The following is a 1,153,433-nucleotide window of genomic DNA, read 5'->3' on the forward strand; positions in this document are numbered from 1 at the left end:
GCCGCAGGAAACGCGACCGAAAAACCGACGCCCGGAGCAGGAGAAACGACGCGCAGCATCGCTGACGGAGGCTGAGAGATCGCACCCTGCGCCGCGGGACTTTCGGATCGTCGTGTGGCTGGCTTTTTCAACGCGCACCGCCGTGCCGAGTTGTTTTCGACGCACACAGCCGTGCAGGGTTACTTTCGACGCCCACCGCCCGTGCGGGGTTATTTTTGACGCAAACCAGGTACATTTTCACGCTAGCAGCGCTAGTGTGGTGTTACAACTACCTAAAGACTCTTTTTATTTTTAACCTTTAAAAAATCATAACTTGGCTTGTGTATGTTGGATTTTTGTCGTTCTGGTCTTGTTTTGTCTAGATAAATATTTCCTATTTTTCTAAACTGGTGTTGTGTCATTTTGTAGTGTTTTCATTAAGTTACTGTGTGTGTTGGTACAAATACTTTACGCCCAGCACTCTGAGGTTAAGCCTACTGCTCTGCCAAGCTACCAAGGGGGTAAGCAGGGGTTAGCTGAGGGTGATTCTCTTTTATCCTAACTAGAGTGAGGGTCCTTGCTTGAACAGGGGGTAACCAGACTGTCAACCAAAGACCCCATTTCTAACACACATCAATAAACGTTTTTTGATATCTTCACAACTGATGTCTAAACCCTCATTCCTGCAATATCTCTATCAACTAATACTGTGATATCTATGTAATTGAGTACTCGTAGATAGGTAGAACATTACCAAGATTAAGACCACTAACGGACGTTCAATTTCCTTACAGGACTGTTGTTGAACCGCTTGATAATGTAGCAATATTGCAGTAGTCAGTATATGGGCAAGTATTACATTAATGTGGACTTCTCTAAACAGAGGTAATGCCCGGTTCTGTTTTATGCTGTAATGTTAAAAAGGTTGAATTTGATGTGGGCCTATGATAAGCTATGAATCACCTGGTTTTGGATGAGGCACAGCATCCTTTCATATACAAACACAATACCATTGGCCCCAGATGGAAATATAATTCCACTCTTGCTACGGGGTTCACACTAATTCTCTGGTCATAAGAGATTTTGTAATTGGTTAGGAACATAAAAACTCATTTTCACCACCATATTATGACAGCAATTTGTTGGCGGCGGTATTTGTGCCTATTCGCTGTGTTATAGTTATGGTGCCGTTCTATGGTCATTATTGCAATATTTTGTACGGTGGTTGTTATGCTGCATTTTATTTTGACTGTTCTGTTGTGTTATGCCCTGATATCTTTTGTTGTATAGTTATTTCTTTGTGTTCTTGTAGCAAGTTGCCTTTTTGGTATTGTCAGCATGAACGGTTTACCCCTTTCTGGACCAACTTTTTACTGGCATTAGGATTCTGTACACTGTTACACTGGCAACCATTGACATCGTGTATGTATTTTTTCTCTTAAACGATAGTGTAAAATTGGCTTCATCAAATTGGCAAATAAAGCCATGGTAACTAGTGTAGAGTGCGCACAAGTGGTTTGGAAGTTAAATGTCATATGTGGGACATTGTGTATTTACATCATCCATCTATGTACTCAATTATAAGGCTGCCAGGGTCACCACTATCTGGCTGAGCAACAATTTAAAAAGCTCAGCAGTTACACATGAAAAGGAAATGTGTCTTTCCCTGTAGTAAACACTATTGTATGTATTATTAAGTCACTCATATTCTCTGTGTAGGTTACGCTAGATTTTCTTTGAACAGCCCTTGGTATAATTAAAATCCTATACTTAAATATTTCATTGGGGAATGCTAGCAAAATATTCAAAGTTATTTTCCATTCAGTTTTAAAAATCAAATTCTACGGAGAAATATACTGAAAAAGTAAGTTTATGAACATGTATTTTGTACCGCCTGAGGCAAAAATGATTTATAACCAATTGTGGCACCCATCAAGAGTTCAGTGGCCCCATACACATTCCTGGTTAGAGTTAACAATCCCGCTCTGCAGATTACCATGGCGGGTCCTCAGGGTCAGTTGAACCCTTATGTATTATCTACAACTGTTCACTTGATGGAGATTAGCCATGTGGATGGGAACGGTTCACCACCAGCACAACAAATACTGTCTTTACATTACCACGTTTGACTTGAAGATTCTAACTCATTCTGACAGAATTTGGTCTCCTTTCATTCATAAACTATCCAGCTTCATTCTCAGTAGGAGACAGTTATTTAACCTGACAAAGGGAGAAGGCATCATCTGCAGAGGTGAGTGAAATAGGGAGAGCAAGAATCTCTCTTGTTGGACAAAAGGATTCGGTCTCTTGGATTTATGGTTAGTGGACATTTTTACAGTAAATCAAAGAAAAAGTGTTGTGTTAGAAGGAGGTAGGCAAAAAGTGAGAAAGTAGACTTGTTTTGGGTGGGAAATTTCTACAGTCATTAGACAGTGCAAAGGCTGAGAATCACCACCACTTCCTGAAGAATGCTCTGCTGAAAAAAGAATACTCAAGGACTCTAGCTGGCACCTAAGAACTGGTCTCAAACTGTGAGGTGGCTGACCTCCTGTTTGCCTGCTCTAATGACAGAAACAGAAGTAGGGCTTCTGATTCTAAGAGGGCCCAGCTGACCACAGAGGATGGGAGGCTGCAGAAGCTGTGCTGAAAAGATCAGGGCCCAGATTTAAAAGAAAATGATGGAGCGTGATGCTGCACCACATTTGGCAGTGCTGTGCTCCGTCATTTTCAAAACACAGGGGTGCACTGTATTTAACCAAATATGGCGCACCCCTGTGTTTCTCCTTACATTGACGCTAATCTTGCTGCAGAGCGCCAATGCAGCCACCCTTGCACCATGGTGCAAGGATGGCTGTGCTACGGGGAAATTGGTTTTTTTGCAAGAAGAGACACCTTCCTGCACAAAAACAATCTTGAATGGTGATTTGCTCTTTCTATGTGTGCTGCAGAATGGGGTGGCATTAGATTTTGGCGCTGTCACAGGTTTACGCAAACTCGTAAATCTGGAGCAGCATCAAAATGCAGTAAGTGTTGCTGTGGAACGCCCACAGCAACACCCATTGCATGCTTCTTCCACACAAAGTGCTGCATGTGAAGGGGCCGTATTTACAAGGTGGTGTTAAGCCACAAAAAGTGGCTTAAGGTCACCTTGTGAATATTGCGCAGTGCGTAGCGCCACCTGAGTGTCACTAAAAGTGATGCTCCAGTAGTGATAGAGCTTTCTAAATCTGGCCCCAGGTGTGCAAAGCTTACACTGAGTACAAGCAGTGAATTACAGTAACGACCAGAAAGAACTTTTCCAGAAGTTGGAAACAAATTAGACTCAGGGCCTCGTTAGGAGTACAGTTGCTTTTGGACAGCTGTACCCGCGGTGGAAGTCAGACCGCTGCAACCTTGGCAGTCCGATCTTCACATTATGATGGTGGTGGTTGGACTGCCAGCACACTGCTGACAGCACCAGGATCAGAGATCCTGATGGGTTGTCAGTGGTGCAAGTCATGGAAAGCCACATTCGGGGACCCTGCCATGGCAAGGCCGGTGGAAAAGCAGGTATGGGGCCATGGAGTCTGCACTGCCCATGGCATGAGCAGCGCAGGGACTTCCCTGTCAGCACCCTCAGAATGGGCACTGTCTGTCAATGCGGACAGGCCGCATTTAGAGAGAACTGGAGGCACCGTCTGTGCGACAGCATTGACGTCGGCTCCCTGAGAGCCACGAACAATGCTGCAGCATTGTTTCTGCCAGTGGAGCATTCATAATATGGCGATGGGGAGGCCGCCGGCCATCTCACCGCTTCGTAATGATTTTTTGGCAGTCCGACTGCCAGACTCCTAATCAGGCCTTTAGTCATTTGTTACACCACTCACTGGATGAGTGGAACACCCTTGCTAAGCAACAACATCAGTTTTGTTCTGTGTAGATCTTTTTGTTGCACTGAAAATGAGTTCAAAGATAACTTGCCTTGAGAAGCCCTGCCTGCCGATCTATGCAGTGATTCCTTGGGCATACTTGTTACTTTTGGAAACTAAGACCCAGATTTTTTAAAAAGTGGTGCTTCACATCATGAAGCGCCACTTTTCTTGCACCCTCTGTACCCCCCTAACACCACCATGTATACGCTGTCTTTAAGATATGGTGCACCATGGCAGTTTTGGGACCAATACTGTCAATATTTTGCCGCTATTGTGGTGCTTTGCTCTACTAGCTTAAAAAATTCTGACGCTTGTGGAGCTAAGTGCAAAGAGGCCCATTGATTCCAATTGGCGCGCCCTTTTCAAAAGGATGCAAAAAATGGTGCAATGAAATCTTATAGATTTAATTTGCCATTTTTGAGGGCCTCCTTGGCTGGAATGCACCCTTTGCATACATTATGCCTGGCATATGCATAATGTGGCGCAAAGGGTTGCAAAGTGGTGCAATGCATGCATTGTGCCACTTGGTAAATATGCTGCTGCATTTTTGCCAATCTAGAGCCACATTAGCGTCAGAAAAATTTAGTTAATGTGGCATAAGATGGCACAAGGCCATGCTTAAATTTGGACCTAACTGTCAATTTTTTTGAAAATGGGCCTATACAATTTTCCGATGGGGATGTAGCTACCTGGCTACTGGACAAGTACTATCTTTTTGAATTTGCAGCAAATTTTACAGTATTATAACTTGATAAGATGAACTATGATATAGAAATCTAAATATACCTTTCAATAATATGCACATTAATTGTTCAAAATGCAATGTGCAACAAAATGTCTGCCCATTATGTGAATACATGTTTTTTTTTAATGACCCCTCCTTTTAAAAAACGTCATAGGCACAATACTATTATTTCATATGTATCAGACTATGAATCCCACTCACTATAACCTATTTCAGCCAAGAACCAACATAGTTATATTTGATCTCATCATTTCCCCTGGTATCTGTCCCTCTTCGACCACTTTGTGTTTGAGTTATTTGTAACCTAACATTATTTTACTCTTTCAGTCTGTTTGCCATTTTACTTTTAAATACTATTTGGTAGACATGCATTTCAGATAATTTGATGCATCGACATCTCTACTCTCAAAAAGGCAAATTACCACTTCATCGCTATCCTCCATCACACTTTCAAATTACGATGGGAAATGTTGATAAAACAGATACAATGGTAACCTTTTAAATTTAGCAACAATTATTTTCACCTCCTGCTCGTCATAATTCCATCATTACCTAACCCATCATCTGAAAGTTGCTTGCTATTTAGTTCAGTTCTTTGGGGCATCTACAGCATGATCTCCCTTACTTATTACTCTGGCGACTGTTATATAATTATCTTAACCCCAGAGGGCATAATAAAAAGGTGGGAAGCATCCTTCTATTAAAGTGTGTGCCTTTCCCTTCTCGCTCTATGTTCTCCTTCGTATTGTCCCCTGCATAAAAAGAGTGGTTAGCTCAGTTGCTAAGCACTTCTTAAAGAGGTCTGTGTAGGACCTTATAGTCTTGGGCTCTAGTATCCACAAACATCTCTGACTTTCATGCTTAAGTGGTTGCTTCCATGCGGCCTGTTGACTTTGTTTGACTTTCGTGGCACTTTTGTTTTAATTGTTTAAGACAGTGACACTAGTTTTCTGATAGCAAACATTTCACAAACGCTGCCCTTTGTTCCTGGTCATTCACCTCCTAGGTCTTAATTATGAATTATGATTGCATTTTTGTGCTGTGATATATGCAGGACAGTACCTATTGATATTTCACAGTGATTGAAATGCTATGGTCAAGCTTGAACTACAAACATTTTGCATGGTTGCCTGCATGTTGTCTCTCCACTTTGTTTTACTTTAGGTCCGGTTTTATTTTAAGAGTTTGGGACTATGATGCGCTCGAGGCAAGCACTTCAGGGATGCTGAGCTATGCTACTGTTTAACTGGCTCATATAATATTTCCTGCTGTGATTTATGCAGTGTACCGCCAATTTCACCTTCATATTGATTACAATGCCATGATCGAGCTGAAGTCAAAAAATAGAAACCATAGTTAACCTATATTAGAGTAGATCCTTCTTTTTTACCTGCATGGTCATTATGGAATAGTTTCAAGATACATGTAGAAGATATTCTGAATTGCTATTCCTTGTTTCAAGACATCTGTGTATTTACTGTAAAATGTATACTTTTATTTTAGTGCACCTCATTTCTTTGAAGTGGTGATCCTTGTCTCAATTTGTTGGTTCGTTTCAGTAGGATTAGCTTCATGAACTGGACTTGGACTTTGGCTGTGTCAATTCCTTTTGGGGATTTCAGGTAATGGAATGCATTGAACCATGGTCTTCCTGTGCTGGAGTTTTGTTTCTGCCTTTGGAGACTGAACATGTTTCTCACTGAAATGTCAAAGCCGGTGGACTGTTGGGAGGTGCAGGTTAGATGAGGTTTCACTGTTGCTTAGTGATTCCTGTTCTGGCTGCAATGTATTCCCTCATCTTATGTTTATGTTTAAAGATTTGGTGATGTTGATCTGTGTCATGTCTTTGACAAGCCCGTTGCTGGAGGTCAAAGCCACGGCTCTGCACTGCACAATTTACGCACAAGTATTCAAGAGTAACCTCGATATTTTTAGCTAAAGATTTTAAATGTAGCAGGCCTGAATACATTTTAGGCAGCATAATTCACTAGTTTGTATTCGTTTGAAACAAAAATATATTATCCGTTTAATGGCAGCTTTTCTCTGTCGCCACCCATTGCCTTGAGTTGCCATGCTTTGGACTGGAGTAGCTCATGTTTGGGATGCTGATCCCTTCCTGCACAGGGAGCCAGCTAGCGCTCACATGCACTTTGCTGCACCCGAGTTTAGGAGATAAAAGCACCTTCCTTTCATGACTCGTTAATTGATATTGTTTATTCACTTCGCGCTACACTTTAAAAAAAATATATAGTCGATCAGTGCAACACACCCTTGATGGCCATTCTGGATTATATTACAGTACTTGATTTGGCTGTGAACACATGAACCATGTGAAGCAAATTACACTGCTGCTGCCTTTGGCATATGACAAGTTAGTTAATTGTCCTACCATGATCATGTTAGACTGGTGTTATATGCCAATCATTGCCAAATTGCACATTATTTCTATCACAGCTGTAGAGTGCGGTGTTGATGCGTAATGTTAAAGGCATAGCATCAGACTCTAGAGATAGTAGTCTGTCAATATTGATGCCATCTTCTCTTTACGTCAGTTGATAAAGTTGGCCTTTCTTTTTAATGGACAAATGTTTGAGAAGGGTCTACACATTTTTCTTTTGCATATTAATATTGGGGTAACAATATGTATATTTAGAGAGAGAGATAGATAAATAGATAGATAGATAGATAGGTAAGATTTGGCTCACCACTGTCAGCAGTTGTATGGTGTTCTTTCCTGCCTGTTTGCCCACATGGGCCCAGATTTATGAAGCCATTGTGTTGCTACTGCATCAACCAAGGCAGTGCAAGGCAAAACAAGGGCCTCAGTGAGTATTACTAAGCCACCCAAAGACACCTTGCATAGCTGTGTGTGGCTTAGTAACTCTGGAGTAACACACAGCAGCTCAAGAAGCGTCCTCAAACATCCACCCATGGTTTGTGTTGTATTCCCAGATTTACTAACAGTGGTAAACCTGGGAATGCGTCAAAATGTAGTGCTATCCCAGGTGAGTTGTAACAAGGAGAAATGTGATTATTTTGCCTTATTTTGTCCACTTTCTATCTGTGCTCCATTTTGCAGCACACACACAAAGAAGGAAGTGCCTCAGAGGATTGTTTTTGTGCAGGAAGATGTTCCTTCCTGCACAAAAACAATCTTGCCTGTGATGCAGACACCCTTGCACTATGGCGCAAGGGTACCTGTGTTGACGCTAGACTGCGCTCAGTGCGCCAGTGCAGGGAGAGAGCATGAATGCGTCATATCTGTGTAGATGTGTCACATTCCTGCTTTCTCCCTCTCACCAAAAGCAACACAGGCAGTTGTCTTGCTGTACTGCTTTGTTTGACTTGTTAGTAAATTTGCCCCATGTTCATTAATTGCTGCATTAATATGTGCTCGGGCACAGTACTTTCATTAAAGCATGTATGCTGATCTTTAGTCTCCTTTACACAAGTGCAAAGGTGTGACCTCAAAATTCTACCATAAGTATGCACTTTCGAGGCTCATTCTAATACGTTTGGTTGCTCAGCTCTGACATAATTGTCTTTCCTTTCAATCACTGAGCTTTGTAAATGGGGCATGTTATATTTTCAGGTTTTACTATTGCTTCTCTTTTATGTCTTGCATATAATACTTGTTGTTTGGAATGTTCCCTGACTCTTAAACAATAAGAGAATAATTCAGAAAGGTATATATATGTATGTACATCTACTCACGTGCATATTTATTAATACACCTAGGTATAACTCTACAATTTTCTGCTACTCACCATTTCAGAGTTTACACTTAGAGGTAGACTTACGTACGTGTCTGTACCACTTCAAATCTGTGTGTGGAGTTTTGTACAACAGGATTTACAAGTGTAAAGTTAATCTTAGAAACTTTGCACACAAAGGTGGAGATCTCCCTCTCCACTGTGAAGTTCTCTCTACATGACAGAAAGTGGTTTCACTTATTGACTCACAAAATTAGATGTGTTTCCAAATATTTTATTTAAATGGCTGAGGTAAAGGCCATCTTTATGGCCTGGTTTATGTTGCTCATGCAAAAGCGATGCAAACCTTAACTGAGATTTATGAATCCATGCAAGGCCACCTTGAGTGGCCCTGCATGGCTTCACAAATCTCAAGTAATGTAACACAGTGCAAATCAGGGTGTTACAATACTCTGCACCAGGGAGATGTTTCCATGGGTGTTGCATGGGTGTTCCCTTGTTAAATCCATGGATTTGGAACTTCTAAACTTGGGAATATCCCAAAAGATAACAACAGCCTTGCACTTTGTGAGACTGTGCCTGTATTAACATGGCTTTTCCTAAAACCCACTTAAAATGTACTAACATAGCGTATACCTTTGCGCAAAGATCTTTGCCATCATGGTGGACATTTTCACACAGAAAGGATAGAAGAGTTGAAGGCAGAAATTTCCCGTTCTAGGTTTCTTAATAAAATTATTGTTATGTGAGTAGTACTACAGTAGTACTACTTTACTTACTACAAAATGAGTTTTGACTAGTCCACTCACTGTTAATTTTTTTGGGCTATTGTGCTAAATCAGTTATGTGGCTGCTCTACACTGTTGATTCTTATTTTGCCATCATAGTGGAATCTTAACTGTTCTTAAAATAGACCATGAGAAGGACGGAGGTTGTCACTTTGGCCCTCATTATGAACATGGCGGTCCGTTCCGCTCCGCCAGCAGTGGCGGTAGAAACCGCCAACAGAGGAGCAGTCCGGACTGCCAAATAATGAACCAAACGAAACTCACGCATCCCGCACACCACCCACCACCAGGAAAGGAGTCCCGCTGATGATGGCAGAGACCGCCCACAGGCCATCGGAAAGGCCCAACCCGCCCATCAAATTATGAACCACCATTCCGCCGCCAGTTCCGGGGTGGGAACCACCGCCATACAAAGCCAGGCGGAAAAGAAGCAAATAGAAGGAAACACCAAAACGTGCAGCGGCAGCCATGGACAGAGAGCTGCAGATCATGCCAGCCTTGCTCCTTGCCATATATCTATACGAGCGAGACCGCCGACGAAGACAACGGCGGTAAGTACCGCAACCTACAAAACAAGGGGGGAAAGGGCAAAGTTACATACCCACCCACTCGACCCACCCCGCAAAGCCCCCCCAACCATTCCCAGCAGCAATAGTCAGACACCCCACACCAAGAGGGACGTACCCGACCGAAGGCCACTGCAACTTGGCCATATGACATACAATAGCACTACAGCCATAACTTATTTAAACAAACACCAGGGTGGAACTGCATGCAGCCCAAACACAGGCCACACAGAAACTTTATTCAGTAGCTCAGTGAGCTAAATGACGCTAACAGGGCCAATGGCCAGTCCATAAATAGTCAATTGTCCTTGGCCACAACTGGCCACACCTGACTCCCACAAGTGCTGGGTACTCCACTCAACAGGGCACCATACGGGGATCCAGGCACCTCACGGAATGGGGGTTGAGGGGTGGCGGTGGGGATTTACGACGGGGTGGGACTTGGACTTGCGTGAAGTGGTTGGGGGGTGGGCGTCTCCTTTGAAAGAGGTGGGGGCTGTTTGGCTCGGGTGGAGCAGGATGCCTTAGGCTCTTAGCGGGCCTTCTTCTTAACTGGAGAAGGGGCACGGGAATGGGAAGGCTGGACCAGGGTGGGCTTCGATGTGGAAGGAGTGGAAAGAGCAAGGAGGTGGGCACGTTTCAGGACAAGACGGGGTGGGCCAGTGGGTTCGAACAGGTCTACATGGGAGAGGAAAAGTTTTTTGGGAGCAATTGGGGTGGGTGTAGATGAGGGCGTGGGAGTGGAGGCAGAGGGAGTTGATGTATGGGGTGTAGGTGTGCATGTAGTGGGTGCCGGTGACTGCTCAGTATGCTGTGGTGTGGTGGATGTCTGATGGATGTCTTGGTGCGTTTAAGTGTGTTGGGAGGTGGGGGGTGGACACAGTGGGAGAAGACAGACAGCTAGTGTGGAGGTGGTGAGTATATGATCACACATGATTTACTCCGTTCCCTCTTAGTGATGTCAATGTACATCTGTCAGGTTGCAGTTATTGTACAGACACTACTATGAAGAATGCAGTAAATGTGTTTAGCAAATATGCCAGTGTATGTGTGCACATGACTCCTTGTTCTTAACCCTCACAGGTACCGATCCTTGTGGCGAGGAAGGGCACCATCTGTGTACAGACCACTTGTGGATATGGGGACCATGGTGGACCGTCAGATCATTATGACTTACAGACTCACACGTGCAACTATTCAGGACCTATGTGCATTACTGGATCCTGCACTGACGCCCGGAAATCGTAATCAGCATGCCATTCCAACTGAGGTGCAGGTGCTCTCCGTACTACATTCATTTCCTGGCCACAGGATCTTTTCAAGTGACAGTGGGCATGGATGCTGGTCTCTCCCAGCCAATGTTCAGCCAGGTACTGACAAGATTTATGAATGCTTTTGTACAACATCTGCAATCCTATGTGTGATTCCCCCAACGTGCTGAGCTCCCTGACATCAAGTCAGACTTCTAGGCCTTTGCAAACATTCCCCATGTTATTGGTGCCATAGATGGAACCCACATACCGATCATCCCCCCAAGAGTGAGTGAACAGGTGTACAGAAACAGGAAGAACTTTCACTCCATGAACATCCAATTGGTATGTACTGCAGACCAGTACATATCCCATGTGAATGCCATGTTTCTGGGTTCAGTCCATGATTTGTTTGTTTTGAGGAACAGTAGTGTGCCACAAGAGATGGAACAATTCCAAGAGGACAGAGGGTGGATCATAGGTAAGTGTCCCTGTCACTAACTGACACATTGCAGAAAAACAGCCTGTCAGACTTAGGACATTCCAATGACGACTCTATATTGACCCTTTCTCTAGGTGATTCTGGCTATCCAAACTTGCGTTGGCTCCTGACACCAGTGAGGAATCCCAGAACGGATGCAGAGAGGAAATACAATGAGGCCCATGGACGTGCTAGGAGGGTGATAGAGCGTACTATAGGTCTCCTGAAGGCTAGATTCCAGTGCCTACATATCTCTGGGGGTTCCCTGGCCTGTGGGCCTGATAAGGTATGTAGGATAGTCGTGGCGTGCTGCATGCTGCACAATGTGGCAGTGAGACATTCAATCCCCCTTTTGGAGGTGGAGGGTGCTATAGGTCCGGATCTGTTACCTCAGAGAGGTGAGGAGAGTGATGGTGAGGATGAGGAAGGGGAAGATGTCAATTCCAGAAACCCGTCTTCTGGTCCTGGTTTCCTTGCAAGGGATTGTGGGGTGTGTCTGGGGGTGTTTTATGGTGTTCGGGATGTGTGTCAGGTGTGTGGGTGCTAAGCCTAGCCAATGTGTGCACTGGTTGCTGTTGGGCCCACTTGCCGCCCGTGGCGGTTGCAGCCGCCAATGGTCGTCCGGCCTCCACTGTCCGCCGAGGTGATTTGTGCATCATTATTTGGAGGGCGGGATGTGGGTGTGCTTGGTGGTGGCGGGTGGGGTGGGCCGGGATTCCCGCCGTGCTTCCCGGGGAGTGGTGGTGTGGGAATGTTTGGCGGGGTTGGGTTTTTTGTTCATTATATGGCGGGTTTCCATTCGCCGCCGCCACCGGGATTCTGTTTGCCGCCGCCACGGCAGTCGGCGGTCTTTCCTGCCATGTTTATAATGACCGCCTTTATCTTTCTTTGGGTATTAGGTCTGTCAACAGCATCTAGAGATGTGGCCTCCCTCCCTCCTTCGTGAGAGACACTGTGCTAACACCAAAAAGTGTTTCTTAATGTTATCCTTTTTCAGTTGCAATGCTTGCAGAGTCACATGGAGATCCACGTCATGACTGACAACTTGGTTTCTGAGTACATAAAAGCAGCCACACCCCACCCCTGTGTGCGGATTGTAGAGGCTGCAGTAAAGATCTCAGAGTCCATTGTGGCTGCTCCAACCGCTGGCAATACCTGTAAGCAGTTCCACAGCTCTTTCAGCTCCTGCCTGATGTTGGAGACAGGAGGTAGGAGATCTTTGATTCTGCCGCGCAGCATGCCCACTTGTTTCCAAAACCTAAAAATGGCGAATTTACATTTACAGACACTAGTCTCTGACCTTTGGCTAACCTGTGTGATTTTTGTTTGTAGTTTCAATTACCCACAGCTGCACAATTGACACTGCCAGTTCTACCACCAGTAAAAGGCAGCATAACTGGTACCTGTAGGCATAACTGCTGTCTGTGAGCTGGAGACTGTAGGTGATTTCACTCTCTCTTTATTTTGTCAACTTGCTATTTAACCACTTGATTGTGGGCAGGAACAATTCATGGAAATCTGAATCCCAGAAAGGGACTTAGAGAGTATATTTTCATTGAGTGAACGTAATCACAGACATCCAGCGATTTTTAGGATTCACAACCTTTTACATTCAGTTTATTGACCAATTCTCAGCCAAAGCTGCTCTATTAACATGCTCATTGGAAAAGGCAGTAAAGTTCCAGTGGACCTCAGGTGCTAATAAAGCATTGCTAGATCTTCACCAGGTCTTTATCACAGCACCAGTACTCAAACATCTTGACAAAAATCAAACCTTCATAGTGGAGGCTGATACTTCAGAACCTGCAATTGGAGCAATACTTTCTCAAAAAGACCCAAACACCAACGGCTTACATCCAGTGGCTTATCTTTAAAAGAGATTTTTACATACAGTGGCAGAAAAGGAATTACTAGCTATTCAATTAGCATTCAAACAATGGCAAAATTAATTATTAGGTGCAAAATTCCTGATCACTGTATACACTGATCATCAAAACTTAGGCCCTGATTTATACTTTTTGACGCAAACCTGCGTTAGCGCAGGTTTGCACCAAACAGTTTACCGCCAGCTAGCAGCATTCCTAGACGCCAGCCAGGTGTCATTTTTAAGGAATGACGCTAGCTGGTGGTAAGGCCCGGTTAGCATTAAAATAAATGACGCTAACCGGGTGGGGGAGGCATAGGGGAAACAGGAGGATGTGTGTTGAAGATTCTCGCTAGTCAGGTTAAAGTCAGAAAAATTACTCTAATCTGACTTGTGTCATTTTTTGACGCACAACCCCCATGGACATGACATGACTTAGTAAAGACAGGAGTCATGCCCCCCTGCCCAATGGCTATGCCCAGTGGACTTTTGGCCCCAGGGCATGGCCATTGGGCATAGTGCCATGTAGGGGGGCCAAAGTTAGGCCCTCCTATGGCACTTAAAAATAAGAAACTTACCTGGACTTACCTGGGATGGGTCCCCCATCCTTAGGTGTCCTCCAGGTGTGGGTAGGGGTGGGGGGTTGTGTCCCTGGGGGCAGGGAAGGGCACCTGTGGGCTGCTTACATGGTCTCCGACCATGTAAATGAGCCCACAGGTCCCCTAACGCCTGCCCTGACCCTGGCGTTAAATAATGGCGCTAAGAAAGCTTAGTGTCATTATTTAAGGCACTCCTCCTCTCATGTGTGATTTTTGCATGGGAGTTTAAATAAGGCACTAAGGCATTAGAGTCATTTTTTGCCCGGGAACGCCTACCTTGCATCTATGTAAAAAAAATGACGTTAACTCCAATATTTTGACGCTAGATGGGTCTAGCGTCACAATATAAATATGGAGATAAGTTTGCGCCAGGTTTGTGTAAAAACAAATGACGCAAACAGAGTATAAATATGCCCCTTAATTCCTACAATGTGCATAGGCGTTAATGCCCAGTCAAATCAAATAGATCCTGTTTTTGCTGAAATCGATTTATCAATAACCTTTTAGCCTTAGATTGCACATAATAAGGCCAACACATTATCTCTCTATAAAAAAGTACTAAAATCAACAGAAAAAACAAATGTGCCACCCATGATACCAGAACATCAAATTGTAAGAGACGACAATTTGTAAAGTCTGTTTTTTTATGACTTCAAACAGCATATGCCATTGCAGAAAGTAATAGCATGACAAAAAAGAGACATAAAACAATCCATACTAGAGGAATTACCCTTTCAGAGTAACCTGCTGTATTGTGCCCACTGAGAAGTTACGACATCAAGTGCTAAAATGGTGTCATGATCAACCTCTAGTAGGTCACCCAGGTCATGCAAAAACACTAGAGTTAGTGAGTCACAATTTATGGTAGCCTAGTTGGAGACAAGACATTGTCAGGTTTGTACAAAACTGTGAAGTCTGTATAAGAGCTAAGGCTGAGCACTCTCCAAAAAGAGGATACTTACAACCACTGCCAACAGCAAACTACATCTGGGAAGATATCTCTATAGACTTCATTACAGACTTACCAAAAGACCAGGGAACTGGTACCATATTAGTCATTGTGCATCAGTTATTCCTAATGGCCCATTTTGTGGCATGTACCAAATTACCTACAGTGTCGGAACTCAAGCTTTATCTTTCAACATGTGGTACACCTCCATGGGTTACCCCAAACCATCACCTCAGACTATGGCTCGTAATTTACTTCAGAATTGTGAAAAGCCTGGTGTACCAACCTCAATAAACTCGGTGATCTGTCTACCAGTTTCCATCCTGGGTCAGATGGGCTAACAGAATGTGTAAACCAGGCCTTAAAAGGTATTTACGATGCTACCTCTCAAAGACATAAGGTTTATAGTTGGATCTCCTACGGGAAACAAAATGTGCATACAGTAATCTCAGGGATACCTCAACTAGCATGTCACCATTTTACGCCAAGCATGGCTTTCACTCACAATTTTTTACCCTTGTTAACACCACTAATCGAAAAGAAAAATCCAGAATTACCATCAAGTTTACAAGATATGGTAAAACTCATGCAACAGTTATGTGTCAATGTGAGTAAAACTACAACCATTGAAAAAAAATGTGCAGATCGAAAATGAACTCCAGACCCCGCCTACCAACTAGGAGAGAGAGTCAGGTTATCCACCAAAAACCTAAAGTAAAAACACCACTATAATGTTCAACCACAGTTTATTGGCAACTTTTAACTCATTATACGCATTAATCCAATATCCTTCAAATTAAAACTACCAAAGACAATGTCTGTCCATCCTGTATTTCATACCTTGCTACCAAAGCCTGCGAATTCCAAGGTAAGGTCTTCAACCACCACCCATAATCTTTGAAAATCAGGCGGAATATGAGGTACAAAATATTCTCAACAGTAAAAGACAAAAGAGGAAGCTATGGTACTTGATATCCCAGAGAGTTTAAGGCCCAGAATGAGATTCCTAGGAACCTAATAATGCTGTGCGTGCTCCATGTTGGTTCGTGAACTTCACAAATAACATCCCACAAAAGAACAGGATAAGAATCTGGCCTTCAGACTCCCTGGGAGCTAAGTGAATTCACTAATTGTAATAGTAAACAAGGCATTTTTTACATGATTAAATGTCTGTGAAGGTTGAAATATTTTGCCATGGTCACAAGGCATAAAAAGAACGAGGATCATGGAACACCATTGTAACATTTAGTGTAGACGTTTACCAGCAACATAGACATGGCACTTCTTGTCTCAAGGACATAGTGATGCTATTAAGTGGAGCATCATAGAAAAGTTGGTCTGGTCAGGACCCCTATCGGAAAGAACCCACTAGTGGGTTTTCAGACTTGGGACACTCATTGTCGCCCAATCTCGACTTTGTTTCAACGGTGTATTTGGCATTGCAGTGCGGGTTGCTCTCTAATCGGGTAAGAACTAAAGGCACGCTACTGACTCTTTTGTCTTTAAACAAATTGAAATTATTGTGCAATATGTCAAACGCTGACTTTTCTTGATGAATACTTGCTTCTCTTCAATGAGGGTAATCAGAATTCCGGTGCCAGATGAACGCTGGATTTTTTTAAATTAACACTGTTTATGTGGCCTCACCGTAACCTCTTTACTTTGACCACTTGTGAAAAATTGGCCTCCTTTTACTTCTTCTTGACCATTGGTGAACATTACGGCCCATATTTATACTTTTTTAGCGCCGCATTTGCGCCGCTTTTTGACGCAAAAACGGCGCAAACTTGCAAAATCCAATTGTATTTTGCAAGTTTGCGCCGTTTTTGCGTCAAAAAGCGGCGCAAATGCGGCGCTAAATAAGCATAAATATGGGCCTACATGACTCGAAGATATTTTACTAACAGCCACAGAGAAAATAACGTTAGCAGTTTTCCTTTGTTTATCATTGGCACCTTAATTGCACCTTATGCCCATTTTGCATGTGCTATTCCCACTTGTTCATGGATTAGACAAGGCATTTGGAACCAAGGAACCCTTGGCAATATGTGTCTTGGCTATAACAAGAGAAGTGCAGTTTTCTTAACAGAAATTAGCGCTAAAATTAGAAAACATGCAATTTATACCTATCTCAGCATTAACTCACGTCTAAATTGACCTGTAAATAGGTCCGTAGGTGCTTAACTTGTCAGTAAGAAGAGAATATGAGTGAATCACAAATTACTTGTCCCAGAATAAAATAAAATTGAAGCTAGAAGAGTGCTGTCATCCTCCTGATCTTCAAACACAACTCTGTGACTGTTTAAGGGTTTTTGATTTTCTATTTAAGTGATAATTTAAAAGCTTGTACAAATGGCACACATTGATACAATAGTTGAGGGCCAGATGTTCTGTGTTATTTAGCAGAAATTGACTATCTCCTTGCCATACCCTCCAGTGAGCAATCAGAAAAGAATTCATTGCTCGTAACCATAAGCTGGTGAGTTTAATATATTTTAATAACTTACATTTTAAAAGGCTCAGATGGACTTAGAGGTTTAATGTGTTCCATTAATTAAACACTGCGATTGCCAGCACAGTCTGTTCTACAAATAATGCTTTCTTATTGGTAATTCCATTACTCTGGAGAACCTCGTCTGTTTCGCGTGGTGGCCTCACCTCAAGGTTGAGAAATGACTGGAAAGAAACAGAAAAAAATGAAGAGTTTTTGACAATATGTAAGGTGAGGCGTTATGCAGGACTAAGTGAATGAACAAGCAATGTTGTTTATATTGTTTATATTGTGCAAGCTTAGAACTAACCGTGCTGTGGACTTCCAAGAAGAAGAGGCGCACATCTGACGTGATGTCTGGGATAATATGTATGCTAAATGCTCTACGTGTAGAACATGGATATTGCACAAAGCTTTCTGACTGAATTGGGGACATACTGCATTGCAGTACTTTACTGCTGAAAAAATCTCTTTAGGTTGAATGAAAGCCAATATCTTTTAATTTTAGTAAACTCACGTGTATAATATAATTACTCGCACTTGCTTTCAGGTAGCCTTTGTCATCCATTGGACTGCTACTGTGTCATTCACATTTCTCTTCTGCCCGCTGCAGTGTACTGTCGACTTCAGCCACTGGCTAACTTTCTGTGAGTAATGGCATTCTGGCTTTTCACAAGGATCATGTGTAATGTGTGTTTTTGAAACCCACAAAATATATATATATATTTTTCCTAAAGTGTTTTTTTTTTAATAAGGGCCCGGCAGCTTCCTCAAAAATATAGTTTTGAGAAACTGATTACAGACAAGCATTGACAAAGCCCAAATGCTGGTTTGAATTATTCCTCCGGTGTGTTTTACTAAATAACTCATTAAATTATGCAATAGATCGTTCTGAAAAATTGACTTTTTCTTTACTACAACAAAAAAACTATCTTGAAGCTACTTTGAGATAGTATGAATGGTTAAATGATTGCTATTTGTAAAATGTTAAGTTTTGACCATTATGCTAAACAAGAAGCTGTATCTGCTCTTGGTGCACCCTAGACATTTTGGCAGTGCTTTAGTCCAAAAGTGTTTTAATTTTAGAGTAGCACTCTTTTCTCCTTAAATGCAGGAGGTTCTAGCATGGGTAAGGCATACCATTATACAGGTGAATATGATGTAACTCTGAAATGTGAATTATCAATAGTCAGAGGACTGTAACTTGTTTCTTTCTGTAGTATGTCTCTCTAGGTGGCGGGAATGACCAGGAAAGGGTCGTTTACAAACTTTATCACTGGAACAAAGCTGTACCTGGCTGCTCAGCCCATAACGTGAACAAAACCAGACCTGGGTTGCTTGTGTTCTGTTAAGGGAGGACCTGGCTTGGCATTTTGGGCTGGACTGTTCGAATCTGAGCAGGATCAAGGCTGATTTGCCTATAGTTGGGTTCAAACAGAGGTGACATGGTGTGCGTAATAGCAATGGATTAGGATGTGCCCGAGTAATTAACAGATGCTGAGAATAATTCAAGCAGTCATTTATCTCTTTTTTGTTTACTTTAGTGTGTTGCTTTAAATGTGATGGTTATGTCCAGATGTGGGTCCTGTGCATACTGTCATTGGAACTAAGCTGTACCCGGCTGATTAGCCCATAAGTAGGGGGAAAGTGGTCCCAGGATCTTTGTGTTCCAATTCAGGAATGACCTGGCTTGGCAGTTCAGACTGGACTGTTCCAGTTGGAACCAGGTCAAGACTGATTTGCTTGTTGTTAGGTCCAAACAGAGGTGACATGGTGTGTAGAATAATGATGGATTGGGATGCGGCCCAAGTAATTACCATGGGCTAAGATTAATTCAAGCATTCCATCAATCACTTTTTTGTATACTTTAGTGTGTTGCCCTAAGTGGGACGGGTATGCCTAGACATGGGTCCCATGCACACCATCACTGGAACTCAGCAGTACCTGAGTGATGAGCCCATAAGTAGGACAAAACTGGTCCTGGGCTGCTTGTGTTCCAATTAAAGGAGGACCTGGCGTGGCAGTCACACTGGACTGTTCCAGTTGGAACAGGGCCACAACTGATATACATACACTTGGGTCAAAACTGAGGTGACATGGTGTGCAGAGTAACAGTTGCTTGAAATGTGGCCAGAGTAATTACTAGTGGCTGAGATGAATTCAAGCATTCCATCTATAACACTTTTGTATGCTTCAGTCTATGGCCCTCATTATGTCATTGGCAGTAAAAACCGCCTACCGCTGTGGCAACGGCCGCCTAAAGACCGTCGCCGCGACTAACATCCATCTGCCATAATATGAACACAGCCGGATTTCTGCCACATGTGAAAAAATACGGCCTGGCAGTGTTCGGCTGGCGGGCGCTACTGGCGATAGCAGCGCCCCGTCCGTCCCCTGCCGGAAGACACCCTTGATCTAAGTAAGTTGGGTTTTGGACAGGGGAGGGGCTTTGGAGATGTTGTGTGTGGGAGTGTGTGCATGAGTGTGTGAGTGAGTGTATGAATGCAAATGTATGTGTAGTGTTGTTTGCATGTGTGTATGCATGTGTGAGAATGCGTGTGAGTATGGATATGTGAATGCGTGTCTGCATGTCATTGTGAATGTGGTGCGGATGTGTGCATGAATGAATGGATGCATGCGTGTATGAATGCATGTATGCCTGTGAGTGGTTGTGTGTATGCGTGAAGCATGGCTGCGTGTGTGTGTGTAGGGGTGTGGATTGGAAGGGGGTGCATGGATAGAGGGGGCATCTGGGAAGTGTATGGGGGGAGGGAGCCTCCTATCAGTGACAGGGAAAGAAGTCCCTATCACTGATAGGGCCTACCACCATGGTTTTCGTGGCATTACGAACACCACGAAAACCATGGTGGTAGGCAGGGTCAAAATCCCTGAAGCAGTACAATAGCGGCCGCCGAGCTGGAGATTCTTATCTCCAGCCCGGTGGCTGGTACCGCCATGGCAATTGGAGTGGTACATTGGCGGGTTGGTCATAGTGTGGTGGCATGTACTGCCAGCCTGTTGGCGGCACTACTGCCACATTACCACCGACCACCAGGGCCATAATGACCCCCTGTGTGATTAGAGCCACCCTGTCTGGTTGAATCTGTGCCTTTTTAACAAGGCTGGGTAGTTTGGACTTTTATCCACATCGCCAAATTGGAATCAATCAGCTGTGAACCACAAAAAGTATAAGCTGCATCTCAGTTAAATTAAGTTTTATCATATTTTCAGCTTTTCTACCCAATTCAATACATCCTTATCTGAAAGAATTCTTAGGAAAAGGAGAGACAGTGACATACTAGAAAAAGAAAAATTAAACTTGATGCACAACTAGGAGAAAGGAGTGGATCTTGAAATGTTTGAGGTCCGCCTCAGTGTGAAGAGGCACAGGTAACGATTTCCAGAGAGCCCTGAAAACACATTCCTCAAGCTATTTATTTAATGATATGAGTAGCAAGGGTAATTTTCTGGAGACCCACTATTGGCACATATTAAGATAGCATGAAAACACCATTAGAAATGAGGTTACAAGGGTGCTCCTGTTCTTCTGAATAAGCAGAGGGTTTTGAATTTGACCCTATATCATATCATCAGTCATGTAGTGCAAGCATTTGAGCAAGGTGTGGTCACCAAAGTGAGTAGCCAGAAAATAAAAATACCCCCTACTTTGAACCAGCACTCTGATGGAATAAAACAAATGTACCAAGTGAGCCCCCAAGCATCCCTAAAAGAGATATCTTGTCTCTTCCATCTAATTATCTATCCATTCTTCTTTTCACGCTTGAAATCACTAGTTGATATTCACCATTTTGCCATTGTATTTTGTCACCCATTCATTCTTCTCATTTATCATTCAGTCTTTCACCCTTCTCTCGGTCCATTGACCATTCCATCCATCCATTCATACATCCATCTTTTATGCATGCATCCATTTAACCACCCACCCATTATTTGCCTTACCCATTCATAAATAAAGTCTTTCATCCATCAATTGATTGTTTCAAACAATCATCCATCCACTCAGATTTCCATGTATTCTGCAATCCTTTCACTGATCCATGCATCCAACTTATCAGATTCCTGTTTACTCTGCCATCCTTTCATCCTCCGATTTATCAATTCATCTATCCATCCTCTCAGATTTCCATTTGCTCTGCCATCCTTTCACCCACCGATCCATCCTCTCAGATGTCCATTCAGTTTGTTATCCTTTCACCCATCCATCCATCAGTACTCCTAGGCTTCCAGTAACTCTTCCATTTCCTTTCACCACCCATGCAAGCATCCTCTCTTCCACCAATCCTCTTGCATACTTTCATTCACCTATCCTTTCAACCACTTATGCCTCCATCCTTTCGCACACCAATCCTACACCCACCCATCCATCATTTCACCAGCTCACCAGCCATCCATTTACCCACCCATCTTTTTACCCACTCATCATCCATCCTTTCACCCACCTATCCTTTGGCCACTCATCTCTCCATCCTTGCACCTACCCACCATTTCACACATCTATCAATCCTGCTTTCCCATTTCTAACAACCCATCATTTTCTTCTGTACAGCGTTTATGTTATCTGTCAAGTTGCAGACAGCCGGGGCCCATAAAAAGCCCCTGCCCTGCTGCAGGTGTTAAGCTGGGGGTTCATAATTCCCGTGTGGTCACTAATACTTAAAGCGAGGATGAACCAGGAAATCACTGTATTGAGCTCTGAGTACTTTGTTAAACATATAGGTAAAAAGGCCAACATAGACTCTATTGCTCTAATGATGTGTTAGATTTCAGATCCAATTAGAATGGTAATTGAGTGCTGTATCACCAATGGTTGGAAGATCTTTCAGAGAAAATTATGCTGATAAAAAATTTTTTTGGTCTTACTTATGAGGGTAAATTTCGGCACTGTGTGAAATAAAATCCTTACTTTTCATACCAAGCATGAGGGGTTTGGGGATATTAACATTAACAATGGTCAAACAAACAGTATTACTTTAGCCACTGTGGCACCAAGAAGTATGATAACCTATTTGCGTCGCTAAAGCAGGTGCAATTATGCAATATCCATAAATAAATATTAGACAGGTAGGTCCAGATTTACTACTGATGTGATCCGAAGTGGTGCAAACTGGAGTGAGAGATGAGCTTTCACTCCCAAAACATATTTTACACCAAAAGTTGACCTTCTTTCTGTGCCCAAACCTCTTTTCACCAACCTGTTAATGTGTGCAAAGGCAGGTGTTTACAGCATGTCAGTGAAAATACCATAGCTTTTTGGCAGCGAGCCATATCTACAAAAATAGTGAGTGGTTTCCCCCAACTCCTAATGCCTAGATTAACCATGCACACACAGATTATCAAGCAGTACATCACCTGATATACCAAAGTATAAAAGTACATGTTAGAAATGGGATCTTTGGTTGGCAGTCAGGTTACCACATGTCCAAGCAAGGATCCTCACTCTAGTTAGGGTAAAGGAGAATCACGTTCAGTTAACCCCACACACCCCCTTGGTAACTTGCCACAAGCAGGCAGGCTTAACTTCATAGTTTAGGTGTAAAGTATTTGTAATAACACACACAATAACTCAATAAAAACACTACAAAATGACACGGCACAGGTGTAGAAAAATAGATAATATTTATCTAAACAGAACAAGATAAGAATGACAAAAATCTACCATACACAAGTCAAGTTATGAATTAAAAAGGAAAAAAAGTCTTAAATCCTTAGGAAACAGTGCTAACTCTGATAGCATGAAAAAGTACCTGGGTTGCATCAAAATAACACCGCACGGGTCGAGTGTGCATCGGAAAAGGCCAGCGATGCATCAATTTCTCACCCACAAGTGAGACTGTGCGTTGTTCCTCCTCCGGTCGGGTCGGCATGCATTATTTTTCCTCTCTGCAGGACAGCGATGCGTCGATCTGGACAAGCACCTCGGGTCTGGGCAGGCTTTGTGTCGTTTTTCCATGCCCAGCGAGGTTTGCGTTGAAAATGCTGCCACACTGTATTAGAAAAAACACGATATGTGGTTTGCAACGTTATCAGCCTTCGCCAGCGGGTGTTGCATGTCATTTCTCCAGCCACGTGCATCGATCTTACAGCCCCAAAGTAGGTGTAGTGTGGATTTCAGCCGCAAAGCCGGCAGTGAGTAGTTTTTCAGCCGCATTTCGGAAAGTGCGTCTAAAATTTCCCCTTACAGCAGTCTGTGCATGGATCTTCAGTTTTGGTCTGCCAGCTTCACCTTTCATTTAATATATTTTAGGGAACACTATTCCCAAATAACATGTCCCATACCATCCTCTAGGAAGACGGTAATAAGCATTAAGTCCACAAATATAATAGATCCCAGGAATCGCAGGGTCCCGACCATTCAGCATAAAAGTCCATTTACTCTGAAACAAAAACACATGCCTACATTCACTAGTTCCCACAAATAAAGTGTCAGTGTCAGTGTCTGATTTTGGCCTACACATACAAAGCTTCCCTGCATCTAATGCATCTAGAGCTAATTTCCCTTGTGTTTTAATAGCGGTGTAAACAGAGTCATTGTTATAGGTCCTATTCTCTAATCCTTTTTCTAACTTCTCCTTCAATGACTTTCTCCTGTCGTCAGTATGCCCTATAAAGCTCTTTTCTAAAGGTATAAGCAAGCATGTCAGATTGTTTCTGTGCACGTATGCTGTCCCAAAAGTTAGTGTTGGTTCAAAGAATTCGCTAACTAGTACTATATCATGTTCTTTAGCCACTTTACTCAGGTATCTAATAATAGGAACAAATGAAAACACTAAGGGGGTCATTTTGACCCTGGTGGTACGGGACCGCCAGGGCTGAAACGACGGAAGCACCGCCAACAGGCTGGCGGTGCTTCCAGGCGTATTACGACCGCGGCGGAAGTGCCATGGTCGCACCGCCGGGGCCTGCGGTATTCCACCACTTTTGCCTTGGCGGTGATAATCCGCCTGGGCAGCACTGCTTGCAGCGCTGCCCAGGGGATTACGAGTCCCCGACCGCCAGCCTTTTTCTGGCGGTTTGCACCGCCAGGAAAAGGCTGGCGGAACGGGGAGTCGTGGGGCGCCTGGGGGCCCCTGCACTGCCCATGCCACTGGCATGGGCAGTGCAGGGGCCCCCTCACAGGGCCCCATACAGCTTTTCACTGTCTGCTATGCAGACAGTGAAAAGCGCGACGGGTGCAACTGCACCCGTCGCGTGGCCGCAACACCGCTGGCTCCATTTGGAGCCGGCTCCTATGTTGCGGCCGTGATCCCCGCTGGGCCGGCGGGCGGAAACCAGGTTTCCACCCGCCGGCCTAGCGGGGACTCCAAATGGCCGCGGCGGGGGTGCGGCCGCATCGGCGGTCAGATCTTGGGGGGCGGCTGATGCCGCCCGCCAAGGTCATAATGACCCCCTAAATCATAATTTGAGTAAAAATACTGTATGTAATCTTGGTTATAGAATCTTGTTAGTAGTAAACTACAGTTTATGCCATAGGTTAAAGGCAAACTATGGTACGTAACTCCTTCTTCTACTGATGAAGGAATTTGTCTACACACAAGACAATTCCTCGCATCCATTGTCTCAACATACACACTTAACAAGCGATAGAAAACATTAGAAGAAAGCTCTCCTTGAGCATTAGTGTAGTCATGCAAGTATTTCTCATCTAACTTAAACCTCTCTAAAGCTGTTAGTGTAGTAGTTTCAGGAACAGAAGTAATAGTAGCCCTTTTCATATCATGAATAGGCATTCCCACAATCATTTCTATATACATTATTCCACACATAACTGCCAACCCATCACTCAGATATCTACAGTGTCTAAAATCTTTATCCTGGTTATTTAGCTCAGCCATGATCTGTAAAGAATGAGGAAGCAGAAGTAACTCTTAGATAAGTGCAGTAAAAATCAAAAATGAAGGAAAAATTATTTTCTCACTGTTCAGTTTCACATCCTGGAATACTTTTCCTTTTTTCAAAATTAATTAGCAGCTTGTCACATCCAATTTTCACTTGTCATATCAGGTTACCAATGTCTCTTTCACATTCATTTCAACAGTTTCTTCTTTTAAGTTTCTCAGATCAGCTCAACAACTCAGCTTCTTGATCACCTTCAAGTAATATCAAAATACTGACTCAGAACTTCTCTATCAAAAACAAAAAGACATAAACTCATGTTGCCATTCATTGGTAGCTGCATGCGCCCACTCATGACCTGCGTATCGTCGACTTGCTACTCTCTTTCTTTTCAACCTTTGTTCACCACCTATTTCTCCCTCACTTAATTCTTCTTTTCTCGTGGTATCTACTTCTTCTTCTATTGTATCTTTATGACCCATTCCTTCTTTTTCCCTATCTGTGAATCAGGCCAATTATTTCCTTTTCTTGTTCCTTCTGTCAATATTCTTCTCAGGATTGGACTCTTTTCTTTCTCTTTCTCTATGGTGTTTTCTCCTGATGGACCTGTGATGGGCTCAAGAGGAGTCGAATAACTTTGAATTTGATTTGTCTCAACTCTTTCGCCCTCTTGGTCTTGCACTTTCTCTGTCTGCTTTTCAGCACTGTTTGCTTCTGGGAGAACCTCTGCTGAGCCAGGCTCCCCTGCTGTATCCCTTGGAATAGGCTCTTGCACACTCTCCTGTAATTCTTCACTCTCGTCTCTTACAGGGGTGATAGACCCTTCTTCCACAAGCTTGGGTTAAATTTCGGGCTCGGTTGGCTCCTGTTCTGGTTCAGGTGTGGCAACCTGTTTTGCTGGTGTTGGAGCTCTCAACAACACTTCTTCATGCTCCTGTGGACACACCACTCCCTTTGCATGACTTGAGTGTATCCAGTTCAGGAGTCCTGCACAGTTTACAGCTGTCATGTCATTAGCACCACCTGGTAAGGACCCTTCCAACGTGGTTCCAAAGAAGTCTTGCATACGTGTTTCTTAACAACACCCCAGTCTCCGGCTCTCAGATTGTGACCTGGATCGTGGATGGGTGGTGGGGTGGTGGCCTGCATCTGCTAAGAGAAAAAAAAAACCACATTAGCCAGACCCTTGTAGTAGTCCAACACCATATCATCTGTAATATTGACAAGTGCATGGGTTGGAACTGGTGGTAATCTCATTGATCTACCCATGAGGATTTCATGGGGCGACAGCCCTGTCTTTCTGTCAGGTTTGTTTCTCATTGACATCAATACCAAAGGCAATGTATCTGGCCATTTCAAATTTGTAGCGGCACACATCTTGGCAATTCTTGATTTCAAGGTACCATTCATCTGTTTCAATAGTCCTGATGCTTCAGGGCGATAGATACAATGCAACTTTTGCTCAATGTTTAGTGCTGGACATAAGAGTTTAATCACCTTGTTATTGAAGTGAGTTCCTCAATCTGATTCTAAAGAGATCAGAAACCAGAAACGTGGTATCAACTCCCTGAGCAACAGCTTTGCTACTGTGAGACTGTAATTTCTTCTTGTGGGGTATGCTTCAATCCAGTGACTAAAGACACACACAATCACCAACATGTACTTCAAACCTTCACACGCAGGCATTTCAATGAAATCCAAATGCATTCTGCTGAATCGACCTCCTGCTCTTCCGATGTGGCTCAAATTCACCACTGTCCCTTTTTCCTCGTTCAGTTGCTGACAAACTAGGCATCGATGACATACTGCCTCTGCTGCTTGTCTGAATTTAGGATTAAACCAGTCAATCTTGAACAATCTAACCATGGCATCCCTTCCAATATGTACCTGCCCATGGTAGTACCTGGCCATCTGAGACAATAAACTATTGGGCAGGACCATCTGGCCCTCCTCAGAAATCCAAATTTCATCAGGTCTTTGGACACATTTTAACTTAACCCAGAGTTGTTTTTCTTCTTTGTCAACATTATCTTGCAATGCTTTCAATTCCTCCAGAGTATCAATCAATTTTAATGCAAAACTTGTGCAAGTACTGTCTTCTTCGGGCATCAGTTCCCACTTCTGTTTAAATGATATACAGATCAATGTGCAAAACCTTGCGACTTGATCCGCATATCCATTTCCCAATGAGATGTAATCCTGTGCCTTATGATGTGCACTGCATTTTACCACAGCAATCTCTTCAGGTAACTGTATTGCGTTCAACAACTCCTTTATCTTGTCGCCATTTCTCACTGGTGTGCTAGTAGTAGTCAGGAAACCCCTTTGTGACCACAATTGACCAAAATCATGAACAGTTCCAAATCCATAGGTACACAATCACTTCAGAGACCTTACGGATTTTCACTAATGGCTCTTTCACTTATGCAGCTATTCCTCATTCTCAGTCTCCCACACTCGCAAGTAAATTCTGACCTGCAAATTTCACTCTCAACTGATCAATGGGTCTGTCCTGGTGCACATAAGACTCGCCAAATCTCAGTAAAAAATTTCTCTTACTCGCTTAACTCACACACCGACATGTTGACCACACTCGGTCAACCTACTAAACCAAACAGATTACAACATATAACCTAGTGTCTGCTACACTTGTCAATTTACTGTGGAGTGTTAAAAAACACAGGGTCTGTACATCACCAAAAACCACGTGGACAATTTTTTAGCACAAAGCGCCACACACATATGAAGTTCAACGGCTTGCTTACTCTCATACAGTGGAGTATGCACACTCCTACTAAACTTTAACTGGAGTACACAAACTCCCTACTTAGCTCACATATATCACAATTCTCCTGGGATTTGCATAAGCCTTTGCAAGAGCAATCCTACCATGTTCATACTATCACCAACACGCCGAGAACATACCCATCTTTACTAGCGAGATCCAGGATCTGGGAAAGTCATTTCCGGGCTTAAGGGGACATCATCTTTCCTACAATTGCCATTTCAGAAAAACAAAATTCAAACCTCATAAAAATACGAACAGCTTACCCTAACTTAAAGTAACATCATAACCAGTACTCACCACATAACTAGTTTTCCAAGGAAACTAAATATCAAGCTGCTACCAAAAACTGCTAGCGCGCCTGGTCCTTACTAAGTAAACGTACAAGGGGATGTGTATAGGTCGATGAACCTTTTGGATCCCATGGAATATCCTAAGTATGTAGTGATCAATGACATCAATAATCATCATAACCAACCAATAACATTTGAATGAAAATAACCATAACCATCGAAACATGAATAACCACAACACGGTGAAGCGTTAACATTTTTTATTTTCCTATTAGTTACAATACTAAGTCATCAACTTAGATCAAACCCTATTCAATCAACTCAGAATTAGTTCATTAATGAACACCAATAACATAATCTAATCAGAACGTGAAGAAACATATGCTCGAATGCTCCAACATAAGCCAATAAAATGATTACACAGCATTAACAACAGAGTTCAGCAAGTAGTTTGTCAGTCATTTGTCACTGCCAACATCACCCCAAGAAAGCCTGCCTAACCAGGATTAGCATTAGCATGTGTGGCTTCATGCAAAACAATTTAGAAAAACAGGAATTTAGAAAACATCTTTCTACAGGGAGAACTATAAAACAGCGCTGTTGGTACCTAGAAGAAAAGGCACAAGTTAGTCAGTCACATTGTTATAGCTACCTATCCACGGATTGGAACAGCAACAAAGTCAGTCTTCGTCTTCAGGTCATCAATAGATCACCAATGCATCAGGCTCTCAAGATTATGAGCCCAATGACAGAATCTCAAACAGCGTCTCCTGACGTCATTATATTTCCCCTTCGCATCTGAAGTTTTAGCCCCTTGTCATGACTTTTTATTAGGGTCTTCCAGTCCATCCCCCTAATTTCCAATTTGTCAGTAGGTCAGCAGATATGACTTTAACCTATAACATAAATTTACCAAATCCATACATTTTAATATTAGTCTGTTCACAAGACGCAGATTGGTCCTTCATCCGGCTCTTCAGGTATCGAAAATGTTGCATATTCCTCTTCAGTCAGTGCTTCCATTTAAAGTCCTGGGAAAGTACATTTAGCCTACTCTACACATAACTGTATCAAATTGTCTTCATCATCTCTTGTCTGCCGGTACATTGTAGAAATTTCTAGCTAAGCAACTTTAACATTGAGTGGTTAAGGGTCAGGCTAAACATTTGCTTCTCTACAGCGCGTTAGTATTTCAGCCCTTCTTGAGAGGCCTGGAAAGGCTAGGCCTTATTTATCTTCGGCTAAGTTAACTCTACAAATTAATACAAAACATAGGTTATACATTTCGATATGCCATATTACTCCATCATTCTTACACATTTTCATTATTTTACACAATTTCAGTTATATTTTGTACATTTTCGTATAAGTGGCTGACATGCTCCGTGGGCAAATTTTCAAACGTGCACATTATTTTCGCTATGATTAATTTCGCTACGAACTTTTCATTAATCAAACACATAAACATTCATTAATAATTTTCTAATTAGCATATTTGCACCAGCAAGCCCAACTGTCAAACTGACCCAGACATGGAATCCACAAACAGGCAGAGTCACAGAATGGTTTAAGCAAGAAAATTCCCACTTTCTAAAAGTGTCATTTTCAAACACACATTCTCAAAACCAACTTCATTAAAAGATGGATTTTTAAATTGTGAGTTCAGAGACCCCAAACTCGCCATGTCCATCTGCTCCCAAAGGGAATCTACGCTTTAATCATATTTAAATGCAGCCCCCATGTTAACCTATGCGAGAGTTAGGCCTTGCAACTGAGAAAAATGAATTTAGCAGTATTTCACTGTTAGGACATGTAAAACACCTCAGTACATGTCCTACCTTAAACATATACTGCACCCTGCCCATGGGGCTACCTAGGGATTACCTTAGGGGTGTCTTACATGTAAGAAAAGGGAAGATTTAGACCTGGCAAGTGGGTACACTTGCCAAGTCGAACTGGCAGTTAAAATCTGCACACACAGGCACTTCAGTGGCAGGTCTGAGCCATGTTTACAGGGCTACTAATGTGGGTGGCACAACCAGTGCTGCAGGCCCACTAGTAGCATTTGATTTACAGGCCCTGGGCACCTCTAGTGCACTGTACTAGGGACTTACCAGTAAATCAAATGTGCAAATCATGGAAATCCAATTACACATATATTTTACATAGGAGCACTTGCACTTTAGCACTGGGTAGCAGTGCTGAAGCACCCAGAGTAACAAAAAAACAGCAAAAACAGAGTCCAGCACACAGCAACAACCTGGGGAACAGAGGCAAAAAGTTAAGGGAGAATGAGCCAAGGATGCCAAGTCTAACAGCACACATCTTACTTATCTGATCCTATGTGGTTGTCTAGACAGGGGAACTTGTACTGTTTTGTGCACCTCCAGTACAAATTCTATAAGAAAGACCTTTGTCTCACCTTTGTGCTATAAAGTAAGACTGGATATTACTCAGGCAAGCTAGACTCACTGCATGTCTTGTCAATTACATTGGCTGGCAATTTTTGCTAAATCTGGTTCTGTCCTTAAGGCAGTGCGCAGCTGCAATTTTTCACACAAGACTCAGTTATGTGAAGGACAATAAATCTGGGCTTTCGATTTAGAAAGTCTGAGTGACCATTCCCCTGGTATCTTAGGAAGAATATGTGTATCATTGTATTACGGGAGTTCACCAAAACAATAGATGGCAAGGATGCTCTAAAAGATGCTCTATCAAAGGGATAAATGAATTGTCTTTAGGACTACTGTAGGTCATTTAATTTGTAGAAGAAAACACCTTGACTTACATACTCGATAGTGTGTCATATGAATGACCCGAACAACAGCTAAATGTATTCAGCAAATGTATTCTTTTGTTGATTGTGAAATAAAACAGGCATCATTTTGCAGATAAATGAGTGAGGAGTAAGGGAAATTCCAGGATCTGGCCCCATTCTCCTGACAGAAAGCAGTGTTTTGCTTATTATTATTTAGGCTATGTTCAGATCACAGGGAGTGTGAAACTCTTACTGGATTTCTACTGAATTTCACTATGGAGGATATTTGATGCTAGTTAGGTGTAGATTTATGGCAAATGTGTGGACTGGATCATGGGCATTCCAATGCACCCACCCATGGACTTTGATGCACGCCCAGGTTTACTAAGGTTAGTAAATCTGGGATTTCATCAAAATGCTAAGCCTACCCATCACAGGCTTAACTGGGAGAAATATGTTAATTTCTTCTTGTTATTTCCTCTTTCCATATGTGATGCATTCTGCAGTATACATAGAAGAAGGAAAATGCCTGTAAGGATTATTTTTGTGCTGGAGGGTCTCCCTTCTTAGTTAAAAACAATCCTGCCTTAATTGTCACACATTCATTCTTTCATTTATCATTCAATCTTTCACCATTCTCTCGATCCATTGACCATTCCATCCATCCATACATTCATCCGTCTTTTATGCATGCATCATTTAACCACCCACTTATTACTTGCCTTACCCATCCATAAATGAAGCCTTTCATACATCAATTGATTGTTTCAAACAATCATCCATCCACTCAGATTTCCATGTATTCTGCCATCCTTTCAGTGTTCCATCCATCCAACTTCTAAGATTCCCATTTACTCTGCCATCCTTTCATCCTCCCATTTATCAATTCATCGAGTTGGTGCAAGACAGCACTTATTGCGCCACCACCGTTAGAGAGCAAGAATGCATCATATCTTAGTAGACATGGCACATTCCTGCCACACACGCATTGTAGCACAGCAAGTTCTCTTGCTGCTTTGTGTGAACTGACTTCTTAGTACATCTGCCCCTACGTTTTTCCACTATCCAATTTTATAACTTCTATTTGAGGATCATAACAGTGGATTTACTTGCTGTCTTAGGTTACATATCACTTTATCACTATATCAACTACAGAGATCTCTGCTGATATAAATTTGCTGTGCTGACTATTGTCTACAAAAACATCATTCCACGGGAGTTAACAATTAAACTAACAGTAGAAACGTACACACAATGTGACAATAATCTTGCAGGCGACATTTAGGATACAGCATTTAAGTCAGACATTATTCTGACTACAATAGTTTGGTGCCTTACCCCTACAGCAGACATTTTGTAGGTTTGTATATTACAAAACTGTCTTAAGAAATAGGAGTCACTGTGGAGAAAATAAATATGCACTAATAAATGTTTCACACGTTGCACCTTGTACAACGGGCAACTAGTACAGTGTTTGGCAAACTAGTGTAATATTTCAGTTAAACCTGAGCATGTGCAATTACATTTTGGATGTGCTGATATTTGTTTAGTAGGTTTTTGCAATGCCAAGAAACGTGCTCTTTGCACAGTCAAGGTGGCACATTTTATCAAGGGCAGTCATGGTTGAAACCTGTATTCACCACATTTTGTACTTGATATGGAGATGCCATTTTTTTACATTCTATTATTTTCTTTAACATTTTATATTATTATTATTATAAAAACCAAAACCACACAAACATGTATAAACAAACAAAATATAAACAATTCAATAATAAAAATATATGAATTAGTTTAGGCAATAAATAACGTATTTAAAATGGAAGTTCGCCCAAAAAACACATTTACTAAAAATATTATATACATTAAAATAAATGTAAAAACATAAGTACATAATATAAGATATAAAAAAAACAATTAATATTTTAAAATATATTTAACTAATATTATGTAAACTATTAGAGTCTAAAATATTAAATATAAAATTCCCATTCCAGTTTATGCAACAGGGAAAGTGTTGGACTTTGGAGGGGTTAAATTGACTATCCCTAATCCAGTCATCACAATAATAGGGAAAGTGTTGGATTTCAGAGGGGTAGATTTACTATTTTTACTCCAGTAAGTGAAGCAGTAGGGAAAGTGTTGGACATCAAATAGGTTAAATGTACCATTCATGATCCAAGCGTCGCAATAGTAGAGAAAGTGTTGGACTTTAGATTTACTATTCCTACTTCAGTTAGAGCAACAGTAGGGAAAGTGCTAGACCTCGAACGGGTTAAGTTAACTATTCCCATTCCAGTGTAAGCAACAATAGGGAAAGTGTTGGACTTTAGAAGGGTTAAATGTATTAATCCCACTCCTGTAAGTACCAGTAGGGAAAGTGTTGGACTTGGAGGGTTTAGATTTACTAATCCTACCCCAGTCAGCAGAAGAGTATGGAAACAGTAGGAAAAGTGTTAAACTTTGGAGGGGGTTACACTTCATATTTCTTCTCCACTCAGCTCAGCCGTAGGGAAAGTGTCGGACTTCAGAGGGGTTAAATTTACTATTTCCATTCCAGTCCAAGCAACAATAGGGAAAGGATTGGACTTCAGGGGGGTAAGATTGACTATTCCTACTCAAGCAGTAGCAGGGAAAGTATTTGGCATAAAAAAGTACTGCATACATGAATACGAATACTATTAAATTAGTAAAACATTTTTAACAGTTACTGCAAAATATTAATAAATTAGAGTATTCAATAATACATATATTAATTTGTGAAAAATGTTAACATATTGTTAAAAGAAATAATTTAGATATAATTATGTCAACATCACTAACAACAGAAAAACTCAATAATACACTATCATTTGTCTAGTTAATTTAAATTAATAGATACAAAATAATTTGAAGTAACAAACATTATCTCAGAATCAAATTCTCACAAACACCTATCATTATTTTTAATTAAGTTAACAAATTACATAAATATGTAAAATTATATAAAAAACAATAAAGATTCTCAGCAACTTATTTACGGAAAAAATAATGTGGTTTAAAAAATGCATATTTGATAAATACATAAAAACAAAAATTAAAAAATTACAACTATACAGTAATTAAAAAAATAATCCATATACATAATTAATAATAAAATAAAATAAAGTTAGAAAAAATATCATTAACTAAAACACTTAATTTGATTTAACTACTCATCATATTACCCTACAAACTCAGCAACCCACAACTAAAATATAACTGAAATAATTCAGTATGAAACTATTTACATAATCAACATTTAATTAAATAATGAATTAACAATTAAATTCTAATTATTAATAATTTTTCATCTTTAAAAAACTAGCAAAAATTCCCATCATAAACTCCACCAATCCCAACAATCCACTACCAATATATAACATAAATAAATAGCTAATACATTATTTATATAATTAACAGTAAATTATTTTATTAATTAACAATTACAAATGAATAAATTTTAATTTTTTATGACCTAATTAACTTTCCACTCTATATTACAACAAACCCAACAACCTGCTATATAAAATATAACTTATTAAAACTAATAATAAAAATAAATTAGAAATATAAACGTAAGTTTAAAACTTAAAATATAATATAATATTAAAAAAGATTGCATAATTAATAATCATTAAAAAACCTAATTACAACATACATTAACAATAAATAAACACATTTATAATTTAAATAATGTCCTTTCCTGTCCCTCTACAAACCCAACATTTCACTACAGCACTCTAAATCACTAACAACTTTAGAATTTAAATAAATAAATCACATACAATTACAAGCACATTTTAACAATTAATCACAATTAAACCAACAAGACTAAAAACAAAAATTAATACAATAAACAGAATTCATTAAAATAAACAACAATATGTTTACCACTATATTATTGAAAATGATATTAAAACAGAGATAGTCCTTAAAAACATATTGCTTACCAAAAATTTATATTCTGGACAATTATATTATGTACCACAATATTTTTGCATCACAATATTATTTTCCTATTTTTTGAGTTCTGATCTTTCAAACACAATATTTTGTCCAAACATCCCTGAAACACAGATAACACAAATATTGCTCAAGGTGTTGTGGAGAGGTTGAAGTACAATAGTTTGTTCTGATTTGAGTTGTTACATTGACTGAGCCCTTGGTGCCAGGGGGTCTAAAACTCTGACCTCTATGTTTCCAGAAGAATGAATAAATAAAAACCAACTATGTTTGAACACAAGATTTCAACCCAAGGGTCCATTTCAAAACACAGAGGGACTCCAAAGAACAGTTCAAGGAAAGAACCCATGAAATCTCTTATCCAAGAAGCCAACAAAATTGTGCCTGTAGTTTGTGAGAGGGTCAAACAGTGTCTGGGTTGTGGCCCCAGGAGTGTTTTTGCCATCATGACGCAGTGCACCCTCTCAAACATTAAGCATGCAGAAATCATGTTGCCAGGCAAGAAATTGTTAAGCCAAGTTTCCAGAAATTACTTAGGTTGAGGCCCTTTGGATCCCGCTGGGAAGTCAAGCATTAGCAGGTTGTTTTGAGAGGAGGAAACTTCTGCATTTTCAAACCCAGGCTGAAATTTCGCCAGCAGAGCATTGTAGGTTTTGCCTGTTTGGCGGAGGGTCACAACCGCACATTCCAAGGTGCTTATGAGATTCTCTGCCTCAGTGTCAATTTCCCAAATGTATGCTTTTAGGTCCATGGATGAGAATTATATAGCTTGCGGGATTGTGATTGACCATTAACTATGGATGCTCCTCTCATTCCTAGGATGTCTGCAGCTTCTTGGGGGTGCTTCTCTCAAGTGCACAACATTAGTGGATTTGTTCCATTTCCCTCACTTCAGAAGGGTTTTATCCTTAGCCATGATGAGAGGTTGGGCCTCTCTGCTGCACTCCCACACTCAACCCATCTCATTATGGCGGCCAGACCCATTGGTCCTCACCAGCATGGGCAACATGAGCAGTCCAATGGGGGAGGAAGCAAGAGTCCCAATTTACCTGGTTACTGTCTCCCCTTCTGATCATCTGCTGAGACAGGAACCAGCCACCATGTGTCTTGTAGGGCAGGGGTCTTCCACCTTGATAGGATAATTACCAATCAATCTTAGAAGTAAATCTGACGTAAGAAAGGCCATAGCTCCTCTATTGATAAGTCAGCTGAAGCCTCCAGACAGTACAAATCACTGTCTGCATATCTTTTTTATGGGATACCACAGGGGTGTTAACAGCAATGATGGACCCCATAGAATCATAGGAGCCCAAAGTATGTGAAGGTTTCTTTTCTCTGCTGGCTTGTGGGCATGTGGAGGGGCCTATGTCCCTCACTGCAATCGAGGCTAGCTCAGGCCAGTAACATCCTTCTCTAGGGTCTATGCAAAAGGACATGCACAGTCGGCACACCTTAAATTTCCCCTGCACCCGGCCCCACGACATTGCAGCTGTGGGGATTTCACAAACACTAGGCCCTGTGAGCCAGCCATACCTCACGAGGCTGCACCAGAGACTCCTAGGGCATGAAAGGAATGAGTCTTCAGCCAAGATTCCTCCCTTCCAATCCTGTGAGGCAGCCAGCCCAGTTCGTTCTCACAGACACCTAGGGTCACATTCCATCAAACAGAGCTGAGTAGTCCATGTAGTCCGTTGCAGCCACCAACTTGCCTCAGACCAAAATCTTCATGGACACTCCTTGCTGTACCACTGTGGCCCGGGTCATGAAACTGTGGCAGATTGCCAACAAGCTGAGGTGGTCGGCAACTGTGAACACGGGTAGTTGAAGCAGGATGCTAAAGGATTTTCTGACACTGGCCCGAGAGCACTGTTGCTACACGTACGCCATAATGTTTGTGTGAAATTGAGTTGCTCGCTGGGGAGGGTGTAAGCCCTTCCCAAGCAACAGCCGCAATACTAACCAAGGTGAATCACAAATTGTCACTAAAGAAACCCATGCTTAAACCTCTGGTGGATAGGCACAAAGCAGTTAGGCTTAACTGACAGGCAATATCTGAAGTATTTATGCAGCACACTAACAATAATAAAGCGAAAACAGCACAAGTAAAATCCCACACCAACTTGGAGAAAATAAAGTACATTTTGATAAATTAATTGACTCTAAAACAACAAAAATCCAATCAGTAGAACCACAGATAAGGAATCTTAAAGATTTATGGTAAGTATAATGCCTAAAACCACAAAGCTCCACTCACAGTTATGTGGTCATGTGAGACCGGGTGAAAGTTACAAGTTCAGGCTGACTATGACCTGAAAGAGTTATCCTCTAAAGTCTAGCCTGAATATTCCAGTTCACTGTGGGGGATGCTAAAAAGAACAGGGAGAGTGCCGCGGATGGCTGTTACAGTAGCAGAAAGAGCAGGCCTGGCATTGCGGATGATCATCACAGTAGCACAAAGATCTTGTTGGGCATCTCAGACGGTTTTTGTCAGAGAGGTAGGCGGCGGTCATCAAGGTCTGAAATGTGAAGTGAAGATTTTGAGTTGCCTGTCATTGCTGGTGGTCTCTGCAGCACAAAAAGTCAGGTTTACCTGAGCTTTGTGTTGGTGATACCATGGGTGGCAAGATCTTGGAGCAAACGAGCCTTTTCACTGACGCAAAGTGCTAACACATTAGGATTTCCCCTGTTTTTCAAAGAGTAATGCAGCCAATCCACACCAAGGGGTCAGGACTTGAGGGGTACCTCTTGAGCATCAGGAACTTACTCCAGCAGAGGCCAGCAGGGCTCAGGCAGCTCCAGTTACAGGTCTAGGCAGCAGATCAGCTGCAGAGAGTCCTCTGAAGCTTGCTATGTCCCTGTAGCTTAAACAGAAGAGCAGTCAGCTCACCCTTGCAGTCACTACAGCCTGCAATGAAGGGTACAGGTATAATTTTCCTTCTTAACAATCAGGTCAGGCCTCAAGCAGCATAACAGCAGGTTGTCCTTCTTCTTTAGTAACTACAGGTCCAGGAGTGTACTGAAGAATGTGTCTGAGGGTCCTATTATTATACCTTGTGCCTCCGTTGAAGTAGTAGACGTTTCTAAAAAAAAGTTCCCCTTTCAAAAGGGCTTGCAATTTCTTGCCTCTGCACCTTGGCTCCAGACTGGCTACAGGCACACTAGACTAATCTGAAGTTGTTAGTGTAAAGACAGAGCACAGAGGATAGCCTTTGCAAGTGGGACCATACCCAGCTCTGCCCCCCCAAATCATGCTTGTGATGGCTCATACAGGCACATCAACTGCCTCTATGGTGAGGCTGCCAGAGAGGAATACACAAAGTCAACTGTCAACTACACATAGTCATGTGACCGAGGAACAAGCTGAGCACGAAATAGTTAGGACAAGAAAATGGCAACTTTCCAAAAATGGCATTTTCAGAATTGTGACTTAAAATCTAAATTTACCCTTAAAGAAGATTTTAAATTAAAATTCCTCAAACATGACTTTCCCACTTCCTCCCAATCAAATCAAAAGTTGCTACATGTTAAATTTGATAAGGTGACCCAGTGTTATTCTTTGGGAGTAAAGTAATGTCATACTTTTTATTTACAATGAATTGTGCCCTATGAGTTGTCTTTTGCCTACCTATATGAATACAAATGTGAGTTTTAGCCCTGCCATACAGTTTATTTTGCCAAGTTGAATTTACAGTTTAAAACTATCAACAGGCTGCAAGCTAAAGTATGAGACATTCTTAAAATGGTACTTAAGTGGGTAGCACAAAAAGTGCTGCAGGCCCACTAGTAGCATTTAATTTCCATCTACATGGGTACATGTAGTACTACTTTACTTGGGACTTATAAGTACATTAAATATGCCAATCAGGTGTAAGCCAATTGTACCATCTTTTAGAGAGTGGCTATAGTTAGCAGTGGTAAATTACACAGAGTCCCAAGGTAAACAAACAGGAATTCCACAAAATAGGACGAATGAAGGCAAAATGTGTGGTGGTGACCCAGCAAAGAGGGTCAAGTCTAAAACTGCCCAGCTGGCCACATCCCTATTTTTTTAATTCTCAAAGAGCATGATGCGCTGGATGGATTTACAAATGCTGCTGTTTCTCTCAAAGAAGTGTAGTCTCTAATGACTGGTAGCTATCCTGTATACAGTTCTCCATGTGATTTGCCCTCAAGGTTTTTGAGCTATTTAATAACTTTTTAAAATGTAATAATTCTAAAAGATCCTCTTTGGAAGCAATGTTTTCTCTGTGTAAGATTTACAGGTGAACTTCTCCAGCAAATGTAAACTGCAAAATGTATGCTAAACGTGACAGATAGCCCACTTACTTAATTACAAATGTATTATATCCCAAAGCACCTGTAATTAGGTGAAGCAGTATTTTCATCACACTAGTTAGAGAATAACCCATCTGTCAAACTCTAAATCAGGCCTTTAGACTAGAAGGATTTCTTCCTAAATTGATTGGTAATTAACAGTCTGGATTTAGTAAAGATAGACTAACCTCAGACAATACCAAGTCTTTTTTTAATTTAATTAGTAAGGCTTTTACTATGTATGTTATACATGTTATAGAATTAAATGTAAAAAAGCCCTTTATTAAGTGAAATGAAATTACATATGTGTGTTATAAAGATTTTCTTAAGCTATTCTTCACTTTTATATGATTCGGTATAACATCCCTATTTTAGAATAACATTTCTACTCCTTATTTTCCTCTTGGCAGGGTAACAAATCAAGGGCCCCCAAAATCACTGCTTCATTTTATTTTAGCATTAGAACTATTTTTATTATGAATGAAATCTTGCAAATATTAAAGGCTTCCCTAAGGGTGACTCTAACTTAAGATGTAACTGTTATGCATACAACATCATTTTAAATATTTCACACAAAAAAACATTAGAATATTGGAAAACTGGTAATTGTACCATCACATAAATATTGTGTTTGATACATGTTTGATCATTATAACTTCATTTAGAATAATATTAAAACAAAAAATATAGAAAAATAATCAAATTAACTTAAATAAGGAACTCTGGGAATTTGTTCATTAGCAACACTAGAGAATTAATTACATTTAAATTTGACGATATTAAATCCAAAATTGATGGATTGCATGTATGGAGAAGTGGATGAGGACAATAGCTTCCCCCCACTTTTAGAAGGAGAATGATGTGAGGGGGCACAGCCTCACCAGAATCGGTATTAAATGTTCTCCGAGTTGAGATTAAGCAAAAATTTAGAGTCTCTGGATCAATAGTTTGGCTGTCTTTTTGGGAACACTGCCATGGTGGCAGCCACCAAAAGACCGCCATGTTGGTGGTAATCCGACTGCTGTGATAAGAGTGACACTGTGAAGTCTGCTAAAAGACAGCCATAATTCTGAAACCACCAGGACACTGGAGGATGGAAAAGAGGCAGTCCCAGCACCCCCAGCCCGACAAAAATCCTCACATCAGATTACAATCCACAAATCACAACAGCAGTTCTTCCATGGTGGAAAACGATTGTCGGTGTGAACTGCGGCGGTCTGAACTCACCTCACACAGAACACCACACAATAATGGATAGTTTGAATACCCCACACCTGACACACATCCACACACCTGACACATCTACACACTGCTCTATATAACACACCCCTGCATAACCCACAATCCTTTGCAACCAAAACACCACACACAGCCACAGAGAAGAAACATTTTACAGGGAAAAAAACAGCAAGATTAGGTACCCATACACATTTCATCACACACACATCCCACACCTGCACAACATACAAAAAACTTACTATCACACACAATATACAACAACTTTCACCCACTTACATCATAGCACCTACCTCTGATCACTAACATTTTTTCCATCTCTTTTTTACGCTACCTCACCGTCTTTACCACCACTACCATGTCACCACAAAAACTGGTAATTGTACCATCACATAAATATTGTGTTTGATACATGTTTTATCATTATAACTTCATTTAGAATAATATTAAAACAAAAAATATAGAAAAATAATAAAAATAACTTAAATAAGGAACTCTGGGAATTTGTTCATTAGCAACACTAGAGAATTAATTACATTTAAATTTGACGATATTAAATCCAAAATTGATGGATTGCATGTATGGAGAAGTGGATGAGGACAATAGCTTTCCCCCACTTTTAGAAGGAGAATGATGTGAGGGGGCACAGCCTCACCAGAATCGGTATTAAATGTTCTCCGAGTTGAGATTAAGCAAAAATTTAGAGTCTCTGGATCAATAGTTTGGCTGTCTTTTTGGGAACACTGCCATGGTGGCAGCCACCAAAAGACCGCCATGTTGGTGGTAATCCGACTGCTGTGATAAGAGTGACACTGTGAAGTCTGCTAAAAGACAGCCATAATTCTGAAACCACCAGGACACTGGAGGATGGAAAAGAGGCAGTCCCAGCACCCCCAGCCCGACAAAAATCCTCACATCAGATTACAATCCACAAATCACAACAGCAGTTCTTCCATGGTGGAAAACGATTGTCGGTGTGAACTGCGGCGGTCTGAACTCACCTCACACAGAACACCACACAATAATGGATAGTTTAAATACCCCACACCTGACACACATCCACACACCTGACACATCTACACACTGCTCTATATAACACACCCCTGCATAACCCACAATCCTTTGCAACCAAAACACCACACACAGCCACAGAGAAGCAACATTTTACAGGGAAACAAAAAGCAAGATTAGGTACCCATACACATTTCACCACACACACATCCCACACCTGCACAACATACAAAAAACTTACTATCACACACAATATACAACAACTTTCACCCACTTACATCATAGCACCCCCTCTGATCACTAACATTTTTTTCCACCTCTTTTTTACGCTACCTCACCGTCTTTACCACCACTACCATGTCACCACAAAAACACACACATTTTACTAATGTTAAGTTGAGACTCATGGTGGACGAAATTGTCAGAGTAAAGCCACATCTTTTCAGAGCACAGGCCCAGCAAACATCAATAGCCAGGAAAATTGAGTTATGACAAAGAGCAATTGACAGGTTGACAGGGTAAATTCTGTAGGCAGCTATCCACACACAAGGGAGGACATCAGGAAGAGGTGGAATTACCTTGGTATCCAGGCACCAGCTGGTGGTATTTAAGACTGGCGGTGGGTGCCACCTCCTCCCCCTACTTTCACTTCTTGGGAGGAGAAGGTCTTGGACATCCTGCATCCTGAGGGCCTGACATGAATACCTGGGGGAGTGGAGTCCCCATATCATTCATGTCATCAAAACATTTTGTTTTGCATGCTCCCTCAACACCTTTCCCCACCTCAGTCACCAAAGCACCCCCTCTGTGCCCTATGTACAAATACCACTCTCTGGCATGTTACATGTTTACTAAACTCACCTGGCTCCACAGTCCTTGGAAATCGTATGTGAAGTACTGGGAGCTGATAGCACTACAACTCCCAGAAGGGACTATTCCACCATAATGAAAACCAGAATACTGCACAAAATTTGAGATGTCTTGCATGTGAAACTAACAAGCAATGTAACCCATCATGAATGTTCCACTATGAAACAGTTTATGGCAATGACAGCAATGCAATGGTCCACTTCCCCAACCATTATAAGCAAATCACAGTTACAGCTGAGTGCCCTATCAAACTGCCGTCAGAATAAGTTTCCTAAGATTGACATTGACTCACCTGGTGTGTAAAACTAGATGCCAAACTGGATGCACTTGTAGTATATCCAGATAGAGGCCAATGTCAACTGCTAACTCCTATACTGTGTGCCAACTCTGACACCATTGTGCATTGTTCAGTTTTTACTTGGATATATGGTGGCATACACTTTAGTAGGAACAAAAGTGTATCAGCAGTCATCTAAGTACCAACATAGTCAAACAGCTTGGGGCATGGTGTATGGAACTGAAAATTCAGAGTCTCACTTTGTTCTAAGAATTGGTAGAAGCAGTCATTGTCATTTCAGGGGGTCATGTAAAGGCAGTGTGTTCATCTCACTCATCACTAGTACTCAAACGTAAACATAACTTGTTGCATCACTTACATCAACTGTGTGCTCCACTTTTCTCACAGGCAACCTTGCCATTGTCACAATGGAAAGCACACCAGAGACTGCCGCAATCCCTCTGGATGAAGACCTCAGTGAGGACAACACCCCTGGATGTTTGCACACTGACAACAAAGCTGGCCCATAAGGGACACCTGGTCAGTTTACAACGGTCAGCCTAGCCCTGTCCATATTGACTCCTCCCAGCCCCGTTGCATCTACATCACAGGCAACCTTTCGCACCCAAACATGTGTCTCAACAACAGTCTCTTCCATTGTGTTCCCTACAGTACAAGTACCTGAATAACGTCTTGTCACCCCTGACAATGATGATCCTGCTACCAGTGGGAGTGGGCACACTGTGCCAGGGACAGAGGCACGTGCGGTAGGGTAGGTGTGAGGGATGGTGTCGGCCAGATGATGGGGGCTCAAAACGACACTACTGACCAGGATACCTTCTCCCAAGTTTGGGGAGCCTACCAAAATTCTCAATGCATGATGGTCCAGTTGCTCACCATGATGAAAGAAATCCAACAGCTGCAGAGGGACAACCACCAGGAAGCCATGCAGCAGTGCCAGGCCCAAAATGCCATCCTGACTTCCATTGCTGGGATGCTGAGGGACATCACCACTACCCTGCGTAGGTCTGGCACCGAACATCTGGCCTTTCCTACTCCTAATAATTCATCAGGCCCTTCAACATCTGTGGCTGCTAGTGGAATGGAGGCCCTGCCAGGGGAAGGACATGCCTCAGACACCCCACTCTCTGTAGCTGAAGAACCCCCCGCAAACTTGTATGTCCACCCAGCCATCCAGGAGGAGAAGATGCCAAGACCAAACCTGCTGCCTGGAAGCAAACCTCTCCTGATTAGTTCCCCTTGTGCAACAGATACACCCTATTGACTATTCTGAAATCGAACTCCGTTTTCCAATGGTTCAAGGACACTGGACTTGTGTCTCCAAAAGGTGTAGCATCTACCCAGATGATTTCTTTCACCATGACTGACCCCTTCACTTCAATGTTTTCATTGTGTTATTTTGTTTTTCATTCACTCGTGTAGCTGTGCAGTCTCCAATAAATAACACACAAACACTGGTCCTGTGTAAGTGTGATGTATCAACCATTACAACTGTCATGTATGACAACTCTTGCACCAAAATGTCCCTCTCTAACGTACAACCATTATTGGGGTGATCCCATGTGTACTGTAAAACCAGGATACATTTAACATTGGGATTGATACATAGACATGACACGATTCAGCTGCATTGTACATCTCCAAATATTTATTGATAGAGGAGCACTGCTGGTGACTTCAGAATGTCAGTTCAGGTGTCATACACTACTAACCCATAGGATATTGAAGTTAGGGACATGTTAGTCTTTCTACAACCCAAGAGGCAAATATATAGTTTCTATGTATCACCAGGTAAAGCCTTACCACATAACCATACATTTGCTTCCTAATAACCATACCATACCCCATGATACAGACAGAGATCATTACTGATGTTCCTAGTCCGGGAACCTTTCACTTGCCATGGTCAGGAAGCTGTAGGGTTGCCAGTCACCTATGTCAGTCGTCAGAGACATGCACATTGGTCTGCAAAGTAGTAACACACTGACAGCTATGTACAAGGTAGGTCACATACATTGGCATTGGAACAACCTAATACCTCACAGATGGTGGTAAATAGAAGATGACATGCCAGACATAAATTATACAATACACCATGGACTCTCATTTGTAAAAACACATCGCGCAACTTTATTCCGTTGAAGTACTGATTGATGAGATCTGTCCTGGTGTCTCCAGCTTCATCTTCATCATTCTCACCCTCACTTTGCTAATCAGCATTTCCATCCACAGGATCTGCTGGCTGACCCTCATCTGGTATGAATGGTATATGACGTCTCAGGGCAAGGTTGTGGAGCATGCAGCAGGCAACACTAATTTGACATACCTTGTTGGGAAAGTAGACGGGTGCTCCTCCAGATTTGTTGAGCCTGCCAAATCTTGCCTTCAGGAGCCCAAAAGTCCACTCCACTACACGCCTTGTTCTTTTGTGGGCCTCATTGAAGTAGACTTGCCCTGGTGTGGTTGGGTACCTCACTGGTGTCAACAACCAAGGATGGTTTGGATAGCCATAGACACCTGTAAGGAATAGGTACAACAACAAAAACATATATCTTGGACATGCACATTTGTGATAGCAGGAGAAAAACTTTAGACACACATGACATCTATGACTTACCAAACAGCGAGGCCATCTTTGTGTACAGTTGTGTCATCAGCTGTGGGGTATTGCTGTTCCGCAAGATGAAGGAATCATGGACTGATCCAGGATTCTTTGCACATACTTGTGAAATGTACAGGTCAGCCAAACAGACCATTTGAACATTGATGGAGAGGTAGTTTTTTTCTGTTCCTACATACCTATTCATTGGCACTTGGAGAATCAAGGATACATGGGTGCCATCTATAGTTCCAGACACATGTGTAATGTGTCCCAAAGCATAATACTTTGCCTTCACATAGGCCAAATCCTCACTGTGGGAAATCTGATGTAGCTGTCCAGGTGTTTCAACAATGCAGACAGTACAGCCTTTAAAACCAGACTGAACGTGGGCTGAGAAATCCCTGAAGTTAGGGCCACTGTATTCTGAAAAAACTCAGTGGCCAGGAAGTGTAGCACTTACATGACTTGAACGATGGGAGATATGCGGTTGGGATTGCGAATGGCAGGCATCAGATGTGGCTCCAACTGATGACATAGATACATGAGTGTATGCCTATTCAGGCAATAGATTTGTATTATGTGTCTCTTCTCCATGGTGTGCAGGTCTACTAGTGGACACTACACTGGAGGTTGTCTTCCTCTCCTCATGCCAGGGTGCCTATGTGGGACAAAAACATATTGTAGGTGAATGATTCAATCTATACATCATGACTGTATTCACATACACGTGACACATATCTCGATATGATGTCAGATGAAACATGAAATTTGAATTACAGCACATAGCTATGCATTATATGGCTGCTTTCTTGAATCAGATCCCCTAAACTCTCAGATGTACTTCATATGCATAAATATGTAACAAGCAGTAATTGACAGATCTACCTAGTTTACATATGAGAGATGTTTATTGCACCTATTGTCAGAGTCACCAGATCCTCGGGGTCTGTGCACGTTCCCAACACGTCCACCACTGAATAGCTCCAAGACTCTGATAGATAAATCACAGAGACTGAGATAGTTCAAGAGAGGAAGAGGGGATTAGGAAGGGAACAGCTGGGAAGGAGACCTGTAGTAAGAAAAAAGTTAGAACACACGATATGAAAATTATATCTCCTGAAATCAATACTAGACTATGATTCTAATCCTAGTCACTCTGAAAACATGAACAATCTAAGAGTTAAGTTTAAAATGATTAAGTTTCAAGATGGCCTGATACCTGTAGGGGAATCAAGATGAATTAAATGAAAACTTTCTTATTCATGTACTTTCCTTTACATAAGAATCAGAAAAACATTCTGGCTAAATTTTAAACCAGTCATATAAATCCTGTTTTGAGAATGTATACTAGGACCATACAATATTGCATCTAGAAACTCTGGCCTTCTGTGTACTCTTAAAATGTTTCAACACAAATTGTGAATATTGCAGATATATATATATATAGTAAACACCATAAACGGATTGTGCACCATGAATAACACGATATGGATTCAGGAAACAAATCACATAACTTGTCAACTCTAATATTACCTAATAAATATCTTAGAATAGTGGCATATAATAAACAACATGAAATAAACTCGAGGAGAAAATCGTGCGTCTTGCCGATTCGAGTGTCACCATGTAAAATACCAAGAAATGGTAACACGCAATGAATATCAAGGTCAAATCATCATTAATTGAATCGCGCGTCTTGCCGATTCGTAAAACACGATGTAAATGTCAAGAAATAATAGCTCACAATAAATAACAAGATCAAAGTACAATGAAACAAATCGCACTTCTTTTGCCGATTCTTAAGCCACTATGTAAATCTCAAGAAATGGTAGCGCGAAATGAACAACAAAGTTAAATCCTCATGAAATGAGTTGCACGTCTTGTCAATTTGTAAAACATCATGTAAATGTCAAGAAATAGTAGCGCGCAATGGACAACAATGTTTAAACACCATAAAACGAATCGCGCGTCTTGCCGATTCTTAAGCCACCATGCCAATGTCAAGAAATGGTAGCCCGCAATGAAAAACAAAGTCAAACCTTTAAGAAACCAATCGCGCATCTTGCCTATTTGTAAACTACCATATAAATGTCAAGAAATGGTAGCGCGCAAGTAATCTGTTACTCATTTAAGAATTAAACCAAGAATATGAAAATTCTCAATAACGGTGTCGGGACAGTCCAACCACCGTCTTACCGCCTGGAACAATGATCACCAATGAAGGATGAAGGGCAGAAGACTGAAAAATCCAAATAGGCCGACGGAACATGAGCTCTGGAAGAAGCTGCTGCTCTGCACCGGGACCTCTGAATAGTGAGCACTGGGAGTTGGGCTGGCTCTCTTTTATAGAGTCTTGGCCCAGCCCAGAACCACGCCCAGGCATGTTGCAGGGAAAGTCTCTGGAAGGCCCTGGAAAGGGGCCACACCCTAACACACTCTGAAAACCTGCAGCAATACATTGCAAAGGAACAGTATTTGTAAGCATATTAAAAATAAGTTTTCAGGATTGAACTCTGCAATGCAAAAGGTTAAACCACAACATATCAGCACAATGCATAAATTACTTTGTTTTGAGAGTGCTGGGTTTTTGCATTTTTGTCGCCAATAGAGCGCGTACTGCTCTGGTGTTGAAACCTATACTCCATTTAAGTTAAACATAGGATGTTGGCAATAGATTTTCATGTCCATAACAAGCCATACCTCTTTTACACAGCCTTTATAACTCACATGCACATTGAGACTAGTAAACATGAAGGCAGCAGTTAAAACATGTGGTAGAGACTAGTGGCCCTACCCCGGGGGTCCACAGCCAGTAGAGCATCCACTGTAGGAAATGGTGGGAAGACCTGAGACGCTGGGCCCGGAAGACCGCCGAGGCCCAGCTGGGGATGTCCTTCCAAGGAGGGAGGGGTGTCCATTAGAACTTGACCCCCTCCTAATGACCCACATCTGCCAGTTAAGTGTATGATGTGTAATTATTTAAGCTGTGACAATGTGGCAAGTGCTAATGGTAACATCTCCTAGGAACACCTAGATGTACATTTTATAACATTGATACACAGGTGAGGACATTCTATTGTGTATAGGGACATAACAATCACCTATGTTAACCCTATTGTTTAAAAGCATGTGGTGATGCATATGCGACTGTGTCATTTGTGTCCCACTGTACTGCTCTATATATACCCTGCTGGTTCATCCTTTCCACCTACCGACTCATACTCCAAATATCCTGTTGATAAGTTGTCCAGGTCTTTGTCCTCTGTCCATCCCAATGCACCTGGATCCAGCTCTATGTGCAACATAGGGTCTGACAGGTGAGAAACAATCAAATATCCATGAGCTGTGAAATAAATGTCAAGTTCATGTGAGGGTGTGATCTCCATATGAGATTTCACATGGCATACTTGCTACATTTACTCAGAGGTGTGAGAAGGTGTCCCCATTGTTAAGTGTGGACTGTACATTGGCACCTGTGATGTTTAGTCAGGATGGACATCCGACATGCTGAAAAGCATGGTGGTATTACTACATTCCTAGTGCAAGACATTATTGACATAGGAGTTCAGAATATTTGTACCATGTACATGTTATTGTGAAGGTAAGTGGCTACCTTGCTCTTTCCATAGCCCAGTGATACTCAAAGTACATCTCGGGAGTCATAAGTGGCCCAAAAGCAGCACTGGGCTGCTGTTTACTCTGCTCAGTACTAAAATGTTAAATAAACAGGCTATTGTTTATTTACAGGTTAACTGAAGTTAAAGAAAGGATGTAAATAGGTTTCCCTGCACCACTTAACTTTAGGAACACCTTCATTTTAAAGACATCACATTAAGCTTTTGTACAGCATGCATCCTTAAGGATGAAGAAAAAGGAGGGAATGTGGAATAAAACAATTGCCTAAGATCACACAGTTCGGTCAAGTGGGGATGCTGGGATAAATCCCAGGTTATCTGGTATCATATTATGCAATTCAGACACTAGGGGGGTCATTATGACCCTGGCGGAAGGCGGAGAAGCGGCGGTAAGACCGCCAACAGGCTGGCAGTCTTTTTTTTTGTATTATGACCATGGCGGTTACCGCCATGGTCATCCGCTGGTTCTCCGTTCTGCCCGCCAGGGCGGAGATGATTGCCGGGCTGGAGACCTGGGTCTCCAGCCCGGCGGCCGTCACTATACCGCCGGCGGTATTTTGACCCGGCTTACCGCCGTGGATTTCCTCCGGTTTGAACCGCCATGAAATCCATGGCGGTAAGCACTATCAGTGCCAGGGAATTCCTTCCCTGGCACTGATAGGGGTCTCCCCCACCCCCAACCCCCACCCCGACTCCCTCCCCTACACCCCCCACCACCCCTGCCACCCCCCAAAGGTGGCAGATGCCCCCTCCCCGCCCCGACCCCCAACATCACAGAACTCACACACACACGACACGCACGCAGGCACCACCAACAAACACACGCACACACACCGACATACATGCCTACATCCACACACACAGTCAGACACGCACACCCATATACAAACATACACGCACACATCCATACAGACATACCCACAGACATACACGCACTCATTCCCAAAACACGCAACACCCCCGCAAGCATACACGCACTCACACACCCCCTCTACATACACAGACGCACACCCACATGCACCCACACAACACCCCCCCACCCCACTCCCCTAACAGACGATCGACTTACCTTTTCCGTCGATCCTCCGGGAGGGGACGGGAGCCATGGGGGCTGCTCCGCCGACACCACACCGCCAACAGAACACCGCCACGCCGAATCACAAGACGTGATTAGGTGGGCGGTGTTCTGTTGGCGTGGCGGTGAAGGTGGAGCAACCTCCACTTCCCCGCTGCCAGCCAGTATGGCTGTTGGCGGCTCTCCGTTGGAAAAAGGACAGAGAGCAGCCAACAGTCATAATATGCCGAGCCGCAAACCGCCACTACTGGCGGTCTTCCGCACGGCGGTCCCTCGGCGGTCTTGTAAAAAGACCGCCGAGGTTGTAATGACCACCTAGATGTATATGCTTTGCTTCCCCTAAACCCATCTTACCTCCAACACACCCCTGAAAGCCACCCGCCTGCCATCCAGTTGGTATCAATGTGTACCTCTGTCACATCACAGACCACAATTTTGGCCCATGGGAAACTTTTTGCGGGTACCCATGTCTTAGTCAATCTTTTGTGGGCATGCTACATAGGGCAGGACATCCTCTTTATATGTACAATATACACTGTTTTTAGCCAACATCATGTGTACATTGGTAATTCCTGTCAGTTTGCAGCTTTGTGATTCAACTTTGGCATACTTACATTGGGTATTCTGATTCTGTTTTGAAGGATTTTAGTGTGGCAAACCCAAATTTGCACTGACTTAATTGTGTTGCAGGTGTTGTAGTTGACAATCACATGTTAGTCGAATGGTATAAGTTGTCAGTCAATTGGCTTGGCTCTAGGTGTATGTCTCAATCATGTTTACCTTAGAAGTGGTTTCTGTCAGTGTAACTTTACTCTAAGTATGTAAGGTTACTCATGTCTGAATTGTGAATAGTGTTGTTGGTACTTAGATAATGTTATTTTGATGTTGACACTTATCATGAAAAGTTGAACTGTATGCGACCTTCATGCACATGACAGGTGTCCATTGTATTTAAGGTGTTGTTATGCTCCCCGGGGTTGTCCAAGGCTAATTCCTGTGTGCTAAGTAGGCCCCTATTAGTGTACAGGACTTTGTTTTCTAGGTGAGAATTACTAGGATGATTAGGTCTACAAGGTCTGTATCAACCTTTGCAACAACCCAATTGATACATGTGTTGCTGAAATGGGTTTGGAGTCTATTATATTCCAAATTTGGATATGCCAAATGGAGTAGGTGCATCTGAGCTATTTTCATTGTGAAGGTAATCAACACAGTGACATGTGATGTATGTGATTTCTAAGCAACGTGCAGTCTTGTTATTGGCATTTGATGAGCTAACTGTCATGGAACATGACAACTGGTAATACACTGAGCATGTGTAGATTTGGAGTTTGTGTATTACGGAAATCAATGTTAACACTCATTCCCATTGCTGGCTTGTTGTTTGACAGTGATGCTGCGTGTATGGACCCATTTTCATGTTGTCAATTCATCTTGTGCAGGAATTGCTAGTGTCAAAGCTGTAATGATGGGATGGTGATGTTATTGTCAGATAGTTGGCTTATGTGGTGGGTGACATTGTTGTCATATAGGGTTGTGGAATGTATGTTATGGTGACATGATGTTGGCTCAAAACGGTTTCTACCTGGGGGTGTATCACACATATATGTGATGTTAGTGTTGTGTATAGTGTGATGTAAGTTTATGAAAATAATGTGATAACCCTTCCTCTCCCTCTGTTTCTCAGCATCAGCATCAGCAGGCGAAGGAGACGGGGCACAGCTGAGTGGGGAAGCTTCTGGCCATGGGACCCAAAGTCATGATACCACTGATACCAAGGGACCCAGTGGCTAGGAGGGCGAGGGAAGTGCCATGGGGAGACAGGATCCACGTCTTCAACTTCAGAATCCTTCTCCAGTGAACACTCCCTGGTGGTAGCGGACCCATCAGGGACTACCCCAGCACCATCTCAGTCCACCACCCCCCTTACTTCCACTGCCCTCGCTGTAGCTCCCTACCCAGTAGCCTGTGCCAGCTCACCCAAGATGGTGGGCATCTCCTTGGCTGCTGGCACCTCTAGCCCAGCTCCTGTTAACCCTACTGCACTCATTGAGGAGGCTATTGACCTCCTCAGGTCCATCTCTGTGAGTCAGTCGACCATCATGAATTCCATCCAAGAACTGGCAACTCAAATTCAACAGAGTAATGCATTCCTGGAGTGCATTCATAGTGTATTGTCTGGCCTACAGAGATCCTTTCAGGCTCTGGCCTCCGCACTGATGGCAGCCAATCACCCTTTGTCCCCTGTCCCCCTCCACCTTCCTCTTCCAAATCCCAACCCCCTCTTCCCAGACCCAGCCAAAGCACACAAACAGTCAGGCCTGCATCCACCTCAACATCTAAGGGTAGCTCAGACAGACATAAGCACCACAAGACACTCTACCACCATACACACAAGCAACATTCAGATGCACACACAGAAACAGTCACTTCCTGCCCTGACACCCCCACCACCCTCAGCATCACAGACATCACACCTGACACACCTGCAGACACCACACCAACATTCATAGATCCATCCACCACACCTATCCTACCCACGGACAGCACTAGAGCAGACCCTCAGACATCCACCCCAGTCACCATGCCCACAGACACCACATCCAATGACACTCCTACATGCACATCCACCATACCTGCAGTCACCAACCCAACAGACACCCACCCACCATGGCATCTCCCAGCATCTCTACTCCCTCAGCCCAAGACACCTAACTGCCCTCACTCAGCCACCCACAAGACACCCACAAGCATAACTCCCACAAATATGCACCCAAGACATGCACACCGACACCTCAGATAACTACTCACTCTCCCGCCACACCCAAAGCCCTATGACTGTCCTCCTGGGTCTCAGAAATCTTTCCTTGTGGAGTTTGCCCTTTTTCCTACTGCTTTACTCCCTGTGAAACCCCTAAACATACCCCTAAACATTCTGTTTCCCTCCCCATGTCCACCCTTTCTTCCTCCAAGGTCTCCCCTACCTACCAGACAATGCCCCTCCTCTCACCAAGAAGTCTACCCCCACAAGAAGACCCAACCCTCCCCAAAGCCTAAACCGAAACCCCTTCTCCCACTAATGAGGTAGAACCCCTGTTTTGTTTCCTGCTGCTTCTGCAGTGTGTTAGGGAAGCAGATGTGGCGGGGTGTGAGTCAAATGATGGCATCCAGTACTTTGGGCAAAAAGGCAGAGAATGATGGCTGTGATATTCCGGCAACCAGGGCACCAGTTGTTTGAAAAGAGCCACTTGCCAGCATGTGAATTACGGCAAGCAGCTTGGTTTCTGTTGGGATGGTGCAGGGTGTCAGCAAGGTGGGTGCCAACTGTGGCTCAATGTTGCGCAGCAGCTGCTGAATGGCCTGCCAGTTCAACATGTACCTCTGGATGATGTCATGTTCCCTGAGGCCATGAAGGGTTGTTCTGGTACGGAATATCCTCTCCTGCCTTCTGCGCTGCCTTTGGGGTCCCTGCTGTTGTTGTGGTAGCTGCTGTTGTTGCTTCTGGGCTCTGCGTCTGCGTGCACGCTGGCTGAGACGCACCTCCATGTCTCCCTTTTGCTGCTCTGCTGCTCTGCTGTTGCTTCTGTGTGTTCTGATTAAATACAGGTATGTTTGCCCCATTTTAATGCCTGCCCTGACCCAGGCGTTAATTTTTTACGCAAATCGGGCTGTACGTCATTTTCCAGCTCCGCTTCCCAGCCATGCAGCATTTTTGCCCGAAAGCATAAATACGACGCACGCCCGTTAAAGTCATTTTTTGGACGGGAACGCCTACCTTGTATATGATTAATGCAAGGCGGGTTGCCGCATCCAAAAAATTACGCACACAGCGGGATTTTGACATCCGCGGGCTTGGGCGTCAAAGTTTAAATATGGGGCAAGGTTTGCGCAGAATGTGCGTCAAAATTTTTGACGCACATTCGGCACAGACAGAGTATAAATATACCCCCAAAGCTCCAACCGCAGACATCTAGTCACCTGACACTGGGTCAAAGCAAAAAAATATGGCCAACCATAATGGAGGGCGGTTCAGATACAAGAAGTGGATTGGGCCTGGTCAGCGTTTATCTTCAGACTTATAAATGTTTTGTCAGACGTTTTTGGGGGAAAGGTAAAGTTCAGCAGGACAAGGCTGGAAGTGATGTCCTAGGAGGGAACGTCGACGTCGGATAGACTTGGGTCAAAGTCATCTGAAGATTTCTACATTTGTACTCAGTCTCTGAAATGGAATCCTGAAAGCTCCAGTGGAACGAGGCCGAAGGCTGTAGCCGAAAACAATTCCACAAAGCCAGATACTCCATTGGTGATGGAAAGGCTTTACTGCTGCAGCAAATGTAGCGGGAGAGGCGACAAAGTGAATCCGACTGTCAATGCACTTCTGGCAGGTGGGTCCTTGTCGCCTCCTGATTTTCAGCCCCGTTTTTAGCCAAATGTTTATTAAGTCCTCACATTTGAGTTTTGGCTATCTGGTGACCATCAGAACTACTTCTAAGTGTCCAGGACTAGTGGGGCACCACTGAAGGGTCAGGACTCACTCACACTGAGTTCAGGTGTGGGTTCAAGGTAAAAGGTGCCTTTTGTGTCCCTGAGTCTCTGATCAGGAGGTAAGCAAACTAGCCCTTTGTAGTCACTCTGGTGACCCTGGGTTCAAGTTGCAAGTCCAGTCCTTCTTCACGAAGGAAGAGGGCAGCAAGGCAGAAAGGCAGAGGATCAGCAAGGCAGCAGCAGGTCAGCAGTCCAGCAGAGTGGCAGACCTTTCAGCAGTACTGCAGTCTTTCATCTAAGGTCGATAAGTGTACTGAAGAGTTAATGTCTCATGGCCTACTTTTAGACCCTGGTGCCCTTGTTCTGGAAAGTGGGAGAAGCTGGGAGAAGCTTCTAGACATAGCTTTGAACTGCATGGCATTTCCTGACTCCCCTGACCTGACTTGGCCCCAAGATGGATGCAGTGACAATAGGGAGGACCTAGGTCCTTTTGAGAATGTAGAACACTCCCTATTCACTTGCAAGTAGGGCTGTGCTTTACTCCGCCTCTCATTTTGACAGCTGATAGCCCATCTAAGCACACCAAATCCCTCTATTATGTGGCAGGGAGGAATTCACAAAGCCTAGAACAATTGAGTCCCAGTCATGTGATCTAAGGCAGTCTACAGACACAAAAGGGGTAAGGGCAAGAAAATGCCAACTTTCAAAAAGTGGAATTTTCAAAATTGTGATAAAAATTCTGACTTTACCATTAAATGGAGCTTGCCATTACAATTCCAAATACACCAAATATGACATTACTTCCTGCTCCCCATTGGAAATGACAGCTTATTAAGTGTTATAAGGAATTGCCAATGTTATCCTATGGGAGAGCTGGCCTCCCAGTAATACAAATAAACTTAGGAGTTTTCACTACTAGGACATGTAAAACTTAAAAGTACACTTCCAACCTTTTAATTACACAACACCCTGCCCTGTATGGTGCCAAGGGCCTATATCTGGAGTGACTTATATGGAATAAAAGAGGGGTAAGGCTTGACAAGGGGATTTTATTGCCAATTTGACATGACATGGCAGTTTAAAACTGTATTCAGGCTGCAGTGACAGGCCTGGGACATGTTGTAAGGTGCTACTTAAGCGTGTGGTACAATACATGCTGCAGGTCCACTGGCAGCATTTAATTTACAGGCCCTGGGTATATGGTATGCAACTCTATAAGGGACTTATAAATACATTAAATGTGCCAAGTGGGTAAAAGCCAATTAGACCATGTTTAGGGGAGAGTGCACAGAGTGCTAAGGCCAACAAAAATAAATACATTCAGCAACAAAGTGGAGGGTAAAGGCAAAACATTAGGGCCAGACCTAACAATTATGTACAGCAAAATGCAGATTGTCATTCAGGCCATAAGATTCCATCTATAAAAACAACTACATCAATGAAACATAAGGTCATAAGAAACCGTTTGCAAAGACAATAATAGTGCTACATGGAAATTTGATATGTTCTTGCATAAAATGTCATATATTTTGGCAAGCTATTGACTGCCCACATTCAGCTTTATGTGCATAAAATTGTGACTGCTTTGTATTTTCTGTTTTTCTAATCAAACAGAGTTCCAGTATGAATGTGAAAATGTGTATAGTGACATAGTGACAATCTGTGTTAGGATATAGGTCTCTCTGTTCATATTACTAGAAACGTATTTTTACATTGCTAGCAGCCAAAATGAAATGTGGTACTGAGCACTGTTGAAAACCAATTCTACATTTGCAGCATCTGGCAGCTTGGCATGCACTGCTGGCAGTTGTGCTGGCATCTTATCAAATGCCTTTAGGTCTGTCAGGGAGCAATAGGTTGTTCTGGCGCTTGTGGAGATAATTTCAAATTAATTCCTTTTCATTTGGGATTCATTCCTATCGTAATGTGTTCAGTCACATATGCAGTGACAACAACTTTTATAAATAAACATGGCTAACATAAAGTGAAGCAATTTATCACATACATTATTTTTACAAAATAAGAGATGATTGTTTACTCCCTATTTTGTTGATTATCATTCTCAATTAAGAACTTTTATAATTGTTTATTGACATGAGAAATACAATGGCAAATATATTGGCAGGATTTAAGATTCCGATACATGTAAATAATTAAAAATTGTTTACTGACATCAAAAGATTTGTTTGCCAGATTATGAAATTAGTGACCTTAGTTCAACTGATGCATTAGTCTAAAGTGGTTGCTATTTATGCACCAACGTTTATCAAATGCATTGGTATTTTACTAATCGACCTATTTACTAAAAGGTTAGTTCCCAAAATAATGACTAGTAAGTAGCAATTTGATATACCTCATGAATATTAATGAGACAGGCCACAAATTGTGAAGCACTATGATTCAAATCCATCACAGGATTGTGGCTCAACACGGTGTCTGTGACTGCTTAAATAAAGCTAATTTTTTTTTATGTATTTCAAAAACGGTATGTATCTAATAGAAAAAAAAAAGGTTTCACAATTTTTTTCAGGAGTAAGCAGTGGTCCCAATGTCCACTGCCTACTCCTAAATAATGTTTGTCAACATTCACAAAGGGAAAAGAGCCCCTTGGGGACCAATTCCTATTTATGAATGGGTTCCTCCCTTCTTTGAAATATGGATAACCATATCAATGGTTTGCAAAAAGAATTGCAATCACAAACCATTGATACATACTTTAAGGAATTGCAAATGGGAAGGGATGCCCTAAACATGCCACTTTGAATTTGTGATTGGGGATGTACTCAGAAACCTATTTTGAGATTTGGTAACTACTAAATCACAATTTTGGTTTGACACATACTCAAGAGCTATTTTGAGGATGCAAAGACTCTGATTTTGTGAATCAATTTCTTTGCCACTTCAAAATACCTTTGCAAATAAGGCCCTAGGAACCTAACCGGAATGATATACATACAAAGTTGATGCAGAGTGAAAAATGTAGCAGATTGTAGTGGATTAGGAAATAAAATCCTGCTATATTTCTTCATGCTCTATCAATATTAGATTAGTTTGCTTAGTTACAAAATGGAGTGAAACTAAAATGTGAAATGATCCAAGTTGTGGCCATTGAGGACTGATGAAATATGGGAACATGCTAGATGACAATGAATGGCAAATATACACTCTGCAGCCTGTTTGACCCCAATTCAGATATTTTTTCAGTTTGAGAAAAATAGTTTAAGTTCATGTTGCCACGTGATTCATGCAAAGCAAATAGGGCTTGATGCAAATACAATGTAAGTGACTGCAAGAGAAGGTTTACTGGTGTTCTGAATGGTGTTCACTTAGGGCTTGTGAAGAGAGCTTTAGATCATGTTGCCAACAGAATACACATACCAAACATAACTTTGGGACAGTGTTCACTCCTCTATGACATAATCAATACAGAATACTTCCATTCAGGATAATTTATCCTCCATGAATCAACTTCCTTATGTTTCCAGACTTCTGTAACTTCAGGGATGTATTGCCACACTGTCAGCAAGACACTTTTTTATTGATGGGAACAGAATCAGAATTTGTGACTGCTATGAATAATGTACGACTCCAAGCAGATAGTAGTGGGTCTCAGAGCTTATTTAGCTGAATATGTTGACTATGTTTACAACCTTTGACCATCAGCTACTCCTGTCTTTATTGCATATAATTGGAATTTAAATGCCAGCTTTCACTGACCACACTTTTTTATTTTTCATTGACCATTCTAAACTGAAAGCAATTCCACTTTATAAATCTTCATCAAGAGCATTTGTGTGTGTAATTATATTAGATCGGTTTTTCACCAATTCTAACAGTGCTTTGTACCTACTGACTCCTTTGGTGCAGTCAAATAGATTCTTTGTCACACGTATCTGAAAATAATCTGATTAATCTCAATAATGTAGTGGTCTAAAAGTCACAACTTTAAATTGCGTACGCAAGGTAAGGACAATAGGATGTTCCATGAAAGGTGCATTTTAAATGGAAGCAAAGCCACAATAATGCAATGCTTAACAAATCTTCATTACTGAATACAATGTTTGGTTAATTTCATTGGAACCGTCTAAAGCTCAAGTCCAATGTTGAAAGCCCTAGATTCTAGACTAACCATAGCTCCTCAGATTATAAAACTGATTTTATATCATGCTTGTCATACCGAAGATTTGAAACATTGCCTTTAGCTCCTTATATTTCTATGTAGAGTCTCAATTGTCAATGGTGTTGAGACATGAAAAATTGTCTTTTGTAACCTAGTGTTCTTGGACATCCCACCGGTTTTTCTTTGAGACTTAAATGAGTTCAGAATTCAGTAAATATGAGCTATTCAAATTGAATAAACTGGACCTGATTGCTTTTGCCCTAGTGGCACTGCACTGGCTCCCTGTGCATGAGCAAATAATGATCAAAGCCCTATCCTTGATTCACAAAGTTGCCTTTCATTCTTGCCTGTGGAGTCTCCCTTATATATTGTGGTTTACCATGTTCCAAACTTAGGGACTGATTATGAGTTTGGCGGTCGCCGTACTGATCATGACTCCACTTAATGCCAGCCTTTCCATGGCTGTACCACGGCCATGAAAAGGCTGACTGAAATCCAGTGATGGAGGTCACGGGGGCCCCTGCACTGCACATGTCCATGTCATGGCCAGTGCAGGGCACCCTCTGTCAGCTACCTCAGAATGTGCACTGTGTGCAGACAGCTCGCATTCCAATAGTGCTTGTGTGCAATGGCATTGTTCTTGCCTCCCTGAGTAAGCTGAAGCCAATGCCACCTCACTGTTTCCACCAGGCTGACTGGCGTAAACGCCATAATACAAAGTTCCCACCAGTCAGCCGGTGGAAACATTGTAATACAACGAGTGGTGAGGCTGCTGGCTTCACGGCGGCCTCATCAGTGCTGCTTCGACGGTCCAACGATCGGACCACCAAAATTATAATCAGGCCCTAACTTTGTACCAGCAATTCGATGTGATATATGTGCAGGCTTTAGAGAAAAACCTTGCTATGAGTTATAAATGCCCAAGACACATCCAGAATACAAGGTTGGGCCGCCTAACTGTATAGAAGCTGCTAAGAAGGAGAGCATTCTTACAAAGCAGACCAACTCTGAAGGTAGACGTTTCCAGCTGGCCACAATAAAACACAACAGATGATAAGTTGAAATTTGAAGTGGTGTCAAAAACTTGCAAATGACCCTGGTAAAATTCCAGTCCATAGTGTTTTTGCCCCTGAACCAATCAAACAAATCTTGTGTCTTAGATATAGTGGTGTCAAAAATATTGTGGGGAAGAATATCACAGGTAAGATAATAGTTTTTTTATATTTTGTAATATGTTTATCTCATCGTATTTCACATTGTGAAATACAGCAATTTCTTTAATGTCCTAAAGTTTGGAGGGAAAATGTAAATTGGGCCCCCACTCCTAAATTCAAGCACTTTTTGCAATGTGATTAAGGGCTTCATTACAAGGCTCATGGCCTTGATACTGGCAGCCTTGTGGTGGCGGTTGGACTGCCGCACTCCTGGTGGTCCAACTGCTACATTATGACTCTAGTAGTCGGACCGCCAGGGGACTGCCCTCTTCGATAGTAACATGGTTCCCGATGGGTTGACAGCAGTCCGGCTCGTGGTCAGCCAAGGTGGTGCTGAGTTCAGCACTGCAGTGTAGATCACAGGTTCCCTTTCCACCAGCCTTTTCATGGTGGCTTAACCATCATGAAAAGGCTGACAGAAAGGCAGTGCTGGGGCACAGGGATCCTCTGGATAACCATGTCGTGGGCAGTGCAGGGGCTCTCCTGCAAAGCACCCTTGGAATGCACACTGTCTGGTACTGCAGACAGTGCGCATTCAGAGGGTGATGGGGGCACCCTCTGTGCAACTGCATTGGCCTCGGATCCATGAGGAGCCAAGGCCAATGCAGCTGCACTGTTTCCACTGGGCAGCCCAGTGGAAACCTTGTAATAGAGCTGGGGGGAACTTGTTAGCCGTGCTGTGGTCTCCTTCCCACGGGTCTGGTGGTCTGGGTTTCGGACCAACAGACTTATAATGAGGCCCTAAGTATGGAGTGTATATAGTAAATGTAACCCTTCCCCCGACTCAACCACATAGTGCAATACATTTCCCAATGTGGTGAAATTAGAGTTTAATATCTAAACCTGAACAACCCAAATTCCAACACTTTTACCAGTGTAGGCAAGTTTGGATTTAGATTAGTAAATGTGACCCCTTGCAAAGTTCAAAACTTTCCCCATAGAAGATGTGTTTCTAGTGGGATTTATAAATCTGTCCCCCTCCCACCAAAGACAAATGCTTTGCCCAATGTACTTAGGTTAGGAATGAAAATAGTGAATTTAGTAAACTTAAATTCTCCACCCCTTTAGTCTAGTACTTTCTCCGAAGTGGTAAATGTTCCAGCAGGAATAGTAAATCTATACTACCCAAAGTCCATCACTTTCCCCAATGTAATTAAGTTTGGAATGGTAATAGTAAATATGAACCTCTAAAATCCCAACACTTTCCTTAGTGGTTTTATGTTTGTAGCAAGAATAGTAAGCCTGAACTCATCAAAGCCGAACATTTTCTCCTGTGTGATTAAGGTTGGAGTGGGACTAGTAAATATGAACTCCACAAATTGCAATACTTTCACCAATCTAATTAGGTTTGGAGTGGGAATAGGGAAATTGACTCTCCTAATTTCCAACACTTTTGTCAATGTGGGTAAGTTTAGAATTTGAATAGTAAATCTGAAGTCCCTAAAGTCCAACCCGTTCTCTAATGTGTGCATGTTTGAAGTGGGAACAGTATATATGAACCACAAATAGTCCAACTTCTTTCCCAATGTGTTTAAGTTTGGAGTGGGAACAGTACATGTGAACACCCCGAAGTGTGACAATTTTTACAACGTGGTTATAGCTGGAGTGGGAATATGAATCAGACTTTTCCCAAATGTGTACCAATTTCACTAATATGGCTAAATTTTTATTGAGGCTATTTAGGGCCTCATTACGAGTTTGGCTGTCTGATGTAAAACCACTTCAGTGGCAGCGGCCAAAAGACCACCATGATGGCGGTCAGACAGACCACCGTATTACAGGTTACACAGCCAAGCCTGCCAAAAGAGATCAATAATCCAGACTCCACCAAGACTCTGGAGGGTGGAAAAGAGACGGTCCTTCCACCAGCACCGCCAGCCCACCAAAAAGTCACTGAACCTATTATGACCCACAAATCACTAGAGCGCTTCTTCCTTGACAGAACACCAGTGGTGGTGAGAACCGTGGCAGTCACCACAGTAATACACCACACCACATTAGATAATTTGAAAACCCCATACCTGACACACATCCATACATCTGACACACCTACACACTGCACTATGAAATACACCCCTTCACACCCCACAATCCTTTACAACCAGAATGCCATACGTAGCTCAAAAAAGCTGCACTCAAATATCAGTATCCATAGATTAGGCACCCCTACACACTTCACATTGCACACATCACACACCTGCACAACAAATACAGCACATCAATAAGTACCCCACATATTAGACACACCAATCATCCACTCACATCTCAGCACCCACACTTCATCATCAATTCGATTTCCCTATTTTTTTTTACTTCCTTATCACCTCGTCCACCACTACCATGTCCCCACAAACACATCCCCATTTCACAGATTATGGATTGAGGGTCATGGTGGTAGTGCCACACCTATTTGTAGCAGAAGTCTAGCAAACATGCATTGCCAGGAAAATAGAGATGTGGAAAATAATAGTCTACAGGGTCAATTCTGTAGGCAACTATCCAATCACAAGGGAGGACATCAGGAAGAGGTGGAATGTCCTCAGGGGGAAGGTGCGTTCGATGGCCACCAGGCACCAGCTGGAGGTCAGCAAGACTGGCGGTGGGTCCCACCTCCTCCCCCACAGTTCACATCATGAGAGGAAAAGATCTTAGACATCCTGCATCCTGGGGACTTGACAGGGATACCTAGGGGAGTGGAGTCCGATAAGTCACAACACCTATGATGTCACCCGAAACTTTTATCTTGCATGATCACAGTTCACCTTTTGACATCTTAACTGCCAAACCACTTACCACCACTGTGTCCAACTGTCCAAATACACCTCTCTGCCCTCTCACATGTCAACTAAACTCACCTGGGGCCCCACTGTCTGTGTATGGCATGGGTAGTACAAGGATTATAGACCTACAACTACCAGCAGGCATTGTTCCATCATTTAGAAAACCAAAACAGTGTACTACAAATAAAGCTTCTTTACATGTTAAACTAACAAACCATTCAACACACCTGAATGCTCCAGGTATACAGGTTGTACAGTCTATGGCAATGACAGCAATGGTATGGGCATCTGCCAGTACAATACCATCCAACACATAGCTACAGCTGTTAGGTCCCTGCTAAACTGGCCCATAACTCTCCATTCAAACAATGTAATGTACTCAACTTGGGGGCACACACACATATAAGAAGCTGGATGTACTTGGAGTACACCAATACAGAGGCCTAAGTATAATGCTCACTCCCATACTGTTGACCAGCTCTGTTTTCATTGTACATTGTACAGCTATTAGTTGACCCAATGATGCCATACAACTCACTTGGAGAAGGCAGAGGCCCTATCATCTGCAGGACTAGGCACAATTACTCCCAGGGACAGTACACAGCAGATCAGGTTTTGGAGGTCTTTCTGGCAGCAGTGTCAGGAGTCAAGTGAGAGATGAAGCATGAAATGGCGGTCACGTCCGCCGTGTAAGAAACTGTCACCACTGGCAGACATCGCCATTGGCGCAAGACTGCCAAAGGCAACAGTGTGCTCCAATGGAGGAGCTTGATAAGCTTGTGGAGGAGGTCCTACCCCAGAGTAACAGGTAAGTTCACCATGTGCACATCTGTATATTTCCCTATCTATCCTTTGTTATGTCAAGCAATGGATGATGGGTAAAGTTTGAGATGATGTCCTGGAAATGTAGAAGAATGAAGGTTGCCGTGATATGTGTGGGTAGATGGGCATGTGCGTATGTGCTTAAATAGATTTTGAGTACTTAGACATAGTAGAGAGTGTGTGATGTATGTTCCCTGACCCACCAACTGACTATGATACCTGATCACTGAAGGTGGTATGACAAACCTTGCCAGGAATACCATGTATACAGATATGCATGTGGTCTGGTCATATGTTACAAGCTGACACCTCTTGCTAAATATGCATGTTGCATGCCTGTTCCAATGTTACACATCGGCTGACTGCATACATTCATCTATCATTAAAGGGGATTTTGAAGGCAGTCTGTGTATGGCTTTGTGCACTAACTTATTTTTTACCCTGCTTGTTTTGGTATGGTGAATGTGGACATGACATTGCATTCTTGTCTGTGTCATCCATGCATGTCAAAGCCCATCAGAAGAAGGGGATATGGCGTGCCATTGCCAAAACAGTGCGGACCCCGGAGATCCACAGCCGGCAGAGCACCCACTGTAGGAAGAGGTGGGAAGACCTGAGAACTAGGCTCACTGGGGGTTTCTTCCAACAAGGACGGGGTGCCCATTGGACCTTGACCCCCCAATGGTCGCATATTGATGGTGGCCTACCAGGAGTTGGATGGGGGTTTGAGGGCAGCACAGCAGCAACAAGGGGGTAAGTACAGACCTAACACAATTTCATCCTTTTAACAGGTTAGTGTCTGATGTGACAGATTGTTAGTTCCAACAATGTGGTAAGTGCAAAGGTCTCCAGTAATCACATTAATGTACAGTCCACAGCAATGGTACATAGGCATGCATATTCTAATATGTATAGGGACATATTACTCACCTATGTTGTCCCCTCTGTATAAAAGCATATGATGATGCACATGTGACAGTGTCATATGGGTGCCACGATACAGTCTTTAATACCCTGGTGGTTGTTCATTTCCAACTACAAATCAATACTCCCAATATCATGATGGTAAGCTGTCCAGGTCCTTGATCTCTGTCCATTGTAAGGTAGTTTGATATAGGTCTATGTGCAACATTGAGTGATACAATTTGGAGTCATTCCTACTTTTCAAAATGTTACAGATGAGTGACAGCATCATGTGAGGCTGTGATGTCCATCTGACATTTCACATGACATACTAGCTTCACTCATTCGGACCTGTTACAAGGTTAACCCCCTTGGCAAGAGAGGGGTGTACATAGAACTTTGTAATGTCTTATCTAGATGGACAACCTACATGTTGGGAACCATGGAGGTATTATTAGACGCTCACTGGATCACATACAATGGTGTCAGGACAATGCATGTTATTACCATGTTCATGTTCAGTAGGTGGTAAGGTGCTAGCCAGCATTTTAGTGAGCCACACTGTTGTAAGCATGATAAACAGTCAGATACCTTATTCACAGTTACAATCGTATCTGTTTTTTTGGCAACATCATGTTTTAAGTGAAAGGTCCTGTCAAGATTCCACATTGTAAAGAGTTACATACATACTTTCTGTTGCTAAATAGGTTATGTTTACTGGATCCTGGCTGTATGTAAACCTATTGTTTGCACTGACACCAATGTGGTGCAGGTATCGTGGTTCACACAGACATTTGGCTTGCATCATGGTGGGTGTACCTGTCATGGTAGCATCAGATGTGGTTTGTCTCTCAGAAATGTTTCACTGACAGATGGAAGGATAGTCATGTCTGATGTGTGGATAGTGATGTTGCTACCCAGTCAGTCATTGGACTATTCGTGGAATAATTGCATGATTAGCTTATTCTGAATGTCGCCTTCATGCACATGGCAGTGGTCCATTGAGTAGAAAAATAATATATAGTAGCTGTTGTTGTGTGCAGGTAAATGGTCTGAGCTTATTAGGCCCTTATGTGACTGATATACTTTGTTTTAAGGAGGACAATGACTTAGTGGCCTTAGTCCACAATGGATTTACAATCCTTTCATACATCACTATTGGTACATGTGTAATGTGACATGTGTTTAGACTCTTTTATCTACAAAGATTTAGAGTGGGGCGATTAGAGGAGTTGCATGATTGCATATATCCATTGTGCATTTTGTTAACTATGTGACATGAAGTGGTTATGGCTTGTGTACACCAGGCTGTCTTGAGTATACTATACAATATGTTTCATTGGCTGGTGCATGACATTACCAGGCCTATTTGTTAGCATCTGTTGATTTTGTGTATTTGAAGTGTGGAAATCAATGTCACATTTCTGAACTATAGCTTCATTGTGTTGCTTGACTATGTTGCTGTGGCTAGGGACCGTGTACCATCTGGCAAAGAAACCTTGTCATGGAATGGTCAGTGTGATAGGTCTACTGTTATAATGGTATTGTAGATGTGAAATAGGTAGCTTAGCAAGTGTGTAAAAATGTTTTTATTGAGGGACATACATTGTTTCTTTTTGTGGCATAATGTTGCCACTTTATTGGTACTGCCTGTGGGTGTTGGTTTACTGGATGTAATGTTAGTGATGTGTAAAGTATGATAGAAGTGGTATGTAGAGAATGTGATGACCATACTTCACTTTCTGTTTTGCAGCAACAGCATCGGCAGGCAGATTAGACAGGGCACAGCCGAGTGAGGAAGCTACTGGCTACAGGACCTCCAGTCAAGAGAATGCTGACACCGAGGGACTAAGTGGCCCAGGGGGCAAGGAGAGTGCCACAGGGGAGACCGGATCCTGTACATCATCTTCGGAATCCACCTCCAGTGTCTTCCAGTGGTCACTCCCTGGCAGTGGCAGACCCATCTTGGACCACCCCAGCACCATCCCTGTCTGCCACCCCCCACTTTCTATCACCAACCTCCCTGAAGTTCCCCATCCAGATGGCAGTGCCTGCCCTTCCTTGAGGGTGGGTGTCTCCTTCACAGCCCTGCTTCTTTCAGTGAGGAGGCTATTGAACACCTAAGGTCAATCTCTGTGGGTCAGTTGACCATTGTGAATTCCATCTGGGGACTGGCAACTCAGATACAACAGAGTAATACATTTGGGGGTAATTGTGGTGCACTTGTTGGCCTACAGTGATCTTTTCAGGCTCCGACCTCAACACTGACATGAAGCCAGTTACACTTTGTCTACCGTTCCCCCTCCACCTTCCTCTTCCCAATCTGATTCCCCCTTTTCCCGACCCAGCCAAAGCACACAAACAGACTTGCATGCATCTACCTCAATATCCAATACATATAAACCTAAGCACCTCAAGACACACCACTGTCATACACACAAGCAGCAGCCACCTACACACAACAACAGTCACTACCTGCCCTGACACCTCGACCACCCCCAGCATCATAGCATCACAAACACTGCACCTGAGACACCTGCAGACATCATACCAACATTCAGTGCTATAGCCACCACACATATCCTTCCCACAGACACCACCACAGCAGACCCTCAGACACCCGCCCCAGTCACCCCATCCGCAGACATGACAACCACATACCTGCAGTCACCACCCCAACAGACATCCACCAACCAAGGAATCCCTCAGCACCTCCACCCCCCTCAGCCCAAGACCCATAAATGCCCTCACTCACCCACCCAACATACACCCAACACCCACAAGCATACCTCCCACAAACACGCACCCAAAACAACCACACAAACACCTCTTACAACCACTGACTCTACCTCCACACCTAAACCCTTTTGTTATGACCATCCATGTGTGTCTGAGAAAGCTTTCCTCTCTGAGTTCAACTTTCTCTCCCTCCCCGTGACACCTCTAAAATATCCATTGCCCTCCCCAAGGACATCTTTTCCACCTCCTAAGCCTCCCCTACCCCCTGCCAGTACTCATGCCCCTTCCCCACCAAGAAGGCAACCCCTCCCAAGAAGACCCAATCCTCCCACAAGCCAAAATTAAAAGCCCCCCTCCCAAGACTAAACGTAAACCCCCTTCCCATCCTAAACCCTAACTCCCTTGCCCCACCACCCCTCAATAGTCCCTGAGTTGCCTGCTTGCCCTCTTGATGCCACTACCTGTAGAGGTTACACAGCAGTCAGGAGTCAAGTTGGGGCACCACTGCGTGCCTTTGGTGTAATGGACATTTATTTATGTGGACTGGCCAATGGACTTGAACTTCTATTTTTATATATTATAACCAAGCAGTAGTTGGTTTTCTGGTTACATCCTTGTCCTTCATTTCCTTTCTTAGATTCGAGTTGTTCCTGGCTGACATTGGTTGTGTCTCAGTGTTTGGGTGTGTGGTGCTTGTGCAACCTGTGTTGTTTGAACAGTATGTGAGGGTATGTGTAGTGCTTTTGTTCCCCAGGGATAGGGTGTGTGTTGTGTGATGGGCATGTTGTTGTCATTCTGTTGTGTCGTGTTTGCATTGATATGTGTTTGTGGTTGTAGTGTGTGGCTTTGTGTGCTTTCATTGTGTGAGTGTGCATGTATTGTGCATGTAATGATAGGTACAATGTGCAGTGTGTGTGATGTGTGTGTTGATTGCTAAGTTGCATGATGGAGTCATTGTGTGTGTTTGTTCCCAGTTGGTTGTACATTATGTTGTATGTGTGATGAGTCCCTGGCCAGTGTCGGTTGTTTGCTTGACAATGTGTTTTTAATTGTGCAGCTGGTGGTGTAGTTGTGATGTGTTGGTAAGTTGTATGGGATAGTGTGAGCCTAAGTCTGTGCTGTGTTGCCGTGTATAAACTGTGTGTTCTTGACGTGTGGTATGTGCGCTGGCTGCAAATATATACAAATGTAACAGGTGAGTTTGTGTGTGTGTACTTATCACTGCTGTCATCCTCGTCAGCGATGATTCCATTGTCTTTCGGCAAGCAGGAGCAGCGGGATGACATCTAGTTGTGGTTCTATGGCAGCTCTAGACTAGTATGGCTTCCTGGAGGCGAGTTTCTCCTTTTAACCAGTAAGTTTCCACCTGGGTTTCCGTAGTGGTCTGACCGCAGCAGAAAGGTTGGCACTGTGATGGTCTCTGCCGGCCTGTTGGTTGCTCCAATTGTCCACAGCATCACCGCAATACTCATAATTTTGGCAGTACTCTCTACCAGCCTGTTGGCGGTCTGACCTCCACCGCCAAAGCAGAAATGAGGCCCTAAATGTGATGTGTATCAATTGTTAGCATTTTTTATTTTAAACATAGTTCAACAGTGTAGATTTTTTTAATGTAGTTTTTATATAGGATTATTTTTACATCCTATTGTTATGTGCAAATGTGCATTTTCTAAACATTAATTTTACTGTACCTTTTTTTCAGTAATTCAGCAAGTTTTGTGATTTATTTTATTTCCAAGAAAAAACAAATGCTACTTCTGAAATATTGTAATTACACGTATCTTACCATTGAAGTATACATACATTTTTACTTGTAGTTATAATTTTTTTAAACATGTTGGATAGTACTTTTTAACAATTCATTCTTTAAATCATTTCTATATTGAAAACATGGTAATATGTTAAAAACTACTGAAAAATAAGGTTATATATTTGTTTCAGTATTTTAATATACATATTTATACAAAAAGCATTGTTGTACATTGTTTTAAACATAGGAAGTTTGTTTACTATTTTGAGCATTAGTATATAAAATAAAATATAGATTTTACAGATTGGTTTACATGAAATGGAATTATTATGTAGTTTTAAATTTCCCACCAGTTTTTCAGAATCTTTGATTTTGTAGTGTTTCTTCATTGTTTCATGGTTTTCCTGAAGCTTGCAGTTACTGTTTTCTGTTTCCCTTCGGCAGTGCAAGAAACACTATTTTAAGCTTATTTTCTAAAGGTTTTAGTGGTGGTGGTGGGTGGTGAAGGTTGGTTAGCTTTAGCTAGGCATGGTTTTGTAATTGGATCTTGTTTTAGTGTATTTTTTTTAGAGTGATTATTGTTAGTTGTTTTGCGGTATTGACGTAGGACTTATTCTGGAAAGTAAAATTTAATTCAATATATGTGTTCTCTGAGCGTTTATCTCTCTCATTTGGTTGATTGTAACTGTTTGGTGTGAATTTACATTGTTTTAGTTTTACAGTTTTTTTCGGTCTTGAGTTTTATCTGGTGGCAGTTTATTTTTTTTTAACCAAAAGGTTGATTATTTTAATCCAACTTTCTTTTTTACTTTTTCCTTGATTTTCTGGTTTTCCTGGAACATTTTTATCTTTTTAAGATGCTTTGGGTGGTGCATATTGTTATATTTGCAAACATTCATGATGCTTTTTTGTAGTACATACTTTGATCAGACATTTTTTGGTTAATTGATTATCTAATATGTTTTATTATTAATTTAGATATTGAAATGTCATTAATTTAAATACATTTGTTTTAAATTCAGGCATTGTATTTTGACTTTTTCTCATTGGCTAGACTTACATTGGTTTATATTGGTTGGATTGGAGTGTCTGGCCTATTGTGGATGTTCTATTATTATCTGGATTATGTTGCAGTTTTGGTGGGCTCTTTTTGTTGTTTTTATTTTGGGTTTGTATTATTTGCATCATCATTTCACTGGCCAGGAATTGAGCTATGAAATAATTTTATCCTATTCTATTTATTTTTGATCTTTGGTGGATAAAGTAAATTTTTTTGATGTTGTATTTTTTTATGTGTTGTCTCTGCGATTTTAAGTTGATAGCACATATTATATGTAAAATAAAACATTTTTACATTACATTTTAATTTTCAATCTAATTTTCTGTTATTTGAATAATCTGTTTGATTAATATTGTTTTTTTAAAGTTGCTTTAGTGATATTTAGAAATAAATAATCATAGCATATACGGTTTGTGTCTTAGGGAGGTTAAAACGTGTTATTATTTGGTGTTTTTATAAAGTAGGGGTCTTGGTATTAAGTCTAGATGTCACAGGCCTAGGTTGTTAATAAATAGTCTTACTTTGAATACAAGAAGTTGACATATTTGTTTAGTTTGGATGGAGACTTTTGGGTTTGGGATTGTTCCATTCTTCACTCCTGGCAGCATTGTTCTTTCTAAAGCATTGCTAGGAAGTATTGGCGTGTACAGTGGCTTCATCCATCTGTTCCTTGGAAGAAATTATATCACCCTTCCACTTAATTGTTGTTTATTGTTAGGAAATGAGGCAGTCATAGATGTTCCACCATGGAATGTGATACCTGGGTTGGCATCTATGGCCTGATTGGTGCAGATGACAAATCAAGGTATCCTCAAAACAATCCATTAGTGGAACTACTTTTGTTTCATGTTGTTGGTGATAGGTTAATTAATTTAGCATATCATAATGTTTAATGACTTCTGGTACAGGGACATACGCTAAAGATATTAGTTTTTTTTATTTTGTGTGCAAATTCTAGGTTTGCTGCATATTGTATGCTAAGATGGAGTTATGTAAATGTCTCCATATGTTATGGTTAATGTGAAAATAGCACCCCTGAATAGCAATGTATGGGTAGATTTTATGTGTGATCAAAATCAGTGCATGTCCTGAACCTAGGATGGTTTTTGGGGGTTGTAGTACGTAGGCTGTTGATTTATATGCATTCGCATTGCATTGTAATTAGTACTTTGTTAAGTAAAAGTGCATATACTAACAGGATATTTGTATTTTGATACTGAAAATGTATTGTGTCTACTTGACTGAATGGTGGAGTGCAATCCATCATCCATGTTTTACATTGAGTTCTGTTTAGTAAATTGTTTTTAGAGGCATATATGACTTTTTTTAATCAATATTGTAGTTGTCATCTTGTAAAAAGAAACTCTTTTATGTGAGGTTAGTAAGGATTGCGGGTATTTCTTTATTTTCTAATTTCCTTGGTTCTACTGGTCTTTCCCTAGGTGTTCTATGCACTTTTTGCAATTCATCTTTTGACTGTAGGTATGCCACAAATTTGGCCTATTGCTTCTTCAAACATTTTTGCTATAATATTTTTGAAAATAATTCCTGTTGGCTCTTTTGATTTGGTACTGGACACTTTTAGGTACTATGACAGTTTTTCTTATTGTGGGTGCCATATAATAAAATGATGTCCTTTTCATATGTGGTTAGTAAGTGTTAGGGTATGTCTGTAGCTTCATAGTTTTGGATCCTACTGGTATTTCCTTAGCTGTTCCATTGCTCAAGCAATCATTTGTATGGTGGATATGTCATTGAATTGGCCTGTTGATTCTTCAGGAATGTTGCTATACTATTTTTAAACATTGTTCCTGTTTGCTCTTGTGAGCTGGTACTCTCCTCTTTTAGGTCTATTAAATATTTCCTAATTCCATTTCAGTAATCATAAAGAGATGCTTATCCTCCCCAAACAATTTTACTAGTTCAATTTTAGTCATAGCCCTACCGTAGCACATTTCCTGTGTTTTTTGTCACTGGTGGTGCGCTCCCTACGTTAAGTATACACTCCATAGTGTGATACCAGCTTCTCAGTATTTTGCTGTGTCCAAGATTTTGGGACTGATTACGTGCTTAGTGTTTGGAAAAACCCAGCCACCAAACTCCCAATGAGGAGACAGCCATGGGTGCTGGTGGACTCCCCACCAGCCCCATGACGAGTTTTCCACTGGGCTGACTGATGCCGGTCAGCCCAGTGGAAAACATGTGATGGCATTGAACTCAGCTCCATATGGAGCCAGCTCCGATGCTGTTGGACAGGGCTCCCCCTAGCACCCCCAGAATGTGCACTGTCTGCAAAGCAGACAGTGCACATTTTGACGGTGCTGGTGAAGGGGGCCCCTGCACTGCCCATGACGATATAGTGGGAAGTGTAGGGGCCCCCTGTGGCCCCCAGCACTTGCTCTCCACCAGCCTTTTCATGGTGGTTGAACCACCCTGAAAAGGCTGGTGGAGAACTTTGTTGTAATCAGCATGGTGGCGCTGACTTCAGTGGTGCCGTGGCTGACTTCAACCACGACAGCCATCCTCCTGTTGGGTTCGAAGTTCCTGGTGGAGATGGCGGTCTTTTCGCGGTCCGACCACCAGGGTTGTAATATGGCAGTCAGACCTCCACCACGAGTCTGGTGGTCTTCTGACAGCCCGACTCACAATAGGGCCCTCTATCTGTGCGTTTTAGAGTAGGGAACATATGTATTATTTTATAAAACAAATAACTGATGTTACATTAATTTTACCACTTTTACATTAAAGGTGCTCATTTTATCTTCCATTTGTGATGTTGTCTTTAATTCATTGTAGTTGTAGAAATATGTTTTAAAGGTCTCAGTAGCATTATTTTTGTCACAGTTTTCTTTTGTTGCAGTCCAGAGAAAGAAAAAAAGTATTACTTGTGTTAGTTTATTTGTTTTAATCTAATGTTTAGTTGGGGGTTTGCTCTATTTTTTAAATATGTTAAAGCTTTATTCTTACTTTAATTTTAGTCTTCTACATTAGTAACAATACTTACTTTCAAGGTGGCCATTTTAGAATTTTCAGTAATTCAATGTTTGTGTCTTTTGTTCAGTTCCTTTTAGCTCATTTTCTTTCTCATAGAAAATACATCTGTGATTTGGAGAAATACACATGTAGCAATTTTTTACTTATTACCTTAACATTCCTTTATTTATTTCTTCATTTTGTTAGCTTTCACTGATTGTCAAACTTACTTTGTTTATAGTATTTAATGGTTCATGAAGTACTGCAATCTTTTGTAGGTTTAGAATCCTACAGAATGAAGCTGGTATGTTGTTACTGATTGTTTTAGGAAGCATTTTGTTGTACATCTTTTTATTTGACAACTGTTTTTAGGTTCAATTTGATTGGTTGGAGTTTAATTTGAGTTTTTTTTGCACCACTGCTGTTAAACACTAAGGGGCATATTTATACTCTGTTTGCACCAAATTAGCGTCATTTTTTTTCTTTCTAAGACGGTGCAAAACTAACTCCATATTTATACTTTGGTGCTAGTCCCGTCTAGCGCCAAATTTATGGAGTTAAAGTCATTTTTTGGAAGTGGAGACCTACCTTGCCTTAAGGAGAAGCAAGGTAGGCGTTCCCTTGCAAAAAATGACTCTATGGCCTTAAAGCCATAATTCGCATAATTCGGTGCAAAACTAACTCCATATTTATACTTTGGTGCTAGACCCGTCTAGCACCAAGGTCCTGATTTATACTTTTTTTGCACCGCATTAACATCATTTTTTGATGAAAAAGTGGCACAAACGTACAAAATATTGGCCCTTATTTATACTTTTTGCTGCAAAACTGCACTAACTCAGTTTTGCACCAAAAGGTTTAGCACCGGCTTGCACCATTTCTGTGCACCAGCCTGGCACCATATTTATGGTGCAATCCGGTGCAAAGGGTAAGCTAGAGTAAAAAAAAAATGATTTTAGTCGGGTGGGGCTGGCAGTATAGAAGAAGAGGGTTTAGCACCAAAAAATGACTTTAGGCAGGTTAGAGTAAAACAAAATGACTCTAACCAGATTAGCGTCCTTTTACGTGCTAAGCCTACCATGCCACAAGACTCCTGCCTTAGAAAAGGCGGAGTCACGCCCACCACCCCAATGGCCAGCACAGAGGACAAGGGTCCCCTGGGTATGGCCATTGCACCCTGTGCCATGTAAGGGGGCCCGTTTCAGGGCCCCCTATGGCACTTTCCAAAATAAAATAAAATACTTACCTGTAATGGGGTCCCCCATCCTCCGCAGTCCCTCTGGTGTGGATGGGGGTGCCCCTGGGGCCTGGGGAGGGCACCTGTGGGTTTATTCCATAGTGTTCCACCATGGAAATAGGCCCACAGGTCTCCTAACCCCTGCCCTGACCCAGGCTTTAAAAAATGGGGCAAAGCAAGCTTTGCCCCATTTTTTGACCCCTCCTCCCTCCCTTGCACCGTTTTTGCATGGGAGTATAAATATGGTGTTATGGCCATAGAGTCATTTTTTGCACGGGAACACCTACCTTGCATCTCGTTAAGGCAAGGTAGGTTTCCACTTCCAAAAAATGACTTTAACTCCAAAAATTTGGCGCTAGATGTGTCTAGCACCAAAGTATAAATATGGAGTTAGTTTTGCACTGAATTAGAGAACAAAAAAATGATGCTAATTCAGTGCAAACAGAGTATAAATTTGCCCCTTAGCGTAAAAAATTGACAAAAATCTGGTTGGAGTCATTTGTTTTGACTCTAACCTGCCTAACGTCATTTTTTTTTACGCTAGCCTACCCTTTGCACCGGCTTGCACCATTCCATAAATATGGTGCCCAGCTGGTGCTAAAAAATGGTGCAAGCCGGTGCAAAACTTTTTTGTGCAAAACTGCATTAGTGCAGTTTTGCACCAAAAACTATAAATAAGGCCCTAAGAGCTTGATTACAATTACGGCGGTCCTAAGACCACCATTCCTGAGGTGACGGACCACTGCAACCTTGAATGTCAGACTGCCAGATTACACACCTGGTGGTCAGACCACTACAAGACCACCATCACCATCAGGATTGTGGATTTTGATGCACTGGCAGCGGTGAAAGCCATGTTCAAGGACGATGGTACCGATGCTGGCAGCGCCATACTGATTATGACTTGCCTTTCTGCTGGCATTTTGATGGTGGGGACTCCGACATGAAAAGGCTGGAGGAAATGCAAATTCAGGACCACGGGTGGGGCTTGCTGCTCATGCCCATGTCATGGGCAGTGCAGAGGCCCCATGTTCAGCACAGTCAGTGCAGCTGGCATTGTCTTCGGTTCTCTTTTAGAGGCAAAGCCAATGTCGCCGCACTGACTGTCCCACCAGCTCAATGGGAACATCATAATACACCAGTCTGGAGGCGGCCAGCTTTTTTTGACATATTGGTATGTTTGTGTGTAAATTCAATAAAATGTGTGTTTTATTGAGAAATATATACATTTTTAGTTCTTTGAAACTGAGTTTTTTTTATTGTTGTTATGTTTCTTAGTTTTAATGCATATGCAATAATTGTTCTTTATTTTTGTTCATGATATTGCTCTGTGTTAGGTATATATTTTTGTTATATTTTTGTCATTAACCCCTTAGCTGCTAGACCTCCCCCAGCCCCCACCCCCTGTGCTGAGCCCTTTTTTTGGCTGTTTGGGGTAGTTTGCATTTAGGGATCCTCAACCTTAACTCTTTTTTCACAATTGAGATCTACACCAAGTTTGCGTCCTTTTTTTCCAACATGATGGGGATTGTATAGGTACCCAGGGTTTGTGGATTTTCTTTGGATGGAGAAGACCAAGAAACTAGATAACATTTTGCAAAATTTTGAGTTTTTTTTTTTTTTTTTAATAGATGAAATGTGCATGTTTTTCCCCTAGAAATGATATCCACAAATGATTTGCTGTATTAGAGTCACCATCTTCCCAGCTTTCAGGAACATGCAGAGCTAAATCAAAAAACCAAAAGAGGTAGGCTATTTTCCCTATTTTTTTGTGTTCTCAACCTAATTCTTGTTTTTAGTGGAAACCAGCGTGAAACCCACAAGTAAACCAGAAAAGCTATAGATTTCAGAAAAATAGACAAAGTTCTGTATTCAGCAAAGGGTCATATGTGTAGACTCCTTGAGGAGTTTCCATGAAAAATAGCTATAGAAATAAGTAAATATTGAAAATGACCAGAAATATCAGGCATTTATATATTTACAAAAATGTATTCTACTTAGTGGCAGTCATCACTAGGTAGTTATAGTTGGGATCTAGTTTCTATGGAAAAAGCATTTTTTGTTTTGCCAATAACTTTGGTGCCGCTTGACAAATCTTCACAATATTTTCAAAACGTATACTTTGGTAAACTCAGCTTCTGTCTAAAAGGTTTCAGGTGGATCTGTCAAGTGAGGGCCAAGAAAAAGGGGGTTCTAAAACACATTTTCCCCATTAATTTTTTCATAGGACCTTTAGACATGCCTATAGCCCACACTACTGAACGGAATTACACCAAATTTGGCACAAAGCTAGATTCTGTTCCGCAGATCACATTTTTCGTGATTTGGTGCAAATTTGTTCAGTAGTTTTAGAGAAATGTATGGCCAAAACCGACAGATATAGGGACGCGGATCCTCCGCGGATCCAACTTTCCCCTTGCTGATATCTGATTGGCTGTCAACACCTCAGCAAGGAAGTGTTGGCAGCCATCTTGGGACTCTTCTTAAACTGAGTCTCAGATAAAAAAGACAAAAGAAGAAAAGGGGCAAGGGTAGAACCATCCTGACCTCTTATCCCTGTTGCTGGGGTCCCCACCAGGGCTAAAAAGCATTTAAAAAAAAAAGAAAACAGAAAGATTAATGGATGAACCCGCAGATTTTTCTGAGATCTTTTTTTTTCAGTAAGACAGTCTCCCGTGATTTTTTAAATTAGCCCCCACCTGGACCAGGTCCCAAGTCCATCATATAGCAGGGGGGTGGACAGGGTGCCCCTCCTTGGACTTGAAGAACTGCAAATATGAGGGGGGCCGCAGCCCCACGCGCTCTGGGAACCACCACCACCAGGGCACAAATGCTTTTAAGAACATGGGGGAGGCTCGAAGGCCTCCCCCACAGCCACTGGGACCACCACATCCCTGAGGCAATTATTTTAAAAAAATGTGGGACCACCACCCTCTGGGCCTACACTTTAATTTTGGTGGGGAGACTCGTGGCCCCTCCTGCTGCCACAGGATTACCACCTCGGGACAAATCTTTAATAAAAGAAACTGGGTCCTTATCGGACCCCAAGCCCCAGGAACCACCACCTTCACTGGACTAAGAGGGTCATTCAGACCCTGGCCGGCGGCGGGAGCCGCCCGCCTGGCGGGAACCACCAAATGGCCGCTGACCGCGGATGCCATTCTGGGTTTCCCGCTGGGCCGGCGGGCGACCGCCAAAAGAGCGCCCGCCGGCCCAGCGGGAAAGGCCCTGCAACAAGGAAGCCGGCTCCGAATGGAACCGGCGGAGTTGCAGGGGTGCGACGGGTGCAGTTGCACCCGTCGCAATTTTCACTGTCTGCTAAGCAGACAGTGAAAATCTTTATGGGGCCCTGTTAGGGGGCCCCTGCACTGCCCATGCCAGTGGCATGGGCAGTGCAGGGGCCCCCAGGGGCCCCACGACACCCGTTCCCGCCATCCTGTTTCTGGCGGTGAAAACCACCAGAAACAGGCTGGCGGGAAGGGGGTGGGAACCCCCATGGCGCCGCTGCTGGAGAATACCCCCAGCCGAGGGAAATCCGGCGGAAAAACGCCGGACCCGGCTGGGTGACCGCGGCTCGGAATACAAAATGAAGCACCGCCAGCCTGTTGGCGGTGCTTCAGCCGGCCTCCACCCTGGCGGTCAGAATGAGGCCCTAAGTCCTCTTTAGAGCCACTGATGGTCCTGGGGACCCCGAGGGCTGAATCGTGCTATGTCCTGGGCTGCCTACCCCACGACTTAGCTGTTTGCTGTGGCTTGGCTGCAGCGCTACAACTGCACCCAAGCCACAGCAAACACTTCAGTTTTTGATAGTGGGACCTGTAAAGCAGATCCTGCTGTTAAATACTAAAACTTTCATCTCTCTCCCCTGCACTCATGCAGGGGACAGAGATGAAATGCTTCAGCAAGCACTGAGCTGTTGTCAAAGCAGCCCCGCGCTTGCTGAAACAATGGTACATGAGGGAAGCCTTAAGGCTTCCCCCACAGTGCCAGGTAGCCTGTAAAGGGCATTTGAGTTTAAAAAATATATTTTTTCAGATAATAAATTAATAACTATATAGGGACCATGAGGGGGGCTCTCGAGGGCTCTCTCGCAGTCCCAGATAGCCCATTAGGGCTTTTTATTTGAAAAAATAAATAAATAAATAAATTTCCAGATAGCCCATAAAGGCTAAAAAATCAAATAAATAAATAAAATAAAAAAATTGTTCAATGTGAATCTCGCAGACCTTCAAATTGAGCATTGGGGGTTCAAGTCCAGCTGGAATAACAAATATATTTTAGTTTTTAGGTTGTATACAAATATGTAATTCTAAGTATATCAGACATCAAACCCTTAAAGAAAGTTATCTCTCTCCCTAACTTTCTTTCTCTCTTTCTCCTACACACACACCCACTCAGACACTTACTCACCCACTCACAGACCCACTCAGACACTCCTGTTCTCACTCACAGACCCACTCAGACACTGAGGTACCCACTCACAGATCCACTCAAACCCTCATGCACTCACTCACAGCCCTAGTCAGACCTTCACGCACCCACTCACAGACACACTCAGACAGTTACTCACCTACCGACACACCCACTCGGACTGTCACACACCCACTCACACACCCACTGACACCCACTGGCACCCACTCACAGAACCACACACACACTGACACACCCACTAAAACACTGATGTATGCACTCTCACACCCAGACAGACAATCTGACAGCCATTCTCAACATGAGATATGCCCTCTCACACCTCATCTCAAGTAACTATAACTTGTGCATTAAGGTAACTATGACTTGCGTACTCGCCATGCAGTTTTGTTTGTCAAAAATGTCACTTCAAATATGATTGATATTATCAATCATGTTATCAAAGATGTCATTACTGGAAAAACTTGTGGGAAATAAGCAGTGCATGGCGAAGGTGCAAGTTATAGTTACCTTAATGCATGAGTTATATTTACCTGAGATAACCCTAACTATAACTGATAACTGGCAAATTTCTAAGGTTTTGTATGTTTAAAATGTGAGCCTAATTATAATGTCCCTGTAACCTTTGTTTTTTTAATGAAAAAATATATATATATATATTCTCTCTCTATCTCTCTATATATCAATCACACTTGTTTTATAGATGTGTGGCTTCCCTGGTGGCAGGGCACTGCTGAATCGGCAGTCTCTTCCTCACTAATACTGCGTCAGGAGAGTTCAGGTAGTAGTATGCCATAAGAAGTACGAAGGAGAAAGTATTAAACTCTTACTGATGCTGTGAAGAAGATCAAGGAGGAACGCATTTCATTAACAGTAATAGTCAACCCTAGAGGTGAAGAGGGTTTTAAGGAGGAGTGAGGAAATGTCCTAACAAATTGTCTAAGATGACTAACTGCGGGATGGTTTCTGGGAACTTCAAGGGTGCAGGGGAGAAATACAGCAATTTGAAGAATTGACACAGGATTGGCAGGATGGCCGCAGAAAGGGGAAACAGGAGGCTGGAGGCTTTCAAGGACCTTTATTCCAGCAACAAGACTAACAAAATAGGTGGAGATAACATGGGGAAAAATACAGGGCGAATGTCCCTGCAACAAAGATGGCACTAGTGGGAGAGACTGAGAAAAAGAGAGATAATTAGAGGGTGGGAAAGATCCACCTTGCACCAGCATCTGAAAGTGGATAGTGTACCCCAGGAGCTCATAATCTACACTGTCCCTACACATGGGAAATTGAGTGAAGCCCTGCTGAAAGAATGGGCACAGAATAATGCTGAATGTTCAAAAGGGAGGATTAGAATCCTCATAAAACACTCATGGAAGGAGTATCAGAAAGTGATCAGAGAAATGGAACATTTAGAAAAAGTATTTGAAGGAGACGGGAGAATGGAACAGATAAAAGGGGCCATTATGAGTTTGTCAGTTACAGGACCGCCATGTTTGCTGCAGCGGTCGTACCAATAACAGGCCGGAGTAGAAGATGGTCAAATTATGACAATGGCGGTATTCACAACTGAATACAACTAATCCACCACCGGCACCACCACTATCCTCCAGGAACATCGGTAGTCACCTTCAGGCCAGCGGAGAGCATGTTCCTGCTGACAGATGCCTAGGTTTCTGCCGCTGGGGCACTGCCATGGAAACTCTGGCACAACCAGCTCTATGAAAGGAGACATCCACCTTCTGGAACACATACCTGTCTGGAGCTGCCACCGTCTGTAAAGGTGGGGGTGGTAAGGGAGTCTGTGCAGGTAGTGGATGTTGGAGTGTCTGCAGGTAGGTGTTGTTTGCATGAATGCCGGTGGTGGGTCTTGTGGTGCTTGTGTCTGTCAGCTGTAGCCTTGGATGTTGAGGTGGGTGCATGCCCTCTGTCTCTGTGCATTGGCTGGGATGAAGAAGAGGGGTGTGGGATTGGGAAAAGGTTAGTGGAGGGGGGACAGAAGACAAAGGGTGACTGGCTGCAGTCAGTGTGAAGGCTAGAGCTTGAAAGGATCTCTGTAGGCCATCAAGTGCACTGTGAATGCTCTCCAGGAATGGATTGCTCTGTTGCACTTGATTTGCTAGTCCCTGGATTGCATTCACGATTTTCAACTGACCCACAGAGATTAACCTCAGGAGGGCTGCAGGGCTGGCGGGGCAGAGGTTCCTGCAGTGAATGAGACATCCACCTTCCTGTGTGCGCAGGCACTGAAAACTGGGTGGTTAGCTACAGGGAGGGTGGTAGTAGTAGGGGGTCCACTGGAGAAGGATTCCGAAGATGAAGTTGAAGATCCAGTCTCCCCTGTGGCACTCCCCTCGCCCTCCGTGCCACTGGGTCCCTCACTGGTGATAGCACTATGGGTCCTGTGGCCTGCAGCATCCCCACTCGCCTTTGCCCCATCTCCTTTGTCTGCTGATGCACACAAATATAGAGAGAGATAGAGTGAGAGGGTGAGAGAGGGTTAACATATTCCTTATATACACACATTAAAACATGGACAACTGTAGGTAAACATCTCCTGGCTAGGTTATCTCTGTTGGCATTACACATATAATACCTCATGTCACAATATGTCACAACTAGCCACTCTTGTGTGTAAAGTCTCACATCCACATCAAAAACCAAGTAAGTTAGCAAAACTGGAGTAATCCGCATGATCACCAGCAAAGTCAAGTCAGCATGCACATCATGCCCTGGATGAAGTACAAATGACTACCTAATTCCTGAACATATCTATCCATAATCCTACCACCTATTGGAGGAGCAGGTGTCTTAACAAAACACATCAGGCTTGTACTGGAACTGCACCAGATCAGTCCATGTCCATCTAGAATGTCCCTTGATAGTGAAGACTACTCCACTCACAGACCACACAGCACCTGCTAGTCACATAACATAGCTGAACTAACACTTTGTGTAGAAATGCCAATATGGATCCAAAAACTGATGTAGCCACTACAAATTTATACTCCCTACGGGTCACATCTGATGTGTAGAATACAAGTCTGGGCGACAGCCACGTAACCCAATCACAGAGGAAGATCTGTAGACACCAAACACATATACACCATAACTATTCATACATGTATGTGCATCTACAATGGCCTACATAACACGCGATAAACCCATATATAATCATTGAGTGTAGTGTCACAACTAATGAACTTCAGGAAGTCACTTATTACATCATAGGACACATACCATTCCACCGGACATGCAGTTACAGTAGTTCAACTTCACAACATGAGCAAACCTACATCACTCACACCATTACTGACTTGATATTACCTGTACCAGACAACACACGTGTCAAATGGAAATTACATGTACACATTATGCAAACATGGACCTACATGACTGCCATTGCACTGACAACATTTTCCACTACCACATAGGGCAGCTACAGGGATGATGATCCAACATTAAAATCATATTAGTGCCATGTTGCACTGAAATTTGTAGGGCATTGCAACACATAGCATTGACATTGCATGTTGCGATAGGTGAGATCTGCCTAGGAACTTACCTCCTCTAGAATAAAGCCATTGGGTTGAAGGAAATATCCCCACAAGTCAAGCACATGGAAATGCATGATGAGTCCAATTATACCAAATCAGACACCCAAATCATATAGCCTACTGTTGCTACCTTCACATACCCCATAGATTGAAGATGAACAGACAATGGTGATACAACTACTAAACCATACATACAGTCCTATACAGTCCATATCTGTGGTGTGAATTAGATGGCTGCTTATACCTGTCCAACACTAGATGTCTATAATCCCTGTACCAAAAATTAGAGTCATCCAGTTGTGAATACAGGTGATCAATACATATGGGAGTGGACAGACACTTATGCTCATATACTGATTAATGGACCATCAGTATGGGTAGGGTGATACACATACTCACATATATAATATGGGTAGGGTGATACACATGCTCACTTACATAAAAAAAGGCAGGATGGAGTAACATGTAGCATTGTCATTTAACCATCCCCACATGCAGACAAGGAGATGTCTTGATACAGGAGATGTACATTTACTGATAGAAAACCAAAAAGCTGCATCTATTAGTGAGGTAAGGTGGGAACTACACATGTCCAATGGGCTACATACATGTTGCACTTACTACATTGTCACAGAAGGTACAGCTGGGAAGAAAACATCATACAACCAGAGCCAAGTACCTGGATACAGTCAGTACTTAAACACTTGTGACTTCTGTGCTGCCCTCACATGCCCATCCACCTCAGGGTAGGCCACTGCCGAAATGCAGGGCATTAGGAGAGTCAGGGTCCAACAGGAACCCCTCCCTCATTGGGAGGACATCCCCAGCTGGGCCTCTGAGGTCTTCCGGGCCAAGCGTCTCAGGACCTCCCACTGCTCGCGACAATGGGTGCTCTGCCAGCTGTGGACCCTCAAGGTCCCCACTTGCTTGGTGATTGCACACCACATCAATTTCTTCTGATGGACGTTCACTTGCATGGATGACACAGACAAAAGGAGAAAGTCATGTACATATGCTCCATACCAACAGGAGTAGACACTACACATCTGTCACAGCAAGTTCCCACACATACCCATCCTGCCCGCTCACATGCCTTCACTATATGGCCTCTGCATGCATATACTCCCTCATCAGTACACATGCCCAAATCAAAATCACACGCAACCCCTATCACACATGGCTGGTCCATTGGACTCACCTGCTCCTCTGGTGCCCCATATAGCTGTTCATACAGGGGTAGGACCCCCTTCACCAGCTTCTCCAGTTTTTTCGGGGTGAGGGCAGGGGCCCTATCACCTGCAGGACGTGGCTTGATGGCTCCCAGAGGCAGTGCACAGCAGCTCACGTCATGGAGGTCTTGCTAGCAACAGTGTCAGGAGTCGAGTGAGCAAGGCTGCAGAAAATGGTCATTACAGCCGGCACGTACAGGATCGTCACTGCCGGTGGTCACCGCCATTGGCTCCAGTCCACTTCAGGCAGCAATGTTAACCAATGACAAGTTGCATAGCAGTTTCGAGTGCCTACCACCATTACGACTTCTGACGACAAACTTAGGTCACTTCCAATTGCCCACTACAGCAGGACAGGCGACTGACATTTTGTGCACATATAATCGATGGATGAGCCTAATTAAATGCACCAAATGGTGGTGTAATCCTATGTTGTGCCATCATGGTAGTGCTTCAAATTGCAACATTCTTTACACAATGACATGTTGAGGCTGTATAATTGTTGATAGCTATGTTTAGATACTTGGACACACATAGGTGTGGGCTATATATAGATAGATTTGTATAATAAATGTGTGATCAGTGCAGCACAGCTCAGTCAGCCACACATGTCCAATTGCACATGTGACATATGTCTTATATGGATTACAAGTCAACCAATGTGCAGCAATGAGGGTGTAACATGCACATAACCATGGTCGTTATTGTATATTTCAGCAATGCAATGCATGACCTGTAGTGTTAGGTGTGAGCTAATATACCATGTGGTGCTTACATGTGCCTACTGCTTTACTCATTGTACATTCTCTCTTCTCATCATAGATATCCTGCCATGAGGAGATTGAGACAAGCACCACTGTACCATCCACTAGTTGACCTTGCAACCATGGAGGACAGGCATGAAATCCAGATATAGGGCCTGATTCTAATGTTGGCGGGCGGCGGGAGCCGCCCGCCAAGCTACCGCCGCTGAATGACCGCACCGCGGTCAAAAGACCGCGGCGGCCATTTAGACATTTCCTCTGGGCCGGCGGGCGCTCTCCAAAAGAGCGCCCGCCGGCCCAGAGGAAATGCCCCTGCAACGAGGACGCCGGCTCAGAATTGAGCCGGCGGAGTTGCAGGGGTGCGACGGGTACAGTTTGCACCCGTCGCGTATTTCAGTGTCTGCTTAGCAGACACTGAAATACTTTGCGGGGCCCTCTTACGGGGGCCCCTACCGTGCCCATGCCATTGGCATGGCAGGGGCCCCCAGGGGCCCCGCGGCACCCCCTACCGCCATCCTGTTCCTGGCGGGTGAACCGCCAGGAACAGGATGGCGGTAGGGGGTGTCAGAATCCCCCATGGCGGCGCAGCAAACTGCGCCGCCATGGGGGATTCAAAGGGCAGCGGTAAACCGGCGGGAGACCGCCGGTTTGCCTCTTCTGACCGCGCCCGAAGCGCCGCGGTCAGAATGCCCTGCGGGGCACCGCCGGCCTGTCGCCGGTGCTTCCGCCGACCCTGGCCGTCAGAATGACCCCCATATTGTCTGAATCATCAGAACCTCAGTGATCTATGTATATAGTTGGAGCCAGATCTCTTGCCAGACAAACACAATCCCTATTGCATCCCTCCCATTGTACAAGTCTTGTTAGTGCTACATTACCCGGCTATAGGCTCCTTTCAGAATACAGTGGCCTTAACTGTAGGAATGTCTCAGCCCATGTTCAGTCTTATTTGAAGGATGTACTGCATGCTTTGTTAAGGCACCTAGACAGCTACATCAGGTTCCCACAACATGTGGACTTGGCCTATGTGAAGACAGACTTTTATGATATGGGACACATTCATCATGTGATAGGGGCCATTGATGCACCCATGTAGCCATGGTCCCTCCCAGTGCCAATGAACAGGTGTTTAGGAACAGGAAGAATTTCCACTCCATAAATGTTCAGGTGATGTGTCTGGCAGACCAGTACATCTCACAAGTGACAGCCAAGTTTCCAGGATCAGTGAGTGACTCCTACATTTTGTGGAACAGCAATGTCCCACACATGATGGTACGACTACACACAGAGAGAGCCTGGCTCCTTGGAATGTATGCATATGAATGTGTTTCACTGGTACCTGTCATCACATTCTGTCCAGTTGCTGCACCTATATTTTCACAAGTCCTACATTTGTGCACACAGGTGACTCTGGCTATCCAAGCCTTCCTTGGCTGTTGATACCAGGGAGGTACCCTGCCACAGAAGGGGAACTCCATTTCATTGAGGCCCACAGGAGGACAAGGGATGTAATCGAGTGCACTTTTGTCCTCCTGGAGGCAAGATTCAGGTGCCTGGACCTATCTGGTGGTGCCCTCCTCTACTCACTCCAAAAGGTATGCCAAATCATCATTGCATGCTGCATGCTTCACAATATAGCCCTGAGATGTCAGATACCATTGCTAGAGGTGGATTGGTGACAATAGACCTCCTGACGTGATTCATCATTGGGTCTGTAATGTGGTCCTATCCCTATTTGTGAGCTGTGGTAGCTGACAGATAGAATGTAAGGGGCCCTGTAACAGTGGTTCAGCTCTAACATGTGTGTACCATCCCGTTACCTACATTCACTTCTCAAATGGACAGACCAGCATTGCGCTATGTTTGCTCTATTCTACTGTTCTCATGTTATTCCACCCACTGACTGTTGTATTTAATCTGTGCCTCTGCTACCCACAGCTTGAGGCATTCATAGTCATTAGCAATTTCTAAATGATTACAGACATGAGGGTTTTACATCACAGATGGCAGGTAAATGATTTGTGTGATTGTGTCAGTGACTGGTGATGTGTGGTAATATCTGGGGGGCCCTGCATAGGAGGTATTCTATGCTCAGCACAACATCTATGACCTGCATATGGCCTTTGTGTGGCACACTGCCTGCCATTCTGATGGTACTCTCTGTCATTGTCTTTTTGCAGATTGGAATACTGACTATACTCTTGTGTGGCCCTGGATTAACACCTCTCTGTCATCTGTCCTGGGACATATCTGTATTTTGTATTCCATACTGAAGGTGCCTCCCTCTGCTATCCATTTCACTTCCTGTTCTATATAGGGGGACATCACCAGACCACAGTTATCAAGCATGATAATTGTTGATGTTTTATTGAAGACACATATACAGTATCTGTTTTCAATGGTGAATTATTATGCATATCATAATATTGAAAGGCAAAAGGTGCATAAAATGACAAAAAGGGAAGAGTGAGTTCATGGTGGGTAGAATCATTGAGTAGCTGCTACAACAGTTGGTTGCACAGGTTCAGCATCCAAGTGCGGTGAGGTTCACCTTGCTGGCAGTGGATTTCGTCTTGGCATCTGCTTTGGCCGGATGTCTGGGTGGACGTCCACATTTGCAGATGGGTTCTGCTATAGAGGGTGGGATGTCTGAGGCCTATGATTCCCCTGGCAGGGCCTTCATCCCACTAACTGCTGCTGATGTAGATGGGACAGATGTAAGGTTGCTAGCAGAAAGGGCCTGATGGTGGGTTGAGGAACCACGCAGGGTGGTGTTGATGTCCCTCAGCACCCCTGCAATGGAGGCCATGGTGGCAATGTGGACCTGTCACTGTTGCATGACCTCCTGGTGGTATTCCCTCTGCAGCTTTGGTTTTTCCCCAGCATGGTGATAATCTGGCCCATCCTGTTCTGGGAACTTTGGTATGCTCCCAGGACTTGGGAGATGGTTTCCTGCCAGTCGAGTTCCTTGGAGTCCCCCTCCTCTGGTCCACAGCTTCCCTCCCATGCCCCCTGCCCCAGGTGCCTGTGCCCCTGACGTGTCTGCCCACTCCCAGGGTTAGTATGACCTTCATTGTCTGGGGTGGAATAGATCAACTCAGGTCCCAGTACTGTGGGGCACACAAAAGTTTGAACAGTTCTTGGGACATAGATTTGGAACGATGGGTTGGCTGTGATGTTGTAGCAATGGGGGGTTGATGTGGGCAGGGTGAGGCAGGGAGTCATAGACTGACCAGGTGTCCCAGATGTGCCAGGTAGGTCCTCACTGTCCAGACATCCAGGCATGTTGTTCTCAATGGGGCCTTCATCGTGAGGAGGGCTAGCAGTCTCTGGTATCCTCTCCCTCGTGGCAGTGGCAGGGGTACCTGTGGATGGAGTGAGACACTGAGTTAAATGTAGACAGTGTGTTTGGTAATCTCTTTGTCAGATGCATACAGGCCCAGATTTATGTGGGCCTAGTGCCATTTCAACGCCACATTAGCATCATTTTTTTATGGTAATGTGGCATTGTAAGGCCAAAAGCCATGCGCCATATTTACAAAGTGGCAAAATGCTTGCATTGTGCCACATTGTAACCCCTTGTGCCACATTGTAACCCCTTGTGCCACATTGTGCCTGCGCCAGGCATAATGCATGCAAAGGAGGTGTTCTAGTGCTAGGGGGCCTAAAAAATGGCACAAAGAAATCTAAGAGAATTCTTTGCGTCATTTTATCAGCATTTTGAATGCCTGCTAAGGGTAGGCGTTAAAAAGAGGCCCCCATTGTGTTCAATGGGCCTCTGGGTGCTTTGCAGGATTAGTGTCAACACTTTTGACGCTAATCCTGAAAAGTGCCAGACTTGCATCAGAAATTATTATGCTAGCCCCCTGACTCCTGCATGGTGCACCGTATTTTAAATATGGCACACACATAGTGGTGTTACAGTGGCGCTAAAGGGCTCAAGAAAAGTGGTGCTGCACTTTTCATAAATCAGCCCCACAGTTTCCTAAGATGATTCCGAGCTATGACAATGACAGATGCTGCACAGCATAACTTTGGTGGTACATACTAGTCTGTGACGTGTTCCATACTCCATGTTGGGTGCTGTCATTCAGGTTTGGTACATATTGCATTGTGGATGGTTTCAGGTATTATCTGTTACTTCTCATGACCGTTCATCACTGTTACCTAGTGAACAGTCAGGCCTGCTAGATGTCACACGAAATTGCAGGACATTGGACCATGGTGTCCCAGTGGGAAGAGATTATGTGAGTATGCAAGGTTAAATGTCCTGTCTCTGCATGTAGTGTATGTGCATGGTGTCTGCCATCTTACTTCCATACCATAGTCAGTCCATTTCAGGGTTGTAAATCTAGATAAGTGGCCATTTGGATTTGTCACAGAGCTGTAGCTGTGTATAGTCTTGGTTGCCATTGTGGTGTGCCATTGCATTGCTGTCATTGCCATGTAGTGGTCCTTAGTCATACTGTTGGAAAATTAGTTATTGGTAAGGGTAGGTAAGTACCTACACTTAGCAATAGGACACTAACATCCACTTAGGTCCACTTAGTCAGGCCTGCTAGAAAAAGGGCTGAAGCACTTCCTTCATGTGGACCAGGTGGTCCTCCCAGGTGGAACTAAATACGGCTATATCATCCAGATAAGATGCACTGAAAGATTCCAATCCAGACAGTACTCTATTCACCAACCGGTGGAAGGTGGCCGGGGCATTTCTCAGGCCAAAGGGCATCACCTTGAACTGAAAGTGGCCCTCTGGATTGGAAAATGCTGACCTCTCCTTAGCTCCTGGAATTAAGGCAATCTGCCAGTATCCTGAGGTCAGATCAAATGTGCTCAGGAATTTGGCAGCCCCCAACCTATCAATGAGCTCATCAGCTCTAGGTATGGGGTGAGCTTCAGTCCTAGCGACTGCATTTAGACCTCTGTAGTCCACACAGAATCTCAATTCCTTCTTCCCACCTTGGGTATTAGGTTTGGGCACCAGTACCACTGGAATGGACCAAGGACTATCAGAGGGCTCAATTACCTTGAGCTCCAACATCTTAGCCACTTCAGCTTTGATGTTGGCCTTGACCTGGTCAGACAGTCTGTACAGCTTGTTTTTGACAGGTAAGCTGTCACCAGTGTCAATGTCATGGACACACCAATTGGTGAGTCCAGGGGTCAGGGAGAACAGACTAGCAAACTGCTCCAAAACTTGTCTGCAGTCTGTTTGTTGCTGGTCTGTCAACTTGGGAGAGAGTATCACTCCCTCCACTGACCCATCTTGTTCATTTGAAGACAGGAGGTGTGGCAGAGGTTCACTCTCCTCTTCCTTCCCTTCATCAGTGACCATCAGCATGGTCATGTCTGCCCTGTTGGGGTTTCAACCTGTTGACATGCAGGATCCCATGAGGATTTCTGGGGGTGATTCCTGGGGGTGCCAAGGCCCACCAAGTAGGTGACCTCACTCTTTTTCTCTACAATTGGATAGGGCCCAGTCCATTTGTCCTGAAGTGCCCTAGGAGCCATGCGCTCCAAAACTCACACCAGCTGTTCTGGGTGATACTCAGGCATGGTAGCCTTCTGGTCATGCCAGAGCTTCAAGAGCTCTTGGCTGGCCTCCAGGTTTCTGCTTGCCTTCTTCGTGTACTCAGCCATGCGCGACAGTAGGCCCAGCACATAATCCAGCACATTCTCCTTGGACTCTTTGAGAGGCTTCTCCCAAGACTCTCTCACCAAGCACAATGGGCCTCTTACAGAGTGCCCAAACAGTAACTCAAAGGGGCTGAATCCAACCCCCTTCTGTGGCACCTCTCTGTAGGCAAACAGCAGGCATGGGAGGAGAACATCCCATCTCCTCCTGTGTTTGTCAGACAAACCCATGATCATGCCCTTCAGGGTCTTATTAAATCTTTCCACCAGACCATTGGCCAATCAATCAATCAATCAGAGGATATATAAAGTGCACTACTCACCCGTTAGGGTCTCAAGGCCTTGGGGGGGGAGCTACTGGTCGTAAAGCCATGTCTTGAGGCGTTTCCTGAATGTCAAGAGGTCTTGGGTCTGGTGAAGGTGGAGCGGTAGGGAGTTCCAGGTCTTGGCGGCTAGGTGAGAGAAGGATCTTCCTTTAGGAAGTGGTGGGGCAGATGCGGGGGACGGAGGCGAGGGCAAGGCTGGTGGAGCGAAGATTGTGGGTGGGGGTGTGGAAGGTGAGTCTGTCGTTGAGGTAGGCTGGACCTGTGTTGTGGAGGGCTTTGTGTGCGTGGGTGAGGAGTTTGAAGGTGATCCTCTTTGATACTGGTAGCAGTGTAGGTCTCTGAGGTGGGGGGAGATGTGGTTGCGGCGTGGGACGTCAAGAATGATTTGGGCAGATGCGTTCTGGATTCTTTGCAGCTTTGTTTGGAGTTTGGTTGTTGTTCCTGCATATAGGGCATTTCCGTAGTCCAATCGGCTGCTGACCAGGGCATGCGTGACAGTTTTCCTGGTTTTGACAGGAATCCACTTGAAGATTTTGCGGAGCATGCGGAGAGTGTTGTAGCAGGAAGAGGAGATGCGTTGACCTGCTGAGTCATGCTGAGTGTGGAGTCCAAGATGAAACCCGGGTTGCGTGCGTGCGTGGGTGGTGGGCAAGGATGCGGTTCCTATGGAGGTGGGCCACCAGGAGTCGTTCCATGCTGATGGGTTGGCGCCAAAGATGAGGATCTCTGTCTTGTCTGTGTTTAACTTGAGGTGGCTTGGATCCATCCAGCTGGCGATGGCGTGAAGTCTGTTGTGGAGGTTGTTCTTTGCAATTGTAGGGTCTTTCGTGAGGGAGAGGATCAGCTGAGTGTCGTCTGCGTAGGAAACTATGTTTTATGTGGTGGGTTCGTGCGATGTTGGCGAGCTTTATTGAAGATATGGTGTGGGTAGGGGTCCGATGGTGATCCGGAGTGGATGGAGGCCATGGTGTTGGCGGTGTTTTCTTTGTTGACGGGGTTCCAGGTGTGGAGGAGGTAGGTGTTGCTTGGGGCGTTGGGTTCGTGGGTGTTTGTAATGAGCTGGTGGGTCTGGGGGTTGAAGCTATTGTGGATTTCTTCTATCTTTCAACGGAAGTGGGATGCAAGTGAGTTGCAGAATTCCTGTGATGGCGGGGGTTCGCTGGAGCAGGTCCTGGGAGTGGAGAGCTCTTTGATGATGCCGAAGAGCTCTTTACTGTTGCGAGCATTAGTGTCAATGCAGTTTTTGAAGTGGGTCCTTTTGGAGGTGCGGATCAGCTGGTGATGTTTGCGTATGGCATCCTTGAGAGCGATGTGGTTGGAGTCGGTAGGTTTGAGGTTTGAGGTTTGAGGTGCCAGGTTTTTTCCATTCTGCGACATAGCCATTTGGATTCCTGTAGGTCTGGGGTGAACCAGCTGGCCTTGGTTCTGTGGAGGGTGTTTTTTTTTTTTAACGCTGCGAGGGTGTTGGTGCAGTCTTCTATCCAGCAATGCAGTTTGGTAGCGTCTGTGTCAGGGTCCAGGGTCACAGGGGGTGGGGCCTGGGCATGGGGGAGAGATCAGTAGCTCCGTTGAGATTTTGCTCCAGTTGCGTCGGGGGTTGTGTGCTTTGGTGTTGAGTGACTGGTTTCTGGTAGGAGAAGTGGATGCAGCGGGGGTCTGTCCAGCTGAGTTCGGTGGTGTGGCTGAAGGAGACGTGGCTGCTGGCTGAGAAGACGGGATCGAGTGTGTGGCCTGCGCAGTGGGTGGGTGAATTGATGAATTGTTTGAGGCCGAGGTTGGCGAGGTTGTCCAGCAGGTTGGTGGTATTGGTGTCATTGTTGTTTTCTAGGTGGAAGTTCAGATCGCCGAGGAGGATGTATTCTGTGGAGTCTAGGGTGTTGGCACTGACGACGTCGGCGATGGCGTCACAAAATTGAGAACGGGGGCCCGGGGGTCTGTAGATCAGAGTTCCTTTCAGGGTGGTGTTGCCATTGATGTGGATGTTGAAGTGGAGGTGCTCGGCGAGGTTGAGGGTGTCATGGGTACTGCTCGAGATTTTGATGGTGCTTTTGTGGACTATCGCGATTCCTCCTCCTGGTTTGTTGGTGCGGTCTCTTCTGGTGATTTTGTAGCCTTCAGGGATAGCTATGTCTATGTCGGGTTCTGAGGCCGAGTTTGTCCAGGTTTTGGTGAGGAAGGCGATATCCGGTGAGGTTGAGGTTAGTAGGTCCCAGAGTTCAATAGAGTGTTTGTGGATGGAGCGGGTGTTGAGTAGGATGCAGCTGAGGTGATTGTTGGCAGGTCTGTCGTGGTGCTTTAGGGTACAGGTGAAGCAGCAGGCTTGGCAGGAGAAAGGTCCCTTGGTGTTCTTTGGGGAGGACTGGAAGCAGGTGGAGGGGCGTCCTGGATTGAGGGCGTGAAGGACACTGGCAATATAACGGCGTGAGGGGGCTTGGGGGCCTTGCGGGTCAGGGGGAGTGGCGCTGGGCGTGGTCCAGGCATGGACAGGCGCAGACAGGCTTGCCTCTGGCACCGCCCAGCAGCTACCATTAAGAAGGGGAGGTGGGAGGGAGGAGCATCTGGGAGGGGGGAGGGACGGGTGAATGGGGGTGCGGGGGGGCGGCGCCGCAGAATGCAGCGGCCGGAAGGGAGAGAGGCTGAAATGGCTCAGGGAGCCAGAAAACAGAGCGTGAGGGCAGGGAGCGCACAAGGGGCAAAAGTGGCACAAAATACAGCCAAACAATGCAATTAAGGCACAATGAAGAGAAAATAAGGCACAATAAAAAATAAATAAAGGCACAATAAAAATGCACAGAGAAAGGAAAGCACAAGTCTAGGAGCGCTTGCGGGTGGTGGAGGGCCTCGAACACGCGTCAGCAGCATGGGTGGGGTTGGAGACGCAGGCACAACCTGGTGGAGCTGCGCATGTGGGGAGCGAGCTCTCGACCCTAAAAGCGGGTCAGGGGTCTGTGGATGATAGGGGGTGGTGAACTTATAAGTAACACCACACTCATCCCACATGGCTTTCAGATAGGCAGACATAAAATTTGTGCCCCTATCTGAGACCACCTCCTTTGGGAACCCCACTCTGGTGAACACACTAAGTAGGGCGCTAGCCACTGTGGGAGCAGTGACTGTCTAGAGGGGTATTGCCTGAGGGTACCTGGTGGCGCGGTCCACAACCACAAAATGTTCCTGTTACCTGAGGCAGTTGGTGGGTCTAGGGGACCAACAATGTCAATCCCCACCCTCTCAAAGGGAGTCCCAACCACTGGCAGTGGTATCAAGGGAGCCTTTGGCTTGCCCCTGCCTTGCCTCTGGCTTGGCTTGTCAGGTAACACATGAGATGCGAAACTCCTTGACTTTTTCTGACATTTGGGGCCAGTAAAAATGGTTGACCAGTCTGTTGCAGGACTTGGTCTGTCCCAAATGTCCAGCTAAGGGAATATCATGGCTTAAAGTGAGGAGGAATTATCTATACTTCTGGGGGACCACTACTCTCCTGGTTGCCCCTGGTTTGGGGTCCCTTGCCTTGGTGTAGAGAACTCCATCCTCCCAGTAAACCTTGTGGGTCCCACTGGTATCTCCTTGTTCTTGCCTGGCAGCAGTCTGCCTTATGCCCTCAAGAGTGGGACACTCTCTTTGTCCCTGGCACAACTCTTCTCTGGTGGGCCCACCTGCCCCTTGCAGTTCTGCCAAGTCAGGCAGAGCTTGCAGGGGAAGTGGCCCTCCCTCAGAGGTCAGATCCTCCCCTTCAGGTTTGGATTCCTCCTGATACTCTGTACTTGTGGGGGCTGGCAAGCCAGACCAAGTGCCCTTTATCTTCTTCTTGGAGGCTTGGCGCATTGTTCCAGGGTACAAGTATCCAGCACTTCCCTGTTGTGCTGCCTGTGACCTGGTCACAGCACATACCCATTCAGGGAGGTCCAGCATCTGTGCATGGACCCTTCTCTCCATCTCTGACCATTCAGATGCTTCAAGATCATTTCCCAGCAGACACTCTGCTGGGAGGGCCGGAGCTACAGCTACCTTCTTAGGGCCAGTCACACCTCCCCATTCCAGGCTCACCATGGCCATGGGATGGAGTTGGGTTCTGCTATCTGCATAAGTCACTTGGTGGAAGACACCAGGTAAGACCTGTTTTGGACAAACCATCTTCTCTGTGACCATTGCCACACTGGCTCCTGTATCTCTCAGAGCTTCCACCTCAGTCCCATTGACTTTAGGCCTCTGCCTATACCTCTACATGCTGAGAGGTAACGTGGCCATAGTTGCAATGTCCACCCCACCCACGGATACTAAGGTGACCTCTGTTTACCCTGATCCCAGCCCTGGGCCAACTTCCACCCCCATCCCTACACTAGCAATCCCCTGGGATTGCCCACCAGTGGAGGGCTTCTTGGAGCAGATAGCATCTCCTCTTTCGTGTCCAGGTTGATGAAACTCAAAGCACTTGCCGGCCTTAGCAAGCTCCTGAAACTTTCCTGCTTTAACAGGATCATAATGCTTTCCCTGATACCCTTTCCCCTTAGAAGTGGAATGGCTCAGGGCTCCCCCACCCTGAGAAGTTTTTGGGGACTCTTGTGAGGACTCCTTGGGCTTTTTATCATCTTTCCCTTGGTTCTTCCCCTGAGAAGAACCATGTCCTCCCTTTCTCTGATCACCCCCTGGGGGTTTCTGGTTAACCCTAGTTCTTAACCAGTCATCTGCTGCCTCCCCCAGCTCTCTGGGTTGGTCAACTTAGAGTCAACTTGATACTGGTAGAGCTTCTCTTGGCAACAATTGGTTAGAAGGTGTTCCCTCATAATCAAATTCTACAGCCCCTCAAAGGTACTCACCTTGTTGCCCTGTATCCAGCTCTCCAGTGCTTTAACTGAAATGTCCACAAAGTCCAGAAGGGACTGGGTGCTTGTCTTTTGGGTGTCCCTAAACATGATCCTATACTGCTCTGGGGTCAGACCAAACTTTTTAATAAAGCATCTCTTCATACTGGGTTATGAATCTGCCTCCTCCCCTCTCAAGGTTAGGAGCCTATCCCTCCCAGAGTTGGGGACCAACTCCCACAGAAGTGAACCCCAGTACTGATGCTTGTCTCTCCTCATCTGGAGGGCCCTCTCAAAGGCCCACAGGCACTTATCTATGTCATCCCCCTCTACATAGGCAAGAACCACCCCTTTGGGTAATCTGGGGCAAAACCCCCTACCCATGGACACCTCAGATTCTCTGTCGCTGACACCGTCCCTCTTCTCTTCCCTTGCCCACTTTTTCTTTTCTAGGGCCAGCTTCTCTGCCTCCAAAGCTATGAATGCTAGCTGGGCCTCCAGCTCTCTTTCCAGGAGGGGCAGGTTCTCTCCTCCTGAAGGGACCCCCTTCCCCCAACTAGCTTTGGGTATGCCCCTGGTGACTTAGTGCAGTGAGGACTGGTCTTCCTCCTCCTCAATTAGGCTCAGATGCCCTCCCTCCCCTGAGGGTTGGAGCTAGCATCCTCCCCTGCTTGCAGTACACAACCCCCTAAGCTGGACTGCTGTCAGTGTGGGTAGGCTAGCCAGATCAAGCTCCATGGTTCCCTAGATTTGTGTCAACAAAAAACCTTTTGCAAAAATTGGAAACAAGAATTTAATAAAATCACAAAAATTAAATAATTGAAATTAATCCAAATTAAAAATTAAAAACAATTTTCGCACTAGGACAATTTAGAGGATTTTTTATTTGTTTTACTTAAAACTGTAATGTGATACTGAACACAAGTACAGGATCCCACCACTGCACACCAAAAATGTTGGAAAATGGGTTATTGGTAAGGGCAGGTAAGTACCCACAATTAGCAATAGGCCACTAACCTCCACTTAGGTCCAGTTAGGTCTCAGTAAATTAAACCCAGCTCAACCCTTGGTAGCTTGGCAATGAGCGACAAGGCTTAACTTAGGAGGCAGAGTGTAAAGCATTCAAATATCACAAAACAGTAATTAAATAAAAGGCAGGAAACAGTTTAAAAATCCAAAACCAATTTATAAAAATAGATTATGGCCCTCATTACAACCCTGGCGGTCGGTGGTAAAGTGGCGGCCGGCGGAAAAAAAATTGAATCAAGACCATGGCGATAACCGCCAACAGAGACAGCCACTTTAACACTCCGACCTCCACGGCGGTACAAACAAATAGCATGGTGGTCACCGCCAACAGACAGGTGGAAGACAATGTACCGCCCACACCATTACAAGAGGACAATCCGCCACGTTTCTGGGGCGGATTCAACACGAACAAAAACACGGCGGAAACAGGACTTGGAAGGGAAAACGCTCACCTCTATACACCCCACGAGGAGCTGGAACTCCAAATTCTACCTGCCATTGTCTTCCTTCTCCTCTACCAGGAGCCCGACCGACGGCGGCAATCACCACAGTGAGTACTGCACCGACGACACAGGGGAGGGGGAGGGAAAAGAGAGTGACACACATACGCTACACCCCAACCCTCAACCACAACACCATACACACACATACATGTTGAAACATTACATTTACACCCCCTATCCCCCCCCTGGAAGAATGCAAGGACAAAAGGAAATGATTTGAACAATTGTAATCAGGAAAAATCCATTAGTCAAAAATATATATATACACTATTAACAAATATGTACACCAAGATTTCAAGTCCATGTACTGCACCTACATAGTCCGTGGTCCACTGGGCCCAAAATGGGTGAGGCCCACACTCAATACCCGAAGCAAACAGAGAGAACACTGCAGGGGCATCAGATCGAAATAAAACAGGCACCTCAGGGGGAAGGGAAGAGGGGGCACCTCAGCCGGATGAGTGCACGAAGCCAACTCCACAAGGGGGCTTGATGCCCATTGATGTACCCTGGGAAGTGCAAAGCCACAGTCTCTCAAGTCTCTCCAGTGGATGGTTTGCCCACTGCTGCATCCTGGGCAGTGCAAAGCCACAGTCTCTCAAGTCTCTCCAGTGGGTGGTTTGCCCACTGCTTTATCCTGGGGAGTGCAAAGCCACAGTCTCTCAAGTCTCTCCAGTGGATGGTTTGCCCACTGCTTTATCCTGGGGAGTGTAAAGCCACAGTCTCTCAAGTGGATAACAGTCTCCACTGGTTCTGAAGGGGGCTTTGTGCCCAGAGTGCTTCATCCTGCCAAATACTGAGGTAGTGGATGCCTTTCTCCACTGGTTCTGGAGGGGGCTTTGTGCCCAGAGTGCTTCGTCCTGCAAAGGACTGAGGTAGTGGATGTGATTCTCCACTGGTTCTGGAGGGGGCTTTGTGCCCAGAGTGCTTCGTCCTGCCAAGGACTGAGGTAGTGGATGTGATTCTCCACTGGTTTTGGAGGGGGCTTTGTACCCAGAGTGCTTCATCCTGCCAAGGACTGAGGTAGTGGATGTGATACTCCACTGACGGTGGGCCAACATGGAAGCTGTCCAGGCTTCTGGAACTGACCACCAGCCACGTACAACTGACCACTGGGGATGGCAGCCATGTCTGCGGTGATGCCACTGGCACAGGATGTGGCGTGGCTGCTGGCGTGCTGGCAGCAGCCTCAGTAGCGGCGGTGCTAGCGGTGCTGGTGCGTGGCTCAGTGAGCGTGATGCTGGCGGCAGTGTCCTGGGCAGCGGTGCTGGTGGGTGGCTCAGTGAGCGTGCTGCTGGCGGCGGTGTCCTGGGCAACTGTGCTGGTGGGTGGCTCAGTGAGCTTGCTGCTGGCGGCGGTGTCCTGAGCGGCGGTGCCCGTGGCGGTGCGGGTGGTGGTCTTGTCCGCTGTGCAGGTTGTCGACAACTTCCCTTTCTTTCTCTGGCCCTTCCCCACCTTGAATGGTGGCGCAGCTGTCTTGCCACTCCCTTCTGTAGTCCTGGGAGAGCCCTTGCTGGCAGGTGTTTTGGCCTTCTCCCTCCGGGCTGGGGCCAACTTCTTTAGTTTTTGAGGTGGGGGAATGTCCTTGGCCTAGCTCCTTGGCACACTGGCTGCCCTACTGCTTGGCGCACTCCAGAAGCCGGTTACTGCTGGCACCACTGTTCCCGGTGATGAGGCGGCTGAGGTGCTGGGTTGGGACCTGGAAAGGCCGGCCCTAGGGGACAGAAGAGGTGGGGGAGGTGTAGGGAAGAGGTCAAGGTTTGACAGGAAAAGTTTTTTAGACACACTGGGACGGGTAGATGGAGGGGGTTTGGGAGTGGAGGAAGAGGTAGTGGTTGTAGGAGGTGTTTGTTTGCTGACTTTGGGTGAAGGTGCATGGGCAGGAGGCTGTCGTGAGGTGGATGGCTGTTGAGTGGGTGTGTGACTGCGTTTGTGTAGTTTGGGAGGTGGGCTCACGGACACACTGGAGATGTGTGAATGGTAGTGGGGTGGTGAGTGCACGTGAGCGGTGTGTGGTGATGGGCGTGCTGGTGATGGACATAGTGGCTGAAGATGTAGTGCATGCAGGTGTGAGTGGAGACGTGACAGGGAGGGAGGAGACGTGGAGGAGGGGGACAGAGTGAAGGCAGTGGCTGTTGGTATGTCTGCATGGGTATGATGCTTGTGTGAGTGCCTGTGGGATGTGTGGTGCTTATGTTTGCCAGAGCTACCCTTGTGTGTTGAGGTGTGTGCATGCTGGTCTGATGGTGTGCTTGGGATAGGCTGAGGTACTGTAGATTGGGTCTGGGTCTGGGTGGAGGAAGTTGGAGGGGGGAGGCTAGACACAGGGAAAATGGCTGCCATCAGTGCTGAGGCCAGAGTCTGAAAAGCTCGCTGTTGGGCTGCCTGACCAGAATGAATGCCCTCCAGCTTTGCATTTGTCTGCTGCAACTGCCTTTCTACACCCTGGATGGCATTCAGAATGGTAGACTGCCCTACAGTGAGGGATCTGAGGAGGTCAATGGCCTCCTCACTGAGGGCAACAGGGCTGACAGGGGCAGGGGCTGAGGTGCCTGTGGGCGAAGGAGATGCCCACCCTCCTGGGTGAGCGTCCACGGGAAACACGCTGAGGGGCTGCTGGGAGGGTGGTGCTGGGAGGGGGGTGGCGGCTGTACCTCTAGATGCGGTGGGCCCAGAGGGGCCCACCACCGCAAGGGAGCTCCCATCAGAGGAGGAGTCGGTGTCGCTGGTCTCAGCTCCTGCATTTTGGACAAACCAGCTTCTCTGTGACCATTGCCACACTGGCTCCTGTATCTCTCAGAGCTTCCACCTCAGTCCCATTGACTCTAGGCCTCTGCCTATACCTCTACATGCTGGGAGATAACGTGGCAATAGTTGCAATGTCCACCCCACCCACGGATACTAAGGTGACCTCTGTTTACCCTGATCCCAGCCCTGGGCCAACTTCAACCCCCATGCCTACACTAGCAATCCCCTGGGATTGCCTACCAGTGGAGGGCTTCTTGGAGCAGATAGCATCTCCTCTTTTGTGTCCAGGTTGATGACACTCAAAGCACTTGCCGGCCTTAGCAAGCTCCTGAAACTTTCCTGCTTTAACAGGATCATAATGTTTCCCCTGATACCCTTTCCCCTTAGAAGTGGAATGGCTCGGGGCTCCCCCACCCTGAGAAGTTTTTGGGGACTCTTGTGAGGACTCCTTGGGCTTTTTATCATCTTTCCTTTGGTTCTTCCCCCGAGAAGAACCATGTCCTTCCTTTTTCTGATCACCCCCTGGGGGTCATCTGCTGCCTCCCCCAGCTCTCTGGGTTGGTCAACTTAGAGTCAACTTGATACTGGTAGAGCTTCTCTTGGCAACAATTGGTTAGAAGGTGCTCCCTCATAATCAAATTCTACAGCCCCTCAAAGGTACTCACCTTGTTGCCCTGTATCCAGCTCTCCAGTGCTTTAACTGAAATGTCCACAAAGTCCAGAAGGGACTGGGTGCTTGTCTTTTGGGTGTCCCTAAACTTGATCCTATACTGCTCTGGGGTCAGACCAAACTTTTTAATCAAGCATCTCTTCATACTGGGGTATGAATCTGCCTCCTCCCCTCTCAAGGTTAGGAGCCTATCCCTCCCAGAGTTGTGGACCAACTCCCACAGAAGTGAACCCCAGTACTGATGCTTGTCTCTCCTCATCTGGAGGGCCCTCTCAAAGGCCCACAGGCACTTATCTATGTCATCCCCCTCTACATAGGCAAGAACCACCCCTTTGGGAAATCTGGGGCAAAACCCCCTACCCATGGACACCTCAGATTCTCTGTCGCTGACACCGTCCCTCTTCTCTTCCCTTGCCCACTTTTTCTTTTCTAGGGCCAGCTTCTCTGCCTCCAAAGCTATGAATGCTAGGTGGGCCTCCAGCTCTCTTTCCATGAGGGACAGGTTCTCTCCTCCTGAAGGGACCCCCTTCCCCCAACTAGCTTTGGGTATGCCCCTGGTGACTTGGTGCAGTGAGGACTGGTCTTCCTCCTCCTTAATTAGGCTCAGATGCCCTCCCTCCCCTGAGGGTTGGAGCTAGCATCCTCCCCTGCTTGCAGTACACAACCCCCTAAGCTGGACTGCTGTCAGTGTGGGTAGGCTAGCCAGATCAAGCTCCATGGTTCCCTAGATTTGTGTCAACAAAAAACTTTTTGCAAAAATTGGACACAAGAATTTAGTAAAATCACAAAAATTCAATAATTGAAATTAATTCAAAATATAAATTAAAAACAATTTTCGCACTAGGACAATTTAGAGGATTTTTAATTTGTTTTACTTAAAACTGTAATGTGATACTGAACACAAGTACAGGATCCCACCACTGCACACCAAAAATGTTGGAAAATGGGTTATTGGTAAGGGCAGGTAAGTACCTACAATTAGCAATAGGCCACTAACCTCCACTTAGGTCCAGTTAGGTCTCAGTAAATTAAACCCAGCTCAACCCTTGGTAGCTTGGCAATGAGCGACAAGGCTTAACTTAGGAGGCAGAGTGTAAAGCATTCAAATATCACAAAACAATAATTAAATAAAATGCAGGAAACAGTTTAAAAATCCAAAACCAATTTATAAAAATAGATTATGGGCCTCATTACAACGCTGGTGGTCGGTGGTAAAGTGGCGGCCGGCGGAAAAAAAATGGAATCAAGACCATGGCGATAACCGCCAACAGAGACAGCCACTTTAACACTCCGACCTCCACGGCCGTACAAACAAATAGCATGGTGGTCACCGCCAACAGACAGGTGGAAGACAACGTACCGCCCACACCATTACAAGAGGACAATCCACCACGTTTCTGGGGCGGATTCAACACGAACAAAAACACGGCGGAAACAGGACTTGGAAGGGAAAACGCTCACCTCTACACACCCCACGAGGAGCTGGAACTCCAAATTCTACCTGCCATTGTCTTCCTTCTCCTCTACCAGGAGCCCGACCGACGGCGGCGATCACCACAGTGAGTACTGCACCTACGACACGGGGGAGGGGGAGGGAAAAGAGAGTGACACACACACGCAACACCCCAACCCTCAACCACAACACCATACACACAAATACATGTTGAAACATTACATTTACACCCCCTACCCCACTTGGAAGAACGCAAGGACAAAAGGAAATTATTTGAACAATTGTAATCAGGAAAAATCCATTAGTCAAAAATATATATACACTATTAACAAATATGTACACCAAGATTTCAAGTCCATGTACTGCACCTACATAGTCCGTGGACCACTGGGCCCAAAATGCATGGGTGAGGCCCACACTCAATACCAGAAGCAAACTGAGAGAACACTGCAGGGGCATCGGATCGAAATAAAACAGGCACCTCAGGGGGAAGGGAAGAGGGGGCACCTCAGCCGGATGAGTGCACGAAGCCAGCTCCACGAGGGGGCTCGATGCCCATTGATGTACCCTGGGGAGTGCAAAGCCACAGTCTCTCAAGTCTCTCCAGTGGGTGGTTTGCCCACTGCTGCATCCTGGGGAGTGCAAAGCCACAGTCTCTTAAGTCTCTCCAGTGGGTGGTTTGCCCACTGCTTTATCTATCCTGGGGAGTGTAAAGCCACAGTCTCTCAAGTGGATAACAGTCTCCACTGGTTCTGAAGGGGGCTTTGTGCCCAGAGTGCTTCATCCTGCCAAGGACTGAGGTAGTGGATGCCATTCTCCACTGAATCTGGAGGGGGCTTTGTGCCCAGAGTGCTTCATCCTGCCAAATACTGAGGTAGTGGATGCCTTTCTCCACTGGTTCTGGAGGGGGCTTTGTGCCCAGAGTGCTTCATCCTGCAAAGGACTGGGGTAGTGGATGTGATTCTCCACTGGTTCTGGAGGGGGCTTTGTGCCCAGAGTGCTTCGTCCTGCCAATGACTGAGGTAGTGGATGTGATTCTCCACTGGTTCTGGAGGGGGCTTTGTACCCAGAGTGCTTCATCCTACCAAGGACTGAGGTAGTGGATGTGATACTCCAGTGACGGTGGGCCAACATGGAAGCTGTCCAGGCTTCTGGAACTGACCACCAGCCACGTACGACTGATCACTGGGGATGGCAGCCATGTCTGCGGTGGTGCCACTGGCACAGGATATGTCGTGGCTGCTGGCGTGTTGGCAGTGGCCTCAGTAGCGGCGTTGCTGGCGGTGCTGGTGCGTGGCTCAGTGAGCATGATGCTGGCGGCAGTGTCCTGGGCAGCGGTGCTGGTGGATGGCTCAGTGAGCGTGCTGCTGGCGGCGGTGTCCTGGGCAACTGTGCTGGTGGGAGATCAGTGAGCGTGCTGCTGGCAGCAGTGTCCTGGGAAGCGGTGCTGGTGGGTGGCTCAGTGAGCATGCTGCTGGCAGCGGTGTCCTGAGTAGCGGTGCCCGTGGCGGCGGTGCCTGTGGCGGTGCCGGTGGTGGTCTTGTCCGCTGTGCAGGTTGTCGACAACTTCCCTTTCTTTCTCTGGCCCTTCCCCACCTTGAATGGTGGCGCAGCTGTCTTGCCACTCCCTACTGTAGTCCTGGGAGAGCCCTTGGTGGCAGGTGTTTTGGCCTTCTCCCTCCGGGCTGGGGCCAACTTCTTTAGTTTTTGAGGTGGGGGAATGTCCTTGGCCTGGCTCCTTGGCACACTGGCTGCCCTACTGCTTGGCGCACTCCAGAAGCCGGTTACTGCTGGCACCACTGTTCCCGGTGATGAGGCGGCTGAGGTGCTGGGTTGGGACCTGAAAAGGCCGGCCCTAGGGGACAGAAGGGGTGGGGGAGGTGTAGGGAAGAGGTCAAGGTTTGACAGGAAAAGTTTTTTAGACACACTGGGACGGGTAGATGGAGGGGGTTTGGGAGTGGAGGAAAAGGTAGTGGTTGTAGGAGGTGTTTGTTTGCTGACTTTGGGTGAAGGTGCATGGGCAGGAGGCTGTCGTGAGGTGGATGGCTGTTGAGTGGGTGTGTGACTGCGTTTGTGTAGTTTGGGAGGTGGGCTCACGGACACACTGGGAGAGGACGCAGGAGATGTGTGAATGGTAGTGGGGGTGGTGAGTGCACGTGGGCGGTGTGTGGTGATGGGCGTGCTGGTGATGGACATAGTGGCTGAAGTGGACACGTGACAGGGAGGGAGGAGACGTGGACGAGGGGGACAGAGTGAAGGCAGTGGCTGTTGGTATGTCTGCATGGGTATGATGCTTGTGTGAGTGCCTGTGGGATGTGTGGTGCTTATGTTTGCCAGAGCTGCCCTTGTGTGTTGAGGTGTGTGCATGCTGGTCTGATGGTGTGCTTGGGATAGGCTGAGGTACTGGGGATTGGGTCTGGGTCTGGGTGGAGGAAGTTGGAGGGGGGAGGCTAGACACAGGGACAATGGCTGCCATCAGTGCTGAGGCCAGAGTCTGAAAAGCTCGCTGTTGGGCTGCCTGACCAGAATGAATGCCCTCCAGGGATGCATTTGTCTGCTGCAACTGCCTTTCTACACCCTGGATGGCATTCAGAATGGTAGACTGCCCAACAGTGAGGGATCTGAGGAGGTCAATGGCCTCCTCACTGAGGGCAACAGGGCTGACAGGGGCAGGGGCTGAGGTGCCTGTGGGCGAAGGAGATGCCCACCCTCCTGGGTGATCGTCCACGGGAAACACGCTGAGGGGCTGCTGGGAGGGTGATGCTGGGAGGGTGGGTGGCGGCTGTATCTCTAGATGCGGTGGGCCCAGAGGGTCCGCCACCGCAAGAGAGTTCCCATCAGATGAGGAGTCGGTGTCGCTGGTCTCAGCTCCTGTCCCCCCAATGGAGCTCCCCTCCCCCTCCTTCCCACTGGTGAATTCGGAGTCCATAATCTTGTCCTCCATGTCCATTTGGGATGCAGCTCCCTCCTGCTCCGGTGGCACTGCTCCTCCGCGTGATGATGCTAATGCACACAAGAACAGGGAGACCACAAAAAGGGGGGAAAGAAAGTAGAAAGACATGTTCAGTGGATGCAATACCGGTACCGTTGGCGGACACTACAGAAACAGCAGCCCTTTGCACTACGCCATGCACTTAGAGTTCCCTAATTAATCACAGGGCCATGGGGTACAAGGCCTATGCCCGATTGCTGCACACATGGAAGTCACAGGAGTCTGACTAGGGGTAGATGGTTCTTAACACTGGTGGGGTGGGATGCCACATAGCCTGCCTCACGAAGGGACCTTGCCTGCAAAACTCGCCCTGGCCTAGGGGAACCCACTGCCCTCCTCCCTCACCCACACACCTCCCATGTGTGCTGAATCAGATGAATGTGACTGTACTTACCCCTTTGTGGCTGCTGTGATGCCCTCAAGCGCCCATCCAACTCCGGATACACCACCGCCAGGATCCGGAACATTCGGGGGGTCATGGTGCTACGAGCACCCCTCCCACGTTGGGAGGCCATCCCCAGCTGGGCCTCCGCCGTCTTCTTGCTCCAGCGGCGAATGTCCTCCCATCTTTTACGGCAGTGGGTGCTCAGTCTGTGGTGGACCCCCAAGGTCCGGACTTCCTTGGCGATGGCACGCCAAATATCCTTCTTCTGGTGGGTGCTGACCTACAGGAATAGTACAGGGGAAGAGGAGAAAATATACCTGTCCGGACCGTCACAGTCATTGGCCCACGTTCCCACCCTTGCCCTGACGCTCATACACTCACCAGTGTTTCATGCACGCTTCATTCCCCCCATCTCCCATCGACACCACTCCAAACAGGCATTGCCCATACAGCATGCTCACAGTGTACTCACCTGTTTGTCTGGAGGACCGTAGAGTAGCGTGTACTGGGGGGGGACCCCATCACTAGTTTGTCCAACTCCTCCGATGTGAAGGCAGGGGCCATTTCCCCAGACACTTGAGCCATTTTCGCTTCCAGACTGAGGTCACAGCAGCACTTGCAGTGTAGGTGCTCTCCTGTCGAAGATCAGGTATCAAGTGAGTGAACAGACAGAAAATGCCGGTCAGGTCTGCGGCGGTGTGTACCGCCACCACCGGCATACAACGTCATTGGCTCCTGGGACCCATAGGGTCCAATGTTACCCAATGCAGGATTGCGCCACGGTCTTCGACCGCCACCGCAACGGTGTACAATGCCAGCGCAGTTTACCTCATATCCCATTGCCCCACCTTACAGGTCAGGCAGCCGCCATTTCAGGGGGCCACATGGCATTAATTTTAAATGCGTCACACATATCTAGGCCTTGCATACACACTAAGACAGGCACATAGCGGATTGACAAATGTGTGCAATAAAGTTGTGTTTTCGTACCTCAGTGTTGGCTGACTCTCTGCTCGCTGATCTCATCCATAGAGCACGTCCGCTGGGGCAGGTGAGGAGATGACGGCATCCTCTGGTGTACAGACCGCTGGTGGACCTGTCGACAATGGAAGCAAGACATGTAATATTGACCTACAAATTTGATCGTGCCACAATCCAGGAACTGTGTGCCCAGTTGGAGCCAGACCTGATGTCAGCTATCCACCGTCCCACAGGTATCCCCCCTCTAGTGCAGGTCCTGTCAGTACTCCATTTCCTGGCAAGTAGGTCTTTTCAAACTACAGTGACCATAGCATCAGGGATGTCCCAGTGTATGTTCCCAGCGCAGCTACATCGTGGTCCCTCAGGTGGAGGATTTGCCTACAGTGAAAGGTGACTTCTATGCTCTGGGACATATCCCCAACATCATAGGTGCCATTGATGGGACACATGTGGCCTTGTTCCCCCCCACAGGAGTGAACAGGTATACAGAAGCCGGAAGAGTTACCATTCAATGAATGTGCAGATGGTGTGTTTGGCCGACCAGTACATCTCCCATGTGAACACCAAATTTCCTAGCTCAGTGCATGATGCATACATTCTAAGGAGTAGCAGCATCCCTTATGTGATGGGGCAACTCCAGAGGCACCGTGTATGGCTATTAGGTGAGGGCATGGACCCTATACAGTGTGAATAGTTGTCTGGGTCTGGGGATATCCCTACAGGTTAGTGTGTGTCTAACAGTTGTCCCTCGCCATTTGCAGGTGACTCTGGCTACCCCAACCTGTCATGGCTACTGACCCCAGTGAGGGATCTCAGGACAAGGGCAGAGGAACGCTACAATGAGGCACATGGGCACGAGTGGAGCTCCACGGTGGGGACAGGAGCAGAGACCAGCGACAGCGACTCGTCCTCTGATGGGAGCTCCCTTGCGGTGGCGGGCCCCTCTGTGCGCCCCGCATCTACAGGTACAGCTGCCCCCCCACTAGCACCGCCCTCCCAGCAGCCCCTCAGCGGGTGCCCCGTGGACGCTCACCCAGGAGGGTGGACATCTCCTTTGCCCCAGGCATCTCAGGCCCTGCCCCGTTCAGCCCTGCTGCCCTCAGTGAGGAGGCCATTGACCTCTTCAGATCCCTCACTGTTGGGCAGTCTACCATTCTGAATGCCATCCAGGGTGTAGAGAGACAGTTGCAACAGACAAATGCATACCTGGAGGGCATTCATTCTGGCCAGGCAGCCCAACAGCGAGCATTTTACACTCTGGCCTCAGCACTGATGGCAGCCATTGTCCCTGTGTCCAGCCTCCCCCTCCAACTTCCTCCACTCAGACCCAATCCTCAGGACCTCAGCCTATCCCAAGCACACCATCAGACCAGTATGCACACACCTCAACACACAAGGGTAGCTCTGACAAACATATGCACCACACATCCCACAGGCAGTCACACAAGCATCATACCCATGCACACATACCAACATCCACTGCCTGCACTGTGTCCCCCTCCTCCACATCTCCCTCCTCCCTCCCTGTCACGTCTCCACTCAGACCTGCATGCACTACATCTTCAGTCACTACATCCATCACCAGCACGCCCATCACCGCTCACGTGCAGTCACCACCCCCACTACCATTCACACATCCCCTGTGTCCTCTCCCAGTGTGTCTGTGAGCCCTCCTCCCAAAGTACACAAACGCAGTCACACACCCACCCAACAGCCATCCACCTCACGACAGCCCCCAGCCCATGCACCTTCACCCAAAGTCAGCAAACGGACACCTCCTACAACCAGTACCTCTTCCTCCACTCCCAAACCTCCTCCATCTACCCATCCTAGTGTGTCTAAAAAACTTTTCCTGTCAAACCTTGACCTCTTCCCTTCACCTCCCCCACCCCTTCCGTCCCTTAGGGCCCGCCTTTCCTGGTCCCAACCCAGCACCTCAGCCACCACATCAGAAGGCACACTGGTGCCAGCTGTAACCGGCTTCTGGAGTGCGCCAAGCAGCAGGGCTGCCAGTGTCCCAAGACGCGAGGCCAAGGACATTCTCCCACCTCCAAAATAGAAGAAGTTGCCCACATCCCGGGGGTAGAAGGCCAAAACACCTGCCACCAAGGGCTCAGCCAAGACAACAGTTGGGAGTGGCAAGACAGCTGCGCCACCATCCAAGGTGGGGAAGGGTCTGAAAAAGAACGGTAAGTCGCCGCCAACCCGCACGGCGGACAAGACCGCCACCAGCACTGCCACATGCACCACGGCCACCGCCACCGCCGCCAGCACCCAAGATACTGAGCCCCTCACCAGCACCGCAGACCCTGTGCCCTTCAGCAGCACTGAGGTCAGTGAGCCTGCCACCAGCACCGCCGCTCATGACACCACTGCTAGCACTGAGGTCAGTGAGCCTGCCACCAGCACCGCCACTTATGACACCACCGCCAGCACCGAGGTCACTAAGCCCCCCACCAGCAACGCCACTCATGACACCGCCGCCAGCACCGAGGTCAGTGAGCCCCCCGTCAGCACCGCTGCTCATGATACCGCCGCCAACACCGAGGTCAGTGAGCCCGCCACCAGCACCGCTGCCCAATGACCGCCGCAAGCACCGCCTCTACAGAGCCCGCCCGCCAACACTGCCAGTGGCCACGCCACATCCTGAGCCAGTATCACCACCGCAGACATGGCTGACATCCCCTGTGGTCATCCGTACGAGGCTGGTGGTCAGTTCCAGGGGCCTGGGCAGCTTCCATGTTGCCCCACCATCAGTGGAGTATCAAATGCATTACCTCAGTCCTTGGCAGGATGAAGCACTCTGGGCACAAAGCCCCCTCCAGAACCAGTGGAGAAAGGCATCCACTACCTCAGTCCTTGGCAGGATGAAGCACTCTGGGCACAAAGCCCCCTCCAGAACCAGTGGAGAAAGACATCCACTACCTCGGTCCTTGGCAGGATGAAGCACTGTGGGCACAAAGCCCCCTCCAGAACCAGTGGAGTATCACATCCACTACCTCAGTCCTTGGCAGGACGAAGCACTCTGGGCACAAAGCCCCCTCCAGAACCAGTGGAGAAAGGCATCCACTACCTCAGTACTTGGCAGGATGAAGCACTCTGGGCACAAAGCCCCCTCCAGATTCAGTGGAGAATGGCATCCACTACCTCAGTCCTTGGCAGGATGAAGCACTCTGGGTACAAAGCCCCCTCCAGAACCAATGGAGACTGTTCTCCACTTGAGAGACTGTGGCTTTGCACTCCCCAGGATAAAGCAGTGGGCAAACCACCCACTGGAGAGACTTGAGAGATTGTGGCTTTGCACTCCCCAGGATAAAGCAGTGGGCAAACCACCCACTGGAGAGACTTGAGAGACTGTGGCTTTGCACTCCCCAGGATAAAGCAGTGGGCAAACCACCCACTGGAGAGACTTGAGAGACTGTGGCTTTGCACTCCCCAGGATAAAGCAGTGGGCCACCCACCCACTGGAGAGACTTGAGAGACTGTGGCTTTGCACTCCCAAGGATACATCAATGGGCATGGAGCCCCCTTGTGGAGCTGGCGTCGTGCACTCATTCGGCTGAGGTGCTCATCCGGCTGAGGTGCCCCCCTTCCCTTCTCCCTGAGGTGCCTGTTTTATTTCGATCTGATGCCCCTGCAGTGTTCTCTCCGTTTGAATTGAGTATCTTGTGTGGGCCTCGCCCATCCATTTTGGGCCCAGTGGTCCACGGACTATATAGGTGCAGTACCTGGACTTGAATTCTTGGTGTACATATTTGTTAATAGTGTATATACATTTTTGAGTAATGGATTTTTCTTGATTACATTCGTTCAAATCATTTCCTTTTGTCCTTGCGTTCTTCCAGGGGGGTTGGGGGTAAATGTAATGTTTCAGCATGTATTTGTGTGTGTGTTGTTGTGGGTGAGGGTGGGGGTGGGGGTGTTGCGTGTTGCGTGTTTGTGTCACTCTCTTTTCCCTTCCCCCTCCCCTGTGTCGTAGGTGCAGTACTCACCGTGGTCATCGCCGCCATCGGTTGTGCTCCTGGTAGAGGAACAGGAAGATAATCGCAGGGAGGATTTGGAGTTCCGGCTCCATGGTGTCCTGGTTCCTCGTGGGGTGTGTAGAGGTGAGAGTTTTCTCTTCCAAGTCCTGTTTCCACCGTGTTTTTGTTCGCGTTGAATCCGCCCCAGAAAAGGTGGCAAATTGGCCTGTCATAATAGTGTGGGCGGTACATTGCCTTCCGCCTGTATGTTGGCGGTGACCGCCAAGCTGTTTGTACCGCCGTGGCGGTCGGAGTGTTAAAGTGGCTGTCTATGTTGGCGGTTTCCACCACGGTTGTGATTCAATTTTTTTTTCCAACAGCCTATTGGCGGTCTTACCGCCGCTTTACCACCGACAGCTAGGGGTTGTAATGAGGGCCTATGTTGGGTAAAATAGTAAATAGTTTCCAGGCATACGATTTTCATCCCAGTGCTGAAACTTTCTAATTTTTTTTGCTATCAGTATTCAGGTTTCTGTATAAGAGCAAGAGCCCTATCAATAATTCTGAATTTGAGCTGATGTTTTGCTGGTGGGAACCACGGGTACAAATTTTTGGTGACCATCATTTTCCTGCATCAAATGGTTACCAAGTGTGAGAAAGGGAAAAAGAATCACAGGCATATATAAGAAAACTGGCACTGCACACAGTGCAGAGCCACTTTTCTTGTGCCCATTAGCGCCACCCTAATGCCACTATGTGTGCCCATATTAAATATATGGCACACCATGGCAGTAGTTAGGGTCTAGCATCAACATGTTTGACGCTAGTTTGGTGCTTTGCAGAATTAGCATCAATCATTTTGACGCTAATCTTGCAAAGCACCAGAGGTCCATTGCCTGCTCCGAGCAGGCGTTAAGAGTGCTGAAAAAAATGGTGCAAGTAAAATCTCTTAGATTTCCCTGCACCATTTGTTTGACCACCCCTAATGGGGGTGCACCCCGTTTGTGTACATTATGCCTAGCGTTGGCATAATGTAGCGCAGAGGGTTACAAAGTGACGCAATTAATGCATTGCACCTCTCTGTAAATATGGTGCAGCGTTTTTGGCCTTCTAACACCACGTTAGCATAAAAAAATGACGCGTATGTGGCATTGGAATGGCGTTAGGGGCTCTTAAATATGCCCCACAGATCGGAAAGACTGAGGGAGAGAAGCACGGCAGAACAGTCAGAAAGGGAAAAAGCAGAAAACTGCAAGAGGGATAGAAAGGAGCAGGGTGTGTCTAGTAGTTGATGAAAGAGGCATTAATTAGATTTAAGACTACTAGCCTTGGTAGTCACTGGTTGCAAGCTTCTGAGAGGAGTTTCTGGCCCCAGCACTCTTTCTTTTACAAACAAAATGCTGGCTACGATTTATATAGGTGTATATCTCAAACCTACCTGGGAGGCAACCGAGCACTGAACGTAGGGAAAGGAGCCCTAGGTACATTTTTTACAGCGAGGTGGATGAGATAATAATATTGTGTATTGCAAAAGAGGAGGTGCCACTCTAATGTTGTGAAAAATCCTGGATGTGTTCTAGTCTGGTGAAGCCTTGGCATCTAGCGTGGTGTTGTCTGCTTGAGATTGCCCGGTATGTTGTAGTTTTTTTTTCTAACGGCCGTGTAGGCAGTGCAGTTCATCTTGGAGATTATTTGAGACGGGCGGGGGAGAATGTGACGTGGGTGATGTGGTTGTCCTTGTTCATGCTTGAAGAGAAAAGCTACAATGTGGGATGTCTTTCAGGAATGACAATGTACAGTCTGTGAGTTTATTGAGAATTGCGTCCATTTCAATGAAAGAGTATTCTTCTTTGTATAGCTGAATTGAAGGCAGTTTTGGGTAGGAATAGCTTAACCTTCTAAAAAAAAAGAGCTAATGCTATGCCCTCTTGGTTTTCTTAGTGCTGAATTGTTTGATTGAGAGGTCTGTATCAAGATTAAATCCAGATGATATCTTTGTTATTTCTTCGATATCAATCATTGCAGTATGGTTTGTTAAGCAAATACAACTCAATTTACTATTGCAATCAGTGTGATGCATTTATTTTAATTATTATTGTTTGCCATCAGTTTTATCATTTGCTCTATTTTACATGTGCTCTACTTCAGAAGGCTAGTGATTATGGCCAATCAATACACTTAATAAAAACAGCCTGGCTATCTTGAATCGTGTCAACTATTCTATTTTAAACTGATTTAGCATTTCTCCAAAGCACTGCACATTCTTACTATGCATCCACCTGATTAGTATTGCTGATTGTTGAAGGTATTCTTTTATTTTCAGCTGCAGACTCTTAGATAGTACTACTGGAAAGTACTTTCACTAAGTGTCTTGTGTGCTATGACATACTGTATATCAGCCTACCAAGGTACAAGGTGTGGACCAGACATATTTAGGGACAGATGGCAAATTGTGGGTGCAAATCGAGCACCATTTGTTTATAGAGACATATTACAAATTGTGAGTGAAAACTTAACACCAACCCGTTAAGACTAGGCTGTAATTTTGTGATACAACTTATTGAGATGTCATATCTCAAAATGCCCATCACTAGGGGGTGTCACAGAATGATATGCCTAATAAATATTATTTAGGTAGATCACTATTTGTGACCCAATGTGATTGGCTTCCAAACCAGTAATGGTGCACTGTAAGAGACAAAAGACTTCCTTTCCTGTCTTCGCATTACCAAATGAAAAAACATTTATTTTTAAAGTGGCCAGTGTGCCTTAAAGAAACAGGTGCTCCTTTACAAACATTCTTCCAACTTGGGTAGATATCAAGTGATCATCGAGTTATCCCTTGAACTACTGCCTGTTTACTCTGAGGGTAAAGGAGGCTGTGCAGCTGAGAGGGCTTCCCATTTGCAAATGAGTTATCACCTTCTTTGAGGAATCTATAAAATTTCAGTTGTTTGTGTTTGCAATGTGATATCAACCCATTGATGCATCTCATTATAACTACCAATAGAAGGAGGCATCACTTTCAAACCCCTCTTCATTTCCATTTAAAATGAGATAACAACCTTCAGTAATTCAGTACGTCTTTGCTAAATAATAAAAGTTGTTTAGTACATCTTAAAAAAACATTTTGGAACTCGCCTCCATCTTGCCAAAACTGAAAAAAACTGCACAGGTGAACAGCCACTCAGCATTACGTTTGTCTGATTCATGTTTAAGTGCACCCAGGCAAAGTTGCCAATAACTCAAATACAACACCAAGCCCCTGGGTGATCATCTGCTCATGTGACAAAACCACCTCTGCATCCCATGAACATGCTGCACCTTATAGGGATGCTTGTCTCTGGTCCAGGGAGGACCTGGCCTAGCAGTTCAGGCTTGACTGTTCCCATAGGGAACAAGGTCAAGACTGATTTGCATGCGCCTGGCTCTAAACTGGGGTGGTGTGGTTGGCAAAAAAATGATGGATTAAACCCAGATCTTTGTGACTGGGGGTGAATGTTTGCATTGTTCAGCATCCCGTTCATTATCTGTTTTTTGCATTTGTGTACCTTATAGGGAAGCAGACCGTATAGTACCATTAGAGTCATTTGTCAGTCCACCCATTCATCCCTTTCCACTCCCTCCCCCATCTGTGGTCCAATTCATTAATATCCACAAAAAAAAGCGAGTGAGGAGAGAAGGAGCAATTTAATTACAAAACAAACAAAAAAGACCTAGGGCCAGATGTATGAAAATATTTTGCACTCGCAAACGGTAAAATCGGCTGTTTGTGAGTGCAAAATAGTGGTCTGCAATGCATGAAAGGCATTCGCAGACCACAAAGTAGAAACTGCTAAAATTGCGATTTTTAGCGTTGCGACTGCATTTTTAAATTGAACGTGTAAAGCACACATGCCCTTTTGGCATGTGTGTACCTTACATGTTAAAAAATAATAATTTGAGGTGCAGGAGAGGGGGCCTTAGGCCCCCAGCACCCTGGCCTTTTGCATTTCCAAAATTGCGATTTCTGGTTCAGAAATCGCAATTTTGGAAATGCAAACAATTCGCAGCTATGGGCCAACAGGCCCATAGCTGCGAATGGGGCCGGTATCGCAATTTGCGATTCGGTAATAGCATTTGCGATTTTTAAGAAATCGCTATTACCGATTCGCAAATGTGATACATGGCCCTTTGCGAGTCGGTAATAGCGATTTCTTAAAAATCGCTATTACCGAATCGCAATGGGTCGTGATGGTACATCTGGCCCCTAGTTCATACAGTTTGGTCTAATGCTCTGATCTACAAATTCCCTGGGCCCAAATCCAAGAGAGTGCAGAGGGACTTATCAAGGTACTGCTGTGTGAATTTCCATAATGCATTCATCATCCCTATGTTAGAGTTTTATCCTAAAACATTTATAAATGGGCAATGGTATTGCCAGTAAATAGCACATCTTCATAACTGCTCTATAATATTGAGTATGCAATGATTGATTCCATTTGGGTGTAGATTCTGTTTTCTCCCTTTAATAGTACTGAACGCAGGTAGGGTTGTAAGATAGTGCTGGGTCAATTACAGAATCAGAAATGTACAGGCTATGGGAGGAAATAAAGAGAAAATATCACAACCTCAGAGAATGTGTCATGGTTGCTTCCCTACCGATGAAAACTGTAGTCTTCCAATCGTTCTTTGTACTATTTGGTGACAGTAAAGAGTTGCATTATTCAAAATGAGTGACTCCCTGCTCCGACGATTCTGTTGCAGATAAGCTTCTGATTCCTCAAAGACAACCAGTAGCTACCACTATTCTTTTTACTTCTCTTGGGTCATTTCTTAGGTCAACAAAGCAGATTAGTGTTCATGCCTGTATTCTGAGCTTCACTGGATAATCACTGGATAATAAGCTATTATGGGAGATGATTAGAAGGTCTCCTCTGAACCATTATCTACTCTGTGTGCATATGTCTCTGATACAGGTATCAGGTCAGATAGTTCAGACATTCATCTCCATAGAGATAGGGCTGCCCTCATTTTGGCTGTAACTAACGCGTGGAGCTTTTGTAGGCGGAATAAATGATCACTGGAATTATAGTCTGATTGTGCCTCTGTTATGACCACAGGAGCCTCTGGTAGGGTCACAGTGATTTATTGACCTGTATGTCGGAACATGTCCCTCAGAATACCCACGCCCACCTCAATTCTCCAAATGTCATTTCACAACGTTCCGAGAACAGCATGTGAGGATCTACATGCACAGACACACAAGAGAGAAGAAAGGGGAGGAATGAAAAATGACAGGGTTTATAAGCATACTGACTCTTAACACAATGAGATAACTCCAAGGTAACAATATCCAGACAAAATTACACCCTCTACTTAGCTACTTGGAATCAGAGAGAGCAATGAATTGCTTACTTCATAAGGCAGGAATATTGCATTCCTTTTTCAATCAGCTTTATACATAAATATTCATGTATGCAAATGGGTGAAATAAGAATCCATGTGGATAAAGGTATGAGTACTGTCAACAGATACTTTGCAACTCTCACAAGGAGTCTGGAAACTGCCAGACTGGAAAAGATGAACTGCAAGAAAGAAAAGACCAGACACCTGATCTTCTTCATCCACTCATCCCAGATCTGAAAAATTCCTATTGATCATAAAACTGCTTCTCATGTTCTTAAAAGAAGAAAATAATTCAAAATAGCCATAACATGCTACACAATATCAGTTTTCACTTACCTGCCCTATAGTACGGTACCCTGAATTATTATATCCTTGACCTCATTTCCTATGGTTTGAGCTCCTTTGTTCTTAAGCTAGGTTGCACAATACGAGCATCAATAAATAATTTCATTAATACATACATATACATATACGTATATACAAGCAAACAAACAGAGAAGGGCTGTGAAATCCCCTTTCTATTCATAATGGACATTTACCAAATGATGCTTGTGAGGAACGGTTAAAATCTCATCCGAAGTTGGTTATGAAATTAAATGATGATCGTTCTATTTGTCCCCTTTACACTTTACATGTAAGTATCAGATAAATGGGGCATGGCTTCATAATCCATCATGGGAGACGCTCCTTTCCTGAATTCCGCATTTACGGCCACTCTGTCCCTGACAGCTGTCTCTCCAGGGCCCAATTGAAGGTGCCATCTTATGGTCCACTACCTCAGGGGAATTTGGGGGCACTAATCAGGACAAACAGTGACAAATTCTACCTGTTCCAGTCCCATCTGCGGCTCAGCACTGAGTACAACATCTTCCCTGCTCTCCTTGGCCAGCAGTGGGCACACTGCCTGGGAGGACCCTGCCGCACACTACTTAGGGGCCTGCGCCATCATTGCACTGCCCAGCTTACTTCAGGGGGTCCCCAGAATTGTGATCACCTCTGGAGCACCAATCCTATCCAGCAACAGCCACACCCACTAAGAAGACAGTGGTGGCCTATGCACGTGATTCGTGCCAGGCAGAGACAACGCTCATCGTCCAGCCAACTAGGCCCCAGCAGCGTTGTTTGGGTGAGGATACGTATGCAGCTGCTTTCCTGAACTGAGAAGCCTGTAACTGCCCGACCACATGTAGGGGATCTGACCAGCACCATTTCAGGGCATACAAGGCCCTCACACAGTCTGCCTGGCATTGATCCCCCTCAGGAAAGAGTAACTGCAGGGCACTTTTTGCCTTAGGACAGGGTGATTGTGCATGTGAGAAGAGTGGCAAGGACCACTGTGCTCAGCGAACATTGCACTCAGCAGTTGCCTGACCTCCAAAGCCCTGACTCCAGTGCTTACCACTGCGGCATCGCTGGATGCGGCACCCTCAGGCCATAGGTATTTCTCTGTGGATCACAGTTCCCTGCAGCCACTTCCATCCCATGCCACACCACTGGGATTGGTGGCCCTCTCAGAAGGTGACCCGACGAGCCTTGCTTAGCAGCCTGATCCACCTTAACAGATATTGAGGTCATCTCCCTGGGATACTTCTGCTCCCCTATTGCACTGCTCCCCCACAATGAAGATCACTCCTTTGCACTGAACTACTCACAGCCTGTGGTGGTGAATGCCCCGGGGGCACTGCTAGACATCTGCCTGGCTTTGGGGGTCTGCCCCTTCATTCTCACCGCCAGAGATGTGCCTGGGAGACAGGCCTGTCCACCCCTACCAACCTAATGCATCCCTAAGCACTAGACTGTGCATCACTGAGGGGCGCCTGACCTGGGAACACACCTTTGCTCCTGGTCCACTGATCCCTGTGGGATCCAGGGAGGTGCACCACACTGAGCTATCAGAGGCCCCTGTGTGTTTAAAGACACACACATACTCATTGGACTGCTGCCTTCACCTGGTTGGGGAGTGGCGGCCAAGTCACAGACAAGCCAATCGGTCAGCAATTAACTTGTGGGAAAAAGCAGTCTCCCTTGCCACTTTTCACAGACACATCTCCTTTTTGGTTTTGGCAGCACAACTGCGGTGATCGGCTTTGGTGGGGGAAGCAGTCGCCCCTGCTGTGGCAGTGGGTAGGTACCCAAGTGAGGATCCCTCAACTGTAATGGGAGAAGGGGAGTCTCCCATGAGATACTCAGGCACTCCCTGGTGGAACTCTGTGCTACCATCGCTCACTTGTTTCAGGGCTCCAGACACAGCTCGCCTCTCCTGCGGCTGACACCTCACAGAATGGCCTATCCTCTTGTTAGACGCTTCCTCTGGCCAGCATAACATAGCATCTGGACTTATCCTTTTCTTTCCCCCATGTGCCGAAACCTCAGCTGGGCTGCCATACTAATTTGGGAGTGTGGCAGCCTGAGATATGGACATCCCTGTTGCTATCTACTGCCCCTTCTACAGCACTTCTCTGGAGAGGGCCTCCCCCTTGCCTTTCTCCACACAGCACCCACAATGGGATTACAGAAGGTGGCACCACCAACACCTCCACACCCTGAGGTGGGGCAACAAATTATTGTGACAGAAAGTCCCAAACCAGATAATATGCAGAACAGCCCACCACCTCCAGACGGCAAACTTGACAAAGTTATTGCATCCATATAAAAGTTCCTACCTACCAATGACTCAACTGTGGGCACCCTGATGACTGAACTTGGATTTCTTAGGGACAACCATTGGAAGCTGTCTGATCACGTAGCAGAAGGTGAAAAGGAGATGGTGGCATTGCAACCTCAGTTGACCGATGCACAACAGTCAGTCTCTGACCTCCATTCCTGTGTCAAGATCCTAGTGGAGCGGGCAAAAGATGCTGAGGGGAGCTTGTAGAGGAGCAATAGCTGCATCGTTGGCATCCTGGAAGGCCTGAAGGGCCATGACTCCTTATAATGCCTGGACACGCAGTTCTGGTCCTTTGAGCCTGCCTCCGACTTCCCCTCCTTTTTCTCTCTATGGAAAGGGACAGGGTTGCAGCATGGTCGCCAATCCCGGGTGCCCCAACTCATACTGGCCAAACTGCTTCATAACATGGGCCATGAAGCCATCCTACAGATCGCACATACAGCAGGCCCACACAGTCCTGCCCTTCCCTGACTACACTCCCACAGTACAATGGCAGTGATCCTCTTTTCTGAGTGCCGAAAGGAGGATCTGAGAGCTTGGCTTACAAGACTCCCTGCAGTTTCCAGCCCACGTCAAGGTCATCTGCAACAGCAAATACTATTTCTTCATGACCCTATTGATGTATGGGACTGGACAGACCAACAACAGGCTGGCACATCACCGGCCCATGGGGGGCCTGTTCCTTCAGGGACTAGGTGCCAAAGCAACACCCTAACTGCGGAGTAACATCTTTGCCCCCTAGGCCCAACACATCCACCTCTCCCTTGAGCAACTCATCGAAGACTGACGGGGGCATTTCATGCAGTAGTATCATTAAGAGACAGTGCTGGCTCCTCTGAAGATGATCATGGTCCCCATATTTTAACAACTCATGGTGAATCGATCACAGTGGATGGTCCCAGCCTTGGCTCCCAGACTCCACCACTGGTCATGCCACAGACGGCTAACACTATAGTATGAATTGGTCACACTTTTCGAGCCTCTGTGTACTTTCCCACTCTTCCCCCCTCCTGATCTTCTGATCTCCCTCAGATGTTGGCCCCTGCCTACGCTCACCTGCTACATTGGGTGGTTACCTACCACTTCACATTGTTCTTACTCCTCCTGCCCTGCCACAGCCCCATTTTCAGAAATGGTATTGAGTTTTTCACTGTTTGGATTGCAGCACATCCTGAATGTTCTATTGTTAAATCTTACTTTTACCCATTCCCCTACTTGCAGTGGTTTGACCAGGGTAGTTCTGCTCCTCACTTTTCCACCATGCTGCACGCTGGTGGGGCTGGCACATTGGCAGAAAGAACAGCTATGGCCCCTTCGGGGGAACTCCACCCTTCTCATAATATGGCTCCCCAGGCACACAACAGGCTACTAACCGTAAATGTCAGAGGAATGCAATTGTCGAGGAAATGTGATGCCGCTTATTTTTATGCCAAGCTCCAAAATGCCCAAATTGTTTTTCTTCAGGACACACACTTCACATCTAGAATTGCAGTGGCTGCGTAAGTGTTGGAGAGATCACATTACAGCCACCACATACTCTATGGTGCCCCTTTCCTGGTGCTCAATACCATAGTGGACAGGGAGGGTTGCTTTGTTGTCATGGAGGGCTGACTTGATGGTTCCAGAGTCCTCCTGAGCAGTATATATGCCCCTAATAAAGAGCAAGGCAGTTTTTGGACCATGCTTTCACACACACTGGCACATAAAACAGGGACCCCATGGATCTTACCCGGCAATTACAACTGCCCTCTCCATGTCTCCTTGGACCGCTCCTGCCCCCCATTGCCACATGTGCATCCTCACATGCAAGCAGAACAAATGCAGGAGTGGGCTAACCACTTGGCACTGATCTACAAGTGTTGGTTTATTCATCCCGCTGTGCAGCTTTACTCCTTCTATTCTGCAGTACATGATCTCTATGTGCACCTTGATCTGGTCTTCCTGTCAGCCAGTCTCCTAGATGCTGTATGTCGGGCACACCATCAGGGCCTCATACTTTCTGGCTATGATGCACACAGAGTGGACCTCTCATGGTAGTGCCCCGCCTACCCCAATGCCTACATGGCATCTACCAAAGGAAACACTGGAAGATCCCTCCTTTTAGGCATCACACGCTCCGCAGACCTCTCAATACTTTTCCACTAATTGCAGTTCAACTTCCTCATGTGCTATTGAGTGGAATGCCTTTAATGTGATCATGCAAGGGCATTGCATCCAATAAATATATAGTGTATGCAACATATGGGACCTGGAAGTTACCAAGGCCAAAAAACTGATTTCCCTCCTGGACAAATCATTAGTGCTTGACACTTCCAAGCAGGCAGCCCTTTCGGCCACCAATACCCAATACACTATGGTTCTAGATCAGCTGCACAGCTTTAAATTGCAAGGCATATGAGGCTAAAACACATCGGGAGGGAGATAAATTGGGTAGACTCCTCACTTGGTTGGCATGCCATGATACCCATTCTGGGTCCATCCTCGAGATCACCTCACCCACTGTGGCCGCCCTTCACACCCAACAGTCTATCCTCAAAGCCTTCTTTAAATACTATTTAACACTCTATGCAGCAACTCCTTGTCCAGCTGCAATGGAGATTAGCTTATTCCTTTCTGGGTGCTTCCTCCTGAAGGTCAGTCCAATCTGTTGTGAGGAATTAGATGAGCCCTTAACCATACAGGAGAGTTAACTAGCCATCCCCATAAAACTCCAGATCATGCCCATCCTATAGTTGAGCATTGCACTGTTTTTTGCGCCCTACTTGCCTCTCAGCTAGCAGAGGTCTACAAGGAGGCACTACGCGCTTAGTCCCAGATTTCAGAAAAGTGGTGCTTCATGTCATGAAGCGCCACTTTCCTTGTGGCCCATTGTGCCCCACTAATGCCACCATGTGCGTGCTGTATTTAACATATAGCACACCATGGCTAAGCTTAGTGACAATAGTGCAATAATTTATGAAGCTATTGTGGTACTTAACCGGATTAGCTTAAAAATGTTGGTGCTCATTCTGCAAAGTATAGAGAGGCCTACTAAAAATAATGGTGTGCCTTCTTTAAATGTCTGCTCTGTGGAGGCATTAAAAATGCTGCCAAAAATGGTACAGTGGAATCTCATAGATTCCACTATGCCATTTTTGTGGGCCCCCTAATGTGGGAATGCCCCCCTTGCATACATTTTGCCTGCCACAGGCATAATGTGGCACAAGGGTTTAGAAGGCGGAGCAATGCAAGCATTGCACCACTTTGTAAATATGGTGCAGCGTTTTTGCCACACTATCACCACAAAATGATGCTAATGATAGTTGGCGCTAGAGCCTTCTTAAATTTGGGCCTAGGGTCTGCCCCCACCTCAATGTGAATCCGTCCTGAAGTCCCTACCAAAACACAACTGTGATCTGACCTTTCTTGCAACCTATCCTCCCATTGCCATATTAGATACAGACTAGAAAATTCTGGGAAAAATGCTTGCTGAGCAATACACTTAACTCCTGCCAGACTTAGTCCACCTTGACCAGAATGGCTTAGTCCCTGGACAGAGTCCCTATCACAATATATGCCACCTTTTGCACCTAATGGACCAGGCTCCCAGCCAAGTCTTCTATGCTGCATGTCTCCTCCATGCACCTCTTCCAGGTACTGTCCAAGTTGGAAGTGGGTCAGCGCCCTCAGACATATACATAACGTTTATACACTATACCCAGATCTGGAGTTTGCCTAGGCTGCCTGGCCTCCCTTGTATTTCCAGTGGAGAGGGCTGTCCCTTCTCTGCACTACTATTTTTGCTTGCAGTGGACCCTCATGTTTTCACAGCTCTGCTTGAAGGGAGAGACATGGGGCATCCTTCTTTGTGGCTTGACCCATGCAGTTTCTCTTTATGCAGACAATCTGCTACTCAGACATGCTCGCTGACCTCTCCTCCATCCACACCATGTTAAACTCCTTCATGTGTATCTCCGATTACAGGTGAATTGGGCAAAATCATGTCTGTTTCCCTTGAGAGGTTCATTGCCCCTGTCAATGTTCAGATGGGGAGACATTGGGTGGAGGGGAAAGAAGCTGCTGTTCAATTTCTAGGAGTCCACTTATACCACTCTCCCATGGATCTTTTCGAAGGTAAAATCAGCAGGGCCTATACAGCCCTAAAATCCCAGGTCCAAATCTAGAAATCACTCAACCTAGCACCGACAGGCAAGATTGTCCTATCCAAAATTATCATGGTCCCCCACCTCCTTTATCATTTCATAAATCTTCCAATTATTCCCCCCTGCAGTTTTTTCCATGATGTGGATTCTCTTTTGTGAGAGCTTATTTTGAACAACAAGTGCCACCATATAGCTGCATCAAAATTGCAGCTGCCTGTTTAGAGGGGAGGTTAAGGCGCACCTTCGTTTGAGGCTTATTATTTAGCAGCCCAGCTACAGTAGTTCTCTCGGTGGCTGGCGCAGTTCAACTTGTCAGAGATCCACACGGTTGCAGGCTCTCACAATCTTACAGATCTCCAGATCTTTTTGTTCCCTAGGAAACCCCTCCAGTAGCCAATTGCCACATTTGGCAAGCATTGCACATAAATACCATTTAATGGACACTGGGACTTACACTCCACTTGGTCCCATATGGCTCTACTTTTACCCTGCAAGGTCTCCCGCTTTTCTCTGGCTCTTGTCCAACACTGGATCTTACACTCCTGCATGACTGCTCTTTCCCAATGGTCAGCAAGTTGCTCCTTGATGGCCAGCTTTTCCCCCATTAACTGCCTAATTGATGACTTTGCTCTTTCTCCAGGTCAGTTTTTAACATATCGCTGGATACGGCTTTCCCTTCGTAACCAATGGTCCATAGCGGACACTGAACCTCTCACAGACACAGTTGTTCAGACTTTGTTCGCTATGGAGAAGGGATGCTGCCTTTTTACACAAGCCTCTTAGAGATTACACAGGAACTCTGCTTACCTCCCTCAGAAACAAATGGGCTACAGACATAGGCCAGTCACTCCATGACTCCGAATGCGACAGAGCCCTTGAATTCCTACATAAAGTCTCTCATAATGCATGATTTCAGAGCATACAGTTTGCCATATTTCTAGAGCATATCACATGCCACATCAGTTAAACAATTTCTTCCCATGGCCCTTCTGGGCTGTCCGCACTGCCAGGAGTTCTAAGCTGATCTTTGGCACCTGTTTTGGTCCTGTTCCACCCTCTCTCCTTACTGGCAGGCTATTCACAACACACATCACGAGGTGACAGAACTCTTGGACTCCGCCACTTGGATAGCCTGTTCCCCAGGCATATTTAAACACAGGAATTGTGTGGCTGTCGGGCCACACTTTGCAAATCTAGCATTAATCCTAGCTAAGCACACTTTCCCATTACTTGACATTCCTTCCAGGTTGGTGTTATGGCATGGGCATATGCAGCGATGGGGGAGGGCAGATGGTGAGGTGTTGCGCCTCTAAGAGGTCCAACGCATACATATATGGCCCATATACTCAGCATCGGATGCCCTTCTCAAGCACTTCCTCACACTTGGCAAAGATGACACACTACCTCCCTGAACCTCACATTGTGATGGTTTGGTGCACTTCGACCTGCTTCCCTGACTGACCCCCAGCAGCACAACCCCCCCCAACGACCACCAGCAAGTCCTCCTTTCTCCCCCTCGTTCTACCTCTGCTCACATGTTCCAGCCCTAATGATCTCATGCACCCTGCCATTCCTATCCTCCTATCTTCAGCAGCGTCCTGGTCTCCAACCTTACCCCCATTTTCTACTTGCCTCATGTCTTTAATTTTGATGCAATTTCAGACTTGTTTGACATCTCTGTTGGTATAATGAACTTTCTGTCTGGTCACTATGTTTTTGTTGCAACTTATATAATTCAATAAAAATACTTTGACAAAAAAATCAGATAAATATCTGTAATGTGTGCATGTGAAACACCTTCATTAAATGAAACACACAATATAGATAACAAGAAGCAGTACAGGTTCATTAAGAACAAAATATAAAAAAAATGCTGTCCAGCAAGCAACACCCATCTCTATTAGAAAACACTATAATGAAGCTGCCAGTGACTCATTGCACGTTTTGGGCCTAATTTGCGAATGTAAACATACACTGCATGTAAATTTACTGTTGTTTGCCATTCACAAAGGGATGTACGAGGAGTATCTTTACGCCTGCGGAGTCTTCTTAAATAAAAAGACCTATTTTTCTATATTCGGAGACTCAGCACTGTTAAAGATACTACTCGTAAATCTCTTTGTGAATAGCAGACAAACTTACACAAAAGGGTAAGTTTACCTTTGTGAATCAGGTCCTTTGTGTTTTACTGTATAAACAGAGCAAAATTGAAGAAAAGCTTTCTGTTAAAAGGATTCCATTTTGAACAGCAAATCTAATGTTATCATTAACGAGAAGCAGGATTCAACCATCAAAGTGTGCGACTGCTGCCTTCTGAAGAGGAAGCAGTTTTTGATGTTTCAGTTTTAATTGTTGCCAGAAATTAAAATATGTCTGCGGTGTCCAAAAACTCTGCAAAGAGCGAGTCGTTATTAGTCAGACAGAAAAATCAAAGGCCTGTGTGCACCTATTTGCGAAGCATGAAACACTCGCATGCGGCATTGAAGTGGAAGTGGGTCGCTAGAGAGGTTTATGCTTTAATAGGTGAACAAAAACACATAATTTTGTTTTGAAACATGGGGTTATTCATTGAAAGAAGAAATATCAACATCTCAATGTATTTTCACCCAAAGTGCCAATCACAAATTCGTTTTACTTGTCTACCAACTATTTGTTGTTTTCATACAAATGCACATTATGGGAATGAATACAAGTTTGGATGTTAGAAAACCCAACCTCCATGGTGAGGACCCACCATCGAGGTGGCAGTCGCCATACTGGCCCTATTACAACTTCCCCACTGGGCTGACGGGCAGGAACCAAGGTTCCTACCCATCAGCCCAGTCGGAAAGGTGTGGCAGCATTGTCTCCAGCACATAATTGACTTCTGCACTTGTTCTCCGACAGCCTTTCCATGGAAAGGCTGGTGAAGAACAAGGTTGTAATCAGCAAGGTAGTGCTGAGTTTAGCGCCGACCTGGATGATTACAACCAGGACTGTCGTCAGCCCTTCCGGATCACTGATCCTGGCGGGGATGGTTGTAGGTTGGTGGGTGTGCTCACCAACCTCACAATGTGGCGGTCAGACCTCCACAGCCACGGCAGTCTGACCGCCACTGCAAGGCTGGCGGTCTTCAGACCGACAGCCTTGTAAGAAGGTCCTTTGACTATTCGTGCTTCAGAAAGAACAGCCAGACTTCATGTCTCCTCTTCATTGCCATTTGCCTTCATGTGATGCTACCATAATTTTATATTAAACAACACCGACAACAAAGAAGTAGATTTGTACTATGCAAACACCAGAGCACCATGACAGATTGGAGAAAGGAAGCATAGAAAAGTATTTGGGGGTCAGTCAATGTCAAGAACAAAATGGAAATAACAAGAAATAAATGATTCTTATTTTGGGGAATATGTTCATAGGTTTGTTAAATACTAGAGCTGTAACACACGTACATGCCCTAAAGTCAAAACACAAAGGTGCGTAATTTTGATAATAATAACCCAAACTCACTGTTTGATATTTTACTCTAAGGCCCAATTTACAAGGCCCTATCCCCACCAGAGCGCCATTGTTTGTGATGCTCCGGTGGCGGTAACCACTGCTCCATATCTACAAGGAGCTAGAACACCACTTTTTGCAGCATTACGCCTCCCTGTAAATATGGGCCCTCCAACGCAGTTTTCTGTGTCAGAGTGGCATGCAATGGATGTTACAGTGGATGTTCCATCGCAACACCCATTGTTTTTGACGCTGCCCCAGATTTACGACACTCCAACGGTGGCGTTAGCATCGCAAAATGAAAAGGAATGATTTTATTCCTTCTTGTTTTTTGCTTTTTCTATGTGTGCTGCATTCTGCAGCACACATAGCAGAAGCAAAATGCTATGGATGATTGTTTATTTGCAGTAAGGTGTCCCTTCCTGCACCTAAACACTCATTCACAAATGAGACTTTGGTACTTCTATGTGTGCTGCATCAGCACACATAAAAGTGTCAAATCTCCATTTGTAGATTGTTTATGTACAGGAAGGGATACCTTCCTGCACATAAACAATTACGCCCCTCAACACAGACACCCTTGCACTATGATGTAAGGATGCTTGCATTGGTGCAGGTAGCTAAATTTAGCACTGGCACAGGAGGAAACGCAGAGCTGTGCCATATTCTTGTGAATACAGTGCAGCCCTGCGTTTCAAAGCTGGTGCAGTGCAACACGGTGCTGCTTATTTTGGTGCAGCACCACGCTGCTCCAGTTTCTTGTAAATCTGGCCCTACGTTTTTGATGTCTTATATTGTAAAATGTCAAACTGTGTGTGGGAGTTTCTCTAGCCTATATAGTTAAAATACAACTGGTTTTCAGACAATAGTTGCTAAAAATTTTTACCAAATCAGATACAAAATTGTGAGAATTTGACAGAGATATGTGCCTTGCTAAGGTGAATCCAATTTGTAAAATCGGCTAAACCAATTTTCAAACAATGCAGTTCTCTCTATATTACTTTAAAATGCCTTAGTTACAAATGTTAGGACCTGATGCATAGTGCCTACTACCATCTACGTCTTTTAGGGGTCACCAGGGGTCTCAGCTGCAACCCCTGGCTTTCCCCTTGCAACTCCTGGCACTGCCTCTGCCACTCTTGAACTCAGAGGTGGCAAAATCAGTGTCTGGGACACAGTGGCATCTTTTCCTTATTGATGTCCGTTTGTTATCCACTCGCCTTGTTTTCTATCAAGTTTTTATTATGCTAGTAGTAAATTATTCACTATAATTGTAATGAAAATGTAGAACACTGAAATATGACTTTTTGACACCTGAGGTAAGTAAAGAAATGTTTTGGAGTGTATGTTGCGTGCATGTTTGCAGTGGATGTTTATGTGAAAGTGTGTGTATGTGTGAATGTGTATGTGAAAGTGAAAGCTTGTGTGATGTCACTTCCGCTACCTCAGGTATTTTGGTGAATTGACGTCCATGCCTACTACCTACAACTAATGCAGCTGCTACTGTCATCATATACTGTTATAGATAAGCATCTGCCAATAATAGGCTCCAATTGACTCAAGAGTGATCTTGAGTTGCCCATGAATTAATTTCACCCTAAGTTGGGAAGAAACTCATTACTGGGAGCTGCTCATCAACAAGTTTATGTTATGTATTTCCTCAAGTCCTTTTGTACCTCTTACACATTTCTAAGAATGAGCTAAGCAGAGAAAAAGGAGTCATAAAGAAGCCAGAGAGACGATGGCCTCACTTCAGTCAGGCCCTCCACTTCACTCTAGTTTTAAAAAAGAATTAACCTGGTGTTGTTTCACCCACTCTATTGACCTTGTTAGTACACCTAATTAGACAAAATATACCTGACGTCTTGCAACCCACTGACATCATCTTTGTAAAAAAAATGATCACTATCTGGTACCCTGATGCTTCTCCATATAAAGGCACATTACAAAGGGACCTATTGTCAAATGAAGTATAGTACTTATTCTTGATCTCATGCTTTAACCTTTTCTGTCCTCATAATCTGCAAACTCTTTCTTTTTAAAGAATATAGATTTGTGCCACCTTTTTTTATCTCCCCATCCTATTTTCTCCATTTACTTTTTTTTTTTTGCTGCAGTGCTTAATTTGAGTCAGTGGTTTCTGGTGCTCACCACCAGCACTTTGGGCCTGATTACGAGTTTGGCGGACCGACTGCCATCAATCTGGCGGTCAGACTGCCTTATTACAAGTATGGCATTCGTACTAACAAAAGACCGCCAGCAGTCCGCCGGAACCGCCAGATAGGACAGAACGCCGCAGTCACAAGGAAGCACAAACAGGCCAGCAGAGCCTGTGTTGCCACAAGACTGATTACGAGGTTGCACACCAGCAATGTGACCTTGGTGGTCCAACCAGCAAGTATCATAAGGTGGAAACAGACAGTATTAAGGGAGACACTCACCTGCAGGCAGACTTACACAAACAACACCTTCATGAAACAACCCTGCAATGGACACACACATCACAGCACAATGGAAGCGCAATGGCATGCACGAAACACTGAGAGACAATTACGGAAAGAAAACATGACAAACAGGTGTTTGCTTCTGGGACACCCATGGATGAGGGCTGCACTGAGGCATACACCACTTCAAACAGGCTTCTCAAACAACATGTGTACAGAAAACAGCCCTACATAAGTCCAAGGGACATCCAATGCTAAACTCAAATGTCATGAACATCTGCATAATGGGGAAGGGCAAGTCATCAAAGAGCATACAACTCCTACTGCATGGGACATACCCCTACAGGAACACATTGCAAGAGACACTTACCTAAATGGACACATGCACAGGCAAATTCAAACACAGCAAGAAAAACTGAACACACTCCATGTCTGCACAGACAGAACTCAAGATGACAGACATCAGATACATACAGAAGCCACATCAGAGGAACAAGTTGAACACCATACATGCCCACATTGCACAACACAAAAATAAATACTTACCCCACCAAATACTACACAATGCCAAGACACTAACATTGCCTATCCACACACATAGCTATACACACAAGATATACTCTTCTCTCAGGGGACACCAGCACTGCACACAACATCACATACTGCAAAAAAACAGCACATGGCGCAGCAAGCAGGCTCAAACACACACATCTACAGGCACACAATTCAAGTTATCCAGGAGCAACATAATGGTGTTAGAGAAATTGCAGCACAAATGTGTACCCAAAAAAACAACTGTTTAAGTTTATTAAAGTCCAAAGGCAATTGGCCAGTCTAAAATACTCCAGAAATAGCACAGTGGTGTGCCTAAACTTGACTCCCAACTGCCATGGACCCTCCACAGGAAGGGTCATCAAGAGGGCAGTCAGGCACCTCAGGAATTATCTGGGGGTCGGGGTGGGGGATTGAATTTGGAGGGGGGTTTGGGTTTGGGAGGGCGTGTCTTCTTTGGAGGGTTGAGATTCTTCTTGGGAGGGGTGGGCTTCTTCTTGGCCGGGATAGGGGTATTGGTGTTTGCAGGGGGGCAGGGGAGGCGTCCGAGTTGGAAGGGGCAGCCTAGGAGCTGGGCAGGGTCCTTTTGTGTAAGGAACAGGGGGGAACAGGGGGAAGGTCAAGGTCACATAGGAACAGTTTTTGGACATGCGGGGTTTGTCTTCAGAAGGGGGTCGGGATTTAGAGGCTGGAAGGAGTGGTTGTAGGCAGTGTAGGTGTGGATCTTGTCGGTGTGTGCTTATGCAAGGTATGTTTGTTTGTGGTGGATGTCTGTTGGGTGGTTGAGTGTGGGTGTTTGTGTTCTTTGGGGGATGGGAGGAGGAAGTGCTGGAGGATGCCGTGTTGGGCAGGTGTGTGTCTATTGGGGTAGTGACTGAGGGTTGGCTGAATGTGGTGGATGTATGTGTATCTGTAGTTGTGGCGTCTGCAGGTGTAGTACTTGTGGTGGATGTCTGAGGGTCTGCTGGGGTGACATCTGTGGGTAGGATGGGTGAGGTGGCTCTGTCAGTGAATGTTGTGGTGGTGTCTGTAGGTATGCTTGATGTTGTGTGTGAGATGCTGGGGGTTGTGGGGTATCAGGTAAAGTTGGGACTTGTTGTGTCTGTAGGTGGATGTTGTTTGTGTACATGCCAGTGTGTCTTGTGATGCTTGTGTTTGTGTGTGTTTTATTTTTCTGTTGAGGTGGATGTCTGAGGATCTGTTTGTGTGCTTCGGGTAGGTAGAGGGAGGGGAGATTTGGACTGTGAAGAAGGAGTTGGAGGGGGACTGAAGGTGGGGGGTGACTGGCTGCCTTCAGTGAGGAGGCCAGAGCCTGAAAAGATCTCTGTAGGCCAGCCATTGCACCATGAATGCCTTCAGGGAACATGTTTGTTTGTTGCAGTTGGATTGCCAGTCCATGGATGACATTCACAATGGCAGACTGACCCACAGAGATTGTTCTCAGGAGGTCAATAGCCTCTTCACTGAGGGCAGCAAGGGTAACAGGGGCTGGGGCAGAGGTGCCTTCAGCGAAGGAGATGCCCACCCTCTGCCGTGAGTGGGTACGGCTAACTGGGTGAGGAGCAACAGAGAGGGCGGTGATAGATTGGGGGTAACAGACAAAGATATTGTTGGGAGATGCCCCGATGGGTCTGCCACCACTTGGGAGGGGCCACTGGAGGAGGGATCTGAAGATGATGATGCAGATCCGGTCTCCTCCGTGGCACTCTCCTTACCCCCCGGGCCACTGGATCCCTCTGTGTCAGTTGTCTGGTGACCCGAGGTCCCATGGCCAGATGCATCCGTACTTGGCTCTGCCTCGTCTCCTCTACTTGCCTCTGCTGATGCTGCAAGGTCAAAGAGGAATATGGTCATCACATGTCCATGATAACACCTTTATCACAACTCGGATTGACTAACAATACCATTATGTCAAGTATGCCCCAGCAAAACTGCTCATATAACTTGTGCATACATGTGCCATGGCATGTGCATGGATACCATCTGGATTTACTACAGTGGCCCACAGTAAAATAAAGACCTCAGACAACTAAAATTGTATGGGTGAACAACTAGGAGTCCTCTTCATCCTCAAAGCTGTCCTATATGCTGCAGACCTCAGTAAACTAATGGCAAACAACAGTTTCCTATTGTAAATTCCATTCCCACATATCCCACAAAAGGTTATGCACACATCTATTTGGCATATACATAATGAACCAACAATTAGAAATAATACCCTGAAATCCTGCTATGCAGACCACAAAAGTTCAATATCCCGGAGTAGGTGACATGGAAATAACCATGTCACACAGGAAACATTTCAACAATGTACACTTCACCAAATGGCATTTGTCACAATAGATTCAAGGAGGTATTATCAATGTAACTCAGATAGGCCTTACATGTGGCATTGAAAGGAATACTGTTGACATCAGGTTAAAAATGTCAGGGAGAGATGTCTCCAGAATGAACAAAACAATGAATTAGCAAAACCCATGGATAGTAACTGCTGAATGTCTGACACTCATTACAATGATATCATCTGAGTATTTCTGTAGTAGGCATCTGTCCTTTGCATGTTGGAGGGACACAGAACTTTAAAAGAATAATAGAAGGCCCTCAATCTGTTGCCCAATGAGCACCAACATCACTAACCACATCTTGTACATGCCAGTCCTGGTATATCTCTGTGAACGAATGCCTGTACCTAAACACATGTGATGTCAACATCACTGTAACTCACTCCATGATGCATGCCACCAGTCAGGGCACAGTCCTCAACAATACACATGTGTAGTGGACATTTCCACATGAACAAGGACATAGTTAAACACAAAGTGGTTCCACACTCTGGGACTACCTGTCATCTACCTCATAGGGAGTCCTCATAGAGCATGCTAAATTACATACTATGACACATGAAGGTATATGTCAAACAATGAACAATGGTAACACATCCTGTCTGTGGCACCACATGAAATGGACACCCATTGTAGATTTACTATTCCATGAACAGTTTCCCATGCACATATATGTGATTAAATACAGACATCATCCCATCAACATAGGTAGAACATGCATGGAACTACAGCATGGAAATGTGTCCTAAAGATAAAGGGACACATGCTGACATGTAGACACAAGGAATGTTGGCAACAGCAATGACACATCATTCATGCCAATAGACATTCCCCACTTACCAAGTGAAAGTAGTTTGCTACAGCTGCAAACAAATAGCTATATAAGCCATGTCATATGTATGATGGGCACCTACACATCACTGACTACAGTGAGGCACCAGCACCCATCATATACTGAAGATAGCTTACTTTTGGGTGACAGATGTCTACAAACACACATACCCAGAAACACGGCAGAGTACAGTGATCAACAACCTACTTGCGTTTGGCCTGTAACATTTAGGAAGAGTGATCAGTTGGATACAAATTACACCCACTAGAACAACAATCAGTAAATGAATGATGACTGTACACAGCCATTTGTGGTCCCTGCCGAGCAAATGGTCTGAGGATTCCCCTGAGTTTTGTCCTGAGTCACAAGTCCAAAGGGCAAGGCACACCAGTTTGATACACATGACATGTCAACACAATCAGTCTCCCATCTACTGAGTGGAGGCAGTCAGTACCTCACTCATTCACCTGGCAGAGGGACAGGCAGGAATTTGCAGTGTACTTGCCCCCTTGTGGCTGCTGTGCTGCCCTCAAATGTCCATCCAACTCCAGACAGGCCACCGCCAGACTGAGGGCCATTGCGGGGTCATGGGCCAACATGCACCCCACCCATGTTGGAAAGACAGCCCCAGATTGGCCTCTGCGATCTTCTGGGCCAACCTTCTCAGGTCCTCCCACCTCTTGCAACAGTGGATACTCTGCCAGCTGTGGACCCCCAGGGTCCACACATTCTTGTTGATGGTTCTCCAAATCCTATTTTCTGGTGGGCTTTGGCCTGCATGGATGCAAAAGACATGAAGGAAATTATGTCAACAAGCCCATTCCAAAATGGTTGAGTCACATACATGTCCCTAGTGTGGCACATAGGAGTCATTGAATACACAGAGATAATTACAAACACTTACCAATATGCAGCCTTGCCAATCACACAGCCCAGGTCCTGCACTGACTAGGTTGGTCAACTGACATCTTGTGGGACATGATCTAGCCACCTGATAGAGATCAGAAATACTATGAGACCCATCACACCTATGTGACTTCTGGGAGGTAAACTCCTCAGCCATGAATGTACCAAAACACTCAAAATCTGTGAGAATGACCCTTTGCATACAGTTCCATCAGGATACTGCCATGGAAAAAACTCTAACATCACAAATGGGTAACAATGAAGGGATTGGCATTGTGGGGACAGAAATAGCCTAGCCTGTCTATGTGTGGACATTTGCAAATACTGATGTAGACTCATGCCACTTCAGGGGGTGGAGGTCTGGGTACCTCATCATCAACGCAAAGCACACTTTTTGACATATGTGTCCACAATACGTAGATTACCTTTTTCTGCAATGTGACCAGACAACTGAGTCACATATCATGGGTTATCAATACTTTGGTCTCTCATTCCTGATTTTCACAAGTGCCATTTCCCACGAGTGTGGTGCAGTTTGCAAATAGGTGGCACCACTCTCACAAACAACATATATAGCGGCCCATTACAAATGGGGGCTATGATAACTATGACTCTCTTGTATTTCCACAGGTATCAATGATGGACACCATAAACAATAGGTATCAACTTATGACACCACATTAGTTAGGTGAATTGCACCATATCACAGAGCATGTTTTATTTATGCTTTCATTAGAGGTTGTCAAACAAGGAGTGGCACCAAGGAGTCAACCTCGGCCCGAAGTGGAGGCTAGGGGTAAGGCTTTGAAACATGTAGACTAGAAAGTCAGGTACATTGCATCCCCCACTTCTGCAGCCCCTTTTTAACCATACTGCCTCCAAGACATCTATTAAATAATTGGAATTACTAGAAGACAGATATTTTTAAACTCACTCAAGACCCCACCACTCCTATCCCTCCTGTGATTCACATTGACGTGACTTCATCAGTGCTCTCACATATCCCGTAGGTCATAGCACGCCCTGCTCAGTAGCGGAACAGGGAGAAGCCCAATGATGAAGCATGCCACCAAGGGGTAACCCTGGCGGGTGAGGATTTTTCTAACAGGAAAATCCTTTTTCCTATTATCCATCCTGTAGTAGTACTTTTAGCCGGGCCTCTTTTGTAATGTTATCAGTAAACAATGCACTGTTTGTACTTATGCAATGTCAAAAATGTAATGAGCCTGCACAGGACACATGTGACCTGTGTGAAGGTGACAACAGGGTTGTGGTATCAAGGGACCTGTCAAGGCTCTGAAACACACATTGACCAAGATGCAAAGTGCACATCAGTCATAGATCATCTGCTCCCCTAACACCATTTACATTCTTATCAGAGGATAGACCCTGAATACGCTGCATATTAGTACTGAGGAAAGATTTGGCCTCATAACAAGTACTGGGATACAGGGAGTGGGTACCGTGCCACAGTTGCATAGCAAAAGTGATTCCAGTCCAGACTTGGACAAATACAGTGAGATACATTTGACAGGCCCCAGTCTCTGCAGGTTGAGCAGACAAACCTACATGAAACTCCGTTCCCAACACTTCCATGCTTGACAGTACATCATGTAGCCAACAGCCAATTGGCATGTGGTGTTCTTGTGCCAACCTGAGGGACAGAGTGAGTCAGGATATGCCTTCCAAACAACAGTTTAGCAAGGGCAGATGTGGTTTGAAGTGTCTGTGGCACCATACACATAGCTCACATTACATACAACTGACACGTATAACATGAATACACAGCTCATGCTGTCACACAAATACATGTGCTCTCACATTGATAACATCCATGAGGTAACAGATGTCTGTGGATGTCTGTTATGTCACCTCACTTAGTTATGTACATGCCACACAAGGTGAATCAGAGAACACTCAATTAACACACACCACAATGTATCAGAACTCAACACCTGGCACTGAACTCAAGTACATGCACATTGATTCTCCCATTGATGCACACTGACTACACCTCTCTTCACATTCTGCCACACATGGACACACTCTAGCCTGTGAGGAGGGAATATGTTTCGAAGTACAGAGAAAACTGTGCACATGAGGCACTTACCTGCTCCTCTGGTACACCATAGAGCTGTCCATTTCGTGGTAGGACCTCAGACACCAGATTGTCTATTCCTCTGGTGAGAAGGCTGGAGCCCTATCACCTGCTGGACATGGCATGCTTACTCCCAGAGCCAGTACAGAGCAGCTCTGGTAGTGGAGGTCTTGCTGGCAGCTGTGTCAGGAGCTAAGTAGGGGTCTTGCAGAACATGGCGGTCACATCCACCACGTACGCGGTTGTCACTGCAGGCGAACATAGCCATTGGCCTGCGACCACCACTGGCATCAATGTTCGCTTATGGCTGTGTCAACAGCAGTTGCAACCACCTACCGCCATGATGATATCTGCTGGCGGCCGCAGGCGGTTCCTAATGCCCTGAGGGGTAGGTCAGGCATCCGCCTTTTTAGAGGCCTGAAATGAGTTATATGGCTCTGAAAAAATGTGTCACACCTCTGAAATAGATGGGTTTTGCATCATTAACTGCTTGTCTTTTCCTGTCATGTAGTTCCTACTACTCAAACACCATTGTTGTTCATTGCTAGGCATATATCGCAATTTGCATTGGGGCAGTCCCGCCCCCCCCCATTCTGACAGAGGTCATTTTAATGCTTGGGACATCACGTCACAGTCCAAGAGGCATGTTTTGTTGCAGAATCAGTGATGACCAGTTAAATGATGTGTACACATGCATGGCAAAGCAAGGGGGAGACGTGACTGCTGTGTGATTACCAGTTATGATGTGTACTGTGTATCATGTCACACCTCAATACATGCCTTGTCACATTTTAAAATAGAGATGCATTCTGTATGTTGCAAGGTTACACATTGAATAATGGTAATACTCATTTCTTGTCATACATTTGTACCCAGGGAGGGGAAGAATCAGAAACCTCCTGTCTATTGTCCACTGCCAGACCCTCAGACCATGGAAGAATGCCACTTTATCCAGATCTACCATCTGAATCAACTAACAATTGAGGACTTATGTCGTCATTTGGAGCCAGATCTGATGCTTGCCATTCATAATCCAAATAGAAGCCACCCATTGCACAAGTTAATGGCAGTTTTGCACTTCCTGGCCACATGTTCTTTCTAAAATGTATTGGCCCTATCTGCTGGGATGTCCAGGCTATGTTCACTCTGGCTTTGAAGGATGTATTCCCAGCAATTCTGAAACACCTGGTCAGCTATATCCGCTTTCCTCAAGGTGAGGATTTGACCCAGGTGAAGGCTGACTTCTATGGTTTGGCTCACATCCCACATCTGGTGGGAGCCTTTGATGTACATGTTGCCTTAGTCCCACTGCATGGCAATGCACAAGTCTACCGCAACAGAACAAGCTACCATTCCATCAATGTCCAAGTGGTTTATTTGGGGGATGTCTATATTTCACAAGTCTGTGCTCATTTTCTGGGTTCAGTCCATGATGCCTTCATTATGCGGAACAGCAAAATCCCCCACTGATGTCACGACTGTACCCAGAGAGGGCCTGGCTGGTTGGGGAGTCAAATCTGTCCTGTTTGTTTGTGTGCAATGTCTGCTGCAACAACTTCAATGAGAGGGACTCATAGCTGCACACATGTTCCCTTCCCTAACAGAGGACTCTGCAAACCCAAACCGTCTAAGGTTGTTGACACCAGTGAAGAACCCAACTACTCCAGGAGAAATCTACTTCAACGATGCCCATGGAAGAACACATTGTGTCGTGGAGCAGGCTTTTGGCCACCTGAGGGCCAGATTTAGGTGTCTGGACAAACAGGTGGAGCCCTCCTCTACTCACCCGAAAAAGTGTGTAAGATCATTGTGGCCTGCTGCATGCTCCACAACATTGCCTTGCGGAGGAATATTCCATACATCCCAGATGAAGGGGAGCTAGCAGTGCCACCAGGTAAGGATCCTGAAATGCCAAGTGAGAATGACAGTGACACCTTGATTATCTGCAGGGTCTGTGTCAGTCACATTGTATTGTAAGTGTATACACAGATGTTTGATATGAGCTTATGGTCATAGGTATAAATTCCCAACCTAAACCCCTTGGATTGTTTTCTATCCAGCTACCTTCATCATGCCATCCTTATGTGGGCATTTCAGAGTCATGACATTGGCTGGTATCTTAGGCTGTTCTGACATAGGAAGAGGACATGGATTGATTCAGGTAATGTTGCTCACAGATTTAGGGTGTATTAGCCCTGTCAGTGTGTGAGTAGAAATCTGAAGTGCAGGATACACTGGTTTGATGTGGTGTGTCGGTCCTGTTGTCACATGTGTGCAATCATATGGCCTTGAGATATGTTCTAATCAAGTGCAATAAATTATTTCTCCCTTCACATTGTGTTGACAATGATCCTGTATGACCTGTTTGTGGGTACAGATGTGTTTCCTCATTGCAGGCGAGAGGGCCTGTGCTACAACACTGACATAGGTTGTATCATTCCACCAGATGCTTTGTAATTGTAATGGGATGGACCTATGATAGGGACTGTTGTACTGCCTCTGTGTGTGCTGTGGCTTATGTTATGTTGGAAGACCATGTTTTGGTATGTGGTAAGGCTCAACCTGGTGACAGCATCCACTAACCTGTTAGCCTATTCTATGGGACAAGTTCTGACAAAGCTCTTTCTTCTGCAGTCTGGTGGATGATACCTTGGCGTTTCTACCCTAAATCAATATGGTTCAGACTTTCTTGACTATGACAGCCCAGACATTTTGACAGTCTATGTGCTGTACAGTGCAATCAAATGTTTGGTGCCACCAGACACTTGTATCAGTGTGTTGCTATTAATCCTCAGCATGACACTACCTGTGACAGATCCCTCCTTCCATACCCATCTTGTCTCAATCTCATGTGCATCACCAGGGCTTACATCTCAATATTTCAACATGTGGAGAAGCAAGCAGGCAATGTTTTTCTGATTGGCGAGTTTATTGAAATAGAGGCAGGAAATAAAAAAAAATGATGCTACAGAAAATGAAAGTAAGGGGATCAGTCATGGAGGATTAAATAATATCTGTAGATGCCCCAACATTTGGATCCCAAAGTCCAGTGTCCTACTACAATGGACGATGGAATGTGGTTGGAGTAATTGCCACACAAAGGAGTGAAATCAGGAAGAGGTCACTTGCTGGCAGTGGTTGGTGTCTTGCCATCCACACCTCCTGCAGTCTTGGGTGGACTCCCCGCTTGTGAAGAGGTTCTTCTGCTACAGAGTCAGGGGTGTCTGAGGCAGGTACTTCCCCTGACATGGGCCTCCCTTCCAGTGGTTGCCACCGATGTAGAAGGGCCTGATGTTGCTGGGCCAAGGACAGGGGTGTGGTGTTGCTCATAGTCTCTGATCAGGCCACTGCTAATCTCCCTGAAAACCCCTGATAGGGAGGCCAGGATGGTGTTTGTGGCCTGCCACTTTTCCAATGACTCTCGAAGGAAGTCATTTTGCAGCTGTTCAGTAAGTTTCTGGCCCATCACGCCTTGGGATTTTTAATAGGCTCCCAAGACTTGGCTGATGGTGTTCAGGCCAGGATCATCCCCAGATGCCTCATGTTGATGGCCCACAACATCTCTCCCGTGCACCTTACCCCCACGTGCCCACGCCCTTGGCACAGCTTGCCTCATATCAACGGTTTCAGGGCCATCATTGTCAGAGGTGTGTTGCTGTGACTCAGGATCCTGGACTGGGGGGGCATAAGATGGTAGTCACTTTACTCGGGGCACAGGTTGGAGGGGCGAATGACTGCCTGAGATGTAGATGCAACCGGGCTGGGAGGAGTTGAAGTGGTCATGGTGAGGTTCACTGGTGTTGTCTGACCAGGTTACCCTGATGAGCCAGAACCATCCTCAACAGCCAGACATCCAGGAGTGTTGTCGTCACTGAGCGCTTCATCGATGGGGGTAGTGGCAGTCTCTTCAGTGGTCTTGGTGTTCCTAGTGGCAGCTCAAACTGTTGATGTGAGAGATACAATGTGACAGGTTGTATTGTGACATCTGCCTCCAATAGTTTACAGTGACATTTAGCCAAGGCAGTGTACACATTGGATTGAAGGTTTTGCTTGTGTGACTAGTACTTAGAACATAAGGTAAAAAACTTCCTTTACTCAATTGGCACTCTACCACGACCCATCTTCCATGTTGATCCACCCTACACCAGGCAAACTCACACCGCATGCTACTAGTTAGAATAGCCACCCCTTTGGTTTTAACATTTTGTTCAATACATAGCACTACCTTCAGCCAAAAAGTATCTAGTATAGATTTATTACAATACTCAACGTGTATTTCTTGCAAACAATATATGTCCGCTTTTAACATTTCCTAATCCCCTTCTTTTTTCCCTCTCTTTCGGGGGCTGTTTAAACCACATATGTTTTTAGATGCATGCCAAAGTTTAGCCATTTATATATCTGATATTGCTCAAAGAATTCGCAGAAGCACCACATTCATACATGATAATTCTATTTCTCCTGCAGCTGTACTTAAAATCCATTTCAGCAGCATTCTTGTCTTCCCCATCCTTTGTTATTCCTTCCCTCATTAGGTCTCTCATCATCCTCTGCGCTACTCGTATCTCAAGCATCCTTTTTTCTGCACCCCCTGCTGCGCCCCCAGCCGCCATCCCTCCTGATCCACCCTTAGCTACACCCTTCCCTTACTCTCTATCCCTTACCCTACCATCACCCTTACCCCCTCCACCACTAGAGACAATCAGATCCCCTCCCGTCTGGGTGATGGCTCTTGAGATGTCGCCCACAAGCCCCCCCAAACTACCATACTTAAAACAAATGTGCTCATGCTGTAATCAAGTCTATCTTTCGCATTTGCTCAGAGATCTATGAGTTCTGCGTATTCTGGAAGCTGACTTCATTTAGGTGCAATTTTGCCTGAATCTCTGAGGTAAAAACTTTGGTGCGTCCCTTGATTATAGTTTTCAAGCGTGCCAGAGCTAGTAAGAAGGCCTCCCCGCCAGCATCCTGGTAGGGCTTGATCAGCTGTCGTAGTCTCTATCTGCGCTCTACAGTAACATGGCAGTAATCTTGTTGTATAAAAAAAAGTTATGTTATCCACTATTTTGGGAGCATTAGGACACACTTTTTTAAAAAACGCTTGCCTTAGCAGGTAATTACCAAAAAAGACCAGAATAGCCCTCGGGAGGTTGGTTTCAGTGCTGTGCTTCCTAGATTGCCTAACAGGAGGAAACCTGTGAACCCTTTGCACTTCCATTTCCCATTCTTATTTTGTTAAATCTGGAAAGGCTTTTCAAAGTAAATCAATCATAAAGTTTCTGATGACGTTGCCCTCTGCCCCTTCTTCCATGCCTAGAAAATGCAGATTATTCCTCCGCTGTCGGTTCTCCTAATCTTCCATCTTCCACATGATATCCATTAGCTGCTCTCCTTGTGTACCCACCTGATCTTTCAAGACCTCAATATCTGCCTCTATTGTGTAGTCTTTGTTCTCCATTGCGTTGCTTGAAGTTGTTTGGTTGCCAGCCTGGCCCTGCAGCTCTCTTTTCGAGTTTCAGTTTGCAATTCCTTTATTGTGCCATATATCAATTGCAGCATTGTTTCCTCTGAGTTGCCCTTAGAATCAACCTCTCTACTTCCTTCTCCATTATCATTGAATGGCCTAAGAGTCTCGAGCCCTTCTCTGAAGTACACAGACTGATTCCTGAATAGCATCATTTAAGGGTTGCTGTTCTGTGTCCTGCTGCTGTCACTCCAGCTGCTGATCCTGGTCATGCCTTTATGTGCTTACGCTGCCACTGCAGCTATTTAACAGTGGGGCCAATGGCTGATGACAGGCTGGTCTTGAGATCAGATGAGAAATGATCTTCTTGTTCACTTTGTGTATCACAAATTCTATTGGCTTTCGAATCTTCAGTAAGTGAGAAAAACATGTCTCCCCTTCCTTAGACCAGTCCGTGTTTCTCCCATTTCCCTCACTCTGCCCTGGTTCTATATCTTGTTCCTGCATGATTAGGGCTTCCTCTGTAGCTAGATTACCATTCCTTCTAGCCCTAGTTTCACTGGGTTCTGTCAGAATGTCAGCAAATATGCTGTCTTTGTCCCTGTTGTGCCTCAATTGTGTTCTGTCTGTGCTGGTGGCTAATCCAGCTGAACAAGCCAAATCTATCGATCCCAAGAGTTCAACTGTCTGATTCTCTGTCTCATTTTGCATTTTTGCCATTTACAAGGGGCCGATTGCCAATTTTGCTCAGGACTGTGCAGGCTCCAGTGCCATATTCATAAAATCTGCATTCTCCATTCCATTTATATTGCTGCTTTCATGCGGGAGCAGTGGCCCTGTGCTTCAGTTGTCTTGAACCCCTTTGATGAGGAAGTCAGTGATTGCTGGTTGCGGCTTGCATTTCAAACTGCTGCTAACTGCCTGAGCCACAATCTGCACCCCACCGCTACTGCCAGTTACATCCTTAAAATTCCTGCCACCACTCTTATTGCTTAGTTTACTCAGTCCTGTTTGGGACCACCTACCTGCAGGGCCACTGCTGCTTATGTCCTTCCCAGCCTGCCTTTGTCAGGCTCCTCCAGTCAATGTGCGACCATTAGTATTTGCGTTACCACCTTTCTCTGCTTTTCCCCCTAACGTCTGCATGTTTTTGGGTACCATGTCCAGTTTGTTGCAGCCATACAAGCCTCCTGGCCATATCTTGCTCCAACATTCATCTGCTCTCAGTACCCATTTGGCAAGTAGAACCACAATGATGAAACTGCTGTCTGGGGAGCTGCTCCTGTGCCCTCTGTAGTCTGTCTTCTTAGCTGCTCAGAACCGGTCACCTTTGTTCCTTGTTGAGCAGGCTCCAAGAGGCTCACCTGATATCATTAATCCTCTTGGAGATGATATTCCTTCACCTTCATGGACCTTTGACCGCAGGCGGCTCCTCTACGTGCTCCATCCTCCTCCGTGCAGATGCGTTTGCTGCACTGGGCGTGATAACCATCTTGTTTCCCTCAGCTTTGGCTCAATAATTCCATATACATTAATATTACTAAGATCTGCTTTCCTATGCTTTAAGAATAGCTTGGGTGACAGGTATTGTTCTTTTTTAACACCTTCACTGCCAGGCCTTTTCCCGCTCAGGCGCCAGACCTTTTTGTGCCTATTTGGGGCAGTTTGCGCTTAGGCCCTCTGGACTTTTTGTCCACATAAGCTACCCGTACCAAATTTGCGTCCTTTTTTTCCAACATACTAGGGATTCTAGAGGTACCCAGAGTTTGTGGGTTTCCCTGAAGGAGACCAAGAAATTAGCCAAAATACAGTGACTTTTTTTTATTATTTTTTTTAAATGGGAAAAAAAGGCTGCAGAAGAAGGCTTGTGGTTTTTTCCCTGAAAATGGCACCAAGAAAGGGTTTGCAGTGCTAAAATCACCATCTTCGCAGCTTTCAGGAACAACAATTTTTCAACACAATTTTGGCATTTTACTGGGACATAGCCATTTTTACTATTTTTTGTGCTTTCAGTCTCCTTCCAGCTAGTTACAGATCTGGGTGTGAAACCAATGCTGGATCCCAGAAAGCTAAACATTTCTGAAAAGTAGATACAATTCTGAATCCAGCAAGGGGTAATTTGTTTAGATCCTACAAGGTTTTCCTGCAGAAAATAAAAGCTGAAATGAAAAAATATTGAAACTGAGGTGAAAAAAGAACCATTTCTCTCCACGTTTTACTCTGTAACTTGTTCCTGGGATGTCAGATTTTTTAAATCAATATACTCTTATGTTTGCTGGACTCCTCTGCTTGTGGGGATATATATGGCTTGTAGGTTCATCAAGAACCCTAGGTACACAGAGCCAATAAATGAGCTGCACCTTGCAATGGGTTTTCATTCTATACTGGGTATTCAGCAATTAATTTGCTGAAATATAAAGAGTCAAAAATAGGTATCAAGAAAACCTTTGTATTTCCAACATGGGCACAAGATAAGGTGTTGAGAAGCAGTGGTTATTTGCACATCTCTGAATTCCGGGGTGCCCATACTAGCATGTGAATTATAGGGCATTTCTCAAATAGACTTCTTTTTTACACAATGTCTTATATTTGATAGGAAAAAAATGTAGAGAAAGGCAAGAAGAAAAAACAGTTGTTTTGCTATTCTGTATTCCCCCACGTCTCCCGATAAAAATGGTACCTCACTTGCGTGGGTAGGCCTAATGCTCGCGACAGGAAACGCAACATGGACACATCACATTTTTACATTTAAATCTGATGTGTTTTTTGCAAAGTGCCTAGCTGTAGAATTTGGCCTCTAGCTCAGCCGGCACCTACGGAAACCTACCAAACCTACATTTTCAAAAACTAGACACCTGGGGGAATCTAGGATGGGGTGACTTGTGGGGCTCTCACCAGGTTCTGTTACCCAGAATCCTTTGCTAACCTTAAAATATGGCAAAAATAACACTTTTTCCTCACATTTTGGTGACATAAAGTTCTGGAATCTGAGAGGAGCCACAAATTTCCTTCCACCCAGCGTTCCCCCAAGTCTCCCAATAAAAATGGTACCTCACTTATGTGGGTAGGCCTAGTGCCCGTGACACGAAATGCCCCAAAACACAACGTGGACACATCACATTTTCCCAAAGAAAACAAACCTGTTTTTTGCAAAGTGCCAAGCTGTGGATTTTGGCCTCTAGCTCAGCCGGCACCTATGGAAACCTACCAAACCTGTGCATTTTTGAAAACTAGACACCTAGGGGAATTTAATATAGGGTGACTTGTTGGGCTCTCACCAGGTTCGGTTACCCAGAATCCTTTGCAAACCTCAAAATATGGCCAAAAACACACTTTTCCTCACATTTTGGTGACAGAAAGTTCTGGAATCTGATAGGAGCCACAGATTTCTTTCCACCCAGTGTTCCCCCAAGTCCCCACAATACAAAATGGTACCTCACTTGTGTGGGTAGCCCTCACGCCGGTGACAGGAAATGCCCCAAAACACAACGTGGACACATCACATTTTCCTAAATAAAACAGACCTGTTTTTTGCAAAGTGCCTAGCTGTGGATTTTGGCCTCTATCTCACCCGGCACCTAGGGAAACCTACCAAACCTGTGCATTTTAGAAAAATAGGCACCTAGGGGAATCAAGATGGGGTGACTTGTGGGGCTCTCACCAGGTTCTGTTACCCAGAAACCTTTGCAAACCGCAAAATTTGGGCACAAACACACTTTTTCCTCAACTTTCGGTGACAGAAAGTTCTGGAATCTGAGAGGAGCCACGAATTTCCTTCCACCAAGTGTTCCCCTATGTGTCCTGATAAAAATGGTACCAAACTTGTGTGGGTAGGCCTACTGCCCGTGACAGGAAATGCCCCAAAACACAACGTTGACACATCACATTTTCCCAAAGAAAACAGACCTGTTTTTTGCAAAGTGCCTAGCTGTGGATTTTGGCCTCTAGCTTAGCCGGCACCTAGGGAAACCTACCAAACCTGCGCATTTTGGAAAACTAGACACCTAGGGAAATCAGGATGGGGTGACTTGTGGGGCTCTCACCAGGTTATGTTACCCAGAAACCTTTGCAAACCTCAAAATTTGGCCACAAACACACTTTTTCCTCACATTTCGGTGACAGAAAGTTCTGGAATCTGAGAGGAGCCATGAATCTCCTTCCACCAAGTGTCCCCCAAGTCTCCCGATAAAAATAGTACCTCACTTGTGTGGGTAGGCCTAGTGCCCGTGACAGGAAAAGCCCCAAAACACAACCTTGGCACATCACATTTTCCCAAAGAAAACAGACCTGTTTTTTGCAAAGTGCCAAGCTGTGGATTTTGGCCTCTAGCTCATCAGGCATCTAGGGAAACCTAACAAACCTGGTCATTTTTTAAAACTAAACTCCTAGGGGAATCCAATATCGGGTGACTTGTTGGGCTCTCACCAGGTTCTGTTACCCAGAATCATTTGCAACCCTCAAAATATGGCCAAAACACACTTTTTCCTCACATTTTGGTGACAGAAACATCTGGAATCTGATAGGAGCCACAAATTTCCTTCCACCCAGTGTTCCCTCAAGTCCCCCCAATGAAAATGGTACCTCACTTGTGTGGGTAGGCCTCGCGCCTGTGACAGGAAATACCCCAAAACACAACCTTGGCACATCACATTTACCCAAAGAAAACAGAGCTGTTTTTTGCAAAGTGCCTAGCTTTGGATTTTGGCCTCTAGCTCAGCTGGCACCTAGGGAAACCTACCCAACCTGTGCATTTTGGAAAACCAGACACCTAGGTGAATCAGGATGGGGTGATGACTTGTTCGTCTCTCACCGGGTTCTGTTACCCAGAATCCTTCGCAAACCTAAATATTTGGCTAAAAAAACATTTTTTCCTTACATTTTAGTGACAGAAACGTCTGGAATCTGAGAGGAGCCATGAATTTCCTTCCACCAAGTGTTCCCCCAAGTCTCCTGATAAAAATGGCACCTCACTTGTGTGGGAGGCCTAGCGCCCGTGACAGGAAATGCCCCAAAACACAATCTTGGCACATCACATTTTCCCAAAGAAAACAGAGCTGTGTTTTGCAAAGTGCCAAGCTGTGGATTTTGGCCTCTAGCTCAGCCGGCACCTAGGGAAACCTACCAAACCTGCACATTTTTTAAAACTAGACACCTAGGGGAATCCAAGATGGGGTAACTTGTGGGTATCTCACCAGGTTCTGTTACCCACAATCCTTTGCAAACCTCAAAATTTGGCCAAAAAAACACTTTCCTCACATTTCGGTGACAGAAAGTTCTGGGATCTGAGAGGAGCCACAAGTTTTCTCCACTGAGAGTTCCCCCAAGTCTCTTGATAAATATGGTACCTCACTTGTGTGGGTAGGCCTAGTCCCCACGACAGGAAATGCCCCAAAACACCATGTGGACACATCAAAATTATCAAATACTAAACTACCTGTTTGTGCGGAGGGGACCCGCGTTTTTGGTCCTGGGCTCAGCAGCTATATTGGAAAACCTACCAAAGCCAAACATTTCTGAAAACTAGACAACTGAGGGAATCCAGGGAGGTGTGACTTGTGTGGATCCCCCAATGTTTTCTTACCCAGGATCCTCAGAAACCTCAAATTTAGCAAAAAAATCACATTTATCCCATATTTCTGTGTGGGATCACCGGACTGGGACACATTTCCTACCACCCAATGTTCCCCTCAGTCTCCCGGTAAAAATGATACCTCACTTGTGTAGGTGGGCCAAGTGCCTGTGACAGGGAAGAGTCCAAAACATGTCAAAATTGAGGTGAACCAAAGCGGGTCCACAAGGGCAGTTTGAATAAAAACATTTTTAGGCTGACAAGTGGGGCAACATTTTTATCAGTATAGATGAGACAATGCTGGGTGGTAGGAATTTTGTGGATTCCTGCAGATTCTGGAAGGTTCCATCACAAAAATGTGGAAAAAATGTGTGATTTCCAGCAAAGTTGGAGTTTTGCAGGGCATTGTGGGTAAGAAAATGGTGCCAGGTGCATGTGAAACACATCACCCTGGACTTACCCAGATGTTTAGTTTTCAGATGTGTCTAGGTCTTGTGGATTTTTCTACATGGCAGCGTCCCAAAGTCTAAAAAGTGCAGCGCTCACCATTCCAAGTGCGACAATTTTGAGAGTTAGCCAAGCTCTCATGGCCCAAATGTAAAACCAAAACCCAACATAATCAAATGTCCTCTTGCTTGCTGTGGGATAAGATGTTTTATTGTGCGGGGGGAGAGCTGAAAGACTGTTACCTCCTTCAGTTGGGGTGGGGGCATAACCATGCCCATACTGGTTGGTAGCCATCACCACACTATTTTCTTTTTTTTTTTTTATTCCCTGGCATCTAGTAGACTTTCTGCCCCTGGGGTGTGGATCTGAGGTAATTGCCCCATCTGGCCACTGGTGGGCAGATCAACTTTGGCCCCATTTATTTCCCCCACCCTCTTATTTTGAAAAGAAAATCTTCACTAGTCTCCGGTGGGCTTTCTGCCCCCCTGGGAGGCAGATGGGCCTTCCAAAAATAGGCCGATCTGCCCCGAATGGGGACATATATGGCCAATAGTAATGTGCCCCCATGGGGAGCGACCCTTGCCAAAGGGGCTGTCCCCCAAACAAAACACACGCACACCAAACCCTGGTGCCTAAGTGACTTCTGCCCCCCGGGGGCAGATCTGCCTAATAGAAATAGGCCGATCTGCCCCCAAGGGGAACAGAAATGGCCTAAAATAAATTTGCCCCCTCACGGGAGCGACCCTTGCTTAAGGGGTCGCTCCCCTTGCGTTAAATCAGAAACCAAATCCATCATGAACTCTATCCACTCCGGCGCCCCTTCGGACCCCTGCCCGCACTTCATCTTTAACAAAGCCGACGACATCATCGCCCCGCACCTCCAGACCGTCATCAACTCTTCTTTTTCTTCTGCTACATTCCCCGAATGCTGGAAACATGCCGAAGTCAACGCCCTACTAAAGAAACCTACGGCTGACCCGAGCGACCTGAAAAACTTCCGCCCCATCTCTCTTCTGCCTTTCCCAGCCAAAGTAATAGAGAAGACCGTCAACAAACAGCTGACCACCTTCCTGGAAGACAACAACCTGCTCGACCCCTCACAAACCAGATTCCGAACCAACCACAGCACTGAAACCGCCCTCATCTCAGTCACCGACGACATCAGAACCCTGATGGACAACGGTGAAAGAGTCGCCCTCATTCTGCTCGACCTCTCGGCTGCCTTTGACACCGTCTGTCACCGCACCCTAATCATCCGCCTCCGCTCCACCGGAATCCAAGGCCAGGCCCTGGACTGGATCGCCTCCTTCCTCTCAAACCGTTCCCAAAGAGTTTACCTCCCTCCGTTTCGCTCAGAACCCACCGAGATAATCTGCGGCGTACCCCAAGGCTCATCACTCAGCCCAACACTCTTCAATGTCTACATGAGCCCCCTCGCCAACATCGTACGCAAGCACGACATCATCATCACCTCCTACGCCGACGACACGCAACTTATACTCTCCCTCACCAAGGACCCCGCCAGCGCCAAGACCAACCTACAAGAGGGTATGAAGGACGTTGCAGATTGGATGAGGCTCAGCCGCCTAAAGCTGAACTCCCCGTCTGCCTGGGACGACTCCTGGTGGCCCACAGCCCTCGGCACCGCACCGACCCCCACAGACCACGCCCGCAACCTCGGCTTCATCTTGGAACCTCTTCTCACCATGACCAAGCAAGTCAACGCCGTGTCCTCCGCCTGCTTCCTCACCCTCCGCATGCTCCGCAAGATCTTCTGCTGGATCCCCGCCGACACCAGAAAAACCGTGACCCACGCCCTCGTCACGAGCCGCCTGGACTACGGCAACACCCTCTACGCCGGGACCACAGCCAAACTCCAAAATCGCCTGCAACGCATTCAAAACGCCTCGGCCCGCCTCATCCTCGACAAACCCCGCAGCAGCCACATCTCCGCACACCTGAGACACCTGCACTGGCTCCCAGTCAGCAAAAGGATCACCTTCCGACTTCACACCCACGCACACAAAGCCCTCCACGACAAGGGACCGGAATACCTCAACAGACGCCTCAGCTTCTACGTCCCCACCCGCCTCCTCCGCTCCTCTGGCCTCGCACTCGCTGCTGTCCCTCGCATCTTTCTCCTTCCTGGCGGCCAAGACCTGGAACTCCCTCCCCACCAGCCTCAGGACCACCCAGGACCACTCCGCTTTCCGGAGACTCCTAAAGACCTGGCTGTTCGAGCAGCGATAACCCCCCCTTTTTCCCCTAGCGCCTTGAGACCCGCACGGGTGAGTAGCGCGCTTTATAAATGTTAATGATTTTTTTGATTTTTTTTAAATTGGAGCAAAAAAAATCCCCAGTGCCTAGTGGTTTCTGTCCCAAAGGAGGGCAGAAATGGCCTAAAATAAATTTGCCCCCCAGGGGAACGACTCTTGCCTAAGGGGTCCTTCACCTTGCGTGAAATTGACACAAAAAAATAAAAATTCCTGGTTTCTAGTGGTTTCTGCCCCCTTGGGGGCAGATTGGTCTAATAAAAATGGGCTGATGTGCCCCCAAGGTGGGAAGAAATAACTACAATTTGCCCCCCAGGGGATCGACCATTGCCTAAGGGGTCACTCCAGATACATAAAAAACATAAAGTAAACAAAAAATGTATATATCCCTGGTGTCTAGGGGTTTCTGCACCCCCAGGGGCAGATCAGCCTAATTATAATAGGCCGATCTGCCCCCAGGGGGAGCAGAAAAGACCTACAAATATTTCCCCCCGGGGAGCGGCCCTTGCCCAAGGGGCCGCTTCCCTTATGCGCAAGTATAAAAAATCCCTGGTGTCTATTGGCTTCTGCCCCCATTGCCCCCTAATAAAAATAGTCCGATCTGCCCCCAAGGGGGGGCAGAAATTTCCTACATACAATTATCCCCTCAGGGGAGCGACCCTTGCCTAAATGGTCACTCTCCATACATAAAAACATCAAGTGCACAAAAAAAATATATCCCTGGTGTCTAGGGGATTCTACCCCCCACCGCGGGGCAGATCGGCCTAATTGTAATGGGGAGGGCAGAAAAGGCCTGAAGGTCTTTACACCCTGCCAACATATTTCACCCCCTGCATCATCCATTTTTGCTAATAATGTATTAAAGTGCAGGTAGTGAAATGTCCATCAGCAGGCATGTTGCATGAGAAAGAATGCATACTCAACTTGGTGACCAAGTTGCCTTTTAAGATCACCTCTGTATTGCCTCAAGCCTTTACATAAAGAATTGCTTGGTATACTCCTAGCCTATTTAGGATATTTTTTTCACCCTTCTAGTGGACAGAGCATTTCCTAAAGAAGATCAGACCTAACACAGTCATATAGAGTTTGTTTGAATTTAGCAATCTAGCTTCTGAGAAAGAACAAAGATTAAAGCACCTGGCTGAAGCTTCCTCTTGACCTTCTGCACACTTTAAAGCTCACTCTGTCAAAACGTTTCTGATAATGAAGCTGGTGATGATAGATATAACAATGCCACTGCTGGACCTGGATTACAAGTTTTTAACATACTGAAGCCTTCATCACCAACCAATATTTCTGCAACTCCTTCTAAAGAAGTTAATACAGTATTCAAAAAGAGGCCTACAAAGGACCGACTTTCACCTAGGAAATCTCTGGCTTCTTAAATTCTGTGGTACTGGTTGGATGAAATAAAAACTTTAAAGCCATTAACGGTTAAAATGCTGGAAAAGAAAACTGAAGACTTTGGGTAATGGAATAATTGCCTTCCTGAAGTAGAATATCACAAAAAGGGTTGGTCTGCCAGACGCTTCCAATGTGAATATCTGGAGAGCTCATAGACCGGGTCACAAACAATCATCATTTCATAAATATGCAAATCAGAGGAATAATTATTGTATTTCTTGAATTCATATATGTTATGGAGGCGCTGTGACTGCTAAGAAGAAGCATTCACTATGGTCAGGCCACAAAGTCTATTTTTCTCAGGACATCACCAGGGCTATGGCTTTTAGAAGGAATTTCTGGGCTTGAGACCATATTGGGATCACTATACCCTAGATTTAGTTTCATTCACCGTTGTCTATTTAAAGTCACCTACAAAATTAAAATGATCAAATATGATGATCAAATAAAGCTAAAATAATTTAACTATAACAAAGAACATGACATGGATATTTCTAAATGTCCTCATTTTTAATACATATGCCTCTCTCATTTTATTGAGTTTTTTTTTTTAAATCACGCTGACATATTTATTGTTGCTGTTGTAAGCCTATTGGAGCTACATATGATGTTTACACTTAATTGTTGTACATTTTATGTTATATTGTTTTTATTATTACTATTTTCTCTCTTTTTGTTCTGATAGAACTATATTGTGTGTATGTTGGTCAGTTTGCCGCTTACAGGTTTGCAGTTCTTCATTGTCTCCCAAGAAAGTTAAGGTGAGTTGTGCCATCTTTGGGTTTAGTTTCAACACCTCTTATTTTCTCTGTTTACCATTAAAGTATTTATTCATTTTTAACTTTTTGGTCACTGTCTGTTTTATTTCTGCTTTATAGTTAGTACCTGTCTGATGTTTCCTTTCCCCTAAAACTCAGGTGATGGTTCAGAATATTTATGGTATTTCTACATTTACTCATGCTGTACCTTATTTTTTGTATTTTTTGTATGTGAGCATTTTTGCTTATTTGTTTTGTACCCTTAAATATTTGTGTCCTGGAATGTCAAGGGGTTAAAAAGTATATTAAAAGGCAAACCATTGTGACACATCTATCCATATTCAACAGTGTTGTAGCTCAGCCAGGCGGATAAATCTCAAATTGGAGAATAATATTGGTTAATAAAACAGAGAACCTGCCATGAAAACCTTCAATCAAATTTATTTTACTTATTTATTTTAGATAAAGGTAATAATATAGCATGTGACTGGCCCTTCAAAGCATTGCTGGTACCCATAATAGTCTCAGGACCTCATTCTCACCGTGGCGGTTCTAGGATCTCCAGGGCGGCAGTGGCGGTTGGACCGCCTCCATAGTGGCAGTCCAATTACCACATTACGACCATGGCGACTGCCGACACTGGCAGGTTGCCACGAGCCGACAGCCTAGCGATCTCTGCGGTCTTAATCCACCAGGGCAGCGCTGCTTGCAGAGCTGCCCTGGGGATTATGAGTTCCCTTCCCTGCAGCCTTTGCATGGCGGTAGCCCTGCCAAGCAAAGGCCGATGGAAAGGGGGTGACAGGGTCCCCATGGGCCTCTGCACTGCCCATGCAGCTGGCATGGGCAGTGCAGGGGACCCCAAGGGCAGCCCCATCACAGATTACACAGGCCAGATTATGGGCAGTGGAAAGAGCGCCAAGTGCTGCTGCATCCACCGCACCGCCACATTGGCGCCGGCTTGATTACGAGCCAGCATCAATGTTAAGGCCCTGTGCACCACAGTGCCAACGGGTGGAAACTCAGTATCTGCCTGCCAGCCCTGCAATGAACTTCGAATAGGGCCTGTGTTGTTCTGACTGCAATGGCGGTCTACCGGTGGCATACGTTTTGGGGGCGGCAGGATGAAGGCGTCAGGCTGCAAAAGCAGCACCACTGGTAGAATGTACTTTTAATTGACTTCTGAGATGCAGTCATAGTCTACTGATACAATCTGCTATGGAGCCTTGGTGAGGTCACAATGATTGTGATAAAAAAGTGGAGCTAAAATGTCTGCTCTATTTAGAAGGGCCTGTACATGGTGCAATAATATTGAACATAAAAATATTTTCGTTTTTTTTTTAGTTAAATAAACATTATACCTTTTCCCCATAGTTTACCTTAGAGAGACTCTGGAGCCAGGTGGAGTTCTATGTAAGGCAACATTTGGGGAAACCTAAAAAGTTTATAAACATTTGAAAATGTTAACAAAAATGTTTTATGTTAAATAATATTTTAACTTATTATTCTTTATTTATTTTAAATGTAGAACTAAATAAAAATATTGCAGCATTATTTACTTAATTTCGAATTGATTTTAATTATTTAAATACATTAAATACAAATATTTTTTCTGGTTTCAATTAAAACATAAATTCCTGTCTCATGTAAAATAATTAAATGTTGTCATTATGCATTATTAGTGATGGAAGAGGTGGATGGAATTAATTTAAAGTAATGTAATGATATTTTATGAAAATGTAATCTTTTATTAACATGATTATTCATCAAAAGTGTTTGAATATTTAACATTTTTAATTCTTGTTTCGATTATGTCCTGTTTTAAATAACTCAATTTAATGTAACATCATTTCCAATGGGTTTCTTTCAAGTCCACGTCTCAATAATTCTCTACAGAAGGGTGTTGTAGTATCATTGGTTGGCCACTACTGTTTCTTTTTAGTAGTAGTAGATCACACTTGTAAATTTGTCTCTACCATCTTTTTTTTATAGCAGGGGGACGTATAAGCCTATATTTTATAGAAACTTTACACTCGGATTTTGTGAATGGCCAAAAGTTGTAAAGTTACTCAAAAGTGAGTAAATTTACATTTGTAAATTACTCACAAGTGTAGGTTACCTTTACAAATAGTCCAGAGAATATTTTGTTTTGTTGAATCCATACAGGAGGGACAGGACATCACTGTTTTTCACATCCTCAAAACTCCTTAGCCTGAGGGAAATGTTTGCAGCCTCCTTTAACACATTAGCTTTATGTATGAGAATCAGGGTCAGTCTTACAGGATGATTTAAAGTTTGCCAAGTGTACAGTATCTATCTGAAAAACATTTAGGCCCACAATAAATAAGATTTTGCACCATTTTGTTTGGAACAGCCCTGATTTAAAATATTTTATAGGATATGCAAAGCAACACAAAGCCCGATTTTCATGACTTTGTGATAAGAAAGTAATGTAACACAGTGCATACGTCTGCCTTGCATTACTTTGCTTCTGATCAGTTTTACATGGGTGTGCATCCACCCATGTATTCTGACGCAAACGCATATTTACAAAGACTTGAAATCTATAGTCTTTGCCACACTGATGCACCTACCTGAGGCTGCCAAAACAAGGAGAAATATGTTTATTTCTACTTGTTACTTCATATTTGCATGTAGGCTGCACAAATGCATGTGTGCTGCATTCTGACGCTCACCTACAAATAGGAATGAGCTTCAAACTATAGCTTTTTGTGCAGGAAACTATCCCTTCCTCCACAAAAAACACCCTGCCCATAATGTAGGCAACCTTACACCATGGTACAATGGTGCCTGCATTTGTGTTTGGCAGTCAAAGTGCACCAGCCAACAGAGAGAGGTGAACTGGGCACATCTTTTTAATATGGCGCACTTCTGGTCTCTCCCTTTCACACATTTCAGCAAAGCTACTTCCCTTGTTGCGTGAAAACTTAGTAGTTCCACCTTATAATCTTCTTATCCATTTAAAAGTGCGGAAACAAAATGAAGGAGGGCTGTCTTCTTATGTACGAATAGGCATGCAGTGATAACATTTCAGGGGCATTCTTTTGTTCCTATGCACGTAAATAGAATTGTTTGAAGGTTTTGCCATTACATGTTATGCTCATCATAAAAAATGCATCAGTTCTTTATGTTGATATCAGGTGGAGGTCAAACTGTAATTTCGAGGATTAGCAGAATTTTGTAGCTTCTGAAACATTTATTAGTAGTGTTTTCTACTGGTGAAATGTCTGCAGGAAAATAAGCCTCTTTAGCCTTTAATCATGGATGTTTTTGTTCAGCAGGGAGTTGGTAGCTCTTTTATTTGTATCCAGGGTTCTTACTGTGAACTAAGAACTAATATATCTGTAAATCATGTGTTTGCATTCATTTTATAGGGTGTGGTCCTGAGTGGTGGTATCTCACTGCAGGCCCAGGTGCCCAGGTGTGCATGGCTTTTCAAGTAACATTGTATTCATTTTACAAAGTTATCATATCAGAAACAACCAAAAGTCTAGCTGGGTTCAAGATAATTCATTATTATTAATAATTAGTTCAATAATTGTTGAAGGAATGTTTTGAGTGTGAGGTGACACCTTGAAACCTCTTACAAGCATTTGGTAAAGTGAGCTCACAACTATAATGCGTGCGATACACGGGGCGTGGCCAACATGGCGACCGGGACGGACGCATAAATCGCAGCTCCGATCCTGGCCCAAACTAAATATCCTGACCCAGGCTCCTGTACCCTCCGGGGAGGCGGATGTCATCCGCTCCGTTGAAAGGGGACACCGGCGCTACATGAAGCACCGCAGTGGGAGCCACAGCGAACAAGGAAACAAACAAATCGACTGAGGAGCAGTCGAACGAGTGGCGTGAGCGGTGGCCTACCTTGATGCAGCGCCGGACCGAGAGGCTCCATCGCGCAGCTTAAGAAAAATCCGGTGCCCGGCTTGAGTTCCCGCCGCGGTCGAAGGTCGACGCGCATCCTGGGACAAGACTGTTCTCGGTGGTGCAGGTGAGAAACTGCGCTGCTTCTGCTTCGGAACCCTGCTCCGGCTGGACCGTGCCCACCCGGAGGTGCGGCCTGCACTCCGACGCGGCGTGTGCGAACCCCGTGAACTCCTCACACCTCACCGGAGGGCTCGGAGTACCTGAGGTGCCCATTGCGGGAGCCAAGGGGCAATGAGACGGATCCCCGTGGCTCGGCTGCGGACCCCGTGAGTGACACTGGGTTGAAGCGCTGCAGATGCCTCGCAGCAGAGGACGGGTGGCTGTGGTCACACGCAACTAATGGCAGCATTGGAGACACATGGCTTTTTGCACTCCCCGTGCAACATAGCAGCTAAACAGTTATAAATAGATGCACAATCAACGCGCTTTACCGGCGACACTAATCGAGTCGCAGCGCATACAAAGGACTAAGGGGGTCATTCTGACCCTGGCGGTCGGTGATAAAGCGGCGGCCAACCCGCCAACAGGCTGGCGGTCCAAAAAATGGAATTCTGACCCTGGCGGGAACCGCCAACACAGCCCGCCACTTTAACACTCCGACCGCCACGGTGGGACAGACAAACAGCACGGCGGTCACCGCCAACAGGCAGGCGGCAGACAATGTACCGCCCACCCTATCACAACTCACCAATCCGCCACCTTTTCCGGGGCGGGAGCCCCGCCGATAAAAACACGGCGGAAACAGACTACGAACGGGAAAACGCTCACCTCTATACACTCCACGAGGACGGAGGACAGCATGGAGCCCGAATTGAACATCCTACCTGCTCTCGTCTACCTGCTCATCTACCACGAGAACGAACTCCGGCGCAGACGACAACGGTGAGTACCGCACCTACGACACAGGGGAGGGGGGAGGAGGAAGGGTTACGGGCACACACATACGCATCACACCCACCCCCCAACTATCTACCCACCAATGCAGAGCACCAAGTCAAAGTGACCACACCCAAACCCCCCGGAATAACGAAAAGATAAAATTAAAGTGCGAAAATAAATTTATGTATAAAATAGGTTCATTGAAGTCATGGTAAAATAGGAAAATGAATCAAAAAAATCCAAGTGTAAACATTGCGTAACCGATAAATAGAGGCAATAAGTCCAGCACAGTCACTGAAATTTCAACTGTCCGTTGGCCAAAGTGTATCAACACATGGGCAAAGCCCACACAGGAGACCTGAGTCCGTTGGAGAGAACACTGCAGGGGCATCAGATGATAAAACTACAGGCACCTCAGGGGGAAGGGAAGGGGGGGCACCTCAGCCACATGAGTCCACGACGCCAGATCCAAGAAGGGGCCACCATGCCCACTGTTCAATCCTGGGGAGTGCAAAGCCACAGTCTCTCAAGTCTCTACAGTGGGTGGATTGCCCACTGTCATATCCTAGGGAGTGCAAAGCCACAGTCTATCAAGTGGATAACAGTCTCCACAGGCAATGGAGGAGGCAGGGTGGGCCGAGTGCAGCGTGAACAGTAGCACGACACAGAAACGGCACTGTCATTGGGCCAGCGGTGCTTGAGATGAAGGGCCCAGCGGAGCGGTGCTTGAGATGAAGGGCCCAGCGGAGCCGTGCTTGAGATGAAGGGCCCAGCGGAGCGGTGCCTGACAGGAAGGGCCCAGCGGAGCGGTGCTTGAGACGGCGGGGCCCAGCGGAGCGGTGCTTGAGACGGCGGGGCCCAGCGGAGCGGTGCTTGAGACGGCGGTCCCAGCGGAGCGGTGCTTGAGATGGCGGGCCCAGCGGAGCGGTGCCTGACAGAAAGGGCCCAGTGGAGCGGTGCTTGAGATGAAGGGCCCAGCGGAGCAGTGCTTGAGATGAAGGGCCCAGCGGAGCGGTGCCTGACAGGAAGGGCCCAGCACAGCGGTGCTTGAGATGAAGGGCCCAGCGGAGCGGGGCTTGAGATGAAGGGCCCAGCGGAGCGGTGCTTGAGATGAAGGGCCCAGCGGAGCGGTGCTTGAGATGAAGGGCCCAGCGGAGCGGTGCCTGACAGGAAGGGCCCAGCGGAGCGGTGCTTGAGACGGCGGGGCCCAGCGGAGCGGTGCTTGAGACGCCGGGGCCCAGCGGTGCTTGAGACGGCGGGGCCCAGCGGAGCGGTGCCTGACAGGAAGGGCCCAGCGGAGCGGTGCTTGAGACGGCGGGGCCCAGCGGAGCGGTGCTTGAGATGAAGGGCCCAGCGGAGCGGTGCTTGAGATGAAGGGCCCAGCGGAGCGGTGCCTGACAGGAAGGGCCCAGCGGAGCGGTGCTTGAGATGAAGTGCCCAGCGGAGCGGTGCTTGAGATGAAGGGCCCAGCGGAGCGGTGCTTGAGATGAAGGGCCCAGCGGAGCGGTGCCTGACAGGAAGGGCCCAGCGGAGCGGTGCTTGAGATGAAGGGCCCCTGTTCAGCGGTGCCTTGCTGGACGGCGGGGCCCTGTTCAGCGGTGCCTTTCTGGACAGCGGGGCCCTGTTCAGCGGTGCCTTTCTGGACGGCGGGGCCCTGTTCAGCGGTGCCTTTCTGCACGGTGGGGCCCTGTTCAGCGGTGCCTTTCTGGACGGCGGGGCCCTGTTCAGCGGTGCCTTTCTGCACGGCGGGGCCCTGTTCAGCGGTGCCTTTCTACACGGCGGGGCCCTGTTCAGCGGTGCCTTTCTGGACGGCGGGGCCCTGTTCAGCGGTGCCTTTCTGGACGGCCTGGCCCTGTTCAGCGGTGCCTTTCTGCACGGCGGGCCCTGTTCAGCGGTGCCTTTCTGCACGGCGGGGCCCTGTTCAGCGGTGCCTTTCTGGACGGCGGGGCCCTGTTCAGCTGTGCCTTTCTGGACGGCGGGGCCCTGTTCAGCGGTGCCTTTCTGCACGGCGGGGCCCTGTTCAGCGGTGCCTTTCTGCACGGCGGGGCCCTGTTCAGCGGTGCCTTTCTGGACGGCGGGGCACTGTTCAGCGGTGCCTTTCTGGACAGCGGGGCCCTGTTCAGCGGTGCTTGTTCTGTAAGTCAAGGGAGTCAGACCTGGCCACTACTCCCTGCTCAGTCGCCCTCCGACCGTGCAGTTGCTGGACCCTTCGGTGACGGTGTCCTGGGCCCTTGGGTGTCCTCCCTCACACCCGGAATGGGGCTTGTGGGGCCCTCCTGGTCCGCGCTCCTGCTGGCTGACTTCTCCGCCCTGCTGCCCTTGCCCCCCTTCAATGTGGCTCTCTGGGCCTTGCCTCTCCTGGATGTTGTGGCAGGTGAAGTGGCAGAACTTTGGTCCTTGGGGGCAGCCGTGTCAGTCGTCCCGCGGCGGCCCCTTACTTTACGGGTCCTCTTTCCAGGGGGGGGCTGGCTGTCCCCTTGCTGCTGACCGATGTATCACTGCTGGCAAAGGGGGGACTCCAAAATCCATGCACTACGGTGACCCTTGAAGCCGGGCTGGTGGTGGCTGAGGCGCTCTTGGGACTCTTAGCAGATGGAGGGGGGGGTCAGGTGAGGGAAAGAGGTCAAGATTGGAGAGGTAAAGTTTTTTAGGACCAGGGTAAAGGGTAGGTGTAGTGGTTATGGGAGTGGAGGAAGAGGAGATGGTTGTAGGAGAGTCAGGTGTGCTGTCCTTGGGTAAAGGTGCATGGGCTGGAGGCTGTCGTGAGGTGGTTGGCTGTTGGGTGGGTGGCTGCCTGCGTTTGTGTGTCTTGGAAGAGGGGGTGACAGACACAGTGGGAGAGGACACAGGGGACGTGTAAATGGCAGTGGGGGTGGTGACTGCACGTGTGCGGACTGGACTGGAGGGTGTGCTGGTGATGGAAGTACTGGCTGTTGGTGGTGTGCATGCAGGTGTGAGTAGAGACGTCACAGGGAGGGAGGAGGGAGACGAGGAGGTTGGGGACACAGAGGTGGTAGTGGCTGTTGGCATGTCTGCATCTGGGTGTTGCTTGGGTGAATGTTTGTGTGATCTGTGGTGCTTATGTCTGGATGAGCTGCCCTTGGGTGTTGAGGTGTGTGCAGGCTGGTCTGATGGTGTGGGTGGGATAGGCAGAGGAACACGAGACAGAGACAGGCTGGAGGCAGTTAGAAGAGGGAGGCTGGAAACAGGGACAATGGCTGCCGTCAGTGCTGAGGCCAGATCATTGAACGATCGTTGATGGGCAGCCTGACCCGAAGGAATGCCCTCCAGGTATGCATTGCTACGATGCACCTCCCTCTCTACCCCCTGGATGGCATTCAAAAGGGTAGACTGCCCAACAATGATGGTCTGTAGGAGGTCAATGACCTCCTCACTGAGGGCAGCAGGGGTAACAGGGGCAGGGCCTGAGGTGCCTGGGGCGAAGGAGACGCCCGCCTTCTTGGGCGAGCGGGCACGGAGCGAAGGCGGAGGGGCTGCTGGGAGGGCGGAGCTGGTGCGCTGGGTGGCGGCTGTACCTGTAGAGGCGGGGGGCACGGATGTTGCCGCCACCGCTAGGGAGCTCCCATCCGAGGACGTGTCGGTGTCGCTGGTGTCACCACGGCTCCCCGTTGTGAAGCTCCCCTCGCCCTCTGTATCACTGGTGACCTCGGTGTCTGTGCCATGGCCCACCGGGGCCTTGTGACTTGCAGCTCCCTCGTGCTCTGGTGCCAACTCTCCTCCACCTGATGATGCTAATGCACACATGCACAAGAAGATAAAGAAAAAGGGTGGGGGGAGACGTAAAAACAGGTTGAGTGCATGCATTGTCAACACCGTTGGCGGAGAGGACAGACACAGGAGCCTCATGCACTAAGCCGCGCAATCGGGGTACACTACTCAGTACTTGTGACTAGGCCAACTGGTCTAGGGACAACAAACGCGCACATGGGTGATGCAGGACCATGGATAGCTCTACTTGTCACCCTACAGAGGTGGGGGACGGGGGCACAGGGACATGGCTAAAGGAGAGGACTACACTATGGAAAGCGCCCTGGCCTAATGTCACCCACAGCCCTCTTCCCCCACCCAGGCACCTCCACTGCGCGTAATGATAGCTGAATGTGCTGCTATTCACCCCCTTGTGTCTGCTGTGATGTCCTCACGTGCCCATCCAAATCGGGGTAGGCCACCGCCAGGATCCGGGACATCAGGGGGGTCAGGGTACGACTGGCACCCCTCCTAGGTTGGGAGGCCATCCCCAGCAGTGACTCGGCGGTCTTCCTGGTCCCGCGGCGGATGTCCTCCCACCTCTTGCGGCAGTGGGTGCCCCGTCTGTTGTGGACCCCCAGGTTCCGGACTTCCTTGGCGATGGCACGCCAAATGTCGACTTTCTGATGGGCGCTGACCTATTTGACATGTACAGGGTGGAAATTGAAATATCATAAAATTTCCGCATGATAGATGCGATTGGCCCCCCTCCCCAACCTTGCCATGTGGCGCATGCTCTCATCTGTCGTGCCTTGCACTCGTCATTGTCTCCCCACCCCACCATCTTACATCCAACATACACAACCCAGGCATAGCCCATTCAACGTGCACACAGTGTACTTACCTGTTGGTCTGGAGGACCGTAGAGTCGCGCATACTGGGGCAGGACCCCATCGACAAGTTTCTCCAACTCTTCTGTAGTGAAGGCAGGGGCCCTTTCCCCAGTCGCAGCAGCCATTGTATCTCCCAGACCGAGGTCACAGCAGCACTTGCAGTATAGGTCCTCTCCTGTGGATGATAAGGTCTCGAGTGATTAACCAGATAGAAAATGGCGGTCACGCCCGCGGCGGTGCGTACCGCTGCGGTGCGTTCCGCGACCACCGGCGCACCTAGTCATTGGCTTGTGAAACCCATAGGGTTCGTGGTTAACCAATGCGGCTTGGCGCCGCGGTCTTTGACCGCCTACCGCCACGGTGTGTCACGCCAGCGCATTGACCTCACATCCCACTGTCACACTTCTCAGGTCAGGCAGCCGCCATTTCAAGGGCCCACATGGCTTAATTTCTACTGCGTCACACAGGCCTAGGCCTTGCATTCCAACTCATACAAGCCATTCAATGCATTGAGAATCGAGTACTGTGTAAGCTGTAGTTACGTACCTGTGGGTTGCTTGACTCTGTACTCCATGTTGTCCTTCCTAGGCACCGTCCGCTGGGACTTGCGAGGAGAAGGATGAATCCTCCCGTGTACCGACCGCTGGTGGACCTGTCGACAATGGAGGAACGTCACATAATACTTCGATACCGACTTGACAGAGCCACTATACATGAACTGTGTGCCCAGCTGGAGCCAGCACTGATGTCCCCCATCCGCCAACCCACAGGAATTCCCCCTCTGGTGCAGGTTCTGTCAGTCCTCCATTTTTTGGCAAGTGGGTCTTTTCAGACAACAGTGGCCATGTCATCAGGGATGTCTCAGCCTATGTTTTCCAAGATTTTGTCCAGAGTGTTGTCTGCCCTGACGAGATACATGCGGAGCTACATTATTTTCCCTGAGGAGGGTGATTTGGCCACTGTGAAGGGTGACTTCTATGCCCTTGGACATATCCCCAACATCACTGGTGCCATTGATGGGACCCATGTGGCCTTAGTACCCCCAAAAGACGATGAGCAGGTGTACATTCGATGAATGTCCAGGTGGTCTGTTTGGCTGACCAGTACATCTCCCATGTAAATGCCAAGTTCCCTGGGTCAGTGCATGACGCGTATGTTATGCGAAATAGCAGCATCCCTTATGTGATGGAACAGCTACAGAGACACCGTGTGTGGCTAATAGGTGACTCTGGTTACCCCAACCTGCCGTGGCTACTGACCCCAGTGAGGAATCCCCGGACCAGGGCAGAGGAACGGTACAATGAGGCCCATGGGCGATCTAGGAGGATCATAGAAAGGACCTTCGGCCTCCTGAAGGCCAGGTTTAGGTGCCTGCATATGACAGGGGGATCCCTAATGTACTCACCAAAGAAGGTGTGCCAGATCATCGTGGCCTGCTGTATGCTTCACAATCTTGCATTGCGATGCCAGGTGCCTTTTCTGCAGGAGGATGGTCCGGATGGTGGTGTTGTTGCAGCTGTGGAGCCTGTGGAGAGTGAAGAAGAGGAAGACGACGGGGACGACACGGACAACAGGGACACAGTCATACAACAGTATTTTCAGTAGCACCCAGGTAAGAATCCCCCACGCCATTTTACATTTACCTCTGGCATCCTGCATCTCTACTTTCTGTGTTTCCCCCCAGTTCCTTTCAACTGAATTGTGACTTTCCCTTCCCTTTTCAGAGCTGTATGACCCACTGCGTGACTTCTGGTTTGTTCGCCCATGGAGTAAAGCACATTGACATTGGTATGTTGTCATCACAATGTAACTGAACATTCTTGAACCGTTATGTGTAATACATTTGTTAAGAATACAAGCAGACTCCTGAGTGTTTTAAGTGCAATTAGTGATTTATTTAAAGTGCTAAATATAGGTCAATGATAGTAAAACGGTGATGGGTGGGGTGGAGTGATGTCCATGGCAGAGTCCAGTTCTCGGTCGCACAGGTGCATTGTCCATATGCCTGTGGAAGGATGGAGCAGGGGCAGTTCAAGGTTGGACAGGGTGACAATGTGGGACAGTGGAATGACATCCGGGGGGATCTTATGCTGGCGGGGGTCTTGGCATCCTACTCTGTCTTCCTTTGTGATCTCAGGCTCCTCTTGCGGGGTGGTTGATCTTCAGCAGGAGGTGGGGTTCTGGTGGCCCAGTCGTTGTGTGGGGGCCTCCTGTCCACTAGCGCCGGCGGAGGTGGTAGGCTGTTCCTGGTCAGGGCTGGTGACAGGGGCCCTTTGGGGTGCCACATGGTCCCGCAATGTGGTGACTATTAGGTTCAGGGCCAGGACGATGTTCCTGAGCTCCTCTCTGTACCCCATGTACCGTTCCTCCTGCTGTGCCTGGATCTCCTGGAACGTGGCCAGTACCATCGCCATCGTCTCCTGGGAGCGGTGGTAAGCTCCCATGATGGTGGTGAGGGCCTCTTGGAGAGTCGGTTCCCTGGGCCTGTCCCCCCCCCCCTGTCGCACTGCAGCCCTCCCAGTTGCCTTGTTTCCCCGGGCCTCTGTCCCCTGGACGGTGTGCCCACTACCACTGCCCCCAGGTCCCTGTTGTTGTTGGGTTGTTGGGTCAGCCTGGGTGCCCTGTAGTGGCGGACACACCGCTGATTGACCTGTCCTGGAGACAGAGGCATGGGCCTGCTGGGTGGGAGCTGTGCTGATATTCCCAGAGGGGGTTAGGTCTGCTGTGGCCTGTGTCTGTGTGTGGGGAACCGACTGTCCAGAGGTCCCCGATGGTCCGGGCTGGTCATCAGGTTCTAGGTCGACAGAGCTGCTGTCCTCACTGGGGGCCTGTTCTGGGGGTGGGATGGACATATCTGGACCCTCCTGGCTGGTGTGTTGGCGTTCGGGCCCTGCAGGGGTGAAAGAGTATGGTTATTGCTTCTGTGTGTTCCATGGCGTGCGATTTGTGGGTGCCCTTGTCCCCCAGTGCTGGCATTCCCTTGTGGCAGGAGTTGTGAGGGTGGTTTGTGGGGGGGATGGGTATGTGCAGTGGTCATGCATAGGTGGTGGGTGTCCATGGTTTGTGTTGGCATTCAGGGTTTGGTTTTGGGTTGGGTGGGTTGTGCTGGTGAGACATTGGCAGGGAGGATGTGTGCTGGGGGGTTGGGGGTGAGGGTGGGGGTGTGGGTGTGGGTTGGCATGCTGGTGGTTGGGGGGGGGAGTGGTTGAGACTAGACTTACCAGAGTCCATTCCTCCGCCTACTCCAGCGAGGCCCGCAGGATGCAGGATGTTCAAGACCTCTTGCTCCCATGCTGTGAATTCGGGAGGAGTGGGTGGTGGTCCGCCGCCAGTCTTCTGCACAGCGATGTTGTGTCGTGAGACCATCGACCGTACTTTCCCCCGTAGGTCGTTCCAGCGCTTTCGGATGTCTTCCCGGTTTCTGGGATGCTGTCCCACAGCGTTGACCCTGTTGACGATCCTCTGCCATAGCTCCGCCTTCCTGGCTATTGTGGTGTGTTGCACCTGTGTGCCGAAGAGCTGGGGCTCTACCCTTATAATTTCCTCCACCATGACCCTGAGTTCTTGGTCGGAAAACCTGGGGTGTCTTTCGGGTGCCATGGGGTGGTGTGGATGAGGTGTGGGGTGGTGTTTGTGGTGATGTGAGTGGTGGTGTGTGGTGATGTGTGCGTAGATGTGGTCTGGCTGATGATGTTGGGTTCCTGTGTGTGTTGGGGTTTTCGATTGCTGTGCTCGCTCTCTCTCTCTCTATCACCTTCTCTACGATTTCCAACTAGTGGGGGTTTGTGGGTGATGTGGGTGTGTGTTTTATAGTTGCTTGGATGTGTGGGAGTGGTGTTTGTATGTGTATCAGGTGTGGGTATTTCAAATTGTCCAATGTGGCTGTGTTTTGGAGCTGGGTGTGTATTTTGACCGCGGCGGTGTGTACCGCCAATGGAATACCGCGGTTGAATGACCGCCGCGTGGATTCGTGGGTCGTAATGGCATGGGCGTGTTTGTGTTGGCGTGACGGTGGAGGTTTGGTCATCTCCAGTTTATCACTGCCCGCTGATGAGGCGGCCTTCCGTGGATGTCGGGTTTTTGGCGGCTTGGCAGTTGTGGATCAGAATGACCTTGGCGGTTTACCTCGGCCGCGGCGGTAGAATGGCGGACTTCTGACCGGCGGTAAGAGCCTTTTACCGCTGAGGTCAGAATGACCCCCTAAGACTCTTCCAATAATTAATACACGTGCAGACAGCAAATTAAATTCTAGCTGAAAACAGCCCTCCCAAACCAGGAAAAATATAAGCGATTGCATAATTGGGGATTTCATGCAACCAACACACGTTAACCACCCCAAAAAACATAAGCACCTTGTGTAATACGCATTGGGCGATCAGCGGGCTGACCTAACAAGCATCCCTATTCAGAACTGTCTGCCTCAAATGCTTAAATATATGCACAAAACTGAGGGAAACCACGTAACGAATTTACAAAGATCGAGTTCCTGTTCAATACTTAATCCAGCTGACCATTGTACTCAAGAACTAGAACACTCTAAAGCTTCCTCGCACCAAGCTAAACAAGGTGCCCACATAAAAACATCAAATTATTGCAATATCAATCAACCGACGAAGCGCAAAACTCAGTTATCAGCAATAACATCGAACAACAGCCAACCAATGGGCAAACCAAATACCTCATGAGCGCCCCCAGGAGACCTGGACCCAGGCACATCGCCCCCACCCGCGGGGGCCTCCGACACATATCAGGCTCTACAAAAGATGGAAGCAACACTACAAACACATACAGCACAATTTGAAAAGGTATTGCAAGCTATACTAGACACTAAAACCACCTTGGAAGCAAAAATTGGCTCAGAAATCGAGGATGTTAACCTGCTGCGCACAGACCAGCAGGCGCTGGCTGAAAAGGTTGCAGGGCTGGAAAAAGACACGTCACACCTCACACCATCTATACTCGAACTCCAGTCACAGATGGGAGCCGTAACAGCGGAGGTGGAAGCACTAAAGCGCAGAGCAGAAAACGCTGAAGGCAGATCACGCCGCAACAACATCTGTTTTGTGGGTTTTCCCGAGCGTGCCGAAGGCCCCAGCGCCGAATTGTTCATCGAACAATGGCTACTTGAGACGGTTTTAAAGAGCAATGTCCCAAAGTTTTTTTCCATAGAACATGCCCATAGGGTCCCTGGAAGGCCCTTGCCACCTGGCGCTCAACCTCGCCCCCTAATAGCAAGACTCCTTAACTATCGCGACAGAAACCTCATATTACAACTATTCCGTAAGTCAGGCCCAATACGCTTCGAAAGTGTGGAAATCTCGGCTTACCCAGACTTCACCGTGGAGGTGCAGAAAAAGCGCAACTCATTTTTTCGAGTCAAAGAACGGTTAAGAGACCACAACATCAAGTACTCTCTGTTGTTCCCTGCCAAACTCCGAATTCAAGAGAACACCCGCACTCTCTTTTTTACTACTCCGGAAGATGCATAGACATGGTTACATGCAAAAGGCCTAGCTGACCCGGTATCCACGAGAAACCCCACGGACAAAAGTCCTCTTCTGAAGGATAAACGTAGACCCCGCAGAAAACAAGACACCAAGCCCACCCCTGAGCAGTCTTGTGAGGAACATTCACTACTGGTACAGACTACATCACGTTTTGTCAATGCATCTCCAACATCCATGTCTGCGCAATCGGAAGCAGACCCTGACCCAGAGGTAAACTCTGACTCTGTGGATTCCGCCTGTGGTCCCAACCTCACTCCACGGACGGCAGATGATATCTGTTAGCTTCCTTTTTTTCCTTCAATACCACAATACATTGGTTTATGCCCCACCCACGGGATCACAACTCGCTTGATATTGCTATTTAAACGCCACTGAGGCATGCCATCGTGTCATCATCTCTCCCAGCTATATCACTTTGTTTACTGACGCTCCCGGACAGTAGCAATACCAACAAGTGCAAAATGGGCCGGGATCATCGCTGTCTCGAACCCATTAAACTGAAGCACCCCCCGCTCCATATGGACCGTTACACCAGGTTGGCAAGTTCTGTATCAACCCTATTCTTGCAACAACCACAGTTAATGTTAAGTATAATAAATGTTATTGTTATAACTAAATGGGACGTTTCCCTGTTACACGAGTTGGTCTATGTCAACAGCAGGACAGTTCATTACAATGTAATTTTAAAGAACATGCTAGGTAATTCTAATGCAAAATGGATAGGCACAATAGGCACGAAGTACATCATCAACATACGAGGAGTTAGGTCCGTGAAATCGTTACGCACCCGCGCAAAACCACATACACCCCATGGCTTCTCAAAATCAACGACAAACCTCACATTATAAAATACTCACATGGAACTTAAGAGGCATGGCATCCGTAAGTAACCGGCAACGGATCTATGCATATCTCAGGAGACACCAAATACACATCGCCTTGCTGCAAGAAACACACTTGGCCATGCCCTCGCTCGAAAATATAAAAGCAAAATGGAAGGGACAATTTTGTGGCACCACCTTTTTCAACATATGCCCGAGGAGCGACGATCTGGATAGCCCCTGGGGTCCCATATGTTATGTCCCGCGTACAAAGTGACCCAAATGGCTGGTACGTGATCCTAGAAGGAGCATTAGATGGTAATCCTATAGCATTGATAGCACTATATACTCCCAATGTAAATTAACGGGAATTCCTTTGGTCACTTAACAATAGTAAGCTCAGAGACCCTGCAACAGACGCCGTATGGGGAGGCAATTTTAATTGTGTCTAAGACACTCAGAAAGACAGCTCAATCCCCCCACTAGCCAGTGCCCCAGCTAAACAAGCGTCGCTCGACTTAGCAGATTGGGCCTCCAACAATGGGCTAAGTGAAATTTGGAGAACCGGCCACCCTTCATTACGTGAATATTGTTTCTATTCAATAGTACACAAACTTTACACCAGAATAGATATGCTTTTCGCATCACCCGACATAATTCCAAAGATAATCAATCTGGTTATCTAGCCCGCACCATATCAGACCACAATCCGCACTATGCTACCTTTCTATGGGGCCACACACACACTCGCATCCCAACATGGTGCCTACAGCCAGATGCCCTAACTGACCCTCCTTTTAATGCTGAGATAACCAAGTGTCTGTCGGATTATTTCTCTCTAAACAAAAACTCAACATCAGCACCCACCACTGAATGGGACGCCCACAAAGTTGTAATTAGGGGACATTGCTTGGCAGCCTCTGTAGGGGTCAAAAAAGCACTTATTAAGGAGCTACTAACGCTGGAAGCCAGTATACATAGGGCAGAGATCGAGGCCTCAACAAGTGATACCCCATTAGAAATGCTAAATTCACTGAAGGCGAAATATAGAGAGGCTGATAATAGACTTAGCAGGCACGACTACAGACACTTTAAAGCGAGGCAGTATGCAGAAGGAGACAGATCAGGCAAACTGTTAGCATGGCTGGTTCGTCAACCATCGCAATCTCTGCCAATAGGTGCGATTAGGCTACAATCAGGAGATGTGGTTAATACTCAGGTTGACACAAACATGGCCTTCTTCATGTACTACCGTTCTTTATATCAATCCATCACCCCCCCCCCCCAAAATAGCAACAAATGACTGAGCTACTAGCACAGATTCCCCAACACCTAAACATTACCAGCAACGCAGACATACTAGACGGCCCCATCACTATTGAGGAACTCCGCTTGGCTCTCTCTCAAATGGCACGCGGCAAAACCCCTGGATCAGATGGACTACCAATAGAATACTATAACTCACAAGCCACTCACCTACTGCAACCCCTGCTCGAGGTGTTTAATGAAGCACGCAAAAGAAAACAGCTGCCAGACTCCATGCATGAAGCACTAATAGTGGTCCTACCCAAAACCAGGCCTTGACCCACTGGACGTCAGATCTTACAGAACACTCTCCCTTCTGAATTCTGACTGCAAACTATTAGGGAAGATCCTAGCAAACAGATTACTCCCCCATCTACCGAACCTAATACACTCTGACCAATCAGGATTCATCCCGGGAAGAAATACCTTTTTAAACATAAGACGGTTAATTCGCATCATGCACAATACCACAGAAACAGAAACTGTGGCTGTGCCTACAGATCGGTTGGGGTTATCTCTTCCCTACTCTTAAAGCGTTTGGCTTCCAGAGCGGCTTCATCAGCTGGATTGCAACATTATACTCCAAACCAATAGCCCTTGTCAAAACCGGTCAAGTAATATCGGAGGCATTCCCCATCGGTAGAGGCACTAGACAAGGATGCCCGCTCTCTCTGTTATTATTTGCAATAGCCATGGAACCACTTGCAGTTAAGCTTCGTAGCTATGCTAAAATATGGGGCATCCAAGAATTTAATGCATATCATATTATGTCCTTATACGCAGAATGGTGTCTATGAGAGTATATTTCCAGCTCCACCTTGTATTTCAATATCTAACAAATATTATCTATACTATGGGCCTAATTACAACTTTGGAGGAGGTGTTAATCCGTCCCAAAAGTGACGGTAAAGTGACGGATATACCACCAGCCGTATTACGAGTTCCATAGGATATAAAGGACTCGTAATACGGCTAGTGGTATATCCGTCACTTTACCGTCACTTTTGGGACGGATTAACACCTCCTCCAAAGTTGTAATCAGGCCCTATGTGTGTGTGAAATATTTGTTATGACAGCAAAAGCTTGCATAATTCTAGAAATGTGTTCAAAACATTTGCCAGTTTGCATAATATGAAATTAAGTGTGATGTTTGAACACAAGACATGCTTTTTGGGCAGATAGTATCTTATTCAGAACCAGACTCCTGACTTTATCCTGCTTGCCCTATTTGAATGAGATATAATTTCATGGAGAAAAATTACTTGACATATTGGTGAAATATATTTTACATAATGCATAAAACATATGTGCATAATTTGCCGAAAGGACGTGCTAGATGCTATGGTAACCCACTGCCCGAGTTCTTCCACTCATGGAGTTCATTCAGTTTGACATCCTCACCTCACCAATGTAAAGAAGCATCTGTAAAAAAAACATTTTCAATAACATCACATTCTAAAGTAACATTTTAGGGTTGTACATGTATTGTTCTAGTCAAAATCAGGTTTGCAAGACGGGAAGCTGAGGAGGCTTATATGGTTGTTGCTTTCACTTTATGATACAAATTATCTTTATATAAAACATATGCTTTTCTCTGATTCACTTGTGCACAAGACAAATTAAACCTAGAGGAAAATGCCAATGGACGAAGAGCACATTCATGGTTTCTCTTTGCATAACATTTGCATTAGGAAACCAGTTTTCATTGTACAAAAGGTCACTATCAGGATCAAATGCCAGTTCTTCTGTGATTTTAATTATATGAATATTATCCTGCGAATAATCCATAGTAGTTGTATGACAGCCTTAGGCCAAAAACATAGTTTACTCTTATCTACAAGTTAGAGTGGCATTCCAGTGCTATTGGTCTGTCTAGGAAATTTTCGATCATAAAGCAAAATATAACTCAGGATAGATTTCAGGAGTTCAAGGGTTTGAGATTGCATAGTTTATACTACTCAACCTTACCTTCCCAAAAACTGACAGAGTAAGGGACAAGGTATCATTCTGATGCCATTCAAGGGCTCTGTTCTTCTGTTCTTCCGGTCTTCTGGTCTTCTGTCTTCTATCTTCTGCCTTCGGCTCTTCTGCTTCCTCCGTCTTCTTCTCCCCGCGCCTGCCCTCCTGCTCCTGCCTCACCCCCCTCCCTCACTCGCATCCCCCTCTCTATCTCCCCTATCTAACCCGTTCACTATCTACCTTCCTCACTCCTCCTATCTACCTATCTCTCTATCTCTCTATCCCACTATCTAACTCCATCACTCTCCACCTCCTCCTATCTTCCTATCTCTTTATCTATTTCTCTATCTATCGATTTCTCTATCTATCTATTTTATCTATCTATTTCTCTACCTCTCCCCCCCTCCCGCCACCCCCTCTATTACCTATCTTCCTATCCTCTCACTCTACCTCTCACCCTCACCCACCTTTACAACCCCCCCTCCCCTATCTTCACAACCCTACTCCTATCTTTCTCCCTAATCTCCTAAACCTCCTAACACTCACCCCCCTCCACCATTAAACCCCCCTCCCCCAGCTCTTCTCACTCTACCTGTCCTCCCCCTCCCTCGCGCTTTCCCGCCGCGACCTCCTGCACGCCCCCGCCCCCCAGCTCCCATTCGCCCCCAGCTGACCCCTCCCCCCCCCTCCTACCTCATATGGCGGCTGCTGCGCGACCGCGCCGCTGGCACGCCAGAGGCAAGCCAGTCTGCGCCCGTCCGCACCTGCCCGGCGCCCAGCTCCACGACCCCTGGTCCCCAGCTCTCCCAAGCCCCGCTGATCCGCTACGACCCCACCACCCTATACGCCCTCAACCCAGGACGCTCCAACACCTGCTTCCAAGCTCACCCCAAACGCACCCATGGACCCTTCGCTTGCAACTCCTGCAAACGCATCTTCCACCACGCAACTACCACGACCACAAGCCCACGCGCCATCAACCACCTCAAGTGCATCCTAGTCAACGCTCGCTCCATCCACAAACACGCCGTTGAACTCTGGGACCTCCTGGACTCCACAGCACCGGACGTCACCTTCATCACGGAGACCTGGATGAACGCTTCCCCTGCTCCAGACATCGCCACCGCCATCCCCGAAGGCTACAAGATCTCCAGGAAAGACCGCACCAACCATGCAGGAGGAGGTATCGCCATCGTCTTCAAAGACTCCATCAGCGTCACCACCTCCACCGAAGACACCCCTCTCGCCGCTGAACACCTGCATTTTCAGATTCGCACCCTCAGAGGATCCCTCGTCTACCGTCCTCCCGGACCACGCGCCCCTTTCAGCGACGCCATCGCCGACTTCATCTCCCCGCACGCCCTCGCCTCACCGGACTACATCCTCCTAGGCGACCTCAACTTCTACCTGGAACAAAACAACGACCCCAACACCACCACCGTGCTCGAGAACCTCGACAACCTCGGCCTCAAACAACTGGTGAACACCGCCACCCACATCGCCGGACACACGCTCGACCCTATCTTCTCCGCCAGCAAACACGTCTTCTTCAGCCACACCTCCGCCCTACACTGGACCGACCACAGCTGCGTCCACTTCACATTCCGACGCGAGACCCGCCACCTCCGCACTCAACCCATCCCTCGTCGACAGTGGAACAAGATCCCTGAAGAGCAACTCCTCTCCGCACTCGCGCCAACCAACCCACCCTCACCACCGACCCCAACGACGCAGCCCTCAACCTCACAAACTGGATCTCCAACTGCGCAGACAACCTTGCTCCCCTCAAACGCACGCATCGACAGACCAACACCAAAAAACCTCTCTGGTTCTCTGACACCCTCAAAGAATCAAAGAAAACTTGTCGCGCCCTTGATAAAGCCTGGCGCAAGGACCACACCGCTGACAACATGACCGCCCTCAAGAACGCTACCCGCGAACACCACCACCTGATCCGCGCTGCCAAAATGAACTTTTTCACCGACAGACTGGACAAAAACAGCCACAACAGAAGAGAACTCTTCAGCATCGTCAAGGAGTTCTCCAACCCCAGCGCCAACGCCAACGCCGTCACACCCTCACAGGATTTGTGCGAATCCCTCGCCACTTTCTTCCATCGCAAGATCAGCGACCTCCACGACAGCTTCGGACACCAGACCCAACCAAACACCACCGAACCCGCATCCCCGGCCATCACCCTCAACAACTGGACCCACATCAACACGGAAGAAACCAAATCCATCATGAACTCTATCCACTCTGGCGCCCCTTCGGACCCCTGCCCGCACTTCATCTTTAACAAAGCCGACGAAATCATCGCCCGCACCTCCAGACCGTCATCAACTCTTCTTTTTCTTCTGCTACCTTCCCCGAATGCTGGAAACACGCCGAAGTCAACGCCCTACTAAAGAAACCTACGGCTGACCGGAGCGACCTGAAAAACTTCCGCCCCATCTCTCTTCTGCCTTTCCCAGCCAAAGTAATAGAGAAGACCGTCAACAAACAGCTGACCACCTTCCTGGAAGACAACAACCTGCTCGACCCCTCACAAACCGGATTCCGAACCAACCACAGCACTGAAACCGCCCTCATCTCAGTCACAGACGACATCAGAACCCTGATGGACAACAGTGAAACAGTCGCCCTCATTCTTCTCGACCTCTCAGCTGCCTTTGACACCGTCTGTCACCGCACCCTAATCACCCGCCTCCGCTCCACCGGGATCCAAGGCCAGGCCCTGGACTGGATCGCCTCCTTCCTCGCAAACCGTTCCCAAAGAGTTTACCTCCCTCCGTTTCGCTCAGAACCCACCGAGATCATCTGCGGCGTACCTCAAGGCTCATCGCTCAGCCCGACACTCTTCAATGTCTACATGAGCCCCCTCGCCAACATCGTACGCAAGCACAACATCATAATCACCTCCTACGCCGACGACACCCAACTTATACTCTCCCTCACCAAGGACCCCACCAGCTCCAAGACCAATCTACAAGAGGGTATGAAGGACGTCGCAGATTGGATGAGGCTCAGCCGCCTGAAGCTGAACTCTGAAAAAACGGAAGTCCTCATCCTCTGCAACACCCCGTCCGCCTGGGACGACTCCTGGTGGCCCACGGCCCTCGGCACCGCACCGACACCCACAGACCACGCCCGCAACCTCGGCTTCATCTTGGACCCTCTTCTCACCATGACCAAGCAAGTCAACGCCGTGTCCTCTGCCTGCTTCCTCACCCTCCGCATGCTCCGCAAGATCTTCCGCTGGATCCCCGCCGACACCAGAAAAACCGTGACCCACGCCCTCGTCACGAGCCGCCTGGACTACGGCAACACCCTCTAAGCCAAACTCCAAAATCGCCTGCAACGCATAAAAAAAACGCCTCGGCCCGCCTCATCCTCGACGTACCCCGCAGCAGCCACATCTCCGCACACCTGAGACACCTGCATTGGCTCCCAATCAGCAAAAGGATCACCTTCCGACTTCTCACCCACGCACACAAAGCCCTCCACGACAAGGGACCGGAATACCTCAACAGACGCCTCAGCTTCTACGTCCCCACCCGCCTCCTCCGCTCCTCTGGCCTCGCACTCGCTGCTGTCCCTCGCATCCGCCGCTCCACGGCGGGTGGGAGATCTTTCTCCATCCTGGCGGCCAAGACCTGGAACTCCCTCCCCACCAGCCTCAGGACCACCCAGGACCACTCTGCTTTCCGGAGACTCCTGAAGACCTGGCTGTTCGAGCAGCGATAACCCCCCCTTTTCCCCTAGCGCCTTGAGACCCGCACGGGTGAGTAGCGCGCTTTATAAATGTTAATGATTTGATTTGAACCTTTTACTCAGTGTGATTCACAACAGTTATTTCTTTTTTCTATGACTGACTACTTTTGCCTGCAGGTTTTTTCAAAATAATATGATTTTATGATAGTTGAGTCATGCCAGTAAATAGTAATGGTCTACTCCAGCACAAACCTTGCACAGCAATGAAGGTTAACTATTAAAGTAAATCTGTAAAATCAGGTATAATTCACACTCCTTTTTCACTAACAAATCCTGCCATTTCACCCATTAATTTGATTCATTGGTGAAACTTATTGTTCAATTTCATGGGTAGGGACAACAGTTCTCTATGGATAAAAGCTTGGATGCATTGGTCACCATCGAACTTCACTTTCTGAATGTTTCAATCTATAAAATAAATCACATTACATCCTCTAAAATGTGGTGTCTGAATCAACACCAGATATGGAAGCTTTTACAATAAAAATGTTTACGGTAGCAAACAAATAAACAGAGTAGCAACAATAGTATAGCACATTTGCCAATAGGCAGGGACCAAAATCTGCACATTACCTCTTTTGAAGTTACTGATCTCAATGATGCTCCCATTGTCTTCGCCCAACTTGGCAGAATAGTAAACAATGAAATAAGCAGAATTGTTTTTCTAAAACGGGAAGGAGACACAAAGGACGAAGGATGATAGTTTCCAGTTTGAACTCTCTGGATTAGACCCTGTTCCCAATTCTAAAAAGATAAACAGGAATAAAAGATATACAGTAATGATTCCACGTTGGTACCTACCCCAATGCCCTCAAAAGAGTAAAATACCACAACTAATAATTTTGATTATGTAACAATTGTCTGGACTGCCAGTCATGTGGCTTAAATGACTAATCCATCCACTGGATGCCCTTCTTTTAAGGTTCAGCCGCAAATGGTTTTAGCTATATTCCAGACAAAACATCAACACTCATAAAGAAAGAGAATGTTTCGTGTCAATTGATTCTGGCATTGACTTGTTTGTATTAGCCTTATTCAGCCATTATTATTTTCAGGAGTCTTTCACACTTTGCATGTATCTGTGCTTTCAGTTGAAGGTAATGTGGCATTTTTATTTCTTTTGTTGTGAGCCCTGCAGACACCTTGCTTTTCGCTGTTGCTTTTCATCTGCCGCCTGCAGTAGTGGAGCTGACAACCAGGCATCCAGAGTCCTCCCCTGGCTTCTTGAACCGCATCTCTCCCTGGCGTTTTTCCCCCTGGCTCCTCCACGTCTGCCAGCTTCCCCGGGTGTAAAGAGATTTTTGGCCGGTTGATAGTCTGATCACTGAGGAAGGGGGCAGAGACCTTTCCCAGTTCCAGGTTTGCCGTGATAAGTGCGGCGGGTGCCACGGTCGGGCCGCTGAGCCCAGGTTGGACCGCCCTGATTGTGGAGGAGGGCGCTGATGAGCCCCCGGACTCCAGTGCTAGGATTGCAGAGGCATGAGAGGAACCTTGAGTGAAGTTGAGAAGGGGAAATGCGGAGTGGTGGCCAGTTGGGTTGCCGTGCCATGCCTGACATGTTGGTCGAGTGGAGGGGCTGCTACCCCCGTACATCTCAAGCCCGTTGCTGAGGGGTTATCTATACCCTGAAAATACTCTGAGGAAGATACCAGGAGAATACAGGAGGAAAGGAAGATTCCTGGGGGGTAATTGCCTACTTGGAATAAGTCACTTACCCCTCATATTTTAACTGAGTGGAATTATCTGCATTAACCTGAAAGTGGCTTGAGAATGGCTGACGGTCTTCAAGTGGAGAAAGCATATCCCGCCTAGCTGGTACCGTGCTCATGCCCACTACCTGTGTGTTTGTGTATTGCTTGTGTACTGTGAGCCCCTGTGTGGCTGTACCACAACTTTAAGAAACATGGGGCTAGAGCCAGAATTGTCAAATTGGGTCGAACTGTGTTCGGAAGGGTACTAAAGACTGAAGTCGGTTGGAGGATAATATATATGGTGTGTGGAGGCAGCAGTAGTGGCTTTAGAAGTGGGAGCCAGAGGAAAGTTCCTAAAAAGTATAGAGTCCACCTATTTCCGGGGAATAGGAATATAGCATGCCCTCATGCAAAGTTGGGTGTGTGGCCCAAAGAAGGGTCTGAAGGTACCCTAGAACAAAGGGGATCCCTAAGGATTGTCATTTCTTGGGAGATACTTTTATCAGTCTTGAAGGAGGAGATATGCTTCCGAAACCACAGCATGAGGACGTCCCAAAAGACAGCAGGGAAGGAACTGCTGTAACACAACTGGGTGGGAAATTAAAGAATTTGTGGGAAAATATTTCCCAATGTATGCCAGGCTACAAAAATGAAAAATCCTCTAGAAACTGATCAGACTGAAGTTGAACGGTTTATAACAAGTCACTCTCTTATCTTGGATTCCCTACAGTATGAGGATTTATTCCCAGGGGGAGGGATAGACAAGAACATGAGTGGATGATCTTACCGGAGAATAGGTTATCATCATCGCCTTGTCTTTCTCCTTCAGAAAGGGATAGTTCTATGTTGGAGGAAAGACTCTCGTTTCATCTGCAATAGAGAAGGAAGGGCTGGGGGGGAGACAAAGGCCCAAGTAAAATGGATATTTCCTTTGCAACAGATAGGCAGTCCGCTCTTGCCTTAGATTCCATCGCAGTTCCTGCATCATACTTAATAGAAGTAATGGCCCTCATTACAACATGGGTGGTAAATGCTGCTTACAGCCGTGTAGAAGACCGCCAACACACCGCTGCGGCCGCAGAAATCCGCTACGGCTATTATGACCCACAGGCCGTAATCCGGCAAAATCTAGACACCCACACAAGTCCGCCACACCAAAGGTCAGTGATAAACTGGCGATAGCAAAACCTCCACTGTCACGCCAACAGGAATACACCCACACTATCACGACCCACGAATCCACTCGGTGGTCTTTCAACCGCGGTATTCCATTGGCGGTACACACGGCCGCACTCAAAATACACACACATTTACAAAACACAACCAAATTGGACAAATCGAAATACACACACCAGATACACATACACACACCACTCCCACACACTCAATACAATATAAAACACACACCCACATTACCCACAAACCCCTATGACAAAAATTGAGAACGAAGCATAGAGAGAGACACCACCATCAACAAACTAGCATCCACAGGCACACAACACCATCACTCACACAACATCCACACACCTCACACAACACACACAAACACATCCCCTCACACAACATACACCACCTCACACGTTCACCCACACCACACCATGGCATCGCAAAGACACCCCAGGTTCTCTGAGAAGGAGCTCAGGGTCATGGTGGAGGAAATCGTTCGGGTAGAGCCACAGCTATTCGGATCACAGGTGCAGCACACCTCCATTGCTAGGAAGATGGAGCTATGGTGCAGAATTGTAGACAGGGTCAATGCAGTGGGACAGCATCCAAGAACTAGGGATGACGTCAGGAAGAGGTGGAACGACCTACGGGGGAAGGTGCGTTCCGTGGTCTCAAGACACCAGATTGCAGTTCAGAGGACTGGCGGCGGATCCCCACCTCCTCCCCCACAACTAACAACACAGGAGGAGCAAGTCTTGGCTATACTGCATCCTGAGGGCCTCGCAGGAGTAGCAGGAGGAATGGACTCTGGTAAGTCAGATCTTAACTATTACATCCCCCACCCTACCTGTATGCTATCACATACTCCACCCTCACCCTCACCCCCATCACTCCAACACCTCACAAATGTCCAACTATCACAACCCACCCATCCCAACACCAAGCCCTGCATGCAACACCAAAGCATGGACACCCATCAACAAAGCATGTCCACTACAGATACCCACTCAGACCCCAAACCAAATATCACACAAGGTCCTAGACAAGAATGTAAGCACTGGGGTACAGGGTCACCCACCCATCGCACACGATGGCACACACAGATTCAATAATCATGCCTTTACACCCCTGCAGGACCCCTACCCTACGTCACCGGACAGGAGGTTCCAGAAATGTCCACTCCCCCACAGAAGAGGCCCACAGTGATGACAGCAGCTCTGTCCAACTGGATCTAGATGACCAGCCCGGCCCATCTGGGACCTCGGGACAGTCGGTTCGACACACACTGGCATATGCCACCACAGAGCCTCCCTCCTCAGGAAACACCAGCACAGCACCCACCCAGCGGGCCCATCTCTCTGTCCCCAGGACACGTCAAGCAGCAGTGTGCCCACCACTACAGGGAACCCAGGCAAACCCACAAACCCAAGAACATCAGGGACCTGGGGGCAGTGGCAGTGGGCACACGGTTCAGGGGACAGAGGAACAGGAAAACACGGGAACTGGGAGGACTGCTGTGCGACATGGGGAGGACAGGCCAAGCGAACCCACTCTCCACAAGCCCTTCTCCAACATCATTGGAGCGTACCATCATTCCCAGGAGACAATAGCAACGGTACTGGCCAAGTTTCAGGAGACCCAGCGGCTGTAGGAGGAACAGTTTTTGGGGATCAGGGAGGAACTCAAGTCCATCAACACCACCCTGGTCACCATTGTAGGGGTGCTGAAGGACCTTATGAACACCAGGAGGGACACTGTGGCACAACAAGGGGCCCCTGATACTAGCCTCGATAATGAACTGCCCACCACCTACGCCGGCGCCAGTGGACAGGAGGCACCGCCACAGGACCACGACACCAGCACCCCACCCCCTGCAGATGGAGAACCATCCCGCAAACAGTCCCTGAGATCCAGGACAAAGACAGAGAACAATGCCAAGACCCCCGCCAAGAAATGAGACCACCCTGAATGTCATCCTTCTGTGCCACTTCGTCACCCTGTCCATCCTTAAACTGCCCTAGCTCCACTTCTTATGCCCCTTTGGACAATGCACCTTTGAGACAAATAACTGGACTCTGCCATGGACATCCTTCCACCATCACCCCTGACCATTTTCCAACCCCCTCCACTAATTTGCACTTAAATAAACACCCTGGAATCACAAAACAATCTGGAGTCAGTCTGTGCTTTCACAAATGCGTATTTGCTATAACTAAGGAACATAGCAATGTCCATTGTATTGTCAAAATACATATGTCACACAGATCTAGTCCATGAGGTAACTTAGCAGAGGTCACACAGTGGGACCCACATCTGTGAAATGGAAAGGCAAAGTGACAGGTCAGGGTCCATACACTGGGTGAAAGTGACAGACATATGATAGGTCTAACAATTGTATGAGATGTAGGAGGCAGTGATGTCTTCTTACCTGTGTCTCACTAGAATGATTGCTGGATCACGTTGTTTCTGTTGTCGATATCCTCTTCTTCTGCCTCCTCTTCTTCACTGCACACAGGCTCCACAGCTGCCACAAGACCTCCTTCTGGACCATCCTCCTGCAGAAAAGGCACCTGTTGTCGCAAAGCCAGGTTGTGCAGCATACAGCAGGCCACGATGATCTGGCACACCTTCTTTGGTGAGTAGAAGAGAGAACCACCTGTCATACGGAGGCATCGGAACCTGGCTTCAGGAGGCCCAAGGTCCTTTTGATCACTCTCCTAGTTTGCCCATGTGCCTCATTGTAGCGTTCCTCTGCCCTTGTCCTGGGATTTCTCACTGGGGTCAGTAGCCATGACAGGTTGGGGTACCCAGAGTCACCTGCAAATGTCAACTGACAACTGTTAGACACACACTAACCCTTAGGGACAACCCCAGACAACTATTCACAGGTTGTAGGGTCCTTGTCCTCACCTATTAGCCACACACGGTGCCTCTGGAGTTGCCCCATCACATAAGGGATGCTGCTATTCCTCAAAATGTAAGCATCATGCACTGAGCCTGGAAACTTTGCGTTCACATGGGAGATGTACTGGTCGGCCAAACACACCATCTGCACATTCATTGAATGGTAGCTCTTCCTGTTTCTGTACACCTGTTCACTCCTGCAGGGGGTACCAAGGCCACATCTGTCCCATCAATGGCACCTATGATGTTGGGGATATGTCCCAGGGCATAGAAGTCACCTTTCACTGGGGCAAATCCTCCACCTGAGGGAAAACGATGTAGCTGCACATGTGTTTCAGCAGGACAGACAACACTCTGCACAACACATTTGAGAACATAGGCTGGGACATCCCTGATGCAATGGCCTCTTTTGTTTGAAAAGACCCACTTGCCAGGAAATGGAGTACTGAGAGGACCTGCACTAGAGGGGGGATTCCTGTGGGATGGCGGATAGCTGAAATCAGGTCTGGCTCCAACTGGCCACACAGTTCCTGGATTGTGACACGATCAAGTCTATCAGTGATAATGATGTGTCTGTCTTCCATTGTTGACAGGTCCACCAGCGTTCTGTACACCGGAGGATGCCGCCATCTCCTCACCTGCTCCAGCTGACGTTCCCTATGAATGAGAACAGCGAGCACAGAGTCAGCCAACACTGAGGTAGAAAAAAAAAGAATGTATTGCACACATTTGTCAATCCGCCATGTGCCTGTCACTGTGTGTATGCAGGGCCTAGATTTGTGTGACGCATTTAAAAATAATGCCATGTGGCCACCTGAAATTGCGGCTGCCTGAACTGTAATGTGGGACAAGGGGATATGAGGTAACTGCGCTGGCGTTGTACACCGTTGCAGTAGGCGGTCGAAGACCGGGGCGCAATCCTGCATTGGTTAACATTGGGCCCTATGGGTCCGAGGAGCCAATGACGATGTACGCCGGCGGTGACGGTACGCACCGCTGCGGACGTGACCACCATTTTCTCTCTGTTCACTCACTTTATACCTGACCTTCGACAGGAGAGGACAGGAGAGGACCTACACTGCAAGTGCTGCTCGGACCTGTGTCTGGAAGCGACGATGGCTCATGTGTCTGGGGAAAGGGCCACTGTCTTCACTTCGGAAGAGTTGGAGAAGGTAGTGGATGGGGTCCTCCCCCACTACACACTACTCTACGGTCATCCAGACAAACAGGTGAGTACACTGTGAGCATGCTCTACGGGCAATACTTGTTTGGAGTGGTGTGGATGAAAGATACAGGGGGACTGAGGCCTGCATGAGCGGACGGTGAGTGTATGTGCATCAGGGCAAGGGTGGGAGCGTGGGCCAATGACTGTGGCGGTCTGGACGGTTAAAGCTTTTCCTGTTCCCCTATACTATTCCTCTAGGTCAGCGCCCACCAGAAGAAGGATATTTTCTATCTGTTCAATCACTCGATACCTGATCTTCGACAGGAGAGGACCTACACTGCAAATGCTGCTGTGACCTCGGTCTGGAAGAGACAATGGCTCGAGTGTCTGGGGAAAGGGCCCCTGTCTTCACATCAGAGGAGTTGGAGAAACCCGTGGATGGGGTCCTCCCCCAGTACACGCTACTCTAAGGTCCTCCAGACCAACAGGTAAGTACACAGGGAGCATGTTGTATGGGCTATGCCTGTGTGGAGAGGGCTGGATGTAAGAAGGAAGGGGGCAGAGTTCTGCATGCATGAAAGACGGTGGGTGCATGTGCCACATGGCAAGGGTAGGGATGGGGGCCACTCACTTTGATGGTGCAGTTGGTAATGACTTCTCTTCGTCCCCTGTACATTTCATGTAGGTCAGAGCCCACCAGAAGAAAGATATTTGGTGTGCCATCGCCAAGGACGTCCGGACCCTTGGGGTCTACAACAGACGGAGGACCCACTGCCAGAAAGGATGGGAGGACATTCGCTGCTGGAACAAGAAGACAGCGGAGGCTCAGCTTGGGATGGCCTACCAAAGTGGGAGGGGTGCCCGTCGCACCATGACCCCCCTGATGTTCCGGATCCTGGCTGTGGCGTATCCGGAGTTGGATGGGCGCTTGAGGGCATCACAGCAGCCACAAGGGGGTGAGTACCGTCCATCCATCTGACTCCCTGTTTGCATTGCCGCGCATTACGAGGTGTCTGGGTGGGAGAGGTGGGCAGTGGGTTACCCTAGGCCAGGGGGAGCTTTGTAGGCAAGGACCCTTTGTGAGGCAGGCTATGGGGCACCCCAACCCCTCCAGTGGAAGAGCCATCTACACCTAGTCAGGCTGCTGTGACTTCCATGTGTGCAGCAATCGGGCATAAGCCTTGTACCCCATGTCCCTGTGATTAATTAGAGAACTCTAAGTGCATGGCGTAGCGCAGAGGGCTGCTGTGTATGTAGTGTCCGCCAACGGTAGCGGTATTGCATGCACTGAACATGTCTTTCTTCTTTCTCCCCGCCCCCCTTTTTGTGGTCCCCATGTTCTTGTATGCATTAGCATCATCAGGCGGAGGAGCAGTGCCACCGGAGCAGGAGGGAGCTGCATCCCACTTGGCCCTGGAGGGCGAGACAATGGAGTCTGAAGTCACCAGTGGGACGGAGGGCGAGGGGAGCTCCACGGCGGGGACAGGAGCAGAGACCAGCGACACCGACTCCTCCTCTGATGGGAGCTTCCTTGCGGTGGCGGGCCCCTCTGTGCCTACCACATCTACAGGTACAGCCACCAATTGCGGGATTCTGGAGTGTGCCAAGCAACAGGGCTGCCAGTGTCCCAAGGAGCGCGGGCAAGGACATTCCCCCACCTCCAAAACAGAAAAGGTTGCCCACATCCCGGAGGGAGAAGGCGAAAACACCTGCTACCAAGGGCTCAGGCGAAACAAAAGTGGAAAGTGGCAAGACAGCTGCGCCACCATCCAAGGTGGGGAAGGGCTAAAAAATCAAAGGCAGGTCCACGTCGACGCCAACCTGCACGGCGAACAAGACTGCCACCGGCACCGGCACCGCCACCACCTGCAACACCACCAGCACCGCAGACAGCACCGCAGACACTGAGCCCGCCACCAGCACCGCAGTCAGTGAGCCCGCCACCAGCACCGCAGACACTGAGCCCTTCACCAGCACCGCAGACACTGAGCCCTTCACCAGCACCGCAGTCAGTGAGCCCGCCACCAGCACCGCAGTCAGTGAGCCTGCCACCAGCACAGCCGCCACAACAATGCCTCCAGCACCGTTTCCACAGAGCCCGCCACCACCAACGATGCCACAGAGCCCACCTCCAGCACCAATGCCACAGAGTACGCCGCAAGCACCGCCACTACTGACACCGCTGCCAGCCCCCGACATCCTGAGCCAGTGGCACCACCGCAGACATGGCTGCCATCCCCAGTGGTCAGTCGTACGAGGCTGGTGGTCAGTTCCAGGTGCCTGGCCAGCTTACATTTTGCACCACCGTCAGTGGAGTGTCACATCCACTGAGTACAAAGCCCCCTCCAGAACCAGTGGATTATCATATCCACTACCTCAGTCCTTGGCAGGATGAAGCACTCTGGGCACAAAGCCCCCTCCAGAACCAGTGGAGAAAGGCATCCACTACCTCAGTCCTTGGCAGGATCAAGCACTCTGGGCACAAAGCCCCCTCCAGAACCAGTGGAGTACCACATCCACTACCTCAGTCCTTGGCAGGATCAAGCACTCTGGGCACAAAGCCCCCTCCAGAACCAATGGAGTACCACATCCACTACCTCAGTCCTTGGCAGGATGAAGCACTCTGGGCACAAAGCCCCCTCCAGAACCAGTGGAGTATCACATCCACTACCTCAATCCCTGGCAGGATGATGTACTCTGGGAACAAAGCCTCCTCCAGACCCAGTTGAGAAAGGCATCCACTTGAGAGACTGTGGCTTTGCACTCCCCAGGATAAAGCAATGGGCAACCCTCCCACTGAAAAGACTTGAGAGACTGTGGCTTTGCACTCCCCAGGATAAAGCAGTGGGCAACCCACCCACTGAAAAGACTTGAGAGACTGTGGCTTTGCACTCCCCAGGATAAAGCAGTGGGCAAACCACCCACTGAATAGACTTGAGAGACTGTGGCTTTGCGCTCCCCAGGATAGAGCAGCGGGCAACCCACCCACTAAAAGGACTTGAGAGACTGTGGCTTTGCACTCCCCAGGATAAAGCAGCGGGCAACCCACCCACTGAAAAGACTTGAGAGACTGTGGCTTTGCACTCCCCAGGATGAAGCAGTGGGCAAACCACACACAGGATAGACTTGAGAGACTGTGGCTTTGCACTCCCCAGGATAGAGCAGTGGGCAACCCACCCACTGAAAGGACTTGAGAGACTGTGGCTTTGCACTCCCCAGGATAAAGCAGTGGGAAAACCACCCACTGAATAGACTTGAGAGACTGTGGCTTTGCACTCCCCAGAATACATCAATGGGCATGGAGCCCCCTCGTGGAGCTGGCGTTGTGCACTCATCTAGCTGAGGTTCTGCCCCTTCCCTTCCCCCTGAGGTGCCTGTTTCATTTCGATTTTATGCCCCAGCAGTGTTCTCTCCGCTTGCAGTCTGGTATCGAGTGTGGGCCTCGCCCATGCATTTTGGGCCCAGTGGTCCACAGACTTGGAATGGTGCACTACCCGGACTTGTATAGTTGGTGTACATAATTGTTTATACTGTATTTGAAGTTTTGACTAATGCATTTTTATTGATTACAATTGTTACAATTATTTCCTTTTGTCATTGCGTTCTTCCGGGGGGGTTGGACGGTGTAAATCTATTGTTGCAGCATGTATTGGTGTGTGTGTTGTTGTGGGTGAGGGTGGGGGTGTTGCATGTTGCGTGTGTGTGTCACTCTCTTTTCCTCCCCTTCTCCCCTGGGTTGTAGGTGCAGTACTCACCGTGGTCGTTGCCGCCATCGTTCGTGCTCCTTGTCGAGGAGCAGGAAAACTATTGCAGGGATTATTTGGAGTTCTGGCTCCATGGCGTCCTGGTTCCTCGTGGGTTGTGAAGAGGTGAGTATTTCCCCTTCCATGTCCTGTTTCCGCCGTGTTTTTGTTCGTGTTGAATCCGCCCCTGAAAAGGAGGTGGATTGGCATCTCATAATAGTGTGGGCGGTACATTGTCTTCTGCCTGTCTGTTGGCGGTGACCGCCATGCTGTTTGTTTGTACCGCTGTGGCGGTTGGAGTGTTAAAGTGGCTGTCTATGTTGGCGGTTTCCGCCATGGTCGTAATTCAATTTTTTTACCGCCAGCCTGTTGGCGGTCTTACCGCCGCTTTAACACCGACCGCCAGGGAGGGTTGTAATGTGGGCCAATGTTCTTAATACAGAAATCCTGACAGGCTATTTTAGAAGTACTGATGGTGAATAACAGTGTAGGCATAGCACATTAAAAAACAATTATAAGGGATTACTGAGGAGTTGAAACAAATAAACAGCTGTATGTCGATACTGGTGCAGCAATTGGTAGAGAAAAGGAATCAGGAGATGGTCATACCTGTAGGAAGTAGTGAAGGAGAGTTAAGAGATACAACAAAGACAACAGAGATCCCATCACAATATATCTCTAAACAACCAATGCTGGTGATAAAAAGGAGTTGAGGCTGGGAAGGGAGGAGTTATTCACCCTATTTAATATATTAAGAAGCAAACAGAGAAATATTAAAAGGAAAAGGCCCATGAAAAGAGGGGGAAGAACAGTTCGGCATATGAAATCAAGAACAGTCCAAAAGAGGCAAGAATTGATCATCCCTAAAAGAGGGACTACATCTCAAAGGTAACCTAGCATAGTAGATATAGAAGACATCCAGTTAGTAAAGAGAAGAGGCACTCCCAAAGGATTGCAATGAAGGAAAGCAAGGAAAAGAAGAAAGTTAGTGATACTAGAAGGAAGGTCACAAGTGGGAAAAAGAGAGGGGGAGAACGTCAGGAGAAAGGTAGCCCCTTATTACCATCAAAGGGCCCCAGAATTGCAAGGAAGATGGAAGGCATCAATGGAAGTGAGAATATGTGGGTATATTTGGAACCCTGGGTAGGGAGGTTGGGAGGATGTGGCTGAGGTAGCTTAAGCCCTTGACTCATTTGTGCCTATTAGAAGTTATGGGCAAATGTCCTAGCTTATGTGAGATTGAGTCAGAGGATATAAAGCAGATAGGATTTACGATAAATTCTGAGGGAGTGAGGCAACAAAGGCCTTTTTTTATTCAGGATGTGTTCAACAATTGGTATGGAGGGCAGAGAAGGAATTATAAAAGGAATGTATGAGATTGGTCCAAATGAGGGAATTTGAGAATGGATAAAGAAATTGTAGAGCCCTCAACTGCCATGCAGGGCTGCACCTTGTCCAAGTGCAGTACAATCTAGTAGCTTCTAAAAATCTAAGAACGTGTTTGTCAGAAATAAGGGCAGATTAAGTGCAACCCTATTTGCGGACCATAAAGGCCCAATGTTGAGGAATTGTTTTAAGCCCCTTTTAAACCTCCTTGATGATTATAGCGGAGGAGCTGCGTGAGTTGGACTAGGAATCAACCCCTTCGCATAGCCATCTGTTATTTTCCTAGAATCTTGGAGGTGATAAAAAACACTTAAAACAAGACATCAAAGAGAAGCTGGATAAAATATGATATAGTATGTTTCAAGGAAACTTGGCTGTGCGAAGAATCCGAACCAGTAGATGGCTTTCTGAGTCTCTTTAAGTATGCCACTCAGTTAGGTCCAGGTAATCCCTCGGGTGATCTAGTTATTTTGACCTCGACTAGAATAGCTAACAGACTTACAGAGTTAAAAAACAAAAGTCGCTGGCTACTAGCTGGTCGCATTTGACCTTTAAAATGATATTGGAGGATCAAGACAGCTCATTATGATCAATGTATATTTTCAGCCAGGGATGATAGCAGATTACTATATCCAGCTGGGTCTACTTGAGGAAGATTTGGAAACAATATGCATTAGTAAAGCAGAACAGATGGTACTGATCTTGGGAGATTTTAATCATAAATTAGATCCTGCAAGTAGTGATAAATTGTATAAAGAGTTGCTGTCCGCTGCATGTATACTGCAAAGTATCTTCCCCAGGGCAGAGGGTACAGCTCGGGAGAGGGCCTTAGTTAGAATCTTAGGCTCTCTGGGACATTTCTGCATTAATGGACGCATAAATACAGACCCCCCTGCAAAGCAGACTTTTCAAATAGGTAATTAGGCTTGTCCTATTGATTATGCCTTCATAAATGCTTGACATTTTAGGGAAGTGGCAGGCTTTGAATTTGTGCACCTAGAGGTTAGTGATCACTGGCTCCTACAGTTAACACTTGCGACAGGAAATAATGCCCTAAGAGAAAGATAAAGAGTGGTCGCACTGCAGGTGCAATATCCGCGTTAGATAACCACCCGGATCACAGAAAACAGCCTAAAAGTCCTTAATGAGCTAATGGTAAATTATAGGGTTCTTAGGGTGGTGGAAGGTCCTAATGATGTATTTATGGGATATGATAGGGTAAATGAGTAAGTAATAGATTGTTTGAAAGTAAAATTAAAAGCAACACAGGAGAATAATGTTAAGGGACAATATTAGGAGGTTCTGGTGAGGGAGAGAAAAGCCACTGGAAATATGCGGCGTTTAGTTGGTGAAGATGATTGGAATAAACATCTGTGCAACCTATAAAGAGGGAAGAATGCTGGGGTAGAACAATAATATAAAGTTGAGGTAGGTGGGGTTCTAAGATCATCTATCTCCCTGCAAAAGATAAAATAAATAATTGTGTCTCTCAGGCTAAATAAAGCAGTTGGACCAGACAACCTTCCAGTGATAATAATGAAAGAAAACATAGATTGGTGGGCAAGACTTTTTTATGTCACTTTTTACAAAATTCTCAACTCCGGCTGCTTCCCTGGGAACTAGAAGGGTACAATAATTAGGCCAATCTATGAAAAAGATGATCCAACACAACCAAAGGTTTACCGCCTAATCACCTCAGTGGATGCGGGCAAAAAGATCTTTGCAAAGTTATTGTTAGGTCAATTGAAATCTTGGGTATAGTTAAACAATCTGATTCCAGTTGAACAAAGTGCCTTTAAAAAAGGCCACTCAACAATAGAACATTGTTTCAGTCTTTGGGCACTGGCAAAAAAGTCAATAAAGGTACGAGGGTGTCCATTTTGTTGATATCAGAGCTGCTTTTGATGTGGTGGATCAGAACTTGTTATGGGATATGTTGAACCGGCTCGGGTTGATTCTGATCTACTGTTCCTCCTTCAGGGACTACAAAAGTGGGCAGAAATGATAATTAATTCTGGTAGATCGCTCTCAGAGAAGATCCCTATAAAGAATGAGTTGCTACAAGGATTCGTCTTGGCAACCACTATTGTTTGCCATCTTTTTGTCTGACCAGCCATGCGTTTTAAAGGAGGCTAGAGGTCTTTGCCCAAAAATAGATGGCACCCATATCTCTTGTTTATTATATGCAGATGACCTGGTGATAGTTGATGTGATGAAGCTGAGGCTGCGAAGAAAATTAGAAGCTTTTTATACTTACTGTTAAAGTGAAAAAATAATAGTAAGTTTGGACAAAACGGAAATAGTGGTGTTAGGGAAAATGAAGAGGGCATATTCTATAGGTACCTTGGAGGAGAGAAAGTAGAATTAGTTGAAAAATACAAATATTTTGGCATGTGGTTTGACTCTGAATTAAGACGGAAAGAGCATATTGAGTCACAAAAAATCAGGGAATTAACATCGGTTGGGTATTAAAGCAGTTTGGTCGGAAGTGTGGGAGACCGTCCCTTCGCCCACTACTTTCTGCATTTAATGCTATGGTACGTCCTTGATTTCAATATGGGGTGGAAGTTTAAACTCTTGCTGGGAAGTTGAACTGGGATGCAGAAGAGAGTAAATGTGTGAAACGCTTGCTTTCGCTGTCCCCTTCAATAATGATTCAGGCTATAAAGGCAGTGTTGGAAAATGGGTTATTGGTAAGGGCAGGTAAGCACCTACACTTAGCAATAGGCTACCAACCTCCACTTAGGTCCAGTTAGGTCTCAGTAAATTAAATCCAGCTCAACCCTTGGTAGCCTGGCAACGAGCGACAAGGCTTAACTTAGGAGACAGAGTGTAAAGCATTCAAATATCACAAAACAGTAATTAAATAAAGCACAGGAAACAGTTTAAAAATCCAAAATCAATTTATAAAAATAGGAAATATTTTTAGCTTTAAAATTACACGAAAACAAATAAAATCGGATAATGGGAACCGGAGATATTAATTTTTAAAGAATTATTGCTTTCTAGCCCATAGAAACAAAAAGCACCAATCTGGTCGCACCTCGACCGGGGCAAAGTCAAAGTTTAAGGCCGACCGCAATGGAGCCCGGCTCGGCTACAGTTTGGTCAAAAGTTTACCTTAGGACTTAATCGTTTTTCTGAAGATTTGCTTCAGCGGGACGAACCTGCCAGTCCAATCCGACCTCCTGGAACTCTTCCTCAGATACGCGTCGGGGGAGCCCTCGGTGGAGATTCTTAGCTTCGGACTTAATCGTTTTTTTGAGGTGAAAATCCTTCGACCGGGGCAAACCTGGATCTTGATCTGACGTCTTTGGAGCCCTCCTCGGATACGCTGGCTGGGAGGTCCCGGTCAACTTCCTACATTCGGACTTAGGTGGTCATTACAACCCTGGCGGACGGTGTTAAAGCGGCGGTAACACCGCAAACAGGCCGGCGGTAAAAATTTGGGAATTACGACCGTGGCGGAAACCGCTAACAAAGACAGCCACTTTAACACTCAGACCGCCACGGCGGTACAAACAAACAGCACGGCGGTCACAGCTAACAGACAGTCGGAAGACAATGTACCGCGCACACTATTATGACAGGCCAATCCGCTACCTTTTCCGGGGCGGATTCACCGCGGATAAAAACACGGCGGAAACAGCCATTTCAAAGGGAAAACGCTCACCTCTACACACTCCACGAGGAACAACGACACCATGGACCCGGAACTCCATATTCTTCCTGCACTAGTCTTCTAGCTCCTAAACCAGGAGCACCTACGCCGGCAGCGAAGACCACGGTGAGTACTGCACCAACGACACAGGGGAGGGGGGAGGCAAAAAACAGGGACACACACAAGCAACACCCCCACCCCCACCCCCACCCTCACCCACTACAACACACACACCAAAGCATATCCAAACATTACAGTAACACCCCACAACCCCCACGGAAGAATGCTAAGACAAAAGGAAATGAGTGGAACCATTGTAATATATCAAAATAGAGTAAGCAAATATCTACATATATACACTATTAACAAAATATACACCACGAATAGTAGTCCAGGTATTGCAATATTCATAGTCCGTGGACCACTGGGCCCAAAATGCATGGGCGAGGCCCACACAAGATACCCGAACATGACGGAGAGAACACTGCAGGGGCATCAGATAGAAATACAACAGGCACCTCAGGGGGAAGGGAAGGGGGGGCACCTCAGCCGGATGAGTGCACGACGCCAGATCCACGAGGGGGCTCCATGCCCATTGATGTATCCTGGGGAGTGCAAAGCCACAGTCTCTCAAGTCTCTACAGTGGGTGGGTTTCCCACTGTACCATCCTGTGGAGTGCAAAGCCACAGTCTCTCAAGTCTTTCCAGTAGGTGGTTTGCCCACTGTACCATCCTGGGGAGTGCAAAGCCACAGTCTCTCAAGTCTCTCCAGTGGGTGGTTTGCCCTCTGTACCATCCTGGGGAGTGCAAAGCCACAGTCTCTCAAGTCTCTCCAGTGGGTGGTTTGCCCACTGTACCATCCTGGGGAGTGCAAAGCCACACTCTCTCAAGTCTCTCCAGTGGGTGGTTTGCCCACTGTACCATCCTGGGGAGTGCAAAGCCACAGTCCCTCAAGTGGATAACAGTCTCCACTGGTTCTGGAGGGGGACTGGTGCCCAGAGTGCTTCATCCTGTGCAGGACAGACAGAGTGGATGCATGTCTCCTCTGGTTCTGGAGGGGGACTGGTGCCCAGAGTGCTTCATCCTGCCAAGGACTGAGGCAGTGGATGCATGTCTCCACTGGTTCTGGAGGGGGACTGGTGCCCAGAGTGTTTCATCCTGTGCAGGACAGACGGAGTGGATGCATGTCTCCACTGGTTCTGGAGGGTGACTGGTGCCCAGAGTGCTTCATCCTGTGCAGGACAGACGGAGTGGATGCATGTCTCCACTGGTTCTGGAGGGGGACTGGTGCCCAGAGTGCTTCACTCACCCCGTGATGTTCCCTGTTGCGTGACTGCCCCTGCCGCTAACGGTGCTTGGGTTGGCGGTCCTTGCCCTGTTCAGTGGTGCTTGCCTTGGCGGTCCTTGCCCTGTTCAGCGGTGCTTGCCTTGGCGGTCCTTGTCCTGTTCAGCGGTGCTTGCCCTGTTCAGCGGTCCTTGCCCTGTTCAGCGGTGCTTGCCTTGGCGGTCTTTGCCCTGTTCAGCGGTGCTTGCCCTGTTCAGCTGTGCTTGCATTGGCGGTCCTTCATTGCCCAGCGGGGCTGGGGTTGGCGGTCCTTCATTGCCCAGCAGGGCTGGGGCTGGTGGTCCTTTATTGCCCAGCTGGGCTGTGGCTGGCGGGGCCCTCCTGGGCAGCTGGGCTGTGGCTGGCGGGGCCCTCCTGGGCAGCTGGGCTGTGGCTGGCGGGGCCGTCCTGGCCAGCTGGGCTGTGGTTGCCGGGGCCCTCCTGGGCAGCAACAATGGGGCTGCCAGGGCCCTCCTGGCCAGCGGGGATGATGGCGGTCTTCTCCGCTGTGGTGCTCCTCCCAGACTTTGCGGGTTTCTTCTGCCCCTGCCCCACCTTGGGAGGAGTCACAGCAGAGTCCACACTCCCCCTGGGACCCCTGTGATCGGCTTGAGTGGCTGGAGTCTTCCCCCTCTCCCGCCGGGCACTGGCCAACCACTGGTGCTTCACAGGGGGGGGACTGGCTGTGCTCTGGCTCCGTGATAGACTGGCTGGCCTGGTGGCCGGTGCACTCCACATACCTGTGACAACAGGCACCACTGGTCCCGTAGATTTTGTGGCTGAGGTGCTAGTACGGGACCTATGAGTTGTATGGGGGTGGTGGGAAATAGGTTAAGGGTGGACAGGAAAAGTTGTTTGGAGACACTGGGACGGGTAGCTGGAGGGGGTTTGGGAGTGGAGGAAGAGTAGGTGGTTGTAGAAGGTGTAACTTTTGTGGCTTTGGGTGCAGGTGCATGCGCTGGAGGCTGTCGTGAGGTGGGTGTATGTTGGGTGGGTGTGTGCCTGCGTTTGTGTATCTTGGGAGGGGGTGTCACAGACACACTGGGAGAGGACACAGGGGACGTGTGAATGGTAGTGGGGGTGGTGACTGCACGTGAGCGGGGTGTGCTGCTGGGTGTGCTGGTGCGGGTGTAGAGGTAGTGCATGCAGGTGTGAGTGTAGACGAGACTGGGAGGGAGGAGGGAGACGACGAGGAGGGGGACACAGTGGAGGCAGTGGATGTTGGTGTGTCTGTATGTGTGTGATACTTGCGTGAGTGCCTGTGTCAGAGTCACCAGATCCTCGGGGTCTGTGCACGTTCCCAACACTTCCACCACAAGACAGCTCCAATACTCTGATTAGATTTATCACAGAGTCTAAGAGAGTCCAAGTGGGGAAAAGGGGATTAGGACGGGAACGGCTGGGAAGGAGACCTGTAGGAAGCAAAAGGTTAAAACACAACATCAAAATTACATCTCATGAATTCAGTACCATGCTACAACTCTAAGCTTCGTCTTTTCCCAAAAACATGAACAACCCTAGAATAGTCCTAAAACTGACTAGGCTTTAGATGACCGAATACCTGAGGAGGAAACAGGAAAAGTTAAATAGGACTTTCAGATTCGAGTACTTTCTTTAGCATGAGAATCAGGAAACACTCTGAGCAATTTCTAAACAACCATATGAATCTCCTGTTAAGAATACATATCAGGAACACACAGCATTACATCTAGAATTCTGGTATTGTTGTGTTCATCTCAGAAAAAACATTGGGAAGTGAATTGCGCACATTGCAGATTTTTATATGAGTATTAAACACCATAAAGGATTGTGCACCATGAAATCACACAACGTAGATTCAAGGAATAAATCACGCAACGTGTCAACTTGAAATGCTACCAAGAAAATGTCTTAGAATATTAGCGCACAGTAATTTACATTATTTATACACGAGGAAAGAATTACACGTGTTGCCGATTCAAATGCCACTATACAAATATCAAGAAATGGTAGCGCACAATGAACAAAATGAAGAGCACTCAGGGAAAGAATCGCGCGTCTTGTCGATTCAAATGCCACCAGGTAAATGCCAGAAAATGGTAGCGCACAATGAACATCATGAATTACACACGAGAAGTGAATCGCGCGTTTCGCAGATTCGAATGCCACCATGTAAATGTCAAGAAAAGGTAGCGCGCAATGAACAACAAAGTTAAATGCTCATGAAACGAGTTGCACGTCTTGCCAACTCGTAAAACATCATGTAAATGTCAAGAAATATCAGCGCGCAACGAACAACCATGTAATAACGAAGTCAAATCTTTATGGAATAAATTGCGCTTCCTCCCTATTTGCAAACCACCATACAAATGTCAAAAAATGGCAGCGCATAAGTAATCTGTTATTCATTTAAGAATTATAATCAAGAATACGAAAATTCTCAATTACGGTGTTGGGAAATGTCCAAACACCATCTTACCGCCTGGAAACAGTGATCACCAATGAGAGATGAGTGCAGAAGACTGGAAAATCTAAAAAAGGCCGCCGGGACAGGAGCTCAGGAAGAAGCTGCTGCTCTGCACCGGGACCTCTGAATAGTGAGCACTGGGATTTGGGCTGACTCTCTTTTATAGAGTCTTGGCCCCGCCTAGAACCACGCCCAGGCATGTTGCAGGGAAAGTCTCTGAAAGGCCCTGGAAAGGGACCACACACTGCCACACCCTCACTCACTCTGAATGTCTGCAGCAATACATTGCAAATGTACATTATTTATAAGCACCTTAAAAATGAATCTTTTGGATGGAATTCTGCAATGCAAAAGGTTAAACAATAACATATCATCACAATGCATAAATTACATTATCTTGCGAGTGTTGGGTTTTTGCATTCTAGATGCCCGTAGAGCGCGCACTGTCCTGGTGTTGACAGCCTGTGGGATGTGTGGTGCTTATGTTTGCCTGAGCTTCCCTTGTGTGGTGAGGTGTGTGCAGGCTGGTCTGATGGTGTGCTTGGGATAGGCAGAGGTACAGGGGATTGGGTCTGGGTGGAGGAAGTTGGAGGGGGAGGCTTGACACAGGGACAATGGCTGCCATCAGTGCTGAGGTCAGAGTCTGAACGGTTCGATGAAGGGCAGCCTGACCAGAATGAATGCCCTCCAGGAATGCATTTGTGTGTTGCAACTCCCTTTCTACACCCTGGATGGCATTCAAAATGGTAGACTGCCCAACAGTGAGTGACCTGAGGAGGTCAATGGCCTCCTCACTGAGGGCAGCAGAGGTGACAGGGGCAGGGGCTGAGGTGCCTGGGGCAAAGGTGATGCCTACCCTCCTGGGTGAGCGGGCACGGGCCGAAGGCTGAGGGGCTGCTGGGAGGGCGGTGCTGGTAGGGGGGGTGGCGGCTGTACCTGTTGAAGTGGGGGGCACAGATGTTGCCGCCACCACAAGGGAGCTCCCATCGGAGGACGAGTCTGTGTCGCTGGTTGCAGATGCTGTAACCGCCGTGGTGCTCCCCTCGCCCTCCGTCCCACTGGTGTATTCTGAGTCCGTAGTGTGGGCCTCCATGCCCATGTGGGATGCAGCACCCTCGTGCTCTGGTGCCCACTGCACCTCCGCCTCATGATGCAAATGCACACAAGAACAGGGAGACCGCAAAAAAAGGGGGGGGAAACCAAAGAAAGACATGTTGAGTGCATGGATTACCTCTTCCGTTGGCGGACAAGACAGACACAGCAGCACCCTGCACTACGTCGCGCTGTTGGGCTCTACACTGCAATTCCTGGGAAATGGCCTACAAGGCTGTGTACGACATCTGCACACATAGATGACACAGGGGCATGAATACCTGTAGTTGGCACTCTACAGAGGTGCTGTGGGGGGCCACGTCTTACGAAGGGGCCTAGCCTACGGAACTCGCCCTGGACTAGGGAAACCCACAGCCCTCCTCCCCCACCCAGACACCTCCACTGCACGCAATGTCAGCAGAATGAGAGTGTACTTACCCCCTTGTGTCTGCTGTGATGCCCTCAAGTGCCCATCCAACACAGGGTAGGCCACCGCCAGGATCCGGAACATCAGGGGGGTCATGGTTCGACGGGTACCCCTCCCACGTTGGGAGGCCATCCCCAGCTGAGCCTCCGCCGTCTTCTTGCTCCAGCGGCGAATGTCCTCCCATCTCTTCCGGCAGTGGGTGCTCTGTCTGTGGTGGACCCCCAGGGTCCGGACATCCTTGGTGATGGCACGCCAAATATCCTTCTTTTGGTGGGCGCTGACCTACATGAAATGTACAGGGGAAGAAGAGAAGTCATTAGCAACTGCGCCGTCAAAGTGAGTGGCCCCCATCCCTATCCTTGTCATGTGGCACATGCACCCACCGTCTTTCATGCATGCAGAACTCGGCCCCCTTCCTTCTTACAACCAGTCCTCTCCACACACGCATAGCCCATACAGCACGCTCCCTGTGTACTTACCTGTTGGTCTGGAGGACCGTAGAGTAGCGTGTACTGGGGGAGGACCCCATCCACGAGCTTCTCCAACTCCTCTGCAGTGAAGGCAGGGGCCCTTTCCCCAGACGCACGAGTCATTGTCTCTTCCAGACCGAGGTCACAGCAGCACTTGCAGTGTAGGTCCTCTCCTGTCGAAGATCAGGTATCGAGTGATTGAAGTGATAGAAAATGGTGGTCACGTCCGCGGCGGTCACGTCCCCGGCAGTGCGACCCATCACCGCCGGCGTACATCGTCATTGGCTTCTGGGACCCATAGGGTCCAATGTTAACCAATGCAGCATTGCGCTGCGGTCTTCGACCGCCAACCGCAACGGTGTACAACGCCAGCGCTGTTACCTCACATCCCATTGTCCTTCTTTAGAGGTCAGGCAGCTGCCATTTCAGGGGCCCACATGGCCTAATTACCAACTGCGCCACACATACCTAGGCCTACTCTCAACACACATACAGGCCTGAATTTGTGTATGAATCATGTTCTGTCTAGACTGTGGGTACATACCTCTGAGTTGTTTGACTCTGTGTTCGCTGTTGTCCTTCATAGGCACCGTCCGCTGGGCCATGTGAGGAGATGGCGGAATCCTCCGGTGTACCAAACGCTGGTGGACCTGTCGACAATGGAGGAAAGAAATTTGATCATCACCTACAGGTTTAACCGTGCCACAATCCAGGAACTGTGTACCAAGTTGGAGTTAGACCTGATGTCAGCAATCTGCCATCCCACAGGAATCCCCCCTCAAGTGCAGGTGCTGTCAGTGCTCCATTTCCTTGCAAGTGGGTCATTTCAAACAACTGTGGCCATGGCATCAGGGATGTCCCAGCCTATGTTTTCCAACGTGTTGTCCAGAGCGTTGCCTGCCCTGCTGAAACACATGTGGAGCTACAACGTTTTCCCTCAGGTGGAGGACTTGCCTACAGTGAAAGGTGATTTCTATGCCCTTGGACATATCCCCAACATCATAGGTGCTATTGATGGGACCCATGTGGCTCTGGTCCCCTCCCCACAGGAGTGAACAGGTGTACAGGAACCGGAAGAGTTATCATTCCATGAATGTACAGATGATGTGTTTGGCAGACCAGTACATCTCCCATGTGAATGCCATGTTCCCTGGCTCAGTGCATGATGCCTACATCATGCGGAATAGGAGCATACCTTATGTGATGGGTCAACTACAGAGGCACAGTGTGTGGCTATTAGGTGACTCTGGTTACCCCAACCTGTCATGGCTACTGACCCCAGTGAGGAATCCCAGGACCAGGGCAGAGGAATGCTACAATGAGGCCCATGGGCGAACTAGAAGGGTGATCGAACGCACCTTCGGCATCCTGAAGGCCAGGTTTAGGTGCCTCCATATGACAGGTGGATCCCTACTCTACTCACCAAAGAAGATGTGCCAGATCATCGTGGCCTGCTGTATGCTTCATAACTTGGCTTTGCGACAACAGGTGCCTTTTCTGCAGGAGGATGGTCCAGATGACAGTATTGTGGCAGCTGTGGAGCCTGTGGACAGTGATGAGGAGGAAGCAGAGGAAGAAGACATTGACAACGGAGACTCAGTCATCCAGCAATATTTCCAGTGAGACACAGGTGAGAATACATTTCTGCCTACTACAAGTACTTTTACACTTCTACCTCTCTCCTGTCTGTCGATTTCACCCAGTGTATGGTCACTGAGTTGACACTTTCCCTTACGGTTTCACAGGTGTGTGTCAAACTGTGTGTCATCTGCTTAGATTCCTCATGGACTAGAGCTGTGTGACAATGGTATGTTGACATTACTATTTCCTGGAAATTTTGTCACTGTAATAGCAAATACACTATTTCGTAATGACAGACAGACCCCAGATCTTTTGATGTTTTAGGTGTGTTTATTTACATAAAAATTATTGGAGGGGGAAGTTAAATGGTGAGGGGTGATGGCGGAGGAGTGTCCATGGCAGAGTCCAGTCTTTTTGTCTCACAGGTGCATTGCCCATATGGGCATAGGAAGTGGTGCTGGGGCAGTTCAAATATGGACAGGGTGACAAAGTGGGTCAGTGGGTTGACAATCAGGGTGGTCTAATTTCTTGGCGGGGGTCTTGGCATCGTGCTCTGTCTTGTTCCTGGATCTCAGGGACCGCTTGCGGGGTGGTTCTCCATCTGCAGGGGGTGGGGTGCTGGTGTGGTGGTCCTGTGGCGGTGCCTCATGTCCACTAGCTCCGGCGGAGGTGGTGGGCAGTTCGTCGTCCATGCTAGTGTCAGGGGCCCCTTGGAGTGCCACAGTGTTCCTCCTGGTGTTGAGTATTTCCTTCAGCACCCCTACGATGGTGCCCAGGGCGGAGCTGATGGTTCTGAGTTCCTCCCTGAACCCCAAATACTGTTCCTCCTGCATGCGCTGGGTCTCCTGAAACTTGGCCAGGACCGTTGCCATCGTCTCCTGGGAGTGGTGATATGCTCCAATGATGGAGGAGAGGGACTCGTGGAGAGTGGGTTCCCTGGGCCTGTCCGCCCCCTGTCGCACAGCAGCCCTCCCAGTTCCCCTGTGTTCCTGGGCCTCCGTCCCCTGGACCGTGTGCCCACTACCACTGCCCCCAGGACCCTGTTGTTGTTGGGGTGGTGGGTAAGCCTGGGTTCCCTGTAGTGGTGGACACACAGCTGATTGACGTGTCCTGGTGACGGAGGTATGGGCCTGCTGGGTGGGTGCTGTGCTGGTGTTACCAGAGGGTGGAAGGTCTGTGGTGGCCTGTGCCTGTGTGAGGGGAACCGACTGTCGCGAGGCCCATGATGGTCCGGGCTGGTCATCTAGATCCAGGTGGACAGAGCTGCTGTCATCACTGTGGGCCTCTTCTGTGGGTGGGGTGGAGATGTCTGGACCCTCCTGTCTGGTGACGTTGGGTAGTGGTCCTGCAGGGGTGGAAAAGCATGATTATTGCATCTGTGTGTGTCATGGTGTGCAATGGGTGGGTGACCGTGTACCTCAGTGCTGGCATTCCTGTGTGGGGGGCTTGTGTGATGATGGTTTAGGGGGTTGAATGGGTATGTGCAGTGGGCATGCTTTAGTGATGGGTGTCCATGCTTTGTTTTTGCATGCAGGGCTTGGTGTTGGGATGGGTGGGTTGTGATAGTGGGACATTTGTGAGGAGTAGGAGTGCTGGGGGTGATGGTGGGGGTATGTGCTGGCATGCAGGTAGGGTGGGGGATGTAATAGTTAAGATTTTTCTTACCAGAGTCCATTCCTCCACCGACTCCTGTGAGGCCCTCAGGATGCAGAATCTCCAAGACCTGCTCCTCCCATGTTGTTAGTTGTGGGGGAGGAGGTGGGGATCCGCCGCCAGTCCGCTGGACCGCCTGGTGGTGTCTTGAGACCACGGAACGCACCTTCCCCGTAGGTCGTTCCACCTCTTCCTGATGTCGTCCCGATTTCTCGGGTGTTGTCCCACTGCATTGACCCTGTCGACTATTCTTCGCCATAGCTCCATCTTCCTTGCAATTGAGGTGTGCTGCACCTGTGCTCCAAATAGCTGTGGCTCTATCCGGATGATTTCCTCCACCATGACCTTGAGCTCGTCCTCCAAGAACCTGGGGTGTCTTTGCCGTGCCATGGGGTGGTGTGGGTGATGTGTGGGGTGGGGTGTGTGGTGATAAGTGTGGTGATATGTAGTGGTGTGTGGTGTTTGGTGCGTGGAAGTTGTGTGGGTGATGGTGTTGTGTGCCTGTGGATGCTGTTGTTCTTGCTGGTGCTCTCGCTCTGGCCTTCTTTTTGAACTTTTTGTCGTAGGGGTTTGTGGGTAATTTTGGTGTGTGTTTTATATAGTATTGGGTGTGTGGGAGTGGTGTGTGTATGTGCATCAGGTGTGTGTATTTCGGATTGTCCAATGTGGCGGTGTTTTGTAGAAGTGTGTGTATTTTGAGCGCGGCGGTGTGTACCGCCAATGGAATACTGCTGTTGAAAGACCGCTGCGTGGATTCGTGTGTCGTGATAGTATGGGCGTATTTCTGTTGGCGTGACGGTGTCGGTTTTGTTTTCGCCAGTTTATCACTGACCTTTGGTGTGGCGGAGTTGTGTGGGTGTCTGAATTTTGTCAGATTCCGAAATGTGGGTCATAATAGCTGTGGCGGAAATCCGCGGGCGGGGCGGTGTGTTGGCAGTCTTTGGCATGGCGGTAAGCAGCTTTTACTGCCAATGTTGTAATGACCCCCTTAGTCTCTTTTTTGGAGATTTTCTTCACCGGGACAAACCTGCAAGTCAGCCCTGGTCGCGGTTGAGGCAAGCCAGCAAGAGTTGCCGTGGCGGGTCGGTCACTCTCTGGAGCTTTTTTCCAAACGTTCTCCAAAGTTCCCCAAACATCTGGATCTTCTTCCAGATGTTCTTTTAAGGTTCTTTTGGGGTCTGCAGCTCACCGCAAGGTTCAAGAAGCTCTGAGATGCCCCTTGGGGGTGCGGACTACAACTCCCAGAATGCACCTGGCACAAACTCCTTTTTGACCACTGGTCAGCTGGTTGGTTTCTTCAGGAGTTGGTGCAGGGGACTCTGGTTAGCAAGTTTTCACCTGTAGCAAACAGGGAGTCCCTCCTTGAACCAGTTGAAGCCAGGCAAAGTCCTTCTTGTGGTGAAGCCCAAGTGTGCAGCTGCTGTAGTCCTTCAGAGTGCAGGGTCCAGGTGCAGGCCAGGGGTCCAGCAGGGCAGTCCTTGTTCTCCTGTAGTTCTTCCTTGTTGGAATCTGATGGGGATCTGAGGTGTGGGTGCAGGTCTGCCAGTTTTAGCCATGCTCCTGGGTGAAAAACAGGGGGGTCCTGGTTCTCCAATCAGCGGCAGGGTGCTTTCCCCTGTGATGACCACTTCCTGGGAAGTGTGGCAAAAATCAATCCCGGGGAGCAACATTCCTCAAAAAACCATCATGGCTGAAAGTGATTTTTGGAGGTTACATCTGGCTGAGCCCACCCACTGGTGTGGCTAAAAATCCTAAAAACACCCCTCTCCTGCCCTCTCTTAATCTAATCAAGGAGGCACCTAATTGTCTGGGTTTGCAGGATGTGGGACTGTTGCTGGGTTGCTCCAAATGTCCTTCTCTGCCTTTAAAGACCAGTTTGGCAGCTCTCCTCCTTCCTGATTCACTATATGCTGAGGGGAGATCTCCTCCCATAGGCACATCTCTTTGTGTGGAGCCAGGCCACTTCACACCTCATCAAGCAGCCTGGCCAGGCTGCCAGAGGCAGGCCAATCAGAGCACAGCAGCAAAGAAACTGCAGGGCTGAAGTTGGAAACTTTTCAGGTAAGGTTTAAAACTCTTTACCTGAACAAGTTATAGTAAATCCAACAGCTGGAAGCTGTGGGATTTATTATAACAATTAATTTGATACCAAACGTCTGGTATCTGTTTCTTAAGGGGACTTTTAAAATTAAAATAAAGTCTCCCCATTCTAGCCTATGGGGGCCATTCACTGCAATGAGGGAAAAAAACGAATTTGTCTGTTTTACCTCACCAGGGCTTATAAAACTATTTGATAAGATCCCTGCTTATAGTTACATGGCACCCAGCCCTAGGGGCAGATAGGGTACACCTTAGGGGTGACATATGTAAAAATAAGGTAGTTTAAGTCTTTGGAACTACTTTTAATTCCAAAGTCGATTTTGCACGTAACTTTAATTCAAAAGCAGCCAGCAAGGCAGGCCTGCCTTTACAATGACACTGGGCACCTCAGCAGTGCACCTATGGGGGCACTACCTATACGGGGGTCCCTAAACCTCCATGCCCTACCATATACTAGGGACTTATAGGTAGGTTACCTTTGTCAATTATAATTAGCCTAATTTGCATATCCACTTTTCACAGAGCATTGGCTAGCAGTACCCAGGGCACAGCCAAGAGTCAGTAACCACCAGTATCTATCCAAAAATTTTGGGGGTGACCAGGGCAAAAAGGAAGACTTTCCAACAGGCAGAATGCCAAATGATGGCGTGGAGGTACCAGGGAATGCAAGACTCATTGAAATTTTGATTGAGCCTGTCTGAAGAGGGGATCTCCAAAATTGCGAGATTATGTAAAAAGGTAAATAAAGACAAGCAAATTAAACTGGGCTTCCCAAGTGAGAGGACGGATAGGAAAGATTTGTGCCCTCTTAGGCCTAGCAGATAATCAGTGTCACAGAGAACAAATTCCAAAGTAGGAGTTACACACCCCATGGTAAATAATAGTGCAAGAGAAGCAGACCTAAGGGGAAAGTTTCCACCCAGTTTATGGTGTGCCGGTGGAAATATGAGGAAGATTTTATCTATATAGAGGCCTTACTGAACCCTAAGTTAAGGGATGCAGTGCTAAAATTCAGGGTTGGGTTAAACCCTTGTTATATGGACCCTAAAATAAAAAGCCATAATTAGGGATGACTTGGGCTTATGTGCATGTGGCTTAAAACAAAAAACTTGCGCCCAGCATATTTTATTGGATTGTTTGTGAAGAACTGAAGAAGTTTTTAAAGCCAATTTTCTGGGAATATGACTTGTGCCTCAGGCCTATTCTTAATTGAAATACAAGGGCCCATATCCATACTCTGCTTGCGCCGGATTTGCGTCATTTTGTTTATACAAATTTGGCGCAAAGCTAACACCATATTCATACTTTGATGCTAGACCTGTCTAACGTCAAAATATCCCAGTGTGCGCCATTTTATGGATGCGTGAAACCGGCTTGCGTTAATGAGATGTAAGGTAGGTGTTCCTGTCCAAAAAATGACTTAAACACCTGTGCGCCATATTTATCCAACCACGCAAAAATGCTGAACGCCTGGGAGGCGGAGCTGGAAAATAGCACACATCACGATTTGCATCAAAATTTAACGCCTGGGTCAGGGCAGGCTTTAAAATAGGGCCAACACACCAGTACTTGAGGAGAACCCACAGAAGCAACACCAGAGCTCCAAAAGCAAGACATGGAGGTGCTATTCATCCAGCATGCACAAAGACGCAGAGCACAGGAGCAACAGCAGCAGCTTCCACCACACCAACAGGGACCCCAAAGGCAATGCCGAAGGCAGGAGAGGATATTCTGGACCAGGACAACCCTTCAGGGCCTCAGGTAACATGACATCATCCAGAGGTACAGACTAATCTGGCAAGCCATACAGCAGCTGCTGCCCCAAATTGAGCCACAGTTGGCACCCAGCTTGCAGACACCCCACATCATTCCACCAGAGACCAAGCTGCTAGCTGTCCTGCACATGTTGGCAAGTGGCTCTTTTTAAACCACTGGTGCCCTGGTTGCCGGGATCTCATAGCCCTCATTCTCTGCCTTCCTTGTCAAGGTACTGGATGCCATCATCTCCCTCACACCCGCCACATCAGCTTCCCAAACACACAGCAGAAGCAGCAGGAGACCAAACAGGGCTTCTATCAAATCAATGGCTTCCCACACGTGCTTGGCTCCAGTGACTGCACACATGTACGGATTGTGCCACCTGCTGCAACTGAGCATCCATACCACAACAGGAAGCACACACACTCCATCAATGTGCAGGCCATTGTGGATCACCGGGATTGATCACCAACATTGTGGCAAAGTATCCTGGGAGTGTGCATGATTCATTCATCTTCCGCCATAGCACCATCAATAAACACTTCCAGGATGGACGATATGGAAATGGCATACTTGTTGGTAAGTACAGAAACCTAGCTATATACACACTGCACAGCAACCATGTAGGACACACAACACATACGCCACTACATTGACACATGGCCAGGAAGACACTGAGGTTGTGACACTGCTAGTGATGTTTGATATCCTGAGCCAATGGGATACACACCTATGGACAAATGGCAGATGCAAATAACAACAGATGCCACTCCAGAGACACAAGGGCCCAATTTAAAACCACACAGTGACAATGACATGGCATTAACTGGCAGTACAACTTGGAAGATGAATCTTTCAATATCACATCTTTCACACTCAATCACACACCTATCAAGCATTATGTACTGTGAAGGGGTGTGTAATGTGTTTCGCTGCAGGTCAAACTCCATGAGACACATAGCATGATGATGCTGGCTCTAATGAAGGTGACATGGAATCATTGAGGCAGTACCAACATCTCACATCACTCCTGGAGTGACATTGCCCGCTAGCAATAAAGAAGTGGACTGTGCTATGAACACATATTGATGTGACAATAATGCAAAGTGCACACTTCTACACATACAGATTGAGACAATTACACATATACATAACAGATATACAGGCACATGGACCTTCTGACACTTAAACCTTCCCCCCCACAACCAAGTTAGCCAGCTTACCTGGAGCAGGTTCAGTAGTGTAGGTACACGTTTGCATATGAGCCAATTCGGTTAGGGCACAAAAATAGGTTTGCCTAGAACTTGTCACACATGGGATAGTTGTGCATTGTCAATTGTGAACACTTCAGTGCTGCCAACCTATGGAAATGTGTTGTACATTGTCACATAGCCAGATCAAACGACCTCACTGTTGTTTATCACATGCTATTACATATGTTGAATTGGATGGGATGCTCAGGCCATATAGTGCAACTGTGTTACCACCACAGTGGAATCAATTGTTTGTGTGGAAGTATCACATCACCTCCATTGAAGGCACATGGACACTTCTTTCGCATGACATAATGCATTCGAGATACACAATGAACTGCAAGTTTACAAATATACCGCTGATATTAGGTCCATCAGCCAAACACCAGTTTTGATAATTAAACAACCCAATGCAGAAAGAACATCCTAGAAGCCTAGGATCCCACACAATAACACAAACACAGATGAGTCAAAGACGACCCAACATAACTGCCATGCAAAGTGATAATCAAGGTGCAAGCAACATCCAAATATTTACACTCATTTTCTCTTTCAGCTGATCAGGGTTATGGGATACAGCCATGGATCATGACCCCATTTGCCAACCCAAGCACAGCATCAGAGCGTGCCTATGATGAGGCACATCGGAGGACATGGACCATAGTAGAGAGGACTTTTGGCATCCTGAAGTCCAGATTCCGGTGCCTCGACATCACCGGAGGCAGCCTCCTATATTCACCTGAAATGGTCTGCAAGATCATTTTGACCTGTGCCCTCCTGCACAACATTTGTGTAAGGAGGAAAATTCCCCTCTATGAACCAGACCCACAAATGCCTGAAGAGGAGGAAGAGGAAGATGCTGTTTGTGAAGATAAGGGGGACCATCCAAACACTGCAGCAGGATTGCGTCGGAGACAACACATTGTACAAAACTTTTTCTAACTATAGTCACCATCAATACTTTGTTATCATATGTCATTAAACACCTACCTTCATCATTCAATCATGCTCTGGGTAATTTTTATGCATCACAATCAGAGTTTAGCCTCATGGAGCACTGCAGAAATACTGATTAGGATACTGAAAAAGCCACATCACATTTGATTGGTATGAATGTACAGCCAACATCACAGTGTAAATGACATATATCCTGTCTATTTCACATGTGAAGGGCAATATCAAAGGATCACAGCTATGACACACATCCATGTTGCTAGCATGGTCCATTGCAGCACATGATACACAACTAAGACACCATCAATCATAAGGAAAAAAAAGTGTCTCATACATGAGGCACAGGATGTGCTATTGCATTGCTAACAGGAATGTATGACCAGACCCTTGACCACAGTAAGTGTGACATCAGCTATCTTTGCAAGGAGCATGTGTGACAAGGAGTCCATCTAAGCAGAAAATGGATAGCACGAGTGCCCCAGATATGACAAGCATTGCTCACAAGACATGCTCTGTGCAGTCCATCCCAGGTAATAAGTCCTGCCACTGCCATGTTTTCAGTCTCTGGCCACCCTTCTCTAGGGGACCCTGTAAATGGACTATCTGTACCCTGAGAATCTTCATCTACACACACACAGACTCCCATTCTGTCCCTCTTCATTATGGCATGCCATAGTCATAGTGCATCAGTCTGCATGGACTTCAGGTCCGATAATGCAGTGCCTGGTAGTCGGTAGGACCTATAATCAGCTGTCCATTGCTTCCCATGTGAAAGGTCCATTTGGTCCTTTGAACTTGATTCTCAAATCCAGGACCTTTGAGAGACTGAAGCTGCACACACTTGTGAGCACTTCCATGCAGACCTGCCAAATTGAACCTGCCCTGCCATTGCTGCTGCTTGGAACTGCTTAGAAGCTGCCATTTTCTGAATCTCCTTGTTGTGCATAGGTGTACAAATCACTTGTGTAGCAGAGCCCTTGGGGGATTGTGTTACGTTGTAGACCACAGCACAAAAATAGTTTTTAGTTCCCAGTCAGGAACTTCCAGCTTTCCCCAGTCAGAGTGTGCTCACTGTGTATTTGCCATGTTCATGCTAGTTCCTGACAGAGCCTGCATCCTGTTTGCCTGACTGGTTCCTGTTTTTGCGTTAACCGTGGAGGTTCCCTGTGGCTTCATTTGTCTCATAGTTGCTTTCCATGCCCTCTCCTTCCTCCTTGGGTATTGTGTCTGGTAGGTCTACGATCAATCCTCAATTATATAGTATAGTTTAATCAGTTTCCTTATCATATTCTGTTCTGGGACATGTATTCAAATTGCCTAATCTAGCCCCCATCCCTTGTCTGGTTTTGCATGTATTCATTAGTGCCAAACAGTGACAGTGTGCTATGGCTGTATGCATGGATTTGGTATGGTGCCTCCAGCACAACAAACAAGGGTTGCCAATGTGTATGTAAGGACAAAACATGTTTGTGCCCTGACGGTCCACACACAGATTCACTTCTGCCGCCACGTTTTGATGGTGTTTGCATGGTGACTAGATGTGAGATTAATTAGCACAGAGGCACTGATGTTTCCTGTTGCAGTGGGAATTTTAGAGACCACCTTGTGTACAAATGTTGGGATGAAAGCTGCCTGTTTCCTATAACTGATCCATAATGTTTTTAAGCACACCAAGGTTGCCCTGTCGTCAGCCTTATTAGAGTTCTGCATTGCCATAGCTGGACTATCCCCATGTGTGTTGTTAGTTGTTCTTTGGCTTTAGTTCAAATCTGCTTTGAAGGATACTCTGTTAATTCAGGGAATGGCTCCACAAACTCATGACTAGACCTGCATGTAACTGTGACAACATGGAGGTCAATACTGACACAGGGTGCACATGGTCACACACTTGAAATGGACACCTTAGTGCACTGGTTCAGTGCAGCACTGGAAATATGTGAACACATGTTCTGTTCCTCCACAGCCAACAGAGAAACATAGCTCATTTACATGACTCAAACTGTGGTGTAGCATAACCTTTTTAGAGTGGATTTGGGACTCTGTGTCACAAACACTGTACCTACCTAGCATGTTTAAATGATGGACTCATGGGTAGTATTCACACAAGTGACCATGAAGTGGTATCTAACATTCCGTTACATGTGATAGCTTACATTTGAAACATTGGCATTATCAAACATCCTCTATCTATCCTGCGTATAGTTTGTCATGGGAGATGTTTTGTCCTCAAAGTCAGGGAAGTTCACACAGCATAAGACACAACAGATATGACAAACACATATCATGACAGATGTACCACAATGAATGGCATCTGATGGTTATCCACAATAACAACACATGCATACAAGCACATTTTGCAAAACACGTCTTGTGACGTTCGCATAGAGGCCCAACAACAATTGAAATAGCCAATTCACAAACGTAAACACACAGGCTATGATTGAATTATTTAAGTTGCATAGCCTTGCTATCCTCTATTGGTGCACCACCTGCTCAAACTAGGGAATACCAATTTTAATTCCAAATGTTCGGGTTGCTGTTGCATCAGTTAAGAGTGCTAATCCGGCATAACAACATGTGTATTATGGCCCACATTAGTATGGTCTGCCACATGTGCCCAAAAACTAGAACACACACAGCAGGCCCTTACAGGCTATCTTTGTGTAGTTATAGCCTTCATGTGTGTTAAAAATGTGAAAAAATGACACAAACACAGTTAAAGACAGATATTTTGACGCAAAAGCGTAAACAACCACATATACGTCAAAATATGCAGCATATGTGTTTAAAAATGACGCTCAACGCCATTATACATCTATTGGTCCCTAGCGTTAATTCCAACACTGCACCCCATGACATTGGTTATCCATTAAAAATATATTGATCCTTGAATGCGGGGGAATTTTTAAGCATATGCGTCAGGAAATATTGACGCAAAGCCCGTAAGCGTCATAAAATTACACGCATCATAATAAAAACACACCGCATTTGAGAGAGGAAGTGATGTAATAGGATATCCTGTTTACACAAATGGTACAGTGGGTGTACTCTCACTTTCACTTTGTAGTCTGTGATTCTTCTAGACTGTGTGGCTGTGTAGAGAGTTGTGTCTGTCAAAATTGTGCTTTTGGCTCCTGTGTACCATTTCAATTGTCATCTGTTGTGTTTGTAATTGTCTCTGTAAATCAGTGCGATTTTGTCATTTTTTGTGTCTACTTTTGTATTTGTACTGTTGGGAGTGTGTAGTGGGTATTGTTAGTTGGGGTATTGTTGGGCTGTTTGTGGGTTCTTTAAGTTTCATTTTCATACCTCCTTCCCTGTATTTCCCTCTTTTCCCTTTCCTATCCCTATTATTTTGTGATGTTGCGAAGGCCACGTCTGGCGAGAATGGGTGAGGAGGAGCTGGGGGCTTTCATTTGGCTGGTGTGCCACTTCCTCCCCCTGATGTGAGAGGCTGGTGGCAGGGTGATACAGGAGTATCATACCGAGGCGAGGAGGCTCAGTTGGGCCAAGGTGCTGTTCCACCTAAAGAGAATGTTCAACAGCCAGTGCAATGACCACCAAGTCAAACATTGCTGGGCTGACCTTGTGGCCAGAGAGCAAGACCTGCTGGACCACCTGAGTGTGGTGATTGGTGGCACTGTTGGTGAGTACACCAATGTAATGTAATGTGTATAGTAAAATCCTCTGTTGTGCCAATAGCAGATTTGGTGACATGCTGCATGTAATGTTTGTGGGCATGTGGAATGCAAGTTGAACATACAGTGGCCCTGATTCATACAATATTTGCTATGCATTACCGTCATTTGTTGACGCAAAAGCTGCACAAACTTACAAAAGACAACTTGATCTTGTAAATTAGTGCTGCTTTGACGTCAATAGATGATGGTAATGTGGCACAAACAAATGAATTATTCATGGCCTGTGAGTTTACCAGGAATGAGATGTATTTCACATGCTAATGCAAGGAATGAATGTAGTCCCCAATTACTTTGAATACATGTCTGAACTGTATTTATGGCCATACGTACAAAGATCTTCCTAACCTCTGGTAATATCTCAGGCTGATATTTAGACTTGGTTTGTGCAGCATTTAAATTAATTATGGATGCCAAAGTAATGCACACTTGATAATATCTAAATGTTTGGTGCTACTTTCCATTGCTGTAGCGTAAAAACATGAAGCAAATGCTATGCATATAAAAAAAATAAAAAGATCTGGCCCTATGTTCATTGTTCCTGTGTGTTTTATTTTGCCTTGGGCACAATTGCTGGTACAGATCTGATGCATTTGCCATCTGTGTCACTTTATAGCCAAGCAGTTTTCATAAGTTAATGGGTCATCATGGGATCCCTTAACTTTGTGAATGCATGGTCACAAATTATTTATTTGCATGATGTTGTGCAAGGGACCTCTGACTGCTTTCATCATACATTTAAAGTGACAAAGTAGTTTGCTAGTTTATATTTGGTACACCCCTGCTGATCTAGTGCAGCATATGTAAAATCGTTAAATTCTCATTATGAAGGCTATCACAGACATGTGTGTATGCTAAGATCAGCATACTAGCATTCCTGTGACTGCTGCCATTCCCAAGGTGCATACAAATTGAGACCTACCTCATCAAGATTGCCCTAGCAGGACATTTGCTAAACCATGTTTCAATTAGGGGACAGTGTCAGTTCGTTGTATAACCACTGATCACCCAACTTGGCAAAATGTAAGATCATGAATGTGGCTAACTGTGATCTACAATACCTGATATAGGTACACAGTGCCCTGAGTAACACATTTCAGGTGCAATGACTACACCTGTGCCCATGCATTCTGTCACGGATGATCAAATTAGACACTGTCAGCACATATTTCTTTGTTGTTTTGATTTAGATAAATGGCCAATCCATGTTTAGCGTAACATTGTCATTAAGTAACAAACAGGATCCCCGCCATCATGGTGTCATAGGGGTTATATATGGCTCTGGGTACACTGCCAATGTGGCATATGTGACCTACATACAACACAGGCACACATATAATGGACCATAGAAAGCACAATAATTCCTGAACTAAACTCAACCTACATGAGCATCACACAGTAACTCATTGTCTCTTGATACACAAGCCACAATACCTGAGTGACTGCTATTGCGGTGCACCAGGAATGTGGCTTTGCATGTCTCTCATAACAACATATGAAGAAATGGAGTACCCTCTAGAAATAATTCTGCACAAAATTGAGTAATCATGTTTGGCACCTCATGATTGTTAGGGCCAGTGCATGTGTGCATATGTGTGTCTATCACTCACTAGAGTGACAGGGTTAATACATGTTTGCAGTAGTATGTCTGTTGGGGTGTGTACATGCCTGAGGTGCTGCTCTATCATATAAAATGTCACACACATTAATTTGTTGTTCCAAGTTTTGTACAGTGAGCGGAATTGAGCACATTTCACCCTTCCATGTTTTACAGGTGGACCAGTCCTCTACACAATTGGAGAAGTGGCTCGATTTGCGGACCCAGACATATCCAGTAAGTGTTGATATGTTAGTTCTGTGTTATGTTTGCAGCTGGTGTGTGATTGGCTCCTGTGTGTTGGACACATTGCAAGGTATGATGTGCTGGCACATGATCTGATATGTGACTTGCCATTTTGTTCCATGTTTGAGTTGGACAATCAGTGGCGGAGAGTCATATTGTTTTATCCTAGTGCTGCGCAATAGGCATGGGCAGGTGAACAGGGTGATATTTGTTGCTACAGTTATGCCAATGATAAATTTGGAGGTGACCGTTTTCATGATTTAGTCAGCAAGTCATACCCGGATTCACACAGACCAGTGATGCCAAAGTATTACCCAAGGACTTGAGCCTCCCTGTTAACTAATGTACATGTAGGACTGTATGTTTGACTTCCTAGCAGCATCTAGCTCCACATGTCGTGTTACGTTTATGTGGCACTTGAGTAGAATGTCAGAGGTGTGTATGCAGCTCAAGCCCAGATGGGTGCTTGCATCTATGTGCTTGTTTTTGGAAAGGTATTAGTGAGATCAAGTAATGTTGACAATTTTCTGAAATTAGGAACACAAATGTGGATGTGATTGTCCAATGGTTGAGTCAATCCTAGGTGGCAGCCCTCCTTACCTGTGGTGGACTGACTAAACCCATGGACAGCTGTCCAAAGCTTCCTGGCTGTCCTTGATGTTTGAAAGTATGTGTTGCATGTCCATCATCCCCTGAGGCACAGGGTTAGGGTTAGGAAATATGTTTACATGTGTGTGAGGATCCCAGTGTAGAAGACAGACATGTAATTCCGACATTCTTTTGTTCCAACCTAGGATACCCCCTCATGATTAGCAACTGCATACCATCCAGGAAATCCATTTTACAAATCACAGATCTTGTGGGCCTTGATTGTCACCCAGAAGATAGTCATTAGTTGGCCTGTCACATGTGGAGTACTTGCAGCATTTGTTATGTGACTAATGGCAGTACAATGATGCACAGATCATTTAAGTAGGTACACACATTTTTTAGCATTGCTGTGCTGTTAGATAGTAGATGTGTAGGCTGCGTTGGCCTGTCATTCCTCAGGGACATTCAATGAACTGTACTGCGATTAGGACTGTTTAAGCTAATTTTGAGGAAGTGTTAGAATATCATCTGTAGATGTATCACACAATGATGTCACTAATGTTTGGCTTTCTCCATTTTTACAGCTGCCAACATGAATGCCCATGAGATCAAGGAATTCCAGAGGCCAGCGATGTGTTACCGCCACATAGTACATGTAGAGTCTGGCTTCCGCAATATGGCATGGTGTTATCACCATGAGAGAGCCACAGGGGACTGGAGGGCATTTGCCCCAGGGGGGCCATCCTTGCCCACAACAGCCACCACCACCAGCACAACCACTCAGACCACAGTCACACAAAGGATGACAGCCACTGTTGCAGGTCCGTCAACCTCATCAGCTCCAGGCCCACAGACAGCAGCTCAAGCACCTCCGCCTCCAAGCATGGCACGGGCACCAGCAGTACCATCCACTAGTGGCACACAGACAACCTGAGCTGCAGTGATAGACAATTCTGAATTCCAAGCTATGAGACGTGACATGCAACGGATATTGCACAGGATGGACAGGCTGCAGCAGGAGGTGTCCTGCAATAGCAGGAGACTGTGGGGTATAAAGAAGATCCCACGAAGGGCAAATTTGTGACTTTTAGACCCTCAGTTATGATTCCCTCCCCTCCCTCCTCTTTCCTGGTTCTTATCTTTAGTGGGTTTAGGGGGTTTAGTGTTAGGTTAGAGTAGGCTGTTAGTTTAGTAGTATAAGTGAGTTGGGGGGTGGAAGGGGTTATATTATTACATGTGTTTTTTTTTTGTGGGTGAGTGGGTGGGGGATGATGTTGGGGTTTATGTGTATACAAAAAAATATATATATATTTAAAAAAAAAATACCAAAAAATATATATTTGTTTAGCATAAGATAGTATGTGTTTAGGTTAGTATATGTTGTCCTACATGTGTCCCGTCATATAAGAGGTGTGGGGGGGCAGATTTTTAGAGTGTTTAGTTAAATGTGATAGGTAAGTGTAGATAAGGGTAGTTAGGGCCAGTTGTGGGTAATGTGTAGTTAGGATAGGTTAGGTTAGTTAAGGTGTTTCTCCTAGTTTTATTATCCTTTTTTACTGTTAAATAAATATTTAGGTACTCCTTTACAGTATGTGTCACATGCTTGGGGATCAGGGCCTTGGCATGGGTGAACAGTGTCAATTTAGTTTTTGCATTTGTGTACCATCCTGCATCCGAATCCCATTATTGATATGGTTTTTCACAATTCCTAATGTGCAGTCACATTGGCAGCTACACCACAACTACTTCTCAATGTATCTGCCATCCATTGCACCCACCACTCAAGCTTACTATGGTTCCCAACGTGTTGTGAAGTTTGGATGTGTGTTTTAAATCTGTCATCGATGGAGACCTGATTTGGAATCTTGGGCACTGTGGTACGTCTGTCTGCAGCCTGATGTTCATGTGAACCCTGAAAAGCTGAATGATGTTATAATCCTATGTAGTATTGCATACATAACTCACATCTATCATTTCTTACATTGTACTCACAGGTTACATAATTGTCCATACACTCGTACACATCCATTCCTGCTGTATGGTGTGTGTGTGTGATGAAAGTTTATAGTCAGATGTCACATACATAAAGATTGTCTTGAAGGGAATTTTGGACACACTGATTTTCAGTTTATACATACCTTGAAGTGGGCTTTTTCAGTCCAACACAGCATTATACTGTTAGTTTTTAATTTACTTCAGAAATAAGCCACAGGAAGTGCAGATGATGATACAATCCAGACCCCAGTACATAGTTATCAGCCCACAATCTTTCAACGCAGTTGTATTGACATTCTATGGCCATTGACATGTGACATACATCACTAATCTCCTACACAGTTGATGTGTCACATTACACAGAGACAAAGTGGTTGGGTAAGTGCTATTTATTTGGAAGTGTTGTAGTGCAATAATTACATAGTCCAGGATTGTGAGTCCATTAGTGTGACGCCTTCTATTGTTATGCTACACAAGTGCAATGGGATATGTCATTGGACATGCTGGGGTGAAGAGTCATACAGTGCAGAGAAACATGATGCCAATGAGGTAGTGAGAGACAATCACAGAGCATAGTGTCAAGGTAAACAGTGTGCTGGAGAACAATGCATGTAACCAGCTGTTGTAAGACTGGCATGTTAACAAGCACAGGACCTAGAATATCAGTGCCCAGGTGGCATGGACTTGTGCTACCGTGTAGTCCTATGAGTGAAGGTGATCTGTTCCACATCTTCATCTTCTGATGTGTGTGTCATCTCCTCTGCCCTTGGTGGTGGTGGGTTTGAAGGGGCAACAAACACTTCAGTGTTTGAAGACGTGGAGTCAGAAATCCCGGTAGGTGCCAACTGTGGGGCTATTAAGGGCATTACTGCAGCAAAGAGGAGCTGCTGGTTCTTGAGTATAGCAGCTACATCACTGTGGTAGGCAGCCAGGTCAGCCCCGAGGGGGTCATGATTGCATTCGTGCACGCAGTGAAAGTTTTGGGGTGCCAGGTGTTGTGGCAACTCCCTTACTGCAGTGGTGAATTCCCTTACACTTTTTTGTACTCCTTGCAGGATGGATGTTAGCGCTTGCATGGCTGCTGCCTGTTCTGCTGATGACATAATGCACGAATGCATCCCCTCAAGCCTGGCTGCCATATTTTGCATCCCCACCCGCACCTCCTTGGCCAGCTCCCTCGGTACTCCAACTACAGTCCTCTCAAAGGTGGTACCAGTGTCCTCAGTGTCCTCAGCTGGGTTGGAACTGGCAGGTCATACTATTGGGGTGGTGGGTGTGTATTTTCCTCTGTGATGGCCGCTACTTCTGTACTCCTCCTTGAGACTGGAGGTGCGGTCTGGAGGGTTCCAAGGACATCTTGGAGGGTCTGCTGGCTAATGTTTGTCAGCTCGTCATCCATGTCATCAGGGTAGTCCAGGACAGGCATATCCAGAGGACAGCCATCGTCTTCTGCAATGAGATATTGTACATTTAGTGTGTCTGTGTTGTGGCATTTGTAATGTGACGTTCCTGACTTCCTATTAGTTGCACATTGTGATCTTGGTTCCTGTTCATTGTTCCTGTCATTAAGATTAGCAGTCTCCCAGGCCTATGCCTCACCTGCATGTCACATGTAGTGTGGGCAGTTTGGTGAATTGTCTGCGTCACATCCTCTAGGTGTAGGTTCTTTCCAAATTGTATGTTGCCACCTTCTTGTCCTACTCAACCCTCCGTCTATTTCCATTTTCATGGTGTGGCCTTGCACTGGCTGTGGGTGTTCTGATGGCAGTTGCACCACACTTAACAATCTGGAACTGACCCAATCTCAGATATTTCACATCCACCTATATGTTGCTGAGACCTAGCACATACAAAGTATAGCATTGGAATGGCATGATAAAGGTGTCAGCATTGGTAGTGTGTACTGCTGATGTTGGGGAATGTGTGCTATATTGGATTGCACTGATGGTCCTAGCAGTGTTCCATTTCCTCTAATGACTGTGTGGTTGTGTTTCACTAGATAGACACTTATGTTCTCCCCCTCAATGCTGTTGTAGCACTAGGACACTTGAGATGTTACATGGTGGCATTGCAGCTATTGTAAGACAGGCACAGGGTAGACCCTGAAATGTGCAGCATGGGTATGACATTACAGCTGTGTACCTAATAATGTTACTAACAATACCTGATATTTACAGCGCCTATAGACATGAGCATTTGACAAGATTTGCTCATTGTTAGTAATCACAGGTGATTGATAACGTTGTCATCCTGAACCCTCTATTTTGGGTGTGTTTGATCCATGGGCACATAACTGCCATTGGCTACTTGACCTGCACACACAGCACAGGTGGTAGTGGCAACTGTTGTCAATGGTAAATAACCCTTGTGGATATGGCCTGACACTGGAAATTGAGCACCAGTTCAGGTAGCAACAATACCAGCTGTCGTGTGGCAGCAGGCCAGTTTTACGTTGTACCCTACCCTCCTGGACTGGCTTTGCCTTTCCAACAGCCTTGGCATGGCAGAGTACCCACATGCAAAGGTTGTTGGTGTAGTGTTGTGCTGTGCCCCAGGTTTCCCCTGCACAGCCTCTGCACCCGTGGCGTGCCCCTTTACCCTTTCTACTACCTGATTATCATGGCTGACATGCATTGTGTAGTAGGTATGCCCCCCCCGTTTACAGTTAGCATATAGTCATTTTTGCCCCCAATGCAACTTACCCTGCATCTGCGTTGTTTCCTGGTAGTCTGCACTGTCCAGTCCTTGAGTCCCTGTGACGATCTCCTCAGGGATGACGGCTGCCACCATCTCCTCCATGTGGTCCAGGGCCTCCTGCGGTGCTGGACTCCCACCTCCAGTCTGCAGTCCTGCCTTCTTGTTCCTTGCCAGCTTCTCCTTGGACCTGCGCTTGCAGTCATGCCAGCGTTTCTTGCATTCAGTGACTGTTCTCCGTACTTCTGCCACACTGTTGATCTTATCGACAATTTGTTGCCAAATTGCCTCTCGACTCCCAATTGGCAATTTAGAGGTGACTAAAAGTTGATGCTGGTGTTCCGTCACCTCTTTCACCAGTATTTCATGCTCCTCTGCACTGAACCTGCACTTCCCTTTTTTCTTCTCCCTCTCCTGGGTCTTGTCTGGATCCTCCTGGCTGGTTCCTGGTCGGTTGTAGTCTTCCTGGGGTCTCTCATGGATTCTGGAATCCATTTTGGGGCTTCTTTGCACATTTTGCTGTGTTTGCGCCGCTTTTTTACCCTATTGCAGCAAAAAAAGGCGCATATCCGGTTTGCGATGTCGCAAACCGGATAAAAGTCATTTTCGCCGTGTTAACGTCGTTTGTCTTTACGACGTGGTGCAATGGTTTGAGTAAAAAAAGATGACTCTAACCCATGTATAAATTTGACGCCCGGGTGGCGTAAAGAAATGTCGTGAGCCGTTGTTAAACTGCGTCAGCTCAGTTTTGCGTCAAAAACTATAAATATGCCCCAAGGTGTTTTAATGGGGCTCTTCAGTGCCTTGCAAGGTGCAAGAGTGTAGTATGCAAGGGATAATAATATAATGGCATTTTATAAGGGAAACACTACTTTTACAAATTAATTATATGATAAGGGATTCTCACACGTAAACAAAATGAATTTAGGGCTAGGCAGGTCCACCTAGTCACAAATAAGAATTAGCAGCACCTAGGGAAAAGATGAGCATAACTGTTATATGATATAATGTGGCCTTGTAGGATTTAGTAGGTTGGGAAATTATTACACTTTTACATTTGTAATGTATCACATTTTAAGTAACAATTGAGGATAAATTTAGGTTTAAGTTTTTAAGTTACTGTTTCTATTTAACTGCTATTGGCTCATAATCTCCTAATTGTCATAGCTGCTCTCCTCCCAAGATAAATGGGAAAAACATGTTATCACCATATCTCCAGAATTAGGGTTTGAAGTAAAGCACTGCCACTTTATCTAGATTTGCTCATCATTTTTAAACTGTTGGATATTTTTAGAAATTTTACTGGGTTAGGCTGGTTTTTTCTATGCAAATTATAAAGTCTACAAAGCTATTGTGAAGAGGGATATGTTAAGGAATACTAGATTTTTTGGGAAGGGTACTACAGTCATGAATTGTCTTGAATTAAGAACAACCAGGAGGCTGTAAGCTATGTGCCAGATTAATTTAATGAAATACTATGTTATGTATTTATGTTTTATGCTTTTATGGATTTTATGCCGAATAAAGAATTTATCTGTCTTTCCATCTTTCACATTTTGCCTCAACTGACAGGAATATTGCTCACCTTTAAATTTTTTGTAATGGTGACTTCCTAAGTGTCATCCTCCATCTTCCCTATAACTACTTGAAGCTGTAAAAGTGACATAAGGTTCCTAAGATCTGACTTCATCTTATGTAGACCCCAACTCCAACTTTTAGTTAATGGAGACCATCATCTTCCTCAACTTGGACAAAGGAAACCACCATGCAGAATCATTATCCAGCCAGCCTTTTAAAACAGATGTAGCCAGACCTTATCTCTCTAGGAACTGTGATATCATCAAGTTCTTTAATTAATGAAGTAGATAAAGCAGCTAATGCAACATTCGTCTGGGTCAGGTGTCTCTTCCTCACCATGTCAAGGTTAAATAAGAACACATACAGACATATAATCAAAATAATATAGTCTCAATTGACATCCTTTTGCTTTATATGTTAGTAAGGAAACGTCTGTGACACATACTGTGATGCACATAATCTATATCAGACATTCCTAAATTTATGTCAGCAATTCCAATTTCTTCTAAGATTGAGGGGCATATTTATCAATGTGTTCCATCGCCTTTGCACCACACAAGGGGGCACAAGGGCAATGCAACAGTAAAGTAAGATTTAGCAAGCCACACAAAGCCACCTAGCATGGCCCTTAGTGGCTCAGTAAATCTGAAGTAACACACCACATCGCAAATTGCTGTGTTGTGTTACTCTGCTCAAGGGAGGCGTTCCATTATTGGAGCATGAGTGTTCACGCATTTCACCCAGACACATGACACCATCAGCGCAGGAGCAATCACTTCACAGGGACCGACAGTCTTCAGCATCTTTATCAATATGAATGGGGAGCTTGTATCTCCATGGGTAGACTGGGACCAAATGGAGCCACAACATCCTCTTCTTTTTTTTGGAACTAGAGAGGTTCGACAATGTCACCAGACTAAACTTTATGAAACAAGGCACAAACTCAAAAAAAGAAGATGGGACAAAATCAGACCCAGGCCTCAACCAAAGATGTGGTAACAAGGTCAGCATCACACAACCAGAATAATTGAATTCCATATGTAGGACACATATGACTCATACTCAAAACAAGGACATTTCTGTTGTTAATCCTTTGACGTATATAATCAGTACCCATCTTATAAAGGTGCTTAGCAAAGGGCTTGGTTTCTGTCCCACTTCTTTACTAAATTTTCTCTAACTACATATTGAAAGTTTCAAGTTCTCATACAAGTTGAAACTTCACAAACATTTCCAGAATAACGCAGAATATCAGACACCACCCCTTCTTCTACTAGGGTTGGTAACAGAACACTCTAGGGTATATGCGATATACAAACATTATTATCCCTGGAAAAGACACATGACAGCACTCTGTCATTACCGCAAATTCAGTCAGACCTGGATATCTCCTCTATCTATGATGCAGACAGTGGGCTCAAACCCAAATCAACTTTTATACCTAACCTCTCAACAGACAATTTCATAAATATCTTTCATCTGAAAGTGACACAGGATTCTAATAGATTAGAAGATACTCAATTCAAAGGACTAGGACACATTCCTAGTAATCTGACGTTAGAAGAAAGGCTAGCATTGGTGTCCCTCACAGAAGAGTCTAGGATCATTAACAAGAAAGCGGACAAGGAGGGCAATATTGTGGTCATGAATAGGGTGGACTATGTACCGTATGGGTAATTGACTGTCTGTGAGCAGATACAATTGTGTAAGAGAAAATTAACCACTATCCACTCAGGAACATTACACATAACATTGAGAAGAAATTGACACATTGGTGGGGACTTTGCCTTATTTCTGGTAAGAAATACAGATATATATTCAGCTCTGCACCTAATGCGCCATGCATTTACATTCTGCCTAAAATCCACAAACAAGGAAATTTCCTAACGGCAGAACCATCATATTGGGCTTGGGCTCACCAACCGGACAAACATTAGAGTATATTGATCTGTATTTACAACCCTTGCTACAGAACTTGCATTCTTACATTCATGATGGTAAAGACCTTCTCAACAAACTTTCTGACTTTGTCTGAAAGGAGAACAACATCCATGTTAAATTTCTGCTCTCTCTACATAGATCTCTAAAGAAAAGGGTGTTTTTGCTGTCTGACATTATCTGGAATCTAGAGACACAGCCATAATTGAATACACTGCGCATTGACCTCATCACTATATTTTTGGACAACAATGTGTTCATGCACATTAGGGAGTAGTATAAACAGGCACAGGGAGTAGCCAAGCATTTGAAATTTTCACCATCTTTTGCAAATCCGTACATGAGATTTTTTGAAAAAATGCTCATTTGGATCTCCTGCCAAATGGAACTCACAACACATATTAACTACTGGGGCAGATACAACAATGATGTGCTGATGTTTTTGGCAGGGAGTGTAGATTCACTTAACACGGTTTATACTACAGTTGAATAAAAATCCTCACTGCATCACATTTACTTATCAACAGTGTACAACAAATTGAATGCCTAGACTTAGTACGAGTTTAGTGGCCGGGAACACACCTCCGCTAAACTCTCGACAGGGTGGCCGCCACTGTCATGGCGATCTTACCGCCTGACCCATTATAACTTTTCTGGGAAAGTGGCAGCAGCATTGTCGCCGGCTTGTAATTGACCACTGCCAGTCTAGTGACCGCAAGACTTGTTATTAGGCCCTGATTACTTTAATGCGAACAACACTAGTATAGGACCTAGTCTAGACAGAAAACCTATCTCATATAATTCCTTCTTACAGGTGAACAGTGCACACCCATCTTTGGAAATTTAGGCAATACCTTATTGGGAAATGATAAGACTTAGACACAACTGGAGTGATGAACAAGACTTTCTCTCATTACTCCAACTACTAGTAGACAGTCTTGTTGCCAGGGGATTATCAAAAGAGATACTCAACAAAAACATACCGAGAATCATGAGGGTTAGATGTGATGATCTCTTACGCAATACACAGAAATATACTAGAACCAAACACAATACATTTTCATTCATTTAATTCATTACACAATACAGTGCATAAAGCTCCCAAGTGTACCAAATGCTCTACAAACAATGGCATCTATTGCAATTGGACAATGTATTGACATATTCTAATTTTCCAAAACCATCTCTTACACGAAGTAGGGGAGAACATTAAGAAATCGACTGTGTCTAAGGTATTTGGAACTCACAATGATGGAAGGCAATGGTACATGGTTACTAGGAGTGCCAAAAGGCTTCCACAAATGTGGACATTATAACATCTGTCATTCAAGACTATAGCACCTCATCCAGCACAATAGGAACAATCATTATAAAATTGCACAGTTAATTAATTGTAATGCCAAATACATTGTGACTGTATCATTTGTGAGTGCACACTCATTTATGTAAGACACACTATCAGACCACTTAAGGACAGGATCCAGGAGCACATTAGAGAAATAAGGAACAACAACAGCAACTATCCTCTTTTTGTACACTACAATACATGATATTAAAATTAAGACTGATCAACATAACATTTCATCTGATTGAAAAACTTAAGCCAATCCCTAGGGGTGGCAATAGACCGCTTGCTCTTAGGAGGTAGGAAACCATATGGATCATTCAATCGAGGGTGGTGGACATGGTTTTAAACACCAACAGAGAACTACATTATTTTTTAATTGATTAATTTGAACCCAGGTTCACGTCTATGAGGAGTTCAACGCCTGCTATACATCCATGATCTGCTTTATTTGATGGAGATAAAAACTATCCCTTGTTGTCAAATGTGTGACTTGGCTATCATCTGCTAACTGGATCATACTTGATGCAATCAGAATATATATATTTTCTGATCGTTTGGTTTTGTCAGGGGGCACAGCTCATAACTAGGAAGCCTCGGTATATGCTGAACAATTTTTATTGTGTAAATACAACTTTAGGTTTGCTGTAGGAATATATATTATTGTACTTTTTTTCATTTAATCTAGTATAAGTCATATGTGATAGGTGGCCATTCGTATCGTAATCAAATTGTTTCCAATAGCTGAATATGTTTAGTTATTTATTTATACTGATCCCATATATCAATATTATGTAACACTTCACCATGCGTGTAAAAGTACATCATAAACAAAAGTAATTATTTGCTTACGGAACACATTGGAAATGTGGATACCTGTTTTTATAATATGCTGTCTTGGTACCATTAAACTACTGCCATACCTTTCAGAATATAACAGGTTACAGCCTTTCAACAGTGAGCTGTAACAACTTTGCAGTTTCTTTCAATACTTCGTAGGACATTGTCTTTTTTAGTGTTTAGGCCATGTCAACACGCATTCTTCCCAGTTTATAAGGTCACCTTCAGGCCTGGCTAATATTTTGGACACAACTTTTAACTAACCTATACCACTCAATCGAGAATTTTTGACCAGTTAGCATCTTTCATTTTCTACCAGTGTACACCTTCCAATATGGAGGCTCATTGTTGTCCTCTTTTGTTTTCTACACTTTTGGGAACATGGTATTTCAGGTTCTACGATTTGCCATCACTCGCCTACTTTTTCCTAGATGGGAAGGACTCTTGACATTGATGAAGTATAAATGTTTGGATTTACTTGACGGCATCTCATAGTATGTCATATATTTTGTTTGACTGAGTTCTACTACTCTTACATTGGTTTAGGCCTATCACGGTCCTTCTTGATGGACACATCCTGGCCCATGCTTGTTATTTGCATGCCACAGAGCCTTTCTGCATAATGTACACTGCCCTGCCATTTATAGAACTAATTTCGATACTCTTTATCTTTTATCACACATAGGGGCTAGTTTAAAATACCCTTGCGCCTCTGGTGCATCACTTTTTCCCATATAAAAGTGATGCTCTGGTGGTGCAAGGGGCTTGTAAATAAGCCCCATAGTATTTACACGTGAGATATATAGCGATGGTGTTATACTTACCTTAAGACTGCTTTACAATGGTAACTTAGATCTTGATGGGGCTCAGTCATCCCTCCAAGGGGGGAAGTTATGAGCACTCAAGCTGATACAATTCAAAACCCCCATATTTAGATGTGTGGTGGCTGAATCTCTGTCCCCATCAGCAGAGTGTTTGCCGATGCTGCTGACATGGCAGACTCCGGTGCTGGCTAACATTACACTGTCACCGTCATGGTGGCAGGATTGTGCCAAGTATATTTAAATTTCACAGTTGTGCTGGTGTTGTTCTACAGGCTGATTCCTAACGGCGAGATTCCATTGTGGGACATGGTCAACATTATACTATGCCGTTGGCTATTGGATGGATGCTAGTAGCACACACCTGATGACTTTTGGCTACTCGATTATACCTGCTGTTGGAAAGTGGATTATTGGTAAGGGCAGATAAGCACCTACACTTAGTAATAGGCCACTAACGTCCACTAGGTCCAGTCAGGTTTCAATCAATTAATCCTTGCTCAATCCTCAGTAGCTTGGCAATGAGCGACAAGGCTTAACTTAGGAGACAGGTGTGTAAAGCATTTAAAATAAAAAACGGAGATATGAATTTTTAAAGAATTAATGTTTTTTAGTGTATAGAAACTAAAAGCTCCAATCTGGTCATCTGGTCGCACTAGACCAGTGCAAGGTCAAAGTTCGAGGCTGACCGTGATGGAGCCATGTTCCGCTACAGCAAGCAGTAGGACTCGGTCAAAAGTTTACCTCCAGACTTAGGCCCTCATTACAACCCTCGCGGTAAATCCTGCTTTCCACCGTGCAGAAGACTGCCAACATACCGCTGCGGCCGTGGAATTCCGCTACAGGCATTACGACCCACAGCTCAGAAACCGCCACAATACAGACACCCACACAAGTCCACCACTCCAAAGGTCAGTGATAAACTGGTGATACCAAAACCACACTGTCACTTCAACAGGAATACTTCCACACTATCACGACCCACAAATCAATGCGGTGGTCTTTCAACCGCGGTATTCCACTGGCGGTACACACCACCGCGCTCAAAATACACACACATTTACAAAACACAACCACATTGGATAGTTCGAAATACACACACCTGATAGACATACACACACCACACCCACACACCCAATCCAATATAAAGCACACAGCCACATCACCCACAAACCCTTACTACCAACATTTTGAGAGAAGGCCAGAGAGAGAGACTACGTAAAACAACACCAGTATCCACAGACACACAACACCATCACTTACACAACATCCTCGCACCTCAAACAACACACACAAACACATCTCCTCACACAGCACAACAGACACCACCTCACACATCACCCACACCACATCATGGCACCTCAAAGACACCCCAGGTTCTCTGAGGAGGAGCTCAGGGTCATGGTGGAGGAAATCATCCGGGTAGAGCCACAGCTATTCGGATCATAGGTGCAGCAGACATCCATTGCAAGGAAGTTGGAGCTATGGTGCAGAATTGTCGACAGTGTTAACGCAGTGGGACAGCATCCAAGTACACAGGATGACATCAGGAAGAGGTGGAACGACCTACGGGGGAAGGTACGTTCCGTGGTAAACAGACACCAGATTGCTGTACAGAGGACTGGCCATCGACCCCCACCTCTTCCCCCACAACTAACTACATGGGAGGAGCAAGTCTTGGCAATTATGCATCATGAGGGCCTTCCAGGAGTAGCAGGAGGAGTGGACTCTGGTAAGACATGTCTTTACTACTTTATCCCCCACCTGCATGCCATCACATACCCCCACCCTTACCCTCACACCCATCACCCCAACAAACCACAAATACCCCACTAACACAACCCACACATCCCAAAACCAAGCCCTGCATATAACACCAATGCATGGGCACCCATCACCAAAGCATGTCCAGTACAGTGACTCACTCATGCCCCAAAATCACCAATCACACAAGGACCAAGTCAATAATGCAAGCACAGGAGTAGAGGGTCACTCACCCATTCCACAAGATGGCACACACACATACAATAACTATGCATTTACACCCCAACAGCACCCATACCCAACGTCACCGGACAGGAGGTGCCAGACATATCCAGTCCCCCCACAGAAGAGACCCACAGTGATGACAGCAGCTCTGCACGCCAGGATCAAGATGACCAGCCCGGCCCATCAGGGACCTCGGGACAGTCGGTTCCCCTGACACAGTCACAAACCACCACAGAGCCTTCCCCCTCAGGAAACACCAGCACAGTACCCACCCAGCGGGCCCATCACTCTTTCCCTAGGACACGTCAATCAGCACTGTGTCCACCACTACAGGTCCCCCAGGCAACCCCCCTAACACAGGACGATCAGGGACCTGGGGGCAGTGGCAGTGGGCACACGGTTCAGGGGTCAGAGGCACAGGATAACAGGGAAGCTGGGAGGACTGCTGTGCAACAGGGGGAGGACAGGCCCAGGGAACCCACTCTCCACGAGGCACTCTCCAACATCATGGGAGCTTACCACCATTCCCAGGAGACCATGGGCACGGTACTGGCCAAGTTTCAGGAGACCCAGCGGCTGCAGGAGGAATACTACCTGGGGATCAGGGAGGAATTGAAGTCCATCAACACCACCCTGGTCATCATTGCATCATTGCAAGGGTGCTGGCAGACCTTCTCAACACCAGGAGGGACACAGTGGCACACCAACTGGCCCCTGACACAAGCCTGGATGATGAACAGCCCTCCACCTCTGCCGGTAGGAGGCACTGCCACAGGAACAAAAGGACACCAGCACCCCATCCCCTGCAGATGGAGAACCACCCCGCAAACGGTCACATAACAATGTAACACAGCTGTAGGCCAGGAGTAAACATAGCAGAGGGCACAAAGTGGGACCCAGATCTGTGAAATGGAAAGTCAAAGTGACAAGTCAGTGTCCATACACTGAGTGAAAATGACAGACTTATGCTAGCTACAACAATAGTATGAGATGTGGGAAGCAGTGGCATCTTCTTACCTGGGTCTCACTGGAAGTATTGCATGATGTTGTTGTTTCTGTTGTCTACATCTTCTTCTTCTGCCTCCTCTTCTTCACTGTCCACAGGCTCCACAGCTGCCACAAGACCACCACCTGGCCCATCCTCCTGCAGAAAAGGCACCTGGCGTCGCAAAGCCAGGTTGTGCAGCATACAGCAGGCCACGATTATCTGGCACACCTTCTTTGGTGAGTAGTATAGGGAACCACCTGTCAGATGGAGGCACCAGATTATGGCCTTCAGGAGGCCGAAGGTGCGTTCAATTATCCCCCTAGTTCGCTTATGTGCCTCATTGTAGCATTCCTCTGCCCTTGTCCTGGGATTTCTCACTGGGGTCAGTAGCCATGACAGGTTGGGGTAACCAGAGTCACCTGCAAATGTCGACGGACAACTGTTAGACACATACTAACCCTTAGGGACAACCCCATACCCAGACACCTATGTCAACTGTATTGGGACCTTTGGCTCACCTTTTAGCCACACACGGTGCCTCAGGAGTTGCCACATCACATAAGGGATGCTGCTACTTCTCAAAATGTAAGCGCCATGCACAGAGCCAGGATACTTGGCATTCACATGGGAGATGTACTGGTCTGCCAAACACACCATCTGCACATTCATCGAATGGTAGCTCTTCTGGTTTCTGTACACCTGTTCATTCCTGTGGGGGGGGGACAAATGCCACATGTGTACCATCAATGGCACCAATGATGTTGGGGATATGTCCCAGGGTATAGAAGTCACCTTTCACTGTGGGCAAATCCTCCACTTGAGGGAAAACGACAGGGCAGACAACACTCTGGACAACACGTTAGAGAACATTGGCTGGGACATCCCTGATGCAATGGCCACTGTTGTTTGAAAAGACCCACTGGCCAGGAAATGGAGTACAGACAGGACCTGCACTAGAGAGGGTATCCCTGTGGGATGGCGGATAGCTGACATCAGGTCTGGCTCCAACTGGGCACACAGTTCTAGGATTGTTGCACAATCAAGTCTTTATGTGATTATGAACTTTCTCTCTTCCATTGTCGACAGGTCCACCAGGGGTCTGTACACCGGAGGATGCCGCCATCTCATCACTTGCCCCAGCAGACGCACCCTATGGAGGAGAACAGCGAGCAGAGAGTCATCCAACACTGAGGTATCACAATGTGTTATTTGCAGAAACGTTATTAATCCGCAATGTGCCGGTATCTGTCTGTATTCCCAGCCTAGATAGGTGTGACACAGTTTTTATCCATCCGATGTGGCCCCCTGAAATGGCGGCTGCCTGACCTGTAAGGTGGGACAAGGGGATATGAGGTAACTGCTCTGGCATTGTACACCGTTGCGGTGGGCGGTCGAAGACAGCGGCGCAATTCTGCATTGGTTAACATTGGGCCCTATGGGTCCCAGGAGCCAATGACGATGTACGCCGGCGGTGACGGTACGCGCCGCCGTGGACGTGACCGCAATTTTCTGTCTGTTCGCTCACTTGATACCTGACCTTCAACAGGAGAGGACATACACTGCAAGTGCTGTTGTGACCTGTGTCTGGAAGCGACGATGGCTACAGTGTCTGGGGAAAGGGCCCCTGCCTTCACTTTGGAGGAGTTGGAGAAACTAGTGGATGGGGTCCTCCCCCAGTACACACCACTGTATGGTCCTCCAGACAAACAGGTGAGTACACTGTGAGCATGCTGCATGGGCAATGCCTGCTTTGAGTGGTGTGGATGGAAGATACATGGGGGGACAGAGGCCTGCATGTGTGGATGGTGAGTGTATGTGCGCCAGGGCATGGGTGGGAACTGGTGGGCAAAGAGTATGACGGGTGTAACTTTCTTTTCCCCTGTACCATTCCTCTAGGTCAGTGCCCGCCAGAAGAAGGGTATTTGGTGTGCCATCACCAAGGACGTCCAGACCATCGGGGTCTACCACAGACAGAGCGCCCACTGCCGTAACAGATGGAAGGACCTGCGCCGCTGGAGCAAGAAGACGGTGGAGGCCCAGCTGGGGATGGCCTCCCAGCGTGGAAGAGGTTCCCATCGCACCATGACCCCCCCTGATGTCCTGGATCCTGGCGGTGGCATATCCGGAGTTAGATGGGCGCTTGAGGGCATCACAGCAGCCACAAGGGGGTGAGTACACTCTCATTCAGCTGACTCTGCACGCATTATGAGGTGTCTGGGTGGGGGAGGAGGGCAAGTGGGTTCCTCTAGGCAGGGGCGAACTTGGTAGGCAAGGTCCCTTGTGAGGCAGGCTATGTGGCACCCCAACCCCACTAGTGGTAAGAGCCATCCACACCTAGTCATGCTCTGGTGACTTCCAGGTGTGCAGCAATTGGGCTTAGGCCTCATACCCCATGGTCAGGTGAAATTTCAAGGAACTGTTAGTGCATGGCGTAGTGCAGAGGGCTGCTCCCTGTGTGTTGTGTCCGCCAATGGTAGTGGTGTTGCATGCACTGAACATGTTTTTCTTCTGTCTTTCCCCTCTCTTTTTGTGGTCTCCCTGTTCTTGTGTGCAATAGCATCATCAGGCGGAGGAGCATTGGCACCGGAGCAGGAGGGAGCTGCAACCCACTTGGCCCTGGAGGGTGAAGCAACGGAGTCTGAACCCACCAGTGGGACAGAGAGCGAGAGGAGCTCCACGACGGGGACAGGAGCAGACACCAGTGACAGCGACTCCTCCTCTGATGGGAGCTCCCTTGCAGTGGCGGGCACCTCTGTTCCCACTGCATGAACAGGTACAGCCGCCACCCCCCCTACCAGCACCGCCCTCCCAGCAGCCCCTCAGCGAGTGTTCCGTGCCCGCTCACCCAGGAGAGTGGGCATCTCCTTCGCCCCAGGCACCTCAGGCCCTGCCCCAGTCAGCCCTGCTGCCCTCAGTGAGGAGGCTATTGACCTCCTGAGATCCCTCACTGTTGGGCAATCTACCATTTTGAATGCCATCCAGGGTGTTGAGAGGGTGTTGCAACAAACAAATGCATACCTGGAGGGCATTCATTCTGGGCAGGCGGCCCAACAGAGAGCATTTCAAACTCTGGCCTCAGCACTGATGGCAGCCATTGTCCCTGTGTCCAGCCTCCCCCCTCCAACTTCCTCCACCCAGACCAAATCCCTTGTACCTCAGCCTATCCCAAGCACACCATCAGACCAGCATGCACACACATCAACACACAAGAGTGGCTCAGGCAAACATAAGCACCACACATCCCACAGGCACTCACACAAGCACCATCCCCATGCAGACACAGCAACATCCTCCACTGTGTACCCCTCCTCCACGTCCTCCTCCTCCCTCCCTGTCTCGTCTCTACTCACACCTGCATGCACTACATCCTCAGCCACTACCTCCATCACCAGCACACCCATCACCACACACCGCTCATGCGCAATCACCACCCCACTACCATTCACACATCCCCTGTGTCCTCTCCCAGGGTGTCTGTGAGCCCTCCTCCCAAAGTACACAAATGCAGGCACACACCCACCCAACAGTCATCCACCTCACCAAAGCCTCCGGCCCATGCACCTTCACCCAAATTCAGCAGACGTACACCTCCTACAACCACTACCTCTTCCTCCACTCCCGAACCCCCTCCATCTTCCTGCCCCAGTGTGTCTAAAAAACTTTTCCTGGCAACACTTGACCTCTTCCCTTCACCTACCCCCGTCCTTCTCCTATGGCCAGGCTTTCCAGGTCCCAGCCCAGCACCTCAGCCACCAAATCCCCAGGCACAGTGGTGCCAGCAACTGTGGGATCATCGAGTGCGCCACCCATCAGGGCTGCCAGTGTGCCACGTTGCAAGGGCAAGAACATTCCGCCACCTGCCAAGGTGAAAAAGGTGCCAACATCCTGAAGGGAGAAGCCGAAACTACCAGCCACCAACGGCTCAGCAAAAACAAAAGGGGTTAGTGGCAAGACAACTGCAGCACCATCAAAGATGGGGAAGGGACAAAAGCAGAAGAGCAGGTCAGGAGAGGGCATGGTGGCACCGACTGAGGGACCAGTGTCACACCTTCTGTCTACGACCACACCAACTTGTACGGCGGCAAACACCTCTAGCTGCCCCGCCACCACAACCTGCACCGCCACTGGCACATCTACAGCCTCAGCGACAGTCCCCAACCTCTTCCCCAGTGGGCAGCTGTCCGAGGCTGTAGGAGACATCCTGCTGTGTCCCTCCACAGACACCGCCGCAAGTACCGCCACCAGCCCCGTGATGTACTTGGACAGTGGCACCACCGCTGACATGGCTACCATCCCCAGTGGGCAGTTGTCCAAGGCTGGAGAAGCGTTCCTGGACCCTTGGCAGCTTCCATGAGGCATGACTTCCATCACTGTTTGCCCCCGACGTTGGAAGGCGAAGCCGTAGCAGTGTGGGGTATGTTGCTGCCTCCATGGTGTGTCATGCTACCTGTACCTCGGCAATCTCGTGGCACACACACCCAGGTGAGGGAATTGTACCGGCCACACTGCATGTGGAGCACTCTGGGCACCATGCCCCCTCCAGAACCAGTGGAGAATGACATCCACTTGAGAGACTATGGCTTTGCACTCCCCAGGATAAAGCAGTGGGCAAACCACCCACTGGAGAGACTTGAGAGACTGTGGCTTTGCACTCCCCAGGATAAAGCAGTGGGCAAACCACCCACTGGAGTGACTTGAGAGACTGCAGCTTTACACTCCGCAGGATAATGCAGTGGGCAAACCACCCACTGGAGAGACTTGTGAGACTGTGGCTTTGCACTCCCCAGGATACAGCAATGGGCAAGGTGCCCCCTCGTGCAGCAAAGGCATCATGCGTTCATCTGGCTGAGGTGCCCCCGCTCCCCCTGAGGTGCCTCTATATTTTCGGTCTGATGCCCCCGCAGTGTTCTCTCCGTTTCCAGTTAGGTATCTAGTGTGGGCTTCGCCCTTGCATTTTGGGCCCAGTGGTCCAAGGACAATGATTATTACACTATCTGGACTTGTGTAGTTGGTGTACATATTTGTATATACTGAATTTTGACTATCTGATTTTTCATGGTTACAATCGTTACAATAATTTCCTTTTGTCCTTGCATTCTTCCAGGGGGTGGGGAAAGTATATGTAATGTTGCTGCATGTATTTGTGTGTATGTTGTTGTGGGTGAGGGTGGCGTGGGGGTATTGCGTGTTGCGTGTGTGTGTCACTCTCTCCCCCCCACCTGTGTTGTAGGTGCAGTACTCACCGTGGTCGTCGCCACCGCCGTTCGTACTCCTGGCAGATGAGAAGATACACCAACATTGGTAACACCTGTAGTTCGGGCTCCATGGCGTCCTGGTTCCTCGTGGGGTGTCGAGAGGTGAGTGTTTTACCTTCTGTGTACTGTTTCCGCCATGCTTTTGATCGCATTTGTTCCGCCCCGAAAAGATGGCGGATAGGCGTTTTGAAATACAGTGGGCGGTACTTTGTCTTCCGTCTGTCTGTTGGTGGTTACCGCCGCTTTGTTTGTTTCTACCGTCGTGGCTGTCGGAGTGTTGAAGTGGCTGTCTATGTTGGCGTTTTCCGCCATGGTCTTGCTTCCATTTCTTTTTCCGCTCGCCTGCTGCCATTATTACTGCCGCTTTAGCACCGACCGCCAGGGTTATAATGAGGGCCTTAGTCTTTTTCTTGAATGTTTTCTTTAGCGGGATGAAGTCACCAATCTGATCTGACCTCCTTGGAGCTCTTTTTCGATAGACCTCAGTGAAGAATTCAGCCTTTGTACTTGGGCAATTCTTCAGGACAGAAATCTTCACCCAGGCCAAAGCTGAATCTTGATCTGACATACCTGGAGCCCTCCTCAGATACGCTGTGCGGGAAGCCCCGGTCAACTTTTTACGTTCGGACTTTGTCACTTTTTGGGAGCTTTTTCTCCCTGATGTTGGACAACCCTCCACAGCAAGCCAATTTCAAGTCAACGTCATCGTATTGCCTTTCCAGGAGCCCCCAGTGTATTCCTGGAGGTCTGGGGCTCTGGAGCTTTTCAGGGGGATGAGCCTGCAAGTCAGACTGGGTTGCGGTCGACGTAAGCCAGCTTAACTCATGTCAAGTCAATCCCTTTATTGAGCTTTTTTCCAAAAGTTCTCCAATCTTCTCCAAACTTCTGTATCTTCTTCCAGAAGGTCTTAGAAGGTCCTTTATGAGTCCACAACTCACCCCAATTTTCCAGAAGCTCTAAGTTTTTCCTTGAGGGTTAGAACTCCAACTCCCAGAATGCACCTGGTTCAAATCCAAAAATGCCCCCTAGCCATGGGCCAGCTGGTCCACTCCTTCAGGTTTTGATGTATGGGACTCTGGTTAGCTATTTTTTACCTGAAGCAAGCAGGGAGTTCCTTCCTGAATCAGTTGAAGACAGGTAAAGTCCTTTTAGTGGTGAAGCCCAAGTGTGCAGCTGGTACAGTTCTTCAGAGTGCAGTGTCCAGGTGCAGGTCAGGGGTCCAGCAGTGCAGTCCTTCTTCTTCTGATGTTGTTGCTTGTAGGGATCTGAGATGTGGGTGCAGCTCTGCCAAAATTATCCTTTCTCCTGTGGAGAACAGAAGGGGGGGTCAACTGTTCAATCACAGCCAGGCCACCACCTGTAGGATGATCACTTCCTGGGAATTGTGGCAAAAATCTATCTCAGGGAGCAACATTCCTTCAAAATCCAAAATGGCAGAAACTGAATTTTGGAGGTTAAAAATCCTTAACACACCCCTCTCCTGCCCTTTTCTAATCTAATCAAGAGGGCAACTGGTTGTCTGGATTTGCAGGAAATGGGGGAGGTCCTGAGTTTCTGCAAATGTCCTTCCTTCCTTTGAAGTTCAGTTTTGCTGCTCTCTCCCCACCCTGTCTTCCCCATCTGCTAAGGCAGATCTCCCCCAGGTACATTCTGTGTCTTCAGCCCAGGCCACTTCACACCTCATCAAGGCAGCCTTGCCAGGCTGCCAGAGGCGTACCAATCAGAGAAGGGCACTACAGAGCTGAAGGTGGCAACTTTCAGGAAGAGTTCTAAAACTCTTTCCCTGAACTAGTTATATTAACTTTAACAACTGGAAGTTGTTGGATTTATTATAACAATCAGTTTGATACCAAACTTGAAATATCTAGCTCCTATTGGGACTTCATTAATTAAAATCAATTCTCCTGATTTTAGCCTATGAAGCCCATTTACCAAGTGAGGGAAAAACTAATTTGGCTATTTTTCCTCACCAGGGTTTATAAAACACTTTTTATAAGGTCCCTTCTTATAGTTATATAGCATCAAGCCCTCCGTGCACTTAGGGCACACCTTAGCAGTGACTTATAAGTAAACATAGGGTAGTTTAAGACTTTGGAAGTACTTTTAATTCCAAAGGTGAATTTGCAAACAACTTTACTTTAAAAGCAGCCAGCAAGGCAGACCTGCCTTTAAAATGACATTAGGCTCCTCAGCAGTACACCTATGAGTTCACCACCTATGCTGGGGTCCCTAAACCTACATGCCCTACCATATACTAGGGACTTATAGGTAAGTTGACATAGCCAAATATAATTTGCGTCATTTGCATGCTCATTTTACACAGAGCACAGGTACTGGGACTGGTTACAAGTGCCCAGGACACTATCAGAGTCAGGAAAACACAGGCAAAAAGAAAAACATGGGGGCAAAATGTCAGGGGGCCTCTGCAATCAGCCCAGTTTCCTCAAACCTGGATATCACACTATAAAACATATTCTATTTCAGACCATGATCCTGTGCCATTCCACTGCAAAACACCATTTTGATGCACACATTTCCACACAGAAGTCAGGGTTTTTTTGCCCCCTCTGTTTATTGTTCATATGTATTTTTTTATTATTTAACTTGTAGGTCCTCTATTTCATTCCATTTCATTTACTCATAATGACAGAGAGGCAAAGCCCTCTTTTCACAGGCGGAGAATTGTCAGTCATGGTGAATGCTTGGAGCCCAAGTCCAAAACGCAACCATAGCTCAGAAAAGGCAAATGTGGGCCAGAATAGTTGACAGAGTGAATGCTGTAGCAAACACCTGTGCACATAGAAGGAAATTAGGAAGAGGTGGAACAACATGCGGGATAGAGTGCCTTCTCTGGCCTCCAAGCATGACCTGGAGGAGCAAAGGACTTGTGGTGACTCTCCCGGTCCATCACTTTTTCTCCAACATCTGGATGGCCTGACCAGAATCCCTGGTGGAGTGGAGACTGGTAAGTTATACTTTTGAATGTTACACTAAACCTAAATGTCATTTTTACTTTTCATTTGGCTGTTGCTAAAATGTTTTGCACCTTTGCTAAACATATAAACTCAAATTTAAAATGAGCAAATTCGTTTTATCTTCAACTTTGTAGCATTATTGTTGTATCTCTTGATTTCACCACCATTGATGTCAATATGTATTTTGCATTGTTTGTTTCTTTGTGTGTTTCAATGTTTTTTTGTTGTAGGTAAGATAACAGGTTCTCCATTGAATTTGACATGAAGTTATGTTATTAAGCATTTTTTCACCTAATAACATATTTTACATGTTTTTATCTTGTAAATGTTTGCTCATCTTCACCGCATATATTTTAGTAGTTCAACTTACAATTTTGCGAGTGTTGTTCATGTTTAATTGAATTGACTACAACTACCATGATGTCTTGTTTTTGTACTTTGGAAGTAATATTGCAATGTGACGTGGGCCATTTTCTCCTTTCTTTTATACATGGACATATGTTAAAGTGCTATGTATTTATGAATCTCCATTTTATGCTATGTATTAAAATGTCACTATTTTGTTTCATTTTGTATGTTGTCACTTTCTTGTTATTTTTTTGAATTGATGTAATTAATTGGTTTCCCAAATCAAAATATGTTGATGTAAAGAATTTCAGATATGTTATGTTGTATGCTGAACATAAGTTGTATTGTTAATAAATGTACTTTGCAATGTTTATATGATGACTAATTCTATTTATCCCTCTAAGTTGCATAATAGTCATAATTTCAGCTTGCAAGTCCTTGGAATGGTTTAGTTCACATTTCTCATCTTTACTGTGTTGTGTTCAATGCTTGGTATATTTTATGCACACTTTCTAATTAATCTTTTTCTTCTCAGGTCATCGCTTTACCTGCTTTTCTGAAGTTTTCATGTGTGTAATTTAAAATGGGTATGTAATTTATTATAAAACCTTTGAAAGGTCTAATTACTCAATTATCTTTTTCTTTTTAGCTTCATTTGTAGCTTCAAACTCTTGTGATTTATAATCCAGACTTTTACAATTTTGATTTTTTAATTCATATTAGGTCCAACACCCAGAGTACGTGGACAACCATCTGCCACTGAGGATAGCTCCACTCTAGACCAGGAACAGGCAATCAGTGAGGACTCCAGTCCTGAGAGTCCAGATGATGAGGAGCTGCCAGGTCTATCTGGTCTACCTAGGCAGACAGCTCCAGTGAGTCTCACTTAGCACACAACTATACCTCCCACCCCGCTGTTACCACACCTCAGCCTTAGGATGCCTCCACTTCCTGTGTCCAAAGGAACATCCACCCAATCTTGTGCCCCCAGTCCTGGTTGTTGTTGATCCAACACCGCCACCACATCCAATTCAGCCAGGGCCCAGAGATGGGGCAAAGTGGGTCAAGAGCACATGGTAGTGGTGTTCGGGTTTGTGGAAGGAAATCAGTGGGCCAGCAAAGTGAGCCCCCTGGGTTCACTGTCACCTAGGCCACTATCGACCAAGTCTTTGGATCCCTCCATCAGCCCCAAGACATGATGGGCCAGGATCTGACAGAGCTCCGGGAGGTAAAGCAGTTGCAGAGGGAGCACAATGTATAGATGGAGAATCTAAATTCCAATTTGGGCTCTCTGGCTGGGGTGCTTCATAATATTTGTACATTAATATGCAGGTCTTTTCCAGAAGTATCTACCCCTTTCTGTTGTTCATCAAAATCTGAGCCTACGATATCTGCCTCAGCCACAGACAGGGAGGCACTGCAACAAGAGGAAATACTTGTACCCACCTCAGTCCCTGATACTGTGAATCCACCCACAGGAAAGGACATTCATCCGGACAACCAAGAAAGGATGCAAGACCTCCACTACCACCAGCAAGAGAGGCAGAACCAGATTTCCTCCAGTGTGTGACTACCATTCACTGTGTGGACTATTTTCTGGACACATTTATTTTTTGACGCCAGTTTATTTTGTGCCTTGGATTTCTAACAATTTTACCCCAAAGTGTGTGTGTGCCTTTCACTGGATCAACCCAGGTTCCCTCTGTACTTTGCAACAGCAGCTTATAAATGCAAATGTCACAACGCTGAAATGTCCTAATGAAGATGGCATGGCGAAGGGACATATAACAGAATGAAACCAGAAGATTCTTTTAATTACATGATAAAATAGACACTCTACAAATGAATACTTTTGAGGACAAATGTTCTTAGAACAATCAAAGAAGAACAATTTAAATATACACAGTTGTGAATATGTCAAACTTTGATCAACAAACATCTTTGCCCTGGAATTTCCAGAACTTGCACCTCCTAAAAAATGTCCAGCATAGACTTTTATCCTCATTAGATTAAAAGTTAGTTTATTATTTAATGTAATAATATGTAAAGATATGCATACACTCATGTGAAGAATTTGTCAAATAATGTTGACGTAAGTCAAAGCCTTCCTCTTCAATACTGTTATCTTAATTTGGCATTTCAACATCCTCACCTGGTGGCTCATCATGCTCTCCATCCTCTGCAATGTACGGGATGTTCTGTCACAGGGCTATGTTGTGCAACATGCAGCATGCCATGATGAGTTTGCACAGCTTTTCAGTTGAGTAGAGGAGGGTTCCTGCAGTTTTTATCCAGACATCTAAATCTGGCCTTTAGGAGCCAGCAAGCCCTCTCCACTAGCCTCCTTGTTTTTCCATGGGCCTCACTGAAAAATACTTTTTTGGCATTGTTGGATTCCTTAGCTGTGCTAGCAAACATGATCGGTTAGGATAAGCTGAGTACCCTCTATGGATAAAAAATTAGCCAAAAAATCTATCCTCAACTGTAGATCCTTAATCTAGAAATTAAATAATAAATATATTGACAGATTGCACTTAGCAACAAGCCAGGCCCTCAGGTCCAAGTTGTGACATTTGCAGGGATATGATGCTGTTCTGTAGTACAAAGGAATCATGTGCTGATCCTGGAAAATGTGCACACACACTAGTGATGTACAAATAAGGTAAGCAGACAACTTGCACATTGATTGAATGGAATTTTTTTTTATTGCAGTAGTCCTGTTCTCTGTCATGTGGTGGCACTAAGGCAATATGCGTGGCATCAATTGACCCAAAGCATAAAAATCTCCCTTCACATTTACAAAATCCTCATTTTGTGGAAAATGTAAGAAGCTGTTGATGTGTCTCACCATTGTAGAAAAAACATTTTGTAGCACACCACTTAAAGTTGTTTGTGACATTCCATCAGATGCCGCCCCAGTGTACTGGAATGATCCTGTAGTCACCAACACCCATATTTATACTTTTTTAGCGCTGCATGTGTGCCGCTTTGTGCTGCAAAAGTGGCGCAAACTTACAAAATACAACTGTATTTTCTAAGTTTGCACCGCTTTTGCGTCAAAAAGCGGTGCAAATGTGGCGCTAAAAAAGTATAAATATGGGCCAAAATGTGTTACTGCCATGATGTTAACTATTGGTGTTATTGATGTGGGATTCCTATTGTGAAGGAGAAGGTCTGGCTCTAGCTGATGACATAAATCAATAATAGTGTGCCTATTCAAATTACATTTTTTGATAACATCCTGTTTTTCCATGTTGGCAAGCTCTGGAAATGATAAAATAATTTAGGCTGTGTTCTGCTTTTTTTTTAATTTACAAGCATATCTTTGATATTTAAAACAAATCTTATGTGTCAATGAAAATATCTGTACACATGTATTAGTGATTTTTTAATTTAAAATAAAAAAATGTACATGTCTATTTTTTTCTAGAAATGTGTAAATGATACATTTTACCTGTATTATGAATAAATAATATATTTTTTATTTTTTTCTGCAAAGATTCTGTCAACTGGAGTATAAACAAAACCAAGCATCTATCGCATTTAATCACAACCATACACTACCTAATACTGTCTTTATTTAAAAAAATGAGTAACTTTTGCATTTTGTATATGTAAAGAACCTAGCCACCATTTTCAAGAGTGGTGACACATTTAACAATCAGACAGCCCTTGGCCACAGTAGACCAGGTTATGGGTGTAAAACTCCACTATTGACACAGCCATAGGCTACCGTGTGTGACAGCAATGTATGAAAGGCAATGGGTGTGTCCATTAATGATTGCGCACATAATGCAGATCTATGTGGCATACCAAAAAAAGCTTACTTGCCTCCCAACACTGCAGCCAACACATCTTCAATTTTGCCTCTGTTTCCGCCCACTGGGAGCCACAATACCCGAGAAAGCAGGTGACAGGGCCCCTAACGGCTTAGCAGAGGGGCTTGATTTGCTGGCAATGGAGGTCCTGTCCCTGTACAGAAAGCTGCATGGATCACAACATGTGTAAATATTTTTTTTAAATATCAAATACAAATTATTTGTTACACACGTATAAAGGAAAGATTCAGCAGTTTTTTATGAGAGAAATTTAAAGGGCGGAAAAAATGCTCAATATTATGAATTTTTGCAAATTATTTTTCTGCACTTTAATTTTCCCCCATTCAAAATAGAACATTTTATGTTTGTGTTATACATGTAACGGTGCCACATAAGGGATAAAGGTATACCCTGTGCTGCAAGTACGTAAGACAAAGGCTCTCAGGCACCCATAAAAATATATCCCATTCATGCGCACACATATTCATACATCCCCAAAGACTGAGCTCTCACTGGCACATATGGCAGCCCTTTCATAGTGCCCTTAGTCATGGTAGTATGTACAAATTATATTATTTGGTTATATGGACATTAGGATTAAAGTCAATGAAGCTGAGTGTGGGGGTGTCTAGTAACAATGTACAAGTTGTTTAGCCTTCAATAGCTCACAATGATCTTTCACTGATCAGAAGTAGCTGTCACTACAGGAAATGTTAGAAAGACAAGCCTAGATGCCGTAACTGGCCTGGATTATTAAAATAAGGACTCAAGAAGTGATAACAGTTCGCAACAGTTCACTGCAAATGTACACGTTTTATGCAAGTAAAATTAAGAAACAAACATGATGTCCTAACTTTTTCAAAATGCTTGTAGTTGTTTTCTCAAAATTGTGTTACATCAATTCAAACAAAGAAAAACTCAAAGAAATTATTTTTTCCTTTACACTTTTCCTATCCTTATGGGTCAATGCCCATCAGAAGAAAACCACCTGGAAAGCCATCACGAAAAAGGTGCAGACCCTGAGGGTCTACAAGTGATGCATCATTCATTGCCAGAAGAGATAGGAGGGCCTACGACGCTGGACCAAAAAGTCAGCTGAGATCCAGCTTCACCAGTCCTCCATATATCGAAATAGTGTGCACTGCACCCTGACCACCTTAATGGTCCACTTACTTGCGGTGGGCTATCCACAGTTTGATGGGCAGTTGAGAGCCCAACAGCAGCATCAAGGAGGTAAGTTCTTTTTGAGCACTTCTTGTTGAATAACGATAATTTTTTACAGCAACAAATTATGGCATTGTGAGAAAATAGGGCTGATTGCAGAGGCCCTCTAACTTTTTGCCGCCATTTTTCACTTTTTTCTGGTGTTTTCCTGACTCTAATGGTGCCCTGGGTACTGCTAACCAGTCCCAGGGCCTGGGCTCTGTATAAAATGAGTATGCAAATTAAGCTAATTATAATTGGCTAAGTTAACCTACCTATGAGTCCTTAGTTTATGGTATGGCATGTAGGTTTAGAGACCCGAGCATAGGTGGTGCACCCATAGATGCCCAGTGTCATGTTAAAGGCAGGCCTGCCTTGCTGCCTGCTTTTAAATTAAAGTTATATGCAAATTCGACTTTGGCATTAAAATACTTCCAAAGTCTTAAACTACCTTATTTTTACATATAGGACACCCCTAAGGTGTGCCCTATGTGCCCCTAGGGCTGGGTGCCATGTAACTGTAAGCAGGGATCTTATAAAAATAGTTTTATAAGCCCTGGTGAGGTAAACCAGCCACACTTGTTTTTCCCTCATTGTAGTGAATGGCCTCCATAGGTTAGAATAGGAAGACTTTATTTTATAAAGTCCCCTTAAGAGTCAGAAACCTTAAGTTTGGTATCAAATTAATTGTTATAATAAATCCTACAGCGTGCAATGGTTGGAGTTAATACAACTTGTTCAGGTAAAGAGTTTTAAACTCTACCTAAAAAGTTGCCAACTTCAGCCCTGTAATGCTCTGCTCTGATTGGCCAGCCTCTGGCAGCCTGGCCATCCTACCTTGATAAGTGTGAAGTAGCCTGGGCTCAGCACAATGGAATGTGCCTGTTGGAAGAGAACTTCCCTCAGCACATGGAGAGGCAGGAAGGGGGGAGGGCTGCAAACTGGTCTTCGAAGGCAGGGAAGGACATATGGAGCAACCTAGCACCTCCCTTACGTCCTGCAAACCCAGACAATTAGGTGTGCCCCTGATTAGATTAGGAGAGGGTAGGAGAAGGGTGTGTTCAAGATTTTTGGTCACACCAGTGGGTGGGCTCAGCCAGATGTAACCTCCAAAAATCACCTTCAGCTATGATGGATTTTTGAGGAATGTTGCTCCTGGGATAGATTTTTGCCACACTTCCCAGGAAGTGGTTATCACAGGGGGAAGTACCCTGCACCTGATTGGAGAACCAGGACCGCCCTGTTTTTAACCAAGGAGCAAGGATAAAACTGGCAGACCTGCACCCACACCGTAGATCCCTACCAAGAAGAACTACAAGAGAAGAAGGACTGCCCTGCTGGACTCCTGACCCGCACCTGGACACTGCACTCTGGAGGAGTGCACCAGCTGCACACTTGGGCATCACCACAACAAGGACTTTGCCTGGCTTCAACTGTTTCAAAGCAGGACTCCCTGTCTGCTACAGGTGAAAATATGTTAACCAGAATCCCCTGTACCAACTCCTAAAGAAACTGACCAGCTGACCACTGTCCGTTTTGGAGTTTGCACCAAGTGTATTCTGGAGTTGTAGTCCGCATCCTCAAGGAGCATCTCAGAGCTTCTGGAACCTTGGGGTGAGCTGTGGACACCAAATGAACCTTAAAAGAACATCTTGAAGAAGATCCAGAAGTTTGGAGAAGTTTGGAGAAATTTTGGAAAAAAGCTCCATAAAGAGACAGATCTGCCATGGCAACTTTAGCCGGCTTGCCTCAACTGCGACCCGGTCTGACTTGCAGGTTCGTCCCGGTGAAGAAAATCTCTGAAAAAGTGACTAAGTCTGAATGTAGAAAGTTGACCGGAACCTCACATGCAGTGTATCCAAAGAGGGCTTCAGGGACGTTGGATTAAGAGACAGGTTTGCCCCGGTCGAAGGATTTTCACCTCAAAAAAATGACTAAGGGGCATATTTATACTCTGCTTGCTCCGGATTTGTATACTTTTTTTGTGCAGATCCAGAGCAAACTTAACTTCATATTTATATTTTGGCACTAGACATGTCTAGTGCCAAAATATTGGAGTTAAATTCTTTTTGGCCTGAGGAAAACTACCTTGCGTCAATGAGATGCAAGGTAGGCGTTCCTGGGCAAAAAATGACTCCCATGCCCTAGTGCCTTATTTATCCTCCTGTGCAAAAATCACGCATGGGGGAGGGGTCAAAAAATGGTGCACCATTTTGTAACACCTGGGTCAGGGCAGGCTTTAGGGGACTTGTGGGCCTATTTCCATGGTGGAATACCATGGAATAAGCCCACAGGAGCCCTCCCCAGGCCCCAGGGACACCCCTACCCACACCAGATGGACAGCGGAGGATGGGGGACCCCATCCCAGGTAAGTATAGGTAAGTACAGGTAAGTCTTTTATTTTTTAAAGTGCCATTGGGGGCCCTTAAATGGGCCACACTATATGGCACTGGTTGCAATGGTCATGCCCAGGGGACCCTGGTCCCCTGTGCTGACCATTGGGGTGGTGGGCATGACTCCTGTCTTTCCTAAGACAGGAGTCATATGGTATGGATGGTTTTGCGTTAGAAAATGACTCTATGTAGGTTAGAGTCTTTTTTTTTTACTCTAACCTGCCTTAAACACCCTTCTTCCATACTGCCAGACCCAAACAACTAAAGTCATTATTTTTTTTTACGCTAGCCTACCCTTTGCACCGGCTTGCACCATTCCATAAATATGGTGCCCAGCTGGTGCACAGAAATTGTGCAAGACGGTGCTCAACTTTTTGGTGCAAAACTGCAATACTGCAGTTTTGCACCAAAAAGTATAAATCAGGGCCTAAGTCCGAAGGTAAAAATCTCCACTGAGGGCTCCCACAATCCATATCCGAGGGAGAGTTCCAGGAGGTCGGATTGGACAGGCGACTTGGTCCCGCTGAAGAAAATCTCCAGACATACGTCTAAGTCCTAAGGTAATCTTTTGACCGAGGCCTCCTGTGAGCTGTAGCCAAACAGGGGTCCTTCACGGTCGGCCTCAAACTCTGACTTTGCCCCGGTCGAGGTGCAACCAGATGACCAGATTGGCGCTATTCGTTTCCAAGTGCTAAAAAGCATGACTTCTTTAAAAATTCATATCTCCGGTTCCCCTTATCCGATTGTAATGGTTTTGGTGTCATTTTAAAGATATAAATATAATCTATTTTATATCAATTTGTGTTGGATTTTTATCGTGTTTTGTGTTTTACTTATTTACTGTTTTGTGATTTTTAAATGCTTTACGCTTTGTCTCCTAAGTTAAGCCTTGTCACTCATTGCCAAGCTACCAAGAGTTGAGCTGGGTTTAATTTATTGAGACCTAACTAGACATAAGTGGAGTTTAGTGGTCTATTGATAAGTGTAGGTACTTACCTGCCCTTACCAATAGCCCATTTTCCAACAGGCTTCAACATAAAAGTTGGCACATGTCCAACCCACAAGAAGAGTTCTTGAAGGTGTAAGTTTCTCAAAAGTTGTATGGTGTGTTTTATACATTTTTTTGTTGAACATGATAGAGTTGCATTTCTGATCACTATGATAGGACTGTTTTGAGCAGAAATGAGTTTGTTTGATGCTTTAAGGGACAGTTGTACCAATAAGGCCACAATTTATGATTGTGTCAGGTGTGATACTCTGGCCCTCATTACGAACATGGCGGTTCAGACCGCCATGCTGGCGGTAGCAGAAAATACCACCACCGGCATGGCTCTCTGCCACAGTCAGGCTACCGCCGACAGGCAGCCTGACAATGAACGATTACTTTATCCGACAGAGCAGCACAGAAGCAGCACTGCCCTCCGGATAAACAACCCTTGTTCCACCAGCCTTTCCCTGGTGGGTTCACCCACCTGGGAAAGGCTGGTGGAAGGGGTGCTCTGGGCCCCCCCGGGGGCTCCTGCACTGCCTATGCACTTGGCATGGGCAGTGCAGGGGCCCCAGTGCAGTGCCCCATTGCGCAGGTCACTGCCCGATTTATGGGCAGTAATCTGTGTGACGGGTGCTGCTGCACCTGCCTCACTGTGGCAATGACGACAGCTCCATGTGGAGCCATCGGCAATGTTCCAGCCCTGCATTCTGCTGAGCCGGTGGGCGGAAACACAGTGTTTCCGCCCGCCGGCCCAGTAGAATGTATATTATTCGGCCGGTGGGGTCTCAAAGGGGCTGGCGGTCTGTGATAAGACTGCCGGCATGAACACAGCGGGGTTTCCCGCCGTGTTCATAATGACCCCCTCTGTCACAATTGTTAGGAGGTTTACATTGGCCTGATTATTGGTGACATAACATAAAATGCACTTATGATACAGTGGATGTTCCAAACGTCACATTGGTGAGTTGGAATTAGAGACAAACAACAGTGGGCATGTGGGCCTAAATTACTAGAAACATGAGAAAATGGGAAAGTTTTCTTTAGTAAAAACACCTTACAAATATTATTTTACAAAAAAAAAAAATCAAGTAATTTTATGTTGAAGCAGGCGAAATCTGAAAAATGGGAAAATGTTTTGTGAAAAACCTTATGTTCAGATTGATTTACACAGATACAATAAATCTATGGGATATTTCATGTCAGCATCATGTCAGGAACAGGTGAAGGGGAGATTAGCCACGAAGGCGGGCAAGCAGCTGGCCATTGTGAGTCAGATGGTTTGACCTCAAACACCAATGGACACGGTGGCATGGAGAGTGATAGAACTTGGAATGGAGGCCACCAGCTTTTCATCATCTTTGGAGGTCTCCACAAGTGACCAATCCCTAGTGGTGGTGGATGCTACAGGAGCTGTACCATCAGTATCCTTGCCTACCCCCCCACAGACCAATCCCCACCCTTCCTTTTTGCTCTACCTCATTTGGCCAAAACTGGCCCCCTAAAAATGCTGGTGTCTCCTTTGCCGCAGGCACCTTACCCACTACCACTGTCCCCCTGGCTTTGCTCGGTGAGAAAGCTATTGAACTCTTGCGCAGCATCTTGGTAGGCCAGACTGTGATCTTGAAACTGCAATATTGAATGACACTGAGGGCTTTAGTTGCCAAATACAACAAATGTTTACATTTCTGGTGCCAGTCATAGCTCATGCTTGCTAAAATAGCCTCCGCACTCACAGCATCCCCTAACCAGCCCAACCTTGTGTCCCAACTCAGGTCTCTCCCTTGTCCCAAATCCCAAGTCCCACCCCTATCCAAAATCACACTCACTTCTTTACAGGCACCCACTCCAACAAACATAAGCAGCACATTCACACACACACATAAACACAAACACACAAAGAAACACGAACACCCAAACAACATACACACACTACTGACACAATACACGCAGGCACCACAACCACCACCACAACCACCACACCCACAACCATCAAAAGCACCACTGCAGCCACACCACACTCACAACCACCACCACTCCTACAACTACCAGCAAACCCACAAGCACCACAACTACGAGCACACCCACAACCACCACCAAACCTACAACCACTACCACATCTACAAGCACCACAACCACAACAGCCACCTTAACAGCGCACTCATCCAACAAACCCACTTACACATAAACACACCTATACATAAAACAACAGACCAACCCACCCACTCACCCGCCAACCACACAGTTGCTAAACCACACACATCCATACATACCACAGACACACATTCAGCTGCAAAAAATACAAACACTTGCACTACAACCACACCAACCACATCAACAGCACACTCATCCAAACAAACATAACACAAAAGTGCACACACAACAACACCAAGCAAACCAAAACATACACACTCACCCAAACACCAAGCACCTGCCAAAAAACACACATCCAAACATACACAACATACACCAGACCCACATGCAACTGCAAAACAGACACACACACACATATCAACCACTACAGCTCCCTCTACCTCCCAAACCAATACTCTCCTACCCCTCCTATCTTTACTCTTCCACCCGAATTGATATCTTACCTGTCCCTATCCGCTGTAAAATCAAAACTCACCCCTCCTAGGAAAGATCCTTGAGGTGCCTGCTCTGAGCCCACTGATGCTCCTTCCTGAGGAGGTTACCCCTTGGCAGTCAATTTAGGAGGCAAGTTCTGGGCAACAAACCCACAGGCTAATGCTGTGCATCACAGTTGTCCTATGTTTATATTTTTGTTTTGATAAAAATTAAGAGAAGTATCTCATTTGTTCGTAAAATTATATTATTTTTACAAAGTTTGTCCTGACCTCATTATTCCTTTATAGTCTCTGATTTGTAACAATGTTAATGATGAAAATATGAGATACATAATGTGGTTACATTTATGACAGTAAGCACAAAAGCTTTTATAAATAACATATTTGTACAGTGCTAAACATTAGTGCTGAACATTTTTAATAGGCATTCACATTTTGGTCCAAGCATTCATCATGATTATGTACACCAAAATTATATATGTTTTAAGCACTATCACAGGTGTTCATTTGAAATTGATGTGATCAAAATAAGCACATATGCATTCAACATTAAAAACATTATTTAGTAAATTATAATTTAATAATATACAGAAAAAGCACTAAATGTGTCATTAATGAATATATATAAGATGTTTTCAGTTTTGAGCTAACATTGATATTACATTTATGGTAAACAAACGTTATGTCTTGTCTAGTGAATTTTCTACATTTTTTAAAATGTATATTATTCCAAGATTGCGTAATGCATATGTATATGATTTGATAGCTTATGGAAAATTATTAAACACACCTGTGTGGACACATTTGAAATTTGGGATTATTGTATTTTTTGTGTAGGTTTCCATTAGCATGAAGGCAGATTGCAACCAATTTGTAAATGATTTCAAAGAATACAGGTGTTTATCTTTCAATTTCTTAAAATAACACATTGCACACATATGTACGGCAGATTAGTAAAATATTGCTTGTAAGTGTGATTTAACAATGCATGAGTCCGGAGCTATTGTAAATAGACAATTCTAAAGGAAAGGTGTAAAAGACACTTACCTTTGATTCCAGTGACAACAGGATTGATTTGCTTTGTGGTAAAGTTGCAGTAGCAAACAAAGGACTCAGACATTCAGGTTCATGATGAAAAGGAAGTGAAAAAAGAGAAAAAGGTAAGTTTCAAACCTATACCCCTTCCAATCTGCCACCTTAGGTGTGGAGGTTTACCCGCCAGGGTTTCATCATCGGGAAGGCACATCAATCAATCAATCACATATTTTAAAGCATGCTACTCACCCACAGAGTCTCAAGGCGCTGTGGGGTATGTCCTCAGGGTTCAGTCAAAGAGCCAGATCTTGAGGTCCTTCTTGAACTGAGGTAGTAGTGATGACTGTCTGAGGTGGAGAGGTAAGGTGTTCGTTTTGCTGCCGGGTAGCTGAAAGATCTCACTCCAGCCGAGGACTTCATTATGCAGCTTATGTTGGTGAACGTCGGCTGGGAAGAGCTGAGAGGTCTGGAACGGAAGCACCAGGTGAGGCATTGGTTAATGGGTCTGATGATGTGGAGGGCTCTGTAGGTGTTTACGAGTAGTTTGAAGTTGTTCCTCTTCTCGACAGTGAGCCAGTGGAGGTCCCACAGGTGTCTTGTGATGTGTTCTCGTGGGGCATGTTCAGGACGAGTCTAGCAGCGGTGTTCTGGATTTGTTGCAGCTTGCTCAGGTTCTTGGAGGATGTTGCCATAGTCAAGTCTGCTCGTGAGCAGGGCGTGTGTCATGGTTCTTTGGCAGTAGGTTGGTATCCTTCTGAAGATTTTCCATAGGAGTTGGAGGGAGGAAGCAGGTGGATGCGATGGAGTTGACCTGTCTGATCATGGTGAGTGCTGAGTTGAGGACGACACCCAGATTTCATGCATCGTCTGTGGGGGTGGGTGGGCTGCCGAGTTTTGTGGCCCGGTAGAAAAACTGGCTGTACTCCTTTGGACAGCTACTTTTGCCTATGGCCCGTTGGCATGGGACTGAAACACTGATGTAGACAGCGCCACTCCAACTGACTTTCATTCATCAACCCACCAGCATCTAATTTAGTTGGCGTACTACCTAGTAGATGGATGGAGAAACCGACAAAAAAAGCAACAGGGGGACCAAATCCACCAAGATCTAAATCAGGCCTAAAATGTCACTTTGGTTTTAGACTTATCATTGCTGTGCCTTATAGATACATTTAGGGGTTATCACCCAATACTAGCACTCCACAGACTCACCTATCTTTTCGTTGGGGAGGACTCTTGACATGGAAGAAGTGATAATGTTCGGCCTTATTTGATGCGAGCTCAGAGTAAGTTATACACTTTGACTGAGTTTAAACACTCTTACCATGGTTTTAACTTATCACAGCCCCCCTCCATGGAAATCATCTGAGCCATGCCTGGTATTGACACTCCGGAGACTGTTGCAGCATTACCACTGCACTGTTGGGTACATGAATGATTTTGGTACACCTTTTTCTTTTATTACGCATAGTACTTATCAGTAGTATTAAGCTTACCTTAATATGACTTTACAATGGAGAACCACTCCATAGTGCTATTTATAATCTGGGTGATTAAGAGCCTTGAATTTCATCTTAGTTTTAGGCTTATTGCGTGTAAATGGATTTACTAAGGGGCCTACGTCTTACACTAGTGTGCCACAGACTTTTGCAGCACAATATATACTACATTACTGGTTATGAGATTCCATTTGTTATTATCTATTTCTCATCACTCACAGCCTCTATGAGTCTTCATAATGACAGTTCTAAATTCACTCTAGGAATACCACATAATGGGAAGTAACCATTTGCATTGCTTCATGTTTCAGCAGTAGAACAGGTACATCATCAGTCTCTTTTTTACTTGAACTCATATACTTTTTTCACTCCACAATTCACCTTACTTATCATGTAGCATTTTGGTTGAGGGCTGTTGGTGAGCATGCCTCTTTTTGACTGATTTCACTGAGTTGTTTTTTATTCTTATTTTTCTAAATGGTAGCACTGGTGCACAGACAATGGTTTTATCCTTTCCACTTGTTTGAAATTTCACATCACTTACCGCTATTGGTCTTTGCTTTGGTTGGGGTTCTAATGACTGCTTCACTATAGTCACCATTCTTTTGTATCCCATCCATGTGCACTATTCGCAGCCTTGAGAAAGTCAAGTAGATTAAACACTTTTCAGTTGCTTTTGATCTTTTACAAGTATCTTTATTTGAACCACATAATTTGACCCTCACTTAAAAAACAATGGCCCTCATTCTGACCCTGGCGGTCGGTGATAAAGCGGCGGCCAACCCGCCAACAGGCCGGCGGTCCAAAATATGCAATTCTGACCCTGGCGGGAACCGCCAACACAGCCCGCCGCATTAACACTCCGCCCGCCACGACGGAACAAACAAACAGCGCGGCGGTCCCCGCCAACAGCCAGGCGGCAGACAATGTACCGCCCACCCTATCACGACCCACCAATCCACCACCTTTTCCGGGGCGGGAGCACCGCCGATAAAAACACGGCGGAAACAGACTACGAACGGGAAAACGCTCACCTCCACATTCTCCACGCGAGATTCCGGCAGTATGGAACCCGAGTTGCAGGTCATCCCCGCACTCCTATACCTGCTCCTGTACCAGGAGCACGCCCGGCGGCGCGGAAGACATCGGTGAGTACTGCACCTACGACACAGGGGAGGGAAAAGATTACCGGCACACACCCACCCACCCACACCCACTACAACACACACATCAATGCATTCCCACAGATCACTGTCACAACCCACAAACCCCCCCCTCCGAAATAATGCAAAGACCAAAAGAAGAGATCTTAAACGGGCAGATATATTGAAAAATGGACAGCAGTAATCCAAATAAATAAATAAACTATGTACAAAATATATAAATCTACTAAATGTAGTCCAACCACTGTCCGTGGACCACAGGGGTCCTGAGCAAAGGGGCAAGGCCCAGTCCCACGACAAGAACTCCACGGAGAGAACACTGCAGGGGCATCAGAAAGAAAAAAGGACAGGCACCTCAGGGGGAAGGGAAGGGGGGGCACCTCAGCCACTTGAGTACACGACGCCAGATCCACGAGGGGACTCCATGACCACTGGGCCATCCTGGGGAGAGCAAAGCCACAGTCCATACAGTCCATACAGTGGGTGGCCTGCCCACTGGGCCATCCTGGGGAGAGCAAAGCCACAGTCCATACAGTCCATACAGGGGTGGCCTGCCCACTGGGCCATCCTGGGGAGAGCAAAGCCACAGTCCATACAGTCCATACAGTGGGTGGCCTGCCCTCTGGGCCATCCTGGGGAGTGCAAAGCCACAGTCCAAACAGTCCATACAGTGGGTGGCCTGCCCACTGGGCCATCCTGGGGAGAGCAAAGCCACAGTCCATACAGTCCATACAGTGGGTGGCCTGCCCACTGGGCCATCCTGGGGAGAGCAAAGCCACAGTCCAAACAGTCCATACAGTGGGTGGCCTGCCCACTGGGCCATCCTGGGGAGTGCAAAGCCACAGTCCATACAGTCCATACAGTGGGTGGCCTGCCCACTGGGCCATCCTGGGGAGAGCAAAGCCACAGTCCATACAGTCCATACAGTGGGTGGCCTGCCCACTGGGCCATCCTGGGGAGTGCAAAGCCACAGTCCAAACAGTCCATAACATACTCTACTGCCACTGGAGGAGGCATGTTGGCCAGAGGACATCCTGCAGCCCTGCCCGAGACAGATCCTGCCCTGCCACGTCTGCCAAAGGGCCAGCGGTTCCTGCCTGGAAGGGCCCAGTTCAGCGGTTCTTGCCTTGAAGGGCCCAGTTCAGCGGTTCTTGCCTTGAAGGGCCCAGTTCAGCGGTCCTTGCCTTGAAGGGCCCAGTTCAGCGGTTCTTGCCTTGAAGGGCCCAGTTCAGCGGTTCTTGAGACGGCGGTCCCCAGCGGAGCGGTGCTGGAGACGGCGGGGCCCAGTTCAGCGGTCCATGCCTTGAAGGGCCCAGTTCAGCGGTTCTTGAGACGGCGGTCCCCAGCGGAGCGGTGCTGGAGACGGCGGGGCCCAGTTCAGCGGTCCTTGCCTTGAAGGGCCCAGTTCAGCGGTTCTTGAGACGGCGGTCCCCAGCGGAGCGGTGCTGGAGACGGCGGGGCCCAGTTCAGCGGTCCTTGCCTTGAAGGGCCCAGTTCAGCGTTTCTTGAGACGGCGGTCCTCAGCGGAGCGGTGCTGGAGACGGCGGGGCCCAGTTCAGCGGTTCTTGCCTTGAAGGGCCCAGTTCAGCGGTCCTTGCCTTGAAGGGCCCAGTTCAGCGGTCCTTGCCTTGAAGGGCCCAGTTCAGCGGTTCTTGAGACGGCGGTCCCCAGCGGAGCGGTGCTGGAGACGGCGGGGCCCAGTTCAGCGGTCCTTGCCTTGAAGAGCCCAGTTCAGCGGTTCTTGAGACGGCGGTCCCCAGCGGAGCGGTGCTGGAGACGGCGGGGCCCAGTTCAGCGGTTCTTGCCTTGAAGGGCCCAGTTCAGCGGTTCTTGCCTTGAAGGGCCCAGTTCAGCGGTCCTTGCCTTGAAGGGCCCAGTTCAGCGGTCCTTGCCTTGAAGGGCCCAGTTCAGCGGTTCTTGAGACGGCGGTCCCCAGCGGAGCGGTGCTGGAGACGGCGGGGCCCAGTTCAGCGGTTCTTGCCTTGAAGGGCCCAGTTCAGCGGTTCTTGAGACGGCGGTCCCCAGCGGAGCGGTGCTGGAGACGGCGGCCATTCTATGGCCAACTGCTCATTGCCTGGTGGTGCCCTCCTGGGCAGCGGGGATGGTGCTCCTTCAATGCCCACCTGGGCTGTGGGTGGTGGGGCCCTCCTGGGCAGCTGGGCTGGGTCCTCCCTGGGCAGCGGCTATGGGGGTGGTGGGCTCTCCCGGGGCAGCTGTGCCGGTTCCTCCCTGGGCAGCGGCTATGGGGGTTGCGGGCTCCTCCTGGGCAGCTGTGACGGGTCCTCCATGGGCAGCAGGCCTGCTGCCTGACTTCTCCGCCTTGCTGCCCTTACCCTCCTTAGTCGGGAGTCTGTGGCCCTTTCCTCCCTTTGGAGCTGTGGCTGTTGACGGTGGCTGGCTAGTGTCCTGGGGGGATATAGAACCCGGGCTCCGGCGGCGGCCCTTCCGCCTTCTGCTCCTCTTCCCAGGGGGTGGGCTGGCTGTCCCCTTGCTGCTGGGCGAAGATCCAGACCTGCGGGCTGGTGGGCTCCAATACCCCTGCACCCTTGTCAAGGGGGCTGCAGGGCTGGTGGTGGCTGAGGTGCTCTTCTTACCCCGACGAGAAGGAGGGGGGGGCTCAGGGTCAGGAAAGAAGGTAGCAGTAGAGAGATAGATTTTCCTGGGACAATGGATAGTGGTAGGTACAGTGGGTATGGGAGTGGAGGGAGAGGATGTGGTTGTAGGCGAGACAAGTTTGCTGTCTTTGGGTGCAGGTGCAGGAGCGGGAGGCTGTCGTGAGGTGGATGGCTGTTGGGTGGGTGGGTGGCTGCGTTTGTGTGGGGTGGAAGAGGGGGTGACAGACACAGTGGGAGAGGACACAGGGGACGTGTAAATGGCAGTGGGGGTGGTGACTGCACGTGTGCGGACTGTACTGGAGGGTGTGCTGGTGATGGAAACACTGGCTGATGGTGAGGTGAATGAAGGTGTGAGTGTAGACGTCACAGGGAGGGAGGAGGGAGACGAGGAGGTGGGGGTCACAGAGGTGGTAGTGACTGTTGGCATGTCTGCATCGGAATGTTGCTTGTGTGAATGTCTGCGTGATCTGTGGTGCTTATGTTTGGATGAGCTGCTCTTGGGTGTTGAGGTGTGTGCAGGCTGGTCTGATGGTGTGGGTGGGACAGGCAGAGGAACAGGAGACTGGGAGGAGGGAGTTAGTAGAGGGAGGCAGGAGACAGGGACAATGGCTGCCGTCAGTGCTGAGGCCAGAGCCTGGAACGATCGCTGATGGGCAGCCTGACCCGAATGAATGCCCTCCAGGTACGCATTGCTGCGATGAACCTCCCTCTCCACCCCCTGGATGGCATTCAAAAGGGTAGTCTGCCCAACAATGAGCGTTCGGAGGAGGTCAATGACCTCCTCACTGAGGGCAGCGGGGGTAACAGGGGCAGGGCCTGAGGTGCCTGGGGCGAAGGAGATGCTCGGCTGCCTGGCAGAGCGGGCACGGGGCGAACGCTGAGGGGCTGCTGGGAGGGCGGAGATGGTGCGCTGGGTGGCGGCTGTACCTGTAATGGCGGGGGGCACGGATGGTGCCACCCCCGCAAGGGAGCTCCCTTCCGAGGACGTGTCCGTGTCGCTGCAGGGTCCAGTCGTCCCCGTTGTGGAGCTCCCCTCGCCCTCCGTCTCACTGGTCCAGTCAGACTCTGTGGCATGGCCCTCCTGGGCCATGTGAGATGCAGCTCCCTCCTGCCCCGATGCCACTTCTCCTCCGCCTGATGATGCTGATGCACACAAGCACAGAAAGACAAACAAAAAGGGGGGGGGAGAGAGAAATAAAGAGATTTTGAGTACATGGATCACCGGTACAGTTAGCGGACATGACAGACACAGATGCCCCCTGCACTAAGTTGCGCACTTGGGGTCCGCTACGCATTCCGTGGAACATGCCCTACACGCCTAGAGTTGACAACTGCACCCATGGATGACACTGCCCAGGGATGGCTGTACTGGCACACTACTGAGGGTGGTGGCTGGGGACACAGGGGCTTACGGGGGTGCCCAGCCTACAGATATCGCCCTGGCCTAGGGGGACCCACAGCCCTCCTCCCCCACCCAGACACCTCCACTGCGTGACAACAGAGTAGATTATGCTTGTACTCACCCCCTTGTGTCTGCTGTGCTGCCCTCACGCGCCCATCCAAATCAGGGTAGGCCACCGCCAGGATCCCGAACATCAGGGGGGTCAGTTGACGGCAGGCACCCCGCCTACGTTGGGAGGCCATCCCCAGCAGAGACTCGGCGGTCTTCTTGGTCCCGCGGCGGATGTCCTCCCACCTCTTGCGGCAGTGGGTGCCCCGTCGATGGTGGACCCCCAGGGTCCGGACTTCCTTGGCGATGGCACGCCAAATCCCGATCTTCTCATGGGCGCGGACCTATGTGACACGTACAGGGAGGGAGAAATACCACGTTCAAGTTTGTCTGCATTTTCGTTGCCAGTGGCCCAACGCCCCCCATCCACGCCAGGCCCCCCGCCATGCCCCCCGCCAGGCCCAACATGCCCCCCATCCCCGCCAGGCCCAACATGCCCCCCATCCCCGCCAGGCCCCCCCGCCAGGCCCAACATGCCCCCCATCCCCGCCAGGCCCCCCGCCAGGCCCAACATGCCCCCCATCCCCGCCAGGCCCCCCGCCAGGCCCCCCGCCAGACCCCCGCCAGGCCCAACATACCCCCCATCCCCGCCAGGCCCCCCGCCAGGCCCCCCGCCAGGCCCCCCGCCAGGCCCAACATGCCCCCCATCCCCGCCGTATTGAATTAAACTCACTTGTTGGTCTGGAGGACCGTAGAGTAGCGCATACTGGGGGAGGACCCCATCCACAAGTTTCTCCAACTCTTCTCCAGTGAAGGCAGGGGCCCTTTCCCCAGGCGCAGCAGCCATTGTCCCTTCCAGACCGAGGTCACAGCAACACTTGCAGTATAGGTCCTCTCCTGTGAAAGTTCAAGTCGCAAGTGAATAAGTAGATAGAAAATGGCGGTCACGTCCGCGGCGGTGCGTACCGCGGCGGTGCGTACCGCCACCGCCGGCGCTCTTCGCCATTGGCTCCTGAAACCCATAGGCTTCAATGTTAACCAATGCGGCTTCGCGCCGCGGTCTTCGACCGCCGACCGCCGCGGTGTGCCACGCCAGCACATTGACCTCACATCCCATTGTCACACTTCACAGGTCAGGCAGCCGCCATTTCGAGGGTCCACATGGCTCAATTTCAACTGCGTCACACAGGCCTAGGCCTTGCATAGCCACTCAGACACGCCATTCACTGCATAGAGAATCGTTTACTGTGCAAGCTGTGAGTACGTACCTGTGGGTTGCTTGACTGTGTGCTCCATGTTGTCCTTCCTAGGCACCGTCCGCTGGGTTTGGCGAGGAGACGGATGAATCCTCCCGTGTACAGGCCGTTGGTGGACCTGTCGACAATGGAAGCACGCCACATTATCCTGACCTACCGGCTTGACCGTGCCACTATACATGAACTGTGTGCCCAGCTGGAGCCCGACCTGATGTCCCCCATCCGCCAACCCACAGGGATTCCCCCTCTGGTGCAGGTCCTGTCAGTACTCCACTTCTTGGCAAGTGGGTCATTTCAGACAACAGTGGGAATTTCTTCTGGGATGTCTCAGCCCATGTTTTCGAAGGTGTTATCCAGAGTGTTGTCTGCCCTGATGAAATACATGAGGAGCTACATCCTTTTCCCTGAGGTGGGCGAATTGGCTGCAGTGAAGGGTGATTTCTATGCCCTTGGACATATTCCCAACGTCATTGGTGCCATTGATGGGACCCATGTGGCTTTGGTTCCCCCAAGAGACAGGGAGCAGGTGTACAGGAACAGAAAAAGTTACCATTCCATGAACATCCAGGTGGTGTGTTTGGCTGACCAGTACATCTCGCATGTAAATGCCAAATTCCCAGGGTCAGTGCATGACGCCTACATCCTAAAGAATAGCAGCATCCCTTACGTGATGGAACAGCTAGAGAGACACCGTGTATCGCTATTGGGGGACTCTGGGTACCCCAACCTGTCGTGGCTACTGACCCCAGTAAGGAATCCCCGGACCAGGGAAGAGGAACGGTACAATGAGGCCCATGGGCGTACTAGGAGGGTGATCGAACGCACCTTCGGCCTCCTAAAGGCCAGGTTTCGGTGCCTGCATATGACAGGTGGATCCCTAATGTACTCACCTAAGAAGGTGTGTCACATCATCGTGGCCTGCTGCATGCTTCACAACCTGGCTTTGCGCCGCCAGGTGCCTTTCCTGCAGGAGGATGGTCCAGATGGTGGTGTTGTGGCAGCTGTGGAACCTGTGGAGAGTGAAGAGGAGGAAGACGACGGGGCTGAAACAGACAACAGGGACAGAATCATTGCACAGTACTTCCAATAGGACACAGGTAACAATTCAAACATAATTTAGTAAATGTAAACTACTCTCCAGCATCTCTGCTGCCTGTCTATTTGCCCCAGTGTATGATGACTGAGTTGTGGCTTTTCCCTCCCTATTTCAGATCTGGGGTCCCCACTACGAGTCCTGTGCTTCGTTTCCCCATGGACTACAGCTTTGTGGCATCTGTTTGTTGACTTCACTATGTACAAGGACATATTTGCACTGTCATGTCAATTACAATATTTAGAAATCACAGCCAGACTCCAGATAGTTTTGTGCAAAATAGGTGTTTATTTCAGTGCTCAAAATGGGATGGGTGGTTTCAAGTGGGTGGGGGCTATGGTGAAGGAATGTCCATGGCAGAGTCCAGAGTAACAGTCACACAGGTGCATTGTCCATAGGCCTGTGGAGAGATGGAGCATGGGCAGTTCAAGGATGGACAGGGTGACAATGTGGGACAGTGGGATGACATCAGGTGGTATCCTTTGCTGGCGGGGGTCTTGACATCCTACTCTGTCTTCTTGCGAGATCTCAGGGCCCTCTTGCGGGGTGGTTCTTCTCCTGCAGGAGGTGGGGGTCTGGTGGGCTGCTGTTGTGCGGGGGCCTCCTGTCCACTAGCGCCGGCGGAGGTGGTTGGCTGTTCTTGGTCCAGGCTAGTGGCAGGGGCCCTTTGTTGTTGTTGAGTGTCCGTCCTGGTGTTGATGAGTTCCTGCAGCAGCCCTACCATGGTAACCAGGGTGGAGGTGAGGGCTCTGATGTCCTCCCTGTACCCCCGATAGTGTTCCTCCTGCAGTACCTGGATCTCCTGGAACCGGGCCAGTACCGTCGCCATCGTCTCCTGGGAGCGGTTGTATGCTCCCATGATGGTGGTGAGGGCCTCGTGGAGAGTGGGTTCCCTGGGCCCGTCCCCCCCCTGTCGCACAGCTGCCCTCCGAGTTGACCTGTTTCCCTGGGCCTCTGCCCCCTGGCCGGTGTGCCCACTACCACTGCCCCCAGGTCCCTGTTGTTGTTGGGGTGGTGGGTTATCCTGGGTGCCCTGTAGTGGTAGACACACCGCAGATTGATGCGCCCTGGAGACAGAGGCATGGGCCCGCTGGGTGGGAGCTGTGCTGGTGTTCCCAGAGGGGTTTGGGTCTGTAGTGGCCTGTGCCTGTGTGAGGGGAACCGACTGTCCAGAGGTCCCCGATGGTCCGGGCTGGTCATCAGTGTCCAGGTCGACAGAGCTGCTGTCATCGCTGACGGCCTCTTGGGTGGGGGGTGTGGAGAATTCTGGGCCCTCCGTGGCGGTGTGTTGGCGGTCGGGTCCTGCAGGGGTATAGAGGTATGGTTATAGTTTCAATGTGTGGCATATGGGTGCATCAGTGGGTTCCCGTGTCCCCAAGTGCTGGCATTCGTGTGTGGGGGCTTTGGTGAGGGTGGCTTGTGGGGGGGATGTGTATATGCATTGGGCATGCTTTGGTGATGGGTGTCCATGCTTAGTGGACGCATGCAGGCCTAGGTTTTGGGATGTGTGGGTTGTGATGGTGAGACATTGGCAGGGAATAGGTGTGCTGGGGGTGGGGGTGAGGATGGTGGTGGGGGTGAGGGTGGGGGCGAGGATGGGGGTGGGGGTGAGGGTGGGGTTCGAGGATGGGGGTGAGGGTTGGGGTATGATTTGGCATGCAGGTGGGGGGGAAGCAGTATTGAAGCTTCAACTTACCAGAATCCATTCCTCCGCCGACTCCTGCGAGGCCGTCAGGATGCAGGATGTTCAAGACTTCCTCCTCCCATGTTGTAAATTGTGGGGGTTGAGGTGGGGGTCCTCCGCCAGTCTTCTGCACGGCGATGTTGTGCCTGGATACCATGGAACGCACCTTCCCCCGTAGGTCGTTCCATTGCTTCCTGATGTCTTCCCGATTTCTGGGGTGCTGTCCCACAGCATTAACCCTGTCGACAATCCTCTGCCATAGCTCCGTCCTCCGGGCAATGCTGGTGTATTGGATCTGTGGGCCGAAGAGCTGGGGCTCTACCTGAACGATTTCCTCCACGATGACCCTGAGTTCTTCGTCTGAGAAGCGGGGGTGTCTTTGTGGTGCCATGGAGTGGTGTGTATGATGGGTGGGGTGGAGTAGGTGTAGTTAAGTGTGTTGAGTGTGGTGGTGTGTGTTGTTTTGTGTGTGGATATTGTGTGGGTGATGGTGTAGTGTGCCTCTGTGTGATGGTGTTCTGTGATCGCTGATGTGTCTCTCAGTGCTTCTTTTAGGATTTTGGTCGAAGGGGTTTGTGGGTGATGTGGGTGTGTGTTTTATATTGTATTGTGTGTGTGGGAGTGGTGTGTGTATGTGTATCAGGTGTGTGGAATTCAAATCGTCCAATGTGGCTGAGTTTTGTTCGTTTGTGTGTATTCTGACCGCGGCGGTGTGTACCGCCAATGGAAAACCGCGTTTGAAAGATCGCCGCGTGGATTCGTGGGTCGTAATGGCATGGGCGTATTTCTGTTGGCGTGACGGTGGAGGTTTGGTCACCTCCACTTTTCCGCCGACCGCTGGTCTGGCGGTCTGTTGTGGCTGTCGGATTTTCGGAGGTTTGGCTGCTGCGGGTCAGAATGACCGTGGCGGGTTACCGCGGCGGAATTATGGAGGATTTCTGACCGGCGGTAGGCGCCTTTTACCGCCGAGGTCAGAATGACCACCAATGTCTCCTTTCTTGGAAATTCCCTTTTACACACATCTGTTTAATTAAAAAAGGAGGATGACCTTGTGCATATCAGTTCAGCATATTGCAGAACTCCTCTTGGACAGTCCCTTCTGTGTGATACCATATCTTTCCACTGAATGTGTAGAGCTTTGATGCCAGGGTTAACTTGTATCTTAGCTGTTCACCCCTTCAATTTAAATCCCATACATCATGAACTTTTGAATAACGGCTCTTATTTGTTTTGACCAAATCTTACTTGCTGTGGGTTTGGCCAGCCATACCTGATAACGCTTTCAGAAACAATTCAATTTTGTGTTACAACCTTATATTCCTTGTTTTTAGGAACATCCCTAGGCCTTGTGTAAGTATGAAATCAATGCCTTTTGGCAGCTTGAACAAACTATTGTCTGTTCTCTTGCCAAAAAGAAGTTCCTTTGACTTCAGCAGGTGAAGTTTATACCCTGCATACATTTAGCAGATATCATGCAAACGTTATTTAATTCACCTGTAACATCTTTTTATGAAAATTAGATCTGGCTAAATTTAAAGCAGCATTTGGACTGATTCCATCATTTTATGTATTCTATTCTCCCGCTTTTATGGAGGATTTCCTTTCATAATACTGATAACTGGCACTGATATAATCATTTTTCTCCTGTTCCACCAGGGAAATCAAAAACAAGAAGTATCTCTATCCAACTGAACAAAGTTGAAGAGAGACAGTTGCACACTGCATGGGACATGCTTAGTTATCTGAACTAAGCAAGCACTGGGTGCTCACCTTTCACAAAGTAAATGCTACACAAGTAAAACATTAGTTCTGGTGCATAAACTGTCCCATTGATTTCATCATGGACTTACATCTGGAGCACCCCACAGTGGCTTATCTCAATATTGAAATGATCTTGCAACCTCTTCACAAGCACCAGAAACAATGATGAGCAAAGCATCTGTCCCTTCAACAAAATGTCACCTATGACAGAGCAGTACCGGTGGTACTTTTTGACGCAGCTCTAGATGAATGGCTTGACTCGTTGTTATCTTTTGAGGCCCCCACTGGAGAGGAGTCACAACCAACATCGAGTGCCTCAGATGAGCTCCCAATTTCTGGTCCACCCAACACACCAACTGTCAACTACGAACATGCTCTGTATGGATTTTGCAAATACCACGCATTTGCTGCATGTGCACCTGACAATGTCGAGATGTCCTCTGGTGAGGAGTCAACTCAACAAGAAAGTCGACCAATGAATCATATCATGGATCCACACTATGTACCACAAACCCTACATGAACTAAGCATTGAAAAATATTTTTTTTCCTCTTGCTAATGGAGTCTTTTAATTTTTGTTAGATAGATTAGGAAACATGATTTTGTAGTTATTACCTGTAACACAAGCATTACAAATATTCATGCTTTTTTGTCTGAACTATATATTACCACATGTTTAATTTGTATTTTATGTATGTCATGCAGTGATGTATTGTATATTACTTTAGAATATACTACAAGTTTATTACAGATAAATGTGTTTAGACAAGTATTTCATCCTAAATAATTGTAGATGGTATCTTGAGAGCATGAATTTCCCTACACTTTAGTAAAATCCTTCTGGCTAAACATGGCCCTATGGCATCACATTCATTAATATGTGCCTGGGATAACTTAAAGTCCCTAAGGTCTGACCCCATCTTATGTAGGCCCCCACTCTGTCTTAGTTCATAGAGACCACCATCTTCCTCAACTTAGTCAATGGAAACGACAATTTGTCCTTATTTATGCAAAATCATTGTCGCGTCTGCCTTTTAATGCAGATGTGGCCAGACCTTATCTTTCTAGGAACTGTGATATTGTCAAGTTCTTTCATTAATGATATAGATATAATAACTAATGCGACATTTGCCTAGTTCAAATGTTCCCCTCCTCACCATGTCACGGTTAAACAAGAACACATGTAAACATATCATCAAAATAATGTAGTCTTAATTGACGTTCTTTTGTCTTATATGTTCAGAAGGAAATGTCTGGGATGCATACCTTGATGCACATAAATCATGTCAGACATTCTTAAACTTATGTCAGAAATTCCAAATTCTGATAAGATTTAGGGGCATATTTATACTTTTTAAAGCAAAAATGTACTAACGGAGTTTTGCATCAAAAGGTTGAGCACCGGTTTGAGCCATTCCTAAGCACCAGCCGGGTGCCACATTTATGGAATGGTGCAAGCCGGTGCAAAGGGTGAGCTAGCATAGTAAAAATAACGTTTGCCGGGTGGGTGGCCTTAAGGGAGAAGGGGATTTTGCACCAAAAAAGGACATTAGGATGGTTAGAGGCAAAAAAATGCCTCTAACCAGCCTAGCATAACTTTCCGACGCAAAACCATCCATACCACATGACTCCTGTCTTAGAAAAGACAGGAGTCATGCCCACCCCCCCAATGGCCAGTACAGGGTACCAGTATCCCCTGGGCATGGCCACTGCACCCAGTGCCATGCATGGGACCCCAAGTTGGGCCCCTGATGGCACTTTAATTTAAAAAAAAAAAATACCTATACTTACCCTACTTACCAGGGATGGGGTCCCCTATCCTCCGGTGTCGCTCTGGTGTGGGTGGGGGTGTTCCTGGGGCTTGAGAAGGGGACCTGTGGACCCATTCCATGGTGTTTAACCATGGAAATGGGTCCACAGGTCTCCTAACACCTAGTCTGACTCAGGCGTTAAAAGCCAGCTTTGCACCATTATTAGCCTCTCCTCCCACCCGTGTGCCATTTTAGCATTGGGGTAAATATGGGGCTATGGGGTTAGCACAATTTTTTAGATGGGAATGCCTACCTTGCATCTCATTGACGCAAGGTAGGTTCATATATCTAAAAAATGGTGCAAACTCCAACATGTTGACGTTAGATGGATCTAATGTCAAAATATAAATATGAAGTTAGTTTTGCGCCAAATTTTTGCATTAAAAAATGACACAAATTTGGTGCAAATGGAGTATAACTATGCCCCTTAGTACATAAGGACTGCCACATGACCACTTGTCAGGAGATATCCTTCCCCAGGTTATTGCAAGTGATGGATTGCAAGAGAAGTGCACTTTTCACTTCACAGATATCACATCACGCCTGAAGACTGAAGCTGATAAAGCCAAGTCCCAGAAGAAAAACACCTGACTGCTATTGCAGTGGGTGTTTGGCCTTCGCGTGGAACACTGTATTCACCCCTCTGATGATAAAAAAACAGCCTTTGCAGTCAACAAGTTATGCAGGGTGTCTCTACTCCCTAATAAACTATACACTGCAAGTTGCTCTGCCTTTCATGTTCTCATAGTATAGCACATAAATGTGGGTGTTAGGATGCTAGGTTCTAGATGAGATTTTAAATGAAATTTTAACAATGCTGGAAATGTTCATTTTGTTCTCTTTATTTATAACATGTCTTGTTGCTGTTTTATAATATTCTATGTAGTTGTTTTAAATGTACTGAGAAACAGATTGTTCCTCTAGTAATAAATACTTTTAACACTTTATTCATTGTTCTCAGTGCATTGTGTGTAATACTGTGAATAACAAGTTTGTTGTTGTTTCCATGTTGCACCTGATCCCCAATCCAAAAGCAATACTTCCTGTGTCAATTACACATTGACTATTGTTTTGCAGGGCTACAGTAAATTACCTTTCAAAGTTATCACTGGCTCATTGAACCAAGTTCACCAGTGGGTGAGAAAGTAAGCTTTATAGAGTTACACCAAAGTTGTAACTTACGCAAAAAAAGAAGCACTTGAACTTGCAAATATCAGCTACAAAAATATCAATGTATGAAAATGTATTAAAATATCAATGTCAAAATATCGACAACCAATTATCAATTTTCTGTTTTAGAATTAAATGATCAGAATTTCCACTACCAAAATATCATTTGTAAATTACATAGAAAGCATAAAAATGTATACTACCAAAAACGCTACTACAACAGTATTATATCTTCAAATTAACATTTGAATTCGCAAGAATATCTGCTACAAAAATATTGTGTTGCACAATTTATTTTTAAAATAATTAAAAAAATAGTAATATTAAAGTCATTCAAACTGTTAACTATTTCATAAAACATATAGTTACAGATATTTTTCAAAATAAACATAAGCCTATCAACTATATATGTGATTTAAAAAGCACAGATTTTAAATACACTCCATATTTGTTAAAAAATAAAAATAAAATTAACATTTTAAAGTATGTTTATATTAAACACTACTTTCTTTAATCTTATTATTTATTATTAAAATGCTGCAAAAACAACCTAAAAAAACTATTTTAGGTTAAAAAAAATATAGAAACATTTCTTAGTTAACGGTTCTATTATTCAACCCCTAGGGCCTTGTTTACGAGGCCTTTGTGCCACGGTTGAGTCATTCTTTTTTGACGCAGCAGTGGTGCTAGCAGTGCTCTGTACTGCTCCAGTTTTAAAAACTGACACATTGGGCCCAGTTTGTAAACCCTTGTGTCACATTATACCTGTGCCAGGTATAATGTATGCAAGGTAGGCATTCCCACAGGGAAAGCCAACCAGAACCGATGCAGTGAAATTTATAGCATTTCACTGCATCATTCTGCAACTTCACTGAATCAGTATTTTACACCTTCTTAGAACAGGCATAAGACACAGGGCTTTTCTATATGGGGGCCTCATCGCATTGCTAGAGTAGCGTAATTTTTTAATGCTACTCCAGTAATGTGTGAGTTTAGCATCAACAGATGTGTCAGAATTTTTGACGCATCTGTGAAAATGTGAGCCACGAAGCTCGGTATTGTAAATACAGTGCATGCCTGGCATAGTTAGGGGATCGTAGGGCAGCGCAAGGAATCTGACGCATCCGGCTGATGCGTCAGATTGTTGTAAATTAGGCCCTTAGTCTCACGCACATTGGTCAACGTGTATATAATTGGAGGGGAAGTGGCCACAGATTTGCTATTCTAATTCCTGGTGTACTAATATTGGAGAAGGTACAAACATACAAGGAGGATCACATTTAATTTTCTTACCTCCAGTCACAGGAACATTACTTAAGGTGCATATAGTTGAGGGGTGGAGGGGAAGGGAAGCTTTACTATTCCTCACAAACATTATGGAAAGTGCATGTAATTGGGGGACAGATTTACTATTCTAATTCCAGACATAAGAATCGGTGGGGGCAGGTTAGCTATTCTAGCTCCAGGCCTAAAAATATTGGGGAAGGTGCAAAAACATGGATGCATTCTAGTTTATTATTCTAACTCTCATCTCAGGAACAATGTGAAAAGTGCAAATAATTGAGAGTTGGAAGCAAGCATGTTTCGGGTGTTTGCAAAAACATGATTGATTCACCATGAGACACTGATGGCTGAACGACCTTATACGTGGGTTCTGCTTTGGAAAGTCTATTATCTCCATGATCTCAGGAAAATCCTTGTAGCCATAATTCACTGTCCCATTAAATCCATGAAACTCTGCATCTTTTGATAATATTATATGCGATTTTCAGCAAATGGTGGATTGTGGTCAAAACCATACATAGAAAAGTTGCGGAAGAGAGAAGAGCAAGTTAAAAAAAAGAATGGTGGAGAAGCCTTATATAGACAGAAAATGAAGACATCAGGACAGAAAGCATGACTGGAGCTAAAGAGATTTTGTTTTCTGAAAGTAGCGTGCCACAAAAAAAGGTTGCACCCTCTACAAAATCACCAATACTGCCTCAAAACTGAAAGTGTGCTAAGGGCTCTATTATTCTTGATCTTGGTCATACTGAAGCCTGCTTTTCCCACACCAGGAGGTAGCCCACAAAAATGAAGGTCAAACTTCATATACACAGTAGGCATTTATTACGGAAGGACTTTGAGTCCCTTATTTGCGAAGCCTTTGCATTGCCTTTGCATAATGCAAGACGACGCAAGGTAACAGAAGGGCTTAGGTGATATTTACTAAGGCACATAAAGCCACCTAGTGAGGCTCTGCCCTGTTTAGTAAATCCAGAGTAATGCACGTCAGTGCAAATCGCAGTGTTACATTATGCTGTGTTGAGAAGGCATTCCATGAGTGGAGTGTGGGCATTCACAATCATTGATATTGGGGTATTCTCAAATTTACTAAGGGTAGTAAACCTGGGAATGAATTAAAATGCTACGCCATCACAACAGAGATGTAACAAGGAGAAATGTGTCTATATCTCCTCAATATTTCTTTCTACGTGTGCTGCATTCTGCAGCACACATAGAAAGAGGAAAATGCCTCTAAGGATTGTTTTTGTGCTCAAAGGTGATCTTTTCTGCACAAAACAATCTTGCCTATAATGCAGACACTCTTGCACCATGGCACAATGGTGCCTTCATTAGTGCTAGGCAGCACTCAGTGGTCAGTGCAGAGATAGAGCAGGAATGTGATATTCCTTAGTAAATATGGCTATTCCTGCTCTCTACATTTGATGCAGCACAGCAAATTGATTTTTGTGTATTGTGTTGCATTGGTAAATTTGGCCCTCTGTTTATAATGTTGATTTTTATTGCATAGTAAACCAAAGTTTGTTAAATATGTTTCAGAACGAACCATAGTGAGAATGGATGCCTACATTAAAAAGGATTTCCAGAGGAAAATAAACAATGTGGAGACAGCATAAATTTGGCAAAAATAAATAACAATGAAGTGAAAAGTTGAGAATGCTAGGCTGCCTAATATAATAGACTGCTGCATTGAAAATGCAAAATGAAGAAAACCATTGGAACTATGGGGCTACTCCAAAGCCTACAAAACCATTGTCTAAATCTATCTTTAATGACATACAGCTAAATATGTCTAAAAGCAAGACTTACAACAAACGTTATCATCCTAGACCATGACTCAACACGTCACATGAGTTTACGAGTTTTGCTAATAATCCTGTTTTGCAGAATTATGTTGATTAAAATATATAGGGACAAACATTTTACACTTCATCATAAGAATTACTGCTTTTTAAACAAATAACAACACCTTTGATTGTGATGCCCAACTTTCAAGAGTTCCCACGCTTCTTATACGGGAACAGCTGTTAATGGAATATTGTAGAAAAGCCACAGCAAAACTTCAGGGTTGATACTAAAATAATAACAATTGACCCTCCACTTATGTGCTCAACTATACTAAAATGTAAAAGGTCTAACTGAGTTGTCATATAGAGCCTAATGTAAAAGACAATTTTACGACTGCAAATGTCAATCTTGATCCTTTGCAACCACAAAATGGCTTTGTTAAATTGACAAACCCCATATTGTGTTTTGGTAACACATTACCAAATCAGAATTTGAGATTGAGACAAAATACCTTGTCAGAAGGGACGTTTAAAGGACATCTCTTCCAAATATTAATTCCCTAACATATGTATAAATATTTTGCAACGAATATGTGGTTGCAAATCATTAATATTTTTCCATCATATCCAAATTGATGGTAACCATTCACAAATGGGAAGGGTTCCCTAAGGGATTCCTTCCCCTTTGTGAATGTCAACAAAAATATTTTTAGGAGCAAGCAGTGGCCTGTTGGACTGCTGCCTGCTTTTAAAAAATGTTTGTAAAATTGTTCACTTTCTATTTTTTTTTAAACACATCCCATTTTCTTTCTTAAGAAAATGGTTGCATTTTGTTTTTTAAAAAAGGTTGCTTTATTTGAACACAATCACAGACATGGTGGTCTGCTTACCCCAGAAGACCACCATGACTGCGACTCTAACCAATTATTGTGGACCTTAATTTGCAACCTACCTCATGCATATTAATGAGGTTGGTCGAGTTGAGACCAACAGTGAATCAGTATTTTGTGAATCACCAATACTATGCTAATGCATTTAATTGATTCAGTAGAAGTATTTGTGCAAATTGCATCCACTTCTACCAACTTCATTTGAGTATATTCCTAATAAGAAAATGAAATTACAGATTATTATTTGATACAATTTACAATTACTTATTAGAAATCGTCGTACATCAGGCTCGTAGTCCCTTAAACATCACCTTCAAAGGATCTGAATGAAAATGTTTCTAGCTAGCACAAATAAAAATGTTCAGTTCTAATGTGATAATCATGCATTGCCTTTATTACTTTACTAATACAGTAGTGAATCAACAGTACATTAACACTAAACTACAGAACACAACAAGAATAGAAAAAAAAACTACAAATCCCATTAAACATGATAATCATTAGTGTGTGGCATCCTCCACGAGATGCCCTAAATCATGGTGATCTCTTTCTTGTAGTGAGGATGAAGTTATGGAAACCAGCATTATTCATGTTCCTGATCTGAAACTAAATTAATAAATGTCAGAATTTCTACATATCAATCCATGAAACCACATAGCAGCAACGCAGGGCAACAATGAAATTAATTATTGGTCCATAAAATAATATACACACATTGTGTAACTGTGCCAATAGTAATAACACAGTTATCACCTAAAACAAAGAAGGGACAATTTTTGCTTCTGAGTCTTTAATGGAAATGAAATTTGTTTTTCAAACTAGCTAGAAATTTTAACATGCTAGAACTGGAAGCAGGGATTATGCTAGTTCAAAATGTATCCACTACAAGGGAAAATAGGATATTCATCAGTTTAAGCTAGAAGTATTTAAAAGTGAAATCAGTGGACCAGTCTACAGCCCACAAAATATCCTCTATCTTAGCCCCCACAACAAATATTTTGGGCCTGATTTAGGGTTTAATGGGTGGTACTCTATCCATAAAGTTTGGCAGAGTACATTATCATCCACCAAATTAAGAAATGACTGCTGGCCCAGGAGTCATTTTGCTACCTTGAACGAATCTCTGACATAGTGATTCTCCTCACTTCATGGAAATTTTGGTATATGGCTGCTGTTGTTTTTCACAACTATTCACCAAACTTTTACAATTTTTTTGATTCTCGGAAACAAGCTCCCAAAGTGAATGTTTGTATCTTAAAAACAAAAAAAATTAGTGGCTGCCACAACCTGAGAGTTTTTTCCAGGACCTAGGGATCATTATCTGTTTTTACAGTCCCTTACCTGATTTAGGTCATCATCATGACCATGGCGGTCCAAAGACCGCTAGGCCCGCTGTGGCTGTGTCACCGCCAATGGGCTGGCGGTGAATACCACCCAATTAGGAGTTTGGTGGTTTGGCCGAAGCCAAACCTCTGAGCCTCCACCCATCTCACCACATTATCTTGTTCCATCATGCTGGAAGTGAACACCTCCAGCATGGTGGAAGGTGTGATACCCCTACTGGTATCACAAGGCGGGAGACAGCCAGCATTTTTCTGCCGGTCGCACCGTCAGAAAAAGCTGGGGGCTTTGCACCCTAGTGACAGGAATAAGCATTCCTATCACCAGGATACACTTGCATTCACGTCTACTATCCTGCACACATACACTCACATACTACCACACCCAAACACACCCCACTCACCCAAGCACTTTCGTCATACCGCCCCATTCACACTAACATAAATACACAAACACCACACTCACGCACGCATTTACTCCCCCAAGCGCATCCATACATTCACATCCCCCTCCCCAGCGGAATATGTTCACACCCCCTCCTGCTTCCCCAGCACATACATATATTCACACTGCTTCCCTTCTGCACCACATACATTCAAACCCCCCTGCACCACATACATGCACTCACCTGCTCTCCCCATTCACTCACACAAACATGCACCCCTTGCCCCATTCGATTACACAAACACTCACCCCTCCCCAACCACTTACATACACATGCACATGCATACATCTGCTCAGTCGCACTCATGCACTCAATTTCTCACACCCACACACATGCACTAATGCACTCACCCCCTCCCCATCTACAAACACTCACTCATCCCATCGCCGTCCACTTACATACACATGCACATGCACATGCATACATGTATTCACCTCTTCTATCCGCACAATTGCAGTCATGCACTCAATTGTTCACATGCGCACACATGCTCTCATGCACTCCCCCTTCTGCCCCTCCACAAAACACTATCTCAACTCCCTCCCTGTCCACTTCATACACATGCGCACACATACACACACTCACCCCTTCCATCTGCTCAACCGCACTCACGCATTCAATCGCTCACATCCACACAAGCACTCACACACTCACCTACATCCACAAACACTCACTCACCCTATCCACAAACACTCACTCACCCCACACCACATCCACAAACACCCACTTACCCCACCCCATTCACAATCACTCACCCCCACCCCACCCACAAACACTCACTCACCCCCATCCCATCCACATACACTCACTCACCCCAACCCCATTCACAATCACTCACCCCGACCCTTCCACAAACACTCACTCACCCCCACCCCAACCACAAACAATCACTCACACATGCAGCCGCACACACACACACCCTGCCCTGTCAGACGATCCATGTACTTCATCCGTCGAGGAGGTCGTCTGCGAGGGGACAGGTCCTGGCACTTTCACCACTGGCAGAGCTTCACCATCAGCCTCTGCACTGTCAACCGCCTGCACGACTGGCCTCAGAATTCCACTCCATTTCGGGTGGAACTCAGAGATCAGTCATATTAGGCTGGTCATAAGACTGCCAGTAGCTTCAGCGGTCTTTGGAAAAGACTGCTGAAATCGTAATGAGGGCCTCAGTCTTTGACCAATGGTACTCCATCTGTCTGGTAGGCAAAAGACATAACCTCTGCCACACTGCCAAACTTACTGCTAGCTCAGCCCTCTTCTCTGTATTTTGAAAAGAACTACCATCACAGTTGTTTCCTTCAAGGTACAAAACGTTTTCCACCCTGTCCACCAAACTCTTGGTGAACTCACCTCATTTAGAGGCCAGCGGACTGTAAGGTTTCTGCCAACTGAGCCATAGTTGGCTCTATCAGTGGGAAGCTTACTCCACTGACCCAAAAGAGCAGGGGCCGTCGGAGAAAGGGCATTGAACTGTCTGCACTATTTAGGGTGGAAGGTGTGATGTCATTTTTTCTGTCTGTCATCACCACAAAAAATCTGCCGTGAGGGACAGAAAAAAAATGATAATCACACCCTGGGAGTAAACTTGAGGTAGTACATTCTGTCAACAATCAGCACAAAATGATGCATGTTTGTTGTTACCTTGTGAACTCAGTTTGAAATCAGAAAGAGGTACGAGCAGATGTTACAATGGTCTCTGCTCTCATGGTTCTCTTCATGGTGAAAAAGTTAAACATCCTCTATGTACATTTCCGGTTAACACTCTAAGATTATTTTACATTCAGCATAGAAAAGTAGATTGTTGTCTGTTTCAGGCAGGTATTTTTCAGGGAAAATGTGTAAAAAAACAGGAAAAATACATAAGAAGCAGAATAAATGGGCTAGGTGAATAAAATTGTTGGAATCAGTAGGCTTGCCCAGAGTATGGTAAGACACCCGCAGGTGATAACAAACCTAGCGCCAGATTTACAAGGCACTAGCGCCTCCTTGCACCACACTAGCGTCATTTTTATTTTTTACACTAATGTGGCTCAAGGAGGCAATTTTTGCCGTGCCATATTTACAAAGTGGCGCAATGCATGCATTGCGCCAATTTGTGACCCCTTGTGCCACAATATGCTTGCGCCAGGCATAATGTAAGCAAGGGGGGCATTCCAGCATTAGGAGGCCTGCAGAAATGGCAGAGTAAAATCTACAGAAGCAGGCGGTAAAGTGAAGCACCCATTTTAATCAATGGGCTTTCTTGCACTTTACCGCACTGGCATCAACAGTTTTGACACTAGTGCAGCATAGCGCCACAATAGCATCAAAACTTTTGACACTATTGGCCTAAAATGCGCCATGGTCCACCATATTGTAAATACAGTTTACCCATGGTGATGTTAGTTGGGGCAGGGGCAACTCAAGAGAACTGGTACGTCAGCACTGATGCGCTAGTTTCTTGTAAATATACCCATTAGTATCATGCCTGGCTCTAGTCAAGGCATAAGACTTAGCCCATTAGTAGAAAGCCTGTATTGTCTCTTTGTTGCATCATTCAGAGGAGAACTAGGAGAGGCAAGCAAGGTAATTCAACTTGATACATCAACTACTGGGGAAGCAGGTAGTCCCTAATGACGCCTTCAGCCGTATGCGACGAGACAAGAGCAATCGAGTGCTGACTGCTCGAGCCAGGACCGTGCATTCAGGCACTCGGAGACCGGGAGATCACGCAGCCTGAGAGTGGTTCAGAGAGTAACTGACGGATATCTGCGGGAGACCGGGCCGAGAGCCGCATGGTGTGGCATGGTGGATCCGAGAGAAGGGAGCGGTCACTGTGGGGATAGGGGTTGAGGGTCTGCAGAGTGGCCAAGGAAGAGGCAGGCGGTCGTGGTCTATAGGGTCACAAGGCAAGGATGGGGGGCGTTGGGGATGGTTGAGGATAGAGGGGGCTGAAGGGGGCTGAAGCTGGAGGTTTGGGGTTGGGGTGGAGGTGCTGCGGTGGATGTGGAGGTGAGGAGTGTGTGGAGTATACAGAGTGTGCAGAGTGTGCAGACGGTGTGCATAGGTTGAGCACAGGGCCATTAGCTGTGCATTGGTTACTTCTCCCTACCTCCCCTGCCTCCCCTGCTCTATCTCTGTCACCAACTCCACCCTTCCCGCCCCCGGTCCCTGGCTTCCCCGCTCTTCCTCCTGCCCACGCTGCCCTCTGCTGCCCTCTGCTGCCCTCTGCTGCCCTCTGCCGCCCCCCTCTACTGCCTCCTTGCTGTCGCTGTTCCCCGGTTGCCATTGCATTCTGCTGGCTTCGGCTCCTCCTAGGCCACCACTCACTACTCATCCCCCCTCCCTTCCAGTTCCCGTGGTTTCCACACTAGCCTTCACTGGTCCTAGTTCCTCCCCCCTCTCTCTCCCCCTCGCTCCGCCTTGCTTCGCCTCCTTAAGACTTCTAGGACAATGCTGCCGTGTCATGAGGAGGGCTACAAGCGTGGCGGGCGGAGCAGGTCACCACTAAGTATGCGCCACGAGGTACTCACGGAAGCAGCCTACCTAGGTTTGGGTATGGCTTGTGAGACCCCGGTGAGACCCGCTCATAGCTCATCCTCTTCAATCACCTTCTCCTTGTTGATGGCCTGTCTGCATCACCACAAGCTCCGCCAAGCCATACGCCAAAGGTAAAAAAAAAAGAAAGAGCAAATGTAGGAAATTAAGCTGCTTCCTGCTATCACTTAGTTGCCAAGGCTATGAGTGCAGCAAGAGTGTAGCAGAGGAGCGAGAGAGCGAGAGAGCTGCAAGCCTAAAAATGCGCTCTGGAAGAACTAGGCCTCCCCCCACCTCTCACCAAAGGAAGAAGAAGCCAAGTCAGAGAGCGGGGACTGACACACCTGAGACTCTAGTCAATGTCACTGATACCATTGATCAGTCACTGCCCATACAGAACAGCTGCTCTAACTTCATCAACACAACCGACCAGACAGGTTCCCATGGCAGGATCAACTCAGAAGGCCTGAAGACTGTGCAAGATATCCTTACAGCTGCAAAGTGCCAGTCTAAAATTGATGCAAAATTTCTTCTTCTTAAGGACCCAGCTTCAACTATCTATGTGACAAACACAAATATTCCAGGTTTACCTTCTCCCCTGGAACAAACCATTATCAGCCAAGTAGCCACCTTTGGTTTAGCTCCAAAACACAGAGCGCACCCCTAAAACCGTTGTACACCCATCCTGCCCATCAGTCTCGGTCCCTCCTGAGCCATCTTCCCTACAAACGGCAACGAAACCCTTTATAGTGGCACAGGTCAATTCGCACAGCCGCAGGATATAGTCCCCACTCACAGGAAAAACTGACAGCAGCCACGGCTGCACAGACAAATTTAACTTAGAGGACTCCAACCATCAGCTCTTATCCCTCTCTGCTGTCATCACCACAAAGGCAGACATCCTGGCATGCCAGCTTAGTCCATCCATGCCCATTGGACTCACTAGTCTTGAGCCCAAACTATCTAACAAGAGCTTGCTCCTGCAATAGTCTGCCTAACACAGTGCGAGCAGACCCAATCTTGTGCCAGCACTCATCAAAGCACCCAAGGCACCCAACAGACAGACAATGCCTCAGCCTACTCCCCAACAGCTCTCTCTCTGGGAAAAACCAGCAGAATCTATCTTCACTTACCTCTCTGGAATGGGAGGCAATGGTGGCAATATTTGGAGACGGAGATGGAGACGGCGTCTTGGGGCAGAGCCAATCCTGTTCCACCCTGCACTCACCCGCAGGGCCCTGCTCCAACACTAAGCTCCAATCGGGCACCGACATGCCTTTTGAGATTGTCACGGCCCCAGACATACCAACAGTCTTGAACATCATACAGAGCACCTTCCAGCTCACTACTGAAGCCCTAAACCTCCATTCCACCAAAATGGACACTCAAATCAAGCTGCTAAATGCATTAGCAGTTTTTACTTCAGGAATTGTTAAGAAAATTGCATATCGCAAAAATTTAATAGTTAGAGCCCAGAACTCTGCAGATTCCTGGCTACAAGCCTGTCCTTGTACATGATCTTCAATCTTACATAAACTAGGATCCTTACCAAGAACCTTAAGCAGCATCTTTGAGGACTTAAAAAGAGCTCTGGCCCAAAATGAGGCAGCCATTCTCAGACTTGCTTCCAACCCCATGAGTGACAACCCCCTGCAGCTTCTACCAACACATCTGCAGGACATACCCTCGGAGCCTTCCAAGCCCTATGCACAGGAATCCACACATGGACATTGAACACCAGTGAACAACCAAGCAGTACGGCTCCCCAAAACTTTCTTGCAAAACTTAGACTCGGCAAGTTGCCTCCTTGGGATTCAGAACTCAGGGCCTCCTCTCAGCCTTGGGCCCCCTCCACCTTCTACCACAATTGGCACCCCAGAACAAATGATTTACCACTCCCGCCCCAGAAGAAATGCCAATGGAGAGGGAGGAAGCACAGGCTAAGAGCACTCGAGAAGAAGACGATTACTTCCTTCTTCAGCAACCAGACAGTGGGGTCCTAAAATATTGACCTGCTCTCCTTTAAACCTCCAGACTCAAGCACATACATCCCCATCAAAAACTAAGGGTGGGACACCTAGCCCTCCCAAACTGGTGACTCGCCCCAGTTCCGCCTCCTTACTAAACCAATCTCGAGGAGGCGCCTCTGTCGGAGAATTTAGTGGTAACACCACTGCCAAAGGAGGCATTTCCCGGACTGTTTCTCTGGGAATCGACAAATGCACTTCATCAAACATGCCCCTCGCTGTTACAGCAAACTTTGACAAAAGATCCCACCTGGTCCAACTCTCCCAGAACTTAGTAAGTCAAGGAAGGCTCAGGACAAGGGCGCACGAGAGGAAACTCATACCGACAGTGCCAATAACGTTTGAGGCTACCGGACCTCAAAACAGGACCAGCTGCATGATGCCTCTGCCTCAAACAGCCCCTATAAGCCCTCTGCTGATCCTGTGCAACTGTGGCCTAAGCTATACAGTAACTCTGTAGCACCCAGAATACAAATCGAGAGGCACATTTGACCTGCTGAACCACAGGAACCTTCTATGGCTGCTAGGACAGCTTCCCGAGCCAGCAAATCTTACCTCGGCGGATATGGTCTCAGTGGAATTTATTCCACCCTCAGCACCCCAGATCAATGAAGTAACCAAAGTGACCTGGACAACAGCGGAGGTAGCAGAGCAAGTGCTTGGAGTAGGTGCAACTCTCAGGAGCTGGGGGATACATATAAACCCCACAGAACACCCTGCTTATCCACATCTTCTATTAAACCAACAGGGTTCAGAGGGTCTCAACCATCACCCAGCACCTTCAATAAGACTTCAAGGAATTCAAGGAACTCTCACGGAAGGATGCTCTCCCATCGGGGAATCCGGCTTAGCACAGTACCCCCACCCTGCTCCAGAGCTTTACCCTTCTCTAACGACTGGAGCTGGCAACCCAGCACCCTGAGCATAGAACCAGGGCAATCATGATGGGACAGGCCACATACCAGCAACCAAGAGGACACCTCTGATTTTGCAACATTAATGGGCTGCAGGACAAGTTGGAGGACAAGTGCCTACTTAACTACCTAACGTCATTCCAGATAATAATGTTGCAAGAGACCTGGACAGAATCCCCACCTACAATCTCAGGATTTGTGAGCTATCATGTCCCGGCAACAAGGAGGGCTCGTTGGGTGCCTGAGTGGCAGGCTCATCACATATCTCAGTTCAACAATGAAGGGGCACCACCACATGCCCCCAGTCACATGCAAAAATCTGCAGACAGTTTTTCTCTCTGTGACACAAGGCCCCTCTACCCTCCAGCTAGCCTTAATGAACACCTATATCCCACTGGGGAAAACCTGCAAACTAGAAGCTGCACGACTGTTGAAAGAGTATATTGAAGAACTATTTAATAATGTTCCATGTCTCCAACTGATTCTAAGTGGTGACTTCAACATGGACCTACTGGGATCTGACCTTTCTGATGAAGCCACCACGGCGGAGAACTTCTTTTGGCAGATACAGGCCCAAATTCCACCTGGAATTTGCAAAGGGAACAGGCTTGGGAAACAACTCATGAAAGATCTTGAAGCAATGGGCCTTTGATCCGTCAACAGCCACTACAGTACGGATCAACCTCCTTCGTTTACATTTTTTAATCAAATGGCACGAACAATAATAGATTATACAATCTTATCTCTACCCCTGTTCGGCCGAATTTTGAAATTTCAGGTAGCAAGCAGAGGGAAGAGCGACCACTTACCACAAGAGCTGCATTTTATTTGTCCAATCGAACATCATGAACCTACAGATGCATTTCAGCGAGCAACATATACAACTAACAGGAGATGAGTCAAGTGGTCCTCAAAGACCACTCCTGCTCTGGCAGAAATAGCAAAGTGAATGTGGTCTCTTAAACTGAACCTTGTAGGCCCTGAGCAAACACCACAAGCAGCCTGGGGCAAGTTTGTAGCAGAGCATGTGGCATCCTACCAACAGCGGTTACAAGGAACAAGATCCTACAGCTCACAAAGTCCTCCATCCAGAAGGGACAGAAAGATGCTTAAATGGAACCTAAACATTGCCCTTCGCCATCTTCAGAAAGAACCTAGAAATGAGGCCCTTATAAATAGCCTAAGCTCCGCAACACCCCTGCCTCATAATTAACATCTCTGACCACATCTGGTATCAGCACCTCTCCTGCCATTTTGACTTTCCCACCAAGGGCCCGCAGACCAGGGCGCCTTCCCCCAGGCAAAAGCATTATCCTGTAACCCCGCCATCTCTTCAAAACAACAATGCAGCTGCTTTCCTATTCTCTCAGAAAAAGCGAGGAAGAGAATTATTAAGTGCCGGAATGAGTGAGCACTGGGACCCAATGGTATCCCTGCCGCCCTCTACAAAGAGAATCCAGACTTTTGCGCAAAGCACCTCTCAACACTGTTCAATTGCATTCTCATCACTAACATCATTTCGCAAGCATGGACAGGTTCAACCATCACCCCTATCTTCAAAGGGGGCACGACCAACGATCCAGCAAACTACCACCTAATTGCACTTCTAGATGTCGAATCCAAAATCTTTGCAGGGATACTCTTGGAGGAGCTTGAAACCTGAGCTGCTGTCAATAACCTGTTCCAGTTTAACTATACTGATTCTCCAAAGGGTTGGTTACGACTGCCAAACTCATGGCCATCGCACTACTATTTGATCAATGCCAATGTGCCAAGAAGTCCCTCTTTTTTTTGTTTATAGATTACAAAGCTGTATTTGATTGAGTAGAAAGAGGCAAACTATGGTCTAAACTTGCAAACTGGGGCATTCCGTCTCAGCTGTTGAAAGTAATTGTCCTCCTCCACATAAGGAGGGTCAAATTGGGTGGCGGGACATACCTCACTAGGAAAATTACCATCCTCCAGGGTCTGCGCCAGGGATGTGTATCATTGCACCCTTTCATTTGAATCTGCTTTTGGCTGATTTACCGGCCAAACCGGACAAGGTGCATTTGCATCCACCAAGGTAGGGGCAAACTGCTATAACAACATTGATATACGCAGACAATCTCATCCTTTTCAGTCACACTAGAATAGGCCTGTTACTCAAAGTAACAGATGAATTCTTGGAAAAAATGTTCTCCTCATCAACCTGAATAAATAAAAAATCATGCCCTTCAAGACAGCCGTGCAGCTGCGATATCAGTGGTGCATGGGCAACAACAAGGTTAAAGAAGTGCGCTAATATAAGTATCTAGGGGTTCTTCTTGACAGCAATGGCTCTTTCAAGCCCCACCTGGAGTCCTTCAGTCAGAAATCCATCTTGCTCGCATTCGCGTTCAACAGTGTCAAAAAAGCAACTGGTTCTTCAACCTAACTGCCGCTATTAAAGGTCATCCAAGCTAAACTAATTTCAACAATCACATATGGCAGTGAAGTTCTAGGAGGCCGTGGTGACGAGCACCTGGACGAAATGATCACCAAGCTCTTCAAGAGGCTGTTCAGTGTAACTAATTATGTTTCATTGGCCCAAGTCCGTCTAGAATTTGGCTTGGTTAGGCAGCCTCCAGCAAGGAAAGGGGCATTTATCAACCTAAGCCATAAACTTAAGGCAGCAAGGGAAGGCTCTCTAAGCTCTTTTATTGGGGCAGAAATTACTATAGACCCCAATTCCCCCTTTCGTCTCTACCTTGATTCTTCTGTGACAACAATGGGCCCGGTAGACCAACTACCCCAGCTCAGCTCACACCAGCTGTCAACGTGCATCGAAAGCAAGTGTCAAATCTCTCTCACATCTTCAGGATAAAGAGGCTTCAGCCAAACGAAGCCATTCTTGGCTGGTTTTGTTATCATACGGCACTCTAACGCCCAATTGGTAGGTGTTGAAGCAAGAGGATGATATGGCGTTGACTTGCTGAGTCATGGAAAGAGACGAGTCTAGTATGAAGCCGAGATTCCGCACGTGGGTGGTGGGTGTCGGGGGTGGTCCTACGGTGGCCGGCCACCATGAGTCCTGCCATCTTGACTTGATAGGGCCGTAGATGATGATCTCGGTTTCAAGTTCAACTTGAGGTGGCTTGCTGTCATCCAATTAGCGATGGCGAGGAGTCCGGTGTGGAGGTTGTTCTTGGCGGTAGAGGGGTTCCTCGTGAGGGAGAGGATGAGCTGGGTGTCGTCGGCATAGGAAATGATGTTGAGGCCGTGGGGTCGGACGAGGCTGGCGATCGGAGCCATGTAGATATTGAAGAGGGTGGGGCTGAGTGAGGATCCTTGGGGGACTCCACATAAGGTCTTGGTGGCTTGAGACCAGAATGGAGGGAGGCGGACTCTTTGGGTTCTTTCGGAGAGGAAGGAGGTAAGCCAGTCCAGGGCTTTGTGGTGAATTCTGGCGTCAAAGAGGCGTGTGCGAAGGGTTTTGTGACATACGGTGTCGAAGGCTGCGGAAAGGTCAAGAAGGATGACGGCAACAGTTTCATCCTTGTCAAGTCTGGTCCTGATGTCATCATTGCAGGCGATGAGGGTGTCTCGGTGCTGTGGTTTTTGCAGAATCCAGACTGGGAGAAGTTGAGTATGTTGTAGTCCTCCAGGAAGCGGGTCAGTTGTTTGTTGACTATCTTCTCTATGACCTTCGCAGGAAAGGGGAGTAGAGAGATAGGTTGGTAGTTTGTGAGGTCTTCGGGGTCTGCTTTGGGTTTTTTGAGCAAGGTGTTGACTTCGGCGTGTTTCCAAATATCTGGGAAGGTGGCGGTCTCGAAGGAGCTGTTGATGACGGACCGGAGCTGGGGAGCGATGATTTGGCTGGCCTTGTTGAAGACGTGGTGGGGTAAGGGTCTGTTGGAGAGCCTGAGTGGATAGTGCTCATGGTTTTGGTGGTTTCTTCATCGTTTGCGGGGGTCCAGGTGCTCATTATGTTGGTGCGGCAGGGTGCTGTGAGGTTGGCTGCGTCGGTGGTGGTGATGGTGGGTGACAGCGTTATGAAGCTTTCGTGTATGTCTGCAATCTTGCGGTGGAAGTAGTTGGAGAGGGAGTTGCAGAGGTTTTGCGAGTTCGGAGGGTCGATGGCACAGGATTTGGCTTTGGTGAGTTCTTTGATGATGGTGAAAAGTTCCTTGCAGTTGTGTGCGTTGTTGTCTATGCGCTCTTGTAGAAGGATCTTTTGGTGGTCCGGATGAGCTGGTGGTGTTTGCACATGGCTGATTTGTGGGCGGAGAACTTGCTCACTAATGGTTCTTGGGGCCAGGCTTTATCAGTTTTTCTGGAATTCTCGTTTGGAGGTCTGAAGTTCTGCAGTGAACCAGGGAGCTGTCTTTTTGATGTGGGTGTTGGTGGTTTTTTTGAGTGGAGCGAGGGTGTTTGAGCAGTCGTCGAGCCTTCATTGGAGTTTGAGGGTGGTGGCGTTGGGGTCTTTGGTAATGGGTGGTGTAGATTGGACAAGGTTGGAGATCAGTTGTTCCTTGGAGATCTTGTTCCACTTGCGGTGAGGGATAGGATGTTGTTGGTGGTGGGCTTCAGGAAGGAGAAGTGAACACAGTGGTGGTCAGTCCAATGGAGTTTGTGGTGTGAGTGAAGGTGATGTGGCTGCCGGAGGAGAATATGACATCAAACGTGTGTCCGGCTGAGTGGGTGGGCGAGGTGACCAGTTGCTTGAGGCCGAGGTTTGCGAGGTTGTCTAGCAGGGCAATGGAGTTGCAGTCGCTGGTGCTCTCCAGGTGGAAATTTAAATTGCTGAGGAGCAGGTAGTCTGGGGAGGCGAGGGCGTGGGGGCTGATGGTGTCGGCGATGGCATCACAGAATGGGGGGGGCCTGGCGGTCTATAGACGAGGGTTCCTCTCAAGGTGGTGTTGGCATTGATGTGTATCTGAAAGTGTAGGTGCTCTGTAACGTCCAGGGTGTCATTGGTGTTGGTGGAAAACTTGCTGGAACTTCTGTGTATTATGGCGATTCCCCCTCCTGGTTTGTTGATGCGGTCTCTTTGGATGATTTTGTATCCCTCCGGGATGGCTATGGCGATGTCGGGTTCTGATGAGGGGTTCATCCATGTTTCAGTGAGGAAGACGATGTCGGGAGTGGCTGTCGTGAGTAGGTCCCAGAGCTCGATGGCGTACTTGTGGACGGAGCGGGTGTTGAGGAGGATGCAGCTGAGGTGGTCGGGGTGTTTGGTGTTGTTGTGGTGTTTGTTGGCTTGATTGCAGGAGAAGTGGCATGAGTGACATATGAAAGGTCTGTGGGTGTGTCTGTGGTCAGCCTTGGTGCAGGCGGTGCGCCGTCCGGGGTTGATAGCGTGGAGCTCTGCAGTGGAGTAGAGGTGTTTAGGGACATGAGAGGTGCGTGGACAAGGGGGACGGGCGCTGGGTTGCAGAAGGGCTTGCCTCTGGCACGCCCACTGCGTGCGTCCGCTGCGTGCGTCCGCTGCGTGCGTCCGCTGCGTGGCCGTGCAGTGGCCGCCATTAAGAAGGGGAGGGGGGAGGGAGGAGCAGCTGGGAGGTGGGAGGGAGTGGCGAATGGGGGCGCAAGGGGGGCGAGGCTGCAGGGTAGGCAGGGATGGGGAAACCGGCAAGAGCCCGATTGCGAGGAAAAACAGGTCACGGAGGAAAACAGCAGAAACGGGCTAAAACTAAGCAGAGTAAACACAGCAAATGATAGAAAGTTCTGGAATCTGCAGGAATCCACAAAAATTCTTGCATTCAGCACTCTCCCACATATCCCAATGAAAAAGCTGCCCTTCTTGTGTGACTGGGCTTACTGCCCGCAACAGGAACAGATCAAACCAAGGTCAAGGAGTGTCTCTTTGTGAGAACTCACATTGATGTTAATTTTATTCAATTGAACTTTTCGTGGGCACTAGGCCCAGGTACACAAGTAGGACAGCATTTCTATTGGGACAAGTAAACAGAAACATTGGGTAGTAGGAATTTTGTGGATTCCTTCTGATTCTGGAAGAATGTGTCAAAGAAATTCAAGGAAAATGTGTGATTTTTGTCAAAACTTGAGGTTTGCAGGGCAGTGAGGGTATGAATACTGTATGGGATCCATAGGAGGCACACCATCCTGTACTTCTCTCAGTGCCTAGTTTTCAGAAATGCCCAGATTTGGTAGGTTTTCCTGAGTGGCTGCTGAACCCAGGCCCAATAACTGCAGCTACCCCTTTTGTTGGTGTTGCCACATTGCTTCTTGGACCTAGCACTTTTGCTGGCATTAGGCTCACCCTCACAGGTGAGGTACCATTTTTATCAGGAGATATGTGGGAACTCTGGGTGGCAGGAAGGTTGCGTCTCCCAGCAGATTCCAGTACTTTGAGGGATCTACATGAGTCAACCCGGAGTCCCCCTGGTGTCTAGCTTATGAAAATATCTAGGGTTGGTACATCCTGGCAGAGAAAAACAGAAAAGACAAATATTGCTGCACCAAAAACCCAAACTGAGTACCATAACAATAGTTACTGTGACAGTAGGGCTGGCTTCACAGAGATTCACTGTTGCACACTACAATTAGAACTGTGGTTGCACTTATCATGCACAAGAAAGACAAACAAGGGCATTCATTATATCACACATAACTTTCCTGCATGCATAGGGTTAAACTAAAAGGAACAAAAACAATCCAAGAAATACAAATGTCCACTCTGGGTTTAAACAGTTAGGGTGGCACAGTTTGGTTTGGTTTCACTGTGTGTGTGAAAAACCCTTCAAAAGCAAATTCCTCAAACCTGAAACATAGGCATGAATGACACAATTTAAATCAAAGAGTAACTACAATAATAATGTAGAATGTTCGGAAATGCATTTGTCTCTTCAAGATAAGCACTCTACCAAAATATGAGATCTGAAATACACCAGCTGTTATAGGAAAGCACGGCGCTCAAAGAACAAACTCCCTGGCGAATACTAGTCACTTAGCTGCAGTCTTTTCCGGAGTGTTGGAGGAATGCCTGGTGTCAGCTGGTACAGGATCGAAGAAAAGAATTGCGTCAAAAATCCTGAATACGAGGATGACAGCAGGGGCTGGACTGTCAAATCAGATGCTGAGATCAGGAAGCAAAACAAAGCCAAGCAGGGTGGCCTGCTTCATTCTGCTATTCATAGCCAATCAGTAAAGCAGTTGAGTTTCCACATGTGGATGAGTCATCACACCCAATTAGAAGCACATGGCTACAGCACACCCAATTAGAAGCACATGTCTACACCTGTTCACATTAGCAAACAAGCATTGGAAAAACAAGCATTGATAAATCCAGTTGTGCAACATAGCACATTATGTTTACCTAGAAACATGAAGGTTTAACCAAGAACAGAGATATGATTTAACCCTAATCCCTGGGGATGCTGACAGATAACGCAGGAGGCACCTTGGGGATTCCTGACAACACATAGCTCAGGACTAGAAGAAGATCCGGTAAGTACATATGAACCTCCTTTCGCATTCCTTTTTGGACACAGACTTAACATCTCCTACCGGGAAAGTTTTTTGGGTGTGGGAGGAATATAGTCAGGTAAGTGGAAATCTTTCAATCTAGCCACATCCTTCACCACTCCAGCTCTAGGAACACTTGCCTGCTCTCTTTCAACAAGGCTGCTTATTGCAGACTGCTGAAAATAAACAACAGTCATCTTTGAATCTGGAAAACAATCCTTGAACACAACAAAAGCATTGGAGGTTGCCCAATAAACCAAATGGACAGCCAACTTCTTATGCCAAATGTATGACTTACAAACAGCACTGTGAGGATTTAATCTCTGATCTACTCTATTTGCACCACCAATGTGCTTACTGTAGTCTAATATGCACACAGGTTTGAGCACTTCAGCAACCTGACCCCAAGCACTCACAGTACTTTTATCATGAACGGCTGTCAGCATGTGGACATGACTCCTGTCTGAAAATGTCACAGCTAGAAGTGCATCATAGTACAAGGCACTGCACTGTCATGGCTGAAACTTTTTACATATAAGCTCTTTAGGGTAACCTTTACTGTTAGGGCGAATTGTACCACACGCAACAGTTCCTTGAACAATTGCACATCAGTGTAGAAATTATCTACGTATAAATGGTGACCTTTGTTAAAATGTTTTCTACCAAGTTCCCACACAATTTTTTCACTGACTGCAAAAGTAGATAGACAACCGGGCGGCAGGAAGAACAGAAGAATCTGAACCATTGTACATCTTGAAATTACAGACATATCCAGGACTACTCTCAGACAGCATATACATCTTAATTCCATAAGGTAACCTCTTGCTGTATGTGTTCTGACCCCTAAAACATATAAAGATTGGCCAATAACTTATTGGCATGTAACTCTCCTGCACAGCCACAATATAAGGTGTGGAAACTACACCCATGACACAGAAGTGTTAATGTTAAATGTCACATTGAAACTGCAGTACTTATTGCACCATCCACTAGTGTGGAAAGAAAAGCATGGATTCAGGACTAGCAATGTAGACAGTGGGAAAACCTACCAAGCTATTCTAATTGTGGAAGGCTCTAGCAGTCCTATGAGAGAAACTAGAGTACAAATTAAAGTAAATATTAATTCTAGACCTAAACCTAGAAAACAGTTCAACCACTATTCTCATGATTTATTACAAATCCAATTCAATGGGGAAGTTGGATTATTACTAAATATTTAGGATAAGTAACTTATAGAAAACCACCTTTCCTCTGGCTAAACCTTTTTGCATTAGTCTGCTAACAGCTGTCTTGTCAGCCCTGAAAACCAGTTTGAAAAGCCGGACAAAGGCTTAAACATGATGAAAGTGTAGTCTGGGTATGGGCTAGTTGACTCAAATTGGCTCAGGAAGGACCAGTGGGGAGGTTCCAGGAGCTTCATTAACTTGAAAGGGACAGAAGGGGGAGCCTGCTCATTCACAGTTTAGGGTAAGAGGAAACCTGAGGAAAGGGAAGTCTTTGTTCTTTAGGCCTGGTGTAGCCAATTGAGAATCAACTTGTGGGAGAGAGAACTGGACCCAGAAACAGTTTGGGGTAGCTGCTAATTGTCCTAAACACACCCCTGCCTGACACACAAGCTCCTTTCAATGGCAGAAGGCCTGTGCCACCTTGGATTCCCCTTAGAATAGAGCAGTGGTTCCAAACCTTTTGAATTCTGTGGACCCTCACTTTATCAGTACTGGAACCCAGGGACCCCCACTGAATCATTACAGAATCCGAGGACCCCCTCAATGAGTCATTACTGAAAGCTGGGGACCTGTTCTGTTAATATTATTAGATTTTCTAAGCAGTCATGGACCCCGTGAGAAGGCTTCGCAGAGCCCCAGGGGTTCTCTGACCACAAGTTGGGAACCACTGAAATAGAGCATTAGAGGTCAGCTTGCAGTAAAGTAAACATAAAATAATGTAAAAGTGGGTGCGCTTGCACCCAGGAACTTTTTCCAATTGGTTAGGGGGTGGCCTAGAGACACCCACACCACTAGCTACTGAATGGTACAAAAATTGACCTTACCACCAACTCCTCAGAACACTTTCTGGACCTGTGAAAGAAATGAAGAGGGATTGCACTTCCTGTTTGAGATACGTGAAGAGATGTGAAGGACTGGACCTGTCTGCACATGTACACAGAAAAAATAATTGGACTCCAACAATCAGTTTGCTGATTGACTGTGTCGGCACAGGGACACAAGAAGCTACAAGAGGCCTCTTTCCTCAAGCAACAAGTAACTAATTGCATCTGGAAGACAAATAGCCTCTGTTGGTGACCCTTGTTGAGTCAGTACTGACCATTAAGTGCTGTCCCTGAGGTTCTGGGAACCTTAGTGTTATCCAAAAAGATGAATTCTAAAATCTCTGAAAAGTTGCATGTAGAAACGTTTTGGACTTCTAGACCACTGGAGGATCAAGAACAAACACACACATCATTCCACCCAAGGCACAACCTCGCTGGGAAAGAGCAACAGTTTTTTTCCACACCCAGAGCATTTTGCTGCCTAAAACTGCAGTTCAGTAGACGCTCATGACAAGCATTGCCAACTTCAATACAACCACTTTGGGTAAAGTCTGCTGCCCTCTCCTGCTGGTGGAATTGTTTTGTTACCTTGGTATCATGTTGCTTGTTCAGTTTCCTCCAGTTGTATTTTGTTGTATTGTTGGCTTTTTAACTGTTATGGTCCCTCCAAATGTTTTGCAGATCTTCTCTAATTCTGCCTGATCTGTGTCAGGATTTGATCTTAGATTTAAATTAATGAAACATTTGCCTAGACCTAGCAAATTAGTGACTATTACTTGAGATTGATTACCATATACCTTATTTAATAAGCCTGTGTTCTAATTACTATTCCTGGACTTTGTTTAGATAGCTAATCTCTGATAAGTGGTGAATAGTTAGCACCCATATACACTCCCTGGACTTCAGGAAGTGTATATGGGTGCTAAAAACGCTGAAGCATTTTTATATAATTTGCATAGGCAGAGATAAGGAAATAAAGATCTAAATCCCATTAAGGCCTGTTCATGAAAAGTCATAACACTACCTTCACCATAAAATAGCTTTTGGTTTTTATTATACTGTGAGAGCACACTAACCCCAATATGTAGTAAGCCCTATTTTTACATTTTAACACCTTTCTTTTCTGGGTTCACAAGGCACACTTGTGATGTGATTTATGAATAAAAAGTAGGTTTTTCTTTCATGGCAAAGGGTTTTTTCTTGGAGTTTGTTTCTGGAAGCTGCAGTTCTGCAATACTGCTGTGGTGCTCATGACAAACATGTATTTTTTCATATATGTGTGTAGTGTAAATGCACATTGCATTCCGAAAAAAACATTTCCTCTACTTTATAGGTGCACTTACTGCTCCATCTACAATGGTCTTACGGGACAGCTAAATAGACCAGTTGGATAAAACCAGTATTACCCATGTCAATTTTAGAGCCACACCACTTGCGCTGTGTTACTAAATCACAATGTTGCAGAGATGAGAGTTCTAATACGAGCAAAAATAGGGTCGGGAAAAAGACAACAATCTGGGATACCATGTAGGAAAGGTGAATTTGCTAGACACCTGTTTTTAGTCTTTCTCTTAAGATAAGGACCAATAGGGGAATGATATATGAGAATGTCTAGTTTGGATAACCCCTGTTTGTAAAGGTTTCCAGTATAGTAAAGCAAGAATAATGTTATCTTCTGTGCAAATTTAGATTAAAAAAATAAGAAACATTAAATTAGATTTAAAAATATCATACAATCATAAGGGACAGAAAAGGTATTCCCATTTTATAAAAACAGGCACGTTTATCTGTGGAGTACTGAGTCTGGCAATTCACATTCACATTGGAGAATGTTGAACTTAAGTGCTAGAGCTAGACTGCATGTGATATTGTGCTTTACCATAAATTAAATGGCTTGAGTATCTTGCTGTAGTTTATGATGGACCTTTTACATAGGAGCAATCCTGGCTGTCACTGAAATTGATTGAGCGGATTACAATAGAGTTGATGACCAATTTTATTAAAACTATTAACAATAGCAGAGTTCCTGTCCTACAATTGTACCTGATTGCATCCTTGATCCGAATATATGGTTGTGGGCTAATACATTCTATAATCCTTTTAGGTGGATGATATTTAATGGTAGAATCTTCCTTTCCATCTTGGAAAAGTCTAATTGGAACTTCCTTTTTTAAGGAGGGCTGCAGGGATGAACTGGCATTCTACTGGCTAATATGTTTGATCAATTATTTAATCCTTATGGCAGAAAGCATTTTCACCACATCTATGTAGCTAAAGCAGATTTACCAATATTATCAATATTGAAAGGGGAGAGGGAAATGAGTGGAATGTGGCACCTCCTGTAGAGTACCCTCCCAAGACGCATATCCGACTCCAGAAACCCTACCAGATAATAGGGCCTAAAGTAGTATTTTTAAGAGTCTAGGTTCTGACCTCTCTCACAAGGTACCCCCTACAAAATAATGAAAGCTCTAACCTAAGTACCTCGATTGTGTGCTCCATCATCAGGTTATTCATCAATCAAACCCTGTAGACGAAAAGAATGGAGAACCATTGACAGTTCCTACATTCAACATACAGTTTTTAATTTTGCATGTAGACCTCAATATAATTATATAGGGTAATTATAGGGCAATTAGATACACATCAAAACAATAAAGTACCCATCTGCCCATGCACAGGTAAACCCACAGAGCTGACGTAAAATAGTGGGGCGTCATGAAATACAGACATACAAAAATAAACGCACCCCCTGTCAGCTGACGAGCCGGGAAGTGCAGTACTAAGTAGGTACATGGTGGTTTCGGTACTCTTGGAATTGTGAGTGTGCAGATTCCAGTCATGACGATGGCAGGGTGACATGCTCAAGCGTTTCTTTTCCCTGTATGCTGAAAACATATACCTGCTCAGCTGGCTCTTATCTATATTAAAGATTGCTATTGGTTGTAGCTAGCCTTTGGCTTCCTAATCCTAAACACAGCAATCTTGACTAGCTGCTCACAGTGGGCTTGCTAACAGTGTATGTATGATTTGTTTCTCTTTATTAATTCTATGTATGACACTTTAAACCCTGTGGACCACACTGTCTGACTACAGAGCCAAACCAGCATTCGCACCCTGTGGTTCTTGAGTAATATATCCGTACAGGTAAGTCATGCATTACTACTGGAGATATGTGCATGCCCATTTTGTTTTTATGATGCTAGCCTCCGTATCACGGCACAAAGCATTTAAACTGATGCATGGTTTGCTGTGACCATTTATTTTACAACATCACAATTGCGTATTCTCACTTTTGACCTTTTGCTAGTCTCACGGTGCACATAGGACCAGACATGTGCCCATTTATTTTAAGTGGACCAGAAGTGAACAGTATGTTGGTATTCCTGCGTATAGCATGCTTCATATATGCTACATATATGTCTATCGTATTGTGACTACATTCTAAAGTGTTTGTTTTTGTTCACAGGTTCAATGACTTGTGGTACTTTTGTACCACTCCCCCAATAGGCAAATGGCCTTCCCTGTTCCATGCAAATATATGTGCATGTCATTTTTGTGTGTAATGAACCCCGGAATCGCATCGGGTCACTGACATTCCTTTTGTCCTGACTAATGCCTGGGACCAATTTGACCGCTAGAATAGGACAAAACATGTTGGCAAGCTGAGGGTCATAAGATCACTGTACGCCTTTTTTGCCCCACCATATAATTATTATATGTATATTTATTTTCACTGCGCTCATCCAGCCCATGAAAAACGGATACATGGGCATGTATGAGTCAATCGGAATGATAATAATAATATCAATTCCTGGTCACAAAAAAATGAATATATAAGAGTTCCCTGGAATACAGTCAAGCCCATCCTGGATTTTAACAGACAGGATGAACCTGATGATGAAGCATGTCACTACTAGAGTGAGTGAGGGTTGTATATAAAAAAACAAAGCCTTTTCCTACCTTGTATTTCAAAACACCCTACTACTTTACTTTACTGTGGGTTTACTTGTGCATGGGCAGATGGGAACTTTATTGTTTTGAAGTATGAATCTTCCCTATCTGCTTAGAAGGTCTCTCCTCCCTTCCAGGTGGTTTCTTTCCCATGAAAGAAACTCCACCTTTTTGTGTCAGCAATTACATACACATAATATAGCCTCTCACAACCAAAGGATCTCCAGAAGTGCTTCTATCTTTAATAAAAGGCCATTGAATCTATCATGTCTGGAGTTTGAATGAGGAGCAGACTCATGATGAAGCATGCCATTTAGGTTGATGGGTGAGGGCTTAAGTCCTTTTTTAGAGGACAACTCATTGCATACAAAAGTAGAATTCCGATTGAACAAGAAGGGTTCCAGCTTGGCCCATCAATCACTTGTTTTGTGTTACGGGAGTCTGCTTGGAAGTCCCTTATGGCAGAGAGCAGAGTGCTTTATTGCTGCTTCGTAGACTTCCTATTGACAGCTATTGAGTCAATACTCACTGCTCAACTGTGGATTTAGCTGAAAAATTATAAATATCCCTTGGATACTATTTATTATTTAACTTGCACATACTGACATTTTACTTAGGGAAATGGTGTTCCTCATTTGTGTGCATTTTCTCTAAAGCTGAATGGCGTTCATATCAGTAATGTACTCCTTGTGGATAAAATAGTGATGTCAGACCATTTGGCTAAAAAAAAGTGTTTTAAATTCTTACTGTACAATGAATCAATTAATATTTGATAAAAGTAAAATTATGTGCTGTGGAAAAATGGGTAACCTTTTTTTTCTGGTGGCTAGATGTGGAAGACCTGGTGGTTTTAGAAAGCTAGCAGTACCTCGATTTGAAGTTTACACGTACTTTAACATGGACAACAACCGGCAAACGTTGCAGAGTAGTGCCTTGAGCATTAAGCTTTAACCGATTTTTAGGCTGTGACTTCATCCTCTGCTTAAAGCTGTTACCGGGAAAGTAATCCTCATGTTGTCATATCATTGTGAAATCTTGTTTCTAAACAGTCGGCATCAACTGCTAGAATCGGAAAGTAAAGTTTTAAAAAGTGCTCTGGGCCTCCCTAAATCAGCTATGACTCATTATATGAGACTGGAACTTAGGCATTGCTCTTTGGTGAATTTGGCGAAAAGTTACTCTTAAAATTTGAAAGGTCTTACTTAACACGATGGATTCTCAGATTGCTAAACAATCAGAGCTATTTAAATGACATGAGGAGAAATTCCTGGTCTACCTGTCGAATCCGGGTTAGTTACTTTCTTATGATAAGTTTGGCAAATAGGGTGCTGATGAATCATAGGCCTCTTTTTAGTGTGGAAAAGGCCGCTTTTATCGAAACATGTGCACAGTAACAATCATAAACCTGGGCCAAAGGCCTTACAAAACCACCTCCTCACTAACAATTAACCTACTTCCAGACCACCTACCCCAACTAACCCACCCACAAGACCTCACCCCGCTAAATTTCATCATTGTTAATCTCCATGTCCAACTTTAAACGTGCCCTACCATTTCAAAACAGTACATTTTAACTCTAAACAGCTAGCCTCTAATTAAATACCTTTTAACCTTAAACTTCCTGCCCGCCCTCCATTCTCCTAGTTTTACTAATGTGAACTCCACGTAACTTTCTGTAACATCCTGTAAAAACTTTCCATGCCACCGCAAAGCACCTGTCTCAAGCAACAAACTTCAAAGCGAAAAAGCTCCTATGTGCATCTGTCTCACCAAAAACGGACTAACAATTACCACACCAAACCAGTTCACTTTGGTTTGAACAAATACCAGATGAGGGAGGTCGGGGAAAAGTTGGAACCTAACTGAGTCACCTGAGATAGTGGAGGGTAGCCCAAAGGGTGTCCTCTTGGGCCAAATTCGGACTATGTTGGGCTCCAGTGTAGCCCAACCTCCCATAGTAAAATACAAGTGGCAGTCGATGCTGGCTCCAACACATTTCCCAAAACCCGTCTGGAGGCAGACCTCACTACGTCCGTCTGCCCCTCCAAGATTCCATTCTGTTCCTCTAGGTGTTCTAGGTGCTTCAAATGATAGCAAAACACGCTCCTTACAAGTCTGAACGTAGAATTTTCTTATTTGCTGTTGAAGATGTCAGTAACCATAACAAGATGTTTTTTTATGGTTCATAAACCTTGTCAATTGTTTTACTTTCTATCCACACAGTGGAAGGCGGGATTCATTGCTTCGAATGAGTGTAGAGATTAATCTTGGTTGAAAAGAGGCTAAAAGAAGGAAAAGCTAAAGAAGGAAAATGTCTTTGCAATAACAATTGCTCCTGTTCCGTGACTTATTTGATTTTTGATTGCCAAATAGTTTTAAAACTGTGGTGGTCATTCCAACCCTGGCGGTCGGTGTTAAAGCGGCGGGCAAACCGCAAACAGGCTGGCGGGAAAAAAAATGGAATTCCGACCCTGGCGGAAACCGCCGACAGCGACCGCCACATCAACACACCGCCCGCCACGGCGGTACAAACAAACAGCGCAGCGGTCACCGCCAACAGACAGGCGGGAGACAATGTACCGCCCACTGTATCACAACCTACCAATCCGCCCCCTTTTCCGGGGCGGTAGCCCCGCCGATAAAAACACGGCGGAAACAGCCATTTCGAAGGGAAAACGCTCACCTCCATACAGCCCACGAGGAATCAGGACAGCATGGAACCCGAACTCCACATACTCCCAACGATAGTGTTCCTGCTCCTCTACCAGGAGCACGAACCCCGGCGCAGAAGACAACGGTGAGTACTGCACCTACGACACAGGGGAGGGGGTAGGGGGGAGGGGAAATTATTACGGGTACACACATACGCGACACACCCACCCTCACCCTCACCCACTACAACACACACATCAATGCATAGCAACACATCAGAGTGACACCCCGCAAACCCCCCGGAAGAATGCAAATACAAAAGGAAATGATTCTAAACATTGGAATATATTGTATTACAGCCAAATATATATATATACACATCAAAAACTCTTATATACATAAATGTACAAGTCCAAGCATTGTAGCAGGCATTGTTCGTGGACCACTGGGCCCAAATCACATGGGCAAAACCCACACAGGATACCTGACTCCAGCGGAGAGAACACTGCAGGGGCATCAGATAGCAAAACTACAGGCACCTCAGGGGGAAGGGAAGGGGGGGCACCTCAGCCAGATGAGTGCACAACACCAGATCCACGAGGGGCCTCCATGCCCACTGTTCAATCCTGGGGAGTGCAAAGCCACAGTCTCACAAGTCCAGACAGTGGGTGGGCTGCCCACTGTTACATCCTGGGGAGTGCAAAGCCACAGTCTCACAAGTGGATAACAGTCTCCACTGGTTCTGGAGGGGGCCTGGTGCCCAGAGTGCTTCGTGCAGCCCTGCCCGACACAGATGCGGCCCAGCCCCTGCCGCTCATGGGCCAGCGGTACTTGAGATGAAGGGCCCAGTGCAGCGGTGCTTGAGACGGCGGTGCCCAGTTCAGCGGTGCTTGAGACGGCGGGCACAGTTCAGCGGTGCTTGAGATGAAGGGCCCAGTTCAGCGGTACTTGAGACGGCGGTGCCCAGTGCAGCGGTGCTTGAGACGGCGGTGCCCAGTTCAGCGGTGTTTGAGATGAAGTGCCCAGTTCAGCGGTGCTTGAGATGAAGGACCCAGTTCAGCGGTGCTTAAAATGAAGGGCCCAGTTCAGCGGTACTTGAGACGGCGGTGCCCAGTGCAGCGGTGCTTGAGACGGCGGTGCCCAGTTCAGCGGTGCTTGAGATGAAGGGCCCAGTTCAGCGGTGCTTGAGATGAAGGGCCCAGTTCAACGGTGCTTGAGATGAAGGGCCCAGTTCAGCGGTACTTGAGACGGCGGTGCCCAGTGCAGTGGTGCTTGAGACGGCGGTGCCCAGTTCAGCGGTGCTTGAGATGAAGGGCCAAGTTCAGCGGTACTTGAGACGGCGATGCCCAGTGCAGCGGTGCTTGAGACGGCGGTGCCCAGTTCAGCGGTGCTTGAGATAAAGGGCCCAGTTCAGCGGTGCTTGAAATGAAGGGCCCAGTTCAGCGGTGCTTGAGATGAAGGGCCCAGTTCAGCGGTACTTGAGACGGCGATGCCCAGTGCAGCGGTGCTTGAGACGGCGGTGCCCAGTTCAGCGGTGCTTGAGATGAAGTGTCCAGTTCAGCGGTGCTTGAGATGAAGGACCCAGTTCAGCGGTGCTTGAAATGAAGGGCCCAGTTCAGCGGTACTTGAGACGGCGGTGCCCAGTGCAGCGGTGCTTGAGACGGCAGTGCCCAGTTCAGCGGTGCTTGAGATGAAGGGCCCAGTTCAGCGGTGCTTGAGATGAAGGGCCCAGTTCAGCGGTGCTTGAGATGAAGGACCCAGTTCAGCGGTGCTTAAAATGAAGGGCCCAGTTCAGCGGTACTTGAGACGGCGGTGCCCAGTGCAGCGGTGCTTGAGACGGCGGTGCCCAGTTCAGCGGTGCTTGAGATGAAGGGCCCAGTTCAGCGGTGCTTGAGATGAAGGGCCCAGTTCAACGGTGCTTGAGATGAAGGGCCCAGTTCAGCGGTACTTGAGACGGCGGTGCCCAGTGCAGTGGTGCTTGAGACGGCGGTGCCTAGTTCAGCGGTGCTTGAGATGAAGGGCCCAGTTCAGCGGTACTTGAGACGGCGATGCCCAGTGCAGCGGTGCTTGAGACGGCGGTGCCCAGTTCAGCGGTGCTTGAGATAAAGGGCCCAGTTCAGCGGTGCTTGAAATGAAGGGCCCAGTTCAGCGGTGCTTGAGATGAAGGGCCCAGTTCAGCGGTGCTTGAGACGGTGGTGCCCAGTTCAGCGGTGCTTGAGACGGCGGGCCCGGTTCAGCGGTGCTTGAGATGAAGGGCCCAGTTCAGCGGTACTTGAGACGGCGATGCCCAGTGCAGCGGTGCTTGAGACGGCGGTGCCCAGTTCAGCGGTGCTTGAGATGAAGTGTCCAGTTCAGCGGTGCTTGAGATGAAGGACCCAGTTCAGCGGTGCTTGAAATGAAGGGCCCAGTTCAGCGGTACTTGAGACGGCGGTGCCCAGTGCAGCGGTGCTTGAGACGGCGGTGCCCAGTTCAGCGGTGCTTGAGATGAAGGGCCCAGTTCAGCGGTGCTTGAGATGAAGGGCCCAGTTCAGCGGTGCTTGAGATGAAGGGCCCAGTTCAGCGGTACTTGAGACGGCGGTGCCCAGTGCAGCGGTGCTTGAGACGGCGGTGCCCAGTTCAGCGGTGCTTGAGATGAAGGGCCCAGTTCAGCGGTACTTGAGACGGCGGTTCCCAGTGCAGCGGTGCTTGAGACGGCGGTGCCCAGTTCAGCGGTGCTTGAGATGAAGGGCCCAGTTCAGCGGTGCTTGAAATGAAGGACCCAGTTCAGCGGTGCTTGAGATGAAGGGCCCAGTTCAGCGGTACTTGAGACGGCGGTGCCCAGTGCAGCGGTGCTTGAGACGGCGGTGCCCAGTTCAGCGGTGCTTGAGATGAAGGGCTTAGTTCAGCGGCACTTGAGACGGTGGTGCCCAGTGCAGCAGTGCTTGAGAAGGCGGTGCCCAGTTCAGCGGTGCTTGAGATGAAAGGCCGAGTTCAGCGGTGCTTGAGATGAAGGGCCCAGTTCAGCGGTACTTGAGACGGCGGTGCCCAGTGCAGCGGTGCTTGAGACGGCGGTGCCCAGTTCAGCGGTGCTTGAGATGAAGGGCCCAGTTCAGCCGTGCTTGAGATGAAGGGCCCAGTTCAGCGGTACTTGAGACGGAGGTGCCCAGTGCAGCGGTGCTTGAGACGGCGGTGCCCAGTTCAGCGGTGCTTGAGATGAAGGGCCCAGTTCAGCGGTGCTTGAGATGAAGGGCCCAGTTCAGCGGTACTTGAGACGGAGGTGCTCAGTGCAGCGGTGCTTGAGACGGCGGTGCCCAGTTCAGCGGTGCTTGAGATGAAGGGCCCAGTTCAGCGGTGCTTGAGATGAAAGGCCCAGTTCAGCGGTGCTTGAGATGAAGGGCCCAGTGCAGCGGTGCTTGAGACGGCAGTGCCCAGTTCAGCGGTGCTTGAGATGAAGGGCCCAGTTCAGCGGTGCTTGAGATGAAAAGCCCAGTTCAGCGGTGCTTGAGATGAAGGGCCCAGTTCAACGGTACTTGAGACGGCGGTGCCCAGTTCAGCGGTGCTTGAGATGAAGGGCCCAGTGCAGCTGTGCTTGAGATGAAGGGCCCAGTTCAGCGGTGCTTGAGATGAAGGGCCCAGTTCAGCGGTACTTGAGACGGCGGTGCCCAGTGCAGCGGTGCTTGAGACGGCGGTGCCCAGTTCAGCGGTGCTTGAGATGAAGGGCCCAGTTCAGCGGTGCTTGAGATGAAGGGCCCAGTTCAGCGGTGCTTGAGATGAAGGGCCCAGTTCAGCGGTACTTGAGACGGCGGTGCCCAGTGCAGCGGTGCTTGAGACGGCGGTGCCCAGTTCAGCGGTGCTTGAGATGAAGGGCCCAGTTCAGCGGTACTTGAGACGGCGGTTCCCAGTGCAGCGGTGCTTGAGACGGCGGTGCCCAGTTCAGCGGTGCTTGAGATGAAGGGCCCAGTTCAGCGGTGCTTGAAATGAAGGACCCAGTTCAGCGGTGCTTGAGATGAAGGGCCCAGTTCAGCGGTACTTGAGACGGCGGTGCCCAGTGCAGCGGTGCTTGAGACGGCGGTGCCCAGTTCAGCGGTGCTTGAGATGAAGGGCTTAGTTCAGCGGCACTTGAGACGGTGGTGCCCAGTGCAGCAGTGCTTGAGAAGGCGGTGCCCAGTTCAGCGGTGCTTGAGATGAAAGGCCGAGTTCAGCGGTGCTTGAGATGAAGGGCCCAGTTCAGCGGTACTTGAGACGGCGGTGCCCAGTGCAGCGGTGCTTGAGACGGCGGTGCCCAGTTCAGCGGTGCTTGAGATGAAGGGCCCAGTTCAGCCGTGCTTGAGATGAAGGGCCCAGTTCAGCGGTACTTGAGACGGAGGTGCCCAGTGCAGCGGTGCTTGAGACGGCGGTGCCCAGTTCAGCGGTGCTTGAGATGAAGGGCCCAGTTCAGCGGTGCTTGAGATGAAGGGCCCAGTTCAGCGGTACTTGAGACGGAGGTGCTCAGTGCAGCGGTGCTTGAGACGGCGGTGCCCAGTTCAGCGGTGCTTGAGATGAAGGGCCCAGTTCAGCGGTGCTTGAGATGAAAGGCCCAGTTCAGCGGTGCTTGAGATGAAGGGCCCAGTGCAGCGGTGCTTGAGACGGCAGTGCCCAGTTCAGCGGTGCTTGAGATGAAGGGCCCAGTTCAGCGGTGCTTGAGATGAAAAGCCCAGTTCAGCGGTGCTTGAGATGAAGGGCCCAGTTCAACGGTACTTGAGACGGCGGTGCCCAGTGCAGCGGTGCTTGAGACGGCGGTGCCCAGTTCAGCGGTGCTTGAGATGAAGGGCCCAGTGCAGCTGTGCTTGAGATGAAGGGCCCAGTTCAGCGGTGCTTGAGATGAAGGGCCCAGTTCAGCGGTACTTGAGACGGCGGTGCCCAGTGCAGCGGTGCTTGAGACGGCGGTGCCCAGTTCAGCGGTGCTTGAGATGAAGGGCCCAGTTCAGCGGTGCTTGAGATGAAGGGCCCAGTTCAGCGGTACTTGAGACGGCGGTGCCCAGTTCAGCGGTGCTTGAGATGAAGGGCCCAGTTCAGCGGTGCTTGAGATGAAGGGCCCAGTTCAACGGTACTTGAGACGGCGGTGCCCAGTGCAGCGGTGCTTGAGACGGCGGTGCCCAGTTCAGCGGTGCTTGAGATGAAGGGCCCAGTTCAGCGGTGCTTGAGATGAAGGGCCCAGTTCAGCGGTACTTGAGACGGAGGTGCCCAGTGCAGCGGTGCTTGAGACGGCGGTGCCCAGTTCAGCGGTGCTTGAGATGAAGGGCCCAGTTCAGCGGTGCTTGAGATGAAGGGCCCAGTTCAGCGGTACTTGAGACGGAGGTGCCCAGTGCAGCGGTGCTTGAGACGGCGGTGCCCAGTTCAGCGGTGCTTGAGATGAAGGGACCAGTTCAGCGGTGCTTGAGATGAAAGGCCCAGTTCAGCGGTGCTTGAGATGAAGGGCCCAGTGCAGCGGTGCTTGAGACGGCGGTGCCCAGTTCAGCGGTGCTTGAGATGAAGGGCCCAGTTCAGCGGTGCTTGAGATGAAAGGCCCAGTTCAGCGGTGCTTGAGAGGAAGGGCCCAGTTCAGCGGTACTTGAGACGGCGGTGCCCAGTGCAGCGGTGCTTGAGACGGCGGTGCCCAGTTCAGCGGTGCTTGAGATGAAGGGCCCAGTGCAGCTGTGCTTGAGATGAAGGGCCCAGTTCAGCGGTGCTTGAGATGAAGGGCCCAGTTCAGCGGTACTTGAGATGGCGGTGCCCAGTGCAGCGGTGCTTGAGACGGCGGTGCCCAGTTCAGCGGTGCTTGAGATGAAGGGCCCAGTGCAGCGGTACTTGAGACGGCGGTGCCCAGTGCAGCGGTGCTTGAGATGGCGGTGCCCAGTTCAGCGGTGCTTGAGATGAAGGGCCCAGTTCAGCGGTGCTTGAGATGAAGGGCCCAGTGCAGCGGATTTGGCCATGGCGGGGAGGTCATTTGCCACCTGTCCTGTGGCTGGCGGGGCCCTCCTGCCCATCTGTCCTACGGCTGGTGGGGCCCTCCTGGGCAGCTGTGCCGGGCCTGTTGGTGGCCTCCTGCCCACCTGGGATGGGGCTGGCGGGGCCCTCCTGGCCAGCTGGGCTGATGGCGGTGTTGTCGGGCGTGCTGCCCTTCCCAGCCTTCCCTGATCGCCTGTGGCCCTTCCCCACCTTGGGCGGTGTGCCAGCTGTCTCCACACTTCCTGCCGGAGCCATGGTAGGGGTTTTAGTCCCTGGTGTTTTCACCCTCTCGCGCCGGCCACTGCCTATCTTGGGATGTTTCTCCGGGGGTGGGCTGCCCGTGCCTTGGCTTCGTACCGAACTGGCTGCCCTGGAGGGTGGGGCACTCCACAGTCCATGGCAGACTGTGATGACAGGGGCCGGTTTTGTCGTGGCTGAGGTGCTGACTGTAGTCCTATGACATGGACGGGGTGGGGGAGTTGGGGGAAAGAGGTTGAGTTTGGACAGGAAAAGCTTTTTAGGAGCAGTGGGACGGGTAGGTGTAGTGGGTATGGGAGTGGAGGAAGAGGTTGTGGTTGTAGGAGTTGTAAGTTTGGTGTCTTTGGGTGCAGGTGCTTGGGCTGGAGGCTGTCGTGAGGTGGATGGCTGTTGGGTGGGTGGCTGCCTGCGTTTGTGTATATTGGAAGAGGGGGTCACAGACACACTGGGAGAGGACACAGGGGACGTGTAAATGGCAGTGGGGGTGGTGACTGCACGTGTGCGGGGGTTTTGGTGTGTGTGCTGCCGAGGGACGTAGTGGCTGAAGATGTTGTGCATGCAGGTGTGAGTGGAGACGTGACAGGGAGGGAGGAGGGAGACGAGGAGGAGGGGGACACAGTGGAGGCAGTGGGTGTTGGTATGTCTGTATGTGGATGTTACTTGGGTGAATGCCTGTGTGATGTGTGGTGCTTATGTTTGCCTGAGCTTCCCTTGGGTGTTGAGGTGTGTGCAGGCTGGTCTGATGGTGTCCCTGGGATAGGCAGAGGTACAGGTGATAGGGTATGGGTGGAGGAAGTTGGAGGGGGGAGGCTAGAGACAGGGACAATGGCTGCCATCAGTGCTGAGGCCAGAGTCTGCAACGATCGCTGAAGGGCAGCCTGACCAGAATGAATGCCCTCCAGGTATGCATTACTCTGGTGCACCTCCCTTTCTACACCCTGGATGGCATTCAAAATGGTAGACTGCCCAACAGTGAGCGTCCTCAGACGGTCAATGACCTCCTCACTGAGGGCAGCAGGGGTGACTGGGGCAGGGCCTGAGGAGCCTGGGGCGAAGGAGATGCCCACCTTCCTGGGTGAGCGGGCACGGGGCAAACGCTGAGGGGCTGCTGGGAGGGCGGTGCTGGTGCGGTGGGTGGCGGCTGTACCTGTTGTTGCGGGGGGCACAGATGTTGCCGCCACCACAAGGGAGCTCCCTTCAGAGGACGAGTCGGTGTCACTGATGTCTGCCCGAGTCCCCGCTGTGGAGCTCCCCTCGCCCTCTGTCCCACTGGTGAATTCGGAGTCCGTTGCAGTGCCCTCCATGGCCATTTGGGATGCAGCTCCCTTGTGCTCCGATGCCACTTCTCCTCCGCCTGATGATGCTAATGCACACATGAACAGGAAGACCACAAAAAAGGGGGGGGGAGAAAATAAAGACATGTTGAGTGCATGCATTGGCGACACGGTTGGCGGACAGGACAGACACGGAAGCCCCCTGCACTACGCCGCGCACTTGGGGTCGACTATTCAATCCGTGGGACATGGCCCACAAGCCTATGGACCACATCTGCACACATAGATGACACAGGGCCATGAATAGCTGTACTAGGCACTCTACAGAGGTGGGGGGTGGGGGCACAGGGCCATGCCTTACGGAGGGGCCTAGCCTACAGAAATCGCCCTGGCCTAGGGATACCCACAGCCCTCCTCCCCCACCCAGACACCTCCACTGCGCGCAAAGTCAACAGAATGAGAGTGTACTCACCCCCTTGTGTCTGCTGTGATGTCCTCACACGCCCATCCAAATCGGGGTAGGCCACCGCCAGGATTCAGGACATCAGGGGGGTCAAAGTCCGACTGGCACCCCTCCCACGTTGGGAGGCCATCCCCAGCTGAGCCTCCACCGTCTTCCTGCTCCAGCGGCGGATGTCCTCCCATCTCTTCCGGCAGTGGGTGCCCCGTCTGTGGTGGACCCCCAGGGTCCGGACGTCCTTGGCGATGGCACGCCAAATATCGATCTTCTGGTGGGCGCTGAACTATGTGAAATGTACAGGGGGAGAAAAATAGTCATCACCTTCTGCATATTCAATGTGAGTGGCCCCCCATCCCTACCCTTGCCATGTGGCACATGCTCTCACCGTCGTTTGATGCATGCCTCAATCGCTCCCCTCCCCACCATCTTTCATCCACCCCACTCAACACAGGCATTGCCCATAAAGCATGCTCCCTCAGTACTAACCTGTTGGTCTGGAGGACCGTAGAGTAGCGCGTACTGGGGGAGGACCCCATTCACAAGTTTCTCCAACTCCTGAGCTGTGAAGGCAGGGGCCCTTTCCCCAGTCGCATGAGCCATTGTCTCTTCCATACTGAGGTCACAGCAGCACTTGCAGTGTAGGTCCTCTCCTGTCGAAGATCAGGTATCGAGTGATTAAGCAGATAGAAAATGGCGGTCACGCCCACAGCGGTGCGTACCGCGGCGGTGCGTACCGTGGCGGTGCGTACCGCGGCGGTGCGTACCGCGATCGCTGGCGCACATCGTCATTGGCTCATGAGACCCATAGGGTTCAATGTTAACCAATGCTGCTTTGCGCCGCGGTCTTCGACTGCCTACCGCCACGGTGTGCCACGCCAGCGCATTTACCTCACATCCCATTGTCGCACTTCACAGGTCAGGCAGCCGCCATTTCAGGGGCCCACATGGCTTACTTTTTACTGCGTCACACATACCTAGGCCTTGCATCAACACTCATACAAAGCATTCAATGGAGTGAGAATCGTGTTATGTGCAAGCTGTGGTTACGTACCTGTGGGTTTGGTTGACTCTGTGCTCGCTGTTGTCCTTCATAGGCACCGTCCGCTGGGACATGCGAGGAGATGGCGGAATCTTCCTGTGTACAGACCGCTGGTGGACCTGTCGACAATGGAGGAAAGACATGTCATACTGACATACAGGCTTGACCGAGCCACTATTCATGAACTGTGTGCCCAGCTGGAGCCAGACCTGATGTCACCAATCCGCCAACCCACAGGGATCCCCCCTCTAGTGCAGGTGCTGTCAGTGGTCCATTTCCTTGCAAGTGGGTCATTTCAAACAACAGTGGCCATGGCATCAGGGATGTCCCAGCCTATGTTTTCCAAGGTGTTGTCCAGAGTGTTGTCTGCCCTGCTGAAACACATGCGGAGCTACATCGTTTTCCCTGAGGTGGGCGATTTGCCTACAGTGAAGGGTGATTTCTATGCCCTTGGACATATCCCCAACATCATAGGTGCCATTGATGGGACCCATGTGGCTTTGGTTCCCCCCCACAGGAGTGAACAGGTGTACAGAAACAGGAAGAGTTATTATTCGATGAATGTGCAGATGGTATGTTTGGCAGACCAGTACATCTCCCATGTTAATGCCAAGTTCCCTGGCTCAGTGCATGACGTGTACATCATGCGGAATAGCAGCATCCCTTACGTGATGGGTCAACTCCAGAGGCAACGTGTGTGGCTAATTGGTGACTCTGGTTACCCCAACCTGTCATGGCTACTGACCCCAGTGAGGAATCCCAGGACAAGGGCAGAGGAACGCTACAATGAGGCCCATGGGAGAAGTAGGAGGATGATCGAGCGGACCTTCGGGCTCTTGAAGGCCAGGTTCAGGTGCCTCCATATGACAGGTGGATCCCTATTCTACTCACCAAAGAAGGTGTGTCAGATCATCGTGGCCTGCTGTATGCTTCACAACCTGGCTTTGCGACGACAGGTGCCTTTTCTGCAGGAGGATGGTCCAGATGGTGGTGTTGTAGCAGCTGTGGAGCCTGTGGAGAGTGAAGACGAGGAAGCCGAAGAAGACGACATAGACAACAGGAACACAGTAATACAGCAGTATTTCCAATGACACACAGGTAAGATTACACACCGGCATATTACATATACTTAAACACTACTACCTCTCTACTGTCTGTCCTTTTCCCCCAGTGTATGGTAACTGAGTTGTGACTTTCCCTTCCGATTTCAGAGATGTGGGCCCCACTGCGTGACATCTGCTTTGTTTCCCCATGAACTACAGCTGTGTGACATTGGTATGTTGGCATCACAATGTAAATAAGCATTTTGGCATGTTAATGTCTAATACATTTGTTCAAAATCACAGCCAGACTCCTGATTGTTTTGTGCAATAACTGTGTTTATTACAGTGCTCTATATTGGTGGGTGGTTGCAAATCAGTGAGGGGTGATGGTGGAGGATTGTCCATGGCAGAGTCCAGACTATTTGTATCACAGGTGCATTGTCCAAATGCCTGTGGAAAGTGGAGCAGGGGCAGTTTAAGGATGGACAAGGTGACAATGTGGGACAGTGGGATGACAATCAGGGAGGTATCCTTTCCTGGCGGGGTCTTGGCATCTTACTCTGTCTTCTTCCTGGATCTCAGGGCCCACTTGCGGGGTGGTTCTCCTTCTGCAGGGGGTGGGGTGCTGGTGGCCTGTTGGTTCTGTGGCAGGCCTCCTGTCCACTAGTGCCGGCAGAGGTGGTAGGCAGTTCTTGGTCCATGCTAGTGTCAGGGGCCCTTTGTGGTGCCACAGTGTCCCGCAATGTGGTGACTACCAGATTCAGAGCCCCTACAATGGTGCCCAGGGCGGAACTGATGGTTCGTAGTTCCTCCCTGAACCCCAAATACTGTTCCTCCTGCAGGAGCTGGATCTCCTGAAACCTGGCCAGTACCGTCGCCATCGTTTCCTGGGAATGATGGTAGGCTCCCATGATGGAGGAGAGGGCCTCGTGGAGAGTGGGTTCCCTGGGCCTGTCCCCCCCTGTCGCACTGCAGCCCTCCCAGTTCCCCTGTTTCCCTGGGCCTCTGTCCCCTGGACCGTGTGCCCACTACCACTGCCCCCAGGTCCCTGTTGTTGTTGGGGTGGTGGGTTAACCTGGGTGCCCTGTAGTGGTGGACACACCGCTGATTGATGTGTCCTGGGGACAGAGGTATGGGCCTACTGGGTGGGTGCTGTGCTGGTGTTCCCAGAGGGGGGAAGGTCTGCTGTGGCCTGTGGCTGTCTGAGGGGAACCAACTGTCCTGAGGTCCCCGATGGGCCGGGCTGGTCATCTAGATCCAGGTCGACAGAGGTGCTGTCATTACTGTGGGCCTCTTCTGGGGGTGGAGTGGACATTTGTGGACCCTCCTGTGTGGTGACGTGGCGTTCGGGTCCTGCAGGGGTATAAAGGGATGGTTATTGCATCTGTGTGTGCCATAGCGTGCAATGGGTGGGTGCCCGTGTACCCCAGTGCTTGCATTCCTGTGTGGGGGCTTTTGTGATTGTGGTTTGGGATGGGGTGGGGATGTGCAGTGGGCATGCTTTGGTGATGGGTGTCCATGCTTTGTGGTCGCATGCAGGGCTTGGGGTTGGGATGGGTGTGTTGTGATGGTGAGACATTTGCAAGAAGTAGGTGTGATGGGGGTGAGGGTGTGGGTGGGGGTATGAGTTGGCATGCTGGTGTGGTGGGGGGATGAAGTAGTGAAGATGAGACTTACCAGAGTCCATTCCTCCAGATAATCCTGCTAGGCCCTCAGGATGCAGGATCGCCAAGACCTGCTCCTCCCATGTTGTAAATTCTGGGGGAGGAGGTGGTGGTCCGCCGCCAGTCCGCTGAACCGCAATGTTGTGCCTGGATACCATTGAACACACCTTCCCCCGTAGGTCGTTCCACTGCTTCCTGATGTCCTCCCTATTTCTTGGGTGCTGTCCCACAGCGTTGACCCTGTCGACTATTCTGCTCCATAGCTCCATCTTCCTGGCAATGGAGGTGTGCTGCACCTGTGTTCCGAAGAGCTGTGGCTCTTCCCGTACGATTTCCTCCACCATGACCCTGAGTTAATCCTCAGAAAACCTGGGGTGTCTTTGCGGTGCCATGGGGTGGTGTGGGTGATGTGTGGGGTGGATTGTGTGGTGCTAAGTGTGGTGATGTGTATTGGTTTGTTGTGTGAAGTGCGTGGTAATATTGCTGGGTGAATGTAATATGCGCGTCTGGGTGCTCGGATATCTATTTCTCTGTGCGTGGTACCGATTCTCTAGGAGTGGAGGTTTGTGGGTGATGTGGGTGTGTGTTTTATATTTATATTAATAATTATTATTAATTAATTATTATATTTAATTGGGTTTGTGGGTGTGGTGTGTGTATGTTTCTCAGGTGTATTTTGAATTGTCCAATGTGGCTGTGTTTAGTAAGAGTGTGTGTATTTTGAGCGCGGCGGTGTGTACCGCCAATGGAATACCGCGGTTGAAAGACCGCCGCGTGGATTCGTGTGTCGTGATAGTGTGGGCATATTTCTGTTGGCGTGACGGTGGAGGTTTGGTCATCGCCAGTTTTTCGCTGACCTTTGGTGTGGCGGACTTTTGTAGATGTCTGTATTTTGGCGGTTTGCCTGTTGTGGGTCAGAATGACCGTGGCGGTTTACCGCGGCCGTGGCGGGATGTTGGCGGTCTTCTGACAGCGGTAAGCGGCTTTTACCGCCAAGGTTGTAATGACCCCCTGTGTTCTTTATGTATGCATCTTATCGTCTTAAAAGATGAGTGCAACATGCACTTATTGACCATTGAACTGCGGTCTAGAATGGAACACCAGAATGTGGCACATGGGTAAGTAAAACGTTTGTGTTAGCTGCTTTTATGCTTTTGAAAGCTTGACTTAGTGAAACAAATAAACAAACAGATAAGCAAAAAAATACATGCATGCAATAACATAGAAGTTGAGAAATAAATAAGGAAGCAAAATAAAAAGACAAGCGGAGAAGCAAACAAATAAGCAAATAACTGTCCGTTTACGGTTCTTTCCTTTCTTTTTAGTGAATCGCCGAATACATCTGACACACATTTTAATGCCATATAATTTGACCTTTGGAGAGGAAAGCACGGTTCTTGGATTTCTCTGTGTTAGACTTTTCATCCTTGGCGTGATCTCCCATAACTTTATGCCTCTGTTTCCCAGGTTGGTGTTGTGTGCTGGACTCTCATTTTGCTGTTTTTGTTACTCTGGCCACTTTACAACTGCTAACTCCTGCTAAAGTGCAAGTGTTCCTTTACAAAATGTGTATGTAATTGGCATATTTGATTTATTAGTAAGACGCTAGTACAGTGCACTAGAGGTGCCCAGGGCCTCTAAATCAAATGCTACTAGTGAGCCTGCAGCACTGGTTGTGCCACCCACATGAGTAGCTCTGTAATCATGTCTCAGACCTGCCACTGCAATGTCTGTGTGTGCAGTTTTAACTGTAAAATCGACTGGGCAAGTGTACCCACTTGCCAGGCCTAAACCTTCCCTTTTTCTTACATGTAAGGCACCCCTAATGTAGGCCCTAGGTAGCCCCAAGGGCAGGGTGCAGTGTATGGTTAAGGTAGGACATATAGTAATGTGTTTTATATGTCCTGACAGTGAAAGATTGCTAAATTCGTTTTTTACTGTTGCAAGGCCTGTCCCTCTCATATGTGAACATGGGGGCTACCTTTAAATATGATTAAAGTGTAGATTTCCTTTGGGAGAGGATGGACATGTGGAGTTTGGGGTCTCTGAGCTCACAATTTAAAAATACATCTTTTAGTAAAGTTGATTTTAAGATTGTGTGTTTGAAAATGCCACTTTTAGAAAGTGAGCATTTTCCTGCTTAGCTTATACAATTTTGTGACTCTGCCTGTTTGTGGATTCCATGTCTGGGTCAGTTTGGCAGTTGGGCTGGTTGCACCTCACATTAGACAGTGACACAAAGGGAGCTGGGGTGTAGTCTGCATTTCTCAATGAGCCATCTGTGCTAGGAGGGAGGGGAGGAGTGGTCACTCACACCTGAAAGGGCTGTGTCTGCCCTCACACAATGCAGTCTCCAACCCCCTGGTGAGTGTCTGGGGCCTGGCCTGGGCAAGACAGGATTTCACATTCAAGAGAGACTTTGCTTTGACGTAGGCCTACTTTAAAGGAGGACATGGGTATAAGAAGGGCACCCAAAACTACAGACTTTAGAACACTTCTGGAAACCAAGAGGAACCTCTGCCTGGAGAAGAGCTGAAGAGCTGAGGAAGAAGAACTGCCCTGTCTGTGACTGTGCTTTGTGGATCTATCCTGCAGTTGCTGCTTCTGCCAGACTAAGAGGGCAAAGACTGGACTGTGTGTGCCTTCCATCTTGTGAAGATCCCCAAGGGCTTGATTTAGAGCTTGCCTCCTGTTGTTTGAAGTCTCAGGGACAGCAAAGACTTCTCTCTGCCAGCACCTGGAGTCTCTGGAGAGACTCCAACTCTGCCCTGTGGTGCCCATCCATGTCCTGGGATCCTGAAAGGAGAAGCTGGCAGCCTAAGAGGAAGGAATCCATGCACAGCATGCCGTATGGGGAAAAGATCTTCGTGACTTCGATCTGCGGCATAAAAATCGACGTGCCGCCGCCTTTGCGGCTGAAAATCGACACTCACCTGCAACGCTACTGAAGAATCAATGCACGGAGCTGGAGAAACTATTTAGTTTGAAATGTTTAGATATTTCTATTCTGGTGAGGTCTTCACCTATTAGCATCCTTTGTTAAGGCAAGAAAAACTTCAAATTTCAAGACTATTTTTCTGTGTTTGTAAAAGGAACTGAGGTAGTATTATACTCCTATATGGAATTCCACAGAATTCTACAGAATTATATTAAAATTCCATAGAATTCCATAGAGGAGCAGAGTAGGTACGCTGCAAAGACAGAAACAGATTCCGTACGCCACAATGTATTGCAGTCACAGTGCCAGTAAAAAAGTAACAGGTATTGTCAAAGCCAATAGGTTTTGCCTCTGGTTTTTCTTTTGCCTTCTGTCTTAATAACTGGATTATAAATATTAGAAAAAGGTTATAATAATGTTTGGTTTAAATTTGATAAACTGTTAATAGTTGTTTATGTTGTGAGGTATGATGAATTAATATCCCAGTGTTCCAAACTCATGATTGAAACCTTATTTAATTAGAGTATTGTAATGTGTAGTTAGTAAAGTGCCATTGCATCTGCTGCACCAGTCAAATCATGCCCCATTAAACTTCAAGGTAACCACAATTGTGACTGCCTGTTTAGTAACAAAACATAGCAATATTTGGTGTTTAGAGGAGCTATGACAACTTTTGGCCCCATTGCCACTGCACCTGCTACACCATTCCAATCATGACCTTAATGTTTGCAAGATAACAGCTCTTGTGACTGCATGTTTAGATGTAAAATTTAGCAATAATATGTGTTTAGATGGGTTCTGACACCTTGTGAGATGTATGTCACTGCACCTCCTGCACCATTAATATATTGGTCCTAGCGCCTGCAAGACAGCAGCACTTGTGACTCCCTGTTTAGAAGTAAAATGTAGTAACAAAGTGTGTTTAGTGGGGTTTCTAAAGATTTTGGGGATGGTGCAACTGCATCTGCTCCATTAAAATCATGACCCTAATGCCTGTAAGGTAACTATACTTGTTACTGCCTGTTTAATAGTAAAATATATCAATATATGGTGTTTAGAGGAGTTCTGTCAACTTTTGGGCCTGGTGCCATTTGCCTGTTGCATCATTCAAATTGTGACCCTACTGCTTGCAATATAACAGCACTTGAGATTGCCTGTTTAGTAGTAAAATATTGCAATTTGATGTGCTTTGAGGAGTTATGACAATGTTTGGCTCCAGGGCCACTGCACTGCCTGTTTAGCAGTAACATTTGGGGCCTCCTTACGAATTTGGTGGCCCTCGAACCGCCAAACTTGCAGTGGCGATTGGACCGCTGCACTCCGGGTGGTCTGACCACCAGATCACAATCCTGATGGTCGGACCACCAGGCGACCACTGCCTCCGACAGGATCAGGGATCCCTATGGGTTGGCTGCAGTTAAAGCCATGGTCAGCCACAACAGTGCCGACTTTGGCACCGCCATTCTGATCACAACTTTGCTTTCTGCCAGCCTTTTCATGGCGGGGTCCCGGGCATAAAAAAGGCTGTCAGAAAGGCAGCGTTGGGGCATATGGGGGGCCCTGCACTGCCCATGACCATGTCATAAGCAGTGCAGGGCCTCCCCTGTCAGCTCCCTCGGAATGCACACTTTCTGCTGTAGCAGAAAGTGTGCATTCCAAGAGTGCTGTGTGCAATGGCACTGCCCATAGCTCCCTAAGGGAGCTAAGGCCAGTGCCGCCACACTGTTTTCACCAGGCTGACCATTGGGAATGACATAATACAATGTTTCTGCTAGTTAGCCTAGAAGAACCATAATAATATTATGGTGGTGATTCTGCTGGCTTGACGGCCACCTCACCACCACTGTATTGGATTTGTGGCAGTTCAGCCCAAGTACTGTGCAGGTGGAACCTAAAAACATGCAGGCTCATGCTGAGCTGTACTCACCTCCTTGCCCTGAGGGAGACATTACTCATGCCCGGCCCGAGCACATAAAGCCGGCCAATTCCATTGGCAATCTGAGGCCTTGTGCGTTAAGGTGTGACTTTTGGTGCAACAGGTGTTTGACCAGATAAGAGTTTTTGTCTCCTGCACTTTCTGAGCAAAGCAGTCCTTGACTCGTTACTTGCCAATAGTTCTCAATGAAATGTGATCCCTGGAAGAGTGGTATTGTTTTGGCTTTTACAAACGTGAACTCCGCCAACATTACTTGTGCTAGGCAACATTTATTTTGTTCAGATGGTTTATGAGCAGATCAGAGCGACCTATTTTATACAAATAAATCAAGGAAAATGCCCTCTAATAAGTGACATAAGATAACATCAGTGCTCATTAAAAAAAAAAAACATTGTGTGGGTATCTTAGTGTGTATCTTTATAATGTTTGTTTATCTTATTTGAAAGTGATTCCACTCTGCAATACATGGAAATGGAATGTGTAAATTATGGTGTGGGTCATGAGTAAGAGTATAACTGGATTAGTATGCAAGTCAAATATACAGTACTCCACAAATGTGGTATAGAATATTGAACATCGGCAGTCACCTCATTGTGCCCTTTCCACTACAGGGATAGGTGAGACCCAACACCCAAGAACGATTGATATTTTATGGTATCTGTATGTGTGTTTTAATAGAGAAGTTGTGAAAACGCAATAATGTACTTCCTGCACAGTCTACTTTCATAGTCTCCTTGTTTATTTTTTTTCAGAAGTCTGCTGGTGGGCTATTTACAATAAAGGCCTGGCTAAGAATACAGTGAGAATCGAGTTGTTAGTCATGATTTCAAAACATTTGTGGTTTGTGATTTTATACGTCCTTCACTGTAAGGCAGTGTTTGCTTCAGAGACCTTGAGAAAGTTTGTCAAGAGAGACCCAGTATGAACGCATGCACAGTGGGCCTGGTGAGAGCCTGCTCCGAAGAAGCTGGAGAGAGATGGAAAAGGGGCAGAAGCAACAACTGAGGGAGGAGTGAGCATGCAGTCAGTCACCGCTGGGTGCTCCTGACACCCCCACAACCAGGGCTCACCCGGCGGTGACATAAGTGCAGAGGTAAAAGCAGCGCTATTTGCATTCAAGTTTTCAGTATATCGTGGGGTATTGTGTTCCATTTCTATGTAAATGGGCATGTGCTGCAAGCATAGGTGATGCATGTGTACTGGAGTGCTGATATTTTAATCTGTTAGTGGAGCAGTGGAATTTATTAGTAATTTTGCGTTATATGAGTAACGCAGAATTACTAAATTCCTCTAATTCCATTGGAGGAATTAAAAATTCTGTCCAACTCTACTGTAGTGCGGTGTCCAAATTTCATGATATAAGATATCCTTAGAACTGAGCAACTGTTTCAAACTGCTTTATCTTGCTGTCAAAAAGTCGTCCTGACCCATCACTGAAAATTAGCTAACTATTATTCATCTACTACTATAAGTCATGAGTATAGAGAACATACCGGACTGGGTGGTCATCTGGCAAAAGACCAATTTCACCGCATTGTTCAGTGATGTTCAACCTCATTTTCCCTTTACTCTGCATTCACATCAGAACATCCCTCTTCTTGAACAACCGAGTACTGTATCATCACACAATACTGAACATGCAGTCATAACAGAACACTAACTTCAAAAGCATGTTTCACTCCCAAGAGACCTACTGGAAATATTGACCATTGCAGCTGTTAGTGTGACTTGGCTCAAGGTCACTTGCTTGGTCAGCCCTCAGGTTAAAGAAACAGTGACTCATGAAGTAGATTAAATAATCCAATGAGCCACCAGACTTCAAACTAACAGGAAAACAGCTCTCAGGCTGCCATCAGCTTTTTTTAATTGGACTTTACGGGTGAGATTTGGGAACACTGCAATTATTTGAGCAATCTCCTTATTGTTCAGTTGATAAGATAATTGTATATTTATATATTTATTCTGTATCTTCCATTTTAATTTATGGTACAAGATGGGCAGCCAGGTGTTGTCTTCGCTCTTGGAAATTCTTCGTCCAGAACGTTCCAGAAGTACCCTTTTGCCTTTCTTTTAGGAGAGCCTGGATTTCTGAATTTGATTCATCTGACTTCCTAAAAATAGTGGCTAGTAAATATAGATTTATCTGCAAAGTTTTGCCTAGGTAGTAGACATCAACTCCATGATGTTTATCACAATGGCAAAATTTCACCCATTTTTTGGGAAAGCTGTTTCTAGCAAAAACATTATGCAGGTAAAATGTTGGATTTAAAGTATTTTTCTATGTGGGAAAAACATTTTAAAAGCCCTAAAAACAATTCCCAAAAGGCAATTTTGCAAATGTCACAAACCCCTACCTGGGAATACCATTAAAGCCATCATTAGGAGTTAGCTTTTAGTGGTCCTGTAAAACCACATGTAAATCCACTAACGTTTGCCACCTGTTCAGAGGAGATAGAAAGAACAAGCAGAAAAGGACCCTACTCAGGAATCCGTAGGAGGTAAAGGACCCAATGTTTCCAGGTGTGCATGTTTTCTCCTTTGCTGGGACCTTTACCTGTAATTCAGGGATTCGAGAACGGAGAAATGAGCTGGAAATGTTAATTCTGTGCTGTGCATCTCTACCTCCTGAATTGCAGGCAACTCATAGTGGTGTCCTTAGGTGGGCAATCCCCTTCTCAAAACTTCCCCATAGGCAACTTTTTCTCTGTTGATCACTTCCCAAACACAATTGCAAGCAATTTACTGCTCTCTCTACAACTTGCAACCTGACCACCAATACCACCACTGGTGAGTGCTTCTTCGTTTTTGAAAACTGGACTAAAAGGTAGAAGGTGAGCTTCAGACCAAGACAAATCTAGTCCCGATACCTGACCCATGCTCCACCGGGGTTAGCCAGAACCTTTGACTTTGACCTGGTCCAAGCAACTGGATAACAGCAATCATCGCTTTGTGTTTTTAGACACTATGGTGGTCATTACAACCCTGGCGGAAGGTGTTAAAGCGGCGGTAAGACCGCCAACAGGCCGGCGGTAAACAAATCTGGAATTATGACCGTGGCAGAAACCGCCAACAAAGACAGCCACTTTAACACTCCAACCGCCACGGCGGTACAGACAAACAGCACGGCGGTCACCGCCAACAGACAGGCGGAGGACAATGTACCGCCCACAGTATCACAACCTACCAATCCGCCACCTTTTCCGGGGCGGATTCACTGCGGATAAAAACACGGCAGAAAAAGCCATTTCAAAGGGAAAACACTCACCTCTACACACTCCACGAGGAAGGAGGGCACTATGGAGCCGGAACTCCATATTCTCCCTGCGATAGTCTTCCTGCTCCTATACGAGGATCATCAATGCCGGCGGCGAAGACCACAGTGAGTACTGCACCTACGACACAGGAGAGGGGGGAGGCAAAAACACAGGGACACACACAACCAACATCCCAAACCCCACCCCGACCCTCACCCACTACAACACACACACCAATGCATATCTATACATTACAGTAACACCCCCACCCCCCCCGGAAGAATGCAAAGACAAAAGGAAATGAGTGTAACTATTGTAATATATCAAAATTCAGTAAGCAAAAATAGACATATATATATACACTATAAACAAAATATACACCACAATTAGTAGTCCAGGTTTTGCATCATTCATAGTCCGTGGACCACTGGGCCCAAAATGCATGGGCGAGGTCCACACAAGATACCCGATCAAAACGGAGAGAACACTGCAGGGGCATCAGGTAGGAATACAACAGGCACCTCAGGGGGAAGGGAAGGGGGGACACCTCAGCCGGATGAGTGCACGACGCCAGATCCACGAGGGGCCTCCATGCCCATTGATGTATCCTGGGGAGTGCAAAGCCACAGTCTCTCAAGTCTTTACAGTGGGTGGTTTGCCCACTGTACCATCCTGAGGAGTGCAAAGCCACAGTCTCTCAAGTCTCTGCAGCGGGTGATTTGCCCACTGTACCATCCTGGGGAGTGCAAAGCCACAGTCCCTCAAGTCTCTGCAGTGGCTGATTTGCCCACTAGGGAGTGCAAACCCACAGTCTCTCAAGTCTCTGCAGTGGGTGATTTGCCCACTGTACCAGGCGGAGTGGATGCAGGTCTCCACTGGTTCTGGAGGGGGACTGGTGCCCAGAGTGCAGCACACACCCCGTGACGGTCCCAGTTGCGTCACTGCCCCTGCCGCAAAAGGCTAGCGGTGCATTCCATGGCGGTCTTTGCCCTGTTCAGCGGTCCCTGGCCTGTTCAGCGGTGCTTGAGTTGCCAGTGTCAGACCTGTTCAGCGGTGCATTCCATGGCGGTCTTTGCCCTGTTCAGCGGTCCCTGGCCTGTTCAGCGGTGCTTGAGTTGCCAGTGCCAGACCTGTTCAGCGGTGCATTCCATGGCGGTCTTTGCCCTGTTCAGCGGTCCCTGGCCTGTTCAGCGGTGCTTGAGTTGCCAATGTCAGACCTGTTCAGCAGTGTATTCCATGGCGGTCTTTGCCCTGTTCAGCGGTCCCTGGCCTGTTCAGCAGTCCTTGCCAAGGTGGTCCTTCATTACCCAGCAGGGCTGTGGCTGGCGGTCCTTCATGGGTCAGCTTGGCTCTGGCTTGTGGGGCCCTCCTGGGCAGCTGGGCTGTGGCTGCCGGTGGCCTCCTGGCCAGTGACGATGGGGCTGGCCTCCTGGGCAGTGACTCTGGCGGTGGCCTCCTGGCCAGTGATGATGGAGCTGGCCTCCTGGGCAGAGACTCCGGCGGTGGCCTCCTGGCCAGTGACGATGAGGCTGGCCTCCTGGGCAGTGACGATGGGGCAGGCGGTGGCCTCTTGGGCAGCAGGGATGATGTCAGTCTTCTCCGCTGTGCTGCTCTTCCCAGACTTTGGAGATTTCTTATGCCCCTTCCCCACCTTGGGAGGAGTCACAGCTGAGTCGACAGTTCCCCCGGGACCCTTGTGAGCGGCTTTGCTGGCTGGAGTCTTCCCCCTCTCCCGCCGGGTACTGTCCAACTTCTGGTGCTTCACGGGGGGGACTGGCTGTGCTGTGTCTCCGTGCCACACTGGCTGGCCTGGTGGCCGGTGCACTCCACATATCTGTAACAACAGGCACCACTGGTCCCGGAGATTTTTTGGCTGAGGTGCTAGTATGGGACCTATGAATTGGAAGGGGGGGTGGTGGGAAATAGGTTAAATGTGGACAGGAAAAGTTTTTGGGAGACACTGGGACGGGTAGCTGGAGGGGGTTTGGGAGTGGAGGAAGAGGTGGTGGTTGTAGGAGGTGTAACTTTTGTGGATTTGGGTGCAGGTGCATGGGCTGGAGGCTGTCGTGAGCTGGATGGCCGTTCGGTGGGTGTGTGCCTGCGTTTGTGTATCTTCGGAGGGGGCGTCACAGACACACTGGGAGAGGACACAGGGGACGTGGAAATGGTAGTGGGGGTGGTGACTGCACGTGAGCGGGGTGTGGTGGTGGGTGTGCTGGTGCGGGACGTAGTGGCTGTAGTGGTAGTGCATGCAGGTGTGAGTGTAGATGAGACTGGGAGGGAGGAGGAAGACGAGGAGGAGGGGGACACAGTGGAGGCAGTGGATGTTGGTGTGTCTGTATGTGTGTGATGCTTGCGTGAGTGCCTATGGGATGTGTGGTGCTTATGTTTGCCTGAGCTTCCCCTGTGTGGTGAGGTGTGTGCAGGCTGGTCTGATGGTGTGCTTGGGATAGGCTGGGGTACAGGGGATTGGGTCTGGGTGGAGGAAGTTGGAGGGGGGAGGCTAGATACAGGGACAATGGCTGCCATCAGTGCTGAGGCAAGAGTTTGCAGGGTTCAATGAAGGGCAGTCTGACCAGAATGAATGCCCTCCAGGAATGCATTCATGTGTTGCAATTCCCTTTCTACACACTGGATGGCATACAAAATGGTAGACTGCCCAACAGTGAGGGACCTGAGGAGGTCAATGGCCTCCTCACTGAGGGCAGCAGAGGTGACAGGGGCAGGGGCTGAGGTGCCTGGGGCGAAGGTGATGCCCACCCTCCTGGGTGAGCGGGCACGGGGCGAAGGCTGAGGGGCTGCTGGGAGGGCAGTGCTGGTAGGGCAGGTGGCGCCTGTACCTGTAGAAGTGGGGGGCACAGATTTTGCCGAAACCACAAGGGAGCTCCCATCGGAGGACGAGTCCGTGTAGCTGGTTGCAGATCCTGTGACCGCCGTGGTGCTCCCCTGGCCCTCCGTCCCACTGGTGTATTCTGAATCCGTGGTGTGGCCCTCCATGGCCATGTGGGATGCAGCTCCCTCGTGCTCTGGTGCCACTGTACCTCCGCCTGATGATGCTGATGCACACAAGAACAGGGAGACCACAAAAAGGGGGGAGACAACAGAAGAAAGACAGGTTGAGTGCATGGTTTACCGCTACCGTTGGTGGACAATACAGACACAGCAGCCCCCTGCACTACGTTGCACTGTTGGGCTCTACAGATGCAATTCCTGGGATATGGCCTACATGGCTATGGACGACATCTGCACACATAGATGACAGGGGCATAAATACCTGTACTTGGCACTCTACAGAGTTGGGGTGGGGTGCCACATGGCCTGGATTACGGAGGGGCCTAGCGTACGGAACTCGCCCTAGCCTAGGGAAACCCACAGCCCTCCTCCCCCACCTAGACACCTTCAATGCGCGCTAAGTCCGCTGAATGATGTTGTACTCACCCCCTTGTGTCTGCTGTGATGCCCTCAAGCGCCCATCCAACTCAGGGTAGGCCACCGCCAGGATCCGGAACATCTGGGGGGTCATGGTTCAACGGGCACCCCACACACGTTGGGAGGCCATCCCCAGCTGAGCCTCTGCCGTCTTCTTGCTCCAGCGGCGAATGTCCTCCCATCTTTTCCGGCAGTGGGTGCTCCGTCTGTGGTGGACCCCCAGGGTCCAGACGTCCTTGGCAATGGCACGCCAAATATCCTTCTTCTGGTGGGCGCTGACCTACATGACATGTACAGGGGAAGAAGAGAAGTCATTACCAACTGCGCCGTCTAAGTGAGCGGCCCACATCCCTACCCTTGTCATGTGGCACATGCATTCACAGTCCTTCATGCACGCAGAACTGTGCCCCCTTCCTTCTTACAACCAGCCCTCTCCACACAGGCATAGCCCATACAACGTGCTCCCTGTGTACTTACCTGTTGGTCTGGAGGACCGTAGATTAGCATGTACTGGAGGAGGACCCCGTCGACGAGCTTCTCCAACTCCTCTGCAGTGAAGGCAGGGGCCCTTTCCCCAGATGCACAAGCCATTGTCTCTTCCAGACTGAGGTCACAGAAGCACTTGCAGTGTAGGTCCTATCCTGTCGAAGATCAGGTATTGAGTGATTGAACAGATAGAAAATGGCGGTCACATCCGCGGCGAGGCGTACCATCACCGCCGGCGTACATTGTCATTGGCTCCTGGGACCCATAGGGTCCAATGTTAACCAATGCAGCATTGCGCCGCGGTCTTCGACCGCCTACCGCGACGGTGTACAACGCCAGCGCAGTTACCTCACATCCCATTGTCCCAGTTTATAGGTCAGGCAGCCGCCATTTCAGGGGCCCACATGGCCTAATTACCAACTGCGTCACACATACCTAGGCCTTGTCTCACAACACAAATACAGGCCACATTTTGTGTATGAATGGTGTTCTGTGTAGACTGTGGGTACATACCTCTGAGTAGCTTGACTCTGTGGTCGCTGTTGTCCTTCGTAGGCACCGTCTGCTGGGACATGTGAGGAGATGGCGGAATCCTCCGGTGTACCGACCACTGGTGGACCTGTCGACAATGGAGGAAAGAAGTTTGATCATCACCTACAGGTTTGACCGTGCCACAATCCAGGAACTGTGTGCCCAGTTGGAGCCTGACCTGATGTCAGCAATCCGCCATCCCACAGGAATCCCCCCTCAAGTGCAGGTGCTATCAGTGCTCCATTTCCTTGCAAGTGGGTTATTTCAAACAAAAGTGGCCATGGCATCAGGGATGTCCCAGCCTATGTTTTCCAACGTATTGTCCAGAGTGTTGTCTGCCCTGCTGAAACACATGCGTAGCTACATCGTTTTCCCTCAGGTGGAGGATTTGCCTACAGTGAAAGGTGACTTCTATGCCCTTGGACATATCCCCAACATCATAGGTGCCCTTGATGGGACCCATGTAGCTCTGGTCCCCCCCCACAGGAGTGAACAGGTGTACAGGAACCGGAAGAGTTATCATTCAATGAATGTACAGATGGTATGTTTGGCAGACCAGTACACCTCCCAGGTAAATGCTATGTTCCCTGGCTCTGTGCATGACGCCTACATCCTGCGGAATAGCAGCATCCCTTATGTGATGGGTCAACTACAGAGGCACCGGGTGTGGCTATTAGGGGGCTCTGGTTACCCAAACCTGACATGGCTACTGACTCCAGTGAGGAATCCCAGGACCAGGGCAGAGGAACACTACAATGAGGCCCATGGGCGGACTAGGAGGGTGATCGAACGCACCTTCGGCCTCCTGAAGGCCAGGTTCAGGTGCCTCCATATGACAGGTGGTTCCCTATTCTACTCACCGAAGAAGGTGTGCCAGATCATCATCGCCTGCTGAATGCTTCACAACTTGGCTTTGCGACGACAGGTGCCTTTTCTGCAGGAGGATGGTCCAGATGACGGTGTTGTGGCAGCTGTGGAGCCTGTGGACAGTGATGAGGAGGAAGCAGAGGAAGAAGACATTGACAATAGAGACTCAGTCATACAGCAATATTTCCATTGACACACAGGTGAGAAAACATTCCTGCCTACTACAAGTACTTTAACACTTCTACCTCTATCCTGTCTGTCGATTTCAACCAGTATATGGTCACTGAGTTGTACATTTCCCTTACGGTTTCACAGGTGTGGTTTCCAATGTGTGTCATCTGCTTAGATTCCTCATGGACTTGAGATGTGTGACATAGCTATGTTGACATTACATTTGAAAACGCATTTTGTCACTGTCATTGCTAATACACATTTTCGAAATCACAGACTGACTCCAGATTGTTTTGTGCTTCAAGGGTGTTTATTGAAGTGCTCAATATTGGAGGAGGGTTGTAAAATGGTGAGGGGTGATAGTGGAGGAATGTCCATGGCAGAGTCCAGTCTATTAGTCTCAGAGGTGCATTGCCCAAATGGGCATAGGAAGTGGAGCTGGGGCAGTTTAAGTATGGACAGGGTGACAAAGTGGGACAGTAGGATGACAATCAGGGTGGTCTCATTTCTTGGCAGGGGTCTTGGCATTGTGCTCTGTCTTGTTCCTAGATCTCAGGGACCGCTTGCGGGGTGGTTGTCCGTCTGCAGGGGGTGGGGTGCTGGTGTGTTGGTCCTGTGGCGGGGCGTCCTGTCCACTAGCGCCGGCAGAGGTGGTGGGCAGTTCATCGTCCATGCTAGTGTCAGGGGCCCCTTGGAGTGCCACAGTGTCCCTCCTAGTGTTAAGTATTTCCTTCAGCACCCCTACGATGGTGCCCAGGGCAGAGCTGATGGTTCTGAGTTCCTCCCTGAAGCCCAAATACTGTTCCTCCTGCATGCACTGGGCCTCCTGAAACTTGGCCAGGACCTTTGCCATCGTTGCCTGGGAGTGGTGGTATGCTCCCATGATGGAGGAGAGGGCCTCGTGGAGAGTGGGTTCCCTTGGCCTGTCTGCCCCCTGTCGCACGGCAGCCCTCACAGTTCCCCTGTGTTCCTGTGCCTCCATCCCCTGGACCGTGTGCCCACTGCCACTGCCCCCAGGTCCCTGTTGTTGTTGAGGTGGTGGGTTATCCTGGGTTCCCTGTAGTGGTGGACACACAGCTGATTGACGTGTCCTGGGGACGGAGGTATGGGCCCGCTGGGAGGGTGCTGGGCTGGTATTACCAGAGGGTGGAAGGTCTGTGATGGGCTGTGCCTGTGTGAGGGGAACCAACTGTCCCGAGGCCCACGATGGTCCGGGCTGGTCATCAGGTTCCAGTTAGACAGAGCTGCTGTCATCACTGTGGGCCTCTTCTGTGGGTGGGGTGGAGATGTCTGGACCCTCCTGTCTGGTGACGTTGGGTAGTGGTCCTGCAGGGGTGTAAAGGCATGATTATTGCATCTGTGTGTGTCATGGTGTGCAATGGGTGGGTGACTGTGTACCCCAGTGCTAGCATTCCTGTGTGGGGGCTTGTGTGATGATGGTTGAGGGGGTGTTATGGGTATGTGCAGTGGGCATGCTTTAGTGATGGGTGTCCATGCTTTGTTGTGTCATGCAGGGCTTGGTGTTGGGATGTGTGGTTTGTGTTATTGGTACATTTGTGAGGAGTTGTAGTGATAGGGGAGGGGGTGAGGGTGGGGGGTCTGTGATAGCATGCAGGTAGGGTGGGGGATATGGTAGTTAAAGGTTTGACTTACCAGAGTCCATTCCTCCACCGACTCCTGCGAGGCCCTCAGGATGCAGAATAGCCAAGACCTGCTCCTCCCATGTTGTTAGTTGTGGGTGAGGAGGTGTGGGTCTGCCGCCAGTCCGCTGTACCGCCAGGGGGTGTCTTGAGACCACGGAACGCACCTTTCCCCATAGGTCGTTCCACCTCTTCCTGATGTCGTCCCAATTTCTTGGGTGCTGTCCCACTGCGTTGACCCTGTCGACTATTCTTCGCCATAGCTCCATCTTCCTAGCTATGGAGGTTGCTGCACCTGTGCTCCAAATAGCTGTGGCTCTACCCGGATGATTTCCTCCACCATGACCCTGAGCTCCTCCTCCTAGAACCTGGGGTGTATTTGCCGTGCCATGGGGTGGTGTGGGTGATGTGTGGGTTGGTGTGTGTTGTGCTGTGTGGGGTGATATTTAGTGGTGTGTTGTGTGAGGTGTGTGGATGTTATGTGGGACATGGTGTTGAGTGCCCGTGAATGCTAGTTTTTGGATGCTGGTGTCTCTCTCTGTCCTTCTCTCTGTAATATTGGTCGTAGGGGTTTGTGGGTGATGTGGGTGTGTGTTTTATATTGTATTGGGTGTGTGGGAGTGGTGTGTGTATGTGTATCAGGTGTGTGTATTTCAAATTGTCCAATGTGGTGGTGTTTTGGAGATGTGTGTGTATTTTGAGCGCGGCGATGTGTATCGCCAATGGAATACCGCGGTTGAAAGACCGCCGCGTGTATTCGTGGGTCGTGATAGCATGGGCGTATTTCTGTTGGCGTGACGGTGGAGGTTTTGTTTTCGCCAGTTTATCACTGACCTTTGGTGTGGCGGAATTGTGTGGGTGTCTGGATTTTGTCGGATTTCGAGATGTGGGTCGTAATAGCTGTGGCGGAATGCCGCGGCGGTGTGTTGGCGACCTTCTGCACGGCGGTAAGCGGCTTTTACTGGCAATGTTGTAATGAGGGCCTATATCTACTAAAAACCTAAAAAATCATATTTCTGTTTCTACTTATTGTATTTTTGTTGTTTTGATGTAATTTTACTTATTAAACATTGACTCTTATTTATCTAAACTGATTATTTAGGTGGGGTTATCACTCCCCTCAACCAATAATCCAATTTCTTATGGTGCACATGATAAATGACTTGCCTCTCAGTTCACGAATGGCATTGTTAGTGGGGCGAGCGAGGGATGAATGTTTCATGTTTGAAAACTATCGCTTCTGATACATGGCTCTCAATGCAGTGATATAACCTGATGTAATAAGGTGAAAAGCTTTTGCATGTTAATAATACACGTTTTTGATTTTTGAAGAAAGTCTTCATAATTTTACTTGGTTGCAAAATGAACATAGTTCTGAAAATAAGTGGTGCAGCACAACTTCTTTGCTCCTTTTCTTTTTACTTTAGTTTAGTGTACATAAATGCTAGTCCGTTTAACATTTTTCTGATTGTTAGTACTCTCCCGAATAAACAACAGCCCACTGCTGGTGTTCACCGGGGACGCCATAAAAAAGTTAGGAGGGCAGCAAGCAGCGCCAGGGCCATACTTTGAGTATCCCTGTCTGCCGTCAACTTTATATGCACCCATTTGTGTCATGTTCCCGCATGTGGTCACCCTCACTAGGCCGGTAGCATTTCATTTGAATGTCTAGTGACAATTAAAATGGCGTGTATGGCTTTGCTGTATGTGTAAGATTTGTAAGTGACAGTAGCTGAATCTGGCAGACTATGGTAATAGCTAAAAGAATCACAAGCCTCTGCAAACGCTGATTCCATTTTCTAGTTAATAAATGTAGAGTAGTCTACACCATCCATATTTTAAAACACGGCAAAAACAACATGAGGGCTTTCAGACTGGTTTCCGTAAAACTGAGAAACCCCCTGAGGACTGCGGCGTTTCTGTTCTTTGTCTCTTTGCATAACGCAGTTAGTTAATAAATCCTCGTGGAAAAGGTAGAAACAAAGTGGGGCGTAATACCTATTGGCAAACGTGTCCCTTAAACTTAACCGATGACATAAAAATGATGCTGAAGAATAAATCAGCATTGCCTTTCATTCCCACTAGAGACTTCACTTTATGCACACATTTGGTAGCAGAAATCTTTTATCAGGTTGACATCAGTAGAGAAGCTGCTTGCCGCTGCCTTCGCCCCTGCTGCATTCTCAACAGAATAGATAAGTGGGAGCTCTAAGTATGTAATGAAACTCTTTATATCTTCTGAGATGCAGCTTGCCTACACTGCATTTATATATAAAAAAAATAATAATATGCCATTCTTAGCCTGTATAATTCCAGAGATTATGATACATTCCACGCCTTTGTTATCTCCCCGTCCGCCGCGAAAGCATTTAAAAACAGAGGAGCTGTCAGAATAAAAGCAGAGCCTTCCAACTCCAGACAGTATTTTGTTTATTTGCATATAACCATATCTATGTATCTTCTAGTGCAGAATAGAAAGTTCTGACATTGAAGGCAACTTTTCTTAGTAATAACATGCAATACACGTTTATCTGAACATAAAATGAAAATAAAGGAGTGAAGAATATTTATTTTTTATCTTAAAGCACAATATGTTAACATCGAACAAGTATTTCTCTTGGAAAAGTGGAACACAAAAAGGCTTCTTTTTACAACTGACATTTCATGGAAACATGCTGCTAGCGTCACATGTAAACGTTATGTAGTGCTAGGGGTGTCCAGAATTGTGTTTTAATTCACTGTTTCAATGGTTATACCCTAACTGAAATTGCGGCCAAATTTCACAGCAACACTGGGTGTACCTGAAATTGCTGTCGCTATGTTACTGTTAAAAGATATTATCAGCAAGTCTGTTATATCTAATGTTGTACTGATCGTCACAAGAACCCCAATGTGGTACCGATTACTGATAGAAGTACCCTGTCAAAGAGCGATCGGATCGCATCTTTTAGTGGTGCGGTATTTATCCCAGCCATTCATCGATAACATTTTGGCAGACTAACTTCATTTAATTTACCAGGGAATAAGGAAATATTGATCGACATATGCATATTTAGGTATGGTAAGGTAAGCACCAGAATCTCCACGTTATTCCCCAGGAGGTGGAACAGATTTTACAGGTGCAGTAATCATTGTTTAATATATGGAATTCTGCAATCCCTGTATAAAAACTGGGGGCTAAATTTATCAATATTTCTTTCACGTAACACAACGAACCACGACAACTTGCTGCCCTGTCCTACATGAAATGGAGAGGGCAGGACTACAGCATATTTACCAAAATATGGTGTATTCCTGCTCTCTAGTGCCAACGCAGGTATCCTTGCGGCATGGTACAAGATTGCCTGCTTTGCAGGAAGAATTATTTTTGTGCAAGTAGGTCCACCGTCTGCACAAAAACAATCCCCTGAGGCTTTTTCCTGGGAAGGCGTAGCATGTTTACCCCATTCCCATGTTTACTGGTCATGGTAAGTCTGGACATGTGCCAAAATCCTTGAGGGTGTATGTGGGAACACCCATGCTCCACCCACAGAACGCCTTCCAAGGGCAGAATAATGGAAGGCAGCAACTTGTGCTGCTTTACGTTACTCCAGATTTATCAAGCAATGCAGGGCCATGCAATGGGGCTGTGCTTTGCTTGGTAAATCTAAGTATAGTGTTGACCTTGGGACATCATGCGTGATGCAAGGGCAATACAATACAATGAACAATCTGGCCTTGTCTCTAATTTCTTTATGATAGGTGACCAGTGGCATACCTATTATAAAGAAGTGACACCAGAACTCAACCTATTACAGTTGAATTCTTATGTCATTATTCCTGCTACCAGCGGCCAGAGCCGCAGTGCCTCCTGGGTGTTTCTGTGAGCTGTATGGTGGGTTATGATTTTATTGCTGGGGACCTCCTGGCCACGTTCTTACTTGCAAAACTTACAAATAAACAATGCAAAAACAAATGTTTTTTAAAGAATGCTAAGGTGTAGTCTAAAAAAATATTTTTGCTCTATGTAGAAGCGCTGCAAGTACAAACGTGGCTTGCAGGTCCTTAGCAACAAAACCACTCCCAGTAGTGATGAAACTGACCTCCACTGTGCAAGCCCACTGAAAAGACTAGTGTCTGGTACACCAGTCAGATCCGGACAGCATCCTAGGGAGAAGGCAAGGCAGGTCACATAGCATAGTTAAAGCAGTTGTTTGAAGAACAAAACAAAATGTTTTTTTTCTTCTGCTCTGTTTTGTAGCTGTATGGTGACGAGCAGAAAGGAAATATTTATTACAGCATGTTTTTTTTTGCACTCCGTAGATAATTATAGAAGAGTTAGAATATTTCTGCATGTTCCAACACATTCCATGCACTGCACCTTGTTTTAGAATTCTGACTTGTATTTAACTAATTGTAATATCTTTTTGCAACAAATATCTAACAGCATTGTTGATGTGCTTAATTTTCTACTAGAGATTCTAATTTTATTCTTCATGTTTGCAAACATGCTCTCTCTTTCGATGAAAGAGCTATGCACCAAAGATTTTAAGTGGTTTGTGGAAAAAGTGATGGTGTGACCAAATGTTATAAGGACTAACGCAACCTTGCCATACATGAAAAGGATATTGCAAATCACCTTGGCGGTCCATAACCTTATAAAGGAACTCAGCCTCTAATGTTGTTTTTCTATGTGGTCATGGAATCTTTCGTGACTTGCTATATCATTATAATGTATTACAAGGGGTAATTTATCCCATATATCTGGCAAAGGACATTTGTAATCTGGACCTTGCACGTCTTTGTGAAATATTGTGCATCGGCTGATAGTTAACACATGTACCTGGTAAACTCTTTTTTTTCTCCAACAGAAAAAGTAGTCACCTAACTTACAAAACATAAACCGCATTGGAAAAACAGAAAATAAAGAGTGGAATTTCCAGGTGAACAGGCATGTAAGTATAAATTAACAAAGGAAACAAATATGGTGGGTATGGTGTGTGTGTGGTGTGTGGGTTTTGGGTGGTGTCTCTGGCCACTGTGTGTGGGTCTGTGGGTGTTGGGGTGGTTTCTGTGGGCATCTGTGTGTGATGGGTGGGTCTGTGGGTGTTGGGTTGGTGTCTCTGGGTAAGCTGTGTAGGGGGGGTGGGTCTTTGGGGGTCAGGTGTGTGGGTCTGTGGTAGTGGGGTTGGTGTCTGGGGATACGGTGGGTGTGATGTGTGGGTCTGTGAGTGTTGAGATGGTGTCTGGGGGTAGGGCATGTGAGGTCTGTGGTGGTGGTGTCTGGGAGAATGTTGGGTGTGTGTGTGAGTGACTGTTGCCGGTGTGTCTTGTGGGGCTTGTGCTTATGTGTGCTGCTTATGTGTGTTGAGGAGAGTGTGTGAAGATGTCTGTGTGTGTGCTTTGGACAGGCATTGGATGAGAGAAATTGGATGGGGAAGAGGTAGGTGGTGGTGGGGTAGGATTTTGGGGGTGGGAGGCTGCTGTGAGTGAGGAGGCCAGAGCCTGAAGAGATCTCTGTAGGCCAGACATGGCACCTTGAATGTCTTCCAGGTAAGCAACCACCTGCTGAAGCTAGCTGCCTTGCTCCTGGATGACATTCAGGAGGACAGTCTGACATACAAAGATACTCCTCAAGAGGACAATAGCCTCCTCACTCAGGGCAGGAGGGGCAGGGGTAACAGGGGCACGGGGTGAGATCCCTGTGGCAGAGGAGACTCCTACCACTACCACATTAGGATGAAATGATGGCCAAATAAACCAGCCATTTTGCGGCAAGAAGTACAGTAGCCGGAAGAAGATGTCATAGAAACACACATATCACACTATAAATAATTCCAATGGTAACTTCACCATATGTCCATTGTGTAAATAGACTTATGGAAGTTGTATTAATAGTGCTTTGATACACAGAAAAGTACACAGGCGGCAATTTGGCCAAAATGTCTGGGTGATTTGTCTGCAAATATCCACACCGCACAGTGAATCAGCTAGCCCTAGGAAAATCACCTGTCTTGATTGATATTGCTGTGAATACTCCACTCAGATTCCATAAATAAAAGCCAATAGCCAATTGAATGTTGTAGAGGCTCAGGGAATCTTCAGTACCTGTAGAAGGTCCTTAACATTTTGCTCAGTGTGAAGGCACATCACTGTCCCTTTTTGTCATGCAAACACAGATTTCCTTGGATGAATCAGTGCACACAACAATATATGATTACCACATTCCTGCAAGTCACTCCCTGATTCATGTCACCAGTTAGGTAATGAACCTTCACCATTTAACATGTGCTAAGCATTTCGCCAAGTGATTCCACATCAATGACATGGAAATGCACATTGTGAGCAAAAACGACAGTCCTACCTTTCATGTCCTCCATTGTTTCTGCAATTGCACATGCCAAATTATATGGAATGATGGATCAGGGTATGTGTGATCCACCAATCACTAGGGACTAGGGTCTGTGGCATTAAAACCAGCATAACTGTAGCCTCATCGCATATGTCCAATTCCAGACACATGTTACCATGCTTACATATGTGATGGAATCAGACATTATCCCATGAAGACAGGTAGACCATGCATGCAACAGCAGTGAAAAAGATAAGCCAAAGTGAAAGGTACACATGGTAACATGTAGGCACACACAATGATGGCAACAGTGATGTAACCAAAATCAGATCACTGGATATAAACAACTTGCCAAGGGAAAGTATTGCTCTGTGACTGCTCCCAAAGGGCAAAGTATGCCCTGTCATATGTATGATGGCCAAATTCACATGAGAGACATCAGTGAGGCACTGGCACTTGTGACACACTGAAGACAATGGCATGTGAGGGACAGGTGCCAATGTACGCGCTTGAGCAAACACATGGCTGAGTACAGTGATCCATTACCTCATGTTGTATGTTGTTGGGGCTGACACACTGAAGACAAGTTGACTGTAGTTTACAAATAACACCCACAACATCAAACAACATGACCTGATTGATCACTGTACTCAGCCATGTGGTGGTTTTGGAGAGTATAATGGTAGTGGGTTGTACTCTGTTATGTCCTAGGTCACTGGGCCAATAGGCAAGGCACATCAGCATGCACCAATTTCCATACCTATACAAACAAGAACTTATCTTGTGTGTCACTGTGGAAAAGTTGTGCTGATTGCAGAAGAACCTAACTTTTTGCCCCCATAGTCTCAGGGCCTTTGCTCTGATTAAAATGAGTATGCAAATTAGGCTAATTATAATTGACAGTATCAACCTACCTATAAGTAGCTAGTATATGGTATGGCATGCAGGGACCCCAGCATAGGTAGTGCACCCAGTGCACTGCTGAGGTGCCCAGTGTCATTTTAACGGCAGGCCTGCCTTGCTGGGTGCTTTTAACTTAAAGTTACCTTCAAATTCGACTTTGGCATTAAAAGTACTTCCAAAAGCTTAAACTATCCTATTTTTACATATACGTAATCCCAAAGGTTTGCCCTAAGTGCCCCCAGGGTTTGGTGCAGTGTAACTATAAGCAGGGACCTTATAAAATATGTTTTATATGCCCTTGTGAGGAAAAATAGCCAAATTAATTTTCCCTCATTGTAGTGAAAGGGTTAGGTTAAAATGGGGAGATTTTATTTTAATTAATAAATTCCCAAAAGGAACTAGATGGAAAAGTTTGGTATCAAACTGATTGTCATAATAAATCCAACAACTTGCCATTGTTGAATTGATTTAATATAACTAGATCAGGGAAAGAGTTTTAGAACTGTACCTGAAGGTTGCCAACTTCAGCTCTATAGTGCCCTTTTCTGATTGTCCATCCTCTGGCAGCCTGGTCAGGCTGCCTTGATGATGTGTGAAGTGCCCTGGGCTGATGACAAAGGAAGTGCCTGGGGAGGAGATCTGCCTGAGCAGATGGTAAAATAGGATAGGGGAAAGCAGCCAAACTGGTCTTCAAAGGAGGGAAGGACACTTGGAGTAGCTAAGGACCTCTGCCATTTCCCACACACCCAGATAACCAGGTATCCCCTTTTTTAGATTAGGAGAAGGCAGGTGTGTTAAGGAATTTTAGCCACACCAGTAGGTAGTCTCAGACAGACCTAACCCTCAAAATTCAGACTCTGCCATTTTGTTTTTTTCAAGAATGTTCCTCCATGGGATTTATTTTTGCCACACTTCCAAAAAAGAGGTCATCCAAGAGGGTGCTGACATGCCAGTGGGCAGTTGCCTCCCCTGCTTTCCACCCCAGGAGCAAGGATAAATCTGGCAGAGCTGCACCCACACATCAGATCACTACAAAGAACAACAACCGAAGAAGAAGGACTGCCCTGCTGGACCCCTGACCTGCACCTAGACACTGCACTCTGAAGAACTGCACACCCTGCACACTTTGGCTTCACCATAAAAAGGACTTTGCCTGGCTTCAACTGGTTCAAGAAGGGACTTCCTGTTTGCTGCAGGTGAAAGTGGGTGACCAGAGTCCCCTGCTTTAAAACCTGAAGAAGCTGACCAGCTGACCAGTGGCTTATGGTCATTTTGGTGTTAACGAGATGCATTCTGGTAGTTGAAGTCCTAACTCTTCAGGAGCAACTCAGAGCTCCTGGAGCCCTGGGGTGAGTTGTAGACTCCTAAAGCAACTTCTAAGACCTTCTGGAAGAAGATCCAGAAGTTTGGAGAATTTTTTGAAAAAGCTCCTCAAAGGGAACAACCCGATGTCGTGAGTCAAGCTGACTTACCTCAACCACAACCGGGCCTGACTTGAAGGTTTGTTCCACTGTAAATGCCGCTTACCGCCGTGCAGACGGCCGTCAACATACCATGACCGCGACGGTATACCGCTACGGGTATTATGACCCACACTGAGAAATCCACCACTATACAGACACCCACACAAGTCCGCCAGCCCAAAGGTCAGTGATAAACTTGCCGTACCAGAACCCACACCGTTATGTGAACAGAAATACACCCACAGCATCAGGACCCGCGAATCACAGCGGCGGTCTTTCAACCGCGGTAAACCATTGGCGGTACACACCGCCGCGCTCAAAATACACACACACTTACAAAACTACACCACATTGGACAATTCAAACTACACACACCTGACACTCATACACACACCACACCCACACACCCACACACCCACACCACTATAAAACACACACCCACATTACCCACAACCCTTTCAACGAAAAAAACAATGGCTAACTGAGACAGGGACAAGCCAGGAGCACCCACTCAATCTGAGCCACAGAACACCATCACCCATACACCATCCACGCACCTCACAGCACACACCACAACACATCACCCCACATATCCTCACACATACCACTCACACCATATCCATGGCACCCAAAGACACCCCAGGTTTTCAGAGGAGGAATCAAGAGTCATGGTGGAGGAAATCCTCTGGGTAGAGCCACAGCTATTCGGATCACAGGTGCAGCAGAAGTCCATTGCTAGGAAGATGGAGCTATGGCGGAGAGGGAGAGTCGTGGACAAGGTCAGCGCCGTGGGACAGCACCCCAGAACAAGGGATGACATGAGGAAGAGGTGGAACGACCTACGGGGGAAGGTGCGTTCCGTGGTTGCAAGACACCAGGTAGCCGTACAGAGGACTGGCGGTGGACCCCCACCTCCTCCCCCACAACTAACAACATGGGAGGAGCAAGTCTTGGAGATCATGCATCCTGAGGGCCTTGCAGGAGCAGCAGGAGGACTGGACTCTGGTAAGCCAAATCTTTACTACTATATCCTCCACCCTACCTGCATGCCAACACTAACTCCTACCCTCACCTCCATCACTCCCCCACCTCACAGATACCCCACTTACACAACCCACCCATCCCAATACCAAGCCCTGCATTCAACAACAATGCATGGACACCCATCACAGACCTGCCTGGACACCCATCACTAATGCATGCACATTAGAGAGAATCACCCAGCCCACAAAATCACTACGCACACAAGGCAAAGCTGACAGGGCAATCCCAACCATACAGGGAAGCACACCCATGCACAAGATGGCACACGCAGACACAATAACAATGCATTTACATCCCCACAGGACCCCCACTCAACATCACCGGAGAGGAGGTGCCACCAACATCCAGTCCCCCCACAGAAGAGGTCCACAGTGATGACAGCAGCTCTGCACGCCTGGATCACGATGACCAACCTGGCCCATCAGGGACCTCTGGAAAGTCAGTTACCCTGCCACAGTCCCTTACACCACAGAGCCTCCCCCCTCAGGAAACACCAGCACAGCACCCACCCAGCAGGCCCATACCACTGTCCCCAGGACACGTCAATCAGCAGTGTGTCCACCACTACAGGGACCCCAGGCAACCTCACAAACCCAAGACAATCAGGTACCTGGGGTTAGTGGCAGTGGGCACACGGTTCAGGGGACAGCGGCACAGGACAACAGGGAAGGTGGGAGGACTGCTGTATGACAGGGGGAGGACAGTCCCAGGGAACCCACTCTCCACAAGGCACTTGCAGGGATCCTGGGAGCATACCAACATTCCCAGGAGACCTTGGGCCAGATACTGGCCAAGTTGCAGGAGACCCAGCGGCTGCAGGAGGGACAATACCTGGGGATCAGGGAAGACCTCAAACATATCCACACCATCCTGGTCACCATTGCAGGGGTGCTGGCTGACATGGCCAACACCATGAGGGAGGCAGTGGCACACTAACGGGCCACTGACACTAGCCACACCGAAGAATAGCCTTCCACCTCCACCGGCGCTAGAGGACAGGAGGCCCCGCCACTGTAACAACAGGCCACCAGCACCCCACCCCCTGCAGAAGGAGAACCACCCCGCAAACGCTCCCTGCGGTCCAGGGAGAAGCCAGAGAACATTGCCAAGAATCCCACCAGGAAATAAGACTCTCCTGATTGTCTCCCTTCTGTCCCACTCTGTTACCCTGTCCACCTTGAACTGCCATTGCTCCCCTTCCTATGCCCCATTGGACAATGCACCTGTGATACTAAGAGACTGGACTCTAACTGGACATTCCTCCACCATCACCCCAGTCCATTGTACAACCCCCTTAACCTCTTAGCACTGAAATAAACACCCTGGAACAAATACAAGTCTGGAGTCTGTCAATTGTTTGAAATATGTATTAGTTCAACAATCTGTAAATAATTCAATTAATATGTACAGTTATATATACATTGGTATGATCTGTAGTGGTCAGCAGTAAACACACCGGGAGCCAGAGTGGGGCACAGAGATCTGAAAATAGAGATGCCAAAGGGTACAGTAAGTAGCTATAGAAATAGGGAAATCATGCTGCCATGTCCAATGTCCAACAGAAAACTGAAATGTTAGGTGAAGTTACAGTGTCTTACCTGTGTGTCACTGGAAGTACTGCTGTATGAGAGAACTTCTGTTGTCCACATCCTCATCCTCTGCCTCCTCTTCCTCACTGTCCACAGGCTCCACCGCTGCTACAATACCACCTCAAGGCTCATCCTCCTGCAGAAAAGGCACCTGGCGTCTCAAGGCCAGGTTGCGCAACATGCAACATGCAACGATGATCTGGCACACCTTCTTGGGTGAGTAGTACAGGGATCCACCTGTCAGATGGAGGCACCGGAACCTGGCCTTCAGGAGGCCGAAGGTTCTCTCAATTATCCTCCTTGTTCGCCCATGTGCCTCATTGCAACGTTCTTCTGTCCCTGTCCTGGGATTCCTCACTGGGGTCAGTAGCCATAAGAGGTTGGGGTAATCAGAGTCACCTGTAAATATCGAGGGACAACTGTTAGACACACATTAACCCTTAGGGACAACCCATACCCATACACCAACATATACTGAATGGGGACCTTGGGCTCACCTATTAGCCATACCCGGTGCCTCTGGAGTTGAGCCATCACACATGGGATGCTGCTAACCTCAGGATAAAGGCATTATGCACAGAGCCAGGATACTTGGCATTCACATGGGAGATGTACTGGTCCGCCAAACATACCATCTGCACATTCAGAGAGTGATAGCTTTTTCTATTCCTGAACGCTTGTTCATTTCTCCGTGGGGGGGACGAATGCTACATGTGTACCATCAATAGCACCAAATCCTCCACCTGGGGGAATACGATATAGCTGCACATGTGTTTCAGCAGGGCAGACAATACTCTGGTAAACACATTGGAGAACATTGGCTGAGACATCCCTGATGCCATGGCCACTGTTGTTTGGAAGGAACCACTTGCCAAGAAATGGAGCACTGACAGGACCTGCACTAGAGGGGGGTTACCTGTGGGCTGGCGGATAGCTAAAATCAGGTCTGTCTCCAATTGGGCACACAGTTCTTGGACTGGCATGATCAACTCTGTACGTTAGGATAATGTATCTGTCCTCCGTTGTCGCAAGGTCAACCAGGGGTCTGTACACTGGAGGATGTCTCCATCTCATATTCATCCTCAGCGGTTGAAGTCTAGGGAGGAAAACGGTGAGCAGAGGGTTATATTCACACATCTATTGAAATAATGCTGCTTCTCTTTTTTACAGAACTAGTGTGTGAATACGAGAGTCAGTTTATGTGCCAATGTCTGCTGTAACGCAGTTAGGTACCATGGTATGTGTCCCCCCAGAAATGGCGGCTGCCTGACCTGTGAGGAGGGACAAGTGGAAATGAGGTAATTCCGCTGGCGTCGTGTGCCGTTGTGGTCGGCAGTCAATGACCGCCACACAACTTCGCATTGGTTAACATTAGGCCCTATGGGTTCCAGGAGCCAATGGCGATGTACGCCGGCGGTGACGGTACGTACTGCGGCGGATGTGACCGCCATTTTCTATCTATTCACTCACTTGCTACCTGACCTTCAAAAGGAGAGGACCTACACTGCAAGTGCTGCTTCGACCTGTGTCTGGAAGTGACAATGGCTCATGTGGCTGGGGAAAGGACCCCTGCCTTCACTTCGGAGGAGTTGGAGAGACTGGTAGATGGGGTCCTACCCCAGTACACTTTACTCTATGGTCCTCCAGACAAACAGGTGAGTACACTGTGAGCATGATGCGTGGGCCATGAATGTATGGAGTGCTGTGTGTGTAAGCCACATGTAGGGGGGGTTGAGGTGTCCTGGGCAGAGTGCTGCATGTATGGTGGTCAATGTCTGTGCGTAAGGGGATGGGAGGGATATTGTGGGCCATGAGTATGACAGTCCAGACGGTATGACTTATCCATTTTCTGCTGTATTTTTCCTGCAGGTCAGCGCCCATCAGAGAAAGGGTATTTGGTGTGCCATTGACAAGGAGGTGTGGACCCTGGGGGACTTTGAGAGGCGGAGCACCCACTGCCTCAAACAGTGGGAGGACCTGCGCCGCTGGGCAAGGTAGACGGCGGAGGCCCAGCTGGGGCTGGCCTCCCAACGAGGGAGGTGTGCCCGTCGTACCCTGACCCCCCTGATGTTCCGCATCCTGGCGGTGACCTATCCGGAGTTGGATGGGCGTTTGAGGGCATCACAGCAGCCCCAAGGGGGTGAGTCCAAATTGAGATTCATGACTTTGCACGCGTTAAGGTTTTACCTGGGTGGGGATGTGGACTGTGGGTGCCCCTAGGCCAGGGCGAACATGGCAGTGTAGGTCCCTTTTTGGCCAGGCTCTGCAGCACTCCAACCCTAATGGTGTTAGTGGGCATCTACTACTGGTCAGGGCCCTGTTTGTTTCAGGTGTGCAGCTGATGGCGTTATGCTATGTACCCCATGTGACTATCTTTGTAACTGGTAGTGCATGGCCTCATGCATAGGGCTGCTCCCTGAGTGTTGTGTACGCCAACGGTAGTGTTGTTGCTGGCATTGACCAAGTGTATCCTCTGTTTCCCCCCCGCCTTTTTGTTTTGTCACCCTGTCCTTGTGTGCATTAGCATCATCTGGCAGAGGAGCAGAGGCACCGGTGATGGAGGGAGCTGCATCCCACATGGTCCTGGAGGGCGAGTCCACCAACGGTGTGGGCACCAGTGGGACAGAGGGCGAGGGCAGCACCACGACAGAGACAGGAGGGGACACTACAGACAGTGACTCCTTCTCTGATGGAAGCTCCCTGGCGTTGGCAGACACCTCTGTGCCCACCCCAACAGGCACAGTTGCCACCCCCCCACCAGTCCCTCCCTCCCAGCAGCCTCTCAGCATGTTTCCCGTGCCCACTCACACAGGAGGGTGGGCATCTCCTTTGCCCTAGCTACCTCAGGCCCTGCCCTAGTCAGCCTTGCTGCCCTCAGTGAGGAGGCTATTGACCTCCCGAGATCACTCACTGTTGGGCAGACAACCATTCTGAATGCCATCCAGGGTGTCGAAAGGCATTTGCAACAAACAAATGCATACCTGGAGGGCATTCACTCTGGCGTGGTGGCCCAACAAAGAGCATTTCAGGCTCTGGCCTCAACACTGATGGCAGCCATTGTCCCTGTCTCCAGCCTCCCCCTCCAACTTTCTCTACCCAGTCCTGATCCTCTCAACCCCAGCCTATCCTAAGCACACATTCACACCAGCATTCACCCAAATCAACATGCAGAAATGGCTCAGGCAAACACAAGCACCACACTTCATCTCAAAGGCACTCACACAAGCACCATCACCATGCAGACACAACAACATCCACTGCCTCCACTGTGTCCCCCTCCTCCTCCTTGTCCACCTCCCTCCCAGTAGCGTCTCCACTCACACCTGCATGCACTACATCCTCATCCACTATCTCCATCACCATCACCATCACGCACATCACAACACACCCATCACTGGCAATCACCACCCCCACATACATGCACACATCCCCTGTGTCCTCTCCCACTGTGTCTGTGACCCCTCCTCCCAAATTACACAAACACAAGCACACACCCACCCAACAGCTATCCACCTCACAACAGCATCCAGCTCATGCACCTGCCCCCAAACATAGCAGACCGACACCTCCTACAACCACTCCCTCTTCCTTCACTCCCAAACCTTCACCCTCTTCCACCCCAATGTCCCTAAGAAGCTTTTCCTAGCAAACATTGACCTCTTCCCTACCCCTCCCCCTGCCCCGTCCTTCACCCGGGCCAGGGTGGCCAAAACCTAGCCCAGCACCTCAGCCACCAAGTCCACGTCCGCTGTGGTTTCTGCAGCTGTCAGAGGCCCAAAGGGGGCACCCGTTAGCCCAGCCAGTGTGCCACCAACCCTGCCAAGGCCAAGAACATTCCGCCACCTGGCAAGGTGAGGAAGGGGACAGCATCATGCAAGGGGAAGTAGCAACAACAACCCAGCAAGGCCACCTCAAAGACTCCAGCTGCCAGACCCAAGGTGACACCACCATCTGCCAAGGGCAGGAAGGGACACAAAACACCAGCCAATGCACTTTAGCCGTCCAAGCCTGCAGGTGAAGGCCTGGTGGCTACCAGCACAGCCGCCAGCACCGCCACCTGCACCGCGGCCAGCACCGCCACCAGCACCGCCGCAAGCCCCGCAGCAACTGTCAGCAGCAGCAGTCCCAGTGGGCAGATGTCTGAGGCTGCAAGAGAAGGGCTGGAGCCTACCCCCACCACTGGCAGCACTGGCACCTGCACCGCAGCCAGCACCACCACCTGCACTGCCTCAAGGCCCACAGCAAGCACCGCACCTACACCACTGACAGTAGCACCACTGCCAGCAGCAGCAAACCCAGTGGGCAGCCGTCTGAGGCTGCAGGAGAGGGGCTGGAGCCTCCCCCTACAACTGGCAGCACCCCCACCAGCACTGGCATTACCTACACTGTGCAGCCACAGCCGGCGGAGGCTGGACTGTAGCCCTGCCTCCATGGACTATCATGCATCCTGGTAACTGCAAATCTCGTGGGTCTGACACCCAGGTGAGAGACTGTGATCTGGCACCCCCCAAGTGCTGCATCACTGGGCACAAAGCCCCCTCCAGAACCAGTGGAGAAAGGCTTCCACTCACCCTATCCTTGGCAGGATGAAGCACACTGGGCAAAAAGCCCCCTCCAGAACCAGTGGAAGAAGGCACCCACTTGAGAGACTGTGGCCTTGCACTCCCCAGGACCAAGCAGTAGGCAAACCACCCACTTGAGAGACTGTGGCTTTGCACTCCCCAGGACCATGCAGTGGGAAAACCACCCTCTTGAGAGACTGTGGCTTTGCCCTCCCCAGAACCAAGCAGTGGGCAAACCACCCACTTGAGAGACTTGAGAGACTGTGGCCTTGCACTCCCCAGGACCAAGCAGTGGGCAAACCACCCACTTGAGAGACTGTGGCTTTGTACTCCCCAGGACCAAGAAGTGGGCAAACCACCCACTTGAGAGACTGTGGCTTTGCATTCCCCAGGGCCAAGCAGTGGGCAAAACACCCACTTGAGAGACTGTGGCTTTGCACTCCCCAGGACCAAGCAGTGGGCAAACCACCCACTTGAGAGACTTGAGTGATTGTGGCTTTGCACTCCCTAGGACATCGCTGTGGGAATGGAGCCCCCTCCAGGAGCAGTCGCGTTGTGCCATCTTCCGGCTGGGGTGCCCCCCCTTCCCCGCCCCCCTGAGGTGCCTGTGTTTTTTTGACCTGATGCCCCTGCAGTGTTCTCTCCGTATTGAGGCAGGAGTCAAGTGTGGGCTTGGCCTATGTGTTTTGGCCCAGTGGCCCACAGACATTTTGAGTGAACATTATCCCACCTTTTCTACTATTTGTATATTTTGTAAATACTGTTTTTGAATTTTTAACATATTTCTGACTATTTCTAATATAACACTCATTTGACTTAATTCCTTTTGTCCTTGCGTTATTCCAGAGGGTTACGGGGTGTATATGTAATGTTGCATGTGTTTGTGTGTATTTTGTTGGAGGTGAGGGTGGGGGTGGGGTGTTGCATGTTTCGTGTGTGTGTCACTCTCTTCCCCCCGCCTATGTGCTAGGTGCAGTACTCACCGTGGTCGTTGCCGCTGCAGTTGGTACTCCTGGTATATGAGCAGAAACACCAGCATGGGGAAGACGTGCAGCTCGGGCTCCATGGCGTCCAGGTTCTTCCTTGAGTGGCGAGAGGTGAGTGGTTTCCATTCAAAGTACTGTTTCCGTCGTGCTTTGATTGCGTTGGTACCGCTCCGGAAAATCTGGCGGATGGGCAGGTTGTAATGGGGTGGGCTTTACATTGTCTTCAACCTGGCTGTTGGCGGTTACCGCCGTGGTGTTTGTTGCTACCTCTGTGGCTGTCGGAGTGTTGAAGTGGCTGTATCTGTTGGCGGTTTCCGCCGTGGTCATGATTCCATTTTTGTTACTGCCGGCCTGTGGGCGGTATGACCGCCGCTTCAACACTGACCGCCAGGATTGTAATGAGGGCCTAAGTCTGAAGGTAAACTTTTGACCGAGACCTCCCCCTTGCTGTAGCTGAGCAGGCTCCATCGAGGTCGGCCTCAGATTTTGACTTTGCCCCGGTCGAGTGGGACCAGATGACCAGATTGATGCTTTTAGTTTCAATGCAATAGAAAATATTAATTCTTTCTTATCTCCAGTTCCCATTATCCGATTTTAATCATTTTGGTGTCATTTTAAATATAAAACTGATCTATTTTTGTAAATTGATTTCAGATTTTTATTGTGTTTCGTGTTTTACTTATTTACTGTTTTGAGATTTTGAAATGCTTTACACACTTGTCTCCTAAGCCTTGTTGCTCGATGCCAAGCTACCAAGGGTTGAGCTGAGATTAATTTATTGAGACCTAACTGAACCTAGTCGGAGTTAATGGCCTATTTGTAAGTGTAGGTACTTACCTACCCTTACCAATAATCCACTTTCCAACAGTCACACCTGGCCTACCTTCAATATTCAGGGGTAGATGGCAGACTCTAACAAATACACTTAGCAATGCAACAGGAAGGAACAGGCCCAGGACTCGCCCCCTTGTAGCTGCTGTGCTCTTCTCAAATACCCATCAAGCTTAGGGTAGGCCACGACCAGTATGCAGGCCATCAAGGGGGTCAGAGTCCAGTGTGCACCCTGCCTACGTTGGGAGGACAGCCCCAACTGGACCTTCGCGATCTTCTGGGCCCAATGTCTCCCAGCTCTTGCGACAGTGGGCTCTCAGACGACTATGGACCCTCAGGATCCACACCTCCCAGGAAATAGTTCTCAAAATCCCTTTCTTTTGATGGGCGTTGACCTGTATGGATGCAATAGACAAGTGAAGCGGTTACAATTCCATTTGTTAGACAAGCTGGTTGTGTCACACACATTTCAGAAACACTAAGCACAAAAATATTGTAATTGGAATTACACCACAAGTGTCAAGCACACATGCTGATAAGTACAGGGTTATAAATGCACAATTTTGGAGTCATCTGCAGACTAATGCACTACCCTGCTCATGACCTACACTTGACTATGTAAGGCCACTGACATCAGGTAGCCCAGGCTCAATCAACATGTACTGTGAAAGTGAGCCTCAATGACACATAACACACCATTGTGACCTTCTAATGAGCAAACTCCTTGGGTCTGACTGGACAGACACATGTATATCCAGTCACATTGACTAAATGCATACAGTTCCTACAGGCAACTACAATAGTACAGACTACACCCTAAGACTCAAGTGACTGTAAAAGGGCTGCCATGGGTGGCATGGGAAGTCTATTCCCCGTGCATGTGTCAACATGTGGCCTAACAAATGTAATCTCATACAACTTCAGAGTGAGTTTGTGTGGTATGTACTTATGGCACAGAACCCACAAAGAATGTAGCTATCTCATAGAGATGGTATCTGACATACTAAGGTATCTTTGGTCTGGCTGGTTGCATGTGGTTGCCGATGGTCATAGACATTGGGCTGCGACCGTCACAAGCACCATTGTTAGCCTATGACTGTGTCTGCCACGGTTGAGCTTGGCCACAGTGCACTCACCTTCCGCCGAGGGCAGATCCTAATGTAGAGTGAACTAGGTCAGGCAGCTACCATTTTGGAGATTGTAAATACAGTATTGGGACCTGTAAATTGCATCACAAGATCAATATGTGTGTCTGATTATCGAAACAATACTAAACAGCCTTGTTGTGTTGGTTGTCCTACTCAACAAAATAAATGATACACTGTTCCAATAAGGAATGACAAAAGAGAGGAGAGACACAAAGAAGTCCTCTTATTAGGAGCAAGAGTCCTCACACACCCAACTGGGTGTCATGCTTCATCATCGGCTATGCTCCTCATCAGACCGGCGCTGCAATGTCTGACGGGCACCCCCTGAGGGGGGCTCTTTGCCAGAGATCTTTTATCGATGATGCCAAGACCCCAAGAGTGAGCTTGGAAGAAAGAAACAAGGGGAGAGAAATAACTAAAATTGTCTCAAGACCCAAAACCTCAGGGTAACAATTTTATTAGTCCACGATGGGTAAAGGCCAAGATTTAAAAAAAAAGCAAATTGGAGAGTGAAAAGGAATAATGATCAATCACTCTCTCTCACAATCATAGGGGAAAAAAAGAGAGAGGTTAGGAACTACCAGGCCCTCTCTTGAAAAGAGGTCAACATGTTTCGCGTCTCTGCGGTCCAACATGATCCAATGACGCTTCTTCAGGACCAGAGTAATAAGGGGCATATTTATACTCTGTTTGCGCCGGAATTGCGTCGTTTTTTTTTACACAATTCCGACGCAAAACTAACTCTATATATATACTTTGGCGTTAGACGCGTCTAGCGCCAAAGTCCATGGAGTTTGCATAATTTTTTAGCGTGGACACCTACTTTGCGTTAATGATATGCAAGGTAGGCGTTCCCATCTAAAAAAATTGACTCCGAGGCATGTGCGCCGTATTTACACTCCCGGGCAAAATTCACGCCCGGGAGTGGGCGGGTCAAAAAAAATTACGTTGCCGTTTTTTAGCGCCTGGTCAGGGCAGGCGTTAAGGGACCTGTGGGCTCGGAAGGAGCCCAGAGGTGCCCTCCCAAGCCCCCAGGGACACCCCCTGCCACCCTTGCCCACCCCAGGAGGACACCCAAGGCTGGAGGGACCCATCCCAGGGACATTAAGGTAAGTTCAGGTAAGTTTTTTTTATTTATTTTATTGTGGCATAGGGGGGCCTGATTTGTGCCCCCCTACATGCCACTATGCCCAATGACCATGCCCAGGGGACATAAGTCCCCTGGGCATGGCCATTGGGCAAGGGGGCATGACTCCTGTCTTTGCTAAGACAGGAGTCATTTCAATGGGGGTTGGGAGTCGAAAAAAAATGGCGCAAATCGGGTTGAGGCGAAAAATTTGCCTCAGCCTGACTTGCCCCATTTTTTGGCGCCCAAGCTCCATATCCCCCTACACCGGCGCTGCCTGGTGTACGTCGTTTTTTTTCACACACACCAAGCAGCGCCGGCGGCTAACGCCGGCTAACGTCATTCAATAAATACGGCGCCCGCATGGTGCTGCAGAATGGCGTTAGCGCAGTTTTGCGTCAAAAAGTATAAATATGGCCCTAAGTACTTCTCCCTTCATGCACTGAATAGACTCCTATAATCTGACAATGTCAGTTATCATGTCTCCAGTCACTTACACTAGTCGGGTGCACGTCGATCTTGTCATTTCTAAAAGTCACCCTGTAGTGCAATGAACACAGATTATACAGTGGTATTACAGGCAGGATCTACTTATACTGGGGTGAAAAAGGTGTCAGATTGTGAGTATTGTCCTACACAATCACCAGGGCAATGTGTTGCTGGGCACAGAAGGCATATTATGGCAGTGCACTGTGTCCTGCGGGCGACGGTATTTTTGGCAGTCGGAGCAGAATGTTAAATTTTGAGGGACACATGCGGAGCAAATAGTTGGGTGATGGCGAGATCCATGTTATGGAAACGTGTAGACAACCACTGGGGTCACATTTGGCCTTTTGTAGTTGAGAGCTGTGATGTGTAATGGATGTAATTTATTTCCAGTCAGAAATGCTTTGTCACATGATTTTGGTGCTATTCATCATGTATGTTGGTGTGGATACAGTAACTAATGTTGCATCTCACGTTCATTCAAAAGTAGGTACAGGATGTCCTTATGTAGAAATTTTCCCTTCTACATAAGGGTATACTTCTATATAAGGGTATTCTTCTATGTAAGGGCATCCTTCAAACCATGGAAGAACCTAACATCATCAAACAGCACTGTCTGAATAGGCAAACAATTGTGGGTTTATGTTGTCGGTTGGAGCCAGTTCTGATGCCTGAAAACACTAATACAGCATGCATACCTCACGTTGTCAACTCTAGGCAGTATTACACTTCCTTGCCACAGTGTCCTTCCAATATACAGTGGCCATATCTGGTGGTATGTCCCAACCTATGTTCAGTGTTGTGTTAAGAGATGTCCTATCAGCAATGATGAAACAATGACAGCTACATTAGGTTCCCCAGACATGAGGATTTAGCCTATGTGAAGGCTGACTTCTATGGTTTTGCTCGCCTCCCACATGTGATGGAGCCATTGATGGCACAAATGTTGCCCTAGTGCCACCGCAGGCCTGTGAACAAGTCTTTTGCAAGAGCAAACACTTCCATTCTATCATCATGAAAGTTGTCTGCTTGTCAGATCTATAGATCTAAAACGTCTGTGCCCAGTTCACAGGTTCAGCCTATGATTCCTTTGTACTGCAAAACAGCACCATACCACAGCTGATGTCACAACTGCAACCAAAGAGGGCGTGGCTGGTTGGTAAGTCACATCCAGCCTGATTTTTTGGGTGCAATGTCAGGTGCTGCAATCATGAAGTGAGTGACTCATTAGAATGGACCCTTGACCTTGTCTTCTGACTCTCTGTTTATTTAGTATTTTTCACTGCTTTTTGTCTCCTTTTTCTGCCTTTTTTCTCCTTTTCCTTAAAGCCTTTTTGCCTTCTCCTTAGCCGTTTTCTCCTTTTTTTAGCCGTTTCTCCTTTCCTCAGCCTTCACGCTCTGTTGCCCTCTCCCCCCTTCACTAGTCCCACAGCTGCGTCCCCTGCGGCCCTGCCCCTCTCACTCTCCCCTTTCGCCCACCGCTCCTGCCTCCCAGCTGCTCCTCTCTCCCACCTCCCCTTCTTAATGGTGGCCGCTGTGCAGTGAAGTGAGCGACCCTTGACCTTGTTTTAGTCAGTAGAGGCTCCCCACGCCATGCAGCTCCACCTGACTGCGCCTGTGCCCTTTATCCCGCCCTCACTGCTGCTGCGAGTTCGAGGCCCCCCACCACCCGCAGGCTCCTGCCTGCTCCTCATCCCTGGTGTCTAGTGGTGCCATAAGTATTGGGTGTCTTTCTTGTGATTGTCTGTTTGTTTTATATTTTTCATTGCTTTTTGTCTCCTTTTTCTGCCTTTTTTCTCCTTTTCCTTAAAGACTTTTTGCCTTCCCTTTAGCCGTTTTCGCCTTTTTTTATCCGTATCTCCTTTCCGCAGCCTTCTCACTCTGTTGCCCTCTCCCCCCATTCCTAGTTCCTCCGTTGCAACCCCTAGTGCCCCACCCCCTCACACCCCCATTCGCCCACCGCTCAAGCCTCCCAGCTGCTCCTCCCTCCCACCTCCCCTTCTTAATGGTGTCCGCTGCGCGGTGAAGTGAGTGACCCTTGACCTTGTTTTGGTCAGGAGAGGCTCCCCACGCCGCGCAGCTCCACCTGACTGCGTCCGTGCACTTTACCAAACCCTCGCTGCTGCTGCGAGTTCGAGGCCCTCCACCACCCGCAGGCTCCCGCCTGCGCCTCATCCCTGGTGTCTAGTGGTGCCGTAAGTATTGTGTATCTGTCTTGTGACTGTCTGTTTATTTTGTATTTTTCACTGCTTTTTGACTCCTTTTTCTGCCTTTTTTCTCCTTCTCCTTAAAGCATTTTTGCCTTCTCCTTAGCCTTTTTCACCTTTTTTTTTGCCGTTTCTCTTTTTCTCAGTCTTTGCGCTCTGATGCCCTCTCCCCCTTCCCTAGTCCTGCCGCTGCATCCCCTGCGGCCCACCCTCCTCAGGGCCCCATTCATCCACCGCTCCTGCCTCCCAGCTGCTCCTCCCTCCCACCTCCCTTTCTTAATGGCGGCCCCTGCACGGTGAAGTGAGCGACCCCATACCTTGTTTTGGTCAGGAGAGGCTCCCCACGCTGTGAAGCTCCTCCTGACTGCGCCCGTGCCCTTTACCCCGCCCTGCTGCTGCTGCGAGTTCGAGGCCCTCCACCACCCGCCTCATCCCTAGTGTCTAGTGGTCCCGTGAGTATTGTGTGTCTGTCTTGTGACTGTCTGTTTGTTTTGTATTTTTCACTGCTTTTTGTCTCCTTTTTCTGCCTTTTTTCTGCTTTTCCTTAAAGCCTTTCTGCCTTCTCCTTAGCCGTTTTCTCCTTTTTTTTGCCATTTCTACTTTCCTCAGCCTTCGTGCTCTGTTGCCCTCTCCCCCTTCCCTAGTCCCACTGCTGCATACCTTGCGGCCCTGCCCCCTCGCACCTCCAATCGCCCACCACTCCCGCCTCCCAGCTGCTCCTCACTACCACCTCCCCTTCTTAATGGCAGCCGCTGCACAGTGAAGGGAGCAAGCCTTGACCTTGTTTTGGTCAGGAGAGGTTCCCCACTCCATGCAGGTCCACCTGACTGCTCCTGTGCCCTTTACCCAATCTTCGCTGCTGCTGTGAGTTCAAGGCCCTCTACTGCCTGCGCCTCATTCCTGGTGTCTAGTGGTGCCGTAAGTATTGAGTGTCTGTCTTGTGACTGTCTGTTTATTTTGTGTTTTTTACTGCTTTTTGTCTCCTTCTTCTGCCTTTTTTCTCCTTTTCCTTAAAGCCTTTTTGCCTTCTCCTTATCCGTTTTCTCCTTTTTTTTGCTGTTTCTCCTTTCCTCAGCCTTCACGCTCTGTTACCCTCTCCCCCCTTCCCTAGTCCTACCGCTGCATCCCCTGCGGCCCCGCCCCCCTCGTGCCCACATTCGCCCACTGCTCCCGCCTCCTAGCTGCTCCTCCCTCCCACCTCCCCTTCTTAATGGCAGCTGCTGTGCAGCTGCCTAGGGGCGCGCCGCTGGCTCGCCGGAGGTGCACGAGAAGCAAGCCCGGCTGCACCTGTCTGCTCCTGGACCGCGCCCAGCTCCAGACCCCCTGGTTCCTGCGATCCCCACGCCGCCTGACGCTGCTACAGTTCCAGCGCCCTCCACGCCCTCAACACCGTCCGATCAGCCACCTGCTTCCAAGCCACCCGGAAGCTTACCCACAGACCCTTCTCCTGCCGGAACTGCAGCTTCACCAACCCCCGAGCTGCCGCCCCTCCCGTCAGAACCGGACGCAACCACCTCAGATGCGTCCTCCTCAACACCTGCCTCGTCCACAAGCATACCATCGAACTTTGGGACCTACCCATCTCATCCTCCCCGGGCGTCTCCTTCCTAACAGAAACCTGGATGAACCCCTCCATGGAACCCGACATCGCCATAGCCATCCGGGACGACTATACGATCACCCGCAGAGGCTGCACCAACAGACTTGGAGGAGGGATTGCCGTAGTCCACAGGAACACCATCAGAATCTCGAGCAACACTAAAGACACCCTTGACACCGACAGTCAAGATGTCATCAGTCACTTACTTATTCGGGAACGGAGCCTGAGGGTAGGTGCTGCGTCAGGACACCGACTCACATTCAAATCTGTTGTGAATCGGGCAACAGGCCTATGTGATCCCATGAAGCCCTTTCTCTAGTGGAGACTTATAGGAAAAAGCCAGTCCTGTTTCATCCTAGTAAGTGACTGATGACGTCTTGACTGTGAACGATAGATTGCAGGAGTCTATATATATTTTTTTCACCTTGGTTTCAATTGACGAAGTCCAATAATTTAATAGGTCCTGAAGAAGCGTCAGAGGATCCTTTTGGGACCATAAGAGACGCGAAACATGTCGACCGCATTCTAAGGAATTTCGGATAATTACCGACTTCCTCCATTCGATTGTCTTGTGTGAGTGTTTGAGCATTATCTCGATTTTCACTCCCTTGCCATTTTTTAATCTTGGCCATCTCCCAACATCAAAGAATAAAATAATTAGTGAGGGTCCTGAGCCAATTTTATCCTTTACTCTTGTGTTTTCTTTCCCCACGGACCCATACCTGGCTCCGCGGCATCATCGACAAACAAAAGATCTCCGGCAAAGAGCCCCCCTTCGGGGGGTGCCCGTCAGACATTGCAGCGCCGGTCTGACGAGGAGCTGTCCGATGATGAAGCATGACACCGAGTATGGTGTGTGAGGACTCTTGCTCCTGATGATCAGGACTCTTTTATTCCTTCTCCCTATTTCTTTGGAACAGTGTATCATAATCTATTACTAGGTTCTTTGGAGGATATACACTGGACCATTAATCCTCCTATCCCCTCCTTTTGTTTGAAGGATCCCCACCTAAACCAGAAGGACGGTCACCCGGGCCCTCGTCAGCAGCAGACTGGACTACGGCAACACTCTCTAAGTGGGAACCACAGCCAAACTCCAGAAAAGACTGCAACGTATACAGAATGCCTCCGCTCGCCTCATCCTCAAACATCCCATGCCTCAACCACATCTCAGCCCACCTGAGAGACCTACACAGGCTCCCCATCAACAAGAGGATCACCTTCAAGCTCCTCACCCACGCCCACAAAGCACTCCACAATGCCAGCCCAGCTTACCTCAACGAACGACTCACCTTCTACACCCCCAACCCCCAACGCTCTACCAACCTCGCCCTCGCCACTGTTCCTGGCATCCACAGGACCACAGCCGGTGGCTGATCGTTCTCCCAACTCGTCGCCAAGACCTGGAACACCCTACCCATCCACCTACGACAGACCCAAGACCTGCTCACCTTCAGGAAACGCCTCAAGACCTGGCTGTTCGAGCAGTAGCATCTCCCCCCCCCCTCAGCACCTTGAGACCCTCACGGGTGAGTAGCACGCTCTACAAATGAATGATTGATTGACAGATTGATTGATTCATTATAGCACTTCTGTCTCATTCCAAAACAGGAGACACAGCATATCCAAAACATACTTGGTTATTGACACCTCTGAGGAACTATTCCAGGGGAAGTCCACTTCAATGAGGGCCATGGAAGAGCACAGCGGGCAGTGGAGTAGGCTTCTGGGTTCCTGAGGGCCAGATTTCACTGTCTAGACAGGACAGGTGGATCCCACCTTTACTCACCCGGGAAAGTGTGTCAGATCATTATGGCTTGCTGCATGCTCCATAACATCGCCCTGCAGAGGAATATCCCTTACATCCCAGGGGAGGGGAGCCTGCGGTGCCACAGGGTGAGAATACTGAATTGCGAAATGAAGATGATACTGGAAAAGAGGAAGGAGCTGACTTGCAACAGGATCTCATTGACAGCTTCTTCACATGAGTGTAAGTATGTTATGTGATATCATGACTGTGACTATTCAATGAACTGTAGTTGTGATAATGTGTGGAGTTTATTTTTAGAAATAGTTAGGGAGCTGATACGCAGGCAAAATCAACCAAGGGTGTTAGATGAGGTAGCTTTTGCCACATCACCATCTTGATGATGTTGCTTTGTGTCAGATTTTTTCCAATGTACTTTGTTCTCCAGATGCTTGCCATGTGACCTGTGTCATATGTATGGTTTCATAGCTATACTCCTTGTTTTGTTCTTTGTGCAGGTACCTTTACCATGACATATTCATGTGGGCATTTCAGAGTTCTGACATTGGCAGGTATATGATGCCATTCGGTCCTTCGAAGTGGGCATGGATTGTTTCTGGGAATGTAGGTCACAGACTTTGGGTGTACAAGTCCTGTGCCACGACAGCTTGCACAGTAGTAGAACGGAAGTTTGGAAGACTACTTTGGACTTATTTCTTGTTGTGTGGTGCCCCTGGTGCATCATGTGTGTCATCATTTGGTGAGAAAATATATAGTTCTAGGCCAGATTCCATGTTAGTTTCCCTTCCCATTGGCTAGTCACTCTGTTTGGATGAACTGGATGGGGCTGTTGATGTGTTTCATCATTGTTTGTGTCATACCACCAGATGCCGTAGCACTGGATTATAATGATCCTGTAATCAGAAACTGTTGTACTACCAACTGTCTGAGTCTTGTATTATATGATGTTGCATTACTTTTGTGTGTTAGGCGATAAGGCTCCAGATGAGGACATCACCCACTTTAATGTTTGCCTATTCTCATGGACAATATCTGATATATCCCTTCCTATCATGGTCTGGAGGTCTGTACCTATAAATTTAATCATTTACCCAGTATGATTAAAAAATGTATGATTTGCTATGTTTTGGACATATTGACAGCCCACGCTCTGAACAATGTAATACAATTTCTTCTTTGATAAGACACTTGTTTGAATGTGTTTGCATGGATTGGTTGTAATCCTGAGCTGGATACTATGTACATGCAACATATCCCTGCTTGCACAAGTACCTTGTATCTTCATTGTATGGGACACATGGTCTGACATAGCTACATAACTAAATGTTAATTTGAAGACAGCAGACAATAAATTTGTGACGAGTAAATTTATTGGAATGCTACTACATAATAAATAATTGTGACATAAATATACAAAAATTTAAAGTGAAAGTGTCAGTCATGGTGCGTGACATTGGTGGAGTAGATGCCACACCATTAGAAGTCCAAAGTACCTCCCATTGGAAATGGAATATGGATCAGGGTCTCCACAGAGTGCATGTGTGACAACCGAAGGAGGACATTGAGAAAGAGGTTACTTGCTGGCATTGGTGGGTGTCTTGCCATCTGCAGCTCCTGGATTCATGCATGGACATCCCTGCTTGTGAGGCAGGGTAAGCTGCTACAGAAGTAGGAGTGTATGTGGGTGGTTGTGCCTCTGGCAGGGCCTCCCTTCCTATGGCTGCTGCAGATCTTCCTGGGCCTGATGTAGTTGGACAAAGGAAGATTGGGATGAAAAAGTCCTACTCAGAGTTGTATGGGTGTCCCTCAGCACCCCTGTTAGGGAGGCCATGTTGTAAATGTGGTCTCCATTTGTTCGCACATGTAACTATGCATGTCCCTCTGCAGCTGCTTCATTTCCCTGAGATTAGTCAATACCTGGCCCATCACCCCTTAGGACTCTTTATAGGCCCATAAGACTTGGCTGATGGTATCGTGGTCATTAGTGGCCACAGTGGCCTCACTCTGCGAGCCCACAGCATTCCTCCTGTGGACCATACCCCGACAAGCCTGTACCCTTGGCACAGGGTGCCCTCTCAAACTAGGTCCCAGCACCTCAGTGTCAGGAGTTTGAGTTGGACTTCAGGATCCAGGGCTGGGGGGCACAAGATGGTGGAAACTGTGCTAGGTACACAGGTTGTGGGGTGCATTGTTGCCAGTCATGTTGATGCAACAGAGCTGGGAGGTATAGTTGTGGGCACAATGAGACTCTCTGTTTCTCTCTGATCAGATTGTCCAGATTTTCAAGGAACATCCTCCACATCCACAAGTCCAGGAGTGTTGTGATCACTGAGGGCTTCAACTGAGGGTGGAGCAATAGTCTGGTCGATTGACAAGGTGTGCCCAGGAGCTATGCCTGTTCAACCTGTTGAGTAACAGAGTATGTTGTTATTGGTTGAAAGGTGCCATCTATCTCCAAAGCTTTTGTGTCACAGTAACTGGAGACTTTGGGCATTCTTAAGATGTAGGAGGGGCTGCTCTGTCACTTCACCGACTGCCCCCCAGAATTGGAAAACTCTCAAGCCTTCTGTAATAAGGTCGCTGACTTCTTTAAAAACAAAGGCCTTGATTTATATTTTTGGGTGCAAAACTGCACAAATGCAGTTTTGCACCCGAAATGTTAGCACCAGCTTGTACCATTTCTGAGCACCAGCTAGGCATCATATTTATGGAATGGGGCTGGCGGTATGGAAGAAGGGTTTTTTTCACCCAAAAATGACATTAGGCAGGTTAGAGTAGAAAAAAATGAGTCATTTTCTGATGCAAAACCATCCATACCACATGACTCCTGTCTTAGAAAAGACAGGAATCATGTCCACCACCCCTATGGCCAGCACAGGGGACCAGGGACCCCTGGGCATGGCCATTGCACCCAGTGCCATGTAGGAGGGCCTATTTCAGGGCCCCCAACGGCACTTTAAGTAATAAATAAGATACTTACCTGTACTTACCAATACTTACCTGGGATGATGTCCCCCATCCTCCTCTGTCCCTCTGGTGTGGGGTGAACCTGGGGAGGGCACCTGTGGGCTTATTCCATGGTGTTCCACCATGGAAATAGGCCCACAGGTCCCCTAAAGCCTGCCCTGACCCAGGTGTTAAATACTGGTGCAAAGCAAGCTTTGCACCAATATTTGACCCCTCCTCCCCCCGTGAGTGATTTTAGCACAGGGGGATAAATATGGCCCTAAGGCCATAGAGTCATTTTTTGCACGGGAACACCTACTTTGCATCTCATTGACGCAAAGTAGGTTTCCACGCCCAAAAAATGACTTTAACTCCATAACTTTGGCACTAGACGGGTCTAGCCCCAAAGTATAAATATATTTTTCACTGAATTTACGTGAAAAGAAATTACGCAAATTCGGTGCAAAACAAGTATAAATATGCCCCAAAGTCCTCCAAATCCATGCTAACTTTGTTCAGCATCCCAGGGATCTGGACCTTTAAGGGCTGAGGAGTGATTTGGCAATTTATAATGGTCCTACTTTTACCAAGTTGCAACCTTTCCTGTTGAATAGGATTAAAGAATTGTTGGCGAGGGTCAAGTCCGGATATCCCAACAATCCTTGCCCCGACAACATACTGAAGCTCATTCCTGATTTGGTGTCCACAGCACTAAAACCAGTCTATCAGGAGATATTGAATACTGGTGTTCTTCCTCCCTCTTGGAAAGAGGCAATTGTTATGCCACTTAAAAAGAAACCAGGAGGTACCCCAAATTATCTTACGAATCTCCGCCCTAAAGCCCTGCTGCCTACCCAAGCAAAAAGTCTTGAAAAGCACCTCAAGATAGAACTGGCCTGCTTTTTACAGGATACAGAATGCTTAGTCCCCTCACAGCATCGGTTCCGGAAAGTGCATAGCATGGAATCCGCCCTCATCACCACTTTAGATTCAATCCGCAGACTGGTTCATCAAGGGGAGGGAGCTATTCTAGTATTACTAGATCTATCTGCTGTCTTCGATACCATCTCCCTGCAATTGATGGTTCAGCAGCTCTACCAAGCGGGAGTTTGAGATAAGCCTTGGATATCCTGCAGTCTTTTCTCTGTGGGAGATCCAACACTGTGAGCTGTGGAGATTTCAGACCTGCCCCGTTCCAACTTCCTTGCAGAGTTCCCCAGAGATCCTCCCTTAGCCCCACCCTGTTTAACCTCTGTGTGGCCCCGCTTGCCAGACTGATCCGTTCCTTTGGCGTCCAGGCTGCCTCCTATGCTGATGATACACAGCTCATTATACCCGTCAATAAGAACTGGGAGGAGGTAGCCGACAGATTTCACAACTGTATGAGCGAGATCAGTAAATGGACGGGCCATAATTGGCTGAAAATGAATAGAGACTTTGTGGACCTATTCGTCTTAGTCATTCTCACCTAGCAAAACAAAGTCATGTGCACTAATGGGGCCTATTTAGAGCACAGGAACTAGCCACAGACAACTCCAAGGAGAATCCCAACACCTTCAATACAATGGACACCTGTCATGTGCATGAAGGCCACATACAGTTAAAATTTTCATGATGAGTAGCAACATCAGAATAACATCATCTGAGTACCAGCATCCTTATACACACTTCAGATATGAGTGACCTTACATGTTTAAAGCTACACTGACATAAATCACTTCTATGGTAATTATGATTGAGACAAATACCTAGAGCCAAGCCAATTGACTGACAATACATACCATTCCACCAACATGTGATTGTCAACTGCAATTCCTGAAACACAATGAAGTCTGTCCAAATTTAGATTTGCCATACTGAATTCCTTAAAAACAGAATCAGAATACCAAATGTAAGTATGTCAAAGTTGAATCACAAATCTGAAAACTTACAGAAATTACCAATGTACACATGATGTTGGCTAAAAACAGTGCATATTATTATACTATATAGAGGATGTCCTGCCCTATGTTGCATGGCCACAAAACATTGACAAAGGAAATAGCAGGGTAGCCACTTACTATGACAATAACTTGTAGATGGTACAAATAGTCTGAACTCCTATATCAATGATATGCCCTACACTAGGAATGTAGTAATACCACCATGCTTTTCGGCATGTCAGATATCCATCCTGACTAAACATCACAGGTACCAATGTACAGTCCACACTTAACAATGGGGACACCACCTCACACCTCTGAGTAAGTGTAACAAGAATGCCATGTGACATCTCAGATAGAGATCACACCCTCACATGAACTTGACATTTATTTCACAGCTCAGGAACATTTGGACTGTTTCTTACCTCTCAGACCCTATGTTGCACATAGAGCTAGATCCAGGGGCATTGGAAAGGACAGAGACCAAATACCTGGACAACTTACCAACATGATATTTGGAGTATGGATCAGTAGGTGGGAAGGGTGACCCAGAAGTGTAAATATAGAGCTGTATAGTGGTATACATATGACACAGTCACATGTGTATCACCACATGCTTTTATACAATAGGGTTAACATGGGTGAGTATTATGTCCCTATGCACAATAGAATGTCCACACATGTGTATCAATGTTATAAAATGTACATCTGGGTGTTACTAGGAGACGCTTTACCTTTAGCCCCTGCCACATTGTCACAAATTAGATACTTACACATCATCCACTGAACTGGCAAAGGGATGTACATATGTCTAGTCAGTACTTACCCCTTGTGGCTGCTGTGCTGCCTCAAACGGCCATCCAACTCAGGGTAGGCCACTGCCAAAATGCGAGCCATTATGAGGAGGGGGGTCAAAATTTGACGGGCAGCCCTCCCTCCTTGGGAGGACATCCCCAGCTGGGCCTCTGCAGTCTTCTGGGCCCAGCATCTCAGGTCCTCCCACCACTTCCTACAGTGGGTGCTCCACCAGCTGTGGACCTCGAGGGTCTACACTTGCTTAGCAATAGCACACCAGATTCCCTTTTTTTGATTGGCATTGACCTGCATGGATGACACAGACAATAGGAGAAAGTTATGTTCACATTCATCATCCCAACACAAGTGGTGAAAAAACCTCAGTCATAGCAAGTAAGCAAACATACCCTTCCTCACCGTTCAAACTCCTTACCAAATTACATCAACAGTCAGGCCATGTGTGAAGTGGAGTCAGACATACAACATGCATGATCGGTACCAGTTATTGGTATAAACATATGACCAGGCCACAAGATTGCCCATTGCATGGTGTGGCTCTACTATTATTTCTCACACCATTATTGATGTTCATGCTGCAAAATATGCTGTGGATCAAGGAAGATAGATCACGCACTTTCTACTATGGGGGTCATTCCGACCCTGGCGGTCATGGACCGCCAGGGCCGGGGACTGCGGATGCACCGCCAACAGGCTGGCGGTGCATCCATGGGCATTCTGACCGCGGCGGTACAGCCGCGGTCAGAAACGGAAAACCGGCGGTGTCCCGCCGGTTTCCCGCTGCCCTGGGGAATCCTCCATGGCGGCGCTGCAGGCAGCGCCGCCATGGGGATTCTGACCCCCTTACCGCCAGCCTGGTTCTGGGGGTTTTGACCGCCAGAACCTGGCTGGCGGTAACGGGTGTTGTGGGGCCCCTGGGGGCCCCTGCAGTGCCCATGCCAATGGCAGGTCACTGCATGGGCCCCCTAACAGGGCCCCACTAAGATTTTCAGTGTCTGCATAGCAGACACTGAAAATCGCGATGGGTGCAACTGCACCCGTCGCACCGTTCCCACTCCGCCGGCTCCATTCGGAGCCGGCATCCTCGTGGGAAGGGGTTTCCCGCTGGGCGGGCGGGCGGCCTTCTGGCGGTCGCCCGCCCGCCCAGCGGGAAACTCAGAATAACCGCGGTGGTCTTTTGACCGCGCAGCGGTATTCTGGCGGTTCCCGCTTGGCGGGCGGCGGGAGCTCAGAATCACCCCCTATGTATCAATACTGTATATCTGTCTGTGCACATGTACACATGTCCATACACCCACACATGATGACTCAATCCTTCAGTCCTGCAAATTTCCACCATCATACACTCCACCTTTCACACATTGTTATACCATTGGACTCACCTGCTCCTCTGGTGCGCCATATAGAAGTCCATACAGGGATATGACCTCATTCACAAGCTTGTCCAGCTCTTAAGGAGCGAAGGCTGGGCCCCTTTTACCTGCAGGATGTGGCATGATTGCTCCCAGAGGCAGTACACAGCAGCCTAGGCCGTGGAGATCTTGTTGGCAGCAGTGTCAGGAGTCAAAGGAGGAATACTGCAGAAGATGGCAGTCACGTTCGCCACGCACAAGACCGTCACAGCTGGCAGACGCTGCCATTGGCCCAAGTTTGCCAAAGGCAGTAATGTGTTCCAATGGCAATGTCCACCGCAGTTGTAACTGCCTACTGCCATGACGACATATGCCAGCGGAGTTGGGTCACTTCCTCATGTCCAGTACAGGGTCAGGCAGCTGCCATTTTGTGGCAATTATATGGATGGAAAAGGGATGGAAGGTGCGTCATTTACTTTTAACTAGTCTTTACGAACATGTTTTAAGTGCTGCCTTCATGTTTGCTAGTCTCAATGTGCATGGAGTTGTAAAGGCTGTGTAAAAGATGTATGGCTGGTTAGGGACATGAAAATCTATCGTCAACATCCTATTGTCAACATAAATGGAGTATAGGTGCAACAAATATGTCTCAAATGTAAACTAGTTAGATCTGTCAATTCCTGCCTGTCACATATTTATGCATGTAAAGTACATCTGAGGCTTTAGGGGATCTGATTCAAGGGAGCAGTCATAGAATGCAGAGCCATGTGCTGTAAATCAAATTTCCTATGTTTCATCTGACATCATATTAAGATATATGTGTTATGTGTATGTGAATATAGTAATGATGTATAGATTGAATCATTCACCTAGAATCTGTTTTTGTCCCAGGTAATTACCCTAGCATGAGGAAAGGAAGACAACCCTCTGTGTACCGCCCGCTAGTAGACCTGCACACCATGGAGGAAGATACATAATACAAATCTATCACCTAAATAGGATACAATCATGGATCTATGTTGTCAGTTAGAGCCAGATTTGATCCTTGCCATTCAGAATCCCAAAAGCATACATCTAATCATTCAAGTATTGTAAGTGCTGCACTTCCTGGCTGTTGGGTCCTTTCAGAATACAGTGACTCTAATTGCAAGGATGTCCCACCCTATGTTCAGTCTGGTTTTGAAGGCTGTGCTGTCTGCATTGTTGAAACACCAGGACAGCTACATCAGATTTCCCCAATGTGAGGATTTGGCCGATGTGAAGGCAGAGTATTATGCTTTGTGACACATTCCACATGTGGTTGAAGCCATAGATGGCACCCAAGTAGCCCTGGTTCCCCCAAGTGCCAATGATCAGGTATATAGGAACAGGAAAAACTACCACTCCATCAACGTCCAAGTGGTCTGTTGGGCTGACCTGTACATTTCACAAGTATGTGCAAAGTATCCTTGATCAGTCCATGATTCCTTCATCATGCAGAACAGCAATATCCCCCTGCAGATGACACGACTGTACACAGCTGGCTGGTTGGTAAGTCAATGATGTCATATGTGTCTGTAAAGTTTTTCTCATGCAATCACAAATGTGCAAGTCCAAGACATATGTTTGTGTTGTACCTATTTCTTACAGGTGAGTCTGGCTATCCAAATCGTCCTTGGTTGTTGACACAAGGGAGGTACCCAACCACACCAGGGGAAGTCTACTTCAATGAGGCCCATGGAAGAACAAGGCGTGTCATAGAGCATACTTTTGGGCTCCTGAAGGCATGTTTTTAAAGCCTCAATAAATCTAGAGGAACCCTCCTTTACTCACCCAAGATATGTCAAAATATTGTTGCCTGCTGCATGCTCCACAACCTTGCCTTGAGACATCAGATACCAGTCATACCAGATGAGGGTGAGCCAGCAGATCCTGTGGGTGGAGATGCAGATTTGGCAAGTGAGGATGGGTATGACAAAGATGGAGCTGGAGACATCAGGGCAGATCTCATCAATCAATACTTCAACTGACTAAAGGCATGTCATGTGTTTGTACAAATGAGAGCCCATGGTGTATTGTATTATTTATGCCTAGCATGTCATCTCTTATTTACCAATATCTGTGAGGTCTTAGGTTGCTCCATTGCTAATGACTCAGATATGCATGCAGATTGTGACTAGTAAATGTGTACAGAACAGTTAGGTATATAGTGTAATGAGTTGTAAAAACACAAGCAAAGTCACACTTATACTAATGAACTGTCAAAGAGATCTATATGTACAAATCTGTCCTATCCATTATCTTTGCCAATCACAGATTAGCTAAGTTTCTGTTTGTCTCATCCTCATTTGGAAATCCCAGACAGTGTCCCAGGCAGATGGGAATTGCAGGTTAGACATGAGAAGTGAACATGGAGGAAACCAGGTACTGTCTATCATGGGTTTGTGGAGTGTGTCCTATATGGTCAGCCTGTCAAGACAGTGGGATGGCAGTCTCTTTTTCCAACAAGAAGACCTGTTTGGTACTGGGGGTGGACAAATAATGTCATGTGTGTTTACGCATCTGTCTGACACATGTCATAATGTGAAATCCAGGGCCTCTACCATCACATTGGTTTATGTTGTATGTGACCTACCTTGTGCATGGCTGTCAGTGTTTTACTACTTTGCAGACCAATGTGCATGTCTCTGAGGACTGACATAGGTGAGTGACAAGCCTATAGTTACCTAACCATGGTAAGTGAATGCTTTCAGGACTGGAGACATCAGTACTGGTCTCTGTCTTTATCATGGGTATGGTTATTAGGAAACAAAGGTATGTGATAAGGCTTTACCAGGTGATTCATAGAACCTATCCATTTGCCTCCTGGGTTGTAGAAGGACTAACATGTCCCTAACTTCAGTATCCTGTGGGTTAGTAGTGTATGACACCAGAGTTGACATTATGAAGTTACCAGCAGTGTTCCTTCCTCGATCTGCTGATTGAAAATCTACAAATAAATATATGGAGATGTACATTACAGATGAATTTTGTCATATCTATTTAACAATCCCTATGCCAAGTGTATCCTAGTTATACAGTACACGTATGATGACCCTAAAAAAGGTTGTACATTAGAGTTGGACATTTTGGTACAAGAGTTGTCATACATCACAGTTGTACATGGTTGAAACATCACACTTACACGGGACCAGTGTTTAAGTGATATTTATTGGAGACTGTACAGCTATATTAGTGATTGACACCCAAAATAACACAATGAAAACAGTGAAGGAGTCAGTCATGGTGGATGAAATCATCTGGGTAGCTGTTACACCTTTTGGAGACACGATCCCAGTGTCCTTGAAACATTGGAAAATGGAGTTAGGTTGCAGAACAGTCAACAAGATGCATCTGTTGTACACAAGGGGAACCAGTCAGGAGAGGTTCACTTCCTGTCAGTGGGTTTGGTCTTGGTATCTGCTCCTCCTGGATGTCTGGGTAGACGTCCATGTTTGTGAGGGGTGGGAATTCTTCAGCTACAGTGGGTGGGGTGGCTGAGGCACGTCCTTCCCTTGACAGGGCCTCTATTCTACTAGCAGCTACAGATGTTGAAGTGCCTGATGAATGATTGCTAGTGGAAGAGACATTATATTTGGATTCCAGACCTACTCAGGATAGTGTTGATGTCCCTCAGCACCCCAGCAATGGAAGTCAGGATGACATTTTGGCCTGCCACTGCTGCATGACTTCCTGGTGGTTGTCCCTCAGCAGCTGTCGTATTTACCCCATCATGGTGAGTACCTGGATCATCATGCTTTGGAAATTTTGGTAGGCTCTCAAAACTTGGGAGATGATATCCTGGTCAGTACTGTCCCTTTGAGCCCCCACATTCTGGCCCACACCATCCCTTCCATGTACCCTAACACTACATGCTTGTGCCCCTGGCAGTGTGCCCACTCCCACTGGTGGTAGGACCATCATTGTCAGGGGTGACAAGAGGTGAAACAGGTGCCTGTACTGGTAGGTACTCAATGGTAGAGACTGTCCTTGGGGCACAGGTTTTGGAGTGAATGGTTGTCTGTGATATAGATGCTACAGGGCTAGGATGAGTCAATGTAGGCAGGGTGAGGCTGCTAGACTGACCAGGTGTCCCTAATGGGCCAGCTTTGTAAACAGTGTCCAAACATCATGGGGTGTTGTCTTCACTGGGGCCTTCATCCAGAGGGGTTGCAACAGTCTCTGGGTCCTCACCATGGTGACAGTGGTAGGTTACCTGTGGGAAAAAGGGGAATACACGGTTTGTGTAAGTGATGCATCAAGTGATGTTTAAGTTTAAGTACTAGTAACGCTGTGTGAGCTGCACACAGTTCCTTTACATGATCTCCTGAAATGACAATGACAGCTGCTATCAATTCTTAGTTAGAAGAAAGTGAAACTCAACATTTTCAATTCGATACAACATGCTCTAAGCTGTTTGACTATGTTGGTAGTTAGATGACTGCTGATACCCTCTTATGTTCTCTGATTAATGACATGAGTAATTACATCTTTTGCCCAGTAAAGTGTATGCCATCATTTATCCAACTAAAAATTGAACAATGCACAATGGTGTCAGAGTTGGCACACAGCATAGGAGTTAGCAGATGAAATTGGATGTACTGCAAGTACATCCAGTTTGGCATCTAGTTTTCCACCAAAGGTGAGTCATTGTTAATCATAGGAAACTTTTTTTAAGGGCAGTTTCATAGGGCACTCAGCTTTAGCTGTGTTTTGCTTTTAATGATAGTGGAAGCGGGCCATTCCATTACTGTCATTGCCATAAACTGTTACATAGTGGAACAATCATAATGGGTTACATTAGTTCTTAGTTTCACATGCAACACATCTCAAATTAAGTGCACTGTTCTGGTCTTCTTTATGGTGGAATAGTGCCTTATGGAGTTATAGTTCTGTCAGTCCCCAGTACTTCACATGCCATTTGTAAGGACTGTGGACCCAGCTGAGTCAAGTAGACATGGGCATGCCAGAAAGTGGTATTTATACATTTGGCACAGAGAGGTGGTGGATGGTTTGGTAATTGAGGTGGGGAAAGGTGGTGAGGGAGCATACAAGACAAAACCTTTTGATGACATGAATGTTGTGGGGACTTACCAAACTCCACTCCCTCAGGTATTCCTGTCAGGTCCCAGATGCAGGATGTCCAAGATCTTATCCTCCCAAGATGTGAAAGTAGGGGGAGTGGGTGGGAGCCCACCGTGAGTCTTGAGTACCACCAGCTGGTGCTTGGATGCCGTGGAACGTACCTTACCCCGAGGTCATTCCACACCTTCCTGATGTCCTCCATTGTGCGTGGATAGCTGCCTACAGAATTCACCCTATTGAATATTCTTTGCCACAACTCCATTTTCCTGGCTATTGCTGTTTGCTGGACTTGTGCTCCAAAAAGGTGTGGCTCTACTCTGAAAATGTCATCTACCATAACCCTCAATTCATTATCAGTGAAACATGGGTGTTTTGGTGGGGACATGGTAGTGGTGGTAAAGACAGTGAGGTAGTATAGAAAAAATAGGTGGAATTAAATATTAGTGATGAGGGTAGGTTCTTTGATGTGAGTGGGTAATGGTTGTTGCGTATTGGGTGTGTGATAGTAAATTTTGTCTTGTGTATGCTGTGCAGGTGTGGGATGTGTGTGTGGTGAAATGAGTATGGGTGCTTAATCTTGCTTTTTATTTCTCTGTAAAATGTTGTTTCTCTGTGGCTATGTGTGGTGTTTTGGTTGCAAAAGATAGTGGGTGTTTATAGGTGTGTTTTATAGTACAGCATGTAGGTGTGTCGGGTGTGTGAATGTGTGTAAGGTGTGGGGTATTTGAACTATTTAATGTGGTGTGGTGTTCTGACTGATGTGAGTTCAGACCGCTGAAGTTCACACCGCCAATGGTTTTCCGCCATGGATGAACCGCGGTTGTGATTTGTGGATCGTAATTCAATGGGAGGATTTTTGTCGGGCTGGCGTGCTGGTGGTGGGACTGCCTCTTTACGGTCCTCCAGTGTCCTTACAGTTTCAGAATTTTGCCTGTTTTTTGTTGGACTTCACAACGTGACTCTTAATATGGAAGTCGGATAACCGGCAACATGGTTGTCTTTTGGCGGCTGCCACCACAGCGGATTTACCATCAGACCGCCAAAGTCACAATGAGGCGCTTACTGTACAAACTTGATATGGTGTAATTCCAGTGCTTACTAGTTTAATTTTGGGATACCTGGTTAACATGGAGCAAGTTAGACAGACATGTCTCAGAGTTGAGCATGATCTATATTTTGCTCACTCCCAGGTAAGTTTGAGGAAGTAAACACTGGGGTGATGTTTGGAACCACAGAAACAGGTCTTTTGCAGTCAGGTCCATGCCCCCACATTACACACTAAACAAGTGGCATATTACCAGGTGAGTAAACTTTATTTAAGAGTTCACACACAGGTGTCTATGTGAAAGTAAACTCTGGGCTGGTGTTTGGAATCACAGATACAGGGCATGTTGGGCTTTGCAGTCAGGTCAATCCCTCTACTTCACACAGTAGACAAATGGCATACCACCATGTGAGTAAGCTTCATTTGAGAGTTCACATACAGGTGTCTTTGGGAAAATGAACACTGGGCTGGGGTTTGAAATCACATGAACGGGGCTCATTGATCTTTGCAGCCAGGTCAAGCCTCCTACTTCACACAGTAGACAAATGGCATACCACCAGGTGAATAAACTTCAATTGAGAGTTCACACACAGATGTCTTTGGGAAAGTGAACACTGGGCTGTTAGTTGGAGTTACAGGAACAGTGCCTCCTGGGAGTTATAGTCCAGTCACTCCTCCTTCACACACTAGACAATTGGCATACTCCCAGGTGAGTAAACTTCATTTGAGAGTTCATACACTGGTGTTTTTTGGAAAGTAAACACTGGGCTGGTGGTTGGAGTTACAGGAACAGGGCTTCCTGAGAGTTGTATTCAGTTTAATCCCTCTGCATCATACACTACACAAACGTTGGGTATTACATTTCTGTGGCAGGCTGCATTTAGGATGGAGCATACAGTTTACTTGTTGAGACATACCATGAGTCCTGGAATGATTTATTGATGTTGCCACACTTACAGACACCATTCCATCTTATGGCATTTGATGTGCTTTGGTAGCTGTGATGTTTAGTCCAACAGTACACATTGACAGTCTTATATCTCAGATTCTCTGGGTATTGTATGTTTGAATAGTCAATGAACGACAAGGTGGCAAAAACCGAGCTGTGAGCATGTAGGACATTGCAGTTTGCAACAGTTTTTGTGTTGTAACTTACCAGACTCTGCACCCCCAGATATTCCTGTCAGGCCCTCAGGATGCAAGATGGCGAAGACATTCTTCTCCCACAGAAAGAGTTGTAATGGTGCACTGGGAGGGCCAACGCCAGTCTTGTTGGCCTCCATGTGTTGCCTGAAGGTCAGGGAATGCATCTTGCCCCTCAGGTCATTCCACCTCTTCCTTATGTCCTCCTTTGTGCAGAAAGTGGTACCTACAGCATTCACTCTGTTGACTATCCTTTGCCATATTTCTGTTTTCCTACTGAGAGGAGTATGTTGGACTTGTGCTCCAAACAATTGTGGCTCCACTATTATTATTTCATCCACCATGACTCTCAACTCATCCTTTGAAAAATGTGGATTTTTGGTGCGCAACATGACTGAAAATAAAGTGGATGACAGTGACAAAGTGAACAAGACAAGTGATATTTGGGACAAAAAATGAAAGATTAGTAGAAGTGTGTGAAAGGTGAAAAGTGGGATGGGCAAAAAGGGCTACCTTATGTGACAAAAATTACAAAAGTAGAATGGTCTCCTGCTGTGCCGCAGTGGAGAGGCAAAGGATCATGGTCTGGGAAAGGGTGTGTTTTATAGTGTGATTTGCAGGTAAATCCAGTGGGCCATTAATTGTCAGCTGTGTTGTTTTTTAATTCATTTAATGTGCACTTGTCTGTTACTTTGCTCAATGCGGACCGCAGTGGCCGATCGACATTGGCTAACCGCTGCAAGCGAACTACCACAGTGACCCTGTGTTTGTAATAGGCTCTGTGATTGGCCACAGCACTGATGGCACCGGAGTACCAATCGCCATGATAGCAGACCTCTGCGCCACTGGCGGTCTGCACTTTGGCTTGGCAAGCAGAGGTTCTGCCTGCGTACTTCATAATATGGTGGTATGGGGACCACTGGCGCAGTGACCTTTTTGGGACTGCATTCTTGGCAGTCTGGCAGTCTGACTGCCAAATTCACATTCAGGTCCAAAATGACAGAAAGAGGAAGATGCATCAGCTCACAAAAAAAGAAACATTTAGGGCCTGATTTAAGAAAAGTGGCGATGCACCCAGTGTAGTGCCACTTTTCTTTTGCCGCATAGCACCCCCTAACGCCTCCATGTGCACACTGTATCTTAGATACAATGCACCATGGGGTAGTTACGGGGACTAGCGTCAACATTTTTAATGCTAGTGAGAAGCTTTGCAGAATAAGTGTAAAAAATGATGACGCTTATCTTGCAAAGCCCATTGGTGCCCATTTTAAAGAATGGTGTGCCTCCTTTTAATGCCTGCTCTTGGCGGGCATTAAACGTGCCCAAAAAAATGACGCAAAGAAATCTTTTAGATGGGGGAACTTCCCCTTTGCATACATTATGCCTGGTGCAGGCATAATGTGGTGTAAAGGGTTACAAAGTGACGCTAATGTGACACAAGGAGGCGCTAGAGGCTAATAAATCTGCTCCTTACTCTCTCACATGGGTTAAAGTGAAGAAAGTGCAAGTACAAGTCAACAAGAAATATGCTAAATCTTATGTTAATGCCTGCTATGGGAGGGCCACAACAATATATTTCATTTTTATTAATGTAAAGGAGCACAACTATTCCCCAAATATAACAGCAATTGAAGTAAAATATGTTCTGAACGATTTACTAGAAGCAAATATCAGTTGCTAAGAATCTACAACTAAAATATAAAAAAATTACTTTCCAGAGTCAGAGACCACATCAGATACCAGAGCTACCATGTTTTTCCTACCTTAAAACACTTAGGCCCAGATTTGCGAGGGCCTAGCGCCTCCTTGCACCACATTAGCGTCATTTTATTTATGCTGATGTGGCCCAACGATGCCAAAATTGCTGTGCAAGATTTACAAAGTGATGCAATGCAATGTAACCCCTTGCACTACATTATTCCTGATCCAACCATAATGTATGCAAGGGCGGCATTCCCCAGTTATTTATATTTATATTTATTTACAATGTGCCTCAATGTGCTTTGCAGGATTTGCATCACATTTTTTTATGCTAATCCTGCAAAGCCACAAACTAGCATAAAAAAGTTTGACGCAAGATCCCTAACTACCGCCATGGTACGCCGTATATTAAATATGGCGCACACATGGTGGCATACGGGGGGGTGCTAAGGGGTGCAAGAAAAGTGGCACTGCAGTGGATGCAGCACCACTTTCCTTAAATCATGCCCTAAGTAGAATGAACTAAAAACCAACCACTGACACTCCTCTTGCCCCTAGACGATACCAAGATATGCAAATTCCTGAACACTTAACCATTATATACAATGAGGAAGTGTTAGTCCTGGCTTCCTTGCCGTGGTCTACCCTTTTTTGCTTCTGCTTCCTGTGTTTTAACAGTGTGCTGGCATTTGTTTTTACCGGTTTTTGTACTCTGAACACTTTACCACTGCTGAGCAGTGCTAAAGTGCAAGTGCTTCATGCGTAAATTGCATGTGTAATTGGCTGTTCCATGCTTAGCATATTTGATTTACTAGTCAGTCCCTAGTAAAGTGAACTAGAGGTGCTGCAAATCAAATGCTACTAGTGGGCCTGCAGCACTGAATGTGGCATGCACATGAGTAGCCCTGTAAACATGGTTCAGACCTGCCACTGCAGTGTCTGTGTGTGTAGTTTTAAACTCTCAATTCGACCTGGCAATTGTACCCTTCCCTGTCCTCTGAGCCGGACCTGAGAGTGGCCGCAGCACTGGGAGCAGGAGCCTTCGGCAGCAGGATACCAGCAGCAGCTTCCATCTGCCCCCCAGAGGCCTCCAAGCCACCACTCTACCCTGGGTCCAGAGCCATGGGCGACGCCAGCAGTGAGCACAGCAAACCTCCCAGACTGCCACCCCGCTGCCCCTGCAGTTTCTGGGGGTCTACCAAGATGATGAATCTCAATTCCATGTGCTTTGCTGCCCTGAAGAAGTCCTTGTGGACGAAATACATTGGCTACTATGATTACTACGAATTGCGACTATTATAGGTATAATGAATTATAGAAGAAGATGGTTGTTATTAACACTTATGAATAAAGAATTTGCTCCACTGAGAAGGAAGTGTTGAGAATCTGTGCCATCCATAACTCTGGAATGAGACTTTTTTGAATCATTTATTTTGATACGGAACCCATATGAGTGTTGAGTTTGATGTTAATAATGGGCTTCCAGGACTCTGTCCTGGTCTATTGAGGACTAGGAGGGTTGGTCTTCAAGACTTGTGCACAGTTTACATGGGGGTAATTTAAAATATATTTATCCATCAGTGTGGTAAGGTGCAGCATTGGTCGCCTTGGCCCTTGTTTTGATTTGAATGAGCCCTGAAAACATGGCTCAGAGCTGCCACTGCAGTGTTTGTGTGTGCAGTTCTAAACTGCCAATTCGACCTGGCAAGTGTACCCACTTGCCAGGCCCAAACCTCCCCTTTCTATACATGTAAGGCACCCCTAAGATCAGACCTAGGTAGCCCCACGGGCAGGGTGCAGTGTATGTTAAAGGTAGCATATGGACTGATGTGTTTTACATGTCCTAACAGTGAATTTCTTCCAAAAGATTACCCATTAAATCAAACTTCCACAGGAGCAGATGCTAGCCTCTCTCTAAGAGAACAATGTTAATTTAATATCTTCTTTTCTCCAGGAGTCAGAGGTTTCCAAGCTTCTCTGGAGAACAGTTCAAAAGTTCACAAATATACAAACTACTAATGTCTTTTACAGGAAACGAAAACTCCTTCTCAAGGTTCAGTTTTCTGAGGTTTGTCTCTAAGACTGACAGGTCTGCAAATCAGAGAGTTCTTGAATATATATGTATGTATACATTCGCAAGTCTGGAAATCATACAAAAGGATTCCTTACTGCAGTTGCTTGAAGTCCTGTTGAGCCAAAATGAATTCTCCTCAGGAAGCCGATAGCCAGTTATTGGAAGAAAGAAAAAAAAACAGCTTCTTCAAAACGGAAAAAATATCTGGTGTGCACACCATAACAAGAAAAATAATTAATTACTCAAAACTGGAAGAATTCTCTGTGAAACAAAGCACCTCAGGAACACTGCTCATTCTCCTCCAGATGACAGTTGAAGTGCTGGGCTCCCAGAGAGACACAGCTGGAGGGAAGCTTCAGCATGAGACTAAGGTAGAAACACTAGAGCGCTGACCTCACAAGGACTTGCGGTCACCATCTTCAGTGGCAGTTAAACCTGAAGAAGCTAATTCTAACAACATCCTCCTCAAGAGCCACCGGGAGTGAGGACGCTGCTGCAACCAATGTGGGTACAAGGAAAAGGGGAATCTTTTTTGCTGAGGGAAGAACTTAACAACACTGGCAATAGTTTTCCTGACAAATACTGCCAAATTTGTTTTTCACTATTGCAAGGCCCATCTTTCTCATAGGTTAACATGGAGACTGCCTTTAAATAACTTTTAAGCCCAGTTTACCTTTCGGAGCAGATAGAGATATGGAGTTTGGGAACTTTGAACTCACAATTTAAAAATACATCTTTTGGTAAAGTTGTTTTCAGATTGTCAGTTTTAAAATGCCACTTTTAGGAAGTGTGCATTTTCTTGCTTAAACAATTCTGTGACTCTGCCTGCTTGTGTACTCACTGTCTGGGTCTGACTGACAGTTGGACTGTTTGTGAATCTCCACTAGAGAGTGACACAAGGGAAGCTGAGGTGTAGCCTGCATAGCCTGATAGGCCATCTGGGCTAGAGTGGAGGGAGGAGTGGTCACTTACACCTGAATGTGCTGTGCCTGCCCTCACACAATGCAGTTTCCAACCCCCTGGTGTGTGTCTGGGGCTAGGCCTGGGCAAGGCAGGATCCTGTGAACAACAGAGACTTTCCTTTGAAGTTTGTCTACTTCAAAGGCAGAAAGTGTTATAAGTAGTAGAACCAAAACCCTAGATTTTCAGAATACTTCTGGAACCAAGAGGGACCTCTGCCTAGGAGAAGAGCTGGAGGAGGAGTAATGCCCCTTTGGTGTGTGTGCTTTGCTGGGCTGGCATGCAGTTGCTGCTTCTGCCTTATAGAGGACAAATACTGGACTTTGCTGTGTATCTTGCTTGTGAAGTTTCTCCAAGGGCTTAGAGTGAGCTTGTCCTCTGTTCAGAAGTCTCAGTGTCATGAAAGACTTCCTCTGCCAGCATCTGGACTCTCTGCTTGGACTCCTACCCTGCCTAGTGGTGCCTAATTCAGTCCCTGGGCCCTTGAAAGGAGACTCTGGTAAAAAACCAAGAAGAACCAAGTGCACTGACTTCAGATGACTCCAGACTGATGCCACTTCTGGATCCTGTGATGCCACCTGCAACTGAAGCCGTGGTCCTTGCTGGAGTGCAACAACCCCGCAAGTCTGAAGCAACCACAGCCTCACCGAAGTCCATGACTCAGTGAGTCCCAAAGTGCCATGTCACTGACGTCCATGACACTCGACTTAGCCATACCACACCGTGACCGCCAGATATGAACCCCACCGGAAGTACCCAGATCCAACGCTTCACACAACGCCACCTCACTTCCACAGCTCTGCAGCAAGGACCTGACATCTTGCACTGACTTCTCCGCTCCTTGGCTCCACAGCACTGGAACCAAACCCGCACCGGATCCAGCGACACCTTGATTCCCGACTCTGTGCCCAGCTTGTTTCCTCATTTTCACAAGGTACTGTACCTGAGGGTCAGTGTGACTCCGTGACCGGCGCCATTAGCGTGATGTTGGGAATGAATCTGTCATGATGCCGTCATGTCACAAACTCAAAGCATTTGTGTTTCTAACGCTATATTGAAGTTTCATTTTAAAAAATTCATAACTTTGCTTGAGCATGTTGGGTTTTTGTTGTTTTGGTCTTGTTTTACTCAGATAAATATTTGCTATTTTTCTAATTTGGTTTTGAGTTCTTTTATGGTGTTTTCACTGTGTTACTGTGTGACTTGGTACAAATACTTTACATTGCCTCTGAAATAAGCCTGACTGCTTGAGCCAAGCTACCAAGGTGGTGAGCAGGGGTTATCCTAGGTGTGTAACTCCCTTACCCTGACTAGATTGAGGGTCCCTGCTTGGACAGAGTGCATACTGACTGCCAACCACAGAACCCATTTCTAACAGGAAGCCTTCCTCTGATAATCTAAAAAATCAAACATATAAATCATAATATTTTCTACCACTGATAATTTACTAAAACTAACAAAATGTGACACAAGGATAGTGGATGGCACATTCGAAATGTGCCCCAAACCATTAACCCACATTAAAAAGAAAACAACTAACTACACCCCACATAAAATAATAATAATAGATTTTGAACAAGCTACAATTCAAACTATCCTAAACCTTTACCCACACATAACCTTACAAGGCTGTTACTACTCCTTGCTGTGCTGCCCTGCGTGAAAGTCAAAGTGAAAGGGCAGGAATGCACAGTATTTATAGCATATTGGACATTCCTGTCCTTTGCCCCTGTATTATGCGCAATAATGGGCTGTTTAGCACCAATATAGGCATGCTTGCAGCATGTTTCAAGGGTACCTATGTTGCTCACAGGATTGTTTTTGTGCAGAAAGTGACACCGTCAAATGGGAGTCATTTTTTTCACCTTCTATGTGTGCTGGACAATGCAGCTGACTGGAAAGAGGAAAAACAAGGATAATTGAATATATTTCTCCTCGCTGCTCCGCCCCTGGGGAGGTATAAGGTTTTGGCACATCCCCAGGTTTACAAGTTCTTGTAAATCTGGGGATGTTTCAAAATCCATGGATGTTGTGTGGGAACACCCACCGCATTGTCCATGGAACGGCTCCCTAATGCAGCGATTTGGTTTGCCTTGCCTTACTCCATATCTACAAGGCCATTCGAAGCCATGCAAAGTGGCTTTGCGTAGCCTCATGGATATGATTTGGAGGTTTGAGCCACTGTTGCATCACAAAAGGTAAGCTCAAGAGGCTCGTAAATATGCCCCTAAGATTTAAAGTACACAACTAACAGCCAATTTGCCTTTAAAATTAAAACAAAATGATAGCAGTAGACTATCTCCCTGTCACAGAATTAGCTAACCACTACACCATACTAATAAAAGGTACTTTCTCTCAACAAAATTAAAACAAATTATGCCTCATTATGGACTATTTTGAGGACAACTGGGTTGGCAGACTGCACCAGTCAAGAGACAGACGCCAACCCAAAGTTCAAATATCATGGTAAAATGTCTTTGACACTAGCAAGGCACAAGAAGCCAAAACAAACAACACAGTGGAAGGATGACATAATGCCTTACAATCCACACTAGACAGACCCCAACCTACACAATACACATTTACTTAAACCCTAATAAAAGATCAAAACCACCAAGAATTACCGATGGGACAATCAGTAACCCACATTATACCTAAAGTAACCAAACAAAAAGATAGACTTTACAACATGCTACAGTGTAAAGCAAAACTCGTAGGTTTTTTTTTTCAAATCAGTTTTTTTAACAGTGAAGCTGTATCTAAGTTGTACAAGTTATGGCATGAGATACATTTAAATATAAAGTGCGATGACACTGCATGTCATTATCTTATAGTAATGTGAGACAATCAGCTACTATCTTGTATACATTTCTTGTTCATTGCATCTTCAATAGTCCATATTACAATCATAATCTCCAACATCTATTTAGTTTCATTAGTCACAGCTCTTGCTCTACATGCATCTTCTAGTATCTTCCCCTCCATCTCCTGGCAATCATCTTGAATTACCAGCTAGTGCAGAGATATTCTTCCCAATAAGTTGGAACTTCAGTGCAGACTGATACATTTCCTACACACTCCTCAGTGGATGCAGCCACCCTGGTGGGGAATAAGTATCGAATTGGCTAGTGTAATAGCTGACTGCGCATTTATTAGGGGATGAAGAGTTCTTTTATTGTAGCCAAGTCTGTACCAGACCCTTGAAGACTTTGGAATTAAACAAAAAACAAGAGAATAAAACCAAAGTGAAAGAGGTAGAAAGGAACTGTTAAATTTAACCACCCCTTTTCAGGTAATGGTGGAGATGCTGAGTTGTGGAAAAGCCATGATTTATTTTCTTTCAGGCTACCATATAACATTTTGAACCCCCAAATCACCGAATGGAACATGTAGCTATTGTCCCGGTGTCCAGGAGGTCCTGTATGACATCCCTCTCATGGCATGTAAGGCAGGCCTTCAGGCACCTCCCCAACTAATTTCAAGTCTTTTGGTTGTTACTCCCACATTACAGCTCCTCAAAACCTAGTTTATCCTCCATGGCCTGGACCTCTACTCAAAGCCCTCCCCAGTGTCAGATTCGGTACCAACGGTTGGATTCAGCAAGCCTCCATAATCTCTTTCCAGCGGTGTGGTATAAGGCGCCTCCTAATCCCTGTGCTGTCTTCCTTCTGAGTGCTTGCTCTTCTGCCCCTGCCCACCTTCTGACATCCTTTTTCCAAGCAGTAAAATGGTCGATTTCAAGGACATTGTGATGTATCTCCTCGCCAAAGCCACTGCTAAGTCCATGAATTGGGACCCAACCTTACCCTTCTTAGGCCTGGGGAAATTGCCCACCAAGCATACTTCCAAGGTATGCAGGACTGGACTACCAACTGTAGGGAGTATTCTTTTCATTGCTGCCCTCCAACAACCTTGCAAGGCAGTGCACCCCCACATCATGTGACAAAAGTCAGTGTCCAACATTCCACATCTTGGACTTCCCTGGGCATCTCCCCCATACATCAACTGTAACCTATGCGGTGTCAGATAAGTCATGTGTAGGAAGTTAAATTGAATATACTAAAGTCTAGTATTACTTGAAACACTCTTGGGGTATGTTAACATCCTGCTCCAGTCTCTGTCCGTTATTTCTTTTCCCAAGATATCTTCCCATTTATCTCTCATTCTTGTTAAGGGGACGCATCCCATATCACTCAATGCTCTATATAACCAGGTAATCTCTCTCCTAGCCGATCCCAATGAGAGAAGGAGTTGAAGTACAGCTTTTTTAGGGGGGTCTTTGTGCTGTAATGCCACAGATCTGCATATGATCGCACCACACCCTCGTAAGTCAAAAACTGGGCACCTGGCAAGCCATGAGTAGCCATGAGAGCCCCCATTGGGATGACCCCTGCCTCTTGAAAACAATTGCCAATAGTCTCCAGACCAGCAGCAGACCAACTCGAAAGTACAGTCGTTGTATAATAAGTAACTGGTGTGCCATGTGGGAGACCCACTATATGTAGCCCTGGTGCATATGCCGTCGGCCTTCGAGCCCTCACCTGACTCCTCTTTCAAGCATACAGGGCCACTTTCAGCAGTATAATTGGATGGAAAATCGGGACGTCTGCCCTCAAAAACAAACTAGTCCCAGTAAGGGGTCAAACCTATCTGACCTAACATCCCTTGGTGCACACCCCTAAGCCACCTGGCAATCCATTGCAGTTATGCTGCTAAATAATATAACTCACAGTCCGGGGCTCCTAGTCCTCCCTCCGCTGGGGAACGCTTCAGAATTGCGAGTGACACTCTGTGTCTGTTCCCATCCCATATGAGGTCTCTAAGCAAGGCATCCCCCTGACAGAACCACCCCACCGGAATGTTAATTGGTATATTTGCAAAAAGATAGAGGAGGCTGGGTAACACCCCCATTTTAGTTACTGCTATACAAGCCATCAGGGACATTTTTAGGGATCTAAAAAAAATGACACTACATTTAATGTGACAAAATGCTCTACCCAGGTTCCCTTCATAGACATCGTCGATGTTGTGGTAAATCTGGATACCTAGGTATCGAAAAGAGGCGGGCTCCCATCTGAGTCCTAGCAGTATGTGTTGTGGGGGCTGACTTTCTTTTATACAGGTGAAGAGAGAGGTCTTCGCATGATCCAGCCGCAGACTGGACACCCCTCCAAATTCCTCTAGTCTCTCAACAGCGCCTTCTACCCCCTTCCCATTATTCTCTACGTGTAAGAGCAGATCATCTGCATGCAGTGAAATAACATGGAGGTATCCGTCCACTAGTAGGCTATTGTGTGCCACATCTGCTTGGTACTAGGCTGCCAATTGTTCTATGGCGAGCGCAAATAATAAAGGGGATAAGGGACAACATTGTCTAGTCCCTCTATGAATAGCATACTCGGGAGAGACAGTAATCACACAGAGGCTCAAAGTGGACTCCTGGCTGGACCCAAAGCAGTGTCCCCCTTGCATAGGCAGAATAAGAGGTATCATAAAGGCAGCCATCTCTGCTGTAAATGGGCAATCTCCACCCCAATTATGTGCATTTCTTGTAACATCTCTATATGCACACCTCTGCTCCGTAGGTACTGCTAAACTTTGTAACGTTTGGCTGCTGATCCTAGATCCAGGTCATGCATATGATATGTTGCAATGTGGTAGCCATGTGCTTATAGAAAGTCCAACTTGCCAGGTAGTAGTACCTGACTTTATTTTGAGCCCCAGCATCTCACTGCACCAAGTAAAACATTTCCTGCATCGTTAAAACATAACCCAAAACCCCACAATGACCTCCCCAGTGGCTGAGCCGAACAGCAATGGCCTTCCGCCCAAACAAGTCAACTTCTGTGAAAGAAATCACCCCTCCTGTATTCTTCAAGGTTGCTCTGTCAGAGATCATGGTGGTGGGGGGGAGGCTTCCAGAAATCCAAAACCAGCAAAGTCACTCTTCCCCATCTAGCTCAATATTAGTCGTCCTCAGTGTGCCCCCATTAATGGAGAAAGGCCAGGTCCGCCCCACCTATTTATTGGGCCATGTGTCCCTCCTCATCTGGTGTTGTTTGTAGGTCTGGGGGTCAATCTCTGCCGAATTCAAACCAAAAGAGTTGGACAAATCTAAAAGATTGAACTAGAAAATAATGGAAATATGCAGATGGCTAAATTTGTTCATCCACTGACTGGGGGAATAACTGGTAACCTGTCATTCTCAGGGTCAGATTTCTTCACCTCAGAGTCTGTTGCCAAGATACCTGCGACCTCAGTGCGGTATTCCAGTCTGGATACTCAGTCGGTCAGTGCCACCACTTGATGCGTAAGCACCGCTTGAGCTGGACGTATATCAGCTAGATCACATTCTTTTTATTGCACTCTTTCTGCCAAGTTTCTGTGTTCAGCACGTAGTAACCCCAGACCCACCGAGACAGCCCCAACATCTTGTTGAAGAGCAGTTTTAGTGTCCACAATTGCTGCTAGTATTTTGTCAGTTCGGAGCTGCCTGAGAAGGCCACACTCCTGATTTCCCCATTGTGCACAATCCTATAGCACAGCCGCGGTCACCGGTCCATCTGGTATAAGGGTTTACCGCCTCCAGGCCGGCTAATCGTTCTCTTGAATTACCCTGCATAAGTTACTCAAAGAATCCAAGTGTTACTGTCTCACTCACACAGGAGAATGTTGAAGCAGCAGGACAATTGGACCCTCGGTGGTCTTACATGGAAAGGAATGAATGTGCACTGAGTAATGATGCCCTGCCCAAAGGGCCTCACATTAGTGGATAAAAAAAGGGGGGTTCAGGAGTACCCCGCAATGTCCTGTTCTCACTCTCTTCGTTTAACGGGTTGAGCAGCACGACTAGCCCTCAGGTCCAACATAATGTCCTCTATGGGTGGAATGTGCTCAAACCCCCTCTAGGGCCTTAAGGAATATCCATTTTTCCTGGGCGGGATTCCTTCCTCCCATTGCGCTGTGTCTCTGACAAGCTCCCCCAGGCCCGTGTCCGTGGAGCGCTAGGTGCAGTCCTTCCTCCATCCCACAGGTACAGCGTCTCAATCCCAGCCTCCCACTTCTTTGCACCTCTGCTCTTTCGTCACATCAGTCAAATCCGGAGGATCCTAGCCCCCCGTCTACCTCACACTGGTAGAGCAGGGCCGTGGAGCGTGCAGCCTAGTCCCAGGATTGCAACTCCAGGCTCTGCTCGTTTATCCCCACTGCTTCTGAGTAAATGGGAGACGGCTTCCCTGGGCCGCTCAGCAACTTACCCGCTCCTCTCAAATGCCGTCTCCCGCTCTGCACCAACCTCTCCACTTCCCAGGGACAAGTTTTGGTGCAACAGGGCACCGGGTAACATTTCATAGTGGAGAAATGTATGGGCCCATGCTGAGCGTTGCAATTACGGGTCCACCATTGCTGTCTGCTAGGCCACGCCCCCAAGCAAAACTCTTTAACAACAAAAAAGTACACTACTTAGATTCAATAGCCAAAAATCAATTGTAAAAAAATTAATTCCCTACACAAAACCCCATAAACCAATGTGAAACCCCAAACCAGTAACAATAAGTTATTTTTAACTAATTGATGGACACATTGCTTTTACACATAAGTTTACAGAAACGTAAAACACCACTATCAAATTAAACTGATGATTACATTTGGTATGTATATTAATAAATAAAAAGACGAAAAGGTTACCAACTACAAAAATGTGAAAGTAAAATCAGATAAAACCAATTAAATAAAACAATCAAAAAAGAAGATTATACACAACAATCAGATCAAATACATAGAAGTTCATACATAAATACATTATTTCTCAAACAATGTATGTGAAAAATGAAATGCTAATTCCAATGTACTTTACTTTGAATTAGTTGTTGGACACTAAAGAGGTTACTGTTATGATTCCCATTCCAATGTATAAAATTTGTTGAAGGTGCAGGATGATAAAGGGATTGCATTTACTCTTCCCACTCCAATCTGTAACACTTTGGGGAAAGTGCTGCATTAAAGGAGTTGCATTTACTATTTCCATTCCAATATACATCATTTCAGGGATAGTGTTGGACACTAAGGTGGCTAAACTTACTTTTCCCACTCCAATCTATAATATGTTGGGGGATGTTTAGGACCTAATGGGGTTATTTTCATTACTCACACTCAAATCTGAACCATTTAAGCAAATGTGCTGAACACTAACATGGTTACATTTACTATCCCCACTACTATCTATACCACTTTTGGGAAGATGCTGGGCACTAATGGGGTTATAGTTACTATTCTCACTCCAATCTAACCATTTCAGGGAATGAATTGGACACTGAAGGGGTTACATTTACTATCCCCACACTACACACCGATCTACATTTTTACGGGGAGATAGTTCGAAACTAAAAGGGTTAAATTTACTATTCCCACTCCAGTGGGAAAGTGTTGGCCATTAAAGGTATTAGATGTACCTACTCCAAACTATGCCATTTTGGAGAAAGGGTTTAAGCACTAAAGGGGTTCAATTTACTATTCCCACTCCAATCTAAACCATTTCAGGGAACATTTTATACACTAAGTGGCAGATTTATGGAAAGTGGCGCTGCACTGAGTGCAGCGCCACTTTCCCTGCGACCCTTAGCACCCCCTACTGCCACCATGTGTGCGCCATATTTAAAGTATAGCGCACCATGGTGCAGGGTAGGGGGCAATAGTGTCATTATTAATGACCCTATTGATGTACTCTGCAGGAGTAGTACCAAAATATTGGCGCAACTCCTGCCGAGTAGATAGGTGCCCATTCTAAAGAATGGAAGCCCCCTTTTATTGCTTGCTCCTGAGCAGGCGTTAATAGTGCCGTAATAAATAGTGCAAGGAAATCCCATAGATTTCCTTGCACCATTTTACCGGCTCCCCTAATGGGGGAATGCCCCCTTTGCATATATTATGCCTTGCGCTGGCATAATGTAGAGCAAAGGGTTACAGAGTAGTGCAATGCATGCATTGCGCCACCCGGAAAATATAACGGGTGGGGAATTTTGGCTTCTTTGGGCCACATTAACATCAAAATAAATTACATTAGTTTGTTGCAATTTCGCGCTAGGGGTCTATAAATATGCCCTAAAGGAGTTACATTTACAATTCCCACTCCACTCTATACCATTTTGGAGAAGATGTTGGATAATAGATGGGTTAAAATTACTACTCCCACTCCAATCTGCACCAGTTTTTGGATGGCGTTGGATGAAAACGGAGTTACATTTATACTTACCATTCCAATCAATACCATTTGAAGAAGGTGTTGGATAATAAATGGCTTACATTTACTGTTCCCACTCTAATCAAAACCACTTCAGTGAAGGTGTTGAACACTAAAGGAGTTTGAGATATTATTACCATTCCAATCATCATCATTTTATAGAAATATTGGACACAAAGGGCATATTTATTGAAAAGTGGGGCATCATTCATGATGCACCACTTTTCTAGCGCTCCATCATGGCTCCCTATTGGTACCATGTGTCTGCCATATTTACAATACGGCACACCATGGCAGTTGTGTCCACATTGGCATCATAATTTTTGGCTCTGATGTGGCGAGTTATTGCATTAGCACCATAAATTATAGTGCTAATGTAGCAAAACACACGGAGGACCATTGTTTTCAATGGGAGCATCATCTTAGGCCTAAGCAGGTGTTAATAATGAGGCTAAAAATGGTGTAGTGAAATCTAGTAAATTTCACTGCACAACTTTTCTGGGCCTCCCTACGTGGGAATGCCCCCCTAGCATGCAGTATGCTAGCGCAGACATAATGCATTGCAAGGGTTTACAAAGTGGCAGAATGCTTGCATTGCGTCACTTTGTAAATATGGCCCGTGGAAAATGCCACCTTAACACCACATTTGCATAAAAAAGTATGGAAATGTGGCACAATGTGACACTAGGGGCATCATAAACATGCCCGTACAGGGTTAAATATATTATTACCATTCCAATCTATACTGTTTTATTGAAGGTAGTGGTCAGGAAAAGGGTGAAAAAAAGATTCTACTTATCCCCTCAAAAATAATGTATATGTAAAATAAACAAAGCTGTACTATAAATAAAATCTCACTTGGCAAAAAACGAATATCCTGAAAAAATTACCCCTTGCAATACAAAATATATATTTATTAATTAAATAAATAAGTAGAATATTTATTTATGTGCACCCTCAAAGTAATCAAAAGTGTGCCTATTATCAAAATAAAAGAATAAATACATCACATATTATATATGTACATTTTTATACAACAAAATTCAATATTATTATGTTATTAAATATACATTGATTTCAATGCATTTTATTTAAAATCTCAAATTAACAATTCAATATATATAACACACACACACGCATATATATATATATATATTTATATAATTAAAATACCTTTAGAAGAATATACAGATGTATACTTTTTATTTCAAACATACATAATTATTTAAATAAAAAACTAATAAACATCAATACCAATACATACTAACATTTTTAATTCAAATGTGAAAAATATATCTCACAAAATAAAGAAATATTATATTATACACACAATATAGCAATTTTTTAAATAAACTAAATATCATTTAAATGCACGTTTAAATATATGCTAAAATTGAAAATAGAAAAAATAATTTCATACAATATTTTTAAATTTAAAAAACATAAATGAAATACAATTAATAATTTAAATAAAATGTAACATACAACTAATATATCAACATTGTTTTTAAATTTCCCCACTTTTTTCACTAAAAATCCCAACATCCCTCTCCTATAGCATAAACACATATGAAAAAATGAAAAAACAATTAAAAAAAATACAATAAACAACAACTAAACAGATGAACACAAAAAGTAGCATGCAATTATGATAAAATATATTAACTACTAACCTATAAAAGCAATATTTTTAACGAGGATATTTAAATAAAACAATATTTTTGACAATGATCTAAAAATAAACACTTAAAACCATATTCTTACCTTCAATTTTTCTCTCAATTATATTCTTGACAACGTAATAGTCTGGACACAATTTTATTTAGCATTCTGTTCAAACACCGACATGGAAATTGCATGGTGAATCTGCATTTTGGGACTCCTCCTTTTTCTCATCTCCCATTTATCAGATCATCCCAATACTTTCTGAGAAGAAGCTAAGGTGGATGATTGTTTTTTGGAAACACTTAGGAAGATTCATCAAATGTCATCAAAGTTATTAACAAACTAAGAAATATATTTCCTATGGTAACTTGACCCAAACTAAAACTACATATTGGCAGCCTCTATTGTGTAATATATACTTATACATTCATATATTAATAATCACAGTTGACATCATTCAAGTTGTGACTAGGTATGTGGGAAATTTGCGCAAAATTGAAACCCAGCATTTTTTTGTTATATTTCATTGAGAAATGCATCATTGAGATAATTTTTGGCTTGTGGATTCATTTAAAGAAACCAATGTAACTATTGCCACTCGTATTTTGTTGTTCACATAGGTTTGTGATAAATGTGTACAATGAAAGTCCCACTTCACAGAAAGTTTTTACAATGAATGGCACATAATTAGCCATACTGTGGAAAAGATGGAATTTCAGGCAGCAGGCATAATGCAACATTCCCAAAATTATACAAGTCACGCCAGCTTTGTTCAAATTTCACTAAGGTCTAATTAGAACACCATCCTATAGGGTTTGTGGACTTCAAGTAATTCAACATAGGACACCTGTGGACAATTTTCTATTCACCCTAATGGAATTGCTTTATTAAAAAACATCTCATTGCTAGCAATTTAAAGTCAAGAGGTTGACAGATATACACTTGTCACTCTGAAAATAACTTCTGTCAGGCCTCTGAACAACACTTCTTAGTTTAATAAAAACCCACTACACACATTCCTGAGATGGCTGTAGTAGCATATAGGGCCTGATTACGACCGTGGCGGATGGGATACTCTGCCACAAACGTGATGGATATCCACCCGACGTTTCACAACTTCCATAGGATTTGATGGAACTTGTAATACAGCGGGCGGGATATTCATCACATTTGTGTCAGAGTATCCCATCCGCCAAGGTCGTAATCAGGCCCATAATCTTAGACACTCATATCAAAGGCAAAGAAGAGTCTAATAATATATTTAGATGACAGTCTAACATGGGGACTGCTCGGTGTGTAAAAAAGTTAAAGTCTTTGAGCATAACTCATATAAACATACTATTATAGAGTCTGCCTTTATAGAAATAAGCAAAAGGTGTAGAGAAAGTCCCTGGCAAGTCAAAGAAAAATCTTAGACAGGTCTGGCACAAATCCCAAAAAGGGCATATTTTATAGTTTCAGAGGAGTGAAAACCAATGGGGCATATTTACAAGAAAGTGTAACATCAGTCTTGCCACCTAACAACACCATGGTTGCTTCGTATTTACAATATGGTGCACCATTGCGGTCTTTAGAACAATAGCGTGAAATTTTTTTATGCTTTTGTGGTGCTTTGCAGGATTAGCACCAAAAATTGGCCTCCTAACGGGGGAACGCCCCCTTGCATACATTATGCCTGGGGCAGGCATAATGTGGCACAGGGGCTTACAAAGTGATGCAATGCATGCATTGGGCCACTTTGTAAATATGGTGCAACAAAAAGGCCACCTTAAGGCCACATTAGTATAAAAAAATGATGCTAATGTGACGCAAGGTAGCGCAAGGGGCTTGTAAATATGCCCTAATGTACTCAACATTGTGTTAAGTGATATCTTAGGGCTGTGCTAACAGAGATATGTGACATGAATCTATCAAGACTGTTGAAATTGTGCTACATAAAATACGTTACTTTGGGAAATGCCTAAATCATGAATAAATGGTAAGTACCATTTACAAACAAGGGAAATGACATTGCGCTACTGAACCATACAAGAAATTGATTGATGAAACATTTATATAAAATCTTAGCCACTGGTAATTATTCGGAACAGCATCCCAGCCCATTGTTATCTTGCACACCTACCTTTTCAGATTGGACCCAGCCAGATGCAAATCTGTCGTTACCTTGCTCCAATGGGTAGTTCATTGTACTATTGAAGCAAAGTAAACAATAAACACTTTTATTTCAGATATGAATGAAGTATAATTGTGGCTTGGGCAACAGAAACATTAATGAAACATATGAGACTATCTTGACATGGGTTCCCCTTAAGATACACACACACATACATATATATATATATATATATATATATATATATATATATACTTTGTTTCTTTAGTACAGTAAAATAGCACAATGAAATGAATCCCCTTTTGACTATTTTATGAAAATGAAAAACACAGAAAAGAAACATGCATTAAAAAACGTATTAGTGCATTTTTAAAAGCTACACTCTCTACAGCAACTTTAAGATGAATGTCAGTAGAAACAGACAAAGGCCTAGTAAATGTTCAATAAAACACATGTAAATAAGCATTATTTTCTAACTAATAAAACACTTTAATATGTCAAAGAGGGAAGTGTAAATCTGACCCCTCCAGATCCTAACAATCTCTTCACTTTGTGCCCCTCCAAAGTCCAAAACTTTCCCTACTTTTACTTACGTTGTAGTCTAAATAGTGAATCTGGTTACTCCAAAGTCCAACACTTTGCTCCTAATTATGACTTCGGCAAATGGAAAAGGCCGTCTGCCGAAGTCCCGCAGTCGGCTTACAGCCAGTGTAGTTCCCTCCACGCGGCCCCTATTAAGAGTTTCCCACCATAATAGAGCCGGCAGCAATGTTGCAGTGCGTAGGGTGCACTAGCAAAGCAGACAGTGAAAAGCGCAATGGGGCTGGCCATGGTGGCTCCTTCACTGATCATGGCAAGTACATGGGCAGTGCAGGGGTACCCATGGGGCCCCCTGCACCCGTCTCCACAAGCATTTACATGGCGGGGCTACAGATGTGTAATTGCCGGTGGAGAAGGGAATCATAATCCCCAAGCAGTGCTGCCCTGGTGGAGTAGGACCACCAGCACCACCAGCACCGCCAGCGCTCCAGTGGAGACGTAATGGTGGTTCTGGTGGTCCGACCATGGTGCAACCGCGGTCCTGGCAGACTTAAGATCTCCAGGGTCAGAATGAGGGGAGTTCTGTGCTGTTACTAAAGCTGGAGTGGCAATATAAGTCAGATTCCTGCAAAGTCCAACACTTTCCCCACTATTGCTTATTTAGGAGTGGTAATATTTATTTTCCTTTTTTATTGGTTTTTGTTTTTTCAATATTTTATTAATTTATTTATACAATAACATAATTTATAATTTATTATTTTATACATTTTTAGCTTATTCTTTTTTATTTTCTATACTATGCAATATATTTGTGATATATATATATATATATATATATATATATATATATATATATATATATATATATTTCTATATATATATATACATATGGAGAGAGAGAGAGAGAGAATGATAAATATAGTAATATTGATAAGCTGTCCTTTTTTATGATATTCTGGTACACATTATTTTTGTCTTGATAGTTGTCTAGTTTATGTACAAAATATTTTCTGATGCTGGTAGAAATAAAGTAACTGCAAGAGTGTCCTGCTATAAAATTATTTACAAAACTAGGAGCCTCAGTTATAAGTTGGTGAATGACCCATTGTTCCACCAGGGGGGAGAGAGTAATTTACACCATCCCCCTGATGGAGGGACAGCCAGCTAAATCTTTTAATGACAGTCTAGCATGCTGTCATTTATAATGCCTTGTCAGGAACAGCTGTCAGTGGTTCCTGCCAATGCATTTAGCTGTTTGCACCAACCAGTTTTTCTTTTTTAATGTCAAAAAGAAAATCACAAAACAGGATTTTTTTTAAATACAAAATGATTAGCGTTTTACTGCCTCTGACCACAAGGCTTTGCCTGGCACTGATGATCCATCAAAATATGTCTATATGTGATCACATCCTTACTGGCTGGGTGGTCATAAGGCCATTTCTCCAATGGCCCTTACTCCGCAGGGCCATCAAAATAGGTGGGCTGTAGGGGTGATGTAGTAGTCACCACTGTAGCCAAACCTATGGTCAGACTACATTTAAATGTAAATCTTTATTTACAGATATGCAGCTCTCCCTCTAACTTATTTATCTTTTAACTTAATTATCTTTACCTTCCATTGCTAGAGAAATTGTTAAGTGCACTGGTGCCCTGTAAATTAATGTCTGTATGTAGTGGCTAATTATCAGATCCTGTCAGACCCCCTTGAATTTGAAATGCATTTTGATATACTCATCATTCTTAAATTTAGTGTATTTGTGCTTGCAATTAAGGGTTTGCACGTATTATCATGTAATGATTTAAAGTAATCTATCATGAATAAAAATAAACTTAACACAGGTACATGGTATGTTTGTCTTGATATTTGTTTAGTTTATGTACAAAATATGTAAACACAATATCTTGGGTCCCAATATTTTTTTCGCAGTAGTTATGTATACCAATATTTTTCTTCTTGGTCTTATGTCATAAAAGAGTTAATGCAGGCATGAAAACAGTGAGTTCAAATATGAGTGGAGGTATTTGTATTAGTAATTTGAGGCATAATGTATTTATAAACTGGCTTAAAGTAGTTAAAAAGGCAGACATATTCTCGAATACAGTATCCCTTTTCCACATTTCTTATGTTGCCCTACCCATCTTCTCAGTCACTCCTAATTTCAAAATAAGAAAATTATTGATAGACAAACTTGATGTGCAGTGGTTGTTGGGTACCCTAAGATGGAAGCCTGTTGTGGACTGGATGCAGTCCCAATAACCAACCCCAATGTCATGGGCCTTTACCATAAATTGAGCCACCCATCATGCACTGCTTATGACCTCACATATCAAATAACTCATGACATGTTGAATGATATATGTGCCTTTGATCTCCTCCATCAGTGCTACTAGAAGAGATTCTATACCAGACTGTCCTGTGTTACCCCTCTCTTGAGGTGACTTTTGTAACCTTCCATCTTTATCTTTCACGGAGGGTTCCCAAGAAAGAGCTTGAACCCTGTTTGTAAGCTCTAGCATTGTTATCCCATCCAGGTTCTGTTGTTCCTTTTCCATATTGCAGTTACCAGTCAGCTCAACTGCCTCTGATTAGGGTTAAGAAGTGCCCCCTCATTTTGCCTGGCCTGTACCTTAAAAAAGGATCTCAATGAAGGTGCAACTATAACTCTGCCCGCTAAATTTGTTGGGGTACCTCAACCTAATTTCAGCTTATATTTGAAGCTGTGCTGTAATGCAAATAGTGGCAGGTCCTGTGATGTGTTGCCCACAATCTCCCAAGAATGTAGAAATGTTCTCCATGCTGCCTCTGACAGTTAGCTGATGTAACTCCTGCACCTTGTAAGGGGCTCATATGTCATTTGTCTCCTTTGGTTCAGTTCTCCTTGGTAACTGAGCCTACTGGTGTTGTTATGCCATGCAACCACCAGCAAGTGCTGATGCTGACCACAAGATCCCGAAGGCTGATCAGGGCTCAGATGTGATGGTCTCTACAGAGCCCTCGTGCTGTCAGCAACCATGGGCCTCTGAGCATAACCTTCTTCCCCTCCACATCAGCACTATACTCCTCAAGAAGTCATCGCATCCAGGCTGCCACTCAGCAACGCAGGAGAAAAAAAAATAGAATAGGAGGGTTTCAAAGTTAACAAATAGATCCCACCAACTACGGCAAGGTAAGAACATTAACTCATTGTGCATTGTGCATTATACTCTGCCCGCAAAATCTGAGAGATGAGGAGCTCCCTGCTGGCGTATGAGCTAGCCACTATGTTCCACAATCCATCTGTCATGGGACAAGTGTATGTGACATACTCATGAAATTTAAACGACAATATTGTTCAAAATACTAAATAGTACCGTGGTCTTCAAGGTAATAAAGGGTTCAGGGAATCAATGGTTTTAATCAACGTGGCAAAGGTTCTGTTTCTTAGGGAGAGGCAGCAGATGAGATAAAAAAAGTTGAATATGTGATGATCTGCAATTGTTTCACAATTAGCTCCATGAACCTGAATATCCCACATCGTGAGAGCACATTAATAGCTTCACCATACCCAAAAGTGCATAGTTTTCAAACTTTCTCTTAGCACAGCATAGCAAGCCACCTTGCTGCCCTGTGCTCCGTGAAAGGGCAGGAATGTGTCATATTCAGCATAATACAGCACATTCCTGTCCTTTCTTTGCCATGGTGCACAATGTGCTGCCGGAACCAACACATGCATTCTTGTGCCATTGTGTAGGGGGGCCTGTATTGCAAACAGTCCACTGAGGCATTTCCCTCTTTCCATGTGTGCAGGGAATGACAAACAGAGAAAGAGGAAAAAAGAAGGAGAAACAAAGACATTTCTTCTTGTTAGGCCTCACCTGAAGAGCTGTAGTATTTTGGTGCATTCCCAGGTCTACCAATAATGGTAAATCTGGCAATACATCAAAATCCATGGGTGGATGTGTGGGAACACCCACGCTCCACTCATAGAATGCCTTACTGAGGAAGAGTAGTGCAACACAGTGATTTGCGATGTGCTTTCTTACTCTAGATTTATCAAGCAGGACCACACAAGTTGGCCTTGCGTGGCTTGATTAATCTGACTTAGTAGTTCTGTCACTCTTGTGACCCCTTGCGTGGGGCAAGGGCGACATTACTTATTAATGAATCTGACACAAAATCTACTGATAAAAATATCCTGTTGATATAGGACAACTTCCTTTCCAAGAAAGTCAAGAACAGACTATCACATGAACAATTCTTGACATTTCAGATGAGTTGCACATGCAAACAGAAGAAAACTCTATTGCAGAAACTTCCTGAGAAACTGAAAAAAAGACTACCCAAAGAGATTACTAAAGAGATCCCAAAATCATTCACAGTTTACGACCAGGTAGTCTCTATTATAAACTGAAGCAGTTAAATGATTGCTACAACCTTTCAAAATAAAGAGCAATTCAGAGAAGGTGATGATCACAAACAATTGGCACATTTTAGACTCAGTGCTAGGTTTAACAGCAGGGCAAAGCAAAGTTAAGGAACAAGAGAGATCGCTGAGGAACATATTGAAGCACCATTGGACCTGAGCAACATTTTGATTAAAATGGAGTAATTGGAGTAATTTTGATGATTTTGCCCTGCTCTTTCAATGCAAAAGTACTGAAAATTACCTGACAAACACCTGCTCATGTAATTTTGAGTCCTTTGACACAAAAATCCTACTGCAGGGGCACAGGAACAAAAAACTGAGCCAATGTGAGAGGATGCTGCCTGCTGATGTTCATATTCTGATGCATTTAGCACTATTTCCTTAGTGCAAAATACACCCTTGGGTAACTTTTGGATTCAAGAGTTACTTATCCACGAAGAAAATAGCTCTAAATCTGGGTTAGGGTACTCGTTTAATTCTGCACAATTTTGCAGTAATTCCGCTTAGTCACACTATAGTAATTTGACCCTTAACATATAATTAAGATGCTGCTAAGAATATTCAAGCCTAAAAGCCAGGAAAGGCTCCAGGCTTATATAAAATTCAATGCAATTTATTTTGTTCTGTATAATCAATCCAGGGTCCATTAGAAACGTTCTAATGCTGAGGGTATACCAGCAACACATTCTTACAAGTGAGGCAAAATAATTCCCTTCCATAGGAAGGGCTGTTATAGCTGACTGGGGAATTAGAGCTACATTAGTATTTTTGACTTGTATAGGAATGTTTCAGTAAACAGTACATAAACAAGCTGAATTTGTGTTTAGGAAAAAACCTGATATTGACATTAGCACCTTAGATTACGTTTTTCGATGCATGATATTAAAAAGGAAGACAGTTGGCCTAAATCAGGGTAATTTGCATATCACATTTGTAGATCTCTATGCTGCGTTTGATCTAGTCCCAAGATCTAAATTATAGAAAGTACTCTTTGGTCAAGGTATTCTCTGCAATATATTACTGAATACAATGCTACTGTTCTAACAGTTGTGCAAAAGTCCAGTAATTAATCAGTGGAGAGCATACTAAAAGAGTTGCTATCAAGAGCGGGGTATGATAGGGTGGTGACCTTGAACTTTCGAATGTTTCTCTTTGCTTTTCAAGAAGCGCCAGTCTAATTGTTTGCAGAATATACACTGTTGATTTAGAGAATACCTGTGGGACTACACATCTAATGGGAAAGACTAAGATATTTTTGTTTAGCACATGGCCTTGAAATTAATGCACTGAAAACAAAATGAATGACATTCAGTCCCCTCAAGTCTTTTCCTGGTGCCATTTATATGAAAGATACAGCTGTGGATTAGGTTCCAAAATTTGACTACTTGGGTACTCGAATATCTGATTCCTCTCAGTGATGCTCTCAAATGTTCATGATCCAACTAGCATCAAACCAAAGAGCAACAGTGATTCTTAAATTTACAAAACATTCACGCACATATCCCATAGCTCCATTTGTGGACATTAACAAGGTCAAAGTAGTAAGTGTGGCCTTGCATGGCTTGCAGCTTTGCAGCTATTGCAACTTTGACTCACTGACACAAAGTGAAAAAACAAGTTTATGAAATCATTACTGAATTCACCACATAATACACCTATAATGCCTTTGTCAACTGACCTCACTTTAAACCCCAAAGGATTTGCAGTAGTAACGAAACCACTTATATATTTGACATGCAATTAGACAACATAGGAATTGAACCTCACAGAAAGGCGCTATAAGATATCAAGCACATTTCTACTGTCCTTAACATTGCTCAGATGAACCTTAACAAATCCGGGCTAGACCGCATGAGTTTAAGTGCCTATTGGTTGACTCTTCTTATTTTTTCCCAAACATTGCTAAAGAATCATAACACATAGAGACTGTAAAATCGTCCTTTGCAAATGGTAGTTTAGTACTTTGGGCACAGGCCTTTCTGATTGATTTTTTAAATTAAATGTGTATTAAGATTTGGATTAGATCAGAGTATTTTAGCATTGACTCTATATAAAATTGAGACTTAGCATATTGCTGCTTGCTGCCTATACTTTGGGCAGTCTGATTTTAAATCCAAGATAAATTTCTGTCCTGTGTGCAATCTCAACCCAGCACATGAACCCCACATTATAGTTTTTGCAGGGTTTATCATCATGCAAGGAGCAAAATGATAGTTTCACTTTGTTGGCCTATGTAAATCAGCAAATTTTGAGTTGCTTCTGGGATAGAAGGTGAACACTACCTATTATGTTGGTTTTTTCTGTTTCTAATGTTTTACAATCAATGTGATGCACAAGGATAAAAGTAGTCCTCTCAATTAAGCCTATAAAATGTTCCTTCTTTTTATACACATGTATTGTATTATTATATAATAAAGTTAGCTATGCAATTTCTAATGCACATAAGTTCTTTTTTATATAACATTATTATTGTTGATGGATTATTTAACCCGATCCAACAATATATAAAAAATGGAAACCTTCAACTATAAGCTACCATAATTGTGGTCATTTTGTGTTGTGTGGAAAATAAGTGGCATGTAATTTGAATATCAAGGCAATCCGTTGGTTCATCAGACCTTTGCAAATAGAAATATGTGGAATGTCATATATGCTATTAGAATCGAATGTCATCTAGTATATGTAGGGAAGACTAGCCAGGAGTTAAAACAAGTATTGTTCAGCATTAATGAATCATTTACTTTAGGACTATGACTTCACTTCTAGTTGGCCATTTTGTAGTAAAGGGACACCCAAAAATGCAACTAAGGTGAACAGTAAGAGAGTCAAAAACATCACATTGAAGAGAAAATGCAGATTCACATTATTAAGCCAGGAAGCACACTTGATTCTCCTCCTCCACATCATGAAAGAGAATTGAATAAATGAATTGAGATCTGGAAAGTATAAAAATAATCAAAGCCGATGGGTGTGGCCTCAGTTAGGTCATCTCCTGGGAGTAGGACTGCCTTTGTGAGAGCTGACAACTAGGCGATGCTCAAGAGGACCTGATTTTTCTGTGTCCCTGTATGAAAAAATTGGGCCTAATGGGGTGAGAAGTGAACCCAAATAATGATGGCCCACCAATTGAGTGATGCTTCTTATGGTGTGGTGTGAGATACTTCTACTGGTGCGTATAGGAGATAAATGTAAAAAATGTGCCCTGTGGTGACAGGGCATCGACAAAAAGGATTTTCCAAAACGATGGACACACCCATTAAAGCAACAATGATAAATTGAGATAGGGTTTTATTACTAGTATGATCATAGACTCTAGTAAATAAAAAAGCTGCTGTAAATGATGACAAAGCAACCTTCATTAAAAATATAGTTCAACTGAATAAAATTAACTGTAAATAAATATAATCCTCATATGCAGGGTAGGCGTTCCTAGGCAAAAAGCCACACAGAAATGATGCAGTGAAATTTACAACATTTCACTGCGTCAGTCTGCGACTTCACTGCGTTAGAATTTTACTGCCTGCTCAGAGCAGGCATAAAATTGATGCAGGGCTTTTCCAAGGGGAGCATTCTCCCATTCCTGGAGTAGCGTTTTACAACACTACTCTAGCAATACATGAGGTTTGTGCCAACAGATGCGTCAGAATTTCTGATGCATCTGTGAAAACATGCACCATGGAGCTTTGTATTATAAATACAGCACATCCATAGCATCATTACAGACTCCTAGGGAAGTGCAAGAAATCTGATGCAGTAATGCTGATGCATCAGAAGCTTGTAAATGATGCCTTTAGTTTGGGAAGCCCGGAATGGAAAACTGGAACAGAGCTGATTCTTCACCATTATGCAAGGCTCAAATCCCCTGACAATGCTGAAAACTGGTCCTCCGAGGTTATTTGATTTAGCCGATGGGAGAAACATTTGCATGAAATGATTGCACTCAGAACTAACAGCCAATTTTATAGAGAGGAAGCCAGTAAAGTAATAATAGAATATGCCACATATCTGTAGATGAAAACAGACTTATACTAAAAAATAAAAACAGGTTTTACATTTTTTCTCCATGGTTATCATAATAGAACATCTCCACACAATTTTTATACTGAGGCAAAATAATTTCCCAAAAATACACATGCCATTTGGACAGGTGGAGAAGAGGAACTCATGGTGGCACTGTAGGTGTAAGTAAGAAATAACCTTGTTTTTCAGATTCAATAGGAGAAATGAAAGGTACTGCATCTCTTTGAAATTACAGCCAACTATACACAAGTGGAGTATATTGGTTAGCGGTACACCCAGTTCCAGAGGAAAGGCAGAATAGAGAAAATCGAAACATTGGATATTGGCACTCTGATTTATCACTCTTCGAGCTACTGAGGCCCATATTTATACTTTTTTAGCGCTGCATTTGCGTCAATTATTGACGCAAAAGCGGTGCAAACCTACAAAATATAATTGTATTTTGTAAGTTTGTGCCGCTTTTGCATCAAAAAATGACACAAATGTGGCACTAAAAGAGAATAAATATGGGTCTCAGTTCTACGCAGTTATTTAAATGTCTTTATTATTTTATTGATATCTTTCATTGTCTAACACTTACTATTATAAATGATATACCTTCAAAATATCTTTATGTCTCAGACACTCTAGTTTCATGTGGAACAATGAAATTGTTTAAACTGTAATAAAAATATTACTTCTGAATCCAAAATCATAAGGGAACAGAACTATCTTACTTCTTTCACTGATAATTAAACTATCTTCTGTTTTGTGAGAAAACATTTACCAATGCCTCTGTACATTAAAAGCTATTTTCTCAAACTGTAATATCAAAAATTCAGCAGTGTTATTATACATATGTTGATAACACATTATCACTGTCCTAATCTGATAACACTAACGTAACACAAGCTATGCATCATTGGAACAGTGATAAAGTATTTTAAAGTGATAAGGAACCTTCTCATACTGCATGCAAATAAGCAAAAGATGTGCAAAAGAACGAATGAATGTATACTCTTTTATGGATATTTACCAGAGTTCTTTGGCACAATATGGTTGGACTCCTGCAGACTACAAAAAAGCCCACAGACAATTTCCAAGGATTTCCTTGAGTTCTGGCATGAAGGTCCTGATTGCAGCAAAATGTATTGAGGATGCTGTTACACCTGTAAGTCTCATTATGCTTGTCTAGGTTAAAGCATGTTTATTTTATTGATTCTAAATTCCAAGTATGGGTACAGAGGTTTAATTTTAGATGAGTAATTTATTCACTGCTTGTTGCAAGATAACCATGCTTGGGTTGCTTGATCAATATTCTTGTATTTGACCATCATGTGGTTCCTGTCATCACCACATATATTTGGCGACAAGGTACAGTCCAGCAATCAGCGACCCAGGAGATGGCCTAGAGTACCAATTTGCTATGGAGCAGGACATGAGTTCTGTTTAGAGCTTTTACAACCGAGCAGATCCACATTGACAGGGTGGAGAGTTACTCTGAGAAATGGTGATACCACTCATACATAGGAAAGCTTTGTTTGGTAACAAGAATCAATGTATATTGGTTAAGCAGTAGTTAATGTGCTCGAGCCATTGAGCAGAATGACAATACACAAATGAGCCATATCAAACATCGAGCATGACAGAATATGAAGTGTAGTGAACTAAAGAAAATCAGAGTATGAACAATGTACTGACATAATACACTGACCCTACACTGTTTAACCCTTGTGGTACATTTTGTGTTGTAAGTTAGTGAACTGAATCATGGGAGAGACTACCAGAATGTTACCTTGAACCTCACTTATTAGCAACTGAACCTTGACTAAAACTTCAACTGGAAGCAGTGTGTGGCATCCTAGTACACCATAGCCACCCAATGACAAAGTTAGCTAGAGGAAAAGATGTTAGCATTGGCCTATTCAATCAGAGATACGTACAAACACATGATGCAGTGAGTCTCAATAACATTAATACTTGCAAATTATTGTTCTCATAGCATCAAAGATGCTAATATTGTTCTCATAAAGTCTGAGACACAAATAAGTTAGAAGCAGTGGGTCGCAATATTATTAATGTTTATAATATATTGATACTATTGGATGTAAAATATTCTTGTTGCATGGTCCTGTAATAATATTAAGACTTTATTACATAAAACAGAACAGTTGATTTAATGAAAATTGTATTGTGATATTAACTCCTGTTTGAGCAGCTTGAACAACACCTTGAAATTGAATGTTCAGCAATAACCCCCAACCTCAATATTTTTGGCACAACCAGGAACTCCATCCATTGATTGTGAAGAGGTGATGCTGTGACCATGTATTATATGGGAAAACATAATGAAGATATGTTCAGAGATATGTATGTTGTTCCAAAGCAATTGGAGAAGAACATGATATGGATATTGCAAGTCACCTCTGAGTTCTGTAGCCTTTTGAAAGAACTCAGCCGTCAGCCTCCTTTCTCTATATGTTTTTGGAACTTCTAGGTGACTTGCAATATCCTTATAATATATGGCACAGGGTACTTTATCCCTTAAATTATCAATGTAAGTACATTTAATCTTAAGAATAGTTAATCTGTGCTTCCTTATATATACTTAATTTGACAATATAGTAGTAGTTGATAACCTGGTTGCAATATTTCTGCAGGTCAAAACTTCAACCGTGATATTATGAAATGCACCTGTTATATGCCTTTCTCTTAAATATTCTGAATTCTGCCTCTTCCATTTGCCTATTGTTCAATGTTCATTTATGTCCTAGTTGCATTAGTGTTGTGCAAATGCATTATTTTGCACACATGTATGCATACACATCTCCTTTCTTCCTCATTAGTGGTGCTGTGGTAGAAAAGTCTCACACATTTCAATCATGGGTATCCTATGTCACCTGTTAGATGAATGGCAGGGCTGATGTGCATGTAGATGTGGGGTTTTTGCTATAAGGTGTATATGTTTGAACATATGTTTTGTGATTTACTTAGAGGGCCAACATCCAGTATAGCTTCTCCTGACATTACTCTGGCTATTCAGACAGCATCCAGAATCTCAGAATCCTTCAGAGAACCAGGAAAGTATTTGGAGTAGAAAGCAACATGCAGGCTGACATCACATAGCAGCCCCTTGTCAAGGCTGGTGTATCCTTAGATTGTAGAAGGCACTACAACAATAGGGATAGGTGATATGCTTCTTCTATGCAATATGTGCAGTAAGCAGCACCTACTTTTAGGAGGAACCACATTATTTAATGAATTATTTGTTGGCATATCTTTTTCACTCTGAGGTGAGGGTGAAACTGACAACATGTGCTAAATATGATTTGAGAATATCAGTGGAGTGACACATCATCTCACCCTTTTCAGTTTATTGTTTTTTGCTAATATGTGGAATATTTTCTTTATTATGTACTTTTGTTAGGAGTATGTACTGGATGTTTCTTTGTAATGAAACACTGTTCCAGTATTTGGATTATCCTTTTCTGATAGCCTTCTTCATTTTCCAGACTTGGCCAAGATGTATGTCATCTGTAGTTAAATGTTTAATGCCGTAGTAACATGTGCCTAATATGATGTTGTCATTATTTGACTCCATGGTGCTCTTTATTCACCCTTAACTAAATAAATTTAATGAGGGCTAAGATGCTGATTTAGAGTTTGGCAGAGAGGATACTCCATTCAACAGTGATGGGGAACCTTTCTGCCAAACTCACCGTCTGCCCACTTGATTTAGGGACTGGCAGGCTCAAAGTATGCCTACAAAGGAGCCTACTCTGGCTCTGTCATCAACATTTTCCTTAGCAATCCAACCTTCCACCCAGTTTAGAGTGGGCAATTGGATGGCTTTTTTTTTGCTTCCCATGGGGGAATTTAAATGAAAAAAATAGTGAATCTCACATGATGAGGGAAAACTCTCATGGTTACAGTCATAGTTTTTCATTTTTAAAAAACAAACTCCCACTTTGGGGGGTTTAGTTTAGAAAATAAAACAAACTCCCACTTTGGGGGTTTGAGTTTAGAAAATAATGAACTGTGCAAAATCTTAATGGGCAGCTGTCCTGTCCTGTTTGATGATGCTGTCTTTCAATCTTTTTCAAAATTGACAGAAACCACTATGATGCTGGTTCTTGTCAATGTTAATAGTTGTTGGCCGGGCTAGTGGTTTGACAGGTGCAACATCTACTTCCATCACGATTGGGTAGGCTCTGTCAAATAATAAACCAACCCCTTTGTGTGCATGTACTTCATGGCAGTGGGTCCTTGTCATGCAATTGCAATGTGACAGATACTTTTGAAACAGGGTCCTTAAGGAGTGGAGTGCAATTAATAGGTAACCAATATTAGTATTAGCCAATGTGGGGGGTTTACTATTACCCCACTAGAAAGGGTAATAGAGGCACTTTTGTAAGTGTATTGCTTTGAGAAAGCAGACATGTGATCTGAAGTAATGTATTACAAAAGTTGTGTTCTAAATTGATAGGTATTACTAGTGTAAATTCACACATAGAAAGACATACCTGACATTCCTATGCAACATGCAACAGTTCACAGACAATACGAAGCTTGAGAAAGTCAGAAATCTCAAATTGCCTATTTTTAACTTATGAGTGATGCCCAGAAACAAAGTGAATACTGAACACTGTCACCCTCAGTGGAAGGTTTCAAGTCCCGCAAGAACTAGAGGATGACAGAGACCCAGTGAAAAGTGAGTTGGAGAATATCAAATAAACAGTGACATCAACCTGCCAGGAGGTACTGGATCCCAATAACACCAGCATAAGGAATGGATCGCCATTGAGGCTTTCCACAAAATCTGAGAGAAAAAATGTAAGAAAGCTGAGGTCAACACCAGCCAAACAAGTGAAGAAAAAGCAAAAGCTCAAGGTGTATACACCAAAACCAACAAGAAAACAAAGAGAAGCCTAAGAACAGGCATAGAAAGATTCATCACTGGTTTTGCTGCAGAAATCCAAGAAGCAGCAAGCCAAGGAAACTTGAAAAAACTCTAAAACATATCAAGGAAACTTTCCGGCACATACAGCAAGCAGAAAGACCTCTTAATGACAGAGCTGGGAAGACAATCATGGGTAACGAAGACCAACAACGAAGATGGGTGAAGAGCTTTGAAGAAGTGCTGAACCAGCCCATGTCACAGTTTCCACCAAACATACAGCCAGCTGACAACGATTTGCCAAATGAATGTAGCAGACCAAACAAGGAAGAAATTCAGCAAGCCATCAAACATTTAAGAAATAGGAAAGCAGCAGGACCTGTCAACATCCTTACAGATGCCCAGAAGGCAAACATGGAAACATCAGTAGACTTTGCAAACAACCTAACCCTACTCTCTCATACCCCTCTGTAGATGCAAGCGAAGACTGACAAGGTGACAGCACAACTTGGCCTCAAGATTTGCAGGGGGAAAAACATGATCCTGAAGACTAACACTTCCATGACAACTGCAGTCACTCTTGTGGGTGATGCACCGAAAGACGTTGAGTCCTTCACCTACCTAGGCAGTGTCATAGACAAGCAGATTGGCACAGACACTGAAGGCAAGGCAAATATTGGCCTTCATTCAGCTAAAGAAGATCTGGGGCTCCAAGAACATAATGCTGCATTGCAAGATCAGTTTTTTTTAATGCCAACATTAAATCAGTACTTGTGTATAGAGCAGAAACCTGGAGGGCAGCAGTGAATACCACCAGCAAAGTCCAGACCTCATCAGTAACTGCCAATGGAAAATCCTGCAAATCTGGTGGCCAAATACAATCAGCAGCAACAATCTATGGCAGCAGAATTTCCAACTCCCTGCTCATGAAGAAATCTTCAAAAGACACGTGGAATAGATAGGTCACACCCCCCATAAGCCTGAATTAAACTCCACCAGTCAAGCCCTGACCTGGAACCTCAAGGGAAAAGAGGAAGGTCAAGAAACACCTGGGCTGAGGCTTTGAGGGTGACTGCAAGGAGCTGGTTACACTGTAGTGTGGTCAGTTTTATGTATCCTTTGCGCATTAGCTTCAGGCTTTAGGCCTTTGTGCACTTTGCCCTGGATGTATTTTATTCCTTTGCTCGCAGCTTAGAGCCTCTGTGCACTTTGCTCTACATGCTTTTTATTCGGCTTCGTACTGTTATTTTTCAAATAACCAGTTCTACGGTCTTGTTTTATTTTTATATCACACTGTTTAGCCTACTTCAGCACTGGAGTTCTCAATAACACATTCCTGTTCACTCTGTGCTTCAGTCAAGGATACAGTCTGGTACATTGCCGATAGACGTGGTAGGAGTTTAGTCTTTGGCGTTCTTGCGTAGAGACATTTTGTGATCACGCTGACATGTTAGTTATAGAAACACTTCCTTGTCCCAATACATGAGAGAGGGAGATTCCGACCAGGGAACCACAACTAGACGCTGACTGCCTCATTGCAGATGCTGAACAAGATCACAGGCCTTTGCTCAGGTATGAGGGTTGATGTCTTCCCGGGAACTCTGAAAGGCAAGCTAGAAGCTTAACATGCTGTGCTCGAAATCGAACTAGCTGAGAGAGAGAGTAGAAATTGTTAACACCATGATGGCGTTATTCTTATGTTTCACTCTCCTCGTGACTATTTCAATCCTACTGTGTTGTATGGTTCTGGTTATTGCGGCTCACGCCTTAATATCTAAAATGCAGTTGTTTTATTAAAACAATATATAAAACTTAAACTGCCTTTGTCATTCGTGTATGAGATCATACTGTAAATGAGAGAGCTGGTTTGGATCTGAGTGACCACGACTTCCCTGAGAAGTTCCAAAGATGTAATGCGCTCGGCTGCCCAATCATCCCTTCCCCATGGGAGAGATGAGGCACTGCTAGTTAGCCGGAGCAAAACCGGATTTAGGGTGACAGAGGTCCTTCCAAGTGGGTCAGACTCAGTCCCCCACACCATGAACGATCCTGCTACCTAGGAATCCAGTAGTCTCATTTAGGATAATGAGAGCCCACGCGACAACACCTGGAGGTAGATTGCAAGAAAAGCACAGGACAGAGGTGGCAGGAGAATCCTGGTTGATGGCCTATACCCCTGGAGGGGTAGAAGGCGTAAGTAAGTAAGTAATTTAAGAGTGGCAAGCTTGAGCTGTAGTCCCCTCTTGAACTGCTGCATCTGGATGCATGGTGTGAGAATCAGGCTATGCTCTCTTTGACCACCATCCCCTGGTGCAGCTCCAAGAACTACTCAGATAAGAAGAAGAATTGGTAGTCATTGTGGTCTGGTATTGTCAGCCAAACCACAATGGGAAGAAAAAAAATCCCATTGGCACCCTGCAGATTGTTCATACACACAACATACAAATACTGAGGGCTGGGTTTATCGAAATTTGACTTAGTGATGCAGCAAGAAAACTGGCATACCCCTGTGCATCAGCATTTTCCTACTCTGACAAAATGATGGAGGCACAGTCTGTGTTCTGTGACAGAAAATAATATTCCTTCAATATTATAAAACTGCCATTGGAAGGAAAAACTGTGTCTGCTACAGCAACTGTTAAGAACATATTCTGACGTTCACTTTAAAATTACAGTAAATGTATTCTATGGCACAGTAACATTAACTAAATATTTTATGATTTTACCATTGCATTCTAATAGTGCTGTGTCAAAGACAACGTGACCCCCACCTCCAAGGTTCCAGAGATTGTGCCCTCCAGGGCTGATATGATACATGTCAAGAGACAGAGCAAGAATATAATTCCTTATAAAGTTGTTGTCCCAGAAATGTATTGTTGCTTAACCTTCTGGAGCCAAAAGATATTGTTTAAATCCTATGCTGTTCACCTTTCATCAGCAGTCACATCTAACGATGTGTGTGATTTTGGTTAAATTACTTCTCTGTCCAGTTTCCCTGGAACAACTGTTGTCAGCATAGAATTAAGGGCCATATTTATACTTTTCGACGCACAACTGGGCCAACGCAGTTGTGCGTCGAAAAAGTTAACGCCGGCTAACACCATTCTGAAGCGCCATGCGGGCGCCGTATTTATACAATGACGTTAGCCGGCGTTAGCCGGCGGCGCTGCCTGGTGTGCGTGAAAAAAAATGACGTACACCAGGCAGCGCCGGCGTAGGGGAATATGGAGCTTGGGCGCCAAAAAATGGGGCAAGTCAGGCTGAGGCAAAATTATCGCCTCAACCCGATTTGCGCCATTTTGTTCGACTCCCAACCCCCATTGAAATGACTCCTGTCTTAGCAAAGACAGGAGTCATGCCCCCTTGCCCAATGGCCATGCCCAGGGGACTTCTATCCCCTGGGCATGGTCATTGGGAATAGTGGCATGTAGGGGGGCACAAATCAGGCCCCCCTATGCCACAAAAAAAATAAAAAAATTACTTACCTGGACTTACCTTATGTTCCCTGGGATGGGTCCCTCCATCCTTAGGCGTCCTCCTGGGGTGGGCAAGGGTGACGGGGGGGTCCCTGGGGGCATGGGAGGGCACCTCTGGGCTCCTTCCGAGCCCACAGGTCCCTTAACGCCTGCCCTGACCAGGCGCTAAAAAACGACGCAAAAGCGGCTGGACGTCATTTTTTTGACCCTCCCACTCCCGGGCGTGATTTTTGCCCAGGAGTCAATTTTTTAGACGGGAACGCCTACCTTGCATATCATTAACGCAAAGTAGGTGTCCACGCTAAAAAGTGACGCAAACTCCATGGACTTTTGCGCTAGACCCGTCTAACGCCAGAGTATAAATATGGAGTTAGTTTTGCGTCGAATTTGCGTCGAAAAAAACGACGCAAATCCGGCACAAACGGAGTATAAATATGCCCCTAAATGTATTATTAGAACTGCATTAGTATCTTAGCAATTGAATACTTGTGAGTGTGCTGGACGGGGCCAGGCACTACTGAAAAATATGTACACACCCTAGCTCTTGTGTCAAAAATGATGCTGCTCTCCTGGAAAGGAAACAAAATTCCTTGTTAGGAATGGAATGCATTGTAGGACTGTATGTGTATCTTACCAGTTTCTGAATATGCAGGACGGGGATGCTTCATAAGAGCTTTATTTGTCTAATAAATATTGGAGCGCCGATGGTGAGGAATGGGGTACATTGATAAAGGTTCAAGAAAAACACAATCTGAGGGATTGCATAGGGTGCTACTCCTTAAAATGGAGGAGCACTGTCAGATATGGGAGATTGGGCCGGTCATTGAAAAGCGCAGGGCGAGGCATAGTGCCTGGGCTCTTCATGGATTTCAGCATTATTACAAAAAAGGAATGATAGTAATGCTGCATTGGTCAGAAATAAGAGGCATCAGTAGAGCTCTGGAAACCCCTACAGTTTACATTTGTAAAAACACGATAAATTGACCACACCTAAATGCAGTTATCATTAATCAAAGTTAACTACGTCCTTAACAGTTCAGACAAGATTTTGATGTGTCCCAAATATTTTTATCTTCTTTTAATTTTGTATTTTCTCCTTAAGTCATGCCTTTAAAGCGCCAGTTAGTGCTAGCAAAATACTCACTTAGTTGTCAGATTGATTAATTCATGTGTCATTTTGAGTTGATTGTCTTATTATGTTCTTTATTTTTTTAGCTGTTGAATGATTTTCCATAAACACCATAAGTGAGGGGATTCCGCTCATTCATACAATATAGATCGAGGTGCATATTATACTTGACACAAAAATAACAAGACATTTATTGCAGCATTCCAGTTCTCTGTCTTGATCTTCCCAGCCTATGTAACCTAGCTCACCTCCCCTTCTATTTGCGCACAGAGTGCATGTCCCAATAATTCCTGTGGATGGGGAAAGCAGAAGCGTTGCCATGCCGTCTTGTCCCTTTCCCCGGTAACTTGATCAACCAGGACCCACGTGGTGCCCAGGCCTCCCACCATCAGGAAGCATCATGCACCCGTTTATTTCCTTCACCTGCTCTTCTCCCTCGTCCCACTCAGCCCACCTTCTCCCCAATCCTGGAATCTGGGGGACTGCTAGAGACCAACCACCTCCTTTCCACAGGGTGAGGACTACTATTGTCCCCCAGCCAGTCCATCCCGTATGACACTCGCAAAATATTTTGGGGTATGGTGGGCAGTGAGGTGGTGGGGTGTCTGAGTAGTAGCAGAATCTGTGCCATTAGGAGCAACACCTAAGGGGCAAATGTGCAAAGGTTTTTAGTGCTTGCAGTGTTCGCAGAATCAGGCCGTTTGCAACCACTTAAAACCATTTTACCATGTACCAAACCCTGTTTTTTTATATTTAGTAACCTATTACCAAATCGCAAAGTGGGTTGGCAATTCGATATTAGGAAGGGGCGTATTAAGGGCGTCCCTTCCTAACAGTGACTCACAGTGGTATGTGTGAATGTTTTGCAACAGTAATGGGGTCGCAAAACATTCATATTTTATCAACTCCTTGCAGGAGCTGGTAACTCATCCTCAAAAGGAAAGTGGTCCCTTAAGGACATTTTCCCTTTTGAGAATGTGGGTGCAAACATTTTTTAAGAGCAGGCAGTGGTTCCACAGTTCACTTCTTACTCTTAAAAAATGAAGGCCCGTATTTATACTCCGTTTGCGCCGAATTTGCGTCGTTTTTTTCGACGCAAATTCGGCGCAAAACGAACGCCATATTTATACTTTGGCGTTAGACGCGTCTAGCGCCAAATTATGGGCAAATAGCGTCATTTTTTGGCGTGAACGCCTTCCTTGCGTTAATGAGATGCAAGGAAGGCGTTCCCGTCTAAAAAAATGACGGCGACGCAAATGCGTCGTATTTATACTCCCGGGCAAAAATCACGCCCGGGAGGTGGCGGGTCAAAAAAACCCGCATTTGCGCCACTATTTAACGCCTGGGTCAGGGTAGGCGTTAAGGGGCCTGTGGGCTCAAAATGAGCCCACAGGTGCCCTCCCCTGCCCCCAGGGACCCCCCCTGCCACCCCTGCCCACCCCAGGAGGACACCCAAGGATGGAGGGACCCACCCCAGGGACATTCAGGTAAGTTCAGGTAAGTATAATTTTTTATATTTTTTAATTTTTTTTGGGTGGCATAGGGGGGCCTTATTTGTGCCCCCCTACATGCCACTATGCCCAATGACCATGCCCAGGGGACACAAGTCCCCTGGGCATGGCCATTGGGCAAGGGGGCATGACTCCTGTCTTTACTAAGACAGGAGTCATGAAATGGCGTCTGGGCGTCGTAAAAAAATGGCGCAAATCGGGTTGAGGCGATTTTTTTGCCTCAACCTGACTTGCCCCATTTTAAGACGCCCTAACGTCATTTTTTCCCAACGCCGGCGCTGCCTGGTCTACGTGGTTTTTTTCCACGCACACCAGGCAGCGCCGGTCTGCTTGCGCCGGCTAACGCCATTCCATAAATACGGCGCCCGCATGGCGCTTCAGAATGGCGTTAGACGGCGCTAAATTTTTTGACGCTAAACTGCGTTAGCGCAGTTTAGCGTCAAAAAGTATAAATATGGGCCGAAATGTTTTCAGTGTACTTTTCGAAATACATCCAATTTTTCTGTAAGAACAAAGGGCTGCATTTTAAAACAAGTTTGCTTTTATTGAAAAAGCAATCACAGACATGGTGATCTGTTGACCCCAACAGGTCACCATACCTGTGATTCTTGCGAATTATAATGGGTAGCAAAGCGAGACCAACCTCATGATTATTAATGAAGTAGATCTATTTGCAACCCAATACAACTCGCACAGTGTGTCAAAGACACATTGGTACATGGGTGTTTGGGATTTCCTAATTGCGATTTTTAGAAATTCACAATTAGGAAACCGCAAACTGCTTTTTTCGAACATCAATAACGTTTATGACTGACCCCCAGAGTTCCTTAAACTTTGGGAGTTAAGTACGTTTTTACTATAGCTGATCCCAGCAGTTCTACAATGCCCTCTGGTTCTCTAAGCCTGGTTTTTCCACCCTAGATCAATCCATAACTTCCCAGACATAACTGGCTACTAAAAAATGGTGCTTCAGGTTTGAAATGAGTGGTTGTTCTAACTTGTCTCATGATTACAGGAATGGCAAATAAAGCATGAATGGCGCATGTTATATACCCCATTATAGTATGTACAAACAGCATAATTGCATGTTGGACGCAAATGAGAATGCATGTTCAAAACAGGAATTGCTGTCAGATCGTGATAATGCCTAATTCTGTCCTAGGGATATCCAGATTCTCCAGGGTAAAGGTGCTAGAATCAGAGAACAGGCTCAGGAAATGTCTGAAAGAAACAGAGAATGAAAAGGAAAGGCATTTTTGATAAAATGAATAGGTTGAGAGAGACAGTGCTTAAATACTTAGGCATTTTTGAAAGCTTATCAGGACGATTTTGTTCATTTGACAATGCTGGTAATTGCCTTATCAAAATCAGTCATTGATATTACAACGATGATGGATAAGATGGCAATTTTGCCTTTGCTATTTTCTTGCACGTGCAGCTGTTTCTAATGAACAGCACTATCCTGTGCAGAGAAAAGGTATTGTTGCATTTCATGATCTGGCAATAACACGTTTCTCTCAGAATCCATTTTCCACACATTTAACATTTGTTTTTATTAGACTCAACAATCTTTAATGTCAACCAAAACTAATAAAATAACCCCCAAGTGACGCTGTCAATACAAAAAATCCATTACATCACCCATCAGAGATCTGTCAAGAATGGTGACAAACCAGCCAGGTGCTGAGCTTCAAGTGAGTGGTTTCAAATTCGGTGCTGCACATCAGGGTGACATCTGGAATCTTTCTTGACGGAGCTATGTTATGTTTTAAAAGTCATGCAATGGAGTACTGTAACCTGAAAGACACCACCTGTGTTGGAGGCCTTAGATTTCAAATTCTGTCACCTGAGAGATAGCTTAACTCTCTAAACGTATAACTGCTGTGTAGCCTGAGACATGGCCCTGTCTTTTTTCAAACCTTTAAGTTCTTAGTCAATCAAGAGATAGCTCTGCAATCAAATGCCTGTAGGAGCAGCGTATAATTTAAGTGCAATCATCAGCAGATATTAAAGGTATGGTTTTTATTGTGCTTGCCTGAGGAGCCTATGCGTAAACTGACTGGGGGTTTGAGAAGACTATTTAATTCATTTGTACATTAATATTCCTGCTTTTTGACCCCTTCTCTGCACAGCAGAAAATATTCTGTAATTGCAAGTGGCAGCCAGGGTCTCCCTTTATTTTGCAGCAGAGGGTTTAAAGAGGTGGTAGCCAGGAAGAATTGGAGTGCCTTGGGTTCACCTGTTCATCAGCTGCTCAGACATGAGTCATAGCCCCACTATTTTTTAGTTATCATACATCACAGCCAGCATCCATTAAGAGAGGGCTGCTGCACTGGTTAATGAGGTTTCAAGCACTAATCCAAGGCTGACACCACTCACCTCCCCAGCCCTGGGGACCCCATCTCCTGGGGCTGAATTATGGTTTGAGGGGAGAAGGGTGCATGGCTCCCTTCCCCGACCCACTTTTGGTCCCAGGAACCCCACGCTCAGGGGTGCACTGTAATTTGTAAGGGGGAGGGGGAAGTGTGGCCCCCCTCCCTGAACCTCTAAAGGCCTGAGGAACCTCATCCCCTGAGGCCTTTAAAATGATCAAAAGGGAGGAGAACTGAGGGACCGCGGTGACCCAGGGGTTAGCTCCATAGGACATAGCCAGTGAGCCAGCCCAGGGGGATGGTCAGGGGTTGGCTAAGGGAAGGGGCCACACTGCCCCCTCCCATTTGGTTTTAGTAGTGGCCCTGAGGATGGGTTTCCCAGGGCCTAACAGGACTCTGGTGGACCCTCTCCCCTTTAATAAAAAGAAAATATCCTGGGAATCCCATGATGTAATAAGGCTCAGGGTGTCAGGGACCTGCCCCTATCACCACAATCTACTAGTCACACATCCTGTCACACATAGCAGCAGGGACTGGTTTTATATAGAAATAGGCATGCAGTCATTGCTCAACCCTGAGCTCCTGTGCGCTTGTTTCTCCAAAGTGTGTTCTGTGTTCTTAGCTGTATTCAATGTCGTGCCCCATATTACCAATATTATCACTTGGTGTTTATTATCTTTTATTTTACACTGTGCCACTCATTCACCATGTGCCTCAAGGCCTGTGATATACAATGCCTGAGCATCTGTTGTGTAAAGAGCTGCATGATGAGCACATGACGAGGTCTCCTGCAACGAGTCTGGGCACAGTCAGTGGTTCTCTATTTAAACCGTGCCAGGCTCTGAGGCTTTTGCTTTGCCACAATAATTATTCTGTGTTGACAGCAGTTTCCAGTCTGAAGCTTCCTGTGCCTGCCCACTTCATTGGGATCATAGCGTTTGCAGGCGACAGTGCTCTCAAGCATCATGACAAGCAGCAACATCCCAGAGCACCAAGAATAAAAAAGAGTAATCAAGAAACACTTACCCAAGGAAGACCTGTTCCCAGTCTTCATTTTTGCACCGTCTATTTCCCGCTCACAAGTACCTGCAACGAATCAGGAATATTAGAAGAGATGAAAGGTACAGCAGAACTTTCTTTTTGAATGCAAAAGAAAGAACTAACTTCATCTTGTTATTTAGAGTGTGATGTGCTTTTGCAAGGTCATAGATTGTTTAATTTTATAAGAAAGACAAAAACGTTTGACACATAAGTGCTACAAAGAGTGGAAAAAACTTGCTGTGAAAAATATTAAGCTCTTATTATGCAACAACCTACAAATACTTAAAAGGTATAAAAGAGGCACCACACTACTTACCTTTATGCATTTAAACAGTGGTTATTGAAGCAGCAATTGCATGTATATGTCATGAAATTGTATGTGTATCTCCTTGTCATTTTACATTGAAAGATAAACCTTTGTGCTGATAATCACCGCAGAAGTTCTCACATTACCCACTCATCTCCTAGATCCATCACTGTATGCATATTCCTGTATCGCAACAACCCTTCAAAGTGCACGACTACTCAAGTTGCTTCACTGGTATTTAGAAATTACTGGGGTAGGGTTGAAGGGTGGTAGGGAATAAGAGCTCCTGTCGGAATAGAAGGTAATTCTTAAGGCATTCTCATATTATTATATAATTTCAGGTCCTCAACTTGCCAATGGACCAACACTCCAGCATTCAAGGGTCCATCTCCCCTCTTTTGATCAGGCCTTCAGTTGTGAAACTGCATATCAACTGGTAGGTATGGCCAGGAAGAGGGATTTGTTTCTGTATTGTCTCTGCAAGTCATTGCACCTCTTCAGGTAAGAGACTGCGACAAAATACACTAACATGGGTTGGGAGCCATACACCCTCCCCCCTTTAATAAAATAATGCCATGTTGGATAGGGTCCCCAGGGCCTAAAGAAACTCGGGGCACATGCACTCTCCCCCTGTTTTCAGTAGGTTTTGGCCCTGGGGGGCGGGCTCCCAGGAGTCTATAATCACTCAGGGTGGTGCGCCCTCCTACTTACAAAAAAGGCCCTGGGGGAATATGGTCCCTACGGCCAGGCCTTGTGGCCAACTCCCTACTGTACATGGCCGAAAACGGTGCACAGCGTGGGGTAGCCTGCATTGGGAAGTTGGCTACAGGTCTGGCCACAGGCCAAGCCCTATAGCCAACCACCCGGTGTGCACGACTAAAGGCCATGTGCAGTGTGGGGATGGCCGCATGCAGAGTGTTGGCCACAGCCTGGGTAGGAATTACATTCGGTAATTAAACATTACTCTATATTTAAAAAAAAAACTGAGAAATTCACTGAAAAACAAACAAACATTAAAGGTCATTATAGTTAGGGGAATTGTTCAGTAAAATCTTATTGTTTTAAACTTTAAAAATGACTAAGGGCCAGATGTGGGAAAAAGCCAAATTGCGACTTGCAATTTGCGAGTCCGTGCGACTCGCAAATTGCAACTCGCAATTTGGTATGCAGAAAGGTGTCTCAGACACCTTCTGCAACTCGCAATGGGGTCGCAAAGACCCACCTCATTAATATTAAAGAGGTGGGTCGCATTTTGCGACCCCAGTGCGAGTATGGGCACTCAAGGGGATGGTGGTCTGCTGGAGTCAGCAGACCACCATGTCCGTGACTGCTTTTTAATAAAGCAGTTTTTTTTTTCTACCTGCAAGCCCGTTTTCCTTAAAGGAAACCTTTTGTTTCGGTATTTTTCAGGGCAGGTACTGGTCCATTGGACCACTGCATGCTCTGAATTTTTTAATTTTTTTTCCAGACACAAAGGGTAAGGGGTCCCATGGGGACCCCTTCCCGTTTGTGACTGGGTTACCATCCACTTCAAGTGGATGGTAACTGCGCTTTCATTTGCAATCGCTTTCGCAGTCGCAAATGAAAATAAATAGCATTGCGAGTCGCAAATAGGAAGGGAACACCCCTTCCTATTTGCGAGTCGGAAATGCATTTTGCGAGTCGGATCCAATTTGCAAAATGCATTTCTGCATAGCAAAGAGGCTTTTGTGCCTTGCAAACGGCGTTTTTCGCTGTTTGCGAGGCGCAAACCCTTTGCTACATCTGGCCCTAAATTAGATATCTGAAGTAACAATAGCTCGTGCCCTAAGGTAAATACAACTTGAGCCCTCCCCATGCAATGTTTATAACTCCACATATTATATCACATAATGACATCTTCTATAACATCATTGATAATATTACTGCAACATTTGCAGTGAAATTATTGCTGAAACAATTGTGCATGGCGGATGCAAGAGTTATAGTTATCTTAGGGCACGAGTCATAGTTTCTTTAGATGATTATACCTGGTGAATTTCAGTGGAATTTAGAGCTTAAAACGTTAAGTTCTTACTGAACATTTCACCTAAGTAAACTGTTATTTCAACCTTTGGTATTTTCAATAAAAATATATGCGTGGAGTCTTTGTCATGACTAGTTAGAGATGTCATGTCATTTTCTGCTTGTTGTCTGTAAAATGACCTGAGCCATAGATTTACATTGTACAGGGCTCATGGTTCACTATTTCATTCTTTTAAAATGTAGCACAAGGAATTCTAGGAGTTGTAGTCCTTAACTCACAAATGGGTTCAATTTCATTATAATTACTGTTTTAGCATTAGGAATAATGGAAGTAGCATAACTATTGACACAAGACCTTTTTCAAATGTGATGCTGTGCTGTTTTTTTTCTCTTACACATTTTCAATGTTCTGTGACTGAATGCAACTATGTTGAACCAACAATGCCTTTTATTAGTTTGGTATGCTTAAACCACTATTTGTTGCTTCTAATATTGACAAGCTGACATTGTGTCAGTTTACCTTACTACGTATAATACATGCATATCCATAGTTCAGTAAATACACACATGGGTCCTGATTCTCAATGCTAAAGTAACAGTTTGTGCAAGTTTACATTTTCAATAAAATTCGTGTGGGGTTTACAACTTAAGTCCTATCTTTTAATGTGCAGCAATCGCCATTGAATGTTGAGTCTCTGCACATGTAAGTATACATAGATTTGCGCAGATAGGACCATTAAAGTCATAAAATTCCACACATCCTTTATGATTCTAATGTAAAGTGTAAATTTACAGAAGCTATAACTTTACCTTTGTCATTTTGGACCACTGTATTCAAAATGGCACGCATTATTTTCAAAAACTTATATGCAGGAGTACTAAGGCCCATATTTATACTTTCTGTGTGCTCATTTGCGCAATTTTTTGACACAAAAGCTGCGCAAACGTACAAATTATAATTGTATCTTATAAGTTTGCACCGCTTTTTGGGCAAAAAGTGACACAAATGTGTGCAAAAAAAGTATAAATATGGGCCTAAGGGCCAGATGTAGCAAACCATTTGCGAGTCGCAAACGGCGAAAATCGCCGTTTGCGAGTCGCAAACGTGGGTTTGCCATGCTTGCGAGTCGTTACCGACGCGCAATATGCATTTCCGACTCGCAAATAGGAAGGGGTGTTCCCTTCCTATTTGCGAGTCGCTGTGGGATGCAATACCGTACGCGGTCGCAAATGGCATCGCAGTTACCATCCACTTCAAGTGGATGGTAACCCACTCGCAAATTGGAAGGGGTCCCATGGGACCCCTTCCAGTTTGTGACTGGACCCAAAAATATTTTTTCAGGGCAGGGAGTGGTCCAAGGGACCACTCCCTGCCCTGAAAAAATACCGAAACTAAAGGTTTAGGATTTTTTTTAAGTGCAGCTCGTTTTCCAGTAAGGAAAACGGGCTACACTTAAAAAAAAAAAAACTGCTTTATTTAAAAGCAGGTCACGAACATGGAGGTCTGCTGACGTCAGCAGGCCTCCATGTTAGCGAGTGCCTATACTCGCAATGGGGCCGCAATTTGCGACCCACCTCATGAATATTGATGAGGTGGGTCATTGTGACCCCATTGCGAGTCGCAGTCGGTGTCTGAGACACCGTACTGCATAGCAAATTGCGACATGCAATTTGCGAGTCGGATGGACTCGCAAATTGCAAGTCGCAATTTTGCATTTTGCTACATCTGGCCCTAAGTCTTGTAATATGCTATGCACTGTGACGTAGAAAAAAAGTGTTTTGTAAGGAAAACAGCCCGTACCCAGGTAAAAAGAGGATTTCCCTTGGATGCTTTCTTCACCAACAATTGCCCAGTTTTTGAAATCACTTTCAAAGACTTCAAATAGCTGGTAAATAATGTCTGCTGTGGATGATTTAATTTTCTTACATATAAATCATAGTAAATATATCGGAGTGCACAGGCTATGCATTAGTGAGGTGAAGTTACCACAATGTCAGCTTTTTGTGTTTTATTTGATTTCAATCTGTGTGTATTTTTTCTACCTCAAAGATATGTGTTTATTAACATGTTTCAGTGGACTGGGTGGTGAAGAAACATTTAACCAGGGCAAGAGTAGGAGAGAAAATTCTCAGCTCACAGGCTGGCATGTGCACTGGTTACAACAACTGAGGAAGAGGAGGAGGAAGATGAGAATAAAAGCAGATAAGAGGCTCATAGGGGGGCATGGATGTGGACACTACCAGCTAGGAGAAGGAAAATTTAGGGTCTCCCCTAGTTTCCTCCTGACCTACAAGAATTAGAAGTAGTGCCCTTAGGGCAGGCTCCAATACCATCTGAACCTGCACCCAGCCTCTCTCTAAGTCCTGACGGCCCCCATTCTATTGATGCACCCCCACCACTATGTTTTCTCCCACTGCTCAGGAGGAAAAGAGTTGAGGGACACATCAACTCCTAACATCCTACACCCCTCTTCTGAGCCACAATTCCTTCTCTGTGAGATTTCCCTGCAGCTGCAGTTGAGGAGGTGATGTTGCCTTTTGCAGAGGCCTGAGGACAGATCTTTCCAGACATTGGAGACTTAATGGGAGAGTTCCAAATGCTCTGAGAGACTCTATGCAGTGGCAAACCTTACCCGGTACCATTAGCACCTAGACAGCAGCTCTATTTTCAATGTTACTTCAAAAAACCTCCCAACCTACTGTTGTCCAGTCCCCAAGTTCATATGCCCTAAGTGTTTCCACTGATACCTATTGTGTTGCCTCTTTCAGTAGGAGTCTGGTACTGCACCAGCCAACCACATCTTGTCTGTGTATGAATAAAATTTGAATTTGAGAGTAAGAATGAGAGTAAGAATGACTATGGACTTTGGTCCCCAAGCGAGGACCCTTGTGTCAGACAACGTGGCTTGAGGGTAGGACGTTAGCATTTATTTTGACTTTGGACTTTTATGTTAGGACTTTGGATGAATTAAATGTCCCCTTTGCATGTAGACTGGTTCCCCTGACACTTCCTGACATTTGTTTGCCTAACCACTTCCAACTTACCTTTCCCTTTCTGCCTCAAGATGTTATTTGTTTTAGTCTCCCTTATTCTATCTGTTTTTTTTAACATATTTCGTTTGGATTTGATTTTTTTTTTTTTAAATATCTGATGTTCAGACAAAAGAAACATGCAAAACAACTCGGTTCTTTTTTTTACATACGTTTTGTTGCAATTAGTGTGGTTATATATACACGTGTTAGTATTTACCACACAGTTTTAATATGTTGACTTGTAACCAAAAGTGTCTTACCGGTCAAAATGCAGTAACCATGAAAACTGAACTGGACAAATTTCTACTACAAACGGAGAAACAATTTAAAAAAAAAACCATCCACATCAACTCAGGTGAGAAGCTGTGTATAGTATGCACATTTTATTTAAACAAAATGGTGATTTACAAACAGATTTTGATAGTCTTCACAGAAGAGCTCTCCTAGTACTCTGACTACCCAGCCATGGGGATGAGGGTCTTTGAGCTGGTGTGCATAGATGTCTGGCAGCTACCTGTACAGGTGGCTCAGTGCTCTGCTGGTGGGATAATGGCTATACTGGTGGATCAGTTGGCTTTGATTGTAGGACCAGTGGTTGTGCTAATGGGGCCAGTGGTTGTGATAATGGAGTGAGTGATTGTGCTGGTGGGGCTGGTGGTTGGGTTGGTGGGTGTGTATGTGTATGTGTAGGAACTTGTGCATGTGTTGCCCATAAAGGTAGACTTTAGAACATTTGAACATTCCTTCCAACAACCTCATGGCCACTGCCTGTTTCCTTACATTTTTAGTTCATCTTGGTGCATTCTCTTCATATCTTGGCAATATCTCATAACATTAGCCAAGGCACACGTCTACCTGTCACTCATAAGTAGAAGTTTTTGAAGTTAATCTGAAATGTCAGATAGAATATACCCTATTGTACGAATAGCCTGCCTAACATCACTCTGCTGATGAAAGTATTTATTCTTACACTGGTCAACATTAGCCTATGCCAATCCCCCTCATGCGATACTCGCTGACATTATGAAAATGTCCACCAGTACTGAGAGGGGTGGCACATGGGAAGTTGAAGGGAGGAGATTCATCCATAGGGGACACCTGTACCTTGCCAGGGGTGTTCTGTCCTGCAGATGTTTGAGAGAACATTGAAGATGAACCTTTATGGAAGGAGTGTGTAGGAGAATCTACACATGCGCTTAGGATATGAGGGCTTTGTGAAGGTGACATTTGTGTAGCCCTCTGTACCTTCACTGGCTGCTGCCTGGACTTGAAGTGAACTTCAGTCTTTTAGGCAGCGGCCCAACAATGCCCTCCTCTTCATCCAAATCCTCCTCAATCAGCTCCTGCTAATCTTCATCCTTCTCACTCTGCAGTGCTGGCTGAAGGTAATTTTGCTTGGAGGAGAAGAACAGATTCTCTCCTCAGATTGCCTGCCGCCCTCTGCTTGTATTTGGCTCTGTAACATAGGATAGCCCATTGTCCCCGGTACCTGAAAGAAGAAGATTGCAAGACGTGAAGTACATCACATACGAGTGTATATGGTAAAACAATAGATTAAAAATATTACATTTCAGCTGCCTTTGAAGTTACATGTAATAAGGGGTTTGTGAAACACAGCAGGGATGACATAATTAAACATTACCAAGTCCAGCCACAAATCTTTGTCATTTGGATATCCCCATAACGTCAGCTGGTGAACCTTGGTCATTGAGGTAGAACTGTAGAAAGAGGGCAGTCCTATCTTTTAACGTACGGAGACTGTACAGTTAGAAAGATTCTACCAGTAAAATGAAACAATTGCAAACTTCTACAAAAGGGTAAATTTACCTTTGTGAACCAGGCCCTTAATTTTCAGCTTCCAATTTCACATTCCTTCACCTTTACAGAATGATTTAAAATGTTCAATTTTAAATTTTGTATCTCAATATACACATTTTATTAAACTATTAATAATTTCTACTTTTCCAAATAAACTCAGCCCCCTGAGTTAGCTTTGTGGACCCCAGGGCTCCCTGGACCACATGTTAAGAACCTTTGCTATAAAAAAGCTAAAATCGGGATGCTTTCTTTTGAGTTTTTAAACATGTTTTACATCCTTGTCAGTAAAATATTCTGACATGCGGAATGAAATATGTATTCTAACACCAGCAGCAGTCTGTCAGTTAACCCCCTAGTTAGCAGTGGCAGTTTCACTACAGATTTCTAATGAACAACTAGAGTGCTTACATTTTGTATTCAAGACAAAAGTGAGACATTCGTGAATGTCATTTTGTTGGAATGGGATTTCATGAAGTTAAAACTTTTCCTGAGGAGCAGGCTGAAGTAAAGGAGCATTGAGATGTTAATGCAGGTATAAATCAGCAGGCTAAAAGTGTGAGGGGAGGTATTTGCTTTAGTAATTTAAGGCATAATGCATTTTAGAGGGGCTAAAAATAGGTAAAGAGGGAGAAATCTGCATAACTACAGCATCTCCTTTCCACAAATTTACTCACCCTACCCATCTTCTCAGTTGCTTAAAAGCTCCCTGATTTTAAAATAGTAAACATTCTGTTAGACAAACTTTGTGCACAGTGTGTTGTTCACATCTAAATAATTGACAGCAGAGCCTGGCTGTGCAAACCTTGCTCTGCACTTTGTGCGCAGTCAGGGTTGAGTGCCTTACCTATGCCTGATAAAATCTCATCATTATAAATAAACCTAGCCTATTGGCTTTTTCACAGGTCAACACCACAATAAATAAGGCAAGCCTTTGGATTTGTTAATGGTCAATACAATAGGGCAATAACCACTTGTTAGAAATCACAATTATATTCTGAAATCAATAACCATGTTCAAATGCCCCCGTTGTTGTCAATAAAGAATTGCAATGTGTATAAAAAAAAACACTGTCTGCAATATACTTTCAATAAAGGAGCAAAAATCAACATTACAAGTGTTTGAGTTTTTCATTGCCATCTATAGACCATATGTTAAAAATTGGGCCTTTGGATTTGCAGTCAGGTTACCCCCTCTCCAAGCAAGGACCCTCCCTCTAGTCAGGGTACATCACACACAATCCAAATTATCCTATGCCCACCCTCTGGTAGCTTGGCACTGAGCAGTCAGGCTTAACTTAGAAGACAATGTGTAAAGTATTTGTGCAATAAATCATACAATAACACTATATAGCACCACAAATATACACCACACTGTGTTTAGAAAAATATATAATATTCATCTGGATAAAAGCAGACCAAAATGAATAAAATGCAATAAGCAAATGTTTAGAAAAGTGATATAAAGTGCCTTAGGTCTTTTAAAAGCAAAAAAAGTCTCTTTCAAGCACAAAGTCCCAGGTTTGTGTACCGCAGAGGAGGAGATGCGTGGAAACAAAGGTATGTGCATCGATTTCTCGGGCCGCACAGGTGATGCGTCATTTAGTTTTCATGCAGGGACGGGGGTGCGTCAATTTTCGGCTCTCGGTAGTGGATTCTCTTCGGGTTGCGGGGTTTTCAGATGACCAGGGGACGATGCGTGGATTTCCTGTGCTGGCAGGATGAAGTCACATGAGCTGCGTTGATCCGGTGGGCGTTGCATCAAATTTTTCTACTGCACGGCAGGCGCTGCATCCATTCCTCTCTGGAAGTTGGGCGGCGTTGTTCCGGCTCGGCTGTGCATTGATACAGTGGGCCGTGCGTCAAATTTCCGGTCGCTACGCTCTCGTTGCGAAGTCAGGCTCCGTCGATCTGGTTCAGTGTACGGTGAAATTTTCAGCGCGGGGCAGACTGCATCAAATTTCACCGCACAAGGGGCCCTTCTTGTAGTGATGAAGTCTTTTTGGTCCTGAGACTTCAGGGAACAGGAGTTAAACTCTATCCAAGCCCTTGGAGAGCACTTCTTCACCACAGCCAGAGAGCAGCAAGGCAGCAGGGCAACAGCAAGGTAGCAGTCCTTCACAGAAAGCAGACAGGTGAGACCTTTGGGCAGCCAGGCAGTTCTTCTTGGCAGGATGCAGGTTCTGGTTCAAGTTTCTTCTCCAGGAAATATCTGCGTTGGTAGGGGCAGAGGCCCTGTTTATATGCCCAAATGTGCCTTTCGAAGTGGGGGAGACTACAAAGAGTGGCTTAGAATTGCACCAACTCCACTTTCAGTTCAATCCTGTCTGTAGGGGGTGTGGCAGTCCTTTGTGTGGAGGCAGGCCCTCCACCCTCCCAGCCCAGGAAGACCCATTCAAAATGCAGATGTATGCAAGTGAGGCAGAGTATCCTGTGTTTGGTGTGTGTCTGAGTGAATGCACAAGGAGCTGTCAACTAAACCCAGCCAGATGTGGATTGTAAGGCACAGAAATAATTAAGTGCAGAGAAATGCTCACTTTCTAAAAGTGGCATTTCTAAAATAGTAATATTAAATCCAACTTCACCAGTCAGCAGGATTTTATACCACCATTCTGGCCATACTAAATATGACCTTCCTACTCCTTTCAGAAGAGCAGCTACCACTCAAACAATGTATGAGGGCAGCCCCAAAGTTAGCCTATGATAGGAGCAGGCCTCACAGCAGTGTACAAATTAATTTATGAGTTTTACACTACCAGGACATGTATACTACACAGGTAAATGTCCTGCCTTTTGCCTACACAGCACCTTGCCCTATGGGTTACCTAGGGCATACCTTAGGGGTGTCTTATATGTAGAAAAAGGGGAGTTTTAGGCTTGGCAAGTACTTTTAAATGCCACATCGAATTGGCAGTGAAACTGCACACACAGGCCTTGCACTGGCAGGCCTGAGACAAGGTTAAGGGTCTACTTATGTGGCTGGCACAACCAGTGCTGCAGGCCTTCTAGTAGCACTTTATCTACAGGCCCTGGGCACATACAGTGCACTCTACTAGGGACGTATGAGTAAATTAAATAGTCCAATTGGATATGAGCCAATGTCATCATGTTTTAAGGAGACAGGATATGCACTTTAGCACTGATTAGCAGTCCTAAATCCAGCAAAAATTAGGTCAGAAAAAGAGAAGGAGGAAGGCAAAAAGTTTGGGGGTGACCCTGCAGAAAGGCCATTTCCAACACCACATAAAATACATTCATAGTACCAACAACTAGGGGTCCCTGCACTACCAACATATGTTCCAGCCTTAGAAAGATTTACTAGGTCAGGGGGTTACATTTTCCTGGGAGACATAGTGTTACTACACCCAGAAGCCCTTCCACAGAACTTAGAATTTTGTTGCCCATACCCCTATGCTCCTGGGGCCACAACAGAAAGAGAGATTTATATAAAGTAGTGACTATTCTGCTCTTCTTTGTACTTGGGCAGCCTCTCTCCACGTGTCTCCTTTTCTCTTTTTTTTTCTTTTCAAACTTGGATGCCCAGTCCTACCTGGGATACCCCCAAGGCTGGTGTTGTGGTGGGGTGCACAGGATGAGCCCTTAGGTCCTTGCAAACCCTGCTGGACAGCTCCATGCTGAATGAGAGACAGCAACCTCCCCTCTCCTGCAGCTGCACTTCCCTTGTGCTCCCATGGCAGGGAGCGGCTTCCTTTGTTCAGATAGCAGGGATGGGGCTCCGGCAGCAGGTGCTAATCTTCTGGGCCCAGGAATGAGGTCTCGGGACACCTTAAAGGTATCTGCTTGCAAGTAGGACAGAGTCCCCGGGCCAAGACGTCTGGGAATGAGCCCCTATGCCCTTCCCATCCCTGGGCAAAAATAATTTAATTAAACGTGCACCAGCCCGCACGCATTAGCCAACTCAGGAGTTATTTCAGAAAACAATGGTGAAGTCCCACACCCACCATTTCCCAATCCAGAAGTCAAAGGTTACAATCTTTAGCAGAGCATAACTCAGGCCCCACTGAGCAAATTTCACTGATCTTGGGCTTGTTTTGCTGCTGGTGGCAAACTCCAGCCGCCACCTATAACAACTCACTGGCTCCCTGCATCAGCTTTCTCCTTTGCCTGACTCCTGCTGCTCCCTTCCTCATACTGGGCACAGAGGTCCAGGTCTTTCCCTAACTTGTGCTAGGTGGGGTGGGGAGTAAAGGGGGCCTGCACCATTTGCCCTGGAGAGATCAACCAGTCCTAGGGTCAGCTGTAGTAGGCTCCTCAGTCTATTTGGGGCTTGTTTTTCCAGCTTTCCACAGTGTTGCTGCTATTACAGTTGTGCTCTCATTCATGTTCTGGGTTTTATGCTCTGTCCACCTCCTAAGTGAGGGCTCCCCCCCTTTCCTAACCTTCTCTATTTCTTGGGATTCGCACTGGCCCGGCTAGTGACACAATAGTCTAGTGTCAGATCTCTTACTGTGTACTGGGAAAGGTCCCTTTGGTGCACTATCCAGCTCTAATACACATTTCCAAATGGGAGAGCTATCACCAGCCTAGGCAGATGGAAACTCCCAGAAACTTTAGGCAGAAAAATGCCAACTTCTAAAAGTGGCTTTTCTAAAATAATAATTTAAAATCCAACATTGCTATTAATGAAGATTTAAAATACAATTCAACAGAGTGTAAGGAGATGTTTTCTAGCAACTACTGATCTGAATGTAGCATTTAATAAATGTAAAAATGTAACTCAATGAATCCCTATGGTAGCAGCCAGTCTTGCTACTGTGAAACGTTTATGAGGATATTTCTTTGTAAGGACATGTTCAACATTAATTTCTTCTTGTACTTCTTTTAGATATCTGCACCTTGGCTTACGAGCAATAAGGCCTGCATTTTGGTGATCTATTAATATTTAAAAGGAAAGTTCAGGCCTTTCAACAGGGGTATTTTGACAGGTCAACTGTGTAGTTTAAAACTGCAGCAGGCTGCTAACCTGTGTGCAGTTACCAGCTGTGGACAGTTGTAGTTTCTCACTTGGAGCCTGCCCGCATGTGCAAACACCTGTGAACGAGTGTTCATGTGTAACCAGCCCAGTGCCCCATACCCTATTTTAAAAGGCAGACACTGCCTGTAAGCATGTGCAGTCAAATTTACCATGGAATTACTGAGAATGAGACACCAGTAAGGAGACTGATCTTCAGTGAAGGTCCAAAACTGGAGGATTAAAAGACAAACTAATTTGGACACACAAAATGTGCTGAACACATTTGCAACAGGGACACAGGCCTCAATGATTGTGAAGTTGATAAGGGTAGCAATACGTGCAGAGTAACACTCTTTTTTCAGGACAAATGTGGGAGTAGTTTGTAACGCAGAGTCTATAGGTTTGATATTGGCCATGTAGTCAAATAAAATGTGTTCATTAACCAACAATGAGAAAACTTTGCCAGCATACAAGTTGCCTATAGAGAAAATTGAGTCGGGGCAACTGGGTCATCTTACAGGTAAATTCTCTTGGCATCATTCAAGCACAATTGATGTGTAAGCTCTCTTGTGACCCTTGACCTCAGGGTAGGTCGCCCCCCTGTCCCCGCAGCGCCACCAGCTCTTGTGTGTTGCCTTCTCCTCCTTCTGCTTGCTGATCCGCCTGTTACCCCCTCTGCCTTCTGTATCCTGTGTGCTTGTGATCCCCTGTTTGCATTCTGTACCCCAGTGTGATCGCGCCCCCCCCTTTTGCTTCCTGTATCCTTGCGTGCTTGTGCTCCCCTCTCCCCCCTTTTTGCATTTTGTATCCTCGTATGATTGCGCCCCCCCCGTTTATTGCCTTCTGTACCCCTGTAAGACTGTGCCTTCTGTCCCACTCGCCGCTTTTCCCCCCCCTCGCCGTCCGTTTTTCCCGGTTTTTTGAGGCCGCCTCGTCCTTTAGGCCTCTCTGCGCCGCTTTTTTCCGCCTTCGCCTTTTGCCGCTTTTCCCGCCTACCCGCCCTCCTCGCGCCTCCCAGCTCACCCCGCCCCCCCGGCTACCCCCTTAAATGGCGGCCGCGCTCAGCGGGCGCGCCGCTGGCGCGCCGAAGGCGCGCCTAAGGCAAGCCCGTCTGCGCCCGTCCGCGCCTGGACCGCGCCCAGCACTCGAACCCCTGGTCCCCGCCCCCCCCCGCCTGACCTACGACTCCGCCATCCTCACCAGCCTCAACCCCGGCCGCACGCCGGGCTGCTACCGCGCCACCCCGAAACGGACCCACGGATCCTTCACCTGCAACAACTGCCACTATCCTGCCATCGGACCCACTCCGCTCCCGCCAAGAACAACGCCCCCGGAAACAACCTCCACTGCATCCTGATCAACACCCGATCCGTCCACAGGCACGCCATCGAACTGTGGAACCTCATCAACTCTACGAACCCGGACATCGCCTTCCTCACCGAGACCTGGATGAAACCCACCTCGGCACCCGACATCGCCATAGCCATCCCCAACGGCTATAAAATCATCCGGAGAGACCGCACCAACCGCATCGGAGGAGGCATCGCCATTGCGCACAAAAACTCCATCCGAGTCACAACCGACACCGACAACTCATTCCCCGACGCCGAACATCTCCACTTCACGATTCACAGCGACCCCAAGACCACCCTCAGAGGCACCCTCATGTACAGACCACCAGGACCTCGCTCCAAGTTCACCGAAGACATCGCAGACTTCGTCAACCCTCACGCACTCTCCTCCACCGACTACATCCTCCTAGGAGACCTCAACTTTCACCTAGAGAACCCCACCGACAACAACACCACCGCCCTCCTGGACAACCTCGCCAACCTGGGACTGAATCAGCTTGTCAACACCCCCACCCACTACGCCGGACATACGCTCGACCCCATCTTCTCCTCCAGCAGACACGTCACCTTCAACCACACCACCGAACTCACCTGGTCGGACCACAGCTGCGTCCACTTCAGCTTCAAGAAGACCACCGTGCATCACCACACTCAGCAACCACCAAGAAGACACTGGAACCGTATCACCACGGAACAGATCGCAGCAACCCTCTCCCAGAACCAACCCACCGGCACCACCGACCCAAACGAAGCCGCCAACAACCTCACCAACTGGCTCTCCGACTGTGCAAACCTCCTGGCCCCCCTGAAGACTCAAGCCAGCACCAACAACCACAAGAAAAACTCATGGTTCACCCCGACCTCAAAGACTCCAAGAAAGAATGCCGCACCCGAGAGAAGACGTGGCGCCTCAACCAGACCGAAGAGAACCTCTCAGCTCTCAAGGACGCCACCCGCCAACATCACCAACACCTCCGCGCCGCACGAAAAACCACCTACCGGAATAGACTGGACAACAACGCCCACAACAGCAAGGAACTTTTTGGCATCATCAAAGAGCTCTCCAACCCGGACGCAGAAAACAACTCCATCCCTCCATCACAGGACCTCTGCGACTCCCTCGCGACCTTCTTCCACCAGAAAATCACCAACATTTACAACAGCTTCCCGACCGCCGACGCGAACCCCCCCCCAGAACCCGCCAACGAGATCACCACCATCCTCAACTGGAGCCCAACCACCACTGAGGAGACCACCCGCGCCATGAATTCGATCCACTCCGGCTCCCCATCGGATCCCTGCCCGCACCACATCTACAACAGGGCCGACGACATCATAGCACCACACCTTCGAGACGTCATCAACCACTCCCTCACCACTGCCACCTTCCCGGAGAGCTGGAAGCACGCAGAGCTCAACGCCCTCCTGAAGAAGCCCACAGCAGACCCCACCGATCTCAAAAACTTCAGACCCATCTCTCTCCTGCCGTTCCCCGCCAAAGTGATTGAGAAAATTGTCAACTCGCAACTCACCATCGCCCTGGAAACCCACGACTCCCTCGACCCCACACAGTTCGGTTTCAGAGCCAACCACAGCACCGAAACCGCCCTCATCGCAGCCACGGACGACATCAGAGCCCTGACCGACAAGGGTGAGACCGTGGCCCTCATACTACTGGACCTCTCTGCAGCCTTCGACACGGTCTGCCACCGCACCCTGATACGACGCCTCAGCAACGCCGGCATCAGAGGCAAGGCCCTCGAATGGATCATCTCCTTCCTCTCCGGCAGGACCCAGAGAGTCCGCCTCCCCCCCTTCAGATCGACAGCCACGGAAATCATCTGCGGCGTACCCCAAGGATCTTCCCTCAGCCCCACTCTCTTCAACGTCTACATGACCCCCCTGGCAAACATCGCACGCAACCACGGACTCAACCTAATATCATACGCCGACGACACCCAGCTCATCCTTTCCCTCACTAACAATCCCACCGCAGCCCGAACCAAACTTCACAAAGGAATGAAGGAAGTGGCGAACTGGATGACAGACAGCCGCCTGAAACTGAACGCAGACAAGACGGAAGTCCTCATCCTCGGCCCCACTCCCACCGCATGGGACGACTCCTGGTGGCCCCCCACCCTAGGCAGCACTCCCCAACCCACCGACCACGCACGCAACCTCGGCTTCATCTTGGACTCATCACTCTCCATGACCAGGCAGGTGAACGCGGTGACCTCGGCATGCTTCAACACCCTCCGCATGCTCCGCAAGATCTTCCGCTGGATCCCCACCGACACCAGGAAGACCGTCACCCACGCCCTCGTAGCCAGTCGCCTGGACTACGCGAACACCCTGTACGCCGGCATCACCAACAAACTGATGAGAAAACTCCAACGAATCCAGAACACCGCCGCAAGACTCATCCTGGACATCCCTCGCCACCACCACATCTCCGGACACCTGAGAAAACTCCACTGGCTCCCCATCAACAAGAGGATTACCTTCCGACTCCTGACCCACGCACACAAAGCCCTCCACAACCTCGGACCCAAACTGATCAACAGCCGCGTCTCCTTCTACACCCCCCCGCGCACTCTACGTTCCACCGGTCAGGCCCTGGCAGCTGTACCCCGCATCCGCAAAGCCACCGCCGGAGGAAGATCCTTCTCCTTCTTGGCAGCGAAGACCTGGAACTCGCTGCCCAGCCACCTTCGCGCCATACCTGACCACCTCTCCTTCAGAAGGCAGCTCAAGACCTGGCTCTTCGAGCACTGACCCCCCCCCCAGCGCCTTGAGACCCTTTATGGGTGAGTAGCGCGCTTTATAAATGCGAATGATTGATTGATTGATCTTGTGAGACACCCTATCTTAGTGCAACATAAAAGCATTTTTCCTGAGAAAAAGCAGGGAGGCATATGTGCCTGGAATTTTATGACAGAAGGGCTGCTGCTTTGATACTGGGGTGAGGTGGTGTGGCACCTGAGGTTGTAGATTTTCTGTGCCAGCACTCAATATGGGGGTTATCGTGCTCCACAGGCTTTTTTCTCCACAGCTGCCTAATCATCTTGGGATATCACCTGTTTAGATTTCCCTGTTGTGGACTTTTTTTGGTCTGTAGAACTCACCAGCTACTGTGAGCTTCCCTTTCTTCCACTCATCATTGGAAGGTGACACTCTGGTGGTTTTGGTTGTACCTCCCTTGGATAGCTTTTTTTATTCCTGCCCGCTACTAATTGTTTTTATGTAAAAGTAGGTCATCCCCATTCTCTCTCTTCTCTCTGTTGGCCTCTTTCCAGTAGAGTGACTTAAAGTTCCTAACGTCCAACTCCATCTTATGTGGGCCCCAACTCCATCTTACTTCACGGAGGCCACCATCTTTCTTAACTTAGACAATGAAAGTTATTCCCTGATTTATTCAGAATCATAGTCATGTCTACCTTTATATACACAGATGTCATCAGACCTCATCTTTCTAGGAACTGTGAGATTGTCAAGTCCTTTGATTAATGACATAGATACAACATCTAATGCAACATTTGTCATGGTAAAATGTTTCCACCTCAACATGACAAAGTTAAAAGAGACATATAACCAAAATATTGCATTCTGATTTGACGTCCTTTTGCTTGATATGTTCATAAGTAAACATCTGAGATGCATCTGTTAATGCACATAATCTGTCAGACATTTCTAAATTTATATGAACAATTTCAATTTCTGACAAGATTTAGGATATAAGGACTGCCACTTGACTACTCATCAGTCCTTCGCCCAGATTATCACCTGTGATTCTGCCACAGATGGTTTCAACTACTGATGGCACACTTTACACTTTCCAGACATCTCTTCTTGTCTGAAGCTGATAAAGCCAAGTTTCAAAGAAAAAGCCTACTGACTGCTACCGCAGTGGATGTTCCCCCTTCGTGAGGAATACTGTCTTCATGCCTCAGCTGAGAAAGACAGCCTTTGCAGTCAACAAGGTATGCATTGTGGAAGAAGATTAGGGCTGGGATGTACAAAAGACTGCTTCTAAATAATCGGTGAATTCAGATCAAAGGCATTTGCAAAATACAATAAATGTGCAGACTGCTTCAAAGCCACTGTTTAGTGCAAAGGCAGAACAGTAAAAACAGAAAAGCACATCAAAATTTGGATGTCAGTCTAAATGTGGGTCCTTGATTCAAACTACGCTTATTGTAAATTTATATTAGATTTTTGGCACAAAACTGTTGCAATAGTTTCATGTTTCTTTCTTAATAACAGCTCTACCCCTAGTGTGGATGGTTGGTCAGCCTCAATCTCAAAGTCATTTACAGCAATGACACGGTTACAGAAATAACTTCCGATAAGAGCCACTTCAAAGTGGACTTAAGGAAGAGGGAAGAGCTGTAAGAAGGGAACGATCACTTGTTTTCATTTGCACAGTCTGGAAAATAAAATGGTGTGAACTAGCGTGTGCATTCCTTTAGGTGCTAAGGCAAAAACGGCAAGCGCATTTCCAGAAACTCGTATGAGTGCATTTCTGCTGCTAGGCCACAACAAATAAATGACAAAGTCCAATACAGTGAACATACACAGCACAGTGTGACCTCGGAGAAATTCTGTACAATCCTATTGACACACATGCATAAATATGTGATGATAGTATCGTTTGTGGTTTGTAACCTACAAATCAATAGACAGAATTAAAGTAAAATAAGATAATTCTAGCCATACCCTGAAAACTGAAAACAATACACAGCCACACATGAAAAAACATGGCTTAAGAAAGTACAAAATACTACAGTTTATGCTATATCATGAAACAAAACTGATCTTATACTTGCAGTTCTTCATATATGTTTGACTTCAAAAGCTGCCCAAAAATTAGTTGAAGTGCCTGTTAATAAAACATTTTCAAACGAGGACTTTCCCTGTTGGAGTTAAGGGAAGATAAAGTGATTGCTACCAATTTCGGTAATACTAAAATAAAAAACACTGCTTAAATTTGGAGTTTTAAATATTGTGCTAGCCAGAATATCAACGACAAAAACATTATGCGTGTAAGTGCAAATTTACTATGCTCCACATATATATGCTCTATTGTATGCATCAGTTTGTGCCTGGATGCATCAGTGTACAGATAAATGTGTAACTGAGTGTGTCAGTGTAAGAATTGGTATATACCAGCTGTGTCAGTGTACGCACTAATGTCTATAAATAGCCTAAGAATGGTCAGTGGTAGGTTGCATTAATGTCTTCATCGGTGTCTGTATGAGTGTGACAGTTGCTGCATTAGTGTTTGGCTGGGTGGGTTAGTGTCTGCATTGGTGTGTGCTTTGGTGTGTCAATGGGCATATTGTTGTGTGCTAGGGTGTGTCAGTGTCTGCATCATAGTGTGCCTGGGTGTGTTAGTATATGAATCAGTGTGCACCTGGGTGTGGTATTTGATGCATTAGTATTTGGCTGGGTGTGTCAGTGTCTGTATCGGTGTGTGACCGGGTGTATGACAGACTGTGATAGTGGTTGGTAAGTGCGTTAGTATCTGCATCAGTTTGTGGCTGAATCAATGTGTGCCTGGTTGTGTTAGTGTATGCATCAGTGTGTGCCTGGGTGTGTTAGTTCATGTATCAGTGTGTGCCTGGATGTATCAGTGTATGGATGAGTGTGTCAGTGAATGCATGAGTGTGTTTCTGGGTGTATTATTATATGCATCAGTGTGAGACTGGGTGTGTCACCATATGCATCAATGTGTGCTTCTTATAGTAGAGTATGTATCAGTGTATGCCTGGATTTGTTAGTGTATGCATCAGTATGTGCCTGGATGTATGAGTGTGTGGATGAGTGTGAACCTGGGTGTTTCAGCGTACACATTAGAATGTGCCTGGGTATGTCAGTCTATGTATTAGTTTGGGCCTGGGAGTCTTAGTATATGCATCAGTGGGTGCCTGAGTATGCTATTGAATGCACAAGGGCATACTTGGGTGTGATAGTGTATGTATCAGTTTGTGTCAGGGTGTGTCAGCATGTATGTCAATGTGTGCCCGGGTGTACTAGTGTTTATATGAATGTGTGACTCAATGTCTAAGTCTATGCATCAACTCCTACCTGGGTGTCTTAGTTTGTGCATCAGTGTGTGCCTGTGTGTGTTAGTGCATGCATTAGTGTTTGGTTGGGTATGTTGGTGAATGCACCAAAGTTTGTCAGGGTGTATCAGTGTGTGCATTAGTGTGCTTCTGTGTGTGTTAGTATATGCATTGGTGTGTGCCTGGATGTATCAGTGTACAGATGGGTCGCTCCCTTGGTGAGTTAGTGTATATACAAGTATGCATGTGTATATATCAGTGTTTTCATTAGTGTGTATTAGTGTATCAATGTAATTAGCATTTTTAGGGTGGGAATGTTTATGGAGGGTTCATGAATGGTGAAAGATGTAACTAGTTACATACATTACTCCAATAAATAAATTCATTGACCTGTGTAAAAATAACTAAAACATAAATAGAAGTTTAAGTTTCATACTATACATTTGTATATTCAAGTTTCATTATGCGTAGTAAAAAAATCATTAATAATAAAACACAAGAAATGTATATCATTGATTAGCAATTATACATAATATTTAAGCTTCTCATTTTCCCTTCTTCCTTGTTCTCAGCTTCCATATTTTTTACACCATTTAATAAAGTATTGTATAGATACTCGTTACTGCACAGTGGGGGAGGGACAATCATATAGACTGTAAAAATAAAGAAAATACAGATTACACTATTTTAAATTAACATTAATATGCCTCACTGTAACTACAAATAATTAACTGTATTACCTACACTTATTAAGAAGTGTAATAGCAGCAGATAAAAAAGATTTTAATAACATCACCTTAGGTAGGCTGCATAATGTAGAATATGGTAATCCATTCAAATGGAGTAGAATATGTTAGTGTTATATTTATAATTACAATTATTTTTCAGCTCTTCTTCAAATATCTGTTGCATTATCATGATCTTACTATTATATTTTGTCCAATGACACGTTTAACTTTAATACCTTTATTACTATTTGTTTTTATTTAAAATAGTTGTTTGTACTTGTGTTTTTAGTTTCTGATCTCTTTTTCCAACTTAGTGGTATCTCTGTTGTTTTTTTCCAGGAGCATATCCATTTCAATATTTGGAATGCCTTATGAAGACATCACTCTTTGTGCTTTGTAAGCAGTATGGTGTCTTATCCTATTGCATTAGAAGGCCCAGAAGGGAACTTTTCAATTTGTTTTTTTCTCAATCCTCCTAAGACTTATTGTTTAGAAAACAGAAGGTAATAATTTGGACGTTTCTAAGGGAATCCCTGCTTGAATCTAAGTAGTGTTCAGTAGTTATATTCACTTCTTCAAGAAAGATACAAGGGGCAAGATGTATGTTAAAAGTGGTTTGCGATTCCCTAATAGTGAATCTTTGTGATTCACTAACAGGAAATCGCAAACTGTGATGTAGTACAGTGTGTCTGACACTGTTTGCGATTCCTAAATGGGTCGCAAGAGACCTGCCTCATTAATATTCATGAGGCAGGTCACAATTTTCAACCCATTTAGAAATGGCCTCAATCACAGGGATGGTGGCCTGCTGGGGACAGCAGACCACCATGTCTGTGATTGTTTTTAAATAAAGTCGTCCTTTTTTTGGAATGCAACCCATTTTCCTTAAAGGGAAATGGGATGCATTACAAAAAGAAAACTGAAAATGGTTGCAGCCCCTTTTGCAAAGGGGAAGGGGTCCCTTGGAGACTCCTTCCCGTTTGCGAATGGGTTACCACAAACTTGAAGTTGGTGGTAATTGAGAATGTTTTGTGACCACATTCCCCGTTGCAAAACATTCTTACATACCACTGCAACACCCTTGGCACGCTCCTTCCTAATACTGAATTGCAATCCCTGTTTTGCGAGTTGGTAGCAAGTTGCTGACTCGCAAAATATGGATGGTACATGGCCAGAAGCCTTTTACTGAACGCAAATTATCATTTGGGCTATTTGTGACTGGCAAAACTGCTTCAAACATCTGGCCCAAGGTTTCTTAAATTTTGCTAAACTTATTAAAGCCATCACTCCTAGGAGGTCAAATGATGTCTAAAACACTGATGGCCTCATTTACAAGCAGGTTGCACTGCCAATGCAATACTTATTTTGATGCACCGGTGGCACAGAATGCAGACCCCTATCAACAAATCTACACAAATCCACTTTGAGTGGCTTTTCATGGCTGTGTATATATGGTGGAAGAAAATGTAGTGCAAGTCTCTGCGTTGCCTTTACTTTGTGTCAAAGAAGCATTCCATGGATGTTGCAGTGTGTGTTCCCACGCAACACCCATGGATTTTGATGCATTCCTAGATTTACAAGATTTTGTAAACCTGGGAATATGTCAAATGCCTGTGCCACTTCAGGGGTGACATAAGGGTGGCATAATGGGGAGGAAAAACGTTATTTCTCCCAGTTTTTTCCTCTTTCTATCAGTGCTATATTTTGCAGCACACATAGAAAGAGGAAATCACCACTCATGATTATTTTAAGCCGGAAGGTGTCCCTTACTGCACAAAAACAATCAACCTCGCAATGCAGGCACCTCTGCACAATGTTGCAAGGGTGTCTGAATTGGCACATGCAACAATTTGTGCACCAGTGCAGGGGACAAGGACAGGAATGCACTGTATCTTGCAGATACAGCACATTCTTGCCCTTTTGTTTTGATGCCGATCAGAACAGCAAGAAGGCTTGCCGCGCTGCCCTGCACTAAAGCATTGTAAATGAGGCCCTGAAAATCTCTGTAGAAGAAATGTTGTATGTTTATTTGATTCCCAAAAGTATGTTGTAATTTTGGTTAAAGAAACAGAAGGTAAGATTTTTGTAGTTTGAAGGGTAGTTTTGCTTTGAATATAATGCTACTGCCGTATTCCATCCATCTAGTTTGAGTCTTTAAAAATGCATGATATATTAACTCATTTCTCAAAAATAAGAGCTACAGGTCTACAAGTTTTGTACAGAAATGGAAATTTGTTAACCTTTGAAGTTTGTAGTTTTGATTTCCAATTTAGATCCATCTGCTCTGAATCATTGTAACATCAGTATAAGGTATTTTCCAGTTCTTTGTAGATACAAAGTAGACATAGCATCTTAGCTATAATTTGGGTAGGTCATGTCTTTGCATTTTTAATCAATCTGTCAAAAGACACAATTTTGGGATGTGTTGGGGTTTAGTACAGAAATCTCTCAGAACATGTTAGAGAACAGGATGTAAAAGCAGTTTTCACACTGATGGTCCGATTTGTATCTCAATTCGAATAACTCATCAATATTTACTTCTTCTTCTAATACTCCCAGAATGACCATTATAATTTATTGTGCCTCTTGACTGTTGAGAGTAAATACTATTGATCCACTACATGTATCTACGCGGTCTTGAACGGAAGAAGCCAAATGTATTTCAGTCTTTTCACTCAGTAAACATTGTAGAAAATGATACAGTGCAGAACACAACCTCTTATCTGTTTTATGTTAAATTCCATTTACAACTTGTGGTAAAAGAACTTTTTGAGAACAACATTTGCATAGCAGTTGACACCTGAACTGTTTTCTAAATGGTAATCTACAATATCTTCTGCATTTTGCAATTTTCTTTTCTTGACACTTTCTAGATTGTCCTTCTACTTCTTCTTCTTCTCTTCAACATCCATTGACTCTTTCACACGTTTTCTCTTTGGACAGATTACTCATTTCACATAAGTAGGATATTCACATAAGTTGGGGGCAGAAAAACTTCTTGAATGATTATACACTATCACAAAGCTTACACCAGCACTAACTTTGCTTTCATCAAATTCAATCAAGAACAATCCGGTCAATGTTCTAACATGTGATAATGCTACTTATGCCAATCTTTGTTGAATACTGTACTTCCAATATTAATAAGAGCTGTATCTACACTTAAACTTTGTGATTTATGAATAGTGACAGCATACATTAGAGAGAATGGAAACTGTTGGTGCTGGACATATAAATCCGCTACAAGCAAAAACTGTACAATACATCAGCCAATCTACTTTACATCATCAATCTGATCAAATTTTACAGCCAAAAATTCAATATCATCTCTTTTTGGAACATTAATAAATCAATAACTTCACTCATTGCAACATTTACTTACTCTTCCTCAATGCTTAAATTATACCGCTCGACAGTTTTCGCACATGTGTAAACACTTTTCTAATCCTGTAGTCTTCAATCCAGACTTCTCAAAAAAATCCAATTTTGCCTATAGTTTTTCTGTTAGTACTATTGTGACTCCCCGATGGTCCATTTTATCAATGGCTATATTTTCCAAAATGTGTTCTTTCTCCAGTCTCAATAAATCTTCATTGAAGTTGGAACACTCTTGAAGTGTAGGCATTAAACAGATTACAGATTTTTCTTCTTTAATAAATGTTACATTTGTTTTGCTGCTGATAAAAATAATTTCTTCTAAAGCATGTTTTACATCGTTAGTCAAAACTTCTACTCTATGTTCTTTAGGATATTTCCATATTCTATGTCAAATGTTTGACGCATATTATTCACTACTTCCCAAATAATATCTTGTTCATTATGGACAAGTGTCTTGAAAACCGGTTGTCCTTTCATGGGGTGAGTTTTTTTTTTTTAAAGTGCTGCATTCTTTAGTGTATGAAGGTAAGCATTAAGTTCAATACCATACTCACCTCATCAATAATTAAAAGCTTCAGTTTCTTCAAAACTCTTGAAACGTTGTGACAAGCTTTACCAGATAATTTCTGGTATTCCACTTTCCTATCATGATCAACAGGAAGAATAAGTAACAAATGTAAAGTAATCCTTTAAAGCTGTGGGCAGCTAATCCTGTTGGAGCTGCTATTACACATGATAAATTTGATTCTGTAGTCTTCTGTAGACATGTAGGCAGAAATTTAGTTAGAAAACTTATTCCAGTGCCAGCTTGACCACTGATGTATAGTAGCACTGGTTTAAAGGAAGATCATGAACATTGTTTGTTTTCCTGTAGAAATTAATGCTCTATTTTATCTTTTACTTCACTATCAATTACTTTCTGTTCATTGTTTAGCTGTTGTATTAAAATGTCCAAATTAACAAGTTCCTCTCTTGCTTGTTGAACTGCAGTCTACATCTCATTCATTGCTGTAGCTGTATCATTTTGAATAACTGGTTCTCTAAGAGGATCTTGACTCAGTGGCTAGAACTTTGGCTGCTTTGTGAACTCTCTTTATCTATCACAGCCTGTTCTATCTCATCTTTCAACATTTGCAAGTAGTTTGGAAAGACTGAACACTCATTACTGTCTTTTGCAGTTGAAGGAATCTTCATATCAATCATTGTCTCCACGTAGTTCTAATTCAACACATGAAGGCTTGGGCAGTTGTAGAAGTGCCAGGTAGAAAAACTCTCTTTTCCCTGCAGTTTGGCGACTACATTTTCCATGGTTAGTTAGATTTTCTTTGGCATGTCTGACCAAACAAACGCTATATCCAACAACTGCATATTTACCTTTGTCTACGTTTTCTACCACATTGCTTCTGTATCTGTAGTACTGAAGTACTTCGCAAAAGCACATGTTTTCTAGATGTGGACTCCTTTTTGGGTAGTATGTGTCCAACATATTGGATTTTACAAAGTCTCTACTTTCCAGATCAAACTCTGCTAGATCATGAATTTTTCAGGAAAGACTTTAACACTCTATTTTATATGTTTCCAAGTCCTAGACTTACCCAAACAATTTCCCTAGACTTGGAGAATAAACTAGACAAGCTCAACCTAGCAGCACACTCATACAATCTAATTTCTCTGTGGGAAAAGATTTTCAAGCTCGAAACTGTACAATTTCTTAGTGAGACCCATTTCTGCAGAAATCTCCTCCCACATTTCCTTCATATCAGTCTTCTCAGATTTTGTGATGTACAAAGTTACGTACCGAGCAACAGCAAAAGAGTGATCTGCAACAGACTGAATGTCCATGTTTGCGTTTCACATTTTTAAAATGACTGTATTTTAATCATTATTATACTTCAAGGCCTCAGTTCTTTTCAAGTTGTAAGTATTTTACAATGCCTTCTAGGTCAATGTATCTCTGTCTGCAGATAGAAAGCTGTTTATTCTTCCTTCTAAAATCACAGGTCAAGGGAATCCAAAATGGCATCTTGTATTAAATTTACCCTTGGTTCTATATTGTTGTAGGCAGTACTTTCCACATCTGTGATTTTGGAAGCATAGACCTTGTTGTCTAAAACATTTTTTACTAGTATCTTTGGAAATGGCACATGTCAATGAAAGACAGGACAGGCTCATCACTATCTGTTCCAAATTTAGGTGCACATTTTATCAACAACATCATGTGAATATGAGGAACACCAATTGCTTGATACACTTTACACCCAAACAAATGAGTTACTTCACCAAGAGGAGGGTTTGTCTTGTTGCAGATAAAAGACAACTTAGCTTTACATTGGTGGTTAAAGTATCTTCAAACATTAGTGGGATCCAATGAACAGAGTCCTCTTGCTGTCTTAAGGTCAATTTATTTAATATTAGAGTTTGCTTGTCTCACAAATTCAAGCAGATCTTCACAACTGAGTGTCAAGAACCAAGTAGGTGCACCTAGATTTCTTAACATACATTTCAGCTTACCATGACAGTGGTACATTGATAAGTGATCCAAAACCCTTAGCTGAAGTTTTGAAAATATAGCCCTGTGTTCAGTGTATGATTTAAAGTGCATAAAAGGCCAAAAAAGTCACTCTAAAAAAAATATATATATATATATATATATATATATGGAATACACTAGTGAAATCTGAGATCTTCTGAATATAATCTTGTTGGGCAGTATTTAGCTGCTGGTATCTGTACATGGCGGTCATCATAGTGTTCAATTTTTCCACTGGGAAACAGCTGTGGAAAACAGGGAGCCTCTAATCTTTTTCCCAGACACTCATGGGAGCTCCTTTAGCATGTTTCATTTGAAAAAGTTCACTTGCATCACCAATAATGTCTTTTAAATTATTCGTATGGTTACTGCAGGGTTCTTAAAGTTCTTCTGATCTTGATAAATCCACCTTTTCTATTTGACCACTTGATTTGACCACTTGATGGTCATGTTTCATCTTCTATGTGTGTTATACCATGAAGAACATCGGTATTTTTGTAAATAAATGTTGTTTTGTACCAGGTATAATGTTGCTTTTTTACCTTTTTCACATTTACTATTTCTTGCCATATCATTGTCCTCTTTGTAGGTACATCATTTACTAAAATATTAGTTGCATCTTCCAAATCTTTCTGTTCCCCTATAGGTTCAACATTTAAAAAATATTCTAAAGGCAAGTACAGAACTTTACCGTTAAGACCTTTCTGTAGCTCTGTTGGTAATTTACCTGTTATCATTTCCATACGAACAATAGCTTAAAATGTATGTGCACATTGTCTAAGAGTTGATTCATAGGCATTTAAATCTTAAAGTTCTTGTAGTATTGGAACCATTTCTAACTTGTTATGTACTGCTCTAGCTGGCATTTTTTTATCCTCTAACTTAGCATATCAGTACTTACGTATTACTTGCTTTGTGATCAAATCAAACTGTTCCTCTACAAACAGATAAGCAGCAAAATCTTGCCACTTATCTTTGTTTTCTTCTTCAGTTTTTGAGTGCAGAACAACATTACAAGTTTCACTTTTTTAGAGAGTGCAACAACAAATCTAAACACTGTTTGGTTTCTCTGAAGAAACTGTGTTAAACCTCATAATTTATTCTCTAAAGTTTTCAACACAAATACCTGTGTCTTGTTCCTCTACACCTGCAGATACAAAATCCTCATTTTCCTACACTCTTGTTCAGGACGACAGAAATGAAACTGAACATCTTCACAAGCTCTTTCCACATCTGCTACTGTATCATGTAAAAGTGCTTTGTTCATTTCTCCTACACATAGAGCAGTAGCTTTGACATAGTAAAGCCCCCCTAATGGAAGTTTGTATTTTCAAGAGATGTACAGTTAACATTCTAAAATGATGAAATGTACTTTGCAACACTTTCTTTGATAGACATATCAGTGATTGTCTTTGTAAATGCAAATTACCTTGCATGAATCTAATTCGTGTAATGTACCTTTTTTCTTTTTCAAACCTTTACAGGGAAAGTTCTCAATATATCAATTGATTCCTGCTGTATACAGCAAATACTGCCTCAGTTCCATTTATAGAGAGATGCCTGTCTATGTCTTCTCTATATCTCTTCAGCTATCACTCCCCCTATATTAATAGGCACCATCTCTTCTTTTGCAATAGGATTACCATTGTTCATCTTATTACATTGCCCAGATTTTTCAACTGCATGCACTAATGTGTTCTCTGATAAGTAGCTTTCTTCATGAAAATATGGCTCAGTACTGGAAGTATGCTTCCATTCACCACTGAAAATTTTGCAGAAGCTACTTTTATTTAAAAATGTGTTCCTTTGGCTTCTCTTCCTAATATTCAACAATATTTTATCCAGTGTTCTCATTCTGCTCAGAATCATAGTAAATAGCTTCCTCGTGAGGGCAAATGCCTTATCAACTACAGTTTCAAAACTTTTTTGTTTGATTATTTCTCTTCTCCTTTTAGACTGTTTTTACAAGATTTACCCTACTGTAAAACATTCTAACTCTTATTTCATTCAACTACTTCTGACCTTTTGGTTAAAGTATCTGCTTGATTGTTCAATGGTTTACTCTTAATATTATGCACTTTTTCTACTTTCTTAGCCAATTTAAAACTTTGGATTCTATTCACTTGCATTTGCACACTTTGCAGTTTTTCACACACTAGTTTGAGAAAGCTTTTAGTTTTCTTATCAGCAGCTCTTTTCTCTTTTATTCCGTTGTCCGTATTTTGTTCCTTTTGAGGAGATATTAAATGTTTCTCTGTTGATTTCTTCTTCCACTTTTTGATGGCATTGTGATTGTCTTCTTTTAAGTGTCAGTAGATGTCTGTAACAAGAAAAAAGTAAGTTCATATAGTTTTTCTTTGCATACTTTTGAATTATATTGTTTAACCATTTAACTGATGCTATAAACAGTTATACTACTATGATCTGATTGAGCATCTGAGTGGGTGCATGAGTACCTCAGTGGGTGTGCAATTGGGTGCATGATTTTCTGAGCGGGTCTGTAAGCGGGTGCATGAGTCTATGAGAGTGTACATGATTCTGAGTGTGTCTATGAGTGTGTCCATGAGTACCTGTGTGGATCTGTGAATGGGTTCCCAAGTGGATCTCAGAGTGGGTGCACAAATGTCTGAGTGAGTCCCTGAGTGGGTGCATGAGTACCTCAGTGGGTGTGTGAGTGGGTGCATGAGTCTGTTAGTAGGCCTGTACATGTGTTCATGAGTCTTTAAGTCTATAAGTGTGTGCATGAGTCACTCAGTAGGTCTATGAGTGTGTGCATGAGTGCCAGTGTCGGTGTGGCTGCACAAGTGTCTGAGTGGGTCTCTGAGTGGGTGCATGAGTGTCTGAGTGGGTGCATGATTACCTCAGTGGGTGTGTGAGTGGGTACATGAATCTTTGAGTGGATCTGTGAGTGGGTGCATGAGTCTCTGAGTATATAAGTTCACGCACAAACCTCAGAGTGGGTCTTTGAGTGTGTGCATGAGTACCTGTGTGGGTGTGTGAGTGGGTGCAGGAGTGTCTGAGTGGGTCGATGAGGGTGTGTGTGTGTGTGTGTGTGTGTGTGTCTGTGTGGGTCTGTGAGTGTAATAATGAATGACCGAGTGGCTCTGTGACTGCCTACATAAGTTTCTAGGTGGACCTGTGAGTGGGTGTATGAGTGACTGAGTTGGTCTGTCAGTAAGTGCTTGAAAGTGGGTCCTTTAAATGGGTGCATAAGTACATGCCTGGGTTTGTGAGTGGGTCCATGAGTGTGTGATTTGGTCTCTCAGTGGGTACATGAGTGTCTTAGTGAGTCTCTGAATGTGTGCAAATGTACCTCAGTGGGTGTGTGAGTGGGTACATAAGTCTCTGAGCGGGTCTGTGAGTGGGTGCATGAGTCTCTGAATCTATAAGTGTGTGCATGAGTCGCTGAGTAAATCTATGAGTGCGTGCATGGGTACCTTTATGGGTGTGTGTGTGGGTGAATGAGTGTCTGAATGGGTCTCTGAGTGGGTGCATGAATGTATAAGTGAAAGAGTGAATGCATGAGTACATAAGTCTTTGAGTGGGTCTGTGAGCTCGTGCACGAATCTCTGAATCTATCATTGTGGCCATGAGTCTCTGAATGGGTATAGGAGTGTGTACTTGAGTACCTATGTGTGTGTATGAGTGGGTGCACAAGTGTCTGAGTGGGTTTTTGAGTGGGTGTATTAGTGGGTCTGTGAGTGCATGCTTGAGTGTCTGAGTGGCTCTGTGACTGCCTGCATAAGTCTATAAGTGGATCTCTGTGTGGGTGTATGAGAGACTGAGTGCCTCTGTCACTAGGTGTTTGAGTCTCTGAGTGGATCTATGAGTGGGTGCATAAGTGCATGTCTGGGTTTGTGGGTGAGTCCATGAGTGTATCAGCAGGTCTCTGAGAGGATGCATGAGTGTCTGAGTGGGTGTCTGAGTGGGTGCATGAGTACCTTAGTGGGTGTTATAGTGGGTGCATGAGTCTCTGAGTGGGTCTGTGAGCGGGGACATAACTCTCTGAGCCAATGAGTGTGTCTCATAAGTGTCTGAGTGGATTTGTGAGTGTGTCGATATAATTTGCCGATATTCATGAATTTGTCTTGACACTACACGTGAGGGTTTTACCAGGCATAGCCATGAAAAAAAAGCCCTCTCACTTTTTAAATGCATTACCTGTCACAACTAATTTTTCTGTTTCATCCATGCGGTCAGAGTACCTCCTCCCAGACCCCTTATGCCATCTTACACATTTTTTTGCACCTTAGCTGACCCTCGGAGACCATCTCCTGTTATAAGAAATGGTGGCTGCAACTTTCAGATCGGGTTGCAGCCAGCCAATGAGAGTGTTCCTGTGGCTCGAGGGTCTGAGAAGGCACTGTGAGTGGAGTCGCAAAGGGTTGCACCTCCAGATATGCAAAGTTTGTTTTCCTTTAGTATCTAAAAAACTACTGAACGGATTTACACCAAATAACAAAAAGGCTTTGTTGTAGACCAAAAGCTACCGTTCTGCCAAAGCTGGTCTAATTCCTTCCAGTGGTTCGGATTGTAATCATGTTAATAATCCCTAGGGTAACTAAAATGGGAAACACACTCAAAATAAACTGGGAAACAGGGTAAGAAAATGTGTTTTCCATATCAATTCCATGGACTCTTTGGTCTGTAGATCACCCTTCTTGTTATTTGGCGTAAATCCGTCCAGTAGTATAAGAGATAATAAAGAAAAAACAAATTTGTATATCTAGAAGCACAAATACTATGCAAATAGTCCTGATTTTGTGCTGAGATGTGATTGTCTGTCAACACTTCACCCAAGAAGTTTGGCAACAATTTTGGGACTCAGCTTCAGCCAAATCCAAAAAAACAGAAAAAAGAAATGGAGCAGGGAACAGATCTCCCGATCCCTTAGCATCGGTCCAGGGTTTTCCTGGAAACCCCATCAGGGCAAAATTTGTTTTGTATACATTCATGGCAACATTTTTGATTATTCGCAAATATCACAATGAATTTACAAAAAACAAGTGTGGGCACCCGCAGTTGTTTAAATTGTAGCCCGGGGTGGACCAAGTCCCGGGGGCATGCGTGCATATGTAAAAACAATTAAGGGGGCATGCAGGGCCCCCCTCCAGTGGCATAATACTACCCCAGGGACCACCATCCCCCCAGGGCTTATAATGGTATTGCAGGGAGGGATGTGCAGACCCCCTGGCCTGAGGGACCACCACTTCCCCACGCTATAAAGAAAATGCATACTAGGAGGGCTGCGCAGACCCACCTGGCTCCAGGGACAACCACTTCCTGTGGGCAACAACATTAGACATGGGGAGGCCACGCAGACACCCACTAAACACGGAGACCTGCACCTCTCCAGGGATAAATCAAATTATGCAGGGAGCTGCACAGAACCCCCGGGTCCCGGGAACCACCACCTCCCCAGAACAATATAAACATAAAATATGGGGGGGGAATGCAGACTCCCCGGGCCCCAGGGATCGCCACCTTTTGGGAACCAAAAACTTTAATTAAATAATAGGACGGGGGACCAAGTTATAGTTACCTAAAGGCACGAGCTATAGTTACTAGAAATAACTAACTATGACAGCTGAATTTTGTATGTTTAAAATGTGAGCCGAACAATAACATCCCTTTAACTTTTTTTTCAAGGGGATTATATATATATATATATATATATATATAAAACTTAGTGGCGGTCGCCACTGGGTAGGTATAGTTAGGACCTAATTTATAAAGAAAAGTTTTTTTTTTACTTGCCTGTATCTTTGGCGTCCGTTAATGAATCTTTGTGAAATTTTCAAAAATAACACAACGCTCACTTCAGCTGCTGTCTGGAAAGTTTCAGGGTGATCTGTTATGTGGGGGACGAGAAAAAGTGGGAGTCCCAAAACATGTTTTCCCAATGCATTTTTCCATAGGGATTTTGAACAGAATTAGAGGAATTACACCAAATTTGGCACAAAGCAAGCTTTTGGTCCAGAAAGAGACCTTTTTTTGTTATTTGGTTGATGAAAGAATGTATGTGGGGGTTGTCACGCGGCCTCCGTAAGCTCTTGGGACCAACACGTCCCTGGGGCTAAAGAAAGATTGTATGCAGCAGGGCCATGTGACACCCCCACAGCACTGGGGACTGCTGCCTTCCTGGGGATAAAGAAAGGATGAAGGCATGTGGGGCTAAATGGCCCCCAACTACCCTGGGGGCAGCATTACCTCCCTGTAGCCCCGGTGACCACCACCTCCCTGAGGCTAAAGAAAGAATGTATGCAGTGGTCGGAGGGTCCCCCACAGCCAAGGGTACTGGCAGCTGCCCAGGGCTAAAGAAATAATTAATGTGGGGGATGTGTGGCCACCGCACCACTCTAAGGACTGCCACCTCACCAGGGCAAAATAATTAAGTTATGCGGGGGGCCTGCGCAGCCCCATGCAGTCCCGTGGACTGCCACCTCTCCAGGTCTAAAGAGTTAATTAATTAATGTGGGGGACCATGTGACCCCCCCTGCAGCGCTGGGGACCACCACCTCCCTGGGGCTATTTATATCAATTAAGGGGGACACCACCTCCCCAGGGATGAACTTAAATCATGAATGGGGTTTGTTGTGGACCCCTGGCCCAGGCTCCACCACCTCCCCATGGCTGTTTAACTTTGGAGGAGGGACACGCAGCTCCCCTTGTGGAGCCAATAATGGCCCTGGGGACCATCAAACCCCCCAGGGTATAGCTGTTTGCTCTGACTTGGTTGGAGTTTTTGACAGCCCTTGCCAACTCAGAGCAAACACTTCAGTTCCAGCAAGTGAGAGGTGTCCAACAGCCAGCAGGAGGCAGGGAGTCAGCTTTGACCACAGGGGCCTTCAGGCTCCCCTCTTTTTTCCCAATGGTTTTGACTGGGTGCCCTAGGGGGCACCCGGGTGACAAGGCCAGGACCCAGGAGATGGGGTCCTTGGGGCCGAGATTGGCCCGGGGCGGGGGGCTGTGCAACCCCCAAAACAATTAAGGATGGGCCCCAGGGGATTGGGTTCCCACGGCTGAAATCAGATGGAGGAGAGGGGCAGTGTAGTCCTTCACCCCCCAAAAAAGATCTTATAAGGCCAGGACCCAGGGGATGGGATCCCTGGGGCTGAAATCGGGCCAGGGAGGTGGGGCACGTGCCCCCTCCCAATTGAATTGTAGTGGGTCCCAGGGGATGTGGTCTGTAGGGCTGAACTTGGCTGGGAAAGGGGAGCAGTGCAGCCTCCCTCCCCTACACTGGGCATTCATCCAATGGGGTAGCACTTACTAACTAACCAGTAGAAAGTGCTCTCTCTTACACATACTCTCCACACCCAGACAGACCCTCTCACACCCAGACAGACACTCTCACAGCCACTCATACCCACACACCCTCTGAGACCTAGAGAGACAGGGCTTGTGGCCAACTCCTGCTGCATATGGCCAAAGGACGTGCACAGCGTAGGGTTGGGTGATTAAGGGGTTGGCCGCAGGGACTGGTGGTGGGCCAAACCCTGAGGCCAACTGCTGCCACGCACGGTGGAAGGCCATGTGTGGTGCGTGGTTGAGTGGTTATGTGAATGAATATTACCTGAACTGAACTTTGTTAGGAAGGAAGTCTCCCAGAAAAGGTAAGGTTCAGGGCCAACATTAGTTTTCAGGAGAAAGAGAAATATTGAGGCTCATTTCTCTAGTGCCTTGCACTTTCTGTTTTCCTTGGCATGATGTTGGATGAGATCCTTCATTAGTCCCCTGTACCTTTTTTTAGCAGTAAAGGGCTACAGAACAATTCTGGGTGGGCCAAAGACAGGACAACAGTCCTAATATAATTAAGCCACTGGATCGTAAGGCCATATGCACACAAAGGCAGTCTTTGATCCCATCCCTGTTAAAAGCAGCATGCTCCCTGTACCATAGTGCAATCCACAAAAGCAGTGGGACAAGTTTAACATGATCTTCCACGTTATCAAAACTCAAATTATTGTGCTCAAAGAGAGAAGAGCTATTCGGATCCAGACCTAGTAATTTCGATAAAATCAGGTCTCCTTTTGCTGGATACTCGTATGATTGCAATACCCCGAGATCGCAACACCATATGACAACACAGGGAGACATTGCATTCTATATATTTGCAGCAATGGTTGGAAAGGTTTACTGCCCACCATTGATGCAAACCTAAAGAGATAACCACATGCTTGACTCGCTTGACTGAATCAAGTGCATATATATATATATATATATATATATATATATATATATATATATGTTTACAGAGTGGAAGACGTAGGGTGATCAGAGATAGGTACTTTTGTGACATTTGTCCCTGAATAACTTTGCACCCATTTGACAAATGTCCACAAACTTTTGCAGACCTGCTGCCCCCATTTTAGTGTTGGAGTACTGAAAGTCTCACTGTGTTTGGTCAAGGGAATGCAAAGAAAAAAGGGGGTTCCAAAATGAACTTGAAACCCAAAGCATTTATGTGTTTTATAGCGCAAAAACAGCCCATCTGATATTGCTGAAATTCGGCATCAATAGATATTAGGGTGGGCAGATGATTCTTTTGGGTCCTGCAGGTAAGTACAGTAAATATTTCTTAAGTTATAAAGTGTTCAACTTAATGATAGCTTGTAGCATAATGCTACTTACAAGGATGCCCCAACAAAATTAGACCGCATATGTAAAGTTTCAGATTTTCTACACGAACGGCTGAAAGACCCATTTATGGTCACATGTGAATGGAAACCTATTAACAAGTAGATAACAAATAGAATACATCTTAATCTACATAAATTTTCTTAGCATGCTCTACCTACTTACACTATTATGACATTTGCGGTTTGGACAAAGCCAAACCACCAATGTACCACACTGACCGCCATGGCAGTTACAACCTCTTTAGACTCCAGCCCGGCGGCTGTCACTAGGCTTCCCATGTTATTATGACCCGCCCTCTGCCATGTTGTCGGTAATTTTGGTACTTCCACTGAAACCATGGGGGTAGGCACTATCAGTGCCAGGGAAGCCCTTCCCTGGCACTGATAGGGTGCTCACCATCCCCCTCCCCCTTCCCAGAGCCCTCCCCCACCCACCCCTCCCTCTCCTGCCCCCTGCACAGTTACACACATACACGCAAATACATACAGACCCATACATACACGCATATACACATTCACCCATGCATTCAAATGAAATAAAAAAATGTGCATTCTATTGCTTAAAAGCAAAAAGCGTCAACCGTGGACATCTGGTCACACCTGACCAGGTCAAACTCAAAGTTTGAGTCTGACCAAAATGGAGCACAAGTTGGATACACTAAGTTTCAGACCTCAATCAAAATTTTTACCTCCGGACTTAGGCCCTCATTACAAGATTGGCAGTATTACCGCTGCTTTAACACCGACCACCAGGGTTGTAATGAGGGCCTTAGTCTTTTTTTAAATCTTTTTCTCTCAACGTCAGGCTGGTCTCCTCTGCAGGCCAGCTTGTGGTCCAATGACACAACTTGGCTGAGCATGATGCCTCAGTCAGCTCCTGGAAGTCTAGTCAATAGTGAAAAGCTCCAAAGCCTCAAAGGGGCAAACCTGAAATTCAGGCCGGGTCATGGTTTGATATTGCTGGCTTGGCTCTCAATGATGAGTCACTCATCTTATGGAGCTTTTTTCCTCAAATACTTCAAACTTCTCCAAACTTCTAGATCTTCTTCCAGAAGGTCCTTTTGGGGTCTTGAAGTATCCCCAAACTTAATCCTGAGTTGTTCGTTGGGGGTTGAAACTACAATTCCCACAGTGCACCTGTCAAATTCCTAAATGTCCACTTGAAGCTGGTCAGCTGAGCTCTTCTTGCAGGACTTGATGCAGGGGACTCTTGGTAGCTCCTTTGTACCTGTTGCCCACAGGGTGTCCACTCCTGAACCTTTAGAAGTCAAGCAAAGCCCTTTTTGTGGTGAAGCCTAGAGTGTGCGGCAGGTGCAGGTCTTCAGAATTCAATCTTTCTTGGTGCAGACCAGGGGTAAAGCAGGGCAGTCCTTCATCTTCTGATTTCTTCCAGCAAGGATCTGAGTTGTTGGGCAGCTCTTCCATATTTATCCAATTTTCTGGGCTGACAAGCTGGGTGCAGCCCCTGATCAATGGGGTGCAAGGTGCCATCTGCTGTGATGAACACTTCCTGAGAAGTGTGTCATATTTCAATCCCAGAAAGCATTGTTTCTTTAAAAATTCAAGATGGAGAAAATCTCTCATGGAGGATTGGATCGTGGCTAAGCCCACTTGCAAGTGTGGCTAACTTTTCCTTAAACTCCCCTTCCAGCACTTCTCTTAATATAATTACAGGGGCTCCGATCTGGCTGGGGTGCAGGAAATGGGGGAGCGCTTTTTTCTGTCCAAAGTGTTTTTCCATCCTTTGAAGACCAGTTTAGCCACCCAGCTCCCTCCCTGCTCTCGCATGTGATGCTGCAGTTCTCCTCAAACCAGATTGTTTGTTTGTCTCAGCCCGGGCCACTTCACACCTCATTGAGGTATCTTGGCTCAGCCTGTCAAAGGCTGACCAATCAGGACATGCTGCTACATGGCTGAATTTAAGTAACTTCAGGAAAGGGTTATAAAACCCTTTCCTGTAATAGTTGTAATAAATCTAACATTGTCAAGTTATTTGATTTCTTAAACTATTGATTTGATACCTTGAATGATACTTTTAGCTCACTCCTATCAAAATAGACTTTATTAATTTTGAATAAAGCCTTACAGTGTTAGCCTATGGAGCTCATGCACTACATAGAGGAATGGCAACATTGGCAGCTTTTCCCCCACTAGGACTTATGAAACAACTTTTATAATGTCTGTGATAATGATTACTCTGCATCCTACCCTTGGCGTACCTAGGGTAGAACTTAGGGCTGACTTATATGTAAAAGTACTTTTATTCCCAAAGTCAAATTTGGGCTTAATTTTATTTAACACAGCCAACAAGGCAGGGCTAGCTTTAAAATGACATCAGAAACAATAACAGTGCATGCATATGTCCTGTAACTCCATTGGGGTCCCTAACCCTACATGCCACACCTCTATGTTAGGGATTTACAGGTAGTTTGTCAGAGCCAAGTATAATTACCCCTAATTACTATGCACCTTTTAAACAGAGCACTGGCCCTGGGCCTGGTTAGCAGAGCGTAGGGCAGAATCAGAGTCAATAACCACCAATACCAATCAAAAAATGAGGTGTGATCAGAGCAAAGGGATGACTTTCTCACACTGCCCCCTCGGATCAAAGGTGATGAACAACTAACCTACACCCTGGTAGTCGTCAGCAGCTAAGTGGAAAAATCTGTAAAGTCCATGTGCATGGGCACTCCCAGGTCTGTGTTCCACTGTAAAGTCCATCCGCTGTAGGGAAATGGACAGCCTCAACAGTTTTGGATTTTCTGCCCTCATTTGCATGAGCCATCTGAAAGGTCTGTAGTCAGTTTGTACATGGAAATGAGTACCAAACAGGTACGGCCTCAACTTTTTCAGGGAACAGACCACAGCAAAGGTTTTCCTCTCAAAGGCACTCCATCTTTCTTCTCAGGGGCGTAGTCACTGCTACTGAGGGTAACTGGCTGAAGCTGGCCCTCATCATTACTTGTGCCAAAACTGCCACAATCCCTTGCTCTGAAGCATCTGTTTCTGCAATAAACTCCTTATTGTAGTCAGGGCCTGTAACACAGGCGTTGAACACATGGCCTCCTTCAGAGTGTCAAAGGCCTTCTGACACTCTGGGGTCCAATTTACTTTTCTGGATGTTTTTTGGGAGTGAGTTCTGTCAGGGGAGCCACAAGGGTCCAATAATTCTTTACAAATCTTCTGTAATACCCAGTCATGCCAAGAAATGCCCTGGCTTGAGTCAGGGTTTTAGGAGTCCCATAAATGAGGATGGTATGGATTTTAGGCTAGTGAGGCTGTATGTGGCCTCCAGCAACAATGTGGCCCAGGTACACTACTCAACTCTGCAAAATCTGGCATTTGCTTGCAATCAAAGTGAGGTCTGATTGTTGCAGGGCCTTAAGCACTTTTCTCAGGTGGAACAGGTGATTTTCCATGGTGGAACTCAATACAGCAAGATAAGCTTCACTGAAGGATTCTAACCCAGACAGGAACCCTGTTCACCAATCTTTGGAAGATGGCAGGGGCATTCTTCTATCCAAAGGGGTGTCACTTTGAATTGAAAGTAGCTCTCTGGATTGGAAAATGCTAACATCTCCTTTTCTCCTGGATTTAGGACAATCTTCCAGTATCCTAAGGTCAGGTCAAATATACTCAGGTACTTGGCAGCCCCAACCTACCAATTAGCTTATCAGTTCTAGGTATGGGATGAGCGACAGTCTTGGTGACCACATTCAATCCTCTGTAGTCCACACAGAATCGTAACTCGTTCTTCCACCCTTGGGGATTTGACTTGGATATCTGTACCACTGGACTGGCCCAGAGACTATCAGAGGGCTCATTTACCCCTGCTAGGTTCAGCATTCTGTCTGCTTCAGCCTGGATGTTGGCTCTGACTAAGTCAGACAACTTGTACAACTTGTTTTTAACAGGTAAATTGTCACCGTTGTCAATGTCATGGACACACCAAGTGGTGAGCCCAGGGGTCAGGGAAAACAGCAAACTGCTCCAACACACTTGTTTGCAGTCTTCTTGTTGCTTCTATGTCAGCTTGGTAGAGAGTACCACTCCCTTCACTGACCCATTTTGCACATTGGTGGGCAGGAGATCTGGCAGAGGTTCGCTCTCATCCTCTCTTCCCATATTTGTGATTATCAGCATGGTCATGTCTGCTCTTTCTTGGTGGGTTTTTAGTGAGTTGACATGGAGGATCTGGTGGGGATTGCTGGGGGTGCCAAGTTCCACCACATAGATGACCTCATCCTTTTTCTCCAAAATAGGGTAGTGCCCAGTCCATTTCCCTGGAGGGACATTGGAGCCACATGCTCCAACACTCACACCAACAGACCTGGATGGTACTCAGGCATAGTAGCCTTCTTATCATACCAGAGCTTCTTGAGCTCTTGGCTGGCCTCCAAAATGCTGCTTGCCTTCCCCATATATTCTGCCATGCAAGACCACAGGTCTAGCACATAGTCAAGCACATTCTGCTTGGACTTCTTGAAAGGCTTATCCCAAGACTCTCTCACTTAACACAATTTACCTCTTACAGGGTGCCCAAGAAGTAACTCAAAGGGGCTAAAGCCAACCTGCTTTTGTGGCACTTCCCTGTATGCAAATAGCAGGCACAGGAGGAGAACATCCCATCTCCTCCTGAGTTTGTAAGACAAACCCATAATCATGCCCTTCAGGGTCTTATTAAATATTTCTACCAGACCATTGCTCTGGGGATGATATGGGGTGGTGAACTTATAAGTAACACCACACTCATCGCACATCACCTTCAGAGAGGCAGAAATACATTTTGGCCCGTATTTATACTTTTTTTAGCGCCGCATTTGCGCCACTTTTTGGCGCAAAACGGCGCAAACCTACAAAATACAATGGCATTTTGCAAGTTTGCGCCGTTTTTGCGTCAAAAAACGACGCAAATGAGGCGCAAAAAAAGTATAAATACGGTTATTTGTGTTTCTATTTGAGACCACCTCCTTTGGGAAACCCACTCTGGTGAACGCACCAAGCAGTGCCCTAGACACTGTGGGAGCAGTGACTGTCCTGAGGGGTATTGCCTCTGGATATATGGTGGCATAATCCACTACCACCAAGATATACCTGTTGGTAGGTCTAGGGGCCCAAACATATCAATCGCTACCAACTCAAAGGGAGTCCCAACCACTGGCAGTAGTATTAAAGGTGCCTTTGGCTTGCCTCCTGTCTTACCACTGGCCTGACAGGTAAAATAGGAGCTGTAAAACTTCTTTGCTTTGACAGGCTTATTGGGCCAATAGAAGTAGTTAGCTGCTCTATTCCTATTGGTCCGACATAAATGTGCTGCCAAGGAGATGGCATGGTATGGTTCAAAGTGAGTAATAATTCTCTATTCTTCTGGGGAACCACTACTCTCCTGGTTGCCCCTGGTTTTGAGCCCCTGGCCTCAGTATAGAGGACTCCATCCTACCAGTAGACCCTGTGGAATCCACTGACATCACCCTGCTCTTCCCTGGAGTAGTCTGCCCTCAAGAGTAGGACACTCTCGTTGTCCCTAACAGAACTCTTCATTGGGGGAACCACTAGCTCTTTCCAATTCTGCCAAGTTGGACAGATCTTGCAGGGGTGGAGACCCTACCTCAGAGGTCAGATCCTTGCCCTCAGGGTTTGATTCTTCATTCGCCTCTAGAGTTCTTTGGGCTGGCTCACCAGACCCTGTGCCCTTTCTCTTTCTAGGGTCCAACTGTCCAGCACTTACCTCTTATGCGACCTGTGACCTGGTCACAGCACATACCTACTCTGGGAGGTCCAGCATCTGCGCATCAAACTTTCTTTCCATCTTCGACCATTCAGATGCTTCAAGAGCATTTCTCAATAGACACTCTGCTGGAAGGGCAGGAGATACAACTACAATATTAGGGCCTGTCACACCTCACCATTCCAAGCTCACCATTTCTTCGGGATGGAGCTTGGCTCTGCAGACTGCATAAGTCATCTGGTGAAATACATCAGGCAGGATATGCTCTTGAGAAACCAGTTTGTCAAAGACAATAGTCACACTAGCACCAGGATCGATCAGATACTCAGTCCCTTTGATTTTAGCCCTCTGACTATACTTCTCAATGCTTGGACATATGGCTGCCAGGTCTGCAACTTTACCCCACCAACAGACACTAAGGTTACCTCTGTGTATACTCTTCCTATCCCTGAGATACCTTCCATCCCCACACCTACACTAGCAAGCCCTAGGTACTGCCCACCATTTGGGTCTTCTTGGAGTGGACAGCAGCTCCTCTTTTGTGTCCTGGCTACAAGCAGTCAAAACAAAGAACTTCCCTCCACTCCTTGTGTAGGTGTTTGTGGATCTTGAGCGGATTCTTTTGCTTTTTAATCTTAGTTACCCAGATTTTTCTTTTGAAGGGGGACCTGTTCCCTGTTCCCTGTTCTTCTGATCACCCCCTGGTGTTTCTTGTAAACCCTGGTTCTCATCTACTCATTAGCTATCACACCCAGTTCCTTAGGGTTAGACAGCTTAGAGTTAACCAGATACTGGTGTCCCCAGGTACCTACCTTGTTACACTGTATCCAACCCTCTAGTGCCTTAACTGAGGTGTCTACTGGGTGCTGCCATTATGGGTGTCCCTGAACTTCACCCTATACAGTTCTGGGATGAGACCAAACTTCCTGATCAGATATTTCTTCAAGTGGACATAGGATTCTAACTCATCCCTCTTTAGGGTCAGGAGCCTATCCCTCCCAGCTACTGGAATTGCCTCTTCATCCTAAGGGTTCACGCAAATGCTGTCAGCCACTTGTCAATGTCATCACCCTGTTGGTATTTAGGGACAATTCCCTTGGGTAGCCTCGGGTCAAGTTCACAAACCCTGGACACCTCAAAATCTACTTCACTGCTATCATATCTCTGCTCTTCATTATCCACTTCTACTTCTGCAGGGGCAACGTCTCTGCCTCTGAAGCTATGTAGGCTAACTGGACCTCAAGCTGTCTTTCCCTGAGGGACAAACCAACCTCTCCTGTGGTAGATCCTTTCCCCCCTTAGCTGAAGATAGGGCCCTGGTTACTGTGTAAGTGGACAAGCGCTCTGCCTCATCCTCACTGAGTTCTAAGGGGTCTTCCTTCCCTTTGGCAGTCAGAAGGGGTCATCCTCTCCCACCCCTCCCATCTCTGGAGTTTTCTCTGTGCCATCTTGTTGGGACTCTGTCCAGGCTTCAGGGGACATAACAAGTGCTGCATCACTAATGTTGGTAGCTGCTGGTAATCCCCTGGCATTACACAACCCCCTAAGGTGAACTACAGTGAGTGTGGATAGGCCACCCAAATCAAGCTCCATGGTATCCCCAGGTCTTGGGTCACCCCCAACAAAAAAAAAAGTTGCAAACATTGAATCAATAATTTTGAAAATTGTAAAAATGAATTAATGGAAATTAGTCCAAATTAAAAATCAAAAACAATTTTTACACTAGAACAATTTGGAAGATTTTTTATTGTGTCACTTAAATGCTAACACAAGTACTGGATCCCACCACTGTGCACAAAGTATTGGAAAGCGTTTTTTTAGTAAGGGCAGTTAGATATTTACACTCATTAATAAGTAGGCCCGGGTGATAAACTCTGCTCTGCTTGCAGAGTTTTCAGAATTTGGGCACTCCATGCTATGCAAAGTAGTGTGCAGTTCCCAAATTCAACCATTTGGTGTGAAGCAGAATTCTTTTTTTTTCCATTCACGCATGTGAGATTTGTTTTTGGCTCCCACTCATGAGCGCCTCGATATTCTCAGGACACTAGCGAGCGCACAAAAGATTTCACACCTACTTGTGTGGTTTCCTGCCGTGTTGGCCCCATCATAGTGCTGCTCGTGAATGCACCTCGAGTGGATTGTCTACTCGAGAAGCAGCTAAATATACTCAAAAATATGTTTTTGAGTGGATTTTCTTCTCCAACAAACCGTTCAAGTTGATTTTTAGTGCAAGAAGCCTTTCTTTTTTTTAACAGGAAGGACGTGCCCCAGAGATTCCAGCTTCCTATTCTTGTCCAGCAGGCTCCTCCCTGTGCTTTGTCCATCTCCTGGTCACTTTTTACTTGGATTTTGAGGTGGAAGGATTACTCTCTTTGTCTGCTGGATTTAAACCTTTGGATTTAAGAACTTGTTTTTGTGATATCACACAAGTAAGTTAAACAACTTTTGTATAAGGGGGTAAGACCTGACATCCTTGGTGTGTTCTCCCCTGTCTTTTTTTGCCTCTGCTTCCCTTGTTTTGACTGTGTGCTGGACACTGTTTTTGCGTTTTTTGGTACTCTGGGCACTTTACCACTGCTGACCAGTGCTAAAGTACAAGTGCTCCTGTGTAAAGTGTTTGTGTAATTGGCTTTTCCATGATTGGCATATTTGATTTACTAGTAAGCCCCTAGTAAAGTACACAAGAGGTACCCAGAGCCTGTAAATCAAATGCTACTAATGGACCTGCAGCACTGGTTGTGCCACCCACATTAGTAGCCCTGTAAACATGCCTCAGACCTGCTACTGCAGTGTCTATGTGTTGAGTTTTAAACTGCCAATTCAACCTGGCAAGTGTACCTCCTTGCCAGGCCCAAACCTTCCCTTTTAATATATGTAAGGAATCCCTAAGGAATGCCCTAGGTAGCCCCATGGGCAGGGTTCAGTGTATTTTAAATGTGGGACATGTACTGATGTGTTTTACATGTCTTAATGTTTCCCTTAGAGAGCAGATAGAAATTGGAGTTTGGGTCTCTGAACTCACAATTTAAAAATACAGCTGTTAGTGAAGTTGGTTTTTAGATTGTTAGTTTGAAAATGCCACTTTTAGAAAGTGGGCATTTTCTTGATTTACCCATTCTGTGACTCTGCCTGTTTGTGAATTCCCTATCTGGATCAGAGTGACAGTTGGACTGTTTGTGAATCTCCTCTAGACAGTGACAGAAAGAGAGCTGCGGTGTACCCTGCAAATCCTGATGAGCCATCTGAGCTAGAGTGGAGGGTGGAGTGGGCACTTACACAACAATGGGCTGTGCCTGCCCTCACACAATGTAGTCTCCAACCCCCAGGTGTGTGTCTGGCGCCTGGCCTGGGCAAGGCAGGATCTTGTGAACAACATAGACTTTCCTTTGAAGTTTGCCTACTTCAAAGGCCGAGAGGGTATAAGTAGTGGACCCAATACCCCAGACTTTGAGATCACTTCTGGAACCGAGAGGAACCTCTGCCAAGGAGAAGAGCTAAAGAGCTGAGGAGATATGCTGCCCCTGCGTGTGACTGTGCTTTGTTGGGCTATCCTGTAGTTGCTGCTTCTGGCTGCGAAGGGGACAGAGATTGGACTTTGTTGTGCATTCCTGCTTGAAGAAGAATCTCCAAGGGCTTGAACTGAGCTTGCCTCCTGTTTTGGAGTCTCAGGGCAATCAAAGACTTCCCCTGCCAGCACTTGGGAGATTGACGCATCACAGCTGGAGAAATGACATGCTTGCGGCTGCTGATAACGACGCAAACCCCATGCAGCGTGGTTTTCTAGCACCATTCGACTGGATTTCTCATGCATCATCCATAGGTGTCAAAGTCATTGTGAATCAATGCAAATTTGAGGTGCCCCATATAGAAATCGATGCACAGCTTTCTTGCAAGGGAGAAAAACTCTGCATCGCCTACCCGACAGGAGAAGAAACAATGCACGGCCTCACTTGCAAATAAGGAATCGACCTATCACTAACTTTTCAGATGCACGCTTGCCCAAGTAGCTTTATTTTTGACACAAACTAGGTACTTTGTGTAAAATCATCATTTCTATTTCTTTTTTATGGAGTAAGACTATTACTTTTTTTTAAATTCACATCTTGACTTGTGTATGTTGGATTTTTGTTGTTTTGGTCTTGTTTGATTTAGAGTAATATTGCCTGTTTATCTATACTGGTGTGGTGTTTATTTTGTAGTGTTTCCACTGTATTACTGTGTGTGTTGGCATAAATACTTTACACATTGCTTCTGAGATAAGCCTGACTGCATGTGCCAAGTGACCAAGCGGGTATGCAGGGGTTATCTAAGTGTGTTTCTCCATTGCCCTGACTAAAGTGAGGGTCCCTGATTGGACAGAGTAGAAACTGGCTGCCAAACAGAGACCCTATTTCTAACAAAGGGTATTGTATTTGATAGGGCAAACACCAGTATATTTTTGTACTTTTATTTAAATTTAGAATGCCATTGTGGTGGATGGCCTGGAGTTTCAGAAGGGCCTAGTTATTTTTTTTAATTTTATTTGTAAACTTTTGTAAAGGAAAAATGTTGCACAGTTTATTAGTTTGTCTCCATGTTTGTTACATTTGCAGTATTCTTTTATCTTACTATGTGGCCTTGTCTTCCAATGGGTCATCCAGTCAGTAGCCCCAGTAGTAGTCATCAGTGCATGAAAAAAGTGTTTCTGTGGTATATGTTTTTTAAAACATCTTTTAGGGCAGGGATGGCATTGGATTACATTAAAATTGTTGGCTATTGTTCCCATTTCAAGATTGTTTTGCAAAATGTGTATATTTGATGCAATATTTGATGCCATAGGAGGATGTGTGATGTTGTAAAATCTGTATAGCTCAGTTAATTTTAAGGTTTTTCCATTGCTGATTTAATAGTAGTGTATTTTCTTCAGTGTTGCCATGCCTCCTTTGTCTGGCCAGTGTGTGTGTGAGTGTGTGTACCATAGGCCACCATTTTTATTTGTTCTCCATGCTATGCGGCCAGTGGCTATTTTGTGTACTTTATGTCCATAGGCCTGAGTGTGTTACTTGTTCTCCATGCCTTTTTGCTCATTTTTGTTGTTTGACCATGTGACTAATAGGCATTTTGTACAGCCAGCCAGTGTGGTTTTGCCATATGTGTACATGTGTTATTTGTTTTCTATGCCTCCCTCCTCACAGTTGTTGTTTGGCCATGTGGTCAGAAGCCATTTTGTGTACTAAGCCAGTGTGCCTTTGCTAGAGTCTTGCATGTGTACTTTGTTCTCCATGGCTTCTTGTTCGCTGTTGTTGTTTGACCATGTGGCTGGTGGACATATTGTGCAGCCAGTCACTGTGCTTTTGTCATATGCTTGAATGTGCTATTTGTTTTCTATGCCTCCCTGCTTGCTGTTTTTGTATGACCATGCAGTCAGAGGCCATTCCATGTACTCAGTCAGTGTGCCTTTGTCATAGGCTTGCATGTCTTTTCTGTTTACCATGCATCCTTGTTCGCTGCTGTTATTTGATCGTGTGGCAGGCACCATATTGTGCATCCTTCCAGTATGCTTCTGCCATAGGTTCGCATGTGTTCTTTGTTCTCAATGACTCCTTGCTTGCTGTTGTTGTTTGACTATGTGGCTGGCGGCCATTTTGTGCATCCAGCCACTGTACTTTTGCCATAGGCTTGCATGTGTTTTTTGTACTCCTTGCCTCCTTGCTCACTGTTGTTCTTTGACCATGTGGCTATCCATCTGACGATAGGTATGTGGACCAGTTGTCAGTTGACTGATTACATGTGCATCATTGCACACTGGATCTCTTTTGCGGGGGTAAGGCAAGAGCTATCTTCATCTCTTAGCCCAAAGAATGTTTTAAGAGCATTAAGTGGCATGCAACAGTAGCCATGGTTGCCATGGAGAAATCACGCACAGTTACAAACATCTTGTATAAATTTAACAGTAAGGTGTCTCAATGGCTGCGACCCAAAGGTCTCTGAACTGGATTTTTTGCCACATACAATGGCAGTAACATAGTCAAGTCCATAGCAGAGAGTGGTTAGTTCAGGGTCCTGTATTTGAGGTATTGCACTAACCAGTTTGTGCAAGAGTTGCTCAAAAAAGACGAGAGTGAGCAACATATTGATCAACTACAGAAGAATATGCACTAATTTCAGCCATTCTCCTAAAGTCCAGAAGCAGTTGCTGATTATTCAGTAAGCTAATAGAGTACCAGTTATAGCCCTGATACAGGAGGTGTCAACAAGTTCGAACTGTGATGCCGCGCTCTACTGCAGCGTCCCTCCTGCGCACCGCAATCGGGCCAACGCTTCGATACTCGTGGCCCGCGTTTTTGTTTGTCTTCATTTTCGGCATGATTGGGTAAGTATATTTCATGCTCCCGGTCTCGCCACTCTTCCTGCCGGCATACCTGATACCTTTTCCTTCACTTACCTGGTCAGAACCCTATTCTTCCTTCCTTTTTTCTTCTTCTTTTTCCACCTTCACTTCTTTTTCTTGTTCTGGTGTCCATGTTGTATTCCTCTTTCCCAGCATGCCTTCTTTCTTTTTCCTTTTATACTGCTACTTTTTTCCTATTCTTTCCTATGTGGCTTTCCCAAAACCAACATGGTGTCAATCTTTCTTCCTGCTTGTCACTTCCTGTCTCCTAGTATATAAGCCTTTCAGTCCTGGTCTTCTTTGCATTGCAAACACTTCCTCTTGGTGGTGATCCTCGCTCCTGTTCGTCGTGTTTTTTCTCCAGTTCCTGTTGCTCTGATTGTGATTTTTTCCAACTTTTCCTTTTTTCACTCTTGTTTTTTTCTCTTTTTTAGGAGTTCCTGTGTAAAGGTTTTTTCCCACATTTCTGTTTGTTTCCCTCTTGGACTCCTTCCGGAGGGTACAGTCTGCTTAGGCATTTCCTGTCAAGCAGCAACATGGCTACTAGAAAGGGTCCCCCTTATGTTGATCAGTCCAGAACCAGCATTAGACTAGTTACTCTTTCAAGTTCTTCATCCAAAGGTGAGAAGCATCGTGCAGATCGTGACCAGAACTGAACCTATTACATGTTTTGCAACATCCATTTGAGCAGTAAAGACAGATCAATGACTGTGGTGGTCATTATGACATAGGCAGTGACTAATAAAGTGGCGGTAATACCGCCAACAGGCTGGCAGTAATTACTGCCAAATTATGACCATTGCGGTGATAACTCCAATAGACAGCCAATGTACCACACCAACTGCCAGGGTGTTAACACCACACACCATGGGATTAGCCAGGTTAAAGACAAGGTACCACCCACCATATCATGACACAGCAAACCACCACACTTTCCAGGACAGTACCATCAAAAGCCTAGTGGAAACAGAACACAAAAGACCAAAGACTCACCATCAGAGACACAGAGATGATCAATGCCGCCATGGAACCGGAACTTCAAGTTTGCCCGATGCTGTACTATGCCATGCTCCACCTGGAACACCAACACCGACGAAGATGATGAAGGTGAGTACAGCTGCCTAGCAAACAAGGGAGGGAGGCAGGAAAAGGAGAGTGATACACACACACATGCACAACACACACCATTCAAACACACCATACACACAACAAGCTGCAGATGCAAACTAATGGCATAGGGCACAGCATAATAATACAAGGGCTACAGGTCAGCAGTACTGAGATTGTAATTGCATGGCAACAGCCACCATATGAACCAATTGGAGAACAAAAATATCCGAACAATTGTCCAGAAAGGGCCAATGACCGGCCCAAAGTATGAAAGGCCCACATGGCCACAGGGCAGTCAAAGCCCCAACTTGATCCTGACTAACTCCGCACAAATCTGTGCAGGGGTAACATCTCAGAAGTGGACAGGCACCTCAGGGGGAAGAGGGTTGGGCTGCACCTCAGCTGAAGCCAGGAGCTTGCGCACTGGTTCTGGAGGGGGCTCCATGCCCATTTCTCTGTGCTGGGGAGTGCAAGGTCAGAGTCTCTGAGGTGGGGAACATGCCCACTGGTTCTGGAGGGGTCTCCATGCCCATTTCTCTGTGCTGGGGAGTGCAAGGTCACAGTCTCTGAGGTGGGGACCATGCCCACTGGTTCTGAAGGGGGCTCCATGCCCATTATCCTTTGCTGGGGAGTGCAAGGTCACAGTCTCTGAGGTGGTGAACATGCCCACTGGTTCTAGAGGGGGCTCCGTGCCCATTATCCTTTGCTGGGGAGTGCAAGGTCACAGTCTCTGAGGTGGGGAACATGCTAACTGCTTCTGGAGGGGGCTCCTTGTACATCAGTCCCGGGAGGATGGCCTACATGCCCTCTGCTGGAGGTGAGGGCTGCTGTGTCTCAGCAGAGGATGAGGGCCCGTGCCCACTGGTGGTGGTGGTGTTGGTACTCTACCAGCCTCTGCAGGAGGTGCGGGCTGCTGTGTCTCAGCTGGGGAAGGTGCCTCCTGGGCACCCTCTGCTAGAGGCGAGGGTTGCTGTGTCTCAGCAGAGAATGAGGGCCCTATCTCCACAGGTGGTGGTGGGGGTGTTGGTACCCTGCCAGCCTGTGCAGGAGGTGAGGGCTGCTGTGTCTCAGCTTGAGGTGACGGCTTCTTCCCTTTCCTGGCTGGTGGAGTGTGATGCCGACCTTTCCTGGCTGAAGGAGTGAGATCCTTCACTGTCTTGCCTCCACAACTAGGAGGTGCCTCCACTGTCCCCGTGGACTGTTTGGCTGAGGTGCTGGGCTGGGTCATTGGGACCCTGCTCTTACAGGTAGGATGGGGGAGGGGGAAGGAGGAGGTCAAGTTGGGCAAGGAAAAGCTTCTTTGGGAGGGTGGGAAGGGATGAGGGATGGGAGTGGAGGTTGAGGGAATAGTTGTTGGAGAGTGCATCTCCTGGACATGGGTGCAGGTGCATGGGCAGTGTGCTGATGTGAGGTGGAGGGTTGTTCGATGTCTGAGTGCCTGTGTTTGTATCCTTTAGGAGGGGACAGACAATGTGGGAGAGGACACAGGGGAAGCACGGATGGATGTTGTGGAGGTGTCTGCTAGTGAGGTGTGTGTGCTGCTTGATGTGGTGATGGTGGTTGTGGCTGTTGAAGCACTGCTTGCAGGTGTGAGTGTGAATGTGACTGTAAGGGATGTGGAGGAGGAGGAGGAGTGGGGACAGTGGAGGCAATGATGTGGATGTGTGTGCAACTGTCTGTTGTTTGTGTGAGTGCTTGAGAACTGAAGTGTGGTGCCTGTGTTTGACTGTGCCACTCTTGTGTGATGTCTTGTGATGCTCATCCGTATGTGTTCAAGGGATGGGTTGGGGTTGAGGAGACTGGGACTGGGAAGTGGTAGTGTGAGGGGGGACGATAGGAACAGGGACAATGGCTGCCATCAGAGAGGCTGTCAGACCCTGAATCAATCTCTGTTGGGCTGCCAATCCACGTGGATGCCCTGCAGGAATGCTTTGCATTGCTGAATCTGGGATGCCAGCGCCTGGATGGCATTCACAATTGACTGCCCTACAGAGATCCATCTCAGGAGGTCAATAGCCTCCTCACTCAGGGCAGCCGGGCTCACTGGGGCAGGGCCTGAGGTGCTTGGGGCAAAGGAGAAGCCCACCCTCCTGGGTGAGCGGGCACAGGCAACTCACTGATTGGCTACTGGGAGTGGTGTGCTGGCACATGGGTGGCGGCTGTACCTGCAGCTGGGGTGATCACAGAGGAGTCTGCCACCACTAGGGAGCTTCCATTGAAGGAGGAATCAGAGTATGTGTTGTCTCCTCCTGTCTCTGCTGTCATGCTTCCCTTGACCTCCCGTCCCACTGCTTCCCTCGGAGTCGGTGGACTCTGCCTCCTGGGTCCTATGGGATGCAGCTGCCTCTGTCGCCAGTGCCCCTGCTCCTCTGCCAGATGATGCTAATGCGCACATGAACAGGATGACAGAAGGAGAAAGGGGGGGAGGGAGAGTAAGGGAGCATTGAGTCAATTACAGCACTAAGACCACAGTTGGCATGCACACTGCCATCTCACACACAGGGATCAGGATTGAGAACTATGCATTGCACAGCAATATGCGGGCCAACCACCGCCAATTGCACCCCTCCTGCAACCCACATAGCCCTGACTGACATAGAATGCAACCGAGCTAGGTTACCTGCATTTTCTATACACCCATTACCCCGGAGCTGGATCACGCTGCAATGTCTGTCCTGATATTAAGGGGCACCCACTAACTCACACCCACTACCCGGATCCCATGCCACCTACCAATTATTATAGTAATGCTCACTGTATTCACCCCCTTGTGGCTGCTCTGATGCCCTCAAGCGCCCATCCAGCTCAGGGTAGGCCACTACCAGTATGTGGGCCATCAAGGGGGTCAGGTTCAAATGAGCTCCCCTTCCTCATTGGGAGGCCATCCCCAACTGGGCCTCCGCGTTTTTCCGTGCCTAGTGTATCAGGTCCTCCCACCGTTTCCTGCAGTGGGTGCTCTGCCTGCTGTAGACCCCCAGGGTTCGCACTTCCTTGGCGATGGCATGCTACAATCCCTTCTTTGGATTGGCACTGACCTGCAGAAGTAATACAGACAGGAGGACAGTGTCACACATATAATCCAGCCTGTCACACATATGGCCCACAAATCCCGTTTCCAACTCCATTGGCACACATTGCCCAGCACTCACCATGTACACTACCACCAGACATCCCCCCTGCAAATGACACGATGCCTGCACACACATCTCCATGCAACTTTCCCACATGTATCATGCCCAAGGTATACTCACCTTTTGGTCTGGAGGCCCATACAGCTGTCCATACTGGGGTAGGACCCCATCCACCAAGCAGCCAACTCCTCCGAAGTGAAGTCAGGGGCCCTTTCCCCGGTCACATGGGGCATGGTAGGTTCCAGACGCAGGTCACAGCAGCACATGCAGTCTAGGTGTTGTCCTGTGGAGAGTCAGGAATGAATTGAGGATTCAGATGGAAAATGGCAGTCATGTCCGCGGCTGTGTACACCACTACTGCCGGCGCTGATCCCCATTGCCCATTGTACTCCATAGAGCCCCTTATTAGCCAATGAGGAATAGCACAGCGGTGCAAGACCGCCTTCCGCCACAACGCCCAAAGTTGGCGGAGTTACCTAACTTCCACATGTCCCTAGATACAGGACAGGCAGTCGCCATTTCATGGTGGTGGACAACATTCAGATCTTCCATAACTGCGTCATTGCCGAAAATTGCACATACATTGCCATTCCCACTGTCCCACATTAATGCTGTATGCACACTGAGGTGGTGGTTCCATTGTTCAAATTGTGATAGCCTACTCACTCTTGTGTCCCTTATATACCTACAACTGTGGATGATTAGGAGGAGGAGACAAACCCCCACGTACAGACCCGTGGACTTGGCTACACTGGAGGACAAGCACAAAATACTGACCTATAGACTGGACAGGGCCACAATCACAGAGCTGTGTGCCCAATTGGAGCCTGACCTGATATCAGCTATTTGTCATCCCACTGGGATCCCCCCTCTTGTGCAGGTTCAATCAGTGCTCATTTTCCTGGCAACCGGTTCTTTCCAAGTGACAGTGGGCTTGACAGCAGGAATGCCACAACCAATGTTCTAAATCGTGCTGGCAAGGGTATTTTTTGCCTTGGTAAACACAAGTGCAGCTACATTGCTTTCCCCCAGGTGAAAGATTTGGCCACTGTGAAGGCAGAATTCTATGCAATTGGACATATACCCACTATTATTGGGGTGATTGACGGTACACATATTGCATTTATCCCCCCGCCAGAATGAACAGGTGTTCAGGAATCGGAAGAGATTCCACTCACTCAATGTGCAAATGGTGTGCCTGGTGGCCCAGTACATCTCCCACGTCGCTGCCAAGTATCCTGGGTCAGTGCACAACGCCTTTGTTCTGAGGAATAGCAGCATCCCAAATGTGATGGCCCACCTACAGAGGCAAGGAGTGTGGCTAATTTGTAAGCCAGAGTCCCCACCCACTGTATGTCAGTGTATGCCTTCAGGTGTTATCCCCATAGCATTGGTAAGGCTAATGTTTGTCCCTCAATACGTGCAAGTGACTCTGGCTATCCAAAACAATCGTGGCTCCTGACCCCTGTGAGGAATGCTAGGACGGGGGCTTAGAACTGTTATTATGATGCACATGGGCGAACCAGGAGAATCATTAAATGGACTTTCGGCCTCTTGAAGGCCAGGTTCAGATGCCTGCATCTGACAGGTGGATTCCTGTGCTAATCACCGAGAAGGTCTGCCAGATAGTAGTGGCATGCTGCGTGTTGCACAACCTGGCCCTCAGACGACATGTTCCTTTTCTGTAGGAGGAGGAGGCTGGAGATGCCTCTGTGGCAGCAGTGGACCCTGAGGACAGTGAGGATGAGGAGGCAGAGGATGAGGATATAGACAACAGAACATTAGTTATATGTCACTACTTCCAATGACACACAGGTGAGACAGTGGAACTGACCATTCCTCTGACTATTGATTTTATCTGTGTGGCTGTAGCATGAAGGTATTCACTTCCTTTGCATCTCAACTTACTGTCACCTATGGCTTGTCATTTTACAGATGTTGGTTATATGAGAACAGTGCCCTGAAGTGATTTATACAGACAGCTACAGGTCATTATTGTATGCTATCACAGTGTTCAGATAATTTGTATTAGATGTGACTGTTCCCATAAATACACATTTTCAACACATAAAACAGTGTCACTTAAGTTGTGTTCAAGGGTGTTTACTGTAGTGCAAATAATTGAGGGAAAGGTGCAATGGAATGGGGTGATGGTGGAGGAAAGTCCAGGGTATTGTTCCAGTCTGTTTGTAGCATAGGTCTAGTGTGCAAGGGGCAATAGGAAGGGAAGCAAATGCAGTTCAAAGTGGACAAGGTGAAAGGGTGGGACACAAGAGGGAACAATCAGGGGAGTCTAATTTCCTAGTGGTGGTCTTGGTCTTGGCAAGTGTCTCTGGCTTCTGTCTGAGCTGCAGGGAATGTTTGCAGGGTGGTTCACCTTCTGCAGGGGGAAGGATGCTGGTGTCCTGTTGGTCCTTTGGCAGGGCCTCCTGCCCACTAGTTGCAGCAGAAGTGGAGGGCTGGTCAATAGACTGGCTAGTGGCAGGGGCTCGCTGCTGTGCTGATGATTCCTTCATGATGTGGCCCATGTCTGCCAGCACCCCTGCTATGGAGATCATGGTGGTGTTGAGGGCCTGCAAGTCCTCCCTGGTCTCCTGATGGTGTTTCTCCTGCAGCCGCTTGTTCTCCTGCATGTTGGTAAGGATCTGGCCCATCGTGTCCTGGGATTGTTGGTAGGCCCCCAGGATCTTGGTGAGTGCATCCTGGAGAGTCAGTTCCCTGGGCCTGTCTTCACCCTGGTGCACAGCCGTCCTCCCAGTATCCATGTTGACCTGTGCCTGTGACCTCTGAATGGTGTGCCCACTGCCCCTGGTCCCAGGACCCTGATTGTCTTGGGGTGAGGTGTGGACTGGGGTCCCTGTACAGGTGGGCACACTGCTGATTAGCGTGTGCTGGGGACAGAGGTGTGGGACGCTGGGTGGGTGCTGTGGTCTTAGATAATGATTAGGGAGACTCTGTGGTTCACTGGGAAGGGCTGGGGTGACCGACTGACCAATGGTCCCTGATTGGCCAGGTAGTTCATCCAGATCCAGAAGTCCAGAGTTACTGTCATCACTGGGGGCATCTTCTGTTGGATCTTCGGTTGGGGAACTGGTTTGTCGTGGCACCTCCTCTCCTCTGACATTGGCTGGGGCACCTGTGGGGATGTAAGTGATGTATTAAGCTTCATGTCTGTGTCACATTGTACATCCCTAGCTTCCCCTCTGTCGTTGCTGTTGCCCTTCCACCTTTGTATGTGTATCAATATGTATTGTGGGATTGTTAGTTCCTCTATGCTGTGCATGCTTTTGTGATGGGTGTCCATGCAGGGCTGGAAGGGCTATCCATGCATCGGTTTAGCATGCAGGGCATGGCATTGGGGTTAGTCAGATGTGTAGGTGCAGTGAGTGGATGGAGTGGAGTGATGGAGGTGAGGTTGAGGGGGAGATGGCATGCGGGTATGGGGGTGATAAGTATAAAATCTTGGCTCACCAGTGTCAAGTCCTCCAGCCACTCCAGTGAGTGCCTCAGGATACAGTGTTGCCAAAACTTGCTCCTCCCATGCAATGAGCTGTGGGGGAGGAGGAGAGGGTTCACTGCCAGTCCTCTGTATGGAGAGCTGGTGCCTTGCTGCCATGGAATATACTTTCCCCGTAGGTCGTTCCACCTCTTCCTGATGTCGTCCCTTGTTCTTGGATGCTGTCCTACTGTGTTCACCCTGTCCACTATTCTCTGCCATAGCTCCATTTTCCTGGCAATGAATATTTGTTGTACCTGTGCTCCAAACAGCTGTGGCTCTACCCTGACTATTTTCTCCACCATGACCCGCAACTCCTCATCTGTGAAACGAGGGTGCCTTTGTGGGGACATGGGTGTTGTGTGGTGTGTGTACGTGTGAGGGTATTGGGTGATGTGGTTGGGTGTGTGAAGTGGGGTACGTGAGGGATGTATGGGTGTGTGTGGTGTGTGTGTCTAGTTGTTGCAGTGGTCTTGGTATCAGTGTTGTGGCAATAATTTACGTTCATAAAGGGTTGTGGGTAATGTGGGTGTGTGTTTTATAGTGCCGTGGGTGGGTGGGTGTGGTGTGTGTATTAGTGTCAGGTTTGTGTTTTTGGTATTGGCCAATGTTGTGTGGTTTAGTATTTTGGTGTCCTTCTGAGCGCGCCGGTGTGTACCTCCAATGGTTTACCGCCATTGAATGGCCGCTGTGGTGATTCGTGGGTCATGATGTGGTGGGTGTTGTTTTGATGGTGTAACGGTATGGGTGTTGGTACTGACACTTTATTACTGACCTTTGGGCTGGCAGATTTGTGTGTGTGGCCGTATTCCGTTGGATTGGTGTCTGTGTGTCATTATTTGGCAAACAAATGTTCGCCTCCGCGGTGGTGTGTTGGCGGCCGTCACCGTGGCAGTAAGCAGGATTTACCGCCAATGTCAAGATAAGGGCCTATGTCATTCAAAGAGGAGGGGATGCAATTTGGAAAGCTATGGCCATGGATGCAGACAAATAGGAGCTAGACAAATGCCTGACACAGATGCTACTTCCTTCTGAGGTTTTCACATGGAAAGTTAGCAAGGAATACAGAATGATGGGCCAAGCTATCCTGTTGTTGAATCTGCTACAGAAGCAGCTAAAGAAGGAGTCTGAAAGGTTTGCAGTAGCAGGTGTGAACAAAAAACCCAAAGCGCATGCCTTTGTTGAGAGCTTAATCCTTTATTTGGCTTGTTATTCAAGGCTACAAAATAAAATCATCTTGTCCAAAGGATACATCTCTGCCACACTACTTGATTCATGCTCTAATAAAATTCTGCCCACTTTAATTCCTTTTTCCAAAGGGGAAGTGTTGGACCTGGCTTTTTGACGGGGACATCCCCAAACTTTTTGCCTCCTTCCTCCTATTTTTTTTGACCTGTTGTTGTTGGCTTTTGACCTCTGAGCACTTTACCACTGCTAACCAGTGCTAAAGTGCATATGCTCTCTGTGTAAATTGTACTATTGATTGGTTTATCCATGATTGACTATTTAATTTACCTGTAAGTCCCTAGTAGAGTGCACTACATGTGCCTAGGGCATGTAGATTAAATGCTACTAGTGGGCCTGCAGCACTGGTTGTGCCACCCACCTCAGTAGCCCCTTAACCTTGTCTCAGGCCTGCCATTGCAAGGCCTGTGTGTGCAGTTTCACTGCCACTTCGACTTGGCATTTAAAAGTACTTGCCAAGCCTAGAACTCCCCTTTTTCTACATATAAGTCATCCCTAATGTGTGCCCTAGGTAACCACTAGAGCAGGGTGCTGTGTAGGTAAAAGGCAGGACATGTGCCTGTGTAGTTATATGTCCTGGTAGTGTAAAACTCCTAAATTCGTTTTTACACTACTGTGAGGCCTGCTCCCTTCATAGGCTAACATTGGGGCTGCCCTCATACACTGTTGAAGTGGCAGCTGCTGATCTGAAAGGAGCAGGAAGGTCATATTTAGTATGGCCAGAATGGTAATATAAAATCCTGCTGACTGGTGAAGTCGGATTTAATATTACTATTCTAGAAATGCCACTTTTAGAAAGTGAGCATTTCTTTGCAATAAAAACCTGTTGTGCCCTTCAATCCACGTCTGGCTAGGTTTAGTTGACAGCTCCTTGTGCATTCACTCAGACACTTGCTGGAGAAGAAACCTGAACCAGAAACTACATCCTGCCAAGAAGAACTGCCTGGCTGCTCAAAGGACTCACCTGTCTGCTTTCTACAAAGGACTGCTGTCTTGCTGTTGCCCTGCTGCCTTGCTGAACTCTTGTCTGGCTGTGAAAGTGCTCTCCAAGGGCTTGGATAGAGCTTGCCTCCTGTTCCTTGAAGTCTCAGGACCAAAAAGACTTCTTCCTTTCACTTGGACGCTCCGTGCGCCGAAAATTTCGAAGCACAGCTTGTTTCGCGGCGAGAAAAACGCCGCACACCGACGCTGATCGACGCGACGCCCTCGGGACGATCGAGACTTCGACGCACAACCTCGCAAGGACAAAGCCGCCCGACTTTCCAGGAGAAATCGACGCGACGCCTACCGTGAGTGCGAAACTTTGACGCACGGCCTCGCAAGGACAACGCCGCCCGACTTCCAAGGTGAAATCGATGCGACGCCTGCCGTGAGACCAAAATTTCGACGCACGGCCTCGCAAGGACAACGCCGCCCGACTTCCAAGGAGAAATCGACGCGACGCCTACCGTGAGATCGAAACTTCGACGCGCAGCCCCGCAGAACGACGCGCAGCCGGAAAATAAGCAGGAGAATCCACGCACAGACCCGGGACATCTGGTAATCCCCGCGATCCACAAAAAGAGACTGTCTGCGCGCCGGAAACCGACGCCCGACTTCCCCGCGTGGAAAAGAACGACGCAAGTCTGAGTGTGCTGAGAAGAAATCGACGCACACGCCCCTTTTTCCACGCATCTCTTCTCCTGTGGCCCTCTGAGGAGATTTCCCACCAGAAACCAGGTACTCTGTGCTTGAAAGACACTTTATTGCTTTTTAAAGACTCAAAGACACTTAGTATCACTTTTCAGTGATATCTTTACAAATTCGTATTGCAACTTTGATCGTTTTGACCTACAATTACCCAGATAAATATTATATATTTTTCTAAATACTGTGTGGCGTATTTTTGTAGTGTTATGCTATGGTGTTGTATGATTTATTGCACAACTGCTTTACACATTGCCTTCTAAGTTAAGCCTGACTGCTCGTGCCAAGCTACCGGAGGGTGAGCACAGGCTGATTTTGGATTGTGTGTGACTTACCCTGACTAGAGTGAGGGTTCTTGATTGGACAGAGGGCAACCTAACTGCCAACCAAAAACCCCATTTCTAACATTGGTGGCAGCGGTGGGATAGGACTTGCGTTTGTGCAGTGACATACAGTAGCTAAGTATTTCACTACCTACCCACAGTTGAAGGTCAACTTGATTTTTCATCTTTTTTGGCTGTTGGTTCTCTGATGTCCTCCTGGATATACTATTGATATTTTGGACTTTGGATTTTGGTTTTTGCTGATAAGATCTTATCAAAATGGGATTGTGTACCGACTCATTCTTTGTTCGTACTGACCACCTCACTAAGGCTGACCTAAGGAAGCTTTGCAGACAATGGGGCCTTCCTGTAGCAAGGAGATCTACTAAAGCGGAGATGCTCCATCACTACATAGTCTGGGGGGAGGAAAGATGGGCAGAGAGAGAGGCAGCAAAAAACCAAATGACTAAGTACCCCTCAGATGAGGAGGAAGACTACTCAGAGGAGGAGGAAGGCTACTCAGAGTTGGACAGTGACCCAGAAATAGATGAATGGCTCCGAAGTCAAAGGCGACAGGAGCAACAATTAGAGGAGTATCTTGCAGAGGTTGAGGCAAAAAGACTCTTAGCCCTGGAAGAAGAAAAGATTGCAGCTCAAGAGCTGAGCTGTAAAGAGCTGAAACTGGAGGCCGGAAGGGCTGAGTCCAGTTCAGATGGTGGCAGCAAAAATCTTGCATCTAGTACTGCTGAAGAAGGGCACAAGCCCAGAGATGTGGTGCCCAACTTGAAGAAGGGAGTTGACACACCCCAGGCAGTTCAAGGGTATGAGGTAGTTCCCGTTATGCACAGGGTCCCTGAGAAGGATTGGGGAACTGGCACAGGGAGTCATATTCCTACTGGGGGGAGGGACACTTTACTGACTCTAGCAGAGAGTGACAGAGAAAAGGGTTCCCCCCTGGTGGACGTCCTGGATATAGAGTGTAGAGACATCCCAGAAGAGTTTGGGTTGAGTGTCAGGGACAGACAGATACTGTCTCACCAGTCTCAAGAGGGTGACATAGAGTGCTTTTCCAAGGCTGAGTTACTGGGTGGTTGGGTGAAGGGTACTGTGGTTAATACATGTGAAGGGCAGAGTGATGTAATTGCTGGAGAGCATATGTCTGGTCCTTATTTTCCAGAGCTACGCCAACACCAGGTGGAGTGTGAGTTCTCTGACCCCAGGGAACTTACAGTGGAGGCAGACTTTTTGGTGAGTACCAGAGAGTCTGAAGAGGCATTTGGGGGTGCTCCTGAAGGGAGTGGTCTAGGTGGTTCCCGACCAAGTGAGGTGGGAGAGGATTGTAGTGTCCCAGGTAGGTCTCAGAGCCTAACCTGTACCGTAAGGCCACCTTTTGAGGGAAGCCCTGCAGTGTCAGAAGAACTTGGAGGGATGACTGTAGACAGCATCCCAACAGTTCTGGTGTCTGGCAGTACCACTCCTAGTGAGGGGGTGCAGAAGTCCAGACATAGGGTTGAGAGGGGGTGGCAGACCCCAGTGGAGGATCTTGAAAGTCAGGGGTCAGCTCTGAGAGCAGAGCCCCCCAGGAATGACCCAGGTGAGACCGTTTCTGGTTTGGGGGAAACCCAGACTCTGCCGGATGGGCAGAGGTCGGGAGACCTGCGCCAACCAGACTCTTGTGTGGCCCTTGGGGACGGCGTGTCCCTTGTGGGGGGTGAGAGTGCCCCCCAGGAAGTCCTGGCATGCCAGGCAAAGATTCAACCTCAGGGTGGTGACTCTGGGTTGGATAACCGGGTTCAGAGGTTAAACTTTGACCTGGTGGGGGGTAGATGTGCCCCCCAGAAAGTCCTGGAATGCCAGGCAATGGTTCAACCTCAGGGTGGTGACTCTGGGTTGGCTTACCAGGTGAAGAGGTCAAACTCTGACCGGGTGGGAGGTAGGTGTGCCTCCCAAGAAGTCCTGCTGTGCCAGGCAATTGTCCAACATCAGGGTGTTGACTCTGGGTTGGATGGTCAGGTTCAGAGGTTAAACTCTGACCTGGTGGGGGGTAGGTGTGCCCCCCAGAAAGTCCTGGCGTGCCAGGCAGTTGTCCAACCTCAGGGTGTCGACTCTGGGTTGGATGGCCAGGTTCAGAGGTTAAACTCTGACCTGGTGGGAGGTAGGTGTGCCTCCCAGAAAGTCCTGGGGTGCCAGGCAATTGCCCAACCTCAGGGTGGTGACTCTGGGTTGGCTAACCAGGTTCAGAGGTCAAACTCTGACCTGGTGGGGGGTAGGTGTGCCCCCCAGAAAGTCCTGGTATACCAGGCAATGGTTCAACCTCAGGGTGGTGACCCTGGGTTGGAGAACCAGGCTCAGAGGTTAAACTCTGACCTGGTGGGAGGTAGGTGTGCCTCCCTGAAAGTCCTGGCCTGCCAGGCAATGGTTCAACCTCAGGGTGGTGACTCTGGGTTGGATATCCAGGTTCAGAGGTTAACCTCTGACCTGGTGGGGGGTAGGTGAGCCCCCCAGAAAGCCCTGGTGTACCAGGCAGTTGTCCAACCTCAGGATGGTGACCCTAGGTTGGAGAACCAGGTTCAGAGGTTAAACTCTGACCTGGTGGAGGGTCAGTGTGCCCTCCAGGAAGTCCTGGCGTGCCAGGCGATTGTTCAACTTCAGGGTGGTGACTCTGAGTTGAATGGCCCAGTTCAGAGGTTAAACTCTGACCTGGTGGAGGGTCAGTGTGCCCTCCAGGAAGTCCTGGCGTGCCAGGCAATTGTTCAACTTCAGGGTGGCGACTCTGAGTTGAATGGTCAGGTGCAGAGGTTAAACTCTGACCTGGTGGGGGGTAGGTGTGCCTCCCAGAAAGTCCTGGTTTGCCAGGCAGTGATCCAGTCTGAGGGTACAGACCCTGGGCTGGAAGACCAGGTTCAGGGTGTCCCCCCGGACCTGGAGAGAGGGGCTACTGATAACAGTGCCCCTACCCTATTGTCTTCTGAGGAGGCCACTCCTAGTTGGAGGGTGCTGGACCCCAGAAGGGAGGGCAGGGGGAGGGAAGCCTCACCCCGGGCCCTAGTCCAACCTGAAGGTACAGACCCCAGGTTGGAGGGCCAGTTGCAGGTTAACATCCCTGCACTGGTGGAGGAATGGTACAGGGCGACTTCTATAAGCACCCTGACCATGGTGGACTCTGGGGGTACCGCTCCAGGAGGGAGGGTACAGAGCCCCAGAGGGGAGGACCAGGTTCAGGCTGTCATCCCTGACCTGGTGGAAGGGAGAGTGGTTAAAGGGTGCCCAGCACCTGGGGCTACCGCCCCCCACTCTCCACAGCCACAGTGGTGGGAGAGCTTTGAGAGGCCTGGGGCCTGGCTCTCATCCCTGGCAACTGTCAGTAACCACGGTGGCTTGCTGTCCGGTGGACAGAGTTATCCCTGGGGAGGGGACAAGTGTCACATCCCGGGGATAGAATGGGCAACACCACTGTGTTGGTCCTGGTGGTACTATCCTGCTCCTGGGATACATCTGTGAGCAAAGTAAGGTTAGGTGCTGCACAGATGGGATCCGCAGGAAAGGAGAAAGGTTCTCCATGGATGGGCTTAGTGGGCCCTGAGAGTATGGACAGAGGGATCCAATTGGAGTCAGGAAGGCGAAGAACTGGAGCATGCCCCTGCTGTTGTGGGCCTGGGTCCTTGTTCTGTCGCCTCAAACAGGGAAGTTCATCAGGATAGTGATTGTTCTCCCCTGGCTTTAGGCTGGTAGGGGGTCATGTTGGACCTGGCTTTTTGACGGGGACATCCCCAAACTTTTTGCCTCCTTCCTCCTATTTTTTTTGACCTGTTGTTGTTGGCTTTTGACCTCTGAGCACTTTACCACTGCTAACCAGTGCTAAAGTGCATATGCTCTCTGTGTAAATTGTACTATTGATTGGTTTATCCATGATTGACTATTTAATTTACCTGTAAGTCCCTAGTAGAGTGCACTACATGTGCCTAGGGCATGTAGATTAAATGCTACTAGTGGGCCTGCAGCACTGGTTGTGCCACCCACCTCAGTAGCCCCTTAAATTGTCTCAGGCCTGCCATTGCAAGGCCTGTGTGTGCAGTTTCACTGCCACTTCGACTTGGCATTTAAAAGTACTTGCCAAGCCTAGAACTCCCCTTTTTCTACATATAAGTCATCCCTAATGTGTGCCCTAGGTAACCCCTAGAGCAGGGTGCTGTGTAGGTAAAAGGCAGGACATGTGCCTGTGTAGTTATATGTCCTGGTAGTGTAAAACTCCTAAATTCGTTTTTACACTACTGTGAGGCCTGCTCCCTTCATAGGCTAACATTGGGGCTGCCCTCATACACTGTTGAAGTGGCAGCTGCTGATCTGAAAGGAGCAGGAAGGTCATATTTAGTATGGCCAGAATGGTAATATAAAGTCCTGCTGACTGGTGAAGTCGGATTTAATATTACTATTCTAGAAATGCCACTTTTAGAAAGTGAGCATGTATTTGCAATAAAAACCTGTTGTGCCCTTCAATCCACGTCTGGCTAGGTTTAGTTGACAGCTCCTTGTGCATTCACTCAGACACTTGCTGGAGAAGAAACCTGAACCAGAAACTACATCCTGCCAAGAAGAACTGCCTGGCTGCTCAAAGGACTCACCTGTCTGCTTTCTACAAAGGACTGCTGTCTTGCTGTTGCCCTGCTGCCTTGCTGAACTCTTGTCTGGCTGTGAAAGTGCTCTCCAAGGGCTTGGATAGAGCTTGCCTCCTGTTCCTTGAAGTCTCAGGACCAAAAAGACTTCTTCCTTTCACTTGGACGCTCCGTGCGCCGAAAATTTTGACGCACAGCTTGTTTCGCGGCGAGAAAAACGCCGCACACCGACGCTGATCGACGCGACGCCCTCGGGACGATCGAGACTTCGACGCACAACCTCGCAAGGACAAAGCCGCCCGACTTTCCAGGAGAAATCGACGCGACGCCTACCGTGAGTGCGAAACTTTGACGCACGGCCTCGCAAGGACAACGCCGCCCGACTTCCAAGGTGAAATCGACGTGACGCCTGCCGTGAGACCAAAATTTCGACGCACGGCCTCGCAAGGACAACGCCGCCCGACTTCCAAGGAGAAATCGACGCGACGCCTACCGTGAGATCGAAACTTCGACGCGCAGCCCCGCAGAACGACGCGCAGCCGGAAAATAAGCAGGAGAATCCACGCACAGACCCGGGACATCTGGTAATCCCCGCGATCCACAAAAAGAGACTGTCTGCGCGCCGGAAACCGACGCCCGACTTCCCCGCGTGGAAAAGAACGACGCAAGTCTGTGTGTGCTGAGAAGAAATCGACGCACACGCCCCTTTTTCCACGCATCTCTTCTCCTGTGGCCCTCTGAGGAGATTTCCCACCAGAAACCAGGTACTCTGTGCTTGAAAGACACTTTATTGCTTTTTAAAGACTCAAAGACACTTAGTATCACTTTTCAGTGATATCTTTACAAATTCGTATTGCAACTTTGATCGTTTTGACCTACAATTACCCAGATAAATATTATATATTTTTCTAAATACTGTGTGGCGTATTTTTGTAGTGTTATGCTATGGTGTTGTATGATTTATTGCACAACTGCTTTACACATTGCCTTCTAAGTTAAGCCTGACTGCTCGTGCCAAGCTACCGGAGGGTGAGCACAGGCTGATTTTGGATTGTGTGTGACTTACCCTGACTAGAGTGAGGGTTCTTGCTTGGACAGAGGGCAACCTAACTGCCAACCAAAAACCCCATTTCTAACAGGATGTTTCAAAATAGAAGAGGTGGATTGTTGAGTAAGCTGGAGACCTGGAATAAGAGCTGCTGGAAATTCCCACTCAACAGTTTAGGGGTGTCTTGTCTCACTGCAGTCAACACCAGCAACAAGAAGACCAGCAACAACAGAAGAATCTGACCCTATATCTGCCTTGGCTGGGTTTCATATGGCAAATCTTAAGTCCAGTGCAGAGGCGAAGGCAAAAGAGGTCAAGCAAGTGGTAGCGCCAATGACAATTCAGAGGATATTCCAGGATTAACTGGATGAACCAAAAGAGGTCTATGTGGATCAAAACCCATTGGTGTATTGGTATGGGAAGATGTGCCAATTGTCACAGCTCAGCAGGTTGGCAATAAAGTATATTACTTGTCCTGTAGCCAGTGTGTCTGCTGAGCGTGTGTTCAGTGCAACTTATACAGTTGTGACAGTGAGGAGGACCAGTCTATTACCTCAAAACAAGGAGAGATTGACCATAATCAAAATGAACCAACATTTAAAACCATGTGATTACGCAGCTTCTGAAACAGCACAGCAGGAGAAAAAGGATGATTTGTCAGAATCAAGTATGTTAGCTGACCAACTTCTGGGTGAACCACCTGAGTTTGAGGATGAACTCTATTTCGTTGACCAAGCATGCTATCATAGAACTTTTTAATTGTTTATCATTGAACTTCTTTCTTTGCCCCCCTCAAAAAATATATAGATAGTGGAACATTATGTCTGTGTCTAATTCACTCAGCCCCATCATTTGTTAGTCACAGGTATGGCCAGATTAGGTTTGGACCAGTGTGAAGTGAAGAGGCCTCCACATTCCCTTCTAGACACTGAAGACAATGCCTGCCTCCCTCACGTGCTATTGCCTATCCTTCTATTGCATCATCTAGCAGGGGTGCCCCAGAAGATCATTGATTTACAAGACCGCCAGTTCCAATGCCGAATTCCAATGTGATGCTTGCATCAAAGAGGAGATAGAATTTTGTATCTGTGCTTGGATTGGAAGAGGTAACTGCTAACTATTGCACCAATGAATGAGGACATATTTTATTGAATCATTGTGAGTGATGATTGATGATCTTTGAGGGTGGGTGTCTATTTGTAAACTTGATTTCGATGATTTGCAATGTTTGGGGTATGATGGGTGATCATTTATCCTGAAAGTGATTGGCCTTTCAAACATAATGAAATTTGCCTGCAGGAACCACTCCTTTTTTCTGTTTATTCAGAGATAACACAATTCACTTTAACTAGCAAACACAAATCTACACAAAATATTCCAATTCTGTTTCCCTATTTGTTCTTCAACCGCAGTCCACTACAGGTCAATCTCTTCGGGTTAGGAGTGGGATAGAGTTACTCACAGTCAGGAGGATGAAGGAAGAACTCAGAGTGGGACTACCTCAATAGCCAGAAGAAGGAAGTTATCGACTGCAAAGGCAGACCATGTGATGATGATGACTCTGTGGCCTAGTTCTCAGAGTTGATTTGGGAAATGCTGCTTAGTCTGAGCTTGCTGCATTGCAGGATCAAATGTGAAACTCCTCTTAAGTTATTGCTCTGCCTCTGAGTCTTCTTGGAACACTCCTGGCTCCCCATTAAGCAGACCTTCCTTTTGTCCTTCTCCTTAATTCTACAATACAGGTTCTGTTTTTTAATCCACAGCCATCTCCTCTCCTGCACAAATGAAACTCCTGCTTACCTGCCGGGTAGGATCAGCTACTCACCCAAGAGTGATGGATATTCCGACAAGAACTCAGATACACAGCCCACTTTAGGAAAACAATATCATTTTTCTTTTAGTAATCATAATTTTTAGAGCTGGGGGTTAAATCCACTCCTCCATAATTTGTATTTTTTAAACCTAGATAACACAACATTTAGAAATATGCTGTCTTGGGTCTCTCTGGAGCTAAATAACTGTTTGTAATGCATTTAACTGAACAGTGAGATACTCATTCCTTCATTTCCTTCCACAACAGATTGATGATGGTGGCTGCTCAGCTCCTCGATTAATTTTGTCATTGTTTTGTGTAGTGTTTGTCGTTGTCACACCTTTCCCCAAAACAATTTTCCCCTCCATTCATTGAGCCTCTACCCTCTTCCAGTGGGATGTTTGATTTATTGAGATGTGACTTCATTTTGCAACATTAATGGATTGCACACTGGCAGGGGCGAGTGTGGTGAAAGTGACACCAACTCACTATAGGATATTCTATTTCCTGATCAATAGCCAACACCAGCCCCATTTACCCACTTGTGCATCATTTGTCAGCATCATCATTCAGGCCTTGTGTTGTGCTGCATAACTGCTTAACCTTGTCAACTCCACTCCTGACTCCGAGCCCACTACTCCAAACTCCAGGATTTCATTTCATAAGTTTAGTTTTCATTAAATACTAGCTCCACAGAAGAAGTTAATGATGCTAATTTTTGTTTTCATATCAGGTATTGTTAACTGTGTATCATTGTGTTAGTCTGGTCTCAGTCTTTCTGAAGTTATGATATCAATAATATGACCCACTATCTCTGTTTTTTCTTTCAGTCTAGTAGGCTGTGATGGATAACCCTTTGATTAATCTTACAGTTGGAGTTCACCTAGGTGGGAGTGGAACCTCACTTGTGCTGTCTTCCCTGTTAGTATGCTAGCCTGCTTCTACTACCACCACCATAAGATGGCACCTTGGGAAACCCAGCAGTAAAATACTCAGAGGTAGCAGACTGTGCTTCATCTATTCACATAAGATAAGTATGGAGTGAACTGAAATCATTTAGTTAGTAAGTAACTTGTACTGAAGATGTTTTTTGTGTACATCTAGGTCTTTGTAGGCAAAAGAGGCAATGGCAATCACCCCTCACGGTCAATATAGTTACAGAGGGTAGTAGAAGAAGGGTATTACTAACTGACATATACTTTTTTAAGCAAAATACAAGCTACGCTAAAAGGCAGCAGTGCACACTAAAACACAAAACTGAAGATTTGAGGCATAATTAAAGTAAAATAAATTATTCTCCATTTATTCCTTACAGCTATAAAACCTGGCTTGAGGACCTCTGATTCGTGGGCATGGCATCTGCTTCGTCCTCATCTTTCTGCAAAGCCACCAGCCCCTGGTACTTCATACAGATAGCCTCTAGCCTCTGTTGCAGCAGATGGGCTGCTACCTCCTGGCATGTAGGATGTACACCAGGAGTAGCTATAGCAAGAAAGTGAAATGAAATGACAAATTATAAACAGTGCTCTGTTACAAACAATTGTTCAAACAACAGAGTGGTGCAGTCCCTTAGGGCCACTGGAATTTGATGTAGCTGATTATGAGTCACAGGATAATTTTTTACCCATACATGACTCCCTGTAGTTGATGAATGTCAAAAGCATAACATTTAAACTGAATTGAATCTGTTATAGAAGCCTGAAATATAAACCACTTGTATATACAAATGTGGTGCATGCCAAAAAGGGATCGTTCAATTTTTTTTGGGTGGCTGGGACAGTACTTAGGAAAGAATAAAATGCTGTGATGTCACAGCATGGGTGACTAAATGCCATAAGTAGGTAGTGGATGATGATGGGTAGAAGGATACATATCTGCCTTGCTTAACAAATACAGTGAGTTAAGGGAATAGACAGAAAATGCAAATACCCCCTACTTTGAAACAAACTTTTGATAACCATCATCCAAGCAATTATCAAATCATCTTTGCATTGTTCTGTTCACCCTTTGATACCCACCAGTTAAGCTGTATATTCTCTTACATCCAGTCTTTCACCATTCTAATCTATCCATTCATCTATATGTCTGCCCATCTATCCATACACTCACCTATCCTCCAATTCAACCATCCTTTCACTCAGGCATCCATTTACCCATGCATCATTACCATCCACACATGCTTCAATGCACCTGAGCATTTTTTACCCATCCACTCATCATCCGCCTTTTTCATAATTCCATTTCTGATTTCGACTGGGCCTGACTGAACAACACCTCCCGTCGCTGCTCCCACCAACCCAATGAGATAACTCGACCCCCGGTTGCTGCACTCAAAGGCAGGGTCACCGCATAGATTGGACACGTTGGGTGGGCAGTTCTCTGTAGGTCATGACCACTGCAGACATATCTATGTCAAAGTATTTTTTTTGATTACTGTGACATGCATATGTTGGGGAGACAATTGTATCACATATGGCTGGTGACACACTGGCACAGCAGGCATATTGCACACACATACACATATCGCAACACACTGATGGTACATTGACACTTATCAACCGTGTCCATGTGTGTACTTTGCAAGGGGATCTGTACTGGTAGGTTTGTGCCATCTGTTATGTATGTGAATCAGTACATGTATGTGTATATGTATGTGAGTGTGTGTGGGGGGATTGGCTGGTTGATTTAGAGTTTGCTAGAGGGGGTGGTGGGGTTGTGTCTGTATGTGTGTCACTTGCATGTGAAATCGATGTTGTGTATGTTGTGTAGCTATGTGACACATTCAGATGAGTGTTGTTGTGTAGTGAATGTTGTTTTGATGTATGTACTTGTACTTGTGTGTGAGTTTGTTTGTGTACATGGGTATGTAGTTGTGTTGCTTCTTGTGGTTTTGTCATATGTGGGTGCAGTGTCAATGGTGTGTGTATGTTGTATCATGGATCTATGTCAATGTGTGTTCTCAGCATTTACAGGTTGTATTGTTTTGTAATTGTAATGAATGATAGTGTGTATGTGGTGTAGTGCGTGGTGCATGGGGACATTTGTGGCTAAAGGACAGTGTGTGTGCATCACTTACCTCTATTCCATAGCCCCTGCCATTGTTTGAAGTCCATTGGGTACTGCCTCTGTCTCCCTCCATCAGCAAACCATTGCCTGTCCACTGCTTGCAGAGCTGTAACATCTAAGTACGGGAGGTGGAACACCACTGAAGTGATGGTGTTTATGAGCCCTCTGCCGACTCGGTTTAGTGGTAACACCATCAAGATCTAAATCAGACCCTTAGGGGCTGATTAAGAGATTGGCAGATGGAAACACCTGTCCACCAAACTCCAGACTGGGTGATGGCCACCATGCGTCCGACCTCGCTGCTGGCCTCATTATGACTTTCCCACTGGGCTGACCAGCAGAAGCCAAGGTTTCCAAAGGAAAATGGGCAGCAGCATTGTCACTGGCTTATAATAGAGCCGGTGACAATGCTGCCGCAAGCATGGTGCTAGGCATGGGGACACTCTGGCCCCCTGCACCTGTTCTCCACCAGCCTTTTCATGGTGGTGGTATGATCATGAAAAGGCTGGTGGAGAACAAGGTTGTAATCAGCAGGGAGGCGCTGACTTCAGTGCAGCCCTGGCTGATTGCAACATGCACCACCATCAGCCAGTCAGGATCTGAGATCCTGGTGGTGATGGTTGGAGGTTGGCGAGTCTGCCTGCCAACTTTATAATGTAGCGGTCGGACAGCCACAGCCGCTGTGGTCCAATAGTCACCGTGAGGCTGTCAGTCTATGGACCACCAGCCTCGTAATCTGCCCCTTAGTCTTTTTCTCTCAACGTCAAGCAGGTCTTCTCTGCAAGCCAGTTTGCAGTTTGACAACAGTGGCTTAAATCAGCGTGTTACCTCAGTCAACTTATTGAAGTGTCATTGACAGTGAAAAGCTCTGGAGCCTCAGTTGGGCAAGCCTAAAATTTAGGTTGGGTCGCGGTTCCACATCTCTGACTTGGATTTCGATGACAGGTAGGTCACCATATGGAGCTTTTTTTTAAATGCTCCATACTTCTAAAACTTCTTCTGAGAGGTCCTTTAGGGGTCTTGAAGTGTCCACAAAATTAAATCAAGATTCTAGAAGCTCTGATTTTCTCTTTGGGAGTTGGGAATACAATTCCCACAATGCGCTAAGTCAGATCCTTATAAGTCCACTGGACACTGGTCAGCTGGACTCTTCTTGCAGGACTTGATGAAGAGGATTCTTGGTAGCTCCTTTGTACCTGTTGCTCAGAGGGAGTCCGCTCCTGAATCTGAAGTAAGGCAAAGTAAATTTTGAGATGAAGCCCAAAGTGTGCAGCAGATGCAGTCCTTAAGAGTGCAGTACTTCTTGGTGCAGACCACGGGATCAGGAGGGCAGTCCTTCTTCTTCTTATTTCTTGTGGGAATCCAGGTTTCTGGGCTGGTAAGCATTGGGGGCATCCCTGACCAATGGGGTGCAGGGTGCTACCTGCTGTGATGACAAACTCCTGCTAAGCGTGGCACATATCAATCCCAGAAAGCACTGTTTCTAAAATATGTAAGGTAGAGAAAATCTCTCCTGGAGGTTCAGGATTGGTTAAGCCCACTCAAAGGTGTGGTTAACCTTCCCCTACACTCCCTTACCAGCCCCTCTCCTAATCAAATAACTGATGCTCTCATCTGGCTTGGGGTGAAGGAAATGAGGGAGATCTGGTTTCTGTCCAAAGTGTCTATCCTTGCTTTGAAGACCAGTTTGGCCACTCAGCCCCCTTACTTCTCTGGCAATTGCTGCTGAAGGTCTCTGCCCACCAGATGGTTTCCTTATCTAAGCCCAGATGACTTCACACCTCATTAAGGTAGCTTGTCTAAGCCTGTCAAAGGCTGTCCAATCAGGAAAGGCTACTACAGGGCTGATTTTAGGTAACTTTAGGAAAGAGTTCTAAAACTATTTTCCAGCAGTAGTTTGAATAAGTCTAATAATCGCAAGTTGTTCTTGAATGATTTTTTTAGCTTTCTTCCACCAAAAGTAATGTGTTATTAATCTTAAATAAAGCCTTGTTATTTAGCCTTTGGAGCTAATGCACTACAATGAGGAAAAACAAAATTAGCAGTTTTTCCCTCACCGAGGCTTAAAACAAATAACTTTTATAATGTCCCTGTTTATGATTACACTGCATCTTATCCTTAGGGCACCTAAGGTAGACCTTAGTGGTGACTTATACATAATAATAAGGTTGTTTATGACTTTGGAAGTACTTTTACTTCCACAGTCAAATTTGGGCCTAATTTTATTTTAAAAGCAGCCAGCAAGGCAGGCACTACAACAGTGGGACATTAAGGGGGTTATTACAACTTTGGAGGAGGTGTTAATCCGTCCCAAAAGTGACGGAAATACCACCAGCCATATTACGAGTTCCATAGGATATAATGGACTCGTAATACGGCTGGTGGTATATCCGTCACTTTACCGTCACTTTTGGGACGGATTAACACCTCCTCCAAAGTTGTAATAACCCCCTAAGTGCCTTAACTCCACTGGTGTCCCTAAACCTCCATGCCCTACCCTGTGCTAGGGACTTACAGGTAGATTGTCAGAGACAATTATAATTATCCTTAAATACCATATACGTTTTAAACATAGCACTAGCCATGGACCTGGTTAGCAGAGCCCAGGGCACAGTCAGAGTCAGTAACCACCAGTATTAGTAAAAAAATTAGGGTAATCAGGGCCAAAACAATGACTTTCTCACACTCAAAATAAAATTGTTCCCAACAAGCTAAACAAAAAACATCTTCCTTACGTACTCCTATGCAACATGGAAAAGTGACCTAGCAGTGAGCTACACAAACTACTATATGGAGGACATTATAATTGGCCATTATAAAAAAAAAAAGAGTATTCCTAATTTTTATAATAAAAATGATTGCGTTTCATTCACTTTGGGCATCATATGTATCACAATCATACTAAAAGTAGCAAAGAAGCTAGAAAAATAAAACAATTGGCTAAAATAAACTAGACTCCGTGTATAACGTTTCAGAATTACTATGTGAACAACTAAAACACACATTTATGGTCACATGATTATGTAAACCAATAATTGAATTCATAACAAATACGATAAAGATAAATTAAATTGGATTGCTTCTCTGTGGTTATAGTTAGTATTCCCAAAAATAGGAATTCCTTGGATATTAGCTACCTAATTAATTTCCACCTGTTTGACGAATCACCACAAAATTGCCAGACCTATAGTGTTTTTTACATTTTGAGATGAAGTAAGTTGTTTAGCTAGTCCTTAACCCCTTCACTTCCAGGCCTTTTCCCCCTCAGCTGGCAAGCCTTTTTTTGGCTATTTGGGGCAGGGCGCGCTTAGGCCCTCATAACGTTTTGTCCACATAAACTACCCACGCCACATTTGTGTCCTTTTTTTCCAACATCCCAGGGATTCTAGAGGTACCCAAACTTCGTTGGTTCCCCTGAAGAAGGCAAATAAATTAGCCAAAATACAGTGAAAATTTTGTTTTTTTCAAAAAAAATTGAAAAAGGTCTGCAGAAGAAGCCTTGTGGTTTTTCCCCTGAAAAATGGCATCAACAAAAAGTTTGCGTTGCTAAAATCACCAGCTTCCCAGCTTTCAGGAACAGGCAGACTTGAATCAGAAAACCCAATTTTTCAGCACAACTTTGGCATTTTACTGGGACATGCCCCATTTTTACGATTTTTTGTGCTTTCAGCCTCCTTCCAGTCAGTGACAGAAATGGGCATGAAACCAATGCTGGATCCCGGAAACCTAAACATTTCTGAAAAGTAGACAAAGTTTTAAATTCAGCAAGGGGTAACTTGTGTAGATCCTACAAGGGTTTCCTACTGAAAAGAACAGCTGAAATAAAAAATAATATTGAAATTGAGGTGAAAAAAACAGCAATTTTTCTCTACGTTTTACTCTGTAACTTTTTCCTGCGATGTCAGATTTTTGAAAGCAATATACCGTTATTTCTGCTGGACTCTTCTGGTTGCGAGGATTTATAGGGCTTGTAGGTTCATCAAGAACCCTAGAGCCAATAAATGAGCCGTGCAGTGGGTTTCCATTCTATACCGGGTATGCAGCAATTAATTTGCTGAAATATAAAGAGTGAAAAATAAATATCAAGAAAACCTTTGTATTTCCAAAATGGACACAAGATAAGGTGTTGAGGAGCAGTGGTTATTTGCACATCTCTGATTTTCGAGGTGCCCACACTAGCATGTGAATTACAGGGCATTTCTCAAATTGACGTCCTTTTTACACACTGTCTTATATTTGGAAGGAAAAAATTTGTAGAAAGACAAGGGGCAATAACACTTGTTTTGCTATTCTATGTTCTCCCAAGTCTCCCGATACAAATGGTTCCTCACTTGTGTGGGTAGGCCTAGCGCCTTCTACAGGAAATGCTCCAAAACAGAACGTGGACACATCACATTTTTCCACAGAAAACAGAGGTGTTTTCTGCAAAGTGCCTACCTGTGCATTTTTGAAAACTAGAGACCTAGGGGAATCCAAGATGGGGTGACTTGTGGGGCTCTCACCAGGTTCTGTTACCCAGAATCCTTTGCAAACCTCAAAATGTGGCTAAAAAATACTTTTTCCTCACATTTCGGTGAGAGAAAGTTCTGGAATCAGGGAGGAGCCCCAAATTTCCTTCCACCCAGCGTTCCCCCAAGTTGTCTTATAAAAATGATACCTCACTTGTGTGGATCGGCCTAGTGCCCGCGACAGGAAATGCCCCAAAACGCAAGGTGGATACATCACATTTTTCCACAGAAAACAGAGGTGTTTTTTGCAAAGTGCCTACCTGTGGATTTTGGCCTCTAGCTCAACCGGCAGCTAGGGAAACCTACCAAACCTATGCATTTTTGAAAACTAGAGACCTAGGGGAATCCAATATGGGGTGACTTGTGGGGCTCTCACCAGGTTCTGTTACCCAGAATCCTTTGCAAACCTCAAAATGTGGCTAAAAAAACACTTTTTCCTCACATTTAGGTGACAGAAAGTTCTGGAAATTGAGAGGAGCCACAAATTTCCTTCCACCCAACGTTCCCCCAAGTCACCTGATAAAAATGATACCTCACTTGTGTGGGTGGGCCAGGTGTCTGCAACAGAAAAAGGCTCAAAACTTGCAGAGATTGAGGGGATAGCACAGCGAGTTGATAAGCACCTATTCTTCTTTTATACATCTTTAGGCTGACTCTGCTTTGGGGACCCACACAAGTGAGGTGTCATTTTACTTGGGAGACCGAGGGGAATGTTGGGGAGTAGGAATATTGTGCTGGAGCAGTGATCGTACAAACAAAAGTCAGGAAACTATGCTTTTTTAAGCAGATTTTGAGGTTTGCAGAGAAGTCTGGGTAAGAAAATGTTGGGGGATCCACGCAAGCCACACCTCCCTGGACTCCTTGGGGTGTCTAGTTTTAAAAAAATTCTGGGTTTGGTAGGTTTCCCTAGATGAAGGCCGCACCAAGGACCAAAAACATAGGTGCCCCACCTCCCCAAACACAGGTAGTCTTGTTATATATCATTTCGATGTGTCCACATACGTCTGGGATGTGACAAACACTAAAATTGTGAAAAGTAACGCACTTAGGTTATGTGATAAAGACCCCTCACCCACCAACCAAGTTGGTGGCATGCTTCATCTTCGGGGTCCCACCTGAGACAGTTAGCTTGTCACAAGTGTGCTGCGACGCCTGATTACAGCAGAGCAGGTTTTGTCATTTTTACGACACATACTGGTTGGATTTGGCACGAGGGTGAGTGATGGTTCAGTAGATCAAATTTTATTAACAAGAGATTTCACAAAAGTGAAATGCACTGTTAATAACCGAAAGGCCAAAAAACTGAACCAATGACTCACAGCTCGTGAGCTGTACAGCCACGGCAAGGCACCAACCGCTTTACAGTCCATTCATACACCTTTCATACATGACATGCACAAGACCATTCATGCCGGCAGCCACGGGCCCAGCACATTACAACACTCACATCGACAGCGCCACTCAAGGGCCCATCACTTTCATACGCCCACATGCCTAATACAGCAATCACACCAGCTGATGAGTGTGTGGACTGGCGTTTGGCTAGCACCGCCAGCCAAGCACCACCCAGCGTACACTGCCAGCCAAGCGCCACCCCATGCACACTGCCAGCCAAGCACCACCCCACTCACACCGCCAGACAAGCTCCACCCCACACACACCGCCAGCCAAGAGCCACCCCACACACACCATCCCCTTTTTTTGTTTTTAAACAACAAAGAAACCACTAATCATAAATAAGTACAAAACTACAAACACAAAAGCTCTAACTGAGTACATGACTAATGCCAACCATGAAACTGAACATTTAAAAATATAAAACAGCAGTTTACACTCACAGAATTTCCCAATAATTCTTCTGTGTGTGGTAGCTCCTGAAACAGCCACCCACACACGGCCCAGGCTTTGAAGGACAATCAGTGCAGTACATCCTAGTCTCCTTCCTGATACCTCTTCGAGCACAGACTCTACATCTCTTAGCAGGAAAGTTTTTTTTTTGCCCGTGGGAGGAATGTGCTCAGCAAAGTGACGATCTTTCAATCTAGCCACATCCTCCACCACTGCTTCTCTAGGAACTCTTGCCTGTTTCAGCACAACAAGGCTAGCTATGATAGACTCCTGAAATATCACAAATGTCATCCTTGACTCTGGAGAACTATCCTTGAACACAACAAAAGCATTAAAAGTTGAAAAGTGGAACAAGTGAACTACTAATTTCTTATACCAAACATAAGACTTACGAGCAGCAGTGAAAGGTTCCAACCTCTGATCTACTCTATCAACACCACCCATGTGCTTATTTTAGTCTAAAATGCACACAGGTTTGCACACTTCGGCAACCTGATCCCAAACAGCCACAGGTGAAGTACTCTTATCATGAATGGTACTTAGCATGTATACATCCCTCTTGTCTACAAATTTCAGAGCTAGCAGGTCATGATTCCTCAAGGCACTGCACTGTCCCTTCTCAAGTTTTTTACAGACAAGCTCTCTTGGATAGCCTTTCCGATTAGAGCGGATTGTGCCACAAGCAACAGTGTCCACTCTGAGCAACTCCTTGAACATCTGAACTCCAGTGTAGAAGTTATCTACATATAAATGGTGACCTTTGTTAAACAGTTGTCTACCAAGTTCCCACACAATTTTCTCACTAACTCCAAAAGTGGGTGGACAACCAGGGGGTTCAATATTGGAATCCCTACCAGTGTAGACCTGGAAATTATAAACATATCCTGTACTACTTTCAGACAGCATATACATCTTACTTCCATACCGTGCCCTCTTGCTAGGAATGTACTGCCTAAAAACCAAACGACCCTTGAACAGGACCAAAGACTCATCTACAGATATTTCTTTCCCTGGAACATAGATCCCTGAAAACCAATCTACCAAATGATCAAGGACAGGTCTAATCTTAAAAAGACAGTCAGAATCAGGGTGATCTTGTGGCAAGGCTAAAGTATTATCTACAAAATGCAATACCCGAAGAAGAAGCTCATACCAGTTACGACTCATGATAGCAGGAAATATAGCAGTTGCCATCAAGGGACTAGTAGACCAATAGGAAGACAGTGATGGCTTCCTTATCAGCCCCATCAAAAAAGTTAAACCCAAGAACTTTTTCAACTCTTCCAGATTTGTGGGAATCCACCGGCTAGCTCTAGAGTGTGGCCTAAGTCTGGCAGCGTTGTCCCTCAAAAACTGCTCTTCATACAAATTAGTCTGCTTAACAATCTCTTCCAAAACTATATTGTCCATAAACAACTCAAAGAAGTTGACGGGCAAAAAGTTTTCCGTATTAACTCAACACCCTGGGAAACCAGTAAACGCAGGCAACTGTGGCTGCTCCATGTTTGGTGCAACCCACGTGTCGAGATTGAGACATGTCAATGGGAAACCTTTCAGCCGCTGGCTCCTGCACCATCGACACATCAGTGTCCTCCTCTAAAATAGGCCCTTCATCAGCACTGAGAGTGGCTTCATCATCAGATGATTCCTCTCTGACAGAAAATTCACTTCCCGAATCTTGCACTTCCTCCTCTGCCTCAGATGCAGAGTCACTCTCATAATCATGGTCAGAAGACGACTCAAAATGCACACTAACTTTCCCACAAAAATTAACTGGACAAATGCACCGCCAACAACCAGCACTGTGTGAGATAAGTAACAAACAAAATGTAGCTTTATCAGTGAGAGTTATAAACTCAAAAACTATACTGCTCACTTGCCTGAAAAAGCTTGACTCACCAGCAACTACTCTGCACAGCCACAGCAATCACCAATGATATCCCACTAAAAAGAGAAAGAAAAGCAAATTATACATAAGACAACACAATAATCATTGTGCATAAATCTAAGGACAATTTCACACACAATCCTGCATTCAGTACACCATCTACAAACATGTCATTCATGCATGGCAAAAATACTCCCATGGAGTAAATTTATTTACTTACCTAAAACATGCAACTACGCAAACCGCAGGACATCCACTGCCAAAACTGCAACAAGCCACAGCAAAGACAGCAAAAGCTTTGAACTAGTACAAAAAGGAGAAATAAACTGCTATTATCATAAATGCAAATACTTCGCCAGTTGACAAACACCCCGCCACCAACCATTTTTAAATTTTCCCTTGTGTCTAGTGTTCTCTGCTTGGGGGCAGATGGGCCTAAAAAAATAGGCCAATCTGCCCCCAAGGGGGCAGAAATGCCATAGAATATATTGCCCCCTTTGGGGGCCACCCCCCACAAAGCACACACATGATCCCTGGCGCTAAGTGGATTCTGCCCACCTTGGGGGCAGATTGGCCTAAAAAAAACAAAATAGCCGATCTGCCCCCAAGGGGGGCAGAACTACCCAATAGTGTTTTTGGCCCCAGGGGCCACCCCCCTCCAACACAAAAAACAAAACAAAGAAATAAAAAATACAAAATTCCTGGCGTCTTCATGGTTTCTGCCCCCTCCCGGGGGCAGAAGGGCCTACAAAAAATAGGCCAATCTGCCCCCAAGGGGGGTAGAAATGGCCTAGATTACATTGCCCCCTTCGGGGGGGCGACCCTTGCCCAAGGGGCCACGCCCCACACAAAGCACACACACACATACACACACACACATTATCCCTGGCGCTAAGTGGATTCTGCCCCCTTGGGGACAGAAGGGCCTAAACAAAATAGGCCGATCTGCCCCCAAGGGGGGCAGAACTGCCCAATAGTGTGTTTTGCCCCTTGGGGGCGACGCTTGCCCAAGGGGGTGCCCCCAACACACACAAAAAAAAAAGAAAAAAAATCCCTAGCATCTTCAAGGTTTCTGCCCCCCCGGGGGACAGAAGGGCCTACAAAAAATAGGCCAATATGGCCCCAAGTGGGGCAGAAAGGGCCTACATCACATTGCCCCCTTTGGGGGTGACCCTTCCCCAAGGGGCCACCCCCCCACACAAAGCACACACATACATTATCCCATGCGCTATGGGGATCGCCTAAATAAAATAGGCATACATTTGGGCCCATGGGGGCGACCCTTGCCCAAGGGGCCACCCCCCAACACAAGAAAAATCCATGGTGTCTAGTGGCATTCTGCCCCCTTTGGGGGCAGATCGGCCAAAAAATAAGGCCAATCTTCCCCCAGGGAGGGCAGAAACGGCGTAAATAATTATGCCCCCCGCACAAAACACACACACGCACACAGAACACATTCCCTGGTGCCTAGTGGGCATTCCTACTGCCCGATCGCAAGAATGCTCAAAGAGACATTGAGGGAAAGGAAAACCTTTCCTTTCCCTCAATGCCTCTTTAAGCGGCATCCCCCTGCCCGGAGGTGAAAACTCACCTCTTTCTTGTACACGCGCTGGAAGCAAATGGCTTCCTGCGCATCTTTCACCCTTTCATGATGTCAGCGCGTCATGGGGGGGTGGGGGGCCTGGGGGTGGAAGGGGAAGGGATTCCCCTTCCAACCCTGGCCTGGGGGGTTTTGGGAGGGCGGCCCTCGGGGGGAGCGATAGCACTTCCCCCAAGGACCGGTACACAGATGCAATGGTTAAGTCCGTGGCACCTGAGAGGTGCAGCCACGGACGTAACCATTACGTCCGTGGCGGGGAGAGGGTTAAGGAAGTGCGAAGATAAAAGTATGTCCCAAAATGCATTTTTCCATCTATGCATCTTCCCTAGACAATTGTATTTGATGTAGCGTGAAAACAGGATTATACTTTATGGTGCAGAGATGATGCTTTTTGGATACTGAAGTTAAGTAGGGTAAGTATTTTTTAAGCAATAAGGCATTTAACATTAGTGATACCTGTCATTGCAGTGCTTTCATGGAATTTCACAAACTTTTGTGAAGCTACTGCAGTACGTAAACATATTTAAAAATATATGAAAAATACACATACATTTCCCTAGCCATTACCACTTAAATAAAGTGGTGATAGGTAGGGACCTACTTCTTACCTATTACACATGCCTTACCTATTAAATACATATAAGGACTTAGCACTGAACACAGCCAAAATGTATTACAAGCAATATGGTTGTCTTTTCATTCTCTAAATGCAGCCATTACAAAGTGATAGATTAGCTTGTCAACACCATGCACTACGGTATACTGCAAAGTTAACACGGTATAACATTGCCCAAAATATAGCTGAAGCCTTGCTGTATTATTGGATTGCAGAACCCTTGCATTACTCATGGCGTTGCATGGGCAATGCAACACATAAGTCAGATTTACAAATGAACACACTGCATTGATTGCTAAATCTGGAGATATGCACAGCAGCGCAATTTGCAGTTTTGCTTTACTTTGCACAACATAATCTACATTGCTATAAATTTCACATCCATCCATTTGCCATGCTTTTGTAGCCACTTCACTATATAATATTCTACTCTACGGTCAAGGTCTTCTGCTGTCACTCAGTAGGCTGAAATTTAAAATCCTAGCATCGCTTGGCAGTATGTCTGTTTATTTTCTAGTGTTTTCACTGCTAAACGTTCCTAGTGATGGAACATTGAAGTCTTTTTTACCTTAAAAATCTGTGAGTTGGGTGTCATAGCTAAGTCTGGACACTGAACAGTAAGGAGTCACCTCTGGCCTAATGGTTAAGATCTCAGACATGCACAGTAGAGGTTAAGGCTTCTACTCTAGGTGAGTCTGTGATAATTTCCTTGGTTAGTTTCTTGTAACTGTAAATATTTAAGTTACATACTGAAAGATGGTCTCACTTTTTTTAATTGATAAAATCATTTTTCTTTCCAATTTGTCCAGAAATGTCTCACTCTTAATATATCTTTCATCAAAGCCTCAATCACTCTCTCTCTCTCAATCTCTCACTTTCTCTATCACTTTCCCTCTCTCTCAGGGTTGAGTGGTTAGGGGGCATTGTCCGCAGAGACTGGCTGCAGGCCCATCCCTGTGACCACCCCCAGCGGGCACAACCGAAGGTCGTGCGCCCCACCAGGTTGGGGGGTTGTTGGTGGTTGGCCAAAGAGACTGGCTGCAGGCCAGGCCCTGCGGCCAACCGCCGCCACAGTTGGTGGTTGGGTTAACATATAGTAATAAAATGACGTTAAAACAACAATAGAAATTCAATGAAAAAGCCAAAGGGTATGGGGACATTATAGTAAGAAAATAGAATTTTAAAAACCTATAGAAATTCACTTAAAAAACAAAGGCAGGGGTGAGAGATATAGATACCCAGAGCACTATTTATAGTTACTTGAGATAACTCTAACTATATCAGGTGAATTCCTCTGGTTTTGTATGTTTAAAATGTGAGCCTAAATATACCGTCCCTGTAACCTTTAGTTTTGTAAATGAAAAAAAAATATATATATATAGATATAAAAATAGCTATAGATATAGATATTGATATAAATATAGATATAACCTACTCGCGGCTGTCAGTAGGAAGATATTGTTAGGGCCAGGTTTCCATAGGAAAAGTGTTTTTTGACTTGGCTTTATCTTTGGTGTTGTTCGACGGATCTTCATGAAATTTACCAAAAAAAGTATACCCATAATTCTTAATGTGCTTGTAAAGTTTCAGGGTGATCCATCAAACAGGGGCCGGAAAAAAGGGGTGGTAAAAAAAGTGTGTTTCACTTGTTAGTTCCCATAGGAGTTTTGAACTCGACTACAGCCCGCACCAATAAATGGATCACACCAAGGGCCATATTTATACTTTTTGACGCAAAACTGCGCTAACGCAGTTTTGCGTCAAAAAAATCAGCGCCGGCAAACGCCATTCTGAAGCGCCATGCGGGCGCCGTATTTATTCAATGACGTTAGCCGGCGTTAGCCGCCGGCGCTACCTGGTGTGCGTGAAAAAAAACGACGTACACCAGGCAGCGCCGGCGTAGGGGGATATGGAGCTTGGGCGCCAAAAAATGGGGCAAGTCAGGCTGAGGCAAATTTTTCGCCTCAACCAGATTTGCGCCATTTTTTTCGACTCCCCATTGAAATGACTCCTGTTTTAGCAAAGACAGGAGTCATGCCCCCTTGCCCAATGGCCATGCCCAGGGGACTTATGTCCCCTGGGCATGGTCATTGGGCATAGTGGCATGTAGGGGGGCACAAATCAGGCCCCCCTATGCCACAAAAAAAAAAAAAAAAAAAATTACCTGAACTTACCTTAATGTCCCTGGGATGGGTCCCTCCAGCCTTGGGTGTCCTCCTGGGGTGGGCAAGGGTGACAGGGCGTGTCCCTGGGGGCATGGGAGGGCACCTCTGGGCTCCTTCCGAGCCCACAGGTCCCTTAACGCCTGCCCTGACCAGGCGCTAAAAAATGGCGCAAAAGCGGGCGTACGTCATTTTTTTTGACCCGCCCACTCCCGGGCATGAATTTTGCCCGGGAGTGTAAATACGGCGCACATGCCTCGGAGTCAATTTTTTAGACGGAAACGCCTACCTTGCATCTCATTAACGCAAAGTAGGTGTCCACGCTAAAAAATGACGCAAACTCCATGGACTTTGGCGCTAGACGCGTCTAACGCCAAAGTATAAATATGGAGTTAGTTTTGCGTCGGAATTGCGTAAAAAAAAATGACGCAATTCCGGCGCAAACAGAGTATAAATATGGCCCCAAATGTGGCAGAAAGGTGGATTTTGTTCCACAGAGTGTGCTTTTTGTTATGTGGTGTAAATCCATTCAGTACTTACTGATAAATTTAAGGAAATCCAAATGTGTACATCTAGGGCTGTGGTTCCTCTGCGACAACTTCACAAAGAATAATGAGTATGTGCAGGAAAATTCAGAACTCTAAGTGGTTGCTTACACTTCAGCTCCAGCCAAGTCCCCCAAAAAAATGCAGAAAAAAAGAGGGCAGGATACAAATACCCTGACTCTCTAGCCTTGGGCACCGCCAGGCTTTTTTTTTGTAACTTTTTGCAGCAAATTTGTGGAATTCATAAATTTGCACCAAAAAAGTGAAAATAAAAAACAAGTGTGGTCTCTGCGCTTGTTTTGAATTAAGCCCCCAGGTAGGCCAGGTTCTAGGGGCACATGGGCCTCCCTTTCAAGGGCTTATTTGTGCCCAAGGGACTACACCTCCCTGGGACATAAAATAAATAGTATGAAGGGGGCCACACAGTCCGACTGCACCCCGGGGACCACTATCACCTTTGCAAACTACTATAATTATAAGGGGGGATCCTGTAGACTACCCGGGGCCGACCACCTCCCTGGGGCTACTGATAAAATACGGATGGAGTCAGTCGTGGACCCCCAGGGACCCCCACCTCCCTGAGGCAAATAGTAAAAGCTGGTAAGGGACCGTGCTGCCCCTTCCTGGAGTCAATAATGGCCCTGGGAACTGCCACCTTCCCAGGGCTGGATCTGCTTTGTCCCGGGGTGCCGACCCCTGGGACATAGACGTTTGCTCTGATTTGGTGAGTCTTTCTCTGGTTGCAGAAACACTGGCAGGGAAAGATATGAAATAATTACTCTTGCACACAGGGAGGTGCATGTTTAGCAGCTCCCTATGTGCAAAAGCATTGCTGGCTCCTGCAAGATACAGGGAGCTGGCTGCGACCACAGGGGCCTTGAGACTCCCCCCACGGTCCCAATGCACACTGGGTGCCCTGAGAGGCACCCTATAGACATGGCCAAGCCCCGGGGAATGGGTTCCCGGGGCTGAAATCAGCTGGGAGAGTGGATCATACAGCTCCACTCCCCATTGAGTTGGTCCTGCGCCATCCAACGTAGTAGTATGCAAAGGTCTTCCCACCTTTTGCCAGGATGACGCACAAGGAATATTCACATTGCGAACCACTGGAGACATTTCCTTGTGGTCCATTGGGCAGCTGTAGTATAGAATACACACTGGACATTTACCCAACGAGGTAGTACTTACCTACTAGCCAGTAGAAAGTATTCCAGTTGGGAAGACATTTTTTGCAAAACTGTGGACTCTAGTTGGATAAACAAGCAGGCAAACTTCCATTCTGGCCATGATGCACATTTAACAGATATTAAACCTCAACGGGAAGCACTTACAAAATAAATGTAGCAGGTACCTCAGTTGAAGCTCCACTTCTGGAAAGGACAAATGATCCTAACTCCTGGGTTTGGCGAAGGCAAAGCAAGTGTATTTACTCAGTGATTCCATAATAAAAAACAATCTGAAATCCTTTGTGGAGGTGAATGCATCTTTGATCTATTGGAGAGCGATCTGTATGTGACTATGACACGTGGGTTATTTCTTGTGCTCTCCTGGTGAAAGCAGAATCCATGGCTCTCCCTTTAAATTTCTATGAGTATGAAAATGTGCAACTCACCTGGAAGCTCTGCCAGCTGGGCCCCACCCCAGTCACCTTCGTAGTACTGGAGAGCTTCCCAAAGGGCTCTCTAGTGCATTTCCCACTGATTATGGTGGTGTGTTCTTGATGCAGAGGAATACCCACACAAAGACCTATGAAGACACTTACTTACCCACTTACAGACCTTCTTAGACACTCAGGCCCCACTCACAGACCCACTCAGGGACTTAGACACCCTCTCATAGACCTACTAAAACACTTACACACTCACTTGCACACTCACTGTCAAAGGTTAGTGGTTACAGTTAGGAAAAAAAATCAAAAGACCTTTGAAATTCACTTAAAAAAACAAAGGTTACAGGGATGTTATAGTTAGGAAACAACATAAAAAACCTTAGAAATTCACTGAAAAAATCAATGGTTACAGGGACGTTATAGTTAGACTCAAATCTCACTCCTACATCGTTAGTGAAATTCAGCAGGTCTAGTTACCTGAGCTAACTGTAACTTGCGCCCTCGCAATGCACTGCTTTTGCCCTCACATACATACATCACTCATGACATGGTCAGTGACATCACTGATGAAATCTAAAATTACATCACTGATGACATCATTGATGAAATCATCCACAGAAACACTCACAAACTCACTTGTACCCCTATACAAACTCTCATACACCTGCTCGGGCACCCACTCAACCACTTGCTTACCCATTCACAGACACATACAATAACTCACACAACCACTCACTCATCCATAAAACCACTCACACACCCACTCACTTAATCATACAGGCACTTACACAACCACTCACTCATCTATACAAATACTCATACAACAAGTCACGTACGTATACAGCCACTCACAGAGCCACACACTCAACCATACAACTACTGACACACCCACGTACTCACCTATACAGTCAAACAAATACCCACTCACTCACCCATACAGCCACTTATACAGCCAGTCATTCACTCATACAGCCAATCAGAGACCCACTCACTCACCCACACAGTCACTTGTCCACCCACTCACCCACCCATACAGCCACTCAGACAGCCACTCACTCTCATACTGCCACTGACACATCCACTCACTCACCAATATAGTCATTCACACAGCCACTCAAACACCCACATAGCTACTCACATACCTACCTCTGAGCCCATACAGGCACTCATGCAACCATACAGACACTTAGATACCCACTCACACATGGATACACACAGTCACACTGCCACTCACACAATATATGTTAAAAATAGTATCACTCACTAGTAGTCCGCAAGTTATAGTTAGGGCATGATTTATAGTTATGTGAGGTAACTGTAACTATAACTAGCAAATGCCTAAGGTTTTGTTTGTTTAAAAGGTGAGTCTAGCTCGAACATCCCTGTAACTTTTGTTTATTGTCAGTGAATTTCTATATTTAAAAAAAATTCTATTTCCGAACTATAACGTCCCTGTTGGCCAGCAGTAGTTGGTCACAGGGCCAGGCAACTTGCACAGCCTTCACCCATGTGCAGCGGAGGCTGCCCTCAAGACCTGACCTGTAGCCAGACCCTGTGGCCAACCTTCTTAGCCACCCAACCCCTTGCTGCGCATTGCTCTTCGGCCGTGCACAGCATGAGTTGTTCGTGGCCTCTCTGGGTGTGAGAACAGGTGTGAGAAATTGTATCTAGGGGGTTGAGAATGGCTGTCAGATTGTCTGCCTGAGTGTGAGTGTGCTCATCTCAATGTTTTAATTGGTGCGTTGGTGTTTGCGTGGGTCTGTGAGGGTGCATGATGGTGTCAGTGGGTCTGTGAGTGGTTGTGTGACAGTCTGAGTGGGTGTGTAAGTGGGTGTGTAACTGTCTGAGTATGTCTGTGAGTGGGTGCCTGAGGGTCTGACTGGGGCTGTGAGCGAGTGCATGAGGGTCTGAGTGGGGCTGTGAGAGGGTGTGTGAGTGTATGAGTGAGTGGGTGAGTGTGAGAAAATGATTGAAAGGGAGACAGAAAGATAGAAAGAGAGTGAGAGAGAGAGATAGAGTTTTTTAGGCTATGATGTCTGATATACTTAGAATGAGATATTTGTGTCAAATTTAAAATAACAAATGTATTTATTATTTAACAAAATATAATAATTTGTTTTTATTAATGAAAAAAAAGAGGGAAATTAGTCCAGCTGGACGCGGACCCCCAATGCTCAGTGTGAAGGTCTGTGACCTTCATACTGTGCTATGGGATTTGCAACTTTAACAAAAAACAGCCCTTTATGGGCTAACTGGGGCAACAGGGCTCCCCCATGGTCCCTACATATTTATTTATTTGAATTTATTAAAATGCCCTTACAGGCTATCTGGCACCGCAGGGGAAGCCTTAAGGCTTCCCTGGCAGTGACAGTGCTTCAGCAAGCATGGAGCCGCTTTAGCAGCAGTTCTGTGCTTGCTGAAGCATTTCATCCCTGTCCCCTGCATGTGTGCAGGGAACCCAGATGAAAGCTTCATATTTTGACAGTTTGACCTGCTTTACATGTTCTGCTGTCAAAACCCAAAGTGTTTGCGTTGGCTTGGCTACAGCTGCTGAGCTGCAGCCAAACCACAGCAAACAGCTATGTCCTAAGATAACTATAAGTCGCAACACCCCCATGCAGTTTTTTTCCTAAAATTTTTTGCTGCAAATATTACATTGATATTATCAAGCATGTTATAAAAGATGTCATGGGTGCCGTAAATTGTGGGATAATTAGTAGTGCATGGTGAGAGTGTGAGTTATAGTTAACCTAGGGCATGAGCTATAGGTAACTCTAACTATGACTGCTGAATTTGTATGGTTTTGAAATTTTGAAATGTTAGCCTAACTATCACGTCCCTCTAACGTTAGTTTTTTCAGTGAATTTCTATGTTTTTAAAAAAAAAAATCTGTTTCTTAACTATAACGTCCTTGTAACCTTGGGTTTTTTCAAGTGAATTTCTATGGTTTTTTAATGCATAATAATTGTCATTACTGTACGTTAATCCAACACCACCACGCACAACCTACTGGGACTGAAGACAGGCTGGGAGCACAGCTACAAATCCACAATGATATCTAGTTAATTAAAATAAAATTATAATATTTACGATTGGTAAAGTTAAGGCTAAGTTTATGGTATCACTTACAAATACCATTAAGGTTAGAACAAGGGTTCTTGTTTTAGAAACGTAATTTAAATAAGTTAAATTATTTTAATATATTTACATGTAATTTATTTAATAAAATCATTAAATATTGATTAGGTTAGAGACAGGATTAGATTAAGACCCATATTTATATTGGTTTGCCCTGAATTAGTGTCATTTTTTTACACTAATTCAGCGCAAACCTAACTCACTTTTTACACTTTGGCGCTAGACACGTCTAGCACCAAAGTTATGGAGTTTACATCGTTTTCTGGGGAGGGGGGACCTACCTTGCATCAAAGAGATGCAAAAATTACTCTATGGCCATAGCACCATATTTATCCCCGTGCTAAAATCATACACAGGAGGGAGGAGGGGTCAAAAAATGGTGCAAAGCTTGCTTTGCACCATTATTTAACGCCTGGGTCAGGGCAGGCGTTCGGGGACCTGGGGGCCTATTTCCATGGTAGGACACCATGGAATAAGCCCACAGGTGCCCTCCCCAGGCCTCAGGGACATCTCCACCCACATCAGAGAGACAGTGGAGCAGTGGGACCCCATCCCAGGTAAGTATAGGTAAGTGCAGGTAAGTATTTTTTTGAAATAGGCCCCCTACATGGCACTGGATGCAATGAACATGCCCAGGGGATCCTGGTCCCCTGTGCTGGCCATTGGGCATGACCCCTATCTTTTATAAGACAGGAGTCATGTGGCATGGATGGCTGTGCATCAGAAAATGACTCTAGGCAGGTTAGAGTCATTTTTTTTTTTTACTCTAACCTGCCTCACGTCATTTATTGGTGCAAAGCCCCCTTCTTCCATACCGCCAGCCCCACCCAACTAACTTCATTTTGTTTACGCTACACCATTCCATAAATATGGTGCCCAGCTGGTGCACACAAATGTGCAAACCGGTGCTAAACATTTTAGTGCAAAACTGCGTCAGTGCAGTTTTTCACCAAAAAGTATAAATCAGGGCCTTAGTGCTATTTTCTTACCTCAAAATGGATCTTCAGCCCCAAATTGGACTCCAAAGAATGATAAATCAAACAAGTACAACAAATACCCTTCCAAAACATGAAAAACATTATATACAGAAAAAATTATTCTTAGGAAGGCTCTCGCTGTTACGAAATATAGCTGAAATGCAAATTTGGGGATACAGAAAATCATTGCTATGTTGAAGAAGGAACAATTTATTCTTAATCTAAATATTGGCAAAATCCCTAGTCACTACTGTAAGGAATATCTCCATTTGGATAACACTGGGTTATCTTATTAAATGTATTAAGTGCTGAGTTTGCATTTGAAGCAGGACAAAATGCTGTGTTTAGACTCATATGAATTGTAATTTAAAATCCTCTTTTAAGTTAAAGTCGGAACACAATTCTAAAAAAGTCCACTTTTTAGAAAACTGGCATTTTCCTGATCTAACCAATTGTGCCTTTGCCAGTGCCCTTGACCCGATGGCTGTGAATGGATCTGCAATTGGGGTTTGTGTATTTGTGCCAGACAATGAGTCAAAGGAAGAGGATGTAGGCAAGATGGACCAATCCTGCCATGGTGGCTGGGGGTTGAGCTGTTCCCGGCACTCTTACACTTCAAAGGGCTTAGCTCCAGCACACATAAAAGAACCTGACACCAGTATTTTGTCAGCAAACACTTCTTGGAGCCTTGGCAGGTGAAGGCAAGAACTTTCCGGAATATTCCAGAACCAGATGTAGGGGAGGAGTATAGGGAATCCCCATACTTCAAAGACTAGCACCAGGTATAAATAATAAGGGCCCTCTAGAGCAACTCATCAGTACTCTCCTGCACCTGCAGAAGTTATAGTGGTAGGACTGCCAGGTGCCCCAGAGGACTGCCCTGCTGCTTGAAGCTTGTCTTGTCCCCCAGAGACCTGCAATATTTCTTGGGGCCTGCCTTGTTCCCCAGAGTAATGCTCTGCTGCTTGAGGCCTGCTTGCTCTCTACCATAGAAGGATGGACCTTCTCCCTTCAACCCAGCCTACCTGAGTGACTCTAAGGGTCAGTTGGCTGACCTCCTGTACTGAGCTACTGGGACACATAAGCTCAAGAGACCTCCGTGCAACTGCCCAGCTGATCTGCTGCAACTAGACTTGCCCGAACCTGGAACTGGACTTGCATGAGCCATGCAGTAGACTGAGTCCCTGACCCCAAAGACGTTCTGGACTCTTCTTAATGAACATTGATGAGATAACTTTTTCAGCAGGACTAACCTAGTCCCTGGATCCAGCTCATGCTCCATCATGGTTGACCCTACTCTCCCCCCGTTTAGTACACCAAAAAGACTGTGAGTAGGGCTTTTTGTTGTTAGGGTCTATACCTACCTACAACTGCAAAATTGCATGTTCCCATTTTTACTGATTGAACGTTTGTCATTTGGTCTTGTGTTATTTATTAAAATTGTGTTTCTTCTTCTAAATTGTCATTTTACTTGTGTGGTGTTTTCACTTTATTACTGTTTGTGTGCTGCATAAGTACTTAACTCGGTGCCTCTTAGTTAAGCCTGACTGCTTTGTGCCAATCTACCAGAGGGTAGAACAGGATGATTTAGTGACTTTTGTGGTTCGCTCTGAAAAAAACACAAACATAATATTTGCCTGACAGTGGCTTCCACCCTTTCAATCAATAACCTGATTTCTTAACACAGCGCCTAATATGTAATAAGAATAGTTGTAGAACTGAACATTTTTAAGAACTCTAAGCAGGGAAGCTGTATGCTGCTTAATGCAGGGGTTGTTAAATACAAATGTTGTCTAGTCTTATTGCCACCCATGCCTCTTTCTTCCTTCACTCTTTAATTCTTCTCCATTTAACTACGTTTTGTAGGTTAAGTTTCATCCCCGTTTTCTCTCTTTTTCTCCATTTTGCTATCTTTCATTTCTCATTCCTTACACTTTTTCATTTTGCCTTTATCTCTCCTTTATATTTGGTTAAAGTCTGAGGTGAAAAATAAAGTCTTAGGGGGTCATTACGACCCTGGCGGCCGGCGGTAAGGTGGTGGTAACACCGCCAACAGGATGGCGGTGTTCCGCCAGCAATTATGACCGTGGCGCAAAAGCCACGGCCATACCGCCGGCCCCTCCAATTTACCGCCAGGTTTCCGCCTGGCGGTCATAATCCCCAGGGCAGCGGTGCAAGCACCGCTGCCCTGGGGATTATGAGCCCCCGACCGCCAGCCTGTCCGTGGCGGTAAACACCGCCACGGAAAGGCTGGCGGTAAGGGGACTTGGGGTGCCCCTGGGGGCCCCTGCACTGCCCATGCACTTGGCATGGGCAGTGCAGGGGCCCCCAGGCATAGCCCCGTCGTGCATTTCAAATATGCGCGATGGGTGCTACTGCACCCGCTGCACATCAGCATTGCCGCCGGCTCTATTACGAGCCGGCAGCAATGTTGATGTGACATTTCCCCTGGGCCAGCGGACGGTAACGCTGTTACCGTCCGCTGGCCCAGCGGAAATGTCATAATAGGGAGCCAGGAATACCGCCAGCAATGGCGGTATTCTGTCTCCCGCAGACTCAGCGGTCTTCTTGTAAGACCGCCGAGGTTGTAATGACCCCCTTAGTCTTAGTTCAAATAGAAGAGCTACCAATACAGATTAAAAACTGACCATAGAAACTAGGAGTGATTTGCTTTACAGCATTATTTGTTGTTTTTCATACTGAATCACATTTTGCTTTATGACCTTTACTTTGTACTCTGTGTGAAACTGAAACCAGAGGTTTAAATTTGTTATAATAGTTGATTACTTCAGTGTACTTAACCCATAATTAGGATTACCTAGGATGTTGATCTTTGAAGCAGGAGACGGGCCGGAAGAGCTGGGGCCGATTCAGGTGTTGTCTCCTTTCCTTCTCTGTGGGGTTTTCAGCTCAGCAGTCCTTCTTCTTTTCTTAAGGTCATCAGGAATCTGACTAGCTTGGTTCAGGGAGGCCCTTAAATCTTAGATTTAGGGGTGTGTTAGGGGTCATGGGGCAGTAGCCAATGGATATTGTCCCTGAAGGGGGCTACACCTTTCTTGTACCCACTCCTTCTGGGGAGGAGGGCACGTTCCTGTCCCTATTGGTCCCTGTCCTCCAATCCAAACCAAGATGGAGGATTCTGCAGGGAGGGGGTCACCTCAGCTCTGGGCACTTTAGGGGTGGTCCTAGCTGGGGGGGTCACTCCTCCCTGTTTACCATACTTTTCCTGCCGAACGTGCCGCCAAAAGTGGGGCTTGGTCCAGGGGCTGGGCTTCTCCACTAGCTGGAGTGCCCTGGGGCATGGTATCACAAAGCCTGAGCCTTTGAGTCTCACCGCTAGGTGTCATAGTTCCTGCAGGATGGAGGTGTGAAGCACCTCCATCCAGTGCAGGCTTTGTTTCTGGCCTCAGAGAGCACAAAGGCTCTCACCCCATGGGGTCAGAAACTCGTCTCTTGGTGGCAGGCTGGCAGAGACCAGTCAGTCCTGCACTGAAGGATTGGATAAAATACAGGGGACATCTCTAAGATGCCCTCAGTGTGTATTTTTTAATAAGTCCCACACTGGCATCAGTGGGAGTTTATTGTGCTGAGAAGTTTGATATCAAACGTCCCAGAATTCATTGTAGCCATTATAGAACTATGGAGTTCATTCTTTCAAACTCCCAGACCATATACTTAATATGGACACACTGCACTTACAATGTCTAAGAATGGACTTAGACACTGTAGGGGCATATTGCTCATGTAGCTATGCCCTCACCTGTGGTATAGTGCACCCTTCCTTAGGGCTGAAAGGCCTGCTAGAGGGGTGACTTAACTATGACACGAGCAGTATTTTGGGGGCATGGCACCCTGAGGGGGATACCATGTCGACTTTGCCTTTTTCTCCCCACCAACACATACAATCTGCAGTAGCAGTCTGCATGTGCTAGGTGAGGTTTCCCTTAGGGTGGCACAACACATGCTGCAGCCCTTAGGGACGTTCCCTGGTCACAGGGCCCTCGGTACCACTGGTACCTTTTACAAGGGACTTATCTGTCTGCCACAGGTGTGCCAATTTTGGAAACAATGGTACAGTTTTAGGGAAAGAACAGTGGTGCTTGAACCTGTTTAGCAGGATCCCAGCACACTCTTAGTCAAGTCAGCATCAATATCAGCCAAAAGGGGGGGGGTAACTGCAACAAGGGCCATTTTCCTACAGCATTGCCTTGTGCCTCCCCTGTATAGTATTGGCTTTCCTCTTACCCATACCAGATGGTAAAGTGTCATTCCACTCTGAGCTAGGGAACCAAGAAGTTTGGCCCAGCCCAACCCAGATCTTTCGGGATCAGAGAGGCCAGTTCTTGGCCTGGTCTACATTAGGACACAACCCAAGTGCTCACTTAAATAATTCAGTGCACCAGGTCCTGGCCAGTCATCCTGTGCAGGATGACAAATGTCAAAATTAGTACAAATTTCATGCAAATGACAGATCTGGTAGCTTTGTTTCATTATTTTGTTAGGTTACTTCTAGTGTCTCCTCACAGTTAGAAATCCAAGCATTCGAGCATTGTATTGTGTCATGCTTCCAAAGACAGAAAAGTAAAACTATTGGGGCATATTTACAATAAAGGGGTCAGAGGGCAGTGCAGCACAAGAGGAAGAGCTCAGAAATGCACCTTCTTTACAAAATACGGTGCATTTCTGTCCTCTCCCTCTGCGCTGGTACCTTTTGGCTGCCTAGTGCCAATGCAAACACCCTTGCACCATGGTGCAAGTGTGCCTGTGCTGCATGCAGGATTGTTTTTGTACAGGAAAAGACACCTTCCTGTACAAAAACAATCCATGGAGATGTTTTCCTCTTTCTGTGTATGCTGCACAATGCAGCACACATAGAAAGTGGAGAAAACATAGGAGAAATAGAGATATTTCTCCTTGTTACGCTTCCCCCGGGGAGGCGTAAATTTTTTACACATTCCCAGGTTTAAAGAGCTTTCTAAATCGTGGAATGCGTCAAAACCCTTTGGTGTTGCGTGATAAAGCCCACCGCAATACCCATGAAACACTGCGTTGACTCACACCACAGCTACGAGGCCATGAAAAGCCACACAAAGTGGCTCTGCATGGCCTTGTAGTTATGGGTCCGCAGCCTTACACCACCAGAGACTCAAAAAAAGTCATTCACCAGCAGCACATGTGGCTTGCAAATATGCCCATTGTTTATAACTTTTAATGTTTATTGAATAATCACATTATTGCAGTCGCTGTGTGGGTATGTTTCCTTTTGCTCTACTCTCCAGTCCTACTTGTTTCAAAGTCATATTCACTCAGGAGGTTGTATTAATTTTCATTCTGACTACATGTTCGATTTGGGAGAGAGCCGTGGACATACTTTCTAGAATTCACTCACCTAATTATTTGTTTGGGATTGTTGTTTAATGAACTACTCACTAGACTGATTAGCGATTTATTAGAGCTGAGCTGGATATATGTATGTTACTAATAGACAACACAAGCATAATGGCCTGAGCTGCCGGTTGGGGGGGCTGGGGGCAGGTTCGATTCTCAGCATTGGCTCAACATCCTGTGGGCAAATCACTTAATATATCTGTGCCTACAATGTAGCGCCCTGAGACCCTTACGTGTGATTTGCCACGCTTTACAAATCCTGGCTTTATTTAGAAGTTTATTTCCTCATTGAATTCATCAATTCAGATTATCATTTGATTCAATTTAGGAATCAGGTAAAGATTTCATTCACTAATGAACTCTGGGCCCCATTTACGAGTCCTTAGAGCCACACTTTGCCACTGGAGCGTCATTTCCTTTGACTCTCTGGTGGGGCAGTGTGCCATCCCATATTTACAAGGCCATGCAAGGCCATCCTGCTTGGCTTTTCATAGCCTTGTAAATATGGACCCCTTTCATGCAGGAAAGGGGCGATCCATGGGTTTTGCGTGGGGTGTTCCCACACAACACCCATAGAACCAATAGGAATCTGATGCATTTCCAGATTTACAAGTCTGGGAATGCATAAGATTCCTACGACACCTCAGGGGTGGGGTAAGAATGATGCAACAGGAAGAAATATCTTTATTTATCCCCATTTTTTCCTCTTCTATGTGTGCTGCATTCTGAAGCCCACTTAGAAAGAGAGAAACACCTCTTGTGATTGTGTTTGTGCAGAAAGGTGTCACTTCCTGCACAAAAACAGTCATCCCAGCAATGCAGGCATCCCTGCACAATGGTGCAACGGTATCTGCGTTGGTGTTAGACAGCAATTTGTGATTAGTGCAGGGGGAAAGGACAGAACTGTGCCATATCTTGTAAATACTGGTGACACCGGGTGGCGCAACAAAGTGCCACAAGCCTTGTAAATGAACCCCTTTGTTTTTTAATTTTTGTACAGTCTTCTATTTGCCCTAATAATACTTGCCAAATGGGCTCTTTATGAAAACATTTAAAATTAAATGAGTATTAGGTCCTTGAATTGCAAGAGTGATGTGACCTTACTCTCTTGCCTAATACAGTGCTTATCTTGTAAAAGAGTGAGTGCTGGTGCCCAAACTCTTCCCTCATCTCTGCTTTGCAGCTTCATTAGCTTGGTGAAAATGTGCACCTCTTAGCAATTAAACAGGAGTCTTAACCAACGCACTCCCTGTCTACTCAGACCAAGGGGCATATTTATACTCTATTTGCGCTGGATTTGCATCATTTGTTTTATGCAAATCCTGCGCAAACTTAACTCCATATTTATATTTTGACGCTAGACCCATCTAGGACCAAAATATTGGAGTTAACATCATTTTTTTACTGTGAAAAACTACCTGGCGTCAATGAGCTGCAAGGTGGGTGTTCCTGGGCAAAAAATGTCTCTAAGGCCGTTGGGCCTTATTTATCCTCCCGTGCAAAAATCCCGCATGGGAGGAGGAGGAGGGCCTTAAATAATGGTGCTAAGCCTGTTTAGCTCCATTATTTAACACCTGGTGCAGAGCAGGCGTTAGGGGACCTGAGGGTGCATTTCCTTGGTCAGAGACCATGGAAGCAGTCCACAGGTGCCCTTCCCTGCCCTCATGGACACCCCCACCCACCTCCATCCACACCTGGAGGACACTTAAGGATGCGGGGACCCATCCAAGGTAAGTCCAGCTAAATAAAAAAATTTTTTACAAGTGCCATAGGGGGACCTAACTTGGGTCCCGCTACATGGCACTGTGCCCAGTGGCCATGCCCAGGGGACATAAGTCTCCTGGGCATGGCCATTGGGCAGGGGGGCATGACTCCTGTCCTTACTAAGACAGGAGTCATGTCTATGGGGGTTGGGCGTCAAAAAAATGACGCTAGTCAGGTTAGCATCAGTTTTTCTGACTTTAACCTGACTAGTGCCATATCCTCGACGCACAACCTCCTGTTTCCTCTATGCCCCCCCACCCGGTTAGCATAATTTATTGTGACGCTAATCGGCCCTTCCTGCCGGCTAGCATCATTCCTTAAATATGACGCCAGGCTGGCATCCAGGAATGGCATAGCCGGCGGTAAACTTTTTGACTCAAACCTGCACTAACATGGTGTTCCAGCATGAAAATCCAGCATGAAAATAGGCCCACAGGTCTCCTAACGCCTGCCGTGACCCAGGTGTTAAATAATGGTGCAAAGCAAGCTTTGCACCACTATTTGATCCCCCTCCACCTCATGGCTGATTTTTGCATGGGGGATAAATATGGTGCTAAGGCCACAGAGTCATGTTTTGCAAGGGAACGCCTACTTTGCATCTCATTGATGCAAAGTAGGTTTCCACATCCAAAAAAGACCTTTAACTCCATAAATTTGCGCCAAAGTATAAATATGGAGTTAGTTTTGCAGCGAATTTGAGTCAAAAAATGATGCAAATTCTGGGCAAAACAAGTATAAATATGCCCCTCTCTTTCCTTCATTCAGAACACTTTTGCCTTGAAGTAGTTCACCAGGATTTCACTGAAAACATTTTTCAGAAGTAAATATCAGATTTTCCTTCCAAACTGGCAATTCGGATCGGGCCACAAACTCCTGTTTGCTTCTGGATGGACATTTTTAGCACAGTCATAAAAAGTGCCATAATGATTTTTTGCACACATTGAGAGTGAGTCGCTTGTTCATACGTCAGCCATTCTTACGCTATTCATCACAAAGCTGCTATATGGGACCCTGTTCTGCTAGTGCGGAAGTCTTGAGGACCTTATGAAACTCGTCATTTTTTTAATAAGGAAAGTCTATTAATTTTGAACAATCCGATACTGGACTAGTACCGATCCAGACAATTTAAACAAAAAAGCGAGAAACGAAATGACTGGTTGTAAAAATATGACATATACCACCTAAAACACAATATGTGCCCCAGATGTCCTATTACAAGGAGAAACAGGTTTTTGGAGCTGAAGTTACCGCACATTACTTTAATACTCCCCTCTGGATACAACTATATTGGACGTGTGTTAGTGCAATAAAGGAAACAAAGCCCGCTTCAGATCATTGGTGCACATCACGGGGACATTAAATGCAACGCTGCAGTGGAAAATCAATCTGTTCAAAGAACAATGTGACTCACGGCAATAATGCAAAGTCAATTCCACATGAGGAATGTGAAAGTGAAGGTTTTGATGATGAACATCTGGTAAAATAATACTGGCTTCCGAGGACGTCGAGTGATATTGAAATGCTGGGTGATGGGGGCAGTGTTCTTAAATAAATCAGCTATATTCTTCCATTGAATGCGAGTTCTCTCTAAACCTAATACTGTAGTCTAGTGTTACAATGCTCATTGTATCCATTTTGAACCTTTACATTAAATACATTTCTCTAGCATACTTGTTTGAAATGGATTTTGAAAATCTGGGTTGAAAGGGATTGAACTATACTGATTTCTAAAAGATGATCAAAAGTGCAGGTCACAAAGTAGCAACGGACGAATCAGAAACTTATTTTGCAGGAGTTCCCACAAATCCCAATTGCCCCACATCCCTTATTTTCTAGAAGTGTGTGCTATCATTACTCACTCCTAGCATTTATCTTAGTGTGCGAGTTTGGGAGGTTTTCTGTAGGCAACAACTAGGTGGAAGTGTCCAAAATTGCAAAAACTTAGTAAAACTCTTGTGGAATTTCTAGTTGTTGGTTTACACATATTTCATTTTTTTTGTGGTCGTGATGATTGCAAAATATTCACTCATAGGATCATTGGTTCCAGCAGAATATTAGGTCTAGTTGAAAATGTAATTCCTTTGAGAACATCATTTGAAATGCCCAAACGTTTATGAGAGATTAAGGGGCATATTTATACTCTGTTTGCGCCGGAATTGCGTCGTTTTTTTTTACGCAATTCCGACACAAAACTAACTCCATATTTATACTTTGGCATTAGACGTGTCTAGCACCAAAGTCCATGGAGTTTGCGTCATTTTTTAGCGTGGACACCTACTTTGCGTTAATGATATGCAAGGTAGGCGTTCCCATCTAAAAAATTGACTCCGAGGCATGTGCGCCGTATTTACACTCCCGGGCAAAATTCACGCCCGGGAGTGGGCGGGTAAAAAAAAATGACGTCCGGCCGCTTTTGCGCCGTTCTTTAGCGCCTGGTCAGGGCAGGCGTTAAGGGACCTGTGGGCTCGGAAGGAGCCCAGAGGTGCCCTCCCAAGCCCCCAGGGACACCCCCTGCCACCCTTGCCCACCCCAGGAGGACACCCAAGGCTGGAGGGACCCATCCCAGGGACATTAAGGTAAGTTCAGGTAAATTTTTTTTTTATTTTTTTTGTGGCATAGGGGGGCCTGATTTGTGCCCCCCCTACATGCCACTATGCCCAATGACCATGCCCAGGGGACATAAGTCCCCTGGGCATGGCCATTGGGCAAGGGGGCATGACTCCTGTCTTTGCTAAGACAGGAGTCATTTCAATGGGGGTTGGGAGTCGGAAAAAATGGCGCAAATCTGGTTGAGGCGAAAAATTTGCCTCAGCCTGACTTGCCCCATTTTTTGGCGCCCAAGCTCCATATCCCCCTACGCCGGCGCTGCCTGGTGTACGTCGTTTATTTTCACGCACACCAGGTAGCGCCGGCGGCTAACGCCGGCTAACGTCATTGAATAAATACGGCGCCCGCATGGCGCTTCAGAATGGCGTTAGCCGGCGCTGATTTTTTTGACGCAAAACTGCGTTAGCGCAGTTTTGCGTCAAAAAGTATAAATATGGCCCTAAGTGTAATTACGTGAAAGGCAGCAACATTTTGTGCTAATTTATTTAGCATGAAATAAGGCCTCATATTAACTTCGAATTTAAGAACAATTTGCACTAAAAAGTGCTGAATTGCATGTGATGCAAACAGCAGCTGCTAGTATGGTTTGTTTGCATCCTTCCTGTGCTCCCATCACAGGACTTTTAAATGAACACAATCCCAATCATGTGATATGGCATAATAGCAGAATTTTGGGCATTTCACTTAGTAACTGTTTAATGCGAAAGACTAGAAATTATTTGAGATTAGTTAGACAATTCTCCCAGGCCTACATAAAATGCCCTGTAGAAATTATGAAACTGGGGGCCATATTTACAAGAATTGATGGAGCGATGTGTCAAAATAATTAGCGCTTCAGTACATCAGAATCCCATGCCATGGATGCATTGTATTTACAACACAGTGCACCATGGCATAAGGATCCTGGCTGCGTCCAAAAAAAGTATGCTACAGTGTAAGGAAATCTGATGCTTCTGCAGCAACAGTGACACATGGCTGTCTTGCAAGGACAAAAGCAAAAAGAAAAGATGATGGACAGAATGCTGAAAAAAATCAAACATTCACCCCCAGTCACAGATCTGGGTTTAATCAATTGTTTTTTTAGCTCACCACACCACCCCAGTTTGGACCCACTCATATGCAAATCAGTCTTGACCCTGCTTCCCCGGATGCTTTTTTCAGGTCCAGGGAGGACCTGGCCTTGAAGTTCTGAACTGCTCCCATGGGGTGCTGGGTCAAGACTGATTTGCATATGGCTGTCTCCAAACTAGGGTGGCATGGTGGGCAAAAAAACAATGGATTTAGGCCCAGACCTCTGACTGGGGATGAGTGTTTGACATTGTTCAGCATTCTGGCCGTCATCAGCTCTTTTTACAGGACTGACTTGCGGCACATAAAGCAATGCTAATTGGACCGCCGTCACTTTTGAGTGTGTAATGCATCAAAGAAGTAAAAAAAAATGACACATCTGGGTAAAAAATGGCACACTTCACAGAAGGCAGCCATGGAGTTGACAGCAGAAGCAAGAACAATCAACCCAGGATGTCCGAGCAGACTCGCAGGGGAAGAGGAAGTGCAATTTCAGTGAGGAGGCAAACAACATCTTGATCAATGAGATGACACAACACTCACATTAGCTGTTTGTCACCTCAAAATTGCCACTAGGGAAGAAAGAGACCATTAAGCAGTCCATAGTGCAGAAGATCAACAGTGTGGGACAAGCAAAGAGGACTGTCACCTACTACAAATAAAACTTCCACAACTATGTTTCTTGAATGAGATTTTACCTCAAAAAAAGAAATACAAGAGGCATCTGGCAGAGCAGGAAACAGTTTGTTTAAACAACAGTACGTCCAGGAGAGCAGTTACAGTATTGGGTCTGAGACTGTCTCTCAAAGTTTGGTATACATTTTATATTACTGTATTCTCTGGGACCATAAAATGAGAACAGCTGCAATGGAGTCATGAACATAAATTCTAGAGAGCAAATGCAGGTGGGCCCCAACCTGGAGTGGACACAAATGTGGGCCAGTGAGTACTTGACGCGATGTCTGGCCTGAGGGGTACATGGTCACCTTGTGTGGTGTTTGTATTGAATCCTGTTTGGCTGTATATATCTAACTACATCTGCATCTAACTTTATGGTGTTTAGGAATGTCTGTGTCACTTTGGCCATATGTGCTTTATTGGGGCAATCTCCTGGGACTGTTGCAGTGTAGCTGCCTATTTGTGGGATCTTCATCTAAGTTGTCCTGTGTGCATGTTTGGCTGTCGGCTAAATGTTATCCCACCTGTGACCTGTCAGTCATTAAACTTCAGGCCTAGGTTGCCGGGCCTGCCTGACCAAGTACATTCATGCTAGGGTAGATGGAGAGGTCACAATGGGGACATTTAACAGAAGCCATGCAATTTCATGTAAACATGAAAATGTATCTTTCAAATACAGAGCTATCTTACTATTTTGCTCATCAACAACTACAAGCGCTGGAAAAAGAAGAAACTGACTAACACCCTGAAGGCAGCAATAAAGACTGAAGGAAGGAGCCCAGTGGTAGAGCTGGATACCTTGGAAGAGCAGGTGGCAGCTATCATCCCAGATGAGTTGGTGGCTGGAGTGACAGGACAGAACAGTGCAGCACACAAGGAATAAACAGAGCCACAGGGTAATTATCAAAATGGGGAAATGTGGGCAAAAAGTTCAAGTTGTGCAGTGCAGCTATCTATTTCCTAGCACTCCACTGCACTGTGTCAGGGCAAATGGCAAGATCTGGCTAATGTTGCCTGAAATGACACAGAAATGTCAGCCATATGGCCCAGTTACATATTGCAACCCTCAGTCCTGTTGTGTCACATTTCTTCATTCCATTTGTGAAGTGTAGCACCAGTCCAGGCCCACCTTTGTACACTGGTACGTGTAGTAGAATGTGAAACATGAGTCACCAGAACTACAAGTCCCACAAAACAAAGTAAAAAACATGGACTGAAACAACATATCATGCATTGGCACTTGAATCCTGCATAACCGGATGGCGACAATGCAGGCCACTTTGTCTTACATGGGCGAATGCACACAACTCTGGAATGTAAAGCAATGGAAATGAATGGGGTTGTCAGAGGAGAAACAGATCACCTGCAAGAGGGGACATGCGTGGGGCATGTGAAGTATCAACACATAGGAACATTCAAAGAACCATGTGTATATTAACTGGCATGACACTGCATAGACGCAGCTGTCCCACTATGTAGGATGAGCTCACACAGGTGTCAACTGCAATGGTAGGGACACCAGAACTCATTCCATGTACTAAATCAGACTGCTTTGGGTAAATGCAAGTGATGCACACCAGAGGAACATGTGTATTGAAACCAAAGATGGTGTGTGGCCCTCGTGGGCCCCTGGTTGTACAATGCATTGTAATCGCTGGCTAAGTGGTTTGAACAGCCACTGTTTCTGAATGGAAAGACCTTGCATAGCAAGGAGGTCAGAATGGATTTGTGTTCTGCAAAGTAGCCTGACCAATCCACATGCACTGTTGTGTCTGACAGTGTCAAACCTGTGTTGCAGCTGGGAAAGGATGGCGGAGAAAACCCCATTGAGGTACAACATCTTACATGTGATATAGTCCTACGTGAAGATGTAGCATGTGGCAGGAGAGAGTCAAAAGGAAAGTTGTCTAACCATGCCAAATATGTCTCAGTTGAAGGATGTGAAACAGGGATTCTTTAAGGTACATAAAAAACGTGTCTGCCACCAAAATGGGCAGGAGTCAGTGATAGTTGGAGATTGGAGGGATGTGCCCAGTTATATTGCAAACCTGAGTAGGTACATATCACCTATTCTAGCACTAATACCATGTGGGATACAGCTTGACCCATAGCCTTCAAAAACAGCCAGCCATGTTAGTCCATTGGATTTGGTCACACATATTGTAGGTGTTGTAGACACTTGTAAGTCAATGTATGATCTGGGTTCTATCACTGTGTGGCATTAAGTTGAGTTCCTGGCACCAAATGAGAAGTGGCAAAGGAGACATGTACAAGTGAACGGGCCTGTGTCAAAGGATGTGTTATACAACCCAACTCTGGCAATTATCAACTGTGGTGAGTGTCAGTGCTAGCAACCTACCTTGTGAAACTGGGCCTATCCCCTCAGAGATGGCACACAGTGCCCACTGTCCACAAATATGAAGCCAAATGTGTGTGAAATAAAATCACATGAGTATACACAAATAGGGAATACATGGTAAGTACATGGCCTCACACAATCGTGCAGTGTAGCAAGTTAGCTTGCTTTGTAGAGTTGTGTAGGATATGTGTTAAAAAATCAACCCTTAGCCACATGAATGCACAAGATAGATTGCCATAGTGTACAGAATAAAAGCCAGATGCCAGGATCAGAACTAATTCATGACCGGACCCACATCACCTGCACAGGAGCTGTGGACTAAATACTGGCCCCAGGGAATGCAGGCAGCCTGGGGATTAGGTGCAGTGTGTGCAGTAGTGGTGTCAATATGGGAAAACACAATCAGTATAGGCATCATGAAAAATAATACAAATCACCATGGTAGCTGTGGACCTGAACACTTATCATACATGCAGGAATGGTGGCCCAGTGAGCAACATGGACTCAATATCTCTGTGTAACAGATGTCCTACATATCAGTATTGTACTGAAAGTCAAATAGTAGCAAGTCAGATTCTCAATCAGATTACTTATGTCAACCTCTAGCAGAGAACACCATTAACACACCTCTATCTCAAGTCAGCGGATGTTTCTACACCACCTGACTAGCTGTCTGTCCAGGATGATGATCTTGCTGAGGATGACACCTTGCCATTCTTTGACCAAGACACCCTCTGACTATTCCTAGCCTCCTTTGATACACTATCTCCAGGAGCAGGAATGGCTGACAGTGTTGCAGGGTCTCCAGAGGATAAACCCATCAACCAACAAATACCACCCGCCAGCCCACCCACAGCCCTGGACTCTGAGGATCCCCAGTTGAAATCCAACATTGTGCGGTAGGAGTATAGCGGAAGTAGTAGATATGGTGGGGGTGGAGATGGAGACCGTGGTGGGCAACCTAGTGGCAGTCTGTAGGTGCCTCTGTCCCAATAAGGACACCTCTGAGGCTGTACCAGGCACCTATCCTCAACTCTGTGACCGCAAACAGTCCCCGGCTAACAATGCTGGTATTATGAGGCAGAAGCATGAACAACTTCCCTGCCAAAGTGGCACCAACAAGGTTGCCAACTAGCTGGGGGGGGGGTCCACAACATCCTGGAGTCCACGGAGTGGAAGCAGGACACATACATAGCAAAAATGGGTGCCTACCAAGCAAAGTTTGTGCTTTGTTGGTCCTTCTTATTTAAATGTTGCCTCACTTGTTGCCACAGAGAAATGCTGCTGCAGACAGGGTATCCACATTTTTAGCCCATGATGTGTGTGTACCACTGTTGCCTCTGAGCACCAACAATACCCCCTCACAGGAAGCAGCATGCACATCAGAGGAGGAAGATGTGGACTTCACCTCTTCCCACCGTAAAACTTGCCCGGTAGCAGTTCTCTTTGCCACGTGGCCAATTTCTTCTCTGCCCAGTGCTTCTGACTATGCCAATATACTTCCCAACTGGTACTGCCCTCAATTTGCTGTTCTACTTGTTGAGCCCACCCATTTGTGGACTCTTGATGTGGCCTAGCTTCTCTATTGCCGATTTGCTCCTCCTCTTCCTCACTGAAACTCTCCTCTCCTACCCTGTCTTATGCAAGGTGTCCCCCCAGACTCTGTCTGGATATCCTATGCCTCACAAACAATGTTGGGGTTGTTGCCGCAAGGACTGCCACTTGCCACTTGCTCCTTGGTTCATGTGTCAATAAAACAATTTACCCGAACTAGTGTGTTGTATGTCTGTTCAAGATCGGATGGAGAAGATCATGATGGATGTGCTGCCCCTAAAGACTAAACCTACTATCGTTATGGAATTGTGTTCAATACACCCATGCCAAAATCTGCACAGGCCAAGGAAAATAGTATATGTGAATCTTATGTGCATCTGAACTATCAATTAGTTACCCAATGTCACATGCATGAAGTGCAACAATTAGCATTCAGTCAATAGTAAGGGTGAATGAAGTCACAGCACTAGCCAGAAAACAACACTAAAATTACAATAAAATGTTGGTAGGGTGAGTGAGCAAAGTGGCTGGCATCAGTGTATGTTGGAATTTGCCCTTTTGCAGGGTCATCCCCAATCTTTTTGCCTCCTGCTTGCTATTTTTTCTGACCTGTTTCTGTTGGCTTTTGAACTCTGAGCACATTACCACTGCTAACCAGTGCTAAAGTGCATATGCTCTCTGTGTAAATTGTATGGTTAATTGGTTGATCCATGATTGGCATATTTGATTTACTAGTAAGTCCCTAGCAAAGTGCACTAGAGGTGCCAGGGCCTGTGAATCAAATGCTGCTAGTGGGCCTGCAGCACGTGTGCCAACCACATAAGTAGCTCTGTAATCATGTCTCAGACCTGCCACTGCAGTGTCTGTGTGCAGTTTTAACTGTAAAATCAACTTGGCAAGAGTACCCACTTGCCAGACCTAAACCTTTCCATTTCTTACATGTAAAACACGTTAAGGTAGGCCCTAGGTAGCCCCAAGGGCAGGGTGCAGTGTATAAATAAAGTAGGACATATAGGGGGTCATTCCGACCCTGGCGGTCCAAGACCGCCAGGGCCGGGGACCACGGAAGCACCGGAAGGCTGGCGGTGCTTCCCAGCCCATTCTGACCGCGGAGGTAAAGCCGCGGTCAGAAAAGGGAATCCGTCGGTTTCCCGCCGGATTTCCCCTGCATGGGCTGAATCTCCATGGCGGCGCTGAGATTCCGACCCCCTTCCCGCCACCCTGTTTCTGGCGGTTTTTACCGCCAGGAACAGGATGGCGGGAACGGGTGTCGTGGGGCCCCCTAACAGGGCCCCATAAAGATTTTCACCGTCTGCATTGCAGACAGTGAAAATCGCGACGGGTGCAACTGCACCCGTCGCACCCCTGCAACTCCGCGGCTCCATTCGGAGCCGGCTTCATTGTTGCAGGGCCTTTCCCGCTGGGCCGGCGGGCGCTCCTTTGGCGGGCGCCTGCCGGCCCAGCGGGAAAGCCAGAATGGCCGCTGTGGTCTTTTGACCGCGGAGCGGTCTTTCGGCGGCCTGATTTTGGCGGGCGGCGACCGCCGCCCACCAAAGTCAGAATGAGGGCCATAGTAATGTGTTTTATATGTCCTGACAGTGAAATATTGCTAAATACGTTTTTTACTGTTGCACGGCCTGTCCCCCTCATAGGTTAAGATGGGGGCTACCTTTAAATATGGTTAAAGTGTATATTCCCTTTTGCAGCTGATAGACATGTGGAGTTTGGGGTCTCTGAGCTCACAATTTAAAAATACATCTTTTAGTAAAGTTGATTTTAAGATTGTGTGTTTGAAAATGCCACTTTTAGAAAGTGATTTTTTTCTTGCTTAAACCATTTCTGTGACTCTGCCTGTTTGTGGATTCCCTGTCTGGGTCAGGTTGACAGTTGGGCTGATTGCACCTCTCACTAGACAGTGACACAAAAGGAGCTGGGGTGTAGTCTGCATTTCCTGATGAGCCATCTGTGCTAGGAGGGAGGGGAGGAGTGGTCACTCACACCTGAAAGGGCTGTGCCTGCCCTCACATAACGCAGTCTCCAACCCCCTGGTGAGTGTCTGGGGCCTGACCTGGGCAAGGCAGCATTTCACAATCAAGAGAGACTTTGCTTTGAAGTAGGCCTACTTCAAAGGAGAAAATGGGTATAAGAATGGCACCCAAAACCACAGACTTTAGAACACTTCTAGAAACCAAGAGGAACCTCTGCCTGGAGAAGAGCTGAAGAGCTGAGGAAGAAGAGCTGCCCTGCCTGTGACTGTGCTTTGTGGAGCTATCCTTCAGTTGTTGCTTCTGCCTGTGCTAGAGGACAAGGACTGGACTTTGTGTTGCCTTCCTTCTTGTGAAGATCTCCAACAGCTTGATTTAGAGCTTGCCTCCTGTTATTTGAATTCTCAGGGATAGCAAATACTTCTCTCTATCAGCACCTGGAGTCTCTGGAGATACTCCTACCCTGCCAAGCGGTGCCCATCCAGTTCCTGGGACCCTGAAAGGAGAAGCTGGCAGCCCAAGAGTGAGAAATCCAAGCACAGAACGCCATGCGGGGAAAACATTGACGTAACTCTGATCTGTGGCTGAAAAATTAACGCGTCACCGACTTAGTGGCTGAAAATTGACGCTCGCCTGCAACGTGACCCGAAGATTGACGCCCAGAGCCTAGCATTGCTGACAGTGACTAGTGAGATCGCAACCCGCGCTGTGTGGTTTTCGCATCATCATGCGGCTGGATTTCTGACGCAAACACCGCTGGGCATGTAAAAACAACGCAAGGCCTGCCCGGATCCGAGAGTGCTGACCGGATCGATGCATCGCTGTCATGCGGAGAGAAGAAACAACGCATGCTGACCTGACTAAAGGAGAAACAATGCAAGGTCTCACTTGTGAGTGAAATCAATGCATCGCACGCCCTTTTTGATGCACACTCGTCCCTGCAGGGTTATTTTTGATGCACCCAAGGTACATTTTCACGCTAACAGTGTTAGCGTTGTGTTTAAATTTACATGAAGACTCTTTTTGCATTGTTAGTGATAACTTGACTTGTGTATTGTGGATTTTTGTCATTTTGGTCTTGTTTTGTTTAGATAAATATTTTCTATTTTTCTAAACCTGTGTTGTGTCATTTTGTAGTGTTTTCATTAAGTTACAGTGTGTGTTGGTACACATACTTTACACCTAGCACTCTGAAGTTAAGCCTACTGCTCATGTCAAGCTACCAAGGGGGTAAGCAGGGGTTAGCTGAGGGTGATTCTCTTTTACCCTGACTAAAGTGAGGGTCCTTGCTTGGACAGGGGGTAACCTGACTTCCAACCAAAAACCCAATTTCTAACAGTGTTTGACCCAAAATATCCATGATTAGTGAAAATGGTTTGACATAACCATCCCTTCAATGCATGACTTACACAGACAGTGTAGGTGAATACCTGTTTTGAGCTGTGTATCCATTCACAGCAAGAGCAAGAGTTACAGTGCTCAACTATGTTTGAAGACCCCCTAAGTGATTCAATTTAAAACTTGACAAGTTCTTCTCCATGGGTGTTTCACCTAGTCACAACACGTCTACAAACACTGCTTGCAAATCCTACTGCATGTACTTAACACAACCTAAGCAGATCTGATAACTCCTACACAGTAAATAATGAAGCAGACTTGTACAGAGCAAAGATTACTATTTAATGTAGAAATAAAACTTATCACATCTAAAACTACCTAGAATACACCAACTTACTTATCTAATCTACACTACTACTAAACTAAACTATGCTAACTAAACTACAGTACCTTATCCTAAAATCTATCTAAAACTACCTCAAGTTAACGTATCCTACTCTACACAGATAACACAACAGACATGTTAAACATCAACCCCTCAAACCCTTAATACACATTTTCATACAATAACAACATAAAGTACACCTGTGCACAAACTACCTAAACACAGAAAAATAAATATATATTTTTTGTATTTTGTACTTTAGATATTTTTTATAAAACACAAAAGCTATGTATCAGCCCCCCACCCACTAAATACCTTACCTGCCCTTATACCCCCCTAAAAACAAACCCCACCTAAAATGTTAAAATTACTAAAACTATACTAATCTATGCCTACACTAAAAACTATCCTAAACAGTGCTTTAAAACCACAAATAAAATAACACGCTAAATTCTGGGGAAGGTTCATGAATTGTCATTGCAGACTAGATTTGATCTGCTATGCGGTCCATGGATGTCTGCATTGTCTGAGAGGTCCTTCCTAGCCAGAAGTTCAAATTAACAAGCCTTCTTAGAGGTTGGTACCTGGGGCTGTGGTGGTCCTGCTGGCTGACTGGTGGATGTACATGGAACAGAAACCAATGGATCTCCCTGGTCTGCAGCAATATTGTGACTGGTGCCTAGCTGATCATGGCTTTGTGGCCCTGGAGTGTAGTCTTCCATTCACTGGCTTCCCTCTCCTCTATGAACTGTCATGCCATTTGCCAGTAGGCCTTAACAAAGCTATGGATATGGCGGTTACGTTCACGCCAGATAAGGTGAAGGTGGTCCTTCAGGGCTCAGCTGTCATGTTGCCTGTTGGAGCAGAAGGAAATATGTGTCTGACAAAGCTGAAATAGGAACTCTGTAAATCATTAAGTTGCCTCATCTAATTTGAAACTTCACATGTGGCATCTCTAAAACCCCCAAAAACCCTTTTCATTAGAAATTGACCATCCACCTGAAAAACAGTAACTTCTACTAATGTAACAAAGCCAAAGTACAAAGGTGTTGACAATTTCAGCAGCTGAAATTCATTGTCTGGCCACATCTAGGTAGAGCCATGTTAATACTGAGACTGATTAGGAACAATGCTGTTGTGTACACGTGGTGTGTTACCCATGTCCCTGGTAATTTATCATTGGGGTTCCTTATGCAGCCTGCAACTTAACCATGTAAAATGAGTAATGTCTGGCGAGTACAGGTATTGTGCCTCAACATTGTATTCCTCACATGGCAAAGATGCAACGCCACACACATTGCTACATAGTCTTTCTATGTCCAATGTACTTGAAACATGGATGGGGGTGGCTAGCCACCTCACATCAAACAGGCATGTTGGAAACATCTCCTATATTAACTAATGCAAATACCTGAGGGAACATTCCATGGCTCATTACAGCCAGTTCAAGTAATAGCATTTGTCCCTCTACATAGCCTATTGTCTGTCCAAACATGTCAGCAAGTAATATCACCTCCATGCACATCACCTTCCAGAATATCCATGTGACAGGTGTGTGCATGCATGTTGTTCTTCTCGTATGCACAAGTATTTTGTAACTAACACGTGTTAGTCAAACTTTAATCCAGAATTAATTTTTTGGGGAGAGTTGTTATGGGTAACACCACCAGTAGGTGGACTGTGTAATGGAATATATGTTGACAATGTCATGCAGACATGACTTTAGTCCAACATACCTTAGCATTTCGGGTAGCAAAACAGCGCAAAGGGATGCACTATTGAAAATGGGGCATTAGATGGCATGAGTGAGGCCTTTAACTGCACTACTATGCTTGGAATGTTGACATTTGCCCCATTTATCCTTACCTACTCTGTCTTCACTGAGGTATGAATCCTCATATCCTGTCTGGACTAGGCCTGGGCAGAGTTCGCTGAGTTCAGCTACCTGGAACTCTCCAAAGTGCTGAAAAAACCCTGTAGCACTATGTAGAGTTCTGCGAGCTGAAGAGTTTGGGTCAGTAGTGTTGTTCAAGCTGATTTTCAGTGTCAGGGGTTTCTCCTGAGCTGTAAAATCAGCACTAATGGCATCATGCGGCACACCCAGGATGCTAACTTTCTGATTTTCTACTCAAGCACCAGCTTCCTCAATGCGAGCGGCAGCTTCCTCATCACAAACGGTCATGGCCTACCATGACTGCTTGCATTCAGAAATCTCGCTCACAAACGTAGCAACTTTTCTTGCTCATGCTCACCAAATTAACATTGGCGAGCGAGAGAAAAAACTCTGCTGAGCATCACTTTGCGAAGTTTTTTGGGACATCGGGTGGAGTGGGGAAAACTCTGCCCTAGTCTGGACTTGCCATACAAAAAATGTTCATAGGACGCAATGTGCATCTGATAGGCAGTTTGAAGTTGAACCATCTTAAGCCATGTTTACCAATAAGTCCTCTCCCAAATATTTTAACAGACTATAGCATGTTGGTCATGGCTCCTCTGTTACTCCATCCATCATATGGGATTACATAGATTGGCAATACATGCACATTAACATTAGTCCCTATCTAATATACATGCAACTTTGTCCTATTTCACATGTGATGTACCATGTATGGAGCAAATTTGATCAATGAGAATGCTCTTTGAACATGTAATTGGAGCCATTATCCAACATCCCACCCAATCTTTACACAACACAGAACCCATTCAGGTGACACTGGCAGCATCCAGATCCTTGAATCTGAACCTCAGCTGTAGTCTAGAGTTCCTGTACACTTACAAGGCATAACATGGTGCATTGCACTGTGAATGTAGAACACATACACTATGGACATAAGAAGCATAGTTCATTGAATGATCAATTGTCTATGTAAGTCTGCATGTTGAAAATGTAGCATATGGCACAGTTGACGTGGCTTAACCATACACATAGGTAAGGCAGGTTGAGGTGTTCATAGGTATACTGTGCCAAATCAGGAATCAGGTGCACAGAGCGCACACCAAATGCAAATACATCACTCTTTGCTGAATGGTGCAAGGGTGCCTGAATCTAATGGGTATGTGAAGCAAATGCTTTGACATACCACACTCTGCAAGGTATCAGTTTAGCGGTCCCTATCTCTTGTTTAGACATGTCCATGGCAATGCTCCACTCATCAGAAAGTAGCCATGCTTGTTCCTTGCCTTCACTAAGCTCAGTACATGTTCATGTTGCACAGTAAATATACATTGTCCATTCGTGCCCTCTACAGGCAAAATAAGCAATTGAGTACATCTGCATAACAACATGTATTCTAAACATTTAAATGTTTGGCATGATTACATGTGAGTTGGCTCCCTTGTAACATACATTTAGTTTGGCACACACATTTCTGACTCAGGATTGACCTGGAATGCCCAGTGACAACACTACCTGCAGAGTGCTAGTGGGGCCACAAGCACCTCCAGGTCTGGCATGCACTGCATGGTCTGTGTGGGCTAATGCCAGCCCAGTTTTAACATGCTTCTGTGGCATGCAACTTTTTCTTAACATAGGCTAAAGAATGGCATTCTAACCATAACACATATGTGACCCTTAGGGTAATTGAAGCAATATCAGATATTAGCAAAATAGACTCAGCTAAACGATCCAGACATGTATGTACTTACCAACAGCTCCTCCCACATTAATGCCAAGGTGATCAGTGAGGTGAGCCTCCTGGCTGACCACATCAGCCCAGCAATGCTTCAGCTGTTGTAGTGTCCTGTCAACTTTGAGGATCTGAAGCACGTGATGCTGTACCTTCTCCCAAAGCTCCTTCCAGTCCTGTATTGGATACCCCAGGATCACACAGCCCCCACTGGCAATCATCTTGGGCAGGTAGACCGTGATTAGCCACACGAAGACACCAAACCCCTGCTCCAACAAAATCCCCAATCTGCCCCACCCAGTATTATCCCTCCCCAACAAAAAATAAATAGCCTTAAATAACATGATCTCTATCTAAAACCCCCCAACTACCCATACAAATCACTTAAAAAGACAAATGACTGACAAAAGAGTGAACAAAACAATACAAATTACAAATACAAGATAAACAAAAAAACTTTTGGGACACAAGAGGGACACCACAGACATCAACAAGACCAATAAACAGCACCACACTCTCCAGCAACCAACCAACAAGTCCACCAGCCAGATCAGACAAAAACAATGTAAGGGAAAGTGAAATTAACTTCACACTTCCTGGTTTGAGGCATGGCAGAGCCACTGCATCATTTCCTTGATGGATGTGTCACATTTTCACCCAATGTGTTGTTTTTTAAAATGCATCCTTGGTAAAATAGACAATTCGTGATTTACACACAACCCATGTCAAAGCACAATGCTGTTTTTATGACACATTGGCATGGATGCCTGTCATCCAGAAGATGGGACATGTACAACGTGTCATGCATTAGGCTAATGCATCGATTTAAATTGACGCAATGGGCCAAATGTGTATTCTACAGTGTATTGTATTGTGCAATGCATGGAAACAATTTCAGGGATGAGTGTTTTGCCTGTAAATTTCTGAGAAGACATGCTTGCGGGCTTGGAATGTTTTGCATGTGTATTTGACAGTGCACATATATGTGACTGATTTAATTACTGGTGTAAGAACTGAGGCATGCAATGTATCAATGTGAAATTGCATGACATATCGTATGATCTTGAGAGGGTTACATTGGGGGACACATTTAGTCCTGTGCCACAGGAGTGTCACTTTTTTGAAGACACGGTGGCACAGGACTCTCAACCATGTGTATGAGGTAATTCAAAGCCACCATGTGTGGATTTGCATAGCCTCATAGCTATGGAGTAAGGCAAGGCAGTGCACAGCGCTGCATTGCCCCACTCTGCATCAAGGAGGATCTCCATGGGCCTTGCAGTAGGTGCTCTAATGTAACACACATGGATTTAGATGCTGCCCCAGACCTACAATACCGTGTAAACCTGGGACAGCACCAAAAATTACACCTACCCAGAGTAGGCGTAATGAGGAGAGATGTTTTGTTTTCTACTCTCTTTTACCACTTTCCATGTGTGTGTGGCATTCTGCACATAGAAGGAGGAAAATGCCTCCAACGAGCAATCCTGCCAACAACACAGACACCCTTGCACCATGGAGTAAGGGTGCTTGAGTTGGTGCTAGCCCGCAATTTATGAAGTGATACAGCATAGAGCAGCACAGCAAAAAGACTTGCAGCTTTGCACTACGACATATATTTTTAAATGAGGCCCTCATTTTATCTATTCATGTTAGTATCATGCTTGGGTGAACATGCCTAGCTGAGTTGTTTCTACATGATTTGCAAAGGCGTAGCTGTTGAATGCAAATATTGAACACATTGCAATACATGATAATGGGTACACTTCTGTGACTGACTATAGCCCATTTTCATGGATGAGTTGTGGTGAACTGCGTTTCAAGTCTCCTTGCATTGGTGCATTATGCCAAAGTGAACGTGTCAGGTAAGCACCATTGTTATGAACTACAGTACAGTTCTGTCCATCATCTCTTTCTCAGCGCAGAGTGTGCTGGCTTGAGCCAACACAGGCACCCTTGCACCATGGGGCTAGAGGTTTTGTGTTGGATACAGGATTGTCTTTTGGAAGGTAGGGGCATTTTCCTGCTCATTACACAATCACAAGAGGTGTGTTCATCTTTCTATTTGTGCAGCATAATGTAGTACACATGGAAGGAGTTAGAATTCAGACTCCATTGCTTACCTAGGGTCTGTTATGGATGCATTACCCACTCAGGGAAAGACATACGCTGGCTGGTTCAGTCAGTCTATAGTGTTTGTGGCATCTGGGGCTCTGTTTGTGGGATCTGGCAGAGTCAAGATATGTAATGTATGTGGCTAAGCCTAGATGACAAATATTGATTTGTAAAAAACAAAATGTACCGTACAGAGATACCCAACAAACACCATATCATTCTGTGGTACACACACATCCGCATCTGTGCTTGGGTCTGGAAAAATATCTGTGGCACATGCATAGTACCACTGCACATTAGTGCTTTCATGAATTATTAGCGTCTATTTAGAAGAACATGAGACCTAAAATAGTAGCTAAAATGAGTAGCCAAAATAAGTCTGATTACTTCCAAAGAGGTATATTTTTACAATTGGCATGCATTACATAAGTTTGCTATACTGAAAGGTTCAGTGAACTCAGGGTGTGGATATACATTCACAAAACATACTAATCTGGCCACTTAATGACACATTTTGCCACCATAACCTGGAATGCATCGGTGAATGATACCTTGGCAGAAGTTACTTTGCATTGAGCCATTGCTTCAAAGCAATTGTTTTATTTTCTAACTCTTTGTGTTCTATTTTTACATACAAACATAGATGGAGCTATAGGAGTGATCTCATTGTTTGTATCTGAGTAAGACACACCAACATGGTAACATACATCCCTGCTGGTTCCAGTTGCATCCTTGCCTAATGGTGCAAGTATGGCAGCATATGTCTTAGGTAGCCAATCCTGCACTGGCACAGCTGAGTAATCCATATTTATATGTGTTATGTGAGATGCTACAATGAATCTACTATGTGCCTGCAGACATTGGTATAGCGTATGTAGACAGTATGGGTTGCACTGTGTTCTCATGTACATCATATGTGCCTCTGTTCACAGTCATCACAGTATGAGTTCACCATACTGTCCTCCACAAGTATGAGGCTGTACAAATGGCTAGATGTACAAGACACACACGCTACCTAAACACACTGTGGGGACCAGCTGTTAGGGTTTGTGCACAGCAAAGAGCATGTCCCCTCTCACTGCACTAGTGGGTTCTGAAATAGCTCCCTTTTAAACTTACTATTGAAAGCCTTTCTTGTTATCTCACCTCCCCCCCCCCCTAGGCTTCTGTGGATGTTGTTTAATGTGCTGTTTTGTTTACACATTGAGCCTTGCTTTTACCAAGGCTTCTTTAAAACACTCCTCTCTAGGCCATGTGTTAATTTAACTAATTTGCATAATAACTGAAACTCTGCACACCTTTCAAGAACATGTGCAGCATGTGAGGACCACACCCAGCTCTTCAAACCACACCCAGCTCTGCACACCTTTCAAGAACATGTGCAGCATGTGAGGACCACACCCAGCCCTGTCTATAAAAGGCAGCCCCCGAGCCTCACCCAGTGCTTGTGCTCGTCTACCTCCCGCTTACCTGAGGACAGATCCCTCGGCGCTAGCACTCCTGCTCTCTACAGACTTTCATTGGCTTCAATGGACGCAGATGCGTATTTTGACGTAAAAGTACAGTATTTGTTTTATAAAAGATTCTGGAAATATGGGAAAAGTGAGTCTGCTATTGGGAATTTAGGCTTTAGTTATATTAAGATGAATGTTTGATATTAGTAATTCTGATAACGGTATTTGTTTAATGTTTTAGAAGCTTTAGAGTAATAGAAAGCACATCCCAGAGCAGTAACCCATTCCAAACCTGGAAACTAGATACCAGGATCCAAGAGGTACTTTTAGAAGAAAATTTCTAATAATTAAAGGGATGGTCAGGAACCCAGTTAGGAATAGGTTGTACTTATCTGTTCTTTGTTTATGTTTCATTAGGCACCAGTTTCTACAGAAGTCAGAGAGGGCCGCAGATTTGTGCAGCACTTCAACAGTTGAAACGCAAGAACGGTGTTGTCTCTTTATTTTATTTTATCCACTTCCCCCCTTCCCTTGAGCTTCTGTTCTTAGTGCACTGTTTTAAAAACTAGTGTGCTGGAACAAGCAGTTTCAGGGTGGGGTCGGATTGTCTTCAACCTCCATCAGAACTGAACAAGGACTCAGGTGAGCTGGGCTTTGACAGAAGCACAAGCCTTAAAAAAATTTTTTTTTTTTAAAAAACAATTTAGTTCTGGTGGAAGATGAATATCGGGGAAGAAATAGAGGGCATTGACGTCACGGATATGGCGCAGGCCCTAAATGAGGACTTGGCTCATAATGAATCAGTGTCTGGCATCTTGCAACATATGCAAGAGGAAATAGAGAGATTAAAGATGGAGAATACCTCTTTAAAACAGGATTTAAGCAGGTATAAATTTAGGGTATCTCAGTGGAACACAGCTTTTACGCCTTTATTTAAAACCTCCTCAGAGACAGGGGCGCCATCAAAACATACAACTTTGCCTCCCGCAGTTGAGGTCACTGTTAATGTTCCTAATGCTGTGCCCTTAGCAGCACCTGAACGTTTTCATGGAGATAGTAACAAATTCCATGTTTTTATCAATCAATGTCAATTACACTTCGTTTGTAAGCCACAACAGTTCCCTACTGATGCTACGAAAGTGGCATTCGTCTTGTCTTATTTGGGTGGCACAGCAGCCAATTGGTCAATTCCTTTCGTGGAGAGAGATGATCCCATCCTCCATAATTGGAATCAATTTAAACGTACCATGACCAGCCTTTTTGCAAAACACACTTTCATGCAGGCAAGTGATAATGAGCTTTTAAATCTTAAACAAGGTAACAAGGATTTATTGACCTATCTCACTAGTTTTAATCGTTTACTCACCGAGACACAGTGGCCAGAAGAAAAGCGTGTCTCCCTTTTCTATAAAGGTTTGAGAGACGAGTTAAAAGACGCGCTGGCTCATATCGTTGATTTGCCAGAAGACTATTCGGACTTTGTAGATTTAGTTGTGAAATTAGAACATAGACTAGGAGAAAGAAAGGGAGATAAATACAAACTGGAATCACAGTTAACTTTTATTAGACACGAGAAGAAAGACCCAGATAATAAACTCCCTGAACCTGAGCCTATGCAAATAGGGACACTCAGAGGTCCACTCACATCAGAGGAAAAAGAAAGAAGGAGAAAACTTCAATTATGTTTATATTGTGGAAGGGCAGGTCACTTTGCCAGAGAATGTCCAGTAAAGCCTAAAAATCCACGAAAGGGTGCTGTTTCCTCCACCTCCTCAACTGAATCGGGAAACGATTAAGCTCGACAAGGGGAGAGGTTACTTGTTCGAGAAAACATCTTAATCAAACCTCTAATGCTGCAGCCTTCATGGTACCGCACATACCTAGACATTTCATAATTCAGGTCGTTTTAATTGTTACTACCCAAGTGAGGCATTCTCTCCCTGTCCTACTGGACTCAGGCGCAACAGGAAATTTTGTGGATAATAAGTTAGCTGAAAACTTAGGACTTCCTATGTGCCTAAAGCCTTGTCCAGAAGCAGTATGTGCAGTGGATGGGTCATAATTGACCTCTGGATTAATCACAAAACAAACAAGTCCACTTGTTATGGTCTGTCAGAACGGGCACACAGAGGTGATTAGCTTTGATCTGATAGATACTCCTAATTTTGGTTTGATTCTCGGGGTACCCTGGTTAACAACTCATAACCCAAAAATTGATTGGGTGAATAGAAATGTTACTTTGGATTCCTCTTTCTGTAGAACCAATTGCTATCAAGAAGCAGGTACAGAACAGAGCACAGTATTACACTGTGCTAGTGTTATACAAGATGAACCAAGTCTCCCTCCTGAATATTCTGACTTTAAAGACGTCTTTGATCCAGTAAAGGCTAGTGTGCTGCCCCCACATAGGTCTTATGACTGTCGTATAGATCTTATCCCAGGGGCCCCTTTACCTAATAACAAAGTATATGCTTTGACTGACGAAGAAACCAAATACTTAAGAACCTACCTAGATGACCTACTACAGTCTGGGTTCATCCGTCATTCCACATCTCCGGTGTCATCTCCACTCTTTTTTATCCCGAAGCCGGATAAATCCCTGCGCGCGTGTATCGATTATAGAGGACTAAATAAGGCTACAATAAAGAATAAATATCCTCTTCCTCTAATACCCGTGTTGTTGGATCAATTAAGACATTCTACTGTATACACTAAACTAGATCTGTGGGGAGCTTACCACCTGGTCCGAGTAAAAGAGGGGGATGAGTGGAAGACAGCTTTCAAGACAAAGTTTGGTTTATTTGAGTACACAGTAATGCCCTTTGGGTTATGTAATGCCCCTGCGGCCTTTCAGTTCTTTATAAATGAGGTCCTACACGAATTCCTGGACGTTTGTGTCATAGTATACATAGACGACATCCTCATTTACTCTAAGAACTCAGAAGAACATACCCAACATGTTCGTGCAGTATTATCAAAGTTAAAAGAAAATCATCTTTTTGCTAAGTTAGAAAAGTGTACTTTTAATGTCAGCAAGGTGGACTTTTTAGGATACTGCCTGTCACCCGAAGGAATAACTATGGATGTAAAGAAAATCAGTGCTATTGCTGATTGGCCAGAACCATCCTCTGTAAAAGATATTCAGAAATTTCTGGGTTTCGCCAATTTTTATAGGAGGTTTATTGCACATTTTGCAGACATTGCGGCCCCAATAACTACCTTGTTGCGGAAAGAGCAACTATTTCTTTGGACTGATGAGGCGGCACACGCCTTTCAACTCCTAAAACAAAAGTTCACTTCAGCCCCAATTCTGAAACATCCTGATCCTGACTTGCCTTTTTTTGTTGAAGCGGATGCTTCACAAGTAGCTTTAGGAGGAGTTCTCTCTCAACGAGATGCAGTAGATGGCCAGTTACATCCTATAGCCTTCTATTCCAAAAAGTTATTACCAGCTGAACAAAAATACACTGCGGCTGAAAGGGAACTACTAGCTATCAAAGTAGCCTTTTCAGAATGGAGGCACCATTTAATGGGAGCCAAGTACCCAGTTACAATCTTTTCTGACCATAGGAACCTACAGTTTTTTGGATCACTTAAAGCACTAACACCACGTCAGATGCGCTGGTTAATTTGTTTTAGCACATTTGACTTTGTAATAACCTATAGACCAGTTGCACAACAAATTCAATCTGATGTGTTATCTAGATACGGACATACTTCAGACATGAAACAAGATAAAATAGGAGAACCCATTATTCCTCCCCAAAAGTTTTTGGCACCAGTACAACAGAAGGATTTCATCACAGATCTATATAATGCACACATGCAAATAGCACCTCAGGATTGGTTAAAGGATTCCCATAACACAATACAACGAGGTTTATTGTATCACGACAACATGCTGTTAGTGCCCACCTCTGAATTACAAACACAGGTATAATTTGGCATCACGCCTCACCGTTAGCAGGTCATCCTGGTTGGGTAAAAACCCTGGAAAATGTGCAAAAACACTTTTGGTGGGACACTATAAGAAAGGACATTAAGCAATTTGTCACTACCTGTCCAATTTGTGCAAGACATAAATCTTCTCATAAGGCCCCTGACGGCTTGTTAATACCAATGCCAACACCCAAGCAACCTTGGCACACTGTGAGCGTAGACTTTATTGTAGGTTTACCACCTGTAAAATCTTTCACAACAGTGTTGGTTATAGTGGATTTTTTATCTAAAATGGCACATTTTGTACCATTACGGAAATTACCCACGGCGGCAGAATTTGCCGATATTTTTATAAGGGAAATTGTGCGTTTACATGGTTTGCCAAACAAAGTGGTGTCAGACCGAGGGAGCCAGTTCAACTCTAAATTTTGGGAAAAATTATGTAAAAAACTGAAAATAGATGTGGCATTATCCACTGCTTTCCACCCAGAGACAGATGGACAGACTGAACGACTGAACCAAACCTTACTTCAAACGCTACGTTGTTTATTGGCTGATTATTCTAGTGAATGGTTGGAAGCTCTCCCTGTAGCGGAGTTTGTTTATAATAATACTGAGCATTCAGCTCTACTTTGCTCACCATTCTATTTCTTGCAGGGGTATCATCCAAGAGCTATACCCATTTTGTTAGAAGATTCTCTGTTACCTACAGTAACGGATAGACTAACGAGGTTATGTGACATACAAGACAAAGCCAGGAAACATTTATTAAAGTACAAGGAAAGCATGAAAAGACAAGCAGACAAACACAGATCTGAGGCCCCAATGTATAAAATCGGTGACAAGGTATGGCTCTCCACAAAGAACCTAAACATAGAGGGATCCCGAAAGCTGCAACCACGTTTCATTGGACCCTTTAGTATAACTGCCATAGTAAACCCGGTAACAGTAAAATTAGATTTACCAAAAGAATATCCAGTACATACTACATTCCATGTGTCCTTGCTTAAGCCGTACAATCCAAAAACCCGACCTGAACCACCACCTCCACCCATACCAATTAAGGGAAATCTAGAATATGAAGTGAAAAGCATAAAAGACTCAAAAAGAATTAGTGGACGTCTGTTTTATTTAGTAGAATGGAAAGGATATGATGAATCTGAGAATTCATGGGAACCAGCATCATATGTACATGCCCCACAGCTGATTAGACGGTTTTATTTAAAAAATCCAGTAAAACCCCGTCCTGTAGGAGGGCCTTTGAGGGGGGCAACTGTTAGGGTTTGTGCACAGCAAAGAGCATGTCCCCTCTCACTGCACTAGTGGGTTCTGAAATAGCTCCCTTTTAAACTTACTATTGAAAGCCTTTCTTGTTATCTCACCTTCCCCCCCCCCCTAGGCTTCTGTGTATGTTGTTTAATGTGCTGTTTTGTTTACACATTGAGCCTTGCTTTTACCAAGGCTTCTTTAAAACACTCCTCTCTAGGCCATGTGTTAATTTAACTAATTTGCATAATAACTGAAACTCTGCACACCTTTCAAGAACATGTGCAGCATGTGAGGACCACACCCAGCTCTTCAAACCACACCCAGCTCTGCACACCTTTCAAGAACATGTGCAGCATGTGAGGACCACACCCAGCCCTGTCTATAAAAGGCAGCCCCCGAGCCTCACCCAGTGCTTGTGCTCGTCTACCTCCCGCTTACCTGAGGACAGATCCCTCGGCGCTGGCACTCCTGCTCTCTACAGACTTTCATTGGCTTCAATGGGCGCAGCTGCTGGTTCTTCCTTCTTCCGGTTTCCAGTTCCTCCTTGCCTCAGCCTCTCTCCTACAAGCAACCTGCAAAAGAGAAAGAAGACAAGGTTAGACTGATCAGTATCTCTTGCCAGCAACAAGTAAGTGCAAAACTTTTATTACCTGAAAGAACTTTGACAACAATTTCTGGAAACAAGATACCTTCCACGAACATTGTGATTCAAACTCTTTGTTACAAGAATACTTTGCGGAACTTTGTGAAGCAAACATTTTTTATGGAACTTTTAAGAATCGAACTGTGGAAACCATTAACAGCAAGGCAAACAGTAAATCAAGGACTTGCACAAATTACATGCTGTATTTTGACGTAAAAGTACAGTATTTGTTTTATAAAAGATTCTGGAAATATGGGAAAAGTGAGTCTGCTATTGGGAATTTAGGCTTTAGTTATATTAAGATGAATGTTTGATATTAGTAATTCTGATAACGGTATTTGTTTAATGTTTTAGAAGCTTTAGAGTAATAGAAAGCACATCCCAGAGCAGTAACACATTCCAAACCTGGAAACTAGAGACCAGGATCCAAGAGGTACTTTTAGAAGAAAATTTCTGATAATTAAAGGGATAGTCAGGAACCCAGTTAGGAATAGGTTGTACTTATCTGTTCTTTGTTTATGTTTCATTAGGCACCAGTTTCTACAGAAGTCAGAGAGGGCCGCAGATTTGTGCAGCACTTCAACAGTGGAAACGCAAGAACGGTGTTGTCTCTTTATTTTATTTTATCCACTTCCCCCCTTCCCTTGAGCTTCTGTTCTTAGTGCACTGTTTTAAAAACTAGTGTGCTGGAACAAGCAGTTTCAGGGTGGGGTCGGATTGTCTTCAACCTCCATCAGAACTGAACAAGGACTCAGGTGAGCTGAGCTTTGACACCAGCCTTCACTACGCATCGGTCCTCACAAGGATAGTGCTTCCCTGGAACTGACAGTGTTTACACATGCTATGAGGACCAAACTGGTCCTCTAAAAGTGAGCTATACATGCCCCCCCCATACACACGGTCATTGTACACTGTTACATTTACATACACTTTAGATTGTGGTAGGATGTCTAGCGATCAATACATTGCACCAGAACACTTAATCAAAACATGTCCACACTGTGCTAAATTGCTAGCTTTGTGTGGTGTATGTTTTCCCAATGTACATGCATTTGGGTAATGTTGTTGACATGCATATATATTTCTCTATACAAGATGCTGTTCTGTGGTGTTTGTTATACATTGCTACATTATCTTCGCTATTGGCCAATAACTATTAGGTGAGGTGTGAGTTTTTTTATGTTTACGGTGACTATGAACTTAGATTGCTTACGCAATGGTGGTGTTTGTATATTTTTTTAAATTTTAGGACATTTTTTTAATAAAGTCCACATATTTGTGCCCATCATTATGACTCATGCGTCTGTAAAAAAAAAAAAAATCTGTATTATGGTGTCTCTCTGCCGTGTCCCAGCACTTGTGTGTACATTTTGGACTTGATCCTCACCTTCTTCATCAGCCTCATCCAGGCCTTTGTGGCCCTCATTTTCTTCATCCCATTGGATATTGGCCCTCACACATTTGTTCTGCAATATACAACACACAAGTATGAGTTCACATTCCATGGGGGGACTAGAGCAATCTCCCCCAAAACATGTTGAGGCAGCAAAAGCCAAAATTAAGAATTCCAGAAGCCTGCACCACTATTGACCAGGTCATGCTTAGTGTGTGGTTGTAGCTCTGCTGCCCTTCCATCGGGGGATGTGCAAATGTTGTCATGACCATATCCTTGCCCAGCTGAAATGACAGGAGAGGAACAATCAGTCAATTATCATGATGGTTGATGGACCCACTTTGAAGTACATGTCTGTTATGTGTCCTAAATGAATCATACACATTTCAACCAGTATGGAACATACACTGACATTGTTTGGCATACATACACTTCCATTTTTGGTATGACTGACTGTTAGAAATGGGAGCTTTGGTTGACAGACAGGTTACCCTCTGTTCAAGCAAGGACCGTCACTCTAGTCAGGTAAAAGAGAATCACCCTCAGCTAACCCCTGCTTACCGCTTTGGTAGCTTGGCAGAGCAGTAGGCTTAACTTCAGAGTGCTAGGTGTAAACTATTTGCACCACCACACACAGTAACTTCATGAAAACACTACAAAATGATACAACCCAGGTTTAGAAAAAAAAATAGGAACTATTTATCTAAACAAAACAAGAACAAAACAACATAAATCCACAATACACAAGTCAAGTTATCAATTAAAAATCAAAAAGAGTCTTTAAGTAGTTTCAAACACACACTAACAACGTTAGTGTGAAAAAGTACCTTGGGTGTGTCAAAAATAACACTACACGGGCGAGTGTGCGTCATAAAAGGGCTTGCGAGGCGTCGATTCCACTCACTAGCAGGACCTTGTGTTATTTCTCCTTTCATCGGGTTGGGCGCATCGTTCCTTCTCTCTGCATGACATCGATGCATCAATCTGGTTTGCACTCTCGGGTCCGGGCAGGCCTTGCGTTGTTTTAACATGCCCAGCGGTACTTGTGTCAGAAATCCAGCTGCACGATGATTAAAAAACCACGCAGTATGAGTTTCGATCTCCTAGTCTCTGTCAGTGATGCTGCGCGTCATTTCTCCTCCTCTGTGCGTTGATTCTTCGGTCGCGTTTACGGCGAGCGTCGATTTTCAGCAATGGAGCTGGCGGCGTGCTGTTTCTTCAGCCGCAGATCGGAGTCACGTCGATCTTTTTCCTGCACGGCTCTCTGTGCATGGATTTCCTTTTCTTTAGCCTGCCAGCTTCTCCTTTCAGGGTCCCAGGAACTGGATGGGCACCACAGGGCAAAGTAGGAGCCTCTCCAGAGACTCCAGGTGCTGGCAGAGAGAAGTCTTTGCTGTCCCTGAGACTGCAAACAACAGGAGGCAAGCTCTAAATCAAGCCCTTGAAGAGTTCTTCTCATGATGGAAGGCACACAAAGTCCAACCTTTGCCCTCTTACTCTGGCAGAAGCAGCAATGGCAGGATAGCTCCACAAAGCACAGTCACAAGCAGGGCAGCTCTTCTTCCTCAGCTCTTCAGCTGTTCTACAGGCAGAGGGTCCTCTTGTTTCCAGAAGGATTTCTAAAGTCTATGGTTTTGGGTGCCCTTCTTATACCCAATTTCTCCTTTGAAGTAGGCCTACTTCAAAGTAAAGTCTCTTTTGAATGTGAAATCCTGCCTTGGCCAGGCCCCATACACTCACCAGGGGGTTGGAGACTGCATTGTGTGAGGGCAGGCACAGCCCTTTCAGGTATGAGTGACCACTCCCCCCCCCTCCTAGCACAGATGGCTCATCAGGATATGCAGGCTACACCCCAGCTCCCTTTGTGTCACTGTCTAGTGTGAGGTGCAACCAGCCTAACTGTCAAACTGACCCAGACAGGCAATCCACAAACAGGCAGAGTCACAGAAATGGTATATGCAAGAAAATGCTCACTTTCTAAAAGTGGCATTTTCAAACACACAATCTTAAAATCAACTTTACTAAAATATGTATTTTTAAATTGTGAGCTCCGAGACCCCAAACTCCACATGTCGATCTACTCCCAAAGGGAATCTACACTTTAATCAGATTTAAAGGTAGCCCCTATGTTAACTTATGAGAGGGCAGGCCTTGCAACAGTGAAAAACAAATTTAGCAATATTTCACTGTCAGGACATAAAAAACACATCACTATGGTGGTCATTACAACCCTGGCGGTCGGTGTCAAAGCGGCGGTAAGACCGCCAACAGGCCGGCGAAAAACAAAATGGAATCACGACCGTGGCGGAAACCGCCAACAAAGACAGCCACTTTAACACTCCGACCGCCAAGGCGGTACAAACATACACCGCGGCGGTAACCGCCAACAGACAGGCGGAGGACAATGTACCACCCACAATATCACAACCTACCAATCCGCCACCTTTTCCGGGGTGGATTCACTGTGAACAAAAACACGGCAGAATCAGGACTTCGAAGGGAAAACGCTCACCTCTACACACCCCATGAGGAACCAGGACACCATGGAACCAGAGCTTCACATTTTTCCTGCCCTTATCTTCTTGCTCCTCTACCAGGAGCACGAACGCCGGCGGCAAAGACCACGGTGAGTACTGCACCTACGACACAGGGGAGGGGGGATGGAAAAACCAGGGACACACACACGCAACAGGCAACACCCCCACCCTCACCCACAACAACACACACACCAATACAGCATGATATATTACAGTTACACCCCCCCAAGCCCCGTGGAAGAATGCAAAGACAAAAGGAAATGAGTGTAACCATTGTAATACATTAAAATCCAGTACGCAAAAATATATATACACTATTAACAAACATATACACAAAGAATAGTAGTCCAGGTATTGCTCCATTGAAGTCCATACGGCATGGGCGAGGCCCACACTCAATACCCGAACATGACGGAGAGAACACTGCAGGGGCATCAGATAGCAATAAAACAGGAACCTCAGGGGGAACGGAAAGTGGGGCACCTCAGCCGGTTGAGTGCACAATGCCAAATCCACGAGGGGGCCTCATGCCCACTGTTCAATCCTGGGGAGTGCAAAGCCACAGTCTCACAAGTCTCTACAGTGGGTGGTCTGCCCACTGTTCAATCCTGGGGAGTGCAAAGCCACAGTCTCTACAGTGGGTGGTCTGCCCACTGTTCAATCCTGGGGAGTGCAAAGCCACAGTCTCTCAAGTCTCTACAGTGGGTGGGTTGCCCACTGTTGAATCCTGGGGAGTGCAAAGCCACAGTCTCTCAAGTCTCTACATTGGGTGGGTTGCCCACTGTTGAATCCTGGGGGGTGCAAAGCCACAGTCTCACAAGTCTCTACAGTGGGTGGTTTGCCCACTGATCAATCCTGGGGAGTGCAAAGCCACAGTCTCTCAAGTGGATAAAAGTCTCCACTGGTTCTGGAGGGGGCTTTGTGCCCAGAGTGCTTCATCCTGCCAAGGACTGAGGTAGTGGATGCCTTTCTCCACTGTTTCTGGAGGGGGCTTTGTGCCCAGAGTGCTTCATCCTGCAAAGGACTGAGGTAATGGATGTATCTCTCCACTGGTTCTGGAGGGGGCTTTGTGCCCAGAGTGCTTCATCCTGCTCGTGGCGGACTCAGTAGCGTCAGTGCCCTTGGCTCTCATGGGCCAGCGGTGCTTGTGGCGGCGATGCCCTGTTCAGCGGTACTTATGGCGGTGGTGTCCTGTTCAGCGGTGCTTGTGGCGGAGGTGTCCTGTTCAGCGGTGCTTGTGGCGGCGGTGTCCTGTTCAGCAGCGCTTGTTGCAGCAGGGTCCTTGGCAGCGACTCAGCTGCTGGCGGTCCTGTCTGGGCCAGCGGGGCTGGTGCTGGCGGTCCTGTCTGAGCCAGCGCGGCTGGTGCTGGCGGTCCTGTCTGGGCCTGCGGGGCTGGTGCTGGCGGTCCTGACTGAGGCAGCGGGGCTGGTGCTGGCGGTTCTGTAGGGGCCAGCAGGGCTGATGGCGGTGGCCTCCTGAGCAGCGGGGCTGATGGCGGTGGCCTCCTGGCCAGCGGGGCTGATGGCGGTGGCCTTCTGGGCAGCGGGGCTGATGGCGGTGGCCTCCTGGGTAGCTAGGATGATGGCGGTCGCTCCTGGGCAGCGGTGCTGATGGCGGTCTTCTCCACTGTGCTGCTCTTCCCAGACTTGCCGGGTTTCTTGTGCCCCTTCCCCACCTTAGAAGGTGTCGCAGCTGACTCCACACTCCAACCTGTACCCCTGGGAACGGCTTTGGTGGCTGGAGTCTTCCCCCTCTCCCGCCTGGCACTGGCCAACTTTTGATGCTTGACAGGCGGGGGACTGTCCGTGCTGTGGCTCCTTGCCACACTGGCTGCCCTGCTGCCTGGTGCACTCCAGAATCCGATGACTACTGGCACCACTGGTCCCGGAGATGTTGTGGCTGAGGTGCTAGGTTGGGACCTGGAGAGTAGGGCCCTAGGAGACTGACGGGGTGGGGGAGGTGAGGGAAAGAGGTCAAGGGTGGACAGGAAAAGTTTCTTGGGAACACTGGGACGGGTAGCTGGAGGGGGTTTGGGAGTGGAGGAAGAGGTTGTGGTTGTAGGAGGTGTACGTTTGGTGACTTTGGGTGAAGGTGCATGCTCTGGAGGCTGTTGTGAGGTGGATGGCTGTTGGGTGGGTGTGTGCCTGCATTTGTGTACCTTGGGAGGTGGCCTCACAGACACACTGGGAGAGGACACAGGGGATGTGTGAATGGTAGTGGGGGTGGTGACTGCACGTGAGTGGGTGTGGTGGTGGGTGTGCTGGTGATGGATGTAGTGGCTGTAGATGTAGTGCATGCAGGTGTGAGTGGAGACGAGACTGGGAGGGAGGAGGAGGGGGACACAGTGGAGACAGTGGATGTTGGTGTGTCTGCATGTGTGTGATGCTTGCGTGAGTGCCTATGGGATGTGTGGTGCTTATGTTTGCCTGAGCTTTCTTTGTGTGTTGAGGTGTGTACATGCTGGTCTTAAGGTGTGCTTGAGGTAGGCTGAGGTACAGGGGTCTGGGTCTGGGTGGAGGAAGTTGGAGGGGGTAGGCTAGAGACAGGGACAATAGCTGGCATCAGTGCGGAGGCCAGAGTCTGAAAAGCTCGCTGAAGGGCTACCTGACTAGAATGAATGCCCTCCAGGAATGCATTTGTTTGTTGCAACTGCCTCTCTACACCCTGGATGGCATTCAAAATGGTAGACTGCCCAACAGTGAGGGACCTGAGGAGGTCAATGGCCTCCTCACTGAGGGCAGCAGGGGTGACTGGGGCATGCCCTTCGGATCCTGGGGCGAAGGTGATGCTCACCCTCCTGGGTGAGCGGGCACGGGGCAAAGGCTGAGGTGCTGCTGGGAGGGCGGTGCTGGCAGGGTGGTGGTGGCTGTACCTGTAGATGCGGGGGGCACAGATGTGGCCGCCACCACAAGGGAGCTCCCATCAGAGGACGAGTCCGTATCACTGGTATCAGCTCCTGTCCCCGCCGTGGAGCTCCCCTCGCCATCCGTCCCACTGGTGACTTCAGACTCCATAGTGTTGCCCTCCAGGGCCATGTGAGATCGAGCTCTCTCCTGCTCCGGTGCCACTGCTCCTCCGCGTGATGATGCTAATGCACACAAGAACAGGGAGACCACAAAAAGGGGACGACGACAGAAGAAAGACACGTTGAGTGCATGCATTACCGCTACCGTTGGCAGACACGAAAGACACAGAAGCCCCCTGCACTACGCCACGCACTTGGGGTCCACTGTTCAATCCTTGGGACATAGCCTACAAGGCTATGGCCGACATCTGCACACATGGATGTCACAGGAGCCTGACTAGGTGTACTTGGCACTGTACACAGGTGGAGTGGGGTGCCACAGGGTCTTCCAGAAGAAGGGGACCTAGCTAGCACACTCGCACTGGCCTAGGGAAACCCTCAGCCCACCTCCCCCACCCAGACACCTCCACTGCGAGCTGAATCAGCTGAATGAGAGTGTACTCACCCACTTGAGGCTGCTGTGATGCCCTCAAGCGCCCATCCAACTCTGGGTACGCCACCACCAGGATCCTGAACATCAGGGGGGTCATGGTGTGACGGGCACCCCTCCCACGTTGGGAGGCCATCCCCAGCTGGGCCTCCGCCGTCTTCTTGCTCCAGCGGCGAATGTCCTCCCATCTCTTATGACAGTGGGTGCTCCTTCTGTGATAGACCCCCAGGGTCCGGATGTTCTTGGCGATGGCATGCCAAATGTCGTTCTTCTGTTGGGCGCTGACCTACAGGAATTGTACAGGGGAAAAAGAAAAGTTATTACCAACTGCACCGTCACAGTTATTGGCCTCCATCCCTACCCTTGCCATGTGGCACATGCACTCACCATCGTTTCATGCACGCCTCATTCTCCCCCCCCCATCTTTCATCCACCCCACTCAACACAGGCATAGCCCATAGAGCATGCTCCCAATGTACTTACCTGTTTGTCTGGAGGACCGTAGAGTAGCGTGTACTGGGGGAGGACCCCGTCCACAAGTTTCTCCAACTCTCCTGTGCTGAAGGCAGGGGCCCTTTACTCAGACGCATGAGCCATTGTCTCTTCCAGACTGAGGTCACAGCAGCACTTGCAGTGTAGGTCCTCTCCTGTCGAAGATCAGGTATCGAGTGATTGAACAGATAGAAAATGGCAGTCAGGTACGTGGTGGTGCGTACCGTCACCGCCGGCGTACATCGTCTTTGACTCCTGGGACCCACAGGGTCCAATGTTAACCAATGTAGAATTGCGCCGCAGTCTTCGACCGCCTACTGCGATGGTGTACAACGCCAGTGCAGCTCCCTCACATCCGATTGTCCCACTTTACAGGTCAGGCAGCCGCCATTTCAGGGGCCCACATGGCTTAATTTTTAACTGCGTCACACATACCTAGGCCTTGCCTAAACACTCATACATGGAAATTTCAGATTGTGAATCATGTACTGTGTAAGCTGTGTGTACGTACCTCTGAGTTGGTTGACTCTGTGCTCGCTGTTGTCCTTCATAGGCACCGCCCGCTGGGACATGTGAGGAGATGGCGGCATCCTCCAGTGTACAGACCGCTGTTGGACCTGTCGACAATGGAGGAAAGACATGTGATCATCACCTACATGCTTGATCGTGCCACAATCCTGGAACTGTGTGCCCAGTTGGAGCCATACCTGATGTCAGCTATCCGCCATCCCACAGGAATCCCCCCTCTAGTGCAGGTGCTGTCAGTACTCCATTTCTTGCAAGTGGGTTATTTCAAACAACAGTGGCCGTAGCATCAGGGATGTCCCAGCCTATGTTTTCCAACGTGTTGTCCAGAGTGTTGTCTGCCCTGCTGAAACACATGTGGAGCTACATCATTTTCCCTCAGGAGGAGGATTTGCCTACAGTGAAAGGTGACTTCTATGCCCTGGGACATATCCCCAACATCATAGGTGCCATTGATGGGACACATGTGGCTTTGGTACCCCCCGCAGGAGTGAACAGGTGTACAGAAACCGGAAGAGTTATCATTCGATGAATGTGCACATGGTGTGTTTGGCAGACCAGTACATCTCCCATGTGAAGCCAAATTCCCTGACTCAGTGCATGACGCTTACATCCTATGGAATAGCAGCATCCCTTATGTGATGGGTCAACTCCAGAGGCACTGTGTGTGGCTATTAGGTGAGCACCTGGAAGCAAGTCAGTGGGAATGGTTGTCTGGGTCTGGGGATATCCCTACAGGTTAGTGTGTGTCTAAGAGTTGTCCCTCGCCATTTGCAGGTGACTCTGGTTACCCCAACCTGTCATGGCTACTGACCCCAGTGAGGAATCCCAGGACAAGGGCAGAGGAACGCTACAATGAGGCCCATGGGTGAACTAGGAGGGTTATAGAGCGGACCTTCGGCCTCCTGAAGGCCAGGTTCAGGTGCCTCCATATGACAGGTGGTTCCCTATTCTACTCACCAAAGAAGGTGTGCCAGATCATCGTGGCCTGCTGTATGCTTCACAACTTAGCTTTGCGATGACAGGTGCCTTTCCTGCAGGAGGATGGTCCAGATGGAGGTGTTGTGGCAGCTGTGGAGCCTGTGGACAGTGAAGACGAGGAAGCAGAAGAAGAGGACATCGACAACAGGAACTCGGTGATCCTGCAATACTTCCAGTGAGACACAGGTAAGAATACAAACCTGCCTACTACATGTACTTTAACACTACTACCTCTCTACTGTCTGTCCTTTTCACCCAGTGTATGGTCACTGAGTTGTCACTTTCCTTTACGATTTCACAGATGTGGGTCCCACTGTGTGACATCTGCTTTGTTTCCTCATGGACTAGAGCTGTGTGACATAGGTATGTTGACAATACAATTGAAAGAGCATTTTGTCACTGTAATTGCTAACACACTATTTCGAAACCACAGACATACTCCAGATTATTTTGTGCTTTAAGGGAGTTTATTTAAGTGCTTAATATTGGAGGGTGGTGTAAAATGGTCAGGGGTGATGGTGGAGGAATGTCCATGGCAGAGTCCAGTAGATTAGTCTCACAGGTGCATTGCCCAAAGGGGCATAGGAAGTGGAGCTGGGCCAGTTTGGGGATGGACAGGGTGACAAGGTGGGACAAAAGGATGACATTCAGGGCAGTCTCATTTCTTGGCAGAGGTCTTGGCATCATTCTTTGTCTTTGTCCTGGATCTCAGGGATCGTTTGCGGGGTGGTTCTCCATCTGCAGGGGGTGGGGTGCTGGTGTTTTGGTCCTGTGGCGGTGCCTCCTGTCCTCTAGCGCCGGCGGAGGTGGTGGGCAGTTCATCGTCCAGGCTAGTGTCAGGGGCCCCTTGTTGTGCCACAGTGTCCCTCCTGGTTTTGAGGACTACCTTCAGCACCCCTACGATGGTGCCCAGGGTGGAATTCATGGATCTGAGTTCCTCCCTGAAGCCCAAATACTGTTCCTCCTGCAGCCGCTAGGTCTCCTGAAACTTGGCCAGTACCATTGCCATCTTCTCCTGGGAATGGTGGTAGGCTCCCATGATGTTGGAGAGGGCCTTGTGTTCCCCTGTGTTCCTGTGCCTCTGTCCCCTGAACGGTGTGCCCACTGCCACTGCCCCCAGGTCCCTGTTGTTGTTGGGGTGGTGGGTTAGCCTAGGTTCCCTGTACTGGTGGACACACTGCTGATTGACGTGCCCTGGGGACAGAAGTATGGGCCCGCTGGGTGGGTGCTATGCTGGTGTTTCCAGAGGGGGGAAGCTCTGTGGTGGCCTGTGCCAGTGTGAGGGGAACCGACTGTCCCAAGGTCCCAGATTGGGCAGGGCTGGTCATCTAGATCCACTTGGACAGAGCTGCTGTCATCACTGTGGGCCTCTTCTGTTGGTGGTGTGGACATGTGTGCACCCTCCTGTCCAGTGACGTTGGGTAGGGGTCCTGCAGGGGTATAAAAGGATGTTTATTGCATCTGTGTGTGCCTTGGTGTGCAATGAGTGGGTGACCGTGTACCCCAGTCCTTGCATTCCTGTGTGGGAGCTTGTGTGATGGTGGTTTAGGGGGGTGTATGGGTATGTGCAGTGGCCATGCTTTGGTGATGGGTATCCATGCTTTGTTGTTGCATGCAGGGCTTGGTTTTGGAATGTGTGGTATGTTATATTGGAACATTTGTGAGGAGTTGGAGTGATGGGGGTGAGGGCGAGGGTGGGGGTATGTGATGGCATGCAGGTAGGGTGGGGGATATAGTAGTAAAGCACTGCCTTACCAGAGTCCATTCCTCCATCTACTCCTGCGAGGGCCTCAGGATGAAGAATCGCCAAGACTTGCTCCTCCCATGTTGTTAGTTCTGGGGGAGAAGGTGGGGGTCTGCCGCCAGTCCTCTGAACCGCAAGGTGGTGTCTTGATACCACGGAACACACCTTCCCCCGTAGGTCATTTCACCTCTTCCTGATGTCATCCCTATTTCTTGGTGCTGTCCCACTGCATTGACCCTGTCCACGATTCTTTGCCATAGCTCCATCTTCCTAGCTATGGAGGTGTGCTGCACCTGTGATCCGAATAGCTGTGGCTCTACCCGGATGATTTCCTCCACCATGACCCTGAGCTCCTCCTCAGAGAACCTGGGGTGTCTTTGCCGTGCCATGGGGTGGTGTGGGTGATGTGTGGGGTGGTGTGTGTTGTTATAAGTGGGGTGAGATTTAGTGGTGTGTTGTGTGAGGTGCGTGGAAGTTATGTGGATGATGGTATTGTGTGCCTGTGGATGCTTGGTAGTAGTTTGTGTTGTCTCTCTCTGGCCTTCTTTCGGTATTTTGCTCGTAGGAGTTTGTGGGTGTGTGTTTTATATTGTAATGGGTGTGTGGGAGTGCTGTGTGTATGTTTATCAGGTGTGTGTATTTCGAATTGTCCAATGTGGCTATGTTTTGGAGATGTGTGTGTATTTTGAGCGCGGTGGTGTGTACCGCCAATGGAATACCGCGATTGAAAGACCGCCACGTGGATTCGTGGGTCGTGATAGTGTGGGCGTATTTCTATTGGCGTGACAGTGGAGTTTTTTTTTTCGCCAGTTTATCACTGACCTTTGGTGTGGGGGACTTGTGTGGGTGTCTCAATTTTGGCGGATTCCGAGCAGTGGGTCATAATGACCGTGGCGGAATTCCGCTGCCGCAGCAGTGTGTTGGCAGTCTTCTGCACGGCGGTAAGTGGCTTTTGCCGCCAATGTTGTAATGAGGGCCTATATGTCCTAACTTAATCATACACTGCACCCTGCCCTCTGGGCTACCTAGGGCCTACCTTAGGGGTGTCTGACATGTAAGAATAGGGAAGGTTTAGGCCTGGCAAGTGGGTACACTTGCCAAGTCGAATTTACTAGTAAAATTGCACACACAGACACTGCAGTGGCAGGTCTGAGACATGATTATAGATCTACTTATGTGGGTGGCACAACTAGTGCTGCAGGCCCACTAGTAGCATTTGATTTACAGGCCCTGGCACCTCTAGTGCACTTTACTAGGGACTTACTAGTAAATCAAATATGCCAATCATGGATAAACCAATTACATACAATTTACACAGAGAGCAGATGCACTTTAGCACTGGTTAGCAGTGGTAAAGTGCTCAGAGTTCAAAAGCCTACAGCAACAGGTCAGAAAAAATAGGAGGCAGCAGGCAAAGAGATTGCGGATGACCCTGCAGAAGCAAAAAAAGTCCAACACTGACACCCTACTACACATACAAGTATACTGGCCAAGGGATAAACTTACTATTTGTAATATTTGTGAATGCCAATGTCATGAATTTGGTGACTCTCTATTGATACAGATATTTAGTTGGCCATTGAGGAGACACCTCCCTTATATTTCTCTATTGTGTTTGTTTGTGATTACTCTTTGCATTTCTGACCTACTCCATGCTTGAATTTTCAAAATTTACCAGGTACAGATGATGTGGTACCATTAATGCACGCTTATTTGGATGTGACAGTATATTTACTGTTCTTCAGTAGCTACATCCATGGATAGATTAGCAAGATTAGCGAGTGCATGTCAATGTGGGACATCATTGTCCACTAAGATGACAGAACACAAGAGGAGAGATATATGGGAATCTTGCACTGTACAGTGCAACTGGGAAACTATCACCACTGCACTACCTCACTGAGTGAGGGCAGTGTCAGACCTATTTTTGAACATGCAGTAGTGTCCTGAGTTTGCAGGTTGCACTGGCACACAAAGGGCAGCATAGCACCAAGACAAGCCTGTTAACAAAATGGTGAATGTGTGGCTTCATTTCCTATGAAATGTACTTTTTGCATGAGGGTCTATCTTGCTGCGCATTCTGAACCCTTGGAGGTCTGATAGAGTAGATCTGTGTGCCCCAAAATGGACCACGCATGATGGCAAGAGTGTGTATGATGACTAATGTAATGTTCCATGGTACACATGACTTGGAGATGACCAATTATTTGAAACATTTCTCAGTTCCACAGATATTGGATACATGATATGTCTCATGGCCATGTGAATTACCTGTGGCTACACAGACAGACATGGAGTCACTTCCTACACAACATTTTTCTTAGTGGTAAATTGCTGAGAATTTTACCACCATTTTGATACACACACAGTGGCTTTGCAGGTCTTCACAAGTGTGGTCTGCAGGGTTAAACTGCACATGTGCTATGTTTTATGGTGGAAGTATGAGGCCCACACCTCCTACATATACACTCAGTCTCAGTCACCCAATACAAAGATGCCAATTTTATCAAACATGGGGGCCATATTTATGACTTGGTTTGTGTCACTCTTACACCATGCAACGTGGTGCAAGAGTGACTCAGTCTTAAGTGAGATTTATGAAGCCACGCAAGGCCATCTTGCATTGCCCTGAGTGACTTCATAATTCTCTAATAATGTCATGCAGTATAAATTGCTGTGTTACATTACTCCGCGCCATGGAGGCATTTCCACGGGTGTTGCATGGGAGTTCAGATGGGTTGCCAGATTTACAAGAATTTTAAAACCTGGGAATGCACTAAAAAGATATGGCTCCCCAGGAGAGGCTTAATGAGGAAAAATAGGTTTAAACCTCCTCATTCTCTCCTCTTTCTATGTGTGCTGCATTCAGCATTCAGCAGCACACATAGAAAGAGAAAAAGCCTCTCAGGATTGTTTTTGTGCAGTAAGGTGTCCCTTCCTGCACATAAACAATCCAGCTTGCAACACAGGCACCCTTGCACAATAGTGCAAGGGTACCTGCATTGTCAGTAGGCTGCCTAAAGTGCACCAGGGAAGGGGAAAGGACAGGAATGCGCTGTATTCTTTTACATACTGCACATTCCTGCCCTTTCCCTGTAGCACAGGGCAGCGCAGAAAGGTGACTTGCTCTACTGCCCTGCTCTGTGCCATATAGCCCATAAACATGGACCATAATTCACTGTCATGTGGTCTGTCATGTGTTTTAGATGTACTTACCAACCAATAGGCAACACTCACATCTCTCATTTTGAAACCACTCATTGATGATGGAGTGCCTGAAGATGTAGGCATCATGAACGCTCCCTGGGTACTTTTCCAGCACACTGATGAACATCCCCATATGGTCCACTATTTCCTGCATATTGATAGAATATGTATGCTTCCTATTGCGGTACAGGTGGGATGTAGCAGCAGGAGTCACCACTTGCACATGTGTGCAGTCCGTTGCCCCCAACACATGTGGTAATCAAGCAGTGGCAAAGAAACCTTGCTTGGTTTACTGTTGTTTCTGCTTTGTGTTGGGGGACATGATGTACTGAGGTGTCAGGCTTATGATGGCATCCAGGATGGAGGGAAGGAATGCCAAAAACGATGGCTGGGAGATTCCGGCTCATCCTGGCTGTGGTGGTTTGGAATGAGCCAGATGCCGGCATGTGGAGTACTACCATCAGCTTGGCCTGGGGACGGATGTTGGTGTATCTCTGGGGTGTTGGCTGCAGATTGGTGTAAACAGATTCAGGAGCTAGATGATGGACTCCCTCCTGAGCCTGTAGTAGGTGATGATTGCTACCTCCCTGAAGTGAATGAAGGAAGTCCTCTTGCGGTAGGCATACTCCCTTCTCCTGCACTGCCTCTGTGGTGGTGCTAGAGGTGGTGGTCTTCTCGGTGCTCCTAGCTGCATTATGAGCAGCTCCATGGCATAGTTGAGCTTGCCAATGCGGTTTGGTTATGTTCTGTTTATGTGCCAGTGCCAATGAGTCATTTCATATGCCTGGGTAGCAAATGTGCAGGAATTCTGATGCATTTTGGACTCTGCATGTCATTTGTCATTGATGCGTCACTTTCCCAAAAATGTGCAAATATCCACTTCTGCAGTGTATTTCATTAGGGAATGACTACCTTGCATATATTTAATGTTATGTGACGCAGCTGGTTGAAGCTCAGAAAACAAATGATGCAGGCCACTGAAAGGTGACACTTTGTGCCTAATGGATTACTTTGTAAATATGGAGCATGGAATGTGCCACCGCTGCATCAAAACAATTACACATTGGAGGCGAAAGCTCTTTGTAAATATGCCCCCAGATATGTGCTAAGGTTATGTGTGTTGAGTTAGTAATGTGCACTAGGTGAAATGTCTCTTGTTCACAAAAACTTACATTGGGTTACATTTTCATGCTGACAGCTACTCATGCATAATGTGCATGAAATGCAAATAATATGCGATATTTAGAAGTAATACACACTGTAACATGTTTGTACAAGCTGTTGTACAGCAGTGCACCTTTTTTAAACTATCAATTGTCTAAGGCAATGATTCCCAATCTCTGAGTGGATCACAAAAGTCAGAGCAATGACTAAAGATGCCTTAAAAGTCAGTGTTTAAATTTCCACATTTGGCGTGATTCAAAGACAGAGGTTAAATAGAGCTTTCAAGATTAGTGATACAAAGGTAAGATTGGAATATTGCCATGAATGTTAGTATGGGAGGAGCAAAAAATCATAGAGCCTCATTTACAAGAATCTGATGCATCGTTACTGATGTATCAGATTTCATGCACCTGGCGCACATCCCCTAATGAAGCCATGGGTGCACTGTATGGAGCACGTTTTCACAGATGTGTCAGAAGTTACTAAAATGACACATTCCCGGAGATGCATTGTTAAACTGATGCAACCCCAGCAATGGGAGGCAAGTCCTATAGGAAAAAACCCTGTGCCAATTTTACACCTGCTCTGAGAAGACGGTAAACCTTAGATGCACTGAAGTCATAGAATGATGCAATGAAAAGTTGTAAATTTCACCGCACCAGTTCAAAGTGGCTTTTCCATGGGAACTCCTACCCTGCATACATTATAACTGGCTAGGTAAAATGTGATGCAGGGCTTTACAAACTGACGTTTTGGGCTCAATGCATTAGTTTGCAAATATGGAGCAGTGTAGTGCACTGCTCATTCCACAGCTGCGTAAGAAAAAAATATGCATCAGTGACGCAAAGGGTTTGTAATGAGGCCCATAGTTCTGATCTGCTTACAAGTATGTATAGGAGTGTAAAGGAAATAAACTACTGCTATTTGATAGCTATCTCCCATATAGCACTTTGTAAGATCTTTGGGAGCCAAGTATCAAACTTTTTTCAGAGACTATCACCTTTTTTTATTTGGCCCTCCAGGTTTTAGAGCCTGACACATCTGTTATGTAAAGGTAGAGTTTTAGAATAAATTCTGTACAGCAATCTCAATTAGAATATGATCTGCTGTTGTCTCTGTAGACTGGTTCGGGTTCTAGAGCACGGATAAGTCATGTTAAGACGATTGTAAATCCATCTTCCTATTTAACTGTTTTTCTTGGATGATATTTGTAAGACCTGAGATTCCTTTACTCTCCTTACATTTTTTGCAATAAATTTTTTCAAGAAGCATGGACTAATATTGCTTCCACCTGCATTTGGGATGGTATTCTACCAGAATATTGCATTGTAATTGTTGCCCTACAAAACATTGTAGCCAGAATATCAACCATCACAATATTGTGAAGGTAATTATGTACAACTATGGGCCTGATTATGAGTCTGGCGATCAGATGACCGCCAGACATGCGGTGGATGTCAGACCACTGCGGATGTGGCAGTCAAACCACCACATTACAAGATTATCAGTTGGTGCTATAAAAAGACTGCTGTCTCCGCCAGGATCTCTGATCCAGACAGGATGACAGCATGAGTGTTTGTAATCAGCCACTGCAGCGCTAAAGTCAATGCCACCATGCTGCTTGCAAACATTGCTCTCCACCAGTCTTTTCATGGCGGTTGAACCACCATGAAAATACTGATGGAGAACAAGTGCTGGGGGCTACAGGTGAGCACCTGCACTACCCACAACATTGTCGTGGGAAGTGCAGGGCCCCCCTCCCCACATGATTGGAATGCACACTGTCTGCTTTGAAGATATTGTGCATTCTGAAGGTGCTAAGGGGTCCCCTGTACTACGGCATTGGACTCCATGTGAAGCAAAGTCCAATGTCGCTGCATGTTTTCCACTTGGCTGAATGGTGGAAACCTTGGATTCCACCAGTCCACCCACTGGAAAACTCATAGAAGGGCTGGTAGGGAGACAGTCAGCTCCACAACCATCTCCTCACCATGGGTCAGGTAGTCGGTTTTTCTGACTGCCAGACTCATAATCAGGCCCTAGGTAATGATTTACTACTCTTAATTCTTTATGTATATGTATATTGTTAATTCATAAAACAAGGGTTGAACATAAGTCATAGTTAGGAAAACATTATTTATTCCTTCTATATAAACCCAACTTAAACTATTCAAACTTTAGAAATTCTACAGTTATAATTAAAATTTAAATTTCTAATTTATGCACAACCTGAAATTTCCTACAAGTTGTGTACCTCCTTACACAATCTTGACACCGCACTCCTCTAACTAAAATAAATATAACTTTCCAGCTTCCCTATGTCGCTTCACTCTACCCCACTCCAGTGTATGCTGTATGCCACTATAGTCCACTCTACCACACTCCACTCAACGTTATTCCATTATACACCACTACATTGTAGCTCACTCTACTCTATGTCACTCCACTCTCAGCCACTCCACTCTACACTACTACACTCTGCCACACTCCATTCTATGCCACTACCCTGTACATCACTCCACTGTATGCCACTCCACTGTATGCTACTCCAATCTACGCCACTCCACTGTCCACCAATAAACTCTATGCCACTCAAATCTATGCTATTCCACTATACCAAACTTTACTGTACACCACTCTACTCTGAGCTATTCCACTCTATGCCACTCCATTTTACTCCACTCCACTATACTCTATGTCACTGTATGCCACTCCACTCTACGCATTCCAGTCTATGCCACTCTACTCCACCCTTCTCCATTCTGCTCTGCTCCAATCCATGCAATTCCATTCTTTGCCACTCCACTCTATGCCACTCCACTATTCACTATTCCACTCTATGCCATTCCACTCTAGAGCACTCAATGCTATTCCACTGCATGTTATTACACTCTGCTTCCCTCCACTGTGTACCACTCCACTCTATGCCACTCCAGTCTCAGCTACTCCACCCTACACTATTACACTTTTCCCCACTTCACTCTGTGCCACTTCATTCTTTACCACTTCACCGTATGCTATTCCCCAGTATGGCACTCCACTCTATGCCACTTCACTCTACCACACTCCACTCTACATTATTCCACTCTACACCACTCCACGCTATGCCACTCCACGCTATGCCACTCCACTGTACCCCACTCCACTGTACATGACTCCACTATACACTATTCCACTGTATCCAACTACACTCTACACCACTCAACACTATGCCATTCCATGCCACCTCAACTCACTGTATGGTATTCCACTATAATTTATCCCACTTTATGCCACTCCACTGTATGCCACTCCGCAGTATGCCACTCCACTCTACCCTACTCCAGTGTAAGCTATTCCACTCTATGTCACTCCACTGTATCCCACTCCACTCCACTGTGCTTCACTCTACACCAATCCACTGTATGCTGTTTCCCTGTATACCACTCCACTTTGTCACTCCACTCAATACCACTGCTCTCCATGTTAATCCAGTGTATGCCACTCCACTCTACTCCACTCTATGCTATTACACTCCACACCACTCCATTTTGATACTCAACTCAACGCCACTCCATTCTACATCACATCACTGTTTACTATTCCACTGTACGCCACTCCACTCTACCACACTTCACTGTACGCCACTGTATGCCACTGCACTCTATGCCATTCCAGTGCACTCTATTCCACTGTATAACCAAGGTTTATGCTTTGTCTTTTTCAGAGGATATGTATATATACATACGCATATGTATGTAAATATCTTCAAGGTACATAGATGTGTTGTTCAGAATACTTTAATATTTGTTATTACCTACCCAATGTTGTGGCAGTCAATATTGTGGATACAGTATATTTGTGGCACAAAGGTTTTGTACATGATACTCTGACATACACCTTAGCAGGTGAAATTACAACTGTGTATAAGAGAGAAAAGGCTAACTTCCTTGAAATGAAAATGTTAGCTGAATTTTCGGCTTACTCCTGGATGAAATTAAGTCCTGTGCATGATTACTGTTAGTTTTAGAGTATGAAAGTTCTTTAATACGTCACTATATACTAGTCAAGCACTACTACATAGGGCACTTTGAGTAAGATTACCCCTAACAAAACATAACAAATAATTGCCTTAAGGTCTTTGTTCTATGTAAGGGTGTGTGGCCTAGCGGACAGCTTGAAACAGAAGGTGACACACACAATAACTAACAGCATTAGCATAAAATGTAAGCCTATCACAGAGGAAACTTTTCAGCTCCCTCCAGTCACTTGACACTGCTGCAAGGTACTACATAGCACCTGCAGTTAGTGCCTTGCCCAGTCTGCTGCCTCCCTTTGCCCAGATGCCCAGCTGCCCAGCTGCCACCTGCTCACCCCTTGAGTCTCCCAGCCTCCGTGCTCTTTTCCTGCTCTTTTTGCCTCTCAGTTTGTCCCGCTCAAACCCTCCACATCCTGCTGTTTTCCACCTTTCTCCCCTCCCGCCCCCTGAGCCCTGCCCACCAAGACATACTTAATGGAGGTTGTTGCACAACTGTGCAGCTGGAGCGCTGCTGGCGCACCAAAGTTGCCCAATAGACAAGCCCATCTGCGCCTGTCCGCACCTGGACTGTGACCAGCACCAGGACCCCTGGATGTGCAACCCAGCACCAGTACTCATCAGACAAAATAATGCACACCACAAAACTCAACTCCGCTGCATACTACTCAACATCCGATCCTTCTGCTTGCACACCATAGAAATCTAGGACACCCTCACCACCTTCGCACTCGATATTATGTTCATCACTGAAACCTGGCTCATGACTGTCTTTGCACCATACATTACCACCGCCACACTGTCCTGATACTAGATGATTCATCATGACCACCCCAACAAACACAGTGGAGGCATCGCTACCATCCACAAGGACTCCCTCCACTGCACTTCCTCTGATGATGACACTACACCAATCATGGAACACCTCAAGTTCTAGATCAAACCCTAAGCCGAAATCACCATCAGAGAAACCATCACCTACAGACACCTCAGCTTCTGCAGCTCCATTCCAGATGCAATTGCCCCCTTAGCTATTGAATCCAGCCACTTCATCTTCCTAGGGGACCTAACTTCCACCTAGAAGGCCTGAATGGCACGAACTCTACCTCACTCCTCGACAACATGAGCATCATTGGCCTCTCTCAGCTGGCCACTGCACCCATGCACAGTGCAGGACACACACTAGACCACATCTTCTCCTCCAGCAATAACCAAATTCTCCTACACCTCCAAGGTAACACAGGCTGACCACACCCTCATCTACTTCACCACTGATGGATACTCAGAAGCCTCAACAACACCCTTCACCCTCCCCCGCCAAAACTGGAGCAGCATCACAGAATCTCCCTGGACCACCACCCTAAAAGAAACCAGACCTCCCTTAAAAGATACCGCCACCGACTCAGAGAGACCAAGAAAGAAACACTCACCACCCACATCAAAGCAAGCACCAACCTCGCCAGAGAACTCCTCAGCATCATCAGAAAATTCTCCTACCCCACCACCTCAAAGAACATGATCCACCTCTCCCAGGCCCTCTGCAACAAGCTGTCAGACTACATCCACCAGAAGATCACCGACATCTACAACAGATTTGACCCCCAACCAGCCAGCCTCGAGCACCCCGAAACCCCATCCCGTTCCTCCCTGCCCACAGGACTACTGAATGGAAGTAGCTCTCCTCCAAACACACCCTTTCCATCATGACCTCCATCCACGCCAGTTCCTCCATGGAACCCCGCCCACACCATGTCTACAACATAGGAGGAGAAACTATTGGAGCACACGCATGGAACTCCTCAACACCTCCATCTCCACAGCCACCGTACCCAGCAGCTGGAAGCATACTGAAGTAAAGCCACTTCTGAAAAAAGCCATAGCCAACCCCAAGTCCTGGAAAATGCAATCAACCCGCCAGGTCATGGACTACCTTAAAGATAACAACCTGCTCGACCCTACCCAATCCGGATTCTGGCCAAACCACAGAACCGAAACTGCAATGATCTCAGCTAAAGATGACTTCATGCACCTACTCAACCAAGGAAGAACATCAGCCTTCATCTTCCTCGACCTATCTCCAGTCTTCAACACAGTCTCAACACACGCTCATCTCCAGACTCCCAGCATCGGCACTCAAAACAATACACTGAACTGGATCACCTCCTTCCTCTCATGCAGACCTCAAAGGATATTCCTCCCTCCATTCTTCTCCACCACCAAAGATATCTCTGTGGCATCTCCAAGGGCTCGTCCCTTAGCCCACCCCTCTTAAATATCTACATGACTCCTCTGGCAGACATCACACACACCCACGGACTCAACATAGTTTCCTATGCCGACAACAACCAGCTCGTCCTCTCCCTCTCAGACAGTACCGCACAGACCAACTTCCAAAACACCATGACTGACATTGCCTCCTGGATGAGGACCAATTGCCTCAAACTTAACTCGAACAAAACAGAGATCCTCATCTTTGGGAACAAACCCTCCCCCGGAACAACATGTGGTGGCCGATCGCCCTTGGTTCCCCATCCACATCCACCAACCATGCACGCAACCTCTGGATCATCCTGGACTCTTAACTGACCATGAAAAAACAGATCAACGCCGTCTCATCGGCCTATTTCCACATCTTCTGCACGCTGCACAGGATTTTAAAAGGATCCTCATCACGACCAGGAAAAGAGTCACCCAGGCCCTCATCTCCAGCTGACTTGACTACGGAAACACACTCTATGCCGGAACCACCAAACAGCTCATGAACTGCCTCCAGAACTTCAAGAAGGCAGCAGCAAGACTCACCCTTGATCTCCCCAGAAGAACCAGTATCACCCCACACCTCAGGGCCCTCCCATGACTCCCTGTCTAACAGACATGCCTCTTCAATCTCCTCAGTCACGCATACAAAGCCCTCCTCAAAGTCGGACCCGCCTACATCAACAAACGCCTCTCCTTCCACGAACCAACCATTCAGCCATCCTCTCCCAGGCCTCTGTCCCCTGTTTCCACTGTGAACACTATGGAGGTCACTCTTTCTCCCATCTTGCCACCTGATCCTGGAACAACCGCCCCTTCCACCTGCGCTCTTCCCCTTCCCTGAAGGATTTCAGGCAGAAAACTAAAACCAGCCACTTTGACCACAAGCAACAGCCGGACAAGGCTTGCAGCACCCCCATCAGCCCCTGGAGACCCCTCGGGGTGAAAAGCTTGCACTCTACAAGAACCAGTGGATTGTATTGTAATGCACTGCATTGATTTGTATTGTGTATCTTCTAGAATTGGAGTTTTTGATTTTAGTAGTTTTTAGCCTTGACAATGTGCCTCCCCTTCTCTGTGTGCCATGCATTATGATATTTACTAGGCGTGGTGACAAGGGAAAGCAACTCAAAAACTTTTGTTATTGAGACAGCCCTTTGAAGTCTATGGAACAGCCATCTACAAGACAAACGTTCCAGGACAAACCCATTGAAATACATGGGGTGGCAATTTTGAGATGAGGTCGTCCAGAGAAAACCCATTGGAAATCAGAAGGCAGCCATTTAGAAGTCAGGCAACCCCTGGAACAATTGGAATCATAATTCCAAAGCGAGTAAACCCATGACATGTTGCACAAGTCAAACAGGAACTTGAAATGCCCAGGAACATGAAAAAGACACATCCAAAACTGAAGACTGAAAGAGGAATGTTGAGGAAAGGGAAACCAGGCATAGGATCAGCTTCATACCTCCTATTCCTAGATTAGTTGCCCCTCTTGTCACAATGGAGCTGTGAGAGTTGTTTTCTTCTGCATCTTAAAAGCTTAATAAATTGGCCTTATGCTAGCCTAGGTTGTGTTTACACTGTCCTCCATCTTGCTCCAACGTCACAGTATATTACGTGATACCTATAGCTGTTCTTCCTGTTCTAAATAAAGAATTGCAAGATTCTCACTAACAAACAACTAATGTTCCCAGAGACTTTCCCTCACTGTGCCTAACCAGGGACATTTCACTGTCCCAGGATATCATTCTACAATGTATCAATTTGAATGCTTGAATGAACTGTGAGAATGCCCGCAAACTCAATGTATTACTACCATGAGAGAAATTTTGAATGTTTTCTCTGGTAAAAAATGTTTCGTCTTGTTTGTTACCTATTGGTACATATCCAGAGAGCCATGTATTCATGTAGAATGCATGAACGTCTTTGTTAGAAGGCTTATAAAAAGACGTGTAGATTTCTAAGTACAGGATTCCTTATTCACCCACCTTTAGAAGGTGAATCTATGATGGAAGGAGTTCCCTCTACTTACGATATGTATGCTTTGCTACCAAATCACTTATGGCACGTTCGATGTAAACTGCCTATCAATTTTTTATATAAAGCTTTAAAATAACAATCCTTGTCAGTCAATGTTACAGTAAAGTTCATCACCTGCTACTGAGCCAAATCAATTAGACAGAAGTGACGGCTCCACTCAGGGAGCACCAGACTCCGTATCGAACCTACACCACTCCTGGTCCTTACCCTTGGCATGTTCATGAGTTCGACTTTAGAATAAAGACTGCGCACAAAAAGAACCACAATGGAAAGAATGGTGAGAAGATTTTGAAGAATTCATAGAAGCCTCGGGGGAGACAGATGACAAAGAAACTCTGGCCACCAGGAAGAGTCTAATTGGTAAAGAGAAACAAGAAATCATTCGAGAACTGCCAACAGCACAATCACAAACCTACTCAGTAATGCATGCTGAACTAGATGCGTAGGGCTAGATGGAGGTATATTCCAATTTGCGACTTGCAAATTGTGAGTCAGAGCGACTCGCAATTTGCAAGTCGCAAATTGGAATGTAGGATGGCGTCCCTGACAACATCTGCGACTCGCAAGGGGGTCGCAAAGGCCCACCTCATTAATATTAATGAGGTGGGTCGCAATTTGCGACCCCCTTTAGACTCACAGCACTCACAGGGATGGTGGCCTGCTGGAGACAGCAGACCACCATGGCTGTGACTGCTTTGAAATGAAGCATTTTTTTTTTGTAATGCAGCCCGTTTTCCTGAAAGGAAAACGAGATGCATTACAAAACAATAAAATGAAACGTTTTCGTTTCATTTTTTCAGAGCAGGCAGTGGTCCATAGATCACTGCCTGCTCTGGAAAACTGTTTTTAATGCCATTCACAAAGAGGAAGGGGTCCCATGGGGAGCCCTTCCCTTTTGCGAATGGGTTAGCACCCATTTGAAATGGGTGCTAACTGCGATTGCATTGCGACCACGTTCGCTGTGACAAAGCAATCTGGCATTGCAGTGCGAATCGCAATTAGGAAGGGGACTCCCCTTCCTAATTGCGACTCGCAAACCCGTTTTGCGATTCGGTAACCAGTTTACCGAATCGCAAAACGGGTATTGTGCATTGCATAGTGCAGTTTGCATTTCGCAAACAGTGAAAATTGCTGTTTGCGACGTGCAAACTGTTACCTACTTCTGGCCCTAAGTTCCTACCCAGGAAAAACATCAACTACATGCAATACATGTTTAAACTCTGCTCTCAAGGAAAAGGAGAACCAATGGGTGATTTTATCACAGGACTGAGTTAGTTATTCAAGCACTGCAAATGCAACGCATTCTTAGATGAAGATACAATCCACCTACCCATCATACAGGGTTGTCAGTCAGAATCACTCCAACATAAACTACTAAGAAAGAGCTACATTCTAGAAGAAATTGAGGAACTGATGCAGCTGAATGACTAGACTGAAGCACATGCAAAGAGGTTTAAAGAAGGGAAGACAGAAAAGAGAACAAGCATTCTGGCTGGAAAATCAACCCAAAACTAAATCTACAAGATATCACACAGCAAAGTAAGGAAAGATAAGGCTGCAGCAAAGCATACCCCCATGATGACACATGCCCAGCGATGGGATATTCTTGTTATCAATGTGGGAAAGACACTCATTTTGAAAAGATGTGTGAAGGATCATGGAGAATGTCAATCAAACACGCAGATGATCACAAAATCAGACATCACACACAGGCAGTATGAGACACCAGCAGCAGCATACCAAGATCCTGCACATCACGAGCAACAAGCTGGGTGAAAAGGTCCACATCCAGAAGAACAGATAGCTCAACATCATCCTCAGCCTCTTTTGAGAGCAACAAATATCTACTGATGTTAACAGATGAAGAAGAAGGTAAGAGTAAATGCCCACATATCCAACTCAACATGCGAGAACACTGCATCAACTTAATCCTGAACAACTTAATCCTGATCAGGGGGCATTCCTAAAGTACATAAGTGCATCTCAATCCATGAAATTGAAATCAAGACCATAGCTACGTCCAACCAAGGAACAAATATACATGTGGATGTCGAAAAACTCCCTATAATGCCTAGAAAAATGTACAAGCTTGACCTTCAAGGTTTGTACCACAGAAGTAAACGTACATGTCATGGATTGGTAGGGGCCTGGGAATGCCTCCTTAGCCTACCCACTGCCAAATGATGTCAACATTCACCACACCTCTTGGCCTGCTCTGGTTCAAACATCTCAGCTTCGGGGTGTCATCAGCCGCTAAGATCTTTCAAGAAGTCTTCAGATGCACCACAAGTTCTAGTGTAAACACACTCAAATATAGCAATCACTATATATATGAAACATATATGAAATATGATATGATATATATATGATATATGAAACAACAATAGAAAAACACAACCAAGCACTGGAATAAGTATGCAGGGAACTTCAAAGAGCCAATCTGACAAGAAATCCAGACAAATGTGAATTTCACGAGATCAAGTTAAAAGTCCAAGGACAAATATTCTCAAGTCATGGCATCCAGACAAAATCAAGACACTAAGGGCTACATGTATGAAAGTTCGGATCTGCGACTCGCAATTTGCAAATCGCCAATCCGAATGTAACCTAGTGTGATAGACACTAATAGCGATTCACAAGGGGGTCGCAAAGGCCCACATCATGATTATTCCGGAGGCATGTTGCAATTTGCGACCTCCTTGGGAATGGCAGCCCTCACAGGGATGGTGGCCTGCTGGAGAACGAGATGCATTACAAAAACAAAAAATGAAATGTTTTGTTTCATTTCTTTTTACGGACCACTGCCTGTTCTGAAAAAATGTTTTCAGTGACATTCACAAAGGGGAATCCCCTTTGTGAATGGGTTAGCAATAGTGTGACACTGATGCTAATTGTGATTATTTTGCGACCGCATTCGCGGTCACAAAACAATTATACACCGGACTGTTAGTCACAATTAGGAAAATAACCCCCCTTCCTAATTGCAAGTCGCAATCCTGTTTCATGATTTGGTAAAAAGTTTACTGAATTGCAAAACTGGGTTTGCACATGGGGAAGTGCTTTTTGCACGTCGCAAACAGCCAGATTCACTGTTTGCAACATGCAAAAACCTTCGTACATGTTACCCTAAATGAGATACCAGCACCAAGGATGCAGGAGATGTTATATTATTCCTGAAAATGGGGTGCTAGTGTACCCGATTTATCAAGCACTACACAATCATCATCACAGCTCTGAAGGAACTGACCAAGGGAGACACAAATAACTGGTCATCGGGATGTGAAAGAGCATTCCAAGAAATCAAAAGCAGAGCCAGCAGTGCCATCAACACGGCATACTCTGACACAACCTGGGAAACAGAAATCACAGTCAATGCATGACCAGTGGGCCTAGGAGCCATTCTAGCACATCATCGGCAGAATAACGAGAAATGAATTGTCTCATTTGCAAGCCACAGTCTATCAGATGTTGAACGGCCATGCTCACAAGCAACAATAGAGAGTCTGGTTGTGATATGGGCATGTGAGCTCTAGTACATTTTTGTGTTTGGGGAGCATTTCAACATGATAACAGATCACCAAGTACTTGTGACTATTTTCAGAAAATCCCAAGCAAAAATGCCATAGAAAATAGAGAGGTGGGAAATCCATTTATAAAAGTATTCATACTTCACCCATAACAAACCAGGAAAAGACGATAACTGCACAAACTACACGTCTCACCACCCACTCCAGAAATAAAAAAGAATATCTCAATTTCATCATAAAGCACACTATGCTACCATCATTATGAAGAAACATGACTAAAAAAATCATGGAAAATGACATTTCCTTGAGTAACATGAGAAGACAAATCCAACAAGCATAATGGATTGTCAGGGAGAAGTCAGTAGAAACATAAAGGACAGGTGAATGAAGAATTAATTGTGACTTCTCAAAGCATAATACTAAGGAACAAAAGGATAGTTATGCCCTGACCATTCCAGGCCAGAGTTGTCACCATTGCACATGAAAAACACAGGGAAATAGTGGGAACTAAAAGCATTGCAAGATCATGTATAGTTCCCAGGAAAAGTCCATCTACTGGAAGACACATGTAAAGAGGCTTCCTGTGTCAAGTGGTAAGTGAGGCACCAAGTCTGCCACCACTGCAAATATCACCCATACCGGAAGATGTCTGGCACACCATCGCTATCAACAACCTTTTTGTCCCACTTTCATCAGGCAAATCCATCTAGGAGTGAAGGATGAATACTCTATTATTACAATACCGGCCTCAATCACCAACGCAAAGACAATGACACCCAAACTGGATGGTATTTTCAAGGAATGTGGCATTTCTGAAAGAGTCAAAATATACAGTAACCCTCATTTTAATGGGCAGAACTTTGCTGAATTTTTTGCTCATCAAGAATTCAGACACAGAAAGATCAAGCCCTGCTGGCTGCACTACTACAACAAATGCTCGACATACTCTGTGAGCATACAGAAACACTTCCCAATGCACCACAGGGCACTGTCTCACCACACTCATGTATACCTGAGAGCTTCAAACCAGAATTCCTAGCTGGAGTCACTGTCTAAACCAAGAGTGAATGTGGAAGTCACACCTCGAAATACCACCAAGACTACAACATCCAGATAGGTGACTTTGAGGCTCATTACGAGTTTGGTGGTCGGACAAGCCTACTGCCAAACTCGCCTGGATGAGAAGGCTGTCAACCCGGCTGCCTCACTCCTCCCACCGGATAATGATGTTCCCACCTGGTTGACCAGTGGGAACATCAAATTACGACGTTCCTGCTGGTCAGTCCGGTGGGAACAGTGCTTCGATATTGGTCTCAGCTCCCTTAAGGGGGCCTAGGCCAATATCATAGTACACCAGCACCCTTGGAATTCTGAGGTTACTGGGCAGGGGCCATAATGTGGTCCCCAGCACTGGGTTTCCACCAGCCTTTCCCTGGCGGGGTACCCGCCATAGAAAGGCTGGCAGAAACAGGAGTCATGATCAGCACGGTGGTGCTGATTTCAGCACCACTGTGGCTGACCACAAGTCTGACCGCAGTCAGCCTGTCGGGAACCATGTTCCTGGCAGTGGTGGCAATTCCCTGGCAGTCTGACAGCCAAGGTCGTACTGTGGCAGTCGGATGGCCTGGAGTGCAGTGATCTGACTGCCACAGCGAGTGAGGTGGTCCTTGCACCACCAGACTTGTACTAAGGCCCATAGATGAGAAGAGGGTGGAGGAAACCACTTGAAGAGCACCCCAGGTGCAACAGGTGTGGGAGACCACTCTCAGTACATGATACTCGAAGATATCAGTAAAAAGACCCAAGAAAAACATAGACAAATGTAAATGTTCTCTGGTGGGAGGAGAGAGTAAAAGATTTAAAGGTGTATGGAAAAGGACATGATGATGTAAGCAGGACAGTGGTCTAGCTGGCCTTGACAAGAACTGGCTTGCAGGAATTTCCTGGAAGGGGGCAGGAGGCAAAGGGCTTTTGAGCGATGAGGGCAAAACAAGCAGACCTTTAGACGAGTTCCGCATGAGCTGGCCCTCTGTGACTGCCCTGCAACCACAATAAAGGAAATAAACTGACTTCCACCTGACTCAGTCCCTCTTTGTGTCGAAGTGCTGCGTCTGCTGGCGCTTCGTGGAATCAGCATAAAACAGAATACCTGGGAAACACAAACGGACAAATGCCGCATTGTGTTTCTGAGCTCTTTTATCAGTAACATATGCATTAACTTTGAAATATTTACAGTTAATTCATGCACCCAAGACGCCAAAAAGAAGCGCACAGAGCCTGGTGCTAGTGCGGCACAGAACATGTACATAATGATACCGTCCCTTGTGTTTCACAATGTACCTGTAAGTCAAACGGATAATCACTTTTGGATTATCACTATAAAACTATATGTTCAGGTGTACATTTAATTTAAATAAATCATTCCACTGGTCTGATTCCAATGAATTTATAAAACATTATAGTTTAAGGTTGATATTCCCAGGGATACCTCTGTATATGTACATCGTACAAAAGGTATAAGGGCTGTCATGTTTAGGTCAAGTTTGCAGTGCCCTTCAGCAGCAAAAGGATTGGAGGGGTTAACGCAGTAAAACAATTTGATTCCCTGGCCACCATGTGTAATTTTCTCAGTACTGCTGATACAGAAGATTAAAGGAGGTTCTGGGCCCAGCATATACAATACGGAATCAGCAGGGAAGTATGCTTGAACGCGTAACTAGAAACCAAGAGAAAATGTCAAATGAAATTGAAAAAAATAATTCATGAATTCAAGTGGAGCCTAGCGTGACTCGGCAGTAGCTAAGCATTTACTTTCAGAGGTGTTAACGAATTTTGCTGTGTTCACCGCTCTGCATCTAGAATTGTATTTGTGTGGTGTCAAAATGATTTTTGCGGAGCTAAAAATGTTTCCTCAGTGCACCTGCATCTGCATTTGTCAACCTACTACTTACACGGTGTTGAGCGTTTTAAAACTAGGTTAAAGTCAAATTTGCTTTCAAGGATGATTTAAAAAATGTGGTCGATTGCTTCAGATAATCCACAGGAATTAAATTTAAGTTGAAATAGTGCAGAGTAAATATAGTTTGACAACAATGTCACGATCCGTTTTAACTAATCCACCAACCTGGGTAAATGTACACTGCTGCACTTTTGTGAGTAAATTACTGTGAGGCATAGCTGCACCATATCAGTGTAGGAGGAATTGTCAAAAGTAAATAGATAACTGCACTTCCAGATAAGGAAGGATTCTAGAATTCTACATGCGTAGAAGTGGAAAATAGAAATGGAAATGGGTGTAAATTTGGCTGTCTCCAAGATGGGCACTTTCCAATTTGTCTCCGACTCATTAGCTCTGGGCTACAGGAATCTTTAGATGCATGGCACAGCCCTACTGTTAGAAATGGGGTCTTTGGTTAGCAGTCAGGTTATGCCCTGTCCAAGCAAGGACCCTCACTCTAGTCAGGATAAGTCACACACAATCAAAATTATCCTGTGCCCACCCTCTGGTAGCTTGGCACTGAGCAGTCAGGCTTAACTTAGCAGTGTGTAAAGTAATTGTGCAACAAATCATACAATACCACAATATAACACCACAAAAATACACCACACAGTGTTTAGAAAAATATATAATATTTACCTGGATAATTGCAGGTCAAAACGATTAAAGATGAAATTAGCAAATGTAGGGATATCACTGGAAGTGATATCAAGTGTCTTAGAGTTAAAATATTACTTGAAAAAGCTATAAAAAGTGTCTTAAGTTCTCCTAGAAACAACAAGTGTATCTTGCAGGGCAAACCACCAGGTTTGCGTTGAAAAATCTTCACAAGGGACCGCAGAGGAGGAGATGCGTGGAAAACGGTGAGTGTGTGTGGGATTCACCCCTTCGCACACAGACTTGCGTCGTTGTTTTCCACGTGGGGAAGACGTTGCATCGATTTCTGGCGCGCAGACTTGGATCCTCTTCGGGTTACGGGGTTTTCAGATGCCCTGGGGATGATGCATGGAATGCTGGGCTTGCGGAGCGAAGTCACAGGGGCTGCGTCGATTCCGGTAGGCGACACGTGGAATTTTCTTCCGCATGGCAGCTGTTGCGTCGATTCCTCTCAGAAAGTTGGGCGGCGTTGTTCTGAGTCATCTTGCGTCAATCCAGTAGGGCAGTGCGTTGAAGTTCCGGTTGCATCTCTGGTACTGTGTCGATCTTCTGTCGCAACATCGGGCTGCATCGTTCCAGACTCGACGTGTGGTGAATTTTTCACCGCAAGCAGGCTGTGTGTCGTTCTTAGGAGGCAGTGTGTCGAATTTTCACCGCACGGGGATTTCAGCTGCAGGAGAGAAGTCCTGAGACTTCAGGGAACAGGAGGCAAGCTCTATCCAAGCCCTTGGAGACCACTTCTGCAGCAAGGCAAGAGTGCAGCAAGACAGCAGGGCAACAGCAAGGCAGCAGTCCTCTTCAGAAAGGAGTCAGGTGAGTCCTTTAGGCAGCCAGGCAGTTCTTCTTGTCAGGGTGCAGGTTATGGTTCAGGTTTCTTCTCCAGGAAGTGTCTGAGGTGGTAGGACAGAGGCCCTTTTTTTATACCCACATGTGCCTTTGAAATGGGGGAGACTTCAAATAGTGGCTTAGAAGTGCACCAGGTCCCCTTTCAGTTCAATCCTGTCTGCCACGGTTCCAGTAGAGGGTGTGGCAGTCCTTTGTTTGAGAGCCTGCCCTCCAACCTGCCAGCCCCAGAAGACCCATTCAAAATGCAGATGTATGCAAGTGAGGCTGAGTATCCTGTGTTTGGGGTGTGTCTGAGTGAATGCACAAGGAGCTCTCAACTAAACCCAGCCAGATGTGGATTGCAAGGCCCAGAAAGATTTAAGTGCAGAGAAATGCTCACTTTCTAAAAGTGGCATTTCTAAAATAGTAATATGAAATTCAACTTCACCAGTCAGCAGGGTTTTGTATTACTATTCCGGCAATACTAAATATGACCTTCCTACTCCTTTCAGATCAGCAGCTACCACTCAAACAATGTATGAGGGCAGCCCCAATGTTAGCCTATGAATGGAGCAAGCCTCACAGTATTGTAAAAAAATAATTTAGGAGTTTTACACTACCAGGACATGTAATCTACACAGGTACATGTCCTGCCTTTTACCTACACAGCACCCTGCCCTAGGGGTTACCTAGGGCGCACCTTAGGGGTGACTTAGATGTAGAAAAAGGGGAGGTTTAGGCTTGACAAGTACTTTTGAATGCAAAGTCGAATTGGCAGAGAAACTGCACACACAGGCATTGCAATGGCAGGCCTAGGACAAGGTTAAGGGGCTACTGAAGTGGGTGGCACAATCAGTGCTGCAGGCCCACTCGTAGCTTTTAATCTACAGGCCCTGGGTACATATAATGCACTGTACTAGGGACTTATTAGTAAATTAAATAGTCCATTTGGGTGTGATCCAATGTTACCATGTTTAAAGGGAGAGAGCATATGCACTTTAGCACTGGTTAGCAGTGGTAAAGTGCACAGAGTCTAAAAACCAGCAAAAACAGTGTCACAGAAGTGGTGGGAGGCAGGCAAAAAGTTAGGGGTGACCACTCTAAGGCTGTCAGGTCTAACGCCTATTGTTCCCAATACAATATGTATATTTAGAGTGGGCTTTGAGTCATTTCTTTGCTCATGAATGGATGACTTTGTTGTCTAGCTAAGGTCCCAGCTCTTGATGAGATGGCTTTCTTGCCTATTCTTGTGCGTCTCTGAGCCAGGACCATATAGGTCTCACAGTGTTCTGACTGGAGCTGTTGCATAGTTCCACTGCTATTTTGAGGGGACACATGTTTCTTTCTCTTTCAGTACTTCATTCAAGTGCATGTGTTTTCTTTAACCTTATAACATCTCTGCCCACCATAGTCTGTTTCTGCTCCCCCCCACTCCTGGACTATTGGTTGAAGTGGGTGAAGTACCCACATGAGTAACAACCACAGTCCTTATCAGGGTGAACCACAAAATGTTGCTAAATTGAGGCTTAACCCAAGTCAAACTGAACTTAGAAGAAATGCTAAAAGTGCTTATGCAGTACACAAAAAGCATTAAAGTAAAAACAAAACACAAAAACATCTCAAACCAATTTACAACATAGAGTACATTTTAATAAATAAAATTGAACCAAAACAAACCAAATCAAATCTGAAGAACCAGGAGCCTTGATTTTTTAATTTTTGTTAGCTCAAAATATGCCTAAAAATCAAAATGGCAACCACGAGTATCTGGTTGTGAGAGTAGCAGGCAAAGTCAAAAGTTACTGCTGATCATGATGGAGCATAGATCGGATACTTGAGGTAGATTGAACCTAATCTCAGTTTACCTTCGGACTTAAACAAAATTCAAGGATGTGTTCCTGAGAAGGTAGAGTCCAGTGAAGCAAGGCAGCAGGTTGTGTCCAAGGAGGAGTCGTTCTGTTTGCGCGTCTCTGGATGAAGCTTTGGGGAACCTGTTGATGATGGGAGGAAAAAAGCTTTGAGTTGGAAAAGCTGGATTTCCAGGGTGAGAAGTTTATTGTACTAGATGGGAAGCTGGTCGTCATAGAGCCCAGTAAAGATTTTTACCTTTGGACTTTGTTGCTTTTTGGGATATCAAAAATCTCTAGTGGGATGAACATGTAAGCTGTAACTGACGAGGGCTTCATCAGGCCAGACACCCTTGCCAAGAAGCCCTGCTGAAAGGATTAGCCACTGTGGAGAAGAACGTAGCGTACTGTGAAGTCTGGCCCCTCAGCGATACAACTTGGCTGGTTCAGCTGACAGGTTGGTCCCGGTCTTCTATCATTCCCTGTCCAATGTTTGGTGAAACACTTTTTAAGTCCCCCATTTTGGGAGAAGTACCTCAACCAAGGGTCCAGGACCTAGTGAGCACTACATGGAGGGTTAGGACTCACTCCAGCAGAGGTAAGGTGCAGGGTTCGAGAACCCCAGAAAACTGTTATCTCCCTGCAACCCACTCAAGATGGCCAGCCAACTCACCCTGGGGGGTCACTTCTGGTGGTCCTGGGTTCAAGGAGATAGCCCAAGTCTACTTCAAGCAGCAAGACAGGCCTCTAGCAGCAGGGCAGTCCTTTGTTAGCAGTAGGGTAGTCTTCTAGGGTCCTAGAGTGTACTCAAGAGGTGTTCTCATGGTCTAATATTGATAAATGGTTCTAGCCTTTGAAGTGGGGGGCTTCCCTATATTACCCATACATCTGGTTCTTAAAAGTTCTTCCATTACCCTGTCAGGTCTGGGGTGACAAAAGACTAGTGTCAGGTTCCTTTGTATGTGCTAGTGGCAAGCCCTTTTGAAATGTAAGTTGGCCAGGGAACAGCTCTGCCCCAAGCAATACTAGAAGGATGTTTTATCCTGACTACACGAAGAACCCTTTGTTTCACTGTCAGACAGTAATACACCAACCCCAACAGCACAGCTGATCAGTTGTGTGACCCAGGATGCAGGCAGCATGCACCAAGTGGTTAAGGCAAGAAAATGTCAACTTTCTAAAAGTTGCATTTTCCCAATTATGAATTAAAATCTGACTGTACTGTGAGAATTTGGGATGTACTATATGGTATGGCTGGTAGCCCTACTGTGCAGTACACTCACAAATACTGTCTTGGGCCCAGTCTGGCATGTTTACTCAACCTTGAGATAAGCCCTGTTTAGCTGTGGCTGTGAGCAGTAAGGCTTAACAAATGAACAGTATGCAAAGCATTTAAGAACAATGTACAACAGAATAAGAAAGACACATTACACAAAAGAGACAAGACACTAGGTTAGAAAAATAGATTAGATTTTTATGCATTTTTCGATACCTTGATCATCATAATCCACTGGAGGGTTCCTGAGGTATGTGTTTTTAAAAGGATGAATAACTTTAACATCAAACTCAAACAAGCATTGGTCAACAAAAACTTTAGAAGCTTTTGAAAAGTTTGGAAAAGTTTGTCCGACAACTCCGGCTCGAGTTGGCCAACCAAGTCCAGAAGCAAAGAGGTCAAGAGGATACTTTGGACATCTACCTGGACACCAGAGCGTTTGTAGAGCGAGATCCAAATTTTACAGGAGGACCCCCTTAGACGATAATGGAGTGGTCTTGATGCTGAGGCTCAAGGATGCTCAAGGCTGCTCCTCGTGCTGTGCAATCCACAGGGGTGAAGTTGGGTCAAGTCCTCGATCCACAGGTTGAGTGCTGTGGCTCTGGCCATGGATTTTAGGGTCTCACTGAGTACTCTTTGCAGGGTTTCAAGGGCTGCCAATGCAGGCCTTGCACTTTTGCAACAAAGTGGTCATGGTACAAACCTTTGGTGGAGGCTGGCGTTCCTCACCAGTGACACACTTGGTCACAACCAACACCCACAGGTCCAGCAGACACTGGTGCACCATTTGGCCATCTCTGAATTGTCCTTGAGGGTTCCTGTTGTTAACTGGCAGAAAGGCTGCTGTTATGGCTACCAGATATGCAACTTGGGCTCATTCAGGTTTAATGTCTCCAGTGCTGTTTTTGGGGGGTCAGCCAATTGACCCTTGGGGTCTCTGCTTCAGACTGGGGACAGGAATCAGTATTTTCCCAAGCTATGCATGGAGAAAAGGGTTGCAACTACACTTAACTGAAGTGCGGCAGGTGCAGTCGCTCTGGCATCGCAGCCTCTCTTTGTGTGCTTCCAACTGGTGCAGAGTGGTCTTGTTTTCCTCCTCTTTCTAGGTCCAGCAAATACTGAAGGTCAACATGCCAGGGGTGCAACATCTATCCAAGGAAATTGCCTTGAGGGGAACACATGGTCACTAGCCAATGGGCTGCCCTCCTAACTATTGATTTTAGAATGCCACGTTCTTTCACCCTTCAAGATGGTGTGACACTTCCTGAGTCGTGAGGAGAAGCGTGGCCCACCATAGAGGTGTAGCTACCTGGAGACAACAAGCCTACAGAAGAACCAGTTTTGGGGCGAGTTTCCCACCTCTAGCCCAGTCTCCAGACTGTCTACAAGGACAAAAGGCATCCAGCTCAGTGGTGTTTTGCCATGCAGCCCATCAAAGGTGACTTCCCGTTTAAAGCATGCCTCCAGGCTAATCCTTTGAGTAGCCATCCTAGCAGCAGAGGGGACACCTCACTACTGTGGCACTGCCTTTGTCCTTGAGCCTGGAAGTCATTCACATGGTTCCCCAGATGTTCAGAGAGCTGTCTGTATGTGTGTGCCTTTGTGAGGCTGCTGGACCAGCAGATCACAGAGTATGCACTTCTGTAAAAGTGGCCAACCATTATTAGTGACAATAATTTTGCCCTGAGCATCAGATTGCATTTAATTTAATGTCACAATTAATTTGATACCTCACGTGACCCAGTTTATTAGTCCTAGTCAAAAGTTAGCCAAGTTGGAACGCCACCCGGTAACTCAGCACTAGCACTAGCCAATGAGTCCATTAACTTTACCCACAGCAAAACATCAATTTAGAAGTGTTGCTGCTAAGACATATCTTAAAACATATTTCTTACTCAACAAAATATAGCTCCCTGCCATGGGAACCTATAGGCTTTCCACAGGGGAGACTTATAAATAATGTTAAGGGATAGTGTGACTTTGCCATAGGTTTAAATGTCATACTGGTCCGTGAAAACCCTGTTCTTCCAGTCTGCAATGGCAGGCTGGGGGCCATTCTGTATCTTTTCACACAAAGGATGGCACAAATAGTGTTGGGCCCAAAGTGGACACTCTGTCTTACATGCCCTGGGTACAATATACTAGGGTCATATAAGTAAGTCAGGCCTTATCAATTGGGTGTATCCAATTCAATATGCAATTTGTAGGGGTTAAATCACTGGCACTGAGTTCTGGTTAGCAGCCCTAATTGTTGTTCAGAGTTGAAAGCAACATCCAAGCACTCCAAATAGTGGCTAAAAGTGATGGAAAACCTGCAATAAGCCTGTGTCCTTACAGTTACCCTCAAAGATGATTTTGAATTACAATTCATTTGAATCCAAGCATGAAATGTATACCTTCTCCCATGTATTTATTGTAACAAGGGTACCCAATGTTATACAGCTGGAGAGACGGAATTTACACTTGTAAAAAAACAAATTTAGGAGTTTTTCACTATCACGATACGTAAAATGTAAACCCATATGTCCTACTTATTCAATAGAAATGCAACCTGCCTTATGGGCCTTTAGGTCGTTCCTACTTTAGTGGGGCTAGGTATTTGAAATGAAGGTTTAGGCCTGGCAAAAGGTTTATTTTGGTATGTTGAAATGGCAGTTTAAAACTTCAAAACAGGGTACAGTGGCAGGCCTGAGGCAAGCTTAAAAGTGCCACTTTAATGGGTGGCACAAAGAGTGCTGCAAGACCACTAATAGCATTTAATGTTTGATGTAATACCATATACTAGAGACTTGAAAGTAGGTAAATGTGCCAATCAGGTCTATGCCAGTTTTACCATGCTTTAGAGTCCCAGTAACAACAAAAAGAAATTCAGAAAATGGAAGGGTTGAAGGCAAAATGTTTGAGGGCACACCACACCAAGGATGTCAGGTTGAACAAATCACATTTTCAGGTTGAGCTGCATGACTAAGAGGACATATTGCCGAAAGTGAGGCCTCCTCCCTTCTTATGTGAGCAGGCCACATGATGGATGTTATAGCCTGTGGGAAGAAGGATGTGAAATATATGCAAAGATGTGGGTGTGCAACTTGGTTCTGTGATGAAGAGGGAATCAAGCTTGTAATGACTGATGAGGTCTGCAATGTCTGCGATGTCTGGTGCATGGATTAATGCAGAGTCAGCTTTGAATAGCATGAGTTAGAATGTGTGTTCTGTAGTTTGAGAGTGTGTGATAATTAGTGGAATGTATACAAGGTTGGTCTATGTGTTGTGTGAATGATGTGGAAGTGTCTGGGTCATATACATCTCAGTGTAATTGTGGAGATTGGCAATCTGAGGTAGTAGATGAGGCACATGATCATATTGTAAGTTTCAGTGGTATAGGTGTTCTAGCCCAATGCCCTTCCTAGCCCTAGTAGACTCAAACAAGTGATAGCATTGTCTATGTTCATCCTTTGCTGGGGATGCCCAGCTGAAGTGACACCTTGAAGAGTTACCTGAAGTGGGAGCAGACAGGAAGTGGAGTAACTTTCTGTGCAGATGATGATGGGAAATTAAGCCCTCCTCCTTTGTTTCTTCGTTTAAAGAAGCTTTTGGCTGGAAATAAGTGATGTCACTTTCTGTGCAGAATGGATGATGGGAGATTCAGTGGTGTAATTTATTTTGCAGATTAATCAGTGGAAACGGATAGTGGTGTCACTTCATGTGCAGAATGATGCTCAGAAATGAATTCCTGTGGCTATTTAAGTGTAACATATTCTCCCACTATCTGTTGCTTGGTTTCGAACTGTATTACATTCTTTTCTCCTAGTCATCAGACGGAACTGAACCTTTTCCACGTGCCTTGCATAAGTTGCTGCACTGAAAAGTCTGACAGGTCATTCGTTTGAATGTCTCCAAATGCAGGACCTTGTTTTTTTACTAAAAAGGAAATTTGCTTACAAATTTGTTGTGCTGCAAAGAACAATGCTATATGTTCCTTCATGAGTTCATACAAAAGAATAAGTAGGAGATCTAATAACTTACGATGTATTTGAAGTTGCCCTTTGCTAATGCAACTAGTCCTAAGACATGTTAGAAGTTGTGGTTTTATTATGCAGGCAAGGCATTTTTGAAGTTGGCCAATTATTTGACACCACACCTTTCATGCTGTGATTCAGTACCTTAACAACTTTAAGTGTAGGATTCACAGAGGAGTTTCCATGGGTATGTATACTCTGCCCTGGAATTTCTTTTTAGTGTTGTCAAAAATGTACAATATCAGAATGTTGTGTCCTGAACATCAATTGCCATACATATTGTGGCGTAAATATTGTTTCATAAATATCACTCCATTGAAGTTAATGACTTTTTAATGTACACCGAATTGAGTCATATTTTTCTAAACTATATTTAGGCCACTATAATTATGTTAAACAATATTTGTGGCATTTTCCTTAACGACCAAATGACTGTACTGTTAACAATTTGTGAGGATAAAAGACATTGAATGGCATTGTTCGAAATGTTGCTGAAGTGACTTTTCATTGTCCACCCTGTTTAAGTTGCTCACGTTTATCCTGCAGACAGTGCAGGTTATTCCCTGGGTAGCTTTACTAGATGTCAAAGAAGGAATACCTGCACCTTTCCCCTTTTGGCTTTCTTTATCATGTCTTTGGACTTCTCTGTCTTGTTCAAATAATTTTCTTAATTAAACATCTGGTAACATTCAAAATGCCCCCTACCACCAACAATGTTCTTTTCTTTCAAGCAAATGATCATTTGGAACTCTATTTGGTACACCATCATTGGGTCATTCCACCTAATTGTCCTTCCTGATCGCCATATGTACGAACACATTTTCCCATAGAGACCGAATGGATAAACACTCTTTGATACGTCTGGCCTTAACTTCTTCAAGCTGCTAAAGTTCGCAGTATCATCATTTTCGTTTTATCCTCTTGCTCCAAAAACACTTAAATTATTGTTTTTCAAATTATTTCGTTTACAACTGCCTATTTCTATAAGGGGTGTGACCTGTGAAGCTAATAAAGAAAAGCCATGTCAACAACATGACTTGTTGAAGAGAATACTCCATATATTTCGACAAAAGCCAGCGTAGCCCTCACCTTTTGCAGCTTACGTTCACGGCACACGTTGTGACAGGATTGAACAATTCACTACTTTTCGTCAGTTAGTGATGAACTTCTTGGACCAGCCATTCTAGATTTCGGTCGGCTTACTTTAAAGACAATTGTAACTAAAAAAGTATTTTTGGAATACACATTTTTATTTCAGTCCGTGAAAGACTTTAAAAAGTACAATTTTATTTCCTCTTGGGAATACCTTTGTGAGGCTGGAGGGACTCTGATTTAGAGTGAAATAAACACAGTTTGAAAAAAAAACGCTCTATATATGTGCTACTCTTTTTTACCCAGATTAAATAGCAAAATATGTTTTCCCTCAATGATAATGAACTAACTAAAAAAAGGAGGGTGCACATTTATACAAAGAAACTATGTGGACGATGACACTTATAAACTCTCCACGTACACAAATGGTGTTCTTGTGCTGAGCTCGGTATTGCAATTGATCAAGTCGTGCCTGTCTCCCTTCTATATCGCTTATTCAGCAGCATCACGCCAAAATTATGTTGTTCCGCAGAGTAGAAGAAATATAATCATGACCAACATCTTGCCAGAGACAGTAAATGAAATTTTGACCTATGTTCTGAAACAAAAAGCATCAAAACCATTGTCAATATGGCAAAGTAAGAGTATGTCTCATATACTTTCAGGTAAAGTACAGTATAATGTAGTGAGTGTCCTGTGAGACACGTTGCTTTTTCCAGCCACTCCCCAAGAGCTCATCCTACACCTGTTGTGTTCCGGCAACGCCGCGATACACGAGGCCCACTTGATTAAGGTTCGGCACAATGAAATAAAGGGGCACAACGCACTAGTTGGAATGCTCGGGTTTCTGCCTGTTGGCGCCAAGCCAACCGGCACTTTTATTCCTTTTCGTGACGTCAGGATCAAACCAAACGCCCCTCAGTTTACAGGGTGTTTATTCACACATGTTTCCTCACACGCTGTGAAAACACCCCCTTTCCCCCTGGTACATCCCAGGATGCAAACATAACATTCCTCCTCAACTTTAAATTTGAACTACAAGAAACAAAGGGGGTCATTACAACCCTGGCGGACGGTGTTAAAGCTGCGGTAATACCGCAAACAGGCCGGCGGTCAAAAAAAGGGAATTATGACTGGCGGAAACCGCCAACATAGACAGCCACTTTAACATTCCGACCGCCACGGCGGTACAGACAAGCAGCGCGGCGGTCACCGCCAACAGACAAAGTACCGCCCACAGTATCACAACCTACCAATCTGCCACCTTTTCCACGGCGGATTCACTGTGGATAAAAACACGGCGGAAACAGCTTTTGCAATGGGAAAATGCTCACCTGAACACACTCCACGAGGAAGGAGGCCACCATGGAGCCCGAATTACAAATACTCCCTGCGCTTGCCTTTCTGCTCCTCTACGATCACCATCTACGTAGGCGCCAAAGACAACGGTGAGTACTGCACCTAGGACATAGGGGAGGTAAAAGTCAGGAACACGCACACGCAACACCCCCACCCCCAACCCCACCCTCATCCACTACAACACACACACCAATGCATTTCCAAACAGCACAGTAACAACCCCAAAACCCCCCGGAAGAATGCAAAGACAAAAGGAAATCAGTTCAAACATTGTAATGTATAAAAATACAGTAAGCTAATATATACAGATATATATACACATTCCAGAATTGATACATTACGATTAGTAGTGCAGGTATGCACATATCAATGTCCGTGCACCACTGGGTCCAAAATGCATGGGCGAGGCCCACACTAGATACCTGTCCACAAACGGAGAGAACACTGCAGGGGCATCAGATAGAAATACAACAGGCACCTTAGGGGGAGGGGACGGGGGGCACCTCAGCCGGATTACAGCACCACGCCAGATCCACGACGGGGCTCCATGCCCATTGATGTATCCTGGGGAGTGCAAAGCCACAGTTTCTCAAGTCTATACAGTGGGTGGGTTGCCCACTGTTACATCCTGGGGAGTGCAAAGCCACAGTCGTTCAAGTCTCTCCAGTGGGTGGGTTGCCCACTGTACAATCCTGGGGAGTGCAAAGCCACAGTCTCTCAAGTCTCTACAGTGGGTGGTTTGCCCACTGTACCATCCTGGGGAGTGCAAAGCCACAGTCTCTAAAGTATCTACAGTGGGTGGTATGCCCACTGTACCATCCTGGGGAGTGCAAAGCCACAGTCTCTCAAGTCTCTACAGTGGATGGGTTGCCCACTGTTACATCCTGGGGAGTGCAAAGCCACAGTCTCTCAAGTCTCTACAGTGGGTGGGTTGCCCACTGTACCATTCTGGGGAGTGCAAAGCCACAGTCTCTCAAGTCTCTACAGTGGGTGAGTTGCCCACTGTACCATCCTGGGGAGTGCAAAGCCACAGTCTCTCAAGTCTCTACAGTGGGTGGTTTGCCCACTGTTACATCCTGGGGAGTGCAAAGCCACAGTCTCTCAAGTCTCTACAATGGGTGGTTTGCCCACTGTTATATCCAAGGGAGTGCAAAGCCACAGTCTCTCAAGTCTCTACAGTGGGTGGGGTGCCCACTGTTACATCCTGGGGAGTGCAAAGCCACAGCCTCTCAAGTGGATAACAGTCTCCACTAGTTCTGGAGGGGGACTGGTGCCCAGACTGCATCAGGCTCCCCGTGACAGTTCCTGTTCCGTCACTGTCCAAGCTGCACATGGGCTAACAATGCTTGATTTGGCAGTCTTTTTCCTGTTCAGCGGTGCTTTGCCATGGTGGTCTGGGCCCTGTTCAGCGGTGCTTGACTTTGCAGTTTCTGACCTGTTCAGTAGTGCTTTGCCCTGTTCAGCGGTCTTCACCATGGCGGTCTGTGCCCTGTTCAGTGGTCTTCACCATGGCGGTCTGTGCCCTGTTCAGCGGTGCTTGACTTTGCAGTTTCTGACCTGTTCAGCGGTGCTTTGCCCTGTTCAGCGGTCTTCACCATGGCGGTCTTTTCCCTGTTCAGTGGTGCTTTGCCATGGCGGTCTGTGCCCTGTTCAGCGGTGCCTGACTTTGCAGTTTCTGACCTGTGCATTGGTGTGTGGCATGACGGTCCCTCATTGCCCAGCAGGGCTGTGGCTGCCGTGGCCCTCTCGGGCACTGACTCTGGCGGTGGTCTCCAGACCAGTGACGACAGTGCTTCCCTCCTGGGCAATGACTCTGGCGGTGGTCTCCGGACCAGTGACAACAGTGCTGCTCTCCTGGGCACTGACTCTGGTGGTGGTCTCCGGACCAGTGACAACAGTGCTGTCCTCCTGGGCACTGACTCTGGCGGTTGTCTCCGGACCAGTGACAACAGTGCTGCCCTCCTGGGCACTGACTCTGGCGGTGGTCACCGGACCAGTGACGATTGTGCTGCCCTCCTGGGCAATGACTCTGGCGGTGGTCTCCGGACCAGTGACGATTGTGCTGCCCTCCTGGGCAATGACTCTGGCGGTGGTCTCCGGACCAGTGACGACAGTGCTGGCGGTGGTGTCCGGGCCGCCGGGGAGGATGGCGCCCTTGTCCGCCGTGCTGCTCTTCCCAGACTGTGCAGACTTCTTCTGGCCCTTCACCACCTTTGGAGGAGTCACAGCTGACTCAGCACTCCCCCTGGGACCCTTGTGAGCAGTTTTGCCGCCTGGAGTCTTCACCCGGTCCCGTCGGCCACTTCCCAACTTTAGGTGCTTTACAGGAGGTGGACTGGCAGTGCTTTGTCTCCGTGTCACACTGGCTGCCCTGGTGGCCGGTGCACTCCACACACCTTGAACACGCACCATTGGTACTGGACTTTTTTTGGCTGAGGTGCTACTACGGGACCTATGAATTGGAGGGGTGGGGGTGGTGGCAAAGAGGTCAACGTTGCTGAGGAAGAGTTGCTGACAAAGACTGGGATGGGTAGCTGGAGGGGTTCTGGGAGTGGAGGAAGAGGAGGTGGTTGTAGGAGGTGTAACTTTAGGTGATTTGGTGCAGGTGCAGGTACTGGAGGCTGTCGTTAGGTGGATGGATGTTGGGTGTGTGGGTGCCCGCGTTTGTGTTCTTTGGGAGGGGGTGTCACAGACACACTGGGAGTGGACACAGGGGACGTGTAAATGGTAGTGGGGGTGGTGAGTGCAGGTGAGCGGGGTGTGGTGCTGGGTGTTCTGGTGCGCGTCCTAGTGCCTGTAGATGTAGTGCATGCAGGTGAGAGTGTAGACGACACTAGGAGGGAGGAGGGAGACGACGAGGAGGGGGACACAGTGGAAACAGTGGATGTTGTTGTGTCTGTATGTGGGTGATGCTTGTTTGAGTGCCTGTGGGTTGTGTGGTGCTTATGTTTGCCTGAGCTACTTTTGTGTGTTGAGGTGTATGAATGCTTGTCTGATGGTGTGCTTAGGATAGGCTGGGGTACAGGGGACTGGGTCTGGGTGGAGGGAGTTGGAGGGGGGAGGCTAGACACAGGGACAATGGCTGCCATCATTGCTGAGGCAAGAGATTGCAGGGTTCGATGAAGGGCAGCCTGACCAGAATGAATGCCCTCCAGTAATGCATTACCGTGTTGAAACTCCCTTTCTACACCCTGGATGGCATTCACAATGGTAGACTGCCCAACAGAGAGTGACCTGAGGAGGTCAATGGCCTCCTCACTGAGGGCAGCAGGGGTGGCAGGGGCTGAGGTGCCTGGGGCGAAGGTGATGCCCACCCTCCTGGGTGAGCGGGCACGGAGCGAAGGCTGAGGGGGTGCTGGGAGGGCGGTGCTGGTAGGGGGGGTGGCAGCTGTACCTGTAGAAGTGGGGGGCACAGATGGTGCCGCCACCACAAGGGAGCTCCCATCGGCGGACGAGTCCGTGTCGCTGTTTGGTGATCCGGTGACCGACGTGAAGCTCCCCTCGCCCTCTTTCCCACTGGTGTATTCAGAGTCTGTGGTGTGGCCCTCCATGGCCATGTGGGATGCAGCTCCCTCGTGCTCCAGTGCCACTGTACCTCCACCTGATGATGCTGATGCACACAAGAACAGGGAGAGCACAAAAAGGGGGGGGGCGACAGAAGAAAAACAGGTTAAGTGCATGGCTTACCGATACCGTTGGTGGACAATACAGACACAGCAGCCCCCTGCACTACACCGTGCTCTTGGCCTCTACAGAAGCAATTTCTGGGATCTGCCCTACATGGTTATGGTGGCCATCTGCACACATAGATGACACAGGGGCATGTATACCTGTACTTGGCACTCTACAGAGGTGGGGTGGAGTGCCACATGGCCTACATTCTGGAGGGGCCTAGCCCACGGAACTCGCCCTGGCCTAGGGAAACTAACAGCTCTCCTCTCCCACCCAGACCCCTCCACTGCACGCAAAGTCCACAGAATGAGAGTGTACTCACCCCCTTGTGTCTGCTGTGATGCCCTCAAGTGCCCATCCAACTCAGGGAAGGTCACTGCCAGGATCCGGAACATCAGGGGGGTCATGGTTCGACGGGCAACGCTGCCACGTTGGGAGGCCATCCCCAGCTGAGCCTCTGCCGTCTTCTTGCTCCATTTGCGAATGTCCTCCCATCTTTTCCGGCAGTGGGTGTCCCATCTCTGGTGGACCCCCAGGGTCCAGACATCCTTGGCGATGGCACGCCAAATGTCTTTCTTCTGGTGGGCGCTGACCTACATGACATGTACAGGGGAAGAAGAGAAGTCATTAACAACAGCACTGTCGAAGTAGGTGGCCCCCATATCTACCCTTGCCATGTGGCACATGCATTCACAGTCCTTCATGTTCCCTGACCTCTACCCCCTTCCTATTGAAATCCAGCCCTCTCCACCCAGGCATATCCCATACAACGTGCTCCCTGTGTACTTACCTGTTGGTCTTGAGGACCGTAGAGTAGCGTGTACTGGGGGAGGACCCCGTCGACTAGCTTCTCCAACTCCTGAGCAGTGAAGGTAGGGGCCCTTTCCCCAGACGCAGCAGCCATTGTCTGTTCCAGACCAAGGTCACAGCAGCACTTGCAGTGTAGGTCCTCTCCTGACGTAGATCAGGTATCGAGTGATTTACCAGATAGAAAATGGCGGTCACGTCCGCGGCGGTCACGTCTGCGGCAGTGCATATCATCACCGCTGGCGCACTTCATCATGGCTCCTGGGACCCATAGGGTCCAATGTTAACCAATGCATTATTGCGCCGCGGTCGTAGACCGCCTACCGCGACGGTGTACAACGCCAGAGCAGATACCTCACATCCCATTGTCCCACTTTAGAGGTCAGGCAGCTGCCATTTCAGGGGCCCACATGGCTTCATTTACTACTGCGTCACACATACCTAGGCCTACACTCAACACACATACAGAAAGAGTTTTGTATTTGGTGTCCTGTTCTGTGTAGCTGTGGGTACATACCTGGGAACTTGTTGACTCTGTGGTCTCTGTTGTCCTTCCTAGGCACCGTCAGCTGGGACATGTGAAGAGATGGCGGAATCCTCCGGTGTACCGATCACTGGTGGACCTGTTGACAATGGAGGAGCGTCATTTAATCATCACCTACAGGTTTGACCATGCCACTATCCAGGAACTGTGTACCCAGTTAGAGCCTGACCTGATCTCACCAATCCACCATCCAACAGGAATCCCCCCTGAAGTGCAGGTGCTATCAGTGCTCCATTTCCTGGCAAGTGGGTCTTTTCAGACAACAGTGGCCATGGCATCAGGGATGTCCCAGCCTATGTTTTCCAACGTATTGTCCAGAGTGTTGTCTGCCCTGCTGAAACACGTAAGGAGCTACATCGTTTTCCCTCAGGTGGAGGATTTGGCTACAGTTAAAGGTGACTTCTATGCCCTGGGACATATCCCCAATATCATAGGTGCTATTGATGGGACCCATGTAGCTCTGGTCCCCCCCCCACAGGAGTGAACAGGTGTACAGGAACCGGAAGAGTTATCATTCCATGAATGTGCAGATGGTATGTTTGGCAGACCAGTACATCTCCCAGGTAAATGCTATGTTCCCTGGCTCAGTGCATGACGCCTACATCCTGTGGAATAGCAGTATCCCGTATGTGATGGGTCAACTCCAGAGGCACTGTGTGTGGCTATTAGGGGACTCTGGTTACCCAAACCTGTCATGGCTATTGACCCCAGTGAGGAATTCCAGGACCAGGGTAGAGGAACGCTACAATGAGGCCCATGGGCAGACTAGGAGGGTGATCGAATGCCCCTTCGGCCTCCTGAAGGCCAGGTTCAGGTACCTCCATATGACAGGTGGTTCCCTATTCTACTCGTTTCCGACGTTGAATCCTAGACTGGGAACGCCGCGTGACGATCGGTCCGCGTTCTCTCCCACTACTAATATTTGCAGCATCAGTTAGCCCTGACGAAGTCCTTATGAGAACAAATTTTCTCGCAGGATGAAACACGTGTTGGCTGTGTTTGCTGCATGAACAGTTGCTGTACTTCTACATATTATGTATTTTCAATATTTTCAAGATTTGCTGCTTCAAGTATATAGGCTTTGATTGCCATATAAACTGTAAATACAAGAAGGACTATTGAACGGACTTGTTTTTCATATGTAACAACTGGCATTGTTCAAATGAAGATTATACACAATACCATGGATTCATGAGTGCCCTGACTTCTTTTCTCTAGCATTGCGAGTTTCCTTGGAAACATTGGAGGATTTGGGAAGATCCTTCTGCCAGGAGCACCGTGCCGCATACTATTAGCAATGTTACTTTGGGACACACTGTGAGCGCCCTGATCCTATGACTTTCTTCCTAAGTTCTTTTGCTTTTGTCTTTCTACTCACCAAAGAAGGTGTGCCAGATCATCATCGCCTGCTCGATGCTTCACAATCTAGCATTGCGACGCCAGGTGCCTTTTCTACAGGAGGATGGTCCAGATGGCGGTGTTGTGACAGCTGTGGAGCCTGTGGACAGTGATGAGGAGGAAGCTGAGGAAGAAGACATAGACAATAGGGAGTCAGTCATACAGCAATATTTCCAGTGACACACAGGTGAGAACATTTTTTTTCACTATCACATTCACTTTCACACTTCTACCTCTATCCTGTCTGTATTTTAGTAGCAGTATTTGGTAACTGAGTTCTACCTTTCCATTATGGTTTCACAGGTGTGGTTACCAACGTGTGTCATCTGCTTGCATCCTTCATGGACTTGTGATGTGTGACATAGGTATGTTGGCATTACAATAGAAAACACATTTTGACACTGTCATTGATAATACAAATTTACCAAATCACAGACTGACTCCAGATTGTTTTGGGCTTCAAGGGTGTTTATTTAAGTGCTCATAAATGGAGGGGGGTTGTAAAATGGTGATGTGGGATGGTGAAGGAATGTCCATGGCAGAGTCCAGTCTATTCGTTTCATAGGTGCATTGCCCATATGGGCATAGGAAGTGGAGCTGGGGCAGTTCCAATCTGGACAGGGTAACAAAGTGGGACAGTGGGAGGACAATCAGGGTGGTCTCATTTCCTGGCGGGGGTCTTGCCATCTTGCTCTGTCCTGTTCCTGGATCTCGGGGACTGCCTGCGGGGTGGTTGTCCGTCTGCAGGGGGTGGGGTGCTGGTGTGGTGGTCCTGTGGCGGGGCATCCTGTCCACTAGCGCCGGCGGAGGTGGTGGGCAGTTCATCGTCCATGCTAGTGTCAGGGGCCCCTTGGAGTGCCACGGTGTCCCTCATGGTCTTTTGTATGTCCTTCAGCACCCCTACGATGGTGCCCAGGTTGGAGCTGATGGTTCTGAGCTCCTACCTGAACCCCAAATACTGCTCCTCCTGCATGCGCTGGGTCTCCTGAAACTTGGCCAGGACCGTCGCCATCGTCTCCTGGGAGTGGTGGTATGCTCCCATGATGGAGGAGAGGGCCTCGTGGAGAGTGGGTTCCCTGGGCCTGTCCGCCCCCTGTCGCACAGCAGCCCTCCCAGTTCCCCTGTGTTCCTGTGCCTCCGTCCCCTGGACCGTGTGCCCACTACCACTGCCCCTAGGTCCCTGTTGTTGTTGGGGTGGTGGGTTATCCTGGGTTCCCTGTAGTGGTGGACACACAGCTGATTGACGTGTCCTGGGTACGGAGGTATTGGCCCGCTGGGTGGGTGCTGTGCTGGTGTTACCAGAAGGTGGAAGGTCAGTGTTGGGCTGTGCCTGTGCGAGGGGATCCAGTTAGCCAGAGCTGCTGTCGTCACTGTGGGCCTCTTCTGTGGGTGGAGTGGAGATGTCTGGACCCTCCTGTGTGGTGACGTTCCGTAGTGGTCCTGCAGGGGTTTAAGAGCATGATTATTGCATGTGTGTGTGTCATGGTGTGCAATCGGTGGGTGTTCGTGTACCCCAGTGCAAGCATTCCTGTGTGGGGGTTTGTGTGATGATGGTTAGGGGGTTGTTATGGGTATGTTCAGTGAGCATGCTTTAGTGCTGGGTGACCATGCTTAGTTGTGTCATGCAGGGCTTGGTGTTGGGATGGGTGGTTTGTGTTATTAGTACACTAGTGAGGAGTTGGAGTGATAGGTGAGGGGGTGAGGGTGGGGGTGTGTGATAGCATGCAGTTAGGGTGGGGGATATGATAGTTAAGATTTGACTTACCAGTGTCCATTCCTCCACCGACTCCTCCGAGGCCCTCTGGATGCATGATGGTCAAGACTTGCTCCTCCCATGTTGTTAGTTGTGGGGGAGGAGGTGGGGGTCGGCCGCCAGTCCGCTGTACCGCGATGTTGTGCCTGGAGACCACAGAACGCACCTTCCCCCGTAGGTCGTTCTACCTCTTCCTGATGTCCTCCTGATTTCTTGGATGCTGTCCCACAGCATTGACCCTGTCCACGATTCTGCGCCAAAGCTCCATCTTCCTGGCTATGGAGGTGTGCTGCGCCTGTGAGCCAAATAGCTGTGGCTCTATCCGGAGGATTTCCTCCACCATGACCCTGAGCTCCTCCTCAGAAAACCTGGGGTATCTTTGGCGTGACATGGGGTGATGTGGGTGATGTGTGGGGTGGTGTATGTGTTGATGTGTGTGGTGCTGTGTAGTGGTGTGTGGTGTTTTGTGCGTGGACTGTTGTATGGATGATGGTGTTGTGTGCCTCTGTGTGGTGGGGTTCTCAAGTGCTGTGCTCTCTGTCTCTCGGCTTCCTCAAAGTTTCTGGTCGTAGGGGTTTGTGGGTGATGTGGGTGTGTGTTTTATATTGTGTTGGGTGTGTGGGAGTGGTGTGTGTATGTGTATCAGGTGTGTGTATTTGGAATTGTCCAATGTGGCGGTGTTTTGGTGATGTGTGTGTATTTTGAGCGCGGCGGTGTGTACCGCCAATGGAATACCACAGTTGAAAGACCGCCGCGTGGATTCGTGGGTCGTGATAGCATGGGCATGTTTCTGTTGGCGTGACGGTGGAGGTTTTGTTTTCGCCAGTTTATCACTGACCTTTGGTGTGGCGGAGTTGTGTGGGTGTCTGAATTTCGGCGGTTTCCGAGATGTGTGTCATAATAGTTGTGGCGGAATTCTGCGGCTGCAGCGGTGTATTGGCGGTCTTCTGCATGGCAGTAAGCGGCTTTTACCGCCAATGTTGTAATGACCCCCAAAATAAAAAGCTCAGGTAAATAAAAATTAAAGCATGACCTGCAGACAAACTGATTACATATCACTCAGACCATTTTTGTCCTGACTTCCACATATTATCACCGTATGACCTCAGGGGTCCAACTATGAACAGACATTGGGGGTTATTACAACTTTGGAGGAGGTGTTAATCCATCCCAAATGTGACGAATATACCACCAGCCGTATTACGAGTTCCATAGGATATAATGGACTTGTAATACGGCTGGTGGTATATCTGTCACTTTATCGTCACTTTTGGGATGGATTAACACCTCCTCCAAAGTTGTAATAACCCCCATAGTCTTTTAATTTTTCTGGGGCCGAAAGGTGGGGTCGCAGATTATACCTGTCCATACCTCCTCTCAGGATGACCTGATTGGCGACCTCAGACAGCATTTCTGCATGTGTTCTCTCTTCACTCCGGTCAGGTGCTCTATGCGAGGCGATGCCCCTTCCCACCTGTTCCTTGCTGGCTTGGGATGGACAGCTTGGCAACCAGCCATTTCCAGGTGAGGAGGGCCTCATGAACCCTTCCTTCTCTCTCTCATAGCTCCTGTTCATTTCACTCCCTTCAGATTCCAGTTGCTCTCCATAGTACAGCTTGAAGCATGAAATGTTCCTAGTTACTGTCTCATTCTTTCGCCTGGCAGTCACTAGAGTTCCTTTTACTCGGGCGACAGTCCACGGATCTGGCTCAAACGGTGTCTTGAACTTTCCACCCGGATGTCTGTTCTTCATCAACACCACATCACCAATTTTCAGATTTCTCACACGAGTTCCCCTCTTTTTTTACATTTGCTCATTTTGGATATGTCTGTTTCGTAGTCTCGTTTCCACTTGTTTCTGGGTCGTTGTCATGACCTCCACCTGAGGGATCGTGTCTCTCACCACTCGTTGCATGCAGATTGAGCTCGGGGACACTCCCGTCGTGCTGTGTGGCGTCAGGCGATATTCCCTCAAGAATAAAAAAATAGCACAGTGTAGGTTCTTCCCTCTTGCTACCGCAATTCTCAGCACCTTATTTAGAGTCTGCATAAATCGCTCTGCCTCTCTGTTGGCTTGAGGCAATCGCAGAGTGATTTTGTGGTGCTGGACAGCATGTGATGCCAGATATGATGCGAATTCATGACTTGAAAATGGGGGACCGTTATCCGTTCTTAGCTCTTGTATAATCCCGTGGGTGGCCATTATCTTCTCCAGACAGGGTATTACCCTCTCTGTGACAGTTCAACCTCCGGGTATTTTGAGAAATCATCTATTACTACCAACATTTGCTGTCCATCAGGGAGACTCCCTAAGTCCACACTGGCTCTCTGCCAGGGAGTAGACAGAATAGGTTCCGTGATGATGGGGGGTGGTGGGTACGTCGGCCCCACCAATTGGCACACGTGACACCGTTGTATTGTCTGTTCCACACGTGCATCTAAATCTGGAAACCACACTTTGCTTCGTAGTTTAGCCTTGGTTTTCACCATGGCCTGGTGAGTGGCATGGGCCAAATCAACTGTCCTTTGCCTCATACTTTCAGGGATGACGAGGCCGTTCCCTAGCAGAAGACAGTCTTCTGAGGATACAGCCAATTCATGGCAAACTCGGAACTTTGCCTGCAATGTGTTGTTTGCCTCCGTGGTCCTCAACGACAGGTTTTGTTTCAACAGGTGCCATCTTCCATCACTGACGCATGACATTGCCATCTGCAGGATGTCATCTTTCTTTGTGGCCTCTTGTATCTCCTTCAATGACATGGGCAGTTGCCGAGATCTCTCCACTACTAACCTCCCGTATTCCTCCGTCTGCTCTGTTTCCTCTTCTTCGACTGCTGTGACCAGTCGAGCACGTCGTGATAGATAGTCTGCAGGATTCTGAGTAACGGGCGATATTTGACTGAAAACTGATATCCCTATAGCTGAAGAATCCTTTTCTCGATTCTTGGGAGAGGCTGTGACGCCGTTTGGTTGAACAACGGTATTAGCGGCTTGTGGTCTGTGTATATTATGAATGGGTGACCATAGATGAACAAATGATAATGGTGGCACGCCCAGTTTACCGCTAGTGCCTCTTTTACGATGTGGGAGTACCGTTGTTCCGTTGCAGTCGAAGCTCTACTGGTATAGGCCACTGGTGCCCATTCACCATCCTTCCCTTTTTGAGACAGCACGGCTCCAAGACCCACAGGGCTGGCGTCTACTGATAGCTCCGTGTCTTTTGCAGGGTCAAAGAATACCAATGTGGTCTCTGCAGACAGCGCTTGTTTAGTTGGTTGAAATGCCGTTTTGTGTGTCAGATTCCATTCCCACGGAGTGTGGGTCTTTGTCAGTTCCCGTAATGGGGCAGTGAGGGAATTCTGGTTTGGAATGAATCTCCCACAATATGTCACCATTCGCAGGAAGCTGCAAACGCCAGTGACTGATGTGGGGGCAGGCGCTGACTTTATGTCCGCCACCTTCTCTGGATCAGGTCGAACACCCTTCTCTGAGAAATGATATCCAAAAAATGCAATGTCCCGTCTCAAGAATTCACATTTCTCTCGGTGCAAGGTTAATCCATTTGCATGTAATCATTGGAATACAGCTCGCAGCCTCTGTAGGTGTGTCTCTACCGTGGAAGCATGTACCAGGATGTCATCACTCACATTGATGACACCCTCTAGGCCAGCCAAAACGCCTCTTATTCTGTCCTGAAAGACTTCCGCCGCACTGGCAATCCCAAAACTCAGGCATCGGTATCTCTTCAGCCCTACATGGGTGGAGAAGGTGGTGATTGCTCGAGATTCCGGAGCTAGCATGAGCTGATGGTACCCTGCCATCAGGTCCATTTTGGAGAACCATTTGGATCCGCTGACTTCCACCACTATGTCATCAACTGTGGGGGTAAGGTGACATTCTCTCCTGATGGCCACATTTGGAAGGCGCATGTCTACACATATGCGTACCTCCCCTGGTTGCTTTGGTTTTCTAGTGACTACAATAGGCGACACCCAGGGGGTAGGTCCTTCCACCTTTTCAATCATGTCCGCCTCTTCTAGGTTTCTTAATTCAGCCTCAACCTGTGGACGAAGGTGAAAAGCTATGCACCTGTGTTTGAGTGCGACCGGTTCTATGGACGTGTCGATATGCAGCTTCACTTGACGGTCTTTCAGACATCCAATTCCTCTGAACAGATCGGCATACTCTTCTTGCAGGCTCTTTAACTCTCCCACATGTATGCTGAATGCATATACCACCAACTTTAGTTCTTCAGCAGTACAGCAGCTGAGCAACATCCCCGTTCCTATCTTAGTGACATACACTTTTGCTTGCACGGTTATGTCATCATGAGTGATGTCTGTCACGAAGACTCCTGCCAGTGGGAGAGGTTTTATTGACCCAAAGGCAAACACTTGTACTGCTGTGTGGCGGAGAGGCGGGTGATGTGGCATCTGGTCCAATGCCGATTGTGCTAATATGTTGATCGAAGCCCCAGTGTCGATCAGGGTTGTTATTTGGTGTCCTGCCACCTTCACTTTGCATTTAGGAATTTTCTTCCGGATCTGGCTGCCTGGTTCTGTGGCGTGAATTATGTACACGGTCCCTTCTGGCTCATCATCATCGTTCATGTCAGGAATTACATCTGGTGGTTGGATTGCCTTTGCACCATGACTCATTTTCTGTTTGTCTCCCTTTGCTCTGGGGTTAGAACTGCAGACCTTTGCAAAATGTTTAAATTTTTGACAATTTGTACATTGTTTCCCTAGGGCCGGGCACTTGCCTTGATGTGGGAAGGTTCCTCCATACATATAACAGGATCAGTGAGTATTAGCAGACTTTGGGGGTCATTACGACCTTGGCGGTATAAGGCGCTTACCACTGTGCAGAAGACCGCCAATACACCGCCGCGGCAGACCGCCACAGCTATTATGACACACATCTCGGAATCCGCTGAAATTCAGACACCCACACAACACCGCCACACCAAAGGTCAGCGATAAACATGCTGAAACAAATCCTCCACCTCCACGCCAACAGAAACACGCCCATGCTATTACGACCCACGAATCTACGCGGCGGTCTTTCAACCGCGGTATTCCATTGGCGGTACACACCGCCGTGCTCAAAATAAACACACATCTACAAAACACTGCCACATTGGACATTTCAAAATACACACACCTGATACACATACACACACCACTCCTGCACACCCAATACAATATAAAACACACACCCACATCACACACAAACCCCTACGACCACAATTTCTGAGAGAAGGCCAGAGAGAGACAGCACAGAATAGAGAACCCCATCACACAGAGGCACACTATACCATCACCCACACAACACCCATGCACAAAACACCACATACCACTACACTCACCACACTCATCAACACATACACCACCCCACACATCACACACACCACCCCATGGCACGCCAAAGACACCCCCGCTTCTCCGAGGAGGAGCTCAGGGTCATGGTCGAGGAAATCCTACGGGTAGAGCCACAGCTATTTGGATCACAGGTACAGCACACATCAATAGCCAGGAAGATGGAGCTATGGCAAAGAATAGTCGACAGGGTCAACGCAGTGGGACAGCACCCAAGAAATAGGGAGGACATCAGGAAGAGGTGGAACGACCTACGGGGGAAGGTGTGTTCCACGGAATCCAGGCACCACATCGCGGTACAGCGGACTGGAGGCGGACCCCCACCTCCTCCCCCACAACTAACAACATGGGAGGAGCAAGTCTTGTCCATCTTGCATCCTGAGGGCCTCGCATGAGTCGTTGGAGGAACGGACACTGGTAAGTCAAATTTCAACTGTCATATCCCCCACCCTACCTGCATGCTATCACACACCCCCACCCTCACACCCTCCCCTATCACTCCAAATCCTCACCTATCTACCCATGACACCAACCACCCATCCCAACCCCAAAACCTGCATGACCTAACTAAGCATGGATACCCATCACTAAAGCATGCCCACTGCACAGACCCACAACACCCCCCCACTATCACCACACAAGCCCCCACACAGGAATGCCTGCACTGGGGTACACGCACACCCAAACATTGCACATCATGAAACACACACATGCAATAATCATGTACTCATACTCCCGCAGGAACCCGAAGGAACGTCACCACACCAGAGGGTCCAGACAACACCACTCCACCCCCAGATGAGGCCCACAGTGACGACAGCAGCTCTGCCCCACTGGATCTTGATGACCAGCCCGGACCATCGTGGGCCTCAGAACAGTCGGTTCCCCTTGCCCAGCCACAGCCCAACACCAAACTGCCACCCTCTGGGAAAACCAGCACAGCACCCACCCAAAGGGCCCAAACCTCCCTACCCAGGACAGGTCAATCAGCGGTGTGTCCACCACTACAAGGCACACCCAGGCAAACCCACCACCCCAACAACAACAGGGACCTGGAGGCAGTGGTAGTGGGCACACGGTCCAGGGGACGGAGGCACAGGAACACAGGAGGACTGGGAGGGCTGCTGTGCGACAGAGGGAGGACAGGCCAAGGGAACCTACTCTCAACGAGGCCCTCTCCTCCATCATGGGAGCATACCACCACTCCCAGGAGACAATGGCAACGGTACTGGCCAAGTTGCAGGAGACCCTGCGTCTGCAGGAGGAACAGTATTTGGGGTTTAGGGAGGAGCTCAGGACCATCGGCTCCGCCCTGGGCACCATTGTAGGGGTGCTGACGGACATTCATAAGACCTTGAGGGACACCGTGGCACTCCAAGGGGCCCCTGACACTAGCCACGACGATGAAATGCCCACCACCTCCGCCGGCGCTAGTGGACAGGAGGCACCGCCACAGGGCCAACACACCAGCACCCCATCCCCTGCAGACGGACCACCACCACGCAAGCGGGCCCTGAGATCCAGGAACAGGACAGAGCAAGATGGCAAGACCCCCACCAGGAAATAAGACCACCCTGATCGTCCTCCCACTTTCCCACTTTGTTACCCTGTCCAAATCGGAACTGCCCCAGCTCCACTTCCAATGGCCAGATGTGCAATGTACCTGTGAGACTAATAGACTGGACTCTGCCATGGACATTCCTCCACCATCACCCATCACCATTTCACAACCCCCCTTCATTGTTATGCACTTCAATAAACACCCTTGAAACACTAATAAAACTGGAGTCAGTCAATGATTGTGAACTTTGTATTGTCAATTACAGTGTTAAAAAAGGTTACCCATTGGAAGGCCAACATACCAATGTCACACATCACAAGCCTTTCAAGGGTGCAAGCTGTTGACACGTAGGTTACCACAATAGTGAAACTGAAATGGAAGGGGACAACTCAGTTAACAAATAGGGAGTGAAATGTAGGTACAGGATAGAGGTAGACGTGTGAAAGTTAATAATATGTGAAACATGAAAATGTACTCACCTGTTTCTCACTGAAAATATTGATGTATGACTGACTCCCTGTTGTCGTTTTCATCTTCATCAGCTTCCTCCTCATCACTGTCCACAGGCTCCCCAGGCTCCACCGCTGCAACAAAACCGTCATTTGGATCATCCTCCTGCAGAAAAGGCACCTGGCATAGCAATGCCAAGTTATGAAGCATGGAGCAGGCGATGATGATGTCGCACACCTTCTTCGGTGAGTAGAATAGGGATCCACCAGTCATATGGAGGCACCTGAACCTGGCCTTCAGGAGGCCGAAGGTCCGCTCGATCACCCTCCTAGTCGGCCCATGGGCCTCATTGTACCGTTCCTCTGCCCTGGTCCTGGGATTCCTCACTGGGGTCAATAGCCATGACAGGTTGGGGTAACCAGAGTCCCCCAATAGCCATACACTGTGCCTCTGGAGTTGACCCATCATATCAGGGATGCTGCTATTCCGCAGGATGTAGGCGTCATGCACAGAGCCAGGGAACATAGCATTTACCTGCGAGATTTACTGGTCTGCCAAACAGACCATCTGGACATTCATCGAATGATAACTCTTCCTGTTCCTGCACACCTGTTCATTCCTGCGGGGTGGACCAGAGCTACATGGGTCCCATCAATGGCACCTATGACGTTGGGGATATGTCCAAGGGCATAGAAATCACCTTTCACTGTAGGCAAATCCTCCACCTCAGGGAAAATGATGTATCTCCTTACGTGTTTCAGCAGTGCAGACAACACTCTGGACAAGACGTTGGAAAACATAGGCTGGGACATCCCTGATGCCATGGCCACTGTTGTCTGAAAAGACCCACTTGCAAGGAAATGCAGCACTGACAGCACCTGCACGTCAGGGGGGATTCCAGTCGGATGGCGGATTGGTGACATCAGGTCTGGCTCCAACTGGGTACATAGTTCCTGGATTGTGGCACGGTCAAACCGGTAGGTCACAATGACATGTCGCTCTTCCATTGTCAACAGGTCCACCAGCGGTCGGTACACCGGCGGATTCCGCCATCTTCCAATATGTCCCAACTGACGGTGCCTAAGAAGGAAAACAGCGAAGAAACTGTCAGCATTCCTCCAGGTATGTACCCACAGTCAAACACAAGACTACAGCAGACAATTAACCCATCCGGGAAAGGTTTTGAGTGTAGGCCTCAGTATGTGTGACGCAGTAGTAATTGAAGCCATGTGGGCCCCTGAAATGGCGGCTGCCTGATCTCTAAACTGGGACAATGGGATTGTGGGGTAACTGCGCTGGTGTTGGACACCGTTGCGGTAGGCGGTCGTAGAGCGCGGTGCAATGCTGCATTGGTTAACATTGGACCCTATGGGTCCCAGAAGCCAATGAACAGGTGCGCCGCCGGTGATGATGCGCACCGCCGCGGACGTCACCGCCATGGACGTCACCACCATTTTCTATCTCTTCAATCACTAGATACCTGACCTTCGACAGGAGAGGACCTAGACTGCTAGTGCTGCTGTGACCTCGGTCTGGAAGCGACGATGGATGCTGCGTCAGGGGAAAGGACCCCTGCCTTCACTGCACAGGAGTTGGAGAAACTTGTGGATGAGGTCCTCCCCAGTACACGCTACTCTACGGTCCTCCAGACCAACAGGTTAGTACACAGGGAGCACGTTGTATGGGCTAGGCTTGGGTGGAGAGGGCTGGATGGATGAGGGAAGGGGGCAGAGTACATAGAACAGTTATGCATGGGGATGAATGTGCCACAGGGATAGAGTTGGGAGGGGGCCAATCACAACAACGGTGCAGTAGGTAATGACTGTCCTCTTTCCTTGTGCATGTCATGTAGGTCAGCGCCCACCAGAAGAGGGACATTTGGCGTGCCATCGCCAAGGAAGTCCAGACCCTGGGGGCCCACCAGAGACGGGGCACCCACTGCCGTAAGAGATGGGAGGACATTCGCTGCTGCAGCAAGAAGACGGCGGAGGCTCAGCTGGGGATGGCCTCCCAACGTGGGAGGGGTGCCCGTCGCACCATGACCCCCCTGATGTTCCAGATCCTGACGGTGGCCTACCCGGAGTTGGATGGGCGTTTAAGGACATCACAGCAGACACAAGGGGGTGAGTACTACCTCATCATATGGACTTTGCGTGCAGTGGAGGTGTCTGGGTGGGGGTGGTGGGTTGTGGGTGTCCCTAGGCCAGGGCGAGTTAGGTAGGCAAGGCCCCTCCATTATGTAGGCCATGTGGCACTGTACCCCTGCTCAAAACAGAGGGAAGTTGATGTATAGTTGCCCCTTTGCCATCCATGTGGGCAGATTACTACCATTGCCATTTAGGCCATATCCCAGAAATAGCATGTGCAGAGGTCAGGAGCACGGCGTAATGCATGGGGCTGCTGCGTCTGTCTTGTCCGCCAACGGTAGCGGTATGCCATGCACTAAAACTCTCTTTCTTCTGTCTCCCTCCTTTTCCTGCTCTCCCTGTCCTTTTGTACATCAGCATCAACAGGCCGAGGTACAGTGGCACCGGAGCACGAGGGAGCTGCATCCCACATGGCCATGGAGGGCCACACCACAGACTCTGAATTCACCAGTGGGACGGAGGGCGAGGGAAGCTTCACGACGGCCACCAGATCACCAACCAGCGACACGGACTCGTCCGCCGATGGGAGCTCCCCTGTGGTGGCGGCACCATCTGTGCGCCCCACTTCTACAGGTACAGCCGCCACCTCCCCTACCAGCACCGCCCTCCCAGCAGCCCCTCAGCGTGTGTCCCGTGCCCGCTCACCCAGGAGGGTGGGCATCACCTTCGCCCCAGGCACCTCAGGCCCTGCCCCAGTCACCCCTGCTGTCCTCAGTGAGGAGGCCATTGACCTTCTCAGGTCACTCACTGTTGGGCAGTCTACCATTGTGAATGCCATCCAGGGTGTAGAACGAGAGTTGAAACACTGTAATGCATTCCTGGAAGGCATTCATTCTGGTCAGGCTGTCCTTCAGCGAACCCTGCAATCTCTGGCTTCAGCACTGACGGCAGCCATTGTCCCTGTGTCCAGACTCCCCCTCCAACCTCCTCCACCCAGACCCAATCCCCTGTACCCCAGCCCATCCCAAGCACACCTACAGACCAGCAGGCACACAAGTCAACACCCAAAAGTAGCTCAAGCAAACATAGGCACCACACACACCACAGGCACTCACACAAGCATCACACCCATACAGACACAACAACATCCACTGTGTCCCCCTCCTCCTCTTCTCCCTCCTCCCTCCCAGTCTCGTCTACACACACACCTGCATGCACCACATCTACAGGCACTAGGACTCGCACCAGAACACCCAGCACCACAAGCCGCTCACCTGCACTCACCACCTCCACTGCCATTTACACGTCCCCTGTGTCCTCTCCCAGTGTGTCTGTGACGCCCCCTCCCAAAGTACACAAACGCCGCCAATCACTCACCCAACATCCATCCACCTCACGACAGCCTCCAGTACCTGCACCTGCACCCAAAACACCTAAAGTGACACCTCCTACAACCACCTCCTCTACCTACACTCCCAGACCCCCTCCAACTACCCATCCCAGTGTCTGTCAGAAACTGTCCCTCTGTCAAATTGACCTGTTTGCCCCCCCCTCCAGTTCATCAGTCCCGTCGTAGCGCCTCAGCCAAAAAGCCTCCAGTACCAGTGGTGCGTGTTCCAGGTTTTTGGAGTGCACCGTCCACCAGGGCAGGCAGTAGGACCCAGAGCCAAGGCACTGTCAGCCCACCCCCTGTAAAGGCACCGAAATTGGAGAATGGACGACGGGACCGTGTCAAGACTCCTGGTGGGACAACAAGTGAAATGGGATCGAAGGCGATTGGTGAGTCAGCTGTAACTCCAAAGAAGGTGGCGAAGGTCCCGAGGAAGTCTGCCCAGCCTGTTGTGAGTGTCACGGCGGAGAAGTGCGCCATCATTTCCGGCGGTCCAGACACAACCGCCAGCACCGTCGTTACTGGTCCAGAGACCACCGCCAGAGTCATTGCCCAGGAGGGCCCGAGTATCGTTACTGGTCAGGAGACCACCGCCAGAGTCAGTGCCCAGGAGGGCCCGAGTATCGTTACTGGTCAGGAGACCACCGCCAGAGTCAGTGCCCAGGAGGGCCCGAGTATCGTTACTGGTCAGGAGACCACCGCCAGAGTCAGTGCCCAGGAGGGCCCGAGTATCGTCACTGGTCAGGAGACCACCGCCAGAGTCATTGCCCAGGAGGGCCCGAGTATCGTCACTGGTCAGGAGACCACCGCCAGAGTCATTGCCCAGGAGGGCCCGAGTATCGTCACTGGTCAGGAGACCACCGCCAGAGTCAGTGCCCAGGAGGGCCCAAGTATCGTTACAGGTCAGGAGACCACCGCCAGAGTCAGTGCCCAGGAGGGCCTGAGTATCGTTACTGGTCAGGAGACCACCGCTAGAGTCAGTGCCCAGGAGGGCCCGAGTATTGGCACTGGTCAGGAGACCACCAGGGCCCAAGTATTGTCACTGGTCAGGAGACCACCGCCAGAGTCAGTGCCCAGGAGGGCCCGAGTATCGTCACTGGTCAGGAGATCACCGAAGGAGTCAGTGCCCAGGAGGGCCCGAGTATCGTCACTGGTCAGGAGACCACCGCCGGAGTCAGTGCCCAGGAGGGACCAGGATCCCACAGCCCCACTGGGCGATGATGGAACGTCATGCCACACCCCAATGTCCAGTGTGGAGTTCGTCATGCCACACCCCAATGTCCAGTGTGGAGTTCGTCATGCCACACCCCAATGTCCAGTGTGGAGTTCGTCATGCCACACACCAATGTCCAGTGTGGATTTCGTCATGCCACACCCCAATGTCCAGTGTGGAGTTCGTCATGCCACACACCAATGTCAGTATCTGAACCGCCATCTCAGGCTACCGCTGAACAGTCCATAGCCAGCCATGGCAAAGCACCGCTGAACAAGGGCAAGACCGCCATGGTGAAGACCGCTGAACAGTCCATAGCCAGCCATGGCAAAGCACCGCTGAATAAGGCCAAGACCGCCATGGCAAAGCACCGCTGAAGAGTCTACAGCCAGCCATGGCAAAGCACCGCTGAACAGTCCATAGCCAGCCATGGCAAAGCACCGCTGAACAAGGCCAAGACCGCCATGGTGAAGACTGCTGAACAGTCCATAGCCAGCCATGGCAAAGCACAGCTGAACAAGGCCAAGACCGCCATGGTGAAGACAGCTGATCAGGGCAAACACCGTGTGGGTATGAATAGGCCGCCACATCAGGCATCCTTCTCCCATGTGCAGCTGGGACAGTGACAGGACAAGAACTTTCACTGGGGAGACTCATCCAGTCTGGCCACCAGTCCCACCCAGTACCAGTTGAGAACTGCATCTACTTGCGTCAATGTGGCTTTGCACTCCCCAGGATGGTCCAGTGGGCAACCCACCCACTGTAAAGACTTGAGAGACTGTGGCTTTGCACTCCCCAGGATACATCAATGGGCATAGAGCCCCGTCGTGGATCTGGCTTTGCAGTCATGTGGCTGAGGTGCCCCCCTTCCGTTCCCCCTGAGGTGCCTGTAGTGTTTCAATCTGATGCCCCGGCAGTGTTCTCTCGGATTTTGGTCAGGTATCTATTGTGGGCCTCGCCCATGCATTTTTGGACTGTTGGTGCACGGACATTGTTGTGTACATATCTGCACTACTTCTTGTATTGTATATATAAATATGACAGATTTCGAGATATGATTCAGTATATTTTTATATGACATGTATATTGGCACATTACAATATTTGAACGAATCTCGCTTTGTCTTTGCATTCTTACGGGGGGATTGTGGGTTGTTAATGTGATATTTTTGACTGCATTGGTGTGTATGTTGTAATATGCGAGGGTGGGGGTGTTTGGTGGGTGTCCCCCTAACTTTTGCCTCCCCGTGTCGTAGATGCAGTACTCACCGGTATGTTCTGCGCCTACGTCGCTGTTGTTCGTACATGAGCAGAAAGACAAGGGCAGGTAGTATTTGGAGTTCGGGCTCCTTGGAGTCGCCGTTCCTCGTGGAGTGTGTTGAGGGGAGCGTTTTCCCATAGCAAAGGCTGTTTCCGCCGTGTTTTTATCCACGGTGAATCCGCCCCGGAAAAGGTGGCGGATTGGTGTGTTGTAATATTGTGGGTGGTGCTTTGTCTCCCGCCTGTCTGTTGGCGGTGACCGCCACGCTGTTTGTCTGTACCGCCGTGGCGGGCGAATTGTTAAAGTGGCTGTCTTTGTTGGTGGTTACCGCCAGGGTCGTAATTCCCTTTTTTTTTTCGCCGGCCTGTTTGCGGTATTACCCCACCTTTTACACCGTCCGCCAGGGTTGTAATGACCACCTTTGTCTTGTCTTTTCTTCTTGTCGCGATCCCTGAGGTAACGGCATTTACCGGTTCTGTCTTGATGGTATGTGCGAGTGCCGATTCCATGTGTGCTGCCCTTACTCTGGATAGTCCCCTTGATCTGCCCATGGTCAGCATGTCAGCCATTGCCATGCCAGGGATCTGAAGGATGTGTTCTCTTAGCTTTGTGGAGTGGCATCCTTGAATAAATTGCGCTCTTATTTAGTCTTCGGATCCAGTAATGTGCATGTGCTAGCCAGTTCCCTTAATCTTGCGTAGTAGGTATTTACCGACTCATCTGGTTGTTGTCTAGCTTGTCGAAGGAGGAACCGCTCATAGTCAGGATTTGCTCTAGATGTTCCACCCATGATTTCCATTAGGCGGCTTGAGCTGATGGGGGCCCCTCCATGACAAAAGGCTCTAATATTGGAAATGTGGCCATAATGTTATCTTTTACTCTTTATTTATTATAATTTTTTTGAGTTAGCTTGTGCTACTGTTTATTGTCCTAAAATCTTGGTTGTAGTGTAGTTCAGTGTCCTTGGGGGCCAAAGATCATGTGTTTGGGCGTGGCTTGTGCCCTCCTTCCTTTATATTATCTTTTTTTTTTTTTTTAGTTTTTCACTAGCCCTGGGTAATCATTAAGTTGCTTTCCTGTTTTCTGTGGGGGCAGGGCCGCCGCTCTCACTCACCCCCTGGGAGATTTCCTCAGCTTGACGCTTCAGTCGAGTGCAGCACTGGAACGCTGAGAACAGCTGGTGCCTCTCGGGGCCTCGCGTTCCAAAACACACGGACCACTCCCCTCTGCTGTCCGATGAGAAGAGGAACTGCCGGCTGATCTCCCAGCACCAGTTAGAGGGTGGGGGTGTGTCCTCACACCATCTCCGCACCGCCGGTACTGTAGCGCTCGACTCCAGTGCTCGCCAGGCCAGCAGAGTCAGCTCTCTCGTGTAGGGCTCCGACCGTGAGCCTGTCCAGCTTCCGGAGCGCTCGAGCGTTTGCGCATGTGACGCTCGTTGCACGCAGGCAGTGCACACAACCAAGATCACCGCTCAACTTGCAGTGTAATTCTGCTCACCCTCGTCGCCAGTTTTGTTGTGTTCTGGCAACACCGCGATACACGAGGCCCACTTCATTAAGGTTCGGCACAATGAGACACCACGCACTAGTTGGAATGCCCGGGTTTCTGCCTGTTGGTGCCAAGCCAACCGGCACTTTTATTCCTTTTTGTGACGACAGGATCAAACCAAACGCCCCTCAGCTTACAGGGTGTTTATTCACACATGTTTCCTCACACGCTGTGAAAACACCCCCTTTCCACCTGGTACATCCCAGGATGCAAACATAACAACACCCACCGCACACCATTTCAACACAGCCATGAGTGACGTGACACCTGTTAATAAAAGGGGCAGACCCTGCTCTGTCTGTGTCAGTCATTTATCTGGTATGTGGGCTTCGGGCCCAGAAAATCACATTGGCATCCAGGGGATCTGACTCCACCTGCCGCACAGCCGGGAGCACAACATTTCCTTGTGAGGGATGAGTGGCACCATACAGAGTGACCATAAGGGCAGAGAAGAGGGCTAGGCTGTTTGCTGCCTGTTCTGTCCAGCTCTGGTCCTGGTGAAGATAGAGAGGTGCCAGGCCATCACAGCACAGTGTCAGCTGTGCGCTTGTCCTTCTCCAGTGCTAACAAGGTGAAAGAAATACACTGATGTGGTGGCACGGTGTGCCCAGACAGAGGGAAGTGCACGAAATAGATGCGCTCCGGAGTGCCTTTGAGGCGAGAGAAAGAACCCCTGCTAAGCCTGCATACAGTGCCAGCAAACTCAGAAAACAATGGAATGATAAGGCTGGATGTAAAACACTGGACTCATGCACTCTCTATTGAAGGAGGCGAATGCCTGCAAACAGATGAGCAAATTTGATCTGCACTTTCCCCCACACAAGTCATCCAAGCCCTGGCATTAGTGTAACAGCTCTCCACCTCCCTCGCCAGACTGGAGACTGAACCTGTGAGGTACAGCCAAGATGGGCTCTGTAAGTAACCCGCAACTCCTAGTGGCCATCTGCCTGCCACCACTGTGGGGAAGAGAAGAGATCTCCTGCAGCAGCCCTGCTGGCCGAGAGCTGTGATCCATCTGCAAGAGTACGAGAGGCCACACCTGCACTGAGCGACCCAACCCCTCATCTACACCTGTGGTGCCCCAGTGGGTGAAAAGACCTGCGGCATTAGGAAGGCTGCCAAGGCCTAGTGAAGTGGCTGAAGCCCTACCTAGTGGTCAATGGTGGCACCACACTATGCCCTGGAAACAGGAGACAGTGCATGCGGTTCACACGGAGGCACCCGGAGAATACACTGCCACCAGCTGTGTCGCCCCGGAAAAAAAAAGAAAGTAAAGAATCAGCAGATACACCATAGTGACCCTATGCTGCATCTCAGGCCCCATCACTTCCAATAAAAGGGCTGATATAGTGGCAAATAGAAAAGCGGGCAGTGAGGCAGACTTTCACTCCTGATGTGCATCATCGCCTGCATGTATCCTTGATGGGAGGAAGAGGTAGACCCAGCTATATGCACTCACATTGTCCCCCAACTTAGAGCTTGCAGTCTGGGACAAATGAAGTATCCAGTGAAGAATTAGCCTATTTCCACTATGAGTGGGGGGCTAGTGTTTTTTAAGCCGATAAAGCCTCATTCCTCTGTGCTGCTGGCCTGGATGAATTTGTTAGCCTCCAGCACTCAGAGACTCAACAGTGCTGCTACCCGTGCTAGTTAATAACGGTACTACACTGGCACTTTGAACATAAAAAATCCCCACCACCTTTGTGTGTGTATAGTCTAGGGGATATGATTTAACTGCAGAGCTAGCCCATCAGCATCTAGGCACAGCTACAGCTCCACGTCACAGCTGAAACAAAGGTTCAGATTTGCAGCACAAGCTCAGGAGGGGAACAACAAGTGCTCAGAAAGCAAAGACTCAAGTCACTGCACCATAACGATGTACGAGGGACGCTCGTAGCATGTGTCCAAGATACAATACCTCTGCACACCCAGCAGCACCACTGGTCCCCCTCTTCCAGCACAAGAAAGGCAGACTTGCATGAAGTGCACAAAGGACCACACCCGGTAATTTCACACCAATTGCAGGAGCCCTGGAAAAAGAAAGCCTTCAGAGAGAGAGATCAGACTGTGTGAAAGGTTCTGAGGCCCAGCACTGTATTGAATCCTAGTTTGTTTTAATGGGATAACAGGAGTAAGCTTAGCCATTGGCTTGCGGACTCGTGCCCCCGTCACCTAGTGACTCTTAACCTACTTAGCTTGCTCTGTCTTAGCTCATTTAATTTTTTAATTCTTCTAAGATGGCTGCCTTGTTTATAGTTAGGCCAGTTGTTATGATTTGCATTATCAGTGCCATCGCGTTAAGGAGTCAAAATCAAGTGACAAAGACAAACAAACTGTAGGCATTCACATTTAGGGACTTTCCCTCTTCATGCTTTTGAGGGAATTGTTTATATTAATTACCGCCGAAAGCATGACGTTTTCTATTGTTTGGGAACACACCTATGTCAGGGGTACAAGTAGATCTGTATAAATACATCACACTTTAGACAGATAATAAGAGGGATTCCGACCAGAGGGCATCGCCACCATCGCTGATATCGATGCTGCACGTCATCTTGACGCTGACTCAGTCTTCGTGTTCCTGTGGTGTCTGAGATAGAGACCTCATTCCAAGGTAACAAGGGTTGGGGGCTCCTCTCATGGACATGGCATTGGCAGATTAGGTTTAACATACCCAGATCTCCTTTAGGTAGGAAGTTAGGCCTATCATGATAGGGTATTAGTACATATTACACGCTTTGGGGGTCATTCTGACTCCCGCTGGCCAGAATACCGCTGCGTGGTCAGAAGACCGCCGCGGTTATTCTGAGTTTCCCGCTGGGCGGGCGGGCGACCGCCAGAAGGCTGCCCGCCCGCCCAGCGGGAAACCCCCTTACACGAGGATGCCGGCTCCGAATGGGTGCAAAGCAGACACTGAAAATCTTTGTGGGGCCCTGTTAGGGGGCCCCACGACACCCCTTACCGCCATCCTGTTCCTGGTGGCCAAAACCGCCAGGAACAGGATGGCGGTAAGGGGGTCGGAATCCCCATGGCGGTGCAGCTTGAGGATTCCCCAGGGCAGCGGGAAACCGGCGGTACACTGCTGGTTTCCCGTTTCTGACCGCGGCTGTACCGCCGCGGTCAGAATGCCCAGGGATGCACCGCCAGCCTGTTGGCGGTGCATCCGCGGTCCCCGGCCCTGGCGGATTTTACTGCCAGGGTCGGAATGACCCCCTTTATGTCTCTTCATGTTATTGCAAGATGGTGGTGGTCTTTGTAATAATGACTCTTGTCTTTACAATTCTGTTTCACTGTTCATTAGCCTAATCATTGCAGCCCATGCAACTTATCGCAGATTGCGGTTGTGTTCAATAAAAACTATTGAAACTTTACTGCAACTTCGTTATTGCCTGTGTTTGGATGAGACATGATGTATCTATGAGAAAGGGGTATTCTCCATTGAACCACAACTCTCCCTGAGATGTCATACTCTCAAGTCCATGCGTAAAGGCTGCAACAAATCACCTTTTACTATTTGGGTTTTTGGTGAGGTGTTGCTAGTGAGCCGGAAGGGTTGGGCCGGCAGCTGTGACTTGTTGTAGGACAGGCATTGTCGCCTACAAAACATAAGTACTGTCATCCTTAAACCAGCAGTCTTGCCTAGAGCAACAGTCCAAACTACGACATGGCGCCACCAACAATGGTGTTTAGGCACTAATTTACGGATACCCTGATTATCACTGTCTCACAGACAACAGGTACCCTAAGTACCAATTAACTGAGACATCCATCGTCTTTGGGAAGATCCTCCTCAGCTGAAAAGGTAACACCTGATTAGGCTGTAGGTTGTTTGAGCTCGAACTCATAAAAGGACTCTACTCCCCATTTGGTGTTCCATTTCTCTGACCATTTTTACAAATATGGCTAACGCCATAGAAATTCCTGAGAATGCTAGACAAGCATTAACATGACACCTACTAGCGCATGGCCTAACAGAAGAGGGGGGGGATGTTACTCTCATAATAGAAGCTAATGAAGTATACCAAACAGAAACATTTTACTGTTGTGTCACCTTTCCTGAGGTGAACCCAAGGACACATACTTTCCACACATATGAAATTACAAACGTACCTCAACGGTACCAAGCATACCAGTATCATAAAATATCGCTCACAAACCAAGAGCATCAGAACTGGTTTTAAGGCGCCTTACCACATGTATTACAAAGAGTGAGACTAGGGGGCATATTTATACTCTGTTTGCGCCGGAATTGCGTCGTTTTTTTTTACGCAAATTCGACGCAAAACGAACTCCGTATTTATACTATGGCGTTAGACGCGTCTAGCGCCAAAGTTCATGGAGTTTGCGTAATTTTTTAGCGTGGACACCTACTTTGCGTTAATGATATGCAAGGTAGGTGTTCCCGTCTAAAAAATGACTCCGAGGCATGTGCGCCGTATTTACACTCCCGGGCAAAAATGACGCCCGGGAGTGGGCGGGTCAAAAAAAATGACGTCCAGCCGCTTTTGCGTTGTTTTTTAGTGCCTGGTCAGGGCAGGCGTTAAGGGACCTGTGGGCTTGGAAGGAGCCCAGAGGTGCCCTCCCATGCCCCCAGGGACCCCCCCGTCACCCTTGCCCACCCCAGGAGGACGCCCAAGGATGGAGGGACCCATCCCAGGGAACTTAAGGTAAGTTCAGGTAAGTATTTATTTTATTTTTTTTGTGGCATAGGGGGGCCTGATTTGTGCCCCCCTACATGCCACTATGCCCAATGACCATGCCCAGGGGACAGAAGTCCCCTGGACATGGCCATTGGGCAAGGGGGCATGACTCCTGTTTTTGATAAGACAGGAGTCATTTCAATGGGGGTTGGGAGTAAAAAAAAATGGCGCTAATCGGGTTGAGGCGAAAATTTTGCCTCAGCCTGACTTGCCCCATTTTTTGACGCCCAAGCTCCATATTCCCCTACGCCGGCGCTGCATGGTGTACGTAATTTTTTTTTGACGCACACCAGGCAGTTCCGCCGGCTAACGCCGGCTAACGTCATTGAATAAATACGGCGCCCGCATGGCGCTTCAGAATGGCGTTAGCCGGCGTTAGATTTTTTGACGCACAACTGAGCACCTGTCCTGGTCTTGGGAATTCAAGGTACCAGAACTGTAGTTTTACCACCACTGCCTGGCTCCAGAACAAACAGATTAATTTCCATTGATGACGTCAAAGTTCACCATGTGGCTGATCATTTCGGTGGACTTACGCTTCCAAAAAATGTTTATATTGCAGAAAACCACCTTCATCAGGGCATTAAGGGGCATATTTATACTCTGTTTGCACCAAATTAGTGTCATTTTGTTTTACTCTAATTCGGTGCAAAACTAACTCAATATTTATACTTTGGTGCTAGACCCCTCTAGCACCAAATTTATGGAGTTAAAGTCATTTTTTGAAATTGGAGACCTACTTTGCCTTAATGAGATGCAAGGTAGGCTTTCCTGTGCAAAAAATGACTCTATGGCCTTAACGCCATATTTAGGGGCATATTTATACTCTGCGGCATATTTATACTCTGTTTGCACCGAATTAGTGTCATTTTTTTTTACTCTAATTCGGTGCAAAACTAACTCCATATTTATACTTTGGTGCTAGACCCATCTAGCACCATGGCCCTGATTTAAACTTTTTTTGCACCGCATTAACGTCATTTTATGACACAAAACTGGCGCAAACTTACAAAATATTGGCCCTTATTTATACTTTTTGCTGCAAAACTGCACTAACTCAGTTTTGCACCAAAAGTTTAGCACCGGCTTGCACCATTTCTGTGCACCAGCCGGGCACCATATTTATGGAATGGTGCAATCCGGTGCAAAGGGTAGGCTAGAGTTTAAAAAAATGACTTTAGTCGGGTAGAGCTGGCAGTATAGAAGAAGAGGGTTTAGCACCAAAAAATGGCTTTAGGCAGGTTAGAGTAAAAAAAAAAGACTCTAACCAGATTAGCGTCATTTTATGGTGCTAAACCTACCATGCCACATGACTCCTGCCTTAGAAAAGGCAGGAGTCATGCCCACCACCCCAGTGGCCAGCACAGAGGACAGGGGTCCCCTGGGCATGGCCATTGCACCCTGTGCCATGTATGGGGGCCCATTTCAGGGCCCCCTATGGCACTTTCAAAAATAAAATGCACTTACCTGTACTTACCTGGGATGGGGTCCCCCATCCTTGCAGTCCCTCTAGTGTGGGTGCCCCTAGGGCCTAGGGAGGGCACCTCTGGGCTTATTCCATGGTGTTCCACCATGGAAATAGGGCCACAGGTCCCCTAAAGCCTGCCCTGGCCCAGGTCTTAAAAAATGGGGCAAAGCAAGCTTTGTCCCATTTTTTGACCCCTCCTCCCTCCCTTGCCCCATTTTTACATGGGAGTATAAATATGGGGCCATATTTATACTTTTTGACGCAAAACTGCGCTAACGCAGTTTTGCGCCAAAAAAATTAGCGCCGGCTAACGCCATTCTGAAGCGCCATGCGGGCGCCGTATTTATTCAATGACGTTAGCCGGCGTTAGCCGCCGGCGCTGTCTGGTGTGCGTTAAAAAAAACGACTTACACCAGGCAGCGCCGGCGTAGGGGGAAAATGGCGTATGGGCGTCCACAAATGGTGCAAGTCAAGCTGAGGCAAAAAAATCGCCACAACCCGATTTGCGCCATTTTTTTACGACGCCCATCCCCCATTGAAATGACTCCTGTCTTAGCAAAGACAGGAGTCATGTCACATGTAGGGGGCACAAATCAGGCCCCCCTATGCCACAAAAAAAAAAAAAAAAAATACTTACCTGGACTTACCTTAATGTCCCTGGGGTGGGTCCCTCCATCCTTGGGTGTCCTCCTGGGGTGGGCAAGGGTGGCAGGGGGTGTCCCTGGGGGCATGGGAGGGCACCTCTGGGCTCATTCTGAGCCCACAGGTCCCTTAACGCCTGCCCTGACCCAGGCGCTTAAATCCCGGGCTAATGCGGGTTTTTTAGACCCGCCCACTCCCGGGCGTCATTTTTGCCCGGGAGTATAAATACGACGCATATGCATCGGAGTCATTTTTTAAGAAGGGAACGCCTACCTTGCATATCATTAACGCAAGGAAGGTGTTCACGCAAAATAATGACGCTAACTCCATGAACTTTGGCGCTAGACGTGTCTAACGCCAAAGTATAAATATGGAGTTAGTTTTGCGTCGAATTTGCGTCGAAAAAAATTACGCAAATTCGGCGCAAACGGAGTATAAATATGCCCCATGGTGTTAAGGCCATAGAGTCATTTTTTTGCACGGGAACGCCTACCTTGCATCTCATTAAGACAAGGTAGGTTTCCACTTCCAAAAAATGACTTTAACTCCATAAATATGGTGCTAGACGGGTCTAGCACCAAAGTATAAATATGGAGTTAGTTTTGCACTGAATTAGAGTTTTAAAAAAATGACGCTAATTCAGTGCAAACAGAATATAAATATGCCCCTTAGCGTCAAATAATGATGCTAATCTGGTCAGAATCATTTATTTTGACTCAAAACTGCCTAACGTCATTTTTTTTTAAGCTAGCCTACCCTTTGCACCGGCTTGCACCATTCCATAAATATGGTGCCCAGCTGGTGCTAAAAAATGGTGTAAGCCGGTGCAAAACTTTTTGGGGCAAAACTGCCTTAGTGCAATTTTTCACCAAAAAGTATAAATAAGGCCCTAAATCCATTATTGCACATAGCATCAGTCTATGCAGTCTTGGTCCCCATCTCTTAGTCTTGGTGGCTATCTTCTTTGCTTGTTCGATTCAAAGAAATGATGCTATGTGCAATAATGGATTTAATGCCCTGATGAAGGTGGCTGTCTGCAGTAAAAACATTTTTTGGAAGCGTAAGTCCTCCTAAATGCACATTGGCAAGAAAAACGACTCACAAATAGATGAAGTAATATTTCTTCAAAAGTACTTTACTTCTAAGACATGGCAGGAATGACGACTCATAAACGGATGAAGTAATATTGCTCCAAAAGAACTCTACTTCTAAGACATACTGGGCCATATTTATACTTTTTGACGCAAAACTGCGCTAACGCAGTTTTGCGCCAAAAAAATTAGCGCCGGCTAACGCCATTCTGAAGCGCCATGCGGGCGCCGTATTTATTAAATGACGTTAGCCGGCGTTAGCCGCCGGCGCTGTCTGGTGTGCGTTAAAAAAAACGACGTACACCAGGCAGCGCCGGCGTAGGGGGAAAATGGCGTATGGTCGTCCACAAATGGTGCAAGTCAGGCTGAGGCAAAAAAATCGCCTCAACCCGATTTGCGCCATTTTTTTAAGACGCCCAACCCCCATTGAAATGACTCCTGTCTTAGCAAAGACAGGAGTCATGCCCCCTTGCCCAATGGCCATGCCCAGGGGACTTCTGTCCCCTGGGCATGGTCATTGGGCATAGTGGCATGTAGGGGGGCACAAATCAGGCCCCCCTATGCCACCATTTTTTTTTACAAAAATACTTACCTGGACTTAACTTAATGTCCCTGGGGTGGGTCCCTCCATCCTTGGGTGTCCTCCTGGGGTGGGCAAGGGTGGCAGGGGGTGTCCCTGGGGGCGGGCACCTCTGGGCTCATTCTGAGCCCACAGGTCCCTTAACGCCTGCCCTGACCCAGGCGCTAAAATCCAGCGCTAATGCGGGTTTTTTAGACCCGCCCACTCCCGGGCGTCATTTTTGCCCGGGAGTATAAATACGACGCATATGCATCGGAGTCATTTTTTAAGACGGGAACGCCTACCTTGCATATCATTAACGCAAGGAAGGTGTTCACGCATAAAAATGACGCTAACTCCATGAACTTTGGCGCTAGACGCGTCTAACGCCAAAGTATAAATATGGAGTTAGTTTTGCGTCAAATTTGCGTAAAAAAAAACGACGCAAATTTGGCGCAAACGGAGTGCCCCACTGTGTTAAGTCTCATCACTAAGGATTCCATATTGAGGTTATGAGCATTGATTTCTGAGATACCAATATTGGTTGTATGGACTCTGCTTGAGCTTATCATTTGAGATAATGTGGAGATGATTCACACATTTATTGGTTTTTCATTATGATTTATACATGAGATTTATATGTATCTTGAGAGAAGATTTATGATTTATGTTTTTGAGATATTCTGCTCTGTGTTATTATTTGTGATTCCGGTGTCTTGGTGTTGTATATATGTTTGTTACATGTATTATGTGTCTTTAGTCGTATATGGTCTTTGTCTGTATATTTGAATAATTGTTTTGCGTTTTGATTTGGTTAGGGGGGTGTTCTATATATAATTTTCATTTAATATTTTGTATGAATTAGATGATTTTTGCTCATTTATGTATGGTTTGACTATTAAAAAGATTAAAATATTTTGGACGGATTATTTAAGGTTTTTTTGTATTAGTTTGACTTGTCTTTTCATATTTGTAGGAGAGAGATATACTCTTTACTTATTGTACTTCTCCCTGATTCTCTCTCCTTATGAGGTCAGGGACCCTGTGCTCTTCTGTTTGTCTGTTTGACATTTACTGCATTTTTTTGGGGGGTTGGTTTTGCAACTGTTTTCTTTTTGCTTATAAATGGTCATTACATTCCTGAACACTCCCCTTTCGAGCCTGTGGATGAAGTCTTAACTCCATATCATTCCTCACATAAGGTCCGAAGAGACTTGTCCCTTGTGAACACTTCAGCAATATCGATTTCTGATGGGATTGTGTCGGAAAATGTTCCCTTTGATATATACGGGCCTATTGAGGTCATTCAAATTTCCATATGTGTTCAAAATGTCTATGACAGATGTGGTTACACCTGATGTTGTATCTGATGATTGGGATGTCAAACAGTTGATTCCATGCTACCTGAAATGAAAGACTATTCCATATTTGAAAGTGATGATGTATTTAGACATACAATGAATTATGGGGAAATATTCTGTTACAACAATTGGGGACATTACTACCTACATCGTGCCACTAGACACAGGCCAGTATTGAACTATACATAGTAGGAACACTGTTCAATACCACCAGTGGGGAGTCTAAAACACTATACAGATAAATTTACATATTTCACTGGGCATGACACGAAAAAGGCAGAGTTACCTCCGTCACAAATTAGGATTTTTTTTCTAACAAACACAAAAATTAAGATCCCTTTGTTTCTCGGCTCGCAGTTGAAGGTTACGAATACTGGAAGAGCACTATTGACTTAAAAAGTGTATGGGGAACACAAGATTGGCAAATACAGGGTAGGGAAGCTTTGTTTAGAGCATGCCTAATTCCTGTGCAAATGATCTTTTTAAATGACACCATTCAACAGACATCCTGTCTGGGGTTAGCAAGACATGAACACGCCCAGTATCCCCACACCGGCGAAGTTTAATGATTTGCAATATTTGCTTAATATCACAGAGGAAACGCTAGATGCAGTGGTTAAGGCTGGTACCTATAATTCTTCACTTTTCAGTTCCGGCGGGTGGTTAATAATGTCAACTGACACCAATAGATGTCAAGAACGTTTTTTTAACTCTTCCGGGGGTTTTACAATTAACAGGCCAGAACCTTGCTTTGTATCGGGTCAACACACAGGTATAGTTGGAACATACAGTGTGGGTAAACTGTGCCAACAATGGGTACAGGCTAACATGTTAGCTGCAGTTAAAAAACACCTTAACACTCTATCTGAAGATGTAGACTCCTCCTGTGATGCCAATAGAGAATGTGAGGATCACGCTTCAGCAAAGAAATGAAAGGTCACCTAAGTGGCAACTTATCGCCCCCCAGAGCACAATCAAGGATAGCACCAGCAGTGCTCCCCTGAGACCAGAGCGGAGGAAGGGCCCAGTGTGGCTCGAATGCAGAGAGGAGATTATTTGCCCTCTTATAGCAACAGTGCCACCCTGCAGTAGGTTGGAGACTGTTCAAGGAGTACCCCACACTGCCTAAAGACTGAGTTGCATGCACCCTTGTGGCAAGCTACAACCACCGCAAGTAAGAGAAGACCCTCTCCTCTAATGGCGATCCTGTGAGGCAACTTGAATATTTAATTAGCCAGGTAAATGAAAGTATGGAAAAGGCTGCAGACCAAATCAAAGGAAGTAAACCTACCTCCACTGTTGTGTAGCCATTTTAGTTATAGCTCCATGTACGTTATTTTAACACACTAGGCCGCTGTGCACTTTAACTTAGATGTATTTTATTCAGCTTCATTTTATTATTGTTACAATATCCATTTTTACGGTCTTGTTTTATTTTCGTCTAATTAACTGTTTTTGTCTAGGCCAGCACTCTGTTCTCAAACAAGACATTCTTGATCACTCTGTGCTTTTCCCAAGGCTACAGCACAGTACATTGCCGGTGAACGTGGTAGAAGTTTAGTCTCCAACATTCATAGAAAATACACATCTTTACGTAGAGAAACTTTCCCAGAATATCTGCTGTGTTATTATAAAAACACGTCCTTGTCCCTTGCACGTTAGAGGGAGATTCCAGCCAAGGAACCACAACTGTATGCTGATTGCCGAATGCTTTGCTACAGATGCTAACGCAGACCACAGGCCTTTGCTCAGGTATGGGGGTTGATGTCTTCCCAGGGGAATCTGAAATGCCAACATAGAGCTTAACATGCTGTGCTCTATCCTAGCCTAGGTAGGAATTAGTCCATTGAAAAGCATGACAATATGATAGTGTTGTTTTTATGCTTTACTCTTCCTGTCATAATTTTAATACTGTCATTTTGTGTCATCCTGGTTATTGCAGCTCACGCCTTGCTATCTAAGATGCAGTGATTTTATTAAACTCATTATTGAAATATATACTGCTTCTGTTTATCATTTTTATATGAGACGGAATTGTAAGTGAGAGAACCGGATGATACCTGAGTGACCACGACTTCCCTGAGAAGCCAAGTATGTCATGTGCTCGGCTGCCCAATCATCACTACCCTTTCGTGGGGATGAGGCACTGCTAGTTAGTTGGAGCAGAACCCGGATTGGAGCGACAGGTGTCACCTGAAGTGAGTTAGACTTAGGCCCTCTTTACAACCCTGGCAGTAAATCCCGCTTTCCGCCGTGCAGAAGACCGCCAACATACCACTGTGGCCACGGAATTCCGCTACAGGTATTACTATCCACAGCTCGGAATCTGCCACAATACAGACACCCACACAAGTCCGTCACACCAAAGGTCAGTGATAAACTGGCGATACCAAAACCGACACCGTCTAGCCAACAGGAATACACCCACACTATCACGACCCACGAATCAACGCAGCGGTCTTTCAACCGCGGAAATCCATTGGCGGTACACACCGCTGCCCTCAAAATACACACACACTTACAAAACACACCCACATTGGACCATTCGAAATACACACACCTGATACACATACACACACCACACCCACACACCCAATCCAATATAAAGCATACACCCACATCACCCAAAAACCCTTTAACCAAAAATTTGAAAGAAGGCCAGAGAGAGAGACTACCTAAAACAACGCCAGCACCCACAGACACACAACACCATTACTTACACAACATCCACGCACCTCAAACAACACACACCAACACATCCCCTCACACATCACAACAGACACCACCTCACACATCACCCACACCACATCATGGCACCTCAAGGGCACCCCAGGTTCTCTGAAGAGGAGCTCAGGGTCATGGTGGAGGAAATCGTCCGGATAGAGCCACAGCTATTCGGATCACAGGTGCAGCTGACGTCCATTGCAAGGAAGATGGAGCTATGGCGCAGAATTGTTGACAGGGTGAATGTAGTGGGACGGTATCCAAGAACACGGGATGACATCAGGAAGAGGTGCAACGACCTATGGGGGAAGGTGCGTTCCGTGGTATCCAGACACCAGATTGCTGTACAGAGGGCTGGCAGTGGACCCCCACCTCCTACCCCACAACTAACAACATGGGAGGAGCAAGTCTTGGCAATACTGCATCCTGAGGGCCTCGCAGGAGTAGCAGGAGGACTGGACTCTGGTAAGACATATCTTTACTACTTTATCCCCCCCACCTCACCTGCATGCCATCACATACCGCCACCCTTACCCTCACACCCATCACCCCAACAACCCACAGATACCCCACTAACCCAACCCACACATCCCAAAACCAAGCCGTGCATGTAACACCAATGCATGGACACCCATCACCAAAGCATGTCCAGTACAGAGACTCACTCATGCCCCAAAATCACCAATCACACAAGGACCAAGCCAATAATGCAAGCACAAGAGTAGAGAGTCACTCACCCATTGCACGACATGGCACACACAGATACAATAACTATGCATTTACACCCCAACAGCACCCATACCCAACGTCACCGGACAGGAGGTGCCAGACATATCCAGTCCCCCCACAGAAGAGACCCACAGTGATGACAGCAGCTCGGCACGCCTGGATCAAGATGACCAGCCCGGCCCATCAGGGACCTCTGGACAGTCGGTTCCCCTGACACAGTCACAAACCACCACTGAACCTCCCCCCTCAGGAAACACCAGCACAGCACCCACCCAGCGGGCCCATCCCTCTGTCTCCAAGACACGTCAATCAGCAGTGTGTCCACCACAACAGGGAACCCAGGCAACCCCACTAACACAGAACGATCAGGGACCTGGGGGCAGTGGCAGTGGGCACATGGTTCAGGGGAAAGAGGCACAGGATAACAGGGAAGCTGGGGGGACTGCTGTGCGACAGGGGGAGGACAGGCCCAGGAACTCACTCTCCACAAAGCACTCTCCAACATCATGGGAGCTTATCACCATTCCCAGGAGACCATGGGCACGGTACTGGCCAAGTTTCAGGAGATCCAGTGGCTGCAGGAGGAACACTACCTGGGAATCAGGAAGGACTTGAAGTCTTTTAACACCACCCTGGTCACCATTGCAGGGGTGCTGGCACACCTTCTCAACACCAGGAGGGACACAGTGGCACACCAACGGGCTCCTGACACTAACCTGGACGATGAATAGCCCTCCACCTCCGCTGGGGCTAGTGGACAGGAGGCACCGCCACAGGAACAACAGGCCACCAGCACCCCACCCCCTGCAGATGGAGAACCACCCTGCAAATGGTCCCTGAGATCCAGGAACAAGACAGAGAACATTGCCTAGACCCCCGCCAGGAAATAAGACCCCCATGAATGTCACCCTTCTGTCAAACTTTGACACCCCGTCCACCTTAAACTGCCATTGCTCTACTTCCTATGCCCCATTGGACAATTCACCTGTGAAACAAATAGACAGGACTCTGCCATGGACATACCTCCACCGTCACCCCAGCCCATTTTACAACCCCCTCCACTTATTTGCACAGGAATAAACACACTTCAATCACAAAACAATCTGGAGTCAGTTTGTGCTTTCACAAATGTTTAATTGCAATATCTATGGAATAAAGCAATGTCAATTTACTTGTTCACATACCAATGTAACACCCCTGTAGGCCAGGAGTAAACATAGCAGAGGGCACAAAGTGGGACCCAGACGTGTGAAATGGAAAGTCAAAGTGACAAGTCAGTGTCCATACACTGAGTAAAAATGACAGACTTATGCTAGCTCCAACAATAGTATGAGATGTGGGAAGCAGTGACATCTTCTTACCTGTGTCTCACTGGAAGTATTGCATGATGATGTTGTTTCGGTTGTCAATATCATCTTCTTCTGTCTCCTCTTCTTCACTGTCCACAGGCTCCACAGCTGCCACAAGACCACCATCTGGCCCATCCTCCTGCAGAAAAGGCACCTGGCGTCGCAAAGCCAGGTTGGGCAGCATACAGCAGGCCACAATTATCTGGCACACCTTCTTCGGTGAGTAGTATAGGGAACCACCTGTCAGATGGAGGCACCGGAATCTGGCCGTCAGGAGGCCGAAGGTGCATTCTATTATCCTCCTAGTTTGCCCATGTGCCTCATTGTGGCGTTCCTCTGCACTTGTCCTGGGATTCCTCACTGGGGTCAGTAGCCATGACAGGTTGCGGTAACCAGAGTCACCTGCAAATGTCGAGGGACAACTGTTAGACACACTAACCCTTAGGGACAACCCCATACCCAGACACCTATGTCATCTGTATTGGGACCTTGGCCTCACCTATTAGCCACACCCGGTGCCTCAGGCGTTGCCCCATCACATAAGGGATGCGGCTATTCCTCAAAATGTAAGCAACATGCACAGAGCCAGGATACTTGGCATTTACATGGGAGATGTACTGGTCTGCCAAACACACCATCTGCACATTCATCGAATGGTAACTTTTCCGGTTTCTGTACACCTGTTCATTCCTGCGGGGGTACAAATGCCACATATGTACCATCAATGGCACCAATTATGTTTGGGATATTTCCCAGGGCATAGAAGTCACCTTTCACTGTGGGCAAATCCTCCACCTGAGGGAAAACGATGTAGCTGCACGAGTGTTTCAGCAGGGCAGACAACACTCTAGACAACACGTTACAGAACATTGGCTGGGACATCCCTGATGCCATGGCTACTGTTGCTTGAAAAGACCCACTGGCCAGTAAATGAAGTACAGACAGGACCTGCACTAGAGGGGGTATCCCTGTGAGATGGTGGATAGCTGACATCAGGTCTGGCTCCAACTGGGCACACATTTCCAGGATTGTTGCAAGATCAAGTTTGTATGTGATTATGATGTGTCTCTCTTCCATTGTCGACAGGTCCACCAGGGGTCTCTACACCGGAGGATGCCGCCATCTTATCACCTGCCCCAGCAGACGTGACCTATGGAGGAGAACAACGAGCAGAGAGTCATCCAACACTGAGGTATCACAATGTGTTATTTGTAGAAACGTTAGTAATCTGCAATGTGCTGGTATCTGTCGGTATTCCCTGCCTAGAAAGGTGTGACGCAGTTTTCATTCATCCCATGTGGCCCCCTGAAATGGCGGCTGCCTGACCCGTAAGGTGGGATAAGGTGATATTAGGTAACTGCGTTGGCATTGTACACCGTTGCAGAGGGCCGTCAAAGACCGCGGCACAATTCTGCATTGGTTAACATTGGGCCGTATGGGTCCCAGGAGCCAATGACGATGTACGCCGGTGGTGACAGTATGCAGCACCACGGACGGGACGGCCATTTTCTGTCTGTTCACTCACTTGATACCTGACCTTCAACAGGAGAGAACCTACACAGCAAGTGCTGCTGTGACCTGTGTCTGGAAGCGACAATGGCTACAGTGTCTGGGGAAAGGGCCCCTGCCTTCACTTCGGAGGAGTAGGAGAAACTAGTGGATGGGGTCCTACCCCAGTACACGCAACTGTACGGTCCTCCAGAGTACACTGTGAGCATGCTGCATGGGCAATGCCTGCTTTGAGTGGTGTGGATGGAAGATACATGGGGGGCTGAGGCCTGCATGTGCGGATGGTGAGTGTATGTGCATCAGGGCATGGGTGGGAACTGGTGGGCAATGAGTATGACGGTCCGGACGGGTGAGTATTTTCCTTTCCCCCTGTACTACTCCCCTAGGTCAGCGCCCGCCAGAAGAAGGGTATTTGGCGTGCCATCGCAAAGGACATCTGGACCCTCGGGGTCTACCACAGATGGATCACCGACTGCCATAAAAGATGAGAGGACCTGTGTTGCTGGAGCAAGAAGACGGGGGAGGCCCAGCTGGGGATGACCTCCCAAAGTGGAAGGGGTGCCCGTTGCACCATGACCCCTCTGTTGTCCCAGATACTGGCGGTGGCCTATTCGGAGTTGGATGGGTGCTTGAGGGCATAACAGCAGCCACAAGGGGGTAAGTACACTCTCATTCAGCTGACTCTACGTGCATTACGAGGTGTCTGGGTGGGGGAGGTGGGCAGTGGGTTCCCCTCTCCTTCGTCCCAGGAACCTCAGGCCCTGCCCCAGTCATCTCTGCTGCCATCAGTGAGGAGGCTATTGACCTCCTGAGATCCCTCACTGTTGGCCAATCTACCATTTTGAATGCCATCTAGGGTGTTGAGAGGCATTTGCAACAAACAAATGCATACCTGGAGGGCATTCATTTGTGGCAGATGGCCCAACAGAGAGCATTTCAGGCTCTGGCCTCAGCACTGATGGCAGCCATTGTCCCTGTGTCCAGCATCCCCCCTCCAACTTCCTCCACCCAGACCCAATCCCCTGTACCTCAGCATATCCCATACAAACCATCAGACCAGCATACACACACATCAACACACAAAAGTGGCTCAGGAAAACATAAACACCACACATCCCACAGGCACTCACACAGGCACCATCCCCATGCAGACACAGCAACATCCACTGCCTCCACTGTGTCCCCCTCCTCCACATCCTCCTCCTCCCGCCCTGTCTCATCTCCACTCACACCTGCATGCACTACATCCTCAGCCACTACCTCCATTACCAGCACGCCCATCACCACACACCGCTCACATGCAATCACCACCCCCACTACCATTCACACATCCCCTGTGTCCTCTCCCAGTGTGTCTGTGAGCCCTCCTCCCAAAATACACAAACACAGGCACACACCCATCCAACAGCCATCCACCTCACAACAGCCTCCAGCCCATGCACCCAAATTCAGTAAACGTACACCTCCTACAACCAATACCTCTTCCTCCACTCCCAAACCCCCTCCATCTTCCTGTCCCAGTGTGTCTAAAAACTTTTGTTTGTCTAACTTTGACCTCTTCCCTTCACCTCCCCCGTCCTTCCTCTAGGGCCAGGCTTTCCAGGTCCCAGCCTAGCACCTCAGCCACCAAATCCCCAGGCAAAGTGGTGCTAGCAACTATGGGGTCTACAAGTGCGCCACCCATCAGGGCTGCCAGTGTGCCACGTAGCGAGGGCAAGGACATTCCACCACCTGCCAAGGTGAAAAAGGTGCCACATCCCGGAGGGAGAAGCTGCACCTACCAGCCACCAAGGGCTCAGCAAATACAAAAGGGGATAATGGCAAGACAACTGCGGCACCATCCGAGGTGGGGAAGAGACAAAAGCAGAAGAGCAGGATAGGGCACGGTGGCACCGACTGAATCAATCAATCAATCAAAATTTGTTATAGAGCGCACTTCTCACCTGTGAGAGTCTCAAGGTGCTTGTGTGGGGGGTGAGGAGGGTTACTGTTCGAACAGCCATGTCTTGATGTTTTTTCTGAAGAGCAGGAGGTCTTTGGTTTTGCAGAGGTTGGTTGGGAGGGTATTCCAGGTTATGGGGGTGAGGTAAGAGAAGGCCCTGCCTCCTGTGGTAGTTCGTTGGATGCGGGGGACTGTTGCTAGTGAGAGGTCGGCTGATCGGAGGTTGCGTGTGGGAGTGTGGAAGTTCACTCTTTCGTTGAGGTAGGTTGGGCCAGTGTTGTGGAGGGATTTGTGTGCGTGGATGAGGATCTTGAAAGTGATTCTCTTGTCTATGGGGAGCCAGTGAAGGGATTTGAGGAGCAGTGAGATTTGTTTGTGGCGGGGGAGTCCAAGTACGAGGCGTGCGGCTGTGTTCAGGTATCACACCTTCTGTCCACGACCACACCAACCTGCATGGTGGTGAACACCGCAAGCTGCCCCACCACCACAACCGCCACCTGCCCCACCACCTGCACCGCCACTTGCACCGCCACATGCACTGCCACATGCACCGCCACCTGCACAGCCACCAGCACATGTACAGCCTAAGCGACAGTCAGCAGCCTCTTCCCCAGTGGGTAGCCACCCAAGGCTGCAGGAGACGTCCTGCTATGTCCCTCAGCAGGTGCTGAACCATGCACCACCGCCAGCACTGCTGCCACAGACACCGCCGCAAGCACCGCCACTAGCCCCGCGACGTGTTCAGACAGTGGCACCACCGCTGGCATGGCTACCATACCCAGTGGACAGTCATCCGAGGCTGGAGGAGACTTCCTGAACCCTGGCCAGCTTCCATGTGGCATGACTTCCATCACTGTTTGCACCTGCAGGTGGAAGGCGAAGCCGCAGCAGTGTGGGGTATGTCGCTGCCTCCATGGCGTATCATGCTACCTGTAACATAACATAACATAACATGTGTATTTGTAAAGCGCACGTTCACCTGCAGGCATCTTGGCGCTGAATAACAGATGTTTATTGTTACCCAACTCAATGGTACTCATTTTATCGACCTCTGAATTTTGGATGAAAGGCTGAGTGAACCTGCCGGGATTTGAACCTGTGACCATGAGATCAAACACAGGCCCCTATAGTGGACGCATTAGTCCACTAAGCCACCAGACCCGGCCTGTACTGCGGCAAACTTGTGGCACACACACAGGTGAGGGAATTGTACCGGCCACACTGCACATGGAGCACTCAGGACACCATGCCCCACCAGAACCAGTGGAGAGATACATCCACTACCTCAGTCCTTGGCAGGATGAAGCACTCTGGGCACCATGCCCCTTCCAGAACCAGTGGATAGATACATCCACTACTTCAGTCCTTGGCAGGATGAAGCACTCTGGGCACCATACCCCCTCCAGAACTAGTGAAGAGATACATCCACTACCTCAGTCCTTGGCAGGATGAAGCACTCTGGGCACTAGGCCCCCTCCAGGACTAGTGGAGATTGACATCCACTACCTCAGTCCTTGGCAGGATGAAGCACTCTTGGCACCAGGCCCCCTCCAGAACCAGTGGAGATTGATATCCACTACCTCAGTCCTTGTCAGGATGAAGCACTCTGGGCACCAGGCCCCCTCCAGAACCAGTGGATTGATACATCCACTTGAGAGACCTTGGCTTTGCACTCCCCAGAATAAAGCAGTGGTCAAACCACCCACTGGAGACAATTGAGAGACTGTGGCTTTGCACCCCCCAGGATAAAGCAGTGGGCAAACCACCCACCGGAGACTTGTGAGACTGTGGCTTTGCACACCCCAGGATGCAGCAATGGGCATGGAGCCCCCTCGTGCAGCAGTGGCGTCGTGTGTTCATCTGGCTGAGGTACCCCCTCCCTTTCCCACTCCACCTGAGGTGCCTGTATATTTTCGATCTGATGCCTCAGCAGTGTTCTCTCAGTTTCCAGTCAGGTATCTTGTGTGGGCTTCGCCCATGCATTTTGGGACCAGTGGTCCACAGATGATGATTGCTACACTATCCGGACTTGTGTAGTTGGTGTACATAATTGTATATACTGAATTTAGCTTTTTGACTATCAGATCTTTCATGATTACACTGGTTACAATCATTTCCTTTTGTCCTTGCGTTCTTCCAGGGGAGATGGGGTGTATATGTAATGTTGCTGCATGTATTTGTGTGTATGTTGTTGTGGGTGAGGGTGGGGGTGGGGGTATTGCGTATTGGTGTGTGTCACTCTCTTTTCTCTCCCCCTCTCCCCTGTGTTGTAGGTGAAGTACTCACTGTGGTCATCGATGGTGTCTGTCCTGCTCCTGATAGAGCAGGAGGAAGTGCAGCATTGGTAACACCTGTACTTTGGGCTCCATGGCGTCCTGGTTTCTCGTTGGGTGTAGAGAGGTGAGTGTTTTCCCTTCTGTGTACTGTTTCCGCCATGCTTTTGATAGCGTTGGTTCCACCCTGGAAAAGGTGGCGGATAGGTCTCTTGTAATACAGTGGGCGGTACTTTGTCCTCCACCTGTCTTTTGGCGGTTACCACTGCGGTGTTTGTTTCTACTGCCGTGACGGTCGAAGTGTTAAAGTGGCTGTCTGTGTGGGCGGTTTCCGCCATGGTAGTGATTCCATTTTTTTCCGCCGGCCTGTTGGCGGTATAACCGCCGCTTTAACATCGACCGCCAGGGTTGTAATGAGGGCCTTAGTCTCCCACACCGCGGGTGATTCTGCCGCTCAAAATCCAGTAGTCTCATTAGAATAATGAGAGCCTACGCGACACCACTGCTGTCCAGTTTGGCTGACGCACGTGTGAGAGGAAAAGCAAGGAGTGAGCAGAAATTTGTTACCAAAGCTGAGACACTGCCCAGAAAAGTCACTGATGTTCAAGTTCTCACCTCACAGGCACGAAGAACCATTGGGAAAGAAGAGAACACTTATTGTAGTACAATGTAGCTAGAGTGCCGCCAGGGAGCACATGGACAAAGCATGGCTGCATGAATGAGGCCGTACCAGCTGGCCACCCCAGCACTAGATGGCCACCATTGGCCAATCAAAGAGAACTTCACACTGAATGACCAACCCTGCCAGGTGCACATGACCCTAGGCAGGACCAAGCACAGAAAAAGTGTGACCTCAAGGAACAGGCATTGTGCCATTTGGAGAATGGACAAGTCCTACAGACAGGACAGGATTGTGAGAGGTCCATAATGGGAGAAAACGCACTGTACTGCGAATTGGATAGGACAGGCGAGAGGTTAATGAGAAGAGAACTAACAACATGTGGCCTGATGCCACCTTGCACCAGAAGAAAAAGAGAACACATGAAACATGTGGCACAATGCCACATTGCAAAAGAGAACTGAAAAAGAAGAAGAGAGAGAGGGTGCGTAACCAGGCCTGTCACATTGAAGAACCTGACAACCACAGGTTCACAGGAGAAATGATCAAGGGTGACAAGACCGAGCACTCATGCGGCAACATGAGAGTGCCCCTACTTACACAAGCAAGCCACCTATGTGGAGTGATGTCACTGGCAACAGGCCATCAGGAGAACTGAAAGTAAGCTGCATGCCTGCATGAACGGCTCATCTGTCCAAAGTCACCGACTGCTTGAGGAATAATGGTATCCCTGCTGTGAAGCGCACATGACATAGGAGAGGGAACAGCACCAGTGATACCAAGTTACAGGACTGTGAAATCCCTTTGTCACCCTACCCCATGCCACAGGCAGAAAACGTCGCTGCCTAGCATTACTATGCACAACAAAGGTGTTACATAGGTGGAGCAAAGGTGTTCCCATGCAACAAACCATTTCATTTTGCTGCATTACCAGATTTGCCAATACTGGTAAACCTATATATATGTCAACACTGTGGCCCTCATTACAACCATGGCGTTCGTTGATAAAGTGGCGGTAATACCGCCAACAGGCTGGCGGTAATTACCACCAAATTATGACCATGGTGGTGAGAACTCAGATAGACAGCCACTTTACCACACCAACCGTCAGGGCGGAAACAACAGCCACCACGGCAGTAGCCGTCTACAGCCAGGCAGAAGCCAATGTCCTGCGAACCATATTAAGACCCTGCAAACCGCCACCTTTTCCGGGGTGGTACCAATGACATCAAAACCCTGGTAGAAACACTGCACAGAAGTGAAAGAACTCACCATTGGAGACAGAGGAAACAACCACACCACCATGGTGCCCGAGCTGGATGCCTTCCCACAGATTTTCTATGTGCTGCTCCACCACGAACACCAACGATGGTGAAGATGACGACGGTGAGTGCAGCCGCCTACCACACAGAGGAGGGTGGGAGGTAAAAGTGAGTGACACACAAACGCAACACAAACCCCCCACCCCCAACACCATACACACAATCAGCTGCAATAATAAAACATATATACCCCGCACCTCATATGAATAATGCAAGGACAACAGGAATTTACTAAAGCGAGTGTAATAAGATCAACACAGTATAAATAAGAAATATGCAATGTAACTGGTATATACAAATGTACAGTTCAAGAGACACTGCCCAGTCCTCAGTGTGCATGGGCCACAGGGCCACAGGCCAATGTCCAAGGCCCCACTTGTCACCTGTACCAACATGGAGAGAACACTGCAGGGGCATCAGTTTGAAAATTGGCATGCACCTCAGGGGGATGGGGATCACGGGGGGCACCTCAGCCGACAGATGTAACAAGACCACTGGTTCTGGAGGGGGCAACATGCCCCATGCTTGGTCCTGGGGAGTGCAAGGCCACAGTCTCTCAAGTGGGTGACTTGCCCACATGCTCTGGAGGGGGCAACATGCCCTGTGCCCTGTCCTGGGAGTGCAAGGCAGCAGTCTCTCAAGTGGGCGATTTGCCCACATGCTCTGGAGGGGGCATCATGCCCTGTGCTCTGTCCTGGACAGTGCAAGGCCACAGTTTCTCAAGTTGGTGACTTGCCCACATGCTCTGAAAGGGGCATCTTGCTCTGTGCTCTTGATCCTGGGGAGGCTGGGGTTGGTGGGTGTCTTACCCACTGGTTCTGGAGGGGGCATCGTGCCATGTGCCCTTGATCCTGGATAGTGCAAGGTCACAGTCTCTCAGGTGGATGTCATACCCACAGGATTTACAGGAGGCAGGCCGCACAGCAGCCCATGGATGCAGGATTACATACCGTCCGCCGGCGGTGACAGCTGCCCAGTGGTGGTAGTGGTGCTGCTGCTGCTGGTGGGGGCAGGCTCCAGGCCATCACCTGCAGCATCGGACAGCTGCCCAAGGATGGTGGTGGTGCTGCTGCTGCTGGTGGGGGGAGGCTACAGCCCATCCCCTGCAGCCTTGGACGTCTGCCCACTGGTGGTGGTGGTGCTGCTGCTTCCGGTGGGGGGAGGCTCCAATCCATCCCTTGCAGCCTTGGACGGCTGCCCACTAGTGGTAGTGGTACTGCTGCTGCTGGTGGGGGGAGGCTCCAGTCTATCCACTGCAGCCTCGGACGGCTGCACAACCATGGTTGGTGGTGGGGGTTCCTTCTGAGTCCCTGTCCCAGGCTCCTTGTCCTTCCTGCCTGCTGGTGCTGGCTCCTTGCCCTTCCTAGTTGCAGCTGGTGCTGGTTCCTTTCCCTTCCCGGCAGCAGCTGGGGCTGGGTCCTTGCCCTTCCTGGCAGCAGCTGGGGCTGACTCCGTGCCCTTCCGGGCAGCAGCTGGGGCAGGCACACTTTCCTCGAGGCTGCCTGGTGCAGGCTTCTTCACCCCCTGCATAAGTGCCCTGGAACCTTTCCCACTACGAGTGGGTGTGGGGACTACTGGGCCCGTGGACTGGGTGGCTGAGGTGCTTGCCTGGGTTTTTGCCACCCTGGCCAGACTTGAAGGATGGCGGGGGAGGGGTAGGGAAGAAGTCAGTGGTGGAGAGGAAATGCTTCTTGGGGACATTGGGGCGGGAAGAGGGAGAAGGTTTGGGAGTAGAGGAAGAGGGAGTGGTTGTAGGAGGTGTCTGTCTGCTGATTTTGGGGCAGGTGCATGGGCTGGATGCTGTTGTGAGGTGGATGGCTGATGGGTGTCTGAGTGCTTGCGTTTGTGTACATAAGGAGGGGGACAGACACAGTGGGAGACGACACAGGGGACACATGCATGGGTGTTGTGGAGGTGTCTGCCATTGAGGTGTGTGTTCTGCTAGGTGTGGTGATGATGCTCGTAGTAGATGATGGTGTAGTGCATGCAGGTGTGAGTGTAGATGCAACTGGGAGGGAGGTGGAGAAGGAGGAGGAGGGGGAGACAGTGAAATTTGTGGATGTTTGTATGTCTGCATCTTAATGGTGTTTTGTGAGTGCCTGTGGGATGATGTGTGGTGCTTGTGTTTGCCAGTCCCTCTCTTGTGTGTTGTCTTGTGTGCATGCTCGTCTGCCTGTGTGCTTGGGAATAGGTTGGGGTTGAGGGGAATGGGATTGGGAAGAGGAAGTTGGAGGGGGGGTGGAAACAGGGACAATGGCTGCCATCAGAGAGGAGGCCAGAGTCTGGATCGATCTCTGTTGGGCAGCCAAGCCAGTGTGAGTGCCCTCCGGAAATGCATTAGTTTGTTGCATTTGGGCTGCCAGCCTCTGGATGGCATTAACAATGGTTGACTGCCTTACAGAGATGGATCTCAGGAGGTCAATAGCCTCCTCACTCAGGGCAGCAGAGCTCACTGGGGCAGGGCCTGAGGTGCCTGGTGCAAAGGAGATGCCCACCCTCCTGGGTGAGCGGGCACTGGCAACTGGATGAGGGGCTACTGGGAGGGCTGTGCTGGTACGGGGGTGGCGGATGTACCTGTAGCTGGGGTGGTCACAGAGGTGTCCGCCACCACCAGGTAGCTTCCATCAGAGGAGGTATCTGTGTCTGAACTGTACCCTCCAGCCTCCGCCGTGGTGCTCCCCTCACCCTCCATCCCACTGGTGCCTTCAGCATCAGTGGATTCTGCCTCCTGGGTCCTGTGGGATGCAGCTCCCTCCGTCACCGGTGCCTCTGCTCCTCCGCCAGATGATGCTAATGCACATAAGGACAGGGTGACAAAACAAAAAGGGGGGAGAGACAAAGGATACACTTGGTCAATGGCTGCACCAACACCACCTTTGGCGTACATACCACTGTCACACACAGGGAACAGCCCTAAACACTATCGATTGCACTACCAGTTATTTTGCTAGCCACCGAGGCATGGGGAGGGGCACACACCGCCAAATGCTGTACACCTGGGACCCACGCAGCCCTGACAAGTTGTGAATGGCTACGAGCTAGGTAGCAGGATTATCCCTTCAGGACCCTTGACACGAGGGGACATACTCTGCAATGTCAGGCCTGGACTAGGGGCACCCATTGTCACCCCCCCCATCCTGATACCACCCTCCTGTAACAGCACACAACGTCAGCAGAATTACCTCACTTCCACCTATCCCTCCACACAGGACAGACGGATGCCATTTTAGGGGGGGGAGGCCCTGGATAATAACTGTATCACAGTTAAAATGTGGACATCCAGGACAAATCCCCCTTACCCATTACAAATTGACATCATGCATTGTACTGTTGTGGCTCCAATGTTCAGTTTGTGACCGGCTCCTCACTCCTTTGTCCCTTAGATTGCTACTGCTGCAGATGAATAGGAGATGGAGACATACCCCCGTGTAGAGACCCGTGGTGAACTTGGCAACACTGGAGGACAGGCACATAATCCTCACCTATAGACTTGACAGGGCCTCAATCCCAGAGCTGTGTGCCCAATTGGAGACTGACCTGATATCTGCTATCCGTCACCCCACTGGGATCCCCCCTCTTGTGCAAGTCCTATCAGTGCTCCATTTCCTGGCAATTGGTTCTTTCCAAGTGACAGTGGGCTTGGCAGCAGGAACGTCACAGCCAGTGTTCTCAATAGTGCTGACAAGAGTGTTGTCTACCCCGATTAAACACATGTACAGCTACATTGTTTTCCCCCAGGTGGAGGATTTGGCCACAGTAAAGGCTGACTTCTATGCAATGGGACATATCCCCAACATAATTGGGGTGACTGATGGAACTCATATTACATTTACCCTCTCCATCACAATGAACAGGTGTTCAGAAATTGTAAGAGTTTCCACTCCATGAATGTACAGATGGTTTGCTTTGCGGACCAGTACATCTCCCATGTCAATGCTAAGTATCCTGTGCTGGTGCATGATGCCTTTATCCTGAGGAATAGCAGCATTCCAAATGTGGTGGCCCAACTACAGAGGCACAGGGTGTGGCTAATAGGTGAGCCCTGGTTCCCACCCAGTAGGTGTTGGGTATGGGTATGGTGTGAGCCATATGGGATAGTGTGTGGCTAAATGTTGTCCCTCGATATTTGCAGGTGACTCTGGTTAACTCAACCTATCATGGCTACTGCCCCCTGGGAGGAATGCCAGGACAAGGACAGAAGAACGTTACAATGAGGCACATGGGTGAACAAGAAGGATAATTAAAAGAACCTTTGGCCTCCTGGAGGCCAGGTTCAGGTGCCTCCATCTAACAGGTGGATCCCTTTACTAATCAACCAAGAAAGTCTGCCAGATAATTGTGGCATGCTGCACGTTGCACAACCTTGCCTTGAGACATCATGTGCCTTTTCTGCAGGAGGAGGAGGCTGGAGATGCCCGTGTTGCAGCAGTGGACCGTGTGGACAGTGAGGATGAGGAGGCAGAGGATGAGGATGAGGACAACAGAACAGCAGTGATACGACAATACTTCCAATGACACACAAGTAAGACAGTGTTACTTCACATTTCATTGTCATTGTTTTGTATATCTTTGGCACTGGCATGCTGTTATTTCCCACTTCTATGCCCACTTACTGTACCCTTTGGCAATTCATTTTACAGATGTTGGTGCCCCACTGTCGCTACTGGTGTGATCACTGCAACCAAATGCAGGTCTTTCCTATGTGCACAATTACTTTACAGTTGAATTGCAATGTTTGAACCTGGTTAAGCGAATACATACTTTAAAAATGTAACATACTCCATACTTGTTTTTTTTCCCAAGGGTGTTTATTGAAGTGCTAAGAAGAAGACAGGCAAGTGCATTAGGATGGGGTAATGATAGAGGAAAGTCCAGGGTATTGTTCCAGTCTATTTGTAGTACAGGCGCATTGTACAAAGTGGCATAAGAAGAGGAGCAATGGCAGTTCAAGATGGATAGGGTGACAGAGTGGGACACAAGGGTGACAATCAGGAGAGTCTAATTTCCTGGCGGGGGTCTTGGCAATAGTCTCTGGCTCCTGCCTGGATCGCAAGGAACATGGGGTGGTTCTCCTTCTGCAGGGGGAGGGGTGCTGGTGGCCTGTGAGTCCAGTGGTGGGGTCTCCAGTCCACTAGCGGCAACGGAGGTGGAAGGCAGTTCAGATGTCTGGCTAGTGGCACTGTTGTGAGACTGCCTCCCTCATAATGTTGACCATGTCTGCCAGCACCCCTGCAATGGAGACCAGGGTGGTGTTGATGGCCTGCAAGTCCTCGCTGATCCCCTGGTACTATCCCTTCTGCAGCCACCTGTTTTCCTGCATGTTGTCCGGGATCTGGCCCAACGTATCCTGGGAATGTTGATATGCTCCCAGAATCTCGGTGAGTGCCTCCTGGAGAGTCGGTTCCCTGGGCCTGTCCTCCTCCTCGCACACAACATTCCTCTCAGTTTCCCTGTTGTCCTTCACCTCTGTCCCCTGAACTGTGTGCCCACTGCACTGACCCCACTTCCATGATTGTCTTGGGTATGAGGTGTGCCCTGGGGTCCCTGTAGAGGTAGACACACTGCTGATTGACATGTCCTGAGTGTGGGTATGCTGGGTGGGTACTGTGGTGATGTTCCCAGATGGGGGAGCTGGGTAACCGACTGTCCAGATGTCCCTGATGGGTCAGGCTGGTCATCCGGATCCAGGTGATCAGTGTTGCTGTCATCACTGTGGGCCTCTTCAGTTGGGGGACTGCATAGTGCTGGCACCTCTTCTCTTCTGACATTGGCTGGGATACCTGTGGGGATTTAAATGATGTGTCATTGTTTCTGTGTGCGACATATTGTGCATAGGTGGGTTACCCTATTTGGTTGTATTTGCCCTGGCAGCTTTCACTTGTGTAAGTTGGTAGGTGGTGGACTAGCTGGTTCTCTCTAGTGTGCATGCTTTGGTTATAGGTGTCCATGCAGGGCTGTGAGAGATGTCCATGCATTGGTAGTACATGCAGGGCTTGGCAGTGGAATGAATGGGATGTGATGATGGGGTGTGTGGGAGGTGGTGGAGTGATGGTAGTATTGTATTGTATTGGTTTATTTATAGAGCGTATTCCGGCAAAAGCATTGAAGTGCTAATCAAACCAGAGACACAGGGAAAACAGCACAAACTACCCCAAGAAAGTCTAATTAGCAAAAAGCCAGGTTTTAAGGCTTTTCCTAAAAGAAAAATGAATCGACATTTGATGGAGCGAGAGGGGCAGGCCATTCCAGAGTCTAGCCGCTTCTACCGTAAAAGCCCGGTCTCCCCATCTGGCCTAGTGAGGGTGAGGGTATGTGATGGCATGCAGGTAGGGGGGTAGTAGTAGTATAGAGTTGACTTACCAGAGTCCAATCCTCCTCCTACTCCAGCCAGGCCCTCAGTATTAATGATTGCCAAGACTTGCTCTTCCCATGTTGTTAGTTGTGGGTGAGGAGGTGGTGGTCCACCGCGAGTCCTCTGGATCGCGAGCTGATGTTTTGCTGCAATGGAACGCACCTTCCCCCGTAGCTCATTCCACCTCTTGGGTGTTGTCCCACGGCATTGACCCTGTCCACGATTCTCTGCCATAGCTCCATATTCCTAGCTGGAGCTATCTGCTGCACCTGTGCTCCAAATAGCTAAGGCTACCCTGATGATTTCCTCCCCCATGACCCTTAGCTCCTCCTCTGAGAATCGGGGGTGTCTTTCTGGTGCCATAGTTGTTGTGTGTAAGGTGTGTAATTGAGGGTAATGTGTTGGGGTGTGTGATGTGGTGTGTAGGTGTGAGTGGTATGTGGCTCTGGTTGTGTCAGTGGTCTTGCTGTCTCTCTGGTGTTAATTATTTGTATTCATAAGGGGTTGTGGGTAATGTGGGTGTATGTTTTATAATGGTTTGAGTGGTCGGCTGTGGTGTGTGTATGGGTGTCAGGTGTGTGTTCTTTAAATTGACCGGTGTAATGTTGCTTTGTATGTGTGTGTGTATTTTGAGCACGGCGGAATGGACCGCCAATCGTTTACCGCAGTTGATTGTCCACCATAGTGATTCATGGGCATAGTTATGTTGGTGTACGTTTTGATACCGCCAGTTTATCACTGACCCCTGGTGTGGCGGACTTGTGTCTATGGCTCAATAGTGACAGATTGGTGTGTGTGTGTCATAATATGGTGAACGGATATCCGCGGCGGCGGTGGTATGTTGGCGGCAGTCAGCATGGCAGTGAGTGGGATTTACCACCAATGTCATAATGAAGGCCTGTATGCCTTACTAATATTGGTGCAACAAGGAGAAATATCTTTATATTTCTATACATTTTGCAGCACACTTAAAAAGGGTAAAAACCCTCCATGGCACAAGGGTGCCTGGGTTGGCACTAGCCAATCACAAGTGCATCAGCACTTGGTAGATATGGTGCATAACTGCCCTCTCCATCTGACTCAGCTCAGCTCAGCGCAGCAAGCTGTCTTGCTGAGCTGCTTCAAATTTTGATGAACATAGGCACAGGTTTGCAGAATTATTACAGTACTATTCTAGTGGTGCATGTAAATTCTGTTTACTGCCCCATCAGAGTTAATAAGCCTCTTGCAGTAATGGCATAGGTATTTACAAACGGTACCAAACATCACTGGACAGCATTAGCATAGCTAGTGTGTAATGGATCATATTGCAAGGAAAGAAATGGGTCCCCTGGCAATGGCGGCTTGTGGGAGGAAAAAGGGGTGGGTCGACGGCACGTGTGGCGGTGGCAGGAGGAGAAATAAAATAAAATATATATATTTTTTAAAATGTACCTTAATGCTGAGCTGCTCCGCTCCTCCGTCCTGTAGTCAAGTGCAGGCACAGTCTCCCAACCTGCCCTGTGGCCAGTCCTGACGCTGCTCAGAGCAGAGTTAGGATTGGCTGGGAGCACCCAGCCAGGGCGCTTCCAGGTAGACTGGGAGCCTATGCATGCTCTCTCCCACTCGGCAGCTGTGTTGCCGGGCTGGAGAGAGCACACTGCTCAGGTGTATTTGGCCAGCCCAAGATGGCCGGCCAAACACACATGCGCTCTGAGGGGAGTGCACAGTGCACTCCCCTTACTGCCCATCAAAATCTGTGGCCCTGCCCCTCCTACTACAAAACAATAATAAATATAGTTCATTATCGTTTTTGTTAAAAATTTGGGGCCATATTTATACTTTTCGACGCACAACTGCACCAACGCAGTTGTACGTCAAAAAATCTAACGCCGGCTAACGCCATTCTGAAGCGCCATGCGGGCGCCGTATTTATTCAATGACGTTAGCCGGCGTTAGCCGGCGAAGCTGCCTGTGTGCGTAAAAAAAAATGACGTACACCAGGCAGCGCCGACGTAGGGGAATATGGAGCTTGGGCGCCAAAAAATGGGGCAAGTCAGGCTGAGGCAAAATTTTCGCCTCAACCCGATTTGCACCATTTTTTTTTACTCCCAACCCCCATTGAAATGACTCATGTCTTAGCAAAGACAGGAGTCATGCCCTCTTGCCCAATGGCCATGCCCAGGGGACTTCTGTCCCCTGGGCATGGTCATTGGGCATAGTGGCATGTAGGGGGGCACAAATCAGGCCCCCCTATGCCACAAAAAAAAAAAAAAATTACTTACCTGAACTTACCTTAAGTTCCCTGGGATGGGTCCCTCCATCCTTAGGCGTCCTCGTGGGTTGGGCAAGGGTAACAGGGGGGGTCCCTGGGGGCATGGGAGGGCACCTCTGGGCTCCTTCCGAGACCACAGGTCACTTAACGCCTGCCCTGACCAGGCGCTAAAAAACGACGCAAAAACGGCTGGACGTAATTTTTTTTTAACCGCCCACTCCCGGGCGTCATTTTTGCCCGGGAGTGTAAATACGGCGCACATGCCTCGGAGTCAATTTTTTAGACGGGAACGCCTACCTTGCATATCATTAACGCAAAGTAGCTGTCCACGCTAAAAAATGACGCAAACTCCATGGACTTTGGCGCTAGACGCGCCTAACGCCAGAGTATAAATATGGAGTTCGTTTTGCGTCGAATTTGCATTAAAAAAAATGACGCAAATCCGGCGCAAACGGAGTATAAATATGACCCTTGATCTTTGGTTGGCAGTCAGCTTACCCCCGTCCAAGCAAGGACCCTCTCTCTAGTCAGGGTAAGTCACACACAATCCAAATTATCCTGTGCCCACCCTCTGGTAGCTTGGCACTGAGCAGTCAGGATTAACTTAGAATGCAATGTGTAAAGTATTTGTGCAATAAATCATGCAACAACACCACAAAAACACCACAAAAAAACACCACACAGATTTAGAAAAATATAGGATATTTATCTGGTTAAAATAAGATCAAAACAATCAAGATTTGATAAATACAAGTTGAATTATCACTTCTGTAATGATGAATAGAGTCTTTAGTTCTTAAAAAGCAATAAGTGTCTTTTTCAAGCACAAAGTACCTGGTTTGAGTCTAAATTATCTGCACGAGACCACAGAGGAGGAGATGCGTGCAAAACGGGGAGGTATGCTTCGGCTGTCCCGGGTGCACACAGATTCTTTTCCACGCAACAAAGGCTTTCTGACGATTTCCGGCGAGCAGACTTGGATCCTCTTTGGGTTACGGGGTATTTGGATACCCTGGGAATGATGCGGAGAAATCCTGGGCATGCACGGCAGAGTCACAGGAGCTGCGTTGATCTAGTGGGTGATGCAGGGAAATTTCTGTTGCACAGCAGGTACTGGGTCGATTCCTCTCCCAGGAAGTCGGGCTCCGTCATTCTGGCTCAGCTATGCATTGATCCAGTGGGCTGTGCACAAAGTTCCGGTTTCAACGCTGGCACTGCGTCGATCTCCACTCGGGGAGCCGGGCTGCATCGTTCCAGTTTGGCGTTGCGGTGATTTTCTCACTGCAGGGCAGGCTGTGCATTGATTCCAGAAGGCTGTGTGTTGATTTTTTCTACACAAGGAGATCTTTGCAAAGATGAAGTCTTTTTGGCCCTGAGACTTCAAGGCAAGACTTGAGGCAAGCTCATTCCAAGCCCTTGGAGAGCACTTCTCAGCAGAGCCAGAGGGCAGCAAGGCAGCAGGGCAACAGCAAGGCAGCAGTCCTTTTCAGCAAAGCAGTCAGGTGACTCCTTTGGTCAGCCAGGCAGCTTCTCTTAGCAGGTTAAAGGTTCCTTTCCCGATAGGTATTGTGTCAAGAAGTGTCTGAGTTGGTAGGATCAGGGACTCAGTTTACATACCCAAATGTGCCTTTGAAGTGAGGGTTGACTTCCAAGAGTGGCTTAGACGTGAGCAAGGTCCCCTTTCATTTCCATCCTGTCTGCCAGGACTAAGTAGGGGGTTTGAAAGTCCATTGTGTGACGGCAAACCACTGTCTTTTCAAATGTAAGTGTCAGGCCCTCCACCCTCCCAGCCCAGGAAGACCCATTCAGTATGCAGATGTGTGCAGGTGTGACTGAGCATCCTGTGTTTGGGGTTGTCTGAGTGAAATGAACAAGGGAGCTGTCAACTAATCTAGCCAGACGTGGATTGTAAGGCACAGAAGGATTTAAGTGCAGAGAAATGTTTACTTTCTAAAAGTGGCATTTCTAAAATAGTAATATTAAATCCGACTTCACCAGTCAGCAGGATTTTGTATTACCATTCTGGACATCCTAAACATGACCCTGCCACTCCTTTCAGATCAGAATCTACCACTTAAACGGTATATGAGGGTAGCCCTAATGTTAGCTCATGAAAGGAGCAGGCCTCACAGCAGTGAAAAACAAATTTAGGAGTTTTACACCACCAGGACATATAAACTGCACAGGTATATGTCCTGCCTTTTATCTACCTAGTACCCTGCCCTATGGGTTACCTAGGTGCTACCTTGGGTGTAACCTATATGTAGAAAAAAAGAAGTTTAATGCTTGGTAAGTACTTTTAAATGCCAAGTAGAAGTGGCAGTGAAACTGCACACACTGGCCTTGCAGTGGAAGGCCTGAGATGGTTAACGGGCTACTTATGTGGGTGGCACAATCAGTGCTGCAGGCCCACAAGTAGCATTTAATCTACAGGTCCTGGGCACATGTAGTGCACTTTACTAGGGACTTATAATTAAATTAAATATGCCCATTGGGTATGAGCCAATGCCACCATGGTTTAAGGAAGAGGGCATATGCACTTTAGCTCTGGTTAGCAGTGGTAACGTGTAAAGCAGTGGTCTTCAAACTTTTTAATGCCGCGCCCCCCCAGTTGAAAAAAAAAAAGCCATTGGGCCCCCCTCAGAATGTTTCACAATTATTTTAGAAATATGGCAATTTTTAAATAGGTCTAAAGTTATTTAAACATTGCAGTTAAGTACTGTTACCTTTTTAAAACTGCAATAACATGCTTCTGCTTAAAACAAAGGCATGTTATCTGTATAATATTTCTTTTGGACAGAGTTTGGCGCCCCCCCTGGGATCGCTTCAGGCCCCCCAAGGGGGGCCCGCCCCCCAGTTTGAAGACCTCTGGTGTAGCGGGTCCTAAAAGCAGAAATACAGTGTCCAAAAAGTGGAAGGAGGCAGGCAAAAAGTTATGGGTGACCACCCTAAGGCTGCCAGGTCTAACAGTTTTATCTTAAAGGGTTTGCAGCTGCTGCTGCTGGCAGGGGGGCTGACGCTCCTCCACCCTAGCGGAGTAGCCGCCCTTGCCCCCTGACTTTGGTGTGAGTTATAATAATAATAAGAGGTCAGTGGGTGCTTCAGGATTCTGGACCCCAGTGCATTGCACCTTCTGCACAAATGGAAGCCACACTCAGGTTGGGCAGCCTCTTTGTGAAAAAAATCGATCACAGGTTTGCATTCTTCACTGATTTCCTTTCATTGAAGTAAGATGTATACAATTTTTTGTATTACTACTCTCATGCAGGCTATAGCCACCCATTCTGCTTGGTAGTTAAAATTTGTCTCTCTCAACCAACCCAGTCTCTTTCCTCCCAAGAAACACAGGGGGTGATTCTTACCTTGGCGGGCGGCGGAGGCCGCCCGCCAAAGTACCCCCGCCAGAACACCGCACCGCGGTCATCAGACCGCTGCGGTGATTCTGGGTTTTCCACTGGGCTGGCGGGCGACTGCCAAAAGGCCGCCCGCCAGCCCAGTGGAAAACAACCTTCCCACGAGGACGCCGGCTCTGAATGGAGCCGGCGGAGTGGGAAGGTGCGACGGGTGCAGTGGCACCCGTCGCGTATTTCAGTGTCTGCAAAGCAGACACTGAAATACAAAGTGGGGCCCTCTTACGGGGGCCCCTGCAGTGCCCATGCCATTGGCATGGGCACTGCAGGGCCCCCCAGGGGCCCCACGACACCCCATACCGCCATCCTGTTCCTGGCGGGCGAACCGCCAGGAACAGGATGGCGGTATGGGGTGTCAGAATCCTCCATGGCGGCGCAGCGAGCTGAGCCGCCATGGAGGCTTCATTTGGGCAGCGGAAAACCGGCGGGAGACCGCCGGTTTTCCACATCTGACCGCGGCCAAATCGCCGCGGTCAGAATGCCCTGCGGGGCACCGCCAGTCTGTTGGCGGTGCTCCCGCCAACCGCCGGGGTCAGAAAGACCCCCACAATCTTTGATTGTACCAAAGTTCAGATTTCTCAATCAGTCTGACAATTACTTCCTAAGTGCTTGCTCCATGTTTGTGAAATTACCTTCTACTACATCCAAGAAAGTCTGTCTCACTATTTGTTGGACATGGCCCTTTTTGCAAAGTCTCCCCTAAACTTTTTGCCTCCTTCTTCCTACTTTTTCTGACCAGTTTTTGTTGGCTTTAGGACTCTGGGCACTTCACCACTGCTAACCAGTGCTAAAGTGCATATGCTCTCACCCCATTTCTAACACCGTTCATGACCAAGGGGTGCTAAATCTTAGGCCCATATTTATACTTTTTTTTAACGCCGCATTTACGTTGTTTTTTGACGCAAAACCGGCGCAAACTTACAAAATACAATCATATTTTGTAAGTTTGCGCCGATTTTGCGTCAAAAAACAACGCAAATGCAGCGCTAAAAAAGTATAAATATGGGCCTCAGTGTTTTAACCACCTCAGCGCTAGGGTTTTTACCACCTGGTGCGGAGCCCTTTTCTGAATGTCTGATATAGTTTGCACTATAACTTTTTCATGCAAAGGGTCAAATCAAATTGCCAACTTGGTGTACTTTTCCCCAATATCCTGGATACTTTAGAGTTAGCTAGGATTTATGGATTCCCCTACAGTGTTTCATATGGTAAAATGGTTGGCTAAGGTACACCCCCCCGCCAGGCAGAACCCACCACTCTAGTCAGACTCAGCTAGATACACAAGTAAGATAACATGTGCTCACCTTCTGGTAGCTTGGCACAGATAAGGCAGGCTTACCAACACAGGCATTGTGCAAACTATTTGCACAACACACAGTAACACAATGAATACACCACAAAAAGACTCCATACAGGCTTATAAAAATAGGTATTTGTACTATAGAGAAGACAAGCCCAAACAATAAAAATAACATAAGCACTCTCGTGGGTCTATCAAAATATCACCTTAAATGAAGGATCTCCTCCCCGTATCACATTAAATTCAAGTTCTTAGATCAGTCAGGTAAACACTGTGCCAGAAGCATGTACAAGAAAATAGGGAGTGATAAGAGAGACTCCCTTGCCATATGTGAGGATAACCGTGCTTAAAGCAACACTAGTTGAGATTTTCAAAACAGGTCTCTCAGTACCGCAGGAGCCAACTAGAGATGAACTGCCCACAAACGTATGGGTAATTGGCTGGCAACTCGAGATCCCATTCCTCACAAGACAATACCTCAGGTGGGCTATACAGGGCTGCCCTCATTCTAGGGGGGGGGGGCAGCCTCGGAAGTTGAGCAGCCAGGGAAGGGGCTGTAAGGTGGGGATCTTTGCTGGCATTAGACTCAGCCACTCCTGGTTGTAGCGGAACGTCAGCATTGCCTTGGGCTTCCTTCAAGATGATAGGGCTGATGTTGTCATGGCACTATGCATTGCCCAGGTAGCACGTTGTCAAAGAATACAGCTGTCCCTCCAACACACAGCTTGCAGTGCTAAAGTGCAAGTGCTCTTATACAAAATATGTATGTCATTGGTTCATCCAAGATTGGCATATTTGATTTACTGGTAAGTCCCTAGTACAGTGCACTAGAGGTACCCAGGGCCTATAAATCAAATGCTACTAGTGGCCCTGAAGCACTGGTTGTGCCACCCACATGAGTAGCTGTGTAAATATGGCTCAGACCTGCCACTGCAGTGTCTGTGTATGCAGTTTTAAACTGTAAATTCCACTTGGCAAGTGTACCCACTTGCCAGGCCTAAACCTCCCCTTTTCTTACATGTAAGGCACCCCTAAGGTAGGTCCTAGGTAGCCCCAAGGTCAGTGTGCAGTGTATGGTTAAGGTAGGACATATAGTAATGTGTTTCATATGTCCTGACAGTGAAATACTGCTAAATTCCGTTTTCACAGTTGCAAGGCCTGTCCTTCTCATAGGTTAACATGGGGGCCACCTTTTAATATGATTAAAGTGTAGATTCCCTTTGGGAGCGGATAGACATGTGGAGTTTGGGATCTCTGAGCTCACAATTTAAAAATACATCTTTTAGTAAAGTTGATTTTAAGATTGTGTGTTTGAAAATGCCACTTTTAGAAAGTGAGCATTTTCTTGCTTAAACCATTTCTGTGACTCTGCCTGTTTGTGTATTCCCCGTATGGGTCAGTTTGACAGTTGGGGTGGTTGCACCTCACACTAGACAGTGACACAAAGGGAGCTGGGGTGTAGTCTGCATTTCCTGATGAGCCATCTGTGCTAGGAGGGAGGGGAGGAGTGGTCATTCACCTGAAAGGGCTGTGCCTGCCCTCACACAATGCAGTCTCCAACCCCCTGGTGAGTGTCTGGGGCCTTGTAGGAAAGTACCATCTTGCCTGGCATGTTACCCCCATATTTTACTTATATGTATGTTTGTTCTTGCCTGTGTCACTGGGATCCTACTAGCCAGGACCCCAGTGCTCATAAAGTGTGCCCTGTATATGTTCCCTGTGTGGTGCCTAACTGTATGACTGAGGCTCTGCTAACCAGAATCTCAGTGTTTATGCTCTCTCTGCTTTTGAAATTGTCACTGCAGGCTAGTGACTAATCTTACCAATTCTGATTGGCACACTGGAACACCCTTATAATACCCAGGGTATTGGGGTTCCAGGAGATCCCTGTGGGCTGCAGCATTTCTATTGCCACCGATAGGGAGCTCAGACAATTCTTACACAGGACTGCCACTGCAGCCTGAGTGAAATAACGTCCATCTTATTTCACAGCCATTTTGCACTGCACTTAAGTAACTTATAAGTCACCTATATGTCTAACCCTCACTTAGTGAAGGTTAGGTGTAAAGTCCCCTAGTGTGAGGGCACCCTGGCACTTTGTGAGTGGGGGGATACCATTACACGTGTGAACGAGATATAGATCAATACCTATATGTAGCTTCACAAGGGTAACTCCGAACATGGCCATGTAACATGTCTAGGATCATGGAATTGTCACCCCAATACCATTCTGGTATTGGGGGGACAATTCCATGAATCCCCGGGACTCCAACATGGACCCTGGGTACTGCAAAACTAGCTCCTGGGGTTTTCTCTGCAGCTACAGCTGCTGCTAACTCTAAGACAGGTTTCTGCCCCCCTGGGGCCTGGGCAGCCCAGTCCCAGGAAGGCAGAACAAAGGATTTCCTCTGAGAGAGGGTGTTACACCCTCTCCCTTTGGAAGTAGGTGTTAAGGGCCTGAGAGGAGTAGCCTCTCCTGGCCTCTGTAAATGCTTTGCGGAAACCAGTCTACACCAGTTCAGGGAGCCCCTAGTCCCTGCTCTGGCATGAAACTGGACAAAAAAAAGGGGAGTGACCACTCCCCTGTCCATCACCACCCCAGGGGTGGTGCCCAGAGCTCCTGCAGTGTGTCCCAGACCTCTGTCTGTGTCCCAGAGGTGTGAGGGCACAATGGAGACCTCTGAGTGGCCAATGCCAGCAGATGACGTCAGAGAACCCTCCTGATAGGCTCTTACCTGGTTAGGCAGCCAATCCTCCTCTGAGGGCTATTTAGGGTCTCTCCTGTGGGTTTCTCTTCAGATAACGAATGCAAGAGCTCACCAGATTTCCTGTGCACTTCCCTCTTCGACTTCTGCCAAGGATTGACTGCTGACTGCTCCAGGACACCTGCAAAACCACAACAAAGTAGCAAGAAGACTACCAGCAACATTGTATCACCTCATCCTCCCAGCTTTCTCGCCTGTTTCCTGGTTGTGTATGCTCTGAGGGCTGTCTGCCTTCACCCTGCACTGGAAGCCAAGAAGAAATCTCCCATGGGTCGACGGAATCTTCCCCCTGCCAACGCAGGCACCAAACCTCTGCATCACCGGTCCTCTGGGTCCCCTCTCATCTTGATGAGCGTGGTCCCTGGAACACAGGAGCTGGATCCAAGTGTCCCCGACAGTTAAGTGGCCCTTACGTCCAAATTTGGTGGAGGTAAGTCCATGCCTCCCCACACCAGACAGTAATCCTGTGTACTGCGTGACCTACAGCTGCTAGGGCTTCTGTGCATTTTTGCAAGACTTCCTTCGTGCACAGCCCAGGTTCCCAACACTCCATCCTGAATTACCCAACTCGCTGGGTTGGACTCCGACTTCGTGGGACCCTCTTTTGCTGTACTGAGATGACTGCCATGCTCAGATCTTCTGAATGCTTGTTCATGTGCTTCTGTGGGTGCTGCCTGTTTCTGCATGGTCTCTCTCTTTTGTTGAGGTCTCCCTCTGTCTCCACCTCCAAGGTGCGACCTCCTGGTCCTTCCTGGGCCCTGGCAGCAACCAAAACCTTCAACCGTGAATCTTGCAGCTAGCAAGGCTTGTTTGCAGTCTTTCTGCATGGAAATAACTGTGCTTCTTCCAGCACGCCATGGGACATCTTCTGACCAAAGGAGAAGTTCCTGGCACCTTCTGTTGTGGCAGAATCTTCAGCTTCTTTCACCCGGAGGCAGCCTTTTTGCACCTTCATCCGGGGTTTAGTGGTCTCCTGCCCCCCCTGGACACTTGCATGACTCTTGGACTTGGTCCCCTTCCTTTGCAGGTCCTCAGGTCCAGGAATCCATCTTCAGTGCATTGCAGTCAGTTGTTGTCTTTGCAGAATCCCCTATCTCGACTTTACTGTCTTTCTGGGGCAGTAGGGTAACTGTACTCCTACTTTTCAGGGTCTGGGGGTGGGGTATCTTTGACACCATTAGTGTTTTCTTACACTCCCAACGACCCTCTACACACTACACTAGGCCTGGGGTCCATTCGTGGTTCGCATTTCACTTTTGGAGTATATGGTTTGTGTTGCCCCTAGGCCTATTTTTAAGTGTTTTACTTACCTGGTTTTGATCTGTGTGTGTATTCTGTTTATTGTACTTACCTCCTAAGGGAGTATATCCTCTGAGATACCTTTGGCATATTGTCACTAAAATAAGGTACCTTTATTTTTGGTAACTCTGTGTATTGTGTTTATTATGATATAGTGCTATATGATATAAGTGGTATAGTAGGAGCTTTGCATGTCTCCTAGTTCAGCCTAAGCTGTTCTGCTATAGCTACCTCTATCAGCCTAAGCTGCTAGAACACTTCTAATTTACTAATAAGGGATAACTGGACCTGGCACAAGGTGTAAGTTCCACTAGGTACCCACTATAAGCCAGGCCAGCCTCCTACAGGCCTGGCCTGGGAAAGGCAGGATTTCACAATCAAGAGAGACTTTGCTTTGAAGTAGGCCTACTTCAAAGGAGAAAATGGGTATAAGAAGGGCACCCAAAACCACAGACTTTAGAACACTGCAGGAAACCAAAAGGAACCTCTGCCTGGAGAAGAGCTGAAGAGCTGAGGAAGAAGAGCTGCCCTGCCTGTAACTGTGCTTAGCGGAGCTTTCCTGCAGTTGCTGCTTCTGCCTGTGCTAGAGGACAAAGATTAGACTTTGTGTTGCCTTCCTTCTTGTGAAGATCTCCAAGGGCTTGATTTAGAGCTTGCCTCCTGTTATTTGAAGTCTCAGGGGCAGCAAAGACTTCTCTCTGCCAACACCTGGAGTCTCTGGAGAGACCCCTACTCTGCCAAGTGGTGGCCATCCAGTTCCTGGGACCCTGAAAGGAGAAGCTAGCATCCCAATAGTGAGAAATCCAGGCACAGACCGCTGTGCGGGGAAAAGATCGATGCAACTCCAATCTGTGACTGAAAAATGGGAGCACCGCCAGCTTCACAGCTGAAAATCAATGTTCGTCTGCAATGCAACCCAGAGATCGACGCCCGGGGCTGGAGAAACAACGCACATCATCGCTGATGGAGGCTGGTGAGATCGCAACCCATGCTGCATGATTTCGGCCCAACTTTTGGCTGAATTTCCGATGCATACACCGCTGGGCATGTAGAAACAACACAAGGCCTGCCTGGACCCAAGAATGCTGACCGGATCAACGCATCACTCTCCTGCAGAGAGATGATACGACGCCCGCCAACCCGACTAAAGGAGAAACGACACAAGGTCTCGTGAGTGAGTGATATCAATGTATCACAAGCCCTTTTTGACGCACACTCTCCTGTGCAGGGTTATTTTTCACGCACCGAAGGTAAATTTTCACACTAACAGTGTTAGTGTGTGTTTAAAATTACACGAAGACTCTTTTTGCATTTTTTGTGATAACTTGACTTGTGTATTTTGGATTTTTGTCATTTTGGTCTTGTTTTGTTTAGATAAATTATTTTTTATTTTTCTAAACCTGTGTTGTATCATTTTGTAGTGCTTTCATTAAGTTACTGTGTGTGTTGGTACAAATACTTTACACCTAGAACTCTGAAGTTAAGCCTACTGCTCGTGCCAAGCTACCAATGAGGTAAGCAGGGGTTAGCTGAGGGTGATTCTCTTTTACCCTGACTAGGGTGAGGGTCATTGCTTGGACAGAGGCTAACCTGATGCCAACCAAAGACCCCATTTCTAACACTGATGATCAGCAGTTGGGATTGGACTTGTATTTGTACTTGACATACAGTAATTAAGTGTACACTACTGTTTTGAGTTCAGACCACTACATGGTCACATAATACTTGTCTTGTGATTTTTGCTTTTCTCTTTGGTACTTCTTTTTGTTCTACTTATAGCTGATCCCTTGATTGACTTTTTTTTAAACTTCATTTGGGAACTTGTTTTTCTGCCTTTTGAACTTTGCATCATGTCTCAATCTGGAGATGCATCAGCTGGAGTTGCCTTTAGACATAGAGAAAGTAAAGAGCTACACAGTAGCTCAGTTGAAGCAATTCTGCAAGGATTTTGCCTGTCCCATTAAGAGCTCATCCAAGAAGGATGAGCTGCAATAGGCGCTGAGGGCCTGGGTGACAGCCAAACAAGCTGAGGAGCACACAGATTTTGAGCATGAAGGGGAGGAAGAGGTGCAAGTCACTCACAATGATGTGGCGGGTGGGCCTGGTCTTTCTAGGGAGAGAGCTTCTAAGGCAGGTAGCAGTGTGTCCTCTAAGGGTCTGATACCTGAAGAGTTGCAGGACAGACAGGCAGAACGAGAGTACCAATTAGAACTGAAGAAGCTCAGTCTAGAGATGGAAGAGAGAAGGATGGCCATTGAGGAAAGGAAAATACTGCTGGCCCATGAGCTTAGCTTGAAGGAGTTCGATCATAGGAGCCAGTCCAGTAGAGATGGTGGCAGCAATATTATAGTGCAGCCTGAAAGAAGGGTACACAGCCCAAAAGACCTAGTGAAGGACTACAAGACGGAGGATGACATATACTTGTGGTTCAAGGGGTATGAGTCTGCTCTCCACATGAAACTGGTCCCTGAAGCTCATTTGGAGGTGGGTCTGTGGAAGCACTTTGAGGTAGAGGGGAGGGATACACTGACATCCCTAGGGGATGCTCAGAATCTCACCTACCCTATCATGAAGGATGTCCTACTCACAAGATATGGTCTCACCCCTGAGCAGTATAAGGATAGGTTTAGGTCCAATAAGAAGAAGGAATCCCAAACATGGTTGGAATGTGTTGATTCTCATTGCAGGTCACTGGATGGTTGGGCAAAGAGCAGTAAGGTAACTACGTATGAGGGGCTTTACAATCTGATTGCTTGGGAGCACGATTGCAGTTTCTGTTCTCCAGAGCTGCACTAACACCTGATTGACAGCAAGCTGACTGATCCCAGGAAGCTTGCGCAGGAAGCAGACCGCTGGGAGAGCACCAGGGTCCAAATGAGGTATGGGGGAGACCACACCAAGGGTGGGCAGGGTCCCTCTCAGAAGAAAGGGGGGTAAAAGTAAACAGAGGGAGTTCTCTAAAGGGCCCCAAACTGATTCCCAGGGTAAGGATTCCAATCCCCCAGTGAGAAGAAGCTGTGGTTCTCCAAAGGGAAGCCAGTGACAGGTGGTCCCCACATAAGTGCTATTCATGTGACCAGGTAGGTCATGTGAGAGGAGACCCCAAGTGTCCCAAAAGTCCACCAGCACCCACTGGTGCGCCCTCCCAGGGTTTGGCCAGTGTAGCGCTTGGGGAGCAGTTGGTTCTAGGTGGGTGGGAACCAGCTGAGATGAGCCTTGTCTCACTAGGGGACAGTGAGATGGTCTAGAGAACCATTGTGCTTGAAAACACTAAGAAGTACAGGCAGTGGGTGACCATCAATGGACTGAGGGTGTAGGCTCTGAGAGACACAGTAACCAGTGTGACTACAGTGAGGAGTCAGCTGGTATCTGAAGAGCAGATTGATCTCAGGGTACTTCACCAAGTAGTTGCAGTGGACAACCCAGAGTGCCTATGCACAGGGGCGCAGGTTCCCTTTGAATGGGGGGGGGTCTCAGGTTCCTTGAAGGTAGCTGTGAGTCCAACCATGCCTGTTGATTGTTTGCTAGGAAATGACCTAGAGGATTCCCTTTGGAAGAAAGTGGAACACATGTATCACTTGGAGATGGTGGGTCTGCCTTGGGGGTATGTGTATCCACCCAGTCAATGGCAGCCCATTAGGGTGGTCAAGAGCCCCTGTAGCCTGAAACAGTGGCCGAGGAGACCACCAAGAAGAGGAAGGGCAGAGGCCATGGGAAACCAGCACCAGAAGTTCCCACGGTCCTGGAGGAGGCAGAAACTGAGGGTGACGCCCCAGAGCCTACAGGGGAACACATGGCTGATCAGGAGGAGATCCCTGAGCTGTCGCAGTGGCAGCAGGAAGGGAGACCCACCAGGGAGGCATTCTGTGAAGCACAGAAAACTTGCCCTACTCTAGAAGGACTGCGGCAGCAGGCTGCAACCCAGGCGGCTGACGAGGAGCCCAGTACTCGCCTGGTCTATTGGGAGGATGGCCTCCTGTATAGTGAGCCTAAGTTTCCTGAGCCTGGGTCAGCTCATATGCTGGTGGTACCCCAGTGCTTCCGGGTCTTCCCACTGGGGTTGGCTCATGATGTGCCTTTGGCAGGACATCTGGGGCAGGACAGGACCTATAAGAGGCTTGTCTCCCACTTCTATTGGCCCCAGATAAGCAAGCATTCTGCTACACACTGTAGGTCGTGCCCAACTTGCCAGGCAAGTGGTAAGGGGGGGGGGATTTAAGGCTTCCCCCAACCTTTACCTGTGGTTATTACTCCCTTTGAGAGGGTAGGTATTGACATGGTGGGGCCTATGGACCCCAAGACAGCCTTGGGCAACATGTTCATCCTGGTCTTAGTGGACCATGCCACCTGGTACCCAGAAGCCATTCCTCTGAGGTCAGTCACTTCCCCTATGGTGGGTCATGCACTGATGGGGGTTTTTACCCACATGGTGTTCCCCAAGGAAGTGGTATCTGGTAGGGGTACCAACTTCATATCCAGGTATATGAAGTCTCTGTGGAAAGTGTGTGGGGTGACCTACAAGTTCACCACACCTTACCACCCAAAGTAATGCTCTGGTTGAGAGATTTAACTGCACCTTGAAAGGCAAGATTCAGAGCCAATCAGAGCCCTTACGGTGGAAGTGGGACGTCGTCTTGCCATGCCTACTGTTTGCTTACAGGGAGGTGCCTCAAAAGGGACTTGGGTTTAGTCCCTTTGAACTCATCTATAGCCACACTGAGAGGGGACCTTTGAGTCTGGTGAAGGAGGCTTTTGAGAAAGCTCCCAATAAACCAACCCAGGATGTAGTTAGCTACATGCTGGCTTTGAGAAACCAGACTGCCTGCTTCAGGAGTCTCACACAGGAGAACCTAGAAGCAAGCCAGGAAGATTTGAAACAGTGGTATGACAGGAATGCCATTCTGGTCTATTTTTAACCTGGTCAGAAAGTGTGGGTGATGGTGCCGGTTTAGCTTAGGGCACTCCAGGATAAGTGGACTGGGCCATTTGAAGTGGTAGAGAGCAAGAGTGAAGTTACCTACCTGGTCTCCAAGGAACCCTTTAAGGGTCCTGCATCTCAACCACCTCAAACCTCACTTTGAGCGAACTGAACTGTCCATGCTCCTTGCGACAGATGATGTGGTGGAGGAGGAGAGTGAACCTCTCCCTGACCTACTGTCTGCAGGAGAAAAAGATGGGCCAGTGGAGGGAGTGATCCTCTCCCCCTCCCTGACTGAGGAGCAGCAGGGTGCCTGTCGCCACGTGTTGGGACAGTTTGCCTCACTGTTTTCCCTGATCCCAGGAGTCACACACTTGTGCACTCATGATGTGGAAACTGGGGACAGTACACCCATTGAACAAAAGGACTACAGGGTGACTGACAGGGTCAGGTCTTGCATTAAGGATGAAGTATCCAAAATACTAACGCTAGGGGTTATTGTGCACTCCAGCAACCCTTTGGCCAGACCAGTGGTATTGGTCCCAAAGGCTGCTGCACCTAGTGCCACTCCAGAGCGCAGGATCTGTGTGGTCTACCGGGGACTCAATACGGTCAGCAAGACTGACGCACCCTCCATCACTTAAGTTGATGAGCTCATTGACCGGTTAGGAGCTGCCAAGTACCTCAGTACACTTGACTTCACATCTGAATACTGGCAGATTGCCTTAACTGAGGGGGCCAAGGAGAGGTCAGCATTCTTTACCCCAGATGGACACTTCCAATTTAAATTCATGCCATTTGGGCTGACAAATGCCCTTGCCACCTTTCAGAGGCTGGTCAACCAGGTGTTGGCTGAGCTGGATGAGTTCAGCACCGCCTACCTGGATGACATTGCTGTTTTCAGTTCCACATGGGAGGAACATTTGCAACACCCCTGGAGAGTGTTGGAGGCCCTGGAGAAGGCAGGCCTCACTATTAAGCCAAGCAAGTGCCAAATAGGGCAGGGATTGGTGGTGTACTTGGGACATCAGGTGTGGAGTGGCCAGGTAGCACCCCTACAGCCAAAGATCGACACCATTCTGGCTTGGGAGCCTCCCAAGACCCAGACTGAAGTGAGAGCCTTCTTAGGTCTCACAGGATACTACAGGAGGTTTGTCAAGAGATATGGTACCATTGTTACCCCTTTAACTGAGATGACTTCTAAGAAGCAACCCAGGAAAGTGATCTGGACAGAGACTTGCCAGAACAGTTTTGATGCCCTGAAGGCTGCCATGTGCACAGCACCTGTGCTGAAAGCACCTGACTTCTCCAAGGAGTTTGTTGTGTAAACAGATACCTCAGAGCGTGATATTGGAGCAGTACTCTCAAAGCTTAATGAAGAGGGCCTAGATCAACCCGTAGCCTTCATTAGCAGGAGGTTACTTCCCTGGGAACGTAGGTGGCATGCCATAGAATGTGAAGCGTTTGCTGTGGTCTGGGCACTGAAGAAGCTAAGGGGCATATTTATACTCCGTTTGCGCCGGAATTGTGTCGTTTTTTTAAACGCAATTCCGACGCAAAACTAACTCCATATTTATACTTTGGCATTAGACACGTCTAGCGCCAAAGTCCATGGAGTTTGCGTCATTTTTTAGCGTGGACACCTACTTTGCGTTAATGAGATGCAAGGTAGGCGTTCCCGTCTAAAAAATTGACTCCGAGGCATGTGCGCCGTATTTACACTCCCGGGCAAAAATCACACCCGGGAGTGGGCGTGTCAAAAAAAATGACGTACGGCTGCTTTTGCGCTGTTTTTTAGCGCCTGGAAAAGGCAGGCGTTAAGGGACCTGTGGGCTCTGAAGGAGCCCAGAGGTGCCCTCCCATGCCCCCAGGGACACCCCCTGTCACCCTTGCCCACCCCAGGAGGACACCCAAGGCTGGAGGGACCCATCCCAGGGACATTAAGGTAAGTTCAGGAAAGTCATTTTTTTTTTTTTTTTTTTGTGGCATAGGGGGGCCTGATTTGTGCCCCCCTACATGCCACTATGCCCAGTGACCATGCCCAGGGGACAGAAGTCCCCTGGGCATGGCCATTGGGCAAGGGGGCATGACTCCTGTCTTTGCTAAGACAGGAATCATTTCTATGGGGGTTGGGAGTCGAACAAAAATGGCGCAAATCGGGTTGAGGCGAAAAATTTGCCTCAGCCTGACTTGCCCCATTTTTTGACGCCCAAGCTCCATATCCCCCTACGCCGGCGCTGCCTGGTGTACGTCGTTTTTTTCCACGCACACCAGGCAGCGCCGGCGGCTAACGCCGGCTAACGCCGGCTAACGTCATTGAATAAATACGTCGCCCGCATGGCGCTTCACAATGGCGTTAGCCGGCGCTAATTGTTTTGACGCAAAACTGCGTTAGCGCAGTTTCGCGTCAAAAAGTATAAATATGCCCCTAAGATTCTACTTGTTTGGGACTCACTTCTGGGTTCAGATCGACCACAGGTCCCTCAGATGGTTAATGCAGATGAGGGGTGAGAATCCAAAACTGTTGAGGTGGTCCATTTCCCTACAGGGGAAGGACTTTACGGTGGAACACTGTCCTGGTACAGAACATGCCAATGCTGATGGTCTGCCCAGGTTCTTCTGCCTTAGTGATGAGAACACTTTTGATCCTTGGCGTGGTCTCCCTTAACTTTTTGCCTCCATTTCCCAGGTTGTTGATGTGTGCTAGACTCTGTTTTTGCTGTTTTTGTTACTTTGGGCACTTTATCACTGCTAACCAGTGCTAAAGTGTAAGTGCTCCTATACAAAATGTGTATGTCATTGGTTCTTCCATGATTCGCATACTTGATTTACTGGTTAGTCCCTAGTACAGTGCACTAGAGGTACCCAGGGCCTGTAAATCAAATGGTACTAGTGGGCCAGCATCACTGGTTGTGCCACCTACATGGGTAGCTGTGTAAACATGACTCAGACCTGCCATTGCAGTGTCTGTGTGTGCAGTTTTAAACTGTAAATTCAACATGGCAAGTGTACCCGCTTGCCAGGCCTAAACCTTCACTTTTCTTACATGTAAGGCGCCCCTAAGGTAGGCTCTAGGTAGCCCCAAGGGAAAGGTGCAGTGTATGGTTAAGGTAGGACATATAGGCCCTCATTACAACATTGGCAGTAAATGCTGCCTACTGCCATGCTGATGGCTGCCAACATACCGTGACCGCGGCGGTATACCGCTACGGGTATTATGACCCACACAGAGAAATCCGTCACTATACAGACACCCACACAAGTCCGCCAGCCCAAAGGTCAATGATAAACTGGTGGTACCAAAACCCACATCGTTATGTCAGCAGAACTATGCCCACAGCATCATGACCCACGAAGCACTGCAGCAGACATTCAACCGCGGTAAACCATTGGTGGTACACACCGCCGCGCTCAAAATACACACACACTAACAAAACTACACCACATTGGACAATTCAAACTACACACACCTGACACACATACACACACCACACCCACACACTCAGACCACTATAGAACACACACACACAATACCCACAACCCCTTACAACAAAAAAATATATTGCCAACTGAGAGAGAGACAAGCCAGGAGCACCCACTGAATCTGAACCACATAACACCATCACCCATACACCATCCATGCACCTCAAAGCACACACCCCAACACATCACCCTACACACCCTCACACATACCACTCACACTAAACCCATGGCACCACTAAGACACTCCGGGTTCTCAGAGGAGGTCCTGGTGGAGGAAATCATCCAGGTAGAGCCACAGTTATTCGGATCACAGGTGCAGCAGACATCTATTGCTAGGAAGATGGAGCTATGGTGGAGAGTCGTGTAGGCAGCACCACAGAACAAGGGATGACATCAGGAAGAGGTGGAATGACGTACGAGGGAAGGTACATTCCATGGATGCAAGACACCAGGTAACTGTACAGAGGACTGGCGGTGGACCCCCATCTCCTTCACCTTCCTGGCGATCATGCATCCTGAGGGCCTGGCAGGAGCAGCAGGAGGACTGGACTCTGGTAAGTCAAATCTTTACTACTATATACCCAACCCTACCTGCACAAGATGGCAGACGCAGATACAATAACACAGTATTTACATCCCCACAAGACCCCCACTCAACGTCACCATAGAGGAGGTGTCAGCCACATCCAGTTCCCCCACAGAAGAGGCCCACAGTGATGGCAGCAGCTCTGCACGCCTGGATCAAGATGACCAACCTGGCCCATCAGGGACCTCTGGACAGTCGGTTACCCTGCCACAGTCCTAACCCACCACAGAACCTCCCCCATCAGGAAACACCAGCACAGCACCCACCCTGCGGGCCCATACCTCTGTCCCCAGGACACATCAATCAGCAGTGTGTCCACCACTACAGGGACCCCAAGCAACCCCACAAACCCAAGACAATCAGAGACCTGGGGTCAATGGCGGAGGGCACACGATTCAGGGGGAAGAGGCACAGGACAACAAGGAAGCTGGGAGGACTGCTGTGTGACAGGGGGAGGACAGGCCCATGGAACCCACTCTCCACGAGGCACTTGCAGGGATCCCGGGAGCATAGCACCATTCCAAGGAGACCATGGACCAGATACTGTACAGGGCACCCAGCGGCTGCAGGAGGGACAATACCTGCGAATCAGGGAGGACCTGAAAGACATCCACACCACCCTGGTCACCATTGCAGGGGTGCTGGCAGACATGGCCAACACCAGGAGGGAGGCAGTGGCACACCAATGGGCCCTTGACACTAGCCACACCAAGGAACAGCCCTCCACCTCCTCCGACGCTAGTGGACAGGAGGCTCGGCCACAGGACCAACAGGCCACCAGCACCCCACCCCCTGCAGAAGGAGAACCACCCGACAAATGGTCCCTGTGATCCAGGCAGTAGCCAGAGAACATTGCCAAGACCCAAGCCAGGAAATAAGATTCTCCTGATTGTCACCTTTCTGTCCCACTCTGTCACCCTGTCCATCTTGAACTGCCATTGCTTCCTTCCCGATGCCCCCTTGGATATTGTGCCTGTGATACAAATAGACTGGACTCTACCCTGGACTTTCCTCCATCAGCAACCCAGCCCATTGCAATATCCCCTCCACTTATTAGCACCTAAATAAACACACTTGGAACAAATTCAAGTATGGAGTCTGTCAACCGTTTCACATATGTATTAGTTTAACAAACTGTGAACATTACAATTGACATGTACTGTAATATTTACATAGGTATGACCTGTAGTGGGCACCAGCGAACACACCAGGAGCCAGAGTGGGGCACAGAGATCTGAAAATAGAGATGCCAAAGGGTACAGTAAGTGGCCATAGACATAAGGAAATCAGGCTGCCATGTTCAAAACTGCAATTGAAGGTGAAGTTACAGTGTCTTACCGGTGTGTCACAGGAAGTACTGTTGAATGAGTGTACTTCTGTTGTCAACATCTTCTTCCTCTGCCTCCTCTTCATCACTGACCACAGGCTCCACCGCTGCCACAAGGCCATCTCCAGGCTCATCTTCCTGCAGAAAAAGCACCTGGTGTCTCAAGACCAGGTTGTGCAACATGCAACATGCAACGATGATCTGGCACACCTTCTTGGGTGAGTAGTACAGGGATCCACCTGTCAGATGGAGGCACCGGAATCTGGCCTTCAGGAGGCCGAAGGTTCTCTCAATTATCCTCCTTGTTTGCCCATGTGGCTCACTGCAACGTTCATCTGCCATTGTCCTGGCATTCCGAACTGGGGTCAGTAGACATGAGAGGTTGGGGAAACCACAGTCACCTGTAAATATCGAGGGATACCTGTTAGCCACACACTCACCTTTAGGGCCAAACCCACACCCATATACCTACATCAACTGGTTGGGGACCATGGGCTCACCTATTAACCACACCCGGTGCCTCTGGAGTTCAGACATCACATATGGAATGCTGCTATTCCTCAAGATAAAGGCATCATGCACAGAGCCAGGATTCTTGGCATTCACATGGGAGATGTACTGGTCCACCAAACACACCATTTGCACATTTAGAGAGTGGAAGCTTTTTCTATTCCTGAACACTTATTCATTTCTCCGGAGGGGGGGGCGGACAAATGCTATATGTGTACCATCAATGGCACCAATGATGTTGGGGATATGTCCCAGGGCATAAAAGTCAGCCTTCACTGTGGAGCACTGACAGGACCTGCACTAGAGGGGGGATACCTGTGTGGTGGCGGATAGCTGAAATCAGGTCTGGCTCCATTGGGGCACACAGTTCTTGGATTGTGGCCCTATCTAGTCTGTAGGTCAGGAGAATGTGCCAGTCCTCCATTGCTGCCAGGTCCACCAGGGGTCTGCACATGGGGGGATGTCTCCATCTCCTATTCAACCTCAGCGGTTGAACTCTAGGGTGAAAAAGTGTGAGCAGAGCGTCATATTCACACATATGTGAAAAACAAAATGCATTTCTTACTTTACAGAAACAAAGTATTTGAATTCGAAGGTCAGTTGATGTGCCAATGTCTGCTGTGACTCAGTTAGGTGCCATGGCCTGTGCCTCCCTGAAATGGCGGCTCACCTGTGAGGAGAGACAAGTGGAAATTAGGTAATTCCACTGGCATTGTGTGCTGTTGTGGTCAGCGGTCGATGATCACTGTGCAACTTCGCCTTGGTTATCATTGGTCCATCTAGGTTCCAGGAGCCAATGACGATGTACGCCAGCGGTGATGGTATGCACCACCGCGGACGTGACCGACATTTTCTATCTGTTCACTCACTTGCTACCTGACCTTCAAGAGGAAAGGACATTCACTGCAAGTGCTGCTGTGACCTGTGTCTAGAAGCGACAATGGCTAGAGTGTCTGGGGAAAGGGCCCACGCCTTCACTTCGGAGGAGCTGGAGAGACTGGTAGATTGGGTCCTACCCCAGTACACTTTACTCTATGGTCCTCCAGACAAACAGGTGAGTACACTGTGAGCATGATGCGTTGGCCATGAATGTATGGATTGCTGTGTGTGTAAGTCTCATGTAGGAGGGGGCTGAGGTGTCCTGGTCAGAGTGCTACATGTCTGGTGGTCAATGTCGGTGCATAAGGGTATGGGAGGGATATTGTGGGCTATGAGTCTAACAGTCCGGACAGTATGACTAATCCCTTTTTCTATGCATATTTTCCTGCTGGTCAATGCTCACTAGAAAAAGAGTATTTGGTGTGCCATTGCCAAGGAGGTGCGGACCCTGGGGGTCTTTGACAGGCGGAGCACTCACTGCCGCAAACGGTGGGAGGACCTGTGCCGCTGGGCAAGGAAGAGGACGGAGGCCCAGCTGGGGCTGGCCTCCCTATGAGGAAGGGGTGCCCATCGTACCCTGACCCCACTGATGTTCCGCAACCTGGCGGTAACCTATCTGAAGTTGGACGGGCATTGAAGGTATCACAGCAGCCACAAGGGTGTGAGTACAGATTCAGAATCATGACTTTGCGCGTGTTAAGGTTTTACCTGGGTGGGGGATGTGGGCTGTGGGTGCCCTTAGGTCAGGGCGAACTGGCAGGGTAGGTCCCTTGTTGAGCAGTCTCTGGAGCACTCCAACCCCAATAGTGTTAGTGGGCATCTACTACTGTGGGTTTCAGGTGTGCAGCTAATTGCGTTAGGCAAGGTACCCCATGGGATGGTGACTAGCTTTGTAACTGTTAGTGCATGAGCTAGTGCATAGGGCTGTTCCATGTGTGTTGTGTACACCAACGGCAGTGCTGTTGCTGGCATTGACCAAGTGTATCCTCTGTCTCTCCCCCCCCTTCATGTTTTGTCACCCTGTCCTTGTGTGCATTAGCATCATCTGGCGGAGGAGCAGAGGCACCGCCGATGGAGGGAGCTGCATCCCACATGGGCCTGGAGGCTGAATCCACCGACAGTGAGGACACTAGTGGGACGGAGGGTGAGGAGAGCACCGCGACGGAGACAGGAGGGGACACTACAGACAGTGACTCCTCCTCCAATAGAAGCTCCCTGGTGGTGGCGGACCCCTCTGTACCGACCCCAACAACAGGTTCAGCCGCCACCCCCTATACCAGCACCACCCTTCCAGTGGCCCCTCAGCGTGTTTACCGTGCCCGTTCACCGAGGAGGGTGGGCATCTCCTTCGCCCCAGGCACCCCAAGCTCTGCCTCAGTCAGCCCTGCTGTCCTCAGTGAGGAGGCTATTGAGCTCCTGAGATCCCTCACTGTTGGGCAGTCAACCATGCTGAATGCCATCCAGGGTGTCGAAAGGCATTTGCCTTCACTTCGGAGGAGTTGGAGAAACTAGTGAATGTACCCCAGTACACGCAGCTGTACGGTCCTCCAGACAAACAGGTGAGTACACTGTGACCATGCTGCATGGGCAATGCCTGCTTTGAGTGGTGTGGATGGAAGATACATGGGGGGCTGAGGCCTGCATATGCGGATGGTGAGTGTATGTGCATCAGGGCATGGGTGGCAACTAGTGGGCAATGAGTATGACGGTCAGGACGGGTGAGTAATTTCCTTTCCCCCTGTACTATTCCTCTAGATCAGCGCCCACCAGAAGAAGGGTATTTGGTGTGCCATCGCGAAGGACGTCCAGACCCTCGGGGTCTACCACAGATGGAGCACCCACTGCCATAAAAGATGGGAGGACCTGTGCTGCTGGAGCAAGAAGACGGCAGAGGCCCAGCTGAGGATGGCCTCCCAACGTGGAAGGGGTGCCTGTCGCACCATGACCCCCCTGTTGTCCCAGATACTGACGATGGCCTATCTGGAGTTGGATGGGTGCTTGAGGGCATCACAGCAGCCACAAGGGGGTGAGTACACTCTCATTCAGCTGACTCTGTGCACATTACGAGGTGTCTGGGTGGGGGAGGTGGGCAGTGGGTTCCCCTCTCCTTCATCCCAGGCACCTCAGGCCCAGCCCCAGTCAGCCATGCTGCCATCAGTGAGGAGGCTATTGACCTCCTCAGATCCCTCACTGTTGGGCAATCTACCATTTTGAATGCTATCCAGGGTGTTGAGAGGCATTTGCAACAAACAAATGCATACCTGGAGGGCATTCACTCTGGCATGGCGGCCCAACAGAAAGCATTCCAGGCTCTGGCCTCCGCACTGATGGCAGCCATTGTCCCTGTCTCCTGCCTCCCTCCTCCAACTTCCTCTACCCAGTTCCTATCCCCTCAACCCCAGCCTATCCCAAGCACACCTTCAGACCGGCAACCACCCAAATCAACACACAGAAGTGGCTCAGGCAAACACATGCACTACACTTCATCTCACAGGCACTCACACAAGCACCATCCCCATGCAGTCACACCAACATCTACTGCCACCACTGTGTCCCCCTCCTCCTCCTCGTCCACCTTTCTCCCAGTAGCGTCTCCACTCACACCTGCATGCACTACATCCTCATCCGCTACCTCTATCACCAGCATGCCTATCGCTACACGCCCCTCCCTGGCAGTCACCACTCCCACCTCCATGCACAAATCCCCTGTGTCCTCTCCCACTGTGTCTGTGACCCCTCCTCCCAAAGTACACAAACGCAAAGACACACCCACCCAACAGCCATCCACCTCACAACAGCATCCAGCTCATGCACCTGCACCCAAACACAGCAGACTGACACCTCCTACAACCACTCCCTCTTCCTACACTCCCAAACCTCACCCTCATCCCGCCCCAGTGTCCCTAAGAAGCTTTTCCTCACCAACATTGACCTCTTCCCTACCCCTCCCCCGTCCTTCACCTTGGGCCAGGGTGGCCATAACCCAGCCCAGCACCTCAGCCACCTAGTCCACGTCGCCTGTAGTTTCTGCAGCTCTGAGAGGCTCCAAGGAGGCACCCATCAGCCCAGCCAGTGTGACACCAACACCTGCCAAGGCCAAGAAGGTTCTGCCACCTAGCAAGGGCAAGAAGGGGACAGCATCCAGCAAGGGGAAGGAGGCACAACCAGCCAGCAAGGCCAAGTCAAAGACTCCAGCTGTCAGAAGCAAGGAGGCACCACTATCTGCCAAGGGCAGGAAGGGGCACAGAACACCAGCCATGGCACTTCAGCTGTCTGAGGCTGCAGGTGAAGGCCTGGATGCTACCACCAAAACCGCCAGCACCGCCACCTGTACCACGGCCAGCACCGCCACCTGCATGCACCGCCGCAGCAGCACTACTGGCAGCAGCAGCCGCCCCAGTGGGCAGCCGTCCAAGGCAACTGCAATTCACTGAGCAGCCGCCACCGTTGGTAAGCAGTGTGTAGTGGTGACTACATGGGCTGCAGTGTGTCCTGGCCCCTGCAAAAGTTGTCATTTTGACATCCAGGTGAGAGACTGTGACCTTGCACTCCAAAACATCTGCATCACAGGGCACAATCCCCCCTCCAGCACCAGTGGAAGAAAACATCAACTCAGCCTCTCCTTGCCTGGATGAAGCACACTGGGCACAATGCCCCCTCTAGAACCAGTGGAAGAAGCCATCCACTCAGCCCCTCCTTGCCAGGATGAAGCACACTGGGCACGATGCCCCCTCCAGAACCAGTGGGAAAAGCCATCCACTCAACTCCTCCTTGCCAGGATGAAGCACACTGGACACAAAGCCCCCTCCAGAACCAGTGGAGGAAGCCATCCACTCAGCCCCTCCTTGCCAGGATGAAGCACACTGGGCACAATGCCCCCCCCCAGAACCAGTGGAGGAAGCCATCCACTCAGCCCCTCCTTGCCAGGATGAAGCACACAGGGCACAAAGCCTCCTCCAGAACCAGTGGAAGAAGGCATCCACTCACCCTATCTTTGCCAGGATGAAGCACACAGGGCACAAGGCCCCCTCCAGAACCAGTGGAAGAAGCCATCCACTGAAGAGACTGAAGTGGCTTTGCACTCCCCAGGACCAAGCAGTGGGCAAACCACCCACTTGAGAGACTGTGGCCTTGCGCTCCCCAGGACCAAGCAGTGGGCAGGGAGTCCCTTTCCGGAGCAGTGGCGTTGTACCATCTTCCGGCTGAGGTGCCCCCCCATTCCTCGTCCCCCTGAGGTGCCTGTGTGTTTTCAACCTGATGCCCCTGCAGTGTTCTATCCGTATTGAGGCAGGAATCAAGTGTGGCCTTGGCCTATGTGTTTTGGCCCAGTAGGCCATGGACACTTCTTGAGTGGTCATTGTCCCGCCTTTTGTATATATTGTATATTTTGTACATACTGTTTTTGCTTTCTGAACATATTTCTAAGTATTACTAATATTACACTCATTTGACTTCATTCCTTTTGTCCTTGTGTTATTCCTGAGGGTTACGGGGTGTATATGTAATGTTGTTGCATGTGTTGTGTGTATAGTGTTGTGGGTGAGGGTGGGGCGGGTGTGTTGCATGTTGCGTGTGTGTGTCAATCTCTTTTTCCTCCCGCCCTTCCCTTGTGTGGCAGGTGCAGTACTCACCGTGGTAGTCGTCGCCGTTGTTCATGCTCGTGGTGCATGAGAACATTCACCAGCATGGGGAAAACCTGCAGCTCAGGCTCGATTGCATCCTGGTTCTTCCTGGTGAGTCGTTTCCCTTCAGAGTACTGTTGCCACCGTGCTTTTGATGGTGTTGGTACCGCCCCAGAAAAGCTGATGGATGAGAGGGTTGTAATGCTGTGGGCAGTACATTGTCTTCCGCCTGGCAGTTGGCGGTTACCGCTGCAGTGTTCGTTGATACAGTTGTGGCGGTCGGAGTATTAAAGTGGCTGTATGTGTTGGCGGTTTCCGCCGTTGGTCATGATTCCATTTATTTTACCGCCGGCCTGTTGGCGGTGTTACCGCTGCTTTAACACCGACCGCCAATTTTGCAATGAGGGCCATAGTAATGTGTTTTATATGTCCTGACAATGAAATATTGCTACATTTGTTTTTCACTGTTGCAAGGCCTGTCCCTCTCATAGGGTAATATGGGGAATAACTTTAAATATGATTAAAGTGTAGATTCCCTTTGGGAGCGGATAGACATGTGGAGTTTGGGGTCTCTGAGCTCACAACTTAAAAATACATCTTTTAGTAAAGCTGATTTTAAGATTGTATTGTTTGAAAATGGCACTTTTGGAAAGTGAACATTTTCTTGCTTAAACCATTTCTCTGCCCGTTTGTGGATTTCCTGTCTGGGTCAGTTTGACAGTTGGGCTGGTTGCACCTCACACTAGACAGTGACACAAAGGGAGCTGGGGTGTATTCTGCATTTCCTGATGAGCCACCTGTGCTAAGAGGGAGGGGAGGAGTGGTCACTCACACCTGAAAGGGCTGTGTCTGCCCTCACACAATGCAGTCTCCAACCCCCTGGTGAGTGTCCTGGGCCTGGCCTGGGCGAGGCAGGATTTCACAATCAAGAGAGACTGTGCTTTGAAGTAGGCCTACTTCAAAGGAGAAAATGGGTATAAGAAGTGCACCCAAAACCACAGACTTTATAACACTTCTGGAAACCAAGAGGAACCTCTGCCTGGAGAGGAGCTGAGGAAGAAGACCTGCCCTGCCTGTGACTGTGCTCTGGGGAGCTTTTTTCCAGTTGTTGCTTCTGCCTGTGCTAGATGACAGAGACTGGCCTCTGTGTTGCCTTCCTTCCGGCGAAGATCTCCAAGGGCTTGATTTAGAGCTTGCCTCCTGTTATTTGAAGTCTCAGGGACAGCAAAGACGTCTCTCTGCCAGCACCTGGAGTCTCTGGAGAGACCCCTACTGTGCCAAGTGGTGCCCATCCAGTTCCTGGGACATTGAAAGAAGCTGGCAGCCCAAGAGTGAGAAATCCACGCACGGACAGCCATGCGGGGAAAAGACCAACGCGACTCCAATCTGCAGCTGAAAATCAACACTTGCTTGCAACATGACCCGAAGATCGACGCCCGGGGCTGGAGAAACGACGCACAGCATTGCTGACAGAGGCTGGTGAGATCGTGACCCACACTGCGTGGTTTTCGGACCATCGTGCATCTGAATTTCTGATGCAAGCACCGCTGGGCGTGTAAAAGCAACTCAAGGCCTGCCCTGACCTGATTGACGCATCGCTCTCCTGTGGAGAGAAAAAATGATGCACGCCGACCCGACAAGGAGAAACAACGCAAGGTCTTCCTCAACAGTGATAGCGATGCATCGCATGCCCTTTTTGATTCACACTTGCCCTTGCGGGTTATTTTTAACGCACCCAAGATACATTTTCACACTAACAGTGTTAGTGTGTGTTTAAAATTACATGAAGACTCTTTTTGCATTTTTAGTGATAACTTGACTTCTCTAGTGTGGAATTTAGTCATTTTGGTCTTGTTTCGTTTAGAAAAATATATTCTATTTTTCTAAACTTGTCTTGTGTCATTTTGTAGTGTTTTCATCAAGTTACTGTGTGTGTTGGTACAAATACTTTACATCTAGCACTCTGAAGTTGAGCCTACTGCTCGTGCCAAGCTACCAAGGGGGTAATCAGAGGTTAGCTGAGGGTGATTCTCTTTTACCCTGATTAGAGTGAGGGTCCTTGCTTGGACAGGGGGTAACCTGACTGCCAACCAAAGAACCCATTTCTAACAAAGACCCACTAATACCATTTAAAGAACAGCCCTGGGTATATGGTATATCACTTTACCAGGGACTCACTGGTAATTCACATATGCCAATTAGGTATACACCAATGTCATCATGTTTAGGGGAGAAGGACATGCAATTTAGCACTAGTCAGTAGTGGTGAGGTGCTAAGAGTCCTAAGGCCAATAAAAAGAATCAGCAAAAATGAGAGGCAAAAGGCAAACCATCTGGGGAAAGACTACCCTAAGGAGGACTTGCACTATACCTTTTTCTCACAAAAGGTCAAACCAAATTGCCAACTTGGTGTGGTGTTCCCCAATATCCTGTGTATTTTAGAGTTAACCAGAGTTTATGGATTCCCCTACAGAAATTCACATGGTCAAATGTAATGAATGAACAATAGCTATTAATGAAACCTATGTGTTGTGCACATAATGCTGAATTTAAGAGCAGTGGTTATTTGTACACTTCTGTACAGAGGAGAGTTTGAAAAATGTCTGCTTTTGTGAACACTGCCATACATCTGAAAGCCAAAATGTCTGAGAAATCCAGTTGTTGATAACGTATTTTCTACTGTTCTGTGTTCCCATTTGTCTCCAGATAAAATAGTACTCCACTTGTATGGCTGAGCCCAGCACACTCAACACAAAACGCTCCGAAACCCGAGTTGAAGATCACACATTTCACTCACCAAAATAAGTGCTTTTTAACAGTGTGAAGTACCTGTGGAATTCGGGCCCTAGTTCAGCCGCTGCTCAAGAAAACATACCAAACCCAGACATTTTTGCACACTAGAAACCCAGGGTGAGTTCAGGGTGGTTTGACAGTTTTGGATCCCCCAATGTTTATTTAGCCAGAAGGCCATGCAAAAATAATATTTTGGTGAAAACCACCTATTTATCTAACATTTCTGTGAGAAAATGTCCTGAAATCTGCGAGATCCATAAAACTACCATCCAGCATTCCACAAAAAATGGGTGTATGGGTGAACCTAACTCTCTCAACTCTAAATGCCATAAGCACAATGTGGAGGCATCAAGTGGAAATTACTTGGTTTGGCAATATGAGCAACTGGAAATTTTGGGCCTTGGCAAAACTTTGGAATCTGCAGAGATTCACACATTTTCCACCACTCAGCTTTCCTGCATGTCTACAAATAAAAACTAGAGGACCCAGCCCCGGCAATTGGAAAATAATACCCAGAATAATCAAAATTTCCTCATGCTTGTGATGTAGCAGTGATCATCTATATATGACAAACTTTTCATTTTGTTAATTGAAAATGTAACACTTTAATTGTAAAGAGGTGCACTGAAAGCCTATGTTAATGTGAATTCACTGTAGAATAGAGATTTTGAGTAATGTGGTATAGCCCTTAAACTTCATATATAACTAATTGATTCAATATTAAGGTGGTAATTATGACATTGGCGGTGACTGTGAAAGTGGCGGTTATACCACCAACAGGCTGGTGGTAATTATTGCCAAATTATGATCATGGCAGTGATACCTCCCTTAGACAGCAAATGTACCACACCGACCGCCAGGGCATTAATATCACTGACCATGCCGGTAGCCATCAACAGCCAGGTAGAAGACAAGGTACCACCCACCAAATTATGACATAGCAAACGGTCACGATTTCTGGGGCGGTACCAACGCCATCTAAAGCCTGGCGGAAGCACTTCACCGACAACGAAAGACTCACCATCAGGGACACAGAGAAACTCTCTGCCACCATGGAACTGGAATTCCAAGTCTTCCAGATGCTCTTCTATTCCATGGTTCACCTGGAACGCAAACGCCGATGAAGATGAAGATGGTGAGTATAGCCGCCTAGCACAGAAAGGGAGGGAGGGAGGAAAAGGAGAGTGACGAACACGCACACAACACACACCATTCACACTCACACCATACACACAACCACCTGCAGAGTAAAACTAATGTCATTGGACTCACATCTAATTAAAACAAGGACCGCATTGAGGTTTAACTGATACTGTTAGTTTATACCACTGCCACCATTGTCCATGCGACAACAGAAAGAGGCGTCAATGTCTAGAAAGGACCAATGGCCATTTCAAAGTACAAAAGGCCCACATTGCCAAAGGGCACAGTCCAAGCCCCAGCTTGATTCCTGACATTATCCTAATTCCACTGTGCAGGGGCATCATGTTGGAAATGAGCTGGCACCTCAGGGGAAGGTGGGTTGGGTGGGGGGCACCTCAGCTGAAGTGGATAACATGCCCACTGGTTCTGGAGGGGGCTCCTTGCCTAATTGTCTCTGGTAGGTAGTGTAAGGCCACAGTCTCTGTAGTGGGGAACATGCCCACTGGTTCTGAGGGGGGCCTTTACCCAAAAGTACGAGGGTGGAGGGGCAGGAAAGAGGTCAAGATGGGCAAGGAAAAGCTTCTTAGGGACGTTGGGGCGGGATGGGAGTGTTGGTTGAGGGAGTGTTTGTCAGAAGTGTACGTCTGCTGGACTTGGGTGAAGGTGCATGGGCAGTGTGCATGTGTGAGGTGGATGGCTGTTGGAAGTCTGAGTGCATGCTTTTTTGTCTCTTAGGAGGAGGGCAGACAGGGTGGGAGAGGACAAACGGGATGCCTGGACGGATGTATTGGAGGTATCTGCAAGTGAGGTGTGTGTGCTGCTTGATGTGGTGATGGTGGTGGTGGCTGTTGATGCAGTGCATGCAGGTGTGAGTGTGGATGTTACTGTGAGGAAGAAGGAGGAGGAGGGGGAGACAGTGGAGGCAGTGGATTTTGTTGCGCGTTCAACAGTCTGTTGTTTGTGTGAGTGCTTGTGGCCTGAAGTGTGCTGCCTTTGTTTGACTGTGCTACTCTTGTCCGATGTTTTGTGTGCATGGTTGTCTGTATGTGTGCATGGGATGTGTTTGGGTTGAGGAGACTAGGACTGGAAAGTGGTAGTTAGAGGGGGGGTGGTAGGAACAGGGACAATGGCTGCCAGCAGAGAGGAGGGCAGAGCCTGAAACAATCTCTGTAGGGCCGCCAACCCACCATGAATGCCCTCCAGGTATGCATTGCAATGCTCCATCTGGGATGCCCGCCCCTGGATGGCATTCACTATAGTTGACTGCCCTACAGAGATTGATCTCAGGAGGTCAATAGCCTCCTCACTGAGTGCAGCAGGGCTCACTGGGGCAGGGCTTGAGGTGTCTGCGGTGAAGGAGGTGCTCACCCTCATTGGGGGACTACTGGGAGGGCGGTTCTGGGACAGGGGATGGCGGCCGTACCTGTAGCTGTGGTGGTTCCAGGGGTGTCTGCCACCACCAGAGTGCTGCCATCGGAGGAGGAATCAGAGTCAGTGTTGTCACCTCTTCTCCGCCATGGTGCTCCCCTCGCCCTATGTCCCACTAGTCCCCTCGGCGCCGGTGGATTCTGTCTCCTGGGTCCTGTGAGAGGCAGCTCCCTTAGTCGCCAGTGCCCCTGTTCCTTCACAACTCTTTGCATCACAACTGAGTGGCTTACATTGTCAATGGCTGGGGATAGGTCCAATAGGACCACCGCGGACTCGCCTCCATTATCCATGATGTTCCTTATTTCCTCTGTGCCAACTTGGTACTATGAGCCTTTCTGAAGCCAAATTGGGCTCCATCCAAGATCTCGTAATGGTCGAGGTATTTTGAGACCACAGTATTCATGTGGTTTTCTAGGATTTTGTTGGGGAAGGGAAGGCACAAAATAGGATAATAATTCTTCTCCTTGGGATCTAATGTGGGTTTTTTGAGCAGTGGCAAGATGTTTTCTTTTTTCCACTCTAAGGGGAAGATACCGTTGTTGATAACCACAACAATTTGACTTCACTTTAGGTAGCCTAAGTGTGCCTTGTCTTGTACCGTTCCTTGTTTCCTGACTGTGTAGAAAAATGTTTAGTCATTCTTGCTTGCTAATGTGTCATTTATCTCAGACTTCGTTCCCATGCAATGCTAGCGTGGAATAGATATCCTATTGTTTTACACACACTGAGCATAAGAAAGTAACTTTGAGCTTAGTACATTGAGGAACTTTGGAAGTGGACTGTGTACAATTGTTTCAAGCCATACAGATGAGCTCAAATGGATGCCTTTCACATGATGGACTTGAGATTATGTCCCTGGGCTGCAGTTCCATGTCATGCAATGAACTTTGATTGGGCAGTGACATTTTCTGATTGATGTCATGCAGCTGATGGACAAACCATGAATCACTTTGGACTTTAATTTACTGGTCCCAGCTGGATTAGCAGCACTCTCCATTTGACTGTTCTTGGTCTCTGAGAGATACAGCCCTCTCTACCCTTTTTTGTTTTCAAATGCTTTGCTGAGGCTTAGAATTCTCCCCCTGACCCCAAGAAGAAAACGTTTAACCAAGCTTCTGAAGCGCTGATGCCTTCCCTTTTTTCTGTACTTTTTGCCAACTTTGGTTAGTCACCTTTTGCCCCAAAAGTTCTTTTCGCAAATTCTAATTGTCATTTTTCTTTTTACGATTTTGCCTTCGTGTGTTATAGCCCACCACATGTTAATTTCTGACTTGAAGATCTGTAGAGATTTCCCATCACCACAGCTAGCTAACTTTGGATGACTTTTAAAATGCCTTTATGGTTAAGAGAAGTGAACAACACTTCTTATTGTCCATCAGATTATGCTTTTAATGTTTTATATTGCCATCGTCAAGTGTTTAGTCCTTTAGATGTTAGGTTGCTTGAATCTCTTTCGTTACCTAGGTCAACCCATGGTGATTCTATATCTTTATAATCTTGTTTTGAAATCATTTACATAAATCTAAGCCTGAATTTCTAATAAAACCCTTAACCTTATTTCAGACAGGAGTTTTCCTTTTATGTCCACTTGGGTCATACTGTCATTTTAAATTGTATTGTTTGAGTTTAATGCCTTAATTCTCCACCACTTCAAGCTTTGTGAAAAGATTCATTGACCTTGTTTAAAGCATAACTGAGAAATGCTTTATCAGATCTTGTAGCAGAGTAGTGGTTTCTCCCATGAGGGGGGAGAAATAATTAGGTATGTGGGTTACAGATCCCTAATTTTTGTTATCTGAGTTGCCCTCCCTGAAATTTGTGTGTCGCATGGTTTGTCCTGAAGATTGATGAAGGTCCAACATTGTTCCTTTGCAGCCCATATGTGAGTAATATTAGGTTTTGTGCTTGAGTTGCTTTCGGCATAACATTGTCGTGAAGTTTGATGTTGTGAAGTGTTTTGCTGAGTTTCTGAAGTTGTGTGATTGTGGCACTTTTTACTACAAAATTGTAGTTGTTGTTGAACAGGTCCATCATGGGATAATATCTCGGGATAACTCACAAGTGTAGAAGCCCCTTGGCTAATTTTTTGTCTGTAGTGTAAGGTGTTTGTCGTGAAAGGCTGTTGACAGTGCCAATAGTATTCCTTGAGTGAGTGTGGGTGGTTGGTATTAAGTGAATCCTGAGGATACATTGAGGGAATTGTATCAACCGGAGGGAGATTTGCTGGTCGAATCCCATTTGTTGTATAATTGTGAAAGCATATTAGGAAAGTGAAGCTCTGTACTGCTTTTGAAGTGGTTGGTTACCTTATCCTGTAGTGAGCAGACAGGTTCTTGATTTTTGCTTGCAATATTTTACATTAGGTTTGTGTCAAAAGTGACTGTGTGTGAGAAATTATAAAGGAGGCTGAGCTGATGTGAGGAGTGAGTTTGACGTCATGGTGTGTCACGCTGGTATAGGTCAGCTGGTGTTAAGTTGCTCTGGTGTTGGTGGACTATCAAACTGCTATTGGTTGAGAACATTGAAAAGAGAATTGTGGACAAAAAGTCAAACAAGACCAAGCTAACAAAAATTCAACATACACAAGTCATTATGAATTTTAAAACATTGGATCAAAATGAAGTGCTTAGAAGACAATATCTCCAACTGTAAGTATCTGGTCGCCCTGGACCAGGGCAAATTCAGAAGTGCAGTCAGAGTGTAATAGAGCATGGGCAAGTTACGAGATCCATGCAGACCCACAGACAGTACCTTTGGTGCATCGATTCTCATTGATAATGCGTTGATCCAGAGAATGGGATGCGTTGATCCAGAGAATGGGATGCATTTTGCTTGATTGCAGGAGATGCGTAATTTCCTGATCGCAATGTTGGTGATGTGTCAATGTCCAGAAGTGATGAGTACTGGTTCTGATGCATCAGTGCTGCTTCAGCCAAGCCAGGGCTGCATTGTAAGTTGGGGTCATTGCACTGCACAGTTGGGGGGACGATGTCTGCAGCTTTGGTGCCGGCACTGCATAGTGCCGTTTCTGCAGTGGGGTGCATCGGTTCCAAGTGATCAGCCGGTTTTGTTGTATCAGTCTTGTGTTGCCTCACCACACTCACCATCCAGGGGCCCAGGACTGGACTTGGCACCAACTGGCAGAGCAGGACTCACCGCAAAGCTACCCAGCTGCTGTTAGCAAGATTCAGGTGAAGCCTTTGATATCCCTGAGACTTCAGAAGTAGGAGGCAAGCTCAGTCAGGCCCTTGGCGAAACTTTAGATTGCAGGATGTAGAGAGTTAGATTCAATCCTGTCACTTCCAGGTAACAAGCCAAAACAGTGACAGTAATAGCGATAGGGAGTTATAAAGCTCGTGGCTACTTAGGAGTGCCCCAGTGCTATTAGGTCTGAAAAAAGAAGAAACAGATGCAGAAGACAATTAATGTACAAATAACCAGGTCTTCAGCTTTTTCTGAAAGACAGCCTCCAACTATGGTTGATGCAAGTTGAGAAATAGCTTGTTCCATCCTAACGGGCCATGAAAAGAAAACAAAAGACCGCGTTCAGTTGCAGGATGAATCCTAGGGACCTTAGCCAGATAATTACCAGAGAAGTGTAAAACTACCGCCGAGCTGATTTAAAGAAAATCTATTTTTCGATAGGAAGGCAGTGCATACTACGCAAAAGAGTATAAATATGTTCCTGTCTTGGAAAACCAAGAAACAACTGAGCTGCCACATTCTGAACAGTCTGGAGTCTACCCAGAAGATACTTTGGCAGGCTTGCATATGAAGCATTGGCATAGTTCAATCAGGACATTACCAAGGGTAGTATCACAATAATCTTAGTAGAAGGTGACAGAAGGCACAAAACAGAGCAAACAACAAATTGGCAGTACATCTTGACAACACTGTGGTCCTTCTTCTTGGTAGAATGTCCTCAGTCCAGCAGTGTTCCCAGTGTATGGTGTCAGAGGCCCAGTACTTACACCCAACGCTGCCTTTAAAGTGCGTGAGATTTCAAAGAGTTGTTTTGAAGTGCCCCAGTTTCCTTTCAGCCCAGTCCTAGAGAGATTATCATAAGGTGACTTGGTACTGGATTATTGCAAAGGACTAGCTGATACTCAGGTGGGAGTAGCTACCATCCAGCTGCAGAAGGCACTCTGCCATGACTTATGTCCGAGTGAATGTATCATGGCGAAGGGACACTGAAGTCCTGATTACAATTGCGTTGGAAGGGGCCACACCAGTTTTTGTTGGTGACTACTACAGCTGAGAAGTGTGCTGGTCTTTCCAATTGGGTACATGCAGCTAATACTCACAAAGTTCCAGGTCCCCTTGATGATGTAGCACATGTCTCTGAAGGGTAAGTTACACTGAGACAGAGGGATCAGGTTAATCAGCTGTTGAGGATGCACAAGTAACTGATACAGCAAAATTGCAGTCTGGGGGGTGCGAGTGAGGCAACAGCAGTGGTTGGTACAAAAGGGTCGACACAGAAACAGTTTGCCCTGAAAAGCTCAGATGCTATTAAAGGACTAGGAGCCAGATGTACAAAGCATTTTTCAAGTCGCAAACGGCGAATCGGGCCGTGTGAGACTTGAAAAATGCTATTTGGGATGTACAGACCCATTTTTGCGATTCGGTAATCTATTTACCGAAGCACAAAAAGGGTTTGTGAGTCGCAATTAGGAAGGGGTGTCCCCTTCCTAACTGCGAGTCGCAGTCCCATGTATTATTGTTTTGTGACCGTGAATGTGGTCACAAAACAATCACAGTTAGCACCAGTTTCAAACTGGTTCTAACCCAATCACACACGGGAAAGGGTCCCCATGAGACCCATTCCCCTTTGTGAATGGCAGCAAAAATATTTTGGACCACTGCCTGTTCTGAAAAAAGAAAACTTTTCATTTTTTGTTTTTGAAATGCATCTCATTTTCCTTTACAGAAAATGGGCTGCATTTAAAAAAAAAACGGCTTTATTTAAAAGCAGTCACAGACATGGTGGTCTGCTGTCTCCAACAGGCCACCATGCCTGAGAGGGCTGCCATTCAGAATGGGGTCGCAAATCGTGACCTACCTTATGAATATTCATGAGGTAGGTCATTTGCAACCCCATTGGGAATCACAAACAGTGTCATGGACACTGTTGTAAATCAGGTTTTGCGACTCGCAAATTGCGAGTCGCTATAAATCGCAATTTGGGAGTCGTAAAACCTGAATTTCGTACATGTGGCCCTACGTGCGGTAGCAGAAAGAGTTGTAACTGGAGACATGTGGCCAAATGAGAAAAGTGTGCCAGTAGTGCAAGTGCCCCCAACGATTCCATAAGAAACTGAGGAATCTGGTCACAGTGACAGTGCTACAGATAGACCAGTAGCTTTGGAGAGCAAAGAGAAAGAAAGTTCTCTGTCAATAGTACACAGCACCATTATGGACATATTTTGCAGCAAATGATTGGGGGAAGAAATATACAATCTTAAATTCAATCTTGTGACAGAACTAAAACTTTGAAATTTCATTGACACTTGATGAACTGAGACATTATGGCCCTCATTATGACCCTGGCGGTAATATGGTGGAAAGTACTGCCAACAGGCTGGCGGTAATTTTCACCATATTATGACATCCAATGTACCACACCGACCGCCATGGTGGTAACAGCTGCCGGGCTGGAGATATCAAACTCCACCCCAGCAGCTGACACGAAAACCATGGCGGTAGGCACTATCAGTGACAGGGAATCCCTTCCCTGTCACATATAGAGGTCTTTCCCACCCCCACATCCCTCTGCAGATCCCCTCCACCCCCTTCCTCTCCAAGCTACCCCCACATTCACACCCCTTCAGACACACACACACACACACACGCATACATACACCCATTCCCACATGCATGCATGCATGCATACGTCCATTCACACACACATACGCACACACTTTCATGCGTACACGCAGACACGCATTCACAGAACACAACATACATGCACTCACACCTCTATATATGCACACGCATTCAACACGAAACACACACCCGTAAACACGCACGCCCAAACATTCAGACCCCCACATATACAACCACCCCACACCCCCTCCCCTGTCGGAGCACCCACTTACCTGTGTTTCAGGGGTCCTCTGGCAGGAGACGGGATGGGGCGCTGCTGCCAGCAACAGCGTCCGCAAGCAGAACACTGCAAGGCTGTATTATGGGTCATAATACGGCTGGCGGTGGTCTGTTGGCGGCAGCAGCGCCACCTGACTGCCATCTGCTGGCATGGCCACAGCTGGATTTCTGCAATTCTTCTGACAGAAATTTGGCTATGGTCATGATACGGCGGATGACTGGTAGCTGCGGTGACGGTCTTTTGCAGCCGTCGCCACGGCGGTAAATGTTTTTACCTCCAATATCTTAATGAGGACCTGTATCCTAGATGTGTTTATTGGTGATTTTTGATCTGACAATGATTAGAGGGTTTTTTAAATAGTTGGTAGAGAAATTAATGAACTTTCTAGAATACCGAGATGATTTTTGCAACTACTATTGAATTTTGGTGAAGAGGACATTTTGCTATTTGCTTTGCTCACACATAAAAAAGGACTGAAAGGGACAGCTGATATTTTTGCTGTCGGTATTTGCTTTTTTATATTTTTGCAGTTTTTCATTTTTGATTTTTAAATTTTGTTCTGACATTAGAGAATTCATGGAGTTTTTATGAGTAGGAGTGTTAGTTGTGACAGATTATTTTGTTGCTTATTCGACTGAGTTTACCCACACCTAATAAATCAAAAAAGGTTATATCTACAACTGCCCTGAGTTCTATAAGCCCTATAGGAAAAAAAAAAAGCCCTTGTTAAATGAGAAATATTTAAATACAGATGGTTCCAGATGTGATCTGTCTACAAATGTATATTATAAGTTGTTGTATGAATATGTTAACAACCTGTAGGTTAACCACTATTATGTCTACACTCAGTTGCCTTCATCACTGAGGGAATCATTTATCATTGTATCCTATTGGCATATGGAATTTCCTGCAGTTTGTTGCTGACGTATGTATCAGCAAGAGTATTTTCAATATTATTACTTAAATTATGATCTATTTTTCTAAATTTTCCCCATCGTGAAACATTTGAGCAGCAAAGCTAAAAACTTTGACACTGTTGGAGGTTTCTTTGAAACTACAGTGAAGTTTGGTACGTCTATGTCCATATAAACAATCTGATCTGTATCCTCACTCCAATAGAAAAGGGGTTTATATAAGTTGAGGACAGAAGAAGACCAATGAAAGCTAAGGTATAGGAAGGAGTAGGACTACATAGTTGGGGTAGAGAAGAATATGCATTTATTCACAGAAAATCAAGGATCACTTGCCTCAGATAAGCATCATGTAGGGAAGATGTGTATATGTAGACCTAAATCAAAAACTGACACAAAATTTGTAGGGACTATGGAATGTAGATATGTGTTTTTGTTTATGACTGTTTGGACATTCATGTTAGCTGGACAAGACCCTGCCATATCAGGAGTTTATTTCATCTATGAGAGAAATGGTTATTATATGCCATCTAAAGGATGGTATGGAACGTGTTATCTAAGATGGACTTTCCAAAGATTTATCATGAAGAGCATTTCAATGATCCAGCTTTAGATGAGAAGTGAAAATTCTAGTCAAGAGAGGTGCCAGTGCTTCAGGGATAGCAAGAGGTAGTTTTGGTGTGATAATTTCATCTTTGGAATGATCCTGAATGCACAATTGTAGATTAGCTATCTACAGATACATCAGGTGCCTTCTTGTTAGTAGACTCATTAATGATTGCTGTACTGTCAATGGCTTCATATAATTGACTTGCATTAGAAATACTTCTTGCAAAAGAAGGTAGAGTTTACAAGATGTTGCAGGTTCAACAATGTTTCATTTACATTCCGGACAATAGTAAGGAGTTAAGGAGGTACATTGTAAGTATGACAAGCCTGAAAAAGGACCTGAAGAAGTTACAGGCAACAAGAGCCTGGGAATCAGTAGGGAATTGTTTTTCTGCAGTTGGAAAAGGGTTTGGAACTTTAAGGAAAATAATTGTTGCTAGTATTTTTAGGCTTATATTGATAATAGCTTTGTGTGCCTTGGTTGCAGTTAATCTCTACAAGGTATGCAAGAAGCTGAAAGAGAGGAGAGCAAAGAGAGGAAAAAGAAAGGAAGAAATGTAGATGGAGCCAAGAAGAAGTGTTTATCACAGTAACATAAAACAGTCAGAGGAGTCCAGAAGATGTTACTTGCATCGACCTCAAAGAATTTGATCTGTCTCATTGATATGAGAGATTATAATCTGATGTGATGGCTTGATTCACCATCAGAGGGGGTACTGATGTAGCAGGAATGTTATGGCTACCTTTGATGTCACAGTAATCATCTATATGTGACAAACATTTCATTTTGTTATTTCAAATGTTAACATGTTAATTGCAAAGTAGTACACTGAAAGCCTATGTCAATGTGAATTCAGTGTAGAATAGAGATTTTGAGTAAAGTGGAATATGCCTTAAACCTCATGTATAGACAATAAATTTGATTTCATGTGTTTTCTTATTCATGTTAACTAATAGTTTGCACTAAAACAATAATGATTTTCTGAAAATAAATGTTTTAAATTTTACCTTCACATGTCAAAAACTGCAGACCCGCATTATGGCTATGGAATGTATTAACTGAATTTTTTTTTTTTAATCTACTGTAACATGAACACTGACAGTGGTTGTTAATTTTGTATTCATATTTTGAATGATAAATATGTCTTGCTTGATATTAATGAATGTGCCATTTTATATCACTTTAGTTAGCCTAAGTGAGGCCTGCGAGGCCCTGTTTCTGGACTGTGTAGAAAAATATTAAGCCATTCTTGTTTGCTAAAATGTTATTTGTTTCAGACTGTTCCCATAAAATGCTAGCCTGGAAATAGATGTCTTATTGTTCTTTGCATAGTGAGCCTGAGAAAGTAACCTGGAGTCCAGTACATTGGAAAATTGTGGAAATGAACTGTGTATAATTGTCTTAAACTGTACAGATGAGCTAAGATGGATGCCTTTCACATAATGCCCTTGGGAATATGTCCTTAGGTTGCAGTTCCATGTTATGTGATGAACTTTGATTGGACAGTGAAATCTTTCGAATGATGTCATGCAGTTGATGGACAAATCATCAGTCACTTTGGACTTTAATTTACTGTTCCCCAGCTTTATAAGCATTACTCTCCATTTTACTTTGCGTAGACTCTGAGAGTACAGACATCTCTACCCCTATTCTTTTCCAAATGCTTTGCTTTTTATCTACTTTTTGCCAACTTTGGTTAGCCACCTTTTGCCCCAGATATTGTTTTTCGAAATTCTATGTGTCCTTTTTCTTTTTACATTTTGTCCTCATGTATTTTAGCCAAGCACATGTTCATTCCTGATTTGCTATTCTGTAGGGATTTTTCTTGCCCTAGCTAGGTAAATTGACATTACTTTTAAATTGCCTTCATGCTTAAAGGAACTGAACAGCGCTTGTTTTCTGTCCATCAGATTATTCTTTTAATGTTTTGTTTTGCCATTGTCGAATATCTAGTCCTTTTGATGTTAGTTTGCTTAAATCTTTTTCATCTACTTGGTCAGCCCATGGTAATTCTGTATCTTTATTATCTTGTTTTGTGAATCATTTACATAAATCAGAGCATGAATCTGTAATAAAATCCCCAACCTTATTTCAGAAAGGAGTTTTTTTTGTATGCCCATATGGAACACATTTTCATTTGTAATGTTTGAGTTTAGTGCCTTATTTCAAAATCCCCTCATGCTGGGTGAAAAGATTTATTGATCTTGTTTAAAGCATAACAGAGAAATGCTTCATTACTTGCCATAGGAATGGAGGTGCTTCAGGAGAGCAAGGAAGCAGAAAGACTGCCAAGGCTTTGGTGTTGGGGGTGAGGCCTGATGTCAAGGTGTCCCAGAACCCATCCCATTATTTTATAATAAATATTCCTGGCATTCAGTAGGTTCTTACCTTCTGTGTGGCAAACTGAGGCATAACCCCACCCCAATAGGGGCAAACTCCCTTTCTGCCCCAAACAAGAAGAAAGTCTGGGTTGCCCTTTTTTGGTGTGAGAGTCCCTATCCCTTTGTTTTTCCCAAAGGTAAAACTCCTGGTACCTAAATAGCTTTCTACCTCTACAGGGGCGAATTAGGGTCAAACCCCCAAACAGAACAACCCTCTGATTTGTCAATGTCCTTTTGTTTGTTTTAGTACCAATTTGAAATCCCTGGATTCATGTGGGCTTTCTACTTGCCAGGGGTAAACTTGGTTAAATCCCCCATCTTCCCTCAAAAGGCAGAAATACTATTGTCCAAATTTAAGAAAAGTGGCACTCCATTATATGCAGACCCACTTCTCTTGCACCCATCAGCGCCTGCCTAATACCACCATGTGTGCGCCATATTAGACATACAGCGCACCATGGTGCGAGTTAGGGATTATAGAGTCATAACTTTTGATGCTATTCTAGTACATTGCAAAATGAACGCCAAAAATGTTGGTGCTAATCCTGCAAGGTACATAGGGGCCTATTAAGAATAATGGTGTGCCCGCTTTTAATGCCAGCTTTGTGCAGGCATTAAAAATTGCTGCTAAAAATGGCACTGTGGAATTTCATAAATTTCACTGCGCCATTTTTGTGGTCCCCCTTATGGGGGAATGTCCCCTCTTGCATACATTATGCCTGGCACAAGCATGCAATCTGGTGTGGTAAATTTGGCCTCATTGAGCCACATTAGCATCATAAAAAATTACGCTAATGTGGCTCAAGGAGGCGCTGGGCTTTCTTAAATCTGGGTCTATATTTCCCCTTTTAGAGTGGGGGATATAGCTCAATGCCAGGGTACCCCCACCCTTTTCATTAGCCCAATGTAAAATCTCTGGTGTTTAGTTGGTTTTCTAGCCTCTCACTTGCATATTAAAGACAAACCCCTAAACTAGAGCAACCCCATATCTGCCCACAGGGCCTGGGTGGGGAATATCTTTCCCTCTTTTGATGTGGGGGCTTTGCTATATGTTAGGTTGCACCACTCCCACTGTTTTACTTATGTTTAATTTAACTAGTTTGTTAGCTAGTGGACTTTCTACCCCTGAAGGGGAAGATTAAGAGCTAAGCCTCAATCTGCTGCCTCACAGTGGGCTGTATTGCAAACTTTGTGATGGGTGAATGACTCTATGTTGGGGTGGGCGCATAGCCCTATGTCAAATTGGCCCTCTACTGCTTTTTTATTTAAAAAATAAATAAATCCTGGTGTCTTGTAAATTTTCTACATCCAAGGAGAATGGGGTCAAACTCCCTTTTGGGGTGGGGGCATGACCCTATGTCTGGGCAGGATGCCCACACCCCTTTTTCTGATTTGCTTTACTTCCCTCATTGTTAGCAGGTTTTTTGCCCCTCTAAACTCTGCCACTTGCCCCCTGGTGGGGTGGGAAAACTGATTTTGCCCATGGGGGGAGCATGGGCCCACAGCCCTGGGGGCTTCTCCTCCCAAACAGTAATCCCTGGTGTCTAGTGGAAGCACCAGGTGATTTTTTCACACTGCAATCACCTGGTGCTTTGCTCTCCAATGAGACATCGCTCACCTCAGTTTCTCTCTTTGAGCACATTTCACTGTGATAGGGAAGAAAAATCTGTTTTGAGTCCCATCCACATTCACGTGGAAAACAGGATTATCTTTCTTGGGTGTAAAGAGACGACATCACATCTGTCATACAACCGCGTCAGTTGCAGGACCATCACACCCCATCGACCAGAGTGGGAGAGTCTCCCTCTTCAACCTAGAGGGGTGTAATGTGAAGGCGGGCAAAACAGCAGTGCACAACAACTGATGCACTGGCGCCAGATACGTTGACGTGACCTCTCCATCAACAACACCAAGAAATAATCTCTCTGGACAGGGAGGTCATGTCAATAAGAAAGGAGGAGCTATGGTAGTGGTTTAATATAACCGCAAAATCTGTTGTCACTACTAGTATATTTTAGTGTTACCCACAAAACTAAAACAGGAACACCACATTGAGAGCAGAATAGAACGGTAGAAGTCACTTTTTGCAAACTGTTAATGTTAATGTTGTTTTTTTATTTTCCTATAGAAATGTATGTCTTGCCACTTGGATCTTGAATAGCATTGATGCTAAAATATGAAAAGTAAACAAAATATTGATCATACAACTGACCATTTTCACCATACCAGTACAAAAAAAGGAATCTCGTTTATAAACAATGATTATAAATTCACTATTAACTATATTTTATGCTTGTATCTTTAGGGATTACTTAATTATTAACTGCATTGCATGCTTCATTTCCCTAATACGTATGCTGAAAGCTGCTAGCAGAAAACTTGGCTCCAGGGTTTTCTTTGGAAAGGTATTCGACATATATTAATATATTGCACAAGGTCACGGAATGTTGGAAGGAATAATTTGCTTTATGGGAATGCAGCACAACATTTATCAAGAACTGCAGACATTGACGAGCATTAATCATACGTAGGACATTTTCATAAAATGCATGCATGTTTACAGTGGTTCAAAAACACAGCTGCTGTGTGACTAGCAACATAATGACATACTTGTCTTTCCGTGGAGTATAAATATTATACATCATTAACATTACCCACTCATGTGCAGTTCATGGGATGCAGTTTGACTGATGGTGGTCCTCTAATCGCTGGGGAGGTGCTGTGGTAGTCACGTCAAGATGGTTCTGTGGTAGTCACGTCAAGAGTTAAAAATGTGCTAGATGTGGTGTACCCGCTAAGGTGATAGTCAGACGGTTGGTAACGTCATCGAAATCACACAAAGACTTTTTTTGATGCTCAGCCATGCGTTTTATTTGTGTTGTAGAGAAAGGTCTCACAGGTTACTCCTCCACGGGCCCTAGTTTACTGAAATCCAGGGATGCAGCTTGAGACTCGTGGTACAGCATGAGTTGTGTCTGAGATGAGAATGTTTTTTTTACTTCACCAAATGAAAATTGTGTATATTTAAAAGTGAGTAACTTGTTTTCTGGTTCCCATATTTGTGACAAAATGGCACCATTTATCACCCAAAGCTACACACTAAGGACAGAGAACCTTAATGAGAGTTTGACTGGATGCTCTCACAAAACATGCCATTCATAACATCCACTATGTTACAAGAGCCAAAGGTTAAAATGCACTTGCAAGACGGCGGTCAAGACATTCGCAGCATTTGACATGGAGTATTCTGTCTCTTAAACTCTAAATAAGGCCTTGATTTCTTCAACTTCAATGCTGTCTCCCAGGCTAAGAAATTATTTATTACTTATTTATTTATTTATTTATTTATTTATTTTTCAGTTTATGTATAGCGCAAACATGCCCCAGGAGCATTAGAGTGTTTTACAATAAAGATGCGTGTGCATAGTAATAAAGCACAAAAACATGTATACATGGATTAATTGCAAATGTAAGACCTTACTCCATAAAGGAAAACATGAAAATTAATAGAACGGCAATAAGAACGGGAGAATAACAAGTGAGTGAGAAGAATGAAAGAGCATGTTTTGAAAAGTCGAGAACAAACACGCCTTGAGAAAGAAGGGCATGAGTCTGATAAGGGAAACAGTAAGTCAGTACCTTAGGCAGAAAGTATGAAGATGATAAGACAAAATTAAATTTATTTGCATAATGACTAAGGGTAGAAAAATGGTGGGAAGTGAAAGATATGCCAAGAAACCACCAGCGCAATTAAGCAGTAAAGAAGATAAGAGAGATACACAGTCACAAAAATAAATTATTGACCAGAAAGATAGTAGGGTGGGCATAACTCTCATAATTTATTTTAGTGTAATTACTCATAATTACAGCAAAATTTTGCAAGATTACGCATAACTATGAGAGCAGTGTAACTCAACATTTACAGCTATTTCTTTGTCCAACATGCACCCTTGAATCCAGAATGACTCAAGAATGCCTTTGGCACAATAAAATAACACTAGCTGAAAAAAAGCAAAGCTCAGGGAACTATTGCCAAAATATAAGAAAGCAATTAAGGAAGCTAAAGTAGGATTCTTCTCACAGAGGATTAGGTCGGCCATCAATGTTCATAAATAACTTTTTAATACTGTATGCTATTTGGCATCACCCCTCCTGACTCAGGAAGTTGAGAACTTGCAAACCTTTTGTGATAAGGTAGCTGGGATCTTCAAAGACAAAGGGCCTGGTTACAACCTTAGCGGATTAGGCTAATCTGTCACAAATGCAACGGATATCCCACCCTCCATTTTACAAGTTCCATAGGTTATAATGGAACTTGTAATACAGAGGGTGCGATATCTGTCATGTTTGTGACGGATTATCGCATCTGCCAAGGTTGTAATTGGGCCCAAAATCTTGAAGATTTTCACAGATTTTCCAGCCTTTACTGATGAGTCCACGAATTCTAACATTCTGTTAGGTGAAGGGGAAGATAGTGGAATGACTTCTGCCAAGTACTCCCCTCTGCCTGCAGACAAGAACAAGACCCTCCTAGCTGGGAACACCTATGGTTCCCCAGATAAGCCGAGGGTGCTGCAGCCGGTCCCAGACTGTATGGCTGGGGCGTTGGAGATCTTTGCAGAGGCCCTGGAGTCTGGGGTGTTCCCTCAGGGCTAGAAGGAAAAACAACCTGGAAGGGGATACCAGTGATTTGGAAAACCTACATCCTGTCTCTCTGATGCCCACCCCTCTGAAGATCTTTGAGAAGCACATAAACCAGGAATTAGCCAGCTGACTCTATGCACATGATCTCCTGGACCCCTGGCAGAATGGGTTCAGGAAGAATCAGAGCACTAAATCTGCGCACATAGCCACCTCAGACTTCATCTGCAGGCATGTGGATTGGGGGGAGCGTCTATATTGGTTATATTGGGTCTATCTGCAGTCTTTGACACCATGGCCCTCATTCCAACCCTGGCGGTCGGTGTTAAAGCGGCGGCTAACCCGCCAACAGGCTGGCGGTTAAAAAAATGGAATTCTGACCCTGGCGGAAACCGCCAACAGAGACCGCCACTTTAACACTCCGACCGCCACGGCGGGACAAACAAACAGCGCGGCGGTCACCGCCAACAGACAGGCAGGAGACAATGTACCGCCCACCCTATCACAACACACCAATCCGCCACCTTTTCCGGGGCGGTAGCCCCGCCGATTAAAACACGGCGGAAACAGACATTTCAAACCGAAAACGCTCACCTCCATACACCCCACGAGGAATCTGGACAGCATGGAACCCGAATTACACATCCTACCAGCTATTGTATTCCTGCTCCTCTACCAGGAGCATGAACGCCAGCGCAGAAGACAACGGTGAGTACTGCACCTACGACAAAGGGGAGGGGGGAGGAGAAAATATTACGGGGACACACATACGCGACGCACCCACCCCCACCCCCACCCACTACAACACACACATCAATGCATAGCAATACATCACTGTTACAACCCCCAAGCCCCCCTGAAAGAATGCAAAGACAAAAGGAATATATCATAAACAGTCGAATATATTGGATTATTGCCTTATAAAAATATCACACAATTAAAACTAATATATACATAAATATTAAAAGTCCGATAATTCTAGCTGTCATTGTCCGTGGACCACTGGGCCCAAATCACATGGGCAAGGCCCACACAAGATACCTGACACCAACGGAGAGAACACTGCAGGGGCATCAGATATAAAAACTACAGGCACCTCAGGGGGAAGGGAAGTGGGGGCACCTCAGCCACATGAGTACACGACGCCAGATCCACTAGGGGCCTCCATGGCCACTGTCCCATCCTGGGGAGTGCAAAGCCACAGTCTCACAAGTCTCTACAGTGGGTGGGTTGCCCACTGTCCCATCCTGGGGAGTGCAAAGCCACAGTCTCACAAGTCTCTACAGTGGGTGGGTTGCCCACTGTCCCATCCTGGGGAGGTCAAAGCCACAGTCTCACAAGTCTCTACAGTGGGTGGCTTGCCCACTGCCATATCCTGGGGAGTGCAAAGCCACGGTCTCTCAAGTCTCTACAGTGGGTGGCTTGCCCACTGCCATATCCTGGGGAGTGCAAAGCCACAGTCTCTCAAGTCTCTACAGTGGGTGGCTTGCCCACTGTACAATCCTGGGGAGTGCAAAGCCACAGTCTCTCAAGTGGATAACAGTCTCCACTGGTACTGGAGGGGGACTAGTGCCCAGAGTGCTTCTTGGAGCCCTGCCCGACACAGATGTGGCACTGGCCTTTCCGCCAATGGGCCAGCGGTGCTTGAGATGAAGGGCCCAGTTCAGTGGTTCTTGAGACGGCGGTGCCCAGCGGAGCGGTGCTTGAGATGAAGGGCCCAGTTCAGCGGTGCTTGAGACGGCGGTGCCCTGTTCAGCGGTGCTTGAGACGGCGGTGCCCAGCGGAGTGGTGCTTGAGATGAAGGGCCCAGCGGAGCGGTGCTTGAGGTGAAGGGCCCAGTTCAGCGGTGCTTGAGATGAAGGGCCCAGCGGAGCGGTGCTTGAGATGAAGGGCCCAGCGGAGCGGTGCTTGAGATGAAGGGCCCAGTTCAGCAGTGCTTGAGACGGCGGTGCCCTGTTCAGCGGTGCTTGAGACGGCGGTGCCCAGCGGAGCGGTGCTTGAGATGAAGGGCCCAGCGGAGCGGTGCTTGAGATGAAGGGCCCAGCGGAGCGGTGCTTTAGACGAAGGGCCCAGTTCAGCGGTGCTTGAGACGGCGGTGCCTAGCGGAGCGGTGCTTGAGATGAAGGGCCCAGCGGAGCGGTGCTTGAAATGAAGGGCCCAGTTCAGCGGTGCTTGAGACGGCGGTGCCCAGTTCAGCGGTGCTTGAGACGGCGGTGCCCAGTTCAGCGGTGTTTGAGACGGCGGTGCCCAGTTCAGCGGTGCTTGAGACGGCGGTGCCCAGTTCAGCGGTGCTTGAGACGGCGGTGCCCAGCGGAGCAGTGCTTGAGATTAAGGGCCCAGCGGAGAGGTGCTTGAGATGAAGGGCCCAGTTCAGCAGTGCTTGAGACGGCGGTGCCCAGTTCAGCGGTGCTTGAGACGGCGGTGCCCTGTTCAGCGGTGCTTGAGACGGCGGTGCCCAGCGGAGCGGTGCTTGAGATGAAGGGCCCAGCGGAGCGGTGCTTGAGATGAAGGGCCCAGTTCAGCAGTGCTTGAGACGGCGGTGCCCAGTTCAGCGGTGCTTGAGACGGCAGTGCCCTGTTCAGCGGTGCTTGAGACGGCGGTGCCCAGTTCAGCAGTGCTTGAGACGGCGGTGCCCAGTTCAGCGGTGCTTGAGACGGCGGTGCCCAGCGGAGCGGTGCTTGAGATGAAGGGCCCAGTTCAGCGGTGCTTGAGACGGCAGTGCCCAGTTCAGTGGTGCTTGAGACGGCGGTGCCCTGTTCAGCGGTGCTTGAGACAGCGGTGCCCAGCGAAGCGGTGCTTGAGATGAAGTTCCCAGCGGAGCGGTGCTTGAGATGAAGGGCCCAGTTCAGTGGTGCTTGAGATGAAGGGCCCAGCGGAGCGGTGCTTGAGATGAAGGGCCCAGCGGAGCGGTGCTTGAGATGAAGGGCCCAGTTCAGCGGTGCTTGAGATGAAGGGCCCAGTTCAGCGGTGCTTGAGACGGCGGTGCCCTGCTCAGCGGTGCTTGAGACGGCGGTGCCCTGTTTAGCGGTGCTTGAGACGGCGGTGCCCAGTTCAGCGGTGCTTGAGACGGCGGTGCCCAGTTCAGCGGTGCTTGAGACGGCGGTGCCCAGTTCAGCAGTGCTTGTTTGAAAGGGCCCAGTTCAGCGGTTCCGGCCCAGGCATGGGTGTCACTCGCCACCTGGCATGTGGCTGGCAGGGCCTTCCTGCCCATCTGACCGTTGGCTTGCGGGGCCCTCCTGGGCTGCCGTACCGGGCCTCTGGGTGTCCTCCTGCACACCTGGGAGGGGGCTGGTGGGGCACTCCGGGCAGCTGGCCTGCTGCCGGACTTGTCGGGCGTGCTGCCCTTCCCACCCTTCCCTGGTCGTCTGTGGCCCTTTGACACCTTTGGCGGTGTGCCAGGTGGCACCCCACTTCCAGACGGAGCCAGGGTAGGGATTTTGGTCCCTGGTGTCCGTGGCCTCTCGCGCCGGGCACTGCTAACTTTTGGGTGCTTCTCCGGGGGTGGGCTGGCCGTGCCTTGGCTCCTCGCCGGAGTTGTTGCCCTTGAGGGTGGGGGACTCCACAGTCCTTGGACAACAGTCCTGATAGGTCCTGGTTTGGTGGTGGCTGAGGTGCTGATTGCAGTCTTATGAGATGGACGGGGTGGGGGAGGTGTTGGAAAGAGGTTAAGGTTGGCAAGGAAAAGCAATTTGGAAAGAGAGTGACGGGTAGGTGTAGTGGGTATGGGAGTGGAGGAAGAGGATGTGGTTGTAGGAGTGTGAACTCTGGTGTCTTTGGGTGCAGGTGCTTGGGCTGGAGGCTGTCGTGAGGTGGATGGCTGTTGGGTGGGTGGCTGCTTGCGTTTGTGTGGTTTGGAAGAGGGGGTGACAGACACACTGGGAGAGGACACAGGGGATGTGTAAATGGTAGTGGGGGTGGTGACTGCACGTGTGCGGAGTGTTCTGGTGGGTGTGCTGGTGATGGACGTAGTGGCTGAAGATGTTGTGCATGCAAGTGTGAGTGGAGACGTCACAGGGAGGGAGGAGGGAGACGAGGAGGAGGGGGACACAGTGGAGGCAGTGGCTATTGGTATGTCTGCATGTGGATGTTGCTTGTGTGAATGCTTGTGTGATGTGTGGTGCTTATGTCCGGATGAGCTTCCCTTGGGTGTTGAGGTGTGTGCAGGCTGGTCTGATGGTGTTTCTGGGATAGGCAGAGGCACTGGGGATTGGGTCTGGGTGGAGGAAGTTGGAGGGGGGAGGCTAGAGACAGGGACAATTGCTGCCGTCAGTGCTGTGGCCAGAGCGTTGAACGATCATTGATGGGCAGCCTGACCCGAATGAATGCCCTCCAGGTATGCATTACTCCGGTGCACCTCCCTTTCTACACCCTGGATGGCATTCAAAAGGGTAGACTGCACAACAATGATGGTCCTCAGGAGGTCAATGACCTCCTCACTGAGGGCAGCAGGGGTGAGTGGGGCAGGGCCTGATGTGCCTGGGGCGAAGGAGATGCCCACCTTCCTGGGTGAGCGGGCACGGAGCGAAGGCTGAGGGGCTGCTGGGAGTGCGGTGCGCTGGGTGGCGGCTGTACCTGTTGTTGCGGGGGGCACGGATGTTGCCGCCACCACAAGGGAGCTCCCTTCAGAGGACGAGTCGCTGCCACTGACATCAGCACGAGTCCCCACTGTGGAGCTCCCCTCGCCCTCCGTCTCACTGGTGAAATCCGAGTCAGTTGCATGGCCCGCCATGGCCATGTGAGATGCAGCTCCCTCGTGCTCCGATGACACTTCTCCTCCGCCTGATGATGCTGATGCACACATGAACAGGAAGACCACAAAAAAGGAGGGGGGGGAGAAATAAAGACATGTTGAGTGCATGGATTACCGCTACCGTTGGCGGACAAGACAGACACAGAAGCCCCTTGAACTACGCCACGCACTTGGGGTCCACTACGCAATCCGTGGGACATGGCCTACAAGCCTATCGACGACAACTGCACACATAGATGACACAGGGCCATGGATACCTGAACTTGGCACCCTACAGAGGTGGGGGGCGGGGGCACAGGGCCATGCCTTACGGAGGGGCCTAGCCTACAGAATTCGCCCTGGCCTAGGGAGACCCACAGCCCTCCTCCCCCACCCAGACACCTCCACTGCGCGCAAAGTCACCAGAATGAGAGTGTACTCACCCCCTTGTGTCTGCTGTGATGTCCTCACGCGCCCATCCAAATCGGGGTAGGCCACCGCCAGGATCCGGGACATCAGGGGGGTCAATTGACGACTGGCACCCCTCCTACGTTGGGAGGCCATCCCCAGCAGAGCCTCCGCCGTCTTCCTGCTCCCGCGGCGGATGTCCTCCCACCTCTTCCGGCAGTGGGTGCCCCGTCTGTTGTGGACCCCCAGGGTCCGGACGTCCTTGGCGATGGCACGCCAAATCGCGATTTTCTGGTGGGCGCTGACCTATGTGACATGTACAGGGAGAGAAAAATTGTCATCACCTTCTGCATGCTCGATGTGAGTGGCCCCCCATCCCCATCCTTACCATGTGGCACATGCTCTCATCTGTCGTCTGATGCATGACCCAATCGCTCCCCTCCCCACCATCTTTCATCCACCCGACTCAACCCAGGCATTGCCCACAAAGCATGTTCCCAGTGTACTTACCTGTTGGTCTGGAGGACCGTAGAGTAGCGCATACTGGGGGAGGACCCCATCCACGAGTTTCTCCAATTCTTCAGAAGTGAAGGCAGGGGCCCTTTCCCCAGTCGCATGAGACATTGGCCCTCATTCTGACCCTGTCGGTCGGTGATAAAGCGGCGGCCAAGCCGCCAAAAAGGCCGGCGGTCGAAAATATGCAATTCTGACCCTGGCGGGAACCGCCAACACAGCCCGCCGTATTAACACTCCGCCCGCCACGGCGGTACAAACAAACAGCGCGGCGGTCCCCGCCAACAGCCAGGCGGCAGACAATGTACCGCCCACCCTATCACGACCCACCAATCCGCCACCTTTTCCGGGGCGGGAGCACCGCCGATAAGAACACGGCGGAAACAGACTACGAACGGTAAAACGCTCACCTCTACGCACTCCACGCGAGATTCCGGCAGTATGGAACCAGAGTTGCAGGTCATCCCCGCACTCCTATACCTGCTCATATACCAGGAGCACGCCCGGCGGCGCGGAAGACATCGGTGAGTACTGCACCTACGACACAGGGGAGGGAAAAGATTACCGGCACACACCCACCCACCCACACCCACTACAACACACACATCAATGCATTCCCACAGATCACTGTCACAACCCACAAACCACCCCCCTCCGAAATAATGCAAAGACCAAAATAAGAGATCATAAACGGGCAGATATATTGAAATATGTACACCAGTAATCCCAATAAATAAATAAACTATGTACAAAATATACACAGCAACTAAATGTAGTCCAACCACTGTCCGTGGATCACAGGGGTCCTGTGCAAAGGGGCAAGGCCCAGTCCCACGACAAGAACTCCACGGAGAGAACACTGCAGGGGCATCAGAAAGAAAATAGGACAGGCACCTCAGGGGGAAGGGAAGGGGGGGCACCTCAGCCACTTGAGTACACGACGCCAGATCCACGAGGGGACTCCATGACCACTGGGCCATCCTGGGGAGTGCTAAGCCACAGTCCAAACAGTCCATACAGTGGGTGGCCTGCCCACTGGGCCATCCTGGGGAGTGCAAAGCCACAGTCCATACAGTCCATACAGTGGGTGGCCTGCCCACTGGGCCATTCTGGGGAGTGCAAAGCCACAGTCCATACAGTCCATACAGTGGGTGGCCTGCCCACTGGGCCATCCTGGGGAGTGCAAAGCCACTGTCCATACAGTCCATACAGTGGGTGGCCTGCCCACTGGGCCATCCTGGGGAGAGCAAAGCCACAGTCCAAACAGTCCATACAGTGGGTGGCCTGCCCACTGGGCCATTCTGGGGAGTGCAAAGCCACAGTCCATACAGTCCATACAGTGGGTGGCCTGCCCACTGGGCCATCCTGGGGAGTGCAAAGCCACTGTCCATACAGTCCATACAGTGGGTGGCCTGCCCACTGGGCCATCCTGGGGAGAGCAAAGCCACAGTCCAAACAGTCCATACAGTGGGTGGCCTGCCCACTGGGCTTCCTGGGGAGAGCAAAGCCACAGTCCATACAGTCCATACAGTGGGTGGCCTGCCCACTGGGCCATCCTGGGGAGTGCAAAGCCACGGTCCATACAGTCCATAACAGACCCCACTGCCACTGGAGGAGGCAAGTTGGCCAGAGGACATCCTGCAGCCCTGCCCGAGATAGATCCTGCCCTGCCACGTCTGCCAAAGGGCCAGCGGTTCTTGCCTTGAAGGGCCCAGTTCAGCGGTTCTTGAGACGGCGGGGCCCAGTTCAGCGCTCCTTGCCTTGAAGGGCCCAGTTCAGCGGTTCTTGAGACGGCGGGGCCCAGTTCAGCGCTCCTTGCCTTGAAGGGCCCAGTTCAGCGGTTCTTGAGACGGCGGGGCCCAGCGGAGCGGTGCTTGAGACGGCGGGGCCCAGTTCAGCGGTTCTTGAGACGGCGGGGCCCAGTTCAGCGGTTCTTGAGACGGCGGGGCCCAGTTCAGCGCTCCTTGCCTTGAAGGGCTCAGTTCAGCGGTTCTTGAGACGGCGGGGCCCAGCGGAGCGGTGCTTGAGACGGCGGGGCCCAGTTCAGCGGTTCTGGAGACGGCGGCCCGTCTATGGCCAACTGCTCATTGCCTGGTGGTGCCCTCCTGGGCAGCGGGGATGGTGCTCCTTCAATGCCCACCTGGGCTGTGGGTGGTGGGGCCCTCCTGGCCAGCTGGGCTGGGTCCTCCCTGGGCAGCGGCTATGGGGGTGGTGGGCTCTCCCGGGGCAGCTGTGCCGGTTCCTCCCGGGGCAGCGGCTATGGGGGTTGTGGGCTCCTCCTGGGCAGCAGGCCTGCTGCCTGACCTCTCCGACTTGCTGCCCTTGCCCTCCTTAGTCGTGGGCCTGTGGCCCTTTCCTCCCTTTGGAGCTGTGGCTGGTGACTGTCTCTGGGTGGTGTCCGGGGGGGATGTAGAAGGCGGGCTCCTGCGGCGCCCCTTCCGCCTTCTGCTCCTCTTCCCAGGGGGTGGGCTGGCTGTCCCCTTGCTGCTGGGCGAAGATCCAGACATGCGGGCTGGCGGGCTCCAATACCCCTGCACCCTTGTCAAGGGGGCTGCAGGGCTGGTGGTGGCTGAGGTGCTCTTCTTACCCCGACGAGAAGGAGGGGGGGGCTCAGGGTCAGGAAAGAAGTTAGTAGTGGCGAGGAAGAGTTTCTTGGGACAATGGAGAGTGGTAGGTACAGTGGGAATGGGAGTGGAGGGAGAGGATGTGGTTGTAGGTGAGTCACGTTTGCTGTCTTTGGGTGCAGGTGCAGGAGGGATAGGCTGTTGTGAGGTGGATGGCTGTTGGGTGGGTGGGTGGCTGCGTTTGTGTGGTGTGGAAGAGGGGGTGACAGACACAGTGGGAGAGGACACAGGGGACGTGTAAATGGCAGTGGGGGTGGTGACTGCACGTGTGCGGACTGGAGTGGAGGGTGTGCTGGTGATGGAAACACTGGCTGATGGTGAGGTGAATGGAGGTGTGAGTGTAGACGTCACAGGGAGGGAGGAGGGAGACGAGGAGGTGGGGGTCACAGAGGTGGTAGTGACTGTTGGCATGTCTGCATCGGAATGTTGCGTGTGTGAATGTCTGCGTGATCTGTGGTGCTTATGTTTGGATGAGCTTCTCTTGGGTGTTGAGGTGTGTGCAGGCTGGTCTGATGGTGTGGGTGGGACAGGCAGAGGAACAGGAGACTGGGAGGAGGGAGTTAGTAGAGGGAGGCAGGAGACAGGGACAATGGCTGCCGTCAGTGCTGAGGCCAGAGCCTGGAACGATCGCTGATGGGCAGCCTGACCCGAATGAATGCCCTCCAGGTACGCATTGCCCTGGATGGCATTCAAAAGGGTAGTCTGCCCAACAATGAGCGTTCGGAGGAGGTCAATGACCTCCTCACTGAGGGCAGCGGGGGTAACAGGGGCAGGGCCTGAGGTGCCTGGGGCGAAGGAGATGCCCGGCTTCCTGGCAGAGCGGGCACGGGGCGAACGCTGAGGGGCTGCTGGGAGGGCGGAGATGGTGCGCTGGGTGGCGGCTGTACCTGTAATGGCGGGGGGCACGGATGGTGCCACCCCCGCAAGGGAGCCCCCTTCCGAGGACGTGTCCGTGTCGCTGCAGGGTCCAGTTGTCCCCGTCGTGGAGCTCCCCTCGCCCTCCGTCTCACTGGTCCAGTCTGACTCTGTGGCATGGCCCTCCTGGGCCATGTGAGATGCAGCTCCCTCCTGCCCCGATGCCACTTCTCCTCCGCCTGATGATGCTGATGCACACAAGCACAGAAAGACAAACAAAAAGGGGGGGGGAGAGAGAAATAAAGGGATATTGAGTACATGGATCTCCGGTACAGTTAGCGGACATGACAGACACAGATGCCCCCTGCACTAAGTTGCGCACTTGGGGTCCGCTACGCATTCCGTGGAACATGCCCTACACGCCTAGAGTTGACAACTGCACCCATGGATGACACGGCCCAGGGATGGCTGTACTGACAAACTACTGAGGGTGGTGGCTGGGGACACAGGGGCTTACGGGGGTGCCCAGCCTACAGATATCGCCCTGGCCTAGGGGGACCCCCAGCCCTCCTCCCCCACCCAGACACCTCCACTGCGCGACAACAGAGTAGATAATGCTTGTACTCACCCCCTTGTGTCTACTGTGCTGCCCTCACGCGCCCATCCAAATCAGGGTAGGCCACCGCCAGGATCCGGAACATCAGGGGGCTCAGTTGACGGCAGGCACCCCGCCTACGTTGGGAGGCCATCCCCAGCAGAGACTCGGCGGTCTTCTTGGTCCCGCGGCGGATGTCCTCCCACCTCTTGCGGCAGTGGGTGCCCCGTCGATGGTGGACCCCCAGGGTCCGGACTTCCTTGGCGATGGCACGCCAAATCCCGATCTTCTCATGGGCGCGGACCTATGTGACACGTACAGGGAGGGAGAAATACCACGTTCAAGTTTGTCAGCATTTTCCTTGCCAGTGGCCCAACGCCCCCCATCCCCGCCAGGCCCCCCGCCATGCCCCCCGCCAGGCCCAACATGCCCCCCATCCCCGCCAGGCCCCCCGCCATGCCCCCGCCAGGCCCAACATGCCCCCCATCCCCGCCAGGCCCCCCGCCAGGCCCAACATGCCCCCCATCCCCGCCAGGCCCCCCGCCATGCCCCCCGCCAGGCCCAACATGCCCCCCATCCCCGCCATGCCCCCCGCCATGCCCCCCGCCAGGCCCAACATGCCCCCCATCCCCGCCATGCCCCCCGCCATGCCCCCCGCCAGGCCCAACATGCCCCCATCCCCGCCAGGCCCCCCGCCATGCCCCCGCCAGGCCCCCGCCAGGCCCAACATGCCCCCCATCCCCGCCAGGCCCCCCGCCAGGCCCAACATGCCCCCCATCCCCGCCAGGCCCCCCGCCAGGCCCCCCGCCAGGCCCCCAAGCCAGCCAGTGGCCCCAAATCCAGATTGAATTAAACTCACTTGTTGGTCTGGAGGACCGTAGAGTAGCGCATACTGGGGGAGGACCCCATCCACAAGTTCCTCCAACTCCTCTCCAGTGAAGGCAGGGGCCCTTTCCCCAGGCGCAGCAGCCATTGCCCCTTCCAGACCGAGGTCACAGCAACACTTGCAGTATAGGTCCTCTCCTGTGAAAGTTCAAGTCGCAAGTGGATAAGTAGATAGAAAATGGCGGTCACGTCCGCGGCGGTGCGTACCGCGGCGGTGCGTCCCGCCACCGCCGGCGCCCTTCGCCATTGGCTCCTGAAACCCATAGGCTTCAATGTTAACCAATGCGGCTTCGCGCCGCGGTCTTCGCCCGCCGCGGTGTGCCACGCCAGCGCATTGACCTCACATCCCATTGTCACACTTCACAGGTCAGGCAGCCGCCATTTCCAGGGCCCACATGGCTCAATTTCAACTGCGTCACACAGGCCTAGGCCTTGCATAGCCACTCAGACACGCCATTCACTGCATAGAGAATCGTTTACTGTGCTAGCTGTGAGTACGTACCTGCGGGTTGCTTGACTGTGTGCTCCATGTTGTCCTTCCTAGGCACCGTCCGCTGGGTTGGGCGAGGAGACGGATGAATCCTCCCGTGTACCGACCGCTGGTGGACCTGTCGACAATGGAAGAACGCCACATTATCCTGACCTACCGTCTTAACCGTGCCACTATCCATGAACTGTGTGCCCAGCTGGAGCCCGACCTGATGTCCCCCATCCGCCAACCCACAGGGATTCCCCCTCTGGTGCAGGTCATGTCAGTACTCCATTTCTTGGCAAGTGGGTCATTTCAGACAACAGTGGGAATTGCTTCTGGGATGTCTCAGCCCATGTTTTCGAAGGTGTTATCCAGAGTGTTGTCTGCCCTGATGAAATCCGTGAGGAGCTACATCATTTTCCCTGAGGTGGGCGAATTGGCTACAGTGAAGGGTGATTTCTACGCCCTTGGACATATTCCCAACGTCATTGGTGCCATTGATGGGACCCATGTGGCTTTGGTTCCCCCAAGAGACAGGGAGCAGGTGTACAGGAACAGTTCCCCTGTTTCCTTGGGCCTCCGTCCCCTGAACCGTGTGCCCACTACCACTGCCCCCAGGTCCCTATTGTTGTTGGGGTGGTGGGTTAGCCTGGGTTCCCAGACACACCGCTGATTGACGTGTCCTGGGGACAGAGGTATGGGCCCGCTGGGTGGGTGCTGTGCTGGTGTTCCCAGAGGGGGGTAGGTCTGCTGTGGCCTGTGCCTGTCTGAGGGGAACCGACTGTCCAGAGGTCCCCGATGGACCGGGCTGGTCATCTAGATCCAGGGAGACAGAGCTGCTGTCATGTGGGCCTCTTCTTGGGGTGGAGGGGACATTTGTGGACCCTCCTGCACGGTGACCTGGCGTTTGGGTCCTGCAGGGGTATAAAAGTATGGTTATTGCTTCTGTGTGTGCCAATGGCGTGCAATGGGTGGGTGCCCGTGTACCCCAGTGCTGGCATTCCTTTGTGGGGGCTGTTGTGTGTTTTGGGGGGGGGGGGGGTGATGGGTATGTGCACTGGGCATGCTTTGGTGATGGGTGTCCATGCTTTGGGGCCGCATGCAGGGCACAGTTTTGGGATGGGTGGGTTGTGATGGTGAGACATTTGCAAGTGGTAGTTGTGAAGGGGGTGAGGGATGGGGGTATGAGTTGGCATGCAGGTGGGGTGGGGGGGATGAAGTAGTGAAGATGAGACTTACCAGAGTCCATTCCTCCAGATACTCCAGCGAGGCCCTCAGGATGCAGGATGTTCAAGACTTGCTCCTCCCATGTTGTAAATTCGGGGGGAGGAGGTGGGGGTCCGCCGCCAGTCCGCTGTACCGCGATGCTGTGCCTTGATACCATGGAACGCACCTTCCCCTGTAGGTCGTTCCACCTCTTCCTGATGTCATCCTGATTTCTTGGGTGCTGTCCCACAGCGTTGACCCTGTCCACTATTCTGCTCCATAGCTCCATCTTCCTGGCAATGGTGGTGTGCTGCACTTGTGTCCCGAACAGCTGGGGCTCTATTCGTAGGATTTCCTCCACCATGACCCTGAGTTCAGCATCTGAGAACCTGGGGTGTCTTTGAGGTGCCATGGGGTGGTGTGGATGATGTGTGGGGTGGAGTGTGTAGTGATAGGTGGGGTGCTATTTAGTGGTGTGTTGTGTGAGGTGCGTGGAAGTTCTGTGGGTATTGGTATTGTGTGCCTGTGGATGCTTGGTAGTTGACTGTGGTGTCTCTCTCTGTTCTTCGTCCGAAATCTTTGGCCGTAGGGGTTTGTGGGTGATGTGGGTGTGTGTTTTATATTGTATTGGGTGTGTGGGAGTGGTGTGTATATGTGTATCAGGTGTGTGTATTTCGAATTGTCCAATGTGGTAGTGTTTTGTAGATGTATGTGTATTTCGACCGTGGCGGTGTGCACCGCCAATAGAATACCGCGGTTGAAAGACCGCCGCGTGGATTCGTGGGTCGTAATGGCATGGGCGTATTTCTGTTGGCGTGACGGTGGAGGTTTGGTCATCGCCAGTTTATCGCTGACCTTTGGTGTGGCGGACTTTTGTGGATGGCGGTATTTTGCCAGTTTGCCTAGTGTGGGTCAGAATGACCGTGGCGGCTTACCGCGATCGCGGCGGTGTTATGGCGGTCTTCTGTCTGGCGGTAAGCTCCTTTTACCACCGAGGTTGGAATGACCACCCATATCTCCAAACTTGATGGTGCAAAGGCTGTGTCAGGCGGGGCTGAGGAATGTGCTCTGAGGTTGCTGCAGTCCTTTCTATGTAATAGATCTATCACAGTTAGCTGCTGAGATTACAGAGCAGCCCCCTTCCAGCTCCCATGTGAAGTTCCCAAGGGGCCTTCCCTCAGTCTGACCCTTTTTAACCTGTACATCACCGCCCCGCCAAAACTGGCTATCTCTTTTGGGTTCCAGGTTTCATCTTACACTGATGATACCCAGATCATCATTTCCATCTCAGATTACTAGGAAGAGGAGGCAGACAGATTTCAAAGCTGCATGAGGGAAGTCAGCAGGTGGATGAGTCAGAAGTGTCAGAAAATGAATGAGGATAAAACATAGATTATAGTAGTTGATGCAGACATGTCCATTTGGATGGATCGCTGGTGCCAGAGACTTGTGGCATCTTACCCACTCCAATAGTTGAGGCCAAAAACCTGGAGGTGATGTTTGAAAATCTATTGACCTTTGACACTCAGGTTAACAGAACAGCAAGTGCTTGCTTCTTGATGGTTAGGAATCTAAAAAATTGTTGTACCTTTTGTACCTAAAGAGCTTAGGGTAAAGGTTGTCTTAGCTCTCATCACTTCAAGATAAGATTATTATAATGCCTTGTACTTGAACATCAACCAATCTTCTTTGACAATGCTCCAGCTTATCCAAATTGTGGATGCACAGCTGGTTCTAGAATTACCTAAACACTCTTCAGACAGGAAGGATTTGAAACATCTTCACTGGCTGCCGATTAAGTTATGAGGGCCAAATTTAAAGAAAAGTGGAACAGCACGGTGCTGCACAAAAATTGGAAGTACCTTGCAGCATCACTTTAGAAGCGCAGGGATGCGCCGTATTTAAGGGAAAATGGCGCACTCCTGCATTTCCCCCTGCGCTGGTGCTAAATTTAGCTGCCAACGTAGGCATCCATGCACCATCGTGCAAGGATATTCTGTGTTGAGGGGTGTGATTGTTTATGTAGGGGAAGGTGTCCCTTCCTGCACATAAACAATCACTAACGGCATTGGCACTTCTGTGCACAATGCAGCACACACCGAAGTGCCAAAGCGTCATTTTCAAATGATTGTTTATATGCAGGAAGGGACACCTTCCAGCACATAAACAATAATTTCTGGCATTTTGCTTTTTCCATTCATGCAGCAGAATGCAGCACACATAGATAAAGCAAAGAACAAGGAGGAATAAAAGTATTCTTCTTCTTTGCGCCCTGCTAACGCCAACCCGGGGGTGGTGTTAGATCTTGGCGCTGCCTCAGGTTAAGGACATTTCATAAATCTGAGGAAGCGTCAGAATGCAATGGGTGTTGCTGTGACATGCCCACAGCAACACCCATTTAATGCCCCTTCCATGCACAGTGCTGCGTTGGAAGGGGCTGTATTTACAAGGTGGCATTAAGCAACAAAAAGTGGCTTGAGGCCACCTTGTTAATACGGTGCTGTACTTAACGGTACAGGAGCATCACAAAAAGTGATACTCCTCTGGTGCTAGGGGCCTATAAATACGGCCCTTAGTATCTTTTAAAGCACTCTGCCTAACGTACAAAGCCCTGCATGCTCAGAAGTCTGGGTATCTGCAGTCTGCCATGAACTAGTATGTCCCGATTTGACCCTCAAGATCTGCAGGTCTTTGTATAAGTTAGTTGCACTGCACAGTAAGAAAGCTAGTTGGGGTGACCGGGCTCTCACAGTTTCTGCGGGTAGGTTGTGGAATTCTCTTCCCGACCACAATAGGAACCTGAACTTGTACTTACAATTCTGCAAGCAACTGAAAATGTGGCTCTTTTATCCTGTAGTCATGCAGTGACTTTCCTTTTTCCAGTTTCTCTTGCTCTTCAGTGCTTTGAGTTTGCAGGTTTTACATCCTTAAGAAATGTTAGCAATGAAATGAAATGAAATAAATGCAACATTTATGAACAGCAGGAGCCAGCAGCTAATATTGCTCTCCCTATGCCTTTGTTGTAATTTGCCCTTAATTATTCTAAATGACACAAGCTGGCATAATTGTGTTATTTTTGGTAATTTTGCGTTATAAGGCATGACTAAAATTTAATCCAGGCCTAATAATTGGATAGATCCAGTTTAGCAATGTCTGTCAAAGAGAAGAGACATTTCAGAATCTAATTGAGTATAACAAGAGAATTAGTTTTTATTGATGGTTCACGAGGAAACTAATACCTAACGCTATGAAAAGGATTGCCCCTGAGTTCAAGGCTATGACACGTCCAGCTGGCAAAAATATGAAGGTGGCATGAAATCCAAAAACGAAACCCCAGTGTCGTGAGAAAAACAGCTTTAGTCCAGATTTAATTTCCCCAGTATTGCAATCTCCCTCACAAACCCCACCTTCTCCCTGCACCTCTCAAATCACCTCTAAAGCAAGTGGAGCAATTATGGAATCCGAGTCCAACAAACATATGAGCGGTATTCAGACCGAGGGCCATTTACATAGCTCCTTCGACAGCCAGAGCCTGACACAAGAACAAGGCCTGGCCAGCATTCAGCAGAACAGGAATGGCCACCTACAGACATATCCTATAGTTACCACGTTAGGATCTGAAGAGTCAAAGGAATCACCCAACCGGGCACTTGTAGCGGAACGTTTAATCGGGGGAGAAGGCTTGACGCAACTCAGTGCCTATTTGCCAGTCTCCATCACCTCATACTTTAGTGAATACCCAGCCCCAGCAACACTCAGATCCCTATATTCCTACTGGGACAATAAACAGCTCGCTTAAGCCAGACTCAATTTGCATTGAGGCCACAGAGGGGCATCAACAAGCTGGCAAAACAGTGGAAAATAGGAGATCTTCAGCCTACTCATTTCCTGGTTCTTAGCATTCCGAGCAGGCACCCCACAATCCGATAGGTGGAGTTCAAGGGGTGGGAGGGCTCCTCAGTTACAGAGACTCTGCTTCTTTAGATCCTTAGTGACCTTAAGGCTCTAAAAGTATTGCAGAAGTAAGCAAATCGTAGGAAGGAAGCCCAGCTCAGTCTTATTAACAACAATATGCAGCAATTGAATACCCATGTCAAGGAAGTTGAACAGCGGGTATCAGACCTAGAGGATAGTGGTTCCCGCATGGAAGCCTTGATTGTCTGATATCAAGCCGACTTGCAGATCTGGGTCGATGATGCTGAGAATCGCTCCCGCTGCTCTAACTTAAGGTTTACAGGAATACAGGAAGGGAGAGAGAATGGTCAGACGGCTATGAAGCTGATTTTAGATTTGATCAGACAGTATGTTCTAACAGACCCAGTTAACAGTAAGATGGATCTTACCATTACACGTGCCCATCGTGTACCAGCAGTCCATCCCCCTGGTGCAAGATATCCACGCACAATAGAGGTCAATTTTGGAGATTATGGTATTAAAGAAAGAATTCTCTCACTGGCTATTAAAACAAGGACCTTTGCAACCCTGAAAGACTACTCATTTAAAAGTTTCACCGATATGTCCACACTTGCAGTGCACAGACGCCGAGAGTTAAAAGAGTTGACTCCAGTTTTTCAGAATATAAGGGCACCAGCCAGTCTAGTCCAGCAATCAAAACTGAAAATTATACACAAAAGACATGCTAATATATATCATACAGTGGAGGCTGCAAAACCTTTTTGGAATTCTATACAGAGCGCAGATGGGAGAGAGTGTAAAAACATTCTAATAAGCTTAAATAGCTATCTGATTGCTCATCGGAGAGGGGAGATGTTGGATGGGAAAGGTTGAGAGGGTTGAAAGGTCGTGAGGTCTAGCTGTTGCTACATTTATACAGACTATTACAGATGGGAGGGGGATGTGGAAAGATTGGTTGAGGGACACACATACAAGTTTAATGCTTTCTTATGAGCAGTAATGTTTTGACTGAGGGGTCTGAGTAAATAAATAATAATTCTGGTAGCGTCCAAAAAGAAAAAAAAGAAAAAAAGGAAAAGACCATGATATCTCCAGGACGCTTTGGCTTTAACAGTGCTATGTCAAGGTACCACAAAAAGGATAATGGGGTAGGGAGGATCACTGGGAGGGATTAGGGACGGGGGATGCTCTGAGAGTCCCTAGGTGGGAGGGCCTTGTCTTCAGATCATTTGGGGAGGAAGGAGAGGGATGGGGGTCCAGGGTTGGTTGCATGTGGGGGGGGACTAAAAGGTTGAGAAAATGCAGGTTTTCCCACAAAGTAGCAGACACTAGGTATGGCTGGGGGAAAAAGGCTACTTTCAAGCTAATGAAAAGAAATGGTGAAAGTTAAGATTATTTCCTGCAATGCTAATGGAATTCTAATTAGGCAGAAATATAAGGCTATGTTAAAATGGTTGATATCATTCAATCCCGAAGATATTTATTGTCAGGAAACTCATCTAAAAAGTAACAGCCCCAAAATATATATCCCAAAACAGTTCTCAGTAGCTTTGTTCACTTCATCTGGATTGGAAGTGACAGGGGTAGCAATATAATTAAGTAATAGAGTTGCGTGGACTATAAAAGAGGTCATTAGAGATCCTAAGGGGAAGTGGCTCAAAGTTATACAATCATGAGTTCAAATCAATCTGGTTAATTATTATGGGCTAATCATGGATGAGGCAGAGCCGCTAATACAACTCTATAAAACAGCAATGAGATCCACGGGTCCCTTTATTGTTGGTGGGGATTTCAATTATGTTCAAGATATTCGATTAGATACCTCTAATCAGACGAAAAGACAATTAAAACCTAAAACGAAAATAATTTTGAATATAAAAAAAGTGTTATTCAGGTAGGGGAACCTTGGCGAGAAGAATATTCAGCAGCCACTGAATATACTTGCTTTTCACACCGGTATAAAACTGCCGCAGGGATAGACTTTTTCTCGCACACTGAAGGAGGCTTGTTTGCATATATGGGCTAACGCTTTTTCTGACCATTGACTGGTCATGGCAACAATAGAGTTAGATGCAGTCAGCAAAGAGAGACCCAGATGGCAATTTGATAGATATTTACTTAGTAATCAGCAGTAGGTCTTAGATATGAGAAAATTCATACAGGAGTTTTTTCAGCGCATCCTGAATTCCGCATCACTGTTCAATGTCTGTGAGGCATTTAAAGCTGCAGCTAGGGGGCAAATTATTCCTTTTAAAGCATCGCAGACTCTTCAGCAAGAGATTCAAATTAGAAAACTTCAGATGGAAATAGACAAGGCGACAGATGATTGTATGAAAGCAGGGGTACAGGAAACAGCAAGGTGCAATCTTAATCAAGCCAAAGCAAAGTTAAAAGAGTTTTTTATTCTTGAGGAAGTAACTAGCTTGCATGCTTACCAACAGCTGGTTTATGAAGAAAGCCAGCAAATAGGTTAATACTTGGCTTAGGCCACTCACATAAAACATGAAAAGCAGACAATACATCAAATTCAGGATCCGAGACAAGTACAATCGCCACGCATGAGAAGGATATTGCTCAGGTATTTATGTTACATTACTCTAGAATCTATGTGACTGATTACGCAGTTACACCTACACAGTTAGATCAGTAATATGAGCCAATTATGCTACCAAAAATGCTGTTAAATGTTCAAAATGATTTAGAACAGAAGATTACGCCCTCTGAAATTAAGGGAGCTATCCAAAAAATGTCAAGTACAAACGCTTGTGGTGGGGATGGATTCCCAGTAGAATCCTACAAAACCTTTTGTGAAGAGTTAATATAATTTCTAACGAAATTATACAGTGCAATGCTCGAGGGTGTAGAAATACCTCCAACGTTTAAAGAATCAACGATGGTCACTTTTCTGAAAAAAGCTAAAAATCCACTGAAACCGGATGCATACCGCCCAATCAGCCTGCTGAATGGAGATTATAATATCTTAACAAATGTCTGGGCCATCAGGATCACACCAGTCGCGCAACAATTAATTCATAAAGACCAAACTGGTTTTGTAGCCAGCAGACTGATGTTATCTAACACAAACCTTTTAACACAGGCAATCGAGTATTTTTCAGTCAATATAATCCCTGCAGTAATGATAATGTTAGACACAAAGAAAGCCATTGATCTAGTAAACCGGGAAGCCTTGTTACATAGTCTGGCCAAATTTGTTTCCCCCCGCAATTTACATTGATGATAAGACAGCTATATCAGGGTGCCTATGCCAGCATTGTTATTAATTCGAAGGTTAGGAGTATAATAGAAATTAAACGAGGCACTAGACAGGGGTGTCCCCTTTCTACAATACTCTTCGCCTTTTTTATTGAACCTTTGTCCCATATAATACATAGCTCGAATGAAATTATGTCGCCTTTAGCAGCTATGTAAAAAATTAAGCTCTTTGTTGACGACATCATTTTAGATATAAAACCAGAGATCGACAACGTATTGAGAGTGCTGGATAGAATTAACGAGTTAACACAAATAGGCGGCTACAAGATTACTGAAAGCAAAACAGAGGTTCTCCTATTCAACGGAGGCACAGAAAATATTCCTCTTGTCTTGCAATAACAAGCTAGCTCATCTGAACCCATCAGGTATTTGGGAATCTATGTCACAAAGAATTATGGGGATTTGCTTAATCTCAACTATGCTAACAAAAGTACAAACACTGTTGGACAGATGGATGGTTCTCCCGCTGACTCTAATAGGGAGAGTCTCCCTATTTAAGATGTCTGTTCTTCCGCTTTTTCTTTTTTTATTCAATAATGTACCAATCAGAATAAACAGCCCCTATTTTCATGAACTGGGCTCCATTTGGAGGAAAAAATCCCCCCAAAGGTGAGGCTCTCAGTCCTACTGCTCAATAAAAACCAAGGGGGGCTGACACTTCTTAATTTACAAGTTTATTACCAGGCTGCATTGCAGGTTATGCTGGCACAATACTTGAACAATAGAGAAACCCTGGAAATATTTCCGGTCACTAGAATGATTATTGAGTCAGCAATAAGTCTCCCATCATTCATTAGAACCACTAAACTTCCTTAAAAAAAACGATGTAAATATATTCACGATCTTACTAAAAGAGCAGAGATTGTAAGTAAAACACATCAAATACCATCAGGCTTTATTTATCCACAATTACAGGAGTTTAGATACTTTGGTCCATACCTCCCAGAAATGGTGATAGCCCAATGGAATAGCAAAGGGTTTAAAGAGAAGGGGGGTTTTCTTCAAAGAAGTAAATCTATCACTGGTAATGAGGTTGAAACTCGATGGAGAACAAGGCAACCAGACTCTTTTGGAGATTTTTTCAGATCTCCCATTTTCTTAGTGCAAATTTACTCAGGGCAAGTACCCAACAACACCAGATATGGAGGGCTCTAATCAGGAGTAAAGTACTCGGTACAGGGAACTGGTACAGATTGTTAGCTGATCAATCCACCTCTTAAATAATTATAGATTTCAGGGATAAAATCTTCAGAACAACACAATGTCAACTATATAATGAAGACTGGAGAACTATTTCGGAAATGGGGTACACATTGTTGAGGGCAGCTAGCTACAAGAGAATGTCTTTTCTCTCCAGATGGATGGCTAATTACACTCCGGAGAGGGTACATAAAATGTTTCCATCAATTCCCGTTCAATGCTTTTGCTGCCATAAGGAGGAGCAAGGGAACTGGTGCCATATTTTTTCTAGACTGTCCCAAATTAACTAGTTTTTGGCTGGAAATGAAGGTAATAAATCATAGATCTAATGCAAGGATTGAGCTAGAACCAAGTATAGTCTTGTTTGGAGTACCAGAGAAAACGTGCCAGCTAGATAAATACCAACAATATTTTATAATGATAGTTTTTGCAGTAGCTCAATCATTAATACTCCAGTTTTGGCAGCCCCAAATGATTCCTACAATGCAAAACTGGTGGAACAAAATGTTAAGAACCAAGAATTATGAGGAAGCATACTCAAAACGCGACAGAAGTATGGCAAGGTTCACAGCTATATGGCAGCTTTTAGTGGAATAGTATGTCTAGTGAAAGGGAAATCTTGAGGCGTAATAAAGATCTGTTTGTTAATAATGTGTTAACATTAAACAAAGTGATTGTAACCTAGATGTGTTCATATATTGGAAAGTGATTAAGGGATTGTTTTTTTTAATGCTTTGCTGATTCTATAATCATGGTGAACATAGCTAATATTACGAACAAACATGACCGATTAACCAATTCGAAGCGATTAATGGTCCCCGCGATCCTATCAGCCAAATGAGTGGGTAAAATGATTATTATTTAGTGAGCCTCGGGCATAGTTTCTGTTTTATTTTTGTATAGCTATGCCTGAAATGAAAATAAATAATATGAAAAAAATAGTTTTGATTGGAGTTGGAGGATGTAATTCCAGACTTTGGTTGCACTGTTAGAAAACAAGTGATCAATACTGCATTCATTTTGAAGGATGGTGGCTCCAACGGAAGAGTCTCTGCTTTGCATAAATATGGTTAGTTTAAAGACACCTTTAGGCCTATATTTATACTTTTTTAGTGCCGCATTTGCATCATTTTTTTATGCAAAATCGGTACAAACTTACAAAATACAGTTGTATTTTGTAAGTTTGCACTGATTTTGCATCAAATAACGACGCAAATGCAGTGCTAAAAAAGTATAAATATGGGCCTTAATGTTTTGATCAGGTAAATAGAAGTGTTTTTGTATTAGGCTTGATGGGTGATGCACTCCAACTTGTATATAGATCTGATTCCAATGAGAAGCCATTGGTGTGTATTTTTTCTGATTTGGGCTAATCTATTGGATAGTTATGAGTGAACTGAACAGACAATATAAATATGGTACTGGAGGTCTTAAGGCCCTCCTTTGGGTTGCTTTCACACTCGAGATGGTTTTTACAAAGACATTGTAAAATGCAGCAACCAGAGTTGTTCCATTGCATTGATGTTGGGATAGACAGCAGCAGATAACCCGGTATGATCTATAAATAGTTTCTATTTCAGGTATCTTCTTTTTGAATTTTACATGTACTTTTATTTGGATTTATGCTGCAAATAAAAATAATAATGTTGTTAACATATTTGCTCCATTGGGATGAGAATTCACCTTTGTCAAATATGTTTGTGTTTATTTTAGCATGATTAGAATTACTTTTCTAGTTATTGTTTTTAAATAGTGAACAAGTGATCACAGAAATTATTATCTTGATTTCTCATTTATTGCTTTAAACAGTAAGAAATGTTTAACAAAATATAAGTTGATTAAAAGGCTAGAGTAGTTTAATTATTGATTTATTCTGAAAATGTTCAACAGTGTTCAGACAGAGAACATAACCTGGGACAACACATTGCTAGATACAGAAGAACTTTGATCCAGGGATTTCAGACTAAGGGTTGTGCCTTTCTTTGCTGAAGGCTACAAAGATGGCACATTCAATTATCTCCCAAGCTTATCTGCTGGTTCCAGGACATCCTAATTGTTGAGAAACAGAATGAGAAACAGAGGCAAGGACAGCACGAGGGCCTAATTTACGAGGCCCCAGCGGCACACTGCGGCACCGGAGCATAATTGTTTTTGTTGCTCTGGTGGCACAGTGTGCCTGCCAATATTTAGAAGACACTGCAAAGCCACCTTGCATGGCTTTTCATGGCCTTGTAAATATGAACTCTTTTCACACATAACAGTGCATGAAAGGGGCATTCCATGGGTGTTGGTTGGAGTGTTCTCACATAACCCCCATGGAATCTAAAGGAACCTCACGCATTCCCAGATATACAAGTCTGGTAATGTGTCAGATTTCTGCTTCACCGTAGGAAACATTATGCCCAGGCAAACTTTAATCTTTTCCCACTTTGGATGTGTGCTTTATAGTGTTGCACACATGAAATTTGTAAAAACTTTGAACAAATGAGAAGATGCCTCCCTCTTAGCACCTGCCTCAAGGAGGCATTATTATTAGTGCAAAGCTGTGTCCAGCCATTTTTATAGCTAAGGCTTTGCATCAAAAACCATGGCCCTCATTATGACATTGGTGGTAAATGACGCCTACAGACATGCTGACGGCTGACAACATACCGCCGTGGTGGCAAATATCCATTCACCATATTATGACACACACCAATCCAACAGAATACAACCACATCCACCAGCCCAAACTTCAGTGCAAAAGGGGCGGTCCCAACACCCATACTGTTACACCAACAAAACAACACCCATCACATTATGACCCACGAATCACTACGGCAGTCATTCAACGGTGGTAAACCATTGGCGGTACATAACACCGCACTCAGAATGGACACACACATACAAAACAACACTACTTTGGCCAATACGAAAAATACACACCTGCCATTCATACACACACTATGGCCACACATACACACACCACTATAAAACACACACCCACATTACCCACAAGCCTTTATGAATATACATTATTGCCACCAGACTGACACCAAAACCACTGCGACAACTAGACACACATCACTTACACCCAGACATCCCTCACTCACACCACATCACACACTCCACAACATTACTCAACACACTCTCACCAACACACACCACACAACACCCATTTCCCTACAAAGGCAACCCTGTTTCACTGATGAGAAGTTAAGGGTCATGGTGGAGGAAATTGTCGGGGTAGAGCCACAGCTGTTTGGAGCACAGGTACAGCAGATATCCACTGCAAGGAAGATGGAGCTATGGCAGAGAATTGTGGATAAGGTGAACGCCATGGGACAGCATCCAAGAACAAGGGACGACATCAGGAAGAGGTGGAACAACCTACAGGGGAAGGTATGTTCCATTGCAGCAAGGCACCAGCTCGCCATAAAGAGGACTGGCAGTGGACCCCCGCCTCCCCTCCACAGCTCACAGCCTGGGAGGAGCAAGTCTTGGCAATCCTGCATCCTGAGGGACTCACTGGATTTGCTGAAGGACGGGATACTGGTAAGTCAATATATAATACTTATCACCCCCCATACCTGCATGCCATCTCACTCGCTCACCCTCACTCATATCACTCCACCCCATCCTACATACTGCACCTACACATATGACTAACCCCCATGCCAAGCCCTGCATGCTATACCAATGCATGGACAGCCCTCCCAGCCCTGCATGGACACCCATCACTAAAGCATGCACAGCATAGGGAAACTAACAATCCCACAATACATCACCATACACAAGCAAAAGGTGGCAGGGCAACCCCAACAATAGAGGGAATCCAGGGATGTACAATATGTGACACACATGAAGCATAATATATCACTTACATCCCCAAAGGTACCCCAGCCTGTATCAACGGAGAGGAGGTTCCACGACTATCCAGTCCCCCAATAGAAGATGCCCCAGAGATGACAGTAACTCTAGACTTCTGGAACTGGATGACCTACCAAGCCCTTCAGGGACCACTGGACAGCCGGTCACAGACCACCACAGAGCCTCCCCCTTCAGTATCCAACACTACAGCACCCACCTAGTGTACCCACACCTCTGTAACCAGAACACATCAATCAGCAGTGTGCCCACCTGTACAGGGACCCCAGGCCACTCCTCGCCCCCATGACAATCATGCACTTGGGGTCAGTGGCAGTGGGCACACCGTTCACAGGACAGAGGCACAGGCCATAAGGGACACTGGGAGGACTGCTGTGTGCCAGGGAGAGGACAGGGCCAGGGAACCAACTCTCCAGGAGGCACTCTCCGAGATCCTGGGAGCCTACCAACATTCCCAGGACCCAATGGGCCAGATCCTTGACAACGTGCAGGAGAACACGCAGCTGCAGGAGGGACAGTATCAGGGGATCAGGGAAGATTTGCAGGCCATTAACACCACCATGATCTCCATAGCAGGAGTGTTGGCAGACATGTCCAACATCATGAGGGAGGCAACAGCACACCAGCGGGCCCCTACCACTATCCAGTCCATTGACCAGCCATCCACTTCCGCTAGTGGGCAGGAGGCCCCGCCACAGGACCCACAAGCCACCAGCATCCCTCCCCAGCAGAAGGTGAACCAACCTGCAAATGTTCCCTGCCAACCAGACAGAAGCCAGAGACACTTGCCATGTCCCCTCCAGCAAATGAGACTCTCCTGATTGTCCTCCTTGTGTCCCACTCAGTCACCTTGTCCACTTTGAACTGCAGTTTCTCCCCTTCCAGTGGACCCTTGGACACTGCACCTGTGCTACTAACAGACTGGAACAATATCCTGGACTTTCCTCCATCATCACCCCATTCCATTGCACATTCCCCTCAATTTATTGGCACTACAATAAACACCCTTAAGCACAACTTCACTACTAATATTTTATGTTTTGAAAATATGTTTTATGGAAACAGTCCCATCTATTGCAAATGAACTGTTCACTATGACAGCATAGAAATAATGACCTGTAGCTGGCTGTTGTCAGTACATCAGTACACAGTTGTTATATCACCAACATCTGTAAAATGACAAACCATAGGTGACAGTAAGTTGAGATAAATGGAAGTTAATGCCATCATGCTACAGCCACACAGAATACACCAATAGTCATAGAAATGTGCAGTTGTACTGTCTCATCTGTGTGCCATTGGAAGCACTGACGGATAACTGATATTCTGTTGTCCTCATCCACTACCTCTTCATCCTCACTGTCATCATGGTCTACTGCTGCCACAGGGCCATCTCCAGTCTCCTCCTGCTGCAGAAAAGGTACATGGCATCTGAGGGCTAAATTGTGCAACATACAGCATGCCACTACTATCTGGCAGACCTTCTTGGGTGAGTAGCACAGGGATCCACCTGTCATATGGAGGCACCTGAACCTGCTCTTCAGGAGGCCGAAGGTCCTTTTGATAATTCGTCTGGTTCACCCATGTGCCTTATTATAACGTTCCTCAGCCCCTGTCCTGGCATTCCACACAGGTGTTAGCAGCCAACGATAGGTTTGAGTAGCCAGAGTCACCTGCAAGTATTGAGGGAGCACATTTAGCCTCACACAATCCTATTGGTTTAACACCAGAAGGCGTACACTAACATACAGTGGATGGGGACCAAGGCTTACCTATTAGCCTCACCCAGTGCCTCTGTAGTTGGCCGTTCACATTGGGATGCTGCTATTCCTCAGAACAAAGGCAAAATGCACCGACACAAGATACTTAGCACTGACGTGGGAGATGTACTGGTCTGCCAGGCACATCATCTGAACATTGAGTGAGTGGAAACTCTTACGATTCCTGAACACCTGTTCATCCTGGCGGGGGGAGGGACAAAAACAATATGTGTCCCGTCAATCGCCTCAATAATGTTGGGCAAATATCCCATTGCATAGAATCCGGCCTCACTGTGGCCAAATCTTCCACCAGGGGAAATAAATGTAGCTGCACATGTGTTTTACCAGGGCAGACAAGACTCTTGCCAGCGCGATTGAGAACATTGGCTGTGACATTCCTGATGCCAAGCCCACTATCAATTGGAAGGAAGTAATTGCCAAGAAATGGAGCACTGATAGCACTTGCACAAGAGGGGGGATCTCATTTGGATGACAGATAGATGAGATCAGGTTTGGCTCCAAGTGAGAACACAGCTCTGTGATTTGTCCAGTCTATAGGTGAGTATAATGTGCCTGTCCTCCAGTGTAGCTAAGTCCACCAGGGGTCTGTACACAGGGGTAGGTCTCCACCTCCTATTCATCCGCAGTAGTAGGTATCTAAGGGACACAAGAGTGAGTAGGCTGTCACAACTGGAACAATGAAACCACAACTGCAGTTTACATGGTGCACTCGTGTAATGGGACAGTGTTAATGGTGATGTAAGTGCCAATCTAATCTGTGACGCAGTTATTGTTGCTATCACTGTCCCCCCCTGACCATCAACAGGAGAACACCTACACTGCCTGTGCTGCTGTGAACTGTGTCTGGAGTCTACCATTGCCCATGTGACTGGGAAAAGGTCCCCTGCATTCACTTTGGAGGAGTTGGAGCGACTGGTGGATGCGGTCCTACCCCAGAACAGACGAGTATGGGTCTCGGGACCAACAGGTGAGTATACTTTGGGTACGATGCATGTGTGAAGGATGCATGGAGATGTGTGTACAAGAATCATGTAAGGGGGTTAGGGGAATGTCTTTTGGTGGTCTACATGGTGTACGTTTTGCGATGTGTCTGCCAATGGTGATAGAAACGGGTATGGTGGGCCATTTGTGTGACAGGCTGGACTGTTTGTTTAATGGAGTTCTCCTGTCTGTATTGCCTCTGCAGGTCAGCACCCATCAAAAGAATGGAATATGGCGTGCCATCGCCAAGGACGTGCGGACCCTGGGGGTGTATGGCAGGTGGAGCACCCAATGTCGGAAACGGTGGGAGGACCTGAGACGCTGGGTACGGAAGACCACGGAGGCCCAGCTGGAGATGTCCTGCCAACGAGGAAGGGGTGTCCATCGGACCCTGACAACCCTGATGGCCTGCATACTGGCGGTGGCCTACCCTAAGCTGGAAGGGCGCTTGAGGGTATCACAGCAGCCCCAAGGGGGTGAGTATAGTGCGTATCATTACATATTTTGGCAGGTGAGGTGGGATCCAGGTAGTGGATCTGTGTTAGTGGGTGCCCCTTATGCCAGGCTACACATCGCAGCATGAGTCATCGCAAGGGCAATGGGTGTACAGCAAATGCTGGCAACCTAGCTTGTTAGCAGTCCATTTCAGGCACAGCATGGTGGGTCCCAGGAGTGCTGCAGTTGGTGGTATGTGGCCCTCTTCTTGCCTTAGTAACTAGCCATATCACTGGTAGTGCAAGCATAGACTGTTCCCCTGTGTGTGACAATGATGTGTATGCCAATAGTGGTGTTGGTGTAGTCATTGACCCAGTGTATCCTTTATCTCTCTCCCCCCCTTTCTTGCTTTTTTTTATCCTGTCTTTGTGTGCATTAGCATCATCTGGTGGAGGACCAGAGGCACTGGGGACAGAGGGAGTTGCATCCCACAGGACCCAGGAGGCAGAGTCTACAGACGCCGAAGGAACTAATGGAACAGAGGATGAGGGGAGCACCACAGCGGAGAATGGAGGTGACAATACAGACTCATATAACTCCTCCGATTAGATTTCCCTGGTGGTGGTGGACACCTCTGTGACCAGCCCAGCTGCAGGTACAGCCGCCACACCTGTACCAGCACCACCCTCCCAGTAGCCCCTCAGCGTGTTGCACATGTCCGCTCACCCAGGAGGGTGGGCATCTGCTTTGTCCAAGGCACCTCAGGCCCTGCCCCAGAGAGCCCTGCTGCCCTGAGTGAGGAGGCTATTGACCTCCTGAGATCTATCTCTGTAGGGCAATCAACCATTGTGAATGCCATCCAGGGGCTGGCATCCCAGTTGCAGCAATGCAATGCATTCCTGGAGGGCATTCATGGTGGTTTGTGTTGTATTTTTTTTATTGTTAATTGCATCATATTACATAGTATAGTGAACAGTCTGTTAACCTAAGCCATTTCTGTTTCCAATCAGGTTTTCTCATAGGGAAGATAACAAGTACAGTTTTACATTCTATGAGTCATTATCAAGACACATGTCTGTTTTTTCTAGGCATCATACATGTACAATTGTTATTTTATATCTCTCTTGTCTATTGCTATGCCATTTGCCATAGTTGTGGCTTTTTTCTTATAATAATGCATATACAATCAGAGATATGGTAAACGATTCAATGAAACCAACTTATAAAAGAAGAGGGAGAGAACAAAAAAAAACAAGGATCCATTTGCTCCATGATGTCCTCGTTATACAATTCTACTGTAATAACAGTTGTGGTCAATACTAACCAGGTGTCCCATTTGCCATCTCCTTGAGTCTCCCTGGAATATGCTGCTAGTCCATTTAAAGAGTGTGAGTCATAATGTTTTGTGATAGGGGTGGGATACGGTCAAGGGTAGTGGGGGACCATTAGGAGTGTATTGAGGGATATAAAGAAAAGTAGCGATTAGTGTGGGTAATGAGAACGGGGGGAGGAAGGGGGGGTGGCGGGTGAGGGGGAGAGGTGTCTGGGTAGGAATCTAAGTGTATAGAAAATGTAGAGTAGGGAGGGAGGGTATGGAAGGGGTAAGGGGAGAGAGGGCGTATATATGGATTGTATTAGTGTCCATGGTTTCTAATAGGCAGAAGAAGAATAAGGAAGTGGCAACGATAGTAACAATAAAAATCACGGTAATAATAATGATGTTAACATTAGTAGTGATATTAGTAGTGATAGTGATAGCGATAGTGACCAAGGGGAGGGGGCCGTGTGAATTCAAAAGGCAAATCATTATAGTGGCTGCTTCCATATGAAGAGAAAAATAGAGCCAGACTATAAAGTGTTATAAGATGTTTTGGGGCAGGGGGTGTGGTGGGGGGGGAATGGATCGGGGAATGACACGGTGATATGAACATCAATAGTATGTATAAGGATTGGGATATGAATAACGGAATAGGTTATGCCAAAAAGGTCAATGAATAGTGGATGGTGAGCAGCGGTTTTTATCATAGGTTATACGGTAGCTTTCTACCTTTCTACCGGGGGGGGTGGAGGGGGTCATCTGAGTCCAGGAGGGGAGGGATGGTGTGTTAGGTGTGGGTGGATGTACCTGCATGGGTATGATAGCAGGAATGGTATTTTCCCACTATGTGGTATTTTGTGGAGTTCTCTAGGGGTAATCTGGTCCTAGTGTCCGGAGATGAAGGGTGACCAGGTCTGGAGATACACCTCCGTTCTGTCCTGTAAACTGTAGATAAGTCGTTCGTGTGTGGCTGCTTGGTACATTGCTGTCAACCATTCATCATGGGAGGGGACGGTCGGTGCACGCCAGTGTCTAAGGATGCATAATTTGGCCGTTGCTAGCGCAGTGTGTAGGAGTCTACTTTGAGTTCGTGTGATCTTATGGAGTTCTCCCATGTCGTGTAGCAATAGAAGAGATGGGGTGAGGAGTGGTGGGAGGGGTAGGGATTCTCGGAGGGTGTTTCCCACTGTTCTCCAAAAAGGTTGTACGGCTGTGCAATCGTGTAGGATATGGAGTAAGTCGCAGTGTGTGTGTGGGCATCTCCAGCAGTTTGCATGGGGGAGAAGTCTTGCCATATGTAATTTTTGTGGGGTCCAATACCAATCATGTAGTGTCTTAAAGAGGCAGAATTTCAGACGAGCCTCGCGTGCTCTGCGGTCCCTGGCTTCGATCAGGTCAGTCCAGTCCTCCAGGTCATATTCAGTTTGTAGGTGCGTCTGCCATTTGTTGGAGGATGTGCGTCCTCTGCAGGAATGCGTCTAAGTGGGCAGTGTCTTCCGATGTTTCTGAGGAATATAAAGTTTGGTAGTACCGGCCGAATTCTACTGCATTCGCCTGGGGGTGTGTAATGAGTAAGTTATCCTGGGTGCGTAGTGCCGGTATAGAAAGTGCTGTTTCCCGTTGGCGTAGTTGGGCAGCCAGTAAGCGGCCCGCTTTCTCTCCGTGCTCATAGTGGCGTCCCTTCAGCCGTTGTAGGGCATATTCTGCCTGTGAGGTGTAGAGGGTGTTAAGCTCCATTTTAGCCTGTTCTAGGGAGCGGCGATTGGAGGGGGTGAGTTGTTGTGTATATTTCCTCATGGCCTGTGTTATTGTGTCTTCTAGCGTGTGTTGTCGGGCCCGTCTATGGGCATTGGAGATAGCTGCATCTCTCATTAATTGCCCTCTGATAGTTGCTTTCGCCGCAGCCCAGAGAAGTTGTGGTGAGGTCACTGAGCCTTTATTGTCCTTCAAGCATGTGGCCATATGGGTCTTAAGTTGTTCCTTCCCAGTCGGGGATCGGTATCTAGTGTTAGGGAGGCGCCAGGGTTTACGGCCGGGTGTAATCATTCCGAGTTCCAGGGTTATTACTACCGGAGAATGGTCTGATAGTGCGGCTACCAGTATTTCTATTGACTTAACCGCTTGTAGTATTCTATGATTAAGTAAGAAATAGTCTAGCCGTGACTGGGTCCCGTGGACCGAAGAGACAAAAGTATATTCCCTATTGGAAGGGTGGGAGAGACGTCAACAATCTATTAGGCCATGAGCTGAGAGGATGTCTTTGAAAACGGCTCTATCTGCATTGTTACCCGCGTCAAGACCAATTGATCGGTCTAGAATGGCATCTTGGACTATGTTCCAGTCCCCCCCAAGAATATATTGTGAGGCACCTATCTGTGTCAGAAGACGGTTGAGGGAGAGGAAAAAGGTGCGCTTCGAGCCGGTGGGGGCGTATATGGAGCCTATGCATATTGTGGAGGATCCCACCACTAGTTTAGCCAGTACGTAGCGTACCTCTGGGTCATGCCATGTTTTAATTAGTCGGAATTGCAGGGAGCGACGCAGGAGTATTGCCACTCCACATTTTCTTCCCGTTCCTTGTGTACCTGCCAACATGGGTGGTGTTCCGCTGTATATTACTTTTCCCACCCAATCTCTACGTAATTTCTCTGATTCCGTCGAGGAGAGGTGTGTTTCCTGTAGTAGAGCAATGTTGGTATGTTTGGAGCGGAGATAGGACAGTATCTTCTGTTGTTTAATATAATGGGTCATGCTGTGTACATTCCAGGACAGTGCCGTGAGTGGGGTTGTCGATCCCGAGGGCGCCGGGTGTGTCATGGTTTATGGTGTATTGAATATGTTATGGTCCGTGTGGTGGGACCAGGAAGTAAGTAAGGACTGGGCTGAGAGGCAAGGAATATGGATTTCTTGTTCAGTTAGGCCTTGGGAGGTTGGGAGAGTTCCCCTTGGTCACAATACGAAAAATATAGAAGAGAAGGGAAAAGAAAAGAAAGGTAGGGAGGGGGATGGAGAGGAATAGCGTGGAATGTGCAGAGAGAGACGGACAACGATTAAGAATAATTGATAAAAGTGATAAAGAATAAATAGGAAAAGGAAAAAGGAATAGCAAATGGAAATTGGTCAGAGGATGAAAACACTCACTACTGTCTAAAACCTTCTAATCTGTGGGTCTAACCTGTAAGGCCCGCACGCCGGTAGGGTATTATATCAATGGGGCATGATAAGGGAATAGATGCTTCGTTCCTGGTATCATGGGACCTCCCAAGGGGTTGAGGGGGGGGGGCCTCAGTCGTGTGGGTGCATAAATGGGTGCATGAAGTGCCGGGATGGGCTGGGCACGGGCCCGGAGTAGATGTTATGGTCCAAGAACGAGGAGGGAGGGTGGAGGGGGAGAGGGACAGGCCCGGGGCCATGTGCCACAGGACCTCCCGCTACACGTTCTGTGCTTATCATCTGTTAAGACATCTTAGAATATGAGAATTCTTAGTATCTTATGATGGCCTGCAGTGTTGCATTTTGAGTGTTCGTCCGGGAGCATGCCCCTTGTGGTAGTCTTGGAGCCGCCATGACCCCGAGTTGTGTTAGTCTGATTACTCTCCTCAGTGCGATTGTTATATGCCTGAGAGTTAACTGTGCTGTTCTGCAAGTATGCCTATGTGTTACATTGTGGCAATCAGTATTTGATAAATGTGTTTTTAGTAGGTCCCCACTCCCCTATAGGGTGAGCAGCAGATGTGGTGAATGGGTATGTCACTTATCTGTCCCAAGGTGAAGAGTAGATGTTCTAGAAGCGGGTCCGGATCTCCAGGGCAGCTGTCCTACTGTGGGTTTAGTGTTCAGCATGCTGATCTTCTGATGTTGGTTTCAGGGGGGAGCGGGATTTGTCTCTGCCCGTGTCTTGAGTGTGATCAATCACTGCTTGCAGGATGTGCTCCCTGGATTCCTGTGTCTTTGGTGACCGATCATATCCTCGGCCTCTTTTTTGCGAAGGGGGACGGTGAGTCTGGGGCCACACTATGTAGATAAGCGCTGAGGTCCTCGGGGTCAGTGAAGTCTCTGGATGTGCCGTGGTGTGTGATCCACATACGTGCTGGTTCAAAAAGACCATACTTGATGTCTAGAGATCTTAGTTGCGGACGTAGGGCAAGAAATGCTCTTCTTCTGTCATTCGTTAACCTCGAGAAGTCTGCTGCCACTCCGATTTCGTGTCCATCCAGTGATATCGGTTGTCGTGCTTTAGCTGTTGAGATGACCTGGCGGGCTTGTTCATGGCGCAGGAAGCATGCGATGATAGGGCGCGGTTTATTTGCAGACGCTTTGTGTGAAGGACCAATTCTGTGCACCCTCTGAAATTCTGGAGGTGGTGAAAACTCTATGCCGAAGTGGTTGGTCAGCAGTGAGCTAAGAAAGGTTTTGATATCAGATCCTTCTTTTTGTTCCGGTATACCGAAAAAGCGTACATTGTCTCTACGACTTCGGTCCTCCAGTTCAGTAAGTTTAGCTCTGAGCGACTTTAGTTCTTCTTCCTGATCAGGGGTTGTCACTATATGGTCTTCTACTGCCGACAGGCGCTGATCTAGGTTATTTGCTGTTTCTCTGAAGCCTGCTATATCAGCGCGGATTGAGGAGGATGCTAAAGTTAAGTCTGTTATTTTTAAGTCCATTGCCTCCAAGCGTCGTCCAACTGAGGCAATCTCTTGCAGTATACGGTCTGTGGCGTCTAGTGCGGGTTGATCTACCGTGGGAGATGTATGCCCCTGTGATGCCGTTTGTGCCGTCATAGCTTTGGGTTGAGCAATGGCTTCCGAGAATAGCAGTTGACGAGAATGTTTACTTGCGGTCTTGTCGTTGGGCATTGTTCTCAAGGGGTGGAAATCAATTAGGAGATATTATTTTAAGAGCTAGCACTTGTAGGTCCACGGAAAGTTTCCTCGACTTCCAAGGATGGGTCAGACCTTGGAATATAGGATCTGCTGTGGTCTGCTAAGCTCTAGAGCGTGATCTATAGAGGATTAGAATATGCTCAGTTTCTGATAGAGGTCCATTGATATAAAGCTGAAGAGAGATCAATGAATTTTGAGTGTGAAGCAGCGTGCAATAGGGGGGGTATCTTGTCTATCTTTTCTTTTAGATCAGTCTCTTATTGTTTAGTTGGAGGGTCAGGTTGCGTAGTGCGACACGTGTTGTTCTACTCTTCTTTCTTCTTCCTATTCCGGTTTTCCTCCCCCTTCTTTGCTTCTTTATCGTTCCTTATGTGAGAAATCTTTGTCCCTCTGTTGCTCTTTGAGATCCTTTCTCTGTCTCCCTTTTGTCTTCCTTCCCCCTTTTCCTCTGCCTCCCCTCTGGGTGTCGTGGAGATTCTTATTCTTTGCGCGCTAGGTCATAAACGAGGGGGGGGCAGTATGTCCTTTATTTGCTGCTGGTGGTGTCGCTAGATAATGTTGTTTGAGGGGGCTCACCGTCTCAGCGTGCGGTCTCCTTCAGGCACTATTTAGTCCTCGTGTGATATTGATTCTTTTCCTTTCCGCCGTGGTCGTCGTGGTCGTCCTCAGGCCTAAGTTCCTCAGTGATCCATCCTCCTCGGGGTCCCCTCTCCCTCCATCCGCATGAGGAGGCACTGCGGCGCTCTAGCGCCCGTGGAGACGAGGCGGAAGAGGACCGATCCGGGCGCCTCCCTCGCGACGCATCCCGGGCCTGTGTGGCACCGCACCTTAGTCCGCGGCTCCGCGGAAGCTCGGAGGCCGCATTTGCTCTCGCGTCTCCGGGCGTGTCTGCCGTCGCTCTGGTCCCACAACTTTGCCCCTCCGAAGGCCCCCTCCCTCCGCCAGCCGGGAGGCCACACTAGGGGTCAGGATCGCAGGGGGAAGACCCTCTGTTTGCCAGCTTGACCTGCCCGGCGCGCGGAGATCTTTTCTCAGGCGGCCATTTTCTTCGACGGCCAGACCACACCCCATTCATGGTGGTTTGGCGGCCCAACAGAGATCGATTCAGGCTCTGGCCTCCTCTCTGATGACAAACACTGTCCCTGTTTCTACCGTCCCCCCTCCAACTACCACTTCCCAGTCCCATTCTCCTCAAACACAACCCATCCCAAGCAAACATACATATGAGCATGCACACAAGACAACACCCAAGAGGGGCACAGGCAAACACAAGCACCACACTTCATCACACAAGCACTCATGCAAACACCATACAGTTGCAGACACGACAACATCCACTGCCACTACTGTCTCCCCCTCCTCTTCCTCCTCTACCTTCCTCCAGTCATGTCTACACTCACACCTGCATGCACTGCATCAACATCCACCACCAGCATCACCACACCAAGCAGCACACACACCTCACTAGCAGACACCTCCACAACAGCCATGCATGCGTCCCCTCTGTCCTCTCCCACCCTATCTGTCCCCCCTCCTAAAGGACACAAACTCAAAAACTCACACACCCAATAGCCATCAACCTCACATCAGCATACAGCCCATGCACCTGCACCTAAATCCAGCAGACATACACCTCCTACAACCACTCCCTCTACCTCCACTCCATTCACTCCTCCCTCCTCCCACCACACTTTCCCTAAAAAGTTTTTCCTTGCCCAACTTGACCTCTTCCCTCCCCCCTGTCCTGCCTATCAGAGCAGAGTACCAAAGACCCAGCCCAGCACCTCAGCAAAACAGTCCACGGGGACAGTGGTGGCACCACCTACTCGTGGTGGTAAGGATACCACACCTCCAGGCAAGAAGGGGCAGGAGCCTGTACCTCTAGGCAAGAAGGGGAAGGCGCCTGCACCTCCATCCAAGAAGGTAAAGGAGCCTGTACCTCCAACCTAAAAGGGAAGGAGCCTGCACTTCCATCCAAGAAGGGGAAGAAGTCATCCACCCCTGCCAGGAAGGGTAAGGAATCCACGCCCCATGCAATAGAGGATACGAAGCCCTCTACACCACCAGCGAACACCATGTAGGCCACCCTCCAGGGACTGCTGTATGAGGCGCCCCCTCCAAAACCAGTGGGCAAGTCACCCACCTGAGAGACTGTGGCCTTGCACTCCCTAAGACAGAGCAATGGGCATAGAGCCCCCTCCAGAACAAGTGGGCAAGTCACCCACCTGAGGAACTTCAGCCTTGCACTCCCCAGGACAGAGCAATGGGCATGTTGCCCCCTGCAGAACAAGTGGGCAAGTCACCCACCTGAGAGACTGTGGCCTTGTACTCACCAGGACAGAGCAATGGGCATGTTGCCCCCTCCAGAACCAGTTGGAAAGTCACCCTCCTAAGGGACCTTGCGCTTCCTAGAACATAGCAATGGGCATGGAGCTTTTGGCAGCAACTGCCTTGGTGAGTGTTGTTTCCGCCGTGGCGGTTGGTGTCGTACATTTGCTTTCTATGGGAGTTCTCACCACCATGGTCATAATTTGGCAGTAATTACCGCCAGCCTGTTGGCAGTATTAACACCATTTTATCATTCACCACCAGGGTCGTAATGAGGGCCCAAGTGTGATAATGTAGGAACATCTATTGGCCGTCTATGGGACATCTCGTTGAGGCAAAGTCACATAAAGCAACTCATATTGCTATTTGTGCTGCTTTAGGGGCATGGTGCAAAAACTGTTTTGCAATGGAAAGTAATACAACACCCAAGGTGTTGATAAAGCTTTCGTCTAGTGTACCTTTAGAACAACAAACACTTATTTTCCACTTGTGATGATAGATCTTGCTAAGGCCATATAGAGTGAGAAGCAGGGTTGTTGCAGGGCTTTTAACCTGCTGGAAATTGGAACTCTCAACTCTCGTGTTTTCTTGCACAGTAATGATGTTGAGTCGAGAGTGTCCTTTTCTATTTAAATTCTACCATTTTCTGTTCTTTGAAGAAGGAGTTGAAACACAACCAGACACCTGTCATGCTGAGACATAGAGAGGAGTTGCTGTGAGCTGAGGAAAAGACCTGTGCAGACCTAAAAATCCCTAATTAAGAGTGGCTGGTGTACAGCAGTGCAGGGCATGTGTTAAGCAGATGTAACGATTGAAGACCGAACATGTTTGTAAGGCAAGCTATTCTGCACTCATCCGCACTAAAGGGAATATTTATACTCAGTTTGTACCTAATTAGCATCATTTGTTTTTAACTCTAATTCAGTGCAAAACTAACTCCATATTTATACTTTGGTGCTAGACCCATCTAGTGCCAAATTTATGGAGTTAAAGTCATTTTTGGGAAGTGGAGGCCTTTTTGCCTTAATGAGATCCAAGGTAGTCGTTCCCGTGCAAAAAATGACTCTATGGCCTTAACACCATATTTAGGGGCATATTTATACTCTGTTGCATATTTATACTCTGTTTGCACCAAATAGCGCATTTTTTACGCTAATTCGGTGCAAAACTAACTCCATATTTATACTTTGGTGCTAGACCCGTCTAGCACCAAGGCCCTGGTTTATACTTTTTTTTTTGAGCCGCATTAAAGTCATTTTTTGACACAAAAGTGGCGCAAACTTACAAAATATTGACCCTTATTTATACTTTTTGCTGCAAAGCTGCACTAACCCAGTTTTGCACAAAAACGTTTAGCACTGGCTTGCACCATTTCTGTGCACCAGCCCGGCACCATATTTATGGAATGGTGCAAGCCGGTGCAAAGGGTAGGCTAGAATAAAAAAAAATGACTTTAGTCGGGTGGCGCTGGCGGTATAGAAGAAAAGGGTTTAGCACCAAAAAATGACTTTAGGCAGGTTAGAGTAAAAAAAATGACTAATAAGATTAGCGTCATTTTATGGTGCTAAACCTACGATGCCACATGACTCCTGCCTTAGAAAAGGCAGGAGTCTCGCCCACCACCCCAATGGCCCGCACAGAGGACAAGGGTCCCCTGGGCATGGCCATTGCACACTGTGCCATGTATTGGGGCCCATTTCTGGGCCCCCTATGGCACTTTAAAAAATAAAATGCAATCTTACCTGTACTTACCTGGGATGGGGTCCCCCATCCTCCGCAGTCCCTCTGGTGTGGGTGGGGGTGCCCCTTGGGCCTGGGGATGGCACCGGTGGGCTCATTCTATGGTGTTCCACCATGGAAATAGGCCAGCAGGTCCCCTAACACCTGCCCTGACCCAGGCTTTAAAAAATGGGGCAAAGCAAGCTTTGCACCATTTTTTGACCAATCCTCCCTCCCTTGCACCATTTTTGCATGGGAGTATAAATATGGCGTTAAGGCCATAGAGTCATTTGTTGCACAGGAACGCCTACCTTGCATCTCATTTAGGCAAGGTAGGTTTCTACTTCCAAAAAATGACTTGAACTCCATACATTTGGCGCTAGACGGGTCTAGCACCAAAGTATAAATATGGAGTTAGTTTTGCACCGAATTAGAGTAAAAAAAAATTACGCGAATTCAGTGCAAACCGAGTATAAATATGCCCCTAAGCATAAAAAAATGACGCTAATCTGGTTAGAGTCATTTATTTTGAATCTAATCTGCCTAACGTCATTTTTTTTACGCTAGCCTAGCCTTTGCACCGGCTTGCACCATTCCATAAATATGGTGCCCAGCTGGTGCTAACAAATGGTGCAAGCCGGTGCAAAACTTTTTGGTGCAAAACTGCGTCAGTGCAGTTTTTTACCAAAAAGTATAAAGAAGGCCCTAAGTCCCTCATTATGAAATTGGCAGTAAATCCCATTTACCACCATGCTGACGGCCACCAACTTACCGCCACGGCGGCGGAAATCCATTTATCATATTATGACACACACACCCCAATCTGACAGAATACAGCCACACACACAAATCCGCCAGCCAAAAGGTCAGTGATAAAGTGGCTATATCAAAACCCACACCGTTACGCCAACAGAACAACGCCCACCACATTATGAACCACGAATCACCACGGCGGACATTCAACAGCAGTAAGCCATTGGCCGTTAATACCTCAGCGCTCACAATGGACACCCACAAACAAAACAACACTATATTGGACAATTCAAACAACACACACCTGACACCCATACACACACCATACCCACACCACTATAAAACACACACCCACAGAACCCACAACCCGACTACAAACCATTGCCACCAGAGACACCAAGACCACTGGTACAACTAGAGCCACATGCTACTCACACCTATATACCACTCACACACTCCACATCACACACCCCAACACAGTACCCAACACACCCTCACCAACACACCTCACAGAACACCCATGGCACCGCAAAGACACCCCTGTTTCACAGAGGAGCAGCTAAGGGTCATGGTGGAGGAAATTGTAAGGGTAGAGCCACAGCTATTTAGAGCACAGGTGCAGCAGATATTAATAGCCAGGAAGATGGAGCTATGGTGTTTAGACGCGCTCATTTTGCATTGTCTGTGTCCCTCTGTACAAAGCTCTCCATCAAAAGATGTAGGAAAATATATGATATTGTACTGTTCTTATGGTTAGGACTTGTCCCTTCTAGTACACCCCCTGGAGTATAGATAATACTTATTTGTTATTGTTTTGGTGTGAGTGTTTGTGTTGCTGACTATACAAAAAGCACGCTGATTTTTTCTCAGTGCACAAACCATGTTAAATTCTTCCCCACAAACAAAGTCTTCAAATGTGATACTGGTAACTCATCATCCTTGGCACATGTGTTTCCACATGCTTGGCTCCCGTATCTAACAACATGAGTGCAACATGAGTAAAACGCTATTTAAGCCAAATCAATCATAATTTCCTTGCTTGGTTTGAGAGTTCAGGCTCTTGTGTCAGAGTGTTCCTGTGACAATCCTTGAAGTCTCTCTTGCTGGGAGTGAGCAGATTTCCTGCAAGAAAGGATTTTGGTTCATCTCTTCTTTCAATCCGGAAAGGGCAAAGCCCAGCAGCTTTACTAGTAAGATTCTTATCGTGCCCCCTGTGCCCCTGGGTGCTTCAAGGTCAGTGTTATCAGGTTTCTTTTACAGAGAAAAAGAGAGAAATGAATGCAAGTTTCTCAGAGAAAGACTGTTTATAAAGGTGAGCATTTACTTCAAAGAAACTTCTGTCTTGTATTTTTTGAACTTTGGAACATTATGGTAAAAGTTAATCAGGACGCGTTTTTGAATTGACTATGCGATAATAGTCCTTTTATTTACTTTCTCCGTTTATTGGTAACTAATAACTGATCCTGGAATTCTGTTGAAAGAATAGAGAGAAATGGAAAGACAATGGGGGTCATTCCTACCCTGGCGGTCCGAGACCGCCAGGGTAGGGGACGGAGGAAGCACCGCCAACAGGCTGGCGGTGCTTCTGGGGCTATTCTGACCGCAGCGGTAAAGCCGCGGTCAGAAAAGGGAAGCCGGCGGTTTCCCGCCGGCTTCCCTCTGCCCCTGTGAATCCTCCACGGCGGCGCTGCAAGCAGCGCCGCCATGGGGATTCCGACCCCCTTCCCGCTAGCCTGGTTCTGGTGGTTTTCACCGCCAGAACCTGGCTGGCAGGAACGGGTGTCGTGGGGCCCCTGGGGGCCCCTGCAGTTCCCATGCCAGTGGCATGGGAACTGCAGGGGCCCCCTAACAGGGCCCCCACATTGATTTTCAGTGTCTGCTTGGCAGACACTGAAAATCGCGACGGGTGCAACTGCACCCGTCGCACACCAGCAACTCCGCCGACTCCATTCGGAGCCGGCTTCCTCGTTGCTGGTGCTTTCCCGCTGGGCGGGCGGGCGGCCTTTTGGCGGTCGCCCGCCAGCCCAGCGGGAAAGACAGAATGACCGCCGCGGTCTTTTAACCACGGTACGGTCTTCTTGCGGTTCCTGCCAGGCGGGAGGCGACCGCCGCCCGCCAAGGTAGGAATGACCGCCAATATTGCTTACGTCAATGAAAAGAAGTGAACATGAATGCAAATTTAATTTTACCTGCCAGCGCTCATTGCCAGCATTGACTACAGCATTGACTACAGTGTGTGAATGTGTGTTTTGATGTATATTACATTGTTTTACACGCACTAAAGGGCTATCTTTATTTTTGTTCATTGTCTCTCACATAGGCATTGCAATATACTATAAAAGAGGTGTGTTCCTTTGGATTGGATGTCATAGGAGCTTCTGATACCAGGTTATCTCTTCCCCCTCCCATTTTCCGTATCCCCTCCCCGGAGCTATTCCCTCAGTAGCTGTTTCTCTTGGCTTTGAGGGAATAATTCATAGGGATGTAGGTTACTTCTTCGCTCCAGCGGATACCTGGATTTCAGGTGAGTGGTCCTGGCACTGTCTGTATGGCAGAGAATCGTGGGCAGGGTCAACACCATGGGACAGCACCCCAGAACTAGGGATGACATCAGGAAGAGGTGGAATGACCTACGGGGGAAGGTACGTTCCATAGCAGCAAGACACCAGCTCGCTACCCAGATGACTGGCACATCTCATTCTTCCCACTGCCAAGCCCTGCATGCTGTACCAATGCATGGACACCTCTTACAGCCCTGCATGGACACTCATCAGTAAAGCATGCACACCATAGAGAACTAACAATCCCATCATACACTAACATACACAAGTGAAAGCTGGCAGGGCAAATCCAACCATAGAGGGGAAGCCACGGATGTACAATATGTCAGACACATAAACCATAACACATCATTTACATCCCCACAGGTACCCCAGCCAATGTCAGCGGAGAGGAGGTGCCAGCCCCCCAACTGAAGAGGCCCACAGTGAAGACAGCAACTCTGGTTTTCAGGATCTGGATGACCTACCTGGCCCATCAGGGACCACTGGACAGCCGGTTACCCAGGCCCAGTCACACACCACCACAGAGACTCCCCCATCAGGAAACTCTACCACAGCACCCACCCAACGTACCCACAACTCTGTCCCCAGGACATGTCAATCTGCAGTGTGTCCACTTCTACAGGGACCCAAAGCCACACCTCGCCCCCAAGACAATCAGGGACCTGGGGTCAGTGGCAGTGGGCATGCGGTTCAGGGGACAGAGGCACAGGCCACCAGGGATACTGGGAGGACTGCTGTGTGCCAGGGGGAGGACAGGCCCAGGGAACCGACTCTCCAGGAGGCACTCTCCGAGATCCTGGGATCCTACCAACATTCCCAGGACACGATGGGCCAGAACCTGGACAATGTGCAGGAGAATAGGCGACTGCATGAGGTACAGTACCAGGGGATCAGGGAGGACTTGCAAGCCATCAACAACACCCTGATCTCCATAGCAGAGGTCCTGGCAGACATGGTCAACATTATGAGGGAGGCAGTCTCACCCCAGCGGGCACCTGCCACTAGCCAGACATCTGAACAGCCTTCCACCTCCTCTGCCGCTAGTGGCCAGGAGGCCCCGCCACAGGACTTACAAGTCACCAGCACCCCTCCCCCTGCAGAAGGTGACCCACCCCGCAAATGTTCCCTACGATCCAGACAGAAACCAGAGACACATGCCAAGACACCCGCCAGGAAATGAGACTCTCCTGATTGTCAGAATATGCTAATGGGGTGAGAAGTTAGGGTTGTGCAGTCGCTCAGGATCAGAAATGGCACAAAAATGATTCAAACATCAAAAAAAGGGATACAAAAAGAGAAAAAGAAGAAAAGGGTGCCAGCACAAGGGAACACACCCATCCCTTACAGGTTTAAGCAAAACCACACATACATTGATACAATGTGCGGCACACCTAACAACACAATTATTGTACATATAAGAACTACATAAGTAATTTTGAGGAAATCAAAATGTCCATTTTTAATACACGTTTGAAACGTCCAGTCCAATTCACAGATACAAATAATTTCTACAATTGTTTCAAAACACCTCCATGAAAGTACAACTTAAGCCAACACGTGTTTCGTCATGGGAAATTCTTGTTCAAATCCCGAACTACTTCTTCAGGGCTAAAAAATTATAAATGTATTCAGTGAGTTAGAAACCAAAATACTTAAACTAAGTCGTTGAAGTTTTTGGTGAAATAAAAAATAAGTAGAGAGCCAAAGGACTAAATCTAAAGTGAAAATGACTCAAGCACTATTCAAGCAGTGTCCCTACAAATACTTGAGTCACCCAAACGTGGAATAGGACAGAAATGAATTGTGTATAGTTGTTAAACTAATGTAACCCATAGACACCTCCTGATTGTCACCTTTGTGTCCCACTCAGTCACCCTTTCCACCTTAAACTGCCATTGCTCCCCTTCCTATGTACCCATAGACACTGCACTTGTGGTACAAACAGACTGGAACAATACCCTGGACTTTCCTCCATCTTCACCCTATCCCATTGCACTTTCCCTCTATATGTTAGCACTTCAATAAACACCCTTTGAAAAAATCCATTATGAGTATGTCATGTATATCAAATATGTATTCCTTAAAACAGATACAAACATTGCAAATTAACCTTACACAGCATTAGCATAGATGAATGACCTGTAGCTGGCTGTAGTGATCACACCAGGAGTATATGTCAGGTCACCAACATCTCCAAAATTAATTGCCAGAGGGAACAGTAAGTTGGCACAGAAGTGGAAGATATCAGCATGCTATTTCCACACAGATTACAACCAAAATCATTGAAATGTAAAGTTACACTGTCCTACCTGTGTGTCATTGGAAGTAATGATGGATCACAGATGTTCTGTTGTCCTCATCCTTTGCCTCCTCATCTTCCCTGTCCACAGGGTCTACTGCTGGCACACGGGCATCTCCAGTCTTCTCCTCCTGCAGAAAAGAGACATGTCATCTGAGGGCCAGGTTAGGAAGCATGCAGCATGCCAATACAATCTGGCAGACCTTCTTGGGTGAGTAGCACAGGGATCCACCCGTTAAATGGAGGCACCGGAACCTGGCCTTCAGGAGGCCAAAGGTCCTTTCAATGATCCTTCTGGTTCGCCCATGTGCCTCATTTTAATGTTCTTCTGCCCTTGTCCTGGCATTTCTCACAGGAGTCAGTAGCCATGATAGGTTTGGGTAACCAAAGTCACCTGCAAATATTGATGGACAACATTTAGCCACACACTATCCTATATGGCCCACACCAAACCCATAAATCAACATATACTAGGTGGGAACCAGGGCTCACCTATAAGTGACACCCTGTGCCTCTGTAGTTGGCCCATCCATTTTGGGATGCTGCTATTCCCCAGGACAAAGACATCATGCACCGACCCAGGATACTAAGCATTGACTTGGGAGATGTACTGGTCCCACAAGCACACCATCTGAACATTCATGGAGTGGAAACTCTTACGATTCCTGAACACCTGTTCATTCTGCCCGGGGGTGGGGAAATGCAATTTATGTTCCATCAATCACCCCAATTATGTTGGAGATATGTCCCATCGCATAAAACTTAGCCTTCACTGTGGCCAAATCCTCAACCTGGGGGAAAACAATATAGCTGCACATTTGTTTTATCAGGGCAGACAACACTCTTGTCAGCACTATTGAGAACATTGGCTGTGGCATTCCTACTGCCAAGCCCACTGTCACTTGGAAAGAACCAGTTGCCAGGAAAAGGAGTACTGATAGCACTTGCACAAGAGGGGGAATCCCAGTGGGGTGACGGATAGCAGATATCAGGTGAGGCTCCAATTGGGAACACAGCTCTGTGATTGTGGCCCTGTCAAGTCTATAAGTGAGGATAATGTGCCTGTTCTCCAGTGTTGCCAAGTCCACCAGGGGTCTGTACACAGGGGCATGTCTCCATCTCCTATTCATCCACAGCAGTAGGAATCTAAGGGACACACAAGTGAGGAGCCGGTCACAACCTGAACAAAGGAGCTACAACAGTAGTTTGCATTCTGAAAACATGTAATGGGTCAGGGTGATTTGCTAGTATGTGCCAATATCTCTTGTGACGCAGCATTATTCCAAAGACCTGCACCCCCCCCGAAATTGCGTCCGCCTGTCCTGTGTGGCGGGACAGGTGGAAGTGAGGTAATTCTGCTGACGTTGTATGCCATTGCAGGAGGAGGTCGGGAACCGCTGTGCAACACCTCATTGGTTAACATTGGGCCCTATGGTGTACAGTGGGCAATGGGGATCTACACCGGTGGTGACAGTATGCACTGCTGTGGACATGACCACCATTTTCTATCATATTCCTTACTTGCTACCTTACCTTCCATAGGAGTGGACAAACACTGCATGTGCTGCTGTGACCTGTGTCTGGAACCTACCATGGCCCGTGTGACTGGGGAAAGGGCCCCAGCCTTCACTTTATAGGAGTTGGAGAGACTGGTGGATGTGGTCCTACCCAGTACAGACTGTGGGCACGATGCATGTGGGAAGGATGCATGGAGTGGTGTGTGTGGAGGCCTCGTGTAAGGGGGGTGGGTGCATGTCCTCTTGGCAGCGTACAGGTTGTGACCTGGGCTATGTGTGTGCCAATGGTGATGGAAACGGGTATGGTGGGCCTTATGTGTAACAGGCTGGACTTGTTGTCTAATGGTATTTCCCTGTGTGTATTGCCTCTGCAGGTCAGCGCCCATCAAAAGAAGGGTATATGACGTGCCATTGCCAAGGAGGTGCAGACCCTGGGGTTCTATGGCAGGCAGAGCACCTACTGTCACAAATAGTGGACCTGAGACGCTGGGCACGGAAGACGGCAGAGGCTCAGCTGGGGATGGCCTCCCAACGAGGAAGGGGTGCCCGTCGAACCTTGACGCCCCTGATGGCCCACATACTGCTGGTGGCCTATCCAGGGCTGGATGGACGCTTGAGGACATCACAGCAGCCACAAGGGGGTGAGTACAGTGCCCATCATTACAACTTACGCATGGAAGGGTGGTATCCGGGTGGTGGATGTGTGTCATTAGGTGCCCCTAGGCTAGGCCTGACATTGCAGCGTAGGTCCCCTGGTGGTCAGGGTTCTGAAGGGATAATCCTGCTACCTAGCTCGTAGGCATCCACTACTGGTCAGGGCTGCGAGGGTCCCAGGCTACATGTGCGGTGTGTGCCCCTCCCCATGCCTTGGTGACTAGCAATATCACTTGTAGTGCAATGCATAGTGCGTAGGCCTGTTCCCTGTGTGTGAGGGTGCTCTGTACACCAACAGTGGTGTTGGTGCAGCCACTGAGCCAGTGTATCCTTTGTCTCTCTCCCTCCTTTCTTGTTTTGTCATCCTGTCCACATTAGCATCATCTGGCAGAGGAGCAGAGGCACCGGCGATGGAGGGCGAGGGGAGCACCAAGGCGGAGACAGGAGGGGACACTTCAGACACAGATACTTCCTCTGATGGAAGCTCCCTAGTGGTGGTGGACACTTCTATGACCACCTCAGCTACAGGTACAGCCGCCACCCCCGTACCAGCACCGCACTCCCAGCAGCCCCTCATCCAGTTGCCCATGCCCACTCACCCAGGACTGTGGGCATCTCCTTTGCCCCAGGCTCCTCAGGCCCTGCCCCAGTACTGCCCTGAGTGAGGAGGCTATCGACCTCCTGACATCCATATCTGTAGGGCAGTCAACAATTGTGAATGCCATGCAAGGGCTGGCAGCCCAGATGCAACAATCTAATGCATTCCTGGAAGGCATTAACACTGGATTGGCGGCCCAACAGAGATCGATTCAGGCTCTGGCCTACTCTCTGATGGCAGCCATTGTCCCTGTTTCTACCGTTCCCCCTGCAACTTCCACTGCTCAGTCCCATTCTCCTCAACCCCAACCCATCCCAGGCACACATACTGATGAGCATGCACCCAAGACAACACCCAGGAGTGTCACAGGCAAACACAAGCACCACACTTCCTCTCACAGGCACTCACACAAACACCATCCAGTTGCAGACACAACATCCACTATTTCCACTGTCTCCCCCTCTTCATCCTCCACCCCCCACCTAGTTACGTCAACACTCACACCTGCATGCTCCACATCATCATCTACTACCAGCATCATCACCACACCAAGCACAACACACACCTCACTGGCAGACACCTCCACAACATCCATGCACATGTCCCCTGTGTCCTCTCCCACTGTGTCTGTTCCCCCTTCTAAATGACACAAACACAAGCACTCAGACATCCAGCAGCCATCCACATCACAACAGCATACAGCCCATGCACCCAAATCAAGCAGACAGACACATCCAACAACCACTCCCTCATCCTCCACTCCCATTCCTTCTCCCTCTTCCCACCCCAATGTCCCTAAAGAACTGTTCCTATCCGCCACTGACGTCTTTCCAACCCATCCCCCCATCCTGCATGCATGGCCAAGGTATCACAAACCCGGCCAAGCACCTCAGACACACATTCCACGGGCCCAGTTCCATCCACAACCACTCGTGGGGGAACGGAAACCAGGCCATATTCACTGACAGGGAAGGAGCCTGCACCAGCAAGCCTAAAGGGGAAGTAGCCTGCACCATCAGGCAACAAGGGCAAGGAGCCTGCACCTGCCACCCGAAAGGCCAAGGAGCCTGCACCAGCATGCAAAAAGGGCAAGGAGCATGCACTTGCCACCTGAAAGCCAAGGAGCCTGTACCAGCAGGCAGGAAGGGCAAGGAGCCTGCACCAGCAGGCAAGAAGGCCAAGGAGCCTGCACCAGCAGGCAAGAAGGGCAAGGAGCTGCACCAGCAGGCAAGAAGGGCAAGGAGCCTGGGCCAGCAGCTGTGACAGAGCCCCCACCACCAAGCATGGTTGTGAATCCATCCGAGGGTGCAGGGGATGTGCAGGAGCCTCTTCTCACAGCAGCACCACCACAGTGCATCCATCTGAGGGTGCAGGGGATGTGCAGGTGCCTCCCCCTACCAGCAGCACCACCACGGTGCATCCATCTGAGGGTGCAGGGGATGTGCAGGAGCCTCCCACCACCACCAACACAGTGCAGCCGTTACTGCCGGTGGAGGAAATGTAATACTGCGTCCATGGGCTGCTGTGCAGCCTGTCCACTCCAGAACCAGTGGGGTATTCACCCACTTGAGAGACTGTGGCCTTGCACTACCCAGGACCAAGCACAGGGCATGTTACCCCCTGCAGAGCCAGTGGGCAAGACACCCACTCGAGATATTGTAGCCTGGCACTCTCCAAGACCAAGCACAAGGCATGTTTCCCTCTCCAGAATCAGTGGGCAAGACACCCACTTGAGAGACTGTGTCCTCACGCTCCCCAGGACCAAGCATAGGGCACGTTGCCCCCTCCAGAACCAGTGGGCAAGACACCCACTCCAGAGACTGTGGCCTTGCACTCCCCAGGACCAAGCACAGGGCATGTTGCTCCCTCCAAGGCCAGTGGTCTTGTTTCAATTCCCGGCTGAGGTGCCCCCCATCCCCTTGAAGTGCCTGCCTATTTACCAACTGATGCCCCTGCAGTGCTCTTTTCATGTTGATGCAGGTGAAAAGTTGCCCATGCAAAATGAGGACTGGGCTGTGTTTCTTGTCCTGTACATTTGTATATATCTATTACATTGCCTAAATCATTATTTATATTGTGTGGATCTTATTACATTCACTTTGGTAAATTATTTTATTCAGCCGATTTAGGGGGATTAACTTGTTTTCTTGTGCAGCTGGTTGTGTGTATGGTGTGTGTGTATGGTGCGTGTCACTCTCGTTTTCCTCCCCCCCTTGTGTACTAGGTGGCTAGACTTACCGTAGTCTCCGGCGTTGGTGTTCGTGGTGGAGTAGAACCTAGAATATCATTGGAAAAACATGCAGTCCGAATTCCATGGCCACGTGGTCCTTTCCTGTGTCTCCAACGGTGATTCCTTTCTCTTCTGAGGTCTGTTTCGGCCAGGCTTTTGATGTCGTTGGTACCGCCCCGGAAAAGGTGATGGATTGTGTTGTTGTAATATGGTGGGCGGAACTTTGACTTCCACCTGGTTTGTAGGCGCTATCGCCGTGGTGCCTGTTGTTTCCGCCCTAGTGGTCGGTACATTGGCTGTCTTTCGGAGATCTTTCTGCCATGATCAGAATTTGGCAGTAGTTACCGCCAGCCTGTTGGCGGTATTACCACCACTTTATCACCGACTGCTAGGGTTGCAATGAGGGCCTAAGTTTGGATGATCAACAATAAATGGTGGTTGTATCTGCTATTTTAGCGATTAATTCCAGGAGCTTAATCTAGCTCAATCTAGCTCAAGAACGCAACATTAGATCAATCTCAGAGTAGAGTTCATGAAACATCATATAGCTAGAAGACTAGTCAGCTATCTAGAAACGTGAGCTGCTCGAAGAGGTGTATGCAACGAATAGCCCCAGCTATAGCATTGAACTTGTACTTGTATCAATTTTGGATGATATTCCTTGCTGGCAGAATAGGGGGGGGGGGCATCACTGCTCAACCTATTGGCAACACTTGATAAAATCATCCCAACCTATTAGATCACCATAAAGCCTTTCTAATAACTCACTATCAGTTTTTTCACATATTTTGCTCTGATGACATGGCAACACTTTTGGATATCTCTTAGGATTCTGCTTTTTCTCCTATTTTCTTGCACTTGGACATCCTGCAGCTCTGTGGCCTCATCTGTTCCCTTGGGATTAACACACTACCTTGTGCAATTCCAGCGGACCACAGCTAACTGTATTGTATAGCTATTGGATTTTTTTGGACATTCAAAGAGCGCATTCATTAATTTTTTTAAATAGAGATAAAACTGAGATTCTACTTGCTGAACCCCAGATTTGTGCCTTATTTTGTTTAAATTTTAAAAACTTTTTGATAGTTTAAATATTGCAATTGTTGCTTTGCTACCACTGAATAACTGAATAAGATACATGAGCATATACTTTGCATTATTACTGACCACTTGCCTAAATAAATAATACTTCACAAAGAAGTTATAGAACTACTTTCATTATATAATGCCCATGTATGCACTGCTTGTATTCTCACATATAATATCATTCATGGCATTTTCAGTGACTGCATTGAGAACATACCTAGTGACATTTAAAATAGCATAATTGATAACAACATTGTGCATGACAATGGTATCAGGGCTCCCGCCAGGTGGAAGCACTGAGTGATTGGTACCAGCTCCTAGGTGTCCCCATAACACAGGGGCTGCATGCAGGGGGCCTTGGGGCTTCCCTACCTTCACCCTAACATTGAAATGTGGGTGTCCTGATGGGCCTGGCACCCAAAAACTTAGGGTAGTGAATAAAATAGAATGAATGAGTAGCCAAAGCCACTAATTAATTATTCACTGCTCCCAGCCAGATTCACATCATAGTACCCCGTTTGGTGTAATTTGCATATTTTGTCATGCTTTGTGGGCACTCAGTCTCACAGGGGCACCACCAACGTGTAACAAAGGTTTAGCAGGGGCTGGGGTTGGTGCAGCAGCCCCCCCACCAAAATCATTTTTAAAAGTAATCCAATGTTTTCAGCGGACTACAGAATGTGACCCCCAAAGTAAAGCTAATATTGCTTTAAAAGCTTTTCTCAAGCTGCAAGTTTTCTTCTTCATCTGAGGATTGCAGTGATCCCTTGTGGTTTTACCTATAGCTGCATTATGTGGTATAAAGGGTGGAAAAGATAGTCTGACAGTGTTTACTGTTGTTGAGAAAGGCAATGAACTTGCCTTTATGTACTGATGTGACCCCGTGAAAAAGCTAGTAGCCTTGCCTTGTATATTTATGTGGTCACCCTCTAACATAGCTAATAGCCATATTTTCATATAACAATGTGATGACCCCTTGATAAAGACAAAAGGTTTGCCTTGTAGATTAATATGGTTACCTTTTGACAAAGCCAATAGGGACATGCATTATTAAAAATGACACACTTTATATTGTGATGAGCGCTCTCATTGGCTTGTAAGGTCACACTATACTGTGGTACATGCGCCTGATAAAGCAGTGTAGGATTGGCTAATGGCTGTGTCTACAAAAGGTAAAAGGCAGCCATGTCATTGTCAGTATACGTTGTCTGTGTTCTGCATTTCACAATGTTCTGGGTAAGGGTCTTAGATTTATGTAGATAGTAGGTTTTATTGATGTTCCCTATCTGTTACCACTTTATTAAGGTGTTATTAGGTAGAAAAATGTATTTACAATTTTCTATATATTTTTACAGCAGTTTAGGGAGAACAGCACTTTCTCACTTTTTTTGTAGGTAGAGTGGTAATTTATAGGTACATGACTGCCTTTTAGTTTTGTATTATAAATTTAAGGGATAACTATAGCTTAAGAACTTGTAATGTTTCTGTATTTTAAGTTTGGTTTGTATAGACAAAATAAATACAGTTTTCCTAACTATAACAAAGGGTTAGCCTTTGGTTTTTGCATTGAATGTCAATATCTATTTTATTTGTAATAAAAATGTGTTTCAAATTATGAAATGTATTGTTGTGGAGTGTAGTGGTGTACAATTCAGTGGGATACAGCTGAGTGTGTTAGAGTAAAATGGAACAGTTAGAGTAGAATGGTATACAGTGGAGTGGCATACGGGGATTGGTGGACAGTAGAGTGTTCTAGAGTTAACTGGCACAGAGTGGAGTGAGGTACAATGTAGTGGCATACAATTGAATAGCATATTGTGGGATGTGGTAGAGTAGTAAATAATGGAGTGCTGCAGACTCGAATAGCATAGAGTTGAGTGGGATACAGTATAGTTGTATACAGTGGAATAGCGTACTGTGGAGTGCGGTGGAGTGACACACAGTGGAATAGCATACAGTGAAGTAGCATAGAGATTGAATGGTGTAGAGTGGCGTGCCATGCTTTGGAATATGATACAGTATAGTAGCATACACAGAAAAGGCATAGAGTGGTGTAGGGTAGAGTGGAGTGGCATTCAATGGAGTGCTGTACAATAGAGTGGGGTACATTGGAATAGCATATAGTGGAGTGGCAAAGAGTGGAGTGGCATAAAGTGGAGTGGCATAAAGTGGAGTGGCTTAGAGTGAAGTAGGGTATAGTGAAGAAGAGTACAGTGGAATAGCATCCAATGGAGTGGGACAGTGAAGAGTAGCATAGACTCGAATAGCATAGAATTAAGTGGCGCAGAGTGTAGTTGCATACAGTGGAATAACATACAGGGCAATGTCGTAGAGTGGAATAGGGTACAGTAGAGTGGCGTAGCATATAGTGGAGTGGTGTACAGAGGATTGGCATACACTGAAATGCCAAACAGAGTATTTGTGTAGAATGGAATAACATAGAAGTGTAGTTGCATACAGTGAAATAGTGTATAGTGAACTGTCATAAATTGGAGCGGGGTACAGTGGAGTGGCAAAAAGTGGAATAGCGTACAGTGAAGTGGGGTAGAGTGGATTTGAATATACTCAAATAGCATAGAATGGAGTGATATAGAGTGGAGTGGCATATAGTCCAACAGCTTACAGTGGAGTGGTATAGAGTGAAGTGATAGAGAGTGGAATAGCACATAGCAGAGTAGGGTGGATTGGAGTTAGGTACAGTGGAATAGCATAGAGTACAGTTTGGTAGAGTGTAGAGACCGACAGTGGAGTGACATTGACTGCAGTGGCATGCAGTGGTATGGTGTACAGTGACATAGCATACAGTGGAGTTCTGTAGAGTTGAGTAACATATAGAGTGGAGTGGGATAGAGTGGAGTGACTTTCTGTGGAATAGCATACAGTGGAGTGATGTAGAGTTACGTGGTGTAGAGCAGAGTGGCATATAGTGAAGTGGCATACAGTGGAGAGATGTACATTGGAATAACATACATTGGGTTGGGGTAGAGTATAGTGTGGTGGAGTTCAATTGCATATGGTTGAGTAGCATAGAATGCAGTGGCTTAGAGTAGAATACCATACAGTGGAGTAAGGTACAGTATACTGGCATATAGTACAAAATCATACAGTGGAATGTGGTAGAATGTACTGGCAAATAGTTGAACAGCATAGAGTTGAGTGGTGTGGAGTGTAGTTGCTTACAGTGGAATTGCACATACTGAAGTGGCACAGAGTGGAGAGGTGTACAGTACAATAATGTACAGTAGAGTGGCATGCAGTGGAGTGGTGTAGAGTGGAGGGGCATAGAGTGGAATAGCATAGAGTGGAGTTGGGTAGAGCCGAGTCACATACAGTGGAATAGCATAGAGTACAGTATCATAGAGTGTAGTGGCGTACAGTGGAGTGGCTTGTAGTGGAATAGCATACCAGTAGAGAACTTTAGAGTAGAGTGGCATAGAGTAGAGTAGGATAGAGTGGAGTGGAGTGCAGCAGAATAAGGCAAAGTGGAGTGGCATAGAGGGGAGTTGCATAGAATGGAATGGCATAGAGGGGAGTGGAGTAGAGTGTAGTGGCATGCTGTGAAATAGCATACAGTTGAGTGGTGTAGAAGGGAGTGGTATGGAGTGTTAGAGCATACAGTGAAATAGTGTGCAGTATAGTAGCATACACTGAAATACTGTGCAGTTGAGTAACCTAGATTGGAGTGGTGTACAGTGGAGTGGGGCACACTGGAGTGCTGATGAGGTGAGTGGCATTATTGTAATAGCATACAATGGAGTGGCATACAGTGGAGTGGCATAGAGTGAAGTAGCATGCAGTGAAGTGATATAGAGTTGAATAGCATTGAGCTGAGTAGAGTAGTGTGTAGCTGTATGTAGTGTAATAGCATATAGTGGAGTGGCATAGAGTGGAGTGGGGTGCAGTGAAGTGACATAGAGTGGGATGGCATACAGTGGAGTGTTGTAAAGTGGAATGATGTCGCTGGAGTGGCATAAAGTAGAATAGTGCACGGTGGAGCAGAGAAGGATGGAGTAGAGTAGAGTGTAGTGGCATATAGTGGAGCAATGTACAGTGGAGTGAGGTACAGTGTAGTAGCATAGAGTACAAGGGTGGCATATTGTGAAGTAGCATATAGTAGAGTGGCATACATTGCAGCAGCATAGAGTGTAGCAGCATAGAGTGGCATACCATATAGTGGAGTGGGGTAGAATGGAGTGGTATAGAGTGAAATAGCATACCGTGGGGTAGTGAGAGTGTAGTTGTATAGAGTGGAATATTGTAGACTGGAGTAGCACGAAGTGGAGTAGTGTAGATTAAAGTGGCATAGACTGGAGTGGCATAGAGTACAGTGGCATAGAGTGGAGTGGCATCCAGTGAAATAGCAAATAGTATAGTAGGATACACTAAAATAGTGTACATTGGAATAGCCTAGAGTGGAGTGATGTACAGTGGAGTGGCATACACTGAAGTATCATAGAGGGGAGTGGTGTAGTTTTGAATTGAATACAGTAGAGCGGTGTACAGTGGAGTGTAGAGTGAAGTGGGGTAAAGTGAAGTAGCATACAGTTAAATAGCTTACAATGCAGTAGTGTACAGTAGCATGTGGTAGAGTGGAGTGACATAGAGGCGAATAGCTTAGAGTTGAGAGAGGAAGAGTGTTGTTGCGTACAGTGGAATAGCATATAATGGAGTGGGGTAGAGTGGAGTGGGGTGCAGTGGAGTGGCGCACAGTAGAATGGCTTACAGTGGAGTGGCATAGAAAAGAACAGCATACAGCGGAGTGTTGTAGAGTGGATTCTTGTACAGTGGAGTGGCATTCAGTAGAATAGCGCACAGTGAAGTGGTGAAGGATGGAGTGGCATACAGTGTAGTGTGGTAGAGTGAAACAACATACAGTGGAATGAGGTACAGTTTAGTGGCATGCAGTAATATAGTTCACATCACAATGGAGTGGCACAGAGTGGAATAAACACACAATTAAATAGTGTTTAGTGAAGTGGCATACAGTGGAGTAGCATAGAGTATAGTGGTTTGGAGTGCAATAGCATCAAGTGAAGTAATATACAGTGGAGTGGTATAGAGTGGAGTGGTATAGAGTGGAATAGCATGGAGAGATGGTGAGATTGAGTTGCATACAGTAGAATTCTATGGAGTGGGGTAGTATAGAGTGCAGTGGCATAGACTGGCATGGAGTGGAGTAGCCTAGAGGGAAGCGGCATAGAGTGGAGTCTCGTAGAGAGGAGTACAGTGGAGTACAGTGCATACAGTGGAGTGGTGTAGTGTGGAATAGTGTCTTTAAGAGTGGTATAGAGTGGAGTTACATAGAGTGTAGTGGCACAGAATGGAATAGGGTATAGTGGAGTGGCATACATTCGTGTGGCAGAGGGTGGAATAGCATAGAGTGGAGTTGCATATAGTTGAACAGTGTAGAGTGGAGTAGTGTAGTGTGCAGTTGCATAGTTTGGAATGGCAGAGATTGGAGTGGCATACAGTATATTGGCGAAGAATGAGTGGCATATACTGGAATAGCATATATTAGAGTGGCTTACAATGAAGTGGCGTAAAGTGGATTGACATAGAGAGGAATAGCATAGAGTGACGTGTTAGACAGTAGGTCTGCATACAGTAGCATAGACTTGATTGCCATACAGTGTAGTGGCATATAGTGGAGTGGCATACACTGGAGTTTCATACAGTTGATCAGCATAGAGTGGAATAGTGCACACTGGAGTAGTGTATATTGCAGTGACATACCGTTGAGTGTGTTAGAATAGAGTGTCTTACAGTAGAATAGCGTAGAGTGGGATGGCGTACAGTGTAGTATTTAAGAGTGCAGTGAGGTACAGTGTAGTGGCATACGGTGAAATAGTGTAGATTGGAGTGGCGTACAGTGGAGAAGTATAAATTAAAGTGGTGTAGAGTGGTACAGTGTAATGGCATATAGTGGAATAGTGTAGACTGGAGTGTTGTAGAGTGGAACGGGGTAGAGGTTACTTGGGTAGACTGTAATAGCACAAAGTGTAAAAGCATACTGTTGAGTGGCATACAGTGGAGTGTTGTAGAGTGGATTGAAGTACAGTGGAATAGTATAAAGTGTAGTGGCATGGGCTAGAGTGGCACAGAGTGGAGTAGCATAGTGAAGTATAATACAGTGGAGTGGTGTCGTGTGGAATAACATTGAGTTTTACTGGTATACAGTATAGTGACATAGAGTGGAGTGGCATATAGTGGAATATCATATAGTAGAGTAGCGTAGCAGGGAGTGGATTATCATACTGTGGAACAGAATAGAGTGTAGTGGGGAGAGTGAATTGTCAATGAGTGGAGTGGTGTAAAGTGGTAAGGCATAGAATGTAGTGATGTACATTGTAATAGAGTACAGTGAATTATCGTAGAATGGAATGTCACATAGTAGAATGGCATACAGTTGAGTGTCAAAGAGTAGAATAACATACAGTGGAAAATCATACAGTGTAGTGTTATACATGGAAGTGGCATCCAGTGGAGTGGTATTAAGTAGAATAGCATACAGTGTAGTGTCTTAGAATTGAGTCGAGAACAGTGCAATAGCATAGAATTGAGTAGCATAAAGTTGAAGGGAATACACTGGAGTGGCATACACCGAAGTGGCTAAAATGGTGTGGTATAGAGTGCAATAGCAAACACTGTAGTGGTGTAGAGTGGAGTGACAAAGAGTGGAATGGTTTAGAGTGGAGTGGCATACAGTGAGTTAGTGGAGAGTGGAATGGCATATATATTGCAGAGTGGAGCGGTGTAGAGTGTAATAGAGTAGAGTAGAATGGTATAGACTGCAGTGACATAGAGTAGAATGATGAAGAGTGGAATGTGGCAATTGAAATACACATTGCGTGAACGTGTATGAAGAGATGTAGATGTAATATGGCAGGAAAACACATTATTAAGTGTGAAGGGTAATTTTTGGTAGTACGTGTGAACAGTGTATGTAGTTTTAAGGTTATAAGCAAAATAATTAGTTATATATTGTGCCGTAGCATATTGGGGCACGTTTCGCAGTATACTGTGGTACATGTGCATGGTAATGTAGTATATGATTGGCTAATGCCCAGGTTTAATGCTTGTAAAGTAGAGCCATCTAGTTTTCAGTACAGTTTGACTACATTCAGATTTCTCTGTTTCACTCCATTCTGGAAAAGTAGTAGGTTTCATTGTTGTTCCCTACCTACTACCACATAATTAAAAAGTGTTAATAGGTAGAGAGATGTATTTATATTTTTTATTATGAACATTTATAGTAGTCTAGGAAAAACTGCTCACTTTTAAGTATCACAGTAATTTTTAGGTATTACCACACTATTTTGTAGAGTTTGTTGTGCATATGTAAATATGTTAAAAATAGAAAATACACTTTAGCACACTACGTTCATAAAACCTAATGTATTATAGTTTATTTTCATTTTTTTTTTTATTTTAATTTAATTTTGGTACGGCAGTCCTCCAGAGTCAATACCATGATACTCCGTACATTTTTTAAACAATATATTGAAACTTATAAATATTTACCTACCTATTATTACTTTACTAAAGTGGTAACAGGGAGGGGAGTAGCGTAGTTCATACTTCTAGAGCTTTAGATCATAACACAGAGCACAACCAAACTACACCAAAATCATATAATAACTTTTCCTCCTGGAAATGCCACAACATTTTGGGAAAATACTGTGCCAATATCACTAAGTTTAAATATCTTATACCATTAAATACTTACATAATTGCCTGTAGTACCCAAAAAGATCATATATGCACAATAATGTCCAATCCTGTTACAGTTTATGCACATTTATTCAGCTTTATTGCTTTGCCTCCAACACAATGTATATAGGAAAATGCATTTGTTGTAAAACTAGTTATGGAACCTCCTTTTAATCTTTGAAACCCCTTGATTGTTCACTGTGAAACTTTGCATCATCTGCCAATGTAGAAGGAAGAATAGGTATAATTGGAACAAAGTAATTCATTTTGAAAAATCTAATGATTTCCAATCTCTGGTAACACCACTATAACTACAGATCAGCTACGACTACTATGTAATATGTGTGTGTGTGACTGGGCTGTATCTATGTGTGTGTGTGTGTGAGTATGTGTGTATGTGAATACAAATTCACAAAAAAACAAAGGGTACAGGCACATTATAGTTAAGAAATAGAATGAAAAAATTAAATTCAGTGAAAAAAACAAAGGTTACAGGGACGGTATAGTAAGGTACTGAATTTACTCACACAACCATAGAAATTCAGCAGTTATAGTTAACAGCCCAAACTATAACTTACACCCCCTCAATGAACTGGTTATGTCCTCACATATTGTATGACTCATGACTTGGTCAGTGACATCACTGATGATTTTTCAAATGAAATCACTGATGACATCACTGGTGACACCATCCAGTTTGTATAGGTGTGGAAAAAATGTTTACGTAAGTTAAAGTTAAAGATACATATTAAGACATTACATGAGTTTAATTAGTCGTTTGAGATGTCATCAGTGATGTCATCAGTGATTTCACTGACTCTGGCCCTCATTCCGACTTTGGCGGTCAGCTGACCGCCACGCCAGTGATAGTGGTAGTAACGCTGCCAGGCTGGCGGTGAATACTGCCATATTATGACCACTACGATGATCCCTTCGACATACAGCCAATGCACCACCAGAATCACCAGTGCGGTCTGGCCAACAACCAATGGCGGTTGCCATCTTCAGGCCAGCGGAAGACCATTCACCACACACCATATTATAAATTAGCAGACCGCCAGGATTTCTGGGGCAGGATTTCCGGGGCAGGATTTCCCAGGTGGAAATGAGCCATATAGAAGGTGACACTCACCCTCAGGGACACAGAGGAGTCCGCCATGGAATCGAAACTGGAAGTCTTCACAATGCTGTACCACGCAATGGAAGTCCAGGAGCAGCAACGTAGATGAAGACAACAATTATGAGAACAGTCGCCTAGCACACAAGGAAGGGAGGGGAGAGTGACACATGCACAACACACACCATACACACATACCACACTCGGAAAACATTCCGCTATAAAATCCAACAATTACATACGCCAAAAGAAAAGAAAGGCAGGACAAATACCTGTGATTCAACCACTGTATTTTGGTAGGAATAGCACCAACAACAAAACAAAAACTATAAACAAAGGGCCATTGGCCAGTCCAATTGTCCATGGCAACTCACAGGGCATTGAAATAGGTCCAGCTTGACTCCTGACAGCCTAATTGACACCACTGGGCAGGGGCATCTTTGTGGAAGACAGGCACCTCCGGGGCAAAGGGTGGGGGGAGTTTCTTCTTGGAAGGGGGGGTTCTTGGACTTAGGCTTGGCAGGGGATGGGGTCTTGGATTTCTGTTTAGGGGTGGAGGAGTGGGTCTGGAGCGGGGCTGGGAGTGGCTGCCTTGTCCTCCGTAGTGGGAGGTTGTTTTTAGCTGGGGATGGACCTTTGCAACACTGGGGAGCCATGAGGAGTGGCCTGGGCTGGGGGAGCAGAACCTTAAGTTTATGGACAAAATGGGGTGGATCAGGAGGAGGGAAGAAGTCAAGGTGGTACAGTGGGGCAGAGGGTGGGAGCAGGTTTGGGAATGGAGGTAGAGGGAGTGGTTGTAGGAGGTGAAGGTGTGCTGGACTGGGTTGTAGGTGCATGTAAAGTGTGCTTGTGTGAGGTGGATGACAGTTGAGTGTCTGAGTGGGAGTGTTTATATGTTTTGGGACGGGGGAAGAATGGAAGGCAAGGACAAACAGGTTGTGTGGATATATGTTGGGGTGATGTCTGCAACTAAGGTGGGTGTGCTGCATGTGGTTGTGATGGTGGTGGCGGTTACTGCGCATGTGGTGAAAGGGGCGCTAGTCTGCATTTCTGCGGTTGTGGTAAAAGTGGGCAAGGATGAACAGCTGGTAGGATCTGGGACTGAGGATGCAGCACTTGCAGTTGTGAGTGCTGATATGACTGTGAGGGAGGCGATAGAGGGGGAAACAGTGGAGGCAGTGGCTGTTGTGTGTGCTTTGGGGTGTTGGCTGTGTGTATGCTTGTGCTTGTCTTTGCGAGTCCTGTCTGTTCTCTCGGGTGCATGATCGTCTGATTGTGTGCTTGGGAAGGGGTGTCGGGGAGAAAGAAAGGGAGCACAGGGTCAATTACTGCAATAACAGAAAATATGGCATACACATCACAAAGACTCACTGGTAATTTACACTATGCAGTGACAACCACAATACCTCACCATTGCCTGGGAACAATAACTGAAAATTAAGTCTAAAGACACTACCATCTGCACACCTACTGAAACTCACTAATATATGTCTATTGACAAAAGTACAGCTTCACTTACTCTGGTACAGTGTCTGTACAACTTGCAATTGCCAGGACATATTACCTAGACAGTGGACATCAGAGCATCACTCCTAAACTGGTGAGTCAGGATGTAGGCCCTCACTTAAGCTGAAATCCCAGCAAATAACTTATACCTATTGTACATACCACTCAACATAGCAATGCAGAACTATACAACATTACCAACAGTGGCATACTAAGGCATACACTGACTACTACCTTGGCATCCAAAGAGCATGCCGGTCATAAGGAAACAAAAGAACACTGTGAGTACTCACCCCCTTGTGGCTGCTGTGCTGCCCTCAAGCACCTATCCAACTCTGGGTTGGCCACTGCCAGTATGCGGGCCATTAGGGGGGGTCAGGGTCTGACGGGCACCACTCCCTTGGTAGGAGGACATCCCCAGCTGGACCTTCGCAGTCTTCTGCGCCCAGCTTCTCAGGTCCTCCTACCTCTTTCTGCAGTGGGTGCTCCACCGGCTATGGACCTCCAGGGTCTGCACGTCTTTAGTAATGGCACACCATAACCCTTTCTTCTGATGGGTGCTGACATCCATAGGAAACAGACAGAAGGACACCATTAACTACACACTTCAGTCAGTTACAGTAATGGACTACATACTGCATAGATCCCACAATCATCATACACATCACTCGTACCTCATTGTACATAATGCATGCAGCAGACAATACTCCCTAAAGGACACACGGCATGCACACACATTCAGCAACATACAGCCATGTTGCATCCAATATACCAAAAAGGTGTTCACCTGTTGATCTAGAGGCCTCTACAACTGTCCATACAAGGGTAGGACTCCATCCACAAGCTTCTCGAGTTCTTCAGATGTGAAGGCTGCGGCCCCATCCCCTGTAGCATGGGCCATTGTGGCTTCCAGACAGAGGAAACAGCAACTCACACAGTGGAGGTCTTGATAGGGTGAAAGTCAGGAGTCAAGTGACATGGTCTTCTGAAAATGGTGATCACGTCTGTGCAGGTAATCACCGTCACTACCGGTGGTAATCATCAATGGCCCACATTCTCCATAGACATCAATGTTGACCAATTAGGAGTTGCATGGTGGTTCAGACCGCCCTCTGTCATCACAACAAACAGCAGCAGAGTGAGGTCACTTCCACCTGTCCTCTGCATGCAGGACAGGCGGATGCCATTTTCTGAAGATTGTTATCATTGTAGTCAATGATATGTGCATCATAGATACTTATGGTATGCACCAAGGCAATTTCTACACGTCTACATTGTACATTTGGTGGCAGAATCTGGCTTATAAATTAGTGCTCATACCAGTACACTGCTTGAATAAGAGTAGTTGACAAACATTTAAAATGTAATGCCACAAATCATGTCTCACAACTTAGATGACAACTGTGAAGCAGTATGACCATGTAATGATATTATCAGAAGTCCATTTGCATGTTGAGCCAACCAGAGCACTTGTGATGTTACGTTTGTTTATATACCTACCACTGGTGGAGGAAGAGAAATGCACCTGTATGCAGACTCCTAGTTGACTTGGCTACAATCGTCTGAACAGGGCGACAATCACTGAACTGTGCAGAATTGGAACCAGATCTCATTTCTGATCTTTGTAGTCCTACTGCCATACCTCCTACAGTACAGGTACTGTCAGTGCTCCACTTCCTGGCCAATGGATCATTTCAGGTGACAGAGGGCTTGGCTGCAGGCATGTCTCAGCCAATGTTTACTATAGTGCTGAAAAGAGTTCAGAATGCCTTGCTGAAACACATAAGCAGCTATATCACATTTCCACCAAAGTGATGACTTGCCCACTTGTAAGACTGTTTTCTATACAACTGGATATATTCCATATGTGATTGGGGCCATTGACAGGACCCATATTGCTTTGATTTCCTCCCAGGATAAATAAACAGGTGTTCAGAAATAGGAAGAGTTACCATTCTAGAAATGTGCAAATGGTATATTTCTCACGTTATTCTCAAGTTTCCAGGATCTGTACATAATGCCTACGTAATGAGGAACAGTAGTATCCCACAGATGATGGCACAATTACAGAGAGAGAGAGTCTGGCTCATTGATGAGCATGATATTTTCATTCAATGTATGTCACAATATGTTACCTGCAGTTGTCCTCTGTAGTATGTACACATGTAATGTGAGTTTCTCACTATTACCAGGTGACTCCAGCTACCTAAAACTATCCTAGCTGTTGACACCAGTTAGGAATCCAAGGACAGAGGTTGAGAATCGATACAAGAAGGCACATGGACGGACCAGAAGAGTCATAGAAAGAACATTTGAAGTACTCAACGCCAGGTTCAGGTGCCTATATATTTCTGGTCGATCCCTAGTCTACTCCCCTGTAAAGGTCTGACAAATAGTCATGGCCTGCTTCATGCTTCACAATTTGGCACTCAGAAGGCACGTACCATTACTGCAGGAGGAGGGCGACAATGCACCTGTGGCAGCAGAGGAAACTGAAGACAGTGATGAAGATTGGGAGGAAGATGATGGGGACAACAGGACAAATAGGATACACCAGTACTTCCAATGACAGTCAGTTAAGACTGCAGTTCTGTTCATAATGTATCAAGCGTATAATGTATCAAGCTTAAATGTGCGCATTATGAAACCTAACACTGTTCCATCTGTGGTTAGTATTGCCAGTGGTATGATAATTGGAAAAATACTTATTCTGCCTATGCAATGTATCAGTTGTTTTGCAGTTTCAAATACATGCCCAGTCAAACTGTGCCCTCATTCCATACAGTACTTAGCATTTGTTGCTGGAAATGTAGGGCCATATTTATACTTTTTGACGCACAACTGCGCCAACGCAGTTGTGCGTCAAAAATTTTAACGCCGGCTAACGCCATTCCAAAGTGCCATGCAGGCGCCTTATTTATGGAATGACGTTAGCTGGCGCAGCTGACTGGTGTGCGTCAAAAAAAATGACCCACACCAGGCAGCGCCGGCGTAGGGGAAAATGGAGCTTGGGCGTCAAAAAATGGGGCAAGTCAGGTTTGAGGCAAAATATTGGCCTCAACCCGATTTGCGCCATTTTTTTTTACTCCCAACCCCCATTGAAATGACTCCTGTCTTAGCACAGACAGGAGTCATGCCCCCTTGCCCAATAGCCATGCCCAGGGGATTTATGTCCCCTGGGCATGGTCATTGGGCATAGTGGCATGTAGGGGGGCACAAATCAGGCCCCCCTATGCCACAAAAAAATAAAAAATAAAATACTTACCTGAACTTACCTTAAGTTCCCTGGGATGGGTCCCTCCATCCTTGGGCGTCCTCCTGGGGTGGGCAAGGGTGGCAGGGGGTGTCCTTGGGGGCATGGGAGGACACCTCTGGGCTCCTTCCGAGCCCACAGGTCCCTTAACGTCTGCCCTGACCAGGCGTTAAAAAATGACGCAAAAGCGGCTGGACGTCATTTTTTTTTACCCGCCCACTCCCATGCGTCATTTTTGCACAGGAGTTTAAATAAGGCGCACATGCCTTGGAGTCATTTTTTAGACGGGAACGCCTACCTTGCATATCATTAACGCAAGGTAGGTGTCCACGCTAAAAAATGACGCAAACTACAAGATCTTTGGCGCTAGACGAGTCTAACGCCAAAGTATAAATATGGAGTTAGCTTTGCATCGGATTTGCGTTAAAAAAAAAACGACGCAATTCCGGCGCAAACAGAGTATAAATATGCCCCGTAGTGTGAGTTTCAATGTGCTTACACAACTGCTCTGTGACTTCATTGTCCCTGACAGGAGGGATTGGCTTACTGAGAACATGGCATAGCTAACAATGTGGTCTCTTGTCTAACGCCCTTACAAAAATGTTGTCTTTTCACTACTAGTGTTTGGGGTTGATTGCAGTGCAAACGTTTAAGTTGATGTGACCAGATGAATGTAGGTTGTTATGGTACAGGGGCTCATGTTGTTTACTTCCCTTTACTTCTAATTTGATTGTCACTAAAGGTTCCCTTTTTCAGATGTTGGTGTGGTCACTACTGTGCACTCATGGAATGCCTACAGACTGCTTTCACACAGTTTGGTAGATGGTGACTTGTGGCAAGCACTTACACTGGTAATGTGTACCCCAAGCTGACTCTATACTGGATGGATTCACGTCACATAACATATGCGCAGGAAGAAAAGGACAAGACATTGCATATACCTGCAATAAGTGCACAAATCCTTCTGTTGTGTTTGTGTGTTTATTACAATTATAAAAAGGAAAGGGTGCTATTGAGTGGGGTAATGGTGAAAAACATCTACATTGCAGTGGCCCAGATAGTTTGTAGCACAGGTCCAGTATCCATGGGACCATAGGAAAAGCAGCAATGGCAGTCCAAAGTGAACAAGGTGTCTCAGTGGCATACAAGGGAGACATGTTGGTGAGGCTCACTTCTTGGCAGTGGATTTAGTCTTGGCTACAGTCTCTGTAGGATGTCTGGCTCGCAGGGAATGTTTCGGAGTAGTTCCTCTCCTACAGAAGGAGGGGTGCTGATGGGTTGTGAGTCCTGTGGCAGGGCCTCCAGTCCACTGGCTGCAGCAGATGTAGGGGGCTGATCATTACTCTGGCTAGTGGAAGGGTCCAGCTGGTGTGTTGAGGACTCACACATGATGGTGGCAATTTTACTGAGCACCCCTGCAATGGAGTCCAAGTTGGCATTGTGGGCCTGCAACTGCTGCATGACCTCCTGGTGGTGTTCCCTCTGCAGCCTCTAGTTCTCCTGCAAGTTAGTAAGTACCTGGCCCATCCTGTCCTGGGATTTCTGGTATGGTCCCAGGACTTGTGATAGTGCCTCCTAGGCAATCAGTTCCCTGGGTTGGCGCACAGATGTTTTCCACTGGCCCTGGCCCCCTGCATCTATAATCCCCTGAACTGTGTGCCCTCTCCCACTGACACCAGGACCTTCTTCATCTTGCCTGGGAGGTTTTGACTCCAGACTCTGCACAGATGGGTACACTGTTAATTGACGTGTCCTGGGGACAGGGGTTTGGGAACGTTGGGTGGTTGCTGTTGTAGTGGAGTTCAATGTGGGCTGGGTGATGCTTGTCTTGTCTGACCCACCAGTGTACCAGATGGGCCTGGGAGATCTTCCAAATCCAGACATCTAGAATAGCTGTCATTACTGGGGCCTTCTTCTGGTGGAGGACTAGGTAGAAGTGGCACATGCTGCTGGCTAACATTACCTGGGCTACCTGCGAACATGTATGATAGTTGTTAATATCATCCTCAGATACAATGGGTTTCCCTATGGGATGGGTGTTGTTTTTTCAACATGTGGTTTGTGCATGGTGATGCATTCTGGGATTGGTAGAGCTTCATGATAACCATGCATTACTTATGTGTGTGAATGATGACGTTGGAGAGGTATAATTTTAGTGGTTTGGGCATGCAAGGGAAAATTGATGAGGGTGGTTATGGGGGTGGCTATGAGTTTGGGATGGAGTGGTTTGAAGGGTAATAGGGTGACGGGAAACATGCCATGCAGGTGTACATGGTGGTTGAGAAGTATGGTGACGTACCATTGTCCAGCTCTCCAGTTATTCCAGTGAGGCCCTGAGGATGCAGGATAACCAAGACCTTCTCTTCCCATGTTGTCAACTGTGGGGGAGGAGGTAGTGGTCCACCGACAGTCTTTATGATGGCAATGTGGTGCCCTGATGCCATTGCACGCACCCTTCCCCGTAGGTCTTTCCAACTCTTACTTATGTTGTCTCTTGTGCATGGTTAGGTTCCCACAAAGTTCACCTTGTCTATGATTCTCCACCATAAATCCATCTCCCTGGCAATGGATATCTTCTGGACCTATACACGAAACAGCTGTGGCTCTACCCTGGCGATTTCGTCTATCATGACCTGCAACTCCTCATCAGTGAAACGGGGGTGCTTTTGAGGGGACATGTCGATTGTGTAGTGGGTGTAATGTATGTGATGTGCAGAGGTTGGGATGGTTGCAGGGGGTGCAGAGTGTGTGAGTATGTGGGATGCTGTGAAGTAGTGTGTGAGTTCAGTGGTGTTGTGTGTTTGGTGTAGACATATGATGTGTGGTGTGTGATGCGTGAAGGGTGTGTAGGTGGCTGTGGTTTGTTTGTGAAGTTTTGGGTATATGTGGGCTGGCAACATATAGCAGAATTTGTGATTTTGCAAGGAATTGTGGGTTGTGTGGAGGTGTGTTTTATAGTGCTGTTGGTGGGTGTGCATGTTGTGTGTATGTGTACCAGGTGTGGGTTTTTCAAACTGGCCAATGTTTGGCTTCTGTTGTTGTGGAGTGGCAAATTTGACCGTGGTGGTCCGCACCGCCAATGGGTTACCACTTTTGATGGACCGCTGTGGTGATTCGTGGGTCGTAATTTGGAGGGCAGTTTGTTGTTGGCGTGGCAGTAAGGGTGGTGGGACCGCCTGTCTCCCGCCATCCTTGGATCTGGTGGTGTTGATTTTGTGACTGCTTTCTGGCGGTTTTGATTTTGTAACTCATGGTACAGCAGGCAGATTACCACCTCCGCGGTGGAGTTTTGGCGGCTGTCACCACTATGGTCCTCGGTATAGACCATCAAAGTCGTAATGAATGCCTATGTCATGAATGAAATAATATTTGAGGTCATAAGCAGAGCATCACAGGGGGAAAAGTTATAGTTAGCTCAGATAAGTATAACTGGTGAATTTCAATGGTTTTGTACATGTGAAATGGTAGTCTAACTATAACGTCCCTATAACCTTGGTATTCTTCAGTGAATTTCTAAGGTTTTTAAAACTCTGTTTCCTAACTATAACACCCCTGCAATCTTTGGTTTGTTCAGTGAATTTCTAAAGTTATTTTAAAATTGTATTTTCGAACTATAACGTCTGTGTAACCTGTGTTCTTTTTCTGATTTGCAGAGGTTTTTTAATTTCTATTTCTTATCATATCTCAAACATTTCATAGGGGTTCTGTGAATGACTATGTTGGTTGCTGAGTTGGTGTAAGAGTGGCCGCATGGATCTGCTAATGGGTGTGTGAGTGGCTGTATGGGTTGGTGAGTGGTTGAGTAAGATAGCATAGTGTGTGAATGTGCTTACTTCAACAATATGTATTGCATATATTATACAGTGTGTAATATGCCACTGTGAATGTGAGAGTAGTTTCTTTTGTAGTAAACATACACAAGGTTGAATGAGTCAATGAGAGGTGTATGGGTAAATATTGCGAAGGTGCTTTAGCATCCTGCTCGCTACAACATCGCTGCCAGCGCAATTACGAGCCGAAGTCAATGCTGTAGCCTATTTCCTGCTAGGCCAGAGAGCGGAAAACTAGGTTTCTGCCCACCGACCTAGCGAGAAACCCTTAGTAACTCCAGCGGGAGGTCACCGTGTAGGCAGTGGCCACTCTGTCTGGAGTTTGGCAGACAGAGCTTTTTATCCACCAAACTCAAAATGACCACCCAAGTGTGTGAGTGGTGTATGTGTGACTGAATGAGTGCATGAGTGGTGTATGGGTGATTGACTGAGTGCATCAGTGTGTGTATGGGTGAGTGACTGGTTGTGTGAGTGGTATATGGGTGACTGAGTGAGTGCATGAATGCATGTATGGATGTCAGCGAGTGCACAACTAGTGAATGGGTTACTGATTGAATGCATGATTGTGTATATGGATAAGTGAGTGAGTGTATGAGTGGTGTATAGGTGACTGAATGAGTGCATGAGTGGTGTATGAGTGATTGACTGAATTCATGTGTGCATAAATGGTTAAGTAATTGGTTGCATGAGTGGTGTATGTGTGATTGACTAAGTGTATGAGTAATGTATGGGTGAGTGAGTGGATGAGTGGTGATGTATGGGTGATTAGGGACTGTACAGGGGTGAATGTTTGTCTGAGTGCCTATATGAGAGAGTGAGTGTGTATCTCTATGGCTCTCTGGGTCAGTAATTGCTAGTGTGAGTGGCTCAATAGGTGAGTGAGTGGTAGTGTGCAACTGCATTAGTGAGTGAGTAAGAATGTGAATGGCTGTATGAGTGAGTGACTATGTGAACACTTGTATGAGTGATTTAGAGGTTACATGAGTGGCTGTATGGGTGAAGTAGTGCCTGTTTGAGTGGTTGTTGGGTTGAGAGGGTGACTCTATGGGTGAGATGATAGCTGTATAGGCGAGGCAATGGTTATGTGAGTGCCTGTATAAACAAGTGCTTGAATGATTGATTAGGTTGTTGGTTGACTACCTGGAAATCGGTTGTATTAGACTAAGGGGGTCATTCCAATATTGGCGGGCGGCGGGCGCCGCCCGCCAAGCGGAAACCGCCAATTGGCCGCTCCGCGGTCAAAAGACCGCGGAAGCCATTCTGGCTTTCCCGCTGGGCCGGCGGGCGCCCCGCCAAGGGAGCGCCCGCCGGCCCAGCGGGAAAGGCCCTGCAACCCAGAAGCCGGCTCCGAATGGAGCCGGCGGTGTTGCAGGGGTGCGACGGGTGCAGTTGCACCCGTCGCGATTTTCACTGTCTGCTAAGCAGACAGTGAAAATCATGCTGGGGCCCTGTTAGGGGCCCCTGCACTTCCCATGCCAGGCAAGACAGTTTGTGTTTGTATACACTCTCCAAGGTATCTCTGAACAATATGCCTGTGCTTCAAGAACTGTTTTGAGCCATCTAACGTTGTTCAACTGCATCCTCTTTTGGAAAGAAAGATAAAGATATGTTACTATTTAATCTTCATAGTTACACAAATATAACATCATTGCTTAAACTGCAAGACTGTATTACAATGTGCTAAAATTACCATTATCATTTTTTTACTGTTCTCATCTTTTATTCTCCTTCACTGTAAATAATGATTTGTATAAAGCATCACCTTTGAACAGTGGGGAAAAAACAATCAATGAATTGAAACAAAAACAAAGCTGTACAGTAAATCACTACAAATAAGCGATAGTGTGCATTGCACTCACTACAGTTCATTAATTAGTGGCTTTCTCAATAGTTACTATTGAAATCTAAACAAGCAGATTTTAAATGTTTTCTTGAATATTTATTTCTGGTACAATGTGAAGTACTTTTCAATTTTAGAGATCTTTCTGAAAAACGTCATACTCCGTAGGCCAAACGATGTCGGAACTGCTGATAATCTATATATACAAAATTCCACATTGTAGTTTGTATTCCTCAATTAAGATGTAAAAGTTTGGTTGGAGACACAAAAGAGGACTTTTTTTAGTTTTTACAGAATTTTATTTTTTCAACTTCTGGCAATTAGAGTATGTTCTTCCGGTTTCAGACTTTAATTAGAGAGTGTTGTACACACTTTGTATATTAACTCCTTTCTGGAACATTAAAAGGACTCTTGACATTTGAGGATCTTCTTTAAAGACATGAAACCTAATAGGCCAAATAATGTCTAAAAAACACATGAACAACATAGAGAAACACTGCACACTATTTTTTAACCATAACTTTTCCTTCGAACTTTGGTTGAAGAAAGAGAAGAGAATATATGAGTTCGGTAGTTTGAAGGGAGGTTGTGGTTTGCCTTTCAGGTTGATGTCATTGCATTCTGTCCATCCAGTTTCGGTTTTTAAATATACAGTGTAGTGTCCAGAGGTTGTATTAACTCTTGTGAAAGATGATAGCCAAAAAAGCAAAAGTTCTTCCTGAATGTGATATTTCTCCAGATTTGAAGTTTGTAATTTGAGTTTCCAATTTGGAACCATCTGATCTGCATCACTGTAGCCTTAATATAAGGTATTTTCCTGTTCTTTGAAGAAACAATGTAGAGTTAAGGTCAGATCTGCAGTCTGGACAGGTCATATTCCGATAAGCATTTCTGTTCTATTTGTCAAAAGGCACAGTTTTAGAATCTGTTATTGTTAAGTAAACAAATCGTTCAGAATTGATTTAAGTGCTAGATGTGAAAGAGAAGTCTTCAGAGTTGCGGTTCTATTTGTAACTGAGTCCAAATAGATCATCAATATTTACTTCTTCTTGTTCTAAGTCTCCAAGGATAACCACAATACATTATTGTGCATCTTGTTGAGTGCTGAAAGTGTAGGGAATCATAGTTTGTTTTAATGGGATAACAGGATTTAGCTTGGCCTTTGGCTTACAGACTCGTGCCCCCGTCACCTAGTGACTTTTAACCTACTTAGCTTGCTCTGTCTTAGATCATTTATTTGATTAATTCTTCTAAGATGGCTGCCTTGTCTATAGTAAGGCCCTTTTCTTTAGAGTTATGTCATCAGTAAGGTGTCAACTCATGCGACAAAGACAAACAAACTGTAGGTGCTCACATTAGGAATAACCGTCCCAAGCATGCAGTGTTATCTATTGTTTTGGAACAACCTACGTCAGGGGCCCAAGTAGATCTGTATAAATACATCACACTTTAGACAAATAATCAGAGGGATTCCGACCAGATACCATTGCTACTATCGATGCTGCACGTCGTCTTGACGCTGACCCGGACTTCGTGTTCTTCCGAAGTATGAGCTTGAGACCTAATTTCATGGTAACAAGGGTTGGGGGTTCCTCCCAGGGACATGGCATTGGCAGATTAGGTTTAACATACCTAGCTCTCCTCTAGGTAGAAGGTTAGGCCTATTATGATAGGGTACTAGGACATATTATACACTTTGGCCCTCATTACAACCCTGGAGGTCGGTGTTAAAGCAGCAGTAATGCCGCAAACAGGCCAGCGGAAAAAAAAAAAAGGATAATGACAGTGGCGGAAACCGCCAACATAGACAGCCACTTTAACACTCCGACCGCCACGGCGGTAGAAACAAACAGCGCGGTGGACACCGCCAACAGACAGGCAAAGACAATGTACTGCCCACCCTATCACAACAGGCTTATCCTCCACCTTTTCTGTGGCGGAACCAACATGAACAAAAACACGGCAGAAACAGTACACAGAAGGTAAAACACTCACCTTTCCACACCCCACAAGGAACCAGGACGCCATGGAGCCCGAATTGCAGATACTGGCGATGATGGTCTTCCTCCTCTTCTATCAGGAGCACCAACAACGGCGGCGATGACCACGGTGAGTACTGCACCTACAACACAGGAGAGGGGGGAGGGAAAAGAGAGTGACATACACACGCAACACGCAATACCCCCACCCCCACCCACAACACCATACACACAAATACATGCAGCAACAGTACACATACACCATCCCCCCATCCCCTGGAAGAACGCAAGGACATAAGGAATTTATTTGAAAAAATGTAATCATGTGAAATATCATTAAACGCAATTCTGTACACGCAGTAAACGCAATTCTGTACACCAACTAAACAAGTCTGGATAGTGCACCAATCATTGTCCATGGACCACTGGGCCCAAAATACATGGGCAAAGCCCACACATGACACCTGCCTGGAAACGGAGAGAACACTGCAGGGGCATCAGATCGAAATGAATCAGGCACCTCAGGGGGAGACGTAGGGGGGGGCACCTCAGCCAGATGAACGCTTGACGCCACTGCTGCATGAGGGGGCTCCATGCCCCCTGCTTTATCCTGGGGAGTGCAAAGCCACAGTTTCTCAAGTCTCTCCAGTGGGTGGTTTGCCCACTGCTTTATCCTGAGGAGTGCAAAGCCACAGTCTCTCAAGTCTCTCCAGTGGGTGGTTTGCCCACTGCTTTATCCTGGGGAGTGCAAAGCCACAGTCTCTCAAGTCTCTCCAGTGGGTGGGTTGCCCACTCCTTTATCCTGGGGAGTGCAAAGCCACAGTCTCTCAAGTGGATAACAGTCTCCACTGGTTCTGGAGTGGGCTTGGTGCCCAGAGTGCTTCATCCTGCCAAGGACTGAGGTAGTGGATGTATCGCTCCACTGGTTCTGGAGGGGGCTTGGTGCCCAGAGTGCTTCATCCTGCCAAGGACTGAGGTAGTGGATGTATCTCTCCACTGGTTCTGGAAGGGGCTTGGTGCCCAGAATGCTTCATCCTGCCAAGGACTGAGGTAGTGGATGTATCTCTCTGCTGGTTCTGGAGGGGGCTTGGTGTCCAGAGTGCTTCACATGCAGTGTGGCCGGTACAATTCTCTCACCTGGGTGTGTGTGCCACTAGATTGCCGAGGTACAGGTAGCATGATACGCCATGGAGGCTCCGACATACCCCACACTGCTGCGGCTTTGCATTCCACCTGCAGGTGACAACTGTGATGACAGTAATGCTTCATGGAAGCTGCCCAGGGTCCTGGAACTCACTACCAGCCTACGACGACCGACCACTGGGGATGGTAGGCATGTCTGCGGTGGTGCCACTGTCTGAGGACGTCGCGGCGCTGCTGGCGGTGCTTGTGGCGGTGTTAGTCATGGCGGTGCTGGCTGCGGGGTCTGTGGTGGCGGTTCTGGCTGCGGGGTCTGTGGCGGCGGTGCTGGCGGCGGGGTCTGTGGCGGCGGTGCTGGTGGCGCGGTCTGTGGCGGTGGTGCTGGCTGCGACGCCTGTGGCGGCGGTGCTGACGGCGGGATCCGTGGTGGCAGGGCATGTGTCAGCACCTGCTGAGGGAGAAAGCTGGATGTCTCCTACAGCCTTTGACGGCTGCCCACCGGGGAGGAGGCTGGGGACTGTTGCAGCAGCTGTAGACATGCTGGAGGCGATGCAGGTGGCGGTACAGGTGGCGGTGCAGCTGGCAGTGCAGGTGGTCGCAGCCGCACAGGTTGGCGTGGATGTGGACAGAAGGTGTGACACTGGTCCCTCAGTCGGTGCCACCATGCCCTCTCCTGACCTGCCCTTCAGTTTTTGGCCCTTCCCCACCTTTGATGGTGGCAGAGTTGTCTTGCCACCATCCCCTTTTGTTTTCGCTGACCCCTTGGTGGCAGGTGTTTTCGGCTTCTCCCTCTGGGATGTGGGCAACTTTTTAACCTTGGCAGGTGGCAGAATGTCCTTGCCCTCGCTCCGTGGCACCTTGGCAGCCCTGATAGTTGGCCCACTCCATGACTCCGCAGTTGCTGGCACCACTGTGCCTGGGGATGTGGTGGCTGAGGTGCTGGGCTGGGACCTGGAAAGCCTAGCCCTAGGGGAAGGACGGGGGGAGGTGTAGGGAAGAGGTCAATGTTAGCCAGGAAAAGTTTTTTATACACACTGGGACGGGTAGGTGGAGGGGGTTTGGGAGTGGAGGAAGAGGTAGTGGTTGTAGGAGGTGTATGTCTGCTGAATTTGGGTGAAGGTGCATGGGCTGGAGGCTGTTGTGAGGTGGATGGCTGTTGGGTGGGTGTGTGCCTGCGTTTGTGTACTTTGGGAGGAGGGCTCACTGACACACTCGGAGAGGACACTGTGGATGTGTGAATGGTAGTGGGGGTGGTGAGTGCACGTGAGCGGTGTGTGGTGATGGGTGTGTTGGTGATGGAGGTAGTGGCTGAGGATGTAGTGCATGCAGGTGTGAGTGGAGAGGAGACTGGGAGGGAGGATGGAGACGTGGAGGAGGGGGACACAGTGGAGGAAGTGGATGTTGGTATGTGTGCATAGGTATGATGCTTGTGTGAGTGTCTGTGGGTTGTGTGGTGCTTATGTTTGCCTGAGCCACGCTTGTGTGTTGATGTGTGTGCATGCTGGTCTAATGGTGTGCTTGGGATAGGATGAGGTACAGGGGATTGGATCTGGGTGGAGGAAGTTGGAGGGGGGAGGCTGGACACAGGGACAATGGCTGCCATCAGTGCTGAGGCCAGAGCCTGAAATGCTCCATGTTGGGCTGCCTGGCTAGAATGAATGCCCTCCAGGGCTGCATTTGTTTGTTGCAAATGGCTCTCAACACCCTGGATGGCAATCAGAATGATAGACTGTCCAACAGTGAGGGATCTCTGGAGGCCAATAGCCTCCTCACTGAGGGCAGCAGGGCTGACTGAGGCAGGGCTTGAGGTGCCTGGGGCGAAGGAGATGCCCACCCTCCTGGGTGAGCAAGCACGGGACACACGCTGAGGGGCTGACGGGAGGGCGGTGCTGGTAGGGGGGTGGCGTCTGTACCTGTTGATGCGGTCCCCTCACCCTCTGTCCCACTGGTGGCTTCAGACTCTGTTGCTTCACCTTCCAGGGCCTAGTGTGATGAAGCTCCCTCCTGCTCCGGTGCCAATGCTCCTCTGCCTGATGATGCTATTGCACACAAGAACAGGGAGACCACAAAAAGGGGGGGGGGACAGAAGAAAGACATGTTCAGTGCATGCAACACCGCTACCGTTGGTGGACACAACAGACAGTGAGCAGCCCTCTGCACTACGCCATGCACTTATAGTTCCTAGATTAATCACATGCCCATGGGGTACGAGGCCTAAGCCCAATTGCTGCACACCTGGAAGACACAGGAGCCTGACTAAGAGTAGATTGCTCTAACCATTAGTGGGGTTGGGGTGCCACATAGCCTGCCTCACAAGGGACCTTGCCTACCAAGATCGCCATGGCCTAGGGGAACCCACTGCCCTCCTCCCCAGCCCAAACACCTCGCAATGCGTGCAAGGTCAGCTGAATGAGAGTGTACTCACCCCCTTGTGGCTGCTGTGATGCCCTCAAGCACCAATCCAACTCCGGATACACCACCGCCAGGATCCGGAACATCAGGGGGGTCATGGTGCAATGGGCACCCCTCCCACATTGGGAGGCCATCCCCAGCTGGGCCTCCGCTGTCTTCTTGCTCCAGCGGCGCAGGTCCTCCCATCTTTTCCGGCAGTGGGTGCACTGTCTGTGGTGGACCCCCAGGATCCGGACGTCCTTGGCAATGGCACGCCAAATACCCTTCTTCTGGTGGGCGCTAACCTAGAGGTATGGTACAGGGGGAAAGGACATTACTTACCTGTCTGGATGTCATACTCATTGCCCTCCGTTCCCACTCTTGCCTTGACGCACCTACACTCCCCATCCGCACATGCAGGCCTCAGCCCCCCCATGTATCTTCCATCCACACCACTCAAAACAGGCATTGCCCATGCAGCATGCTCACAGTGTTCTCACCTGTTTGTCTGGAGGACCATACAGTTGCGTGTACTAGGGGAGGACCCATCCACTAGTCTCTTCAACTCCTCCGAAGTGAAGGCAGGGGCCCTATCCCCAGACACTGTAGCCATCGTCGCTTCCAGACACAGGTAACAGCAGCACTTGCAGTGTAGGTCCTCTCCTGTTGAAGGTCAGGTATCAAGTGAGTAAACAGACAGAAAATGGCGGTCACGTCCACGGCAGTGCGTACCGTCACCGCTGGCGTACATCATCATTGGCTCCTCGGACCTATAGGGCTCAATGTTAACCAATGCAGAATAGCGCTGCGGTCTTCAACCGCCCACTGCGACGGTGTAGAGCGGCAGCGCAGTTACCTCATATCCCCTTGTCCCACCTTACAGGTCAGGCAGCCGCCATTTCAGGGGGCCACATGGCATTAATAATAACTGCGTCACACCTATGTAGGCCTGGAATACTCACAGTTACAGGCACATTGCGATTAATAAATTTGTGCAAATGATTGGGATACCCCAGTGTTGGCTGTCTCTCTGCTCACTGTTCTCCTCCATAGGGCACGTCTGCTGGGGCAGGTGATGAGATGGCAGCATCCTCCGGTGTACAGACCCCTGGTGGACCTGTCCACAATGGAAGAGAGACACATAATTATCACATACAGACTTGATCGTGCAACAATCCAGGAACTGTGTGCCCAGTTGGAACCAGACCTGATGTCAGCTATCCGCCATCCCACAGGGATACTACCTCTAGTGCAGGTCCTGTCAGTACTCCATTTCCTGGCAAGTGATTCCTTTCAAACAACAGTGGACATTGCATCAGGAATGTCCCAGCCAATGTTCTCTAATGTGTTGTCCAGAGTGTTGTCTGCCCTGCTTAAACACATGTGCAGCTACATCGTGTTCTCTCAGGTGGAGGATTTGCCTACAATGAAAGGTGACTTCTATGCCCTGGGACATATCCCCAACATCATCGGTGCCATTGATGGGACACATGTGGCATTGGCACCCCCTCTCCGCAGGAGTGAACAGGTGTACCGAAACCGGAAGAGCTACCATTCTATGAATGTGCAGATGGTGTGTTTGGCAGACCAGTACATCTCCCATGTGAATGCCAAGTTTCCTGGCTCAGTGCATGACGCCTACATTTTGAGGAACAGCAGCATCCCTTATGTGATGGGGCAATTCCAGAGGCACCAGGTGTGGCTAATAGGTGAGGCCAAGGACCCAATACAGTGTGAGGAGGTGTATGGTTATGGGGTTGTCTCTAAGGGTTAGTGTGTGTCTAACAGTTGTCCTTCGATATTTGCAGGTGACTCTGGTTACCCCAACCTGTCATGGCCACTGACCCCAGTGAGAAATCCCAGGACAAGGGCAGAGGAACGCTACAATGAGGCACATGGGCGAACTAGGAGGGTGATCGAACGAACCTTCGGCCTCCTGAAGGCCTGATTCCGGTACCTCCATATGACAGGTGGTTCCCTCTACTATTCACCAAAGAAGGTGTGCCAGATCATTGTGGCCTGCTGTATGCTGTACAACCTGGCTTTGCGACGGCAGGTGCCTTTTCTGCAGGAGGATGGGCCAGCTGGTGGTCTTGTGGCAGCTGTGGAGCGTGTGGATAGTGAAGAAGAGGAGGCAGAAGAACAGAATATCGACAACCGAAACAACATCATCATGCAATACTTCCAGTGAGACACAGGTAAGAACACGTCACTGCCTCCCACATCTCATACAATTTCTGGAGCTAGCATGTCTGTCATTTTCACTCAGTGTATGGACCATGACTTGTCACTTTGCCTTTCCATTTCACAGATGTGGGTCCCACTTTGTGCCCTCTGCTGTATTTCCTCCAGGCCTACAGCTGTGTTACATCGGTGTGTGCACATTGCTATATTCCATAGTTATTGCAATTACACATTTGTGAAACACAGACAGACTCCAGATTGTTTTGTGATAGACGTGTGTTTATTTCTGTGCAAATAAGTGGAGGGGTTATAAAATGGGCTGAGGGGATGGTGGAGGAATGTCCATGGCAGAGTCCAGTCTATTTGTTTCACAGGTGCATTGTCCAAAGGGGCATAGGAAGTGGAGCAATGGCAGTTGAAGAATGGAGAGGGTGACAAAGTGGGACAGAAGGGTGACATTCAGGGGGGTCTCATTTCCTGGCAGGGGTCTTGCCAATGTTCTCTGTCTTGTTCCTGGATCTCAGGGACCGTTTGCGGGGTGGTTCTCCATCTGCAAGGGGTGGGGTGCTGGTGTTGTGTTCCTGTGGCGGTGCCTCCTGTCCGGTGGAGGTGGAGGGCTGTTCGTTGTCCTGGCTAGTGTCAGGGGCCCCTTGTTGTGCCACTGTGTCCCTCCTGGTGTTGACAAGGTCTTGCAGCACCCCTGCAATGGTGACCAGGGTGTTTTTAATGGACTTCAAGTCCTCCCTGTTCCCAAGGTAGTATTCCTCCTGCAGCCGCTGGGTCTCCTGAAACTTGGCCAGTAGTGTTGCCATTGTCTCCTGGGAATGATGGTAAGCTCCCATGATGTAGGAGAGTGCCTCGTGAGAGTGGGTTCCCTGGGCCTGTCCTCCCCCTGTCACACAGCAGTCCTCCCAGCTTCCCTGTTGTCCTGTGCCTCTGTTCCCTGAACCGTGTGCCCACTGCCACTGCCCCGAGGTCCCTGATCTTCCTGTGTTAGTGGGGTAGCCTGGGTTCCCTGTAGTCTGTAGTGGTGGATACACCGCTGATTGATGTGTCCTGGGGACAGAGGGATGAGCCCGCTGGGTGGGTGCTGTGCTGGTGTTTTCTGCGGGGGAGGTTCAGTGGTGGTTTGTGACTGTGTCAGTGGAACCGACTGTCCTGAGGTCCCTGATGGGCCAGACTGGTCATCTTGATCCAGTTGTGCAGAGCTGCTGTCATCACTGTGGGTCTCTTCTGTGGGGGCACTGGCTATATCTGGCACCTCCTGTCCAGTGACGTTGGGTAGGGGTCCTGTAGGGGTGTAGAGGCATGATTATTGCATCTGTGTGTGCCATCGTGTGCAATGGGTGAGTGACCCTGTACTCCAGTGCTTGCATTCTTGGCTTGGTCCTCGTGTGATAGTTGGTTTGGGGTCTGTGTGGGTATCTGTAATGGACATGCTTTGGTAATGGGTGTCCATGCATTGGTGTTGCATGCAGGGCTTGGTATTGGGACGGCTGGGTTGTGATTGTGGGGCATATGTGAGGTGTTGGAGTGATGGGGTGAGGGTGGGGGTATGTGATGGCATGCAGGTGGGGTGGGGGATATAGTAATAAAGATATGTCTTACCAGAGTCCAGTCCTCCTGCTACTCCAGCGAGGCCCTCAGGATGCAGTATTGCCATGACTTGCTCCTCCCATGTTGTTAGTTGTGGGGGAGGAGGTGGGGGTTCATCGCCAGTCCTCTGTACAGCAATCTGGTGTATGGAGACCACGGAATGCACCTTCCCCCTGTAGGTCATTCCACATCTTCCTGATGTCTTCACGTGTTGTTGGATGCTGTCCCACTGTGTTGACCCTGTTGACAATTCTGCACCATACCTCCATCTCCCTTGCAATGGAGGTGTGCTTCACCTGTGATCCGAATAGCTGTGGCTCTACCTGGATGATTTCCTCCACCATGACCCTGAGCTCCTCAGAGAACCTGGGGTGTCGTTGAGGAGCCATGATGTGGTGTGGGTGATGTGTGAGGTGGAGTGTGTTGTGATGTGTGAGGGGATGTGTTGGTGTGTGTTGTTTGAGGTGCGTGGATGTTGTGTAAGTGATGGTGTTGTGTGTCTGTGGATGCTGGTGTTGTTTTAGGTAGTGTTTCTCTGTGGCATGCTTTCAAATTTCTGGTAGTAAGGGTTTGTGGGTAATATGGGTGTGTGTTTTATAGTGGTGTGAATGTTTGAGTGTGGTGTATGTATGTGTATCAGGTATGTGTATTTCGAATTGTCCAATGCAGTATTTTGAGCGCAGCGGTGTGTACCGCCAATGGATTACCGCAGTTGAAAGTCCGCTGCATTGATTCGTGGGTCGTGATAGTGTGGGCGTATTCCTGTTGGCGTGACGGTGTCAGTTTTGTATCGCCAGTTTAACACTGAACTTTGTTGTGGCGGACTTGTGTGGGTGTCTGTATTATGGAGGATTCCGAGCTGTGAGTCGTAATAGCAGCAGCGGATTTCTGCTGCAACAGCGGTATGTTGGCGATCTTTTGCACGGCGGTAAGCGGCATATACCGCCAGTGTTGTAATTAGGGCCTTTATGTCTTTCCATGCTAATGCAAGATGGTGGGGGTCTTCATAATCATGACTCTCGTCTTTACAATTCTATTTCTTGCACTGTTCATTATCCTAATCATTGCAGCCCATGCAATTTACCGCATTGTATTAAATAAAAACTATTGAAACATTACTGCATCTTTGTTATTACCTTTGTTTAGTTAAGACATGATAAATCTGTGAGAAAGGGGTAATCTCTGTTTAACCACAACACTCCCTGAGATGTCATACTTCTGAGTCCATGCGTAAAGGCTGCCACAAATCACCTTGAACTGTTTGGGTTGTTGGTGAGGTACTGCTAGTGAGCCGGAGGGGTTGGGATTACTGTTGTGACTTGTTGTAGGACAGGCATAGTCACCTACAAACATAAGTGCTGTCATCCTTGAACCATCAGTCTTGCCCAGAGCAAGAGTCCAAACTACGACATGGCGCCACCAACAATGGTGTTTAGGCACTAATTTACGGGTACCCCGACTATCACTGTCTCAAGGACGATAGGTACCCTAAGTAACATTATACGGAGACTTCCGTGGTCTTTGGGAAATCCTCCTCAGCTGAACAGGGAACACCTAATTAGGCTGTAGGTAGTTCAAGCTCGAACTCATAAAAGGAATATATACTCCCCACTTGGTGTTCCATCTCTATTAAAAAAAAAAAAAAGTCTCTCTCTTTTCTTTTCTCATTTCTCAAAAATGGACATAGAAATTCCTGAGAATGCTAGACAAGCATTAATATTACATGATGTAGCACATGTCCTTAAAGAAGAGGGGGGGCTGTCACTTTCATAGTAGAAGCTAATGAGGCTTACCAATCAGAAACATTCTACTCCTGGGTCACTTTCCTGAGGAAGACCGCAAGTCAGTTACATTTCACACACACAGAATTGCTAATGTACCTCAGAGGTACCAAGCATACCAGTATCATGAAATACCGCTCACTTATCAGGAGCATCAGAACTTGTTTGAAGGCGCAATAGCACATGTAATACAACGCATGATATTTGGTCCCTTAGGTAATGACTGACCTACGTGGCCTATGTTTGCCACATACACACCTCACCCGGGTATACAAAATTTGCAAGCAGCAGATAAGCGAAACGTATATAATGAAGTAGTAACATTATATAGACGGCTTGTTCAGTTCGTAATGCGGATTTTGAACACAACACCAGCACACTCAGCACCACCAGCACCTGCAGGGTACCAATTGGTTACTGGGATTAATCCACAAACAGTACATACTATCCTGGGTAAAGTACCCACGGTACGGGAGAAAATACCTTATTGGATAGCCCAATAGCTGGAAGCTGTGTTTTCCCCATACGGGACCACAGGAGAAACATAGAATTCTAACAATGTGCTTTCCCTTTGTGATGGTTCCCTCGGTGGATGACTGTGCCACATTGGGTACAGTCTTCGCTGCAATAGATACTACCACACATGGTACCCCGACACTTGCCAAATTACCGGAGGTGTTAAAACAAACACAGAATGAGCATGGGGCAGCACCTTTCCTGGATTTTGGGATGAAATTGATTCGTAATTTTGATGCAGTATCCTCTGTAATACTCAGTAACATTAAAGGGGAAGTGGTCAGTGCCTCTGAGAAACTCCACATTTGGATCAAGAGAGACAGCTACCAAAAATTATTTCCGATACCTATACTAGTATAGGACTGGATAGTCTGGGAGCCAAGCCAAAGAAATTGGAAGTACAGAGTACCACCCCTAAGGAAGGTACGAAACAGACACAGGAGGGTTTGAAAAAGCACTGGCAGAAGCCAAAACAATTTAAAGAAAGACAGAAGCAAAGAACAGACTCTCCACATCCGGAGAACCCCAAAAGGAGATCTACTCTCAGAAATAGGGAGAATGTAAGAACTCTTGATGGATATATTGATTTTCGTCCCTCTCGTTCCTTTCAGGACGCTCCTGATATGCCTAGCGAGAGAGGGGGATGTCCTGACCGACATCCTGATTACGGGAAACAAAAGAAAGACTTGCTGCAGTCTACAGTCAAAAAAGAAGAGAAGTCTGCCCAACAAAAGCCACAGTTAAAAAAGAAAACTGTGGCAGCACAATCTCTTAAAAATGCCAGTACACCTGAGAACATTGCTGAAGAACAAGACGTGGGCAGTGACACTGCTAGACAGCGCAGCAGAGGTCACGATATGTCACCAGAGTCTGAAAGAACATCTGGATGCGTCAGCAACTAGCGATTTTGTTGCAGTTGAAACGGCAGACGGGCGCGTACTCCCACCAGATAGACGTTATGATCTAAAGATCCAAATTGAGGGAGATGTGGAACACACCATCTCTGTTATTTTTTGGAACAAATTTAATTGTGACATCCTATTGGCCGAAAGATATTGGCAGCCTGAACCTGTCCGTAAGCTCCCACATGGGGAAAATGTAATTCTTTCTCTAATCTTGTTCCAGAGGGGAAAAAGGAAGCCTACGCTGTCAGTTGGATCGCAATCGTGCAGGTTGGGGCAGGGACTCTCTGTGTCATATAATACCTATCAGGTCTACACCCCAGCCTCAGACACAATATCCAGTAAAACATGAGGCTAAAGCTCCAGTGAGGGAAATCCTCACTCAGCTAGAATATCAGGGGGTAATTGAGCCTTGCACCTCTGCAATGAATAATCCATGATTCCCGGTTGTGAAGCCAGACCATTCCTATAGAATAGTCTTAGATTACAGACACCTAAACAGTCATACACGTACATACAAGATACAAAATTCACATAGCACGGCACTGATAAATGACATAATGCATAAAACATATAAAACAACGTTGGACATTGCCAACTGGTTCTTCTGCCAGAATTAAGCGGAAGAAAGTCGGGACCTGAGTGCATTCTCATTTGGCTTCCAAAAATGCTTTTGCTGTCTGTCCCAGGGCTATAAGAATAGTCAAAGACTGTTCTCAGCCCGAGTAACATCATTATTACATGATATTGATCCGGAGGTGTTATCCTATGTGGACAATATTTATCTCACAGACGACGACCTGAACATTCATCTTGTAAGGGTTGATCCGATAATTTTGTGGTTTGCAGGAGTTGGTTATAAATTAAACTTTAAGAACAGCAAGATCGCCTTTTTCAGTGTATTGTTACTGGGAAACGAGCTATCAAATGAAGGAAAGAGCCTGGCCCCACACTTCCTAGAGAAATGTGCACAACTGCACCCACCAAAAACACTAAGGAAACTACAGTCTTTACTTGGTTTATTTAATTTTGGCATAACATACATTCCAGACTAAGCACAACGTATCAAGCCACTATACAACTTAATACGTACATATTTTTCTAGCAGACACTGGACAGTTGAACACACGTGCATCCTTAGAGATTTGCAACAGGACATGCTAGAAGCTAAACATTTACACACCTGTGACAAAAAAAAGAATATGGTCATCAGAATAATTGCTGGTGCCCTTGGGTTTACGTATGTCACCTTCAATGAGGATGATATGGTGCCCATAGCCTACAAATCACATTTATACTCAAATGCAGAGCAACGCTTTGCATCCATAGAAAAAATTCTAACTGCAGTTGAGATGGCCGACATAAAAGAGAGACCGCTTGTCCAGGGGGAACGCATCATTGTCGTTAACCCGGTGCCAGGACTAGAGGCCATCACCAAAGTGAGCGTTCCTAATGCTAAAGCATTACACCCACGCTGGATTCAATGGGTGACCTCTCTGACAGCTATTGATGTAGATTCTATTTGTGATCCGAAACTTTAGACACAAGAATTTCTCCAATATGAACAAGAGTGCCCCGCTCCTCTACATCTCTTATCTTTAGACAACTATGATTCTGTCATTTATACTGATGGTTCAGCCCAACCAGCTGTAGGTACCAAACATCAATACTCAGCTACTTGCGCAGCCTTGAGTGGAATGATGAAGGATGGAGTCTTCCACCCTCATAATACCTACACACAGACCCTAGGGGACTGCACAGCTCAGTTAGCCGAACTCAAAGCCCTTATTTTAGCACTAGAAAAAACAGAGACAGGAAGACTGACTTTGATAATCAGTGATTCATATTATAGTATTCAGTCTTACAATGATTATCTTAATCATTGGAAACTGAACGAGTTTAGAGATTCTAAAAGGAACACTGTAAAACACAAGACATTGTGGGGGAGAGTGGTTGATCTTAAGGATAAGCTGCCATGCATCCATGCAGCACGTACACTTTGCCACCAACGTGTAGGAGTACACGCTATCAGTAATACTTTGGCTGACAAAGCAGCCAAATCTGCAGTAGCTATGGCTTCTGTGGCTGTAGTGATTTGTTCCCATACAAGATTAGATAATGAAATAATGACTGCTGTAAAAGCTTCGACTAAAGGCAAGTCTCTCCCGAAAGGATACCCTACAAAATATTCGTACCACATCACTGCACAGAATGTTGCTTATGCAACACTTGCTGGGGTTGGAGATCGAGCAATCCCCAACAAAGACCAGAGATTAGATCTGGTAAAAGCAGCGCATGAGTGTGTCGCTTCTGCTCATGCTAGTATTTATTTATTTATGGTTCTGCCTAACATGTTCTACCTTATTCCTATGGATTGGTTTCATGACTGTTTTTTTCTTACTTATAAATGCTCATTACATTCCTGAACGCACAATTGTAGCGCCAATAGATGAAGTTTTAACTCCACATCATTCCTCACACAAGGTCCGCAGAGACTTGTCGCCGGTGAATATTTCAGCTGTGCCTGTTTCTGATGGGATTGTGTGGGACAAAGTCCCCTGTGAAATATACAGCCCTAATGAGGGCATTCAAATTCCACATGTATTTAAAATATCCATGACAGATGTTATCACACCCGGTGTTGTATCTGATGATTGGGATGTCCAGACAGTTGATTCTATGTTTACTGAAATGAAGGACTATTCGGTATTTGAAAGTGATGATGTATATGTAAATGTAATGAATTGTAGGTTCTGCTACAATAATGGGGGACATTACTACCTGCACCGTGCAACTAGACATAGACCTGTACTTAATTACACTCAGTGGAAACATTGTTCAACGCCACCGGTGGGGAGCCCAAAAATTTATTTAAAAAAATTCACTTATTTTTCTGGGCATGACACAAGAAATTCCGAGTTATATTTTTTCAAATTGCCTCCTTCAAAAATTAGAAATTTTTTGCTAACATATACAAAACTGATATATTCAGATGCCTTTGTTTCCCGTCTTACCATTGATGGTTACGATCACTGGAAGAACAATATTGATTTAAAGAGTGTATGTGGGTCACAAGATTGGCAAATACAGGGTAGGGAAGCCTTGTTCAGAGAATGCCTGATTCCTGTATAACATATTTTTTTTAATGACACTGTTCAACAGACATCCCGCCTCGGGTTAGCAAAAATAAAAGAAATTAACATGCCCAGTATCCCCACACCGGCTAAATTTAATGATTGGCAATTCTTCCTGAATAATACCGAAGAAGAGCTAGATGCTAAAGTTCATACTGGTACCTATAATTCTTCACTTTCCAGTCCCGGCGGATGGTTAGTTTGGCCAATAGACACCGATGGATGTCAGGAGTGTTTTTTAAATTCCTCAGGGGGTTTTAAGATTAGCCGGCCGGATCCTCGCTTTATCTCTGGTCAACACACAGGGATAGTTACTACATACAGTGTGGGTAAACTGTGTCAACAATGGGTACAATCTAACATGTTAACAGCAGTAAAGAACACCTGAACACACTTTCTGAAGATATAGACTTGAAGAACTTCCTGTTAGGTCCTAGGAAACAGGGCTCTAAATGATTTGTATATGCTATGTATAATGAGATATGGAAACTTTTTCAGATAAAAGCTGCTGCACGTCTAAGGCAGATAGATAAGGAAAACTTAGAAAAGGCTTTGGCGGTTGTCGATACCGGCATGAACACCCTGTCCAACAGAGTTTATTCACTCAGAAACATAGTGTCGTCTACGATTGATATCATTCAGTCAGACATGTCCCGTTTATACCATGGACAAAGTCAGTTGCGTTCTATTATGCAGCTTGGTTGGATGTTACAAACATTGAAAAATTTCCGTGTTCCATTGAGATACGTTAACGGTAGTGAATTGTTCGCTGCTTTTAATTTATCCGAGAAACAACAGACAATGGCTAAAAGGGAAGCGAGTTTCACCATGCTTCATATCGAAAAGTTGGAAAAACTGCCTTTTACGATAGCAGAGTCATTTGACTGTCTGGCTCATACATGGCATTATTCATCTGCCCATATCCACCTTTCGTTTTTCAAAATGCTTGAAACATCTTGCCATGGGCAGGTATGAACGTTTGGGCAATAGCTATATTAAGGAAGAGTGGGAGGTGCCTTTTAATTATAAATGTCTGAACAGCGAAACAGAGGTCTTTCTCAGCAGAAGCGAATGTGAGACTGTTAGTCATTCTACGATCTGCAAGCAGGTGTCCCTTCACAGCCACTGAAATGTGGGGGTCACAAACTTGGCCTGTTTTCTGAAGGGTACTCCTGTCTCATTGATTCGACCAGCATTTCATGTACTCTCCAATGGCAGTTATGTGGTGCTTAGCGATCAAAGCTGTTGCATTATGCGACCAGGCATTGCCTACACAATTTTGGTCTCTAAGATCGTTACATGTTGTGGACATGTTTTATTGCTCCCCACACAAGAGATAAAGGAATCAGAAATGTGGCCTCACATTGATACTATTAATGTGAATTATGACAAGCTGAGTAGGCTAAAGGCGCTACTGTTTAAAAAACAGGTTGCGTTGACATCCCCTAGAGAGAAGTATGTTCCCCAGACTGCGAGATTTTCAGCCGACTTCCACAAGCACTTTGATGAGCGGGTGTGGGAAAACAGGGCTGATTGCAGAGGCCCCCTAACTTTTTTCCCCCATTTTCCACTTTATGCTGGTGTTTTCCTGACTCTGATGGTGCCCTGGGTACTGCTAACCAGTCCCAGGGCCTGTGCTCTGTGTAAAATCAATATGCAAATTAGGCTAATTATAATTGGCTAAGTGAACCTACCTATAAGTCCCTAGTATATGGTAGGGCATGTAGGTTTAGGGACCACAGCATAGGTGGTGCACACCTAGGTGCACTGCTGAGGTGCCCAGTGTCATTTTAAAAGCAGGCCTGCCTTGCTGGCTGCTTTTAAATTAAAGTTATATGCAAATTAGACTTTGGAATTAAAGGTACTTCCAAAGTCTTAAACTACCTTATTTTTACATATAAGTCACCCCTAAGGTGTGCCCTATGTGCCCCTAGGGCTGGGTGCCATGTAACTATAAGCAGGGACTTTATAAAAATAGGTTTATAAGCCCTGGTGAGGTAAAAACAGCCAAATTCGTTTTTCCCTCATTGAAGTAAATGGCCTTCATAGGCTAGAATGGGCAGACTTTATTTTAAATTTTAAAGTCTCCTTAAAGGTTACATACCAAGAATTTGGTATCAAATTGATTGTTGTAATAAATCCCACAACTTCCAGTTGTTGGATTTAATATAACTTGTCCAGGTAAAAAGTTTAGACTTTACCTAAAAAGTTGCCAATTTCAGCTCTGCATTGTTTTTGCTGCTGTGCTCTGATTGGCCAGCCTGCAGCAGCTTCTGCCAGGCTGCCTTGATGAGGTGTGAAGTGGCCTGACTTCACACAAAGGAATGTGCTTGGGGGAGAGAATCTCCCCTCAGCAGATGGTGAGGCAGGAAGGGGGAGGGCGGCCAAACTGGTCTTCAAAGGCAGAGAAGGACATTTGGAGCACCCAGTAACACCCCCACATCCTGCAACCCCAGACAACTAGGTGCCCCCTTGATTAGATTAGGAGAGGGCAGGAGAGGGGTGTGTTTATGATTTTTAGCCACACCAGTGGGTGGGCTCAGCCAGATGTAACCTCCAAAAATCAGATTCAGCCATGTTGGATTTTTAGAGACTGTTGCCTTTTGGTATGGATTTTTGCCACACTTCCCAGGAAGTGGTCATCACAGGGGGATGACCCTGTACCTGATTGGAGGATCAGGACCCCCCTGCTTTTCACCCAGGAGCAAGGATAAAACTGGCAGACCTGACCCCACACCTCAGATCCCCTCCAGAATTCAACAAGAAAGGAACTAAAGAAGAAGAAGGACTGCCCTGCTGGACCCCTGGCCTGCACCTGGAACCTGCACTCAGAAGGACTGCACCAGCTGCACACTCGGGCTTCACCACAAGAAGGACTTTGCCTGGCTTCAACTGGTTCAAGGAGGGACTCCCTGTTTGCTACAGGTGAAAAATTGCTAACCAGAGTCCCCTGCACCAACTCCTGAAGAAAGCGACCAGCTGACCACTGTCCAGTGGCCAAAAAGGAGTTTGCGCAAGGTGCATTCTGGGAGTTGAAGTCCGCAACCCCCAAGGACCATCACAGAACTTCTGGACCCTTGGGGTGAGCTGTGGACCCCAAAAGAACCTTAAAAGAACATCTGGGTGAAGCCCCAGAAGTTTGGAAAAGATTGGAGAATTTTTGGAAAAAAGCTCCAGAGAGGGACCGACCCGCCGCGGAAATTCTATCCGGCTTGCCTCAACCGCGACCCGGCCTGACTTCGTGGTTCGTCCCGGTACAGAAAAACATCCAAAAAAGAGACTAAGTCCGAACGTAAAAAGTTGACCGGGACCTCCCAGCCATCGTATCCGAGAAGGGCTCCATGGACGTCGGATCAAGATCCAGGTTTACCCCGGTCGAAGGATTTTCATCTCGAAAAAACGACTAAGTCCGAAGGTAAAAGTCTCCACCGAGGAAACCCACATCGCGTATCCGGACAAGGGCTCCAGGAGGTCGGATTCAACTGGCAGGTTCGTCCCGGTGAAGAAAAACTTCAAAATAAAGACTAAGTCAGAAGGTAACTTTTTAACCGAGGCCTCCCGCGACCTGTAGCCGAGCAGGGCTCCATCGCGGTCGGCCTGAAAGTTTGACTTTGCCCCGGTCGAGGTGCAACCAGATGACCCGATTGGCGCTTTTTGTTTCTAAGCGCTAGAAAAGTAATAATTCTTTAAAAATTCATATCTCCGGTTCCCCTGAACCGATTTTAATCGTTTTTGTGTCATTTTAAAGATAAAAATATAAACTATTTTTATAAATTGGTTTTGGATTTTTAAACTGTTTCCTGTGTTTTATTTAATTACTGTTTTGTGATATTTGAATGCTTTACACTTTGTCTCCTAAGTTAAGCCTTGACGCTCGTTGCCAAGCTACCAAGGGTTGAGCTGGGATTAATTTACTGAGACCTAACTGTACCTATGTGGAGGTTAGTGGCTTGTTGCTAGGTGTAGGTACCTACCTGCCCTACCAATAACCCATTTTCCAACAGCGGGTATCCAGAATATTCAATGCCTCAAGCACTACTGGGATTGTCCATTTCTTTAAGGCTGTCGGTCTGGATCTGTGTCCATCTTCCAGACTATCTTCGGAGTCATACCGTCCGCCATCCACTCACTCTTTTCAAGTGTGTTTGGTGGCTTTCCTGTAATTTTGGCATTATATGGCGGAATACTACTGCTATTTTTTCTGATTCGTAGTGGTTATTTTTTTACAGCTACACAGAGCAATGGAGCCTCTGCCACCAGGACAACTGTGCAGTGAACGCATGGTTCAGATCTTTTATGTTTCCTTGCTGGAGGAACTAGAGAGGAATTGGTCATTGTCATTTTGGGCACTCATCTGGTGCGTGCAGCCTGTCTTTCATTGTGTATGGTGCTTCTTCGAACATTTACCAACAGTGTGTCTTGCCGTCTTTCCAGTTTCTCCTGTGGACCAAGAACTACTGATGTCGCCGATGAGGGTTCATACACGGTCGTGCCCCATGAACTAAGGCTGATCTGCGAGGCCACTTATGAACATTCAGAGTTGGCTCTTTCATCTACGGACAATGGCACTGGTGCAGGTGGACCTGCACATGAGACTACTGCACACTTTTGCACCGTGAATCCGTCCGTCCTAGTGATCGATCTTGCATCAGACGATTTGGCCTCCTTTTTTGATGACTTTTTAACAGGTGACTTCGGAGCTAGTCTTCAAGATCATGACTGTAGTTCCAAGCCACAATGATAGAAGAATTTGTTTTATATATCTAACTAACATCGGCTGTATGATTTTACGTTGGCCTGTGCTTGTCATGGTTGACTTTAAGTCACTTTAGTATGTTTTTGAACATTTAAACGTAACTATGTTTTTAACTTTGGTTTTTATGCTTCGCTTTTAATCCAGAGCAGTTTTTTTGCTTTTGGATTCCCTCACCTTCGGTGGCGTCCAGTAATGGCATCATACTTGTTACGGTAATGGGGAGAGTGTAGTGAATTCTAGTTTGTTTTAATGGGATAACAGGAGTTAGCTTAGCCTTTGGCTTGCAGACTTGTGCCCCCGTCACCTAAAGACTTTTAACCTACTTAGCTTGCTCTGTCTTAGACCATTTATTTAATTAATTCTTCTAAGATGGCTGCCTTGTTTATAGTTAGGCCCTTTTGTTTACAGTTATGTTATCAGTGTCACTGCGCTAAGGCATCAACTCATGCGACAAAGACAAACAAACTGTAGGTGCTCACATTAGGTATTACCGTCCCAAACATGCAGTGTTATCTATTGTTTTGGAACAACCTACATCAGGGGTCCAAGTAGATCTGTATAAATACATCACACTTTAGACAGATAATCAGAGAGATTCCGACCAGATACCATCGCTGCTATCGATGCTGCACGTCACCTTGACGCTGACCCAGACTTCGTGTTCTTCCGAAGTCTGAGCTCGAGACCTCATTTCAAGGTAACAAGGGTTGGGGGTTCCTTTCAGGGAGATGGCAATGGCAGATTAGTTTTAACATACCTAGCTCTCCTCTAGGTAGAAGGTTAGTTCTATTATGATAGGGTACTAGGACATATTATACACTTTGGGGGTCATTCTGACCCCGGCGGGCAGCGGGAGCTGCCCGCCTGGAGGGAACCGCCAGAATACTGCTGCGCGGTCAAAAGACCGCCGCGGGTATTCTGGGTTTCCCACTGGGCTGGCGGGCGACCGCCAAAAGGCCGCCCGCCAGTGGGAAACACCCCTCCATGAGGATGCCGGCTCCGAATGGAGCCGGCGGAGTGGAGGATGTGCAACGGGTGCAGTGGCACCCGTCGCGTATTTCAGTGTCTGCAAAGCAGACACTGAAATACAAAGTGGGGCCCTCTTACGGGGGCCCCTGCAGTGCCCATGCCATTGGCACTGCAGGGGCCCCCAGGGGCCCCACGACACCCCTCACCGCCATCCTGTTCCTGGCGGGCAGAACCGCCAGGAACAGGATGGCGGTGAGGGGGTCGGGATCCCCTTTGGCGGTGCAGCAAGCTGCGCCGCCATGGGGGATTCCCAGGGCAGCGGAAAACCGGCGGGAGACCGCCGGTTTTCCTGTTCTGACCGCGGCCAAACCGCCGCGGTCAGAATGCCCTGCGGGGCACCGCCAGCCTGTTGGCGGTGCTCCCGCCAACCCCGGCCCCGGCGGTCCTTGACCGCCGGGGTCGGAATGACCCCCTTTATGTCTTTCCATGCTAACGCAAGATGGTGGGGGTCTTCATAATCATGACTCTCGTCTTTATAATTCTATCTCTTGCACTATTCATTATCTAATCATTGCTGCCCATGCGATTTACCGCATTGTATTAACAACAATCGCATAGCAGTTTACACCGGAACTGTTTTCCAAGTGGTAACCTCCAATTTCAAAGTCGTTTTACAGTTTTCTCTTCTTAGCACTATCTGTGCTGTCCTTTTGTCCTCTCTTTTCTTGAGAGTCCGTAGACTATTTTGTAATCTTCGGCTTCAGGCAGAGTATCTCTTTCTCATAAACAGGGTACTGGCCTAAATGAGGAGTATATAGACTTCTCTTACACACAGCTCACATCAGCACTAACTTTGTTCTCACCAAAGTCAATCAAAATCAAACCAGACAATGTTCTAATTCACAACAATGCCACATCCTACATTCCTTCTTTGAATAAAGAACTTCCAATATTAACCAAAGTTACATCCACACTTAAACCTTTTGATTTATGGATGGTTACAACTCATGCTAAAGAGAGAGGAAACTATTGCCCTCGGATTCATCAGTCTTTCACAAGGAAAACCTATACAATACATTAACCAATCTTCTTTACATTATATATCTGATCAAATTGTATAGCCAAAGAGTCTACCTCATCTCTTTTTGGAAAATTAATGAAATCAATAACTTTGCCTATTGCACCATTTACTAAGCTTTCCTCAACATTTAAATTACGTTGCGAAATAACTCGACAATTTTTGCAGATAAGTTAACGCTTTTCTAATTCTGCTGTCTTGGATACTGATTTCTCTAAAGAATCTGATTTTGCTTGTTTATCTGTCAGTAGTATTTTGACTCCATGATGTTCCATTTTATCAATAGCTGTAATTTCCAAAATATCTTCTTTCTCCAGTTGTATTCATTTTTCATTGAAGTCGGAGCACTCGTGAAGTGTTGGCCTTAAGCAAACTATAGATTTCTCTTCTTTAATGAATGTGAACTTTAGCTCTGGTGCTGTAATGTTAGATGGGATTAGACTCTTCATAAGGCGACTTTCCAAAGTATGTTTCCCTGGTTTCATCAGGATTTCCACTACAATGTATTTTGGTGTATCTCCGTATTCCTTACAAGATACTTGGCACATGTTCCCAATGGATTTCTTGTTTCATTATACAAAAGTGTTTTGAAAACAGATTGTTCTTTTACAGGGATAAGATGGAGTAGGTCACTGTCTTATCCAGGTGATTGGTTGACACCTGTTCGGTATAAGTCAATAAGGATGCTCAATGAAGGACCACACGACAATTATGAATACAATTTAGCTTTACTAGAATTTCTGGGAAATGTATGAATTTAGCACTTCAACAATGGCAGAATAAAAATAGCAATAAAGAGCATCTATATATATATGAGTACACTACAAAGAGCATCTATATATATATATATATGAGCAAAGAGTTCATTGACAGATATAAGCTTGGAATAACTGTATACCAAAATGTGTTACACTACGATGTTCAGGAAGTAAAATATAAACAAGTTGAATACTTCAGACCAGCTTTGATTTGCTGCACACCAAAATGCATGTTTCAATTACTGCAGCAGGCTCACACTACGATGTTCAGGAAGCAAAATATAAACAAGCTGACTTCTTCAGATTAGCTTTGCTTAACTGCATACCAAAATTCACATTACGATGTTCAGAAAGCAAAATCTAAACAAGCTGAATACTTGAGATTATAAACACAGTGCAAGCATAATAATCAATCATAATAATAGAGCAGAGAAACAAAGTCCTTTCATCCCTGGGAGGAACTTAACTTAGTCCACAAAATGCTGGGAAGCCCGCTACCGCCAGCTTGGACCTCTCTCTCCCTTGAGCGTCACGGTCTCTGAACAGCACAACAGGGAGGCAGCCTGGGTCTGAACATGGCAGTTTTCACAACTCCATCTGCAAGCTTCAATTCCCTCACCCGCTTTTCAGTGCTTAAATAACCTGAAGCTTAGATTCTATCCCTTTCCAGCATTTTCTAGCTATGTTATCACCACATGTCTCTTGGCTGCTCTGCCATTCCCTGGCCATTGTTTTCATTCCATCTTTTACTGTGGTCTCGTTCTCAAGGTTGAGACTGAATCTCCTTCACAACCTGTTTCTTACACATGCAGCTGCGAATAAGTTTATCTACGGAATGTCATAAAAAAAAAACAAGCTTGAAAGCGAACATCGTGAACTTTTCCACGTTGCTCTAGCTTCAGCAGGCATCACGCTCATCTACACTGTTCAATCTAATTAACCCTTTGCGTCACAATGTCTTCCGCACCTTTACCTATACTGATCACTCCACCCCTTAGATGAGCGCGATGCATGCGAAACAAGAATCATTTATTTTTCCGCTTCCCTAGCTAGGTTGCTATGAATACTTGTTAGCATTATTCTAAGCGCCTGCATCTTAGTATAAAGCTGATTTGTGCGTACATATAGTCTACATAGTATAATCATTAGCGTGACACAGACAATCAATAACCAAATTAGCGGATGTAACACTATATCTAGCGTCTTCGTAGCTCCTGGTGCCCAACCTAAGAAGATGTCATACCAATGGTGTTCAGTTACTTGCTGGATGCGTGAAGCAGTGTGCATAAGCTGTTTGGCGTCTATGGTCATTTGTATGGCGGTATCCTTGGTATATTTAGCCGCCATGTCGAATTTAGCAAATGTGATTTGTGTGTAGCGCATGATTGCCTCTAGTCTAGGCAGCTTCTCAACAAGCGGGATGTTCCATTCTAACTGTGCTTGCCAGTCGGTATAGGATGTGAGTACTTATGTCAATAATGCTGGTAATATTGCACATACACATTACCTGCTCTCCAGTGGTTTGTACAAATCCGTTAATAAGTAAGGGATGATTAGTAACGTAACATATACTCTCTGTTCCTATCTGATATAAGTCTGTGCCATTAATAGGATAAGGTAACCATTCACATTCTCCTGGTATTGGGTGAAGGCATGGATCTAGCACCCATCTAGTGTGGGTACATACCCACCCCTTAGACCAATCTGCACATCTAGTGGGATCTACGGTGTGATTTGTTTGATCAATCCACTTTTTGTCAGTGTGAGGTATCCACCATTCTTCATCTATCACTACAGGGAGCAATATAAAGGGGCACCATATTTCAGGAGGAAGATCACTTCTAGCTATATCAAAATGAAACTGTATGGGCTTTACCCATATTTCCTCAGGCAAATGCAATTGTTGTCTCCAATATTCACCCTGAAGCTGTCCCCATTCCGCTTTGAAGTCTACATACTGTTGATTAACAATGCTTTGCCATAGTATGCACTGAATGCCTTTGGAGACTTTGCGTGCTTTGAAAGCTTTTTCCAAATTGTTCATAAGTGAAATTATGCCATTGCCAATCACAATACAACCCACGCAGAACCTTCCATACTTCTTGTGAGTGTGTGGGCCCCCATTGTGAAATTACTTTTATGGCCTCCCCTGTACGATATTCTGTAAAAGATAGCTTATTCCTAATGGCTTCAATATCAAAAGCATTCAGGGCCCCTACCCCAATTCCGGTGGCCCCGGCTATCAAGGATCCTAGATCTCTTCTGATGCGTAACTTCGGCATGGGCCATAACTGTAGTGTCCATGGTGTGCATAATAGATCATACTTAAAAACATTCCCCTTGGCAATAGTTATCTGTAACACAATATGGTTAATTATGCTTGCATGCAAAGCTTGCTTACATCCTATTCTATATCGAACTATGGAAACGTTGCCTAATTTGCCAACCATGCATCTTTCGGCTACATAAAACATAAAGGCGGGCGGTTTGGAGTATCGAACTCCTTTGGTTCCATTGTTCATTGTAACAACCACCATATGTCCTGGTAAAATATTTTGTTTGTTGGAACAATCATAGGGTTTACACGGATATGCCTGTACTGGTGTAAAAGGTACAATGGTATTACAATATTTTCATATCATGTTTAGCGTATAATTCAAAGCCTGTACTGTTGCTGGCATCCCCTGCAACTCGTTCAGTCCATTGGCATGTCGGATTTGCTGTCCAGTTACCTTCCAGGATACAGCTTTGGCAGTCATCCACTTGCCTCCAGGTACCTTCACTTTGCAAAGTGAAACATTTCCCTGGTCATCAGTTACGTTAGCTGCTTGAGGTGAACAAGTGACATGATGGTCCATAACGACATTCTCTGCTATATTCGGTCGGACCCATACACTTCTTCCGGTTATAATCATGACTGCAAACAGGAACCATGTCATCGATGCAGATGTCATCATTTACGACCGTGGGGTAAGTCTCACTGCAGGTACAAATACAGGTACATTAGAGTTCTTCAAAAGTACAATATAGGTACTCCCCACCCCTTGAATCAATATCTCTCCTGCCTCTGGCTTTTTCCCAGGATGATGCACCCATACTCTTCTTCCTGTGCTTCCAAATCCTCCCTCACCTCTCTGGGTGTTATCGGGGGCAGATCTTGCTTCAATGTGGGGGGTATACGCTTGTTCACAAACCAATTGAGCAAGTCTGTCATGTGCTTGATACAATACAGTAGCATCTCCTTGCTTCAGTAATACTACTTTAACCTCTCCTCTAAAATCTGGGTCTAAGACTCCCCCTTAATGGCTAGGCTGGATCGGGGGGCAATTCTACCATATGTTCCAGGTGGTACTCTTACTCCTATTCCTAGGGGAACAGTCTTCACCTGTCCTACGGGTATTTCTCCATCCTCTGGAGCAAACAGGTCCAGTCCTGTACTGCCAGAGGTAGCCTGTAAAGGTAATCGAGCTCGAGGGTCTGTTTTCCAGACAATCATTGTGTGGGTGATTTCTTTATCATGCCCTGTCATCCGAATGAAAGGAGTCTGCTGCTGAACTGGTCTATTGTTCAGTTCGAACAAGACTTTGTCTAAATTACTACTCCATCCTTTTAGAGTCTGATGTGCTGAAAACTTTTTTAACTGTTTTTTCAACAATCCATTATATCTCTCAATCATTTCGCAGCTAGTGGATAATAACTAAGTTGTAAAATCCACTGAATTCCCTGTTCCTGCACTGTTTTTCCTGAAAAGTTTGTGCCCCTATCTGTTTGGATTTCATCAGGTACCCCATAATGTTTTATCATGTAGTTTAGCCCTCGCAAAGTGGACTTCTGATCTGCAGACTTACAGGGCGTTCCCAACATAAGGCCAGAGTAGGTGTCCACCATGGTCAATACGTAGCTTTTTCCTCCTTCCTTTGGTAGCGACCCGATATAGTTCAATTGCCACACCGTGGCAGCTGCGGTTCCTCTTCTGATATGGCCACTAGGCTTCTTTTGCAGGGGCATTTGTCTTATCTGGTTGCATGTGGGGCACTCCTTTACTGCTTGTTGTACCTGTCTTTAGTAACTGGAATCTGTTGTTGCTGTGCCCATGCATAAGTGCCATTCTCTCCTAGATGCCAGATGTTGCATGGGCTCAGTTTGCTAGAGCAGCTTCAGCCTCCTCATTGATGACCACTGTTCGTGTTTTGGCCATCTGATCTGTGGTGTTGTTGAATAGAGATGCAAGTGAGGTGTCCGATGGGCAATGGGCATCCACATGTGCCACATAGATTTGACATTTTTGCCCTTTCTCCCACATCTCTTCCCATAGCTGCTCGCCTCACCAAATGGGGGTGCCTTTGATTTTCCATCCATCCTTGCGCCAAGTCGGGCCCAGCTTACTAGTCCTTGGTAAGTGGCCCAGCTGTCTGTGTACACAAATGTTTTTTCTCCAATGGGGGCCTGTTCGATCACTGCTCCTACCCCCTGTAGTTCTGCAAGCTGGCTTGATCCATTATCTCCTCCTCGCAGCAACAGCGTTTCTGTAGCAGGCTGGAATGGGACTGTTTGCCAGTGCCTTTTTCCTTGATGGTACCGGGCGGTTCCATCTGTGAACCATGCATTTTGCTGTTCTTCTTCAGTGAGTTGGTCAAAAGGTGGAGCTGTTTTAAATGGTGAGGACTCCATCTCAGATGGCTCTGGCGAGGGGACCATTGCCTGTAAGTCCACTGCCCCCAGCATTTCTTCTTGTAACTTCGACACTCCTGCTGGCCCCGGTTTTGCCCTCTGCTGCAGATACCAATTCCACTTTACGATGGTAGACTCCTGTGCCCTGCCTACTTTAGTGCCAACCCCTCCTTCTCTTATCCAGCCTAGTAAGGGGACCCGTGTTCTTAAGGTAACTGGCCGGTCACCAGTTATGCGTTCTGTTTCTACTAATGCCCAATATTCTCCTGCTAGTTCTTTTTCTAACGGGTTGTAACTGCTCATGGATGGTGTTAATCTCTTTGACCAGAACCCTTGTGGCACTCTCTTTTTTCCCTGCCTCTGCTATAAGCTCCACATCACTACATCATCCTGTACTATCATTTCCAGCTCAAACGGGTCTCCTTCTTTGATGGGACCTAACGCAAAATAATTCTGTAATGCATCTTTTGCTCACTCAAAGGCCTCTTGTTGTTCAGTTCCCCATTGGAAAGGGTGCTTTTTTCGTGTGACTTGGTATAATGGTCTCAGTATTAATCCTAAGTGAGGGATATGTTGTCTCCAGAATCCCATCAAACCAATAAATCGTTGTGCTTCTGCCTTAGTTGTAGGAATCTTTAGCTGCTGTAACGTATCAATCATTTTTTGCGGTATTCTTTTTACCAGTCCTGACCAAATAGTGCCAAGGAATTTCACCTCTTGTGCCGGGCCTTGGACCTTTTTCGGGTTAATAGCCCATCCCCTCTGCTGTAAATATTCAATTAACCTTTCCAGTGTGTCTGAGACTTGCTCTTTAGTTTCCCCAGTGATCATGATGTCATCAATGTAATGTGCAAGTCGGGTGTTTCCTGCCGAGAAGTTGGCTAAATCTCTGGCTATTAGCCCATGACACAATGTGGGACTATGTACGTACCCCTGGGGCAACTTCCTGAATGTGAATTGTCTGTTCTGCCAGCTTATTGCAAATTGGCCTTTACTGGCCTCATCAATATCAATTGAAAAGAAGGCGTTTGCTAAATCATTCAAGGCATGCCATTCCCCCACATCTTTACTCAACTGTTCCACCAGTGTGATGATGTCTGGGACTGTGGCTGCCAAGGTTGGAGCCACATTATTTAGTTGTCGATAGTCGACAGTCATTCGATAGGTATCATCTGATTTCTTCACGGGCCATATGGGAGAGTTAAATGGGCTTGCAGCCGGCCTTAACATGCCTGCATCTAGCAGCCCCTGAATGGTTTCTGAAATCTCTTTATGACCTCCGGGTATGCGGTACTGTTTAATGCACACCGGCTCCTTTGGAGGAGGCACATGTAATGGACTCCACTTTGCATGCCCAACCAGAACTGTCCTGGATTTCTTTATATGTACACTCCTCACACCAAAAGTAAATGTTCCCCATTGCGTATCAATAGTTTTGCCTAGTAACAAATCCATGCCAATAATGTATTCTGGTACTTCGGCTATTAATACTTCTGCCGTGTATGGGGGTCCTTTACCAATTGACAATTTGAGCTTAACGGGTTTGGCCTCTGTTTCTGCACTCCCGTAACCATTAATGATCACACCCTTTCCTGGCAGCCTCTTAGGGTTTCCATTTATCAAAGTTACTTCTGCACCTCTATTGAGGAGTGCCATAACATGTTGTGTTCCTTTGTGCCAATAAATGATGAGAGGTACATATGGCCGCCTGTCCCCGGGGCTTACCTCTTGCACTGCTCTGACCCCGGGGTTTGGTCTGACCTTCATAATAAGGGGTCTGGGACTTCCCAGCCATCGCTGGACAAGTCGGGATATAGAGTTGAGACAGGCACCTTCCTATTTTTCCCTGATTCTGTTTTTTCCTTCTCAGACTCTTCCATGGGTGGTGGTGAGGGCTGCTTCTCATCAAATGCTTCCTTCTCTTTCTGTCTACGCTGCAATGCTTTCCATTTATTAAGCAGATAAGGGGTAGGCTTCCCATCTATCTCCTCTTTCTTCACCCCAGCATTCAACAAATCTATCCACATTTGTCGTCTGGTCACTTTTATTGTAGATTCTCCTCCCTTATACTTATTGTCCTGCCCCACTGCTCTTGCTGATTTTTGTCTCTCAAGCCCTTCCAATTGTGTCATTAATAACACCACATCCCCCACTGGTCTTCCCTAAGCAGGTCCTACAAGAGCCAACAAGGCACCTTTCATATGCGGCCAGGCATTGCAGATTAAGCGTGCCATGATCCCTGCTGTCACGGGTTCAACATCAGGTCCTAAAAACTGTTGGGAATACACTGCGTTCTGCATCCCAATTTCTCGCAGTTGTTCATTTGCCTCTGAAATTGTATGTCAAGGGCCCCAACTCTCTTCCACATCTATAGCAGTTGGGTACAATTGCTTCACTCCTTCCATCATCCAACCCATTAGGGAGAAAGCTTGTTGCCCCTGTGCACCTCGTAACCGTTGCCCTAACATGACATGAGTAGTTACTGATCCCATTTTCAAAAGTTCAGTTAGTGACAAATATGTACCATATGCTCCAGTGTCCCACAATCTCACCAACCGTTTAAACAAAGGCTCTGCAGACATCTGCCTAAACATAAGAGTTATCTCTAACAACTCGCTCTGTGTATAATCTCTTACCAAACGAGAATTCTGTATTTGCCCACCATTCACTCCCTTTGATTTATTTTGCACGAGTGGGCGAACCTCCATTACACTTCCCCTTTCACCTTCAATTTCACCTACACGTCCTTCTCCACTTTCAACTCCACCTAGTTCTGCTACACATACTTCCACCTCATCCTCCCAATTCCAGTCATCATCATTATCCGAGACTGTTCCATCCCAAGTATAAGGATCCCAGTTTTCTTTACGTACCAATGCCCTCACTTGCACAGCTGAGGGTATTTTAGGCTTCTGCCTACTCTTCTTTTTTGCTACTCGTAGTGCTAATGCGGTGCACCTTGCCTCCATTTGATCACCCCTAGTCATTGCATTTTCTATAGTTTATTTCATAAGTAACTGCCTTTCCTGCAAGGCTGCAACCTCATCCCGCAGTTTTCTTATCTCTGCATCTTGTGTTAATGTTTTCCTGTATACCGTACGGAGTGCAGACAGGAAAAGCCATCCCACTTGCCCTGCTGCTTTCAGCTCCAGCTTCGCCCCTCTTAGCTTCACACTCTCAACTGCATCTTCCACTAAGAGAGGAGTCACTTTCTCATCTAATGCCTCCCATAACATTGGCGCTGCCCACCGGTTCAGGAGTCCTGCCACACCAGAGAACGGGTCAGTTGCTAACCACCCGGGAATGGATCTGGCTTCTGCCCCATGCTGCCTTCCGCTCTCTGCCTCACTTTTCTTACGTGCCCAAAGAGGCATTATTGACTTATACCCCACTCCTGGTACCAAAATGTCTTATCCAGGTGATTGGTTGACACCTGTTCGGTATAAGTCAATAAGGACACTCAATGAAGGACCACACGCCAATTATGAATACAATTTAGCTTTACTAGAATTTCAGGGAAATGTATGAATTTAGCACTTCAACAATGGCAGAATTAAAATAGCAATAAAGAGCATCTATATATATATATGACTACACTACAAAGAGCATCTATATATATATATATGAGCAAAGAGTTCATTGACAGATATAAGCTTGGAATAACTGTATACCAAAATGTGTTACACTATGATGTTCAGGAAGTAAAATATAAACGAGTTGAATACTTCAGATGTGCTTTGATTTGCTGCACATCAAAATGCATGTTTCAATTACTGCAGCAGGCTCACACTACGATGTTCAGGAAAGCAAAATATAAACTAGCTGAATTCTTCAGATTAGCTTTGCTTAACTGCATACCAAAATTCACACAATGATGTTCAGAAAGCAAAATATAAACAAGCTGAATACTTCAGATTATAAACACAGTGCAAGCATAATAATCAATCATAATAATAGAGCAGAGAAACAAAGGCCTTTCATCCCTGGGTGGAACTTAACTTAGTCCATGAAATGCTGGGAAGCCCTCTACCGTCCGCTTGGACCTCTCTCCCCCTCGAGCGTCACGGTCTCTGAACAGCACAACAGGGAGGCAGCGCTGGGTCTGAATATGACAGTTTTCACAACTCCATCTGCAAGCTTCAATTCCCTCACCCGCCTTTCAGTGCTTAAATAACCTGAAGCTTGGATTCTATCCCCTTCCAGCATTTTCTAGCTATGTTATCAGCACATCTCTCTTGGCTGCTCTGCCATTCCCTGGCCATTGTTTTCATTCCATCTTTTACTGTGGTCTCGTTCTCAAGGTTGAGACTGAATCTCCTTCACAACCTGTTTCTTACACATGCAGCTGCGAATAAGTTTATCTACGGAATGTCAAAAAAAAAACAAGCTTGAAAGCGAACATCGGGAACTTTTCCACGTTGCTCTAGCTTCAGTGGGCATCACGCTCATCTACACTGTTCAAGCTAATTAACCCTTTGCGTCAAAATGTCTTCCTCACCTTTCCCTATACTGATCAGTCACCAAATACAAATAAATGATTTGCTCCACAGAGTACATCAAAATTTGTTCTTAAAATCTGTTGCATCCTTAAGTGTTTGATACTATGCTGACTTCATCAATGATTAGTAGCCTAATTGTTTTCAGTACTCTTGATACTTTATGGCAAGCATCACTAGATAATTTCTGATATTCTAGTTAAGTGTCATCTTCAACTGGTAGCATTAGTAGTTGATGCAGAGTAATTCATGTAATGTGTATGTGCAGCTAATCCTGTTGGTGCTGTTACTACACATGACAAATTTGAATCTGTAGTCTTCTGTAGTTAACTGGTGAGAACTTTGATTAAGAAGCTTTTCCAAGTACCAACTTGTCCATTGATATATAGTAATATTGGTTTATTTGAAGAACATTCACACATTTTCTTCTCATGGAGAAATCAATGCTCTATTTTATCTTTAACTTCATTATACATTTCTCTTTGTTCATTGTTCAGTTGCTCCACTAACTGTTTGAACCCACAGTTTCCTCTCTACCCTATTGCATTGCAATCTCAACTTAATCCGTAGCTATAGCTGCTCCATTTTGAATAACTGATTCTCCAAGAGGAATTTGACTTGCTGGTCCTAAAGCTTGTTTGTTTTGTGAGCTCTCCCTGGTATTTCAGCAGTGATGGCTTCTTCATGTTCAACCTCATTTATCAGCCTCTCCAAGTACCTTGGAAAAATATAACACTGAATACTGTCATAGTGTCCAAGTAGATCTGTTTCAGCTCACTGTGGTTTGAACAGTTGCATAAGTGCTGAGTAGAAAAACTATTTTCTGTTTGAAGTTTGGCAGCTGAGCTTCCTGTAATTAATTAGATTTCCTTCATTGTGTCTCACAAAACCACTGTCACATCCAAGGACTGCAAATTGTCCTTCTTCTATGTTTTCAATTATATTAGTTCTATATGTATAATGCTGAAGTACTTCATAATGACATATGTTTTCAAGATACAGACTCCTTCTTGGTTAGTATGTATCCAGCATGTTAATTTCTATATTGTCTGTACTCTCGGGATCGAATTCTGAAAGGTACTGTATTTATGGGAAATACTTAAATACTCTATTATGACTGCTTGCAAAGCCTAGGCTTACCTACATGATTCCTCTAGACTTTTAGAGCAAACTTGCTGAACTCAACCTATCAGTGCATTCTTAAGATCCAATTTCCTTGTGCGAAAGCATTTTCAAACTGAAACTGTATAATTTCTTGGGATGGCTCTTTTCTGCTGAAATATCCTCTCACATCTCTTTCATCTCTATCTTCTCTGACTTTGTTATGTAAGAAGTCATGTAGCTTAATACAGTGACGGAGTTATCTGCAACAAATTGTATATCCATATATGCATTCCACATATTCAAAATAAGAGGGATGTAGTCATTAATATATTTCAAAACTTCTGTTCTTCTGAGGTTGCATGTTTTTTATTCAGTGATTTCCGTGTTATTGTGTCCTTCACTCCAGACAAAAAGTTGTTCACTTCCCCTTCTGGGATCACAGGTCATTGAAAATCAAAAACAACATCTCATGTACATCTGGAACATCTGGAACTATTGTAGCCGGGGTTATTTCTTCTTCAGATAATTCTGCAACATCTAAATCTGAGAACCCTTCCCCCTTACTTTCTGAATTAGACTGACTGATTGCCCCCTGCATAGTACTTCCTAAAATAGTAAATAATGAGTGTCAACTTATAGGGACTCCATCTCCCGCCTCCCTAATGAGAACTAAGTCAATATCTACGCCTCCCAAAATCAATATAATATCTTGGAATGTTGCAGGAATTAAGTGAAAGTTGGATGTCCCGGAATGGGTAAGCCTTGTTAATAAACAAGATATCTGTCTTTTTCAGGAAACCTGGACTGCAGAACAGTTATCCATACAAGGCTTTACAACCTATTTTTCTGCTGCCCAACCTGCCTCTGGTGGCTTTGGAAGACAGATAGGAGGGTTAATGATTTTATTGAACAATAAGCTAGAATGTGACCACTCCATGATAAAGTTTAATTCCTATGATCTGCTGGGTGTGCAACTCACATTCCGACCTGGATTCAGGATGATAGTTCTGAATACTTATGCAAGATCCGTTCCCCGTGGGACAGAATCAATTGTTCTCACCCAGCTGACGGATTATATAGAGCTTCTGGACCCTTCAGATCTTCTGATTATAGCAGGTGATTTTAATTGTTCCTTTGTGTTGGACAACTCCATCAGCAATCTGACTACTGAGGAGGATGAATATTGGGGTATTCCCCAATCTAAGGAAATGGTGTTTTTGCCCGTTTCCTGTGTTGCATCTCAGTTGTCTTCCCTTTGTCTGAAATATGGCCTGAGAGAATGTAACGGCCGCACTAAATCTGATTCAGAGCGAGCCATCACTTTCAAGCGAGGGCTTTCCTTTAGTACTATTGATTATATTCTGGTGGACATTAGGCTATGGTCAAGTTCACTGGACATGGAAATTTTATCTCGCTTGGATAGCGATCATAATCCTCTGTGCCTTGTACTGACCAACCATGCATTTTTAAGAGTCCAGCACACAACAATCACTAACGTCCCACTCCCTTACCTGAATCATAGACGTTCTCGGGTCTGCTGGCCAAAGGTTGAATCCAACCTGTATTTGATTGGGGAAATATATTCATCATTTTTAAAACTCTTTGTAGATTATGAGGAACAAGAAGCCTCTGATATTCCCATTATGGCTATCCACATTAAATTGGTGGATTCCCTACAGGGTATCTTCTATAGGGAAATCCCTTCCAAACCGAGACCTGCTGACACCCCTCGTAGGGATTGGTATAATCAGGATTGTGTGCGAGCAAGATCTAATTTAAACGAGGCTGTAAAAAACTCTACCCAAGTGGCTATTAAAGAGGCCCGACGTAGGTATGCTAATGCCCTGAAACAAGCAAAAAAAGACTGGGGTAATGAGATATGGCAGAAGCTGCTTGCAGCAGTCAAATACAAAGATGATAGTTCCTTTTGGCGGCTGTTGACCTCTAGTTCGAAAAGGGGCAATGATGACATTGGTATGTACATACAGCCCGAAAGATGGGTGTCCTATTTTTCTGGAATTTATGCTCTGCCTGCACCCCAAGCTCTGGAGGACCCTGGATATGATGAGTGTTGGGCTGTTAACAAGGCTTCAACTGAGAGCATTGTTTTTACCTTAGCCGAAACAACAGCTGCAATCAATTCTCTGAGGCCAGCCAAAGCCCCTGGTCCAGATAAGATCCCAGGGGACCTGTTTAAATCAGAACCAAAGATATGGGCATGGTACATCAATTTATTGTCTAATGCCATAGCAGCTGGTAGCCCTGTTCCAGATTCTTGGCGTGGTGCAGAAATAATATCGATTCAAAAAAAGGGTGATGCAGGTTCACCTGTAAATTATCGACCAATCAGCCTTATCGATATCCTTCAGAAGACGTTTGCTCAGCAAGTCTTAGATAGGCTTACCGATTGGATCCAAGACAACCAAATTTTATCCCCCTTACAGGCCGGTTTTCGGCCTAAAACTAACACTATGGACCAAGTCTTCAGGCTGTCATTACTATTTTGGAAGTATGTCACCCTATCCAAGCAAAAACTTTATGTTGCTTTTGTAGACCTAAGATCTGCATTTGATTTTGTCCCAAGAGAGAAACTATGGGGAGTATTAAACAAAATCGGTATCCCAGGAAACTTAGTGCATTTAATTCAAAGATTACATGAAAACACATTTGCACAAGTCAGATGGGGTAATCAGGGGGAACTCACTGACAAAATAGATATTAGGAGAGGAGTGCGCCAGGGCTGTGTTCTTGCCCCAACGCTATTTACATTGTTTATCAATGAGGTGGTGCAAGTTGTTACCAACTGCCAAAATGATGCTCCATCCTTGAATAACCATAAAATTCCAATTTTGCTATTTGCTGATGATTCCCTCCTGATCTCCAGAACTCCTATGGGTCTCCAGGTACTTGTGGATAAGTTTAGTTTGTTTTGTGGTGACTATGGACTTGAACTCAACCATAGCAAAACTAAATTTATGACCCTGGGCTGTGGCCCCACTAAGAGATACTCCATTTTCTATAATGGAACCCCCCTAGGTATGGTAAGCTCCATAGATTATTTGGGGGTGAGAATTAGCAACAATCTGCATTGGGGGGCCCAAATCGATAAAAGCTTAGCTCTTCTGGCACAGAGATCTGGGGCCATTTTACGCTTCCACAAGTCTACATCTGAGAGAGTGATTACTCCAACTATTAAAATTTACCGAGCAAAGGCACAGAGCGCTGCGGTCTATGGGGCAGAAATTTGGAGGTCCTCGAACACTGGCAAGCTTGCAGTGGGGGAAAACAATTTTGTAAGGTCAACTTTGGCCTGTCCTCGCAGTACCCCACTGCTGCCAATGTTCTGGGACCTTGACCTTTCACGCATCTCAGATGTAATTGCCCTACGACCATTGTTTTTCTGGGTCCGTGTATGGACCACCCCTGAGCTATCCACATACAAGGAGTCTATTCAAGACATTCTAGATAGACCAAATGTACTTACCATTTCCTGGTTTAACCACATCTCAAAATGGTTTCATAGATTGGGTCTTAGTGAGTTTTGGAGTTATCCAGAAAGTATAAGGAAGGATCAGAAGAATCATTTGAAAACTGTTTACTGGATATATGTCAGGGAAAACTACCTGCTGTGCTCAACACACGGCAGATTGACTTCACAATTCTTTGATTTTAAATGGTACCCGTATCTGGAACCATTTATGGATACAATTCTTGACCCATTAAGTAAGAGTCTATATATTCAGTTCAGATATGGTTGTCTGCCTCTTAAATCCTATGGCAGTACGCGGAGTGCGACTCCAAGACCTGATCTTTGTCCGAGTTGTAATCACATTTCAGAATCTATTGTACATTTTATGTTTATATGCCCTGCTTATTTGACTGCGCGACGGAAGTGGTTATGACCTGTGTGCAGGAATATGGGGGCAAGACACTGTATTGTTGCCTTAAGGATCATGATGAGGGAAACTTCTCTCCCCCTATCCTGTGGGGTTAGCAAGTATATTGTAGCTGCTTGGCATATACGTATTACATTTTTGGGGAAAAATGTTGATGAGGAACAAATTAAAAAAAAAATAGAAAAAAAAAAAAAGAAATGTTTTAGCTGCTAAATTTTAACTATACACCTAGACTGAAATATAACCCCATGTTTAATTTAAATGATAGGTATTAGGGGGTTAGGTGCATTTTTAAGGAAAGTAATTTTATGTGTTTTAAGGCTGAAACATATGTTTTTTTACTTTTCTTATCCCTTTTTAACTTAATTCCTATTTTCTTTTCATTCAATTGTTGGTTGTTTTTGCTTTTATGGTTGAAAGTAACCGAATAAAGCTATGTGTTGATGATGATCTCATGTAAAATTTTGCTTTTGATCTGTATTTTCGATGACAGTATTTTACCACACCTCAGATTTTGAAATTATAGAACTTGTTGTATCAATCTCTTGTCAGAAGGTTCTTTTGGAGTGACACATATATCACATTATTCTATGAAATGCAAGACAGACTCATCAATGTATGTTACAAACTTTGTGGCATCTTTACCCATAACAGTATGTGAATATGCAGAATACCTCTAGCTTGGTACTCTTTCCGCCAAAAGAAGTCAGTCACTTCGTCAAGAAGAATTATTTTTGTTGCCAATGAAAGCTATTATTGCTTGAAACGTGTTGTTAAAATATCTGCAAAACTGTAAGAATTGAAGCTGACAGATTCTGCAGATTTACTCCTGTTCTGAGCATGTGATTTATTGCATAAAATAATCCAGACAAGTCACTCTCAACTAGTAGGTGAAAAATATAAGGAATACACTGGCAAAATCTAGGGTTCTCTGAATAAAGTCTAGTTGATCTGTATATGGCTGTTGGTATTTGTACAGGCCAATCACCATACCTACTACCTACTCCAGTAGGAAACAGATGTTCAAAACATTGAGCTTCTAAAGTTTTCTCCCACACACCTAATGAAGCATAATGGAGCTCCTTTCACTTCTTTCATTTGAACTAGATCAATAGCGTCTCCAATAATCTCTTTGGAATGTAGAGGATGAATAGTGTAGTGTTCATAATTTTTTTCCATGCTGGATTGAGCCACCTTTTTTAATCTAAACTCTTGATGGTAGTGAGTCACCCTCCATATGTGTAATATCTTGAAGAACATCTACATTTCTATAGTAAATGTAATTTTGTACCAGATGTAATGTTGCTTGTTTTACTTTACTAACATCAACTAACTCTTGTCACACATTTGTACTCTTGTTAGGCACACCATTGACTAGAATTACAGTTCCTTCATCCAAATCTCTTTGCACTGCTACAGTTTCCAAATTCTGCTTATAATCTAATGGTAAGAACACAACTCTACCTTTTAGAGCCTTATGGTGGTCAATTGGAGGGAACTTTCCTGTCTTTGGCTCCATACATACTAAAGCTTAAAATGGATGCATACATTGTATAAGTATAGATTCATAAATATTCAAATCTTAAAGTTCTTCTGGATTAGAAACTAGTTCTAATTGTTGTACCCTGATCTAGCTGGCATTTTATTGTCCTCTAATTTATTATAACAATACTTACATTTAATTTGTCTTGTGGAACAATCAAGGTGTTCATCTACAAATAAATAAGCAGCACATTCCCACTAATTATCTCTGTTGTCTTCTTCAGTTTCTGAAGACACAATAGCATAACGAGTTTGAGTTATGTAGTGAGTGTGTCAACAATATATACAAACACAGATATTTTTTCTCTGAACAGCCTGTTTTAAACTTTTTAATCTCTTCGTGAAGGTTATCAATAGTAATACCTTAATCCTGTTCTGCTATACCTGCAGATTCCAAGTGTTCATTTTCTCCACGGTCCTCTTCAGGGCCAAAGAAATGAAACTACACATCAGCAGAAACGTGTTCCAACTTTGCCACTGCTCCATGCAAAATAACTCTATTCATTTCTCCTAAAGATGGTGCAGGACTCCCAACATGGGAAAGCCTCCAAATTAAAGTTTGAATTTGTGAGTGGTATACAGTTAACATTAAAAAATGATCAAACTTTCTTTGGTGTATTTTCTTTGATAAATATGATAGTGAATGTCCCTGTAGATTAGTGTCTTTTCTTACTGTGCATGGATCCAATCCTTATAAAATGGCAATTTTCTGTTTAGGACTTTAGCATGGAAAGATACATAGAACATTTCACAGTAACTCAATTGATTGCTGGTAAACACTACAAACACTGCTACAATTCCAGTTATATGCAGGGGCCTGTCTATGTTTTCCATGCACCTCTTCAGCTATGTAGGTACCATTACCTCATTCTCAATAGGAGAACCATCTTTTATCTCATAACATCATCCAGATTTATCAACTTCATGCACTAGTCTGTTCTCTTGCAGGTAGCTTTCTTAATTAAAGAAATGCTAAGTACTAGAAGTGTGTCTCCATTCACCACTAAAAACATTGCAAATGTTAGTTCTCTTTATAAGTCTATTTTTTTGACTTTTTCTCCTCATACTTAACATTAATTTATCTATTGTTTTCATTCTGTTTACAATCAAAATAAATAGCTTCCTTTTCAGAGCAAAGGTCTTATCATCTATACGCTCAACACATTTGTTTTTTTCTGACAGCTTTTCTCCTTCTTTTATTGTTCTTATTACTTCTCATTAGATTCGGGAATACTCAGCTCTGAAACATTCTAACTTTTCCTTGAACTGGCACTGCCTTTTCAGTTAAACTCTGTGATTCATTGTAGGAGTTTTTACTTGTCATATCATGTACTTTTTTAGTTGATGTCAAACTTTGTAGCAAATTTAAGAAAAGTGGCGCTGCACCTAGTGCTCCTAGGAACAGCACAACTTTCCTTGCGCCCCTTAGCACCACACCACCGCCACCATATATGTGCCATATTTAAAATACGATGCACCATGGGGCAGGGTATGGGGTAACATTTTGGTGCTACTCTTGCACAGTACATAGGAGCCAATTATAAATAATAGGAGCCCCCTTTTAACGCCTGCTCTGAGCGAGAGAAAAAATATCCTAAAAATTGGCGGAAGGAAATCTCTTGGGTTTCCTTGTGCCATTTTTCTGCCACCCCCCCATGGTGGAATGGCCCCTTGCACACATAGGGGGTCATTCTGACCTCGGCGGTAAAAGGCGCTTACCGCCGGTCAGAAGACCGCCATAACACCGTCGCGGCCGCGGTAAACCGCCACGGTCATTCTGACCCGCAAAAGCCAAACCGCCGAAAACCCGACATCCTCAATAATCCGCCACACCAAAGGTCAGCGAAAAAATGGCGCTGACCAAACCTCCACCGTCACGCCAACAGAAATACGCCCATACCATTCCGACCCACAAATCCACGCGGCGGTCTTTCAAACGCGGTATTCCATTGGCGGTACACACCGCCGCGGTCAAAATACACACACACATAGAAAACTCAGCAACATTGGTCACTTCGAAATACACACACCTGATACACATACTAACACCACTCCCACACACCCAACACAATATAAAACACACACCCATATCACCCACAAGCCCCTACCACCCGAAATCATTGACGTAGGCTAGAGACAGAGCGCAGAATAGAGAATCCCACAACACAGAGGCACACAACACCATCACCCACACAGAATCCACGCACCAAACACCACACACCACCACACGCACCACACTCATCACCACAAACGCCACCCCACACCTCAACCACACCACCCCATGGCACCCCAAAGACACCCCAGGTTCAGTGACGCAGAACTAAGGGTCATGGTGGAGGAAATAGTCCGTGTAGAGCCCCAGCTCTTCGGGGCACAGGTGCAGCACACCACAATTGCCAGGAAGATGGAGCTATGGCAAAGGATAGTGGACAGGGTTAACGCGGTGGGACAGCATCCACGCAATCGGGAGGACATCAGGAAGAGATGGAACGACCTACGGGGGAAGGTGCGTTCCATTGTATCAAGGCACAACATAGCGGTGCAGAAGACTGGAGGCAGACCCCCACCTACTCCCCCAGAATTTACCATGTGGGAGGAGGAAGTCTTGCACATCCTGCATCCTGAGGGCCTCACTGGAGTAGGCGGAGGAATGGACTCTGGTAAGGCAAATCTTCACTACTGCTTCCCACCCCCACCCCACCTGAATGCAAAATCATACCCCCACCCTCACCCCCTCCCCCATCACACCAACCCCTAGCAAAAGCCTCACCATCACAACCCACCCATCCCAACACCAAGCCCTGCATGCGACCCCAAAGCATGGACATCCATCACCAAAGCATGCCCACTGCACACACACATCACCCCCACAAGCCACCCTCACAAAAGCCCCCTACAAGGTAATGCCTGCACATGGGTACACGGACACCCACCCATCACACGAAATCCCACACACAGAAGCAATAACCATACCTTTATACCCCTGCAGGACCCGAACGCCACCACACCGCCACGGAAGGTCCAGAGATGTCCATCCCACCCCCAAAAGAGGCCCCCAGCGATGACAGCAGCTCTGTCTCCCTGGAGCCAGACGACCAGCCCGGCCCATCGGGGACCTCTGGACAGTCAGTTCCCCACAGACAGCCACAGGCTACACCAGACCCAACCCCTCTGGGAACACCAGCACAGCTCCCACCCAGCGGGCCCATGCCTCTGTCTCCAGGGCACGTCAATCAGCGGTGTGTCCACCACTACAGGGCACCCAGGTTGACCCACCACCCCAACAACAACAGGGACCTGGGGGCAGTGGTAGTGGGCACACCGGCCAGGGGACAGAGGCCCAGGGACACAGGGGAACTGGGAGGGCTGCTGTACGACAGGGGGGGGACAGGCCCGGGGAACCGACTCTCCAAGAGGCCTTCTCCACCATCATGGGAGCATACCACCGCTCCCAGGAGACAATGGCGACGGTACTGGCCCGGTTCCAGGAGATCCAGGAACTGCAGGAGGAACGATACATGGGGTTCAGGGAGGAACTGAGGAACATCGGTTGCGCAATGGGGACCATCGTCCTGGCCCTTACCCAGATCGTCACCACATTGCGGGACCATGTGGCACCCCAAAGGGCCCCTGTCACTAGCCCAGGCCAGGAACAGCCTACCACCTCCGCCGGCGCCAGTGGGCAGGAGGCCCCCACACAACGATGGGACACCAGAACCCCACCTCCTGCAGAAGAAGAACCACCCCGCAAGCGGAACCTGAGATCTCACAAGAAGACAGAGTAGGATTGCAAGACCCCCGCCAGCCTAAGATACCCCCTGATGTCATCCCACTGTCCCACATTGACACCCTGTCCAACCTTGAACTGCCCCTGCTCCATCCTTCCCCAGGCATATGGACAATGCACCTGTGCGACTGAGAACTGGACTCTGCCATGGACATTACTCCACCCCCACCCATCCCCGATTCCCAATCATTTACCTATATTTAGCACTTTAAATAAATCACTTATTCCACTTAAATAAACAGGAGTCTGCTTGTATTCTTAACAAATGTATTACACATAACGGTTCAATAATGTCCAGTTACTTTGTGATGACAACATACCAATTTCAATAAGCTTTAGTCCATGGGCAAACAAAGCTGAAGTCAGGCAGTGGGTCATACAGCTCTGAAAAGGGAAGGGAAAGTCACAAATCAGTTATCAGGAATTGGGGGGGAAACACAGACAGTGGAGACGCATGAGGCCTCAAGTAAATGTAAATTGGGGTGGCTGTTTCTTACCTGTGTGCTACTGAAAGTATTGTTGTATGACTGTATCCCTGTTGTCCGTGTCGTCCCCGTCGTCTTCCTCTTCTTCACTCTCCACAGGCTCCACAGCTGCAACAACACCACCATCTGGACCATCCTCCTGCAGAAAAGGCACCTGGTGTCGCAATGCAAGATTGTGAAGCATACAGCAGGCCACGATGATCTGGCACACCTTCTTTGGTGAGTACATGAGGGATCCCCCTGTCATATGCAGGCACCTAAACCTGGCCTTCAGGACCCCGAAGGTCCTTTCTATGATCCTCCTAGTTCGCCCATGGGCCTCATTGTAGCGTTCCTCTGCCCTTGTCCTGGGATTCCTCACTGGGGTCAGTGGCCACGACAGGTTGGGGTAACCAGAGTCACCAATTAGCCACACACGGTGTCTCTGTAGCTGTTCCATCACATAAGGGATGCTGCTATTTCGCATGACATACGCATCATGCACGGACCCAGGGAACTTGGCATTTACATGGGAGATGTACTGGTCAGCCAAAAAGACCACCTGGACATTCATCGAATGATAACTTTTTCTGTTTCCGTACACCTGCTCACTGTCTTTGGGGGGAACCAAAGCCACATGGGTCCCATCAATGGCACCAATGATGTTGGAGATATGTCCAAGGGCATAGAAATCACCCTTCACTGTAGCCAATTCGCCCACCTCAGGGAAAATAATGTATCTCTGCATGTATTTCATCAGGGCAGACAACACTCTGGACAAAACCTTTGAAAACATAGGCTGAGACATCCCAGATGATATGGCCACTGTTGTCTGAAACGACCCACTTGCCAAAAAATGGAGTACTGACAGAACCTGCACCAGAGGGGGAATCCCTGTGGGTTGGCTGATGGGGGACATCAGGTCTGGCTCCAGCTGGGCACATAGTTCATGTATAATTGCTCTGTCAAGCCGGTATGTAAGTATGATATGTCGTTCTTCCATTGTCGACAGGTCCACCAGCGGTCGGTACACGGGAGGATTCATCCTTCTCCTCGCAAGTCCCAGCGGACGGTGCCTAGGAAGGACAACATGGAGCACAGAGTCAAGCAACCCACAGGTTCGTTCACACAGCTTGCACAGTACACGAATTGCTATGCATGGAACGGCTTGTACGAGTGGCAATGCAAGGCCTAGGCCTGTGTGACGCAGTAGAAATCATGCCATGTGGGCCCTTGAAATGGCGGCTGCCTGACCTGTGAAGTGTGACAGTGGGATGTGAGGTCACTGCGCTGGCGTGGCACACCGTGGCAGTAGGCGGTCAAAGACCGCGGCGCAAAGCAGCATTGGTTAACATTGAACCCTATGGGTCTCAGGAGCCAATGACGATGTGCGCCGGCGGTCGCGGTACGCACCGCCGCGGTACGCACCGCCGCGGGCGTGACCGCCATTTTCTATCTGATTAATCACTCGAGACCTGATCATCCACAGGAGAGGACCTATACTGCAAGTGCTGCTGTGATCTCGGTCTGGGAGATACAATGGCTGCTGCGACTGGGGAAAGGGCCCCTGCCTTCACTTCCGATGAATTGGAGAAACTTGTTGATGGGGTCCTCCCCCAGTATGCGCTACTCTACGGTCCTCCAGACCAACAGGTTAGTACACAGGGTGCACGCTGAATGGGCTATGCCTGTATTGAGTGGGGTGTATGTAAGATGGTGGGGAGGGGAGCGAATGAGGAGAGCAACGCACGACAGATGGGAACATGTGTCACATGGCAAGGTTGGGGAGGGGGGGCCACTCACATCTACCATGCTGAAAAGTGATGATATTTCCTTTCCCACCCTGTACATGTCAAATAGGTCAGCGGCCATCAGAAGGTCGACATTTGGCGTGCCATCGCCAAGGAGGTCCGGGCCCTGGGGGTCCACCACAGATGGGGCACCCACTGCCAAAAGAGGTGAGAGGACATCCGCCGCGGGACCAGAAAGACCGCCGAGTCTATGCTGGGGATGGCCTCCCAACGTAGGAGGGGTGGCAGCCGCCAATTGACCCCCCTGATGTCCCGGATCCTGGCGGTGGCCTACCCCGATTTGGATGGGCGCGTGAGGACATCACAGCAGACACAAGGGGGTGAGTATCAGCACATTCTGCTATCTTTGCGCGCAGTGGAGGTGTCTGGGTGGGGGAGGAGGGCTGTGGGTAACTCAAGGCCAGGGCTCTTTCTGTAGGCTAGTCCCCTCCGTTAGCCATGGCCCTGTGCCCCGCCCCCCACCTCTGTAGGGTGCCAAGTCCAGCTATCCATGGTCCTGCATCACCCATGTGTGCATTTGTCGTCCATAGACCTGTAGGCCTAGTCACAAGAACTGAGTAGTGTACCCCGATTGCGCAGCGTAGTTCAGGGGGCTTCTGTGTCTGTCCTCTCCGCCAACGGTGTTGCCAATGCATGCACTCAACCTGTCTTCATTTTTCCCCCCCACCCATTTTCTTTTTCTTCCTGTGCATGTGTGCATTAGCATCATCAGGCGGAGGAGAAGTGGCATCGGCGCACAAGGGAGCTGCATCTCACATGGCCCCGGAGGGCCATGCAACGGACTCCGAGTTCAGCAGTGAGACGGAGGGCGAGGGGAGCTCCACAACGGGGACCCGTGGAGACGTCAGCGACACCGACACGTCCTCGGAAGGGAGCTCCCTCGCGGTGGCGGGAACATCCGTGCCCACCGCAACTACAGGTACAGCTGCCACCCAGTGCACCAGCTCCGCCCTCCAAGCAGCCCCTCAGCGTTCACCCCGTGCCCACTCGCACACCAAGGCGGGCATCTCCTTCGCCCCAGGCACCTCAGGCCCTGCCCCAGTTACCCCTGCTGCCCTCAGTGAGGAGGTCATTGACCTCCTCCGGACGCTCATTGTTGGGCAGTCTACCCTTTTGAATGCCATCCAGGGGTGGAAAGGGAGGTGCATCTGAGCAATGCATACCTGGAGGGCATTCATTCGGGTCAGGCTGCCCATCAGCGATCGTTCAACGCTCTGGCCTCAGCACTGATGGCAGCAATTGTCCCTGTGTCTAGCCTCCCCCCTCCAACTTCCTCAACCCAGTCCCACTCCCCTGTTCCTCTGCCTATCACAGACACACCTACAGACCAGCCTGCACATACATCAACACCCAATGGCAGCTCATCCAGACATAAGCACCACAGATCACACAAGCATTCACCCAAGCAACATCCACATGCAGACACAGCAACACCCACTGCCTCCACTGTGTCCCCCTCCTCCTCGTCTCCCTCCTCCCTCCCTGTGACATCTCCACTCACACCTGCATGCACACCACCATCAGCCAGTACTTACATCACCAGCACACCCTTCATTACAGTCAGCACACGTGCAGTCACCACCCCCACTGCCATTTACACGTCCCCTGTGTCCTCTCCCACTGTGTCTGTCACCCCCTCTTCCAAAGCACACAAACGCAGGCAGCCACCCACCCAACAGCCATCCACCTCACGACAGCCTCCAGCCCAAGCACCTGCACCCAAAGACAGCACACTTGACTCTCCTACAACCACATCCTCTTCCTCCACTCCCATACCCACTGCACCTACCCGTCCCATTGCTCCTGAAAAACTTTTCCTCTCCAAAATTGACCTCTTTGCATCACCTGACCCACCCCCTCCATCTGGTAAGAGTCCAAAGAGCACCTCAGCCACCACCAGCCCTGCATCTAGTATCACCATAGTGCCGGGCTACTGGAGTCCACCAGCTCCTAGGGAAGGAACATCGGCCAGCAGCAAGGGGACAGCGAGCCCACCCCCTGGGAAGAGGACAAGAAAACTTAAGGGCCGGCGTGAAAAGCCTAAGACGGCTGCCACCACGGAGAGTGGCCTTGCCACGTCACCTGCCACATCATCTAAGGGAGGCAAGGGCCCGAGAGCTGCAGCGAAGGAGGGCAAGGGCAGCAGGGCGGAGAAGACATGCAGCAGCCGAGCGCACCAGGAGGGCCCCACCAGCCCCATACCGGGTGTGACGGACGACACCCACGGGCACAAGACTCCATCTCAGGAGGGCCCCGCTACCGCAAGGTCGGAGGGCGACTAAGCGGGGAGTCTTGGCCAGGTCTGGCTCCCTTGAAAGACAGGACAAGCACCGCTGAAGAGGGCCCCGCCAAGACAGGCACCGCTGAACAGGGCCCGCTGTGAGGAGCACAGCTGAAGAGGGCCCCGCCAAGACAGGCACTGCTGAACAGGGCCCCGCCGTGAAGAGCACCGCTGAAGAGGGCCCCGCCAAGACAGGCACCGCTGAAGAGGGCCCCGCCAAGACAGGCACCGCTGAGCAGGGCCCCGCCGTGAGGAGCCCCGCTGAAGAGGGCCCCGCCAAGACAGGCACCGCTGAACAGGGCCCCGCCGTGAAGAGCACCGCTGAGCAGGGCCCCGCCGTGAGGCGCTCCGCTGAAGAGGGCCCCACCAAGACTGGCACCGCTGAACAGGGCCCCGCCGGGAGAAGCATCGCTGAAGAGGGCCCCGCCAAGACAGGCACTGCTGAACAGGGCCCCGCCGTGAAGAGCACCGCTGAAGAGGGCCCCGCCAAGACAGGCACCGCTGATGAGGGCCCTGCCAAGACAGGCACCGCTGAACAGGGCCCCGCCGTGAGGAGCCCCGCTGAAGAGGGCCCCGCCAAGACAGGCACCGCTGAACAGGGCCCCGCCGTGAAGAGCACCGCTGAACAGGGCCCCGCCGTGAGGAGCACCGCTGAAGAGGGCCCTGCCAAGACAGGCACCGCTGAACAGGGCCCCGCTGTGAGGAGCACCGCTGAAGAGGGCCCCGCCAAGACAGGCACCGCTGAACAGGGCCCCGCCGTGAAGAGCACCGCTGAAGAGGGCCCCGCCAAGACAGACACCGCTGAACAGGGCCCCGCCGTGAGGAGCCCCGCTGAAGAGGGCCCCGCCAAGACAGGCACCGCTGAACAGGGCCCCGCCGTGAAGAGCACCGCTGAACAGGGCCCCGCCGTGAGGAGCACCGCTGAAGAGGGCCCTGCCGTGAGGAGCACCGCTGAAGAGGGCCCCGCCAAGACAGGCACCGCTGAACACGGCCCCGCCGTGAGGAGCCCCGCTGAAGAGGGCCCCGCCAAGACAGGCACTGCTGAACAGGGCCCGCCGTCTCAAGCACCGCTCCGCTGGGCCCTTCCTGTCAAGCACCGCTCCGCTGGGCCCTTCATCTGAAGCACCGCTCCGCTGGGCACCGCCGTCACAAGCACCTCTCCGCTGGGCACCGCCGTCTCAAGCACCGCTCCGCTGGGCCCTTCCTGTCAAGTACCGCTCCTCTGGGCCCTTCCTGTCAAGCACCGCTCCGCTGGGCCCTTCATCTCAAGCACCGCTCCGCTGGGCCCTTCCTGTCAAGCACCGCTCCGCTGGGCCCTTCATCTCTAACACAGCTCCGCTGGGCCCTTCATCTCAAGCACCGCTACGCTGGGCCCTTCATCTCAAGCACCGCTCCGCTGAGCCCTTCCTGTCAAGCACCGCTCCACTGGGCCCTTCCTGTCAAGCACCGCTCCGCTGGGCCCTTCATCTCAAGCACCGCTCCGCTGGGCCCTTCATCTCAAGCACCGCTCCGCTGGGCCCTTCCTGTCAAGCACCGCTCCGCTGGGCCCTTCATCTCAAGCACCGCTCCGCTGGGCACCGCCGTCTCAAGCACCGCTCCGCTGGGCACCGCCGTCTCAAGCACCGCTCCGCTGGTCACCGCCGTCTCAAGCACCGCTGGTCCATTGACAGTGCCGGTTCTTTGTCGATCAGGTGTTCACGAAGCACTCTGGGCACCATGCCTCCTCCAATACCAGTGGAGTCGGTTATCCATCTGATGGACTGTGGCTTTGCACTCCCCAGGATGGTACAGTGGGCATGGAGGCCCCTCGTGGATCTGGTGTTGTGGACTCATGTGGCTGAGGTGCCCCCCTTTCCCTTCCCCCTGAGGTGCCTGTTGTTTTCTCATCTGATGCCCCAGCAGTGTTCTCTCCAATGGTTTCCGGTCTCCTGTGTGGGCTTTGCCCATGTGTTTGTACACATTGGCCCACGGACTATGGATATTGAACGGACTGTGCAGGACTTATTGACTATGTTTAAACTTTGCACTATGTTCATTATTTCTTTTGTATATTTCATATGGCATATTTACCATGACTTAAATGAACCTATTTTATACATAAATTTTAAACTTCATTTGAATTCTGTCTTTGCATTCTTCCGGGGGGTTTGAGGGGTGTCACTCTGACTTGTTGCTCTGCATTGGTGTGTAGGTATTGGGGGGGTGGGTTGGGGGCTGGGTGTATCGCGTATGTGTGTGCCCGTAAGCTTTCCTCCTCCCCCCTCCCCTGTGTCGTAGGTGCAGTACTCACCGTTGTCGTCTGCGCCGGCGTTCGTACTCCTGGTAGATGAGCAGGTAGACAAGAGCTGGTAGGATGTGTAATTTGGGCTCCATGCTGTCCTCCTTCCTCGTGGAGTGTGTATAGGTGAGCGTTTTCCCGTTCGTAGTCTGTTTCCGCTGTGTTTTTATCGGCGGGGCTCCCGCCCCGGAAAAGTTGGCGGATTGGTGAGTTGTGATGGGGTGGGCGGTACATTGTCTGCCGCCTGCCTGTTGGCGGTGACCGCCGTGCTGTTTGTCGGTCCCGCCGTGGCGGTCGGAGTGTTAATGTGGCGGGCTGTGTTGACGGTTCCCGCCAGGGTCAGAATTCCATTTTTTGGACCGCCTGCCTGTTGGCGGGTTGGCCGCCGCTTTATCACCGACCGCCAGGGTTGGAATGACCCCCATAATGCCTGGCGTAGGCATAAGGTGGCACAAGGGTTTACAAAGTGGCTCAATGCATGCATTGTGCCACTTTTTAAAAATGGTGCAGGGGAAATGCCACTTTAGCGCAGCCTTGTCTTAAAAAAAGTGATGCTATGGCAGTGCTGAGGTGGCACTAGGGGGCTCTTAAATCTGCCCCTTTGTTTCTTGTGTACATTTTGCTGTCTTTCAAGTGGACCACATACTATTTTAAGAAAGGTTTTGTTCTCTTAACAGCTGTTCTTTTTTCTTTAACTACTTGTTCTGCATTTTGCCCCTTTTGTTTTTCAGTTGTGAGGAAATTATATTGTTGTCTCTATTTCTTTATTCTCTGACTTTTTTAATGGTATTGTAAGTGTGTGTAATTAAGAAGAAATTGATATCTGAAAATAAAAACAAGTAGATTTTAGTTTTAATGATATAATTTTACATGAAACATTATAATTACATAAGTACTGATGTAAACAGTTTGTCCTATTATAATATCAATAATCTTGTACTATTAATTATTAAGTTTATATTTCTTTCTGTTTATCTCGAAAAAGGACTTTCAGAGGCTACCTTGAGTTAGGCAGTGATAGAGCACACACAGGCTTTCCACTAGTGGGCCTCACCCATGATTAAAGCAGTATTTGTCTGCATACATGACAAGATTGTGTCAATACTTGCCTATATATCTGAGTGAATGTAGATGTCCACCTTCAGTAGTGCCATGAAATGTTTTTGTACATCTGCCGGTATGTGACTGCCTGTTTTAGTATCTGTATGGCTCTCTATATGTGCACACACAGATACTTTAGTGCCTGTGTTAAGTAATGAGGGGGTATGTGAGTGTGTCTGCAATTGCCTAGATAGTGCTACATATATAAGTACTTTCTGAGTATGTGAGTGAATGTAGAAGTCTCTCTATTGCTCTGTCACTGGCTGAGACACAGGATCCATGCTTTGGAAATATGAATGTCAGTTCCTTGGTGAGTGGTTTATTCTATGAAGTGCTTGCTTGATGGCATACCTACAGCATATACACAGGTAAGTTATTTGTGCTAAAACGTGAGCTTGTGACTTGACAAAGAGGTTTTACAGGCCAATTTCAGTGTCCAGTGACAGAACACACACAGGCTCTGCAGTAGTAGGCCTCACCCATGATTAAAGAAAAGTTTGTCTGGGTACATGATAAGATTGTGTCAGTACGTGCCTGTGTATCGAAAGTGAATGTATGTGTCTACCTGTAGTAGCACCATGAAATGTTTTAGTACATCGGCTTCTATGTGACTGCCTATTTCAGTACTTGTATGGCTTTGTATATTTGTACATAAGTGGCTGAATAAATACTTTAGTGCCTCTGTTAGGAAATACAAGGGTATGTGGGTGTGTCTGCAATTGCCTTTGATAGTGCTGCATACATAATTACTTTCTGAGTGTGTGAATAAATGTAGAAGTCTGTCTTTCGCCCTGTCACTGGCTGAGACACAGGATCCATGCTTTGGAAACATGAATGTTAGTTCCTTGGTGAATAGTACACTCTATATAGTGCTTGGCTTAGGGGTCTGCCAGTGCACGAGTAAGTTTCTAAAACTAAAAAGTACATTTCCTTATCATGTAAACACATTGCACCATGCTTGATAGAATACCCACAGCATATCACAGAGGAACGCTATATGTAGTAAAACGTAAGTTTGAGACTTGAAAAAGGGGTTTTACAGGCCAATTTCAATAGTAGGCCTCACCCAACATTAAAGCAGTATTTGTCTGGATACCTGAAAAGTCTGAATCAGTACTTGTCTATATTTCTGAGTGCATGTAGTTGTCCACTGGCAGTAATGCCATGAAATGTTTTAGTACATCTGCAGGTATGCAACTGACTGTTTTAGTACCTGCATTGCTCTGTAAATGTGTATGTAAGTGGATGAACAAATACCTCAATGCCTGTGTTAGGGAATACAGAGGTATTTGAGTGTGTCTGCAATAGTCTTTGATAGTGCTGCATATATAAGCACTTCCTGAGAATGCAAATGAAGGTAAAAGTCTCTCTGTCACTCTGTCACTGACTGAGATACATGATCCATGCTTTGGAAACATGAATGTCAGCTCCTTGGTCAGTGGTATACTATATGTAGTGCTCTTAGCTTAGGGGTCTACAAGTGCATGGATAAGTTTCTAACACTGAGAAGTACACCATGCTTGATGGCACAACTACACCATATCTAAGAGGGGCGGTATTTATACTAAAAAGTGACTTTGAGACTTGACAAAGAGGTTTTTACAGGTCAATTTGAGTGGGCAGTAACAGAGCTCACACAGGCTCTGTACTAGTAGGCCTCACCCATGATTAAAGCTGTATTTCTCTAGATAGATGAAATGATTGTGTCCTTACTTGCCTATATATCTGAGTGAATGTAGGTGTCCACCTGTAGTAGTGCCACAAGATGTTTTAGTACATCTGCTGGTATGTGACTGCCTGTTTTAATACCTCTAAGTTATTTAAATATGTATGTAGGTATCTGAACAAACACCTTAGTGACAGTGTTAGGCAATAGAGGAGTACAGAGGTATGCCTCAAACAGCCTTTGATACTCCCACATATATAAGTACTTTCTGAGTATGTGGTTGAATGTATAAGTATTTCTGTACCTGTCTCACTACCTGTGACAGAGGTTCTATCTTTTTGTGAACATGAACGCCACTTACTATATAGTACTTTGCGTAGGGACTTGTTAGTGCATGAATAACTTATTCATCAGAAAAGCAGGTCTCTCATGTTTTAAGCACAAAGCACCATACTTTATGACATACCTACAGCATATCTCAGAGATGAGCAATAGCTACTAAAACATAGGTTTTCTACTTGACAAATAGCTTGTACATGCCATGAGAAGCTGGCAGTGTGGGAACATAGACAGGGTGTACACTACATGTTTAACTATGCCTTACAGTCTTGTACCACACATCTGATTCAGTATTAGCTTAAAAACATATCTTACCATCTAAGCACATACAAACCTGCATTATAATTTACCACCACCTAACCTAAAGAGTATCTAATACATTGCTCACAAATTTCACAGGCCCATGGTTCATATACACCTAGAGTGCATGTTTTTTCCTTTGAATCCTGAGTTTTGTATTCCTCTTTTAAAATTGAATAAATGGGACTACAAGTCCCAGAATTCAAAGAAAAGCACTCTTTGTGAGCAGCATATCATGTATAAACAAGTAAGTCTTTCACATCTTCCAATACGTTGTTAAGAATACGTTTAACTCTTGGTGTGCAGTTTTTTCTATCAACTAGAGTATGCAGTAAAGTAGCACATGCACAAAATGCAGTTCCATGGCAACAGTTTGTGAACCAACTCCTCACACAGATAGTCTACACCTCAGAGAAATTGCATCTTAGTCACCTATTAAAGCACTCAGACTTCCACTCATAGATCATCTCAGGTACTTTCAATGTATTTATATATATATATTCCATACTCTCTTTTAACAATCTCACATTGACATGTACATTTTCAATCAATTTCGTTTCCACAGAATTAAATGTAATTAACATACCTGAAGACTGAGATAGTGGATGAAATAGTTTTTTTGCTCTTATTAGATAAATTCAATAGCCTCGAGAATTTTGAAAGCTATGCATACGAATCACACACTACTCTCATTCAAATCAATTATAAATTGCAACTTTTACAACTTTTCACTGTCTCATATTCAGGAGAGCAGCAAATAAAAACATAACTTACATATTTTAATTCTATAAGTCCAGTTCTAAATGGTTAGTTTGTGATAACCCTTTCATGTACTTTTGTAAAGAGACCCAATATGGTGAACATCTTAATCATGAAACAGGTATTCACAACCATATGTATCTTGATAACTTTATGACTTTAAGAGTTCACTACACTTTATTAGCAATCCCTCACTAGGAAACAAAACCCTTGTTAAACAGTAATGAGTCTAAAGACCTTTCATTTAAAAAAAGAGAAAACTCTCTCCTCAACACCCTTCTCCCAATACAATCCTAGCAAAGTCTCCATAGGAACATACTACAACCAGTACGGCTCAAGTTCGCAGCACATTCTGAAAGGGGCATACTAGTTACAAAATTAGCTGCATCATATGTGGTTTCCTTTACAGATTAAAAAGCATACCCAAGTCTGTATTCATTTTTATTTTATTTTTACCAGAGCCAATCATAGATAAATTTACTAGTCCTTTTAAGACACTACCTAATTTTATTTAGTTGCAGCATCCAATCAAACATGTTTTTTTTTCAATCTGCATACCTCCATTTTAACTGCCTTCCAGTTTCAAAACTGCCTCATTAAGCTCTAGCCTTCTCCTGTCTGCTGCTTCACTTCAAAATGGTTGGAGTGTGGATTGCTTGCCACAGCTATGTCTCTTGTGCTAGACAGGCCACTATAAAGAGTGGTATTCACAGGGACTTGGTTTTGGCTGGTGTGGACATTAGTTGGATTAGCCAGAGAGGGTTAAAATGGCATCCATTGTTCCCTTTGTTTGAAATCACTGTGGATTCCCAACTCCCTGACCCCATGATTGTGTACTGTGGTGGTAATGACCTAGGCACACTGACTGGGGTAGGACTGGAAATCCTGATGAAGGATACCTTTGCACAATTGGTGTTACTTTACCCTTGGTGTACTCCAACATATGCACAATACAAAAATGAAAGTGGTCATGTCAGTTCTGTCCATAGATTGGCAAAGCCAGGAAACATGTTAATAAAACTGTTACTGCATTCCTCAGGGACCATAACATGGGCTGTATCTATAACAACGACCTGCACTTTGCCATGGATGATATCGATAGAAGTGACGGAGTGCACTTCACAGAGGAACGCAACAGGGTGTTTCTTACCAAAACTGAACTTCTGCATCCAGTCTTATATGCAACTGTCACATACTCACAATGAAAACAAAGCCTCTTCTCAGGGCCACCCTATTGCTCAAAATTATTGTTCATATTCATGGTGACGTTACAATCTTTATGACATAGTTGCACTACACAAAACAAAAGCAGGCATTCGATAGACACTATCCCATTCAGAATTCATACCTATACATATATATATGGAATTTTCTACATCACACTAGGGACACCACTTTCAAAATAACTCTATAAACACATCCATGGCATGCTGAGGGTGTCTGTGACTGCGTGAATGAGAGTTTGAGTGTGTCTGTCAGTGGGTGCATAACTGTCTCAGAAGCTCTTTCAGAGGATGTGTGAAAATTTGTAACTGGGAGTATGACTTTGAGTGGGTCTGTGAGAGGGTACATGAGATTCTAATTGGGTCTGTGAGTGAATGCATGAGTCTCTGAGTTGCACTATGAGTGGGTACATGAGTGTTTGAGTGGGTCTGTGACAGTGCATGAGTTTCTGAGTGTGTCTATGAGTGGGTGCATGAGTGTCTGAGTGGGTCTGTGAGTAGGTGCATGAGTGTCTGAGTGGGTCTGTAAGTGGGTGCATGAGTTTCTCAGTGAGTTTGTGAGTAGGTGCATAAGTGTTTCATTGGCTCTGTCAGTGGGTGTGTCAGTGCCTCAGTGAGTCTGTGAGTAGGTGTGTGAGTGGGTCTGTGAGTGTGTACGTGAGTGTCTGAGTGGGTCTGTGAGTGGATGTGTCAGTGTCTGAGTAAGTTTGTCATTGGGTGCATGAGCCTCTGAATGGGTCGGTGAGTAAGAGCATGAGTCTCTGAGTGGGTCTGTGACTGAGTGTATGAGTGTCTGAGTGGGTCTGTGAGTGGGTGCATGAGTGTTGCAGTAGATCTCCGAGTGGGTATTTCAGTGTCTGAGTTGGTCTGTGACTAAGTGTGTGAGTCTGTGAGTGGGTCTTTGAGTGGGTGTGTCAGTCTGAGTGGGTATGTGAGTGGGTGCATCAATGTTTGAGTGGGTCTGTGAGTGGGTGCTTGAGGGTTTAAGTGGGTGTGTGAGTGGGTGTATAGGTGTCTGTATGGGTCTGTTAGCAGGTATGTGAGTGTCTAAGTGGTTCTGTGAATGGCTGCATGAGTGTCTGACTGCTATTATGAGTGTAATAATTAGTGAACATTTTTGCTGATCTTCATGAATTCATTGTCGTAGTTGGACTCTCACTCCTAGGCGAGACTGCTGATTTAGGGATTACAGCGCTTTTATTTGTAGGAAACTTGGCCAATCCTACAACAAGTCACAACTGTCAGCATAACCCTTTTGGCTCACAAGCAGTAACTAACCAAGAACCTGAACAGTAAAAGATGATTTCTGGCAGCCTTTACACATGAACTCTAGAGTGTGACATCCCAGGGGAGTCATGATGGCACGGAAATTACCCTTTTCTCACATTAGCAATAAGTCTCAGTCACACACAGGCAATGAAGGAGATGCAGAAACATTTTCAATAGGTTTATTAAAAAGACTTCAACCTACAATAAAATGAATGAGCTGTAATGATTAGGATAATGAACAATGCAAGAAGCAGAATTGTAAAGATGAGAGTCGTGAACACAAAGACCCCACCATCTTGCATAAGCATGAAATGTAAAATACCCTAAAACCCTAGCACGGAAAAGCTAATCTCTAACCTAATGAGAGCTAGGTGTGATAAACCTAATCTGCCAGTACCAGGACCATAAGAAGCACCCGACCCTTACTACCTTGGAAAAAGGTCTCTAGATCAGAGTCTGTGGTGACACAAAGGCTGGGTCTGCATCAAAGCGAAGTGCAGCGCAGATGGCATCGATATCATCTGGTAGGAATCCCTCTAATAACCTTGTCTGTATGAGATGTATTTATACAGATCTTGTAGGACCCCTGATGCAGGTATGTTACCAAATAATGGATAAGGAGGAAGGCCTTGGTGGGAATCATGTAAATAATTCCCACCAAATCTACATTATGTTCCTGTGACACGTAAGTGGGAAAGGGACATCATGTGAATAACTACGTCCATCACTTGATTTTGAGGTCGATAGTGACACTTTCACAGACTGGCACTGATAACACAAAATAAAACATTGTTCTAACTCTAAACAAGGCAGCCATCTTAAAAGGAATAATAAAATAAAAGGGCTAAGACAGAGCAGGATAAGTAGGTTAAAAGTCACTATGTGATGAGGGCACAGGCTAGCAAGCCAGAAAGCTAAGCTAGACTCCTGATTCCCATTAAAACTAAATAGGATCCACTACATCATCACAACAATATATGAGGAGGCCACGCTGAGCATCACGATGCATTTTGCAAATGTCACATGTGGTAATAAAATCATTTTAAAGTCATAATTTGACCCTTGAACACCCTTATGTCACACCCCGGGGAGCAGAGTACCTCCATCCTACTCCCTTATTTTTTTCAGCCCTAGGGACTGTCGCATAACCTCAAATGGCAGCCACAACTTTCTGCTCAGATTGCACCCATCCAATCACAAATATTTTTCTGTTGCACGCATTTGCGAATATGCTCCGATAATCGCAAAAACTTTGCGATCGAACTGTGGCCCTAGATATACAAATGTATTTTCCTTCTAATATTTCAAAACCTAATGAATGGATTTACATGAAATAACCAAAAGCACAATCAGTGGAACAAAATATATCTTTCTGCCAAATTTAGAGTGATTCTGTCCAGCAGTTTGTTTTTTGACTTACCTAAACTTTCGCGCCACTTCACAAAAGTTTCCATAAAAAGTGTTCTAGAGAATTTTTTTACAAGGGAAGTTTCGGGGTGATCCATGAAGCGGGGCAGAGAAAAATGGGAGCTGGGGGTGCAAAAAAGGGCATTTTAACTCCTGTAGGGATTTTAGTCACAACTATAGCCCGAACTTCTGGATGGAATTACACCAAATTTGGCAGAAAGGTAGCTATTGGTCGAGAAAGAGTGCTTTTTGTTATTTGGTATAAATCTTTTCATTTGTTTTTCAGATATTAAAACAGAAAGAAATATTGATATCTAGAGGTGCGAAAGACTCACAAATAATAACAAGGTTGTGCATAGATCTGCAGAGCTCTGATTTGCTGCCAGTACTTCAACCAGGAAAACCAGGGCTTCTATGCTTATTTTAGTAAAGCCCGGGTGGCTAGGTCCCTGGGGCATGTAAAAATAAAGGAGGGGGTGCGCAGGCACCCTTATCCTACAGCATTTTTATGTCCCAGGGACGGCTGCCTCCCTGGGGCTGAAAGCAAATAGTTTCCGGGGGAGCCCGACATCTCCCTACACCCCAGGGACCACCTCCTCCCGGGGGCAAATCATTAAATTAATGTGGTGGAGCCCACACAGCCCCCTGCACCATGAGGACCACCACCTCCCTGAGGTTGTTTCTTATAAATACAGTGGGGGGGCCTGTGAACACCCCGAGCCCTGGGGACCTCCACCTCCCATTTGTATGCAGGGTGGCTGAGTGCAAAATTAAATGTTGTTCCCCAGGGGCCAAAAACAGCCAGGGGAGGTGGCGTATGGCCCTCCTCCCCCATACTGGTCAGTCACCCAATGAGATGGTACCTAAAAATTAACCAGTAGAAACTGCTCCAGTTTGATAGGCATTTTGTGAAAAACTGTGGACTCTTAGCAGGTGAGCTTCCATTCTTGCCATGATGCTCATTTTACAGTAATTATAACTCATCAGGAAGTACTTACAAATATAAACGTAGCAGGTGCCCAGGTGAAGCTCCACTTCTGTAAAGGACAAGTGATCCTAACTCCTGGGCATGGCAAAGGCAAATTAATGGCCTGATTTATACTTCTTTAGCACCGCATTTGCGTCATTTCTTTACACAAAGGGGCACAAACTTACAAAAGTCAATTATATTTTGTAAGTTTGCACCGCTTTTGCATCAAAAAAATGATGCAAATGCAGCGCTAAAAAGTGTAAATCAGGCCAGAAGTGTGTTTACTCTGTGATTACATATTGAAAAATGATCTGAAATCCTTTGTGGTGGTGAATGCATCTTTCATCTATTGGAGCATAATCAGACACTCTCACACCAACATAGACCCTCTAACACTCACTCTCACACCATGGACAACACTCTCATAGTCACTCTGACAGCCAGAGACACCCTCTCACACCTATCCTCACACCTAGAGAGACAGGCCCTGAGGACAACTCCCACTGTGCACAGCCAAAAGCCATGTGCAGCATGGTGTTGTGTGGTTAGGGGGGTAGGCCACAGAGCTGGCTTAAGGCAAGGCCCTGTGGCCTACCCCCACCACGCATGGCTGCGGCCAGACCCTGCAGCCAACCTCCAAAATGCATGGCCAGTGCCCATGTGCTGTGGTGTTTGGGTTAAGGTATAGAAATTTAAATTATTTTAAGGTAAAGAAACAATGGAAATTCACTGAATAAACATGCAAAGGTTACAGGGACATTATAGCTAGGAAACACAGTAAAAAAAGCCTTAGACATTCACTTAAATAACCAAAGGTTACAGGGACGGTATAGTTAGGATCTGAATTTACTTGCACAAAAACATAGAAATTCATCAGTTATAGTTATATAAAATAACTATAATTCGCAGCTTAAGGTAACTATAACTCGTGCTCTTGCCATGCACTGCTGAGTACCTCATATATTACAGCACTCATTACATCTTTTATAACGTCAATAAAAATATCAACGGAACATTAGAAGTTAAATAATTGCAAAAAAAACTGAGCATGGACGGGATGCAAGTTATAATTACCTTAGACCAAGTGTTATAGTTATTTGAAGTAACTATAACTATAGCTGCTGAATTTCTGTGGTTATATGTGAGGACATTGAGATCCTAACTATAACGCCCCTGTAACCTTTGTTTTTTCAAGTAACTTTCTAAGGTTTTTTTAATTGTATTTCCTAACTATAACGGAAACGTCCCTGTATAATATATATATATATATATATATATATATATATTTATTTATATATTATTACCTAGGGGTGGTCGGTAGGTATAACTAGGTAGGACCTAGGTTACATAGGAAAAGCTGTTTTTTACTTCCTTATATAGTTTGTGCCGCTTGACAAATCTTCGAGAAAATTTCGAGGTGTTCCATCAAGCGGGCCGAGATAAAGCAGGGTGAAAATAAGAGTGTTTCCAATGTAAATTTGCATAGGAAATTTTGAACACCTATAGCACTTGAACCACTGGACAGAATTACACCACATTTGGAAGAATGGTAGCTCTTGGTCCAGCAAATGACCATTTTGTTGATTGGTGTAAATTTGTTAAGTAGTTTTTGAGAAATTAAAAGAAATCTAAATTTGTATCTATAGGGACGCAAAGGATTCGTGACCCCTTCGCGAATTCTCGTGCCATGAGGAATATTGTGATTGATTGGCAGCAAACTGTTCAGAAAGTTGCGGCTGCCATTTTATGAATTGGGGCATGGTCCCGGAGGATGGAAAAAAAATGCTGAGAATAATATAAGTGGTCGGAGTAGAGGTCTGACTCCCTGGGCCTAATAAAGTGTGTGTGAGGTCACAGTTGTTAGGTTTAAAAATATTAAAACTGTTTCTTTGGCCATGATCATTAAGTCGTGACTCCGCCCTTCAAACCAGCCCTGTGTAAAGCTGCAATGGAGTCACACTCAGACACACACACCCTCACAGACCCACACAGGCACTCCTACACCCACTCATAGTCCCACTGAGTCACTGACACAGCCACTCGCAGACCCACTGAGAAACTTATGCAACCACTTCAGACCCACTCAGAGACTCAGTCACTCACTCATAGACCCATTTATACACTCATGCATCCACTCAAAGATCCATTCAGACACTCACGCACCCACTCACAGACCCACTCAGAGAATTTTGGACTCACGCACAGGCCCACTCAGTGACTAAGGCACCCTCTTACAGACCCACACAGAGACTCATGGACTCATTCACAGACCCACTCAGTGACTCATGCACACACTCACAGATCTACTCAGACTCTTATTCACCCACCCACTCAGTGCCTCACATACCTACTCACAGGCCCACTCATGTACCCAGACAAACACACTCAGATACTCATGCACCCACTCAAAGACCTACTCATGCACTGACACATCCACTCACAGACCCACTCAGACACTCATGCACCCACTCACACACCCACTCAGACACCCATGCACCCACTCACAGACCTACTCATAGACTTATTCACCCACTCACAGACTGACTCAGACACTCACTCATCCACTCACAGACCCACTCACTCATGCACCCACTTACAGACCCACTCAGAGACTCATATACTCACTGACCCACTGAGATACTGACACACCCACTCACAGACAGACTCAGACACTCATGTACCCACTCACCAAAGGTTACAGGGAGGTTATAGTTAGGAAATAGAATTTTTTTAAAACATAGAAATTCACTGAAAACACCAAAGTTTATAGGGACGTTATAAATGCTCACATTTTAAACATACAAAACTGTAGCAATTCACGACTCCGTCAGAAAGAGAAGGAAAATACATTTACACACACCCTAATGCACACTACTGAAATAGATATTGAGACTGTGACTTACTCTTTCACAGATCTCTAAGTACACTCATATATACACTGACAAACCCACTCACAGACCCACTCAGATACTCACACACCCACTCACAGACCCACTCAGGCACTCATGCACCCACTCATAGACCCACTGAGACACTGATACAGCAGCTCACAGACCCACAATTTTCGAAAAACCTTAGTAATTCACAAAATAAAACAGAGGTTACAGAGACATTATAGTTAGGAGATCGAATTCAAAACACCTTAGAAACTCACTGAAAAGAAACAAAGGTTACTGGGACTTTATAGGTAGGAAATAGAATGAAAAAATTCCCTAGATATTCACTGAATAAAAACAAAGGTTACAGGGACGTTATAGTTAGGATCACATTTCATGAGTACAAAACCAATGAAATCCAGCTGTTATTGTTACTTACGCTAACTATTACTTACACCCCTGTAATGCACTACTTATGACCTCACATATTACTTCACTCACAACATGATCAGTGACATAACCGACTATATCACAAAGGACATTTCAAATGACATCAGCGATGATATCACTGATGAAATCATCCACAAAATAGCTCAGACACCTGCTCATACCCAGTACAAACAATTGCACATCCACAGACACAACTACTCACATACTCATTCATAGACCCATAAGACTACTGACACACATACTCATTCATGCACTCACTAACACAATAACTCACTCACCCGTACATTACTAGGTCATTTATTAATAACCTTAGACAGCTAATCACACACCCACTCATACACCCACATAGCCACTCAGACAGCAACTCATACACCTGAACAATCACTCACAAAATCAAAGAACATCCCACACAGCCACTAATATACCCACTTACGCACTCATACAAGCAGTCACACACCCACATACTCAGCTATCTAGTCAGAGAAATAGTCACTCACTCCCCATTAGAGACACTTACACAAAAAGTAACATACCTGTACAAAAACTACCACACTCAGTCACTCGCCCGTACAATCACTGACACCCTGTCATTCACTCATGCAGAGAGTAAAACACCAACTCACTTACTGATACAGCTACTCACATATCTACTTACTCTTCCATACAGTCACTGATACAGCCTGTCACTTATGTATACAGTCACTCATATACCCACTCAGTCACCCATACAGTCACTTACCTACCCACTTATTCATTGATACAGACACTAATGCACCCACTCACTCATCCATACAGGCACTCACACACCCACTCACTCACCCATGCAGCAACTCATACACCCACTCACTCACTAATGCAGACACTCACACACTCAATGACTAACTGATACAGTTGTTCACACATCCACTCACGCTGCCATAAAATCATTGACTCAACCACTCATTCACTGTTACAGTCATAGAAAACACTGTCACTCACTCACACAAGCACACATTCACACTCACCTGTACAGCCACTCATACTCACACATCCATACAACTTACACTCACTGAATGGTATCATCAGTGATGTCATTCAGTGATGTCTCTGACCATGTCATGAGTGATGTAATATGTAAGGTCAGAAGCAGTGCATTACGGTGGCAGAAGTTATAGCTCAGGTAAGTATAACTGCTGAATTTCACTGGTTTTCTACGTGTGAAACGTGAGGCTAACTATAACGTCCCTGTAACCTTTGGTTTATTCAATGAATATATATATATATATATATATATATATATATATATATATATATATATACACATACATACATAAATACATACATACATATATATTTATATGTAGATATATTATTATATATATATATTTTTGTCTATATGTATATTTTTTTTCCATTGCAAAAACAAAGATTACAGGGACTTTATAGTTAGGATCGCATTTTAATTGTACAAAACCTTAGAAATTCCCCTATCATAATTAGAGTTATTTCAAGTAACTATAACTCATGCCCTAAGGTATCTATAACTCGCGCCCCTGCCATACAGTTATCTGATCCATAATTTTACTGTAGATGTTACAGTGACATTATCAATGATGTTATCAATAATGCCATGAATGCTATATTTTGTGGTGTGATTAACAGTGCATGGCAAGGGTGGGAGTTATAGTCACATTAAGGTGTGAGTTATAGTTACTTGAAATACCTCTAACAAGTGCAGCAGATAAAAATATGGACTTTAGGGCCTTTGAACTCACAATCTAAAAATACATCCTTTGGTAAAGTTTTTTTTTAGACTGTGTGTTTGAAAATGCCACTTTTAGAAAGTAGGCATTTTTTGCTTAAACTATTCTGTGACTCTGTCTGTTTGTGGATTCCCTGTTTGGATCAGTTTGACAGTTGGGCTGTTTGCACCTCTCCTCTAGACAGTGACACAAAGGGAGCTGGGGTGTATCCTGATGATCCATCTGTGCTGGCAGGGAGGGGAGGAGTGGTCACTCACACCTGAAAGGGATGTGCCTGCCCTCACACAATGTAGTCTTCCACCCTGGTGTGTGTCTGGGGCCTGGCCTGGGCAAGGCAGGATCTTACAAACAAGAGAGACTTTCCTTTGAAGTGTGCCTACTTCAAAGGCAGAAAGGGGTATAAGCAGTTTACACAAACTCCTGCAAATTAGATCACTTCTGGAATCAAGGAACCTCTGCCAAGGAGAGGAGCTGAAGAGCTGAGTAGAAGAGATCTCTCTGCCTGTGACTGTGCTCTGTTGGGCTACCCTGCAGTTGCTGCTCCTGCCTGTGAAAGGGGATGAAGACTGGACTTTGTTGTGCATTCCTGCTTGAGAAGAATCTTCAAAGGCTTGAATTGAGCTTGCCTCCTGTTGTTGAAGTCTCAGGGCCATCAAAGTCCTCCCCTGCCAGCACCTGGACTCTCTGCTGAGACTCCTGCCCTGAAAAGTGGTGCCCTATCCAGTCCCAGGGGCCTTTAAAGGTGAAGTTGGCAGAGAAGAACTGAAAATCTATGCACAGAACACCGTGTGGGGACATTTTTGATGCACCTTCTGCAACATGACTGCTAAACGACACTCTGACAGCTTTGTGGCTGAAATCGACACTCTACCTACATCGCGCCTGGGAGATCAACGCATCGCGTCTGGAGAAACGATGCACAACACCCGCTTATGGAGGCTGATAATGTCTCAAACCACATGCAGTGCTGTTTTCTGATGCCGTGCAACTGGATTTTCCATGCATCGTCCCTGGGCGTCCAAGTCACCCCGACTCTGCGTGGATCTGAGGTGCCCGGTCAGGAAATTGCCGCATCGCTCACTTGCGAGGGAAAAAAGTTACGCATCACTGACCCGGCCGGAGAAGGAGAAGGATGAGGGCCTCATTTGCGAGTAAGGAATCAACGCATTGCTACCCTTTTCCGGTTTACTGTTACATGCTGGAGCTTGTGGTGCACTGTACTATATTTTTTTATAGCCCTCCAGTGGGCAGTGCCATTATTTAAAATTTTCCATCTTGTTTATTTTGCTGTTCATGTCGTTAGCGCTCCATTTACACTACAATTTTTAATACTGCTAGGACCCATACCGCAGCAATCTGCAGCGGCAGCTTCGGCCTGTCGTTACCTTTGCATGTCTCCAACTGGTCCCTTGGTGGGCTACAAGGCGCTCTTACTGATGGTGCATGCTGAGCCGCAGGACCACATTGCTTAATAACAAAAACGAAAGAGACACACTCGCACTGTGGCAGGATAATCCTTTATTTACTCATGAGCGTCAGTAGTCCTAACACATTTCGGTCTTTGGATCACAGGTGACAGGTGACATTAATATCAACCCATAAACTATAGCAGCAATTTGTAGTCTTTGCCCCTATTAGACACCCTTGTGGGTTTACTGTTGCCTGCTGGAAATTGAGGCACGCCATACTGTTTTTTTTAATAGCCCTCTATGGGACAGTGACGTTATTTTATATATTACATCTTGTTGATTTTGCTCTTTATGCCAATAGCGCTCCATTTAAATTCTAATTTTCAAGATTTCTAGGACCCATAATGCTGCAATCCCTTTTGGCAGCCTCAGCCCTTTGTTGCTTTTGCATGTCTACAACTGGTCCCTTGCTTTGCTACGAGGTGCTCTTACTGGTGGCGCATACTGAGCGGCAGGACCAAGCCGCTTAATATCAAACCCAATTTCTCTCCATCCGGGTGGGAAGAGCTACACTTGCACTGTGTCAGGATAATCCTTTATTTACTCATGAGCATCAGTAGTTCTAACGCATTTTAGTCATCATTGACCTTGATCACATGGAATATATATATATATATATATATATACATATTTATGTACACACACTCCAGTGGCTCTATTCACTGCACCATATTTACAACTTTTTGTGTCTTAACTCCTCCTTGTACATATATGCCTCTCCAACACAGTTTTCTGCAGCAGAGGGGTGTGCAATGAATGTTGCTGTGGGTGTTCCATCACAAAACCTGTTGTTTTTGGTGCTTCCCCAGATTTATAAGAAATTGTTAATCTGTGGCACCGCCAAAAACTAACGCCACCCTAGGGATGGTGTTAGCATGACTCAACAAGGAGAAATACTTTTATTTCTCCTCGTTTTTGCTTTTTCTATACATGCTGCATTCTGCAGCACACATAGAAAGAGTAAATCGCCATTGCAGATTGTTTATGTGCAGGAATTGACACCTTCCCGCACATAAACAATCATTCTCTTCAAACCAGGCACCTTTGCACTAAGGTGCAAGGATGCCTGAGATGGCGCTGGCAGCTAAATTTAGCGCCAGCATTAGTAGAAACACAGGGATGTGCCATATTTCTGTAACTACGATGCATCCCTGCGTTTCAGAAGTGATGCAGCGCTGCACTGCCAGCTTTGGAGCAGCGCCGCGCTGTGCCACTTCTGTGTAAATTTGTCCCTTGGTATCTGGTCACAGGTTCATCCCATGTTTGGGGTTAGAACAGCATGTGACTCAAACACAATCACTAATGACTTTTTGAAACGCAACGGGGCCCATTCAGCCTTAAATATTGTGGAGGTTGGTAATATGGGTACAATAGAATTGGAAACAATAATAAATCATGCGGAAATTCTGTTATATTGGGGCTCAATAGTGATACTTCTGGAGTGCCAAGGGATAAAGGCCTTATATCAGGACCGGATCGGCAAACGGATCCTCACACCTGAGAATGTTAGGCATTTTATTTACGTGCCTATAAGTTTTGTTTTTGCAAATAAATAATGCTTCTAGGCTACATCCCAAATAGTCCAGCACTCTCTGGCTGACACGATTGTCTTTTCATAAGAAGTCTCCCACATTTCCCTTTGTGCAGTTCCAAACAGGAGCTGACTTGCGGCAAGCAGACTCTGATGCTAAACAACATAACAGTTTGTGTTCACTTGTAACTTGAAATACCGTTCCTGATAAATATGCACACCGAGAGAGAGATCTCCATCTTCCTAAGTCCATCGTGACTAGGTCATCCAATCCAGGTTTTCACTTTGTATTTTGTGGTTTAATAAAAGGATAAGCAGCACTACAAATTATGGAATTCCCACAAAGAACTGCACTAGAGCAGCTACATTTAAGTGGTGAACTTGAAAGCTCTGCTCGGAATAATGTTTCTCGACAGCGTGAATACTGGCTCTGGCAGGTAAGCCACTTCCCACGATGCTTTTTTTTACTTATATATGTGTCTGGTGTACTGTTTATACTTGACCTAAGATATTCGAGTATTGTTTCAGGTTCAATCGATCTCTAAATTTTAATCATGTCATAAAATGGAAACATGTTAGGGAACACTGAAGTAGACATTGCAGTTTTGGGGCACCTGGGGTAGCTTTTCTATTCAATATGACTAATGTAAAATGTTTTAAAATTTAATAAAGATTTATCATCTATGTATTTTATGTATTTAGGGGTTGTACTTATTTATGGTATCCATTTCGCTGATATTCCGATCAGAGAAGTTACTTCTTGGAAAGTTGCTTCAATGATACCAAAGAGGTTTAATGGTCAAGTGAGCGGATATGGGGGTTGCTCATTGTCACTATGGAGTTAGGTAAACCCGCCATTTTCTTTTCTACTCATCGAGCCAGAAATTCTTCTGATCTTTGGAATCACGTGTACTAAACCTCGATATCTCCTGTATGTTTACTGATAAATGTTCCAGTAATTGGTATTAACAAATGGCAAAATGATAGTAATCAAACAATTTAAAATATTATAGTTTCTAAATGTGCTCAAAATACACAAACCCTTGAAAATAGACCTAAAAAAATAATTGTGATTGATTTCCACTAGCCCAAGATAAAAATGGAGCCTTGATTCTTCGAAGGGGGGTTTGTGTATCGAGGATGACGTGCAGCTTCTTATCAGTAGAAAATTATGAAAATGTCAAATATAAGCACATGCAAAATTGTGATTGCTACCTTGCCCTCGCCTATGGTAAATATATAATTAGCGCTTAATTGGTACTTGTCATTATTCAAACTATCGTGTCACACTTCACATAATGTCTTTGCAATGTGTTGCACAGAATAAAAAAGATCAAAAACCGAAACAAGTAAAAAATGAGCTCTCAAATGCAATCAGTAACTTTACAATTAGCATTGCAGTTGCTATTAATCACTGTACAGAGGTTCTGGGTGTGATAAATGTATTTTAAGTGAGTTTACAAAATATATGTGTTGTATGAATGAGTGAAGGTGGACATGTAGTTTAAAGTAAAATCATGTGGTTCAACATGCTTAAAATCGCAGATATATTTCAAACAGTAGGAAGCCCTTTCAAATGACAAATTAAAAGTCCACAATTTTTGCAACGTAAACATTTTTTAAAACAATTTTACTATGTTCACATGGGTTAAAATGCAACCAGGAAACATGATATACAATCCTAAAGTCCTGTTGCACTCCCCCTCCCACTGCCCTCCTCCCCAGTTACATTTTACGCATCCCTCATTGAACGCACTGTCATGCCATCTAGAGAACCTGCGGTAGTCAGGGACAATTCTAATGTATTTATGAATGTTTGAGGTACAGATGTTTAATTGGATTGGACATTTTAAGCACCCACAATGAGCATCGGCATTTCAAGTTTGATTCACCCGCTTCCATGTATTCCATCAGGTGTTGCCCCATAGATATATATGTATCGTATTCAGCTCTCAGACTATGAGAACGCCTTTCCATAGCAGAGACGTTCCAAATCTACAGGTTCATGCCAAGACATCTGTTCACTTCCACAGTAAAGCTATCTCAAAAGCTGCCAAGGCATTTGAGTGCTAACAGGCTGCTCATCTCGCCTAAAACGCCCCCACTCGCAGGGTAAAAAGCCCAAAATGACAGTGTTTGGGTCCAAATGGCTCCCTTTCTGTGGCTGAGGGTCTCCTTTCTAAAAATTGTAACCATGGGGCGGACCATCAGATACATACAGGCACACCTTGCTCCCTACATCTCCACTAGCACCTACCTTCATGTGTGGGCAGAATTTCTTTAGTCTGTGTGATGTCAAATATGAGTCATACAAAATTCTATAGAATGTCTCCGTCGCTTCAACATTGTGATTCGACTTCGGAACAGCTCTTCACAGTCTTATCCATTCTTCTTTTACAACTCCGTTCTGTAATGTTGACTCCCACTGCATGCAAGGTCAGTTGTGGTTTGCTAGAAGGGGTTTTTAATGTTGTACATGTAGCCGATATTAAACCTTTAGTAGATCCATAAGTTGGGAACACTTTTTCAGATGCTGTGAGATCCCTCGTTCCATCCTTTCTATACATGGTGTGCATTGCCCAGTGCTGAATCTGGAAATATCTATGGCTCTCATCCTCTGGAAAGTTAGATTTTGCCTGAAATTGAGTAAAGGATCAAGCTGTTCCCTGCCCGCACTGACTTTTGGCCATATCCATGGGATGAGATTTTGTTCTCCAGTAGCCCCAAGGTGAAAGGAGGGGCCAGCACACCCTCATAAGCTCTTGAGCATCCCGCTGCGTGGGTCACAGCATCAAGCCTTTTCCAGCATGCACTGACCTTTGGCCAAATCGCTGGGTTGGAACATCATCCCCCAGCATCCCAGAGGTGAAAGGAGGGGTCGGTATGTGCTCAAAGGCACTCGAGCATCCAGCAGACTGGGTCACAACAGCAAGCAGTTCCCTGCCAGCAGTAATTTTTTACCATATCGCTGGGGTGGGACTTTGTACCCTAGCAGCCCCGAGATGAAAGAAAGGGCCCAACACGCACTCATAAGAGCTCGAGCATCCCACAACGTGGGTCACAGTATAAAGCCGTTCTCTGCCGGCACTGATTTTTGGCCACATTTCTGGGTTGGGACTTTGTCTCCCAGCAGCCCTGAGGTGAAAGGAGGGGCCAGCACATGCTCATAAGCACCTGAGCATCCCACAGCGCGTGTCACAACATCAAGCCTTTGCCCCCCCCCACTGACTTTTGACCATATTGCTCAGGTGGAGCTTTGTCCCACAGCAACCCTGAGGTGAAAGGAGGGGCCAGGATGTGCTCATAAATGTTTGAGATTCCCACAGCATGGGATGCACGCAAGATGTGCCCGGGCATGTGCCTGCGCAAAGACTGTGCCAAAAGCAGGCCTGACTGTGTCTGTCAGAACCTGGAGGAGGCTGGGCTATGTCACCCCTCTCGGCCCCATCATCTTTAAAGGAGCTGTGCCCAATTGCTTGATTCTTCACAGTTAACAACAAGACTCTTTATGAACTTTTTATCAATTAACTTCGAATGCCTGTTTGTAGTACCATTTATTTTCCCTCCAGTGTGTCTTTTAGGCTTCCGAGCCCCTGTTTGCTCTTTGTTCTGTGTATGCATAGTATTTCCAAGAGAAAGCTATGCCAGAGCATGAAGGGGGCTGTTGCCAAAAGAAACTAACCTCCTGGATGGGTAATTGAAAAGGCAGTGGGAATGCTGAACAAAACCTTTGCTTGCAGAGAGATGGTTAGTTATGTCCTCTGCAGCGTCCATTGTAGCTCTGCCAAGAAAAGGCGATACCTAAATTGTTACTACTGCCCTGGGAAGTGCTGGTGGGGTTCAAGGCGGTAAAAATGTTTCTGACAGTAGTACACAGGCCACTAAGTAAGCCACAGTGTCACACACTAAGAAGTGTTGTGAGTTGCCCCAAACCTTAACAGTTGATACGTTCAACCCACTGAAGTCACCACCCTTTTGATCTCCATCGTCTGATGTTTCCACTAACTCTAATTAGGTTATCAAGGGTTTCCTGGTGCAGTTCAGCAAGGAGGTTGCTGACCTACTTGATTCCAAGCTTTCATGGCTATGTGATCACATGGGGTGCATTAAGGCAAAACGGAGTGAATTGGAAGTGAGGATGGTCAAGGGTCCTGTGGATGAATGTGGTCTGCCAAGAGGGCATGGGGCACCCAGATCTGACAGGGAGCCACAGCTCCTGATGAAGGGTAAGGGGAGGAGGCTGTTGCAACTCAAGGCAACTGTTCGGGTCTCTACCCACTATGTCGGTGATGATTGTCACCCGACGGACCCTGCGATGATGGGTCCTCCAACCTGGGGCCTTAAAACAAAAGGCACCTCCCCTTTACCCCCTGCCCAGGGATGTAAGGGTCTCCGGTTGTGATTTACTGCCTGCTGAATGTCCCTATGTGATTGTTCTGTCAGATGTCCCAATGTTATTTCCCGATGTTAATGAGTCTGCTGTAGAATTAACTAACAAGTCTGTCAACTGGATTCATAAGAACATCTGCTGCAGGGGTAATGTTTTGCCTGAGATACTTGGGACAAGGGGAATGGGTTGGATTAGGAAGTTGTGGAAAGGATTTACTGGAGACTGTGTCATTGTCACATTTAGAAATTGCAGGGTTGCAGAAGATTTTCTTTGCGCCTTCAAGCAGGAGATTTTCTTTGCGCCTTCAAGCAGGAGCTAGAAATATCAAGATTCTGTCTCAGAAATATTTCCATGGAAACTTGGTCACAAAAGCTAGTGAAAGGTTGAGCCCTCTCAAATGAAGCCCGCCTTGCTATGTGAGTTTATTATTCCTACTTAAAATTGCTTTTCCCCATTGGGTGATTTGTTGGAGAATGACTGACTAAGCTCTCTCCATGAGGCTAAGAAGTATGAAGGGATGAGGTCCTCTAGGGTCTTGACCTTGTTTCTCCCACAAATTGTTAAACTTTGAGGGCCTGCCAATTGTTAGCACCACAGATAGCCATGTGAATAGAAGCAAAGGGGTTCCAACTACCCCAGAAAACAAACCATGCCCAAGTGATCAGCATCCTTTTTTGAGCATTTGTATGTAAAGTGGGCTCTGAGGAGTGGGTTAACTTCATATGCAATTCTAGCATTGTTTTCTTGCAAGAGACTTTGGGGCAGATTTAAGAAAAGTGATGCTGCACCAACTGCAGCACCACTTTCCCTGCCCCCCTTAGTGCTCCTTAGCGCCCCACTACCGCCACCATGTGTGCACCGTATTTAAAATACGGCACAACATGGTCCAGGGTAAGGGGCAATAGCGTCAGAATTTTTGACACTAATGATGTACGGTTCAGGGTTAGAGACAACATTTTGACAATAACCCTGGACTGTATGTAGGGGCCCATTGTAACCAATAGTGTGCCCCCTTCTAACACCTGTTCTGAGCAGGAGTCAAAACTGCCGAAAGAAATGGTGCAAAGAAATCTTTTAGATTTCTTTGCTCTATTTGTTCACCCCCTTGCATACATTATGTGTGGAGCAGGCATATGTGGCGCAAGGGGTCACAAAGAGGCGCAATCCATGCATTGTGCCACTTTGTAAACCTGTTACGGCATTTTTGCCATAGTATCACCACACTAGCATAAAAAATTACGCTAATGTGGTGATATTATGGCACTAGGGGCTCTTAAATCTGCCCCTGTGTCTACTGAAACCATCAATTTAGATAGATATTTTTCCCACATAATCCCTGTGGTCCCATCTCTGTCGGACAGAGCCAGGGCAGGGATAATGGCATGGCTCAAAGCTACCTTGGACTGGAAAATTAACCTGGTTACTAATGTGTGCACTTTATTTCAGGCATTTTTATTCATGTGACACAATGGTCTAAATATCATTTGATTAACTTTTATAAAAAAAAAATTATATGGATAACACTGTCAATTTTAACTAGTTATTTGATTTTATCAGTTGTCTGGAAGTCCAATTTGCTTATTTGTACAAAGGCTATGAAATCATTTTGTTGAAATGGGGTGTTACTGCCAAACTCGGGACACTACGGCTGGAAAATGAGTGCAGCATGCCTGGCAACAATGGTAATGGACAAGATTATCATCCCAGGGATCAGAGTGGATAAGCACTCTTTCAGTTGATCAAGACATTGACCTGACTAACGTGACTGAATTATGCCACTTTTGAACGAGGAGAGTATTCCTCAACTATTGACTATATTTTTGTTACCCGTGATTTGCTGCCCAGGGTCTCCAGGGCAGCTATTGTCTTGAGTACCCACAGTGTCCGCAACCCACTAAGCTTAGATTTATGCCTACCAGGGAGGGGGTAGAACAAAGAGTGTGGCCACTGATTTGTTAATGGTCAAAACACAAGGTTTGCGCCTGGCTTGGAGAAATGTTAGCATAAATACTCTTTTGCCTAAATTTTTTTGAGGCATCTTCGCTTGGTGTATAAATGTCTTACAACCTATGACAACCACCAGGTGGTGGGCAACCTATTTTCTCAGTTGAATTTAGCTATCAGCGGTCTGCTCATGAATTCAAGTAGACCAGGGTTTCATAAGTCTAAGTGGTTTGATCAGCACTGTAGAAAGGCCTCAGCATTAATACATGTGGCACTAAAGGAAATGCCCAGGACACATGTAAAATGCAACAGCAGAGAGCAGAATATTAGGCTACCCTTAGGAACAGCAGAATAGAGTTACAAATTAAATCCTGGGGGAAGCTGGTCAGGGCTTGTCAGCTGAAAGATACTAGGGCTAATGTGGTGATATTATGGCACAAGGGGCTCTTAAATCTGCCCCTGTGTCTACTGAAACCATCAATTTAGATAGATATTTTTCCCACATAGTCCATGTGGTCCCATCTCTGTTGGGCAGAGCCAGGGCAGGGATAATGGCATGGCTCAAAGTTACCTTGGACTGGAAAATTAACCTGGTTACTAATGTGTGCACTTTATTTCAAGCATTTTTATTCATGTGACACAATGGTCTAAATATCATTTGATTAACTTTTATAAAGTTTTTTTTTATATGGATAACACTGTCAATTTTAACTAGTTATTTGATTTTATCAGTTGTCTGGAAGTCCAATTTGCTTATTTGCACAAAGGATATGAAATCATTTTGTTGAAAGGGGGTGTTACTTCCAAACTCGGGACACTACTGCTGGAAAATGAGTGCAGCATGCCTGGCAACAATGGTATTGGACAAGATTATCATCCCAGGGATCAGAATGGATAAGCACTCTTTCAGTTGATCAAGACATTCACCTGACTAACGTGACTAAACTATGCCACTTTTGAAAGAGGAGAGTGTTCCTCAACTATTGACTATATTTTTGTTACCTGTGATTTGCTGCCCAGGGTCTTCAGGGCAGCTATTGTCTTGAGTGCCCACAGTGTCCGCAACCCCCTAAGCTTAGATTTATACCTACCAGGGAGGGGGTAGAACAAAGAGTGTGGCCACTGATTTGTTAATGGTCAAAACACAAGGTTTGCGCCTGGCCTGGAGAAATGTTAGCATAAATACTCTTTTGCCTAAATTTTGTTTGAGGCATCTCCGCTTGGTGTATAAATGTCTTACCTCCTATGACAACCACCAGGTGGTGGGCAACCTATTTGCTCAGTTGAATTTAGCTATCAGCGGTCTGCTCATGAATTCAAGTAGACCAGGGTTGCATAAGTCTAAGTGGTTTGATCTGCACTGTAGAAAGGCCTCAGCATTAATACATGTGGCACTAAAGGAAATGCCCAGGACACATGTAAAATGCAACAGCAGAGAGCAGAATATTAGGCTACCCTTAGGAACAGCAGAATAGAGTTACAAATTAAATCCTGGGGAAAGCTGGTCAGGGCTTGTCAGCTGAAAGATACTAGGGCTGTTTGTCTGTAGGCTACGAATACTAAAGCTGTGAGTACCAAACCTAATACTGTTATAAGTACCATTAGCCCAGAAGCTTTGACCATTTTAGAGAAGTCTAGGGGCCTGGGGATTCCAATCAATATGTTGAGATAGAGGTGTCCTTCCCACTTGATATGGAATTTACCTTTGGCGAGGTTATGGAGGAATTCAATAAGAGTCCCTCTAACAAGGCCCAAGGACTGAATGGTGTGCCTATTATTATGTACAAAGCATCACTGCCTCTGCGGGCACCTCTCTTGTGTAGCTGTTTTAATGCTGTCTGTAAGGCAGGACTACCACAAACATGCACACTGCTGTTATCCTGATGATTTTTATAAAGGCAAACCCTCACTCCCCAGGGTGTTGTCATTTGTTATCACTTGGATTCAGCTGTGACGCTGTCAAGGAGGGTCATACTAGAGCATCTCTTAACCTGGGTGAGGGAGATGGCTATGCTGTTGGAAGTGCAGAATAGATTTGGTGAGAGGCCTGGCATGAAGGGGCAAGGCCTAAATATACATCTGTTGGTCAGTAAGTATACTGTTATTAAGCAGGGGGCTGTCCATCTGGCCTTCATGATTGTCTCCCGTACTTTCAACAGCATGGTCAGGTCAAAATTATGGGAGAATTTATCTGACCTAAGAGTAGAGGTGCAAATTTAATGTTTGCCAGGCACTCATCCAACTAGTCACTAACAATTAGTAAGTTACACAGTAAATAATCAATATTACATCACTTAATAGCGTGTTTAATATTCTTGTTTTCCAATACAAATATGTGTACAATTAGCATCCACCATGATCCTATGTGTTCAAAGTCCAACAAATTCCATTAGTTGCTTGTACAATTCCAGATCCTATTGACTCCACATTAAAACTCCATCATAATAACAGTTTAATATTCCTCAATCCAGCCAACACATGTTTCGTCGGGGATATCTCCCACTATACTTCATCAGGGCTGTGATGATATATAACAAACAATTGTTTAGTATAGAGTAAACCACACGTTCTGTTGGTGGTTTAACTAGCCATGCAGTGAGAAAGTGGGTATTAATGTAATGGGTTATAGCAGGAGCACGATCAAGAATGCACAAAAAATGATTGAAAGAATCACAAGAACAGAGACTTTACTACCACGTCTGAAATCTAGGGAGAAAGATACTAACAAGGTACGATTGATCACAGACTTCAATGAGAGTGCATTTATTATGAAAAAGATGATGAAACGACATTGGAGTATTCTGAAACAGGACAACATGCTGACCAGCTTTACATCATCAGGTCCGTTATTTACATATAGAAGAGGTAATGTGTATCAGAGCATATTCACCCTGTGCACAGCCAATCAAAATGCTGAGATGCTTCAGCAGCCTGATGCTTAATTTGTCCTATTTATATTTCTAAGAAATACCTATGAAATGATGTATGTACATGAGTGTGCGGCACACCCAGCAGTGGCAGATTTAATGTTTTTCTGCCTTAGGGTGTTTTGTGAGCCCCACTACTCCCAACCACACTGATTTGTTCCTCTGATGGGAAGATTACTTGAGGCCAATGCTGTGTAGGCCTGCTGCACTCACTCTACAACAATCAAGACTGCTGCCATGCTGCTTTCTGGATATCAAGAGAGATACACAATATTACAGCCGCTCGTCAATTTCGCTCTGCACAAATGGTAGATAAAGTGTATGTGCATTTTGACACCTTACTCTGTTGTTGTCAGCTGACAAGTTTACAAGAGCTTTTTCTTTTCACAGGTCATACCAGAAGCTCTCCTGTAGTACATCATCATCGCACTAGTGCTGGCCACGCCCCGTTATGTAAATATTTTATTCCCAAGATATTAAAATATCCTAAGGGACAGTCTTGAAATGGTTAACTAATTTGCAACTTCATATTTAAAAGGAGTTCCTAAACAGTGGATATTGTCAAATGGAGTATTGAATAAATGACAAATTCTAACAAAGGTATGCATTCCTCCATATTTACATCAGTACCATAGGTAGGTTGCCACCTGAATTCATCCCTACATATACAGAGGCCTTATTGTTGATCTGGCAAGGTTCTCAGAGTATTAGAATCCCACAAAAACTAAAGGCCACCACCTGGATTTCAATCAAATGATAAAAATGGTGAATCTTAGTCATCAATAACCAAGAAAGTAGAAGGATTATTGGCACTACCTGTACCAATTATTGTTCTTATTCCTCATGACTACCATAGTGCTGCAGTCATATAATTTGCTCCATAGACAAAACTCCGGTTACACATTCTGTAGCTTCTGAGCTTTAGAGTGCCTGGTCAGTTTGGCCTTGTACATCATCAACTAAGTGCAACTAGTAGTACAGTCTATACCTACCACTCATTACTGAAACGTTGGACTGACTTGTTAATGGCTAGCCTCTTTTTCACCTGCCCCACCTGCTTTAATATGAGCTTAAACAGCATAAAAAGTGATGGGCTAGTTAATTGTGAAATTTCATGCTTCGTTCATCTAATCATTTAAGGCATTAAGGTCTAGATGCACAAATAATATTTTTGTGGTCGCAAATAGCTCGCATCTCAGAATTGGACTGTTTGCTCCCACAAAAATGCCTTTTGGGATGCCCAAAGTCCAAATTGTGAATTGGTAACTTGTTATCAAATTGCACTTTGGGTTTTGCAATTCAGTATTTGGAACGGCCATGTTTAGGGCATCCCTTCCTAGTACCGAAATTAATTGGCAAGTACAAGTGGTCTGCAAAAATGCGGTTGCAAAACATTCACAACTTACCGCCATTTGAAAAATGGTGGTAATCCATTCACAAATGGGTAGGGGTGCCCAATATTTTTTAGGAGCAGGCAGTGGTTCTACAGATCACGGCCTACTCATAAAAAATTAAACTTCAAAGTTCCTTTTTTTTTTATTTTAAAACATCCCATCTTCTGTTAAGGAAAAAGGGCTGCTTTTTAAAACATTGTTTAAAAAATTGCAAATTTTTGGTTGTTAAAGTATGCACCCTGTACAAGTAAGAATCACCTCTCTCATCAGGGTAAGCTAGTTAGACACTTAGAGATGACCTGTGCTTACCCTCTGGTAGCTTGGCCCAGAGCAGTCAGGCTTATCTAAAGAGGCAATGTGTAAAGTATTTGTGCAAGAAACACACAATGAACACATCACAAAAAGTACTCCACACAGGGTTAGAAAAATAGATTATATTTTTCTGAATAAAGCAAGACCAGAATGACAAAAATCCAATAAGTAGAAGTTGAGAAATACATTTTTAAAGAATAAATCTGAATGGTACTTAGAAGTCAATAGCACTAAAAGGTTTCTTTGAGGTTGCTGTAGACTAGGGCAAATCTAAAGTTCATGCCAACTGCGATGGAGGGCAGGCCAGCTACAGAACCCACCCCGGGCCTGCTGAAAAAGTACCTTGGATGGATGACGCGTTGACGTCAAGAGCTCGATGTGTTGAGCAAAGGAGGAGATGGGTCACTGTTGATCAAGGAGATGTAGGCGATGCATGGGTTCTGAGCTGCAAAGTGTTGAGGCCGCATCGAAGATCAGAAAGTGTTAGGCATTGAGGTAATGCATTGTCATTAAACCGCTAGGTTGGAGCGATGAGTGGGTGCCAAGCCTCACAAGGTTGAAGATGTGTTGAAATTCGGGGATGGTGTGCTGCTCAGTCGGCAATGCGGTTACTGCAATTCGGGAAGCAGCGGCAATGGGTTAGAGTTGAGAGGAAATGTGCTGGTTCCGATCACCGCAACGTCATCAATGCATGGATTTTCTTCAGTTGCAGCACAGATGCTCACTTCCAAGGGCACAGGACTGGATTGGCACACCTTGGCAGAGCAGGACTCAAAACAGACAGAGTCCAGGTGCTGGTTGCAGTTAGCAGACAGCCTTTGATGTCTTGAGACACCGGGAGATTAGGGGGTAAGCCAACAAGTTCTTGGACTCACTCTGGCATCAGATAAGAGGGGTTGAGTTCTTCCTTAGCAGGGCAGAGTTCAGCAGACAGCATAGTAACTTATCAAAGTGGAGAGCAGTCATTCTTGGCACTCCTTGTAGCACAGTGGTCCTTACTCCAGGCAGAGAGCTTCACAGGTTTAGTACTGTACTGATTTGATAGGGCCGGAGACACCGTTCTTATAACCAATTGTGCCTTTTAAGTGAGGGTAACTTCAAAACAAGGTCTTTGAAGTGCAAAGCAGCCCTTTCCTTCTCAGACCTGGCTCCAGAATATCAGTAGGGGGTAATCAGTCCTTCGTGTGGGGACAGGGACATTTTCAGGTGTATGTGTCAACTCCCGTCTCCCATCCTGTCCAAGAATAGCCATCATGATGCAGATTAATGCTCAGACACACCTAACCTTCCTATGTTTGTGGATGTCTAAAGGGAATTCACAAAGTATAGCTATCGCCCACCCCAGATGTATATTGGAGTAGGCTGAAGGCACAAAGAGCTGTAACAGCAGAAAATGCCCACATTCTAAACGTTGCAGGTTTAAAATAGTAATGTTAAATGCAACTTTATCAGTAAAGAGAACCTATCATTACTATTCTAATGATATGAAACATGATGCAGCTTCTCCTTTCTGATCAGGAATTACAGCTTAAAAGTGTGTTAAGGAATTCCCAGTGCTGGACTAAGAGACCTTACAGTAGGGAAAATTACTTTGAGAGTTTTTTACTGCCAGGACATATAAAACATAAAAGTACATGAACTTTCTTCTAGGTACATAGCACCCTGCCCTATCGGCTACCTAGGGCCTACCTTAGGGGTGACATATGTAATAAAAGCAGAGTTTAAGACTTGGCAAGGGGTTTAAAATACCATGTTATAGTGGCAGTGAAGCTTCCCACACTGGCTCTGAAGTGGCAGTCCTGAGACATATTTAAAGGGCTACTCAAGTGGGAGACACAATCAGAGCTGTAGGCCCACTACTAGCATTTACTCTACAGGCCCTGGGTATACAGTATTCCACTTTGCAAGGGACTTACAAGTAAATTAAATATACAAATTGTGAATACATCGATGTTACCATGTTTAGGGGAGATGCACATGCACTTTAACACTGGTCAGCAGTGGTAAAGTACTCAGTGTCCTAAGGCCAACAAAAAGATGCAGCAAAAATGTGAGACAAACAGGCAAAATGCTTGGGGGAGGATCACTCTGACAGGTCTAGCACCCCAGCAGGCCAACATTACTGTGAAGGAAGTGAATCCTAGTTGTAGCAAATTGTGACGTACGTCATTAATATGCATGAGGTAGGTCTATTTGTGACCCAATCCGAATCACCAATGAAACTCAAGAGTTTCATACATTAGGAACAGTGATCTGTAGCAAATCACAATTAGGTAATCACTATTTCTAATATTAACACATCTAGTCCTAGGTGCCAAAAGAATGTGATCCTGCATTGTTCCCTTGATTGAACTCAGTTCATAGTGATTTATCATCCACTAACCAAGACAATGAATCTACGCAAGCCCTGTCATATTTATTTAAAGGGATGTCAATGACCAAAATCTTACACTCTACATAGCTCAACTCCATAAATTCCATACATGAATGGTATCTGCTTGCACTGATAAAGAAAACCTGAGGTTTCAAATCTGAAATGTATTCTTTGTTCTGAGCATCTTATGACTAGGCCTCCTTGTTTTCTGGTATTTATTTTTTTAACATTTCCATCTGTATTTATCCATATTTATTTTTTGGCCATCTTATCTGTATTTATCCATATTTATTTGTGTTCTGGGAACAAATTAAGGTGAAAAATGGTACATTTCCACATTTATTTAACTAATAAATGTGTGCTTACACTTAGTCACCTGTTGTCATTTAGCAAATTAAGCAGCCAAATTTAACATAGCAATCCACCCGCAGATAAATCTTAGCATTGTACTACAAATGCATGTTGACATATGTTGCAATGAAAGGAAATCTTATCTTGTTTTTAACTTTCAATGCCATCTATCTGCCCAGCATTTGGCATGGAATGGATGAAAACAGTATGGAAAGTCACTCAAAAGAAACAGATTGTTCTGTAAAAATAAATACAGATGTGAAACACTTTGCTTTCGGTTTGTATTTATCTGTAAAAATCAGTAAAATCAAAAACAGGGAGCCTTACTAATGACTAACAACATTATATTGACTACCACTGTGTCAGAAATCACTGTAATGGTTGAGGGGTGTGAAACCCTTATTAAGCAGCAACCACAATTCTTCTTAGGAAGAAGCCACAAGCAAACCCTAAATTAGCCTATGCTGAACCCTTGGATAGCTAGGAACAAAACAGGCAGGCTTAATTCAGAGGCAATGTGTAAAGTATTTGTGCAACACTTCAAACAGTAACACAGTGAAAATACGCCAAAGTAGTCCACAACAGAGTTAGAAAAATAGAGGAATTTTTTATAAATAAAACAACACCAAATGACAAATTTCCAGCAGAAGGTCCAGATAGCTAACATTTTAAAGGTTTTAGTGAAAAAGAGAGGAAAAAAGCACAAAGCTGCAAAAGTGGATATCTGACACTGATGGAGTGGGACAAAGTCACATGTTCAGGCTCACTGTGCAAGAGTGCAGGCTGTGTAGAGGGACCCAGTTAGGCCCTCTGAACAGAGCACCTTAAAACCTGGTTTGTGGAGCATTGCAAGGATCCGTGTTGAAGATGCATCATGCAGCCAAATCGATATGTTGGTTCTGAGATGGAACGAGGTCCTGTTGCATTGTCGTCGAAGATCCCATTGTTGAGGGCTTGTGATGCGAAATCCAAAGTGGAGGTCATGTCGCACAGTCAGGACAGTGTGTCAGTTCCAATGAGCTGTGAGGCTGCGATGTGGAGTCCGTCATCGTCATCATGGTTGCTGTCGATGAGGGATGCAAGGGCCTGCACTGAGGATATGTCATGCAGTGGCAGTTCCGATGTAGTGACAGGCTGCAATCAGGATCTTTGCAGTAGTTCTGATCCACACTGCAATGGACATGAGTTGGTTCTGCTTGGATTTGCGCCTTGCAGCAGTGGAGATGCATCAGTTCTGCTGGATCCACAGAGGCTGGCAGATCACCTTAGATACACTTCCAAGACTCCTGGACTGGGGTGGCACCACTTGGCATGATGGAATCAAAGATGGCAGAGTCCCACTGAAGAAGCAAGGTTTTTGGAGCCTTCTGTCCCTGCAGCTTCAGTCAGTAGGGCAGCCAACTAGCCCTTGGAGTCACTCAGGGGGTTCTAGGATCAAGGTTTGCAGGTCCAGTCCTACTCACGTAGACAAGAGGGTAGCAGGTCACCACAGCAAGGTAGCAGTCCAGACAAGTAGTAGTCTAACAGGGCACCAGTCCCGCAGAGTGTCAGTCCTTCAGCAGCACAGCAGTCTTTCTTCTGGCAGAGTATCCACAGGTCCAGAAGTGTGCTCAAGAGCTGGTGTCTGAGGTCCAGTACTGATACTCAGCTGTACCTATAAAGTGGGGAAGATGTGCCCTGGCATTGTGCCTTCCCTGCCTTGGCTCCAAACTAACTACAAGGGGTATGGAGCCCAATGTGTGGAGGCAGGACGTAGCCTATTCAATTGTAAGTAGGGTTGTGCCCAGTTCCTCCCTTCCTTCCTGCTAATGATGGCCCCTACAGGCATACCTAGGATCCCTATTGTGTTTGGCTGTCTAGCAGGAATACACAGAGCTTAACTGTTAGCTACACCCAGTCAACGGACCCAGGTTCAGGCTACAGGCATTAAATAGCTAAGACAGGAAAATGTCAAATTTCTCAAAGTTGCGTTTTACAAATTGCAATTTAAGATCTGACTTCACCGTATGTCAGGAGTGTTCATTACAGTTCCAAAAACACCATACATAAACTGGTTACCTGTTCCCCTTTGGAAATTACACTTATTAAATGTAATAACATATCTCCAATGCGATCCTAGGGAAGAGGTAGGCCTTGCAGTAAAAAATGAATTTCATTGTTTTTCACTATCAGAACACATAAAACTTAAAAATGCATATATATCCTACTTTTTAAATAGATTGCACTCTGCCCTCTAGGCTGTTCAGGGCCTACCCTAGGGGATAACACATGAATTAAAAAGAAAACCTAGGCATGTCAAAAGGTTTACTTTGCCAGGTCCAAAAGGCAGTTTAAACACTGCAAATGCACAGGCTGCAGTGGCAGGCCTGAGACATGTTTAAAGTGTTACATAAGTGTGTGGCACAATCAGAGCTCCGGGGACAGCAGTAGCATTTACTCTACAGGCCCTGGCAAAGGTAGTGTCACCATTGAGGGGAATACAAGTAAACTAAATATGCCAATTTGGAATGTGCCAATTCTACCATGCTTTAATGAGGGTGACCAAGATTTTTAGCACTGTCTAGCAAACTGTGCAGAGACCTAAATCCAGCAACAACTAAGTTAGCAAAAAGAAGAGGTCTGAAGACATAAGGTTAGGGGGAAAACCTTGCTAGGGATGCCAGATCTAACATTTCTCATCATCATTACAGAGTCAAATAATCCATTAGTTGATATTTCAAACCAAGATAAAATACCACATTAGTGAGTATTACAAATCAAATAGAGAATATACAGCAAGTGTGTTCCATAAAGTAGTTCCTTAATCTCAATTAATCAAATTTAGACATAAGAATGGAAGTTTCTTCAGTAAGTAAGGAAAAGGTGTCAGTTCAAAAACCCAAATGAAGGGTTCTAATGAGAGAATAAAAATGCATAGGCATGTAGCCTTTGCAGTTAGCAATAGATAATCTGCAAAGCTGGAAGGTATTCTTGGCTCTTGGCTATAAGGGCCATATGTACGAAAGCTAATTCCCATAGTCACAGAATGGGTAAAATTCTTTGGTACATCTGGCCCTAAATCGGCAGGTATACCCAGTCTCTGAAAGGGAAGTCTTCAGAGGAAGTCTCTCCTCAAAGAATTCTACTCTGCTCTAGCAACACAAACAAATATAAAATCTGCTAAAACATAATTGAAACAATTGATACATTCCCCATACCTACTGTCCAATCAAATGTCAGCAAACTCTGGGAGCAGGCAAACTTTCTAGTTTCTCACATCTTCACAATGGACTACTGAATCACATCCTTGAAATAATACATTGTGTACATCTTGTGGGTCAGACAGTTCTTCCCACAAGTCGCATTTACTGCTATTTCCTCTCCTCCCAGTGAGGACATCACTATCAATTGTCTACCATATAACAAATGCCTATTTACTAGTGTTCTGCTTTCCTGCTCTTATCCCATAACCGAGCTTACAGAACCTCTCTGGAATGAACTTCTGAGTTTAAAGAAGACATTTATTGTTATTATTACTTCACCACGAGGTTCCTGAGAGACAAAATTAGTAGACTGGAAGCACACGTTCAAAAGTAGTTGCAGCAATGAAAGCAAAATATATCAAAGTACTTCTCAGTTGCAATATACACAGCAGATACATGTGATTATATTATAGCATAACTTCAAAGCAAAGCATAAAAGTCAAAATTCATCACCGTAGGGCAAGGCTGTAGGGCCTATATTCAGCTTCATCTTTCTGGGGTCTGCAAGTTGATGACTCCGGTCAACTGCGAGAAATAGATTTTCTACCCAAACGGGAGACAGGCAACTGACGTCTCCGTTCCTGTCTGAAGTCAAGCAAATTCAATCTCACCCTGCTGTATTCCAGAGTCATCCTTAAAAGCAAACTCAGTATGAGAACCAAAGAAACTTGGAGAGTGGCCAATTCTCCCGAGCCTCACTCGTTCTCAGACTGGATTGAGAGGTAAACACAAAATCTATGTGCTCTTATCAGCTAAGGTCTGGTGTGAAAAACACAGCTTGGTCTACCATGTGGAAAAACACAGCTTGGAAAAACATAGCTTGGAAAAACACAGCTCATCTGCCATGTCTCAACTGCAATGTCTAACCCCACGTTAAAGCCAATAGGCAGCTAAACTGAATACAGAATGTAATGTCTAATGCCATGTCAAAGCCAATAGGCAGCTAAACTGAATACAGAATGTAATGTCTAATGCCATGTCAAAGCCAATAGGCAGCTAAACTGAATACAGAATGTAATGTCTAATGTCATGTCAAAGCCAATAGGCAGCTAAACTGAATACAGAATGTAATGTCTAATACCATGTCAAAGCCAATAGGCAGCTAAATTGAATACAGAATGTAATGTCTAATGCCATGTGAAAGCCAATAGGCAGCTGACCTGAATACAGAATGTAATGGCTAACTCCATGTTAAAGCCAATAGGCAGCTAAACTGAACAAAACACATAGGGGGTCATTCTGACCCTGGCGGTAGACTACCGCCAGGCCAACGACCGCGGATGCACCGCCAACAGGCTGGCGGTGCATCCATGGGCATTCTGACCACGGCGGTACCGCCGCGGTCAGAAACGGAAAACCGGCGGTGTCCCGCCGGTTTCCCGCTGCCCTGGGGAATCCTCCATGGCGGCGCTGCAGGCAGCGCCGCCATGGGGATTCCGACCCCCTTACCGCCAGCCTGGCTCTGGCGGTTTTGACCGCCAGAACCTGGCTGGCGGTAACAGGTGTCGCGGGGCCCCTCGAGAGTCAAACACAATTAATAGCATCACATTTAGTTAACAGAAAGCTTCTGAAAAGTTGCACCATCTCCAGTGGAAGAGAAAAATATCTTGTGCAATACAACAATTTAATGCAAAAACAGGCCTTTCTTAGCTCTAATGTGTAAATTGAACGCTAGTATGGCAGTAGTAATGTCAACTTAAATCACTGCATTATGTTTCTTCATTTGAGCTTGCAACCACTAAGAATGGCTGTCTATTATAAACAAAATTGCATTTATCATATGTGTGTTATTCAGCATAAAATGTTGCACTTTTCAGCTAAGTCCGTTCAATTTGCGAAAAGAGGAAATTCTCTCCCTCAGATCTAATGTAAAATCTCTCTTTCTTAATATTAGTGCACAATCTTGTTTTGATAGCCCTATGCACTCTTTATCCTAAATGTGGAAGCTTCATCAGTTCACTTTTAGTTTTTCTCCTAGTAGCTCACTTAATACTGGTGCTTAATGAAACGAGTACTTACTATTTTGCGCCTTGAGAAATATTGGAATTGGTCTACTGTTATTTTTATTTTCTTGGCCACATCACAAGAAAGGAATGATAATCTGACTCAGGTTAAAATATTTTTAAACCACACTGCTACAGGGCTTACTCCATTAAAGTGATGGGTGGGGGGTGTTCTATGCCAGCACTTTCACAGTTTGTAGTTCCAATCTATTTTGCTTGAAGTAAGGTTTTATTATTCTTTTTAATATAGTCACTTTTGCAGTCTCAGGTCTTTCCTCAGATTAAAGTGTAGTGAATCCTAGTTTGTTTTAATGGAATACAGGAGTTAGCTTAGCCTTTGGCTTGCAGACTCGTGCCCCCGTCACCTAGTGACTTTTACCCTACTTAGCTTGCTGTGTTTTAGCGCATTTATTTAATTAAATCTTTCAAGATGGTCGCCTTATTTTTACTTAGGCCTATGTTTTAGTTTTACGTTATCAGTGCCACCGCGCTAAGGCATCAATATCAAGCGACAAAGGTAAACAAACTGTAGGTGTTCACATTAGGTACTTTCCCTCTTCACGCTTTCGAGGGAATTGGTTTTATAATTTACTGTCCCAAGCGTGTCTTGTTATCTATTGTTTGGGAACAGACCTACGTCAGGGGTCCAAGCAGATCTCTGTAAATACAGATAGTCAATGGGGTTTCGACTAGATGCCATAGCTGCGATCGATGCTGCACGTCGCCTTGACTCTGACCCAGTTTTTGAGTCCCTCCGGAGTCTGATCTAGAGACCTCATTCCAAGGTAATGAGGGTTGGGGGGCTCTTCTCATGGACATGGCACTGGCAGATTAGGTTTAACATGCCTAGCTCTCTTTTAGGTTAGAGGTTAGGTTTACCGCATTATGGTATTAGGACATATTACACAGTTCATGTCTTTTCATGATATTGCAAGATGGTGGGAGTCTTTGTACTAATGACTCTTGTCTTTACCATTCTGTTTCTTGCACTGTTCATTATCCTAATCAATGCAGCACATGCAACTTATCGTAGACTGCAGTTCTGTTGAAATAAAACCTATTGAAACCTTACTGCCTCATCTTCATTGCCTGTGTTTGATTGGGACATGTTGTTCATGTGAGAAAGGGGTAATCTCTGTTTAACCATGACACTCCCTGAGATGTCACACTGTTGAGTCCATGCATAAAGGCTGCCACAAATCACCTTTTACCATTTGGGTTTCTGGTGATGTGCTGCTTGTGAGCCGGGAGGGTTGGGGTGACAGTTGTGATTTGTAGTAGGATTGGCATAGTCGCCTACAAACATAAGTGCAGTCATCCTTAAACCAGCAGTCTTGCCTAGAGCAAGAGTCCAACTACAACAAAAGTCGGATTATAGCTACATTACCCAAAAACATTTCAGCAAACAGAAATACATGTTTCCTACTAGTGTCGTCTGTTGATATAGTGATGGTGAATACTCAGCTAAAACATCCTTATTCTACACTAAATTCATAACCTTCACTTCTGAACAAATCATTTATTTAGTTCACAGCCCAAGGACTAGCCCAGGCTCCAGGCAACAACAACTGACCTGAGTTCTGAGGGATTCAACATTCTTAGTTCTCATCATTACATCATTGTCATGACAACACCTTGTCAGGACAACTATGCAATGCAACTTAGAAAATACACAAACTATTTCCCTTAACAAATAGCAATAAGTATATTCGACCTACATATCATTGAAAGAATTCCTATACATTTAAAAATACTTAAAATAACAATAAAGTCCATACTAATGGTAAACTTTGTGTTAGGTACACTTTGTGTTATGCACATAACTGTGGATGTAGTTATATAAATTTACTGTAAATACAATCCTTAACTTTCCTTGGAAACATTCTTTGGCGATCACTCCTATGTGGAGTTTCTCCTTCAATTTGATCCTTTTTAAGTTCTTTAGACTTTCTCCTCTCCTGTTCCTTTTCAGTCTCATCCATTTTATCATCCTTTAATTTTTTTCTTAAATACTGAGCTACCTCTGCATCACTACACCTGAGTACATTCATCAAATTCGATCTTTTGCCATCATTAAAAATTACAGAAAATTTAATTACTCCTTGAATTTTTTAGGATCTGACAATTTCGATTCACCCTTTCTATATTCATGAATTTTTCATACTTTCACAAAATTACCAACTTTGAATCTCATGTTACCACTGTAGGAGGCTGGCCTGACTTATAGTGGGTACCTTGTGGTATTTACACTTTGTGGCAGGTCCAGTTATCCCTTATTAGTAGATTAGAGGTGTTCTAGCAGCTTAGGCTGATATAGGTAGCTATGGCAGAACAGCTTAGGCTGAACTAGGAGACATGCAAAGCTCCTACTATACCACTTATATCACTTAGCACTATATCATAAGAAAACACAATACTCAGAGTTACTAAAAATAAAGGTACATTATTTTAGAGACAATTTGCCAAAAGTAGCTCAGTGGATATACTTCCTTAGGAGGTAAGCAATATACACAAAATATACACACAACCCAAAATCAGGTAAGTGAACAGTTAGAAAAGTAGTGCAAACACTGTAGAATACAATGGAATGCAATAGGAGACAATAGGCCAAAGGGCAACACAAACCATATACTCCAAAAGTGGAATGCGAACCACGAATGGACCCCAGGCCTAGTGTAGTGTGTAGAGGGTCGCTGGGAGTGTAATAAAACACTAAGGCAGTTCAAGATACCCCACCCCAAGACCCTGAAACGTAGGAGTAAAGATACCCTACTACCCCAGAAATACAGTAAAGGCGAGATAGGGGATTCTGCAACGACAACAACTGACTGCAAAGCACTGAAGATGGATTCCTGGACCTGAGGACCTGCAAAGGAAGGGGATCAGGTCCAAGAGTCACGCAAGTGTCCGGGGGGGCAGGAGCCCACTAAATCACGGATGAAGGTGCAAAATGGCTGCCTCTGGGTGCAAGGAGCCAAAGATTCTGCAACAACGGAAGGTACCAGGAACTTCTCCTTTGGTCAGAAGATGTCCCATGGCGTGCTGGAGGATGCAGAATTATTTTCCTGCAGAAAGACTGCAAACAAGCCTTGCTAGCTGCAAGAGTTGCGGTTGAAGGTTTTGGGTACTGCCAGGGTCCAGGAAGGACCAGGAGGTCGCCCCTTGGAGGTGGAGACAGAGGGGGCGCTCAGCAACACAGAGAGACCACACAGAAGCGGGCAGCACCCGCAGAAGAACCTGAGCAGGCATTCAGAAGATCTGAGGACAACTGTCAACTCAGGGTCACATAAGAGGGTTCCACAACGTCGGAGTCCAACTCAGCGAGTTGGGCAATGCAGGACGGAGTACTGGGGACCTGGGCTAGGCTGTGCATGAAGGAATTATTGCAAAAGTGCACAGAAGCCCAAGCAGCTGCAGTTCACGCAGTACACAGGATTACTGTATGGCGTGGGGAGGCAAGGACTTACCTCCACCAAATTTGGACAGAAGGGTCACTGGACTGTCAAAGACACTTGGGCCCATCTCCTGTGTTCCAGGGACCACACTCGTCAGGATGAGAGGGGACCCAGAGGACCGGTGATGCAGAAGTTTGGTGCCTGCATTAGCAGGGAAAAGATTCTGTCGACCCACATGAGGTTTCTTCTTGGCTTCCAGTGCAAGGTGAAGGCAGACAGCCCTCAGAGCATGCACCACAGGAAACAGTTGAAAAAGCCGGCAGGATGAGGCGCTATGATGTTGCTGGTAGTCTTCTTGCTGCTTTGTTGCGGTTATGCAGGCGTCCTGGAGCAGTCAGCAGTCGATCCTTGGCAGAAGTCGAAGAGGGAAGTGCAGAGGAACTCTGGTGAGCTCTTGCATTCATTATCTGGTGAGATGCCCACAGGAGAGACCCTAAATAGCCCACAGTGGAGGATTGGCTACTGAGAAAGGTAAGCACCTATCAGGAGAGGTCTCTGATGTCACCTGCTGGCACTGGCCACTCAGAGCTGTCCATTGTGCCTTCACACCTGTGCATCCAAGATGGCAGAGGTCTGGGACACACTGGAGGAGCTCTGGGCACCTCCCCTGGGAGGTGCTGGTTAGGGGAGTGGTCACTCCCCTTTCCTTCATCCAGTTTCATGCCAGAGCAGGACTGGGGGGATCCCTGAACCGGTGTAGACTGGTTTATGCAAGGAGGGCACCATCTGTGCCCTTCAAAGCATTTCCAGAGGCCAGGAGAGGCTACTCCTCTCATGCCCTTAACACCTATTTCCAAAGGGAGAGGGTGTAACACCCTCTCTCAGAGGAAATCATTTGTTCTGCCTTCCTAGGACTGGGCTGCCCAAGCCCCAGGGGGCAGAAACCTGTCTGAGGGTTGGCAGCAGCGGTAGCTTCAGAGAAAACCCTTGAGAGTTAGTTTGGCAGTACCCGGGCTCTATGCTGGAGCCCCGGGGTTGCATGGAATTGTCCCCCCAATTCCATGATCCTAGACATGTTACATGGCCATGTTCGGAGTTACCATTGTGACGCTAGGTATTGACCTATATGTAGTTCACACGTGTAATGGTGTTTCCGCACTCACAAAGTCCGGGGAATTTGCCCTGAACAATGTGGGGACACCTTGGCTAGTGCCAGGGTGCCTAACCACAATAAGTAACTTTGCACCTAACCTTCACTAAGTGAGGGTTAGACATATAGGTGACTTATAAGTTACTTAAGTGCAGTGTAAAATGGCTGTGGAATAATGTAGACGTTATTGCACTCAGGCTGCAGTGGCAGTCCTGTGTAAGAATTGTCTGAGCTCCCTATTGGTGTGCAAAAGGAATGCTGCAGCCCATAGGGATCTCCTGGAACCCCAATACCCTGGGTACCTAGGTACCATATACTAGGGAATTATAAGGGTGTTCCAGTGTGCCAATCCGAATTGGTAAAAATAGTCACTAGCCTGCAGTGGCAATTTTAAAAGCAGGGAGAGGATAAACACTGGGGTTCTTGTTAGCAGATCATCTGTGATACAGTTAGGCACCACAGAGGAAACACATATAGACCACAAACTTATGAGCACTAGGGTCCTGGCTAGCAGGATCCCAGTGGCACATACCAAACACACTGACAACATAGGCTTTCCACTATGAGCACTGGGCCCTGGCTAGCCGGATCCCAGTGAGACAGTAAAAACACCCTGATATATACTCACAAACAGGCCAAATGTGGGGGTAACAAGGATATCATCCTATTGAAACCATACTTCTGTTCTTTCCTATGTACACACTCCCTCATAACCTCCTTATCAACTTTTACAAACTTGCTTTTGTTCATCCATGCTGGCACAGCTACTGTACTAACTTTTCTGCCCTTCAACAACATAAACAGTGTTTCATCTGTCAACGAATGTAGAGTGAAATATATACACACTTTATGCTATACGATATGTACTACGTGTTTTATAACTGCAATTGACTTTTTATAACCTCTCACAAACACACACACAACCTTATATTCAAATTTAAAATACCATATTCATACGAATACAATTGTCACAGTTGTCTTATTTCTTCTTCTACACCATACCGACCACCAGTGTTGTTTGTGTACCTTGTATTGAATAGTCTTTTTTCACTTTTCACGATCTTCTATAAATGCATTAGTCGTTTCTTCATGCTTGAATCGTGACAGTTATAGTATTTTAACCCCTTCTGTGCCCAGGACGTAATGGTTATGTCCTGAGGCACAGTGCCTGTGTGCCCAGGACGTAACCATGACGTCCTGGGCACAGAGCCCAAAGGGAGCACTAGCGCTCCCTCTGTGGGGTTCCCCCCACGCCCCCAAGGCAGCGATGGAAGGGGAAGCCCTTCCCCTTCCACCCACGACCCCCCACGCCCCAATGATGTCAGCGCGCGGCGGCGTGCTGATTGTTACAAGGCCTCCTCCCATTGCGCTGGAAGCTCAGCTTTCAGAGCGATCGGAAAGAAATGCAAAAGCATTTCTCTTCCGATCATGTGGAGGCGGCCGGAGAGGCCTCAAAGGGAAGGAAAGCAATTTCCTTCCCTTTGAAGTCTCTCTGAGCGTTTTAGCAGCCGGGTTGCAAGCAATCCGGCTGCTAAAACGCCCACTAGACACCAGGGATTTTTTTAAAAATGAAATTGGCATGAGGGAGCGACCTCTTGGGCAAGGGTCAATCCCAGGGGGGCATTTTTTTTAAGCCCTTTTCTGCCCTTAAGGCCTTTTCTGCCCGCCCTGGGGGCAGATCGGCCTATAATTAGGCCGATCTGCCCCCGGGAGGTTGGGGGGGCAGAAACCTCTAGGCAGCAGGGATCATTTTTTATTTATTTATTTTTTTTGTTGTATTTTTGAGGTGGGGAGCGACCCCTTAGGCAAGGGTCACTCCCCTAGGGGGCAAATTATATTTAGGCCATTTCTGCCCCTCTGGGGGCCTATTTTTATGACGCCAATCTGCCCCAAAGGGGGACAGAAACCACTAGACACCAGGGAGTTTTTTTTTTTTTTTTTTGTGAATTTCACGCAAGGGGAGCGACCCCTTAGGCAAGGGTCGTTCCCCTGGGGGGCAAATTTATTTTAAGCCATTTCTGCCCCCCGGGGGGCAGATCAGCCTATTTTAATTAGGCAGATCTGCCCCTAAGTTGGGCAGAAACCAGAAGGCACCGGGGATTTTTGTTGTTGTTGTTGTTTTACAGATGGGGAGCGACCCCTTAGACAAGGGTCGCTCCCCTGGAGGGGCCGATTTTAGGTCAATCTGCCCCCAAGGGGAGCGACCCCCATAGGCACCAGGGCAAAAAAAAATAATATATTTTTTTTTTGTTTTTTTAGAGATGGGGAGTGACCCATTAGGCAAGGGTCGCTCCCCTGGGGGGGGGGGAATTGTATTTAGACCATTTCTGCCACCCTTGGGGGCAGATCGGCAGATTTTAGGTAAACAACTAGGCACCGGGGATTTTTCTTTTTTTGAGCCAATGTCACGCAAGGGGAGCGACCCCGTAGGCAAGGGTTGCTTCCCGGGGGGGTTGGGGGGACAGAGGGGCAAATTTATTTTAGGCCTTTTCTGCCCCCCTGGGGGCAGATTGGCCTATTGTTATAAGGCTGATCTGCCCCCAGGGGGGGCAGAAACCTCTAGGCGCCAAGGCTAATTTTATTTTTGTGTGTTTTTTTTTTTTTTTTTTTTTTTTTAGAGATGGGGAGCGACCCATTAGCCAAGGGTCGCTCCCCTAGGGGGCAAATTGTATTTAGACCATTTCTGCCCCCCTTGAGGGCAAATCGGCAGTTTTTAGGTCAATCTGCCCCCAAGATCTTTTTTTTTGCGCCAATGTCACGCAGGGGGAGCGAGCCCGTAGGCAAGGGTCGCTCCCTGGGGGTTTTGGGGGGAGATTTATTTTAGGCCATTTCTGCCCTCCCTAGGGCCGGCTTAGCAAGAGGCCAAAATCCACAGGTAGGCACTTTGTAAAAAACACCTCTGTTTTCTGTGAAAAAAATTTGATGTTTCCACGTTGTGTTTTGGGCCATTTCCTTTTGTGGGCACTAGGCCTACCCACACCAATGAGGTACCATTTTTATCGGGAGACTTGGGGAAACGCTGGGTGGAAGGAAATTTGTGGCTCCTCTCAGATTGCAGAACTTTCTGTCACCGAAATGAGAGGAAAAGGTGTTTTTTTGGTGAAATTGTGAGGTTTGCAAAGGATTCTGGGTAACAGAACCTGGTCAGAGCCCCACAAGTCACCCAATCTTGGATTCCCCTAGGTGTCTAGTTTTCAAAAATGTGCTGGTTTGCTAGGTTTCCCCAGGTGGTGGCTGAGCTAGAGGCCAAAATCCACAGGTAGGCACTTTGTAAAAAACACCTCTGTTTTCTGTGAAAAAATGTGATGTGTACAGGTTGTGTTTTGGGCCATTTCCTTTTGTGGGCGCTAGGCCTACCCACACCAGTGAGGTACCATTTTTATTGGGAGACTTGGGGGAACGCTGGGTGGAAGAAAATTTGTGGCTCCTCCAAGATTCCAGAACTTTCTGTCACCGAAATGAGAGGAAAAAGTGTTGTTTTTTTTGTCACATTTTGAGGTTTGCAAAGGATTCTGGGTAACAGAACCTGGTCAGAGCCCCACAAGTCACCCCATCTTGGATTCCCCTAGGTGTCTAGTTTTCAATAATGCGCTAGTTCGCTAGGTTTCCCCCGGTGCCGGCTGAGCTAGTGGCCAAAATCCCCAAGTAGGCACTTTGTAAAAAACACCTCTGTTTTCTGTGAAAAATGTGATGTGTCCACGTTGTGTTTTGGGGCATTTCCTTTTGTGGGAGTTAGGCCTACCCACACCAGTGAGGTACCATTTTTATCGGGAGACTTGGTGGAACACTGGGTGGAAGGAAATTTGTGGCTCCTCTCAGATTCCAGAACTTTCTGTCACCGAAATGAGAGGAAAAAGTGTTTTTTGGTCAAATTTTGAGGTTTGCAAAGGATTCTGGGTAACAGAACCTGGTCAGAGCCCCACAAGTCACCCCATCTTGCATTCCCCTAGGTGTCTAGTTTTCAATAATGCGCTGGTTTGCTAGGTTTCCCGAGGTGCCGGCTGAGCTAGAGGCCAAAATCCACAGGTAGGCACTTTGCAAAAAACACCTCTGTTTTCTGTGAAAAAATGTGATGTGTCCGCGTTGTGTTTTGAGCCATTTCCTTTTGTGGGCGCTAGGCCTACCCACACAAGTGAGGTACCATTTTTATCGGGAGACTTGGGGGAACACAGAATAGCAAAACAAGTCTTATTGCCCCTTGTCTTTCTCTACTTTTTTTCCTTCCAAATGTAAGACAGTGTGTAAAAAAGACGTCTATTTGATAAATGCCCTGTAATTCACATGCTAGTATGGGCACCCCGGAATTCAGAGATGTGAAATAACCACTGCTTCTCAACACCTTATCTTGTGTCCATTTTAGAAATACAAAGGTTTTCTTGATACCTATTTTTCACTTTTTATATTTCAGCAAATGAATTGCTGTATACCCGGTATAGAATAAAAACCCATTGCAAGGTGCAGCTCATTTATTGGCTCTGGGTACCTAGAGTTCTTGATGAACCTACAAGCCCTATATATCCCCACAACCAGAGGAGTCCAGCTGACGTAACGGTATATTGCTTTAAAAAATCTGACATCGCAGGAAAAAGTTACAGAGTAAAAAGTGAAGAAAAATTGCAGTTTTTTTCACCTCAATTTCAATATTGTTTTTATTTCAGCTGTTATTTTCTGTAGGAAACTCTTGTAGGATGTACACAAATGACCCCTTGCTGAATTCAGAATTTTGTCTACTTTTCAGAAATGTTTAGCCTTCTGGGATCTAGCATTGGTTTCTCACCCATTTTGGTCACCAACTGGAAGGAGGCTGAAAACACAAAAAATAGTAAAAATGGGGTATGCCCCAGTAAAATGTCAAAATTGTATTGAAAAATTGGGTTTTCCAATTCAAGTCTGCCTGTTCCTGAAAGCTGGGAAGATGGTGATCTTGCCACCGCAAACCCTTTGTTGATGCCATTTTCAGGGAAAAACCCCAAGCTGCCTTCTGCAGCCCTTTTTTCCCATTTTTTTGAAAAAAACAAAATTTTCACTGTATTTTGGCTAATTTCTTGGTCTCCTTCAGGGGAACCCACAAAGTCTGGGAACCTCTAGAATCCCTAGGATGTTGGAAAAAAAGGTCTCAAATTTGGCGTGGGTAGCTTATGTGAACAAAAAGTTATGAGGGCCTAAGCGAGAACTGCCCCAAATAGCCAAAAAAAGGCTCGGCACAGGAAGGGGGAAAAGGCCTGGCAGCGAAGGGGTTAATTCCAGACAAGCACTTTGTTCCACCTCTTGTTAGACGTTGCTTAATTGAAGTAGGGACTGTTGCTTGCAGCTAGGTAAACTTTCCACTAATTAAACCCAAAGCTTCCTTTACGAAGTGCAACCTCACATATGTATGACTGGTGTTAGAATTGCATGTTTCAAAGAACAACGCGTGCCTCCCGTTGCTAATACGAGGCACGTCATTTATTGGTTGCCACATGACTTTAAATCCTCTCGCTGTACTAGTGAGCTGCACCACTCTTAGTACACTACGTACCTTTTTGTACGCCTTTCGCTGCCCCGTTACTCTAATCAGCGCTGTATTTATGTATTATATATATTTTTTTGTTGCCCGCATTCAAAATCCATCCTGGTCACTCTAGCGTCAATGCAGCGCCTCGTTTTCTCAACATGCCGTGCCAACCGGCAATAAGGCACAAATCCTAAATCAGGCCTTCCCTGGAACATCACTTAATGCACGTCACGCCGATGTTATGTCAACATACACCATCAATGTTAATTAAAAGTTAATCATACCTTCACCATGCACCATGCAGGTCACCTATTCTGCCAGCAACCTCCATCGGCTTCTTTGACCAGACAGCGATTATCCAACAGTTCACTAGGTGACACTCCTCTTCGTTTTAGAATGGGTTGGTCGTTACCTCAGTGACATTCTATCCTCGTCAGCCATAAAATGTCCTTATTCATCATTAAATACACAACCTTCACTTCTGGATATTCAGATATTATTTATTTAGTTCACAGCTCAACGGTCAGCCCGGGCTCCAGGCACTGACCAAAATTCTGAGACATTCAGGGCCATATTTATACTTTTTGACGCAAAACTGCGCTAACGCAGTTTTGAGTCAAAAAAATTAACGCCGGCTAACGCCATTCTGAAGCGCCATGCGGGCGCCGTATTTATTCAATGACGTTAGCCGCCTGCGCTGCCTGGTGTGCGTGAAAAAAAATGACGTACACCAGGCAGCGCCGGCGTAGGGGAATATGGAGCTTGGACGCCAAAAAATGGGGCAAGTCAGGCTGAGGCAAACCCGATTTGCGCCATTTTTTTCGACTCCCAACCCCCATTGAAATGACTCCTGTCTTAGCAAAGACAGGAGTCATGCCTCCTTGCCCAATGGCCATGCCCAGGGGACTTCTGTCCCCTGGGCATGGTCATTGGGCATAGTGGCATGTAGGGGGGCACAAATCAGGCCCCCCTATGCCACAAAAAAAAAAAAAAAAAAAATACTTACCTGAACTTACCCTAATGTCTCTGGGATGGGTCCCTCCATCCTTGGGTGACCTCCTGGGGTGGGCAAGGGTGGCAGGGGGTGTCCCTGGGGGCATGGGAGGGCACCTCTGGGCTCCTTCCGAGCCCACAGGTCCCTTAACGCCTGCCTTGTCCAGGCGCTAAAAAACGGCGCAAAAGCGGCTGGATGTCATTTTTTTTTACCCGCCCACTCCAGGGCGTGAATTTTGCCCGGGAGTGTAAATACGGCGCACATGCCTCGGAGTCAATTTTTTAGACGGGAACGCCTACCTTGCATATCATTAACGCAAAGTAGGTGTCCACGCTAAAAAATGACGCAAACTCCATGGACTTTGGCGCTAGACGCGTCTAATGCCAAAGTATAAATATGGAGTTAGTTTTGCGTCGGAATTGCGTAAAAAAAAACGACGCAATTCCGGCGCAAACAGAGTATAAATATGCCCCTCAATATTTTAAGTTCCCATCATTATATCATTGTCATGACCACACCTTGTCCTGACAACTATGCAATGCAACTTAGAAAATATACAACATAAGCCACTGCAAAAAAAAATCATTAAACAGACACTGCTGACATAAAAAATTCAAACAGTGTGATTAATGTGCTAAAAATAACCAGCAATGCCACGAAGTTGTGGTCTTATTATATCAATGATGATCAATGAGAACACTTTAGCCTGATGAGAAGGGCAAACTCTCACACCTGGAAACTACACTCACGATTTTCTTTGTCCGCAGTCTACGTCAATCCAGGAGGCTGAACTGCACCTCCATGACCACAACCTTGAGGAAAGTGACCTGCCACTTCTTGTGTGATGCTCGACCAGTGCCTTCAAGATAGGCACAGTGTGCCACCAATGCACCTCAGTCCTCAATGAAAACGTCTGACCCCTTTCCAAGGAGGGGGGAAGTTTTCCAGCGCCATCACCTACTCTCTTACATCTTCTGACTGCATGATATGATGCAAAACATCACAGACACATCAGGAAGAGAGTTTCCTGAGACCATGCTGCTTAGAGGCTTTTTCTTTTGCCTCAATTGTTTGTTGATTGTGGGAGCTCAGTTTGACAATAGTCAGACTGTAGGTCATCTCGCCAAAATCCTTGTCTTCTGGTTCCATGCACACAGATGAACATATGTATTCTTGATACAACTTTATAGGTCAGGCATAACTGGTGAGCAGGTCAGTCAGTCTAACCAGATGAACTTCGTTTTGAAAAAAAACTGTGACAAGCTGTTGTTCATAATGGACAGAAAGATAGATAAGCTTTATTGCTCCATTAATAAAAACCATTGCAATACGATACAAAATCAAACGTTCATTCAGAGCGAATAAAGTTAAACCATGGAGCCATGTGAGTGAGTAACAGGGGATATAACTTCTTCTGATTCTGACGGTACAAAACTATCACTTACAATGGTTGCGGTGGTTGTTTTCTTTTTTATAAAATTGGTTTTACGATGGCTGACTTTGCAAAACTGATTTCGTGAACGGGCATTAAATACCTAAAACCTTTACTGGGTCGAACCTGATGAGCGTTGGGGTCTAGGTAATCCTCAGATGCAAAAAGAAAGAAAGAGTCCCAGCTCTGTATGTCCTGGCTATTGTCACAGATCAACCTTAGTCAAATTCTTTTTGAAATAGTTTTTAAAACTTTACCCCCCTGCAGCAAAATGGGATTGAGTCACCCTTAAGCCAGGTAATGACAGCTGGTCTGCAGGAGCGAATATGGGGACTTAAAAAGGCAGATTTTAAACGTTTCCTTCTTTCAGGGCCTAAGGCAGGGCAAATGTAAAAGGCGAGCACAAGTGATTCCTGATGGAGACCACAAAGGCAGCAGTTCTGGTCAGGGTACTGCTCTTTCCAGGATGGACGAGCGTCTTTGGTGTCAAAAAATCCCATACGGTACAACTAAAATTGTTGTTCAATTCAGATGAAAAAATGTTCAGACAGATATTGTTTGGGAGATGGGAGCGAATAGGACCCTAGGACTGCTCAGGCGTGTCATCTTTTGGCTAGGGAAGTTTTGTCAGTGATGAGGGAAAGCAAGCGGACTGAGAAATGAACTAATCTCTTCAATTCAGATTTCCTTGTGCCGCTTTTCCAAACGTCTTTCATGCCCAGGCTGTTAATAACTTGATTTAAATAAGTTCCCCAGGAGCCTTTTCTCTTGCAGTTTTGTTTAGCCTGGACTTCTTGCCAGCAGGAATGGAGTATGGAGGTGTTCTCTGCCAGCCGTAACCTCCATGATGCTTTGAGAAACACTCCTTGATGCTGAAAGATCTGATTTGTAAGGCCCACCCCCAGCCTCACCTGAGCTCGGGAGGCATTTTTTGGTATGTTGAATATAGCCTTGTAAGTTCTAACTTGGCTACTGTTTAGTGTTGAGAACTCCCAGCTCTGCAGCACTTTGGTCCCATAAGAAATGGCTGGGAGCAACTGGGCTGACATATTTTTTAGAAGATGCGACCAATTTGGGTAGTTTAGCTTTCTTTTGAGCAGCTTGAAACTCTAAGTTAATGTGTGGGCCTTTGCCTGGATTGACAGCAAATGGCGTTTCTATTTCAGTCCTGGTTCAAGATGGACTCCCAAATATTTATAGGATTGTACGACCTCCACCTTTTTGTCTCCTAAAAACCAATTGAAAGATTTGAAATTTGTCCAGAGAAGTCTCATCAATTTTGTTTTGGCCAGGTTTATTTCTAGACCTTGCTGGGCCATGAAAGTTTTGAGTGCCGATAGGCTCTGTTGCAGGCCAGTGGGGTGTGACTCAAAAGTAAAATGTCATCACCATGTTGTAGGCATCCGATTTTCTCTGGGCCGAGGGCTGGAGGGAGACAGTTTACTTGTTCCATTGTACCGGCGAGGTCTGCCAGGTATAAATTAAAAAGAAGTGGGGCTAGGACACAGCCTTGCTTTATGCATAATGCATAATGGATGGGTTTGATCAAATGAATGACTGAGTTACACTACCATTATCTAATTGTGCACCAGTAGTACACAATCATTTATTTGAAGGTTTTCACACATGCATAATTATACATAAAATATATTTCTCAATTTAGACGTGTTTTGGTTAAAGCCATGAATATCTCTATATTTTTAATCAACTAGTTCTTTAAATTACTTTCTTAACCTTATAAGAACAACTTCCCTGGACCTCTGGATATTCAGCTGTCTCTTTATATTCAGAAGTAATTCTGTTCAGCACCCTTGAACATTCCAAATTTTTTTTGCATTAGTGTGTTATCACAAAGAACAAGCTTAGAAAACACAGCATTTCCTGTACTAATGTAATTAAATCATTAGAAACGAAACACGTAAGGGTCAGAATGCTAAGAATCACTGTCTGACCTTGGTTGTCTGCTTTCATATTTTTTTAAAGATTAGATGTGTTAACGCGTCCCTTTATGTCAATTTATTACACATTAGGACTCGTTTTAGGCCAATTAATCTTGTCACCCAGTGGTGAGACACCGTAGGACGAGATAACTGATCCATATGTCAAGCAATATATCAATAATGTCATCAATATTTACCACTACAATGCACTTTATTTTGGATAAAGCCATTAATCAAATTATCGACACAACCATGACCTTTCAGTCATGAATAACCACACCTGTTGATAGAATTTTATGGATTTTATTCCCTATTGATTACAATCTACGAGCAAATGAATTAATCTTAATACCAGGAAGCAGAAGAGCATAGTCACAATATGGCAACTGTGATAAGATTTAATTAATGCAAGAATCACAAACATAAGAACATAACACGGCGTGAACATAGATCAGAATACAACCAATATCATATATGTTTCAGTTCAGCAAAGCGTAACGTCAGTCATTTGTCTATTTGCGTCAGTCAGAGTGAATTTCCTATCCTAACCGCTAATTAGCATCAGCATGTTGGGCTTCATGCAAAACAATTTGGAACATCAATTTAGAAAACATCTAGCTAGGGTCTCTAACAAAAGACCAGTTGGTACCTAGAAAGGAAAAGCAAACAGACAAATTACAAATTGCATTGTCTAAAGGACAGGGGACACTTCCCTCATAAGGAGGAAAAGTGCATAGGACAGACTACGGGTGAGGATGGGTTTAATTAAGTCTCAAAGTCACCGGACAGAGTGACAAAGTTTCTGGATACAATCAATAGCATTCCCTACCTAATTCTAACGTCCCATCTGTAATATGGGTTTTTATCCCTTTTTCATAATACCTTCCCCCAAGATTCTATTGGACATTCTCTATACCCCACTATCTTTAACCTATCACATTATACATTAGGTAATCCCAATTGTCACCCCACGATAATTTATAACACTTTGATTGGTCTTCATAATTGACGTCTTTGGAGGTGGCACATCCGCGGGGTTTCTTCACCACTTGGCACGTCTTCTCAGGTCATGAATTCCTTTGTCCATGGTCTAGCGTCCTTGGACATTACATTAATCTACTTTTGTTTCAAAATTGTATTTGAATTCATACTAAAGCAGCTAGCATGCGGATGAGAACAAAATTTGTATTTGATACATAAAATGAAGAAAATAACGTTTGCAGGGTCATGGCCCTTTGCGAGTCAGCACACTGGAAAACAAGAAAAATGCTTTATTATGAGAGCTAGGCAGCTAAATCCACAGCTTACGCTAACTTAAGGCCTATGGGATTTTTAATGCAATATCGTAAATACTTAATATAAGCTTGATTAGTCATAATGCAAACAATCATTACTCGTATTTGTCATTAGTTTGTGTACGCAATAGTAACTTCATATTTCATAGTCATGATTCAAATGCACGTTTAAGCAAATTACTAATTATTGCCGTTTTCTATGCAGCATCGTTAAGCATTGATATAAGCATTTCACTTCTATTAATTGTAATATTCCAACTATGCTCTCTCAGTCCCTCCTCTGATGACGCTCGTCACCACACAAACCTTTCCCTTTGGCCTTTCACTTTTAATTTTTCACCATGCACATTTCAACATCTTGTCCTTTACGTGAACTTTCCCAAATTTCATTGAACATTTTCTCTCTTTCACTCTCTTCGTTTCTTCTGGTTCTTTTGGTCCAATTTTTCTTAATTTTATCATAAATTTTGCATGCTCCCCACAATCCTAATAGACAGACCAGAACAATTAATAGACCCATGAGGATTTTTGCAAGCACCCCATTCCAAATGTTGGTAAACCAGCTTCCTACTCTTGCAATTCCTTTTCCAAGTTTCTCCCAGACACCAAGTTCTTTCAAATCTTTCAAATCTGTACTATCTCTAGTAAGGTTAGTAAGCATACCTCTAATCTTTTTACTCTTATCCGGAATGAACAAGCAACAATGGCGCTCGTTAAGCATCTTACAGGCCCCTCCACTCTTTGCTAAAAGAATGTCTAAGGCAAGCCGATTTTGAAGAGTCATAGCTCTTTATGCCGCAAGTTCAGTATCCATCAGGAGTATAGCCCCTGTAAAGTTTGTTAGCATGTTATCCACAATAGTAGACAACCTTTGAATTTTCATAGAATTCAAGATAACCCCCACTGAAGGGATTATAGCTCCAAATATGTCACAAATGACAGCAGCCACTGACTCTCGTTTTTGTCTAGGATGTTGTAATTCAGACGTTTTAGGTATTTGTTTTAAGTCATCAATCTGGTAAATCTTTTGGAAAACTATTCCCAAATAACATGTCCCATACCATCCCTTAGGGAGACGGTAATAAGCATTGAGTCCACAAATATAATAGATCCCAGGAATCGCTGGATCCTGTCCATTCAACATAAATGTCCATTTACTCTGAAACAGAAACACATGTCTGCATTCACTCGTTCCCACAAACAGATTGTCTTGCTCAGATTTTGGTCTATATATACAATGTCTACCTACATGTAATGCATCTATAGCTAGTTTGCCTTGTGTTTTGATTGCAGTGTAAGCACAATCATTTGCATATGTGCGTTTTTCTAATCCTTTTTCTAATCTTTCCTTCAATGCTTTGCGTCTATCATCAGTGTGGTCTAAAAAGCTTTTCTCTACAGGTGATAGTAAGCAGGTCAAGTTATTGCGATGTGCATAAGCAGTTCCAAATGTAAGTGTCGGCTCAAAGAATCCTCTAACTAGTTTTATATCATGTTCCTTAGCTAATTTATTCAAGAATTCAATCACAGGCACAAAAGAGAACATAACATCCAGATTTGAATAAAAGTATTGCACATGCTCTTGATTATAGAACCTTGTTAGTAGCAAGCTGCAGCTAATCCCATAAGTTAGAGGGAGGCTATGATAAGTAACTCCCTCTTGCACAGATGAAGGAATTTTAGTGCACACATAACAGTGTTTCGCATCCAAAGTCTCTACATACTCATTCAGCAAGTGATAGAAGACATTAGTAGAGAGTTCCCCTTTTGAATTAGTTCCCTCATGCAAGTGTCTCGCATCCTGCTCAAATCTTTCCCACGGTGTTAGTGTTGTAGTTTCAGGTTTTGAAATAGCATTAATAGTCTTTTTTTCCAACCACGGCATTCCCACAATCACACCTACAATTATTATAGCACACACAATACCTATTATAAGGCTCAACCAACCACACACCTTACTTCCCCTGTTACTACCTCTATTATAAGCCATGTCTGTATAGAATCAGATAATAGATCAACAAACAACTTGAGGATGATTTAGATTTTTTTTTTTCTTGCTCTCTGCGTGTATTTACAGCGTCTTCACTCACTCCAGGACCTCCTTTTGTCAAATCAGGTTAGCAGCTTGTCACAATCAGGTTTTTGAAGTCAATCTGGTTCTAATGTCACAATCGGTAATTTATAAAGTCTCCCTTTCAGTTTTTCAGATTTTCCGTTTTAACCAAGTCTTTCTTTGGATCATTTCAGGTACTGTAGTATTGGCCCGGCACTTCTCGGTCAAAGCAGAATGCTAGGAATTCTTGTTGCCACTCAGATGTTATAGCATACGCCCATTCAGGACCTGTATATCTTCTATTTGCGACTCTCTTTCTTTTCAATCTTCATTCACCTTGCTGTTCTCGTTCACTTAGGTCTTCCACTCGGGATGTATCGTTCTCGTCTATTATTGTGTCCCTTGGTACGTCTCTTATCCTTAAGAGTGGTTTCTCTGGCCAGTTATCACCCTTATGCGTCTTCTTTTGATGTGCCTTACAGGACCCTGGACAGCACCCTCCTCTTGTACTATGGTGTTTTCGCTTGATGGACCTGCAATTGGCTCAGGAGACTTTGGCACACCCTGATCTCTCTCTACTATTTCTCCTTCTCTTCTTCTTCTTCTTCTTCTGGGTCTGTACTGGGTTCGAGTTGTAACCCGTATCTGTCTACTTTGGGGAGAATTTCTCCTTGATTTAGTTCTTCTGCTGCCCCTACTGAGATAGGCACTATGTCACCTCTCTCGAACTCTTTGACTGTTTGAGGGACGAGGCTGTTCCCAGTGGGCTCTCCAGCAGTCTCAGTTCCTCCTTGGCTGTTTTCTGGCCCTGAGACTTCTCCTTCTGAAGCTGCTATGCCGGAAACTTCAAGTTCCTCTGCAATAGGACACGTTACCTTTTTTGTGTGACTGGCATGTATCCAGGTTGGAACTCCGGCACACTTTACAGCAGTAGTGGTCGTCAATATTACTTGATATGGCCCTTTCCAACGTGGTTCCAGACACGACTTTCGCACGTGCTTCTTGACAACCACCCAGTCACCGGCTTGTAGAGAGTGGCCTGGATCGCCAATCAGTGGCAATGTGTTAGCTTCCACCTGGTGAGAGAAAGAGCGAATCACATCAGCCAAACCTTTGCAGTAGTCTAACTCCATATCATCTGTGATATTCACTAGAGCATTCGCAGGAACTGCTGGCAACCTCATAGCACTACCCATGAGGATTTCATGGGGGGATAGTCCTGTTTTCTTGTCTGGGGTGTTTCTCATTGTCATCAGCACTAAGGGCAATGCATCTGGCCATTTCATACCGGTAGCTGCGCACATTTTTGCCATTCTTTACTTTAGAGTACCGTTCATTTGCTGCACTAGTCTTGATGCTTCAGGGCGGTAACTACAATGCAGCTTCTGTTCGATGTCAAGTGCGGCACACAGGAGTTTAATCACCTCATTGTCGAAGTGTCTGCCCCTATGTGATTCTATAGAGACCGGAAACCTGAATCTTGGAATCAGTTCTCTAAGTAGTAGTTTTGCATCTGTGAGGCTGTCATTCCTACGTGTTGGGTAGGCTTCAATCCAGTGACTGAAAACACACACAATCACCAGCACATATTTCAATCCTCCACAAACAGGCATTTCAATGAAGTCCATCTGCATCTTGCTGAATGGACCGCCTGCTCTCCCAATGTGGCTCAAAGTTACCACTGTCCCTTTCCCCGCATTCATCTGTTGACAGATGATGCATCTGTGACAAATGACTTCAGCAGCATGTCTGAATTTTGGATTGAACCAATCAATCTTAAATGACCTGATCATTGCGTCCCTCCCAAGGTTAGCCTGTCCATGGTATAGTCTGGCAAACTGGGATAAAAGCCTATTTGGTAGGACTAGTTTTCCTTCCTCTGAGACCCACAAATTATCAGCACTTTGTACATATTGCATTCTTTGCCAGGAGCGTTTTTCTTCCTTGCTTGCACAACTTTGTAATGTCTTCAACTCATCTAATGTGTCAACCACCCGTAGTGCAAGGTTCAAACATGGGTCATTTTCAGTTTGCGGGAGCAACTTCCATTGCTCCTTGAACGATATACAGTTAAATGCACAAAACCTTGCGACTTGATCTGCATAACCGTTTCCCATGGATACAAAGTCTTGTGATCTAACATGAGCACTGCATTTCACCACGGCAATTTCAAGAGGTAACTGAATCGCATGTAACAAATCCTTTATTTTTTTCACCATTTTTCACGGGGGAACCAGAAGAGGTCATGAAACCTCTCTGGGACCAAAGTTGGCCAAAATCGTGTACAATTCCAAATCTGTATCTGCTGTCAGTTTAGATAGTGACTCTCAAGTTTACTGCTGCGTGGCATGCTTCGGTGAGGGCAATTAATTCTGCCACTTGAGCAGAGAACACTTTCTCAAGCCAAGAGGCTTCAATGATACCAGCTATGGTACATACCACATAACGAGCTCTCAGTATTCCAACGGAATCTCTTAAACAGGACCCATCAACAAACATGATACAATCATTCTCTTTCAATTGTGTGCCCTGTTTTTCTGCACGTGGTTTGGTACATAATTCGGTTACCTCAAGACAGTCATGTTCAAATTCTTCTTCATTGTTGATTTCAGTGTTTTCAACAGGAAGTAAAGTTGCTGGGTGCAATATAGTGCACCGTTTAAGCGAAACATTTGGTGACCCCAGTATGATTGTCTCATACCTAGTGAGACATGCATTTGTCACGTGCTGAGTTTTAGTTCGAGTCAACAGAATTTCAACTGAATGCGGAACCATTACTGTTAGGGGGTAACCCATGACTATGCCTTCACATTGCATAAGGCTCTGACCAACTGCACGCAAACAACCCGGTAAGGCTGCTGCGACGGGGTCCAAGGTAGCCGAAAAATATGCTACAGGGCGATTTGCACCTCCATGGACCTGTGTTAAGAAAGACGTTCATGACAGAACAACAGAAAAGGTTTTGTATAATCAGGCATTCCTAAAGCTGGTGCTTTGCACATGCATTCTCTCAACTCCATAAATGACTCAAGCTCTTCTTTGGATAAGGCTATGGTATATGGCTCATCCTTGATCTCTTTGCCTGTCAGTTTTATCAAAGGTCTTGAGATGATTGAAAAGTTGGGTATCCACTGGCGACAGTAGCCCACCATTCCCAAAAACATTCTGACATCTCTTTTTGTCGTTGGAGGGTTCATTTGTAAAATGGCTATTATTCTTTCCTTTGATATTCTCCTGGACCCTTTTTCAATTAGGTGCCCTAGATATTTCACCTCTTTCTGACAGTATTGCAGTTTCTTAGGCGACACCTTGTGTCCATTCTTTCCCAAATGATTTAGTAAGGCAATGGTATCGTATTTACAGCTGTCCCTTGTTTTAGATGCAATTAGTAAATCATCAATGTACTGCACAAGGGTTGAACTGAAAGGCAGTACCAGAGGCTCCAAATCCTTTTTCAATATCTGATTGAAGATGGACGGTGATTCAGAAAACCCTTGAGGAATTCTGCACCAACTGTACACCTTATCCAGGAATTTGAAACTGAACAAAAGTTGACTATCCTCATGAAGAGGTATTGAAAAGAAGGCTTGTGACAAGTCTACAACAGTAAACCATTCAGCATCACAGGGAACCTGGAACATGATTACTGCTGGGTTGGGCACCACAGGGCAACATTTTACCACAATTTTGTTTATTTTTCTCAAGTCCTGCACAATTCGAACTTTCCCACAAGGCTTCTTCAAACCCATTATGGGAGAGTTACACGGACTGCTCAAAACTTCTTTCAGGACTCCCTGTCTGGGAAAATCTGCAATTATTTGTGACACTTCGATGAGAACGTCTTGAGTCATGTGGTACTGTGGCACTTGAGGGAATGCCGCATTTGGCTTTATCTGGACTTTAACTGGTTCCACTCCTTTTATTAGCCCTACTTCCTTTCCAGTCAGGTCCCACACCTTCTCTGTTACCGTGCCCTGCAGCTCAACAGGTAGATCAATCAGGGTAAGCATCGGGAACAGGGTAATCAAAGGGTAATCCTCATTAGCTGTCCCTGTGTCTTCCTCTGAGAACTGTCCTTCATCACCCTCATCATCACTATTTGTCTGCACTTCTATTCCATCATTGGAACAGGAAATTGAATACTTCGTCTTGCACAGTAAGTCCCTTCCCAGTAGGGATACCGGACTCGAGTCGCAAACTACATACCTATGTAGCCCCTGGAAGTTGCCAATCTCAACCTGCACTGGATCTGTAATCGGGTTTGTCAGATACTGGTTTGCAACTCCAACCACTCTTATGGTACGCCCTGAAAGCGGCAATTTTGGAACCTCTACACTCCTAACTGTGGATCATGTAGCTCCAGTATCAACCAAAAATGAGGCCTCATAGGCCTTCACCTTTCCTTCCACATATGGACCCCTCTGATCCACCTCTAGAGATGCTGCAAGCCTGCACTCTTCACTGTCTGAACTATCATCTGACCATTCCCCATTCGTGCCATTTTCCCCTCGTAATGGGAATTGTTGTACTGTATTATTTTGACTCATTACCTGACCTGTGACCTGTTGAGGAAGCATCACCTGTTGCTGTCCCCTCGGAGCCATTGGTAATTGCATTTGCTGTCTAGGTACCACAGAAGTCTGCTGTTGTACTTGTTGCATTTGTACTGACTGAAAGCGCGGCATTTGCATCTGTTGCCTGGGCTGTACCCCTTGCATTCGTACCAGATTGTTCTGAAAATTCGGGTTTTGATGTCTCATTTTCAGACCCCGTACATTTTGCAATGTACCAACATTAGCACCTTGCTGAACAGCACCATCTTGCACCATATTCGGGCATTCCCGTTTCCAATGCTCCACGCCCCCGCACGCATGACATGGTGACATCCTTTTCGCCCCTTGCACGTCATTTTGAACCACAACAGTATTTAAATCTGGACCGTGATTTACAAACCATCGGCCTCGACCTCTCGGCTGTGCCTGAAACACACCATTCATTTGCGGTTGTTGCTGTATCATCTGTTGAACTCCATTTCCCTGTATTCCTGCCTGAGCAGCCCTTATCTGCATCACCATCACCTTTTCTTTCAGCTTTTTCTGTTTTAACTCAATCTCATCACTACAGTATTTTGCATACTGTAACACTTCATCGATTGGTTTTGCATGCCAACAAATTAAATGATTCTTAATCATCTGGCTAACTTCTGGCCTCAACCCTTCGACAAACCTAAACACAAGATGATTCATGTCCTTTGGTTCAATAGTCTCAGTACCGCTGTAATGTTTAAATGCCTTTAACACTTTAACATCCTTTCATAGTAAGCATGTATTGATTCTTTAACCTCTTGAGAGGTCCGGTCGATTTTCTGCCAATCAGTCACTTTCGGCGACACCTTTTGTTTCAAGAATTCAATCACCTTATGATAATACTTCATCACCTCTTTACAGGGTGCCCCTGTCACCTTATCCCTTGCCGGTTCCTTTGTCGGCCAATCTACTCCTCTCTTACACTCAAGCCACAAATCAGGCGGAACAATGATCTCGAACAAAGTATTCAAGTCTTCCCAGAGACACTTTGCAAGTTTCACAAACCTATCCGTTTGTTGATACCATTCGATCGGTTTCTCTCTCAATCTGGGATAATCATTGTTAAAAGATAGGATGTCCCCTCTGGACCACGGTACATGGACTAGGACACCACCCGCTGTCTCTCTCATAGGTAATATTTTTACTGAATCCACATCAGGGGAAGCCTTAGCTTGGTTAGACCCTGGACTGTCACTCTTTTCCTTGTCTCTTTTCTTTGCCCACCTGCCTTCCCATTTTTCCAGTGCACCCCAGATTTACACACTTTGCAACAACTCTTTCAAATGTGCCTTCATCCCCGCAGACCTCATGTGCCCAACATCTTTAGAGTCGAAGTCTAATCTGTAACTTCTTTTCAGATGTTTAGTCTTTCCAATGTCGATATTGTATTTATCTGCCAAGTTTGCCAACTTCTGATGTACCTTGCCTACCTCTTTGGTAATCTTAGGGCACAGTAATCTTAATTCTGCTTTCATGTAAGATTCCAATCTGTTTACTCCCATCGTACCTTCTACTAACTCAGCAGCTTCTGCCTCTAGACTTACAAGGTTTAAGTACTCGTCTTGCTTTTCTTTTTCTGGGTCAACTGAAGTTACTGCAGCCTTTTGTGAAGTGTAGGTCTTTTCTAGCCATTCATTTAACTGTTGGACTGTAAATCCCTGCAGTGAAATGTTCCCTGCATGCATCATCCGGGAACGCGAAGTGTTCGTACTCATTGTCTGAGGAGTTAAAACTCCTAGCCCTGCTTGACGCATTGCTTCTATGGGTGCTCCCACTGGACTAAGATCCATTAAGGACCTCGGCTGTTCAACTGCTTGCTCTCCTGGAGCCATTATCTGGGGAGATCCCATGGACCCTCCTCTTATCACTTCTTGAGTCATTACTCCTTGATCACATACGCCAGTTTTGCTCTGCGCATACAGTGGCACTGGTGGACCGACAGTAATTGGCAATGATATGGCAGCAGGTGTCTGACCTGGACCCAGACTCTGTGGAGCAGCGACTCCATAGGTCTTTTCCAATGTACCCAGGACAGGTACTAATGGTGGGCCAGCTACTGGGTTATATCCTGGTATCAGCTGTGGTTGCGGTTGGGACAATAATTTCTGAGTTGACTCAATCTGTACTAATTTTGACTTTGTGGATATCGGGTCTGGCGGCACTATTAGATTTGGAGTAGTCTCAAGTACTGGGACGTCTGGATAGATTCTCTGTATCTGCAGTGGAGGTTGCAACTGTATCGGTATGTCTGGAGCAGTGGGTACACTGACACCATTCTGTATCGGAGCTGTATCACTAGTCTGTGCCGTATCAGCAACTCCCTTTTCCTGCGTCTGGTTCCCAGGATCTGTGCTAGCGCTTGGAGCATTATCGTTCACCGCATAAGGCGGTGGACGGTCATGTAATAACCTGTTCATAAACTCCTCATCGTCTGAATCATCTTCCTCTTCCTAAGGTCTTTTATTTTCTTTAGATTTGCCTGAGTCTTTGTCTGTTTTACAAGAGGCTTTCTTTCCATGTGTTTCTTCTCCCTGTGTTATTGCTGGGAACAGTTTTAGTCCGTCAACAATTCCCCTTCTCCACATTTTATTCTTGTTATCCCATCTAGCCTCAGCATAGGATTTTTCTGCCCTTCTCAGCCTTCTATGGAACCTTTCTTGTCTATGTTTAAGAGCCATCAAATCCCAGATCGCTAAAGCCTCATATTGAGCTGGCCTCGGAGGTGGTTTCTGTATACTTAACAACCACCTTAAGTTCTCCAATACTTTTGGATTGAATGTCCCATGCTCCGGAAACGCTAAACATTCCTCCTTCTCTGTTAGTTTGTGCCACTGTTTCATCCATAAACAAGGCGCAACACCCTTTTCTTCCATAACCATGTAAGACGGAGTACCCTCGGGTGGTGTTGGCTCCCCATCAGTTGCTACAATATAAGTGTCTCCCTTCAGAGCACTCTTAAATGCTTTAACAAAATTCATTTTGCCTTTTTCTCTTGTTTTGTATTTAATCAGAAATGACTTAGTTCCCAGGACACCCTTCACCCACCTTTCTCAACCTATTGCCTCTCAGGGACGGCAGCCAATCCGTGCGCGACCCCTCTCGACAACTGACCTATCTCAGCGCGGCACCACTGACGTCATTCTCACACACTCTGCAGCTGACAAAGTCTTGCGGCTTGTCCGCTCCTCACTGAACCCACTCAATCTACTGCAAATTATCGCGAGCACCTTGAATGATAACACAAATCTGCCGGTTTACTACAGGAAGGGTAACACATTCGCTTCAGAACTTTACAGAGATTTCACTTGAAGCCTCAGCCGCTACTTTCTCCTTGTCAGTTCCCGCATACGCAAGCAGAATTCGACCCTCAAATTCTACTCTCGACTTGTCAATGGCTTATTCTAGTGCACTTTAGAACTTACCAAATCTCCATCGAAGGTTTCACACATGTATCTACTCAAACTTGATTTGTCAACCACGCCCAATTGACCTATTAAACCGCACAGATCACAACATAAACCCAACTGTCTTCTACACTTGTTAACATACTCAGGAGTCTTAGACCACAACAGATCCGTACATAAACAACCAACCACGTGGATAATTTTGAGCATTAAGCGCCACACTCATATGAAGTAAGCCGACTTCCCTACTTTCATACCACGGAGTACGCCCACTCCTACTAAACAACACATACTTGGCCTAAATATACAAAAATTTTCACAATCACCTGCAAAAAGGCATAAGCTAAGCAAGCGCAAAAACCCTAAATCACACACATTATGGTGCCGAGAACATCCCCATCTCACTTAGGCAGGTTCCGAGATCCCGGGAAAGTCTTGGTGAACTTAGAAACCCATCATACCTCCAATTTGCATTATCACAGAAAAACAAATTAAACAATGATTCTCCGTACTAGGGCCCCCAAGGGCCAAACCGTCGCTCCGCTACCAGAACTGTTAACGCGTCCCTTTATGTCAATTTATTACACATTAGGACTCGTATTAGGCCAATGAATCTTGTGACCCAGTGGTGAGACACCGTAGGACGAGATATCTGATCCATATGTCAAGCAATATATCAATAATGTCATCAATATTTACCTCTAAAATGCACTTTATTTTGGATAAAGACATTAATCAAATTATCGACGCAACCATGACCTTTCAGTCATGAATAACCACACCTGTTGATAGAATTTTATGGATTTTATTCCCTATTGATTACAATCTACGAGCAAATGAATAAATCTTAATACCAGGAAGCATAAGAGCATAGTCACAATATGGCAACTGTGATAAGATTTCATTAATGCAAGAATCACAAACATAAGAACATAACACGGCGTGAACATAGATCAGAAAACAACAAATATCATATATGTCTCAGTTCAGCAAAGCGTAACGTCAGTCATTTGTCTATTTGAGCCAGTCAGAGTGAATTTCCTATCCTATCCGCTAATTAGCATCAGCATGTTGGGCTTCATGCAAAACAATTTGGAACATCAATTTAGAAAACATCTAGCTAGGGTCTCTAACAAAAGAGGAGTTGGTACCTAGAAAGGAAAAGCAAACAGACAAATTACAAATTGCATTGTCATAATTACCCTCCAAGGATTAGATCAGCATACAGGATCAGTCTTCAGGAGAATCGGTCAAAACGCCATCAATCTAAACTTGTCTAAAGGACAGGGGACACTTCCCTCATAAGGAGGAAAAGTGCATAGGACAGACGACGTGTGAGGATGGGTTTAATTAAGTCTCAAAGTCACTGGACAGAGTGACAAAGTTTCTGGATACAATCAATAGCATTCCCTACCTAATTCTAACGTCCCTTCTGTAACATGGGTTTTTATCCCTTTTTCATAATACCTTCCCCCAAGATTCTATTTGACATTCTCTATACCCCACTATCTTTAACCTATCACATTATACATTAGGTAATCCCAATTGTCACCCCACGATAATTTATAACACTTTGATTGGTCTTCATAATTGACGTCTTCGGAGGTGGCACATCCGGGGGGTTTCTTCACCACTTTGCACGTCTTCTCGGGTCATGAGTTCCTTTGTCCATGGTCTAGCATCCTTGTACATTACATTAATCTACTTTTGTTTCAAAATTGTATTTGAATTCATACTAAAGCAGCTAGCATGCGGATGAGAACAGAATTTGTATTTGATACATAAAATGAAGAAAAAAACATTTGCAGGGTCATGGCACTTTGTGAGTCAGCACACTGGAAAACAAGAAAAATACTTTAATATGAGAGCTAGGCAGCTAAATCCACAGCTCAGGCTAACTGAAGGCCTATGGGATTTTTAATGCAATATCGTAAATACTTAATATAAGCTTGATTAGTCATAATGCAAATAATCATTACTCGTATTTGCAATTAGTTTGTGTACACAATAGTAACTTCATATTTCATAGTCATGATTCAAATGCACGTTTAAGTAAATTACTAATTATTGCCGTTTTCTATGCAGCATCGTTAAGCATTGATATAAGCATTTCACTTCTAATAATTGTAATATTCGAACTACGCTCTCTCAGATGTATTACCAACAGGACCTGCTGAGTGACAGGAATGGGAAAAAAAAAATTCATGTTTGATAGACAGCCACACAGAAAGAGTCACGCTGGCTTACTTCAGCCTGTGACTCTTTCAAACTTGACATACTATGTCAATTTGCACAAGGCAGGTAAAGTAGTAGCAGGAGACCAGTGCCTTTATGTTTTTATATTGCATTTGTGATTTACTTTAGCTTTCAGGGGTGTCAATGGCAGTGCTTAGTTTGTAAAAGTATAAATGTCGGGGACCAGAGTTTTACTCAGAAGCCTGAAGGGCAGTTGAATTGAATGTTGGTGTGCTGAATACCAAGGGCCATATTTATACTTTTTGACGCAAAACTGCACTAACGCAGTTTTGCGTCAAAAAAATTAGTGCCGGCTAACGCCATTCTGAAGCACCATGCGGGCGCCGTATTTATTCAATGACGTTAGCCGGCGCTGCCTGGTGTGCGTGAAAAAAAACGACGTACACCAGGCAGCGCCGGCGTAGGGGGATATGGAGCTTGGGCGTCAAAAAATGGGGCAAGTCAGGCTGAGGCAAATTTTTCGCCTCAACCCGATTTGCGCCATTTTTTTCGACTCCCAACCCCCATAGAAATGACTCCTGTCTTAGCAAAGACCGGAGTCATGCCCCCTTGCCCAATGGCCATGCCCAGGGGACTTCTGTCCCTTGGGCATGGTCATTGGGCATAGTGGCATGTAGGGGGGCACAGATCAGGCCCCCCTATGCCACAAAAAAAAAAAAAGTACTTACCGGAACTTACCTTAATGTCCCTGGGATGGGTCCCTCCAGCCTTGGGTGTCCTCCTGGGGTGGGCAAGGGCGACAGGGGGTGTCCCTGGGGGCATGGGAGGGCACCTCTGGGCTCCTTCCGAGCCCACAGGTCCCTTAACGCCTGCCTTGTCCAGGCGCTAAAAAACGGCGCAAAAGCGGCGTACGTCATTTTTTCTGACCCGCCCACTCCCGGGCGTGAATTTTGGCCGGGAGTGTAAATACGGCTCACATTCCGCGGAGTAAATTTTTTAGACGGGAACGCCTACCTTGCATCTCATTAACGCAAAGTAGGTGTCCACGCTAAAAAATGACGCAAACTCCATGGACTTTGGCGCTAGAGGCGTCTAACCCCAAAGTATAAATATGGAGTTAGTTTTGCGTCGGAATTGCGTAAAACAAAAACGACGCAATTCCGGCGCAAACAGAGTATAAATATGCCCCCAAGGATCTGTAGTTTTAATTTCAGTTCATGCCTTTTTAATTTACCTCCAGAGACTCTCCTTTTTGTCTCATTTTTGTAGGTGTACACTTTCTCCCTCTTTCACTTTTTTCTCTCTTTCTCCTCCTCCTTCTTTCCCTCTTGTATGCTTTTCACTCTTTTGCTCTGGGTGAGCGTTTGATGTGGAAAAATACATGCTGGTCACCAAACATGAGTACAGTGGTGCCAACTGCAACCACTAACTCAAACTAAGCACTGGTAAAGGATGATTCCATAAACCATCTTTTACCAGTATTTTTTTTATGGCTGTAATTGTTTCCATTTCATGTCCAAGGCACAGAAATGATGGCTTTCAGGCTTTGTAGTCAGGAGCTCGTTCATTGTTTTAAATATAGTGAAGTTGTAGCAAAAGCACCCTTAACTGTCGAGTGGAGTGAAGCATTGTTAAAAAGTTTGATGGCATTCCCGGTTTGTTTGCCAACCCCACTTGAATTCTGCAATAAAGAACAACATAAATAACACCAATACAACAACATACTAAAAATTGTTTATTATATAACCAGTCCAGCATCTGTGTCTGAAGATGTAGCCAAAGCATTGCAGTGAGGAAAAACACAGACACACACTAGGTGGATTAGAAAAAGTGCATGGTGAGATGGCCATCTTTTTAAATAAAAGACACCCTAGGATGCCGGTCGCAGGACTGGAAAGCCCTGGATGCTGGGTGCAATATAGCACCAAAGTGAGACTAAGGAGTTATGGGATGAATAAGAGCGAGAGTGAGTGCAAGTCAGGAGCATGGGACATGCTGCCCTTTCAAATGAAAGCTAATGGCATGCTGTTCAGCACAGGTGGACTGGCCGAATGTAGCATTGAGGGCTGAGCCCTTTTGGGACCACTACGGTATCTAAGTTGAGAGATACTAATCGCAGAGCATACCACTGGAAAGACAAACCTAACAAGAGAACCAAAGGACTATTTTCATCAAAAAGGGTGGACTTTTCTCCACATGAGGATGAAAATGAGGAACTTCACACTGGAAACCTCACAAAAAATGAGACTCTGATGCATGACTTACTCAAGGACATGAGGGAGATATTTGGTAACATTGATAATGGGAACTTGCAGGGCCTTAAGATGAGAGTGAGCCAAAATGAATTGAAGATGGGACATATAGAGTGACAGGGTTGGAAGATGGAAGAACAGGTATGAAATTAAGAAGGTGCATTGTTTTTAAAAAGTGCACCACCACAACCATGGTCTATTTGTAACAGAAATTGAGGTTGACACAGTTGAGGCTTTTAGTTCTTCCAAGCAATGAGGAATCACAAACTTAAATCATTGTGCAGAGTTTCTTCCAAAATGATGTGTTAGGTCTGTCTGCTAATTGAAAGCACTGTTGAGAAGAACCAGAGTCTGGTTGAGTTAGGAACAGTACAGGAGCAAGAGATTGCTATTCATGCAGCCTTCAAAAAACAGGGGGTGAATTACAGGAGCAGCAAAATATTAGTGTACCCTGATGTGAACAGGATCACACAAAATAGGAGAACGAGCTTCAGTGAGTCAATAAGGAGGTCCTAGTGGCAGGTGTCCAATTCAAGGGAAATACATACTCTTTGACTGATCCCTTTGAAGCATGTAACTTTCTAGAGAACTAGAAATCTAGGGGCATATTTATGATACCCCCAGCAACACCTTGTGCCACATTTGTGTATTTTTTTTAATGCAAATGTGGCATTAAGATGGGATTTCCCACGTACCATATTTACAAAGTGGCACAATGCAAGCATTGCGTCACCTTGTAAACTCTTGCACCACATTATGCCAGCACCAGGCATAATGTATTCAAGGGGGGCGTTCCCATGTAGGGAGGCCCAGAAAACTGACACAGTGAAATGTACTTGATTTCACTGCGCCATTTTGGCATCATTATTAACGCCTGCCTAGGACAAGCATTAAGATGACGCTCCTATTGAAAGAAAATGGCCTCCCAGTGCTTGGCTGTATTAGCGCCATCATTTATGGTGCTAATCAAGCAAAACTAGACATTAGTGCCATAAATTATGAAGCTAATGTGGACACTACTTCCTTGGAGGGCCGTATTGTAAATACTGCACACATGGTGTTGTTAGGGCGGGCGCAATGGAGCAGTAGATAAGTGGTGCATCATGAATGATGTACCATTTTCCCATAAATAAGTCCCAGAGTCTTCAAGCTGATGGAATGGATGTAATTCAGAGACCTGATAAAGGTAGATGGATAATGATTGTAATGTTCATCGAGATACCCTGGGGTGGAAAAGCGTTTGGGAGATTCTTTGATGACATTTATGAGTCTCTAAATTTTCTTATTACTTAGTTCTCCATCCCACATTGTTCAGACTGTTAGGAATGTAATGTAAGCTTTGTATAAAAAGAGGGGCTTCATTTTATGCACATAAGTGCACAGAAAGTGAGGTGTGACATGTTGTTATCATGATTTATTTACTGAGCGAGATAATATGCAAACTTATTATTGTTTTTGCCTAATGAAAAGATTTAACCAAAGAGTTTAATGGAGCTCAAATGATTAAACAGGAAAAAATAGTAAGGGCAATAAGTAGGAGATTTAATTAGAGGCAAGAGTAGGCCTGTTTGTTTAGATAGTTCTATTTCTTGAAGCAGTGTAAAAGTTTGGGGCATTCAACTGAAGAGAAATGTGTACAAAGCAGAATGATTCAAATTGTTGCCTGCTTCTTAACTGTGAGCCAGTTGAACATTTCTGCAGCAGGTTCACATGACATGGACATGCTGTTGACTTTTGGACGTGCAGAAGAATAGCCACAAGCTAATTGAATACTCCAAGTATGTACTGTTGACAATAAGCAGGTACAATCCTGCAATTGCTGAAATTGTCTGGTCCTTACTTAGCTACTTAAAATTTTCTATCCCATGCAAAGATAATAAACATCAGTATTCCATACCACTCAGATTTGATCTTTCATAGACAATACATGGTCAACCAATTAGCCAAATTTCCTTTTTACGTGAGGGCAGGTGTTGCGTTGGGAGCATGGGTAAAGTGGCCGGATTTCCATTTGCTGTGATGTAGGCAGGGCAACAACCAGCATGATTTTGGTTTTGATATTGTTCAATTTTAAGAGATCAGATCACACCCCCTTACCAACAGCAAGGAGATGGGCTTTTATATCCAAATTTTCATCAGATGTCAAGAGGCTAACCCTCAATACAAAGAGATGACCATCTGTGCAATTATAGAACACAATGTTCAATGATTCAAGAAGCAGCATTGATGACTGTCATTACATACTAAAATGTAACAGACATGACACGTTTTGAAGTGAAGAAGGTGAATCTCACTGCCTTAGTCCTCCTAGGATTTGATTACAAATAAAGATGCTATTAATCATACCTCACCTGGTAAATAATGATGCGTTCGATATTTGTTGGGAGCGATATATAGCACCTATTACAAGTTACTGGAAAGTAAAATGCATATTCTGGTGTTTAACATATCAAAATCCACATGATATGGCAAGGTTTAATGATACGTTTTATCCTGTTAAATATCAGCAGGTTTGACCTGCTGAAATGTAATTAAGTTTGGGTTATTTTATGCATCTGATAATTATCAGATGAGTTATATACCTTCATACTTAATATTCTAATCCATCTATAAACAGGAGTTTAATCATGGGTCTGAATAATACAAGGAACTCATAACATAACAGACCCATAGGCAAGAATTACACTAACTATGCTAAGGCAGTTTCCTTTACCTCAATGACTACCAATCTGCAGGGGCAGATATTATGGTTAACAATATTGAATGCCGCCATTAAAAGTAGAAAGAACAAGACTCCAATGTGCCACCATCTGCAATCAGAAAAAAGTAGACAATTATTGTCACAGTTACCAATTTGTTGCAGCAGAATGATCAAGAGCCCTCTCTCTTTATGCCTTCGAGGATATAGTTAGATTTAATATAGGATTGAAACCCAGATCTCACTACTTACTTAACCCCTTCGCTGCCAGGCCTTTTCCCTCTCCTGCGCCAAGCCTTTTTTTGGCTATTCGGGATAGTTCGCACTTAGGCCCCCATAACATTTTGTCCACATAGTCTATCAATGCCAAATTTGCCTTCTTTTTTTCCAACATCCTGGAGATTCTAAAGGTACCTGGAGTTTGTGGATTCTCCAGATGGAGACCAAGAAATTAGCCAAAATACAGCTAAAAGTTTGAGTTTTGGGGAAAAATGAGAAATAAGTGCTGCAGAAGAAAGCTCCTGGTTATTTCCCTGCACATGGCATCAACAAATGGTTGGCCGTGCTAAAACCACCATCTTCGCAGCTTTCTGGAAGAGGCAAACTAGAATCAGAAAACTTCATTTTTCAACACAGTTTTGTCATTTTACTGGGACATACCCAATTTTTCCTATTTTTTGAGCTTTCAACCTTCTTCCAGTTAGCGATAGATATGGGTCTGAAAACAGTGGTGGATCCCAGAAAACTATCTCTCTTGTATGGGCGCCCAAAGAAGTGTCAGCCCAAAATACATTTGAAAAATTGTGCTTATCAACTCGCTGTGATATCCCTCACCGGGCCATGGGGTGGGTGCTCCCTTGCTTCAGCCTGCCGTACCCTGAGGGACCCAGACCTGGGAGTCCACTGGGCCTGGGGAGGCTTCCCCTGTCAGTTCGGGTTCAGGGGCCCCGCCAGGCCCCCACCGAGCCATGGGGTGGGAGTTCCCTTGCTCCAGCCTGCCGTACCCTGAGGGGCCCAGACCTGGGAGTCCACCGGGCCCCGGGAGGCTTCCCCTGCCAGTTTGGGTTCAGGGGCCCCACGGGGCCCTGGGGTGGGTGTTCTCTTCCTCCAGCCTGCCGTACCCAGAGGGGCCCAAATCTGGGAGTCCACCAGGCCCAGGGAGGCTTCACCTGCCAGTTCGGTTCAGGGGCCCCGCTGGGCCCCCACTGGGCCCTGGGGCTGGTGCTCCCTTCCTCCAGCCTGCCATACACTGAGGGGCCGAGATCTGGGAGTCCACCAGGCCCAAGGAGGCTTCCCCTGCCATTTTGGGTCAAGCCCAAAATACATTTGAAACATTGCGCTTATCAACTCGCTGTGATATCCCCCACCAGGCCATGGGGTGGGCGCTCCCTTTCTCCAGCCTGCTGTACCCTGAGGGGCCCAGGCCTGGGAGTCCACAGGGGCTCGGGGAGGCTTCCCCTGTCAGTTCAGGATCAGGGGCCCCACTGGGCCCCCACCGAGCCATGGGGTGGGAGTTCCCTTGCTCCAGCCTGCTGTACCCTGAGGGGCCCAGACCTGGGATTCCACCGGGCCTGGGGAGGCTTCCCCTACCAGTTTGGGTTCAGGGGCACTGGCCGGGCCACCACCTGGCCATGGGGTGGGTGCTCCCTTCCTCCCGCCTGCCATACCCTGAAGGGCCCAGGCCTGGGAGTCCATCGTGGCCCGGGGAGGCCTACCCTGCCAGTTCTGCTTCAGAAGCCCCTGCCAGGCCCCCACCGGGCCATGGGGCGGCGCTCCCTTCCTCCAGCCTTCCGTACCGTGAGGGGCCCAGGCCTGGAGAAGAAAGCATCTGGTTATTTCCCTATAAATGGCATCAACTAATGGTTTGCTGTGCTAAAACCACCATCTTCCCAGCTTTCAGGAACAGGCAGACTAGAATCAGAACACAACACTTTTCAACACAGTTTTGGCATTGTGCTGGGACATACCCAATTTTTCCTATTTTTTGTGCTTTCAACCTTCTTCCAGTTAGCAATAGATATGGGTCTGAAAACAATGGTGGATCCCAGAAAACTATGGGGGTCATTCTGACCCTGGCGGCCGGTGACCGCCAGGGTCACCGACCACGGGAGCACCGCCAACAGGCTGGCGGTGCTCCCAAGGGCATTCTGACCGCGGCGGTTCAGCCGCGGTCAGAAAGGGTAAACCGGCGGTCTCCCGCCGGTTTACCGCTGCCCCATTGAATCCTCCATGGAGGCGGAGCGCGCTCCGCCGCCATGGGGATTCAGACACCCCCTACCGCCATCCTGTTCATGGCGGGAAACCCGCAATGAACAGGATGGCGGTAGGGGGTGCCGCGGGGCCCCTGGGGGCCCCTGCAGTGCCCATGCCAATGGCATGGGCACTGCAGGGGCCCCCATAAGAGGGCCCCACAAAGTATTTCAGTGTCTGCTTTGCAGACACTGAAATACGCGACGGGTGCAACTGCACCCGTCGCACCCCTGCAACTACGCCGGCTCAATTCTGAGCCGGCGTCCACGTTGCAGGGGCATTTCCGCTGGGCCGGCGGGCGCTCTTTTGGAGAGCGCCCGCCGGGCCAGCGGAAATGTTTGAATGGCCGCCGCGGTCTTTTGACCGCGGTGCGGTCATTTGTCGGCGGTACCTTGGCGGACAGCCGCCGCCGTCCGCCAAGGTCTGAATGACCCCCTATCTCTCTTGTATGGGTGCCCAAAGCAGTGTCAGCCCAAAAAACATTTGAAAAATTGCGCTTATCAACTCGCTGTGATATCCCGTCAATCTCTACACATTTTTTGGCCAATCCCTGTTGGAGGCACTTGGCCCACCCACACAAGTGAGGTATCATTTTAGTCGGGAGACCAAGGGGAATGCTGGGTGTTAGAAAATTTGTGCTGGCAAGGTGATCCCAGCCAGAAATGTGAGAAAAGTGTGATATTTTTAGCTAAATTTGAGGTTTGCTGTGTTCGGAGAGCTCTGACCGGATCCCAGGTCCCTGGAGGGCCCTGGGGCAGGTGCTCCCTTCCTACAGCCTGCCGTACCTTGAGCTGACGAGGCCTGGGAGTCCACTGGGCCCAAGGTGGTTTCCCCTTCTGGTTCGAGTTCAGGGGCCCTTGCAGGCCCCGGACCAGATATCTGGCAGGTCCCGGTTTGGGAACCTCCATCCTAGGCTTTGTCCTCCGACCCTCCATGTGGCAAGGCACCTGGGATGGGGTCCCGGAAGTCCTCCCCTTCGTGGCAGTATTCTGAGAGCCCCAGCTGGGCCCCCACTGGTCCCTGGGGCGGGCACTCCCTTCCTCCAGCCTGCCGTACCCTGAGGGGCCCAGACCTGGGATTCCACCGGGCCTGGGGAGGCTTCCCCTACCAGTTTGGGTTCAGGGGCACTGGCCGGGCCACCGCCAGGTCATGGGGCGGATGCTCCCTTCCTCCCGCCTGCCATACCCTGAAGGGCCCAGGCCTGGGAGTCCACCGTGGCCCGGGGAGGCCTACCCTGCCAGTTCTGCTTCAGAAGCCCCTGCCAGGCCCCCACCGGGCTATGGGGCGGCGCTCCCTTCCTCCAGCCTTCCGAACCCTGAGGGGCCCAAACCTGGGAGTCTACCGGGCCCGCAGACGCTTCCCCTGTCATTTCAGGTTCAGGGGCCCTGCTAGACCCCCACCAGGACCTGGGGAAGGTGCTCCCTTCCTCCAGCCTGCCATACACTGAGGGGCCAAAACCTGGGAGTCCACCAGGCCCAGGGAGGCTTCCCCTGCCAGTTTGGGTACAGGGGCCCCAGCTGGGCCCCCACGGGCCATGGGGCCAGCGCTCCCTTCGTCCAGCCTGCTGTATCCTGAGGGGCCCAGGCCAGGTAGTCCACAGGGGCCTGGGGAGGCTTCCCCTGCCAGTTCTAGTTCAGGGGCTCCAGATGCCCCCCCAGGCCCTGGGGCGGGCGCTACCTTCCTCCAGCCTGCCGTACCCTGAGGGGCCCAGAGCCTGGAGTCCACTGTGCCTGGGGAGGCTTCCTCTGGCCAGTTCTGGTTCAGGTGCTCCAGGCAGCCCCCCCAGGCCCTGGGGCGGGCTCTCCCTTCCTCTAGCCTGACATACCCTGAGGGGCCCAGAGCCTGGAGTCCAATGGGCCTGGGGAGGCTTCCCCTGCCTTTTTGGGTTCAGGGCCCCCCAACTGGCCCCCACTGGGCCCTGGGGCGGGTGCTCCCTTGCTCCAGCCTGCCATACCCTGAGGGGCCCAGACCTGGGAGTTCACTGGGCCCGGGGAGGCTTCCTCTGTCAGTTCAGATTCAGGGGCCCACTGTGCCCCCACTGGGCCCTGGGGTGGGCGCTCCCTTCCTCCAGCCTGCCGTACCCTGTTGGGCCCAGACCTGGGAGTCCACCGGGCCCAGGGAGGCTTCCCCTGCCTGTTCAGGTTCAGGAGCCCTTGCTGGACCCCCACCAAGACCTGGGGCAGGCGATCCCATCCTCCAGCCTGCCGTACCCCAAGAGGCCCGGGCCTGGTAGTCAATCAATCAATCAATCATTAAATTTATAAAGCGCGCTATGTACCCGTAAGGGTTTCAAGGTGCTGAGTGGGGAGGGGGGGCAGCTGCTATTGGTCGAAGAGCCAGGTCTTGAGGAGTCTCCTGAAGGTGAGGAGGTCCTGGGTCTGGCGCAGGGGGGTCGGGAGGGAGTTCCAGGTCTTGGCGGCGAGGTAGGAGAAGGATCTGCCGCTGGAGGTCTTGCGTTGGAATTGGGGAATGAAGGCGAGGGAGAGGTTGGCAGAGCGGAGTTGGCGGGAGGGGACGTAGAAGTTGAGTCTGTTGTTCAGGTAGGAGGGTCCGGCGTTGTGTAGTGCTTTGTGCGCATGGGTGAGGAGTTTAAAGGTGATCCTCTTGTCCACGGGGAGCCAGTGGAGGTCCTTCAGGTGGTGGGAGATGTGGCATCGGCGGGGTATGTCGAGGATCAGGCAGGCGGATGCGTTCTGGATGCGTTGGAGTCGTTGGATGTCTTTTGCTGGGATGCCTGTGTAGAGTGCGCTGCCGGGCCAGGTGAGGCTTCCCCTTCCGGTTTGAGTTCAGAGGCCCCGGCCAGGTCCCGGACCAGGGCTCTGGCAGGTCCCAGGCCGGGAGCCCCCGTACCGGTCTTTGTCCTCTGGCCCACTCCGAAACCACAGCTCCTTGGGAGCCTGTACACCCTTGCATCCGGGCCATCTGGTCGCTCCGATGACTTGGGTCATCTGGTTGCACCCCATGTGTTCCTATGACACTTCTAGATGGCCAGACTGCCCCGGATGTCCCGATGGAGGCTCATTTGCTTCCTCAAACCCAGCCTGGGCTCCACGATGTCGTGTACGTTCTCACCAACGATCCCCTCTGTCCCTCTGTGTGCACGGACCAGAAATGGGGATAGCCTTCCTCCGGATTACTAGGGTCAGGCTACTCGGGACCCCCTTGGGGTCGAGTGGTTCCGGGTCTGGGCGCTGCAAGGGCCTGGGCCGACCCATCCCACCCTTGGGGTCCCAGGTGTGGGGCCGCCTTGCAGCCCTGTCCGATGGGTTGCTCCTCCAATACTGGCTTCCCACAGAACTAAGTGGCGTCCCAGAGCCTGGAGTGGGTGCTCCGATCCTCCAGCCTGCCGCACCCTGGAGGGCCTTGGCGTACACTTGGCCAAGGTGCAGGCATCCCCTGATGGTTTGTGTTCAGGGGCCCCGACCGGGCCCTGGGTGCCAGGGCTTTGGCAGGTCCCAGGGTGGGAACCCCTTGCCTGGAATTTGTCCCCTGCCCCTGCTGGGTGGCACAAAGCCCACGGCGGGGTCCCGCTGGCCCTGGTAGGGGTTTCCTGGCATGTAAAGAGGCCTCAGGGCCCCCAGGTTGGAGGTTGGTTTGGGCCCCCATGCCCGAGGCCCAGTTGGGGCTTAGAGAACCCAGGCTGCAGAGTCCACTGCAGGGCCTGGGGTGGGTGCTCCCTTCCTCCAGCCTGCCGTACCCTGGAGGGCCTTGGCGTACACTGGGCCATGGGAGGCTACCCCTGCTGGTTTGGGTTCAGGGGTCCTGGCCAGGCCCTGGGCCCCAGGCAGGGCTGTAGCAGGACCCAGGGTGGTAAACCCTTGCCTGGACTTTGTCCTCTGGCCTGCTGGGTGGCACATAGCCTGGAACGGGGTCCCGCAGTCTCTGGTAAGGGTTTCCTGGCGTGTAAAGAGGCCTCAGGGCCCCGGGTTGGAGGTTGATGTGGACCCTCATGCCCAAGGCCCAGCTGGGGCTTAGAGAACCCACCCTGCAGAGTCCCCTGAAGGGCCTGGGCGGATGCTCCCTTCCTGCAGCCTGCCGTACCCTGGAGGGCCCAGGCCTGGGTGTCCACCGGGCCCGGGGAGGCTTCCCCTGCCTGTTCGGGTTCAGAGGCCCAAGTCGGTCCCCCCACCGGGCCCTGGGGCAGGCGATCCCATGCTCCAGCCTGCCGTACCCCAAGGGGACCGGGCCTGGGAGATCATTGGGTCCGGGGAGGCCTTCCCTTCCGGTTTGAGTTCAGGGGCCCCGGCCGGGCCCTGGGCCAGGGCTCTGGCAAGACCAGGTGTAGGAGGCTGGCATGGCTTATAGTGGGTACCTGATGGTACTTACACCTTGTGCCAGGTCCAGTTATCCCTTATTAGTAGATTAGTAGTGGTCTAGCAGCTTAGGCTGATAGGGGTAGCTATAGCAGAGCAGCTTAGGCTGAATTAGGAGACATGCAAAGCTCCTACTATACCACTTATATCATATAGTACTATATCACAAGAATCACAATACTCAGGCCCTCATTACAACCTTGGCCGTAAATCCCACTTCCCGCCGTGCAGAAAACCGCCAACATACCATTGCGGCAGCGGAATGCCGCTACAGGCATTGCGACTCACAGCTCGGAATCTGCCACAATACAGGCACCCACACAAGTCTGTCACACCAAAGGTCAGTGATAAACTGGCGATATCAAAACCTACAACATCACGCCAACAGGAATATGCCCACAGTATCACGACCCACGAATCAACGTGGCGGTCTTTCAACCGCGGTATGCAATTGGCGGTGCACACTGCCACGCTCAAAATACACACACATTTACAAAACACAACCACATTGGACAATTCCAAATACACACACCTGACACACATACACACACCACACCCACACACCCAATCCAATATAAAGCAGACACCCACAAACCCTTACAACCAAAATTCTGAAAGAGGGCCAGAGAGAGAGACTACCTAACACAACATCAGCATCCACAGACACACAACACCATCACTCATACAACATCCACGCACCTCAAACAACACACACCAACACATCCCCTCACACTTCACAACAGACACCACCTCACACATCGCCCACACCACATCATGGCACCTCAAAGACACCCCAGGTTCTCTGAGGAGGAGCTCAGGGTCATGGTGGAGGAAATCATCCGGGTAGAGCCACAGCTATTCGGATCACAGGTGCAGCAGACCCCCATTGCAAGGAAGATGGAGCTATGGCGGAGAATTGTCAACAGGGTCAATGCAGTGGGACAGCATCCAAGAACACAGGATGACATCAGAAAGAGGTGGAACGACCTACGGGGAAGGTACGTTCCGTGGTATCCAGACACCAGATTGCTGTACATAGGACTGGCGGTGGACCCCCACCTCCTCCCCCACAACTAACAACATGGGAGGAACAAGTCTTGGTGATCATGCATCCTGAGGGCCTCGCAGGAGTAGCAGGAGGACTGGACTCTATTAAGGCAAACTTTTACTACTTCATCCCCCTCACCCTACCTGCATGCCTTCACATAACCACACCCTCACCCTCACACCCATCACCCCAACAACCCAAAGATACCCCACTAAAACAATCCACACATTCCAAAATCAGTCCCTACATGTAACACCAATGCATGGACACCCATCACCAAAGCGTGTCCAGTAGAGAGACTCACTCATGCCCCAAAATCACCAATCACACAAGGGCCACGGCAATAATGCAAACACAGGAGTAGAGGGTAACTCACCCATTGCACAAGATGGCACACACAGAAACAATAACTATGCGTTTACACCCCAACGGGACCCATACCCATCGTCACCAGACAGGAGGTGCCAGACATATCCAGTCCCCCCACAGAAGAGGCCCACAGTGACAACAGCATCTCTGCAAGCCTGGATCAAGATGACCAGCCCGGCCCATCAGGGACCTCTGGACAGTCGGTTCCCCTGACACAGTCACAAACCACCACTGAACCTCCCCCCTCAGGAAACACCACCACAGCACCCACCCAGCGTGCCCATCCCACTGTCCCCAGGACACGTCAATCAGCAGTGTGTCCACCACTACAGAGAACCCAGGCAACCCCACTAACACAGGACGATCAGGGACCTGGGGTCAGTGTCAGTGGGCCCATGGTTCAGGGGACAGAGGCACAGGATAACAGGGAAGCTGGTAGGACTGCTGTGTGACAGGGGGAGGACAGGCCTAGGGATACCACGCTCCACGAGGCACTCTCCAACATCATGGGAGCTTACCACCATTCCCAGGAGACCATGGGCACGGTACTTCCCAAGTTTCAGGAGACCCAGCGGCTGCAGGAGGAACACTACCTGGTGATCAGGGAGGACTGGAAGTCCATCAACACCACCCTGGTCACCATTGCAGGGGTGCTGGCAGACGTCCCAACACCAGAAGGGACACAGTGGCACACCAATGGTCCCCTGACACTAGCCTGGACGATAAACAGCCCTCCACCTCCGCCGGCACTAGTGGACAAGAGGCATCGCCACAGGAACAACAGGCCACCAGCACCCCACCCCCTGCAGATGGAGAACCACCCCGCAAACGGTCCCTGAGATCCAGGAACAAGGCAGAGAACATTGCTAAGACCCCGGCCAGGAAATAAGCCCCCCTGAATGTCACCCTTCTGTCCCACTTTGTCACCCTGTCCACCTTAAATTGCCATTGCTCCACTTCCTATGCCCCATTGCCCCAATGTACTTGTGGAACAAATAGACTGGACTCTGTCATGGACATTCCTCCACCATCACCCCAGCCCATTTCACACACCCCTCCACTTATGTGCACAGAAATAAACACACTTGAATCACAGAACAATCTGGAGTCTGTCTGTGCTTTCACTAATGTGTAATTGCAAAACCTCTGGACTATAGCAATGTAATTGTTCACACACCACTATAACACAGTTGTAGGCCAGCAGTAAACATAGCAGAGAGCACAAAGTAGGACCCAGATCTGTGAAATGGAAAGGCAAAGTAGCAAGTCAGGGTCCATACACTGAGTGAAAATGACAGACTTATGCTAGCACCAACAATAGTATGAGATGGGGGAAGCAGTTACATCTTCTTACCTGTGTCTCACTGAAAGTACTGCATGATGATGTTGTTTCGGTTGTCGACATCTTCTTCTTCTGCCTCCTCTTCTTCACTGTCCACAGGCTCCACTGCTGCCACAAGACCACCACCTGGCCCATTCTCCTGCAGAAAAGGCACCTGGCGTCGCAAAGCCAGGTTGTGCAGCATACACCAGGCCACGATTATCTGGCACACCTTCTTCGGTGAGTAGTATGGGGAGCCACCTGTCAGATGGAGGCACCAGAATCTGGCCTTCAGGAGGCCGATGGTACGTTCTATAATCCTCCTATTTCGCCCTTGTGCCTCATTGTAGTGTTCCTCTGCCCTTGTCCTGGGATTCCTCACTGGGGTTAGTAGCCATGACAGGTTGGGGTAACCAGAGTCACCTGCAAATGTAGAGGGACAACTGTTAGACAGACACTAACCCTTAGGGACAACCCCATACCCAGACACCTATGTCAACTGTGTTGGGACCTTGGCCTCACCTATTAGCCACATACGGTGCCTCTGGAGTTGCCCCATCACATAAGGGATGCTGCTATTCCTCAAAATGTAAGCGTCATGCACAGAGCCAGGATACTGGCATTCACATAGGAGATATACTGGTCCGCCAAACACACCATCTGCACATTCATCGAATGGTAGCTTTTTCGGTTTATGTGCACCTGTTCCTTCCTGCAAGGGAGAACAAATGCCACATGTTGTACCATTAATGGCACCATTGATGTTGGAGATATGTCCCAGGGCATAAAAGTCACCTTTCACTGTGGGCAAATCCTCCACTTGAGGGAAAACGATGTAGCGGCGCATGTGTTTGAGCACGGCAGATAACACTCTAGACAACATGTTACAGAACATTGGCTGGGACATCCCTGATGTCATGACCACTGTTGTCTGAAAGACCCACTGGCCAGGAAATGGAGTACAGACAGAACCTGCACTAGAGGGGGAATTTCTGTGGGATGGCGGATAGCTGAAATCTGGTCTGCCTCCAACTGGTCACACAGTTCCATGATTGTTGCACGATCAAGTCTGTATGTGATAATGATGTGTCTCTCTTCCATTGTCTACCAGGGGTCTGTACACCGGAGGATGCCGAGATCTCATCACCTGCCCCAGTAGACGTGGCCTATGGAGGAGAACAGCGAGCAGAGGGTCATCCAACACTTAGGTATCACAATGTGTTATTAGCTCAAATGTAGGTAAATCGCAATGTGCCGATATCTGTCTGTATTGCAGGCCTAGATAGGTGTGTCACAGTTTTTTCCCATCCCATGTGGCCCCCTGAAATGGCGGCTACCTGACCTGTGAGGTGGGACAAGGAGAAATGAGATAACTGCGCTGGCGTTGTACACTGTCGCGGTGGGCGGTCGAAGACCGTGGCGCAATTCAGCATTGATTAACACTGGACCCTATGGGTCCCAGGAGCCAATGACAAGGTACGCAGGCGGTGACGGTACACACTGCCGCGGACGTGAGCGCCATTTTCTTACTGTTCATTCACTTGATACCTGACGTTCAACAGGAAAGGACCTGCACTGCAAGCTGCTGCTGTGACCTGTGTCTGGAAGCGACAATGGCTACAGTGTCTGGGGAAAGGGCCCCTGCCTTCACTTCGGAGGAGTTGGAGAAACTGGTGGATGGGGTCCTCCCCCAGTACACGCAACTGTATGGTCCTCCAGACAAACAGGTGAGTACACTGTGAGCATGGTGGATGGCACCTGAGTGTATGGAGTGTTGTGGATGGAAGAGTTTGGGGAGGGGGACAGGCCAGCATGTCAGGATTGTGTGTGTATGTATGGCAGGGCCAGGGTGGGAGGTGTATTGCAATGCATGTGATGAAATGCACGGGCTAGAAACATCAATTTTTACTTCACTTTTCCTCTAGGTCAGCGCCCACCAGAAGAAGGGTATTTGGCGTGCAATCGCCAAGGACGTCTGGAGCCGGGGGGTCTACTGTGGACACAGCACCCACTGCCGTAAAAGATGGGAGGACCTGCGCCGCTGGAGCAAGAAGACGGTGGAGGCCCAGCTGGGGATGGCCTCCCAACGTGGAAGGGGTGCCCTTCGCACCATGACCCACCTGATTTACCGGATCCTGGCAGTGGCCTATCCGGAGTTGGATGGGCACTTGAGGGCATCAGAGCAGCCACAAGGGGGTGAGTACACTCTAATTCAGCTGACAGCGCGCAATTCGAGGTGTCTGGGTGGGGAGGTGGGCTGTGGGTTCCCCTAGGCCAGGGCGAACTTGGTAGGCAAGGTCCCTTGTTAGGCAGGTTCTGTGCACCCCAGCCCCACTACTGAGCCATCTACACCTAGTCAGGCTCCTGTGACTTCCAGGTGTGCAGCAATTGGGCTTAGACCTCATCCCCCATGACCAAGAATTTGCTAGGAACTGTTAGTGCATTTCTTAGTGCAGAGGGCTGCTCCCTGTGTGTTGTGTCTGCCAACGGTAGTGGTGTTGCATGCACTGAACATGTGTTTCTTCTGTCTCCCCCCCTTTTTGTTTTGTCTACCTGTTCTTGTGTGCAATAGCATAATCTGGCGGAGAAGTAGTGGCACCAGAGCAGGAGGGAGCTGCAACCCACTTGGCCCTGGAGGGTGAAGCAACGGAGTCTGCAAAGATAACAACTGACTGCAAAGCACTGAAGATGGATTCCTGGACTTGAGGACCTGCAAATGAAGGGGCCCAAGTCCAAAAGTCACGCAAGTGTCCAGGGGGCAGGAGCCCACTAAACCCCGGATGAAGGTGCGAAATGGCTGCCTCTGGGTGGAAGAAGCCAAAGATTGTGCAACAACGGAGGGTGCCAGGAACTTGTCCTTTGGTCAGAAGATGTCACACAGTGTGCTGGAAGATGCAGAGTTGTTTACATGCAGAAAGACCACAAACAAGCCTTGCTAGCTGCAAGAGTTGCTGTTGAGGATTTTGGGTACTGTCGGGGCCCAGGAAGGACCAGGAGGTCGCCCCTTGGAGGAGGAGACAGAGGGGGCACTCAGCAACACAGAGAGCCCATGCAGAAGCAAGCAGCACCCGCCGAAGCACCTGAACAGGCGTTCAGAAGATCTGAGCACGGCGGTCATCTCAGCACAACAAAAGAGGGTCCCACGAAGTCGGAGTCCAACTCAGCGAGTTGGGCAATGCAGGACGGAGTGCTGGGGACCTGGGCTATGCTATGCATGAAGGAAGTTTCGCAAAAGTGCACAGAAGCCCTAGCAGCTGTAGTTCACGCAGTACACTGGATTACTCTCTGGCGTTGGGAGGCAAAGACTTACCTCCACCAAATTTGGACAGAAGGGCCACTGGACTGTCTGGGACACTTGGATCCAGCTCCTATTCTCCAGGGACCACGCTCGTCAAGATGAGAAGGGTCCCAGAGGGCCGGTGATGCAGGAGTTTGGTGCCTGCGTTGGCAGGGGGAAGATTCCGTCGACCCACTGGATATTTCTTCTTGGCTTCCAGTGCAGGGTGAAGGAAAACAGCCCTCAGAGCATGCACCACAAGGAAACAGCCAAGAAAGCCGGCAGGATGAGGCGCTACAATATCACTAGTAGTCTTCTTGCTACTTTGTTGCGGTTTTGCAGGCGTCCTGGCGCAGTCAGCGGTCGATCCTTGGCAGAAGTCGAAGAGAGAAGTGCAGAAGAACTCTGGGTAGCTCTTGCATTTGTTATCTGGTGAGATACCCACAGGAGAGACCCTAAATAGCCCTCTGAGGAGGATTGGCTACAGAGAAAGGCAAGCACCTATCAGGGGGGCTCTCTGACGTCACCTGCTGGCACTGGCCAGTCAGAGATGTCCATTGTGCCCTCACACCTCTGCATCCAAGATGGCAGAGGTCTGGTTTATGCAAGGAGGACACCATCTGTGCCCTTCAATGCATTTCCAGAGGCCAGGAGAGGCTACTCCTCTCAGGTCCTTAACACCTATTTCCAAAGATTGTAACACCCTCTCTCAGAGGAAATCCTTTGTTCTGTCTTCCTGGGACTGGGGTGCCCAGGTGGGCAGAAACCTGTCTGAGGTTTGGCAGCAGCGGTAGCTGCAGAGAAAACCCTGGAGAGTTAGTTTGGCAGTACCTGGGCTCTATGATGGAGCCCCAGGGATGCATGGAATTGTCCCTCCAATACCAGAATGGTATTGGGGTGACAATTCCATGATCCTAGACATGTTATATGGTCATGTTTGGAGTTACAATTTTGACGCTACATATAGGTATTGACCTTTATGTAGTGTACGTGTGTAATGGTGTCGCCGCACTCACAAAGTCTGGGGAAATTGCCCTGAACAATGTGGGGGCACCTTGGCTAGTGCCAGGGTGCCCTCACACTAAGTAACTTTGCACCTAACCTTCACTAAGTAAGGGTTAGACATATAGGTGACTTATAAGTTACTTAAGTGCAGTGTGAAATGGCTGTGAAATAACGTGGGCGTTATTTCACTCAGGCTGCAGTGGCAGTCCTGTGTAAGAATTGTCTGAGCTCCCTATGGGTGGCAAAAGGAATGCTACAGCCCATAGGGATCTCCTGGAACCCCAATACCCTCGGTACCTAGGGACCATATACTAGGGAATTATAAGGGTGTTCCGGTGTGCCAATTAGAATTGGTAAAATTAGTCACTACTTCAAAAGAGAAAAAGGGATCGGAGGCTTAATGGTCCAGTGTATACCCTCCAGTGAATATAGTTGTGTAATACAATACACTGTTCCAAAACAGATAAAGGGAGAAAATACTAGGGAGTCCTAATTAATAGGAGCAAGAGTCCTCACACACCATATTAGGGCCCATATTTATACTTTTTGACGCTAAACTGCGCTAACGCAGTTTAGCGTCAAAAAGTTTTGCGCCGTCTAACGCCATTCTGAAGCGCCATGCGGGCGCCGTATTTATGGAATGGCGTTAGACGGCGCAATCAGACCGGCGCTGCCTGGTTTGCGTGGGAAAAAACCACGTAGACCAGACAGCGCCGGCGTAGGGGGAAAATGGCGCATGGGCGTCTTAAAATGGGGCAAGTCAGGTTACGTCGAAAAAATCGTCTTAACCCGACTTGCGCCATTTTTTAACGACGCCCATCCCCCATCAACATGACTCCTATCATTGTAAAGATAGGAGTCATGCCCCCTTGCCCAATGGCCATGCCCAGGGGACTTCTGTCCCCTGGGCATGGTCATTGGGCATAGTGGCATGTAGGGGGGCACAAATCAGGCCCCCCTATGCCACAAAATATTATAAAAAAAAAAAAAAAAAAAACTTACCTGAACTTACCTGAATGTCCCTGGGGTGGGTCCCTCCAGCCTTGGGTGTCCTCCTGGGGTGGGCAAGGGTGGCAGGGGGGGTCCCTGGGGGCAGGGGAGGGCACTCTGGGCTCATTTTGAGCCCACTTGTCCCTTAACGCCATGCCTGACCCAGGCGTTAAAAAGCGGCGCAAATGCGCCGTTTTTAGCCACGCCCACTCCCGGGCGTCACTTTTGCCCGGGAGTATAAATACCACGTAAAGGCCTGGGAGTCATTTTTTAGACGGGAACGCCTCCCTTGCATATCATTAACGCAAGGAAGGGGTTCACGCTAAAAAATGACGCACATTCCGGGAACTTTGGCGCTATTCGCCTCTAACGCCATAGTATAAATATGGCGTTAGTTGGCGTTAGTTTAGCGTCGAATTTGCGTCGAAAAAAACGACGCAAATTCGGCGCAAACGGAGTATAAATACGGCCCTAGGTGTCATGGTTCATCATCGGACGGCTCCTCGTCAGACTGGCGCTGAGAGGGGCTCTTTGCTGGAGGTCTTTTTTTATCGATGATGCCACGGAAACAAATATGGGTCCGAAAAGGGAGGAGAAAAACCAGAATAGAGAATAAAATTGGCTTTGAACCCTCACTAACTATTCATTTATTCATTGATGTTGGGTGGTGGCCAAGATTAAAAAATTACATGGGAGTGAAATAGAGATAATGCTCGAACACTCACTGGAAAAATAAATAAAATGTGGAGGAAGTCAGAGATTATCAGACATTCCTCAATATGCGGTCGACATGTTTTGCGTCTCTTTTGGTCCACACGGATCCTATGACACTTCTTCAGGACCTAATATATCATTAGACTTCTCCAATAAAAAAACTGATAATATAGACTCCTGCACTCTGAAGCTTACAGTCAAGACGTCAACAGTCACTTACACGAGTTCACTTTAACCCGGACTTGCTGTTCCTATTAGTCACCCTAGGGACATGAAGCGAAGAGGTTAAAATTGCATAGCTTCTTCATCAACCATTGATCGTCATAATGATAGCATAATCAATTCGATCAAGCAAATAATGTAATAGTGACAAACTGTGCAACACAAAGTGATAAAGTGGATGGTAGCAACCCATGCTGGATATGTTCAGGAGGGCTTACCATCCCAAATAGAGAACGGGCTTCATGGGATCACGCAGGCCTGTTGCCAGGTTTACAACAGATCTTGGTCATGAAATAAACAGAGATAAAAACAAAAAGACACATACCTCTGTTACCAAATAATTAAGAACATAATTCACATTGAGACAGAGAATGTTCAAAAAGATTAACTCATCAGGTCAAGAACACTTAAACTCTTAGAAAACATACTTGTGAGGTCGTTAGTGCAGATAATGATCACCAAACACATAAGGTCGTTCAATGACCACAACTAGATGTATATAAACATTATTTAGAAAAAGTGAGAGTCCTCACTTAAACACCAAAAAAATAATAAGCAGTAACCTTAGGGAAATGCAAAGTAATGAAGAGTGCAATGAAGTTCCCAATGTCATAAAACAAGAGTCAGTTTATCCGTAGGTCATGGAAGAAAGTGTTGTGATCTGCTAGTATAGGGAAGCCCGGTTAGTGATCAGCACCCAGGGCATCTCCCGTTAACGGTCAAAAACCCCACTGGCATATAAAACAAGGATCCCGAGCTCGGGGGATCCGTGCCAATACCTTTTCTTACAAGTATTGTCAAAACGGCAGGGAAATAAAACACGGGTCCCAAGCTTCGGGACCAGTGTAAGAATAAAACGGGAGCGGCGCGTTCAGAAAACCACTATGAGAGGCCCGTAGCACTTACTTGTAGTAAACCGGTGTCGAGTATGGCACCTACCCCCTGGCTGCGCTCCCGAAAGACAAGGGAGCCGAGCGTCCGGAGGTATAAATAATGCACGTGCAGAGCGCGCGAAGAACAATTGCTGTCCTTGTTGCTAAGCAACAAACACACGCGCGGCTGGCTAGGGCCGAGGCGTGTGATACTCGAAGTAAAAAAAGGCAACTTCTGTTTTGATTACTGCAGTGAAGAAATGTGGCAGCTATTATGATTCACAAATAACCGAGTATAAATCTGATAAGAAACATTGAGAAACAGGGTTATTTGTGACTTGGAGTATATCAGTCTCTGACAATGTAGTAACAATTGGTAACATTTAACCCTTGACGATGTGTGTTAAGTCTATACACCCAGCGCTGTTCAAGTTCGAAGAGTGGACGGGTCTCTTTCTGTGCACAGGTCTGTAGTACAACCCACCACATGTCATCTGGTGTATGATTATTTTCCATAAAGTGAATACTGAGTTTGGTTGTGGCGCGTCCACAGCGAATGTTGCTGTGGTGTTCGTTTCTTTGACAGCTCGTGTAGTCATCCCTACGTACCACAAATTGCAAGGGCAGGTAATCAAATAGATGCAATTTGCGAGTATTGCAATTGGTATGTTTCATCAATCGCCATGTCAGTATAAGTTCTAAATCAAGGATGTCTGTCCGTTTAGTGAGTGAACACACATTACAGTTTCCACACTGGAAATGGCCACTAGTCACTAGTCTGCAGTGACAATTTTAAAAGCAGAGAGAGCGTAAACACTGAGGTTCTGGTTAGCAGAGCCACAGTGATACAGTTTGGCACCACACAGGGGACACATACAGGGCACACTTTATGAGCACTGGGGTCCTGGCTAGCAGGATCCCAGTGACACAGGCAAAAACACACATACATACAAGTAAAAATGGGGGTAACATGCCAGGTAACATGCCAGGCAAGATGGTACTTTCCTGGAGGGTGGCTACACCTTCTTTGTGCCTCCTCCCTGTGGGGAGGGGGGCACGTCCCTAATCCTATTGGGGGAATCCTCCAAAACTAAGATGGAGGATTTCTAAAGGCAGGGGTTACCTCAGCTCAGGGCACCTTAGGGGCTGTCCTGACTAGTGGATGACTCCTCCTTGTTTTTCTAATTATCTCCTCCAGCCTTGCCGCCAAAAGTGGGGGCAGTGGCCGGAGGGGCGGGCATCTCCACTAGCTGGGATGCCCTGTGTCGCTGTAACAAAAGGGGTGAGCCTTTGAGGCTCACCGCCAGGTGTTACAGCTCCTGCAGGGGGATGTTAGATGCACCTCCACCCAGTACAGGCTTTGTTCCTGGCCATAGAGTGACAAAGGCACTCTCCCAATGTGGCCAGCAACTCGTCTGGTTGTGGCAGGCTGGCAGAAACTGGTCAGGCGCACACTAGAAGTCGGATTGGTATTCGGGGGCAACTCTAAGATGCCCTCCCGGTGCATGTTACAATAAACTGCACACTGGCATCAGTGTGCCTTTATTGTGCTGAGAAGTTTGATACCAAACTTCCCAGATTTCAGTGTAGCCATTATGGAACTGTGGAGTTCGTGTTTGACAAACTCCCAGACCATATACTCTTATGGCTACCCTGCACTTACAATGTCTAAGGTTTTGCTTAGACACTGTAGGGGCATTGTGCTCATGCACATATGCCCTCACCTGTGGTATAGTGCACCCTGCCTTAGGGCTGTAAGGCCTGCTGGAGGGGTGATTTACCTATGCCACAGGCAGTGTGAGGTTGGCATGGCACTCTGAGGGGAGTGCCATGTAGACTTAGTAATTTTCTCCCCACCAGCACACACAAGCTGTGAGGCAGTGTGCATGTGCTGAGTGAGAGTTCCCCAGGGTGGCATAAGACATGCTGCAGCCCTTAGAGACCTTCCCTGGCATCAGAGCCCTTGGTAACAGGGGTACCAGTTACAAGGGAGTTATCTGAGTGCCAAGGCTGTGCCAATTGCTGAAGCCAAGGTACAGTTTAGGGAAAGAACACTGGTGCTGGGGCCAAGTTAACAGGGTCGCAGCACACTTTCAATCAAAACTTAGCATCAGCAAAGGCAGAAAGTCAGGGGGTAACCATGCCAAGGAGGCATTTCCTTACACTGGTTCTAGGGAACAAAGTCACTCCTTCTACCCAGGGCTACGGAGGTCCAAGTCGGGTACGATTTCAGGTTTTTCCCTTAGATGGAAGTGTATAAAAAAAAACATGCCACATGTTCCAAAAGGTATACAAACTCCTTCCCAATGTAAGTTCAGTGCCTCTGGCCCCTTTCTCGCCTCCGAGCACCAGGTTTAGTGATAATTTCGACATTTTGAGTTTTTCTAGTTCTAGGGGGCAAAGTCACTCCTTCTACCAAGGGCTACGGAGCTCCAAGTCGGGTAAAATTTCAGGTTTTTCCTTAGATGGAAGTAAACAAAAAACCCATGCCACATGGTCCAAATGGTATACAAACTCCTTCCCAATGTCAGTCCAGTGCCTCTGGCCCCTTTCTAGCCTCCCAGCACCAGTTTTAGTGATATTTTGGTCATTTTTAGTTTTTTTTGGTTCTAGGGGGCAAAGTCACTCCTTCTACCCAGGGCTAGAGAGCTCCAAGTCGTGTACGATTTCTGGTTTTTACCTTAGATGGAAGTGAACAAAAAAAAACATGCCACATGGTCCAGAAGGTATACAAACTCCTTCCAAATGTCAGTTCAGTTCCTATGGCCCCTTTCTAGCCTCCCAGCACCAGTTTTAGTGATATTTTGGCCATTTTGAGTTTTTCTGGTTCTAGGGGGCAAAGTCACTCCTTCTACCCAGGGCTATGGAGCTCCAAGTCGTGTACGATTTCAGGTTTTTCCCTTAGATGGAAGTGTACAAAAAAAAACATGCCACATGTTCCAAAAGGTATACAAACTCCTTCCCAATGTAAGTTCAGTGCCTCTGGCCCCTTTCTAGCCTCCCAGCACCAGTTTTAGTGATAATTTTGACATTTTTAGTTTTCTGGTTCTAGGGGGCAAAGTCACTCCTTCTACCCAGGGCTACGGAGCTCCAAGACGCGTACGATTTCAGGTTTTCCTCTTAGATGGAAGTGAACAAAAAAAAAACACGCCACATGGTCCAAAAGGTATACAAACTACTTCCCAATGTCAGTTCAGTGCCTCTGGCCCCTTTCTAGCCTCCCAGCACCAGTTTTAGTGATATTTTGGTCATTTTGAGTTTTTCTGGTTCTAGGGGCCAAAGTCACTCTTTCTACCCAGGGCTACGGAGCTCCAAGTTGGGTCCGATTTCAGGTTTTTCCCTTAGACGGAAGTGAACAAAAAAAAACACGCCACATGGTCCAAATGGTATACAAACTCCTTCCCAATGTCATTTCAGTGCCTCTGGACCCTTTCTAGCCTCCCAGCACCAGTTTTAGTGATATTTTGGTCATTTTAAGTTTTTCTGGTTCTAGGGGGCAAAGTCACTCCTTTTAACCAGGGCTATGGAGCTCCAAGTCGGGTAAGATTTCAGGATGTTCCCTCAGATGGAAGTGAACAAAACAAAACATGCACCATGGTCCAAAAGGTAGACAAACCCCTTCCCAATGTTAGTTCAGTGCCTCTGGCCCCTTTCTAGCCTCACAGCACCAGTTTTAGTGATATTTTCAACATTTTGAGTTTTTCTGGTTCTTATGGGCAAAGTCATTCCTTCTACCCAGGGCTACGGAGCTCCAAGTTGGGTAAGATTACAGGTTTTTCCCTTAGATGGAGGCGAACAAAAAAACAAACACGCCACATGGTCCAAACGGCATACAAACTCCTTCCCAATGCCAGTTCTGAGCCTTCCGTACCTCTCCAGCCTCCCAGCACCAGTTTTAGTGATATTTTCAACATTTTGAGTTTTTCAGGCTCAAGGGCGCAAATTCACTCCTTCTACCCGGGGTTATGGAGCTCAGAGTATGGTAAGATTTCAGTTTTTTCTCTTGGATGGAGGTGAACAAAAAAAAACAAAAAACAAAAAACAAAAAAAAAAAAACACACACACTTCAAGTAGCCAAAAAGGTAGACAAACTCCTTCCCAGTGACAGTTCTGAGTCTTCAGTGCCTCTAGCTGGGTCTGGAAGCTATGACTTGGTCTGGCTGGGTGGGGAAGCTATGACCGGGCACCGGTTCAGAGCTCCGGCTAGCCATGGGAGGAAGCTCCACTCCAGTCTGCCAATCCACAAATATAAATAAACCATTTACAAGTGCTTCTAGGTACATAAACCTTATGGGATCTACACAAAACACACCACATATTATTCCCTTAGTGACTAGTTTCCAAAAAGATGTGACGGCAAGGTGTTCGCTATAGAGAGAGTATGCATGGATGCTAAAAAGCAAAGATAAACACCAAAATATTATTGCACACCCACCCACTAGTCCATCCCAGGCATACTGGTTGGATTTGGCACATGGTTAAGTAAATGGTTAACAAAACATAAAATTATTCACCAATGACTTTATGAAATAAAATCCCTAAATATCATTGATAAATCAACCATTTACAAGTGATTTTAGGTAAGTAAACCTTGTGGAAGCCATGTTAAACAAATCACATATCATTCCCTGCTCTGATGACGTGGGCGTGTCAAAATCATCAGATCACCAAGTTGGAGGGGGGTCAGGGGTGGCAGCGGAAGGTATTCGGTGCCATCCCCGGTGGGGGCCTTTGGGTGGGAGGCCCACGGGGAGCACCAGCACTTTCCCCGTGGGTCGGTCCCAGGACGTAATGGTTACGTCCTTAGCACAACAGCACTTCAGCCGAGGATGTAACCATTACGTCCTGGGCACAGAAGGGGTCACAGAGCTTGGCTGACACAGGAGATTGGAAACTGGCATAGCTAGATAAATCTGCCAGATAAGGGTGCAGGTCTATTAAGACATCTCTAATCACATCAGGTTGCTGGTCAGTAAGGGACTGCTTCAGTGACAACAGAGTTGTTAACTGCATTTGTGGTAGACGCATAACACTGGGGAGTACCAAAATGTTCCTATAAATCTTCACCGGAGGCTGCCAAAGGCAGAGCAGGACATTTTGCACCTATTGCAATGCTTTTCCAAGCCTGAGATAAATAGTGTAAACTGAGTGAAAGATAACTTGAATAGTTCTTCAGTTGAGTTTGTCAGTCTTGTTTATATATCTAGTTAAATAAAAGTATCTAGAATTTAATATATCTTGCCAAGAAAGAAATTGGTGATAACAGAGATCCTGAGAGGCAGATTAAGATGACTTATTAGACTTAGATATTTGTTTTTTTTTAGATGATGCTACACATTTCTTTCTGTAAGAAAATCAGCTAATTGTCATATAAAGTTCTTTTTCTAACTATGCGAGTTTTGTAATGACAGCACAATGTCAAAAATGCAATTGTCTTTGTGATCAGACTGGTGACACCATTATCTTCCAAGATTTATTTTGAGAGTTTTGATTTGTCCACATTTTGTGCTAAATATCCTTTCTGCAGATGGTCTGCTTAATTTTCTGTTTCGATTCAGAGATTTGACAATCAGGCCTGAAAGAAATCTAGAACAAGATGTACTAAGCATTTTCATGTGCACAACAAATCTTATTCAAAGTTTGCAACCCATAGAAAGTTTTTTCCTATGTACTAATCTCATTTTAGGAGTCAAAAAACTTTTTCCACCTCTTCAAGTGGAATTCCAGATATATACTGATTCGGTGTCTAGAAAGGACGTATTGTAAGCATCTCTTTCAAATACCAAGGCCCGTATTATACTTTTTTAGCATCGCATTTGTGTCATTTTTTGATGCAAAAGTGGCACAAACTTACAAAATTCAACTATATTTTGCAAGTTTGCACCTCTTTTGCGTCAAGAAATCATGCAAATGCAGTGCTAAAAAGTATAAATATGGGCCCAAATTGGTATCTTATCTGATTCAGAGTCTGGAAAGAACATCTTGTAAGCATCTCTTTCAAATACCAATTTGGTATCTTATGTATTAATACTTTGCGAGCAAAATTGAGCCCTAAAACATTGAAAATCTACTGATACCTCAAAGGAGGTAGTAACCAATTCTCAAAAGGAAAGGTGCCCCTTGATTCAACTTCACCTTTGTGAATGTAAAACAAATTGTGTTGAAAAGTACGCAGCTGTACAAAATTAACAGCGCCATCTCTAAAAACAAGTTTTAAAAAAAATTAAAGTTTTTTTCAAAAGCAGCACTGTTTTCTTCAATAACAATCAATTACAGACATGGAGGCCTGCTGCTGCTTATATGCAACCATTGTTGTAATTGCTATCAATCAGATTAAGTCGCCATTTCCAACTTGCCTAATGAATATGATAATTAGGTAAGATGATTGTGACTCATTATAATTTTACATTTTTATGAACTGACCTAAATGGTTTGTAAAAATATTTACTTGTCACATATTGTGAACACTGTCCATGGTGCGGCACCCCTCAATTTACATATCACTGCTGACACATGGGTTAAACATTTCTCTGGTATATATAGCCTGGGTATGAGGGATGACAATTCAGATCCTTAGAAGGGTATTGTAGGTGTTTGCAGCGGTTAGCAGTTTGGGTTAAATGAAATGGTTACTTCTCCAAGGGACTAGCCCCTAATAAAGCCCCAAACCCAAATGGGGTCCCACACAACATTTTTAAATGTAACCTGGACATCTGGGCACCTTTGTTAACCAACATTTACAATAGTGTGCCCAATACCCCCCAGCTTTATCCTAGGCCTCATCTGAAATTGTACCCTATTTTAGAAGGGTGGCAGATATGACCAGAGGTGTTACCCCCAATTTCTCTTATGGATACTACCTCCAAAATTTAAGGGAGAATCGTCTTTAATCAGATCAGAGACTGGGCTAACAACAAGGGTGTCTTGAGTTTCTGCCAATACGAGTTCAGGAAGTGTCTTGATAGAGTGAAGCAGTGTCTAAACCTCTAACTGATAATTGGTAAATATGTTGTGGCCAAACACTGCCCATTGTACTTGAACTTCATTGACCTGTCTTTCACCTTTGACAGAGTAAACAAATGTAAGCTTTGGTTAATTTTCCTGAATAATTGTCTAGATCCATCCCTGATTAACTTTTTGACAACCTTCCACCAAAATCTAAATGCAAGGACCAGATTTGGACTGAGCGGGGAGTGTCCAGAGGCATTCAATTTAGAAAGAGGAGTCCATCAAGGATGTATTTAAGTCCCTGTCTTATTTATTCTTCAGATAAATGACTTGTGCCAGTACCTAACTTCTTGTGGTCAAGTTGTCCCAGTGGTATATAACCTCCAAGTACCAGCATTGTTATATGCTGATGACGGAGCACTGATGGTGCACATGCCCATGAGCCTGTACTATCTTTTACAGGGAATTTCCATATTTATGAGGGACCTTTATATGGATGTAAACTACTCTAAATCTCATGTAATGGTTTATGCCCTGAGGAGTCCAGAATGAACTCCATGTATGGCGGCCAGTTTCCCTTACCCGGACCTTTTTTTTAAACATCTGGTCATTGGTACTCTAATATATTTGCCATATAAGGAAATCCATCCAATCCATTGGCACCCCTTTTAATCTGACCCCTCCGGTAGGAGGGAAACCGGTGGCTGCTTTTATAAACAGTTTAAAATCACTACATGTCCCAATAACATGCTAAAGAGCTGACATTTGGCGCTAAGCCAATGTTAACAGCATCCAGATTGCAGAAAACATTTTTTTCAGGAGGCTTTTATCTCACCCCCTTATTTGATCCAATTTTGTTTTTCATGAGGAGTTAGGACTTCCCTACACCATAGACCGTATTAAGCTTGCACTTTTAATGCTCTGGATCTATCTTTGGAGTAATCCCTGTGACCAGCTGAATCAACAGGTATCAACGACTGCCTTAGATGAAAGCAGATGCTGAACATTCCCTGACTAATTTACGTGAAAAATCCTTCTTACAATTAGATAGGTGAAATCTCTTTTTTAACCCTACTTACATAACGCAGCTGGATAAATCCTGGCTTAAGAGTACATTCATGGATGTAAGGTGTGACATTGAGATGTCAAAGAAACCCCAAGGGAAACAAATTAACTGTATCTTATCTTACAGACGACTATAGGAATGTATCCTTACTAATTATATAGTACAAGTCAGAGGGAGAGAATCCTTATGTCGAGATTTAGAACTAGCTTGTTTTGCACTTTATGTTTTTCATATGGCTGCTATAGGAATCTTACCTCCCCACCTTGTTCATATGATTGAGCCTCAAAGCAAAGCTACAGCACTTTACCTTTTTTTAAAAAAAATCAGAAAACTTACAAGGTTGTCTTTTAGTGCCTTTTAGGTGTTGTAGGACAGCTCTTATCTTCTTTCAAACTCTTAGCAATAAAAACAATGGTATACTGTTTCCATTAAAAAAAAAAAAACACTTTTCCCTGCCGTAAGTCCATGTATCAATAATTTTATAGTTTTACTCTTTGTATGTTTTACACAAGTGTTGTTCCAATTATATTTTGTTTTATTAATTGAATAAACCTTGTCGTAGTTTGGACTCTTGCTCTGAGCAATACTGCTGGTTTAAGGATGACAGTACTTTTGTTTGTAGGCGACTGCGTCTTTCATAACAAGTCGCAACTGTGGTCCCAACCTTACCGGCTCACTAGCAGCACCTCAGCAGAAACACAATAGGAAAAGGTGATTTATGGCAGTCGTTTGCGCATGGACTCGAAAATAAGATATCTCAGGGAGTGTCGTGGTTAAACGGAGATTACCCTTTTCTCACAAATGCATTATGTCTCATACAAACACAGGCAATGACACATATACAGTAAAGTAACAATAGTTTTTATTTAACATAGCCGCAATTTGCGATAAGTTGGATGGGCTGCAATGATTAGGATAATGAATAAAGCAAGAAACAGTATTGTGAAGACGAGAGTCATTGTTACGAAGACCCCCACCATATTCCAATACATAGAAAAGATATATGAGATGTAATATGTCCTAATACCCTAATGTGAAAAGGCCTAACCGCCTACCTAAAGGAGAGCTGGGTTTGTTAAACCTAATCTGCCAATGCCATGTCCATGAGAGGAGCCCCCAACCCTCGTTACCTTGGAATGAAGTCTCTATCTCAGACTCCGCAGGAACACGAAGACTGGGTCAGCGTAAAGACGACTGCAGCATCGGTATCAGCGATGGTGGCGATGCCCTCTGGTCGGAATCCCTCTGATTATCTGTCTAAAGTGTGATGTTTTTATACAGATCTACAAGGTCCCCTGACGTAGGTGTGTTCCTAAAAAATGGATAACAGACATGCTTGGGACGGCAATTAATATAAACAATCCCTCGAAAGTATAGATAGGGAAAATCCCTAAGTGTGAACACCTACTGTTTGTTTGTCTTTGGTGCTTGATCTTGACGCCTTGGCGCGGTGACACTGATAATGTTACCCATAACAAGTGGCCTAACTATAAACAAGGCAGCCACCTTAGAAGAAATAAATAAATAAATGGGCTAAGACAGAGCAAGCTAAGTAGGTTAAAAGTCACTAGGTGGTGGGGGCATGAGTCTGCAAGCCAAAGGCTAAGCTAACTCCTGTTATCCCATTAAAACGAACTAGGATTCACTAACCCTCCCCATTGCCGTAACAGGTATGACGAAGGCACAGCAATCCAAATGCTAAAACTTGCTTCCGAACTAAAAGCTAAAAGCACTAAAAAAAAAAAAAAACATGTAAAAAATCTGTTAAAATACATCTGATAAAATACATACAGAGATATTAATGTCAACTACGACAAGCACAGCGTGCAAAAGCAAATGTCAATTTAAATGTATAATTTGGAATCGGGAATGGCAAGTCAATTCATCAAATTATTTGCTATACGCATGATCTTGAAGAGTGTCATCGAAGTCACCAACCAAGGACCTCAAAAATGAGTCAACATCGTCCGATGTTAAGTCGAGTACTGGGCGGACAAACGGATCCACAGAGCAGAAGTGAGCCGTATTTCCAGGTGTATCGTTATCCGTTGCAGTGTCCTTGTGGAAAAATAGTTTCTCACCCTTCGTGCAACCACTGTTCATTTGACATGAGGACAACCATATTGAATATGGCATCCATTTTGTGAGTGTTTTAAACACCCCGTCGCAGAGGAAATAGGCAGAAAAAGATGCAGCTTGAAAGCAGCTACATAGTGTAATATGCCTAAGGCCGAATACCAGACCGGCCACATACCTGCGGTTAAGCCAATTTTGAGAAAAACTAATTTCCACGGAATAACCTGCAATTGGAACAAGGTCATACCTGCCATTTACTACACACTATTATACGCTTCAGCTGTTTGCACATTTTTGTTTGTAAGCAATCTCCCACTCCTCTCCCCTGAGGCATACAAATGTTTTTATACCTAACTAGTGGAAAATGATTGAACCTCTGCCATTTATTTGCATGTAGTAGAAAAATGTATAAAAGCTCTATGCTGCGCGAAGTAAGACAGACTACTCCCTAACCCGCTTGGTGAAGGAGCTCTCCCTTAACTCGATTATTCTCTACATCTCGGACCCCGTCTCTTTCCTTTTTTTATTATTATTTAATTTACAAGGCAAATTCAGAGGTATTTTAAATTATTTACCACATTTTGGCACCCGAACAGGGACTTTCCCTTCTCTACACGCGCCGGTTTTGCCGGTCGCGGGTTTTTCCCCTACTCTCTCTCGCGACGGACTTTAGGTGCACCCGGTGGGGATTTCCTGCCAAACTCCCTCGGAGACCCAGGGGCGGACCAGCGCCCGGCATATACATGAGGCGGTGAGAGACGCGGAAAGTCCATACCCGAGTGCGACAACGAGGAGAAGAGGAGTCCGAGACGTCCGAGATCCCTCAAAACGTGCAGCGTCTGGATTCGATCGAACAATAAAGAGTTTGCTTTTCGGTGAGTACTGCTGAAAAGTATCAAGACGTTTTCTGTTTAAACAGAAACGGTACAGATTTACATTAAGAATGTCATTATTTGCTAAATTCAAGTATCGGGCAAAAGAGAAAAAATTGTTAGATAGGGCGATTGCACTCCCACCCAAGGACACTCCAGCTAGGTTCATGTATAACAAACATGGTATGCCCGCCATTGTATTTTTGGACCTATGGGTAGAATATACTAGTCAATTAACGGAACGATTCAAATGGCCAAGTATGGGGTCTTTTGATATAGAAAATGTCCTCAAAGTAGAGGAACAGTTGTTCAGGAGAAAAGCAAGACAGGGCCAGTTAGAGGCCATAGAATGGTGGAGGAAAGAAGCCCAACGGAGGCAAGAGAAAGCTCAAGGAAAAGTTGAGAAAGCCCAGAGAATGTCAGGAAAAAATAGACAGGAGGAACTACAAGAGAAAGGAAAGGAGGTAATTCTCGAGCGGATGATAAGAGAAAGTCAAGGAAATGTTACAGGTTTATACCCCGTACTGCCAAGTTGTGAAAATTCCTGCCCCGATAAATCAAAAAAGAATCCTCTCCTTCCCAGTGCACCGATGCCCCCTGATGATTCGGCGCTGATAGATTTATTAGATGTGCCACCCCCATATTCTACCAATACACGACCACTCTTACCCGTACATAATCTACCACCAGTGGTTTCTCCTGAAACTGTCGAGGATCTCTCCGAAGCCGCGAGATTTCTCTCTATAGCAGAAAAGGATAAGAAGGACGAAGCGGGAGGGGGAGAACCAGAAGGACAGTGCCCGCACGATCCCTTATCCACGATATACCCCGCCTTAGGGGACGAAGGAAAAAAAATAGTTGTCATTTGGAAAAAAATAGAAAAGATCCCCGCAGTACAAAATAATATCAATGGTATGCTAGAATTCATGTTAAGAGGGGGCGACTCTACTCCCTACCAAGATGTTCTGAAAGGAAGAAACAGAAAACAACAAATGTATATATACCTTCATGTTATATCTATTTGCTCGATACTTCCAATTTAAGAGATTAAGAAATCCGGCGAAATTAGAAGATTTAATGGAGGAGGTGGCGGAGGAAGAGGAAGGGGGGGATAAGGGAGAAGGAGTGGATTCCAAATTAAACAAATTATTAGATCTCATGAGGGAACATAGACATAAATTTAAAGAAGGAACAGTAACTCCCGAGAAGAAAATCAGTAAACAGCACCCTGTACGATGCGTACCACCCCTAGGGGATAGGTTTGCTTCCCTACTCGCGTTCCCAGAACCTCCCAGTAGCAAAGAATTATATGAGGAAACTGAGGAAGCTCTAGACTGGTTCTTTGAACAAGAACCGCCATTGACAACCGAGGAACAAGAACTGGTCCGTACTGCTACCCTATGGACTTCACAACCGAAGATTTATAATTCGGACATTATAGCCCAGTTATACTCTAATTTACCCCTCACCCAGCGTAGGTTAGCAAGTCTGTACATGACACAACACTTGATGACACTGAATAGAGTTTTCAGACCCCATCAATCAGCCCTTGAAGACTTGTTATCCAAATGTACCTCCTTGGCCTTTTTGGAAGATCCTCACACTTCCTTTACGGATTTTTAGATGCACGACAGGAATATCATGATGAAGTGGCTAGGACACTCCTTCGGGCCCGCCATACTGATTATGGGGAGAAAGAAATGTATCGACAATACCCTCTCAGAGAGGTCCATCCTAGAGTAAACACCGCAAATGAATTGCAGAAAGTTTTTGTGTATACACCTCTTACTAAATTAGAAATAATGAAAATGAAAGAAATGGTACCACCGCATTCTAAGGATCCTGTTGGGTTTTTTAAGGAACAATCAGACGTTCTTACTATGGGAATATATACCATAACAGATCTAACAATTATACTAAAAAATGTGCTGCCCCCAGGTATTTATGAGAAATTAAGGGGACAAGACTGGTTAGTGGATAACGCTAATTTAAGTTGGGCCGCCTTAGAGACAAATGACAACGCCAGGGCAGCTGGAGCCGACATACCAGATGATGTGAAATTAGCACGACCCTCATTCTTAAAATATTGCCCCAACTTCTTACCACAAGGAAAGAGGATTGGGATGCTATCTCCGCCGGTAAACAAAAGCCAGGTGAAGATATAGGGGATTATTATACGAGATTAGAGAAATGTTTCACTGCCAATAGTGGTCTTAAATTAGAAAGTGATTCATAGGCACATCTTTTTGTATCCAAATTGGTGGAAAACAGCCTCCCAAAGTTAAGGGAAAGAGTTCAGAAGGTAGAGAGCTCCTGGCAAGCACAAAGTCCCTCCCAAGTCCTACGAATATTACAATACCACCAAAACAGGATAAGGGGGGAAGAAGAAATCGAAAAGGTTAGGGTAAAGGAGACTAAGTTAAGAGCACTGGTGGCACAAACAGTGATGCCCAAATCAGGGCCACAACCTCAGGTACAAAGAAAGGGTAATAATTCTAAAGGTGTTTGTAACTATTGTAAAAAACCAGGACATTATGTTAAAGATTTACAAGGGAACGTTACGTGCCCAGTTCTAAAACATAATGTGGCCACTGGGAAAACTACACCCAGAATACATGTTCCTCGAGATCAGTACAGACCTCAAGAAGGTACGCCCCAAGAACAGAATTAGGGAATACCAAACACAACGCAAATGTACATATCTGATGAAAATACTGGATATGCCGATTTTCCCAGTTTTTTATGAGGCTGCCCAGGGGGGGTTGAGGATAAATTGCCCCTTATTCCTATACCTGTGGACCAAACTGGTCCATATGTAGACGTTCACCTCCTGGGACAAGACAAGAAATTCCTATTGGATACAGGGGCAAGTAAGACAACGATAGATCATAACGAGCTTCCGCAAGCTCCACTCTCTGGGAATAAAAATATTTCACTGGGTTTCTCTGGTCAACCCATTACAAGTAATACATCAGAGCCACTACCCTTACAAATTGGCCCCCTTACCACTACGACAGATCTTCTCTTGACTGATGCTTGCCCCGAGAATCTATTAGGAATAAAACAATTGAAAGAATTAGGAGCCATAATAGTGTGCTCCCCCCATGTGCTCCATAATGTGCATCTGTTCCTTCGAGACTTCAAGGGCCATTATACAGTCAGAGATTTAGATCCTCGATTGGCCCACCTCCCAGCCGAGTTGTGGGCCACCAGTCCCACATCGGTCGGGCGGATGGTCATTACGCCCCACAAGATCATTTTAAAGGAGGGAGCCATACTACCACGACTCCGTCAATATAAAATGCCTCCACAAGCTGAGAAAGACCTTACCTCCATTATAGAGGACCTCATCACTAGTGGAGTGGTGATCGAAGTACCATCAAATACCGTGAATTCACCCGTATTACCTGTGGCAAAGAAAGTACAACAAGGAGAAAATACCAACTATAGACTTGTGGTAGACTTACAGGAATTAAATAAATGTGTTGTGGCACAACATCCTGTCGTACCAGACATATCTACCCTTTTAACAACAATTGATTGTGAAGCCACACATTTTACCGTTATCGATCTCAAAAACGCGTTCTTCAGTGTACCAATACATGAAGACAGTCAATATTTGTTTGGGTTCTCATTATCCGGAAGGAGTTTCCGGTTTACCCGAGCTCCTCAAGGATTTACTGACAGCCCGAGCATCTATAGCCAAGCACTAAAAAGACAGCTAGACACCATACAAATGCCTTATCAAACAGCCCTTCTGCAGTATGTCGATGATATACTCATTACGGCCAGATCTGAACAGTCATGTGTCGAAGCTTCATTATTGGTATTAACATTCTTGGCTGAAAATGGCCACAAAGTGTCGCCAAAGAAATTGCAATTCTGTCAACAGCAAGCGACCTACTTAGGGCACTTGCTGTCAAAGGAAGGAAGGCAGCTAACAAAGGAGAGAATACAATTGATACAAAATATACCACAGCCAAAAACACAGAGACAGGTACGCAAATTCATAGGACTAACATCCTACTGCAGACAATGGATACCCCAATTTGCACTAATATCAAAACCACTTGTAAAATTGACGACATTAGAAGCCAGCACGCCACCCCAGCTTCCCTGGACAGAGGAACACATGCTCGCTTTCAAAACATTGAAAGAGGCGATGTGTCAGACCCCGGTGTTCGCCACCCCTGATTATCATAAAGATTTTACACTATTCGTCACTGAAAAGAATGGGACCGCTCTATCGGTCCTGACACAAGAGCAAGCTGGAAAACAAAGACCATGTGGATATTTTTCATCCACCTTAGATCCTGTAGCACAAGCTCTTCCCGCATGCCTGAAGGCTGTAGCAGCAACAGCTCAAGCTATTAGACAAAGCGATGCTATAGTATTGGGACACCCTTTGATAGTACGAGTTCCCCATGCAGTAGAACTATTACTTAACAGAACACAGACACAACATCTAACAATAGCAAGACTGTCAGGGTATGAACTGACACTTTTTCAACCTCACATACAGATCTTAAGATGCAATACCCTGAATCCTGCTACACTTTTACCCATTCACGAGAACATAGATGAGGTACATGATTGTATGGAAGTGATTTGCAGCCCTCAACCTCACAAACTGGATCTCCAACTGCGCAGACATCCTTGCTCCCCTCAAACGCACGCATCGACAGACCAACACCAAAAACCTCTCTGGTTCTCTGACACCCTCAAAGAATCAAAGAAAACTTGTCGCGCCCTTGAGAAAGACTGGCGGAAGGACCGCACTGCTGACAACATGACCGCCCTCAAGAACGCTACCCGCGAACACCACCACCTGATCCGCGCTGCCAAAAGGAACTTTTTCACCGACAGACTGGACAAAAACAGACACAACAGCAGAGAACTCTTCAGCATCGTCAAGGAGTTCTCCAACCCCAGCGCCAACGCCAACGCCGTCACGCCCTCACAGGATCTGTGCGAATCCCTCGCCACTTTCTTCCATCGCAAGATTAGCGACCTCCACGACAGCTTTGGACACCAGACCCAACCAAACACCACCGAACCGGCATCCACGGCCATCACCCTCAACAACTGGTCCCACATCAACACGGAAGAAACCAAATCCATCATGAACTCTATCCACTCCGGCGCCCCTTCGGACCCCTGCCCGCACTTCATCTTTAACAAAGCCGACAACATCATCGCCCCGCACCTCCAGACCGTCATCAACTCTTCTTTTTCTTCTGCTATCTTCCCCGAATGCTGGAAACACGCCGAAGTCAACGCCCTACTAAAGAAACCTACGGCTGACCCGAGCGACCTGAAAAACTTCCGCCCCATCTCTCTTCTGCCTTTCCCAGCCAAAGTTATAGAGAAGACCGTCAACAAACAGCTGACCACCTTCCTGGAAGACAACAACCTGCTCGACCCCTCACAAACCGGATTCCGAACCAACCACAGCACTGAAACCGCCCTCATCTCAGTCACTGACGACATCAGAACCCTGATGGACAATGGTGAAACAGTCGCCCTCATTCTGCTCGACCTCTCGGCGGCCTTTGACACCGTCTGTCACCGCACCCTAATCACCCGCCTCCGCTCCACCGGAATCCAAGGCCAGGCCCTGGACTGGATCGCCTCCTTCCTCTCAAACCGTTCCCAAAGAGTTTACCTCCCTCCGTTTCGCTCAGAACGCACTGAGATCATCTGCGGCGTACCCCAAGGCTCATCACTCAGCCCGACACTCTTCAATGTCTACATGAGCCCCCTCGCCAACATCGTACGCAAGCACGACATCATCATCACCTCCTACGCCGACGACACCCAACTTATACTCTCCCTCACCAAGGACCCCCCAGCGCCAAGACCAACCTACAAGAGGGTATGAAGGACGTCGCAGATTGGATGAGGCTCAGCCGCCTAAAGCTGAACTCTGAAAAAACGGAAGTCCTCATCCTCGGCAACACCCCGTCTGCCTGGGACGACTCCTGGTGGCCCACGGCCCTCGGCACCGCACCGACCCCCACAGACCACGCCCGCAACCTCGGCTTCATCTTGGACCCTCTTCTCACCATGACCAAGCAAGTCAACGCCGTGTCCTCCGCCTGCTTCCTCACCCTCCGCATGCTCCGCAAGATCTTCCGCTGGATCCCCGCCGACACCAGAAAAACCGTGACCCACGCCCTCGTCACGAGCCGCCTGGACTACGGCAACACCCTCTACGCCGGGACCACAGCCAAACTCCAAAATCGCCTGCAACTCATTCAAAACGCCTCGGCCCGCCTCATCCTCGACATACCCCGCAGCAGCCACATCTCCGCACACCTGAGACACCTGCATTGGCTCCCAGTCAGCAAAAGGATCACCTTCCGACTTCTCACCCACGCACACAAAGCCCTCCACGACAAGGGACCGGAATACCTCAACAGACGCCTCAGCTTCTACGTCCCCACCCGCTCCTCCGCTCCTCTGGCCTCGCACTCGCTGCTGTCCCTCGCATCCGCCGCTCCACGGCGGGTGGGAGATCTTTCTCCTTCCTGGCGGCCAATACCTGGAACTCCCTCCCCACCAGCCTCAGGACCACCCAGGACCACTCCGCTTTCCGGAGACTCCTAAAGACCTGGCTGTTCGAGCAGCGATAACCCCCCCCTTTTTCCCCTAGCGCCTTGAGACCCGCACGGGTGAGTAGCGCGCTTTATAAATGTTAATGATTTGATTTGATTTGATTTGATTGAACAAGTGACAAAACCACGAACAGATTTAAAAGACACTCCATTACCAGATGCAGAAGAAAATATTTACGTGGATGGTTCTTGTAAAAGAACAGAAAAGGGGGAGATAAGGGCCGCCTATGCTGTTACCACAAATACTCAAATTTTAGAAAGCAAACAGATACCCATTCTCTCAGCACAAGCGGCCGAGTTGATAGCATTGAGCAGGGCCTGTCGATTGGGTAAAGGAAAAAATATATATATTTATACTGATTCACAGTACGCTTTCGGAGTAGTACACAATTTTGGAACATTATGGAGAGAAAGAGGATTCATGACATCGCATGGATCAAAAATACAACATGCAGACTTGATAACACAATTGTTAGATGATATACATCTACCAGAACAAATAGCTATAATAAAATGCAAAGCACACACAAAGGGAACAGATCATGTTATATTAGGAAATGCATTAGCAGATCAAACAGCTCAAGACATGACACAGAAAGACGTAGAGAGTACGCTGCATCACGGTCCCGAATTTATGCATATGCAGGTCACACGAGATATAACTATGGATATCCAAGACATACAGAGTCACGCCACAAATGAGGAAAAAGAAAAATGGAAAGAGGAAGGAGGGATACTAACTGATCAAGGATGGATGACATCACATAAAGCAGTATGGTATCTTCCCGATGCCATGGTGCAGATTATTATAGATACAATACATGGACCAGCCCACCTTGGGGAAAAAGCTATGCTAGATGCAATACAACATATTTGGGACAATAAACATCTTAGGGCAGCAGCCAAACAAAGAGTCCAAACATGTATGATATGTTGTCAGTATAATATTGGAAAAGGCACAACAGTAGGGGCAGGAGGATTTCATCCTACTGAACACCCTTTTTTAAGTTATACAGATGTACTATATACAAATGGAAAGGTGCAGAGGACAGAAGTATGTACTCGTAGTAGTATGTACATTAACACGATGGACCGAAGCTTATCCTGTACCTGACTATACTGCCAGCACTACAGCCAACATTTGATTAAGGAGTATTTCCCTAGGTTCGGTCTGCCCCGAGTTATATATTCTGATAATGGTCAACCATTCTCGTCTGAATTAATGAAAAAGATATCGCTCCTGTTGGGATACCAGTGGAAATTTCACTGTGTGCGTCATCCACAGGCAGCAGACCTGGTTGAGCGACATAACCAGATTTTAAAAAACAAATTGTCAAAAATATGTGCAGATAAGAAAATTGATTGGATAACTGCTTTACCTGTAGCACTGTTCTATATGAGAATGGTCCCCCATTCTAGGATAGGATTAGCGCCCTACGAGATAGTTTTTGGAAGACCACCTAACATATGGGGGATACCTCAAGCTAAGTCTATAACAGATATTGAAATACCTGAACTGACTGATTACTTGGCTTCCTTGATGTCTGCACTTCAATCTTGTCGTTCACAGGTTGCAGCCGCATTTCCTGATAATACTGAGCCCAAAGAGCACCAGATCAAACCAGGCGATTGGGTTTATATTCGCAATTTTGATCGAACAACACCTCTTGAGCCTCGATGGAAGGAACTGAAGCTCGTTCTACTGGTTACCAGGACAGCTGTAAAAGTCGAAGGTCGTAAGGGATGGCTCCATGCCAGTCATTGTAAGAAACATTTTCCCAAGGAAAAAAGTGGACAGACATCGCCACTTCAGACACAACAGAACGCAGAACAATTGACATTACCCACAGAAGAAAGTCTCCAGCAGACTTATAGATCTAAACTCAGGTCATCTACTCGAGCCCAGGTCAATTAAGTCCAAACAAGCTCTACTTGTTGATGAAACGGCAGGGGCTCTGAGAAGTATACCTGACAAAAATGACGACGGAGACAGTGAAGAAGAAGATGTTGAGAGACAAATATAGAAAGAAAATGTGTGCGGAAAGAAATTTTTGTATAATGGTGTTAATGTTGTTTCTGGCAGCAGCAATGTGTTTAGGTTGGGTTTTACATTTAATTTTTCCATCTAGTCAACTCCCTATATTCTCACCGAACAGTACACAAGAACATACCTATTATGATCTTACGCCTCATGAATGGGCCCACAGATTAGCTATGCAAAATAACTCCTTTGTACGGATGTTGCACTATAATCACCAGGTTGCCAATACTACCGATTGCTGGATATGCGGACAGATCCCCCCTCATCAGAATGACGGAGGGATGCCACTGGTACCTTTTCCATTTTCATATAATGGTACCTGTGAGGCTTGGTTTGCCTTAATAACAGCGTACAATACCTCCAATTCTGCATGCCCTGAAGGAGATGTTGGGATATGAAAGAATGGGTGGCCGTGGGGAGATCTGAATACCGTCCTTAATCAAGTCTGTTATCCCGACGATAATGGATTACCACAGGCTAAGGGGACTATATTCGAAAGTGAAGAGTATAAACAGGAGTATTGGTCTTCCAAATTGGTAAATACCAAGCCTAAAAAGAAAGGCGGACCAACCTCCATATCTGTTTCCAAAATGAAAGGACAGCTGTGTGTCCAGAAGACTGGTATAATCCAGGTAGGACACAGTGAATGTAATATTACTGTGAGTTTCGAGGATAAAGGCCAATCAACGTTTCCAGCGTCTAGACATACATATTTTGTCTGTGGAGAGATAGCCTATATACGTCTTCCCCTCGGATGGGGAGGAAGATGCTATATATCTTTCCTATTGTCTCCCGTTTTCCTTGCCCCGTCGATGTATCATAAGGATCGCCTACTCCCTAATGAGAGGCATAAGAGATCTATAGATACTTCGGGGATAGACCAAACAGAGACTACCCTGGAACAGTATACAGACTTCAATAGAGGTTTCTTCTTCTTTATTGGACCGATTCAGAATAGTAAGCTTATCCGTAGGCTTACTCGAACAGTAGAAGCAGTTGTAAATCAGACTATAGCCGCTCTGGGAAATTTGACACAGGAACAATCCGCTATCAGAATGGTAGCGCTTCAAAATCGTCTTGTTCTTGATGTCATACTAGCAGAGAGGGGCGGAGCATGTAAAATTATCGGGTCGAGCTGCTGTATTTTCATACCTGATAATGCCCCCTCTGTCTATGAGGCTATTTCTAGATTGCACAAAATTGCGTCCAGCTTACACCAGGATCCTGGCAACTGGACCTGGTCAGGATGGTTTTGGGGACTAGTCTCCACATGGGGCTGGAAATTGATTTCTGCTATTGGCATAGCATTGTTTACATTAATGGGATGCTGCCTGTGCATCCAGTGCGGCCCGCCACTCTGTGGATTGTGTGCTACCATGTGCATTCCTAAACCACACATCCAGAAAAAAGAAAATGTTAAGATTATGCTCCAAGATCATATTGATGATCTTATGGCCATCGAGATAGAGGACAATGGTTGCACTCTGGTGCAAGGAGGGAATGTGGAAAAATAGTTTCTCACCCTTCGTGCAACCACTGTTCATTTGACATCAGGACAACCATATTGAATATGGCATCCATTTTGTGAGTGTTTTAAACACCCCGTCGCAGAGGAAATAGGCAGAAAAAGATGCAGCTTGAAAGCAGCTACATCGTGTAATATGCCTAAGGCCGAATACCAGACCGGCCACATACCTGCGGTTAAGGCAATTTTGAGAAAAACTAATTTCCACGGAATAACCTGCAATTGGAACAAGGTCATACCTGCCATTTACTACACACTATTATACGCTTCAGCTGTTTGCACATTTTTGTTTGTAAGCAATCTCCCACTCCTCTCCCCTGAGGCATACAAATGTTTTTATACCTAACTAGTGGAAAATGATTGAACCTCTGCCATTTGTTTGCATGTAGTAGAAAAATGTATAAAAGCTCTATGCTGCGCGAAGTAAGACAGACTACTCCCTAACCCGCTTGGTGAAGGAGCTCTCCCTTAACTCGAGTTATTGAATAAATCCCGATTATTCTCTACATCTCGGACCCCGTCTCTTTCCTTTTTTTATTATTATTTAATTTACAAGGCAAATTCAGAGGTACTTTAAATTATTTACCACATCCTCATCCATGGTAGATCCCAAAACGGAAAGCTCATAGGTGGCCTCGCGGAGCAACCTCAGTCACAAGGGGCATGACCGTGTATGAACCCTCATCGGGGACATCAGCAGTTCGTGGTCCACTGGAGATGTCGGTGCAACAGCAAGACAGACCATAGGCAGATGTTCAAAGAGACACCATATGCAGCGGAAGACTGGTTGTACGCACCAGAGAAGGGGCCGAAATGACAACGACCAGTCACGCTCCAGTTCCACCAGCAAAGGTGCACCGAAAATCCGAACCATGCGTTCACGGCACAGTAGAGTTGGTGGGAGCGGCTCCATTGCTCTGTGTTGCTGGAAAGAAACAACCACTGTGAATCAGAAGAAATAGCAGTAGTAGTCCGCCATTTAAAGCCAAAATAATCGGAAAGCCACCAAACACACTTGAAAAGAGAGAATGGATGGCTGATGGGATGACTCAAAAGACAGTCTGGAAGATGGACACGAAAACAGACCCGAAAGCCTTAAAGAAATGAACACTCCCAGTGGTGCTTGAAGCATTGAATATTCTGGATACCAGTTCTCCAAAGTGTTTGGGGAAATTGGTATTTAAAAGGGATTGTATCTCGGCTGATGATTCCGCAATCTGGAGAGCATACGTCTCCTTTGCGGATGTCAAGGCGACCTGTTTTTGAAACAATAGCGCCTTAGCCTACTCAGCTAGTCATAGTTCACATTAATAGTATCTATGTGGGGCCACATGTCAGATACTTTAATCTCTTGTGTGGGGGGAAACAAAACATGTCCACAACACGTAATGACCTTCGAGACCGAGATTGCGTAGGCAATTCCATGTCGCATGCCGCAACAACTTTGATCGTTCAGTACAATATAACTTCCATTGGAAAGTACATGAAACACCGTACGAATCAAGGGGACGGGAGTACCCTTCAGAAAACAGGCCAAATTTGCGACCCCCGCATTGCAAAGACCGTGAAGAGACACCTGTTTGCATATCATAGAATGACGAACAGCAGTCTCACATTCTCTTCCGCTAAGAAAGACCTCCTTTTCGCCGTTCAGCTATCTATAGTCAAAGGGCAACTCCCACTCTTCCTTAATAAAGCTATCTCCTAGTTGCTCATATCATCCCACTGCAAGATGTTTCAGGCAGCTCGAGAAACGAAAGGTCGAAATCGGTAAATTAATAATGCCGTGTAAGAGCCAGATAGTTGAAGGATTCTCTGCTACCGTGAAGGGCAATTTATCTAATTTCTCTACTTGAAGCAGGGTGAAACTAGCCTCCCTCTTAGCCATTGTCGCTTGTTCCTTGGAAAAATTAAAAGCAGTGAAAAATTCACTCCCATTAATATACTTCAATGGAATGTGGCCACTTTTCAGTGTCTGTAATGTCCAACCTAGCTGCATGATGGACGTAGCTGTGTTTGCCCATGATATAACCGGGACAAGTCTGTCTGAGTGATATCGATAGCAGACAACACTATATTTGATAGTGAATAAATCCTGTTGTACAGTATATTCATGCCGTTGTCGACAACAGCTAATGTTTTTTCCAAATTTTCCTTATCTAGTTGCCTTAAACGCGCAGCAGCCTCAATTTGGGAAAGTTTCCAAATTTCATTGTACTTAGCATATAAAAACCTTTTCGAGCGCTGTTTTCTAGGACCCAGCAGAAAATCCTGCAAGTCTATATTTTAAGAAAGAGTGTTCAGGTGTTTCTTAACTGCGGTTTACGTGTTCGTTTGCACCCATTGCTGGCACAGCTTACCCACACTGTATGTTGTAACTATACCTGTATGTTGACCCGATATAAAGCGAGGGTCTGGCCTGTTAATTGAAAAACCCCAGAAGGGTTCAAAGAACGCCCTTGACACTCATTAGTGTCTGTGGGCCATACGAACCACCCGCTGGGACTGGAAAGTGAAGAATTATAGGTACCAGCCTTAACCATTGCATCTAGCCTTTCCTCTGTGATATTAAGGAAGTACTGCCAATCTTTAAACCTTGCCGGAGTAGGGATACTGGGCGTGTTCAGATCTTTAATTTTTGCTAACCCCAGACAGGATGTCTGCTCATTAGTGTCATTTAAGAAAATCATTTGCACAGGAATCAGGCATGCTCGAAACAAAGCCTCCCTACCCTGTATTTGCCAATCTTGTGTTCCCCATACACTTTTCAAGTCAATAGTGCTCTTCCAGTATCCGTAACCCTCAATCGAGAGCCGGGAAACAAAGGGATCTGAATAAATCAGTTTTGTATCTGTTAGCAAAAATTTTCAAATTTGTGCCGGAGGTAATTTAAAATAATACGACTCTGCTTTTCTTGTATCATGCCCAGAAAAGTATGTAAATTTATCGCTATAATACTTTGGACTCCCCACCAGTGGTGTAGAACAATGTTCACACTGTGTGTAGTTCAAGAGAGGCCTGTATCTAGTGGCACGGTGTAGGTAGTGATGTCCCCAATTGTTATAGCAGAACATTTCCCCATAATTCATTGTATAATCATATACATCATCACTTTCAAAAGCGGAATAGTCCTTCATTTCAGTTAGCATGGAATCAACTGTTTGGACATCCCAATCATCAGAGACAACATCAGGTGTAATTACATCAGTCATTGAAATTTTGAACACGTATGGTATTTGAATAATTTCTGTAGGCCCGTATATATCGAATGGAACTTTGTCCCACACAATCCCATCAGTAATAGGTATTGCCGCAATATTTACAGGGGACAAATCCCTTCGGACCTTATGTGAAGAATGATGTGGTGTTAAAACTTCATCAATAGGCTCCACTGAGGAGCGATCAGCAATATAGTGACCATTTATGAGCAAAAAGAAAACAGTCGCAAAACCAATCCATAAAAATAATGCAATAAATGTCAAACAGAACCACAAGTAGTTCCATGGATATATCAAATAGTTCTTTTTAAGCCATTGATACAGCTTACTACTTTTTGAAATATTTTCAATCACAGTAGAGGATGAATCCGAAGAAAAATCATCAATGTCAATGAAATAGCCAGAGGTAGTCTCTGCAAACACAGGAGCCGGTATATTCTGATCCACTGCACGTGGAGGCTCTTGGTAGACAACGTCATCCGTGGGTGAAGTGTTCGTGTAAAATACAGCTAAATCTTGAACCGGGGTGGTCACTGAAGATGTGACTGGAACCAACAAGAGTTCATTTTCTGCCCTCCCCATGGTCGAGGAAGTGTCCGGAACAGCAGTTGACATTGTTGCATAGTCTATAGTAGTGATGTTTGTCCTGTTGCGTAGTGAGAGGGGATCGGGAACCACCCAAGGGACCTCCTGGTCTACTGTGAAGGATCGGCCACATGGTGTAATTTGATGTCATCAATGGAGATGAATCTGTTCATCTTAGAAACAGTGGTGACAAGATGACAGTCCTGGTGCCTTGTATTCCCAAGACTGGTACCGGTGCTCTGTATGATGGACCGAACTCCTTCTTCACAGCGATCTTCTCACAAACCAGATCCCCAACTTTAGGAATCCAGCCAGTTGAAGTTTTCGCCAATTCCCTTATTCCTAAGGTGGCAGCACTTGCAGATGATTTATCATCACAAAATTGTTGTAGCTCCTGTGAAACAGTGAGACATTCTTTAATGTCAAATGGGATATCTGCTGCCACCATACCAGGGGCATCAGGATCTGGGAAATACATAGGTATCCCAAAGAGAAACTCATATGGAGAGCGCCCCCCCAAGGACCGTCTTGGCAGATTATTCAGTGCTCTCTGGACCCCATATAGGTGGTGTAACCAACTGTGGCCTGAACCTAATACTCGAGCTGTTAGGGCTGCTTTAGATCACGATTTTGCCTCTCCACGACCGAATTTCCCTCGGGATGGTAGGGTGAGGAGTAATGGAGTTCAACACCCATCGTCCCCATGGTGTCCCTGAATGCCTTAGAGGCAAATGCAGGGCCCTGGTCTGAATGGAATGCTGCAACCGCATATGTACCGATAAAGATCAGCAAATCTTTTATAACAGTCTGGACGTCAGCCGACCGCTGTGGCCATACCCACAGGAATCTAGAACAGGAATCCACAGCCACTAAAATGTATTTGTATGCACCATCAGGCTGTAAGGGACCACAATGGTCTAGGTACACACACTGAAGTGGCTTGTCGGACACTAAGAGGGATGTCTGCGGTGGGTGTTTGATATTAGAGCCCTTGATCTGCTGGCAAATGTCACAGCAAAGGACATACTGTTTTGTTCGTCTGCATAGATCTGGCCACCAGAAGCATTGCTGTAGAATTGTTATTGTGGCCTGTATACCAGCATGTGCAGAAGCGATACCCTCATGCGCTGCTGTAATCAGATCTAATCCATGGTCTTCATTGGGGATCACTCGATCTCCAACCCTAGGACTCGTTGTATAAGCAATATTCTGTGCACTGATGTGGTAAGTATAGTTTATAGAGTATCCTTTCGGAAGGGGCTTGTCTGCAGCCGAAGCTTTAACGGAAATCAGTATTTCATTATCCAATCTTGTCCGAGAATGAGTCACTGCAGCCACAGAAGCCATAGCTATTGATGCTTTGGCCGCTTCATCAGCCAATGTATTACCGATAACGTGTACTCCTACACGTTGGTGTCCCAATGTATGGACTGCATGAACACACAGTAGCTTATCCTTCAGATCAGCCACCCTCCCCCATAATGTTTTGTGTTTAATGTTGTTCCCTTTAGAATCGCTAAATCTGTTCACTTTCCAATGATTGAGATATTCATTGTATGACTGGATGCAGTAATATGAGTCACAGACTATCAAAGTCTGTCTTCCTGTCTCAGTATGTTCGAGCGCTAGAATAAGAGCTTTAAGCTCAGCCACCTGGGCTGTGCAGTCCCCTAAGGTCTGCGTGTAGGTATTGTGAGGGTGGAAAACTCCATCTTCCATCACTCCGCTCACGGATGCGCAAGCTGCCGAGTATTGATGTTTAGTACCTACAGCCGGTTGTGCTGAACTGTCAATGTATATGACAGTATGGTAGCTGTCGAGTGGCAAGATATTTAGAGGAGCGGGCTACTCTTGTTCATACTGGAGAAATTCTTGTGTTTGAAGTCTTGGATCGAATATATAATCGACATCAGTGGCGGTCAGAGACGTTGCCCATTGAATCCAACGTGGATGTAAAGCCTTAGCGTTAGGAACGCTTGCTTTAGTGACAGCCTCTAATGCCGGCACCGGGGAGACAACAATAATATGTTTCCCCTGGGCAAGTGGCCTCTCTTTTATGACTGCCATCTGAACTGCCGTCAGAATCTTTTCTGTAGGTGCAAAACGTTGTTCAGCATTTGAGTATAAATGTGATTTATATGCTATTGGTATCGTGTCATCCTCATTAAAGGTGACATAAGTAAATCCTATGGCACCAGCAATTATTCTGATGACCAAATTCTTTTTATTGTCACGTGTGTGTAAGTGTTTAGCTTCTAGCATGTCCTGTTTCATGTCCCTAAGAATGAGCGTGTGTACAATTGTCCACTGTCTGCTAGAAAATTTGGGCTGAACTAGGTCATACAGTGGCTTGATGCGTTCAGCATAATCTGGTATGTATGTTCTGCCAAAATTGAAGAAACCCAGTAATGACTGCAATTTCTTAAGTGTGTTCAGAGGTTGTAGTTGAGCACATTTCTCTAGAAAGTGCGGGGCCAGGCTCTTCCCCTCGCTTGATAGCTCATACCCCAGGAATAACACAATAAGAAAGGCTATCTTGATTTTCTTGAAATTGAATTTGTAATTGAGGTCTGCAAATCCCAAAATTATCCGATCGACCCTTGCAAGATTAATGTTGAGGACGTAGTCCGTGAGATATATGTCATCTACATAGGATAATGCCTCAGAATCAATGTCATGTAATATTGATGTTACACGGGCTGAAACAGGCCTGGGCTATTTTTATAGCCCTGAGGTAAATGGCAAAAGCGTTTCTGAGAGCCAAATGAAAATGCACTTAGGTCCCTACTTTCATGAGATAAATTCTGGCAGAAGAACCCATTAGATATGTCTAATGTTGTTTTATATTTTTTACGCACTATATTGTTTATCAGTGCTGTGCTGAGTAAATTTGGTATAGCACACGTGTGTGTATGACTATTTAAGTGTCTATAATCAACGACTATTCTATATGAATGATCTGGCTTTGCAACGGGGAATAACGGATTATTCATTGCAGATGTACAGGGTTCAATTACTCCCTGGTACTCAAGTTGTGATAGGATCTCCTTTACCGGAGCTTTCGCTTCATGTTTAACAGGGTATTGTGGCTGCGGTTGGGGAGTAGACCTAACGAGAATAATATGACAAGGAGACTCCTTGTCCCAATCTACATGATTGCGGTATAGTGCAGGTGCCTGCGCTAAAGCCCATTCAGCAGCATAGGCTCCTTTTGCTGCTTCCGGAACAAGATCGGAGAAAGAAGGCAAAATGGCATCTTCCCCATGCGGGAGCTTGCGGACGTGTTCAGGTAGCCAGTCTCTTTCAGCCAATAGGATATCACTAGTAAGTTCATCCCAAAATATCACACTAATAGTGCGCTCCACGTCTCCCTCTGTCTGAATTTTTAAGTCATAAACCCTATCGGGGGAAGAACGCGGCCATCCGTTGTTTCAACCGCGATGTAATCGCTAGTTGCTGTTGCATCCAGATGATCTTTCAGACTCTGGTGACATATCGTGACCTCTGCCGCGCTGTCTAACAGAGTCACTGCCCACCCCTTGTTCCTCAACAGCGTTCTCAATATTACTGGTATTTTTAACTGTCAGTGCTGCCACCTTCTTCTTTTTAAACTGTGGCTTTTGCTGAGGAGTCTTTTCTTCTTTTTTAATGGTAGACTGTTGTGAGTCTTTCTTTTCTTTCACATATTCCGGACGTCGATCTTGACGGCCCCCTCTCTTGCTACGTCTATCCGGTGCATCCTGAAAGGAACGAGAGGGACGTAAATCAGTATATCTGTCTGGAGTTTTAATGTTCTCCCTATTTCTGAGATTATATCTCCTTTCGGAGTTCTCCGGGTGTGGAGAATCAGTTTCTTATTTCTTTTTCTTTGAAATCTTTTTGTTTGTCCCAGTGCTTCTTAGAGCCCTCTTGTGCCTTCTTTGTACCCTCCTTATGGGCGGTACCTTGTAACTCCAATTGTTTAGGTTTGGCTCCCAAACTATCCCGTCTTATACTAGTATAGGTATCGGAAATTATTTTCGGTAGCTGTCTCTCCTGTTCCTGGTTTGGAGTTTACCGGAGACGCAGGCGAATTGCCAGTGCTACCACTTCCCCTTTAATATTACTTAGTATAATTGATGATATGGCGTCAAAGTTACGCATCAATTTCATCCCCAAATCCAGGGCTGGTGCAGCCCCATGCTCATTTTGTATTTGTTTTAACACTTCCGGTAAATTGGCAAGTGTCAGGGTACCATGTGTGGTAGTATATATGGCAGCGAAGACTGTACCCCATGTGGCACAGTCATCCACCGAAGGAACCATCTCAAAAGGCAAGCACATTGGGGGTCATTCTGACCCTGGCGGTCACCGACCACCAGGGCCAACGACCGCGGAAGCACCGCCAACAGGCTGGCGGTGCTTCCTGGGCCATTCTGACCGTGGCGGTAAAGCCGCGGTCAGAAAATGGGAACCGGCGGTTTTCCGCCGGTTTACCCGCCGCCATGGGGATTCTGACCCCCTTCCCGCCATCCTGTTCCTGGCGGTTTTTACCACCAGGAACAGGATAGCGGGAACGGGTGTCGTGGGGCCCCTGGGGGCCCCTGCACTGCCCATGCCACTGGCATGGGCAGTGCAGGGGCCCCTAACAGGGCCCCACAAAGATTTTCAGTGTCTGCTTTGCAGACACTGAAAATCGCGAAGGATTGCACCCGTCGCACCCCTGCAAATCCGCCGGCTACATTCGGAGCCGGCTTCCTCTTTGCAGGGGCTTTCCCGCTGGGCCCACCGCCCGCCGGGGTCGGAATGACCCCCATAGTGAGCAATCTATGTTTTTCCTGTGGTCCCGTATGGGGAAACACAGCTTCCAGCTGATTTGTTTTCTGGGCGATCCAGAACGGTATTTTTTCCTGTTCCGTGGGTACTTTACCCATAATAGTATGCACTGTTTGTGGATTAATCCCAGTAGCCAATTGATAACCACCAGCTACTGGCGGTGCTGGACGCGCTGGTGTTGTGTTCAATGTTCGCAGTACGAACTGGACTAATTGTCTATATACTGCCACTAATTCATTATATAAAACTCGTAAATCTGCTATCGGCATATTCTGTATGTCCGGGTGAGGTGTGCATGTGTCGAACATAGGCCAGGTAGGTCCATCATTACTTAAGAGACCTAACCTCACTCTTCATAGTACATGTGGTAGGGCGCCTTCGAACCAGTTCTGATGCTCCTGGTAGGTGAGCGATATTTCATGATACTGGTATGCTTGGTACCGTAAAGGTACGTTTGCAACTTCATATGTGTGAAATGTGTGTGTTCTTTGGTCAACCTCAGGAAAGGTGACCCAACAGTAAAATGTTTCTGTTTGGTATGTTTCATTACTTCTATTATCAGAGTAACATCCCCGCCATCTTCTGTAAGGCCATGCGTTAATAAATGTTGTGTTAGTGCATGTCTAGCATTTTCAGGAATGTCTATGGTATCAGCCATATTTGTTTAGAGAAATGGAATACCAGAAATGGGAAGTATATTCCTTTTGTGAGTTTGAGCTCGAAACAACCTACAGCTTAATTAGGTGTTACCTTTTCAGCTGAAGAGGATTCTCCCAAAGACCACGGACGTCTCCGTAGAATGGTACTTAGGGTACCTGTTGTCTGTGAGACAGTGATAGTCAGGGTATCCATAAATTAGTGCCTAAACACCATCGTTGGTGGCGCCATGTCGTAGTTTAGACTCTTGCTCTGAGCAAGACTGCTGGTTTAAGGATGACAGTACTTTTGTTTGTAGGCGACTGCGTCTTTCCTACAACAAGTCGCAACTGTTGTCCCAACCTTACCGGCTCACTAGCAGCACCTCACCAGAAACACATTAGGAAAAGGTGATTTATGGCAGCCGTTTACACATGGACTCGAAAATAAGATATCTCAGGGAGTGTTGTGGTTAAACGGAGATTACCCTTTTCTCACAGATATATTATGTCTCATACAAACACAGGCAATGACACAGATGCAGTAAAGTTACAATAGTTTTTATTTAACATAACTGCAATTTGCAATAAGTTGGATGGGCTGCAATGATTAGGATAAGGAATAAAGCAAGAAACAGTATTGTGAAGACGAGAGTCATTATTACAAAGACCCCCACCATATTGCAATACATAGAAAAGATATATGAGATGCAATATGTCCTAATACCCTAATGTGAAAAGGCCTAACCTCCTACCTAAAGGAGAGCTGGGTTTGTTAAACCTAATCTGCCAATGCCATGTCCATGAGAGGAGCCCCCAACCCTTGTTACCTTGGAATGAGGTCTCTATCTCAGACTCCGCAGGGACACGAAGACTGGGTCAGCGTCAAGACGACTGCAGCATCGGTATCAGCGATGGTGGCGATGCCCTCTGGTCGGAATCCCGCTGATTATCTGTCTAAAGTGTGATGTATTTATACAGATCTACAAGGTCCCCTGACGTAGGTGTGTTCCTAAACAATAGATAACAGACATGCTTGGGACGGCAATTAATATAAACAATCCCTCGAAAGTATAGAGAGGGAAAATCCCTAAGTGTGAACACCTACTGTTTGTTTGTCTTTGGTGCTTGATCTTGACGCCTTGGCGCGGTAACACTGATAATGTTACCCATAACAAGTGGCCTAACTATAAACAAGGCAGCCATCTTAGAAGAAATAAATAATTATATGGGCTAAGACAGTGCAAGCTAAGTAGGTTAAAAGTCACTCAGTGACGGGGGCACGAGTCTGCAAGCCAAAGGCTAAGCTAACTCCTGTTATCCCATTAAAACGAACTAGGATTCACTACAACCTTTTGATTGATTAATTGTGAGCTGTGTTTTCTAACCAGTAAATAGTACACCTGGCCCCTTGCCTGGGTGAATTGCACAGTAAGGGGTGGAAAATATTAGAGTACTTTTGAAGGCTTCCCACATGTGTTTTGTAAACTATGTGATGTCTGTTCTAAATGTTCATCATAAGTAAAACCTGTTTGGACACTGTTGACTATCTGACTAATTATTGTAAATCTTGCATTGTAGATAAAACCTGTTTGCACACTGTTTCTGTTAACTTTGTTTACTTTTGTTGAAATTGATCTATGGGTTTTATGTGGTCCTATTGTCAATACACAACCATGCTTTGTTTCAGTGAGTGCTTTGCTGGCTACTGGGACCCTGTGTGCCATGCTGAACAAAAGTACCTTAATCCTGATTGCATTGATGTTGATAATGCGGGGATCAGGTTGAAGCAATGTGTTGGTGTTGATCCCTGTAGTGGCGATGATTTGTAAATCTGTCCCACACAGTAGCAATGATGCATTGATTTTCTCCATGCAACAGTCGTGATGCATTGGGCCCAAAAGAAGAATGGAGGACAATTTCTCTCACAGGGGAAAGCCCAGACGAAAGAACATAAAAAGTCAAAAGAGTCCTCACAAGAACCACAAAAATCTGCAAGGGGGGGGTGAGCCATGCTACTTCCAGTGGGGGCGGGGGATATCAGGGAAAACACTTTGATCAGGCTAAACTTCTATGAACTTATAAAGACAGGGTGGGTGTTTTGACTGTTTCCAGCCAGGACACAAGAGAGAAGATGCAATCTGCTCCATGACCCTCTCCCCCTACTGGTGTGCAGTTCCATGGGACTACTCTTGTAGGTGTGGGCTGTAAGTTGGCCTAGAGATGGGGTCAGGATAGACAGGGTTTACCTTAGTGTCCATGGGAGGGGTGGATATTGCAGCCCTGGCTGCTTTACCTCCAAGCATTGAGAAGTACAGGCAGAGACCTAAATAAATATGACTGAGGTGGAGACTCTCAGAGATATAGGAGCCAGTGTGACTATGGTCATAGTGAAACTGGTTTCTCCAGAGTAGATCCTTCCTCGTGTTTTCCACCACGTGACCTATGCAGACAGCAGAACCAAGTTTCATCCCATGGCCATGGTGAGCTTGGAATAGGGAGGTGTGACAGGTGCTAAAAAGATAGTTGTGTCTCCTTCCCTCCCAGTTGAATGTCTACTCAGAAATGATCTTGAAGCATCTGACATTCCAAAGGTGGAAAAAAGGGCTCATGCACGGATGCTGGACCTACCTGAGTGGGTGTGTGCTGTGACCAAGTCACAGGCTGCAGAACAAGGAAGTGCTGAAAACATGGACTGTGGAACAATGGGCTAAGGTTCCAGAAGCAAGAGGAATGGCACAGGGCCCAGTAAGCCAGCCCAAGGAATTCCAGGGGTACAGGAGGAATCCAGTCCAGAGGGGGAGGCTCTGACCTCTGAGGTAGGGACTCCACCACTGCTAGCTCTGCCTGACTTGACAGAATTGCTAAAAGCTGGTAGATCCACCAGAAAAGAGTTCTACAAAGGGCAAAAAAATAGTGTCCCACTCTTGAGCACCTGAGACAGACTGCCGCCAGGCAAAAGCTGGGAGATGTCAGTAGATTCCACATGGTTGACAGGAAGTCCTCTATACTCAGGCAAGGTACTCCAAACCAGAGGCAACCAGCAGAGTGGTGGCACCCCAGAAGTACAAGGAATTCCTCATCAACGTACGCCATGACATCCCCTTGGCATGACATTTGGGTCAGACCAAGACCTGGAATAGGCTGGTCAACCATTTCTATTGGGCCAACATGTCTGCCAAAGTGAAAGAGTTCTGTATCTCCTGTGTCACCTATCAGGCTGGTGGCAAGACAAGGGGCAAGCCAAAGGCTCTCTTAATGCCACTGCCAGTGGTTGGAACTCCCTTTGAGAGTGGGGAGATTGATATTCTTGGTCCCCTAGTCCCACCAAATACATCAGAAAACAGGTACAATTTGGTGGTATTATACCATGCCACCAGGTACCAAGAGTCAATACCCCCCAGAACAGTTGCTGCTCCCACAGTGGCTAGGGACCTGATTGGTGTGTTCACCAGAGTGGGTTTCCCAATGGAGGTGGTCTCAGATAGAGGCACAAACTTTATGTTTGTCTATCTGAAGGCGATGTGGGATGGATGTAGTGTTACTTACAAATTCACTACCCCATATCATCCCCAGGCTAATGATCTGGTGGAAAGATTTAACATGACCCTGAAGGTCATGATCATGGGCTTGTCTGACAAACTCAGGAGGAGACAAGATGCACTCCTTCCATGCTTGCTGTTTGCTTACAGAGGGGTGCACCAAAAGTGGGTTAGCTTCAGCCCATTTGTGTTGCTGTTTGGGCACCCTGTAAGGGGCCCATTGTGTTTGGTGACAGGGTTTTGGGAGAAACCTGTCAAGTTGTCCATGTGCTTGGCTATGTGCTAGGCCAGCAGTCTTGCATGGCAGAATACATGAAGAGTGCAACCAGCAACCAGGAGGCCAGCCAAGAGCTCATGAAGGTCTAGCATGACCAAAAGGCTACTATTCCTGAGTACCATCCATGTCTGTTGGAGTGGGTGTTAGACCCTGTGGCTCCCAGGGCCTTCAGGCCAAGTGGATTGGTCCCTACCCCATTCTGGAGACAAAGGGTGAGGACACCTACCTAGTGGACCTTGGCACCCCCAGAAATCTCCACCAGATCCTGCATATGAACTGACTTAAACCTCGCCAATACAGGGCAGACATGACCATGCTTATGGTCACAGACAAGGGAAGGTAGGAGGAGAGTGAAGCTCTGCCATACCTCCTCTCTACTAATGTGCATGATGGATCAGTGGAGGAAGTTGTACTCTCTCCTAAGCTGACACACTAGTAGCAAAAAGCCTGCAAAGAGGTATTGGAGCAGATCAATGGACTTACCACTTGGTGTGCCCATGACATTGGCACTGGTGACAGCTTACCGGTCAAAAACAAGTTGTACAGGTTGTCTGACCAGGTCAGAAACAACATCCAGGCTGAGATAGCGAAGATGTTGAAGGTAGGGGTAGTTAAGCCCTCTGATAGTCCCTAGCACCCAAACATAATCCCCAAGGTGGGAAGAAGGAGATGGTTTTCTATGTAGACTACAGAGGTTTGAATACAATCACTAAGACTGATGCTCACCCCATACACAGATCTCATGAGTTCATTGATAGATTGGGGGCTGCCAAGTTCCTGAGCACCTTTGACCTGACCTCAGGATTCTGGCAGATTGCCCTAACTGCAGGAGCCCAGGAGAGGTCAGCCTTTTCCACCCCAGAGGGCCACTTTCAATTCAAGGTGATGCCCTTTGGTTTGAAGAATATTCTTGCCACCTTCCAAAGGTTGGTGAACAGAGTCTTGTCTGGTTTGGAATCCTTCAGTGCAGCTTATCCTGATGATATAGCTGTGTTCGGTTCCATCTGGGAGGATCACCTGGTCCACCTGAGGGAAGTGCTTTAGGCCCCACAACATGCAGGCCTGACTATGAAGGCAAGCAAATGCCAGATAGGGTAGATTTTAGTGGCCTATCTGGGCCACCTTCTGGGTTGAGGCCATGTACAGCATCTCCAGCCCACAATCCAGACCACCCTGGATTGGGAGGCTCCTAATACCCAGACTCAGGTCAGGGCATTTTTTGGCCTGACTGGATATGATTTGTCAAGAATTATGGGACCATTTTGGCCGCTGTGACAAAACTCACATCTAAAAAGCAGCCAAAAAAGGTCATTTGGATCCCAGAGTGTCAGAAGACCTTTGACACTCTAAAGGAGGCTCTGCGTTGAGCATCAGTGTTACTAGCCCCTGACTACAATAGAGCAAGGAACTGGGGCATTGTTGTCACAAGAAAATGATGACTGCCAGGATCAGACAGTTGCCTTCATTAGCAGGTGACTACTCCCCAGAGAACAAAGATGGAGCGCCATTGAGAAGAATTTCTTTGACTTGGTCTGGTCCCTGAAGAAGTTGAGGTCATACCTGTTTGGCACTCACTTCTGTGTTAACTCACCTCAGACCTCTAAGACGGCTCATGCTTATGAGGGTGGAGAACCCAAAACTGTTGAGGTGGTCAATTTCCCTTCATGGGATGGACTTCACAGTGAAACATAGGCCTGTGAGTGCTCATGACAATGTAGATGGAAGCTACAGGTTTTTCCACCTAGCCTATGAGGACTACCAGGGTGTAGGTTAGTACCCATCACATTTCATCTGGAGGGGGCACTGTGAGAAAGTTGTCATTTTGGCCCTGATCTGCCCCATGCTTTTTGACTGATACTTGTAATTACTGACTCTGACTGTGCCCTGGGCACCGCTAAAGAGTCCCAGGACTAGTGGTTTATGCAAATGGTATATGGAAATTTGGCATAATTATAATTGGCTCTGATAATCTACATTTAGGTCCTCAGTATCTGGTAGGCCATGTATGTTTGGGGACCCCAGTGTAGTTAGGGCACCCCTGGGTCCTCTGCTGTAGTCTCTAGTACCCCAAATTCGACTTTGGAATTCAAAGTACTTCCAAAGTCTCAAACTACCTTATTTTTATATATGTCACCCCTAAGGTCTGCCCTAGGTGCCTCAAGGGTTGGGTGCAGTGGCAATGTAAGGAAGGACTTTATAAAATACATTTTATAAGCCCTGGTGAGGGAAAACTGCCAAAATAATGTTTACCTATCGTAGTACATTAGCTCCATAGGCTAACATTGGGAGGCTTTATTTAAAATAAAGTCTCAGTTCCACTAGAAAAGAGCTAAATCTATCAAGTTTGGTATCACATTAAAGGTTCAAATAAAACCAGCAACTTGAGAAGAGTTTTAGAACTCTTTTTGAAAGTTACTCAAATCAGTCCTGCAGTGCCCTTTCCTGATTGGTCAGTCTATGGCAGCCTGGACTTAAAGAAAGGAAGCATCTGGTGAGAGGAGAACTGCTGAGCAGATGGCAGAGCAGGAATGGGGAGGAGTGGCCAAACTGGTTTTCAAAGGATGGAAGGCCAGCTGGGACAGAAACTGGACATCCCCCATTTCTTGCTCCCCAGCCAGATGGGAGCCCCAATAATTACATTAGGAGAGGGGCTGAAAGGGCTGTGTTAGGGAAACATAGCCACAGTAGCGGGTAGGCTCAGCCAGATGTAACCTCCAAGGATAGATTTTCTCCATTTTGGATTTTTCAAAGAATGTTGCTTTCTGGGATTGATTTTTGCAGCACTTCACAGGAAGTGGTCACTCCAGAGGTTGGAACCCTGCATCCCATTGGTCAGGGGTAGCAACCGATGAGCAAGGACAAGTAGCAATTCAGATCCCTGCAGGAAGGAAGTACTGGAGAAGACGGACTGCCCTGCTGAACCCCTGGTCTGCACCTGCAGGACGGCACACAGAAGGACTGCACCAGCTGCACACTCTGGACTTCACCTCAAGAAGGACTTTGCCTTGCTTCTGCAACTCCAGTAGTGGAATCCCTGTAAGCTACAGGTACAAAGGAGCAGAACAGAGTCCCCTGCAACAAGTCCTGTAAAAAGAGACAACTGAGCAGCATTCTGGGAATTTTAGTTCCAACTCCTTAGGAGCGACTCAGAAATTCTGGATCCTTGGATCACGTTTGTGAACACTTCAAGGACCCAAAAAGGACTCCTGGAAGATGATCCATACGTTTGGAGAAGTTTGGAGCAACTTTGTAAAAAATTTCCATAAGTGGACTGGCCTGACGTCATAGTCAAGCTGGCTACCTTCAACCTCTACTCGGCCTGAATTTCAAGTTTGTACCCCTAAAAGCTCCTGAGTTTTAGGATTTCACTGGGGTCTTGTGAAAAGGCGATCCAAAGATGTCACATCTGCTGGAGAGGACTGCATGACGTTGAGGGAGAAAAGCTCCACAAAAGTTACAAAGTGCGAAGGTTAAACTTTGACCAAGGCAAGATAAAACCATTTCCAGTTTTTATAAATTGGCGTTTGATTTTTATTGTGTGTTGTGTTTTGCTTATTTACTATTTTGTTGATATGAAATGCTTTACACTCCTAAGATAAGTCTGACTGCTTGTTGGCCAAGATACCAAGAGCTGAGGAAAGATTAATTTATTGAGACCTTGACTGGACCTAGTGGGGGACTGTGGCCTATTGCTAAGTGTAGATACCTACCTGCCGTTACCAATAACCCACTTTGTAACATGTTGTCATTCCATGGAAGCCAGGCCAGAAAAAAAAACAACAAACAAAAAAAATGTGTCCTTAAACTGTGAAGATGTCACAGGTGGCATAGAAGTGAATGGTTAGTCAGAAGAGTCATCTGCAAAAATATGTTTCTACATCTCTTGAATTAGCTAAAACCTTATAAGGAAATTCACACCTGTCATTTTGGGACCTTTACCTAGCATTATTCAGACAGACAAAGCAAGGGTATGTAAGAAACTGGCAGTACATGCAAAAATATAAAAAATAAAGAAAGTCCCAACAGAGTTACACACATGATGGCATGTGCGCCTTAACTAAATGACAATAAAACGTTGGGTGGAATAAGAGGAGGGGTTGGGAGTAGGTCCTAAAATACAATTTCCAAATATATGTACCCATTAAAATTGTACTACAAATTGCTAAAATATTTCTTATTGTCTGTATTGTAGTTTTGTGCAGGACCTCATTATGGGGTGGTGAAGAATTTCCAAAAAATACCTGTACTAAAAATTAGTTGTTGGGGAGGTAAATCTTGCAAGATGGCGGCCTAACCCTAAGTGAACTTCACTGAGCCACCAACTTAATTCAACATTATCAGGAGAATTAAAAGCCCCTGTGAGGTGTTGCAGTGTGAAGGAGCTGTGGCCTTGGGCCTGTGTTTCTTCCTACTGTGTCAGGGATCACCTTTGTAAGTGAGGTATCATTGGCTGGGTTCCTTACACAAGACATTTGCTCAGCCTCCCTCCTTGACAACTCCTGTGTTAGACTCCATCATTTGCCATATTGCGCCCTTAAGTGAAGTCAGAAGCCAGAGTTAGCTAGGAGTAGAATGGCCAATGTCATAGATAAGGGTTACCGGGTCCTAAGGCTATGGCACACAACTGGGGTCATGTCACAGGACTGAGCCTGGTAATGTTTTGGCCATCAGGACCCCCAGCACATACTGCATGTATGCGTTTTCCAGCATTATGTAATATTCTTCCCTGAGCCCACCTTGTAGATTGGCCTGAGATGACTAGCAAGCCAACCCCCTGACTCATGCCATTTGGGGCAGTAGCAATTGATTTGGGTATACCGCATGAAGACCAGTAGAAGCTCAAGATCCTAAATGGAGAACTCACTGCAAATACTGCAGAGACATAGAACGGATTCAATGCTGTGTACAAGAACTCACAGATCACATTTGTTTGATAGAGGGAAGGGCGGAAGATGCTGAACGATGTTTTAGCAGAAGTAAATTTGAGCTTGGCAGGGAAAACCTGGGGATATTTGAGCCCCAATTCATTATATGCAATGCCAAGATGTAACCAGGAAAGATAAAGTCCATGCTGTTGTTGAATGGGAAGAAACCAGTAACTCGGTTTGCATGCAGTATGACATCATGGACCCTGTGGTGGAGAAGTTTGGCTACTAAAGGTCTGGGAGGTGCATCAGGTGATGGAGGGCATGCTGTGACCAAGTGCGCCCGGTGAAAGGAAGGGAGACATCCTCTGGGTGATACTACAGTGAAAGCAAATCCTCCAAGTAGTTCAGCATATTGTGCTTTTCTGTGCCCTATGAAACACCCACTAGGTAGATGTTGCTGGAGAGAAAGGGCATCAGCAGATGCAACTAAGAAGACCTGGGACTCAAAGTCGAAGTGTCTAGTGAACTATAGAACAGCTATCAAGTAGACAATATTAATAAGATGTTTAGCATAAGGAAGCTGAATTGAGGGTGTCCAGTCCCATACTGGTGGAGGGTTTATGCATCCTTTTGATCATCGTTTATGAACCTCTGTTAACAGAGACAAGTTGCGAAGCATTATGATCTCCCTAGGTATTCAGCTGAATAGTGTATATTTTTTGCAATATCCCCATCAGAATTTACTGGCCTCAGTGAGATATGTGAAGGGAGCTGAGTTCACTACATTGTTTAAGCTAAAAAAGAGGTGTTCTGCAAGGATGCATTCTTCCTCTTTTTACCCTCTACTTCAATCAGCTAGAAATGTCATCATCATAATCCTAAATTGCAACACTGCAAGTAAAATGCCACAACCCTCAATGGCTCACTGATTTCTGCAGTCAAAAAATATGAGAAGTTTCTGATTTGACAAAATGACTAATATGTATTGGACACTTTTCATGTTATTTCTGTGTAACAGAATGATCACATGAAGCACACAATGGGCACTTTTGATTGTATAAGTCTTTGTGATAATGTGATGTACTTTCTGCCTGGCTTTGTAACTGTACTGCTCTTGCCATATATGTTTTGTGAATTTCATGTATAGTGTATACAAAGTATTTGATATATAGAGACTAAGGGGGTCATTACAACCCTGGTGGACAGTGTTAAAGCGGCGGTAATACCGCAAACAGGCCGGCGGAAAAAAAGGGAATTATGACCGTGGCGGAAACCACCAACATAGACAGCCACTTTAACACTCCGACCGCCACGGCGGTACAGACAAGCAGCGCGGCGGTCACCGCCAACTGACAGGCGGAAGACAATGTACTGCCCACACCATTACAACCCACCAATCTGCCACCTTTTCCGGGGCGGATTCACCGTGGATAAAAACACGGCAGAAACAGCTTTTGCAATGGGAAAACGCTCACCTTAACACACTCCACGTGGAAGGAGGCCACCATGGAGCTGGAACTACAAATACTCCCTGCCCTTGTCTTCCTGCTCCTCTACGAACACCAGCAACAGCGGCGCCGAAGACAACGGTGAGTACTGCACCTACGACATAGGGGAGGAGGGAGGCAAAAGTCAGGGACACACACACGCAACACTCCCACCCCCACCCGGCCCTCACACATTACAACACACACACCAATGCATTTCCAAACATCTCAGTAACAACCCACAACCCCCCCCCCCCGGAAAAATGCAAAGACAAAAGGAAATGAGTTCAACCATTGTAATGTATCAAACCACAGTAACCAAATATATACAGATATATATACACATTCTAGAATTTATATATTACGATTAGTAGTGCAGGTATGCACATATCAATGTCTGTGGTCCACTGGGCCCACAAAGCATGGGCGAGGGCCACACTAGATACCTGTCCAAAAACGGAGAGAACACTGCAGGGGTATTAGATAGAAATACAACAGGCACCTCAGGGGGAAGGGAAGGGGGGGCACCTCAGCCGGATTACAGCACCACGCCAGATCCACGACGGGGCTCCATGCCCATTGATGTATCCTGGGGAGTGCAAAGCCACAGTCTCTCAAGTCTCTACAGTGGGTGGCTTGCCCACTGTACCATCCTGGGGAGTGCAAAGCCACAGTCTCTCAAGTCTCTACAGTGGGTGGGTTGGCCACCTTACCATCCTGGGGAGTGCAAAGCCACAGTCTCTCAAGTCTCTACAGTGGGTGGCTTGCCCACTGTGCCATCCTGGGGAGTGCAAAGCCACAGTCTCTCAAGTCTCTACAGTGGGTGGGTTGGCCACTGTACCATCATGGGGAGTGCAAAGCCGCAGTCTCTCAAGTCTCTACAGTGGGTGGCTTGCCCACTGTACCATCCTGGGGAGTGCAAAGCTGCAGTCTCTCAAGTCTCTACAGTGGGTGGATTGCCCACTGTACCATCCTGGGGAGTGCAAAGCCACAGTCTCTCAAGTATCTACAGTGGGTGGCTTGCCCACTGTACCATCCTGGGGAGTGCAAAGCCACAGTCTCTCAAGTGGATGCATGTCTCCACTGGTTCTGGAGGGGGGCTGGTGCCCAGAGTGCTTCATCCTGTGAAGGACAGAGGTAGTGGATGCATGTCTCCACTGGTTCTGGAGGGGGACTGGTGCCCAGAGTGCTTCATCCTGCCAAGGACAGAGGTAGTGGATGCATGTCTCCACTGGTTCTGGAGGGGGACTGGTGTCCAGAGTGCTTCATCCTGTGCAGGACAGAGGTAGTGGATGCATGTCTCCACTGGTTCTGGAGGGGGAGTGGTGCCCAGAGTGCTTCATCCTGTGAAGGACAGAGGTAGTGGATGCATGTCTCCACTGGTTCTGGAGAGGGACTGGTGCCCAGAGTGCTTCATCTTGTGCAGGACAGAGGTAGTGGATGCATGTCTCCACTGGTTCTGGAGGGGGACTGGTGCCCAGGGTGCTTCATCCTGTGAAGGACAGAGGTAGTGGATGCATGTCTCCACTGGTTCTGGAGGGGGACTGGTCCCCAGGGTGCTTCATCCTGTGCAGGACAGAGGGAGTGGATGCATGTCTCCACTGGTTCTGGAGGGGGACTGGTGCCCAGAGTGCTTCATCCTGTGAAGGACAGAGGTAGTGGATGCATGTCTCCACTGGTTCTGGAGGGGGACTGGTGCCCAGAGTGCTTCATCCTGTGCAGGACAGAGGTAGTGGATGCATGTGTTCACTGGTTCTGGAGGGGGACTGTTGCCCAGAGTGCATCACGCTCCCCGTGACGGTCCCAGTTCCGTCACTGTCCCAGCTGCACATGGGCTAACGATGCTTGAGTTGGCGGTCTTTGCCCTGTTCAGCGGTGCTTTGCCCTGTTCAGCGGTGCTTGACTTTGCTGTCTCTGACCTGTTCAGCGGTGCTTTGCCATGGCGGTCTTTGCCCTGTTCAGCAGTCTTTACCATGGCGGTCTTTGCCCTGTTCAGCGGTGCTTGACTTTGCAGTTTCTGACCTGTTCAGCGGTGCTTTGCCATGGCGGTTCTTGCCCTGTTCAGCGGTGCTTGACTTTGCAGTTTCTGACCTGTTCAGTGGTGCTTTGCCCTGGCGGTCCTTGCCCAGTTCAGCGGTGCTTGACTTTGCAGTTTCTGACCTGTTCAGCGGTGCTTTGCCATGGCGGTCCTTACCCTGTTCAGCGGTGCTTGACTTTGCTGTCTCTGACCTGTTCAGCGGTGCTTTGCCATGGCGGTCTTTGCCCTGTTCAGTGGTCTTTACCATGGCGGTCTTTGCCCTGTTCAGCGGTGCTTGACTTTGCAGTTTCTGACCTGTTCAGCAGTGCTTTGCCATGGCGGTCCTTGTCCTGTTCAGCGGTGCTTGACTTTGCTGTCTCTGACCTGTTCAGCGGTGTGTGGCATGACGGTCCCTCAGTGCCCGGCGGGGCTGTGGCTGCCGGGGCCCTCCAGGGCACTGACTCTGGTGGTGGTCTCCGGACCAGTGACGATAGTGCTGGCGGTGGCGTCCTGGCCAGCGGGGAGGATGGCGGCCTTCCCCGCCGTGATGCTCCTACCATCCTACCAGACTTTGGAGACTTCTTCTGCCCCTTCACCACCCTGGGAGGATTCACAGCTGACTCGGCACTCCCCCCTGGACCCTTGTGAGCAGTTTTGGTGGCAAGAGTCTTCACCCCCTCCCGTCTGGCACTGTCCAACTTAAGGTGCTTTACAGGGGGTGGACTGGCAGTGCTTTGGCTCCGTGTTACACTGGCTGCCCTGGTGGCCGGTGCACTCCACAGACCTCTAACACGCACCACTGGTACTGGACTTTTTTTGGCTGAGGTGCTACTACGGGACCTATGAATTGGAGGGGTGGGGGTGGTGGCACAGAGGTCAACGTTGCTCAGGAAAAGTTTCTGACGAACACTGGGATGGGTAGCTGGAGGGGGTCTGGGAGTGGAGGAAGAGGAGGTGATTGTAGGAGGTGTAACTTTAGGTGATTTGGGTGCAGGTGCAGGTACTGGAGGCTGTCGTGAGGTGGATGGATGTTGGATGTATGGGTGCCCGCGTTTGTGTACTTTGGGAGGGGGCGTCACAGACACACTGGGAGTGGACACAGGGGACGTGTAAATAGTAGTGGGGGTGGTGAGTGCAGGTGAGCGGGGTGTGGTTCTGGGTGTTCTGGTGTGAGTCCTAGTGCCTGTAGATGTAGTGCATGCAGGTGAGAGTGTAGACGACACTGGGAGGGATGAGGGAAACGACAAGGAGGGGGACACAGTGGAGGCAGTGGATGTTGTTGTGTCTGTAGGTGGGTGATGCTTGTGTGAGTGCCTGTGGGTTGTGTGGTGCCTATGTTTGCCTGAGCTACTTTTGTGTGTTGAGGTGTGTGCATGCTTGTCTGATGGTGTGCTTGGGATAGGCTGGGGTACAAGGGATTGGGTCTGGGTGGAGGAAGTTGGAGGGGGAAGGCTAGACACAGGGACAATGGCTGCCATCAGTGCTGAGGCCAGAGATTGCATGGTTCGATGAAGGGCACCCTGACCAGAATGAATGTCCTCCAGGAATGCATTAGTGTGTTGCAACTCCCTTTCTACACCCTGGATGGCATTCATAATGGTAGACTGCCCAACAGTGAGTTGCCTGAGGAGGTCAATGGCCTCCTCACTGAGGGCAGCAGGGGTGACTGGGGCAGGGGCTGAGGTGCCTGGGGTGAAGGTGATGCCCACCCTCCTGGGTGAGCGGGCACGGAGCGAAGGCTCAGTGGCTGCTGGGAGGGCGGTGCTGGTAGGGGGGGGTGGCGGCTGTACCTGTAGAAGTGGGGAGCACAGATGGTGCCGCCACCACAAGGGAGCTCCCATCGGAGGACGAGTCCGTGTCGCTGTTTGCTGATCTGGTGACTGACATGAAGCTCCCCTCGCCCTCCGTCCCACTGGTGTATTCAGGGTCCGTGGTGTGGCCCTCCATGGCCATGTGGGATGCAGCTCCCTCATGCTCCGGTGCCACTGTACCTCCGCCTGATGATGCTGATGCACAAAAGAACAGGGAGAGCAGAAAAAGGGGGGGGACGACAGAAGAAAGACAGGTTGAGTGCATGGCTTACCGCTACCGCTGGCAGACAATACAAACACAGCAGCCCCCTGCACTACGCCGTGCTCTTGGCCTCTACAGAAGCAATTCCTGGGATATGGTCTACATGGCTATGGGTGTCATCTGCCCACATAGATGACACAGGGGCATGTCTACCTGTACTTGGCACTCTACAGAGGTGGGGTGGAGTGGCACATGGCCTGCATTACGGAGGGGCCAGCCTACGGAACTCGCCCTGGCCTAGGGAAACCCACAGCCCTCCTCCCCCACCCAGACCCCTCCAATGCACGCAAAGTCCGCAGAATGAGAGTGTACTCACCCCCTTGTGTCTGCTGTGCCAGGATCCAGAACATCAGGGGGGTCATGGTGCGACGAGCACCCCTCCCACATTGGGAGGCCATCCCCAGCTGAGCCCCCGCCGTCTTCTTGCTCCAGCAGCGAATGTCCTCCCATCTTTTATGGCAGTGGGTGCTCCTTCACTGGTGGACCCCCAGGGTCCGGACGTCCTTGGTGATGGCACGCCAAATGTCCTTCTTCTGGTGGGCGCTGACCTACATGACATGTACAGGGGAAGAAGTGTAGTCATTACCAACTGCACCGTCGAAGTGAGTGGCCCCCATCCCTACCCTTGCCATGTCGCACATGCATTCACAGTCCTTCATGCACGCAGAACTCTGCCCCCTTCCTTCTTACAACCAGCCCTCTTCACACAGGCATAGCCCATACAACGTGCTCCCTGTGTACTTACCTGTTGGTCTGGAGGACCGTAGAGTAGCGTGTACTGGGGGAGGACCCCGTCCATGAGATTCTCCAACTCCTGAGCAGTGAAGGCAGGGGCCCTTTCCCCAGACGCAGCAGCCATTGTCTCTTCCAGACCGAGGTCACAGCAGCACTTGCAGTGTAGGTCCTCTCCTGTCGAAGATCAGGTATCGAGTGATTGAACAGATAGAAAATGGCGGTCACGTCCGCGACGGTGCGTATCATCACCGCCGGCGCACTTCATCATCGCCTCCTGGGACCAATAGGGTCCAATGTTAACCAATGCAGGATTGCGCCGCGGTCTACGACCGCCTACCGCGACGGTGTACAACGCCAGCGCAGTTACCTCACATCCCATTGTCCCACTTTAGAGGTCAGGCAGCCGCCATTTCAGGGGCCCACATGGCTTCATTTACTACTGCGTCACATATACCTAGGCCTACACTCAACACACATACAGGAAGAGTTTTGTATTTGGTGTCGTGTTCTGTGTAGCTGTGGGTACATACCTGAGAATTTGTTGACTCTGTGGTCGCTGTTGTCCTTCTTAGGCACAGTCAGCTGGGACATTTGAGGAGATGGCGGAATCCTCCGGTGTACCGACCGCTGGTGGACCTGTTAACAATGGAGGAGCGACATTTGATCATCACCTACAGGTTTGACCGTGCCACAATCCAGGAACTGTGTACCCAGTTGGAGCCAGACCTGATGTCACCAATCCGCCATCCCACAGGAATCCCCCTGAAGTGCAGGTGCTGTCAGTGCTCCATTTCCTTGCAAGTGGGTCATTTCAAACAACAGTGGCCATGGCATCAGGGATGTCCCAGCCTATGTTTTCCAACGTGTTGTCCAGAGTGTTGTCTGCCCTGCTGAAACACGTGAGGAGCTACATCGTTTTCCCTCAGGTGGAGGATCTGGCTACTGTTAAAGGTGACTTCTATGCCCAGGGACATATCCCCAACATCATAGGTGCTATTGATGGGACCCATGTAGCTCTGGTCCCCCCCCGCAGGAGTGAACAGGTGTACAGGAACCGGAAGAATTATCATTCCATGAATGTACAGATGGTATGTTTGGCAGATCAGTACATCTCGCAGGTAAATGCTATGTTCCCTGGCTCAGTGCATGACGCCTACATCCTGCGGAATAGCAGCATCCCGTATGTGATGGGTCAACTCCAGAGGCACTGGGTGTGGCTATTAGGGGACTCTGGTTACCCCAACCTGTCATGGCTACTGACCCCAGTGAGGAATCCCAGGACCAGGGCAGAGGAACGTTACAATGAGACCCATGGGCGGACTAGGAGGGTGATCGAACGCACCTTCGGCCTCCTGAAGGCCCGGTTCAGGTGCCTCCATATGACAGGTGGTTCCCTATTCTACTCACCAAGGAAGATGTGCCAGATCATCATCGCCTGCTCGATGCTTCACAATCTTGCCTTGCTACACCAGGTGCCTTTTCTGCAGGAGGATGGTCCAGATGACGGTGTTGTGGCAGCTGTGGAGCCTGTGGACAGTGATGAGGAGGAAGCTGAGGAAGAAGACATTGACAACAGGGAGTCAGTCATACAGCAATATTTCCAGTGACACACAGGTGAGAATTTTTTTTTACTATTACATTCACTTTCACACTTCTACCTCTATCCTGTCTGTCAATTTGAAGCAGTATTTGGTGACTGAGTTGTACATTTCTATTACGGTTTCACAGGTGTGGTTTTCAACGTGTGTCATCTGCTTGCATATTTCATGGACTTGTGATGTGTGACATAGGTATGTTGACATTAAAATTTCGAACGGATTTTGTCATTGTCATAGTTAATACACATTTTCAAAATCACAGACTGACTCCAGATTGTTTTGTCGTTCAAGGGTGTTTATTTAAGTGCTCAAAAATGGAGGGGGTTTGTAAAATGGTGATGGGTGATGGTGGAGGAATGTCCATGGCAGAGTCCAGTCTATTCGTCTCACAGGTGCTTTGCCCATATGGGCATAGGAAGTGGAGCTGGGGCAGTTCCAATCTGGACAGGGTAACTAAGTGGGACAGTGGGAGGACAATCAGGGTGGTCTCATTTCCTGGCGGGGGTCTTGCCATCTTGCTCTGTCCTGTTCCTGGATCTCAGGGACCACTTGCGGGTGGTTCTCCGTCTGCAGGGGGTGGGGTGCTGGTGTGGTGGTCCTGTGGCGGGGCGTCCTGTCCACTAGCGCCGGCGGAGGTGGTGGGCAGTTCATCGTCCAGGCTAGTGTCAGGGGCCCCTTGGAGTGCCACGGTGTCCCTCATGGTCTTTTGTATGTCCTTCAGCACCCCTATGATGGTGCCCAGGGCGGAGCTGATGGTTCTGAGCTCCTCCCTGAAGCCCAAATACTGTTCGTCCTGCAGGCGCTGGGTCTCCTGAAACTTGACCAGGACCGTTGCCATCGTCTCCTGAGAGTGGTGGTATGCTCCCATGATGGAGGAGAGGGCCTCGTGGAGAGTGGGTTCCCTAGGCCTGTCCGCCCCCTGTCGCACAGCAGCCCTCCCAGTTCCCCTGTGTTCCTGTGCCTCCGTCCCCTGGACTGTGTGCCCACTACCACTGCCCCCAGGTCCCTGTTGTTGTTGGGGTGGTGGGTTATCCTGGGTTCCCTGTCGTGGTGGACACACAGATGATTGACGTGTCCTGGGTATGGAGGTATGGGCCCGCTGTGTGGGTGCTGTGCTGGTGTTACTAGAAGGTGGAAGGTCAGTGTTGGGCTGTGCCTGTGCAAGGGGAACCGACTGTCCCGAGGCCCACGATGGTCCGGGCTGGTCATCTGGATCCAGTTGGCCAGAGCTGCTGTTGTCACTGTGGGCCTCTTCTGTGGGTGGAGTGGAGATGTCTGGACCCTCCTGTCTGGTGACGTTGCGTAGTGGTCCTGCAGGGGTATAAGAGCATGATTATTGCATGTGTGTGTGTCATGGTGTGCAATGGGTGGGTGTGCGTGTACCCCAGTGCAAGCATTCCTGTGTGGGGGCTTGTGTGATGATGGTTGGGGGGTGTTATGGGTATGTGCAGTGAGCATGCTTTAGTGAGGGGTGACCATGCTTAGTTGTGTCATGCAGGGCTTGGTGTTGGGATGTGTGGTTTGTGTTATTAGTACATTAGTGAGGAGTTGGAGTGATAGGGGAGGGGGTGAGGGTGGGGGTGTGTGATGGCATACAGGTAGGGTGGGGGATATGATAGTTAAGATTTGACTTACCAGTGTCCATTCCTCCACCGACTCCTCCGAGGCCCTCTGGATGCATGATGGTCAAGACCTGCTCCTCCCATGTTGTTAGTTGTGGGGGAGGAGGTGGGGGTCCGCCGCCAGTCCGCTGAATCGCGATGTTGTGCCTGGAGACCACTGAATGCACCTTCCCCCGTAGGTCGTTCCACCTCTTCCTGATGTCCTCCCGATTTCTTGGATGCTGTCCCACAGCGTTGACCCTGTCCACGATTCTTCGCCATAGCTCCATCTTCCTGTCTATGGAGGTGTGCTGCACCTGTGATCCAAATAGATGTGGCTCTACCCGTACGATTTCCTCCACCATAACCCTGAGCTCCTCCTCGGAAATCCTGGGGTGTGTAGGTGATGTGTGGGGTGGTGTATGTCTTGATGAGTGTGGTGATGTGCAGTGGTGTGTGGTGTTTTGTGCGTGGAATGTTGTATGGGTGATGGTGTTGTGTGCCTCTGTGTGGTGGGGTTCTCTATTGCTGTGCTCTCTGTCTGTCGCCTTCGTCTATAGTTTTTGGTCGGAGGGGTTTGTGGGTGATGTGGGTGTGTGTTTTATATTGGGTTGGGTGTGTGGGAGTGGTGTTTGTATGTGTATCAGGTGTGTGTATTTTGAATTGTCCAATCTGGTGGTGTTTTGGAGATGTGTGTATATTTTGAGCGCGGCGGTGTGTACCGCCAATAGAATACCGCGGTTGAAAGACCGCCGCGTGGATTCGTGGGTCGTGATAGCATAGGCGTGTTTCTGTTGGCGTGACGGTGGAGGTTTTGTTTTCACCAGTTTATCACTGACCTTTGGTGTGGCGGATTTGTGTGGGTGTCTGAATTTCGGCTGATTCCGAGATGTGGGTCGTAATAGCTGTGGCGGAATTCCGCGGCCGCGGTGGTGTTTTGACGGTCTTCTGCACGGCGGAAAGCGGCTTTTACCGCCAATGTTGTAATGACCCCCTAAATGTAACAACAGGTCACTAGGTACAGTACATGATTTACTATTTTTTACTCAAGCATTGATGGTATCTGAGCTACAGGCGGCCCTCAAGGGTGGGTATGAGAGTAAAATAACAGTATGTTGTATCAGGTAACTCAATGAATATTCTCAGAGTAAACATGTGGTATATGAATTAATTGAGTAAATCTATGGTTCTTAGGGGTGCTTTTTATTCAAAATATTAGGATCCCAGTCTGCTATTCATTAACTGGAACAAATCCCATTTTGTGATTACATCTGTTGTCCTGGGGCCCCCACCAGCAAAGAAAGCCTTCTGTAAAATAGGGCCTGCAGGGCATTATGAGGTGCTCCATCCAGTGATAGAACATATTAAATTAGTGTCTTTTGTTTGTTGGCCAATGATCCTGCTCTATGTCTTCATTTCTTTTGAGGGTTTCTGTTTGTAGTAGTCAGTCCTATCAGGGCACCCTGACATGTCCTTTTGTTTGGGCAACATGGGCAGCTCACTCCCGGGCCATCCAGCTGCTGCCCCATGCGGCTGCCTCTCCTCACTGGCAAATTGGGACCCAGCTGGGCAGCCCACATCCAAGCTACACAGCCTGCTTCTAGTCTGGCCAGCTCTCTTCACTGCCAGTGCAAGGCCTGGCAACCAGATTCTCCCCATGCGCTCCATGTGGCAGGGTGTCATCTTCACAGTGGCAGCCCCGATCTCCCCTGACACCAACTGGGGGAGCAGGGGCAAACTCACCACCAGTGTGCGGACATGACAGTGTTCCCCCTCATTTTTTCATCACGTGAGCTTGAAGTTGTGGTCCTCGTCTCCTTTTACTGCAGTGGGGGGAACAACAGTGCTTCCTCTCTTCTTTCGTAATTGGTGGCCTGGGGTTGGTAGCCCGGGCCCCTTTCATGCATAAGCCTTGTGGAGCTCAGGGGAGGGACCCCACGTATACCCCTTTCATGGCTCATTAATATTTGACAAAGCTTGTGCAATTTTCAGTCAATGGCCCACTCCAGGAGTAATTTGAATACTTGAAGTAGAGCCCCACATGCTTCCTCGCTCGATCTGGGAGGACAAAGGTCAAATCCTTTCACCTTTGACATCTCAGGCCTGATAGACAGATTTGCTTGATCTTGGGCTCATGTTGTTCCTGATGACAAGCCCTAGCAACCTGTAGAATTTCCTGCAAGCCTAATGGCCTCTGAGGTAGCACACTTTGCAGGGAGCTGATTCCACTGACTCCCTGTGCAGCCTTTCTCCTTTTCTTAGTCACTGGTACTCCTATCCTCTTGCTCTTTGAGAGAGTCTCTAGTCCTGGAGTCAGCTGTTGGCAGAATCCTTGGTCAATAGGGGGCTTGTCCTTCCGGCCATCCATGGTGTTGCCGCTGTACAATTCCAGTGTCTAACTCTCTTTGTCAGCCCTGTGCAAGAGTTTTTAAATGGGTACCCGTGGCCAATACTATGGCACTACATCACCCTTCCACCCCTGTCCAAAGCCTCCTGTACAGCTTGCTTGGATAATCCAAGATGACTCCGTCAAGTGGTACTGGTTCACATCTCCTCCGGAAGCCTCAGGTCCACCCCTGGCAGACATCACTCCCAGGGGCCTATGCATCAAAACGTCAAAGAGGGTCCCTCTCTTGTGTTGTCTCCAAAGGTCCTGGCTCCCTCCTATGTTCAGCCTGGGCTATCCCAACCCTGGTACTGTGCAACAGCTATTTAACAGATGTACATTTTCTTCCCTGCCCTTTTCTCCACAGGAAGTGAGTGAACCACTGTTAATTACACCTTTTGTGTGGGGAGTCTTGTACACCTCTACTGGAGAGCAGAGTAATTGACTTGGCCCATCGGAGTGACAAATTGATTGGAATCTGATTCTGAGCTGAGCCAAGTAATACTGACAATTTTGGACAACCCATTAGGTGTATGTTTAGCTTTCTTGGGACCTGCATATTCAAACCTGGGGCACATGCTTCACCCTGTTTTGATACCTAACTGGACTTTGAAGGCCTGAAATAGCAAAATTGCACTTTAGGGCAGATTTTTCTCTGTATTTATAAAAAGGTGACACTGCACATAAAACAGTAAACCCTACTCACATTACCTATGAGCGCAAACTAATATTATAAAGCCTTCGCCTGATCAGCATCAAACTTTGCAGAGTGCCCTCTGTGCCAGTCTACCTGTGTGCTGTTACTGGGATGCGCACAACACTACTCTCACATGTGCATCGCACACACGTGCACATGCATGCAAAAACATGCTCATGTGTAACAAGTCAATGTAGGAGGCTGGCCTGGATTGTAGTTGGTACCAAAGGTACTTACACCTTATACCAGATCTAGTTATTCCTTATTAGTGTAATGTAGTCAGTGTCTAGAAGTCAGGCTGTCCATGGGTATCTGTAGCTGAGCAGCCAAGGCTGAACTAGGAGACATGCAAAGCTCTTGCAATACCACTGTAGTCACACAGTACACACACACATGAAAGAAAATACTCAGTGTTATAAAAATAAAGGTACTTTATTTTGGTGACACTGTGAGACGCTGGCCTGGTTTGTAGTGGGTACCAGAGGTACTTACACCTTATACAAGGTCCGGTGATTCACCTTAGTGAAATGTAGGCAGTGTCTAGCAGTTTAGGCTGTCTAAGGGTAGCTGTAGCAGAGCAGCCAAGGCTGAACTAGGAGACATGCACAGCTCTTCCAATATCACTATAGTCACACAGTACTTATACACAATAAAAGACAATACTCAGTGTCACCAAAAATAAAGGTACTTTATTTTAGTGACACAAGGCCAAAAATACCTTAGAGGCAATACTCCTACTGGAGGTGAGTATTATACACAATATACACACTAGTAACCAAAATAGGTAAGTAAACAGTCATAGAATCGTGATAACGGTGAAAAACACAATAGATTGCACTGGGCCTAGGGGCAACACAAACCATATACTAAAAAAGTGGAATGCGAAAGCCGGTTTACCCCTATGCAAGTGTAGTGTGCAGAGGGGCGCTGAGAGTGTAAGAAAACACCAAAGGTAACTAAAGTACCCCACCCAAGAGCCCAGGAAAACAGGAGTGAATTACAGCAAGTTTCCTCTGAACACACTAGAAGTCGTGGTAAAAGATTATGCAAGGACCAAGCAAGAATGAAAGAGACCAACAATGGGTTCCTGGACCTGAAGACCTCTGGAAAGAGAAGACCAAATCCAGACATCGATGAAGAGTCCAGGAAGAACAGGAGACCCTGCCTACCTAGATGAAGGTGCAAAAGTGGATTCTCCGGTTGAAAGAAAAGTACAGAAATGCCAAAGAAGATAGCTGCAGGTTCCTGCTTGGTGCAAGAGATTTCCCACATTGAGTCATTGGATGCAGGCTGTTTGCATCGTTGGATTCCGCCAACAAGCCTTGGTTCATGCAAGAATGCGTTTTGCGTCAAAGAAGAGCTGCCCGGACCCAGGAGGAAACTGGAGGTCTCAACTCAGACTGAGGAGGCAGAGGGGGCCCTCAGCACTTCAGAGAGTCCTTAGAAGACCAGGCAGCACAAACAGGAGTCCCAGGATACGGGCACAAAGGAGTTGCAAAGTGCAGTCACCACAGAACTACACAAAGGGATCCCACGCCACCAGAGGACAACTCAAGGAGATGAGCATTGTAGAATAGAGTGCTGGGGACCTGAGCTATGCTGTTCATGAAGAACTTTTGGAAGAAGGGCACAGAAGCCCAGGGAGCTGCAGAAGACACGATGCACAGGGGTACTGTCTGGCACGTGGAGGCAAACCCTTACCTCCACCAAATTTGGACAGCTGGACCTTTGTACAGTCAGGATCACTTTGGTCCATGACCTCTGTTCCAGGGATCACGCTCGTCAATAGGAGAGGAATCCCAAATTACCAGTCGTTGCTGTAGAGAGGTGCCTGCTGAAGCAGGGTAGTGACTCCATCACTCCATGGGCGATTCCTTCGGTTCTTCTGATGCAGGCTGAAGATAGGCAGTCCTCAGAGGACGCACAACCTGGAAACAGTTGTAGTTGCTGGCAGGAGCTGGAGTTACAAGGTTGCAGAAATTATCTTTGCTTCTTTGTTGCAGTTTGTAGATCTCCTGGAGGGGTCAGCTTCGGGTCCGTCGGTAGAACATGAAGTAAAGGATACAGAGGATTCCTGCAGGAGTCTTGCAATCTGAATCTGAAGAAACACCCAGAGGAGAGACCCTAAATCGCCCTGAAAGGAAGAGTGTTCACCTAGCCAGGTAAGCACCTATCAGTGTAGACTGGATTATGCAAGGAGGGCGCCATATGTGCCCTTCAAAGCATTTCCAGAGGCTCTGGGAAGCTAACCCTCCCATGCCTGTAACATCTATTTCCAAAGGGAGAGGGTATAACAACCCTCTCCCAAAAGAAATCCTTTGATCTGCCTTCCTGGATTTGAGCCGCTCAAGCAACAGGAGGGCAGATACCTGTCTGTGAGGTGGAAGGAGCTGGGACTCCCTGGAAAATGACAGTAGTGGGGGTCCATAGTGGAGCCCCCATAGCGCATGGAACTGTGCAACCAATACTAGAATTAGTATTGGGGTACAATTCCCAATTGTTAGACACCTTACATGGCCATATTCAGAGTTACCATTGTGAAGCTCGACAAAGGTATTGACTTATGTCTGGTGCACGTGTAAAATGGGATCCCGCACTCACGAAGTCTGGGATGATGTGGGGGCACCTCTGCTATGTGCCAGGGTGCCCTCACACACATGTCTTTTGTACCCAGCCTTCAGGGTTGGAAGGCCTGGAAATAGGTGACTTATAAGTGACCCGGTGAAGTGTGAATGGCTGTGAAATGGTGCATGCAACATTTCACAAAGGCTGCAATGGCAGTCCTGTAGAAGCCCTTGCATGGGCTCCCTGTGGGTGGCAAAAGTAATGCTGAAGGCCATAGGGGTCCCCTGGAACCCCAATGCCCTGGGTACCTATGTACCATATACTAGAGACCAGTATGCCAATTTGGGATGAAATACTGGGTTACCAGTATGTCGTGACAAATTTGGGAACAGAGAGAGCATCAGCACTGGGGTCCTGGTTAGCAGGATACCAATGACACAGTCAAAAAGAGGCTACTTTCTCACAGTGAAGTACCCCTTACCCTAACTATGTTGCAGAGACTTTATCTGAAAAAGCAGACAATGGTGGTAATATTGTGGAGTCCATTTACTCTATGATTACCGTCGGTAAGACACAAGAGAAACATACTGACAAGTAGGCCACATACCATAAGCACTGGGGTCCTGACTAGCAGGATCCCAATGACACAGTCAAAAAGAGGCTACTTTCCCACTGTGAAGTACCCCTTACCCTAACTATGTTGCAGAGACTTTATCTGAAAAAGCAGACAATGGTGGTAATATTGTGGAGTCCATTTACTCTATGATTACGGGCGGTAAGACACAAGTAGTGGCATTCACCCACAGTAAATGTCCAAAAAACGGAAAATCAAAATGCAATAAATCTAGCCTAATTAAATGGGTAGAACCCATTTCCAAAACCGATGTTCTGCTTGTGCTCATCATAGTAAATGGACATAACGGCCATCCAGGTTATAGGCTTCAACAAAATGAAATACCAATTGGCAAAATTAATAGATCTGGTTTTAATGTTCTCCCACATGATAACACATGCATGCACAAATGTGCAATGACTGTACTATGTCTCTGTGCAACCTGCCTCTTTCTGTTTCTGCTATGTCTGTGCCCTGTTGTTTATTCAGTAAGCTTGTGAGCATAGTGCTCAGAGCTGCACTAGAATTATTCCGTGCATATCTGTGTATGTGTGTTAGCTTGAGTTAAAGCCAGATCTATTGGCTTTTCCAGTGTTCAATTCATGTGTATTCGTCTGCTAGGCTGGGGTAGCACATTAAAGCCAGTCCTAGTAGCGTTTCAAATGCTCATTTCCTTGTGTAGGTTGCAATATGTCACCCATATACATTGCAGTTTATATTTTGAGATCTATGTGTAAAGGGGATTACATTACATTCTTTGATGTAATCACATTTTAAATTACTATTTTAGATAGGATTTCATAAGTTATTAAAAACAATTTCCCAAAGCTGTGATTCCATCGATCATTATTATGGGGTATCACGAGTTTTATATTATTATTATTATATTATATCTTTGTTTGGTTTCACAATCTAGTCTACTTTGTTTAAAATAACGTATTGCTTCTTTGGGTTACTAAAATATGTTTTGTAATTTTGCAATGGCAAGAGAAGAATGTTGAAAATGAAAAGAATGTATAATGCCTGAGCTGTCCCTCGGTAGGTTCTTTGATACCAGTTCTCAAAATTTGATGCATTTAAAATTGGCGAATGCGGAAGGCATTTGTACATATATTTTATTGACATACATTGAATGGGACCGATACCATATACTGGCATTTTTACAAGCTTTGGACAGTCTATGGTGTTGTGTCTATCGTGTTAAATCTAATTATGTTTAAGGGAATCACTCGGTGAGCCTCGAAGTATTGAATAACACAGATGCACTTCCAGGCTCATACAGGTCATAACTAAATCATGTTCCTCATTCCTTGATTCTGTTGCTTGAGCAACCAAAGTGAAGTTTTAAGTGTGTAAGCTTTTTATGATGCATTTACAACAAACAGGAGGCAATGTCTTGTGCTAAACACAGTTTTGAATTATGACTAACATGAGCTGTTCTCTATACATTTCCTCGCTATGAAAAACGACAACCACAGTGATTTCTGTGTTTCCAGATTCATTGTATGTGATATGTATTCAACAAATGGGAATGTGAGAAATAAGGATTTGATTCTAAGAAGCAGTTTTGAACCCAGATTTGTTGAGTATTATGTGTCTTGACAGACTGGCATCAAAAGGGCTTTCAAAAAGTTAAGGTTGCTTAGAAATCTTCAAACAACTTCTGAGGAGTAAATCCCTTTGATCTGAAAGAAAGCGAAGTACAGACCTTTAGTGAAGCAGTCACTTGTTTTAACTGAAGCCCTAAGCTAAAGCATAACAGAAGTCTAACAACGTGTCCAGTTATTTCTGACATTGTTAAGGGCTGTACTATTAAAATGACAGTCTAATCGTGTTTTCTGTGTTCAGTGAAGTTATCTTTTAAAACATTATAACAGATTCATCACCAAACATGCGAGTAATTACTATTTTAACATCTGAAGTCGTGTGGTAGGTCGTGAGTGGGTTGTCATGGGCTATTCAGTTTCAAACGCATTTTGTAAACATCACAGATAATTTGAAACAACAGCTTAAGTTTTTCTTAATATTTTAATTGGATTTGCCGGTGTTATTGAATTAATGTAAGAAAGGATATAATATTTCCTTTGCCCATCACTTTTTACCTGTCTGTGTTTTCTGATAGTAGACGCTTCCCGCTGCTAAACAATAAAATGAATTCTGTGATTACCCCCTTTAACACGTTTTGGAGTTTCCCTTATTAGCTATTTACTCCCCTGAAGTTCCAGAGCTAATGGAACAGAAAAGGCACCAATTGCATGGAAGTTAAATGTCACATGCGAGCTATACACTAGCATCTCTCTCTCTCTCTCTCTCTTTCTCTCTCTCTCTCTCTCTCTCTCTCTCTCTGTTAGAAGCACTACTGTGGCCTTTCGGGGCTGTGCATTAAAATCACTGCAGTGACACTAAATTGTGCTTTTTAGGCCTGTGGGGTGTGGTGCTATAAACAGTGGCACATTAATTATTACAGAGACTGAGGCCCTCATTACAACCTTGGCGGGCGGCCAAGGTTGAACCGCTGGACGGCCACCAATGCGGCTGCACTCCCGCGGGGTCTATTTTGAGATCCCAGCTGGGCCAGCGGGCAGAAACCAGCGGGGATCTCGGCAGCAACACAGGAGCCGTCTCCAAATGGTGCCTGCAGTTGCACCCGTCCCGCTTTTCACTGTCTGCTATGCAGTGAAAAGCTGCAGGGGCCCCCATGGCCCCGCAACTCCCCTTTCCACCAGCCTTTTCATGGCAGTTCAAACCGCCATGAAAAGGCTGGCGAGAGGGGGACTCGTAATCCTCTGGGCAGCGCTGCCCTGGGGGATTTAAACCGATGGGACAAAAGTGGCGGGAAACCGCCGGTACCAGCGGTGCGACCGCGGCGCTTCCGCCGCAATCGTAATTCCCCTAGAAGCACCACCAGCCTGTTGGTGGTGCTTCCTCCAAAACAGCCCTGGCGGTCAAAGACCGCCAGGGTTGTAATGACCCTCTGAATGTCCAAACGTTGTTCTCAATGTGGAGCATTAGGATCCATTCTCCAGGAACCAGCAGTGTTATCAATAAAAGCCATAATTTATATATATTCCTAGTAAAGTGCTAGTAAGCTATAGAAAATGTATTTGCCACCCAAGTTTTATAATCTAATATAATGATGAAAACTGATTTTTGATAATTTTCATGGAATGTAGCTTTGAAAAAATGTGCTTTTGTGCTGCCTGAGTCAGTGCAAACTTCAATCAGTTTTGCCATTCATCTCACCACCAGATGGTCATTGCACATTCCTCGAAGGAGCTAACAACTCTGTCTTTCAGGGGGCAATGGCTTGGCCTCAGGACATTTAGATAGTTATCACTCATTCATGCACAGCCAAGACATGTGTTGGTTAATTGCATTACACATAGAAAGGCCACATTTCATAATATGAAGTGCAGAATATTGCTGTTGTATCTCTGGGAAGGGTCCAATGCATTAATTTGTTACTAGGAAAGTTTACAATTGTCACTCAGAGCTGGTATATGTAATTACTGACTGATTATGTAATTGGCTGATTGAGCTTCTAAGTGTCCAGTTTGTCACTTAGCACAGATTTGAGCAAGGAAATAACGGAATAAGACACAAAAAAATGGACATGACTGTCTTGGGCTGTCCAAAAGCAGCAACGTTTCTAGTCAATGGTGTTTTCATTCCTAGAAATGGAAGGAGTTGTAGATTTGTTTCCCCACCACCACATGGGTCTAAAGCCCCTGAGAAAAAAGAAAAATGAATTGTTAAGGGGTCAATGTTGGAGGCTATTTACATGAATTCAGGTATGTAAAAGGGATGGTCCAGGGTTTTATCTTAGACATACTTAACCCAATTCAGGTGCAGGGAATGGTTAAGAGCTCAGAGGGCTACTTTATAGCAAGGAATGTTCTTAGTTACAAAAGCATGCATGGATACTTCTCAAATTCAGATGTTCACACATGAAGAGCTCTTCTGAGCTTATATCATTGTGTTTTGTCTGCAAGTGGGCATGTTACGGGGAAAAATATCCTATCACTGGTTGGTGTACAAGATACGATTTGCACCTCACAACCACCTTCTTGGTCTGTTCCTGGTTCTGAGGAGTCTAGCCCTGAAGAAGATGGCCCTTTTGAAAAAAAAAACATATAAGCACTCATGATAGTAGTCAGACTGACCTCCTGCTTGCCTGCCCCAGGTTCACAAAAGCAGACGGACACTGATTATAAAAGGACCCAGATTAATATGTAGGACTGGACTGTTCAGTAGTCCTGTATGAAGAGACATCTGGTGGCTAGAAGTCAGCTCTGAGGGCCAGGGGCTGCAGGAGAGACAAGGAGGAACCGTCTGAGCAGTTGGTGGAAAAGTGGACCCTGGTCATTTTTTCCACCTCTAGAAGTCCAGGATGAATTGCTGAAGCTTGCCCACTGGGGTTGTACACTAAACATGCAAGAAAAACATGTTTGTCTTGGGAGAAGATTTTTGTAGCATTGAAAACAGATTCAGCAAGACCTTGCGATAAAGGCATCCAGTGTGGAGCCCCACCCTGCTACAGCTTACCACCATTCCTCACTGCATGATTATGTGAAGTAAAAAAGTTTCCAGTAAAACCTTGGACTGGGGGGAGGTGAGAAATGTACCCCAGCAAGAAAATAACTTTGAAGGCTGGAAAATTTGTTTTGATTTGCTTTAAACTTGTGGCACCAAAAAAAAAAAAAAGGCTTATGATGAAGTTTACAAATGTTGTTTCTATCTTCTAGGGACCCTACAGGCTTTTGTCTCGGACCTTACCTAGCAAGAAAGATCGGATATCCAGAAAAGAATCCTAAGGGCCTGATGTCCGAAGCATTTTTGCAGTTGCAAACAACAATATTTCCAGAATTGGGTGGTTTCTAATTTCAAAAATGATTTTTCTTATGTACAAATTTCAAATATCAATTTAATGAGAAGTTGCCAAATTGCAATTTGGTTTTGCCACCTAATACTGATTTGGTGTTTGGAAGGGACGTGTTTAGGGTGACCCTTCCAAATATCAAATTGCAGTAGTATATATTAATGTTTTGCATTCAAATTCCAGTTACAAAACCTGAATCTTTTAACTTTTTTTCAAAGGAGGTGGTAAGTCATTTGCAAATGGGAAGAGGTCCCCAAATCAACCTTACCGGATGTCAATACTAGCCAAAATATTTTTTAAGAGTAGGCAGTGGTCAATGACCCAAGTTCGCTTTCGCCACTGTCATATTCTTCCCAGTTGCTTGCTCTTTACTTTGGTCTCAATTCCTTCCTCTGATTCGACACGTCTGCTGATATGGTTTTTGAAATTTTCTTCCAATCGAACCTCAGCCCTACCTTATCCCTCCCTCACATTTTGTCCAGTTGTTCTTCTGTTACTCATTTCTCCATTGCCTCTGACTAGTGTCCTCTAGTTCTACTTTCCCTCTTGTGATCCAATTTCCATAATGTTACCAACACCTTTCCCAGTTCCTTTAACTTAGGTCCATTTGTTTTTCTTCCTCTTAGCTGGTGTAAGAAAATGGATTATTAATTGGGATGGGGAACACCCAACTTCGATGAATAACAACCCTTCTTCTCAGCCTGAACTGCCCTCAAACTCTCTAAATTAACCTGAGCTCACGTCTTTGGTAGATATGGCACAGAGCAGATGGGCTTAACTTAGGGCAATGTGGAAAGTATTTATGCAATACTAAAATAGTAATTAGGTCAAAACACTAAGGAATAAAAATACCAAATTGAAGTGGAAAAATGAAGTCAAATTTAATAAATAAAATGACACCTGTAGGAAATAGTTTTTTTCTGGAGGGGTGAAAACCCTTCTTTAGCAACAATCACAATCATTGTCAGGATAAACCATTAAAGTAGTTAACTCAACCTTTGCTTAACCCTGTAGCAGCATTGCAAAAAAACAGTCAGGCTTAACTTAGTGTAAAGTACTTATGTGCACTCAAACAGTAATGAAGTGAAAACACAACACAAGAAAAAGCCCACATCAAATTAGAAAAATAGAGTAAATTTAAATAAATGAAATTATACCAGGAGAACAAAAATCTAATCCGTAAAGTTTTAGATAACTAAAGAGCGTAAATACACAAAGAGCCACTCAAGGTCATCTGGTTGTGCTAGACAGAGGGAAAGTCACATGTTCAGGTGATGGAGCATAGGCCAGATACATGGGCCAGATTGGTCCTGCTGAAAGAGTTACCTTCTCAAACTCCAGAACAAAGAGTCCGGTTTGCAGTGGATGATGTGACAAGGAGATGGAAGAGCATCTTAGGTGGCCATCACTGTAGCATGAAGAGCAGGCCTGGCCTTGTGGAAGGTTATCCATGAGCTTTGCATTACTGGTCACTGTGGGATGTTGTTTCTGTAGAACAAAGTGTTGATCTTGCAATGTTGGTCTTCACTGAAGTACAGTATCTGTAGCATAAAGAGTGGGTTCACCGGAACTTTGTGTTGGCAGATGGTGTGGGTGGCAGAGTTTCAGTGAAATAGCCCCATTTGCATTCACAAAGAGACCATAGCTTCAGGATTTCTCCTTTTCTTTCAGATGAGTGTACTCTGATTCCAACAAAGAGCCCAGGAACCCATGAGGCACATCTTTGGAATGAGAGACTCACTGTAGCAGAGGCCAGCAGGGGTTAGGCAGGTTAAATTGTAGGTCCAGGCATGCAGGTCCTGTTAAAGGAGGTCAGCTGGGCAGTTGCAGGGAGGCCTCTGAGCCTCTTGTGACTCTGTAGCTCAGAACAGGGTTCCAGTTATCTAGCCACTGGAGACACCCTGGTGGTCCTAGTTTCAAGGAACAGGTTCAGTCTTCATTTCTCAGGCAGCAGGACATCTGCGTAGTCCTCCACGTGCAGGGCAGCAGGGCAGTCCTTCCAGCAGCAGATCTGCAGGGCAGCCCTTCTTCTGAGTCTTCCATAGGTCCAGAGGTGAACTGTGAGTAGTTCAAGAGGTGTAACATTTATACCTGATGCAAACCTTTGAAGTGGAGGTACTTTCGATACTGCCCCCACATCTGGTTCCCCTGTCAAGGCTCCAAGTATCTAGGTTGACATAAGGATTATGTCAACTACATTTGTGTGTGTGCTGCAGCCAGCCCTTTTTAATGTAAGTTGGGCAGGAACAACTCTGCCCCAACCACCTTCAGGTTAGCCTATCATGCCTACACCTATTCTTCCATTGGCTCACTGTCTGGGAGGAATACACAAGGATTTACTATTATGTGACACAGGACACAGGCAAAAGGCACACATAGGGCCTCATTACAAGTTTGGTGGTCTGACGGCAAGATCACCACAGTGGCAGCCACCAAAAGACCACCATGTCGGGGGTAATCCGACCACCATATTGCAACTCCCACTGTGAAGTCCACTGAAAAAAAAGCCAAAAATACAAACCCGCCAGGACACTGAAGGTCAGAAAAGAGGTGGTTCCACCCGCACATCCAGCCGGACAAAATACCACCCACCTGATTATGAGCCACAAATCACAACAGTAGTTCTTCAATGGCAGAAAACCATTGGTGGTCAGACACACCGCGGTCAGATCCACATCAGTCAGAACACCACACCACATTGGATAGTTTGAATACCCCACACACTTCAGCTATTCCTCTACGATTTGGTACATGTAGTGACATAGCTCTTCACCAGACAAGAATTCTAAGAATCAGATGGCACCTGTATGGGACTGCCACATGTTGTGTCTTCATCAGGGATTGTTTCCATTGTATAGTAAATTTATAGGGGGTTAAGCTAGGCATGTGGTTGAAATGGCAAGTGCTGTGTCGTTTGTGAATAAAGTTGTTTTTACTTGCATGGAAGAGTACTTATGGACATGGACTGGTCAGGTGTTGAATCGGAACACGCATTATATGGTGTTATCAGTCAACTGCTGTTCCTAAAGGTGATTGGAGTATGAAGAGATATAACCAGGATTAGGACAGAATATCAGCTTTAGCCAGGGCATGATGAGCATACTGGCATAGGTTTTCAGGCGAATAGATCAAAAGCTCCAATAGTGCTACCTTACATAGATTATGATGAATGAGAGATATGACATGAAGGAGTGGATAGAAGTAACATGTTGTGATATGATGTAGGATATGTGGTAGTTTATATGGGATTACCTGGCCAAGAGATGTATACCTACAGTTCTGCATGTTGTACTGTGTGTATGTGAAGAATGTGATGACCCTGTCTCTCCCTCTCTCTCTTTCCCTCTCTCTCTCTGTTTGTGTTCATCAGCATCGGCAGACAAAGGAGATAGGGCACGGGTGAGTAGGGATGCTGCCGGCCACTGGAACAGGAGTGCTGTGACCACTGACGGAGAGGGACCCCATGGCCAGGAGGGTGAGGGGAGTGTCAAGTGGGAGATTGGATCTCAATTTATATGATTTCTGTTACTTTCTTACCATATGAATGCATCCCCTTTTACCTTATATCTTCATTTACTCCCCTTTTTTTTCTTGGTTTTGTTTTCGTAGGTTATCAACCTACTAATACATATACTATATATATTTTTTATTACTACCCCTGACTGGATACCATTGATGGTACGTTTCTTAGTATTTTGCTCTATTCACCCTACTTGACACTTGGGGCTCCCTTCTCCTCTCCCTCCCCTCTCTTGCCTTTGGGATTTCATCTCTCATTGGATATTTATTAATACACTATGCACGTTTTGTTATATAAATATATTAATCTTATTTTAGTCAATTCATTGTTTGGTTGTTTCTCACATATCTCTCACGAAAAAAGTTGTCTCTTCCTGCATGGTATGGCACAGTTCATGTACGGGCTCATCCCTTTCACCAATGTGTTGGTACACAGTATTTTTTCTCTTGTCTTTCTTTCATACTTTGTATTCTCACAACTATCTAAATATTCATCTTTATGCAACGGATAGCATAGTATATATTTGTTTTTCTGATTGCATTACAGCCCTGAAAAAGCCTGTTTGTTGGGCGAAACGCGTTGAGTGTCATTTAATTTGTCTATGGAATTGCAAGAATACTTGGCTGTTTTACTTTATCACTTTTGGCTCTAAATAATTCTTTCATCTACGGAATTGTGTGGAATCAACACTTTGGACTTGCTTTGAAATATTAAAAAAGGACTGTTCAACTACACCATCGGAACATTGGACTTCGTTCTTACTTACATTAATGATCTATTTGTTCATTTTACGGTGCACCGCCTTTTGGAGTAATTACGTGTGTATTTTGCCCTCGACACCCGTTCCCGATGTGTATGTTGTGCATGCATAGGTATTTTGGCTTTTTGCAACGGTGACAGGTAAGTGTATGTACGGATGCGGTCATGTTTACTGATTCTGAAGTCGTTGGGCGAAAAGGAGGAGCAGGAAGACGTGTAGTTCTGGTTCCATGGCGGCTGCAGATGGGTATGGCTTCCAGAAGGTGACTGTCTTCTTATATAATGTTGGTTTCTGCCAGGTTTTCCATGGTGGAGCAACCTCGGCAGTGTGCACTCACGTAATATGTCCGACTGAAACAATGTCTGCGTGGGCCTGCAGGTGGCTACCATCTACTGTGGTGGCCTGACCGCACTAGCAGTGCTTGCAGTAGTTTGACTGTATTATGTTGGGAATACTGCCATGGTCATAATTTGGCAGTCTTCTCCACCAGCCTGATGGAAGTATGACCGCCACTGCCAACTTGGCGGCCCTGAGACCGCTAAACTCGCAATGACCCTCATAGTGAGGACAAAATATGCCAACTTCGTAAAAGTGTAATTTTCAGACTTTTGACTTAGAATCTGACTTTATCATAAAGAGAGTGTTAAATTACAATCCTTTGACTGTAAGCATATCTGCCTGTACCCAAACAAAAGTTAACACTTATTACATTAAATAAAATCTTGAAGTAGTGAAAAACAAATGTAATATTTTTCATTACCAGGATATGTAAAGCTTGGAAGTACTTATCCAAGGCAAGGTGCAGTGTACTTAAAAGAGGTGACATATGTATTTTAAAAGGAAGGCTTAGACCTGGCAAAAGGTTTATTTTACCAGGTCAAAATAGTTGTTTAAATATGCAACCATACTGAAGGTGCAGGCCTGAGATATGTTTAAAAAATGCTACTTTTGTGGGTGGCACAATTGGTGCTGCGTGACCACTAGACGAACTTAATGTATAGTCCCTAGGTATGTGGAGTACCATTTTCTAGCGACTTTCAAGTAAATTAAATGTGCCATTTAGGTGAAGACCATATGTACTATATTTTGTGGAGAGAACACAATCACTTTAGCACTAATTAGCAGTGGTAAAGTGTACAAAGAGCCAAAGCCAGAAAAAAATGAATTTAGCAAAACAGGGAAGGTGAAGACAATAATTTGAGGGGACTACCATCCACGGGTGTCTGGTCTATCATGTTTGCCCCTCCAGCTCAAAATAGGGAGAACTACCCACCCTCATGGGAGTTCTCATCAGTGAGGTGGAAGAACCTGAAAAGACCATCAGCATTGGAGTAGTTAGTCCCAGGGCATGTTTCATTGTAAATTCCATTTCTTGTCGGGAGGTGGACCCCCTTAAAAGTTTGGGATTCTCAACTCTTATTTGCATGAGCCACCCAAGGGATCTGTGGTCTCTCTGAACCCAGAAGTGAGCCTCAAACAAGTATGGTCCCAACTTCTTTACTGCCCAGATCACTACAAAAGCTTCCCTTTCTATGTCATTCCACCTCTGTTCCCTCAGAAGTAGCCTCCTGGTGATGAAGGTCACTGGTGGTCGATCTAGGCACGCTTCATTAGATGTGTGAACACAGCCTCTATACCACGCTCGGGGCATCATTTAGCTGTGAGAACACAACCCATATGCCATGCTCTGAGGCCTATTTAGACTATGAATTTTGTAAGGGGAATCGGGTGCCTTGAGCACTGATGGTTTCTGCATTTCCTCCTTCAATGTGTCAAACCCATTCTGATGCACTTTTGCCCAAATAGCCTTCTTTGGATGCTTTTAAGATGCCAGCTTAGATGCCAACTTAGTCAACAATGGTCCCATACCCTTTGGCAAATAGCCAAATAGTAGCCGATGAGGCCTAAGAATTCACTCACCTCTGTCTTGGTCTTGGGGAGCGTCACAGGCCAGGATGATGTAAATTATGGGCTGAGGGAACTGTACCTTGTTCCCACCAACTTGGTGACCCAGGTAGACCATAGAAACCTGTCTGGCACTTATTGGTCTTGAAAGACCAGTTTGCCTTCCACAGGGACTGAACCACTGACTAGAGACAGCAATGTGATCCAAGTAGGTGGCACTGAAATCCAAGTAGGAGACACTGAAGTCCTCAAACCCAGCCAGGACCTAGTTGCCAAAACTCAAGAAAGTGACAGGAATATTCTTTAACCCAAAAGTCATCACCCTGAACTGGAGGTGGCCCTCTTGGATGATGAATGCAGACCTCTCCTTGGCCACTTCCGTTAAGATGATTTGCCAGTACTCTGATGTCAAATCAAAGTTATTTAGGAAAGTGGCAGCTCCCAACCAATCAATGAGCCCATCAGCTCGGGGTATGGGATGTGTCTCAGTCTTGGTGACTAAGACCACAGAATGGGAGTTCTGTGGTGGCACCTGGTGGGGCTGCCCTAGATACCAGAATCGCTTGGCTGGACCACGGGTTGGTAGAGCACTCAATCACCTGTAGCTCTAGCATCTTGTACCTATCTTCCTTGATGCTTGTCCTCCCATTTCAGATAGCCTGTTAAACTTATTCTTTACAGGCATACTGTCCCTGATGTCAATGTTTTGGGTGCAGACAGGAGTGAGCCCAGAGATCAGCGAGAAAATGAAGGAGACCTGCTCCAACAGCATCTCGCAGCAGTCTCTCTCTTTTTATGGGTCAGAGAGGGGGAGAGGTTTGCTTCTTTTACAGATCCATAGTGCTCTTTTTAGGAGTAGAGATCTTGAAGAGGTTCCTCTTTCAACTCTCAGCCATCTGTCACTAAGAGCATAGAGACCTCAGACATCTCAAAGTGTGGCTTGAGGTAGTTAACATGCAGGATGCTTAAAGGGTTCCTTGGGTCTGGATGACCACCAAGTAGGTGAGAACTCCTGCGTATTCTTTTACCTCATATGGTCCAGTCCACCAGTACTGCATGGTGCTTGACTTCACTGGCCCAATCACCAACTCCTTCTGACCAAGTTCAAAGTTGACCAAAGTGGCCTTCTGGTCATATCAGCATTTTATGACTTCCTGGCTGGCTGGTAAATTCTCAGTTACAATTTTCCAGTTCGCTTAATCTGGGATCTTAGAGCCAACATGCAGCTGACTGCATCCTGGAGGAAGTTCTTGAGAGCTTGCTCCCACCATTCCTTCACAAGGCTGAGGCCCTCTGACAGGGTGGCCATATTGAAGCTCAATGGGGCTGAACCCATCGCCCTACTGAGGAACCTATCTGTGAGAAAACAGCAAGCCTGGCAAGAAGACATCCCACGTCCACCTCAGGGACATTAATAAGCGAATGATCATACCTTTCGGGCTCTTTTTTATTCTTTCAAAAAGCCCATTGGTTTGTGGATGATTGGGTGTGGAGAAAATGTAGATTACTCCAAACATGTCCCACTTTGACCTCATGTATGTGGACATGAAGTTGGTGTCTCGGTTAGACATCATCTCCATGGGGTACCCTCCTCAGGCAAAGGTCCCCTGGAATGTCCTGGCCACAGCAGGAGCAGTCACTGTTCTCAGACTGTTAGCTTCCGGGTACCAGGTGATATGGTCCACCAAGACCAGGATAAACCTGTTGCACAAGGCTGTCAATGTCCACCCTTTCAAATGGGTTACCAACAACAGAAAAAAGAGCCAGGAGAGCCTTCTGCAATCAGTGGTGTTGTAAATGGTCATCCCTGTAGCATGAAAACCTGGTCTGGAGACGCAGACAGTCATTGCGTGAGCTTCTCATTGATGATTGTGGGCTGTTTTTGTTGCAGCACAAAATGCAGATTATATGTTGTTGGTCATCACTAGTGCTCACTGTAGCACAAAGAGTCAGGCTCACCGGAACTTTGCATTGGTGGACATCGTGGGCAGTAGGCTTGTTCGCTGAATGAAGTGCCCCAAACTTCAGGATTTCTCCTTTTCTTCTAGACGAGGGTGCTCTAATGCCCACTAAGGGCCCTGGATCTTGGGGATCAGGGACTCACTCTAGCAGAGGCCAGCAGGGCTCAGGCAAGTCAAGTTGCAGGTCCAGTTGTAGTAGGTCAGCTATGCAGGTTCAGGGAGAAGTCTGGATCATTTTGTGTCCCTTTAGTTCAGAACAGGAGGCTAGCTAACTCAGCTCATTTCACTTTCACTGCCTCAGCGCTTAGGGGGCTATCTCAGTACCTTGAGCACCATGGCTTATAAAAGAGGGGTGGGGGCTGCCATCATGGGCATAGTCTTTCTGCTCCCCGGGAGAAGATAGGGTTGTTCCCCTGATCTGCTTCCCAGGAGGGCAGAAAGCCCACTAAGGCCCTGTGATTATTTATTTTTTTAGAAACGTATTGTGGGGCTTACCAGAATGGCCACAGCAGTGCCACCACCCCCCAAAACAGGCACTGTCTTTCTGCCCACGGGGGCAGATTGGGTGTTGTTAGCCCCAATCTCTCCCCAGAGGTAGAAAACCCACTAGATATCAGGGATTATTGTTTTTAATAAAATAGAGGGATACAGCCTTTCTGCCCCCATGGGAGCCAGGTGGAGGTATTTAGATATTTACCCCCTGACCAGCCCCCTGGTGAGTAGACAATCCACTAGATGCCAGAGAATTAAAAGAAAATGGACTACTGGGGGCTGCAAACCACCATGGGAATGGTTATGCCCGACCCCAACTGAAGGGGCACAGTCTTTCCGTTCCCCCACAGACTAACGCATCTCATCCCAATGGCAAGCAAGAGGAATGTTTTTATTCTTTTGGACTTTGATTTTACATATGGGCCCAGCAAGCTTGGCTAACTTCCACTATTGTTCCACTTGCAATCGTGAGTGGCTGCACTTTTTCGACTTGGGCATACTGCCAGCTGGAAAAATCTACCAGACCCAGACAGTTCTGAAAACTAAACATTTGTGGGAGTCCAGGGTGGTGTGCATCACATGCATCTCACACCATTTTCGTACCCATAATGCCCTGCAAATATCCAACTTTGCTTGAAAATACTCATTTTCCCCGTATTTCTGTGAAGAAAACTTCCGGAAGCTGCAGGAATCCCCAAAATGCATATTACCCAGCAATGCCCCATCAAAGCAGAGTCAGCCTAAAAACACATGAAAAAAACTGCGATTTTTGACCCGTTTTTGTTCCCTACAAATTTTTGGCACTTCACAGGCCCATTGCCCACTTACACAAGTGAGGTTTCATGTTTATCTCCTGACCGAGGGGAATGCTGGGTGGTAGAAATATTGTGCAGGCACAGTGATCCCACACAGAAATGAGAGAAAAATGTGAATTTGTTTAGGTGAATTTGAGATTTGCAAGGGACTGTGGGTAAGAAACCTTTGGAGGATTCACACAAGCCACACTTTCCTGGATTTCCCCAGGCGTCTAGTTTTCAGAAATGTCTGGGTTTAGGAGTTTCCTTAGATGGCTGCCGTCCCAATACCAAAAATGCAGATGCCCCCTCTTACAAAAACAGATAATTTTGTGATAGATTATTTTGATATATCCACAATACGTTTTGGGCCCTTACCTGCTGAGATCACTTGGGCCACCCACACATGTGAGGTACCAGTTTTATTGGTAGACCTGAAGAAATGTTAGGTGGTAGTACATCTTTGGCTCCCCTCAGATTCCAGAACTTTCCCTATATATTTCTACAACCGGAAAGGTCCAGTTGACATAATGGTGTATTGCTTTTGAAACTGTGTCATAGTTAGAAGAAGTTACAGATTAAAACGTAGACACAAGTGGCTGTTTTTTTCAACTAATTTTCACTTTTTTCGTGTATAGGAAAATCTTCTATGATATATACAAATAACCCTTTCTTGAATTCACTATTTTGTCTTCTTTCAGAAATTTATAGCTTTCTGTGATCCACAAAATGTTTTACACTCATTTCTACCACTACCTGGAAGGATGCTGAAAGGACAAAAACAAATAAAAAAATGGGCTAAGTCCCAGTAAAATACCAAACTGTGTTGAAAATATTTTTTTTCTGATTCAAGGCATACTATCCCTGAAAGCTGGAAAGTTGGCGATTTTAGCACTGTAAACCCTTTGTTGATGCCATTTGCAGGGAAAAAAACAGACACTTACTGTTGCAGCACTTTTCTCCAACTTTTTCCCAAATAGTCAAAATGTAGCTATATTTAGCCCATTATCTTGGTCCCCTCCAGGAGGACTCACAAACCCTGGGTAACTTTAGAATCCCCAGAATTCTGAAAAAAAGGATACAGACTTGATCTGGATCCCTCATGTGGACAAAAAGTTATGAGGGCCTGTTAGACTTTGATCTTTTTGCAGGGTCATCCTCCAACTTTTTGCCTGATTCCTCCTATTTTTTTCTGACCAGTTTTTGTTGGCTTTGGGACTCTGGGTCCTTTACCACTGCTAACCAGTGCTAAAGTGCATATGCTCTCTGTATAAATTGTATTGGTGATTGGTTATCCATGAATGGCATATTTGAATGACTAGTAAGTACCTAGTAAAGTGGACTAGAGGTACCTAGAGCTTGTAAAGCAAATGCTACTAGTGGTCCTGCAGCACTGATTCTGACACCCAGATGAGTAGTCCTGTAAACATGTCTCAGACCCGCCACTGCAGTGTATGGGTGTGCAGTCTTGCACTGCCAATTCAAATTGGCAAGTGTACCCACTTACCAAGCCCAAACCTTTCCTTTTTATACATATAATGCACCCCTAAGGTAGGCCCTAGATTGCCCAGGGCAGGGTGCAGTGTATTGTAAAGGTGGGACATTTACTGATGTGTTTTACATGTCCTAACAATGAAATACTGCCAAATTTGTTTTTCACTGTTGCAAGGCCTATCTCTCTCATAGGTTAACATTAGGGCTGCCTTTAAATATTCTTAAAGTGTAGATTCCCTTTGAGGGCAGATAGAAATTGGAGTTTGGTGTCCCTGAACTCACAATTTAAAAATTCATCTTTTGGTGAAGTTGGTTTTTTGATTGTTAGTTTGAAAATGCCACTTTTAGAAAACAGGCATTTTCTTGTTTTAACCATTCTGTGCCTCTGCCTGCTTGTGTATTCCACATCTAGGCCAGACTGATAGTTGTGCTGTTGTGAATTCCTTCTAGACAATGACACGAAGGGCACTGGGGTGTAGCCTGCACATCCTAATGAGCCATTTGAGCTAGGGTGGAGAGAGGAGTGGTCACTTACGCCTAAGTGGGCTGTGCCTGCCCTCAAACAATGCAGTCGGAAACCCCCTGGTATGTATCTAGGGCCAGGTCTCGGCAAGGCATGATCTTGTGAACAATAGAAACTTTCCTTTGAAATTTGCCTACTTCCAAAGCAGAAAGGGGTATAAGTAGTGGACCCAAAACAGCAGACTTTAGATTTCTTCAAGACAACTTCTGGAACCAACAGGAACCTCTGCCAAGGAGAAGAGCTGAAGTGCTGAGGACAAGTGCTGCCCCTGCCTGTGACTGTGCTTTGTGATCTATGCTGCAATTGCTGCTTCTGCCTGTGAAAGATGACAATGACTGGATTTTGTTGTGCATGCCTGCTTGAGAAGAATCTCCAAAAGATTGGACTGAGCTTGCCTCCTGTTTTGAAGTCTCAGGGTCATCAAAGACTTTCTCTGACAGCACCTGGACTCTCTGCTGAGACTCCTGCCCTGCCAAGTGGTGCCCTATCCAGTCCCTGGGCCCTTGAAAGGTGAAGTTTGCAGAACAAGATCTGAAATCTACGCACAGAACACCTGCATTTGCTTTCTGTGTAAATTGTATTGGAGAAATGATGCAACACTCGCTTGCGGCTGCTGATAATGATACAAACCCCATGCAGCGTGGTTTTCTGAAAGCATGCAACCAGATTTCTCACGCATTGTCCCTGGGCACCAAAGTCATCATGAACTGAGGTGTTCCGTCCAGAAATCGATGCATCACTCTATTGCGAGGGAGAAAAACTATGCATCTCCTACCCGACCAGAGAAGAAACGATGCACGGCCTCACTTTCGAGTAAAGAGTCGATGCATTGTTGACTTTTCCAATGCACGCTCACCCATGTGGCTTTTTTAAGCAAACCAGGTACTTTTTGTAAAATCAACATTTCCATTGTTTTCTATGGAGTAAGGCAACTATTATTTGAAAAATTCATATCTTGACTTCTGTATGTTGGATTTTTGTCATTTTGGCCTTGTTTGATTTAGATAAATATTGACTATTTTATAGTACTGTGTGTATTGGTACAATTACTTTACACATTGCTTCTGAGATAAGCTAAGCCTGACTGCTCATGCCAAGCTACAAAGTAGGTAAGCAGGTGTTATCTAAGTGTGTTTCTCCATTGCCCTGACTAGAGTGAGAGTCCCTGATTGAATTGAGTGCAAACTGACTGCCAACCAGAGAGCCCATTTTAAAAGGGGCCTAAGAGCAAACTACCTGAATAGCCAAAAAATGGCTCAGCACTTGGGGTGAATGGCTTAGCAACAAAGGAGTTAAGTGTAATAAGATAACCCAATGTTATCTTATACAAGAGATAGGCCTTACAATAATGAAAAGCGTCTTTAGTAGTTTTCATTGCCAGGGTATGTAAAAGTTAAACATACATGTCCTACTTATTAAATACACACACCATACCTTATGAGCCTTTAGGGTATACCTCAGAAGTAACCAGTATGTATAAAAGAGGAAGGTTTAGGCCTGCCAAAAGGTTTAGTTTGACAGGTTTGAATGGCAATTAAAAAGTGCACTGCAGGCTGCAGTAGCAGTCCTTAGGTATGTTTAAAAAGGCTTCTTTGGTGTGTGGCTCAGTGGGTGCTGAGCAGCACTTGATATACAGGCCCTCTTACAGTCATTACCATTTACTAGCGGCTCACAAGTAAAAAAAATGTGCTAAGTGAGTGTGGGCCAATTGTGCCATGTTTTGGGGATGGAGCAAAAGCACTTTAGCACTGATTAGCAGCTGTGAAGTGCAAAGTCGTAATGCCAACAAAAACAAATTCAGAAAAACATGGAGGATGGAATTTGGGGGGACTAGCACTTAAGGGTGTCTGGCCTAACAACACCAAAATAATGAAATCCATTCAGAAGAACCATAAATGTGATTTTTCAAATTTTTAAGTCGAAATAGTGGCAAAATGTATTAAGCACCAATGGCAGGTCTTTGGGAGTGATAGACTAGGACCAAAGCATGATTTGAGGCCAACCGTAGTGTATCCTTGGTCAAAAAAGTTTCTAAGACCTAATTCAGAAAGAAAGTTTGTCATCTTTTCAAAAGAAAACTCTTTTCAGGGGAAGCAGTTTGCTAAAATTGTAGGCACCACTATAGAACAGCAGACGGGATCCTTGAAGCAAGTTAGGGTCTGATTTAGATTTTGGCAGATAAATACTCCACTGTATTAGAACCTCCACAAAATATAATGGGATCGGAATATGGCAGTCAGGATATCAGTCATGTTTATGACAGAGTATTTCTCGCTGCCAAGATCTAAATTAAGCTGTTAGTCTTGATAGAGGTCTGGAGCTTTGAAGATTTTGTGCTCAAAATCTTTTAAGTCCCAATGCAGAATGGGTCTTTACCATTTTTTCAGAGGAGTGGGAGATTTGAGTGGGGCAATTCTGACATCTTTGATGCCGTGGAACACCTAGCCCAATACTTTATCCGGTGGGTTTCTCTCAAGCACTGGAGTGCAAATTTCCAAACATTTCTAAACTACCTTCTTGTGCCCAAATAAACATAGGTTTACACTTCTAAGGTCTCAAGGGAGTACATTTAGAGACATTCAGGGTACCAGGCAAAACACAGCAACAAAGTCCAGTACATGTCCAGATGCCACTGGCCAGCTGAGTACTTCAAAGGAAAATGCATCTTGAAGCTTGTTGGATTTATAATAAATATTTAAAAAACTTTTTTAATGGAGTATGTAACTGGAACGTGCTTAAAGGTATAGATTGAAGTGCATAATCACTAATTTGACTTTCCCTATGTACCAGCTACTTCCTGATGAGTGACAATGTTGTTTTGGGCCTAATAACTGAGGGAACCTGGAATTTAAAACATTACACATGTTTCACTCTTAAATATTATGCACACTAAGGTGTGCTTATAGGTGATTTATTTAATATTTAAAGTCAGGTTTTTTGTCAGGTCTGTGTAGCATGTTTCCAGCTGAGGTGTCAGGCTACACTTGGTAGGCCTGAAACCATGTTTTTCCGGCCCACTCTGTGTTTGGCACAATAGATGATGCAATCCACTGATGGCATTTAACTTTCAGACCCTCAATGCATTTTCTATAGCATGTACTAGGGACAGATAGGCAAGTTAAATATGTCAATAAAGGATAAGACCATTGAACCATATTTGAATGAGGAGCACTTACACTATACTTCTGTTTAGTTTGGGTAAAAGTGAACAGTTTTGAGTCCAGAAAAAATAGGGGCCAGAAAAAGGCATAACATGTAGAGTGATCATGCAGAAAAGGATACCTTACTACATAGTCCCTGTATTTTTCCCTGTAGTCCCCTGTTTAGAACTTTCTGCCCTCCTCCACAGCTCTCTGCATTTCCTCACATTCTTTGAACTCGGAGGTATCCTGTAAAAGGCGTCATTTTAAGGAGTTTCCCTACAGAACATTTTCAGCTGTGCAATAAGGGTGATGAGTAAAGAGGTACAACATTTGTTTCAGTGTTGCATGAAAATGTCTTCTTCATTGTAAGATATTCTACATCTGGAATGAAAGATAGGAAATTATGAGTCACTTTGAGGAGCTGATAATATCTATTGTTAGATCTGACAGACTTAGGATGGTTATCCCTCAGACTTTTTGTATTCTACCCACCTGTTCTGCTGAAATTCATTTTTGAGACTTTGTGCACTTCACCACTGCTAGGCAGTGCTAAAGTGCTTGTGCACACTCTTTAAAATATGGTAAAACTGGTGCACTGATACTTGTCACATTTCATTTACTTATAAGTTCCTAGTAAAATGGCAGTGCACGTTCCCAGGGCCTGTAAATTTATTTTTACTTGTTAACCTGCAGCACTTAGTGTGACACCCAATTAAGTAGGCCGTTTAAAACAAATCTCAGGCCTGTCATTGCAGCCTGTGTGCAGTTTCAAACTGCTATTTCAACTTGGCAAAATAAACCTTTTGGCAGGCCTAAACCTTAATTTCTGATACATGTCACCCCTAAGGTATATGCCCTAGACAGCCCTTTGTGCAACGTGCAGTGTATGTAAAAAGTTGGACATGTACGTTTATGTTTTACATGTCCTGGTATTAAAAAACTCTTCAATTGTCCTTTACTATTGCAAGGCCTACCTCGCCCACAACAAAACATTGGGTTATCTTATTATATTTCATAAGTGACAACATTTATTTGGGAACAAACAGGTAGAAACGTCATGTTTACAATCAAATGAATTGGAATTTAAAACCCTGAAAGCTGGATTTTGAGTCACAATTCTGAAAATGCCATTGGTATTGGCATTTTCCTGTCTTAACCATTTGGTGCCTTCAGTCTGTATTCTGGGTCACATCACTATGTGTAGTTGTCAGGCAGCTTTTGTGTATTCCTCCTAGACAGTTAGGCAAAGGGAGACTTGCTGTTAGCAGGATGGGTTATTATACCAGGATGGAAGGGAATAAGCTGTGTTCAGCACAACTACATTTCAAAGGACTGCCTATAGCACACTCACTCCTCTGAAATCTTGAAATTGTGGGCTCTTCCTCCAATTTGAATCTCCATTGGACCCAACTTTTCTCGCTACAGTGACCTCAGGCAATGAATGGTAACACAAAATCTGCACTTCGCACCACAGCAACAAGAGCCCGGTTGATCTCCAACATGAAGCTCCAGCAATAACCATCCATGACGTCTAAAAGGATCTTTGAGCTAAAGTGAAAATCGCTTGTGATGCTGGGCCTGCAGAATCAACTATCTGTGAAGCTCTCCCTGCTCATTCTGTTTTCCTCCACCATGAATGAGACACTTTGCAACAGAGTTTGGGAAGGCCAGATAAAGGGACAAACCTAGTCCCTGTATTTTGCCAGCACTCCATCGTAGTCAGCCTGAACTTGAAGCTTTCCCTTGATCTAGCGCAACCAGATGACCACAATTGGCACTTTGAGATTTTGGACGCTTTACTTACCTAAATCTTTGAAATTGCAGTTTTGCAGTTTTGGTCTCATTTACTTATTAAATTATACTCTCTTTTTTCAAGATTTGTGTGAGATTTTTCTTGTGTTGTGTGCTGTACAAATACTTTACACATTGTTTTCAAGTTAAGCCTGACTGCTTTTTGCCAAGCTGCCAAAGGGTGCAGCACAGTTTAATTTGGTGCCCTTTGTGGTTCACTCTTACAAAGGTTGTGGCTGCTGCTCGAGATGGGTTCACACTTCCTTAAGCAAAAACCCAATTTTTCACGTGTGTTGTATTTCTAGAGCATAAACATGACCAAAGGCCAGCAGAGTGATGTATGGGGTCCATTGAAAAGACACAATGCAGTGTGTAATTAAAGGGGTAGCCAGTTTTAAAAATTGAATGTGACTGTCACTGCATCATGATGTAGCATTCTGTAAAGAGGAGTGTGTTCTGGTGTTTCCTAAATTGGAGCAGGATTGAGACAGCCATAATTGATTCTGGGATATTGTTACAGATTTTAGATGAATAGATGAAGAAGGTTTGTGTCCCATTTTAATTTTTTGCATTTTTTAAATCCATTTTGATGACATCCTGGCTGCTGGTGAACTGAGAACCACAAAAGAAGGAAAGCTTTTTATCCAGATAAGCAGGGGGGCTAGTGATGTTGGAGAAGATGCAGATGATTTTGAGGGAGATAATGATTGGCAAGAGGAGCTACTGGAGTTCTATCATGGTGGAAGTGATATGGTCATACTTCATAAAGCCATTAATGATGCATGCATACTGTGGCATGTAGGGTGTGGCATGTAGGATACCTTTAAGATGAATCAGAAAGAAATCTCGTAGGCTTTGGAGCACCTCACTGCCTCCATCAGATGTAAGAATACGAGGGCCGAAATAGCAGATCTGACGTCTCAGAGTAGAGGAACAATGGGACAGCTTCTGAAAGTGTTAAACATAAATGTAACCATAATTTCAAAGAATGAAGCATATGGTTAACCTATACTGATCCCATAACACACATGTAGAAGAGGTCAACTCAGCCTGCTGAAAGGTACTCCACCTAAATGCACTGCCTGACTCTATGACTACCTGCCAAGTTCAGCATTCCAGAAGTGTGTTCCATAGCATTAAATGACCCCTGTCAGGTCCTTTTCTCCTCAATTGCCAGTAAAATTTGGGTTTGAGGTCCTTGAGTACATCTGGAGTTCACACATCTAATACATCTAATAAATGGTATAGATAGATTTTGGCTTCCTGTGCTCTATACTCTCTGCCCCAGATTCTTTCTAGAGAGGAGCAATGTGGAGGGTAGATACAGGATTGTGTTTTAGTGCAATCCTGCATAAATATCTGGTATGTGGCCATTGTCAAAGTGCACTGCTTGTCATTAGCATGATAGTGTACACAACTGAAAGTTAAGTACTTTTCTGAAAAGCACCTTCCTTTGTATGCTGCTGGTTGTCTTCAGTACTTATACAATGGAAAGATCTGTTTTTGAATCATGCCACTTGTAAGAATGATGAGTTAGGAAGTGGTTAATAACAAAGCAGTACCTCATGACTGCATTAGAATAGGAGGGCCGCATTTGGGAGTACTGCCTTGTTTATTGTGCATACTACAATGGAAAATTTGCGGGACCCTCTCCTTTTTTTTGTGGCTATCCAAGGTTGCCCCTCCTTTTTCTGTCTGAAGTAAACCAGAGACAGAGGCGTACAGTGTCCTTCAAATGCTCACAGGAGTTGCTAATGCTCATCATCCTGGGGATACTTAGATGCTCGAGGCTTGATCTCTGTTAATCTTTACAGGTTTTCTAGGTGAGCGGTTTTCTAGGTTGCAAGAATGTACCAGCTAGTGCCACCCATAAATGTGGCATCCTCTGGCACCCTCTTCAGAAGACCTGTGGAAGAACAAAAGAAGGACTGCATCTACCGTTTGAGCCTTGAGGGGAAACCTGATAGACGGGACCTGCTCCCACTTGTGGACTTCAAGGGTCAGTTCGCTGACCTCCTGTTCAAGCTAGAGGGACACAATAATATGCAGGATGCCTTTTCCACAAAGAGCCTAGATGACCAGTATCAACTGGATCTGCATTGGACACTGCTGGTGACCTCTGCTGGAGTGAGTCTTGAAATCTAAGTGGTATTTCTGAGATCCTTGGACAATTGAGTTCCAGAGAACAAGGCCAAACTTGCTGAGTCTATCTGCAGCAGGTTTGTTGCTACTGGGCTGAAGAAGCAGGTTTACCCTGCTCAGAGATTCTCCAAAGCAGCAAATCACATTCAGCCAGACCTCTCTGGAAAGGTATTCATCCTCATGGAGCCCTATTCAGATACAGCCCAGAGCCTTAACTCACTGGAGACTTCCAATCTCTGGAAAAGAGGCCAAGGGCCTGTTTTAGATCTTGACAGAATTAGTTCTGGCATTTTTTTTCCATCAGATAATCCATCCTCTGACTAGCGGTCTGCCCACTTTATTTAGATGCTGGTGGGACAATAGACGAAAGTCACCACCAGAATTTTACACTTTCATCGATGCTGCATAGGTAAAATCATCTGATGGCTAGACCACAGCCAGTATTACCACTGGGCCAATCAAGATGTTCCTTCTCATTGATGCAGCTAAAACTCCACACCTGAGTTGGTGTAATCAAAGGGATAAAAGCTCAAAATGTACCTTGTTTCTACTTTTCACTTCCCTTGCTGCCATGAACCTGACCCTACAAGTACTACCTTTGCTGCTGCTACTGCCCATGTTGAAAATCAACCTGTTATCACTGCAACCAAAGGTAAATGACTGTTTTACCAGTTACCATTGGATTTGTCTGTGTACAGTAGCTCTGGACTCATGCCTGTTTAAAAAATACTTGTAAGCAATAGTACAAATATGTCCAATGCATATGTGTGTAATTTGTAGTTTATGAAATTTAAATAAACACATTCACCAATTTTGTCCAAGCTGGCCTTATGCTAATGGACACCTGTAAAAAAAGCCACATTGATCCAAAATCAAAATGTGCCCCTACAAGTGTATTTAATCATTTCCCCTAAGCTACAAAATCAGGCACACATGCATTACACATTATTTGAACTACAAACATCTAATAAAATGTAGTAATTGCATTACACAATGCAACAAGTGGGTTTACCAGAAATGTACATTCAATGACACCTCTAAACTTAAAACATTTCATATATGTATCAATGTCACGTTTCCCCTTGTCTAGTGCATTTTCTGTTAATCATTTAATTTCATTTAAATCAAAAGTGTTTTTTGTGTGACACATATGTATTAATCATTAACACTTATCATCTTTAAGTAAACACAACTGCATCCACAAGATACAAAAACATAAACATTTTTAATTATGGTGTAAGTGTCCATTATCATGATGAATGCTTGCACCAAAAGTGACATGTCCATTACAAATGATCATCACTAATGTATGCACTATAAAAATATGTAAACAATAAAACGTTTTCTTCAATTTCTTTTGTATTGAGCATATTTGCCATACAGTACGATATAGAAAAAATAAGATCATTTACCAGACCAAAAGTCTCCCACATCAAGAGCAAGAATTAAAAATGAACATAGACTAAGAATTCATCATGTACACGAAAAATGTGAAACAAAATTGTACAGCAGGACAGGAGGTCCCACGTATCAAAAACAGGCCAAACACAAGCATAAATTAATAAACCATCTTAAAAGGTTTGTGCAAATAAGCAGTCTGCTATGTTAACAAACAGAAAGCTCCACTTTATTTTTCTTTTCCTATTTCTCATCTCCAAAAGTGCTACAGTTCTATCGTAAATTTATACATCACATTTATCCAATGCAACAGCAGAGTGTAATGCACATCTATAAGTTAATCTAAATAGCATATGTACAAATTTATCTTAGTCGTGTTTGTGGAACCTTTATCACAGCAGAGCTGAAAATTCAAAGAAAGAATCCATTGAGGTCATCATAAGTAAAGTGCAACAGTATAAAGAGGAATTACATAATAGAAGACCTTGGTTTGAATTGAGCTGTGTCAATTCAGAAAGTGCTTTTGTGCTTTGCAGAGCTTGTACTTTGGTACAAAATAAATTTTCATACTCATTACACCTTTGCTAACATGTGCCATTGTGCTATAGCAACTTCATCATGCTATATAATCAAACTGCATCATCAAAGTCATGATTTGACTTGGCCATTGAGTCAAAAGGACAATTATGTTACAGGCTGCCCATTCTCTTAGTGTATGCTTCCTCGAATCACCCTCTCCTGTGTAGCTTTATGAATCATATTTTAGGAGTCAGCACTGTATTTTTACACCATTATTGTGATTCTGACTTCAACGTCACTTGGATTCCTTGACTAAGCTCTTGAAAAACCACATCCCAGAATTGAAACAACTTGGGACAGTAAAATAAATATGCAACCAATCCCCTTTTTACCTCTTGGGCACACCTGTAGCGTTTATTAGTAACTGACAGATACATTTTATGAATTGCTTTCAGCATATAGTAAGCTATCCAGTGGGATAGGAATCTCATTCATTCATTCATTAACTTTATTTCAGTAAGTAAAAACGTACCATAAAAGTACAGTACAGACATCGAGTTTTTTAAGATTAAGAAACACTAAAAATATATACGCAATGTAAAATTAAAAAAGTAGAGAAAAGTTAACATCCAAACAAAGTAATCAGAGTATGTGTCTCTTAATAATAGAAGGTTCCACTCAACAAGGGACCAAGAATCTCATTCTCTTAACATTTGCTGCCCTGAGAGATTTGCATCCTAATATTGAGGTGCGCTCCCATTCTCCAACTGTCAACCTACATCCTGTCTTCTGCTCTATGTTACTCAAATGGTCTGCAATCAATAAGGAGTCTGTGTGCTTCTGAAAAGACCTGTAGCAGTTCCCTATTCCCAGCTGTTGGCTTTTATACCAAAGTTTCATAAGTGTGTCAGAGGAATAGCCCATCTCTTGCAGACTATGATTTATCAAGCATTTAATTTGAACAAAACTATGCCATAGCTTTTCCTGTTCCATCCCTGCTCATTGTTTTATCTCCTCCCAGTTAGTGAGCCAAATGCCTGAGTAGAAAGTGCCCATTGTCCAGTACCCTTTTGAGTTCAAAATCCTGCAAATAGTTTTGAAAATCGCCAGATCTAGCCCCCGACAATCTTGTGACATTACTGACCGATGACATGGCAGAATATGCCGGATTAAAAAAAAACCTTCGTAGTGAACAAATGATTTCCCCTAGCACTTTATACCTTGTTTCTTTTTGGAAGTTTAGCCATGTTTTAGAAAAACAGCAAATTGCCTTCACTCTCCCTTACCATTTTTCTTATAAAAAAATATCAAAACCTCCTTCCACCATACCCATTTTGGCCATAATATCCAACCATAAGGCCTGGTAATATTTTACAAAATCGGATAAAGCCATTCCTCATTGTTCCTCATTTAGCTGAAGAATTGAGTATCTCACTCTAGAATTTTTCCCTTTCCATAAAAACTAATTATAAGGGAACCTGGGGCCAGAAGTACAAAACGTTTTGCACATCGCAAACAGTGAATTTTGCTGTTTGCGACGTGCAAAAAGCACATCGCGATGCCCAATCCCCGTTTTGTGATTCGGTAACCTGGTTACCGATTCGCAAAACAGGACTGTGAGTTGCAATTAGGAAGGGGTGTTCCCCTTCCTAATTGCGAGTCGCAGCGTGATGTTGTATTGTTTTGTGACCGCGAACGCGGTCACAAAACAATCGCAGTTAGCACCCATTTCAAATGGGTTTGTGAATGGCATTAAGAACACTTTTACAGAGAAGGCCTGAAAAAATGAAACAAAAACATTTCATTTTTTCGTTTTGTAATGCATCTCATTTTCCTTTAAGGAAAACAGTCTGCATTACAAAAAAAAAAAAAAACAGCTTTATTTAAAAGCAGTCACAGACATGGTGGTCTGCTGTCTCCAGCAGGCCACCATCCCTGTGAGTGCCGCGATTCTCAAGGGGGTTGCAAATTGCGACCCACCTCATGAATATTCATGAGGTGGGCCTTTGTGACCCCCCTGCGAATCGCAGATGGTGTCAGGGACACCATCCAACATTCTGAATTGCGACTCGCAAATTGCGAGTCGGTCTGACTCGCAATTTGTGGGTCGCAATTCAGAATTTCGCATCATCTGGCCCCTAGCTCTTTAAAAAATGTCTTATGGACCTTTATTGGGAGATTCACAAAAAGAAAAAGAAACAATGGCAAGACCGAAATTTTGATTAATGACACTCTCCCTGTTAGAGTAAGCAGTAACAAGGACAATCTTTCTAGAAGCCCTTTTACTTTCATCATCATTTTTTCATCATTTAATTTGAAAAGGTCAGTGTTCTTATTCATCACATGGATCCCGAGGTAGGGTATGAGACAATTATTATTAAAATTCACTGCCGGCAGCACTGATGGATGGGCATTGAAGGGCAATGGCTCGTTTTTTTTCTGATTCACCTCATACCTCCACAGATTTGTGTATTCTTGAATGATATCCAGTGCTCCATTAATATAGACTGATCAGCCTTTAGATATAACACCAAATCATCCGTAAACTTGAGTTTGTACATCCCTTGCTGAGGGGGGACAATGCTATTAAATTAAATGCTTTTCCTTTTCCAAATTGACCTCTTCCCTTCCCCCCGTCCTGCACATATGGGCAGGGTACCAAGGACACAGCTCAGCCAAACAGTCTATGGGGACATTGGTAGCACCCCCTACTCGTGGTGGTAAGGATACCAGACCTTCAACACTGAAGGGGAAGGAGCTAGCACCACCAGGGATGAAAGGGAAGAGTCCTGCACCAGCTGTGAGGAAGGGGAAGAAGCCTACACCAGCTGTGAGAAAGGGGAAGGAGCCTGCATCACCAGGCAGAGAGGGGAAGAGCCCATCCACCCCTGCCAGGAAGGGTAGGGGATCCCCGACCCGTGAACAGGAGGAGACGAGGCACTCTACGCCAACGGAAGATGTCATGCTAACACTGCCACCACCACCAGCTAGAACGGGACCCCCATTGCCAGCTGTGGAAGTGCAGCCATCAGTGAGTGCAGGGGCTGCCCAGGTGCCTCCTCCAACCACCACCACCATGCAGCCATCAGTAAGTGCAGGGGCTACCCAGGAGCCTCCTTCAACCAGGACCACCATGCAGCCATCAGTGAGTGCAGGGACTGCCCAGGAGCCTCCTCCAACCACCACCACCATGCAGCCATCACCACCGGCGGATGCCATGTACTCCACCCTCCAGGGGATACTGTGCGGGCTGCCCCCTCCAGAACCAATAGGAAAGACACCCACTTGATAGACTGTGGCCTTGCACTCCCCAGGACAAAGCAATGGGCATTTTGCCCCCTCCAGAACCAGTGGGAAAGACACCCACTCAAGAGACTGTGGCCTTGCACTCCCTGGGACAAAGCAATGGGCATGTTACCCCCTCCAGAACCAATGAGCTTGTTCCCGCATCAGGCTGAGGTGGCCCCCCCCTCCCCTACGAGGTGCCTGGCTATTTGCAAACTGATGCCCCTGCAGTGTTCATATTTACATATCTGTTTCATTGACAAATCAAATTATTAATTTTGATGTTGATCTGATTAAAATCACTTTAGTCAGTTCCTGTTGTCCTTGCATTATTCTGCCACTTTTCAGGAACAAATTATTTTCCTTGTGCAGCTTGTTGTGTGTATGATGTATGTGTGTCCCAAAAGCCTACCCCATGGATCTCAAGCCGGTAGCACTTGAGCTGCTAAGTAATAAATATAAAGATCCGAGACCCCAGCCCCACTTCATATGGAGACTTCTACGCGGTATTAAAAGCCACTTTGTGTCACTCTCCTTTCCATGTAAAATTAGTCAATTTAAATGTAAGTGCTCAAAACCACTTCCTTGGCATCAGAAAGGGCTAGTTCGTGAGGGCATACAGGTAGCGGGGGGCACATCATTTTAAGGAGGGCGGTATGCCCAATTGGATTTAAGGGGACGTCTTTCCAGCTCTGCAGGTCCATCTCCAAGTGTGTTGATAGGCCCCTAAAGTTTAGTACACAGGCTAACTCAGGCATAAAGGAAACATGGATCCCTAGGTATTTAAACAAGTTTCTCCGCACTGAAAACTGGGGGCACCACTGTCGCCCCTCCGCATCCCCCCTTACCTCCACCAATGTTGATATTTTAGTGTTAATCAGAAGCCCGGATACCTCCTCAAACCTCTCCAATAATTCCACACATCTGGGGCCCGACAAGGGTGGATCCCCCAAGAATAGAAGGACATCATCCGTGTACAGCACAATTCTATCCTCCACCCCATCCCCCGTCTCCAGCCCCACATCAGAGGGTCGCTCCACAACAGGCATGCCTGGGGTTCAATAGCCAGTGCAAAAAAGCAGCAGGGATACAGGACATCCCTGATGCATTCCTAGAAGAATAGGAAATGCAGGGGAGAGCAAACTGTTCACCCGGACCTGGGCCATGGGATGCTGATACAGGATATGGATCATTCGGCAGAGCAACTGCCCCAGCCCCAAACGTAGGAGGATTACCTCCATGTATTTCCATGAGATTGTGTCGAATGCCTTGCAAAAATCAATAAGAAGTAGGGCCAGGGGACCACTGGACTGTGAGCCACGAGATAAGGCCACTTGAACTCAGCAGATGAAGTGCTGCGTACCCTGGCCGAGCATAAAGCCACACTGATCTGGATGAATGAGATGGGCAATTGTGCGGGTGAGATGTGTTGCCAGTATTTTGGCTTATATTTTTATGTCAGCATTGATAAGGGAGATTGGCTGATACAATTCACACGGATCCCGGGGCAGTTCCTGTTTTGGCAGAACTATGATTGTGTCAAAATCTAGTTCAAGGGGCAAAGCTCCCTTCGACAGTGCCTCTGCAAAAACGTTTAGGAGATGAGGCACCAGCAATGAGCAGAACCTTTTGTAGTACTCTATTGGGTACCCATCTGGCTACGACGTTTTCCCCTCTTTAATCTCAGATATTGCAGCATCTGCCTCTTCTGCCGTCAATAGTTGATCTTAGTCTTGGACAAGATCAGACAGAATAGTCGGTACCGGAAGATCCCAAACTATAGAATCCTCCTCTGCCGATGCAGTAGGGGGTCTCCAGCATAGAGGTCTTGGTAGTAGGTCCCGAAATACTGGACTATCGTCACCAATTCCACTTGGTTTTTTCCCTCCCTATTGCATATGGCTGGCACGATCCTGGCCATCTGCCGTGCACATTGTCAACCAATAGAGCAACTTGCTTTACTTGTCACCCATCCCATACACTCTGCTGGTCATGGCCTGCCAACATTGCGTAGCCTCCTCAAGGGATATTTGGTGTAGTTCAGACGCGCCGGGGCCAGTTGACGTTGCATCACCTGTGTTTCAAAGTGCCTGGTCTGTCCCTCCAACTCTAGTATCTTGGCCTCAAGCTGAACACATTTCTCCCTCTGGCGTCGCTCCTGCCCACAGATGCTAGTGTTTAATATTGCCCGCATTGTTGGGTTACGGGCCTCCCACAGCTTCGCCCTGGAGTCCATGAACCCTCATTGCGGTGACCTAAGTTCCCCCTAAAATAAGTTGGAACACTCCGGAGACTTCAAGTAGCAAGCATTGAGTCTCCAAGTCAGCCGGTGTGCCTGGTGCCCAGTATCCTCAATCAGCCAACATTGGTGTGTGATCGGATATACCCCTGGGGAGGATCCCAACAGCCCTCAAATTCATTACGTCCATTGCTGGGACCCACACAAGTTCAACTGGGGCCTCGATGTGATGGGCAGCAGATCAATGGGTGTAGGCCCGCTCGTGCGGATGTCAGACCCGCCATGCATCATAAAGACCCCAAGAGACCTCCCACGGTTTTAAGGCATGTAGAACGGAGGCATTGGGCAGAACTGGGTTCCACGGAGACATCCCCGAGGGTGTCCGGCACCGCATTAAAATCTCCTCGACCAGTGTAAAGCCGGCCCGGAGGTGGCCAACAGCGATCCAATCGCCTCACAGGTAAGCTGCAAAAGATGTGGGGGAATTTAACAGGACACTAAATTATACTGCTTGGCTTCTATCTGACCCTTCACTCCAATGTACCTCCTCAATGGGTCCTTGTGAACCTTTTTCAATGTCAGTGGTAGCGAATTTTGTAATAGCAGGGCCACTCCCTGGGACCCACACGTGAAACCAGAGTGGTAGACCCTGTTGTATCTGAAATGCCACAGAAAGGAGCAGCGGTTCCCCAGTAAATGTGTCTCCTGCAGTAGGACCAACCCTGGGGCATGTCTCTTAATCTATCCAAGTACTGCAGTTTATTTAATGCCGTCTAGGAGCCCATTAAAGCTCCATGAAATTACTGAGATCATGTTGAGTGTAGGAATGAATGTATGCAGCCCATGAGGCACCCCGATGGACAAAGGGTAACCCGTTGGGGCGGCAGACCATAAAAGTAGAGGCCTTTAAACCAACACTTATTCTACATTGGTGTCCCAGAACATGTGAGCGATGAGCATCAGTGTGACACAAAGTCTTTGTTTGAACATAAAGACAACATTCGATAATAACTATTATACAAGAAGAAACAATTCCCCTCCTCCACAACTTCCCCTAAACCCACACTTCCTCCCTAGAAGCATCTGTCGCCTGCATAAACATTTGAAAACTGTGGTAACTCGTGGACGTGCTCAGGCACCCACATCTGGATACCTCCCACCCATGTATGGATGATCCGCCTGACAGCTACAGCCACATTAGCAATAGACAATAGTGGGGGGTACATACCTAGCACCATCAATCTCACCCTGAAGTGTCAACACTTCCACTCCCCCAATCCCTCCCAGGATACAAATGACCCACCACCACAGTCAATCCTCATCAGACATCTAGCAGTATGTAGTACATGAACAGCATCAGTTTCTTGAGTCAAGGCCGCTCCAGGGCACAAGTCAAGGAGGATCCCAATCCATTAAATGTATTCTTGATTTATTATTATACTGTATCACTATTGGTGGTGTTTCTTTTCGATAAACTAAAAAAACGTATGATTGGTTCATGAAAATCAAAATTACTTAGTACTACGCTGTCCATGCGGTAATACTACAAGCAAGACAGCGCTGTATTGTGCTCTGCATGTTGACTATAAACATGGTGCCAGTTAGCGGTGGTTTCTCCGTGACAGTGGGGGAGCATTGTCCCCCTGACCACTGTGAGCTATGGGCAAAAAACGTACATTGACAATTGAACTATTTCATTTCCATTAAAAAAAAATCCTGATGTGCTTGCTGCAGTGAATTAAAGGCAAACAACCTGGGGTGGTGCCCTCTGCTGCTGATTGGCAGCATGCAGGACAGGAGCAGTGGCTGGCTGGATGCTCCAATGTGCAAATATCACTTTGGCCAGCTGTATTGCACTGGCCAAAGTGACATGCGCACTTTGAAGCTCTCCACCCAGCTGTCCTAGGCCAGCTGGGTGGAGACAAAGCACAGGCCTCCAGGGCCTGAAGGGGCATCCGACCAGCCCACTCCATCCATTCCAGGTGCTTCTCTCATGCTGGTTATTAGTATGAGAGCAACATCTGGATTGGTCAGAGGAGCTCCACAGCAGACTGCAGTTTGTAGACCACAGAGGAAGATGTGCTCCAGTAGGTGATATCATTTAACACAGTAGTTTTATTCTGGGGTTTTGGAGTGAGAGGTTGTATTATTATGGGCTTTTGGAACGAGGGGGTATTTTACCATGGGCTTTTGAGGGAGAGGATTTTTTATTAAGGGTTTTTGGGGGAAGGTGGGGTTTATTTTCTCTTTTGGGAAGTGGTGGGGCACTTTGCTCGCCTGCTACTTTTTAAGGTTACCCGCCACCCATGGTGCCAGTGTGTTTGACCCCATTGCACATGTCAACTAGAAAACGCATTCAAGTCGAGCAATTACAGTAACATAAAACCAGGGACTGTCCTCTCATTTAGCATTAACTGGCTCTCTAAAATCGAGGAAGGCATTCAGTACAACCTGACAAAGCAGTTTAGTTAGTTATTTTGTGAAACAAACACCCCAAACTAATCAAGCTTTTTTATTGCTTGACATGAGCACAAAGCTATTAAACTAATCAGTAGTGTAAATCAATATATGTGCCCATTTTACTAACAGTGTGTCCTTAAAATTAGATATCTATATATATTAGTAATGTAAGTATACATTAAAATTGAATGTGATTGCATTATATTTGTTTGGGTTTGCCTAATAGTTAGCCTCAAAGGCGCCAAAAAAGAATGTGCTTGCATATCCTCCTATGCTGGGGTTATACCAGGAGCAATTGAAAGAGCGTATCAAACAGATGTCGATCTACAGCGCTTTCTAATGTGTCAGGCTGGTACACCAACAGTCATGGGGAAAACTAGTTTTGTGTATATTATTTGCCTCCTTCTCCTATAACGCCCGTCCTTTTCAATTTCCTACTGATACTCTTGTGGAGAGAGTGTTTAGGACTGCTTACAACATCATCACCTGTTCGTAGCACATGCGTTCAAACTAGGACACAACCTTAATAAATACATCTGCCTATTCAAACATTTATACACAGTTTTAGTTGATAATTTGCTTGAAGAACTTTAATGGAAACCATTCATAAATATTTGATCGGTGAGACAACATTGCTCATTCGTTTTTTCCTTATGATTTTAGATCAAGTTTCATTTCTTGACCATACTTTCATTCATTCCATACTCTTCTTCGAGTCTGGGAAAAATATATTACTGAATGATGTACTCATTTTCCCATTGTTGTTCCCTTAAGATTTACGAGGGAGCTTTACTACCGTAAGGACAACACGTTTTTCTGTTTCAAGGACCATCAGCGGTACATCAGCAGAATTCCAGGCCTTTCTCTATAGCCAACAAATCTGTAACAATAGAATTATTTTTTCTTAAAATAAACACTCACTCCAAAACCTAATAAGCAAATTCTGACACTGTCTGATAAGAAAGCAATGTCTACCTCGGGAAACAGTGAGACATGTTTGATAGAACGTTTTCAAAATCCCACAGTGACCTAGGTAAATTAATTAACACTTGAAACGGATTAACGCACACAGGGGAAACTCACAGAAACAGTAGAACAAGAGTCGAAAGAAAATCTCTCCAGTTTGCAGAACTGGAAGTACATCAGGCTCAGCATGCCTGAACCGAAGTCACAAGAAAGACCAGAAAATGTTTGTTTGTTAGGGGCACACTTCAGGGTATTTGTTGAACGCTCTTAGAGCAAGACTGCTTGACTTAGAGACAACTCAATCAGCATAAAATAGCTTTCAGAGTTTGCTGAAGAGAACAATGAAAAATCAATCCTTCAGAGTTCTACGGTCGCTGTATTTGTATATCCGTCCATGGCTGGAGGGTCGAACACAGAGAGGCTTCATAAACTAGTCTCAATAAGTAAGTACACAGGATAATATCACATCCACGTACCAAACCATTAAGCACTACCACTTCAACAGTTAAAGTGAAAAACATAGGCCCATATTTATACTTTTTGACGCAAAACTGCGCCAATGCAGTTTTGCGTCAAAAAAATTAGCGCCGGCTAACGCCATTCTGAAGCGCCATGCGGGTGCCGTATTTATTGAATGACGTTAGCCGGCGTTAGCCGCCGGCGCTGTCTGGTGTGCGTTAAAAAAAACGACGTACACCAGGCAGCGCCGGCGTAGGGGGAAAATGGCGTATGGGCGTCCAGAAATGGTGCAAGTCAGGCTGAGGCAAAAAAATCGCCACAACCCGATTTGCCCGATTTTTTTACGACGCCCATCCCCCATTGAAATGACTCCTGTCTTAGCAAAGACAGGAGTCATGCCCCCTTGCCCAATGGCCATGGCCAGGGGACTTCTGTCCCCTGGGCATGGTCATTGGGCATAGTGGCATGTAGGGGGGCACAAATCAGGCCCCCCTATGCCACAAAAAAAAAATATATATATACTTACTTGGACTTACCTTAATGTCCCTGGGGTGGGTCCCTCCATCCTTGGGTGTCCTCCTGGGGTGGGCAAGGGTGGCAGGGGGTGTCTCTGGGGGCAGGGGAGGGCACCTCTGGGCTCATTCTGAGCCCACAGGTCCCTTAACGCCTGCCCTGACCCAGGCGCTAAAATCCGGCGCTAATGCGGGTTTTTTAGACCCGCCCACTCCCGGGCGCCATTTTTGCCCAGGAGTATAAATACGACGCATATGCATCGCAGTAATTTTTTAAGACGGGAACGCCTACCTTGCATATCATTACCGCAAGGAAGGTGTTCACGCAAAAAAATTACGCTAACTCCATGAACTTTGGCGCTAAACGCGTCTAACGCCAAAGTATAAATATGGAGTTAGTTTTGCGTCGAATTTGCGTCGCAAACTCGGCGCAAACGGAGTATAAATATGCCCCATAGTATTCTCTATTTGTGGCCTTTCAAGATATGTTTGTTTTTATTATTTAGAGCGCGCATTGCACAGAACAGAAATGAAAACGATTTAAAAACAAGAATACAAAGCAAAACAAGAAACACAGGATACATAGGGAAAGATTAAAGAAAAGTTGTACTGCATTCCATGCATCACCACTTTTCTTGCGCTCCTTAGCGTCCCCCTATTGCCACCATGTACGCACTGTATTTAAGATACGGCGCACCATGACAGTAGTTAGGGAATTAGCATCAAACTTTTTGACACTAGTTTGGTGCTTTGCAGAATTAGCGTAAAAAATGTTGGCGCTAATCTTGCAAAGCACATAGAGGCCCATTATAAATAATGGTGTGCCTCCTTTTAGCACCTGCTCTGTGCAGGCATTAAAAATGCCACAAAACATGGAGCAAAGAAATCTTTTAGATTTCTTTCTGCCATTCTTTCGCCCTCTTCTAACGGGGGGGCGCCCTTGCTAAAATTTTGTCTGGTACAGGCATTATGGGGCACCAGGGTTAATAAAGGGGTGCAAGGCATGCCAGAAGGAACAGGCAGTTGCAGTACAACCATACATGCCAAAAGGCCCAATTTAGGCAGGAAACTCAATGTTTTTGAGCACAAAATGTCTTTATTTTATCTGTTTCCCACCTAAAATCTCCTGTTTTTCAATGTTAGTCAACAGGGAAATTAAATTCCAAAGGTTTATCTTTCAAATTCTTCTTCTTACCAAGTTTAAATTGTTGGCAAGTATGGTACATTGAATCACTGAGGGTAGGAGGAATAGGTTAGGGATATGGACTCAGATAACAGAGGGCAGGAGGGAGATGGGCAGGGGCACCAAACTGACCTTACAATGAGGGAGTCAGGGGTTGCAGCAGCACAATACACCACCCAGGGCAAGCAGGATAGCAGTGCAGCACAAAGGACCACGGAGAGCAACTGGGGGGAAGGCAGGGCAATGCACATGAACAACAGAGAGCAGAGGGGAAAGAGACAAGGGCAGCACACTGATCATACCAGACAGACAGCAGGGACAAGTGCAGCATAATGGACCATGAAGGGCAGGAGGGAGGGAGGAGGGGCATGACAATGGACCAGACAAGGCAGAAGGAAGCAGATAAGGGCCTGCACTTGGAAAGCAGAAGGTAGGGGGTAAGGTGGCAGGGCTGGATCATCAAGCTGACCATGGAGGACATGCAGGATGGGCACTGGAAGCACAACACACCCTGGAGGGCAACAGTGAGACTACAGTGGTATACACACAGACAATGGAGGGAAGTAGGAAGGGGGTCAGGGACGGAAAGCTGACTACAAAGGGTAGGTCAGAGGGGCTGCGGTAGCCAGAGGGTTAGTGACATCACAATGGGCATGGTGGGAAAGAGGGAGGAGGCAGGGGCATGCACAAAGGTCCATGTAGGTCAGAAGGGATGGGCAGCGGCTGGACACAGACAAGAGAGGGCAGGGGAAGGGCCTTCACAACAGTCCAACCGGGGGAGGCAGGATGAACAGTTGCAGCACAACAGAGCATGTAGGGCAGAAGGGAATGACAGCAAAATGGACCATGGAAGACATGAGGGAGAGAATAGGGGTATGGAATTCAGACAGGCAGGCTGGAAGTGGCAGGGACATTCAGCACTCATTTGACCATGATTTAGAGGTGAGAGTGGCAGCTCAACAGAACACTAAGAGTAGTTAGTTGGGGCAGTGGCAAATCCATTGAACGTGGTGGGCAAAAAGGAGGGAGTAAGGGGCAAGTACACAAACATCAGAAGGCGGGCTAATGAGGGAAGGGGCAGCAAGCTAAGCACAGATGTTAAGCAGGAGGGCAATGCTGGAGCATAGAATTGGGCAATGGAGTACAGGAGGAGTAGGCAGGGACATCAAGCTAAATGGAGGGTGGGGCAGCACATCAGACAATGCAGGGAAGGAAGGAGCGGGCTGCTGCATGGATTCGGACAACAGAGGGCAGAGGTGAGGTGCATGGGACAGCATGTTAACTGTTCAGGGCAGTCGGGAAGGGCAGTGGCAGAACAATGGCCACACAGGGCTGTAATGAGGCAGCAGGGACATGGACTTGACAATGGATGACAAAGAGAAGGGGGAGCAGGGGCAGCATGCCTGTGTAGAGGGGCAGTACAATGCCAGATCTTGCCCTGCAACCAACCCCCACCGTGCATTGTAATGGGCATTATACTTAACATTAACAAAACCCTAGAAATTTACTGAAAACATTTAAAGTTAGAAGGACAATATATTACATTACATTATATTTGCTTGCAGGGAAGACAGATGAAAACTTTGCTTTCTGCAAAGGAGAGCTGTCTGACAGCTCTCTTTTGCAGAAAGTGGACCTTGTTTGCTTTTGCTTGCTGGGAGCTGTCAAAACTCCTACCAAGAAAAAGCAAACAGCTGTGTCCCAGGGGTGGGCACCCTGGGACATAGCAGGATCTGGCCCAGGGACATCTGTGGCTCCTTAAGGGGGGCAGCACTGCCCCTTCCAACTCTGCATGTAGCCCCAAGTAGGTGGTGGTGCCCAGGGCTGTGGGGATACAAAATGTATCCCCTTTCCTTTTTTTTCAAATTTACCCCAGAGAGGTGGCAGTCACCTGGGCTGCGGGTGGGCCAGGTGGCCCCTGACTGTTAATTTGTTAAGAGCCCTGTAGAAGTGGAGGTCCCTTGGGCTCTGGGGGGCCACAAGGCCCCATAATTGAAAATATAAATGTCCCTGGATCTGGCCAACCTGGGGGCTCCAGTGAAACAAATATGTGAACCCGCACTTTGTTTTGTAAAATATTCAGCAGATTCACTGATCTGCTTTGACTCTGGCTGAAAAAAATCCAAAAATGCTTTTTTGCTCTGGTGGGCTCCCGCTGGGACCCCAGCACCAGTGCTAAGGGGCCAGGATGACTCTACCCTGGGCCCTTTTCTTATTTTTTTACTTTTTTTCTAGGAGTCAGCTGAGACCCAGCATGGCTGCCAACGCTTGTTGAAGGGTTGGCAGCCAATCACTTCTCAGCACGAGATCAGGAGGGTTTGCAAAGCCTTTGTGTCCTTGTAAATGCAAATTTGGATTTTCTTTAATTTCTCTAAAATACTAAACAGAGTTACACCAAATCACAAAAAGGTCACTTTCTAGTCCAGGCCCTAGATTTCTGCCACATTTGGTGTGAGTCTGTCCAGTGGTTTCTGCGCTATCACGGCTCTAGGGATCACCAACTTTCTGGGACTTTAATGAAATAGAGTGCAGATAGGTGCACGGGCCCCCCTTGTAGAGCTATACATGGACCGGGAGACTGCCACCTCACAGCGCCAGCTCCTGCTATGTCCTGGGGTCCACATCTCTGGGTCATAGCTGTTGGTGCTGACTTGGAAGGAGCTTTGACAGCTCCTGTAAAGTCAGAGCAAACACTCTGGTTCCAGGAAGTGAGAGCTGTAAAAAAAATCTCACTTGCTGCAAGACGAGGTTCCCTTTGTTTCCCTGTCTGAGAAAACAATTGCTCTTGCAGAGAGGGAGCTGCATCTTTAGCAGCTTCCTCTATGTGAGAGGAATGCTGGCTCTCACAGGAGGCATGGAGCCAGCTGGGACCACAGGATCCTTCAGGCTCCCCTCTGGTCCCCAACCATTTTGACTGGGTGGTCTGGGGAGCACACAGATGGCATGGCTGGGCCCCAGGGGATGGGGTCTTGGGGCCGAGATCAGCCTGAGGAGTGATGATGCGTGCCCTCCTCCCTCCCAAAAAATTAAATGTTTAGGCCGGCCCCAGGGGATGAGGCCACAGGGGCCGAGATCATCCAGGGGAGGGGCCTGCACAGCCCTATCCCCCCAAAAAATATATATATATGTGGAAAAAGCAGGTGTCAGGCTTGTAGTTGCTAGGAAATAGAAATACAAAAACAGTAGACATTGGCTGAAAAAAACAAAGGTTACAGGGACTTTATAGATAGAAAATATAATTAAAAAAATAACCTAAGTGCGAGAAAACAGGGCTGATTAAAGAGGCCCCCTAACATTTTGCCATAATTTTTCAATTTTTGCTGGTGTTTTTCTGACTCTGATGGTGCCCTGGGTACTGCTAACCATTCTCAGGACCTGTGCTTTGTGTAAAATCTGTATGCAAGCTAGGCTAATCATAATTGGCTATGTCAACCTACCTATAAGTCCCTAGTATATGTAGGGCATGTAGGTTTAGGGATCTTAGCATAGGTAGTGCACCCATAGGCACACTACTGAGGTGCCCCCGGTCATTTTCAAGGCCGGCCTGTCTTGCTGGCTGCTTTTAAATTAAAGTTATATGCAAATTCGACTTTGGAATTAAAAGTAATTCCAAAGTCTTAAATTGCCTTATTTTTACATATAAGTCCCCCCTAGGGTGTGCCCTATGTGCCCCTAGTGCTGTGTGCCATGTAACTATAAGCAGGGACCTTATGGAAATTGTTTTATAAGACTTGGGGCCTGATTCTAACTTTGGAGGACGGTTTTAAACCGTCCCAAAAGTGGCGGATATACCACCTACCGTATTACGAGTCCATTACAATATATCCTATGGAACTCGTAATACGGTAGGTGGTATATCCGCCACTTTTGGGACGGTTTAACACCGTCCTCCAAAGTTAGAATCAGGCCCTTGGTGAGGTAAAATAGCCATATTTGGTTTTCCCTCAGTGTAGTGAATGGCCTCCAAAGGTTAAAATGTGGAGACTTTATTTTAATTAACTAAGTTCCCTTAAGTGCCAGATACCTTGAGTTTGGTATCAAATTGATTGTTATAATAAATCCCACAACTTGCAATTGTTGGATTTAATATAAGTAGTTCAGGTAAAGAGTTTAAAACTCTACCTGAAAGTTGCCAACTTCAGCTCTGTAGTTTCCTTCTCTGATTAGCCAGCCTCTGGCAGCCTGGACAGGCTCCCTAGATGAGGTGTGAAGTGGCCTGGGCTGAGCACAAAGGATGTGCCTGGGTGAGGAGATCTGCCTCAGCAGATGGTGAAACAGGATGGGGGAGAGTGGACAAACTGGTCTTCAAAAGCAGGGAAGGACATTTGGAGCAGCTTAGGACCTCCCTCACATCCTGCAACCCCAGACAATTAGGTGCCCTCTTGATTCGATTAGGAGAGGGCAGGAGAGGGGTGTGTTTAGGATGTTTAGCCAGGCCAGTGGGTGGGCTCAGCCAGATCTAACCTTCAAAATTCACTTTCAATCATGTTAGATTTTTGAAGGATGTTGCTCCCTGGGATTTATTTTTGCCACACTTCCCACAAAGTGGTCTTCACATGAGGAAGGAGCCTGCCTGTGATTAGACAACCAGGGCCCCCCTGCTTTACACCCTGGGGCAAGGAAAAATATGGCACACCTCAGATCCCTACAAGCAACAAGACAAAGAAGAAGAAGAACTGCCCTGCTGGACCCCTGACCTGCACCTGAACACTGCACTCTGAAGGACTGCACCTGCTGTACACTTGAGCTTCACCACTAAAAGGACTTTGCCTGTCTTCTACTGCTTCAAGAAGGTTACTCCCTGCTTGCTACAGGTACAAAGGTGCTGTCCAGAGTCCCCTGCATCAAGACCTGCAAGCACAGCCCAGCTGACCAGCGTCCAGTGGTCATTTGAGGATTCTGACCAGTTGCATTCTTGGAATTGTAGTCCCAACTCAAAAGGAGCAACTCAGAGCTTCTGGAAGCTTGGATCAAGTTGTGGACACTTCAAGGACCCAAAAAGGACCTCTGGAAGAAGATCCAGAAGTTTGGAGACGTTTGGAGCAGCTCCATAAGTTGAAGAGGTGCATTGTGGGAGTTGTAGTCCCAGACCCTAAGAGGCAAACCAGAGCCTCTGAATCCTTGGCTGGTGCTGTGGACCACTTTCCTGAATCAAGAAACACTTCTGAAAGTAAGTGTGACAGTGAGGTCCGAACTCTGGAATTTGTCCCTTTCCAGTGTAACCTTTTTTAACCCTTTGAGAGCTAATTGTGCTAAAAAACATTCATTCTTAAAAAATTCATATCTCCGGTTCCCCTCATTCGATCTTAATCATTTTGGTGTCATTTTAAAGATGAAAGTATATATTAGTGTTGGAATATTATTGTGTTCTGTGTTTTACTTATTTACTGTTTTGTGATTTTTAAGTGTTTTACACACTTGTCTCCTAAGTTAAGCCTTGTTGCTTGTTGCCTAGCTATCAAGGGTTGAGCTGGGTTCAATTTATTGAGACCTCACTGGACCTAAGTGGAGGTTAGTTGCCTGTTGCTAAATGTAGGTACTTACCTTCCCTTACCAATAATCCACTTTCCAATACTTAGAAATTCACCCCCAAAAACAAGGTTTACAGGGGTGTTATAGTTAAGAAATATAATGAAAAATCCTTAAAATCTCACAGAAAACAATTAAGGTTAGTGGGATGTTAAAGTTAGGTTAGACAGTTTTAGAAATTCAGCAGTTATAGGTACATGTTCTAACTACAACTTGTGCACCCACAATGCACTGCTTATGACCTCACACATTATATCACTCATAGTATGGTTAATGACTTCACTGATGACATCACTGATGACATATGGCCTCTGTTGATGTATGTGTTTGGTAGTCCTTTGCAGCAATCTAAGGTGCTCATTGAGACTTCACTCCACGGGGATTGCTGAGTATAGTTCTGTTTTATGACATGTTGACCAGTTTTCTTAGACCTCTCTCATATGATAAGAAACTATAACTTATGGCCTAAAGTTACTTAAAGGCACAAATTTAAAATTTCTAAATATAAGTATTACTATAAGTATAAGTAGAACTGCTGAATCTCTATGGTTTTGATTGGGTAAACGTCAGCCTGACCATGGTACAAAGTGCCTGTACTGCAGATAGGGTCATTGTTGTGCAGTAAGGGGCACCTTCCTGCAGAAAAACAATCCTGGGAGGTTTTTACCCCCATCTATGTGTACTACATTCTGCTCCTCTTCAGAGCCATAAGGTTTTGACACATCCCCAGGTTTGCAAGGTATTGTAAATCTGGGGATGAATCAAAATCCTTGGGTGTTGCATGGGAACACTCACTGCAATGCCATGGAATGCTTCCCTAATACAGAGTAAGGCAATGCAACGATTTGCCTTCCTTGCCTTACACCAAAAGTTATGAGGCCAGTCAAAGTCACACAAAGTGGTTTTGTGTGGCCTCACAGATATGATTTGAAGGTTTATGCCACCTTTGAGTTTCAAAAAGTGTTGCAATGGTGGCACAGGGGGCTTGTAATTATGCCCCTAGTTGAACAGATTTTAAGTACTCTACTGTGAAGTTTGCAGGTCCAAGCATGCTATTTCATGCTTGTTTGTTGAGAAAGCATTATTTATCTTGCTCATGTTCAAACAGTAAAGTAAGAGAGTGGCTATGGTCATGGCAGACTCCCCCCCCCCCTGTTTTGAGCTGTATGTATTATCATTCAGTATACCAGCAGTTTCAATGACAGGAAAGTAGGATGATGATGGTCCTATTACATTTGCTAACCAAAACCATATGTCCTTCATTGACCAATTTATTCCACCCCTTCATTGCACTTCAAAGACTCAGGGCCATATTTATACTCTGTTTGCGCCGGAATTGCGTCGTTTTTTTTTACGCAATTCCGACGCAAAACTAACTCCATATTTATACTTTGGCGTTAGACGCGTCTAGCGCCAAAGTCCATGGAGTTTGCGTCATTTTTTGGCGTGGACACCTACTTTGCGTTAATGATATGCAAGGTAGGCGTTCCCGTCTAAAAAATTGACTCCGAGGCATGTGCGCAGTTTTTACACTCCCGGGCAAAACTCACGCCCGGGAGTGGGCGGGTCAAAAAAAATGACGTCCAGCCGCTTTTGCGTCATTTTTTAGCACCTGGTCAGGGCAGGCGTTAAGGGACCTGTGGGCTCGGAAGGAGCCCAGAGGTGCCCTCCCATGCCCCCAGGGACCCCCCCTGTCACCCTTGCCCACCCCAGGAGGACGCCTAAGGATGGAGGGACCCATCCCAGGGAACATAAGGTAAGTTCAGGTAAGTAATATATTTTTTTTTTTTGTGGCATAGGGGGGCCTGATTTGTGCCCTCCTACATGCCACTATGCCCAATGACCATGCCCAGGGGACAGAAGTCCCCTGGGCATGGCCATTGGGAAAGGGGGCATGACTCCTGTCTTTGCTAAGACAGGAGTCATTTCAATGGGGGTTGGGAGTCGAAAAAAATGACGCAAATCGGGTTGAGGCGAAAAATTTGCCTCAGCCTGACTTGCCCCATTTTTTGCCGCCCAAGCTCCATATTCCCCTACGCCGGCGCTGCCTGGTGTACGTCATTTTTTTTCACGCACACCAGGCAGCGCCGGCGGCTAACGCCGGCTAATGTCATTGAATAAATACGGCACCCGCATGGCGCTTCAGAATGGTGTTAGCCAGCGCTAATTTTTTTTAACGCAAAACTGCGTTAGTGCAGTTTTGCGTCAAAAATTATAAATATGGCCCTCAGAGTCATCATAGCTCTGGCCCTCCATTGTGAAAAGCCTTTGTTTAGCTTGTCTCTCTGGCTTTTCTAACATTGTCAAAAAACTAAATGCCCAAAGTGATATTTTCGATAGAAGATCCTGCTGACCAAACTGTAGTGAGGGTTGTATTTTGTTGAAACAAATAATAAGGGGAGGTGTGTCTGGCATCTAAAATGTGTGATGCTTTTTTCTAGCCACACAGACCACCAGTGCCGGGACCAGTGGCAAGTCCAGTGCGCCAGACAAGGAGGGAGTTGGAGGGAGAGTCCCAGGTATGGCAGGGATGGAAGGTGGTAAGTCACATTGCTTGCTATTGACAATTACTAGAATCCTGACTGTATTTGTTAAGCAAGTCAGATCCCACCCATTATCATTCATCATCTCCCTGCCCATTGCATCTCATGACCCATGACCTAACTGCAGCATGGTTCAGTTGCCTCCTAGTACTGCTTTCCTTTTTTCTTTCCTAAACTTTATCCCAGCCTACCAAAAAAAAGAAAAATCCTTTCTTGGAATATGTCACATTTTTCTGACCAAGTGATTTATACATTTAATGGCTTCCATCACGGATATATGCCTATTCAAATTTTTTCCTTTTGACATTTGTCAACTACAAAGACTGACTAGGCGAAACCGAGGCACATGATGATGATCTGTGACACCCCACTATTCTATATCAAAGCACCTACCTACCTGGCTGAATACCTCTGACGTGCCCTGCTGTAGAGTAAATTAAGTTTCAAATGTATTTATCGGAAATAATTTGTGGTGGAGGATGAGACAAAGGAGTAAAGTTGGATTAAGTGACTTATTTCATGTTTTGCAGATGGGACACTCTGTGATGAACATGCCAAATGAAATTTATATACCCCATTCATTTCTCTGTCCTGCAGGGCATCGTTTTTTCCCCACTATCTACTTACAGCAGACAGAATACCTACATGATGTGTGAGATGCATTATTATTATTCATCGGCCTCTTTGGAGTCAGGGTAGAATTGAAAGGTATTTAGAGAAGAGCAGGGCCATTGGAATTAAAGTAAGATAACTGTCCATCACAACTGCCCCAGCTGCAGACGCATAGAGCTACCTAGCATGCGTCCAAATATTTAGTATAACAAAAAACGTTGTACTCTATAGTAGGTAATGCCTTACTCATTAATGAGAGATTATTTTTTTTCACGCAACATGTCTGTTTAGTTTTTTAGGAAATCCTCTAAATAAATATCACCCTATTTTTTTATTTTGTATTTATTCTGCTTTAATTTCTTTCAGCCAGTCAGTGCTTTTATATGTGGAATGTGTGGGTAAAATATGGCCCTGTGATACTCTTAATCACATCAAATTTCAATGGCCCTAGTTGACCACCAATGTACTACTACAGTACCACTATATAATTTTAAGCAAGTGTTTGCACAGAGCATTGTTTACAATTAGCCTTTTATTGTGACTTTCTTGATATAGATACGCCTGCTGGTTGACTACCACTACTGACACAGCAGGAGACAACAGCCTGGTTGTGGTGGGAGAAGTTGGAGGCCATCTGAGACGATCACCAACAGCTAGAGGAGAAGAAGGCTGTGGCATTTGCTCCTGCTCCGGGCCCCAGTTTCCCCAGCCCACCACCTGCACCTCCATCCTCTGGGAAACAACACTGCCAGCACCATTGCTGCATTCTTTATACCCAGACCGTCGGTTCAATTGCTCTGTGCTGTGCAAGCTGGCACAGCTGAGCTGTCGGTGGGCACGCTATAGACCCAGCACCGAGAATTACTCACCATCCTTGAAAATACCCTCTTTGGAGACCTTTTAAATTTTATGTTTTGGTGGGAGGGACTTTTGTTGTGAGTGGAGAGGGTGCGCATTGAGAAGGAGAATAGGGGTAATTTGGGATTTTGTTTTGGACCTTTCATTGGATGTTTACTTTAGACATGTTTAGGGTGATAGTGTTTTGGGAGAGGGGTGGGCCTATTATGTGTAGAAAGGGTAGGTTATATTAGGGAAAAATATTCTATCATAATTTATGCTTAAAGTAATTCGCGTTTCACCTTTATTTCTCACTTTTTTGCACAGCCTGTTTTTCAATCCAATTCTCAAAATGTAAACCAGTTAGTAGTAGTTAGTTATACCTAGTCCTACTACCTTCTGTAACTACATTGACCATTGGGGGATCATTCTGTCATTGCCTGTGTTGCCTACAGCAACCTAGATAAACAATTACTTATCTGCAGTAGAAGTTAGATACTAACTAACTAAACTAGTTCACTTCACTCCATAGTTATGTTAACTGAAGAGATGAAGAAATGACTTCTACCTCTCTCAATCTTCCAAAACCTTACTGAAGGGTCTTCCAAGGTGCGTTTTTAATAATGATGGTAGTGTGCTGGCACGAAATGTATCACAAGTGAGGTCCCACTCACACCTAAGTGAGCTCCAAATGTAGGATTATCCATCACAGGCAATTAAACTGAAACAAAAACAGTGAATTAGTGAGTTATATATTTACATCGTAGCATTACAAAGACTGAGACCAGACTACTACCACCATGACACCACAAAGGATACCTGATACTATAACAACAACTAGCAATAGTAAGTTCTTCTGAGCAATGGGGGAATGGAATTTAATTAAAATTAAAGTCATAAAATCCTTGAGTCAGGAAAAGTAGACGCAAAGTCTGGAGTAGACAAGGTCAAGTATTTACGCAACACAAGGCCTGAATGATGATGCTGATGAATGATATTCTTCTACATCTAAAATATGGATCCCTTTTATGTGTGGCTGGGTTAAAAGGGCTGGTGTGGGCTATTGGTCAAGTACTGGAAGATCTTACAGTAAGTTGGTGTTGCTTTCATGACATCCACCCCAACAAGTGTGTGATCCATTTATGGTGTGAATAAGTCACATGTTATTAAATCACAGAGCCCGGGGGAAGAGGGTTATGGAGTTGATGAATGGATAGGAAAGGGGATTTAGGGAAAGGTATGGCAAAGAAAAACACTACACAACACTACAACAATATTCATCAGGGCGATGAGCAGCACATCATCATCAATCTGTTGTGGAAGGAAATGAAAGAATGAGTGTGGCACAGTTCAGTTAAATGCATTGTAAACAGTCATTCAGCCCCAGAAACCAACGTTATTATTAGGTATCTAAGGGCCAGATGTATGAATCTGGCCCATTGCGATTTGGTAATTGGTAATTTTTAAGAAATCGCAATTACCGACTCGCAAAGGGCCATGTATCACATGTGCGATTCAGTAATTGCGATTTCTTAAAAATCGCAAATGCAATTACCGAATGGCAAAATGCGATACTGGCCCCATTCGCAGCTATGGGCCTGTTGGCCCATAGCTGCAAATTTTTTGCATTTCCTAAATTGCGATTTCTGAAACAGAAATCGCAATTTGGGAAATGCAAAAGGCCAGGGTGCTGGGGGCCTAAGGCCCCCTCTCCTGCACCCCAATTTTTTTTTTTTTTTACCATGTAAAGTACACACATGCCAAAAGGGCATATGTGCTTTACATGTTAAATTTAAAAATGCAGTTTTACTGCATTTTAAAATTTTGCACCAGGTTACCACCTGGCTGCAGAAAATGGTATTTTGCATGTGCAAAATACCATTCTGCGAAAAATCGCAATTCGCGATTTTGTTGCAGAATTGCCTTGCGACCTTTGATGCATTGCAGACCACGATTTTGCACTCGCAAACGAACGATTTCGCAGTTTACGAGTGCAAAATCATTTGATACATCTGGCCCTAAATGTTCTGTCATCCATATTTGAAAAATACAGATTATGGAGAAGTGAAGTGAACCTACCCAGTTCTGAATATTAGGACTGTTAAAAGAAAAATGATGCTGTATTACCAAATTGGGTGGTGCATCTGCATTCTTCTCTGAATGTCCATCATTTCTGGGTGCCTGGCTTAACATGTCCTGGTAAGGTAAGCAGGAGTGTTATGGAGCTTTCACTTTTCATGCAGGAGAAGAGAAGGCATGCAAATTATAAGACAGAAATTATATTGTAAGGGCAAGGAAAAGGAAAGAAGGCAAGCTTCATGACAGTGTACCAAGAAGACTCAGAGACAGAGCAAGAGTATAGGCTGCTGCAAATTATTTATTTCATTTCATGACTCATGAGCGATTGATTAACTGAGAAGTGAAAGGAATTTACAACCAGTTAAGGATAAGTAGCTGCATGTACCAGACTCATCAATCTCACAGTGGTCATCATAACATGTAGCTGAGTGCTTGCATCATGTGATAATGTGACATAGATGTCTGTCTCCAGATACAAGCAACAGGCCCCCAACCACAAAAACATAAAAGGAATTTTACATTTGAGCCAGCACTCATACTCAGTAGCATTTTCCTAACCAACATACCTCTCTCCAGTTCACAGAGTGGAGTAGGCCTCACAGTTATACTCATCATGGTTTCCCAATTAAGTTTATAACTTCCTTCTTCTGGCTGTTGAGACTGCAGGGTAACAAATCAGTCCAGCTACATCCTGACTCAAGCAAGATAGACCTGTAGTGCACTGCTGTTGAATAACAAGCAGTAAACATAATTTGAATACTTTGTGTAGATTTCTGTTGGTCTTGCCTCTGTAGATCCCAAAAAAATGGAGTGAACCCAGCAAGTCATTTTTGCTTATTGTGAAATGGTCAATCACCTTCAGGAAAAACGATCATTCATCAGGCCCCAAACTTTGTAAATCATCGACATTGAGTTTACAAATTAGTTAAACAACCTTCCTCACTGTCTACCAACACATGAATCATTGGTCATCACTACCAGCCCCTCATTGATAAATCACCATAGTTACCTCTTCCAATCTAAGTACAGTGGTAGGTAGATAATTGTATCTCCTCTTTGATGCAAATTATAAATTGGCATTTGGCATTCTTGTTGTAAATTGAAAGATCTTCTGGGGCAAGCCTGTTGGGTGGTGAAAAAAAGAAGGATAGACATGGGAGGGAGGCAGGCATTATCTCCAATGTCCTAAAGGGAATGAGGAAGCTCCTTCACTGCTCACTGGCCCAACTCAAATGCAGCCATACATGTGCCTAAAAATAGTAGGGCTGCATACATGATACACAAACATAATGCTCCACTAGCTGTATCCTTTTTTTGTGAAACAGTTTGCTAATAAATAATTAAACAGTTAAATGGGGGACTACTAAGTCAGGGAAGTAGAATTCATCCTCAAACTCGGGTTGCTTGCCCCGAAGTTGGTCAGTTAGCACACTTGAGCCTGATAAATCACCTTTAACCTCCTCCTCCTCCTCCAGTGGTATTTCAGGAACAGTGTAGTTGTGATGTATGAATTGTTGGTTCATTTTGATCATGGACAATCCCTCCATGTTTTAAGCTGAGAGACTAGTCCTTCTCACTGTGACAACTGCACTGAAAACATGCTCAGAAGATACACTGGTTACAGGAAAAGCCAGATACTTTATTGCCAGCCTGCTAAGCTATGGCCATTGGCATACCAATACACCAAAGGTTTTGCCTGTGTCTCTGCACTGGACTTAAGACCTGCCACTTGAAACCAGGCCAGTGAAGATATTGGGGCCAATTCTTCCATTCCTGTTGTTGTGGTTGCTGCCAGTGTTCTTGCTGCTGGTGTTGGCTGCTGTGAGACTACGAGACTGACCTCTCTGGAAGTTGAAGGCAGCATCCCAGATCTTCTGCCTGGGAGTTGGACTTTAATTTCCAGTATTTGTTCCTTTTTTAACTGGTCCTGTAGCAGATGCAACTAAGATATAGCTTGGCCCATTGTACTGTCCTCTTTGCTGACATCCCATGTGAAAACTTCAAAAGGAAGTGTCATGTCATTTGGCTAAGTACCATTTGTCCACCTCCATGGTCATGCTTTTCCTAATTGCATTCCCTCCTCTTTGAATAAAATAGTCATTGATTGGTCTGTACTGCTCAGAAAAATGTTGTAAAATGTAAACGGTTGAATTCCAATGTGTTGGCACCTTCTGTATGAAGGTTTTAACTGGTACTTTGTTAGCACTCTGAATGATCCTCAACTGCTTTCAGGCTTTAAAATAATGGTTGAAATGAGTGCAGATTCTTCGGCAGATAGTCAGTTTGTTGCTGCTGTATGCCTTCTTTTTTAGAAAGTCCTGCACAACCAGGTTGATGCAATGCACCAAACACAGTACCCTGAAGTAGCCACTATCTGCCATGGCCTTAACTGTATTACTGCCATTGTCTATGGCAACGCATCTAACTCTGAGACCACTGAGTCACAGCCATTCAATCACCTTGCTATTATTTCATGCGGCCGAATGCCCGGAAAAGGTTCTTCAGACTCAGGCCAGTAGATAACTGCTACCTAGCTGTTGACTAACCCCCACAAAAGAGATCCAGTGTGCAGTGATACACATGCAATTAGTTGCTTGACAACTGGTCCACATGTCTGTCATCATTTGGCTAGTGTGAGCAGCATTTTTATGCATAGCTTGCAGCACATCATGGTGGAGCACTGGAACAGCAACTCTAGCAAAAAAGGTCTGACTGGGAACCTCACATTTCAGGCACAAAATATAAAGGGAGGAGGTCCAGTGCTAACATTTATCCAGCTACTCACTGTACAAATATGCCATTAGGTGGTTGCATTCATAGGGCCCCTACTGCTAAACATGCCATAATAGAAGTCTGGATTCTTTTCTGATGCCACTGATACAGGCAACTTCTGAGAACTTGGAGAAGGTACATCCAGTGTGTATCTTGGGGCAGTCACTGTATGCTGTGGTATCTCCATCTGACTCTTGTGCCATTTCAAGGTTACTGAGGCAGGTGATAGGGGCACACTGCTGGGGACAGTCGGCTTTACAGAAATCTCATCACCTTCACCTCCCACTGTGATTGAAGCTGATTCCCCCTCTCATCACCATCACAACCTGCAGCAATTTTTTAATGTGCTCCTTCCACGTGATTGTGTGATGTTTTTCATATGGATCATTTGGCCTCCAGTACCATAGTGTGGACCAGACTTACCTAGACAAACACTCACATGGCAAATGATATCCTCCTGCTTGCCTAGTTGTAAATAAGTCCCACACTGGGGAGTGGATCCTTATTGGTGGGCCACTGGTGCTACTGCAAATGCCAGAAGAAGTGGAGGTAGGTTGTTGTGTCGATGATTGCCTCTCTGCAGTACATACCTCAAATGAACTAGTGGTGGATTTGGATCACAGAGGGATCTTTACAAATATGGAAGCTAGCGGTGGTGGTGGAACCAGTGCCACATCACTAGGAGCAGCTTGTATAGTAGGAGTAATCATAATTTTGCACCCTCTGAGCTGGCTTTCTTGACAATGACTGACTCATCCTCCTCCTTTCATTCCAAAATTCTAAGGTTTTCAGGAACTTTCCTTTTCCCTTGTCTCTCATGGTGGGTTTAAGCTGCGGTCCAATCCATGTCCAGATCATCAGAAGGGGGTTTAACGAAGAGGGAGCAGTACCCTTAATTTTGATTTTTAAAGATCGGGAAGCTAATGGTTCAAGAACAGGTACATCTTGCTCAGCCTCAGCAGAAAACTCAACCTCCTGTTCTGCTCCTACTTCAGGAAGATCAACTATTGCTGGCTGCGACTCCTCCTGTTGTCCACTTTGCTCATTTTCTGCTATAATTGGGTACTAGTTCGGAGCTGAGATATCTCCAATTCAAACTCATGATCATCGCTATGAATGCAGTGGCTCCCACAGTGAGAGGCATGGCTTTAGACTTAGGTTGGAAAGCTGCCATTGATGTGGGAGTGCTGCTCTCAGCTTGCTGGTTGAGGGGCAGTTCAGCAGGCACAAATGTTCTGTAAAAGGTTTTGGTCGGCATGACAGATGTAGAAATCTGCTTCTCCTGCTCACTGACCACTTTCTTCAAGCTCTTTCGGTTGGTAGTGGCACTTAGCTGCACAAGTGGAAGAGATTAGAGGACTCACATGTTGTGGACACGTCTCTTTGTGGAAGCTTTCTGTCTGGCAGTACTCTGTCAGTCTTTTGTACCTAAAAGCAAACAAGCAAGAAAAGCGCTTAATGAAGTGTGGTATTTTTCAGTTTTCTTTTAAATATTCATAGTGCAGACAATATAATTTAGTGTGGTTAGTGTAACTATTCAAGTCAAACCACTCCACCATAACATAATATTTCATTTTCAATCAGGATAACAACATATAGATGTATAGTTGTTGTTTAGGTGCATCTAAGGGAGACATCTATAGCAGACAGGGAGTCAAGAGATAATGGATTATTCTTTAAAAAATAAATGTTGTTGTGAACATATGAAAGCAGGGGTGTCCAGTGAAAAATTGAATAATTCTTAAAAAAATAAATGCTGGGAAGCAACGGATTCAAGGGGAAGTGAATAATAACAATCCTTTAAAAAGGAAGGCTTATGTGAGACAGGCCCCTATAGCAGGCAGGGTGTGGATGGAGGGAAACATTTTTTTAAAAGTAAAAAGTAAAAAATAAAATAAAATAAAAAATAAATAATAATTAACTTATAAATAAAAACAACTAATTCAAACATTTGAATACATACCAATGAATAAAAAAACAAACACAAAAAAACTGTTTGCTGGTGTGCTAGGGGACTTTGAGGAACCCCTTGGAATTTGGAAAGGAAGAAGGTACAGGTAAAAAACTGAAAAAATACAATATTAAACATTGTTCATACACATACCACAATGATCTAGACGCATGTTAATAAAACTAATATAAAAGAACTCCTGGAGGCCCACGAAAGACCACACTGACTGCCTACACAAAAATGGCTGCCGACCACATGGCCCAACAACAAGCAAGGCGGCATGGACAACAAAGAAGAACACGTGCAGGCCTATGGCAAAAGCCCCTAGCTGGCTGCAGAAAATGGACGCCAGCAATGTGGTCAGAAACAACAAGCAGGGAGGCATGGACAACAAATAGGTACACATGCAGGCCTAAGGCAAAAGCAAAGCACAGTGGCTGGCTGCATAAAAATGGCCACCATCCACATTGTTAGACAACAACAGCAAGCAAGGAGGCATTGGAGAATAAAGAACACATGCAGGCCTACGGCAAAAGCAAACCACACTGGCTAGCTGTATCAAATGTCCACTGGGCACATGGTCAAACAGCATCAACAACAGCAGGCATGTGGATTTGGACAACAAAGAACACATGCAAGCCTATGGCAAAACCACACTGGCTGTCTGCATAAAATGACTAATGACCACATCGTTAAATAACATACAAGGAGGTATGGAAAACAAACAACACATGCAGACCTATGGCAAAAGCAGTGAAGCACACTAGCTGGCTGCACAAAGTGACCACCTACCACATGATAAAACAGCAAGCAAGTAGGCATGGACAAAAAAGAACACATGCAGGCCTAAGGAAAAAGCACAATATCTGGCTGCACAAAATGGCTGCAGGCCACATGGTCAAACAACGCCAACAGCAACAAACAATGAGTCATTCTAAAACAAAGAACATTATGGCAAAAGCACACTGACTGGATAGCCAAAATGGCCACTGACCATATGGTCAAACAACAAGCAAGAAGGCATGGATAACAAAGAACATATGCAGGCCTATGGACACTGAGTACACAAAATGCCACCTGGCCATAAGGCATGGAGAACAAACGAAGACAAATGGTGGCCTATGTCAAACACACACCCTGGTCGGACAAAGGAGACATGGTAACAGCAATGAAAAAAATGCTACCATTAATTCAGCAATGCTAGAAATGAAATTTAAATGAGCTATAAAAATGTAACAACAACACACATTCTACCAAGGCATCTACCCCACCAACATACATTTTTTGCAGAAAAAAAGTGTAATACAAAATAGAACCCCACATTTTTTATTCAATCCAATGCCATCCATGGCCTAAATTATGTTTTTAAATAACATATACCTTAGAAACAATTGTTTCATGTACCCATGACTAGTACTGACTGGATGGACCCTGGGCACAAGTCCAAATAGTAAAATAAATGTATAGTGCAAATTTAACAAACATGGAGAACATGTACTGGACTGTGCAACCATTTTTCTGCGCATAAAATAAAAAATTAAATGCAAAATAATTATTAAGCCTCTACGGAAACTCCAGGCCACCTACCACAACAACAATCAAATTTAAAAATTGTATAACAGTACACATACATACTGATGCATGCCCTCTAGCAAACAAGCAATGGCCTTATACAGATATTTTTCAACTTACTTGTGATATCAGAAACACTTCGGACCTGATCTAGATATTGGCGGATGGGTTACTACTTCACTCCTGTCTATTGAAATCTAAATCCTATAGACATACTGGGATTAAGATTGTGGTGGATGGTATATTCATCACTGTTGTGACAGAGCAACGCAACAGCCAATATTTAAATTAGGTCAAAATTCCTTAAAAATAAAATCCAATGGTATATGTGTTGCAGGAATTGTAGACAGAAAGGGTGATCTTTCCACCTCAAAATTCAAGTAAAAAGTGACCAGTAGATGGAAAATCACTGGGAGGAGCCTGCTTGACAGGAACAGGAAGTTGGAGTCTCTAGGGTGCTTCTCTCCTGTTGAAAAAAAGTAAAATTTTAAAAATGCTTTTCACACTAAAAAACAACCTGAATGGTCTGTTGGAGTAAAATATTCACTTGAAACATATTTTTTTGTAGACTTAGCTAGTTCTCGAGTAGAAAATCTGCTCAAGAAGCAGCTGCAGCCGCTTGCCATGTGGGTCAGTAGTGACCAGAAGTAGTGCAAGTGAATTGCAAAGCTAGCATGTGCTCAGCAGCGGCCTGCAAATCTCGCTGTGCTTGCCAAGATGGGCCTAAACAACTCTCTTGTTCACAAAAAGAAAAAAGATTCCTACATGACCCGGATAGCGTAATTTAGCGGGATCTCCACATTACACACATGGCATGTAGTTTCCAAATGTAATAAATTTCGCTGGCGGAGTGGAATTTTTCACCCACAGCTAGTTTTTATAGGCTTCATCACCTGCATATGCTGTTCACCCAAAAGGTCAAAGTTATAAATGGGTCAGAGGGAAGCATATGGTAAGCAGAATCCAGGAGGATAACAGGTTACTTGTACATCTTGTATTGGAGTACCATCACTTATCCCTCTCTATTTGTTATATGCACACAGACACATGCTGTAGCGACCAGAGCAGGAATCAGTGAGAAGTGTCAGCACGCAGAAGGACCAGACCAACTGAGAATATTGTTTCTTTTTCTGTTCATCTACTTCTACCTTTCCCCTGAGCACTGCAAGCACTATTTGAGTCTTCAATGTAGATAGAGCCATTGGTGTGGTGGTACAGGGAATTAGCTTCCAGGATCACATCAGCCTCTCACAGGATTGCACTACCTAAAGAACAGGATAGTGCCATAGTGTTACAACGTGCTAAAACATCACTAATACTTGGAGCTTTTACTTTTGTATAATGAGCAAGTTGTTCATTCACTTAAAGTTTATTTGAAAGTGAGACATCCCCAATGACTACAATTAAACTAATACATTTCTGAAAGAATAGAGTCGATTGCTAGGCTAACTAATACTAGTCATCATACATACAGCTTTTTATCTGCTCTTGCGACAAGGAGTTGCTGTAATGAAAAGGTGCTGCATTATAATCCTTGTGAACGTAAAACAAGCCTTGTGGAGGTTTTCAAGTGGACAGGGATGTGGGTGCATTATAGGAACAATGCTATACCAAATTATTTGGGTTTTCATATGTGGACTTTAAATATCACTCCTGGTAACAGACAGGTCACTCTCATCTCTCCTACAATGCTATCTGTCAGCAGCAAGTAAAACCCATGTTAAGAAGATTGTCACAGTGAATCTTGACTGCAAGCTCGCTCCACAATCAATGGGACCTTAGATAACATAATTCGAACCCTATGGTTAACTTCAGGAAGTTGTGAACTGATGTGCTGTAAATGATGCATGCTTCATGAACTCCTGCTTGCTCTCATACCTGGACTCAGCCACCTACTCTCAGTGTTTACAGCTCTTTCTTCCTCCTCCTGCAAGCCTCACTTACCAGTAATTAATGAAAACATTGTGGGGAAGATGAATACAGTGGAACTAAACATATCACACTTCTTATGGACTTAGGTCATGCAACCTAGACCTTGTGGTGATCTTCAAGGTGAAATGTAGCCTCGAAGAGTCCAGCAAAAGTTAGAATGCTGAAGGTATGGCCAAATGCCAGTGCAAGTATGGGATGATCAGTAGTCAGGGGGAGACCCAACAAGATCACATCCTTCTTACCACCACACAATGCTACAAAGCCAATGTTGCATTCCAGATATGAAGATGGTATGTAACTAGACACAGGGTTAGGGACCATTTGAGAGCTGTGCAGTGAAACTTATGCTTTTTTTGTCAAGGCTCAGACTCTGTCAGCCTATGAAGTAGTCCTTAACTGGGGCTTACAAAAATAAATTGAAGTATGAGCTGCCCTGTGAAGGCCGCTGATTTGTCTCTTGGATTGTGAATGGTAGATATCCCTTAAAAATCACTGGGTATCTTGTTTAGTCATGATTGTGACTCCATGATGAAAGACAGCATCATCATACTCAGATCACATTACTGAAGCTGGGATGAGTCTCAACAATTAGGTTTTGGTTTGTGGTAGTGTCATTACTTTGATCCACATTACCACAGTTGCTTAGCCCTTAATACTTCACTCAATGCACAGGGAGATGTGTCTGGAGCTATAGTATAGAAAACTCTATTAGTTTTGTTTAGATTCACTTACCTATATGCTTGTAACTGCACAACTTTGGGGCAATAAATGATAAATGTGCTTTGAAGGCCATTTTCTTCCATTTGTTCTTTTAGTAGCCTCCCATATCTGACAACAATTTAAGCCTAGTTTAAGCCAATTAGGGTGGAGGATGGCCCATTGATGTCTCCCGCACTACCTCTGTAGTGTAGAGGATGTCACTGAGTTGTCTGTCATATGTGAAAACAATATGCTTTGATTTAAAAATCAAAAGCAATTTCTTTTTTAAAGTAAAAGTTTGGATGCAAGGAGAGAGTTTAATTATTTTTTGATAGGCTGTAACCAGTGGATGAGCTTTGCATTCTAGAGTCACAGTAAAACAAAGTGAAAGTGACCTTTTAATGACGTAGTCTATTTTCACTTTTAAGCAGTGCCATAGGCATAACTATGCAGCCAACACCATTTAGCTTTGGAAAGGTAGCCTTGCAAAGCGGACAATGTCCCTGTTCCAGTGCTATCTCTTTCTAGTGCCCCTGTGGACACAAAAGTCTGTCTGATCTCCTCTGGAGGGCAGAAACCCCACTCTGGCACCAAGGAATACTTTTGATATAATATTATGGAAGAAGCACCCCAGAGCATGGGCTTGTGCTCATCTCTACCCTGGGCACAAGAGTAATTCTGAACCTCTTGGGGTGTATATGGGGTGCTTACCACACATTTATCACCAGGTGTCAGAAAGCCCACTAAATATCATGGAAAAAATGGCTGAACATTTTTTAGGGGTTGGGGTGGGATGACTACATATTAGGCTGTGCCAACTTTGAAGTACAGGCCCAACTGACTTTCTACTCCCTCTGGAGTTTACCCTCATTCTATCAGCAAGGTATGACAGAATGTCCACTAGAAAACAGAGAAAAATGGTCTACAAAGTGGTGGGAGCAGCCCACACAGGCATCAGGCTACACCCTATCCCAGAATGGGCCTGACAGTCTATCAGCCCAGTAACCCCAGCTTGCTGGTACACAACAGCCCTCAATGAATCATTGTCCAGTCAGTTTCTTCTCTTTTAGGGCAAAAAGTACTCTTGTTAGGAAAACACTAATAGGTACTATTCATTAACTACAAATGTATATAATCAGGTAGTTGGAAACATCTTTGGTGACATCCTTATGACATATTACAATGCTAGTGGGTCTTGAACGCTATAACTGTAATACCCTCCACGTATACTAGATGCAATATCTTAATATAAGGTGGTGTCATTATCAAAAAAGCAGGCTTACTGGATTTTCATGGGGCCACCACAACAGCAAAAGCAGCAACATTATATAATTCACCAGTGCAATGCTATTTAAACACTACCAATTTGCGATACAGTATAGCCCACCTTTGAAGTCAATGAGGCAGTGCCAGAACTTACTATTATAACACCTTGCATTGTCAACATTACTACTGTCAATAAAACATTACATTCAATAACATGTCCCAGAGTCTTTGTTTTTGCTTTTAATAAATTGGTACTGCAGTTTGAGAACTTACCAATAGAGGACCCTGCATGTTAGAGCCCTTAACAAAAACACAGGCTCAGGGGAAACTTTTAAATAAAGTAAAACCCCTCCCAGGGGCTTAACTGTAACAGCCTGGGAGCCTTAGGTTATCTGTTTAAAACATGGCTGAGGATGCTACTGCCCTTCCTGCACATAACCACATATTACTCAGCTCCAGCAGATTCCTTAAGTACTCTTTAAGGGCGTTAGAAGGCCAGAGCCACTGGACCTGGGGAAACCCATCCTAAACCTGGGGGTAAACAAGATTCAAAGTCCCTAAGGTTCATCCTTGATGTGTCTTCAGGTGGCTTCTCCTTTAGTCTAGGCATCCATGTGCCTTAGTCACAATTAGTTCCAGAATCTTCGCATATGTCTCTCTTTTGTGCACAGTTTTTTGGTGGGGGTAGAAAGATATAGAAGCCAAGCACATTGGCGAAATCGTAGAGTGCCACATCATCTCTTCAACTCTGTCCCAACTGTTCTGCACATCATTCTAAGACATTCCAACATCATGACTTCATTTTGTCTATGGCAAACGCTTCACACCCCTACCTGACACAGCTACCTGATCCCTTACCACCTAAACTTTAAAGGAGATCCCCTCCTGTGTTAATGTGGATCTCTGTAGGGTCCCTTCTGTGAAAGGCTATCTGTGTGAAGATACTCAGCTACACAAGACAGTAGTCTCCCATGCACAGTCTGCACACATGTACACACATGTGTGCTCTCATGTTCACATGTAATGCCCTCAAGATCCTCTTAGGCAAGCTGCGCCCCAGCTGCAGAACAGCAGCCTTATCTTAAAAGACAGACACTGTTGGTTACCACTTTCAGTCCATTTACATAAATTAATGTGTGCAATACTAGGTTGGTGAGACCCACTCACAGGGAAAGTCCAAATACCAGATAAAATCCAGGAGGATAAAATGGGCTGAACCCATTTGCTACAGGGCACAAGTCATTCTGCACACCATTTGGCAGATTGGGGGTATTATCACAATTCCGCCCTCGGGGGGAGGAGGGAGTCAAGTCCAATAGACAGGGGTACTTTGTTTTGGGAATAAAATATGGGAAATGGATGGGCATTGGGCTTAGCCCTCACCCCTAAATCTCCAAAAGTCATTCTGTTTTTCTTTGCCCCTAGGGTGTGCAGAGTATCCCCATCCCCAAGGCAAGAAAGGGGCTATTTGGGTTTTTTTAGCATAAATTTGACAGGTGACAGGTGGACCAGCAGAATAGGGGTAAATCCAAATTCTCTCTTATTTTCCATGCTACACTATTAGGGCCTAGGTCTGGCCACTGTACAGGGAAATCCACGAAACTCAGACATTTCTGAAAACTAGACACCCATGGGATTCCATACCCACAATACCCTGCTAACCTCAACCTTTTCTAAAATAAAGCATGTCCTCACAATTCTGCGTGTCTACAAAGGTCCATAAAATAACCACCACACTGCATACCCACACATCTCCTAATAAAACCCTTACCCCACTTGAATGACATGGCTTAGTACCCACAATTCGAAAGGCACCAAAATGCAAGATGGAGACATCAATATTTCCTGTCATGATCTGTTTTGACAAAAGTGGTAGCGAGTGTACTTGGGTCAGGGCCCTTGTCCTCCAAACTTGGCAACCTATCAAACCCATGCACTATTTCAAAACTAACCAGGTAGGGGAGTCCAGGACGGTGTACTTTGTGTGGATCTCACAAGGTTTCCCTTACTGCAAATGCCCTGCAAACCTCAAACTTTGTGAAAATCACACATTTTCCACACATTTCTGTGACAAAAATTTCAAGAAATCTTTGAGATAACCTGGCTTCCAAATTACCTTTGAGCTTTTCCTGGACCTAATGCCTTCAGGGTGATTGAAAATAGAAGTAGCACTCTTATGCTCACCACAATTTCCCTTTGTTTCTCTCTAGATGCACAGGCAAATGTTTCAGATTCCAAATCCTTCAATCACACGTTTGATTACATTTTTGAACCTTTTAATTATGCTGGTGTGGCATCTGAACGTTGACCAGGGACCTGTACCCACAGGTGGTTGTATCTCTAGCCAATTACAGACATTCACATGTACCTCACTGGTAGACTTTTTTTATTTAGGCCCATTTTCTCTTCTTTTGTAACTTCATCTGCCTTATGTTCTTTTCCCCATCCACAGACATAGTCCATCTCTTCTTTAACCAAGCTTACCATCTTGGAGATGACCCGTGTTTCTGGTATTCTTCATCTGAATAGCTCAGAATGCTCAGTGGTGGAGTATGGACATCCATGTAAGCCACATGCCTTTTCAACCACAATCCATTTCCTGTCACCATTTGATAACAATATTTAATTGTCTAGATAAAATGACCAACTATCCCATTAGTGTCTGGGTTCAACTCCATAAGCCTACAGAAACATTATCAATTTTTGTAGTAAAGTTGCACTCTGACACAAGATACATAGAAAACCCCTCTTTCTGGCATAGTTTTTTTTAAAAACTTGATAACATGTCCAGAGCGTATGTTACTGATCCAAAACAAATTCAACCCACTTTGCAAATAAATCAAGTACCACAAATAAATATGGAGTGGTATGCTCACTTCACAATAAACTATGCCCAGGAACACATTTAATTATGTCAGAGTAAAGTTAGTAATTGTGCATCCCTCTTATACTGTGAAATTATCAGAATTATGCAATTTTGCACACTGAGGTAGTGTCCTACCTCAGGAGCATAGGAATAACTAACTTAAAAAGCACAAGTGGCTGCTAGCTGCTGCTGTTCGTGTTACGTTGCATTTAGTGCTACTTTCTCAGCACAGAATACATTTTCTTCCCCATTTCAGGCATATTTACATTAGAGGCAACTATGCGAGTTACCCTCCCCCCCCCTTAAATAAGGCCCACCAAATTGATTTCTGTTTCTTTTAGGGGGAACATCGGGTAGTACATAATATTTTGAGGGCCAAGCTTATGTTTTAAGAATCCTATTGCAGATTCAAAACTCATTACATTCCTGAACAACACTCACCACCTAGAAATTCAAATCTTGGCAATCCCACTCATTTGTCTTGACAACTCCCAGATGTCCTTCATTAGTCAAGAACATCAATCTTCCTCTCCAGTCTTTGGGTGGCAAGAGTTGATTCCATGAAACAAAAGCCTGTCTCTCTCATTCAATTAATCCTTCACATTCTTGAATGGATTTACATCATCACACACATTTTTCTTGTTACCCTAACTAGTCTTGAGCTATCTCAACAACTTTTTTCTTGTGCCTTACACCCATTATGGAAATGCAGTACCCCAAGCACCTGATTTATCGAATTTTCACTTCTCCACAGTCAACATTAGGATTTATTCCTCAAATATCTTAAGCACTTTTCTACATTAGTAGTGTGCTCCACCAAATTGATTTCAAACACAAGCAGATCACTTTGGAAACACTGCACTCATTCATTGTCACCCAAAAGAAAATCCATTTTTCTCTGAATAACTGATGCTGCGGAGAATAGTCTAAATGACATGTTCAAAAATATAGGTGCACCCTAGGGTGTAATAAGTTATATCAGCTCTTGATAATTTTCATTCATATTCTCCCGTTATAGGTCTGAAGATCAATGATGTTTTGTGAATACTCTATTAAAACAACGATGGCCTTAAGGTTTTTCTCTAAAAGAATAGGGGGGATTACCCCGCCAAACATGATAAAAATTTACAAAGCTAAGTGCATCCCAGCAGTCACGTATGGGTCCGGTATCTGGGGATACACAGACTGTAATCTGCTACAGATGGCTGAAAACGACTTTTTAAGATATATATTGATGGTACCAAAAGGCACATCATCATACATAATTCATTCAGAACTAGGATCCCCCTTTATCACCGACCTGATAAAGATCCAACCCTTACTGCTATGGCACAAAATTTGGACCTCGGAACACACTGAACTAAATAAGGCCATTTTGACCGACTGCATGGAGTCTACATACGCAACAAGGGTGCCATGGCTAAAATTCATCATGACTTTCTTTGAAAACATGGGCAACAAAGCTTATTACACAAATCCAGCTCTCCTGGAAACAATCTCTAGGAAAGACCTGAGTGCTATGGCACTAAAATATCTAGAAGATCTACGATGGGAGGTTGAATCAAAAAAGTCCACCGTCAGTCACAATCAAATAATCTTGTCAACGGAGGCTATTCAGCCTTATCTGATGAACGTGATAAATCCTCGCCATCGTTTTGTGCTCACTAGAATGAGGCTGGATATATTCCATCGTTTGGTGACCTTCCCAACCATGAATGATTGGAGCACCACCCTGAAGGCCTGCCCATGCGACGCAAAGGCACAACAAACCACATTCCATGTGGTTTTATTTTGCAAATTCTACGCTAAGCAAAGAAAGCGTCTAGTAGCCCCTCTCCTAAGGCTAATCAATCTCCCTCAGTGCCGCACCGCGTACACTTGCCTTCAGGTATTATCATCTATCGAGATGTGCAGAACCTTGGCCAATTTTTTATGCTCTGTATTAAGCACAAGAAAGTGCATGGGGGCTACCAACATAACTTGAACTATTTTAGATTATTTATTATTTTGTAATCTCTAAGATTTTAGCTTATCTTATTGTATTTTATTTATTGTTTATCAAAATGTAAATTATTGTTACTTTTATGACTTGTTGAAAGTCGAATAAAGTCCTTGTACTACGAATACTCTAGCTACAGCCAACCCGGACAGCATGTTGGATTTATTGGGTAAGGAAAACTTGTCCACAAAGAGCTCTTACAATAACATATACATGATTTTTGCAGCTTGCGTTGTGGATCATGACAGTAGGAGCTAACCACTCTGTAGCCTGAAAACGAGTTACTCTTTCTTTTTCACATATTTTTGCCAATTCAACTAACAGCTTCTTGCACCTCCATTGCAAGCTTCACATTTTGCATAACATTCATACATCAAGCCTACCTCATGCACATAGGACTTCAAACACTCAAGATCCAACTTGAAACCTTTAGGAAACTTAGCCTTCACCTCTAAACATAATTCTTCAACCTCATTGAGTGTAAGGGTATTCTGTAGGAGGCTGGACTGGCTTGTAGTGAGTACCAAGGGGTACTTGCACCTTGCACCAGGCCCAGTTATCCCTTATTAGTGTATAGGGTGTCTAGCAGCTTAGGCTGATAGATAATGGTAGCTTAGCAGAGCAGCTTAGGCTGAACTAGGAGACGTGTGAAGCTACTACAGTACCACTTAGTGTCATATGCACAATATCATAAGAAAACACAATACACAGTTATACTAAAAATAAAGGTACTTTATTTTTATGACAATATGCCAAAGTATCTTAGAGTGTACCCTCAGTGAGAGGATAGGAAATATACACAATATATATATACACAATAGCAAAAATATGCAGTATAGTCTTAGAAAACAGTGCAAACAATGCATAGTTACAATAGGATGCAATGGGGAAACATAGGGATAGGGGCAACACAAACCATATACTCCAAAAGTGGAATGCGAACCACAAATGGACCCCAAACCTATGTGACCTTGTAGAGGGTCGCTGGGACTATTAGAAAACAGTGAGAGTTAGAAAAATAACCCTCCCCAAGACCCTGAAAAGTGAGTGCAAAGTGCACTAAAGTTCCCCTAAGGACAAAATAGTTGTGTTAGAGGAATAATGCAGGAAAGACACAAACCAGCAATGCAACAACTGTGGATTTCCAATCTAGGGTACCTGTGGAACAAGGGGACCAAGTCCAAAAGTCACAAGCAAGTCGGAGATGGGCAGATGCCCAGGAAATGCCAGCTGCGGGTGCAAAGAAGCTTCGACTGGACAGAAGAAGCTGAGGTTTCTGCAGGAACGAAAAGGGCTAGAGACTTCCCCTTTGGTGTACGGATCCCTATCGCCGTGGAGAGTTGTGCAGAAGTGTTTTCCTGCCGAAAGAACGCCAACAAGCCTTGCTAGCTGCAAATCGTGCGTTTGGCGTTTTTGGATGCTGCTGGGGCCCAGGAGGGACCAGGAGGTCGCAAATTGGACCTGAAGAGAGAGGGGACGTCGAGCAAGACAAAAAGCTCTCACTGAAGCAGGTAGCACCCGGAGAAGTGCCAGAAACAGGCACTATGAGGATGCGTGAAACGGTGCTCGCCGAAGTTGCACAAAGGAGTCCCACGTCGCCGGAGACCAACTTAGAAAGTCGTGCAATGCAGGTTAGAGTGCCGTGGACCCAGGCTTGGCTGTGCATGAAGGATTTCTGCCGGAAGTGCACAGGGGCCGGAGTAGCTGCAAAGTCGCGGTTCCCAGCAATGCAGCCCAGCGAGGTGAGGCAAGGACTTACCTCCACCAAACTTGGGCTGAAGAGTCACTGGACTGTGGAGGTCACTTGGACAGAGTCGCTGGATTCGAGGGACCTCGCTCGTCATGCTGAGAGGAGACCCAAGGGACCGGTAATGCAGCTTTTTGGTGCCTGCGGTTGCAGGGGGAAGATTCCGTCGACCCACTGGAGATTTCTTCGGAGCTTCTGGTGCAGAGAGGAGGCAGGCTACCCCCACAGCATGCACAAGCAGGAAAACAGTCGAGAAGGCGGCAGGATCAGCGTTACAGAGTTGCAGTAGTCGTCTTTGCTACTATGTTGCAGGTTTGCAGGCTTCCAGCGCGGTCAGCGGTCGATTCCTTATCAGAAGGTGAAGAGAGAGATGCAGAGGAACTCGGCTGAGCTCATGCATTCGTTATCTAAAGTTTCCCCAGAGACAGAGACCCTAAATAGCCAGAAAAGTGGGTTTGGCTACCTAGGAGAGAGGATAGGCTACTAACACCTGAAGGAGCCTATCAGCAGGAGTCTCTGACGTCACCTGGTGGCACTGGCCACTCAGAGCAGTCCAGTGTGCCAGCAGCACCTCTGTTTCCAAGATGGCAGAGGTCTGGAGCACACTGGAAGAGCTCTGGACACCTCCCAGGGGAGGTGCAGGTCAGGGGAGTGGTCACTCCCCTTTCCTTTGTCCAGTTTCGCGCCAGAGCAGGGGCTAAGGGGTCCCTGAACCGGTGTAGACTGGCTTATGCAGAATTGGGCACCTCTGTGCCCAACAAAGCATTTCCAGAGGCTGGGGGAGGCTACTCCTCCCCTGCCTTCACACCATTTTCCAAAGGGAGAGGGTGTCACACCCTCTCTCAGAGGAAGTTCTTTGTTCTGCCATCCTGGGCCAGGCCTGGCTGGACCCCAGGAGGGCAGCTGCCTGTCTGAGGGGTTGGCAGCAGCAGCAGCTGCAGTGAAACCCCAGGAAGGGCAGTTTGGCAGTACCAGGGTCTGTGCTACAGACCACTGGGATCATGGGATTGTGCCAACTATGCCAGGATGGCATAGAGGGGGCAATTCCATGATCATAGACATGTTACATGGCCATATTCGGAGTTACCATTGTGAAGCTACATATAGGTAGTGACCTATATGTAGTGCACGCGTGTAATGGTGTCCCTGCACTCACAAAGTTCAGGGAATTGGCTCTGAACAATGTGGGGGCACCTTGGCTAGTGCCAGGGTGCCCTCACACTAAGTAACTTTGCACCTAACCTTTACCAGGTAAAGGTTAGACATATAGGTGACTTATAAGTTACTTAAGTGCAGTGTAAAATGGCTGTGAAATAACGTGGACGTTATTTCACTCAGGCTGCAGTGGCAGGCCTGTGTAAGAATTGTCAGAGCTCCCTATGGGTGGCAAAAGAAATGCTGCAGCCCATAGGGATCTCCTGGAACCCCAATACCCTGGGTACCTCAGTACCATATACTAGGGAATTATAAGGGTGTTCCAGTAAGCCAATGTAAATTGGTAAAAATGGTCACTAGCCTGTTAGTGACAATTTGGATGAAATGAGAGAGCATAACCACTGAGGTTCTGGTTAGCAGAGCCTCAGTGAGACAGTTAGGCACCACACAGGGAACACATACATGCACACCTAGGAGCACTGGGGCCCTGTTTGACAGGGTCCCAGTGACACATACATATAGGCCACAACCTTATGAGCACTGGGGTCCTGACTAGCAGGGTCCCAGTGACACATAACAAACATACTGAAAACATAGTGTTTTCACTTTGAGCACTGGGGCCTAGCCATCAGGATCCCAGTGAGACAGTGAAAACAGTGACAAACATCCTGACATACACTCACAAACAGGCCAAAAGTGGGGGTAACAAGGCTAGAAAGAGGCTACTTTCTCACATATTCCCTTTACCTTATCTCAGCTTGCAGGTGACTCGGCTTACCTGCGAGCAGTTGCTCATTCACAAATGCATCTTATCCTCAGAAAGCAATGGCATTTCTGCGGGGCATCTATGTTCCTTGTGCACGACAGCTGGGTTGTGCCCACACAAGACATTCTGGGGCTATTTTTCTTCTGTATGCTGGTGTCTCTGTAGTGTTGCATGCAGGAGAATTTATAAGACCATGGCATTCATATAGAATGCTGTGTCCTGTTTTGTGGAGGTATTGTTTCTGTATTGCCTCAAAATCTGAAAGTAGGAATTTAACTGTGTATTTTATTATATTTAGAATGTTTTTTCAATAATTGTATTTCCCCATCCATAATGACTGAGCAACTTCCCGGGATTGCCACTTCTTGTTCTCCACTATTTAATGGAGGGTCCAGTGGAGTCCAACTGATTTTCAGTTGTTTTTCCTTGATTTTTTGCTAACTGCATTTGTGGAACCTCAAGCTTCTCCATTTTCTGCTTGTTTTCTTCTTTCTCTTTGCCTTGCTACTTAGTTTGGACAGTTGGAAGGTTTTTCATGTCTCTGGTGCCTGCTGAGGTTTTTCCTGGAGCAATTCTAGACTTCCACCTTCATTCTGGCATCTGGGTGTGTTTCTGGAGGTAGCAGGCCATTCCAAAGTACTAAAAAGACCCTACACCCCTCCCTGAGAAGACCTGCTTTGACAGGTTGCAACACATATGAAATCAAAAGATAGAGCAGGCTCAGGAATTAATAACAGCAGTAAACAACATGATTCTCCAAGTCCAAAGCTTGACTGTTGAGAATTCTTCCTTACATTAATCTCTTGCTGACTTGTAACAAGGTTCTCTGGATCTTTCTGTGGCTGGTTTGTTGGAATTAAAATTTCACGGAAGTCATAGGAAGCTTTAAGCATTTCTAAATATGTGTCAAATCAGTTTCATTTATAAATGCCATATGTATGCCGGCAATGAATCTAAAATGTGTTTTTAGCATTTTTGGCTGCATTAAACCATGTTTATTTTTTGTTCATTTGTTCCATATTTATCCATTTGTATTTTGTGTACAGTGTATAAATGAAACTGTAACGGGTATATTTCTACATTTATTAAACTGATAAATGTATATTTACATTTGACTGCCCCACATATTTTAGCTATTTACTGAACAATACAGACATCTGAAAACATTTACATTGTAGAACAGCATTACCAGCTGTATATTTGGACGTATTTAAGCTTCATTAGGAAATATATTTTTCTTTTAATAATTCCCCTCCGTGTCAATCTGCACACCTACTGACCTGGCACTTTTGATTCAAAGTAGTGAGAACTATCTAAAGAAGACATATTTTTTCTGTATTTAAAAAACAAATCCACACAGCAAAATACATTGTTTTTCTTGTGTAGTGTTCAGCAGAAATTAGTAAAAATTGAAAAGTGGGAGCCCTAATTATGCCATTAGTATGTGATGTTAGCCCACTTCTGAAAAAGATACCAGTTTTTGTTATGGAATAAAAAAAAAATCAAGATGTGAAGTATTCCAAAAAGAAATTTTAGAAATTAACCAAGGGTCCTGGTTCTTGCATTCTTACATCTCTAACTTCAAGAGATTCCCTAGGGAAGGTGATTGGCTTTACTCAACCCTATTAACATTATTCTGAAAAGGCCCAAAGGATGACTTCAAATTTGAACTTGCTAGGGTCTCAGTTGACCAGCAAAGGGTACAAGATTTGATCTGATTAACCACACTGATAGTCACCTTCAACAAAAGCGTACGGAACGTCAAAGACAATCTCAATTTAAACCCTCTGAATGGCCTTCATTTACGGTACCTTCTAAAACATTTGATCCTGAAGATTTACCTATGCAGGTGGGGTTTGCTAAATTCCTTTTGATTGAGCAAGAAAAGACAAGATGATATAAGCAAAGGCTCTGTTTGTACTGAAGTCAGAAGGGCCATTGGCTGAGCTCTTGTCCGGTATGCCCTGCTTATCATCCTACAAGTTGGAAAACTAGGATGCTTGCCACTAGTGCAAAGAATAGAGGGGAATGTTATTCACACATCCCTGTTTTCTCATATGAATGTCTCTGGTTTTAGCCTACGCCAAGGGGTTCTTTGGATTCAATCTCAATCCCTCTCTTAGCTCCAATACATATGGACTATGACACTTTTGGTGTTTATATAGATATTCAGTAGGCTTTCTAGCCATCAGATTCCATAAAAAAAACATTTCAGTTGTGGTAGAAGCTGTTGAAGATACTTTAGTGGTTTGTGGCCTAGCCCCTAAGGAAACTCAGGTTTCATTTCTCCATGATGCTGCACATTATGAGAACTCACCGTTTATTGATTTTCCTCTCCTTGTAATCCTATTCGTTTGTTCATCAGCTGATTAGCTCAGCACAATCCATATATAAGCTGATCTGCAAAAACATAGTTCTTGGGCTCAGAGTATTTCTGATCATCTATTCTTTTTCTATTAGTGGAAATTCTGAAATCCTTCCTAGGAGTTCCATCCATTCAGTGGCAGAGTTATCAGGCATCCCAGAAACATATCAGGCAGATCTTGATGGTTTCGAAGACTCAACCACTAAGGAGTTACTTGCTCATTTACCTGTTTATTGTGCAATTGAGATCTTCCCTCAGGCTACAGTTTCCTATGTGCACATTTCTTCTTTATCTCCCTTGGAACAACAAGCTCTCAGAGAATATCTTGATGAAAATCTAGAGAATGGCCTGATTACCCATCTAACTCTTCCAACAGGGCAACTTTATTGTTTCAGCCACTTAAGGGGTCCTAAGAGCTCAGTCCTACATCAATAGCAGTGCTTTAAACCTAGTAACCTGCTATCCGTTGGCCTCCATTTCTGACAGTCTGGAGGTTGTTCAAGGGGCTAAAATATTTACACAATTCAATCTGAGAAGAGAGTATACCTTGATCTGGATCTGATCAGGTGATGAGTGGAAGACAGCATTTAGAACACATTTTAGGCATTATGAACAACAGGTTATGCTTTTTAGGCTTTGTGTTGTTCCTGATGTTCTCCAGAGATTCATGAATGCAATATGTTACAATTTAATCCTCCTGACCATGGTAGTCTCTCTATATAACAATCTTGTATTTTCTTTAGATTCAGTTGACCATGCACTTCATGTTAAACATGTTCTACAGTGTCCAACGGAGAATACATTGTTGACCAAACCAGAAATGTGTTTATTTGGAAAGGGTTCCATCAGGTATTTAGAATACAGCCTTTCCTCTGAAAGATTTCCTATGGACTCTAGCAAGGATCATGTCATTTTTGAGTGAGCTATTTCTTCTTCAGTAACTGGAACAGAAAGCTTCTTAGGCCTCTTTCATTGTTATTAGAAATTCAAGATTAATTTCTCAAGAATAGGCTCTCCAAATCACAAACATACTCAAAAAGAACAAGCCCTTTAGTTGGAATACCAGTGCCACAGCTGCTTTTGAGCCTTCTCTACTTTTCTAGAATCAATTTGCTTAAAAACCAAATGAGTAAATCTCCATGACCTGCAAATCCATTTTCCTTCGTTACAGTTAAAGAAAATAAATGTCTGACTTTTTGTTCAAAGCAAACTCCTTTTCCATTCAAAATAATTAAAAACAAATAATAATATAACTATGTCAAGACTCAGTGATCTCTGTGCATACATGAAACGGTCACTGATTTTATCAGAAAGAATTTCTGGAGGTCATCTCTTCATCATGATATCACTAAATTTGTCAGGTCATAAAAGGTCTGTACCTAAAATTGATTTTAAACAAAAAGAGAGAAGCAGGATTATTGTTGATATGTGAAATTCCTTCCAATCCTGAGCAATAATCTACGCTGGTTTCATAGTAGATTGCACTAGTATAATGGTTACCATGGGATTGCATACTAGCATGTCTCTCTCCTACATATTTTGGTCTTCCTCAAATTTCAAGATCATTATTCCTTTCACTGTATGACTTAGGCATCCCCTTTACTGCCGAATTCATCTTTCCTTTCATGTTTCCCAGCTAAACCCTATTTTCATAGGGGAACAGTTCCCATACTCAGTCATGAAGTCCAAGAGATTTGTGATTCAGATCTTATGACTGGAAGGGTATGAGCCTTGTGACAGTTCATGGTCATCAGCTGAAAAGTTATATGTCCCTCTTTTTGTTGAAAACTTTCCCTTAAAACCAGAAGTTTCAATGAGAAAGCAGAGTGTAAAAGTTTTTCCCTTACTAAAGTACTCCCCTGCAAGGAGCCATTTGTGTCCTTGCGTGCCTTATTTTCGGGATACAATGGAGTTCCTGGTGGCCATTTGCTTGGCTAAGCTAATGCAAGCTATTCTGTGGTGAGTTCTCCCCTCCATGTGTGTGCTTTGGTAATGCCACATGCAGGATCGTTTGTAAAACTATAGCACCCTTTTTGGATGCCGTATCCAGTCTTTTGAAGATTTTGGGGGTTATTACAACTTTGGAGGAGGTGTTAATCCGTCCCAAAAGTGACGGTAAAGTGACGGATGTACCACCAGCCGTATTACGAGTTCCATAGGACATAATGGACTCATAATACGGCTGGTGGTATATCCGTCACTTTACCGTCACTTTTGGGACGGATTAACACCTCCTCCAAAGTTGTAATAACCCCCTTTGTGTGTATGTTGCCTCATAAGCTGAAATATATTTTGTATTTTATTGTGTTTAGAATGTTTGTTCTACAACCTTATTGTCCTATCAAAGGTGGCCAAGCCTTTGATAGGACAATAAGGCCAAACCACATGCTGGAACATAATGGTGAGCCTTCAACAAGAATCAAATAGCAGTGTGTCCGGTTTTCCATCCAACCTCATGCATTCTGAAGGATTACACAGCTGCAAAATCACTTCATAACAGACCTCCTTGGCTTTATGCAGCTTATTGGTTTGTTTCCCTGATTTGCTACATTTCATAATATGCCAAAGCAACCTGCATTTGCTATACACACCCTTTTGTGTCAGGCATTCCGTCCAAGAAGTCATGTGTTCTGTGGGCCACACCAGTAACACACTCCTTTGGATGTTGTTTCTCACTCCTTAGTAAAGTTGTTCCTTTTCTTCACCACACTTACTAGAAACGTGCATTCCACATTTCACTAAAAACTCTTAAACACATACCACCAAATGTTCTACTCTTTTTGTTCTCAATAACACCTCACTAAGAGGAGCCTCATCTGCCAACCAAAGTTTGTTTTGAAATTTAGCATTATTGAAACTCAATAGAAATTGATCACATCTGCACTCATCAGTTATTGTTACAAATTTACAAATAGCAGCCAATTCTCTCAGGCTTGTAACATAGAAATTGCATCCTTTTACCACAGTGTAATCTCTCTTGTATCGTACTAACTACTCGGATATAATAGATGTCCAGCCTTTTAATGCATATGTCAAAGTCATTCAATCCTCTTGTCTCCCTCTGTTCCAAATCTGGTACATTGCCCAGTATTTATTGCCCTTTGTGGCCCAAACAATGTAATGACAATGACATATTTGTCTCCACCATGTTTGCTGCTCAAACTCTTGCACAATTAAAAAAAATATCTATATTTTTTCTAATATCCCTTTATTACAGCAGGTTTCCCTGGATTTGCCAAAGGAATAACAATGATGTTATATTCTACATTTTATGACCAAAGTAAAACCAGAAATATTGAGGAAGCCTAAATAAACAAGTCTTAGAGTACATGTGCACAAACCACAAGTGAAGAGAAGAGAACAAGTGGTAAACCTATATTGGTACATTACTGCATTACCCCTCATAGGACCTCCTCATCATAGTAATTACTATATGAGGTGGTCTGCTTCCCGGCAGGCACTCTAACACTTTAGTATTTGTTTGATCTTTACTGAATGAAGGTCTCTCCTACGAACCTCCATGCCTGCTTGTTTTCCTGTCCGGAGACAGGTAAGAAAACACACCATGTTTTTAATGTATGCTTTCACTTGGTTTAATTCATTATACATTGTTATTCTATATTAATACATTTACTGAGGACTGTGTATCTCTGCATTTCCCCAGCCTCACTCCCCATGCATGTGCTTGGCTAGAGTGGGGAGCATTGCAAGAGGTCTGCGGGTACACTGATCGAATACTGTGTTGTGGTTTGTACTTGTCCCCCACGGGTGTTTCTCACTGAGTGTGTGGCTGAGGAAAGGTGGCAGGCCGTTTTTTTGCGCATTCCAATTCTTATTGTTTGTGAGACTGGGTTGATTGGAAACAGGCATAAATAGGAACATGTTTCTCTTAACATGACTTATGTCCTGCTTGGGTTGCCGGTATGGAGCCATTAGATGATTCTGGAGTTTCTCCTGGGGAAAATCCTGCTTCTAAAATGAAGCATGTGCAGGAATTGGGGAGAATTTGTTGCAAATATCAAGAGCTGATCTGCAGGATCTCATTAATAATCGATCCCAAACCCATAGAGGAGAATGGGTTTTATTTGCAGTACAGTTCATCTCCTGTGGATGGTTTGCCTTTGCATTACATTATTAAAGAAATCCTTGCTAAGGAATGGAAATATGTTGATTAGCAAGGTAGTCCCTGTTTTTAGAGCAAACAATATCTCCTTGCTCAATTTGTGGACCACTATTCAGAGATTCAACAGATCAACTCCAGGTTATCATCTGTGGCATATTCCTCCTGTTTGTTATCTGAACAGACAACCCTTTTGGATTTGGTTAAAACAAAGGTTGAGTTGGCACTAAAGAGGGCTAACACAGCCTTTAATTTTGGAATAAGGGCTAGGACTTATTTAGCCTATGCCTCACAGGTTCCCATTAGGGACATTGAAAGAATACTTGCTTGCCTTTAGGAACAGGGAGACCCCACACCAGTTTTGGCCTTGTTCCTGTTAGATGCCACATCAGTCTTCTTCCTCCTTTTTGGGTGCTGCTATTGCAGGGTGCAGCTCCCTGTAGACTAACACATGTCATCTGGAATTGGCCCGTAAGTCATTAATTCATAAATTACCATTTGAAGGTCTAAAGTTATTTGTGGATGATTTGAATACTGTGGTTTAGAGATAGGCTGAATAAAATAAGGTATTACAACCTTTTCATCAATCCAAACAAAGTCTTTTTTTCACAAACAAAAATTCATAGTGTGTTGTCCTCTTCACATCCCTTTCAAGGCTGGGCTCATGGTCAGGAAGCTGTGTTTGTTAATAAATCCTGACACCAGAATCAACAGAAAAGTGGAGCAAGTCAAAAATTACTATCCCGAAGTTGGGTCCAAACTTCTGTTTTTCCTGGATTAGTGGCTCCAGCTAATATCAGACCATTGGATTCTCTCAGTCATCAGACAGGGTTATCAGATTCCCTTGGTAGACCCTTCTCGGATAGGCTAGTCTCATGCTACTCCATTATCAAAGGACCTTCAAAAATGAGAAGCAATGTTTTCAGGGGTGTAAGAAACTGCTCCTGAAGAGAGCGGTTGTCCGAGTGCCGCCTGCAGAGGTAGGACTGCGGTTCTACTCCATTTGTTTCTTAATCTGCAAGCTGCATGGCTCCTTCTGATCAATCCTTGAGTAAATACGTTGGTGAAGGTAGAACTGTTCTGTATAAACATTTTGCAGTCCATCATTCCTTTTATCTAGCAGGACGAAAAGGTTGGGATATTTACACATCCCAATCAATGCAGCCAGTCAGATGTTTCTAAGATTTGTGATGAACAGTGGTCATTTCCAATTCCAAGTGTTGCCATTTAGTCTGATGACTGCTCCTTGAACCTTCACCAAGGTATTGACTCTGGCTGCGGTGTTTTATAGCTTTAGGTATTTTCAATGTTTCCATACTTCGAGAATTGTTAAATCTGTACTTCCTCTCTTCCTAAGACTCTGATAGCGATGGAGGCAATGATTGTTCTACTTCAGAAGTTGGTATTCAGACTGAACTTTGTGAGGTCACAACTGACCACTATTCAACGGTTGCAGTTTATCGGGGCAATTTTTGTCACTGAGACTGTTACAGCTATTCTGCCTTCTTCTTGAAGAGAGACTCTGCAAAGACACCAGTCTGCTCTGGCAATGTATTAGTTGAAAGTCCAGGGACTGATGGCGGTGGTTGCAGTGGTTACTTGGGATCATCTGCATCTTAACCCTCTCATCAATTATTTGTTGTCCCACTGGGATCCCTCCCTTGTAGATTACTACTTCTCTGTGGTCCCTTCTACTGTTCTGACTGAGACCTTGTGTTGGTGGCTGCACACATCCAACTTGGAGAAGGGATTCCATTTTCAGCTTCCTCCTCCTTTGTTGTTGACAACGGATGCCAGTCTGTGGGCTTGCAGGGCCAATCTGGGGTCTTTGAAAGCAAAGAGTCAGTGGTCTCAGAAGGATAAGTATCAAGCCTCTAATTGGCAGGAGCAGACAGCAATTTGGGAAGCAGTTCAAGTGTTTCAGTCCTGAAAGTGTTTCAGTCCTGTTAGCTGGGTGCAAACTAACATTCAGCTGTTACATTGCTATTTGAATCGGCGGGGGATGCAGAGAAACCCTCGCAATCTTCTGGCCACCTTTATTTGATCTTGGGGGAACTCATCTCAATCTCATAAGGTCAATTTACATCCATGATCAGCTCAATTATCATTCTGACAGTTTGAGCTGAAATCTGTCCTCCTCAGTCCTTTACCATCTGAAAGGCCCCTCTTCCACAGCATTTATCTCCTATTCACAGACACATGGATCAACCTTTTTGACCCTCCTAGCAATGCCCTCCTTCTGAAGTTTTGCTCAGAAGTGGTTTGTCTGCAGGCTTGGGCAATGGAAGTACTTTCAATTCGTTGGCCCTTCGGACATCTGTCGTGGGGTAACTTTGTCAGGTTGTGTGCAATTCCATCACCGCTTCAGTATCCATTTCTGTCATTATCACTGCTCTGTCAGCTTAAATTGATGGCTTGGCTCTTGATGTTTAGCATTGGAGAATATGGGGTTCCTTTCTCTGTTGGCAGTGGCTATTCAAATGTACCATAAAGAATCCACTCTTAAGTCCTGTAATAAAAACTGGTGCTCTTTTGTAAAATTGTGTGCTGTTCATCGTGTGGATCCAGTGAAGGGGGTTCAGATTCTTGAGTTTCTGAGGGATTTTATTTTTTAAAGACTACGACCCCCTCTTTTTTGGCTGTTCAGTGGGTGGCATTTAGAGACTATCAGGTACCTGGGGAGGATCTAGAATTTATTGTTTCTTTGGTGATCCATCTGTTGAAGAGATTTTGGGGGTCATTAAGACCCTGGCGGTCTGAGACTGCCAGGGCTAAAGTGGCGTCCGTACCGTCAACAGGCTAGCGGTACGGAGACCCATATTTCTACCGCGGTGGTAGCGCCGCGGTCGCACTGCCGGGGCCGGCGGTTTCCCGCCGTTTTAGCCCCGGCGGTGATAATCTGCCAGGGCAGCACTGCAAGCAGCGCTGCCCTGTGGATTATGACTCCCCTACCGCCAGCCTGTTTCTGGCGGTTTGCACTGCCAGGAAGAGGCTGGCGGTAAGGGGAGTCCTGGGGCCCCTGGGGGCCCCTGCACTGCCCATTCCACTGGCATGGGCAGTGCAGGGGCCTCCCTAACAGGGCCCCGTGCTGCTTTTCACTGTCTGCATAGCAGACAGTGAAAAGCGCGACGGGTGCTACTGCACCTGTCGCGCGGCCGCAACACCGTCGGCTCCATTAGGAGCCGGCTCCTATGTTTCGGCCTCATCCCCGCTGGGCCGGCGGGCGTAAACTAGGTTTGCGCCCGCCGGCCCAGCAGGGATGTTGTAATGGGGACCACGGGAGTGCGGTTACAGCTTGGCGGGCGGCGTTAGCTGCCCACCAATGTTGTAATGACCCCCATGGGCTCTGTCACTCAGTGTCTCCAGTAATTGTTCCTTCCTGGGACTTGCCTACTGTTCTTCAGGGTTGACAAATGTCCCCTTTTGAACCTTTTCTTGAGGCAAATTTGATTTAGTTGTCCCCTAAAATGGCTTTTCTTCTGATCATTACTGCAGCTTGGAGGTTGGGCTAATTGCTGAGGTCCTATTCACATTTGCAAATTCTACCTACTAAAGTTGGATCTGGCCTTTTTCCTAAAATCTCTTTCCAGTTCCATTTACAATAAAAGGTTATTCTCCCACTGCTACCTGAGGGAGGTGATGTTCAGGTTCCATTCTCTTTGGATGTTCAGAGGGCCTTTCTGATCTATTTGAAACACACAAAAGATGATTGACTTTCTACTGCTCTATCTGTCTCTTTTGGCAGTGTTAAGAAAGGGAAAAAGGTTGCTAACTCCATGCTAAGTAGATGGGCGTAGCAGGTAATTTTTCAGTCTTATAATTGCTTGGGTCTGTATCATGCGCTTCAGGGACGTTTTACCACACCTGTTTCAGCTTCATGAGCTGTGGCTGCAGGAGTTTCAGTACAGGAAATCTGAAGGGCTGCTTTTTCTAAACACTATCAGATAGATGTGTGTTGTAAGTCTGACAGTGGCAGTTATATAAACACGAGAAACAGAGCGGAGTTGAGTGTCCCCGGTATTTATTGTAGAAAGATTAAGGGGCATATTTATACTCTGTTTGCACCGAAATAGTGTCATTTTTTTTTTACTCTAATTCGGTGCAAAACTAACTCCATATTTATACTTTGGTGCTAGACCCCTCTAGCACCAAATTTATGGAGTTAAAGTCATTTTTTGAAAGTGGAGACCTACTTTGCCTTAATGAGATGCAAGGTGGGCGTTCCCGTGAAAAAAATGACTCTATGGCCTTAACGCCATATTTAGGGGCGAATTTATACTCTGCGGCATATTTATACTCTGTTTGCACCGAATTAGTGTCATTTTTTTTTACTCTAATTTGGTGCAAAACTAACTCCATATTTATACTTTGGTGCTAGACCCATCTAGCACCAAGGCCCTGATTTAAACTTTTTATGCACCGCATTAACGTCATTTTATTACACAAAAGTGGCGCAAACTTACAAAATATTGGCCCTTTTTTTATACTTTTTGCTGCAAAACTGCACTAACTCAGTTTTGCACCAAAAAGTTTAGCACCGGCTTGCACCATTTCTGTGCACCAGCCAGGCACCATATTTATGGAATGGTGCAAGCCGGTGCAAAGGGTAGACTAGAGTTTAAAAAAATGACTTTAGTCGGGTGGGGCTGGCAGTATAGAAGAAGAGGGTTTAGCATTAAAAAATGGCTTTAGGCAGGTTAGAGTAAAAAAAAAAGACTCTAACCAGATTAGCGTCATTTTATGGTGCTAAACCTACCATGCCACATGACTCCTGCCTTAGAAAAGGCAGGAGTCATGCCCACCACCCCAGTGGCCAGCACAGAGGACACGGGTCCCCTGGGCATGACCATTGCACCCGGTGCCATGTATGGCACTTCAAAAATAAAATGCACTTACCTGTACTTACCTGGGATGGGGTCCCCCATCCTCGCAGTTCCTCTAGTGTGGGTGGGGGGGTGCCCCTAGGGCCTAGGGAGGGCACCTCTGGGCTTATTCCATGGTGTTCTACCATGGAAATAGGGCCACAGGTCCCCTAACACCTGCCCTGACCCAGGTCTTAAATAATGGGGCAAAGCAAGCTTTGCCCCATTTTTGGACCCCTCCTCCCTCCCTTGCACCATTTTTAGATGGGAGTATAAATATGGTGTTAAGGCCATAGAGTAATTTTTTTGCACGGGAACGCCTATCTTGCATCTCATTAAGGCAAGGTAGGTTTCCACTTCCAAAAAATGACTTTAACTCCATAAATTTGGTGCTAGACGGGTCTAGCACCAAAGTATAAATATGGAGTTAATTTTGCACTGAATTAGAGAAGAAAAAAATTACGCTAATTCAGTGCAAACAGAGTATAACTATGCCCCTTAGCGTCAAAAAATGATGTTACTCTGGTCAGAATCATTTATTTTGACTCAAAAACTGTCTAACGTCATTGTGTTTTAAGTTAGCCTACCCTATGCACCGGCTTGCACCATTCCATAAATATGTTGCCCAGCTGGTGCTAAAAAATGGTGCAAGCCGGTGCAAAACTTTTTGTGGCAAAACTGCCTTAGTGCAGTTTTGCACCATAAAGTATAAATAAGGCCCTAAGTATCTCGAAAGAGGAAACATCCCGACCTCCAACTCCCACAGAAACTGTCTCTCTCCTACTCCCTGTTCACCTCATTCCACATTCTGTCCCACGCAGGCATTCTAAGCACGTGGATACAGCACCTCTCCCTTCCTCAATGTGAGACAAACAAAACAAATAATCAAAAACATTAGTTCTTTATGACATGTTATAGTTCTTAAGATGCAAAGGTAGTTTGACAACTCTGCTCGAACTCCTCACTCCCAAACTCCTCTGCGAAGCTCCAACCGGATCTTCCAGTCTTCTTAAGTCTGGATTCTCTGAGAAATTATCAAAAGCACTTCTGTGCATATCATTTTTATACAAGTCCTCGTGATCACTGCAATACTTAACAACTTTATTCAAATTCCAAATTCAATTGTCATCAGTTTTCACAGCATTAGTAAATAGTTTCACAACCTTCACAGGACCAGGCAGTTTGCTTTTCATGAGAGGATTCTTGATTAGACCCAATCATCAACCTCAATCACAGTTTTCTTCACAGCATGTGTTTCATCAAAATTCATTTTACTCTTCACCTTCCACGCCTGTTCCCTCTGCATCCAACTATCATCCAACACCACTCTGCCTCTACCATCAAGGATATTATTGACCCAATTGGGTTCCAAACCAGTGTTACCACGCCTACCCCGAAACAGAGCAAAAGGTGTCTGACCCGTAGACAAGTGAGGAGTGTGTCTATATACATAGATCTTTTTCAACACCTCCTCCTTCCAATTCAATTGACTGTTTTTAGCCATGGAAATAGTTTCTTTGAGGACTCAATTGAAACGTTCTACCATATCATTACACTCTGGATGGTACAGGGCACACAGTTTGTGTTTAATTCCACATCCATTCAAGAAATCATTCATCTCTCCAGAAACTAATTGTACCCCATTATCTTTGAGGACAGTAGAGGGAATGCCTTCTTTGATCATCAAGTCCTTAATGAACTCTATCACTTTGCTCGTATACTCCTAGTAAAACATACTTCAGGCCACCTCGAAAACATGTCAATAGCCACAATCACATAATCAGCCATACTACTTCCATGAATGGGTCCTAAAATGTCTAAAGCAATGTCTTGCCACGGCCCTCTCGGTGCATCCCTATTCACCATAGGTTGGACTCTAGGTTTCAAAGCTTTCTCACGGCACACAGCAGGCAATCTCTCACCACCCTCTCAGCCTGAATATCCATACCTGGCCACCAATAGGAGGAGCGCAACCTCTCTTTAGTCTTTGAAATGCCCATGTGACTGTTGTGAGCTTGATTTATCAACTGAGCCCTCACCTTTGAGGGAGGAACCAATTTTGTACCCCTCATTAATAGATCATCAGCACATTCTAGTTCATTCCTTATATTCCAACATTCACTCCTTCCATCACTACCTTGATTTTTCATCCTCCAACCATCTCATAACAACTTGATGACCTCTTGCAAGATAGTATCTCCCAAGGTCTCTTCATGCCATTTGGCTTCTGGGATTATTGAAAAATTAATCTCACACACACGATCAAAACTTTCCAACTCATCATCCTAATTCTCATCATTTTGGTCCTTAACTTCCACGGGAACCAATCTGGATAAGACATCAGCCGATAGATTGTGAGAGCCAGGAACATATTCTACAACAAAATCATACTCCTGTAGTCCAACAATCCATTTAGTGATTCTACTGGATACTGCATCAATCCCCTTAGAATAAAAGACTTCACATAATGTCTTATGATCAGATCTCACCACAAAAGAGCCTCCCCACAAAAACCTCTTCAATTTCTGAATGGCCCAAAAAACAGCGAGAGCCTCCCTTGCTATTACAGAATACTTGGTCTCAGCGCCTTTAAGACTTCTAGAAATGAACACAATGGTGTTCTCAGGATTCAAACCTTCTTGTTGTAGAACAGCCCCTAAACCTTTACCACTGGCATCAGTGGTCAAAATGTAACACAGGTTTGGATTAAAATTCCTGAAGGGAGGTGCCATTGCTAGAGACTCTTTGAGATCACAAAACTCTCTCTCACAATCTTCATTCCAGGTATACTCAGCCCCTCTCTTTAACAAACTCCGCATATTGAAACAAGAACTGGCAATGTTCTTGACAAACTTACTGTAGACCTCAGCCATACCAAGGAATGGCATTAATTCTTCTTTTGAGGTGGGGGAAGAAAGGCAACGCATGGCGTCAACCAGTTCTTTTTTGGGCAATACGCCTTCCCCACAAATGGTGTGCTCTAAATAATTAATGGTATTCACACCAAACTTGCATTTCTCAGCTTTTATAGTGATACCACATTCCATTATTCTCCCTAGAACCTCTTTAACTCTCGTCTCATGTTCCTCAGTATCTCTACCATATACCAGATGTCATCCTGGTACACACACACACACCACTTAAACCTTTCAACGCACATTCCATTATTCTTTGAAATATAGAAGCAGCAGAAATTAGACCAAAAGGCAACCGAACAAATCTGACCATAGGGAGTAATAAAAGCTGTATAGTTCCTACACGACTCATCTAATTACGTTTAATGATAAGCCAAAGTGAGGTCAATTGTAGAAAAAACTTTAGCTCCTGAGACTATGGATAGCAATTCGGAAATATTGGAAAGAGGATACCTGTCAACAACAACACACTTGTTGATTTTGTGAAGATCCACACATAGTCAAATCTTGTTGTTGGCTTTTCTTGCAATAGCTATGGGAGACAACCACTCTGTGCCTTCTACTTCCTCTATTACTCCTTGGTCATTTAATTTTGTTAACTCAGCCTGGAGGTCATCCCTTACGGAGAAAGGTACATTCTGAACCTTACCAGAGAAGGGAATAGAACCAGGAAGCAACTTAATCTTGTGGGCATATCTCTCATACAACCTATCTTGTCACTAAAAAGTTCTCTAAAGTCACGATAAAGAACAGTCACCACATCAGAATTCACATTTCACACTTCCTCAACACAAAACTGCTCTTTAAGAATTATAGAAGGGGAATGGTTAGGATCTAGCATGACCCCCAAATCTTTTTGATGCCACCAACTATTTATGCTTTTTTTGAAATATAGATTTTGCCCGAAGCAAAATGTTGACCATACTCGAGCATACCTAGAAAGTAACCATGCAACTCTATTGGTTCTCCACCATATGCACATGGTCTGATATCAGGTACAGTTAATCTGACCTTTCCTCTTAGATGTTCCTGTAAGAACTGGTTAGAAATTATTGTGATTTTGGCACCAGAATCAAAGAGCATTAAGGTTATTGCCCCTTCCTCCAAAACGAAATCATTAACACCTTCTGTGTGATTATCAACAGAGTTAACAGTTTGTTTAGCTTTCCGTTGATTATGTACCACAGCAAAATGACCCTTCTTCTTGCAGTAAGAACAGAAACTGTTAATAGCTGGACAAACACTATCATTAGCAAAAAGTCCCCCCTTACCTGACCTAAAACATTTTTTTTCTTGACAATACCCTGAGTAGGATTTTTAAATTTACTGTCCCTCACCACAGACACTTCTTTAGAATCATGTTTTTTCATAACCTCTACGCATTTCAAAGAGTGTTCGATTCTTTTCGCAAGTACAACTACCTCATCTAGATGGGGATCATCCAACAACCATAACTCATCACGTACTTTATCAATTTTACAACCTAGCATAAACTGGTCACAAATTCGTTCATCAAGGGAAGAACCAAACTTGCATGAAGAAGCTAAACGTCTCAAATCAGTAACATAGTTTTCAATAGACTCTCCTTCAAACTGCAGTCTCTTACCAAAGTAGTACCTCTCTAAAATAGTGCTGACCTTCGGTTAATAATGCAAGTCTAAGTTCTTAATACAAATTTCATACTCATTTAGACTGATGGCTTCACTGTCAGGAATGACAGGGAGATGGTCAAAACCTCTTGACCCTCCGTACCTAGACAGTGAAGTAATAGGGCACTTCTCCTCTCAGTACTTAGTGAAGTCCCACAAACTCTAGAATACCTCTCGAACACTTTCTTCCACTTGCCCCACTTGATTGGAGGATCACCCAGAGTAGAGAGAAAAAAAAGGAGGAGCAGCAACATTCTACATTGTTGGCAACAAAAATAGGAGAAAAGGCAACAAAAAAACTTTAAAAACTGTCAAAAAAGAGCGTCTCAAAAGAAGTGAGTTTGTCGCAGTAGAAAAAATTGCGTGCCTGTCTCAGAAGAACGAAATCCACAGACTGAAGTAAGGTTCAAAAGAAGTAAGTTTGTATGACTGTCCCATGCGTGCATTCTAAGCACGCGGATACAACAATGTGTTGCATGCTTCAGTGGAAAATGTTGCAGTTGGTGTTGTGAAAGCAGCAACGTTGTAAGCTTGATTTAATAAAGAAAGTGTTTTTCTGGCTGTTTCTGGGTGTTGCAAGATGTATAATGGTATTAGAAAACATGCCAAGTATAATACCCAGAATCTCCAACACAAAAATCTATTCTCAAAGAATACTTAGACAAAGTTAAGAATCTTCTAATTACAATGCAAACAAGTCATTAATATTTTTTTTTCCTTTTTGCTTTTTTTTGTAAACCAACAATTGCTGAGCTCAGCACAGGTATCTCAGTGTGTGTAAATTTCCTCTTGCCTACTTCTGAGGCCGCTGGTGTGTCTGTCGCCAAATAGCAGGCAGGTAATGCAGTTAATTAATCAAAAGCAAGGCTGGACTTGGTGTGCCTGTCACTGGGAAACATTTTAACGACAAACTTCTCTGGTGTGCCTGCCACCAGAGTCCCTCAGAAGAAAATGCGCAAAAGGGAGAAAAAAGTGTCCTCAGTGATGCTGCCACTCTGTGCATGTGTCGCATGTGAAATTTCACTGTTAACATAGCACCTATATCCTGACATCTCATGTCACAGCCTGTACGAACGTTTGCATTTCATCTTCTTCCTCTTCTTCTTAATGATGAAGTGCCACGTCACCCCAATCACAGCGCCCCTGGATTGGACAGAATGGCAGTAAATTCTGTGATCATTCTGTGGTGTCAACAAATGGCCTACATGGCCCACGATCCTCCAGTGACTTACCTTTGAGATCAATTTCTTCTTTCAGCTTTTATTTTTATGCAGGTGCCACTTCGTAATTCTTCCTTGGTCAATGTTCTGCATCTACAAGGGTTGTTTTCTTCTCTAGCATAATGGCAATTGTGCCCTGCGCTTCAGCAGCACCTTACCATCTTACAGCATGTAGTGGATGTTTGTGGCCGTGGTGAGGTCTGAACTAGCTCATCTCTGCTGTAAAATGATGAAATAAACTCAATAGGGTTGAAGATATGCAAAGTTTATAAATGCAAGATTAATGCAAGACCTCTGCCACTGATTGCCCACCAACTACTGACTTTCCTTTCACCTAGGACCCCCACAGTGTTCCACATTCTGTGATTAATGTCACAGCTGACCACCACAACAAGCTACCACAGGAGACTGGGTGCGTGAGACAAAAGAGGCTGCATTGCACCTTAGAAGTAAAATAATGACATACAACATAGGATGTGGTTTTATAATGGAAAAAGCACATGAAATAAATAACATTGCACTATACATAATGAAACTGTTTCTAAAAACGTGAATAATGTTAACAAGAGTGGCAATGCCTCTCTATTTTACATGCATGCTATGGAGAAATGCTCTCTAATTCTTTATATAAGTGGAACAGCTCTTCATAAACAGATTATGATCGTTTATTATGTAAACTGTGAATCTTAATACAGAAAAGTGAAGAAAACGCTGAAAAACATTGAAATTGTTGTCACAAAGCCCCTAGGAAAATAGAATAAGGTAAATGTCAACCAATGCATAAACCTTCTGAACAGGAAGGACATTTTCAGACAGTCAATAACTTGCTTTGCTGATAACAAAAAGCAGCAGCTGTGATAGATTTTTACCTATATGGCTTATCTCTCCTTGAGGCAAGTAGGATTCTGAAAGGCATTGGAACGTGACTCACCCAATAACAGAGTCGGGACATTAGCATTTCTAAAGTAAACCCATTTCAGTCTGGAAATTGGAGTTGAGCTTAAAAATTCTCATAGTCATGCTGGTGGGGCGCCTCTCTCATCTGTCCTAAATTATGTAAATATTGATGATTGCTTTAGGATTATGCTAAGAAAGACTGTAGGCTTATTTACAAGGGGCTTGTGCCGCTGGTGCATCACGTTTTGTGATGCACTGGCGGCGCAGGGTGCAGGCCCTTTTCTATAAGGCCACGCAAAAGCCACTTTAAGTGGCTTTATATGGCCTTCTAGATATGGAGGGAGGCCACGCAGAGCATTATCGAGTTGCCTTACTTTGCATCAAAGAGGCATTGTATGGGTGTTGGGATGGGTGTTCCCACACAACACTCATGGATTTTGATACGTTCCCAGAATTACCAGGTTTTGTAAACTTGGGAATGAGTCATAAGCCTATGCCACCTCAAGGGTGGGGTAAGGTGGTGCAATATGGAGAAATATCTTTATTTCCCCCCCGTTTTCCCTCTCTGGGTGCTGCATTTTGTAGCACACATAGAAGGAGGAAACGTCTCTGGTGAATGTTTTTGTGCAGGAAGGAGCTCCTTGGAAAGAGACCAATTTCTGTTCAGGGATGTAGAATCTTTTCCTGGAAATAAAGGGCCAGATGTACAAAGCTTATTAGAAGTTACAAATTGCCTCACAGACTACTGCCTACTCTTAAGTCTGAAAAGAAAACTTTTAATTTTCTTTTTCAAATGCATCCTGTTTTCCTTTAAGGAAAATGGTCTGCATTTAAAAAAAAAGATTGCTTTGTTGAAAAGGAATCACAGACATGGTGGTCTGTGGACCCCAGCAGGCCACCGTTCCTGTGATTTTTGCAATTCCCATTGGGTCGCGAAGTGAGACCTACCTCATGAATATTATTGAGAGGTTTATTTGCAACCCACTGGGAATCGCAAATGAGACTCAAAAGAGTTTCCTGCATTTGAAATTGCAATTTCCTAATTGTGATTTGCATTGAACTGCAAATAGGAACTCCTAATTTGTAACTTATGTGCATGTGGCCCAAAGGATCGAAGATTATGAACTGCATTTGCACTTACTCAGTTTTTTCATATGCAAAAATATATGCATGTGATCTCATACGAGAACAAAATGGATCCATAAGTGTTTTCCAGTGGTGCTCCATCGGTCAAATAGAACATCTTCATTGCAAACTAACAGAACAACTATGATCAATCCAGCTTGACTTATGATGTGATACAAATAGAACCAATTAAAGAAAGGGGGCCAGATTTACAAAGCCCTAGCACCACCGGAGCGTCACTTTTAGTGACAACCCTGTGGCGCTATTCACTGCACCGTATTTACAAGGAGGCGTTATTCATTCTGCAGCACACATAGAAGGAGCAAAAGGCCATGAATTAATGTTGATGTCCAGGAAGGTGTCCCTTCCTGCACATAAGCAATCATTAAAAAATGACACATTGATACTTCCATATGTGCTGCATTATGCAGCACACATAGAAGTGAAAAATAGCCTTTATTGACTGTTTATGTCCAGGAAGGGGCACCTCCCTGAACAAAAACAATCAATCCCCTTAATGCAGACACCAATGCACTATGGTGCAAGGAAGCCTGCCCTGGCACAGGCTGCTAAATTCAGCAGCGGCTCAGGGGGAAACACAATGTGCACCATATTTTAGCAAATACGCTGCACCCCTGTGTTTCAAAAGTGGTGCAGCGTGGAGAGGCAAATTGTGTCTCTGCGCTACATTTTTTGTAAATCCAGGGTGCTTCAAATTTGAAGTAGTTACAATATGTACATCACTGGGAACAACCTTCACCTGAGACCTACCTGTTCTTAAAGTGGCTGAATGCAGCAGAATATTCAAATTGTGCTGAGTCCTAACTCTCCTTGTGTTGTCCGAGATATAGTCAAAGCCCTTACACCACAAACTGACAGTTTGTAAACTGTTGCAAACCAACCACTACATCAATAATAAAGGCTTGGGAAGCAGCTTGTGACTTGTTGTAAATGCTGGGATGGGAACTGTGGTATTCCATTGTGATTCGATTCTGAGGTCATCCTTGACATCAGCGTGGAATGCGTGGCGCGGAGGTGGGTCGTGGAGACAACGCGGAGTGAAGCTCCTCTTCCCTCTTAATGGTTGAGTCTTGCATCTTTGGATCTAAATAAACAAAGTTATTATACTTCTCCCAGATAATGTGTGCTATGTTTCACTGGCAACGAGGTGGGATTCCGTCAAGGCTCAACATAGTTGCATTGGATCGCTTTTGTCGAGTGGCTGTTTGGAGATGCCTTCCTTCTCAAAAGTTTCGGCTTTCCCGGATACTTGCGGCTTTTATGTGCGTCTGGACCGGCTCTATCACTTTTATTTAAAGTATTAGACACTGTCCGCGATCCTTGAGTTTTTTTTTATTTTTTATGGTTGCTTCCTTATTTTTGTTTGCCTCAGGCACGAGGATTATAGCCTAGGCAACCATCTTCTGACACGTGCCGTCCTTCCTAATAGCTGCTTCCTGACGCCTCTCAGTTTCCCTGAAAACCATTTGCACGCCTGATTCTTTGCACAGTTTTTTTTTTCAATGGTTGCCATAACAACTTGATGTGCGATTTTCTACGAGGCAAGCTCCTGTGTTTAAGGAAAATAAGATGTAAAGGATAAAAAGCTGTAACACAAGCTGTGTTTTCAGCTCTTCAAAGTCGGCTCTCCAAGGCCTACAATTCTTCGCGTGTTGGTAATTTTGAAGAGTGTGTTTCTACTAGTTCCTGTACGTTTGAATAAAATACTGTCACACGAGCTGTAACTTAACCTTTAAAGGGAATTTAATTCTATGCATTGCAGCACGAAGATTATCTCCTCATTTTACAGTACGAAGGATTTTCTCTTGTACAACCCTGGCACATCGCTGATGTGCACAGCTTTCTTACTGGTTTATACAGCTTTTGATCTACTGACACATCACTGATGTGCACAGCTTTCTTACTGGTTTATACAACATTTGAACTACTTTTTCTTATACATTACTAATGTGCTCTTCTTTAATCTTGTTAGGTAGTTATGTTTATTGCCTTTACCTTCTGTCCTATGACATTCTGTATATAATATTCTTCCTCCAGCTTGGTTATACAAAATCTTTCTAACATGCAAAATGTTCCAGCACCTCCGTTTTTCCTGCCGTCTCCTGGTGAGCCACCTATCAAATGGGCTAAATGGAAAAAAGTGTTTGAGCATTATGCAAAAGTATGTGGAACTTCTTTAAGTGCTGAAAGGAGAACTGCTCTATTACTTCACTGTCTGGGCTCGGAGTGTCAAGAAGTCTTTGATCATTTACTGGACATTCCTGACAGTGAAGCAATAGATCTTAATGAGTATGAGACTTGTATACGCAAGTCTTCCCAAAGTGAGCACCATTTTAGAGCGCTATTACTTTGGGAAAAGATTACAAAGAGAATGTGAATATATTGAGAATTACATAACAGATCTCAGACGTCTTGCATCATCCTGTAAATTTGGGGTATTAACTGATGAAAGAATAGGAGATCAATTCATGTTAGGTTGTCACATCGAAAAAGTACGAGAGGAGTTATGGCTTAGAGATGAACCTCCTCTTGAGGAAGTGTTTGCTATTGCTAAGCAAATTGAGCATTCTTTGAAATGTGTTGATGCAATCAAGAATGATACGTCCACTCAAGTGTGTGCAGTTGCCAAAAGCACTGGTACCTCTTTGGGTGTTAAACAAAAGGATAACAAGGGGTCCACTAGAGATAAGAGATGCTTCAGATGTGACAAATTGAGTCATTTTACGAATGATAAATGCTGTTCCGCTCTGAATGCAGTATGTTTATTTTGTAAGAAACGGGGTCACTTCTTCTCAGTTTGCAATTTGAGAAAATCCAAACTATCTGTCTGTGAAGTTATTACTAAAAATAGTGAGGTTGTGTACCCTGCGGATTTTAATTGAGGTCAAATTGTCTTACAAGTAGGAACAGGGAATTGTGTTGGCCCCCTTGATTTTATTTGTTCAGGTCGAAGGCAAAAGAACCAGAGTTCTTTTTGATTCTGGTTTCAAGATTACTATTACCTCTAATGATTTCTTCAATCTTCACTTGAAAGACACTGTTGTGTTGCTCAAACCTGACATTAGACCATGCGCCTATGGAGGTGAACTTATACCATTACATGGATATTTCATAGGCTTAATTGAATATAAGGATTGCTATACCTCTGGCAAAGTGTATGTTTCGAAGAAGGGTGATAGTATTATCATTTGGTGGCATCAAAGGGACTTAGGAGTTATGTTGGATCCCACTTCTGATAATCCTATTGTATTAAAATAAACACTTCCCATCAATGAAGTGGTACAACAGCCAAATTTAGACTTACAACAAGCTTTGCATTCTGAATTCCCTAATGTATTCAAAAGTGAATTGGGTTGTTTAAAGGGTTATAGGCACAAAATAAAAAAAATGTCAAGGCTCTGTGCCTGTTTGTAGCAAAGTAAGGAGTGTTCCAGTAAATATAAGAGGGGAAGTACAGTGTGAATTAAACAAACTCAAGAATTAAGGTGTAATTGAGGAGGTGGAGGGTACTGCATGGTTGGCTCCTATGGTTACAGCTAGAAAGCCTGATGGTTCTCTCAGATTATTCATTGATCTCAGACAACTGAACAAATGTGTTGTGGTCGATAAGTACCCTCTACCCAACATTTCTCAATTGCTCATGATGTTGGGTGATGTTAAGCTGTTCAGTACCATTGACTTAGCATCAGCCTATCATCAGATTCATCTGGATGAAATGTCTATGGATCTCACTGCGTTCATCACGTTTGCACGTTTAGATATACTCGTCTTCCTTTCGGGCTAATTTCATCTGCCTCTGTTTTTCCAAGAGTTATGGAAAAGGGTTTGAAACCCTTAGAAGAGGTTTGTGTGTGCCATGTTCGACATTCTAGTGTATGGTAAGGACAGGTATGAACATGACATGAGAGTCAGGCAAGTTTTAAAGAGGTTGTGTGATCACAATTTAACCGTAAAGTTTGAGAAATAAAAATATGGCACGGAGACCATTGAATATCTCGGTCACACCATAACGAGTGATGGGGCCATCCCCAAAGCTGATTTGGTTGATACTATTCAAAACATGGTTCCTCCCACTTCTAAGGAAGAACTCATGCATTTTCTGGGGGTGGTTGAATACTATCATAAGTTTGTTACAACTTCGCTGAGGTTACTTATAACATGAGAGGTCTGTTAAAGAAGGGAACAAACTTTGCTTGGAATGAGAAGTGTGGGAAGGAATTTGAACTGATCTAGAAAATGTTGGCTCTAGCCCCTGAACTTAAAAACTTTGAAAAATGCCATTATTACCACTGATGCCAGCCTTAAAGGACTTGGTGCGGTCTTACAGCAGTATAGGTGTGGTCAAGATAATACCATTATGTTTTTGTCTAGAAGCCTCAAAGGTGCACAATGTAGGTATTCTGTGATTGAAAGGGAAGCTCTTGCAGTGCATTTGGCTGTTAAAAAACTCAAAAAAAAATTGTGGGTTACCACGTTCATGGTTAAGACTGACCACAAACCAGTGTGTGAAGTTTTCAATAAGAGAGGCATTGATTCTATTTCTTCCAGAATATCCAGATGGGTGACTGACTTACAAGAGTAGAACTTTGAAGTAAAATACATTCGGGGGGGGGGAGAATATAATTGCTGATACCTTGTCTAGTATAGTTGGAAAGGACAGTTTTGATCCTACTGACGGTGATACCTTTGAGGATTATACACATTTTGTGTCTGAACTTGATTGTGAAACTATTTCGAAGGATAGATGGTGTGAAGAGGCTAAGGGTGATGCTGCTCTACAAAAGGTATGGATCTAATAACTCAGGGTTGGTCACACAAGAATCAAGGTGGAGATCTGTGTAAGGACTTTTGGATGGTCAGGGATCAGCTAGATGCTAGGGAAGGTTTACTTTTATGCGGTACAAGGCTAGTTCCTCCAGTCAAATTAAGGGAAGATTTGCTCAACATAGCCCATGAGGGTCATTTAGGTATCTCTAAGACGAAGGAGAGGCTTCGGCTCAGCTATTGGTGGCCAGGGATCGATGTACAAGTTGAACACCTGGTAAGGGAATGTAAGCAATGTGCTCTGAGTGGGAAAAGCAGGAAGCCAAAAGTTCAACCGATGATTATAAGAGATGGCCCAGATAAACCATGGAAAGACATTGCATTAGATATTCTAGGGCCAACACATAATGGTGGACAAGAAAGTTATGTTTTAGTTTTGATGGATATGTTTTCACGTTGGCCTGAAATTTGTTTTTCCAGAGGTGTTGAAACCGGACGTGTTATACGGTTTTTGAAAGATCTGTTCATAAGGGAAGGTATTCCTGAAACAATACTTACTGATAATGGTGTCCAGCTAATTTCTAACGAAATTGAGACATTTCTTGGGGAGTGTGACATAAAGCACAAAAAATGTGCCCTGTACCATCCAGAATCCAATGGGGTGGTTGAGAGATTCAATAGAGTATTGAAAGAAACAATTGCTTTGGCTAAATGTGATGGTAGGAATTGGCAGGAGGAAGTAATCAAATGAATTGGGGTATACAGATTCATACCTCATACAACTACAGGTATGTCTCCCTTTGAACTGTTTCGGGGTAGGCGTCCTAATACTATACTCGAACCACATTGGGTTAACACATTTTTGGGGAATGACAATCGAACTGTTGATGACAATAAAAGAAAAGAAAGTGTCAAAGCGAGCAATCGCAAGCTGTATTTTGATCACAAACATTCTGTTAAAGTGACTAAGGTAAATGTTGGTGACTTAGTCATGATAAAACGTCCCGGTTTTCAGTCTGGGAGTAATAGGTTATTTAAACCAATGAAGATTGTTAAAGTTTTCAACAATGCCATCAGAAAGGATGATCATCGTGTATGGAATGTTAACAGAGTAGTAGTGTTTAAAGGGAAGGTTATACAAGATGCGGAGCCGAAGGACAACTCGCAGAAGGAAAAAAACAACATTCCCATTGGTGGGTCACTAAGGAGGTCTGATAGGAAAGTACAAAGCCCTTCTTATCTAAAAGACTATGGGGGTCATTCTGACCTGCAACTGGCAAACCGCCAAAAACCCGACATCCACAAAAGTCCGCCACACCAAAGGTCAGCGGGAAACTGGCGATGACCAAACCTCCACTGTCACGCCAACAGAAATACGCCCATGCCATTCCGACCCACAAATCCCCGCAGCGGTCTTTCAACCGCGGTATTCCATTGGCGGTACACACCGCCGCGCTCAAAATACACACACCTTTACAAAACACTACCACATTGGATAATTCAAAATACACACACCTGAGACACATACACACACCACTCCCACACACCCAATTAAATATAAAACACACACCCACATCACCCACAAACCCCTACGACCACAATTGCGAATGAAGGACAGAGAGAGAGAGCACAGCATAGAGTACACCATCACACAGAGGCAAATCACAACATCACCCACACAATTTCCACACACAAAACACCATACACCACCACACTCACCACACTCTACAACACATACACCACCCCTCACCTCATCCACACCACCCCATGGCACCCCAAAGACACCCCAGGTTCTCTGACGCAGAACTCAGGGTCATGGTGGAGGAAATAGTTCGTGTAGAGTCCCAGCTCTTCGGGGCACAGGTGCAGCACACCACCATTGCCAGGAAGATGGAGCTATGAAGCAGAATAGTGGACAGGGTCAACGCCGTGGGACAGCATCCACGCAATCGGGACGACATCAGGAAGCGGTGGAACTACCTACGGGGGAAGGTGCGTTCCATGGTATCAAGGCACAACATCGCGGTACAGCGGACTGGCGGCGGACCCCCACCTACTCCCCCAGAATTCACAGCATGGGAGGAGGAAGTCTTGCACATCCTGCATCCTGAGGGCCTTGCAGGAGTAGGCGGAGGAATGGACTCTGGTAAGTCAAATCTTCACTACTCCATTCCCCCCACCCCACCTGCATGCCAAATCATACCCCCACCCTCACCCCCACCCCCATCACACCAACTCCTTGCAAATGGCTCACCATCACATCCCACCCATCCCAAAACCTAGCCCTGCGTGCGTCCCCAAAGCATGGACACCCATCCCCAAAGCATGCCCACTGCACACACCCATCACCCCCACAAGCCACCGTCACAAAAGCCCCCACAAGGGAATGCCATCACTGGGGGACACGGCCACCCACCCATTACACGAAATGCCACACACAGAAGCAATAACCATACTCTTATACCCCTGCAGGACCCGAACGCCACCACACTGCCACGGAGGGTCCAGAGATGTCCATCCCACCCCCAGAAGAGGCCCCCAGTGATGACAGCAGCTCTGTCTCCCTGGACCCTGATGACCAGCCCGGACCATCGGGGACCTCGGGACAGTCGGTTCCCCACAGACAGCCACAGGCTACACCAGACCTAACCCCCTCTGGAAACACCAGCACAGCTCCCACCCAGCGGGCCCATGCCTCTGTCTCCAGGACACGTCAGTCAGCGGTGTGTCCACCACTACAGGGCACCCAGGTTGACCCATCACCCCAACAACAACAGGGACCTGGGGGCAGTGGTAGTGGGCACACCGTCCAAGGGACAGAGGCCCAGGGAAACAGGGGAACTGGGAGGGCTGCTGTGCGACAGGGGGGGGACAGGTCCAGGGAACCGACTCTCCAAGAGGCCCTCTCCTCCATCATGGGAGCATACCACCACTCCCAGGAGACGATGGCTACGGTACTGGCCAGGTTCCAGGAGATCCAGGTCATGCAGGAGCAACAGTACATGGGGTTCAGAGAGGAACTGAGGAACATTAGTTCCGCAATGGGGACCATCGTCGTGGCCCTAACCCAGATAGTCACCACATTGCGAGACCATGTGGCACCACAAAGGGCCCCTGTCACTAGCCTGGACCAGGAACAGCCTACCACCTCTGCCGGCGCTAGTGGACAGGAGGCCCCCACACAACGACAGGCCACCAGAACCCCACCTCCTGCAGAAGAAGAACCACCCCGCAAGCGGAACCTGAGATCTCACAAGAAGACAGAGTAGGATTGCAAGACTCCCGCCAGCAAACGATACCCCCTGATGTCATCCCACTGTCCCACATTGTCACCCTGTCCAACCTTGAACTGCCCCTGCTCCATCTTTCCACAGGCATATGGACAATGCACCTGTGCGACTGAGAACTGGACTCTGCCATGGACATTACTCCACCATCACCCATCCCCGTTTTACAATCATGTTCCTTAAATTTAGCACTTGAATTAAATCACTTCTTGCACTAAAAAAATCTGGAGTCTGCTTGTATTTTGAACCAATGTATGAGACATAACGGTGCCAAAATGTTCAGTTACATTGAGATGACAACATACCACTGTCACACAGCTGTAGTCCATGGGCAAACAAAGCAGAGGTCACGCAGTGGGGCCCACAGCTCTGAAAACGGAAGGGAAAGTCACAACTCAGTTAACAGGAACTGGGGGGGAACTCAGACAGTAGAGAGGCAGGAGACTTTAAGTAAATGTAAAATGGCGTGGTTGATTCGTACCTGTGTGCTACTGAAAATACTGTTGTATCACTGTGTCCCTGTTGTCTGTGTCGTCCCCATCGTCCCCCTCCTCTTCACTCTCCACAGGCTCCACAGCTGCTACAACACCACCATCTGGACCATCCTCCTGCAGGAAAGGCACCTGGCGTCGCAAAGCCAGGTTGTGAAGCATACAGCAGGCCACGATGATATGGCACACCTTCTTTGGTGAGTACATTAGGGATCCCCCTGTCATATGCAGGCACCTAAACCTGGCCTTCAGGAGGCCGAAGGTTCTTTCTATAATCCTCCTAGTTCGCCCATGGGCCTCATTGTAACGTTCCTCTGCCCTTGTTCTGGGATTCCTCACTGGGATCAGTAGCCACAACAGGTTGGGGTAACCAGAGTCACCTATTAGCCACACACGGTGTCTCTGTAGCTGTTCCATCACATAAGGGATGCTGCTATTTCGCATGATGTACGCGTCATGCACTGATAGAGGGAACTTGGCATTTACATGGGAGATGTACTGGTCAGCCAAACAGACCACCTGGACATTCATGGAATGATAACTTTTTCTGTTCCTGTACACCTGTTCACTTTCTCTGGGGGGTACCAAAGCCACATGTGTCCCATCAATGGCACCAATGATGTTGGGAATATGTCCAAGGGCATAGAAATCACCCTTCACTGTAGGCAAATCCCCCACCTCAGGGAAAACGATGTATCTCCGCATGTGTTTGAGCAGGGCAGACAACACTCTGGACAAAACCTTAGAAAACATAGGCTGAGACATCCCTGATGATATGGCCACTGTTGTTTGGAATGATCCACTTGGCAAAAAATGGAGTACTGACAGAACCTGCTCCAGAGGGGGAATCCCTGTGGGTTGGCGAATGGGGGACATCAGGTCTGGCTCCAGCTGGGCACACAGTTCCTGTATAGTGGCTCGGTCAGGTCTGTATGTAAGTATGACATGTCTTTCTTCCATTGTCGACAGGTCCACCAGCGGTCTGTACATGGGAGGATTCCTCCATCTCCTCGCAAGTCCCAGCGGACGGTGCCTAGGAAGGACAACATGGAGCACGGAGTCAATCAACCCACAGGTACGTAACCACAGCTTGCACATTACACGATTCGCTATGCATTGAATGGCTTGTATGAGTGGCAATGCAAGGCCTAGGCCTGTGTGACCCCGTAGAAATTCAGCCATGTGGGCCCTTGAAATGGCGGCTGCCTGACCTGTGAAGTGTGACAATGGGATGTGAGGTCAATGCGCTGGCGTGGCACACCGTGGCGGTAGGCGGTCGAAGACCGCGGCGCAAAGCAGCATTGGTTAACAGTGAACCCTATGGGTCTCAGGAGCCAATGACGATGTGCGCCGGCGGTCGCGGTACGCACCGCCGCGGTACGCACCGCCGCGGGAGTGACCGCCATTTTCTACTTGCTTAATCACTCGAGACCTGATCATCCACAGGAGAGGACCTATACTGCAAGTGCTGCTGTGAACTCGGTCTGGAAGAGACAATGGCTGCTGCGACTGGGGAAAGGGCCCCTGCCTTCACATCTGAGGAATTGGAGAAACTTGTTGATGGGGTCCTCCCCCAGTATGCGCTACTCTACGGTCCTGCAGACCAACAGGTAAGTACACTGGTAGCACGTAGTATGGGCTATGCCTGTGTTGAGTGGGGTGGATGTAAGATGGTGGGGAGGGGAGCAAATGAGGAGTGCAACGCACGACAGATGAGAGCATGTGCCACATGGCAAGGTTGGGGAGGGGGGGCCGCGCACATCGACCATGCAGAAAAGTGATGATATTTATTTTTCAACCCTGTACATGTCACATAGGTCAGCGCCCATCAGAAGATCGACATTTGGTGTGCCATCGCCAAGGACGTCTGGGCCCTGGGGGTCCACAACAGACGGGGCACCCACTGCCGCAAGAGGTGGGAGGACATCCGCCACGGGAGCAGAAAGACCGCCAAGGCTCTGCTGGGGATGGCCTCCCAACGTAGGAGGGGTGCCAGTCGTCAATTGACCCCCCCTGATGTCCCGTATCCTGGTGGTGGCCTACCCCGATTTGGATGGGCGCGTGAGGACATCACAGCAGACACAAGGGGGTGAGTATCAGCTCATTCCGCTATATTAGCGCACAGTGGAGGCGTCTGGGTAGGGGAGGAGGGCTGTGGCTATCTCTAGGCCAGGGCGTTTTCTGTAGGCTAGGCCCCTCCGTTAGACATGGCCCTGTGCCCCCACCCCCCACCTCTGTAGGGTGCTAAGTACAGCTATCCATGGCCCGGGCTCACCTATGTGTGCATTTGTCCTCCTTAGACTTGTAGGCCAAGTCACTATCATTGAGTAGTGTACCCCGAGTGCGCGGCGTAGTGCAGGGGGCTTCTGTGTCTGTCCTCTCCGCCAACGGTGCCGCCAATGCATGCACTCAACATGTCTTCCTTTCTTCTCCCCCCCCTTTTTTGTGGTTTACCTGTTCATGTGTGCATTAGCATCATCAGGCGGAGGAGAAGTGGCATCGGCGCACGAGGGAGCTGCATCTCACATGGCCGCGGAGGGCCCTGCAACCGACTCCGAGTTTACCAGTGAGACGGAGGGCGAGGGGGGCTCCACAACGGGGACCCGTGGAGACGTCAGCGACACCAACACGTCCTCGGAAGGGAGCTGCCTTGTGGTGGTGGCAACATCCGTGCCCACCGCAACAATAGGTACAGCCGCCACCTAGCGCACCAGCTCCGCCCTCCCAGCAGCCCCTCAGCTTTCGCCCCGTGCCCGCTCGGCCAGGAAGCTGGCCATCTCCTTCGCCCCTGGCACCTCAGGTCCTGCCCCAGTTACCCCTGCTGCCCTCAGTGCGGAGATCATTGACCTCCTCCAGACGCTCATTGTTGGGCAGTCTACCCTTTTGAATGCCATCCAGAGGGTAGAAAGGGAGGTGCATCGGAGCAATGCATGCCTGGAGGGCATTCATTCGGGTCAGGCTGCCCATCAGCGATCGTTCAACGCTCTGGCCTCAGCACTGACGGCAGCAATTGTCCCTGTGTCTGGCCTCCCCCCTCCAACTTCCTCAACCCAGTCCCACTCCCCTGTTCCTCTGCCTATCCCAGACACACCTACAGACCAGCCTGCACACACATCAACACCCAAGGGCAGCTCATCCAGACATAAGCACCACAGATCACACAAGCATTCACCTAAGCAACATCCACATGCAGACACAGCAACACCCACTGCCTACACTGTGTCCCCCTCCTCCTCGTCTCCCTCCTCCCTCCCTGTGACATCTCCACTCACACCTGCATGCACACCACCATCAGCCAGCACGTCCATCACCACCACACCCACCAGAACAGTCCGCACACGTGCAGTCACCACCGCCACTACCATTTACACGTCCCCTGTGTCCTCTCCCAGTGTGTCTGTCACCCCCTCTTCCAAACCACACAAACGCAGGCAGCCACCCACCCAACAGCCATCCACCTCACGACAGCCTCCGTCACAAGCACCTGCACCCATAGACAGCACACTTGACTCTCCTACAACCACATCCTCTTCCTCCACTCCCATACCCACTACAACTACCCGTCCCTGTCTTTCGAAATTGATTTTCCTTTCCAACCTTGACCTCTTTCCAACAACTGACCCACCCCCTCCATCTCGTAAGACTCCAACCAACACCTCAGCCACCACAAGCCCTGCACCTGCTAGGACCATCGTTCAGGGCTATTGGAGTCCACCAGCTCCTAGGGCAGGAACATCGGCCAGCAGCAAGGGGACAGCCAGCCCACCCCCTGGGAAAGGAAGCAAAAAAGGGAAGGGCCGGCGCCACAGGCCTGAGACGGCTGCCCCCAAGGACACCAGCCTTGCACCGTCACCTGGCCCATCCACCAAGGGAGGCAAGGGCCCCAGAGATTCTTCCAAGGAGGGCAAGGGCCCCAGAGATTCTTCCAAGGGAGGCAAGGGCACCAGAGATTCTTCCAAGGAGGGCAAGGGCAGCAAGGCGAAGAAGTCCGGCAGCAGGCGAGCTGCCCAGGAGGGCCCCACCAGCCCCATTTGGAGTGTGACGGAGGACACCCAGGGGCCCAGGAGTCCAGCACAGGAGGGCCCCGCAAGCGATAGGTCGGATGGCGACTGAGCGGGAATGATTGCCCAGAGCTGGTTCCCTAGGAACACAAGACAAGCACCGCTGAACAGGGCCCCGCCGTGAGAAGCACCGCTGAACAGGGCCCCGCCGTGAGAAGCACCGCTGAACAGGGCCCCGCCGTGAGAAGCACCGCTGAACAGGGCCCCGCCAAGAGAAGCACGGCTGAACAGGGCCCGCCGTGAGAAGCACCGCTGAACAGGGCCCTGCCGTGAGAAGCACCACTGAACAGGGCCCCGCCAAGAGAAGCACCGCTGAACAGGGCCCCGCCGTGAGAAGCACCGCTCCGCTGGGCCCCGCCGTCTCTGCACCGCTCCGCTGGGCCCTTCCTGTCAAGCACCGCTCCGCTGGACCCTTCCGTCTCTGCACCGCTCCGCTGGGCCCCGCCGTCTCTGCACCGCTCCGCTGGGCCCTTCCTGTCAAGCACCGCTCCGCTGGGCCCTTCATCTCAAGTACCGCTCTGCTGGGCCCTTCATCTCAAGCACCGCTCCGCTGGGCCCCGCCGTCTCTGCACCGCTCCGCTGGGCCCTTCCTGTCAAGCACCGCTCCGCTGGGCCCCGCCGTCTCTGCACTGCTCCTCTGGGCCCTTCCTGTCAAGCACCGCTCCGCTGGGCCCTTCATCTCAAGCACTGCTCTGCTGGGCCCTTCATCTCAAGCACCGCTCCGCTGGGCCCCGCCGTCTCTGCACCGCTTCGCTGGGCCCTTCCTGTCAAGCACCGCTCCGCTGGGCCCCGCCGTCTCTGCACCGCTCCGCTGGGCCCTTCCTGTCAAGCACCGCTCCGCTGGGCCCCGCCGTCTCTGCACCGCTCCGCTGGGCCCTTCATCTCAAGCACCGCTCCGCTGGGCCCCGCCGTCTCTGCACCGCTCCGCTGGGCCCTTCCTGTGAAGCACCGCTCCGCTGGGCCCTTCATCTCAAGCACCGCTCCGCTGGGCCCTTCATCTCAAGCACCGCTCCGCTGGGCCCCGGCGTCTCTGCACCGCTCCGCTGGGCCCTTCCTGTCAAGCACCGCTCCGCTGGGCCCCACCGTCTCTGCACCGCTCCACTGGGCCCTTCCTGTCAAGCACCACTCCGCTGGGCCCCGCCGTCTCAAGCACCGCTCCGCTGGGCCCCGCCGTCTCTGCACCGCTCCGCTGGGCCCTTCCTGTGAAGCACCGCTCCGCTGGGCCCTTCATCTCAAGCACCGCTCCGCTGGGCCCTTCCTGTCAAGCACCGCTCCGCTGGGCCCCACCGTCTCTGCACCGCTCCGCTGGGCCCTTCCTGTCAAGCACCGCTCCGCTGGGCCCCGCCGTCTCTGCACCGCTCCGCTGGGCCCTTCCTGTCAAGCACCGCTCCGCTGGGCCCCGCCGTCTCTGCACCGCTCCACTGGGCCCTTCCTGTCAAGCACCGCTCCGCTGGGCCCTTCCTGTCAAGCACCGCTCCGCTGGGCCCGCCGTCTCTGCACCGCTCCGCTGGGCCCTTCATCTCAAGCACCGCTCCGCTGGGCCCCACCGTCTCTGCACCGCTCCGCTGGGCCCTTCCTGCAAGCACTGCTCTGCTGGGCCCTTCATCTCAAGCACCGCTCCGCTGGGCCCCGCCGTCTCTGCACCGCTCCGCTGGGCCCTTCCTGTCAAGCACCGCTCCGCTGGGCCCCGCCGTCTCTGCACCGCTCCGCTGGGCCCTTCATCCCAAGCACCGCTCCGCTGGGCCCCGCCGTCTCTGCACCGCTCCGCTGGGCCCTTCCTGTCAAGCACCGCTCCGCTGGGCCCTTCATCTCAAGCACCGCTCCGCTGGGCCCCGCCGTCTCTGCACCGCTCCGCTGGGCCCTTCCTGTCAAGCACCGCTCCGCTGGGCCCCGCCGTCTCTGCACCGCTCCGCTGGGCCCTTCCTGTCAAGCACCGCTCCGCTGGGCCCTTCATCTCAAGCACCGCTCCGCTGGGCCCTTCATCTCAAGCACCGCTCCGCTGGGCCCTTCCTGTCAAGCACCGCTCCGCTGGCCCCTTCCTGTCAAGCACCGCTCCGCTGGGCCCCGCCATCTCTGCACCGCTCCGCTGGGCCCTTCATCTCAAGCACTGCTCCGCTGGGCCCCGCCGTCTCTGCACCGCTCCGCTGGGCCCTTCCTGTCAAGCACCGCTCCGCTGTGCCCTGCCGTCTCTGCACCGCTCCGCTGGGCCCTTCATCTCAAGCACCGCTCCGCTGAGCCCCGCCGTCTCTGCACCGCTCCGCTGGGCCCTTCCTGTCAAGCACCGCTCCGCTGGGCCCCGCCGTCTCTGCACCGCTCCGCTGGGCCCTTCCTGTCAAGCACCGCTCCGCTGGGCCCTTCATCTCAAGCACCGCTCCGCTGGGCCCTTCCTGTCAAGCACCGCTCCGCTGGGCCCCGCCGTCTCTGCACCGCTCCGCTGGGCCCTTCATCTCAAGCACCGCTCTGCTGGGCCCCACCGTCTCTGCACCGCTCCGCTGGGCCCTCCCTGTCAAGCACCGCTCCGCTGGGCCCTTCATCTCAAGCACCGCTCCGCTGGGCCCTTCATCTCAAGCACCGCTCCGCTGGGCCCTTCCTGTCAAGCACCGCTCCGCTGGGCCCTTCCTGTCAAGCACCGCTCCGCTGGGCCCCGCCATCTCTGCACCGCTCCACTGGGCCCTTCATCTCAAGCACTGCTCCGCTGGGCCCCGCCGTCTCTGCACCACTCCGCTGGGCCCTTCCTGTCAAGCACCTCTCCGCTCTGCCCCGCCGTCTCTGCACCGCTCCGCTGGGCCCTTCATCTCAAGCACCGCTCCGCTGAGCCCCGCCGTCTCTGCACCGCTCCGCTGGGCCCTTCCTGTCAAGCACCGCTCCGCTGGGCCCTTCATCTCAAGCACCGCTCCGCTGGGCCCTTCCTGTCAAGCACCGCTCCGCTGGGCCCTGCCGTCTCTGCACCGCTCCGCTGGGCCCTTCATCTCAAGCACCGCTCCGCTGGGCCCCGCCGTCTCTGCACCGCTCCGCTGGGCCCTCCCTGTCAAGCACCGCTCCGCTGGGCCCTTCATCTCAAACACCGCTGGCCCATTGGCAGGGCTGGATCTGTGTCGGGCAGGGCTTCACGAAGCACTCTGGGCACCATGCCTCCTCCATAACCAGTGGAGTCTGTAATCCACCAGATGGACTGTGGCTTTGCACTCCCCAGGATGGTGCAGTGGGCAACCCACCCACTGTAGAGACTTGTGAGACTGTGGCTTTGCACTCCCCAGGATGGTACAGTGGGCAATCCACCCACTGAAAAGACTTGTGAGCCTGTGGCTTTGCACTCCCCAGGATGGTACAGTGGGCATGGAGGCCCCTTGTGGATCTGGCGTCGTGGACTCATGTGGCTGAGGTGCCCCCCCTTCCCTTCTCCCTGAGGTGCCTGTGTTTTTTTTATCTGATGCCCCAGCAGTGTTCTCTCCAATGGAATCGGGTCTCGTGTGTGGGCTTTGCCCATGTGTTTATGCACATTGGCCCACGAACAATGGCATGTAGCCAATATGTGCCGGACTTTTGGACTATGTATACATTGTTCATGTTGTGATTTATATGTTTCAAAAATCTCATATTTCACTTAAGTTCAAATATGCTTTAATATACTTCTATTTTAATGATCATTTTATTTTGTCTTTGAATTATTCCAGGGGGTTTGGGGGGTGTAAATCTGTCTTGTTGCTCTGCATTGTTGTGTGGGGATTTGGGTGGGGGGGTGTTGCGTATGTGTGTGCCTGTAATCTTTTCTCCTCCCCCCTCCCCTGTGTCGTAGGTGCAGTACTCACCGTTGTCTCCTGCGGCGGCGTTCGTGCTCCTGGTAGAGGAGCAGGTAGACAATCGCTGGTAGGAGGTTTAATTCGGGTTCCATGCTGTCCAGATTCCTCGTGGAGTGTATAGAGGTGAGCGTTTTCCCGTTCGTGGTCTGTTTCCACCGTGTTTTTATCGGCAGGGCTCCCGCCCCGGAAAAGGTGGCGGATTGGTGGGTCGTGATAGGGTGGGCAGTACATTGTCTGCCGCCTGTCTGTTGTCGGTGACCGCTGCGCTGTTTGTTTGCCCCGCCGTGGCGGTTGGAGTGTTAAAGTGGCGGCCTGTGTTGGCGGTTCCCGCCAGGGTCAGAATTCAAATTTTTTTACCGCCTGCCTGTTGGCGGGTTGGCCGCCGATTTAACACCGACCGCCAGGGTCGGAATGAGGGCCTATGTGTAAATATTATGTTTAATTCTTTTGTGTTTTTTTTTGTTCAGGGGTTACCATTTGTACATATCTGTCCTTTGTTTTCCTTGGTTCCTCTACACCTATTTATTGCAATCTTTTTCATGAATGTTTTGCTTTGGTATATAAAGGAGGGGGGTGTGTGGTATTCCATTGTGATTCGATTCTGAGGTCATCCTTGGAGTCAGCGTGGAATGTGTGGCGCGGAGGTGGGTCGGTGGAGACAACGCAGAGTGAAGCTCCTCTTCCCTCTTCATGGTTCAGTCTTGCATCTTTGGATCTAAATAAACAAAGTTATTACACTTCTCCCGGATACTTTGTTTCAGGAACCTGTTTCGTGGCTTTCAAAATTGGAGTACAGCAACAATTTGAACCCTTTATGTTAATGAAAAGGGGTCAGAATTCACATTGAAATTGTGATATCAGGTTGTACATGCAGTGACCTATAGGGAATACTAACTGCACCTCCGGAGTATTGCAGTGTAAGCTGTAAAATGTAGATAGCATGAACTTTGTGAAATGAAAAACTTTTGACTTCGGAAGAGTTTACATTCACAGAGTCTGTTATACTAACTTTGTGAATGCACACTGTTTTGAGACTTGTTCATATAATATCTTTTATTCAATGTTTTTCTTTAAATAGATACTATTTAAATGTTACTAGGAAGGCAGAGCATTGCAAGGCAGGGCCGTAATTTTACTATTTAAATGTTACTAGGAAGGCAGAGCATTGCAAGGCAGGGCCATAATTTTCATTTTGGTTGAGGTGGCTGGTTAACTGAATTACAAACAAAGGTCCATATTTATACTTTTTAAGCGCTGCATTTGCTTCGTTTTTTTATGCAAAAGTGGCGCAAACGTACAAAATACAATTATATTTTGACAGTTGTGCTGCTTTTGCAACAGAAAAAGACGCAAATGTGGTGCTAAAAAAGTATAAATATGGGCCAAAGTATCTCTTAGTATAGTTATCTCAGAATGTTGAGGATGTTCAAGTAAGCCACAGGAAACAGAGTAACATGTTCCCTGATGCCTTTATTGTATGGAAATGAAAGGCATCTTTAATTGTTAGATTATCTTCAGCACATTTAGGGCCATATTTATACTTTTTGACGCAAAACTGCGCTAACGCAGTTTTGCGTCAAAAAAATTAGCGCCGGCTAACGCCATTCTGAAGCGCCATGCGGGCGCCGTATTTATTCAATGACGTTAGCCGGCGTTAGCCGCCGGCGCTGCCTGGTGTGCGTGAAAAAAAACGACGTACACCAGGCAGCGCCGGCGTAGGGGGATATGGAGCTTGGGTGCCAAAAAATGGGGCAAGTCAGGCTGAGGCAAATTTTTCGCCTCAACCCGATTTGCGCCATTTTTTTCGACTCCCAACCCCCATTGAAATGACTCCTGTCTTAGCAAAGACAGGAGTCATGCCCCCTTGCCCAATGGCCATGCCCAGGGGACTTCTTTCCCCTGGGCATGGTCATTGGGCATAGTGGCATGTAGGGGGGCACAAATCAGGCCCCCCTATGCCACAAAAAAAAAAAAACTTACCTGAACTTACCTTAATGTCCCTGGGATGGGTCCCTCCAGCCTTGGGTGTCCTCCTGGGGTGGGCAAGGGTGGCAGGGGGTGTCCCTGGGGGCTTGGGAGGGCACCTCTGGGCTCCTTCCAAGCCCACAGGTCCCTTAACGCCTGCCCTGACCAGGCGCAAAAAAAACGGCGCAAAAGCGGCCGGACGTCATTTTTTTGGACCCGCCCACTCCCGGGCGTGAATTTTGCCCGGGAGTGTAAATACGGCGCACATGCTTCGGAGTCAATTTTTTAGACGGGAACGCCTACCTTGCATATCATTAACGCAAAGTAGGTGTCCATGCTAAAAAATGACGCAAACTCCATGGACTTTGGCGCTAGATGCGTCTAACGCCAAAGTATAAATATGGAGTTAGTTTTGCGTCGGAATTGCGTAAAAAAAAACGACGCAATTCCGGCGCAAACAGAGTGTAAATATGCCCCTTACTATCAGCTCTTCTCCCTTGGCTGTCAAACTCTCTGGCAGGCTCTTCTTCCCAGTAACACAATTTCAGGTTTGTTTTTCAGGTTTCATGACCTCCTCCTTCATGAACGTTAAATCACCAAAATGCCAGGGATAGTGGAAATAAAATAACATAACACGCTTACACATTCACATGGATTCACACCTACACACTGTCTCATGTAAACACACTCACCCGCAAGCACGCACACATAATGCATTTAAAAGCATTTCTCTTTAACTTACCCCACTTGGCAGGGAAGGTCATATTCCAACTAAGCGTACGAAACGTTCTATTACACAAACAATGAAAGATTATTCACTATGAGTGTAACAAGGAAAAGCGAGAAAACAAAGAGAGTGGAGCTTCAACGGACACCCATAGATGTGAGCTGTCACTGTGTTCCTGGCACTGAGTCTGCCACCTCGGAGGGGTCGCAAAGGCATTGCCAGGGTTCGCAAAGAGCAAGCCAGAAGATGCAGCAGTGAAATATGTTATAACCACGTCAACTGCAACCTTTACTATTTAGTACAACTAATTAATATTACCTCTATTCCTAAAAACAATATGGTAATGAGGCACACAGTCGTGTAAATGTATACACATGGTTAGAAATGCACCACCTTTTCTAGCAACATCTGTTGTTTCATATGTTGTTTCCGTTTGCTTACTATGGATAGGGTCACATTCTTCCATTAGATTGCAATCAAAGGTTGTTCCAAAGAAATATCTGCAGGAGAAAACCGTTTTACGGATTTACTGTATTTTCCCTTAATTTTCTATAGGATTCCCAGACCTTTTGGAAGACCTAGTACCGTGGAACTTTAAAGATTTATTCAGTTTAGCATTTTGAATATTTGTACAGGCATTTGCAGTCAGTTATTTTATGTGTTAATGTGCCGCACTGATTTATTCTGAATCAATTTGTTTTGGAGTATTTTGTTTATCATGTTGTTCTTGTATGAATCCAGTGAGAAAATAGATTTTTCAGACCTCAGTTCCACCAATGTCTGGTACAGTAGACTCAATAATTTCTCTCTGTTTAATCCACCATCCCATCCTACAATAATGCATGTTGTGATTTTCTCCACTATTTAAGAATTAAGAGATATCTGATCTGCCTCATTGCCCAGGGCACTACTGAAATTAATATAGTTTAAAAGAACAATATCTGTTGAATAAACTGTTATATTATTCAGCATTCCGATTCCAAATCTTAGAAGTGACAATCTCTAGTTAATTGTTCTTTATCCCTAAACATGGAGGAAATATATTGTTCCTGAAAAGAGACATCTGATGCAAGTGGTCCAATTGATGTACTATAGCCACCTCAAGAAAGTCTCTTGATTTAGAAATGTGAAAACAATTTCTGGCAGTTTGAAGTTTCACTACAGGGTGTTATTAGACCCCACCTAAAGTATTTTAAAATGGCTCAAAATCTAATGTATCTTTGGTATAAAGCCAACTGGTATCCTTGCCCCTCTTCTTATTTTTCCACTTCAGACCTACACTTCTTCTTGTTCATTTGTGGATATAAATTTGTGTCTTGCCTTTCCTCACTCTTTTTCTTCTTTCACTTTGGTCTTCTACTGACTGTGCACTTTACCATTGCTAATCTAAAGTGCTTGCACTCACTCCCTAAATATGTGAAAAGTGGTTTATGCCCAATTAGGACATTTAGGCCCTGATTTATAGTTTATGGTGCTAAAGTGCACTAACACAGTTTTGCACCAAAAAGTTTAGCACCGGCTTGCACCATCTCTGAGCACCAGCCGAGCACCATATTTATGGAATGGTGCAAGCCGGTGCAAAGGGTAGACTTGCGACAAAAGAAAATGACGTTAGCCAGGTTCGGCTGGCAGTATGGAAGAAGGGGATTTTGCACCAAAAAATTACGTTAGGCAGGTTAGAGTAAAAAAATTATAATAATCTAACCAGCCTTGCGTCATTTTCTGATGCAAAACCATCCATACCACATGAATCCTGTCTTAGAAACGACAGGAGTCAAGCCCACCACCCCAATGGCCAGCACAGGGGACCACGGTCCCCTGGACATGGCTATTGCACCCAGTGCCAGGCAGGGGGCCCATTTCAGGGCCCCCAAAAGCACTTTGAAAAAGGGATATTTACCTATCCTTACCTGGGATGGGGTCCCCCATCCTCCGCTGTCCCTCTGGTGTGGGTGGGGGTGTCCCTGGGTTCCACCATGGAAATAGGTCCACAGTTCCTCTAACGCCTGCCTTGACCCAGGTGTTAAATAATGGTGCAAAGTAAGCTTTTGTACCATTATTTGACTCCCCAGTGCGTGGTTTTAGCACTGGGGATAACTATGGCACTAAGGCCATTGGGTAATTTTTGGGCGGTACCGTCTACTTTGCATCTCATTGATGCAAAGTAGGTTTCCACGTTTAAAAAATGGCTTTAACTCCATAACTTTGGCGCTAGACGGGCCTAGCGCCAAAGTATAAATATGGAGTTAGTTTTGCACCGAATTTGCATTAAAAAAAATGACGCAAATTCGGCACAAAACAAGTATAAATATGCGCCTTAATTTACTTATACGTCCCTAGTAAAAATGGTAAAACATGTACCCAGGACATGGAAATTAAATGCTACTCATGGGCCTGCAGCACTTATTGTACCACCCGCGTAAGTAACTCTTTAAAGCATGTCTTAGCAGACAGTGAAAATCGCGACGGGTGCCACTGCACCCGTCGCACCCCTTCAACTCCGCCGGCTCCATTCCGAGCCGGCTTCATTGTTGACGGGGCTGTCCCGCTGAGCCGGCCGGCGGTCTTCTGGCAGTCACCCGCCGGCCCAGCGGGAAAGCCGGAATGACCGCTGCGGTCTTTTGACCGCCAAAGAGTCAAAAAAGTATACAGATCCATGGATGTGTTGTATTTACAATATGGCGCTCCATGTCGTGGGGTCCTAGAACCCTAGAAATACTGACACATTTCAAAAAATGAAGCCACAAGGCATCTACTTAAAAACGGACACATTGCTGAATTTGTCATCAGAACTGTTCAACTTCAGCAATGCGTAAATAAATTGTGGTGTTGCTTCAGTACAGATTGATGCACTGAGCCTCATGTGTGAGGACAAATGTAAAACTCTGCAAAATAGTGGAATATCATCATGTACATCGGTCCTAGATGTAAAAGATAATGTATGAAGTATGACTATGTGTCACATTACAGTGGGCACAGTCTACTATGTGCATGCAGAGGCCTGAGTATGTGTAACATAGTGAGTGGCAGTGTAATGTACATATATGAATATAAGTATATGTTGTAATGTGAAGTGGAAATACATGTATTACCTAACTTATGTTTGTACTTACCTGTTGTCCTTTGGAGCACGCAGACCTGGACATGGGTACCCCTTCTTCCATAGAAAACTGACACATTGCTGCCCTGCAGTGGATGATGGGATCATAGGTGCCCTGGTCCCAGGTTGGTCAAGAGATCTAACAACATGACTGGCACATGTGTAGACCTACTACAAACAGTGGGGAGGTGCAAAACAGACATGTTCCTGGGTAGGAAGTGACTTCAAAGGGGCACAATCCTGTTTTGCGTCAGTCCTTGCACCTGGGTTTTGGTGACATAGGTATTCTGATGCATTGCAGGCTATGCATGACACATCTTGAGGAAGCACCAAATGAGGACAATGTTGTAAATATCACTGTGTCAGTTTTATGTCCCTTTTTCAGGGAGAATGCTCACTCTGCATACATTTAAATCTATGTGACACTGTTGGATCCCATGCAGGTTTGTTCCAACGCAGAGCCAGGAAAAGTGACGTGTTTGGCCAAAAGCATCACATTGTAACTATGGAGACAACACTGACACCCTGCTGTGTCAAACAAAATGACACAATGGTGGTGCATGTTTCTTGTAAATAAGCTCCTAAGGGCCATATGTGCGAAAGCTTTTTCCCATAGACACAGAATGGGTAAAATCCTTTCGTACATCTGGCCCTTAGTATCTCACAGTACAATTAATCTAGTGCATTCCTTGCTGTAGTGACTTTCCTAACAGAAGAGTGGGTGTAGCTATTAACATGAAATAAAGCATGTGTCCAAAAATTTTAAATTTTCTCTCCCACTTGTATGTTAGTAGTGTAACGCCTTTTACTATATTGACATGAAAGGATAGTTTTGGATTAGCACTGTGCATCAACAATATGTGTTCTCTCACCGAGCTATCCGATCATAAAACTGTTTTGTGGCTCTTTCTACAAATTTTGTGCCTTACATTTTCAAAATGTATTGTGGGGTGTCAGTTGCACAATTACAAGAATGAAAACAAAAAGTAAAGCAAATTAAAGTGCATGATAATTAGAAGTCTAAATATATTTTTCAAAATGGGTATTTTTGTGTTCTTGGTGGCAGGTGACTTGGCCTGGGACAGAACGCTTCATGCAGGCTGCACGTTGAGATCAAGAAGGAGATGTGCACACTAGCGCAGCCAGGTGCGGGGCTACCTACGCCCAACCCTACCCATTTATTTAAACCCTTGGTCAGATGACCATGGAGCAAACCAAATATGTCATGAAGGCCGGGGTGTATACAAAATATTACTCAGCTTAGAATACTACATTCCAATTTACCAACAGTGTAGTAGAGTACCATCTTGCCTTGCATGTTACCCCCATTTTTACTTGTGGTTCAGTTTGTTTTAGCCTGTCTCACTGCGATCCTGCAAGCCAGGACCACAGTGCTCATAGTTTGGGGCCTGAATGTGTTCCCTGTGTGGTGCCTAACTGTGTCACTGAGGCTCTGCTAATCAGAAGCTCAGTGCTTATGCTCTCTCTGCCTTTAAAATTGTCACTGCCGGCTAGTGACCATTTTACTAATTCTGATTGGCACACTGGAACACCCTTATAATTCCCTAGTATATGGTACCTTGGTACCCAGGGTATTGGGATTCCAGGAGACCCCTATGGGCTGCAGCATTTCTTTTGCCACCCATAGGGAGCTCAGCCAATTCTTACACAGGACTGCCACTGCAGCCTGAGTGAAATAACGTCCACATTATTTCACTGCCATGTTACACTGCACTTAAGTAACTTATAAGTCACCTATATGTCTGACCCTCACTTGGTGAATGTTAGGTGCAAAGTTACTGAGTGTGAGGGTGCCCTGGCACTAGCCAAGGTGCCCCCACATAGTTTAGGGCAATTTCGTCAACACCTATATGTAGCTTCACAATGGGAACTCTGAATATGGCCATGTAACATGTCTACAATCATGGAATTGTCCCCCCATGCCAAATCTGGTATTGGGGTGCCAATCCCATGCATCCCCTGGGCTCCAGCATGGACCACAGGTACTGCCAAACTAGCTCTCTGGGGTTTTCACTGCAGCTACCGCTGCTGGCAACCCACAGACAGGCTTCTGCCCTCCTGGGGTCTGGGCAGCCCAGTCCCAGGAAGGCAGAACAAAGGATTTCCTCTGAGAGAGGGTGTAACACCCTCTCCCTTTGGAAATAGGTGTTTAGGGCCTGAGAGGAGTAGCCTCTCCTAGCCTCTGGGAATGCTTTTAAGGGCACAGATGGTGCCCTCCTTGCATACACCAGTCTACACCAGTTCAGGGAACTCCCAGTCCCTGCTCTGGCGCGAAATTGGACAAAGGAAAGGGGAGTGACCAATCCCCTGTCCATCACCAGCCCAGGGGTGGTGGCCAGAGCACCTCCAGTGTGTCCCAGACCTCTGCCTCCTTGAATGCAGAGGTCTGAGGGCACAATGGAGGCCTCTGAGTGGCCAGTGCCAGCAGGTGACATCAGAAACCCCTCATGATGGCTGCTTACCTGACTAGGTGGCCAACCCTCCTCTGAGGGCTATTTAGGGTCTCTCCTGTGGGTTTCTCGTCAGATAACGAATACAAGAGCTCACCAGAGTTCCTCTGCATCTCCTTTTTCGACTTCTGCCAAGGATCGACCGCTGACTGCTCCAGGACGCCTGCAAAACTGCAACAAAGTAGTAAGAAGACTACCTGCAACATTGTAGCACCTAATCCTGCCAGCTTTCTCGACTGTTTCCTGGTGGTGCATGCTCTGGGGGATGTCTGCCTTCACTCTGCACTGGAAGCCAAGAAGAAATCTCCCGTGGGTCAACAGAATCTTCCCCCTGCTAATGCAGGCAGCAAATGTCTGCATCACTGGTCCTCTGGGTCCCCTCTTGTCTTGACGAGCGTGGTCCCTGGAGCACAGGAGTTGGATCCAAGTGACCCCGACAGTCCAGTGGTCCATCTGTCCAAATTTGGCGGAGGTAAGCCCTTGCCTCCCCATGCCAGACAAGAATCCTGTGTACTATGTGAACTGCAGCTGCTAGGGCTTCTGTGCACTTTTGCAAGGAATCCTTTGTGCACAGCACAACCCAGGTCCCCAGCACTCTGTCCTGCATTGCTCAACTCGCTGAGTTGACCACCGGCTTTGTGGGACTCTCCTTTGTAGTGTTGAGACGACTGCTGTGCTCAGTTTTCTTGAACCCCTGTTCAAGTGCTTCTGTGGGTGCTGTCTGATTCTGCATGGGCTCTCTGTGATTCTGAGCTTCCCCTCTATCTCCTCCTTCAAGGGGGGATCTCCTGGTCCTTCCTGGTCCCTGGCAGCACCCATTTTCTTCAACCACAACCTTTGCAGCTAGAAAGGCTTGTTTGCAGTCTCTCTGTGTGGAAATGACTCTGCATCCTCCAGCACGCCGTGAGACATCGTATTTGCAAAGGAGAAGTTCCTTGCATATTCCGTTGTTGCAGAATCTTCAGCTTCTTCCACCCAGAGGCAGCCATTTTGTACCTTTATCTGGGGTTTAGTGGGCTCCTGCTCCCCCTGGACACTTTCATGACTCTTGAACTTGGTCCCCTTCCTTTGCAGGTCCTCAGGTCCAGGAATCCATCTTCAGTGCTTTGCAGTCAGTTGTGGTGATTGCAGAATCTACTATAACTACTTTAGTGTGTTTCTGGGGAAGTAGGGTAAATTCACTCCTACTTTTCTGGGTCTTGGGGTGGGGTATCTTGGACACCCTTAATGTTTTCTAACACTCCTAGTAACCCTCTACACACTGCACTAGGCCTGAGGTCCCTAAGTGGTTCGCATTCCACTTTCTTAGTATATGGTTTGTGTTGTCCCCAGGACTATTGCATCCTATTGCATTCTACAGTGTTTGCACTACTTTTCTAACTGTTTACTTACCTGACTTTGGTTTGTGTGTATATTTTGCGCAATTTACTTACCTCCTAAGGGAGTATATCCTCTGAGATATTTTTGGCACATTGTCACTAAAATAAAGTACCTTTATTTTTAGTAACTGGGAGTATTGTGAATCTTATGATATAGTGCTATATGATATAAGTGGTATAGTAGGAGATTTGCATGTCTCCTAGTTCAGCCTAAACTGCTCTGCTATAGCTACCTCTATCAGCCTAAGCTGCTAGAACACTACTAATCTACTAATAAGGGATAACTGGACCTGGCACAAGGCGTAAGTACCATTAGGTACCCACTATGAGCCAGGCCAGCCTCCTACAAATAGAAACAGCAAACAGAAGTCAGGTGAGTGGCAAAACACAATTATGCACAGTCGAAGCAAAACCTCCTGTGTGGGGGTACTGCACACTCTACAAATACAGTCAATGTATGCTAAAGGATACTAGAAGTCTCTTGTTTGGATTAGTCAACATGCTGTCCACAAATCCACTAGTCCTGAAATGTTTAGGGCTCCAATGGGACTGACAACACTGCTGGTTGGGGATTGATTGGGGTCGCAGTGACATTAACCTTTTAGGGCAAGGCAGGGGTTTATCATCCACTTCCAGATCATCCAGGTTCTCCGATGCATGCTCATCTATTGGCTCAGGTGGCTCTTTGGAACTTCCCTTGAACCATTTGAAGTATGAAGCATTTCAAGTGACAGTTTTTTTGCCTCTGGAGGCCAACACAATAGTCCCTTGAACTCTAGTGATCTTCAATGCATAGCCCTCAAACGGGAGCCAGATCCTTCTTCCTGGATGTCAGTCCTTCATGAGTACCCAGTCTCCAACATGGAGCCTTGGTGCCTTGGCTTACCTGTATTGAGACACCATGTAGTTCTATTCCTCCAGGTGACAGTGAGGTTGACTGGGTGGCATTGAGGCTTGCTCCCCCGTTGAATGGTTGGGGATAACATTTGTCACCTCTTTGCTCAAAACAAAGGATGCTGGGTGCTAACCCAGTGGTAGTGTGTGGAGTAAGGGGGTAGTTCTTCAAAAACATGCAAATTCATTACCCTTTCCAACTTGCTCCAGAAGTGCTAAGCAAAAAGCTTTTGTAATGGTTCACATGAAACTACCAACCTCATTGTTGGCTTGAGGCCAGTGGGGGGTAAACCAGCAGTGCTTGGTTCCACTGGACACTAGGTAGTTGGAAAGGTCTTGGCCATTGTAAGGCAGTCCACTCTCTGTGCTGAGTTCCCGCAAGAGGTCATGGGTGGGTGTGATATTCTCCAGTTTTGGAATTGTCTCTTCCATGGAGGTGGACTTCACAATCTCAACCTCAAGGTGTTTTGAAAAGTCATTGATGACCACCAATAAGTGCCTGGCATCTTGCAGGCTTCTAAAATCAGCACTAGCATGGTGCCATGGAACTTCAAGTAGCAGTTTTGTGATGGCAGCGGGTGGAGGGTCACTTTGCCAGGTGGCCTGGCAGATGTCACATTGCTGGACTGTCTGTTTGACTTTCTCATCCAGATTGTTGAACCACACTTTGCTCCTCAAACTACTTTCATATTAATAACTCCTCAGTGGGATCCATGGGCTAGGTTTATCATCTGCTGGGTCAGACTGACTGGCAGAATAAGCCAGAGTCCCTTGAGTAGGCACCATTCTGTGGAAATGGTGAGTTTGTCTTTCACATGAGACCTTAGTGTTCTCTGAGATTCTGACATCTTTTGGTGCAAGGCCATCATGATTTCATCTCACCTCCCTGACCTGGTTGCTGCCATGGTCTGTTGGAGACAATCGCCTGCTTGGATAGCTTCCACAATGATGGCCAGAGATTTAATAATGAGGCGCAAATGTTCTATGATCATGCTACTAATGTACTCTTCTGCATCTTCCGCCTCATGCTCTTCCTGAGGTGTGGTGGAGCAGACATGTCTCAGCAGGTAGCCTACCAGGGTTGTGGGCTCCAGGTTGAAACTCTGCAAAGGAGTGGTGTTCCAGTAACTGGAGTTTCCATTTCTCGATCGACGGCAGTGGTTTTGATCGTGACCCCATGAACAGTGGGATCAAGGGCTTTTGATTGGTACTGATGCTGAATGGTGTCCATGTAGGTAGATTTGAAAATATCGACAATCCGATGAATTACTATGTCTTACTTTTCAATGCCATGGCATGAGGCCTTCTTGAGCCCACTCCGGTTCTCTATCTCAGCTTAGTTTACATTTTATATTTTACGTGTTTTAGGCAGACATCGCTCTTTTGGTAACGACATTTTGCACACTTTATGCTAGCAGGATATTATTTAGAGAATACATTGCACATCCTGTTTGTTTTTGGTAAGCCTTTCTCGACATATATTTTGTCCAAGACTAAGAACACAGATTAAGATGTACTAGTGCTTGTGCTGCCCATCAGGAGACAGTTTCTAACATCTAGACATATCATTGTATCAGAGCTGTGCCTCTAACACAGTGTGGTTGTTAATGTGGGAAAAACTGGTGCTGATGTGCACAACAATACGTTCACATATAAGAAAGAATTTGCATCACCACTCTTAGATTCCCCTACCATGAACTCTCCATCAACCCCGGCACAAAAGTATGTGATCAGGCAGGCTCTGAGACCTAGGCTGTAGATTTCAGATTGACAGGTCACAGGTGGTGTGGTATGTAGCCGGCAGACTAATGCGCGAACAGGAAAGCTAGATCAGTCCCTCAGAAAGGTCCAGCGACACCACAATTGTCTGAGGAAATTGGCCCCAATAAAATATGCATTGCCAGAGGGTTTCCCATATTCCCCAACACATCATGAAGCCAGATGCAACATAAAGTTAGGAACACTTAGCCAATCAGAACACAGTACTCACAGCAATATGCAGCAACCATGTACCCCTCCGGCCAGACATCAGGATACATACTTGCTGTCCTTATTGTGCCCATCCAAGGTTGACCCCCACCTGCATATATTATTAGGACCTTTTTATATGACTCCAAGACAACTGTTCACATTCTTCACCCCAAAAAGGAATGTTTGTAAATGTTTTATGGTACCCAGAGAATTGTGTAAAACACGGCTCAGCCCATTGTATGTTGAGACAGTTCTTCACCCTGTTGGGAAGTGGGGTATTGGTTAGGATGGGTAGGTACCTACACTTAGCAATAGGCCACAATCCCCTACTAGGTCCAGTCAAGGATTCAATAAATTAATCCTTGCTCAACTCTTGGTAGCGTGGCCCAAGAGCAGTTAGGCCTAACTTAGGAGACAGGTGTTTAAAGCATGTAATATCAACCAAACAGTAAATAAGTAAAACACAACACACAATAAAAATCAGGCACTGATTTATAAAAATAGGAAACATTTTTATCTTTAAAATGACATTAAAATGACAAAAATCCAAGAACAAGAGATATGAATTTTTAAAGATTAAAAGTAAAACTAGCACTTAGAAGCAAAAAGTGTGACCCAGTCAAAAGTTCCAGCCGCCCTAATGTAACACCTTTACAATTACTTCCAGAAGTGTTTCTTGATGTAGGAAATTGGTCCACATCACCAATCCAAGGTTCTGAAATCTCTGATTTGCTCCTTGGTACTACAATTCCCACAATTGACCTGGTGAAATCCTTAAAGTCTCCTGAAAGCTGGGCTCTTCTGGCAGGTGTAAATGCAGGTGACTCTTGATAGCTCCTCTATACCTGTTGCTTACAGGGAGTCCACTCCTTCCACTTTCAAAGTAAGATAAAGTCCTCTGAGCTGTGGTTCCATAGTGTGTAGCAGGTGCAGTCATCCAGAGTGCACTTCTTTGAGGAAAAGGCCAGGGTTCCAGCGGAGCAGTTCATCTTCTCTTTGTAGTTTCAGGCAGGGATCTTTGGGGGTCCACAGCATTAATCTAAGAGTCTAGAAGCTCTGAGATGGTCCTTGAGATGTTGGGACTATGTTCCCTAGAATGCAACTGGTCAGAATCCTCACATGGCCACTTGATACTTGTCAGCTTCTTGCAGAGCTTGATGCAGGGGACACTGGTTAGCTCCTTTGTACCTATAGCTTACAGGGAGTCCACTTCTGGAGTTGCAGAAACAATGCAAAGTCCTTCTTGTGATAAAACCCTGAGTATGCAGCTGGTACAGCCCTTGTGGGTGCAGTCGGTCAGGTGCAGACCAGGGTTTCAGCAGGGCAGTCCTTCTTCTCCAGTATCTTCTTCCAGCAGGGATCTGAATTGTTGGGCAGCTCTGCAATATTTATTGTTGCTCTTTGGTTTTGAAGCAAGGAGGGCGCACCTGACCAATGGGATTAAGGGGGCCACCCTCTGGGATGACCACTTCCTGTGAAATGTGGCAAAAATCCATCCCAGAAAGCAACATTCTTTAAAATTCCATCATGGAGAAAATTCCTCCTTGAAGGTTACATCTGGCTGAACTAACCCACTGGCGTGGCTAGGTTTTCCCTAACACACCCCTTACAGCCCCCTCCCAATCTTTTTATTGGGGCTCTCATCTAGCTGGGGGAACAGGAAATGGGGGAGGCTCATTTTCCGTCCCAGGTGGCTTTCCCTCCTTTGACCACTCTCCCTCATCCTGCTCTGCCATCAGGCACAACCGTTCTCCTCCCACCCGATGCTTCCTTTATTTCAGTCCAGGTTACTTCACACCTCATTAAGGCAGCATGGCTCAGGCTGCCAGAGACTGATCAATCAGGAAAGGGCACTACCTGGCTGAATTTGGTAACTTTCAGAAAGAGTACTATTTGTAATAAATCCAACCTTGTTAGGTTGTTGCGTTTATTCTAACTTTTAGATTGGTACCAGACTTGACAGTTCTAGCTCTTTTCTAGTGGAAATGAGACTTTATTTATTTTAAATAAACTGCCCCAATGTTAGCCCATGGAGCTACTGCACTACAGTGGAAAAAACAAATTAGGCTAGTTTTCCTTCACCAGGGCTTATAAAACATCTTTTATAAAGTCCCTGCTGATATTGGGCACCATTATTGCAGACCTTAGGTGTGACTTATTTGTAAACAATAAAGTTGTTTAGGACTTTGGAAGTACTTTTAATTCCAAAGGCGAATTTGGGGTTAACTTTAACTTAAAAGCAGTCAGCAAGGGAGGCCTGCCTTTAAATGAGCACAGCAGTTCACACATGGGTGCACTAACTACACTGGGGTCTACACTGGGGTCCCTAAATCTACATGTTTTACCATATACTAGGGACTTATAGGTAGGTTGTCAGAGCCAATTATAATTATGCCTAATTTGCATATAACATTGCAATCAGAGCACAGGCCCTGGGACTGATTAGCAGTGCCCAGGGCACAATCAGAGTCAGAAAACACCAGTATTAGTGAAAATGGGGGCAAAAGGTGAGGGGCTTCTGCAATAAGCCCAGTTTTGTCACACACCCCAAACAGAAATACTGTAATTGTTTTATGGGACCCAGAGAATTGTATAAAACACTGCTCAGAGCCATCATGTTAAGACAGTAATGTTTAATTAAACAAGCTGTTCTTACTTTGCCAGATGCCTCTTGTCTTTTGGTTTGTAAAGGTAAATTCACATTCGAGCAACACACTTTTGATTATATAGATGGTCCACTGCCCTACAGTGGCCGCTACTATCCTGGAACTAAATCTGTGTTCCTCATGCAGCTCTGCTAACTTTGATCTTCCATTTTGCAGAGAAGGATTGCCAAATCTAATCGAGACTAGATCCTTGGCTCAGCTCTCCAGGTATGGGAGTCTCAGAGTATCCTCCTAGCTAGAGCAGAGGCTGAGGGTAGACCTGGTATGCTATTAGGGTATAGCTAGTGATAAGTAGGAGGATATGGATCTAAGATTAGCATGGTTGGACTGTTCATTCTTTTCTCCATGTCGGTACTGCTGGTTGTAAGGCTTTGTTTCATCTGATTAATAATTGCAGCTCATTCTCCCTGTGCAAGAATTTTATTATTTAGTTAAATGTTTTAAATCATGTATTCATAACTTTCTTGTGTTCATCCTGGGCATAAATGCATAAAACAACAAAAGGGTAGGATCTATTTCCATGACTTCCTTGGAAGTTGGAGTATCATGTTTGAAATTGCCAAAATAATGTTAGCTTGGGAAGGTTGTGGTTCCGGCGAGAAACTGTGAGCTAGCTAGGAACTGGGCCATAGTTCCTGATGATGTAAACAAACTCAGTCCTCTTGTCCTGAAGTTCTGTCGCCCTACTATGCATTCCCACCTTTTTACTAGGAACTGCATAACATGGTGCCACCAAAGTCTATAAGTCAGCTATTTATTCAACAGGTCTCCTGAACAATTCTTGTGTGTGCCCAAGGTCCCCAATTCATCTTAAAATGGAGACCTCCATGGTGTTAGTGCTTTAATCCTCTTCAGCATAATAGGAAGTACTTATATTTGCATGTAGGTTTGTCACGCTTGAACATTCAAGCATATACCCCACTATAGTGAGTTTTCTCTCTGAATTTCATTGAATAAAGTGGTGAATGTTATAAATATTACTGCTAATTGCAGACCTGCTGTTTTGGCACACTTAACATTACACGGGTTTCCGAATGGGAGGTGTAGATGCTACCCTCGTGGTTGAGGTTCACAAAGCTTATAAAACTGAAGTATTTTACTCATCTGTCTCTTTTTTTGCAATCAACGCAAATACACAAACATTTCACACAGTCATTGAAGCTGCCTTACCCTACCAATGCAGAGCTTATAATGATTTAAAAAATAGCATAAACAAATCAGGAACATTAAAAGGCACACTACCAAATGTGCTACAAACCATTACACTGGGTCCCTCTCAGCAATGACGGTGCTCCATGGCCAGTCCTAGCTAGCTACACACTGAGTCCTGTTATACAACAATTCATTGTGGGCAATTTACGCCAACTATATAATGGTCCAATTTGACACAGTTTGTCATGAGTACAAAACCCATTGTCCCAGCGAAGGTTGTTCAACCTGGCCTAGCCATACAAGTGGTGCAGCCTTTTCATCATGACTATTGGGGCAATATTGCATGGTAAGAATGTGGTTGCTTAAATATAAGGAAAATTTGTGATTTCAGGCAACGTTTGAGATTTGAAAGGCAATGTGGGTAAAAAAGAACCTCATGAGATTCACGCAAGTCACTACATCCTGGATTCCTCTAAGTGGCTGGTTTTAAAAAACATACAAGTTTGCTTGATTTCCCTAGGCTTTGGCAGAGCTAGGGCCCACAAACACAGTTACCCATCATAAATAATGATGTGCCCCCTTTTGACGCCTGCTCTGAGCAGGCATTTAAAATGTAGAACAAATGACACCCTGCTTGCATACGTTATGCCTAGTGCAGGCATAATGTGGTGCAGGGGGTAGCAAAGTGGAACACTGCTTACATTGCACCACTTTGTAAACCAGGTGCAGCATTTTTGCCATAGTATTGCCACATTAGTGTATAAAGAATGACGCTAATGTGGCAATATTATGTCACAATGGGCTCTTAAATCTTCCCCTATATATCCCCACAAGAAGGGTCTAGCAGATGTGATGGCATATAGCTTCTGTGAATCAGCTATCCTGATGAGAAGTTACACATGAAAATGTTGTCTAAAAAGCCAATTTTTGACTTTTGTTTTTTCAATATTTTCTTTATTTCAACACTTGGGGCCACATGTACGTAGGTTCAGATTTGCGACTCGCAAATTGCGAGTCAGAATGACTCGCAATTTGCGACTCGCAAATCCGAATGTAGGATGGTGTCCTTGACACCATTTGCGATTCGCAAGGGGGTGGCAAATGCCCACCTCATGAATATTCATGAGGTAGGTCGCAATTTGCGACCCCCTTGGCAATGGCGGCCCCCACAGGGATGGTGGCCTGTTGGAGACAGCAGACCATCATGTCTGTGACTGCTTGTCAATAAAGCAGCTTTTTTTTATTTTTTATGCAGCCCGTTTTCCTTAAAGGAAAACTAGATGCATTACAAAAACCAAAAATGAAACATTTTCGTTAAATTTTTACAGAGCAGGCAATGGTCTGTAGTGTTTACAGTGACATTCACAACGGGGAAGGAATCCCATTTGAAATGGGTGCAAACTGCGATTGTTTTGCGACCGCGTTCGCGGTCACAAAACAATCCTACATTGCACTGCAAGTCGCAATTAGGAAGGGAACACCCCTTCCTAATTACGAGTCGCAAATCCATTTTGAACCTGGTTACCTGGTTACCGAATCGCAAAATGGGGTTTGTGCATCGCAATCTGCTTTTTGCACGTCGCAAACAGCCAAATTTGCTGTTTGTGACATGCAAAAAGCTTAGTACATGTGGCCCTTGGTTTCTTTTAGAAACCTTTAAGGATCTACACAAATGATTGCTTGTTGAATTCAGAACTTTATCTAGTTTAGATACATGTATAGCTTTCTGGGATTCACCATGGATTTCACACTCATTTCCACGATAAATTGAAAAGAGGTTGAAAACATAAAAAATAGGAAAAATGTGCTATCTCCCAGTAAAATTCCAAAACTGTGTTAGAAAATATTGTCTCATGAACCAAGTCTGCTCTTCCCAAAAGCTGGAAAAAATATGCTTTTATCAATTCAAACCATTCATTGATGGCAATTGCAGGAAAAACAGACCTTTTGTTCTGCCATACTTTTTTGCATTTTCCCCAACAAAAACAAAATTTAGCTACATTTTGACTAATGTCTTGGTCCTTCAAGCAGAATCCACAAACCCTGGGTACCTTTAGAATCCCTTGGATGTTTGAAAAAGAGGACACAGATTTGGCATGGATAGCTTATGTGGACAAAAAGGTATAAGTGAAAACTACCTCAAATAGCCAAGAAAACCCTTAGCGTGGTGGCAGAAGTCTTAGCAACAAAGGGTTTAAGGGAAAGTAGCAGCGCTGGCAATCTGCCAACATCTCACACAGGTGACGGTCATAGATCAAGAGCATGAACTAATAAAACATTATTGCTGACACCTATACTTACATAGGTCAAGAGAATTTGGGAGCTAGACCAAATAAGCCACAGCCTAAAGGTAGTTGGGAAAAGGGCAATACCAATCAGGCACCCAAGCTTTTTAAAAACACAGGATGGACCTCTGCAACCTAGACCGCTGAAACATGTTATTTTTTATGTAGCCATGATACATTAAAGCATCCTGACTCATGTCCTCCTCATTCCTTTCAGAATTCATAAGGCAAACGATCTGAGAGAGAGGGTTGTTCTGAGCATAGACAATAGGAGTATGTGAACCCTAAAAAGGACTCACAATGCTCATCTGACATCATCATAAAAAAGGAAGAATAACTTCCACAACAAATAGCTCAATTCGAAAAGAAGAAGGTTGAGGGCATTTTAGCAAAACATGCCACACATATTGAGAACAGGACGTGGGAGGTGACTTTGTTAGATAGCAAGAAAGAGGTCGCAATAGTTTGACAGAATCTTGAAGAGTTTCTAGATTAAAAAAAAAACAGTTGTTGACTGTGTGGTGCCAAAATAACATAAATTCTACATGATATTGACCCAGAAGCATCATCCTACGTTGATGACATATACCTCATAGATAATGATTTAAACATGCATTTAGCCAGAGTAGATTCCATAATTTTGGGATTTGCTGGACATGGCTACAAATTTAATTTCAAGAAAACAAAAATTGCCTTTCTAAGTGTCCTATTTTTAGGATATGAGTTATGAAATGAGGGCAAGAGCCTGGCACACCATTTCCTGGAGAAATGTACTCTTTTACAACCTCCAAACACAATCAAGAAATTGTAATCCTTGTTAGGTTTCTCAGTTTTAGCAGAATTGACATACCAGATTATGCAAAATGCATAAAACCATCATACAGTTTAATGTGCCCAGACTTTTCCAGTATGCATCGGACATCAGAACATATACAGATACTCAGATCACTACAAAATGACATGTTTGCACCTAACACCTACATACACAAACGTGGTGATCTGTATATTTGCAGGTGCCATTGACTTCATATATGTCACATTCAATGAGGGTGACACAGTGTCCATTGCATCTAAATCACATTTATAATCTAATGCTGAAATGCGTTTTGCATCCACTGAAAAAATACTGACTGCAGTTCTGATGACTGCTGTTGGAAATGGCCCTTTTTGCAGGGTCATCCCTAAACTTTTTGCCTCCTTCCTGACCTGTTTTGTTGGTACTGGACTCTGGGCACTTTACCACTGCTAACCAGTGCTAATGTGCATATGCTTTCTGTGCAAATTGTATAACTGATTGGTTTCTACATTGTTGGCATATTTGACTTACTAATACGTCCCTAGTAAAGTGCACTAGAGGTGCCCTCGGCCTGTAATTCAAACACTACTAGTTGGCCTACAGCACTGGTTGTGCCACCCACGTGAGGTGCCCTGTAAACCTGTCTCATACCTGCCATTGCAGTGCCTGTGTGTGCAGTCAAGTGATCACTTGCCAAGCCTAAACCTTCCCTCTCTCGCCATATAATGCACTCCTAAGGTAGGCCCTGGGTAGCTCTTTGGGCAGAGTGCTGTGTATGCTAAAGGGGGACATGTACTGAGGTATTTTACATGTCCTAACAGTGAAATACTGCTAAATTCAGTTTTCACTGTTGCAATGCCTATCTCTCTCATAGGTTAACATGGGGGCTGCCTTTAAATATTATTAAAGTGCATATTCCCTTTGGGAGCAGATAGAAATATGGAGTTTAGGGTCTCTGAATTCACAATTTAAAAATACATCTTTTAGTAAAGTTGGTTTTTAGATTGTAAGTTTGAAAACGCCACTTTTAGAAAGTAGGCATTTTGTTACTTTGCCTTTTTGTGGATTGCCTGCCTGGGTCAGTTTGACAGTTAGGCTGTTTGTGAATTCCCTCTACACAGTGAGACAATGGGAGCTGGGGTATAGCCTGCATATCCTGATGGGCCACCTGTGCTAGAGTAGAGGGAGGAGTGGTCACTTACACCTCGATGGGCTGTGCCTTCCCTCTTACAGTGCAGTCTCCAACCCCCTGGTGTGTGTCTGGGGCCTGGGGTGGGCAAGGCAGGATCTTGTGAACAGCAAAGACTTTCCTTTCAAGTAGACCTACTTGAATGGCAGAAAGTGGTGTAAATATTGGAACCAAAACCCCTGAACATTAGATTTCTTCAAGATCACTTCTGGAACCAAGAGGAAGCTCTGCCAAGGAGAAGAGCTGAGGGGAAGTGCTTCCCCTGGCTGTGATTTTCCACGCATCATCCCTGGGTGTCAAATTTAACCCAGATCCGAGGTGCCCCGTCCAGAAATTGATGCATTGCTCTCTTGCGAGGGAGAAGAAATGAAGCATTGCAGATGCACAGCCTCCCTTGCGAGGAAGGAATTGACTTATCACTACTTTTTCCAAATCACGCTCGCCTGTGCGGATTTATTTTTGATGCTAACCAGCTACTTTATTTAACAACAGCATTCTCCCTGTTTTGTAAGGATTAAAGTGGTCATTACAACCCTGGCGGACGGTGTTAAAGCGGCGGTAAGACCGCCAACAGGCCGGCGGTAAAAAAACAGCAATTACGACTGTGGCGGAAACCGCCAACAAAGACAGCCACTTTAACACTCCGACCGCCACGGCGGTACAAACACACAGCGCGTCAGTCACCGCCAACAGACAGGTGAGAGACAATGTACCGCCCACAGTATTATGACAGGCCAATCTGCCACCTTTTCCAGGGCGGATTCATCGTGGATAAAAACACGGCGTAAACAGGAATTTCGAAGGGAAAACTCTCACCTCTACACACTCCACGAGGAACGAGGACACCATGGAACCGGAACTCCAAATTCTACCTGCGATAGTCTTCCTGCTCCTCTACCAGGAGCACGAACACCGGCGGGGGAAGACCACGGTGCGTACTGCACCTACGACACAGTGGAGGGGGGAGGCAAAAAACAGGGACACACACATGCAACACCCCACACCCACCCCCACCCTCACCCACTACAACACACACACTAATGCTTATCAATACATCACAGTTACACCCCCCAAACCCTCCCGGAAGAATGCAAAGACAAAAGAAAATGAGTGTAACCATCAGAATATATTACAATCAAGTAGGCAGAAATATATATATACACCATGTACAAAATATATACCAGGCATAGTAGTCCAGGTACTGCACAAAGAAAGTCCGTGGAACACTGGGAACACACGGTATGGGCGAGGCCCACACAAGATCTCCGACCATGATGGAGAGAACACTGCAGGGGCATCAGACAGCAACTAAACAGGCACCTCAGGGGGAGGGAAAGTGGGGACACCTCAGCCGCTTGAGTGCATGACGCCAAATCCACGAGAGGGCCACATGCCCACTGTTCAATCCTGGGGAGTGCAAAGCCACAGTCTCTCAAGTCTCTATAGTGGGTGGGCTGCCCACTCTTCAATCCTGGGGAGTGCAAAGCCACAGTCTCTCAAGTCTCTGCAGTGGGTGGTTTGCCCACTGTTCAATCCTGGGGAGTGCAAAGCCACAGTCTCTCAAGTCTCTACAGTGGGTGGGTTGCCCACTCTTCAATCCTGGGGAGTGCAAAGCCACAGTCTCTCAAGTCTCTACAGTGGGTGGTTTGCCTACTGTTCAATCCTGGGGAGTGCAAAGCCACAGTCTCTCAAGTCTCTACAGTGGGTGGGTTGCACACTGTTCAATCCTGGGGAGTGCAAAGCCACAGTCTCTCAAGTCTCTACAGTGGGTGGGTTGCCCACTGTTCAATCCTGGGGAGTGCAAAGCCACAGTCTCTCAAGTGGATAACAGTCTCCACTGGTTCTGGAGGGGGACTGGTGCCCAGAGTGCTTCATCCTGTGAAGGACAGAGGTAGTGGATGGATGTCTCCACTGGTTCTGGAGGGGGACTGGTGCCCAGAGTGCTGCATCCTGCCAAGGACAGAGGTAGAGGATGGATGACTCCACTGGTTCTGGAGGGGGACTGGTGCCCAGAGTGTATCACTCACCCCGTGACGGACCCAGTTGGGTCAGTGCCCCTGCCACTCATGGGCTAGCGGTGCTTGAGTTGGCGGTGCCCTGTCCAGCGGTGCTTGGGTTGGTGGTGCCCTATTCAGCGGTGCTTGTTCAGCGGTGCTTGAGTTGGCGGTGCCCTGTTCAGCGGTTCTGGAGTTGGCGGTGCCCTGTTCAGCGGTGCTTGAGTTGGCGGTGCCCTATTCAGCGGTGCTTGAGTTGGCGGTGCCCTGTTCAGCGGTGCTTGAGTTGGCGGGGCCCTGTTCAGCGTTGCTTGAGTTGGCGGTGCCCTGTTCAGCGTTGCTTGAGTTGGCGGTGCCCTGTTCAGCGGTGCTTGAGTTGGCGGTGCCCTGTTCAGCGGTGCTTGAGTTGCCAGTGCCCTGTTCAGCGGTGCTTGTGCTGGGGTCGTTCATGGCCCAGGGGGGCTGGTGCTGGCGGTCCTTCATGGCCCAGCGGGGCTGGTGCTGGCGGTCCTTCATGGCCCAGCGGGGCTGGTGCTGGCGGTCCTTCATGGATCAGCTGGGTTGGGGCTGGCGGTGCCCTCCTTGGCAGCTGGGCTGGGGCTGGGAGTGGCCTTCTGGACAGCTGGGCTGGGGCTGGCGGTGGCTTCCTGGGCAGCTGGGCTGGGGCTGGCAGTGCCCTCCTGGGCAGCTGGGCTGGGGGTGGCCTCCTGGGCACTGGGCTGGGGCTGGCGGTGGACTCCTGGGCAGCTGGGCTGGGGCTGGCGGTGCCCTGCTGGGCAGCTGGGCTGGGGCTGGCGGTGGCCTCCTGGGCAGCTGGGCTGGGGCTGGCGGTGGCCTCCTGGGCAGTTGGGCTGGGGCTCACTGTGGCCTCCTGGGCAGCTGGGCTGGGGCTGGCGGTTGCCTCCTGGGCAGCTGTGCTGGGGCTGGCAGTGGCCTCCTGGGCAACGGGGATGATGGCGGTCTTCTCCGCTGTGCAGCTCTTCCCAGACTTGCCGGGTTTCTTGTGGCCCTTCCCCACCTTGGAAGGTGTCACAGCTGACTCAACACTCCCAACGGGACTTCTGAAAGCAGCTTTGGTGGCTGGAGTCTTCCCCCTCTCCCGCCGGGCACTGGCCAATTTCTGATGCTTCACAGGTGGGGACTGTCTGTGCTGTGGCTCCGTGCGACACTGGCTGTCCTGGTGGCCGGTGCACTCCACATACCGGTGACTACAGGCACCACTGGTCCCGGAGATGTTGTGGCTGAGGTGCTACTTCGGGATCTATGAGATGGACGGGGTGGGGGAGGTGTGGGAAAAAGGTCAAGGCTGGACAGGAAAGGTTTTTTGGACACACTGGGACGGGTAGCTGGAGGGGGTTTGGGAGTGGAGGAAGAGGTGGTGGTAGTAGGAGGTGTATGTTTGGTGGTGCAGGTGCATGCTCTGGAGGCTGTCGTGAGGTGGATGGCTGTTGGGTGGGTGTGTGCCTGCGTTTATGTATCTTGGGAGGGGGCGTGACAGACACACTGGGAGAGGACACAGGGGACGTATGAATGGTAGTAGGGGTGGTGACTGCATGTGAGCGGGGTGTGCTGGTAGGTGTGCTGGTGAGGGACGTAGTAGCTGTAGAGGTAGTGCATGCAGGTGTGAGTGTAGACGAGACTGGGAGGGAGGAGGGAGACGAGGAGGAGGGGGACACAGTGGAGACAGTGGATGTTGGTGTGTCTGCATGTGTGTGTTGCTTGCGTGAGTGCCTGTGGGATGTGTTGTGCTTATGTTTGCCTGAGCTTCCCTTGTGTGTTGACGTGTGTGCATGCTGGTCTGATGGTGTGCTTGGGATAGGCAGAGGTACAGGGGATTGGGTCTGGGTGGAGGAAGTTGGAGGGGGGAGGCTAGAGACGGGGACAATGGCTGCCATCAATGCTGAGGCCAGAGTTTGAAAAGCTCGGTGAAGGGCCGCCTGACCAGAATGAATGCCCTCCAGGAATGCATTAGTTTGTTGCAACTGCCTTTCTACACCCTGGATGGCATTCAAAATGGTAGACTGCCCAACAGTGAGGGACCTGAGGAGGTCAATGGCCTCCTCACTGAGGGCAGCAGGGGTGACTGGGGCAGGGCCTGAGGTGCCTGGGGCGAAGGTGATGCCCACCCTCCAGGGTAAGCGGGCACGGGGCGAAGGCTGAGGGGCTGCTGGGAGGGTGGTGCTGGTAGGGGGGGTGGCGGCTGTACCTGTAGATGTGGGGGGCACAGATGTTGCCACCACCACAAGGGAGCTCCCATCAGAGGATGTGTCCGTGTCGCTGGTCTCAGCTCCTGTCCCCGCTGTGAAGCTCCCCTCGCCCTCCGTCCCACTGGTGAATTCCGAGTCCGTAGTCTCGCCCTCCAGGGCCATGTGGGATGCAGCTCCCTCGTGCTCCGGTGCCACTGCTCCTCCGCCTGATGATGCTAATGCACACAAGACAGGGAGACCACAAAAAGGGGGGGACGACAGAAGAAAGACATGTTGAGTGCATGGATTACCGCTACCGTTGGCGGACAAGACAGACACAGAAGCCCCCTGCACTACGCCGCGCTCCTTGGCTCCACTGTTCAATTCCTGGGAAATGGCCTACAAGGCTATGGATGACATCTGCACACATAGATGACACAGGGGCATGAATAGCTGTACTTGGCAGTCTACAGAGGTAGGCTGGGGTGCCACACGGCCTGCCTTACAGAGGGGCCTTGCCTACGGAACTCGCCCTGGCCTAGGGAAACCCACAGCCCTCCTCCCCCACCCAGACAACTCCACTGCGCGCAAAGTCAGCAGAATGAGAGTGTACTCACCCCCTTGTCTCTGCTGTGATGCCCTCAAGAGCCCATCCAACTCCGGGTAGGCCACCTCCAGGATCCTGAACATCAGGGGGTTCATGGTGCGACAGGCACCCCTCCCACGATGGGAGGCCATCCCCAGCTGAGCCTCCACCATCTTCTTGCTCCAGCGGTGAATGTCCTCCCATCTTTTCCGGCAGTGGGTGCTCCGTCTGTGGTAGACCCCCAGCGTCCGGACGTCCTTGGCGATGGCACACCAAATATCTTTCCTCTGGTGGGCACTGACCTACATGAAATGTACATGGGAAGAAGAGAAGTCATTACCAACTGCACCGTATAAGTGATTGGCCCCCATCCCTACCTTGCCATGCGGCACATAGATTTACCGTCTTTCATGCACGCAGCACTCTGCCCCCTTCCTTCTCACATCCAGCCCTCTCCACACAGGCATAGCCCATACAACATGCTCCCTGTGTACTTATCTGTTTGTCTGGAGGACCGTAGAGTAGCGTGTACTGGGGGAGGACCCCATCCACAAGCTTCTCCAACTCCTCCGATGTGAGGCAGGGGCCCTATCCCCAGATGCATGAGCCATTGTCTCTTCCAGACCGAGGTCACAGCAGCACTTGCAGTGTAGGTCCTCTCCTGTCGACGATCAGGTGTCGAGTGATTGAACAGATAGAAAATGGCAGTCACGTCCACGGCGGTGCGTACCGTCACCGCCGGCGTACATCATCATTGGCTCCTGGGACCCATAGGGTCCAATGTTAACCAATGCAGCATTGCGCTGCGGTCTTCGACTGCCTACCGCAACGGTGTACAACGCCAGCGCAGTTACCTCACATCCCATTGTCCCACTTTACAGGTCAGGCAACCGCCATTTCAGGGCCCCACATGGCTTCATTTTCAACTGCGTCACACATACCTAGGCCTAGTCTCAACACACATACAGGCCACCTTTTGTGTATGATTGGTGTTCTGGGTAAACTGTGGGTACGTACCTCTGAGTTGTTTGACTCTGTGCTTGCTGTTGTCCTTCATAGGCACCGTCCGCTGGGACATGTGGAGATGGCGGCATCCTCCGGTGTACCGACCGTTGGTGGACCTGTCGACAATGGAGGAGCGACATTTGATCATTACCTACAGGCTTGACCGTGCCACAATCCAGGAACTGTGTACCCAGTTGGAGCCAGACCTGATGTCAGCAATCCGCCATCCAACAGGAATCCCTCCTAAAGTGCAGGTGCTGTCAGCGCTCCATTTCCTTGCAAGTGTCTCTTTTCAAACAACTGTGGCCATGGCATCAGGGATGTCCCAGCCTATGTTTTCCAATGTATTGTCCAGAGTGTTGTCTGCCCTTCTGAAACTCATGCAGAGCTACATCGTTTTCCCTCAGGTGGAGGATTTGCCTACAGTGAAAGGAGATTTCTATGCCCAGGGACATATCCCCAACATCATAGGTGCCATTGATGGTACCCATGTGGCTTTGGTCCCCCCCCCACAGGAGTGAACAGGTGTACAGAAACCGGAAGAGTTATCATTTGTAGGTGACTCTGGTTACCCCAACCTGTCATGGCTACTGACCCCAGTGAGGAATCCCAGGACCAGGGCAGAGGAACGCTACAATGAGGCCCATGGGCGAACTAGGAGGGTGATCGAGCGGACCTTCGGCCTCCGAAGGCCAGGTTCAGGTTCCTCCATATGACAGGTGGATACCTATTCTACTCACCAAAGAAGGTGTGCCAGATCATCGTGGCCTGCTGTATGCTTCACAACTTTGGCTTTGCGACGCCAGGTGCCTTTTCTGCAGGAGGATGGCGGTGTTGTTGCAGCTGTGGAGCCTGTGGACAGTGATGAGGAGGAAGCAGAGGAAGAAGACATGCACAACAGGGACTCAGTGATCCAGCAATATTTCCAGTGAGACACAGGTAAGAATACAATCCTGCCTACTACATGTACTTTAACACTACTACCTCTCTCCTGTCTGTCGTTTTCTACCAGTGTATGGTCACTGAGTTGTCACTTTCCCTTACGATTTCACAGATGTGGGTCCCGCTGTGTGACATCTGCTTAGATTCCTCATGGACTAGAGCTGTGTGACATAGGTAGGTTGACATTACAATGAAAGAGTATTTTGTCACTGTAATTGCTAATACACTATTTCGAAATCACAGACAGACTCCAGATCATTTTGTGCTTTGGTGTGTTTATTTGAATGCTAAATATTGGAGGGGGTAGTGAAATGGTGAGGGGTGATGGCGGAGGAGTGTCCATGGCAGAGTCCAGTCTATTAGTCTCACAGGTGCATTGCCCATATGGGCATAGGAAGTGGAGCTGGGGCAGTTTAATTATGGACAGGGTGACAAAGTGGGACAGTAGGATGACAATCAGGGTGGTCTCATTTCTTGGCGGGGGTCTTGGCATCGTTCTCTGTCTTGTTCCTGGAACTCAGGGACCGTTTGCGGGGTGGTTCTCCCTCTGCAGGGGGTGGGGTGCTGGTTTGGTGGTCCTGTGGCGGTGCGTCCTGTCCACTAGCGCCGGCGGAGGTGGTGGGCAGTTCATTGTCCATGCTAGTGTCAGGGGCCCCTTGTAGTGCCACATTGTCCCTCCTGGTGCTGAGTACTTCCTTCAGCACCCCTACAATGGTGCCCAGGGTGGAGCTGATGATTCTGAGTTCCTCCCTGAAGCCCATATACTGTTCCTCCTGCATGCGCTGGGTCTCCTGAAACTTGGCCAGTACCGTTGCCATCGTCTCCTGGGAGTGGTTGTATGCTCCCATGATGGAGGAGAGGGCCTTGTGGAGAGTGGGTTCCCTTGGGCTGTCCACCCTCTGTCGCATGGCAGCCCTCCCAGTTCCCCTGTGTTCCAGTGCCTCCGTCCCCTAGACCGTGTGCCCACTACCACTGCTCCCAGGTCCCTGTTGTTGGGGTGGTGGGTTAGCCTGGGTTCCCTGTTGTGGTGGACACACAGCTGATTGACGTGCCCTGGGGATGGAGGTATCGGCCCGCTGGGTTGGTGCTGTGCTGGTGTTTCCAGAGGGGGGTAGGTCTGTGGTGGCCTGTGCCTGTGTGAGGTGAACCGACTGTCCAGAGGTCCCCGATGGTCCGTGCTGGTCATCTAGATCCAGTTGGACAGAGGTGCTTTCATCACTGTGGGCCTCTTCTGTTGGTGGTGTGGACATGTGTGGACCCTCCTGTCCGGTGACGTTGGGTAGGGGTCCTGCAGGGGTATAAAAGGATGTTTGTTAAATCTGTGTGTGTAATGGTGTGCAATGGGTGGGTGACCGCGTAACCCAGTGCTAGCATTCCTGTGTGGGAGCTTGTGTGATGGTGGTTTAGGGGGGTGTATGGGTATGTGCAGTGGGCATGCTTTGGTGATGGGTGACCATGCTTTGTAGTCGCATGCACGGCTTGGTGTTGGGATGTGTGCTTTGTGATGTTGGGACATTTGTGAGTACTTGGGGTGCTGGGGGTGAGGGTGGGCGTATGTGATAGCATGTAGGTAGGGTGGGGGATGTAATAGTAATTCTTTGACTTACCAGAGTCCATTCCTCCACCTACTTCTGCGAGGCCCTCAGGATACAGAATCGGCAAGACCTGCTCCTCCCATGTTGTTAGTTGTGGGGGAGGAGGTGGGGGTCCGCCGCCAGTCCACTGAACCGCCAGGTGGTGTCTTGAGACCACGGAACGCACCTTCCCCCGTAGGTCGTTCCACCTCTTCCTGATGTCCACCCGATTTCTTGGGTGTTGTCACAATGCGTTGACCCTGTCCACTATTCTGTGCCATAGCTCCATCTTCCTAGCTATGGAGGTGTGCTGCACCTGTGCTCCGAATAGCTGTGGCTCTACCCGGACGATTTCCTCCACCATGACCCTGAGCTCCTCCTCCGAGAACCTGGGGTGTCTTTGCCGTGCCATGGGGTGGTGTTGGTGATGTGTGGGGTGGAGTGTGTGGTGATAAGTGTGGTGATATGTAGTGGTGTGTTGTGTGAGGTGCGTGGAAGTTGTGTGGGTGATGGTGTTGTGTGCCTGTGGATGCTGTTGTTCTTGCTGGTGGTGTCTCTCTCGGGCCTTCTTTCGGAATTTTTTGTTGTGGGGGTTTGTGGGTGATGTGGGTGTGTGTTTTATATTGTAATGGGTGTGTGGGAGTGGTGTGTGTATGTGTCCCAGGTGTGTGTATTTGGAATTGTCCAATCTGGCTGTGTTTTGTAAGAGTGTGTGTATTTTGAGCGTGGATTCGTGTGTCGTGATAGTGTGGGTGTATTTCTGTTGGAGTGAACGGGGAGGTTTTGTTTTCGCCAGTTTATAACTGACCTTTGGTGTGGCGGACATGTGTGGGTGTCTGAATTTTGTCGGATTCTGAGATGTGGGTCATAATAGCTGTGGCGGAATTCCGTGGCCGCGGCGGTGTGTTGGCTGTCTTCTGCTCGGCGGTAAGCGCCTTTTACCGCCAATGTTGTAATGACCGCCTAAGACTCTTATTCTTTCTAAAATTTATATCTTGGCTTGTGTATGATCGATTGTTGTCGTTCTGGTCATGTTTGATTTAGATAAATATTACTTATTTTTCTAAACTGGTGTGGTGTCCATTTTGTGGTGTTTCACTGTAGTACTGTATGTGTTGGTACAATTAATTTACACATTGCATCTGAAATTAAGGCTGCCTGCTTGTACCAAGCTACCAAAGGGGTGAGCAGGAGTTAACTGAGGGTGATTCTCCTTTACCTTGACTAGAGTGAGATTTCTTGTTTGGACAGGGTGTAGTCTGACTGCCAACCATAGACCCCATTTCTAACTGCTGCCTTAAAGGAAAGACCACTGGCTCAAGGGAAACACATAATTGCGGTTACTCATCTCCCAACCTTAGGGGCTGTCACAAAGGCCATCATTCATAATGTGAAAGCCTTACATCCTAGATGGATACATTGGCCCCCTTCCCTGACGGCAACTGATATAGACTATGGGCGTTATTACAACTTTGGAGGAAGTGGTAATCCGTCCCAAAAGTGACGGTAAAGTGACGGATATACCACCAGCCGTATTACGAGTCCATTATATTCTATGGAACTCGTAATACGGTTGGTGGTAAATCCGTCACATTTGGGACGGATTACCACCTCCTCCAAAGTTGTAATAACCCCCTATGTCTTTAAACCTACCTCACAAACTGGAGAACTTCTCCAGTATGAACAATAATATCCCATGCTGTGTAATATACTGCCTCTAGATCAGTATATTTATATTGTATATAATGATGGTTCAGCTTAGCTTGCTATAGGCACCAAACACCAATACTCAGCAGCTTGCACCACAGTACACAGGGGCCTAATTTATATTTCAGCTGACAAGTTACTCCGTCGCAACATTGACAGATATCCCGCCCACCAAAATATGAAACCTATTACTTCCTGTGGGATTTATATTTAATTGGATGGGATATCCCTTACCATTGTGACGGAGTAACCCATCCATCAAAATCTAAATCAGGTCCATGGTGTCATGATGGATGGCAACCCTACCTAAAAATATCCAGCAAAATATTCCTTCCACGTAAGTGCCCAAAATATTACCTTTGCTACCATCCCCGATGTGGATGATCGTGTGATACCCAATGTATCCTCTCAGTGTGCCATTTTCTTTTTGGGCCCTTTTACTGGGGATTTGGAGCAACATACCTTTGCATAGTGGTTCATCTTTCCACACATTGAGCATTTTCTCCCTTTGGCTGGGCAGTCCCCTGAGTGTGAAGTGAGGCCCCCACACCACCTAGAGTTTCTGGCAGCCTGTGACATATGGGGGTAGTCTCTATTGCTGCAAGGTGATGAAGTTGACCCAGCCTGGTTGACCAGTTGTCTCCTAAAGGCACACTGGAGTGTTGTTTCCATGTGGGTGGCCTGTGATTGTGATGATTCTTTTGACCTGCCACTGGTAAGAATGTTGGCCATTCTTATGCAGAGCACCTGTAGAATGTGCTCACAAAGTCTTACCAATGAACAACCCGAAATGAACTGAGCTTGAATTTCATGTTGCTCATCTGGAAGAGTGCACGTGCTTTCCAACTCATGGAGCCTATCGTAGAGTTCATCTACAGAGTCATGTGGCATCTGTTGGGCTTGCACGAGTAAAAAACACTCATAATCCGGATTGACGAAGGGTTTAAAATGAGTGGTCAGTGCTGTTTTGAGCGTGGCATAGGTGTATGGTGGGCCAGCTCATCCTACCATATTGGACAGTTTGTGTATGGTGGTACCACCCAGAAGGAGGAGCATGGGCAGACGCATGTCTGCTTTAAGTTCCATGGCAGCAAAGCACATTTCTAAACTGTCTATCCAGGTCACCCACTTTGCGGCTTGTGGGATGGCACCCCAGAGATGACAAATGTTTCAATGGTGGGTATGGATGCCATGTGCACAGTTACCTCAGACGTGTGGTAGAGCACTCAGTGGGGTGTAGTACTAAGAAGTTGCTTGTGCTAGGGGATAAACGGGTGGTGTGTGGCATGGTTCTCTACCGGCTTCTCTGTTTTCTTCCAGCAGCATAGGGTGGCCGGATATGTAGGGGAGAATCCCAGGGCAGACCAGCATTGAATGGTGGGCTGGTGGTCCTTGGCGGGTGACTAAGAGGTTGGAAGAAGAAGGGCCTGTGTGGTTGCAGGCGATGAATGGTAGGAGCTGGTATCATGGAGCTGGATGCGTGGCTGTGTGCTGCCTGACCATGAGTTAGACCTCTTGATGTGCACAAGTTCTGACCTTCTAATGTGGAGTGCATTCTGTGGGCTGTTCCCCCACAGGCTTTAGTGGGAACATTAGCGGCACAGGCAGATGCTCTGCATATGCTTAGGTCCTGAGGTGTGTCTCAGGGCCTCAGGCTCAACTGTTCTAAAAATTGTGTCTGCAGAGCACTTGTGGCTAACATCGGGTGTGGCTGACAGGGCTTTCCCATGCTGAGGTCTCAGAGGGCCTCCCCCCACTGCCGGGGATGCAGGCGGATGTGGGTCCAGGTGCGGCAGGATGTTGGTGCAAGGGCGGCATACTACCATACTTGTTGCCAGTAATTGTGTTCTTGTTGGTTCTTGTTGGTGTGTGACTATGCCAGGCCCAGAATGCTGTGCACAGGATGTGCATTGGGATCAAGGAAAAGGCCTTACAGTGGTTGCAGCTGGGCATGGGGCTGCCGAAGCGCAGCACTATTTTATTTAAGTCCCCAGTCAAATGACCATGGGGCCAAGCACACATGTCATGAAGGCCAGGGGTGCGGTAAAAAAACACTTGTCAGATCACACTAATATCAATGAAGCACCCAGTGCCACATGATGCATTGAACAAGTTAATAAACAGCTCCTTTTGATAGGTACTTGGAAGACACAAAATTCATATTTGGTTTTAAGTAAATGGTTCTTTTTTGTTGTTAAGTGAGATATTTTTGAAAAAAGTTTTTTTGTGCAACTTTGTCTTTGTAAGGGATGCAATGTTAGCGAAATCTGTGTGATGCTGAGGCGGAGTGTTTTAAATGTACATTGGTGATGGGGAGAGAGGATACTGAAGGTACTCTGGGCCCTAATACAAGTAGGGAAAATACAACCCCTACCATGTGGTGGTATAATATCAAAATAAGGGGCATATTTAAGAAAAGTGGCTCTGCACTCAGTGCAGCTGTATTTTCTTGTTTTCCTTAGCGCCCCTACTGCTTCTATGTGTGCACCGTATTTAAAATACCGCTCACCATGGCTCAAGATAGGAGGCAATAGTGTCCAAACTTTTGACACTATTGATGTGCTGTTCAGGGTTAGCACCAAAATGATGGCGCTAAACCTGAACAGTACATAGGGGTCCATTATAAAAAATGGTGTGCCCCCTTCTAATGACTGCTCTGAGCAGGTGTTAAAAATGTTGCAAAACATGGCGCAAATAAGTCTTTTAGATTTCTTTGTGCCATTTTTTTGCACCCCCCAGGGGGGAACACACCTTTGCATACATTGCACCTTGCGCTGGCATAAAGTTCTGCAAGAGGTTACAAAGTGGTGCAATGCATGCATTGTGCCACTTTGTAAATCTGGTGCAGTGATTTTGGCCTTGTTGGCCCACATTAGCATACCAAACGATTACACTAATGTGGTGCAAGGAGGCGCTAGGCCCTCTTAAATTAAATCTGGACCTAAGTAGGATGCTGAGGCCCCTCCCATTATTGACTGATCATGACAGTGCACCTGCTGCACTACTGATAACTAGTCCCCTGTGTTGCAGTGGGTTATTAGGAACCATGTATCACAAATGCAGCTGACCAGCAGACAGTTTATCAGGCACTCTTCAGGGGTGGTAGGTTTCAGTGTCTTCATTGCAGGCTTAGTAGATGGAGAGTAATTGTGTATTGCTGTAAGTAAAGTATGTTGGCATCACTTTTGTGTCACAAGTGTAGGGGATTTGCAGTGGATTCATGTCACAACCATAGAGAAATGTTGTCTGTGCTCTACAGTTAGAATTGGTCAGTGTGTATTGCAAGCATAGTTAAGCTATGTCTTCAACATGTACCACTGGTTCAATGGGACAGCATTGGTCAAGTGTCGCAGGCATAGTTGAGCTCTATCGTCGATATTTGTCACTGGTTCAGCTGGACAGCAATGCGTGTATGTTGCTGGCATGTTGATTCCACAGTGCCTCTAGGGTATAAGCAGGATGGGTCTGAATTTGAACTGCTCTCCACTTAAACTACCCAGAGCTCTCTCTCCTTTTTTTGGACAGGTAGTACTTGTCTGTTTCATGGGCATGGTACACCAACAGTATGTGCATGTCTCAGAAACCTTGGGGGTGTCAGTGCCTTTGGGTCATACACAATGAAATGGCACATATATGTCGCCAATGAGGTGGGCTAGCTGTCCCTGTTCATGAGCAGTACCTTGAAATACCAGAGTCACAGCGAGTAAACACTGCCTATCATTGGCACTTGCGTAGGGTAAGCAGTGCCTGTGCATGTCGCAGGCACAGGGGGTTGGCAGTGCCTGCGAACATAGATAGCACAGTAATTCAGCATTACCGTTAAATGGCAATAACAGGGGGTTTGTAGTACCTCTGTGTTACAGGCTTTACACCTGCAGTGGGCTAGCACAGTCTGGATAGAATAGTCTTTGAATTCGGGAACACTGACATATACATCTAAAACCAGTCCAACATTCTACCCTTAAGCTTGCAAACATGAAATAGGACCTTAAACTTGAATTACACTAACACACAAAGCACTCACCCTGATGAGTTGAAAACTTACCAAATGCCTTCTAGAGAGTGGCAAAGCTTAACAGAAAACAGAAAACTTTTTTTCCATTCATTAAACATCGGGAACAGGTGATAAAGTAAAGTGAGTATGAACTAGCTGCCTAATAGTTATTCATTTTGTTTTGTGACACAAGGACAAGGTGCAACTAAATCAGCCCTATATGGGATAGTTGTGCTTAATGCGACATCTGTGATAAAGTCTGTTGATATTAACCAGGTCTCATCCAGTTCATCAAATAAATGCCTGGTCCACAAGTGGCCTGCAGTGGGCTTCAATCTCTGATGAGCAAGTAATAGGTTGAGGCATTTCTTCAGAATTGAGATACTCTGCCATGAGTTGTATTAAGTGGAAAAAGGGAATATTTGCAATAACAAAAATGCAACAGGAGGTGAACTCCTGAAATGGTCTCACACCCAGTCAGAAACTGAGTTTTGTGTTTTATTCTGAGACATGATCAGTTTACTATGCTATTGTAAGATGAACTCTGAGGAGATGGTGGCGATGTGGTAGAGACAAGGGAAAACGAGTAATAATCAATGTAATGTTCCCTCTGATAGGTAATGCTTGGGAAGGTACATTTATTTTCATATTTTTTAGAGTAATTTCTATTCCAGATGTGAAATGTGGGCCAGTGAATATGAGCTCACATCAAATTAGTTCATGTTTCATTCTAACGGACCAGGAATAATTTGATAAATTATAATAGAACGTTTACACAGAATAGTTTGTGATGGCAAATTATTTATGCTGCATCTTAACCAAGCATTTTAGCTTTTCAAAATAAAGTGGTTTATATGAATAAGCATCTCCACCAAAGGAATTTGAGACACCAAATATCTAAAACGCTCTGCGATAAATGTCTATGCATTTGATCATGGGCTATGGGAAATGTATAGGGTGGAGCTGTTAAATTTTTTCAAGTAAACATTTTATCACTGTTCCACAGAAAGAATGCAGTCTGATTTAGAGGAAAATAATAAAGAAGAATACACCAAAAGTTGTATTTCCTGTCTGCACCTCTGAGTCCATAACTGTTCAATTCTTACCCCCATAATGATGGGCATGTTGCTGGTGGAAATTTAATATGCATAGTTAATTTGAAGTTATCATACAAAATTAAAGAAAATTAGCGGTATGTTTGTGAACAAGTACATATTCTCAAGAACTGTATAAAAATACAAAATGAAGGAGGGATGGGAAATTGCTTGGTGTAGCTGCATACAATTGAGGGTGGAAAAATGTTTGCAAATATACTGTCAGTAGTTGAGTGCAAGCATAAATGTATAGAGAAAGTTATATATATAGATAAATATACCAAATAAAAAAAATTGAAAAAGTAAATAAAGGAAATTATTCACCATTCTGGTAGTAACTGTTCTAGCATTTGTCTAATGGGACCAGAGGCACAGGTTGAGACCCCTTATGCACAGACCAGACTGCTGATGTGTTAAGTGTCACCTTTGAGCTTGAGTCCAAAGTTTGACTTTTCTTATGTCAATACTTCTCATGAAACTTCTGTCTTCAAGAAGAAGGTACTCGTGCCAAATGTTCTCGACCTATCCCCACATAAATGGGCAATAGAACATTTGGCTACAAGCTCTGGTTCTGTGGAAGGTTACTGTGTCACATCAGTAGACTTAGATTTCTCCAAGTATATGCCATCACACAAATGGCCATGCGTGGCTGGTATTAATAAGCAAAAAAGGTGCATTGTCCAGTTAGCATAAGGGAGGAGAAGGAACACACCCAGAAGCAGCTTGACACAGGGCTGGGTACTTGTGTGCTTTGGTTCGTGACTGTTATGTCTTTTGTTTAAGTTCAGGGGTTCAAGGGCACATGTGCTGGGCGAGCTCTTGCTTGCCCTCGAGGCACAAGCCAACCATATGACATCAGGTTGGTAGGCAAGGCTTTTTTCTAGCATCAAAGGAAAAGTTTGCCTGGGGGTGTTTAGGCCCATGGTGGGGTTAATTTCTCAGCAGCATCAAAAAGCAAAGGAAAAGGCTAGTCCAGTATAGTTAAAACTGGAGTGGGTGGCAATCAGGTGGAGCTAGTCTGCGTCTGTGTTTCACCCAGCTTGCAATTTAGACACTGGAAGTATGGGTTGAGGAGGTGCCCAATAGCTACCTCTGGAAATCTTCAACTGAAAGAGTACAATGCACATGTGAAATACTATGCTGCGGAGAACTGTCCCTCCTTGAGTTGCTTGTCCATGCTGGAGTACTTCAAAGAGTCGCAGTCTGCTTGGACAGCAAGACCTTCTTTTTTGCCTGTGGCAGACTTTGGGACCTAGAAATCAGGTTTTCTAAACAAAAACATTGTAAACAGAGAAGCTGCAGGAGTCGCTCGCTCCAGTCTTACTCTCTACCAGTGGTGACCGGAATTTCTGAGACTGCAGACTGGCCCAGAATCACCTATATCACCGTGACTCATTTCAGGCTCATCTCATACATGACATATTCAGTCAAATCTCAGGATCGCCATCCAATGTTACCGGTGGATTAGACAGTGACATTACCTCCCGTCCCTCCCTCGCCTTCCTTTTAACCAATGAGGCCTCCCGCCTCCCCCCTAGACCCTCCCTTCCCCTTTCAAAAACCCCCCCCACCCTTATCCCCTCCTGTTCTTTTGTCTAGCCCACGCTAGACGGTTTTCTTTCCCTTTCTTACCTGCACGGCGGAGCCTGGAGGTCGTCGATGGAGGCACTCCTCGGGACGCGGTGCTCCGCGAGGAGTGCTACGGCTGGGTCACGTCTTGAGCGAACGGCATGGCTGCTCGAGAGGCCTGTACTGGGGGCCGGCTGACGGGGTCAGCCGGCCCTCTGTGGCTGGGGCGTTAGTTTCCGGGTTTCCGCGCCGCGGAGCCGCGAGGACCGAGGAACTTCAATTTTTGGATGCTGGTCAGGTAGGACGGGCGTTCTGCCTGTGGTTTTTTGGATTTTTACATGGATTGTGAAGCCCTGTTGGGGGAGGACCAGGGTCCTATATGTAGGGTGGTGTTTTGGAATGAGAGGCAGTGTTATTTTGGTTACCGTGCCTAAAGCTCCAGCAAAGAGACGTGGTTGTCTCTTCTTCCTCCTCGGAGGTGGGAGGGGAAGGTAGCATTGCTCTTCCTGAGAACCCACAGGTACCTGACAGGGGTACTCCCCTCATGTCTAGTGAGGAAGTGCAGGATATGGTTGAATTGGCTGTCACCAGGGCACTGCAGGCTGGCGTGGCCAGGACTGTTCAGTCTAAGCGTGCGCACTCATCGGTAGCGGCAAGGAAATCCTGATCGGAGAGTGAGGATGTGGCCCCATCAACGTCATCTGGGGGGGAAATGGGTTCCAGATGAGGTAATGTGGGCAGTGATGACACATGGTCGGGACAGTTTAGGTTTCCCTGTGTTTCAACCTACAAACTCAGAGTCTCATTTATTTCCTCAAATATCAGACGCCTTTTATGTTTGCCATGCCTTTCCAGGGACCTGTGAAGGATATGGTGTTTCGTGAGTGGAAGGATGTGGAGAAGGCTCAGGTTCCGCGATTCCTTCTGAAACTTTACTTACTTGAGGGTGAGGGGGTTTTTCCTCCTTCAATACGCCTGGACTCTGTTCTGGCTACTCTAGTTGGCGAAACGGCAGTCAATCCGGACGATTGTGTGCCTACAGATGCCACAGACCGTAAAGTGGGTCAGGTCTTAAGAGGGCTTTTGCTGCGGAGAATCTGGCGCTGAAGGCAGGGTTTTATTCTGCTTATGCGTCACGATCATTGGTTCAAGGCTTTGATAGACTGGCGGTGGCTGTCCAGGAAGGGGCAGAATGTTCGGAGCTCTTGGCTGGTATGGAACAGCAGGCCAGATTATTGGCGGATGTGTCTTCAGATATAGTCCGTACTTCGGCTCTGGCATCTGGGTCTTTGATTGGGGCTCGTAGGTCCCTCTGGTTGCGTTCATGGAAGGCTGATCCAGGGGAAAAGGCGGCCTTGTTGAGACTGCCGTTTGAGGGTTGTAACTTGTTTGGAGAACTATTACCATCCATACTTTCCAAGGCGTTTAAGGAGCGGAAGCATGCCTTACCTTATAAAGGGGTTTCTTCTTCGGGTAAAGGGTGGAAGAAGCATTCCAGTTCTTCTCCTACTAGGGTTGCTAAATCCTTTTCGTTTAGGAGACGGCGTTTTCATCCGCGTTTTTCACCTAGGAAGTCTACTCCTGGGACCCGGGGTGGTTTCAAGAAGGGGTCCTGGCATTCGCTGTGGGCCTGGCAGAGGGCCGGTTGGGGGATGACTGTGTCACTTTCTTTCAGCTTGGGAGGACAGTGTAAACGATCATTGGGTACTAGACATGGTGTCCAATGGTTATGTCATTGATATTGTGGCGGTTCCTCCAGATTCCGGGGTGCGTCCCACACCTCTGCCTTCAGAGGGGTCTTGGAGTGGTGCATTATTGGACGGCGTGCAGGCCTTACTGGTCATGGGGGCCATTTCCCACGTTCCGCTAGACGACCGCGGTCAGGGCACTTATGCGGTCTTGTTTTCTTGTGCGGAAAGTTTCAGGGGGATTTCCACCGGGGCTCAATCTGAAGGAGGTGAATACCTGGATCAGGACAGTGCATTTCCGCATGCTGTCCATTCGGACTATTTTTCCATTGGTCAGGCAAGGGGATTTTCTGGTGTCACTGGATCTGCAGGATGCTTACCCACACGTACCGGGGGCATGGTCCTCTCAAAAGTTACTGAGGTTTGCTGTGGGGCAGGATCATTTCCAGTTTTGCGTTCTGCCTTTCGGTCTGTAATCTTCTCCCCGAATTTTCACGATGGTGCTGGCTCCTCTAGTGGCTTTGCTTCATTCAGAAGGGGTGTTTCTGCACCCTTATCTAGACGTCATTTTGATTCGTGCCCATTCATGAGACCTTTTGCAGAGGCAGGTGGCCCAAGTTCTGGGGGTCCTGCAATGACACGGGTTTTTGATCAATTGGGGGTATTCAGACTTTGTGCCGTCCCAGGATCTGGTTTTTCTAGGGGCTCGGTTTCAGCCTATTCTAGGGTTGGTGACTGTGTCCGAAAAAAAAAAAAAAAAAAAGGTTGGATGCTCTCTAGGCTTTGGTAAAGAAGGTATGGTTGCTGTCTGCTCCCCGAGCTCTTCTATGGTTGCGACTGCACATTTGGCGTCAGTGATATTTTGGGGTTCTGGGGCACGTTTCCATCCCCTGTGCTTGAGGACGTGGTTCTTGAGTAGGTGGGCTCCAGGGTCCGGTTCTCTGAGGGACGGGGTTCCAGGGTCCGGATTGATTCACAGAGAGTTGCAATGGTGGTTGGATGCAGACCACCTGAGGGTAGGGGTGTCTTTGTCACCTCTGAGACCCGTGGTGGGGACGACGGATGCCAGCCTCTCCGGTTGGGGGGCATGGATGGGGTCAGCTCAGATTCGGGGGTTTTGGTCCCCTCGGGAGGCGAGTCGGTCATCTAATTGGCGAGAATTGCGGGCTATATTCCTGGCTCTGGTCCATTTCCAGGATTCCCTGAGGGGATTGGCGGTTCTGGTTCGCACAGACGTCTTAGTGGCCGAGGCTTATGTCATTCGGCGAGAGTGGTAAATGTTTGGGCGGATCTACTGTGCAGAGTGATTCCTTCCTCTCAACTTTTCTCTCTCCGGAGGTCTCTGTTTCGGCATCTGGTTCGGCTTTGGGGTCTTCCAGTGCTGGATGTGTTTGCGTCAATAGAGAATGCGATAGTGGGGGGCTTCTGCTCCCGGTTTCGGTGTCCCCAAGCATGGGAGGTGGACCGGATGTCAGGTCCTTGGCCGCAGGGCCTTTTATATGCGTTCCCTCCGTTTCAACTATTCAGGGCGTTTCTGTTAGGTGCCAGTGGCTTTGAGTTCTACCTTGCTGGCTTCATGGAGACGTTCAACTTTGCTTTCTTATGGTAGACAGTGGAAGGTGTTTTCATCTTGGTGCTTAAGTCGTGAGTTGGATCCTTCCTGCGCTTCTCTCTTTGAGGTGATGCAGTTCCTGCAGGACGGTGCTCGTTTAGGGTTGTCAGTGGCTTCTCTTTGGGTACGGTGGGCGGCTATTCAGGCATTTAGGGACCGTGGCGTAATCTTCAAGTTGAAGGGCGATTGATGCCTGGATTTTTTCAGGGGTTTATTAGTTTATTTCCTCGCCCGGTACGTTCTTTTCCCTCATGGGATCTGTCCTTGGTTTGGGATGGGTTGACGGGGGCTCCTTTTGACCCATTGGGGGACTGTGATTTGCGACGTCTATCTTTGAAGACGTTCTTTTTGGTCACCATTACTTCGGCTCGTCGGTTGGGGGAATTGGGGGCATTTGCATGTTCCTTTCCTTTTTTGTAAGATTTTTCCCGATGGGTGGTTCTGGTTCCGGTGCCTTCCTTTATTCCACAAGCCAATTCTTCGTTCCATTCCAGGCAGGCGGTCATCCTTCCTTCATTTTGTCCGGATCCCTCATCAGGGGAGGAGGTCCGTTTGCATTCGTTGGATGTACGTAGGGTGTTGTTGGAGTATCTGCGGGTGGTGGCTCCTTTTCATACAGGGGATTCACTGTTTGTTTCTTTTGGTCCGGCGCGCTAAGGTGAGAAACCTTCCACGGCTTCCTTGAGTCGGTGGGTTCGATCTTTGATTCTGTTGGCCTATTCCTTGAAAGAGGTGGTTCCTCCTCTAGGGATTCAGGGGAGGTCTTCCAGAGACATGGCGGCGACGGTGGCAGAGCTTCAGGGGACTTCTGTGGTGGAGATTTGCAGGGCCGCCTCTTGGGCTTCTCCTTCGGCGTTTGTGCGTCATTATAGGCTGTCGGACTTGGGTGGTTTGGAGTCGGTGTTTGGTCACCGGGTCTTATCCTCTATGAGATAATGTTTGGGATGTTCTTGGTGCAGGATATTAAATAAGGGTCTTGCAACTCGATGTCCGTCTCCTGTGTGTTTTTCTTGCTATGTCTCATTGGTTAAAAGGAAGGCGAGGGAGGGACGGGAGGTAATGCTTCCATTTTCTTACGATAATGGCATTACTCCTAGTCCTACTCCCTCGCCTTCCTTTTCCGTTCCCTCCCACCCTCCCGGTACGGACTGTCCGAGTTGCGGCTTGGGCTTGGTTTTTGTACAGGAGGGGATAAGGGTGGGGGGGGGTTTTGAAAGGGGAAGGGAGGGTCTAGGGGGGAGGCGGGAGGCCTCATTGGTTAAAAGGAAGGCGAGGGAGTAGGACTAGGAGTAATGCCATTATCGTAAGAAAATGGAAGCATTCAAGCACATCTCTGACTAGTGCTGAAGGTCAAACGGTGAAGTCACATATCACGCTGACTTCTCCAGGATCTGAGGAGTGCAGGGGCTGTTCCTATGGAAGAAGGTTATCGTGCAACTGACTCTAGCGCTGCGCTACCAACTTCAGAGCTACACTGTGCTCCTCAACAATCTACTGGTTGTAATGCCTTTGGAAGCACAATAATCCCTGATCTGTCTGTTGCTCCACACTGGTAAATAACAGTAATGCATGTGTGTGCATTTATAGATTGTGACTCTAGCAATGGAGTGTTGTGCAAGAGAGAAGGTCTCCCTCAGTTTTCACTTTATGTAACAGCCTCTGTCTATGTCTGCTTTGCTCTTTGTGTATGTGTGTGTTTTACATACATGTGACTGTGTAGCTGCTTTTATGGCTGTGCATACATTGTTGTGTTTGTGTGGGTCGTCCCTTATTCATGTTTGTGTTACTTGTCTGTATGCCATCTGTATATTTATACCTGTGTCTAAGTCTAGTTTGTGTGAGTGTTTGCCCATGACAGCGTGTGTGTTTTGTACATTTGGTGTTGTTACTTTATGCCCCTTTTGTCGTCCTGTCTCTGACTGGTTGTGTGGGTGTGCCTGTATATAACATCTTGGGTAATCTTGCTTGTCTTTTCTGTGCTTCTGCATTTGTGTCTATGTACACAGCTGTGTTTAGCACTGCTTGGCCAGCATCCTCATTCTTTCAATGTGTACATTGTGTTTTGCCTTTTTGTGTGCTTGTTTGTGTTTATATTTGTGCAATCATGCTTCTGTAAATTCTGTGTGTGCTGGGTTTAGTAGTATACAGCTGGCCAACTCATTCTTTGTGCATATGTGGTTTAATCTTATGTGTGCTTGTGTGTGTTTATATCTGTGTAATTGATGATCCATTCGTGAAATATTTTGGAGGTAATTGGTGACATTCAAGTTCTCCATTAAATCCATTACTAATGATCAAGATCACTCAATAAGATTTTTAACAAACTTATGAAGAAATTTGCAACCCACCAGTTTGAAAATTCACCAACCACTGCAAACAGCTCTGGAAGTGGAGCCCTACTTGATTTTGGTCAGTAGTCCATAGGAAAGATCGTTATTAACTAGAATACCCTAAAGAGCATTAGGATTTATCTTAGCTTTTCCTTGGGACAATATGATTAATCATAAATACATATATGCCTTTGTGATTAACTCTCCGTACAGACAATATGCACTTTGGGCCATATTTATGAAAGGGTTGTATTCCTTTTGCACCACACAACAGGGTGCAGAAGTGACAAAGTCCTTCAAATCTGATTTATCAAGCCACATTAGGCCACCTTGAGTGGCCCTCAGTTGCATGATAATTCTGGAATAACGCAACGCAGTGTAAATCACTGGCCAAGGGAGGCATTCCATGGGTGGTGCGTGAGTGTTCTCACGCAACACCCATGTATTTGATATATTGCGAGATTTACCAATAGTGGTAGACATCGGAAAGTGCCAAAACTGCTATGCCTCACCAGGTGAAGTGTAATGAGGATAATTATCTTTATTTCTCCTTGTTACTTCCTCTTTCTATGTTAGCTGCACCATGCAGCACACATAGAAAGAGGAATATGCCTCAGGGGACTGTTTTTGTGCAGGAAGGTCTCACACAAATAATCCTATCCTCTCTGCAATGCAGGCAACCATGCAGCATGGAGTAAATGTGTCTGCGTTGGTTCTTGGTAGAAAAAAGTGCTCCAGCGCTGGGAAAAGGCAGGAATGCACCATATTATTCTAAATAGGGCAAACGTCCTTCCATTTCCCTGTCACGCAGGGCAGCACAGTGACTTGCTGTGCTGGATGACAGTTGTATGTCGGAACAATGCATTCCATAGCAACACGAGCTTTTACCAAGAGCGAATATGCACTTACCACACATGCGTTTACAATTCATTTAATTGTGAAAGCATGCATGTAAAATGTGTATACATGGTTATGATTTTCCCTGGCCTCTGCGCTAAAAACTGAAACACGACCCTCTGTGCCCCCCGCCCACAGCCCTATTAAAAAAACACTGATCCCTGACCTGAATGCTAAAACTGCCCCCCCAAGTCCTAAAACCAACCCCCCCTGCCCTGAGTCCTACACCCTCACCCCTTAAAAAAAATACCCACATCTTGCAGTGAGCCCTTACACTGCCCCCCCTTGTCCCAAGCCCTAAAGCTATATGCCGTCCCCAAGCCCTAAATCGGGACCTCAGATCAACACCTCCCCCGACCCCCAAATGAAAAAAAAAAAAATCCACCCCAACCCTGAGCCCATGCACCCCAACACTAAAGCTATACCCCCATCATGCCCTAAATCCATCCCCCAGCGCCCCTAACCCCAACCCTTTAAAAAATAAAACCCACAACCTAATTTGTTGTAAAGGCATGACTGGTAAATGTATATGCGTTGTAAAGAATGCCTGGTTAAGGCTATGCGTGGTAAAGGGCATGAGTTGTAATGCATGAGTGGTTGAGGCTATGCATGGTAACAGCAGTGTAGAAATTACTGTTTCCATGTATGACAGTTTCATAAACAAGGCCCTTTGTCTTTTGGCTGAAGGTTCTATAAACCTTTTACACGTCGGATTTTGCTACCCATTGTTAAAAATATTTTGATTTTAAATGTAAATCAGCACTATGTCACAATCTAATTCTACTGTCTGTATGTCAGTTGGATGCTTGTTTTTCAAAGCCTGCTCTGAATTTCAGCAAATCGAAGATTTTGTATTATTAATTAGATAGAAATAGTTTAAAATCATGTTTAAATTGTGAGTTATGTAAATTGTTTTATTAACCGTGCTTTTCTGAGTTTCTATGATTAATCGAAAAAACCTTTGTGGTGATGATAATTTTTAATTTGGTTTGATGGATTCTTGCTAGGGTCTGTTTCTTTTACAACATTTGTTGATTTCAGTAGGATTGTTGACATTTTCTATGCCAATGACCACACATGGTACCCTTTATTGTTTAAAACGCTGCTAGCCCTCTTTTACATTTTACTAAATAATGGTCACTGTAAATGTTAATGTATTTGGATGATTAGCTTTTACTAATCGTTGGATAGCAGAATTTATTGTTATTCCTTTATTGGTGAAAGCTAAAGTGCATTGTTTAATATGTACACAATTTTAGATGCAGTGATAGATGATATGTTCCATTGCCACTGAGTGTATGGCTAAGACTACGTCTCTCCGAGTGCTGAATGATAAAAGAGTATCACTTTTGAATCTTTTGCGCTTGTTTTAAGGTGGGAGAATTAACTGCACACCTTGCCTAGAGATATTCTCCTGTTTCATTTCCCCCAAGTCTCTGGCCTAACATCGAAATCTTTCATTACCAAGATAACGTTTAAATATTGATCCGTTCAGATCTGCATGAAGTTTCCCCAACAGATGGAGGTCGCTGCAATTCTCGTATTCAAGGTGATGGGACAGCTGCCTGACCAACATGTCTAGGGAAGTTATCTCTATCAAAGAGCGCCGTGGAAATTGCAATAGATTTTAAAGCAAGTGTAGATGTTATGTCCATAAAGGTGTCCGAGTACATTAGGCAGGAAAGATGTTTGAGCACTAAAAACATACCTCCACTTTATGAGTAATGTTCTTGTTACCATATTTGTAATTGCAATTAAGATGCTAGATTATATGGAATGTCTAAGTGTGTTTTGACTCCAAAAACTAACAGAGCCTTCGGTTAGGAAACGGTAAAGGCCTTTTGACCCTCAATCCAAGAAACTGGTTGATCATCAGTGGCTGTGGGAGGAGCAATTGCACTCCATTAGTTGACAAATTCACAAAGATATTTAACCTACATGCTTTATATTAGAATCAAGATTTCAACTTATTATTGGACCTTTCGATATTTACATTTTATGGCATCTAATGATAAATGTGAACATGTTATTCTTTCCTTACTGATTAACCTTAAGTATCAGAAAGTTATTGATAATCTGTAGAATATTTTTCAGTTAGTGCAAACATAGGACGCAGTTATAATCCCCAGTGCTTATTGATAATATGAGAGAACGTACTTCAGAGTAATACAACTCATGAACATTTGATTCCTATCAATCATTTGAAACGGCCTCGTAAAAGAACTCAGAAGTTTAAGATTATTTTTTAAGAACTTTTACTGGCTTTTAAAATATGAACAGCTAAATTTAATCAGCTACTTATATTGAAGTATAATAATATCATTAAATTTATCTTCATACCATCAGTACAAAGGCCCTCAATTGAGAAGCCTAACAAGAGCAACTAAGTGAGCAAAGGTACAGCAAATTGTATATTGTCATTTGCACAGAGATATGGTGATGGGATGCTAAACCATTCACTAAGCAAAACCTGGTGCCTTAAAGTCTGATTGGACAGAAATGTGTGGCCAACATCACAACCAAGAAACATCTCAGAAGAGAAACATTTCTGGCCTGTGGTAACAGGCAAGCAAGATGTGGGAAGTGATAAGACACAAAAATGTTTTAAGTTGAGTACAATGTTCGCATCTAAACGTAATCATGAAATCATGCAAAAAACAGAAATGCACCACAATACGCAAATTAGAACGTAAGAAGAACTAATATGTGTTCTAATTGAGGACCAAATTAGCATTTTGGTAGGATGGTGTTCTAAGGGCTAGAGTGAAAGAATACATGGAAGTGAAAATATAAGTAATGACAGTGGGATGATAGATATGAAACTGCTACATGAGGAAGCATTGTGGTGGGATGCCCTTTACTAAAGGACATTCCTTGTAGAACAGTAAAATAGGATTATTACTCAATTCTAAAAAGAAATTCACACCTTAGTCTACCTCACGTAAAGGAGCTGGATAGCCTTTCAGCTAAAACATGTAAACCATATCCTAGATGGTGCAGAGGAATATTAAACGCTTTTCAAATAATTAGAAAAATCGGATCACATTTGGAATCTTCAAAGTGATTCATAATAATTCCCATTCACAAAAAGGCCCATTTTCTGGCCTACATTCTTCTCATTAACAGCTATGCTGAAGGTGGTGTGGTGGTGATTTTCCAAAATAATGTTAAATTATCGGCTCAAGAAAATGACAGATACCACAATACTCCCTAATGTTGAGGTGGTTGTTAGGCAAGATGGGGTATTTTTGCACAAGGTGGCAACACTGACGACAGTGACAAGAAACATCTTAAAGAAAGAAGCAACAGTTCTGAATTGTGCATTCATGGAATGTGTCACTGCCTCTGCTTTGGTGGAGTGCGTAGGACCAATTATTTAATAAGCTCAATTGCGGTTATATTCCTCCTTCAAATGTCCAGACGACTAGTGAAGGAGAAATTGCAGAGAGAGTAAGATATCATCATGGAATGAAGCACATGTTTGCTTTGTGCCACCTACCTCCCCTTTTCTTTTCAGTGGATACATCTGAGACTTGGGTAAGATATTGGGGTTGCCAAACCTTTGCCATAATAATCCATCGAGATGTAAGAACATATCATGGACTTTGAAAATAGAATCATACAGTGTCAGAGTCACAATCCCACAGTTTTTAATATGACTTAATTTGGTTTCCTCCTGCTTTGGAAGTATCCAAAATAACATGGATTTTTTAATACTTTAGCAGTGCACATATTCTTAGAGTATATAATTGTATTGAAAGACTCATTGAAAATATATGTTGTCATGGGAATTGCTGTGGGCATATGACAGACGATATAAAGGCTAATATTGAGAATATATTTAAGACACTTTGACACTAACCAAACAGATTAGCAATCTTGCACATGGCGTACATATTTTGACAAAGCCTGACTACAGCATCAATGTGCAGACATTAAGACCACATCAGGACATTGCCCAGGAGTTATGAATGATCGCAGAGGTGTTGAACCATTGCAACCAAACACCCTCATTGTGTTCTTAGGAAGAGGAATCATAGAACGATATACATCTAAATCATAATTGACCACATGTGGGCAGGTCAATGAATAGAAAGCCAGTACAAGGGTCTACTGTGCTTATCCAATAATTCGTTGGATTTCAACTTCTTGCAAGGCAGGGTTTCCAGATTAGATGTTTGCAGGTGACTTCTGTATTATTTCGGTCCGCTTTTCATATTTTAGTCATTTTAACAAGTGTGTTATGATTTACATAGTGTTCAGGATATGTCTCTCCCGTTTGACCAGGTACATTATTCTCATTTTATGTAGGCCTCAGATACTTTGTGTTACAAAAATAATTTTGGAGGCTCAATTATATAACAAAGCAGCAGAAACCCCTGCACATACACCAAACTAGCCCTCGAGCACCAGGTTCAAAACAGTTAAGGAGCAGAATATGATACTACAAAGAAATCCTCCGTATGAGATAATTGAAGCTTAACAGCAAAAAGTTTCAAAAGAAGCAGAGTTGAAACAGTTAGAAACTCACACAGCATATGATAGTACGTAAAACATACTTTTGTACTAATCCTTTAATTACACTTACATGCTTTTATGAATCAACACTGAAATGCCAACTCCCTACTAGTAAAAATGGAGAGAGGGCAGAGTGCTTTCTATGTGTGCTTATTGTACATGACTATTTTCTGAATAGTCACATTTCTATTCCTATTTTAAATGTTTTGTGCTATTTCAGAAAGGCATATAAGAATATATTTAAAAAAGCACCAAAGGAGTAAATTTTGTGTACACCAAAATGCCTTTGTAGGTAAGCTCCTCAGAGCATCAACACGTGCATTAATTTGCCCTCAGCCACAGTCTACATGTAAGTGTTTGATGATTTGAAAGTATTGTAGCATGAAACATCATACTCTACTTCAACTCACAGAGTTGTAACAACACAGTTCGGAAGAAAGAGCGTTGAAGGAGGACAACACAGGATGGCTGGAGGATTCACAGTTTAAACATTTAAAGCACCAAGAGAGAGTCAATCCAGCACAGGCACTCTGGACCTCAAACACAGTTTTGAGGTATATGATTGATAAACTGAAAGGGGGTCGATCCTATGAGCCCGTGGCTTGCCTCTTTTGATCTCTGGCAGTGACTTTGCGACTCCTGGCCTCAGAAGTAGCACAACCAGTACCAAGAGCACTTGGGTATCTCAGGCCTCCTTGTGTTCTATTTTTATAACACTAACAGTGATTATTTGTAAAATGAAGCATTAGGAGCTAGAATGGAACCTTTGCTGGAGACTGAGGTAAGCAAAAAATGCTTTTAAAAGTATGTTGTGTGAGTGCTTGTAGGTCAGGGTTTGCCTGAGAGACAGCATTTTTTATGCAAGTGTGTGTTGCTCTATGTATGAGCACGTGTGTATGTATGTGAAAGTGCGTTAGTGACAGGTACTGTTTTAGAATTAGTGGGGCTGAATGTAAGTGGGTATGAGTGAATAACATCTAGTGAGAGTGCGTGCCCGGGTAAGAGTGAGTGTGAGGGTGTGTTAGAGCCTGTGAGTGAGAATGAGTGACAGTGGATGAAAATAAGAGAGTCAGAGTGAGTGAGAATAAGTGAGAATGAGTGAGTGTGAGTGAGGGTGAGGGTGAGTAGGAGTGATTGAAAGTCAGTGTGATTAAGTATAAGTGAATAAGAGTAAGACTGAGGGGGAGCGAATGAGTGAGAACAAGTGTGTATGGGTAAGATTGAGTGGAAGAGAGTGAGAATAAACAACATAACCTAATGCACGAGTGAGAATAGGGAGAGTAAATAGATGAGAATCCATGTGAGATGTAAGAGAGTGTGATTGAGAATGTGGTGTTATGTTTGCCAGTGTGCCTTTGGAACTGGCATACCAAATGTGCATAGAGGCACCCATTGCAAAATATTGCTGCTTCCATGCAGGAGGATTTTTTTAACATGAAAAGCATTAGTTACAAAACACTTGCATTGCACATTACAGGTAATATGTGGCATATGGGGCATCGATAGCAAAGTGCGGCCGCTGCCATGCTGCAGGTACATTTTGGTATCCAGGAACCTGTGGGATAATGCTGGTACTGGGGTACTTCAGAAATTGAAGCACAAAGGGCACCTGTCAAACAGACAATAGGTAGTAATCTTTGGCATAAGTGGTATCCATAGGAAAATGCTGGTATCAGTAATTTATGGCATACAGGCACCCAAAGCAAAATGCTGCTGCTAACACGTTAGAGGGCATTCTTGACATTAAGGAGGACAACTGTGGCAATTCAGAAGGGGTACCCATGCCAACATGCTTGCTATAACATATTAGATTGAAGTTTTAACATAAAGGCACTCATGATATTTAGAGAACATCAAAAGCAAAATTCCGGGCAACCATGACATGGGAGGCACACATGACATAATAGTGGCACTACCACAGTGGAGGAGTTTTTGACCTATATAAGAATCCGTAGCACATTATGAAAAAAAGGGGCAACACCTCAAGACCATCAGGTCTCATGGCTTGCCACACAATGGAAAGCCGTGTAGAGTTAATGAGTGCCCTTTCAGAGCCCATGTCTTTTTATCAAATTTATGTGAACATTTTGCTTAAAAATGCACATCTCGAAACCCCTTTTTTAACAGTTTTTTCAGAGGAGTGACCTCCTGAACAACCACAAAGAAGAAGTCTCTGTCCCAACTTCACTAAATGCAGTTTTTGGCAAGTATTGCATGACACCCTACCACTTCAAAGATCATTTCAGCAGTCTAATAGGGGTTTATATAAAATAGCCATTTGTGATGTAGTGTTATATTAACCCTTCAGCAATTATGAAACTTGAACAATGTCAACTATTGTGGTGTCATGCAGTTTAAGGTCACGAAACATCGCTTACTGGGAAGATTTGGGGTCAAAGTGTATGATAACACTTTCTTTGATGTTATTAACATCAAAGGGTGTGTAATGTCACTTCCATCACCCATGGCCTTTTGGTGAGTCGACATCCATGCTGGTAGGCTTTTGCTACATCTCCCTTTGATGGCCATTATATCCTGGCAGTTTCTACAACTGGGGTGGGACAAAACCCCTAAGCCCACATGGGACTTATTTAAATATGATTATTTCAGGTAGACAGTATGCAAAAGGGGAAAGGATTATTATTTTTGTTTAGTAAGGTCATTAGTCACTTCATTTGATGATGGTAGGATTTATTCAAACATATTAAAGTTCAAAGTGATAATGTCAAATTTACGCTTGTCAACATGTGCTTCACCCCCTAGTTGGTGTGCAGGTACAAGGATTTTTAATGGCTATTGAAAGAATAATACTTTAAATAGTGATCAAAACTAATTTGAAAAAAATCACATTGAGTTGGCTGATCAATCCGCTATTTAAACCAAAATCAAACAAAAACACAAATCACAGTTGCAAAGGACAATTGTAAATGGCAGGAGAGATGATAAACATTTGAGCAAGCATTGAACAGACACAATATTAAAGAGAATAAAACAATGCAGCGGTTGGCCTGTGTTCATGAGTGGTTATCATCAAAGGGCTGCAGTTCAAGTAGATTTGCTGCCGCTTAAGTACATTTTCCACATGAGTGACAGCAAAATCCACTAAAAGGGCTGTATGCTTTTGCACAGTGCATGGTGTCATATGTGCTGATTTCCAGCACTACTCATGCTGCCGGTGCTAAACTGCAGCACAAGCAGAATAAGCTGCATATTTTCCGCCCATTAGCAGAATCTGCAGAATCTTTTGGAGTTTTTCTGTAACTTTCTAAAATTCTATTAAATTTAATTGTAAATAATGTATTTTGTATTCTTTTAAATTAGGTTTACATTTTTATGGAAAGTTTTAAAAATATTTTAATTCGTTTTGAAAAAAAGCTTACTTTTAAATTTTTAGAAAAACGTAAAATATGCAACTTTTAACAATAAAATAGATTGTATATATGTTTAATTTAAAAGTAAAAATAATTGAAATAATTTAATATGAATTCATCTTGTCTGTTACATTAATTCCTGGTGACATTTTTTCAATGCAAGTAAGTTGCAGTACCTGTAATTGGCAGTGTGTGGTGCTAGACCTATTCCAAGTTAAACTGGAGTACACCTACTACTGTTGCAGGCCTTTTTTGGATGTAGTAACCTAATTTTATGAACATCAATGGAATTACTGTTTTGATGGTCAGTATCTGTATTTGAATGTCGTTCTCTATTTCACATCTATTTAGGACTGTGTTTCCCCCATTTTCTATCAACTCCTCCAAGTCACTCCGATGTTTACTACCAAAATTAATATGTATGTGTGCGGAGATCCCCACACAGAAAAGATGGGCAGAAATAACTATGCACACATTGGCGAACACAGTTTTTTAACAAATAGGCAGTACTTCTTTACATTCTATAAAATGTAGTTTGCGATTTAGACCCAAAATAAATCCAAATAATAGAATACAATATTTTAATGATTCATTTTCATCTCAAATTTGGTTTCAGTATTTAGGCCTGTGTGTTTATAGGCATAAATATTCCTTCGATCAATGTACACGTTTCATAAAATGCCCCTTTTTGAGTGGTTACATCCATTATTTTGCTGATTTATATTTTTATTCTGCACACAGGGGCACTGTCCATTGTTTGTGCTCTGACACCTGACCTTGCCAAAGTCAGCTAATCCCTGAATTACATTTTTAACAGAAATTCCCTGGCATATGATGTAGAAAATGCACAAATGGCCTGGAGATTAAATGCCACCTGTGGACTGAAGAATCTACAGTGCTTCTACAGTGTTGGTCCTTAAAACATGGCTTCAGGCATGCCTTGTGTGGCCTGCCTGCATAAGCCCAAATACCATCCTGTCATACCTGTGAAAATAACCCATGTGGGGAACCCTGCTTTTAAATATTTCTAGATATAAGAAAGATAGCACTAAAGGAGGAAATTTAGGTAGATCTCATGAAGCCTCCACTGAGGGCAGGTAGCAGTAAATTGTGGGAGGTTGTTAATCAACCTTTATTTAATTCAATTTCCTTACGTATACATCCAGAGAAATGGATTGAGCATTTAGAGGGCATTTATAAGAGCTCTGTTACTGAGGACCAGTGTGTGAACTCCTCCTTGTCATTTCAATTTAACATTCACTGTCGAACTCCTACTTGTCATTTCAATTTAACATTCACTGTCAAGGAGGTTTATTCAGCTGTCCGATGCATGCTAGTTATAAGGCACCTGGCCTTGATGGGATTCCCACAGACTTGCACAAGGCACCACCTGAACTTTGTCCCTGATCTTAACTTGGTTGTTTAACCTGGCATTGTGTGTAGGCTTTCTGGATTCATGGTCTCAATACATTGTCATCTGTGTATACAAACAAGGCTTGAGAGATCAAGTTTTTATAGGCCTACCTCTTTAATGAACTCTGTAGTCAAGGAGGTGGGCAGGGCCATCTTGGTGAAGGCCAAGTCATGGGTGGAGGATGGTTCCATTCTTTCTAATTTATAGTATGGGGTTTTCCCAGGTCTCGGTACATGTGACCGAAGCTTAAATATTTACTTGTTGATTAATAAATACACTGTGGTGAGACCTGAGTCTTTGTTTATTGCTTTCATGGTTCTGTTCTCTGCCCTTGACAGAGTGGGCAGATCCAGGTTGTAGGCTATTTTGTGGACTTAGGAATGGATAGAAACATTGTTTATATCCTTAGTGAGCTGCACAGGGATATGTCAGCAGTTGTTCTGTACATTCTAGATGGGTCTTGCATTACTCCCTTCTCCTTAAAGTGTGGGGTGAAACCGTGATGTCTATTAGCCTCATTTATGTTTACCTTGTATGTGAGTGACCTAGAGGCTAGACTGCTAGATACGCAAGTGGATTGTCCGCAAGTGGGTAGTCGTCAGATCTCCACATTGTTATATGTGAATGAAACCATTTTGCCTGCAAGATCCGATTTGAGTCTTCAGACATTGCTTAATGTTATTATTATTTATATGAACAATCTTGACCTAAAAAAACAACTATGTCAAATCCCAGGTGATGGTTCTGGGCCCCAAGGGTACTATGTCCAGATATACAGGGTCGTATGTTATTGAAGGTCCAGATTTACATACCTAAATGTGTGATTTTTGTTGACCGATCGTCTTGCCGCTCGCTGATAAAATAGAAAAGGTTGTCCCTATCGCTTTCTATAGTGGATGACCTTTCCTTCTGCTCCAGAATTACTAGTAAGTCACTCGGTGCAATGATAAAGATCTACCAAGCTAAATTGGTTTCAGTAGCCATGCATGGCAGTGACGCATGGGGCTACATAAATTCACGTTAGCTTTAGGTAGAGGAGAATGCGTTCTGTAGATGCCTTTTGGTTTGTTCCGGCATCTATTCCGCAGTTAGGGTTCATGAGGAGCTATTGATATCATGTTTTGGCCTACCTTATTGTCCTGTGTCCCTTGCTCAGGTGGCTCACTATCTGGGAGTGACCCAAGAACCACATTGGTAGGGAGATAGTTACAGACGGTTTACAGTTCAATAGGTGGTGGTCGATTAAATGGGTGGGATACCTTTGTTAACTTAGGAAAAGCAGCTTTGTTTGATTCTCCATAAAATATTCAGAAGGCAGAGATTACATGGACACTGAAGAACATATGTCCTGGAGGAAAGCAATGAGAGAAAGTTTAGAACTTGAGTAGCCTTTGGTGCAAGGACATGCATAGATTGTTACTGGATCGGTCACTGAACCTTATCTGCTCAATGTGTTCTATGGTCACTATTGTTTCCTTCTTAACAGATTTTGATTCAACCAATTTCATCTGCTGCTGTGCATACCTAGGCCCACCAGTGGAACTGTGCAATTCGCTCCTTCTTCTTTTGATAACTATTCTGCCCAGGATCTAGTCCATTTTATTGTTTTTTTTTGTAGTTTTTGCAATGTTCGCCACAACACTTCTCTGTACCTTTGTTGAAATCTTTTGAACTTTGTCCAGGCTAAGCCTGCATTAAGGTACCTTCAGTTACTCCCAGATGTCTATGTAACGTAAGCTGTTGCCTGTTTTCGGGTCTCTTATTTGAGGCTGAGAAAGTTGTTAGACATGGAGCCTGTTGGACTTTTTTTGCTGATGCAGGGTCATCCCCAATCTTTTTGCCTCCTGCCTTCTATTTTTTCTTACCTGTTGCTGTTGGCTTTTGAACTCTGAGTACTTTACCACTGCTAACCAGTGCTAAAGTGCATATGCCCTCTGTGTAAAATTGTATATAATTGGTTTATTCATGATTGGCATATTTGATTTACTAGTAAGTCCCTAGTAAAGTGCACTAGAGGTGCCAGGGCCTGTAAATCAAATGCTACTAGTGGGCCTGCATCACTGGTTGTGCCACCCACATAAGTAGCTCTGTAATCATGTCTCAGACCTGCCATTGCAGTGTCTGTGTGTGCAGTTTTAACTGTAAATTTGACTAGGCAAGAGGCCTAAACCTTCCCTTTTCTTACATGTAAGGCACCCCTAAGGTAGGCCCTAGGTAGCCCCAAGGGCAGGGTGCAGTCTATGGTTAAGGTAGGACATGTAGTAATGTGTTTTATATGTCCTGACAGTGAAATATTGCTAAATTAGTTTTTCACTGTTGCAAGGCCTATCCCTCTCACAGGTTAACATGGGGGCTACCTTTAAATCTGATTAAAGTGTAGATTCCCTTTGGGAGCGGATGGACATGTGGAGTTTGGGGTCTCTGAGCTCACAATTTAAAAATAAACTTTTAGTAAAGGTGATTTTAAGATTGTGTGTTTGAAAATGCCACTTTTAGAAAGTGGGCATTTTCTTGCTTATACCATTTCTGTGACTCTGCCTGTTTGTGGATTCCCTGTCTGGGTCAGTTTGACAGTTGGGCTGGTTGCACCTCACACTAGATAGTGACACAAAAGGAGCTGGGGTGTACCCTGCATATCCTGACGAGCCATCTGTGCTAGGAGGGAGGGGAGGAGTGGTCACTCACACCTGAAAGGGCTGTGCCTGCCCTCACACAATGCAGTCTCCAACCCCCTGGTGAGTGTCTGGGGCCTGGCCTGGGCAAGGCAGGATTTCACATTCCAAAGAGACTTTACTTTGAAGTAGGCCTACTTCAAAGGAGAAATGGGGTATAAGAAGGGCACCCAAAACCACAGACTTTAGAAACACTTCTGGAACCAAGAGGAACCTCTGCCTGGAGAAGAGCTGAATAGCTGAGGAAGAAGAGCTGCCCTGCCTGTGACTGTGCTTTGTGGAGCTATCCTGCAGTTGCTGCTTCTGCCAGAGTAAGAGGGCAAAGACTGGACTTTGCGTGCCTTCCATCTTGAGAAGAAATCTCCAAGGGCTTGATCTAGAGCTTGCCTCCTGTTGTTTGAAGTCTCAATGACAGCATAAACTTCTCTCTGCCAGCACCTGGAGTCTCTGGAGAGACCGTAACAAAATGGAGGGATATGGAGGTATTGTGGTCCAGTGTATATCCACCCAAGTAATGAATCTGAAACATAAGATACACTGTTCCAAAAGAAAAAGAAAGGAGGGGGATACCGTAGAGGGGGTCCTAAATTTTAGGAGCAAGACACCTCACACATCCCGAGGGATGTCATGCTTCATCATCGGAGCTGCTCCTCGTCAGACCGGCGCTGCAATGTCTGGCGGGCACCACCCTAAGAGGGGGGGCTCTTTGCCAGAGATCTTTTGTGATAATGAAGCCGTGACCCCATGTAGGAAAGTACCATCTTGCCTGGCATGTTACCCCCATTTTTCACTGTATATATGTTGTTTTAGTTGTATGTGTCACTGGGACCCTGGTAACCCAGGGCCCCAGTGCTCATAAGTGTGCCTGAATGTGTTACCTGTGTAGTGACTAACTGTCTCACTGAGGCTCTGCTAATCAGAACCTCAGTGGTTATGCTCTCTCATTTCTTTCCAAATTGTCACTAACAGGCTAGTGACCAATTTTACCAATTTACATTGGCTTACTGGAACACCCTTATAATTCCCTAGTATATGGTACTGAGGTACCCAGGGTATTGGGGTTCCAGGAGATCCCTATGGGCTGCAGCATTTCTTTTGCCACCCATAGGGAGCTCTGACAATTCTTACACAGGCCTGCCACTGCAGCCTGAGTGAAATAACGTCCACGTTATTTCACAGCCATTTTACACTGCACTTAAGTAACTTATAAGTCACCTATATGTCTAACCTTTACCTGGTAAAGGTTAGGTGCAAAGTTACTTAGTGTGAGGGCACCCTGGCACTAGCCAAGGTGTCCCCACATTGTTCAGGGCCAATTCCCCGGACTTTGTGAGTGCGGGGACACCATTACACGCGTGCACTACATATAGGTCACTACCTATATGTAGCTTCACAATGGTAACTCCGAATATGGCCATGTAATATGTCTATGATCATGGAATTGCCCCCTCTATACCATCCTGGCATAGTTGGCACAATCCCATGATCCCAGTGGTCTGTAGCACAGACCCTGGTACTGCCAAACTGCCCTTCCTGGGGTTTCACTGCAGCTGCTGCTGCTGCCAACCCCTCAGACAGGCAGCTGCCCTCCTGGGGTCCAGCCAGGCCTGGCCCAGGATGGCAGAACAAAGGACTTCCTCTGAGAGAGGGTGTTACACCCTCTCCCTTTGGAAAATGGTGTGAAGGCAGGGGAGGAGTAGCCTCCGCCAGCCTCTGGAAATGCTTTCTTGGGCACATATGTGCCCAATTCTGCATAAGCCAGTCTACACCGGTTCAGGGGACCCCTTAGCCCTGCTCTGGCGCGAAACTGGACAAAGGAAAGGGGAGTGACCACTCCGCTGACCTGCACCTCCCCTGGGAGGTGTCCAGAGCTCCTCCAGTGTGCTCCAGACCTCTGCCATCTTGGAAACAGAGGTGCTGCTGGCACACTGGACTGCTCTGAGTGGCCAGTGCCACCAGGTGACGTCAGAGACTCCTTCTGATAGGCTCCTTCAGGTGTTGCTAGCCTATCCTCTCTCCTAAGTAGCCACACCCTCTTTTCTGGCTATTTAGGGTCTCTGTCTCTGGGGAAACTTTAGATAACGAATGCAAGAGCTCATCCGAGTTCCTCTGCATCTCTCTCTTCACCTTCTGCCAAGGAATCAACTGCTGACCGCGCTGGAAGCCTGCAAAACTGCAACATAGTAGCAAAGACGACTACTGCAACTCTGTAACGCTGATCCTGCCGCCTTCTCGACTGTTTTCCTGGTGGTGCATGCTGTGGGGGTAGTCTGCCTCCTCTCTGCACTAGAAGCTCCGAAGAAATCTCCCGTGGGTCGACGGAATCTTCCCCCTGCAACCGCAGGCACCAAAAAGCTGCATTACTGGTCCCTTGGGTCTCCTCCTCAGCACGACGAGCGAGGTCCCTCGAATCCAGCAACTCTGTCCAAGTGACCCCCACAGTCCAGTGACTCTTCAGTCCAAGTTTGGTGGAGGTAAGTCCTTGCCTCACCTCGCTAGACTGCATTGCTCGGAACCGCGACTTTTGCAGCTACTCCGGCCCCTGTGCACTTCCGGTGGAAATCCTTTGTGCACAGCCAAGCCTGGGTCCACGGCACTCTAACCTGCATTGCACGACTTTCTAAGTTGGTCTCCGGCGACGTGGGACTCCTTTGTGTAACTTTGGGTGAGCACCGTTTCATGCATCCTTGTTGTGCCTGTTTCTGGCACTTCTCTGGGTGCTACCTGCTGCTAAGAGGGGTCCTTGTCTTGCTCGAAGTCCCCTCTACCTCTTGGTCCAATTTGCGACCTCCTGGTCCCTCCTGGGCCACAGCAGCGTCCAAAAATGCTAACCACACGATTTGCAGCTAGCAAGGCTTGTTGGCGTTCTTTCGGCGGGAAAACACTTCTGCACAACTCTCCACAGCAAGAGAGATCCGCCCACCAAAGGGGAAGTCTCTAGCCCTTTTCGTTCCTGCAGAAACCTCAGCTTCTTCTGTCCAGTAGAAGCTTCTTTGCACCCACAGCTGGCATTTCCTGGGCATCTGCCAATCTCCGACTTGCTTGTGACTTTTGGACTTGGTCCCCTTGTTCCACAGGTACCCAAGATTGGAAATCCATCATTGTTGCATTGTTGGTTTGTGTCTTTCCTGCATTATTCCTCTAACACGACTTCTTTGTCCTTAGGGGAACTTTAGTGCACTTTGCACTCACTTTTCAGGGTCTTGGGGAGGGTTATTTTTCTAACTCTCACTATTTTCTAATAGTCCCAGTGACCCTCTACAAGGTCACATAGGTTTGGGGTCCATTCGTGGTTCGCATTCCAGTTTTGGAGTATATGGTTTGTGTTGCCCCTATCCCTATGTGTCCCCATTGCATCCTATTGTAACTATACATTGTTTGCACTGTTTTCTAAGACTATACTGCATATTTTTGGTATTGTGTATATATATCTTGTGTATATTTCCTATCCTCTCACTGAGGGTACACTCTAAGATACTTTGGCATATTGTCATAAAAATAAAGTACCTTTATTTTTAGTATAACTGTGTATTGTGTTTTCTTATGATATTGTGCATATGACACTAAGTGGTACTGTAGTAGCTTCACACGTCTCCTAGTTCAGCCTAAGCTGCTCTGCTAAGCTACCATTATCTATCAGCCTAAGCTGCTAGACACCCTATACACTAATAAGGGATAACTGGGCCTGGTGCAAGGTGCAAGTACCCCTTGGTACTCACTACAAGCCAGTCCAGCCTCCTACATTGGTTGTGCAGCGGTGGGATAAGTGCTTTGAGACTACTTACCACTCTTGTCATTGTACTTATCATAAGAGAAAAATATACAAAACAAGTTCAGTGTATATACACATAGCCAAAAAGTTTTGCATTTCCTCTTTTCACTCTTTTCTAAGTGCTGAAAAGTACTTCTAAACTTTCTAAAAAGTTCTAAAAAGTTTAAAAAGTGTTTTTTTTTCTCTGTCTTTCTAAAAGCTCTGACAAACTTTTTATCTTTTGCTATCACTTTAACTCTCTCTAAAAATGTCTGGCACAGGCCAAAATGTTGATCTGTCCAAACTTGCATATGATCACCTTAGCTGGAAAGGAGCAAGGAGTCTCTGCATAGAGAGAGGTTTGAGTGTAGGGAAGAATCCTTCCTTGGAATTGTTACTTAACATGCTTAGAGAACAAGATAAGGCAAGAAGTGCCCCATCTGTTGAAAAAGTAGCTAATGGTTCCCAATCTGATCCAGGGACTCCCCCAGGAAACGATTCAGGAAAGAAACTTCCTAGCCTGCCCATTACTAGACAGTCTAGCATAGTTGGTAATGATGTAGAGCCACACCATACAAATAGTGTTGTCTCACATCATAGCAAAAGCATTTATTCAACCACAGTGGTACTGATGTTTCTGTTAGCCAAGCTGTTAGGGTGCCCTCTGCAAGGGACAGGTCTCCTTCTGTCCATTCTCACCATACTTCTGTTTCAAGGCATGTCCCTCCCACCCACCCTGATGACAGATTGTTAGAAAGGGAGCTCAATAGATTGAGAGTGGAACAAACCAGACTGAAGCTCAAGAAGCAACAGCTGGATTTGGATATACAGACTTTAGAAGTAGAGAAGGAGAGACAGAAACTGGGATTAGAAACCCATGGTGGCAGCAGCAGTATTCCCCATAGTCATCCTGTAAAAGAGCATGATTCCAGGAATCTGCATAAGATAGTTCCCCCTTATAAGGAGGGGGATGACATTAACAAGTGGTTTGCTGCACTTGAGAGGGCCTGTGTTGTACAGGATGTCCCTCAAAGGCAGTGGGCTGCTATCCTATGGCTATCATTTAGTGGAAAAGGTAGGGATAGGCTCCTTACTGTGAAAGAAAGTGATGCCAATAATTTTACAGTTCTTAAGAATGCACTCCTGGATGGTTATGGCTTAATCACTGAACAGTACAGGATAAAGTTCAGAGAGACCAAAAAGGAGTCTTCACAAGACTGGGTTGATTTCATTGACGATTCAGTGAAGGCTTTGGAGGGGTGGTGACATGGCAGTAAAGTTACTGATTATGACAGCCTGTATAACTTGATCCTGAGAGAGCATATTCTTAATAATTGTGTGTCTGATTTGTTGCACCAGTACTTGGTGGACTCTGATCTGACCTCTCCCCAAGAATTGGGAAAGAAGGCAGACAAATGGGTCAGAACAAGGGTGAACAGAAAAGTTCATACAGGGGGTGACAAAGATGGCAACAAAAAGAAGGATGGTAAGTCTTCTGACAAGGGTGGGGACAAATCTAAAAATGAGTCTTCATCAGGCCCACAAAAACACTCTGGTGGGGGTGGTGGGTCCAAATCCTCCTTTAATCAAAACAAAGAAAAGAAACCATGGTGCTATTTATGTAAAGTAAAAGGCCATTGGACAACAGATCCCAGTTGTCCAAAGAAAAGCACCAAGCCTCCTACCACTACAACCCCTACTGCTACACCTAGTGTCCCTACTAATAGCAGTGGTGGTGGGAGCAAACCTACTAATAGCCAATCCAAGGGAGTAGCTGGGCTCACTATTGGTAACTTAGTTGGGGTTGGCCTTGTTAGGGAGGCCACAGAGGCTGTGTTAGTCTCTGTGGGGGCTATTGATTTAGCCACCTTAGTTGCTTGTCCCCTTAATATGGATAAGTACAAGCAGCTACCCCTAATAAATGGTGTTGAGGTTCAGGCCTACAGGGACACTGGAGCCAGTGTGACTATGGTCATAGAGAAACTGGTCCACCCTGAACAACACCTACTTGGTCACCAGTACCAAGTAACCGATGCTCACAACACACTTAGCCACCCCATGGCTGTTGTTAATCTCAACTGGGTGGGGGTTACTGGTCCAAAGAAAGTTGTGGAGCCACAGATTTACCTGTAGACTGTCTACTAGGAAATGATTTGGAGACATCAGCTTGGTCAGATGTGGAGTTGGAGGCCCATTCAGCAATGCTGGGCATCCCAGGGCATATTTTTGCTTTAACCAGGGCTCAGGCCAAAAAGCAAAAAGGACAGGGAAGCTTGGATCCTGGAACAATGGACCAAGTGCTCCCTAAAGCTAGGGCTAGTAGAAGCAAACCACTTCCTACTATCCCTCCCTCTACAGTGGATTCAACTTCTGAGGAAGAAGAATTCCCTCCCTGTGCAGAACCTACACCAGAGGAGCTTGAAGCAGACACTGCTGAGCTGTTGGGTGAAGGGGGCCTGCCAGGGAGGAGCTGAGTGTGGCACAGCAAACCTGTCCCACATTAGAGGGTCTAAGACAGCAAGCTGTCAAACAGGCTAATGGGGATGTCAGTGACTCTCACAGAGTTTACTGGGAGGACAACCTCTTGTACACTGAGCATAGGGATCCTAAACCTGGAGCAGCCAGGAGATTAGTGATTCCTCAGGAGTACAGAAAGTTCCTCCTAACTCTTGCCCACGACATTCCCCTAGCTGGACACCTGGGACAAATAAAAACTTGGGACAGACTTGTCCCCTTGTTTCATTGGCCTAGGATGTCTGAGGACACAAAGGAATTTTGTAAGTCCTGTGAAACCTGTCAAGCCAGTGGCAAGACAGGTGGCACTCCAAAGGCACCCCTTATCCCACTGCCTGTGGTTGGGGTTCCCTTTGAAAGGGTAGGGGTTGACATAGTTGGCCCCCTTGACCCTCCTACTGCTTCAGACAATAGGTTTATCTTGGTGGTAGTGGACCATGCCACAAGATACCCTGAAGCAATTCCTTTAAGGACCACTAAAGCACCTGCAGTGGCAAAGGCCCTCCTGGGAATATTTTCTAGGGTGGGCTTCCCAAAGGAAGTAGTATCAGACAGGTGAAGCAATTTCATGTCTGCATACTTAAAGGCCATGTGGAAGGAGTGTGGTGTAACTTACAAGTTCACTACACCCTATCATCCACAAACAAATGGACTGGTGGAGAGATTTAATAAAACTCTCAAAGGCATGATTATGGGTCTCCCTGAAAAACTCCGCAGGAGATGGGATATCCTGTTACCATGCCTCCTTTTTGCCTACAGGGAGGTACCCCAGAAAGGAGTGGGCTTCAGCCCCTTTGAACTCCTATTTGGTCACCCTGTTAGGGGTCCACTAACACTTGTCAAGGAGGGTTGGGAACAACCTTTAAAAGCTCCAAAGCAAGATATTGTGGATTATGTACTTGGCCTCAGATCAAGGATGGCTGAGTATATGAAAAAGGCCAGTAACAACCTTCAGGCCAGCCAAGAGCTCCAGAAGCAATGGCATGATCAGAAGGCTATTTTGGTTCAGTACAAACCAGGGCAGAAAGTGTGGGTCTTGGAGCCTGTGGCCCCAAGAGCACTCCAAGATAAATGGAGTGGACCCCACACAATTGTTGAGAAAAAGGGTGAAGTCACCTATGTAGTTAACTTAGGCACTGCAAGGAGTCCCCTTAGGGTACTCCATGTAAACCGCCTGAAACCCTACTATGACAGGGCTGATCTCACCCTGCTCATGGCAACTGATGAGGGACAGGAAGAAGACAGTGATCCTCTACCTGATCTCTTCTCTTCCACAGAACAAGATGCTCTTGTGGAAGGTGTAGTTTTGGCTGATTGTCTTACTGCTGAGCAGAAAGACCATTGCATAAATCTCCTAGATCAATTCTCTGAACTCTTCTCTACTGTGCCAGGTACCACTTCTTGGTGTGAGCACACTATAGATACTGGAGACAGTTTACCTGTCAAACGTAAGATCTATAGGCAGCCTGACCATGTCAGGGACTGCATAAAGCAAGAGGTGCAGAAAATGTTAGAACTAGGAGTGGTTGAGCACTCTGAAAGTCCATGGGCTTCTCCTGTGGTACTTGTACCAAAACCCCATTCCAAAGATGGAAAGAAGGAAATGCGGTTTTGTGTAGACTATAGAGGTCTCAACCTGGTAACCAAAACTGATGCTCACCCTATACCCAGGGCAGATGAGCTCATAGATACACTGGCATCTGCCAAGTATCTAAGCACTTTTGATTTGACTGCAGGGTATTGGCAGATCAAATTGTCAGAAGATGCTAAACCTAAAACTGCATTTTCAACCATTTGAGGCCATTACCAGTTTACTGTAATGCCTTTTGGATTGAAAAATGCACCTGCCACTTTTCAGAGGTTGGTGAACACAGTCCTGCAAGGGCTGGAAGCTTTCAGTGCAGCATATTTGAACGATATAGCTGTTTTTAGCTCCAGCTGGGATGATCACCTGATCCACCTATGGAAAGTTTTGGAGGCCCTGCAAAAGGCAGGCCTCACTATCAAGGCTTCAAAGTGCCAGATAGGGCAGGGTAAGGTGGTTTATCTGGGACACCTTGTTGTTGGGGAACAGATTGCACCACTTCAGGGGAAAATCCAAACAATTATTGATTGGGTTCCCCCTACCACTCAGACTCAGGTGAGAGCCTTCCTAGGCCTCACTGGGTATTACAGGAGGTTCATTAAGAACTATGGCTCCATTGCAGCCCCTCTTAATGACCTCACATTAAGAGGGGCTCACAAGTAGCCAAACCCTCTTTTCTGGCTATTTAGGGTCTCTGTCTCTGGGGAAACTTTAGATAACGAATGCAAGAGCTCATCCGAGTTCCTCTGCATCTCTCTCTTCACCTTCTGCCAAGGAATCGACTGCTGACCGCGCTGGAAGCCTGCAAAACTGCAACATAGTAGCAAAGACGACTACTGCAACTCTGTAACGCTGATCCTGCCGCCTTCTCGACTGTTTTCCTGGTGGTGCATGCTGTGGGGGTAGTCTGCCTCCTCTCTGCACTAGAATCTCCAAAGAAATCTCCCGTGGGTCGACGGAATCTTCCCCCTGCAACCGCAGGCACCAAAAAGCTGCATTACCGGTCCCTTGGGTCTCCTCTCAGCACGACGAGCGAGGTCCCTCGAATCCAGCAACTCTGTCCAAGTGACCCCCACAGTCCAGTGACTCTTCAGTCCAAGTTTGGTGGAGGTAAGTCCTTGCCTCACCTCTCTAGACTGCATTGCTGGGAACCGCGACTTTTGCAGCTACTCCGGCCCCTGTGCACTTCCGGTGGAAATCCTTTGTGCACAGCCAAGCCTTGGTCCACGGCACTCTAACCTGCATTGCACGACTTTCTAAGTTGGTCTCCGGCGACGTGGGACTCCTTTGTGTAACTTTGGGTGAGCACCATTTCACGCATCCTTGTAGTGCCTGTTTCTGGCACTTCTCCGGGTGCTACCTGCTGCTAAGAGAGCTCCTTGTCTTGCACGACGTCCCCTCTACCTTCTGGTCCAATTTGCGACCTCCTGGTCCCTCCTGGGCCACAGCAGCGTCCAAAAACAATAACTGCACGATTTGCAGCTAGCAAGGCTTGTTGGCATTCTTTCGGCGGGAAAATACTTCTGCACGACTCTCCATGGTGAGTGGGATCTGTCCACCAAAGGGGAAGTCTCTAGCCCTTTTCGTTCCTGCAGAAACCTCAGCTTCTTCTGTCCAGTAGAAGCTTCTTTGCACCCACAGCTGGCATTTCCTGGGCATCTGCCCATCTCCGACTTGCTTGTGACTTTTGGACTTGGTCCCCTTGTTCCACAGGTACCCAAGATTGGAAATCCATCGTTGTTGCATTGTTGGTTTGTGTCTTTCCTGCATTATTCCTCTAACACCACTTCTTTGTCCTTAGGGGAACTTTAGTGCACTTTGCACTCACTTTTCAGGGTCTTGGGGAGGGTTATTTTTCTAACTCTCACTATTTTCTAATAGTCCCAGCGACCCTCTACAAGGTCACATAGGTTTGGGGTCCATTCGTGGTTCGCATTCCACTTTTGGAGTATATGGTTTGTGTTGCCCCTATCCCTATGTGTCCCCATTGCATCCTATTGTAACTATACATTGTTTGCACTGTTTTCTAAGACTATACTGCATATTTTTGGTATTGTGTATATATATCTTGTGTATATTTCCTATCCTCTCACTGAGGGTACACTCTAAGATACTTTGGCATATTGTCATAAAAATAAAGTACCTTTATTTTTAGTATAACTGTGTATTGTGTTTTCTTATGATATTGTGCATATGACACTAAGTGGTACTGTAGTAGCTTCACACGTCTCCTAGTTCAGCCTAAGCTGCTCTGCTAAGCTACCATTATCTATCAGCCTAAGCTGCTAGACACCCTATACACTAATAAGGGATAACTGGGCCTGGTGCAAGGTGCAAGTACCCCTTGGTACTCACTACAAGCCAGTCCAGCCTCCTACACCCCAATAATGTGAGAAAGAGTATTAAAGGAGATTAAAGGCAGTGATTAAAATTGGCTCTCAAAAATCAACACCAGGTAACTAATTTATTGGACCCAATGTGAAGAAAAAGGCCAATACTAAAAATAGTCAAATGAGTGAAGCTGAAGTAATGATCAGTCACTCTAAATCGGAACAATCGAAATAAGGGTGGGGAACTTCCAAACCATCCTAGCATGGGTCAATATGTTTCGCATCCTGGTGGTCCGTACGGATCCCTTGATGCTTCGTCAGGACCAGAAAACGACTATAAATATCTCCTAGGTATGATGGGGGTCTGGAAAACTATTCTCCAAGATTTGATAAAAAAAGGGAAGAAAAAAAAAAGGGATTTTTTTAATTTTTATATATAGGTATCCAGTCACTTACGTTAGTAAGAAGGTCTATTAAACCGTCGCCCTACAAGTAAAGGTACACAGGTTAATCAGGACACTGAGCAATATCTAAAATACCAAGGGAGGGAAATAGTGGTGGGGAGCAACCGTGCTGCACAGTGCAAGTGTAAAAAAAGGTGCTGAATAAACATCAAATGTCTGTAAGTCATCTTAACTCACCAACCCAATTAGGGAAACGCGCTTCCTAGGACCACACGGACCCTTGGTCGAGCGCGTGAATAATCTGCAGGGGAAGTACGAGACAGATCATATAGACAACATGTACAGTGATTAATTTTCACAGTAATACACCAGGCATGGAGATATGAATCAACACCTAATCCCTATATCCTAAAGTTCACAAAGTTAGTAGAGGTAGGGAGTTAGTTAACTTATGGTGAGATTCTTTAGTGCAAGAAGGGCTTCTTTGGTAGCAGTATAAAGATTAAAAATTCAAAATCAAAATCAAGCCGGCACAGAAGATCAATGTGGGTATGGCCAGGTAATCAAATTAATGAAAGTCCTGGGTGTATAAAGATCAAACGATAAGGCATCGATGTGCCGGATTAGCTCAGACTAAGTCGTAGTCGGTAACAGTTGTAACGTAGTGAACATACAGATCACACTCGGGTCTATAAACAATAGACGCGAGTGCAGACGGAGAACACTTACTTCAAAATGCTGCCGCCATTGTCGGTACACCTACCCGGGTCCGCGTTCCCTGTAAAGTGAAGGGGACTGTAGGAACACCGGTAATAAACGGCGTGACCCGGAACTAAGACGTTGCCGGGAAACGCGCGTGTATGCCAGCAAGGTGTAAACATAGGCGAAGGACTTCCCTGAATAGGGGTCTTGTGGCAGAAAAAATAGAAATAGAAAACGGACTCATGAACTGAGAGGAGTCCGATGTAAATGGAAAACAGGAATATAAGCAAATATTCCGGGTAAAATGAAGGCGGAAAAATGATGGCATTAGTCAAAAGGTTTTTTTTTGTAGATTGTTCATATATGTTTAGTAAAGACTGAAGTAGTGACATTGTCAGAATTTTTTTTGATAAGCCATGTGTGGTGATATAAAGGTTCATCAAGAGGACATTAAGGATAAGTCTGGATTATGATGTCAATCAAAACAGTGAATAATACACATAGACCAGTATAATCAATTTGGTAAGCTAATCCATGGGATATCATCGTTTAAACCTATCTGGTGAGTGCGCAATTTGAACACCCACTGTTGTTCAAGTTTAAACATGCAGTTGTTAAGGTTATGTGGGCTGGTTTGTAGAACAACCCACCACATCTCATCAGGATTGTGCCCGACCTCAAGGAAATGAAGGCTCAGTTTGGTGGTACCGCGGCCACTTCTAATATTGCTGCGGTGTTCGTTAATTCGTAGCTTGACCGCTCTGGTGGTCATTCCAATGTATCGGAATCCGCAGGGGCAAGTGATCATGTATACACAGTTACAAGTTTTGCAATTAGTATGTTTAACAAATCGCCAAATACCTATGGGGTCAAGGTCAATAGATTTCAATCGCTTTGTGAGGGCACAGACATCACAATTCCCACAGGGAAAATGACCCATTACTGGGAGAGTGTCCCACAGTACATTCTGTCGGGCTGGAGGGAAAATAGTACGTGGTCTTGTATGTACTAATAAGTCCTTGACATTAGTGGTTCGTTTGAAAGCAAAAAGAGGTTTGGGCATATGTTCACCCCCACTACAAAGAATAGACCATCTCTTATTCACAATTTTTTTGATGGAGTTGGAAAGAGGGGTAAAGGTAGATACACATGTAAGTCTGGTGTCTGTATTACGAGGGGCGGTGGAAAGAAGAGTCTCCCTATTGCAGGATTTTGCCCGTTTGTATGCTGCTTTTACCAAGGGAACCGGATATTGACGGTTATCTAGTTTTTTGGAAAGGTCTTGGGCCTGTGAATTGAACATATGCATGGTGCTGCAATTACGTCGGAGACGGAGGAATTGGCCGTAAGGGAGATTATCTCTTAGCGCCTTGGGATGGTGACTGTCATACAGCAAGAGACTATTGCGGTCAGTGTGTTTCTGGTAAGTATGTGTTTGTAGTTTACCACCTTCAATGTTGATCTGGAGATCAAGGAAGGGTATATGGGTGTCAGACATAAAGGAAGTGAACCGCAAGAAAGGGTTCAAAGTGTTAATCCAGGTGGTAAATCGGTCCACCTCAGTAAGAGGGCCCTGCCACACTATCAGGATATCGTCAATATACCTGCGCCATAGTTTGATGTTGGCCTGGAAAGGATTAGTATCCGCAAGTATAAAGTGTGATTCAAAATCCAACATATACAGACAGGCGAGACTGGGGGCGAAGGTACTACCCATAGAGGTTCCGCGAATGTGATGAAACAACAGATCCTCGAATTGAAATAAATTTTCTTTCAAAGCCAATGTAGCGCAATGCATAATGAAGTGTACTGGGGAGGTCAGAGGAAGGTCGACTGATTGAAGAGCAGTTTCAACTACTTGTAAGGTGGCTTCCTGTGGGATATTGGTATATAGGGCCTCGACATCCAGAGTGATTAAAGCGTGAACTTGCACAGTTGAATTGATGGTGTCTATCAAATTTAGGACATCCTTAGTGTCCTTTAGATAGGTGGCGGATGCCTGGACAATAGGTTGAAGAAAGTGGTCACAAAAGCCAGAGAGGGGCTCAAGGATAGATCATATACCAGAGACTATAGGGAGACCTGGTGGGGGTATCTTATTCTTGTGGATCTTTGGAAGGCAGTAGAAGTAAGGAACACGTGGATCTTTAGTGTCCAAGAATTCTGCTTCCCTGCGTGAAATCCATGAATTACCTAGAGCTTCCTCTATCATTCCACGTATTTCTGATTGTAGTCTTTTCGTAGGATCCAACTTGATGGGAACATAGTAAGTCGAGTCACCAAGCAGGCGTAGACATTCCTGCCTATAATCAGTTGAGTTCATTACCACCGTTGCTCCGCCTTTATCAGCAGGTTTAATAACAATGCTTGTGTCGGAGGCCAATGTTTGTAGAGCATTCCTTTCTATGGTAGATATGTTTGAAAAGCTGCGTTTTGGTTGTAATGCAGATAAGTCACTTAAGACAGCCTTCTCAAATGCCAGCACCTCGCAAGGTGTCGATGAGGTGGGAGGCATGAATCTCAATGTTTTTTTGAGGCCTGTGTCCACAGGTTGCTCATTGGTCGGTCTATCATAAAAAAAATATTGTAGCCTTATTTTCCTGAAAAAATTAGACATCTCACAGTGGAGACGAAAAGGGTCTTCTTTCGGTGTGGGTACAAAGCCCAGTCCTTTGTTCAGTACCAGCATCTCGATAGGAGAAAGAGATCTGGAAGAGAGATTAACCACTAGATCTGATTTGGAGGGGTTTTCCCCTGGCTGCGGGTCACCATCTGCGGCTCGTCCTGAGCCCAGTGTACTTTTCTGCCTCTTCCTCTCCTTCTGCCTCTTCCCCTGCCCCGGCCGTGGCCTAAAAAAGGCAAATATGGTAGCATTGGGCGTGGTTGATAAAAGGGGAAGGGTTGTTGCCAGGCTATAGGTTGTCCCGGCGGATATTGAGGATAATGATAGAATGGACGTGTACCTTCATCATCCGTATTCCATCCATCAGAAGAGGAGCTATTGCTGTATATCCGTGGTTTCTTCATTGATGAGGTTGACTCATCAGAAGAGACTGAGTGTGTCTCAGAAATTAAGTCATCTGTAATATATGGATAAACTTTCTCGCGGCTAAACTTTGAGATGTCTTTCTGTAATTTCGTGATCTTCTGTTGAGTCAAGAACTCCTTGGTTTCGTTGAGTTCTGAATTGATTTCTAGTAATCGGCTTTTAAAGGAGGTGCTCCCCACCACTATTTCCCTCCCTTGGTATTTTAGATATTGCTCAGTGTCCTGATTAACCTGTGTACCTTTACTTGTAGGGCGACGGTTAATAGACCTTCTTACTAACGTAAGTGACTGGATACCTATATATAATTATTTATTTATTTTCCCTTTTTTTATCAAATCTTAGAGAATAGTTTTCCAGACCCCCATCATACCTAGGAGATATTTATAGTCGTTTTTTGGTCCTGATGAAGCATCAAGGGATCCGTACGGACCACCAGGATGCGAAACATGTTGACCCATGCTAGGATGGTTTGGAAGTTCCCCACCCTTATTTCGATTGTTCAGATTTAGAGTGACTGATCATTACTTCAGCTTCACTCATTTGACTATTTTTAATCTTGGCCTTTTTCTTCACATTGGGTCCAATAAATTAGTTACCTGGTGTTGATTTTTGAGAGACAATTTTAATCACTGCCTTTAATCTCCTTTAATACTCTTTCTCACATTATTGGGGTCACGGCTTCATTATCACAAAAGATCTCTGGCAAAAAGCCCCCCCTCTTGGGGTGGTGCCCGTCAGACATTGCAGCGCCGGTCTGACGAGGAGCAGCTCCGATGATGAAGCATGACATCCCTCGGGATATTTGAGGTGTCTTGCTCCTAAAATTTAGGACCCCCTCTACGGTATCCCCCTCCTTTCTTTTTCTTTTGGAACAGTGTATCTTATGTTTCAGTCTCTGGAGAGACTCCTACTCTGCCCTGTGGTGCCCATCCAGTTCCTGGGACCCTGAAAGGAGAAGCTGGCAGCCTTAAGAGAAGAAAATCCACGCACAGAGCGCCATGTGGGGAAAAGATTGATGCGACTCCGATCTGCGGCTGAAGAAACGACACGCCGCCGGCTCCGCAGCTGAGAAAACGACGCTTGCAGGAAATGCGACCGAAAAATCAACGCACAGAGCAGGAGAAACGGCGTGCAGCTTCGCTGGCGGAGGCTGGGAGATCACAACCTGCGCTGCGTGGATTTCAGATCATCGTGCGGCTGGATTTCTGACTCACGTACCGCCGTGCGGAGTTATTTTTGATGCACACCTGCCCGTGCGGGTTATTTTTGACACACACCAGGTACATTTTCACGCCAGCAGCTAGCGTGTGTTTAAAACTACTTAAAGACTCTTTTTGATTTTTTTTTGATAACTTGACTTATGTATTGTGGATTTTTGTCATTTTGGTCTTGTTTTGTTTAGATAAATATTTCCTATTTTTCTAAACTGGTGTTGTGTCATTTTGTAGTGTTTTCATTAAGTTACTGTGTGTGTTGGTACAAATACTTTACACCTAGCACTCTGAAGTTAAGCCTACTGCTCTGCCAAGCTACCAAGGGGGTAAGCAGGGGGTTAGCTGAGGGTGATCCTCTTTTACCCTGACTAGGGTGAGGGTCCTTGCTTGAACAGGGGGTAACCTGACTGTCAACCAAAGACCCCATTTCCAACAGAGCCTGAATAAAAGTTTTTAGCTTTTTCATGTTTTGTTTGCTAAATGTACTTTAGTTTCTGTCCTCAGTATGAAAGGTGTAATGCTACATAATTGTTTGGTAACTGGAGACATAACATTGTTTTTATTTAACTATTTATGATGTCCGATAATTGACAGCTTGGCCTGACTTTTTATATCCTGCACTTTAGTATTGTTATACAACACTTTATGTTGTGTGTTTTATTGTGCCTTTTCTGACCAGACAAAATTAAACTCTATGGCCATCATTATGAGCCTGGTGGTCTGTGACCACCTCCACGCCCTCGCGAGATACACCCCCATTCACATTAACATGCATACACACACAAACACTGTACTTACGCACACATTCACTCCCCCTTCCCAGCGCATACATACATTCACACCCACCTCCCCCAGCACCACATATATGCACTAACCCACTCTCCCCATTCACTCACACGAATACTCACCACCCTCCCCATCTACTTACACAAACCCAAACACTCACCCCCCTGTCCACTTACACAAACACTCACCTACTTCCCCATCCGCTTACATACACATGCACATGCATACAAGCACTCACCCCTTCCATCCGCTCAATCGCACTCAGGCACTCAATCGCTCACACACTCACTCACCCTCTGCCCATCCACAAACACTGACTCACCCCCACCCAATACTCAATCACTCACACATGCAGGCACAAACACCCCCCGCATTCACGACAGTCACACACGCACTCACACACACAGACACACACACTCACACCCTCCCCTGTCTAATGATCCACTTATCTCGTCCATCAAGAAGGTCATTCATGAGGTGACAGGTCTGGGCGCTTCCACTGCCATTTGCGCCTTACCACCCGCATTACGGGTTGTAATATGGTGTGCGGTCTATTTTTGGTGTGGCAGTACCGGTAGTGGTACTGCCTCTGCACCACCGACCGCCAGCACGACTGGTCTCGAAATTCCACCCGATTTCAGGCAGAAGTCAGAGATCAATCTTATTAGGGCGTCCTTTTGGTGCTGGTGGCTTCAGCGGTCTTTGGAAAAGATCACCAAAATCGTGATGAGGGCCAATGTACTTTGATGTGATTTGCTGCCTTGTGATAAGGTTTAAGGGTGTATTTAGTGATAAGTGAATAGTACTGGCCACAATCTGTTTGGATGGTTTTATCCTCTTTTTCTTCCATGTGTCTGATGCATAATAACCCCTAAGTACACCATGTCACCCACAAGGTAGGGTGCCTAGCATTTAAAAATGGAACATGTGCAACATTAAAATTGGCATGTTCCTCCAGGGATTAGGCCCTCAAAAGCTATTTTTATTGTCTAGGCTGTAGTTGGCTCCTAGAAAATGTCAAAGCACACATTATAAACTTTGCTCTGTAACTTTTGACAGAAACCAGCTAAAATTGTCATTCAAGTTGTTTTTCAATTATGTAAAATCATTAACAAATCTTAGATTCATATTATTTATTTAGGGAAAGTTGCTGTTAAAATGTTACAATTTCCCTGTCTGAAGCTCCTGCACCTTAATTTTTATTTACCTGACAGAAACTCTTGGGCCAGTGCTTCATCTCAGGCCTGGTAACAGAATCGGATACACAGATACCAAGGAGTGGAGGTCAGGTTAATTTTGCGACTTTGTGGTCCACTCTTACAAGCTAGTGCTATCAGTTTTTGAAGTGGGTAACTGCCCATCCAAAATAATAATCTACTTGCTTACTATAAGTATATATTAATCTGGTTATGTTTTTGTGCTCTCAGAACACAAACATGTTTTGTGTGCAAATTGTGGAATGGGAAGGGTAATAATGGATGTGAATTTACCTTTGTGAATAGGGCACATTGGCCCTCATTACAACATTGGCAGGTGGCAATCGCGATCTGCGGGGTCTATTATGAGATCACCGCTGGACCGGCGGGCGGAAACCTGGTTTCCGCCCGCCAGCCCAGCGGGGATCTCGGCCGCAACACAGGAGCTGGCTCCAAATGGAGCCGGTGGTGTTGCGGTTGTGCAACGGGTGCAGTTGCACCCGTCGCGCTTTTCACTGTCTGCATAGCAGACAGTGAAAAGCTCCATGGGGCCATGGCAGGGGGCCCCTGCACTGCCCATGCCAGTGGCATGAGCAGTGCATGGGCCCCCAGGAGCTCCATGACTTCCCTTTCCGCCAGCCTTTTCATAGGCGGTTCTTATCGTCATGAAAAGGCTGGTGGGAGGGGGACTCGTAATCCCCCGGGCAGCGCTGCAAGCAGCGCTGCCCTGGGGGATTTAAACCGCCAGGTCCAATGTGGCGGGAAACATTGTAGTTATATAGTTTCGATTTCAGCCCGGAAAGGTTATACATGGCCTCCATCTACAAGGTGTCCCCGGTACACAACTGAACTCTGTCCTATTTGACACTTATTGGCCTTAATAGTCAGGCCTACCTGCTGCAGAGCCTGCAACACTTCCTTCAGGCTTGTTGGTTGATCCTCACAGATGGAGGTGTATCTTCCAGCTAAGCTGCAATGAACTGCTCCAGCCCAGACAGGATCCTGTTCACCAACCTTTGGAAGGTGGCAGGGGCATTCTTCAAGCCAATGGGACTTACTTTAAACTGTTAATGTCCCTCTGATATAGAAAATGCTGACCTCTCCTTTACTTCTTCACTTTTGGCAATCTGCCAGTAGCCTGAAGTCAAATCAATGTACTCAGGTACTTATCAGCCCCTAACCTATCAATGAGCTCATCGGTTCTGGGTATAGGGTGAACATCAGTCTTTGTGACTGCACTCAGTCCTCTGTAGTCCACATAGATCCTCAACTCTTTCTTTTCCCCCTGAGGATTAGGTTTGGGTACCAGCACCACTGAATTGGACCATGAACTGTCAGAAGGCTCAAATACTCTAAATTCCAGCATCTACTTCAGGTTTAATACTGGCTCTGACCTGGTTCGACAACCCATACAGCTTACTTTTGGCAGGTAGGCTGTGAGCAGTGTCAATATCATGAACACCTCAAGTGATAAGTCCAGGGTACAGGCAGGACAGACCTGCAAACTGCTCCAGCACCTGCTTACAGTCTCTGTGCTGTTGGTTTGTCAATTTGGGAGAAAGTACAACCCCCTACACTGACCCATCTTGCATAGTGGTGAAGAGGAGGTCTGGCAGTAGCTAGATTCCTCTGCTACCCCTTGATCTGTGACCATCAGCATGGTCATGTCTGCCCTGTCTAACTTCACCCTTCTTCTCTAGGATTGGAACGGGCCCAGTCTGCTTGTCCTGGAGTGCCCTAGAAGCCACACGTTTCAACACCCACATCAATTGCCCTAGTTTGTAATCAGGCATGGTAGTCTTCTGGTCATACCAGAGCTTCATGAGCTCTTGGCTGGCCTCCAAGTTCCTTCTTGCTTTATACATGTACTCTGCCATGTGAGATCTCAGTCCTCATACATAGTCTAGCACATTGTCCTTGGCTTCCTTGAGAGGCTTTACCCAAGACTCTCTCGCCAGCCACCATTGGCCTCTTACAGGGTGCCCAAACAGCAATTTAAAGGTACTAAAGCCAACTCCTTTTTGTGGAAGCTCCCTGTAGGTAAACAGTAAGCATAGTAGAAGAACATCCCATCTCTTCCCGAGTTTGTCAGATAAACCATTGAGCATGCCCTTCAGGGTCTTATGAACCTTTTCACCAGACCATTATTCTAGGGGTGGTATGGGGTGGTGAACTTGTAGGTAACACCACATTCATTCCGCATTCCCTTCGGGTAGCAGGACATGAATATCATGCCCCAATCTGAAACAACCTTCTTTTGGGAAACCCACTCTGGTGAACACACCAAGTAGGGCCCTAGCCACTGAAGGTGCAATGACTGTGCAGTGACTGTTCTGAGGGGAATTGCCTCAGGGCACTGTGTGGCATGGTCCACTACCTCCATGATATACCTTTTCCCTGATGAAGTTGGTGCAACTAGGGGACCAACAATGGCTTACCCCCACCCTCTCAAAGGGAGTGCCAACCTCTGGCAGTGGTATCAAGGGAGCCTTTGACTTCCCCCCTGTCTTGCCTTGTCTGACAAATGCAGAACATCTTCACTTTGGTAGACATGTTTGACCAATAGAATTGGTTCACCAACTGGTTCCATGTTGCATTTTGACCCAAGTGATCTGCCAAAGGGATGTCATAGTTCAAAGTGAGGAGGAATGCTCCATACGTTTGAGGTACCACCACCCTCCTGGTGGCTCCCTCTTTGAGGTTGGTGACCTCAGTGTATAGGACTCCTCATCCCAGTAAACATTATGGGATCCACTAACATCAACATCCCCTTGCATTTAGGGTGTTCTGCCCCAAGCTCTCAAGAGTGGGCCACTCTCTCTGTTGCTGTAAAAGCTCCTTTCTGAAGTGTCCACCTGCTTGTGTCAATTCTGCCAAGTCGGGAAGATCTTGCAGTGGTGGAATATAACCTTCAGAGGTCAGATCCTCCTGCACCTCTGGAGTTACGTGGGATAGCTCACCAGACCTATTGCCCTTTCTCTTGTCATTGGATACTTGGTCCAATAATTAGAGTTAAAGTGCCCAACCTTTCCCTGTTGAGCAGCCTGGGGCCGGGTCACAGCACATTTTCTCTACCCCTGGGCACTCAGAAGCTTCAAAATCATTTTCCAGTAGACACAGGGAGTGCAGGAGACACAGCTACAGGCTTAGGACCTGTCACACACTCAATTCCAAACTCACCATTGCCATGGGATGAAATTTGGCTTTTCTGTCTGCATAGGTTACCTGGTGGCATACCTCAGGTATGAACTGCTCTGCAGGATCTAGCTTCTCTGTGACCATAGTCACACTGGGTCCTGCATCTCTCAGAGCCTCAACCTCAGTCCCATTGATTTTAGGGCTCTGGCTAAACCTCTCCGTGCTGGAAGGCAAGTTTGCCATGGTTGCAATTTCCTTCCCACTCATGGACACCAAGGTTGCTCTGTCAACCCACTCCACATCTCCGGGACAATCTCTACCCCCACACCTATACTAGCAATGCCTATGGACTGCCCACCCGTGGGGGACTTCTTTGTGCAATCAGCAGCTCCTCTTTTGTGGCCGAGCATGTGGTACTCAAAACACTGACCTGCCTGATTAGGTCACAAAACTTTCCTGTCTTTTTGGGATCAAACGTCTTCCGCAAGTACTCTTTCTTCTTGAAAGTGGCATGGCTTGGGGTCCCATCGTCTTCTGCAAGTTTCTGGGGACCTTGTGAAGACTCCTTCTGTTTTTGACCTTCTTTCCCTTGGGCTTTCCCCTGACAGGGAACCTGTCCTCCTTTCTTTTGGTTACTTTCCTGGTTTTGATTAGACACCCGGGTTCTCACCACTCATCAGCTGTCTCCCACAGTTCCCTGGGACAAGACAACTCTGAGTCCAATAGATACTTGCATAATTTCTCTTGTACAAAATGTGTCAGGATATGTTCTTTAAGAATAAAATGATACATCCCCTCATGGGTACTCACTTGGTTACCCTTAATCCAGCCCTCTGGTGCATTCACTGAGACATTTACACAGTCTCTACAGGACTGTGTGTTCACCTTCTAGGTGTCCGTCATATTCACCTTGCATTATTCTGGGGTCAGACCAAATTTCTTGACTAAGCATTGCTTCATGAGAGAACATGATTTTGCATCATCCCCCTGTAGGGTCAGGAGCCTCCCAACTATTGGAATCAGGTCCCACAGTCCAGTACTTTGAGTGGACCTCTTGCATCTCACGGGTCCTCTCAAATGCAGTCAATTATTTAGCAATGGTGTCCTCCTCAGTGTACACTGGAAGTATTCCCTTGGGGAGTCTAGGGCAACCCCTACCCCTGGGTATCTCAGCACGTTCCTCATTATCGCTGCCACCATTCCTTCTCTCTTCTTCCCTTGCCCACCTCTCCATCTCTAGTGTTTCCTTTTGTATTGCAAAGGCTTCCAACTGATCCTGCAGCTTTCTCTCTGCAAGAGACAGTTTTGCTTTCCCTAGGGGTGAGCCTTCCCTCCCTCCCCTAGCTGGGATTATGAATCTAGTGCTGGAAGTGGTGGACAGGGTGTCATCTTCCTCCTCCTGGTGGAGGTTTTTTAGAGAGGATACCTTCCCTCTCCCCATCATTCTCTGGAGCAGTCTGTGCCCAGGCCTTAAAGGACCTAACCAACTCTGCTTTCCTAAGCGTGTTGGCTTTAGGTAGCCCCCTGGACCTACACTGAGCCATGAGCTCAGACACCTTGAGTTTTTCAGCTTAGCCATATCCAGATCCATGCTATCCCTAGTTTTTGGTCACATAAACTTTACAATCAGAAATAGAATACATTTGGCAAAATCAAAATAATGCATTCAAAATCAGCTTTAGTTCAAGTTTCTAAAATCAAAAATCAAAAGTTTTGCTCTAAGTCAGTTTAGCAGATTTTTACTGATCTTAACTCACTTTACTGTTTGGCTTAATTCAAACACAAGTCCCCATGCACTTCGCTGAACACCAGTTATGGTGGAGTCTGGTTATTATTAGAGGTACATATGACCTCGCAGTGTCTGGGGCCATTATTGCTAGTGGGAGATGCATACTTACTTCTACTGATTCCCAGCCTCCAATACAGACATTTCTGTAAACTAGACACAAAGGTGAGTCAAGGATGGTGTTCCATGAGTGGATTCCCTCATGTTCTCTTACCCAGAAAGCCATGAAAACCTCAAGCTTTGCCTACAATCACACCTTTTGCTCATATTTTATGTGATGGAACAATCTGGAATTTGTGGGGAACCTTGGAACGTGTACTCCCATTGTTAATCCATTCCTGTTGTGGGTCCTGGGCCAAGCCACATAGGTGAGCCAGCGTTTTAATCAGGTCAAGTGAGGGAACAATGGGAAGTAGGACATTTGTGGATCCCTATAGATTTCAGAAGTTTCCTGCACAGTAAGTTGATGAAAATGTGTGGATTCAAACAAAGCTGAAGTTGCAGGGCATTTTTGGTAAGAATCTGTCATAGGATCCACACAAGCCACAGCCCCTGAACTCCCCGAGTGTCTAGGTTTCAAAAGTCTCTATGTTTGGTAGGTTTTCCTATGTGGCGATCTCCGCAAACCTTAGTCTTTGGTTTCAATATTGCATTTTCTTCACATTTCTGTCAGGAAAAAATCCATAATCTGTGATGATCTGCACATTTTCTACCAACCTGAATTCCTACACTTCTCCCAATAAAAATGCACTCCCCTTGTGTGACTGGTTCTATTACTTGAGACAATAATGGATCAAACCAGTGACCATGAGAAGACTGCAATAATAGCATGTTGACTTCAGGTGGCTCAGTTTTCATCCATTTTTGTCATAAGCAATTGCTCAAGCCACACAAATTGGATACCACTTTTACTGGGAGAAGAGAGGGGACATTGGTTGATAGTAATTTAGTGAATCCCCACAGCTTCCAGAACTTTCCCTCAAAGAAATGTATGCAACATGTATAGATTGTAGCCAAGGTATGAGGTTTGCAGGGCATTTTGGGTGAGAATACATAGTGGAATTTGTGTCACACCACTCTGGATATTCCTGGGTGTTCAGTTATCAAAAACTCACCGGGTTTTATTGTTGCATCAGAGCTGGCTGATATAGGGCAAAAATCCCATTGTCATCACAGAGGGCAATTTGGTGTGGAAACGTGCAGTTATTCTTAAAGATGCTAATATTTAATTAAATTGGAGCCATCTCCAGCCCAGAGAAAATACAAGCAACACAATGTTTGTAGATGAGACTAGCATCTCCCAGGTTCCCCTTGAAAATATGCCTAGGATAAGCTTCATATCTCTGTCTCACTCTGAGGCTTTATTAATTCTGACTGCATGCAAAGTGAACCTTTAATAACGCCTCCTCATGGCAGGGTGCTTAGATTCAGGAAGAATTATCTTTCATACACCTTTAGTGCACTCACTTAGCTAAATAAAACCACTTACACTACATGGTATTAAATATGGGTGTCCAAGGATGCCTTGTAGCTCAATTCTTGGACTGTGCGAGCATAACTACATCTGAAAGCTGAGTAAACATGCTGGGGCAAACTCTTCTAAATTTCCTAAATAACACTTCCAGAAAGATGATAGAACTTAGGGCCTGGCAGGCAGGGTGTTCAATCAATACATGGCAGATGTCCCATCAACCATTATGCATTGGTGCATTGACTGTAATGCACTTGCAATACAGTGTACAAAACATCCAACACATTTTGCATTCTTATTTAGCAAAAAACAGCCATGGGTTATGGTACTTCTTTGGTTGAGGACTGTTGGACTTTTGCTTATGCAGGGTCATCCTGAATCTTTTTGCTTCCTGCCTCCTATTTTTTTCTGACCTGTCGCTGTTGGCTTTTGAACTCTGAGCACTTTCCCACTGCTAACCAGTGCTAAAGTGCATATGCTCCCCGTGTAAATTGTATGTAATTGGTTTATCCATGATTGGCCTATTGCATTTACTAGTAAGTCCCTAGTAAGGTGCACTAGAGGTGCCAGGGCCTGTAAATCAAATGCTACTAGTGGGCCTGCAGCACTGGTTGTGCCACCCACATAAGTAGCTATTTAATCATGTCTCAGACCTGCCACTGCAGTGTCTGTGTGTGTATTTTTACACTGTAAATTCGACTTGGCAAGTGTACCCACTTGCCAGGCCTACACCTTCCCTTTTCTTACATGTAAGGCACCCCTAAGGTAGGCCCTAGGTAGCCCCAAGGGCAGGGTGCAGTGTATGGATAAGGTAGGACATATAGTAATGTGATTTATATGTCCTGACAGTGAAATACTGCCAACTTCGTTTTTCACTGTTGCAAGGCCTGTCTCTCTCATAGGATAATATGGGGGCTACCTTTAAATATGATTAAAGTGTAGATTCCCCTAGAGAGTAGATGGACATGTGGAGTTTGGGGTCCCTGAACTCACAATTTAAAAATACATCTTTTCTTAAAGTTGATTTTAAGATTGTGCGTTTGAAAATGCCACTTTTGGAAAGTGGGCATTTTCTTGCTTAAACCATTCTGTGACTCTGCTGTGTTTGTGGATTCCCTGTCTGGGTCAGTTTGACAGTTGGGTTGTTTTTCACCTCGCACTAGACAGTGACACAAAGGGGGCTGGGGTGTAACCTGCATTTCCTGATTAGCCATCTCTGCTAGGAGGGAGGGGCGGAGTGGTCACTCTCATCTGAAAGGACTGTGCCTGCCTCTGACAATGCCGGCTCCAGCCCCCTGCTGTGTGTCTGAGGCCTTGCCTGGGCAAGGCAGGATTTCACAAGTAGGTGTGAGTCCCCTTTGAAGAAAGGTGACTTCAAAGACTAAAATGGGTATAAGAAGGGCACCCAAATCTACAGACTTGAGAAACACTTCTGGAACCAAGAGGAACCTCTGCCTGGAGAAGAGCTGATAGCTGAGGAAGAATTGCTGCCCTGCCTGTGACTGTGCTTTGTGGAGCTTTCCTGCAGTGCTGCTTCTGCCAGAGTAAGAGGGCAAAGACTGGACTTTGTGTGCCTTCCATCTTGTGAAGAAATCTCCAAGGGCTTGATTTAGAGCTTGCCTCCTGTTGTTTGAAGTCTCAGGGACAGCAAAGACTTCTCTCTGCCAGCACCTGGAGTCTCTGGAGAGACTCCTGCTCTGACAAGTGGCGCCCTATCCAGTCCCTGGGCCCTTGAAAGGAAAGCTGGTGGAAATCCAAGGAAATCGACTTCGGACCGACGCCGCTGCTGAATCCGGTAACGCCGCCTGCACCTGACGCCGTGACCTTCGCTGGAACGCGACGCTCTTCGCAGGCCCGACGCCGCAGCAGCCCCGCTGAAGTCCGTGACTCCGTGGAAGTCGCCGCACCACGTCGTGACCGACGCCGCTCGAAGTGCACGGATTCAATGTTTCGCACAGACGCCGCGATTCCCGACTTCGCGCATCGGCTTGTTTTCACCCTTCAACAAAGGTACTGTACTTGGGGGTCTACACGACTCTGTGTCCGGCGCCACTGGTGTCGGCTTGTTGGGAACGACTCCGTCACGACGCCGTGTTAACATCTCATCGAAGCATTTTTGTTTCTAAGCGCTATTTTTGAGTTTAATCTTTAAAAATTCATAACTTGACTTGTGTATGTCGGATTTTTGTCGTTTTGGTCTTGTTTTGTTTAGATAAATAGTTCCTATTGTTCTAAACTGGTGTTGTGCCATTTTGTAGTTTTTTCATTAAGTTACTGTGTGTGTTGGTACAAATACTTTACACCTAGCACTCTGAGGTTAAGCCTACTGCTCTGCCAAGCTACCAAGGGGGTAAGCAGGGGTTAGCTGAGGGTGATTCTCTTTTACCCTGACTAGAGTGAGGGTCCTTGCTTGAACAGGGGGTAACCTGACTGTCAACCAAAGACCCCATTTCTAACATTGGTGATCAGTGGTTGGAATTTGGACTTGTATTTGTACTTGACATACAGTAATTAAGTCTACACTACTGTTTTGAGTTCAGACCACTACGTGACCACATACTACTTGTCTTGTGATTCTGCTTTTTGTTCTCTGATGTCCTCCTGGAAGTATTGCTAATATTTTTGGACTTTGGTTTTTGGTTGTGAAGCCTTTGCAGAATGGAAGTCAATTTCTGGCACCTATTTATGTATAAAAAGTGGCAGCTTAAAGCATTCTGCATGGAAAGGGGACTGGCTGTGAACAAGAAATCCAGAAGGGGGGATCTTGAGTCAGCCCTGTTTCAGTATGAATTGAAACGTTGTCAGGCAACACCACCAAATGAGTCTGAGGAGGATACCTACTCTGAGGAGGAGGACTACTCTGAGGAGGAGGGCAGTGGCCCTGAGGAGGGAACAGAAAGAGATGATTGGCTCCTAGCTCGAATCCGGAGTCTGGAGGAGCTAGATACAGAGCTTGAGAGGGCTGAGGAGAAGAGAGCCTTAGTCCTGGAAAAAGAAAGGATTACAGCTCAAGAGCTGAGCTGTGAAGAGCTGAAGCTGGAGGCCAGGAGGGCTGAGTCCAGTTCAGATGGTGGCAGCAAAAATCTTGTATCCAGTACTGCTGAAGAAGTGCACATGCCCAGAGATGTGGTGCCCTACTTGAAGGAGGGAGTTAACACACGCCAGGAGGTTCAGGGGTATGAGGCAGCTCCAGTGATGCACAGGGTCCCTGAGGTGGATTGGGGAACTGGCATGCGGAGTCATATTTCTACTGGTGGGAGGGACACTCTATTGACTCTAGGTGAGAGTGACAGGGAGAGGGGTTCCCCAGGTAGAAGTCTTGGTTATGGAGTGTGAAGACATCCCAGAAGAGTGTGGGTTGAGTGTCAGGGACAGTCAGGTACTGTCTCACGAGTCTCAGGAGGGTGATGTGGGGTGCTTTTTCAAAGCAGAGTCACTGGATGGTTGGGTGAAGGGTACTTTGGTTAATTCATGTAAGGGGCTGAGTGATATATTTGCTGGAGAGCATATGTCTAGTCCTTATTTTCCAGAGCTACGCCAACACCAGGTGGAGTGTGAGTTCTCTGACCCCAGGGAGCTTACAATGGAGGCAGACCTCTTGGTGAGTACCAGAGAGTCTGAAGAGGCATTTGGGGGTGCTCCTGAGAGGAGTGGTCTAGATAGTTCCCAACCACGTGAGGTAGGGAAGGATTGTAGTGTCCCAGGTAGGTCCCAGTGTAGTGGGATGGGTGAGGGACCCCATGTCCAGTCTCAGAGGAGAGGGAATGGGGATGGGTTGAGGCCCAAGGTGCTCGAGATCCGGTCCCAGGTCCTGGAGGGTTCCATGAGGGAACACCAGGAGGGGAGCCTAGCCTGTACCATAGGGCCATCTGTTGAGGGAGACCCCACAGTGTCAGGAGAACTTGAGGGGGAGGCTGTAGCCAGCGTCCCACCAGTTCTGGTGTCTGGCAGTACCACTCCTAGTGAGGGGGTGCAGAAGTCCAGACAGAGGGTTGAGAGAGGGTTACGGACCCCAGTGGAGAACCTGGAGGGTCAGGGGTCAGCTCTGAGAGCAGAGCCCCCCAGGAATGACCTTGGTGAGACCATTTCTGGGTTGGGGGGAATCCAGACTCTGTCAGATGGGCAGAGGTTAGGGGACCTGCGCCAGCCAGACTCTTGTGTGGCCCTTGGGGACAGTCTGTCCCTAGAGGGGGGTAAGTGTGCCCCCCTGGAAGCCCTGGTGTGCCAGGCAAAGGTTCAACTGCAGGGTGGTGACTCTGGGTTGAATGATCAGGTTCAGGGGGTAAACTCTGACCTGATGGGGGGTAAGTGTGCTCCCAAGGAAGTCCTGGTGTGCCAGGCAGTGGTTCAACCGCAGGGTGGTGACTCTAGGTTGGATGACCAGGTTCAGAGGGTAAACTCTGACCTGGTTGGGGGTAGGCATGACCCCCAGGAAGTCCTGGGTTGCCAGGCGGTGGTCCAGTCTGTGGGTACCGACCCTGGACTGGAGGATCAGGTTCAGGGTGTCCCCCCTGACCTGGAGGAAGGGGCTACTGCTAACAGTGCCCATCCCATGTTGCCTTCTGAGGGGGCCACTCCTAGTTGGGGGGTGCAGGACCCCAGAAGGGAGGGCAGGGGGAGGGAAGCCTCACCCCTGGCCCTGGTCCAACCTGAAGGTACAGACCCCAGGTTGGCGTACCAGTTGCAGGTTACCAGCCCTACACTGGTGGAAGAATTGTGCAGGACTGCTTCTACAAGCACCCTGACAGTTTTTGACTCTGGGGGTGCCACTTCTGCAGGGAGGGTACAGAGCCCCAGAGGGGAGGACCAGGGTCAGGTTGTCATCCCTGACCTGGTGGAAGAGAGAGTGGTCAAAGGGTGCCAGGCACCTGGGGTTACCGCCCCCCACTCTCCGCAGTCACAGTGGTTGGAGAGGCCTGAGGTCCGGCTCTCATCCCTGACAGTTGTCCGGGGCCACCGTGGCTTGCTGTCCTGGTGGACAGAGTTGCCCCTGGAGGGGGGACGAGAGTCACACCCCGGGGGTGGAGTGGGCAACACCACTGTGTTGGCCCTGGTGGTACTATCTGCCCATTGCAATACATCTGTGAGCAAAGTAAAGTTAGGTGCTGCACAGATGGTGTCTGCAGATGTGGAGATGGGTTCCCCATGGGTTAGCTTAGTGGGCCCTGAGAGTATGGACAGAGGGATCCAACTGGAGTCAGGAAGGCGTAGAACTGGAACATGCCCCTGCTGTTGTGGGCCTGGGTCCTTGTTCTATCGCCCCAATCAGGGAAGTACATCAAGGTATTGATTGTTCTCTCCTGGCTTTAGGCTGGTAGGGGGTCGTGTTGGACTTTTGCTTATGCAGGGTCATCCTGAATTTTTTTGCCTCCTGCCTCCTATTTTTTTCTGACCTGTCGCTGTTGGCTTTTGAACTCTGAGCACTTTCCCACTGCTAACCAGTGCTAAAGTGCATATGCTCTCCGTGTAAATTGTATGTAATTGGTTTATCCATGATTGGCCTATTTGATTTACTAGTAAGTCCCTAGTAAGGTGCACTAGAGGTGCCAGGGCCTGTAAATAAAATGCTACTAGTGGGCCTGCAGCACTGGTTGTGCCACTCACATAAGTAGCTCTGTAATCATGTCTCAGACCTGCCACTGCAGTGTCTATGTGTGTATTTTTACACTGTAAATTCGACTTGGCAAGTGTACCCACTTGCCAGGCCTACACCTTCCCTTTTCTTACATGTAAGGCACCCCTAAGGTAGGCCCTAGGTAGCCCCAAGGGCAGGGTGCAGTGTATGGATAAGGTAGGACATATAGTAATGTGATTTATATGTCCTGACAGTGAAATACTGCCAACTTCGTTTTTCACTGTTGCAAGGCCTGTCTCTCTCATAGGATAATATGGGGGCTACCTTTAAATATGATTAAAGTGTAGATTCCCCTAGAGAGTAGATGGACATGTGGAGGTTGGGGTCCCTGAACTCACAATTTAAAAATACATCTTTTCGTAAAGTTGATTTTAAGATTGTGCGTTTGAAAATGCCACTTTTGGAAAGTGGGCATTTTCTTGCTTAAACCATTCTGTGACTCTGCCGTGTTTGTGGATTCCCTGTCTGGGTCAGTTTGACAATTGGGTTGTTTTTCACCTCGCACTAGACAGTGACACAAAGGGGGCTGGAGTGTAACCTGCATTTCCTGATTAGCCATCTCTGCTAGGAGGGAGGGGTGGAGTGGTCACTCTCATCTGAAAGGACTGTGCCTGCCTCTGACAATGCCGGCTCCAGCCCCCTGCTGTGTGTCTGAGGCCTTGCCTGGGCAAGGCAGGATTTCACAAGTAGGTGTGAGTCCCCTTTGAAGAAAGGTGACTTCAAAGACTAAAATGGGTATAAGAAGGGCACCCAAATCTACAGACTTGAGAAACACTTCTGGAACCAAGAGGAACCTCTGCCTGGAGAAGAGCTGATAGCTGAGGAAGAATTGCTGCCCTGCCTGTGACTGTGCTTTGTGGAGCTTTCCTGCAGTGCTGCTTCTTCCAGAGTAAGAGGGCAAAGACTGGACTTTGTGTGCCTTCCATCTTGTGAAGAAATCTCCAAGGGCTTGATTTAGAGCTTGCCTCCTGTTGTTTGAAGTCTCAGGGACAGCAAAGACTTCTCTCTGCCAGCACCTGGAGTCTCTGGAGAGACTCCTGCTCTGACAAGTGGTGCCCTATCCAGTCCCTGGGCCCTTGAAAGGAAAGCTGGTGGAAATCCAAGGAAATCGTCTTCGGACCGACGCCGCTGCTGAATCTGGTAACGCCGCCTGCACCTGACGCCGTGACCTTCGCTGGAACGCGACGCTCTTCGCAGGCCGGACGCCACAGCAGCCCCGCTGAAGTCCGCGACTCCGTGGAAGTCGCCGCAGCACGTCGTGACCGATGCCGCTCGAAGTGCACGTATTCAACGTTTTGCACAGACGCCGCGATTCCCGACTTCGCGCATCGGCTTGTTTTCACCCTTCAACAAAGGTACTGTACTTATGGGTCTACACGACTCTGTGTCCGGTGCCGCTGGTGTCGGCTTGTTGGGAACGACTCCGTCACGACGCCGTGTTAACATCTCATCGAATCATTTTTGTTTCTAAGTGCTATTTTTGAGTTTAATCTTTAAAAATTCATAACTTGACTTGTGTATGTCGGATTTTTGTCGTTTTGGTCTTGTTTTGTTTAGATAAATATTTCCTATTTTTCTAAACTGGTGTTGTGTCATTTTGTAGTGTTTTCATTAAGTTACTGTGTGTGTTGGTACAAATACTTTACACCTAGCACTCTGAGGTTAAGCCTACTGCTCTGCCAAGCTACCAAGGGGGTAAGCAGGGGTTAGCTGAGGGTGATTCTCTTTTACCCTGACTAGAGTGAGGGTCCTTGCTTGAACAGGGGGTAACCTGACTGTCAACCAAAGACCCCATTTCTAACAAGGACTATGAGAAAGATTATCAAAATTAGATGAAACAAGTTGAAAGGCTGCAATGCTAGTCATGTAATGGACCTTGGAAGTTATGCTTCCATGAAACCATTTTGTAAAATTTGGCAATAACCTTATATCCAGTTTTCCTCTGAAAGCAGTGTAATCCTGTGGTAGCAACTTGTGATTCCTAACGGTGGTTGCCTACAGCATGTAACCACTGACTCTGCTAGATTTCAGATTACAAAATTCCACATAATGCCAGTACTCAGGGGAAAGCAGAAATTGATACTAAACAGGAAGAAAAACAGTACTCATCACTATTTTATGAAATCATGTCTTCCTAAGAGATCCAAAATAAATTGGTAAATAAAGGTATTATGATATATGTTCTAATTATAGCTGTAAACCTCCCCTAATATAGCTAGTGGTAGATTCTATAAACAGAAATTCAGAAACAAAATCATCACTAAATATTGTCAAGTGAAAAAATGAAAACACATATGTTATTCCCTTCTATACCCTCTATTAATTAGAACCTTATAGGGAGGAACAATATCATTTGCTATATCAAGGGTATGAATATGCTGTTCCCTCAAGAACAATGAGATAAAGTCTGGGAATTTACAGTAAAGCTCCAAAACTCTTCCACATAAAAATAATGTTCAAAGTAAATAACTTTCTCTTTATTTTCAGGGACTTATACAAGTTCAAAGTTTGATGATGAAGGAAGATTTAGTCATCCATTATCATGAGTTTATTTCCTTAGAAACGTTATGCATGTATCTTTCCAATTGGCAGCTACAGATCCACTGTGGTGAGTGTTTCTACTTCTCTGCTACAGGCCTTCAAAAACCTCCACTGGAGCTATAAAGCAGCCTTAAGAACCTAACTACTCCAGAGCTCATTATGAGGACAGCGACAAGCTAGGAAGCAATGACTTTAAACAACTGCCCAAACCCTATGTCAGACTGATAGCAAGATTAGAAAATCTAGATGACAAAAACATGAGTCTCAACAGAATGGTAAGTATTTTGGTCTGCATCTCAATTGCAGGCTAAGTCTTGACTTCCAAGCGTGGCTTTATTTGGACCACTCTTGAACCATGAGGGCAGCTGACTTTGTGGTGGGTAGGACCTCGACACACAGAAAACCTAGACTGTGTCCAATTCAATAGCTGAATCCTTCAGGTTCACTGCTCCATAGAGACTCAACTCAAGCACGTCCTAGCAACTGTGACACATTTAAAAGAATAATGACTGTTAATATGACTTTTTCAGTTCACTCATTTTCCAGATCCTGGGTTTTGTGTGTTGCAAAACGGATCAATTTGGAAAGCATGGACATGGCTGACTCTCCCCAATTTACTTGAATAGAACAAGAATAGCATCATGATATTGCTGACTTTTTGTCTCTGGTACAGCAATGTAGTTGTCAAAGTACTAATTGTCTAGTTCTGTCACACTCTTCAAAACAGATGAAATCGAGACTTCCATAGCAGTGAGATTGTAGATAATGGCTAAGTAAAAGAGACTGCTGAACATCAATCTTCCAGTGATAGTCTGATGATGCACAATATACACTTTCTATGTTGCCACCAAGATCAGGTGGCTAGCCAACTTCTTATACTATGTTCAAGTTTTACAACTTGCATTATGTGGTTCAACAACCAGCCATTTTTATCCACTCCACCCATTTATTTGTTGTAATCAAGTATACAGCTGGAATTGTGTACATCTGCCAAACAGATTCTAAACCATGACCAGAGAAGTGCTTTCAAGTTGAATTGTAGTGACTTCATATACTTACCACCTAGCTGAGAATATGATAGCTAGAAGGTTATTGCAGTACAACACAGTGCTCTGGTTTTTTTGAAGCTTCACACTCTCAAGCGCCTCTGGACTTCATTTGCATTGACCTCAAGTGGTTCTGCAAGGCACAATGCCAACCTTGTACAGCTCACTGAACAGCAGGACTCCTTTAAAGAGATTGTCCACATAAAGGTTATCGCCTTCATGAAGGAGTGATTGTGCAAGCTTCTATATAATTATCTCATTGATTCATAACATGGAAGGGCAACCTGTTTGATTTATACTGGAGTACCTCCCAGTATATACTCTCAAGCTGTATATATAACCAGTTTAACTGTTGCACAACATGCACAGTTTGATGCTGTAGCAGCTCTTTTGCTTAGTGTGTACTACTGGAACAGCAGTCACCCTTTGTATAGGATCAACATGGCATCAACTGATATAATCTTCAGAGGAGTGAAAATCTATAGAAACTTGACAAATACATGTTAAACAAGATGTTGCATTTTAAACAACTTGTTTTGGTATAGATGGACTTGGGTCAATGCTGCTGTATTATAATGTAGCATTAGCTACTGAAACAAGAACCTATCTCTAGTCCAACTGATACCAAGCTGGGTGTTGCCCAATAAGTAAGACTGTAAAATTGATTTATTCACTATTCTCATGAGATGTGTAAAGGGAAGCAATGTTTTCAACCACCACAAGTGAAGTGAGAATGTACTAAAGAAGTCAGAGACAAAAATACCTAAATAAAAATAAAAAAAAGTCACTTTGCTTCCATCATATTGTGATCTGAAGAACCTCTCAATTTTGTTTTTATGCCTCAAAACTCCCATATTGCCATAGAGACACCTGTCACTGAATAGGACTACTTTGTGTGAAGATATGTTTTTTTGTGGCCGAATGCCCTTATTCACAATAAAGGTAGCCAGTGGCCTGACCCATGACCCCATGCACTGCGCTGCAGTGGGTCAAAGCACAAAGTGAATTACTGTGGGAAACTGGCATTTTTCTTGCAGTACCCCCACCCCCACACTTTTTGCATGGTTTCTAGATGCAACTTGGACTGGAGTGCACTGGGATCCTGCTAATCAGGTTCCCAGTGCCAGTATTCATTCTCTAAGGTAATTGGATACACTTTCAGCTACCACTATATGTCCCTAGTAATAGGTACTTAGGTACCCAGGACATGGGGTACTAAAGGTAGGTCCCGAAAGGCAGTAGCAAAGATTCTGCCACCCTCTAGGGCCATGCATCCAGATGTACCTGTCGCATAGGCTCTCATTATTATAATGAGACTACTGGATTTTGAGCAGCAAGATCGTCCACAGTGTGGGAGACTGAGTCTGACCCATGGTGGGTGACACCTGTCACTTTAAATCTGGGATTTGCTCCGGCTAACTAGAAGGGCCTCATCTCTACCAGAAGATACAGATGATTGGGCAGCCGAGCGCATGACATATTAGGCTTCTCAGGGAAGTTGTGGTCACTCAGGTCACATCCAGTTCTCTCATTCACAATACAGTCTCATATACAAATGATAGACAGAAGCAGTATATGTTTCAATAATAGGTTTAATAAAACAACTGCATCTTAGCTGGCAAAGCGTGAGCTGCAATAAGCAGGACGACACAACATGACAATATTAAAATGGTGACTAGGAGACTGAAGCATAAGAATAAGGCTATCATATTGTCACTAGAATTTATGGACTATTGCCTATCTAAGTCATAATCTGAGCACAGCATGTTAAGCTCAAATTCTGCCTTTCAGGTTCCCCCGGGAGGACATCAGCCCTCATACCTGAGCAAAGGCCTATAGTCTGCGTTAGCATCTGCAGTGAAGCATTCAGCAATCAGCACACAGTCGTGGTTCCCTGGCTGGAATCTCCCTCTTAACGTGAAATGGGACTAGGAAGTGTTTTTATAATAACATAGCTGATGTTCTAAGAAAATATCCCTACGTAAGGATGTGTATGTTCTATGAATGTTGGAGCCTAAACTTCTACCACGTTCACCGGCAATTTACCAAACTGTAGCCTTGACTGAAGCACAAAGTGATCAAGAATGTCTTGTTTGAGAACACAGTGCTGGGCTAAGCAAAAACAGCTAGATAGATGAAAATAAAACAAGACCGTAAAACTGGTTATTGTAAAAATAACAATGCAAAGCCGAATAAAATATATCTAAGTCAAAGTGCACAGCGGCCTAGTGTGGTAAACTAACGTGCATGGAGCTATAACTAAAATGGCTACACAACACACCCATCACTGCCATTGAAAGCCTAAAACACAAACCCAATATGGCACACTGCCTGTGTGCCCTGTCCACCATACACTGCATACACTATGTATAAAACACCCCTCTGACAGGGCCTTCAGGCAGGGTGCACCATATTGTACGTGAGGTCAGAGCTGCATTAGCAATATGCTCCCACTGTGTCCTTGCCAAACCTGGGACATAGTGAGTGAACAGAGCAGCCATTTTAATACATGTGCTGGACACTGGTCATTACACGTTTCCCAGCTACATGATGGCCACACTGAACAATGGGCTGCTTGGTATAAAACAACTCATAATGATAAATCCAAACTGGTACCAGGATTTATCCCTAAATGTACCCAGTGGTCACATTAGAGGTACCCCCGCAAATGCTAACTATCCTGGCCTAGTTGCTGACTGGTTCTATCCAGCCTGTCACATCCAGACATGCAATCTACAAACTTTGAGGGAGAGATCTGTCTCTCTGGTTTGTAGAACAAAGCCCTTTATGGGTGGAGGTGCCAACACCCCTCCCTCAGGAATGTGCATTGCCCTGGTGGTGAGCTTCAAAGGGCTAACCCCCTTTGAAAATTGAACACTAGGCCTGCTCTAGGAGCAGATGGTACCATCATGCAAACCCCTACTTTTGGTGGGAGCAACAGCGGGAAACTCAAAGAAAGTGTAGGAGGAATGGCCCCACCTGGCATGCACCACCCCTAAGGTGTTGCCTGCAAGGTGAGCACTCCATTTCATTTTCCTCTATCTTAGATGGAAGGAAAATAGCCAAACAGGCATAGTGAAGTGACCCTTCCCACAGGAAGTCATCACTTTAGTGGGTGTAGCCACCCAAAGGTAGGTGACCCATTGGTCACTACCAAGTTCCCCCTAAAATGCCCACTAAATGCATTATTTAGTGTGCATGTCTAGACCAGGAAATCTGATTCAATGGACAAAAGAAGACCAGCACCAAGAAGATCCAAGGCATGAGAACTATGGATCTTCTGCAACAAAGAAAAGGTGCCAAACCCTGCCTGAGGCACCCAGGAACCAACAATCGCCGCTGAGGAGCTGATGGACAACTGGAAAAACTCTAAAGAAAGAGGATATCTAGGCTTTGAAAATCACCATAGAACTCCCTCCAGAGTTGAGGTACCACTTTACAACAGCAAGTAACCAACAAGTCTGTGACGGTCACTTCACTGACCAGCCGCTAACTCCCGAAATGGAAGCCGCAGCTTGACCAAATAACACACTGTCAACTGCAAGGACAACCCCTACAAGTGTGGCAAGTTTTGGTGGCACTGTGCCCTCAAGTGGTCAATCCATACCAATACCTTGAGTATTGGTCAGCTAACATCGGACACCAAGAGAACCCTGCACCAGCTCCAGGGACTTTTCATGGCTGCTCCTGCCGGAACCAGGAGCCACCCAAACTTCTCCAGCTGGCACAGTATGCCCACCGACAACGTCAACCGCCCTACAAAAGAAGGACTTTGTAAACCAAATGTTCAATTTTATATGTATTTTTGAAGATGATCTTCTGTTGATTCTTATAGCGCGTTATTACGCATTAAAGACTATTCTCAAAAATTCACATCTCAAAAAGTACTTAACCAACTTACTTTGATTATTGTGGTCTTAAAAATTACATAAACATCTGAAGTATTTTTATAAATTTGTCTCAAGTTGCTCCTTTGAGTGTGTGAGTTGAAAGATTGATGCTGTAAGAACAACAAATCCTTTGCACTTCTCCAAGATTGGCCTAACCGCTTGAACAAGCTACCTTACAAATTAGAGCATGAGGTGATCTAGTTTTGACCCCTGTGAAACCCCTGCACAGTGTGCCTAGCTTTACACACTACATAGAGGACCAATCTCCTACAATGACACAATAACACACCAATGGGTGAAGTAGGCTCACTCACAGGGGTTCTACCCCATTGCCAAAGTGGAGCTGACTGCACCCAAAAAAAGCCTAATGGTATTAATGCTTGGTGATCACTGCCCAAGCTGTGATCCAGGAGCAGGAATACATGGCATAACGGAATCAAGGGAACAGGGAGTTTCTCCCATTTCCAATGATGCCCATCAGGTAGAAATTGCTGTAGGGGGGCAGGAATGCCCTGAGCAAGCGTGTCCAGATTCAAATTGGCAACCATATTTAACCTTCCTTTGGGGGGACATGTGCCATCACAAAATCACTCTTCCTTTCATCAAAATGGTGACTGGTCATGTGTAGGGAACCAAATATCCATGAAAGTTTTGCCCAAGAAGACAAGATATAGGAAAAGATATATGACTGGTTGATTCCTCATCTATCCTGCCTGTTTTGAGAATGATAGCATCACAACAACTGTTTAACATTCTCAACTACAGAAGGAGATGAACTTAGGTTAAAGTGAGAGGAAAGTATCAGTGCTGAAACATAGCTGTAGCAATGGGAATCAGTTAGACAATGTCCCATTTAGTATGCTGTGACCTGAGTTCTTCTTCTGGTCATGGTGCTTGAGTGGGTTCCTGGAGTGGACTATGCTTAGTGAAGGTTTGTTTCAGAATAGGCCGACCCAAGGCATCAGGATCAGCAATTCCATCATTGCTAGTAGCTGCCAGATCAAATGTGGAAGCTCACTAGTGTAGGAGAAATATGGGATTCTTTGCTAGTCTGGAACAGCAATACAAAGTAGATAAAATAGAAATTTCAAGCAATGCTTAAAAGTGACAGATTAAGCACCGTTCACCAGGTACCTGACCCAAAGCACCCCTAATTAGATGCTAAGTTCTGTTGTTGAGCACACTTTACAAACCACCACATATTGCATATGAAATTGCAATGTTTTGTTCAAAGTGTATATGATCTGCCCTGATCAACATCACCCTTCAACATGGGACGTTCCTTGACAGTCTAAAAATGGGATAAATCACCGCTATCCTCAAAAATAATATTGGATCCAGATGAGCTCAACAATTACAGACCGGTCTCCACCCTGCATCTCCTAGGAAAGGTGATCAAAAGCTGCATAGCAAACTAAGAAGTATATTTACAAGGAATTGGAGTACAGAAGCGCCGCAAACCTTTCTGTTTGCTTCCATATGCCAATTTGAAAGGGCAGAAATACACTGTATTTACAGGATACAGTGCATTGCTGCCCTTTCCCCCTGTACTGGCGCACAAATTGCTGCCTAGCACCAACACAGGCACCCTTGCACCATGGTGCAAGGGTGTCTGCTTTGTTAGCAGGATTGCTTTTGTTCAGGAGGAGAGGCATTTTCTTATTTCGATATGTGCTGCACAATGCAGTACACATAGCGGAAACAATAAGGAGAAATAAAATATTTCTCCTCTTTGCACCTGCCATTAGAAGGCATTAGGTTTTGATGCATTCCCAGATTTACAGATTCTTGTAAATTTGGGAATGCAGCAAAACCCGTGGGTGTGGCATGGGAACACTCACTGCAACACGTTGTACGCCTACCTGACGCAGTGTAAGGCATCGCAGCTACTTGTGCTGCAGTGCCTTACTTCATATCTGCAAGGGACTTTGGCCCATATTTATACTTTTTTTAGCAACGCATTTGTGCCGCTTTTGAAGCAAAAGCGGCGCTAAAAAAGTATAAATATGGGCCTTTGTGTGGCTTTGCATATCCTTGTAGATATGGGTCTGCACTATGCGGCACCGATGCATCACAAAAAGTGATGCACCAGCAGCACACAGGCTTGTAAATAAGCCCCCAATTGTTTTCTCACATCCAGGCAAATAACTTCCTGGACCCCAGGGCACCAAGTCTGCCATCCTACAGCTCTTGCACGATGCCCTCTACATTCTGGACACCAGAAACACTTGTCTTCTTCGCTCCTCAACCTCTCTTCTGCATTCAGTACAGTTAGCACCAGGATTTGTTAATCACCCTAAAGCTGTGAATGTGTCTTGATGAGATTGTCCGAGACTTGTTCTCTACATACTTAACGAAAGAGTATCGGGAATGCAATCTTGAAGTCAGTTGATCTACAGCAAGGGGTCTCTCAAGGTTCGATTCGTTCTCCAATTGCCTTCAACCTCTATATGGAACCCCTCTGTACGATTCTTAGGAACACTGGTTTACTTTTTCATCTATACGCTGACAACACCCAAATATACCTGAAAAATCACCACACGGTGAACTCACCCTCTCATCCAACACCCTGAAAAAGATTCTATCTTGGATGAAAAAAAAAGAACCTTGAATTAAATCCAGCAAAACAGAATTTCTACTTACCTCCGCAAAGAAACCCAATCCATTGACATAGGACTGGATGTTAATCCTCCCCGACCTGGAAAGCCACCACTCTTCCATCTTTCAAAATTTCACATACCTGGGTTTCACCCTTGACAGACATCTCAACCTCCAGAACAACATATCATCAATGGCCAAGAGTCCTTATCTCTAGTTCAGGGTACTCTTGGGAATCAGGGACCTCATCTCTGAATCAGAACTACAATTAGTCGCCCAGGCCCTTGTGCTCGCCAGACTCGACTACAGTATAATCCTCCTTTCATACACCCCAGAAATTCACCTAGGACTGCCAGGGACGTATCTCATACAGCATCACGCTTTGCAACAAAACCTTTGAAATTCAATCACATCACCTCTATTCTACTCCCTTGAATGGCTTCCTACAGAGGCGAGAGCCCAATTTAAGTTGCCCTGCAGCGCATGCAAAGCTCTTCACTCCTCTTCACCCCCATACCTACAGGAGAAACTGAAAAACTCAGACAGGAATCACGATTCAAGAAATGCTCAGCCCTTTCTCCATTTTTAAGAGGGAACGTTACATGTCTGATTCCTTCTCTGGGAGCACCACAAGAATGTGGAACTCCCTCCCTCACAGCCTGCTCATGGCCTATTGTCATCCCAACCTCAAAAAGGCCTTAAAATCTCCTTTTCGAATATCATATGGGTTAACTATCTATACTTCTTCTCTCTATGGTTATGTTAGGAATATGTATTTTTTCTCCTCCTGAGGGGTACCTTGTTGCTCTCTTTTCTGAGAGGTGAATCCCTTATTTTATCGAATACTTCTCATTCCCCAGGGCCTAGCCCGCGCTACATTAAATCACAATAATAAAATAAAAATAAAATTAGGGCTCAGGTAGCAATATTTGCAGTCACTGCTAAACGCATGTTCAAATTGACTTCATCATCTAACCTGCCGCAAAGTATAGTAACATTTCTCTTCTCACCGACAGAGGCAATATGCATATATCCATTAATAATATCTCCAACATATTGAAGATTGACACAACATCACCAAGACATAAAGTCGCTCTTAACGAGACATTTTCCTCAGTGCTGAACACACCTTGCGCGCACGACCTTGACAATCTCTGGACCCTGACCCAGAAGAAAGGACAAATTACTGTTGCCATTTACAGAGATGGATGACTCTTTTGCCTGTGATTGAATTGTGATTCCACGGCGGCAGATTGCCAAACCACTTTCAAAGGTTATCATTTCCTTGGGCATGTTTCTGCGCAATTATTGTTTTTTTTTCATTTACTGAGAACACGGAGTTTAGGTGCTTCGAAAACACAAGGATTTGTCTATCAGAGATGGTGTGTTAAAAATATTCCCGGTCTTTTGAATTCTGAAGCGGTAGATGTTCGACAAACATCTCTGAAATCAGAGAATTTCTATTTTAGATCATATATTTATAAACGGTAAAATTATAGCTACACATCAAATCATTACAACGAACGTTGTGCTCAATTACTGTGACTGAGTAGACTGTGCTATTCTCGCTTCAGAGACAGCCTGCTTAGTTTGCAAGTCAAGAGTGTATCTCGTATCTGCGCTTATGCCAACACAGCAAATGTAATCAACTGAAACATCCGTAGTGGGTGGAGAAAATAGTAGCGTGCAGGCTCGTACTGGGACAGAAAATAGGTCCGAGAACCAACACAAAAGGCGCCTCCATGAGTGAATTAAATTGCTAAAAAATTGTCTTTGAAATTGGGGTACTTTTGAACTTGAAAGACACGCTGTATGAATGTTTTGGAGGGAATGGGGGAATGGATGGATTTAAGTTTGATGCGGGAAACTTTTTTTTTATATTTCAGGAAAATCAATAGTTCAAACCGGTCTACCTGACCATACAAAAGGCAAACAAATAGCTTTAGAAAGGCCCCGCATTGACACATCACACCAACCCTTCAGGCTCTACCAGATTGCTTTATAGTCCGACTCTCCTAGCGCGTTTATTTTTGCTTCTATCAATATTGATTTAACGCCACTTTGGCATTGTAGGTCATGAACAAATAAAGCTGATCAGTCAAACGGGACGCTTTTATGTCGTTTACCAATATCATTACTGAGTTATGCCAGATACATAATCTAGTGAGTGCATTACAAACAAGCATTTGCAATGTAATGGGTCTCGCACTTTAGCGTTGTAAACTCCTAAACGGGCTTTTCTTGCCACATAAACTGATAATGAAAAGTAAAACAGGTTCATCTAAGCAAGGTGATGGCCACCATGAGTGTGAAGGAGACACACAAAATGAAACAGAAGTTCGCCAGCAGTCAAACATATTGGCAAAAGTGCATTTATCCATGTAACCGGAAAAACTGCCATTATCTATGTAACAGGGTCGATGTCATGCAAAGTTCCTTGACTACTACCCAGCGAGATCGCGCTGCATAGGAAATAAAAAGAAAAAGTAGCCCAGAAGCCAATGCGTAAAACACTCAGCCTCGTATGTTTTCAGTAGTTTACCGGTGATATCAAGGAGAGCTAAACTCCGGAAAAGGCTGACTTATGCATGTCTTTCACTTATGAAATCAAGCAAATTTTAAAAGGCAATCCCATGAACCAAACAAACTGATGGGAGTGACATGGGAGTGATTAAAAGCCCACAGAGAGATTACAACAGGGGCCAGAGCGCTTGCTCGCTTGACCCATAAAAACGATCCCATTTAAGATGACCAAATCCCACAATACGTATGCCTCATTTACGGGTGAGGAACTGGAATGGTTTGCAACAACAGAGCCACAGGTGGCTCTAACAATTAAATATCTGACAGGTCAGACCCTCTAACACCAACATTCAGGTTGCGGTTAGTGCAGGGCTTCCACCCTGATTTTTCTGCCGTCATCCACCACGTGGGGCATGGAGTTCCTAAACAATAAAAAACAAAAATATTCCTCATACAGAGGGAGAAGCTCCCAGGGTCTCGGTGACATTTTCGTTGCTTTTCAGAAACTAACTTCTAATTTTTGTGTTGTTACTGAAAAGCAAAACAAAGGCCCTCATTTACGAGGAAATGGAGTAGAGGGTGCTGCAAGCAATTTTACTGTGCAGAGCTACGTAATATCCAAAATGCAGGGATGTGCCATATCTAATGCAATTTGATGCATCTCAGTGTTTTCCCCTGTGCTGGCACAAAATCAGCTGCCTAGTGCCAATGCAGCCATCCTTGCACTATGGCGCCAGGATGCCTGCATTGAGGTGTGATTGTTTATGTGCAGTAAGGGACAGCTTCCTGCACAAAAACAATTATTAATGGTAATTTGCTCCCTTTTTGTGTGCTGCAGAATGCAGAACATATAGAAGGAGCAAAAACAAGGAGAAATAAAAGTGTTTCTACTTGCTGCGCCACTCTAACGCCACCCCTGAGGAGGCGTTAGTTTAAGGCGCTGCTTCAGGGTGACAGTTCCCTGTAAATCTGGGTTAGTGTCAAAAAGCAATGGGTGTTTCATTGGTACACCCACAGCAACACCCATTGCATGCCCCCTTGCCACAGAAACCTGAGGGGCATATTTAAGAGCCACTACCACCATTCTAACTCCACATTAGCGTCATTTTTTATGCTATTGTGACATTAGAATGTAAAAGAATGTGCCATATTTACAAAGTGGCACACTACATGCATTGTGACACTTTGTAGCCCTTTGTGCTACAGTATGTCTGCACCAGGTATAATGTATGAAAAGGGGGAGTTCCCCCGTTTGGGGGGGGGCAAGAAGTGGTGCAAGGAAATCTAACAGATTTCCTTGCGTAATTTCTTTTTACACTTTTAACGCCTGCTCATAGCAGGGGTTAAATGGGGGCAGGCCATTGAATATAATGGCCCCCAATGTACTCTGTAGGAGTAGAGCCAAACTTTTGGCACTACTCCTGCAGAGTACATTATTAGCATAAAAAAATGATGCTATTGTCCCCTGCCCTGCCCTATGGTGGCACACATGGTGGCGGTAGGGGAGTGCTAAAGGGTGCAAGAAAAGTGGCACTGCACTGTGTGCAGTGCCACGTTTCTTAAGTATGACCCTGAGTCAGGGCGGTCCATATTTACAAGGCCACGTGAAACCACAAGAAGTGGCTTACTACAGCCTTGTAAATATGTACAGGGCACAGTGCCACTGGAGCATCACAAAAATGGTGGCGCAATGGGCTTGTAAATGAGCCCCAAAGAATGATGAGCATTTTCCAGCAATATGTTGACTGGCTCATCACTCAATCAAAACTGCATCCAGTGCAATGGCAGGTGTAATTCTGGCAAATAAGTCTTAAAACAGACAGACAAGGATCTGTAAATATTGTAGATGGTCCTCCATTGAGGAGTATAGTTGAGGCCGGGTGAGACATGTAGATATTTATATCGGGAAAATGCCCAGTATTTACCAAAACTTGTGGATTTAGCTAGCACCAAAATAACCATGTTATGCCCCCAAAACTTAAAATTAGGTGGTATTTATCCCACCAGTTAAATTATCCGAGTTGATTCAGTTTTTCAGTTGAGAGCGTCCTGAGTAGGTTTGAAATCCTGAACTTCTTTCTCTTATTAGATTCCATATTAGATTAAGGGGGTGATTACAACTTTGGCGGGTGGCGGAGGCCGCCCGCCAAAGTTCCCCCAACAGAATCCCGCTACGCGGTCAGAAGACCGCCACGGTTATTCTGTGTTTCCCGCTGGGCTGGCGGGCGACCGCCAGAAGGCCGCCCGCCAGCCCAGCGGGAAACCCCTTGCCACGAGGAAGCCGGCTCCGAATGGAGCCGACGGAGTGGGAAGGGTGCGACGGGTGCAGTAGCACCCGTCGCGATTTTCAGTGTCTGCATGGCAGACACTGAAAATCTTTTAGGGGCCCTCTTACGGGGGCCCCTGCAGTGCCCATGCCATTGGCATGGGCACTGCAGGGGCCCCCAGGGGCCCCACGACACCCGTCACCGCCATCCTGTTCCTGGTGGTCAAAACCGCCAGGAACAGGATGGCGGTGAGGGGGTCGGAATCCCCATTGCGGCGCAGCTTGCCGCCGATTTTCCGTTTCTGACCGCGGCCATACCGCCGCGGTCAGAATGCCCTTGGGAGCACCACCAGCCTGTTGGCGGTGCTCCCGCGGTCGTTGACCCAGGGTCAGAATGACCCCCTAAATGTCCTAGGTACCTAAAAGGTGCATGAGTTGTCAATGTACACATGTACATCTATATGGATTTAAGTATAATAAACCTATTGTTACCTACATGTACTTAACTTTATGATAGTTTCGTATGAAATGGGCTCATATTTGTTTGTAAATCAGCATTTGACCTCAATTATGTGGCTGTTTACTAGAAGAAGAATCGTGATTGAGAAGCTGAGGCCAATAATAAATATATGAGGCGCTGAATGGCCTGCAGAGAGCTTCTGATGGGTGCAGAGGGTTTAGTTTGGGCAGAGGATAACCGTGACGTAGCCTCAATTTACTCTCTCTTTATCTCTCTCTCTCTGACATAAAATATCTGGAGAATAATGACCCCAAAGAATAGTTTACCTCCCCATATCTTCCTGTGTAAACTGTTTTGATCAGGGACTCTCTACAGTAGGCTCTACAGTAGGCTTCTAGGCTTGTGGGTTGTGCTCTTCCTTTTTGAGGTAGGAAGGTGTGTATCACTTGCACATGTGTTTTCTTGTTTAGTTTGTGTAGGCAACTTCGCATGGCTGCTGCTTGTACTGTACAAACTACTAGCCACACTTCACATTTAATGCTTGGAAGGAGAGAGGGAGACATGCAACAATGAATATATTTTTTGACTGTTATAATTAAGCCACAAACCCCCTACATTGTGATGCACTATGTCAACAGCATCCAATTTTGAAGCACCTCATCCCTATCATGAAAAGGTCATAGTAAACATTGTAATAGGTTTTATCACTCAGTTCGTAGCAACCATTATTTTTTGTGAATTAATAGAGGGTTTGGCATCAAAATATTGGAAGAACACTACTGTAGATACTCATATCAGAGGTCAGTTTCAGGAAAAAACGATCTTTGACTAGGCATAATTGAAAAACCTTCAGTAATTAACTGATTCAAAGAATTTGCATCAGTTTTAGTGTCTTTTTTCATAGGGATTCAGTATTAATAGCAATACCCCAGAATGATGTACATCCGAAGCACAAAAGTTTGCTTATTTTTCTTTCCAATTTCATTAAAAGAACACTTATGTGAAATAAACCAAGGGCTGCTACATTTTACTTCATCTTCAAACAATTTTTGTCTTCGTCTTTGGAATTGCACTTAAAGTTGTGTAGTGAAAATGGGCTATAAAGCCCATGTTCCTGACACGGCCCCATCAGATTTATTTTCTTTTTGATATTGAGAAATGGGCGCCTATTTATGTCAGTCTTCCACTAGATCTTGCAGTCTACTTGTAGTACCCTCTTTCTTATCCAATTTACATAGTTGTGAGACCTGATATCCTTGTTGTGGTGTTGCCCCAAACATTTTACCATCACCTCCTCATTGCTGAATTCGTTTTTGTTGCCTTTAGGACTCAGTTTACTTTACCATTGCAAACTAGTGCTAAAATGTTTGTGCTACCTCCCTCAAACATGAGTGAAATTGTCTTACACCAAATTGTCATATTTAATGAGTTTGTACATCTCTACCAAATTGTACAACAGATACCCAGCCCCTGTAAATAAAATGCTACTAGTGAGCCCCCAGCACTAATTGTGCTACCCTTAGAATAGCCCTTTAAAATATGTCTCAGATCTGCCACTCCAGGATATATTGCAGCTTTAAACTGCAATTTAAGCCTTGCAAAATTATCCTTTTGCCAGGCCTAAATCTTCAGTTTTAATACTTAGAAGTCATCCCTAAGGAATGCCCTAGATGCTTATGGAGCAAAAAGTAAGATGTGTTGCTGAGTTTTACACAAGCTGGCAGGGGAAAACTCTTTAAGTTGCTTTTCACTGTTGTAAGACCTATCTCTTACATTTACTAACACTTGGTTACCTTAATTTATTTAATAAGTGATAACTTTAGATTGGAAGCAGACAGAGATATGCTGTTTGCAATCAAACATATTTGAAAAACCGCTTTAATAATAAAGTAGGATTTAGGTCACAATTCTGAATATGCCACTTTTAGAAAGCTGTCATTTTCTTATCCCAGTCATGACTATGAATGGCTCCGCTGTTGGGGTTTATTCATTGCTTTCAGACAGTAATACAAAGCGGGCTTAGGTTTGAACATGATGCACTATCTTGGCAGGATGACTGGGAAGGAGTTGTACTCAGCCCTACTTTCACTTCAAAGGTCTTTGCCTCCTGCACACACAAATAAACCTGATACCAGGCCTACCCTGATTTGTGTCACCCCCCCCCAAACAGCCTGAAACCTTTACAGGGGAAGGAGAAGAGCTTAACAGACCAGATGAAGGGGTAGGACAGGTGGTCTTGTTACGCAAAGACTGGCACCAGGTATAGATATTGGACTTCTAGAGCCACTCATCAGAACACTTCTGGACCTGTGGAAGTTACAAAAGAAGGGCTGCACTGCTTCAAGAAGGCTGCCTTGCTGCCTGAAGGACTGCCTTGTTCTCTGAGAAGGAAGATTGGACCTGCTTGTCTTCATGTCATGCTACCTTGAGGGACTCCAAGGGACAGTTAATTGACCTCCTGTGTAAGCTACAGGGACACAACATGATTCAGATGCCTCCCTGCAACAGCCCAGCTGACCTGCTGCAATTAGACCTGCCTTCACCTGCCACTGGACCTGCCTGAGGCCTGCTGGTTGTTTCTGCTGGATTGAGTCTTGACCCCAAAAGCTGCCCCCCTAAGTCCTAATCCCATAGCTACCATCAGTGAGAGTCCATCCGAAGATGAAAATGTGAAAAACCTGACATTTGGGCTTCTCATGACCGCAAAAGGCCAGTTTGCACCAAGGCTCAGCAACCCTTGACAACCACCATTGTGAAACTACCTGGCACCTGCTCTTCATGCCAAGAATGACTGTGTGCAGCAACCGGCAACATCACTCTGGTATAATTTTATTTATTATGATTTGCTCTATTTTTTAAATTGAATTGAGATTTTTCAATTGTTGTGTTTTCACTTTATTATTGTTTGAGTGCAGCATAAATACTTTACACTTTGCCTGTAAGTTATGCCAGACTGTTTTATGCCAAGTGCCCACAGGATGAAGCACAGGTTAATTTAGTTACTTTTGTGGCTCACCCTAACAATTATAGTGGTGGTTGTATGAATGGGGCTTCTACCTCTCTTAACTAATAATCTATTTTCTTACAGTAGTGATATTTTGTTTCCCTTCAGTTATCAATGAATATCCCTTGTGGATGATGTAGTGAGCCTATTTGGTAAACGTCTGGTCTCTTGAATTCAAGACCTAGTAGAGGGGGGACTACCATGACCAGCTGGTTTCATGTCTGCTATTTGAGCATTTAAACCGGGATTACACCCGGCAACATTCATTATGAAATAGGTCACTTCAGCATAATTTAGAACCCCTCACTTCCAGAAACTTAATTGGGGTGACTACTACATTTCAAATCTTCACTGATTAGTATTGTGAACTGGACATTAGGGTTAAGTGAAAACTATAACTTAAGATGATGATATGCAACAGTAATGATTAGAAAGATGGTTAATTTGATTTTGGAGACATGGTAGCAGTCACAGCCATGATAGCTCTGCTCTATGCTAGGAATTGAAAGTTCCAAGCCTTTAGGTTTTTCTGGGACTGGGAAGGGCAGGCACCATTATCCTAATGTAATGCAGGGCAAGAAAGAAACAGGTTCACAAGTAATAATGATAACAATGTAAAATATGCAGAGAAAATGCAGGAAACTGTTTCTACAGCTCTATGCTTCCTTGGGGTAGTCAAGACCAGCTGAGGATTAGGGATCTCACAGCTCCTGTATCATACTGGCAATTTGATATTATCTTTGGTCCCAAGGGCAGCTTTTCTCTTTGCAGTGCAGAGCAGTTCCTTATCTTCTACATAATGCAGAATGAAGGAACTCCAGGAAACTGGACAAGAGCCCAGATCATAGAAGAACAATCAGGAAAGATCTGCTTCTGGCTATATATTTGATTAAAACTTTAGTAATTGGTTTCAAAGTGAATTTAATGTATAAGTTATTAGCATAATTTGAGAAGCCAGCATAAGAAGCTCAGTTACTGCTTTTATTAAAATCCACATTCAAATTTATTTAAAATTCAATATTCCCTCCCAATCAGAGGAAATCTATTTTCCTTTATTGTGTTTGCCATTCGAAGGCTTCAGTGGCAGGGAGTCCAAGGCCAGATAATTTTAAACTGGATAAGGTGATCGGTAGGTATACGCCAGACAGAGTCCCGATATAAGCTCTGATGTCTTAAGAGCAGCCTTGAAACCTTGCTGCCTTAGGTGAAGAGCTAAGGAAAAAAATTACTTACCATTACAGTGTTTTGAGACTTCTAACTTCCAGCAGCCAGAGGTTTGGGATAAACCACTAGAGCCAACCCAAAAAAGGTGTAACTTTGCTGAACTGAAAAAAACACAGGGTTGCCCCTCATGGGATTTCCCTCCAGCAGCAAGTCTGTTTCATCAGGTCCATGGCAAGAAGGTGTTCAACCATGTGGAGGCTCTTCGGATACAACCCGTGGCCTTGTCTCGCTGAGAAATTCTGAATTACACTTTTCATATTTATGGCCTGATTACATGTGAGTCCATTAATTCCAACCCTGTTTTTACATGGGTTGAAATAGCGAGTTTGAAGATATTTAAGACATAACTCAACCTTTGTTACATTTTGGCAGATCAAATCTGCCAAAATTTAACAGGGGAAAAAAATACGGTACTTACCGTATCATGCACATTGTGGTGCTTTAAACATGATATTCCGCATGGTATTTCCCACAGACACCTAGTAAGTGTTATATGTCTGACCCGATAAATAGTGTACCCTGTGGTTTCGTTATTTATTCAGTGTAAAGAATAGCACCTCTACTCATTATCAAAGTCCAATACTGATAAAACAATTGTCAAGACCTTCCACTTGGTTTTTCGACCTCAGGATACACCACGGTCAGCCTCGAACTGCCTAGATCCCGTTCATCTGCAACCACTGGCTATAATTAGCATTTAGCGCTTTTTGGCACTGCTTTCACTATTTGCACTTAAAACCTTAAACTTAAAACTGTATATCTGCAGTTCCTCATATTGGATTTGTATCATGCTGATATCATTTTCTTTGCAAAAATGTACTATGTGGCTGACCACGACTTTGACCACCTTGTTGAGATCCATGATCCTGGCATACTGACCGCCAGGGTCATAATGTGATGGTTAGACCGACAGGACTGCAGCCGTCGGAAGACAGCCAAACTCGTAATGAGGCACTATATGTGTATTTACAACTGTTATATCTCCATATTACAGCAAAAGCTATAATGTGTTCTCCTTTGCACTATAATTTCTACTAACTGGCACTGAATATTTTTGAATTTATATGTGTGGTGTCTAATATATGCAACTTTCCAAAGCAGCATTCTTTGTGCAATGACGAAACTCCTCTAGCGTGTCTGGAAGACTGGTGCACAGCAAAGGCTAATGATCCTAACATTTTGTGAAATTACATAAATGATATGCACTTTGAGAAGTATACTTGGTCACATATCTTGTGTGAAAATCGAACGCGAGGGAATACCTCTCATTTAAAATTCATGCCGGCTTTGGGGGGGCTGATTCTATTAGAAATGGCTGGAGATTTAGGGGCATATTTATGAAAAATGATGCACAACTGAGCTAGCACAGTTGTGCGTCTTTTTTTAAAACAAGCTAGCGGCATTCCTTAGCACCATCCTTGCGCCATATTTATGAAATGACATAGAATGGTGCTAAGGAATGCTTAGCATGAAAAAAAGGCACTAATATCTGTAACATGCTGTAAGGAAAAATTACGGTAATGCTGCACAGCTGCCTTTATGATTCAGCACATTCTTTCCTCACTTCTATGATTTCTAGATGCATGTCTACATTTTATTGCCATTTCCCCCAAGTTATTGAATGATCTAGCAAAAAAACTCAAAACTATTTCTTGCAACTACAACTTCCGGAATAAACTGAATAATTTCCTATTCTCCATTGACTCTGCTTTGTGACTGGGGTGGGCAGTACTCGTGGAGTTTCACTCTGCAAATTTCTATGGAGTCACATAAAAACTCTGTGAGATTCCTCAGAGTTCTGCCAACAAGGGAGCAATATTCACTTTGCACTGCTCGCCCTACAATTAAGTGTTGGTAGCATGAGTAGCAATGAAAAATCAGTGTGAATGGCACCATGCTTGTGCACAAGTGTGCTGCCATTCAAGTTGATTTTGCAGCAGCTCGAGTAGAAAATCTACTCCTCAACCGCAACTGACCATCAGTGAATGACCATGTTACAAATTTGAGCTAGGGGACTCTAAATCTCACCTTTGCTCACCAGCTTGCTTACAAAAGTGGAGTAGCCAAATTCTGCCATTTCTGTGGGCAGAATGAAACTTTTTGCCCATTCCTATTTGTGACTTCTTCTCAGTAACAAGACACGTTATGGTTGAAAACACTTTATAAAACCTATTGAAAATAACAATATTCTTAAAACAGTTCTGAAATCAGCAATTGATTTTCAAACAGCTCGGATATTACATAGGACAATACACATAAGAAATTTCTCAAAAGTGGCATATTCACCAGCTTTTATTGAGTGTTGAATACCTCTCGTCATGTTTCAAATTTCTAAAGAATATATCTAGTCTTTTTTCTGGCCTCATTCCAACAATTCTAGAGAGCAAAGGAATATTTTTCGTGATATTGCTTATGAAGAAGTGAGAATAGGAGACGCAGTTTTGTTCCTAGTAGACAATAGGGGTTTTTAAGTGTGAATTAAATGAAGAAGAATGATTTCTCATACTGACCTAAAGTTTTGTATTAATTGAATGGTGTACTGATCCTAAAAATGAAATGAACTAAAAATATTAACTCATTTTTTAGCATTTCTGCTGAGAATTGCCATTGCAACAAATAAAACAACATGCAAAGCCTGCATACAAAACACAATTTAACACTCAATAATTCGCTGAAGAACAACACCAAGAAGAATTGATTATTTTACGGTGTGAAAAATTGTTTGGAAAAAAAATGTATTATTTGTATATTTATATGTATAATAATTTGTTATATTTAAAATTTGTAAATATAATGAATATGAGTAATGTTATAAAATACACATTTCATTTTTTAGATATAATTACATCTTTTTACATAAATATGTATTTAATTGTATAGTTTTTTTTAATGAATATTTTGCATTTTTGATAATTAAAAATGCAATGTGTAAAAATAATTGAATGTTTTGTTTTTAATTTAAGATATGTTTTTTAATTATTTATTTTATTGGTTTCTTATAAGAATATTTTGAGATAATGTATTATTTTAAATGGTTATTTATTTTATGTATGTTATTTGTGTTTTCTTTTCTAATTGTTTTTTAATTTTCCTATAAACTAGGCTTACTTTTAATTTCATTTTTGTCTGCTGTGTTTAAATGTGAATATGTTGGTGTTTATTACCTAGATTTTTCAAGTATTGTATATTTTGTATATTCCTTACATTTTTTGTTTTGTGTTTGTAATTACTTTAATAATTACATTATGTTATGAGTAGTGATGTTTTATAAATTCTAAAACAATTATGAGAATATTATTTGAGATATGTTACAATTCAGTATGTTAATAAAATGTATATTATGTTTTATTTATTTATAACAATAAATAAAATATCTGTTTATACATATTTGTTGATTTTGCAATTTATAAAATAGCATATCATTATGAAAATAATTAAAATATAGTAATATTTTAAAACAATTTAATAATATGTTTTTGGTTTTTGGTTATTGTTATTGATTGTTAATATGATTTAGTTTGTTATTTAAGTAGTTGTGGCAAGCTAACATTCTATTTTTGTAAATAACATTTTTGTATGTAATTGATTATATAATTATTACTTTCTTTGATGCTATTTGTTTTTAAATGAAGTACAATATTTATTAATGTATTTGTTGTGTTTGCTGTTTGAGTGTTTGTATGTCAATTGTTAAAATGAATTGTAAGTTTATATGACTTTAGTCATGAATTATTTTCCTGTCTCAATAATAATTGCTACTCCTTTTTTAGTAAATATCTTTCACTTAATGATTTACATAGAAATTAGATTATCAAAGTAATCCCTTTAGTGTCTAACACCTTCACCAAAATGATTTAGATTAGAGTGAGAATAGTAAATATAACCTCTTTAGAGTCCAATAGTTTTAACAGTTTTAACAATGCCTATGTTTACAATTTTTCAAAAAAGGTATAAAATTACTATATATATATATATATATATATATGTATATATATATATATAGAGAGAGAGAGAGAGATATATAGATATGTATATATATATATATATATATATATATATATATATATAAATAAAGTAATCCCTGTAGTGTCTAACACCTTCACCAAAATGATTTAGATTGGAGTGAGAATAGTAAATGTAACCTCTTTAGAGTCCAATAGTTGCCCCAAAATTGCTTAGTTTGGAGTATGAATAGTAAATACAAATGCTTAGGTGTTAATTTGTTTAGGGTAGAGTGGGGATAGTACATATTAGCCCCTTTAGTGCCCAACAATACCCTCAGAATGGTTTAGATTGGAGTTAGAGTAGTGAATCTAACCGCTTGAGGGTCAAACACATTCCTCAAAATGATTTAGATTGTAGCGGTAATATTCTAACTAACTCATTTAGTGCCCATCACCTTTCCCAAAAGGGTTTGTACATTTATTTGTGTATATTTTCCATTTAGTAATTAATGCATGTGAACGGCTAAAACGCATTGGGAGGAAGACTTTTTCTGTTTTTGCCAATATATTTTTGCAACTATCCGTTGGTGTCTTGACTTCTCCTTTATATTGGATAAGGAAATATTGGGTGTATATATATATATATATATATGTATATATATATATATGTATAGATATATATTTATATAGATATGTATAAATATATATTAACAAAGTAGTTTACATTTTTTTGAAACATTTAAAATATATTAGTAGTATATAATGTAAAGTTAGATGTTTATAGCAATATTACTTTATATGTCACATATATATTTATACTTTTTAATTCATTGTTTTATGTTTTGAAATCATTTCTATAAGATTTTAATATTTTCGGGTATTTTTGTAATAACCTTTTTTTACATTTTTTTTATTTTTTTCCTATGAAAGATAATCTTTTTTCTTTTCATTTAACTGGCATTTAATGTTCTCCGCTTCCTGTATGTTGTATTCAGTTGCTTTAATATTGAGGTGGATTCAATTGTGTCAGTCACATTGCCTGTTGCTTTTTTACTGACAAAATAAGATACCATTTACGTTTTCTTTAGGTTTGTAGGGTTAGGGGGATGTGGTTAGATTAGTTAGTGTGGGTATGGTGTTAGTTTGCATGTGTTAGGTTGGTTAGTGGCACTGTGAGTTATCATTGTGTAGTTTAATGCAGTAGCCCTAAACACAGTTTAGCAGTGATGTTTTATTCTACATATATTGTTATGTCTTCTACTATGTTTGTAGGGTAGCAATATAATGTTTCTATTGTAACTGGGTTGTATATTTTGTGCGAGTGGGTATGTTATGGATTTTACAGGTTCATGAATCAGAGTGCATTATTTAGAGCTGTTTTAATGTGTTTTAAGGGAATTGAATTGGTTTTACCATCATTATTTTTTAATTCCCTTTGAATATTCAGTTTTTCTGGAGTGCTTTTAATTTTAATTGCTTAGGATTTACATGGTTCATAATGAATGTGGATTATTTTGTTTGTTTTCCTTTGGAGATTTTAGGCTTCATTAGGAGTTCAGTGGATGGGAAGATCCATCAGCCGAACTTCCGACGGGGAGGTTTTGCTGCCACATTGGCAACCCCCCCCCCCAAGACCCATTAGGAATTTCCCGCTAGGCTGACTGGCAGAAATCAAGATTTCCACCAGTCAGCCTACTGGGAAAGTGGCAGCAGCATTGTCTCTGGCTCTTAATTGAGCTGGCAGCAATGCTATCGCCTGCAGGGTGCCCCAGCGCCCTCACAATGTTCACTGTCTCTTTTTCAGGCAGTGAAGAGTGTGAGGGTGCTGGGAGGAGGACCTTTGCACTGCCCATGCCAAGTGCATGGGCAGTGCAGGGGCTCCCATGTGGCCTCTTGCACCAGTTCTATACCAGCCTTTTCATGGTGGTAATACTGCCATGAAAAAGCTGGCAGAGAACCAGGTCCTAATCAGCAGGGAGCCACTGCATGCAGTGCGCCCTGGCTGATTCCGACCTGCACCCACTGTCAACCTGTTGGGATCAAAAATCCCAGCTAAGATGGCAGAACCCTGGTGGTCTGAATGTGGTGGTCAGAATGCCACACCAGGGGTGGTCCTGAATGCCACTGCGAGACTAGCGGTCTCAAGACTGCCAGCCTCGTAATGAGGCCCTACATTTTTTCTATTTTTGTAGGCTGCTTTATATTTAATTTAGAGTTTTTGGTGGATTAGATTATTGGGAGATGCTGGAAGATTATGACCTTTTGCTACACAATCAAAAGTACAATATTCTATTTAGTTATGGCTATAAGGAACCATATTTGTCTCTCTGTTTATATTTTATTTCATTCCAATGCAAATGTTTCATTTCTATGTTTGTGATTTAAGTGCTATATTGCTGTAGCTATTTTTAATAGTATTTGTTCTTGGAGATTATGTTAATAATTTTAGTTAAGAATTAAATTGATTTATTCTTTTAACAGTCTTGGGCCCTCATTACAACATTGGCTGTAAAAGCCGCTTACCGTTGTGCAGAAGACCGCCAACACACCGCCGCGGCCGTGGAATTCCGCCACAGCTATTATGACCCACATTTCGGAATCCGCCAAAATTCAGACACCCACACAAGTCCGCCACACCAAAGGTCAGTGATAAACTGGCGAACACAAAACCTCCACCGTCACTCCAACAGGAATACGGCCACACTATCACGACACACGAATCCACACGGCGGTCTTTCAACCGCTGTATTCCATTGGCGGTGCACACCGCTGCGCTGAAAATACACACACATCTCCAAAACACAGCCACATTGGACAATTCCAAATACACACACCTGATACATATACAGACACCACTCCCACACACCCAATACAATATAAAACACACACCCACATCACCCACAAACCCCCACGACCAAAAATTCTGAAAGAAGGCCAGAGAGAGATTGCACCAGCAAGAACAACAGCAGCCACAGGCACACAACACCATCACCCACAGAACTTCCACGCACCTCACACAACACACCACTACATATTAGCACACGTAACACCACACACTCCACCCCACACATCACCTACACCACCCCATCACACGGCAAAGACACCCCAGGTTCTCGGAGGAGGAGCTCAGGCTCATGGTGGAGGAAATCGTCCGTGTAGAGCCACAGCTATTCGGATCACAGGTGCAGCAGACCTCCATTGCAAGGAAGATGGAGCTATGGCGAAGAATAGTGGACAGGGTCATCGCAGTGGGACAGCACCCAAGAAATCGGGAGGACATCAGGAAGAGGTGGAACGACCTACGGGGGAAGGTGCGTTCCGTGGTCTCAAGACACCACCTGGCGGTTTAGAGGACTGGCGGCGGACCCCCACCTCCTCCCCCACAACTAACAACATGGGAGGAGCAGGTCTTGGCGATTCTGCCTCCTTAGGGCCTCGCAGTAGTAGGTGGAGGAATGGACTCTGGTAAGACAAATCTTAATTATTAATTCCCCACCCCACCTGCATGCCATCACATGCCCCCACCCTCACCTCCAGCACCCCAACTCCTCACATATCTCCCAACATCACAAACCACCCATCCCAACACCAAGCCCTGCATGCAACAACAAAGCATGGACACCCATCACTAAAGCATGGCCACTGCACATACCCATACAACCCCCTAAACCATCCTCACACAAGGTCCCACACAGGAATGCAAGCACTGGGGTACACGGTCACCCACCTATTGCACACCATGACACACACAGATGTAATAAACATCCTTTCATACCCCTGCAGGACCCCTACCCAACGTCACCGGACAAGAGGGGCCACACATGTCCACACCACCAACAGAAGAGGCCCACAGTAATGACAGCACCTCTGTCCAACTGGATCTAGATGACCAGCCCAGCCCACCGGGGACCTCGGGACAGTTGGTTCCACTCACACAGTCACAGGCCACCACAGACCTTACCCCCTCTGGAAACACCAGCACAGCACTCACCCAGCGGGCCCATACCTCCGTCCCCAGGACACGTCAATCAGCAGTGTGTCCACCACTACAGGGAACCCAGGATAACCCACCACCCCAACAACAACAGGGACCTGGGGGCAGTGGTAGTGGGCACACGGTCCAGGGGACGGAGGCCCAGGAGCACAGGGGAACTGGGAGGGCTGCTGTGCGACAGGGGGCGGACAGGCCAAGGGAACCCACTCTCCACGAGGCCCTCTCCTCCATCATGGGAGCATACCACCACTCCCAGGAGACAATGGCAACGGTACTGGCCAAGTATCAGGAGATCCAGCGGCTTCAGGAGTAACAGTATATGGGTTTCAGGGAGGAACTCAGAACCATCAGCTCCACCCTGGGCACCATCGTAGGGGTGCTGAAGGAAGTAATCAACACCAGGAGGGACACTGTGGCACTACAAGGGGCCCCTGACACTAGCATGGACGATGAACTGCCCACCACCTCCGCCGGCGCTAGTGGACAGGACGCCCTGCCACAGGACCACTACACCAGCACCCCACACCCTGCAGAGGAAGAACCACCCCGCATACGGTCCCTGAGATCAAGGACAAAGACGGAGCACGATGCCAAGACCCCCGCCAAGAATTGAGACCACCCTGATTGTCATCCTACTGTCCCACTTTGTCACCCTGTCCATACTTTAACTGCCCCAGCTCCACTTCCTATGCCCATTTGGGCAATGCATCTGTGAGACTAATAGACTGGACTCTGCCATGGACATTCCTCCGCCATCACCCCTCCCCATTTCACTACCCCCTCCAATATTGAGCACTTAAATAAACACACTTAAAGCACAAAACAATCTGGAGTCTGTCGGTGATTTCGAAATAGTGTATTAACAATTACAGTGACAAAATACGCTTTCAATTGTAATGTCAACCTACCTATGTCACACAGCTCTAGTCCATGAGGAATCTAAGCAGATGTCACACAGTGGGACCCACATCTGTGAAATCGTAAGGGAAAGTGACAACTCAGTGACCATACACTGGGTGAAAACGACACACAGTAGAGAGGTAGTAGTGTTAAAGTACATGTAGTAGGCAGGTCTGTACTCTTACCTGTGTCTCACTGGAAATATTGCTGGATCACTGAGTCCCTGTTGTTCATGTCTTCTTCCTCTGCTTCCTCCTCTTCACTGTCCACAGGCTCCACAGCTGCAACAACACCACCATCTGGACCATCCTCCTGCAGAAAAGGCACCTGTCGTCGCAAAGCCAAGTTATGAAGCATACAGCAGGCCACGATGATCTGGCACACCTTCTTTGGTGAGTAGAATAGGGATCCACCTGTCAAATGAGGGCACCTGAACCTGGCCTTCAGGAGGCTGAAGGTCCGCTCTATCACCCTCCTAGTTCGCCCATGGGCCTCATTGTTGCGTTCCTCTGCCCTTGTCCTGGGATTCCTCACTGGGGTCAGTAGCCATGACAGGTTGGGGTAACCAGAGTCACCTGCAAATGTTGAGGGACAACTGTTAGACATGCACTAACCTGGAGGGATATCCCCAGACCCAGACAACCATTCCCACTGACTTGCCTCCAGGTGCTCACCTAATAGCCACACACGGTGCCTCTGGAGTTGACCCATCACATAAGGGATGCTGCTATTCTGCAGGATGTAGGCGTCATGCACTGAGCCAGGGAACTTGGCATTCACATGGGAGATGTACTGGTTTGCCAAACATACCATCTGTACATTCATAGAATGATAACTCTTCCGGTTTCTGTACACTTGTTCACTCCTGTGGGGGGGGGACCAAAGCCACATGGGTCCCATCAATGGCACCTATGATGTTGGGGATGTGTCCCAGGGCATCGAAATCCCCTTTCACTGTAGGCAAATCCTCCACCTGAGGGAAAACGATGTAGCTCTGCATGTGTTTCAGAAGGGCAGACAACACTCTGGACAATACGTTGGAAAACATAGGCTGGGACATCCCTGATGCTATGGCCACTGTTGTTTGAAAAGACCCACTTGCAAGGAAATGGAGCACTGACAGCACCTGCACTTGAGGGGGGATTCCTGTGGGATAGCGGATTGCTGACATCAGGTCTGGCTCCAACTGGGTACACAGTTCCTGGATTGTGGCACGGTCAAGCCTGTATGTGATAATCAAATGTCGCTCCTCCATTGTTGACAGGTCCACCAACAGTCGCTACACCGGAGGATGCCAAAATCTCCTCACATGTCCCAGGGGACAGTGCCTATGAAGCACAACAGCGAGCACAGATTCAAACAACTCAGAGGTACGTACCCACTATTTACCCAGAACACCAATCATACACAAAAGGTGGCCTGTATGTGTGTTGAGTCTAGGCCTAGGTATGTGCGACACAGTTGGAAATGAAGCCATGTGGGGCCCTGAAATGGCAGCTGCCTGACCTCTAAAGTGGGACAATGGGATGTGAGGTAACTGCGCTGGCGTTGTACACCGTTGCGGTAGGCGGTCGAAATCCGCAGCGCAATGCTGCATTGGTTAACATTGGACCCTATGGATCCCAGGAACCAATGACGATGTACGCCGGCGGTGACGGTACGCACCGCCGCGGACGTGACCGCCGTTTTCTATCTGTTCAATCACTCGATACCTGATCTTCGACAGGAGAGGACCTACACTGCAAGTGCTGCTGTGACCTCAGTCTGGAAGAGACAATGTCTCGAGTGTCTGTGGAAAGGGCCCCTGCCTTCACATCGGAGGAGTTGGAGAAGCTCGTGGATGGGGTCCTCCCACAGTACACGCTACTCTACGGTCCTCCAGACAAACAGGTAAGTACACAGGGAGCATGTTGTATGGGCTATGCCTGTGTGGAGAGGGCTGGATGTAAGAAGGAAGGGGGGGAGAGTGCTGTGTGCATGAAAGACTGTGAATGCATGTGCCACATGGCAAGGGTAGGGATGGGGGCAATCAGTTTGCCGGTGCAGTTGGTAATAACTTCTCTTTTTCCCCTGTACATTTCATGTAGGTCAGCGCCCACCTGAAAAAAGGTATTTGGCGTGCCATCGCCAAGGACGTCCGGACCCTGGGGGTCTACCACAGACGGAGCACCCACTGCCGGAAAAGATGGGATTACATTCACTGCTGGAGCAAGAAGATGGCAGAGGCTCAGCTGGGGATGGCTTCCCAACGTGGGAGGGGTGCCCGTCGCACCATGACCTCTCTGATGTTCAGGATCCTGGCGGTGGCCTACCCGGAGTTGGATGGGCGTTTAAGGGCATCACAGCAGCCACAAGGGGGTGAGTACACTCTCATTCTGCTGACTTTGCGCGCAGTGGAGGGGTCTGGGTGGGGGAGGTGGGCTGTGGGTTTCCCTAGGCCAGGGCGAGTTCCGTAGGCAAGACCCCTCCGTAAGGCAGGCCATGTTGCACCCCAGCCCACCTCTGTAGAGTGCCAAGTACACCTAGTCATGCCCCTGTGTCATCTATGTGTGCAGATGTCGTCCATAGCCTTGTATACCACTTCCCAGGAATTGAACAGTGGAGCCCAAGAGCGCAGCATAGTGCAGGGGGCTTCTGTGTCTGTCGTGTCCGCCAACGGTAGCGGTAATGCATGCACTCAACATGTCTTTCTTCTGTCTCCCCCGCCCCTTTTGTGGTATCCCTGTTCTTGTGTGCATTAGCATCATCAGGCGGAGGAGCAGTGGAAACCGGCGCACGAGGGAGCTGCATCCCACATGGCCCTAGAGGGCGACACTACGGAGTCTGAATTCACCAGTGGGATGGAGGGCGAGCTCCACGGCGGGGACAGGAGCTGACACCAGCAACACAGACTCGTCCTCTGATAGGAGCTCCCTTGTGGTGGCGGCAACATCTGTGCCCCCTGCCTCCCAGTAGCCTTTCAGCCTTTGCCCCGTGCCCGCTCACCCAGGAGGGTGGGCATCACAGGCCCTGCCCCAGTCCCCCTGCTGCCCTCAATGAGGAGGCCATTGACCTCCTCAGGTCCCTCACTGTTGGAAAGTCTACCATTTTTAATGCCATCCAGGGTGTAGAGAGGCAGTTGCAACAAATCAATGCATTCCTGGAGGGCATTCATTCTGGTCAGGCGGCCCTTCAGTGAGATTTCAGGCTCTGGCCTCAGCACTGATGGCAACCATTGTCCCCGTCTCTAGCCTCCCCCCTCCAACTTCCTCCACCCGACCCAATCCCCTGTACCTCAGCCTATCTCAAGCACACCTACAGACCAACATGCACACACATCAACACCCAAGGGAAGCTCAGGCAAACATAAGCACCACACATCCCACAGGCACTCATGCAAGCATCACACACATGCAGACACACCAACATCCACTGCCTCCACTGTGTCCCCCTCCCCCTCGTCCTCCTCCTCCCTCCCAGTCTCATCTACACTCACACCTGCATGCACTACCTCTACGCCAACTACATCCCTCTCCAGCACACCCACAACCACACCCCGCTCACGTGCAGTCACCACCCCCACTACCATTCACACGTCCCCTGTGTCCTCTCCCAGTGTGTCTGTGACACCCCCTCCCACGATACACAAACGCAGGCACACACCCACCCAACAGTCATCCACCTCATAACAGCCTCCAGCGCATGCACCTTCACCCAAAGTCACCAAACGTATACCTCCTACAACTACCACCTCTTCCTCCACTACCAAACCCCCTCCAGCTACCCGTCCCAGTGTGTCCAAAATCTTTTCCTGTCCAACCTTGACCTCTTTCCCACACCTCCCCCACCCCGTCCGTCTCCTAGGTCCCGAACTAGCACCTCAGCCACAACATCTCCGGGACCAGTGGTGCTTGTAGTCACCGGAATCTGGAGTGCACTGGCCACCAGGGCAGCCAGTGTGGCACGGAGCCACAGCACAGACAGTCCCCCACCTGTCAAGCATCAGAAGTTGGCCAGTGTCCGGCGGGTGAGGGGGAAGACTCCAGCCACCAAAGCTGCTCCCAGGGGTACAGGTGGGAGTGTGGAGTCAGCTGTGACACCTTCCAAGGTGGGGTAGGGCCACAAGAAACCCATCAAGTCTGGGAAGAGCAGCACTGCCGAGACGAACCGCCATCATCCCCGATGCCCAGGAGGCCACCGCCAGCATCAGCCCAGCTGCCAGGAGACCACCGCCAGCATCAGCCCAGCTGCCCAGGAGGACACCGCCAGCACCAGCCCAGCTGCCCAGGAGGACACCGCCAGTACCAGCCCACCTGCCCAGGAGGCCAGCACCAGCCCACCTGCCCAGGAGGCCACCGCCAGCATCAGCCCAGCTGCCCAGGAGGCCACCACCAGCACCAGCCCACCTGCCCAGGAGTCCACCGCCAGCATCAGCCCAGCTGCCCAGGAGGCCACCGCCAGCATCTGCTTAGCTGCCCAGGGGGCCACCGCCAGCACCAGGCCAGCTGCCCATGAGGACAGCGCCAGCACCAGCCCAGCTGCCCAGGAGGACAGCGCCAGCAACAGCCCCGCTGGGCCATGAAGGACACCGCCAGCACCAGCCCTGCTGGGCCATGAAGGACGGCCAGCAAAAGCCCCGCTGGGCCATGAAGGACCGCCAGCAAAAGCCCTGCTGGGCCATGAAGGACCGCCAGCAAAAGCCTCGCTGGGCCATGAAGGAATGCCAGCAAAAGCCAAGCTGGGCCATGAAGGAACGCCAGCAAAAGCCCCGCTGGGCCATGAAGGACCGCCAGCAGCTGAGACCCTGCAATGGAGACCGCCATCTCAAGCACCGCTGAACAGGGCACCACCGCCTCAAGCACCGCTGCATAGGGCACCGCCATCTCAAGCACCGCTGAACAGGGCACCGCCGTCTCAAGCACCGCTGCACAGGGCACCGCTGTCTCAAGCACCGCTGAACAGGACACCGCCGTCTCAAGCACCGCTGCACAGGTCACCGCCGTCTCAAGCACCGCTGCACAGGGCACCGCCGTCTCAAGCACCGCTGCACAGGGCACTGCCGTCTAAAGCACCGCTGCACAGGGCACCGCCATCTCAAGCACCGCTGCACAGGGCACCGCCGTCTCAAGCACCGCTGAACAGGGCCCGCCTTCTCAAGCACCGCTGCACAGGGCACCGCCGTCTCAAGCACCGCTGCACAGGGCACCGCCATCTCAAGCACCGCTGAACAGGGCACCGCCGTCTCAAGCACCACTAGCCCATGAGCGGCAGGGGCACTGACGCAACTGAGTCCGTCACGGGGTGAATGATGCATTCTGGGCACCATGCCCCCTCCAGAACCAGTGGAGACTGTCATCCACTACTTCTGTCCTTAGCAGGAAGAAGCACGCTGGGCAACATGCCCCCTCCAGAACCAGTGGAGAGATCCATCCACTACCTCTGTCCTTAGCAGGATGAAGCACTCTCTGCACCATGCCCACTTCAGAACCAGTGGAGACTGTCATCCACTACCTCTGTCCTTAGCAGGATGAAGCACTCTGGGCAACATGCCCCCTCCAGAACCAGTGGAGAGATCCACCCACTACCTCTGTCCTTAGCAGGATGAAGCACTTTGGGCACCATGCCCCCTCCAGAATCAGTGGAGATATCCATCCACTACCTCTGTCCTTAGCAGGATGAAGCACTCTGGGCACCATGCCCCCTCCAGAACCAGTGGAGACTGTCATCCACTTGTGAGACTGTGGCTTTGCACTCCCCAATATTGATCAGTGGGCAACCCACCCACTGTAGAGACTTGAGAGACTGTGGCTTTGCACTCCCCAGGATTGGACAGTGGGCAACCCACCCACTGTAGAGACTTGAGAGACTGTGGCTTTGCACTCCCCAGGATTGGACAGTGGGCAACCCACCCACTGTAGAGACTTGTGAGACTGTGGCTTTGCACTCCCCAGGATTGGACAGTGGGCAACCCACCCACTGTAGAGACTTGTGAGACTGTGGTTTTGCACTCCCCAGGATTGAAGAGTGGGCAACCCACCCACTGTAGAGACTTGAGAGACTGTGGCTTTGCACTCCCCAGGATTGGACAGTGGGCATGTGGCCCCCTCGTGGATTTGGCATCGTGCACTCAAGCGGCTGAGGTGCCCCCCTTTCCCTCCCCCTGAGGTGCCTGTTTAGTTGCTCTCTGATGCCCGTGCAGTGTTCTCTCCGTCATGGTCGGGGATCTTGTGTGGGCCTCGCCCATACCGTGTGGTCCCAGTGTTCCACGGACTTTCTTAGAGAACTACCTGGACTACTATGCTCGGTATATATTTTGTACATGGTGTATATATATGTATATTTCTGCCTACTTGCTTTTAACATATTACAATGGTTACACTCATTTTCCATTGTCTTTGCATTCTTCTGGGGGGTTTGGGGGGTGTAACTGTGATGTATTGATATGCATTAGTGTGTGTGTTGTAGTGGGTGAGGGTGGGGGTTTTGCGTGTTGCATGTTTGTGTCCATGTTTTTTCCCTCCCCCCTCCCCTGTGTCGTAGGTGCAGTACTCACTGTGGTTTTCGCCGCCGCCGTTCGTGCTCCTGGTAGAGGAGCAGGAAGACTATTGCAGGGAGAATTTGGAGTTCCTGATCCATGGCGTCCTGGTTCCTCGTGGGGTGTGTAGAGGTGAGCGTTTTCCCTTCAGGATTCCTGTTTCCACCATGTTTTTATCCGCAGTGAATCCGCCCCGGAAAAGGTGGCTGATTGGCCTGTCATAATAGTGTGGGCGGTACATTGTCTCCCGCCTGTCTGTTGGCGGTGACCGCCAAGCTGTTTGTTTGTACCGTGGTGGTCGGAGTGTTAAAGTGGGTGTCTTTGTTGGTGGTTTCCGCCATGGTCGTAATTGCAATTTTTTACCACCGGCCTGTTGGCGGTATTACTGCCGCTTTAACACCGACCGCCAGGGTTGTAATGACCACCTTGATTTCTTATTTATTAGTTTAGTTTGTTGAATGATTTATAAAAATAATTATTTAAATGTGTATTTAAATTGGTTAAATTATAGTGTTGTTAGCTTTTGTCGTAGTTTGGTAGTGAGTCTGCAAGTACCCAGGTAAGTAGGTGGTTTCCAAAAGTAATTTAACTGGCTTTTCTAAGTAGCCTAATCCTTTGTGATTTACAAAGAGTATGACTTTGGAATGTAGTATTTCATACATTTCCCTGGTTTGTTTACTTATGTTTGGATTGAGTTGGTTTACCGATTAGTCCAGAACAATGCAGTCTGCCAAACCAAGTGCCTTCAAAATAGTCCATTAATGGACTTAGGGGGTCATTCCAACTTCGTCGGGCGGCGGAGGCCGCCCGCCAAAGTTCCCCCGCCAGAAGACCGCACCGCGGTCAAAAGACCGCGGCGGTCATTCTGGCTTTCCCGTTGGGCTGGCGGGCGACCGCCAAAAGGCCGCCCGCCCGCCCAGCGGGAAAGCACCAGCAATGAGGATGCCGGCTCCGAATGGAGCCGGCGGAGTTGCTGGTGTGCGGCGGGTGCAGTTGCACCCGTCGCGATTTTCAGTGTCTGCCAAGCAGACATTGAAAATCAATGTGGGGCCCTGTTAGGGGGCCCCTGCAGTGCCCATGCCAGTGGCATGGGCACTGCAGGGGCCCCCAGGGGCCCCAGGACACCCGTTCCCACCAGCCTGGTTCTGGCAGTGAAAACCGCCAGAACCAGGCTGGCGGGAAGGGGGTCGGAATCCCCATGGCGGCGCTGCTTGCAGCGCCGCCATGGAGGATTCACAGGGGCAGCGGGAAACCGGCGGGAAACCGCCGGCTTCCCTTTTCTGACCGCGGCTTTACCGCAGCGGTCAGAATAGCCCCAGAAGCACCGCCAGCCTGTTGGCGGTGCTTCCTCCGTCCCCTACCCTGGCGGTCTCGGACCGCCAGGGTAGGAATGACCCCCTTAATTTTTGTTCATATTGTTCATTAAAAGGGGAATCTATAAGCAACTTGGCTGTTTGTTGCATAGTCTCAATTGGAGCTGTCTTCAAATGCTTTGGTCGAATTGGTAATAGTAGCCTTGTGTGGCTATGTGTGAGTATAGACAGGTCTTGTTTGTGTCATTGCAGGTTCAAAGTTTATTATATTTATGTGCGGAGAGTAGTTTTAAGTTTTTACTAGGTTTAGGTGTAATTTTAGTTATTTGGAGTAATTGGAGTCATATAGGGGGTCATTCTGACCCTGGCGGTCATGGACCGCCAGGGCCAACGACCGCGGAAGCACCGCCAACAGGCTGGTGGTGCTTCCATTGGCATTCTGACCGCGGCGGTACAGCCGCGGTCAGAAATGGGAAACCGGCGGTGTCCCGCCGGTTTCCCGCTGCCCCAGGGAATCCTCCACGGCGGCGGTGCAAGCAGCGCCGCCATGGGGATTCCGACCCCCTTACCGCTATCCTGTTCCTGGCGGTTTTCACCGCCAGGAACAGGATGGCGGTAACGGGTGTCGTGGGGCCCCTGGGGGCCCCTGCAGTGCCCATGCCATCGGCATGGGCACTGCAGGGGCCCCCTAACAGGGCCCCACATAGATTTTCAGTGTCTGCGTGGCAGACACTGAAAATCGCGACGGGTGCAACTGCACCCGTCGCACCCCTTCCACTCTGCCGGCTCCATTCGGAGCCGGCATCCTTGTGGAAGGGGGTTTCCCGCTGGGCTGGCGGGCGGCCTTCTGGCGGTCGCCCGCCAGCCCAGCGGGAAACTCAGAATGACCGCCGCGGTCATTTGACCACGGTGCGGTCATTCGGTGGCTCCCGCCGGGCATGCGGTTACCGCCGCCGGCGGGAGTCAGAATAACCCCCATAATATTTTTGCTTTAGACTTGTGATTTGAAATTCCCAATTGTAACAGCATGATACCACATCAACACCATGATGCCTCGTTGCATAACCAATTCTTCCATTTAAAGAAAGATGAATGTGAGCAGCACTTAAAAGATGCAAGCTGCATGAATGCCTGCAAACGTATTTTGGAAAATGCAATCAGAACGTTCAGCAGTTGCTTCAAAAGAAAGAGGCAGTACTTTAATGCGGGCTGTCACTAGTCAGCATTTCAAGTATTTTTTTTACTTGAGTGGCAGTAAAGAAGTATTATTGAGGCTCGGAGGCTACTATACATATTGTAACTTCTTCCTCTTTCTGGCAGAAGACTTCTCCTTTTATGGGTTCAGCCATTGGTCACTTCGAATTTGGATTTGGAAGGCAAAGCATCACTCTTTCTCAATTCCTGCTGTATGCACTCCATTGACATTTTTACTTTTTCTGAAAATTCAAGTAACTTCAATGTAGCACTTTTAATGTTTGAGGGAAGGCATGCACTAGTATTTCTGTTCCTTTTTGTATTTTTTGTGTCATTTGTTGGTGAATGACCTGAAATTTGGGCTGGAGAGGGGGCATGTAGGATCAAATTTTTTAAGGGGGAAAAATGGCTATTTCTCTAGATTAAATATACATTTTTCATTTTCTTGTAAGACATGTAAATAAGCAAACTGAGTTTACGGATTTCTTTTATTTGTCTTTTCCAATTAAAGTCTCTCCCTTTTATCTGTTATCTGTTTCTACTTGGCTGTGTGTCTCTAGGCTGTATTCTTCCTTTCATTCTTCCCTGTTTCTTATCTTCTTTCTCTGTTTCAGGTTGGCATCTCAGGGATCCAGAAGATCGTCCAGACCATGAGAGGGAGAGAAAAATAAGAAACTCGTTTTTAGAAAGGTACGTTTGAATTTAATAACAGGTATTGCTCTTTCTGTCTTGTCTAACTATTCTTATTCTATTTCTGTCTTGTTTCTCTTGTGTGTTTCTGTGCCTCTTAGTTATTCAATGATTTTTGTTTCTTGGTGAATCTCTAGTATTTTCTTTTCTGTATTCATCTCACTCTAATTTGTTCTGGTCTCTTAATTTCCTTCTTATACAGTATCCTGTATTTCTTAAGTTAGGCTTCTCGCTGTTTCCGTCATGCAGTACCCCGCTTTTCCCTTCACCAAGTGTCTTTTCCTCTTTTTTCCTTTCAGTGATGTAATATGTATTTTGCCTATAAGGAAAAACCAAACATAACTAAACAGACAGTGCTCCCCTCTCCCATCCCTTTCTCGATTTCCCCCATTCCGTCTTCCCCAGCTTGTTGCACGTACCTGGTGGGCGACGCTCCTCCTGGAACATGGCTGGCTTCTTCGTGTGGTCTCCCTCTCACTCTTCTTGAGGCGCTGTCCTCTTTGGTGCTCCCTGCTGCCCGTCACCGATTCCCATCTCTTCCTTCGTTGTCGTCATCTTGCTTCTGCTGAATTCTTCCTCTTCTGTCATTCCCCGTTGTCCTCCCGTCGCTTCCTCCGTTTTTGGGTTTCCTTCCTGCACGCTCTCCTTTTCTTCTCCCGGCCGCTCTTTAAATTTTATCTCCTGGCGTCTTCTCGGTACCAGAGGCTCTGCCCCCTGCATCGCAGAACCATCGTGAGGTAGGGGTTTGACCTCTACTCCGGCACCCTGATCAGTGCCCATGGGGTATGTCAGGGCCGGCGCCGATCCTCGCGCCCCGTCACATTCACTTCCCCATGTGAGTGGCTGCTGGAGCCACAAATTGGCAGGATATCTAGATAGAATGTCAACTTTGGAGAGTAGGGATCCTGGTGAATGTTTCACCTGAAATATGTAACGATAAGAACCATCTGTGTACTCAGGCATTAGTGTCTTTATGTTTAGATAGCCAAGTCAGTGAGGCATGGTCTGTAAGGAGTGTAGCGGTCCTCCCTTAAAGGTAATATCGAAGCGCCTTGATTTCCTATTTTATCGCAAGAGATTCTTTCTCCACCATAGTGTAATGCTTTTCTCTAGGTAGAAGCTTTCTATTGATATATACAATTGGATGTTATTGGCCGTCTTCCCCTTCCTGGGTCAGTACTGCTCCTAATCCCTGATCAGAAGCATTGGTTTGTAATTGAAACGGTTTGTGAAAATCCGGGCAACGTAAGATTGGTTTGGCGGTTAGTAAGGACTTTAGATGGAGGAACCGTTGCATTTCTAGTTCGGTCAACTGGGATATTTGGTGTGGCCGTCTCTTCTCCAATAGAGCCGTAAGAGGAGCGGCTATGTCTGAAAAATCTAGAATGACCCGCTTATAATAACCAACAATACCTAGAAAAGCCCTCATATCTTTCTTGTTGTTTGGGACTGGTATTTGTGTGATTGCTTCCACCTTCTCTATCTGTGGTTTGATTGTGCCATTTTCTATTACATAACCCCAATAGTTGATTGTATTCTGAGATAGTTTGCATTTTTACGAGTTAGCAGTCAATCTGGCCTGTTGGAGGGCTTTTAGTATATTTGACAAGTGGTTTAAATGTTCCTCCCAGGTTTTACTGTACATTCCAATATCATCTAGATATGCTGCTGCATAGTCTTGATGAGGTCGCAACACAATATTGATTAATCTCAGGAAGGTCGCCAGGGCCCCATGCAACCCAAAAGGCAATACTGTGAACTGATATAATTCAGAAGGGGTTGCAAAGGCGGTTTTTCCCTATCTGATGCTTCTAGGGGAATGTGCCAATAGCCTTTTGTGAAATCTAATGTAGTGAGGTATTTTGCATGTTCTAATCTTTCTATTAGATCATCTATGCGTGGCATGGGATAGGTGTCCAAGTGTGATAAGGAATTAAGGTGTTGAAAGTCTATGCAGAACCGAATAGAACCATTGGGTTTGGGAACTAATACAATAGGGGAACACCAGGGTCTGGAAGATGGTTAAATAACACCTGTTGTTATCATTTCCATGACTTCTTTTTCTACAACATGTTTTGTAGCTTCCAGGATGCAGTATGGTCTTTGTCGGGACACTCTTCCATCTATGGTGCGTATGCGGTGCTTTATGAGGTGGGTTCTACCAGGTTTTATTGAAAATACCCTATTGTGGTTATGGACTATCTCTTCAAGTTGGTGGCATTGGGATGGTGTGAGGTCAGGGCCAAAATGTGGCTTGGTTTCTTGTTTGGATTCGGGAGGGATAGGGAATACTGGTATCTCTGACTCTGGACATGTGGTAAAATACAGATCTACATTAGGGTCTTCCTTCTCATACCACGTCTTCAACAAGTTAATGTGGTAAATTTGACTTTTATCTGACCCTGCGGTATTTCGATCCTATATGTTACCAGGGTTACTTTCTCAAGAACAGTATAAGATCCTTGCTGACAATTTTATCCCAGTTCCTTCCTGAATTGTTTATGGTTTTCCTTATGAGATTCTTGATGGTTTTATTATAACGTTCCACAAGGCCATCTGTTTGTAGATGGTAAACCGATGTCCGTATTAGTTGGACGCCCAGAGTTGGACATATTTTGGACATTAACCTGGACATGAAAGGTGTCCCCTGGTCAGTCAGGAGTTCCTTAGGGAATCAGACCCAGGAAAATAATTTTATCATGGCGTGAGCCACGCTTTTCATTGTCATACTGGACAAAGATATGGCCTTGGGATACCTAGTTGCATAGTCCACTAGAACCAAGATATATTGGTGATCTTTAGATGATGGCACCAACGGTTCCACCAAGTCCATACCCACCTGCGTGAATGGGTTCTCTATAATAGGTAAAGGAAGAAAGTGAACCTTAGGATCCATGAAAGGATTAATCAATTGACATTTCTGACATTGTTGGCAATGTTTTCTTATATTGCCATATGGACCTGGCCAATAAAAACTCCTTGTTATGTACTCTTCAGTCTTCTCTCTGCCTAGATATCCTTCCCCCATTTCCCCATCTGCTAAGTGAAGTACCTGGGCTCGGTAGTCTTTTGGAACTAGCAATTGTGGTTTCCTGTTCTCTTGTTCGGTGATAACTCGATACAGTAAATCATTTTTAATTTGGAAATAAGGACCTACCGTGGGATTATTTTTGGTGAGAGCAGCATGCCTGGCCTGCTTTAGAGGAGGAACATCTCATTGAGACTGTAAAAATTGTCCTGCGACCGAATATATCAGCTTCCTGGAATCAGTTTTCGGTCCATTGTTATCATAATTCTCCCTGTAGTATGTTTTCTTTTGCTTTCGTTTTCGTGTCTCAGTTATCTTTTCGCTTGTTATAGTCTTTTCTATTTCTGTTGAGGAAAAGGTGCTTCAGCTCACCAGGACTCTGTCTGATTAGTATGTTCAAGGCAATCTAAGAGTTCTGGAAATGCTATATAAACAGTTCCTATAATGAGTTCTTCCACCAGGTCTGGGATGACTCCTACAACAAGGGGTTCTTCTTTTTCCCGCCATTTCATCTGTACAACAGCGACTGGGAATGTTTTACTATCACCGTGTATGCAAATGATAAGTACATGTTCTCCCTTTACCCACTGTTCTGGCAGTATATATTTGTGATTGACGACGCTTTGACTACAACCTGAGTCTACTAGTATCCTTCTTATTTCTTGATTCACAAGAAGGGATGTAGCATATCGGGTAATGGTATTACCTAACCATAATACTCTTCCTCTGGCCATCCCTATCTCCATTGGTTCTCTCTGATTCTGTTTTTGAGGACAATATCGTGCAATATGGCCCCATTCCACACAGTTATAACATTGTGGGTTCGTCATGGGTTCTTTTAAAGGAACACAATAAGGGTATGGCTTCTCCAGGTTTAACCCGGTTAGCAGCTTTACAGGTAAAGACTGGGGAGCTGGTTTGGGAAGGGTAGAGTTTGTTCTTGAAACTGTGCCCCAGAAGTCTGGAGCCCCATGATAAGCGCAAGCTAGTTCAACCGCAGAGGAGTTGTCCAAGCCGGGATGTTGTCTGATCCAATTCCTCGTGGACATAGGTAGGGCTTCCAAGTATTGTTCTAGTACTATGGCTTGAAACATTTCTTCTTTGTTATTGTCTGTAGGGGATAGCCATTTACTAGCTTCATGGTGAACCCAATAATACAGAGTATGTGAATTCTCTGGAATAAACTAATTAGTATGTCAAAAGCGTATCCTATAACTTTCTTGGTCTAACCCCACACATTCCAGGATAGCCTTTTTAATGTCTCTATAGGGGGTTGTTCCTCCCAGATTCACTGCTTGATAGGCAGCCTGTAGGGGTCCCATCAATAAGGGAGCAATATACTGAGCCCAGGGCTCTGGGAGCCAGTTAGCCAAACTTGCTACTTTCAAAGTTTGTGAAAAATGCATCAGGGTCATCATTTTCCTGATACTTCTGTAATACAGTGCGAGGGACGTTTGGGTGTACTCTGGTGGTAGCTCAGGTCTCTGTGAGCTTCCCCAATATGGTTTCATGTACTAGTTGATTATAGACAATGATCGCAGCTTGGCTTCTCAAAGCGGTTTGTAAAGCATCACAATCTTTCCTGGCTTCCCTGGCTTCTTTAATCTGTTCCTCCCACACGAGTAGTAAATATCTTTGGCCTTCTGCTAGTTGTGCTATCATGTCTGCCAAACTGGGTTTCTCCTCCATTTTATTGATCCTGTCTGTAGGAAGGTTTGATCCCACTTCTGAGACCACTTGTGACAGGTAAGTACAAATGGACACCTAAATAAGCAAACTGAGTTTACGGATTTCTTATTATTTCTCTTCTTCAATTAAAGTCTCTCCCTTTTATCTGTTTCTATTTAACTGTATGTCTCTAGGCTGTATTCTTCCATTTGTTCTTCCCTGTTTATTATCTTCTTTCTCTGTTTCCGGTTGGCATCTCAGGGATCCAGAAGATCGTCCAGACCATGAGAGGGAGAGAAAAATTAGAAACCAGTTTTTAAAAAGGTGCGTTTGAATTTCATAGCAGGTGTTATTCTTTCTGTCCTCTCTGAGTACTCTTTCTCTATTTCTGTCTTGTTTCTTTTGTGCATTTCTGTGCCTCTTCGTTATTCAGTGATTTTTGTTTCTCGGAGAATCTCTAGTATTTTCTTTTCTGTATTCCTCTCGCTCTAATTTTTTCTGGCCTCTTAAATTCCTTCTTATTCAGTATCCTGTATTTCTTAAGTTAGGCTTGTCGCTGTTTCCTTCATGCAGTACCCCGCTTTTCCCTTCACCCGGTGCCTTTTCCTATTTTTTCCTTTCAGTGCTGTAATATGTATTTTGCCTATAAGGAAAAACCAAACATAACCAAACAGACAGTGCTCCCCACGCCCGTGCCTTTCTCGATTCCCCTTACTTCCGTCTTCCCCAGCTTGTTGCACGTACCTGGTGGGGCGAGGCTCCTCCTGGAAAGTGGCCGGCTTCTTCATGTGGTCTCTCTCTCACTGTTCTTGAGGTATTGTCCACTTTGGTGCTCCCTGCTGCCCGTCTCCGATTCCCGTCTCTTCCTTCATTGTCGTCCTCTTGCCTGTGCCGAATTTGTCCTCCTTTGTGGTTCACCGTTGTCCTCCCATCTCTTCCTCCGTTGTCGGGTTTCCTCCCTGCGCGCTCTCCTTTTCTTCTCCCGCCCGCTCTTTAAATGTTATCTCCCGGCGTCTTCCGAGTACAAGAGACTCCGCCCCCTGTGTCGCGGAACTGTCGTGACTTAGGGGTTTGACCTCTAGTCCAGCATCCTGATCAGTGCCCCTGGGGTATGTCAGGGCGGGCGCCGACCCCCGCGCCCTGTCACAGGTCACTTACTCCAGAAAGGGCTGAGCCTGCCCTCACACAAAGCAGTCTCCAAACCCCTGGTGTGTGTCTGGAGCCAGGACTGGTCAAGGCAGGATCCTGTAAACAACAGAGACTTTTCTAAAGTAGTTTTAAGTTTTTACTAAGGTTGGGTGTAATTTTAGTTATTTGGAGTAATTGGAGTCATTCAAAATTTTTGCTTTACATTTGTGACATGAAATTACCGATTGTAACACCATGATACCACCTCAACACCATGATCCCACATCGCTAACCAATTCCGTTTGAGGAAAACTGAATTGCAAGAAGCAATGAAACAATGCAATAGCAGAAATGCTTGCATGCGTCTTTTAAAAAAATGCAATCAGAATATTCAGCGGTTGCTTCAAAAGCAAGAGGCAGTACTTCAATGCAGGCTTTCACTAGTCAGCATTTCAAGCAGAATTCTTTTTTACTTTATTGTCAGGAAAGAAGTATTATTGAGGCTCGGAGGCTACCATACATATTGTAGCTACTTGCCCTTGCAGACTGAAGACTTCTCCCTTTTCTGGGTTCAGCCATTGGTCTCTTTATCATTGGATTTAGAAGGCAAAGCATCACTCTCCCTCATTGTCTGCAATTCCTGCTGTATCCACTCCACAAAATTTTTAACTTCTTCTGAAAAATCAAGTAACTTCAATGCAGTACTTTTATTGTTTGAGGGAGGGTATATACCGGTATTTTTGTTCCTTTTGTGTGTCATTGTTGGTGAGTGGCCTGGAGTTTTGACTGGGGGGGTATGCAGGATCAACTTTTTTAAGGGGGGAATATTTACTATTTTTGTAGGTTAAATATACTTTTTTCCATTTTCTTGTGTCAGTTATTTAAATGTTATACTGTGTTGTTTACCATTTAATTGTGATGTGATGGCCTAGTCTGCCCTGCACTATGCTTTGAGTGTATTTTTAGTGTATTTTTCATATTCTCACTGCTGCTGTGCTGTATGCTTTTAAAAACATTTAGGGGAGTATGGATGACTCTTGATTACGTGCAAAAAGTAGGCTATTTTACTTGTTGTCTGAATGTGCTTGTTGTTGATAATCTTTGCAATTCTTTTCCTTGTGTTACACATTGCATCCTTGGCTTGATTTCCCCTAACTTTTTGCCTATACTTCACAGGTTGTTGCTGTGTGCTGGAATCTGTTTTTACTGGTTTGTGTTCCTCTGAGCACTTTACCACTGCTGACCAGTGCTAAAGTTCAAGTGCTCCCTATGCAAAAGTGTAAGGGTAATTGGTTTTTCCATCATTGACATATATGATTTACTAATAGGTCCCTAGTAAAGTGCACTAGAGGTGCGTCGGGCCTGTAAATCAAATGCTAGGAGTGAGCCTGCAGCACTAATTCTGCCACCCACAAGGGTAGCCCTGTATACATGGGTCAGACCTGCCACAGGAGTGTCTGTGTGTGCAGTTTTAAACTGCCAATTTGACCTGAAAAGTGTACTCACTTGCCAGGCCCAACCTTCCCTTTTTATACATGTAAGGCACCCCTAAGGTAGGCCCTAGGTAGCCCCATGGGCAGGGTGCAGTGTATGTTAAAGGTGGGACACGTATTGATGTGTTTTACATGTGCTAACATTGCAATTCTACCAAATTCGGTTTTCACTGTGTAAGGCCTATCTCTCTCATAGGTTAACATGGGGGCTCCCTTAAAACATTCTTAAAGTTCAGTTTCCCTTTGAGAGCAGATGGAAATTTGGAGTTTGGGGTCTCTTAACTCACAATTTAAAAATACATCTTTAAGTGAAGATGGTCTTTTGATTGTTAATTTGAAAATGTCACTTTTAGAAAGTGAGTGTTTTCTTGCTTAAACCATTCTGTGACTCTGGGTCAGACTGACAGTTAGGCTGTTTGTGCATGTCCACTAGACAGTAACACAAAGGGTGCTAGGGAGTAACTTGCATTCCTGATGGGTTATCTGGGCTAGGCTGAAGGGAGGAGCGGTCACTTACACCTGAAAGGGCAGTGTCTACACTCACACAAAGTAGTCTCCAACCCCCGGGTGTGCGTCTGGAGCCAGGCCTGTGCAAGGAAGAATCCTGTAAACAACAGAGACTTTTTTTTAAGTTGGGCAACTTCAAAGACAGAAAGAGGTATAAGTATTGGACCCAAACCCCCAGACTTCATATTACTTCAAGGATTCTAAAGCAATCTCTGCCAGGAGAAGAGCTGATGAGAAGTGCTGCCCCTGCCTGGGGCTGTGCTTTGTTGGGCTCCTGGAGATGAATTTCTGGTGAAACTCTTGTGAAATGAAGCCGGATGACTCCATACGACTTTGCTAAGGATTCCACTGCCTGAAGCCTGCAACACTGCCTACACCTGGATCTGTGGATCTCGCCGAGGCCCGATGACCCTACCGTCAACGTAGGCCCAGCATTGCTGCAGCCTCTTGTGTCTACACAAACTTGTGAGTTGGAGGGTCCTGCACCCGACGTTCATGACACACAACTCTGTCACAGCATGTATGACCCCTGTGATGTGATTGCGACCCCTGGAGGTCGCCCGCAGCATGTTGACTTCACCGGACTTCAACTTCGCTGGAGGTGCCACGGGACTGACTCCTCACAACCGACGATGTCTCACCTCCACCGCTCTGCAGCAAGGACCCGATGGCTCTTCATGACGCCTCTGCTCCTTCAGCCCAAAGCACCGGAACCAATGCCCCATTGAATCCAGCGAAGCCTCCCTTCTTGACTCTAAGCACCGCCCTGTTTTCCGCACATTTTGCTAAAGTAATGTACCTGAGGGTCCGTGTGACTCCATAAATGGAGCCCAGTGGCATCGCATTGTGGGAAACAACTCCGTCACAACGCCGCTTTAACATCAGGTTGCAGCATTTGTGGCTCTAGGCACTATTTTGGTCATTTTAATGGCTAAAGTCATTCTTTTCATTGTGTATGGTAGATTTTTATCGTATTTGGTCTTGTTTTATTTAGATAAATGTTGCCTATTTTTCTAAACTGGTGTGGTGTCCATTTAGTAGTGTTTTCACTGTATTATTCTGTGTGTTGTTATAAATACTTTACACATTGCCTCTGGGTTAAGCCTTTCTGCTTGTGCCACGCTACCAAGGGTGAGCAGGGGTTATCTGGGTGTGTTTCTCCCTAGAGTGAGAGTCCTTGCTTGGACAGGGGGAAACCTGACTGCCAACCAAAGACCTCATTTCTAACACCTGCAATGATGCAAGATGTTTTTTCTGTGTATGGGGTGCTCCAGGCCGGGCAGGACAATTGTTTTCTTTGTTCTCTATGTCTTTCTTTTCTGGCCATGCTACTGTGGGCATTTAGTGCAGCCAGTGTGTGGGGGGGGAGGAGTGTTTGTGTGTGTTTGCCATAGGTTATCATGTGTACTTTGCCCTCAATGCCTCTTCTTTGCTGGCCATGTGGCAGTGGCATTTTTTTGTTGTGTGTATGTAGTCATTAAGGCATGTTGTCTATGTCCTTCCTTCCTTAGCATTCATTTGGTGACCACAATTTTGGGGATCCAATTATTGTGTTGAGGAGCTATTTTGCCCTTGCTTTCCATGCTAGTAACATTGGTGAAGAGGTCTATGAACATTTTTTGTTCATTGCTTTTTTTCCTGATAATTTATTTGACATTGTGGCTGATTGTAGTACAATGTTGTTGTTTTTATTCATATCTGTGATTTTTGCCTCACTTCCTATGTCCTCCCATAGACTCCGCATGGTTCCTTGTTGGGCACCAGGAAATTATCGGATGTAATTGTTTTGATTTTTGCCAATTTTTGTGCTTTGTTCTCCACACCTTTTCTTTGCTGGCCATTCATGTGGTGGCTATTTTGTGTGGCATGTGTGTGTGTGTGTGTGGTCATGGTAGTTAGATTGTAATTGATCTCCATGCCTCCTTCTTTGCTGGTCATGCAGCCACCACCATTTTGTGGAGCCAGTTAGTGTATGTGTTTGGTGGCCATTTTGTCATTTCCATGTCACCTTCGTCAGTGGCCATGTGGTAGTTAAGCTAGCTTACACCATTTTGTGCAGCCTGTGTAGGCTTCAATCTCTTTATTCAACTTTTAAATGTAATTTCCCAGGAACATTTATAGAAACGGCCTATGGTATTCATTTTTTGGCTACTTTTTTTAATATATTTATTTGTGTTGTGGGCTGATTGTAGTAGAGTGTTGTTTCTATTCATGTTTTGGATCTTTGCCTCCCTCCCCTTGCCTTCTAGGTTCCCCATGGGCCCTGGTGTGGCACCAGCAATTACTTAATATTTGTTTTTCAAATTTTGCCTGCCTCTCCTAGCTTCCCATAAGGTGCAGATGGGCCATGGTGGGACTGCACCGTTTGCCTCTTGAAGGGGGTTGTCCTGTGGTTCTGAACAGACACAAACTAAACTTTTTGTTTAATGTTGTCATGTGAAAAAATAGTTTATACTTGTTTTAGATACACTGCTTTCAAGCATTTGAAATGATGAGAATGATCATGATGATGGCTTCACTTGTGTTACATTGGCTAGATTCTTCGGATTGCACATGCTTTACTGGTGGTAATTCCTACTGCATTGAGATAGAGAGCGAAACTAAGCTTATAAGAAATCTTACTAGCAGAAAGGCCCACGTGAACAAGAGGAAGGTAAGATTTGTTAAAGGGCTAACAGCTGTTCCCTTTGAGCAGGAGAACAACCAAGTTTTAAGATGTTTCCTGAAACTGGATAGGTCGGATTGACCTCTAAGATGTTCAGGGAGGTCAACAAAGTTGTGTTGTGGAGTAGATAAAACTTCTACCTCCCCATTTCTTTCTTCTGATTTTTACAGACATTAAGGGCCATATTTATACTTTTTGACGCAAAACTGCGGTAACGCAGTTCTGCGTAAAAAAAATTAGCACCGGCTAACGCCATTCTGAAGCGCCATGCGGGCGCCGTGTTTAATCAATGACGTTAGCCGGCGTTAGCCGGCGTTAGCCGCCGACGCTGCCTGGTGTGCGTGGAAAAAAACGACGTACACCAGGCAGCGCCGGCGTAGGGGAATATGGGGCTTGGGCGTCAAAAAATGGGGCAAGTCAGGTTGAGGCAAATTTTTTGCCTCAACCCGATTTGCGCCATTTTTTTCGACTCCCAACCCCCATAGAAATGACTCCTGTCTTAGCAAAGACAGGAGTCATGCCCCCTTGCCCAATGGCCATGCCCAGGGGACTTCTGTCCCCTGGGCATGGTCATTGGGCACAGTGGCATGTAGGGGGGCACAAATCAGGCCCCCCTATGCCACAAAAAAAAAAAAAAAAATGACTTACCTGAACTTACCTTAATGTCCCTGGGATGGGTCCCTCCAGCCTTGGGTGTCCTCCTGGGGTGGGCAAGGGTGACTATATGTTACCAGGGTTACTTTCTCAAGAACGGTATAAGATCCTTGCTGACAATTTTATCCCAGTTCCTTCCTGAATTGTTTATGGTTTTCCTTATGAGATTCTTGATGGTTTTATTATAACGTTCCACAAGGCCATCTGTTTGTAGATGGTAAACCGATGTCCGTATTAGTTGGACGCCCAGAGTTGGACATATTTTGGACATTAACCTGGACATGAAAGGTGTCCCCTGGTCAGTCAGGAGTTCCTTAGGGAATCAGACCCAGGAAAATAATTTTATCATGGCGTGAGCCACGCTTTTCATTGTCATACTGGACAAAGATATGGCCTTGGGATACCTAGTTGCATAGTCCACTAGAACCAAGATATATTGGTGATCTTTAGGTGATGGCACCAACGGTTCCAACAAGTCCATACCCACCTGCGTGAATGGGGTCTCTATAATAGGTAAGGGAAGAAAGTGAACCTTAGGATCCATGAAAGGATTAATCAATTGACATTTCTGACATTGTTGGCAATGTTTTCTTATATTGCCATATGGACCTGGCCAATAAAAACTCCTTGTTATGTACTCTTCAGTCTTCTCTCTGCCTAGATGTCCTTCCCCCATTTCCCCATCTGCTAAGTGAAGTACCTGGGCTCGGTAGTCTTTTGGAACTAGCAATTGTGGTTTCCTGTTCTCTTGTTCGGTGATAACTCGATACAGTAAATCATTTTTAATTTGGAAATAAGGACCTACCGTGGGATTATTTTTGGTGAGAGCAGCA

The sequence above is a fragment of the Pleurodeles waltl genome, chromosome 5 (genome assembly GCF_031143425.1).
Source record: "Pleurodeles waltl isolate 20211129_DDA chromosome 5, aPleWal1.hap1.20221129, whole genome shotgun sequence".
NCBI lineage: Eukaryota > Metazoa > Chordata > Amphibia > Caudata > Salamandridae > Pleurodeles > Pleurodeles waltl.